We start from the raw sequence: 1,150,695 nt of genomic DNA, 5'->3' as shown, positions 1-1,150,695 counted from the left end.
AATCGGTTGTTCATCCAGAAATAAGTCAGAATGTGTTTCATTGTTGTGCCTTCTGAAAATAAAGGGCATAAGTTTTTTGACTGTGATACAGCGCCAAATGTTAACAGACCAAGAACATTTTATTGCCACGGGGATGTGGGGGAGGGGGGTGGGTTGCGTGGTACAGACTGGCTATTTTAGCACTGGCAGATGTCAGCTTTAAAAATATTAATTTTTGACCTGGAACCTTTTTCATACAGTGCACATTTTTTTCAGATATTTAGTAGTTCCAAATTAAAACAAACATCTTTTAGAAAAGTTAAAAACACATTCTAGTTTATATATATTTGAGATAGTATCAACAGCTGGGGGTGATCTGAATTGTTATATCATTCTAAAATATCAGGTATGCCAAGGTTGCTTGTAAATCTTTTTATTGATTACCAGTTACGAATTGTGATGTCATCATTGGATTGTGTAACACATTTGTGGAAGTTGGAAGTTCATGATCTTTACAAACTTGCAAGTCACACAGTGACGTTGGGTCATTCCACAATAAAAGGTAGCAAGAACTCTCTCTCTCTCTCTCTCTCTCTCTATTTCACACACACACACACACACACACACACACACACACACACACACACACACACACACACACACGCACACACACACACACACATACTCTACAGAAAGTGTAGAAGCAAGTGGGAACATACAAAAGGAAATACAAAATTTTGTGCTAAATGGATCATTCCTTACAGTCATAAAGTTGGCTCTAGATGTGTTTGTCAACAAGTTCTTCACCAAGTCACATCACCTTTATAATCATTGTCATGGCATATACAGGAGAAAGAAACCATGTCTGATCAAAGTACACTGCAGATTCAGCTAATTTCTCACAAAGTCAATAACGATGAGTAAACAGGTGCAAGCATCACATTGCTGAAACCTCTGGCAGTCATTTGCAGCAACTGGAGATAAGGGAGTTGTGTAATCAGGTTTCCAATCTCACATACAACTGCAACAACAGTGAAACATTACAAGACGTTCTTGGATGAGTAACTGTGCATAATTCATAACAAAGTTGCAAAAATTTACAGGCACCACCAAAAGGGAATATGATAACAAATGAGTGCTGTAGGGCAATAGCAAGTGGGACAATAGCTGACAACATTCCTTGTAACTCGAGCTGCCATTCATGGAACCAAGAAGATGAAATCTGTGTATACATGTTACAAATTTCATCCTCAATAACACTAAGGTTTAAGCATGACAAGGCATATTTGGATTTCTTAGATAATCTTGGCACAAGCCAGAAATTTGAAACGGAATTTATGGTGGTTTTCCCTTAGCAGAGCTATCATCTTCCACTGTAATTAGAATAAAAGAGTCTTGACAGAATCTGGTGTGAATTTTCATGTTGACCAACTGCCCACAAATCCTTCACAACTGAACGTTATATCCCTTATGGGTATTCCATTTTCAGGATTTGCCATTCTGGTGTCTGTGACAACTCCTGTCTTATCTTATACTGCAAATAGCCTTAAACATAACAGAAAAGTATCAATTAATTAGGACCATTAGAATCAAGGAGTTAGTTATGCAACTTGTAGGTAACTGACACACAGTAAGTTTTCAAAGTATGAGTTCAAAAACTGAATACTCACTTGTTTTCATCGCCTATGATATTACTAACAAGATGCAACATCAAGGAAACACTAGTACACTTCTGTCGCTGTGAGGCTGGGCACTATCTCTTCTGGTGTTCATTAAGATGGTAACCTTTATCATATTTTCTTGCTTCAGTATCACTGACCTAATACTGAAAACATAATAAAATTAACTTTTTTATAAAAATTTCCTGTAAGATACTTTGATGAAATGTGAATGTATTGCTTTAATTTACTCACCAGGTGTTTTGTTACAGAAATCTCTTCTATTTGGGGACTTGTGCATAATCTATGGCCTACTCTCAATAATAATAATAAAAAAAAATCTTAAGAAACTGATTTGAATGTTTCCTGTCAAAAGGTGGAAGAAGACAACCATGTTACCTGAAAAGAAAAAAGGTTTTTGATGAGCGGAAAAAAAAAAAAAAATTCTTATGAGAGATGGTACACAACTGGCGAAACAAGTTTAGTAAAAAATATAAAATAAAGGCTGACAGGGCCACTTTGGAGACAAGAGCAATCCAATGTTTGACAATATGTGGAAATCAAAACAGTCTACTATCACAGATATTTGTTTTATTTAATGACCAGTTTTGATCATTATGATCATCATCAGACTGGTCTATTTCTTTGAAGTTAATGAAATAGGCAAATAAAACTTGTATTCACAGATGACATCACCACATAGCAAAAAACCATGATGAAATTTTAATGAACTTTCATGGCCCTGAACAATTTAATAACTTTTGTAGGCGACTTGCCTACAGCAAATAATTGCATAGCCGTCTGGTAAAATGTGTTAAAAACTATGAGACTTTATAGCCTTACGGCAAAGATAAAAAACAACACATGACCAGAAAAAAACTATCACATACTTTTGATATCACTTTGCACCAGACATGAAAAATATCACTGCCACACAGCCCCCCCCCCCCTCCTCATAAAGAGTGGAGCCCCAGGGATATCTTGATACTTGAATTTTATTTGACGTCCAGCTCTGGCGTGCGTCGGGTGTTTCGGGGGCAGTGATGTTGTTGTTTGTGGTGGTGATTCACCTGTCTTGGATGATGTACTGAGTGGTGTTTCAGTATGCCCTGCATCCATCATGTGTTGACGCACAGGCATGGTATCAGAGGTCAGAAAGTGTAAAACCCATGCTGGTTTGACATGTTCGGTCGATACCTTTGACCGATTATGTCTACGGTATGCTTATTTCTGCTCAGCACCTGAAATGGGTCCACTGCTCGTGGTCTCGTGGTAGCGTTCTCACTTCCCAAGCATGGGGTCCCAGGTTCAGTTCCCGGTGGGGTCAGGGATTTTTCGTGCCTCATGATGACTGGGTGTTGTTGTGTCATCTTCATCATCCTCATTCATCCTCATTCATCCCCATTATGGTCGAAGGAAGGCAATGCAAACCACCTTCACTATGACCTTGCCTAGTACAGTGGTGCAGGTCTCCCGCATCGTTCCCATATGCTCCGTCACAGCGTATGGAACTTCATCATTCATCACCTGAAATGTGCCCGCATATGGTGGTTGTAAAAGCGATTTGACTGAGTCTGTTCACAACATTAAGTGAGAGAAATCGTATAAGTCTTTGTGTACAAACACCTTACGGTTGCCATAGCGAGTAGGTGGCGAGCAACGTATATTTGTGCAGTGACATTTTAGCTGCTGCACTGAGTGTGTGAGACCCTCTGATCTAGGTAGTGAGGTTGGTACTAAATAATATGCAGTGGCTCACTGTAAACCATCTTGGCAACTGATGCACCAATATTTGGTTTGTGAGCTGTCCGCAGGCCTAACAACACTAATGGTAATGCTTCCATGCATCTCTCTTGATGACACATCAATGCTCCTTTGAGTGTTCTGTGTCATCGTTCGACCATACCATAACTGGCAGGGTGATAGGTAGTCGTGTGGTGGCGTTGGAAACTGCACATTTTGGATAGCTCGAGGAACAACGTAGCTTCGAATTGATGTCCTTGGTCCTTGGTCAGTTGTGGCATGAAGGGGGCATCCAAAATGGGCAACCTATGTAAACAGGAATGTCTTCGCAGTAGTTCCGGCTGAAATATTGACTATTGGAGTTGCTTCTGCAACAAATATCTGTAACCCTCTGACTGGAGACAACGGCCTTGCCACAGTGGATGCACCGGTTCCCGTGAGATCACCGAAGTTAAGTGCTGTCGGGTGTGGCCGGCACTTGGATGGGTGACCATCCAGCCACCGTGCACTGTTGCCATTTTTCGGGTGCACTCAGCCTTGTGATGCCAATTTAGGAGCTACTCGACTGAATAGTAGTGGTTCTGGTCAAAGAAAACCATGGTAACCACCGGGAGAGCAGCGTGCTGACCACACGCCCCTCCAATCCGCGTCCTCAACAGAGGATGACACGGTGGTCGGATGGTCCCGATGGACCACTTGTGGCCTGAAGACGGAGTGCCTGCCTTCTGACTGTGGGAGAGGTCCAACCAAGTCCACGTGAATGTGTGCGAATCTAGCAGAGGTACCTTGAAAATCTCCAATATCAGCACGCAAATGTCGTCCTACTTTACTTTGTTGACAAGGAATGCAGGAACATATGCAAAGGTGCGTGTCTCTTTTTCATAGAAGGTCATACATAGCAGTCTGTCAGCAACTTCATTGTAGTGTTGGCACCTGGGTGCGATAGTGTGTGGATACTGCCGAATGCCATCTTGTGCAATATTTCTGAAATGAATGGTCTTGGTCCGCCTTGAGAAAAGTCGCACCACAGCTTCAGCTTGGAGTTAGGCACCAGAATTTGCTCGAACTTCAGACCTGTAGGCGGGTTGTTTAACAGCTGTCATAGCTCTGCATCCTTGGTGTGTTCCACTGTAAATTTATCATAGTCTATAATTTCTGAAATCCCGCAAATACATGAAAAATAGTCAGCCACTAAATTCTCTGTGCCTCTTAAATGGCATTTATCTGTTGTGAACTGACTTATGAACTAAATATAACGCAACTTTCTTGGGGAGCACATATCACTGGTGTTTTTAAAAGCCAATGTTATGGGTTTGTGGTCCGTAACACAGTCACTGGTCTAGCCTCTATTTATGGGCAGAAGAATCGAATTGCATTGTAGATCACGAACAATTCTCTGTCATACACGCTCCACTTCTGCTGTGCAGTCTGTAACTTTTTAGAGTAAAACCATAGTGGTTGCCATTGCCCTTCTACACACTGGTGCAGTGCCGCCCCTGTTGCTGACTGGCTCACGTCTACAACAATAGCTAACTGTGTGTAGTGAACTGGGTGAGTGAGCAACACTGCTTTGCTGAGGTTTGCTTTAAGATCATTAAATGCTTTGTCCATTTCTTGTGTCCACTTAATTATTTGTCGACCTTTGGCATTGCGTCCCTTGAGTGCATCAGTGAATGGTTCTTGCACTGTAGCCGTTGCTGGCAGATGATGTCTATAAAAATTTATTACTCCCATGTATCGTCGTAGCTCTTGGTAGTTTGTTGGTTTCAGAAGGGCCTGTATCGCTGCGATCTTCTCTGGCAGAGGCAATATACCTTCTGATGACACAGTACGACCAAGGAAAGTAACTTGGTTCTTGTGCATGATGCATTTATTTTCGTTTAAAATGACTCCATAGTCAGATAGACGCTTGCGAAGTTGACACAGATGCTGTTCATGTGTTTGACTATATGGAGCGAAAACCAAGATGTCATCAAGATAAGAAAAGCAAAATATTAATCCCTTTACTACTTCGTCGATAAAACGCTGCCAAGTCTGTGCTGCATTCTTAAGGCCAAAGGCATAAATAAAAACTCGTATAATCCAAATGGTGTAATCACTGCTGTCTTCTGAACATCTCTTGGAGCCAGCAGTATCTGGTTGTATGCTTTCTTGCAATCAAGGATGCTAAAAATTTTCGCGCCGGCCAAAGCACATGTGAAGTCCTGTACATTAGGTACTGGGTATCTATCTGGAATGGTTCTTGAGTATAATGCTCGGTAATCCCCACACGGTCTCCATGATCCATCTTTCTTATGTACTAAGTGTAGGTGTGAAGACCACAGACTGTCTGACTGCCAAATTATTCCGGACTGTAACATTTCCTCAAATATCGTCTTTGTTTCTGTCAATCTCTGGTGCAATTCTACGTGCTCGTTGTGAAACTAGTTGTCCTGGCATGGTACGAATATAGTGAACCATACTATGTTTAACTTCTGTTATCTGTCTGTCAGAACATCTCTGATTCTTCTCTTTGTCATGTAGCTCTTCGGCTACAGAGTTGCCAATCGTCTGTCGCTTCTCACAAGTTGTATGCCCTTTAGTGCTTGATATTGCACTGTTGTCTGTCAGTTTTAACAAACGTTTTCCTTGTAAGCCAACTGCCAACTCGAAATGTGCCAGAAAATCTGTGCCCATAATAGGTTCTGAAATACGAGCTATCACAAAAGACCAGGTGAATTGTTTGGAAAAACTCACATCAATGTTGCACACTTTACATCCGTACGTGTTAATCACTGAGTTATTCAAAAAACGTGGCTGTATGTCTTTTTCTTTGTGTGGCGCATGGCTGACAGGAAGTGAATTATTGTCTGACCTGGTATCCACCAGAAACATTGTACCTGTAAGTACGTCTGATACATACAATCTTTTCAAAGCAGGAGGCATATGTATTGATGATTGATGTAGCTGACATGAAAACACTGCACTGTTTCTGTACATACTGTGGTTGTCTGAGTAGGTGCGCAGTGATATACATCCTGTAGCATCTCTCCCAAAATGTTTATTGTACCAACACACCTTACCCTCATCGTCTTGTTGACTTCGTGTTTCACACCCAGCCTGGTCTCTCTTGCGCTTAAAGATAACTTGTGGTTGCTGTAGCGTGTGTAGCTGCATTCGCAAATCCTCTATTGCAGTTTTTAAATCTCTAATTTCATTTGAACTTTTTGTTGTTTGTCGCATTGTGACTGCGGCACAGTTTACTGTTATATCATCAGTTTGGTCTTGCTGGTAATCGTAGTTATCATACGTGGCATCTGTCGACGTCACTGCGACTGTTGCAGTAGGCTCGTGCATCTCATAGATTCTGTTTGCAGCGAGCAGCAGTTTGTCAACTGATCTTTTGTTGTATATAGCTAGTGTAGTACTTACTTGCGTTGGTAGCTGTTGTTGCCATACGTGGAGTAACAGTCTATCAGAGACCGTCGAACTATCTACCAGGCTGCGTAAATGACGCCAGTATTTTTATGGGGTCCTATCTCCCCGTTTTTCTTGATACAGTACTTGTTTGATTCTAATGTCAACTGACTTCACACACCGCGAAATTAATTCTTCTTTCAGTCTACAGTATGCTCCTTCTGTAAGCACGTTCACTATAATGTCAGATATCAAAGCCGAGGTCTGATGGTCCAAATTACTTATCACCAAGGTGAACTTCTTGTGATCACTGACTATTTTTTGTTGTAGAAATATATTTTCCATTACTGCGAAACATGTGTGTGGCTGAGAAGGCATGAATGGGGACGCTCGTAATTGCAACCATTAAGTTGGTGAAGCATTGAAACCAGCGGGTAGTTCCATTGCTGTTACTTGCTGTGGTTGTGCTGCAGTAATCCCAGTTTTCGATGATGTTTCCTTACTGCTATGTGCCATGGTTGTTGAACCAACTTCATTCCTTTGGTCTGGTATATGCTTGAAGTTCATATCTTTCGAAATATGCAACTGTAAAGTTTCTATCTCATTCTGAAGCCTATGAATTTCTTCCATTATCGAACCGTCTTGTTTCCCATCTTCGTTCCTTAATCAGAGGTCACCAATTATGTAGGTGACTTGCCTACAACAAATAATTGCAGAGCCATCTGGTATAATGTGTCATCGAAAAAATATTTATTTGCAAAAACTCACAATGAGAAGAAACTGAAAAAACAACAGAGAAGTAACAAAAACTAAGAGACTCTATAGTCTTACGGCAAAGATAAAAAAACAACACATGACCAGAAAAAAACTCTCACCCATTTTTGATATCACTTTTCACCAGATATGAAAAATATTACTGCCACACTTTTTTATATTATGTGATGATGGCAAACATGGCTATTAACTGTGCCTCTTTTATTAACTTTGAGGATATACATAGTTTTTATATCTAGATACTGCCAAAAATTGTAAAACATTTTTAGCTGCCGAATAACATAGTACAAGCTAACTTTACTCCCGACAATACTTAACAAAAGTCAAAATGCAATACCCCTAATTGTCACTACAGTTAGGACCTTAAAGGTAAACAAATTTTGAGATTACATTCTATTACTGGACATGGAACTGCATAAAGAAAGAGCAACTGTGTTATTTGGTAGTATTTTAAACTATCCTCTTTCACTCTTAACCAGATTTAGAAAAAAAGCTCCAAGCTAAATGTGTTAAGCTAGTTTGAAGTGAAGCCCACATCAAAGTACATCTTCAGTTACTTTGTTTTTCCACATGCTTTTTCCAGATGCTAGCTGTTCTTTTTCAAGTGAACTGTAATGCCTGTCATCAACTGTGACAGAGGTTTGCAGGATGCAGTGCACGATGAGCTCTTAAAGGTTTTATAATTATTCAAAGACTGAGTGCACTATGATGTGATTGTCCCAAATTAACGTTTGCTACTTTCTTGCTAAGATTTACAAGTCAATTAAGATGTCTGTAACTCAGATAAGTGGTATCTTAGTTGATACATTTATGAGACCTAACAAAACCAAGACACACACCAGACACTTATTTAATGCCACACTCATCCACAAAGTGAATATTAAAACGATTACTGATTTACATCCTGCCTCTTGTACACAAAATTCAAGACCAAAGTTCCATTTCTAGGTAAGCACAGGTTTAATGAATTGTGAAAATGTGGAAAGATGTACTCATATTAAAACAGCAAAATCCCCTGAGAGGTAGTCAGATACCTTACTGGTAAAAGTACTAGTTCTAGATAGGCACAATTTTAATCTTCCATCAATGTTTAAAAACAGTGCACACACTACTTAACTGAAACAATCTTTGAAGACCATTTGTTTCCTGTTTATCCAATGTAAGTGTATTTCTAAACTCAAGGAACTGTTTCAGAACTAATTAGAAAGAGACTGTTATCAAAGTTTTAGAAATGATGTGCACACATTTATTGCTTTGTACTTACATTTTCATACAGTGAAGTATTGTTCACAATAGGCTGATGTAACACATTCTTCACAAGTGCAGCACCTCAGTGGCTTTTGTTCTGTTTAGTTTTCTTGTTGTTACACTGATGTAGCAAAGCAAAATATGCACATTAACATTCTTGCAGTAAATGTATTGAAGCAAATGGGGACAAGTATACATCCTTACTTGGGGATAGGAAACACAAATCTTTCCTACACCAGTCGTCAAAGACATCTCAATCTCTTCCACTAAGGTGTCTCTAATTTCTGTTCCCATTCACACTTTCATGTCTTTTGCCACTTTTCAATATTTGAATTAAAATCTGAAATTTATTTGAAGTGAAATTATTATTTAAAAACTTCACTGGTTCAGTATTACCACTGTATGAGCATTCCACAGAAAAATATCTTATCCACTGCTTATTCATGGGTGCAACAAAATTGAAATACACAGCCACCCTTATTTCTTGTTTAGATACATCTGTCACTTCTGACCATTCAAAGAGAATTCTGTATGATTAAAGGTATCTTCCTTCTCTCTATTGTTTTGAAGTTTATGGCACTGCAACAGATACAACAACTTCAGGGTTTGCTGTCTGTAATATTTGCACACACTTTCTCAGCAATCCAAAAACTTCTTGTAATGCTTTACTGTCGGTGCAATTGTATGTGAGATAGGAAACCTCATTGCACAGCTCCCTTGCCTCAAGCTGCTGCAAGTGGCTGTTTAAGGTTTCAGGAATGTGATGTTTGACATCTATTTCCTCATCGCTACTGACTGCGTGTGAACTTATCTGATCCTGCAGTGTACTCTGATCACACAGTGGTTTCCTTAATACTTGTAGGGTGACATCTATTTCCTCATCACTACTGACTTCATATGAGCTTATCTGATCATGCCGCATATTTTGATCAAACACTGTTAACTTTAACACATGTAAGGCATGATGAACATGAATATAAATTGTTTTAAGAGAAGGGTAAAACATAGTGTTCTTTTGATCTGGTGCATATGTGTCAGTGAAGTGGTTGTTGACAAACCTATCTAGAGCCAACTTTATGACTTTAACTGAGGTCTTTCCATTTTGCACTAAATTTTGTATTTCCTTCACAAGCAGAGGATGTATGCATGCACTTGCTTCTACACTTTCTGTAGAATGTGTGTGCTCACTTGCTGTGGAAGCAACTAGATAAAAACGAAGTTAGCTGTGTGGCTTTTGATGCAATCCCAAGTCTTTTCTGAGCCTGCCAAGAACCTGGAAGATAATAAAAATGTGGTAATTGTTTAACGAATAGCATTAAGCAAAAGGATTCTTTGAGCACAAAGTCAACTCATAATGCAAAACTGTCTCCAATAAAAACTCAGACATGGTACTCACTTTTCCTTTGCTTGGCCAAGATGCATTCACTGATTTGACAGCATAACCAGGAATACTTTTATACATTTAATATAAATCACAGCTGGGCAATCACTTTTTCTGGTTTCCGTAACACGCTGTCTCTTTTTCCTTGGGATAACATGGTCTACCTAAAAAGTTAAAAAAGGATTACAGAATTTATTTTCTAATTTTCTGATAACTGAGACATCTGATGGAGTGTAAATGTATCTTTTAACTCAAAAATCAAAGATGATGTGACTTATCAAACAAAAGCTCTGGCAGGTCAATAGACAGACAAACAAACACAAACATACACACAAAATTCAAGCTTTCGCAACCAACGGTTGCTTCTTCAGGAAAGAGGGAAGGAGAGGGAAAGACGAAAGGATGTGGGTTTTAAGGGAGAGGGTAAGGAGTCATTCCAATCCCGGGAGCAGAAAGACTTACCTTAGGGGGAAAGAAGGACAGATATACACTTGCACACACACATATCCATCCACACATACACAGACACAAGCAGACATTTGTAAAGGCTTGAATTATGTGTGTATGTTTGTGTGTCTATCGACCTGCCAGCGCTTTTGTTTGGTAAGTCACATCTCCCACTTCCAGCTCCACTCCCCCCCCCCTCCCCCCCCCCCACAAACCTCTAAATTCTAGTCAACACAATCTGGAAACAACACCCCAATTCAGTAGTTAACCTTTCCTCCAAACATCTCTCACAATGCGAAACCTCTGTCCTATCCAGAGGCCTCACCTTCAGCCCTACTCCCAGATTCAACCAAACAGCCCTTGTCAAAGATTTACTGTCCTACACTCGTAGTCTCTGCTGGAAATATCACTTTGCCACGAAGAAAAATAATCCTAATCCTACTACCAATGATCCAACTCCACAAGACACTATCAAAATTGAACCCTGCCTGGAACAGTTCCGTCCTCCATCACAGCGGGACCCACCTCCTCTTCCTCAAAATCACCCTCTCCAAACCTTCCAGGAATTTCTCACTTCCACACTTGCCTCTCTATCTTTTTTGAAAAACCTTAATAATACTCCCAACATCACCACAGCTGAAGCCCAGGCTATCTGTGATCTGAAGGCTGACCAATCCATCATCATTCTTCCGGCTGACAAGGCTTCCACAACCATGGTACTTGATCATCGGGAGTATGTGGCTGAGGGACTGCGTCAGCTTTCAGACAACACTACATAGAAAGTTTGCCAAGGTAATCCCATTCCTGATGTCCAGGTGGAGCTTCAAGGAATCTTCAGAACCTTAGGTCCCCTACAAAACCTTTCACCTGACTCCATCAACTTCATGACCCCACCGACACCCCGCACCCCTACCTTCTACCTACTTCCTAAAATTCACAAACCCAAACATCCTGGCCGCCCCGTTGTAGCTGGTTACCAAGCCCCCACAGAATGTATCTCTGCCTACATAGATCAAACCCTTCAACCCATTACATGCAGTCTCCCATCCTTCATCAAAGATACCAACCACTTTCTTGAACGCCTGCAATCCTTACCCAATCTGTTACCCCCCAAAACCAGCCTTGTAACCATTGATGCCACTTCCCTACACACAAATATCCCACACGTCCAGGGCCTCGCTGAGGTGGAGCACTTCCTTTTACACTGATCATCTACCACCCTACCTAAAACCTCTTTCCTCATTACCTTAGACAGCTTCATCCTAACTCACAACTTCTTCGCTTTTGAAGGTCAGACATACCAACAATTAAAGGGAACAGCCAATGGTACCAGCATGGCCCCTTGTACACCAACCTATTTATGGGTCGCTTAGAGGAAGCCTTCTTTGTTACCCAGGCCTGCCAACCCAAAGTTTGGTACTGATTTATTGATGACATCTTCATGATCTTGACTCACAGTGAAGAAGAACTCGAGAATTTCCTCTCCAACCTCAACTCCTTTGGTTCCATCAGATTCACCTGGTCCTACTCCAAATCCCATGCCACTTTCCTTGACGTTGACCTCCATCTGTCCAATGGCCAGCGTCACAAGTCTGTCCACATCAAAGCCACCAACAAGCAACAGTACCTCCATTATGATAGCTACCACCCATTTCACATCAAACTGTCCCTTCCCTACAGCCTAGGTCTTCATGGCAAACGAATCTGCTCCAGTCTGGAAGCCCTGAACCATTACATCAACAACCTGAAAACAGCTTTGCATCCCACAACTACCCTCCCGACCTGGTACAGAAGCAAATTACCAGAGCCACTTCCTCATCCCCTCAAACCCAGAACCTCCCACAGAAGAACCCCAAAAGTGTCCCACTTTTGACAGGATAGTTTCTGGGACTGGATCAGACTCTGAATGTGGTTCTCCAACAGGAATACAACTTCCTCAAATCCTGCCCTAAACTGAGATCCATCCTTCATGAAATCCTCCCCACTCCACCAGGAGTGTCTTTCTGCCGTCCACCTAACCTTCGTAACCACTTGGTTCATCCCTATGAAATCTCCAAACCACCTTCCCTACCCTCTGGCTCCTACCCTTGTAACCACCCCTGGTGTAAAACCTGTCCCATGCACCCTCCTTCACCATCTACTCAAGTCCTGTAACGCAGAAGGTGTACACGATCAAAAGCAGAGCCACGTGTGAAAGTGCCTACTTGATTTACCAACTGACTTGCCTACACTGTGAAGCTTTCTATGTGGGAATGGCCAGCAACAAACTATCCATTCACATGAATGGACACAGGCAGACAGAGTTTGTTGGTAATGGGGATTGCCCTGTGGCTAAACATGCCTTGGTGCACGGCCAGCATATCTTGGCACAGTATTACAGTGTCCAGGTTATCTGGATACTTCCCACTAACACCAAACTGTGAGAACTCCGGAGATGGGAACTTGCTCTTCAGTATACCCTCTCTTCTCGTTACCCACCAGGCCTCAACCTCCACTAATTTCAAGTTGCCGCTGCTCATACCTCACCTGTTATTCAACATCTTTGCCTCTGTACTTCCATCTCGACTGACATCTCTAGCCAAAATCTTTGCCTTTACAAATGTCTGCTTGTGTCTGTGTATGTGCGGATGGATATGTGTGTATGTGTGCGAGTGTATACCTGTCCTTTTTCCCCCCTAAGGTAAGTCTTTCTGCTCCCGGGATTGGAATGATTCCTTACCTTCTCCCTTAAAACCCATATCCTTTCATCTTTCCCTCTCCTTCCCTCTTTCCTGATGAAGCAACTGTTGGTTCTGAAAGCTTGAATTTTGTGTGTTTGTTTGTGTGTCTACCAACATGCCAGCGCTTTCGTTTGGTATGTCACATCATCTTTGTTTTTAGATATATTTTTCCCACGTGGAATGTTTCCTTCTATGAAAGAAACATTCCACATGAGAAAAATATATTCAAAACAAAGATTCCATGACTTACCAAGCAGGAAAGCGCTGGTAGATAAACACAATAAAAAAACACACAAACACACACACAAAATTTCAAGCTTTCGCAACCAACAGTTGGTTCGTCAGGAAAGAGGGAAGGAGAGAGAAAGACGAAAGGATGTGGGTTTTAAGGGAGAGAGTAAGGAGTCATTCCAATCACTGGAGCGGAAAGACTTACCTTAGGGGGAAAAAAGGACAGGTATACACTCGCATGCACACACATATCCATCCACACATACACAGACACAAGCAGACATATTTAAAGGCCTTTGTCTTTCCCTCTCCTTCCCTCTTCCCTGACTAGGCAAGTGATGGTTGTGAAAGCTTGATATTTTGTGTGTGTGTTTGTGTGTTTTTATATTGTTTCTATCTACCAGCACTTTCCCGTTTGGTAACTCATGGAATCTTTGTTTTTAATATAAGATGATGGAATAGGAGGCAAACTTTTGCAAGAAATTAAAGGCCTTTACATAGATTGTCAGGCGGCAGTTAGAGTTGAGAGTAAATTGAGTTCATGGCTCAGAGCAGTTTCAGGGGTAAGACAAGGCTGCAAACTGTCTCCACTATTGTTCATATTATTTATTTATTTGTCCATCTAAGCATTTACATGCAATTGATGTCATCATGAGTAATGGAGAATTTACATATTAATAAATATAACTATCATGAGGTATCACACAAAGCTGAAGTATAAATTTTAAAGGAACATACATTTGTTTTAAACATTCCCCATAGGCACGACTTAACAGAAAACTCATGTGTAAACAGAGAAATCATCGCAACAAATCGAAAATTCAGGAAGATTTGTAGCAGTTTTGTGCACACAACTTTCATTGAAGCGACGACTTCAGTAAGAGAGCATTTTACTAGACATGGACTACACAGAAACAACCGAGGCAAGAAAGTGCTGGCCAAAGAAATTCTCCAGGTGATAAAAACTGCAGGAGTGCACCCATGTGAAAACAGCACTACCTGCAACAGGTTCTCTGCCAATGACAACAGAAATGAAAAGTACACCTACAAACATATGAGGAAGAAACTTCTGCAGATACACTCTGTGATGAAAAAATTACATCTGTGCCAACATGTGAAGTATCACAGTCACCAGTGGCATCATCAGTAACAGCAAGGGAAAAGGAAGTAACTGTAGCAGTACCAGCAGAAGTTTCACCAGCAACAGTAACCACATCACCAGTAGCAGAAGTTTCACCAGCAACAGTAACCACATCACCAGTAACAGTAGTGGAAAAGGCAGTACCAGCAGAAGTTTCACCAGCAGCAGTAACCACATCACCAAGTACAGCGGTGGAAAAGGAAGCAACAGTAGCAGTACAGTGCAGCTTAAGGAGGAGCCAAAGGAAAAATACATTTGTGCCACTTAGTGATAATTTTTTATGGTTTCAAGCCAAAAAGAAGACAAAAATGTGAAAAAACTGCCTGCAAACTCACAGATAAGTAACAGTAGTATCATATTCTTAAACATTCAGGGTCTTGAAAGTAAAGTTGAAATACTGGAGGAGGCAATGCCACATAATAAGTACTCCTTCCTATGTTTATCTGAACATTGGCTTAAACCAGGACAAACTGAATACTATGTACCAGAAGGCTATAAACAAGGAAACAGTTTTTGCAGATCTCAGTACCGCAAAGGAGGTACTGTTATCTTCGTTTCAAAGGCAATAGAGTTTAGACCACTAGATCTTAGTTGGGCATGTGAAGAGAAACACCTTGAAATTGCTGGAATCATATGTGATGTAATGAAACTTATCTTAGTATGTATATACCATACCCCTGACTCAGATGAAAAAACTTTCTTAGATAAGTTAGACAGTATACTCTGCCACATAACAAAGTGGAAACAATATGTAACTATAATTAGGGGAGACTTTAATTCAGGCTTTGATTTAACATGTAACAAACCAAGTGTAAATAAGTTACTAAACATGCTAAGGCAGCACAACTTCCATCATGTAAATTCTGAACCGACAAGACTAAAAGCGTGCCTGGACAATGCTTTTGTCAACTGTACTCGTGATATTTACTCCACCAATGTAAAGGAATTTGCTTTCTCTGACCACTCTATCCTAACAGTAGAATTAAGACATATTATGAAAAGGAATGGGAACAAGGCCACACAAAAAATATCAAAATGCAATACCTTTATACTAACAAAAAACAATCTCGGAAAACTAACACACCAACTAAACATATCTAACTGGGACAAATTATTTCAAACATGTGGTTCTAATGTGCAGTTAGTGTATGAAACATTCCACAATTACTTAATAGGGGTTTTAAAAGCTCATCTTGTACCAAAGAAATATCACAAAACAAGAAAGGGTAAAATGTGGTACACGAAAGAGTTGGAGAATCTAAAAAATAAGCTAATGCTGTTAAAGCGCCTAGGCAAAGTAATTAATTCTAAAGAAATTAAGGATCTTGAAATCAACGCAAAAAAATTGTATAAGAAAGAGCTACAATTGGCTAAACAAAGATACAACATTAATCTCATAAAAAGTAGTACAAACCAGTGCAAAACTGCCTGGACAATAATTAAGACTGTTAAAGGTCAAATAAGAAACTTTGATGAGACAGTCCCAATACCAGTAGATACATTCAACAAATATTTTGTAGGCTGTGCAGATGAAATAAAAAACTTGATCAGTAAACCCAATGTGACGCATATAGATTATCTTAAGACTGCAAACCGAAATCATAATCAGGCCGGACCTTCATTGAAACACCTTAAAGAGGTATGTCAAGACGAAGTTATCAAAATTGTCAAAGAAATGAAAAATTCACATAGTACAGATATTTATGATATGTCAAACAATTTACTGAAAGAAGTAATACCTTACATTGCAGCACCATTAACATATTCTATAAACTTGTGTCTTAGAGAAGGGGTCTTTCCTGATTCTCTCAAACTATCCAAGGTGACTCCAATCTTTAAGAAGGGAAGCAAAGCTGAGCCTGCTAACTACAGGCCAATTTCACTAATTCCAACACTAGCCAAAGTCTTTGAAGGCATAATGTATCAGCAGATCTATGAGTACCTAGAACTAAATGATATGCTGAGTACATCACAGTTTGGTTACAGGAAAGAAAGGTCAACCATACATGCCATAGAACTCTTAGTGAGTGACATTTTAGCAGCATTTGAGGACCAGGCTCACATACAGGTAACCTTATGTGACCTGAGCAAGGCCTTTGACTGTGTTGACCACTCTGTTTTACTCTCTAAACTCGAATATTATGGAATATGTGGCAAAAGTTTAAAACTCGTCAAATCATACCTTAATAATAGGAAGCAAGTGGTAAGCTCAGGAAGTAATGTGTCAAACACATTTGAGGTTCAACACGGAGTGCCACAGGGATCTAAATTAGGACCACTTCTATTCCTCATACATATAAATGACCTACCGGCAAATATTAATGTAAAGACATATATGTATGCAGATGATACAACTCTGCTGTCTGTAAACCATGATTTTGATAAACTTGTAAGCAGTATGAATTTGGCAAAAGAAAATGCAACATCATAGTTTAATGCAAATGGGCTACTATTAAATGAGACAAAGACCCAGAACATGTGGTTCAGTCTATCAAAGACTACAAAAATAGAAAAACAAAGTGCAAAATTTTTAGGTATAATCCTGGACAACAAACTAACATGGGACTCTCATGCAGAACACATAGCAGTTAGGCTGTCAAGAGTTATATACCTGTTGAAGAGGCTGATGTTCTGTGTGACATCGGAATATGTAAGGACAGCGTACTTTGCTTTTTTTCAGTCTGTTTTAAGGTATGGGCTAACGCTCTGGGGAAATAGCAAAAAAATAAATGAAATTTTGGTGATCCAGAAGAGAGCAATCAGAGTAATAGCAAAGGTAGATAATAGGACACATTGTAAACCATTGTTCATTAAATATAGAATTTTAACAGTTATTAATCTATATATTCTTGATAGTGTTAACTTCATACTTGCGGAACTACCTAATTTAAGTGTAATGAATCAAAGACATGACTACAATACAAGAAACTGTACTTCTCTGATCTTGCCACAGAATAGATTAGCAAAAACAAACAATAGCCATAAGTACATGTCAATTAAAATATATAACAAATTGTACAAATATGCCACAAGCATGCCAATCAAATTATTTAAGGAAAAGCTACACAGCTTCTTGTTAATGAACCCATTCTATTCAATAGAAGAATTTTTAGAAATACCCAATATCAACTTAAGTTAAATGTGTTAAATATATTTAATAAAAATATTAGGTTAAGTGAACTGATGAAGTCTATTGCATGTAATAATGCTGAATGACCATTAAAGAATCTGAATCTGAATCATAATAAAGGAATACATTTGACACATAAGGACATCCCACATAATTAAAGTGCGCATTTTAAAGAATGTGCATAATAAAAGAATACATTTCATACATAAAGATTTCTCCACGTGTTTAACAGTTAAATGTGGAACTAGAAAAAAAAAAAAACTTAGTAAGAGGTGCAAACACAGTTGCAAATTGTTTCGTAAGCTAGGTCTAGTTTTGAAGAGTTTTCAAGTTCTTTAACACTGTAAAAGGCTTTGTATTTCAGCCATTTTTTCGTCTTACTTTTAAATATATTAAGAGAGACACAATGTGCCTGCACAGGTTATGTGTTGAAAAGCCTTATTCCCATGTATTAATAACTGTCTTGTGTTTTCTTGAGTCGAGTTGTTGGTATGTCTATCTTAAATGTTTGACAAGTGTTACGATTATGACTGGGCTGCCTAAGGTAGTAACTGTTGAAGTTTTCTTTTATGTACAAAAGACAGCTGTATATAAAAAGAGAAGGAACTGTCATTATCTGTAATTCTTTGAAGTATGACCTACATGATATGTTATTTTTGGTAATCCCAGAGATGCCCCTGATGGCTTTCTTCTGCCAAATAAAAATTTTTCTGGACCATGGAGAATTACCCCATAGAAGAATACCATAGCTAATATGGCAATGAAAGAATGCATAATAGGAATTAATCCGCAGGCTTTCAGAAACACAGGTGCGTAATTTTTTTAGTAGATAGGTAACTCGCGAAAGCTTTCGAGATATGTTGTCTATGTGACTCTGCCAAGTTAATTTTGTATCTAAGTATATGCCAAGAAGTTTGGTAGAAGTGTACTCAATATCAACATTGAATAAACTGAAAGATATATTTACAGTCTTTTCATAGTTAATAGCTAACTCATTGGCTTCGAACCACATTTGGATAATCTGAGAAAATCTTTACTTTGCTCCCTCAGTTTATTTATGTCCTTCCCTGAAGTGATGAAAGTTGTATCATCTGTGTAAAGCACAGATTTGCATGGCATATTGCTGGGCAGGTCATTTATAAATATTGTAAACAGTAATGGCCCAAGTGCTGATGCTTGGGGAACACCTCTAGTGACATTCAGTAACTGCGACTTTTGACTGTTGTAGCTTACAGTTTGCTTTCTGTTACTGAGATATGATTTAATGAGGGAGACTTCCAGATCCCTAATGCCATAACACCAAAGTTTTTCCAGCAGTATTGTGTGATTAACAGAATCAAATGCTTTGCTTAAGCCCACTATTGTGGCTTCAGCAGATAATTTGTATTCAAAAGAAGATTGCACAATATAAAAAACATTTTCAACAGCATTAATTGTTGATAACTGGGCCCTAAAACCATATTGAGACTTAGTCAGTATATTGTTTTTTGACAAATGTATGGGTAATTTGCTTTTGTATACAATATTTGACTATTTTTGAAAAAATAGGTATCAGAGAAATTGTATGATAATTATTAGTGCAGGATTTATCACCCTTTTTGTGTAATAGAATTAGTACTGTCTTCTTTAGACAGTCTGGAAAAATACCACTGTCAAATAACCAGTTTATGAGTGTGCAGAAAGGGAATGATATCAAGTCGATTATTTTTTTAATCACGAAATTTGAGAGGCCATATGGATCATACGTTGAAAACAATAGACTGGCTGGGTGAGATTAAGATATGTGAACACAAAATAACCAGTCTCGCACATGCGGATGACTTAGTTGTGATGGCAGATTCGATTGAAAGTTTGCAAAGTAATATTTCAGAGCTAGATCAGAAATGTAAGGACTATGGTATGAAGATTAGCATATCCAAAACGAAAGTAATGTCAGTGTTAAAGAGATATAAATGGATTGAGTGCCAAATAGGAGGAACAACGTTAGAACAGGATAGCAACATAGTGAAAGAACTGGAAGCAAGGTGTAGCAAAGCTAATGCAGTGAGCACCAGCTACGATCTACTCTCTTCTGCAAGAAGGAAGTCAATACCAAGACTAAGTTATCTGTGCACCATTCAATCTTTCGACCAGCTTTGTTGTATGGGAGCAAAAGCTGGGTGGATTCAGGTTACCTTATCAATAAGGTTGAGGTTATGGATATGAAAGTAGCTAGAATGATTGCAGGTATTAGTAGATGGGAACAATGGCAGGAGGGTGTCCACAATGAGGAAATGAAAGAAAAACTGGGAATGAACTCTATAGATGTAACAGTCAGAGCGAACAGGCTTAGATGGTGGGGTCATGTTACACACATGGGAGAAGCAAGGTTACCCAAGAGACTCATTGGTTCAGCAGTAGAGGGTAGGAGGAGTCGGGGTAGACCAAGGAGAAGGTACCTGGATTCGGTTAAGAATGATTTTGAAATAATAGGCTTAACATCAGAAGAGGTACCAATGTTAGCACTGAATAGGGGATCATGGTGGAATGTTATAAGATGGACTATGCTCCAGACTGAATGCTGAAAGGCATAATCAGTCTTAAATGATGATGATGATGATGATATATTTTGGAAAGATATTTGATGCATAGCAACATGTATGCTGCACATTTTCATATTACGAAAGTATAAATACGAATTCCACCAAACATGTCATTTTAGTTTCTGATACACTGAAACTGTGAGGGTGATGCTCTTTTGTCAGCCAATGATAGCTCATGACACATTATCCTACTACCAAATTCCAGCAGATATTCAGGGTACAGGACACATGATGTGCACAGTCAGTAGCCACATCACTGTTAAGTAGCGCAAACACATAAATAGGAAAAGGTCATGATTTAAGTTAATATACTTCTAATACAGAGACAAGAAAAGCTAACTTTTCACATATTTGTCTTTCTTGCATGTGTTATCCCTTAAGATATACCAAACACAAATGCGGTGGTAAAATTTTAAATGATGATATAAATGTCTGGTCTTAAGTTCCTCAAAGTGTTATATTTTGAAGGAGAGTAAGCACTATAATTTACAAAATTCATTGCACATTCTCACATCTAACATAATTCATCTTGTGTAAAAGGTGATTTACTTTGAAAGTAACACTTCTCAGACCACCATTCAGAATATTTTCCTGTGACATTTTCTAGGTTCATTTGAGCAGATGCCACAGAGCACCAGAACACTGGCATTACAGCACATGCACAGATATGATGAACTAGGAAACCAGTGCTTGGAGTTTGCTGTGCTCGTATACCTTTTAATGCATTTCTATTTGAAATTTCATATGTAGTGGGGCATAACGTATCATGTATCATGTGCCCATGTGCAGCTGTGTGTCATGCTGTTCGATGGGGACATAGGAAGTTATTGTACTTAGAGCAATTGTTTTATCACATCCTATCCACATAAGGAATGCAAAATTAGAAAGCAGTCATTGGCACAATATTTGTTTCAGAACTATTCTACAACTCCAAGTACCCTAATATTTTACTGTGTGGTGACTAATATAAGATTTTATTTTTAACTTTTACTCTGCGATACTGTTATGTAGCATTTCCAATCAAGTTTATATCCACACAGCACTACAAAAAAGCTAATACAAAGGAATATAAATTTCTTGGGGGTCAGGATGGGGGGGGGGGGTGAAGTCTGTACATATACACCAGACCTAAAACCAGCTTTCATGACTTTTTGAAACTGTTTATTCAGGTTAACAAGCTTACCTGTGACGCCAATAAACTGTATAATTGGCAGTTTATAATCTACTCCAAGAGTAAATATAAAACCTTGCGGGGAGTTACAATGATAAAACATGATGCACTGCCAGTCTATAATTTATTGAAGAAATCATTATATTTAAGACACGAACAATGCAAATTAAGAAATAATGGCAAGCCTAGAGGAGATACCAGACAAATGTTGAAACATGTCTTGTGATTGTAAAACATTGTGTTTCATGAAAGGCTAAAGCTTTTCAGTGTTGATTTCAGGAAGCCAGTGTTCTTGGGGCACTGTTAGTGTATTATCTCATGTTTGGTTCTTTATTGTGGCATAATGCAATACGTACCAGTAGATGAAAATGTGCACTTGAAACTGTTTTCATTTGATGGGAGAGCTGTAAATGATGAGACAACAGCAAAATCATGAAACACAAATGCAGGTCATGAGGAGAGTACTCCCTACTACAACTTTGACTGCTCTGAGCATGTGCGAATCTGGCAGCTCAGGCGTGCCAGAGATGTTTTTCTGGATAGCATCTGGCTGCTTGCAGCTACTGCTTATACATCTAGTGGCCATACTTCAAGAAGCAGAAGGCGCTACTCACATGCAACTTCAGATCTGCGCATGTGCATTAGCTCGTTGGCAACTTCTCAAGTGAACCCAAAATTGTAAACAGTTGTGATGTCATGCTCGTTGCTCATTGAAAGCAGTTTGTCAGTGCAGAGTAGTGTGTTGTCTATGGCCTAAAGTCTTTGACACATTTTGCTGTTGGCAGATGCTTGTGTGTGCACTTTTCCACAATGCTACCAAAACCATCACACACTCTGTTCCCATGCCATGTAAGAGTACAGTGCCATAATTCCTTCAAAATTTCAACATGGTGGTATACGTTAGAAATGTTTTTTCAATTCTTATATTGTGATGATAAGCCACCACTGAAGTAATAACTATTTTTTTCAAATTTGGAAAAATACCAAAGTTTCATAAACTCTATAAGATTTATTTTTTTTGTTTTTGGAACATGTTGATGGATAACATATCAAACTGTCTGAAATAAAAACTAAGCTTCTGTGTGTAAGGGTATGTTTTTCTTATTTCAGTTTTTGTTTTGTAAAAAGCAACACATGAATTCACAGTGGACATGGATTTTTTTGTCATCCACTACTTGTGAGTTATGCTTTCTATCATTTCCTCTTCAAGAGCAGAAATTTATAGTCCATTTAAAATTACTTACTAGTTGACACCTGTCACTCAACACTGTGGTGTTTCCATAACAGCTATTTCTTGGTTAAAGGTGACATGCAAACGCAGCAGATCACTTCACAAGTGCTGAAATGCTGTTCATGTAATGTGGAGCAATGTTGGAACCTGCCACCAGGTAGGACGTGAGAGCAAGATACTCTGTCCATATCTGATGTTAAATGATCACTGACTGAACTGCACCAGACAATGCATTTTGTAGCCTGAATTTACACTTGTGTCCCTCTTGATGTGCAAATGTATCCAAGAAACTGGTGGTTGGCAACCTGCGGTACAACTATTAATCACACCCACTTTGCTCATGGCGATTAAAGCTGACCAGTATGAGCAAACTCAAGGAAGAAAAAAAAATCAGTTTCAGCACTAAACACAAAACGTAACATCTCACTTTTGCTATGGGAGCTGACATGATAATGTTATAGATGACAAGGATAGATTCCAAATGAAAAAAAGAATGACAGGGATAAAAATAAGAGCAAATAAAAAAGTCAATGGTTATAATGAGAATTATGTGATATAGTTCAGCGTTATATTTATTTCTCTATAGAACAATATATTAAAAACAAAGATTCCAAGACTTACCAAGTGGGAAAGTGCTGGTATACAGGCACAATAAAATAACACACAAACGCACACACAAAATTACGAGCTTTCGCAACCGGCAGTTGCTTCGTCAGGAAAGAGGGAAGGAGAAGAAAAGATGAAAGGATGTGGGTTTCAAGGGAGAGGGTAAGGAGCCATTCCAATCCCGGGAGTGGAAAGACTTACCTTAGGGGGTAAACTTGACTTAAATTACAAGATACTTCAATTGTGCTGTAGCGATTTTCAGGTCAGGCGGCCCTCTAATAACAAATACAATTAACCGGCTGTACGCCCAAGTTTGTTGCTGATAGCTGTGACAGTGTTGTCCTTAGGAACAGTGGCCAAACGCAGTGATCGTTAGTTATTATTCAGTGGAGGTAAGGCGAAAATGCAACAAGATATCCATATTTGACCAGCTCACGAATTCGTTGTTAATGCGGCAAAATCACAAATTTAAATTAAATCAGCAACGCAAGTTCTGTACCAGAACGAGTAATTAGAGTGTTGCTAAGAATGTGGGTCACCCTAGTGCAGATTTCAACGCTTACGTTAGTCTGCAAAGTGTGTGTCGATCAACAGAAGATAGAAGCCAGGATAGGCATAGCCACGAATCTTAGTTCTCCCTCCACAGTTCTCCACTTTCACAAAAAACTCTACATGGTTGGACCATCTTATGCTGTTGGCAATGTGGCAGACAATAATACCACTTTTTGCATGAAAAAGCAGGGAACTGTCCCAGAAACTTCCGACTCCTGGCGTACAAAATGCATATTAACAAACTAGATGTAAGTACCAGCCTGGGACAATATCTCTCAACTGTGTTCGCTTCTTACCGCCAAGAACGATAGCAGGGGCGACTCATGTGTTCGGATACGCCCGATTTTGGAGCAAAAGCAAGCGAGAGCGTTTTGCCCTTGATGTCGATGCAAAAATGTGATACTCATTTGTTCTCTGGGGATGGCAGTGGCGGCACGCCGCCTTCCGCCCACAGCCGGGACAGGCGCTAAAGCATCTCCTAATGTGATTCGCTGACTGTCTTCTGCTGACAAATAGGAGCCTGAGACCACACCAGGAACACTCCTTCCCACAGAGAAAAACTCAGAGCTTTCCTCCCTAGCAGATACAATGATGAGCCAAAACATTATGAACACCTGCTTCATAACTTCTTTGTCCGTCTTTGGAACGAGCCGCGCGGGATTAGCCGAGCGGTCTCAGGCGCTGCAGTCATGGACTGTGCGGCTGGTCCCAACGGAAGTTCGAGTCCTCCCTCGGGCATGGGTGTGTGTGTTTGTCCTTAGGATAATTTAGGTTAAGTAGTGTGTAAGCTTAGTGACTGGTGACCTTTGCAGTTAAGTCCCATAAGAATTCACACACATTTGAACATCTTTTTCGTCTTTCGAACGAAACGAATAATTGATTCTGTGGCTCAGGGATTCGACAATTTGTTGGTAAGTTTATGGAGGTGCGTGACGTTATATGTCTATTCATAGGTCATGTAATTCGCGTAAATAAAGAGCCGCTTATTTTCGTGTGCGGTGGTAGCGTCCGATAGCGACCCAGATGGATTCCACAGGATTTACATCAGACGAATTTGGTCGCCGAGACATCAACGTGAGTACACTGCAATGCTCCTCAAACCACTGCAGAACGGTTCCGGCTCCCAGAGATGGACAATTATACTGCTGAAACTATAATGAAATGTAGACCTTTAGCTGTTTACAGGCGTTGATAAATATCAACGGGGACAGTTGAGAAATGTGTGCCCCGACCGGGACTCGAAGCCGGGAGCTCCTGCTTACTTGGCACAAGCTCTATCCGACTGAGCCACCGAGGACACAGACGATAGTGCGACTGCAGGGACTTACCTGTGGCACGCTCCCCGTGCCACCCACACTTTCCAACTTACTGTCCACACACCACATCTGTAGTGTCCCTGCCCACCATACTCATTACTCGCGGCAGTCACTCTACCGATTCCCGTGAGAGTCTGAGGAATGAGAATGCATCCACACTGAAGAAGATCACTGGCCGGTAAGCCTTATCTACATGAATATGGTATCTGTTCTTTTGGACATGTCGTGGAATCTGTATATTGCCTACCAGGAGCAATGAGTGTAGTGGGCAGGGGTACTACGAATGCAGTGTGTGGATAGTAAGATGGAAATGTGGGTCTTACGGGGAGCGTGCCAGAGAAAAGTCCCTCTGAGTTCTCAGTGCCTCAGTTGCTGGCACGGTAGCTCAGCGTGTTCGGTCAGAGGGTTAGTTGTCCTCTGTAATAAAAAAACTGAGTTAATCGATCAACAACGAACTTAAAACGGATGTCCGCCCCGAGCAGATGCAACGAACAAAAGTGAAAAAACGAGATTAAAAAATAGTTGGATAAAGAGTGTGCCAGGTAAGGAGGAGGTCCCGTGTTCGAGCCCCAGTCGGGGAACATATTTTTCAACTGTCCCCGTTGATATTTATCAACGCCTGTAAGCAGCTAAAAGTCTGTATTTGAATATAATTTCATTCTCCTAGACCTGCAAGATCACCAATGACATCTGTACAGATACCAGCTTCATATAATTATACTGCTGGAAGACGACATCGCCGTCGGGGAAGTCATCAAGCATGAAGGAATGCAGGTGGATCGCAGGTGTCAGTGTATCTTGGATTACTACCACAGGTCCCATGCAAGCGCAGTAGAATGTCTCCCATAGCATAATACTGCTCACACCAATCTGTATCAGTGGCGCGCAGCACATTTCGAGCCGCCGTTCACCTCGATGACGGCGTTTGTGGAGACGACCAGCGACCTAGTGTAGCAAGAATGTAATTCACCCCAAGAGCTGACACGTTTCCATTGACCGACGGCCGAATCCGGATGGTGGCGTATCCACTGCAATCGCAACTGAGGATGTCGTTGGGAAAACACGTGAACACGAAGGGGTGGTCTGCACCGGAGCTCCATGTTCAACAATGAACGATGAACGGAGTGCCCCAAAACACTCTTGCGTGCAGCACCATTGTGCTCTTTCGGCACGGATGCTACAGAAGACCATCTGTCCTACTCCACACAGCACTCGTGCCTCCGAAGCCTACTTTCCGTGGAGAGTCGTGGACGTCCTACCATTTAGCGCCTAGTGATAGTTTCACTATCCTTCCACCTCTTTCCGTAGAGGCTCACGATAATTGCACGCGAACATTCGACCAGCTGCACTGTTTTCGAGATACTCCTTCACAGGCTCTGCATTTTAATAATCTGGCCTATGTCAAAGTCGCTTATTCAATGGATTTCTCCATTTGCAGACCATATCTTCGCTAGTGTGATTCCCCGTCCGTCTCTGCTCCGCTTGCGTACTTCTGTTAGCGCGTTCGAGTCACGTTCCCGCAACGCCACCAGGTGGCAAAAACGTTGCTGTGGGCAGTCGTCAAACTGTTTTGTCTTGTCAGTGTATGTCCAGTACTCACAATACAATAACTAAAAAACAAATCCAGAAAATGAGACAATAAAGCTTAACGATGTTGTTGTTGTTGTTGTTGTGGCCTTCAGTCCAGAGACTGGTTTGATGCAGCTCTCCATGCTACTCTATCCCGTGCAAGCTTCTTCATCTCCCAGTACCTACTCCAGACTACATCCTTCTGAATCTGCTTAGTGTATTCATCTCTTCGTCTCCCTCTACGGTTTTTACCCTGCACGCTGCCCTCCAATACTAAATTGGTGATCCCTTGATGCCTCAGAACATGTCCGATCAACTGATCCCTTCTTCTAGTAAAGTTGTGCCACAAACTCCTCCCCAATTCTATTCAATACCTCCTCATTAGTTATGTGATCTACCCATCTAATCTTCAGCATTCTTCTGTAGCACCACATTTCGAAAGCTTCTATTCCCTTCTTGTCTTAACTATTTATCGTCTAGGTTTCACTTCCATACATGGCTACACTCCATACAAATATTTTCAGAAACGACTTCCTCACGCTTAAATCCATACTCGAAGTTAACAAATTTCTCTTCTTCAGTAACGCTTTCCTTGCCATTGCCAGTCTACATTTTATATCCTCTCTACTTTGACCATTATTTCGCTCCCCAAATAGCAAAACTCCTTTACTACTTTAAGTGTCTCATTTCCTAAACTAATTCCCTCAGCATCACCCGACTTAATTCGACTACATTCCATTATCCTCGTTCTACTTTTGTATATGTTCATCTTATATCCTCCTTTCAAGACACTGTCCATTCCGTTCAACTGCTCTTCCAAGTCCTTTGCTGTCTCTGACAAAGGTCGTGCGGTAGCATTCTCGCTTCCCGCGCTCGGGTTCCCGGGTTCGATTCCCGGCGGGTTCAGGGATATTCTCTGCCTCGTGATGACTGGGTGTTGTGTGATTTCCTTAGGTTAGTTACGTTAAAGTTCCAAGGTACTGATGACCATAAATGTTAAGTCCCATAGTGCTCAGAGCTATTTTTTGTCTCTGACAGAATTACAATGTCATCAGCTAACCGCAAAGTTTATATTTCTTCTCCATAGATTTTAATACCTACTCGGAATTTTTCTTATGTTTCCTTCACTGCATGCTCAATATACAGATTGAATAACATCGGGGAGAGGCTACAGCCCTGTCTCACTCCCTTACCAACCACTGCTTCCTTTTCATGCGCCTCAGCTCTTGTAACTGCCATCTGGTTTCTGTACAAATTGTAAATAGCCTTTCGCTCCCTGTATTTTACCCCTGCCACCTTCAGAATTTGAAAGAGTGTATTCCAGTCAACTTTTTCAAAAACTTTCTCCGAGTCTAGAAATGTTATAAACGTAGGTTTGCCTTTCCTTAATCCATCCGCCTAGATAAGTCGTAAGGTCAGTATTGCCTCACGAGTTCCAATATTTCTACGGAATCCAGACCTATCTTCCCCGAGGTCGGCTTCTACCAGTTTTTCCATTCGTCTGTAAAGAATTCACGTTAGCATTTTGCAGCCGTGACTCATTAAACTGACAGTTCGGTAATTTTCACATCTGCCATCACCTGCTGTCTTTGGGACTGGAATTATTATATTCTTCTTGAAGAGTGCGGGTATTTCGCTTGTCTCATACATCTTGCTCACCAGATGGTAGAGTTTTGTCAGGAATGGCTCTCCCAAGGCCGTCAGTAGTTCTAATGGAATGTTGTCTACTCCCAGGCCTTGTTTCGACTCAGGTCTTCCAGTGCTCTGTCATACTCGTAACGCACTATCTCCCATTTCATCTTCATCTAGATCCTCTTCCATTTCCATAACGTCGTACTCAAGAACAACGCCATTGTATAGACCCTCTATATACTCCTTCCACCTTTCTGCTTTCCCTTCTTTGCTTAGAACTGGGTTTCCATCAAAGCTCTTAATATTCATACAAGTAGTTCTCTTTTCTCCAAAGATCTCTTTAATCTTCCTGTAGGCAGTATCTATCGTACCCCTAGTGAGATAAGCCTCTACATCCTTACATTTGTTCTCTAGTCATCCCTGTTTAGCCATTTTGCACTTCCTGGGGATCTCATTTTTTAGACGTTTGTATTTCTCTTTGTCTGCTTCATGTACTGCATTTTTATATTTTCTCCTTTCATTAATAAATTTAATATTTCTTCTGTTACCCAAGGAATTCTAATAGCACTCTTTCACTACTTCATCCCTCAAAGCTACCCATTCTTTTTCTACTGTATTTCTTTCCCCCATTCTTATCAACTGTTCCCTTACGCTCTCCTTGAAACTCTGTACAATCTCTGGTTTAGTCAGTTTATCCAGGTCCCAACTCCTTAAATCCCCACCTTTTTGCAGTTTCTTCAGTTTTAATCTACAGTTCATAACCAGAGTACACATCTGCCCCTGGAAATGTCTTACAATTTATAACCTGATTCCTAAATCTCTGCCCGCCGCGGTGGTCTGGAGGTTCCGGGCGCTCAGTCCGGAACCACAAGACTGCTATGGTCGCAGGTTCGAATCCTGCCTCGGGCATGGATGTGTGTGATGTCCTTAGGTTAGTTAGGATTAAGTAGTTCTAAGTTCTAGGGGACTGATGATCATAGCAGTTAAGTACAATAGTGCTCAGAGCCATCTGAAACATTTTTTTCCTACTCCGAATTTTTCTTTCGTTTGCTTTACTGCTTTCTCAATATACAGATTGAATAACAGCGGGGATAGGTTACAACCCTGTCTCATTCCCTTTCCAACCACTGCTTCCCTTTCGTGCCCCTCGACTCTTATAACTGCAATCTGATTTCTGTACAAATTGTAATTAAACCTTTCGCTTCTTGTATTTTACCCCTGCCGCCTTCAGATTTTGAAAGAGAAAATTCCAGCCAACATTGTCAAAAGCCTTCTGTAAGTCTACAAATGTTAGGAACGTAGGTTTGCCTTTCCTTGATCTATTTTCTAAGATAAGTCGTAAGGTCAGTATTGCCTCACGTGTTCCAATATTTCTACAGAATCAAAACTGATCTTCTCCAAGGTCGGCTTCTATCAGTTTTTCCATTCGTCTGTAAAGAATTCTCGTTAGTATTTTGCAGCTGTGACTTATTAAACTGATTTTCCCCGAGGTCGGCTTCTACCAGCTTAACGATATGTGGTAGTAATGTTACAATCTAATTGGTATTCTGTAATAGACTTTTGAAATATTATCTTTTGTTGACCATGATATCGCGTAATATAGCACGAACGAGAACTATAGGGTAGTCATTCGGCCTGTTCCGCAATACAGGCTGCAATTATTGAACTATATAAAAAAACGTAAATGAGTTACAAACTACGACGTGCCCACACTTTATTCAACATCTAAACGTCATTACAGATATTCAGATTTAGGTTTTGACTTTTCGATGTGCCTGCCATTGTTGGCGATGATTTGGCGCAGACGCATGGAGATATTTTGCATGACCCGCTGAAGTGTCGGAAAAACGACGCTGTCAGTGACCTCCTAAGCTGCTGGATTTAGCTCAGCAATAGCCCGTGTGGAGTTTGCTGGTCTCCCATCGGGCGCCTCCCTAGGTGGCGGATAGGGGAATGCTCACCAGGTATGGTGGGTACCGGGGAAATAAAATACCTGGGGTGGACCAAAACTAGCAACTGCTGCCTTGTAGTATGACATTGGCTTCTCAAAGGCTAAAGGAAGAAAACCTTGAGTAAAAATTACCTGGTCCTCCTGGTTGGGGGTTGTGCAGTGGGCCAGCTCCACACTCACATAAAAACATAAAAATGCTAAAATACCTAATAATATGCCTCGGAAAAATTGGAACTTTGGGCAACGAACTGGCGATGAGAAACGGAAAATTATGTTAGGATGCTGCAATGTGCAAGGTATTTCACACTAAAATAAATTTACTACCTGCAGAACTTGACATGTTCAACATGGATGTGGTCGTACTCTCTGAAACAAAGAAGAAAGGCCAAGGAGAAGAAGAACTGGATAATTATGTACATATCTCGAGTGGGGTATCAAAAGCAGTAAGAGCCAAAGCAGGAGTCTCCTTTTTTTTTTTTTTTTTTTGTCATCAGTCTACTGACTGGTTTGATGCGGCCCGCCACCAATTCCTTTCCTGTGCTAACCTCTTCATCTCAGAGTAGCACTTGCAACCTACGTCCTGAATTATTTGCTTGACGTATTCCAATCTCTGTCTTCCTCTACAGTTTTTGCCCTCTACAGCTCCCTCTAGTACCATGGAAGTCATTCCCTCATGTCTTAGCAGATGTCCTATCATCCTGTCCCTTCTCCTTATCAGTGTTTTCCACATATTCCTTTCCTCTCCGATTCTGCGTAGAACCTCCTCATTCCTTACCTTATCAGTCCACCTAATTTTCAACATTCGTCTATAGCACCACATCTCAAATGCTTCGATTCCCTTCTGTTCCGGTTTTCCCACAGTCCATGTTTCACTACCATACAAAGCTGTGCTCCAGACGTACATCCTCAGAAATTTCTTCCTCAAATTAAGGCCGGTATTTGATATTAGGAGACTTCTCTTGGCCAGAAATGCCTTTTTTGCCATAGCGAGTCTGCTTTTGATGTCTTCCTTGCTCCGTCCGTCATTGGTTATTTTACTGCCTAGGTAGCAGAATTCCTTAACTTCATTGACTTCGTGACCATCAATCCTGATGTTAAGTTTCTCGCTGTTCTCATTTCTACTACTTCTCATTACCTTCGTCTTTCTCCGATTTACTCTCAAACCATATTTTTCCTTTTTCCTCATGTAGTAACATTCTGAAATGCCTTCTTCCGTACTGTCCACTTTCATGATTTTCTGAGATTACTTTTACGCTATTCTTTTCTTTGTCTATTAACGACCAAACTAATATATTTTTCTCCTCATTACTTTTTAAATGGTCGAGAAAACTTCTGTACTTGCCCAGTAGGCAACATAAAATCAAGGTGATTCAGTGCACTATTCCACGCCTTTCACCTGCCAGATAACTTTATTTTCGTTAAGGCGTATGTTATTTGAACAGCTAAGATAACTGTATAGATAAAAAGCAAATTACTATGAGTGAGTAGTTTGGAGTAATCTTTACCCATTCGCAGGCACGTTTCAGAATCTATGTGCTCCAGAGTTATGGTCATCTGTTGTCTGTATGGCTAAGGTGTAGGTAATAAATATTTGTTGGTAAATGACATTGATTACTCATTTCATGTTCGTTCATTCAGCTGCCAAATTTCCCTTCAGCCTCTTAGTTAGTAACAAACTACAATGCCCTTTTTGCATTTGACTAACTTTCTTCTCTGCAGTTTAATCTTATTTTTACCCAGGTCGCTCATGAGAAACGGTTTTGTTCACAGCATTACTTTTAAAATAAATCAAGAGAGCGTCCAAATCTAAATTAAAAATGAATGAAAAAAACAGGTGGTTCAATGTAGCACTCTTTATCTTTGGCTCTGATTAGAACCGTTAGAATACCCTGCTTTAGTAATGGAACATGTTATCTGAATAATAAAACTGTTCCTTTGTGATTGAAGAGCAAAGGATAATTGCTCAGCAGTTCAGGGTCACCTCTATCCACGTTCTCGCAGGCACATTTAATAATTCAAGTTATCAAAATGTAGGATTACCACTTGCAAGTGAAATTTGAGTGTGGGTAAGGATTGTCTGTTGTGTACATAAGTGACGTTGTTGTTGTTGTTGTTGTTGTTGTTGATGTCTTCACTTCTCAGACTGGTTTGATGCAGCTTTCCATACTACTCTATCCTGTGCAAGCTTCTTCGTCTCCCAGTACCTAATACAACCTACATCCTTCTGAATCTGCTTAGTGTATTTATCTCTTGGTCTCCCTCTACGATTTTTACCCTCAACGCTGCCTTCCAATGCTAAATTTGTGACCCCTAGATGCCTCAAAACATGTCCTACCAACCGATCCCTTCTTCTAGTCAAGTTGTGCCACAAACTTCTCTTCTCCCCAATCCTATTCAATACCTCCTCATTAGTTACGTGATCTATCCACCTTATCTTCAGCATTCTTCTGTAGCACCACATTTCGAAAGCTTCTATTCTCTTCTTGTCCAAACTAGTTATCGTTCATGTTTCACTTCCATACATGGCTACACTCCAAACAAATACTTTCAGAAACGACTTCCTGATACGTAAATCTATATTCGATGTTATCAAATTTCTCTTCTTCAGAAACGCTTTCCTTGCCATTGCCAGTCTACATTTTATATCCTCTCTACTTCGACCATCATCAGTTATTTTACTTCCTAAATAGTAAAACTCCTTTACTACTTTAAGTGTCTCATTTCCTAATCTAATTCCCTCAGCATCACCCGATTTAATTTGACTACATTCCATTATCCTCGTTTTGCTTTTGTTGATGTTCATCTTATATCCTCCTTTCAAGACGCTGTCCATTCCGTTCAACTGCTCTTCCAAGTCCTTTGCTGTCTCTGACAAAGGTCGTGCGGTAGCATTCTCGCTTCCCGCGCTCGGGTTCCCGGGTTCGATTCCCGGCGGGTTCAGGGATATTCTCTGCCTCGTGATGACTGGGTGTTGTGTGATTTCCTTAGGTTAGTTACGTTAAAGTTCCAAGGTACTGATGACCATAAATGTTAAGTCCCATAGTGCTCAGAGCTATTTTTTGTCTCTGACAGAATTACAATGTCATCAGCTAACCGCAAAGTTTATATTTCTTCTCCATAGATTTTAATACCTACTCGGAATTTTTCTTATGTTTCCTTCACTGCATGCTCAATATACAGATTGAATAACATCGGGGAGAGGCTACAGCCCTGTCTCACTCCCTTACCAACCACTGCTTCCTTTTCATGCGCCTCAGCTCTTGTAACTGCCATCTGGTTTCTGTACAAATTGTAAATAGCCTTTCGCTCCCTGTATTTTACCCCTGCCACCTTCAGAATTTGAAAGAGTATATTCCAGTCAACTTTTTCAAAAACTTTCTCCGAGTCTAGAAATGTTATAAACGTAGGTTTGCCTTTCCTTAATCCATCCGCCTAGATAAGTCGTAAGGTCAGTATTGCCTCACGAGTTCCAATATTTCTACGGAATCCAGACCTATCTTCCCCGAGGTCGGCTTCTACCAGTTTTTCCATTCGTCTGTAAAGAATTCACGTTAGCATTTTGCAGCCGTGACTCATTAAACTGACAGTTCGGTAATTTTCACATCTGCCATCACCTGCTGTCTTTGGGACTGGAATTATTATATTCTTCTTGAAGAGTGCGGGTATTTCGCTTGTCTCATACATCTTGCTCACCAGATGGTAGAGTTTTGTCAGGAATGGCTCTCCCAAGGCCGTCAGTAGTTCTAATGGAATGTTGTCTACTCCCAGGCCTTGTTTCGACTCAGGTCTTCCAGTGCTCTGTCATACTCGTAACGCACTATCTCCCATTTCATCTTCATCTAGATCCTCTTCCATTTCCATAACGTCGTACTCAAGAACAACGCCATTGTATAGACCCTCTATATACTCCTTCCACCTTTCTGCTTTCCCTTCTTTGCTTAGAACTGGGTTTCCATCAAAGCTCTTAATATTCATACAAGTAGTTCTCTTTTCTCCAAAGATCTCTTTAATCTTCCTGTAGGCAGTATCTATCGTACCCCTAGTGAGATAAGCCTCTACATCCTTACATTTGTTCTCTAGTCATCCCTGTTTAGCCATTTTGCACTTCCTGGGGATCTCATTTTTTAGACGTTTGTATTTCTCTTTGTCTGCTTCATGTACTGCATTTTTATATTTTCTCCTTTCATTAATAAATTTAATATTTCTTCTGTTACCCAAGGAATTCTAATAGCACTCTTTCACTACTTCATCCCTCAAAGCTACCCATTCTTTTTCTACTGTATTTCTTTCCCCCATTCTTATCAACTGTTCCCTTACGCTCTCCTTGAAACTCTGTACAATCTCTGGTTTAGTCAGTTTATCCAGGTCCCAACTCCTTAAATCCCCACCTTTTTGCAGTTTCTTCAGTTTTAATCTACAGTTCATAACCAGAGTACACATCTGCCCCTGGAAATGTCTTACAATTTATAACCTGATTCCTAAATCTCTGCCCGCCGCGGTGGTCTGGAGGTTCCGGGCGCTCAGTCCGGAACCACAAGACTGCTATGGTCGCAGGTTCGAATCCTGCCTCGGGCATGGATGTGTGTGATGTCCTTAGGTTAGTTAGGATTAAGTAGTTCTAAGTTCTAGGGGACTGATGATCATAGCAGTTAAGTACAATAGTGCTCAGAGCCATCTGAAACATTTTTTTCCTACTCCGAATTTTTCTTTCGTTTGCTTTACTGCTTTCTCAATATACAGATTGAATAACAGCGGGGATAGGTTACAACCCTGTCTCATTCCCTTTCCAACCACTGCTTCCCTTTCGTGCCCCTCGACTCTTATAACTGCAATCTGATTTCTGTACAAATTGTAATTAAACCTTTCGCTTCTTGTATTTTACCCCTGCCGCCTTCAGATTTTGAAAGAGAAAATTCCAGCCAACATTGTCAAAAGCCTTCTGTAAGTCTACAAATGTTAGGAACGTAGGTTTGCCTTTCCTTGATCTATTTTCTAAGATAAGTCGTAAGGTCAGTATTGCCTCACGTGTTCCAATATTTCTACAGAATCAAAACTGATCTTCTCCAAGGTCGGCTTCTATCAGTTTTTCCATTCGTCTGTAAAGAATTCTCGTTAGTATTTTGCAGCTGTGACTTATTAAACTGATTTTCCCCGAGGTCGGCTTCTACCAGCTTAACGATATGTGGTAGTAATGTTACAATCTAATTGGTATTCTGTAATAGACTTTTGAAATATTATCTTTTGTTGACCATGATATCGCGTAATATAGCACGAACGAGAACTATAGGGTAGTCATTCGGCCTGTTCCGCAATACAGGCTGCAATTATTGAACTATATAAAAAAACGTAAATGAGTTACAAACTACGACGTGCCCACACTTTATTCAACATCTAAACGTCATTACAGATATTCAGATTTAGGTTTTGACTTTTCGATGTGCCTGCCATTGTTGGCGATGATTTGGCGCAGACGCATGGAGATATTTTGCATGACCCGCTGAAGTGTCGGAAAAACGACGCTGTCAGTGACCTCCTAAGCTGCTGGATTTAGCTCAGCAATAGCCCGTGTGGAGTTTGCTGGTCTCCCATCGGGCGCCTCCCTAGGTGGCGGATAGGGGAATGCTCACCAGGTATGGTGGGTACCGGGGAAATAAAATACCTGGGGTGGACCAAAACTAGCAACTGCTGCCTTGTAGTATGACATTGGCTTCTCAAAGGCTAAAGGAAGAAAACCTTGAGTAAAAATTACCTGGTCCTCCTGGTTGGGGGTTGTGCAGTGGGCCAGCTCCACACTCACATAAAAACATAAAAATGCTAAAATACCTAATAATATGCCTCGGAAAAATTGGAACTTTGGGCAACGAACTGGCGATGAGAAACGGAAAATTATGTTAGGATGCTGCAATGTGCAAGGTATTTCACACTAAAATAAATTTACTACCTGCAGAACTTGACATGTTCAACATGGATGTGGTCGTACTCTCTGAAACAAAGAAGAAAGGCCAAGGAGAAGAAGAACTGGATAATTATGTACATATCTCGAGTGGGGTATCAAAAGCAGTAAGAGCCAAAGCAGGAGTCTCCTTTTTTTTTTTTTTTTTTTGTCATCAGTCTACTGACTGGTTTGATGCGGCCCGCCACCAATTCCTTTCCTGTGCTAACCTCTTCATCTCAGAGTAGCACTTGCAACCTACGTCCTGAATTATTTGCTTGACGTATTCCAATCTCTGTCTTCCTCTACAGTTTTTGCCCTCTACAGCTCCCTCTAGTACCATGGAAGTCATTCCCTCATGTCTTAGCAGATGTCCTATCATCCTGTCCCTTCTCCTTATCAGTGTTTTCCACATATTCCTTTCCTCTCCGATTCTGCGTAGAACCTCCTCATTCCTTACCTTATCAGTCCACCTAATTTTCAACATTCGTCTATAGCACCACATCTCAAATGCTTCGATTCCCTTCTGTTCCGGTTTTCCCACAGTCCATGTTTCACTACCATACAAAGCTGTGCTCCAGACGTACATCCTCAGAAATTTCTTCCTCAAATTAAGGCCGGTATTTGATATTAGGAGACTTCTCTTGGCCAGAAATGCCTTTTTTGCCATAGCGAGTCTGCTTTTGATGTCTTCCTTGCTCCGTCCGTCATTGGTTATTTTACTGCCTAGGTAGCAGAATTCCTTAACTTCATTGACTTCGTGACCATCAATCCTGATGTTAAGTTTCTCGCTGTTCTCATTTCTACTACTTCTCATTACCTTCGTCTTTCTCCGATTTACTCTCAAACCATATTTTTCCTTTTTCCTCATGTAGTAACATTCTGAAATGCCTTCTTCCGTACTGTCCACTTTCATGATTTTCTGAGATTACTTTTACGCTATTCTTTTCTTTGTCTATTAACGACCAAACTAATATATTTTTCTCCTCATTACTTTTTAAATGGTCGAGAAAACTTCTGTACTTGCCCAGTAGGCAACATAAAATCAAGGTGATTCAGTGCACTATTCCACGCCTTTCACCTGCCAGATAACTTTATTTTCGTTAAGGCGTATGTTATTTGAACAGCTAAGATAACTGTATAGATAAAAAGCAAATTACTATGAGTGAGTAGTTTGGAGTAATCTTTACCCATTCGCAGGCACGTTTCAGAATCTATGTGCTCCAGAGTTATGGTCATCTGTTGTCTGTATGGCTAAGGTGTAGGTAATAAATATTTGTTGGTAAATGACATTGATTACTCATTTCATGTTCGTTCATTCAGCTGCCAAATTTCCCTTCAGCCTCTTAGTTAGTAACAAACTACAATGCCCTTTTTGCATTTGACTAACTTTCTTCTCTGCAGTTTAATCTTATTTTTACCCAGGTCGCTCATGAGAAACGGTTTTGTTCACAGCATTACTTTTAAAATAAATCAAGAGAGCGTCCAAATCTAAATTAAAAATGAATGAAAAAAACAGGTGGTTCAATGTAGCACTCTTTATCTTTGGCTCTGATTAGAACCGTTAGAATACCCTGCTTTAGTAATGGAACATGTTATCTGAATAATAAAACTGTTCCTTTGTGATTGAAGAGCAAAGGATAATTGCTCAGCAGTTCAGGGTCACCTCTATCCACGTTCTCGCAGGCACATTTAATAATTCAAGTTATCAAAATGTAGGATTACCACTTGCAAGTGAAATTTGAGTGTGGGTAAGGATTGTCTGTTGTGTACATAAGTGACGTTGTTGTTGTTGTTGTTGTTGTTGTTGATGTCTTCACTTCTCAGACTGGTTTGATGCAGCTTTCCATACTACTCTATCCTGTGCAAGCTTCTTCGTCTCCCAGTACCTAATACAACCTACATCCTTCTGAATCTGCTTAGTGTATTTATCTCTTGGTCTCCCTCTACGATTTTTACCCTCAACGCTGCCTTCCAATGCTAAATTTGTGACCCCTAGATGCCTCAAAACATGTCCTACCAACCGATCCCTTCTTCTAGTCAAGTTGTGCCACAAACTTCTCTTCTCCCCAATCCTATTCAATACCTCCTCATTAGTTACGTGATCTATCCACCTTATCTTCAGCATTCTTCTGTAGCACCACATTTCGAAAGCTTCTATTCTCTTCTTGTCCAAACTAGTTATCGTTCATGTTTCACTTCCATACATGGCTACACTCCAAACAAATACTTTCAGAAACGACTTCCTGATACGTAAATCTATATTCGATGTTATCAAATTTCTCTTCTTCAGAAACGCTTTCCTTGCCATTGCCAGTCTACATTTTATATCCTCTCTACTTCGACCATCATCAGTTATTTTACTTCCTAAATAGTAAAACTCCTTTACTACTTTAAGTGTCTCATTTCCTAATCTAATTCCCTCAGCATCACCCGATTTAATTTGACTACATTCCATTATCCTCGTTTTGCTTTTGTTGATGTTCATCTTATATCCTCCTTTCAAGACGCTGTCCATTCCGTTCAACTGCTCTTCCAAGTCCTTTGCCGTCTCTGACAGAATTACAATGTCATCTGCGAACCTCACGTTTTTTACTTCTTCTCCATGAATTTTAATACCTACTCCAAATTTTTCTTTTGTTTCCTTTACTGCTTGCTCAATATACAGAATGAATAACATCGGGGAGAGGCTACAACCCTGTCTCACTCCTTTCCAAATCACTGCTTCCCTTTCATGCCCCTCGACTCTTATAACTGCCATCTGGTTCCTGTACAAATTGTAAATAGCCTTTCGCTCCCTTTATTTTACCCCTGCCAACTTCAGAATTTAAAAGAGAGTATTCCAGTCAACATTGTCAAAAGCTTTCTCTAAGTCTACAAATGCTAGAAACGTAGATTTGCCTTTTCTTAATCTTTCTTCTAAGATAAGTCGTAAGGTCAGTATTGCCTCGCGTGTTCCAACATTTCTACGGAATCCAAACTGATCCTCCCCGAGGTCCGCATCTACCAGTTTTTCCATTCGTCTGTAAAGAATTCGCGTTAGTAATTTGCAGCTGTTACTTATTAAACTGATAGTTCGGTAATTTTCACATCTCTCAGCACCTGCTTTCTTTGGGATTGGAATTATTATATTCTTCTTGAAGTCTGTGGGTATTTCCCCTGTCTCATACATCTTGCTCACCAGATGGTAGAGTTTTGTCATGACTGGCTCTCGCAAGGCCGTCAGTAGTTCTAATGGAATGTTGTCTACTCCGGGGGCCTTGTTTCGACTTAGGTCTTTCAGTGCTTTAACAAATTCTTCACGCAGTGTCATATCTCCCATTTCATCTTCATATACATCCTCTTCCATTTCCATAATATTGTCCTCGAGTGCATCACCCTTGTATGGACCCTCTATATACTCCTTCCACCTTTCTGCTTTCCCTTCTTTGCTGAGAACTGGGTTTCCATCTGAGCTCTTGATGCTCATACAAGTGGCTCTCGTATCTCCAAAGGTCTCTTTAATTTTCCTGTAGGCAGTTTCTATCTTACCCCTAGTGAGATAAGCTTCTACATCCTTACATTTGTCCTCTAGCCATCCCCGCTTAGTCATTTTGTACTTCCTGTCGATCTCATTTTTTAGACATTTGTATTCCTTTTTGCCTGCTTCATTTACTGTTTTTTTATATTTTCTCCTTTCATCAATTAAATTCAATATTTTTTCTGTTACCCAAGGATTTCTAGCAGCCCTCGTCTTTTTACCTACTTTATCCTCTGCTGCCTTCACTACTTCATCCCTCAGAGCCACCCATTCTTCTTCTACTGTGTTTCTTTCCCCCATTCCTGTCAACTGTTCCCTTATGCTCTCCTTGAAACTCTGTACAACCTCTGGTTCTTTCAGCTTATCCAGATCCCATGTCCTTAAATTCCCACCTCTTTGCAGTTTCTTCAGTTTTAACCTACAGGTCATAACCAATAGATTTTGGTCAGAGTCCACATCTGCCCCTGGAAACGTCCTACAATTTAAAACCTGTTTCCTAAATCTCTGTCTTACCATTATATAATCTATCTGATACCTTTTAGTATCTCCCCGATTCTTCCATGTATACAACCTTCTTTTATGATTCTTGAACCAAGTGTTAGCTATGATTAAGTTATGCTCTGTGCAAAGTTCTACCAGACGGCTTCCTCTTTCATTTCTTAGCCCCAATCCATATTCACCTACTATGTTTCCTTCTCTCCCTTTTCCTACTGACGAATTCCAGTCGCCCATGACTATTAAATTTTCGTCTCCCTTCACTACCTGAATAACTTCTTTTATCTCATCATACATTTAATCAATTTCTTCATCAGCTGCAGAGCTAGTTGGCATATAAACTTGAACTACTGTAGTAGGCATGGGCTTTGTGTCTATCTTGGCCACAATAATGCGTTCACTATGCTGTTTGTAGTACCTTACCCAAACTCCTATTTTTTTATTCATTATTAAACCTACCCCTCCATTACCCCTATTTGATTTTGTATTTATAACCCTGTATTCACCTGACCAAAAGTCTTGTTCCTCCTGCCACCGAACTTCACTAATTCCCACTATATCTAACTTCAACCTATCCATTTTCCTTTTTAAATTTTCTGATCTACCTGCTCGATTAAGGGATCAGACATTCCACTCTCCGATCCGTAGAATGCCAGTATTATTTCTCCTGATAACGACGTCCTCTAGAGTAGTCCCTGCCCGGAGATCCGAGTGGGGTACTATTTTACCTCCGGAATATTTTACCCAAGAGGACGCCATCATCATTTAATCATACAGTAAAGCTGCATGTCCTCGGGAAAAATTACGGCTGTAGTTTCCCCTTGCTTTCAGCCGTTCGCAGTACCAGCACAGCAAGGCCGTTTTGGTTAATGTTACAAGGCCAGATCAGTCAATCATCCAGACTGTTGCCCCTGCAACTACTGAAAAGGCTGCTGCCCCTCTTCAGGAACCACATGTTTGTCTGGCCTCCCAACAGATACCCCTCCGTTGTGGTTGCACCTACGGTACGGCCATCTGTATCGCTGAGGCACGCAAGCCTCCCCACCAACGGCAAGGTACATGGTTCTTGGGGGGGACATAAGTGATAACAGTAATATTTTAATCCATGTGAACACACAGAGCATGCAAGATTCAAAATGTAGTGTAGAGAGTAAGTCGTATTACTCGATTAGAGATCGCAATGCAGATTAAAAAGTTTTACTGATTGATAGAACCTTCGCGGAGCCAGTACTTGAGTTGTCCATGATTCTCTGTGATTGGTCAATTAGAAAAAAAAACGATAAGATAAGAACACAGATCATGAGATATGAAGAGGAAGAGGATACACCAATGAGCAACCAAAAATGTTCAGTTGTACGCATTTACAGGCTCATGCTCGGAATAAAGTAACAATAATCGGTCCACGACAGACAGTCTGTATTGGTATTGCGATGGTATTTTTTGGGTAGTTGAAATGTGTTTGTCGTTATAGGCGAACCCTAATACCAAGACAAAGTATCGTTTAATTAATTATTCTGTACTACCCAGGAGCAACTTTCGCTCACGAGCACTGAATTATAGTGTAATCCAAACTCCTTCCACAAATTTTCAGACTTTGTTCAGGGATACCTTTGAGTGTTTTGGTATGAGTGACCAACGATACCCAGTAGCTCTTTACAGAGTGATAATGTAATTGTGATTTGTTCGTTTTCGTCAAACTACCTTGAGACAGTGAAGACGTGTGTAACATAGAATAACCAAAGCGTACGAGACAAAAATGCAACAACCCTCAGACGAAACACGTACACTTTTATCACAGTGTTTTCCGTCAGTGTACAATACCACACTTGAAACATTCTGGCAGATTAAATCTGTGTGCCGGACCGAGACTCGTATTTGGGAACTTTGCCTTTCGCGGCAAGTCCTCTACCATCTGAGCTACCCAAGCACGACTCACGCCCCGTCCCTGTGTGCCCGCGGCACACAGTTTTAACCTGCCAGGAAGTTTCATATCAGCGCACACTCCGTTGCAGAGTGAAAATTTCATTCTGGAAACATCCCCTAGGCTGTGGCTAAGCCATGCCTCCGCAATATCCTTTCTTTCAGGAGTGCTAGTTCTGCAAGTTTCGCAGGAGAGCTTCTGTAAAGTTTGTAGGAGACGGGGTACTGGCAGAAGTAAAGCTGTGAGGACGGGGCGTGAGTCTTGCTTGGGTAGCTCAGTTGGTAGAGCACTTGCCGCGATAGGCAAAGGTCCCGAGTTCGAGTCTCGGTCCGGCACACAGTTTTAATCTGCCAGGAAGTTTCATATCAGCGCACACTCCGCTGCAGAGTGAAAATCTCATTCTAGTACCACACTTAACAAATGCAGAACCGCTCCCTTACAGGCATTGTTCAAATTTTCGAGCGCGATGACCGCGGAAGACTGTACAGCGACGCACCATTTATTGTGTTACACGCTCGAAGACAATTCCAGGTTTTGAACGGACAGTACCTCGGTGGCTGCGATTCTCGTAGCAAACAGGTCCGTGCGAGAACCTCCCGGAGTCTTATAATCTAGGATCGCGCCTGCAGAAGAGGAAGTCTATTGGAGACACGTCTGCTGAGCGAACTATCCACTGAACAGAACCAATCAACTGTTGTCCAGCCCAAATACAATAGCTCCAACGAGCAGCCGGAGATCGTGCTCCCATTACGCCAAAATGCTCATATGGGGTCCCTGAACAACCTGTGAAAGTTTGTCGGTGGTGTTGTGATTCACTTCTGGAGCTAAGAAAAGCTATAACAAACTTTAGAAGCACAATTATTCATTATTAAATATATTTCAATCATGAAAATCTGTACGTTCATTTGACTGTAGACAGGGTAAATCTAAGCAGAGTTTGGTACGGTTTACTTAGCAGCAATGTCGTCATTGAAATTCTGGACTATCTTGGATGTTTCTCAGAGTGGTTTGATAGTGCCAGTGACTGCTACCCAGCACTAGATGCAGTGATCGATGTGAAAAGCGCAACAGCGTGAAAGGATTACTAGAATGAAAGAAAATCCCAGAGGCTGTACAAAAGAGAATCTACCGGCAGTTGCGTAGCAATGGCAGTTTTATATAAGCTGCTGTCAACGGTAACTACTAGACAAAGATGTGTATCTACTTGTTGAAGTTAGTTTTTCATGCGTACCAGTCGACATAAATTCAATAATTTGCGTAGAAGTGTTGAGTTTCTCCTTTGGTGGTAATTCTGGTACCGCGCGCCGCGGAATTTGAATCCCTGACAGACGTCATGGACGTCGAAGACCCCTAGAGGTCTCTGCACCATCGCGCCTCAAGCTGTGGCAGCGCACAATAAAAAAAATTAAAAAAATTAAATTAAAAAAATAAAATTAAAAAAATCTCTGCTGGACACATCGCCTTGCGTTAGACTGCTTGCTTACTTTCTTGTTCTGCGTACGAGTGGACGTAGTTGTTAGGTTTCCTTGGACTCCGTTGTTTCGATCTTGTTGTTCGTTCTGTCCTTCGTTGGTCGTGTCCGTCCTCTCCCGTTGTGTTGTTCGCGGGCCACTACGTGGATCCCGCCGCGCTTTCCGCCACTTCAACCCCGCGACGCAGTTACAACAGTAATACCAAATCATTGGGCCTGGAGTCCAAGAGGGGATCCAAGGAGAAGAGACCATCAGGTCTTGGCAAATCATAGACCACAGCCACGCTCCATTAGTCAGTGACACTGTCAGACCACGCAGCAGACGCCAGGTAGGTTGTCTCCTGTTCCACATCTAGAGATGTGACTACCATATCAACGAGTCTCAGTTGGAGTGGGTCCAATCGTAAAAGTACCCAGCTGTAGCAATTTGTAGGAATACGAAATTAAACTATCACACAGGCTCAGTCATAGCCCGCATGGTCATCCACAGAAATTTGTCCAAGAGTTGGCAAGCTTGTAAAATTGCCAATTTTGATATAACTGACTCAGTGAGTTTCAAAACTTGCCGTGTCTCAAGAACTAAATTTAATAAGATTCTTGTAGTATTCTCGTCGCTACTGTAGGGTCTTGTACCGTAAGAATCAAAGGAGAGGATGTTCCTAGGGGTGGCTGGTATTCTCTTTCTACAACAAAAATGCACACGTGGATTAACACGGGTCTTTATTTACGAGAACAGGAAGCTACTTATCTTCAAAATGGTCCATGTGTTGTGGTATAAGCTTTCAGACAATATCGGTAATCTTGCTATTGTCTGACGCTATGTACTGTCATAGCTTAAGCCAGTTCTGCAAAAAAATGACAGATGTCAAGCCGCGATGAGTGGCCGCGTGGTTAGAGGCGCCATGTCACTGACTGCGCAACCCCACCAGCCGGAAATTGGAGTCCTCCCTGGCGCATGGGTGTGTGTGTTGTTCTTAGCATATGTTAGTTTAAGTAGTGTGTAAGTCTAGGGACCGATGACCTCTGCAGTTTGGTCCCTTAAGAACTCACACACATTTGAACATTTGAACAGATGCCAAACTAGAACGAGCCAGTGGGCTAGTGACTGAGCCCTCCAGTCAGCGGGGTGGCCTAAATACTTGTGGTCGAGAAGGCGTTGCCGGACTGTTGCTTGCGGGTCTATCTCTGTCCTTTCTCGTCATAGGCGCACTTGATCGACTGCCTGCTATCGACCTTCGCGGTACGCCTTTGCCGGCCGATGTGCTGGAGACAGCTTACGCCAGCACAGTGTTCACCACAGTTATTGCATCTCAGTCGATGAAATCTGTTTAGTATTTTTCGTGCAGTTGCGAGACTCCGTAGAAATTTGTCCAAGATGAGGCAAGATCGCAATAGTTGCATTTTGATACAAAATGAGTTTCAGAACATGTCATGCATCAAGAAATCAGTTTGACAGGAAGTACACAGAGCTCATAGTGCCTCAAATGGATTGATAGTAATCCAGTCAATTTTTTAAAAAGTATGATTCATTTATTTTAAGTGATTAACGGGACCTGGAAAAAATGAAAGAACCAGAGGTTGTAGAGAGCTTCAGGGAGAGCATTAGGAAACGATTGACAAGAATGGGGTAAAGAAATACAGTAGAAGAAGAATGGGTAGCTTTGAGAGACGAAATAGTGAAGGTAGCAGAGGATCAAGTAGGTAAAAGAGGGCTAATAGAAATCCTTGGGTAACAGAAGAGATATTGAATTTAATTGATGAAAGGAGAACATATAAAAATGATGTAAATGAATCAGGCAAAAAGGAATACAAACGTCTCAAAAATGAGATCGACAGGAAGAGCAAAATGGCTAAGCAGGGATCCCTAGAGGACAAATGTAAGTATGTAGAGGCTTATCTCACTAGGGGTAAGATAGATACCACCTACAGGAAAATAAAAGAGACCTTTGGACATAAGAGAACCACTTGTATGAATATCAGGAGCTCATATGGAAACCAGTTCTAAGCAAAGAAAGCAGAAAGCTGGAAGGAGTATAAAAAGGGTCAATAAAAGGGCGATGTTCTTAAGGACAATACTATAGAAATGAAATAGAATGTAGATGAAGATGAAACGGAGGATATAATACTGCGTGAAGAGTTTGACAGAGCACTGAAAGACCTAAGTCGAAACAAGGCAACGGGAGTAGACAACATTCCATTAGAACTACTAACAGCCTTGGGAGAGCCAGTCATGACAAAACTCTACCAGCTGGTGAGCAGATGTATGAGACAGGCGAAATACTCTAAGACTTCAAGAAGAATATAATAATTCCAGTCCCACGGAAAGCAGGTGTTGACAAATATGAAAATTATCGAACTATCAGTTTAATAAGCCACTGCTGTAAAATACTAACACGAATTCTTTACAGACGAATGGAAAAACTGATAGAATCCGACCTCTGTGAATACCAGTAGAAATACTGGAAAAGGTGAGGCAATACTGACCTTACTACTTATCAAAGAAAATAGATCAAGGAAAGGCAAACCTACGTTCCTAGCATTTGTAGACTTAGAGAAAGCTTTTGACAATGTTGACTGGAATACTCTCTTTCAAATTCTGAAGGTGGCAGGCGTAAAATACAGGGAGCGAAAGGCTATTTACAATTTGTACAGAAACCAGATGGCAGTTATAAGAGTCTAGGGACATGAAAGGGAAGCAGAGGTTGGGAACGAAGTGAGACAGGGTTGCTGCTTCTCTCTGATGTTATTCAGTCTGTATATTGAGCAAGCAGTAAAGGATACAATAGAAAAATTTGGAGTAGGAATTAAAATTCACAGAGTAGAAATAAAAACTGAGGTTCGCCTTTGACATTGTTATTTTGTCAGAGACAGCAAAGGACCTGGAAGAGCAGCTGAACGGAATGGACATGCTCTTGAAAGGAGGATATAAGTTGAACATCCACAAAAGCAAAACGAGGATAATGGAATGTAGTCTAATTAAGTCGGGTGATGCTGAGGGAATTAGATTAGGAAATGAGAAGCTTAAAGTAGTAAATGAGTGTTGCTATTTGGGGAGCAAAATAACTAATTATGGTCGAAGTTGAGAGTATATAAAATGTAGACTCGCAATGGCAAGGAAAACAATTTTTTAACATCGAGTATAGATTTAAGTGTCAGGAAGTCGTTTCTGAAAGTATTTGTATGGAGTGTAGCCATGTATGGAAGTGGAACTTGGACGATAAATAGTTTAGACAAGAAGAGGATAGAAGCTTTCGAAATGTGGTGCTACAGAAGAATGCTGAAGATTAGATGGGCAGATCACATAACTAATGAGGAGGTATTGAATAGAATTGGAGAGAACAGAAATTTGTGGCACAACTTGACTAGAAGAAGAGATCGGTTGGTAGGACATGTTCTGAGGCATCAAGGGATCACAAATTTAGCATTGGAGGGCAGCGTGGACGGTGAAAGTCACAGAGGGAGGCCAAGAGATTCAGAAGGATGTAGGTTGCAGTAGGTACTGGGAGATGAAGAACCTTGCACAGGATAGAGTAGCATGGAAAGCTCCACCAAACCAGTCTCTGGACTCAAGACCACAACAACAACAACAAGTTATTAACATGAGTACGTACTTACGAAACTATGGTAACGTTGCACAGTGGACACCTCTCAGAATGTCGTCATCGTCGATGACTCCAGAGTTGTCAGTACAAGTGCATCGGCAGTCAACCAAGGGCTGCCTTCCAGCGGTCTAGTGACGGCACGGCCACGCCCCCTGTGCGGCAGCCTGGCCACCAGGGCGCTGGCCTCGACTACATACAGAGAGAGCCGCCGTCTGCAGCGGCAGTGACAGTTGCTCTCCGGGGCCCGGACAGTGTAGTCGCCGACGACGCCGGTGGAACCACACAGCAGTACAGTGACGTACGTCACTGTTCAGTGTTTAACTCGCTTCAGACTCGTCAACTCACAATTAGAAAAATTACTTGCTGGCAACTTTAATTTAGCCAGGAGCAACAGAACTATTGTACAGAGACTTCTAAGTGTGCATGTTAACTCCATCATTTTTACATATCTCTGTCTTTGAATGCTCATGCCCATATCACTATCCTTGGCGTTTCAGTGTATACTGCTTGCAAGCATTCTTGGAAATTGCCGCTTTGTGATGGAGTTAACATGCACACTTATAAGTCTCTGTACAATAGTTCTGTTGCTCCTGGCAAAGTTACCAGAAAGTAATTTTTCTAATTGTGAGTTGACGAGTCTGAAGCGAGTTAAACACTGAACAGTGACGTACGTCACTGTACTGCTGTGTGGTTCCACTGGCGTTTACATATCTCTGTGTTTGTAGGCAGCCGACCGAAGTGGCCGAGCGGTTGTAGGCTACAGTCCGGAACCGCGTTGCTACTACGGTCGCAGGTGCGAATCCTGCCTCGTGCACCGATGTGTGTGATGTTTCAAATGGCTCTGAGCACTATGCGACTTACCTTCTGAGGTCATCAGTCGCCTAGAACTTAGAACTAATTAAACCTAACTAACCTAAGGACATCACACACATCCATGACCGAGCCAGGATTCGGACTTGCGACCGTAGCGGTCCGTCGGTTCCAGACTGCAGCGCCTAGAACCGCACGGCCACTCCGGCCGGTGGTATGTGATGCCCTTAGGTTAGTTAGGTTTAAGTAGTTCTGAGTTCTAGGGGACTGATGACCTCAGATGTTAAGTCCCATAGTGCTCAGAGCCATTTGAACCATTTGTAAACAGGCACAATACGACGTTGCGGTCTGCAACGCCTGTCTGGCGCAGTTGTTGTATTGGTTACTGCTGATACAATGGTGGGTTTTCAAGATTTAAGTGAGTCTGAACATGCTGCTATGGTCGGTGCACGAGCAATGGGACACGGCATCTCAATGACAGCTATGAAGTAGGGATTATCCCATATGACCATTCCATAAGTGCATCCTGAGTATCAGGAATCCGGTAAAGCATCAAATTTCCGGCATCGTTGCGGCCGGAAAAAGATCCTGCAAGAACGGGACCAACTACGACTGAATGAATCGTTCGACGTGACAGAAGTGCAACCCTTCAGCAAATTGCTGCAGATTTGAATTCTGAGCCATCAACAAGTGTCAGCGTTCGAACCATTCGACGAAACTTCATCGACATGGGCTTTCGGAGCCGAAGACCCACTCGTGTACCCTTGATGACTACACGACACAATGCTTTACGCATTGCGTGGGCACCTCACACCGACAGTGGACTGTTGATGACTGGAAATATGCTGCCTGCTCAGACGACTCTCGTTTCAAACTGTATCGAGCGGATGGATGTGTACGGGTATGGAGACAACCACGTGAATCCATGGACCCTGCATGTCATCAGAGGTCTGTTCAAGCTCTTTAATGGTGTTGGGCGTGTGCGGCCGCAGTGATATGAGACAACTGATACGTCTAGATACGAGTCTGACTGGTATCCAAAATTGGAACCAATATTTTTCCAGTATAAACTGGTTCTGCCTTAACACATTAGCATACCTGACAATTTATACTGCCATACGACAATTACACACCACACGGGACCTCTGTGAGTAGCTGCAAGCTAATTACGACCATCTAGCACATGGCAGGAATTTAATGGCATTTGTATTCCACTGCCGGCCGAGCGGTTCTAGGCGCTACAGTCTGTAACCTCACGACCGCTGTGGTCGCACGTTCGAATCCTACCTTGGGCACGGGTGTGTGTGACGTCCTTAGATTAGTTAGGTTTGAGTATTTCTAACTTCTAGGGGACTGATGACCTCAAATGTTAAGTCCCATAGTACTCAGAGCCATTTGAACCATTTTGTATTCCACTGTTAGAATATGAATATACTGCCAGTAGTGCATTGATCTTCACTGTCTGTAGAATTAAGAGACCTACCATGAAATTATAAACCACCTTTCACTAATGGCTCAATAATACTTGATTAATTACACACACATCGTATCCATGTATCATATAATAAATATATCACCTACTTTCACCACACAAATAAACCATTCTGTATTCATAAGTACAACGGTAAAAGCCTTAAATGTACCAACAACCTTGAATGCAGAAATTTAATATTATGTTCCTGTTAAAGTAAACGCCTTACTGTCGTGGTTCTAGTGACACACCATCTAGAATAAAATCACACACATTATGTTGTCAGTGTTGCTCGATACTCACCGGACAGAATGAAATCATACTTCATTACGCTGTCAATATAGTTACTCACTTACCTTATACCATTAAAAGATCAATTTTCTGAATTGACTAAGCAAAGTAAAGGCATTACTTTTATCCAAGAATCACAATCTATATGACTTGTAATTTAAAGGAAATGCAGGAAATGTCTTATAGGACATAATAGAAGATGATAATCATTCTTAATTATAGTTTAGTTCATTTACAACCAGTCTTGAGCTTCCAGGTTTATGTTCAGGTTTGGGTCACCTTTAACTTTTAAAGTTCCCAGAAGGGAAAAAAGTTATATTTTATTTATTTAAAGAGACAGAAAAATCGTACTCAAATGGAATTATTACCAAAGTCAAGTAATGGTAGATTTCGACTGCAGCTGGGGTGCGTTGGTATTCTTTTTAGGTGTCATGACAGCCAATCTCACAATGTTTTCGGAATGTGACTAGATATCGACCTGTACAATGTTATTGAAATTATTTCACATGTGAATGTCAAGAACTACGGAAATAAATAGTGGTCTTCTGTTGTTATATTTTAAAATACATTTCGGGAAGGGACTGCTTTCATTGTTGTACAGTGATTCCGTAATATCATTAGTTCACTTCGACATTCAATGTTGAAGAGGTTAAGGCAAAGTGTGTATTTTTGTTAGAGTGAAATTAAATTTGAGATTACCACAATTTCTCATTCCAGTGAATAGAACAAGTTGTTTGAGGCAGATGATGAAAATGGCAAAGGTGATGAAAGTAAAGAAAAGAGTGGAAATGAGACTGCGTATGCTGGAAATATTCTATTCATGTACGGGTTTACTTATAAATATATATCTACATTTACAACTACATCCACACTCCACAAAACACCGTGAAGTTCATGGCAGAGTGTTATTAGTGTTTCTTTCCGCTCCATTCACGTATAGAGCGCGGGAAAATCTATTGTTTTGAATTCATCTGCGCATGCAGTAATTATTCTAACCTCTTCCTCACAATCCGCATGTGAGCGGTCCGCTGCTACCATCGCAGGCCGCAGTCTCGCCCATACGGGAGTCTTCCGATGCTCAAGTGACGGAATGTTTGCACGATTGTCCTTCGCCAACGATTTCCTGAACGCGAGGTTTAAAACTTCGGATTTCATTTTGCTGTCTACAGCTGTCACACCAGACTGGTCGACATGGGACTCAGTGGAGGCATTAGACACCTTAGAGATTTTACATAGGACCATAATTTTCTGGGGTTCTTTGCCACATCTTTTGCTAGGAAATGGCAGTGGCGGTTGTTGTATGCTTCGCGGATAGATCTTTTCAAATACGCACGAAACTCTCTTTGCTTGTCGTCATTTGTGCGTCCTTTCCTGAACCGAGGGTGCAACAGCCTCGCTTCCTCAGACTCTTGCGAATATCGTTATTAAACCATGGTGAGTCTTTCCCATCATTTATCCACTTACTAGGAACTTAATTTTCCAGACCACATTTACAGTCTACTTGAACTTTGCCCGTAATTCCTCCACATCCCTCTCACTGAAACTAAACGAAGACCGTTTACTCCCTAAGAGAGAGGTTAACAACTTCTTATCTGTTCTCTCTAGCAGAAACGCTCTCCTAGCCTTCTGGAATAGTTTATTAACTTTCGTTACCATAGCTGCTATAATGGCGTCATGATCGCTAATCCCCGTTTCTATACAGACATTGTCGATAAGATCCAACCTATTTGTAGCTACTGGTTCTACGATATTTGCATTGTCTGTGGGCTGCTGAGCTAGCTGCTCAAGACAGTTTTCAGAAAAAGTATTCAATAGTATTTCGCACGACTGTCTATCTGCATCCCCTGCAATGGATCCATAGGCACGCCAGTCTATACTTGGTAGCTTAAAGTCGCCTCCATATGGTATTGCATGATCTGAGTATTTAATCTGTACTGACCGTACACTTTCTTTGAATGACTCCAGAACTGTCACAGCGGAACCGGGTGGCCGGTGAAAACATCAAACAATTAACTTGGTGTCATCTGCACCTGTTATACGCGACCAAATCGTTTCACTGTCACACTCAACTTCGACCTCAGTAGAGACAATATTTTTGTCGTCTGCAATGGACATTCCTCCTCCACCTGTGGCCTCTAATCTGTCTTTCCGATATACGTCCCAAGACTCGCTAAATATTTCAGAGCTTTCAACTTAGGGTCTCAACCAGTTCTCGGTTTGTTACGAATACTTCGACAGTTTACTGATAAATTATCTTTGAGAGAGACCAAATGCATTAATTAATCTGTTCACTAGACCCAAAAATTACAAAACATTTTGTGGTAGATTCTTTTGTGTGTTTGTCTATTTTTTGTTTGTCTGTTGTCGATGTATTGTGCTCGCAGTAAAAGGTCCTAACAACGTGATAAAATTGTCTCTGATAGTGCTGTTGAAAGAATTAACTGTTTGTTGCGCGTATGAAGAGTCTTGGGAGAGACGGCTGGATATTTTGAGCAACTATTCATACATGAGATTGCAGGTTCGAGCGCTGTTGTCCACGTCACTTCCCGTACACGTCGCATTCAATGTGAAACAATTCTGCTATTTCAATACTTCCAAAAATAATAATAAATGTCGTGATGCACACCTTTGTTCTCATGAAATAATAACGGTTTATTGTGTCTCTTGTACAATTATCCACATAACATCAAAAGAAGCGAACAGAAAACTCTAGTTACCCTTAGTTACGAGTAAACCACAGAGAAAGTAATATTCCGAGTCAACGACATAATTATCATAGAGTCTCTCAGATAACGTCTTTGCCACTTAGCCTTCTCACAGTCGATTCAGTACATTACATATTTATTACACTACAATTTATTGCAATACACTTTATGATATACACGAGAGAAGGTAGAAAAATGTCAATAAAGTCATTAATTATCTAAAAGCACTAAATTGGTACTGTATAAATGAAAACATACCAGATTAGGTGCATGCCTTGACAGTGTAACTAGTACAGTCAATAGTGATCAACTAGAGTATGCTCTGATCAAGTTGAGTTATCTGATCATGATGTGATGTAGCTCAGAACAGGCAGTATGAAAGCTGAAAGTAGTAAACAGTTAGTAACATTCAGAATATTAAACGAGAGGAACAATGAGCAATTGGAACAGGAACTGAAGGTAGCAGATTGACTGAATATACTGCATAGTATAGAAGTGTTGATGAATGTTCCTCTATGTTTTTATATATAGTTTAAAACAAAGATAACTACTGCCCACAATACCAAACAATTATAGACCCAAATCAACAGTTCTCGTTATATCAGAACTCATAGAAAAGAGTACACACATGCAAATTTTCCACTATTTTGAAAGGAAGAAATTGCTGAGTAATAGCCAGTTTGGCTTTCGATCTCAGCTATCAACAACAAAAGCAGTAGAGTGACTCCTCAGTAACACAGGTGAAGGACTCGAGAACTAGAAACTCATTCGTGCAACACTGTTAGATTTAATCAAAGCCTTAGACTCTTTCGCACATGATGTAATAATGGGAAAAAAACTAGAGCATTATGGTGTTGTAGGTATGCCATTGCAACTATTTTAGTCACACTTACGCAACAGGGTACAATTAGCAAGGGCAAACAACTAAATGTCAACGCCCATGAAATAAAGAGGTATCCCAGAAGGCTCAGTGTTCGGACCTTTCCTGTTGATTGCGTGCACTGATGATCCAGAACATTATGAGCACTGCCCGCCGCAAGGTTGAACGCCTCCTGGCGGTGTTGTGGGAACGTGATACGTTAAGGAAAGAATTTAAGTGGAATAGAGCGATGAATTTTAATGAAGATACGGACAGCAAATGTGGAAATCCACTGATATAAGCGGTTTTGACAAAGAGCACATTGTTCTGGCGCTGCATCTGGAAAAGCGAATCTCTGAAACTGTGAAACTGGTCGGCTGTTTGCCTACAGTTGTCGTCAGCACCTACGGAAATAGGTTGAATGATGGTGAAATGACAAGTAGGCCGTATGGTATTGGACGACCACTTCTCGTCACAAAACGTAGAGGTCGGGGCATCCCCCACAGCGTCATCCAGGACAGGCAGCGATCTGTGGCAGGTCTGACGGCAGAGTACAGCGCTGGCGTAGGCACAAGTGTTTCAGAACGTACCGTTCAAAAGCCGTTGTTGAACATGGAGCTGAACACCACACGACCCCTAAGTGTTCCTATGTTAACCCAACAGCATCGTCGGTTACGATAACTGGGGCACAGCGTCACTGAGTTTTCACCGTGGATCAATAGAAACGTGTCGCCCGTCAAATGAATCACATTTTTTGTTATACCAGGTCGTCGTCATCCAGTGAATCGCAGCTCGAAACGTTCACCGCGCCGCAGATGGAGAGCGATGAGAGCAGAATTATGCTGTGGAGAACTTTGAGTTGGCTTATGGGACCTTCGGTAGTACTCGAAGACCCGTGTCAGCAGTGAACTACGCGAATATTATTGCGGACACCATCATCCCTTCATGATTGAAGCATCTTCGAGCAGAATAATTCTCCGAGATGCAATGCCAGAATCGTGCTGCAGTGGTTTCGGAAGCATGATAGTGAACTCACAGTGATGTCGAAGTCAGAAAATACCCGTTAGAATACATATCGGGCGCCAGCTACATGCCCACAAACCACCGTCCCGTAATTTTCGGCAATTTAGTGACGTGTAATTAGACACCTGGTGCCACGTGCTTCTGTACACCTATCAAGGACTTGTAGGATCCATGCCAAGCAGAATCGCTGCTTTACTGTGTTTGAAAAGTGGCCCAACACACTATTTAACAGGTGGTTATAATGTTTTGGTTAATCAGTGCTTACCAATGACTTCCCAAATTACATGCCATTTGACAATATACTCTATGCTGATGGCATTACATTAATTACAGAGAGAGTAAATCTACAAGATGTCTTAAAATACAGCGGAGTCGTAACCGAAATGAGCAGTCATTGGTGCAGGGCCAATCTTTTATCTATAAATAAAACAAAAACTGAAAAAATTTACTTCCCCCTAGAGCCATTCAAACAAGATACAAAAAATTTCAAATTACTGAGACAGCATCAAAACCTCACGTGGGATGAAGACACAAATTATCTATGTAGCAAACGTGCTGGTACTCTCTTCCTACTGCGGACCCTGACACACATTATTAATAAAAATTTTATAATTTCTCCATTCTTCCTTTCAATTACAACTGCTGTATGTAGCACTACTTTGGGGTCATTAATTAGTTCAGGTACCCTATTCAAATGACAGAAGAAAGCAGTTAGATGTATGTTAGGTTTAGCACCAAGACAAAGCTGCAAAAATCACTTTATGTACTCAACACAATGACACTGCCTAGTATGTATATCTACAACTGTACAATATATGCAAAAGAAAAAAATAAGGAATGATAAGATGCAATGTCCATATTCATAATACTAACCTGGATCTTCCATTCTCGAGACCGGCATTAACACATAAGAGCTATGAATTTCTGTAATGAACTCTTAAAGACAGTGATTGATCCATCCAGTGTGAAAATCTCATTCTGGAAACATCCCCCAGGCTGTGGCTAAGCTATGTCTCCGCTGTATCCTTTCTTTCAGAAGTGCTAGTTCTGCAGGTTCGCAGGAGAGCTTCTGTAAAGTTTGGAAGGTAGGAGAGCTTCTGTAAAGTTTGGAAGGTAGGAGACGAGATACTGGCAGAAATAAAGCTGTGAGTAGGGGCCGTGAGTCGTGCTTCGGTAGCTCAGATGGTAGAGCACTTGTCCGCGAAAGGCAAAGGTCCGGAATTCGAGTCTCGGTCGGGCACACTGTTTTAATCTGCCAGGAAGTTTCATATCAGCGCACACTCCGCTGCAGAGTGAAAATCTCTTTCTGGAAACATCCCCCAGGCTGTGGCTAAGCCATGTCTCCGCTATATCCTTTCATTCAGGAGTGCTAGTTCTGCAGGTTCGCAGGAGAGCTTCTGTAAAGTTTGGAAGGTAGGAGACGAGATACTGGCAGAAGTAAAGCTGTGAGTACAGGGCGTGAGTCGTGCTTCGGTAGCTCAGATGGTAGAGCACTTGCCCGCGAAAAGCAAAGGTCCCGAGTTCGAGTCTCGGTCGGGCGCACAGTTTTAATCTGCCAGGAAGTTTCATATCAGCGCACACTCCGCTGCAGAGTGGAAATCTCATTCTGTATCCATGAATAGTTTTAAGCATACCATCTATCCATTAATAGTTTTAAGCATACCATAAATGTGTGGTTCAAATGTATACGGTATTACTCAATTTATGAATTTCTGAAGCGACACACAGAAGGTATCCAATAAGCAGCCAAAAACTACGTTATGAAAAATGTCTATACAGGGTGGTCCATTGATAGTGACCGGGCCAAATATCTCACGCAATAAGCGTCAGACTAAAAAACTACAAAGAACGAAACTCGTCTAGCTTGAAGGGGCAAATCAGATGGCGCTATGGTTGGCCCGCTAGATGGCGCTGCCATTGGTCAAACGGATATCAACTGGGTTTTTTAAAAATAGGAACCCCCATTTTTATTAGATATTCGTGTAGTACGTAAAGAAGCATGAATGTTTTAGTTGGACCACTTTTTTCGCTTTGTGATAGATGTCGCTGTAATAGTCGCAAACGTATAAGTACGTGGTATCACGTAACATTCCGCCAGTCGGACGGTATTTGCTTCGTGATGCACTCCCCTTGTTAAAATGGGCCGTTTACCAATTGCGGAAAATGTCGATATCGTCTTGATGTATGGCTATTGTGATCAAAATGCCCAACGGGTGTGTGCTATGTATGCTGATCGGTATCCTAGACGACGTCATCCAAGTGTCCGGACCGTTCGCCGGATAGTTAAGTTGTTTAAGGATACAGTAAGTGTTCAGCCACATGTGAAACGTCACCCACGACCTGCAACAAATGATGATGCCCAAGTAGGTGTTTTAGCTGCTGTCGCGGCTAATCCGCACATCAGTGGCAGACAAATTGCGCGAGAATCGGGAGTTCTCAAATACGTCGGTGTTGAGAATGGTACATCAACATCAATTGCACCCGTACCATATTTCTATGCACCAGGAATTGCAAGGCGACGACTTTGAACGTCGTGTACAGGTCTGCCACTGGGCACAAGAGAAATTACGGGATGATGACAAATTCTTTGCACGCGTTCTATTTAGCGACGAAGCGTCATTCACCAACAGCGGTAACGTAAACCGGCATAATATGCACTACTGGACAACGGAAAATCCACGATGGCTGCGACAAGTCGAACATCAGCGACCTTGGCGGGTTACTGTATGGTGGGGCATTATCGGAGGATGGATGATTGGCCCCCATTTTATCGATGGCAATTTAAATGATGCAGTGTAAGCTGATTTCCTACATAATGTTCTACCGATGTTACTACAAGATGTTTCACTGCATGACAGAATGGCGATGTTCTTCCAACATGATGGATGCACGGCACATAGCTCGCGTGCGGTTGAAGCGGTATTGAATAGCATATTTCATGACAGGTGGATTGGCCGTCGAAGCACCATTCCACGGCCCGCACGTTCACCAGATTTCTTTCTGTAGGGAAAGTTGAAGGATATTTGCTATCATGATCCACCGACAACGCGTGACAACATGCGTCAGCGCACTGTGAATGCATGTGCAAACATTACGGAAGGCGAACTACTTGCTGTTGAGAGGAGTGTCGTTCATGTATTGCCAAATGCGTTGAGGTTGACACACGTCATTTTGAGCATTTATTGCATTAATGTGGTATTTACAGGTAATCACGCTGTAACAGCACACGTTCTCAGAAATGATAAGTTCAAGAAGGTACATGTATCACATCGGAACAACCGAAATAAAATGTTCCATCATACCTACGTTCTGTATTTTAATTTAAAAAGCCTACCTGTTACCAGCTGTTCGTCTAAAATTGTGAGCCATATGTTTGTGACTATTGCAACGCCATCTGTCACAAAGCGAAAAAAGTGATCCAACTAAAACATTCATATTTCTTTACGTACTACACGAATTTGTAATAACAAAAATAGGGGTTCCTGTTTTAAAAAACGCAGTTGATATCCGTTTGACCTATGGCAGCGGCATCTAGCGGGCCAACCATAGCGCCATTTGGTTTCCCCCTTCAAGCTAGACAAATTTCGTTCTTTGTAGTTTTTCCGTTTGACGCTTATTTCGTGAGATATTTGGCCCGGTCACGATCAATGGACCACCCTGTATATTGGGCGCCATTTGCCTGCCCAAAAACCACCGTCCCGTAATTTTCGGGAATTTAGTGACCTGGCGCCACTTACATCTGTAAACCTATCAGGGACTTGCAGAATCCATGCCAAGCAGAATCGCTGCTTTACTGTGTTTGATTCCCTGTGCCTACGGTCCAAATGTGGTCGCCGACCTTCGGATGGCGAGGAATGTCGGTGGCCGCAATCTGACCGTCAGTGAAGGGATTCGAAGTCCGACTGACGGACACAAATAACACCGACATGGAGCAGACAGACCGTTCCATCAGAAGCACCTGGCGATGGCGCAAAGGTTATTCGCCGAAGTTTCGTGGGACTTCAACGGTCGCATCCGGCTGGACACTCGAGAGCCCTGGAGACAACACATACGCCGGGAAAGCCCCCGATCGCATAACTAGTCATACTGCTGCAAAAAAAAGAAAAGAATCATTGTTTGAAAGGAAAAAGGGAAACAGATGTCGGTATTATAATGAATCTCTCAAAACAAACTAACCATTTAAAAGGGCACTTCTCTTCAGAAACGAAATAAAATAAGTCCTAGTTGCACTGAACCATTATCATTTCAATAAAGGTCAATGAAGATGATATTTCTTTATGTAGTAAGGTACAGAATCATTCTTGCTGCTCTGATACTCCTGCAGCATCTTTTGATGTGGAAGATGTAAGAATGTTAAGTCAAAGCTTCAGATTTGGTGAAGGGGTAGTAATCAGAGGTTTTCGACAGTCGCTAGAAGAAAAAAAAGGTCCTGCTGCTCTATTGCCTCTAATAAATACAATTAACTGCGTAGAAATACCCACCAGTCAGTGAATGTGACAGAGGGTTTTCACAAGGAAACCTTGTTTTAAGCCCATTAAGAGCGTAACAGTGCGTCACTGCTGCCAACTTGGTGTTCAACAAACTACAACTCCTCAAATGAACTCTTTATGTGAAGGCCTCCTTCCTGAAAGGGACACACATAGCTACAGACAGTAAAAGTGAGGAGCAGAAGCAGGAGGAATACGCTAGTAATATTCTGATGCTGTTTGGGAACTTGCTTCAAACAAGCAGGTGCATTGCAAGGTCCCTCTTTTACGCATAATTCTAGATATTGTAAATAAAACCGAATTATTTGCTTACTTTGAGGTACACATTAAAAATATGATATAATTTCTTACAGCCATAATCCGTAAACATTAGCAACTGGCAAAATGTCACGGAGTACCACTTGTAAAGATAACACCATAGGCTGATATACAATTTTTGATTTCTCTGTACTAGATTTTATTTTACTTCTTTCCTGCTTTATTTTCATTACACATGGGAAAGATTATTTCAGAATTAGTTTCGTAAATTTAATTGTTGGCATAATTACGTTCCTGTTTACCTATTGTAGTTGTTATGAATCCGACTGCCATTTTCAATTACTCTGATGTTGTATACTTCTTTATCTGGTAACATGTCGTTTGAATTCATTTTCTACGGACAGAGTAACATGAAATTGTGATTTTGTACATGTAAAAAACTGTTAATTGGTGAAATCAGAATGTTTCAAAGTGTTGTATGAAGCGAGGTATTTGAGCGACGTAAAATTATATCGAGAGGTTGAAGGAGAAGTCACCAACAAGGAGGCGGGAGCGAGAAGGAGAGTAAAGGTGACTTCGTTTGTACTGCTACACATTGTGTTCGTGTGTGTGTGTGTGGGGGGGGGGGGGGGGGGGGGGGGAGTTGGGGAGAGAAAAATATAAGCGTTTGGACAGCGCTACATTTATGATCTCGGTGTGTACCGTGACAAAAGAATTACGGACTTTACATGTCGTGTTGTTCATTTGCCGGAAATGTGTTTTGACTCATTCACCATAAAACTTTGATATACAGACCGATAAGCTATGTGCAATCAGTAAAGAAGCTGTTTTCGATTGTAGACAGCACAAACTACTTAGTGCATATCATGTACTGTAGAATGAAACAGAAAATGTGGTTACACATTTTCGTGTCGTACATTGATAAGTAGAAGTTTAAGTTCGAGTGATATGCCGATTGTCGTGTAATTGAAGTGATTGCGTACACAGTTATACACGGTGCTTACACTTCCATTTAAACAACGGGCTCATGATTTACGATACAACTGATTTGTTTTGCTTTCTTAGTGTCGATGGATATACTGTGAAAAGTGCCGCGCGACGATCGTAAACCATACTCCGAGAACTATGACTAATATGCGCAACAAACATAATGGCATCAGGTTACGTCACCCGCTAACGCAAAGGATCCTGTCTTACGTTCGTCGCTGCATGCAGATACGCAGTTGGAGTTAATTTGCAAACATCGAGCGTTCCTGTTAGATTTGTAACACAGGCGCCCCCGATCAAGGAGCACAGCAAGACAGTACCGATTACTGGATTACACGCTCAATGATCATGGACTAACGGGACGGACGTTGACAATTCGCCAACAGCATTAGCTAAGTGGAAACTGGTTTGTAGGAACATTGCCTAAGAGACACAGTGAACTATATTGTTCTCAGATAAAACTACAGTACCGTCCTGAATACAGCACTAAAAAATTCAGATGTATTGTATGGGTAAAAGTAATAGATCGCTTACCCGGCTCTTGAAAGTGATGTGTACTTTTCTCTACATGGTTGTTTTTGAGTAGCAGAAGTTTACGTTGGGAAGCTTTTACTTTGTTGACCATGATGTTCGTGAGATTATTTTCTATTCAGAGTTTGACTTAAATCATTTAGGAGACCATAATGTCTCCTAAAAATGCCAAATCAGTTAGCCAATCAGGGTCATACAAAAGTGGCTCCAGATGTCCTTTGCCGACCGGTGTGTCCGTGCGGTTCTAGGCGCTTCAGTCTGGAACCGCGTGACCGCTACAGTCGCAGGCTCAAATCCTGCCTCGGGCATGGATGTGTGTGATGTCCTTAGGTTAGTTAAATTTAAGTAGTTCTACGCTCTACGGGACTGGTGACCACAGATGTTAAGTCCCATAGTGCTTGGAGCCATTTTTGAACCAGATGTCATTTGTCCTTCAAGAACTAAATCACAGCGTGGTGTAATAGAAAAACTACAGAAATCGGTTTTCCTTCGCTCATCCAGCATACCTCAGCATGCTAAGGGATATCTGGGGACTCCCCAAACGACATCGAAAATTCTTTGATCTGAAGATGAATGAGTCTGTGAGAACGAATATAGTTCACGATATGCACCATTATGTTCGTCATGTCTTGAAGACCAATAACTTTCACACAAAGAGCCTCTTGGTATTCAAAGTAATGAACGAAACGTAAATTCGGCGTATTAAGCTTTTTCCTCAGTAGGCCAAACCTTTTTACTTTACCACGTTTTGCTGGCACCTCATCCGTGGTTACATGAAGCAGCTTTTCCCCCAAGTAAGTCCGATTCATCCAGCTGCCATTTAGACTGCTTCTAAAATGTCCACCCCTATAGCATTGTCCTTTATAGAAATCATATCCAGGAGCTCTTCCACTGCATGTAGATCATCGTCCACGCCACGCCACTCAAAAATATGACTCAGCCATGTCATTAAAATCCTTGGAATCATCAAGTGTTATAGAGTACGCTAAGAGGTTTTCAATTTTGGCTCCCAATTGTTCATATACATTCCTGCCAATGTCGCTGATTCACCGATATATTGTAATATTGCAGAGTGGTATTCTGCTGCATGCGGCAGTAGTAGGCTAGCAGGGGTGGTGATGCACTTCGTTAGTGCGGGTTGCCTACATCCAGGGGCAAGCATGTACTCAGGGGCAAACCTACTCTCTTTTGATTGAAAGATCCTTAACGGTTCTTCAAAGCAGATTATGACCCCCAGAGGATAATCTGTCCTTCTGAGAAACTCGCCACCCGTCCCCCTTCCCTCCTTCTCCCCCACTGCTCTGGGAACTCCCCTCACCAATACAAGCACATTAATGACATCAAATTATTTGACTAATTAATTAAACTGATTGATTAATTAACCCCTTAGTCTTTGGGAAACCCCATAGACCTCTCGATCCCCTCCCCCAACCAGAAATTGCCAGATAAAAGACTCAGCTAATTGGCTATTTGGTGGGGAATCGATTGCATAATATGGAATATTGTTTAAGCAATTTCTGGTGGACAAAACAATGTGTGGAATATTGTTTAGTTAAATAATTTATTGTATATAACTTGTGTATAGAATATAGTTTATTTATATAAAGAATTTGGGGGAAATCGATTGCAGTGTATGGAATATTGTTTAACTAATTTCTGGTAGACGAGGTAATATGTGGAATATTGTCTATTTAAACAATTTATGGGATACAAGGCAGTGTTTGGAATATAGTTTATTTGTGTAAGTAAGAATTTATCAGGAAATCGACTGCACTGGATGGAATATTTTTTATTTGAACATATTGAGGGTGACAAGGCAGTACAGAATATTTAAACTTTTTATCTCAATTATGCAAGGAATACTGTCAACATAATTCATTGCACATAATTCCACTGTAAAAAACTTTCACGTTGACCACAGGGCATTGAGTGTGGGGCAGACTGCTTCACTATTCTCACATGTGCAGGCCACAGCATGCCTGCTTGGACGCTGCAAATTCGCGCTAATTCCCAAACAAAAGAGTCAGGTCATGGCAACCCTTCGATACTGATACCTGAGAAATTCCTTTCGAAACACTAGCTCTCCCTCCCTCAAGTGACCACGTCCTGTTACCTGCCACTGCTGGGTTACTTGTTACTTCCTACTGGTGGTTACTAGGATTGGAATATTTGGTAGGATTCGATCCCGCAACTGCCAGGTTTCCAAAACCTACTGTATTTGTTTTCCTTCGCCTCCTCTCGGTGGACACGGACACAGTTAGGTCATTTGGCAGGAATTTCACTATGATGGAGGTACCTGAAACTTTCAAATTTCAGCTCAGTTACAAGATATGTCCTTAAACAATCTGTAGATGGGTTGGACCAGTCAGTGTGCTCGCAATAGCACTATTGGAAACAATAAATAGATCAATGATGAATTGAATGTTGCGACTGGATTTTTAAAGCACTATGTAACCCTGAATTAGGTTTTCCCCTCTATATTTGGAAGAAGGAGTAAGGATTAGTGCATCATAGGATAGGAACAACAGTAGGTACCAGTGCAATGTACTGAGAAGCACTAAACAGGACACACTTGAATGTGATCCAGTCCACAGCAGTGGGCAGTCTTGGCTAGATGCCAGAGATTGCTAGAACACTCAAACATCCCACGCACTCAATGTCCACACTCAGCATGCAAGTTGCCTCATACGCCGCCAGTGCCAATGCTCAGAGGTCGCTGAAAATTATCCCAGTGGCCACAGTCGCAGTCGCGGATGTGTGTGTATGCCAGAGTTACCAATATGTCCAGCGCCAACACTTCTCAGTGATCAGTACTGAATCAATTTTCCAAGGAGAATACATATGACACACACAATCGCGGGGACAGCCCAACTCATACTGAATATTAGTTCGCTATTCAGGTATCCATAGAGCACCGCCACTGAGACCTGCCCCAGAAGCTGTGGGTAAGAACCAACTAGCTGGCCAGCTGCAACTTTTCTCTGTACCCACCACTCGTGAGTGCCTTAAGTCAGAAATGCCCACTCGTTCCAGCAGCAGGTTACCTCTGCCATGCGCCCTGCACATCAAATAGTATCATCCTATGAAACGAGCCACATATTTATCACTGTAATTGCAAATAAATATTACGATTGCAGCCCCAATCTGATGAAATTAAACAATGAGCGGAGCATCGAAAATGCCTCCGCCTAATGGCCAGCCGGCCGGAGTGACCAAGAGGTTCTAGGCGCTTCAGTCTGGAACCGCGTGACCACTACCGTCGCAGGTTCGAATCCTGCCTCAGGCATGGATGTGTGCGATGTCCTTAGGTTAGTTAGGTTTAAGTAGTTCTAAGTTCTAGGGGACTGATGACCTCAGAAGTTAAGTCCCATACTGCTCAGAGCCATTTAAAACATTTGAACCTAATGTCCATAGCTCTGAAAATGTCAGTATCAATGTCCCTCTTATGACTGGACATAATTTTCCACGTAAAATGCTTCATCCCTCCGCACAGCTATCGGTGCTTTGAAATCATAATCTCCCACGTCAACCCCATACCTCCCATGGTCATTTTCATTGCACATGTCAGAACAGTGAACACAGTAATTTTACACCCCAACACACAATTTATACACCTGCCGATCACAGCGAATCTGTCACACATCTGCTACTAAGCATAATACTCGGCACATGTTCAGTTTCTTTGCACATGTCATAACAATGACCGCAGTAACTTTACACCCCAACACACAATTTATACACCTGCCCATCACAGCTAATCTGTCACACATCCCCTACTGAGCATAATACTTGGCCAATAAGTGATTGCTGGTGGGGCCAAGCAATACTGAGCGAAAATCAGCGCTGAATGGACATGCCTCAATTGTTTCTCTTGTGAGCGGTATCAGTGTCACTTACGAAGAGAGCCATAATCCTCTTATAAGCGACCAGATGCAAAAACACGATCGCAATGACAAAGTTACTGTACCCTGCAAAAAAAAAAAAAAAAAAAAAAAGGTCTTGCTTCTACAGGCACCCACAAGTATCGATGACAATATCCATATTAAAAACAATACATGCTTTATAAGCCAAGCTATGGTATTGTTTCTAAATGAAGTGGTCTTCCACACACATACCATGACATTGAATATAGATTGTGATGGTGGTGTGTGTATTAACAGACCGAGTGCAGGTGCATGTCGCCAGTAGTATAAGCTCATAATAAAATCGCACTCATCACCGGATTTAGAAAGTGATTCGGCTGAGAAAGGTGGTATTAAGCTGATATTTGCCTCTCCTCCATGTCACTGCTAGATATGTTTCATGTAACAAACAGTAATTGTAGCACATTCTATATCAATACTATGTAGACAGTGTAACAGAGGTTCTGCGATATATCCATGGGGTTATAGGCGAGGGAGGATGATGGTTGACTGAGAATTATCACATACAGTAGATGGTTTGCTATGTGAGGAACCACTTAAAAAGCAACTGTAGATTGAAGTCATAAGAAATGCACATAATCTTATGACCAGTACACTGGCTATTCAGAGCTATAGTGTTACACTTTCTGGCAGAAATGCTGTCTGCATTTTGGAATTAAGTCAATCCATTCAACCACATATTGTGTTGGATCCTATGGAGACGTTTTTAAATGATTACAGCCATTGGTGAATCATACTTGTGGTATTCTAGTCATCTTTTTCGAATCCATATACTAAGGACTCCATGCAGTAAAACCCCAGCATTGTTTTTTAGACAGTCCTTCTGCATCTTGTAACTGTTCCTAAGTCTCTGACCCACCCTCCCTAGACCTTTGTCCACGTGATTAGTCCAGTTTAAGTCGGAACTGAGTGGAAGTCGGAGACCTTCTGCAGCCTGTGGAAAAACAAGGTGAGCTGAGTAATGCTACAAAAAAGGTTCAAATGGCTCTGAGCACTATGGGACTTAACATCTGAGACCATCAGTTCCCTAGAACTTAGAACTACTTAAACCTAACTAACCTAAGGACATCACACGCATCCATACCTGAGGCAGGATTCGAACCTGTGACCATAGCAGTCGCGCAGTTCCAGACTGAAGCACCTAGAACCGCTCTGCCACAACGGCCGGCTAACGCAACAGACCGTGTTTTTGGAAACGACCATCATAAAAAATATAGTAAGGGTCGCTTCATACCTACATGAGACCCAAAAAGTGGTGCAGATGATGAATGTATTTGAAACTTGAAGTCTGGAAGCAATTCCGTGTACTGCTTCGGTCCCTCAGGGAACCTGTCTACATACTAGAGCAGTGTTGCATTTGAGAGAAACTCAAAGTTTGTAAACAGTTCTACATGTTCATTTGACTTCCACTCCATCGTGTTGGAATCTGCAACGTGTATCTGCCATACATACAGAGTCAGTTTCTGTTGCTGCTCAGATTTTTTTCCGTAAGTATATGCTATTATTGCTTACCAGATGTGCTTCATTATTTTCTGTTATACCTTCCGACTCTGATCTATACACAGAACCTGTCAGGCCATCTAGAAACTATAGCCTTTGGATATTTGTTTTTATTGCCCCAGCAATAATTTATTCGTTACTTGTCAGTGTGTCGACTGCAGATAGCATATTGGGCCATAAGAGTTTCCCTTGTCTACCTAAAGAGTACATCTCCCAATCAGCGTTATTTTTAGTGTACCAGTTAGAAATTTATGCATCTGAACTGAACAATGCACCGCTGACAGCTCTACACACACTCACATAAAGACTCTGCACACATAGTACCAATTGCAAAGTCTCGATTTCAACCACTTGTTTATTATTTTCGACAGTTCTCAGCTCTAATATCTCTCTTTGACAGAGGGTTCTGCAGCAGGTGTAAGAACATCTATGCTAAGAAGCATAATTTTCTCTATATAATTTATATTACTAATATTTGTAACAAGACTGTCTAAATGCTTCAGTAATAACAACCATCCAAGACATCCCTCTGTGACTGTCACACCACCTTTTATACTCCAAATATCCATGATGATGGCATATGATCACCCATGTGAAGCCATTTTGTGAGCTAGATATCTATTAGATGGAGGGAGATAGTCCTTCGGCCATATCATTCTTATGTATAAGATAAAACAGCAAGTTAGTCGGACAGTATATTATAACACTGTACTTGAATGCATCCAGTCACTTCCAACCATGTATGCTACAGTTGCACTGCATTTGCTCTATTTTCTGTATGTCAGTGTCATGGATAGCTCCCATGACCAAGTCCTTCCAATGGTGGACCGACATTCAGATATAGAACACATCTCCAGATGTAAGGCATGATGGACCCATCTTTAAACTCAGTCCCAAACGTAATGCATTGTGGCTCCATCTCTAGACTTATTTCCAGATAAAACACAAGGTGGATCCACCATCGAACCCTATGCCAGACATAGCGTGTTGTGTATCAGCATCCTAACATTGCTTTGTATATAACGCATGTCAGACTCATACCTGAACACTAACTTGGGTGTGCTCTGGGCCATGGGAGCCATCTGAGACACAGACATAAAGAAAATAGAGGGGCATGGGGGTCTCTTGGAAGGATAGATTACCCCCAGGGGGTCATACTCCACTTAGCAGAACAACAGGTTAAGGACCCGACAATCAAAAGAGAACAATAGGTTTGCCCCCAGGTGTATGCTGGCCCCTGAATGCAGGCAACCCACACTAACAAAATACACCAACACCACACTCACCCTACTACTTGCAGGAGCTAATGTGGGATTCATTGTCAGCACTACGTCCAACAAAATATTCCTTATTAATGGTCATTCTACAAATGGCTTACCAGTTCTTGCTGTAACTAGCTCAGCTCCTTTCCAGCACCTGTCATCTTCTTTGCCATCAATTACAGAAAAATGATTGTGTTTGAAATAAAACAAGCAAAAACGAATAAGGATACAAATTTGAGAGGAATGTGAGGAAATCATTCGTTTTGTGGGATCTTCAACCAAAATAAACTGGTACAAACCTCATTTGTGGATACAGAATTCTCTTCTGCAAGATTTTCCGATTTCCTTAATTCTTCCACTCTGGCGTCCCTTACAGTTTCATTATACTTTTCTGAATGCAGTTTTCCATAGTGTCTTTGAATAGACGATTTTCTTACTGTACCACACATCAGACATTGGGCTCTATCGTCACAAAGCACAGAAAAATGAGAAAGTTCACACTCCAACTTAAATAGATTTTTTCAAATCTTTGCTTTTCTTGGAGCTGGTTTTTTCCTTAACCCAGTAATGTATGTATTGTGCTTATCCATTTCAGTGTTGAATAAACCATCTATCAATGCATGCAGCAACGCACAGTGGCGACCTCGCTATTCAAGCCGCGTTTAGGCGAATTAAGCCGAGTTTGCATCGATTCACCGTGCAAATAGTCTCTCTCCTCATTTTACACGTGCATAACTTCCTGTGTTTGACGGGCGCTGTGTTAAATATGAAATGAGTGTATGGCATCATTGGCCGAGAGACCCCATTCTGGGAAGTTCGGCCGCCTAGCCCAAGTCTTATTTAAATCGACGCCACATTGGGTGACTTGCGGGCCTGTAATGAAGATGAAATGACGATGAGGACAACAACACAACACCCAGACCACGAGCGGAGAAGATCTCCAACCCGCCCAGGAATCGTACCCGGGCCCGCTTCCATGGGCGGCAAGCACATTACAACCCAGCTAAGCAGGCGGACTGTATTAAATAATAAAGACGTACGTAATACTGAATAGATGATAATGGCGTAAGTTGTACTAGATAATAAATACAATTGTTCAGAAAAAAAGAATGTAGCATTCAGAGTGATTGTTTCTGGAGAGTAAAAATGTGGATTTGCTTCCTGCTACACTGTACTATGCTTTTTTTTTTCATCTTGATGTGTCACACATTCTTGCACTTTATGTTCATGTAACGGAAGTATATTCTGCAATATTCGATGTCATTTACATATAAAGCACACTCTCTCATGAATAGATTTCTTATATTTTGTGACCTCTCTCTGATTAGAAAACGAAGTATGAAATTATTGTAGATGAAACGACAGGCAGTGACATTCATGTTTGTGGCACATTTGGCTGTTTTTCCTAATACGTCACGAATTCCAAAGGTATTATTACACAGGAACCTAATAGTAGAGCTTAAATTGCTGTCACTGAAACGAGCAGCAATGACATTTATGTTCCTTGCTTGTCATAAGTATTTGACTGTTTATTTCCGAATATGCCGCAATTTCTGAGGGAGCAGTTAGGCAGATATTTCTTGCCTGTCACGAATATTTGGATACACGTCTTTTTATTTCCGAATATTTCGCATTTTCGTAGGCTGTCGTAGGCCAGGAAGCAAATAGGACACCTTAATTTCTGTTCCAAATTCACTTACTCAGAAATGCGTCAGCTGAAAGTAGAAAGATTGCAAATGAGTTAGTTCATAAAAATTAATTTTCCTAGTGAGTGTCTTTAGCTTGGAAAATATCAAGCAATATATCACTGGGTAAAATATAGTTCCAACCCTCGAAGGTTCCAGCCAAAGAAGTACGCTACCTCTTTTTCAGTCTATAGCGTCTGCCACAATGACGCCTGCAGTCGACAAGGAGAGTGATTTCATGGTGTGATCGTTCAATATTATAATTCAGTGTAGAGTGTCCATTTTTTCATTGAAAAAGGGGACGTTTAAAATAAATTAGAGAAAAACCTGGGACAACGAAGAAAAAAAACGGGACAGAAATATTGTATTGACTAAATTTAATTCACATACAAGTTTACCTTTACAACGTGCACTCAGATGATCCCAAATCACTTTTTACAATTATTCTGCCACACTATCGCCGTACTTTTCACTTTTCTGTACTTCATAAAGAAGCGCATTTTCGTTTGAAATTGTATCATAAAAGTCAGTACACGATACACCATTAAAGTGTGTTTTGACAATGAGCAAGGCCCTCACTGTTTCAACTTTTATTCTGTTTTTTTCAGCTGACCGCAAAGAGTTCACCAACACACGTTCCGCAGCATTTGACCCAGGAATTGCCAGACAAAACTCCACCAAATGAATCATGTTTTTCATGTTAATGTTTTTACTTTTGAAATGAGCAAATATTTTACACCACGTTGCACCAACACTTTCTTTGTCTCCTTCTTCACTTTTTATGAAGTTCTGTGCACCATGAAAATTCATCGAACAGTTCGTCTTCACCAACAGGAAAATTTGGTACAATACTTTTAACAAAATACAACAGGTCTGAATATCCTTCCACTGTAGCTGCTCCTTTTCAGTATTAACCCAGTCAAATGCTTTAAAAGATGTGAGAAATGGTAAGCACCATTCTTCAATTTACTCGGTGCAAGAGTCATAGAAGATGTCAGCATAAATATGAAATTGTTCTACAGTAATTACACCCTCTTCTTTCAGCTTTTTAGAGTCTCATGTACAAAGTATGTGAGTAATCTTTCAGATTTTCTATATTGTAATTTGCCCAATAATTTGTTTATTTCTTGATAAACTTCCACTATTGTGATTTCTTGTTTCTCAATACATTTAATTGTTGTGGAGAAAGGTTTTAGCTGGCTAACAAGAAAATGTAGAAGAACAATAGACACAGAGCTATCAAAGAATTGTTTAAGGATAAAAGGACACTTATCGAGGGAAATGAAATATGATTTGAAAGCAGGAAATATCTCTACAATTCTTTCCAATGCTGGTAGCAGAGATAGCCACCTTGTCTTGCTGTGCCCAAGTACAGTTTTGTTTTCAGTTCAGTAAACTTACATAATGACTTCAGAGTTTCAACCCTTACTGTATATATGTGGAAATGCTAGTTGATTTTGTTTACAATTAATTGGCAGTCGATGGGTACGATATCTGAGCCGGTTTGTAAGGAATTGTGCACCACATGTACTGGACAGCCAACACCTACTATATTATTCAGTGTTCTGTTGCAGTTTATAGAACAACTTTTTTTTCCTTTCCTCTGCTCACCACCAAAATTGGTGTTAGTGTTGTCTGCAGAAAATGCAATCACCTTTCCCTCAAGATCATATTTCTTTGAAACCTTCAGCACATAATTCTGAAGTTTCTCCAGCTAAATTAACCAATTTGAGCACTTTCACCGTGATGCCATTTTCAGTGTGAAAATACCTGATAAGGAGAGAAACCAACTTCAAATCCAGATGATTTGATGTATCAATCATTACAGAAATGAATCGTGCACTTTTCAGTTCAATTAAAACCTACTGAGTTGCATACGGTGCAATAACATTTGAAATGATTGCGTTACATTTTGAGTGTCCACATGTGAATTTAGGATTCAAAAGTTTTTTAACAAGTGCTGTAGTACAGTCCATTGACTTCAAGCTATGGTTATGTATTGCACTGAGGTATGCAAACGTAGCTTCTTGTGCTGCCAACTGCCTATCCATTTCTGTTACTGATTTTAAGTTTACATAGTAGTCACTCACGCATTTATTTGCTCTTTTCGTTTGATCACTCATGCGATGTTTCTTCGTCTCTATGTGATTCACAATGTCAGACTTTCCACAATGACCAATAGCAAATTTTGATGTGCACAACATACATTCTACCGTTTCTCCACTACCAGTGAGAAAAGGAAACTCGCTTTTTATATTGCTGTTAAAAATACACTTTCGTTGTGGCATAATGAAACAGTGGTTGCACAGTGCAAAACATTAACAGTGTGGTGACGAAAGCCAGAGAGCAAGTATCAGTGGTGTAGAGTACCTCTGGAACGAAAGGACGGATTCAGTGTATCGATTTAGAAGAGAAGAATCTTCGTTGTTATTCGTAACCTATAGTAAGTTTAAAATTACTTCCGATTTTTGACAGTTCGGTACAAGTTTGGGGTACGCTGAAAGTCATCACACGCTTCCTAGCGTAAATAATTGCGCAGTTAATAGCAAGTCAAACAACCAGTAGCGTAAAATACTCTAGCCAAGCGGAATCATAAAAAAAACGGGACATTTGAGCGTCCCCAAAACAACTTTCGGGACAGCGGGACATTTTGGTAAGAAACGGGACTGTTCCGGGAAAAACGGGACGAATTGACGCCCTAACTCAGTGTCAAGTGTTGTAACAGATGCAGTGCAGCTGTCAAACAGTTCCGCATCCAACCACCAGGAGCGCTGTGTCTATCTCTCCATGCAGTCTGTTGCTTCTCTCTGTTTAAAATATTCCTTCCTTTGATATGAACACTCCATGTAATTGCTTTTTCAAGCTATACTTTTAACCTGGTTACTGTCTAAAGTTGTTCACGTTTACTGACTGAATTATTTACTGTAGAGAGAAAAAAAAGGTTCAAATGGCTCTGAGCACTATGGGACTCAACTGCTGTGGTCATCAGTCCCCTAGAACTTAAAACTACTTGAACCTAACTAACCTAAAGACATCACACACATCCATGCCCGAGGCAGGATTCGAACCTGCGACCGTAGCAGTAGCACAGTTCCGGACTGCGCGCCTAGAACCCGCGAAACCACCGCGGCCGCCACTGTAGAGAGAAACCAGAGTTGTATCTTCAAATTATTTCAAGACGACGATAACTCCGAGACTAATAAATTTGTTCTCTCCAGTGAGTCGTCCGATTACTAAATATAAGAACACACTAATGCAAAAAGCTGAAAGGCCGCCGTCTCCACCCGTCCACCTTCTCCAGTTTGCTGACGACACCGCCTTCCTTGCCCTTGCCCCCACCCTGCAGCGCTCCCAACACCTTCTCCAATCCCATCTTGACCGGTTCACCACTTGGTGCAACCAGTGGTTGCTCAAGGTCACTCCCTCCAAAACCCAGGCGATCATTGTAGGCAAAACCACCCCTTCCTTCCGCCTCCTTGATGTCTATCACACCATGTATCGCCGTCCTATCGCCCTCACTCCCACCCTTAAGTACCTTGGCGTCACCCTCGACCCTCGCCTCTCCTGGACTCCCCATCTCCGGACAATCCAAGCCAAGGCACGCTCCCGACTCTGTCTCCTCAAGCTCCTTTCCGGCCGTACGTGCGGTCTGGACCGCTACACCAACCTCCACACCTATAAATCCCTCATCCACCCTATCCTTTGTTACGCCCATCTGGCCTGGATCTTCACCCCCCCCCCCTACCTTTCATAAATCCCTCCAAATCCTTGAACGCCATGCTCTCCGCCTCGCCTATCGCATCCGTCTCCCCTCCCCCATGCAGATCCTGTATGATCTCATCCCCTTCCCCCACCTCCTCCTTTTCCTTGAAAGGATACGGATCCTGTACACCTCCCGCAAACTCGATCCTCCTCTCTCGCTTGTCTCACCCATCCTCTCCCACCCCCGCCCGCTGCCGCGCCTGTATTCCCACGTCCCACCCAGTCTCCATCTCTCCACCCTCTTTAACCTCTCCCAAAGTGGCTTCCGCCAGCTCCCCCTCCCTGATGATGTCCTCCTCCCCTCCATCTACCCCTCCTATCAACTTTGATCCTCCCCCCCCACTTCCTGTGTCCTTTCCTTTAGGCACCCTCCCTCCCTTCTATTTCCTTTTCCCCCATCCCTCTTCCTCCACCCCTCTTCCCCCGGCCTTCCCCTCCCCCTTCTTCCTTCCCCCTATCTCCGCTGCCCATGGCATCTCTGCTCTCTCCTCTCTCTCTCCCACCCCTTCCTCCTCCCTTGGCAGGTCCCCGGACTCGCACAAGCTCAGTGAACATTCGCGCGCCGGAGATCATTGCCATCAGTGTCTCGTGTGTGTGCCTTCATTTGTGTTTAGTGTTCTTTCTCCGTCACGCCACCACTGTTCACGTGTGCCGTCGCAGTCATCCGTGTTATGTGCGCCGTGTCAACTAGTGTTAGTAATTTTTCTCGTCCAGCGTGAACGGCTCCATGTTTTTTTGTTTTTTATTGTCTACATTTTTGCCCGCCATTTTGATTGTATTCTCTGTGACACCTATATGTAAAATATATTGTAAAACTCAAGGCTGAAGAGCGGCTTACTATGCTGCTGACAGCCCGCCTTTGTATAAGGTGATCAAAATCACAATAAAGAAAAAAAAAAGCTGAACGTTGTGCTGTGACCGGCAAGTGTGACCCCGGCGTGACCTGAGGAGACAAGAACAGATCTGTAGAAAGCCTTTCCTAACGAAACGACAAGATATCTGCAGAGCTGAACGCTTTTCGTCTAGCAGTTCACCTACTTCCATTTGGGCCCCATAACTGAGTGTCTGATTTGAACAGGTGGAAACAAGTTTCTGTTATATCAGAATTAAAGCTAGCGTGACAAACTTGCTCTCGCGGTAAGCCAGTTGGATTATCGTTTTGCAGCGGAATTACAAGACCACATCTTGACAGGCAGAATCCTATGACAAACTGAAACCGGAATTTATACGTCGAATTGCAGCCTCGCAATAAGATAGGATACGAAAAGTAGTTGCCAAGGAAGATATAGGAGATCGAAAACCCTGCAATATTTAGACGTCTTCGTAGCAAAGTGGACCTTAGTGCTATCCAGGCAATCTGTTGTGTACACTGTGGAATAGCAGATTACCACTGCAGATGAAAGGGATAGTAACATCACAGAAAGACAAGGCGTTAAAGGCAGAGGTGGAGCTCGCTGATCGTGTACAGGAGTCCATCGTCCCACCCAGGTCAGTGCGGCCACAGCACGGTGCAACATTACATAGCAACAGGTGTCTGTAGCGTGCGCAGGTACCATGTGCTAGCAGTAAAAGAGGGGCTATTGTGCACATGTGTCAGCACACTGTTGCCTCAACTTGGCACAGGAGACGATGGGGTGCACGATCGTCGATGTTCCATGAGCTGGTCAGCCAGCAATACAAAGTCACCTCGCAGTGAGCAATCGTTATGTTGGTACCATCGACGATTTGGTGATCAAACAAAGAAATGTACTGTACCATGTAGCTACCAGGGCAATCGGTCCTAGGCTCAGCCAGTCTCCCATCATCATCCAAGCGCCTGTCCATCTAGAATTTCTCATCGATACTGGCTCTGATTTAAGTATTCTTTCACGATTTTCAAGTCACCACTGCATGCCACCAACAGTTTTCTGTTTAACGGCCGCCAACAATTCAGTCGTAGCCACGTACAAGAACAGAGAACACGGAACTGAACCCACGATTACACCATCCGTTCAGCTGGAATTTTACCGTCACCGACGTCACAGAGACCATAATCGACGTGTATCTTTTCGACTACTATAGTCTTCTCCAGGAAGTGGCCGACGCTCGACCGATTCATGGCGTCACCGGGCTAGCTGCCTTTGGGTTCCACTACAGAAATTACGGAAATGGCTATTAGTGGTAAAGGGTGTCCTCCACCACGCGTCATATGCTCGCTTGCGGGGTATCTATGCAGACGTAGATGTAGACGTGGTAATTCCTGTCACAGCATGAAGTTGATAAAGGCACATGTAGGCGAGTACACCGCTCTGCTGACAAACATTCAGAAACTGACTAGACCACCAGATGTTCTGAAACAGATTCTGCATGACACTGTGATTCATATTAAGACAACTGATGGACCAGCTGTCCCATGCAGACCTCAGTATAGCCGAGACAGAGTTCGACACTAGATTGTGTAAAGGCATCATTAGACCATGGAGCGGCTCAAGGGGCCTCTGCCTTGCATTTTGTGCTCAAAAAGAATAGAGCTTGTGCGGATTACCACTCCCTCAATATGAGAGCATGGGCTGATTTGTACCTTGCGCCATTACTTAGAGACTACAATCACGCTCTGCACGGTGCAACGATTTTAAGCATCCTGGATTGTGCGAAGACATAAATGCAAATACTAATGACGAAGGATGATATTCTGAAGACGGCAACCATAATGCCCTTCGGATTTTTTGAAAGTATGTTTACGGCGTTCGGGATGAGGAATGCGGCGCAGACTTGCCAGAGGTTTGTGGATTCCATCCTCCAGGGTCTTCAGTTCTGCTTCGCATATCTGGATGACGTACTCCTGTTCAGCTGACAGGGAACAGCATTGCCAACAATAGCGAGAGGCATTTACACATCTAGAACATTATGGTAGCGGTCTGAATTCAGCTAAATACATTTCTGGACAGTCTGAAGTTACCTTCTTGCGACACAAAATCTCCTCAGATGGTTCCTTACCCCTGAAAGTAGAGGTTATCATATGCATACAAAGGCTCACCACGGACACGAAATTGCAAATATTCTTAGGTGTGCTCAGCTTTTATCGCCAACCTCTGCCACACAGGTTGCTGATGTGACTGAGACATCTATCGCTGTAGCGCTACAATAATGGTGGAAGGAACACGGCGTCCACTAGCGTTTTTCTCACATGAAGTGTCGTAGTCACAGAGGTAGTGGAGCACTAACAACCGTGAGCTATTGGCACTACAGTATTCATGACATTTACAGGCCACATGTATCTGATTTAAGCATTTAAGCAGAACAACGCTAACTGCTTTCCACGCCAGTTCAATCAGTTCACTACAGACATTCAGCATGTCTCTTGTGTGGCTAACATGGTAGCAACCTGTCTTCCGTGCATCAGCAGTGTGGAAAGCCCGGTCGATTTTGCGGCACTAGTACAAGCACTGCAGGAGGACGACGAACTCTGCGTCTCCATCCACGATCCTACTCCGTCACTAAAGCTTCATCTTGCCGACGTTCCCGGAACAGATTCAAAACTGTACAATGACATCTCCAGAGGAAGACTCAACCACTTTCTCCCACCAACATTTCGCAAGCAAGCGTTCGACAGCATTCACAACATGTGTCACCCAGGGATACACACTACATTTCCTCTCTTGTCAGAACGTTATGTATGGCCCAGACAGAGAGATACTGCCGGCAATGGACAAGAGCCTACCAACTATGTCAAAGGAGCAAGGTATCCCATCACCTTCACGCTCCGATCGGGAATTGTCGGACGTGACGGCGCGTTTCGCCCATGTACACTCGATGTCGTGGGACAGCTGCTGTCTGCAAATGGTAACCGCTTTTTGTTCGCCGTGATCGGCCAGTTCACCCGCTGGCCAGGGGCAATGCCGCTGGGTAACATTATTTCTGGACCTAACGACAACATACAAGCCAGTCATCGAACTAGTTTACAGAGAGACATTACGTCTTCCAGGCCAGTTTATTGACCCAAACACGACCCTCAAGCCACGCCAGACCAACCACAGTTCTTACACCAGCTAAGTGAAAACATTACTCAAATAAACCCGTCGATAACTTGTCATCATGGCACGTTCCGGTGTTACGTGCGCCATAATTTAGAGACGTGCTTACATGTCATGCTACACTTCGAGGGACTGAAATCACGTTTACAGTCACCTTACATTGGCCCATTCCGCGTACGACGACGAGGTGCATCTACATCTACAGGGATACTCTGCAAGTAACATTTAAGTGCCCGGCAGAAGGTTCATCGAAGCACTTTCACAGTTCTCTATTATTTGAGTCTCGTGTAGCGTGCGGAAAGAACGAACACCTGTATCTTTCTGTACGAGCTCTGATTTCCCTTATTTTATCGTCGTGATCGTTTCTCCCTATGTAGTTCGGTGTCAATAAAATATTTTCGCATTCGAAGGATAAAGTTGATGATTGGAATTTCGTGAGAAGATTCCGTCGCAACGAAAAACATCTTTCTTTTAATGATGTCCAGCCCAAATCCTGTATCATTTCAGCAACGCTCTCCCATATTTCGCGATAATACAAAACGTGCTGTCCTTCTTTGAACTCCGCCAATCCTATCAGATAAGCATCCAACACCGCGCAGCAGTTTTCTAAAAGAGGACAGACAAGCGCAGTGTAGGCAGGCTCCTTGGTAGATCTGTCGCATTTACTAAGTGTCCTGCCAATAAAACGCAGTCTTTGGTTAGCCTTCCCCGCAACATTTTCTCTGTGTTCCTTCCAATTTAAGTTTTTCGTAACTGTAATTCCCAGGTATTTAGTTGAATCTGCGGACTTTAGACTTGACTGATTTATCGTGTAACCGAAGTTTAAAGAATTCCTTTTACCACTCATGTGGATGACCTCACACTTTTCCTTATTTAGGGTCAAATGGTTCAAATGGCTCTGAGCACTATGGGACTTAACACCTAAGGCCATCAGTCCCCTAGAACTTAGAACTACTTAAACCTAACTAACCTAAGGACATCACACGCATCCATGCCCGAGGCAGGATTCGAACCTGCGACCGTAGCAGTCGCGCGGGTCCGGACTGAAGCGCCTAGAACCGCAAGGCCACCGCGGCCGGCATTTAGGGTCAAATGCCAATTTTCGCACCATTCATATATCTTTTCTAAATCGTTTTGCAATTTGTTTTGCTCTTCTAATGAGTTTATTAGTCGATAAACAATCTAGTCATCTGCAAACAATCTAATATTGTCTCCCAAATCGTTTATATAGATAAGGGACAGCAAAGGGCCTATAACACTACCTTAGGGAACGCCAGAAATCATTTATGTTTTACTCGATGACTTTCCGTCAATTACTACGAACTGTGACCTCTCTGAGAGGAAGTCACAAATCCAGTCACATAACTGAGGCGATATTCTATAAGCACGCAATTTCACTGTTAACCACTTGTGAAGTACAGTATCTAAAGCCTTCCGGAAATCTAGAAATATGGAGTCGATCTGAAATCCATTGCCAATAGCACTCAACACTTCATGCGAATAAAGAGCTAGTTGTGTTTCACATGAACGATGCTTTCTAAATCCACGTTGACTGTGTGTCAATAGACCGTTTTCTTCGAGGTAATTCATTATGTTAGAGCACAATATATGTTCCAGAATCCTGCTGCATATCGACGTTAATGATATGGGCCTGTAATTAAGTGGATTACTCTTACTACCTTTCTTGAATATTGGTGTGACCTGTGCAAATTTCCAGTCTTTGGGTACGGATCTTTCGTCAAGTGAACGGTAGTAGACTATGGACATTTTAGAGAACGGCTCGGAGTCGATTGTCTCCGTTAATAGAGTCAAGCCCGTGAACTTGTTAAAGGAAGCATCTCTATCCAGAACCAATCAAGAACAATGACGGCCTCCAGAACCTGCAACCCACCGTTCGACACAAGTGCAGCAATGTGGATAGCAATGTGCGGCTGTTTGCTGCTGATGCTGTGTTGTACGGGAAGGTGCGTCGTTGAGTGACTGTAGGAGGATACAAAATTACTTGCACAGGATTTGTGATTGGTGTTAAGAATGGCAGCTAACTCTAAATATAGATAAATATAAATTAATGCAGATGAATAGGAAAAAGAATCCCGTAATGTTTGAATACTCCATTAGTAGTGTAGTGCTTGACACAGTCGCGTCGATTAAATATGTGGGCGTAACATTGCAGAGCGATATAAAGTGGGACAAGTATGTAATGTCAGTTGTAGGGAAGGCGGATGGTCGTCTTCAGCTCATTGGTAGAATTTTAGGAAGATGTGGTTCATCTGTAAAGGAGACCACTTATAAAACACTATGTTGTTGTTGTGGTCTTCACTCCTGAGACTGGTTTGATGCAGCTCTCCATGCTACTCTATCCAGTGCAAGCTTCTTCAACTCCCACTACCTACTGCAACCTACATCCTTCTGAATCTGCTTAGTGTAGTCATCTCTTGGTATCCCTCTACGACTTTTGCCCTCCACGCTGCCCTCCAATATTAAATTGGTGATCCCTTGATGCCTCATAACATGTCCTACCAACCGATCCCTTCTTCTGGTCACGTTGTGCCACAAATTTCTCTTCTCTCCAATCCTATTCAATACTTCCTCATTAGTTATGTGATCTACCCATCTAATCTTCAGCATTCTTCTGTAGCACCACATTTCAAAAGCTTCTATTCTCTTCATGTCCAAACTATTTATCGTCCATGTTTCACTTCCATACATGGCTACACTCATACAAATACCTTCGTAAATGACTCCTGACACTTAAATCTATACTCGATGTTAACAAATTTCTCTTCTTCAGAAACGCTTTCCTTACCATTGCCAGTCTACATATTATATCCTCTCTACTTCGACCAGAATCAGTTATTTTGCTCCCCAAATAGCAAAACTCCTTTACTACTTTAAGTGTCTCATTTCCTAATCTAATTCCCTCAGCATCACCCGACTTAATTCAACTACATTCCATTATCCTCGTTTTGCTTTTGTTGATGTTCATCTTATATCCTCAATTCAAGACACTATCCATTCCATTCGACTGCTCTTCCAAGTCCTTTGCTGTCTCTGACAGAATTACGATGTTATCGGCGAACCTCAAAGTTTTTATTTCTTCTCCATGGATTTTAATACCTACTCCGAATTTTTCTTTTGTTGCCTTCACTGCCTGCTCAATATACAGATTGAATAACATCGAGGAGAGACTACAACCCTGTCTCACTCCCTTCCCAACCAATGCTTCCCTTTTTATGTCCCTCGACTCTTATAACTGCCATCTGCTTTCTGTACAAATTGTAAATAGCCTTTCGCTCCCTGTATTTTACCCCTGCCACCTTCAGAATTTGAAAGAGAGTATTCTAATCAACATTGTCAAAAGCTTTCTCTAAGTCTAGAAATGCTAGAAATGTAGGTTTGCCTTTCCTTAATCTTTCTTCTAAGATAAGTCGTAAGGTCAGTATTGCCTCACCTGTTCCGACATTTATACGGAATCCAGACTGGTCTTCCCAGAGGTCGGCTTCTATCAGTTTTTCCATTCGTCTGTAAAGAATTCGTGTTAGTATTTTACAGCTGCGGCTTATTAAACTGATAGTTCGGTAATTTTCACATATGTCCACCTGCTTTCTTTGGGATTGGAATAATTATATTCTTCTTGAAGTCTGAGGGTATTTCGCCTGTCTCATACATCTTGCTCACCAGATGGTAGAGTTTTGTCTTGACTGGCTCTCCCAAGGCTGTCAGTAGTTCTAATGGAATGTTGTCTACTCCGGGGGCCTTGTTTCGACTCAGGTCTTTCAGTGCCCTGTCAAACTCTTCACGCAGTATCATATCTCTCATTTCATCTTCATCTAGATCCTCTTCCATTTCCATAATATTGTCGTCAAGTACATCGCCCTTGTATAGACCCTCTACATACTCCTTCCAGCTTTCTGCTTTCTTTGCTTAGAACTGGGTTTCCATCAAAGTCTTGATATTCATGCAAGTGGTTCTCCTTTCTCCAAAGGTCTCTTTAATTTTCCTATACGCAGTATCTATCTTACCCCTAGTGAGATAAGCCTCTACACCCTTACATTTGTTCTCTAGCCATCCCTGCTTAGCCATTTTGCACTTCCTGTCGATATCATTTTTGAGATGTATGTATTCCTTTTTGCCTGTTTCATTTAGCGCATTTTTATATTTTCTTCTTTCATCAATTAAATTCCTATTCTTGAGTACAGCTCGAGTGTTTGGGATCCCTACCAGGTCGGATTGAGGGAGGACATAGAAGCAATTCAGAGGCGGACTGCTAGATTTGTTACTGGTCGGTTGGATCATCACGCGAGTGTTATGGAAATGCTTCAGGAACTCGGGTGGGAGTCTCTAGAGGAAACAAGGCGTTCTTTTCATGAATCGCTACTGACAAAATTTAGAGAACCAGCATTTGAGGCTGACTGCAGTACAATTTTACTGCCGCCAACTTATATTTCGCGGAAAGACCACAAAGATAAGATAAGAGAGATTAAGGCTCGTACAGAGGCATATAGGCAGTCATTTTTCCCTCGTTCTGTTTGGGAGTGGAACAGGGAGAGAAGATGCTAGTTTTGGTACGATATACCCTCCACCATGCACCGTATGGTGGATTGCGGAGTATGTATGTAGATGTAGATGTACCTCTGGTCGGACGCCTCACAACCACCATCACGAATAGCTCGTTCAGGACACAGGGTATATTTTTCCACACGCTTCCTCAACACCGATGCTCCACTTCAGCGGAGGGCTGACAGTTTCTGCCACAATGTTGACTCCAGTCGTCACGGTTAGCGGTTTCACTGCTCGATCATATCATGTTTGGCTGTTGTGTATGAGAATAAGGCCTTGGGACTCTACTATGCCTGGTACAGGAATAACACGTGCACCACAATATCTTCAACACCGCAACGGAGATTTATTTCGTCGTAGTATGCTAAACACAGAGCTCATGAAGGTGAATGCTAAGTATCAGGCTTGTGAGACTAGGAACACGACAACACGTCAACTGCGCTTAGTCAGCTAGTTATTTTGCTAGTGTTACTTGGTGCATTCTAGATAGAAACCCTTACAATACTAAAGGTAAAAACAGACATAGAATAACAGGCATATAAAAAGTAACAACACAAGGAATAGAAGATCTGCACGTCGCGAGAACAAACACAAAGCCTTGGCGGAATGCGTGGAAGTACTTGGCGCACGTGCGAAGATCGTGACTTTCAGGCCGGTTTAAAGCAGTGCACTGACACAACATACGCCGTTTGATGGCTCTGGTCACTACAGCAGCCCCCTCTACAAAGCGCGCTGGGAAGTGCACACGACAGCCAGATCTCTTGTACACAAGCTGCTGGCTGTAATATCCATGCCTATATTTTATTCAAAATAGTATTTACGACAGCATTGTATGTGGAATGTAACTGAACTTTGATCCTATTCTCGTAATGCTAATAAAAAGGACTTATACCATGTAAAAAGATAATGAAAATCTCGATCTTTTGTTACGTATGATTTTGTAGAAAAATCCTTCCTCTTGTTCGAACTGCTGTACTGATAACAGACGTCTGTAAAAAACTGTATTATGTTGGTAACTAATATTTTAAAATCCAGTTAACGTGTTATTGAAATGAATACTCTTTGTTTGGAGCTTCATTTCATTGCAATTCTCGACCTGTATAGACATTAAATTTTCTCCTCAGCCACAGAAGCGCGCAACCGTTAGAGCTATTGATCTACAGCGCAGTTCATTACCACCCGGTTATTAAATATCAGTCATTCAGTGTTCCGGCTGCGAGTGTAACATTTACAAATATAATTCTCCTGGTAGATATTTTCTGCACACATTTCACCCATTTAGCTATTGTGATTTGTGTGTGTTAGTTGCAAGATATTTTGTGCGATTTATTGTTATTGTCAGTGATATATTTTTGTGCAATATTAGTGTCATGGTTAGACCCAAGAAGCAAGTAAAGTCGAATGAGCATGCTGTTGCAGAAATGGCATCAGACCCTCAAATAGATCAACCTTCGCACGCTTCAGTGCAAGTCCTTGATAATGTAAATACAGGTGGTAACGATTTATTACCTGATATTCGGAGTGAAAATGAAACTGAGGAGTTGTCAACATAGACGGACATTCCTGCAGTTACACCTTTAGAAGTGAATAATAATATTTCTACCGGGCAAGGGGCAGCAATTAGAAATTCTCAAGATATGCCACTACCGGATGGTAAATTACTAACATTATTATTTGAAAAGTTCAGTACCATGGAACAGGAAAAGCGTAGGCGAGAAAAGGCTATAAAAGAACAAGAGCGTCATAGGAAATTCATTGAACAAATAAACAGTATCTTTATCGAACGTGATAAGTAAATTGTCCAGAGAATTAATAGAGTGTTAATCGATCGCGATACAGCGCTTACGGCTCATTTCAACAAAGAAATCAATGCAATTAAGACTACCATTAAACCGTTGGCAAACATACCAACTCAAGTGAATAATCTTCAAACCAAAGTGGGTAAGTTAGAAACGCATTTCAAAGCTTTGACTACCACTGTGGAGTCCATACAGAATGATATCCACACGGAAGTACAAAAAGAAGTCCGAATGGAAGTAGCCAAGCCACTGAACATTGAAAATCACAATCTTGAAACAATCTCAGAACACAGCAACGTGGATGCTAGTACTCTTAGGTAAAAGGACAATGAAAATTTGTCGATAACCACAATTGCAGACATAATAGAGCAAGTCTCGGTAATCAATCTGTATTACCACAGCAACTTATTTCACCAAGAAACCCGAATTAGGAAGCAGAGTGCACCTGCAATAGAGTCAGTGCGCCGCCTGCTGGTGACAACTCCATGAACTTAATACATTAATGCATGGAGAGGGCTTCATTAAACACCGCCAATTCCAAGTATTCAACGAGGAGAGTGAAAAGAATATTCGTCCCGCAGTCTTTATTAGAAACTTTAGAAGCGTCCTTCCAAAGTCTTGGACAGAGGAACAGAAAATCCAGTTTGTGGTTTCACACATTTCCGCATCGGTCTGGGCGTTGAACGCAGCAGAAACATGCAAAACATTCAACGAGTTTGAGAAGGCGTTTCTCGACCAGTTCTGGTCAGCGTCGACTCAAGAACGACTAAGGAAGGTTGTATATAACGCAGAGACATAACCCGAAGACGGGCTCTTTGAGAAAATACTTTGAAAAACATATTAATATGTCAAGGTACTGGGATGAGCCAGTAAAAACACGAGACCTGATACGAGTATTGAAGGCTAGATTGCTTATAAATATTAGGGCGAAACTGTTTAACGTCACAGATACTGATCTTTAGGAATTTTTATCTGTGATAGGCTCGTTAGACTTAGTCCAAGAAGGCGCCAGAAAGAATTCTGACGCAGTAAATAGTGCCAACAGTTCTAAGGAAAAAGTTCCTGGAACGGAAGCAATGGAAACAGAGGTGAAAACAAAAACAAAACCCATGGCAATGGGAAGTATAATTAATAGAAAAATCATTACAACCAAAAATCTGATCACCCCAGTAATAATAATAATTATCGGAAACCAATGACTACCAGCATTTGAATGGTAATCAAAGGCAACATAGAATGAAAATGCCAAAATAACAATAATTCTAATTGCAAAAGACGAAATGAAAGCAAATCGACCAGTCCGTACAAGGATAAAACCAAAAAAACATGCGTGGTGACAATGAATACTGGCGACAACCAGGGCCAAGTCATTGGCAGCCGCAACAAAACTATATGAATCCGGGTCAGCCAGTAAGTTACGGACAAGCTATACCCATGCCGAATAACCACGACTGTAGAATCACAAATAGTGAAAATAGCGGAGGTATCCTCGGACCCGAAACAGAATATACCGAAGTCAACAAACTAATCTCGGTCCCTGTAGGCCTTCGCCATGACACCGAGACCAAAGATGAAGGCAATATGTATATGCAAGAGAACATCAGTATGATTCGGTATCAGTTTGAAGATGAAATCTATCAAAAATCTACCGTCGCTGGTAGTGAAGAAAAAGAAAGTTTTCAGGCAAGTGTCTATGGAACCATCAATGGTGTAGCAACCATTATCCTCCTCGACACAGGTGCGAGTGTATCGGTGATGAACGCACAATTTTGCAGGAAGATAACGCAAATAAGAAGACTGCCGATTTTGCCTACTACGAATTGCAAAGTTATAGAAGCGCTGGGAAAGAAGGCAGGAATTATAAAGTACCAGACACAAGTTGAGGTTTACTTTGGAAATGATAGCGTTATATGCACATTCCTATTAATGGGGAACTTATCAATACTGGCGTTACTGGTCCTTGAGTTTTTACGTGACAGAGGCTATAATAGACCTCGTCCGGGGTAGATGTGTACTTAAGTACCGGCAGCGAGTAATAATGTTGAAGCTGAATCGGGAGTTGGGTGCGAGCCTTCCGCTGACATTTGTTGGCAAACAAAAATTGTTGATGATGTTAGAGTACGATCACCCACAAAAGCGTCATACTAACCGAAACAATGATGCACCCAATACCGTCAGTGACATCGGCGCAACAATAGAGGAGAAGGTGAAAGAGGCATCTTGCATTGACGATCCAGACTGGTCAATTAATAAAATTGCTATCCGGATACCATGAAGTATTTATATATCGACCAGGTATCATAAAAGGCTATGTTATGGTATGAAAGTCTGTCCCCACAAGACCTATTGTAGAGCTTCATACTCGGTCCCCTGGACAAAGAAAATGGCAATTATTGTACGAATGACCATTTGAAATAATCTTAATTCCACATGATAGATGTTATGTACTCGAAGATGTCAGTACAGACAACCTAAAGCTACTGTATTGTCATAGAGACATTAAGAAATATTTACAGTAGGTAACCACTTTTGTGTCTCTATAAAGAGAACAACATGTCCAGTGCAAATGAACAGTTGCACAAATGTATAATTTCATGAATTTATATATAATAAGCTTACATGTCAGTAGTCACTCTGTAGTATTCATGAAGTGTAAATCCCTTTAGGGGAGAATAATGTTTTTATGATAAAAATTTTAATTATTCTGAAAAATCCACTTACTCGATAGAAGTTACGGTAAATGTCATCTCAGTAAACATAATTTTCTTATCTTTTCTATGTAGGTTGTAGAAATTGCCAATATATATATTCATGTACGACTGTACATGAGTAAATGAGTCATGAATGTTGCCATGAACTTAACCTATGTAAACGCACACACTCAACAGATGTTAGTTCGCGTGTTTGTTTGTATCCGCATTAGCTCTTTATGGAACATTTTCTTTTTGTGTACAGTTCTGAGTGCGTCTTGCTTAAGCTATTGTCTTTGCCTTTGGTCTCGTGAGTTTTTCTCTTGTTAGGTGAACCAAACATGGATACCTGTCCCATAATCTGGTAATAATTTTAACAAGTATATAAATGAATGAAATGTACTGGTATCTACAAAGTTCAATGACGATCTTATGGTTAGAACAATGTAGAGGATTCCAAGAATCATCTTGTCGTATTTTTTTGACAGTATATGATCTTTTGTAATTACAATATAGAACAATGAGAACATGAAAAAAAAATCATTACTTTGTAAAGTGTCAATTGTATAGAGGATTTGTCTGTAGTGTCGTTTATGAAACACTAGCTGCAATCAGGACAGTGAAGCGTGTCTCACAAGAACTATGAAAGTCTAGTGGACGCGTGAAAAACTGTTTTCTTTTAAAGAAAGAGGTGAACAGTGTCTATAGCTGTGATCAGCGAACATATGAAGGCTCAAAGAGTGTTAATGTTAGCAACAACGACACGGACGTTGAAAACTGTTAACAGTATAAAAATTGATATAAAATTCCAGACCTCAAATAAAGCTGTTACGAGTCATCTACGCGTGTCAGATGTTATGAAACACATTGCACAGCCAACCGCGCGTCAACAATATAATGCAACGCTCGCTACGCCGCCGCGCACATTGTGGAGGGTTGAACCCTCTGCTGTTATCGAAGTTCTAGCACCTGTAAGGCGCTTCTCCTTCTGGCATGATGTTGGGTCGTGATTAGTTGTTGTTGCTTTTGACTGTTGTGCTATATATATATATAAGAAGACAGGACAGAGAAAGGAACAGTAGAAGATGGCGGAAAAGGAACGGCCCATTGACTAGCCAGGAATATTATTATACTAAATTATAGAATAAAGGATAGAAGGAGGAATAGTTAGAGTGAGTGAAATCGAAAGGCCATTATCCTGGCCGCCTCTTCCTCGTAGCGGCGTCTTGATGGTGGCAGGCAGTTTTGAAGTGATGGTTTGGGGGGGGGGGGGGAAGAGAAAGTAGTCAGAGAGTGACAGCTTGAGAAGTGGAAAGAGGAAGGGCCTGTCGTAATTAGGCCATCATTGGGGGGCAGAGTGGGTGGAAGGGGGGGGGTGGCGTGCTTGTGAGGGTGAATGACATGACATGGTGGTGGATGATCGATGATGTGAATTCATGGGGGGCGGAAAAGAAGGTCTGGCCATCGAGTGGTGGCTAGACGATGAACACGGGTACCCAGGGAGAGGATTAAGGGATTAGGAGAGTGACGTGTTTGTTGGTAGAAGGAATTGGCTGCAGATAGGATGCAGGTGCGAAGGAGAGGCACGTCGGCCAGGTTGTGGAGTTCTTGGGTTGGGAAGTCGAAAGGGAGGTGGAGGGCACGCCGGAGAGCCCGATTCTGGACGGTTTGAAGTCGGCAGAGGTGGGTGGGGGCAGCATTGCCCCACACCACCGCCGCATATTCAAGGATGGGACGAACAAGGGAGGTGTACAATCTAACAGCAAGGTGTGTGGAGAGTGAAGAGGTTGGATTGATGAGAGGGTAGAGCAGGCAGAGCCGCCCCATTGCCTTACGACGCACGTCATCGATGTGGGGGCGCCAGGTAAGGCGCTGGTCCAGGGTAACACCCAAGTACTTCTCAGTACGAGTCCAGGGGACTGGGGTACCAAGGACCGTCACCGGAGGGAGCCGAATGGGAATATGGCGTCGGCAGATGATGAGGGCTTGGGTCTTGGAGGGATTAAATGCCAGACGCCAGGTCCTAGCCCAATCGGTTAAGGATTCTGTAGCCCCCTGGAGCCGCTGTTGTAGACCTGCCGCACTCCGAGAACGAGAGAAGAGTGCAGTATCATCTGCGTAGAGAGCTAAATGTACCCTCGGCGCAGAGGGCAGATCGGCTGTGAAGAGGGAGTAGAGTAGCGGTCCAAGTACGCTGCCTTGTGGTACTCCTGCCCTAATGCGTCGTCGTGTAGATTTCCCATCAGGGATCCTAACGTGGAAGGTGCGACCTTCCAGGTATGTGGCTATTAGCCTTACGTGAGACACTGGAAAGCCAAGGGAAAATAGTTTGTAGAGCAGCCCTTCGTGCCAGACCGAGTCAAACGCTCTGGACACGTCGAGGAGTATGGCCCCGAAGTACTCCCTACGTTCTATGGCGTCCAATGCCTCTTCTACAAGGCGCAGGAGTTGGTGAGTGGTTGCGTGTCCCTGCCTGAAGCCAAACTGCTCATCAGGGAGGACTCGTACTCGAGCAATATGGTTGAGCAGTCGTTTAAGGTACAGCCTCTCGAACACCTTGGAAATGGCGGGCAAGAGGCTGATGGGGCGGTAGCTGGCAGGGGAACGAAGATCCTTCCCAGCCTTGGGGATGGCGACCACCTCAGCATGTTTCCAGGCAGTGGGATATTGCCTGGATGTGAGGATGTTGTTGAAGGTGGCCGACAGGATGGGAATAGAAGCTGGGGGTAGCTGCTAGAGGGGGGCATTCTTCAGCTTATCGGGGCCGCCAGCTTTGTTGGATTTAAGGTACCGCAATTGCAGTTCAACCTCTTCTTCATTGATGGGGGTGATTTCATCCTCAGGGTCCTGAACGGCAAGGAATTGTGGGAGGCGTGCCGTTACCAGGCGGATGTGGTCGGGGTCAATGGGGTCATTGACCGGGGTGAAGTTGCGTGCGAAGACATCAGCCAAGGCATTTGCCTTGGCGTCTGGTTCGGACACAAAATCATTGCCGACCTGGAGGGGGGGAATCCTTTGCTCTCGTCTCAGAAGGCTTTTTGTGAGCCGCCAAGCGGACGGGTCACTCAGGTCAATGGCAGAGATTTTGTTCTCCCATGCCTGATTGCGGTGGTCTTGCACCGCAGCCTTGATTTGGCGCTGTAATCTATTGATGAGGCGCTTGGTTGCCGGATTCTGAGTGAGCTGCCATTCTCGGATGGTCCGGTTTTTCTCTGTGATGAGAGTAAGGATGTTGGGGGGGAGCGGACGCAGATGGTCTGGGGGCCTGAGTGGACGGTGAGGGGTCGCTGCTGCTGCAGCATCTAGGGCTATGGTGGTGAGGTGAATGAGGGTGCGATCTGCGTCAGTTTGATCGGCAGCAGGGATTGTGGGTAGGGCTGCTTCGACCCGTCGCTGGTAGGACTGCCAGTCAATACTGCGGATGATCAGGCCTTCACTCGGCGCGGTCGGTACTCCAACGAGATCGATGGAGTAGATGACCTGCCGGTGGTGAGAGGCTAGAGCGATGCGGGTGGCTGCAGTGATGGGGTGGGGTAGACCTTTCACCATTGCGATTAAGACATCTGGGAGACGTCCTCCAGTGGGGTATATGGTGGGGTCATGTGGGCCGATGGTGCAGGCGTGGTGCCGCTCAGCGAGCCGGAGAAGTCGACGACCAGATGTGTTTGTTAATCTACTATTCGAGGCAGCATGTTTGGCATTGAAGTCACCGCCAACGAAGACGTCGTTGCCGAGCGACAGCAATGCCTCGTAGTCTGGTGTTTCAAGAAGGCCTCGAGGTGGTCTATAAAGAGCCACGAACGTGATGGGACCCCTCACCGTGTGGACAACAACGCCAGTGGCTTCCACGGTGTTAAGTTGGGGGAGGGGAATGGGGTGGTGATGGAGGGAGTTACGTACGTACACCGCCGTGCCGCCATAGGCGGTGGGCCTGTCTGTCCTGTAGCAGGAGTAGTTTGCTACACGGACAAAAACACCAGGTTTGAGGTGCGTCTCAGCAACAAGGCAGATATCAAACCCCTCATCTAGGAGGAATTGTCAAAACTCGCCCTGTTGTTTGGGGAGGCCGTTGGCGTTCCAGATCATGGCTGTCAGTCCGTGATGTCTAACAGCCATGACTGGTTGGAACGGGAGTGGTGGTGGTGGTGGGGGACATGGATTGGGAGAGGGCAGTGGGAAGTTGGTGCGGGATGTTTTGAAGGAGGGAGTGGAAAGTGGTGGAGATTGCCAAGGTCAGCGCCTCAACAACATTGTTGATGAGGTCGCTGAAGTGGGTGGGAAGAGAGGGTGGGGTTGGGATAGGGTGCTGCTGAGATTGTACCGGGGTGGGGAGGGGGGCAGCAGTGCTTGATACCTGCTGGTTGGATGGGGGAGGAACAGCGGAGAGTGACACCCGCTGTGGGGAGGGGGGAGCAGTGCTTAACGCCTGCTGGGTGGGGAGGTGTGGGAAGGCTGCTGGGGGGGGGGTGGGATGGGGATGGAGAGGAGGGGGGGGTGGGTAGGAGCCCAGAGGGGCGGGATGGGAGCGAGACGCACGTTGGGAGTAAGCCCACGGCGCCGATCCCACCAAGGCACCAGAATAACTGGTGCCCCCGCGGGCCTTGCAGCCCTGGCTTGATTTTCCCTGAATTGTTTAATTTTTGGGCAGCCCATGTAGCTGCCCGTGTGATTCCCGCCACAGCTGGCACAGGTGGGGGGGGGGGGGGGGCGTCTCGGGGTTTGGAGCACTCCGAGGAGGCGTGTCCACCGGCACACTTCACGCAACGCACCTCACGGGTGCAGTCAACTGCAAAGTTCGCCAGTCTCTGGCACTGCTAGCACACCAGGGTCATCCTCCTGGAGCGCGGTTTCTCGATCGTCACGCTGGCGTGATCGAGGAGCGAGAGGGTTAGGAGGTGGCGGTTCTCCGGCGTGTCAGGGGCGGAGACGAAGAAGAGTTGAGTGGGGCGACGGGTTCGAGGGGAGATGGTGCGTGATATGACTGTGGGGGTGATATTTAATGATGAGAGTGCTTTCCTCAGGTCATCGTCAGAGTACTCCAGGGGAAGCCCTCTGACGACGACCAGGAGGCGGCGGGTTCTTGTGGGGTGGGTGGAGAAACCTATTTTCAGTTTGCTCAATATAATGAGCGTCTTGGCCAGGTCGGAGGGAGACTGGACAGACAGTCGATAATTGTCGTTTCCTGACCACTTTATGCGGAAGGGGTAGTCCGTGTGCGTAGTCAGGATGTCTGCGAGCTCTTTGTAGGGCCCTTTGTGCTGGATATAGATGGGTGGTGGAGCAGGGGGGGTGGTTGACTGTGGGGGGAGGAGGATTTGGGGGGGTGTCTGCGGTACCATCAATAGCAGCAAATGTGTTACTGACAGGCACATCCGCCAGCGACGTGGTGAACTGACGGCGGGGGTGCCGGTTTGCGCGGCACCTGGAACCCTTCCGCGTCAGTAACGGCGTTCTTTTTCTTGGTCAGCCCGCGTTCGGCAGGCTGCGTAGCCTCGGAGTCGGACGAGGCTAACTGCCGCTTCCGACGCTCAGCGACCGGGCGCCGATGGTCGTCGTCGAACTCCATCACGCTCCCGTCATCGCTGACGTCGGCTGCGGCAGTCATATTGGGGAAGAGGAGGGCCTGCAGCCGAGCACTGTCGACCTGCCGGCCTCCCTCCTCCGCGGCATCACGGAGGGCGATGAGTTTCTCTTGGAGACCCTCCTGTATGTCTGCGTCAGACATCAATGACGACGCGACATCATCTTCAGGTGCCGGAAGCTGTTGTGGGACGCATACAGCGTCCTCTATGTCCGGCATGTCGAGTGGTGATCTGGTGGGTGGGGGGAGGGGGGAGCGGGATCTAGTACGCGGCGCACGCGGGCTCGTCCCACGTGAAGGGGGCCCTGGTACGCAGATTTCCCTAATATTGGCGCTAGGTGCAGTTTCATTGATGGCTGCATCAATGAAGCTGCAACCGGGAGTGGCAGGGGAGGGGCAGACTATCGTGGATGTGATGGATGTGGTGGTGACAGTAGCGGTGCCGATGGTAGTGATCGGCAACGCGACGTCACCGGCTGCGGCAGCCTTGGTCCTTTTTGAAGTCCCTGCGGTGTCCGTGGTCGTGCGCGTGGTCGTCGTAAGTGGGGGGCCGGAAGCAAGCTCCGCCGGACGGCGATCCGCCACACCCGTCGCATCGGTACGCACACTCTTCGGCCGCGGCATCCCAGCTCGGAATGCTCGCTACGCAGTGCTTCGCGCAAATATTTGCTTACCGCAGAAAATAAACAAAGCACACGATGGACACCAGGCTGAAAAACGGTGCGTTGTCGCGCATGTGCATAGCTAATTAAAACTGACAATGAATCACTACATTCAAATGAACAGTGTCAAGATGCAGAACATCGTCCGAAAGCAAACTGTATGAATCCGTGTGAAACTAACCCTTCTTCCACACGAAGAATTTAATAATTACCTTGTTACTGACACCCCTTTTCGACATATCATGTACCCACCTCGTACGAGAGGAACTTGCAACGAGAGAAGCAGGACCCGCTACAGCAATACTTGCAGGCAGCAACAGATCCGGACCAGCATGCGGACGACAGCAGCCGACGCTCCATCTTCGCGGTCGGGGGCCTTTCCAGCAGCGGTCTCCACCTGCCTTCAATCCAGCGGTTCGACCTGGGGGTGGCTACACGACGTCCTCGGGGTATTCCCATAGGAATTTTTGTTATTTTCAATTACGAGAATTTTTAGTTTTCATCTTAAACTTCGTTGAAAGAATCTTTTGACATCTTATACAACTAAACACAAACATAAATACTCGGGTTCAAAATATTTTCTGTTATATAGCGATAATAGCTGCGCTCTTTTGTAGCTGAACAAAAAAAACTTAACATTTATATAGGACGAGACTTACAATGAAATAAGACTCCAAACAAAGAAGATTCATTTCAAGAACACATAAAGTCTATTTTCAAATATTGATTACCGACACAAAACGGTTTTTACAAGCCTCTGTGTTACAAGACACCAATCACATCCTCTCACTACAGCAGTTACAACTAGAAGAAGGCTTTTTATACAAAATCATAGATAACAAAAGATTGAGATTTTCATTATTTTTTACATGGGTATTGTCTGAGATATAATTTTTTGGTTCAAATGGTTCTGAGCACTATGGGACTTAACATCTGAGGTCATCAGTCCCCTAGAACTTAGAACTACTTAAACGTAACTAACCTAAGGACATCACACACATCCATGCCCGAGGCAGGATTCGAACCTGCGACCGTAGCGGTCGCGCAGTTCCAGACTGAAGCTCCTATAATATAATTTTTTATAAAATATTAAATTATGTCGTTGAGAATAATTATTTATTATTTTATTAACGATGAAGATATAACATTGAGTTACACAATCAGTGTTGACGTGAGTGTGTAAACGACTTCAGTAAGTGTAAAATCTTGGAAAGTGCGGTGGAGACTTCCCGGATTAACGTGCCCCCCCTCCCCCCCTCCCGTCCCCCCTCCCATCAGCGTTAACTGGATCCGAAAACAGGGAACAAAACCGTCCAAGGCGCTTCAAGAGAATACAGTTACCTACTTTTATGTGTCAGGCTTCACATGAGTATAACAGAAAATATTTTGAACCCGAGTATTTATGTTTGTGTTTAGTTGTATAAGATGTCAAAAGATTCTTTCAACGAAGTTTAAGATGAAAACTAAAAATTCTCGTAATTGAAAATAACAAAAATTCCTATGGGGATACCCCGAGGACGTCGTGTAGCCACCCCCAGGTCGAACCGCTGGATGGAAGGCAGGTGGAGACCGCTGCTGGAAAGGCCCCCGACCGCGAAGATGGAGCGTCGGCTGCTGTCGTCCGCATGCTGGTCCGGATCTGTTGCTGCCTGCAAGTATTGCTGTAGCGGGTCCTGCTTCTCTCGTTGCAAGTTCCTCTCGTACGAGGTGGGTACATGATATGTCGAAAAGGGGTGTCAGTAACAAGGTAATTATTAAATTCTTCGTGTGGAAGAAGGGTTAGTTTCACACGGATTCATACAGTTTGCTTTCGGACGATGTTCTGCATCTTGACACTGTTCATTTGAATGTAGTGATTCATTGTCAGCTTTAATTAGCTATGCACATGCGCGACAACGCACCGTTTTTCAGCCTGGTGTCCATCGTGTGCTTTGTTTATTTTCTGCGGTAAGCAAATATTTGCGCGAAGCACTGCGTAGCGAGCATTCCGAGCTGGGATGCCGCGGCCGAAGAGTGTGCGTACCGATGCGACGGGTGTGGCGGATCGCCGTCCGGCGGAGCTTGCTTCCGGCCCCCCACTTACGACGACCACGCGCACGACCACGGACACCGCAGGGACTTCAAAAAGGACCAAGGCTGCCGCAGCCGGTGACGTCGCGTTGCCGATCACTACCATCGGCACCGCTACTGTCACCACCACATCCATCACATCCACGATAGTCTGCCCCTCCCCTGCCACTCCCGGTTGCAGCTTCATTGATGCAGCCATCAATGAAACTGCACCTAGCGCCAATATTAGGGAAATCTGCGTACCAGGGCCCCCTTCACGTGGGACGAGCCCGCGTGCGCCGCGTACTAGATCCCGCTCCCCCCTCCCCCCACCCACCAGATCACCACTCGACATGCCGGACATAGAGGACGCTGTATGCGTCCCACAACAGCTTCCGGCACCTGAAGATGATGTCGCGTCGGCATTGATGTCTGACGCAGACATACAGGAGGGTCTCCAAGAGAAACTCATCGCCCTCCGTGATGCCGCGGAGGAGGGAGGCCGGCAGGTCGACAGTGCTCGGCTGCAGGCCCTCCTCTTCCCCAATATGACTGCCGCGGCCGACGACAGCGATGACGGGAGCGTGATGGAGTTCGACGACGACCATCGGCGCCCGGTCGCTGAGCGTCGGAAGCGGCAGTTAGCCTCGTCCGACTCCGAGGCTACGCAGCCTGCCGAACGCGGGCTGACCAAGAAAAAGAACGCCGTTACTGACGCGGAAGGGTTCCAGGTGCCGCGCAAACCGGCACCCCGCCGTCAGTTCACCACGTCGCTGACGGATGTGCCTGTCAGTAACACATTTGCTGCTATTGATGGCACCGCAGGCACCCCCCCAAATCCTCCTCCCCCCCACCCTCAGCCACCCCCCCTGCTCCACCACCCATCTATATCCAGCACAAAGGGCCCTACAAAGAGCTCGCAGACATCCTGACTACGCACACGGACTACCCCTTCCGCATAAAGTGGTCAGGAAACGACAATTATCGACTGTCTGTCCAGTCTCCCTCCGACCTGGCCAAGACGCTCATTATAGTGAGCAAACTGAAAATAGGTTTCTCCACCCCCCCACAAGAACCCGCCGCCTCCGGGCCGTCGTCAGAGGGCTTCCCATGGAGTACTCTGACGATGACCTGAGGAAGGCACTCTCATCATTAAATATCACCCCCACAGTCATATCACGCATCATCTCCCCTCGAACCCGTCGCCCCACTCAACTCTTCTTCGTCTCCGCCCCTGACACGCCGGAGAACCGCCACCTCCTAACCCTCTCGCTCCTCGATCACGCCAGCGTGACGATCGAGAAACCGCGCTCCAGGAGGATGACCCTGGTGTGCTAGCAGTGCCAGGGACTGGCGAACTTTGCAGTTGACTGCACCCGTGAGGTGCGTTGCGTGAAGTGTGCCGGTGGACACGCCTCCTCGGAGTGCTCTAAACCCCGAGACGCCCCCCCCCCCCCCACCTGTGCCAGCTGTGGCGGGAATCACACGGGCAGCTACATGGGCTGCCCAAAAATTAAACAATTCAGGGAAAATCAAGCCAGGGCTGCAAGGCCCGCGGGGGCACCAGTTATTCTGGTTCCCTGGTGTGATCGGCGCCTCAGGCTTACTCCCAATGTGCGTCTCGCTCCCATCCCGCCCCTCTGGGCTCCTACCCACCCCCCTCCTCTCCATCCCCATCCCACCCCCCCCCCCCCCGCAGGCTTCCCACACCTCCCCACCCAGCAGGCGTTAAGCACTGCTCCCCCCTCCCCACAGCGGGTGTCACTCTCCGCTGTTCCTCCCCAATCCAACCAGCAGGTGTCAAGCACTGCTGCCCCCCCTCCCCACCCCGGTACAATCTCAGCAGCACCCTATCCCAACCCCACCCTCTCTTCCCACCCACTTCAGCGACCTCATCAACAATGTTGTTGAGGCGCTGACCTTGGCAATCTCCACCACTTTCCACTCCCTCCTTCAAACCATCCCGCACCAACTTCCCACTGCCCTCTCCCAATCCATGTCCCCCACCACCACCACCACTCCCGTTCCAACCAGTCATGGCTGTTAGACATCACGGACTGACAGCCATGATCTGGAACGCCAACGGCCTCCCCAAACAACAGGGCGAGTTTTGACAATTCCTCCTAGATGAGGGGTTTGATATCTGCCTTGTTGCTGAGACGCACCTCAAACCTGGTGTTTTTGTCCGTGTAGCAAACTACTCCTGCTACAGGACAGACAGGCCCACCGCCTATGGCGGCACGGCGGTGTACGTACGTAACTCCCTCCATCACCACCCCATTCCCCTCCCCCAACTTAACACCGTGGAAGCCACTGGCGTTGTTGTCCACACGGTGAGGGGTCCCATCACGTTCGTGGCTCTTTATAGACCACCTCGAGGCCTTCTTGAAACACCAGACTACGAGGCATTGCTGTCGCTCGGCAACGACGTCTTCGTTGGCGGTGACTTCAATGCCAAACATGCTGCCTCGAATAGTAGATTAACAAACACATCTGGTCGTCGACTTCTCCGGCTCGCTGAGCGGCACCACGCCTGCACCATCGGCCCACATGACCCCACCATATACCCCACTGGAGGACGTCTCCCAGATGTCTTAATCGCAATGGTGAAAGGTCTACCCCACCCCATCACTGCAGCCACCCGCATCGCTCTAGCCTCTCACCACCGGCAGGTCATCTACTCCATCGATCTCGTTGGAGTACCGACCGCGCCGAGTGAAGGCCTGATCATCCGCAGTATTGACTGGCAGTCCTACCAGCGACGGGTCGAAGCAGCCCTACCCACAATCCCTGCTGCCGATCAAACTGACGCAGATCGCACCCTCATTCACCTCACCACCATAGCCCTAGATGCTGCAGCAGCAGCGACCCCTCACCGTCCACTCAGGCCCCCAGACCATCTGCGTCCGCTCCCCCCCAACATCCTTACTCTCATCACAGAGAAAAACCGGACCATCCGAGAATGGCAGCTCACTCAGAATCCGGCAACCAAGCGCCTCATCAATAGATTACAGCGCCAAATCAAGGCTGCGGTGCAAGACCACCGCAATCAGGCATGGGAGAACAAAATCTCTGCCATTGACCTGAGTGACCCGTCCGCTTGGCGGCTCACAAAAAGCCTTCTGAGACGAGAGCAAAGGATTCCCCCCCTCCAGGTCGGCAATGATTTTGTGTCCGAACCAGACGCCAAGGCAAATGCCTTGGCTGATGTCTTCGCACGCAACTTCACCCCGGTCAATGACCCCATTGACCCCGACCACATCCGCCTGGTAACGGCACGCCTCCCACAATTCCTTGCCGTTCAGGACCCTGAGGATGAAATCACCCCCATCAATGAAGAAGAGGTTGAACTGCAATTGCGGTACCTTAAATCCAACAAAGCTGGCGGCCCCGATAAGCTGAAGAATGCCCTCCTCTAGCAGCTACCCCCAGCTTCTATTCCCATCCTGTCGGCCACCTTCAACAACATCCTCACAACCAGGCAATATCCCACTGCCTGGAAACATGCTGAGGTGGTCGCCATCCTCAAGGCTGGGAAGGATCTTCGTTCCCCTGCCAGCTACCACCCCATGAGCCTCTTGCCCGCCATTTCCAAGGTGTTCGAGAGGCTGTACCTTAAACGACTGCTCATCCATATTGCTCGAGAACGAGTCCTCCCTGATGAGCAGTTTGGCTTCAGGCAGGGACACGCAACCACTCACCAACTCCTGCGCCTTGTAGAAGAGGCACTGGACGCCATAGAACGTAGGGAGTACTTCGGGGCCATACTCCTCGACGTGTCCAGAGCGTTTGACTCGGTCTGGCACGAAGGGCTGCTCTACAAACTATTTTCCCTTGGCTTTCCAGTGTCTCACGTAAGGTCGCACCTTCCACGTTAGGATCCCTGATGGGAAATCTACACGACGACGCATTAGGGCAGGAGTACCACAAGGCAGCGTACTTGGACCGCTACTCTACTCCCTCTTCACAGCCGATCTGCCCTCTGCGCCGAGGGTACATTTAGCTCTCTACGCAGATGATATTGCACTCTTCTCTCGTTCTCGGAGTGCGTTAGGTCTACAACAGTGGCTCCAGGGGGCTACAGAATCCTTAACTGATTGGGCTAGGACCTGGCGTCTGGCATTTAATCCCTCCAAGACCCAAGCCCTTATCATCTGCCGACGCCATATTCCCATTCGGCTCCCTCAGGTGACGGTCCTTGGTACCCCAGTCCCCTGGACTCGTACTGAGAAGTACTTGGGTGTTACCCTGGACCAGCGCCTTACCTGGCGCCCCCACATCGATGACGTGCGTCGTAAGGCAATGGGGCGGCTCTGCCTGCTCTACCCTCTCATCAATCCAACCTCTTCACTCCCCACACACCTTGCTGTTAGATTGTACACCTCTCTTGTTCGTCCCATCCTTGAATATGCGGCGGTGGTGTGGGGCAATGCTGCCCCCACCCACCTCTGCCGACTTCAAACCGTCCAGAATCGGGCTCTCCGGCGTGCCCTCCACCTCCCTTTCGACTTCCCAACCCAAGAACTCCACAACCTGGCCGACGTGCCTCTCCTTCGCACCTGCATCCTATCTGCAGCCAATTCCTTCTACCAACAAACACGTCACTCTCCTAATCCCTTAATCCTCTCCCTGGGTACCCGTGTTCATCGTCTAGCCACCACTCGATGGCCAGACCTTCTTTTCCGCCCCCCATGAATTCACATCATCGATCATCCACCACCATGTCATGTCATTCACCCTCACAAGCACGCCACCCCCCCCCCCCTTCCACCCACTCTGCCCCCCAATGATGAGCTAATTACGACAGGCCCTTCCTCTTTCCACTTCTCAAGCTGTCACTCTCTGACTACTTTTTCTTCCCCCCCCCCCCCCCAAACCATCACTTCAAAACTGCCTGCCACCATCAAGACGCCGCTACGAGGAAGAGGCGGCCAGGATAATGGCCTTTCGATTTCACTCACTCTAACTATTCCTCCTTCTATCCTTTATTCTATAATTTAGTATAATAATATTCCTGGCTAGTCAATGGGCCGTTCCTTTTCCGCCATCTTCTACTGTTCCTTTCTCTGTCCTGTCTTCTTATATATATATATATATATATATATATATATAGCACAACAGTCAAAAGCAACAACAACTAATCACGACATCCCATCTCCCAACATCATGCCAGAAGGAGAAGCGCCTTACAGGTGCTAGAACTTCGATAACAGCAGAGGGTTCAACCCTCCACAATGTGCGCGGCGGCGTAGCGAGCGTTGCATTATATTGTTGACGCGCGGTTGGCTGTGCAATGTGTTTCATAACATCTGACACGCGTAGATGACTCGTAACAGCTTTATTTGAGGTCTGGAATTTTATATCAATTTTTATACTGTTAACAGTTTTCAACGTCCGTGTCGTTGTTGCTAACATTAACACTCTTTGAGCCTTCATATGTTCGCTGATCACAGCTATAGACACTGTTCACCTCTTTCTTTAAAAGAAAACAGTTTTTCACGCGTCCACTAGACTTTCATAGTTCTTGTGAGACACGCTTCACTGTCCTGATTGCAGCTAGTGTTTCATAAACGACACTACAGACAAATCCTCTATACAATTGACACTTTACAAAGTAATGATTTTTTTTCATGTTCTCATTGTTCTATATTGTAATTACAAAAGATCATATACTGTCAAAAAAATACGACAAGATGATTCTTGGAATCCTCTACATTGTTCTAACCATAGGATCGTCATTGAACTTTGTAGATACCAGTACATTTCATTCATTCATATACTTGTTAAAATTATTACCAGATTATGGGACAGGTATCCATGTTTGGTTCACCTAACAAGAGAAAAACTCACGAGACCAAAGGCAAAGACAATAGCTTAAGCAAGACGCACCCAGAACTGTACACAAAAAGAAAATGTTCCATAAAGAGCTAATGCGGATACAAACAAACACGCGAACTAACATCTGTTGAGTGTGTGCGTTTACATAGGTTAAGTTCATGGCAACATTCATGACTCATTTACTCATGTACAGTCGTACATGAACATATATATTGGCAATTTCTACAACCTACATAGAAAAGATAAGAAAATTGTGTTTACTGAGATGACATTTACCGTAACTTCTATCGAGTAAGTGGATTTTTCAGAATAATTAAAATTTTTATCATAAAAACATTATTCTCCCCTAAAGGGATTTACACTTCATGAATACTACAGAGTGACTACTGACATGTAAGCTTATTATATATAAATTCATGAAATTATACATTTGTGCAACTGTTCATTTGCACTGGACATGTTGTTCTCTTTATAGAGACACAAAAGTGGTTACCTACTGTAAATATTTCTTAATGTCTCTATGACAATACAGTAGCTTTAGGTTGTCTGTACTGACATCTTCGAGTACATAACATCTATCATGTGGAATTAAGATTATTTCAAATGGTCATTCGTACAATAATTGCCATTTTCTTTGTCCAGGGGACCGAGTATGAAGCTCTACAATAGGTCTTGTGGGGACAGACTTTCATACCATAACATAGCCTTTTATGATACCTGGTCGATATATAAATACTTCATGGTATCCGGATAGCAATTTTATTAATTGACCAGTCTGGATCGTCAATGCAAGATGCCTCTTTCACCTTCTCCTCTATTGTTGCGCCGATGTCACTGACGGTATTGGGTGCATCATTGTTTCGGTTAGTATGACGCTTTTGTGGGTGATCGTACTCTAACATCATCAACAATTTTTGTTTGCCAACAAATGTCAGCGGAAGGCTCGCACCCAACTCCCGATTCAGCTTCAACATTATTACTCGCTGCCGGTACTTAAGTACACATCTACCCCGGACGAGGTCTATTATAGCCTCTGTCACGTAAAAACTCAAGGACCAGTAACGCCAGTATTGATAAGTTCCCCATTAATAGGAATGTACATATAACGCTATCATTTCCAAAGTAAACCTCAACTTGTGTCTGGTACTTTATAATTCCTGCCTTCTTTCCCAGCGCTTCTATAACTTTGCAATTCGTAGTAGGCAAAATCGGCAGTCTTCTTATTTGCGTTATCTTCCTGCAAAATTGTGCGTTCATCACCGATACACTCGCACCTGTGTCGAGGAGGATAATGGTTGCTACACCATTGATGGTTCCATAGACACTTGCCTGAAAACTTTCTTTTTCTTCACTACCAGCGACGGTAGATTTTTGATAGATTTCATCTTCAAACTGATACCGAATCATACTGATGTTCTCTTGCATATACATATTGCCTTCATCTTTGGTCTCGGTGTCATGGCGAAGGCCTACAGGGACCGAGATTAGTTTGTTGACTTCGGTATATTCTGTTTCGGGTCCGAGGATACCTCCACTATTTTCACTTTTTGTGATTCTACAGTCGTGGTTATTCGGCATGGGTATAGCTTGTCCGTAACTTACTGGCTGACCCGGATTCATATAGTTTTGTTGCGGCTGCCAATGACTTGGCCCTGGTTGTCGCCAGTATTCATTGTCACCACGCATGTTTTTTTGGTTTTATCCTTGTACGGACTGGTCGATTTGCTTTCATTTCGTCTTTTGCAATTAGAATTATTGTTATTTTGGCATTTTCATTCTATGTTGCCTTTGATTACCATTCAAATGCTGGTAGTCATTGGTTTCCGGTAATTATTATTATTACTGGGGTGATCAGATTTTTGGTTGTAATGATTTTTCTATTAATTATACTTCCCATTGCCATGGGTTTTGTTTTTGTTTTCACCTCTGTTTCCATTGCTTCCGTTCCAGGAACTTTTTCCTTAGAACTGTTGGCACTACTTACTGCGTCAGAATTCTTTCTGGCGCCTTCTTGGACTAAGTCTAACGAGCCTATCACAGATAAAAATTCCTAAAGATCAGTATCTGTGACGTTAAACAGTTTCGCCCTAATATTTATAGGCAATCTAGCCATCAATACTCGTATCAGGTCTCGTGTGTTTACTGGCTCATCCCAGTACCTTGACATATTAATATGTTTTTCAAAGTATTTTCTCAAAGAGCCCGTCTTCGGGTTATGTCTCTGCGTTATATACAATCTTCCTTAGTCGTTCTTGAGTCGACGCTGACCAGAACTGGTCGAGAAACGCCTTCTCAAACTCGTTGAATGTTTTGCATGTTTCTGCTGCGTTCAACGCCCAGACCGATGCGGAAATGTGTGAAACCACAAACTGGATTTTCTGTTCCTCTGTCCAAGACTTTGGAAGGACGCTTCTAAAGTTTCTAATAAAGACTGCGGGACGAATATTCTTTTCACTCTCCTCGTTGAATACTTGGAATTGGCGGTGTTTAATGAAGCCCTCTCCATGCATTAATGTATTAAGTTCATGGAGTTGTTGTCACCAGCAGGCGGCGCACTGACTCTATTGCAGGTGCACTCTGCTTCCTAATTCGGGTTTCTTGGTGAAATAAGTTGCTGTGGTAATACAGATTGATTACCGAGACTTGCTCTATTATGTCTGCAATTGTGGTTATCGGCAAATTTTCATTGTCCTTTTACCTAACAGTACTAGCATCCACGTTGCTGTGTTCTGAGATTGTTTCAAGATTGTGATTTTCAATGTTCAGTGGCTTGGCTACTTCCATTCGGACTTCTTTTTGTACTTCCGTGTGGATATCATTCTGTATTGACTCCACAGTGGTAGTCAAAGCTTTGAAATGCGTTTCTAACTTACCAACTTTGGTTTGAAGATTATTTACTTGAGTTGGTATGTTTGCCAACGGTTTAATGGTAGTCTTAATTGCATTGATTTCTTTGTTGAAATGAGCCGTAAGTGCTGTATCGCGATCGATTAACACTCTATTAATTCTCTGGACAATTTACTTATCACGTTCGATAAAGATACTGTTTATTTGTTCAATGAATTTCCTATGACGCTCTTGTTCTTTTATAGCCTTTTCTCGCCTACGCTTTTCCTGTTCCATGATACTGAACTTTTCAAATAATAATGTTAGTAATTTACCATCCGGTAGTGGCATATCTTGAGAATTGCTAATTGCTGCCCCTTGCCCGGTAGAAATATTATTATTCACTTCTAAAGGTGTAACTGCAGGAATGTCCGTCTATGTTGACAACTCCTCAGTTTCATTTTCACTCCGAATATCAGGTAATAAATCGTTACCACCTGTATTTACATTATCAAGGACTTGCACTGAAGCGTGCGAAGGTTGATCTATTTGAGGGTCTGATGCCATTTCTGCAACAGCATGCTCATTCGACTTTACTTGCTTCTTCGGTCTAACCATGACATTAATATTGCACAAAAATATATCACTGACAATAACAATAAATCGCACAAAATATCTTGCAACTAACACACACAAATCACAATAGCTAAATGGGTGAAATGTGTGCAGAAAATATCTACCAGGAGAATTATATTTGTAAATGTTACACTCGCAGCCGGAACACTGAATGACTGATATTTAATGACCGGGTGGTAATGAACTGCGCTGTAGATCAATAGCTCTAACGGTTGCGCGCTTCTGTGGCTGAGGAGAAAAGTTAATGTCTATACAGGTCGAGAATTGCAGTGAAATGAAGCTCCAAACAAAGAATATTCATTTCAATAACACGTTAACTGGATTTTAAAATATTAGTTACCAACATAATACAGCTTTTTACAAACGTCTGTTATCAGTACAGCAGTTCGAACAAGAGGAAGGATTTTTCTACAAAATCATACGTAACAAAAGATCGAGATTTTCATTATCTTTTTACATGGTATAAGTCCTTTTTATTAGCATTACGAGAATAGGATCAAAGTTCAGTTACATTCCACATACAATGCTGTCGTAAATATTATTTTGAATAAAATATAGGCATGGAAAGTATTAGTTACCAACATAATACAGTTTTTTACAGACGTCTGTTATCAGTACAGCAGTTCGAACAAGAGGAAGGATTTTTCTACAAAATCATACGTAACAAAAGATCGAGATTTTCATTATCTTTTTACATGGTATAAGTCCTTTTTATTAGCATTACGAGAATAGGATCAAAGTTCAGTTACATTCCACATACAATGCTGTCGTAAATATTATTTTGAATAAAATATAGGCATGGATATTACAGCCAGCAGCTTGTGTACACGAGATCTGGCTGTCGTGTGCACTTCCCACCGCGCTTTGTAGAGGGGGCTGCTGTAGTGACCAGAGCCATCAAACGGCGTATGTTGCGTCAGTGCACTGCTTTAAACCGGCCTGAAAGTCACGATCTTCGCACGTGCGCCAAGTACTTCCACGCATTCCGCCAGGGCTCTGTGTTTGTTCTCGCGACGTGCAGATCTTCTATTCCTTGTGTTGTTACTTTTTATATGCCTGTTATTCTATGTCTGTTTTTACCTTTAGTATTGTAAGGGTTTCTATCTAGAATGCACCAAGTAACACTAGCAAAATAACTAGCTGACTAAGCGCAGTTGACGTGTTGTCGTGTTCCTAGTCTCACAAGCCTGATACTTAGCATTCACCTTCATGAGCTCTGTGTTTAGCATACTACGACGAAATAAATCTCCGTTGCGGTGTTGAAGATATTGTGGTGCACGTGTTATTCCTGTACCAGGCATAGTAGAGTCCCAAGGCCTTATTCTCATACACAACAGCCAAACATGATATGATCGAGCAGTGAAACCGCTACCCGTGACGACTGGAGTCAACATTGTGGCAGAAACTGTCAGCCCTCCGCTGAAGTGGAGCATAGGTGTTGAGGAAGCGTGTGGAAAAATATACCCTGTGTCCTGAACGAGCTATTCGTGATGGTGGTTGTGAGGCGTCCGACCAGAGGTACATCTACATCTACATACATACTCCGCAATCCACCATACGGTGCGTGGTGGAGGGTATATCGTACCAAAACTAGCATCTTCTCTCCCTGTTCCACTCCCAAACAGAACGAGGGTAAAATGACTGCCTATATGCCTCTGTACGAGCCTTAATCTCTCTTATCTTATCTTTGTGGTCTTTCCGCGAAATATAAGTTGGCGGCAGTAAAATTGTACTGCAGTCAGCCTCAAATGCTGGTTCTCTAAATTTTGTCAGTAGCGATTCATGAAAAGAACGCCTTGTTTCCTCTAGAGACTCCCACCCGAGTTCCTGAAGCATTTCCATAACACTCGCGTGATGATCCAACCGACCAGTAACAAATCTAGCAGTCCGCCTCTGAATTGCTTCTATGTCCTCCCTCAATCCGACCTGGTAGGGATCCCAAACACTCGAGCTGTACTCAAGAATAGGAATTTAATTGATGAAAGGAGAAAATATAAAAATGCACTAAATGAAGCAGGCAAAAAGGAATACATACGTCTCAAAAATGATATCGACAGGAAGTGCAAAATGGCTAAGCAGGGATGGCTAGAGAACAAATGTAAGGGTGTAGAGGCTTATCTCACTAGGGGTAAGATAGATACTGCGTATAGGAAAATTAAAGAGACCTTTGGAGAAAGGAGAACCACTTGCATGAATATCAAGACTTTGATGGAAACCCAGTTCTAAGCAAAGAAAGCAGAAAGCTGGAAGGAGTATGTAGAGGGTCTATACAAGGGCGATGTACTTGACGACAATATTATGGAAATGGAAGAGGATGCAGATGAAGATGAAATGAGAGATATGATACTGCGTGAAGAGTTTGACAGAGCACTGAAAGACCTGAGTCGAAACAAGGCCCCCGGAGTAGACAACATTCCATTAGAACTACTGATAGCCTTGGGAGAGCCAGTCATGACAAAACTCTACCATCTGGTGAGCAAGATGTATGAGACAGGCGAAATACCCTCAGACTTCAAGAAGAATATAATTATTCCAATCCCAAAGAAAGCAGGTGGACATATGTGAAAATTACCGAACTATCAGTTTAATAAGCCGCAGCTGTAAAATACTAACACGAATTCTTTACACACGAATGGAAAAACTGATAGAAGCCGACCTCTGGGAAGACCAGTCTGGATTCCGTATAAATGTCGGAACAGGTGAGGCAATACTGACCTTACGACTTATCTTAGAAGAAAGATTAAGGAAAGGCAAACCTACATTTCTAGCATTTCTAGACTTAGAGAAAGCTTTTGACAATGTTGATTAGAATACTCTCTTTCAAATTCTGAAAGTGGCAGGGGTAAAATACAGGGAGCGAAAGGCTATTTACAATTTGTACAGAAAGCAGATGGCAGTTATAAGAGTCGAGGGACATAAAAAGGGAAGCATTGGTTGGGAAGGGAGTGAGACAGGGTTGTAGTCTCTCCTCGATGTTATTCAATCTGTATATTGAGCAGGCAGTGAAGGCAACAAAAGAAAAATTCGGAGTAGGTATTAAAATCCATGGAGAAGAAATAAAAACTTTGAGGTTCGCCGATAACATCGTAATTCTGTCAGAGACAGCAAAGGACTTGGAAGAGCAGTCGAATGGAATGGATAGTGTCTTGAATTGAGGATATAAGATGAACATCAACAAAAGCAAAACGAGGATAATGGAATGTAGTTGAATTAAGTCGGGTGATGCTGAGGGAATTAGATTAGGAAATGAGACACTTAAAGTAGTAAAGGAGTTTTGCTATTTGGGGAGCAAAATAACTGATGCTGGTCGAAGTAGAGAGGATATAATATGTCGACTGGCAATGGTAAGGAAAGCGTTTCTGAAGAAGAGAAATTTGTTAACATCGAGTATAGATTTAAGTGTCAGGAGTCATTTCTGAAAGTATTTGTATGGAGTGTAGCCATGTATGGAAGTGAAACATGGACGATAAATAGTTTGGACAAGAAGAGAATAGACGCTTTTGAAATGTGGTGCTACAGAAGAATGCTGAAGATTAGATGGGTAGATCACATAACTAATGAGGAAGTATTGAATAGGATTGAAGAGAAATTTGTGGCACAACTTGACCAGAAGAAGGGATCGGTTGGTAGGACATGTTATGAGGCATCAAGGGATCACCAATTTAATATTGGAGGGCAGCGTGGAGGGCAAAAGTCGTAGAGGGATACCAAGAGATGACTACACTAAGCAGATTCAGAAGGATGTAGGTTGCAGTAGGTAGTGGGAGTTGAAGAAGCTTGCACTGGATAGAGTAGCATGGAGAGCTGCATCAAACCAGTCTCAGGAGTGAAGACCACAACAACAACATAGTGTTTTATAAGTGGTCTCCTTTACAGATGAACCACATCTTCCCAAAATTCTACCAATGAGCTGAAGACGACTATCCGCCTTCCCTACAACTGACATTACATACTTGTCCCACTTTATATCGCTCTGCAATGTTACGCCCACATATTTAATCGACGCGACTGTGTCAAGCGGTACACTACTAATGGAGTATTCAAACATTACGGGATTCTTTTTCCTATTCATCTGCATTAATTTATATTTATCTATATTTAGAGTTAGCTGCCATTCTTAACACCAGTCACAAATCCTGTGCAAGTAATTTTGTATCCTCCTACAGTCACTCAACGACGCACCTTCCCGTACAACACAGCATCAGCAGCAAACAGCCGCTCATTGCTATCCACATTGCTGCACTTGTGTCGAACGGTGGGTTGCAGGTTCTGGAGGCCGTCATTGTTCTTGATTGGTTCTGGATAGAGATGCTTCCTTTAACAAGTTCGCGGGCTTGACTCTATTAACGGAGACAATCGACTCCGAGCCGTTCTCTAAAATGTCCATAGTCTACTACCGTTCACTTGACAAAAGATCCGTACCGAAAGACTGGAAATTTGCACAGGTCACACCAATATTCAAGAAAGGTAGTAAGAGTAATCCACTTAATTACAGGCCCATATCATTAACGTCGATATGCAGCAGGATTCTGGAACATATATTGTGCTCTAACATAATGAATTACCTCGAAGAAAACAGTCTATTGACACACAGTCACCGTGGATTTAGAAAGCATCGTTCATGTGAAACACAACTAGCTCTTTATTCGCATGAAGTGTTGAGTGCTATTGGCAATGGATTTCAGATCGAGTCCATATTTCTAGATTTCCGGAAGGCTTTAGATACTGTACTTCACAAGTGGTTAACAGTGAAATTGCGTGCTTATAGAATATCGCCTCAGTTATGTGACTGGATTTGTGACTTCCTCTAAGAGAGGTCACAGTTCGTAGTAATTGACGGAAAGTCATCGAGTAAAACATACATGATTTCTGGCGTTCCCTAAGGTAGTGTTATAGGCCCTTTGCTGTCCCTTATCTATATAAACGATTTGGGAGACAATATTAGATTGTTTGCAGATGACTAGATTGTTTATCGACTAATAAACTCATTAGAAGATCAAAACGCAAAACGATTTAGAAAAGATATATGAAAGGTGCGAAAATTGGCATTTGACCCTAAATGCCGGCCGCGGTGGCCTTGCGGCTCTAGGCGCTTCAGTCCGGAACCGCGCGACTGCTACGGTCGCAGGTTCGAATCCTGCCTCGGGCATGGATGCGTGTGATGTCCTTAGGTTAGTTAGGTTTAAGTAGTTCTAAGTTCTAGGGGACTGATGGCCTTAGGTGTTAAGTCCCATAGTGCTCAGAGCCATTTGAACCATTTGACCCTAAATAAGGAAAAGTGTGAGGTCATCCACATGAGTGGTAAAAGGAATTCGTTAAACTTCGGTTACACGATAAATCAGTCAAGTCTAAAGTCCGCAGATTCAACTAAATACCTGGGAATTACAGTTACGAAAAACTTAAATTGGAAAGAACACAGAGAAAATGTTGCGGGGAAGGCTAACCAAAGACTGCGTTTTATTGGCAGGACACTTAGTAAAAGCGACAGATCTACCAAGGAGCCTGCCTACACTGCGCTTGTCTGTCCTCTTTTAGAAAACTGCTGCGCGGTGTTGGATGCTTATCTGATAGGATTGGCGGAGTTCAAAGAAGGACAGCACGTTTTGTATTATCGCGAAATATGGGAGAGCGTTGCTGAAATGATACAGGATTTGGGCTGGACATCATTAAAAGAAAGATCTTTTTCGTTGCGACGGAATCTTCTCACGAAATTCCAATCATCAACTTTTTCCTTCGAATGCGAAAATATTTTATTGACACCGAACTACATAGGGAGAAACGATCACGACGATAAAATAAGGGAAATCAGAGCTCGTACAGAAAGATACAGGTGTTCGTTCTTTCCGCACGCTACACGAGACTCAAATAATAGAGAACTGTGAAAGTGCTTCGATGAACCTTCTGCCGGGCACTTAAATGTTACTTGCAGAGTATCCCTGTAGATGTAGATGCACCTCGTCGTCGTACGCGGAATGGGCCAATGTAAGGTGACTGTAAACGTGATTTCAGTCCCTCGAAGTGTAGCATGACATGTAAGCACGTCTCTAAATTATGGCGCACGTAACACCGGAACGTGCCATGATGACAAGTTATCGACGGGTTTATTTGAGTAATGTTTTTTTTAGCTGGTGTAAGAACTGTGGTTGGTCTGGCGTGGCTTGAGGGTCGTGTTTGGGTCAATAAACTGGCCTGGAAGACGTAATGTCTCTCTGTAAACTACACTCCTGGAAATTGAAATACGAACACCGTGAATTCATTGTCCCAGGAAGGGGAAACTTTATTGACAGATTCCTGGGGTCAGATACATCACATGATCACACTGACAGAACCACAGGCACATAGACACAGGCAACAGAGCATGCACAATGTCGGCACTAGTAGAGTGTATATCCACCTTTCGCAGCAATGCAGGCTGCTATTCTCCCATGGAGACGATCTTAGAGATGCTGGATGTAGTCCTGTGGAACGGCTTGCCATGCCATTTCCACCTGGCGCCTCAGTTGGACCAGCGTTCGTGCTGGACGTGCAGACCGCGTGAGACGACGCTTCATCCAGTCCCAAACACGCTCAATGGGGGACAGATCCGGAGATCTTGCTGGCCAGGGTAGTTGACTTACACCTTCTAGAGCACGTTGGGTGGCACGGGATACATGCGGACGTGAATTGTCCTGTTGGAACAGCAAGTTCCCTTGCCGGTCTAGGAATGGTAGAACGATGGGTTCGATTACGGTTTGGATGTACCGTGCACTATTCAGTGTCCCCTCGACGATCACCAGAGGTGTACGGCCAGTGTAGGAGATGGCTCCCCACACCATGATGCCGGGTGTTGGCCCTGTGTGCCTCGGTCGTATGCAGTCCTGATTGTGGCGCTCACCTGCACGGCGCCAAACACGCATACGACCATCATTGGCACCAAGGCGGAAGCGACTCTCATCGCTGAAAACGACACCTCTCCATTCGTCCCTCCATTCACGCCTGTCGCGACACCACTGGAGGCGGGCTGCACGATGTTGGGGCGTGAGCGGAAGACGGCCTAACGGTGTGCGGGACCGTAGCCCAGCTTCATAGAGACGGTTGCGAATGGTCCTCGCCGATACCCCAGGAGCAACAGTGTCCCTAATTTGCTAGGAAGTGGCGGTGCGGTCCCCTACGGCACTGCGTAGGATCCTACGGTCTTGGCGTGCATCCGTGCGTCGCTGCGGTCCGGTCCCAGGGCGACGGGCACGTGCACCTTCCGCCGACCACTGGCGACAACATCGATGTACTGTGGAGACCTCACGCCCCACGTGTTGAGCAATTCGGCGGTGCGTCCACCCGGCCTCCCGCATGCCCACTATACGCCCTCGCTCAGAGTCCGTCAACTGCACATACGGTTCACGTCCACGATGTCGCGGCATGCTACCAGTGTTAAAGACTGCGATGAAGCTCCGTATGCCACGGCAAACTGGCTGACACTGACGGCGGCGGTGCACAAATGATGCGCAGCTAGCGCCATTCGACGGCCAACACCGCGGTTCCTGGTGTGTCCGCTGTGCCGTGCGTGTGATCATTACTTGTACAGCCCTCTCGCAGTGTCCGGAGCAAGTATGATGGGTCTGACACACCGGTGTCAATGTGTTCTTTTTTCCATTTCCAGGAGTGTAGTTCGATGACTGGCTTGTATGTTGTCGTTAGGTCCAGAAATAATGTTACCCAGCGGCATTGCCCCTGGCCAGCGGGTGAACTGGCCGATCACGGCGAACAAAAAGCGGTTACCATTTGCAGACAGCAGCTGTCCCACGACATCGAGTGTACATGGGCGAAACGCGCCGTCACGTCCGACAATTCCCGATCGGAGCGTGAAGGTGATGGGATACCTTGCTCCTTTGACATAGTTGGTAGGCTCTTGTCCATTGCCGGCAGTATCTCTCTGTCTGGGCCATACATAACGTTCTGACAAGAGAGGAAATGTAGTGTGTATCCCTGTGTGACACATGTTGTGAATGCTGTCGAACGCTTGCTTGCGAAATGTTGGTGGGAGAAAAGGGTTGAGTCTTCCTCTGGAGATGTCATTGTACAGTTTTGAATCTGTTCCGGGAACGTCGGCAAGATGAAGCTTTAGTGACGGAGTGGGATCGTGGATGGAGATGCACAGTTCGTCGTCCTCCTGCAGTGCTTTTGCTAGTGCCGCAAAATCGACCGGGCTTTCCACACTGCTGATGCACGGAAGACAGGTTGCTACCATGTTAGCCACACCAGAGACATGCTGAATGTCTGTAGTGAACTGATTGAACTGGCGTGGAAAGCAGTTAGCGTTGTTCTGCTTAAATGCTTAAATCAGATACATGTGGCCTGTAAATGTCATGAATACTGTAGTGCCAATAGCTCACGGTTGTTAGTGCTCCACTACCTCTGTGACTACGACACTTCATGTGAGAAAAACGCTAGTGGACGCCATGTTCCTTCCACCATTATTGTAGCGCTACAGCGATAGATGTCTCAGTCACATCAGCAACCTGTGTGGCAGAGGTTGGCGATAAAAGCTGAGCACACCTAAGAATATTTTCAATTTCGTGTCCGTGGTGAGCCTTTGTATGCATATGATAACCTCTACTTTCATGGGTAAGGAACCATCTGAGGAGATTTTGTGTCGCAAGAAGGTAACTTCAGACTGTCCAGAAATGTATTTAGCTGAATTCAGACCGCTACCATAATGTTCTAGATGTGTAAATGCCTCTCGCTATTGTTGGCAATGCTGTTCCCTGTCAGCTGAACAGGAGTACGTCATCCAGATATGCGAAGCAGAACTGAAGACCCTGGAGGATGGAATCCACAAACCTCTGGCAAGTCTGCGCCGCATTCCTCATCCCGAACGCCATAAACATACTTTCAAAAAATCCGAAGGGCATTATGGTTGCCGTCTTCAGAATATCATCCTTCGTCATTAGTATTTGCATTTATGTCTTCGCACAATCCAGGATGCTTAAAATCGTTGCATCGTGCAGAGCGTGATTGTAGTCTCTAAGTAATGGCGCAAGGTACAAATCAGCCCATGCTCTCATATTGCGGGAGTGGTAATCCGCACAAGCTCTATTCTTTTTGAGCACAAAATGCAAGGCAGAGGCCCATGAGCCGCTCCATGGTCTAATGATGCCTTTACACAATCTAGTGTCGAACTCTGTCTCGGCTATAGTGAGGCAATCAGAAGCCAGGCGGTTAGGTCTGCATGGGACAGCTGGTCCATCAGTTGTCTTAATATGAATCACAGTGTCATGCAGAATCTGTTTCAGAACATCTGGTGGTCTAGTCAGTTTCTGAATGTTTGTCAGCAGAGCGGTGTACTCGCCTACATGTGCCTTTATCAACTTCATGCTGTGACAGGAATTACCAAGCCTACATCTACGTCTGCATAGATACCCCGCAAGCGAGCATATGACGCGTGGTGGAGGACACCCTTTACCACTAATAGCCATTTCCGTAATTTCTGTAGTGGAACCCAAAGGCAGCTAGCCCGGTGACGCCATGAATCGGTCGAGCGTCGGCCACTTCCTGGAGAAGACTATAGTAGTCGAAAAGATACACGTCGATTATGGTCTCTGTGACGTCGGTGACGGTAAAATTCCAGCTGAACGGATGGTGTAATCGTGGGTTCAGTTCCGTGTTCTCTGTTCTTGTACGTGGCTACGACTGAATTGTTGGCGGCCGTTAAACAGAAAACTGTTGGTGGCATGCAGTGGTGACTTGAAAATCGTGAAAGAATACTTAAATCAGAGCCAGTATCGATGAGAAATTCCAGATGGACAGGCGCTTGGATGATGATGGGAGACTGGCTGAGCCTAGGACCGATTGCCCTGGTAGCTACATGGTACAGTACATTTCTTTGTTTGATCACCAAATCGTCGATGGTACCAACATAACGATTGCTCACTGCGAGGTGACTTTGTATTGCTGGCTGACCTGCTCATGGAACATCGACGATCGTGCACCCCATCGTCTCCTGTGCCAAGTTGAGGCAACAGTGTGCTGACACATGTGCACAATAGCCCCTCTTTTACTGCTAGCACATGGTACCTGCGCACGCTACAGACACCTGTTGCTATGTAATGTTGCACCGTGCTGTGGCCGCACTGACCTGGGTGGGACGATGGACTCCTGTACACGATCAGCGAGCTCCACCTCTGCCTTTAACGCCTTGTCTTTCTGTGATGTTACTATCCCTTTCATCTGCAGTGGTAATCTGCTATTCCACAGTGTACACAACAGATTGCCTGGATAGCACTAAGGTCCACTTTGCTACGAAGACGTCTAAATATTGCAGGGTTTTCGATCTCCTATATCTTCCTTGGCAACTACTTTTCGTATCCTATCTTATTGCGAGGCTGCAATTCGACGTATAAATTCCGGTTTCAGTTTGTCATAGGATTCTGCCTGTCAAGATGTGGTCTTGTAATTCCGCTGCAAAACGATAATCCAACTGGCTTACCGCGAGAGCAAGTTTGTCACGCTAGCTTTAATTCTGATATAACAGAAACTTGTTTCCACCTGTTCAAATCAGACACTCAGTTATGGGGCCCAAATGGAAGTAGGTGAACTGCTAGACGAAAAGCGTTCAGCTCTGCAGACATCTTGTCGTTTCGTTAGGAAAGGCTTTCTACAGATCTGTTCTTGTCTCCTCAGGTCACGCCGGGGTCACACTTGCCGGTCACAGCACAACGTTCAGCTTTTTTTTTTTCTTTATTGTGATTTTGATCACCTTATACAAAGGCGGGCTGTCAGCAGCATAGTAAGCCGCTCTTCAGCCTTGAGTTTTACAATATATTTTACATATAGGTGTCACAGAGAATACAATCAAAATGGCGGGCAAAAATGTAGACAATAAAAAACAAAAAAAACATGGAGCCGTTCACGCTGGACGAGAAAAATTACTAACACTAGTTGACACGGCGCACATAACACGGATGACTGCGACGGCACACGTGAACAGTGGTGGCGTGACGGCGAAAGAACACTAAACACAAACGAAGGCACACACACGAGACACTGATGGCGATGATCTCCGGCGCGCGAATGTTCACTGAGCGTGTGCGAGTCCGGGGACCTGCCAAGGCAGGGGGAGGAGGAAGGGGTGTGGGAGAGGGAGAGGGGAGAGCAGAGATGCCATGGGCAGCGGAGATAGGGGGAGGAAGAAGGGGGAGGGGAAGGCCGGGGGAAGAGGGGTGGAGGAAGAGGGATGGGGGAAAAGGAAATAGAACGGAGGGAGGGTGCCTAAAGGAAAGGACACAGGAAGTGGGGGAGAGGATCAAAGTTGATAGGAGGGGTAGATGGAGGGGAGGAGGACATCATCAGGGAGGGGGAGCTGGCGGAAGCCACTTGGGAGAGGGTAAAGAGGGTGGAGAGATGGAGACTGGGTGGGACGTGGGAATACAGGCGCGGCAGCGGGCGGGGGTGGGAGAGGATGGGTGAGACAAGCGAGTGAGGAGGATCGAGTTTGCGGGAGGTGTACAGGATCCGTATCCTTTCAAGGAAAAGAAGGAGGTGGGGGAAGGGGATGAGATCGTACAGGATCTGCATGGGGGAGGGGAGACGGATGCGATAGGCGAGGCGGAGAGCATGGCGTTCAAGGATTTGGAGGGATTTATGAAAGGTAGGGGGGGGGGGGTGGAGATCCAGGCCAGATGGGCGTAACAAAGGATAGGGTGGTGTAGCGGTCCAGACCGCACGTACGGCCGGAAAGGAGCTTGAGGAGACAGAGTCGGGAGCGTGCCTTGGCTTGGATTGTCCGGAGATGGGGAGTCCAGGAGAGGCGAGGGTCGAGGGTGACGCCAAGGTACTTAAGGGTGGGAGTGAGGGCGATAGGACGGCGATACATGGTGTGATAGACATCAAGGAGGCGGAAGGAAGGGGTGGTTTTGCCTACAATGATCGCCTGGGTTTTGGAGGGAGTGACCTTGAGCAACCACTGGTTGCACCAAGTGGTGAACCGGTCAAGATGGGATTGGAGAATGTGTTGGGAGCGCTGCAGGGTGGGGGCAAGGGCAAGGAAGGCGGTGTCATCGGCAAACTGGAGAAGGTGGACGGGTGGAGACGGCGGCCTTTCAGCTTTTTGCATTAGTGTGTTCTTATATTTAGTAATCGGACGACTCACTGGAGAGAACAAATTTATTAGTCTCGGAGTTATCGTCGTCTTGAAATAATTTGAAGATACAACTCTGGTTTCTCTCTACAGTGGCGGCCGCGGTGGTTTCGCGGGTTCTAGGCGCGCAGTCCGGAACTGTGCTACTGCTACGGTCGTAGGTTCGAATCCTGCCTCGGGCACGGATGTGTGTGATGTCTTTAGGTTAGTTAGGTTCAAGTAGTTTTAAGTTCTAGGGGACTGATGACCACAGCAGTTGAGTCCCATAGTGCTCAGAGCCATTTGAACCTTTTTTTTCTCTCTACAGTAAATAATTCAGTCAGTAAACGTGAACAACTTTAGACAGTAACCAGGTTAAAAGTATAGCTCGAAAAAGCAATTACATGGAGTGTTCATATCAAAGGAAGGAATATTTTAAACAGAGAGAAGCAACAGACTGCATGGAGAGATAGACACAGCGCTCCTGGTGGTTGGATGCGGAACTGTTTGACAGCTGCTCTGCATCTGTTACAACACTTGACACTGAGTTAGGGCGTCAATTCGTCCCGTTTTTCCCGGAACAGTCCCGTTTCTTACCAAAATGTCCCGCTGTCCCGAAAGTTGTTTTGGGGACGCTCAAATGTCCCGTTTTTTTTTATGATTCCGCTTGGCTAGAGTATTTTACGCTACTGGTTGTTTGACTTGCTATTAACTGCGCAATTATTTACGCTAGGAAGCGTGTGATGACTTTCAGCGTACCCCAAACTTGTACCGAACTGTCAGAAATCGGAAGTAATTTTAAACTTACTATAGGTTACGAATAACAACGAAGATTCTTCTCTTCTAAATCGATACACTGAATCCGTCCTTTCGTTCCAGAGGTACTCTACACCACTGATACTTGCTCTCTGGCTTTCGTCACCACACTGTTAATGTTTTGCACTGTGCAACCACTGTTTCATTATGCCACAACGAAAGTGTATTTTTAACAGCAATATAAAAAGCGAGTTTCCTTTTCTCACTGGTAGTGCTGGGGCAATAAAAACAAATATCCAAAGGCTATAGTTTCTAGATGGCCTGACAGGTTCTGTGTATAGATCAGAGTCGGAAGGTATAACAGAAAATAATGAAGCACATCTGGTAAGCAATAATAGCATATACTTACGGAAAAAAATCTGAGCAGCAACAGAAACTGACTCTGTATGTATGGCAGATACACGTTGCAGATTCCAACACGATGGAGTGGAAGTCAAATGAACATGTAGAACTGTTTACAAACTTTGAGTTTCTCTCAAATGCAACACTGCTCTAGTATGTAGACAGGTTCCCTGAGGGACCGAACCAGTACACGGAATTGCTTCCAGACTTCAAGTTTCAAATACATTCATCATCTGCACCACTTTTTGGGTCTCATGTAGGTATGAAGCGACCCTTACTATATTTTTTATGATGGTCGTTTCCAAAAACACGGTCTGTTGCGTTAGCCGGCCGTTGTGGCAGAGCGGTTCTAGGTGCTTCAGTCTGGAACTGCGCGACTGCTATGGTCACAGGTTCGAATCCTGCCTCAGGTATGGATGCGTGTGACGTCCTTAGGTTAGTTAGGTTTAAGTAGTTCTAAGTTCTAGGGAACTGATGGTCTCAGATGTTAAGTCCCATAGTGCTCAGAGCCATTTGAACCTTTTTTGTAGCATTACTCAGCTCACCTTGTTTTTCCACAGGCTGCAGAAGGTCTCCGACTTCCACTCAGTTCCGACTTAAACTGGACTAATCACGTGGACAAAGGTCTAGGGAGGGTGGGTCAGAGACTTAGGAACAGTTACAAGATGCAGAAGGACTGTCTAAAAAACAATGCTGGGGTTTTACTGCATGGAGTCCTTAGTAGATGGATTCGAAAAAGATGACTAGAATACCACAAGTATGATTCACCAATGGCTGTAATGATTAAAAAACGTCTCCATAGGATCCAACACAATATGTGGTTGAATGGATTGACTTGATTCCAAAATGCAAAGAGCATTTCTGCCAGAAAGTGTAACACTATAGCTCTGAATAGCCAGTGTACTGGTCATAAGATTATGTGCATTTCTTATGACTTCAATCTACAGTTGCTTTTTAAGTGGTTCCTCACGTAGCAAACCATCTACTGTATGTGATAATTCTCAGTCAACCATCATCCTCCCTCGCCTATAACCCCATGGATATATCGCAGAACCTCTGTTACACTGTCTACATAGTATTGATATGGAATGTGGTACAATTACTGCTTGTTACATGGGAAATATCTAGCAGTGACATGGAGGAGAGGCAAATATCAGCTTAATACCACCTTTCTCAGCCGAATCACTTTCTAAATCCGGTGATGAGTGCGATTTTATTATGAGCTTATACTACTGGCGACATGCACCTGCACTCGGTCTGTTAATACACACACCACCATCACAATCTATATTCAATGTCATGGTATGTGTGTGGAAGACCACTTCATTTAGAAACAATACCATAGCTTGGCTTATAAAGCATGTATTGTTTTTAATATGGATATTGTCAGCGATACTTGTGGGTGCCTGTAGAAGCAAGACCGTTTTTTTTTTTTTTTTTTTGCAGGTTCAGTAACTTTGTCATTGCGATCGTGTTTTTGCATCTGGTTGCTTATAAGAGGATTATGGCTCTCTTCGTAAGTGACACTGATACCGCTCACAAGAGAAACAATTGAGGCATGTCCATTCAGCGCTGATTTTCGCTCAGTATTGCTTGGCCCCACCAGCAATCACTTATTGGCCAAGTACTATGCTCAGTAGGGGATGTGTGACAGATTAGCTGTGATGGGCAGGTGTATAAATTGTGTGTTGGGGTGTAAAGTTACTGCGGTCATTGTTATGACATGTGCAAAGAAACTGAACATGTGCCGAGTATTATGCTTAGTAGCAGATGTGTGACAGATTCGCTGTGATCGGCAGGTGTATAAATTGTGTGTTGGGGTGTAAAATTACTGTGTTCACTGTTCTGACATGTGCAATGAAAATGACCATGGGAGGTATGGGGTTGACGTGGGAGATTATGATTTCAAAGCACCGATAGCTGTGCGGAGGGATGAAGCATTTTACGTGGAAAATTATGTCCAGTCATAAGAGGGACATTGATACTGACATTTTCAGAGCCATGGACATTAGGTTCAAATGTTTTAAATGGCTCTGAGCAGTATGGGACTTAACTTCTGAGGTCATCAGTCCCCTAGAACTTAGAACTACTTAAACCTAACTAACCTAAGGACATCGCACACATCCATGCCTGAGGCAGGATTCGAACCTGCGACCGTAGTGGTCACGCGGTTCCCGACTTTAGTACCTAGAACCTCTTGGTCACTCCGGCCGGCTGGCCATTAGGCGGAGGCATTTTCGATGCTCCGCTCATTGTTTAATTTCATCAGATTGGGCCTGCAATCGTAATATTTATTTGCAATTACAGTGATAAATATGTGGCTGGTTTCATAGGATGATACTATTTGATGTGCAGGGCGCATGGCAGAGGTAACCTGCTGCTGGAACGAGTGGGCATTTCTGACTTAAGGCACTCACGAGTGGTGGGTACAGAGAAAAGTTCCAGCTGGCCAGGTAGTTGGTTCTTACCCACAGCTTCTGGGGCAGGTCTCAGTGGCGGTGCTCTATGGATACCTGAATAGCGAACTAATATTCAGTATGAGTTGGGCTGTCCCCGCGATTGTGTGTGTCATATGTATTCTCCTTGGAAAATTGATTCAGTACTGATCACTGAGAAGTGTTGGCGCTGGACATATTGGTAACTCTGGCATACACACACATCCGCGACTGCGACTGTGGCCACTGGGATAATTTTCAGCGACCTCTGAGCATTGGCACTGGCGTATGAGGCAACTTGCATACTGAGTGTGGACATTGAGTGCGTGGGATGTTTGAGTGTTCTAGCAATCTCTGGCATCTAGCCAAGACTGCCCACTGCTGTGGACTGGATCACATTCAAGTGTGTCCTGTTTAGTGCTTCTCAGTACATTGCACTGGTACCTACTGTTGTTCCTATCCTATGATGCACTAATCCTCACTCCTTCTTCCAAATATAGAGGGGAAAACCTAATTCAGGGTTACATACTGCTTTAAAAATCCAGTCGCAACATTCAATTCATCATTGATCTATTTATTGTTTCCAATAGTGCTATTGCGAGCACACTGACTGGTCCAACCCATCTACAGATTGTTTAAGGACATATCTTGTAACTGAGCTGAAATTTGAAAGTTTCAGGTACCTCCATCATAGTGAAATTCCTGCCAAATGACCTAACTGTGTCCGTGTCCACCGAGAGGAGGCGAAGGAAAACAAATACAGTAGGTTTTGGAAACCTGGCAGTTGCGGGATCGAATCCTACCAAATATTCCAATCCTAGTAACCACCAGTAGGAAGTAACAAGTAACCCAGCAGTCGCAGGTAACAGGACGTGGTCACTTGAGGGAGGGAGAGCTAGTGTTTCGACAGGAATTTCTCAGGTATCAGTATCGAAGGGTTGCCATGACCTGACTCTTTTGTTTGGGAATTAGCGCGAATTTGCAGCGTCCAAGCAGGCGTGCTGTGGCCTGCACATGTGAGAATAGTGAAACAGTCTGCCCCTCACTCAATGCCCTGTGGTCAACGTGAAAGATTTTTAACAGTGGAATTATGTGCAATGAATTATGTTGACAGTATTCCTTGCATAATTGAGATAAAAAGTTTAAATATTCTGTACTGCCTTGTCTCCCTCAATATGTTCAAATAAAAAATATTCCATCCAGTGCAGTCGATTTCCTGACAAATTCTTACTTAAACAAATAAACTATATTCCAAACACTGCCTTGTATCCCATAAATTGTTTAAATAGACAATATTCCACATATTACCTCGTCTACCAGAAATTGGTTAAACAATATTCCATACACTGCAATCGATTTCCCCCAAATTCTTTATATAAATAAACTATATTCTATACACAAGTTGTATACAATAAATTATTTAACTAAACAATATTCCACACATTGTTTTGTCCACCAGAAATTGCTTAAACAATATTCCATATTATGCAATCGATTCCCTACCAAATAGCCAATCAGCTGAGTCTTTTATCTGGCAATTTCTGGTTGGGGGAGGGGATCGAGAGGTCTATGGGGTTTCCCAAAGACTAAGGGGTTAATTAATCAATCAGTTTAATTAATTAGTCAAATAATTTGATGTCATTAATGTGCTTGTATTGGTGAGGGGAGTTCACAGAGCAGTGGGGGAGAAGGAGGGGAGGGGGACGGGTGGCGAGTTTGTCAGAAGGACAGATTATCCTCTGGGGGTCATAATCTGCTTTGAAGAACCGTTAAGGATCTTTCAATCAAAAGAGAGTAGGTTTGCCCCTGAGTACATGCTTGCCCCTGGATGTAGGCAACCCGCACTAACGAAGTGCATCACCACCCCTGCTAGCCTACTACTGCCGCATGCAGCAGAATACCACTCTGCAATATTACAATATATCGGTGAATCAGCGACATTGGCAGGAATTTATATGAACAATTGGGAGCCAAAATTGAAAACCTCTTAGCGTACTCTATAACACTTGATGATTCCAAGGATTTTAATGACATGGCTGAGTCATATTTTTGAGTGGCGTGGCGTGGAAGATGATCTACATGCAGTGGAAGAGCTCCTGAATATGATTTCTATGAAGGACAATGCTATAGGGGTGGACATTTTAGAAGCAGTCTAAATGGCAGCTGGAGGAATAGGACTTACTTGGGGGGAAAGCTGCTTCATGTAACCACGGATGAGGTGCCAGCACAACATGGTAAAGCAAAAAGGTTTGACCTACTGAGGAAAAAGCTTAATACGCCGAATTTACGTTTCTTTCATTACTTTGAATACCAAGAGGCTCTTTGTGTGAAAGTTATTGGTCTTCAAGACATGACGAACATAATGGTGCATATCGTGAACTATATTCGTTCTCACAGACTCATTCATCTTCAGATCAAAGAATTTTCGATGTCGTTTGGGGAGTCCCCAGATATCCCTTAGCATGCTGAGGTATGCTGGATGAGCGTAGGAAAACCGATTTCTGTAGTTTTTCTATTACACCACGCTGTGATTTAGTTCTTGAAGGACAAATGACGTCTGGTTCAAAAATGGCTCCAAGCACTATGGGACTTAACATCTGTGGTCACCAGTCCCGTAGAGCGTAGAACTACTTAAATTTAACTAACCTAAGGACATCACACACATCCATGCCCGAGGCAGGATTTGAGCCTGCGACTGTAGCGGTCACGCGGTTCCAGACTGAAGCGTCTAGAACCGCACGGACACACCGGTCGGCAAAGGACATCTGGAGCCACTTTTGTATGACCCTGATTGGCTAACTGATTTGGCATTTTTAGGAGACATTATGGTCTCCTAAATGATTTAAGTCAAACTCTGAATAGAAAATAATCTCACGAACAATATGGTCAACAAAGTAAAAGCTTCCCAACGTAAACTTCTGCTACTCAAAAACAACCATGTAGAGAAAAGTACACATCACTTTCAAGAGCCGGGTAAGCGATCTATTACTTTTACCCATACAATACATCTGAATTTTTTAGTGCTGTATTCAGGACGGTACTGTAGTTTTATCTGAGAACAATATAGTTCACTGTGTCTCTTAGGCAATGTTCCTACAAACCAGTTTCCACTTAGCTAATGCTGTTGGCGAATTGTCAACGTCCGTCCCGTTAGTCCATGATCATTGAGCGTGTAATCCAGTAATCGGTACTGTCTTGCTGTGCTCCTTGATCGGGGGCGCCTGTGTTACAAATCTAACAGGAACGCTCGATGTTTGCAAATTAACTCCAACTGCGTATCTGCATGCAGCGACGAACGTAAGACAGGATCCTTTGCGTTAGCGGGTGACGTAACCTGATGCCATTATGTTTGTTGCGCATATTAGTCATAGTTCTCGGAGTATGGTTTACGATCGTCGCGCGGCACTTTTCACAGTATATCCATCGACACTAAGAAAGCAAAACAAATCAGTTGTATCGTAAATCATGAGCCCGTTGTTTAAATGGAAGTGTAAGCACCGTGTATAACTGTGTACGCAATCACTTCAATTACACGACAATCGGCATATCACTCGAACTTAAACTTCTACTTATCAATGTACGACACGAAAATGTGTAACCACATTTTCTGTTTCATTCTACAGTACATGATATGCACTAAGTAGTTTGTGCTGTCTACAATCGAAAACAGCTTCTTTACGGATTGCACATAGCTTATCGGTCTGTATATCAAAGTTTTATGGTGAATGAGTCAAAACACATTTCCGGCAAATGAACAACACGACATGTAAAGTCCGTAATTCTTTTGTCACGGTACACACCGAGATCATAAATGTAGCGCTGTCCAAACGCTTATATTTTTCTCTCCCCAACTCCCCCCCCCCCCCCCCCCCCCCCCCCCCCCCACACACACACACACGAACACTATGTGTAGCAGTAGAAACGAAGTCACCTTTACTCTCCTTCTCGCTCCCGCCTCCTTGTTGGTGACTTCTCCTTCAACCTCTCGATATAATTTTACGTCGCTCAAATACCTCGCTTCATACAACACTTTGAAATATTCTGATTTCACCAATTAACAGTTTTTTACATGTACAAAATCAGAATTTCGTGTTACTCTGTCCGTAGAAAATGAATTCAAACGACATGTTACCAGATAAAGAAGTATACAACATGAGAGTAATTGAAAATGGCAGTCGGATTCATAACAACTACAATAGGTAAACAGGAACGTAATTATGCCAACAATTAAATTTACGAAACTAATTCTGAAATAATCTTTCCCATGTGTAATGAAAATAAAGCAGGAAAGAAGTAAAATAAAATCTAGTACAGAGAAATCAAAAATTGTATATCAGCTTATGGTGTTATCTTTACAAGTGGTACTCCGTGACATTTTGCCAGTTGCTAATGTTTACGGATTATGGCTGTAAGAAATTATATCATATTTTTAATGTGTACCTCAAAGTAAGCAAATAATTCGGTTTTATTTATAATATCTAGAATTATGCGTAAAAGAGGGACCTTGCAATGCACCTGCTTGTTTGAAGCAAGTTCCCAAACAGCATCAGAATATTACTAGCGTATTCCTCCTGCTTCTGCTCCTCACTTTTACTGTCTGTAGCTATGTGTGTCCCTTTCAGGAAGGAGGCCTTTACATAAAGTGTTCATTTGATGAGTTGTAGTTTGTTGAACACCAAGTTGGCAGCAGTGACGCACTGTTACGCTCTTAATGGGCTTAAAACAAGGTTTCCTTGTGAAAACCCTCTGTCACATTCACTGACTGGTGGGTATTTGTACGCAGTTAATTGTATTTATCAGAGGCAATAGAGCAGCAGGACCTTTTTTTCTTCTAGCGACTGTCGAAAACCTCTGATTACTACCCATTCAGTAAATCCGAAGCTTTGACATAACATTCTTACGTCTTCCACATCAAAAGATGCTGCACGAGTATCAGAGAAGCAAGAATAATCCTGTACCTTACTACATAAAGAAATATCATCTTCATTGACCTTTATTGAAATGATAATGGTTCAGTGCAACTAGGACTTATTTTATTTCGTTTCTGAAGAGAAGTGCCCTTTTAAATGGTTAGTTTGTTTTGAGAGATTCATTATAATACCGACATCTGTTTCCCTTTTTCCTTTCAAACAATGATTCTTTTTTTTTTTTTTGCAGCAGTATGACTAGTTATGCGATCGGGGGCTTTCCCGGCGTATGTGTTGTCTCCAGGGCTCTCGAGTGTCCAGCCGGATGCGACCGTTGAAGTCCCACGAAACTTCGGCGAGTAACCTTTGCGCCATCGCCAGGTGCTTCTGATGGATCGGTCTGTCTGCTCCATGTCGGTGTTATTTGTGTCCGTCAGTCGGACTTCGAATCCCTTCACTGACGGTCAGATTGCGGCCACCGACATTCCTCGCCATCCGAAGGCTGGCGACCACATTTGGACCGTAGGCACAGGGAATCAAACACAGTAAAGCAGCGATTCTGCTTGGCATGGATTCTGCAAGTCCCTGATAGGTTTACAGATGTAAGTGGCGCCAGGTCACTAAATTCCCGAAAATTACGGGACGGTGGTTTTTGGGCAGGCAACTGGCGCCCAATATACAGGGTGGTCCATTGATCGTGACCGGGCCAAATATCTCACGAAATAAGCGTCAAACGGAAAAACTACAAAGAACGAAATTTGTCTAGCTTGAAGGGGGAAACCAGATGGCGCTGTGGTTGGCCAGCTAGATGGCACTGCCATAGGTCAAATGGATATCAACTGCGTTTTTTAAAATAGGAACCCCTATTTTTGTTATTACAAATTCGTGTAGTACGTAAAGAAATATGAATGTTTTAGTTGGATCACTTTTTTCGCTTTGTGATAGATGGCGTTGCAATAGTCACAAACATATGGCTCACAATTTTAGACGAACAGCTGGTAGCAGGTAGGCTTTTTAAATTAAAATACAGAACGTAGGTATGATGGAACATTTTATTTCGGTTGTTCCGATGTGATACATGTACCTTCTTGAACTTATCATTTCTGAGAACGTGTGCTGTTACAGCGTGATTACCTGTAAATACCACATTAATGCAATAAATGCTCAAAATGACGTGTGTCAACCTCAACGCATTTGGCAATACATGAATGACACTCCTCTCAACAGCAAGTAGTTCGCCTTCCGTAATGTTTGCACATGCATTCACAGTGCGCTGACGCATGTTGTCATGCGTTGTCGGTGGATCATGATAGCAAATATCCTTCAACTTTCCCAACAGAAAGAAATCCGGTGAACGTGCGGGCCGTGGAATGGTGCTTCGACGGCCAATCCACCTGTCATGAAATATGCTATTCAATACCGCTTCAACCGCACGCGAGCTATGTGCCGTGCATCCATCATGTTGGAAGAACATCGCCATTCTGTCATGCAGTGAAACATCTTGTAGTAACATCGGTAGAACATTATGTAGGAAATCAGCTTACACTGCATCATTTAAATTGCCATCGATAAAATGGGGGCCAATCATCCATCCTCCGATAATGCCGCACCATACAGTAACCCGCCAAGGTCGCTGATGTTCGACTTGTCGCAGCCATCGTGGATTTTCCGTTGTCCAGTAGTGCATATTATGCCGGTTTACGTTACCGCTGTTGGTGAATGACGCTTCGTCGCTAAATAGAACGCGTGCAAAGAATTTGTCATCATCCCGTAATTTCTCTTGTGCCCAGTGGCAGACCTGTACACGACGTTCAAAGTCGTCGCCTTGCAATTCCTGGTGCATAGAAATATGGTACGGGTGCAATTGATGTTGATGTACCATTCTCAACACCGACGTATTTGAGATTCCCGATTCTCGCGCAATTTGTCTGCTACTGATGTGCGGATTAGCCGCGACAGCAGCTAAAACACCTACTTGGGCATCATCATTTGTTGCAGGTCGTGGGTGACGTTTCACATGTGGCTGAACACTTACTGTATCCCTAAGCAACGTAACTATCCGGCGAACGGTCCGGACACTTGGATGACGTCGTCTAGGATACCGAGCAGCATACATAGCACACACCCGTTGGGCATTTTGATCACAATAGCCATACATCAAGACGATATCGACCTTTTCCGCAATTGGTAACCGGCCCATTTTAACACGCGTAATGCATCACGAAGCAAATACCGTCCGACTGGCGGAATGCTACGTGAGACCACGTACTTATACGTTTGCGACTATTACAGCGACATCTATTACAAAGCGAAAAAAGCGGTCCAACTAAAACATTCATGCTTCTTTACGTACTACACGAATATCTAATAAAAATGGGGGTTCCTATTTAAAAAAAAACCCAGTTGATATCCGTTTGACCAATGGCAGCGCCATCTAGCGGGCCAACCATAGCGCCATCTGATTTGCCCCTTCAAGCTAGACGAGTTTCGTTCTTTGTAGTTTTTTAGTCTGACGCTTATTGCGTGAGATATTTGGCCCGGTCACTATCAATGGACCACCCTGTATAGACATTTTTCATAACGTAGTTTTTGGCTGCTTATTGGATACCTTCTGTGTGTCGCTTCAGAAATTCATAAATTGAGTAATACCGTATACATTTGAACCACACATTTATGGTATGCTTAAAACTATTCATGGATAGATGGTATGCTTAAAACTATTCATCAATACAGAATGAGATTTTCACTCTGCAGCGGAGTGTGCGCTGATATGAAACTTTCTGGCAGATCAAAACTGTGCGCCCGACCGAGACTCGAACTCGGGACCTTTGCTTTTCGCGGGCAAGTGCTCTACCATCTGAGCTACCGAAGCACGACTCACGCCCTGTACTCACAGCTTTACTTCTGCCAGTATCTCGTCTCCTACCTTCCAAACTTTACAGAAGCTCTCCTGCGAACCTGCAGAACTAGCACTCCTGAATGAAAGGATACACCGGAGACATAGCTTAGCCACAGCCTGGGGGATGTTTCCAGAATGAGATTTTCACACTGGATGGATCAATCACTGTCTTTAAGAGTTTATTACAGAAATTCATAGCTCTTATGTGTTAATGCCAGTCTCGAGAATGGAAGATCCAGGTTAGTATTATGAATATGGACATTGCATCTTATCATTCCTTATTTTTTTCTTTTGCATATATTGTACAGTTGTAGATATACATACTAGGCAGTGTCATTGTGTTGAGTACATAAAGTGATTTTTGCAGCTTTGTCTTGGTGCTAAACCTAACATACATCTAACTGCTTTCTTCTGTCATTTGAATAGGGTACCTGAACTAATTAATGACCCCAAAGTAGTGCTACATACAGCAGTTGTAATTGAAAGGAAGAATGGAGAAATTATAAAATTTTTATTAATAATGTGTGTCAGGGTCCGCAGTAGGAAGAGAGTACCAGCAAGTTTGCTACATAGATAATTTGTGTCTTCATCCCACGTGAGGTTTTGATGCTGTCTCAGTAATTTGAAATTTTTTGTATCTTGTTTGAATGGCTCTAGGGGGAAGTAAATTTTTTCAGTTTTTGTTTTATTTATAGATAAAAGATCGGCCCTGCACCAATGACTGCTCATTTCGGTTACGACTCCGCTGTATTTTAAGACATCTTGTAGATTTACTCTCTCTGTAATTAATGTAATGCCATCAGCATAGAGTATATTGTCAAATGGCATGTAATTTGGGAAGTCATTGGTAAGCACTGATTAACCAAAACATTATGACCACCTGTTAAATAGTGTGTTGGGCCACTTTTCAAACACAGTAAAGCAGCGATTCTGATTGGCATGGATCCTACAAGTCCTTGATAGGTGTACAGAAGCACGTGGCACCAGGTGTCTAATTACACGTCACTAAATTGCCGAAAATTACGGGACGGTGGTTTGTGGGCGTGTAGCTGGCGCCCGATATGTATTCTAACTGGCATTTTCTGACTTCGACATCACTGTGAGTTCACTATCATGCTTCCGAAACCACTGCAGCACGATTCTGGCATTGCATCTCGGAGAATTATTCTGCTCGAAGATGCTTCAATCATGAAGGGATGATGGTGTCCGCAATAATATTCACGTAGTTCACTGCTGACACGGGTCTTCGAGTACTACCGAAGGTCCCATAAGCCAACTCAAAGTGCTCCACAGCATAATTCTGCTCTCATCGCTCTCCATCTGCGGCGCGGTGAAAGTTTCGAGCAGCGATTCACTGGATGACGACGACCTGGTATAACAAAAAATGTGATTCATTTGACGGGCGACACGTTTCTATTGATCCACGGTGAAAACTTAGTGACGCTGTGCCCCTGTTATCGTAACCGACGATGCTGTTGGGTTAACATAGGAACACTTAGGGGTCGTGTGGTGTTCAGCTCCATGTTCAACAACGGCTTTTGAACGGTACGTTCTGAAACACTTGTGCCTGCGCCAGCGCTGTACTCTGCCGTCAGACCTGCCACAGATCGCTGCCTGTCCTGGATGACGCTGTGGGGGATGCCCCGACCTCTACGTTTGTGACGAGAAGTGGTCGTCCAATACCATACGGCCTACTTGTCATTTCACCATCATTCAACCTATTTCCGTAGGTGCTGACGACAACTGTAGGCAAACAGCCGACCAGTTTCACAGTTTCAGAGATTCGCTTTTCCAGATGCAGCGCCAGAACAATGTGCTCTTTGTCAAAACCGCTTATATCAGTGGATTTCCACATTTGCTGTCCGTATCTTCATTAAAATTCATCGCTCTATTCCACTTAAATTCTTTCCTTAACGTATCACGTTCCCACAACACCGCCAGGAGGCGTTCAACCTTGCGGCGGGCATGCTCATAATGTTCTGGATCATCAGTGCACGCAATCAACAGGAAAGGTCCGAACACTGAGCCTTCTGGGATACCTCTTTATTTCATGGGCGTTGACATTTAGTTGTTTGCCCTTGCTAATTGTACCCTGTTGCGTAAGTGTGACTAAAATAGTTGCAATGGCATACCTACAACACCATAATGCTCTAGTTTTTTTCCCATTATTACATCATGTGCGAAAGAGTCTAAGGCTTTGATTAAATCTAACAGTGTAGCACGAATGAGTTTCTAGTTCTCGAGTCCTTCACCTGTGTTACTGAGGAGTCACTCTACGGCTTTTGTTGTTGATAGCTGAGATCGAAAGCCAAACTGGCTATTGCTCAGCAATTTCTTCCTTTCAAAATAGTGGAAAATTTGCATGTGTGTACTGTTTTCTATGAGTTCTGATATAACGAGAACTGTTGATTTGGGTCTATAATTGTTTGGTATTGTGGGCAGTACTTATCTATTGCATTTTTAACTATATATAAAAACATAGAGGAACATTCATCAACACTTCTATACTATGCAGTATATTCAGTCAATCTGCTACCTTCAGTTCCTGTTCCAATTGGTCAATGTTCCTCTCGTTTAATATTCTGAATGTTACTGTTTACTACTTTCAGCTTTCATATTGCCTGTTCTGAGCTACATCACATCATGATCAGATAATTCAACTTGATCAGAGCATACTCTAGTTGATCCCTATTGACTGTACTAGTTCTCCGTCAAGGCATGCACCTAATCTGGTATGTTTTCATTTATGCAGTAACAATTTAGTGCTTTTAGATAATTAATCACTTTATTGACATTTTTCTACCTTCTCTCGTGTATATCATAAAGTGTATTGCAATAAATTGTAGTGTAATAAATATGTAATGTACTGAATCGACTGTGAGAAGGCTAAGTGGCAAAGACGTTATCTGAGAGACTCTATGATAATTATGTCGTTGACTCGGAATATTACTTTCTCTGTGGTTTACTCGTAACTAAGGGTAACTAGAGTTTTCTGTTCGCTTCTTTTGATGTTATGTGGATAATTGTACAAGAGACACAATAAACCGTTATGATTTCACGAGAACAAAGGTGAGCATCACGACCTTTATTAGTATTTTAGGAAGTATTGAAACAGCAGAATTGTTTCACATTGAATGCGACGTGGACGGGAAGAGACGCGGACAACAGCGCTCGAACCTGCAATCTCATGTATGAATAGTTACTCAAAATATCCAGCCGTCTCTACCAAGACTCTTCATACGCGCAACAAACAGTAATTCTTTCAACAGCACTATCAGAGACAATTTTATCACATTGTTAGGACCTTTTGCTGCGAGCACAATACATCGACAACAGACAAACAAAAAATAGACAAACACACAAAAGAATCTATCACAAAATGTTTTGTGATTGTTGGGTCTAGTGAACAGATTAATTAATGCATTTGGTCTCTCTCAAAGATAATTTATCAGTAAACTCTCGAAGTATTCGTAACAAACCGAGAACTGGTTGAGACCCTAAGTTGAAAGCTCTGAAATATTTAGCGAGTCTTGGGACGTATATCGGAAAGACAGATTAGAGGCCACAGGTGGAGGAGGAGTGTCCATTGCAGACGACAAAAATATTGTCTCTACTGAGGTCGAAGTTGAGTGTGACAGTGAAATGATTTGGTCGCGTATAACAGGTGAAGATGAAACCAAGTTAACTGTTTGATGTTTTCGCCGGCCACCCGGTTCCGCTGTGACAGTTCTGGAGTCATTCAAAGGAAGTGTACGGTCAGTACAGATTAAATACTCAGATCATGCAATACCATATGGAGGCGACTTTAAGCTACCAAGTATAGACTGGCGTGCCTATGGATCCATTGCAGGGGATGCAGATAGACAGTCGTGCGAAATACTATTGAATACTTTTTCTGAAAACTGTCTTGAGCAGCTAGCTCAGCCGCCCACAGACAATGCAAATATCTTAGAACCTGTAGCTACAAATAGGTTGGATCTTATCGACAATGTCTGTATAGAAACGGGGATTAGCGATCATGACGCCATTATAGCAGCTATGGTAACGAAAGTTAATAAACTATTCCAGAAGGCTAGGAGAGCGTTTGTGCTAGAGAGAACAGATAAGAAGTTGTTAACCTCTCTCTTAGGGAGTGAACTGTCTTCGTTTAGTTTCAGTGAGAGGGATGTGGAGGAATTACGGGCAAAGTTCAAGTAGACTGTAAATGTGGTCTGGAAAATTAAGTGCCTAGTAAGTGGATAAATGATGGAAAAGACCCACCATGGTTTAATAACGATATTCGGAAGAGTCTGAGGAAGCGAGGCTGTTGCACCCTCGGTTCAGGAAAGAACGCACAAATGACGACAAGCAAAGAGAGTTTTGAAAAGATCTATCCGCGAAGCATACAACAACCGCCACTGCCATTTCCTAGCAAAAGATGTGGCAAAAAACCCCAGAAAATTATGGTCCTATGTAAAATCTCTAAGGTGTCTAATGCCTCCATTGAGTCCCATGTCGACCAGTCTGGTGTGACAGCTGTAGACAGCAAAACGAAATCCGAAGTTTTAAACCTCGCGTTCAGGAAATCGTTGGCGAAGGAGAATCGTGCAAACATTCCGTCACTTGAGCATCGGAAGACTCCCGTATGGGCGAGACTGCGGCCTGCGATGGTAGCAGCGGACCGCTCACATGCGGATTGTGAGGAAGAGGTTAGAATAATTACTGCATGCTCAGAGGACTTCAAACAATAGATTTTCCCGCGCTCTATACGTGAATGGAGCGGAAAGAAACACTAATAACACTCTGCCATGAGCTTCACGGTGTTTTGTGGAGTGTGGATGTAGTTGTAAATGTAGATATATATTTATAAGTAAACCCGTACATGAATATAATATTTCCAGCATACGCAGTCTCATTTCCACTCTTTTCTTTACTTTCATCACCTTTGCCATTTTCATCATCTGCCTCAAACAACTTGTTCTATTCACTGGAATGAGAAATTGTGGTAATCTCAAATTTAATTTCACTCTAACAGAAATACACACTTTGCCTTAACCTCTTCAACATTGAATATCGAAGTGAACGAATGACATTACGAAATCACTGTACAACAATGAAAGTAGTCCCTTCCCGAAATGTATTTTAAAATATAACAACAGAAGACCACTATTTATTTCCGTAGTTCTTGACATTCACATGTGAAATAATTTCAATAACATTGTACAGGTCGATATCTAGTCACATTCCGAAAACATTGTGAGACTGGCTGTCATGACACCTAAAAAGAATACCAACGCACCCCAGCTGCAGTCGAAATCTATCATTACTTGACTTTGGTAATAATTCCATTTGAAGATGATTTTTCTGTCTCTTTAAATAAATGAAATATAACTTTTTTCCCTTCTGGGAACTTTAAAAGTTAAAGGTGACGCAAACCTGAACATAAACCTGGAAGCTCAAGACTGGTTGTAAATGAACTAAACTATAATTAAGAATGATTATCATCTTCTATTATGTCCTATAAGACATTTCCTGCATTTCCTTTAAATTACAAGTCATATAGATTGTGATTCTTGGATAAAAGTAATGCCTTTACTTTGCTTAGTCAATTCAGAAAATTGATCTTTTAATGGTATAAGGTAAGTGAGTAACTATATTGACAGCGTAATGAAGTATGATTTCATTCTGTCCGGTGAGTATCGAGCAACACTGACAACATAATGTGTGTGATTTTATTCTAGATGGTGTGTCACTAGAACCACGACAGTAAGGCGTTTACTTTAACAGGAACATAATATTAAATTTCTGCATTCAAGGTTATTGGTACATTTAAGGCTTTTACCGTTCTACTTGTGAATACAGAATGGTTTATTTGTGTGGTGAAAGTACGTGATATATTTATTATATGATACATGGATACGATGTGTGTGTAATTAATCAAGTATTATTGAGCCATTAGTGAAAGGTGGTTTATAATTTCATGGTAGGTCCCTTAATTATACAGACAGTGAAGATCAATGCACTACTGACAGTATATTCATATTCTAGCAGTGGAATACAAAATGGTTCAAATGGTTCTGAGTACTATGGGACTTAACATTTGAGGTCATCAGTCCCCTAGAAGTTAGAAATACTCAAACCTAACTAATCTAAGGACATCACACACACCCATGCCCAAGGTAGGATTCGAACCTGCGACCACAGCAGTCGTGAGGTTACAGACTGTAGCGCCTAGAACCGCTCGGCCGGCAGTGGAATACAAATGCCATTAAATTTCTGCCATGTGCTAGATGGTCGTAATTAGCTTGCAGCTACTCACAGAGGTCCAGTGTGGTGTGTAATTGTCGTATGGCAGTATAAATTGTCAGGTATGCTAATGTGTTAAGGCAGAACCAGTTTATACTGGAAAAATATTGGTTCCAATTTTGGATACCAGTCAGACTCGTATCTAGACGTATCAGTTGTCTCATATCACTGCGACCGCACACGCCCAACACCATTAAAGAGCTTGAACAGACCTCTGATGACATGCAGGGTCCATGGATTCACGTGGTTGTCTCCATACCCGTACACATCCATCCGCTCGATACAGTTTGAAACGAGAGTCGTCTGAGCAGGCAGCATATTTCCAGTCATCAACAGTCCACTGTCGGTGTGAGGTGCCCACGTAATGCGTAATGCATTGTGTCGTGCAGTCATCAAGGGTACACGAGTGGGTCTTCGGCTCCGAAAGCCCATGTCGATGAAGTTTCGTCGAATGGTTCGAACGCTGACACTTGTTGATGGCTCAGAATTCAAATCTGCAGAAATTTGCTAAAGGGTTGCACTTCTGTCACGTCGAACGATTCATTCAGTCGTAGTTGGTCCCGTTCTTGCAGGATCTTTTTCCGGCCGCAACGATGCCGGAAATTTGATGCTTTACCGGATTCCTGATACTCAAGATGCACTTATGGAATGGTCATATGGGATAATCCCTACTCCATAGCTGTCATTGAGATGCCGTGTCCCATTGCTCGTGCACCGACCATAGCAGCATGTTCAGACTCACTTAAATCTTGATAACCCACCATTGTATCAGCAGTAACCAATACAACAACTGCGCCAGACAGGCGTTGCAGACCGCAGCGTCGTATTCTGCCTGTTTACAAATGGTTCAAATGGCTCTGAGCACTATGGGACTTAACATCTTAGGTCATCAGTCCCCTAGAACTCAGAACTACTTAAACCTAACTAACCTAAGGACATCACACACCACCGGCCGGAGTGGCAGTGCGGTTCTAGGCGCTGCAGTCTGGAACCGAAGGACCGCTACGGTCGCAAGTCTGAATCTTGGCTCGGTCATGGATGTGTGTGATGTCCTTAGGTTAGTTAGATTTAATTAGTTCTAAGTTCTAGGCGACTGATGACCTCAGAAGGTAAGTCGCATAGTGCTTAGAGCCATTTGAAACATCACACACATCGGTGCACGAGGCAGGATTCGAACCTGCGACCGTAGTAGCAACGCGGTTCCGGACTGTAGCGCCTACAACCGCTCGGCCACTTCGGTCGGCTGCCTACAAACACAGAGATATGTAAACGCCAGTGGAACCACACAGCAGTACAGTGACGTACGTCACTGTTCAGTGTTTAACTCGCTTCAGACTCGTCAACTCACAATTAGAAAAATTACTTTCTGGCAACTTTAACTTAGCCAGGAGCAACAGAACTATTGTACAGAGACTTATAAGTGTGCATGTTACCTCCATCACAAGGCGGCAATTTCCAAGAATGCTTGCAAGCAGTATACACTGAAACGCCAAGGATAGTGATATGGGCATGAGCATTCAAAGACAGAGATATGTAAAAATGATGGAGTTAACATGCACACTTAGAAGTCTCTGTACAATAGTTCTGTTGCTCCTGGCTAAATTAAAGTTGCCAGCAAGTAATTTTTCTAATTGTGAGTTGACGAGTCTGAAGCGAGTTAAACACTGAACAGTGACGTACGTCACTGTACTGCTGTGTGGTTCCACCGGCGTCGTCGGCGACTACACTGTCCGGGCCCCGGAGAGCAACTGTCACTGCCGCTGCAGACGGCGGCTCTCTCTGTATGTGGTCGAGGCCAGCGCCCTGGTGGCCAGGCTGGAGCACAGGGGGCGTGGCCGTGCCGTCGCTAGACCACTGGAAGGCAGCCCTTGGTTGACTGCCGATGCACTTGTACTGACAACTCTGGAGTCATCGACGATGACGACATTCTGAGAGGTGTCCACTGTGCAACGTTACCATAGTTTCGTAAATACGTACTCATGTTAATAACTTGTTGTTGTTGTGGTCTTGAATCCAGAGACTGGACCATGCGGGCTATGACTGAGCCTCTGTGATAGTTTAATTTCGTATTCCTACAAATTGCTACAGCTGGGTACTTTTACGATTGGACCCACTCCAACTGAGACTCGTTGATATGGTAGTCACATCTCTAGATGTGGTCTGACTGTGTCACTGACTAATGGAGCGTGGCTGTGGTCTATGATTTGCCAAGACCTGATGGTCTCTTCTCCTTGGATCCCCTCTTGGACTCCAGGCCCAATGATTTGGTATTACTGTTGTAACTGCGTCGCGGGGTTGAAGTGGCGGAAAGCGCGGCGGGATCCACGTAGTGGCCCGCGAACAACACAACGGGAGAGGACGGACACGACCAACGAAGGACAGAACGAACAACAACAAGATCGAAACAACGGAGTCACAAGGAAACCTAACAACTACGTCCACTCGTACGCAGAACAAGAAAGTAAGCAAGCAGTCTAACGCAAGGCCATGTGTCCAGCAGAGATTTTTTTTATTTTATTTTTTTTAATTTAATTTTTTTAATTTTTTTTTATTGTGCGCTGCCACAGCTTGAGGCGCGATGGTGCAGAGACCTCTAGGGGTCTTCGACGTCCATGACGTCTGGCAGGGATTCAAATTCCGCGGCGCGCGCTACCAGAATTACCACCAAAGGTGAAACTCAACACTGCTACGCAAATTATTGAATTTATGTCGACTGGTACGCATGAAAAACTAACTTCAACAAGTAGATACACTGCTTTGTCTAGTAGTTACCGTTGACAGCAGCTTATATAAAACTGCCATTGCTACGCAACTGCCGGTAGATTCTGTTTTGTATAGCCTCTGGGATTTCCTTTCATTCGAGTAATCCTTTCACGCTGTTGCGCTTTTCACATCGATCACTGCATCTAGTGCTGGGTAGCAGTCACTGGCACTATCAAACCACTCTGAGAAACATCCAAGATAGTCCAGAATTTCAATGACGACATTGCTGCTAAGTAAACCGTACCAAACTCTGCTTAGATTTACCCTGTCTACAGTCAAATGAACGTACAGATTTTCATGATTGAAATATATTTAATAATGAATAATTGTGCTTCTAAAGTTTGTTATAGCTTTTCTTAGCTGCAGAAGTGAATCACAACACCACCGACAAACTTTCACAGGTTGTTCAGGGACCCCATATGAGCATTTTGGCGTAATGGGAGCACGATCTCCGGCTGCTCGTTGGAGCTATTGCATTTGGGCTGGACAACAGTTGATTGGTTCTGTTCAGTGGATAGTTCGCTCAGCAGACGTGTCTCCAATAGACTTCCTCTTCTGCAGGCGCGATCCTAGATTATAAGACTCCGGGAGGTTCTCGCACGGACCTGTTTGCTACGAGAATCGCAGCCACCGAGGTACTGTCCGTTCAAAACCTGGAATTGTCTTCGAGCGTGTAACACAATAAATGGTGCGTCGCTGTACAGTCTTCCGCGGTCATCGCGCTCGAAAATTTGAACAATGCCTGTAAGGGAGCGGTTCTGCATTTGTTAAGTGTGGTACTAGAATGAGATTTTCACTCTGCAGCGGAGTGTGCGCTGATATGAAACTTCCTGGCAGATTAAAACTGTGTGCCGGACCGAGACTCGAACTCGGGACCTTTGCCTATCGCGGCAAGTGCTCTACCAACTGAGCTACCCAAGCAAGACTCACGCCCCGTCCTCACAGCTTTACTTCTGCCAGTACCTCGTCTCCTACAAACTTTACAGAAGGTCTCCTGCGAAACTTGCAGAACTAGCACTCCTGAAAGAAAGGATATTGCGGAGGCATGGCTTAGCCACAGCCTAGGGGATGTTTCCAGAATGAAATTTTCACTCTGCAACGGAGTGTGTGCTGATATGAAACTTCCTGGCAGGTTGAAACTGTGTGCCGCGGGCACACAGGGACGGGGCGTGAGTCGTGCTTGGGTAGCTCAGATGGTAGAGGACTTGCCGCGAAAGGCAAAGTTCCTGAATACGAGTCTCGGTCCGGCACACAGATTTAATCTGCCAGGATGTTTCAAGTGTGGTATTGTACACTGACGGAAAACACTGTGATAAAAGTGTACGTGTTTCGTCTGAGGGTTGTTGCATTTTTGTCTCGTACGCTTTGGTTATTCTATGTTACACACGTCTTCACTGTCTCAAGGTAGTTTTACGAAAACGAACAAATAATAATTACATTATCACTCTATAAAGAGCCACTGGGTATTGTTGGTCACTCATACCAAAACACTCAAAGGTATCCCTGAACAAATCTGAAATTTTGTGGAAGGAGTTTGGATTACACTATAATTCAGTGCTCGTGAGCGAAAGTTGCTCCTGGGTACTACAGAATAATTAATTAAACGATACTTTGTCTTGGTATTAGGGTTCGCCTATAACGACAAACACATTTTAACTAGCCGAAAAATACCATCGCAGTACCAATATAGACTGTCTGTCGTGGAACGATTATTGTTACTTTCTTCCGAGCATGAGCCTGTAAATGCGTACAACTGCACATTGTTTGTTGCTCATTGGTATATCCTCTTCCTCTTCATATCTCACGATCTGTGTTCTTATCTAATCGTTTTTTTTTCTAATTGACCAATCACAGAGATTCATGGACAACTCAAGTATTGGCTCCGCGAAGGTTCTATCAATCAGTAAAACTTTTTAATCTGCATGGAGATCTCTAATCGAGTAATAGGACTTACTCTCTACACTACCTTTTGCATCTTGCATGCTCTGTGTGTTCACATGGATTAAAATATTACCGTTATCACTTGTGCACACAACAAATAGTCGTTATTCTCAATTAATCATCACTTTCAAGTGGTAATCCTACATTTTGATAACTTGAATTATTAAATGTGCCTGCGAGAACGTGGATAGAGGTGACCCTGAACTGCTCAGCAATTATCCTTTGCTCTTCAATCACAAAGGAACAGTTTTATTATTCAGATAACATGTTCCCTTACTAAAGCAGGGTATTATAACGGTTCTAATCCGAGCCGAAGATAAAGAGTGCTGCATTGAACCACCTGTTTTTTTCATTCATTTTTAATTTAGATGTGGATGCTCTCTTGATTTATTTAGAAGTAATACTGTGAACAAAACCGTTTCTCTTGAGCGACCTGGGTAAAAATAAGATTAAACTGAAGAGAAGAAAGTTAGTCAAATGCAAAAAGGGCATTGTATATTGTAACTAAGTGAGACGCTGAAGGGAAATTTGGCAGCTGAATGAACGAACATGAAATGAGTGATCAATGTCATTTACCAACAAATATTTATTACCTACACCTTAGCCATACAGACAACAGATAACCATAACTCTGGAGCACATAGATTCTGAAACGTGCCTGCGAATGGGTAAAGATTGCTCCAAACTACTCAGTCATAGTAATTTGCTTTTTATCTATACAGTTATCTTAGCTGTTCAAATAACATACGCCTTAACGAAAATAAAGTTATCTAGCAGGTGAAAGGCGTGGAATAGTGCACTGAATCACCTTGATTTTATTTTGCCTACTGGGCAGGTACAGAAGTTTGCTCGACCATTTAAAAATTAATGAGGAGAAAAATATATTAGTTTGGTCGTTAATAGACAAAGAAAAGAATAGCGTAAAAGTAATCTCAGAAAATCAGAAAAGTGGACAGTACGGAAGAAGGCATTTCAGAATGTTACTACATGAGGAAAAAGGAAAAGTATGGAATCCGTAAGTGCTGAATGTGCCGAAGTTAATTGAGATATCAAAGAGGAGTTAGGCAGGCAATAGCACACCTCTGAGGAAACACTCAAAATAAGTGCATTAATGTATTCGCAGTTACGAACATGGACAACCATCGGCTATGTGATGGAATAACGACATTGAAGATTTGTGCCGGGTCGGGACTCGAACCCGTATTCCTCGCGTATCGCGAACGGTATCCTTACCATCTGGCTATCCTACCATGGCCCAAGGTCACAACCAAACTTCCATATGTCATCAACCATTTGTCTACAAACTGTACTCGCACATCCATTGTGTATATTCCCGTACGGGAGAGGCATTTGTACTTGAAACTCGCCTGCCCGATGCCGGCACTGCAATATCACATTTTTTATATATGATGTCTTCACGGGTTGTGGGCCGAACAGCGTAGTCGTCTCGTAGCAACGTTTCGATGGAATGCGTCTCCATCATCTTCAGCGCAAATAGGCAGAATACTAAGAGAATATGAAGTGAAAGCAATCTTTCGCCCTCTTGCAAAAATTTCGTCGCTGTTGGGATCTGTCAACGACGACCTAGAGCTGCGCAACGGAGGTGTTTACAGGATTCCGTGTGAATGCGGCAAATCTTATATAGGGCAAACGACGCGTATTGTGCAGGATCGCATTGTGGAACATCAGTGGCACACTGGCCTTCTTCAACCTCGTAAGTCTGCCATCGCCGAACACTTTATTTCCACTGGTCATGCCATGAAATACAGTGAGACAAAAATTGTGGCCCACCCGTCCAACTTTTGGACTGCTATTATTAATGAATCCGTGGAAATGCGGTTGTCTGACAATGAGTCTCTTATTAATCGTGACGGCGGTTACCAATTGAATTCGGCGTGGAATCCAATCGTCGAAAAACTTCGTGTTCTCCCTAACCGGTGTAGTTGTGAGATGGAACCGCGGGAAGACAATCGAATTGATATCGATGCGACGAGTTTTCAAGACGGAGGGCGCACGGCGCAGCAGTATCGAATGCGCTGAAGTAATGGACGCGCAACGCCAAGTGAATCCACCACGCATGTGCCGGTGTGTCTTAAAATACCAGAGCTCAGGGAGTTATAGCCAGTATCACCTGAAGATGGCCAGAAGACTCTGCGCCGAAATATCGTGCCAGGAAGTTACAAACATCCGGCAGTTCGCCCGAAATTTTGTGGAACAGCAAAACAAAACAAAAAAAAGATGTTTTATGGCCGAAGTCCTAGTTGCTAACGTCCCCTTTCTCCACCTTCCCCCGAGGCGGGGACATGTGATCAAGCGCATTCCACGTCTTCCCGAAACTACACGAAGTGTTCTAGTCTCCTTCAGGTGTCTTCGCAACGCTGGAATAATTGTCCTTTTATGATCTGCATGGCGCTTGGTGGGGGCGGGTCGGACTCCTGTTGTTTCTCCTTTGATGAGGGAGGGATCCGAACTAATATGCCTTTAGGTCAGTGAAGCCAAGCCTAAAACATCTGCATACGTACTTTACAAGCCACTGTGTGGTGCTTGACGGAGGGTACCTTGTACCATTACCACTCATTCTTTTCCCGGTCCACTCGCAAATGAAGCGAACGAAAAGCCCTGATTTCTCTTATATTTGTAAGAGTTTTATATTATACAGAAAATTGTAATTTTGGTAATATTTGGATGTCACGCGGAAAAGCAAAGGTTCAATACTATTTGAGTAATAGCGGGCAACATCTCTGCCAAAGCGATTGCGCTGCGAGGCCCTGTTAGTTAGAACCTTTGCTTGTGAGTGAAGTTCAGCCTTGGAGAAAGTAGGAGTCGAGTCGTATTTTGTGATGGAGTAAGAGGTGTTTGGGCCGTGCTGTGTGCCAGCAATAATGTTGTTATATCATTTTTCATTTATGGAAAGATAATTAGTAAATTAATTTACAAGACTTCAAAAGTACTGTATTAGAGCATTTGCCGAGACAACCACGCGTAGTAAATAATCTGGTCAGGGAATCAGGATTAGAGATTTTTATGATAACGTAACAACATGTGATTTACTAATTCTTCTTCACAGATGGGCAGAATATATGTTTGTGAGAAAGTAAAGAGAATTTGTTCAGATATTTCTACTATTATTGTGAAGTGAATTTTTAATATTTCAAATGCTACAATTTTGTCTTAGTGATATAAAGTATTGTTAATACAGTTATTTTATTGTTTTTCATCAATCAGCATTCGTCTATTTATTTCAAGTTTCGCATATATAATTTTGCTTTCGCGAGTTTCTCAGTAACGGAATTTTAATTGACAACCGTCACTGCAGTAATGATATTTATTTGCACAAAAGTTTTGTGCATGTCCCTGTACTTTAAAGCTCACATTGCACATTGCGTTCCTAGAAGCTAGAATTTTTATTTTTTAACTAGCTTAGCAGGAGCTGCTTCTGTACTTTGGAGATAGCAGCAGCTCAGCATTTATTCATTACGCAGACAGGTCGGCCATTTATAATTTACGTGTGATACAATTAACATTTCAACAATGACATAATTTTCAGACAGGGTATTTTTGTTAGTTATTTATATTGTCTTGCAGTCAGATTGCTTGTATTATTGCTAACAGGACAGTTTTCTTAAACTTAACAGAACAGACTGTACTCTCGCCACGAGCGTTGCAGTACACAGCTTAATTTCAAGCTTCTGATTAACTTTTGCATTGCTAATAACTTTTCAAGAATTACGAGGTTGCTTACAAACTTAAATAGGAGCTCAACTGTTTATCTAATCATGAGCTTAACTTCACATTACACCACAGACAAAATACCAGTAAATATAACTATGCATTGCCATAAAAAAATAGCCGCTTTCATCTTATCTTCGCGATCCTTACGCGAAATGTATGGCTCTGAGCACTATGGGACTTAACATTGGAGGTCATCAGTCCCTTAGAACTTAGAACTACTTAAACCTAACTAACCTAAACATATCACACACATCCATGCCCGAGGCAGGATTCGAACCTGCGACCGTAGTGGTCGCGCGGTTGCAGACTGAAGAGCCTAGAACCGGCTCGGCCAAATGTATGGTGGAGGCAATCGAAACGTTCTGCAGTCAGCTTTAAATGCTGGTTTTGGAAATTTTATGCATTCCCTCGAGGGAAGAAATCTAGTAATCTGGCTCTGAATTGCTTCGATCTCTTCCTTTAATGCGACGTCGTGGGTATTCCAATGTTCTGTGTATGCTCTCTCCTTTATAGATGACATACATTTTCCTAGAATTCCCTTGGTAAACAGAATCCGACAGTTGGTCTCTCCTATTACCGATCTTTCGAGCTCTTTCCGTTTCATACAGCTTTGCAGTGTCACACACAGATATTGAATGAACGTCAGAGTGTCGGGCAGCACGCTGCTGGTGCTGTGTTCGAACTACAGAGGATTGTTTCTGTTACTCATCTGCATTGACTTTCATTTTTCTTCATTTAAAGGTAGCTGCCATTCGTATCCGCACACAGTCATTCAATGATGACACTTTCCCGTACGTCAGGGCATCATCTGCAAACAACCACAGATTACTGCCCACTCTGTCCGTCAGATCATTGATGTTAACAGAGGATAACAGTGGTTCTATCACACTGAACGGAGCATTCTTGACGATACCTTTGTTCCTGTTAAACATTCACCGTCGAGGACAACTTACTGGCTTCTATTACTTAAGAACCAATCACTTTCTTGAGAACAAAGCCTTTAAGCTCGAATCTTTGTTAACGGTCTGCAGTGGGGCTAAAAGACTGCCGTGTTAATAATTCGCACAACTGGGAAAGTACACTCATGTGCTCACGTGAGGCCTGATACAACTACGTCACTGGAAATGTTGGCATTACTGCGAGAGTTTCCTGCTTTGATAAGCTAGCCGCTCTCAAGGCGCCAGTGTGGTCTTCGAGGCGGACTGCTCGTCCACAGCTGCTTCTGGTTTGGCCTCTCGGTTTATGCCACATCAACACCGGCAGCTGTCCTAAGTGGCTGGTATTACGTACACCACATCGCCCTCGGTTGCCAAATAATGGAACCTCTTTAGTTTGGTGATTTCAGTGTATCGTTCCTATTTATTAAGGCTACTGTTTAATGTCTTTTGCTACCGATTAGGCTCTCACTTGACCAAAGTACGCTTATACACTATGTGATCAAAATATGCGGACACCGTGCTGAAAATGACCTACAAGTTTGTCACGCCCTCCATCGGTAATGCTGGAATCCAATATGGTGCTGGCCCACCCTTAGCCTTGATGACAGCTTCCACTTTCGCAGGCATACGTTCAATCAGATGCTGGAACATTTCTTAGCGAATGGCAGCCCATTCTTCAGGGAGTGCTGCACTGAAGAGAGGTATCGATGTCGGTCGGTAAGGTTTGGCACGAAGTCTGCGTTCCAAAACACCGCAAAGGTGTACTGTAGGATTCAGGTCAGGACTCTGTGCAGGCCAGTCTATTACTAGGATGTTATTGTCGTGTAACCACTCCACCATAGGTCATGCATCATGAACAGGTGTTCGAATACGTTGAAAGACGCAATCGCCATCCCTGAGTTGCTCTTCAACAGTGGGAAGCAATACGGTCCTTAAAACATCAATGTATGTCTGTGATGTGATAGTGCCACGCAAAACAATTAGATGTGCAAGGCTCCTACATGAAAAACACGACCACACCATAACACCATCGCCTTCGAATTTTACTGTTGGCATTCGCCCGCATCTCGTGGTCGTGCGGTAGAGTTCTCGCTTCCCACGCCCGGGTTCCCGGGTTCGATTCCCGGCGGGGTCAGGGATTTTCTCTGCCTCGTGATGGCTGGGTGTTGTGTGTTGTCCTTAGGTTAGTTAGGTTTAAGTAGTTCTAAGTTCTAGGGGACTGATGACCATAGATGTTAAGTCCCATAGTGCTCAGAGGCATTTTGAACCGGGCATTCGCCATACCCACACCCTTCCATGGGACCGCCACATTGTGTACCGTGATTTGTCACTCCACACAATGTTTTCCCACTGTTTACTCTCCTTACACTAAGCGAGGCGTCCTTTGGCATTTAACGGCGTGATGTGTGGCTTATGAACAGCGGCTTGACCATGAAATCCAAGTTTTGTCACCTACCGCCTAACGGCCATAGTACTTGCAGTGGATTTTGATGCAGTTTGTAATTCCTGTGTGATGGTTTGGATAGACATCTGCCTGTTACACATTACGACCCACTTCAACTGTCGGCGGTCTCTGTCAGTCAACAGACGAAGTTGGCCTGTGCGCTTTTGTGCTGTACGTGTCCCTTCACGTTTCCACTTCACTATCATATCGAAAAGAGTGCACCTAGGGATATTTAGGAGTGTGGAAATCTCGTGTACAGACGTGTGACACAAGTGACACCCAATCACCAGATCGTGTTCAAAGTCCGTGAGTTCCGCGGAGTGCCCCATTCTGCTCTCTCACGATATTTAATGGCTCAATGATAATGGATACCTGGCAGTAGGTGGCAGCACAATGCACCTGATACGAGAAATGTATGTTTTTGGGGCTGTCCGCATACTTTTGATCAAGTAGTGTACACGACCGCGCTGTACGAGTAGGGGAAATATCTTCGACTCAGTATTCAATGGAATCTGTGGTGCGCTTGGTCGCCAGCCAGTTGTGCAGCGCAGGAGTGCTCTTGTTAGAGGCATACTAGCGAGCAGTTGAGTTTCAGAGGAGGAGATCTGATATTTGGGAACCTGGGAGAAATTATCTGCAGTACTTTATTATGGAGGGGAAAATTTGTATATAACGCTACCTTATTGATTCTGATGATGGAGAAGATTTTTGGAGGAATATTTCAAAGTAACCCATGCAAGTGTAGGAATGAAATGTTTGTTTGCCAGAACTATTAATTGAAGGAAATCTCTGTCCTTTACATACCTAACCATTTGTGTTGATTTGATCTCTTTGTTAAAAAGAAATGAAAATAAATAAATGTCGTGGGGCACCACGGCCTGGTGTAAGAGTTTCATTTGGACGCCAGTTCGACGTCTGTGAGACCAGCGGCAGCCGGTTTTTCTCCGCACGGTCACCAATCCAAGTACCAGCTGGGCCTGACGTTGCTTAACTTTGGCGATGCGGCGTGGACCTGTGTTAACAACGTGGCAAGGCCGTTAGCATTTCATTGTTTTCATATGTCGCAAATTACGCGATTGATTGAAATGTCTGTAATTTTTATAATGGGAGAATTTCGTAACTGTTAGAGTCTTCTCGGGTTGTACAGTCTTTATAAGAATAATCAGAATTTAAAGAAAAACCTCCTCCATCAGTCTTATTAAAGTTTAAAATATTTTGTCGTATGCGCACAGCACGCGCAGGCACAGATTGTTTCTGACAAGCAGAGAAAAATTTAGAGTAGACTATTTTTCTTTACTTGTGCATTTGCTGATTTCAGTTTGCTTTCGAGAACGTCAGTACACCAGACACAACACAGTACGCTGAGCATCCGGAGAGTTACTTGAGAGCAGGTCTCACTTTGCTTTCTTGTGAGCAGACAGTATGTGGTCAGAATTTCCAGGTGGTGTGCTAAGTAAGCTGATTAATTTAGAGTGAACAGTGTATGTTGTCTTAAACAGTTATTTTCTACTGTGCTGATCAGTACTTTTTTTGTGAATATTTCGAGCCGGACATTGTACTTCATGCTACGTAACTTTCAAAATGTTAGAAGTTGGACGCTAATATTTCTTTGGGAAGTTGCCTGCTGATTCTGCTGTGCTGTGCATACACAAACTCTGAGATATTATTATCGCGAGTGAGAGCGAGAGAACAGTTGTTGAGAGTAGTGGGACGCTGGAGAGAAGCCGCAGGTTCCAGCGCGCCGCGACCGTGTTAACAGCGCCGGAGGATCTTTGGTAATGTGCCTTTTTGCTGCACGTAGTTGTTGCTTGCTTACGCACTGGAGGGTTTTTGTCAGGTATGTGTATGCGTACATTGAGAGTAATATTCGTATCTTTGTTGTGCCCAGATGCGTGATTATTGATTATAGACGCTGTGGAATAATTAAAGCTGTTGCTAATCAAACTGTCGAAGTAAAGTTTGTCAGTGTTTTAATTGTCAGTTTTCAGAATACAGTAAATTTAAAGTTTTTATTGGTTTCTTTCATTTTTTTTCACACCGATTAAGGTTTGTTGACCAAACCTCTCCTGATCATTCAATTATATATATATATATATATATATATATATATATATATATATATATATATATATATATATATACCTGATCATTCAATTATATATAGTAGCTGTGAGCATACATTCCACTCTGCGTGGATCGCAGTATTTCTTTTGAATTATTTTAGCATGTTGCTGGATGCAGAATATTCGCTCAATTGCAGCTGCAAAAAGTGGGAAGTATTCTGTTGTGTGCAGGAGCATTATTGTATTAATGGTTAGTACATGTTAGAAAATACTTTTATAATCGCAGTCAGGCGCAAGAGAAATTGATTCTTCGTGATTTACAGGCAGAGTAATGAAGATTCGTTTTTTTTTGGTTCAAAATCAGAAAACGTGTATTGTCAGAGGCTGAACTTTACACATTTCAGTACGCTTTAGCCAGAACAATAACAATTACAAATGGAGAAATATAAACAGTGTACTTCAATACTGAGTTTCAGTTAAGTAGTTTTCACTGAGTGCACAGTTAGTTTCTTTTAGGATTTAATTAAATTTATTTTCATTATTTCAAACCCAGCATTGCATTAAGATTATTGTTTTGTTTCACGACACTGTTCACATTCAGAACACAGTATTGGTCAGCAGCTGAATGCAATACCTAAAGCACACGTTACACGAAGAGAAAGATTTTGAAATAAGAATATTCAGTGTACCACATATAGACAAATTACGTAGAAACCTTACAATGGTGAAACCTTGAGTAGGTGACAAAGTGTCGGACGTCCACACCTCGTCACCAAACGTGGAGATCGGGGGGTCGTCTGCTCCATGTAAGCAGGAAGGGCGGCGACGTGTGGCAGATATGACGAAGTGGTACAGTGCTGGTGAGCTCACCAGTGTTTAGGAGCACACTGTTCAGTGCACATTGTTGAACAGGTGGCTTCTCAGCAGGTGTTCCCATGCTGACCCAATAAAACGATCAGCTGTGATTGCAGCAGACACGGAGTCAATGAGACTGGATTGTTGGTGAATGAATGAAGTTTCTTGTTACGCCAGGTCGATGGTGGGATCTCGATACGCCATCACCCAGGGAAACAACTACACAGAACATGTTTCTATCCATGGACACGGGATCAGTGGAGGCAGTGCTATGCCATGGGGACATTCACTTGTGACTGCATGGGACCTATGTCAGTAGTCATACGCATTGCGAGAATTGGGGACCACGTAAACATTATTGTGGACCACGTGCCGCACTTTATGCTTAAGGTCCTCTCCAATGGTGATGCGATGCTTGTCTGTGTCACACGGCTACAATCATGGTACTATGGGTTTCAGAGCGCGGTAGTGAACTCATGCTGATGTCTTGGCCTCAAATTCGCCTTATCTGAAACCGATGGAACAGATCTGGGACTATTAAGAATCAGCTCCGTGACGACGAAAGACTGGCCCGTAATTTGTGGGAATTACTTGAGTTCCACGCAGACATCAGGAGCCGCATGCAACTGGAAATCTTTCAAGGACTTGTTGTATCCGTCCCGCACAGAATCGTTGCAGTATTGCGATCCAAAGATTGACCAACACGCTGTTAACTCTCATAATCTTCGGGCTCAGTTTTGTGTATCTCTCCTGCCGATCCATTTTGGCTTGTCACGAACGAAAGAAGAAAACCTGTCTCGTTCAGTGATAGCTTACAAAGTTGGCGCAAACTGAGAAGAGCGCTCACAATTGTAAGAGATTTACACTGAAGAGCCAAAGAAACTGGTACACCTTCCTAATGTCGTGTAGAGCCCCCGCGAACTCACAGAAATGCCGCAACACGACGTGGCACGGACTCGACTAATGTCCGAAGGTCCGAAGTAGGGCTGGAAAGAACTGACACCATGAAACCCATAAAAGTATGATGTGGTGAGATCTCTTCTGAACAGCACGTTGCAAGGCATTCCGAATATGCTCAGTAATGTTCATGTCTGGGGAGTTTGGTGGCCAGCTGAAGTGTTTTATCGCAGAAGAGTGTTTATGGAGCTACTCCGTAGCACTTCTGGGCGTGTGTGGAGTCGTATTGTCCTGCTGGAATTGTCCAAGTCCGTCGGCATGCACAATGGACATGAATGGATGCAGGTGATCAGACAGGATGCTTACGTACGTGTCGTATCTAGTCGTATCGGGGGTCCTATATCACACTAACTGCGCACGCCCCACACAATTATAGAGCCTCCAGAAGCTTGAACAGTCCCATGCTGCCATGCAGGATCCATGGATTCACAAGGGTTTTCATCATACCCGTACACCTCCATCCGCTCGATACAATTTGATACGAGACTCATCCGATCAGGCAACATGTTTCCAGTCGTCAACAGTCTAATGTCGGTGCTGAAGGTCTCGGGCGAGGCGTAAAACTTTATGTCGCCAAGGGTACACGAGTAGGCCTTCGTCTCCGAAAGCCTATATCGATTATGTTTAGTTGAATGGTTCGCACGCTGACACTTGTTGATGGCCCAGCATTGAAATCTGCAGCAATTTGCGGAAGGGTTGCTCTTCCGTCACATTGAACCATTCTCCTCGGTCGTCGTTGGTCCCGTTCTTGGAGTATTTTTTTTTCCGGCCGCAGCGATGTCGGAGATTTGATGTTTTACCGGATTCCTGATATTCACGATACACTCGTGAAATGGTCGCACGGGAAAATCTCCATTTCATCGCTACCTCGGAGATGGTGTGTCCCATCGCTCGTGCGCCGACTATAACCTCAAGTTCTAACTCACTTAAATCTTGATAGCCTGCCATTGTACGAGGGTAAGTCAATTATTATCCGCGAAGTAGTTATAAAATTTTACTGCAATCAAATAGGAAACTTACAACAACATCATTTATCGACATAATCTCCATGCGTTCCAACGCACTTGTCATCGTTGTAAAAGCTACCTGATGTTTTAATAAAAGAAGGTTTTCGGTTGAGCTGCGAGCCAGGAATGCACCGCTTCTTTCACTGAGCTTACACTGAGCAAATCGATGGATCCTTAATGCCTGTTTTAGTGGACCAAACAAGTGGTAGAATGGGCAAGATCGGGACTATATGGAGGGTGATCCAGTACTTCAAATTTGGGTTTCTGGAGCGTTTCAGCAGTGTGGGCAGCAGTATGCGGACGGGCAGGGTCGTGCAACAACACAACACCTTTTGACAGCAGTCCTTTGCGCTTGCTTCGAATTGCAGGCTTTAGCCTGGCACTAAGCATCTCACTGTAACGTACACTGTTTATTGTTGTGCTCCTTTCGCCATAATTTCCAGTACTGAATCTTGTGCGTCCCAAAAACCGTAAGCATCAGTTTTCCTGCGGTAGATTGCGTCTTGAACTTTTTTTTGCACGGCGAATTTGGATGTTTCCATTCCATACTCTGTCGTTTACTCTCCGGCTCGTAATGATGGGTCCATGCTTCGTCACCAGTAATGATCCTGTCTAAGATGTTGTCCCCTTCGTTATCATAACGATCCAATTGTTTCTTGCAGATGTCCAAGCGCGTTTGGTTATGCCACTGTGTGAGTTGTTTTTGGACCCATCTTGCACAAACGTTATAAATGATTTCGTGGGCAGAACCGTTAGCAATTTGCAGACTATGTGACACTTCGTCAATAGTTAATCGCGAGAGAATCATTTCACTTGAACGCTCAATGGTTTCTTCATTTTTGGCGGTAAACAGTCGTCCAGTTCCTTCGTCGTGCGTAAGATTTGAGCGACCATTTCGGAATTTTTAAATCTATTCATAGACACTCCGTTGTGCAAAAACACTGTTCCCGTACTATACCGAAAGTCTTCGATGAGTTTCGGTCCCTGATACGTCTTCCGACCACAAAAAACCTATCACTGAACGTTGCTCTTCTTTGGTGCAAATAGACAGCGGAACAGCCATGATTAACAGCACGACAGCGATAACGAAACTACCCTAGCAGCTTCAATATTGCAAATATATAACAGCAAATAAACAAAGCATGCGTCATCAACGTGAAACGACAGTACTACCAAAATAAAAATATAACTAAATTGCGGACAATAATTGACTAACCTCGTAGCAGCAGTAACCGATCTAACAACTACGAGAGACACTTGTTTCCTTATACAGGCGCTGCCTACCGCAGCGCCGTATTCTGCCTGTTTACATATCTCTTCATATGGATATGCATGCATATACCAGTTTCTTTCGCGATCAGTGTGTTATATTAAAAGATACGTGATAAAATATTTGGACTGTGTACATTATTTTGAGATTACTCTTTCCTAGCACTGTTGAGGCATGTTAGTAGCAACAACGTCGACAGCTAAAAATGAAAAACAGTGGCAGCAGGAGAGACACGGTTGTGAATTCTAAAAAGTATTAATCAGTTCCACCCGCCTATCTCGGTAACTGGAAGAACGCTATTTTATTTTCAAAACGTAAACGTAAATATGTTTGAATTGTATCTGTTGGATGCCAGTCAGTAGTGCCACACTCTCCACTTACCAGGGCGGGCTGCATCTCCACAGCCATCTCACGTTTGTAAGATGCAGCGAGAGCCGCAGACCGCGATATTTCACCATCTCATCCAAAAGACACTCGGGGATAGCCCTGACTATCCGCTCTCGTAGGTCCACAGTGTAATTACTCTAATCGTAATTAAATTGAGGTCCCTGGGAAGCAGGATTGGTTGGCCACTACTAACAACAGAAATGCAATAAAGCTTCAAAAGTAATTGAGAGGCGCATTGCTCTCTCATAAACAGCAGTTACACTAGCAAGAGGTTCATAGTTAAAGTTGTGTTTGGCACATGTTGTTTAAGATGAGGGCGGTATCTGGCGAACGTCTTCCCTTCGCACCTTTCTGGGGCCTTTCGTCAGTCGCGTTAAATATATTTCTTCTCACGAATCAAGTACTCACCAGGAGACTACTTACGTTAGCCATTTCTAGAACTCCAGAAATCTACCTCAAGCACTTTGTAATTCAAAACAGGTACAATGCAGAAAAGTTATATGTAACTGAGTCGCTACTCGCCATAGTTGTCGAGCATTCCTTGCATGAAACGTTATTCTTGGTGAACCTCTCGGTATGATGTTTTGTTTCACCTGACTTGTTGCATTGTCCTCAGGTAACTTGGGGAAGACTGTCCTCGTGCTGCTGCAAAGAAAATTATTATCACAGCCTGTGGTGATGTGGAGGTGAGTTTACCTCAGGCTGCTGCGGAGAAGTTTATTCTCGTAACGTGTTGTCGGTATGCAGTGATGTTGGTGACCCAGTGGGATTAGCCGATTGTGGGATTCTGTCCGGCAGAAGCAGAATTCCAGTGTCTTCGTGCGGCATACGAGATGAATATACAGCCTCGCGAGGCGCAGAGCAGGTTTCAGAGATCGGTTCTGCACCCTCCACAACGCCATAACGCGTGGGTCCGCGGCCTTCCCTTCCCCCGCATCCTGGCCGCGTACTCCAACGCTGACTGCTCTCACCAGTGGCAGGCGGAGCGTAGCCCCGTGGGGGCAGCGGCGACTGTGAACCAAGCAGCGGGTAACAGGGGGCGGAGGCCGCGGTGGAGGGTGCATTCGTACATTACAGGGTGACAACTACTGAACTATGTGAAATGAAATCGTCATTACTTCTGAACGGTTTGTGTTAGGGCGTTGAAACCACACGGTTGGTCGCGAGGCATGCCGGGAATTAGTACGGGCGTGAGCACGCTTCTCGTTGTCGATCTTTGGCACGTGAAAATGTCGCGGCACAGCGCATTTGTGGGAGTGAGAAACCGGATTTCACGATCGAGAAGTCCCTTCGCCCTCAACGAGTGACTGTGTGGTGTGCAATGTCCGGTCACGGAGTAGTCGGTGCGAGATTCCTTGATGGCACAGTGACTGCCGGATGGCACGTGAAGATTTTGGGAGATTATTTCATCCCCACTATCCAAAGAGACCCTGATTTCGACAAGATGTGGTTCATGCAAGACGGAGCTCGACCACATCGAAGCAGGAAAGTGTTTGATGTGTTGGAGGAGCACTTTGGAGACTGCATTCTGGCTCTGGGGTACCAAGAGCCCACTGGCATGGGCATCGATTGGCCACCCTATTCTCCAGGTCTTAACACATGGGACATCTTATTCTGGGGCTACATTAAAGACAAGGTGTACAGCAATAACCCCAAAACAATTTTTTTATTATTTTATTTATTATTATTTTGAACTTTTCCTCATTACAGAGGCTTATCTCCAACATAATATATTACTTGGAAATTTCAATACAAACAATAACCGCTCTTAAACTGTATTCTCAAAATATTTCTCCAGGTGTTTCGATCTTGTGTGTCTTCTTCCTCTGCGCCCATTCTCCTCATTGTGTGCTGTACATTTTGGATCCAGGTTGTCATGGGGCGTCCTCTTCTTCTTCTCCCCTCCGGTTCCCACTCCCGTATCAATTTTGGTATTCTGGTTTTCTCCATTCCTCGTACATGCCCGTACCACTGTAACTTCTTCCTATCCATTACGTCATATATTCTTTCTTTTATTTCCATTCTCCTTATTACTTCGGTGTTCCTTATCTTTACTATCCTGGAGATTCTTGCCGATCTTCTCCAAAAGTCCATCTCTAGAGCTTGTAATTTTTTAGTGTGCTTCATGTTAATTGTCCAGGTATCCGTTCCATACAGAACCACACTCTCTAATATGGATTTGTATATTAATTTTTTAGTTCTGCTCATTACATTCCTGCTCCATAAGACTGAGTTAAGCATCCCAATGACCCTCCGTCCGCTACTAATTCTTTTATTGATTTCTGACTCTGTTTTTCCCTCGATTTCTAAAATGGATCCCAAATAACAGAAAGTGTTTATCTTTTTGATTTTCTTTCCTTCAATATATAGCTCATCTGAATCATTAGTCAAGTATTCTGTTTTTTGGTAATTAATCTTCAAACCCCAAGTTTTGTATGCTACTGTTAGTTGATTGCACATATAGTTAGCATCCTCCACATCTTGTGCTACGACTACTTGATTATCAGCAAATAGTAAATGATGTAGGTAAACTCCATCTCTTATTTCTAATCCCATACTATTACATTTACGAGACCATGTTCTAAGCCTAATATCTATATAGATTTTAAATAATGATGGTGACATGGGACAGCCCTGTAAAAGGCCTTTGCTTGTTCTAAATTTCTGTGAAAGTTTACTACCAACTTTCACTTGGCAAATGTTATCTTTATACATCTGTTGTATTATTTTAATCAAGGAAGGGTTTATGTTTGCCACATGTAGTGCTCTCCAAAGTAATTTTCTTGGAACAGTATCATACGCTTTTTCTAGATCTATGAAAATTAATCCTATATTTTTTGATTTTTCCCTATGTTTCTCCAAAATCTGTCGTAATGTGAAAAGATGGTCTACACATGATCTCCCAGACGTGAATCAACATTGTTCTTCTTGGGTTCTAAATTTTTTTTTCCAGTTTGTTTTTAATTACTTTCGCAAAAATTCTCATTAATGTGTTTGTAACACAAATTCCTCGATAGTTTGAACAAATTTTGCGATCCCCTTTTTTAAATATTGCATTAATGTAACCTAGCTTCATCTCGTTGGGTATTGACTCTCCATGTATCATTTTCTTGAAGAGCTGTGTTATCAGTTTCACAATTTTGTCACCACCATATTTCAGACACTACAGACTGATATTGCCTGGTCCCGGTGATTTACCATTCTTTCCCGTTCTCAACGCCTAAAGTACTTCACTTTCTAAAATCTGGATCTCATCATCTTCATGTCCTTTATCTTCACCTGTTCCATCTTCTAGATATTCTTCTCTGTTCTCATTTAATAATTTTTGAAAATACTCTTCCCCTTTCTTTTGTGTTATCAGTTGCACATTAATTTTGCTTTTTGTATCCTGTCGAAGCCCTTTCAATACTGACCATGCTTCTTTTGCTCTCCCAAATCCTAATTTGCTATTCATCTTGGTACATGTTATTTCCCATGCTTAATGTTTTGCCATCGTTATTTTGGTCATCACTTCATTCTTCTTTTCTTTGTATATAGATCTTGTTTCTTCTGATTTATCATTCAACCACTGAAGGAACGCATTTCGTTTTTCTCTGACGAGGACCTCCAGTTCCTCTGACCACCACTCTGCTGCACGGTCGTGGTTGCTATCTTTTTTACCCAACACCTCTGTTGCTATGATTTTCACATTAGCTTTTATATAGTCATATATTCCCTCTGTACTTCCTTCAAATGATTCAACCAGTTTCCTTTCCATCCTGGCCGCAAAGAGTGTTCTGATACTTTCGTCTTGTAGGCTGTCAATATTAAAAGGCAAATTTTCATCTTTCTCAGTCTGGTTCGTTTTATTTATGTTACTTGTACCACTCCTTGCATTCTTCCATGGCCAGAAAGTCTTCATTTTAAGTAGATAGTGGTCTGATCCACACTGGGCTCCTCTATAAGATCTGACGTCTACTGCTTTGAAACTACTTGTTTGCCTAATGATAATATAATCTATTATAGAACGAAGTTCTTTGGTGCTCTTCTGCCAAGTATATTTACGAATGTCCTTATGTTTGAAAAATGTGTTGGTAATTTTTAGATCAAATTGTTCACAAATTGCAATCAATCGTTCCCCATTGTCACATTCGTCCTCTCCATGTTTTCCTACTATTCTAGAAGATTCTCTGATTCCTACCCTTCCATTCAGATCTCCCATGATAATCAGTTCCTGTCTTCTTGGGATTTTTTCAATAGCCTCCCTGAGGGTGTCCCAAAATGTATCCTTCTCCTTATCTTTTGTGTCATTCTTGGGTGCATATAAGCCAATAATCACAATTTCTCTAGCAAATAATGTCATTTCAACAGTTATAATACGTTGAATGATGAATATCCACTTTGTGATTCTTTCTTTCCATGATTTCTTTATCATAATCGAGAACCTGTGGTCTAGGGGTAGCGTTTTTGATTCATAATCAAAACGTCTTCGGTCCCGTGTTCGATCCCAGCTACTGCCTAAATTTTGATAAATAATCAGCATTGGCGGCCGAAGACTTCCGGCATAGGAAGTCAGCCTCATTCTGCCAACGGCCTTGTCAAAGAGGGCGGAGGAGCGGATAGAGGTTCAGGGCACTCTCTTGTCCAAGGGGTGGGAAAATGCCCCTAAAGGCGGAAGAATCAGCAATGATCAACGACATGAGGATTCAGAAGGCAAAGGAAACCACTGCATTAAAGACACGTAACGTGTATCCACAGGACATGTGGCCTGTAGTTGAAGAAGTGTCATGATGATCTCTCCATTGTCAAAAGATTCCGGAATAGTCCCCCATTCGGATCTCCGGGAGGGGACTGCTAAGGGGGAGGTTACCATGAGAAAAGGATTGAATAATCAACGAAAGGATAACGTTCTACGAGTCGGGGCGTGGAATGTCACAAGCTTGAACGTGGTAGGGAAAGTAGAAAATCTGAAAAGAGAAATGCAAAGGCTCAATCTAGATATAGTAGGGGTCAGTGAAGTGAAGTTGAAGGAAGATAAGCATTTCTGGTCAGATGAGTATCGGGTAATATCAACAGCAGCAGAAAATGGTACAACAAGTATAGGATTCGTTATGAATAGCAAGGTAGGGCAGAGGGTGTGTCACTGTGAACAGTTGTTCTAATCAGAATCGACAGCAGACCAACATCGACAACGATAGTTCAGGTATACATGCCGACTTCGCAAGCTGAAGATGAACAGATAGAGAAAGTGTATGAGGATATTGAAAGGGTAATGCAGTATATAAAGGGGGACTGAAATGCAGTTGTAGCGGAAGGAGTAGAAGAAGACGTTACAGGAGAATATGGGCTTGGGACAAGGAATGAAAGAGGAGAAAGACTAATTGAGTTCAGTAACAAGTTTCAGCTAGTAACAGCGAATACCCTGTTCAAGAATCACAAAAGAAGGAGGTATACTTGGAAAAGGCCCGGAGATTCGGGAAGATTTCAATTAGATTACATCATGGCCAGACAGAGATTCCGAAATCAGATACTGGATTGTAAGGCGTACCCAGGAGCAGATATAGACTCAGATCATAATATAGTAGTGATGAAGAGTAGACTGAAGTTCAAGACATTAGTCAGGAAGAATCAATACGCAAAGAAGTGGGATACGGAAGTTCTAAGGAATGACGAGATACGTTTGAAGTTTTCTAACGCTATAGATACAGCAATAAGGAATAGCGCAGTAACAGCACAGTTGAAGAGGAATGGACATCTCTAAAAAGGGCCATCACAGAAGTTGGAAAGGAAAACATAGGTACAAAGAGGGTAGCTGCGAAGAAGCCATGGATAACAGAAGAAATACTTCAGTTGATTGATGAAAGGAGGAAGCACAAACATGTTCCGGGAAAATCAGGAATACAGAAATACAAGTCGCTGAGGAATGAAATAAATAGGAAGTGCAGGGAAGCTAAGACGAAATGGCTGCAGGAAAAATGTGAAGACATCGAAAAAGATATGATCGTCGGAAGGACAGACTCAGCATACAGAAAAAACAAAACAACCTTTGGTGACATTAAAAGCAACGGTGGTAACATTAAGAGTGCAACGGGAATTCCACTGTTAAATGCACAGGAGAGAGCAGATAGGTGGAAAGAATACATTGAAAGCCTCTATGAGGGTGAAGATTTGTCTGATGTGATAGAAGAAGAAACGGGAGTCGATTTAGAAGAGATAGGGAATCTAGTATTAGAATCGGAATTTAAAAGAACTTTGGAGGACTTACGGTCAAATAAGGCAGAAGGGATATATAACATTACATCAGAATTTCTGAAATCATTAGGGGAAGTGGCAACAAAACGACTATTTACGTTGGTGTGTAGAATATATGAGTCTGGTGACATACCATCTGACTTTCGGAAAAGCATCATCCGCACAATTCCGAAGACGACAAGAGCTGACAAGTGCGAGAATTATCGCACAATCAGCTTAACAGCTCATGCATCGAAGCTGCTCACAATAATAATATACAGAAGAATGGAAAAGAAAATTGAGAATGCGCTAGGTGACGATCAGTTTGGCTTTAGGAAAAGTAAAGGCACGAGAGAGGCAATTCTGACGTTACTGCTAATAATGGAAGCAAGGCTAAAGAAAAATCAAGACTCGTTCATAGGATTTGTCGACCTGGAAAAAGCGTTCGACAATATAAAATGGTGCAAGCTCTTCGAGATACTGAAAAAAGTAGGGGTAAGCTATATGGAGAGACGGGTCATATACAATATGTACAACAACCAAGAGGGAATAATAAGAGTGGACGATCAAGAACGAAGTGCTCGTATTAAGAAGGGTGTAAGACAAGGCTGTAGCCTTTCGGCCCTACTCTTCAATCTGTACATCGAGGAAGCAATGATGGAAATAAAAGAAAGGTTCAGGAGTGGAATTAAAATACAAGGTGAAAGGATATCAATGATACGATTCGCTGATGACATTGCTATCCTGAATGAAAGTGAAGAAGAATTAAATGATCTGCTGAACGGAATGAACAGTCTAATGAGTACACAGTATGGTCTGAGAGTAAATCGGAGAAAGACGAAGGTAATGAGAAGTAGTAGAAATGAGAACAGCAAGAAACTTAACATCAGGATTGATGGTCACGAAGTCAATGAAGTTAAGGAATTCTGCTACCTAGGCAGTAAAATAACCAATGACGGACGGAGCAAGGAAGACATCAAAAGCAGACTCGCTATGGCAAAAAAGGCATTTCTGGCCAAGAGAAGTCTACTAATATCAAATACCGGCCTTAATTTGAGGAAGAAATTTCTGAGGATGTAGGTCTGGAGCACAGCTTTGTATGGTAGTGAAACATGGACTGTGGGAAAACCGGAACAGAAGGGAATCGAAGCATTTGAGATGTGGTGCTATAGACGAATGTTGAAAATTAGGTGGACTGATAAGGTAAGGAATGAGGAGGTTCTACGCAGAATCGGAGAGGAAAGGAATATGTGGAAAACACTGATAAGGAGAAGGGACAGGATGATAGGACATCTGCTAAGACATGAGGGAATAACTTCCATGGTACTAGAGGGAGCTGTAGAGGGCAAAAACTGTAGAGGAAGACAGAGATTGGAATACATTCAGCAAATAATTGAGGACGTAGGTTGAAAGTGCTACTCTGAGATAAAGAGGTTAGCGCAGGAAAGGAATTCGTGGCGGGCCGCATCAAACCAGTCAGTAGACTTTTGATACTCCACTCCAGATATGTACATAATTATCCAGTTCTTCTTCTCCTTGGCCTTTCTTCTTTGTTTCAGAGAGTACGACCACATCCATGTTGAACATGTCAAGTTCTGCAGGTAGTAAATTTATTTTAGTGTGAAATACCTTGCACATTGCAGAATCCAAACATAATTTTCCGTTTCTCGTCGTCCAAAGTTCCAATTTTTCCGAGGCATATTATTAGGTATTTTAGCATTTTTATGTTTTTATGTGAGTGAGGAGCTGGCTCACTGCACAACCCCCAACCCGGAGGACCAGGTAATTTTTACTCAAGGTTTTCTTCCTTTAGCCTTTGATAAGCCAATATCATACTACAAGGCAGCAGTTGCTAGTTTTGGTCCACCCCGGGTATTTTAATTCCCCGGTACCCACCATATCTGGTCAGCATTCCCCTATCCGCCACCTGGGGAGGCGCCCGATGGGAGACCAGCAAACTCCACACGGGCTATTGCTGAGCTAAATCCAGCAGCTTAGGAGGTCATTGACAGCGTCGTTTTTCCGACACTTCAGCGGGTCATGCAAAATATCTCCATGCGTCTGCGCCAAATCATCGCCAACAATGGCAGGCACATCGAAAAGTCAAAACCTAAATCTGAATATCTGTAATGACGTTTAGATGTTGAATAAAGTGTGCGCACGTCGTAGTTTGTAACTCATTTACGTTTTTTTTATATTGTTCAATAATTGCAGCCTGTATTGCGGAACAGGCCGAATGACTTCCCTATAGTTCTCGTTCTGGTAGAAGCCGACCTCGGGGAAAATCAGTTTAATAAGTCACAGCTGCAAAATACTAACGAGAATTCTTTACAGGCGAATGGAAAAACTGATAGAAGCCGACCTTGGGGAAGATCAGTTTTGATTCCGTAGAAATATTGGAAGACTCGAGGCAATACTGACCTTACGATTTATCTTAGAAGAAAGATTAAGGAAAGGCAAACCTATGTTTCTAACATTTGTAGACTTTGAGAAATCTTTTGAAAATGTTGATTGGAATACTCTCTTTCAAATTCTGAAGGCGGCAGGGGTAAAATACAGGGAGTGAAAGGTTTAATTACAATTTGTACAGAAACCAGATTGCAGTTATAAGAGTGGAGGGACACGAAAGGGAAGCAGTGGTTGGAAAGGGAATGAGACAGGGTTGTATCCTATCCCCGCTGTTATTCAATCTGTATATTGAGAAAGCAGTAAAGCAAACGAAAGAAAAATTCGGAGTACGAACTAAAATCCATGGAGGAAAACTAAAAACTTTGAGGTTCGCCGATGACATTGTAATTCTTTCTGAGACAGCAAAGGACCTGGAACAGCAGCTGAACGGAATGGACAGTGTCTTGAATTGAGGATATAAGATGAACATCAAGAAAAGCAAAACGAGGGTAATGGAATGTAGGCGATTTAAGTCGGGTGATGCTGAGGGAATTAGATTAGGAAATGAGACACTTAAAGTAGTAAAGGAGTTTTGCTATTTGGGGAGCGAAATAACTGACGATGGTCAAAGTGAACGCATTATTGTGGCCAAGATAGACACGAAGCCCACGCCTACTACATCAGTACAAGTTTATATGCCAACTAGCTCTGAAGATGACGGAGAAATTGATTAAATGTATGATGAGATAAAAGAAATTATTCAGATAGTGAAGGGAGACGGCAATTTGATAGTTATGGGTGACTGGAATTCGGTAGTAGGAAAAGGGAGAGAAGGAAACGTAGTAGGTGAATATGGATTGGGGGTAAGAAATGAAAGAGGAAGCCGCTTCGTAGAATTTTACACACAGCAAAACTTAATCATAGCTAACACTTGGTTCAAGAATCATGAAAGAAGGTTTTACACATGGAACAAGTCTGGAGATACTAGAAGGTATCAGACAGATTATATAAATGTAAGACAGAGATTTAGGTTCAAATGGCTCTGAGCACTATGGGACTCAACATTGTGGTCATCAGTCCCCTAGAACTTAGAACTACTTAAACGTAACTAACCTAAGGACATCACACACATCCATCCCCGAGGCAGGATTCGAACCTGCAACCATAGCAGTCTCGTGGTTCCGGACTGAGCCCCCGGAACCGTCAGACCACCGCGGCGCGCAGAGATTTAGGAATCAGGTTATAAATTGTAAGACATTTCCAGGGGCAGATGTGTACTCTGGTTATGAACTGTAGATTAAAACTGAAGAAACTGCAAAAAGGTGGAAATTTAAGGAGTTGGGACCTGGATAAACTGACTAAACCAGAGATTGTACAGAGTTTCAAGGAGAGCGTAAGGGAACAGTTGATAAGAATGGGGGAAAGAAATACAGTAGAATAAGAATGGGTAGCTTTGAGGAATGAAGTAGTGAAAGAGGCAGAGGATCAAGTAGGTAAAAAGACGAGGGCTATTAGAAGTCATTGGGTAACAGCAGAAATATTAAATTTATTGATGAAAGGAGAAAATATAAAAATGCAGTACATGAAGCAGACAAAAAGAAATACAAACGTCTCAAAAATGATATCCACAGGAAGTGCAAAATGGCTAAACAGGGATGACTAGAGAACAAATGTAAGGATGTAGAGGCTTATCTCACTGGGGTACGATAGATACTGCCTACAGGAAAATTAAAGAGACCTTCGGAGAAAAGAATGTATGAATATCAAGAGCTCAGATAGAAACCCAGTTATAAGCAAAGAAGGGAAAGCAGAAAGGTGGGAGGAGTATATAGCGGGTCTATACAATGGCGATGTTCTTGAGTACGATATTATGGAAATGGAAGAGGATCTAGATGAAGATGAAATGGGAGATAGTTCGTTACGAGTATGACAGAGCACTGGAAGACCTGAGTCGAAACAAGGACCGGGAGTAGACAACATTCCATTAGAAATACTGACGGCCTTGGGAAAACTCTACCATCTGGTGAGCAAGATGTATGAGACAGGCGAAATACCCGCACTCTTCAAGAAGAATATAATAATTCCAGTCCCAAAGACAGCAGGTGATGACAGATGTGAAAATTACCGAACTCTCAGTTTAATGAGTCAAGGCTGCAAAATGCTAACGTGAATTCTTTACAGACGAATGGAAAAACTGGTAGAAGCCGACCTCGGGGAAGATCATTCTGGATTCCGTAGAAATATTGGAACACGTGAGGCAATACTGACCCTACGACTTATCTAGGCTGATGGCTTAAGGAAAGGAAAACCTACGTTTCTAACATTTCTAGACTTGGAGAAAGTTTTTGAAAATGTTGACAGGAATACTCTCTTTCAAATTCTGAATGTGGCAGGGGTAAAAGACAGGGAGCGAAAGGCTATTTACAATTTGTACAGAAACCAGATGTCAGTTACAAGAGCTGAGGCGCATGAAAAGGAAGCAGTGGTTGGTAAGGGAGTGAGACAGGGCTGTAGCCTCTCCCCGATGTTATTCAATCTGTATATTGAGCAAGCAGTGAAGGAAACAAAAGAAAAATTCCGAGTAGGTATTAAAATGTATGGAGAAGAAATATAAACTTGGCGGTTAGCTGATGACATTGTAATTCTGTCAGAGACAAAAAATGGCTCTGAGCACTATGGGATTTAACATCTATGGTTATCAGTACCTTAGGACTTAAACCTAACTAACCAAAGGCAATCACAAAACACCCAGTCATCACGAGGCAGAGAATATCCCTGAACCCGCCGGGAATTGAAGCCGGGAACCCGAGCGCGGGAAGCGAGAATGCTACCGCACGACCTCTGTCAGAGACAGCAAAGGACTTGGAAGAGCAGTTGAACGGAATGGACAGTGTCTTGAAAGGAGGATATAAGATGAACATCAACAAAAGTAGAACGACGATAATGGAATGTAGTCGAATTAAGTCGGGTGATGCTGAGGGAATTAGATTAGGAAATGAGACACTTAAAGTAGTAAAGGAGTTTTGCTATTTGGGGAGCGAAATAATGGTCAAAGTAGAGAGGATATATAATGTAGACTGGCAATGGCAAGGAAAGCGTTACTGAAGAAGAGAAATTTGTTAACTTCGAGTATGGATTTAAGTGTGAGGAAGTCGTTTCTGAAAATATTTGTATGGAGTGTAGCCATGTATGGAAGTGAAACGTAGACAATAAATAGTTAAGACAAGAAGGGAATAGAAGCTTTCGAAATGTGGTGCTACAGAAGAATGCTGAAGATTAGATGGGTAGATCACATAACTAATGAGGAGGTATTGAATAGAACTGGGGAGGAGTTTGTGGCACAACTTTACTAGAAGAAGGGATCAGTTGATCGGACATGTTCTGAGGCATCAAGGGATCACCAATTTAGTATTGGAGGGCAGCGTGCAGGGTAAAAACCGTAGAGGGAGACCAAGAGATGAATACACTAAGCAGATTCAGAAGGATGTAGGTTGCATTAGGTACTGGGAGATGAAGAAGCTTGCACGGGATAGAAGAGCATGCAGAGCTGCATCAAACCAGTCTCTGGACTGAAGACCACAACAACATCAACAACAACATCGTTAAGCTTTATTGTCTCATTTTCTGGCTTTGTTTTTTAGTTATTGTATTGTGAGTACTGGACGTACACTGACACGACGAAACATTTTGACGACTGCCCACAGCAACGTTTTTGCCACCTGGTCGCGTTGCGGGAACGTGACGCGAACGCGCTAACAGAAGTACGCAAGCGGAGCAGAGACGGACGGGGAATCACACTAGCGAAGGTATGGTCTGTAAATGGAGAAATCGATTGAATAAGCGACTTTGACATAGGCCAGATTATTATTATGCAGAGCCTGTGAACGAGTCTCTCGAAAACGGTGCAGCTGGTCGAATGTTCGCGTGCAATTATCGTGAGCATCTACGGAAAGAGGTGGAAGGATAGTGAAACTATCGCTAGGCGCTAAATGGTAGGACGTCCACGACTCTCCACGGAAAGTAGGCTTCGGAAGCACGAGTGCTGGGTGGAGTAGGACAGATGGTCTTCTGTAGAATCCGTGCCGAAAGAGCACAATGCTGCTGCACGCAAAAGTGTTTTGGGGCACTCCCTTCATCGTACATTGTTGAACATGGAGCTCCGGTGCAGACCACCCCTTCGTGTTCACGTGTTTACCCAACGACATCCTCAGTTGCCATTGCAGTGGATACGCCACCATCCGGATTCGGCCGTCGGTCAATGGAAACGTGTCAGCTCTTGGGATGAATTACATTCTTGCTACACTAGGTCGCTGGTCGTCTCCACAAACGCCGTCATCGAGGTGAACGGCGGCTCGAAATGTGCTGCTCGCCACTGATACAGATTGGTGTGAGTAGTATTATGCTATGGGAGACATTCTACTGCGCTTGCATGGGACCTGTGGTAGTAATCCAAGATACATTGACACCTGGGATCCACCTGCATCCCTTCATGCTTGATGACTTCCCCGACGGCGATGTCGTCTTCCAGCAGTATAATTATATGAAGCTGGTATCTGTACAGATGTCATTGGTGATCTTGCAGGTCTAGGAGAATGAAATTATATTCAAATACAGACTTTTAGCTGCTTACAGTCGTTGATAAATATCAACGGGGACAGTTGAAAAATATGTTCCCCGACTGGGGCTCGAACACGGGACCTCCTCCTTACCTGGCACACTCTTTATCCAACTATTTTTCAATCTCGTTTTTTCACTTTTGTTCGTTGCATCTGCTCGGGGCGGACATCCGTTTTAAGTTCGTTGTTGATCGATTAACTCAGTTTTTTTATTACAGAGGACAACTAACCCTCTGACCGAACACGCTGAGCTACCGTGCCAGCAACTGAGGCACTGAGAACTCAGAGGAACTTTTCACTGGCACGCTCCCCGTAAGACCCACATTTCCATCTTACTATCCACACACTGCATTCGTAGTACCCCTGCCCACTACACTCATTGCTCCTGGTAGGCAATATACAGATTCCACGACATGTCCAAAAGAACAGATACCATATTCATATAGATAAGGCTTACCGGCCAGTGATCTTCTTCAGTGTGGATGCAGTCGCATTCCTCAGACTCTCACGGGAATCGGTAGAGTGACTGCCGCGAGTAATGAGTATAGTGGGCAGGGACACTACAGATGTAGTGTGTGGTCAGAAAGTTGGAAAGTGTGGGTGGCACGGGGAGCGTGCCAGATAAGTCCCTGCAGTCGCACTATCGTCTGTGTCCTCGGTGGCTCAGTCGGATAGAGCTTGTGCCAAGTAAGCAGGAGCTCCCGGCTTCGAGTCCCTGTCGGGGCACACATTTCTCAACTGTCCCCGTTGATATTCATCAACGCCTGTAAACAGCTAAAGGTCTACATTTCATTATAGTTTCAGCAGTATAATTGTCCGTCTCTGGGAGCCGGAACCGTTCTGCAGTGGTTTGAGGAGCATTGCAGTGTACTCACGTTGATGTCTCGGCGACCAAATTCGTCTGATGTAAATCCTGTGGAATCCATCTGGGTCGCTATCGGAAATCGCACACGAAAATAAGCGGCTCTTTATTTACGCGAATTACATGACCTATGAATAGACATATAACGTCACGCACCTCCATAAACTTACCAACAAATTGTCGAATCCCTGAGCCACAGAATCAATTATTCGTTTCGTTCGAAAGACGAAAAAGATGTTCAAATGTGTGTGAATTCTTATGGGACTTAACTGCAAAGGTCACCAGTCCCTAAGCTTACACACTACTTAACCTAAATTATCCTAAGGACAAACACACACACCCATGCCCGAGGGAGGACTCGAACCTCCGTTGGGACCAGCCGCACAGTCCATGACTGCAGCGCCTGAGACCGCTCGGCTAATCCCGCGCGGCTCGTTCCAAAGACGGACAAAGAAGTTATGAAGCAGGTGTTCATAATGTTTTGGCTCATCATTGTATCTGCTAGGGAGGAAAGCTCTGAGTTTTTCTCTGTGGGAAGGAGTGTTCCTGGGGTGGTCTCAGGCTCCTGTTTGTCAGCAGAAGACAGTCAGCGAATCACATTAGGAGATGCTTTAGCGCCTGTCCCGGCTGTGGGCGGAAGGCGGCGTGCCGCCACTGCCATCCCCAGAGAACAAATGAGTATAACATTTTTGCCGTTAATGCATCGACATCAAAGGGCGAAACGCTCTCGCTTGCTTTTGCTCCAAAATCGGGCGTATCCGAACACATGAGTCGCCCCTGCTATCGTTCTTGGCGGTAAGAAGCGAACACAGTTGAGAGATATTGTCCCAGGCTGGTACTTACATCTTGTTTGTTAATATGCATTTTGTACGCCAAGAGTCGGAAGTTTCTGGGACAGTTCCTTGCTTTTTCGTGCAAAAAGTGGTATTATCGTCTGCCACATTGCCAACAGCATAAGATGGTCCAACCATGTAGAGTTTTTTGTGAAAGTGGAGAACTGTGGAGGGAGAACTAAGATTCGTGGCTATGCCTCTCCTGGCTTCTATCTTCTGTTGATCGACACACACTTTGCAGACTAACGTAAGCGTTGAAATCTGCACTAGGGTGACCCACATTCTTAGCAACACTCTAATTACTCGTTCTGGTACAGAACTTGCGTTGCTGATTTAATTTAAATTTGTGATTTTGCCGCATTAACAACGAATTCGTGAGCTGGTCAAATATGGATATCTTGTTGCATTTTCTCCTTACCTCCACTGAATAATAACTAACGATCACTGCGTTTGGCCACTGTTCCTAAGGACAACACTGTCACAGCTATCAGCAACAAACTTGGGCGTACAGCCGGTTAATTGTATTTGTTATTAAAGGGTCGCCTGACCTGAAAATCGCTACAGCACAATTGAAGTATCTTGTAATTTAAGTAAAGTTTGGTCATAACAGATTTTTAATTGCTCGATTTATACAAAATGACGTTAATACTACGGGCAGGAACCATATCATAATGAATTCTAAGTCATTTTAATAAAGTTGCAATAAAGAATCTTTACAAAACTCTTGCACGTCTTATTTCTGAGTATTACTCGAATATCTGAGATCTTTTTGACAGAATAAGACAGAAGGAATTTTGGGATCAAGTGTAATGGTTCTTATGAAATCAGAAAATATTTCTGATCATTAGCATAGAAAAAAGATCAATTAACCAATAATTGAACCATCGCAAATCCAGGCATTATCATGAAGGGACTGACGTCTTTTCATTACGTCACTGTCCGCCCCTGGTAGCTGAGTGGTCGGCGCAAAAGAATGTTAGTCCTAAGGGCCCGGGTTCGATTCCCGGCTGGGTCCGAGATTTTCTTCGCTAAGAGACAGGCTTTTGTGTTGTCCTACTCATCATCATTTCATCCCCATCGACGCACAAGTCGCCGAAGTGGCTTCAAATCGAAAGACTTGCACCGAGCGAACGGTCTCCCCGACGGGAGGCCCTAGTCACACGACATTTACATTACATCACTAATATTAGTAACCAGTACCAGAAGTGCCGACAATCAGTTACTTTTATATCTCATGATAACAGTTCATCTTTTGGATTTGCAGCTCTTGTATTTTTCCGCATTTCCAGTTAAAATAATTGAATATAAGTTCCGCCTTTTATGAAAAACATTGTGTGTTCTTGTTACCCAAACACGTTTCAGCATCTGTGTGCCATCATCAGTCGGTTTTGTTTATTGAAAAACTGTAAAAAGTAAATATATTTCAGGTTGTAAACCATCTAACACAATGAATCCTAAAACCTGTTTTTGTTCGCTATTTCTTATCTTAAATTTACATTATTCACTTTTGCAGCCCTATTTGTGTGGAGATCTGCGCTGATAGATTGGTATATGCAAAACAAATGATGTAAATGTTAATTTTATCAGCGAGCCAGCACGTACACTCGAATTTTAAAAAAAGCTGATTTTGGTGTAGCAAACTGTTTTGCATAAGTATTTGTGATTACTCACGTTTTGTTGTGACAGATCCTTCTCCTACCACCTTCTGAAACCAACCCACACACATATTAAACGTAATTTGTGTAAACAATGGCTTTTCACTTTGCAAAACATGTAACTATGTTCTTGTATGACGTAACTTTGTCATTGTTCACTTTTTCCTCTCTTACTCTCTCTCTCTCTCTCTCTCTCTCTCTCTCTCTGTGTGTGTGTGTGTGTGTGTGTGTGTGTGTGTGTGTGTGTGTGTGTTAGCTCCTTTAGTGGTTTGTGTTCCCATTACTGTAAAGTTCCTGTAATGTGTTACACTACTGGCCATTAAAATTGCTACACCACGAAGATGACGTGCTACAGACGCGAAATTTAACCGACAGGAAGAATATGCTGTAATATGCAAATTATTAGCATTCACACAAGGTTGGCGCCGGTGGCGACACCTACAACGTGCGGACATGAGGAACGTTTCCAAACGATTTCTCATACACAAACAGCCGTTGACCGGCGTTGCCTGGTGAAACGTTGTTGTGATGCCTCGTGTAAGCAGGAGAAACGCTTACGATCACGTTTCCGGCTTTGTTAAAGGTCGGATTGTAGCCTATCGCGATTGCGGTTTATCGTATCGCGACATTGCTGCTCGTGTTGGTCGAGATCCAATGACTGTTAGCAGAATATGGAATCGGTGTGTTCAGGAGGGTAATACGGAACGCCGCGCTGGATCCCAACGGCCTCGTATCACTAGCAGTCGAGGCGACAGGCATCTTATCTGCATGGCTGTAATGGATAGTGGAGCCACGCCTTGATCCTTGAGTCAACAGATAGGGACGAACAGTTCGACGGCGTTTGCAGCAGCATGGACTAACAGCTCGGAGATCATGGCTGCGGTTACCCTTGACGATGCATCACAGACAGGAGCACCTGCGATGGTGTACTTAACGACGAACCTGAGTGCACGAATGGCAAAACGTCATTTTTTCGGATGAATTCAGGTTCTGTTTATAACATCATGATGGTGGCGTCCGTGTTTGAAGACATCGCGGTGAAAGCACTTTGGAAGCGTGTATACATCATCGCCATACTGGCGTATCAGACGGCGTGTTGGTATGGGGTGCAATTGGTTACACGTCTCTGTCATCCTTTGTTCGCACTGACGGAATTTTGAACAGAGGCCGTTACATTTCAGATGTGTTACGATCCGTGGCTGTACCCTTCAAAAATGGTTCAAATGGCTCTGAGCTCTATGGGACTCAACATCTGAGGTCATCAGTCCCCTAGAACTTAGAACTATTTAAACCTAACTAACCTAAGAACAGAACATGCCCGAGGCAGGGTTCGAACCTTAGTGGTCGCGCGTTTCCAGACTGAAGTGCCTGAAACCGCTCGGCCACTTCGGCCGGGGCTCTACCCTTCATTCGATCCCTGTGAAACCCTACATTTCAGCAGGATAATGCACGACCGCATGTTGCAGGTCCTGTACGGGCCTGTCCGGGTACAGAAAATGTTTAACTGCTACACTGGCTAGCACATTCTCCAGATCTCCACCAACTGAAAACGTCTGATCAATGGTGGCCGAGCGACTGGCTTGTGACAATACGCGAGTCACTACTTTTGATGAACTGTGGTATCGTGATGAAGCTGCATGGGGAGCTGTACCTGTAACGCTACCCAAGCTCTGTTTGACTCAGTGCCCAGGCGTATCAAGGTCGTTATTACGGCCAGAGGTGGCTGTTCTGGGTATTGATTTCTCAGGATCTATGCACCCAAATTGCGTGAAAATGTAATCACATGTCAGTTCCAGTATAATATATTTCTCCAATGAATACCCGTTTATCATCTGCATTTCTTCTTGGTGTAGCAATTTAATGGCCAGTAGTGTAATTAGTGTGCCCTTACAGACATTTAAAACTTATTTGCCTTCTGCTATTACCTTCTGTAGGTGGGACTTTTCTTCTATTGTTAGTTTGTGCTATTGGCTGAGACTGGATATCAGTATTTTTAAATCAGTTGGTATAATGCTTTAGTGGTGGTTATTGGGTATTAGGTGGTCAGCAAATGTACTATTGGTGCTGTTACTTCTCAGGTCTCTGAGGTGTTCTAAGTACACTCCTGGAAATGGAAAAAAGAACACATTGACACCGGTGTGTCAGACCCAACATACTTGCTCCGGACACTGCGAGAGGGCTGTACAAGCAATGATCACACGCACGGCACAGCGGACACACCAGGAACCGCGGTGTTGGCCGTCGAATGGCGCTAGCTGCACAGCATTTGTGCACCGCCGCCGTCAGTGTCAGCCAGTTTGCCGTGGCATACGGAGCTCCATCGCAGTCTTCAACACTGGTAGCATGCCGCGACAGCGTGGACGTGAACCGTATGTGCAGTTGACGGACTTTGAGCGAGGGCGTATAGTGGGCATGCGGGAGGCCGGGTGGACGTACCGCCGAATTGCTCAACACGTGGGGCGTGAGGTCTCCACAGTACATCGATGTTGTCGCCAGTGGTCGGCGGAAGGTGCACGTGCCCGTCGACCTGGGACCGGACCGCAGCGACGCACGGATGCACGCCAAGACCGTAGGATCCTACGCAGTGCCGTAGGGGACCGCACCGCCACTTCCCAGTAAATTAGGGACACTGTTGCTCCTGGGGTATCGGCGAGGACAATTCGCAACCGTCTCCATGAAGCTGGGCCACGGTCCCGCACACTGTTAGGCCGTCTTCCGCTCACGCCCCAACATCGTGCAGCCCGCCTCCAGTGGTGTCGCGACAGGCGTGAATGGAGGGACGAATGTAGACGTGTCGTCTTCAGCGATGAGAGTCGCTTCTGCCTTGGTGCCAATGATTGTCGTATGCGTGTTTTGCGCCGTGCAGGTGAGCGCCACAATCAGGACTGCATACGACCGAGGCACACAGGGCCAACACCCGGCATTATGGTGTGGGGAGCGATCTCCTACACTGGCCGTACACCTCTGGTGATCGTCGAGGGGACACTGAATAGTGCACGGTACATCCAAACCGTCATCGAACCCATCGTTCTACCATTCCTAGACGGGCAAGGGAACTTGCTGTTCCAACAGGACAATGCACGTCCGCATGTATGCCGTGCCACCCAACGTGCTCTAGAAGGTGTAAGTCAACTACCCTGGCCAGCAAGATCTCCGGATCTGTCCCCCATTGAGCATGTTTGGGACTGGATGAAGCGTCGTCTCACGCGGTCTGCACGTCCAGCACGAACGCTGGTCCAACTGAGGTGCCAGGTGGAAATGGCATGGCAAGCCGTTCCACAGGACTACATCCAGCATCTCTACGATCGTCTCCATGGGAGAATAGCAGCCTGCATTGCTGCGAAAGGTGGATATACACTGTACTAGTGCCGACATTGTGCATGCTCTGTTGCCTGTGTCTATGTGCCTGTGGTTCTATCAGTGTGATCATGTGATGTATCTGACCCCAGGAATGTGTCAATAAAGTTTCCCCTTCCTGGGACAATGAATTCACGGTGTTTTTATTTCAATTTCCAGGAGTGTATCTTACTTTAAAATTCCTGCATCTTTGTTTTATGTATACTGACTGGCGAGTGTTACATGTAAGTTCATGTATTCCTGATGTGTTTAATTTATCTTAGGTGTCTGCTTAGTTGTGAGTCTATTCTATATTGTGTCCTCTGCCTGTGTCCAATTTGAATCCCTATTTCGTCAATATGTTGCCTATTCTGTGGACAATTTTGTTCTTGCAGGTGAGCATGTGCCAATTTTGCTTTGTTTGTGTGTGTTGTTGTTGCACTGTTATGTCTTGCGTGTGGTCACTGTTTGTGTGTTGTGTTGTTGTGTGTTGAGTAGGATTGTGTGTCTGTGTGTTTTTATGTGTGTGTGTGTGTGTGTGTGTGTGTGTGTGTGTGTGTGTGTGTGTGTGTGTGTGTGTGTGGTGCGTTCGCTCCTTTTCCATTTACAAATTTGTTGGTATAATCTATCATATGAGTCTTGTAACCATTTTCCATTACTATTTATTTTATTGTGTTTAGCTCCTGTATGTAATTCTGTTTGCTTATAGGTGGCTAAGTCCAATGAATCTGGAGCTTGCATGCCACTGGATGGTTTCTTTAGAATGTAAAAGGTGCTGTAAATGGTTGTCAGTTTTCTGAATATCGTGAAGTATTGGGTGTTGTTTGTTTTTCGTATGGTGGGATTCAGAAAAATTAATGTATTGTCGGTTTCTAATGTGAAGTGAATTTTTGGGTGTTGTTTCTTTCGTTGTGTGTGTGTGTCGGCATACTGTGTTATCAACATAATGGTGTAGTGTAGCTCTTTGAACTTTTTGGTTTTGTTATGTTTCTGTAGATCTTGTTCTCTATGTTGTTCATGGATATGTTGACCAGGAGGCTGCTAATTGGTGAGCCCATTTTCAGTCCTTCTACATCTACATGACTACTCTGCAATTCACATTTAAGTGCTTGGCAGAGGGTTCATCGAACCACAATCATACTATCTCTCTACTATTCCACTCCCGAACAGCGAGCGGGAAAAACGAACACCTAAACCTTTCTGTTCGAGCTCTGATTTCTCTTATTTTATTTTGATGATCATTCCTACCTATGTAGGTTGGGCTCAACAAAATATTTTCGCATTCGGAAGAGAAAGTTGGTGACTGAAATTTCGTAAAAAGGTCTCGCCGCGACGAAAAACGTCTATGCTGTAATGACTTCCATCCCAAGTCGTGTATCATATCTGCCACACTCTCTCCCCTATAACGCGATAATACAAAACGAGCTGCCCTTTTTGCACCCTTTCGATGTCCTCCGTCAATCCCACCTGGTAAGGATCCCACACCGCGCAGCAATATTCTAATAGAGGACGAACGATTGTAGTGTAAGCTGTCTCTTTAGTGGTCTTGTTGCATCTTCTAAGTGTCCTGCCAATGAAACGCAACCTTTGGCTCGCCTTCCCGACAATATTATCTATGTGGTCCTTCCAACTGAAGTTGTTCGTAATTTTAACACCCAGGTACTAAGTTGAATTGACAGCCTTGAGAATTGTACTATTTATCGAGTAATCGAATTCCAACGGATTTCTTTTGGAACTCATGTGGATCATCTCACACTTTTCGTTATTTAGCGTCAACTGTCACCTGACACACCATACAGCAATCTTTTCTAAATGTTGTGAATAAAATTCTTGGTTGAACATCAAGTAATTTGTGCTGTTATAGTCTTGGATTATGTTGCTATTTCATTACTGTGTGAGTCTGCCATGTTTCCTTGTTGTTTTAGTCTTTGTATGATGAGGCGATAGTTTCAATTATTGGAATGCAAATGTACCTTTATGTGACATCAAATGATATGAGGTTGCTTTGTCTGGTATGTCTAGGTTCTTGATTGTCTCTACTAGTTCCATTGAGTTATCTGTGGTCCTGTTGTTTTCAAAAGTGTATATTTTCTTTGGTAATGTGTATGCATATTGGACTAGGTGATATGATGGAGCCTTTATGAAGTTAATGACCGGTCTTAAAGGGGTTCGTTCATTGTGCACGTTTGGTAAGGATTGTTTGTGCCATTCCTTTTATTTGGACTTTCGAGAATATATTTTTGGTGTTTTTCATTGTCTGTTGAATGTTTCTCTGGTACCTTGCTGTTGGGTCATTTGTCAGTTTCTGATGTTGTCGTCCTTCATAAACCCTAGTATTTTATCTATGTACTCCTTTTCGTATATAATCACAGAAATGTTCCTTTTGCCAGCCCTTGTTAGTACAGCATTGTTTTGTTTAAATTTTTGTTTTAGCTTGTTGGCTGTGGTTCCTTCTGGTGTTTTGCCATTAGAGATTATGGTGGGTTTGTGTGTTCTGATTATCTGTGTTACTTCTGCAGCAATTAATTTTCTTGTTAAGTATGCATTATAATTTGGTGTACTCATTGTTTCTTGTTCTTTTATAATGTATTAACATTATGTTATGAGATCTGTTGGTTTGTACGATATGTGTGTGTTAATGTTGTGTTTTGGTCCTTTCTTCAGTAGGCTTTTTTCTTGTTTGGTGGGACTGATGTCGGTTAGGCCGATGATTCCCTCACTGAATTGATGTTTTTGATTGTGGTGACTGTTTGTAGCAGGTGTGCTTGTGTTGTTTTTTTGTTTTGTATGTCCAGTTTTTCTTGCATTATTTTCCGTATGTGTACCTTTTCTCTCTCGGTCATTTCCTCAAACAGAGATGATATTGCGAATTTATTGGCCAATTCTGAATGTATTTTGTAAAGTTCGCTGTTGAGAAATTGTTTTTTAGTGTGTAATTCTCTAATTTCATAATTTAGCCACATAATCTCCACCTTCATTTTCACTTCATTTGCTGCAGTTTACATACTGTTCACAGATTTTTTTATATAGTCTGGAATTACATTACGAGTTAGGCAATTTTCATTAAACTGTAAATTTAAGTAAGGTGTTTATATACTGGTACCGTTATGACGATGACATAATATGCCTGATTGATGAAACACACAAACACATATAGCGGCTACACAATGAAATAAAAAAAAAATTACACAAAAAATTCGTCTAATTCATTTCACATTAGAAACAGAAACATACCGGACAATAAATTTTCTTGATCATTCCATACGAAAAGCAAACAACACACACGACTTCTCAACACCCAGAAAGAGACGAACCACGAGCACCACCATTCACAATCTGTCGAACCACATGATGTCACACAAGCAAGCAAGCTTCAGATTAATGCTCCACAGATTGAACTTAAGACCTATAAGCAAACAGAACCACACACAGGAGCTAAACACAATAAAATAAATAGTAGAGGGAAATGTTTACAAGACCCATATGATAGATTACACCAACAAATTTAATGACCACATGCAAGACACGAGAGTGCAACAATACACACACAAAACAAAATGGCACATGCTAACCTGCAACAAAAGAAATAGTCCACAGAATAGGCACCATACTGAAGAAATAGGGCTTCAAATTGGATACAGGACAGAGAACACAATACGGAACGAACTAACAACACAGGAGACACCTAAGATAAATTCTACAGATGTGCAATACATGAAATCGCATGCAACACTTGCCATCAGTATACATAGGATAAAGATGCAGGAATTTTAATACATGATACTTAGAATACCTCAGAGACTTAAAATGTAACAGCACCCATAACACATTTGCTGACCACCTAATAGCCCATAAGCACCACCGTCCTATAATAGCAAGAGACTTGGAAATACTGAAATTCAGCCTGAGTCTATAGCACAAACTAACAAAAGATGAAAAGTTTCACAAACAGAAGGCAATAGCAGAAGGAAAATCAGCTAAAGGAGCTCACACACGCACACACACACACACACACACACACACACACACACACATACACACGAGAGAGAGAGAGAGAGAGAGAGAGAGAGAGAGAGAGAGAGAGAATAAGAGAGAGAAAAGTAAACAATGACGATGTTAGAACACACAACAACATAGTCTACACAGCGTTTTGCAAAGTGAAAAGGCGTTTGTTAAACCGAAATTATACAAAGTACATTTACTATATGTGTGTGTTGCTTTCAGAACTTGATAGGAGAAGGATCTGTCACAACAAAACTTGAGAAATGGCAAATACATATGCAAAACATTTTGTCACATCAAAATCAGGTTTTTAAAAATTTAAGGTACGTGATAACTCGCTGATGAAATTCATATATAAATCGTTTGTTTTTCAGATGACAAGATGTCAGTCCAGGATACCATACAGATGGTGCTGCAAAACTGAATAAAGTCGAGGTAAAAAACGAACAAAAACTGCATTTGAGGATCATTTTGTTAGACCGTTTAAAACCTAAAATATGTTCACTTTTTACAGTTTTTAAATAAAGAAACCCTGCTGATGATGACACGGAGGTGTTAAAAATGTTTGGATAACAAGAATACACAATGTTTTGCATAAAAGGCGGAACTTATATCCAATAATCGTATGACAAGGATACATACTACTGTTGACCAGGCAAGTGTTTTTGATAATAAGCTTTGTTTTACAAGTATATCAAACAGTTTATAATAATTTGTTGGCAGGTGAGCAATTTTTTAGATATAGTGACTTCTACATAACATCATAACTGTTTGTATTTGTATTACAGTTGTTATTGACAGAGATATCCTAACTAAGGGCAAGTATTTTTTTGCGTGCATTTACTAACAACAGCTTTGTATAAGGAAATATGGTGCATCTGCTACAGTTCAAGTTTCAGCAAGCTACAGATTTGTTAGTGAACAAATTTTAGTTTGAATATGCCTGGCTTGAAATCTGATAGATGACTCATTTTCAGCAAACCTTTTGTTTGTGCTGTTATTGAAAGTCATTTTGAAAATTAATGCTTCACATTGAGGAATCCGTTCTACTTACAAAACTTCATTCTTTTGCTTAACTTCATGCTAGACAGGAATGAAGTAAGAGAGCAAGGGTACTGATATAAAATGGAGGCCTCTGTGCCTTACAATGTTTGCAGCAATGTAAATTTTCTTTAATTCTTTTCCCACATTACATTCGAGTGTATGTTAATAACAGGGAGTAATTGTTAATAGGAATGGGCTTTACTACGAAAATTTTAATACAAGTAAACTTCATTATGCCAAAAAATCCTTTATTAAATTTCTTTCTTGATAAATTATTTACAAATAATTGATTACAGTAACAATATTATGAACTAGGTATAAAATAAATACTTTTATACATTGCATAGTATTCTTAATTACGCACCATATTGACTTCTTAATGTACAATTGATAGCAACAATAACTTTTCATATGTAGCATTTAAATTTTTAATTAATAATTTTTAAAAGTATTCAAGTTGAAAAATGATGAAGTCTTCATAGTTCATCGACACAGACAAAATATTATAACTTTACATAATTTTTATGTCATTTTTAATGTATGTTGTATTCTCAGCAAAATTATATACCGTTTAAAAGGGAGGAAGTTCTACCAGAAATATACAGTTAATATGACAATCGCTAGAATCACATAGTCTTTATCACTCGTTTGTTTGCAATCTATGTTATTCAACTGAATTTTAGTGACATTTCGAAATTATCATTTGTCATAGAATAAAAGAATTAGGTATAATTTTTTGCCCATGTTATTAAAATATAATTTATTGATATATTCACTTATAATTATTCACTTCAGAGGCCAGCTCCAGTACATCGTGTCACAATGTTTGGTACATACGTTTAAAGAAAATGCAAACATGCCATTTGTATAGGTTACATACTGGACTCATACTGCCATACAGTTTGACGCCAGTGATAAATCATTCGGCTGGCTCACGAGTAAACATGGCTCGACACGCGGACACAACATTCACTTGATACTTATTCACGAAAGTCCTCGAGCGATATCGTCTCTGCACGGGCGGGCGCTCGGCAGCCCGGCCACTCAGAAGGCGAAGCGGGGCGCGTGCTGCGCCATCATTGGCCAGCGGTAGAAGGGCGAGTCGGGCCGGATGCTGCCCAGCTTGTTGCCGGCGAGGCCGTTCTCGAGGCGCTCCCTCTGGTGGCGCAGCAGCACCTCGGCGTGTGGGTACTTGTCGAAGAAGAGCTCGCCCAGCGAGAGCAAGTACTTCACCACCTGCACGGCGTCCTGCCCGGTCCGCAGGAAGGGGTCAGGAGTCGCGTCTGCAACAGTGCGCAGAACACCCAAGGATGACATTTGACACCGTCAGGTTAGGGCAAGAAATCTGTCTGCAGTACACCGTTCTATTCATAAATGTCTTGATCATACATTGTACATGTATTACGCTTAACAAGTTTCACCTGTAGAGAGTCATCATCAGAACAAAAGATCTATGATTACTAATAAATATAAACATTAAAATTGCTACACCAAGAAGAAATGAAGATGATAAACGGATATTCATTGGCCAAATATATTATACTGGAACTGACATGTGATTACATTTTCACGTAATTTGGGGGCATAGATCCTGAGAAATCAGTACCCAGAACAACCACATCTGGCCGTAATAACGGCCTTGATACGCCTGGGCATTGAGTCAAACACAGCTAGGATGGCGTTTACAGGTACAGCTGCCCATGCAGCTTCAACACGATACCACAGTTCATCAAGAGTAGTTACTGGCGTATTGTGACGAGCCAGTTGCTCGGCCACCATTGAGCAGACGTTTTCAATAGGTGAGAGATCTGGAGAATGTGCTGGACAGGGCAGCAGTCGTACATTATCTGTATCCAGAAAGGCCCGTACAGGACTCGCAACATGCGGTCGTGCATTATCCTGCTGAAATGTATGATTTCGCAGGGATCCAATGAAAGGTAGAGCCACGGGTCGTAACACATGTGAAATTTAACGTTCACTGTTCAAAGTGCCGTCAGTTCGGACAAGAGGTGACCGAGACATGTAACCAATGGCACCCCGTACCATCACGTCAGGTGATAACACCAGTATGATGATGACTGATACACGCTTCCAATGTGCGTTCACTGCGGTGTCGCCAAACACGAATGCGACCATCATGATGCTGTAAACACAAACTGGATTCATCGGAAAATTGACGTTTTGCCATTCGTGCACCCAGGTTCATCGTTGAGTAAACCATCGCAGGCCCTCCTGTCTGTGATGCAGCGTCAAGGGTAACCGCAGCCATGGTCTACGAGCTGATAGTCCATGCTGCTGCAAACGTCGTCGAACTGCTCTTGCAGATCAGACGGTTGTTGTCTTGCAAACGTCCCCGTCTATTGACTCAGGGATCGAGACGTGGCTGCACGATCAGTTACAGCCATGCGGATACGATGCCTGTCATCTAGACTGCTAGTGATACGAGGCCGTTGGGATCCAGCACGGCGTTCCGTATTACCCTCCTGAACACACCGATTCCATGTACTGCTAACAGTCATTGGATCTCGTCCAACGCGAGCAGCAATGTCGCGATACGATAAACCTCAATCGCGTTAGACTACAATCGGACCTTTATCAAAGTCGGAAACGTGATTGTACGCGTTTTTCCTCCTTACACGAGGCATCATAACAACGTTTCACCAGGCAACGCCGGTCAACTGCTGTTTGTGTATGAGAAATCTGTTGGAAACTTTCCTCATGTCAGCACGCTGTAGGTGTCGCCACTGGCGCCAACCTCGTGTCAATGCTCTGAAAAGCTAATCATTTGTATATCAGAGCATCTTTTTCCTGTCGGTTAAATTTCGCGTCTGTAGCACGTCCTCTTCGTTTTAATGTCCAATTGTGTATTTCTCTTTAACCTTCACTTTTTAATGATTTTGCACCTGTTTGCACTTGATACCAATTCGCATATTACTCGTGTCTTGGTTTTGCGGTATCGGCCGTTATCCAGTCGGCCGCAGTTCCAAATACGCGCTCCGCCAGTGACGCCGCCGCGTTTCTTACAGCCGCCACCATCGCACTATGGCGCTGGCTGCCACGAACGATACGCCGCTGCCAATGAGATGCAAGCATCCCTTATCTGGAGCTGCAGCTGCTGGGGGTACTTAAAATTCGAACATTCATGCACTGAGCTCTATTTTGAGTGTTTCCCAGCTGAATAACATTTAGAGTGGCCAGGGATCGACATCTTACGATTAGACAGAGTGACAGATTTATAAATCTTGTATATCTGTATATGATTTCTACATTCATATCTGCTGTTAGCAACTGACGCTGCAACTACTGCAAAAACAAGATATGCATTATTTGTGCTTTTTGACGTTACATTTTGAATAAATTAACATCTAAATTCACGCTTCTGTATCCACTAAAGACCCAAACAGCATGGAAGTGGTTTTTAGTTCTGATGATGACTCTCGAGAACCGAAACTGGTTAGCTGTAATACACTCCTGGAAATGGAAAAAAGAACACATTGACACCGGTGTGTTAGACCCACCATACTTGCCCCGGACACTGCGAGAGGGCTGTACAAGCAATGATCACACGCACGGCACAGCGGACACACCAGAAACCGCGGTGTTGGCCGTCGAATGGCGCTAGCTGCGCAGCATTTGTGCACCGCCGCCGTCAGTGTCAGCCAGTTTGCCGTGGCATACGGAGCTCCATCGCAGTCTTTAACACTGGTAGCATGCCGCGACAGCCTGGACAGGAACCGTATGTGCAGTTGACGGACATTGAGCGAGGGCTTATAGTGGGCATGCCGGAGGCCGGGTGGACGTACCGCCGAATTGCTCAACACGTGGGGCGTGAGGTCTCCACAGTACACCGATGTTGTCGCCAGTGGTCGGCGGAAGGTGCACGTGCCCGTCGACCTGGGACCGGACCGCAGCGACGCACGGATGCACGCCAAGACCGTAGGATCCTACGCAGTGCCGTAGGGGACCGCACCGTGACTTCCCAGCAAATTACGGACACTGTTGCTCCTGGGGTATCGGCGAGGACCATTCGCAACCGTCTCCATGAAGCTGGGCTACGGTCCCGCACACCGTTAGGCCGTCTTCCGCTCACGCCCCAACATCGTGCAGCCCGCCTCCAGTGGTGTCGCGACAGGCGTGAATGGAGGGACGAATGTAGACGTGTCGTCTTCAGCGATGAGAGTCGCTTCTGCCTTGGTGCCAATGATGGTCGTATGCGTGTTTGGCGCCGTGCAGGTGGGCGCCACAATCAGGACTGCATACGACCGAGGCACACAGGGCCAACACCCGGAATCATGGTGTGGGGAGCGATCTCCTACACTGGCCGTACACCTCTGGTGATCGTCGAGGGGACACTGAATAGTGCACGGTACATCCAAACCGTCATCGAACCCATCGTTCTACCATTCCTAGACCGGCAAGGGAACTTGCTGTTCCAACAGGACAATGCACGTCCGCATGTATCCCGTGCCACCTAACGTGCTCTAGAAGGTGTAAGTCAACTACCCTGGCCAGCAAGATCTCCGGATCTGTCCCCCATTGAGCATGTTTGGGACTGGATGAAGCGTCGTCTCACGCGGTCTGCACGTACAGCACGAACGCTGGTCCAACTGAGGCGCTAGGTGGAAATGGCATGGCAAGCCGTTCCACAGGACTACATCCAGCATCTCTACGATCGTCTCCATGGGAGAATAGCAGCCTGCATTGCTGCGAAAGGTGGATATACACTGAACTAGTGCCGACATTGTGCATGCTCTGTTGCCTGTGTCTATGTGCCTGTGGTTCTGTCAGTGTGATCATGTGATGTATCTGACCTCAGGAATGTGTCAATAAAGTTTCCCCTTCCTGGGACAATGAATTCACGGTGTTCTTATTTCAATTTCCAGGAGTGTATAAATCTGTGAAACGGGATCAAGACATTTATGAATAAACGAGAGTAAAACTGATAACTGCATTATAGATGGTTAAGTCTTGATAAAATGCCATTGTAGCAGCAGTAGCCGATCTAACAACATCCGCAGACATTTGTCTTATATAGGCGTTGCCGACTGCAGCGCGTGTTCTACCTGTTTACATACGTCTACATTTGAATAGGTATGCCTATACCAGTTTCTTTCGCTGTTCAGTGTATCTGTTAAGAAGGTCTCACTTATTGCTGCGTTTGTGTCGAAAAAGAAATGTGTAGAAAAGAGGTCTTCGTGATACTAAGTGACGGAAGAAGAGAATTTCAAGTGAACGCAGTTGTTACCGGTGAGCTGTTTCTCACTGTCATAAACGGCAATGGCGAACTCTCGAGCAGAGCCGTATTTATGGGCTGAATCACGAACATTGCGACAAGTTTATTCAAAAAGCTTATCGTATGGATTGCAAACAGCACAAAGCGCGCATTTAATTTAGTAACGTATTAAGACAAAAAGTAAAGTTTTATGGAAGGGCAACATGACCTGAAAATTAGTTAATTCAATTGTTGAGGGGCTTGAGACGAGACCAGTTTACCGTCGATAGGTCGTGATGATTGTTCACGCGCCTGGCTGATAAAGGGATTGAAAGGGACATTTTACGGCAACTCGTCGGTTACAGAGAGTCACAGGTGCTCTCGTCGGGTTTAGAGGGCCAGATGCCATTAATGAGTGACTTACGAAGGAAATATGAGAGTACTTATCTCGCACACCACCGATTCCATCATGAAATGAGAGAAAAGGTTTAGCCTCCTCTACACGTCCAAATATTAAATCGTGTCTTTTTTTCTACTCTTCAGACTGATTTAATGCGGCGCATAACTAATTCCACTCCTCCGATAACCTCTTCATCTCAGAATAGCACGTGCACCCTATGTTCTCAGCCATTTGTTGAATTTAATCCAATTTCTGTCTTTCTCTACAGTCTTTATCCTCTAGTACCATGGAGCTTATTCCTTGGTGTCTTAGCAACTGTCTTGTCATCCTGTCCTTTCTTCTTGTTGGCCCTATGTTCCTTGCTTCGCCCTCTGTGCAGAGAACTTGCTCATTCCTTATCTTGTCAGTTCACCTTACTTTCAACATTCTTCAGTAGCACCACACCTCAAATGCTTCGATTCTCCTGTGTTCTGATTTTCCCACTGTCCGTGATTCACTACCATTCTACAATATTTCAAACGCATATTGTCAGAAATTTCTTCGTCAAACTGAGGTCTATGTTTGGTATTAGTATATTTCTCTTTTCCAGGACTGCCCTTTTTGTTTGTGCTACTTTCTTTTTATGCCCTCCTTGTTTTGTCCGTTATGAGTTATTTTACTTCCAAGATAGCAGAATTGCTTAACTTCGCCTGCTTTGTGATCAGCAATTTTGATGTTAAGCTTCTCGCTGTTCTCACTTCTGCCACTTCTTATTACCTCGATATTTTCCGGTTTGTTACCAGTACATATTCTGTATTCATTAGACTGTTCATCCCATTCAACAGATCCTGTAATTCTTCGTCACTTTCACTCAGGACAGCCAATAACATTAGCGAAGCTTACCATTGCTATCCTTTCACCCTGACTTTTAATCCCATTGTTCAACCTGTCCTTTATTCCTTCCACTGCTTCTTCGATGTATAGTTGAACAGTAGGTGTGAATGACTCCTTCCCTGTCTTACACACTTTTTAATCCGATCACTTATTTCTTGGTCTTCCAATCCTATTGTCCCCTATTAGTTCTTGTACATATCGTATATCACCTGTCTTTCAATGTAGCTTACTCCTATTTTTCTCAAAATTTTGAACATCATATACCCTTTTCCATTCTTGAACGCTTTTTTTGGGTCGACAAATCCTTTAAACAAACTGATCGTCATCTAACAATCCTCAACGTTCGTTTCCAATCTTCTGTATATTATCCTTGTCAGCTGCATGGATCCATGAGATGCTGAGCTGATGGTGTGACAGTTTTCGCAACTATCTGCCCCTGCGATCTTCGGAATTGTGTCGATGAGATTTTCCCGAAAGTCTGATGGTACAGTCTAATGTTCCACACACTAACTTGAGTAGTCGTTTGGTTGCTACTTACTCCGAAGATTTTAGAATTTTTAGCGGAATTTCGTCTATCACCTTTGCCTCATTTGATTTCAAGTCTTCTAGAACTCTTTTATATCTCATCTGTCTTCCTTACCGACTCCGGTTCCTTCTTCTATCAAGTCATCAAACAGATCCTCATCCTCCCCAACCTCCTCTTCCCCATTGAGACCTTCAGTGTATTCGTCCCTCAAATCTTTCGGGCTGTTGATGCAAAGTCGACTTCTGTATTTTTGTAACTGGCACCTTTTTCCTGTCCAGATTGTTGTGCCACTGCTTCGGCTCTTCTTTTAAATAAACCGACACACTTGATTTTTTTAGCTCTGTCCACCAAGGATTTAGTGACGGCTTTTTTTTTGTCTTGGGTGAGGTTGGATTCTCTGCAGAGGTACTGATCAATGTGCTTAGTTTTTCTGTACACCTTGTGGTTCAAAGTCTCTTACACCCGTTTGATTACTGAGGTTTCTTGAAGTTGACAAGTTGAATAATCGTGCGAGAACGACGCTAACATTCGGCAGAGATGCCGATTTTTCAACATGTCAGTAGATCGCTGGAAAGCCTGAAGAATTACATCCGAAGACTTTCCTGAAATTCCTTCTGTACTTATTTTTTCTATACTTTTCTGCTCTGAGATTGTAAGCATGAAAATTACAATGTGAAAGGGACTGTTGGGAAGTGACTGGATGTCATTAGTTAAAACTTCCTGGCCGAGGGCATGGTAGATTTGTAAAACTTCTTGTTCCTGAGTCGTTGACTGACCTCGGAAAATGTTGCCGCAGTTGGCAACGAAACTTGAAGAAGATGAAGTTTTACAGATCGACCACCGCCTCTCAGCCCGGAAGTTTTAACCAATGAAGACGCCGGCCCTCAAGGCCTGCACATTATGAGTGACTGGATATTTTCCAGTCGGTTTCAGATTATATTTGGTTGATGTTTGTTTAGCGGTTCACCGGGACACCGGTAACTGGGCAGAGTGATGGCGGTGTGCTGAAGCTACCTGGCTCTGAGAACAGCTGCTGCCCGGTGGCGGGGTCCAGGCTGAGGTGGACGATCTCGAGGTCGTGGTCTGGGGGCAGGAATACGCCCATGGGCCACATCGCCTCAGGGTCTCGCAGGCTATTGGAAATCTCGCGACCGTCGTCGACGAAACCTGTGAGTAACATAACGAAAAAACAGTTGGCACAAAATTAGACAGCTTACACGTGTAACTAAAGAGACTCTGAGTTCCAAAAAGTGAACCACGCAGATGACAGCGTAATTTCTCAGAGATACACGTCGTCGGTGGTTACGTAAACGAATGGAGTTAAAATTCTCTGTGACAGGCAGAACGGCCACCAGAGTGAATTAGTCGTGTTCCTGCTAAGTGTTGGTTGCTTCATTTGGGGGAGGAGGCCAAACAGCGAGGTCATTGGTCCCGTCGCTTTAGGGAAGGATGGGGAAGCAAGTGGGCCGTGCCCTTTCGAAGACATCTGCCTGAAGCGGTTTAGGGAAATCACGTTGTTGCCAGGTCTGATGAGATACATAAGGAGCGCGAACGAAGTCAAATGTTGAATTATCTTTTTGAAGGAGACGGAGATATCGCTTACTCATGTCACACAGCGTTATCAGCACCTGGCAGACTTTTCAAGGGCCGTCACTGTGGCTTCCCATGTGGCCGGCTGGTCGAATCGTGCAGTATGCAGTCGGATTTACTCACAAGCCAACCTCCCCATCGCACCCCCCTCAGATTTAGTTATACGTAGGCACAGTGGATAGACCTTGAAAAACTGAACACAGATCAATCGAGAAAACAGGAAGAAGTTGTGTGGAACTATGAAAAAAATAAGCAAAATATACTAACTGCGCAAGAAATGCAACATCAAGGATAGTCGGATCTGACGAGCGCCGTGGTCCCGTGGTTAGCGTGAGCAGCTGCGGAACGAGAGGTCCTTAGTTCAAGTCTTGCATCGAGCGATAAGTTTACTTTCTTTAGTTTCGCAAAGTTATGATCTGTCCATTCGTTCATTGACGTATCTGTTCACTGTAACAAGTTTAGTGTCTGTGTTTTGCGACCGCTCCGCAAAACCGTGCGATTAGTAGACGAAAGGACGTGCCTCTCCAATGGGAACCGAAAACATTTGATCGCAAGGTAATAAGTCAACCGATTCCTCCATAGGAAAACACATCTGATAAATTCTATACGACACTGGTGACGGCATGTGCGTCACATGACAGGAATATGTTGTCGCCTCACCTAACTTCTACACTTGGCGAATGGGTAAAAAGATTCTTCTACCTTGCCCGATTTAGGTTTTCTTGTGGATCTCTTGCACATAGACTACTCAGTATGTATATTTTCCTCATTTTTTTAATAGTTACACACAACTTCTTCCTGTTTTCTCGATTGATCTGTGTTCAGTTTTTCAAGGCCTATCCACTGTGCCAACGTATAACTAAATCTGAGGGGGGTGCGATGAGGAGGTTCCCTTGACAGTGCAAGGTTGTCAACACGGTTAGAGAACAGGACACCAAGACAATGATGGATCATATGGGCTGCTACACACATATGCATCACACTTTATTTTCACATGTGTGCAAATCAATAGCTTCGGAATATCAAAGCAGTGTTGTATACTCTTCCGATGTAGGTTCTGAGCAGTGATTTCTTTGCCACTTAAATAGAGTGTTCTGATCTCGGAATATAGAGATTTCGCATGCCTGCACATGTCTCTGATCCACAATGTTCTAGGTAAGCAAGGGGATTCGATCAGCTTAAATCTTACGCCATTTACTGTAAAGGTATGTTAATCACGAAACAGATCAGATTAAGATCGCACTATTTCAATTCATGACTCCCACATAACCACATCAATTCCTTCCTTACCATAAGCTGAGAATTTTGCAATCTCTGTTCTTTTTTCCTGCAAATTCTCTACTGGCCATTAAAACTGCTACACGACGAAGGTGACGTGCTACAGACGCGAAATTTAACCGACAGGAAGAAGATGCTATGATACGCAAATGATTAGCTTTTCAGAGCATTCACACAAGGTTGGCGACATCTACAACGTGCTGACATGAGGAAAGTTTCCAACCGATTTCTCATACACAAACAGCAGTTGACCGGCGTTGCCTGGTGAAACGTTGTTGTGATGCCTCGTGTAAGGAGGGGAAATGCGTACCATCACGTTTCCGACTTTTATAAAGGTCCGATTGTAGTCTAACGCGATTGAGGTTTATCGTATCGCGACATTGCTGCTCGCGTTGGACGAGATCCAATGACTGTTAGCAGTACATGGAATCGGTGTGTTCAGGAGGGTAATACGGAACGCCGTGCTGGATCCCAACGGCCTCATATCACTAGCAGTCGAGATGACAGGCATCGTATCCGCATGGTTGTAACGGATCGTGCAGCCACGTCTCGATTCCTGAGTCAATAGATGGGGACGTTTGCAAGACAAAGACCATCTGCACGAACAGTTCGCCTACGTTTGCAGCAGCATGGACTGTCAGCTCGGAGACCATGGCTGCGCTTACCCTTGACACTGCATCACAGAGAGGAGCGCCTGCGACGGTGAACTCGACGACGAACCTGGGTCCACGAATGGCAAAACGTAATTTTTTTCGGATGAATCCAGGTTGTGTTTACAGCAGCATGATTGTCGCATCCGTGTTTGACGACATGGCGGTGAACGCACATGGAAGCGTGTATTCGTCATCGCCATATTGGCGTATCACACGGCGTGATTGTATGGGGTGCCACTGGTTACAGGTCTCTGTCACCTCTTGTTCGCATTGACGGCACTTTGAACAATGGACGTTAAATTTCAAATGTGTTAGGACCCTTCAATCGATCCCTACAAAACCCTACATTTCAGGAAGATAATGCACGACCGCATGTTGCAGGTCCTGTACGGGCCTTTCTGGATACAGAAAGTGTTTGACTCTTGCCCTAGCGAGCAGATTCTCCAGCTCTCTCACCAATTCAGAACGTCTGATCAATGGCGGCCGAGAAACTGGCTCGTCACAATACGCCAGTCACTTCTCTTGATGAACTGTGGTATCGTGTTGAAGCTGTATGGGCAGCTGTACCTGACACGCCATCCAAGCTCTGTTTGACTCAATGCCCAGGCGTATCAAGGCCGTTATTACGGCCAGAGGTGGTTGTTCTCGGTACTGATTTCTTAGGATCTATGCCCCCAAATTACGTGAAAATGTAATCACATGTCAGTTCCAGTATAATATATTTGGCCAATGAATATCCGTTTATCATCTGCATTTCTTCTTGGTGTAGCAATTTTAATGGCCAGTAATGTAGTAACAGAAAATTATGATTAACTAATAAAATCTAAATTGAGAATACGAATTTTTTGCTTGTATTCTGCAGGAAATTGTCAACCACTTGGAGAGCACTATTCCAGAAATGCATGACCTGTCAGCAGCTGCGGATACGTATGGGGGGGCTCTGCCCCCACCAGTCAGCCCGCGCGCTATTCATTCGTTTCTTTCGGTAGTCGACTCGCCTGAACCTAGTTATCAAGTAGCTGTACTTTCGTATGTAGCACGGGCGTTCGAGTCATCGTATTTTATACCTGTTTGTCTGGCACACAGATAGCTAACACATACCCACGAGAAAAGTCGCCGCCACTCAAGTGATCTCGATACGTTATGGAGGAGGATCGACTTGATGGCTTAGGATCGTTGAGCACTCACCCTGACACTGGTTGTCCTACTGACGATGTAATTAACCAATTTATCAGAAAGAACAGGCGCATAGAATCATCATTTAAGGACGAGAACCACAATTTCAACTTTTTGTCTTGTATATGTGTATAATCAGTTTAAATAAAACTTCCTTAAACTTTGCATGTGAGTTGATTATTTTTTATTACGGCGAAAGCAAAGGTAGCTCAAGATATATTTAGCACCCCTTCCTTGAGATTTTGTGTATCCGCCACTGTCTCTCATGTTGTGCTCGTGTGTCTGCTGTCAGGACGTGTAGTATCCGAAATGCAGATTATGTTTATGAAAACTCGATACTGAATGTACTATCGAGAATCGTCTTATTTGCTGTATAAGTCGTTATGATACTCACAGCAACAAAAATGTTCGTAGACAACTCTAATTCCACAAACAGAGGAGTACATATTGAATTATACGATACCACACCAAGTGCACCAACCGAACCTGATTTTGTTACGTTTGTAAACATTATGATTAACGACTTTATTTATTGATTTGCTGATAAAATATGTTATTCCTAAGTACAAACAATACTATTATTAGTTAATTATTTGAAAGTTATTTCTGTTTCCTATCTAAACATTAGCTCATTACCAATTTATATATAATTTCGTACAAAAACAAGCGCACTACATGAAAATATCCACTGCTGTTTTATGATATAAATGTTAGCTAAGAATTTAATGTTAATTAAGATCTGACAACTTCAAATTACTAAAAGTATTTAAATTGTAAATTTAAAATTAAAGTACACACTTTTTATTCTCCTGAGTAATTAATATGTTTTTTCACTTTACTATATAGGCCGTGGCCCGTCTTGTTTCATTTTTAATAACTTACAGTAATTCTAACTTTACTTAAATTGTAATAGCAACAATAAGTGAACTGGTTTTTATCGTTAGAAACATATAAATAAATGACCTTATTCAAGATGATTCTGCATTATTTTGGATACTTGGTTTAAAGAAGTACATGTGCGTAGAAGATAGTCAGATGCACTGTCGAAGTTACTGATTTTGATACATCTCATTGCATTTCTTCGCTCGGCATTGGAATGGTTGAGTAAATCACAAATTAAGCAAACAAGACGCAGTTTTCTCACTAGCCTATTAACGTATGGATCAGACTCGCATTTTGAAACTGCAGAGCAGTTCTGTCACAGTACCTTGCAGTAGTTCAGAAGTACACAGAAGAGCCCCTAACATCGTGTAGGGCCCCCGTCAGTACGCAGAAGCGCCGCAACACGATGTGCCATGCACTCCACTAATGTCTGAAGTAGCGCTGGCGGGAACTGACAGTATCAATCCTGAGGGCTGCCTATAAATCCGTAAGAGAACGAGCAGGTGGAGATCTCTTCTTAACAGCACGTTACAAGGCATCCCAGATATGCTCAATAGTGTTGATGCCTGGAAAGTTTGGTGGCCAGCGGAAGTGTTTAAACTCAGAAGAGTGTTCCTGGAGCCACTCTGCAGCAATTCTGGACGTGTGGGGTGTCGCATTGTCCTGCTGGAATGGCCCAAGTCCGTCGGAATACAAATGGACGTGAAAGAATGCAGACGATCACACAGGATGCTTACGTACGTGTCACGTCTCAGAGTCGTATCTAGAAGTATCAGTATCCCCCACCATTACAGAGCCTCCACCTGCTATTACAGTTCCCTGCTGACACGTCCGTCCTCTCGATATAATTTGAAACAAAACTCGTTCGATCAGGCGGAATGTTTTCAGTCATGAACAGTCCAACGTTGGTGCTGGCGGGCCCAGGCAATGCATAAAGCTTTGAGTCGTACCGTCTTCAAGGGCACAAGACTGGGCCATCGACTCCGAAAGCCCATGTCGATGATGTTTCTTTGAACGGTTCGCTAGCTGACTTGCTGATGGCCCATCATTGAAAACTGCAGCAGTTTGCGAAAGGGTTGCACTTCTGTCACGTTGATCGATTCTCTTCAGTCGTCCTAGGTCCCGTTCTTGCAGGACCTTTTCCCGCCACAGCGATATTGGTAATTTGATGTTTTACGGGACTCCTGATATTCACGATCCACTCCTGAAATTGTCATACGGAAAAATCCCCACTTCATCGCTACCTAGGAGATGCTGTGTCACATCGTTCTAGCTCCGACTGAAACACCACGTTCAGATTCAGTTAAATATTGATAACCTGCCACTGTAGCAGCAGTAACCGATCTAACAATTGCACCATACACTTGTTGTCCTACATATGCGTTGCCAACCGTAGCGCCATATTCTGCCTGTTTACACGTGTTTGTATTTGAATACGCATGCCTACACGAGTTTCTTTGGCGCTTAAGTGTATATTGCTGTAACCTGCATTCACCACTTCTGTTTATCAAGGTGATACTGTATGTTAATGGTTTCTCATTGTGCACAATGTCAGAAATATTTTGTACCTTCGATTCTTCGAAATATGTACTCGTATCCTGTAATACGACGACTTTTCTATAAGACGAGAAGCATGTTTTTTTGGCGATGACGTCTCACAGACAAGATTGAAAAAAATGGCTGTGAGCACTGTGGGACTTAACATCTATGGTCAGCAGTCCCCTAGAACTTAGAACTACTTAAACCTATATAACCTAAGGACAGCAAACAACACCCAGTCATCACGAGGCAGAGAAAATACCTGACACCGCCGGGAATCGAACCCGGGAACCCGGGCGTGGGAAGCGAGAACGCTACCGCACGACAACGAGCTGCGGGCGACAAGTCAAGTGATCTCGATACGTTATGGAGGAGGATCGACTTGATGGCTTAGGTCCGTTGAGCACTCACCCTGACACTGGTTGTTCTACTGACGATGTAACTAACCAATTTATCAGAAAGAACAGGCGCATAGAATCATCATTTAAGGAAGAGAACCACAATTTTAACTTTTTTTCATCATAAGGGGGCATTGTATTTTAACATTTCAGCAGTCACTTGAAAGTGAGTGCGAAGTCGATCCAGGAGTGGTGCATGCAGAAGGAGAGACAGCTAGTCGGGAGATTCGTAGCAGTAGAAGCCAGAAGGATAAAAACGCATTGGACATCTTTTGTATCGTCAATAATAAAGCGAGATGAAGGAAATAGGGAAGTCAGCAGGTGGGCGTTCGCGGGTTTCTGCATGCGACAGGACACGTACAGTCCACAGCAGTAGAATTTGTTATGATGGTCAGCTCGCAAGTAAGGCGCGGAAGGGCCGGAGTCCAGGAGTTGGTGAGGACGGAAACGCGGGATTCCCGCCTGTGCCGTCGACGCTCGTCTCCTGAGTGTGGAGCGGACTCGAGGGACGGTGAACTGGGGCGACTAGAGAGTGCTTCGGGTACTCACCGAAGGTGCGCGGCAGGCGCTGCCTGGGCCGGCTGAGGAAGTAGCCCGGGTGCTGCGTGGGCTCCGGCGCCAGCGCGGCGACCAGCGCCAGCGTCATGCCGCGGCCGGCAGCGGCCTGGGGCGACGGCGACTGTGGCCTCCGCTGCGGCGCTCCGCCGGCCGGCTGGCCCAGCCGTGAGCGGCCTGCAACACATGGCGCGGGTGACGGTGCACTGCACGCTGCCACAACTTAACACTTCATCCTACCTAACCATTCCCCACGTGTGAATGACGCTGCAGTTAAAGCGCCCAATCCTGCTCCAGTACGTCCGAGTACCTAGCTCGATGGGAAACCGGAGGAGTGGGGGAGTACAAGTCGTTGCTTGAAGCAAGTACGTGAGTCGACGACTCATCAGGAAATTACAGCATTCTGTCTATCTTTCCACTGTTTCACTCTTCTTCTCTACTCAGTCTTCCATACCTCTCTCTCTCTCTCTCTCCCTCCCTCCTTCCCTACGTTTTCCTGCCTTTCTCCTCCATTGTATCCTGCAGTTCTCCCCGTCTCTTTTCTTTCGCTCTCTCTCTCTCTCCCTCCCTCTCTCTCTCTCTCTCTCTCTCTCTCTCTCTCTCTCTCTCTCTCACACACACACACACACACACACACACACACACACACACACACACTTTTCTTCTACTTCCGCATTTTCTCTAATTTCTCCATTCCTCTAAACCTCCGTTTTCACCTCTCTCTCCTCTGTCTTCCTTACTCTCATCTACCTTTCTCTTCTACTCCACCATTTCCTACACTGATCTCGACTCTCTAAACCTCCGTTTTCCCTCTCTTACTTCCCTCTCACTTTCCTCCAGGGTTCATGGTTATCTCTTTCTACTTGCCTGCTGTCTTCATTTCTTCTGTGCCTCCACTGTTTTCCCCTCTTTCTTCTCCCTCACTTTCTCTCATCTTGCTCTGTTTCTTTTCCTCTATTTTCTCTACTTGCCCCACCCCTCTAAATCTTCGTTTTTTCCCCTCTCTACTCTCTTTCACGCACCTCTCTTTCTACTCACTTCATTTTCTCTAATCCTCCCATCCCACCAAACCTCAATTTTCTCCCCTCCTTCTCACTTTCTCTCATACAACTCTCCTACTTCTTCTTTTTCTCTAATTCTCCCATCCTTTTACATCCGCTTTTTCGCACTTTCTTCTCTTTCACTTCCAGTGATGCTTCTATTTCCCTATTTCTCTAATCTTCCAGTCCCTCTACATCTTTCTTTTCTCCCCCTCCCTTCTCTCTGTTTTTACTTCAGTAATGTCTCACCAGGTCCACTTTGTTCAGTGAACATTACCTTCAACTAGCTAACAGTACCACAGCCACCAAAATTGCTATATCACATAAATAGAAAAAAACTAAAAACTGCGAGAGAACTAAACATAATTCCATGTCTGCACACTGCCCATGAGGAAGACTCGAGAAAGACCAGACCACCATCACCACGGTGAACAAGGAACCTTTTCCCGGATACCAGAAACTGATCGACGCATTGTAACAATCCGAGTGCATGGCTCGCAGAATGTTAGACAGTCCTGAGTATGTTTGAAAGCACAGCTAGCAGGGCCTCAGCATGGTGCCCAGATGGCAAGCAGCACGGTTTTCCTAGGCGCTGAGCATAGGGAGGACACTACCGTTCACGGGGTGGAAGTCAAATCCCAGGTGGCGGGAGAAGCAGGGCGGCTCTCGCCGGCTAGCGAGGAAAACTGAGGATTCAGTGCGAAGAAATGTGGAGACAAAATCGCAATATTTCTTCAAAAATTGCACAATGTGCCTTACAGACCTCCTAGGAGAAAACTAGATACACTTCCGAAATAACAACTATGAGACAAGCTCACAGCTTTAACCATGCATCCAAACACCATACTTTAAATGTTACTGTCTTTAAATTATAATAATTTATGACAATGAATAACAAACGAATCAAACAATACGTATGCGCTTGTGGTAGGAGGACGTGCTCAAAAGTAATGCCTCCGAATTTACCTGAAAACTCTTAAGGCTTTTCAAATAAAACGAACGTTATTAACACACTATATCTTTATGCTTAATGTCTACATATTAGCAGCCCTCTGCCGCTAGAGCTCACCGAATGGCGGTGTGTAACATAACTATGCCACTGCGTGGGAAACAGCTCAGAAAACTGAATCATACATGGTGCACCCACCCCTTCATGGCAATGCCAGAGAACATACGAGCTCTGTAATGCCTGTAACAATGCAGTGGCTTGGCTTCACCGTCATCGATAATCATCTATACAGTCTCGACTTGTTCTTAACCAATTTAAATCTGTTAAAAAATTGTTCAAATGGCTCTGAGCACTATGGAACTTAGAACTACTTAAACCTAACTAACCTAAGGGCATCACACACATCCATGCCCAAGGCAGGATTCGAACCTGCGACCGTAACATCATACCCTACGCATCATACGGCGACTTGCTGAGTATGTACTCGTATGCAGATGTAGACATAATGTATACAGTTTTAATGTGGGATCTGATAGAAACCGTGAAATCTTTTTTCTGAGTCATAGCGCGTTATATATACGTGAAATTATTGTTTTCATTTGAATGGTGGACGTTTTGTAAATGAATGTATTGAATTCAGTAGTGGTCACGTGACTAAGGGCAGAGCGGCGCTCGCAGTGTTTCTCGTTGGCGAGCTTTCACGGTGACAGGTTCATTGGTGTACCTATCTGGGCGGACAGAGCGCGGAGTGGTTCAAGATGCCGTTCGTTGGACATTTGTAAATTTCTGGTGGTCGCCAGTTGGACACTTTGAAAATTCTCGGTACTCCGAACAGTTTCGTGGGAGTGGGTCTTGGATTGGCACCTGGAAGATATTCGTATGGCTCTCAGTTACTGTTTCGTGTGTCCACGCGGACTTCATTGGCTGTTAAGGCCCGTAAGAACTTTAATATTTCGCTGCATTTATGGTTCGTCTAACGTGTTGGATATCTGTCGTAGGGACTGTTAGCGAGATAATGTTTTGACGAACTTCAAGATATTGACACTGTTTATTTTCGTCAGCTACTATGCGGCTATATGAACTTAAATGCTGTGATTGCACTACCTAACTAGATTTTGCACTGCTTGTTCAACTGTTGCTTACCTGATTTATCAATTTTATGGAATAATCATTTGGCTTGACTTTAAATAATTTGGTTTATTATTGTTTGTGAACATTTGTCATCGAGTTGACGTTCGTGGAGTCACAACACCTCCTCAGTTCACCACCAGCGCCTACCATCATGATATAAAGGGTCTGAAGATGGTCTGTTTCTGACGGACACCGGTAACCATTGTAAATAAATATTTTGTTGCGGTCAGTAACGTTTTTAATCCATTTCTGAAGTAACCTGGATTACCCCACGTTAATATAATATGAATTTTATTTTCATTTATTTATTAACTTTTCTTTTCATTTCGTTAACTCATTGTCCTGCGATTAAATGGTTTGATGAACACTTGTTTTTAAAATTTTCTTTTAAAACCGACGATAAACTAATGTTCCCTTCAGACTTCAGGCGAGCCACGCCAAAGTTTTAGTCCGTGCGTTGCCACACCACTCTGTCAGATATCAACGAGCATAATTCGTCCTGACATATGACAGAACCGTCGCAGCCGGGAAACGACTAGCGCCAAACCCACCCAAAGCAGAGGAGTCCATGTCTTTCACAATGGTACCATTTTAAAACATTTAAGAGTCATGGATCTTCTTTGAGGAATCTCTGCCAATCGTCTAGGCAATCTGAAATTTATTTCTAATTTTTATCTTTAATGTTTTCTTGTAATCTTCAAGTATTGTTCATGTTTACCTACTTGCCAGGCAGTACCGTCGCATCAGCAAGTTTTGTATGTTCTTGCTGGATTTGGTCTACAGACAACATATCCATTATGCGCCTGTTGTGAGTAGCCAATAGGAACCTAGGAGAGAAATCACGTGTCTCTAGAATGAAATTGTCACTCTACAGCGGAGAGTGCGCTGATATGAAACTTCCTGGCAGATTAAAACTGTCTGCCGGACCGAGACTCGAAATGGGGACCTTTGCCTTTCGCGGGCAAGTACTCTACCGACTGAGCTACCCAAGTACGACTCACGCCTTGTCCTCACAGCTTTAATTCCGCCAGTACCTCGTCTCCTACCTTCCAAACTTCACAGAAGCTCTCCTGCGAACCCTGCAAAACTAGCAGTCCTGGAAGAAAGGATAATCCGGCACACAGTTTTAATCTGCCAGGAAGTTTCGAATCACGTGTTAACTCCTGGTCGCCGCAGAAGAGTGTTTGATCAAGCCAAGAGCTCGCCCCCCCCCCCCGTCCCCCCCCCCTCTCTCTCTCTCTCTCTCTCTCTGGTCCCTGCTTCCTCTTCTATACCTCTTTTTGGATTTTATTTTGACATAGAAATGAACTTCATCTCTTCGCCCGCCTCACACACCAGCCAGGGCGTCCACATCTACATTCTGTACGTTGAATAGATCTTATTTCCAGTTTAGAGGATCTCTAACCACATAGTGTCTTATACATGAGTGAAAGGAAACAGTGATTAACGTGTGTATGTGATTCGTTCCACTAAAGTGACTGTTATCTTCATGTGTGGAACTAATACAAAAAAACTGATTTTTAGAGTAACATTCATTATAAAGATTGTTTCAGCAACTTAGGCCTGTTAACAGAAGATAAGCAACAATACAGACCCATGTAGTCATTGTTGTTAATTAGTGTTGAAAATGAACTGCAGCAAGTCCTCTTACTCCTAAGTTAGTTTGATGTCCCTCAGGCATAAACTCACGGTCAAAAATGAACCTAAAGCAGATAAAGTAATTGCTGTAAGACGTGCAAGGGAGTTAACAACACCCACTCGCACAAACCAAAGAGTTACTACAATCTGCAAGCAATAACAGGGCTAGTAAAAAAACAAATTTCACAGAATAAACGAGCAGAAAATGTAGTTCGTAAGCTGACTGTGCAATAAACATGAAAAAATGTGTAATAAATCTATTTAAAATAAGAAAAGACGACCAATAGTCGAATGAGCTATGATAAATTTGAATAAGTTAACATCTGTTTTAATTCCTTCGTTAAATAAAACTCGCAGATTGTTTAGTTCGAAGCCAAAATCACTCTCATAACGAAATTAGCTGCTTTTAAACTGTTCGATATTCAGATGCGTAAATTATTATGGCAGAAAATGCAGAATGAGCAGAAAAACGAGTATCAAACATGAAAATCTCAGTTTACAGTTCAAACAGGTAGCAGATGAGTGTGCAAAAATTAGAAACAGAAAACAAATTGTACAAAAATAGAAGACTTTTATTTCAGTAACATTATAGACTGAATCTCACAAATGTTTTTAATTTCATGACAAGTTTAATTATTTTCAAACAGCGAAAGACAGTGTTATGGGGACCAACAAAAGCTATATGGACGTCAAGTTAAAAATATGAATTTCTAGAAGAAATGTGCGTAGTGGATTAGCATGAATGGAAGTTAAGCAGTATAGTGATACAGTACGTTGTTTTGTGTATGTTGAACTACAGCCCACGGACAGTCGAACGCACAGTACACTCGAAGGTTGACTGTAAAATGAATGATTTGTGAACTTGCTTGAAGCATGCACCGCGTTACGGAGGCAGGCGGTTGGGCCCAGTTCAGTGGTCCACTGCATGATTTTTGAAGAAATGCTGTTATTTCGCAGGAAAAATTGCTCTACGTTTAATGTATAAGAAAGCATGCTTACGAGGTTGAGCGTAGGATGTTGTCCACTATTGCTGCCGACAATTTTAGTGATTTATCTTTTACTTTAGCTCCAGTATGACAAATCTCCAGTCATTCTCCAGACGGTATAAGTGTAAGCGTAGTATGGATTGTGAATTTATATGACTTGTGTTGCACTATTTTAGTCTAAGATACGCTGATGATCCATTCGTTATGACCACTGTCTGCTACTGAAAGCGGGTATGTGACGCTGTAAAGAAAATGTGAGTGGGCGGAGAAGAAGCGAATGGGGTGTCACTCTAGCCACGTCAGGGTTCGCGAAATGGGGAACTGCACTGACAATGACAACGGGCACATCTTTATGGCCAGCACTTGCAAATGAGCGTTACGAAAATGGGGAAGTCAGTCGGACATTGGCGTGCAGCTGCCGTGAGCTTCTGTGGGAAGCATTCGAAGGACGGAGAACCACGAGGAGGCGACAGTGTGCTGGTCGTTCACAACTCGTCACGTAGCAAGGAGGTCAGAGGCTCACATTGTCTGTAAAGCTGGGTACGCGGCGACCTGTGGCAGATCTACGGAGGGAGTACAGTGCTGGTGGAGGTACAAGGGTTTCGTAACACGCCGCTCAGTGCACACTGTTGAACAATGCAGCAGACGAGCCGAACGTGTTCCCATGCTGTCTCAATGATATAGTCAGATACGATTGGAGTGGGCACAGGATCATCGAATTCGGCCTATTGGTCAATGGAAACGCGACATGCGGTCGGATGGGTCACGTATCTTGTTACACCAGGTCGGTGGTCGTATTCTGATACTCCACCGTCAAGGCGAACCGCTGCTCGAAGCATGCACCCCGTTACGGAGGCAGGCGGTTGGGGCCAGTATTAAGCCACGGGTAGCATTCACCTTGGCTTACATGGGTCATGTCGTAATAATCGAAGGAAACCTGGAAATGTTATTGTGGACCACCTACATTTCTTCACGTCTTCTACGGTGAAGGATAACTGAGTTCGCGAAGCTAGAATCGTGCTGCAGTGGTGTGAGGAGGAGGATGACGATGGCACACCGACGTCGACAAAGTAGCCACCAGATTCGTCTGATCTGAACCAGGCGGGACACACTTGTAGGCTGTTGGGCTACAGCAGCACGACCACACACCACCAGCGCGTGATTTACGGGAAATGTGTGATCCGTGCCCAGACATCTGATGCCACGTATTTTCGATAGCGACCACGGTTTAGCCTAGCCCATCCCATGTAAAATTGCTGCAGCACTGCCTTCACAAATCTGGACCAACACACCGTTAAGCAGGTGTTGACAATCAAGAGCGAATGGAAAGGAGACAATGATTCATCAGCGCAAGTCCCTCATTAACGTAACATTTTTCAGTGTGTTTAAGACTATGAGGGGCAGTCACATGAAAACCGAGCATCCGCCACAACGGGACCATGGAATGTTTCCACTCAAAAGTAAACACCACAAGAGTTAAGATATTCATCCCACTGGGAGACAAGACATCAGTTCCTGTTTCGTAGAATGCAGTCGGCCGCTGACGGATCCGAAAGGATGCCACCCTCTTGCACTTCGTCGTCCGACTGAAACCGATGTCCAGGCATCTCTTTCTTCAGGTCACCAAAGGTCTGAAAACCTCACGTTGAAAGATCCCGGCTGTGCGGAGGATCTCGCAGTCTTTCCCAACCAAATCGCTGAATCGTAACCTTCGTCCGATTGGCAATGTGAGGACGGGCGTTATTGTGGAACAAGATGCTTCCTTCCGACAGCATTCCTGGGCTCTTAGACTTTATGACGCATCGTAGTTTCTACAAAGTTCCTTCAGAGCGCTGCACATTGATTGTGGTTCCACGTATGAGGAACTCGACGAGCAGAGGGTCCTGCAGCCGACGAAGGAGGTCATCGTAACCTTACCGGAACTTATGTGAACAGCTCTGGATTTCTTTGGTAGGGGAGATGTGGGATGTTTCCATCACATCGGGGTAACTCCTCGAGGAGTCTGCCCTGGACGTCGCCCAGTGTTGTGCGTCCTTCCCGCAATATCCTGTGCCACTCGCGCACACGCGTCAGGGACATGCGCTGATCGTCGTATACAGAAGAAAAGTGACCGTGAATTCCGCCCACTCCAGCATCGGCAGCCACCAGAAAACGAACTACACCTCTCTGTTCTTCTCTCCTTCCCCCATGTCAACGGAATGACGTCATGAGACCAACATTAAACTACGTACAGACTTCATAGGGTTGGGTGGTCATCCCACGATACATATGTCGGACGTCGTAGGCTGAGCAGACAGGACAGTTGGCGAAGTGCCCTCACATGAGACTTTAATGCTTGCAGAGTACAAGTGCGGCTGAACACACAGTGCACTGAACGCTCCTACAGATGGGTTTCTGTAGTCGACGACCTGTGCATGTACCAGTGCCAACACCACGACTTCGGCATCTGCGACTGAACTGGGCACGTGACCATCGGCACTGGACGCTGGTGCAGTGGCAGAGCGTTGCATGATCTGACGAATCACGATACCCTCTCCACCATGGCAATGTGAGTGCACGAATCCTTCGTCTTCCAGGGTAACAGCTCCTTGACACCTGTACTGCGGAACGGAGACAAGCTGGCGGCTTGGGTCCAGTGGAGCTCATGCAAGGCACCGTGACAGCCAAGGAGTATCTCACACTGGTTGGAGACCACGTACACCCATTACAGATGATCAAGTTTCCCGACGGCAGTAGGAGATGACTCCACAGTTATCCGCAACCTTCACTGTTTGTCATTGGACAAGCTGCGACGTGCTATCAAGACCCACAGTCCACAGCTTCAGAGGCAGCTCACCAGACTACTCCATGACAATGCCAAACCCCGTACAGCCATTATGACGCAGGAGAAAGTCAGGACAATGGGTTGGAAAATTGTTCCTCATCCTCCCTACACTCCGGACTTGGCTCTGTCTGGTTTTTACCTCTTCGGTCGTCTGAAGGCCCACCTACGAGGTAAAACATTTGATTGTGAGAAAGACCTTATTCCTTGTGTCCATCGGTGGTGTAAAAGTCAATCCCCAGAATTTTACCAAAGTGCATTTACGTGATGGAAAGAACGTTGGGCCACATGCGTCACAGCTGATTGGGGCTACAATGAGTAGGCTCACTGTATAGCTAAACGTTCCAAGTACCTTCACAAAAAATTCATTCTCCTCCTGCAAAAAATTAAAAAGAGATGTCTGTGAAACACTTTTGGAACGCCCTTTGTATAATGTTAGGCAGAGAATTATGCCTCCGACCACGGTCTTAAAACCATAAAATAAATATCAACAGTTATTAAATTTCTGTTATAAGGTTCTCAAGAGGCGAAAATAAAATGTTCCAAAACACAACATTGTCCGCTACACAGTTTACGATGTGGAACGCAACCGCCTTACTGATTACAATATACGGAAGCTTCACTACTATTACAGTAGCCAATCTAGGTTTCTAGTTCTCTTGTAATTCTCGGCCGCCTTCAACCATACATTATTGGTAAGGATACAGTTTGCGAATACTGCCACAGATTACTCTTGTGTATTATTCATCGCTCTACATGCATCACCATTAGGCATTCTTCTCAAGATTCATTTGAATTTGCAATGGTACTCCTAAGTAAAGAGTTTTGCGTCGTGTTTCGTCTTCGATAAGTACAGCGATTGTAAGAGTTCAGTTTAACCACGACAGTCCCAAACCTTGGTGAAAGCACTTGTTGGGGCGCAATCTGTTGTGAGACTGCGCCTTGTACATATGTAACCCAGCGCACTCCTTAGACGCGCCGGCAGCAAACTGAGCTACGATAAGGCGCACAGCAAAGCATTTCTCCAGTAGCGAGAGAGTCAGTAAACAGCAAAACCAGCAACAATGGTGAATTGAAGTACAGTAAATGCACGACCTGTGAGTCATCCGCCCTCGAGCTAGATTAAATTGTCCTATATCACACGTATTGGGTATGGCAACATATTTTATGAAAGTGGTGCCGCAGAGTTCGTAAATGTTTGAACAAACACCGTGATTCAACGCCAGGGGCTCCTGTTAAAAATTTCTTTATTATGCAATGAGTTTCTAACCACAGGCCACCACTGGGTATCCTAAAATATTCAGAACCACATATAAGGTGGTATAAAATCAAAGGCGTCAAATAATATAAAATCCATGTTTCGTCACTCTTGTCGAATAGTAATATAAATTGCATCGTCAATATTTTAAAAGTGTACAAGACACTACTCTCCTTCATTTTACGTTAACTCTCCGTACTGCCTACTGTACAGCGGATTATACTGTTTACACGTCGAACCATAGATGATAAAGAAGTCTGATGTAATGATGAGGATGTTTGGTTTGTGGGGCGAGCAACTGCACGGTCATCATCACCCATACTAAGCCATAATTTTTACACACCCCATTTTCTTTTCACACTCCAATCTAGTCACTCTCACAAATGATGATGACGATGATGAAATGTTGAGGAGAACAAAACACCCAGTCCCCGTGTAGAGAAAATCCCCAACCCGGCCGGGAATCGAATCTGGGACCCCGTGATCCAGAGGCAGAAATGCTAGCCCCTAGACCTCGTGCTGCTGACTGATGTAGTATGACAGATAATCACGAGTATTTTTAATTTTGAAATCTTTAGTCTGTGGTGAGGTCTCTTTCTTTATGCCCAAGAAACGAAATGGTTCTAAGCACTATGGGATTTAAAACAAACGAAAGCGATAGTCATGTACTACCTGAAGAACATACTACTTGCACATGGCGTTTCTTGTAAATAATAATTTTTTACAATCTTCCTCGAGTTGGATTATTTAAAGCTTTTTGTTCATTAACTTGGTTTAGACCAGTGACGAAATCTACGTGTTCATTCCTTCGCGTGTGATCTGCCAAAAGAGTAAGAATAGGCTAGTTCTACTAGAAACAAAGTATTCAATTGGTTAATGCTAATTCGTGCTAGTTCATCAATTTCTATCTTTACCGCTTTTATAAACAAGAAATGAAACATTTAGAAAAAATTTTAAAGCATTTTAACCATTAAAAAATTGGTATAGCTAAATAATTAAACATAACGTAACAAATGATACGGTACTTGAAACGCAAATTATCGATTTTTTTAACGTGGTGCCGGCGAGTTAGTTTGTATAACCGCCGACGACAGTAGTTTCTGAAAATGGGGACAAACCGGGCAGAGAAATCATTTTGTGTGCTAGAATTTGCCCACTGCCAATCCGCAGTGAGTGTGCGAACAACAGCATAGTGAAGTGGTTCGAGAAATTCGAGGACAATGGTTGTTTGTGCGACGCGAAACGCTCGGGCGGTTCCGGAATTTCAGAATAGACATTGACACGTGTGAGGGGCGTGATATTGTGAAGTCGCGCGTAGTCTACCTATCGAGTTAGCGCAGAACTCATCATCAGCCGACAGTGTGGAAAATCATTACTAACCGTTTAATAGTGCAGCCGTACAAACTGCAGCTGCTGCAAACAATAAGCCATGATGACTAGTTGCGCCGTCTGCTGTTCTGCATTGGTATGCAGAAACATCTTGAAAATGACGAGTTCGCAAGGACATTCATCTTCAGTGACGAACTCCCTTTTCACCTTTCGTGAAATGTTAATTGACACACACACATGTGGTGTCAGTGAATCAAAATGCAACTGTTGAACACTTCAGGGATACTGAGAAAGTTGACGTGTTCTGTACTGTGTCGTACAAGAAAATCTACGGATCCATCTTCTTCGCTGAGAGAATTATCAATGGTATCACCTATCTCAACGTGCTGCAGTTGCGTTTCGTATCATTACTTGAAAATGACAGCTGAGATTACATCTTCCAACATTTCGCCCCTAGCATTTCCACAATGAGACGTTGCCACATCACTGGACAGATGTATTGCGCTTTATTATCTGGCGCCACTCGAATGCACACTGCGGCAGCCGGACTTGACACCTTCAGATTTTTTCTCCTGAGGTTACATCGACAACAGTATTTACATTCCAGGTCTACCGCAGAAGCTCGAAGACTTGCAACTGCGCATCTCATCAGCTCATCCTGACGTGCTCGACCTCGTATGGGCAGAATTGGACTACCGTTTAGATGCGTGTGCCGTGTGACGAAGCGTCGACGTACAGAACGTTTATAAAAGTAAAAGAGGTGTTGTAAGAGGCCGCAAGACAAAATGTCCGAATATAGCGTCAGAACTAACGAACTATCAAACATAAATTTTGTTAACGGCCAAAGCAAACTTCATAATGGATGTTCTTGATACATTTAGCATGCTAAACTGCTGAGAAATGGAGGAGACGTGTTGTCACAACATCGACATTTACTTGCAAGGGAAAATGTACAGTTTGTTTAAAAAATAGTGTAACATATTCTTACAGAAGGTACTAAAGGTCCAAAGTAGAAAATTCATGTAGTTACGTAACCAGAAACTGAAAAACGAAGTTCCCATTTCAAATTTAGAAAAGGAAGAAGCTACAAACATCTGAAATATCTAGATGCTAAACTGTACCACAATTATAGAATAATAACCCATGAGGTGTGTAAAAACAAATATTAATCACAACATAAACGTAATGAACATGACATTCATAACGTAAAATCGGTTAAGAAATAAAGTTCTTAAAAATAGGTACAAATTACCACCAATCATTCGTTTACACCCTAGACCCATTAATAGACCATTACCATCAGCTAACGACTATATATGAAAGATAATACCATATGTCATTGTCATATCAGATTGCTTGTTTTAAAAGCCAGATCTAACAATCATATTAACATCACGAAAATGTATGCACCCACAATGTAGCCAAACGAGTGACCAAATTTGGCTTCATGGATTGCTAGTGGCAAACGTATGTAACAGTAACGATGTTCAGACAATTTTTCTTTTAAAAACGTAATGTAGCTCTAAGACATTGAATAACTCGTCATTCAATAATCCGTCATTGGGACATTACGACACTAGTAAAAAATAACACCTAATAACGAGTGATAACTGTCAAACAAGTAATGTATTTGTAGTTGTATTGACCTAAAAACCATTATAAGTAACGGAGACCTCAGCCTACAGTTTAATTACCAAACACATATCACATAATGTCCAAAAATTTTCGTTTGGTAATGAAAAATGTCAAAACAACGTCCATGAAGAATACAGAAGTGCCAAAGAAACACACTGTCTATGGCAAATATGTTGTCATATGAGTTGTATGAGTATATGTAAGTCATGAAAATAATGACTGTAATAATTTGACGGTATAGTATCTGTTGGAGAGAAATCTGACATTATTCATGAAGTCACAAAGAAAGAACGTCATGAATAATAGGGGCATGGTTCACACAAAAAACAACCTACTGATTGGAATTTTAAGCCTGAATAGTGGAGAAGACAATTTTTGTCAAATACATAACAAAATTAATGTAAAACGACATTAGAAAAGTTAGATAAATTTTGTAAAAGTCTGATATAATAGGAAGCACTGCAAACTTGCACTTTTAACGACACATTAACTTTCAGGATTATGTCCTATAACATAAATCTTAATACTTTTGAATACAAGTCAGCAAACTTACAATACAACTCAACTTTTTCTGATACATATAACAGCAAAAGCAAGAAGTTGTTACTGCTATTGTTGTACAGCAGAGGCCTTTATGATAAGACAATCACATGCGATGTGATCCTTCATATAAAATCGCTATGTTGCTAAATTCAAGAGATGGGACCTGGATAGAGTGAAAGAACCAAAGGTTATAGAGTGTTTCAGGGAGAGCATAAGGGAACAATTGAAAGGAATGGGGGAAAGAAAAACAGTAGAAGAAGAATGGGTAGCTTTGAGCGATGAAGTAGTGAAGGCAGCAGACGATCAAGTAGGTAAAAAGACGAGGGCTAATAGAAATCCTTGGGTAACAGAAGAAATATTGAATTTAATTGATGGAAGGAGAAAATATAAAAATACAGTAAACGAAGCAGGCAAAAAGGAATACAAACGTCTCAAAAATGAGATCGACAGGAAGTGCAAAATGGCTAAGCAGGGATGGCTAGAGGATAAATGTAAGGATGTAGAGGCTTATCTCACTAGGGCTAAGATAGATACTGCCTACAGGAAAATTAAAGAGACCTTTGGAGAAAGGAGAACCACTTGCATGAATATCAAGAGCTTGGATGGAAACCCAGTTCTAAGCAAAGAAGGAAGGCAGAAAGGTGGAAGGAGTATATAGAGGGTTTATTCATGGGCGATATACTTGAGGACAATATTATGGAAATGGAAGAGGATGTAGATAAGGCGAAATGGGAAATAAGATACTGCGTGAAGAAACTGACCGGGCACTGAAAGACCTGAGTCGAAACAAGGCCCCGGGAGTAGACAACATTCCATTAGAACTACTGACGGCCTTGGGAGAGCCAGTCATGACAAAACTCTACTATCTGGTGAGTAAGATGTATGAGAATGGCGAAATACCCTCAGACTTCAGGAAGAATATAATAATTCCAATCCCAAAGAAAGCAGGTGTTGACAGATGTGGAAATTACCGAACTATCAGTTTAATAAGTCACAGCTGCAAAATACTAACGCGAATTCTTTACAAACGAATGGAAAAACTGGTAGAAGCAGACCTCGGGGAAGATCAGTTTGGATTCCGTAGAAATGTTGGAACATGTGAGGCAATATTAACCTTACGACTTATCTTAGAAGAAAGATTAAGAAAAGGCAAACCTACGTTTCTAGCATTTGTAGACTTAGAGAAAGCTTTTGACAATGTTAACTGGAATACTCTCTTTCAAATTCTGAAGGTGGCAGGAAGTAAAATACAGGGAGCGTAAAGCTATTTACAATTTGTACAGAAACCAGATGGCAGTTATAAGAGTCGAGGGGCATGAAAGGGAAGCAGTGGTTGGGAAGGGAGTGAGACAAGGTTGTAGCCTCTCCCCGATGTTATTCAATCTGTATATTGAACAAGCAGTAAAGGAAACAAAAGAAAAATTCGGTGTAGATATTAAAATCCATGGAGATGAACTAAAAACTTTGAGGTTCGCCGATGACACTGTAATTCTGTCAGAGACGGCAGAGGACTTGGAAGAGCAATTGAACGGAATGGACAGTTTCTTCAAAGGAGGATATAAGATGAACATCAACAAAAGCAAAACGAGGATAATGGAATGCAGTCAAATTAAATTAGGTGATGCTGAGGGAATTAGATTAGGAAATGAGACACTTAAAGTAGTAAAGGAGTTTTGCTATTTAGGGAGTAAAATAACTAATGATGGTCGAAGTAGAGAGGATATAAAATGTAGACTGGCAATGGCAAGGAAATCGTTTCTGAAGAAGAGAAATTTGTTAACATCGAGTATAGATTTAAGTGTCAGTAAGTCATTTCTGAAAGTATTTGTATGGAGTGTAGCCTTGTATGGAAGTGAAACATGGACGATAACTAGTTTGGACAAGAAGAGAATAGAAGCTTTCGAAATGTGGTGCTACAGAAGAGTGCTGAAGATTAGATGGGTAGATCACATAACTAATGAGAAGGTATTGAATAGAACTGGGGAGAAGAGGAGTTTGTGGCACAACTTGACAAAAATAAGGGACCGGTTGGTAGGACATGTTTTGAGGCATCAAGGGATCACAAATTTAGCATTGGAGGGCAGTGTGGAGGGTAAAAATAGTAGAGGGAGACCAAGAGATGAATACACTAAGCAGACTCAGAAGGATGTAGGTTGCAGTAGGTACTGGGAGATGAAGAAGCTTGCACGAGATAGAGTAGCATGGAGAGCTGCATCAAACCAGTCTCAGGACTGAAGACCACAACAACAACAATAACAACGTGTTACAGTAATGGTTGATTAGTGTAAATGAATTGTAGCTGACAGTTTCTACCGATTTTCGAGAACTCTGTTCCTAACCCATTTTATGTTATGAACACCATGTACATTATGTTTATATTGTGATTAATCTTTGTTTTTACAAATCTCATTGATTATTATGCAATAAATATGTTATGGTTTAGCAATTTCTATGTTTGTAATGGAAATTTCGTTTTTCACTTTCTGTTTACACGAATAACTACCACAGACGTTCTCCGAAGATAATCTAGTCTCCTGCAATAAGCAGTTAACTCATGATCAATATACTTTGTATCATACAATGAAAATGTTTAGTGAATGTCTTTGATCAACTCTTCAGTGTTTGTACCATGACGGTACTTACTTCTCTAGCCTTCTCATTAGCGTATATGCTGCCCTGTTAACTTATGTCACAACTGAGTGTACGGTAAATGTCCTGTGTAGAACTTGCTGTACCGGAATTTATTACATACATTATAGCACATGAGATGGATCCACTGTCAAGTAATGAGTTCGTTTTGTTCCTATTTATAGTTTCTTAACATATTTCTATGCACTGTATCTAACTGTGTTTTTACCTTTGTGTAGATATCTGTTGATGATGGTCTAAGGCCGGAACTGGTTGTTCCTTAAGCTTTTCTATAAAATAAATGATGGTCAAATAAGAATTTCATGCATTACTTGACGGCTGTTAAAAGTCGTCTAACAAAGATGTTTAGAGGAAAAGTTCCGATAAAATATATATGGGAACCAATACCTGCTGAGGTATGGTCCACTGAAGACCCGCACGGGCTGAAATTGTCGGTGACACACTCATAGGGCCACATTATTTACCAGACATGTTAACAGCTGCTGGGTACAACTGACTTCTGGGTGGAGAACAGCGGCACTGTGATAGCATGTTACGAGTGCAGTAACATAACCACTGTGGTTTGTTCACAACGGGACACCACTGCATTTCCTACGGAATGTGCGGTAGGCGATGATTTAGTTGAGGATGTTTGGTAGCATGGCCTCTTCTTGCACCGGACCTGAACCAGTTGGATTTATGGTTACATGGACATTTAAAGTCATCGGTGCAAGCCCAATTCTCCGACAATTTGCAGACATTACAGGATGGTGTGACTAATACATGTTACGCAATCCGAATGAAGCCGGTTATATCTGAAAGGGCTATTTAAAGAAAATTGTGATTCACTGGGAAAGGAGGCTGAAGGATGTGTGATGATGAGTGGTAACCCCACGCAGTGCTTGTAGTGTCTACATCTGCGTAACAAAAATGTTGGAAAGAGAGGGCGGATTAGCCCTTGTCTGGACAGGTATTGGATTCTGGACATATCATTATGGGAACTTTTCTTCTAGTTTTGACCAAAAGTACCTCATGTGCATACCTTTTCTTTCTTTTTAACAACTATGTTTTTACCCTTCAGTAGAGATGACTTATTGGCTGGTAAGGAACTTATTAAAACTGTTTTAACAATTTATGTGTTCATTCACGCACAGTGTAGGCTATTCGTTTATACAAGTATTGTAAAACTTAAACTATATTTCGGTTTCAGATATTTGGCCTCTTTTGTGGAAGAAAAATCGTGAAAAAAATATCTAGGTCATCATGCAACATTTTGCAATGTGTCACGACAACAAAAATAAAGGCTAAGAAGAAAGAAAAGAACGAAACACAATCCTATATCTATAGTGACCGCATCTAGAAGAGGTTGACTTTCGATGTTAGCAGACGACGATACAGTTTTCACCCTCCCCCCCCCCCCCCCCACACACACACACACCCTTCCCTCTGCCAACGCCAAATTTCTCTGCCTGACGAGATACTACGACGTTACGTCCAGTCCTTCTTGTTCCATCCTGATCCGTTTCGTCAACAGACTCAGTGAATAGCGCCACATAACATGCATTGTGAAACGTTTTGTCAAGTGGAAGACGGGTAAAAGGATAGAGAACACACACAGAGGCTGCTCACTGAGGTGTCACGCTATACCGTTGGCCGCCGTATTTTGTATGGTCACCAGCAAACTTCTGCGTCTTTAAACAATCAATTTCCTGTGTATAAAACAACTTCAAATGTATGTTCACTTTACAAAAGAGTTAATGTGTTAAATATTTGTCTTTTAAGCACGTGTGAGAACAAACGTCTAAGAAAGATTTGAATTTATGCTTAAAGTTTGTTGGAAGTTTCCAGAATGAGATTTTCACTCTGCAGCGGAATGTGCGCTGATATGAAACTTTCTGGCAGATTAAACCTGTGTGCCGGACCGCGACTCGAACTCTGGACCTTTGCCTTTCGCGGGCAAGTGCTCTACCACCTGAGCTGTGAGGAAGGGTTGTGAGGAGTGCTTGGGTCGCTCAGTCGGTAGAGCACCTGCCTGCGACAGTCAAAGGTACCGAGTTCGAGTCTCAGTCCGGCGCACAGTTTTAATCTGCCAGAGGGTTTGTTGGAAGTTGTTGAGTGCTCTCATTATGAAAATCTGTATGAATATAAACTGAGTAATTTACGCTCCGTTTTAAGATAATGCTTGTGTTTCGCGTGTCATTATTTATGACGTTATCCCTCCTGATCTACATGTCATGAAATTACGTATTTTGTACGTTCATTCAGTGGTATATGTGGATACTGTCTGTGTCAGTTGTGTTTCCAACAGAGTTAGTAGTAAAGAAGTAATGAATTTAAACGTCATGTATGATGCTGAAGTTTTACAGCATGATCATCAGAAATGTAGTAAGAGATAAACTTATCTCCTTTTATCACTTTGTGGGGTTTCGTAAAGGTTGGCATTTGTAACTCGCTAACTGATCTCGTTCTCACATACTGGATGAATGGATTTCAGGTATTTGCAAGTCGTCAGTTACTCTGCCTCAAGATAAACACGCAGTGCCCAACTGTAATAGTTGTCTTTCTGTGTTAAACTTTTAGCATGAGATTATACCTATTAATGAACAGATTATGACAACATTTTAAATTTTTAAATTCGGTCAATAACTACGCGAAATATTTTGAACCGAATTTTGGTAACCCCTACGCTGCAATTGGTACTTGGTTCAGGGCTCCGTGATAGCTTTTTGTTGATATAGATTCTGCAGTAGTTCTGAGAGCCTCAGAATTTCTGTACAATATTGTAAGTTACACAGTTGCTAATTTTTTTGCAAAATCGTGCCTCCCGTGTGCTCAGGATATAAATTCACGAACATACCTGGGAAAAAGTTTGGTGTACATATTTTTACATATGTTCTCCACTTGTTCTGTATTTAGTGTAAATCGATGGATTTCCTTACTTGATTAGTGAACCTTGTTTCATCCAAGTTCTCTTTGCCATGTGCCCTAAGCCGTATGATATTCCCATTGGTGAAGATAGAGAATCTTGACAAAGGTATGCAGTATACTTTGTGACATATCTGAAACGTCAGACGTTTAATATTGTAAGTTCATTTTGTGACTGAAAATATAATTTCTGGAGGTGTGGTGGAAGGAATAGTGAATTACATCTTTCTGTAAGAGTATTGGAAAGTAAGTGATTCAGTTCTTCATAGTTGCAATAGGCATTGCTTCAATAATTGTTTTTGCTGTTTTGTGTTACGTTATGAATGAAGTACATTTTAGAATTAGAAAATATTGATTACAGACAGAAAGGCCTGTAATTTTCTGTGAGAAGATAGTTAAAAATTTTAAATTATAACTTAAAACCGTAATGTGAGTCCTTTGTATGCTAAGTAACAAGTGTAAAGAATAAATTACTGTACCAAACAATCGTGGTAGTTTCGCAGATAAGAATGTGATCTAGGAGAAAGACAATTTATCTAGATAGTGGCTGGAATATTAATTTTATAAACTCACAATCAGCCCAACCTCGTTGCATATTCGACTGTGTGGGTGGGTTAAGTTGTATTGTACCCGATCTCTGATTTAGAGTTCCCGTATTTTACACGTGCAACACACAAATTATTTCGCTTATTTTAAATAAAAAGGGAAATTTATCTACACGCTACATGCACTTTATATAAAAGCACACTTTTTCTGTAATATTGCTCTCTGAACTCTCTGATCCCCGAAACTGTTACACAAATCGCCAACTGATTTTCAAAACTTTCTGTCTTGGATATGTCTTATGGAGGGGAGAGTTGCCTAAACTGTACCGCTTTTGAGATTTTACTTATTATGGCGTAAACAGTAAGTTACAGATTTGTTTACACAGTGCTGTCATCAACTTCAGGTTGTTGTACTTGGTATCTGACCTAAAGAATGAAAATTCTGAGAAAAATAAACACGGTACATTAAATTTTCTAAAAGTTTGCAAGTGGCAGAAATAAGGAATCTGGTTCCATAATTTGTAGCAGTTGACGCATAAATTCTATTGCCCTTATAAACTATGTCCCTGGGCTTAGAGATCTGTACTAGACTAACTTTAACGAAATATTCCACATTTTAGTTCTTACATAACTTCTTCCTTGCCTTCCCCATCCCTGCATGAATCCACATTTGGCATTTCATGCACCTCATCATATATTCCTTCGACCTTTGTTACACAACTACTTTACGTATGACTCTTTGTGGTGTCTTCCACGCAGAGCTCCCAGAATACTTCTTTCTCACAGTTGGGGCTGTAGTTCTTGCTTTGGTTAGATTTTTTTTCTTAGTTCACAGGCTCTTTGGCTACGTCTTTAACTTTTGATGTATGTATTCAGATTGAAGCACTGAAAGAAAATTTGTACCAAGGCCGTGGTTCGAACCCGTCTCCTACTCACTAGGCAGGTGCTCAACCACTACGTCATCCTGGGACAGTGGCTCTGCACAACTGCAGGGAACACGCTAGCATGCCTCTGTTCTCAATCCAAACACTGTTCACGCCTCAGCACACTTTGTGTGTCTCCCACACTCGAACAGCATTGCAGAGGCTCTTCAACTGTTTTGAAATAGCACCTCAGCATCCAATACAGTTGGACAGTCTCTGTAAGGCTGTTCAAGTGTCGAGGACATACCAAGTCTGCTGAGGTGTGAACAGGTATTTGGATTGAGAACAGAGGCATGCTAGTGTTGCAGTTGTACAAAGTCACTGTCCCAGGATGACGTAGTGATTGTGCATCGGCCTAGTGAGCAGGAGATTTGGGTTCGATTCCTGGCCTCTGTACAAATTTTTAGTCATCACTTCTGATTGCATATATACACCATAGATGTTTGAAACTTGAGAAGGCCTCTGGAACCATACAGTTTCACTTGGATTTTTGCATGGAGCATTCGTCATTTCCCTCGGATTCGGCGATATTTCTAGGATGGATACCTTCGGCCAACTTTTTGCCTGTCATAACTTCTTCAGCAATGAAATTATGGAGCAATCCGTTTCTTTTTGCAATATCGACGTTTTCTTAGGTCCAACACATTTAAATCGAACTTCATCTTTACAAATCTAAAAATGTGCTCGTCCAGTTCGTTTTAAACTGCGTTGGAAAACACTTTACAAAGGCCAAAAATTTTTATATCCCAGCGTTAATTTTTGTTCTTATTTTCGGTATACCTCTTAATAGTTGACTTAGACACATTTTATGCCAACGGCCGTACCGCAGTGGTTAACACCTGTTCCCATAAGATTACCGAAGTTAATCGCTGTCAGGCTGGGATGGGTGACCATCCGGTCTGCCGGGCGCTATTGGCAAGCGGTGTGCACTCAGCCCTTGTGAGGCAAACTGAGGAGCTACTTGAGTGAGAAGTAGCGGCTCCTGTCTCGTAAACTGACATAAGGCAGGGAGAGCGGTGTGCTGACCACAAGCCCGTGCTTATCCGCATGCAGTGACGCCTGTGGGCTGAGGATGACACGGAGCCCGGTCGGTACCTTAGGGCCTTCAAGGCTTGTTCGGGAGGAGTTTAGTTTAGGCATATTTTGTATACATGCAATTCGTTTACTCCATTATCCCTATTTAAATATACAGCTAAGTGCAATCCATGTGTGCTCTACTTCACACAGTGCTTTGCTGTTGCGGTTCTGAAACACTAAAAAATTGGTAAGTTAGGATATACAACACATTAGAAACTTCACTACATCTTATCTAAACATTACGTTGCATGTTTTAAAGATCATTATACTTGCAACTTTCTTAAACTGTACCGGTGCAATGTAAGGAACTAACAACAGTACATTAAAGGCAACGTCGCCATATTCCCCTTGTGAATTTCCTAGAAACTAAACGCAACCAATATAAATTTATGACTGTCTGAAGGTTATTTCATCTATATCATCCAAAAATAAAACATTAAGTGGCTACTAACATTGTAACAGTAATTCTCTTCACTATGTACGCAAGAAGTAACATAGAAACTACAGAAAAATTAACGATCTCTTTAGAGGACCTGTTCCTCAACACACAGAACTCATAAACGACAGTATGGCTCTAAGAAGCACGCCGTTAAAGCTGAACGCACTAAATTTTAGAAGGTACAAGAGACGCAAATATTACTGAAATGATGCAAACATGGACCCGGGGCAATATAGGCAACTCTCCCCTGTTCTAAAGTGTGTACCAACCCACAAACTAACGTTTATAAACCTTGTTTCCTCATTCTGAATGACACGCGGTCAGTCACCTGGGACTGTAATATTTTCTGAGTATGTGTCAACTAACAGCTGGAAGATGATGTGTATGAAATACTGGTGCACTGTAATACGCGGTTATTTACTTTCTCGCTGTAATTGCTGAATATTAACGGTTCGATGTTATTTTGCAGTTACTTGATACGTTATTTACCACCACCGTATACCATGTTCATTTGTTTTGACAACATTAAGCCGCGCGGGATTAGCTGAGCGGTCTGAGGCGCTGCAGTCGTGGACTGTGTGGCTAGTCCAGGCGGAGGTTCGAGTCCTCCCTCGGGAATAGGTGTTGTGTTTGTCCTTAGCATAATTTAGGTTACGTAGTGTGTAAGCTTAGGGACTGATGACCTTCGCAGTTAATTCCCAAAGATTTCACACACATTTGAACATTTGACAACATTTAACGTGGCGGAGCGTTGTTTACTTTACTTCATTGTCATGTGTGTCATGCCTTGCTATGGTTTCCTAATCCTTTGGAATCGATCTTGCGGCTGTGAGGTAAGAGCGTGCATAGTGCGTGCAGAATAGCGTGGCTGGCAGACGCACAATCGGCAGGGCACGTGTGGAGAGAGCACCAGTAGGGACGGTTATGGACAGTCACTGTACCGAAAGTGCTGATCGCTGGAGGGGAAGTGGCGTTCACATTTTTTGTAAATATTATGTGGAGCCCCTCCACGCCCACACTCGCATAGTGACTGTTCAAAAAGATAGGTCACCTCTACGTCGGTTAGTATATAAAGAGAATTCCGCTGAAAATGTAACAAAAGCAGCGATTTATTTTTGACTGCTTCGTAACTTTTACAGAAGAATCGCCGGCCGGGGTGGAGCAGCGGTTCTAGGCGCTACAGTCTGAAACCCGCGACCGCTACGGTCGCAGGTTCGAATCCTGCCTCGGGAATGGGTGTGTGTGGTATCCTTAGGTTAGTTAGGTTTAAGTAGTTCTAAGTTCTAGGCGGACGATGACCTCAGATGTTAAGTCGCACAGAGCTCAGAGCCATTTGAACCATTTTTGAACAGAAGAGTCATGAGTGGCAAATTCTGAGCAAAACCTATTTCAGTTGTTTCCATGTTAAAATTAGGGTATTTTGCCGGTATACAGCGGAGTTCACACACTCTCGCCTCACTAAGATGTTGCGGAAACGAAACTGCGAGGAAATTCTGAAATATCGGTTTATTAAGAGAGGAACTGAGGGAAAGTAAGGTCAGTAGCTTACTAAAAAAGCACATTCTCGGTACAAAATAAACGTGTAATGTCTTCACTTATGTTGTTCCAAAACACATAGTATTTCTTTCGTCCAAAAAGTCTGTAGTTAGTGGAAGAACACTGTAGATAATGAAGTTTTCCATAAAAACTATATGGTGAAATACTCGCCTCGTTGTGTGCTGTCATTTGCCAAAGTCTCATTTCGATATGTGAAATCGTTTACGAAATATGAGGACTGTTGTGGATATTTCACTCTGGATTTGCCGCTGGTGCGACGAGACCCCAAGTGAGTGTCCTGCATCGGATCAATTTTGTCGAGATTGCTGACATATAGACACTTCCAGCCAAGTCTAAAGAAAAATTGAATGTGTTGGCTAAATATCATACCCAGTAACATATTATGCAATATGCACCAAATGCAAAATCATAGCGACCTCTATTTTTCATCGCAAACTTTTTCAATTTCGCGCAGTTTCTTACTTACAAGCAAATATCGCAGTAACTGCGACCATTAACGAAACGATAGGCATATCATCATGAAGCTGCTGTATGAAGCTATAGGTAAAGAAGAAATGAAACTTTGTTATCCGGTAGTTTCTGTAAAATCGTTTGACAAAGACTGCAGGACGTACGCCTAGATTCTGTCATTGTCGACTGGACAAACGGGGGGCAAACATTGTCGGCGTCCCTTTCCGAATAAACGAGTGAACTCACTCAGCGCTTTGGCCGAAAGTTGGTCGCTGTGCAGCGGCCACCTTACCTTGCGCGGATTATTATTATTTTTTTTCCTACTCACCGAATCGGCTGACGGGCGAATCGACGCCGTGCGAGTAGGAGTGCGGGGGCGACACGAAGCTGACGCGCATCGAGGACTGCGGCCCGGCCACGGGGGAGGCCGTCGCTGTCAGCGTCGTCAGGGCCAGCAGCAGCAGCGGCAGCGGCGTTCTCGGTGTCTGCAACAACAACAACAGCAACGTGTCAACAACTCGGCTGCCAGCTACACGAGGCGGCGTGCTGCACACTCTTCAGCAGTTGAATCAGATACAGGGAACCAGGCAAGCTAAGGAATGTGTCAGGGAACAGCGTGGAGTGGGAGTGCGACACAAATGAAACAGAGGTGAGCAGCACAGGCCGATAGTAGGTGAACCAAGACAAGTCTCTGGTGGCCACATTCAGGCATTGCGGCGCTTATCGCAGTGTTCGTGGTTACTTCCCTTCATATTTGTTGTCAACGGAATGGAAATAGCAATTTATTGAAGTGTGCCTTACGTAAATTTCAAAAATTTTACTCAAAAGCTCTCTGATGTAAATATTGGGTTTTACTCCTTATAAAGTAACACATAATATGATCGCTATCTTGCTAACTCTGGCAGTGAGCAGTCAGTTTTCGTCTTTGTTCTTATGTTCAGGAAATTATTATCCCTTAAAGTAACTGAACTGAAATTCAAGGATGTTCGTCGGGTCTCGGGTAGGACTGTTATGTAGAAATGAAAAGATACATATTCTGTTACTCGAGTACTGCTTACTTTCGATTGTGTGGTCTACCTAGAATCGGTAAGCGTTGTTGGTAAAGCACAGTCTCATGTGTTACAGATAAAACTTACTAGCTATCAAAGTAGAGCATTCTGCCACTGGCTAGTAGCAACTTCCGACATTTGTGATAATGATTTGTTTCACTTCTTTTTTACGTCCGCGTCGCATCGAGCGAATATTTCTCGAACATTATTAGAGACTATGTCGAACGTTGTTGAGGAGTGCGTTAATTTCAAGGACGAAAATCCCAAATGTTCAATCCGAGACACGCTTTAGCATGGACTCCACGAGACACTGAAAGCGTTGGGGAGCCGCCCGAGTTCAGGATTAAACAACGGCCCCCTGCTTTCCAGTTTTGCTAACGCGAGTAGGACTGAGCAACGGTGGAACTGTTGCAACCAGCCACACCTGCAGAGCATTCGTGTCGTGTAGTGTTGTTCGAGAAGGAGCCTCACAGGAAGTTTTGCCAACAAAGGTTTGCGTCACAGAGCTTTTCGGTATTGTACTCGTTCTGAGCCAGCTGAGTCACCAAAACCGCCATTTCCGTAACTCACTATAGATGAAATTTGGAAAGCTTGCTCTGCCAACGCAACCGCCGAATTTATTTGTCAATCCTTATCCACTAAAACTCAGGCACTGTTTCTGACTTCGTTCTTAGCGAGACATTACAGCTTGTCCGATGTTTCCATTTTAGAGAGGAGCAAATCGCCATGATATAATTCTAATTTACGAGGATCATAACTTCGACTACGTCACAGCCGATTTCTTTTCGGGTGTTTGTTCAGTGCGAACTAGTTCTCCTTTACAAGCGATCTTTATGTCAACAGACGTCTAAATTTTAACCTTTATTTTTCTTTACCCAAAATTCATCTTATTAAGGAAAGTTAAAGTGTGGATTATATTGTAAGAACAACACCATATTTTCTCAACCAGATGTGACTAGTGATGTATAATTGTGCCCAGGTAGTACGGTTCACTTGATAACAGACGTCCAACAGACAGAGTAAGATAGTTCTCCTTTTAAAATTACGAAGATGACAATGTTGTCTCGTAATGAGACACTAGCTGATCCAATGAAGTTCTGTTGTGCGAGCAGTGGTACAAACAAGATCTCACCATTAACCGTTGCAGACAATGGGTAATCTCCAGGCTCCATGCCGTGGGAGCTAGTTTTGTAATGAAAGATGAGAGCTTGTCTTCAGATGAACTGATAAAAGCGTCACATCTATGATGTACTTGCATTCGTACTCACAGTTTGGCAATTTCTAAAATATATACAAACTAAGAGCCAAATGTCCTGAAAAACTAACATCACTGCGAACCCAGCACACAGAGAAATAAGACTTCAATTGGTTATTGGGGAGCTATACAGTGGGATGAAGAAGAACATTGCGATCTTCGCTTATACAGTAAAATAACATACATAAGGGTATTCAACTTTTAATGTTTGAAAAGAACATGGGGAACTAGGAACAAAGTAACTAAAATTTAGTGCTTATAAACGAATGAAAACATACGGAATTAAATTACAGCGGTAGACGTGCCATGGAGCTAATACCAACAGACGTCGCTAGACTGCGGGATGATCTGAAATACTAGCCGACCTCAAAATATACCATTCTGTGATATAAATGATTCTAGGCGTCCTCTTTCGTAGCTGCGTGGTCCGGGCGCCAGATTACGAATCATAGATGTCTGAGATCGATTCTCGGCCAGGGCGGATGTTTTCTCCGCTCGCGGTTTTGGTTTTATGGTGTCCTTAACAATATACTCTTCGAGCCCTTCGAGACGTGATCAAACCCAGCGCTATAGGAGCAAGAGGCATAGGAACAGCTACAGTTATCAAAGAAGAAATTTAAACTTAAATAATAATCAGAATCAAACCAGCTCAATCAGTGTTTACAAGGGACCCTTCATACTGTAAATCACGGATTTCGATGCGCTTCAAAGGTGTTGTAGAGGCACTTACCCTCATTATACCTTGCTATCCGGTTTTTTTAGCGACGGGCCTTGGTTTTTGAGAAAATCGATTTTGAAGTTCATTACGTGCTTTGTATATTCGTTGCATAAGCAATAGCCTGAATAAGTCGGCGTAGCGCAGCAGTAAAGTTCAGCGCTACTGTGCTGAACGTAGTGTGTTCGAATCCTGCTTTTTCCAAAATCTACCGAATTTTTCAATTTTATTTCAAAGAATATCAACAAACAGTGTAAGGTGTGCGAAATTATAAAGCCGTATTCAGTTATTAATTTTTTCAAATATTCATTCCGTTTGTGGTTCGCAGTTGGAGTTCCAAATGTTCGTACAACGGTCGCTTCTTGTATTACCTGAAATCGACCTCCGGCCATTATCGCCCCCTCTCCCGTGAATACCGTTAGCCGTAACGGGAACCCCAGTTCCTAGGCTAATGAGGATGCGAGTTGTATTTCTTTACGTTCGCTTCTAACTGCAGCGTCAGTAGCTCGCAAAGCGTCTCTAGTGCCGTGTGTTAGAAAAATTCTGTGGAATGGAAGAAACAACTGTAGTGCAGCCAGAAGTAGATCCACAAGTAAAGGAGCTGAACGAAGAATCAAAAGGCGAAATCACAAATTGCATTAAATTCGCCGAAAATCTACTCCGCTATTTGAATCTCGTAACGAATACACCACCTAGCGTGATCTCTGCCTATTCCGTTGCAATTGGCGATGAGATATGTATAGCAATACTTGATCTCTTCGTCGAAAGACAGATCATTATTGATGATGAATTGATAGAGTTCAACGAAGAAGATGAATTGGGAGAATATGATGCGAACTACAAATGGAATTAATATTTGAAAAAATTAATAACTTGAATACATCTTTATAATATCGCACACCTTACACAGTTTGTTGATATTCTTTGAAGTAAAATTGAAAAATTTTGGCGATTGGGGAAAAAAAAAGAAGTGCACGAGCAGCATTCGAACAAAATACCTCAAGCGCAGTAGCGCTGAACTTTTACCGCTGCGCTACAGAAACTTGCTCAAACTACTTCTTATGTAACGAATATGCAGATCACGTATTGAACTTCAAAATCGATTTTCTCAAAAACCAAGGCCCGTCTCTAAAAAACAGAATAGCCAGGTGTAATTAAGGTAAGTGCCTCTACAGCATATTTGAAGCGCATCAAAATCCGTGGTTTACAAAATGGTTGAAATGGCTCTGAGCACTATCGGACTCAATTTCTGAGGTCATTAGTCCCTTAGAACTTAGAAGTAGTTAAACCTAACTAACCTAAGGGTATCACACACATCCATGCCCGAGGCAGGATTCGAACCTGCGACCGTAGCGGTCTCGCGGTTCCAGACTGTAGCGCCTAGAACCGCACGGCCACTTCGGCCGGCCGTGGTTTACAGTATGGAGGGTCCCCTTGTTAGCGTAGTCTACACCCCCATAAAAGTCCACGATCTCTGTGTGGGATTAACTATGCGTTAAAACTCTGTGGAGTTTAGAAAGGGGAGATGTGGCAGAATGACACAGTGAAGCGGACGGTAAGCTGTGTTGGGCTGGTCGTCTTCTTTCTTTCACGACAGCCAGGGCTGTCTGCGAACCAATTCAGGTCCGGCACACATTTTCACGAGTCAGAAAGTTTCATTCGAGCAGTCCTACCTAGAAACAGAGGCTCATTTTGCAAACTATAACTTTTGCGTGTCTAGTTGTCTTCATATTTCGAAGGCATCGAACGAAAACGACAGACCAGGGAGTTTTTGGCGTCCGCGCTTTCTCGTGCGAGGATGCCGTAAATCTCGAGACTCGATTTTTTGTTCGAGAAGAAAGTCACCCTATTATTCACATAAATAAGGAACTGTATAGACTGAAGTTTCCTGCATTAACACTATTCTTTGTGTAGCTGTGGCAACAAGCTGTTTTCACATCCGCTGTGGTGCGTATTTATTATTTGTCATTGTTTTCCGCCCCACTGTAGCGTTCTTCTCAGTCAGGTTTTAGAAAAGAGGGGCAGTCTTCGAACACCCCTCATCCCCCCTCCACCTACAGTAGCCTGATTTGGGCCAAACACATTTCATATTCTTCCTAAAACTGAAACCTATCTTCCAGAGGGTGTATTTTAAGCGGAATGTGACGGGTATTCTGAACGTCTTTCCATTGAAATATTTTGGCAATATGTTCTAGAGGATCTACAATCGGTGCTGCCTGTGTCTGGCAAACGAAGGGTGGAGAAAAATTCGCGCACTCGGTTCTCGCAGCGCGATTCATCACATACTGACAATACAAAAATTTCTCTCACAGAATTTCGTCCTGAGCATATTTCGGGCAGTAAATGGACGTTAAAGATTGGCAGTCTGGCAACACTGTAATCACATGTACGGGAACTACCTCTGTGAGCAGATACAGCAGTGCTGTGCATTACGTTTCGGTTAGAATGCAAGAGGTCAAGGGTTCGATTCTGGGTCGAGGTTTATTTGTTTTTATTTCCTAGAAGTAGTCTGCGTGGTACGAAATCTTAATCTTCATACGGCGATTTCAGTGGGTCTCCTACAAAATTTTTTTCAGTTACGTAATACGAACACAGAAATGGAAGTACGTACAATCGTTTTCATGCGTCACCTTTTAAAGAAGCCTTTTGCACGTCGTGGGTGCGAATTGTTCCGCGTCACTGCATCTACTAGATTCCAGACCTGTTTTCTGTCTTCCCTCCCAGAATGAGCCCTTCGAAATTATTAGCAGAGCACGTCGCTGGCACTACTGGCGGCTTGAGACTCTAACGAAACGTAAGGGACCTCAACATGGCAAGAATAGCAGTTCGTATTAATCGAAGGGACCATTGAGGGAGGGTACACAAAAAAACAAGTTTGGAATCTAGTAGATTCAGTGGTGTAACACAACTGCAAAACTTTTGTAGAAGACCCACTGTAATCGATATATAACGATTAAGACGCCAGATATCATACCACATAGACTACTTTTCGCAACTAAAAACGAATAAACCTCGACACAGAACTGAACCCTCGACCTCCTGTAGCCCAAAATTCTATCCCCGACAGAGGTAGTTACAGTGTTGCCAGATTGCCACTCTCTAAGTTCCATTTACTGGCATTATATGTGCAGGACGAAATTTTGTGAGAGTAATTTTTGTATTGCCAGTATGTGAAGAATTTCACTCCGAAATCCGAGTGCGAGAATATCTCATCATCCTTTACAATAAACGATAATAATTGTTTCGCATAAATTAGAATTTTATTTCGATGTAGTCCCGAAACAAAGCTAGGAAATGCTAGCATGTTGCCGCAGTTCCTCGTACAGGGTCTCCGTTTCAGCTAACGGTAAAGTTATTATCGATCTAGTCGCTAATAATTTACCGAATAGTCGCCGCTGAGGGAGAAGGAGTGAGTGGCAAAACCTGCCGCTTGACCAGATGTGACATTGAGAAAACTGGCTTCATCTACGAATAAAAAAGTCCAGTCATGGCAGCGCGCCTAAGTAATTGTAAGGGTGTAGTTATGCTTAGTTGAGGTGACTCTAGCACTGTCTGGGAGCTGATAGTAACTACCACAGTACAATAACGGTTCAGATTATTATACAAGCAAATGCAATTGCTGGCAGGGGACAATTATCCAAAAGACGGACGTTGAACTGGAATGGCGAAGGAGAGTATGCTGTTTCCGGTTAGTTATCTTTGATATGTGTACACTGTCTGACCGCACTATTATAGTTATCTTACACTGAGGTGACAAAAGTCATGGAATATCTCCTACTGTCGTGTCGGACCTGCTTTTGCTCAGCGCAGTGCAGCAAGTAGACCTGGCATGGACGTTGGAAGTCCCTTCAGGAATTATGAGTCATGCTGCCTCTATAACAACTGATGGCGGTGCTGGATTTTGTGCACCAACTGACCTGTTGATTACGTCCCATAGATATCGGATGGGATTTATGCGGGACGATCTGGGTGGCCAAACCATTCGCTCAGAATGTTCTTCAAACCAAAAAGCGAGCAATTGTGGTACACTGTCATCCATAAAAATTCCAGTGTTTGGGAAAATGTCTGCGAAAGGTCTCCAAGAAGTCGAACAGCCAGAGAACCTAGTCCATCCAATGTAAACACAGACCACACCGATTTTCCAGTCGCCCAGGGTCCAACCGATACGGTCACGAGTCCAGGAGAGGCGCTGAAGGTGATGTCAAAGTGATGTCGTGCTGTTAGCAAAGGCACTCGCATCGGTCTGCTGCCATAGCCAATTAACGTCAAATTTCGCCGCACTCTCCTAATGGATACATTCATCGTACAATGTTCAAATGTGTGTGAAATCTTACGGGACTTAACTGCGAAGGTCATCAGTCCCTACGCTTACACACTACTTATCCAAAATTATCCTAAGGACAAACACACACACCCTTGCCCGAGGGAGGACTCGAACCTCTGCCAGGACCAGACGCACAGTCTATGACAGCAGCGCCCTAGAGCGCTCGTCTAATCCCGCACGGCCATTCATCGTACGTCCCACATTGATTTCTGCGATTATTTCTTGCGATGTTGCTTGTCTGTTAGCGCTGACAATCCTACGCGAACGCCGTTGCTCTCGGTCGTTAAATGACGACCATTGGCAAGTGCATTGTTCGTAGTGAGAGGTTATCTCTGAAATTTTATATTCTCAGCAAACTCTTAACACTGTGGAAATATTGAGTTCCCTAAGGAATATCCCATCCGTATAGCTCCAACTACCATACCGCGATCAAAGTCTTAATGCCCGTCGTGCGGCCACAATCACATCGGAAACCTTTTCACGTGAATCACTTGAATACAAATGACAGCTCCGGCCATGCACTGTCCTTTTATTCTTGTGTACGCGATACTACCGCCATCTGTACATGTGTGCATACCTATATATCATCACATCTGTGTATAAGTTGTAAGTAGGTCTTACACATTACAAAACTCCGCCATCTCACTCCCCACGTCCACCACTGCTGGCGGCTCACCTCCAACTGCGCAACGCTACGCGCTGTTAGCATCCAGCTGCCGCTGCTCAACACTACAATGGCAGACAACAATGCAAACTAAACACAGACTGCGCACAGCACAGCCAGTGATTTTTCATACCGAGCGCTAAGCGGTGTTACCAATAATAAAACCTAAACACATTACTTACATAGATATGAAACGTCCCCTTTGAACAATTTATACATGGCTGTGCTTAAACTGACACACAATATTTTTAGCGCAACGCAATCTGACTTTCAATAATCCCTACAAAAGAATGGCCCTGACTAACATTAACCTATACCTTTCACAAATCACTTACCGCACAAAAAATCTTCGTTACTCGAACTACTGCAATACAGCGAGCACCACTACTGCCAGCTAAATAAAAGATTGAAACTACGGAAGGCACTAACTACTGATAGGTATAGTTAGCAAATGAAAGATTTTAATAGAGAACAAACAGTGTATTTACCTTAATAGTCAAAATATATATGATAGTTCATGACATCCAGTCTTACACATTACAAAACTCCGCCATCTCACTCCCCACGTCCACCACTGCTGGCGGCTCACCTCCAACTGCGCAACGCTACGCGCTGTTAGCATCCAGCTGCCGCTGCTCAACACTACAATGGCAGACAACAATGCAAACTAAACACAGACTGCGCACAGCACAGCCAGTGATTTTTCATACCGAGCGCTAAGCGGTGTTACCAATAAGAAAACCTAAACAGCCTACTTACAAAGTGCGAGGCCGGCGCTGTTTGTATCTAACAGCGAGTAGACGAGCGAGAAGTGAATCAAGTTCAAATGGTTCAAATGGATCTGAGCACTATGGGACTTAACATCTGAGGTCATCAGTCCCCTAGACTTAGAATTAATTAAACCTAACTAACCTAAGGACATCACACACATCCGTGCCCGAGGCAGGATTCGAGCCTGCGACTGTAGCAGTCGCCCGGTTCCGGACTGAAGCGCCTAGGACCGCTCGGCCACAGCGGCCGGCGTGAATCAAGTGCTAGTACGTCTTCGCGGCATCTGGACCCATGCTGTCTGCAGTCTGGAGGGAACTGCCTCATTATTTCGCTTTGACTGGAGGAAATACGACAGCTGGCCGATGTGACTGAGCGGTTCTAGGTGCTTCAGTCCGGCGGCTTCTGGCCGCCACCAGCCACTCATTCCTCTAATGACACAAGGCCCGTCTCCTTAACAGCAATGCCATAGCGTATACTGGAGTGATTTGCGCTATTAGACCTATCTGGCAATTTGGCTGCATTACCATGTTACCAGTTCTCCAACACTGTAACACAAACTTTCCCAGTCCTTGCAGCTGGTGGAGGGCGTCCTAATTGTACTGAACTCGCCTCTCCGCTGTGTGCAGCTGCTGGATGACCTACAAAGAACTCGTGGAATCGAATTCGATGGGGAACTCTTTTCTCATGATCACATTTCATCCGCTGCAGTGTCCTAAAAATGGTTTGAAGTTCAGCACTGACGTTTCTAACTGTTTTATTCTTCATTTAATCCTTCTCTCAACTGGTTTAATGCTGCCTCATCTCCATCCTGTGCTTATCCTATCATATACTTTTGTATTACACCGAAATCAGTACCTTCCATATAGAGTGATTTTTCTCACTTTGAGAAGACAGAAGGAGCGATTTGTTTTACTAGTTAAAAAACATTCTAAAACCAAAGTCGCATAAATATTTCTTTATTTAAAAGAACCAGTTCCGACAGACTTCCGTGTCTTCGTCAGGGCTTAAAAAACCGTTTTGTTATCAACCCTGTTCTTTTCACGTTGAACCTCACGCCAAGTTGTCATGCGGATAAAAAAAAGTACATTATAATAAGTTTGCCGAATCTAAAATATCTAAGAACATAAAGCTCTATGTTTTTAAGTATTTCAGTTATGACAAACCTTCTATAATGTGCTCTTCTTATCTACATGACAACTTGGCGTGAGGTCCAACTAAAAATGAACACATACGATAGCAAAAAGAGTTTTTTAGACCTGAAGATGGCAGCAAAATCTGCCGAAACCTGTTGTTTTAAATATAGAAATATTTATACGACTTTGGCATTAGAAAGCTTTTTAGCAGCTTTACATAAACTAATATTTCCGCCTTTCCATGAATTTCCGCCTCTGCTGCCTGTTCCAGTGCGAGTTTATTGTTCTTGTAAGCCAAAGCAGATACCCCACCATGCTGTCCCTTCTTCAAGTCAAGAGTTTCCACAACTGCATTTCGACAGCTATTCCTTCTAGCTGCGCGGAGTGGCCGTACGGTTTGAGGCCCCATGTGGCGGATTGCGTGGCTCCTCCCGCCGGAGGTTCGAGTCCTCCCTCGAGCATGGGTGTATGTGTTGTTCTTAGTATAAGTTAGTTTAAGTAGTGTGTAAGTCTAGGGACCGATGACCTCAGCAGTTTGGTTCCTTAGGAATTCACACACATTTGAACATTTGTTCCTTCTAGGACATCTTTATTTTGAAATTTATCTGTCCGATTACTTTTTAACAACATTCATTAACACAACATTTCAAATAGTCTAAAATCCTTCTCTTCGGGTACAGGAGTTCTGAGCTACTTTTCGCTTACTCCATCTCAGCCGTATCAGAAATTATCCTGTAGGAGATGGCTGAGAGCAGTGAAGAACACAAATACGTATGTTCCAAACGCATTTTGATAGTGAATTATGAATTGTGATAGAATAAAATCCTCAAATTAGTTATGAAGCAAGCGTGGAGAATCATCGACAGAAATGGAAGTAGCTTCTGGCGTGCTCCATGGAGGTGTGTTGGAACCGTTGTTGTTCATGTTATATTTAATGATGACCTGGAAAAGAAAGGAAAAGGTACGGAGAAGCTAAATCTGATATTGATAAGATTTGAAAGTGGTGTAAAGATAGGCAACTTGCTTCAAATATAGGGAAATGAAAAATTATTTAGTTTACAAAAATAGAACGGTAATGAAAACGGAGTATCCCATGTCTATAATATCAACAAGTCGCAATTGAAATCCACCAACTCATGCAAATACCCGAGTGCAGCAGTCTGTAGGGATATGAAACGGGATCATCACACAGGCAGAGGGCCGATTAAACTTCATTGGCAGTCAGTCTCCAAATGAGACTGCTTGTAGATCGCTTCTGCGTGTCATCCTGAAACACCGCTCAACTGTGCACCAAATACGTGTAACAGGGGATGTTGAACTTATACAGTGAAAAACAGCACAAAAGGTCACAGGTTTTTTTGAGTCACTGAAGAAGATACTGAAAGGACTGAATCCTGAAGATACACTCCTGGAAATTGAAATAAGAACACCGTGAATTCATTGTCCCAGGAAGGGGAAACTTTATTGACACATTCCTGGGGTCAGATACATCACATGATCACACTGACAGAACCACAGGCACATAGACACAGGCAACAGAGCATGCACAATGTCGGCACTAGTACAGTGTATATCCACCTTTCTCAGCAATGCAGGCTGCTATTCTCCCATGGAGACGATCGTAGAGATGCTGGATGTAGTCCTGTGGAAACGGCTTGCCATGCCAATTGCACCTGGCGCCTCAGTTGGACCAACGTTCGTGCTGGACGTGCAGACCGCGTGAGACGACGCTTCATCCAGTCCCAAACATGCTCAATGGGGGACAGATCCGGAGATCTTGCTGGCCAGGGTAGTGACTTACACCTTCTAGAGCACGTTGGGTGGCACGGGATACATGCGGACGTGCATTGTCCTGTTGGAACAGCAAGTTCCCTTGATGGTCTAGGAATGGTAGAACGATGGGTTCGATGACGGTTTGGATGTACCGTGCACTATTCAGTGTCCCCTCGACGATCACCAGAGGTGTACGGCCAGTGTAGGAGATCGCTCCCCACACCATGATGCCGGGTGTTGGCCCTGTGTGCCTCGGTCGTATGCAGTCCTGATTGTGGCGCTCACCTGCACGGCGCCAAACACGCATACGACCATCATTGGCACCAAGGCGGAAGCGATTCTCATCGCTGAAGACGACACGTCTCCATTCGTCCCTCCATTCACGCCTATCGCGACACCACTGGAGGCGGGCCGCACGATGTTGGGGCGTGAGCGGAAGACGGCCTAACGGTGTGCGGAACCGTAGCCCAGCTTCATGGAGACGGTTGCAAATGGTCCTCGCCGATACCCCAGGAGCAACAGTGTCCCTAATTTGCTGGGAAGTGGCGGTGCGGTCCCCTACGGCACTGCGTAGGATCCTACAGTCTTGGCGTGCATCCGTGCGTCGCTGCGGTCCGGTCCCAGGTCGACGGGCACGTGCACCTTCCGCCGGCCACTGGCGACAACATCGATGTACTGTGGAGACCTTACGCCCCACGTGTTGAGCAATTCGGCGGTACGTCCACCCGGCCTCCCGCATGCCCACTATACGCCCTCGCTCAAAGTTCGTCAACTGCACATACGGTTCACGTCCACGCTGTCGCGGCATGCTACCAGTGTTAAAGACTGCGATGGAGCTCCGTATGCCACGGCAAACTGGCTGACACTGACGGCGGCGGTGCACAAATGCTGCGCAGCTAGCGCCATTCGACGGCCAACACCGCGGTTCCTGGTGTGTCCGCTGTGCCGTGCGTGTGATCATTGCTTGTACAGCCCTCTCGCAGTGTCCGGAGCAAGTATGGTGGGTCTGACACACCGGTGTCAATGTGTTCTTTTATCCATTTCCAGGAGTGTAGATGGAAATTACAAAATTTCAAGAGTGAAATATCGCTGTCGGCGCCAATCTCTCCATCTAAGATTGTAAAATCTGTTTATACCAGAGACGCTTGATTTTCATAAGTTTTAAAAAGATTAGCACCGGCTTTAAATCGAACAATGATTTATTTACATTAAAGATCATAATTTTTTTTAAAATTGCAAACATAAATATGAAACTAAAGGCTAGATTATGAGAAAAGCTGCTCTATAGTACGCAAAACTAAATATATTAAAGCTTGGGTAAGCTTCCAGCGGTTCCTCTGGACAGTCACCCTAAGATAATATTTTATCCAGAAGTGTCGCTGTAACGTCTTCGCATTGCCCTAAAGGATTACTCCACAATGATGGCAGAGGTGTTGCCATCTAAAGGGTCATTCCATCTTCTTAATATGCCTTAGCACATTCGAAATAGGTGATCTTTCTGCATTTGTTTGCTGTGTGCTGTTGCCTTGCGATGACTCCAAAAGTCATATACCGCCCTTCTTCCATAAATATCGTCGTGTATTTATCCAAATAAATAGAAAACGATTCATTCACTCTCATATTATCGCGTTAAGAAAAAAATTACCTTGCAATTGTCCAGAGTTTCTTTCTGAAATGCTTTTTCATGATCGACATATTTCCCGAAAACTTCAAATTTTGGAAAAAGATTTTGTACCTTACTTAGTTGTTATCAAGTTTATAGAAATACTGCCATAATTCACTTTTGGCAGCCGTAGATGGTCTGGAACATATTGACAAAAGCTTTCAGTGGAAAGATATCCAAAACAGTCGTCACATTCCGCTTAAAATGCACCTTCTTGAGGAGAGGTTTGCGTTTTTGGAAGAACATGAGGTCTGCTTGGACCAAATCGGACTAGTAAGTCAAGTGGGGAGAGGGGAGAGCAGGGGTGTTTGAGGACTGCTGATTCAGCAATTCTTGCACTTAAACGGTTGTAAATAACAATACAAAAACAAACAACGACATAGAATCGCGAAAACAAAGGGATTCCAAGTGAACGAACCACTCACGAAACTCCGCCAAGGTTGGCGAAGTGTCGCAAAACATTTTCGTGCACTCACCCTGTCGCACGGACGACAGACACCTCTCGTTCAGTTGGCCTGCTGGCGCCCCCTAGTACCGGGCTGGTAGCCAAGTCCCGCTCCAGTTCCACGATTCGCAGACATTCAGAGCACTTTCACACGAGTAGCACTGCACGTAGGCAGCTGGGGTGCGCGTATTCGGTACCGGGGGGTAATGAGGCGGCTACAGCAAAGGCATCCGACTGAGCCTTATACTGTCTACGCCAAACGCGTCCATAACCACGCCGACCCTGTCCTGATGCGGGACAATAGCACTTTTTCCATGGCCATAGAAACACGAGCCATAGACGCCGCATGTGGTCACACTGATGTGGTTGGGCAATGCGTAGGCCGAGCGACAGTTGCGCCCGTCGATCCGCACCGTCCCCGGAATTCATATCTGAAATACCTGAGAATCGACTGGTCTGAAACCGGAGCAGTTGGCGGCCTTGGCTGCAGCGGTTTACGTCCGCTGTATTCCCGCTCTGAACAGCCCGCGGCGCTCGCGTGCAGCTATCGAGTGTCAGAACTAGGGCTGCTGATAAAATATCATCGATATACTCTCCAGTAAATATAGATACATTCCAGCAATATTTTCTCAGCCGATATATCGATATCAAAATAGCAGTATCGACCGCAAATACTTTTATTGTACACACATCAAAAAAAGTTTTGCATCACCTCGGTTCCATGAGTTCCGGAACCTGTACAGAGAATTGGAATAGAGATCAACATAAAGGTCATATTCGCCCTTTTTGTTGCTCATGAAAACCACACATTGCACATTGCATGTTGTACCACCATACACCGAGACCTTCAGCGATGGTGGCCCAGACTGCTGTACACATCGGTACCTCTAATACCCAGTAGCACGTCCTCTTGCATTGACGCATGTCTCTAGTCGTCGTGTCGTACTATCCACAAGTTTATCAAGGCAATTTAGTCCAGATTGTTCCACTCGTGAACGGCGATTCGGCGTAGATCCCTCAGAGTGGCTGGCGGGTCAGGTAGTTGTTGTTTTCGCGATTCGATGTCGTTGTTTGGTTTTGTGTTTTTATTTACAACCGTTTAAGTGCACGAATTACTGAATCAGCAGTCTTAAAAAACCCCTGCTCTCCTCTACCCCTTCCCCACTCCCATATTAGTCCGATTTGGTCTAAGCAGACTTCGTGTTCTTCCTAAAGCGCAAATCTACGCAAATCTATGGCGGGTCTATATGGTTGCAGTATCGGTCGGACGATGGTATTCACGTATCGTACAGCCGTTACGGCGCCTTTCATTACCACTAGCGGCGTACGTCGACCCTCCATAATGCCATCCCAAAACAGCAGGGAACTTCCACCTTGCTGCACTGACTCGACGGTATGTCTAAGGCGTTCAGCCTGACCGGGTTGCCTCCAAATACGCCTCCAAGGATTGTCTGGTTGAAGGCAGATGTGACACTCAGCGGTGAAGAGAACGTGATGCCAATCCTGAGCGGTCCACTCGGCATGTTGTTGGGCCCATCTATACCGCACTGCATGGTATCGTGGTTCAAAAAATGAACCTCGCCATGGACGTCGGGAGTGAAGTTGCGCATCATGCAGCCTATTGCGCCAGTTTGAGTCGTAACACGACGTCCTGTGGCTGCACGACATTCAACATGGTGGCGTTGCTGTCAAGGTTCCTCCGAGCCACAATCGCCTGCCGCTGGTGGCCGAGCGGTTCTGGCGCTACAGTCTGGAACCGCGCGACCGCTACGGTCGCAGGTTCGAATCCTGCCTTGGGCATGCGTGTGTGTGTTGTCCTTAGGTTAGTTAGATTTAAGTAGTTCTAAGTTCTAGGGGACTTATGACTTCAGCAGTTGAGTCCCATAGTGCTCAGAGCCATTTGAACCATTTTGAACCGAGCCATAATCCATAGGTAGCGGTCATCCACTGCAGTAATAGCCCTTGGGCGGCCTGAGGGGGGCATTTCATTGACAGTTCCTGTCTCTCTGTATCTCCTCCATGGCCGAACAACATAGCTTTGGTTCACACTGACACGCCTGGACACTTTCCTTGTAGAGAGCCCTTACTGGCACCAAGTAACAAGGTGAAAGCGATCCAACCGCGGTACTGACCGTCTAAACATTCTTGAACTACAGACTACACGAGCTGTGTACCTCCTTCCTGGTGGAATGAGTGGATCTGATCGGCTGTCGGGCCTCCTCCGTCTAATAGGCGCTGATCCTGCGTGGTTGTTTACATCTTTGCGCGAGTTTAGTGACATCTCTGTACAATCAAAGCGACTGTCTCTGTGGTACAATATCCACAGTCAACGTCTGTCTTCATGAGTTCTGGGAACCAGGGTGATACAAAACTTTTTTTGATGTGTGTATATTTCTCACAATTTTCGGTAAATATTTGAAGTTGTTCTTTTGAAATTTCAGTAGAACATAATTTTACTTTCACTGTGTGAAGAAGTCTTACTAGTTTTTGAGCTTTCATTATCTTTGACTGTGTGAAGTAAGTACATGTGGCACAAAAGAAGAAGTCCGATTGCACCCTTGAGGAAGGGTGAGGCTGGCGGTGCGTATGGAACAACGAGATTGCCGCCGGGAAGAAACAGCACGATGCAATTTTTTCACGTCGGCAGTCTTAAAAAATAGTTGTTGAAAATGAACAAAAATCTAAATGAGAAGATTGGTCAAAGTGGTGGACGGAGACGCTTGAGGGAAAATTCTGACGAACAGAAATTACAACGTTACGTTCAGCACTCAGTGTTGACACTACAGCTGCTAGATCACTGGCGTTGGCAGAAATGAAAAAACAAGGAAGTCGACATGAGGTGTTCCGAACAAATCCGATATGTGACGAAACCGAACGAGGGACCCGTTGGACACCTTTTACTGTGCCACTTACATGCAGTTACCATTGTTAGCAAAGTGGTTACCACCAAGCGTGAATGTGCGTGGTTTTCCCTTAATTCTTGCTCTAAGGTGGATAGGCAGGCTACTGACACGTTGATATACAGAATATCTGATACTAAATCAGTACTTAAATATACAACTCAAAAACTGGCCGAGCTTCTTAATTTTTCCGGTTATAAATCGATGCTTCCTTTCGATATATTAAGAGCCTGTAATGATATCTTTTTTAAATATTGATATACCGGATGCCGATATTTTTAAAAATAACGGCAATCCTGGTCAGAACGAGACGTCCGCGTCTGGGAAACCCTGCTCGCGACATGTGGCCGCCGCCATCGTTGGTCTCAATGTCATGATGTCGACCACTCGAAATGTTTCGCCCACTCCAGATGTGACCTTCACCACTGTGACAGTGGATACACAACCCCTATAAAAGTGACCAGCGAGTAATTGCATAAAACAACTGTTGGAGTGGCCATCATCGGAAGGACACTAAACTTTACCCTTTCCTTCAATTACTTCCTACAAAAGTTTTATTAGATGCTGTTTTGTTCATCTTCGTTCCACGGCATTGTCCAAAAAGGTGGAGGAGACCAGCCAGAGCTACAGGAAGTGGACAAAAATACGGATACACCAAACACATACCTAATACGGTGTCGGAAAACAGTTTGCATTCAAAAGAGCTTCCAGTCGTGTCGCAATAGATAAATACAGGTCCTGTACCTTTTCCAAGCAGATCTTATACGATTCTCTTTGCAAAATAGTCCAGGTAAGGGCTATGGAAGTGAACAGTGGTAACGCACCATTTTCTCCAGAGTAGATCACAAGTGTTCAAAGATCTGGTGACTGGCCAGCGGAGATGTGACAATTCATTCTCGTGCTCAGAAAATCGGTCGTGGACGATGCTAGCTGTGTGAACAGGGGGTCTGTCAACTATGAACACAGCATCGCCACTGGAGTACAAACGTTGTACCACTGGATGAACCAGGTCAGCCAAAATGGCCACGTCATCCTTGGCAGTAACGCGATCTTGCACAATAACGTTGGGCCCCGTGAAATACTACGAATGGCTGTCCACATCACCACCGAACCCTCACCCTGTGTCATCCTCAGAACGTAAACGCAGCTAGAAGTTGGAAGCAGTGTGTAAGCAGACTCTTCCGATCAGATGAGTTCCTTCCGTTGTTCCATGGCTTCCGAGCCACGTTTTCCTGTTACGGGCATTCCCATCACTGATTAGTGGTTTAGGAATTGCAGCTCGACCTGCTCCCTTCATGTTCTTTTGGTGCTGACAGCGTTCTGGAGTGCCTTTTGCAGCTGTCGACCTCTAATTTTTCGCCATAGCTCTTTTCCATGAGCGTCCTTCACCATCACTTGACACACACTTTCGTCCGCGGTGTGACTTAACGGATGATGTTTTTCCGCTCTCCGTGTACGCGATATAAATCTTTGATATGGTGCCTCTTGAAACATCAAATATTACGGCTATCTTGCTAATGAAAGCACACGCCACATTAGCGCAAACAATTCACTCGCGATCGAATTCACTTAGCTGGGACAGATGCACTCGCAACTACACAGGACACTGTTCTGACCTCAAATTAACAACGTGTTGAGGACACTGCACACGTCCCTTTCGTGTCAAATTCAAGCCTGCAGGGCTTGGCTAGCGTGTCAATTAACGTTCGAGAATGCATTTCTCGCTCAGTTTCCATACTTTTGTCTAACGCCTTTGTATATAAACCCTTAACGAGAGAGTAACGGCTAAAAGTGTAGCGGTAAAGCCATTTTTTCAGTCTTTAAAATATACCATTCTCATTGGCTTCCTTTAAATTGTAGTGTCGTTCCCTCCTAAAAATTAAATACAACTAGTTCATTTGCGCTGAACTGTTAAGCTGAGGCAACAATTTGGAAACCACATTTACAATGTCTAAACGACTACTGTTTGCACTGTACAGCAAGTGGTGTCGGGGCGAACGGTTTGATATGGGACAAGTGCTGCGCAAGTGTTTCAGTATCCACTCGACCTCGTAGGCCACTGGCTTAGTCTTGCACTTAAAAATTGTACGAGGGTCACTCCAGAAGAAATGCACACTATTTTTGTAAAAATACATTTTTCATTCTGTATGTGTGAAAGTTTTACAGTGTGTAGATACATCCTTCCCGCTTGTTTTCAAACTTAGTTCAATCTGTTCCCGTGAGTGGCGCCGTCACAGCATGTCTTCAAGATGGCTGCTACGCTTGACGTTCGTCAGAAGCAACGTGCTGTCATAGAATTCCTGTGTTGTGAAAACTAGACAGTGGGAAACATCCACAAAAGGTTGAAAAAGGTGTATGGAGATGCTGCTGTCGATCCCAGCACACTTAGTCGGTGGGCAATCAGGTTACGTGATGAAACCGGGCACAGCAATATTGAGGATTGTGTTCGCAGTGGCAGGCCTCGTGCTGCACACACTCCAGACAATGTGCAGAGAGTTAACCAATTGGTGGCTGCTAACAGACGCACAGTGAACGAATTGTCGCGTTACGTTGGGACGGGAAGGAAGTGTTTGCAGAATACTGAAAGTGTAGGCGTTAAAAAAGGTTTGTACCAGGTGGGTTCCCAGGATGTTGACAGTGATTCGCAAAGGAACCAGAAAAACGGTATTCAGCGAACTTTTCGAACAGTACGGGAATGGTGGAGACGAATTTCTTGGAAGAATTATGACAGATGATGAAACATGGCTCCATCATTTTTCACCAGAGACGAAGAGGCAATCAACAGAGTGGCATCACGCAAATCCACCCAAGAAAAAAAAATTCAAAACCTTATATTAGGCTAGAAAAGTTATGGCTACAGTGTTTTTCGATTCCAAAGGACACTTGCTTGTGGACATCATGCCAAGTGGAACCACCATAAATTCTGATGCATATGTGACGACACTGAAGAAACTTCAAGCTCGACTGAGTCGTGTTCGACCACATCGGCAAAAGCAGGATGTTTTGCTGTTGCACGGCCACATGTCAGTCATAAAACCGTGGAAGCGATCACAAAACTCAGATGGACAACACTGAAACATCCGCCTTACAGTCATGACCTGGCTCCATGTGACTATCATCTCTTTGGGAAACTGAAAGACTGTCATCGTGGAACAAGGTTTGAAGATGATGACTCCCTTGTGCACGCTGCCAAACAGTGGCTCCAACAGGTTGGCCCGGAATTTTACCGTGAGGGTATACATCCCAAGATGGTGTAAGTCAGATGAGAGGGATGAAAATTATGTGGAGAAAAGAAAATATTGTTCCTTAAAGATGTATCTACACACTGTAAAACTTCCACACATATACAATAAAAGATGGATTAAAAAATAGTGTACATTTCTTTTGGAGTGACCCTTGTAGAAATAACTGTTGTGTTAATGTTACCCACAATTCCGTGAATTTCAACACCGTAAGATTGAATGTTTCGTTGTTTTGTTTATCCGGCTGTCTTAACATGAGACAACCGTGATTGTGAGGGTTACTTTTAGATCGAATTCTAAAAGTGTTCAGTTTTTGCTTAACGCGTTCAACAGTCTTTTCCTTTCATTGCCATTAGAGGAAAGGTTAAATTAACTACTGTTAACGAAGCCAGTGGCGTGAGAGGGCGCGGGGCTGTCACAAATCCCGCGCTAATCGCCTGCGTTGTAGGTTGTGTGGGTCTTGTAGACCGCTTTGAGGCTTCTTCCCGGCTTGACAGACCTTTGGACTTGCCCTACACTGCTATGCTACTGTGTAGAGGTTGTCGTTTACAGCTCTGAATAGTGATTTTTTTTATAAGTTTGGAATGTGTTGCTCAACAAAAATATTGTATGGAAAGTACCAAGCCAGGAGTTATCTATATTCTGTAATTTCTAGTAAATAGATGAAAGTTAATTTGTTAGTTCCAATACTGTTTCAAAAATACGACCGCCTGTTTTTAAATGTTAATTGTAGACAAAGCTATATTTCACTAAGTTGAGATTATAATAATCTGTGGAGTTAATTCACCTCACAACGTATTGTGTACTACATGTAACATATAACGGTAATGTAAAAATTACAGACGAAATAATTTAAATTGACTGTTTCTTGTTTGTCATAGAGTGTGACAGTTCTGTGCCCAGTTTACAAAATCAGATGTTGCATTAGAGTGTGATAGTTTTGTGCCTAGTCTGCGAAATTAAAAATTGGGTTATTAACTAAAATATTGTTACTGGAGTTAATGTAATGTTTCCAGTATGCAGACCTTTAACGGAAGAAGTAAAGGTAGAAACTCATCGTATAGTCTGTTTTGTTAGCCTATTACTTCCAAGAAAGAGCGCAGCCCAAAAGCTTAACAACAATTTTGATGTTTTTCTGTGTGTGCGAACTACTTAATGTCTCGAGTATATGATAAGTAGCTTTCTTTACTCGTTTCATTGTTGTACATACTGTTGCATAATAGAGAGGGTTTCATTCCTAAATGCGTTTGTTTGTTACCAAGGTGCGAAATAGAGAATCCATTAGCTGGAAGAGTTATATAATTATCTTTTTATTTACGTCACTGTTATTGGTGGTTCTAGAAAGAAAAAAATAAAGAAACTGCAATGTCCAGTACATATACGGCAAGAAGGTGCTCCAATAAAGGACCCAAGTCCACAAGAATACGATTACTTTAATCTCTGAGAGTTCACGATAATAATTCTGTAGTGAGTGTGTCCTGTGATATTGATATTTCTAGCTTGGAGAGAATGTTTATCTGCCATGATACTATGGGCAAGCACAGTTTTCACCTGACAAATGGCAGCTTAGCACTGTAACACCTTCTCTTCCTGCAGGCGGATACATAACTCTGATGAAAGACACCTGCAACCCCTGGCGCAAAATAATCTGAGCGGTATATAAATTAACTTGATGAAGGGCAGCGACTAGGCCTGGACAACTCTACGGTATTTTAGAGTTTGACAGGGAGCCAGAGATCATAGGATGCCTTCGTGTTGCGTCTCTCTGTTGCTCTCAGATTCTGGAAAGCACAGAGTCACTCAGATATTGCAAAATTGCATAAATAAAGGATTTATGCGTAACCAGCGCCAGTATATTTCATTAACAGTAAATGTAAGCATGTGAAACATTCCAACTGATAAAATTCTGGCACGTTCTTTCGCAGACAATAGTAACATTGCTCACACATGCACCGTGCATTTCCATACTAGTTGTGAATAAAACATTAGAAAATGTGAGAAGTAATTTTCGCTAGCAGAATTGTATCCGTTCCCATGAGAGTGAGAACTTCCCACGTTGAGGGTGAGTTCACAATTATCTAGGTAATTCAGGCTTAATCAGGATGGTCTTCCCACACCCATGAATAGAAAACACTTCCTGTCTAAGTTGTTGTCCATCGCATGGTTGCATCCAAGGCATGTCTGCGAGACGGTGGTTGCCCGCATGTTTCATATTATCACGCTCAAATGATAACAGATAAATGTTCTCAGCGAATCACTAACTGACTTCCAACAGGGCACGCTCCTTCCCGCACGTTTTTCAGATGCTGTTAGATTAAAGCAGTTCCATTCGCGATCTCCTAGTTCCTCTTAAGTTACTGTTGTGCAAAGTTTTTTTGTAAATGGTGTACTAAAAGTTTTAAATATTTATGGAATGCTATACTGACACCGGAAACTGCTATGTCAAATAATTTATTTGCAACTGGTTTCTGTTACTCACGATCAACATGTTACTCGGAGGCATAAAAACAGAAAGACATGTCAAAATACTAGAACATAGTATGTGTAGTACTTTAGTTTTACTTTCTTCAATTTTTAAATGCAGTTTTGTCAGAGGTGATTTTGCTAATTGCGCTTGGAAGGACACCCTTGTTTCTTTTTTGGAGAATACAATATACATTTGCCTATTTACAATTATTTTCCATGATCATTGTTGGGTTTTGATTACACCGTTTACACGAAAAATAAAATCACCGCACGTATTCTTAACGAAAGGATGGGCTTTTGACCAGAATTTCGGGTACCATTTTATTTAATGAGAAACTTGGGGTACAATAATTTAAAGGATATGTAAAGCACTTTGGCTAATGGCTATGTGTGACATATTTTTCAATAAGGCACGAAATACATGAAATGCACGAAATATGTTCACTAAAGTGTTGAATATTGTTGTGGACTGCCTATGATAAAGAGAAAAATGAATAAAGAAAAAATAGAAAACAGTAATGCACAAGCGCATCGTACGTGCTTTCACATCTCTTCGGGTCTGATGGTTGCCTTGTGTGACTGAAAAGGTTGCAAATAAAATATCTGACGTTGCGGCTCCGACTGTCAATGCGACGTCCAGCTGTCACTACTACGCCTCTTCTGCCAAATAAATGACACTTTTCAGGTATTGAACTTTTATTCCCCGTGAACAGTCGACACTGAAGAAACTAAAAAAAAAAAAATGGCGCATCTTATTCATTAATTAAATTATCCGTCCGTGCTTGAAAAGAGGGATATTGAATGACCCACAGAAATAATATTAATTCCTGTTACTATTCAGACTTACTGATAGAACACTGTATGTTTTCTTTATGCAACAGCATGTAAATAAATTTAAGGATGAATAACAAATTCATGTGAATACTAATTCTGGAGTAGGAATAACGCAGAAAACAGCTGATAACTCGCTCTAGTATTCGAGAATAAACGTCTCATTATATAGCTATTATGATAAATTTAATATTAACATTAATTTCAGCTTCGCCAATAAACTATTACATTTATATTGTTACAGTGATTGAATGATAGTACTGTAACTCTTGTTCATGTAAATATTATATTGTGAGCAAAACGCCAACATCATCTGTGGCTACGACAGTCAACTATCTTACGAGGATAGTGTAGGATGCGGATCGCGTGAGAACAGCATATGTCAAAAAAACAGAAAGTATACATTCCCTTGGCGTTTGTGACCAAGTTCCACCAACCGCTGGCGGAAATTTCTATTAATAGTGTGAATGGCTTGAACTAACACGAAATTACGCTTCTTAAACTAGAAGTGTGTGAAATACGTGCAAGCACATCATCTGCGAACTCTCTAACGGAAGTCCAAGCTACGGATGAGATTGTGGTGAGTCTGGCCTTCTTCCAAATGGAAGTTTACTCACAGCCATTAGAGAAAGCTGCTTCACCCGTTAACGTTCCTACTTTTGACACTAGCTCCAGTTGAAGCAATTTTTTTCTGGTCTTCGTGGTCTGATGTTCGCGCAGGTTCTGTTTTACTGTCGTAAAGTTACTTGCAATTATACAGCGACGTGCCTAGTTTGTCAGTAAGAAAATAGAACAGAGTTTTGCCTAAGTGTGTGCTGTCGTTTTCTGTGCTGAACTACGTTTATATTAATTATCTATGCCCAAAATACTGTCAGAATCTACTTAAATTTTTAAATCAATACACGGATGGTGTATTGGGTTATGTTCAGTTTTTCCTCATTCATTATCCTTTCAAAAAGAATGGTCGAATTGTGAAATCCACCGTTCATGTAGCTACCGTTGCTTATAGCGAAAATGTGATCTTTTCTGAGTGTTTCAGAATCACCTAGATAATTTTTCTTTTTTTCTGCAAATATTAAGCACGTTACTGAGGAGGTGATTCAGGTATGTGCACATTATACATATCTGTTGAGATGCGCGAATATCCTGGATTGTTACCGCCGAATATTAAACTGAAACTTCCTCTTACACTTTGAATGTAACTGGCTGACTATTAGAAATATACTCATGTTAAATTTTGCTGAAATTTTACCATTTTTAATAATTTTCGAAGATCTCTTGATAAGATTGTCGGAATATACACGCTGTCAATATCAAAACGGAATTGTTATGTGCATTTAATAAAACGCTGCTAGCTTCTGTTTTGTGCTACGACCTAAGTTGCTATGTTACCCGTTTCTTCCCTGTTTTTACACATTTATTTATTAGTGATAGCAGTGGGAAGTAATGTCAGTTGACATGGATGAAGATCGAAATATACCAGCGGAAGAAAAGCTACTTTTTAAAGTAAGTAGGCCTACCACAAAGGTCTAACTGTAGTTGTTGTATCAAGACGACGAGCCTTATGTTGAAAAAATATGCAGACACGGGGTATTGTTGTCGAACGTGCGGCTGATTTGACCCAATAGCTTATATTTACGAGATAAATGTATGACAAGTACCGTAATGTGGGAGTGCGCACTCAATCAATCCATTGAATGTATACTCTTTTCGAGCAATGCTCTCCTGCAAATAAGTTCTGTGTATGGCAGGCTGATTCAAACAGATTTTAAAACCACTTCGCTTATTTTAAAATAGATGCTACTAGTACCTACGATATGAAGGACTAGTACATACAAAAAATGTTCTAGCTTCTCTTTTTTTCGTGCAACATTAATTTCGTTATGAATTGGAAGCTTGTACATAAAATGCGCTAGGTAAATGCGGTAAAATCTAAAACGTTTTTGCGGACTTGTCTACTATAAAGGGAAAAATGAACTAAGAAAAATCGATAGGAACTAATGACAAGAAACAATCACTAATTCAAATTAGATGCTCTTTTTGAAATATTTTCATAACGGCTAATTAGGATCCCATTTCGTAAAGCCACCACAGGATAGTTTAGTAACACAGAGACTCTAAATACCGAGCAAGTGGAGTAGGGGAGACCGGGAGGAGGTACAGACACATTAAGAATATTTTTTTTTGGTTTCTTGTCATTCTTATGGAAAAATTCATGGCATCCTGTGTGACCAAGGAATGATAGATTTACAGGTGTACCAGAAAATTCGAAATGTGGTAACATACTTTTGGACTAATGTAAACATTTTCTCAAGTCTGAAACCTGTCGATATCGCCTCAAGTACCCGGCTAATATCGATGCTTTTAGAGTATGAAATACAGAGAGAAGGGATTTCCTTCTGTAAAAAAGTAGCACATTTTATCATATAACATGTATCAAAATATATAAAAAGAATTTTTTTCTTTGTAAATGGTGTTCAAGATGAGGGAAAAAACAACTTTAGCTTTATTGAAACTTATTTATACTTGTTGGATGGTTTTGTTAAGCTTATTTTAGAATTTTTCTTTTTAAAACCAGAAATTGTGTTCTCCAGCCTTTCTGAGTACCTTTATTGAAATTTTGCTTAAGGCCTAGTTTTTGGGCAATCTCTTAGGCAATTTGCCGCTGTTCAACTACGAAAATGCCATAGAATAACTGTGCCAATATAGTCTCACCGCTTTGTGATTCTTCTTCTTGTTCATAAGTTTGGTCTCTTCCCCCAAGCAACCCAACCCTTATTCATAAGTAAAAACATATTTCCTCCGCTTGGAAGATTTCCGGTCTAAATTTTATTTTAATCGATCATGAAGTGTGATTTTTCAGTGTATTCAGCTTCTATGATACGCTGTTCAGTGATTTTCCTGATCTCACTAAACTAAATGCCTTTTTCAGGGTTATTTCAGTCCCTTTACCTCTCTCCGATTTTTTTTCTAATCCTTGGCATCTGAATTAGATATGACCTTTGCGAAGTGAGAACAACTTTTCTTCTGTAGTTTGGAGCATGGGGAGATATCGGCATCCTGTCGACGTTACACCACTGGGACATTGTGGAGAAGACCGGACACGAATGGCTTTGCTGATGCTTGAGAAGTTATATAACGAATGCTAAAAGATGCACTATGAAACATACAATCTTCCTACATTATTACGGTCGCCTCATGTTAAGCACATACCACACATAACATCAAAATTCAATAAAAATTATTTTTTTAGCGTCATACTAAGACTCGTTTACCAAAAGTCGTCGCTTCTGCACCCTGCTGACATCAGTCACCATGCTGCAGTACTGTCTCCCCAGTGACTGCAGAAAAACTCAGCTTAAAAAACGAGGGTGTTGGTACTTTCTGGTATGTCAGTTTTTCCTGGTATCCTGTACATATTATAAAAGTAAACAGCGCTGGATGTTCGATGTTTTCCAACAAGGAAAAGAATTAGCTGTGTAGAAATGACATTTTTACAAACAAGCGAATGATTTTGCGTTTATCACCTCAAAGCTTAAAGCGAAGTTAATTTTGGATATGGATGCTTATGAAATGCTTCCACAAAATCTGTGATAGTTTTAATGGGATTTGTCTGTACGAGCGATGAAATGAGATTCAAAATCTGTGGAGCACTACAGGCAAACTTTGCCTTGCACCTAAGTCTCGTCACTCTTAGCAGTGCTATGATGAGGCACATTTTGAAGGGATCGAACAGATTGCGTCACAGCTCTAGAAACCGCGTGCTCTGCTCATGCTTTCGATCGCCCCGCGATCTACCGACTTCAGGTGCCATCATCTCTGCGACGTGCCTTGGCGTTACTTATGTACAATAGACTGTAATATGAAAGTAATTGTGAAGCACAGACTGAAAAATCTGCCTTGATGCTGGTCATATGTAGAACGAGAAACTAATAAATAAGTAAAACGTCTCAACTACAATTCAGTCCAGTTTTACAGTTTTCGCTCGTTGCGCCATCTAGTCGAGTCAGTCGGTACTACTCCCACGTCGAGTCTTGCGCCGTAATTTATTCTCGCTGTCACAATTTGTCAGGTTCATATTATTTTATTATGCATTTAATTGCTAATTAGTATTCCTCATTTCATCTGAATTTTACCATCTTGTTTTCAACCTGAGTAAAAGTTAATAAGTTTCTTACTCGTTACTGTAATATGTTCATTTGTAAGCCGCTTGGTAAATGAATGTAGAGTCCATACACGAAATAAGATGTATAGGGTTCAGACATTTTAGCATTTGACTGCTAGATTACTCAAAAATCACTGTCAATATTTATATATCCATACATACAGTATCGTTAAGAGGTCGCGTTGGCAATTTGTTCAAAGAAAACAGTGGTATGTTTTAATTCCATTTCCCCACGTCCCCAGCTCGTGGTCGTACGGTAGCGTTTTTGCCTCCCGCACCCAGGTTCCCGGGTTCGATTCCCGGCGGGGTCACGGATTTTCTCTACCTCGTGATGACTTGGTGTTGTGTGATGTCCTTAGGTTAGTTTGGTTTAAGTAGTTCTAAGTTCTGTGGGGCTGATGATCATAGATGTTAAGTGCCATAGTGCTCAGAGCCATTTGTTTCCCCACTGTTTCACGAATTTGTAAAATTTTAATTTGGTTTGAAGCTTCCTGCGTGTCGCATGCACTCGGGCAACGCCAATCAAATATCACGACTGCCGGAACAGCTCTCAATTCCGTATAGAGCTCTGCGGTTTATCGAGAAACCACGAGCCCTTTCGAACGCGAACATCATTTGGCCACCCGTACTTTCTAACAATATATATATATATATATATATATATATATATATATATATATATATATATATATATATATATATATATATTGGCTACAAAAATTCTGTTCTGCGCATTTTGAATGCTCACTCCTTAGACATTCCTCCTCAGTGGTTCTGTCTCCTCTCTTTGCAAAAACATCCTAGTGATGAACTTTCTTTTCGCAGCAAAGATTTGAAGCAGCTGTCGCAATTCGTTTACTTGCGGAAAAGAGGAAGGTTATGCAATTACTTTTTCGTCCCTAGAATCTGTTGCACTAATCTATTATGAACGATGTTAGTTATTTATGTCTTTGACAATACACCATAGTAGATTTTTCACTCGGTGAAATGTTTTATATCGTAGGTCTTCTGGCACGCACCGTTAGTATTTTGTTTGGAAAAGGGATGTAGTCGTGGTAGCTCTCATAAATCGGTCTCGTTGATCTGCGTACATAAGTTTTAGTCACAGCACATTACTTTAATTCTTCACTTAACGTGTGTTACTATGCGAGCAAGCTCAGTGATGCAAACACAGTCTTCTAACTAGAGCATCTGATAGGCGTGGGTCTGCAAAGCGAGCCTAGTTCTCTGGGTGTGGCCTAGAGGTGTGGAAGCGAGCCAGCTCTGTCCGCCAGAGCGCCGCCTAACTGATTGCCTCCAACTGCTCGCGTTGTGCTAGGGCAGGCCGTGCTTCTTACCCAACAGGCCTGTTCTGTAAGCACCGGCTTACCTCGCAACTAGATGCGTAGTCAGTTCTTCGGAGCAGCGTAAAGGCTGAGAAGTAAAAACTGACCATTCGAAAAATACCGTACATCTCATTCACCACAACTAAACATTTGAGGTCGTTCCGGTTATCTTCATGTGTAGATGATGTACTGTTCGTTGTGAGTGGTGACTCCACAAGAAATATAGAAGACAGATGTAATGCAGCCGCCGGCCGGTGTGACCGTGCGTTTCTAGGCACTACAGTCTGGAACCGCGTGACCGCTACGGTCGCAGGTTCGAAACCTGCCTCGGGCATGGCTGTGTGTGATGTCCTTAGGTTAGTTAGGTTTAAGTAGTTCTAAGTTCTGGGGGACTGATGACCACAGATGTTAAGTCCCATAGTACTCAGAGCCATTTGTAATGCGGCCCTACACGAACTTGAGGGCTGGTCTCGAAGCGTTAAATTGTTACTATCACCTCACAAAACAACGTACCTCCCGCTGGAAGGGAACCTGATAAGAAACCCTAAAATAAAATTGAATGATGTAACGGTTAGGACAAGCGCAGTAACGAGATATATAGGTTTATTTCTGGACGAACTTCATAACTTTGCACGTCATTTAGAGGAAGCAGGTAGGAAAGGTACCAACGTAATGAATAAAATTATAGTCATTGCAAATAGGCAATTTAGATGTCCCTAGAAGATAATAAGAGTATACCACCAATCTATATTAGCATCAGTCGTAAGGTTCGGTGCGAACGTCTGGTCTCATAGATTGCAGCTACTATCCCAAGAATCTGTATAGCGTTGGTGCAAGTGATCGTGGAAGCGCGGACTTTAAGAAGTATCAGTGATGGGTGGGATTACCCGCTACAGTGGAAACAGTGCTGACGCGCTGTCCAGTGCCCAGGGAATCCAGCAGACTATGGCTGTTGACTGGGCTACCATGAGGGCAGATTCAGTAGCGGAAACGACCATCTACAACTTAAATTCTGGGATTAGTAGTTGGGTAATTGGCTAAAGGCTTTAACGTAGTTATGTTCTTGTAATTTTTTTAATCACTCTCCGTCTTCAGGCCACGAGTGGCCTACCGATACCATCCGACCGCCGTGTCGTCCTCAGAGGAGAACGCGGATAGGAGGGGCGTGGGGTCAGCACACTGCTCTCCCGGTCGTTGTGATGGTATTCTACTATTCGGTCGAGTAGCTCTTCAATTGGCATCACAAGGCTCAGTGCACCCCGAAAAATGGCAACAGCGCATGGTAGCCTGGATGGTCACCCATCCAAGTGCCGACCACTCCCGACAGCGCTTAACTTTGGTGATCTGAGCGGAACCGGTGTATCCACTGCGGCAAGGCCGTTGCCCTTTTTTAATCTCTCCTCTTTAAAATTATGTATCAGAAATAAATAATTAATACATAACTTATAGCTATCCAAGGAAATGTGATTTATATGACCTATTTTAGCTTTTTAGGTAACAGGCTGTAATTATGAAGATAAATAAATAAATGCCACTGTATAGGTTCTACTGGAGGGCCACATTAACTGAATTTGTTGGCAATGTACGGAATGTTCCAAAAAGAATCACCACGCGGGGTAGCCGCGCGGTCTTAGGCGTCTTGTCACGGCCCGTTCGGCTCCCCCCGTCGGAGGTTCGAGTCCTCCCTCGGGCATGAGAGTGTGTGCTGTCCTTAGCTTAAGTTACTTTAAGTTAGATTAAGTAGTGTGTCAGCTTAGGGACCGATGTCCTCAGCAGCTTGGTCCCATAAGACCTTATCACTAGTTTCCAAAGAGAATCCAAATAACATGCTACTCTGATTTATTACTTTCGATGAGAAGTGGGGCCATCATTAGACGTCAGGAACGATATAGCTATAAAAGGAGTGGGTGCAAGAACACGTTTCCAGCAGAGGACTAGAAAAGAATCTTTTCCATCTGTCAGAATGATGATTGGCTGTGTTATCTGGAAATCGCAAGGAGTTGTATATACTCGGACAGAATCAGAAAGAAGAACTCATGCCTCAAGACAAATAAAAGAAATAATAAAGTGACGTATTATGTGAATGCACGGGAAGTTTGAAAGAGACCATAACACGCACACATAGTCATATTCTACTGACCCGCGTTCGTAATTGGTGTCCTAAGTGAAATACTGGTAATGCTGAGTGCACACTTTAGTTTTATATGCTGTGAGCTGGGTGTTGTCAGACTTGCGAGAGTTCGTTGATATTATACTCCCTAAATCAGTAGCAACACATACGTGAGTTAATTATCAAATTATCGGGCGCTTACGTTTCAAATGCTGTATTTCTATAACTTGCAATTTCTTGGAAGTTCAGTTTGAACGATGTGCTAAGCACTGGTGTAACCAAATTATTATCGTTTTAGAACATTTTATTGTTAATACTAGCTCTACCCGGCCACACGTTGCTGTGGCTCAGTATAGTTAAATGGAGAAGAAAGAAAAGAGAAAGCACACGTTTCTAACATGTATGGGAACTGGATATACATCCTAGTTTATTTCTCCTACCCATATCGATCTCCTCCCCTCTTTCACCCCTCCTCCCTCCTCCCCTCTCTCTGTCCCCCTCCCTACTCTGTCTCCACCTCCTCCTGTCCCTCTCCCTGTCAATCTCCTCCTTCCCGCCCTCTATGTCCCACACCTTTCTACATCTCATCCCCCTCCCTGACCTTCAGCGTTGTTTATTGTTACTGGAAATTCAGATTCTGTAGCAGTAATAGTAATAATTTACGAGGAGGAAAAAAACATCACATTGTTCTGTATATAACATAAGTATAGAAATACATATAGTGAATAAATATATATGATGGAAACACTTTATATAATGGTGGAAATTGGAAATGTATGGTAAGGACTATGGGACCAAACAGCTAAGGTGCTCGGTCCCTAGGCTTACACACTATATAATCTAACTTAACTAACGACAACAAACACGCCCATGTCCGGGGGAGGACGAACCTCCGACGCAGGTATATGCACACGCGCGTATTCGCATTGGACTATGTGTCAAATTTCAAAGCAATCGGTGAAGAAATTTCGTGAGATTTAATTCTGAACGAATAATAGCTACGTTTTTATTTACATGTTCTCTCGTTAGCTTCCTACAGTAGCCCAATGTCTGGGGACTGTAACACACTCTGACACCGCCTCCCGCCCTCCCCCCTCCCCGACACCCAACCCTGGATCCTCTCCCTTTGGCCTCCACCACCATAGGCACTGCGAAAAGCCAGTTACAATTTGCCTGTTTTATAGAGCCTCTAGGCTATAAGATGTGGAATGAATATAGTGTTGTTGTTGTTGTAGTCTTCAGTCCTGAGACTAGTTTGATGCAGCTCTCCATGGTACTCTATCCTGATCAAGCTTCTTCATCTCACAGTACGTACTGCAGCCTACATCCTTCTGAATCTGCTTAGTGTATTCATCTCTTGGTCTCCCGCTGCGAATTTTACCCTCCACGCTGCCCTCCAGTACTAAATTGGTGATCCCTTGATGCCTCAGAACATGGCGTACCAACCGATCCCTTCTTCTAGTCAAGTTGTGCCACAAACTCCACTTCTCCCCAATCCTATTCAGTACCTCCTCATTAGTTATGTGATCTACCCATCTAATCTTCAGCACTCTTCTGTAGCACCACATTTCGAAAGCTTCTATTCTCTTCTTTCCCCAACTATGTTTCGTGCATGTTTCACTTCCATACATGGCTACACTCCTTACAAATAGTTTCAGAAACGACTTCCTGACACTTTATACTCGATTTTAACAAATTTCTCTTCTTCAGAAACGCTTTCCTTGCCATTGCCAGTCTACATTTTATATCCTCTCTACATCCACCATCATCAGTTATTTTGCTCCCCAAACAGCAAAACTCCTTTACCACTTTTAGTGTATCATTTCCTAATCTAATTCTCTCAGCATCACCCGATTCAATTCGACTACATTCCATTATCCTCGTTCTGCTTTTGTTGATGTCCATATTATATCCTCCTTTCAAGACACTTTCCATTCCGTTCAGCTGCTCTTCCAAGTCCTTTGCTGTCTCTGACAATGTCATCGGCGAACCTTAAGTTTTTATTTCTTCTCCATGGATTTTAATACCTACACCGAAGTTTTCTTTTGTTTCCTATACTGCTTGCTTCATATACAAATTGAACAACATCGGGGAGAGGCTACAACCCTGTCTCACTACCCTCCCAACCACGGCTTCCCTTTCATGTCCCGCGAATCTTATAACTGCCATCTGGTTTCTGTACAAATTGTAAGTAGCCTTTCGCTCCCGGTATTTTACCCCTGCCACCTTCAGAATTTGAAAGAGAGCATTCCAGGCAAAATCGTCAAAAGCTTTCTATAAGTCTACAAATGCTAGAAACGTAGGTTTGCCTATTCTTGATCTAGCTTCTAAAATACGTCGTAGGGTCAGTATTGCCTCACGTGTTCCAACGTTTCTACGGAATCCAAACTGATCTTCTCCGAGGTCGACTTCCACCAGTTTTTCCATTCCTCTGTAAAGAATTTGCGTTAGTATCTTGCAGTCGTCACTTATTAAACTGCTTGTTCGGTAATTTTCACATCTGTCAACGCTTGCTTTCTTTGGGATTGGAATTATTATATTCCTCTTGAAGTCTGAGGGTACTTCGCCTGTCTCATACATCTTGCTCACCAGATGGTAGAGTTTTGTCAGGACTGGCTCCCCCAAGGATTTCAGTAGTTCTAATGGAATGTTGTCTACTCCGGGGGCCTTGTTTCGACTTAGGTCTTTCCGTGGTCTGTCAAACTCTTCACGCAGTATCATATCTCCCATTTCATCTTCATCTACCTCCTCTTCCTTTTGCATAATATTGTCCTCAAGAACGTCGCTCCTGTATAGACCCTCTATATATTCCTTCCACCTTTGTGCTTTCCCTTCTTTGCTTAGAACTGGGTTTCCATCAAAGCTCTTGATATTCATGCAAGTGGTTTTCCTTTATCCAAAGGTCTCTTTAATTTTCCTGTAGGTAGTATCTATCTTACCTCTAGTGAGATAAGCCTCTACATCCTTACATTTGTTCTTTAGCCATCCCTGCTTAGCCATTTTGCACTTCCTGTCAATATCATTTTTGAGACGTTTGTATTCCTTTTTGCCTGCTTCACTTACTACATTTTTGTATTTTCGCCTTTCATCAATTAAATTCAGTATCTCTTCTGTTACCCAAGGATTTCTACTAGCGTTGGTCTTTTTACCTACTTGATCCTCTGCTGCCTTCACTATTTCATTCCTCAAAGCTACTCATTCTTCTTATACTGTATTTCTTTCCCCAATTCTTATCAATTGTTCCATTATGCTCTTCCTGAAACTCTGTACAATCTCTGGTTTATTCAGTTTATTCAGGTCCCATCTCCTAAAATTCCCACTGTTTTGCAGTTTCTTCAGCTTTAATCTACAGTTAATAACCAATAGATTGTGGTCAGGGTCCACATATGTCCCTGGAAATGTCTTACAATTTAAAACCTGTTTCTTAAATCTCTGTCTTACCATTATATAATCTACCTGAATCTTGAATATAGTGTATCATGTTATTAGTAGATATGACAAATAGACTTGGAAATCTTGGCCAGATTGAATTAAAGGAAACGGGGGAAGTAACTAGAGGCGTGCTGATATCAATGGGTTGTAACCGCGTGGTTCTGGCAGCACAAGGGTGTTAGGTAGGTACTCGGATATATTACACGGAAATTTTCTCATCAAATATAAAGTTCTTTTCGCGAAACGCTTTTGTCGTCAGAGCAACAAGTTAAGACAATACCTCCTCGTATGGAGAAAAACGCGAAGTCTTTTTTCGACATTCTCTAGACAAGAAGAGGCAGTTATTAATAACGAAGCGAAGTACCCTTCGCCCTACATTATATGGGTCTTACATGTCGTACACGTATTACCTTTCCTGAGCCCTATCTCCCCCGACGATTGATCTGTGGCTCTCACTGACGTTATTTTCTGGCCTTTAAATATTACCACCCTGTCTACTTTCCAGGTATAATGACTGTTATACTGCAATTTAAGTGATCTGCAGACTTTCCTGCATAAAACATCGACTGCCTGAGAAGTTCGACAACTGACCGACTCCTGCAGAACGGAATGCCATTGGCTTAGAGCCTAAATTTGCACCAGACTTCAGTTAAACTTCGACAGCACATCACATATAGTACTGAAAGCATCTTAATTTACTGGTACGTTCACTTCGACAGCACATCACATATAGTACTGAAAGCATCTTAATTTACTGGTACGTTCGATTTAAACGTCTTTGTCTCCTCCCCTCATCCCTCCTCATGTATTGCCCATTTAGATCTTCAACTCACTCACATATGGAATAAATACACATTAATATAACTGAAACGAAATAATAAATATATGAAAAGATACAGATGAAGAGAACACTTTCCGATCAAGTACCAATAAAAAAGTAGCTGTTAATTACCAACACTACACACAAAGAGAAATGGTTAGGCGGAAGTATGCAGACAAACACCAATATTATGTCATATTTCATATCATTAAATAGGTTGGCCTACTCCTGGAAACCAACACGAGATTAGGAGAAAAAAATCAGTGCCAAACGAAGTAATTCCTAAAACAGACGCAAACAGAAGAGACTTCCAGATGGTAGCGAACGTCGGATATAAATCGCCGTAAGCAAAAGTCACACGTAACGTAGTTACACAGACGGATTTTAAATACCTATAAAATTGTGAAGGAACTGCGGACATTGTGGCTATACAAATAAAGGACCTGTTGGAAGACCTGCGTACACATAGTTTATAACGACATAATAAGCTTTTTAGTGGATTACTTTAAATCTTGAACCTTCGCAACTGATACGTGGTGATTCGTTCAGGTCATATTGCATCATGTTGATATCGGAGTGGTTATACGATTGTAGGCACCGCAACGTGTCAAGCTACATCGGTACAGCCAATTACGTGTAAATAAGAGATTATGTTTTATTTAGTAATGAAATATTTAATTTATCAACATTGAGGATTAACTATAATGTTTTAGGAAGATAGATCACAGGAAAATTTTAGTGATTGAAACAACCTCATGCCACAAAATGCGAATGTGTGCATGCAAATTGTGGAAATTTAAAAGTTTTTGGGGAAAAACAGTTAATTATAGGCCTTTGAATGTCACCTATGTTGTAATAAAATTTTCTCGGTCTTCGAGATGCGTCAGGTGGCTAAAATCCCACGAGCTTTGGACCGAGCTCTCCTCAGTCATTGTCAAGTGGTAACGACCACGGCGACACAGCAGTCTGTCTTAGCACTTGACAATATCTGAGGAGAGCTCGGTCGACAGCTCGTGGGATTTTAACCATCTGACGCGGCTGGAAGCCCGAGAAAATTTTATTAATTCATGTCGCCCCGAAAGCGTGCATTCATACATCACCTATGTTATATTCGTCTTATAATCCAAGCTGATTCAAACAGTGAATCCGTCCTTAAAGAATTAACAATCTGCAAATGACACCATTTTAAATAGCTCTATATCTGTGCGTATTTTATTCTGGCGTTCAGCAAAGAATAGTGTTATTTAAAACGCCTTTGGAGCCGTAAATGATGATGTATATGGAAGCACATGTGAGTAGTGCCGATTTAGAAACAAAGGGGGTTGGTGCTGAACTCTTTTCAGAACCTGATGCCTTTTTGTTATCATCGTCTGCTAGAATGATGCCTCTAGAATTAATTTCACTTTGCTGCGGAGTGTGCACTGATCTGATGCCGGGATTCTAACCTGAGCACTCAGCCGTTTGCGTGCTGGTGCTCCACAGCGGTGAGCCTTAAAGGAAAGGCTCACGACGAACGACTGAAGCAGTTTCTCAGCAATGACATTTCTGCTGGGAATGGCAGTCCCGCAACGTATAAAGGAGAACTTACGCGAAGTCTGGAAGGCAGAGTAACTGCTCAAATAGTTGAAACGCCTCTGAGCACTATGGGACTTAACATCTGAGGTCGTCAGTCCCATAGAACTTAGAACTACTTAAACCTAACTAACCTAAGGACATCACACACATCCATGCCCGAGGCAGGATTCGAACCTGCGACAGTAGCGGTCGCGCGGTTCCCGACTGAAGCGCCTAGAACCGCTCGGCCACAGCTGCCGGCAGTACCTGCTCACCAAAGGCAGAGTCCCGGACTGGAGTCCTGATCCGGCACACCGTTTAATCTGCCAGGAGGTTTCGCAATGACTCTTTTTGTTTGAAAAAAATCGTAAACATCTTTCTTTTTTAAATTAATGCTTTGTGAGGAAAAGAACTAGTAGTTTTCTGTGATCAGCGTTGTTACAATCAAAGGCTACACAATCGAACAAAACAGTTTTTTTACAGGAATTGTAAAGATAGACTCTCCTGTCTTGTGGCATTTACCACGTTTATGTAAACGAGGTGCAAGAAAAAAGAGAAAAACTCTCAGATCATAGCAAGAATTCCTCCCCGCGCCAGCGGCCTGTTAATGGAGATACATATTTGTTATGCATGTACCTGAACTGGCTCTCTCCCTCTCTTCAAAGAAAGGAGCTATTATATAACGTGCCGTCCACTGAGGGTTCCCCTGATACAGCATTCCATTCAGGGGTGGAGCCATTATATATAGTAACCTCGCACATCGCCCCCCACCCTGCACTGAGCAGCGGTCTACCAAGAGTAGACGTAGATGTAGATCTGAAAACAGATACGCTTTTGCGGTACCGAGTAGCAGTCGCCTTAACACTCCAATCTTCCGCGGGCGGCAATGTGGTTGAACTGGAGACATCGGTTGCGTTGACGTTATCGTTACGCTGCACATCAACGTCTGGTTCCTTTTGACATGAGTATACTACATGTAAAGTCGTCCATATAAACGAAGAATTAAATTCATCATTTGTGTAGCCATAGGATCCATAGCTGTTGTCCAATTAATTGAGGTATTTTAAATTCGTGTTTGCAGCTACTAAAAATTCGTGTCTATTTGGCATATGTGTTCAGTCATATTAATTTAAAATCATTAGTTGTCAGGAATTAAAATATTTACAGTTTGGTGTGCTTATAGACATGAAAACAGCTCCTTTCAAAAAAATAATGAAGTATGAGTTTCACTTACAGTATGTTCGTTTGATTTTCTCTTAGAGTTGGTACTGTCGCCTGCATACAAATATTACAGGAATTCCTGTGTGTAGCATTCATGATTTTAGCCTAACTCGACTTTGGCTTGATTTACTTCACAGTTCTTGACGTAAAATACGACAAAATGTTGTTACCTTTTTTTTTCGTTTCATGGTTAAACGTATGTCTGCGTATTTGTGTGTGTGTGTGTGTGTGTGTGTGTGTGTGTGTGTGTAGTGCTGTCAGCTTATCTGCTAGTCCCGCTTTTCTCTTTAACTAAAAAAAATTCTTGTGAGCCACGCTTTGCCATGTATGTACTTTGACGATTTATATCTATTCTTATGAATTTATTTTGGTATATCAGGGGTATGAAGAAGTAGTGTGAGTTAATGATCCGAATGGAAGTCAGTGGCCAGGTAGCGAGATTAAAGACCAATACAAGACAGTGAACAGTGGACGCAAAACTATGGAAGTAGGGTGGTAATGAGATGAAGAAGGCGTTGGTGAGGTAGACATGAAATGGAGGGAGACGGGGAGGGAGAGGGAGAGAGGCAAAAAGAGAGATAGAGATAGATAGATAGATAGATAGATAGAGAGAGAGAGAGAGAGAGAGAGAGAGAGAGAGAGATATCATTGGTCACTTCAAAATCGTGTAACACGTCATCTGAAAAAATAAATCTCTTCTTCCGTTTACTATGTTTTTCTCAACCTCTGAGAGAGGTTTTTCTTTTTCATCCATATCCGTAGGCAATTGAATTGAAACTTCCTGGCAGATTAAAACTGTGTGCCCGACCGAGACTCGAACTCGGGACCTTTGCCTCTCGCGGGCAAGGGCTCTACCATCTGAGTTACCGAAGCACGACACACGTCCGGTACTCACAGCATCACTTCTGCCAGTATCTCGTCTCCTACCTTCCAAACTGCGAACCTTGCAGAACTAGCACTCCTAAAGAAAGGATACTGCGGAGACATGGCTTAGCCACAGCCTGGGGGATGTTTCCAGAATGAGATTTTCACTCCGTTGCAGAGTGAAAATCTCATTCTGCAATTGATTTGACTCGAAATAGGCCCGGGCACTGTCAAACCTCACAACGGACGGAAGCTCATCATAAATAAATATTGTGAACTGTGTTTTATTCGTCTCATAACGTATATAAATTCAGAACATGTGACCTGTCAAGGTTACAATTCGCTTATTTGAAATTTTGTCACACTTACATTTACTTCGTGAAAAATTTACTTATAATGGATGTAAATGTTAGTTGTCAAACTTACAATACTTGGAATATTTACATCCATTATAACTATCATAAATTTTAATTCCATTTCAGGGACCCAGCTCAAAGCATGACTTCGTCCTTCATGAAATCTTCCACAGAGTAGTAGCATCTTTCAGTTAGAAAATTACATTACTTCGTTTTTAAAGTATTTACCTTCATATGCATTACGTCACACACTTCTGTTGTGTTGCGAATTTACATGGCAATATACTGAGGAGTGTGAGCAAACAATATTGAGTGATTTGAGACGAGCGTAAAGTTGTCTTTATGTTTTGTGTTGTACGAGTGTTCAAAATTTTGAGTGATTTGAGATGAGCGTAAAGTTGTCTTTATGTTTTGTGTTGTACGAGTGTTCAAAATGTTTTTTCCTAACAGATCGGCTCTGTTCCATAGGAAAAAAAATCACCTCAAAGATATATGAAGAGGGGACAGTTAATATTTTTAGGTCTGTGAATAATGGTCGACATGATGCCCTCGGCTGTGCGGTGCACGTGTTACGAATGATTCTTTTTTGCAACTTTAAAATCCGTGTAACGTTTCACGAGGTTCCCCAAAAAATTATGCAATATCTAATAATAGATTAAAGGTAGCTGTAGTACGCTATTTTTGTGGTGTCCATACAAACGACGCTAGTTAAAATTCCTACTGCAAATGCAAACCTTTATTTGAAAGGTAAACTATATGTGCATTCCACTTGAAATTTCTATCTAAGTTTATTTCTAGGAATCTGACTGAGTGAAGTTCTTCCATTTTTCGATTAATGTGAGTAATACAGATTTCTTTAGTTTTTTACTGTTTGATTTTAAGACTCATCACGTGTTTTTTTTTAAATGTTTAGCCTTAAGCCATTTAGATTGAACTATGTTTCCAAGTCACTTAACGTACTTATAATACTATGTGGTATATTGTCATAATTTTCATTTTCAATTAGGGCAGAATTATCATCTGCAAACAAGGTTAAATGTGTGTTTATATTGTGAGACAAGTCATTTACAGAGAACAGCAATATAATTGCTCCAAGGCTGGAGCCTTGAGGAACACCTTGTGACGCAATTTTCCACTCCGAGAAATAATCTGCACCATTTGATGTGATTATTACCCTTTGTTCCCTCTCCATGAGATGTGATTCAAACCAATTCAAAGCAATATCTACCATTCCATATCTACTGAGTTTGAAAAGCAGTGTGGCATGGTTTACAGAGTTGAAAGCTTTTTTAAGGTCACATAATATTCCTGCGACTTTAGCTATCCTCCCTAATGATGAAATAGTTTTTTTTTTCAACAAACGCATTTGTCGCATCTATTGTGTTTTTGCCTTGTTGGAAGTCAAATTGGTTATTTGAAATGATGTACTGTGTGATGAAGCTGTGTATCTGTATAGCATCAATTTTTTCCAAATATTTTTGATATGAGTGGGAGCATAGAAACGGGGCGATAATTTCCCATATTATCGTTTGAATCTTTTTTAAATAATGTTTTTACTTCTGCGTATTTCAAGAGATCAGGGAAGTCACCTTTCTCAAATGATTTGTTCGTTACGAGAGAGAGAGGATGAGCTATTATGTTGTAAGCTTTTTTAATTACTTTGGTGGGTCTCCCATCCCAACCTGCAGGGTCTTTGTCTTTTAAGGAGAGTATGATGTTTTAAACAGATTTTGTTCAGAATGCGTTGAATTTTTTAAGACATTTACGAAAAGTAAGGCAACAAAGAAAGGAATGAGGCAAAGATTGTGGAATAATAAGCGAATGTCGAAAGCACCTCGAGCTATGCCCTCATGTTGAATGTTTGTTTGCAGACATTGACCAAATGGCCTGTTGACCTACCGGCGCTTACAAAACTCTCGAATGTCGAAGCAATTACACAGGGTCGTTATTAGACAATGGTGTTGATACCTTCACAGCTGATGATCCTTGGCGAATCGCGCAACGTCTGAAAGCCGTCTGCCGAGCCACGGTTCGCGAACCGCGGCATGCCACTGGCCCAGTAATTAGGGGTGATATCATCCGCTGAACAGAGCCCGCAGTCCTTTCGCCTTCCCGTGGGAAACCACAACTGCAGTCGCTCCCCCATTAATAAAACGTCTCTTCAGTAATAAGTCACCTGTTTACAGCGAGTGTCCTAAATAATAACCGAAGTTTTGTAATGTCAGAAAGCAGCTACAAACAGCCCATATTGTGTAGGTGCGTGACTTAATCGTACAATAATACTTAAAAGCTATTTAAGAGGGGTAGGACGTCAAACGGACCGACTTGGAGTAGGAGAGGCACCACAGGACATTTTAATTTCCACTGTCTATACTTTTACAAATAAATTCACAAAACTTTGTCAGCATGACCAGGAAGGCTTCAGAATTCACACTCATAGCAGTGGAAATTCGAAAACATAACGAAGTAATTTTTTTTACATGTGAAATTTCGTCATTTTTTCACTTACTAATGGCAGCAATTGTTGCTATAGGTACACTTTTATTCATAAGTAAGAGAGATGATTCAATGAATTTTGCATGGCATGCAAACCATACTTAAAAGTGTATGAAACTCTAGAATTTTCCAATTCTATTAAAAACTGCGGGAAAAATTGAGGTCATTAACTACAAAATTAGTGTTTTCTCTAAGCATGAAGTTTAAAAAACAACAGATCATTCGTTTTTTCATAAATTAAACAAATTCTAGAGTTTCATACACCTGTAAGTATGGTATGTATGCTGTGCCAAAATCATCAAAGAGTCTCTCTAACTTATGAAGAAAAGTCTATCTATGGCAACAAATGCCGCCATTAGTAAGTGAAAAAAATGATGAAATTTCACACGTGAGAAAAAAAATTATTTTGTTGTGTTTTCGAACTTCTACTGCAATGAGTGTGAATACTGAATCCTTTCTGGGGTGCTGACAAAGTTTTATGAATTTATTTGTAAAAGTATAGACACTGGAAATGAAAATGTCCTGAGATGCCTCTCCTGCTCCAAGTCGTCCCGTTTGACGTCCTACCCCCCTGAAGAGTTCTTCATTGTCAAGTTAAATTGAGAATCGAGAAAAAGAGAGCGGCTTGCGTAGAAGTTATACCGCGTGTCTGTACAGGTGCCACATTAAGAATCCCAACTTGAAGAACAACTAACTTAATAAAAGGAGCTTTTTCTTCGCGCTATTTCTTTGCAAATTACTTCCGTAAATTATTGCAAGATGATGAAAGCATATAAAACGCTAAAAATCTGTCAGTCATGGGTGCCATGTGAATGACGAGACACAAATACACAGGCACATAGACACGTACACACTGGTGATCCAGAACATTGTGACCATCTGCTAAATATAGCTCTAGTTCACATTTGCAACGCTAAACGGCAGCGATTCTGCGTGACATTGATTCGACAAATCCTTGGTAGGTTTCCGGAGGTATGTGCCACCAGATGTGTACTCACACGCCTATGCAACTCCCACAAATTACGAGCCGTCAGTTCCCTATCCTGCTCCCCAAACCACTGTAGTACAATTCTGGTCTTGTGACACGCACAGTTATCCTGTTGGAAGATGCTATCGCCAACGGGGAAGACACCGAACACGAAGGGATGCAGGTGGTGTGCAGTAATGTTCACTTAGGGCACAACTGTAACGGTGCCCTCGACTCTTACGACAGGTTCCATAGAAGCCCAGATGAATGTCCCCCGCGGTACAATACTGTCTCCACTGGCCAGCAGCCGTGGCGCGGTTCACTTCTCGAGCATACGTTCACCTGCATGACAGCGTATCCGGACATGGTCATCGACCAGGTGTGACAAGAAACGTCATTTACGCTACCAGGAGAATGTTCCCACTGGTCCACGGTCCAATGTCGACGGTCTCGCGTCACTTTATTCAAAACTGCCGATACCGTTGCGTCAACGTGGGAACACCTGGGATTCGAGTACTGCGGAGCCTCATGTTCAGCAACGTGCGCTGCACTGGATACTCCGATACTCCCATTTATCAGAATCCGCTTGTACGCTTTGTCTGCCCCGTCGTGAGCCTGCAACTTCGCCATGGGCCATTCAGTCCCGCAGCGGGGAGTCGTCGTAACGTCTGAGCTCTCCGAATCACGATGTTAAGATGGCCGACGCCTGTGCCACTGTTAGCGTGGAGTTGGCTACGAATTTGCACTAATTTACCACTGTCACACGAGATAACACAAGCACGGCAGTGTTCTGGGGATATGGCACTGTTCCATAAATCGACTGAAAGCAGCGGTAAACTGCACTTTCGCTGCACTGTCTTTAAGTCCATAAAAGGATTTACCCTCAGTTTTCGTTTTCACTTCCAAATTTCGAGGATTATCTGACGACTACGCTGAGATGAGTATTCTAGAAAGTCTTTATTCTCATAACTAACACAGCCAACTTGTAAGGAAGGGTTCTTGTCACTACAGAATTGCAAATAATATTGCTTTTGTGGAATAGTTCACGAATTCCGTGGAATGAATGACATGTTCAGTGCAAGATAACAAGCACCATTCACTTACTTACCAGGTATACAATTTGAAATAACAACCAGTAAGGCTACCGTGAATTTGTCCCACTAACTGAAGTGAGGAACAGAAGCGTAGCTAATATGACATAAAGATAACGATGATAATATTTCCTTAGTTTGGTTTCTTAACTCAAATTCATTGGATACAATGACCACACAACTAATACACCGTGATTCCTGTGCGTCGCTCGATGCTGCACAACTTGAGCTTGGAGCGTCCACTGTTCCTGTTTTGCGTCTTTTTTCATAGTTGAGTACATCTGTTCCTGTTCTCACGCTTGATCTGCGTTCACATTTTGACGTGCTACCCGCAGGATCATTTTACCACTAAATCTGAGGCGGATGTGATGTGGAGTTTCCCTTGTTAGAGTGTAAAACGAAGATCCATGGAACCTGAAAAATGTCGAAACCGAGGTCTTTAATGTAACAAGCAACGTTCTTCTTTTTTTTTTTTTAAGAAAAGTAACGAAAGTCGTGCTATATCTCTCTGCGCAATCGGAGCTCGCGGAGAAAATACACGCTCCGTTTGGGAACAGCCAAGAAACGTAGTTACTTGGCGTGAGCCGGTATTACTTGCGCCCGTGTACAAAAGGGAGAAGAAAATAAGTTGAGTAATACGGGCGCGCTTAATTGCCGCAGCCGGCCTCCGGCCCCTGACTGGATTAGTTAAGAGTCTGTATTGTTTTCACTAATGAGCTCCATCGGGCAGAAGTTCTTGTGCCAGGGTCCGCGGCTTTCTCTCCGATGTAAGGCGTTCTCTCGCGCTGAGCTTTGCGGTTTCGACAGAGTGGTCCGATGGGCAACAAGTTAATATCGTTCAGGCTAGTGTGTGAAAATACCTCATCAAGAAAAAATTATTACTACAAATAACTGCAAACAGTCGTCTAAGGAAATACTTTGTTTGCTTTTTGTTTTATTTCGAGCGCCCGCCCCTATAGCTGAGTCGTTGCCGGCACGGTAGCTCAGCCTGTTCGGTCAGAGGGTTAGCTGCCCTCTCTAATAAAAATAAAAAACTGAGTGAATGGATCCATAATGAACTTCAACTGTCGTCAGGGGACATCCTCCACGAACAATTGCAACGAACTATAACGAACAAAATAAGATTAAAATAAATAAATAAATAAAATTGGTCAGCGTGGCGGTCTGTCACGCCAAGAGGCTGAGTCGGAGATTTTTCTCCGCTGAGGGACTAGGTGTTGTGTTGTCCTCAATATCATTTCATCATCATCATCATCATCATCATCATCATCATTGGAAGGCAACGGGAAACCACCACTGGAATCACTTCCCTAGACGCTCCTGCGATGGACCTCTTTGACGAGGAATCTCCCACGACGAGACCTTCGGTAATGCAGAACACAAAGTTCTATTTATTTTTTTACTCCGAGCTGCAGTGGTGTATAAAACTTACGGATGAAAGTAAATTTCGCATGAATGCTCCAATTTTTGGGTGCAAGGAGCATATTGTTGTTGTTGTTGTTGTTGTGGTCTTCAGTCTTGAGACTGGTCTGATGCAGCTCTCCATGCTACTCTATCCTGTGCAAGCTTCTTCATCTCCCAGTACCTACTGCAACCTACATTCTTCTGAATCTGCTTAGTGTAGTCATCGCTTGGTCTCCGCTCGTGTGTGGTTGGTTCTTTTTTGGGGAAGGAGACCAGACAGCGAGGTCGTCGGTCTCATCGGATTAGGGCAGGACGGGGAAGGAAGTCGGCCGTGCCCTTTGAAAGGAACCATCCCAGCATTTGCCTGGAGCGATTTAGGGAAATCACGGAAAATATAAATCAGGATGGCCTGACGCGGGATTGAACCGTCGTCCTCTCGAATGCGAGTCCAGTGTCGAACCATTGCGCCACCTCGCTCGGTGCTCTCTTGGTCTCTCTCTACGATTTTTACACTCCATGCTGACCTCCAATACTAAATTGATGATCCTTCGATGCCTCAGAACATGTCCTACTAACCGATGCCTTCTTCTAGTCAAGTTGTGCCACAAACTTCTCTTCCCCCCAATCCTATTCAATACCTCCTCATTAGTTGATATGGTGTCAAACATTCAAATTCAGCTACTTCTGTTTGATAGTCTTGGAAACAGACAAATTAACCTCCCGACAGATTTGTGTAGTGGAATAATTTTCTGCGGTAACTCATCGCTTAGAAAGTAGTGTTCGCACAAACACGAGCATCAGTGGTTGAATTTTCAAGGATTTGCGCATTTTAAGTACACCATCACACTATGTATACATATATTCGCTAGCGAAATTGGTCATGAATAATACATCACAGTTTGAGAAGCATAGAGATGTTGATAACTGCAACATTACAGAAAAAATGACCTTTATTGGGCATTATTGAACCTGTTAGTCGTTCAGAAAGAAGTCCAATAGCCAGCAAAATAACTTTTGATAATTTGCCTTGTAGCATAAAACGTCTCACAAGTAGCAAACCCAAGTTTTAAAAACAACGTAAAATCATTTTAGAAAATGGTTGTTGTTGTGGTCTTCAGTCCTGAGACTGGTTTGATGCAGCTCTCCATGGTACTCTATCCTGTGCAAGCTTCTTCATCTCCCAGTATCTACTGCAGCCTACATTCTTCTGAATCCGCTTACTCTATTCATCTCTTGGTCTCCCTCTACGATTTTTACCCTCCACGCTGCCCTCCAATACTAAATTGGTGATCCCTCTATGTCTCAGAACATGTCCTACCAACCGATCCCTTCTTCTGGTCAAGTTGTGCCACAAACTTCTCTTCTCCCCAATCCTCTTCACCACCTCCTCATCAGTTATGTGGTCTACCCATCTAATCTTCAGCATTCTTCTGTAGCACCACATTTCGGTAGCTTCTATTCTCTCCTTGTCTAAACTATTTATCGTCCATGTTTCACTTCCATACATTGCTACACTCCATACAAATACTTTCAGAAACACCTTCCTCACACTTAAATCTACACTCGATGTTAACAAATTTTTCTTCTTCAGAAACGCTTTCCTTCCATTGCCAGTCTACTTTTTATATCCTCTCTACTTCGACCATCATCAGTTATTTTGCTCCTCAAATAGCTAAACTCCTTAAGTGTCTCATTTCCTAACCTAATTCCCTCAGCATCACCCGACTTAATTCGACTACATTCCAGTATCCTAGTTTTGCTTTTGTTGATGTTCATCTTATATCCTCGGTTCAAGACACAGTCAATTCCATTCAACTGCCCTTCCAAGTCCTTTGCTGTCTCTGACAGAATTACACTGTCATCTGCGACCCTCAAAGCTTATATGTCTTCTCCCTGGATTTTAATGCATACTCCAAACTTTTCTTTTGTTTCCTTTATTGCTTGCTCAATATACACATTGAATAACATCGGGGAGAGGCTACAACCCTGTCTCACTCCCTTCCCAACCACTGCTTCCCTTTCATGTCCCTCGACACTTATAACTGCCATCTGCTTTCTGTACAAATTGTAAATAGCCTTTCGCTCCCTGTATTTTACCTTTAGAATTTGAAAGAGATTATTCCAGTCAATATTGTCAAAAGCTTTCTCTAAGTCTGCAAATGCTAGAAACGTAGGTTTGCCTTTCCTTAATCTTTCTTCTAAGATAAGTCTTAGGGCCAATATTGCCTCACGTGTTCCAACATTTCAACGGAATCCAAACTGATCTTCCTCGAGGTAGGCTTCTACCAGTTTTTCCATTCGTCTGTAAAGAATTCGTGTTAGTTATTTTGCAGCTGTGGCTTATTAAACTGATAGTTCGGTAATTTTCACATCTGTCAACACCTGCTTTCTTTGGGAATGGAATAGTTATATTCTTCTTGAAGTCTGAGGGTATTTCGCCTTTCTCATACATCTTGCTCACCAGATGGTAGAGTTTTGTCAGGACTGGCTCTCCCAAGACTGCCAGTAGTTCTAATGGAATGTTGTCTACTCCGGGGGCCTTGTTTCGACTCAGGTATTTCTGTGCTCTGTCAAACTCTTCACGCAGTATCATATCTCCCAGTTCATCTTCATCTACATCCTCTTCCATTTCCATAATATTGTCGTCAACTACATTGCCCTTGTATAGACACTCTATATACTCCTTCCCCCTTTCTGCTTTCCCTTCTTTGCTTAGAACTGGGTTTCCATCAAAGCTCTTGATATTCATGCATGTGGTTCTCCTTTCTCCAAAGGTCTCTTTAATTTTCTTGTAGGCAGTATCTATCTTACCCCTAGTGAGATTTGCCTCTACACCCTTACATTTGTCCTCTAGCCATCCTTGCTTAGCCATTTTGCACTTCCTGTCGATATCATTTTTGAGACGTTTGTATTCCTTTTTGTCTGCTTCATTTACTGCATTTTTATATTTTCTCCTTTCGTCAATTAAATTCAATATTTCTTCTGTTATCCAAGGGTTTCTACTAGCCCTCGTATTTTTACCTATTTGATCCTTTGCTGCCTTCACTATTTCATCCCTCAAAGTTACCCATTCTTCTTCTACCGTATTTCTTTCCCCCATTCCTGTCAGTTGTTCCCTTCTGCTCTCCCTGAAACTCTGTGCAATCTTTGGTTCTTTCGGTTTATCCAGGTCCCATGTCCTTAAATTCCCACCTTTTTGCAGTTTCTTCAGTTTTAACCTACAGGTCATAACCAATAGATACTGGTCAGAGTCCACATCTGCCCCTGGAAATGTCCTACAATTTAAAACCTGATTCCTAAATCTCTGTCTTACCATTATATAATCTATCTGATACCTTTTAGTATCTCCAGGATTCTTCCATGTATACAACCTTCTTTTATGATTCTTCAACCAAGTGTTAGCTATGATTAAGTTATGCTCTGTGCAAAGTTCTACCAGACGGCTTCCTCTTTCATTTCTTAGCCCCAATCCATAATCACCTACTATGTTTCCTTCTCTCCCTTTTCCTACTGACGAATTCCAGTCGCCCATGACTATTAAATTTTCGTCTCCCTCCACTACCTGATTAATTTCTTTTATATCATCATACATTTCATCAATTTCTTCGTCATTTGCAGAGCTAGTTGGCATATAAACTTGAACTACTGTAGTAGGCATGGGCTTTGTGTCTATCTTGGCCACAATAATGCGTTCACTATGCTTACCCGCACTCCTATTTTTTTATTCATTATTAAACCTACTCCTGCATTACCCCTATTTGATTTTGTATTTATAACCCTGTATTCACCTGACCAAAAGTCTTGTTCCTCCTGCCACCGAACTTCACTAATTCCCACTATATCTAACTTTAACCTATCCATTTCCCTTTCTAAATTTTCTAACCTACCTGCCCGATTAAGGGATCTGACATTCCACGGTCCGATCCGTATAACGCCAGTTTTTTTTTCTCCTGGTAACAACGTCCTCCTGAGTAGTCCCCGGCCGGAGATTCGAATGGGGGACTATTTTACCTCCGGAATATTTTACCCAAGAGGACGCCATCATCATTTAATCATGCAGTAAAGCTGCATGCCCTGGGGAAATGGTAATCTGTAAAAAAGACACTAGTTTTTAAGTGTGGTTGCTCGAATATGTGAGTAGGGCAAAGAGTAATTAGTTCACTAGTATTAATACTAGTCATATATATATATATCCTGTAAACTGACCCCGTCCATATAAGTTCCGTAAAAGATTCGTTCAAATGATCTGTGGAACATGTAAATATTTTTAATAATGCCGGGTGACCGTAGAGAGCTTGCCTTATGATCACCCACCTACAAGTGAGTGACTTGAATCCATTCCTATGGACGGCTATAGACATAAAAGGATGTGTGTGAATGAAGGTCAACGCTTATTCCTACGTAAACTACCCAGGACCCCATGCACATTAACGCCATCGTACGATATACAGATCATCGCGACGAGGCAGAGAAAATCTCCTTGTCCAGCAGACACAATAATTACACAGGAGCGACCGCGGTTCATGATGGTCCCATGAACATTACAAACGGCGGGACATTGTTCTTAAGAGGCTGTGTGATCACCCCGGACGGCACTAAATGCCTTGCAACGTAGTCCCGCCTGGCCACAGCGCTGATAACGAGTTCATGCAGTAGGGCCTTCCATTCCTCCACCAGGGGGATCGACAGCTGCTGTATGGTCGCTGGTGTGTGTGTGTGTGTGTGTGTGTGTGTGTGTGTGTGTGTGTGTGTGTGTGTGTGTACGTGCTGCAGTACGTCTCCCCTCATGTGATCGAAGAAATTTAAGTGGGGGGGGGGGGGGGGGGGATGGTGGAGCAGTCCTTCCAACAGATATCCTGTTCTAAAACTCCCCTACCTGCGCTGTTCGAAGCGGGCCGAATGTCCACCTGAAAAGACGCACATGCGGAAACAGCACAGTGTACAACAAAGTAGGTCGGTGAGGGTATTGCGTTCGACAATATGGAGATCAGTACTTCGATGCAACATTAGGTCTCCACTCACTGTGACAAGATCACCAAAACGATCTTGTACGGAGGTGTTGGACTCAGGAGTGCGTTACGTGTTCTGACGTATCGCCACATGAGTGTATGTCCAACACTGTTGATTACCATTTTGAAACGAGTGCCAAGACTACCGTCGATCTTATTCACATCCTTGTCGAGTCCAAACTTGGATGACACCTTTAAAGTCTGTAGCTCGACGGGCCGTCCTTGATTAGGCACTGTGTTGTTAAAAGCAAACTTTGCTTTATGACTACCATACTTCTAGTGGTCCATCTCCGTCACTAATGTACCCTGGCATTTTGAAACGTCCCCACAGGACTGTTTCCTATTATTGCTAATGTCCATTTAGTGCATATTGGTCAAAGGCGTGTACAGTGGGCTTCGGCTACTAAAACGAAACTTTTCCAGATAAATTTGCAAAATTCTTACTTCTTGCCTCCATGTCATGATAGATGTCAGACGTAACTAACTGTTCTCGCGCTAGATTATAAAACGACATTATGGACAGCTCTGGCCCACATATTAATAAACAAGGTGATGTATCAAAAGCTTTTCTACTTTATAATGAGAAACGTAACTAACTGTTCTCGCGCTAGATTATAAAACGACATTATGGACAGCTCTGGCCCACATATTAATAAACAAGGTGATGTATCAAAAGCTTTTCTACTTTATAATGAGAAATACGAATATCTTCGCTAAAAAAATTTATACGTTTTTTAGTCTCACCTGTTAGCACCATTCAAGAGTATAGCCCGTCTAGGTATTTCCTTCTGTGTAGGATTCTACATCAGGAGACGTAAGGTAAAGTTTTGATTATTTCCAAACGTAGTCCGATTGTCTCCGTGCAGAATAAGAAGTCACAGCCCCTAGCAACGAAGACTATGGGAGTTTCGTACGAAGACAAGTAGTTCGAATCATGGAAGTGGAAGGCGTTTTGGCCACTAGTTTCTGTAGCGAGGAGAGGTCAATTGATGCCATGCATACCTGACCACCAGACTGATCGCCAATGTTGTGGGTTACGTGGAAAACTTCTCGCGATGATATGTGTTGTGGTTGGCAGGGGAGCCAACACCGTGTTACTAGAGGAGGCCGAAATGCACGCGTTTTACCTCACGCAGGCTGGCGTGAGGTCTGGAACAGGACAAGGAAATAAGAATTTAGAAAAACGAACGTAGCTGGTGGGATACTTAACTTTAATCCATTAATGATGAACATCGGTCTTGACGGTACATGATTCACAATATCAATAGCAACTGAATATGGCGCCTTGCTAGGTCGTAGCAAATGACGTAGCTGAAGGCTATGCTAAACTATCGTCTCGGCAAATAAGAGCGTATTTAGTCAGTGAACCATCGCTAGCAAAGTCGGCTGTACAACTGGGGCGAGTGCTAGGAAGTCTCTCTAGACCTGCCGTGTGGCGGCGCTCGGTCTGCAATCACTGATAGTGGCGACACGCGGGTCCGACGTATACTACCGGACCGCGGCCGATTTAAAGGCTACCACCTAGCAAGTGTGGTGTTTGATGGTGACACCACAATATGTCCATGGGTCCGTAGAGCAATAATGAAGGAACAGGCGGTGAACCGGCGTTGGGTTCATCCACTCGCTTCCTTTTGACACCATAGCATTCTATATGAATGGATTCAACAGAGTCACCCACAGTGAAACTTAGAGATGCGTGAACAAGAGGCACAGCGACAACGTGTGTTCCCTAAGGCTTTTCGACCACATTGTAGCTATTTAATTAGTTACATGTTCCATAAATCACGTGAACGATTCTTTCATTGAAATGATGTGGAACGAGCCAGTTTATACTATATTTATACGTGATTATTGTTTCCATTAATGAACACATTTTTTGGTCATACTAATGTATTTCTTGTCCGCAGCATGTTCTCGCGGTAACGTTCTCGCTTCCCGAGCACGGGGTCCCGGGTTCGTTTCCAGGCGGGGTGAGGGATTTTCACCTGCCCCGTGATGAGTGGGTGTTGTTGTGCCGTCTTCATCATCATCATTCATCCCCATTACGGTCGGAGAAAGGCAATGGCAAACCACCTCCACTAGGGCCTTGCCTAGTAAGGCGGTGCGGGTCTCCCGCATCGTTCCCCTGCGCTCTGGTACGAAGCATGGAACTTCATTTCGCTTCAATGTATTCGTGCTAGTACGCTTAAAAACTAAGATTTGCTTTAAAATACATTAGATTTTAAATAAAAATTCGTCCGTGGAATAGCAGTTGTCCGGGGAAATTCTTTAAGTTAGATTTAAAACTTACTTTTCTAGGTGCCTGATATTTTTCTTATTGGGAAAATTATCAGAACTTTTGTTGGTGCATATAGAACTCAATTCTGAGCCCCTGACAATGTAAATAATTGGTAATACAGGTCATTTTTTCCTTTGGTATTGTAAGTATGGACATCACAATTAGTCTGAAACTGTTATGGATTATTTATGTCGAATTTCATTAGCGAATATTTGTACTATGTTGCTGTAGTTAAAGTTCCTTGAAAATGTACCTACATTACAATGGGGTGAACGGCGCGTATTATTCCTACTACTCGCTTCTGCACAATCTCTACCTTCTTTTTAAGTGATAAGTTACCCCAGAAAATTACACCATAAGACAAATATGTCATTAGACTAATTTGTTTTTTTCCTAGATTAACAAACAGAAGTATCTTAATATGTCTGAGTGCTCATTAATACGCTTCTTCCAGCGCAGGTTTTCATCAGTCTGTGCAGCCAAAATTTTGGAGCGTTCCACGCCGTTTACTGACTGCCCTTCATGTGCTACATCAATTGTTTGTCTGATTATGTTGTACAGAACTGAATATTGTGTTTTCTCAAAATTTAGGGAGAGTTCATTTTCAGAGAACAACTTAAAAATTATTTGAGAAACTTTGTTAGAAGTCATTTGTTTTGGTTTCTCTCTAAAGTGATTTATTGTACCACTAGTATCGTCTGGAAAAGTACCAATTCTGCCTGATCGGTGTTAAGTGGAAGGTCGTTCACATACGCTGTTCTGCAAAACGTAAGGGCGAGCCAGATAAAGTAAAATAGCATATTAACTACTAGATATAATTGAATGAAAGTGGCGGAGAATGTTCCCAGAGGGCTCCCTGTCGTGCACAGGGAGGTGGAAGACGTCACGTGGCGTGAGACCAGCGTGACTACAGCGGCAAAGGGGACTGGCCCCGGAACGCCAGCCAACTGGGGGAACGAGGAGAGACGGCGTGTGTGTGTCAGTCAGGGAGCAGTTACTCTGCACGTTGGTGGTGTTCTCCATCACAAAGTGGCGTTGAGACGACTTATGAACGAGTTCGCAGGGAGAAGCATCGTCGGTAAGCTGGAAGGAGTGTGACGAGTTTGGTGTTGCTCACAGCACTGTTTCACGTGCATGAGGAGCGTTCCGAAGCACTGGCACTGCTGATCTCCAGGGTCAGCTACAGCAGCAGATGACCGCTGTACTGTGCTGCAGGCGAGAAGGGGCCCACGTCAATCAGCTGCTGCCATTGCGAGCACATTTAGCAGGACTACATGCTCCACTGCGTCACTGCGACTGCAACTCTATGTCCGGTGACCAGTACGTTGTTTCCATTGAGTCCCACACATCAGCGGCACCGTTTGTGATGATGGCGGGAAGCCAGGGACTGGGCCAAGAAGGGGAGAGGTCGCGAGGTGACAGCAGATTCAGTGTGAGTGGCGATGCTGGCCGGACCCTCACATGGTGAGAGGTAGGAACACTCAGTACACCCTGAAACACTGTCGGACATGATGGTTTTGATAGACGAGATGTTATGGTTGAAAAGTCTGGTGTGGCAGCTGAAAATTTTGTGTCGTCTCGGTGTCCTTGTAGAGCTGTACTATGGTAAGCCAGGAGAGGATATTGTTCGGTGGCTGGTATCCTCTTTCTATAGCACAAGTTCACTCATGTATGAACAAGGTTCCTTATTACTTTAAACAGGAAGCTGCTTAACTTAATATAATCCAGGTGTTGTGGTACAAGCTCGTCCGTAGTAGCTCCCATTAGCCTCACTGCTGGTGAAGTACAAGTCCGCTATGTACGCTACTCCGGCCGCCAGGTACTGACTGACTCTGAGCCAGAAGCTGAGCTAACTGCGACTCCCACTGGGCTTCGATTGACCACTCGACTCGTTGACTCGCTGGGTCCGCGGCGGCGATATAAATACTGGCGGTCTAGAGGGCATTGGCGGCACGTTGCTTGCGAGTTTGTCTTTGGCCTCTATCCTGATAGGCACGTTGCTTACGCCTACTGTCGATCTCCTCGCAACCTCTTTGCCGATCGGTGTCACGCCAGCACAGATGATAGCAAAACGAAAGCTGAAGTTTTAAATTTCACGTTCAAGAAGCCGTTCACACAGGAGAATTCTACAAATATACCGTCATTTGACTATCAGACAGACTCCTGTTTTGGCGACATAGAAATAAGAATTCCCGATGTAGAGAAATAACTGAAAGATTTGAAAGCAAATTAATCACCAGTTCCAGATGGAATCCAAATCCCATTTTGCCGAGAGTACTCCACGGCATTGGCCCATTACCTAGTTTGCATTTATTGTGAATCTGTCGCACAGCACAAAAGTTCAAGCAATTGGAGGAGGTGACTTCAATATATAACAAGATTCAAAAAACGAACCACCAAAATTATAGACCAATATCCCTAACTACTGTTTGCTGCAGAATCCTTGAACACGTTCTCAGTTCGAATATAACAATTTTTCTTGAGACTGAGACGCCAATGTCCATGGCTTTAGAAAGCATCACTCGTGCGAAACTCAGCATGCCCTTTTCTCATATGATATACTGTGGACTATGGATGAAGGGCAACAGGCTTTTCTGGAATTCGATGAAGCATTTGGCACAGTGTGGCATTGCAGACTCTTAACGAAAGTACGAGCATATAGATCAACTTCACAGATATGTGAGTGGCTGGAAGACTTCTTAAACAATAGAACTCAGTATGTTGTTCTCCACGGCGATTGTTCACGACAGACAAAGGGTATCGTCAGGAGTGCCCCAGGGAAGTGTGGTAGGATCGCTGTTGTATTCTATATACATAAATGATTTGGCGGACAGGTTGGGCGGCAGTCAACAGTTGTTAGTCGATGATGCAGTGATGTACGGTAAGGTGTCGAGGTTGAATGACTTTAGGAAGATACAAGACGAATTTCCAGTTAGTGTGATGAATGCCAGGTAGCCCTAAATATGGAAAAAGTAAGTTAATGCGGATGAGTAGGAAGATAAAATCTTTAATGTTCGGATGTAGTATTACTAGTATTGTGCTTGACACAGTAAAGTCGGTTAAATATCTGGGCGTAATGCTGAAAAGCGATATGAGGTGGAACGAGTATGTGAGAACTGTGCTAGGGAAGGCAAATGGTCGGCTCCGGTTTATTGGGAGAATTGTTCGAAAGAGTGGTTTACCTGTAAAGCAGACCGGATATAGGATGCTGGTGCGATCTATTCTTGAGTACTGCTCCAGTATTTGGTATCCGTACCAGATAGGACTGAAAGACAACATCGAAGCAATTCAGAAGCGGGCTGCTAGATTTATTACCTGTAGGGTCGCGAAACACGTGTAAGTGTCACGGAGATGCTTCAGAAAATCAAATGGTAATCCCTGGAGGGAGACTGACCTTCTTTTTTAGAAACATGATTGAGAAAATTTAGAGAACCGACATTTGAACGTGACTGCGATAGGATTCTAGTGCCGCCAATATATATTGATCGTATGGACGACGAAGATAAGGTACGAGATATTAGGGCGCGTACGGAAGCAACGTTTTTTTCCGCGGTTGTATTTGCAAGTGGAAGAGAAAAGGATGCGACAAGCAGTGGTACGGGTTAACCTCCGCCACGCAGACTACGGTGGCTTGCTGAGTTTCTGTGTAGATGCAGATATAGATGGTGTGGGGAAGCATGACGTTGCACCGGCGTACTTATCTTCAAATCTTTGAACTCGCAGCACTCACCGGTCAACGTTATTGCGACGCTGCACTCCTCCCTCGTGTGTGTCTTTTTCCGGGACACATTCGGCCCTGATTTTATTTTTGCGGAATAGCAACGCGCGACCGCATCGAACAGCGCAGGTGGAGGAGTTCTGGGAACGAGAGGGTGCTCGGCGAAAGGGGTGGCCTGCCCGTTCCCCGACTTCAATCCCATCGAGCAGGTATACGATTCATCGGGCAGATGAATGCAGCCGATCCACATGCACCAACAGCGTTCTAGAAGTTAGCGACCGCGCTGGTGGAGGGATGGAACGCCCTGCCGCAAGAAACCCTTACCAACGTTGTGGACAGAATGGGAACACGTTGCAGAGAATGGCTGCCATCCGTGCAGATCACACACTGTTAGTAACCCCGTTTCGCCTTCTGCAATGTCCAGGCGACCGTTAAAAATACTGAAAACTACAGTGTAAGTATTGTTTTTCAATAGGAATGTCATTTCTGTTCGTCTTATTGCGCAATTCTTTCGGTTACCTTCTGTATTAAAATGTAGCAGTTCCATTTATAGGGTACGTTCCGAAAGTAATGCAATTGAATTTCCCGCGCCGCTCCTAGTAGTCGGAGTGGGAGCGGGCCACATGGAGTAGGTGGGGGGGGGGGGGGGGGGGGGGGACGCTAAGCTTTGCCGCGAAACCGGTTTCAGTACTCTCCGAGCTGTGGAAGCGGCAGGACGTCTGTTATTGTAAACCTCTGCGCGCCGACCGTGTCACGGAAAAAATGGAATCGACCAACCGAGCGGAAATTTCAAGTGAACTTTTGCAACGTGTTGATATATTGAACCTGATTATTTGGACAACATCATCACTGGTGATGAAACCTGGGTTTTTGAATACGACCCAGAAACAAAACGCCAAAGCTCTGAGTGGCACACTGATCAGTCCCCCAAGCCCAAAAAGGCAAGAATGAGCAAATCAAAAGTGAAAACAATGCTCATTGTCTTTTTCGACAGCAAAGGAGTGATCCATAAGGAGTTTGTTCCTCAAGGACAGACAGTTAACGCTGCCTACTACGTGGATGTGCTGGAAAGACTCCGCAAAAGGGTCGTCAGGACGAGAAAGGACATCTCCGCTACCTGGCAACTCCATCACGACAACGCGCCTTGCCACAACGCGCTACGAGTCCGCGAGTTCCTGGCCAAACACCAGGTGCCAACGCTGCCCCACCCCCCTATAGTCCTGACCTCGCCCCAGCTGACTTCTTTTTGTATCCTAGGATTAAGTCAGCCCTGAAAGGAACCCGTTTTTCGTCCATAGACGAGATCCAATCCGCCGTGACGAAGACCTTGCGAGAGGTCGCAGAAGACGCCTTCCAGGGCGCGTACCGGTCATGGCAGAGTCGCTGGAAAAAATGTGTAGAGCCCCAAGGACAGTACTTTGAAGAATTTTAAGTGTTTGTGCAAATCTGTTCAATAAATTACTTAAAAAAAATTGCATTACTTTCGGAACGCACCCTGTATGTATAATCCAAGTTGTATCGAGGTATCTTACTTGGCAGTGACACATCGAGCGAAAGCCACCTTCGTCCTTAAGTTTTGCATAACGGTATACGTCAGGGATAAGAGTGGACTTAAAATTGAACATTGTGGAACTCCCTTCGTGATTTCTCCCCAGTTACTAAAATTATCTCTACTTCTACACTACTGGCCATTAAAATAGCTACGCCACGAAGATGACGTGCTACAGACACGAAGTTTAATCGACAGGAAGAAGATACTGTGATACGCAAATGATTAGCTTTCAGAGCATTCACACAAGGTTGGCGCAGGTGGCGAAACCTACAACGTGCTGACATGAGGAAAGTTTGCAACCGATTTCTCATACACAAACAGCAGTTGACCGGCGTTGTCTGGTGAAACGTTGTTGTGATGCCTCGTGTAAGGAGGAGAAATCACGTTTCCGACGTTGATAAAGGCCGGATTGTAGCCTACGCGATTGCGGTTTATCATATCGCGACATTGCTGCTCGCGTTGGTCGAGATCCAATGACTGTTAGCAGAATATGGAATCGGTGGTTTCAGGAGGGTAATACGGAACGCCGTGCTGTATCCCAACGGCCTCGTATCACTAGCAGTAAAGATGACAGGCATCTTATCCGCATGGCTGTAACGGATCGTGGAGCCACGTCTCGATCCCTGAGTCAATAGATGGGGACGTTTGTAAGACAACTATCTGCACGAACAGTTCGACGACGTTTGTAGCAGCATGGACTATCAGCTCGGAGACCGTGGCTGTGGTTACCATTGATGCTGCATCAAAGACAAGGGCGCCTGCGATGGTGTACTCAACGACGAACCTGGGTGCACGAATGGCAAAACGTCATTTTTTCGTATGAATCCACCTTCTGTTTAAGGCATCATGATGCACGCATCCGTGTTTGGCAACATCGCGGTGAACGCACATTGGAAGCGTGTATTCGTCACCACCATACTGGCGTATCATCCGGCGTGATGGTATGGGGTGCCATTCGTTACAGGTCTCGGTTCCTTCTTGTTCGCATTGACGGCACTCTGAACAGTGGACGTTACATTTCAGATGTTACGACCCGTGGCTCTACCCTTCATTCCATCCCTACATTTCAGCAGGATAATGCACGACCCCATGTTGCAGGTCCTGTACGGGCCTTTCTGGATACAGAAAATGTTCGACTGCTGCCTTGGCCAGCACATTCTCCAGATCGCTCACCAACTGGAAACGTCTTGTCAATGGTGGCCGAGCAATTGGCTCGTCACAATACGCCAGTCACTACTCTTGATGAATTGTAGTATCGTGTCGAAGCTGCATGGGCAGCTGTACCTGTACACGCCATCCAAGCTCTGTTTGACTCAGTGCCCAGGCGTATCAAGACCGTTATTACGGCCAGAGGTGGTTGTTCTGAGTACTGATTTCTCAGGATCTATGCACCCAAATTGCGTGAAAATGTAATCACATGTCAGTTCTAAAATAATATATTTGTCCAATGAATACCCGTTTATCATCTGCATTTCTTCTTGGTGTTGCAATTTTAAAGGCCAGTAGTGTAATATTGTTTGAATTATTCAGCCTAACTTTTTTGCATTCTATTTCTTAAGTACGGTTCGAATTAGTTGTATGTAAGGCCATGAATTACATAAACCTTAAATCTGTCCAAGAGATCAGCATTTGGTCGCAGCCAAACGCCTCGGAAAGATCACGGAAAATATCAGTCGGCGATATTTTACTATATAAGAGTGGTAATATTCAGTGAGTGACACGTGACATAGTGTCGGAGATGCAAAGTATAGGGGATAATCTGCCACGAGGTGCGGATAGTGTGTTCTTCTACGGATAGGAATACAGATTATGACATATTGTGTGTTGCGTAGCAACGTATCACCACAATGGGGAACAGTACAAGGCTAAGTACGTATTATTAGTTCGGTTTCCGTGACCTCATTTTACTAAACTTACTCTAGGGGACTGTCCTGACTTGCCGCCGAACCGAAAGAACAGAACAGGACGTGGACGTGTTGCAACTGCCCCGCGCCTATTGAAAATCATGTCGGCAGCTGATGTCGCGACCCCGCAGCGGGTTTGCCAGCGAGAGTGCGGAGGCTGCTGCAGTGACGTCACGGCGCTCCGGTTATTACCAGTGGGGAACGCGGTGTCACACCGCTCCTGGTGAGTCCCGGGGAGGCCACCGCTGCCTTGCGAAACAGGCCGCGTGTGCAACCGTCCTGTTGGGGCGTACAGTGTTCCGACTTCTGAAAGCTGCGTGTATCGTGACTATCGTGACCAATGGAACATTCCACCATACCGGGACCCATACTCGGATCTCCTGCTTATCACTAGCAGAGAGCTTAATATCTTAGGCCATCCGAGTACACCTCCGTGATTGATCCAAACATTCCCCGTGTCACTTATCGATTTTTCTGGGAAAACAACATGAGGTTCTTCCTTCGGGAATAGCACCAACCACACGAACGGGTATGGCGGAGGAACATTGCTATAAATGACGTAAGGATTTATATCCATGGAACTCATCATCAACTTCGTCCGCAGCTCGTGGTCTAGTGGCTAGCGTTGCTACCTCTGGATCGCAGAGTCCCGGGTTCGATTCCCTACCGGGCTGGAGGATTTTCTGTGCCCGCGAACTAGGCGTTTGTGTTGTCCTCATAATTCCATCAACATTCATGAAAAGTGGCGAGATTGCACTGTCTTCAGATTGAGAAACTGTACGGGCGCTGATGACCGCGCAGTTGAGCGCCCCACAAACCAGTCATCGTCATCATCAACTACTTCATCATCATTATCGGCCATTTATCGTACACTGCTGCTCTCCTCAGCTTCTCCATACACACCGTAGCTGGTAAGCACCTCTGTGGTTTCATAATGCGACTGCGCTAGAACTACAAAGCATACAGAAAATACTTACCAGTGGACAGAGCAGCTCTCCAAGACGTAACACTGCAGGTGCGCGCTCAGTGGGATCCTCCTCGCTAATGTGGCAGGCGCTGCAGTCATGGGCTGTGCGGCTGGTCCCGGCGGAGGTTCGAGTCCTCCCTCGGGTATGGGTGTGTGTGTGTGTGTGTTTGTCCTTAGGATAATTTAGGTTAAGTAGTGTATAAGCTTAGGGACTGATGATCTTAGCAGTTAAGTCCCATAAGATTTCACACACATTTGAACATTTTTTAATGTGGCTGGTGTCAGTACGTGGTTGCGCGACAGCTGCCCGTTCTGGAAAGCTGTTCAAAAAATGGTTCAAATGGCTCTGAGCACTACGGGACTCAACGTCTTAGGTCATAAGTCCCCTAGAACTTAGAACTACTGGAAGTGAATGTCTCTCTTTTGTTCCTTTTCTCCTCCGATTACAAATCCAGTCTTGGAAACACTGCAACATTTAGTGAATGATTTGATTAGCAGGCATGCAGATTAAGGGTTTCACAATCGTTTTCGTAGCCTGCTGAGAGAATTTGAGGCTTCTCTTTGAAGACTGGCGTAGGATGAAGTTAGACTCGTTCTTGGGCGCTAAAGTAACCGAGTAACTGACACTTGCTTGATAACTAAAAGTACTAATACGGTTTCTCTGGAAGTTAGTGCAAAATATTAGCAGTTATTGGATATGAAACCCCAGAATGTTGAATGCAAGCACGCAAACGTCCATGCATTGTGTTGTACAGATGCCCAAAGTCAGTTTGTGGGATGGGGTTCCATGCCTTTTGCTCCTGGTAGTTTAATACAGATGGCTCTGAGCACTATGGGACTTAACTTCTGAGGTCATCAGTCCCCTAGAACTTGGGAATACTTAAACCTAACTAACCTAAGGACATCGCACACATCCATGCCCGAGACAGGATTCGAACCTGCGACCGTAGCGGTCACGCGGTTCCAGACTGTAGCGCCTAGAAGCGCTCGCCACCCAGGCCGGCTCGGTTAATACAGGATCGGTTAATGCTGTTTGTGGATGTCCCACATGTCCTCGATTGGAGACAGATCTGGTGATCGAGCAGGCCAAGGCAACATGTTAGTGAGTATTCAATACATTCGATGCTGAAACTAAATTTGTTTTGTGTTGAGCTCAACCGAGTGAAAGATAAAGTTTAGCCATTGGATGAGCGTTTAATAGTCCCATTACGACGACTCGTTACTAATAATTATTCGTACCTTTAGACGGTTTATTGTTCTGCTCTTGAACGGAACAAATAAGCCGCAGTTAACGAGTCGGAGTGAACCAGTTATCAATTCGTTGCTCCCGTTTCGCATTAGTCAGCACTGTATCTCTCCAGTGGTCGCCATAAAGAAATAACAAGTTGTTAGCGAGGTGGACACATCTGGAACACGGGTCGCGTACGGGGCAGCGCTTGTCTGCAGGATGTAGGGGAATGCACGCCTCGATACGCATCGTGAGGGATACACGTGAAGTAGAGCGGCGGCGTAATTAGCGGCCAGGGCTAGCGTTAAGTAACGCTGAACGCATTACTGACGTTAGTGTGGTCTTACGTTGCTCGTAACGGTAATTCATGTAACTCCTCTTTACTGACCGACAGCGCTGAATCCACTTAGCTTCCTTTAATAGGCTATATACCTCTTCAACCGCCGAGAATGGCCTAGCATTACCCAGTAATTGTTCTAAGTGGAACACAGTAACGGAAATAATGTGAAGGGGATGTATTGTGTCGTACACCGATTATCCAGTGGAGGCTGAGGAGATGGAGACGGTCTTTCTTTGCAAAGGAGGACTTTGATTTTGTTTATTCCTAAGTACTCTGGAAGGCTGAAGGATCCCTTAAAAGATTTCGAAGAAAGGAGATTCTCGCAAAAGTGATCTGTGACGGATAATTTTGTTGGAGGGAATAAGGTTCTGAAATGGGGGTTCTAGATGAAATACGTCGTCTTAAAATAATTAACTTTGTAGTTGTGAACCCAGCATCTGCGCACATTCCAAATTAAACTTTTGTTAAAGTGGTAATGTTTGTGGTAATGTTTGTGGTAATAAACAAAGTAACACACTTATCGTAGTACACAGCCAAGCGCTTTTCAGAGTTCAGTCTATGAACAGAATACGTCAGTAATCATGTGGTCTGGTTCTTGTTATTTTCTGTCCATTATTATGTGCAAGTTTACAGAGGTGTAAAATTTATTTGACTCAATGTCGTTTTATTCTTAAAATGAACACATTTCACGATTTAGAACCATTTATTCTCCGAATAAGAATACACCAGTACTTTGCGTGAATGCCTTTATTCTTAATGAGCAATTCAACACGGCATTGTTTCTACGAGTCTTGAGCATGAATTTTTGACATCTTCATCATGGTACCACATATGGATCAGTTTTTCGATGAGTTTCAACCTCGTTATAATCTTGGTCTTCCTCTACGTCTGCTTGAAAATTGCCCACAAATTCACTATAGGGTTTATGTATGGACTATTTACAAGGCATGGCAAAGATTTTACATTGTTTTCAGCTAAGAACTGTGCAGTTGACTTAGCTTTATGGCAAGGTGCACCATTGTGGAAGAACATACAGTCACCGTCGGGAAACAATTCCTTGAACTTAGGTAAAAGCCTCTTTTCCAGAACTTTCCTATAGCGAGTTTGATTCATAGTGTATATGAAGTCTTTACGGATTGTCAACCGAGTAGCATCGTCGTCTCGTAGCAACGTTTCGATGGAGTACGCCTCCATCATCTTCAGGCCTGAAGATTATGGAGGCGCGTTCCATCGAAACGTTGCTACGAGACGACGATGCTACTCGGCTGACAACCCGTGAAGACTTCATATATGAAATTCGCCGAGAAAGCCTGCACTCGCATGATTTATAGTGCCTTCCACAATCCAGAGGCACCCTTTGTTGACATGACACTCCACACCATAACAGACATGGGATGTTTTACGGTTTGCGCTATACAAAACTCAAGAAGCTCTTCTTCAACCGTTCTTTGGACATAATGGCTACTTTCTTCACATATGGAGAACATAGACTCGTCAGAGAAGGAGACCTAAAATTCCATGATTTCATATGCTGTAGCTTCATATAAGGAAAAAAAATTGTCCATGTCTTTTTTCAACATTTTGTTGAAAACAAAAGAAATTTTCACATACATATTCTCAATTGGTTTAAATGTAGTTTATTTACTTTCGTGAAGTCCTCTCCAGACTTATTTCTAGCTTCATGAGTCCATTTAAAGCTCTTTGCACTGATTGCAGCGGAAAGTTTTGCTTTTTTGTGTGGACGACGAGCTGGAAGCCCTACACTAATAAGCTTTCTGCGGCGTGTGCAGATACAAACATCGACCCCAAAGTTCTGCAGAGCCTTGTTCAAATCTTTACTGGACAAGTTTGCATTGAGCTCTAAGGGTCTAGGGGTCAGTTTGCCCTTGCATCCATAATTTCCTCGACGTGCACGAATGAAATTAAGGTCATTTTTCGCTGCCTGGCAAATGTAGCTTACAGATTTTTTTGTGAAATTTGTAACCTGTTTTCTGTTTCTCGCTGTGAATACTGTTTTTCTTCGAGTAACTGTTTTGTAGTACCAACTTTTCTTGGTGACAGATCACTTTTCCGAACCATAACCAACAAATGTTTGACAAACAAATCAATTATTGATCATAATGAATATATTTATATTCCATGGCTACAGTGCAAGTAGAGATACTCCCAAATTAATTTTTGATGCTACATTAAATATAAAACGCACCTTAAGTACGTTCCAGCTGTATTAAACTGTCTACAAAACAGCTGCAACCATGCTCTGTCTCAACAATAGCAATTGACTTGCCCATAGCGAAGGTAAATGTTGCCATGCAGATGTAAGTAAGTGAAAACGCCAATATTACATGGCTGAATAATTCCAGAGTGATAGGGACTAGAAAATATCGAAGTTTTCGTTTTGAGTCTAATAATTTTCAAACATCTGTACAAAATCTAAAATGGAGACTAGGTACTGGCAGAAATGAAGCTGCGAGGACGGAGTCTGAGTCGTGCTTGTAGTTCACTTGGTGGTCGACACGGTAGCTCAGCGTAATAAAAAAATGGAGTTAATGGATCAACAACGAACTGAAATGGGTGTCTTTCGACGTGTGCCCAGAGCAGATACAACGAACGAAAACGAACAAGATGAGATTTTAAAACAAGCTGGTGGAAGACTTGCCCGAGAAAGGCAAGGGTCCCGAGTTCGAGTCTCGGTCCGGCAGACAGTTTTAATCTGCCAGGAAGTTTCATGTAAAATCAGAGATAAACGTACAGTTTGGAAATGTGTCCTAGTTAAGGTCGCTTATTTCTGGCGATGAAGCCACTAGATAAGAACAACTAACAAACATTCTATTATTATTTTCCATTTCGCAACTATTACCGCAGCCGAGGTCACTAACGCATGAATCCTGTTGGTGGAATTTTTCACCGTCAGTATTTGGCCGGAAAGAGGAGCGCACACGGTGCTCTATGGTTCTAGGTCACCAGCCTTTGCGCCAACGCCCTGGATTAAATTCGACGCCTCTCTGCAGTGTCCCGAAACATGATGACATTGAGCACCCTTGATGGCGGCGGTGATCCGTCCATAGGATGTCGGCGTTGAGTCCGGCGCCACCCTCGGTGCTACTCTAGAGGAGTAGGCTGAGTGCCGGCACTGGTTTCACGCTCTCCGTTCTCTCACCATCATCATCATCGTCATCATCCTCATTGTCATTATAATCATACACCACAGACATCAGACTGTGTTGCCCAGGAGCTAATTCTTAACTTACAGTAAAGCAGTCGCGTATATGACACTGGACAGACAACGTACAGAAACGGTATCATACAAAAACTATGAGCCGTGTCGTGTACTCCTAGAGTTTCTTCGTGGTAAGAAAGTGACCATAAGTTAGAATAACATTGATTGTGATGCTGACTAGCAATTTCGTGAAACTGTCAAATCTAGGTAAGTTTTAAATAAAATGAAGGGCGAATAAATGTCGGGCAATGGAACCTGTGATTCACTTGCCGCTATTGAGAGAGATAAATTTCCTCGCGTTGCTGCGCCAATTACTCTTTCTCGGAGCAAGTGTCTTACAAGATAAATGTACACAGATTAGAGAGAGGAAATAATCTCGTCATCGTTTCTTCTCAGGGAGACGTTGAGTGCTTAAAGCGAAGACTGTTGTAGAGTACCTGTAGGTGAGCCCGAATAGCCGATTAAAGTACTAAAAAAATTCTAGAAATCAAACGTTTATAATACACCATTTGCCTTGGCACTGAATGGAGTGCACTGCTGATAATGGCACGAAGATTTTCTTCATAGTATTTATCATGAGTTTCTTTAAATAATATCTAATTTTTCCTGTACTGAGCGACTGTCGGGTGGTAGTTGCAGAAACGATTATGATGTGCTACATTATGGTAATATTAAAAGAGAAATCTGATTACCGTACTATGCAGAAACATTCTAAAAGCTAAGTATCCATTCTGACTGTGATTATATGACCACAGAAAAAGAGGAATGTGTTCGCTGGTTGAGACAATAACACTTCTTTTTACATCACGTGGATGTTTCTTTTGGCCCGCATCTCGTGGCCGTGCGGTAGCGTTCTCACTTCCCACGCCCGGGTTCCCGGGTTCGATTCCCGGCGGGGTCAAGGATTTTCTCTGCCTCGTGATGGCTGGGTGTTGTGTGATGTCCTTAGGTTAGTTATGTTTAAGTAGTTCTAAGTTCTAGGGGACTGATGACCATCGATGTTAAGTCCCATAGTGCTCAGAGCCATTTGAACAATTTTTGTTGTTTCTTTTGAGAAGATCTACTGGCCATTTCCTGCCTTAAGTGCGCGGGCAGTTCGCGTTGTTATTATGACACTACCGAGGACGTTCACAACGACTTCCCTGGGTCTTGTGACTATTATAGAAGGCACCCCGAAGGCTGAAAATTAGTGTTCTTATGCAGGCGTTCGAATGTCTGCAAGACGGATGTCCTCGCACCGGATATACAGGGGTGTACAAAGTATGGCAACACCGCGGGAAATGCGTGCCTGACCATCAGTGGAGATGCAAGTACACGTCAGTCGCGGTCACAGTACTATTCTGTGTAGTTATGAGTGTATTATGTCGGAGCTAAGCAAATTCGAACGTGGGCGAATTGTTGGCGCTCGTATGACGGGTGCTTACGTAATGAAGGTAGCCGACCTATCTGCTGTTTTAAGAGGCCCCGTATCAAAGCGTTACACCGCATACAGGGAAAGTGGGAAAATATCATCTACTAAGTCACAACGCAGACGAAAGTGAGTATTGTGTGATCGTGACATGCGGCCATTGAAGAGAACTGTGACAAAAAACAAGACGATGACAGCTTGTAAAGTCATTGCAGAAGTGAATGTCGCAATGACGAACCCTGTAAGCGCCAAAACTAGAGAATCGAGCGCCATAAAAGGGAAATTGCATGTCGAGCTGGAATCCCAAAATCACTGATCAAAGGTGCCAATGTCGGTAACAGGAAAAAGTGCTGCCGAATCCATAAAACCTGGACTATGGAGCAATGGAAGAATGTCATTTGGTCGGATGAGTCTTGTTTCAAACTGTTTCCAAATTCTGCCGGAGTTTACGACCCAAGAATGAACCACAGCGGGGACTCGACTATGACTCGGTCAGCCATATCGTGGTATTCCACGGGCCCCTAAACCATTGTGACTCTCACGGTCCATCCCGTGGTACAATGTTTGTTCCCCAGTGGTGATGCTGTGTTCCAAGACGACAGGGCCGCTGTTCCCACAGCTCGCATCGTTTTGTGAGCACGAGGATGACTTGTCGCACCTCTCCTGACTACAACAGTCACCAGGTCTCAGTGTTACTGAGCCTTTGTGGTCTACTTTGGAGATAAGGGTTCGCGATCGCTGTTCACCTCCAACATCGTTACCTTGTTCAAATGTGTGTGAAATCTTATGGGACTTAACTGCTAAGGTCATCAGTCCGTAAGCTTACACACTACTTAACCTAAATCATCCTAAGGACAAACATACACACACACCCATGCCCGAGGGAGGACTCGAACCTCCGCCGTGACCAGCCGGACAGTCCATGACATCGTTACCTTAATTTGCCACTATTTTGCAGGAAAAATGATATAAGATATAATTAAAAACTATACAGGGCGTATATTTATCCATTCCGTGATGACTGGAAGCTGTTTTGACCGCAAACGAGTTTCGTTAACCGTATTAGACTTGGAAATGTATTGTGTTTTTGATGTTACCATACCCTTGTCCAATCCCTGCAGCACTTTCATCCTATATTCGTTTAGTAGCTTTCCCATTTCCCATCTTATCACTGGTGTGGTGGTTACATGTATCAATGGGCCACTGTTTTATACCCAAATAAAAGTATCCTTCAAATTTGAGTTTGCCTCAGCGAAATAATATTTGGGAAGAACCGATAAAGGACGGATATGAGGACTTACCGACTCGTCGACGGCGATGGCATTACAGTGGAAGATCTGCTAGGCTGTATTGGGAACCATCCCAGCATTCGTCGTACTCGGTTTAGGAAAACAACGAGAATCGTAATACGGACGGCTGGGAAGAGATGTGCGCCTCGCTGCTCGAGAGTGTGATTCGATTACCCCAACCAGTGCGCTACCGTGCCCAGTCCGTCATTCTGGAGGGAACCATGAGTTACATATTTGTAGGATGTTAAAAACACAAATGTGCTACGACTATGGCAGTCAATGCAGGTTCATTAAAGCTAAATCACAAGAACGTATATTAATGCACCAAGAACTAAGAATCAATGCAGCTGCAGCTGCATAGTTTTTGTAAGAGTTTGGAAGGTAAGAATAGATGGCTCCATCTACACAAAACAAGTAAAACTGAAGTGAAGAGGAAGGCAGTAACTGGAACAACGAGGGCTGGTAATTATAGTCCAGGCAATGCCGGAACGTACTGGTCGTACTTACAATTCAGTTTAGAAGCTGATAGAAATTTTAGTTTTGGCCTTCTCAAAACTACTTTTTTCTCTTTCAGTCATTGTTGCTTGGAAACTATGATCAGATCTTCAATACTCACTCCTACTACGTTACTGAAGAAACATATGGTTGTTTGACTTAGTAATTTCTTGATTTAGTTATAAAAGTATCGCGAAATTATTTCAAATAAGTACAATCAAAATATTTAAGCAACTGGAATATTTATATCAGCTGTCGAAAAAAATGCGGATTTTTATTGAATATAATATTGTACCAGTTTCTATTTTCAATCATTATCGTCAGTTAAGAGTAGTTTTCTAGTCAGAATATTTGTGTGGATATACACATAACATTCCATCCCACGAGATATAACGTCAAACACACTAACTGGACAACAGGACTTAATACAGAGTTATGGTTCAGACGTCTAATTGTGATTTTGTTCCAACAGTTTACAAGTTACAGAGATTGTATTACTATGTTATTGACACATTGGATTTTCTGAACACTGTTTAAAGTCCAGGTATTGAATTCGTGTCTATGACGTTGTGAAGAGTGCGTTGCGTGTCACGCACATCTCTACAGAGATACTGTGATTGCAAAGCTTCTTTGCCTGATGGTGATTAGGAAGAGTCGAAACTAATAGCAGTAAGAAATAATTTCACAGTGGCCCAGCGGCCGATGGAAGAAAAACATAATTTTCGGTTTAAACAATTGCAAATAAATACTTACGTCAGTGGGTATGATTGTACACTACATTGAAAGAATTCCTGTATCCCATTTCTCTCTTTCTTCTTCTTCTTTCTTTTGCGTTTGTCAACGTACTAAGTCTAGTCGTCTTTCAGTATCTGCGTAAATGTCTCACAAATTATCATTATTAGCCCACTGCTCTGGAACATCTTAGGGCATTTTCTTCATACCGTGTAATCCACATTTCACCGATGATGAAGGTATGTGAACTGGACGTTTCCAGTTATTATATAACCGTTTGCCCCCCCCCCCCCCTCTCCCTTCACTCTTTGTATTATAAAATCGGCAAATCATTCTAATGGAAAAACGAGGCACTAGGTTCGTTGTGCCAGTCCTGACTACGCGTTCCGTAATTGTCGGGTTTCGAGAAGAAGACAGGCAGCTGCTCGCTCGGGCTGTCGGGAGCGTTAAGTGAAAACAAAGTAGCAGAGCGAGATTGTACGGTAGAGCGCGGGCCACGAGGTTAATGGCTGGCAGCGCTATATAATCTGGACGGCTGGCCAATCGATCATTGCAGTCGACCGGTCCCCTAATCGCTTCTCTGGCCAGATGGCGGTTTGGGAAGCGTCCAGACGCGACAGTAAGGCGACTGACTGCCGAACAGGCATTCTGCACGATTTCTCACTCTCTCGTTTTTCATTGTTGCTTTTAAAGAAAATTTGGCGTCTTCACGTCTACTCTACTCGCCCTAAACATAAATGATGCTTCGAAATTACTGTAATTTGCACGTATTCTTCACCGGCGCCTCACGGCTAAAGCCACGAATGAGCATTCACCCAGGGAGAAAGTTATATGCAGCCACCTGACAGCGTGTTAGCATACCTTTCGCAATGCAAAGTAGGAGCACTTTGCCGAAGCATCGGTTGTAGAGGTATGTAATTATGCCGTAAACTGTCAACCCACAGCTCACGCAATTATTACATAGTGGGGTGAGGGGTGTTTAATGATTGTTCTAGAAGGTGTGAATCTTTGTGGAAGTTATATTTTCAATGGTGTTTCAACAGAAGGGCGAATTTTTAGTGGCAAACCTAATATTTTCAAATCGAAGTTGGAATGCTTTCTTGTGAGACGCTCTTTAAATGTGTAGAATTGTTACTCTGACTAGTTTAGAGCCTTGAACTGCATCATGTTATTTACTGTAAGCGCCTAAGCCAAAAATTAGCCATTTCTAGAAGGCAGAAAATTAGCACAGTAAGCACAATTCGATGAGGAAGAGAGTTCATGAGTTGCTTCAGGCACGCTACACGGTCCAGTCACATTGACGTGACCACCTGTCAAAGGCCTGAATAACCACCTTTTGCAGCGTGGACCGCTGTGAGAAGTGCAGGAACAGAGTGTGAGATTCTGGAACGTACCGAGCTATGCTGGCTTCAGTGCAGTAGCCAGCTGCGCTAGGCTTCTCGGTTGAGGAACTGTGACGCTTGCCGCCGGATCGAGGTGGTCACACAGATTCTCGACTGGGTTTCAATCCTGGTAGTTTGGTGGCCGTGGGAATACGGTAAACACAGCCTGGTGCTCTTCGAACCGAGCACGTACACTGCGAGCTGTGCGGCATGTTGCATTGTCCTGCTGGTAGATACCATCATGCTGAGGGAAAACAAACCGCACGTGTGGGTATAGTCCCTGAGGATAGATGGATGCTCGTATTAATCCATTGTACCTTCCAGAATGACGAGGTCACTTAGCGAATGCCACGAAACCACTTCATAACACTCCCTCCTGCGGTCTGGATGCTTCCGACGATTGTTGGAGTGGGTCAGCCTTCTGCCCAGTGGAGCTTAGAAGGTGGTTCATATGAAAAGACCACCTGTCGCCACTCTGCACGTCCAGTTGCTGTACTGGAGTGGACATTCCAGCCTTCGTCGCTGGCGAACAGGAGTCAGTACGGACGCACGAACCGGGCGCCTGCTGCGGAAGCCCAAATGCAGCAGTGTTCGACGAAAGGTCGTTGAGGAGACGCTGTCGATGGCCCCTCGGTTCATCCGGGTGCTCAGCTACCTAACAGTAGCACGTTCTATTCGCCTGTAAACATCTCCGCAGCTGTCGTTCGCCCCTGTCATCTATGGCCTACGGTGCACCATGGTTGCCTCGGCGCTGGTTCTGGATAGCGCCATGTCATGCACGGTATAGTTTAACAACGGTGGCTCGCTAACAATTTACAAACTTACCCGTTTCGTAAACGGATCCACCGTTGGCCTGAAAGCCAATGAGCATGCCGTTTTGGATGTCAGATAAATGGTGCCACTTCCGTATTTTGACGACGACTGCACTGTTTTCCGCGTCCCCCTGCCCCCCCCCCCCTTCCCCGCCACGCTTTACACTCTGCATTCCTAGTGCTGTCATCTGCCTCCTGTTAGTGGATATTCCACGTTGACGTCTAACCTAAGTTTGAGGCTGCATTAATGTGAATGGACCGCATATAAGTAGGATTAAGACTGGGTGATTTAGGCCACCCCCACGAGAGGTCACTGAGAATGTCGAAATAGACACTCTGGTCCACGTCCACAGTAACCTGAATCAGTGGTACGAAAACCTCCCGAAAAACGTGACAGAACCACCTCATGCCCGAACTACACAGTGGGTTTTAAACGACTCACCAGATCATTGGTGCGGTCGGTACTTCCATTTAATTTGAAAGGGGGCAGAATCGCGACCTAAGGGAACACACGCGACGCTTCTAGTCATCCACTTCCAGCTAGTGTGTTCTTTGGCCTACTGAAGACGTCACAGTTTTATGTGGAGTAGTGGCCTTGGCTTTTTGCGATGCACCCAATTCCAAATGTCCATTGTAGGCAGATACGAGGCGTATTCGGACAGTAAGGTGCGATTAGTTGCGAAATGGAAACCACTGTGATAAAACAATGGAACTTCGCACAAATGTGTTGGACAGTGTCTTTAGTGTGCCTGTAGATCGCTTCACGTCGCTCTTTTCATTTCAGAGGGCAAAGTGATCACGTAGAAATGCCTAAAACAACAGTGTTTCCCGCGAAATGTGTGGATCTAGTGAGAGATTACGCCAGAAGCTATGCAGCCACATAATATAAATGTCATGCGTTTCTTTCTTCAAGACAATTTCCAGCCGCATTCTGCAAGGGCAATGAAGACGCTCCTGCAACATTATTGATCACCCACAAAAAAAAGGAATGATCGTATGGCTTCAGTGGCCGGGAGTTCTCATGCGGGAAGTTCGGCTGCCAAGTGCAAGTCTTGTTGAGTGCGACGCCGCCAAATTGGACGACTTGCACGTCGACAATGGGGATGAAATGATGATGAGGACAACACAACACCCAGTCCCTGAGGGGAGAAAACGTCCCACCCCACTCTGGAATCGAACCCGCGCTCCCTTGCGTGCCATTCCAACTCACTGACCGCTCAGCTACTGGGGTGGACTTGATCACCCACAATGTAGCCCTTAATTGGCTCTCACCGTTGTTCATCTCTGCTTATGTCTAGCTCTTTCACGGGTCTCAGTAAGTCCAAGGGAATATCATCTACTCCAGGGACGTTGTTCAGACTTTCTCAGGGTACCTGATATGCCCACAGAACACTATCTTCCGTCTTATCTTTGCCGACTCGTGCTTCTGTTTCTACACTGGAGCCAAAAAAACTAGTACACCTGCCTGGTATCATACTGGGGCTTCAGCGAGCACGCAGAAGTGCCGCAACACGACGTGGCATGGACTCGACTAATATCTGAAGTACTGCTGGAGGGAAATGACACCATGAATCTTGCGGGGCTGGCTATAAATACGAAAGAGGATGAGGAGGTAGAGATCTCTTCTGAACAGCCCGTTGCAGGACACCCGAGATATGCTCAGTAATGTTCATCTCTGAGGAGTTTGGTGGCCAGCGATAGTGTTTAAACTGAGAAGAGTGTTCCTAGACCCACTCTGTCGCAATTCTGGACGTGTGGGGTGTTGATTTGTGCTGCTTGAATTGCCCAAGCCCGTCGGAATCGACAATGGACATGAATGGATGCAGGTGATCAGATAGGATGCTTACGTACGTATCACCTGTCAAAGTCGTATCTAGACGTATGAGAGGTCCCATATAACTCCAACTGCACACGCCCCACACCATTACAGAGCCTCCACCAGCCTGAACAGTCCCCTGCTGACATGCAGGGTCCATGGTTTCATGGGGTTGTCTCCATAACCGTACAAATCCATGCGCTCGATACAATTTGAAACGTGACTCGCCCGACCAGCCAACATGTTTCCAACTATCAACAGAGCAATGTCGGTGTTGACGGGTCCAGACGAGTTGTGAGGCTTTGTACCGTGCAGTCATGAAGGGTAAACGAAAGGACCTCCGGGTTCGAAAGCCCGTATCGATGATGTTTCGTTGCCCCAGGGGTTCAAAATAAGGCATCAGTAGCTCTTTTATTATCACATTACCAGTTTCGGGTTCTTATGCCCATCTGCAGGTGTCGTAACTTGATGCTGTGCCCCCTTGAGCGCCGCGGTGGACGTGTACTAGGCGCGTTGTGCTTCCTACGAGTGCAGAACATTTCGTTGAATGGTTCGCAAGCTGACACTTGTCGATGGCCGAGCACTGAAATCTGCAGCAATTCGCGGAACCGTTGCACTTATGTCACGTTGAAATATTCTCTTTAGTCGTCGTTGATCCCGTTCTTGCAAGATTTTTTTCCGGCGTCAGCGACGTCGGAGATTTCATGTTTTACCGGATTCCTGATTTTCGCGGTAGTCTCCGAAATAGTCGTACGGTAAAATCCCTACTTCATGGCTACCTCGGAGATGCTGTGTCCCATCGCTCGTGCGCCGACTAATAACACCCCGTTCAAACTCAATTAAATCTTGATAACCTGCCATTGTAGCAACAGTAACCAATCCGAAAACTGCGCGAGATACTTGTTGTCTTACGTAGGCGTAGCCAACTGCAGCGCCGTATTCTGCCCGTTTACATATCTATGTATTTTAATAAGCATGCCTGTACCAGTTTCCTGACGCTTCAATTATAAGTCTTCAAATTGTCGACGGAACAGTCCAATAAGAGTGTTTTGTGTGGCCGGGTATCGAGACGAACGTTAGGAGGCTGTGGGATCGTTAGAGCCGGTAGCGCGTGCAGGCAGTGGGGGCGAGGGCCGGCGCGCCTCCCACGCCCAGCGGCGGTCGCTCCGCGTGCGACGTAATCAGCGCCGGCCGACGGAACGCGGACGTCGACGCGCCGCCACTGGCAGCCGTCCGAAGCGGAGGGCAGGCCCTGCCCACGTGTGGCGCAACAAGCGGAGAGCAGGCGCGCCTCTCACCGAGGGCGGCCAGGAAGGCACTCTGTGTGTGAGCTACTTACGCCACAGCTTATAACGCGTCCCCTCTCGAGCCTATGGGGAGAGCAGTCCGGCTCTGCGCTCACTAATGAACGAACAGCCAGTGATCGGTACCAGTTTACGGCGAGTTCGGCGAGTTACTCAATCAGAGACCCAACCGTGATAAACTTATTCCACGTAGCCTGCAAGATATAGAAGGCAGGCAGAACACAGAGTTGTAGAACAATGTAATAATTACAATTCCGAAGAAGACAGGTGCTCAAAGGTGTGAATGTTACCGAACTATCAGTTTAATAAGTCATGGATGCAAAATACTGACGTGAATTATTTTCAGAAGACTGGATAAAATGGTAGATGGAAAACTTCGGAGAGATGTTTCGGCTCCAGATAAATCTATGGACAACTGAGGCAATATTGACATCACAATGTATCTAGAAAGACAGCCTAATTCGCAGCTTTCGTAGAATTAGAGAAACGTTTAGGCAGTATTGACTACAATACACTGTTTGAAATTCTGAAGACAGCACGGATAAAATACGGATAACAAAGATTTCCTTATAACTTGTACCGAAACCACGTTGCAGCTAGAGGCGTCCAAGGGCATGAAAAGGGAAGCAGTGGTGGATATGGGAATGAGACAGGGTTCTACTTATCCTCAATGTTATTAAACGTGTACATCGAGCAATAAGTCTAACTGAAAGCAAGGAGAAATTAGCAGAGGTAATGAAAGTTCAAGGAGAAGAAACAAAAGCTTTGATGCTAGCTCAGGACATTTCAATAAACCCAAAACCGGCAACGGTTTCATTTAAATAAACTTTCTTAAATCACACTTGTGGCTCGATCCTGTTTAAGATTATAAACCTGATGATGGTATTAAAGCAACGTAATCAAAATGTTTGCTTTCGACGAGACAACATTAAGCTTACCATGTCGTATGATAAGTATGTTACACGCTTTCAAAAAAAAAAAAAAAAAAAAAAAAAAAAATAATGAAATGAAAACAATTCTAAATATAAAATTCAGCAAAAGATGACTGTTACAGGAAGTGAAGCCAGATTGTCTTGATAATAAAATCAACTGACAAACAAAAACAACTAAGGCAGCAAAATCAAAGTGGGCAACTATTGTTTTAAAACTGAAATCAAGTTACAGTAAGAAGAAAGAAAAGCTAACTACATCATTTTAATAGCTGTGTTTACAGTTCACACATGTACTTCACTAGATAAACTGTGCTCTTCGTGAAGAACAACAGAACATCTCTAGACATAACAAATTCGAGCAGCAGCACGTATCCTATAACAGAGTGCTAAACAACGCTGTTATCTTTTTCAGTTCTAAGGAACTTTTCCTTTCAAACAAGGGCTTCAATGATAATAATGCTACAAAGTTCAGTAGCAAAAACATCAGATCCATAATAACAGCTACAAAACTCACATGTAACACTGCCAAATTAGATTCTAGTGTCAGACAACCCTTTGGCACATAAACACAACAAACCATTTTTAAGTACACCCTTTCAGCAAATAATACAATTAGCAATGAAAACAACATTTCATACATATTAGAAATAAATTAATTGCTAACAAAGCTCTCATTCCAAAGGCTCCTAAAGGAAATTCTTTGGTCATTATGTGAGAAATAGAATACACTGACAAAACTCTAGAATTTCTTCAGGCTATTAACCTTACACAAGTAGAACCAGACACAACAGTAAAACTGCAAGCTAAATTCAGTAAACTACTTAGCTGCTGCAAATGCACGTAAATAAATATGAAACTCAGGACTGCGTAACCACGAATCCAATTGTACCGAAAACGTTTCATAACCTAACGTGCACAAAGAAACCTGTCCCATATGACTGGTAGCAAACTCAATAAACAGCCCAATCTACAAAATAATTAGAAAACTGAAGGGTCTTCATGAAACTCAGTACAATTTTTAAAGCAGTTACATAATTGAGAACACACTCCGTAAAATTTTGTTACCAGTTATGTAATTAAAATCACAGTTGACCTCATAGAACACATTTAAGATCTTTACATACCAGAAATACCTAGTTTTCTCTCACTAGATATTGTTAACATTTACTCCAATATCCCTGTAGAAGAAATATCAACTTCATAACAGATAAGGTCCTAAAATATAAAACGTTCAGCCTACCTGAAATATATGAGTGAACAGACATTCTCGCACCTGTACTGTCTCAAAAATAATTCGCTTTTCATAGCATCTATAAAGAAAATCAATAACTTGGAATAGGAAGCAGTCTTGCTGGAACATTAATATTATCCAAAGTTAACCATCTGGAACAAAAGTTCTCCGCATCTATTAATCAAATAAATAGTAAAATAATTTACTGCAAAAGATATGCAGATTACACTCTCATACTGATTGATGGAAACAGCAGTGAAGTTGATGTATTTGCTGAAGATCTCAGTGAATTACATAACATCGTATTCACAGTAGAATACGAAATAGACAACAGCATTAACTTCCTAGTACCCAACATAAATAACAAAAACCATTTAGCCATAATTGGAAAGGTGACAACCTCTGAAGTTACCATCACCCCCCTCCTCCGTACATCCTTAGTACTATGCCAATCAAAAGCACATCTCTGCATTTCGGCGGGGAGTATGCCCTAGCGCTTTCCACGAGACGATTCTTCAGGGGTCAGCTCACGACCACTATTTGTGATCCCGCACATTCCTTTGCACTAAAAGGATGTCTTCTCGTCTTGTTCCGCCCCAGACGCCCTTCCTCCAGGTCCACTATTCCGAAATCTTTTTCAGCTGACTAGAGTGGGACCTCCTGCCTGCACTGTCCACGCCACAGGAGACTCTGATGTCTCCAGCGTTGTGAACCGCCATCCACTCGCTCTGCTCTCTCTCAGGGCAGTAAATGTCTCTTCACAGACGCTCTTCAGCTGACAGCGGGTTCTGAGGTATGTGTGGCTACATCGACCTTTCTCTCAGGACTCAGCTCTAATTAACTCCCAGACGTGCAATACTACAGACTCTGTTGGTACATGGTGTTAGCAAGTAGCAGGCAATGAAATGAAATTGTGCATCATAAACAATCGTGTTATAATATAAATGGAAAAGAATCTACAGAATTATAAATGTCTGGTGGTAAAATGTTGTCACCTTACGAACCTAGGACACCAATTGTGTTCTGTTAAAAAATAAACTATCTACAACTACTGTGTAATTTCAAGCCGCTATGACAGTTTTCGAAGTAAAGTTAAAACATGTGCGGAATACAGATTTCAGAATCACAACACATGATGACAGAGAACCCAATTAATTATTTTGTTGCAGTTGATGAAATACAGTGATAAGTCAATAACTTATACACACTTGTTTCATAGCACGGCGGTCCGTATTTGGAACGTAATGCAGAAGCGCTATTGTATGGCGTGGATTGGGGGAGTCGTTGGTAGGATTCCAGAGATACGTAGCTCCAGATCTCTGAGCACAAGCTACGCAATTCCTGTAAACTGGTGGCTGATGGTTTGTAACCTGGCACTCAGTACCGTCCCAGGTCTGTTCCGTCGGGTCCAGATTACGCGAATTTGATGGGCAAGATATCAACGTGAGATAACTACAATCTTCCTCAAACCACATGTAGCACGTTCGTGGCACGAACAGTTAACTTGTTACAAGGTGTCATCGCCTTCACGGAAGAAATCAGCATGTGAGGATACAGGTGGTTACAATAATGTTTATGTAGCCCGTAGCTGTCATGGCGCCTTCGCTTGCCACTAATGTTTCCTTGAAAGTCCACATAAGAGTCCCCCTTGGAGTAACGCTGCCCCCCCCCCCCCTCGTGGCTTGCGATCGTGTTGAAGTGTGTGTTTCTAGCAGAATGACGAGAAACCCAGACACGAGAATAAACGTGATCCTTTCGGCCAGGCCATACCTTTCAAGTGACGCAGAGTCCAATATGGACCATCCCGTGCTCGTTGCAGTAGTAACTGACGATGCATTTGGGTCAACAGGGCCACACATAGGGGTCGTCTGTTGCGGAGCTCCATTTTCAACAATGTACGCCGCTCCGAAACACTCGTGCCTGCGCTAAGAATGTACGCTGTCGTCAGATCTTCCACATATCGCCGCCAGTCCTGCTGTACATAGCGGACAAGCCTCCGACGGTCACGTCCTGTGACGAGGCGTAGACGTCCAACACGATGTAGCCTAATCGTGTTTGGACCGTCCTTCAACCACGTTCCATAGATGCTCACGGGAGTAACATGTAAACGGACAACCAGCTTCGCCGTTCCCGAGATGGTGGTCTGCTGTGATAGGGACGCACCACTCTGCCCTTCGTCAACGTCGCTTATGTCAGAGGATTTTCCCAAAGTGTATGTTCGCTAGAATGATTTCTCATATGTCTCCGCTCTGCTTCTGCTTATATACTTTGCATACATCACTGGTACGAAACGCCACCAGCTGTCATTCATTTTCGCAGTATGACTGGTCAGAATGTTTTGACCTATCGCCGGTGTACGCAGTGACGGAGGAAGAAGAAAACTAGTTTAAGGGAGACCTCCAGAATTCGGTGGTAATCATTCGAGTAAACCATTGAAACGTATATCAAGATGGGCGACTGGAGATTTGAATTTGTCTCGTAAGGAACATGAGTGTAGTTTTTTAATTTTTGAGTCACTATATTCGGTATGTAGTTGATTGGTTGATGGTCGAAACTGGTGACTTGTCCCACCCACCCCCAGTGTGCGCCTGCAGGCTGTAACGAGTTTTGCTTAAGCGTCGTCCAGCTGTGTTCCGTATTGCCATTCGTCTTGTTAAACTGTACAGCACAATGCAGCGCCGCTGCCAACGATGTGTGGAGACCGTGTTTACGACCGGCTTATAATGGAGTCCACGAAGTGGCCGATATATCACTGAGTGGTCTGCAGCAGTGCCTCGTACGTAAACGAAGTGTGTGTGTGTGTGTGGGGGGGGGGGGGGGGTTGGTCGTTTCAGGGGTTTATGCTAGGAAGGTAGTAATGCAAAGGTCTTTCGATCCACTGACTGAAGTACTCGTGAAAATATTACGGATTACCGCAGTTTTTGTCTTTTCTCTTGGGCCACGCTTCCTTTCCTTTGATGTGTGCCGCCGCCGTGAGGCTGTACTTTGCAGTTTGCGCGGTGTTCTGTTCCGCTTAGCTGGGTCCGGAGCTCGCAGCGGCTGCTTTCGACGGGACGGGACAGAAATTACCCGCCTCGCTCTGAAGCAGCGCGTAATGTCGAGATCCGCGAGGCTGCCCCACAAGGCGATCGTAAATTTTCCTCTCTCTGCTCAGAGCCGGAATTGCGGCAGGCGAGTCAAAAGACCTCGCGAAAGCAGTCTCTCACTGTGGTAATCACCAAGTTAAGGCCGCTAACTTGCACGTGTTCAGGACTGGTAACCAATGTTTCAAAGAGGTAACGCCAACAACTTTTGTATTGAGAAAGGTTAAGGGAGGTATTCGCATACTGAACAAATTGTCCGTGCGACTCAACTTCTTTCACATAATTTTTGTATTACAGGCGCAATCAGGATGTAACATAGCGCGCGAGAGGTACAGCAGTTGGAAACACTAGTTTCTGACTCATATCGCCAGTACACACGCATTAGAAAAAGCAGGCAACAAACAGAATAACCGTGGACTTCTTGAGACATTGTAACCTGCACGTATAACTGAGTGTTTATTCCTATGGAGAACTTCTGTATCATATCACGGACTGTCAGTTAGGCAATACTGTCATACCTAGGTGCTGCCTAATCTTCACCTGGCAGAGACCATTGTACACTGAAGAGCCAAAGAAACTGGTACTCCTGCCTAATATCGCTGCCCACGCTAGCTCGCAAAAGTGCCGCCGCACGACGTGGCATGGACTCAACAAATGTCTGAAGTGGTGTTGGACGGAACTGACACCATGAATTTTGCAGGACTGTCCATAAATCCGTAAGAGCAGGAGGGGTCGGAGATCTCTTCTGAACAGCACGTTGTAAGGCATCCCAGATATATTCAGTAATGTTCACGTTTGGGGAGTTTGGTGGCCAGCGGAAGTGTTTAAACTTGGAACAATGTTCTTGGAGTCACTCATTAGCAGTTCTGTACGTGTTGAGTGTCGCATTGTCCTGCTGGAATTTCCCAAGTCCGTCGGAATGCACATTGGACATGAATGGATTCACGTGATCACATACGATGATTAAGGTCGTGTCACCTATCAGAGTCGTATATATACGTATCAGGGTCCCGTATCACTCCAACTGCACACGTCCCACATCATTACAGAGCCTCCACCACCTTGAACAGTCCCCTGCTCACGTGGATTCATGAGGTTGTCTCCATACCCGTACACCTCTAACGCTAGATCCAATTTGAAACGAATAGTCCGACCACGCAACATGTTTGCAGTCATCAACAGTCCAATGTCGGTGTTGACGAGCCCAGGCGAGGCGTAAAGCTTTGTGTCGTGTAGTCATCAAGGGTTCACGAGTGGGCTTTTGACTCCGAAAATCCCTGTCGATGGTGCTTCGTTGAATGGTTCGCACGCTGACACTTGTTGATGGTCCGGCAATGGAATCTGCAACAATTTGCGGAAGTGTTGCACTTCTGTCATATTGAACGATTCTCTTCAGTTGTCGTTGGTCCCGTTCTTGTAGGATTTTTTTCCGTTGCAGTTATGTCGGAGATTTGATGTTTAATCGATTCCTGATTTTCACGGTACACTTATAAAATGGTGGTACGGGAAGATCCCCACTTCGTCGCTACCTCGGAGATGCTGTGTCCCATCACTCGTGCGCCGACAACACCACTTACAAACTCACTTATATCTTGATAACCTGCCATTGTAGCAGCAGTAAGCGATGTAACAACTGCGCCAGAGACTTGTTGCCTTATATAGGCGTTGGCGACCGCAGCGTCGTATTCTGCCTGTTTACATATTTCTGTATTTCAGTACGCTCAGGTTATGCCAGTTTCTTTGGCGCTTCAGTGTTTAATGTGTGTGTAATGTCACAATAACACTTCAAAAGAAAATAGAATAGTTGTAGTGTTCTTCCCATTCTTCCTCTCAATGGTCTAAACTAATTGTACGCTTGCCCGTTACTGTGATGTGCTGTTACCACCTGTTGTGAGGTAGTGTGACTGAAGTAAGTGGCACAGAGTAGAACAATGGACTCGCATTTGGGAAGACGGCACTTGAGATTTCCGTCGCATCATCCAGCCTTAGGTTTTTCTAAGGTTTTCCCAAATCTCTTACGGCAAATATTCAATGTTTCCTCTCAAATGGATACGACCCATTCTTTCGCCACCCTTCCTCTAAACCGTATTTAGTTACGTCTCTGTCGAACGAATGGTACACTCTACTCTCAGTTTTTTTAAAATTTAACACATCATGGACAAAATAAACCTGGCCTAGAGAATATTTGTAGGACTGACGCACAATTGACCTTGTTAACGAAGAGAAGAACTGCCCATCACAGAAAATCCCAGGACTCGGTTACTGATTGGTGTACCTCTGCTGGACTGTACGGGTTTCGAACGGAAACTTTTTGGTTGCCGCTTATACGAAACGTATATTATCAGAAGTTAAGTTGGAAAGTGCTTATGGGGTTCTTCCAATTTTATAAACAGCCTCAGCTGTTTATTTTCAGGTTCCGTTACATATATTTGTAGGTAACTTAACGTACTTCAGTCTTGAGGTTGCGTGGGGTAGCCTGTGAGTATAAAACAGTACACAGAACGGCCTCGTGAACAAGGTACAGTACTCGTAATTAAAGTATGCAGGTTGATGTGCCTGTTCTCTCATACGCATTCACATCTTCTGTGGTTTCTGTAGGACACCTGACGTGCAAGCCGAGACCCATTTCCTTTCTCGTCTTTGTCTAGCTGAACTAATGTTAATCTCTAAAGGCATAGAAATCGACAGGATGACAAAACCAAATTTATCTGACTGCCTACATTTATTGTTCGGTGTGTATCTGCCTAGCGTGATATTTGGGCGATTGTGTAATTGTTACGTATTGATTGCTATGAAATTTTATGGAATCGAAAGGAAGCTTAACGTGAAGCCAGAGGACAGCGCTTAGCGTTTTTCTCTGGAACAATGTCAAGCAGACTATCGACGTTTATGATTCGAAAGACGGATCCCAATCTACGATGTGACACTACGTGAATCCATGAAAGAGTGGGGAGAGGTTTTAGGTTTGATCCGATACACGTGAGTTCCCTCTTCTTTGTGACAAAATACTGGCGTTAACAATTTCTTTTAGCACTAAGATTCAAGTTTGTGTATGATGTGGAAATCAGAGTGTTGTGTAGAATTAATGCGTTATCAATTTTAGCACTTATCTTTTATCGGCAAACCACAGCTTCTGACATGCCTGTGAACAATATCGGAGAGTTAAGAAGTAACGGACAGATGTGCGGCTATTAGATACAGGACAGTACAAGATCGCAAACCGCCAATGCGTCTCTGAAAGTGTTACGACATGACGGAATTGTGCTGTCATTACAACTCGTCGTATTACTCTTTCCTCTTCATGTAGCTGGTGAGGTTTTTCAGAAGGCTAACGACACTTGTTCACGTACTCCAATAACTCTACCATGTTTCATCAGAAACAAACAGCATTATCACGATGAAGATATTCACCACTCAGGGAAAGCATCAGCCTAATGCGGTGATAACGTCGATGCAGCAGTATCTGGATTGGTCAGTCGATACACTGCCATCTGTTATTAAAATTCGAGTTTGCGTTTGTGCATTTCTGTGTAAGCATTTGCTACTAGCACTACAGTCTAAAGCACTATAATGGTGCAACTAATTTCGAGGAGTTCTTTCCAAGGTCACTCCTAACTCGTCAAGTTAATGCCAATACAATAGCTGCCGCACGGCCCAGGCAACGGGCTTTGTGTGTAATGGGCGATCAGGACCTGCCTACTGGGTAGAACTGCCCTCAGGCTACGGCGAAGACACCGCTTGCACAGTAGGTGGAACAATGCGCAGTCGGCAGCTCGACCCCATCGTGCTCGTACCTGAAGGATACCGTCCCGAGCGTGAGGAGGCATGGCTCTACGGCAGCCGCAGTTGTGCAGGGCGCAATACTGGAAGCCGCTAGGAGAAATGTTTGCGAGCGGCACCGCTGAAAGTGTGCGGCTGCCGACATTGACCCACAGAGGCGGAATCCGATATCCGCCGCTGCGGGCGGCCGTGGCCTCCGTCACTGGCAGCGAGGCCTCCACCCACGCCCGCACCCGCACCCACGTCCATAGGGTGCTCACGTCACCTGGCCAGTGCACTACCAGGCAGCAGTTCCGCGAGTGAGGCTCTGGGAAAGTCCCTGGCGAGTCTGCCGGACTGCCGAGCCCGTCTGTCTGCCTAATGAGTGGGCCGGCGAGTCGAGGTCCAGTGTGGGGCGAGGTCGCGGCAGAGACAGATCGTGTTCGCCGCTCTGACGCGGCCCCGCCGTGCGATAGCGATCGACCTCCGTCATCGCTAGAGGGCCGAGCTGTCGGGCGCCCAGCCAGATGAAAGGAGCACACGGCAGGGCTCTGTTACGGAATCCTCTACTGCTCCTCGCTAGAGCTGATCATTACAGGGAGACAATAAACTCCTCATAAGTTCCAGAATGAGATTTTCACTCTGCAGCGGAGTGTGTGCTGATATGACGAGCTGATCATTACAGGGAGACAATAAACTCCTCATAAGTTCCAGAATGAGATTTTCAGCAGCGGAGTGTGCCCTGATATTAAACTTCCTGGCAGATTAAAACTGTGAGCCGGACCGAGACTCGAACTCGGGACCTTTGTCTTTCACGGGCAAGTGCTTCTGTAAAGTTTGGAAGGTAGCAGACGAGGTATTGGCACAAGTAAAGCTGTGAGGACGGGGCGTGAGTCGTGCTTGTGTAGCTCAGTCGGTAGAGCAGTTGCCCGCGAAAGGCAAAGGTCCCGAGTTCGAGTCCCGGTCCGGCACACAGTTTTAACCTGCCAGGAAGTTTCTTCACAAGTTGGTTGGTTTAAATGGGGATGGGGGTGAAAGGGGCCAAATTGCTTGGTCATCGGTCCCATATTCCTATTAAAACAATTCCACAAGGGAAAGAATAAATCAGAGGAGACGTGCAGCACAATGCCGGGAGAAAGGGAAACACCACAAGAACGACAGGTGGGCAACAAACACTACAATCGACAAAATAGGACAAGAAAACCACACAGAGCTGCAAGAAACAGGTAGAAGGGATTAAAACAAGAGACAAAATGACCGGGGCTGACTGATCACGAGAGTAAAAAAGATTTGCCAGCCACTTTGCGACAAATTAAAACTTCCAGCGTAAAAGCAATAGCTTACAGAACACAGTCGGATGAGTGACATGCACTAATACTTAGATAGAATGATAAAACCCACCCTCACGCATAAAACGTAAAACTAAATCTGCCGTTGAGCCGTTGTCGGCTAATATTAACGGTAACGACTTCAGTAACCGAAGATTTTGTCGCAGGGCAGCCAAAGCAGGACAGCGCAACAGAATATGGGCCACTGTCAACCGGGTGCCGCACCGACACTGAGGGAGCTCTTCCCGGGGCAGGAGACAGCCGTGGGCCACCCAAGTGTGGCCAATGCGGAGGCGGCAGAGAGCCACAGAGACCCGGCGAGAGTCCAGAAATGGTTCAAATGGCTCTGAGCACTATGGGACTGAGATCATCAGTCCCCTAGAACTTAGAACTACTTAAACCTAACTAACCTAAGGACATCACACACATCAATGCCCGAGGCAGGATTCGAACCTGCGACCGTAGCAGCAGCACGGTTCCGGACTGAAGGACCTAGAACCGGTCTGCCACAGCGGCCGGCGGCGAGAGTCCCTCATGGAGGACTTCCACACATTCATAGTCTCGTTAATGGCACGCAGTTCGTTGTGCCATTCCGTCTCCCTAAGCCGAAAAACCTTGCGGCATAATAATACTGAACGCAGGTCAGTTTCGGAGATGCCGATCTCCAGAAGCAGTTTCTGCGTAGCCTATTTGGCCAGCCCATCAGCAGGCTCGTTGCCTGGAATTCCGACGCGTCCTTGGAGGTCCAGACAAACAGCACCAAACGACTGGACCGTTCCAGGGCATAGACGGATTGCTGGATGGTCACTACCAAAGGATGGCGAGGGCAGTACTGGTCGATAGCTTGTAGGCTGCTCAGCGAGCCACCACAGATAAGTCTGCGTGGAGTGAAGCTTTTTTAATATTCATATGGCCTTGTTGTGTGAACACGACATGGAAGGGGTTCCCAGTAAAATCAGGATTCCGTAAAATATACCCCTTACGTTTTATGATTATTTCGGTATGAAAGATGAACAAAGAGAATAACAATGAATCATCGGAGAAACTGGAGACCGATATGCAAGAACTTAGAAAAAGTGGTGTTTTGCGAACCCTCGACAGTTTTTTTCGAGACTTGGAACCTCTTTTTAAGTTAAGGGTAATGAATATCTCGATGAGTACTGTTTGACAGCTTTCCGAACTAGATTCTTATTAGTACTGCGACGTATCTGTAGCCCATCTCTTTAGCTTAGCATGTAACTCATAGTGTAGCTATTGCAAGCCGTTTTGCTTCTCAGTGAAAGTAAGGATGTGGCGAACACCTCTCTCTGTTCTCCACAGCATGCCTCTTGTTGCCGTGCAGTGGCACTGCTATTAATAACACGCGTTCTTACGTAGCCCAGTTTGTCGCTGGTGCAAGACCGCTCAGGTGAACGGTCCTGCGCCGGAAAGTATTGCGACCCTCTTAACCGCAGCATTAGCCGTTCCGTAATTTGCATGCAACTCCAGTGTTTCTTTACAGGCCCGAGGTTGTTTCATTCCGGCCAGATTCCGCGGGAGAGAAACTGGTATTGTCAGGCCACCGCAATTGCTGGGCGTGTAGCAGTAGATGTGTCACAACGCTACCAAACCTTAGTCCCAAGTCACGCACGAATCACTGCAATTTTGACGAGTCCAATCCAAGAGGGACTGTGCTAGATAGTGAATGAATGTGTCAACTTTATCTGCTTTGTACCGTCCACGTATGTACAAAATTTATACGGTTGTACTTCGGTGTTAACATGTATGCGATTATATTCTAATTGTTTCCTGTATTAGTTGTAGCACTGAAGATGGTCGCCCAGTGACCGAAATCTACAGCTACTACAATAAACACGACATACGACTGATTGCTGTACCTTCTTTCGCCAACTGAAAAACTATACAGGAGATACGAAGTACAGGCAGGAGAGAACGCCAGCATGTATCCGCCAGCACACAGAGAGAGTTTCTACTGCTTGTCTTTGTGCCTGCCAAACTCTATCTTCCCCGGCATGGTCGCAGGATCTCTCCCCATCTGAGAACGTTTGAATCATTATGGACAGGGCCCTTCAACCAGCTCGGGGTTTTGACGATCTAGTGCGCCAGTTGGACAGAATTTGTCTCAATGTCCCTCAGGAGGACATCCAAGAACTGCTTGCATAAGGGCCAGACGTGAACCAACGCAATATTGACTACCTCAATTTGTGAACCTCTTTCTTTAGAATAAATCATCCAGTTTTTCTGAAACTGTAATTATTGGTTTGTTTGTACAAGCATCACATCATATCTTACGATTTCACTCCCATTCGGATAGTTCCTTCGTGGTTCGTTATGTCTTTTTTCCTAGTTAAACATAAAAATGTCCTTCAAAAAATGTTGCTTGACTATGAACCCAGTAAAATATTTTATTTCGTTATTAGAGACTATTATCAGTTTCCAAGTACGTTGCAAATGAGCAATTCGATCCCTGTACAAATACTAGAATAATGTACAAAAAAGTTACCAGATAAAAAAGGGAACAAAATTGATTGGAACGTAATACACACTAAACTGACTGTAATGGAGATCACAAGAATAATTTCAGTGACAAGACCCGTCTTGGAGATGGTACCAATAGACGTCGTCGCTACGTCACAGGACGAGTGAAAAGTCGAGCTCTGATTAAATCGTGATTGTGATCTTTTATACGTCAATTAGTTAATGTTTTCTACGTTATGACTTTCACCTTAAATGATACTTCAGCTGGTGTTTCTCAGTTATTTTCATTATTAAAATCAGTAGTACGATAATAGTCCAAAGACGCACGAGTAGATAGTACCAACGAAAGTCGCAAAATCGCAGTGCGACGAAAGTTCAAACGGAGTCCGAAATTTCTGAGTCTGTGACATAAAATGCTCGACCACTTTGAGCCTTGCTCAAAGAATGCACTATCTACGACCATTTTGTCGGGCCCGCCCTTGTCCTTCGATTCGCTAGCCAGCGGCTCTATCCTAACACCACAGAGGCAGGCAGCTTTGTGGCTTAGACCACGAACGTTTCTTCCACCTTGAAACGCGTCTGCTGTTCACCTTGACTAGTTTTATTAATGCGTCAACATGAACGTACCATTTCTATGGTAGCATATTTGCACCACGCACATGTGACAATCTCGCGCGAGACAGGTACATTGTCCAGCACTAAACAATCAGGAGGGCAGTTGCGAGTTTTCCATCGATAGGTAGTGCGGAATGAACTGCCGATTATACACAATGAAGCGCCAAAGAAAGTGGTATAGGCATGCGTTTTCAAATTGCGAGATATGTAAACAGGCAGAATACGGCATCGCGGTCAGGAACGCCTATATAAGACAAATGTCTGGCGCAGTTGTTAGATCTATTACTGCTGCTACAATTGCAGGTTATCAAGATTTAAGTGATCTCGGCGCACGATCGATGGGACACAGCATCTCCGAGGTAGTGACAAAGTGGAGATTTTCCCTTACGATCATTTCACGAATGTACCGTGAATATCAGGAATCTGGTAACACATCGAATCTCCGACATCGTTGCGGCCGTAAAAAGATCCTGCGAGAACGGGACCAACGACAACTGAAGAGAATCGTTCAACGCTACAGAACTGCAACGGTTCCGCAAATTGCTGCTGATTTCAACTTATTCAAATGGCTCTGAGCACTATGGGACTTAACATCGGAGGTCATCAGTCCCCTAGAACTTATAACTACTTAAACCTAACTAACAGAAGGACAGCACACACATCCATGCCCGAGGCAGGATTCGAACTTTCGACCGTAGCGATCGCGTGGTTCCAGACTGAAGCACCTAGAACCGCTCGACCACACCGGCCGGCTGCAGATTTCAATACTGGGCCACCTACAAGTGCCAGAGTCCGAAACATTCAACGAAATATCATCGATATACACTTTCGGAGTCGAAGGTCCATCCCTGTACCCTTGATGAGTGTACAGTACAAAGCTTTTCGCCTCGTATCGACCCTTCATCACCGAAATTGGACTATTGATAACTGGAAACATGTTTCCTGATCGGACGAGTCTCGTTTCAAAAATGTATCGAGCGGATGGACGTGTACGAGTATGAAGACAACCCCATGAATCCATGGACCCCGCATGTCAGCAGGGGAATATTCATGCTGGTGGAGGCTCTGTAATGATGTGGAGCGTGTGCATTTGGAGTGGTATGGGACCCCTGATACGTCTAGATACGACTTTGATAGTTGGCACGTACGTAAGGATCCTGTCTGATCACCTGCATCCATTCGTGTCGATTGTGTATTCAGCCGGATTTGAGAAATTCCAGCAGGACAATGCAACACCCCACAAGTCCAGAATTGCTATAGAAGGGCTCCAGGAACTCTCTTCCGAGTTTAGACACTTCCACTGGCCACCGAACTCTCCTTACATGAACATTATTGAGCATACCTGAGATGCCTTGCAATGTGCTGTTCAGAAGAGATGTCCATCCCCTAGTACTCTTACGGATTTACGGACAGCCCAGCAGGATTCATGGCGTAAATTCCCTCCAGATCTACTTCAGACATTAGTCGAGTCCGTGCCACATCATGTTGCGTCACTTCAGCGTGGTCGCGGGGGCCCTACATGATATTAGGCAGGTGTGCCAGTTTCCTTGGTTATTAGGTGATGTAGTTATGTTGGAACGCGTGGGTGCCGACTGCCGTCTCATACCGTGCTACCTTAAATTTTCTGGGCGATGTCGCTACATACGAATGGCCTAAGCAACTATTTACAACCATAATTGCTACCTTCTTGCAGTACATGTCTGTTTTTGAAGTCATGGTTAGATGGGGTAAATTCTTTGCACTTGGTGCATGGTCCGATTGAAATGGGACTTAGTTTTCTTTCTGATAAATTTTAATTGCATTTCCACATCGACAATAATACTCTCGTGTACTAAATTTATCCGTGAGCATATTTGGTATTCAGTCCACGTTTTAGGGAGTAACATAAGAGCACACTTTTTGGATAACATTGCTTTTCTTAATAGAGTAAAATGTTCAATATCATGGTCCTTTGTGTAAAGTCTCCTGACGTTTGCAGGCTTCCTTATCGTATTTGAAGCTGTTTTAGTCAGATGACATTTGTAATGGGAACTTCAAATGGTCCAAATGACTCTGAGCACTATGGGACCTAACATCTGAGGTCATCAGTCCCCTAGAACTTAGAACTACTTAAACCTAACTAACCTAAGGACATCACACACATCCATTCCGGAGGCAGGATTCGAACCTGCGACCGCAGCGGCCCCGCGTTTCCAGACTGAAGCGCCTGGAACCGCTCTGCCACACCGACCGGCCCCACGTTAATAAACTGATCTTTACATTGCATTTTTACTGCACATTGTGCTGACAGTCACAACAGTATCCGTATCATTAATTTATCGAATATTCCTCTGTTTCCTACTGGAACCACGAGGATTTGCATGTTCCGCACCTGCAACCCCTCATCCTGTTTAGTGGCACCAGCAAACAAACAGTGCACAAACCTCATAGTAGCACATACTACCGCCATACATTACGTGTGCCGGAGTAAGCTGTCGACAGCACACCGGTCACCAAAGATGAAGCATCAAGATTGGTTAGTAGGCGCTGGATCAACCACGATTATCACGAGAGACGCCAGAGCCACATCCACAAGCAGCATGCCGCCATCGCCCTCGACAGCAGGTATTTAGGCCGCCGATGGTGACCGGAGGGCCTCACTCACTCAGTCATCAAGTTTGACGTCTGTCAGTTTAGTCGCAGAAAGGGTTTAGTTCATCACAAGCTACGACAATAGATAGTGACCCGATTAGTTAGTATGGTGGGGCTGCTACAGAATGAGCTTGTACCACAAACATGGACTCTATTCAGGTTAACTAAATGTTCCCGTTCATGTAAATAAAGAACAGCATTAATCCACGTGTGCATTTGTGTTGTACAAAGAGGATACCGGCCACCCATAACAACATCCTATCCCTTCCTTCCTTGTGATGCAAGCCTCTACATTACGTAATCTTTCAGCACTTTCAGTAAGTACTTGTGTCGAGACTGGTGAAAATGATGTTCCGCCTGCAGCTCTACTTTCGTATCAGTTCTCGCAGCACAATTCAGTTAAACGTTCTTCACTATTCAGAGATTAGCGAATGTGATGCGAAAGTCAGACTGAGTGTTATTTCAGTTTCCACAAACTGCATAAACGTATGCATTGACTTGGTGCTTGTCTACGAGACGACCCAACTTTGCACTAAAAACACTTGAACTTTGCAAATATACCATGATAATATTAGCTAATGGTTTCCTTCAGACTCAAACGAATATGTTTTACATTGAGCGTTCTAAAGTTCATCGATGTGTCCAAGTAACGTGCAGGAGACGGCGCCTTTCCTCATAACCGATTTCGCCGTAATTTGTGACGTATACAGCGCTTGGGCAGAAATGACAATGGCAGAGGTGTGAACTCCAGATGGCCAAGCGCTTAGGGGGGAGGGGGGGGGGGGGGGGGAAGACTTATGCCGCAGGTCGGGAGAGGCATGAGCCATTTGTGTTGGATTATTTTCCAGGCTGCAAATGGCGCAGCGGAAAGAGACCAACTCTGTAATTCGAGGGACATGGGATCGAATCCCTATGCTGAAACTTGTTTTTATTTCCAGTTTCTTACGTTACCTGCAGAGCACATAAACCGAAATAATGCTCAGTATATTGTCTTTGTTAATATTTTCATAAAAGAAAAAACAAAGGAAAATTCCATGAGGCCTACGCGAGAAATTCGTTTATAAAATTACGAGGCCGTGCTAAAAGGTAAAGCTTCTAAATTTGTTATCTGAAAACTATTAAAGATTTTTATATGAAGCAAGCATTGTTAACGTTTTACATCTTTGTTCTTCATATCTACATATTTGCAGTCCTCTCCCGATGCAGAGCTCCCGATTGTAGCATGTAACGTGGTGGTGCGTAACGTGACTACTTCTGTACGTGAGAAAAAGCCTGCTGTAATTTAGTTTCGAATTCGAAGAGTTCGTCCATCCATGGAGTGTCCCCTGCTTCAGGAGGACAATGCCAGACCACACACGCGCGCTGCGACACCCTGGGTTCATCGTCATCGATCACGCTCCACTAGTCCCAGCCTGGTCCCATCTAGTTTACATTTGTCTCCAAAATTTAAAGAACACCATCACTTCAGTTTGATAGTGATGATGAAGTGCTACCAGAGGTGAGGATGTTGTTAAATCAACAAAATCTAATAATCTACAGTGACAGTATCAACAAACTGGTCTCTCGTTGGGAGAAATGTGTTTATCGCCAGAGTGAGTACGTTGAGAAATATATATATATATATATATAGGCATCCGTATATACAATGTTAATAACGTTTGTTGCATTTAAAAAGCTTTAAGAGTTGTCACATAAAAAACCCAGAAGCATTACTTCTCAGCACGTGCTCCTAAGTACTTTATTATTTTCCAGTTGAGAATTTACACGTGGCGAGTAACGTTCATTGTAAAAATAGGGAAAGTGCTAATTTCCTCGACGCCTTGCATACTTTGTAAACGCTGTATTTTTACAATAACATGGTTGTGATAGAATTTCTATACACAGACTTCGCTTACATTTATAAAAGGATCCCTCTCATCGCACAGTTTGGCAGAAAACCAGGAGTAACTTGTTCTTTCGCCAAATGTTGACGAGGATAGCCGGTGACGCTCGATGGAATGCATTTTTTTGCAGTCTCCTCAAGATGCGATTTATTTTCCTCTCTCCATGAAGTGTTTTGAAGGGTTCTGATCAAATTCTGTAGTTGACGATAAAACTGGACATCTCAGGGCTACACTAGTGGAGTGCATTTAGGGTTGGGAAGGGAGAGGACAGGGGAAGTTAACACTACTGAATGGCAGTGCTTTTACATCTTGAAAAATTTCCTGAAAAATTTCCTCGTGTAGTTGTAGAGCTGTGTCAGTTGACACAAGACATTTGTTGCTCTGCACACGGGGTTCCGTCAAATCAAATACGTTTTATATTAATACATATATTTAATTTTTTATAATTATATATATATATATATATATATATATAATTATAATTGCATTATATATTAATACATATATTGAGCATTATCTTGGTTTATTTACAGTGCACTTAATGTAAAAATAAAAATTAAGCTCTTCATAGGCTAGTTCAAATGGCTCTGAGCACTGTGGGACTGAACTTCTGAGGTCATAAGTCCCCTAGAACTTAGAACTACGTAAAGCTAACTAACCTAACAACATCACAAACATCTATGCCCGAGGCAGGATTCGAACCTGCGGCCTTAGCGGTCACGCTGTTCCAGACTTTAGCGCCTAGAACCGTTCGGCCTCTTCATAGGGATTCGATCCTACGACCCTTGGGTTACCGTCCTGTATTCTTTCTTCTGCACCATCAACCACTGCCTGCAATCAGTGCTAACAAGAAGGGCAGGTGCCTCGCCCGTTCCGGCCCGAAAATACTATATTCCCTAAAGCTTGAGCATCTGAGGTCTGCATTTCTGCCACTTTAATTTCTGCTCAGGACTTGCATTATCATATATTTGGGCCGCGCGGGATTAGCCGAGCGGTCTCAGGCGCTGCAATCATGGACTGTGCGGTTGGTCCCGGCGGAGGTTCAAGTCCTCCCTCGGGCGTGGGTGTGTGTGTGTTTGTCCTTAGGATAATTTAGGTTAAGTAGTGTGTAAGCTTAGGGACTGATGACCTTAGCAGTTAAGTCCCATAAGATATCACACACACACACACACACACACACATATATATATATATATATATATATATATATATATATATATATATATATATATGATGAAGCACGGTCCCCTTGTTAGATTCAGATGGTTTATATCAACGGATTACCTAAAAAAAAGGCTATGGATCAGTAAAAAGGTACTCCAGAGTTTTGGTCTGTATATTTAAGGTATAATTAGAGTGTAACTGTTAACTTTCAACCTCCAGACTCGATGTGAGTCCCACCAAATTGACAGCCTCTCCATTGGCGTGTAGTAGCGGCGTCATGCACGGAGACGTGTGAGGAACTCGGTAACGCACGCGAAAAAAGGTTCTGGCGTCAGTGAGGGGGAAGTGCAGCGGCTGAGCGACGCCGCCTTTCACCCGCCGCAGTCACTGACCTGCCGCAACCCATCCTGGATGCGCTGCGCCGACACCTGTGGCGTGGGCGGCCCCGCCCTGCGCATCCTGCCCGTTTACGAGCGCCGAGCGCGGCACGGCAGGTGGGCCTGGCGTGCTGCCACAGGCGGGGGCTGACCGACGTGTCCAGCGACGACTGCTGTACAGTTTGCCCAGCTGAGTTCAGAAAGCAGAGTTGCGCCGTGTCAGGTGCTACCGGACAGTCCCCGTGGAAAAGGTCCTACAACAGCTTACGGTCTACCTTAGATCGCTGCCCCCTGTGTTACCCGCACGCATGTCTCTAGCGTGCATGGGAGAGCGCGTTCATTGAGCGACGCGTTAGTATAAGGTTTAAGAGTATTTGTGATTCTTTACATGTCCGTAGCCTATCTGCGATTTGTTGAGTTTCCATGAAGCCTCACTCTAGAGCACATGACACTTCTGGCACCAACTGAACAAGTTCAAATATTAAAGTGCATGTGACTGAACTGGTCGCCTTCCTTTCAGTGACTGTATCGTTGACCTGCCAGCACGACCATGAAATGTGTAACAGCATGACTTCCGTGAAGTCCGAGAACAGCTTAGAAATAAGTGATCACACTGAGGTGATAGACGTCGTGTGATATCGTCTAATACTATGTAGGACCTCCATTTTCTCGTCGTAGTGGAGCAAATCGATATGGTATGGACCCAATATGTGGTGACCTGGGGGGCAAATCATTCGTTCGAACTGTCCAGAATGGTCCTCAAACCAGTCGTTAACAGTTGTAACCTGGTGACATGGGGCAGTGTCATCCATTCAGATTCCTTCATTGTTTGGGAACATTGTAAGTAAGCTGTTTAGGTTTTATTATTGGTAACGCCGCCGCCACGTAGCGCTCTGTATAAAAATCACTGGCTGTGCCATGCGCAGTCTGTGTTTAGTTTGCATTGTTGCCTGCCATTGTAGTGTTGGGCAGCTGCAGCTAGATGCTAACAGCGCGTAGCGTTGCGCAGTTGGAGGTGAGCCGCCAGCAGTGGTGGACGTGGGGGGAGAGATGGCGGAGTTTTGTAATTTGTAAGACTGGATGTCATGAACTATCATATATATTATGACTATTAAGGTAAATACATTGTTTGTACTCTATTAAAATCTTTCATTTGCTAACTGTGCCTATCAGTAGTTAGTGCCTTCAGTAGTTTGAATCTTTTAGTTAGCTGGCAGTAGTGGCGCTCGCTGTATTGCAGTAGTTCGAGTAACCAAGATTTTTGTGAGGTAAGTGATATGTGAAACGTATAGGTTAATGTTAGTCAGGGCCATCCTTTTGTAGGGAATTTTGAAAGTCAGATTGCGTTGCGCTAAAAATATTGTGTGTCAGTTTAAGCACATTCGTGTATAATTGTTCAAAGAGGACGTTTCACATAGACCAGCCGTGTACAATTTTTCTAAGGGGACGTTTCAACATGACGTCCATGAAATACCTGCCAATGATGTGCAAGTACCCGAACATCTAGAGGACCCAGTCCATTCGATGTAAACAGAGCCCCTACCTTTATGGACCCACCACCATCAGCTTGCACAGTGCCTTGTTGACAACTTAGGTCCATGTTTTCGCGGGGTCTGTGCCACACTCGAACCCTACCATAGTCCAACCGGTATGGTCACGAGCCCGGAGAGGCGCTGCAAATGATTTCGTGCTATCAGCAAAGGCACTCGCGTCGGTCGTGTGGTGCCATAGCCCATTAACGCCATACCTCACGACACTAACTGGGTAAGTTCGTTGTACGTCCCACACTGATTTCTGCGATTACCTCATGTGATGTTGCTTCTCTGTTAGGCGTTAGCACTGAGACTTCTATGCAAACGCCGCTGCCCTGAGTCGTTATGTGAAGGTCATCGGCAACCAGGTTGTCCGTGGTGAGGGGTAATGCCTGAAATGTGGTATTCTCGGCACGCATTTGACACTGTGGATCTCGGAATATTGAATTTCCTGAAGATTCCGAAATGGAATGCTTCTACTTCCACATACAATTTTTCGTTCAAAGTCTGTTAATTCCTGCCGTGTGGCCACAATCAAATCAGAAACCTTGTTACGTGATTCACCTGACTACAAATGGCAGCTCCGGCAATGCAGTGACTTCTACACCTTCTGTGCGTGATACTACCGCCATCTGTGTACGTGTATTCGCTATCCCATGAATTTTGTCACATCAGTGTAATCCGTCTGTTTGTATGTGACAGAATGACGAAAGAACAGAGTGCGAGATGGCGTAGCCTTGAAAGCTTTTCAAAAGTCTGTGTGCCCGGCCACATTTAGACTCTCCGTGTTCCCGATTAAGGCGAATGCTAGGGAGGACACTTTCGATCTCTTTTTCGTTGTTTGTCATAGCAAAACTTGCGATTCGTCTCTGTCAACCTCACCATCTTGATGGCATCGAGAAGTTAAACCATAAATTTGTTTTCCCTAATAACTAAAATACGAAATTAGCACGAGGAAATGGAAGTTCTTAAAATTAAGATTGGGAGTATTACGTAAACACATAATGAACGTGTTTGAGAGAGTCAAGAAAAGGTTGAGTTGGATAGTGTTTTTGGGTGGATTCTAAGGTGTATGACTCCCCCCCCCCTTCTCCACCCACTCCTTTCCTCCTTCGCCGCTGCACCACGGTTCAGGAACCTTTCCTTTCCTTGCGTAGTACCAGCTCCTTTCGTCCGCTAGCTGCGAGTGTATGACTGTTTACTGTACGCGACTATTCCATGCATTTGTTGCTGAATGAATGCTTTGGTACCTCAGAACTGAGGCAATTCCACGGAAAAACAAATCACGGTGTCAAATTTTGTGATGCTCGAGGCCAACCGACACAATGAAACAAGGTAACACCGTGCCCAGGGAACAATGGTCAGACGATTCCCATGGAGCGACGAGGTGTGTGGACCACTGTGAAATCCTGTTTGAGATCACATAGTCTTTGAACCATGGCGTTGGCCATCCCGTCAGCGATGAGGACACTAGTGACAGAGCGTGAGCTAAGGGGAAAAATAAAACTCAATGTTTGTAGCACAAGCCCGTGAGCGGGGCATTTGCCCGACTGCAGCTAGAGGGCACACTACCCATCGCACTGTCGCAGAGGTTTTTTCCCACAGCACGAGCCTTGGCACTCTTTTCCCTTTGCTCTTCAAATCTCTACCCTCCCTCGCGTTTCGTCCACTATCTATCATCTGATGGACCGTGTTAATGCGTAGTCTTACCCAGACGCACGGATAACAACACAGCCCAGCATCCTGTGATCCACTTACTAGATAACTAACATGTTGACTGAGGTGACAGTAGAACTATTGGTTTGGTCACCACGTTGGAGGGGCCCCCATCACAAAAACTCTCTTCGGCACGACACTAGCAGGGGTGGCGGACCTATCGCCCAGACCGGCTTTTGCCCCCGGGAGAGATCCGCTACTCATTTGACGACAGCCTGAGGGGGACCTCGGGGTATCCCGGAGGGATTGGAACGAGGAAAAAATCTTCCCCCACCCGGGAGTGTACCGAGACATTCCGGCCTGCAGTCAAGTACTGTATTTGCTAGACCGCAACTGTCAATAGTCGAGACATAGGGAAAAAAACTGCATTTGTCCTTTCAGAAGGAACCACTCCGACGTTTCGCTTATGTCATTTAGAGAAAGTACGGAAAACGGAAGAGTGGCTGCCTAGACGGGCATTTGAACCCTCACCATCATAAGGATAGCGCCACCTCGATCAATACATCAATAGGTAACTTGCTTCAAAGTTGACGGATTAAGTTTCGTAATATTCGTCAGTGACGATCACTAGTCAGGGAAAGTAGTTACCTGTTTCAAAAAATAGGAACGTATGATTACAAAATTATAAATTTTACATCACTCTGTTAATATACGTCTGTGAACTACAGTGCAATTCCTGGGTCTTTATTGTCAGCGTTGCATCAGAAGATGTTTCTTTTGGCTACGCTTAGTATATGAAGCCATGAATCATAAAGAAGGGCGTCGAACATCAACCTCACTAGGTTTGAGACTCATTGAGACTTTTTTGTGTATTACAGTTTGTATATATACTGATGCGACAAAAATCCGGTAGCGATATGCAGATATATAGATGGCAGTAGCATCGTGTACACGCGGTATAAAAAGGAAGTGCATTGGTGGAGCTGTCATGCGTAATCAGGTGATTCACGTGGAAAAGTTTCCGATTTGATTATAGCCTCAAAACGGGAATTAACAGACTTTGAACACAAAATGAAAGTCGGAGCCAGATGCTTGTGACATTTCGTTGCAGAAATCCTTAGGCAATTCAATATTACGAGATCTGCTGTATAGAGAATATAAAATTTCAGTCTTTACATTCAGCCACATAAACGGGGTGGCCGGCGGGCTTCACCAAATGAACGAGGGCAGCACGTTTGCGCAATATTAGCTGACAAACAACACTGCGTAAAATACACGCAGAAATCAATGTGCGACCTACCACAAACGTATCCGTTAGGACAGTGCTGCGAAATATGAAGTTACTGGGTTATGACAGCAGACGACCAAGTCCAGTGCCTTTGCTAACAGCACGACTTCGCCTGCAGCTCCTCTCCTGGGCCCGTGACCATGCGACTAGAAAACTGTGGCCTCGTCAGATGAGCGATTACGTAGACCCCACGGAACCGTGGATCCAATCTGTCAACATGGGACTGTGCAAGCTGCTGGTGCCGCATAATGATATGGGCTGTATTCACATGGGATGGAGCGGGTCCTCTGGTCCAACTGCAACGATCGTTGACTGGAAATGGTTATGTTCTGCTACTTGGAGACCATTTGCAGCCATTCACAGACTTCATGTTCCCAGACAACGATATCATGTCACTGGGACACTAGTGCTCGCGATTGGTTTAAAGAACATTCTGGGCAGTTCCGCTTAACATTTAGGGGCATAACCGAGATTTGTGCACAAAATGCTGCGCCGGCAACACTTTCGCTATAGAGGCTGCATGGCTCAATATTTCTGCAGGGGACTACTAACGACTTGTTGAGTCCACGTCACGTCAAGTTGCCGGACAAAAGAAGGCCCTACACGATTTATGAGGTCACCTCAGTGTAGATATACAATATGTGCGAGAACCAAGAATGAACAAGAAGATGGAATACATCAATCTCTACATCGAAGAGGCGATAACGCAATTAGAAAAAAAAGTGATTGCTTTTAAAAATAAGGATCAAGGAATATCAATGACAAGATTCGCTGATGACATTGTTATCCTCAGTGCAAGTGAAGAAGATTACAGGTCATGCTGAATGGAAAGAATGCTCCAATGAGTACAGACTATGGACTGAGAGTAAATCGAAAAAAGACGAAAGTAATCAGATGTAGCAGAAACGACATGAGGCATAATGTTAACATCAAAACCGAGGACCACAGTCTGGAACCGTGCGACCGTTACGGTCACAGGTTCGAATCCTGCCTCGGGCATGGATGTGTGTGGTGTCCTTAGGTTAGTTAGGTTTAAGTAGTTCTAAGGTCTAGGGGACTGATGCCCTAAGCAGTTAAGTCCCATAGTGCTCAGAGCCATTTGAACCATTTGAGGACCATAAAGTAGTTAAGGAAATCCTGTTACCTTGGAAGCAAAATAACGTATTACGGACAAAATAAAAGTGACATGAAAAGTAGATTAGCACCGACAAAGAGCGTGTGTGTGCTGGTATCAAACATCTTCCTCAATTTTTGTGCGTTAGGAGCACAGCATTACATGACAGTTTACCATAGACACTGGGAAAACCGAAAAAGACGGGAATCGAAGAGTCTGAGATGTGGTACTATAGAGGGACGTTGAAAGTTAGGGAGACTGATAGGGCAAGGAGTAAGATGTGATGGAGTAACTTCGATGGTACTAGAGGGGCCTGTAGAGTAAAAAATAGTGCAGTGCAGTGCAACGCAGAGAATGGAATATACGCAACAAATAATTGAGGATGCATGAAGTAAGTGCAACTGTGAGATGAAGGTGTTGGCAGAAGAGACAAATTCGTAGCGCGCTGCATCGGACCTAGCAGAAGACTGTCGACTAGATGGCTCTGGTTCAAATGGCTCTGAGCACTATGGGACTTAACTTCTGAGGTCATCAGTCTCATAGAACTTAGAGCTACTTAAACCTAACTAACCTAAAGACATCACACAACACCCAGTCATCACGAGGCAGAGAAAATCCCTGACCCCGCTGGGAATCTGTCGACTAGAAAAACAGTTTTGAGGCGTACATTTTCAGATCGCGACAAGCGATTATCCAGCACATCGGCGACAAGCGATTATCCAGCACATCGGCGCGACAACTGTAGAGCGTGGAGCTGTCATGGCGGACATCCGTTTCTGAGTCCTGTGGCAGTGCAATGTCGGTCAGGAAATTTCTATATCAATGCACAGTGTCTCTACTTGGCGCTTGAAGCTCCGAGTGTTTTCCTTACCTGGAATGGGGTCTTGGCGACCGAGCCCAAAGTGTCGTGCAAATAAAGGCTCGGCTGCTTTCGGCGACCTCCCACTTTTGATGAATTCGCAAAAGAAAGTGCGATGCTCGCCAGACAAAACCGCGGATGACTCTCAAAAGTGTAGTTCGATGTCTTAAGCCATCACCACTCTACTCCTAGACACCTTGGCGCACATCTCCAGTATCGGGGAGTTCACGACGCTCTCCCTGTGTTGCAGAAAGTCTCACTTGACAATTGTCGGCCGCGCAATAGTCTGCAGCTACAACGGGAACAATCTGAGTGTATAATCCTGCAGTTAGAGGACCACTGGTGTATTCTTGCAGAACTTGGGCAACCAGCCTCGTAGGACAAGAGGTGAGCCCACGTGAAGCTGTTGCGTGTGATAAATGTCAGAGCAGCGGACATTCGTCCAGCGGAGCTGCCCTCGAGTGACTTGGACAAGGTCGTACTTGAAATGTAATTAGGACACGTCAGCTTCTCATTTCATAAAGAATTTCCGCTGACGCAACCTGCGCCTGACACGAGCTGACAATGGACCGTAATTGATTGACGACGATCTGCACCTGCAACTGTCCTCAACCATTTTTTATTGCTCGATTTTTGAATCTTAATTAATGTTTGTTGGAATGCAGCACATGGTAATGGGTTGTTTGTAGATAAAAAAAAGTAAGGCAGTCTGACGCTGTTCTCTGAGTGACTGCAAGCACGATGTTCAGCTACTCAGCAACATCCTCGCCTACATACATGTGTCGTGGACGGACAAAGCAAAATCAACGTGGATACAATCGGTGCTTGTAGAGTACGTTTTCTTATTAATGAAAAAGATGTTCCGTCTAGCAAGAAGTCTTCGTAGACGCCCGTGGCAAGCATTAAGCGATAAACCAAATTTTGTTCCCGAAAATAGCGGCAACTTTAACTATCACGTAGCCAAGGGCTGAATACATCAAGTTATAGTGCAAAATTGTGCTTCACGTTATCTCGCGTTGCACCGCATTGTTGACTGGTACCCGAGATACGGTACGCCCATGAGGAGTATCTTCATTAGTGATTGATTGGCGCTACGAATCTCTGACTATTACAGACATACGTTTTGGTGGAAGGCGAATGTTTAACAGAAATGAAAGCAACAACGCGTGTGCCTCACGAAAGCGTAATAGTACGACAGCAAAAGTGTTTTCATTAAACACAAATGATTTATCAGGTTGCAGGGTCACCACTTGCTTCTGGTATGCATGATGCAAATCTTGCTTTTGATGACATCTTTTGATCCAGAAAAAAAAACGACAACGATATCAACAACAACTACTACCTCATTTCGTTTTCTAGGAGCATTTAATCTAATCGCATATATTTTATAATAGGCAACCTGTAAAGACGTATTTTGTTTCTTTGGTGAAATGTGTTGAAAATTTCTTCGAACTGATAAAGCACTGAATCAACCTGAATTCTGATATAGACATATGCGTCTCATGAAAGGAAAAACCAAAATCAAAATGTATAGAGTCGATGCTAGTAGAAAAGGTATTTTTGATGAAAAAATGTTCCATCTACCAGGAAGTCATCATGCGGCAAAAAAAAGTGTTGGACACGTTATAAGTCTGTAGTTTTACTATCTCCTCTGGTGTCCTCTTTAAATACTGGAAAGACACCACTCGGAGATGCGATCAGTGTCCAAGTTTCGGATACATAAGTTGAATTTGCAGAATATGCTAGTCTCTTCAAGTTTAATAACATTTTTAGTTGCAGATAATCGAGTTTCTTCAAGTGCCCCCTCACATTAGTTCTATGCGCCTGAAGGACTCAGGCTTAACATCGCCTTTACTGTCATACCGCTGATTAAAGTAGACATATTGCTTATACGAGCATGTATCTAGAGACTTTATTGCGACCATCCATTCTCAGCCGTTTTACTGCACGTGGTTTTCGTCACCGACATGTTTGCCCTAATTCCTCCACTCCTCCATATTTTCTGGAAGGTTGGAAACCAGAGAGTCGTTTTAGTGGACTCGAGAGGGTGGCGTAGTTGCTCTACAAACACCAAAGGCAGACGTTACTAGAGAGGCGTTATTCACCTTTGAAAGATTTACTGTTAAAATTCGGAGGGCGTACTTTCCAGGAAGACTCGCCCAGGATATTACTTCAAACGTATCGCGACACCCCCCCCCCCCCTCACTACCATTTGTCCGCAACGGCAGTACGATGAGAAAATTAGAGAAATTAAATTTCATATGAAGCCTTAACGACAGCCGTTAGCTACAGTCGTACGAAAAATATCGCCCGGCACTTACAGCAAGGCGGCTTTAGGAGTACAAACATAAACGTATGCCGACAACAGCGTCTTAGTACGCAGATTTCACCAGCCGACACTACTGACCAATTCTCTGCCTTTTCATTCCAAATTATTCGGAAGTTCGTATTTTTTGAACAGTGGGAAACCGCAGCCAAATATTCACATTTTTATAACGCAAAAAACACTCCTGTGGCTGAAGAACTTTTTTTATTACAACCACGATCACTTTCTTGCCAATCTTGGTGTGTCCTCTTGTGAACGAAACAAGGGCTAGAAAGGAAGTATTTTACATTTTTTTCATTTTTACACTGTCTTAGTAAATACTGTTGTATGGGTAGAATAATCCTATACGTTAGGTACTTACAAAAATTTTGCTTACAACATTATTGCGTGCTGTCCTGAAGTCTCTCTCCTTCCTCCACGTCATTGCTAAATTAAAACCCTCTACAATAAATAAAAAGTTGGGGCTGACTCTTTTTATTCTTTTTATTGTTTTAGAGACATCCCCTTTTAATTAATTTGACAAACGCTTGTAGACGGTTTTAATTCAGCAACGACGTGGAGGAAGGGGAGAGGCTTCAGGACAGCACAAAATAACGTTGTAAGCAAAATGTATGTAAGTACCTACTTCGCAGGATTATTCAGTTCCATAGAACAATATTGTAAAGAGAAAAAAAAAATGTAAAATACTTCCTTTCTGATCCCTGTTTCGATGACAAGAGGATGCGCCAAAACTAGCGACAAGCCTGTCATGGTTTTAATAAAAAATTTATACAGTCACAGCGGTTTTTTTGTACCTTCCCATAAAAATATTGGAAAGTATTGCTAGGAACTGACATACTTCCTTATGTTACAGCTACATGATCATTAGAAACTACCTTCATTCATTTCACCAACCGTATCTGAATGATGTCTCTGGTTAGCTCAGTAGAATGTTTTCCTCTGATGGGGAGATCACTTTGGCCTTTAACCACGAAATTACAATCTGTCATCTACAGCAGCAGTGGTTAATCACTAGTGGCAATGATCAGCACACATTCAACTACAAGCGTTCACGCAGTAAAGGTACTTTCTACGTACGCTCTACCAGACACGCACTGTATGCATGTTAATACTTTCTAACAAAACACTACATATAGGTATGATAAACATCACTGGTTTGGTGCCTATGCTCATCCCAGATCCTGACGTTGCACAAATTTGTTCATTGCTTGAGTTCTATGTGCAGGGTGGTTATGATTAAATTTTGCCCACTTGAGAAGGCCCACGTTAAAAAACGAGTGATCGCAGGAGAGTGAAACATTGTAGAGACATTAGAAAGGACATGCGGAAGAGAAATAACGAACAAACCATTGAAAGAAATCGATTTTTAGTTTCCACGTTAGAGAGCAACATTTGTTAATTGCTTACCACCTTTAGGCTCCACGTTACAAACCTCAGTGAGACAACCATCTGCATCCACAACAGCCTGGAAAGCCACTGCGGATACCATTTCACAGTCGTTCGCAGCACTTTTCGAACGGTGGACCTTGGAACGTTCAGCTGCCGCGACACAGCTCGTTCACTGTTTGAACGTCGCACAATGCGTCCGGCATTCTCAGCCACGGCAGCAGTAACGTTTCAGCAGTTTGTGGCGCAATTGGCCGTCGGCCTGTCCCAGAAGCGATTCCCAAATCGCCTTAACTTCCCAAACATGTTCTTTAAACAAGATTTGCGGGCCAGTAGAGATGCAAAGGCGGTGCCTGAGCGTTCTTCAAACCAGGAACGTACGCCTGCAGCCCTGTCCACAAGGCTGTCGGCATCTTGAAAGACGAGGCTGACCCCAGTAAACATACAATGAAGATGAACAAGTAAAGGGACCACACAAAGAAAAAAAAAACGGAAAAGTTTAAACGAACTTCATGGTTTAAGTTCACGGTAATCGGAATGAGTGAGCTGAAGTTATGGAAGTGAAACATTAGTTGAACAGGCAGCGCTCATAAACCAAAAATCGGCCAACTTTATTCACAGTGTGGTGACAGGCAAGTTCGAACACTACTGCTTCTTTCAGCAGTACTCCACGTCTAATCACCTTACTGTGACATTACCATACGACATACTGGCACATACACAATCTGATGAAAAGCGTTCGGACACCGCTGTGTAATGCAGAATTGACCACTAGATGTCAGGAGAGACGGTCGCACCGGTATAGACATACATTACTAGACTGGCAAAGACAGCTATTACTGCAACCTGAAGTTTGGCGAGGTAAGATGGCGACATGTCGTCTTACCACGATTATTGAAACGAAATGGCTTTGTAAGCTTTACGAGGTGGTTTAAAGAATTTTTGCAGGTGAGCAAATATTTGCGTACTATAAGTAGTTGAGTTTAACACATGCAATGCAGAACCGTGTTATGAGAAGAGCATCAAGTTACATACACGCATGAAAAAAGGTTTGCATCACCTCGGTTTCGAGAGTTCCGGAAACTGTACAGAAAATTTGAAAGGACATCAACATAAACATCATTTCCACCCTTTTTATTGCTCATGACAACCACAAATTGCATGTTGTATCACCATACAGCGAGACCTTCAGAGGTGGTGGTCCAGATTGTTGTACACGCCAGTACCTCTAATACCCAGTAGTACGTCCTCTTACATTGATGCATGGCTTTATTCGTCGTGGAATACTATCCACAAGTTCTTCAAGGCACCACTATGGACCAGATTGTCCTGTTCGTCAACGGCGATTCGGCATAGATCCCTCAGAGTGATTCGCGGGTCAGGTCATCCGTAAATAGCCGTTTCAGTCTATCCCCGACTTGCTCGATGGGGATCAAGTCTGGAGAAGATGCTGGTCACTCTAGTCGAGCGATGTTGTTGTCCTGAAGGAAGTCATTCACAAGATGTGCACGAGGGGGGCGCGAATTGTCGTCCATGAAGACGAGTGCCTCGCCAATACGCAGTCTATATAGTTGCACTACCGGTCGGAGGAATGCATTCACGTATAGTACAGCCGTTACGGCGCCTTCCATAACCACCAGCGGCGAACGACGGCCCCACATAATGCTACCTCAAAACAGCATGGAACATCCACCTTGCTGCACTCGCTAGACAGTGTGTCTAAGGCATTCAGCCTGACCGGGTTACCTACAAACACGTCTATCTCCTCCATGTCCGAACAACATCTCTTTGGTTCACTCCAAGACACCTGGACACTTCCGTTGCTGAGAGATCTTCCTGGCACAGAGTAACAATGTGGACTCGATCGAACCGCGGTATGGACCGTCTAGGCATGGTTGAACTAGAGACAACACGAGCCGTGTACCTCTTTCCTGGTGGAATGACTGGAAGCGATCAGCTGTCAGACCCCCCCCCCCCCCCCCCCCTTGCCCTTGTGTAATAAGCGCTACTCATGCATGGTTGATTACATCTTTGGGCGGGTTTAGTGACATCTCTGAACAATCAAAGGGACTGTGTCTGTGATCCAATATCCACAGATAACGTCTATTTTGAGTAGTTCTGAGAACGAGGGTAATGGAAAACTTTATTTGGTGTGTGTGTGTATATACGCGTAAAGCAGATCTTAGTTTTCGTTAGACCACTGAGATGAATATAGACTTATAGGAACACATTCATAACGAACATACTGCTCGAAGAAAAGCAGAAGATGATCAAAACTAGTTAAAAGTACATTAAGCTACGTTTGTTAATACTAGTTTATCAAACCCCCTAAAATGTACACAGACTGTTCAAATACTGCCGATATTTCCGATAAGACAAACTGTAATGTGATTCTTTAGGCTTACATAAAGTACAAAAGTAAAAAGACGTAAGATGTCTCTACTTATGCTTGCCATGAGACATGTTCCTTTCTTTGCATCTTCCTTCTGCTGTACGAAAAATTATAGCTAAACACCACGCATGTATTGACCATTATGTCCAAACGCTAAAGATAACCTAGTTGTATCACTTTATTCCCATTTCTTATGAGTGTTTTACCAGTAAATGAACAGCTACTACACGTCCTTTGCGCTCGCTGCCACATTGCTATCCTAAACGTCTGGGTTCAGTGACACCAGTGATACTCTATACGGTATTGCCAGTCTAGTAACGCACGTCTGCGGTTGTAAAACACGGGGGCGAGCACTGCGAGCAGAGAAGCAGTTAACATCAGAATGAGTCAGTAAAGAGAGCTCAGGGAGTACGAACGTGGGCTAGTCAGTGGATGTGACATGACTAACAAATCCATCAGGCACATTTCATCCCCTCTGAAGCTGCCCTAGTGGAGTGTCGGTGATATGTTTGTGAAATGTAGACGAGAAAGAAGAGTTGCAGGCAAACCAAGGCCACGGAGGCGTCGTGCACCGACGGATAGACGCCGTCGAGCGTTGGGGAGGATGGTTTGTAAAAAATAGCGTGAAATTAGCGGAAGGGATTACTCGAGTGTTTCGAAGTGCTACAAGCATTTCAGCCAGCGAAATGACTGTGTGCACGGGGTTAGAAAGAATGCGTTGCAACGAACGAGCAGTTGTTCATAACCCACACATCACTGCAGTTGGTTAGACACTGGACTCGCATTCGGGAGGACGACGGTTCAATCCCGCGTCCGGCCATCCTGATTTAGGTTTTCCGTGATTTCCCTAAATCACTTCAGGCAAATGCCGGGATGGTTCCTCTGAAAGGGCACGGCCGACTTCCTTCCCGATCCTTCCCTAATCCGATGAGACCGATGACCTCGCTGTCTGGTCTTCTTCCCCAAAAAAACAACAACAACACTGCAGTTGATGCTCAAGCGACGCGTGAGTCGGTGTAAACAGCGACAGTGACGTGACGAATCACGCTATACGTCGTGGCAGTTCGATTGAAAGATTCGGGTTTGGCGAATGCCTGAACAACGTGAAATACAGAGGAGGTAGTGTTATGCTGTGAGGGTACTTTTTCGTGGTTAGGGGGTGGTCTCCCTATTGCACTGAAGAAAACGCTAAATGCGGAACGATATGACGTTACAGCATTGTGTTCTGCGGAGAGTAGAGGAACATTCCGGAGACGATGGCTGTATCAGCATGTCATTGAAGCCTGTCATAGAGCAAAATTTGTGAGGCAATGGTTTGTGGTCATTTCTGAAATGGACTGGTCTGTCCAGATTACCTACCCGAACCCAGTGGAAAAGTTTTGGGAAGAGTTAGCATGTCAACTTCGCACCAGATCCCGGTGTGCAACATCATTACCTTCTTTGTTTTCGGCCATTGACAAAGAATGGGCCGCTATTCCTCCACAGAGAGAGGTGGCGCAGTGGTTAGCACACTGGACTCGCATTCGGAAGGACGACGGTTCAATCCCGTCTCCGGCCATCCTGATTTAGGTTTTCCGTGATTTCCTTAAATCGGCTCAGGCAAATTCCGGGATGATTCCTTTGAAAAGGCACGGCCGACTTCCTTCCCAATCCTTCCCTAACCCGAGCTTGCGCTCCGTCTCTAATGACCTCGTTGTCGACGGGACGTTAAACACTACCCACCACCATCACCACCACCACCACCACCACCACTATTCCTCCACAGACATTCAGACATCCAGACATCTCACTGAAAAGTTCCCTACAGGAGTTCAGGCCGTCATAAAGGCGAATGGCGGACGCACCCCTTATTAATGTCCACTAATACGTGTCCGGGTACTTCTGATGAAACAACGTGTACAACCACTTCATCGCCGTGACTTGCGTCATAGGTTGTACGAGCGCCATTCCAGACACAGCCGAGCCAAAGCGAGCCGCGGTCTGTTTGAAGGGACTGACTTATACGTTGTCCGGCGAACTTACTTCGGGGACTGTACAAATTGGAAGCCCAGTTTGGGTCGTAAACGTGACTCTTACATCGTGAACCCATTCCTCTACCGGTTGGTTTTCGTGCGGAATGAAATTGACAATTTCTCGTAAAGGATCGCAGTTGTGAAATGTCGATAGCTGATTCAGCCAGCCTTGCGAAACAATCAAATGTTCTGACATTCTTGCCGTTAGCGTCCGCAGTGTGCATTAGCAGAACCTGTTGGAGGAGGTGCAAGCGTGTTATCCTTCGCGCCGAATCGAAGTGCGTCGCTGTTAGCTATTGAAGCGCTGCCAGGGATAGCCTTTCTGGGAAGTCACGAACTCATTACTACAGCACGTGATTCCTGGAGACGAGAACTAGCCGTCCACAAGTCGTGAAGCTCTGTTTCCTGCTCTGCCTGGTGAAAGGGATGGCCCAACTGAGTTATTAGTGTTCGGCGCTGGGCACGAGAACGAACGAAATTACGCCAATACCCTGGCTGTGAGTTAACTGGATACGCAATCACTCGCCTTTGTGTTTTACTGCCTTCCTATGGGGGATACGATGCAGACATTGCTTTTGGTCAGTTTTCGTGTACGCTCCATGTATTGCATATTTGAGATCGAAATGTAACAGGGAAGTCTTTTCCTCATTTTGGATTGGATAGGAAACATTCTATTTAAGAATGTTATTCTTCAGCTTCCATCGTTTTGCACAAGTGGGCGTGGCCCGTTATTAATAAAATGATGTTACTCTCAGATAATTATCAGAGCTGGGGCGACTACAAGGGGTCTCTACTAGGAATGATAGCGATGGATCACTTACATTTGTCTCCTAATGGTGGTGAATCTTGATCGTCAAAGAAGGCTGTGGTGTTTCCTTATCCCTAGGAATCGAACAAAGCGTTTTATCACTCCCCCTGCCTGCTGTCGTCTGGATACGCTGCTTCCCACTTGCGTCTTCTGCTCACTGCGGTAATAATTACGTCTCCCCCTCCGGTCTGTGTCCACACGTGTCCGTTTCTTTTCCAATTTTGCTAGTGTTTCTCGACACTCCTCTTTCCGTTGTTCGGTGAGGTACCATCTGTTTATGACTTGTTTCCGAGAAAAATTATTTGTTGCAAGGATGCAAGTGGAAACTACACCACTGGCCATTAAAATTGCTACACCACGAAGATGACGTGCTGCAGACGAGAAATTTAACCGACAGGGAGAAAATGCTGTGATATGCAAATGATTACCTTTTCGGGGCATTCATACAAGGTTGGCGCCGGTGGCGACACCTCCAACGTGCTCGCATGAGAAAAGTTTCCAACCGATTTCTCATACACAAACAGCAGTTGACCGGCGTTGCCTGGTGAAACGTTGGGTGAAATGCCTACCATCACGTTTCCGACTTTGATAAAAGTCGGATTGTAGCCTATCGCGATTGCGGTTTATCGTATTGCGACATTGCTGCTTGCGTTGGTCGATATCCAATGACTGTTAGCAGAATATAGAATCGGTGGGTTCAGGAGGGTAATAAGGAACGCCGTGCGGGATCCCAACGGCCTCGTATAACTAGCAGACGAGATGACAGGCATCTTATCCGCATGGCTGTAACGGATCGTGCAGCCACGTCTCGATCCCTGAGTCAACAGATGGGGGCGTCTGCAAGACAAGAACCATCTGCCCGAACAGTTCGACGACGTTTGCAGCAGCATGGACTATCAGCTCGGAGACCGTGGCTGCGGTTACACTTGACGCTGCGTCACAGACAGGAGCGTCTGTGATGGTGTACTCAACGACGAAGCTGGGTGTACGAATGGCAAAACGTCATTTTTTCGGATGACTCCAGGTTCTGTTTACAGCATCATGATGGTCGCATCCGTGTTTGGCGACATCGCGGTGAATGCACATTGAAAGCGTGTGTTCGTCATCGCCATATTGGCGCATAACCCGGCGTGATGGTATGGGGTGCCATTGGTTACGCATCTCGATCACCTCTTGTTCGCATTCACGGCTCTTTGAACAGTGGACGTTACATTTCAGATGTGTTACGACCCGTGGCTCTACCCTTCATTCGATCCCTGGGAAACCCTACATTTCAGCAGGATAATGCTCGACCGTATGTTGCAGGTCCTGTACGGGCCTTCCTGGATACAGAAAATGTTCGACTGCTGCCCTGACCAGCACGTTCTCCAGATCTCTCACCAGTTGAAAACGTGTGGTCAGTGGTGGCCGAGCAACTGGCTCGTCTCAATACGAGTTACTACTCTTGATGAACTGTGGCATCGTGCTGAAGCTGCATTGGCAGCTGTACCTGTACACGCCATCCAAGCTCTGTTTGACTCAATGCCCAGGCATATCGAGGCCGTTATTACGCTGAGAGGTGGTTGTTCTGGGTACTGATTTCTCAGGATCTATGCAACCAAATTGCGTGAAAATGTAGTCACATGTCATTTCTAGTACAATATTTTTGTCCAATGAATACCCGTTTATCATCTGCATTTCATCTTGGTGTAGCAATTTTAATTGCCAGTAGTGTATTAACACTGGTTGTAATCTTTCGTTTTCGGTCTCCTCGGAACAATAAATTTTAAAACAGTGCTTAGTTTACTGTAATCATTCCAGGCCATTACTACTGTTGTGTTCGTTTATTGTCCTATAGTTACAATCGCTGCGTTCATCTTGCCTACAAACATTAAACCGTAAAGTGGCTTTACGACGCCATTGTTATTTTGAAGGGGAGTGGGTATTACAAGACATGCGGGAGAGAGGTGGGTGTCTACAGTGGAAGACTATACATGGAAATGACTGCTGGAGGCTGTGCAGGTGGTGACGTAAAATGGCTGAAGATGAACGGCAACTGGGGCGTAGAACTTCGTAATAATAGTTGGCGCACGATGTTACTCTAGAATGTACTGCCTAACTGCCAGTGAAATTTCTGTGTTACTGACTACGTCTTTAACGTTATCAGCTACGTCACACTCATTATTGGATAGAAGTCAAATGTAGTATTTCGGATGCCTTAAGATTTGCAGATATCGTAACGCCCAGCTGGTCCTGCCTTTCATTCGGACGTCGTGTCGGTCATAGTGCACAGGATGATTTTGCTAAATGAGGACAAACTGGAAGAAAGGATCCTTGACAGGCTAAAGGAGCAAAAGAAGGTCTCATGGACATGTGGCCGGAAATGCGTTTCGAGGGAGGTACACATAACTGAAGGTGGAGAGAAAACAGCTTTGACAGTGTAGGTTTCACTGATTGAAAGTACACATGGGAACATGGGAGTCAGGTGGAAATTTTCTGTCTGTTCTAGTAGTGTTCGCTGCACAGTCAGGGCGGCAGTAACGCTATCCGGGAGGGCGTGCCATCGCAAAACGGCACTAGGGGGCCTTGGGGATGGCAGTTATCGCTGAAACAATCGGCTTTCGGTTTTATCGTTTTTTTCTCCGCACCAGGTTAACCTGAGTGTTAAAACTGCACAAAATAACCGATTTTCGGTATTTTAATCTTATTTTTTTCTGTAATAAACGTACGAATCGAACAGAGAATGAAAAATTTTGACTAAGTAGTATCGAACTGTTAAATTAAATAGGCAAATAAAGGAAAACTTAGTCCGTTCATGGTTCACTGCTGTTCTGGAAAAGTGTTAAGTGGTTCAGTGCTACAAAAAGCACCAGCATTCTCCTACTAAACTCTAAACTCTGCTCTAAAATGGTGTTGTAATTGGATGTCATAGCACTATTTGGGCACAACGCACAGTCGACGCTGAATAGTGAAAACCGAGATTGAAGCACTCTGTTTTTCGTGTTAATTTGTCCGTTTTCAAGGCCTACAAGCGGATAAAGGCATATTATATAGACACAGACAACAGATCAGCTACTTTCTATTTTTTTGATACTATGAATGTTGTTGAGTTTTTAATTTACTACTGTTACCATGATTTCCTCTCTAAGTTTCTTTAATCTTCTAAGGGAATGAAGCATTGTACATGATTGCTACATCACGTTTCGAGACTGGAGTTGGTACCACTGTGCAGTTCAGCGGATGTCCGGCGACGACACCGAGAAACCACCGTGTAGATCAGGTGAGGGCAAACATTGTGCACTGCACGTGCCACGGCGCAAGGCAACGGCGACACTGTTGTCAAGCAATGCTGCCAGGTGTTTGTTTCCCTTTTTCTGTCGGCGTCGTTATCGAAATAGCACTTTTCCCTTTTCATAGTTTCTATAATATCGCAATATTTCAAACCAACGCAAGTTTTAAAAATAATACTTACGGCTTTTTAAAAAATAGGTTTATTTAAAAATGAAAAATTTTTGGACTACTGCTATGGTTAATTGATATTTCGGTTTTTTACTCGGTTGTTAGTAAATAATAAAAAACAATTGTCACAACCGAGACCAAACAACTACCGGTCTCGGGAATGAGATTTTCACTCTACAGCGGAGTGTGAGCTGATGTGAAACTTCCTGGCAGATTAAAACTGTGTGCCGGGCCGGGACTCGAACTCGGGACCTTTGCCTTTCGCGGGAAAGTGCTCTACCAACTTTTTTTTCTTTTTTTTGTATTCTATTTTTTGTTTTTGTTTTTTTACCTTTCGCGCTCTACCATTTTTTTTAAATAAGAAAATTTATAAAAAAAAACCTCTTGAACATGAAAATAAGAGACGACGTTCTTCATAAAATAACACAATACCCTTTGAAAATGGAAAACATAAGAGGTAGCTATATTTCCGCAAAGGCCTTCTATTTTTATTCTCTATTTTTTTTTAACATAAAGGAGTATACAGTCTCACCATCAGCAGCAAACTTTTTTTTTAGTTAGTCTTTTTTTGTTTTTGTTTTGGGGGAGCACAGGAGAAAGAAAAACAAATAGGCTGCAGATAGAGAGCTATGTGTGAAAGGGATAAACATGTATAAGGAGAAAAAACTTAGAAGAGGAGGAGAAAAGAGAAGTGAAATAAAATAGGAATACTTTCCGCGCCATGCTCCACTTTGGCGCGCCATCAGAACAAAATGCATTCTATCATTGACCATTGAAGGGGAACGTGGGATCGTCCAGTCTTGGTTGGCAATGTTCGTTGAGATTCCAGCTTTGAGGCGGGTTGGTGAAAATACTCTGTAAATAGTTCGCGAAAGTGGCCCGATAGTGTCGATGTCGGCGAAGGGTGTGGTGATGTACTTTGGAGGCGTGTCCAAACGTCCGCTGGATCGACGATGTCGTCCCAGAAGAGGTAGTTGACAGCCATGCCACTGATCCATGTGACGGCGTGCCACTTAGCCGGTGGAAAGTAGGTCGTGTCAGGATATATCATTATAGTAGGAGAAACATGATGTGGTGGTACTCGGAGGTAGAAAGCCACAATCTTCTGTACGAGGGTCCAGACAGCTGCTGCTGGCCCACACTCAAAACGATGTAAATCTGTATCTTCGACATTGCATTTGAGGCACAGGGGTGAGTCCACCAGTGCTATACGATGCAGTTTCTGTCTTGTAGTATACTTGCCGTTGACGAGAAGGTACCACATAGAGGTGGTGTCAGTGGTGTGATATGGTTGGTGGATCGTTTTCCAAACTGTAGGCCATGAAACCTGAGGTTGACGTGTTTCGGCGGGGCTGCGTGGTGGAGACTTTCGGAGAAGGCGGTAGATGTCGCGGGTGGTCGTCTTCCTGGTCCTGGGGAGCTCGGTGCATATGTAGCTGTACTCCAAAAAGAAACGGCCGATATGTAACATCGGAGGTGGGATGTGCGCCAAAGACGTCGGTGGGCGTCTCGAAACAGGTGCGAGCTCGGTGGTCAACATTCCAGTAAAACTAGCATTTTGGCTTTTCCATAACCGGAGCATAGTATTGGTGTAAAGTGCCGTAGTCCTGGTTCTCACATTAACCAGGTCGAGGCCACCATCCCGCTTCGGTAAGGTGAGAGCTTCATACTGGACTTTGAATATGTGTCCAGAACAAATGAAATAGCCGAAAGCCGCCTGTATCTGGCCGCCATTGTCGCAGTGATGGGCAGAATCTGCGCTATATAGGGTATCCGGGTTGCCAGATGGTTATTGACGAAGGTGACTCTCTGGCACATATTCAGCGGGCGTAGAATGTGATTTTGTATGTTGGCCCGGATGCGTTGCAGCAGCGCCCGATAATTGATCGCCGAGGTGCGGCGAATGTCTCGCGTGTACACCAACCCGAGACAGCGAAGAGTGTCCACCTGTTGAAATGGGACGACGCTGTCTGCGGGAAGGCCGCGGCCGATCTTCATGGCGCATGATTTTGCCACGTTCATAGCGCTCCCTGCCCCTTCACTGTAACGGGTAATCCACTGCACCGCAGCTTGTACGTCGGCCGCTGAACGTACGACGAGGGCCAAGTCGTCCGCGTAAGCTCGGCAGCGGAACATATGATCCCGGAGTGGAATACCTGTCAAACGTCGCCGTAATCCGCAAATGAGTGGTTCCATCGCAATGGCATAAAGCACCGTCGACAAGGGGCAACCCTGCCGTACTGAGCGTTCAATCCGTATAGGTTCTGTAAGTCTGCCGTTGACGAGAAGTCTGGACGTTGCTCCACGAAGGAGCCGCATAACCACTTGCGTGAACGTCGGGGGAATTGCCATTCGGTTCATCACTGCGTTCAGGAATGCATGATTGACGCGGTCAAACGCTTGTTTGAAGTCGATGGAGATTAAAGCGCCTGGCAGCCTCGAGTGTGTTGCCACAGCGATCACATCTAGATATTCACTGAGGGCTGTCTGTATATTACGATCGCCGCCTAAAGATGTTTGTTCGTGGGAAACAATGTCTCGTAAGACATGTTTGAGTCGCACTGCTAGAAGGCGTGTGAAAATCTTGAAGTCGGAATTGAGTAACGTGATCGGCCGATAACTGTCGAGTCGTGTTCCTCCTGCGGGTTTCGGGTCTGGTACAAGTAAGCCTTCCATGAACATTGGTGGCGGGTTCGCCGGACCGGACAAAAGTTCCCAGTACATGTCCCTCCATCGTGACATCATCAAATCTTGGAAGGTTCTGTAAAATTCGAGAGGTAAACCATCCGGGCCGGGAGATCGATTCAGAGACCCTTTAGCCACAGCGCCTTGGACGTCGTCGTTGGTCACTTCAGAAGTCAGGAGGGTAGCCGCTGCTGCGTTTAGAGCACCAAGTGTCTCCTGGGTAACCTCAGCAATGGCTTCTGCACCGGCAGGTACCTCTTGATATAAAAGTCTATAGTGCGTTGTGAATGCATCCGCAATGGTAGCTTGCGAAGTCAGCCGGCGTCCATCAGGTAAGTCTAAAGTTGTCATTAAAGCCTGTCGGCGTCGACGAACATTTTGAATAATATGATGCATAGAAGGTTCTTCACCGTTAATCCTATCTTGGCTGCGTGCTCGTACAATAGCTCCCTCTAGACGACATCTGGTCAAGGTTAAAATCTTCGCCTTAATGCGTTGAGCATCTTTTAGACGATCCGGGGATGGAGGTTGATCCATGAGTTCACGTAGAGCGCTATAGTAGAAATCAGTTGTATGGTGATTCCACCTGGCTTTGGCTCTGCCATAGTGTGTCAATGTGCGTCGGATGGCCGGTTTGGCGCACAGCAACCACCACTGCAGTGTGGTCTCGTAACGCGTAATTCGTTGAACACATGTGTGCCACGTGTCGGTGACCTGTTGTCGACATTCAGGGTCCCGAAGTAGTGCTACATTGAGTTTCCAAGGTCCTGCACTGCGCCATACAGATTGTCGACGTAGGTTCATGGTACAGATGTAGATGTCATGATCCGAGAAGGCAGACGGCCAACGTTCCGCGTCGAGGAGAACTGATTTTAGAGCGTTAGAGATGTATATTCTGTCAAGTCGGCTGGCGGAGTGGCTCGTAATGTGTATATACCCCGGGCGGTCGCCGTGTACCACTCGCCAAGTGTCGAGGAGACGAAGGCGGCGGACGAGGAAGCGAAGTTCCGGGCATGTGGTGAAATGGGGGTATTGGTCTGTGCGCTCGAGAACGCAGTTGAAATCTCCACCTACGATGAGATGATCGTATCGGCCGAGGAATAAAGGTGTGATATCTTCTGCGGTGAACTGGGAGCGATCCCTCCGTTTATCAGTGCCCGATGGGGCGTACAGATTAATGATTTTGAGTCCGTCAACTGTGATGGCCACCCCTCGCGCTGTTGGGAGGTATGCGACATCGGAAACTGCAATCCCTTCTCGGAGGAGGATGGCTGCGCCTGTGTGTTCCATAGCTGCAGGGGCGGCGTACGTCTCATATCCATAACACCCAGCCCAAGTTGCTGTCCTCAGTTCTTGTAACAGGGCGATGTCGATGTCCGCTGCTCTTAGCGTGTCACGGAGCACTTGAAGTTTAGCGTGGGAGCCGATATTATTAGTATTGATAGTAGCTATTCGGTACGCCTGATGGGAGATTCGTGCTGCCGATAGGGTCGTAGCTGGTGAAGATTGTTGTGGTGGATGCTGGAAGTCCACAGAAGTCGCAGTAGTCGCCGTAGAAACTTCCCCCATTTTAGTGTTGGTCTAACGGAGGAACAGATCTCATTTCCGCATCAGATGGAGGTGGGAAATCCGTGTCATCCGCCCATGAAAAATGTCCGACAGGTTTGACATCGGCGAGAGGTGGCAGCGCCGGGCGAGTCGGCTCAGTTGCGTCGGTGACAACAGGCGTGCTATGTTCCATGGCTTCAGGGCGCGGGGCTTGCGCACGCTCTCTGTTGGACGGTTCACCGTCTTTTGGATGACGCGTATCCGTGGCAGAGGAGAAAGTGTTATCGTGTTCTCCGTCAGAGTGATGTGCCATCTCTTCGTCCTGCGGAGGGGGCTCAATGGTTGATTCTGATGTCTTGCGGCGTTTCTTTCGTCGTTTGGGCGACTTCTGCTTTCGGCAATGAGTTTCGGTGTCTGAGGAAGGAAGAGATTCACGTCGTTCGGGTACAAAAGCCGCAGGTGCTATGATGCGGTCGTCATTCCCCAGAACACTCTCACTGGCATCCTTGTGATCTTCTAGCGTACGTGTGTCCGGCTGTTGGACATGTTCACGGGCGGCATCGTCGGTGTCAAGGTGCTGGGACGCCTCCGAGTGTATCGGACCAGAGAGATGCTCATGAACGGCGTCATGTGTGGGCTGGACGTGCAGTGTCGCCGCATAGGTGACTGGAAGGGTGGTCGTGGTTCTGTCGGTGTTCGTATCGTCGGGCCTTAGTTGTGTGATGCGGCGTTGCAGGCATTCATTACGGACGTGGCCTTCTTTGCCACAACCGGAACATGTTCGAGGTTGTCCGTCGTAAATGACCACCGCGCGGCAGCCGCCGATAGAAATGTACGATGGAACGTGCCGTTTGAGATCGATTCGGACTTGTCTCACACCATTCAGCACCGGATACGTCGTAAACTGTGCCCATGTCTCGGCTAAGTGGCTCTGGACTTTTCCGAACGGGCTTAGCGCCGCGATGACTTCATCTTCTTTTACCTCGAAAGGCAGTTCGAATACACGGATCGTCCGAAGGCCAAGTCCTGCATGGTCGACATCCACAGACCCGACGTTTCCGTCGGAGTGCCGAAATTTTAGTCCATGTCGCGTCCTTTGAATAATCTCATTGCAGGCAGCGTCAGAAGTCATCTTAACATAAACGACGCTGCTGATGATCGATAGGTGTATGCCGATGAGTTCGTCACGGGGGATCTTCACGTCTTCGTGTAGGAAGCGTTCGACGGCCAGTGCTTTGGGTGGTGCCCATTCATTTGAGAAGGTGAACTTAAGAGTGTTCTTCCTGTAAGAGTTGGCCATTAGAGCGTGGTCGACTGAGAATCGCTGTGACGACGATGTAAACAAAACACTCCGCGGGCGCAGCGGCGTGGACGGCCGAGCGCGGTGCGCGCTGCTGCCCTGCCGAACGCAGACTGTATCAACTGAGCTACCGAAGCACGACTCACGCCCCGTCCTCACAGTTTTACTTCCGCTAGTACCTCGTCTCCAACCTTTCAAACTTTACCGAAGTTCTTTGCAAGGTTCGCAGGAGAGCTTCTGTAAAGTTTGGAAGGCAGGAGACGAGGTACTAGTAGAAGTAAAACTGTGAGGACGGGGCGTGAGTCGTGCTTGGGTAGCTCAGTTGGTAGAGCACTTGCCCGCGAAAGACAAAGGTCCCGAGTTCGAGTCTCGGTCCCGTACACAGTTTTAATCTGCCAGGAAGTTTCACCGCTCTCGGTTTTAAGGGGTCGGTTTTTCCCATCCCTAGGGAGCATCCGACTCCATCTGGTCTGGACGTGTTGTGACACGTAGGCAGCGCTGAGAGACGATGGCCCGGTAAACCGACCGGGAACAGGCCGACACGGTCTCTACGTACGGGCAAGGTATGCCCGCCGACAGCAGCCGCACCGTAAACTGTTCACTACAGTGTTTCGTTGTTTACGTTAGACGCACGTATCACGGGTAAGCGCGAAAGACAGCTGCGCCCCGTACTTAGGCCACACATGTCTCTCGAACACTGCAGACTGTGAATCCGGTATCAGCGACCGGTGGGCGACCGGCCCTCACGGGATGAGCCAGACGGACCACATGGGACATTCTCCATGACAGCTGCCGCTTAACAACGCGTACTGCACTCAGTTTTTTCGCCGGTTCGTCGCATAGGTTACCGCGACGCTGGGATTGCCATTGTCCATCCTATTCACAGATGAGCCTATCTTCGCCAGGCGCTACCTTCCCAACAACCACCCTGTAGGGCTTTGTATCGAGGAAAGTATGGCTACCCTCTTCCCCTGCGTCTGCCGCCGTCCGCAGTTCAGGATTGGCTGAAACTGCGTCACGTGGCATTAGCAGCCGTTGTGCGCCCAACCGTCACGTAAGCATGGGATTTGTTGTGGATTTTCCAAGTTTTAAGTAGAATAATGCCTCAGTGCTGTTACGTGGCGAAAGAGGGGAGGAAAATTGTCAATGCCTGCGCACTGCAGCATACGTCCTTATACATTTTCTTGTTTTTGGGATGATCTTGGTCGCTATGGGAAAGATTGGAGGAACACGACTTGACCATTCAGTTAATGTTATTCATTTCTGGCCTCAGTTTTTGGCCTTTATCTCCTTTTAAAATTTCTGTTACTTAGTTTCCAGTCCATTCGAACAGCAAAAAAGTCAGAAGAGCTAATAGAATGATTTAATGGTAATTTAATTACAAAATAGAAATCTTAGAGATAAGCCTGGCACTGTTGGCACATAAAACGAAAAATAGTGAGTGGTATCATACAAAGTAAAAAAATTTGACCTGATTGACTGTGCAGTATGGTTTAAATTTATATTTAGGATGCTCATACTAATAAATTGTCCTCCGTCGCACACAATATAATCCACAAAACGAAAAAAATGTATTCGCACTATGCAAGTAGCGAATCTAAAACCTTTCATTCAAATAACCAGTGACGTTACCATCAGACTATAATTACTATCGCAACGTGACAGCCTACTTATGATCGTAGGCCTAGTTTTGTTCGAACACATTATAAAACTGTTGTGTTCTGTTGTTCTTTCGAAATCTTTCTCCTAATTTCATAGAAAATCTTGCAGACAAAATTTTATGGGGTAGATCTGACAAAAATATAAAGCATGCGTAATCGTATACGCACGTTTATCAATTCTATTTACTAACGGACCGCGCATATATATTTGAACCCAATGGCTCATTTCGTGTAAACAAAGAGACAATGGGCCAATTTTCGTAGTACCGACTAGCAGCAGCAAGAAGTAAGTAGAGCTTTCAATTAGCGATGGAATTTGACTTGCACTTGCGAACTAATACTGGTTGTCTTTCGTGCTTCTGACTATTGGATAGGGCAAATTTAACTCTAATTACGGAAACAGGTGTTCAAATTCGATACCACAACAAGAGCTGCGAAATCTGCTTTCGCTATTGATAAAGGATAACAGGGAAAAAACTGTGTTTCATGTTCGTCACAACAAATGCTTTTCGACTCACTTAGCTTAAATTTGTTGAGATTTTTTGTTGTTAAATATCCGACATGTTCCGTTTGAAGCCGCTGATAAGTTTTATCAGTGGCTTAGACGATTGAGTGCACTTCTTTAATATACAGGGCTACATATGCAGCAGAAGTCCATGTATCACCAGCGGCGCAGTGGGCCCAAAATGGCGGCCACTGTGAAGTTGGTTGTACTTCCCCTATACAGAGCCCTAACCCCTCAACCCCTCTGGGCTACGAAGGATCTCCTACCTACGGTGGCAGCAAGCTGCCAGTAACCAGTTCGACCTCAGTGTGTCGGTAGGAATTATTGGCGACCGCCTCGCGGGACCAGCCACCCTTCCACAACTCCTCAAAGGCGAGCAGAAGCTGCCTCCACTTGCGGCAGCTCCGCTGCTGAAAGACGTGCCCCTCGTGGCTGCCGAGTGACGGCCCTCCAGCTCTGTGCGTCTTGACTGTATCTCCTCCGCCCCATTGAAAGCACGATCTGATACGTCGTGTGGTTCGCCTGGTCGCCGGACCTCAACCAGTTAGGCTTCTGTTTGCGGAGGCGCCTGAAGGAAGTTGTGTGCGTGGAGTCCACCTAGTACGTGCAGGGTGGCGCATCTGAATGTCTCACTGCTGCGTCGTTTCTGCGCTTAGGGGCTCGTGGAAGCCACTTCGAACATCTTGTGTAACGGTAGCCTCATTAGTTCACGTCGTGCACGGCACTGTACTGTACAGCCGCGAGGAATCAATGATTACGCTGTAGCAATCACATTGTGCACTGCCAGCCACTTGTGCGTAAGATCTTTCTTGCCGCTTATGATCTGGGGACCATTCTCTGTACTCTCCTCCCTTTCGCCGAAACCATCCTCTATAATGACATTTTTAAGAGAAATCTGAAACTCGCACGAACGCAGGAAATCATTTCCCGAAAATATCTGAGAAATACCTCAGCACACGCCTGTAACAGTGAGAAATCACAACACAATAAGTACCATATTACCCGGGTAGACGCTGTTCTGACACTGCGCAGGTAACGGAGAAACACAAATGATCCAACACACGCACCTTTTTATCGCGGGCTGCCTCTTCTCTAATGTTCCGTCCACTTCTGCGTGAGCTGAAATTCCATGGTACTTCTGCTCTGACGGTGCGGACTGTTGTCAGCTTCGGCTGAAAAATTTTACAGCTTGTCTATTTGTCTTTAGTTGTCTGCTTATATGCCGGACCCATAATCCTGATAAACTATTACTGAGATCTGTCAGTGGCTAGAAAATTGCAATCAACAATACGTTCCTCCTTGGCGATCTGCAACAGTACAGCCGGCCGCTGTGGTCGAGCGGTTCTAGGCGCTTCAGTCCGGAACCACGCCCCTTCTACGGTCGAGGTTCGAATCCTGCCTCGGGCATGGATGCGTGTGATGTCCTTAGGTTAGTTAGGTTTAATTAGTTCTAAATCTAGGGGAGTGATGACCTCAGATGTTAAGTCTCATAGTGCTTAGAGCCATTTGAACCATTTTGCAACTTTCATTACTTGTCAACATGGGAAATAATTCTGAGGGCAACCGTCCCAGGAGAAAAAACCTAAATCATTTATTTTTGCTGTGAGTCTTAAGTGAGTTGGAAATAATCGACCTTAAGCTGCTACGAAAAGGGCTAGGCAAAGGCATTGGCATGAAGAAGGCTAAGAGAGAAACACTAGAAAAATATTTCAAGGATGTCCGACGGTGAGATTGGGGAACGAACTGTTCTTCGGCCGGAAAACAGTAGTCCATGCGTAATAGTGTATTATAAAAGAAAATATTCGTTATAAATACAATAGATATAGGTTGACTCTTAAATAGAATATAACAGCAACCAGTCACTTTTTAGAGCGATATTTATTTATTTAAATAGTGCTGTAATCGGTTTCCAACATTACAGGTTCACCTTCAGACGCCTGGTCCACGTCAAGATACATTTTGCGTTAGCTTTTACTTTTTGTGAGCTAGCCGTCTGTAGATGAACCTGTTATGTTCCAAATCGGCTACGGTGCTATTTAACTAAATAAATAGCACGGTAAAAAGTTGCTGGTTGCTGTTATATTCTATGTGAGAGCCAATCTATATTTTGTTCGCAGTCACGGGCTCAGAATATCGGATTTCGACAAAGTAGCAAATACAACAGAACATAAAATTTGTTTCTTATTTCTTCAGTGTGCCGAGCTATGTGCGGTTAATCCGCAAACTGAATAAGTCACCCCCTGATATTAAGGCGCTTGCGAAAGTTCATAGTAACAGCAGCAGACATTTATTTTCTATTATATGTATAGATACAGATATCTCAGTGTCATCGTCCTCTTTGTCGAATGAAACAACATCACTACAGCAACGGGACTGCTTTATTTGTGTGATAAATTCTTCCTCCAATCATAAGAATTAGCACGTACAAAATGTTTACGGAATTGCAGAACATATTCACATTGGTCGTGACGAAAGTCGATTCTGAAACGCTGTAGGTATGCGTTATCTTCCTCGCATAACGAATGTTAGAAAAACGGCATGCGAAATTTACTTTCTATTAGCCCCTTGGTATCCGCGGAACATTACCGTGAAATTGAAGATCCATCTGCTTCATTATGATACATATCGTGGCTGCAGAAGCTGGTAATTATGGCTATACGCCCGCTACATCGCTCCGTCGGATGATGGTGTGGAATTTTCCGTTCAGAGTTCATGCCGGGCTGTAATGGATTCTTCACTTACAAAAAACATGGTACGTTCTGGAACAGAAATGACATAGTTTAAAACAGTTCGCGTTTTAGCCTTTGTAACTGGTCCATTTGTCAGTAGTCGTACCTTCTTATTTCTGAATCGCCATCGTCTTGTTTTCTGCCGACGGGTAACGTGAAAGATACCTACACAGATCAGTATAACGCAGTCACGCTACGCATCTGGACTTTGTGAAATGCAGTAGCAGTCGTTGTGTGTAGTCAGTTATTGTAACTGAACGGTCCCCACAAAAAATCCGACACCTGCAGCTGTAACCTCCAAGAGACTGATACTGCTGGTGTCTGGGGGCACGTAATGTTAAGAAGTTTGTAATATATCAAATTTTCAACCGACCACTGAATGCAATAATTAAGCTTTCGTGTGGTTTCAGCTTTCTTTATACCGACATGTCGACAGGTATCCGGTTCCAAATACTCATTTCAGGAGAGCAAGAAGCTGCAACAGCAGAAATTGCTTTTTCTATTTGATAAAGTGAGTCGCTCTGAGGTAGTGGTATCAGCTGGAAGTCGAAATAGTGAAGGTTAACAAGGCAGATCGTGTATGAGATTAAGAGCACTAGCGTCGTAGAAATAAGTGCAAGAGGGAAGAACAAAAGGGCACTTTCGCCCCTGATAGCTGTTTGCTTCACACATTTACTTCCGATGCACATAGAACTTCTTCGATTCTGGATACTATGTTACACTGCGGTTACATCCAATGGGTGTCGTATATCGGCTCCAAATATCAGCACTGAAAATTGCTTTCATCTCCTGTTTTATTAAATGAAACATCAGCTGTCGATTTAAAACCACCAGTTAGTGTACGACTGCAAACGAAATATCTTCTGGTTTTCAACATTTTTTATTTCGGTCACCTACTCTTTTTAATACACACATTGTGGAGGTAGGTTCAACAGCGAAGTTTTTATTGTGCGTGTTTACACTGAGTGTGGTATGCCTTGTCTTCTTCCGGTCGGAGAACCGACATACGAAAACAGTTATAGATCGATATAATTTTAACAGTGAATCGCTACCACTTTGTCATTCGCCATTTTTACGTAGAAAAAGCATTTCTATCAGTGGCTGTAGCCATAAATGACAATGCACAGAGATAAAACCTGAGATTACGATTAAAAAGGGATTTTGAGGTAGTCATAACAAAAAGTAAGGCTGTTACGTAAATAAACTGCAGTCTCGGCTGTGTTACTGGCGGTGCTATCCTTGTACGCAAAGTATTGCAATTAAAGGGCTAACAGTGGCCGATTGTGGTTTGCAAACCCTACAGCATCAACTGAAATACAACATACATCTCTGAAAACGTACGTTTGCGAACATTAGACGCGCCGTGCGTGCTTTCGGTAGGTTGCACTTATATTTCATCACGGCTCGTAGACTAACAGGCTAACTCGCTTACACACTGCTACACATCTCCCTGGCCACTATTTGCTGATACAGTTCCCTTCTCCATTCAATGCGATCTGCGCGTCATAAACATACGAATTAAAAAAACTGTGCTGCCCCTTTTACCAATTCGAAGAGTATTTTATTTTCAGTTAATTACCGCTCGTATTTGCTATAGTCTTACGGAAGGCGTTAGAGGTGCACTTTGCTTCGCACATGTAACAAAAACAAGAACATAAAGGCACTCCTTACTATTTATTTTGAATAGTAGGTTGCAGTACCCGGAAACTTGCAATTTGCGAGGGAAAAAGTGATTGATGGCTACGACTGCCGTCTTCGAGGCTTCATTGCCAACTTAGGGTACAAGGAATTCCTTATGGTGCCATTTTCTTCTCTCATTTATCTTTTATTGTCCTATCTAGTCGTGTAGCTCTTTTTCCTCCTCGCGTCCGTAACCTGTTCCGCAGGTCAACAGGTTCCGCTTCACCGGTGTAACGTCGTTTTCTCAATAGATCAAATGATATCTCTGTAAGCTACGCAAAAAGGAATACGGCATTGCAGTAGCAGGATTGGTAGATGTAGCCGCGGCTACCGCGGAAATGTGTGTGGCCGTTATTCTCTTCCTGTAAATTCAGGAAGAAAGAAGGAGCTCTTAATTACACAAGTCCAAAAAGGAGAAAGAAACTCTTAACAAACTATGATTCGTTCAGAGCCTGTCAATAAATGTACTTTCAAGGTCTCTTTCTTACATATAAACTGCTTGCCAAAAAAGGTGAAGGACCCTGAAGAGGAGCTGAAAACGAAAAGAAACATTATGAGTTGAGAGGGCATGTGGCATTATTTCAGTGATTACAAATTAGAGTCAAATGTACAGTGAACGTGGCGGTATGAGCGCACTCAGTATGCCGTTGCAACATCTGCGGCCAGGATACGTGGAGTGATCCAGTTGGGAAGGGTTTTACGATGCTGTCGCATCCTCTCGTAAGACTAGCTGACCGAAAACTGTTGTAACTGGTCGTCCTTGATAGACAGTTCACAGACTCACGTACCGTTTGCGAACGAGCGTTGTCCTGTTGAAAGATGGTACCATGCTACTCCAATAGTTGAAATGGCTCTGAGCACTATGGGACGTAACATCTGAGGTCATCAGTCCCCTAGGACTTAGAACTACTTAAACCTAACTAATCTAAGGACATCACACACAACCATGCCCGAGGCAGTAGCGGTCGCACGGTTCCAGACTGAAGCGCCTAGAACCGCACGGCCACTTGGGCCGGCGCCCGATGCTACTGTCGCATGAGAGGTAACACATACGGATGCAGATATACGTGCTGTGCCCTCGTGCCGTCAGAGTTCCTTCAGTCACTATCAGCCGTCAGCTGCAGTCGCGGCTACCCACACCGTGAGGTCAGTAGTAACCCAGCTGTGCCTCTGCAGATCGTTGGAAAAATGGGGCCCTCCCCAGGTCGCCGCAGTGCTATCTGACGATCATGATCCATCGCTGAACACAAGATGATGCCATTCGACAGCATTCCGTGCATCCCAGTCACGGGACCACTCGAAACGCAGCCGTTTGTGGAGTGTTCACGGCACGCTGCAATTCAACACTTCAGACTGGTGTCAGTAGGATGTGCTCACAGACTGAAACTTCGTTGATCCCGAAATTCTCTTTCCTTCTGTGGAAGCACGGCTCCATTTATCGCTGAACGTCAACATACAGAGCAGTTTATACTGCAGTTCCCAAAACGCTCACCAGTTTTTTCGGAGGCCTCTGCTCTGTGTGGAAACAAGAGTGTGGTGTTCAGCTAGTACAACATGAATTTCTGAACCGTTCTTCTCCGCCGAACAGTAACTGAAGACGGAAAAAGAATAAAACACGGCTTCAGTTTGGAGTTTGTGCGGTGCCCTTTGAAGTGATGCTACTGGTCCACAAGCCTGAAATACTAAATAAAGCAACGTTTTTTTCCCGCTTTTCTACCGTTGACACACCTATCTCATCTAGTCCGGTGACAACCGAAGCTCCACCTTCCAGGATTGGAGCACCGGGCTGCAGTCTGAGTGGCTCTCGGTGCCTGCCTGCGCGGCAGAGGCTGCCGCGCGTCACCCGGTCACAGCAGGTGCCACACACCCCGTACTCAGTTGTCTGCAAAACATATACACCTACTTCCACACAGACACAGATGAAGCAAAACACTGTGGCTACTGTCCTCTGCGAGAGTGCCTGGTGGTGTTGCTGTCACGTGGCGAGGTAAGGGAAGTTAGTGTAAGCGGAACAGGGGGGAATGGGGATATTTTTCAGGGAGAATACGGGCTGCAGATTGGGAAATCCGCTGACAGAAATAACTTTAACTAAGGGCAAGATTTTGCGTAATATTTCCTGAGAACGAGCACCTCGGAAACGGCGAAGCTGGTCGGCTGTCCGCGTGCTACTGCCCTGAACGCCTACAGGAAGAGGTTGTACGACGGTGCAAGCGTGAGCAGGCAACGGAATGTTCGATGTCAATGGCTCATCAAGTGACGTGGAGTTCGGATGATTGCCTTCTCTGTAAACCAGGATGCTCGGCTATATGTGGCAGACCTGACGACAGAGTACAATGGTGGTGCAGGCACACTGTTTCGAAACACACTGCTCAGCAATCATTGTTGAACGTGTGGCTCTGCACCACACGAGGCCTCCGTGGTCCCATGTTGATCCAACTGTCATCAATTAGGACTGCAGCGGGGACAGCATGATCGAGATTGGACGTGGTACAGTGGAATCGTATTGCCTGATCGGATAAACAATGTTTCTTGTCAGACGAGGTCGATAGTCGTGTCAGGACACCCAGTCATCCAAGTCAACGGTTGCCCCAAACTTGTGTCCCTTCACAGAGAAGACTGGTGAGGGTAGCAGTACTGTGCTTTGCGCCCACAATCAACAGCTCTTGTGCTACTAATCGACAGCACCATCACAGCTGTAGGCTTCGTCAACATTATTGCAGACCACATAAAACTTTTCATGATTCATGTCATTTCTGATCGGACGGAAACCTCAACAATAGGAACTATATGAAGTCAACCTCGCCTGCAAACTGATGACTATACAGTGTGTAAGTGATAACTCTTTACAACGTGTTACAGTGGTCGTAGGAGAAGACGAGACGAACAAACTGATACAACAAACTTGCTCTCTATCGCTTGTCGAAACAATCGCAAACTGGCTTAGAAAAACCACCTAAGCTATAGTGCATGCGTGTCTCGTGAGTTCATTCTTCTTTCTCGTTAAAATACTCCTTTAATACTAGAAACCCTCGTTTTCGCACCTACAAAATGTGAAAGTGATGTTTGTGTAGATTTCATCTCAAAATATAGAACATTTTCACAGCAGAAAAATAACGAATCGTTTTGTTTGTCTGTCTTACTTACTAAGAATCCACTGTTTTGTAAGGGTTAAGTACACATTGAACTGTAAACGTAACTTTTTTCTCTCATTATTTCACTGGAAAATTGAAATTTATAACGCTATCGAAATAGCTGACTAAGCTGATTGCGTAAGACAGCAGGAGTATACAGGAAATCTCGCGCAGCGCACTTGTGGTACCGTTTCTGTAGAGAAATCTGAGACTGTTCCCCTGTTGATAGACAGCAAGTGTTGAGAGGTGGCACACCACTCTGTCTCTTTAACAACGCTGTCAATCACATTAATATTCAATTTCAGGTCGTTATCTCGGTGTTCCACAATATTACATTTGGTATGTGTGTCTTATGACTTTTTTTGCACGAGGAAATTGTGAGCAGAATGTTCATATAACTGGATGTGTAGCCTGTAGAGAACTTGTACCAGAGGGGCCATAGTGGAGGCGATGGACAACAGGGAGAGGGGTGGATTGCGAGCCATAAATGCTCAGTCGAGTGACCTGGCCGTGCGAGTAATTCTGGGAACCAGCGATCTGTGGATTGCACTTGCAGAGGGACTCCGGCTGTTTTACGCCCCTCTTTCCACTGAGAGTCGGAGCAGGAGGGCGACATTTTGCAAAACATTTTACGTGGACCAGCCAACAGTTCATCACAAACGTGGCCAGTTGGCGGAATGTGGGTGGAGAAAGCCATTTAAGAAAGACTGCTGTAATCTTAGATTTTGTGCAAATGGTGGGAAGGCCATAAAATTCCGAGCATTCTCATGTTAGAAGCTGGGAAAGACTGATGCACGTGTTTAGTGGAGGCAAGACTGCAACTCCCCAGTCGCCAGGTTCCTTTAGCGAGCAGCAAAAACGTATATACTTCACGGGCATGGCTGTCTGGGAAGCTTAACAGCCTTCTTCCAGAATCTGGATGTGGTCGGCTTGCAAAAATTAGATCTGTCAGTAAATGAGGCTTCTCTCAGAATATTCAAAGAAAAGGCTTGCTCCTCCCAGTGTGGGAACCCCAGTGCTGTGTCTGAATTGGCTACCAGGGCAACAGAACAGTGAAGAGGGGAGATTCAGTGAGTAGAGGATAGTTCGGATGGTTTGTGCAATGTGGAGAAGGTTTCGGTTTTACTAATTACCGGCATGGGTAGCCGAGCGGTTCTAGGCGCTACAGTCTGGAACCGCGCGACAACTACGGACGCAGGTTCGAATCCTGCCTCGGGCATGGATGTGTGTGATGTCCTTAGGATAGTTAGGTTTAAGTAGTTCTAAGTTCTAGAAGACTGATGACCACAGACGTTAAGTCCCATAGTGCACAGAGCCTTTTTTTCCTAATTCGGCCCTCGTACCGAGGCTTACTGGAAAGTGATTGTGATTCTTTGCCTCCGTCGTCTGCTGGTCCTCCCCTGGTGGAGAACTTCATGTCTTTCCCTAGTGGGTGATATTTGTGGTCTGTAACTCGTAGTGGACTAAGAGCCAGTGGCAGTTTCCAACTGTACCGACAGTGGAACTGCATAAAATCTCGGACATATCGTGTGTCACGAAGTTGAACTTACTGGTGCTAAGTTGGTTGTCTGACGTCTGATAATTCCAGCACGGACCTCTGTGGCTGTCAGTCAAATTGGCTTTGCCATACCAGCGAACAGGTGCACCTCACACTGAAATCTGCCGGGATTTCAGGGCTCTGATACGGAAATTTGCCGCGTTCTAATAATCAGACCGCCAGTCCGCGCAGTTTGCAAATCTTCGTGGACGCGCCAGAACGTTACAGCTGCCGCAGCGCGCCGTTCCTCGCTCACAGCGCGTCGTTTTCTGCTGCCGCCTGAATCAAGGCGAAAGAGTGAAGTATTGCTGCACCGACGTAGGGTTGTTAAATGACATTCGTAGCTCCCTGTTCTCCGGTAAACCATAGTTTGTGGTGTACCTGTTCGTAGTTGATTCCATTTGAATAGAATTGGGCCTCACAGTGGATTCATGTAAACGAAGTCAGTTTGCGTTGTAAAAGGGATTAATTCAGGGAAGAACTTGTACAGCTTCCACCCCAATGAATGCTTTGCCAGTCCGCCACATCCCTTTTCTGATTTGTATTTGTCGTTTCTCCTGTAGCATTTATCAGCTGGTCATTATTTTTGTGAACATGTATACGCCAGTGTTCTCATTCATACTCCCCCAGCCATCACTGCTTTTATTTTATTGTGGCGATACATGGATACACCAGCAATTCAAGGTTCATTCTTATTAAAATAGTTAATCTCAATTATTAATTTTGAGTTCTGAAAGTGACTGCAGACATAGGCAACAAAAGTGCCATGAGTAAATTCACCAATTTTGTATATAAATACTAAGGGTGCAGCTCACGATTTGAAGATTATTGAGAAGGTAATGCTTTTCTTTATCTAAACATAATGAAATTTAGCATCATTCGGACATATGTTTATAATTAAGCAAGCAATGGCTTGCAGTGCCCTGTTCGTTTCGACTTTCCCTACACCACTGGTCTACTGCGTACAGAACTGCCGTTTAGACCCTCTATACCTAGTACTGTGCGGGTGAGGACAACTTCATATTGTTCCTGTTATTAAAGTTTCTACGAGATCTGTACAGTCTAATTTCATTTTGGGAGGTAGTTCGTGGGAATATGGTATCCTAAACGATTATATAATTGGATAACATAACTGCACTGCGTACGAATGGAAAAGGACATCGGCAGTGCTCTTTTCATAGAAACCGTTGTGATGTTTCCGTTAATCGATATAGGGAAACCGGGGAGGGGGGGGGGTGGTAGGAGGTAGGAGGGAGGAGGGGGGAGAGGGGAGAGGAAGGCGAACAAGGAGCTGAACCTCGGACCTTCGAAATACGTGTGCTGTGTCACACCCACTGCTTTGCGTCGCACGATGTTGGCACGGGAAATGTAAATTGGTGACCGGATTAATATTAACAGATTCTGACATGAGAACAGGTTTTTGGAATACTGTAGCTATGCTTTCCTGAGTTATTACGTGTTCTTGTTCCGATGTTTACCATTATAAATGTCGTATTATTGATATTACATTTTGAGTCAAACGTGCACATAATGATTCAGGAATTTCTTCCTTGTATACGGTTGGGGTAACATTTAGCTACCCAGAACCTTTCATCTACATAGATTCTTGCTCTTACGCACGGCCGTCAAATTGTGAACTTTCAAGGTAGTAGTTACACTAAATTAAGCAAACCACCTTACGGACATGTTAAAAGTATGTGACTGCAAACAGTTACGTCTCTGCACAGCACGAAATGGACAAAGATTCTGAAATATACACTGATCTCACATCAAATCTAATTCGTGGGAGGGGGAGGGGGGGGGGGGGGGGAGAAAGAAAGAAAGAGGTAAATAAGCACAACGAGGTTTTTCATGGCCGGTGTTTACCTCTGTTAAACGTTTAGGACTCAGATGCACTGATGACGTACTTCCAATCCTACCCACCAGTTGCACTACGATAGGAAGGACTGAACTGGGGATATCAATGTCTGTTGCTGTCTCTCGGCTTCCTGGCTCCGACCTTTTCTCCGAAAATGTGTGGCGAGTGAGACTGCAAATACGAGCAGTTCGTGGAGCATGCGTCGTCGTGTTGGGGCATTTATTTAGTTCATTACTTATTTCGGCGTTTGGTGCACATCTCATGCACCCAGATGTTACATCCGATAATTTTTTAGCATGAGTGTGCTTTTAGGTGGTTTTTCATGCCCTCGTTTAGGCGACTGAGGCTAAAAAAAAATGCGATGCACAAGAGTTGGAATCGATAACGTAGCCAACAAAGATTACATGATTCACAGACTGGTGGTGTACGTAATTTCCGTTAATTAGGTTAAGCAGCAGCAAGGGAATCTGACCACAAAGTTACAATAATACAAATCTGGCAAATAATGAGAACAGCGGATCCAATACGACGGATAGGTGCTAGGAGAGAGAGAGAGAGAGAGAGAGAGAGAGAGAGAGAGAGAGAGAGAGAGAGTGAAATAGAGAAGGAGAGAGTTGTATGTGTTAATGAAAAAAGTTTGTGTGAGGTACAAAAGCTTTGCGCGAGAAGACACTCGAATACACATGCAGTGTACAATACATTGAAAAATCAATGATGATTCTGTACGTTATTTGTACAGTGACTATGTGATCGTGGTACCACTCGAGCAAATATTACCGTTCTATATGAAATCAGTACAAAAGATGCTGCTACGCACACAGCCATGGCTCAGCGAATAGTAAAAGGAACTTCGTTAATTCCGTCATATTCCAACACGGTATGGTTGTCTTTATGATTTGACTCGACTCGTAATCTCTATTATATTATTGTCATTAATCCAATGGTGGACAGCTATCAACTTTTGAACAGTTTGTGCTTTTAACGACCAGGTTTCACTTCCAAATGTTAGTACAGACGGTATAAACTACTTATAGACTTTCCTTTCAATGCACGCTGGGTATTTACTTTTGAATACCGACGTCCGTCTTTAACTTCCATTTTTGTGCTAGCGGCATAAACTACTTACAGACTTTCCTTTTAAAGCACTCTTGGAATTCGCTTCGGAATGCAGCGTTCAGTTTTCCAAAGGTACTTTTAAGCCTCCTTAATTTTCATTCCATTTGACGTTTTCAGTTATGCTGAGTCTAGAATTTCAGTAACCGTTAATCTTTAGTGTTCTCCTGTAAGTATTCGGATTGTACGTCATTTTGGTCTTACACTAATTAATTTTAAGGGTTGCCTCCTTACTTGGTCTTTCTAGTTCATCCATATTTTGACACACTTCTCCTGGATTCGTAGCAACGAAAACCATGTAATACTCAAATCAAAAGATCCATTCATGCGTAATTCTTCTTCATCTCACTTTAATGATTTGAAGACCTTTTCCAAGGCTACATAAAACAGGAAAGGTGACTCCAATTCACCAAATTCACTTCTTTCTCAATTCTGATCTTTTCACTCCCTTGTTGTAATCGAACAGTAACCTTGCTGCACGAAGTGTGTTCAGAAAATAAGGAGGATTTTTATTTTATGAAAGTAATTTTATTTGTTCGTCGACATTAATGGCTTCTCCTTCAACATAGTCCCCATTAGATATCAGATACTTACCCAAGCGCTTATTACAATCCAACAAACACACATGGTACCATACCTTTGGGACAAATTTCAAGTCTCTCTCAGCGATGCGTTTTTCATCTCATCTATGCCAGTGAAACGACTGCCCCTGAAGTTTTACTTTAATTTTGGGGACAGGGAATGGTCGTATGGGGCCTTTTATGGAGAATGTGGAGGCTGGGGCGTCATACTGGTATTGTTTTTGGCCTAAATTTTACGAACAAGCAGTGCAGTGTGAGGAGGAACGTTATCGTTGTGCGAAAGACATTAACTGTTTCGTCACAAATCCAGATTTTTTTCTCTGGTTGTTTCTCAGAAATGGCGCTGAACTTGCAAGTGGCAATACCCGTTTGACCTTGCTACCTTCGGTACTGGCGATCCAGAATGCTTACATTGGGACGACTGAGCCTTAGTTTCGGCGTCGTATTCGTAAACACATGTTTCATCTTCTGTTGTAACACGCTGCATTACTTCATCTTCATTGATACTCCATCTAGCGGCTCCTGAGCGACTTACATCTACCGCTGCTTTTGTACGAAATTAAAGGGTTGAGGAACAAACTAGGCTGTCACTTGCTTTGTACCCAAAAAATCCGATAGAATTTCATGGCATGAGCATATTGATATTCCAACATCATCAACAACTTCTCTGACTGTGATATGACGATCGTTCATAATTATTTCTTTCACTTTTTCCACAATTTAATCTCTTGATGATGTGATGGGACGCCAAGGACGCTCGTCATCTTTAACGTTTTGGCAGCCTTGTTCATAACTGTTAAACCAATCTCAAACCCGTGTTTTATACACAGCTGACTCATCAAATGTAATATTTAACAACTTTTCTGCAGTTTACTCTATCCTCAGAGCTAAATTTTATAGCATTATCTCATTATTTAAATTGATTCGACAGTTTTTTTTGTGAAACGATGTGTTTTATGTTAATTAGAACTATTATTTTTGTACGACTTTGGTTTCGGGTTGTAATCCCGTTTCTATTGCGAAATAAATAATGCTCACTTCTTCAGCTATACAATTTTGGCCTGCTTAACATCAATTATTCAACACATTAACTTATTTGTGAAGTGATCAGACGTCTGAAGCTGTTTTATGTATGGGAACATGGGAGTTCAATTGTTCAAGTAGTTAGGGGTTGTGGTAAGGGGAAGGGGAGTCGAAAGGACTCGGCCAACATAGCGCAGCAGAATACATGATCTGTCGTTGCACTAACGGCAATTTTTTTTTCCTCAGACGGTAATGTGTTGAAATTAGAGTGACAGGGCCTCGGTTTAGCGGCCGTCAGTGTACTGGAAGCTAAGGACAAATTCGCAGCTTTACCTTCTTCCCGCGCAGTAACTTTCAAGGCGGCAGTTTCAGCCTCCGGGGAAAAGTCCCGCTCACTGTTCTGTTTAAACAGCGCTAAACAGACTGGTCAGTGGCGTTTCTCAACGATCAGTCTTTCAAGGCCTGCTGCACGGGTTGACACACATCCTTTACACATCCTGCGGAGCACATTATCGATATAGTGGGCACAGGTGTGGCTCCGGACGATTTCTCCACTGCAGAAAGTGTTTCGCAACCATCCATAATGCAGGTTCAGCAATTACGTCTGCTAGTAAATAGGTTAGCGGGGAAGCCGTATGTATCCTGATCACTTATCTCGTAACTGGATTATTTTTCCATACGTTTGGATTCACAGACACAGACGAAGTTTGCAACTTTCGTCCGCTTTCCTAACAATTCTTCGCCTTTTCTTAGGTTTCGTACCATATAGCATAGTCATCATCAGAACAAGCAACAAGAAATTTGCATCCATACCTTCAAAACGTAAAGCCGCTAGAGAGATGACTACTCTATTTGTTGGCATATTTGTAAAAACCACGGTATGCATGGAGGTCTGTGTGTTCCACATCTCCTCCCACATAACTGAGTCAGACTTGGTGCACATATCACTTATTGTCTGGAGAGGACACCTCCCACTGTGATGGGAATGGGGATGAAAAGTATTAGCATGGAATCCATAGTTTTTTGGGTGCTTAGACTAATCGGTGACAGTCCCGATGACACATTTCATCCCCAAGGATGTGCGGGAGGGGGGAGAGGTAGGGGTGGAAGGGAACTCAGAAACAGTGACGCCGGAAACAGTTTCTGTCAGACTCTGCACAATTGCTGTGTAGAAAAAAAAATACTGTGACACCGCTAGGACCCCTATGCCTGGGGTAGTCATGAAAACGACAAAAAAGGACCAAGAACGCCCCCAGCAATTTCAACTAAATTTGTTGTATACATGATTCACTATTTCCTTAAAAATACTATGGGAGTAAGATACTCCTACTACCCGTAGATGTATATGTGTGGCTGAGAAGTGATGACAGGTGAAATGACAGGTGAAAATGTCCAAAAACGATCTCTTGGCACGTCTTTTCTCTGTTTAGTTGACTTGGAATACGCTAAAAGTATAGAGCGCAGTCTCCCTTTTACCTGTGTTGTTCAGTGCGTCAGACAGACCGCGAGGATGACCACTGCAGCGAAAAAGTAGCTTTTTCAGCGTGTTTCGGGGCCAGAGGTCATGTCACGCGGCTGACTACCACACTTAACGTCCTCTCTCTAGTCACATGGTGGAAAACAGCGGGGAATCGAGACAGTAGCCAGCGACAATCCGTTTTTTCGAAACGACAGTCAATTTCTGTAATGAATATGCGTCAAGCGAAACGGAGTTCTGTGGGTTCCTGCGAAAATATGAAACAGGCGATAAGCAACACGACAAGCGCACGCGAGTGAAGTCGCGAGAAGAAGTTACGCTGCCACTTCAAAGTACGCGTTTTTCATTGTATGTCAAAAATAAATATAATGTGCATCTCACAAAGGTGCACGCTTTCGTGCTTATCGTATCAGCAGCTTGCGCGTCTTCGTTTTCTGGAAATTTGTTCTAGCAGCTCTCCAGCAGTTGTCCCATCCTTGTCAAATCGCAGCTTGTGCTCCCTCTGCAATGACTGCGTCATCGACGTAGCAACAAACCGATATCTTCATTTATACTCAGAAAAGCATACACGCAGCGTGGCAGGAGGAACTTCTGTTATAGCATATCAAAGGCTGCCCTATCGTTCCGTTCATGAACGGAACGCGGTAAGAATAATTACTTACTCCTTTCGAGTTGTTATTTGTGTAATATTACGTTAGAGGCATAATGATACATCTGTTGTGTAGCTTTCCAGTAATTACAGAAATTGTGTTGCAGAATTCGATACTTGTGTTCATTCTGTTACAGTGTTGCCCCTCTTTGGATAATGACTAAAGCACGTGATTAGGAACATCGTCTTTGAAATCGCGAGAGTTTTTCCACAGTACAACCCGTAGACTTCCGAAAATGTTTCCCGTGGTAGTGTAGTAAACACAGAAAAATGTAAATAAAGACAGCTTAAAATGAGTAAAAATCAATCTTTTTCCATTAAACACAGACTGTCACTAACTAAAATTTATCATTACTTTAAAAAAATTGCTGTGAGCACTATGGGACTCAACATCTACGCTCATCAGTCCCCTAGAACTTAGAACTACTTAAACCTAACTAACCTTAGGACATCACACAACACCCAGTCATCACGAGGCAGAATCGAACCCGGGAACCCGGGCGCGGGAAGCGAGAACGCTACCGCACGACCACGAGCTGTGGACTTTATCATTACTGATTTCTTATTTAAGTAAATGTTATTATCTGATGTTGTGGTGCTTTTTTTTCTTCCTTTTGTTCCTGGCAACGCACTGAGTGGTGTTATTTATCACGTGCTCAATATTATTATCCTAGTCTACGGACCACATACTACGACATGGTGCCTCAATTAAGAGCGTGGTAAATGTTTGACTGGCAAAGCACGTAATTACTGAAAAGCGCTGTACGGAATATCAATATGCCTTCACCAAAAATATCGAAAACTAAACACTGCTAGCTGAATTAATTACTTGCCGAAGGCTACAGAAAATGAGTAGTTTTTCACACCTGAGGGGATGGTAATCCACTGTCCATCTCAGGAATAACAGGTGCGCAGATAGCAACAGAATTTCCATGCCTCCTCTTTTTCATGAGCTGTTCTAAAGGTGCACTGTAAGTAAAAACACTGAAAGTAACACAAATTATTTGAAACGGAGGGAAGAGATTTTAATATTTTATCACGGATGACCTGTACACACCAAAGACAAATTGTAAAAACATTCGTTCAAAGTTTTGTTTCTGTTGTGGAATTATTCGCTCCTCACAAAAAAAGATAAATAAAGTTCACTTGAACAGATGAAGCAAAAGCCATTTATTTTCGGTAAGTGTAGTTCAAATTTAGAGTGGATCAGCGAAGGAAGAAAGACGCAGTGGTTCGAAAAGAACCCTCTGCAGACACCGTAGAATTCAGAATTAGTCTAGAATTCAGTATCCTTCGCATGGGGCCTACATCTGTGGTCTGCAGACACTGGGCTTTATCTTGAATGAATACATTTTCCTACATGCAGTTGTTGGTTATTTTAATCCTTTATTTTGCTGCTTTGTACATCTGCACTATTTTCTATGCCGTCAGTCACAATTTAACGTAGCCGATTGGTTTTATTACTTGAATATGAGTAGACGTGGCTTCTTCTTCTCCGGGACAACGTGTAATACAGTTGCCTATACTTCCTTCTTAAGAAGACTTTTTACAAACATTGAAACTATGTTGAAGGGGTTTTAATAAACCTTCCAGTTTGCAACTGATTGGCTGCCTACTACACTTACGGCCATTAAAATTGCTACAAAAGAAGAAATGCAGATGATAAACGGGTATTCATTGGACAAATATATTACACTAGAACTGACATTTGATTACATTTTCATGCAATTTGGGTGTATAGATCCTGAGAAATCAGTACCCAGAACAACCACATCTGGCCGTAATAACGGCCTTGATACGCCTGGGCATTGAGTCAAACAGAGCTTGGATGGCGTGTGCAGGTACAGCTGCCGATGGAGCTTCAACACGATACTACAGTTCATAAAGAGTAGTGACTGGTGTATTGTGATGCGGCAGTTGCTCTGCACCATTGACCAGACGTTTTCAGTTGGTGAGAGATCTGGAGATTGTGCTGGCCAGGACAGCAGTCGAACATTTTCTGTATCCAGAAAGGCCCGTACAGGACTTGCAACATGTGGTCGTGCATTATCCTGCTGAAATGTAGGGTTTCGCAGGGATCGAATGAAGGGTAGAGCCACGGGTCGTAACACATCTGAAATGTGACGTCCACTGTTCAAAGTGCCGTCAATGCGAACAAGAAGTTACCGAGACGTGTAACCAACGGCTCCCGATACCATCACGCCGGGTGATACGCCAGTATGGCGACGACGAATACACGCTTCTAATGTGCGTTCACCTTGATGTAGCCAAACACCGATGCGACCATCATGATGCTGTAAACAGAACCTGGATTCACCCGAAAAAATGACGTTTTGCCATTCGTACACACAGGTTCGTCGTTGAGTACACCATCGCAGGCACTCCTGTCTGTGATGCAGCGTCAAGGGTAGCCGCAGCCATGGTCTCCGAGCTGATAGTCCACACTGCTGCAAACGTCGTCGAACTGTTCATGCAGATGGCTGTTGTCTTGGAAACGTCCCCATCTGTTGACTCAGGGATCGAGACGTGGCTGCACGATCCGTTACAGCCATGGGGATAAGATGCCTGTCATCTCGTCTGCTAGTGATACGAGGCCGTTGCGATCCAGCACGGCGTTATGTATTAACCATCTGAAACCACCGATTCCATATTCTGCTAATAGTCATTTGATCTCGACCAACGCGAGCAGCAATGTCGCGATACGATAAACCGCAATCACGATAGGCTACAATCCGACGGAAACGTGATGGTACGCATTTCGCCTGCTTACACGAGGCATCACAACAATGTTTCACCAGGCAACGCCGGTCAACTGCTGTTTGTGTATGAGAAATTGGTTGGAAACTTTCCTCGTGTGAGCACGTTGTAGGTGACGCCAACGGCGCCAACATTGTGTGAATGCTCTGAAAAGCTAATCATTTGCATATCACAGCATCTTCTTCCTGTCGGTTAAATTTCGTGGTGCAGCAGTTTTGATGGCCACCAGTAGTGTATTTCCACAAGAAGAAATATGTGGGTTGTTAGGAACCGTTCGACCGTTGTACCCCATTCTTTGCAGCTCCGTACGAAGAGTGATTGTGCTACCTGGACTGCTGGTAGCACTTTGTAGCTCAGGAATGATTCCTTCCACTGATTTTATGCAATTTTTACAACCACCCTCCACAATGCTCGTCTACCCCGTCCGTGGGTATACGAGCTCTGTCTAGCCTTGTCTGGCTGTAGTTGTTCCTTCGCGTTTCCGTCTCACAAGAATCGTATGTTCCCGATGGATTCGTTATTCAGATGACGTCAAATGACTAGCCCACTTTCGAAATAAGTGATCTCTCTGGACTGACTGAGTCTGCTGTTACCGCTTCTCGGCTGGCAACACAACACACCCTGCCTACTTTTATGGTGCTGGCTCCACCATTCGCAACGTGTAACGGTCAATTCCGTATTACTTAGGTGCGTCCGGATATTTTTAGTTTAGGTAGTGTAGATAAGTCTCACTTCAAATTTCTTTCGTGTTATAATAGTATATTTATCTCTTGTTTCCCCAGCCGGCCGCGGCGGTCTCGCGGTTCTAGGCGCGCAGTCCGGAACGGTGCGACTGCTACGGTCGCAGGTTCGAATCCTGCCTCGGGCATGGATGTGTGTGATGTCCTTAGGTTAGTTAGGTTTAATTAGTTTTAAGTTCTAGGGGACTAATGACCACAGCAGTTGAGTCCCATAGTGCTCAGAGTCATTTGAACCATTTTTTTCTTGTTTCCCCGTGCTCCGTTGTTCCATTTAGAGGTGTTAGACTGTGCGTTTATGGCTAAAGTAATTTTTTATTCTGGTGAGCTTCCCTCTTAGCTCACTATTATCCTGCCGGCATGGGTTTTTTCCAGTTCCCAACTCACTCCAGTTGCCAGACACTCTTTTACTACTGTTAGTGACTGGAGAGATTCTGATGTGGTGATGAGCGTTCTGTACTGATCTCTATCGTGAATGTCGTTGTGGACAATTTAGACTTGCTAGAAGTCCTTGCTCAGTAGTCTTGTCTCCATCTAGAGACACTGCTGAACATGACTTACGAGAGTCTCCGTTTGCCCACGCTGACAATGGCCGTGACCGTACAAGATCAGTCTCCTCTTGCTCACATTGTAGGATTCCTTTTTGCGTCTGGTTATGTGCACATTACACCCTTTGATGGAGCGCATTGTTTGCCGCAGAATATTTCCGAGCATTAATTGTAGTTACCTGAATTGTAATTTGGTGACCATGACAAGCATTCTGAAGAGTACAGCACTACAATGCTGCATTGCAACAAGTAATACATCGTAAATATACAACTCATGAAATGTAGTAGCTAAACAAATTGATAATTTGCACTGTCCAGCTGCAGCATTCAAACTGAAGCTGATGGTTTTAGTGACGTACTAACTTGAGATTATATACGTATTACGCCAGCTGAAGATGGGTGAAAGCCCGAAACTCTGATATCAATTAAATTTGTAAGTATCCTTACAGGGATGGTAGGCTCCCGAATTTGGTGCTCCTATTGATAATGGTAAAATCTTCATTAATTTTCAGCGTTACCAATTCTGTGAACTACATATGCACTGAATTGTTGCAAAATCTAATAGCTCTGGTGGAGTACTACTTTTGAGAAAAAGAATAAAAAGAACCCGCCTGTCTAAGGCCAATCTTTGATCAGATGTATTACGATAATAAGACTTCTGCAAATAAAAAGTGAATATATTTGAGAGATAAAGAGTCCAAATTCTAGAATGACTCGTGTTATTGCAATTACAGTTACCGATAATCCATCACCAGCTTTTATGTTATATCTAAAGCTTCATCGCAAGAGCACTTTGCTATGTAAATTTGAGGGTATGCGTTGCAGCTGTGCAACACATAGTTGTAAGGGGGAAAGTAAGGCAGATAGTAATTGGATTAAATTACTGCACACTCTGGCGGTGTGGCGGTGTGCATCGATAGAGATCGCAAAACAAGTTCAGCCTTCCGCCATAACGAAACGTGCGCTCTCGAAGTTCGCCGGACACACGGCATAGACTTAGCGCGAAGCGCACTTACTTCCAAGTGGGGAATGGCCTGACAGTTTGTGATAACACTGAGCATTTACTTGATCTGAAGACACCTTTAACATCGGCAGCCAACGCCTTTACAATAGAATCACTTACTTCCATTTTTTCCAAGTTTATAAAATATTTCTACGATAGACCAGTGTGGTAACTACGTAATATACAGGGTGTTACAAAAAGGTACGGCCAAACTTTCAGGAAACATTCCTCACACACAAAGAAAGAAAATATGTTATGTGGACATGTGTCCGGAAACGCTTACTTTCCATGTTAGAGCTCATATTATTACTTCTCTTCAAATCACATTAATCATGGAATGGAAACACACAGCAACAGAACGTACCAGCGTGACTTCAAGCACTTTGTTACAGGAAATGTTCAAAATGTCCTCCGTTAGCGAAGATACATGCATCCACCCTCCGTCGCATGGAATCCCTGCTGCGCTGATACAGCCCTGGAGAATCGCGTATTGTATAACAGCCGTCACATTACGAGCACGAAGAGTCTCTACATGTGGTACCGGGGTTGCGTACACAAGAGCCCCCATAAATGAAAGTCAAGAGGGTTGAGGTCAGGAGAGCGTGGAGGCCATGGAATTGGTCCGCCTCTACCAATCCATCGGTCACCGAATCTGTTGTTGAGAAGCGTAGGAACACTTCGACTGAAATGTGCAGGAGCTCCATCGTGCATGAACCACATGTTGTGTCGTACTTGTAAAGGCACATGTTCTAGCAGCACAGGTAGAGCATCCCGTGAATCGAGGAAGTACAGTACATACTGACGAAACTGAAATGAGCTCTAACATGGAAATTAAGCGTTTCCGGACACATGTCCATATAACATCTTTTCTTTATTTGTGTGTGAGGAATGTTTCCTGAAAGTTTGGCCGTACCTTTTTGTAACACCCTGTATATTCATGTTCAGTGCCGATGAACTGTGAAATATGCGAAAGCACTCAAATTAGCACAGCGAATTCGCAGACCTTTCAGTGATGGTTTTACATTAACATTCAGCACAAAAATGCGCATTGCATCACTTCAATATGTGTTAGCCCAGTGTTGTTACCGTACAATTTATTAGAATCGAAGAGTGTGGACACATTTGGTCCTATCACTCTGTTAGTAGCTGGTCTCACACATCGGAAACTAGGCAGTTCTGGGCAAAACCGCTCCCCTTCAGCTGGGCCATTTTATTTTGTTATTGTACCTTGTGACGGCAATCTTACAGCATCAGTCAAGCATAGCGTCAGAATTGCAAAGTGTATCATGAGTCGAAGTTTGTAGAATTTCTAGTAACATTAAAAGCTAGTTTTTCATATGATTCAAGAGACCTTTAATCCTATCGCTTTCATATGGAGTGTCACTTCAGTTGTGCGGCTGGATTAGCTATTTACCTCTCAGAAACGTCACAGTACTTGATAATCCATGGAACATTATCGAGCGAAACACAAGTGATACTCGGCACTCCCCAAGGAAGCGTTGAGACAATCTGAGCAACTCTCTTAGACCATTTGCAGATTATGCTGTCATTTATCGTATAGTAAAATCGTCAGAAGATCGAAACGAACTGCTAAACTATTTAGACAAAATATCTGTGCGGTGCGGAAAGTGACAACTGTCTGTGATAAGGAGAAATGTGAGGTCATCCACATGACCACGGAAAGAAATCTGTAAAATTTCCGTTACTCGATAAATCACTCAAATTTAAAGGCTGAAAATGCAACTAGATATCTTGGAATTACAGTTACGAACAATTTCAATTGGACGATCACAGAGGTGATGATGTGGGGAACGCAAAACAAAAAATGCGTTTTATAGGCAGAACATAAGAAGATGCATCAGGTCTACTAAAGAGACTGCCCACATTCTTGTCCGCCATCTGTTACAATATTTCTCTGAAGTATGGGATCCTTACCAGATAGGAGCGACGGAGGACATCGAAAAAGTCCAAACAAGGGCAGGTCGTTTTGTGTTATTGCGAAATAGGGGAGAGAGTATCACGGATGTGATACGCGAGGTGGGGTAGCAATCACTGAAGCAAAGACTTTTACTTTGCAGTGAGATCTTTTCACGAAATGTAAATCACCAACTTTCTCTTATGACTGAGAAAGTATTTTACTGTCACCAACGTACATAGCGAGAAATGGCCTTCGTAATAAAATAACAGAAAACAGAGCTCGTACAGGAAAATTTAAGTGTTCATTTCTCCCACATCCTGTTTGAAAGAGAGATGGTACAGAAATAGTCTAAAAGGGGTTCGAAGAACCCTCTGCCAGACACTTAAGAGACAATTGTAGAATAATCACGTAGATGTACATGCATTAAGACAAAATCACAGATAGCTGGTCCCGTATGCATTCACGCTAACCTTATTTATAATACATTAATTGAACCTCGTTGACATGTGGGCGGGTTTAAAGGCTGAAAACAAACAAAAATGAAAATCATTGCGGAAAGATTGCGTTCTGATAACAAATTAGGTACCTGCACTTTAATTTTTTCAAATTAGTTTTAATTTATCTGCTTTATCGTTTATAGAGCTCCGTGACTGTGGATTATATTATTTTAAGAAACACAGGAACCAGTCACATTTAATTGATGTCAGAGTTTCGAGCTTTCACCCATCTCCAACTGGCGTACTACATACGAGGGTTCGAACTTAAATAGTGGCAACTATTTATTGACAACCGATACAAAAGAGTCACATGTTTGTACCTGTTACTGTCCTTCAAAGTAGTTACCAGCGTTGTGTACAACCCGTTGCCAATGATGTGGAAGGCGTAGTGTACTGTTAGCAGAGGCTGTTCTGTTGATGGTGCGAATGGAGCGGTCTAAAGTTATGGTGATTCTCGTGTACTACTGTGATGGTGTTATCGTAACGCATTACTTTCCTCCACGGCAGACCGTCAATGCACAGTTTTTGGAACATCACCTGCGACCAGCTTTGCGAAAAAAGCGGCGACACTTTCTGCACAACGCACCCATCATTTTGCATGACAAAGCGCGGGCGCATACAGTGTGGCTGCTCTGTCCAGTCGGTGGGAGTGGGAAGTACTGTACCATCCACCATACTCCCTGGACTTAAGTCCTTGTGACTTTGATTTGATTCCGCAGATGAAGGAACCACTTCGTGGCATTCGCTTCAGAACTGTTCCAGAGATTCGACAGGCAGTAGACCGCTCCATTCGCACCATCAACAGAACAGGTTCTGCTAACGGTATACTACGCCTTCCACATCGCTGGCAACGGGTTCTACATAACCCTGGTGACTACTTTGAAGGACAGTAATAGGTGCAAACATGTAACTTGTATCGGTTGTCAATAAGTAGTTGCCACCATTTAAGTTCCAACCCTCGTATATAATCTCAAGTTAGTACGTCACTAAAACCATCAGCTTCAGTTTGAATGCTGCAACTGCCCAGTGCAAATTATTAATTTGCTTAACTACTACACTTCGTGAGTTGTATATTTACGGTGTATTACTTGTTACATGTACTTACTTTTTATTACAGTTGTTGTTGCTCCAATTTTTCTCATTTGTAATCGTTGCACAAGACACTTCTTCTTTGCTTATTGCACCAACATAGCGCAGTATCCGCCTCGTTGCCGACTAACAACTTTGTTTACTGTGGAAAATTGTGTCTATGGTCAGAGTGACATTTGGGTTATTGATACAGAAAATAGTGAAGAACACAGTCCGTAGTGTACATTAAGTATTTCTAATTTAAAACTCTGTATGATTAAAAAATAGAAATTTCTTAATGTGAATCGATGTTGTCGAATGAGGGTGTGAAACGTTGTCGTCCCGATTGTCGGTCCATCGTGCTGACCACTGCTGCATCCCGCTCGGTTTCTCTGTTTATGGCAGATGAAAACAACACCTGGATAGATAACAACATCAATGAGTACAAAACCGGTTCTATTGTATGATTGTGAATATTTTGTTTACAGATTTGTTTTCAATATACTGGTTATACAATAACTTTGACTTACTGTAATTCGTTTTTCAAGCATTCTTTCAAACTTGCCAAGTTCCTCCACTCATTGTTGAAGTTCATCTGCAATAGGCATAAACAGTGCGTTGTCGTCAGCTAAACACGTTAGTGGAGCCCACACGAAAGCGTTACAAAGCGTACAAAGCGATATTTGGACTGAAGGTAACGGTGCCCTAGAGATCGCCTATTATCTCATTGCAAAGCACGGGTGGGAAAGATTTCGGCTCGTGCACCATGGCGGTGCCTGAGTGCCAAACCGCTCAGCCTCGCTTCACACATACAGCGGAGATGCTCAGCTGCAGATACACACAGCAAAAAGACTGTCACAAATAAAGCTTTTGGCCATTAAGGCCTTTGTTAACAATACACACACACACACACACACACACACACACACACACGACTGCAGTCTCAGGGAAGTGAAACCACACTCCATTGTTTGATTTATATTTAATTTCACATTTCTCAACAACATATATCACAAACAAAACAAGTTATCAGTAGCAATGTATTATTTTTGGCCAGCTGAAGACATAATATAATATTTATCTGTTACAGACTGTCGACATGTGGACAGATCTACATGACTACTCCGCAATTCACATTTAAGTGCTTGGCAGAGGGTTCATCGAACCACAATCATACTATCTCTCTACTATTTCACTCCCGAACAGCGAGCGGGAAAAACGAACACCTAAACCTTTCTATTCGAGCTCTGATTTCTCTTATTTTATTTTGATGATCATTCCTACCTATGTAGGTTGGGCTCAACAAAATATTTTCGCATTCGGAAGAGAAAGTTGGTGACTGAAATTTCGTAAAAAGGTCTCGCCGCGACGAAAAACGTCTATGCTGTAATGACTTCCATCCCAAGTCGTGTATCATATCTGCCACACTCTCTCCCCTATAACGTGATAATACAAAACGAGCTGCCCTTTTTTGCACCGTTTCGATGTCCTCCGTCAATCCCACCTGGTAAGGATCCCACACCGCGCAGCAATATTCTAACAGAGGACGAACGAGTGTAGTGTAAGCTGTCTCTTTAGTGGACTTGTTGCATCTTCTAAGTGTCAGATGCAGGCAATTTCACAGAGTTTCGCAGTCGAGATGTCATTTAATAGTGACTCATTTAACTTCGTAATCGAAAAAAGATCTTTCACACAAATATGTCGATCGAAATATTATAGCACTCTTCCAACCTTACTATGGAGAGTTGGAAATCTTCTTGAGTAACGCAATATAGACATCCTGAACAGTTTTCACAAAAAACATGAATTGTAATTAAAACTGGATTTACCTTGTAGGTCAGTCAGTTGCATCTGCACTTGCACAGGGGCTCTGTCAACTGAAACGGCAAACTGTCTCGAAAACAGCTCAAAAACTGATGTAAGACTGTGTCCTCAAAACAATCATAGAACTATCGTCATAATTCTTGAAACACCACAATGAATTCTACAAACTTCGAATTTTCTTTAACACCAGTGAGAGTATGGAACTGGATTATCTTTGTCAGAGTGTGTCCCTTCCGCAACACGATGTTTTTTTTCTATGCACCCACATCAAGTAAGAAAGAAATTGTCTTTGGAATGTCTTACTGTGGACAGCGCGCACTTAAGTCCACTTAAAATGCGAAGTCTGCAATCCATCCCGGATGTTGTAATTTTCGCTCCTGCACCCCTTTTTAGTTCATAAATTCAACAATAGCGAGATTTAAATGGAAAAATAGTTCCAGGCTAACACCTTACTTAATCAACGGAATCTGCAGTAATACACGAAGTCTCCACACTCTTCGTTCATTTCTCTTGGAAACTGTTGCAACTGAAAATGGAATAATGGATACAACAGAAGTTTTACTATTTGTACCAGCAATTTCTTCAAGTGCCCTATGGCTGCATATTTAACACAAAGTGCTTCTTGATGTACGGAACAATGAGTCTCCTGTGTCTATCACTGCAGTTTTTTGGTCTTTCATAGTCATCTAAAAGATTAATTGTTTTCGGCACGGTACTATAGTGTCATTTCGCAGCAAATAAGCAGTACTCATCGCTTATACGAACTGGGAGTTCTCTTCTGTCATTTTAAAGGATTGTGACAGTAGATCGCTAGGCTGCCTCCTGTTGTGCAAACAGCCACTAAACCTGTGAAAGTACATCATACCACGAACAAATAGCGAAGGGTAGACAGCGACGACACCACGATTCCGCCCAACTCAAAAGTTTCGTGCGGATCGCAAAATGCCACACCTCAGTGCTAAACGAAATGCCGCGTTTCTCCGGGTTCTTCCGAGAAGGGCCGCCACTGTCGAGTGACAGGCTGCCCGCAGGCGCTGCTTGCGTGTCGCTTGTCGCACAGTGGCGGGTCCTGTTGTAGAGGTACGTTCTGCACCGTCGACATTGCAACAGTTCTGGCCGTAAGCCACCTCCGCCCTGCCGCCTCTCTTCCGCCATCCGCCCCTGTCCTTGCGACGTGACCCGCTGGCCTTGAACCGATGACGAATCCCGCACACACTGCCGTCGCAGCTTCCGTTAACGGAGACTCTGAGCTAGTGACCGGCAGCGAAAGGTGTGAGGCACGTAACGAAGGCTGCTTTTTGTCTTCTAAATTACTGCCGTCGAGAACGTAGCACTTAGGCGCTATTGGAATTGAGGAACTTTTAAGAGCGAGGCCACGCTCTCTGCCGGTGCAAGGTATCGGTCATTATCGAAAGGGAGAGAGAGGAGGGCAGATTGCTGCTTCCTTTACCGAGAAAGGCTCGCAATAACTGCCTCAGTCACTCGTCAGCGAGCCAGTGAGAAAATTCCCACAATTGTGCTGTCGACAAGCTTTCTACACGTTTTCTTGAACATTACGTCAGGTCGCATACCTTGAAATATGAATTCTTGTTACCCAGTTACGAAATTCAGTTCCGTACAACTCAGTGTAATACGAGTGCATACCAAACAAAATCAGTTGTGTACGTCTCGTGGAAAATTACACCCACTTCCACGGTAACTCTGACTGGCAGTACTGGCGCTCTTTACATGTTCACTAGATCTTTAGTGACATAAAGCTTAAATTTGCAAATTTGTAGTAAAGTCTTATGGGACCAAACTGAAGAGGTCATGGGCCCTTAAGCTTAGGCACTACATAATCTAACTTAAACTAACTTACGCTATGGACAACACACACATCCATGCCCGAGGGATGCCACGAACCTCCGACGGGGGGAGCCGCGTGGGCCGTGTCAAGGCGCCTTAGATCGCGCGGCTGCCCACCGCGTCGTAAAGCTTAAGGCGTAGCTTTAATTGTATGCGCATCGACCCCCCAAGAAACACAAAAAGAACAGAGCATAGAACATGATAGAAATCACAAGGATTTAATCTAGGTGCCGCGTACGGTTGTGCTCTTCTTTCGAAGTTTGTTGCCACTGCATTTCTGACAGTTCCGGGAAGCAACACTACGCTAACTTAAGTTCTTCCTGTAGTTTTTCTTGCGAGTCTCACCAGTTACTTTCACACGTGGCAGGGTTTATTTCATTACTAGTGTTATGTACTGCTTCGTACACCGTGATAAAGAGAGGTGGGCTACAAAGTGTTGCAGCAGCTGTCGTCTTAGGGAAGCTGGGCAGGAGCAGAAATGATTAGCGGACACCTAAGCGCAGGAAGCAGAAGTTTTACTTAAGTTGCAGATCTCTCCAAGCATAGCGAAGAAACTAAAGAAAAGTCTAGCTATTACAAGAAGTAAAATAAAGCTCTGTGCAGTGTGAACTGTGGAAGGCTGACTAAGACTCATTAATAGAAGTTTTTACACTTCTTAACTGGAGCGTGCAGATGGTGCGTAGCAATGTAGTTCAGTGCTCACTTGCACACTTCTGTCTTTAAACCTTATATAGTTCTACATTCAATGAACGATGACTAACATCAGTTGTATAAAGTTTAGTTTGGCTCTGCTTCGAGTTTACTATTGATGAATCTCGAGACACTCTTTGAGGCACAGTGCCGCTGATTGTGGTGAGGAGCTTCCTAACTAGCTGTGAGTGGAGCCCTGTGTCTACTTACATTCAAATTTGGCGGATGGACGTCCACTTGGGAAATATTTGTGTGACGCAATGCGAATGTGTAACACAGTCTATGTCCTATACAAGACCCCATATCTTCTGGAGGAGGACATAGTAGCTGCGAAACAGAATGAAACGATCGCATTTTCGAAACCCCGTAATTGTCTCCCATTGCGACGCGTAAGTTTGAAATTTGGCTCAAAGGTGCCTCCCAGTTTCCTCTGTAGTGGTGCAAAAGCGTGGCACACTGAGACGTCATCCTCGGGTTCAGCGACGCTTGAAACAGCAAGGTGTCGACACGTGCGAAAAAAAGACCACAGCTCAGAAGTTCGTGTGACGTGGAAAGTGGGTTAATAATGTCCCATTGACACCAAATACCCCGACAATTCTGTTCAATGGCACCGTGAGCGTGTCACACGATGAGGTGGTCACCACATCGCCCGTTGCCCATTTTTCACGCCATCTTTTGACACCACTGCGATGGACAACACAGTCACGACTCCCAGAGTTGAAATCACGCGGTTTTCTTACGAGTGAGTGGCCGAGGAAGACGTTCCACATGTACCACCACTAAGAATCGACACGGAAAGGTCTCACGAGGTGGCACAAAGGTCGACAATCAAACCACTCCTTTCCCCGTGGCGTTGATGCCACATATTTCGTGGTCGAAAACTTCAGTTCTCTGTGGGTTGAGTAACAGAAAGACGTCCTTGACAATGCTCGACACCGCTGACGCCCTCGGGCGTTTCAGTCCGTCTCTAAGGACACTGTAGGGCTGTCCGAAGCGTCGTGGAGCCTGAAGGTAGCGACTATGGGTGTCACGCTTTCGCAACTTTGAGGCAAATTTCAAATTTATGGGTTGCAGTGGGAAGCAGTTTCGGGGTGTCTTTAATTCTGTTGGCCAGTGTATTTCAGTTGTTGCCTCGCGGGGTAGCCGTGCGATCTTGGCCGTCTTGTCACGGCCCGCAAGGCTCCGTCCGTCGGAGGTTCGAGTCCTCCCTTGGGCGTGGGTGAGTGTGTTGCCCATAGCGTAAGTTACTTCGATAAAGGAGTGCGTAGGCTTAGGGACCGATGACCTCAGCTGTTTGGTCTCATAAGACCTTACCACAAATTTCCAAATTTTTCAAATGTTGCCGGCCGGATTGGCCGTGCCGTTCTAGGCGCTACAGTCTGGAACCGAGCGACCGCTACGGTAGTAGGTTCGAATCCTGCCTCGGGCATGGATGTGTGTGATGTCCTTAGTTAGGTTCAAAAATGGCTCTGAGCGCTATGGGACTTAACTTCAGAGATCATCAGAACTTAGAACTACTTAAACCTAATTAACCCAAGGACATCACACACATACATGCCCGAGGCAGGATTAGAACCTGCGACCGTAGCGGTCACGCGGTTCCAGACTGTAGCGCCTAGAACCACTCGGCCACCAAGGCCGGCGGTTAGTTAGGTTTAAGTAGGGGACTGAGGACCTCAGAAGTTAAGTCCCATAGTACTCAAGGCCGTTTTGAACCGTCGCTCACGATCTGTTACTCACCTTCTTCAGATTAAAAATTTTGACTATGTTTTTCAGCTTATTCGCTGTTAATTTAAGATATTTTGGCAATTTTTTCTCCAAATTGTTGGCTTGCGGGTGGTGTCTATACAGCCATCTCACCAATGCAACGTCATTTATGACGCTGTAGACGTAAGGAAAACGCCAAATCCAATCCCCGGTGGCAGTGGAACCAGGACCCCTTCGTTTGGTTATCCGCCACGTTGACCGAGCAGGTACCGGGGTGAACTTCTGATAAAACTGCTTAAGAGGGAACAAGGGTAGAGGTAGATCACAATTCGCGACCGACGAGAATGGGACGGACTCGGAACTGGTAAACTGTGAAAACACTTTGCGTGCCGGTAAAAGGCGCTCGGAAGGTGGTGGGAGGGGCAGCTCCGGCAGAGCGCTGCGCGTCCTCGGCGCCGCCGGCCACTTTCGCCGGGTCCCGCACCGCAGCGCTGCGTGACGTAATGAGTGACTCCGCCGCCGGTCCCACTCCCGGCGTGCACCGCGGGCGGCGCCTGCACTACGCTACACGACCGCGCCTCTCAGCTGGCCAGGCCCTGCTGCCGAGGGCGCCCGGACCTGGCGAGGCCCTGCACGACACACGGGGGGCACTCTTCCTGACTCTGATGCCCGTTTTGCACGAGCGACTTCCTGGTCGAAATAGACTACGCAGAGTGCGTGCGCCTTTCGTGCCTGCGTGTAAATCAGCAGTCAACCAAGTCGCGATTGTGTCTGTGGCGCCAGTGACCGCGCCGAGTATGGAGTTCTATATTTGGCAGCGTCTGCTAACACTGAAAGTTAACCTATTCTGATCGAACTGTGGTATCGATAGCTACGATGCCACGGCGTAAGTTGGCACTACAACGAGACACTGACGACAGCGCCCTCTACCCGGCGCGGTGATCTACGAGCTCCGCTGCAGAGGCAGCCCATTTGATGAGATCCAGTCAGCCAGGACACTTCGCTTCAGCATCGTACCTACGTACAAAGTTATGTAATCGTTTATCACCTTGTTTTTTCACCAGTAAACCACGTTCTTGCAGTACCGACTTGTATTACCTTTTTCCCGTTCCTCGCCGCCTCCCAGGCGGGATACAAAACGAGCCCCGAGTGGACTCAGTCAGAAAGAGGTTATGTGCTTTAGTGTCTTTTTAATCTTTACTCTGTTGTTTACTTTGTTTTCATCAGACACTGAAAACGTTGCATGTGGTATGTCTCCTACTAGTGTTTTCCAATTCCAGCAAAAGAGACGAAGTGTAAAAAAGCAAAAAGGTATTTACGTCAAAAGAAATCTACACTACGCGTAAACAAGAACATAAATACTCAAATGTCTGTTGATGAAAATTCCTTCAACAGTGAAAAAGTCAGAATTATTTGACGAGAAAAATTATTTTCAACGATATTTGGCATTTAACAAGAAAAAAAAGACACAAAGGATAAAGCAAAATGACTCTGTTCACTACGTTCTAAATACTATTGGATTTGTTTTTGCAAATATATCTTTGCTAGAGGAAATGAATGTATACATTCTGAGCCGGCCGCGGTGGTCTCGCGGTTCTAGGCGCTCAGTCCGGAACCGCACGACTGCTACGGTCGCAGGTTCGAATCCTGCCTCGGGCATGGATGTGTGTGATGTCCTTAGGTTAGATAGGTTTAATTAGTTCTAAGTTCTAGGCGACTGATGACCACAGATGTTAAGTCGCATAGTGCTGAGAGCCATAGGAACCATTTTATACATTCTGAAATGTTTGGACGACGCTTTTCGCATTCTTTCAGTTCTCACGAATGTAGACAATTCATCAAACGTCATTTAACAATAAATCCCATTATGAATTCTGTTTCGGTCATTAATAAAGTCTATTATCGTTGCTTGTTCCTACATTCTGTTACAGCATTTTGATTTTTTCGTACAAAAGGCAGTCCCTCATAACCTCAGTTTCACCGTTCAGATGCCAAGCAGCTCAGCAGGCACCTCTCACAACAAGTGCAATTTCGCGCTGACGTATAAATGGAAATGGCCGCTCGAAACAGACGAGAGGTAGTTCAGCAACAAAACCCTAGGAGAGTTGCAGCAGACACATTTGCCTCGAGCAGTCAATTGAGAGACGAAAGTCGATCGTGTAAAAGGTTCGTCTGGGACATCAGAGCGTGGTGTGCTCGCATACTCACGTAGGTCAGACGAAAAAATTGAGCCCAACTGGGTGACTCACTAACTACCACTCCTCGTTGTTTCAGAAAACTCACGACACTTAGCTGCATCGGGACAATTTATTTACTAACGAACATCATGTGACAGCTGCATGAACGTTAAAAATAAAAAAAAACACAACAGAGCCTCAACGTACAAAAAGTCATACAGATACTAAATACAAAATGTAATTTACGAAAAATTGACTAATACAAGTCACATGTCGATCACGTTGAACGGCGGCCGCGGTGGCCGAGCGGGTCTAGGCGCTTCAGTCCGGTACCCCGCTGCTGCTACGGTCGCAGGTTCGAATCCTGCGTCGGACGTGGATGTCTGTGATGTCCTTAGGTTTAAGTAGTTCTAAGTCTAGGGGACTGATGACGTCAGATGTTAAGTCTCATAGTGCTTAGAGCCATTTGATTAGAATCATGTTGAACGATAAAATAATAGCTGTCAAGCTTATGAACACTAACACAGAGGAACAATAATTTTCCCACATCAGCAACTTTCGTTATCCACACATAACAGAAAACTGGACTTATAATGTGGTCATAGCATCAGTAGCCTAACTACTTGTAGCCTCAAAGTTAATACCTTAGAGATGTGCAGTCACTAGGAACGATAACAAACAAAGATAATTTTAAGTTAAATACAACCATAATCACAACATTTACAGTAAGACCACAATTAATATCTGTACAAAAGAGGATAATGGTGTTAACACTTAATCAGAAGCATCAACTATCAAAAACATTTACATTTTAATTTCTTTTCTAGTTCAATAAAGTTTCTATGCATTCGACAATGTGCTGTGTGTTTAATATTCATTAAATGACAATAATGTAACCATTGATAAAATCCTTTTGCAATATAATTAAAACAAAACTACCAATAGTATATACTATGTATAATTCCTGAATACAGTAAGAAGTCCAGTACATCACATGCCCCAAAAGACAAGGACTCGGGAAAAAAAATGTTTAAGGCTGAGATTTCCAGCATATTACTGAGAAGCTACTTGATCACGGATATAAGAAACACTAACCACGGTTAAGAAATACAAAGTCAGCAGTGTCAAAATTTAATAGTGTAATAAACGCTAGCGTAACGATGTAGAAAATCTGTCAATAAAAGCACATTTCATGTCCATACGTGTGGCTAAAATAATGTAGCGTACGATATCTAACTTTTAGTCAAAGAGGTATTGTATGGAATACATTTTCCCAGGAGGGATCAGTAAACAATGTCGAAGTGTGTCAGATCAATATGGAACATCAGATAAACTGCAAATGAGCTTATAATAGTTGTACAAAAACAAGGCAGAATCAGAATAATTTGCTTTAGTCAAGTGAACATTATCTGGAAGGGGACGAAACGTGTGACCAAAAAATGGATAAATTAAGTTGTGGATTTTGGGAAGGGGGTATAAATTTTAAAAAATGATGTAAGTTATGTTTTGCATTTTATTTTCTTTATGACGTTTTATACATTGCGGTTTTGTTGGCGTTTTTGTTTTTTGGTGGATGATTCAGCTGCCATATGACTATCATTGAACGAAACCGGGGGGAAATAAATAAATTATTCTGACACAACCAAGGGCATTAGTTTCCTGTGGCGTGTATCCGCTGCTGACGATCGCCTGAAGAAAACATTTTTTCTCACTGTACCATAGAGAAAGATTCTGTCCTGCTAGATTCCCGAAAGGCTCTCCGTAGAAGAAAGAATAGTGTTTGTTACCTGGAAACCTTTGGTAATAAAACAATAGAGGAGTTTCGTGAGATGTAACGACAAAGATAAGGAAAAGAAAGAGTCACCAACAAACTCCAACATCAGGCTTGCCGTGGACAAATTCAGACGGAGGGGAGGTGTGCTTAAAGGCGAGGCCGCAGCGCGACCATCAGCTCCTGACCACTCAGTCTGCAGTGCAGAGGACCCCACTCGAGACAACCTCACGTGCTGCTCGGGCCCTGGCAGCTGGGGTATCGCGTGTAGGCGAACTGGCGAGTTAGAAGCAGCCTTGGAAGCAGCTCCAGAAAATCGTTCCTCCAGTCAGCACTTCAGACTGGTGTATCAGAAGCGTTTGCTAACGGAGATGTTCAAATGGCTCTGAGCACTATGGGACTTAACTTCTGAGGTCATCAGTCCCCTAGAACTTAGAACTGCTTAAACCTAACCTAAGGACACCACACTCATCCATGCCCGAGGCAGGATTCGAACCTGCGACCGTAGCGGTCGCGGGTTTCCAGACTGTAGCGCCTAGAGCCGCACGGCCACTCGAGCCGGCTAACGGAGCTGTGTCAGACCTCAGCAAGTATGGGTACTCCTTCGACTGACAAATTGAGATCCGGTATTTACACTCCTGGAAATGGAAAAAAGAACACATTGACACCGGTGTGTCAGACCCACCATACTTGCTCCGGACACTGCGAGAGGGCTGTACAAGCAATGATCACACGCACGGCACAGCCGACACACCAGGAACCGCGGTGTTGGCCGACGAATGGCGCTAGCTGCGCAGCATTTGTGCACCGCCGCCGTCAGTGTCAGCCAGTTTGCCGTGGCATACGGAGCTCCATCGCAGTCTTTAACACTGGTAGCATGCCGCGACATCGTGGACGTGAACCGTATGTGCAGTTGTCGGACTTTGAGCGAGGGCGTATAGTGGGCATGCGGGAGGCCGGGTGGACGTACCGCCGAATTGATCAACATGTGGGGCGTGAGGTCTCCACAGTACATCGATGTTGTCGCCAGTGGTCGGCGGAAGGTGCACATGCCCATCGACCTGGGACCGGACCGCAGCGACGAACGGATGCACGCCAAGACCGTAGGATCCTACGCAATGCCGTAGGGGACAGGGCGCCACTTCCCTGCAATTAGGGACACTGTTGCTCCTGGGGTATCGGCGACGACCATTCGCAACCGTCTCCATGAAGCTGGGCTACGGTCCCGCACACCGTTAGGCCGTCTTCCGCTCACGCCCCAACATCGTGCAGCCCGCCTCCAGTGGTGTCGCGACAGGCGTGAATGGAGGGACGAATGGAGACGTGTCGTCTTCAGCGATGAGAGTCGCTTCTGCCTTGGTGCCAATGATGGTCGTATGCGTGTTTGGCGCCGTGCAGGTGAGCGCCACAATCAGGACTGCATACGACCGAGGCACACAGGGCCAACACCCGGCATCATGGTGTGGGGAGCGATCTCCTACACTGGCCGTACACCTCTGGTGATCGTCGAGGGGACACTGAATAGTGCACGATACATCGAAACCGTCATCGAACCCATCGTTCTACCATTCCTAGACCGGCAAGGGAACTTGCTGTTCCAACAGGACAATGCACGTCCGCATGTATCCCGTGCCACCCAACGTGCTCTAGAAGGTGTAAGTCAACTACCCTGGCCAGCAAGATCTCCGGATCTGTCCCCCATTGAGCATGTTTGGAACTGGATGAAGCGTCGTCTCACGCGGTCTGCACGTCCAGCACGAACGCTGGTCCAACTGAGGTGCCAGGTGGAAATGGCATGGCAAGCCGTTCCACAGGACTACATCCAGCATCTCTACGATCGTCTCCATGGGAGAATAGCAGCCTGCATTGCTGCGAAAGATGGATATACACTGTATTAGTGCCGACATTGTGCATGCTCTGTTGCCTGTGTATATGTGCCTGTTGTTCTGTCAGTGTGATCATGTGATGTATCTGGTCCCAGGAATGTGTCAATAAAGTTTCCCCTTCCTGGGACAATGAATTCACGGTGTTCTTATTTCCAGGAGTGTAGATAACAGCACTGCGAACGGCTGTTGCAGTCTGAGAATGATGGAGAGATATAGCCCGAAACGCTCTTTTCTCTCTTAAGCATGGCTGCATTTATGAACGTAAGTGAAATGGTAGAAGAATCGAAGCAGGAGTACTGAAAACCCTCGTGAGTTACAGCAAAAGCCTATAGAGGCTGTATATACAGGAGTGAGGTGTGCAATCAGAGTTATTAGACCGATGTTTTGGCACCAAGTCACAGCTACTGGTCTGTATGCTCACAATGTACTGCAGCTTTCTTTCAGAGAACTAACAACTAACGAAAAGATTTACTGTCATTACGTGTGGGAAAATGTAAGGACACATACCGCCAATGGTTGTATGACAATAGTGCTAGTTATTTTTTATGTTTAGAATTATTTTTGTGATTTTCTTTTAAAAACGGTTGCAGTTTGTATGGCAACTTAAAAACACTAAGACGTTCCAGAGAAACTATTGCAGTATCAGAACAGTCATTCCCTTCCTAAAATAATAGGACGACTTTGACCTCTGAAAGAATCCCTTCTAAACGATAATTATGTGCTTAAGGACAATACAAACGCACACTCCGCCAAGGTGCGTCAACATAATGTGTACGTACTCTGAACTGTCGCCGAAAATTTATTTTCCTACGTTACCATTATAATCAGCCAATTACAATCCACAGCTGGTTGCAGGTAACTTCCAGAATTCTCCATACATTACGATGTTCAGCTTTTCGCATCCGTGTTTGTTTTGATGGTTTCTTTGTGTCGTCAATCTGTCTTCCACTAGGTAGTCTTATTAGGTTTATCACTAACGATACAACAATCTCCCTAGTCCATTTCCCATTATTTCGTCCCCATTTCTATGAGGGGCGTTCAATAAGCCATGCAACATATTTTTTATCGGCAAATGCTGGTATAAAATATGAGGAATTTGTTGTGGGACATTGTGGTATATTCCCACTTCAGCCCATACAGTTACATGAAATTCCGAGAGTTGGCACTGTTGTACGTAGACTTCAAATTGCATCCATTGAACTTCTTTTGGCGGAAAACCAGAGCATCGCAGATATTCATAGGCAGTTGTAGAATATTTGAACAAAAGCATAGAATATTTGAACAAAAGCACGGCAAGTCGCTGGACGAGACGTCTGTCGTCATCAGAAAAAGGTCGCACAAACCTATTTGGTGTCCCGCGTGCCGGCCGGCGACACACCACTGTGAGTTCTGCAATGTTGGAACGTGAGGACACTCTCATGTGAGATGATCGAGGGCTCACAAGGAACCACCTCAATGTACAACTGGACATCTCTGTTCATAATGCTGACTCACTCCTCGACCAGCTGGGGAACGCAAAGACGTATTGCCGTCTGGGTTTCTCGCCTTATATCTTCCATCTCTCTGGTCCAATGACGGGCGTACTCTGTAGGAAGCAGAACGTGATGGTGGGGAGGTTATTCAGCAATATTTTCGCACTCCGAAGTTGACCAGAAGAGTTCTATCAGGTCCTCCCAGTAAGGTGGCATAAGACCGCCGCACTGAGCAAAGACTATGTTGAAAAATAGGGCCTTGTAGCCAGAAGAGTGGCGAATAATGTGGTGTATTGAACTTCTGAATAAAACCAACCTGTTTTGAGAGAAAAAGTGTTGCATTACTTATTGAACGCTCCTCGCATTGCATTTCGTAACAACTTCTGTCATTTCTTTAATGCATTAGTTTATTTTTCTACCTTAATCGCCTCAGTCCATTGCGTTTAGGGTAAGACTAAATTTTTAAAATAATTGAAAAGCCACGCCGCTTCAATATCGTTTACTAGATGACCGGTTTCAGCACAGATCCGATGATGACACACCATGTGTTCACTGCTAAGTTCTTAACTTTTTAGTGCCCGCAAGTTAGTACTGGTTGTAAATTTCCCATTTAAACCATATATAATTTTTGCCTCTTAGTACAGCGTTCAGTTTCGCAAGTGAATTCCAAGCCATTTTGCTCATGCAGTTGTTTGCAGTTGTCCTAAGTGTACAAATTCATCATGTGTGGTCCATTATCCTACGCTCAATTCTCCACCTGCATTTTCCATTTGTACTGTTATTCCATACGTGCGTATGATTTTCCGCTTTCCATGTGCGGAATTGCTTTCTGTACTTCTTCTAATTATACTTACGAAATTAACTCAATCTCAGAGTCTGTTACCTGCCTGTTCGTTTCTTTAACTGCACTTTACAAATTTCGGAAGAAATATTTGGACACCTTTAGTATTGTGTCTCATTGCCCGTGCTGACCGATATGGTACGATGTCTACCCATCATAAGTGACTCCTCCATTTCCCTCTTATCTCAGTTGTTTTCAACTACCTCCCTTGGAATCTTCTGGCTTTGCTTTCTGAGATCTTCTTATAAGCGTTTCTCAATTGTTTTGTCTAGTTCAGTTAATACTGTCTAACTTTCATTTGCCATTAACTGTTAATTTTTATCTGTACGTCGTATACTGTCTTGTGGATTGAATTTTTTTTGGCTTCAGAAATTTTGTTTTATTGTTGCTCTTCGCTGCTACAACGGCTGTGTCCAGTACGTGTGGTCGGGAAACATTTCATAACTTCTAATTGTTTCTCTCTAAAGATGTTTAGAGCAATACGTCTTATCTTAGTTATTACCGAGCCAACGGACTACTTATTTGTCTGCTGTATGAAATAATTCTATGAAGTTGTGTAATGTTCCTTGGCCGCAAGAGCTACCCTTTTTCCTTCGCACGAATTTCAGCGCCGCAGCCTTTTTCGGGCTGCCTGCGGCTCGGACTTACGAGGCAGTCCATTCCAGGAAGGCCTGCTGGGTCGTGCCGCCCACAGCCCAGCGGGTGACAGATGCGGCAAGGGCCGAGGGAGGCGCTCCAGCCGCTAAGAGCAGGTCGCCTCTCTAGATCACTGTGCTCTGTCCCAACAGCAACCGTGGACTCCAGCCCTCCGAGGAATAATGCCTACATCTCATTGGACCTCCTTCTTTTTGTTTCAGAGCAGCTGGTGGAATCGACATTACCGACCACATATGTGCAACCACTGCAGATTCACCAACTCATTATGCAGAGCTAAAGTATACGCTGAAGAGGCAAAGAAACTCTTACGCCTGCCTAATATCGTGTAGGGCCCCGCGAACATGCAGAAGTGCTGCAGTACGACGTGGAATGGGCTGGACTGATGTCTAAAGTAGTGCTGGAGGGGACAGGAGACCACGAATCCTGCAGGGCTGTTCATAAATCCGTAAGAGTACAAGGGGGCGTAGATCTCTTGTGAACAGCACGCTGCAAGGCATCCCAGATTTGCTCAATAATGTTCATGTCTGGGGAGTTTCGTGGCCACTGGAAGTGTTTAAACTCAAAGTAGTGTGCCTTGAGCCACTCTGTAGCAATTCTGGACGTGTGGGGTGACCATTGTCCTGTGGGAATTGCCCAAGTCCGTCGGAACGCATAATGGTCATGAATGTATGGAGGTGATCAGACAGGATGCTTACGTACGTGTCACCTGTCAGAGTCGTATCTAGACATATCAGGAGTCCCACATTACTCCAGCTGCACACGCCCCACACCATTAAAGAGCTTCCACCTGATGCAGGGTTCATTGTTTATGAGGTTTTCTGCATACCTGTACACGTCCATCCGCTCGATACAATTTGAAGCAAGAGTCATCCGACCAGGCAACAGGTTTCCAGTCACTAACAGTCGAATGTTGGTGTTGACGGGGCCATGGCGAGGCGTAAAGCTTTGTGTCCTGCAGTCATCAAGGTTACACGAGTGGGCCTTCGGCTCAGAAAACCCATATCGATGATGTTTCGTTGAATAGTTCTCACTCTGACACTTGTTGATGACCCAGCACTGAAATCTGCACCAGTTTGCGGAAGGTTTGCACTTCGGTCACCCGTCGCTGTCGACCGTAGAGGTACTGCTGCATCCACTTGCAGCGCGCAACAGTACGGCAGGCCGCCGACGAAAGTACGCACCGCAGCGCTGCTGGTTTCTGGTTGCTGGCGAGCTGACAACAGCTCGTGCTAGCGATGTTCGACGCCCAGCTTCAGAACTGTGGCTGCAGCTGAGCCGAGTATCACTCGCCTTGCTTCAGATGGCCTGCTTGCAGCGTAGACACCCTCGTAGGAATGCAAGAGCACAAAAACTATTAACTGTCTGAGATAAAACTTTAAATTTGTCTCGCACTTCACAGAAACATCGAAATTTCGCAACTTTTTATAGTGTATAACTTCCCTCCTACAACTATTATATCAAAATAATACACTGAAACGCCAAAGAAACTAGTATAAGCATACAGAGATATGTAAATAGGCAGGATACGGGACTACGGCTGGCAACGGATATACAGGGTCTTACAAAAAGGTACGACCAAACTTTCAGGAAACATTCCTCACACACAAAGAAAGAAAATATGTTAAGTGGACATGTGTCCGGAAACGCTTACTTTCCGTGTTAGAGCTCATTTTATTACTTCTCTTCGAATCACATTAATCATGGAATGGAAACACACAGTGCCGATCGCGGTGGTCTAGCGGTTCTAGGCGCTCAGTCCGGAACCGCGCGACTGCTACGGTCGTAGGTTCGAATCCTGCCTCGGACATGGATGTGTTTGATGTCCTTAGGTTAGTTAGGTTTAAGTAGTTCTAAGTTCTAGGGGACTTACGACCACAGCAGTTGAGTCCCATAGTGCTCAGAGCCATTTGAACCATTTTTGAAACACACAGCAACAGAACGTACCAGCGTGACTTCGAACACTTTGTTACAGGAAATGTTCAAAATGTCCTCCGTTAGCGAGGATACATGCATCCACCCTCCGTCGCATAGAATCCCTGCTGCGCTGATGCAGCTCTGGAGAATGGCGTATTGTATCACAGCCGTCCACAATACGAGCACAAAGGGTGTCTACATTTGGTAACGGGGTTGCGTAGACAAGAGCTTTCAAATGCCCCCATAAATGAAAGTCAAGAGGGTTGAGGTCAGCAGGGCGTGAAGGCCATGGAATTGGTCCGCCTCTACTAATCCATCGTTCACCGAATCTGTTGTTGAGAAACGTACGAACACTTCGACTGAAATGCGCAGGAGCTCCATCGTGCATGAATCACATGTTGTGTCGTACTTGTAAAGGCACATGTTCTAGCAGCACAGGTAGAGTATCCCGTATGAAATCGTGATAACGTGCTCCATTGAGTGTAGGTGGAAGAACAAACTAAAATGAGCTCTAACATGGAAATTAAGCATTTCCGGACACATGTCCACATAACATATTTTCTTTATTTGTGTGTGAGGAATGTTTCCTGAAAGTTTGGCCGTACCTTTTTGTAACACCCTGTATATCCGTTGCCAGCCGTAGCACCGGATTCTGCCTATTTACATATCTCTGTATGCTTATACTAGTTTCTTTGGCGTTTCAGTGTATTATTTTGATATAATAGTTGTAGGAGGGAAGTTATACACTATAAAAAGTTGCGAAATTTCGATGTTTCTGTGAAGTGCGAGACAAATTTAAAGTTTTATCTCAGACAGTTAATAGTTTTTGTGCTCTTGCATTCCTACGAGCATGTCTACGCTGGAAACAGGCCATCTGAAGCAAGGTGAGTGATACTCGGCTCAGCTGCAGCCACAGTTCTGCAGCTGGGCGTCGAACATCGCTAGCACGAGCTGCTGTCGGCTCGCCAGCAACCAGAAACCAGAAACCAGCAGCGCTGCGGTGCGTACTTTCGTCGTCGGTCTGCCATACTGTTGCGCGCTGCAGGTGGATACAGCAGTACCTCTACGGTCGACAGCGAGCGGTGTTAGTGTATCGAGTCACTGGTTAATCAGTACAGTAAAATCAGATATTTATTCCCGACTCCGCGCCTGCTGCGGTAATGGAGAAACCATCCCAAAGGCAGCGCCGCGACGCCCGATCTCTCCAGTGCAGTGACCAGGGCCTCCCGTCGGGTACTCCGTTCGCCGGGTGTAAGTCTTCCGTTTTGACGCCACTTCGGATGAAATGACGATGGTTAGGACAGCACAACACCCAGTCCCTGAGCGGAGAAAATCTCCGACCCAGCCGGGAATCGAACCTGGGCCCTTAGAATTGACATTCTTTCGCGCTGACCACTCAACTATTGGGTGCGGTGAGCGTCGTCTATTCGCGCTCAGTAGTTTCACGAGAAACTCGCCCATCTTCAGTTTCCCTCTACAGCACAGCAGAGCCTGTCCACAGGCTCCACTGCCTGTCTGTGTGCAGCGTTTACCTCTGGGCTCGACTTTTATTCTGTGGGAACACTCCGATGCTAGTTTTCTTCTGAATGATGCAGATCTGCAGTTCGTACACGCTGTTTGGTACAGGGGAGCGGCCGTAAGTACGGGGCGGCGGCAGTTGTGGACCATTCGGTTTCTCCAAGGTTTGCTGTTAGACAGCGACGGCATTCACTGCTTGGAATAAAACGTAGATATCACTCCACCATTTACTGCGGCTAGACTGAGGTAGCTTTTGCCTTTTATTTAACAAATAAATTGTATTTGTTTTTGTCTGTCGAAACTGGTGAATGGTGGTATTTTCAGTATACTGTTAAAAGTTAGAAGTAATGTTATCATACTACTATCAGTATACAGGGTGAAGCGAAATTCATGCACGCGGGCTTCGCAGCGCGACACATGCCAACGATAAAAAAAAGTCTCTCACAAAATTTCGTCTGGCGAGTACATCCGGCTGAAAAAAGGACGTTAAAGAGTGGGTAGCTGGCAACTCTGGAACAACATGTATGGTAAGTACATTTGTCAGCACACGTCAGTCATGCTGTACAGTTGGTGCAGTCGATAGAGTTTTGGCTTAGCATGGGTTCGATCATGGGTTGGGGCCCATTTTGTTATTTGCTAATTTCATTCTGACATTTGACACTGTGACATACACCGTTTCTTAGGTCACATGTATCCTAAATTTTGTAACGCAGAACATAAGCTTCTTTCAAAGCTGACCAAAGTCCCATTTCTACATTTGTAGTATGGGAAGTGCAAATGTGTGCTAAAGTATGGGCTCCAATAGCTGTTGGTGCTAGATAGCCTACCACCTGGACTACATTTACCAAATAAAAAACATGTTGTGTTATTGTACTGTGCTATCATCTTTAGCATCTCGAAACTGATATTGTTTTGGTAGTTATTCTGTCCTATGACAGGTCATTTGTTTCAACTGTCTGTTTCTTAGTTGTCTAACCACGTATTTATGTTCAGTGCTACAAAATGTTGTAAATTTAGGATACATATTACCTAATAAATGGTGTGTATTACGGTATGAAGTGGCAGAATGAAATTAGCAAGTAAAAAGCGCGGCCCAATGCAGGATCAGACTATCGATCTCCTGGATGCTAATCCAAAACTCTATCCACTGCACCAACTGTACAGCATAGCTAGTCTGTGCTGGCAAAGGTAGTTACCATATATGTGGTTACAGTGTTGCCAGATTGCCATTTTTAACGCCCGTTCCTGCCGAATGAAATTTTGAGTGACTTTTTTTCATCGTTGGCATGTGTGGAGTCGCGTTGCGAATCCCGAGTGCGCGAATTTCGCTTCACCCTTTGTCAGTAGTGTAATGTATCAGTGGACCACAATATTTTAGCACCTGGGGTTGAGGCCATTTCGGTTAGTGTATCGTGATCAGCACGTAATCGTATTGATAGTACACTCTAAGACCAAAAACGGCGTACCGTGAAGGGATTATCCAAATAGGACAGAAACTGGTAGGTGTAATGTACACGCACAGACAAACAAATAATTAGAGAAGGTCATCGCGGCAGTTCTATGCGGGACTCGCCACCGACATGAAGACGTGTACTGAGAGGCCGCGGGCACCGTGGTGGGGAGCCGAGCGCAGTGTCGTCCGCCACACGGACCGACAACCAGCAGAGGCGGTCCGGAGCGCCACTGCACACCATAGCGGGACCACTCTGGGTGTCGTCCGCCGCACAGCGGGACGTCGGCGATATCCTACATCCCGTTTTGTTGTCATTCACGGCGAGTCATTCCTAGGCTTACACTTCAGCAAAGATAATGCCAGACGGCATACGACAAACGCTTCTACTGCTTGCATCTGTGCCTGCCAAACCCTACCTTGGCCAACAAGGTCGCCCGAGCCCTCATCAACTGGGGCAGGGACAGCGCCCTCCCACCAGCTCGGGACTTTGACGATCTGACCCGGCAGTTCGACAGAATATGGCACGATATCCCTCAGGAGGACATCCAAAAACTCTTGTCAGTCAATGCCAAGCCGAATAACTGCGTGCATAAGGGCCAGAGGTGGAGCAACGCGCTGTTGACTAGCTCAATTTGTTAGCTCTATCTCTTGAACAAATAATGCATTTTTTCTAAAATTGTAATCATTTGTTCGCCTGTACATGTACATCTAACGATTTACGTCCCTTTCGTATAATTGCTTCGTGGTGCGTTTTCCTTCCTTTTCTTTTTTTTTTCTTAGAGTGTATGAGCACAAGTGATCTGAAAAAACTGACGGTGCCATCCATTTTCCTTTGTCACCACCGTACTTGTTTACTTAAACGTCACCACGTGTTTCTGGTAAAGGCCACGTGCAATAATTTCGTGGTTGAGTAGCCTACTATATTCTAATAATGAAATTCTTCTCGCTCGACCCGTTTTATGTTGCCGTCATGTTTTTATGCGCAATGTCAATTCGTTATTTCGTTTCCATGACACGATGCTAAGGTTCTGGAAGAAGCGTGCAGTGAGGGTCGACGGGAGTGGTTCGAGTATACATTGGACTAAGCGGTTCCAATTGTTTGGAAGGCGAAATGACCCAAAGGGCTGCTGTCGATCACTTTAGTGTTCGTGCAACTGGGCTGCAAAGGACACTAAAATCTACTGTAGTAAATCAGCGGCCATTTACGACATTTCAGATGCGGTTTTTCAAACCAACAGTGCTTGTGGGGCATTTTTCGAGTGAAAGGTTCGCTAAATGAACTTTGGGATGACATTGAGGATTCACTGTACTGAAATGAAAACAGTTGTTTTTATTTTGAGGATTCATTGTACTACAATAAAACAGTGTTTTTCACTTTTAACTTTGGTAGTTAGACAAGTAATTTTAGCTGATTTCCATTGTGTAAAAGAACCAAGATATTTTCCATAGTACAATTTACGTAAATGCTGTAAACTTTTACTTTTTTAATATATAAAAATATATAACAAATATATAAGAAACTATCAGCCTCGATTGCGGTAATGAAACCAACCTTTACCTAGGTTTCAGGCCAAGTAATTGAGCCTTCTTCAGAATGGTTCAAATGGCTCTGAGCACTATGGGACTTAACATCTGTGGTCATCAGTCCCCTAGAACTTAGAACTACTTAAACCTAAGGACATCTCACACATCCATGCCCGAGGCAAGATTCGAACCTGCGACCGTAGCAGTCGCGCGGTTCCGGAGTGAGCGCCTAGAACCGCTAGACCACCGCGGCCGGCCCTTCTTCAGCAGATATACCTGATTCTATAATATGTCTACGAGGGCATGGTCTATAAATAAAACTAAAACAGCCTGATTAGGCGTAGTCACGTTTTAAAAATTCGGTACGTAGGTACTAAGTCAGCACTAAGACTTGAACTTAAGCTCCGGCGAGCGTCTAGTCTCCATGGACGCCGTGCGGTGGGCCTCGGGAGCTCAAGTGTAATTATTGTATTGTACTTTCAATATAAAACAGATAACATCTGTTTGAAAACCGCAGAAACACATTCTTATTTACAAAACTTATATTTTGTTGTATGGCCAATACCACCCGACACTTTTCTCAACATCTGTAATAGTAAGTCTCAGAAAATTTTTCCTTGCTGTGTGTCGTTTTGGTTAAAAATCTTCTTTTGTTCGCCATTTACACAAAAACCAAAATCAAATTAACGCTTTATGCCGTTATACTTCATTCCAAAAGAACCGCAAAAGTTCTATACGAATTTCGGATCAACTGGTCCGTACAAGCCGCCGCTCCGCTACCTGGGTGAGAGCCTTGTAAGGTCTTGGCGTAACGTCTGCCTTTCAAGCCTAGCGCGCCTGCTACTTCCACTTCTTGCACACCGTATTGCTTTTGAGTCATGTTTGTACGGAGTAAATTCTCGTATCGCCTGTTTGTTCAAAGTGTAATGAAAATGTACAATTATGTGCGATCATTTTGGAAGCATGTGCCCAAGAACGCTTTCAGTATATTAGTTTTTGGTCTTGCTAAATAAATGCACCATTGATGATTATTGTGCGGTATTTTACGTCATCTGTAATCGCTAACATCTATCTTGTAAATAATCCTCTAAATAATCTTTAGCAACATTAGAATATCGCTCTACCACAATTTGCACTCCTCTTTTCATTGATTAAACAAATGTTCTTGGTTTACTTTATCACGGACTCTACTGCTGTCTCTTTTACCATTACAGCTATCACGTAAATCGACGTAGTGTGGTTTTGTCGATGAATGCAGTTCGGAGCAGCGACGTTATCGCAGCGGTATCGCTACACGTCGGCAAGACGAGGGTCATTACTTGACTATGGTTTAATGCAACAGCATTCCCTCAGAAACTTTTCAGTGATATTCCCGCTGCTCTTGTGAAATGAGTGAGCTTCATCCGCGCCGAGCTGACTGGTGTTGCTCTGACGTCAGTTGTTACATTTTTCCTTGTATCGATTTGTAGAGGATTCGTTTCTTGCTACTTGACGGTAAAAACACATAAGTATCTTTACGGAGCATGAAACTGATTGCAGTCGAACACAGGCAGAGACATTATTTGATAGTTACGTCGCTGTTGCTTCACCGATGTCGATCGTCGCTGAAATTCAGGCGGAGGGGAGAAAGGGTTGTCTATTCACGATATCCTAAATACTAATTTCAGAGCTATGCGGTCGGTAGAAAATTATAAACTTAGTATTTTCAGATAAGGAGCCAATGACCGGGAAATGACATTTCAACCGCTACGAAATTCTGAATACTAAATGTTTGTGCGGCACTTGTTTGGGAAACGATAGTGTTTCATGGGAAACGACTGCTGAAGATTTGATATTCGTGGCACTACGGTGAAAACAATACGCAATCTTACGTTACGCGTCTGAGGTGTGTTTCTGCACTGGTCGTCGAATGCGCAGCATTACTCGTCTTACAGAAATGCGTCTAAAGTATGGCGTAACGGAATGTGGCGTCGAGAAAGCTAAACGAATGTACACAAGAAAATTTCGCAACAGACGTCATCTTAACTGGAAGAAATTTATCACCGTGGATAAGAGTTTAAAAGAAACTTGGACTCCTGAGCTACAGAGAACTGGAGCAGGTTCTGGATAAAGAGTTGTTCGCACAACAGAATATGAAGAGATGGCGTTGGATGGTTTGGCACAAGATTCATCATTAACTTTGGTACGAAACGTAAACAGATTACGAAAACGTGCCTAACACACAATGCTCGAGACCTCTGACTGCCAGAATTTTTTTTCGGTGGGCTCTTATCTCAAAATACTCAGTTCTGGATCGCCGACCTTCTGCGTAGTTTTGGAAGAAAATTTATGAGTTCTAGGCGCGCAGTCCGGAACCGTGCGACTGCTACGGTCGCAGGTTCGAATCCTGCCTCGGGCATGGATGTGTGTGATGTCCTTAGGTTAGTTAGGTTTAAGTAGTTCTAAGTTCTAGGGGACTGATAACCACAGCAGTTGAGTCCCATAGTGCTCAGAGCCATTTGAACCAAAATTTATGACATGCTGCAGCGATAGTGTTTGAAACGAAAATATTGAAATTAATCGTAGTAAGGAGTATAATAACATGTGAGGAGTGTGTTGAAGACTAACTGAGTTGACGCATGTGTGGGTCGACGAACCGCTGGGAAAAACATGCCGTGTGTTGCCCGCGCGCCAGCCAGTGGACTGAATGCTAATCCGTCGAATATCCGGCGCACCGGCCAGCACCCAGCGCTGTGGTCTCGATCGAGGTGGGCAGGTGCGCCGCCCCACTTGTTGATTCCTGTAATTACTGCGAGTGTCCCAGTATTAGCGCCCGTGGCTGATTTATCTGATCACATTTCCGCCGCGAACCGCGGGAGATAAGAAAAGGCTCCCGAGTGATGTCATTATGGCGGTACCTGAATTATGGAGCATTATGCTACACCTCGGGCCGGAATGAAAGGAGAAGCCGTCGGCATTCTACTGGCCTACTGTGCCGTGGCACACTGTTTCAGCAAGCAACTACCACCGTGCCCATAACGCAACTGTTTAAAACGTTCAAGGTTTCCCGAGCGAATGTAGTCCAGTTGCAATATCAGCGTACCGGAAACATTTTCTGTCAGCAACTAATGTCAGCCGTTGCTACATCTCGTATCCAATTCTGTCTAGGAGTATGTGTACAAGTTGGACAGGGCGAAACAACGCAAAGTGCTGCGTTTGCCGAGGATGGATTTTGTATCAAATTTCGAATTATTGTGAATTATCGTAGTTATCTTTGGAGGCTATCCTGCGAGCAGGGTGCTACTGAGGTGGCACTCAGCAGCGGAAGCATTCGGGTCGAACCTTGTTGATAAAGGAAATGTTCGCCATTATTAAATAGTACCTACAACAAAATAACTAAGAAAAGGCTACGAAGCATCTCTGATTGAAACAGCAAACAGGCATCCGTAAAGGATGATTCTGCGTTTTCATTCTCAAAGAAATTATGCAAAAAGACGAGAATTCAGTTTGGAGACACATCTGGCATTTATCGACTATGAAGATGCATTTGGCCGCATTGAAAGGAGGGAAAAAAATCTGGTCGGTAATGCAGAAGAGAGCTATGACCAGGCACCTGATAAAGGTATGCTAAGGTTTGTATAAAAATACCAAAATAGCAATAGATGCTGGGAATGAGCTGGCAGAAATAAAGATTAAAGATGGCTGTAGTACATCATCAACACTGCTCCACATGCACACTGACGACCTGGTCAGAGAATGGATGGACAGGACACCTCAACGCATAAAAATTGCGACAGATAAATTTCTAAATACAATACTCTTCGGCAACTATAAGGTAATCATACAGGACAGTAAAGACAAACCATAAGTAGGAATAGATAGCTTAAGCAACATAAGCCTGACTTATAACCTGCAAATATCAACAACAAAAATGAAAACAATGGTCATTTTTAGGAAATATTCTATAACAATAATGGGATAGATGTCCCAATGCTAGCATGTAGATGTGACATAGCATTTGAAGAAGATAAATACATATTAAGGAAAGAGACATTCTTAAACATATGTGCAACACAATATGAAGAACTTTAAAGGGTAACACGAGAAGAGAAACCAAATGAAATTTTATAAGGTACTCTAAAAAGCAGGAAGGTTGATATTAAGTTCAAAAGACATAAGACACCCTGAAATATCAGAAATGAAATTCCTTAGATCTGTGAAGAAAGGAAAACAAAATGAGAAATGAAGAAAAAAGGAAATAAGGAATAAGTAAGCCATTAACTGAAAAAGTAATCCAACGAATGCAGAACTGGAATGAGCATGTAAAGCGCATGTCACTTCAGTGAATCCCTCGACACACTGTGGAATACAAACTCATTGGATGAAAGAGTGTGGAAGGCCAAGGAAGAGATAGGGAGATAGGGAGGCCGGAGCAGGCCGCAAGACCTGTTCACTGACTGGCAGGAGAAGAAACAGATGAAATTCTATGAAGAGGGGGTGGGGCGTTGGGGAGTAAATACGTACTTCACCTGCGTCCTGGCTGAAATTCTAAGCCTCTCATCAGTGTCTCATTGACTAAAGAAACATGTCGCTTTTAAAGCCAGCCCGCATCTCGTGGTCGTGCGGTAGCGTTCTCGCTTCCCACACCCGGGTTCCCGTCTTCGATTCCCGCCGGGGTCAGGGATTTTCCTCTGCATCGTGATGGCTGGGTGTTGTGTGATGTCCTTAGGTTAGTTAGGTTTAAGTCGTTCTAAGTTCTAGGGGACTGATGACCATAGCTGTTAGTCCCATAGTGCTCAGAGCCATTTGAACCATTTTTTTTAAAGCCATTCACACATAAGATGAGAACATTGAGCCCGTTTGTGTGCTTTGAAAAATTTGAAATGAATAGAATAAGTAATATAACGTATTTCGAGCAGTGTCTTCCACAGTCCTCCAAAATGGTACAATTGTTACATAGCACTAGCAAACACTCAGCACCCCAAGTACTTCAGATAAAGATCTGACACGGTGTAACAAAGGAGAGACCCTTGCATCAGTATTTCATTACGTCCCGATAGCACTTATGACAATGGACCACAGCACTTCGGTTCGAGCTAACGAGAAGATAATACCCGTCCCGGCATTTGCCTTACAGCCAGCCTGAATATTCCGGAAGCCTAGTAAGAAGTAGTGTCGGAAGTTCCACGCGGCTTTTCGCGGATGATGCTGTAGTATACAGAGAAGTTGCAGCATTAGAAAATCGCAGCGAAATGCAGGAAGATCTGCAGCGGATAGGCACTTGGTACAAGGAATGGCAACTGACCCCTAACATAGACAAATGTAATGTATTCCGAATACACAGAAAGAACGATCCTTTATTGTATGATTATATGATAGCGGAACAAACACTGGTAGCAGTTACTTCTGTAAAATATGTGGGAGTGTGCGTCCTGAACGATATGAAGTGGAATGATCATATAAAATTAATTGTTGGTAAGGCAGGTACCAGGTTGAGATTCATTGGGAGAGTTCTTAGAAAATGTAGTCCATCAACAAAGGAGGTGGCTTACAAAACACTTGTTCGACCTATACTTGGGTATAGCGCATCAGTGTGGGATCCGTACCAGATCGGGTTGACGGAGGAGATAGAGAAGGTCCAAAGAGGAGCGGCGCGTTGCGTCACTGGGTTGTTTGTTAAGCGTGATAGCGTTACGGAGATGTTTAGCAAACTCAAGTGGCAGACTCTGCAAGAGAGGCGCTGTGCATCGCGGTGCAGCTTGCTGTCCAGGTTTCGAGAGGGTGTGTTTCTGGATGAGGTATGGAATATATTGATTCCCCCTACTTATACCTCCCGAGGAGATCACGAATGTAAAATTAGAGAGATTCGAGTGTGCACGGAAGCCTTCCGGCATTCGTTGTTCCCGCGGACCATACGCGACTGGAACAGGAAAGGGAGGTAATGACAGTGGTACGTAAAGTGTCCTCCGCCACACACCTTTGGATGGCTTGCGGAGTATAAATGTAGATGTACAAGTACCACGGGATTGGAACTATTTTATATTTCTGGGAAAATGTAGTCCACTATTCTAAATAAATATTGTTTGTTTGTTTGTGTGTGTGTGTGTGTGTGTGTGTGTGTGTGTGTGGTGCATGAATGATTGTGTACTGCGTGTAATGATGATCGAGAACGCAATGTGTTAATACGTTGTGAGATATCGTTGGTTTGGGGCTGGTATGTTTTTGTCTACCTTCGTGCGGTGTCTTATCGTGACATTACATCTGACAGATTACAGATCATTAAACGTAGTATTATTTGCTTCAAAATGACACTTTCCACAAGAAATCAGGTGATATCGGGAGATTTGGCTAACCCTACAACCTTGGTGATGGTGTAGTGGATGAGTCAGTCAGTGTGCACTGTTATCTATTTGTCGACAATGGAAACCTGTCCATGAGGTGAATTCCTATCCGGTGAATTGGAGTAGCAACATGAAGAATGGGCATCAGATATCCTGAAGCCAACCGATACCTATCCGCTCGTTGTTGGCATCCCCTAACAATGACTTACTTAAGTCTGACGCATTAGCAGAGACAGAGCCAATGAAAAAAGATGCGTTAGTAACTTTCTTACTTGTTCAATTGTAGTGAGATTTTCAGAACAATATCGCAGCAGGCTGTGAGTGAGGTAGACTGAATCCCAGTCAGTAACAATTCAGGAGGGGAGGAGGGCGCGGGAGGGCGGGAACTTCGGCGCTTGCCTGATAACGAAGGAAAACCGTTATCGGAAATGGAACTATTTGAATTTAGTTTTGGCTGGGACAATGGGCGCCACTGTCAAACACAAAAAATTAAAATGTGTGTGTACGTGAGAGTTGAGCGTGATGTTATAGAATCCTTTTCTTTTCAGCAAAATATTGCAATATGCTGAAAGTAGGGTTCCGAATTGGAAATATTTTCGAAGGGATTTCAAGTCCAGTGATTCATCTAATTACTAAGGGACATCCGTGGAACACGTTCGTCAGAGCCGGTGGGTGGGAACTATTTTAATTCATTTCTGGGTCACTGTTATCCAGTGTCACAGACAAAACTTAAAATTCGGCCTGTATGCCGTGTGCTATTACATGAGAGCTTTTTTTTCCCTACACTTCTCATTCTCTCAGTAGAGTGAGCTATTTCAGAGCAATGGGATTTTCAATTGAACAGCGCAGTAGCAGAGGGAATTCGTTGGGAATAATTGGGAGGCAATGTGCAGCTCCGGCATCCGTCCGGTAAGGAGACAAACCTCCCAACATCGTTGCTCGCAACTATTTTTTTCTCTCGCAACTATTTTCTTCACATCTTCTCCTTCACTTCATGTATTAGGCATACTGCCTATTACGGTATACAGTCTCCTGTACGGACTTCCTGAGATTCTCGTTCCCGTGCATTTACAATTGAGAGTCTTCACTGCGAGTCTTTGTCCACCCATACGGTCTAAATGTTCCTTCCATTGGCACCTATTTTCTTTTAGTTTTTCCTTTAGGTTATATATTCTTACAACCTTTCCTTATATCCTCCTTTATTTCACAATCTTCTCTTGTACATCCTTCCACATTTCTCTTGATGCTGTGTTCTACTTACTCAATGCCTGCCGCGCTTTTTAGCCGCGAGTTCTCAGGCGCCTTGCCACGGATTGCGCGGCTCCCCCCGTCGGAGGTTCGAGTCCTCCCTCGGACACGGTTGTGTGTGTGTTGTACTTAGCGTAAGTTAGTTTAAGTTACACTCCTGGAAATTGAAATAAGAACACCGTGAATTCATTGTCCCAGGAAGGGGAAACTTTATTGACACATTCCTGGGGTCAGATACATCACATGATCACACTGACAGAATCACAGGCACATAGACACAGGCAACAGAGCATGCATAATGTCGGCACTAGTACAGTGTATATCCACCTTTCGCAGCAATGCAGGCTGCTATTCTCCCATGGAGACGATCGTAGAGATGCTGGATGTAGTCCTGTGGAACGGCTTGCCATGCCATTTCCACCTGGCGCCTCAGTTGGACCAGCGTTCGTGCTGGACGTGCAGACCGCGTGAGACGACGCTTCATCCAGTCCCAAACATGCTCAATGGGGAACAGATCCGGAGATCTTGCTGGCCAGGGTAGTTGACTTACACCTTCTAGAGCGCGTTGGGTGGCACGGGATACATGCGGACGTGCATTGTCCTGTTGGAACAGCAAATTCCCTTGCCGGTCTAGGAATGGTAGAACGATGGGTTCGATGACGGTTTGGATGTACCATGCACTATTCAGTGTCCCCTCGACGATCACCAGAGGTGTACGGCCAGTGTAGGAGATCGCTCCCCACACCATGATGCCGGGTGTTGGCCCTGTGTGCCTCGGTCGTATGCAGTCCTGATTGTGGCGCTCACCTGCACGGCGCCAAACACGCATACGACCATCATTGGCACCAAGGCAGAAGCGACTCTCATCGCTGAAGACGACACGTCTCCATTCGTCCCTCCATTCACGCCTGTCGCGACACCACTGGAGGCGGGCTGCACGATGTTGGGGCGTGAGCGGAAGACGGCCTAACGGTGTGCGGGACCGTAGCCCAGCTTCATGGAGACGGTTGCGAATGGTCCTCGCCGATACCCCAGGAGCAACACTGTCCCTAATTTGCTGGGAAGTGGCGGTGCGATCCCCTACGGCACTGCGTAGGATCCTACGGTCTTGGCGTGCATCCGTGCGTCGCTGCGGTCCGGTCCCTGGTCGACGGGCACGTGCACCTTCCGCCGACCACTGGCGACAACATCGATGTACTGTGGAGACCTCACGCCACACGTGTTGAGCAATTCGGCGGTACGTCCACCCGGCCTCCCTCATGCCCACTATACGCCCTCGCTCAAAGTCCGTCAACTGCACATACGGTTCACGTCCACGCTGTCGCGGCATGCTACCAGTGTTAAAGACTGCGATGGAGCTCCATATGCCACGGCAAACTGGCTGACACTGACGGCGGCGGTGCACAAATGCTGCGCAACTAACGCCATTCGATGGCCAACACCGCGGTTCCTGGTGTGTCCGCTGTGCCGTGCGTGTGATCATTGCTTGAACAGCCCTCTCGCAGTGTCCGGAGCAAGTATGGTGGGTCTGACACACTGGTGTCAATGTGTTCTTTTTTCCGTTTCCAGGAGTGTAGATTCAGTAGTGTGTAAGTGTAACGACCGATGACCTCAGTAGTTTGGTTCCATAGGAACTCACTATCACACAAAAACTTAATGCCTTGTAGGCACCGATCTTCACTTCCATAAGTAAGGGTTTGTACCGCTACGGTTTTGTAAAATTTCAACTGGGTTTACTTCCTGGCTTCATTCTGCAAATTTTGTACAACCGCTTCACGTATGAAAGTACAATTACTTAGCTTTTAATCCGAGCCATGGTTGTATTCATATGTGATGTTACATCCATCATATTTAAAATTTTTGAGTGGATGCAATACCTTTTGCTCCTAGTAAGTATATGCCCCAAATGCCATCACTTTTGTTACATCCACAGACAGTTTTAGGTCTGAGGCTGTCTGCTGCAGCTGACAGACTCTCATCTGAAGGCCCTCTCCATTCTCTGCAGTCTATGTTAGGCGATCTGCATATAGGGTTGCGTTTAGTGTTCAAGGAGATCACCAGATAATCGGATTTTTGTAATCTTTTATATTTACGGTAAGTACGTGAAATTGAGATCTCAAACATCAGTCACCCGAAGCAGTTAGATGCAACTCTCAAAAATCCTCGAGAAAATCGACTTTGAAGTTTTCCGTGGACCTATAATTCACCAAAATGAAGGTAGTTTTCTCGAAGGAGCACCTGAGCGGAATTGAATGCGCGTTACGAAGCTGATCGTAACAATTTTTTGTGAAACATTGTCACAGGCAATGAAACGTGGGTTCATCTTTCGAAGCGGAAACAAAACGGCAATCCGTGGACTGGACCAAATCACCTCTCCTCTAAACAAAAAGTGCAGAGCCGCCCCCTTAGCTGATGAGGTCACGGCGACGGTCCTCTGGGACTCTGAAGGGTGTAATGGTACTTGAGTTACGTAACCATTGCGCCACCACAAATCAACCTCTCGATACCAGTAATATTCTATTGTGTTCCTGTAGAATAGTTAACATATTTCTGAGACAACATTCAGAGTTGATTTCATTAATGTCGAGGTACTTTGATACATCGATATGTTTATATTGCAATGATATTATTCCTATGTGTATTCTTTCTCCTGTCACTATGATCTTTGACGTACTTGTAAATCTGAAGGTTTGGGCGCCTAAGCCATTATTAGTTAGTTAGAGAGTCGGACCTTGAGAAAGTCAAGTCTTGGACTTCATGTTGGAAAGACGCATATTGTAGCCAGCTTATAAAATGTGAACTTTAACAGTGAAGAAAATGTTTTCAAGTATGTTTTGTATTGTGAAGTGATGTTTTGTGTGTTACGTGATATTGCAACAAAAGCAATAAAAAGGAAGTGTAACTTAAATTCGGAGCGCTGATTACTTTTTTTACATCACCATTGTCCTGCGAAAGTGTAATCTTCAAGAATGGTTTGTGAAACACATCTATAAAACTTTTGAATATTGCAGAATAAAACCTAGGCCTCTTTTCATCCGAGCTTGGAATCATCGCCACCTAGATTTTTGACGATTGAGCCATGATTTTACAACGAGACCAGCGTGGGAAACATGAAAAGATAAGTGCCTAGTTTATTCATTATTACATGAAATAACTTTATTAACTGTGCTCTAATGACACCTGCCACATAATAACTTTGTTGTTGCCCGAAAATGCAGTATTTAGCAGCGTGAGCAACACCACAATCATTATTAAATTTCCACCTTTGTTGTAGTAGGGTTGTTAGAAGGGGTTACTTTGTTTGGCGTCCTCACTCATGACGATATGATCAGCTCTGAAGTGTACTGTGGCCAGTGTGTTCGTCGTCAGGAAACTGCAAACGAACTTCTCCGTCTCCATGACAACGCAAGGCCTCACACAACTCTGCCCCCCCAAGAGCAGCTCGCAAAACTCGATTGGACAGCTCTTCGCCAGCCGGGGTGGCCGAGCGGTTGTAGGCGCTACAGTCTGGAAGCACGCGGCCGCTATGGTCGCAGGTTCGAATCCTGCCTGGGTCATGGATGTCTGTGACGTCCTTAGGTTAGTTAGGTTTAAGTAGTTCTAAGTTCTAGGGGACTGATGACCTCAGAATTTGAGGCCCATAGCGCTCAGAGCCATTTGAACCATTTTTGAACAGCTCTTCCTCACTCATCGTACAGCTCGACTCTCGCACCTTCCGACTTCCTTCTCTTTGTCTCAATGAAGGATACGGTGTACGGGAAGCAAGTACTTGGACGATGGGCAGATTAGTGATGGAGCAAGACTCCGACTCCGGCGTCCACCAGTAGAGTGGTGCCTTGCGGGCGTACAGGCCCTCCCATAAGCCGACGTATGTCTCTTACACTGAACGGGGATTTGTTGAAAAATACCGTTTTGTAGCCAATAGAGTGGGAAATAATACAGAGTATTGGAATAATTATAAAAAATCGAGTTGCTTTCAGAAAAAAAGTGTTGCATTACTTATTTAAAGCCTCATGTAATTTGGATTATATCGATATACCACTGATTCCCGATTACCGTTCTGCGACATTAACGTGTGAACTATGCGGTATAACGTGAAATTCACCTTACCTTCAACGAATTAAGGCCCTCGGACAACTTTAAAGCCAATTCTCTCGGGAATTTTTGACAGTTCAATCTGCTGCTTTGTGTGACTGATATTTGATTTCTGAACTTCACGTACCATAAATACAAAAATTTCAAAAACCGATTACCAGGTCCTCTCTTTGTTAATGTCGTGTTGTAAAATTATTCCTTTGTTAGTCATCATTTCCCTTTTACGATCGGCCGGCGCTGTAACCGAGTGGTTCTAGGCGCTTCAGTCTGGAACCCCGCGACCGCTATGGTCGCAGGTTCGAATCCTGCCTCGGGCATGGATGTCTGTGACGTTCTTAGGTTAGTTAGGTTTAAGTAGTTCTAAGTTCTAGGGGACTGATGACCTCAGATGTTAAGTCCCATAGTGCTCAGAGCCATTTGAACCTTTTACGATCACTTCATCTATGTGCGGATTGAAGAATACCGGGACGTACAGTACCGTTATCTTGGCTCCTTGTTTGTGTTCATTGTCTTAAGTGATTATGTTCCCCAAATCTATAGTAGTTGGACACACTGCGGGACTGGTTTTTTTCGTTCCTAGCAGGGGTGCGGGGTGTCCGAGATACGGCCAATTAGAGAGTCGCGGTTCTGTTAAGTCAGTTACCGGACAAGCTGATGGTGAAGAAAACGGGAGATACAAACTGGGAACAAATTGGGGGGGGGGGGGGGGGGGGACTTACAAACGCCGCCATACGCCGTAGAGCCAAGCGAAATCTCCTGAAAGCCTTGGTCGGAACCGGGGGTTGGGAGCATATTAATTTATTTCTGGGATATCGCTGTTAGTTGAGGACATTCTCCTAGCCAAAGATGACGTTGAGGTGGCAGAATTCATGAGATAGCGATATGGACATGTGCGGTAGTTCTAGGTACACAAGATATAAAAGGCGAGTGTATCGGTGGAGCTGTCATTTATACTCATGTGATTCATGTGAAAACATTTCCGGCGCGATTATGGCCGAACGAGGGGAATTAACGGACTATGAAAGCGGAATGGTAGTTGGAGCCGGGTTACTTCGTTTCGTAAATCGTTAGAGAATTCAATATTCCGAGATCTACAGTCCCAAGTGTATGCCGAGAGTATCATACCAAATTCCAGGCATCACGGACAACGCAGTGGTCGACGGCCGACAGCAGCGGCGTTTTTGCGTAAAGCTGTCAGAATTAACAGACAAGCAACACTGCTTGAAATAAACTCAGAAATCAATGTGGAACGTGTGGCGAACGTATCCGTCAGGACAGAGTGGCGAAATTTGGCATTAATGGGTATGGCAGCAGACGACCGACTCGAGTGCCTTTGCTAACAGCACAACATCGCCTGTAGCGGCTCTCGTAGACTCTTGACCATATCGGATGGACCCTATACGACAAGAAAACTGTGGCTTTGTCAGATGAGTAGCGATTACAGTTGGTAAGAGCTGATGGTGGGGTTCGAGTGTGGCGCTCACCCCAGGAAGCCACGGACCAAAGCTGTCAGCAACCCAGTGTGCAAGCCGGCGGTGGCTCCATAGTGGTGTGGGTTGTGTTTACACGGAACAGACTGGGTCTTCTGAGGCAACTGAACTGATCATTGACTGGATATGGTTCCGCCGGCCGCGGCGACCGAGCGGTTTCGAGGCGTTGCTACGGTCGCACGTTCGAATCCTGCCTCGGGCATTGATGTGTGTGATGTTCTTCGCTTAATTAGGTTTAAGTAGTTCTAAGTTCTAGGGGACTGATGACCTTAGAAGTTATGTCCCATAGTGCTCAGAGCCATTTGGACCATTTTTTTGCAAATGGTTACGTTGAGGTATTTGGAGACCTGTTTCAGCCCTTCATGGACTTTATTTTCCCAGAAACGATGTCATGTCATCGGGACCACAACTGTTCGGAACAGGTTTCCACCCAGATCGCCCGACATGAATCCCGTCGGATATTTATGGGACGTTACCGAGAGGTAATCACAATCCCGCAACAGAAGCATTTTCGCAGTTACAGATAGTTATAGAGGCATTATGGCCCATTCTTTCAAGCACGGGAATTCCAGCAAAGCCACGTCGAGCTGCTGCCCAACCGCCGGGAGGGGGGAACCTCTGTCTCTGCGTTACTCTACCGTGGATGAAGGGTATCAGACGGATGCCATATTCCTCGACTTCCGGAAAGCGTTTGACTCGGTGTCCCACTGCAGCCTCCCAACTAAGGTACGAACATATGGGATTGGTTCCCAAGTATGTGAGTGCCTCGAATACTTCTTTAGTGATAGAACCCAGTACGTTGTCCTCGATGGTGAGTGTTCATCGGAGGTGAGGGTATCATCTGGATTGCCACTGGGAAGTGTGGTAGGTCCGATGTTGTTTTCTATCTACATAAATGATCTTTTGGATAGGGTGGATAGCAATGTGCGGATATTTGATGATAATGCTGTGGTGTGCGGGAAGGTGTCACCGTTGAGTGACTGTAGGAGGAACAAGATGACTTGGACAGGATTTGTGATTCGTGTAAAGAATGGCAGCTAACTCTAAATATAGATAAATGTAAATTAATGCAGATGAATAGGAAAAAGAGTCCTATAATGTTTAAATACTCCATTAGTAGTGTAGCGCCTGACAGTCACGTCGATTAAATATCATGGTGTAGCATTGCAGAGGGATATGAAGTGGGACAAGCATGTAATGGCAGTTGTGGAGAAGGCGGATAGTCGTCTTCGGTTCATTGGTAGAATTTTGGGAAGATGTAAAGGAGACCGCATATAGAACGCTGGTGCGACCTATTCTTGAGTACTGCTCGAGCGCTTGTGATCCCTATCAGGTCGGATTGAGGGAGGACATAGAAGCAATTCAGAGGCGGGCTGCTAGATTTGTTACTGTTAGGTTTGATCATCACGCGAGTGTTACGGAAATGCTTCAGGAACTCGGGTGGGAGTCTCTGGAGGAAAGGAGGCGTTCTTTTCGTGAATCGCTACTGAGGAAATTTAGAGAACCAGCATTTGAGGCTGACTGCAGTACAATTTTACTGCCGCCAACTTACATTTCGCGGAAAGACCACAAAGATAAGGTAAGAGAGATTAGAGGCATATAGGCAGTCATTTTTCCCTCGTTCTCTTTGGGAGCGGAACAGGGAGAGAAGATGCTAGTTGTGGTATGAGGTACCCTCCGCCACGCACCGTATGGTGGATTGCGGAGTATGTACGTAGATGTAGATGTAGACGCCGTTACTAACAGGCGGGTGGCGGAGTTCCGGCCGCGAGAGTCCGCGGCCTGACCCCGGTGCGCGGCCCCTGTCAATCCCCGCAGACGGCCGACGCAACCGCGCCGGGTGGGCCGAGGCCCAGCTGGGCGTGGTCCGCCCACACCGGGCGCCCAGCGTCGAGGGCGCTGAGGAGCTCCGCCTTGCGCAACGCTCCGCGTGGCCCGTCCCTGACTCGACGCGGCGCCGTTTTATTGTGCGCAGTACGCTTCTGACAAGGCCTTTCGTGTTCTCATTATTGAGCTGTCGCAGCAAAAAAAGATATGTAGGTTAGCCGCACCACTGCACCAAAGTACGACGTATTCGTGCCACGTGCGCTAGTTTTGCGCTAAATTCACTCCCACCTGCTGTCGGTGAGCTTTGATCCACTAAAGAGGCGCAACACAGCATACAGGAGCTATCCTGGCACAGAATTCCAGCTTACTTGTTTAATGGTCGAACACAGTTCACTCTTTCCCATTTGCTATATCAAGTCTCACTTATGAAAATGGAAAATCAGCTTCGTTATTTATTCATATTTAGTTTAACTCTCAGTTCTTATCCGTGTTGTAAAATAAACTCACTGACGAAGGAGAAACTTCGCGGAAACATGTAGCGGTGACGAAGAACAAAATTGTTTCCTCAACGCACTATCCTTTTTCCAAAATATGTGTTTATTCATTTTTTTATTTAACGATTTCCTCTATAATATACACTAAAGAGCCAGAGAAACCAGTACACCTTCCGAATATCTGTAGGGCCCCCGTGAGCAAGCAGAAGTGCCGCAACGTGACGTGGCAAGGTTTGAACTAATGTCTGAAGTAGTGCTGGAGGGAACTGACACAATGAATCCTGCAGGGCCGTCCACAAACTCATAAGAGTACCAGGGGATGGAGATCTCTTGTGAACTCCACGTTGCAAGGCATCCCAGATATGCTCAATAATGTTAATCTCTGGGAAGTTTGGTGGCCAGCGGAAGTGTTCAAACTCAGAAGAGTGTTCCTGGAACCACTCTTAGCAATTGTGTATGTGTTTGTCGTCCTGGAATTGCCCAAGTCTTTCGGAACGCACAATGGACATGAAAGGATGCAGGTGTCCAGACAGGATGCTTACGTGTCACCTGTCAGAGTCGTATCTACACGTATGAGGGGTCCCATATCCCTACAACTACACACACCTCACACCATTACTGAGCCTCCACCAGCTTCCCTTGCTAGCATTCAGGGTCCATGGATTCATGAGGTTGTCTCCACACCCGTACACGTCCATCCCCTGGATACGATCTGAAACGAGATTCGTCCGACAAGTCAACACGTTTCCAGTCATCAACAGTCAGATGTAGGTGTTGACCAGTCCAGGCGAGGCGTAAAGCTTTGTGTCGTGCAGTCATCAAGGGTACACGAGGGGGCCTTCGGCTCCTACAGCCGGTATCGATGGTGTTTCGTCGAGTGATTCGCAAGCTGACACTTATTGATGGCCAGTATTGAAATTTGCGGAAGGGTTGCACTTCTGTTACCTTGAACGGTTATCTTCAGTCGCCCTTGGTCCCGTTATTGCAGGATCTCTTTCCGGCCGCAGCGATGTCGGAGATCTGATGTTTTACCGGACTCCTGATATTCACGGTACACTTGTGAAATGGTCATACGGGAAAATCCGCACATCACCGCTACCTCGGAGATGCTGTGTCCCATCGCTCGTGCTTCGACTGTAATACCACTTTCAATCTTGATAAGCTGCTACTGTAGCAGCAGTAACAGATCTAACAATGTGCCAGGCACTTGCCATCTTATTCTGGGTGGTCTATTGACCGGGTCAAATATATCACGAAATAAGCGTCAAACGAAAAGACTACAAAGCTTGAAGGGGGAAACCAGATGGCGCTGTGGTTGGCCCGCTAGATGGCACTTCCATAGGTCAAACGGATATCAACTGCGTTTTTTTTTTTTAAATAGGAACCCCCATTTTTATTACATATTCGTGTAGTACGTAAAGAAATGTTAATGTTTTAGTTAGACCATTTTTTCGCTTTGTGACAGATGCCACTGTAACAGTCACAAAAACGTTGCTCACAATTTTAGACTAACAGTTGGTAACAGGTAGGTTTTATAAATTCAAATATGGAACGTAGGCACGTTTGAACATTTTATTTCGGTTGTTCCAATGTGATACATGTACCTTTGTGAACTTATCCTTTCTGAGAACCCACCCTGCTACAGCATCATTACCTGTAAATACCACATTAATGTAATAAATACTCAAAATAATATCCGTCAACCTCATTGCATTTGGCAATACGCGTAACGACATTCCTCTCAACAGCGAGTACTTCGCCTTCCGTAATGTTCGCACATGTATTGACAATGCGCTGACGCATGTTGTCAGGCGTTGTCGGTGGATCACGACAGCAAATATCCTTCAACATTCCCCACAGAAAGAAATCCGGAGACGTCAGATCCGGTGAACGTGCGGGCCGTGGTATGGTGCTTCGACGATCAATCCACCTTTCATGAAATATGCTATTCAATACCGCTTCAACCGCACGCGAGCTATGTGCCGGACATCCATCATGTTGGAAGTACAACGCCATTCTGTCATACAGTGAAACATCTTGTAGTAATATCAGTAGAACTTTACGTAGGAAATCAGCATACATTGCACCATTTAGATTGCTATCGATAACATGGGGGCCGATTATCCTTCCTCCCATAATGCCGCACCGTACATTAACCCGCCAAGGTCGCTGATGTTCCACCTGCCGCAGCCATCGTGGATTTTCTGTAGCCCAATAGTCCATATTATGCCGGTATACGTTACCGCTGTTGCTGAATTACGTTTCGTCGCTAAATACACTCCTGGAAATTGAAATAAGAACACCGTGAATTCATTGTCCCAGGAAGGGGAAACTTTATTGACACATTCCTGGGGTCAGATACATCACATGATCACACTGACAGAACCACAGGCACATAGACACAGGCAACAGAGCATGCACAATGTCGGCACTATTACAGTGTATATCCACCTTTCGCAGCAATGCAGGCTGCTATTATCCCATGGAGACGATCGTAGAGATGCCGGATGTAGTCCTGTGGAACGGCTTGCCATGCCATTTCCACCTGGCGCCTCAGTTGGACCAGCGTTCGTGCTGGACGTGCAGACCGCGTGAGACGACGCTTCATCCAGTTCCAAACATGCTCAATGGGGGACAGATCCGGAGATCTTGCTGGCCAGGGTAGTTGACTTACACCTTCTAAAGCACGTTGGGTGGCACGGGATACATGCGGACGTGCATTGTCCTGTTGGAACAGCAAGTTCCCTTGTCGGTCTAGGAATGGTTAAACGATGGGTTCGATGACGGTTTGGATGTACCGTGCACTATTCAGTGTCCCCTCGACGATCACCAGAGGTGTACGGCCAGTGTAGGAGATCGCTCCCCGCACCATGATGGCGGGTGTTGGCCCTGTGTGCCTCGGTCGTATGCAGTCCTGATTGTGGCGCTCACCTGCACGGCGCCAAACACGCATACGACCATCATTGGCACCAAGGCAGAAGCGACTCTCATCGCTGAAGACGACACGTCTCCATTCGTCCCTCCATTCACGCCTGTCGCGACACCACTGGAGGCGGGCTGCACGATGTTGGGGCGTGAGCGGAAGACGGCCTAACGGTGTGCGGGACCGTAGTCCAGCTTCATGGAGACGGTTGCGAATGGTCCTCGCCGATACCCCAGGGGCAACAGTGTCCCTAATTTGCTGGGAAGTGGCGGTGCGGTCCCCTACGGCACTGCGTAGTATCCTACGGTCTTGGCGTGCATCCGTGCGTCGCTGCGGTCCGGTCCCAGGGCGACGGGCACGTGCACCTTCTGCCGACCACTGGCGACAACATCGATGTACTGTGGAGACCTCACGCCCCACTTGTTGAGCAATTCGGCGGTACGTCCACCCGGCCTCCCTCATGCCCACTATACGCCCTCGCTCAAAGTCCGTCAACTGCACATACGGTTCACGTCCACGCTGTCGCGGCATGCTACCAGTGTTAAAGACTGCGATGGAGCTCCGTATGCCACGGCAAACTGGCTGACACTGACGGCGGCGGTGCACAAATGCTGCGCAGCTAGCGCTATTCGACGGCCAACACCGCGGTGGGTCTGACACACCGGTGTCAATGTGTTCTTTTTTTCCATTTCCAGGAGTGTAGAACGCGTGCAAAAAATCTGTGATCGTCCCGTAATTTATCTTGTGCCCAGTGGCAGAACTGTACACGACGTTCAAAGTCCTCGCCATGCAGTTCCTGGTGCATAGAAGTATGGTACTGGTGCAATCGATGTTGACGTTGACGTTTTTGATATTCCCAATTCTGGCGCAATTTGTCTGCTACTGATGTGCGAATTAGCCGCGACAGCAGCTAAAATACCTACTTGGGCACCGTCATTTGTTGCCGGTCGTGGTCGACGTTTCACATGGGGCTGAACACTTCCTGTTTCCTTAAATAACGTAACTTGGATGATGTCGTCCAGGATACCGAGCAGCATACATAGCACACGCCCGTTGGGCATTTTGATCACAATAGCCATACATCAACACGATATCGATCTTTTCCGCACTGGCGGAATGTCACGTGATACCACGTACTTATACGTTTGTGACTCTTACAGCGGCATCTACCACAAAGCGAAAAAAGTGGTCCAACTAAAACATTCATATTTCTTTACGTACTATACGAATATGTAATGAAAATGGGGGTTACTATTTTCAAAAAACGCACTTGATATCCGTTTGACCAACGGCAGCACCATCTAGCGGGCCAACCATAGCGCCATCTGGTTTCCCCCTTCAGGATAGACAAGTTTCGTTCTTTGTAGTTTTTTCGTTTGACTCTTATTTCGTGAGATATTTGACCCGGTCACGATCAATGAACCACCCTGTATAGGCTTTGCCGACTGCAGTGCCGTATTCTGTCTGTTTAGTTATCTCTGTATTTGAATATGCATGCCTATACGAGTTCAGTATATATAGGATGTGTTTAGCGTACCACTTTCGTGTTGGTCCGTAAGAGGAGACAGGAGAGGCTTGTCTCAGGTGACAGGACGTTAATCGTGACAACATATTCGTGAACGCATAGGACGCTACTCAAGAGCGTCCCATACCTGCGGGCGCGGACATCGGGTGACGAGGAGCCGGCCAGCCGGTCAGCCAGCCAGACGTGGACGCTCAGAGGCCGGCGACGGCGACCCGCGAGGCCCTCGTCCGTCACGCCACGCCCACCTGCTCCGTTGTGACATTTCCACCGGGGCCTCGGGCCGCGCCCAACCACCTGCCCGGCCTAGGAAAGCCGAGCTACCACCGGCGGTACTAAGTGTTGTTAATTTTGGTGCCATGCCTACAATATCGGTATTATTATTATTCTCGAACCAGAAACGTACAAATTTACAGAAGCCATACACATCAACAAATATGTACATATATATACACAAATTGTATTTATATTACATGTGCCCAGTACTTTGCAACCTCCAAGGCGCTTGGAGTGGCTTGCAGGAGATCAATCTTCGTGCAGGATGTAGGGCACAAAAGGCACTGGAGCATGTGGTTTGTTCTTGTCCACAATCACAGGATGTATCTTCTGTTATGAAGCCCGATCTCTTCAGGTTGTCTCTGGATCGTCCAACTCCTGGTGGTAATCTGTTTTAAAGATTTCCACACCAGCCAGCTCTCGTTGTGTCCACGTGGTAGTTCTTCAGCTTCTGGCGTCTGCAGGTGAGGCGTCGACTTCTTCCGTAACTCCAGCCTTGCCTTCTCTGGTGAAATGGTGAGCTTCTCGGATGTTCTCAGGAAGCTCTTTCGCGATCTCAGCCGTTGCTGTGGTGGATGGGCACTGTCCTGTTCCGCTTTCAATCTCTCCTTGTTGGCAGCCACTGTTCTGCGTATCCATGGTGGCGCTATTCCAGCCAGGCAGTAGAGCTTATCAGTTGGAGTAGGTCTTACGCAACCTGTGATCAACCTGCAGGTTTCGTTGAGAGCAATGTCTACTTGTCTGGCATGAGATGACCTGTACCAGACTGGAGAAGCATATTCAGCAGTAGGAAAGCACAGTGCCATTGCAGAACAGCGAATAGTTTGTGAATGTGATCCCCACTGTATCCCCGCTAGTTGGCGACTTAGGCTGTTTCGAGCGGAGATTTTCATTTTGGTGTTCTTGCAGTGAGTTTTTAATGTCAGAGTTGTATCGAGAGTGACTCCCAAATATTTAGGTGCGTGATGATGCTGGAGTTGGATGCCTGACCATGCAATATGTAGCTCACGATTAGCTTCCCTGTTTCTTAAATGAAAGGATTTGGTCCGCGTTGGTTCATATTGCAGTAGCTTGACAGTGTTCTAAGTGCTGCTGCCAGGTTTCTTTCCACTCTTTCAAAGCATGAGCTCTGCGTAGCAAGGGCTACGTCATCTGCATATAAAAATCTCCTTGTGGCTGGGGTCAATGGGTACATGAAAGGAGCCTCCACGAAGATTGCAATGATTTCCGACCAAGATAAGACTTGCAGTCGGGCGTATCCTGGGCGTCAGGTTTCTCTGGCGGCTGATCCTTTCACACCAGAAACATCATCTTGGTCCTTTTCAGGACCACAGTTGACCATCATATCGAATATCGGTATTGATACCAACCATTCGAGAATTTCAAAATACCGGAAGAAATATCGGGACTATCGAACGCGAAAACGAAATTTGACATTGTATTTTAAGTACACTCTTTTGTTCTCAAACGTGTTCATCCTATTCGGTAAACGTGTTACAGTTAAGCTGGTGGAATTTGATGAGTCGTCATTAAATGTAAGAACACGCGAGTCAATAGTGAACCTGCGACTTATCTTGTAAGATAGCTTAAAATAAAACAAACGTCCATTTACAGCATTTGTAGACTTAGAAAAGCTAATGCCAGTATTGAATGGTATCCTCTCCTTGAAATTCTGCAGATAGCAGGGGATAAAATACGGAGTCTTTTAGCGAGCAGAGTCAGTATTCAGATATATGACAGGATCGGCCATTCGAAACAAACAAGTCTAGTAAACATCGGCTCTAAAATGCACACCATAAGATCTAAGAGCACTTGTTCATCTTCGCTACTGTGAAACACATCTCTTCTACTGCAAAAAGTGCGCACACACCTTAAGATACGCATTTGGAGCCCTTGTTTGCTGGGCAGATTTGCTTCGAATATTCGTTCCTGTCATATTCCTCAATATTAACTATTCCTCCAGCGGCAGCTCGTGTACGGCTTTTGTCAAAACCGGGTTCCAGTTATATGAGTCGAAGGACATGAAAGGTGACCAGAAGATGAGTTGGGAGGGAGACATGTCATCCCATCTACACAATGAGGAAGAAGTAAAGGGAAGCAAATAAAAATTTGGAGAAGGAATTAAAGTTCAGTGAGAAGATATAAAACGTTGACCTTGGCCAGTGGCAATGTGGTTCTGTCAGACACAGCAGAGGACTTAGAAGAGCAGAGCTTATAAGATGAGCATCAACAAAAGTAAGCCGCGCGGGATTAGCCGAGCCGTCTGAGGCGCTGCAGTCATGGACTCAGCGGCTGGTCCCGGCGGAGTCCTCCCTCGGGCATGGGTGTGTGTGTTTGTCCTTAGGATAATTTAGGTTAAGTAGTGTGTAAGCTTAAGGACTGATGATCTTAGCAGTTAAGTCCCATAAGATTTCACACACATTTGAACATTTTTGAACAAAAGTAAAGCAAGGGTAATGTAACCTAGTCGAATTAAATCCCTCGATAGTGAGGGAGGTAGATTAGTAAATGAAACATGAAAAGTGTTAGATGAAGTCTGCCATATTGGTACCAAAGTAGCTGATATGGCAGAAGACGAGAGTCTATAAAACGCAGATTGGCTCTAGCAAGGAAAATACTTCTGTAGAAGAGGAATTTGTTAAGCTCTAATATAAATTTAAGCCTTAGGAAGTCTTTTCTGAAAGTATTTGGTTTGCAGTTTAGCCCTTTAGGGAACTGACATGTAGCCTCATACGTCCAGATACGACTCTGACAGGTGACACTTACGTAAGAACACCTGCATCCTTTCATGTCCAGTGTGGATTCTAAGGGATTTGGGCAATTCCAGCAGGACAATGCGACACTCCACACGCCCAGAATTGCTACAGAGTGGCTCCAGGAAACTCTTCAGAATTTTAACGCTTCCGCTGGTCACCAAAATCTCCAGACATAATCATTACTGAGCATATCTGAGATGCCTTGCAGCGTACTGTTCACAAGAGATTTCCACCCCCTCATACTTTTACCAATTCATGGACAGCCCTGTAGGGTTCATGGTGTCAGTTCCCTCCAGCACTACTTCAGACATAGTCGCGTCCATGTCACGTCGTGTTGCGGCAGTTCTGCGTGCTCGCGGGGTCCCTACAATAATATTGGGCAGGGGCACCAAATTCTCTGGCTTTTCAGTGTAGTTCAGCGCGGGAATGTGTTGGTTCCAATTCCGGTGTGACCTCACAGATACGTGTTTCCTTCCCCCGAGGGAGGACTCGAACCTCCGACGAGGAGAGCCGCGCGAACCATGGCAAGGCGCCTGAGAGCGAGAGGCTACCCCGCGCGGCTCCAGAGCTCTTTCTGGCTGTATTAGCAAACTTTCCGCTTGTCTTCTGGACAGAAATGAACTACGTTATTAATCAAGACTTCTCCATCCGAGCTTACTCTTTAATAACGTATTTGTGCGATCACTGTCCATTTCAGCAGACGAATACACCGCAGTAGTAACGCACTATGGCAATAACGTGAGTGTACAATGCCGAGCCAGATGCGTCATTCGTGTAGTGTCGAGTATCGTCGGACGCCTTCGGAGCAGGCAGTGTTTGAACAAAGCTTAGTTCCACGTTCTGTCGACGGCAATTGGTTGGACAGGTAATGCTTCTATCAACGACAGCGTACCAAATATAACATTCCTGGCTAACCCATAAACTTCCCGATTTGTGACCGTCTAAGATAGTACAGGCGAGTCTGCAAGGCGATACTAGTAGTGTGCGCTTGTAGTTGCCTGAACTGGTAACAGGAGGTGACCCTCCTCTCATTACACCTATTTTGGTTCCCTCTTTTTACCTTGTCGTCTTCGGCGTCATCTTCACTAAGGCTTAGCTTCTTCATAGCCCTTGGATATCGTTCAACCAGTTGGTTCGTGGCCCCTCCCTCTTTGTAGCCACAGAAAGGCACTTCTTCGCGACATGCTTTGCACGCCCCCGGGTTATATGACCGTACCATCTCAGCCTGGATTCTTACGGTTTTCCTTTATGGGGACAGCTTTAAAACTACCTCTTATAGATTCGTTGCGAACTTCGTCTTTCAATGTTATTTCTTCCTCCCATCGTAAAGCCGCGTTTCTGCAGTATAGAGCACATATTCGGGGTTCTTTTTTTTATGCCATACGGCAATAGTGCTCGTCTTACAGCTGTTTCATGAATTTTGCCTTTGCTTTTTATGGTCGTTTTTGCATCGCACAGAGCCCTTGAAAATATATGCCACTTGTTCCAGCCAGTTGTTATTCTACAAGTTATATCTGCTTCAGATGATCCGTCCTCTGGTGTTAGTGATTAGAGATTCTTCAAATTTTTACATCGTTAAATTTAAATTTCTTAATGTTATTTTAGTGTTTTTGGAGTTTGTATATCATTCGGATTGGCTCATTCTGGATTTAATATTTTTCTTTTTTTTTATTTGTGGGGCAAAGTAGGTGCGAGGCACTCGTTTACGACGTCTGCCTGCTGATTTTGTGATTATTATTTTATTTTTTGTGTCATGTATTTCATTCGTCCGAGTTCCGACGCTGCTGACGCAAAAGAAAGGGAAATGGTGGTGAGAATGCAACCAATGTTTGCAGAAAGTACAGCAACTGGATGGCTACCCCAGATATTCTCTTGTGGAACAACCTTTCTTTTGGCTGTTATGGGCTGCGTCATCGAGAACGAAGTTATTACAGACGTCGAGATTGCTGAGACCGGAGCTGGGTTTGGGAACAGGCCAGCCGCTGCTTTGCGTAAGGTCTGCAGCAACCGAGCGGGATTGCAATTGTCGATGTAGGGATCTACCTGCAACTCTACTTTATACAGCTCCAACCTTTTACCCGAGTGCTAGAATTCTGGAGTTGGATTTAGCTTCACAGTGTCTGGTTGCAGGAAAACCGTAATTAAAAGTTCACACTAACAGCATGATCATGATTTTGATAGAAATACCTCTTTGCGCTTTCAGAAATAGTCTTTGATGTGCGGAACTGGGTCTTAAACAAAACCAAGAAGAAGAGCATAAATACTTACAGGTATGTCTATACTGCAACCGGTCACGATGTTTAATGAATGTTCACTAATTGTATATTTCTTGCCAAATGATTTATTTCTTGCCAGAAAGACGTGCTAAGATGCCTCTTTTGGGTGACTTTATGCACGTCCGCTGGCTGGCAGATAGTCGAGCATTACTTTCCGTTTTTATGGTTTTATGCACCATTTTAAGTCACCTTTCTCTCTGAGCATTGTTTTTATCGTATGTGTAACACATCATAACGCACTAAAGCAAAAATCTCTATGTATTCCTTGGAGAACATTAGTACATTAGAGTTACACAAAAAACCACAATATCAGCACAAGATACCCACCGCATAAACACTATGTTACTATGAATAAATCTTGACACTCGAAGGTGTTATAGATTGAAATAAATCACTTCGTTCCCTCTCGTGTGACGTACTACACAGCAGTGCAATAATATGTAGCGTGTAGCATAGTCAGCTATTGTAATTACTTATGTGCTAATATATATAAAGCCGTTTGAGACACGTTTGCTAAGTAAGTATGCAACAGCGTAGTTATGGTCGAGTCTGCTTATGTCGGATGGGCTGATATCATTTGACGTCTATCGTGCCTTTGTGACCCAGTTCGAGCCCCATTCGCGTGTCTGTTAGTGTCAGAGCAACTCGGGTGAGTACACGTTTGCGGAATACATGGACACGATTCTACTGTGTGGCGAAGCTCACGGCAACGGAAGAGCTGCAGGTCGTCTTTATCGAGATCGTTGTCCACAACGTCCGACTCCATCGCATACCTTCTTCCCCACAGTTAAGCAACAGGGGCGCCTTCACAGTCAGCAGGAGTGACTCTGCTGCTGGAAGGTGACGCCACAGACCCGAAATGGAAGAAGCAGCGGGCCCGACTGTGTCAAATTTCCTTTTTGTTTGTTTGGTTATTAATGAATGGAACTGCAGAACAAGTGATGTAGTGGATCACGCTTAATAAATTACTTGCAAAAGTGGTCGCGTTGCCCGCAAGTTTTTAAATGCCTGTAGGACGGAAACAGTTTTCGGACACGGGTTCCAGTTCAAGACATCAGCTACTCAGTTCGCTCTACGTGTGGTAGAAGTTTGTAAGGGCAATTTTAGAGCGCGCTGTACTTCGGGTGAACGCATGACTCCGCCAGGAAATCTGATCTGGAACGTGATCGTATCGGCGCCGTGCTCTCGCCACAGGACGTGCTGGAAGAGCGCGACGCTGGAGGCTGTGCTGGAGGCAGGGCGGGCAGGGGACACGACAGGCAGAGCGCCGCCTGATTTACGGGGCCGCCGCGCGGCTCTGACTGGCTAGCTGTGCACTGCACTCCACTCCGTACAGCTTGGCTGGCGTACGCCGCCACCGCGAGACTGCAGACGTGATTTACGGCGCGACGCCGCCGCGCCTGGGGGGCTCCCACTGCCTGCCCCCCACATTAGGGCTCATGGTGAACGTGTCGACAACAGAAGGCGATATTTCACCACCGGTGTATCGATACATCGACATCGAAGCGGCGAAATTAAGTTTTTTTTAGCAATTTTCGTGAAATATTTCAAATTGTTCTTTTGAAATTTTAGTAGAACATAATTTTACTCTCACTGTGTCAATAAGTCTTACTACTTTATGAGCTTCCATCACGTCTAATGTTTCTATTTATGCGAAGCAAGAATATGTGGCACAAAAGATGAAGTACGATTGTATTGCGTGGCGGCGGTGTGAATGGAATAACGAGATGTCAGATGTGAAGAAACAGCACACCAGTTTCGTTGAAAAACAATTTTTAACCATACTAGTGTGCTATTTATCAACATCGACATTATTCAAAAACAGTTCTTGAAACTTGTTGAATTCTTCGTAGTTGTCAAATATAGAGTGTCTAGGAAACCTGCTTTCTCGGATCGCTACACAAACACTTTAAGCAAATCGTATTAATTAATTTTATGACGAAAGGTACATGACAACTCTTAACTTTGAGAACAACACAGATGTGTCGCAAGCAAACGGCGACAGACAAAATAAGCAAGTTTGTCCAATGTAGGCAATGCCACACTGTACCGAGTGAAATGGGAAGTCTCGGAGCTATCGTAGGACTGGGCCACGGCCAGTCGCACGCAGAGCTTACGTTCTCTTCGCACGGAGGTCTCTGCTGGCGCGTTGTCGTCCTGGAGGGGGTCTCTCAGCGTGCAACTGCCTGACGTCTTCTTCACCGCCCTCTCGTTCCAGATTGGCGTGCCGCTGCTAGGCTTTACGCCGTAACCAAACCGATGAACAAAAATTTAAATGACAAGCCCCGGTCTCTGCAGTGGGCGGACACGTGTGAGGGGAAATGCTGGCGCAATAGGCGCTAGGCGCTACCAGCATAAACAGCAGCGTTTAGCTTCACCACGCAAGTTTGACACTACGACTGCTAGTTCGCTGGCGTTTACAGGAATGAAAAAAAAAAAAACAGGGAAATCGACATGAAGTGTTGAGGATAAATCCGATGAGGGACGAAACCAAACTACAGGCCCACCAGACACCTTTTATTGTGTAGTTTATATCCGGTTACCATCATTAGCAAAGTCGTTATCGCCAAGCGTGAACGATCATCGTTTTCTTTTCAATTCTTGTTCTAACAGTTGGCTGCTAGTTTGTTGACGTACAGAATATCTTATGAGATGCCGTGTGGTTAGAGCCTCGTGCAACTCTTTTGAGGTGACGCCACTTCAGCGACTTGCGGGTCGATGAGCATGAAATGATGATGATGAAGACGACACAAACATACAGTCCCTGAGCGGTGAAAATCTCCAACCCAGCCCGGAATATCGAACCCGGTACTCGCGACATGACAAACTGGAGCGCTGTCCACTCAGCTACAGTGGCGGACAGAATATCTAATAATAAATCAATACTGAGATATACAGTTCTAAAACTGACAGCATGTTTACAATGTGCAGCCGATATTTGTTTTGGCCCGGAGATCGATATTTCTGCCGTCGATATGTCGCTACATTAATTATTTTTTCGATATGCAGTTGGCCGATAAAGATTTCTTAAATATCGATGTGTCGTATTCCCGATATTTTTAAAAATATCAGCAGTCCTACTCCACACGGCTCGCCAATAGAAGGTGCTGGGACCCATCAGCTGCCTTCATGAGGGGAAGATATTCCACGTCGCGTTACGACACTTGCTTACGGAAAATACGTCTGGTGTTAAAAGGATTCCTCAGTCTGTTGGAAAATATTAATTTAACATCCAAGTTTTCAACATGGATTTTACTGCTGGAGGACATTCGACGGTTCAAACCTAAATATTCTACATCTACATCTACATCTACATCTACATCTACATCCATACTCCGCAAGCCACCTGACGGTGTGTGGCGGAGGGTACCCTGAGTACCTCTATCGGTTCTCCCTTCTATTCCAGTCTCGTATTGTACGTGGAAAGAAGGATTGTCGGTATGCTTCTGTGTGGGCTCTAATCTCTCTGATTTTATCCTCATGGTCTCTTCGCGTGATATTCGTAGGAGGGAGCAATATACTGCTTGACTCTTCGGTGAAGGTATGTTCTCGGAACTTTAACAAAAGCTCGTACCGAGCTACTGAGCGTCTCTCCTTCAGAGTCTTCCACTGGAGTTCATCTATCATCTCCGTAACGCTTTCGCGATTACTAAATGATCCTGTAACGAAGCGCACTGCTCTCCGTTGGATCTTCTCTATCTCTTCTATCAACCCTATCTGGTGCGGATCCCACACTGCTGAGAAGTATTCAAGCAGTGGGCGAACAAGCGTACTGTAACCTACTTCCTTTGTTGTCGGATTGCATTTCCTTAGGATTCTTCCAATGAATCTCAGTCTGGCATCTGCTTTACCGACGATCAACTTTATATGATCATTCCATTTTAAATCACTCCTAATGCGTACTTCCAGATAATTTATGGAATTAACTGCTTCCAGTTGCTGACCTGCTATTTTGTAGCTAAATGATAAGGTACCTATCTTTCTATGTATTCGCATCACGTTACACTTGTCTACATTGAGATTCAATTGCCATTCCGTGCACCATGCGTCAATTCGCTGCAGATCCTCCTGCATTTCAGTACAATTTTCCATTGTTGCATCCTTTCGATACACCACAGCATCATGTGCAAAAAGCCTCAGTGAACTTCCGATGTCATCCACCAGGTCATTTATGTATATTGTGAATAGCAACGGTCCTATGACACTCCCCTGCGGCACACCTGAAATCACTCTTACTTCGGAAGACCACTGCAAAAACTACATTACTCTCATACTACGATGAATCTCTCGTAATGAGAAGTATTTTAACCAGAACAGCAGTGGGATTAACATTACAGTGTCCATGAAATAACAGTTCATTGCATACGAGTACACAGCCAAAACTGTACAAGGATGTACACTGACTGTCTCGGTAGGAAATGAAGAGAGTGTAGATCATTCCGAGGCACGGTCCAAACATGCTCTCTGCTCTGAACAGGTTCCGACTAACAGTTCCTTGAAACAACTAGCAGTAGCTCCAGTGATATAGTAAATTACCAGGTCAGTAATTCTATCTGTTATTGTCAGTTTTCCATCATAACTCGAATTTGAAAAAGACACTGCAAGATACGTTAAGTTTTGCAGCTCTTACAGAAAGATTACTGTATATCATATCGTAAGTAAACCATATAGCTCCTATTAACAAAGTAGCAGCTGCAAATCTTTCTTTACAGTCAGACTGGAGGTTTCGATTAATTGTATTAATTATCAGATAGACTGCAAAAATAACATTTTCTCTCTCGTCAGATTGACTTCATCCGCCGACAGCCAAAGATATCATTACATTATCTCTAATTGTAGTAAAATGATAATAACAGCGATTACTAGTATCCAAAAATACATTAACTATACTTAAGTGTCAACACTGGCACTCTGGTAAAAGTGAATTTATGAACATTTATGCAAACGAGATGAAATTTGGAAGGCATATTAATGTTTTGTGACAAGAAATAAAAAGTCTGAAGTGCGACCGACACTGTGGTTCTGTCAGAGAGGACATAGGACTATGAAGTTCAGTTGAACGGAATGGATAATGTCCTTAAAAGAAGGATAATGGAATATACCAAAGTTAAACCACGGGATTTTGAGCGAATTAGAATGGGAAATGGAATGAGCAGGATGTTATAGTTGTGCATATGAATCGAACTGAGGAGAAACGAGATCTATAGCACAGTTTGACAAAAGAAATGATCGGTTCATATGGCACAGTCTGACGCATGATCTAATTGTCCGTTTGATGCGGGAGGAATATGTGAGAGGTAAAAATTATAGAGGGGACGAAGCGATAAATGCAAGGAGAAACTTCGAATGGATGTAGGTTGCGGTAGTTATTCGGAGATGAAGACGCTAGCACAGAACAGATTATAGTGGAGAGCTCCATAAAGTGAGTCTTCGGATTGAAGTCCACAATAACAACAACATGATGGGGTTTACTGTCGTAATTTAGAGAACGTACGTTCCGGGAAGAGTCGGACAAAATACTGCTTCCTCCCGTACACGTCTCACGTAATGAACGATAAAAAATCGAGAGATGGGGGCGGTTTACTGACAGCCGTTCTTACCACACACGACTCACGAATGGAAAAGGGGAAGGGAAAGTGGAAGAAGTATTGTGGTGTCAGAAGTACCCTCCACCACACATTGCAAGGTCACTTTCGGGGTATAGATGTGGAGGTAGACTATACGTGGTATACATGAAGACGCCGCGTGGCAGAAAACCGTGCACACGTCTGCCGGTAGCGCGTGGTTTCCCTAAATGTGATGGCGGCTCCACTCTGGTTGTCTTTGTCTGTCAGCCTGCCTGCCGGTAAATGGAAGCGACGGCGTCCCTCCTCGCTCGATGAATTACCGCTTCGTGTGCCGCTGGCTCCGGAGCAGAGAAAGCCGCGACAAAGACAACCACTCAGGCGGGACCTTGACTTTCGGCTGACGGAAAAACTGACCCGCTTCGACAGTTCACCTGCCTGTGCTTTCGTATTCTCGGCACTTGTCCACTCTGGCAGTTTTACTGCTGTTTGTCATTCCAAACGGAGTGGACATGTTTCATTTTGGACACGATTCTCAGGAGACTCTGCCGCGCAGGGTACCCGCGCGGTCTTAGACGCCTTGTCACGGCCCGTGCTGTTTCTCCACATCGGATACCTTGTTATTCCATTCACACCGCCACTCTCCAATGCAAGCCGACTTCTTTTTCGCACCATCTATAGTTGCCTCACACAAAGAGAAAGACTGGACGTGATAAAAGCACAAAAAGGTTGTAAGACTCCTTCACACAGTGAAAATAAAATCATGTTCTACTACAGTTTCAAAAGAACAAACATTTAACGAAAATCGATGAAAATGTTACATAAAATAAAAATATCGGCACCCCATATTGCCATTTCGCTATCGATATATCGGTGAAAAAAATACCGCCTGTATAATCACTTTTTGGAGGAAATATCGATATATAGATATTTTAGCAACACCCGTAGTGCAATTATCAGAGCTCATTGATGGTTCAAATGGCTCTGAGCGCTATGGGACTCAACTGCTGTGGCTATCAGTCCCCTAGAACTTAGAACTACTTAAACCTAACTAACCTAAGGAGATCACACACATCCATGCCCGAGGCAGGATTCGAACCTGCGACCGTAGCAGTCGCACGGCTCCGGACTGCGAGCCTAGAACCGCGAGACGACCGCGGCCGGCAAGGTGTAGCTTTCCTTGCGGAAAGTGTTTCTCTGTGAGTGATAGGTTTCGTGTCTTTCCTTCTCACAGCATTTACCCATAGAGCTTATCGAGCTGGACTGAAAGAATATGTAAAGCAAACTGACAGAAATCAAACAGTTACAGTAAAAGTAGACAGCACAATCAAAATTCATGAATGTACACCAAAATATCGCTTTAACAAATCCAGTTAGGAGTGAAGTGTCATTCCTTTTCACTTTAGACTATAATTAGAAGAATTAGCACTGCCGAATATGACGCAAGCTGCCATTTGTAATCAAGAGCCTTCCACCAGACGCTATTGTTTGAGGTAACTGACATGGCGGCGGCAGGCTTCAAGTTTGTGATGTCATGACAACTTTCCCTAGCACACCTGCAGGCACTCGACGCACATCAGCTTCATAAAAAAAATGTGACTTTCGCAACATGCACTTGCGTGGAATGAATGCATTACGAAACACGTCGGAGCGCATGCCGCCAACTTGTATCAGTTGTCGGAAGAGATCGACCAATCCCCTCATCGTGGTTGCCGTCAATCGTACGAGACAAATAATGAGATGAAAAGAGCTTGACGACTTCCCTACCTCAATCTGAACTTGTGGTCCGTCTCTAGTGGCTACTTAATCGAATGGACTCGAAGCCACGATGATCCATCCTTCTTTCGACCGGCCCATCACCGAGAATCCTCTCTGGGAATCGGCTGCAGGGCGCGCGGGCGGAGAGCGCGCAGTGAAAGCCTGGAGCTGAGGCGTCCTCGAGCGCAGTCACGGCCGACGAGCGTCGGACAGGCAGCAGCAGACAGCGGACAGCGGACAGCAGACAGCGGCAGCTGCTGCTGTCGTGACGGCGCACGGCCGCCAGACGGTACGGCACGGCACGTCTCGCCGCTGATGGACGGCTGGTGAAGGGCCGGCCAGCGCGCTGTGTGGTGTAGTCCGCCGCTCATTACGCAACCCCAGCCGACTACTCTGGCACACGTCCCTCGCGCCCGCCTGGGTACTCTGTTGGATCACAAACCACGCCGACGCTGCTACCCACACAGTACGTGGCAGTTTACAATCGGAATCCACAAATGCTACGCGGTCGTGCTTCCGCCAGCGATAAATTTCGTCAAGTTCGACCATAGGCGGTTGTTTCTTTTTTTTCTCAAAAAAAAAAAAAAAAGAAAAAAAGGAAAAGAATCCTACACTACCTCATCAGAAGTATCAGGACACTTGTCATTAATATGGAGTACCCCTCCAGCTCTATGAAGGCTTGAAGTTTGCTCGGGGCACTTTCAGTTATGTGTGTGAGTGTCTATGCAGGAATGGCAGACCATTATTTCTCAAATATAGCAAAGTCGACGCTCTAAACAGGGGTCTCCAAACTTTTAAACATTTTAGTCCACGGGCCACATTGACTCCTCCACGAAGTCATAAGGGCCAAGATCTACCTAGTGGGATTAAAGCACCCTACCACTCCGTGATCACCGTAATGTAAGGCTAAAGGAAAGATGAAATCGCAAAAATCTAATATTGTGAGAATAGCTAGCACTGAAACGAACTAAGATTTTTATTTAATTACATAATTATGACATTCTTCACGAAAGCGTCCTGCAAAGTTAACGAAATCTCAAAATCATTGTTAGCAACAGTATTACTATAAGACGTGACAGAGGTAAAGTATGTCAATGCATTGTTATTTCAAGCGCACCAATAAGTTTAGTTATGTAGTCTTGTAGCGAGTAGCAGAGCCAATGTCGCAGTGTATTGGTCGCGATAGGCCTCGAAACACAATTGTTGGCAGTATAGGTACCACCTCAAATATTTGGCGGGCCGGATACAGGAGATTACGGCCAGCTAACGAGGGCCGGTTTGCCGGCTCTCGCGGGCCGGTTTCAGCCCGCGGGCCGTAGTTTGGAGACCCCTGCTCTAAATCATCGCGGAGGTGTTCCATTGCATTCAGGTCGGGACTGTGTGGAGGCCTTCCATTTCAGGATTTTTTCCTGTCTTTGAGTCGTCAGTCTTGTGACCGATTTGATGCGGCCTGCCACGAATTCCTCTGCAGTGCCAACCTTCTCATCTCAGAGTAGAACTGATTGCTGTATGTATCCCCATCTCTGTCTTCTTCTGTGTTACTATCCACAAAGCGTCGTCTCACAGCTGTTGCTTCATGACAGAGTGCGTTGTCAAGCTGACACCAACGGTCACGGTCTACTAAACTGTTCCTCTGTTTTATGTAAGTCTGCAGGCTTTCGTGGCCGTTGTCACTACAGTTAAAAGCTTCTGGGTTGTTACACGGCGTCATATTTCCTTCTAAAATAATCGATGTTTCGACTCCCCTGCTGGGATTTTCTTCAGGATCTTTGGTGTCCACTATAGCTAGAATTCTGTCAGGGGCCAGTGTCGCATTATCATATAAAGGGGAGTTCTCTCGCGGTTGCGCTGCAGAAGTGGGAATATCGGTTAAAATTCTTTTCGCTGCCTCGGTAGGCCATCGTCATAGGCCAATATTTCCGCGCTGATACAGAGGAACGGGCGTTATTGGCTAAACTCTTGTGGGTACTATTGGTGGCCCATCCTCACTGAATGGAAAGGCACTAATCCACACTTACGCTGGAATAGGGTTATGGGTTGGTTTGTAAACTCGGCAGTAGTGGAGCATCATGACAACTGTGGCTCTGACATCGGTTTTCATAACGCACATGTGCTGGCTAAGAAAACTAACATTAATAGAAGAAAGGTCCCACAAGCTGTTGAAATTTCCACGAATGCATGAAATTACAATAGAGAGGACTGCTCTTGGTTTCCGGCATCGTGGCTTCCCGCCATCGAGGAAGTAAATATGCGGCCGCGGTGTGCGAGCAATACAAACAATGCGCTGCAAGCTACCTCGGCGGACAGCAATATTTTGGGTAAACACTCCCCATCTCTTGTTCTGTCCGTTTCGCATGTAGCTAACGATGATTGCCAACCAATAGGAGTAGGATGAATTTCAACCAACAACCCTTCTCCATCGTGTGTGCAATAGTGTCCTCCTATCCAGTGACGAGTGGTCACCAATAATATGCTTAAGGGTTTAACCAATAACGCCCCCTCTTCTGCAACTACGCGGGAATATTAGCCTATGACGATGGCCCACAAATAGTAGGAACAAGAACTTTAACCGATACTACCACTTTTCCAGCAAAAATGCGGGAAAACTCCACTTTATAAGAGAAAGCTTCTCTGTCTCTGACAGCGTTCTAATAGCAGTGGACACCGAAACATCCTGAAGAGGGTCCAAGCAGAGGGGTCGAAACGTCGATTATTTTAGAAGAAAATGTGACGCGGCGTAACAACCGAGAATATTTTAACTTTAGTGTTCATCTGTTGTTCGCATTACACAATTCAGTATGTGTTCATACTCTTGCGCATTTAACATTTTCTTTAGCTTAATAAGCGCACCATAATTTCCCACCAAAAAGAATCACCAAACCGTGACACCATCTTCTACGTACTTCACTGCTGGCATTACACATAACGGCAAGTAACGTCCTCTGCGCTTTCGCCAAACCGAAGTCCTTGCATCAGATGATCCATCACTCCGCATGCAGTGTCCACCGGCGCCACCCTTCAAAACACATTAACTGTTGCTTAGCACTGACTACAGAAATGCGTGACCTTTGAGGACCAGCGCGAGCATCGTACCCCTTCTTTTTAAGCCACTGCCCACAGCTATAGTGTTGGGTAGACGGCTTTTAGCACTTTGGAATTCACGACTGATTCCATCCGCTGATTTTGTGCGATCATGAAAACCACCCTCCGCAAACTACAAGACCTCTGCCTGGTCGTGGTTTATTTCTGTTCGCTCCTCCGCTCTTTACTGTTCACAGTCAGACCACCAGCATTCAGTTTGTCAGCTCCAGAATGGTTGAACTGTCTCTGATCGACGTCTAGCGACTGGTCCACATTCCAAGTCGCTGAGCTCTCGTGACCGAGCCGTTTTGCCGTCGCCGCTTCACTGGACTCCCCGTCCCCTTTTACGTGTATATACTGGCAGGTGAGCCTGTCGTGACATCTAGTGGTCGATTCCGCATTACATAGTGGTGTCGGGATATTTCTGATCTGATATCTTGAAGCGGCTCCTCTCCTGGGATCGAACGTTCTGGGCTGGACTCTGATGCTTTACGCACTAGACGACCAACAGTACTGAATCAATAGGACAGCAGTTCAGTGACCGTGACCGTGCACGTACACGGATCTGCACTGGTGAGAAGTTTCTCCAGTTTTTGTAGGCAAGTGTGCGACTCTGAGTGCATGTGGTCCTTAAGGACAGGTTTCGTGTCAAATAGAGGGAGTTTACCTGCCTGGAAGTGTTGGTTAATGAAAGGGGCGGTCTTGACGACATCTAATAGGAGGCAATAAATTACATTTCTTGCCAAGGAATTTAAAAGCGTGGTGTTTGGAAATTTGTGATAACTTCCTATGGGACCAAACTGCTAAGGTCATCAGTCCCTACGCTTACACACTACTTAATCTAATTTAAACTGACATAGGCTAGGGACAACACACACACACCCATGCCCGAGTGAGGACTCGAACCTCCTACGGGGGTAGCCACGCGAAACGTGGAAAGACGCCCAAGACCACACGGCGAAGTGTGGTGTTTTTGTGTGCATTCTGACCCACTGATCCAGTGGCCGGATCAGCAAAATCGTTCTGAATGGAGGCCACTCCTGCGTGCTTGTTTTTGGACACTGACACGTTTAAGCTTCTCTCGCGGGTAGAATCGAGGCCGACAGCCTTGTTTAAGTGTTCTTAATTGCTGTAATGCTCGGTATCCGTGCTTTCCAGTTAATACGTACGTCACGTACTTTGTCTCCACACGCTGCCGTTAATCTGACGGCACGGATTTCCAAGTAGGAGACGAGCGCGAGACGGAGGAATGTTGGACGCTTATCCACTGTCGTTAAGGCAGTGCTAGCGGCCACTTGCAGATCAGCAACCGGTCCCAGCGCCCTGTCAGCCGCACTCAAGAGAATACGCAACGGGAGGCTGTGTCGCAACGACTCGTGACGGACTCGTTAAGACCGGGCGGACGTCGGCCGGCTGTGGCGTCAGCCCTCCCTGACAAAATAGTGACAGCGGGGGCGTCGCCGCTGGAGCCGCCAAATTATAACAATCGTGTTCGTTCCCCAACACCTGATACACTGATGCAACCCTGTAGACCACATCGGGATATTGTGGAGTGTGGAAGGAATGGTTAACATAGTATTCTACTAGAGGAAAATGCACATGTCGGAACAGCAGTCGGTTCTTTGGTCAGTTCCAGGAGGAGGAGGAGAGCGTGTGGAACTACTTAACTTTATACAATCCACTTCCACAGGAACCTCATGAGTGTTCATGTGGTGTTCATGTACCTTCGGTACACACGCCATCAGATTATTTGACTTGTCACTCTAGCGAAGTAGGCGAGTGTCAGCAATATGTCTCGTGGTCTTATTGTGGCGTGTTTATCTTCTGCCGATAGGTCAGACGATGGAAATGCCACTTGCACGCTTAGAGTATCAGATTGACGGTGACCAACTTTAAACAGAACTTGATTAATTTTCACACACATTTATTAAAATAATAACAAGCATAAACATTACGTAACTTGATTCTGTTTGTTATTTACAATTGAAAATCTGAAGTTCCTTTGGTCTTGGTACGTTAATCTTATTCTCACATATCTCTGATACTTGAGAAAAGTGTCTATACATTTATCTTCATGGCTATGTACAGGAATATGGAAATCTTATTAGGTACAGACTAAAACTTGACTACAGACTGGTGCAAACAAATGCAGACAATATAGAGACTGGTGCAGACAAATGCAGACTGACTAATCGGAGGTCTGTACACTCATTATAACACCTCGCGCGTTCATGTATCACGGCGAGAGTGTGATCCGCGAGGAGAAAAGGTTCTACGTTAGCAGCAATCTCATTGGCTGCGTTACATATTAATACGCCGATCGGCGGAAGCAGAATTTGGTCCGTCTCTAAGACAGCGCCATCTCATAGTGCGGAGACGGACGAGCGCTGTGCCTGCGCTGTTGTGCTTAGCGGGGCGCGCTCTAGTGGGAAAGTTGTGTACGCGCTGACTATGTACACAACAGTTCATTGGTGTCTCTGAACATTAACATACGAGGGGGTAAACCAGCCCCGACCTCTCCCCCCCCCCCCCCCCAAAAAAAAACGGAATAATACTGCCGTCGGTGGAGCTTAGTACGCATTTCTGCCGCTAGGTGTGTATAGCGCAACTCACTGCCGGTCGAGTGTCATCCATGTCGTCGAACTGGCTTGTTCTACTAATCTGCAGTGATTGTTTTTGCTAGCGCTGTTTTATTCTTGTTCCGTTTTTTTGCGGCAAACTTAGCGAACAATCTGCAGCTGTGAAATTCTGTTTACTGTTCTTTAAAATGCTGCTGACACTTTTTAAATGTAGGAAACAGCTTACCAAGATGACGCTAAGAAAATAACTCAACTGTACGAGTAGTTTGCTAGATTTAAAAATGGCGACATGTCGACTGAAGACAAATCTCTATCTGGACGTCCATCAACTGCCCAAATCGACGATAATACCGAAAAAATTCGCGAACATCTGCTCACAGACCATCGACAGACAATTGGTCACCTGTCGGACATTAATTGGTATCTTGCAGCTCGGTTCAGCGAATTTTAACGGAAGATTTGGGCTGCTGCCAAGTTGGTTCGTCAGGATCCGACTGACAAGGATCGTCGAGTTGTAACGTGTCGTGCTTTGAAACAGCAGCTTGATGCTGATCCAGATTTTCTGTCATTGGTAATTACTGGTCATGAGTCATGGAGCTAGGGTTACGATCCAGGAACAAAGTAACAGTCAAGCCAATGGAAGACGTCATCGTCATTCCGCCCCAAAAAAAATGTCGTCAAATCAAATCTAACATCAAAACGATGTTGATTTGCTTTTCTGATGGCAAGGGTTAGTTAATTCAGAGTTTGTTCCCCAAGATGAGACTGCTAATCAAGCATTTTATTCGCAAGTTTTAAGCAGATTGCACAACAGGCTTCGTCAAAAAGGACCTGATTTGTGGCAAACAGGAAACTGGTTCTTCCACCACAACGCACCTGCACACACAGCGATCTCTGTTAGCCAGTTTTGCTAAAAATGACATGGTTGCGCTGCCCCATACACCTTACACGCCTGACCTTGATCCGTACGACTTTTTCTTATTTACACGCATAAAGAAAACCGTGATACGACACTGATTTGACAACACTGAAGACGTCAAGAAAAAAATGAGACATTAGCTGTCAGCCTTTTTTAAAGATGACTACAAAAAATGTTTAGAACGGTGGAAGCAATGGTGGGAGAAATGTACTAGTTGTAATGAGCGTATTTTGAAGGGGATAAGGTTGTTTTGTAAACAATTTGAAAATATACACCTTTTAAAAATAATTCGGTTTTTTGGGTACCCCTTCGTATCACTTGATACCGGCAAAATACAAGCCTGTCAGAGTACATTTAAAAATAACTTTTAGTTGACTTCTGCCTCGGAAACTGATCGCACAGCTGGCCTACTAGAAGGTGATGCTGTTCCGGCGTAACGTCAGGCGCCGGTACGCTGGCCAGGAACGTTAAGAGCAGAGAGGGCTGTGAGACGACGTCAGCCAAAGCACGCGGACGGACCCCTCTCTAGGACAAGGAAACAGGAGCGGCCTCTGCACGAAGACCCGCCTAGCCACGGCCCGAGCAGAAGACGAGCCGTCCTACCAATGCTACAGCAGTAACTTATAAACTGTATTGTTTTCCTTGCACTGGAATTGTATATGCTGAAGCACAGTGAGTATTTGTATGTCGCCATTTGCTTGCGACACACCTTTGTGAAAACGCGAAGTTAAGTGTTGTCAAGTAGAGGAGCCGTTGCGGCTGCGGAGCGAAACGCTTTTGGGCGTGGCTTCGCCGGTGTGACTCATTCCTCGATGCGGCTGCTTGCAGCGACCGTATTCCCTTGTGGTAGCGTTCCGAGGTACCAGCCTCTGGACGACGCCACACACACAGTTTAAGTCCGCCTCCGGTACCTGAGGTGTCACACAGAATGTCAGTCCTAAGGGTCCGGGATCGATTCCCGGCTGTTCGGAGATTTTCTCCTCTTAGGGACTGGGTGTTATGTTGTCCTAATCATTATCATTTCATCCCCATGGACGCGCAAGTCGCCGTAGTGGCGTCAGATCGATAGACTTGCACTCGCCGAACGGTCTACCCGACGGGAGGCCCTACTCACACGACATTTATTTATACATTTTAAAATTAATTGAATTCTTGGTCGACGCTTGTGAGAATGTGATGGTAAGAACATTCGAAACACTTTCTTAATCCTAGAACACAAACGTTCTTCAATTATCAAATGTTGTAAACGTTCGTAATTTTTACGACATAACAGAAAGTAAGCAAATTTTGGTAAAACATTTTATTTTTTATTAATTAATCGCTAATTAACAGTACAGGTCACATTCTATAATCATAGAAACAATAGTTTTTGACAATAACGAGAACATATATTTCGAACAATTAGTGCATAATTACGCTCGATGCTCTTTGCAGCCGGCCGGAGTGGCTGAGCGGTTCTAGGCGCTTCAGTCTGGAACTGCGCGACCGCTACGGTCGCAGGTTCAAATCCTGCCTCGGGCATGGATGTCTGTGATGTCCTATTTGAACAATTTTTGATTCCAAGGACAGACTGTGTAGTGAGGCGCAGGTTATTTGATATTCTTGGTATGTGTAGCCTGCTTTGCATCCATGGTGAGATAGCTCTTCACTCAGTCGTGTCAGGAAATGTTTCCTTTTTGGCACATTCTCCTTTTCACGGGTGGTGTTGCGAGCGTGTATTACCTACATATTAATGCACATAATGTTTAAAATTCCGTAAAAGACACACAAAGGCCAGCGTTTAGTCTTGTGGTTGCAAGAAATGTTGCGAGACATCCGGTCTAATGAATCAACGCTACCTGTTGTGTCGTTGTAACAATAAATCATCTTAGGTTTCTTAAATACTTCATCTATTTCAGCTTGGTTGTGCGTTGTCGATAACAGAAGGACTATTTTATTTGCCTTAGGTTTATATGAGGCAAGATTCATTTCCTTGTCGAAGATGAACGCGGTTGTTCCTATCTCTCTCTTCTTGGTTATAAGTAGTTCTGGAGGTATTTCTCGCTTATTAGATCTCAAAGTACCAATGAGAGTGAGTTTGTCCTTTAGCAGATGGTCGACTAACTTCATAGATGTAAACCAGTTATCAACTGTAACATTTCGGTTAGATCGTCTCATTGTTTTTGAGAGCTCCTTCACGTAGTGTTCTCCAAGTGGCAGACAGTTGATATCTGTGCTTTTGCCGAGATGTGAGGAAGAATCAACCATATGATTTGTTCCTACATCACACGTCATCACAATTTTAATACCATATTTAACGGGCTTGTTGGCTATGAACATACGAAACGGACATGTACCACGAGAAGCAAGGAGTTGTCCGTCCACTGTATTGAATGAGCCTAGTCTGTAATAGCTACGCCAATTGATAACAAATTCATCGCAAAATTCCCTGATAGCTGCAAATGGATCGGACCGCTTTCGTTCCTTACGAGTCAGCTTACAAACCTCAGAAAAGAAATTAAAAACTCAAATGGCTTGGAACTCATGGCTGCTTTATATCTAGGGCTCCATAAGTTTCTGGCAAATAATTCACGAGTTGATAAATGATTATTATTTCAAAGCTACTGTCAAGATCAGGGTACGAATGATAGCTTTTAATTCTTCAGGGGAAGTTGTACTTTGACTGCTCCTTGGATTGTGATATTTTTATCTTTTCTTCATTACCTCCTCGTGCGTGTGATTTACTATTTATTGTAACATGTCACCTGTGGAAAATAAACAAAATATTTCTAACGGCGTTGTGGCATTTCTAGCGCCATTGATAGGGGACTGAATATGGTGAATAATACTTCGATACTTCTTTGAGGTGTACGCGCTGTGTTTTCTTATTTTTTTAATTTTTTTTTGAGCTACTGATGACCAGCGAGGTCCATGCTTACCCTGCAGTGAGATCTTTCGAGGCCGAATGATGTAGTCATAGCCATAGAAGGACGAAGGAACACTTGTACCTGAATTCAGCGTTATCGAGTTCATCTTCACTTGTCTTGTCATAAATGTTGCTGTCTTTCTCCTCTTGCTCTGGCTCATCAAGTAATTTCCTTATTTTATCTCCCAGATTTGGGTGATTGCCTTTATTAAACCTGGCATCTGAAATTAATTACAAGGTAGTGATAGACTGAGCTTCTAAATGCCAGTATTATTATCTCAGTAAGCCAAGCTTGGATCATGCATAAAAGTAATCACAAACCCACATTGTGAGCATTAATGACCTTACATGATGTAACGAAGTTACAAACGATCTTAAAAATGACGACTTACAGTAAAGCTGTCACTGTTTTCTAAGCAGTGCGTGGAGTTTCTTCTTGGCAGTCATAAGCACATCAGTCAGTCGAAAAGGTAGGAACGTACTGTCGAGATGTAAGCGCTGGTGACCTTCCCGCGCATTTAAAGCAACAATGAAGAATTGGCAGTCGTAACCGTTTCGAACGTTTGTGTTCTAGGGTTAAGCTTCTCCTAATATTTCGTTTTTTCTCGCTAAGTGATTTGTGGCTTCTTAGGTAATTAACGGATCAGAACCAACTGCCGCAGGCTACAGTCAGGTACCTTGGGACAGACAGATGTTTTAAGCGATATGTAAACTACGACATTTAAAATTGTTACACTTCATGATTGACTTCACTGTAACTATGTGTACAGGGTCATTCGGCTGCCCATACCGAATGGTTTTATTCAACTCGTAACGCCTTCAAATACCAGTCGCAAGATTTTCATATTCTCTCACTCGATATGCGCAAACCACACTGAAACGCCAAAGAAATTGATATAGGCTTGGGTATTCAAATACAGAGATATGTAAACATGAAGAATACGGCGCTGCGGCGTCTGTCGCTGTTGTTAGAGCGGTTACTGCTGCTACAATGAAAGATTATCAAGTGAGCTGGAACGTGGTGTTATAGTCGGCGCACGAGCGATGGGACACAGCATCTCTGATGTAGCGACAACCATTTCGCGAGTGAACGTTAAATATCAGGAATCCGCCAAAATATTAGACGTCCGACATCGCTGCGGCCGGAAAAAGATCCTTCAAGAACGGGACCAACGACGACTGAAGAGAAACGCTCAACGTGCCAGAAGTGCAAACCTTCCGCAAAATTACAAGTGTCAGCGTGCGAACCATTCCACGAAACATCAGCGATATGGGCTTTCAGAGCTGAAAGCCACTCGTGTACCCTTGATGACTGCACGACACAAAGTTTTATGTCTCGTCTGGGCCCGTCAACACTGTCATTGGACTGTTGATGACTGGGAACACGTTCCTTGGTCGCACAAGTCTCATGTCAAATTGTATTGAGCGGATGGACGTGTACGGGTATGGACACAACCTCATGAATCCATGGGCCCTGCATGTCAGCAGGAGACAGTTCAAGCTGATGGAGGCTCTGTGATGGCGTGGAGCGTGTGCAGTTGGAGTGATACGGGACTACTGATACGTCCTGATAGGTGACAAGTAAGCATCCTGTCTGATCACCTGCATCCCTTCATGTCCATTGTGCATTCCGAGGTACTTGGGCAGTTCCAGCAGTACAATGCGACACCCCACACGTCGATTATTGCTACGGAGTGGCTTTAGGAACGTCCTGAGTTTAAACACTGCCGCTGGATACCAAACTCCCCAGACACGAACATTATTCAGCATATCTGGGATGCCTTGAAACGTACTGTTCGGAAGAAATCTCCACCCCCTCGTAGTCTTGCGGATTTAAGGGCAGCCCTGCAGAACTGTGCTGACAATTCCCTCCAGCACTACTTCAGACATTAGTCGAGTCCATGCCATGTCGTATTGCGGCAGTTTTGCGTGCTCACGGGGGCCCTACACGATAATGTAGCAAATTTAGTGTATTTAAATATTGCACCGATGTATGTTTTCCCTAGAGGGTTATTTTCATCATTATTAAAAAAACTGAAAAAATAACCTCCGAACGCGTTTTTCTTGAATAACTCGAAAACTATGGCCTCAAGCAAAAATACATCCCAGTATAAAATTTAATTACATTAAATTACCTACAAAAAGATCATGTTCATTTTTTTCTTTAGGACTAATGTCTGTATGTAGCGAGACAGAGAACATTAAAAAATGCCGCGCGGTTTGGGGCGTCATGTCGCGGACTGCGTGGCCCCTCCCGCCGGAGGTTCGAGTCCTCCCTCGGGCATGAGTGTGTGTGTGGTGTTCTTAGCATCGGTTAGTGTAAAAAGTGTTAAGTCTAGGGACATATGACATAAGCAGTTAAGTCCCTTAGAAATTCACACACATTTGAAGGGGTTTGTGGGTTGCATAAAACCCATCGGTAGGGGCAACTGAATCAGCCTGTAAATATTATCTACAGAGAAAAATATATATTTAAACTAATTTTTTATGTTTTCTATGTATGCTGATCAGCATGAACCACTTAGTAGAGGTAGAGGAAGTGCTGCACTATTTCATACGTTCGCACAGTATTAGAGCCTTTTGCGAAAAATATATTAACACTTTACAGTAACAGTAGCTTAGTTAAGATTTTACTCAACAGTACAAAGATACTATCTAGCCATTTGCGCAGTGAGGATACTCTGTACAATCTCTGTGTCCAGTTGTAAGGATCAATCAAAAAATTTCCATTTGCGGGCTTTGCTGCGGCTTATACGCAACGCATTGGGGCTCCGGTTTGGGTATGTAGGCACCTACATGTAGGCAAGGGCCTAATGTGGTCTTCGAACGGAAGTTTTTGATCTCTCATACTTATGAGTAACCCTATGTGTAAATATATGACATTAAATGGTATTCTAGTTTTAAATAAGCAAACAGAATTTCTATTTTTCCTCTATCAATTAGTGTTTAATTTAAGCACGAATTAGAGAATTAATTAGTTAAAAATCTGGTTTAAATAAAATAATTTCCTCCTGTATGAAAGTTTTTGTTGCTGTTGTGGTCCTCAGTTGGACGACTGGTTTGATGCAGCCCTCCACACTATTTTATCCTGTGCAAGTGTCTTCACTGGAACCTGCTTACCGCACTCGAGCTTTGGTGTGCCTCTGCAATTTTCACCACCAAAACGTCGCTCCAATACTCATGATTTATTGGTGTCTCACAATGTGTTCTGTCAACTAATCCCTTCTCTTAGTCAGGATGTAGAATAATTTTCTTTTTCCCCCAATTCGATTCACTTCCTTCTCGTTAGCTGAACATCAGTCTTCTGTAGCAACACATTCCAAAAGCTTCGATTGTCTTCTTGTCTGAAATGTCCACATTTCACTTCAGTTTTGTAGAAAAATACATTCAGAAAAGGCCTCCTAACACTTAAATTTATTTTCAAATTAACAAGTTGATCTTCTTCTGAAATTCTTTTCTTGCTGTTGCCATTCTGCATTTTATATCTTCGCACAGGTCTGTCAGATAATGTCAGACTACATAATGAAATTTTCACTCTGCAGTGGAGTGTGCGTTTTTTTAAAACTTCCTGCCAGATTGAAACTGTGTGCCGGACCGACACTCGAACTAGGAAAGTTAGGAAGGTAGGAGACGAGGTACTGACAGAAGTGAAATTGTGAGGACCGGTCGTGGACCGTGCTTGGATAGCTCAGATGGTTGAGCACTATCTCGTGAAAGGCCAAGGTCCAGAGTTCGAGTCTCGGTCCAGCACACAGTTTTAAGCTGCCAGAAGTTTCAAGTCAACCGACGTCCGCCACGGTAACTGCGTGGTCATTGCGGCGGATTACTAAGTGGTCGAGTTCGATCCTGGGTTGGGGTCGGAAATTTCTCTGCTCAGGGATTGAGTGTTATGTTGTTCCTATTTTCGTGTCGTCACAATTTGGTTGAATGGGCACAATCCCAAAAGCTAATTTAAAAAAAGTCAGAATACAACATTAAGTGGTACGAAATGGCACATTTTCGTTACATATTTATGATCTTCAGAGCCAGCCGGGGTGGAGCAAAAATGCATGTGGCAACATACGTGCAACATTTCGTTGTGATGTTCATATGAGCACACAAGGCACATATATCGGAAAAATACAGCAGTCTTTAGCAGTGTTTTAGCTATGTGTAATTCTTTCGAGATAAACCAGTTTAGAAATTTTCGGACCAACTACTTTTGACACGAATTAGATTTACATAACAGTTTCTTATTCCTGATTAATATCATAATATTTTTAACATTTTTCAACTTCAAATATCGCTTATGCGTTGTTTACATCTATGAATTTTTTCACAAGTAGTTTTTCTCGCAGACTCATTATACAATGCGCATTCACCGTAGAAGTCCTACCAAATATGTAGACACTACGCCGTTTGTAACTTTCGATTGATTCTCAGTGATAATGTTTATTGTGTACTTGTTCAACATCGTAATTTTTCTTCTTACAGTTTCTAAAGAAAGACAAAAGCAAGATGTCATCCCGTTTCTAAGATATTTAAATCTTATATTAACCATCAATTTGCTCCTCATCGCCATAGTGTGTTAACAGTATGAAGTGAGTCGCCCGCTATCCGAGAGCATGAACTGTTCAAGTCACGTGTGGTACTGCCATCCTCGGAGTTGGGGGTCCTGAGTTCGGAGGAGGAGTAGCTTAGCACCAGACGATGCGAAGCAACGTTGTGAGCGTCGTCTGTCTTCATACTGGAGTTATTAGCGCTGTAGTAATGTCATAGAGAAAACGCACGTTTCGTTACAGGTTTGTTTAGCGAGCACAAGACTGTTATGAAGATGCAGATCAAACTATAGCAGCGGACACTGCAAGACACACGTTGTGCATGACGTAAACATTCACTGTTACTGGTCCTTCAGCTTAGGGTTGAAGTCTTGTAAATTATTGCTTCCTCCCATGTACACTATGTGGTCAAAAATATCCGAATACTGCAGTGTAGTGCGGACTTGACCACTAGGCACTACGTGAGGCGGACGCGTCGCTGTAGAAGAAGGCGGAGAGTGTTGTGTTGTCAGTAGAGAAGCGCTGACAGCAGAATGTGCCAATCAGCAGAGATCATTGATTTTGAACGTGGACTAGTCATTAGATGTCACCCGAGGAACAAGTTCACCAGCGGCACTTCAAACATTCTGTACTATCAAAGTCAAGTTTTGGTGGTGTGACTGTCAAGCGGAAAGGCGAAGAAGCAACTACACCTACAGCAAGACCATTATCTACTGGCGGACAAGCACCGTCGAGCATTGTGGGGGAAGGTTGTAAGAGTCGCATGAAATCAGCAGAGGGAATCACTCGTGAGGTCCAACTAGTGCAGCCACTGAGCGTAGGCAACGAGCTACGGTGGTTGAGCAGTTCCTCCGTTGTCAGTGCTGAGCGACGCTTGTGGTGGTGTAAAAGGCGACGCCACCGGACTGTGCATGGCTGGAGAATAATCACTTAGAGCGATCAGTCACGCTGCAGCCTATGGCAATCCGTTGGAGGAGTTTGGTTGTGGCGAATACCTGGAGAAAGTCAGCGGTCGCCATGTGTAGCGCAAACAGAAACGTGCAGAAAGGTGGTGTTACGGTTTTGATGTTTTTTCCGAGATTAGATGCCGCTCAATGTCGAAGTTTACGGACACATTTTACAGCATTGTGCACTGTGTACATGGAGGGACTGTCTGGAAATGGTGACTGTGTGTATGAACAAAGCAGCATCTGTGTGGCAACGCTTTGCGGACAATAACATTTCTGATATACATTACAGGAATTCCAAATTGCGAATGAGGGCGCCCACCAGCTGTATAATGGAATGACGAAAATGAAAATTTGTTGCGGACTGGGACTCGAATTTGGATTTCCGCCTATGGCCAGCGGTCGCCTTACCATTACGGCTATCCGTGCACGACTCACAGCCAGACCCAAGCCTCCATATGTCGTCAAACGTGCGTCTGCGTAATAGGAATAAAACAGCCAAACCAATATCGCATAACATTTCTGATGTCGACTGGCCTACCTATAGTGCCGATGTGAACCTGGTTGAACACCTTCGTGATGAGTTAGAACTGCGACATCACTACAGCATTCTACATCGCTGCCTTCTCTGATTCCCCACTCTTGATGAAGAATGGGCTGCCAGGCATTCACACACTCCTTGTAGAGCTAAAGCCGCCATAAAGCTGATCTGTGGTCACATCGCATATTAATGTCTAACAGGTGCCTAGCTAGCCTACTTTATACCAACAGTGGAGATTTTTCCATCAGTTTTGCAGGCCGTTACTTGTTTCATTGCGTAGTTAGAATTTTCGCTTAGATGGCATTTTTCCTTTAAAGGGAGGCACTTCTTGAGAATTTGAACTATGGCTCGCGCACAGATACAGGGTGACAAATATTGAACTATATGAAATAAAATCATCATAACTTCTGAACGACTTGTGTTAGGACGCTGAAATTGCACAGTTAGCCACGGGGCGTGATGGGAATTGTATGGTTTGATTTAGCAACGAAGCGCACTTTCATTTGTATGGGTTCGTCAACAAAAAAACTGGCGCATTTGTGGGACTGAAAATCAGCATTTTGCGTTGGAGAAGTCCCTTCACTGTCAACGGGTGGCTGTGTGGTGTGCAATGTCCACTCCCGAAATAATCGGTGTGATATTCCTTGATGGCGCAGTGACTACCGAACGGTAAGTGAAGCTTTTGGAAGATCATTTCACCCCCGTTATCGAAAGTGACCTTGATTTCGACAAGATGTGGTTTACGCAAGACGGCGATTGATCACATCCAAGCAGGAGGAACACTTTGGGGACCGCATTCTGGCTCTAGGGTACCCAGAGGCTACTGCCATGAACCTCGAACTGCCGTCATATTATCCGGATCTGAACACATGCGACTCCTTTTGGTGGAGCTATATTAAAGGTGCAGATTTCATCGGGTCATGCAAAATCAACCTATTCGCCTGCGCCACATCGTCGCCAATGACGGCAGGCTTATCGGTTGTCTGTAAGAAATAGTCACTTGTCCAGAGAGGGATCTCTGGACAAGTGACTAAGTACAGACGTTTTGAATATGATCGTCCGCTAGCGCTGACTCTCATTTGCTGGATGATATTTTGCAGGCATCACGTATCTTCTGCGGTTAATATAGTCACGCTGCAGGCTAGACGGATCCACTGCTGACACGTTATGTCACAGTACTTTGCGTGCTCGCCTAACGCCTCAGAGGACCTGGGGGAACAGTCGGTTTTGTCGAGTAAAATGGTTCACGATCTTGTTGCTCACAAGTCACGACAACTGGTACATCCAAATTACGATGACAGCTCGCAATTACGGCTACATCCTTAGCACGGACGTCTCTATGTCGCCGCTAAGGTAAGCATATAAGATACGCCACCTTCTTCTCTTTAACTAATTTTTTTTGAGGTTACAATCTGTGCCTAAAATTTCCAATAAAGATTTTGCCTATGAGGTTTGGAGTAAACCTCCGATTTCAGTCCATAGATTCCGAACTATATGCCGATTGTGATATTTTCATCGTGAGAATACCACAAACCCTCTCTTTCTTAGACTATACTTATCAGTTTCTCGCCCTCCATGTTTCGTGTGCGAAAACGTCGGTCGATTTGAATGAAGAAAGCAAACCGATTTTGAATTTCGCCGACTGTCGTGCAAAGTCTGTACGTTCGGAAGAAAGGATCGGCTATAGTGTGACCGCACAGGTAGTGGCGTACTGGTTTGAAAAGATCGGTCGTCTCCGGCCGATGTCGGTAGTCGACGGAGTCCACCGATAGCGGAGCCACTGTGCCCGCAGCCTGACGTATCCAGCCCTCGACATTAGTTTCGCGCTGGCTGCGTCTCTGGTCTCTGGGTCCTCAGCAAAGCGCGCCGCTAGCATAACTGTGGACGGGTGCGCGTCGGCTCATTGAGACGCCGTTCGAGCGCGGTATGAAGAGAGCTGCGCCGCGCGCCGTGCATTATGCATCTGGAGGCGCAGCTGAGACTCTCTCCCCACACACGCCGGCGGAATCCGGCGTCAGGGCGGCGCACCGGCCGGTGACTCAGTGATGAGACCCAGGCGGAGGCTACGGCTGGAGCTGGAGGCGGCGGCGGCGGGGGCGGGGGAGGTGGAGGAGCGGGCTGGAGGCAGTGAACTTGGCGCTGCAACCGGATCCTCCCGGCGCTTCGCCGCGAACTTGGCCGCCGCTCAGGCAGTCAAGGGCGCGCGGCCGCATCTGCTGCGCACACCTGCCCAGCTGCCCGGCTGTCCGTGGACCCAGGAGGCGGCGCGCAAGCAGCCGGCGACGTTCCTCTAAAGGTCCTTTTTGCGAGGCTGACCTTCTGGTCAGATCGAGTGGGTCAGTGATCTCAAATGACCAATTAACTATGATGAGCGAGGTGTTCTTGTACGCTGCTGACTGTACATGCTCAGAAACACCGGACTGCGTCGCCTTCTGCTAGCATCGGAAGTTGACCTCGCCTTGCCGAGCTCGCTCCAGTTATACGTAGCCCAGTACATTAACGTGAGCACCCTCTATGTTCGACGTCAATGTGCAATAATCACTCACAGACGGCACGTGGCAGGGCTACTGCTGCAGGGTATACAAAACATTTCGCGGGCACACGGAAAACGATGCAAGCGTTTCCAGAATGAGATTTTCACTCTGCAGCGGAGTGTGCACTGATATGAAACTTGGCGGCCGCGGTGGCCGTGCCATTCTAGGCGCTTCAGTCCGGAACCGCGAGACTGCTACGGTCGTAGTTTCGAATCCTGCCTCGGGCATGGATGTGTGTGACGTCTTAGGTTAGTTAGGTTTAAGTAGTTCTAAGTTCTACGGGACTGATGACCTCAGATGTTAAGTCCCAGGGTGTTCAGAGTCATTTTGATATGAAACTTCCTAGCAGATTAAAACTGCGTACTGGACCGAGGCTCGAACTCGGGAATTTCGCCTTTCGTGGGCAAGTGCTCTACCAACTGTTCTACCCAAGCAGGACTCACTTCCCGTCCTCACAGCTTTACTTCCATCAGTAAACGTCTCTTACTGTTTGGAAAGTAGGAGACGGGTACTGGCGGAAGTAAAGCTGTGAGGACGGGGCGTGAGTCGTCCTTGGGTAGCTCAGTTGGTGGAGCACTTTCTCGCGGAAATCAAAGGTCCCGAATTCGAGTCTGGGCCCGTCACACAGTTCTAATCTGCCAGGAAGTTTCAGTCGTAATGCGTTTGCGTAATGCGTAAATGGAGCGATTTATTTGACGTTCAGAAGGTCACGATGATTGGCTTTCGGGCCAAATGTGGAACCATTCCCGAAAAGGCTAAGTTTCTAAACTGTTGCGCGGGCCGCCATGTTTTAAGTATGCCGTGCGTGACAAAACGGCACTATCCAGAACCGGTGCCTCCACGCATGCGCACTTCGTGCCTAAGACTGGCATAAATAGGGGGCTCTGGTCCTGCCTTAGCAGTGTGTTCCTTGCACTATGACATCTGACGTCTCGCCCGAGAACCATATATGTGAATACAGGTTCTGTTCACAGAATCATGATGGTCGCATCCGTGTTTGCGACATCGCGGTGAACGCACATTGGAAGAGTACATTCGTCATCGCCATACTGTCCGCCCCCGGTAGCTGAGTGGTCAGCGCGACAGACTGTCAATCCTAAGGGCCCGGGTTCGATTCCCGGCTGGGTCGGAGGTTTTCTCTGCTCAGGGACTGGGTGTTGTGTTGTCCTAATCATCATCATTTTCATCCCCATCGACGCGCAAGTCGCCGAAGTGGCGTCAAATCGGAAGACTTGCACCAGGCGAGCGGTCTACCCGACGGGAGGCTCTCGTCACACGACATTTATCGCCATACTGGCATATCACCCGGCGTGATGGTATGGGGTGCCATTGATTACACGTTCGGTCACCTCTTGTTCGCATTGACGGCACTTTGAACAGTGGACGTTACATTTCAGATGTGTTTCAACCTGTGGTTCTACCCTTTATTCGATCCCTGCAAAACACTACATTTCAAAAGGATAATGCACGACCGCATGTTGCAGGTCCTGTACGGGCCTTTCTGGATACAGAAAATGTTCTACTGTTGCCCTGGCCAGCACATTCTCCAAATCTCTCACCAATTGAAAACGTATGCTCAATGTTGGCCTAGCAACTGGCTCTTCACAATACTCCAGTCATTACTCTTGATGAATTGTGGTATCGTGTTGATGCTGCATGGCCAGCTGTACCTGTACACGCCATCGAAGCTATGATTGCCTCAATGCCCAGGCGTATCAAGGCCGTTATTACGGCCAGAGGTGGTTGGTCTGGGTACCGATTTCTCAGGATCTATGCACCCAAATTGCGTGAAAATGTAATCACATGTCAGTTCTAGCATAACATATTTGTCCAATGAATACCCGTTTTTCATCTGCATTTCTTCTTGGCGTAGCAATTTTAATGACCAGTAGTGTATTTTGTAATTGCTTATTTCTACACTTTGTTATTATATTTCATTTTTCGCGAAAAAGATGGTCTCTCACAGTGTTACTTTCGCTATTCAAGTGGCAAACTGCACAGCAGACAGCTCGCAAAACACACACAGTTTTGGCGCCGACGTGTAAAAGAAAATGATGGTTCATGGTAGGCGAGCCTTGGTACGGGAACACAACGCCAGGGGCGGTTCAGTAGACTCACTGACCACGAGCTGTCGGTAGAGATGAGAATTGGGAGTTAACTCTGTGAGGCAGTGCGTGTTAGCTCGATGGCGCAGAGCACGAGAGTGAAAGCTCTAGCATCGGCTGCGGCAGGTAGCTCGAAACGGCCGCATTATGTTGTTATACGAGGTCTGTTGAGAAACTAAAGGGAATTGTTTATGTTTATGTTAGTCACGTTAGCACCGTTTACTCGCTGTTATGTTGGTAAACATATGGTGTCAACGTTAGACACCACGCTAGAGGTCGCGATAATCTATAGTGGTCCAGCACTTGCAACCTCTCTGGACTCGTTGGCGCTTGCACCTCCGCCGTATGGCACGCACAGAGACTTGCACCTGCCGAGTCAGCTACAGGTCGTGAGCGAAGTCAGATTAGAATAGCCCCCAGCTCGCTAGGTTCGCAGCCTCTAGTTCGCGCATGTATTGCGCACGTAATTTCAGAGTTGTGTTACCTTACTTTTTGCATAATCCAGTTAATGTTTGTTAATGAACCATTTGTATTCAAGAAAGATAGTTGGTATTAGTTATGTTCTTGGACTGCAGTAGCAGGACAAAGTTAAGTAAAAGTTATTTACTAAAGTATTCCAGTACCAATTATTATAGAATGTTCCAGATTCCTACAACCAACCCACTCGTGCTACCCTCTATCATCCCACTGAAAATCACAGGGGTACCGATCGGAAAGCATCCTGCATTTGTGTGAGGCCATTACATGCTGCCATCGACCTTCACATCAAAACATGACTGAAAAGTGTCAGCGCAGTGTTTGCCATATGGACCATTTACTCAGTTGTCAGCTTTCGAAAACATTACGTCTACATCGGTACTATCAGTGATTATTTATCGATATATTTATTCCACATAATTTTATGGGTTTACGTGCTACATATCCTCCACTGAATCGATTTCAATCAAACTTGCTATACATAACACTTACCAGCTGCAAAGAAGTTCTGCGGAGGGAAGAACCACTTATCTCCAATAGCTACGTGGTTTAAGGTGAAAGGAGGGTGACACACAAGCATAACACATGGACTACTGGAGGAGTTTCAGCCAAATATTTGATGTATATGACTCATTATTGTATTATTGGTGTAATTATTTGCGTAAGATAATGTGGAAAGTGATCCACCTCTGACATCCCTAAGAGTTGGGGTGGGGATGACTTGCCATAACGTGTAAAAATATTCGACAACAACTAATATTAATCTCGAATCCACTGTTTATGGGGTCTCTATGCTCATTGCTACCGGCTCCCATGACCAGTCATCCATAGGGGCTACCTTTGTAACGCCTCAAACAATTTATACTAGAACTGGCACACGTATGACTTACTATGGGGGAAAAAAATGCTGCTACTCTAAGATAGCCCCACCATGCCAAAGGCTGAGCGTGGTGGTGAAAAGAGGTGACATAATAGCATAATTAAGGGATACCTGGAACAATTTCAACCCAATATGGAGTGTACATGACTCAGAGTTTGTATAAAAATACCACGGGAGCAAGCTGCCCCTGCTACTCCTACAGGCAGGGCGGAAACAGAAGGACTGACGTGAAAAAATGTTCGAAAACGACCTACTGGTAATTGTTTCCTGAGTTTAGTTGACCTGAAGTACTTTAGAAGTATGAAACGCAATTTGTCACATATTTATGTTGACCAATGTGGCAACCAAGTCGCGAGACGATCACTGTAGTAAGCCAATTTTTTTCAGTATGTTTCTTGCAGCATGTCATTCTCAATGGAGAGAAGTCTTCCGAAGTAAGAGTGATTTCAGCTGTGTCGCAGGGGAGTGTCGTAGGACCGTTTCTATTCACAATATACATAAATGAACTGGTGGATGACATCGGAAGCTCACTGAGGCTTTTTGCGGATGATACTGTGCTACATCCAGAGGTTGTAACAATGGAAAAATGTACTGAAATGCAGAAGGATCTGCAGCGAATTGACGCATGGTGCAGGGAATGGCAATTGAATCTCAATGTAGACAAGTGTAATGTGCTGCGAATACATAGGAAGAAAGATTCCTTATCATTTAGCTACAATATAGCAGGTCAGCAACTGGAAGCAGTTAATTCCATAAATTATCTGGGAGTACGCATTAGGAGTGATTTAAAATGGAATGATCATATAAAGTTGATCGTCGGTAAAGCAGATGCCAGACTGAGATTCATTGGAAGAATACTAAGAAAATGGAATCCCAAAACAAAGGAAGTAGGTTACAGTACGCTTGTTCGCCCACTGCTTGAATACTGCTCAGCAGTGTGGGATCCGCACCAGATAGGGTTGATAGAAGAGATACAGAAGATCCAACGGAGAGCAGCGCGCTTCGTTACAGGATCATTTAGTAATCGCGAAAGCGTTACGGGGTTGATATATAAACTCCAGTGGAAGACTCTGCAGAAGAGACGCTCAGTAGTTCGGTACGGGCTTTTGTTGAAGTTTCGAGAACATACCCTCACCGAAAAGTCAAGCAGTATATTGCTTCCTCCTACGTATATATCGTGAAGAGACCATGAGGATAAAATCAGAGAGATTAGAGCCCACACAGAAGCATACCCACAATCCTTCTTTCAACGAACAATACGAGACTGGAATAGAAGGGAGAACCGATAGAGGTACTCAGGGTACCCTCCGCCACACACCGTCAGGTGGCTTGCGGAGTATGGATGTAGATGTAGTGTAGCTACACATGGCTGAACTTCACGGATACTTTTAACGTCCTCTCTCGAGCCGTATGGGGTAAAGCGGAGAGCCGGCCGGAGTGGCCGAGCGGTTGTAGGCGCTACAGTCTGAAGCCGCGCGACCACTACGGTCGCAGGTTCGAATCCTGCCTCGGGCATGGCTGTGTGTGACGTCCTTAGGTTAGTTAGGTTTAAGTAGTTCTAAGTTCTAGGGGACTGATGACCTGAGAATTTAAGTCCCATAATGCTCAGAGCCATTTGAACCATTTTAAAGCGGAGAGTCAGATGATAAAAGTGTAAAATGTTTTTTATATGTGTGAAATATATGTGTGCGCGTGTGAAATACATATGAGATACGGCTATGCGAGTGAACCTAGTTTTGTACAACAGTGCATCCAAGATTACATATTAAATTTGCTATCAGAACAGAATAAAATGCAGCAAAGTTTTAGAAATGTTACATATTGATTTTAATGAGTCTGCTAGGAGTAAAACAAAGGGTTATAAGTGGTACAAACGTTCCGAAGAAAGCCATCAAGACGCTGAAGACGGTGAGCGCTATATAAGGATCAGCAGTGAGGACCGAGCTCACGGTGGCTCTTGCGCCGATTGCCATTGATCTCTGTACACCGACAAACCCGTTTGCAGTTGTTTCGAGCGAATTGAATGGAGTAGAAGTACCTCCAGCGGTGAGTTACGGTTCGATATGCACCCCAATGACCAGCGAGGACCTGTCTGGAGGCGTTTCGGACAGTAGTGGGATACCAACATACGGTAGGATAGCCAAGAGTGATGACCTGAGGTGCCATTTCAGTTCTTAGCTCCACCGCTTTGGTTGTCATCCGCGGAACACTTACAGCATAGCGATATGTCGACGATATTCTATGCTTCGTTTTGTTTCGCTTGATGGCAAGCCATACTGGGCTTGCTTTCAAAGACACCACAATGAGTCCGCCGATTAGGCCAGACGAGTCAGTCGCCACTTAGTTTGCTGACATACACTGAAGCGCCAAAGAAACTGGTATAACCATGTGGTTTCAAATACAGAAATATGTAAACAGGCAGAAAACAGCGCTGCCGTCTGCAGCGCCTATATAAGACAAGACGTGTCTGCCGCAGTTGTCAGTTCGGTTGAAAGGTCTCTGTTGGCTTCCTTTCATGTTAATTTCTTAAATCTGTTGTCATTTACGGCATAATTTCCTCTTCTAAATTTACTGTGGTGTTTCTGACTATCTGGGAGGAGACTGAGCAGCGAAATGTGTTACTTTTACACATAAACAAGAACGATTTGTCACACTACTACACTTTAAAACACAGTTTATATGTAATTCATGTAGCACAGTCTCATACGGAACCTATATCCGCTTTCTTTTATATACTGTATATGATAAGATACTGTCATCCCCCTTCCCCTCTGTGTGAGAGGATGAATGAGCAAATATATTTCTAGTTGCATACTAGATGGTAGCAGACAAGCTTGTCTGCTAGAGAACAGTAAGACCAACGTCGGAACAGGTAGCTACGCTTTCTAAAAGCAAAGAGGTTTCTATCCTTAGTATTGCCCTGTCCGTCCGTTGTCATGTTGGTATAGGAAGCTGCCTCTCTGGTCACTTCCGTTTGTATTTGGAAACACGCTCTGTAGGAGCGCAGGTCAGTCTGTCCGCGGCGAGCGTCTGAAGTGGTAAGATATCCGGCTAAGCGCATGTCTGCTAAGTCCGTAGGACAATGGATTTCTTAAGATCAGCCTAACTGAAAATTTAATCACCTTTATTTCAGGTTTGGCTCTAATATATCTAATGTTATCTTAAATTGCAACGCAGTGTATTTCGAGTGTGAACTTCAGAATATCTTCCAGTAGTTGCTTTGTCACTACTTTGTGAGTAAAGTGAAACCACGTGTTGATTAGTAACTCTAAGATCATCAATCTTAAATGCGAATGTGCGTGAGATTATAACGTCTCGCCTTAACAATATTTTTCAATATAGCAACTTTTCTTTATGTTCAACCCACGTGGGGTGAACTTTGTAAGACCAGTACCACGTGTTTATACAATTGTTTGACCCATCAGGTTAATAGTAAGGCGATAGTAACCAGTTCGAGGTTTTTGTTTTCGTAAATTGCTTTCCGATCTAATTTATTTTAATTATCAAAATTATTGTGGAGTTACACTCTTAGTGTAAACCAACTTGACCACGTGAAGCATGTGGTGTAATCATCAAAGTAGCCCTCAGCTATTCTTTTCTGGAAGATTTCACAGAGAGTTAGTATGAATTTAGTATACCAGTGTGTGGTAATTACATGACGGACAGTATTGCTCTACGAACGTAACTTCTTTGGGTGAAAATTGAATCGGTTGGTTGTGGTTAATTTCCTCTTGCATATGTTTCAACGTTCTTCATGTGTTATTTTATGAATGCAGTGTTGTATGCAGTTTCCCAATCTTGGCTCCATATTAGATGTGTTCCGTAAGATTACAAACTCACATTTTCACAATCCTAAATGGCACCAGTTTAGTTATGAATCAAGTTTAATATGCTGAAATTTCAATGATCAATTTAAAATAAATTTCCAAATATAAACTAATTTATTTCTTTTTATTTAAATTCTCTTATATATATATATATATATATATATATATATATATATATATATATATATATATATATATATATATATATAATCACCGGTTGCCGTATGACTATTAAAAGATTATAATAAGATTATAATTAATGTTAGTCTGGTTGGAATTTGGTAAGCTAGACTGGATACCTGGTGAAATAGTTGCACAGTAATGCAAGGTTAACTTCCTCAGATAGCTCACAGCTTTTAACGCGCTTTTATTGTCTATCAGCACCGCTTTCATAACAAATTAAAGCAACAACATTACACGGTTACTGCAGCTACAATGGCAGATTTTCCAGATTTCAGTGAGTTTGAACGTGGTGTTATAGTAGGCGCACGAGCGATGGTACACACAGCTTCGAGGTAGCGATAAAGTGGAGATTTTCCCGTACGATCATTTCGCGAGTGTAGAGTGAATACCAGGAATCCGATAAAACATGAAATCTCCGACATCGCTGCAGCCGGAAAAAGATCCTACAAGAGCGAGACCAACGACGACTGAAGAGAATCGTTCAAAGTGACAGTACTACAACCCTTCCGCAAACTGCTGCAGTTTTCCTTGCTGGGCCAGCGAATGTCAGCTTGCGAGCCATCAAACGAAACACCATCGATACGGGCTTTCGGAGCCGAAGACCCACTCCTGTACCCTCGATGACTGCACGACAAAAAACTTTACCTCGCCTGGGCCCGCCAAGACTGACATTGGACTGTTGATGACTAGAAACATGTTGCATAGTCGGGTCGGATGAGACTCAAATTGTATCGAGCTGATGGGCATGTACAGGTTTGGAGACAACCTCACGAATCCATGGACCCTGGATGTCAGCAGAGGACCGTTCAAGCTGGTGGTGGCTGTGTAATGGTGTGGGGCGTGTGCAGTTGGAGTGATATGATACCTCTGACAGGTGATACGTACGTAAGCATCCTGTCTGATCACCTGCATCCATTCATATCTTTTGTGCATTCCAACGGACTTGGGCAATTCCAGCCGGACAATGTGACACCCCACACGACCGGAATTGCTGTGGAGTGGCTGCAGGAGTACTAATATGAATTTAAAAAATTCCGTTGGCAACCAGACTTCTCAGACATGAACATTATTGAGAATATCTGGGATGCTTTGTAATGTGTTGTTCAGAAGAGATGTGCAACCCCTCTTACTCTTACGAATTATGGACAGCTCTGCAGGATTCATGGCGTCAGTTCCCTCCAGCACTACTTGAGACATTAGTGCAGTCCATGCGACGCCATATTGCGGCACTTCTGCGTGCTTGCGGGGGCCCTACATGATATTAGGCAGGTGTACCAGTTTCTTTGCTGGCTCTTCAGTGTATAACAACCAAGTTACAGCAAGATTGATAAGTGTTATTCACGCTAATTTCCTTAATAGATTAATTTTATGAGAATTTGATGCGCTTCGAACCGAAGTGAGGTAGCAAAAAAAATATATACATGTCTGAACTGTAATCTGTGGACGCAATGCAACAATACAGTAAACTGTTTTAACGCTGCAAGCGATAAAGTATCATGGAGTTAAACAAATTAAGCAAAATACACAATTATCCATAATAATACATATTATGTAGTCATCTAAGCTCAGGCACATCTATTACCTGTTTCCTGTCTTAGAGATTTTGCCTCATTCGGTGTTTATAATAGCATTGTTAAAACTGTGTACAAAGGCCGTTAATAAAGGCCTTGTGAATACGGTGCACGTATTGTAAGCTCTGTGGGCACCAGGAGAGCTATTGTCGAGAGGCTATTGAGAAAGTTGGTCACTTAACTTTTATGTTAACTGGTACACGTCTTTCCTTTGCGTAAACCACCGTTGTAAAAAGGTTTCAATATGTGTCATTAATAACAAGAGATCCAATAGACTTGGAGTGTAATTTGCAGACAGGAAATGTCCACAAATTACAGGGGAGATGTTTATACTCGTATAATTTTCAGGTTCTATTTGTGAACTCTGAATGTTGGTCATAAAAGTAATTTTCATCTTAACGCACGGGGCGGTGACCCCGGCGACACAACACAAATGCAAGTCGCCGGTGGTGCTCACTCTCATACCGGCGTTCGCAGCAGCGTCTCAGACCCAGTGGTGGGACCTCTGAGTGTTCGCCTGTAGGCAGTGCTGGAGGTGGATCCTGAACAGCGCCAGTGGGGAAGACTTTCAGCTGCACGCGATGCGTTGCACTGTGCTTCATTCACAGGTGATAGCTACTTGCTGACAGCAAAAACTTTAAGTTTTCGTGTATGTCGAACTCCGAAGGTAGCTGAAAAATTACATTTTACAGTGTGTCGCAATGTGCTGCAGTGAACTAAGGACTGTGTAAATTATTTCCTAGCAAAGTATTGCCGCTAGTGAGAAACTTAATAAATATGATTAGACAGTTTCATTACTGTTATTCGGCGACTATAACAGGATATAATGAACTTTAATTTCCCATTTTGTTAAAGTTAAGGTACTTTCGGAGATACAAATTGACTTGCTATAGGAGCAAGCTCTGTTCCGATCTGAACTCTACTTACAGATTGTTATTTCTTCTACTGTAAGACCAAGTGCTTTTAATAAATAAAATTTTAAACATGGCTGACAGTGGCAGCTGTAAATAAATTTTCAATATATAAAATATACAGCCAACCGGTTGCTTAAGCTGAACCTAGAAACTCTGTGCTAGTGAAAGCTAGTCCAAGGGTATCTTCTTCAAAGCCATCTATAAATTTTTAAACTTATTATAAAATTAACGTCTGAAATACTTGACAGTATTGAAAAGGAGAACATGGAATAAAACTGGTACACACATAAATTACCTGACGTTAAAATTGTAAACATAGATGATGAGATAAGGAGCCCAAGTCAAACAGTAGGAAATATGGAATAAAATCCTCAATGGAGTCAGTAAAAATTGTTACCCGGCGACTGGGTCAGTGATTTTCTCTGCCTCGTGATGACTGGGTGCTGTGTGCTGTCCTTAGGTTAGTTAGGTTTAAGTAGTTCTAAGTTCTAGGGGACTGATGACCATAGACGTTAAGTCCCATAGTGCTCAGAGCCATTTGAAACATTTGTTACCCGGGTACAGCTTGTTAAAAGAGCAAACATTAGATAAACGTTTGGAAACTAGCCACGATGCCAGGTAAACGTGTCGTACAGCGTAGCATTCACTTAGCTCTCGTGTGTATGAAATACGCAACTGTTAAAGAAGTACGTCAGTATCATATATATTTAGAAGTTTTAAACAAAGTAAATTGTGTGTAGTATAAAAAAGAGGATGTATAAAGGGTTCAAGAAGAATAAAATAATTTGTATAAAAGTTACCTCTACAATATTTAGCAAAAATGAATAAAATGGTTAGTTACAAATACTTTCTGAGAATAAAGGACGTACTGAAGCAGCTTACTTAACAAAATACTGCAACAAGCAAAAAGGGGGGAAATATGCTTTACATAAATTCTCTTCTTTTATATCTTCCGTAACACAACGGGGAACTATCAGATTTTGTCTTCGGATTCAACACATGCTCCGTCCCATAAGACAGCTTTCTTTCATTCAGCTGTTCATCACCTTATAGTCACTCCACTATCACCAGCTAAACTAAATAAAGAAATTAATTTAATTAAAAAAGTGGTCTTTAACAACAGTTATAGACCCTCATTACTCGGAAAAAATTTCGAAGCCAAAACAAAAAAAAAGCATCACTGCTTTAGGTAACATTCTGAACAAGGATATTGATGAAGGATAATGTATTTCAGTACGTCACTTAGGTAATGTATCGTATAGGATTCAGCGTCTGTTAGTTAAAAACTATGGCTGCAAGGTTGTTTTTGCTTCACAAATGACAGCACACAAAAAATCCATAATTTAAAAACCTGAAATGAACCTTTATCGAGCTCAGGTGTTTACAAAATTGCTTGTGACATGTGTATGGTGTTCCATATGGGAGAAGCTGGTATCGTTTTTAACATAAGCTATAAGGAATACTTGCTAGGGAAGAAACGTACTAATGTTCATGATTCTACTTTCGGCCGGCCGTTGTAACCGAGTGGTTTTAGGAGCTTCAGTCTGGAACCGCGCGACCGTTACAGTCGCAGGTTCGAATCCTGCCTCGGGCATGGATGTGTGTGATGCCCTTAGGTTAGTTAGAATCAAATGGTTCAAATAGCTCTGATCATTATGGGACTTAACATCTGAGGTCATCAGTCCCCTACAACTTAGAACTACTTAAAGTTCTAAGTTGTAGGGGACTGATGACCTCAGATGTTAAGTCCCATAATGATCAGAGCTATTTGAACCATTTGATTCTACTTACGCTGAGCTTTAATTTATATCGGGACACAATCCAAAATCAGTAAAAGAAATGGCGCTACATAGGGAGGAGTAAGGGTGGAAACTTGATGTCTTGGAAGAACTTGAGATTTTTACACATAGGATCAGTAACGATAGCCTCATCTTAAACGAACTACAACAGTTGAGGACCAAAACTTATTTAACGCCTTAAAGCCGTTGATCGTATCTATATGATGCTTTGGTTCATGTTTACGATCACTTCTATTTTGAAACCGCTGTTGCTGCCTTTCCTTTATCAACTCTGTCTTTCCTTATCGATTTCACGCCAGACGGCACTGTATACCATATTGTGTTGGGAAGAATTTATGTAAAGCGTATTTCCTTTCCCCCATTTTTGCTTGTTGTAACATCTTGATAAAAATTCTCGATATAAATTAGGCTACAGTACCTTCTTTATTCCTAGCAGGTATTTGTAATCAACCATTTCACTCATTTTTGCTACATATTGTCGAGGTTACTTTTATACAAATTATTTTATTCCTTTTGTACCTTTTATACATCCTCTTTTTTATACTACATACGATTTACTTTGCTTAAAACTTCTAAATATGTATGATACTGACGTATTTCTGTAACAACTGCGTATTTCATACATACGAGCGCCCAGTGAGGGGCGAGGTCTGCAACACGTTTACCTGACATCGTATATAGTTGCCAAACGTGCAGTCTAATGCCTGCTCTTTTAACAAGCTGTACTGGTGTGACAGTTTTTACTTTTTATATGGATCACTTGATTCCATATTTTCTACTGTTTGATTTGAGCTCCTTAGCTCATCACATATGTTTACAATTTTAACGTCGGGTAATTTATGTAAATATCAGTTTTATTACACGTTCTCATTTTCACTGTTGGCAAGTGTTAAGTATTTTAGACGTTTATCTTATAATATGTTCTAAACATTGCAGGTGATTCCCTTCTGAGGAAGATACCCTTAGTGGCATTGACGCCTGGTCAAGCTTTCCACATTAAAGTCATGCAACCGGTCGGCCACATACAGGTATGTAGTTTATACACTGTTAATAAAAATTATTTTCTTCAATTATCAATTACACATGGTTCGCTTCCATTAACTCAACTATGGCATTTTATTTATTTTATTTGTAAATGCTGCCAAATTACGAATTTTTCGTTAATCGCTAGGATATTCAATAGAAAATTCAACGATTCTACTGTCAGGTTGGTCTCACGGTGGCGATGTGTAACCTCCTCTTACATATGTTTACTACGACCTTGCACATTTACCCGACCCTCTGCTAATTTGATCACAACTTCCAAAACTAACTGTTTTATTTGAAAGCCGATGGGCCTTAAATCCCAATTTTCCATCCTTACTTCTTTTATACAGCAGAAGTCGTAGTTTGATGAATACATACGAATCTGCTGTGTGGTCTAATAGAAAGCCAAATTCCGAGCTTCATTGTGCACAGGAATCCGATCACAGCAGGTAGGTGAAGTTGTGCGCCACGCTGATCATTCAAATTGGCTTACCTGGAACAAAAGAAAAACAGATGTTAGGCGTAGGCTATGTGTTAGAACAGCAATGATCGTGTCTGAAAAATTTGTTTTCTCCGGTGTTTAGTATCACCGACCTACAGTAGATTGTGTATTAGAGTTAGACATCTCTAACGGGATTTAAAATAGTTTTTATTTCACACAACTGTAGCTCTACACTGCAAGTAGCTACTATAAAGACAGGTAAAATAACTTTCCACGCGGGAAGAATTTGGGACACAATGAAGAGATGGAAGCGTAAGATAATGGAGAAAAGAAAACTTTTGATGTATTTTTGTATTACAATGCATCTAAATTATTCCACTCTGCGCAGTAAAATGCTTATACTCCAAAATTACGATTTGTAGGTCTGTGTTTAGATTCGTAACCAAGAGTAAGAATAAGCGCCTTGATTTTCTTTTCAGTTCGTAGCAGTCTTTCGTACTTTTCTTCCTACCTAAAGACGACCAGTTCACGTCTGCTCCTACTCCAGCGGTTCTGCTAGTTGGCAGATCTACATCTACATCTACATCTACACTTATACTCCGCAAGCCACCCAACGCTGTGTGGCGGAGGGCACTTTACGTGCCACTGCCATTCCCTCCCTTTCCTGTTCCAGTCCCGTATGGTTCGCGGGAAGAACGACTGCCGGAAAGCCTCCGTGCGCGCTCGAATCTCTCTAATTTTACATTCGTGATCTCCTCGGGAGGTATAAGTAGGGGGAAGCAATATATTCGATACCTCATCCAGAAACGCACCCTCTCGAAACCTGGCGAGCAAGCTACACCGCGATGCAGAGCGCCTCTCTTGCAGAGACCGCCACTTGAGTTTGCTAAACATCTCCTTATCGCTATCACACTTACCAAATAACCTTGTGATGAAACGCGCCGTTCTTCTTTGGATCTTCTCTATCTCCTCTGTCAACCCGACCTGGTACGGATCCCACACTGATGAGCAATACTCAAGTATATGTCGAACGAGTGTTTTGTAAGCCACCTCCTTTGTTGATGGACTACATTTTCTAAGGACTCTCCCAATGAATCTCAACCTGGTACCTGCCTTACCAACAATTAATTTTATATGATCATTTCACTTCAAATCGTTCCGCACGCATACTCCCAGATACTTTACAGAAGTAACTGCTACCAGTGTTTGTTCCGCTATCATTTAATCATACAATAAAGGATCCTTCTTTCTATGTATTCGAAATACATTACATTTGTCTATGTTAAGGGTCAGTTCCCACTCCCTGCACCAAGTGCCTATCCGCTGCAGATCTTCCTGCATTTCGCTACAATTTTCTAATGCTGCAACTTCTCTGTATACTACAGCATCATCCGCGAAAAGCCGCATGGAACTTCCGACACTATCTACTAGGTCATTTACATATATTGTGAAAAGAAATGGTCCCATAACACTCCCATGTGGTCTTCTGCCGATGGGTCGCTTGTGTTTGTGTCAATAATTAATTACCGAACCTTGAAGATGGGTGTTGCCACGGAAGACATCTGAACGAGCAACTATGAAGAACACAATTTGATAAGGAACTGTTTTTTTTGAGTAATTAGTTTTCTGAATGGTTTGACGCGGCCCACCACGAATTCCACTCCTGTGCGAACCTCTTCATCTCAGAGCAGCACTTGCAACCTGCCTGCTCACTTATTTGCTGGATGTATTCCAGTCCCTGTCTTTCTCCATTGTTCTCACCCTTTACAGCTCACTCAGTGCCATGGAAGTCATTTCATGAGGTCTTAAGAGATGTACTATGATCCTGTCCCTTCTTCTTGTCAGTGTTTTACTTACAGCCTTTTCCTCGCCGACTCCACGGAGAACATCCTCATTTCTTACCTTATCAGTCCACTTAATGTTCAACTTTCGTCTGAAGCATCTCATCTCAAATGGTTCGATTCTCTTCTGTTACAGTTTTCTCACAGTCTATGTTTCACAATGCTGTGCTTCAAATGTACATTCTCAGAATTTTCCTCCTGAAATTAAGGCCTATACTTAATACTAATAGACTTCTCTTGGCCAGGAATGCCATTTTTGGCAGTGCTAGTCTGCTGTTGATGTCCTCTTTGCTCCGTCCATCACGGGTTATTTTCCTGACAGCTAGTAGAATTCCTTAACTTCCTCTACTTCGTGATCCCCAATTCTGATTTTAAGTTTGTCGCTGTTCTCATTTCTGCTACTTCTCATCACTTTCGTGTTTCTTCTGTTTACCCCCAGGTTATAATCTGTACTCATGAGAGATACCGTAACTGGTTTTCACTTTCACTGAGGATAGCAGTGTCATCATCGGATCTTATCACTTATACCCTTTCACCTTGAGCTTTAATCCAACTCTTGTACCTTTCTTCTACTTGCTTCGTTGTTTCCTCGCTGTACAGATTGAACAGTAGGGGCATAAGACCACATATCTGTCTTACATCCTTTTTAATCCGAGCACTTCGTTCTTAGTCTTACAGTCTTATTCTTCCTTCTGGGTTCTTGTACGTATTGTATATTACCAGGCCTTCCTTATGCCTTACCCGTATTTTTCTCAGAAATCCGAACTCATATATGTCTTGAGAAAGCTTGAGAGTGATGCATGTCAATGGCCTGTATGATCTCTATGACCTCGAATTCACTTACGGTGTTAAGCTAATATATAGTGTGGTCAAAATAAAACTCGCCCATAAAATATTTCATTTACCTCAAGATATGTAACCCACTTTACGTTACCCGCAGCGGGGGTACTGGATGATGTAAGTAGGGCTGCTTGTCTTAAGGTACATAAAATATTTTCTGGGCCAGTTTTAGTTTACTCACTCTCTAGCACCCAATACAATTCCTCTACAAACTTTATAAATCGCCACCCGCGCATTCTCTCCTATTAATTATTAAGTACCCAACAGTTCCAACAAACTTGACCCCTGTAATCCTGCTACTCGCCTGCCAATAGACAGCCTATATCTACGCACTCTCCATATTTTCGTTTAGGGAAACTTTACGCTCCAGCCCGTCACGACCGTGAAGCCTACCCATCCCTGCAGAGTAGCCAGAATCGTCCCTCCCGTCTCCTCTTCAGTCGCATTCCTCCTTTTTCCTTTCCGCCACATCGATTTCAAATCCTGTTAGTTTCCCCAAACTGCTTTCCACTACCAAGTCAGCCATTTCGCATGACATCCATGCTGTTTTCCAACTGAAAACGATGCAGGAGCATCTTTATTATCTCTGCAGAATGCGGCTGAGATTTGTCTTGAAGAAGAAAACGTGGCGAAATTTCTCATCAGGCCCTGGTACTTGGCGGGAGACACTATTGTTCTAGGTATCTTTATGTGCTCCCTGTGTGTTCAGAACCAAAAAGAACGACGTAACGCGATCGACGGGCATACTAGAGACACTGCCCAACACACCTGTGCAAAATTTCGTCGGATCTTCACTCTGGTTTCCATTTCGCAAACGATCGTTTCTTACTTTCTGAATAACCCTCGTATATACACCAAGACAGTTATGCTCTTTTCAGTGGTAGGCATGTCGCAAGCAATCATGAAGTTATTTACACCCTTTACTGGCGAACTTTGTAATTCGCTACTCGGTCGCGTAAAAATTTTTTCCTCCAGTAAACGAGTAAATTGTGAGCGACATGTATTCTGCGAGCTTCTCCTCTCCTCTCAACTAATTTAGTTTTCTGAACAACTGGTACAAAAAGTGTGCGGAAATAAATGTCATTTTCGTACGAAGGAATATCAAGTCACCAACATACCCTACATCAGATATTTCGAAAGTTTTCTGGTAGCAGGAAACCTACACTCCTGGAAATTGAAATAAGAACACCGTGAATTCATTGTCCCAGGAAGGGGAAACTTTATTGACACATCCCTGGGGTCAGATACATCACATGATCACACTGACAGAACCACAGGCACATAGACACAGGCAACAGAGCATGCACAATGTCGGCACTAGTACAGTGTATATCCACCTTTCGCAGCAATGCAGGCTGCTATTCTCCCATGGAGACGATCGTAGAGATGCTGGATGTAGTCCTGTGGAACGGCTTGCCATGCCATTTCCACCTGGCGCCTCAGTTGGACCAGCGTTCGTACTGGACGTGCAGACCGCGTGAGACGACGCTTCATCCAGTCCCAAACATGCTCAATGGGGGACAGATCCGGAGATCTTGCTGGCCAGGGTAGTTGACTTACACCTTCTAGAGCACGTTGGGTGGCACGGGATACATACGGACGTGCATTGTCCTGTTGGAACAGCAAGTTCCCTTGCCGGTCTAGGAATGGTAGAACGATGGGTTCGATGACGGTTTGGATGTACCGTCTACTATTCAGTGTCCCCTCGACGATCACCAGAGGTGTACGGCCAGTGTAGGAGATCGCTCCCCACACCATGATGCCGGGTGTTGGCCCTGTGTGCCTCGGTCGTACGCAGTCCTGATTGTGGCGCTCACCTGCACGGCGCCAAACACGCATACGACCATCATTGGCACCAAGGCAGAAGCGACTCTCATCGCTGAAGACCACACGTCTCCACTCGTCCCTCCATTCACGCCTGTCGCGACACCACTGGAGCGGGCTGCACGATGTTGGGGCGTGAGCGGAAGACGGCCTAACGGTGTGCGGAACCGTAGCCCAGCTTCATGGAGACGGTTGCGAATGGTCCTCGCCGATACCCCAGGAGCAACAGTGTCCCTAATTTGCTGGGAAGTGGCGGTGCGGTCCCCTACGGCACTGCGTAGGATCCTACGGTCTTGGCGTGCATCCGTGCGTCGCTGCGGTCCGGTCCCAGGTCGACGGGCACGTGCACCTTCCGCCGACCACTGGCGACAACATCGATGTACTGTGGAGACCTCACGCCCCACGTGTTGAGCAATTCGGCGGTACGTCCAGCCGGCCTCCCGCATGCCCACTATACGCCCTCGCTCAAAGTCCATCAACTGCACATACGGTTCACGTCCTCGCTGTCGCGGCATGCTACCAGTGTTAAAGACTGCGATGGAGCTCCGTATGCCACGGCAAACTGGCTGACACTGACGGCGGCGGTGCACAAATGCTGCGCAGCTAGCGCCATTCGACGGCCAACACCGCGGTTCCTGGTGTGTCCACTGTGCCGTGCGTGTGATCATTGCTTGTACAGCCCTCTCGCAGTGTCCGGAGCAAGTATGGTGAGTCTGACACACCGGTGTCAATGTGTTCTTTTTTCCATTTCCAGGAGTGTATATTACTGAACGGTCAAAACGGTGACCCATAACCAGTTGCAGGCTGGCTATCTAAATGTCTCAAGGGGCAACAAAATTTGATTTTCAGTATTGCACACGATTTTGACCGAATTAAAAAATTTGAAATGCTGTTGTAAATTAGTCATTAAGAACTAACAACCTTGTGGTAAATATTTAACACAATAAGACAAGTAGTAAAGTCAGGAACTGCATGTGATGCGGCAGCATTAGTCGCAGTGTCCAAATAACCCAGACTGTAATCCTTCAGCATTTGAGAAAGAGAGCAACTGACGACTTCCACCAAACTTTAAACGTAATTTGGGACATGTTCGAAACTTTTTCTCGCTGACACCACCCACAAAATGATGAAAGTAAAGAAGTTTATCGCTTACTACATTTTCACTGTCCATACAGTGAAAGTACCATACCAGGAATGACGTTTCAGTTTATTACATCTTTAGTATTGAGTGTATTCGCAACATACATTGAAGAGCCAAAGAAACTGGTACACCTGCCCAATAGGGCCCCGCGAGCACACGTAAGTGCCGCAATACGACGTGGCATCGACTCGAGTGATGTACGAAGTAGTGCTGGAAAGGACTGACACCGTGAATCGTGCAGGGCTTTCCATAATTCCTGATATTCACAGTACACTCCCTAAATGGTCGTACAGGAAAATCTCCATTTCATCGCTACCTCGGAGATGCTGTGCGCTATCGCTCGTGCGCCGATTTTCACCGTGTTCAATCTCACTTAGATCTTGATAACGTGCCATTTTAACAGCAGTAACCGATCTAACAGATGCGCCATACGTTTGTTGTCTTGCAAAGGCGTTGCTGACCGCAGCGACCTATTTTGCCTGTTTACATATATCTATATTTGAATACTCATGCCTGTTCCCGTTTCTTTGTCACTTCAGTGTGTTTTGCAGACTTTATCCACATGTGTAACTAAACGCGCCTGCAAATTATGTTATTATACGACAGACAGCTCCGGAGATATGAAGACGTAAACTTTGAGATACATGAAGAACTATCTTGTCTTAAAAGGAAGTTCAAATTATCCAGGTCTTAACAATGAGCGTACTTAGCTACTTTCAACAAACTTTAAACATAATTTCAGACCTTTTACTTCTTCACCCATAAACGTTTTACATGCATAGTGCCAGATATGTAATACATTAACTCATTTGCAATGTAATAGGTTACTGGGATTTTTATAAGCCTTTAGAGGCACGTCATTGAAGATATACGATCTCGCTAGTTTTGATGCCTTAATGGTGCATGTTTTTATTTTAACTGTTGGGAACTTAAGCCCATTCAATGGTTCACTTTTCGAATAGTGTGCATTTTTTTCAGATATAACATTATCGCTGCCAATTTCCATATGGAAGTTCGACTTTGTCCACGAAGCTTTCCTGTGTTGACCGTCTCTTCATCGCCCTTAACTGGAGATGTCTCAGTTTCATTCGAAAACCGACGTTATTCAGTTGGGAGCATCCGTTCTGTAATAGCAAAAATAATAAATACCCCATTAAAATCTCCCAGGAGTCAATGCAGATCTACTTCAAACAGAGGCAGATTTCGTATTTTCTGTTTGGTGTTTAACTTCATGGTCAAGGAAATACTCATCCGCCAGTTAGGGAAGTACACGACCTCCTTTCCGTGAAAGTTGCAGGCACTGTTAAAGCACAACTCGCGTTGTGCGCACATTTGGGAACTTTTTTTTTTTGCTGACATGGAACTGTCGGATCGGAGGTGAGCGTATAAAAGCGCGCAGCAACTGTGCCGAATCAGAAATGCTCATTTCCGATCAGAGAGGTCACTACGTAACGATAAAACTTTTCCGAAAGAACGTTCACACTCTAAGCTGTGAGTGCAGCTTTTTGTGTGCTGAATACGTCAGACAAGTGGACTATTTAATGATTTGTGGACGAGAACAGCGAATTCAAAGCAACAAGAAACCAGAATAAGACAGTCGTGAACACAGTGAAGCTGACCTCAAAAGAAAAAAAGGAGATGTCGTCTTTTAAGAGTTTAGCGGGTTTCTCGCGTAGCGCTTCGAGGTAAACATAAAGTACAGCACGCTCGCTACAATCAAAGTTTGCTGCAGAAAGCTGAAGTATTATACGTTGAGCTGCAACAGATTTACAGCGCCGGCCGGAGTGGCCGTGCGGTTCTAGGCGCTACAGTCCTGAGCCGAGCGACCGCTCCGGCCGCAGGTTCGACTCCTGCCTCGGGCATGGATGTGTGTGAAGTCCTTAGGTTCAAATGGCTCTGAGCACTATGGGACTAACAGCTATGGTCATCAGTCCCCTAGAACTTAGAACTACTTAAACCTAACTAACCTAAGGACATCACACAACATTCAGTCATCACGAGGCAGAGAAAATCCCTGACCTCGCCGGGAATCGAACCCGGGAACCCAGTCGCGGGAAGCGTGAACGCTACGGCACGGAAGTCCTTAGGATTAGTTAGGTTTAATTAGCTCTAAGTTCTAGGCGACTGATGACCTCAGAAGTTAAGTCGCATAGTGCTCAGAGCCAAGATTAACAGCCCGCGTGGCGGAGATATATGACCGGCTCGCTGCAGCACCTCTCAGCTGGTCGGACGCGCCGTTACCAGCGGCCAGCTGTGGGCTCGGAGCGGCGGCGTGTGTACCGCTACCAGCCGCTGACGTGCACAGCCCGCGGAATGCCGCCGGCTTTGTCCATCGAGCACCGGGCGCAGTCGTCGACCTTCAGGCCATTCCAGCCGACAGCCGCAAGCATTTCATTAGTTCGCAGCTGCAAAAGGTTGCAGCCGATTTTACGGAGAGTGCCAGACACTGTATGCTCCTTCCTGACATGTTGTTGTTGTGGTCTTCAGTCCAAACACTGGTTTTGATGCAGCTCACCATGGTACTCTATCCTTTGCAAACCTCTTCATCTCCGAGTAACTACAGGAACCTATACCCTTCTGAATCTACTTAGTGAGTTCATCTCTATGTTCCCCTCTACGATTTTTACCCTGCGTCCTTCACTCCATTACTAAACTGGTGATCCCTTGAGGCCTCAGAACGTGTCCTACCAACCTATCCCTTCTTCTAGTCAAGTTGTGCCACAAATTCCTCTTCTCCTCACTTCTATTCAATATCGCGTCATTAATTAGATCACCCACCCATCTAATCTTCAGCATTCTTCTATAGCACCACATTTCAAAATCTCGTATTCTCTTCTTGTCTAAACTGTTTATCGTCCATGTTTTAATTCGACTACATTCCATTATCCTCATTTTATTTTTGTTGATGTTCGTCTTATATCCTCCTTCCAAGACACTGTCCGTTACTTTCAACTGCTCTTCCAAGTCTTTGCTGTTTTGCTGTCTCTGACAGAATTACAATGTCATCTGCAAACCTCAAGGTTTTTATTTCCTCTCCATTGATTTTAATTCCTACTACATATTTTTCTTTGATTTCCTTTACTACTTGTTCAATGTGCAGATTGAATAACATCTGGTATAGGCTACAACCGTATCTCATTCCCTTCCCAACCACTACTTCCCTTCCATGTCCCTCGACTCTTACCGAGCGAGGTGGCGCAGTGGTTAGCATACTGGACTCGCATTCGGGAGGACGACGGATAAATCCCGTCTCCGGCCATCCTGATTTAGGTTTTCCGTGATTTCCCTAAATCGTTTGAGGCAAATGCCCACATGGTTCCTTTGAAAGGGCACGGCCGATTTCCTTCCCAATCCTTCCCTAACCCGAGCTTGCGCTCCGTCTCTAATGACCTCGTTGTCGACGGGACGTTAAAACACTGACCACCACCACCACCTCGACTCTTATAACTGCCATCTGGTTTCTGTACAAATTGTAAATAGCCTTTCGCTCTCTGTTTTTTACCTCTGCCATCATTATAATTTGAAAGAGAGTATTTCAGTCAAAATTGTCAAAAGTTTTGTCTAAGTCTACAAATGCTCCAAATGTAGGTTTACCTTTCCTTAACCTAGCTATTCATACTGTTGGTGTTTCAGCATAACAAACGACACTATAGTCCGTGAGACGAATGGCTGGTATTGACAGTTCACTCGACCAGATGGCATTGTTCCCGGACGTGCCGATACGACTCAAGCTCTCTAGCGAAAAAAAGAGGAAAAAAAAGAAAAAAAGAAAAAAGAAACCGGTACCACAAAGATCTTATCGTAAGCATAAATATGTTTCCATTTACTAATTTCAACAAATAAACTCGAAATATTGAGACGAGTTACTAGGTACCTGATGTTCTGATATGTCTTATTTTTTGCACTTCACCACAGAAATGCAAAGTATTTTCTCAATATTGTGGATTATTCGCAATTTTCCTTTTCCTTCTTAAATATTTGTATTACTGAATTATTCTACAACGAGCGACAGAACAGTTTATCAATAACTTAACAGTTATAATCTGAAGAAGGTACTCAACAATATGATGATTCGGTTATGGCAGGCTCACCTCTTAATGTGCAGAGAGTGCTGCAATTACGGTAATGGACAATCTTCGCTCACGTCACTGTCAGATTTGATTTCGGATCGTTTTCTTCTGCATAGCTCGAGCTATCAATTACTTTAATCCCAGTTTCATCTAACCACAAGGTACATTGGAATGTCACAACTATGATCCTTCGCAGTAATCTGCATTGGAATGCAACATCTGTTCTTTCCATCAGTGTTTAAAGTCCACTGATGCCTGAATAGTTGAAAAGCTTTCAGCACTGTAGACAATGAAAAGTCTGATGTCTTTAAGTAGATCGTCTTTCTGGAGCCACACGAGGGATTTGGGTATCGTCTGCTGTTACGTGATGTTATATGCAAAACGAAGAACGGTGACTTTCCGAAAATCGTCTAAACTCTCCCTTGGTTCCTGCTCGGCCATTGTTTCCCTAGTATTGGCAGCCTTGTTGCTCCACACCTATCACAGTCTATACTGTACTGTTCTTTCGCTGTCGTTACAACAGTATTTTTCCGTATACGTTCAAAGCTGTTGCAGTGATATTCGCAACCACATCAACAGGAAATAAGAGCAAACCTTTTTCTTTTTCCTTCTGAAAATACTGCCTATCTGAGTATGCGGATTCGGTACTTGCCTATGAAGCACGCTTCTCTTCCTCTCGTTTTTCTCAGGTGTTTACGGCTTGCCCCACACGTAACCCTGGGCACGATTTAAAAATGAGAAAGGAGTGTGCAAACACTAAAAATTCTAGAAACAGTCTAAAATACGAAGTAATCTTGTAGCTAAAGGAAGCGAAACGATAGCAACAGTTACTAGCAGGAAAGTCTCTGTTGCATTTACCACGTGCGCTTTCGTTCTGCAATGCAGCAACTTGGATCGTGCTACCTGCTGTGGTGCAGTATGTCATTGGCTGGCTTTGTAAGGTCGCTAGGCAACCAAACGACGCTACTAAGGTGTCAGTATCGAGGACTTGTCTCCCTTACTACCGCGGTCAACTAAAAACGCTGGTCTGGGCGCAGCGAGTTACCTTCTTTGTGATGCAAATAAAGTATATTTGTTGCCCGTGAGTTGACCATTTCGATTGCGTACATCTTTAGGACTGTATTATGTTTTGCAGTGCCTGATGTGTTACTGAGTGAGGATTACAAAGCAGCAGTTCTTCTAAGCGATAACTATTTCTTATAAACTCCTGGAAATTGAAATAAGAACACCGTGAATTCATTGTCCCAGGAAGGGGAAACTTTATTGACACATTCCTGGGGTCAGATACATCACATGATCACACTGACAGAACCACAGGCACATAGACACAGGCAACAGAGCATGCACAATGTCGGCACTAGTACAGTGTATATCCACCTTTCGCAGCAATGCAGGCTGCTATTCTCCCATGGAGACGATCGTAGAGATGCTGGATGTAGTCCTGTGGAACGGCTTGCCATGCCATTTCCACCTGGCGCCTCAGTTGGACCAGCGTTCGTACTGGACGTGCAGACCGCGTGAGACGACGCTTCATCCAGTCCCAAACATGCTCAATGGGGGACAGATCCGGAGATCTTGCTGGCCAGGGTAGTTGACTTACACCTTCTAGAGCACGTTGGGTGGCACGGGATACATGCGGACGTGCATTGTCCTGTTGGAACAGCAAGTTCCCTTGCCGGTCTAGGAATGGTAGAACGATGGGTTCGATGACGGTTTGGATGTACCGTGCACTATTCAGTGTCCCCTCGACGATCACCAGAGGTGTATGGCCAGTGTAGGAGATCGCTCCCCACACCATGATGCCGGGTGTTGGCCCTGTGTGCCTCGGTCGTACGCAGTCCTGATTGTGGCGCTCACCTGCACGGCGCCAAACACGCATACGACCATCATTGGCACCAAGGCAGAAGCGATTCTCATCGCTGAAGACCACACGTCTCCATTCGTCCCTCCATTCACGCCTGTCGCGACACCACTGGAGCGGGCTGCACGATGTTGGGGCGTGAGCGGAAGACGGCCTAACGGTGTGCGGGACCATAGCCCAGCTTCATGGAGACGGTTGCGAATGGTCCTCGCCGATACCCCAGGAGCAACAGTGTCCCTAATTTGCTGGGAAGTGGCGGTGCGGTCCCCTACGGCACTGCGTAGGATCCTACGGTCTTGGCGTGCATCCGTGCGTTGCTGCGGTCCGGTCCCAGGTCGACGGGCACGTGCACCTTCCGCCGACCACTGGCGACAACATCGATGTACTGTGGAGACCTCACGCCCCACGTGTTGTGCAATTCGGCGGTACGTCCAGCCGGCCTCCCGCATGCCCACTATAAGCCCTCGCTCAAAGTCCATCAACTGCACATACTGTTCACGTCCACGCTGTCGCGGCATGCTACCAGTGTTAAAGACTGCGATGGAGCTCCGTATGCCACGGCAAACTGGCTGACACTGACGGCGGCGGTGCACAAATGCTGCGCAGCTAGCGCCATTCGACGGCCAACACCGCGGTTCCTGGTGTGTCCACTGTGCCGTGCGTGTGATCATTGCTTGTACAGTCCTCTCGCAGTGTCCGGAGCAAGTATGGTGGGTCTGACACACCGGTGTCAATGTGTTCTTTTTTTCCATTTCCAGGAGTGTATATGTATCAATACAAGTAGTTACTACGTTTGATTGACAATCAGTGGGAATTTTCAAGGGTCTCGGTCGCACTTTGTTTCAAGGTTATAAGTTATTATGTAAACTAAATACATACCAACAATTTCGAAAACTTGTTTATATATAATACGGCAATTTTTTCAGGCAGTGAAACTGCATTGGTGCTGTAGTGTGGTTGACTTTGAAAGCGATTATGGCCCACAAAATAAATCTTATTACTACATTTTTAAGGAGTTATCCAAATCTGGAATCGTATACAGCGCCATAATGTTCTTTCCTAAGTACGAAATTTGGCAAAAATCATTCTGTAATGAAGGGTTAAACAATCATTAATGAAAAAGTGTGTTTATGATAAAGTTTAGTGACAAGGCTGAATATGACATAATTACAGCATTTGATATAAAAAATTTTGTGTTGACACAGAAAATAATTTGTGTGTGTTATTTTCGAAACGGTTGGGACAAGCTGCACATTGACATATATCTATCTCGCACATAAACATGTATGTGTCTCATAAAGTGTTCGGACAGCTGTTAGTTGACATTAAGATGGACTGTGTCGGCTCTTCGACTTTATGACAGCTTGATTCTGCTGGGCAGACTTTCAGAGAGGAGCCTGAATTCCTTTGGAGAAGTGGCAGTACATCCTCCCTCAACAACTGCTACCAGAGAAGGGGTCTGGAGCGATCCGACGTTCTAACTCGTGTTGAACGCGTTCCGTGAGGTGCACATCGAAACTCTCGGCACACCAAACCATTTCAGGAATTTTGTTGCCCACAAACAGTTGCCTTACAGATACTGTTTTAGCATAGGGTACATGTAATGCTAATACAGGCAGTCATCGTCCCCCAAGTGTATCCAGAACTTAATTCTGTCAGACGTGCTCCCATATCCACCTGCATTTAGCGTTTTCTTTAGCGCAATAAGCGTACCACGTATTGCCACAGGGTTCAGCGTGATTCACCGTTCCCCATCATTCGTATCTAGCTATCCCTCTGAATAGTAGCGTCTCTCTTTATAGGGGCTCAATCGTGGCTCAGCACTGACGGCAAAAATGTGTAGGTTGTGAGGAACTGCCCAACCACTGTACACCTTTCTTTTAACACCCGATGCACAGTCATTGTGCTAGTTGGACTACTGGAAGCACTTTCAAACTGACGTGTGATTTCTTCCGCTGATGTCATCAGATTTTTTTTCAACCACCATCCAAAATGATCGACGTTCCCCATCCGTCACTACATGATGTCTGTGTGGTGTTGGTTTAGCTGTAGCTGTTACTTCGCGTTTCCGTTTTACAATCACATCACCAACAATCGAGTTGGGCAACTTTCGAAGGGTTGAAATGTCTCCGATGGTATTGTAACAATCCAATGAATGGTCCACTTTAGAAGTCACTGAGGTCTCCTGACCGACCCATTGTGCTGTTACGGCTTCTGTACTGACAACAGAATAATCCCTGACTGCTTTTATATTCGCGGGACCGCCTTCAGGACATCTAGTGGTCAATGTCGCATTACATAATGGCGCCTGTACACTTTTCATTAGACAGTACATTTCGTCCCTCTTCTCATCAGTCTACGTCCGATGGCTTGGCTGTTGCACGTACCTGTGAAGTGATCGACAGAGTCATCACCCTTGCGTCATACTGACGCTGAATTTTTTGGAGAAAAATGGTGGTCACTGCCCAAAAAGAGCACCTTTAGATGATGACTACCTTCCTGAAATTTTCTGGTATGTTACCAACAACAGAAACACAATGACGATCATTTTGTTTCCTAAGAACTTAGTAGCTACCTCCTTGAATGACGAGAACTTTATCCGAATGTTATGTCCAATAAACATGAGTTCTTTTAATTTCCCTTGTGACGGAGTAGGGAACTTTTTCTTTCTGCGTTCTTGCGCGGAAAGACGAGCCAAAGAGCTTGCCATAACAGGCACAGAGCATACCAGCCAGTCCTACAACTTGTCATCGAATTTCAACGTCGTTTTATTATTATTCCTTTAGTTACAATATGAAATACATGTCATTAATATTACTAAAAATGCGTTATATAAAAATATTGAGTTTTGATTGTATCGGTGGATGATGCAGATTTTTTGCTATCCTATTAGAATTCAGCATTCTAAAATATACAAAAATAACGCAGTTTCATTAAGAAAGACTTCTCATCGTAGACGTGTGTCTCAGTTGTGTCAAAAGGTGATTCCCTAGGACATTAGGGAGTGAAATGATACAAAAAGCGTTTTGTCTGAAAGCCAACACACTTTGGAGGACGAAAAAACCTATCGAAACGAATGTCTTGCGCTTATAAATGTATTCGTTCCATTTTCTCAACACAGAAATTTTAGACGTGCGGTTTCAGTTAGAGTGTAAATGTTGTGGTTGGCAGGAGAGCCAACACCTTATTGCTAAAGGAGGCCGAAATGCACGCATTTTAGCACACGCAGGCTGTCGTGAGGTCTGTAACATGACAAGAGAATTAGAATTGAGAAAAACGGACGTAACTGGTGGAATACTTAACTTTAATCCATTAATGGAGAACGTCGCTCTTTATGGTACATGATACACAATATCAATAGTACGGATACTGGCGCCTTGCTAGGTCGTAGCAAATAACGTAGCTGAAGGCTATGCTAACTATCGTCTTGGCAAATGAGAGCGTAGAAGTCAGTGAAACATCGCTAGCAAAGTCGGCTGCACAGCTGGGGCGAGTGCTAGGAAGTCTCTCTAGACCTGCCGTGTGGCGGCGCTCGGTCTGCAATCACTGATAGTGGCGACACGCGGGTCCGACGTATACTAACGGACCGCGGCCGATTTAAAGGCTACCACCTAGCAAGTGTGGTGTCTGGCGGTGACACTACTGTAAATGTCAACCCTGATCTATTCATCTCATTTATAACGGTTTTAAAATCCGCAATGAGAGAATCTTTAATTCAAACTTGGTCGTTTGCTGTCAACCAGTCATACACTTGTTCGGCTATACTATTATATGTCTATAGAATCGAAGTGTTTTAGATGTTGTGCTATACAGGGATGTTGAAGATTAAGTGGACTAATAAGATAAGGAATGAAGAGGTGCTGTGCAGAATCGACGAAGAAAGGAACATATGGAAAACACTGACGAGGAGGAGGTCAGGATGACTGGACATGTGGAAAGACGTCAGGGAATAAATTAGCATGGCACTACAAGGACTTGTAGTGGCTAAAACGTGTAGGGGAAGAGAAAGATAGAAATAAGAACGTTGGGTACAGGTGATACTCTTGAGATGAAGCGACTGGCGCAACAGACGGCGCCAGGAATTCGTGGTGGGCCTCAACGAAACAGTCAGAAGACTAATCACTAATAAAAAAATAATTGTGAATCCGTTTTTACTTGACTTAAGATAAGCTCCTCGCGTCAGAATGACTCTCTAATAGTTGTGTAACTATATGGAAGGATATTTATCATTTATGTAGGTTATAAATCGATTGTTTGCTTTTTAAAAGACACAGTTGATTGCCTTATCCTTATCCATATCCTTAACGTATCACAGTATTTTCTCGGTCTCTAATGACTGATCATCGACGGGACGTGAGACCATTCCATCTACAAATGGTTTATGGCTCTGAGCACTATGGGACTTAACATCTGAGGTCATCAGTCCCCTAGAACTTAGAATTACTTAAACCTAACTAACCTAAGGACATCACACACATCCATGCCCGAGGCAGGATTCGAACCTGTGATCATAGCGGTCGCGCGGTTCCAAACTGTAGCGCCTAGAACCACTCGGCCACACCAGCCGGCATTTCATCTACAACATCGTCGGCATTCTTTACGTTAAGCGTGCAGCTAAAGTCGTTCTTGGTGTCCTTAATTGCTTGACGCACTGTGTCCTGGGTTGTGAGACAAGGAGGTAGGTCAGACCATTATGTAATCAGTACGATGGTTTAACGACGGTCTGTCTGGTGCCCCAGCGAGCCTGAGTGTGGTATTTACGTATCTTTCCTTTCTTCTTTAGGGAAATACTTGGCTCGTTCCATATCCCCACCACAGAAAATACTGTACATAAGCGCCACAACACATAAATAGTTAAAATTTCCATGGTTTACAGACAGAAATACACCTACATACATACTTCGCAAGCCATCGTACGGTGCGTGGAGAGGGTACTCTTTACCACCACTAGTTTTTCTCTTCCACTCGAAAATAAAGCAAAGGAAAAACGACTGTCAATATGCGTCCGTGACAGCAGTAATTTCTCTTATCTTGATTTCACGACCTTTACGCGAAATGTTCGTTTGTGCCAGTAGAATCGTTCTTCGTCCAACTTCAAATGCCGGTTCTCTAAATTTTCTGAATAGTGTTTCGTGAAAAGGACGCAGTCTCCAGGCAGTCCCAAAGAATCTCTGAAATACTCGTGTGTTGATTGAACCTAAAGGTAAAAAAACCTAGCAGTCAGCTTCTGAAGTGCCTCGATTTCTTCTTTTAATCCGACTCAGTGGAGATTCCAAACACTCGCACAGTACTCAAGAATGGGTCGCGCTAGCGTCCGAGATGCGGTCTCCTTTAGAAATGAATCGCATTTTCCTAAATTTCTCCTAATAAATAAATAAAGTCAGTCGTTTCCTACCCCACTGTTCCCCTTTCGTGCTCTTTCTACTTCACATCGCCCGCCAACGCAACACCTAGATATTTAAACTACACTCATGCACATAAATTAAGGATAATGGTGATACATGGTGAAATAACGCTATGATGGGCGGTTTTCGGGTTTAAATCACATCGGGGTATGACCATGGAGTACATCTGACCTGCGGTCGTCTCACGGAGGCGTTGGAAGCAGTCCACATACGCAGAGGTGTGTTCGTGCAGGTCAGAGTACGGTGTGGAGAGTAAGTGTGCAGACGTTTTCAGACGTGCTAATGGTGACTGTGTGCTGAAAATGGCTAAAAGAACATATATTGATGACGTTATGAGGGGTAGAATACTAGGGCGACTGGAGGCTGGTCAAACAAAGAAGGTCGTAGCAATGGGCCCTCCGTGTGGAACAAAGTGTGGTCTCAAGATTATGGCAATGATTCCAGCAGACAGAAAACGTGTCCAGGCTCTATAGTGCGGGACGTCCACAGTGCACAACACAACAAGAAGACCAATATCTCGCCATCAGTGCCCGCAGACGGCCACGGAGTACTGCAGGTAGCCTTGGTCGGGATCTTACCGCAGCCACTGAAACAGTTGTCTCCAGAGACACAGTCTACAGACGACTGAACAGACATGGTTTACTCGCCCGGAGACCTGCAACGTGCATTGCACAGACCCCTGGTCACAGGAGAGCCTGTAGAGCCTGGTGTCAAGAACACAGTACATGGTCATTGGAATAGCGGTCCAAGGTTATGCTCACGGACAGGTCCAGGTATAGTCTGAACAATGATTATCGCCGGGTTTTCATCTAGCGTGAAGCCTTAATGTCCCTAAAAGGGACCTGTATGGAAATCGTGGTGTGATGATGAGAGGTGGGATTATGATTGGTGCACGTACGTCCCTGTATGTCTTTGACAGAGGAACTGTAACAGGTTGGGTGTATTGGGACGTCATTTTGCACTGTTATGTCCACCTTTTCAGGGGTGCAGGGGTCCCACCTTCCTCCTGATGGATAATAAGGCACGGCCTCACCGAGCTGCCATCGTGGAGGAGAACCTCGAAGCAGAAGATATCAGGCGAATGGAGTGGCCTGCCTGCTCTCCAGACCTAAACCCCACCGAGCACTTCTGGTATACTCTCGGTCCACGTATCGCTGCACGTCTTCAAAGCCCTAGGACACGTCAGGTGCTCCGACAGGCACAGGTGCAAGAATGGGAGGCTATACCCCAAAAGCTGTTCGACGCCTGATGCAGAGTATACCAACCCGTTGTGCGGCCTGTACACGTGCGCATGGTGATCATATCCCACACTGATGTCGGGGTACATGGGCAGGAAACAGTGGCGTGTTCTAGCACATGTCTTTCGGGACGGTTTTCTCAACTTGTCACAAATACCGTGGACTTGCAGATCGTGTGTGTTCCGTATGTGTCTATGCTATTAGCGCCAGTTTTGTGCAGTGCCACGTTGCGTGGCACCATGTTCTGCAAGTATCATTAATTTATAACCATGAGTGTACGTGACTGTCTCACGCGGAACACTGGTGATGCTGCATTAGAGCATTAAGGGTTTGTTTTCCAACTCATCTGCATTACGTTTTTTAACATTCAGAGCAAGCAGCCATGCATTACACCAATTAGAAATTTTGTCCAAGTCATCTCGTATGGTCTTATAGTCACACAACTTCGATACGTTCCTGTACGCCACAGCATCTTCAGCAAACGGGCACAGGTTGCAGCTCACACTGTCCGTGAAGTCGTATATGTGCTAAACGGATAAGAGGAGCGGTCCTGTCACACTTTCCTGGAGCACCCCTGACAATTCCCTTCTCCCTGATGGACACAGATGGTGTGCACGATTTCCGTTCTCTACTTAAATGACAACTGTAACGAGAGCAAGAGAATTCGCTCCCAAAGTTAAAATAAATTAAATTTCCCAAATCATTCCGTGGTGCGGGGATCCGCTGTTTCTCATGAATACTAAGAAAGACAGCGTCTATAAGTGCATATACTGTGCACGGGAGTGCGTTCACTGGACTCAACAAGATAGGCAGTTCTTTCTCACTTTCACAGAGGTTAGCAACATCAGCAGTGAATCTCATGGCCTGCCGGAGTGGCCGTGCGTTTCTAGGCGCTACAGTCTGGAGCCGAGCGACCGCTACGGTCGTAGGTTCGACTCCTGCCTCGGGCGTGGATGTGTGTGATGTCCTTAGATTAGTTAAGTTTAATTAGTTCTAAGTTCTAGGCGACTGATGACCTCAGAAGTTAAGTCGCATATTGCTCAGAGCCATTTTTTTAAATCTCATCGCTGATGTCCTTTCGCCTTCAATTTTACTCTCACTACCGAATTTTCTTTTAGTTCCATCATTGCGTCTTGGATATGCCGTATAAAAAGGAGGAGAGAAAGGCTACATCCCTGCCTTAAGCATCTCTCCGTAGGAGCCTTGCAAACTTGATGGGTTAAACATGTGCACGCTATCGACCGCTGTGCATCGCCAACTCTTATGCTTTTTTTTGCCGGACAAAGTCCGCAGGTCAGGAGTACTTTCACAACGGGTATTATTCCAACCGGTTACTTCCGGCGTCAATGCCATACAGTGGAGAGGCCTCTGCCGGTGTTGTAACTCTGCTTTATCAGTGCGTAAACAAGAGACAGCTCCGTGAGGCGCCATCACGCACCGGCGGCCTCTTACTTCACCTTGGCGGGCAGCCTAGCCTTCCCAGGGTCACAAACGCAGCGGCCATAAATCTGCCGCCCTTCCGTGAGCCGAGCCGGCCGTCACCGCCTGCCGGGTCCGTTTCGCAACGCAGGGCGCCGGACACGCGCCGTATGCTCTCTGCACTCCACTGGCTGGCCGGACGAGGGACGGGCAAAATTATTCAAGAAATCGATATATATTTTATCGTTATTTATGAAATACACTGAAGTGCCTAAAAAACTGGTATAGGCATTTGTATTCAAATACAGACATACGTAAACAGACAGCATACGGCGCTGCGGCCGTTAACACCTATATAAGACAACAAGTGTCTGGCGCACTCGTTAGATCGGTTACTGCTGCTACAATGGGAGGTTATCAAGGTTCAACTGAGTTTTGAACGTTTTGTTACAGTCGGCGCATGAGCGATGGGACGCAGCGTCTCCGAGCTAGCGATGAAATGGGGATCTTCCCGTACAAGCATTTCACAAGTGTATCGTGAATATCAGGAATCTGGTAAAACATCAAATCTCCGACATAGCTGCAGCCGGAAAAAGATCCTGCAAAAAAGGGGCAAAGACGACTGCAAAGAATCGTTCGACGTGACAGAAGCGCAATCCTTCCTCAAATTGCAACAGATTTCAGTGCTGGGCTATCAACAAGTGTTAGCGGTCGAACGATTCCACGAAGCATCATCGATATGGGTTTTCGAAGCCGAAGACCCATTCGTGCACCCTTGATGACTGCACGACACAAAGCTTTATACCTCGCCTGCGCCTGTCAACACCGACGTTGGACTGTTGATGACTGGAAAAATGTTGCCTGATCTTACGAGTGTCATTTCAAGTTGTATCGAGCGGATGGATGTGTACGGGTTTGGTGACAACCTCAGGAATCCATGGACTCTGGATGTCAGCAGGGGACCGTTCAAGCCGGTGGCGGCTCTGTAATGGTGTGGAGTTGGAGGCATATGGGACTCCTGATACGTCTAAATACTACTCTGACACGTGGCACGTACGGAAGCATCCTGTCTGATCACCTGCATCTATTCATGTCCACTATCCATTCCGACGGACTTGGGAAATTCCAGCAGGACAATGTGACACCCCACACGTCCAGAATTGCTACATAATGGCTCCAGGAAAACTCTTCTGAGTTCAAACACTTCCGCTGCCCTCCAGACTCTCCAGACATGAACATTATTGAGCATATCTGGGATGCCTTGCAACGTGCTGTTCAGAAGGGATCTCCACACCCTCGTATTCTTACGGATTTATGACCAGCCCTGCAGGATTCATGGTGTGAGTTCCCTCCAGCGCTACTTCAGACATTAGTCGAGTCCATGCCACGTCGTGTGCGGTATTTCTGCATGCTCGCGTTGCCCTACACGGTATTAGGTTGGTGTACCAGTTTCTTTGGCTCTTCAGTGTACATCGACGTTACCGAGACAAAAATATCCAGATTTCGTTATAACGGTCGATGTGATGAATATTTACGTGAATTTAAAAGAAAGTTGACTGGAGTCAGAGAAATGACTAAGAAACATTTAAGAACTGACAAATACTTTCTAATGCCCAACGTTAACCAGTAAAAGGCAAACAATGTACTATAAAACCACTTACTTACAAAAAACCAACTGATGAAACTGATAATCACCATCGTATCTTTGTCTAATAGGTTCCCCTGTCAATCTACTTCTGTTATCTGCTACAGCCTTCTTTACTGAGAAAGCCACTCTTTCCGACGAAACGGAAGAGGCTTGGCGTATTAAGTATATTTGAGCAATTTCCGACAAAGCCGGTGAGAAATGGTGACAACTAATCGCAGTTTAATTTTAAATGACGTTGATCGACTTCTTGTTTTAGCTCGTTTGGTAGAGAATAAGAGCATTTTCTTGCCTGACTAACCTTTCGGACAAGTTTATCATGCTGTGACCAAACTGAACGCTTATTAGAGTCTCCTTGTGGCTAGAGCAGGGAGTGATAATTTCAACCATTCTCATACTGTGCTGTCACCAAATGTCTGCATTTTGCGCGATGTACCTATCACTTGCAGTGACAGAAATAAGTCGTGGAAGTAACAGAGTCTCATGAATATGCAGTATACATGCATTCGTGTTCGAATCTGGTGGTCATTTGTAGTACCTAATATGGAATTAAATTAAGCCCATTGTAAATCGTTAACTGTCAGATTGCAAACATTGGTAGTCGTTGGAATGGGCATGAAATCTGCTGTTGAGAACTACACTGATCAGGTAGATATTACGACCACCTAACTAACAGCGAGGATGCCAACCTTTGGCGCGGCTAACGGCGGTGGCGCATCGTGGCATGGAAGCAATGAGGCCCTGGTACGTCGGTGGCAACACATTTGCGCACACACGTCACCTAATTCCCGTAAATCCCGGATAGTGAGGCGGTGAGCTGAGACGCCACGTTCAATCACGTCCCAGATGCGTTCTATCCGCCACAGATCTGGAGAGTTTGGGAGGCCAGCACATCAGTTGGAACTCGCCACTGTTCCCCTCCAACCACTCTGTCACACTCCTGCCTTATGACATGGTGCATTATCTTGTTGAAAAATGCATCTGCGTCGGGAAATATGATCGTCCTGAAGGGATGTACTTGATCTACAACAAGTGTACGATACTCGTTTGCCGCCACGGCACCTTGCATCAGCCCCACTGGACCGAAAGATGCCCACATGAATGTTTCGCGAAGCATAATGGAGCCGCCGCCGGCTTGTCTCCCTCTCACACTGCAGGTGTCAAGGAGCTGTTTCCCTGTAATATGACGGATTCGCACCCTGCCATCGGCATGATAAGAAGTCATCTGTACTCATAAGACCATGTCACCCTCCACTACCTTCGCCGACGTCCAGTGCCGTTGGTCACGTGCCCATTTCAATCGCAGTTGCCGATGTCGTGGTGTTGACATTGGTCCATACATTGGTCCTCGGCTGCGGAGGCACACCGTTACAAGAGTTCCGTTCACTGTGTGTTCAGGCTCATGAGTAATCTGCCCAGCATGCAAGTCTGATGTTAGTTCCACCACAGTTCGCTGCCTGCCCTGTTTTACGAGTCCTCCCAGCCTACGGCGTCCGACATGTGTAACGAGTGCTGGCCTTCCAACCCTACGGCGCGTGGATGTGGTTTCTTTATACGAAGCGTGCGTACTTTATTCGCTAGACAAACATTCAAACAAGTCGCATTTATGAGTTTTATTACAAAAAGAAAATTACAGTACTTAACTTTGGCAATTACACAGACGTGTCAATAGGAAAGGGTGACATACAAAATAATTAATCTTCTTCAGTATAAACATTCCGAAATCTGTGCTACATAGAGAGCACAAGTGAACTGACGAGAGTTGACCCTGCTTTCCCACTGGCTAATCTTGAATGTTCTATTAAACTGGGCCCTCAACTGTAGTCGCGGCGCTTATTTCCTCTTCACATAGGGGTCAAATGGTTCAAATGGCTCTGAGCACTATGCGACTTAACTTCTCAGGTCATCAGTCGCCTAGAACGTAGAACTAATTAAACCTAACTAACCTAAGGACGTCACATACATCCATGCCCGAGGCGGGATTCGAACCTGCGACCGTAGCAGTCGCGCGGTTCCGGACTGCGCGCCTAGAACCCCTAGACCACAGCGGCCGGCCACATAGGGGTCACTGTTGTTTCGTTGTCATCTTGGAGAGAGGACCGTGCGATTGGCTGACGTCTTCTCAAAGCCTTCCCTTCTGTATCGTTCTTGACTGGCGTGCCGGCGCTTTACGCCGTTACAATTTTACTTTGGTTGCGCCATTTATTGAAGACACTCTACTCGAAGACCCGACATGTCGTGCAGTTCCCGACATGCTCACAATCTGTTCTCCGTCAAACTCAGATGGATCGCCCGTCTTCCCCATTATACACATACGGACAGCACGCTGACTTATACTACAGGCACCGTGCGTGTGTTTCACTAATAGTGATTACTCCCCAGGTGACGATGCTGTCGCCTAGACCAGGGGTCCCCAACAAAATTTTCTCGAGTACCCCCTCATCGAGCATGATTGGCACCTTGTCATATCACAATATCAAGTACCTAAAAAGCCAAACAAGAGTCTTTTTATACGTTTTCTATTTTTGGTACTTAGAAAAAACATTGACATATTCATTATCGAAAGAATATTGAGCGGCCAAAACAAAAACTCTGTTATCATACGAAATATATTTAATATATTTTTATTCTAATAGCATCTAGCGGACCCCTCTGGCATAGGTCGCGGACCCTGGGGGTGCGCGGACCACCTGTTGGGAACCTCTGGCCCAGACGATCTCATATCTATAGTAGGTCGGTGGTCATAATGTTCTGGCTGATCAGTGTATACTGCTTATTAATCAAAAAAAGACAGGCAGTGTTGAATATTGATTAATCAACATATCATAGTGTAAATGCCTGCGTATACAGGGTGCTACAAAAAGGTACGGCCAAACTTTCAGGAAACATTCCTCACACACAAAGAAAGAATATATGTTATGCGGACATGTGTCCGGAAACGCTTACTTTCCATGTTAGAGCTCATTTTATTACTTCTCTTCAAATCACATTAATCATGGAATGGAAACACACAGCAACAGAACGTACCAGCGTGACTTCAAACACTTTGTTACAGGAAATGTTCAAAATGTCCTCCGTTAGCGAGGATACATGCATCCACCCTTCGTCGCATGGAATCCCTGATGCGCTGATGCAGCCCTGGAGAATGGCGTATTGTATCACAGCCGTCCACAATACGAACACGATGAGTCACTACATTTGGTTCTGGGGTTGCGTAGACAAGAGCTTTCAAATGCCTCATAAATAAAAGTCAAGTGTGTTGAGGTCAGGAGAGCGCGGAGGCCATGGAATTGGTCCGCCCCTACCAATCCATCGGTCACCGAAAATGTTCTTGAGAAGCGTACGAACACTTCGACTGAAATGTGCAAGAACTCCATCGTGCATGAACCACAGGTTGTGTCGTACTTGTAAAGGCACGTGTTCTAGCAGCACAGGTAGGGTATCCCGTATGAAATCATGATAACGTGCTCCATTGAGCGTAGGTGGAAGAACATGGGGCCCAATCGAGACATCAACAACAATGCCTGCCCAAACGTTCACAGAAAATCGGTGTTGATGACGTGACTGCACAATTACGTTCGGATTCTTGTCAGCCCGCGCATGTTGATTGTCAAAATTTACAATTTGATCACGTTGGAATGTAGCCTCATCCGTAAAGAGAACATTGGCACTGAAATGAGGATTGACACATTGTTGGATGAACCATTCGCAGTGTACCCGTGGAGGCCAAACAGCTGCTGATAGTGCCTGCACACGCTGTACATGGTACGGAAACAACTTGTTCTCCCGTAGCACTCTCCATACAGTGACGTGATTAACGTTACATTGTACAGCAGCAACTTCCCTGACGCTGACACTAGGGTTATCGTCAACTGCACGAAGAATTGCCTCGTCCATTGCAGGTGTCCTCGTCGTTCTAGGTCTTCCCCAGTCGCGAGTCATAGGCTGGAATGTTCCGTGCTCCCTAAGACGCCGATCAATTGATTCGAACGTCTTCCTGTCGGGATACCTTCGTTCTGGAAATCTGTCTCGATACAAACGTACCGCGCCACTGCTATTGCCCCGTGCTAATCCATACATCAAATGGGCATCTGCCAACTCCGCATTTGTAAGCATTGCACTGACTGCAAAACAACGTTCGTGATGAACACTAACCTGTTGATGCTACATACTGATGTGCTTGATGCTAGTACTGTAGAGCAATGAGTCGCATGTCAACACAAGCACCGAAGTGAACACTACCTTCCTTCAATTGGGCCAACTGGCGGTGAATCGAGGAAGTACAGCACATACTGTCGAAACTGAAATGAGCCTAACATGGAAATTAAGCGTTTCCGAACACATGTCCACATAACATATTTTCTTTCTTTGTGTGTGAGGAATGTTTCCTGAACGTTCGGCCGTATCTTTTTGTAACACCCTGCATATCGATACTATTTTGAAGACATTCCGATACTTAAGTAAACCAATATCTATCGCGCACCCCCAGGCCGGACTGCAGCCAGCACGGCGCTGCGCCCTTCGCCGGCAGTCGCCCATCCCGTCCCGACAAATCAGAGCCGCGCCGGCACTGTATCTCCCCGCCAAGGCTGGCGGCGGCTGCCCGTCGCATCGCAATCGTGACGTGACGCGGCGTAGCGTTGCGCCACCGGCAGGCCTTCCTTCTCCACCGATCCCGTATCTCCCGGCACTCACTCTGTAGTGGAGGAGATAAGTCCTCCTCCTCTGCAATTACGTATGCCAGCAGCGAGCGAATCCACGCCCACAGCGTATTCCTCCTGCAAAGAGTAGCGAGCCGGTGTAAAGAATCTTGGTAACACCGCTGCGGAAGAGTTCAGATGGATCACTCTTCCCCACTATGCTACATGTAGCGTCCTCTAGTCGCCTGCTGGTGGGCAATATTACACTGGTGTCCAAAATTAAAGCAACAAACGCAAATTTTGCAAGGTTGCGTATACTTTGTCAGAAAATGTTTCAAATGGCTCTGAGCTCTATGGGACTTAACTTCTGAGGTCATCAGTCCCCTAGAACTTACAACTACTTAAACCTAACTAACCTAAGGGCATCACATACATCCATGCCCGAGGCAGGATGCGAACCTGCGACCGTAGTGGTCGGGCGGTTCCAGACTCTAGCGCCTAGAACCGCTCGGCCACTTTGGACGGCATACTTTGCCACAATACGGTATCAAGAGGTGGTAGTAAAGTGGAAACAACGTAAAGAATACAGAACGTCAACAAGTGCAACATGAATAACAGAGACGGAAATGTTCTTCGTTTTTTCCAACTGAACGAATTGGCACACACATTGAGACAACTGGTTAATGCTCTCAGGATGGAGTGTGACCATCTATGTCAGATATACAGGCTTGACAACGACCGGGCATGCTGTGAATGATGCCATCAATCGCATGTTGAGGCAATAAAGTCAATTCTTCCAGCAGAGTTTCTCGCAGGTCTTAGAGAGAGATTGGTGGATGCTGATGTGATTCTGCCCGTATCCTTAGTGTATCTCAGATTTGCTCTATGGAATTCAAATCGAGTGACCGATTCCGTTTCGAAGAAAACGTCAACCACCCCTGCCCTCTGTGGTCGAGTATTATCGCCCATCAGTACGAAGTATCGGTCCACAGCACCTAGCAACAACCTCAAATGAGGTCCCAGTATCTCGTCACGATACCTGACAGCAGTTAAAACATGCCGATTCACCCGTACATTTTCATGAAGAGAGGTTCGAGTGCTCAACATAATCCCTGGACACACCCTAGGGATCCTCTTCGATATCGATCTCTTCCCACCGTCTATGACTGTGTACACAACGATCGCGGATCTGGATTACACAGCAAACACTATCCCGTTTGATAGGTGCCCTGACGTCATCGTTGACGGAATGTCATCTGTGCAGAACATGATCGTAAGGACATCTGTTGACAGTCTGTGTGATTATATCGTGAATTAAAGACAAGACAGACAAACTGCGGTTTATTGCTTCAGTTCTGAATACCTGTGTAAACCTGTTCCGGAAAATTTATAAGGCCGATGCGGAATTGACACTCTTTTTAATGAATAGGACAACTGACTATTAGAGAATACGGTGGAAACCGTGATGTCGATGTACCGATCGGTTGCTGTCGCATGTCTCTGCATCCTCATCTCCCACCTGCTCTGTCCCGAATACTTCACCCTCTCTTTATGTTTCAGTGACGGATTAGAGGAGTAGATACGGGGGTTCGGTACAAAAACAAAGAAAAACCGTGCGAAATACCTTCTTGAACATAAATGCAGATGATATCCAAGCCTGCAACTTGCGCTGCTGTATTTGACGACAAACCACACATGTGCAGTCTTTTCAATAATTTGCAAGTGTCAGTCGTGACCAGGCATTCTGTGTAGTTATGAGAGCATTATGTCGCAGATAAGTGAATTTGAACATGGTGTTCCTACGGTGGGTGCCTTCATAACAGACAGCCGGAGTATTCTGTGTTTCAAGGTACATTTACATTGATCAGCTAACATATTACGACCACCGATCCACTATCAATACAAACAAGCCTTCGCGATAGCAGCGTCACCTGGCGAGAAATGACTGCTAGTCCGTGTGTGTAAAATGGGGAAGCCACGCGATCTATCCGAGTTTGACAGAGGACAGATTTTTGTGGCCCGGAAGCTCGGCACGAGCATTTCGGAAACTGCACCACTTGTCGAGTGTTCGAAGAATGCTGTGGTGAGTGTTTTCAATACGTGGCGAAACCAAGATGAATGGTTGGGGGCCCACCCCTCAATACAGATGTCCGATGTCGTAGGTTGGGCAGACTGATAGAAACAGGACAGGCGATGAACTGTGGCGGAACTAGAATCACTGGGCACAGTAAAAGTGTGTCTGAACACACAGTGAACGGAACACTCCTAATTATGAGCCTCTGCAGCCGACGACCCATGTAAGTGCCAAAAGTTGTTACGACATCGGCAACTACGCCATATGGGCACATGACCATCAGCACTGGACGTTGGCGCAGTGGTAGAGCGTGGAATGGTGTGATGAATCCCGATACCTTCTTCGTCATGCTGATGGGAAGGCGCGAATCCGTCTTCTTCTTGACCCCTGTACAGTGAGCGGGACGTGAACAAGCTTGCTGCGGCTCCATTGTGCTCTGGGAAACATTCACGCGGGCACCCATGGGTCTAGTGCAAGGCACCACCATGGTCAAGGAGTATGGTACACTGGCTGCAGTCCACGTACATCGCTTCATGACGATCATGTTTCTTGACAGCAGTGTCGTTTTTAAGTAAGCTGCGCCACATGATGTGAAAGTTGCTATGTTTGGACGGGTTACTCCTGTAACCGAAATATCAGATCTGAAGATGATTCTAGAGGAACCGAAACCGATCATATGAATAAACATTTTGCAATCAACACGTACTATAAGTAACAAAATGAAATAATATCTTAAAGTACACAGCTGTTTGTGAATTCTATTGACATTGACTGTTCCAGCGTAAAGTCAAGCGCCGGCACTACGGTCGGGAGCATTAGAGCACAGAGGGCTGTGAAGAAGACATCTGTCAATTGCAAGCTGACTAACCCCTCTTCAGGACGACAACGCGACAACAGCGGCCTCTATGGTAAGAGGACATAAGCGCCGCGCCGACTGGTCGCGGCCCACTTCTACAGCAGCATCAAGATCTGGCACTTCAAGATCAGCGACTTAGGAATTGCATATATTGAAGAACATGGTTTATTTTGTGTGTCCCCCTTTGTTTGCGACACATCTGTCTAAGTTAAAAAATGACGAAATTCCTCCATCTTTATTAAGGTGTTGGTTTTATTGGCAACTAGTTTCGATGTTGTTACATCATCTTCAGGCCCATAACCGTATGTGTCTAACACTAGTAGTCAGTGGTGAGAAAGGCGTGTTCCATGCGGATCAGTTATTACCTGCCTTCAGCATGGAACACGCCTTTCTCACCACTGACTACTCGTGTTAGACGCATACGGTTGTATCAACAAGTATGGGTCTGAAGATGATGATGATGTAACAACATCTAGCTGACGTCCCAAGTCGTCCATGTCAATTATGGATATACGAACATCTGTATAAATACAAAGTTAAGTATTGTAATTATTTCCTTTTGTAATAAAATTCATTAATACGATTTTCTTGAATTTTGTGTAGCGACCCGAAAAGGCAGGTTTCCTAGACCCCACAAGTCTGAACTCAAGGCAGTATTCAACCCTAGCAATTTCCAATTCATGTTCTCCGCTGGTGAATTTATGATTGTTTGCCAGGTTTTTTTCCTTTCCTGACTGCTATTTCTTTTGTCTTATCCCTATTTGTGATCATGTCTTTTTCCAGGGACAATTCTTTCACTTTGTTAATGGTTTCTTGTAGCGGCTCTCTACTTTCTGGTAGTGGGATCATATAATCGGCATACAGTCTCACTTCTTTTGATTGTATCATTTGGATGTCGTTGTGGGTGAATACTTTGGATATAGCTTGATTTATGGGATGTCCCGGCGGTACTCCATTCGTTTGCTGGATGCCCAGGGGCTATATCCACCCGTCATGTATTGTGATTGTTTCCTCGGAGGAAGTTTGCTATCGACTTGAGAAAATAACTGACACGTATAAAAGAACTTGAAACCTCTGATTACTTCACAATATTTGACGTTAAGCATGTAAAATCTTTAGGGTAGAAGATGCAAAGCCCCAATTACGTTGGTTTTACTAGTTTCGAGTTGTTCACTCATACACTGAGGCTTAGAAAAGGTTTGAAATTATTTTAAAGGTTCCTTGGAAGTAGCTAAGTGTTCTCCGTACTGAGCACCGAATGAGGATAGACTGGGTAATTTGCGCTCCACTTTAGCAGAAACTAGTTTCTCAAGCATCTCGATGTTTACCACGTCGTATATCCTGAACCATTTGTCGTACAACGATTTTGCAAATAAATTGTGTTGTGTAAGTGGGTACTGCCTGCAAAATGTGTTGTGTAGAGCTACCAGTAGACATACAGTAAATTAAAAAGTCACGTTTTACCGCGTGGACAGCGAAAATGTACTAAGCGATAAGCTTTTGTCCTTTGATTAAACTGTGGGGGGGGGGGGGGGGGGGGGGGGGAGAGGGTTGTCAGCGAGAAAAAGTCTCTTAAAGTTTTCAGTTATGAATCAAGTTTGATGGACGCTGCTAACTGTAGTCATTCTTAAACTCTGAATGAATACAGTCTAGGTTTTTGTCTTTAATAATTGTATTACTGTGTTAAAGCTTTAAAGTAAGGTTATAGCTGTTCATTAGTACTTTATCATAGCGTTTTAAATTTTTAAATTGGATCATTATGTACACTACTAGCCATCAAAATTGCTACACCACGAAGATGAGGTGCTACGGACGCGAAATTTAGCCGACAGGAAGAAGATGCTGTGATATGCAAATGATTAACTTTTCAGAGCATTCACAGAAGGTTGGCGCCGGTGGCGACACCTACAACGTGCTGACATGAGGAAAGTTTCCAACCGATTTCTCATACAGAAACAGCAGTTCACCGGGGTTGCTTGGTGGAACGTAGTTGTGATGTCTCCTGTAAGGAGGAGAAATGCGTACCATCACGTTTCCGACTTTGATAAAGGTCGGATTGTAGCCTATCGCGATTGCGGTTTATCGTAACGCAACATTGCTGCTCGCGTCGGTCGAGATCCAATGACTGTTGGCAGAATATGGAGTCGGTGGGTTCAGGAGGGTTATACGGAACGCCGTGCTGGATCTCAACGGCCTCGTATGACTAGCAGTCGAGGTGACAGGTATCTTATCGGTATGGCTGTAACGGATCGTGCAGCCTCGTCTCGATCCCTGAGTCAACAGATGGTGACGTTTTCAAGACAACAACCATGTGCACGATGAGTTCGACGACGTTTGCAGCAGCATGGACTATCAACTCGGAGACTGTAGCTGCGGATAACCTTGACGCTGCATGACAGACAGGAGCACCTGCGATGATGTACTCAACGACCAACCTGGGTGCACGAATGACAAAGCGTCATTTTTTCGGATGCATCCAGGTTCTGTTTACAGCATCATGATGGTCGCATCCGTGTTTGGCGACATCGCAGTGAACGCACATTGGAAGCGTGTATTCGTCATCGCCATATTGGCGTATCACTCGGCGTGATGGTATGGGGTGCCATTGGTTACACGTCTCGGTCACCTCTTGTTCACAATGACGGCACTTTGAACAGTGGACGTTACATTTCAGATGTGTTACGATCCGTGACTTTACCCTTCATTCGATCCTTGCGAAACCCTACATCTCAGCATGATAATACACGAGCGTATATTGCAGGTCCTGTACGGGCCTTTCTGGATACTGAAAGGTTGCCTAGCAACTGGCACGTTACAATACGCCAAACACTACTCTTGATGAACTGTGGTATCGTGTTGAAGCTGCATGGGCAGCTGTACCTGTACACGCCATCCAAGCTCTGTTTGACTCAATGGCCAGACGTATCAAGGCCGTTATTACGACCAGAGGTGGTTGTTCTGGTTACTGATTGCTCAGGATCTATGCACCCAAATTTCGTGAAAATGTAATCACACATCACTTGTAGTATAATATATTTGTCCACTGAATACCCGTTTATCATCTGGATTTCTTCTTGGTGTAGCAATTTTAATGACCGGTAGTCTATGAAGAATACTGAAAAAAGATTTTTTGTGCTTGGAAGCGGCTAGGTATACAACACGCAGTCGTGAGACCGTTTTAGGCGTTCAGTAATACAGACAGATACCAGTATACATCTGGGGATTAACGCTCTATAGACATCTCCGAAAATGTAGTCGAACCTTGCACTCTTCCTTGTTTGCAACACTGGAGACCACGATTACCGCGGACGTACTCGCCGCTCGGGACGGCGAGTCTAGTGCCTTGCGCGGCAGAGCCTCTGGGTTCAAAGTTACGAGAGGGCGCAGCGCGACCCACAGCTGCGGAGGTCGGGGCTCGGTCGCGCTCCACTTGCGGAGGCGCCGGCCGGTATGTGGCGCCCCGGCTCACTTTCACTCTCTGTGACTCCGTGCGGCTGGGGCGCCTCCCCTCCCACCGGCGCCCACGTGTCGGCCGCTGCAGGGGTGGCACAGGCCGCCGCACGCTGCTGACGTGTGAGGGCCGTGGGGGTGACGCAAGCACAGTGCTACCTGCCACTGTCGCGCCATTACACCCTCGCCGGCTACCACCTAAATTAACCCGCTCTTCTTCTTCTTCTTCCTCACTTAAGATGTAGCCAATATACTTGTTCATACATTTTTAAGACCATCTTTCGCTCTCTCTTCCTACGTCTCTCTTCCCCTTTTTACAATGATTAGAATTACATATTCTTCCAAAATGAATGCTCCGCCACTCTCATATTTTTGATGGGATTACATAAACACGTAATGTAGTCCTTCAAGATCACCGATATGCACAATGATCATTTTAAAATTGTACCTACGTTATAAACTCTAAAATACGGTACTATATACACTATGCCATCAACAGCATCCGGACACCCCCAAAACATACGTTATTTATATTAGGTGCGTTGTGCTGCCACCTTCTGTCAGGTACTCCATGTCAGCGACTTCAGTAGTCATGAGACATCGTGGGAGAGCGGAATGGGGCGCTTCGTAGAACTCACGTACTTCGAACGTGATCAGGTGATTGGGTATCGCTCTTGTCATACGTCTGTACGCGTTATTTCCACACTCCTAAACATCCCTACGTCCACTGTTTCCGGTGCGATAGTGGAAACGTTAAGGGACACTTATAGCACAAAAGCGTACAAGCCGACCTCGAACTCGTCTGTTGACTCACAGAGGCCGCTGACAGTTGAAGAGGGTCGTAATGTGTAATAGACATTCATCCAGACCATCACACTGGAATTCCAAACTGCATCAGGATCCACTGCATGTACTATGACAAGCGGGAGGTGAGAAAACTTGGATTTCATGGTCGAGCGGCTGCTAATAAGCCACAGATTACGCCGGTAAATGTCAAACCTTGCCTCGCTCGCAGTAAGGAGCGTAAAAATTGGACGATTGAACAGTGCAAAAACGTTGTGTGGAGTGATGAATCACGGTACACAATGTGGCGAAACGATGGCAGGGTGTGGGTACAGCGAATGTCCGCTGAACGTCATCGGCCTGCGTATATAGTACCAAGAGTAAAATTAGGAGGCGGTGGCATTATGGTATGGTCGTGTTTTTCATGGAGGGCGTGGTATCGATAGATACGATGCCACAACGTAGGTGCACGCTGCTAGGTTGGCACTACGACACGACACCGACGACAGCGCCCTCTAGCCGGCGCTGTGCAGCTCCACGAGCGCCGCTCCAGGTGATTCCGAGTAGACGAGAAAGCAACATTGCTTCTATTTCATAGTGGGCGGGCCACTACAGATTTTGCCGGTGTAACTTTTGTTAGCGTTGATACCTGTCCGGCTTCGCACCTACGTGCTCATCTCAGGCAAAGTTACGTAAGGCTAATGTAATCCTAATTTTTCCTATAGTAAAGGTGATTTAAGTGTAAACGCAGTACCGAAGCAATTCACCTTTTCCTGCTCCTACTCACTTCCTACATTCGGCCTACCCATCAGTTTCCAGGAGCAGTCCCACGCGCCGCCTCACCAGGCGGGATAGAAAGGAGGGGGCTTGCACCCATTGTTGTTGTGTGTTGCACTATCACAGTACAGGCCTACATTGATGTTTTAAGACCTTCTCGCTTCCCGCTGTAGAAGAGCAATTCGGCGATGGCGATTGCATCTTTCAACACGATCGAGCACCTGTTCATAATGCACGGCCTGTGGCGGAGTGATTACATGACAATAACATTCCTATAATGGACTGGCCTGCACAGAGTCCTGACCTAAGTCCTATAGAACACCTCTGGGATGTTTTGGGACTCGTGCCAGGTCTCAGCGCCCCCCATCAATACCTCACCTCGGTGCAGAATGGGCTGTCCTTGACCAAGAAACCTTCCAGCTCCTGATTGAACGTATGCCTACGAGAGTGGAATCTGTCATCAAGGCGAATGGTGGACCAACAATATACTGAATTGCAGCAATGCCGATGCACGGCGTCACGAACAATAAGTCATTTTGAGCCAGGTGTCCGGATACTTTTGATCACATAGTTTAGTACTATATAAACTACAGGAGATAGGCAAAATAATCTGAACAGTGGTGTTAATAGGACGGCTGTGTCTGACGGTCAACAACGCAGGTAAGCCACGTGTTGCGCTGTACTGTGCGTGTTCATTACGGACTAGACATCAGCGCGAAGTTGTTTACGAGTACTGCACACTTCGTATTTGTATTCAGAGGCCGAGGTCGTTGTGCAATGAAAGACCTAACAGAGTTCCCAGCAGAGCAGATTGCAGGGGCTCCATTAGCTGGAGCATCAGTAACCAAGACAATCAAGTTATTGAAGGTTTCAAGAGCAACTGTTTCGACAGTCATGACAGCCTACACAAAACATGGAAAGATGTCATCGTGTAAACGAAATAGTGGGCGCCAATCAAAACTAAATGACAGAGATTGTCGTATGCTAACACGAATTGTGTCAAAGCAACGCAAAAATATGCGGTCAAAGTGACTGCAGAGCTCAATAGCCATCTTCTAGACCCCGTATCTATCGACACTGTCCGCCTAGAACTCCATAAACCGATTATTCATGGATGAGCTGCTATGCCGAAACCATTAGTGATGACAACCCACGCAAAGAAGTGTAAGACATGGTGTCAGGAGCATACATCCTGGACGGCTGATCTACATCTACATTTATACTCCGCAAGCCACCCAATGGTGTGTGGCAGAGGGCACTTTATGTGCCACTGTCATTACCTCCCTTTTCTGTTCCAGTCGCATATGGTTCGCGGGAAGAACGACTGCCGGAAAGCCTCCGTGCGCACTCGAATCTCTCTAATTTTACATTCGTGATCTCCTCGGGAGGTATAAGTAGGGGGAAGCAATATATTCGATACCTCATCCAGAAACGCACCCTCTCGAAACCTGGCGAGCAAGCTACACCGCGATGCAGAGCGCCTCTCTTGCAGAGTCTGCCACTTGAGTTTGCTAAACATCTCCGTAACGCTATTACGGTTACCAAATAACCCTGTGACGAAACGCGCCGCTCTTCTTTGGATCTTATCTATCTCCTCCGTCAACCCGATCTGGTACGGATCCCACACTGATGAGCAATACTCAAGTATAGGTCGAACGAGTGTTTTGTAAGCCACCTCCTTTGTTGATGGACTACATTTTCTAAGGAATCTCCCAATGAATCTCAACCTGGTACCCCCATTACCAACAATTAATTTTATATGATCATTCCACTTCAAACCGTTCCGCACGCATAGTCCCAGATATTTTACAGAAGTAACTGCTACCAGTGTTTGTTCCGCTATCATATAGTCATACAATAAAGGATCCTTCTTTCTATGTATTCGCAATACATTGCTTTTGTCTATGTTAAGGGTCAGTTGCCACTCCCTGCACCAAGTGCCTATCCACTGCAGATCTTCCTGCATTTCGCTACAATTTTGTAAGGTTGCAACTTCTCTGTATACTACAGCATCATCCGCGAAAAGCCGCATGGAGCTTCCGACACTATATACTAGGTCATTTATATATATTGGTCCATAACACTCCCCTGTGGCACGCCAGAGCTTACTTTAACATCTGTAGACGTCTCTCCATTGATAACAACATGCTGTTTTCTTTTTGCTAAAAACTCTTCAATCCAGCCACACAGATCGTCTGATATTCCGTAGGCTCTTACTTTGTTTATCAGGCGACAGTGCGGAACTGTATAAAACGCCTTCCGGAAGTAAAAAAAAAAAAGGTTCAAATAGCTCTGAACACTATGGGACTCAACTGCTGTGGTCATCAGTCCCCTAGAACTTAGAACTACTTAAACCTAACTAACCTAAGGACATCACACACATCCATGCCCGAGGCAGGATTCGAACCTGCGACCGTAGCAGTCGCACGGTTCCGGACTGCGCGCCTAGAACCGCGAGACCACCGCGGCCGGCCGGAAGTAAAGGAAAATAGCATTTACCTGGGAGCCCGTAGCTAATATTTTCTGGGTCTCATAAACAAATAAAGCGAGTTGTGTCTCACACGATCGCTGTTTCCGGAATCCATGTTCATTACTACGGAGTAGATTCTGGGTTTCCAAAAACGACATGATACTCGAGCAAAAAACATTTTCTAAAATTCTACAACAGATCGACGTCAGAGATATAGGTCTATAGTTTTGCGCATCTGCTCGACGACCCTTCTTGAAGACTAGGACTACCTCTGCTCTTTTCAAACATTTGCAACCTTCCGTTCCTCTAGAGACTTGCGGTACACGGCTGTTAGAAGGGGGTCAAGTTCTTTCGCGTACTCCGTGTAGAATCGAATTGGTATACCGTCAGGTCCAGTGGACTTTCCTCTGTTGAATGATTCCAGTTGCTTTTCTATTCCTTGGACACTTATTTCTATGTCAGCCATTTTTTCGTTTGTGCAAGGGTTTAGAGAAGGAACTGCAGTGCGGTCTTCCTCTGTGAAACAGCTTTGGAAAAAGGTGTTTAGTATTTCAGCTGTACACGTGTCATCCTCTGTTTCAATGCCATCATCATCCCGGCGTGTCTGGATATGCTGTTTCGAGCCACTTACTGATTTAACGTAAGACCAGAACTTTCTAGGATTTTCTGTCAAGTTGGTACATAGAAGTTTACTTTCGACTTCACTGAACGCTTCACGCATAGCCCTCCTTACGCTAACTTTGACTTCGTTTAGCTTCTGTTTGTCTGAGAGGTTTTGGCTGCGTTTAAACTTGAAGCTCTCTTTGCTTTCGCAGTAGTTTCCTAACTTTGTTGTTGAACCACGGTGGGTTTTCCCGTCCCTCACAGTTTTACTCGGCACGTATCTGTCTAAAACGCATTTTACGATTGCCTTGAACTTTTTCCATAAACACTCAAATTGTCAGTGTCGGAACAGGAATTTTCGTTTTGATCTGTTAGGTAGTCTGAAATCTGCCTTCTATTACTCTTGCTAAACAGATACACCTTCCTCCCTTTTTATATATTCCTATTAACTTCCATATTCAGGGATGCTGCAACGGCCTTATGATCACTGATTCCCTGTTCTGCACTTACAGAATCGAAAAGTTCGGGTCTGTTTGTTATCAGTAGGTCCAAGATGTTATCTCCACGAGTCGGTTTTCTGTTTAATTGCTCGAGTTAATTTTCGGATAGTGCACTCAGTATAATGTCACTCGATGCTCTGTCCCTACCACCCGTCCTAAACATCTGCGTGTCCCAGTCTATATGTGGTAAATTGAAATCTGCACCTAGGACTATAACATGCTGAGAAAATTTATGTGAAATGTATTCCAAATTTTCTCTCAGTTGTTCTGCCACTAATGCTGCTGAGTCGGGAGGTCGGTAAAAGGAGCCAGTTACTAACATAGCTCGGTTGTTGAGTGTAACCACCACCCATAATAATTCACAGGAACTATCCATTTCTATTTCACTACAGGATAAACTACTACTAACAGCAACAAACACGCCACCACCGGTTGCCTGCAATCTATCCTTTCTACACACCGTCTGTGCCTTTGTAAAAATTTCGGCAGAATTTATCTCAGGCTTCAGCCAGCTTTCTGTACCTATAACGATTTCAGTTTCGGTGCTTTCTATCAGCGCTGGAAGTTCCGGTACTTTACCAATACAGCTTCGACAGTTTACAATTACAATACCGATTGCTGCTTGGTCCCCGCATGTCCTGACTTTAGCCTGCTGTTGCCCTTTCTGTACTTGCCCGAGACCATCTAACCTAAAAAACCGCTAAGCACGATTCGAACCTGCGACCGTAGCGGTCACGCGGTTCCAGACTGTAGCGCCTAGAACCGCTCGACCACACCGGCCGGCTGAGCGTAGTCGACAGACGTCAAAGGGCGTCCTCAACGAGGGCCATCTTTAACTTCCGCTCGACCATGTTTAAACAGATGAATGGTGGGCTCCATGTGGTTCCCAAGGTGTGCAGTGACCGTAAACCATAAAATTACCAAATAAGCAGTAAGCAGTCGCAAAATCATGTTTTATTTATTCACTTTTACAAATCGATTTCAACTGATTAACAGCCATCATCGGTGTTTTTAATGAATGTGTGCCCTGTGTAGTAAGACTGTCTTAAGCAGCGGTCAAACATGAAGTGTGAACCATTCGTAACACCGAGTACGGCTTAAGCACTCATCGCCTTAGGCCTCCTGCATCATTTGCTGCGTCTCTGTAGAAGTTTACTTGATTTTCATGCAAAATTTAATGCAGAAGCTTTGCTCCTCTAACTCTGCCATCTCGATATTCTCAAACTGTTCGACACTACGTTCTACTCAATACAGCGTTGAACAATAACTAACAGATATATAAATCTTTCAGCAGCTACACGTTAAACAGAGGCGTGTGCGGGGAAGCCAAACGCATTTCGTCCCAACACATCATTGGCGGCAAATTACCAATGTTATGAAATTTTTTGAACGGTACTTGTCGGTGAGACGCTACACCCCTGTCTTATTTTATTGTACGCTTCATTTTGTACTAAGGACTCATTGACGTTTTTCTATTAATGGTGAAAATATTATCCGCTTTGTTCCTCTCCCAGAAATAGATCTGCTATTTCTCTCAAGCGGTTATTTAATATTCTTCAGTAGATTTTATCTGTTTAGTTTTATACTGATAATTTTCATGTTACGTCAACTTGCAACTGAATATACCCAATTGTATGGGTGAGTAGAGGGGGAGGGAGGGTGAGGAGGGGGGGGGGGGGGCGGATTGGGCCTGTGTGTGTGTGTGTGTGTGTGTGTGTGTGCCGTTGCCGCCGTCGTTGGAGGGTGAACCTCTGACAATACCAGCCACTCGTAATGGCGAATCGTCAGGTAAAGCGAGAAAAGCGATCAATGAAAGGTCAGCCAAAAAATCTGACACAGATCGCTCTAGGTAGTACGTCAGCAAGTGGTTTCCTTGGTTAGGGACGTGAAGTCTTTCTCTACGAGTACTGGCAATAGTTTTCGTGGCTTAGAACCGTCTTCGCCTGACTTGTCTTTCAGTTCTGAATTTCCGTCTATCGCCATGAAGTCTAATGGAAGCTACAGCACTGACGCATATTTTTGCAGTATAGTAACGTAGACTCAACAAATATCTTGTTTCTCAAGGGCTGTACGTACTGAGTGAGCCAAAAGGTAACTGAAATATGTGGGTCCCGGACAAAGAGGTGATTTTGTCCCGCCCTGTCGTTTCCTTCACGATTCATAAGTTTTTCGTTGTGATATATCTACTTCTAGGCCAGCTTGCTCCTCTGTGTAACCCAAAGCTGACGTTGTTTTTGTGTGATCGGTGCACCCAGTTGGCGGCCCGCGGTAGCTGAGTCGCCGGCACGGTAGCTCAGCGTGTTCGGTAAGAGAGCGGGTTGGCCTCTGTAATAAAAAAACTGAGTCAAACGATCAGCAGAACGAACTTGACCGGATGTCATGTGACGTCCGCAACGAACAAACACAACGATCAACAACGAAAAAATAAAAAATAAAATAAAAAAAGAGTGGTCAGCCCGACATACTGTCAATCCTAAGGGCCCGGCTTCGGTTCCCGACTGGGTCGGAGAATTTTTCCGCTGAGAGACAGGGTGTTGTGTTGTCCTAATCATAATCATTTCATCCCCATCGAAGCGCAAATCGCCGCAGTGGTGTCCAATCGAAAGACTTGCACCAGGCTAACGGTCTACCCGACGGGAGGCCCTCGTCTCACGCCATTATTATTACCCAGTTCGCATTTGAGGAAACATAAGAGAGGTTCGCAGTTGAGTGGAGGTGTAATGAGACTCCTTCTTCCTCACCGATTACCAGCGAATGGCACACAGTGCGGCGTATATTTCCGTGTATGCTCCAACGATCACTGTAAAGTGTATGGTAGACAGTACTGTGAAGGAATATTGCTCGTTCTCTTTGCCTTTACAAGAGCGGAAAGAAATCGAACGATCCGTCTCCGTAGCTGAGCGTGGAGGACCCGGCTTCAATTCTCGGTATTACCAGGGATTTTTCCATTTTGGTAGTACTGGAGCTGGGTCCATTATTCAGCTCGTGAGGCGAATTGAGCAGCTAATTCAATGAAAAGTAGAGCCTCCAAAGTCTGGAAACCCGAGAACGGCGAGGAGAACGGTGTGATGCCTCCATGCTCCTAAACACCTCATTAAAATGAGGCCAAATTCTACAGGAGAACACGGTGCCCGGTCGGCGCCACCTGTTCCTGATGGCCAGATCGTGATGTTAGTTTCCCTCTTCATATTCTTCTTCAGTCAGTCCAGGAATAAACCTTACGGCCTGGTGCAGCCTCACTGTCTTTCCTCCGGCCCGGGCTCACTGCTCCCAGTGGGCTTATCTTCCATCGCCTGTCAAGGCATTCTCTGCTGTGACGTACCCTACACTTGCTCTTTCCAATCCTCCTTTCGTCAGATTACTTTTCCAGTTCTTTCTTTATTTCTTCGTTTCTTTTTTGCCGTCTCCTGCGCAGCCTCCCACAGATCCAAGGATGTTTTAAGTTCACTCGGATCTTCTGATCCTGATGTCCAACTTTCTGCTCCATAGGGTACTGTTCCGTAGTGCCCTCACTTTATAAAATTTCGTTTGGATTTCTCGTCTCGTTTTAATCTTCAATATCCTGCTTACCGTGTCACATACATCCCGATAGGTTTTAATTTTCTTGTTTATGTCTTCCTCTTCTTCGAAAGTTACTCCGTAGATAATGGAAATGGGATTCCTGTTGTATTATTATGTAATTGCTTACATATTTTCATAGTTCTAATGGGGTACTTGTCTGAAAAGGTCATTGTTTTTGTCCATTATTTTGTTACCTTCAAATTATAATTTGGCCTCACATGGCTTAATCTATGTATCGCTATTTATAATTTGTCTTCCCTGTTCTATATGATTACGTAGTCGTCGTAAAAAGTATCGTGTTTAGAAATTTATCTGTCACAATTTTTATAACTCGAGGTACTCCGTTCATCTCTTACGTTACTAAATATTTTTCTATAAAATGAAGTAATTTTTTTCATTGTAACTAAGGGTAATGCAACGAGAACACGGTAAACACATGAACTGGTTTTGTCGGTATTAGTTTTATATTTTTTGCGGAAGGAAGCACGTGCTTCACTTAACGTCAAGCAGAACGGTGCTTTCGTGCCATGTCTTATGCTTCTTAGCCACAACACCTGTGGCACGATACAGGGCCAGACAAACAAAGCTTTTAAATACAAATATTGTACATGCGCTTGCAACATAATATACAATAACCAGTAACATCATCAAAAGAATAGGCAGGTCCCACAGGTGTCAGGAACCTGTATCTTAGACCGCTTTCCTCCTAAATGACAATTCACAAGTTTAGCTTTCAGCACTGATCACGCAGTGCAGCAACTTTTCCTAATCACAGTGAGCACTTCCTGTAATGATGTACGTATTATTCGCGAGGCCCCTCTGTTTCTAATATTACCGCTAAGGACTTTAGCGGCCTTCTAGCGCATCAGCTCACATAAGTCACAGCACTGTCTCGACCTGTGAAGAGAGACGGAAGTTTGTAGTATGCCCATGAATGTGTGGATACGTAAAACAAGAGAGACCATCTACATTTAAACAAATCAGTCTCTTGTATTATCGTAAATTAATACTCGGTACAACTTATTACTTTCATACTGCTCCTTCTCTTTGGGGTGACGCGCGCGCACACACACACACACACACACACACACACACACACACACACACACACGAGAGAGAGAGATAGATAGATAGATAGATAGAGAGAGAGAGAGAGAGAGAGAGAGAGAGAGAGACAGACAGATAGAAAATGTACTGGGTGAGCGAGCCGAAAAAGTATTCGTGCGACTGAACGTTAACCACCAAGGAGAGTTTGGGGCTTAATATTTATTAAAAGTATTTAAAATTTTCTACATTTACATCGATACTCTGAAAATCACACTTAAGTGCCCGCCAAAGGGTTCATCGAAGCACCTTCAAAATAATCTCTAACAGTTCTCTTAAAAAACGAACACCTGTATCTTTACGTGCGAGATCTGATTTACCTTATTTTATTATGGTGATCGTTTTCCTTATGTAGGTCAGCGTCAACAAAATATTTGGGCATTCGGACGAGAAAGTTGGTGATTAAAATTTCGTGAGAAGATTCTGCATTTGTTTTAATGATGTCCACCTCAGATACTGTATCATGTCAGTGACGCTCTCTCCCCTATTTCGTATAATACAAAACGTGCTTTTCTTCTTCGAGCTTTCTCGATGTAGTCCGTTAATCCTATCTGGGAAGGTTCCCAGACCGCGCAGCAGTATTCCGAAAGAGGACGCGCAAGTATAGTGTAGGCAGTCTCTTTGGCAGATCTGTTGTATTTTATAAGCGTTCCGCCAATGAAACGCAGTCTTTGGTCCGTCTTCCCCCCCAACATTTTATACGTGTTCTTTCCAATTTAAATTGTCCGTAATTGTAATTCCTAGGTATTTAGTTGAATTTACTGCCTTTAGATTAGACTCATTTGTCGTGTAACCGAAGTTTAACGGATTCCCTTTAGCATTCATGTGGATGACCTCACGTTTCGTTATTTAGGGGCAGTTGCCAATTTTCGCACAATTCAGATATCTTTTCTAAGTCGTTTTGGAATTTGTTTTCACCTTCTGATGACTTTACTAGACGATGAACGACAGCATCACCTGCAGACAACGTAAGACGGCTGCTCAGATTGTCTCCTATATCGTTTACATAGATGAAAACAGCAGAGGGCTTATAACTCTACCTTGGAGAAAGCCAAAAATCACTTCTGTCTTTCTTTAGTTCAAAATAGGGCTACATTTTCAGTGCTAACATTTGTGGCTCATGTAACTGTTTACACACATTAAAGAGCTTTCGCACCAAGAATTTTCATTTCTTAAATACTCACTTGCACTTGATAAAGTTTCTCACTGGTAGGAGTACCGTGTATCTAAAGGTCTATTACCTCATCCTCCAGAGTCTTCGTGGCATTATTAGAACAGTATTGTGTAACTGGCCGTGCTCTTAAACTGAGTGAACCTATTTCACAGAAGCAAAGACCGGAATCTGCATTAGCGTAGATAACTTTGTACCTCTCTTGCGAAAGTAGTTTCACTCGACTAGAGTGCCTCTGAAAGAGATCCTTAATTATAGTCCACTTACGGCTGCAACTAGAGAAGTACGCAGAAGAAGAAGAGAAAAAAGATAACCGTCAATTGAGGGCAGTCATCTGGACAATAGGCTGTCCGGCCGAGGATAATGGTCTCTGTGACTGGCCGCACCCTTCCTAAACAGTGCACTGCGATCAATTAAGGAGAGCCATAGCGAGACGTGGACGATATTTCAAAAGTATTCTAACCTACTCGCAGCAGACAGCAGATTTTCTTGACAGACATTCCTCTTAGATCAATTGTGAAATATCTGGCCGCTAATTTCAGCACTACCAATGGACCTGTCACAGGTAACGGATATTCACCGGGGCATGAGCAAAAGTAACACTAAAGTTCATACTTTTTTACACTGCCCCAGTTGTCTGATCATGAGCTTGCTTTCTAGTATGAAATGTAGTTGATGAATTTTGAAAATACGTCGACGTAACTGACAGGCTGTGTTCGGAAGTTTTTGCATCATAATATACATTTAGCTCTTCGACAAGGGTAGAAAGAGTTTGTTTCTACGGAGTTCTCTTGGGCTGAACCTATTCAGAACCTTGACCAATCACACTAACGAACCCGAAAGCTGTCGATTCGATTGCAGTGTCTGGCTGTGTCAACTGATTTTTTGTGTCACGCTGTTCTCACCATCAATCCCACCCACATGGATGCTGCTGGTTATTTATTTATTTTCACGTGTACTTCAAATGATTCGAATGGCTCTGAGCACTATGGGACTTAACTTCTAAGGTCATCAGTCCCCAAGAACTACTTAAACCTAACTGACCTAAAGACACCACACACATCCACGCCCGAGGCAGGATTCGAACCTGCGACTGAAGTGGTCACGCAGTTCCCGACTGTGGCGCCTACACGTGTAGTTCCGTAGGACCAAATCAAAGAGCAAACCTCCAAGGTCATGAAACGTGTCAGTACATGAAATTACAACACAAAAGTAATAACTGATAAAAAATAAAATGTTTATGAAGTCAAAAAAAGTCAAGCCATAAGTGTAAGTAAAGTTGACTCATCCTCGCAATACTTCATTCCAGATAATAAGTAGCGTGCGTTCCACGTTTGAGTAAACTTGATCCAAGCGTTCCAAAGATGTGCTGATTTTTACATCTGTCAGGGGTAAAGCACCGACGGCGGTATGACGTTGTTAGTCGTCCGTCTTACGCATCGACGGTTCTCTGAAACGTTCGGATCTGAGCGCGCCTTTTGCGGCAGGAGGCACTGGTCTGCGGTACCGTTCGCTAAGCGGTCAGCCAAATCGAAAACGAACTGCACGTCTGCAGTGTGTAGATCTGACGTCATGTCAGCTAAGGTGATGTACTCGAGAGAGAGAGAGAGACAACTGGGACGTAAGTGGTGGAATTGCTGCCAATACTTTTTTCATGAATGCAGCTGAAAAGTCAGTTTTTGTTGTACAGATTATGATTTTTGTACAGTGTTGGTCGTTCCTGTTCTTCAACGACTGCATAAAGTCTAAATCTCAACCGAAACAGGCAACGACAGGAACGCAGAAACTTTCTGTTTTATTTCTGCTTTGCTCCCAATGTACGAGGCGCTACTTAAAATTTCTGTGAATTTGAATATTGCGCCCAAACGATTAGCAGTACTGACGTCCAACGCTAGGCGCTTCTACGAGGGTGAGTCAAATGAAAACCTTAAATATGTAATAACAAATCGAAATTTCGCGCTGTTATCCTGTAAGTTGGTAAGCGTGCTACAAACAGCGTGCAGGTGGCAGCATAGTGCAGATCCACATATACCGTCGATCAGTATAAAGATGCCCGTCCCACTTGCGACTTGCACCAGGGAAGAACAGCGTTCTGTTATTTAGTTTTTGCGTAGTGTTGAAATTCATCGGCGAATGAAAGTTCAGTACGGTGATGCATGTTTGTCAAGTCTACGAATGGAGTAGGAAATTCACAAATGCTGTGACTTTAATGGAAGATGCTCCTCGTCCAGGTCAGGCACAACGAGTTGTGACTCCACAAAACATTGCAGCAGTTGAAGCCATAGTGAACGAAACCGTCGAGTGACACTGAATGAAATTGCAGCATGTTTACAGATTAGTCATGGGTCAGCACACCACATTGTGCATGGTGTGCTCCAGTTTCACAAAGTGTCTGCAAGATGGGTGCTACGGCAGCTGACTCCTTAAACGAGAGAACGACGTGTTGATGCTTGTGAAGAAGTGCTTCGGTGCTTTGAACGAGAAAGTGATGTCTTCCTTGCAAGAATCGTTACTGGGGACGAAACCTGGGTTCACTTCCACCAACTGGAACCGAAGAGAGCGAGCAAGGAATGGCGCCATTCCTCATCACCAAAATCAAAGAAGTTTCGTACAGAACCATCAGCAGGGAAGGTTATGCTGACTCTCTTTTGGGACTAAAACGCGTAATTTTGGAGTATTACATGCCTAGAGGGACCACTGTCACCAGTGCGTCATACACAGATCTCCTAAAAAATCATCTGCGGTCTGCAATCAAATCAGAGCGACGTGGATTGCTGTCAGTAGGTGTCCTTTTGCAACATGACTATGCAAAGCCCCACACTGCTCGTACAACAGTCGCAAAAATCACAGACCTGCATTTTGAGTGTCTTCCTCCTCCACCGTACTCACCAAACCTTGTCCCAAGTGATTTCTATATATTTGGACCACTCAAAGACGCAATGGGAGGAAAGAAATTCCGTTCTGATGTAGAGGTACACCATGCCGTGCGTGAGTGGTTGCGCGGACTACCAACAGAATTTTTTTCTAAAGGACTTTATACGCTAGAGGCCTTGCATTGGGGGAGATTGTGTTGAAAAGTGATACAGCTTTGTACCACTTCTGCACAATATATAATGTTTAAAAAATTTATGGTTTTCTTTTGACTCACCCTCGTAGTTATCCAACTGACAGTCTAACAAATGGAGTCATTGTGTATGCATCGATGTGAACTTTGTGCTGATATTTTTTTACACCTTGTTATGCTGAGTCTGCGAATTTCGAAATGGCTGACTTGAAGTAACAAATTATCTGCATAAAATTTCGTCCTGGGTAGATAGTGACTGGAACGGAATTGTCTTCAGTGGTGAGTCCCCCTTCGAACTGAGCTCCGATGAGCAACAAATACACGTCTGGAGACGCTCCAGAGAGCCCTGGGATACTAACCTGTTTGTCACACTCCATACGGTCCGACAACGAGGAGTGATGGTCTGGGGTGCCATTTGATTTGGTTGTCATTCGCGCCACCCTTACAGCACAGCGGTACGTCGACGATACCTTACGCCGCGTTTTGTTGTCCTTCACGGCAAGCGAGAGTTTCCACTGCTTGTCTGCGTGCTTGCCAAACCCTACCTTGGTCAGCGAGATCACCGGATCTGTCCCCAGCTGAGAGAGTTTGGCGCGTTATGGACAGGGCCCTCGAACCAGCTCGCAATTTTGACGACCTAACTCCCCAATTCGATAGAATTTGGGCCACTATCCCGCAGGACGACATCCAACAACTCTGTTCATGTTAATCCGAGTAACTGCTTGCATAAGGGGCAGAGTTGGACTAGTGCATTACTCACTTGCTCAATTTGTGAAGCTCATTCTCCTGAATAAACGATCCAATTTGTCTGAAATAGTAATAATTTGTTTTACTGTACATGCACATCACCTCTACCGGTTTCCTTAGAATTCGGATAATTCCATCGTGGCGTTTTTTTTTTTACTTTTTTTTGGTTAGGGAGTACTTTGTAGTCGAACTACAGGTAATACGATCAAGATTTCGACGTTCAAACGAGAACTCTGTGTTTTTAAAATGCATTCATCTGTTGATTTATAGTCTTCACTTAGGATACAGAATTTGCGCGTTTCAACTTTGTCTTCAAACTTACAACTTTTTCACTATAGCTAGACACGATTATTCCACAAATGAAAAGTTATGCTTTCTCTTCAAAAAAGAGGTTTACGTAAGTGGAACAATACTCATTGCGTAATTACTCTCACAAACTTTTTCACAGAGAATCATTTGAATTAACTTGCAATTACAAAATGAAATTACATTTGTACAACATGGAAGTATGCGCCAACTTCCCTCACCAATCCAACATACAACTTCAGCTAGTCACTAAGAATAAAGACTGTATATACACCAAACAAAGAATTATTCATAAAAATGACTTACTTATTGATTTTTTCAAGTTGTTTTGAAAGTTAATAATTCACAATTTTAATGTCGATAACTTCAAATGTAAATAACATTAAATAAACAAATTTGGAATTAGGTCCGATATACGAGACATAGTCAAGTTACTTGAAAAATAATGAAGCAAATATTATTCATGTTATGAAACGTACGTGAAATGCGAAATAATAGTTTTGAATTTGTTTGTGTTATGATGTGTATCGGGTAATCATTTTCTTAACTACGTCGCAAAGATCTAACAGTGACGACAGTAACGAATGCTCGCCCAGTCATCAGTGGTGTGCAGTGAACTGATAAATAAATGTTCGAGATGTTCCAGATTTCGTGCCCAGGTGGTAACTGCCGAATGGTGTACGGTTATGACCCTGGAACACAACAGCGCAGTTGGCAGTGGGAGACACCGTTCTCTCCGCAGCTAAAAAGAGAGCACCATGCTCGCAGCAGTATCAAGTTAGTGCAAATGGTCTTTTTTGGTTGGCTGGCTGGTTGGTTTCCGGGAGGGGACCAAACTGCGAGGTCATCGGTCCCATCGGATTAGAGAAGGACGAGGAAGGAAGTCGGCCGTGCCCTTTCAGAGGAATCATCCCTGCATTCGCCTGAAGCGATTTATAGGGAAATAACGGAAAACCTAGATCAGGATGGCCGGACGCGGGTTTGAACCGTCGATCGCAGATTTTTTTTTAATATTCATTCGTGGACCTGTCCAGAATGAATTTCTTCGATGTGGTCAACTGAGGGAAGACAAAGGACGCAAATGACCTGAGAGTTGGGAGAACAAAGCCTAATTGCAGCATCGTGACAATGCACTGGCACACTCCTTGCTCTTTGTGAGTGGCCTCCTGACAAAAAAAACAATTTGGCAGCTGTCCACCACGCCAGATCTAGCCCTACCCCCCCCCCCCCCCCCCCCCGCCCCTTTCGGTTTCTGCCTCTCCCAGAAAACACCTCTGCTCTCAGACACGCGATGCGGCGCCAAGTTCAGCCTGTGAGTGAGTGGAGTGGAGTGGAGCCCTTGAGAGCGGTGCTCCAGTTGCGTCGGATGATTTAGCGCGCTGGCCGTCGGTCCAGATGCGGGGGCAGATACGTCCAGGGCTGTCCCTCCCCCCCCCCCCCTCCACCCCCTCCTCTCACCACAGACGGCGCGGGGCATTCGTTCTTCAGAGACCGTGCGCTTTGTGAAAGGCACAAAGAGTAGTCCCACCACTTACTGGGTAACTCCTCAGCCACTGCCTGAGGCTTTAATCTTACAAACATAATTAAGTTACCACCTAGTTGTCCTGTGTTTCAGCAGTGAAACAAGACAGTGGTCCAATTTAAACAATTACTTAAACACTTCAAGCCCAAACGAAGTTGTGCTACCATTCCAGTTAACGTAACATCGAAATATCTCAGTCTGCATCAGAGCTGCCAGATGAACGGCCAAGTGAAGCACTTATAACACGTTTTCGTTAGGTAGCTTTCTTATCTCTCTGCTCGGAACAAATTTTAATTGTTTTTAAACTAACTTCCCTATGGGCTGGTGATTTACAATAATGGCCGGCCGCTGTGGCCGACCGATCCTTGGCGTTTCAGTCCGGAACCGCGCTGCCGCTACGGTCGCAGGTTCGAATCCTGCCCCGGGCATGGATGTGTGTGATTTCCTTACGTTAGTTAGGTTTAAGTAGTTCTAAGTTCTAGGGGACTGATGACCTCAGATGTTAAGTCCCATAGTGCTCAGAGCCATCTCAACCATTTGAACTGATAGTGTTGTAAACATAATTGAGAACTGGATGACAACGCAATGTTGTCTCGCTTTCTTTTTCTGGTGTGTGGTGGAGGGTACTTTGTGAACCACTGCCATTTCCCCCCTTTTTCTGTTCCAATCTTGAAAGTTTCGCGGCAACAACGATCGCTGGGAAGTCTCCGTGCGAACTAAATTTTTACCTTCACGGTCTTTTCGCGACATATACGTAGGAGGAAGCAGTATATTGGTTGAGGCAGATAAATAGAAGCCGAAATAAACCCAAAATTTACCGAACATACCTGTTATAAGCCCCTCAAAATGTTCGAAATCGATTGAAATGTCACACACTCATGATTAAAAACCAGAAAATGATTATTTAAATAAAATAATGAAAGGAAAAAGAGTATCTCCTGCTACATTTTAGCTGGTCACGTAGTAAAACTTCAGCGTCAGAGGTGACTCTTTAATTAATTACATTTTTACTACTAACTCTATTCGCAGCACATTTTGCAGAGAGTCGACACACGTATCACTAATGTACCTGGAAAATTATGTCTTTGTACGACATGTAGCTTACGAGATATGACATCGTAATCATCGAGATTTGTAAAATGGACGCATTATACATGAAAGTTGGATTCCTGAAAGAATTTAGTGCGAGAGATTGCGGGGGGGGGGGGGGGGGGGTAAAGTGGGCTTATGCACAGACAGTAACTTTATTGGCAAGCAGACGTAAATAATGGCATCGAAAAAAAGTGTATTTAAGTCTCTGTTTGTTCTCGGTAAGCTTCCCTGCAGTGTATGGCTGCAAATACAATGCGGTGCTGGAATCTCTCTCCGTATTCTAATACAAATACTGCATGGAATACGTGTAGGTTGTGTCTTCTTGGATATGGCTTAATTTACCCTGATTCCCAGTTTTTGGCCTTTTCGGGACGTTTATTCATCGGGGCAGCTTATTTTTATATTGCTTTACGCAAGCAGATTTTTGCAGTTTTACAAGTGACTATTCGCGTAATATATAATACCTTTCTTGCATAGTCTCGAAAAAGGGTGGGAGGATGTGTAGCCAAAGTTTCTGTAAGTTGTTTCCTTCATTGAAATGATTATCCCGTTGACAAGAACGGCAGTATAACATATGTCTCCTACAGTTCAGGAACCCCCCTGTCTGACCGAAGTTATTCCTTTACCTGATCTCTTTTTAACTGTTTGCTTCCAATCGCTGCGTGAGCCGAAAAATGTTATCGCTCTCTTGAGCTACTTTCCAGAAGTAAGATAATTACATTCAGATGGCGTTTTATGCAAGCAGGATAGCATCTAAATCCTGCACTCGAACGCTTATTTTAGGCCTCATCTGGATAACGCGTACGGTTCTGGTATCTGTCGGCAGAAAAAATTGACACTCCGTTTAACATCTGTCCGTTACATAAAAGTGAAACCGTTGTGTGGTACAGGTACATCGGTGTTATTAACGAGTGAATAATGAATGCGAAGAAGTAAACTTTCAGTATCAAAAGTTACACGTTACCTTGACACGCGCGGCGCAACATAGGTGTGCGAACTTGTTCAGTGTTCAAACGTGAGGGCAAAGCAGCGCTTATTTTGTCTGTAACTGCCAATAGAGTCGATCAAAGATGGCACATGAGGATTCTCATACCGTCTCCAGAAGACAGAAAATTTTGTTCTGTGGTGTGTGTAATCGCGCAGTTACTTCACCTCGATGACATATTGTATAAAAAGTAGTTTTGAACGTGCCTTAATCGAAAACCGATTTATTGCTTACGAGATAATTGCGTAGTGAGGAGTATCAAGTCACGATTTTTCCTTGAAGTGTTTATTTATCTTTCGGGTACCTTGCAAACCTTGGTAGATTCAGCATCAGGCAGTGACATTTTCAGTGGCTTATATTTATTGCTATTTTCACCTCCGGCGATCTTTGTCTGAGTTAAAAAAAGAAGCCAAACTACTGTGTGGTTCACACTTCGCGATTAACTGCAGGTCTTCTAGTAGTAAGCTGGCTAAAGCTATTTACAAGTCTGACAAAGACAACGGTTACGAACAACAGTATTATAGTCCCTAGGGAAGCATTCGGTCTAACCTTCCGGTCGGAGGCCACATTACTTTTTGCAGAGTTTGTTATAGCGCCTGTGCAGGCATGTACATTTAGGTGGAACCTGCTATGAAACCTTAACATGAAAATTTCAGTTCCGAAGAGTTATCAGTATTACTATTTACGTCTGCGAAAAACAAGGATGTGCGTAAGGTTTTAAATACGGGGAGGAGGGGGGGGGGAGGGATAAGGAATCGATTCACAGGTAGAAAATTTTTAAAATTTGTATTCACTGACAAGTAGTTTTGTCAAACTGCGTCACTGATGATACGCAGTGTTTGTAAGCAAAGTTTGAAATAGGTGCGCCAACAAACTGACTGTTCAAGACTACTAGAAATCATCAAGTTGCAGCGAATTCGTAACAAGAGTTTTCTATCATTATTAAACATTTACATTTCAATGACTGGATTGTTGTATGGATGAAAACAGAGTCGGATGAGATTCTAGGTACTCTACTCCAGCACACCACTTACTCCCATGTTACTGAATTGAAACATGATCGTAGACAGAAAGAAGAAAATATTGTAAGCTACAATACCCTCCAGTTCACAAAGAAGTTGCATGAAAAATCCGCCCTATCGCAGTTCAGGACTGTCGAGTGAAAATGCTGAAGATGTGTGTTTCAGCAAAGATCTTAAATGAAGAGTACAAAGTACTCTGCACGAAAACCTGGATTTGGAAAAGCTGTGCGCGTGACAGATGATCGTTGATCAGAAAAGTACCCGGAGTGATTCACAATGATTGGTAACGGAGAGAGGAAAGATAAAGGCTGGAGAGAGTACAGGAAAAACAGTTTTGTAAGCCTTTAAAGTAATGGTTCCCAATTTCTCTACATTCCCATAGTGTACCAAGGCAAATACCAAATCCTTAGCTGGGTCCTATTTATACTTGCTAAAGCATGGGCTGAATGAAAAATGACAGACACTGGCTCTCGGAAAGGCACTTTACTTTGTAAATGGGAATTTTCTTGTTTCTTCATCTACCACACTGTAATTTGTTGATATGGTGGAAGCGGTCGGGGGAAAGGGTTGGCGGGAGGGGGTGGAATGCCTAGCCGCTTCAACCGTGGAGCCAAGACAGCGAAAGTGGACACGCTTCAGCCTACAGGCGCTGTGGAGTGGCCGGTTGCGATAGATACGCACCCAAGATGTATTTCCGGCCGTCTACCATAGAAGCTGGTCGAGCACAGCTGACAGACTGGAAACAACTGAGGAACGCTGAGCTTCCAGTTATTGGGGAAACTAAATTTAACTCGAGATAACAGTGGAAGACTTTCAGAGAGCAACTTTCTTGGTTAAGCGTGCGTGTGATTTTGTGTGGGAGCAACACAAAGAGTTTTAATCAAATGATTCGACTGGCGTGAAAAAATACCAGAGATAGGCAATCAGATGAACGGACAGGCCAACAGAAAGCTTTGGGGAATGCCAGTGGAGAGGTGCTTCTAGTGAGGAGTCACTGCACTGCAAGGTGGGAAGTCGTTGGACGGGTGGGCGACTACGACGGAGCACTTTTACGAAAGTAACTGGATCACTTTTCATTTATCTACGTAGAGTACGCGTTTCGGCAGACTGCCATTAACGCGTCCGTCACAAGGAAAAAAGGAGTGAAAACTGGATACATTTTTTTTCAGATATTACCAATAGATAATGGAAAAATGAGAGAGAAAAAATACGTACTGAAACATAAGAGAAGAATCAGTGCTGCTCGGGAATAGCCGAGCGGTCCAAGGCGCGGCAGTCATGGACTGTGAGGCTGGTCCTGGCGGAGGTTCGAGTCCTCTCTCTGGCATGGGTGTGTGTGTTTGTCCTTAAGATAATTTAGGTTAAGTAGTGTGTAAGCTTATGGACTGATGACCTTAGAAGTTAAGTCCCATAAGATTTCCCACACATCTGAACATTTGTTTGAAGAATCAGTACAGTGCATCACTTCAAACAGTACAGAATAGTACCATGTGTCAGTACATTCTGTGAATTACAAGCTCGCAACCCAGGAGATAAACTATAGTTGACCGTATAACTTCACTTCTATGCTAACCTTCCTGAGAGACATTTCCGTATTATATATAGTGTAAGGCATGTCATCTACTGCATGGAGGCTATCCAGTATTTTGGTTGTGAGCGCAATGACGTTCAGCGAGTCTTAAGCAATCCTCTCATGGGACTAGTTAGCTAACGCTGACGCAGAGCTATGCGAGTTCTGTGGGGTCGCTTCCTGCAAGTTCACGTTGGGGAGCCATTTCGTCACGTGGAACACAAAGTACATGATGTGATATATCGGCAACGTGCCACGTATAGTAGAAGAAATAAGAAGCAAAAACCGTCACGAGCAGAATTTGCGAGAGGGTGTATTGTATTGTTCGTTGTCTGCTGAAGCCCTTATGTGTAGGTTATATGTTATAATTTATATCCTATGTTTATATACTGTTCCTAAGCACCAGGACGTTGAGGATCTAATGAAAAGGAGCCGTTATTGGTACCATCTGTTGTGATTGGAGATTAAGGAGTTTCGGTATTTAGTTTATTTCGTGTTGCAACTCGCATGCTGTTAAATTACGCCGTGTTAAGCCATTGAAGATTCATCAAAAACGCGTCGTTCTCGGTAGGATTTGTTATGATTAAATATTACTAATAATATATCGGCGATTGAAGCCTTCAAAAGATGGTGACATAAAATACAAGACAGTTCTTCGCAGAAGTTCAATGTAGCATAGTTCGTACAGGTGCCGAACCATGAAACAATATGCATCATGGTTATGTCTTGTTGTGTCTATATTTTCACCGTACACTTTCGCGTTTTCTAGAAGGTTGTCGGACTTCCTTAGTAAATTAACGTAAACAATCTCTGTAATATTCGAGTTTATATAAATACAGGGCGTCTCAAACCTTTTGGGTAAAATTGAAACAGGTGATAGTGGGCTCACAACCGATTATATTGAGGTAAGGAACCAACAGTTGGAAATGAATATTTATCGCGTTGTGGACACACAAAGGGTATGCCACATAACAACGTAGCTCATATTAATAATTGAAGGGCTAGGGGCAAAAACATGGTAACCCACATTTCATTAAAATTTGGGATATGGTAACCCCGAGACTGTTCATGTGATAAGTTACCAGAATGTCACGTAAGTCCAACAAAACTCCAACAGATGTTAGAGTAATACGAGGTTTGTTTTTTTAAGTAAGTACCGTTTTGAAATTAAAAAAAAAGTGCTAAGATATTTCAATAATTTTATTTTACACGAAAGCCTGTACCTTAATCTACTTTTCTACATAATTTCCGTCAATATTGAGGCACTTGTTATAACGTTGTACTAGTGTTTGAATACCCTCCTCATAGAAGTCTGCCGCCTGACTTGTTAAACACAGCGTTACCACTGTTTTGACTTCGTCATCGTCCTGAAGACACTGACCGCCCAGGTGTTTCTTCAAGTGCAGAAACAGATGGTAGTCACTGGGCACAAGATCGGGGCTGTACGGAGGATGATCTAGGGTTTCCCATCGAAAAGATGTGACGAGGTCTTTGGTCTGATTCGCCCCATGCGCAGGGGCATTGTCTTGCAGCAAAACGATGCCCTTGCTCAACTTCCATGGACTGTTGCTTTGATTCTGATGTGACGTAGGCCACCCATGTTTCATCACCCGTAACAATTTGGCTTAAGAAATCATCACCATCGTTGTGGTACCGCTCAAGGAAAGTCAATGCACTGTCTAAACGTTTCTTTTTGTGCACATCCGTCAACATTTTCGGTACGCAATTTGCACACAATTTTCGGTAATTCAAGTGCTCGGTCACAATGCCATACAAAACACTACGAGAAACATTATGAAAGTCATCCCACAAGGAGGAAAACGTAAAGCGTCTGTTTTCTCTCACCTTATTGTCCACTTCCTGCACCCAACTTTCATTAACGATCGAAGGACGCCCACTATGCTGTTCATCATGCACATTTGTGCGGCAATCTTTAAATTATCTCACCCACTTTCTTACCATTCCACCACTCATAATGTTTCTCCGTAAACTGCACAGACCTCACTATGAATAGCGATCGCTGTTAGGCCTTTAGCACTAAGAAATCTTATAACAGCCCGTACTTCACAGTCGGCGGGACTCGCGGTTATTGGAGGCATCTTAAACACTCAGTACACAATGCAAACAAGGAAGAATCAGACTGTAATGGCGTCAGTGCGTAGATTAAGGCACATGTAAAAATAAAATTATTGAGATATCTTAGCACGTCTTTTTCAATTTGAAAACGGTACTTAGTTAAAAAAAAAAACACGCCTCGTACACATTTTGCCAAGCCAAAAATGCATCATCTAAAATTCATACGTTTGTACCCCACAGATGCAATGGCAGGTTATAGTGAGATTTGTTCCTCTAAAAGGCAAAGGAAAACGAGAATGCAATCGAATTTAGATTTAATGATAGTAATGTATTGTTGTAGAATCTACCAGTGAATATGATCCGTCCAGTGATGAATAAGGCGATGAAGATCATAGTATCAGTAAGTGCTTGGTTCAGCATACTTTTAGTTTATGTTGGTTAACATATGGCCTCGGAAAACTAAGCAGATGATTTGTGTGCGTTTTGAGAATTGAGCCATCTTTTATGCATTATAAACTGTTGAAATTCTCTAATTGTCTGTGCGTGTTTATTTGGCTTTCCATGTTTTGCACTTTTGACTGCAAGTCTGGGTTAGGTTACTTGTATATGTGGGATGAACGCCGTGGCCGTGGATTGGAGATCATAAGCCGTTTAAAGAAGAACATGGAGAAATTTAACGTGAGAGGAAAGAAACTTGTTTTCATAAGTGATAACTGTGGGGGCCAAAACAAAAATTGGTGTGTAGTAGGTTTTGCCACACATCTCATTTTTTTCTGGTCACCTTGAACATGTGCAGAAACATTTCCTTATTTCAGGCTATACGCTAATTCCTTCAGACCAAGATTTTGGCTATCTAGAAAGCTACGTAAGAAGGCACGTGCAGGTTGTGTAATTTCAGCAACAATGGGTAAAAATTATAGAAAAGTCTTCTCACAGAAAGAAGCTCATAATAACGGGAATGATCCAGAAAGATTTCGTAAGTCTGGAGAACCTTAGAACCTTCAGAATAAAGACTGACGAAGAAGAACCTATCCATTTCAAAGATGCAGTTAACTTTTCATGTTCAATGGATGACCAATGAAATTAAACATTAAGTACCAACATAATGGCCTGAGGGGTCAAGTTGGATCAACAGCAAAGGTACAATGGATCAAGAAGAGTAGATCCACTGAAAATCAAAGGCGTCTTATCCTTGGAATATTACATCCCACATATCTTCTTTGAAAAATATTACACTAAACTGAAGATAGGTCATAGACCAGGAGGAGAGTTAGATGAAGAGAACTGTTATGCAATGATAACTGAAGATACATAGATACAATAAGTACGTATGTACTCCACCAACAATGTTCACTATATTTTTTGGTTCAAATGGCCCTAAGCACTATAGGACTTAACATCTGAGGTCATCAGTCCCCTAGAAGTTAGAACTACTTAAACCTAACTGACCTAAGGACATCACATATATCCATGCCCGAGGGAGGTTTCGAACCTGCGACGGTAGCAGTGGCGCGGTTCCGCACTGAAGCGCCTAGAACCGCTCGGTCACCAGGGCTGGCACTCTATATTTTTTCTACCTCTCAATGTAAAAGGGTGTGAAAAAATTGTCAGAATGTGTTATTGAACGTAAATCCATGATATATTATATAGACTAAATACGTTTCTTATTATTATTAATAAAGGTTCATCTTTTGGTATCAATAAGTTCTTAGTAGAAACAAACACATACACTCTTAATTATTCAATATATCTTTTGTAGCAGTATTAAGCTATGATTATAGGTATTGTTTGTGGTATGTTATTTAATACTTATTGCTTTAGAGTTACGTGTTTTTATAAACAATCAGTCGCCTGTTATTAGGATTATTTTCATATGTGACTCTATTTGTTTTCAGCTGATGTTTACTGAACAATGAGCAAATGTAATAAGTTTCCTTTAATTTACGTGTATGGTCACAAACTTTTTGTTAACAGATTACCGGTATCGGTCTTTAACGACCATCATTAGATCTGTTTCATAAAAAAACAAGATGTGTAGATAACAATGACAAAAACTCCCTGAAGAAGAAGAGAGTGTACAAGGCCGAAATACGTGGTTGTACATCTTGAAGTGATGGTGTTGAACACCTGTGAGTTACTATATTAAAATATCTAAGCTAGCTTTGTGCTGGAGAAAAAACCTTTAAGTTGAGAAAATCTCTATTAATAATAACCAACAAATGTTGTATTCAGTTATCTATAGAAAATAATGGGGCAGCGGTGGAAGGAGTTCTGACACACTAGACCACATAAAAAGCTTCAACTTCTGTAGTCCTGTCTTCCTCAGTTGCGTGTAATATTACGGTATATTGGATAATTTTTACTTATGGACCGTCTGACAGCAACTGAATAAAACACAATTTTAGTGCCATACGCGTTTCGCCTCTATTTTCTGCAAGGCATCATCAGTGGCCTGGAATATGTACGTATGTTAGCTATTTAATTTACATTTTTGTCACAGTGCCTACAGGCTATAAATAGTTATGGTGGTTGGTATTACCTATTAAGTAGTAATGTTTTGAACTGTACTTACAGGTTTCGTGGATAATTTCTTACATATTACGCTCCTGTTGCATTTTTGATGTTGTTGTTCTTCTTCTTATGAATGCCAATTGGCGGTTTTTTCCCGCATTACACAGCACTATGAACTGAACGCTTGTTTCAATGCAATGTTTTGGTTTCTGTTGCCGACTGTCAAAAGTTTTTGCCAAAGATCGAATGTTATTGTCAAACTTTCGAGTGTAATTACTGAAGTATCTGTGATCTGCTCGTGTATGCATTTGTGTGTGCGTTTGTGTGTGTGTGTGTGTGTGTGTGTGTGTGTGTTTGTTTGTTTTATGGTGTGCTATTTTTCTTTTTTTTTGCTCTGCTTGTGTGTGTGTGTGTGTGTGTGTGTGTGTGTGTGTGTGTGTGTATACCGCAATAATACATGAAAAGCGTTCGCGGAGTACGTAATTTATTTACTATGTAGTAATTTTGTAATGAGAAGAATTTCAATGCCTATGATAAGCACCCCGGTAGCCAAAGTTGCCAAAGCATATCCGTGCGTCGCAACTGCAGCTCCTCTAATATCCAAAATCAGCACTCAGAATTGTTTCTTACGAGCGGATAGAGGTTCATCGTTCTCCGGAAATCAGCGGCCTCTGAAAATCCTCTAAAATTCAGGTAATAATCTAATGGCACTTGAACAAAAACAGTAGCATCAGTTATGTCATAACGCAGCCAGATGATTTGTTCTTTCACCTTGGACTTGCCGACACTTGAACCGTTTATACATGTCAGGTGCAGGAATTGTGTGATTCGTATACTGCACGCCTGCCTTTCGTGTTTACTACCTTGAAATGTGCATTTCTAATGTAGGAACAAAAGTAAATCGTTTCTTGTTTCTCCTGCTTCTCAGGATACTAAGTATTTTATGATTTCTAAGAGGAGTCGGATGTACTAACAAAAAATAGAGGTGCTTAATTGATTAAAACGGCAAAAACGGCATAAACATAAGGAGACCTTACCGCCGCGATTGTGGACTGACAGCCCCGTTTTCCAACCCTTCTCTCCTGCTCCCCCTCGGTGGACGTGGCCGCCCAGGTGCTGCCGTGGTGGGCGAGGTTCGAATACCCACCCAGACCAGCTTCTCGGTGATTACATTAAAAAACTCAGTGCAGTGCCCTCTCGAAGCAAGGCGACTCAGTCTCTTGTACATCTGCATCTACATGACTACTGTGCAATGCACGATTACGTGCTTGGCACAGGATCCAGAGAGCAGAACCACTTTCAGACAATTTTCACAGACACTCTCGAACAGCACGTAAAAAGAACGAACACCTTATTCTCTCCGTAGGAGTCCCGATTTCCCTTATTTTACCACGATAGTCATATCGCCACATGTAAATCCGAGGCGACAAGTTATTTTCACATTTAGAGAGAAAACTTCGCGAAAAATCTTGCTACAACGAAAAATGCCTTTGTTTCAGTGATCGCCTCTCCAACTCGCGTATCACATCCGTGGCATTGTCTCCCCTGTTTCGGGACCACAAGAGTTGCCCTTCTTTGAACTTTTTCGATGTCCTCCGTCAAGGACCCTACACAGAGTAGGATCTTCTACGTGTTCTGCCATTAAACCACAGTCTGTGTTTCGGCTTCTCTACAACATTTTCTGTATAACGGTTTCAATATATGTCCTTCGTAACTGTAGTCAGTAGTAATTTAGTACAATCGACAACGTTCAGTTTCATGTGATTTATTGTGAGGCCGAAATTTAATGCACTTTCTTTGCGTTCAAGTGGCTGACTTCACACTTCTTGTTATTTAGAATCAATTGCCACTTTTTGCACCATTAGCTATCTTGTCTAAATCGTTTTGCAATTGGCTTTGATCTTCTGATGACTTCACTAGACGGGGGCCTACGACACTTGCTTCAAGAATGTCGCTTCTGTATTACTCGACGACTTCCATCACATCGATTATTATGAACTGTGACCTTCCTGACAGGAAGTCACGAATCCAGTGGCACATCTGAGTCGACACTGCATAGGAACACAATTTTGTTAGAAGCCGCTTGTGAGGGACGGCGTCAAAAGCCTTCTGGAAATCTAGAAATGTGGGATCAGCTTGAGATATTATCTTACAGCTCAAAGTACAGCCGACAGAGAGCTTCATACACTTGCCAACTACATACAGTCGTCTCACTGGGCAGGCTGTGGCGTAAGCGCCCCAATAACTGGCTGATGATATATTTTTATGTCTGTGTAATAGGTTTATATTTCGAAAATTATACTTTTGATTATGGCTGTAGAACTGAAAACAATTTCCTGTTCGAATAAATTAAAATAAGTTTTAGACTGCGGAATAATTTTGAACAATGAGTAGTCGAGTACGCGGAATAGTGTCTGTTTGGAAGCGTCTTGTGACTTTTAGAGCAATAAACTAAGGCAGTTAAATAACTTTGTCCAATATTTTTCATTACAGTATATCGTCGCACTTGTGTTTGCACCTGTAACCAGTATCAATCGTATTCGGAACACAAAAGTCATGCTAAGTTTTATTTCACATAACTAATCTGAAACACAAATATCAGCATACCCACTGAAGTCCCAGAAAAACTTGTGCGTTTTATGTGCTGCGTGCGGTCTCCGCAAGTCGCTAATGGAGATAAGTTATAAGATCAGGAGTTATAAAGCAGTGTCGGCCAGCATATTAGGATGTGCGTCCTCTATATGTGGCAGCTCAAAATGACGAAGTCATTGTGTTAAAACAAAACAGTTTTATAAAAATGAAACGAAGCTATTGTCAGTCTATTTGTGTATTTGTTTTAAAATATCTGAAGATGTTCTGCGTATGGATGAGACCGGTTATCATTCTAAAGACAAATGTGATAATGAGGTATATTAAAAACAATTAGAATAATAATTCAGCTGTCTATATTTATCGGCATTTGTCATCTTGTCATGCTTCCACGTCATCATTCACTTCACATTACTTGAAATCAGCCAAACGGAGGTAAGACAATACATGCCAGGGGCAGGGACAGTTTGACCATACCTGGTGCGACCTCGTTGTAAGTAGCCCTCGAGTGAAGTGACCGATGCGTTAAAACAGTAGTGGTATTAATAACAGGACAGGAGGGTGTGGGGATTAGACAGAGAGTGCCGTAGCCAGTCTATTTCATGTAGCCCTAGTCTTCCTATACGTGCTGAAACTACAATATTTGGAACTAATGGATATCGTAGAAGAGTGAATGATCCGGAAGGCTGTTGCGCTTTCGTGCTCTTCGAAGACTGAATGCGTGAGATGAACGGAATCTGTCGAAGTTCAACAACTCTGGTTGTGCAAGAGGAGCACGAGTCTTAACCTGTACGTAATGAACGTGAACTACATGGGTGTAGGCCTGTATCTCTGGTGGCACGAACCCGTCTTCGCAATCCCTTACACAGGAGATGTTTATCTGCCGGTGCTTGCGCGACTAATAGACTAAGGCTGGAAGGAGTACGTCGGCAATTAGGTGCTGGCAGATGCTTAACACAACCACGGAAACACCTCGTGGAATTAATTATTGTGCCGAAGGAACACATGATGTCTGACGTAAACATTTTTCTCTTCGCGAATTATTTACGCGCATGTGGTGTATCACTTACCATTCACTAAAACACTTAGCTGCACCAGAGAAGACGGAAGAGAAAATATGCACGGAATTCTGTCTTCGTTAAGACACTATAGATCTTAGGTTCAAATGGTTCAAATGGCTCTGAGAACTATGGGACATAACTTCTGAGGTCATCAGTCCACTCGAACTTAGAACTAATTAAACCTAACTAACCTAAGGACACCACACACATCCATGCCCGAGGCAGGATTCGAACCTGCGACGGTAGCGGTCGCGCAATTCCAGACTGTAGCGCCTAGAACCGCTCGGCCACCCTGGCCGGCCAGATGTTAGGTAATGCTCGAGTGGGTGATTGCATCGTCAATGGATTTAAGACATTTTCCAATCTTTGTCAAACTACCAGTAAACAGAAGTGACACTCAAACTACCACTGAACAGAAGTAATACGGTGACCCGCGACTGGACAGTGAAGAATGAGTAACCAGCTACGTGTAGCTTGCGGTGGATGATAATGTTCAGACGAATGTCAGAGTCTTTAATAAATATTTTCAGAGGCATCAAGTAAAAAGATTCAAGTGGACGCGAAATTTTGAAACGATAGTTATAGTTCCATTGATTATCTAACGGGAACGTTAAAGTGTTTACTATGAACAAAATGATGGGTTTACACTAATTCTCCATCGCGACTAAACACACCCAGAGACGATGTCACCCTGTAGTGTCACTAGCACCCGAATTTCCAATTTCTGCTGCACATTTTCCCTGTCACTGTAGCTGTTGCTACTTGCACTGCGGTTACTTGACAAGACCAGTCGCCGGCAGGTGTTGCAGCTTGTATAACTTGTAATTCTGCCGCCGTTTTTGGGCGTATTCAGTATCAGAATTTAATTGATTTCTCTTATTTTCTCCATGTCAACGAAGAATGGGGAACACTTTGATGCAATCCATATTTGTACATTCGATGTCTTCTATAGAACTTGACCCAAAAATCATTTCTTGATAAAATCGAAGTTTGTGGCTGAACTGGGTTTTTACAACGTCAGATATCAGGTTTGATTCTGTAGCTCAGCATTAGCACTAGAATTCCAAAATTTTAGGGGTCGATCGCCAGTCAGCGGTAACATTTTATCTTATTCCCCGACATTACCGTGTACATGTCGAAAATCACAACTGGCTCCGCAACTGACATAGCATCTGAGTTTGTATGGCTTCGTACCAGCTGCCAACCCCATTCCCAAACACAGATGGAGATGCACAGCGCAGACACGAACTCCACAACACAAGGAAGACGGGCGAGCGTGATAGCAGTGCATGTGGAGTGGGAAGGAACCGTTAACAGAAGAATGCCTTACCTGCCCACACAAAATGACTAAAAGTCTTTCCCGTCTTGCCTTACCGCAAACTTTTCAATTATTTACGTAGCGTGTGTTGTGTGTTTCTTTATTATATTAATCAATAATTTCGTTATCACTATATCATATAGATACATAAAATGGATTTATGTATTTTTGTGTGTAAGTTTCTCATCTCCTCCTAAACCAATCTTATGACTGACCCGTGGTAGAAATTATTGTTTTGAAGAGCGCGCCGCAGCGCGTAGTGTGAAGCAGTCGCCCTCCGTCTCTGGCGGTGGCGCCGCTGTGGCAGTCGCAGCTTTGGTGTCCCCCTCTGGTGGGAAAGGGGAAAGCTTGCCTGTTCACGTTCATTTAAGGGGCGCTATGAGCTCGATAGGGGGAGTCTGGTCAGTTGGTCAGCCGGATCAGTGTGGGGCAGTCAGTGTCTGTCTGTCTGTCGTCCGGAGTGCTAGTATGTTTCAGGCCGCTAGTCTGCTAGAGTTTGTTCAGGCAACGGTCATTGGCGGTTGGATCGATCGGTTGGTCCGTCGCGCACTGGTACAAAAGATGACTTGTCCGTCTTGAGCGTCGACGCATGTGAGGTCGTCACGTCAGTCCAGTGGCCCACGCCGTATAGCGAGGGGTATTGGCTTCGCTGCTGACACGAAAACAACAGGAGTCAACTCACGACATCGCTCTTGCTGGTGCGAGCTGCGACGCCGTGAGACGGGAGATCGGCGCGCCTCCCCGCGTCCGTTGAAGCGGCTGGCAGCGGACGGTTCGGGAGAGCGTTTTGGGCGTGCTCCGCCCGGTCTTCGCCAGACATCGCAGTTTATTAAAAGTTAAGTGACTCGTGATGTGTTGTTTCATTTACTTGTTAAGTTCTACTTGTGTTCTTGGTCACTCTCTCGTCCGCATTTGTTAGGCAGTTAGTGTCTGTCTGTATGTCTGTCGGTCTGCCGTACGTTAGTAGCTGCCTCTGTCTGGTTTGTAGGATTCGGTGTTAACGAATTTATTGCTTGAAGTGTGACGGCCTAATTTCTGAAATATGTTTTTATCTTGCCTATCATCTTGAGAGGCGTCGTATGTGTAATGTAGAGCATGTTTGTATATTTTATGTAAGACTGTATTTCATGGGTTTTTATTTCAATACTCATTTTAGTATATAAAGTTGCCACCCTTCCACCGTTAGAGTTTTCTTTAAAAAACTAGTTTCACTTTCGGTGGCAAATAATTTTTTTTTTTAGTGTGAGTGTTTTGTAGCATTTCCATCCCTCCTACGGGGTGCATAGTTTATGTTTTGGTGTGATTTGTTAAAATTTTTAGTTTAAAGTAATCTGGTGTGCTGCAGATTTGCGCCAGAGTAGTCTTTCAGAGGTTGTTGTGAGCGGTCGTGACTACGTCCGTGTTAAAAGGGAGCGGCAAGCTTCTCAGCCCGAACGCTCATACTGTCAAAAAAGAAAAGTTATTTCTGCGTTTGAATGAATTGTAACTTGATATTTAGAGGGTGCTTTCTAATTATAATTTTTAAATCTGTTTTCTTTTTTTTAAAAAAAAAAGAACATAGGGTTTTTAGGAATAAAATTTACATTTGTTGAAAGAAATTTGTTTTCATCAGTTACCCACTGGCAACTGCTTCCACGCTCACATAGTGTGAGTAAATGTATTAATGTTCTTGATGAATCGCTAGTAAATAAAGTAAATTCTTTAAGGAAAGATTTTGAAAGTAAATCCACGGTTCATTAATTTCAACCAAATTTGGTACATACATAAATTATTCTGGGTTGGGGATTATAGTGAAAAGCATTGGTAACCACTGACATCTGGGTTGCCTGCACAAATGGCATGTTATGTGGGCAGTGTTCAAATGGTCTCTGAGCACTATGGGACTTAACATCTGAGGTCATCATCCCCTATAACTTAGAACTACTTAAACCTAACTAACCTAAGGACATCACACACATCCATGCCCGAGGCAGGATTCGAACCTACGACCGTAGCAGTCGCGCGGTTCCGGACTGAAGCCCCTAGAACCGCTCGGCCACCGTGGCCGGCTATGTGGGCAGTGTTGGAATAGTTTCCACGGGGTATGTGTGTAGAGGGGCATAGCTGAGCAGAGAAAGGAGGAGGAATACATGGACAGACAGTGGAAAACGGTGATGAATAGAGAGAGATAAGGGGGCCAGGAGATCTAGAGATGGAGAGAGGAGGAGGAGGAGATAGATCGAGAGAGAGGAGATGGACAAAGAGAGAAGGGAGGTGGATATGGATATAGAGCGGGGAAGGAGGAGAGAGGAGATGGATAGAGTTTGTGGAGGAGATGGATAGAGAGAATGGGTGAAGGAGATAGTTAGAAGGAGGGAAGGAAGAGATGGTTAGAGAGAGGGGGAGGAGAAGGTGGGCAGAGAGAGGAGTGAGTAGGGGATTATTGCAACACATGAGTCGTATGCGTACGCGGGCGGAGAGGCACGGGTAAAAGGCTGTTGTTAATAAATACGCTGGAAAATAACCACTCCCCGGTCTGTCTGAGCTGTGGGTCTTCACTGATTTTAAAAAAGTGCGCTGTGGAAGGGCCGGTTCAACCTCGTGAACTATCTGTAAGTGCTCCTCATTACAGAAACAGAGTGGAGACTACCTGATTGATCTTCAGTTTACCGACAAACGGGTATACACTGATATAGCAGAGCGCGGTCTGCCACAAACAGGTGCATATAGCGATGTCACCTCAGGTAGCTTATAGCTGGCGACAGGGAATCTGACGTCGAGAAAGTAATTTACCGTTAAGTGCTGTTCGCCAAGCTCGGTAGTGTACTGAAGATGGAGAACAGTGTAAAAGTAATATGTAGTGAAAGGGGCCACGCACTCCCACTTCGAAAAACTTTACATTTCATACATTATAAAGAGTGGCCCACAGGAAGTAGTATGTTTTCAGAATCAGCGTACCGTTACACCAATATAGCTTATATGTATTTGCTTTACATGCGTTGCCATTATTGAAAAGCCAGGCACAAGTTTACTTCCTAAAAAATACATCGCACAAATAGGTTCAAAAATGGCTCTGAGCACTATGGGACTTAACTTCTGAGGTCATCATCCCCTATAACTTATAACTACTTAAACCTAACTAACCTAAGGACATCACACACATCCATGCCCAAGGCAGGATTCGAACTTGTGACCGTAGCGGTCTCGCGGTTCCAGACTGAAGCGCCTAGAACCGCTCGGCTACCCAGGCCGGCAGAAATAGGTTCGGCAATGGCGATGCGTTGCTAAAGATATTCACATAAGCTCCTCATTACGTCCTCTGTCTTTTACAGAGAAATGTCGTTTGTGTCTTCCCAGATTGCGTTCTCAGCTCATCAGTATTTGTCACCATGAAAAAATCTTGAGGTGATAGCACAGAAGAAAATCAGTGGCTGAAAGGTGAGGTGATGTCGTCGGCCGTGTTATCACCGGATCGCGCGAGTAATCTACACTCCTGGAAATGGAAAAAAGAACACATTGACACCGGTGTGTCAGACACACCATACTTGCTCCGGACACTGCGAGAGGGCTGTACAAGCAATGATCACACGCAGGGCACAGCGGACACACCAAGAACCGCGGTGTTGGCCGTCGAATGGCGCTAGCTGCGCAGCATTTGTGCACCGCCGCCGTCAGTGTCAGCCAGTTTGCCGTGGCATACGGGGCTCCATCGCAGTCTTTAACACTGGTAGCATGCCGCGACAGCGTGGACGTGAACCGTATGTGCAGTTGACGGACTTTGAGCGAGGGCGTATAGTGGGCATGCGGGAGGCCGGGTGGACGTACCGCCCAATTGCTCAACACGTGGGGCGTGAGGTCTCCACAGTACATTGACGTTGTCGCCAGTGGTCGGCGGAAGGTGCACGTGCCCGTCGACCTGGGACCGGACCGCAGCGACGCACGGATGCACGCCAAGACCGGAGGATCCTACGCAGTGCCGTAGGGGACCGCACCGCCACTTCCCAGCAAATTAGGGACACTGTTGGTCCTGGGGTATCGGCGAGGACCATTCGCAACCGTCTCCATGAAGCTGGGCTACGGTCCCGCACACCGTTAGGCCGTCTTCCGCTCACGCCCCAACATCGTGCAGCCCGCCTCCAGTGGTGTCGCGACTGGCGTGAATGGAGGGACGAATGGAGACGTGTCGTCTTCAGCGATGAGAGTCGCTTCTGCCTTGGTGCCTATGATGGTCGTATGCGTGTTTGGCGCCGTGCAGGTGAGCGCCACAATCAGGACTGCATACGACCGAGGCACACAGGGCCAACACCCGGCATCATGGTGTGGGGAGCGATCTCCTACACTGGCCGTACACCTCTGGTGATCGTCGAGGGGACACTGAATAGTGCACGGTACCGTCATCGAACCCATCGTTCTACCATTCCTAGACCGGCAAGGAAACTTGCTGTTCCAACAGTACAATGCCCGTCCGCATGTATCCCGTGCCACCCAACGTGCTCTAGAAGGTGTAAGTCAACTACCCTTGCCAGCAAGATCTCCGGATCTGTCCCCCATTGAGCATGTTTGGGACTGGATGAAGCGTCGTCTCACGCGGTCTGCACGTCCAGCACGAACGCTGGTCCAACTGAGGCGCCAGGTGGAAATGGCATGGCAAGCCGTTCCACAGGACTACACCCAGCATCTCTACGATCGTCTCCATGGGAGAATAGCAGCCTGCATTACTGCGAAAGGTGGATATACACTGTACTAGTGCCGACATTGTGCATGCTCTGTTGCCTGTGTCTATGTGCCTGTGGTTATGTCAGTGTGATCATGTGATGTATCTGACCCCAGGAATGTGTCAATAAAGTTTCGCCTTCCTGGGACAATGAATTCACGGTGTTCTTATTTCAATTTCCAGGAGTGTATGTAGAAGCTGCCCCTCAGTGTAGTCACTGAATTATGGTCACTGTGGGCTGTAGTCCCGTCTTGCTGAAAACATATCATATTTGGGCGGCAATGTCTCTGCAGCTGTGGAAACATGGTCGTACACTGCTTGGAAGTGATACTTGCTGGCCTGTTGTTTTTTTTTCTTAAAAGAAAAAGGGTCCCAACGATTTCAATGGGCACACCAGACGACGGCCTTTGTGTTACCCTAAGCCTTGTAGTCAAAGAGCTGCGGATTTGTGGCCCAGTGATATCACAAGTTTTGTTTATTAACAAAGTCATTAGGATGCCTCATCAGACGTCACAATATTTGTAAGACATATGTCAACCTAGTCATTTCTGTCAGTAAGGTTGTTCGGAAAATTCAGTGTACTCGCTCTATCTCACAGTTGTAACTGTAGCGCTCATTGTAACTTCTGCGGATGTAATTTTCAATCCTGTTTCATAATCCTCTGCAAGAGCTTTTGGAAATGAACTTCTCATATATGCTTCCACGGATTTGCTGCCTTAATTCTATAAATTTTAATAGTGTGCATCTTAAGCCTATGTATAATTGTGTCTTATATCTGTTGAGGTAATGGTCACTGTTGTCTGGCCTGTAATTACTACTCATTTGAGGGTTTAGCTGGTCGGCCATTCAACCGTAGTTAATCTGATGTCGCTAGAGCGGAAAAGCTCAAGACGAGACTGTAGTTCAGTGTAAATTTTGAATTGTAACCAATAAGAGGAAGCAATCGATGGTGACTGGATTTTGAACGTCCTTGCAGTCGAAATAAAATTAGTTGTATATTTGCCCTGGTTTAGATAAGGCATTTAACATTCACTTCGTTGAAACTTGGCATTTCGCTAACTTTGCCATTTCTGTTTTATTCCTTATGTTCGTAACAAAACGTCCTCACGTTGTAAGTTGGCTTCTGCGTAATTTGAGTAGTGTCGCGTTGCAGCTAAATTGCCTCGCATGCGTATTTCTTTTAAAATAGTGTAACTTCTATTTAGTCAGCAGCCTTCGGCTGATAAGTCTTCGTGTTTTCTTTTAATATACTTACGTTTTTATTTAATTGTTTTGTTATTATCGATGCACTTTGACCAAAAATTTTGTAAGTGCATTATTCTCTAATGCATTAATTGCCTTCTGGGCAATCTTACCAATAGTGGTTGTATTGCACTCCCTTCTGGTTCCTGGTAGTCTTCTGAGATTTCTGTTATCCTGTGTTTGAATTTCTTTCAGTAATTTTAAAAAGGTTATCTAGTGATATTTTCATAAGAAAATTATAACAGTGTGTTAGAATACCTTCTGCCTTTCCTGCTGTCATTATGGAATTTTCTCCAGTAATTTTTGTTACGGCTTACATTCAGCGCCGGCACGCCAGTGGGGAACGATGGGGAAGAGAAGGCGGTCAGAAGAAGTCAGCCAGTCGCTCGCAGACCGACGTCCTTTCCAGGACTTCAGTCTCAGCTTCAAAATTAGCGACTTGGATAGCAGCTTCAGTGTTAGGCACTTCGACAGCAGCGTCAACATTATCGACTTCGTTAGTTAGCTCTACGTAGCACAGAACATTCTGAAGATGATTGATTATTTTGTATGTCGCCCTTTGCTTTCGACACATCTAGCAAAGTCAAATAGTGTAATTTTTATGTTGTAATAAAACTCATTAATACGAGTTGTTTGTTTGTCTAGCGAACCGAGTACGGGCAGGATTCCTAGACACAACAATTTTAAAGACGTTATCCACTCCATATATCTGTTCCCCCGTCGCATCCATTACAGTTGCAGAGCTCAGGTAGTAGCGGTAGAGGGAAATTTCGGTGAAACTGAGGACTGCTTGTGTTGGGCATGTAAAAGTTGCAGAGTTCGTGTGAGCCGGCAAACATACGTACAGAATGCCCGTTGCGTGAATATGACAGCGGCTGCACAAACAAAGACGGAACAGTGTCTTGCGACACGGTGTGGAGTGGCTCGCGTGGGTGGTGGAGGTGACGGCGCACCTAGCTGCGTCACACCCGTCGAACCGGTAGCCGCAGGCCGCGGGCCGTGGGTTCAACGCCTCCTGCAGCCGCCGGGACTACACACGCCCGCCGCGCCCTCCGTTGTACACGAGTAGGCCTGCCTCGCGACGCTAGGCTGTGAGGAGCAGAGCGGAGGGAACTTTCCACTCGCTACGCGTCTCTGTTATCATGTAGCGGCCGTCACTCGGATGAAAGTGAAGGTCTTCCCTCAGTAACCGTTTCACTATTAGTTTGCTGGTTATGTAACATTACTTAGAAAAAGTATTTAGAAGGAATGTAGTATAGGACAAGCTACCTTACCCTTAAAAACGCAGAAAACTGCAATCAGTTTTCTTGTGGGTTTCATTTAACCCCATGTACCAGATTTGGAGCACCAAGAACTTACGGTTTTATTTCCGTAGTGTAATGCTAGGTTCAAAAATGGTTCAAATGGCTCTGAGCACTATGGGACTCAACTACTGTGGTCATCAGTCCCCTAGAACTTAGAACTACTTAAACCTAACTAATCTAAGGACATCACACACATCCATGCCCAAGACAGGATTCGAACCTGCCACCGTAGCGGTAATGTGGTTCCAGACTGAAGCGCCTAGAACCGCTCGGCCATTCCGGCCTGCTGTAATGCTAGGAAGGAGGAAGCAAGACGAACATCAACACAAGCAAAACAAGGATAACGAAAAGTAATCTAATTAAATCAAGTGATGCTGAGGGAATTGGATTAGGAAACGAGACACTTTAAATAGTAGATGAGTTTTGTTACTTGAACAGCAAAATAACGAATGATGGCCAAAGTAGAGAGGATATAAAATGTAGACTGCCAAGAGGAAGAAAAGCGTTTCTGAAGAACAGAAATTTGTTGATGTTGAATATAGATTTAAGTGTTAGGAAGTTTTTTTTCTAAAAGTATTTTTTTTTTGTGTAGCCATGTATGCAAGTGAAACATGGACGATAACATAAGTTAAAAAGAGAATGGAAGCTTTTAAATGGGAGAGTGTTGAAGATTAGGTCTACAGATCACTTAGCTAATCTGAAGGTACTGAAAAGACCTGAGGAGAAAAGAAATTTGTGACACAACGGGACTGGAAGAAGGATTTGGTTGATACGACACCTTTTGAGACCTCAAGGGATCGCCAATTTAGTACTGGAGGGAAAGTGTGGGAGTGTGAATATTGTAGATTGAGACCAAGAGATGAATACGGTAAGCAGATTTAGAAAGATGTACTTTACAGTAGTTATTCGGAGACGCAGAGGCTCGCACAGGATACATTAGCATGGATAGCTGCAATAAACCACTCAGTGGATTGAAGATCACAGCAACAACAGTGCTAGGTACTGTCTCTGTGAGATGATACATAAAAACCTTAATGTACGGCCATAAACAACAATTATACGCCGAATAATGTCGAGAAACGAGAATTATATTACTTATTGTGAAATTATACGAGAGGATTTGAAAAAGTATCTTACACGTCAGCAGGGGAGCACAAGTAACTTTCACTGAAAGCTGCAATATGATCCAAAATGACGCAGATACACTGATGAGGCTAAACGTTATGACGACCAGCTTAATAGCGTGTTTGACAGTCTTTGAAACGAAATACATCACTCATTCTGCGTATCAAGGATCCGGCAGTTCGTTGGTATGTATGTGGACGTATGTGTCATTAGATGTCTGCGCACAGGTCATGTAATTCGCGTGAGCAGCGGGAGGCTGATTTGCTTACGCGGTGTTGGCGGTGGATAGCAATCCGGATGGATTCAATAGGATTTACATCACGCGGATATGGCCACCGAGACATCAAGGTGAGTTCAGTACAGTGTTCCTAAAAACCACCATTACATGGTTCTGGCTCCGAGACATGAAAAATTTTACTGATGAAAGATGACCTCATCCTCGGGAAAGACATCAAGCATGAAGGGACGCATTGGTTCGCAGCTGTCAGCGTGTCTTCGATTACTACCACAGGTCCCATGCAAGCGCAGGACAATGTCTCCTTTCGCATAATACCGCTCCCTGTAACTGCAGTACTCGAGACGCCGTTCATCTCGACCTAGTGTACCAAAAATGTGATTCACCCGAAGATTCGACACGTTCCCATTGGTCGACAGTCAAATTCCGACGGTCCCGTACCCATTACAATCGTAACTCATGATGTCATTGACATCCAAAGGCATGTTTCAGCGAACAAACGCTGAAACATATCTTTCGATGTCGTTTTTGAATGGTTCTCGTGACAGTTGACAGTTGATGGTTGGAGTGCTCACACATTATCGGTGAATCCAGTACTGCTGGCAACTGATAGGTTATGCAAGGGGATCGTATTAACCTATACCGCATCAAAACAGCCTGAAGATGACGCAATGAATCATCTAAACTGGTAGCGACAAAATGAAATAAAATCATAAGGGCAGCTGTACGTGTTATTATTTTTTGTCACGATAGTACACGGACGTCATCTCAGAGACGTCCTGTTAAAATGATGGACATACAAAAACTTAGAAAATGTGACAGATCTACTGGATCGCCTACGCTACGCTTGTCCGTCCTCTTTTAGAATTTTGCTCCGCGGTATAGGATCCTTACTACGTAGGATTGACGAAGTACTTCGAAAAATTTCAGAGAAGGGCAGCACGTTTTGTATTATCTTGAGACAGGGAGAGACGGTCACTCAAATGATACAGAATTTGGGATGGACATAATTAAAACAACGCCGTTTTTCGCTACAGAGGGATCTTCTCACGAAATTCCAATCTCCGAATGCGGAAATATTTTGCTGACGACGACTTATATAGGGAGAAACAATCACCATGATAAAATAACGGAAATCAGAAATCGCACGGAAAGATGTAGGTGTTCGTTCTTCCCATGCGCTATATGCGATTGAAGCAACAGATGATTGTGAAGGTGGTTCGATGAAGCTCTGCCGGGCACTTAAATGTGATTTGCAGAGTATCCATGTAGATGCAGATGTAGATCTTCCGATTCTGATGGATCTTCTTCTGGAATAAAGTCCTTCGCTCTAGACATCTATCGGGTTACTGAGTTCACATTCATCCATTATCCGAAAATCTTGAGATTAGCTTGCGGGCCATTTATGAAAATCTGTGGTGGCTACATAATAGAGAATAAATAAATAAGAAATAAATCGACTGAAATACGTAACGCAGTATACGAAGCGCGATCCTGTCAAGAGACCAAGTTCTTATATATACACTCCTGGAAATTGAAATAAGAACACCGTGAATTCATTGTCCCAGGAAGGGGAAACTTTATTGACACATTCCTGGGGTCAGATACATCACATGATCACACTGACATAACCACAGGCACATAGACACAGGCAACAGAGCGTGCACAATGTCGGCACTAGTACAGTGTATATCCACCTTTCGCAGCAATGCAGGCTGCTATTCTCCCATGGAGACGATCGTAGAGATGCTGGATGTAGTCCTGTGGAACGGCTTGCCATGCCATTTCCACCTGGCGCCTCAGTTGGACCAGCGTTCGTGCTGGACGTGCAGACCGCGTGAGACGACGCACCATCCAGTCTCAAACATGCTCAATGGGGGACAGATCCGGAGATCTTGCTAGCCAGGGTAGTTGACTTACAGCTTCTAGAGCATGTTGGGTGGCACGGGATACATGCGGATGTGCATTGTCCTGTTGGAACAGCAAGTTCCCTGGCCGGTGTAGGAATGGTAGAACGATGGGTTCGATGACGGTTTGGATGTACCTTGCACTATTCAGTGTCCCTTCGACGATCACCAGAGGTGTACGGCCAGTGTAGGAGATCGCTCCCCACACCATGATGCCGGGTGTTGGCCCTGTGTGCCTCGGTCGTATGCAGTCCTAATTGTGGCGCTCACCTGCACGGCGCCAAACTCGCATACGACCATCATTGGCACCAAGGCAGAAGCGACTCTCATCGCTGAAGACGACACGTCTCCATTCGTCCCTCCATTCACGCCTGTCGCGACACCACTGGAGGCGGGCTGCACGATGTTGGGGCGTGAGCGGAAGACGGCCTAACGGTGTGCGGGACCGTAGCCCAGCTTCATGGAGACGGTTGCGAATGGTCCTCGCCGATACCCCAGGAGCAACAGTGTCCCTAATTTGCTGGGAAGTGGCGGTGCGGTCCCCTACGGCACTGTGTAGGATCCTCCGGTCTTGGCGTGCATCCGTGCGTCGCTGCGGTCCGGTCCCAGGTCGACGGGCACGTGCACCTTCCGCCGACCACTGGCGACAACATCGATGTACTGTGGAGAGATCACGCCCCACGTGTTGAGTAATTCGGCGGTACGTCCACCCGGCCTCCTGCCGCCCACTATACGCCCTCGCTCAAAGTCCGTCAACTGTACATACGGTTCACGTCCACGCTGTCGCGGCATGCTACCAGTGTTAAGGACTGCGATGGAGCTCCGTATGCCACGGCAAACTGGCTGACACTAACGGCGGCGGTGCACAAATGCTGCGCAGCAAGCGCCATTTGACGGCCAACACCGCGGTTCCTGGTGTGTCTGCTGTGCCGTGCGTGTGATCATTACTTGTACAGCCCTCTCGCAGTGTCCGGAGCAAGTATGGTGGGTCTGACACACCGGTGTCAATGTGTTCTTTTTTCCATTTCCAGGAGTGTAGATCTAATATGTAACATACAGGGTGAGTTAAAGAGAAATGTTTATAAACTGACCTGGCACATCGGGCATACAACAAGGATCACTAATAACATAGGAACCGGTTGTCGCAAACGCCACGAGAGGGCACTATGGCCACGGGGCGGCACTGTTATACAAACACGGGCGGAGCTCACGGAGACCGTCGCCATTCACGCCTTGGAAGCGTTGGCAGTAACATGGCTAGCTGAACCTACGGCGAAACGGCTGAGATGCACTTGATTTATGGCGCGGCAAACTGTAATGGACGTGAAACCGTGTGATTTATCGTGTGAAACTTCTCGATAGAAAGGTGCCGTGCCACACATTATTAGCCACACTGCATCACTGATTGTCCATGGGCGCAAGCCGGGTGCTGGTGCCGACGAACAAGACGGGCAATTGCGGCAAAAGGAGGCTTTCTCGAAAGGGTGCACGCACGCCAGCAGCCAAATACACGTGGTGTATCCCGAGACACTGAAGTCTGTCAGACTTCCATCAGGCGCATCGTACTCGCCGAAGGACTGAATCCATTTCATTTCCAACGCGTCCACGCATTGCAAACGGGGTACTACAACAGGTGCAAGGGATTTGCGCTGTGGTTTCTGCAGGAAACCGCTGCAGACCGAAGCTTCACAGCCAATGAGGCCACTTTCTCATCGAGGATGTGATGAACGTTCACAGCCATCACACGTGTGTGGATATGAACCCACATGCTGTACGTACGCATGCCTCACAACGCACATTTACCCTCAGTATGGGGGTTGACATCGTCGTACACTGTATAAAGGCGCCGTGCATTCTCCCGGATCGACTTGATGGTCGCACGGGTCTCGTAATCCTGAGAGAGGTTCCGCCGGACATGGTGAATAATGTTCCCATGCCTATTTGTCACCGCATTCGATTTCAGCAGGACGGAGCCCACGCGTTTCAGCAGAGAGGTGAGGGCACATGTGTACGCAATCTTTCGGGGTCGCTGGATTGGTAGTGGCGGGCCAGACGCATGGCCATGGCCATCATGACCACCCGACCTGTCACCAATCGATTTTTTCTTGTGGGGATATCTGAAGCGCCTTGCGTATGAAACACCTGTTACACAGCCGGGGGACCTAATGGGCAGGACTGTTGCGGATGGAGGGTGTCTTCGAGCCGACCGTGTTGGCCGAGCGGTTCTAGGCGCTGCAGCCTGTAACCGCGCGAGCGCTACGGTCGCAGGCTCGAATCCTGCCTCGGGCATGGATGTGTTATGACGTCCTTAGGTTCGTTAGGTTTAAGTAGTTCTAAGTTCTGGGGGACTGATGATCTCAGAAGTTAGCCATTTGAACCATTTTTGGTGTCTTCGAGATACACCATGTGTCTTTGAGAGGGTACGCCGTTCAATGCAGCGTCGATGTCAGGCGTCTCTCGAAGCACCTGGGCAACAACTTAGAGCACCACTTGTAGCGGGCGTCGATTTGTAACATGTGACTAAATAACTGCAACGCCATCTAGAGTTCCCAGGTGGCCTTTGCGACCCCTGGTTCCCACGTGATACTGATCTTCGTTGTATGCCCGATGTGCCACGTCCATTCGTATAATTCTTTTACCAAGATTATATTGGTTCTTACAGTTGCAGCAATATAACTAAAAATAATTTTTTTTTTGCGGTCCCCACTTGGTACATTAAAGGTTAATGTTCTTTATTATTGTTAGGTTAATTTCACTTTGGAGATTTATAATTCACCATTTTTAAATTGCTTGGCCTAAGAGTGGTCTACGTGGACATCTGTTTATTGAATGGTAGAACAAAGCCCAGCTGAATGGAGACGTGGAGCACCTCCCGGAAGTCGGCCAGCCATCTTTCTGACTAGGTCACGATCCGAGATGATAGGAGAGCACGTGACTTTTAGACCGCGTTGCACCGGCGGGCCGCCGCCCCCTGCTGGCTGCTGATGGCGCCTTGTGGCCGACACGACGCCTCACGGCGCTTCCTGGTCGGCGGGGGGCGGGCGTCGACGTGCGGGTCGTCGGGGCCGCAGATCGCGTCGCGCCTCGCCTCGCCTCGCCACGGTGCTTTCACTTCGGCCCCTGCCGATCAGCTGCTTCTCCGGAAATGATCGAACTGGCGCACAGATGTGGAGAAAGGCAGACTTGTGTCACAGTAATTCACCGTTCCCAGCAGGTACCACGGGGACGTTCAGGCTGCGGGGCCCACTGACTGGGGAAGGGGAAGGGAACAGCCGGCGAGCGGTCAGCGGGGCCGGAAAGCCGTCTCACGCTTCTCGGTTACCGCTTTACTAATGTCTCTTCCTGCGAGACGACCCCTTACGCAGTATCACTATATTTTTGTACGTTTGCACACTCTAATTCGGTCGCTATTCCCTCACGTTGGTGCATATGAAGCTGTAGTCGGCAATGAACTCTGCAGTCAATCTTACGGGATTGAGGAACTGAGAACACTGTAAGAGTGTTACATCAACACTGAGGTGACGAAAGTCATGGGACACCTCCTAATATCGTTTCGGAGCTCCTTTTGCCTGGTGCAGTGCAGCAATTCCTGTTATGACCTTAGAAAATTTTTATTTTTATTCTTGCTTTTGTGGCCATAAGAAGAGTCCCGGCTCCATAGACAAACAGCCAGCCGACATTAAGAAATAGTCCACCAGGACGTAGGGACAAGATAAGCGGCGGAGGCTGCCAATTATGGCTTGTTGATCAAATAACTGAGTGTTTTACATTCTGCCAGAGAAAGCAGCATGAATCAAACTTGCGCAATGGAAGACGCAAACACCAGGGAGATAATACAGCAAGAGAAAGTGTCAGTTACATGCGGAAAAGACACGTGTGGGACCATATTAAGTTGTGTGCAGATAGAAACGAAAGTGTCGTGTGGAACTGAAGGCATTCTTGCGCAAGCCGACCAATTAGAAACGAGAGTGTCGTGTGGAATCATGGGTATTCTTGTGCAATCCGATTACTTAGAAATGAAAGAGTCGTGTGAAACAAATTAACTCGTGTGCACCCAAGTACATGAGAAACGAAATAAAAGGCCAGGCAGCGGAGTAGCTAGAGACAGAAAGAGATTCAGATGCAGATTCAGAGCCAGTGCCGGCAGTTTGGAGATTCCACAGCGAGACGCCAGTGGGGCCGAGTAGGCCCATAGCAGCCGATACATCTGATAAAGACTTCAACTACGAGAAGACGGTGACAGACTCTGGTGGACACTCAGGAACTGCGGGTCAAGTAGGATTTTTAGAGTTTCAATAGAATAATGTTGAACAGAGCCTTTCAGTCTTTGTCTCAATTACTTAGAGAGATTTCAGTGCTAAACAAGAACAAGTGATTGCTTCGTACTTGTTTCTTATATGCACCGGCAATTAGCTTTGAAGTAGCGTCCGAATAAATAGACTGAATCTTACTAAGGGGTTTATGGTCCAACATCTCACATAAGTATATGTGAGAATAAACTTGATAGAAACTAACCAATCTTTTCTGCCTATTGCAGTTCTGTAACCTATTTTCATCAAACTTATTTGCTTCAAACCAAGGAGAATCTCCCCCTCTCATCTCCAATATAAAGGTTGACAGCAATTTATAACTAACCCATTGTCGTTAACGTCCCGATTGCGCTACGCAGTTCGCACTTACTTCATTCTAGTATAGCGAGGCTGTTGCCGGGACGCGACACTCCACGTGGCACGGACTCAACAAGTAGTTGGAAGTCCCCTGCTGAAATATTGACCCATGCTGCCTCTTTGGCCATCCATAACTGAGAGAATGTTGCCGGTACAGGATTTTGTGAACGAGCTGACCTTTCGATTATATCCCATAAATGTTTTGTGGGATTCTTGTCGGGCGATCTAGGTCGCCAAATTATTCCCTTCAGCTGTCCAGAATATTCTTCAAACCAATCGCGAATAACTGTGGCCACTGACATCGCGCATCATTGTTTGGGAGTATGAATTCCGTGACTGGATGCACTTAGTCTCCAAGTAGCCGAATATAACCATTTTCAGTCAATGATCGGTTCATGTGCATCAAGGGACCCAGTCCATACCATTATGGAACCACCAACAACTTGTACAGTAATTTTATCTTGGAACTCTTCCATTTGGTCCGTGTTTGCATAGAAAAATAGTAATATCAGCAATAGACTTCGCCTTGATGCAAAGCACCTTGTTATTCGTTTATTTCTTTATTCTCCCAAACTAGTTTCGGCGACAAATATCACCATCATCAGTGTTTTTTTTTTTAAATCTAAAACATGGTTATACAAACACAATAGCACATTATTATATTTTTACAATTCGTTTTTTGAAATATAGTTTTCTAGGGATACTTTCATACTACTTTATTTATTGTATGTTACATCATGTTTTAAGCAATTATCGTCGCTGTTTGCGACATATTTTCTGTGTGCTTTTTTTTCTGTTGCTGTTTCTTACTTAGCGAACATTATGTCATCTGCAATCATGTGAGCGGCTGTTAGTAAAGAATACACTAAAAGGTGAACTTAGTACGTCAGCAATATATACTTGGGTTTGTGGTGGTGACGTGGAAACCAGTTATTTGGTGTGTATTGAGATGTTACTGAGCTACTCGTGTACTGGCGTTCGTTGGATGGTATGTAGCTGCTTTTATACACAGAAAAACAAATTTTCGCACTTTGTTTCTGATCCAGAATATTACTACATCTTGCTGTTCTCGTGTGTGGCGAGAAAGGCTATGAAAAACTGTAACGCGAATTACGACGACTTCTGCTCATTATTTATGTTTCTGTGTGTTATGGGGGAAGTGGTTCTCTTGCGCTTGTGTGCTTTCTGTTCTGTGCTCTTGGTCAGTTCTCTCAGGGCGGTAAAGAGTGTGTTGTTGCAAAGTGTTGTGTTTTCGTTTATTACATTTTTCCCTTCGACTATAGCCTTTTGTATGTAGTAATTTTCTTCTATTGTTAGTTGTCGGTGTAGACTGTTGCTATTTCTCAGAATGTGTAGATCGTTTTCGATATTAGTGGGGTTATGGGTTTTGTTCATTAGATGTTTTGCAAAAGCTGAATGTGTGCTGTCACTCTTCAGAGCTGCCACGTGCTCTGTGTACCTCGTTTGGAAGTTTCTACTTGTTTGCCCTTCGTTTTCGTACAGTGCCTTAATGACAACTTCAGTCCGTGGCTTCGTGGGGCCTGGGCTACACTAGAACACCACAATCAGCTCTTACCAACTGAAAATCGTAATTCATCTGACCAGGCCATGGTTTTACAATCGTCTACGGTCCAACCGGCATGGTCACGAGCCGGCCAAAGAGGCGCTGCAAGCAATGTCGTGGTGTAAGCAAAGGCACTCGCATCGGCTGTCTACTGCCATAGCCCGTTAACTCCAGATGTCGCCGCACTATCTTGACAGATACGTTCGTCGTACGTCCCACATTGATTTCTGCGGTTACTTCACGCAGCGCTGCTTATTTGTTAGCGCTGGCAGCTCTACGGAAACGCCGCTGCTCTCGGTAGTTAAGTGAAGGCCCCCGGCCACTGTGTTGTCCGTAGTGACAGGTACAGCCTGAAATTTGGGAATCTCGGCACTCTCTTGCCACTGTGGACTTCGGACTACTGAATGTTCTAAATTTCCGAAGTGGAACGTCCCATGCGACTAGCTTCAATTAATATTCGGCATTCAAAATCTGTTAATTCCCGTCGTGCGGACGTAATCACATTGGAAATATTTTCACGTGAATATCCCGTGTACAAATGAAAGCTCCGCCAACGTACTGCCCTTTTATACCTTGTATACGCCATACTACCACCATCTATATATGTGAATATCGATATCCCATGGCTTTTGTCGCCGGCGCTACAATCAGGAACCGCGAGACCGCTACGGTCGCAGGTTCGAATCCTGCCTCGGGCATGGATGTGTTTGATGTCCTTAGGTTAGTTAGGTTTAAGTAATTCCAAGTTATAGGGGACTGATGACCACAGCAGTCAAGTCCCATAGTGCTCAGAGCCATTTGAACCATTTTTGGCTTTTGTCACATTGCCGTTTATTTCCATCACAGCTCTCCAATTCACACTTTTTGGTACTCATGTCGAGAATCTCACTCTTTTTATTGTTTGAAGTGAACTGCCACTTTCGGTGCCATACAAATATCTTGTTTAAGCCATTTTACAATCGGTTTCCATCTTCTGATGACTTTAGGAATGATACTGTCGTTTGCCGTCTAGAAAACAGTCTAAGAGGGCTGCTCAGATTGTCTCCCAAATCGTTTATTTCGGTTAGAATCACTAGAGGGCTTTGCGGAACTCCTGATATCAGTTCTGTATCATACCATGCGTTTCCGTCAGTTATTAAGAACTTCGACATTTCCGACGGGAAATAACGAGTTCACTCGGCAACTGCACCGTATACACGCAGTTCGACTAGAAGTCTCTTCTGAAATACGGTTAAAAAGCCTTCTGGTAATCTAGAAATGTTGAATCAATCCTGTCGATAACACCCGTTACTTCCCGCGAACACAGACCCAGTCGCGTTTCACAAGAATGATATCTTCTGAATCCGTTCTGACTACGTGTCAGTATATACAGGGTGTTACAAAAAGTTACGGCCAAACTTTCAGCAAACATTCCTCACACACAAATAAAGAAAAGATGTTATGTGGATATGTGTCCGGAAACGCTTAATTTCCATGTTAGAGCTCATTTTAGTTTCGTCAGTATGTACTCTACTTCCTCGATTCACCGCCAGTTGGCCCAATTGAAGGAAGGTAGTGCTGACTTCGGTGCTTGTGTTGACATACGACTCATTGCTCTACAGTATAAGCATCAAGCAGATCAGTACGTTTTCATCAACAGGTTAGTGTTCATCGCAAACGTGGTTTTGCAGTCAGTGCAATGTTTACAAATGCGGAGTTGGCAGATGCCCATTTGATGTATGGATTAGCACGGGGAAATAGCCGTGGCGTGGTACGTTTGTATCGAGACAGATTTCCAGAACGAAGGTATCCCGACAAGAAGACGTTCGAAGCAATTGATCGGCGTCTTAGGGAGTACGGAAAATTCCAGCCTATGACTCGCGTCTGAGGAAAACCTAGAACGACGAGGACACCTGCAATGGACGAGGCAATTCTTCGTGCAGTTGACGATAACCCTAATGTCAGCGTCAGAGAAGTTGCTGCTGTACAAGGTAACGTTGACCACGTCACTAAATGGAGAGTGCTACGCGAGAACCAGTTGTTGCCGTACCATGTACAGCGTGTGCAGGCACTATTAACAGCTGATTGGCCTCCACGGGTACACTTCTGCGAATGGTTCATCCAATGTGTCAATCCTCATTTCAGTTCAAATGTTCTTTGTAAATTTTCACAATCAACATGTGTGGGTTCACGAGAATCCGCACGCAATTGTGCAATCACGTCATCAATACAGATTTTCTGTGAACGTTTGGGCAGGCATCGTAGGTGATGTATTGATTAGGCCCCATGTTCTTCCACCTACGCTCAATGGAGCACGTTATGATGATTTCACACGGGATACTCTACCTGTGCTGCTAGAACATGTGCCTTTACAAGTACGACACAACATGTGGCTCATGCACGGTGGAGCTCCTGCACATTTCAGTCGAAGTGTTCGTACGCTTCTCAACAACATTTTTGGTGACCGATGGATTGGTAGGGGCGGACCAATTCCATGGCCTCCACGCTCTCCTGACCTCAACCCTCTGGACGTTCATTTATGGAGGCATTTGAAAGCTCTTGTCTACGCAACCCCGGTACCAAATGTAGAGACTCTTCATGCTCCTATTGTGGACGGCTGTGATACAATACGTCATTCTCCAGGGCTGCATCAGCGCATCAGGGATTTCATGCGACGGAGGGTGGATGCATGTATCCTCGCTAACGGAGGACATTTTGAACATTTCCTGTAACAAAGTGTTTGAAGTCACGCTGGTACGTTCTGTTGCTGTGTGTTTCCATTCCCTGATTAATGTGATTTGAAGAGAAATAATAATATGAGCTCTAACATGGAAAGTAAGCGTTTCCGGACACATGTCCACGTAACATATTTTCTTTCTCTGTGTGTGAATCATGTTTCCTGAAAGTTTGGCCGTACCTTTTAGTAACACCCTGTATAGGCTACTATTTAACTGTCAATGTTGATCGCAAAAGCGACAATAACACTGATGAGTGGTTTCCTAGGCTAAAACTATCTTCACTCATTAAAAGAAACAACACAATAAACCCGAATGAAAGACAAAGTTAGGCAAATTAGTGTGGATTGAACGAGACAGAAAAGGGAGAAACAACTGGTATAAATTCGTTGTCTCGTCAGTAAGATTTAGATGCAGATATCCTATGTTCTGTGGACTCCTGCGCTTGGCTCTACGATACACATCAAAACAGGGATGGAAATTATATTCTGTGTATTTGGAAACTGATTGGTTGTTCTGAAACCGCTATTAATTCAAAGTTGTGCAGCAACTGGACGATGTCGCCTATAATTCTGTAAACAGAACAACAACAGACTCTAATAAATGACATTATAATCGAACTGTGGGTTAACAACTTTTCATCGAACCATCAAAACTTTCGTATCAATGCCGAACAATATTTTAAATCATTTTGAGTGTTAACTGCAATGTTCCGACAACATTAATTCTGTTTGCCAATTTTCTTTAGGGTCGTCTGACTATAAACGTAAGGTGATATTATAATTTCGGCAGCTTCAGATATTCACATCGAGTGCTATAAAATGTAATATGTTGACTTAATTATTTCTGCCAATAGTGAAATTATCAATTTCTGTTTCAAGAGGAATCCCGTTATTAATAAGTTGTAACATAGAAGCTATACGTGCGATAATTCGGTCTACATTAAAAGCCGGCCGGAGTGGCCGTGCGGTTCTAGGCGCTACAGTCTGGAACCGGGTGACCGCTACGGTCGCAGGTTCGAATCCTGCCTCGGGCATGGATGTGTGTGATGTCATTAGGTTAGTTAGGTTTAAGTAGTTCTAAGTTCTTAGGGACTGATGACCTCAGATGTTATGTCCCATAGTGCTCAGAGTCATTTGAACCATTTTTTTCTACATTAAAAGGATAATTTAAAAAGGAGAGCTTTGTACTCAGACAGGTTGTGTTGAACGATTGTTACCGTTAAAAGAATGGACTTTTTGCATTAATGTCGTATTCGTAAAGGAAGCATTTGTTGTGATACATTTGTGATGACGCTCCAACGCTATTTTATCGTAGTCTATATTAATCTGTCAGAATTGAGATATATTTCCTTATAACGGATAAAAAAAGTAGGAAACAAACGTGTGCGGAAAGGCAACTCACCAGCCGCAGCATTGTCTAAAAAATATCATCGAAGCACTACCGTTCGTTACAACGCAATATATCGTCTCTATTTAACTTGGGAAAAAGTTGCTACATGATGCTGAAAGAAATCCTGTCGCCTGAGAAACGAAACTTATCTGTTTCCCTTGTCGCAGACAGTGGAGCAGTTTGACTTAAGAACAGAACGAAAGGGAATAAACCTGTACTGCTATATCCGATGGGCCTCCAAATCTCCCCTGGTGAAACTTAACCTCACTGTACTCACTTAGAAAGTAGATTGGTGTGACCGCACTGGGGTACGTGTAATTAAGATGAAGAAAGTTGCGCTTCCTGCACTCAATAGCCACGGGAGCTCGATTTTTGCACGTTGCAAAATATGATGTTTTAGAAAGGTACTGAAAGGCAGTATAAAGCAGTAAGGTTCTCAGAAAATGCTAAGGTAGGAAAGGCTGTTCGAATGTAAAGTTTCGTCATCTCGAAACCGTGGCTCAGCTGCGAAGTGCGAGATTATGGTGCTTCGAACTGTCGCTTGTCACGTTTTGCACCTCTCGCAATGTCTATTAATGTGAAAAATGCAAATTTGGACCGTGAAATTGTGGCTCCCCCTACATGTGATTGGTCATGTCAGTTCAAGGTCCATCGAAAGCGCTGCCTGGCAACACACTGTGGTGTTCAAATTCGTGGCAGCCAGCCAGTATGGCCGAGCGGTTCTAGGCGCTTCAGTCTGGAACCGCGCGACCGCTACGGTCGCAGGTTCGAATCCTGCCACGGGCATGGATGTTTGTGATGTCCTTAGGTTAGTTAGGTTTAAGTAGTTGTAAGTTCTAAGGGACTGATGACCACAGATGTTAAGTCCCATAGTGCTCAGAGCCATTTGATTAGTGACAGCTTTACGTCTAAGAGTCCAAATGCGAGACGCGTTTGGCTATCGATGTGGGAGGAGGTCTCATTTCAGGACCGTTCTGGATTTCGGAAAGCTTGAGTTTCCTGAACACCAATCAATGGTCTCTTCTCTTTCTTTTGTGTATCAAGTGTACCCACTAGTTCTTCTTGTCTTCCCAAAATAGATTTCAGTAATAAGGCGCAGATTATTGCATATAATGTGCACCTCCATATTTTCGTGACGCAATGACTGTTCCATAAAATTACGGGCGTGCAGCCGCATAAATTCGGCTTCTCCTTCTAATACTTCTGCTGAATACCGTCCAGCCATCTTCAGAGTGAACGGAGGTGACGGTCTTCAGCCGAATTATTAGAAGAACAAGTGGAATTTATGCAGATGCACGCCCGAAAGTTTATGGAACTACTGCACATAATGTATATCCGCTTTCATGAAGATCTGACGAAGATTTTCATACCTGTTTTTACATGTGACATTCTGTATTCGATATCTGAATTTTAATTGGAATGCATAGATAGACGGTGTGACATAAATACACTTCAAGGCTACGTAATAGCATTTTTCTTCATGTAAGTGTCCACAGGCTTTATGGATGTATTAAACGAAATCAGTTTTCCTGAAAAGCTGTATGTTGTCGAGTAAAGAATTTTATACTTCACGATTGACTAATTGCAACAAAAATTTTGGATCAAAATTCAAAAGAAAATGCAACTGCTGGAAGTACTCCAAGATTCGTTTAGTGGCCGAATGTTTTTTATGATGTGGCAGATTTTGCAGTCTGACCTAAACTAATAGCCTTGTGATCTTGATTACTAGAAGTGAACACGATAACAACTCATAAATCAGTGCCCACAATAACTATAATTCTACTACTACTACTACTACTGCTACTACTACTACTACTACTACTACTACTAATAATAATAATAATAATAATAATAATAATAATAATAATAATAATAATTCACAATTAGGTTTAAAGAAACTTATGACAAAAAAGGTGCATCAACCAGAACACATGGTCGATGTCAATATAACTTCATACACGCACCGGTGGATATGAAAATGCTTAGAGCTGAAACTATCTGAGACGTGTAGAACGACCACCGGACTATGTTATTGTCGAGATGTGGTATTTAAGTGCCACGAAAAGAGTCAGATGTTGCATGATCACTGTGAAGGACGGAGATGCCGCATAGTGAACTGAGATAGCTGTATCAGCAGCTGACAGATTTTGTGTGTTTCCATTTGTCCCACTTGTCGACTCGTGTAACATCCTGAGTTTAAGGGTGTTTGGTTGTGACAGCCAAATCTCAGACTGGGTGGGAACGTGAGGGCATACATCCTCGTCGTGAAGGCAACAGTGGGACACGCCTGGCCACCACAAGGGAGGAGCCCATAGCGTGCACCAAGCACATCGAACCTCTGCACATCCGCACCTGCCCTCCGAGAACGATATTTACCTGCTAAGAGAAGTCTGCTACTGCCAAATTGTGCCTGAATATGACCAAGAATTTTCTGAAAATGCACGTTTGGAGTGGAGCATTGTGGTAGTGAATCATTGATCGATGAACAGAAGAGAATCGAAGCGCTTGAGGCTTGGTGTTACGACTTATGAGATAATAAATGAGGATGTTTTCCGCACAATCAGCGAGGAAAGGATTATCTGCAAAGCAGAGACTATACATTAAGGTGGAACATACACTATAAGACAAATAACAGTCGAATCCCACCACAGTCCGCAACCTCTCCAGACACGTCCAAGTCATCGGAGCTCGTTTCGAAGCGGGACTCGTCACTGAGGGCATTTCTACTCCAGTCAATGTGATTCCTGGTCGAAGCGGTGTTTGGAGACGCCCCGGATAGCTGTGAGAAGCCAACCTGACTTTCGCCCTCAATACGGCCCGACAACCAAAAGGGATGGTCTGGTGTGCCCTCTCTTAGGAGTAGGACGCCTTTGCTTGTCATCCGTGGGATCGTTACAGGACAGCGGCAGGTAAACGACATTCTACGCCCATTTTTGTACCTTCCATTGGAAGCCATCATAGGCTTACATTCCAGTAAGTAACGTTCGCCCACACAGGGCGAGAGTTTCTGCTGCTTCTCTTCGTGCTTGCCAATTCCTACCTGGGATAGAAAGATCACCGGATCTCTCCTCGACTGAGAACGTTTGGAGCGTTGTCGGCAGGCTCTCCAACCAGCTCCGGATGCCGACGATCCAACGCGTCAATGCGTCAATGCGATAGAATTTGGCACGGTGTCCCTTAGGACACACACCCCGTCCTCACAGCTTTAGTTCTGCTTGAGTCGTGCTTGGCCGTCAAAGGCAAAGGTCCCGAGTTCGAGTCTCGGTCCGGCACACAGTTTCAATCTGCCAGGAAGTTTCATATCAGCGCACACTCCACTGCAGAGTGAAATTCTCATTCCGGATCCAACAACTGTGTTAATCAATGCCAAATCGAATAAATGCTTGCATAAGAGCGAGAGGTGGAGCAACGCGTTACTGACTTGCTCAATTTGTAAAGTCTTTTGTCTTACATAAATCATCCCGTTTTCTGAAATTGTAATCATTTGTTTGTCTGCACGTGTACATCTCAAATACCGATTTGCATCCTATTCGGATAATTCCTCAGCGGTGGATAGGTTTTTTAATTTTTTGTTTATTTATATCCGTGAACCATGGACCTTGCCGTTGGTGGCAATACAGATAGCCGTACCGTAGGCGCAACCACAACGGAGGGGTATCTGTTAAGAGGCCAGACAAACGTGTGGTTCCTCAAGAGGGGCAGCAGCCTTTTCAGTAGTTGCAGGGGCAACAGTCTGGATGATTGCCTGATCTGGATTTGTAACAATAACCAATACGGCCTTGCTGTGCTGGTACTGCGAACGGCTGAAAGCAAGGGGAAACTACAGCCGCCATTTTTCCCGAGCGCATGCAGGTTTACTGTATGGTTAAATGATGACGGCGTCCTCTTGGGTAAAATATTCCGGAGGTAAAATAGTCCTTCATTCGGATCTCCGGGCAGGGTCTACTCAAGAGGATGTCGTTATCAGGAGAAAGAAAACTGGCGTTCTACGGATCGGAGAGTGGAATGTACGGTCCCTTAATCAGGCAGGTAGGTTAGAAAATTTAAAAAGGGAAATGGATAGGTTGAAGTTAGATATAGTGGGAATTAGTGAAGTTCGGTGGCAGGAGGAACAAGACTTCTGGTCAGGTGAACACAGGGTTATAAATACAAAATCAAATAGCGGGAAATGCAGGAGTGGGTTTAATAATGAATAAAAAATAGGAGTGTGGATAAGCTACTACAAACAGCATAGTGAACGCATTATTGTGGCCAAGATAGACACGAAGCCCACGCCTACTACATCAGTACAAGTTTATATGCCAACTAGCTCAGAAGATGACGGAGATATTGATGAAATGTATGGTGAGAGAAAAGAAATTATACAGATAGTGAAGGGAGACGGCAATTTGATAGTCATGGGTGACTGGAATTCCGTAGTAGGAAAAGGGAGAGAAGGAAACATAGTAGGTGAATATGGATTGGGGGTAAGAAATGAAAGAGGAAGCCGCTTCGTAGAATTTTCCACACAGCAAAACTTAATCATAGCTAACACTTGGTTCAAGAATCATGAAAGAAGGTTGTATAATGGAACAAACCTGGAGATACTAAAAGGTATCAGATAGATTATATAATGGTAAGACAGAGATTTAGGTTCAAATGGCTCTGAGCACTATGGGACTTAACATCTGTGGTCATCATTCCCCTAGAACTTAGAACTACTTAAACATAACTAACCTAAGGACATCACACACATCCATACCCGAGGCAGGATTCGAACCTGCGACCGTAGCAGTCTCGTGGTTCCGGACTGAGCGTCCGGAACCGCCAGACCACCGCGGCGGGCAGAGATTTACGAATCAGGTTATAAATTGTAAGACATTTCCAGGGGCAGATGTGTACTCTGGTTATAAACTGTAGATTAAAACTGAAGAAACTGGAAAAAGATGGGAATTTAAGGAGTTGGGACCTGGATAAACTGACTAAACCAGAGGTTGTACAGAGTTTCAAGGAGAGCGTAAGGGAACAATTGATAAGAATGGGGAAAAGAAATACAGTAGAAAAAGAATGGGTAGCTTTGAGGGATGAAGTAGTGAAAGCAGCAGAGGATCAAGTAGGTAAAAAGACGAGGGCTGCTAGAAGTCCTTGGGTAACAGAAGAGATAATGAATTTAATTGATGAAAGGAGAAAATACAAAAATGCAGTAAATGAAGCAGGCAAAAAGGAATACAAACGCCTCAAAAATGAGATCGACAGGAAGTGCAAAATAGCTAAGCAGGCATGGTTAGAGGACAAATGTAAGGATTTAGAGGCTTATCTCACTAGGGGGTAAGATAGATACAGCCTACAGGAAAATTAAAGAGACCTTTGGAGAAAAGAACGTATGAATATCAAGAGCTCAGATAGAAACCCAGTTATAAGCAAAGAAGGGAAAGTAGAAAGATGGAAGGAGTATATAGAGGGTCTATACAATGGCGATGTTCTTGAGTACAATATTATGGAAACAGAAGAGAATCTAGATGAAGATGAAATGGGAGTGCGTTAAGAGTATGACAGAGCACTGGAAGACCTGAGTCGAAACAAGGCCCGGGAGTAGACAACATTCCATTAGAACTGCTGACTGCCTTGGGAGAGCCAGTCCTGACAAAGCTCTACCATCTGGTGAGCAAGATGTATGAGACAGGCGAAATACCCTCACACTTCAAGAAGAATATAATAATTCCAGCCCCAAAGACAGCAGGTGTTGACAGATGTGAAAATTATCTAACTGTCAGTTTAATAAGTCACGGCTGCAAAATGCTAACGTGAGTTCTTTACAGACGAATGGAAAAACTGGTAGAAGCCGTCCTCGGGAAAGATCAGTCTGGATTCCGTAGAAATATTGGAACACGTGAGGCAATACTGACCCTACGACTTATCTAAGCGAATGGATTAAGGAAAGGCAAACCTACGTTTCTAACATGTCTAGACTTCGAGAAAGCTTTTGACAATGTTGACTGGAATACTCTCTTTCAAATTCTGAGGGTGGTAGGGGTAAAATACAGGGAGGGAAAGGCTACTTACAATTTGTACAGAAACCAGACGGCAGTTACAAGAGTTGAGGCGCATGAAAGGGAATCCCGCTGGGAATCGAACCCGGGAACTCGGGCGCGGGAAGCAAGAACGCTACCGCACGACCTCCGTCAGAGACAGCAAAAGGCCTTGGAAGAGCAGTTGAAAGGAATGGACAGTGTCTTGAAAGGAGGATATAAGATGAACAAAAGTAAAACGAGGATAATGGAATGTAGTCGAATTAAGTCTGGTGATGCTGAGGAAATTAGATTAGGAAATGAGACGCTTATAGTAGTAAAGGAGCTTTGTTATTTGGGGAGCAAAATAACTGATGATGGTAGAAGTAGAGAGGATATAAAATGTAGATTGGCAATGGCAAGGAAAGCGTTTCGGAAGAAGAGAAATTTGTTAACATAGAGTATACATTTAAGTGCCAGAAGTCGTCTCTAAAAGTATTTGTATGGAGTGTAGCCATATATGGAAGTGAAACATGGACGATAAATAGTTTGGACAAGAAGAGAATAGAAGCTTTCGAAATGTGGTGCCACAGAAGTATGCTGAAGATTAGATGGGTAGATCAAATAAGTAATGAGGAGGTATTGAACAGAATTAGGAAGAAGAGGAGTGTGTGGAACACCTTGACTAGAAGAAGGGATCGGTTGGTAGACCATGTTCTGAGGCATTATGGGATCACCAATTTGGTATGGTAGGGCAGCGTGGAGGGTAAAAATCGTAGAGGGAGACCAATAGATGAATATACTAAGCAGATTCAGAAGGATGTAGGTTGCAGTAGGTTGTAGAAGATGCAGAAGCTTGCACAGGATAGAGTCGCATGGAGAGCTGCATCAAACCAGTCTGAGGACTGAAGGCCACAACAACAACATTTATTTTTGAGTATGTGTTAACAAACTCACCACAGAACAACTTCCAAAGTAAAAGAGGGTGCTGTGAAGAGCGATAACTGTAGAGCAAAACGAAGTTGGAATGTATCTAACAAATAATTGTTGAAGTTGGATGTAAGTGATCTGAGGTTGAAAGGTTGAAACTGTAAAGGAAACAGTAATGGGGTATAACAAAACAGTCAAAATATTGTTGAAAAAGGTGGAATGTTGATGTTCTGTGGCACGCACTTCGTTAGCCGTCTAGGGACACTGATCTGTGGAATATACACAGACACTTCCTTTAACATTGTGGAAACTAGTGGGAACTGGTTGGCAGAGGATAGTCCGCTGTGTGCCATGTTTGAGATTCATCTCGTTGCAGAAGTGTGTGCTGTTTAGGAAGAAAACTAGCTAAGTGTCTCTGTTGCTAATGTAAGTGCTCTAATCATTTCTTCGCGGTTCTTACACCAGTGACGTATTGGGCGGTTTTAGAATATCCCTATACTCGTCAATATTGATTCTGAACCAATGTAAAGTCCAGGTTGGAGTATCAAAAATTATGAAAAGGAGAATGGACGGATTGCTATTCACCGCAAAGGTGACACGTTAAGTTTCAGACAGACACAGCGAAAAGACTTACGTACTTAAATTGTGGCCTACACTTTCTTCAGAAAACAGAAGGAAACGGACACACATTCAAAGAAGAAAGCTCACCTCAGACACACATGACCGCTATTTTCGACCGGTTTAGCTTGACTTGTTAACCCTGATTCTTGCAGTTTTAAATAGGATTTAACGCTATAGTGGACGTCTATATTTAAGCGTCTTAAAACCCATGTTTTTCATCATCTCCATGAACCAATCCCTGGGTGAATCAAACCTTCGGTAGTCCGTGCTGCCGTCCACTGTACACAATCAATATCACAATTTAGTCATTTTTGGTATGGAACCCACTCACCTGATCACTATTATAGAATGGGTCGCACAAACGTTCTGTACGCAGTTTCCTTTGCAGGCTGACTGCACTTTGCCAGTACCACCAATGAACAGAAGACAGCCACCTGCTGTATCTATTGTCTAACCTGTGTGATCGTACCATTTCATGTCACCACAATCTCTTACACACCGGTATTTTTACGTATTGACTGATTCATTTGCGTTATTGTATCACTAAGACTGTAATCATGCGATTATACTTTCCTGCGTTTTGTGAAAATCGGAATTTTTCATTTTGTAAAACATGTAAGGCCGCAGGTATCGATCGTATACTTGAAGGATCGAATATACCGTTCAGTTTCTTTACTACGGAGCGGCGGCACCACAGACGAGGATACCCCATAGTTCTAAAAGAGACAGACAGGCGTCTGGAGATAGCCTGGCGCGAAGGAGGGAGTCAGTCGCGCCGAAGTATCCTTGCACGGCATGTGCAGCTCCCGAGAGCTCGCTTATAAAGGCAAAGTATTTCGTGGATAGATTACAGAAAGTCACGTAGGAGTCATCATGCAAGTGGGACGCGTATCTATGTGACTAAACTCAGAATTGTGAATCTGAGAATTAATTGTATACGTGAGAAATTGTTAAACAACTGCGTTCGCGCAGTAAAGGATAGGAACTGGTAAACTCATACAAGCTTTTGACGGATGAGTGAGTATAATTGTAGTGTCACTGCGCTCAGAATCGACTAGAGACGAGATACTTGCATTTAAAGAGGAGTAAATTTATTGTGTCGTATAAAATGTTTAGATATTACAACTTCTTCATTGTTATTTGAATATTTTGGAAGGTAATGAATTGTAGATAAGTGTGGGAGAAGAGATAGGGCATGCGTCGTAGACTCACGGTCACCACTTTAGTTATCGGCGCATATACCTTGGGAATAAGTTCGCTCTCTAAAACATGGCTACTTATGAATGCCCGATGCCTATTTTTGCAACCAACCAGACAATAGCAAGTAAAAATCTTTTGGAAATAGTACATCGTTATAGATAACTGCATAATCTGGGAAAAGTCTGAGGTTGTTCTTAATCTTGTCTGCAAAGTCATTAATACACAGCATCAGCAACATGGAACCCTACATATTTGCCTGGGGGATCCTTGAAGTTGCTCCTATACATCTGTCGATGATTCCACCCACAGTAACGAGCTGCGTCCTCCCTACGAATAAATCCTCATCCAGTCCAAAATTTCGTTCGATATCCAACACGATCGTATTATTCATAATAAGTGTTTATGAGGTAATGAGTAAAATACGTTTTGAAAGGTGACACATAATGGAAGCACCTTATTGCTTTGACGTATTGCTTTCAGGGTATCAAGTGAGAATTTACACTGAAGCGCCAAAGAAACTGGTGCACGCAAACGTATTTAAATACAGCGATATATAAACAGGCAGAATACGGCGCTGCGGTCGACAACGCCTATATAAGACAACAAGTGTCTAGCCCAGTTGTCAGATCGGTTACTGCTGCTACAGTGGCAGGTTATCAAGATTTAAGTGAGTCTGAACGTGGTGCTGGCGCACGAACGATGGGCCACAGCATTTCCGAGGTAGCGATGAAGTAGCGATTATCTCGTATTACCATTTCACGAGTGAAATGTATCAGGAATTCAGTAAAACATCAAACCTGTGACATCGCTGCGGCCGGAAAAAGATCCTGTAAAAACGAAACCAACGATGACTGAAGAAAATCGTTCAACGTAACAGAAGTGCAACCCTTCCGCAAATTTCTGCACATTTCAATGCTGGGTCATCAACAAGTGTGAGCGTGCGAACCATTCAACGAAATGTCAGCGCTACGAGCTGTCGGAGCGGAGGACTCACTGGTGTACCCGTGATGCCTGCACGACACAAAGTTTTACGCCAACACCGAAACTGGGTTGTTGCTGACTGGAAACGTATTGCCTAGTCGAACGAGTCTCGTTTCAAATTGTATCGATCGAATGGACGTATACAGGTATGGAGACAACCTCATGAATCCATGGACCCTGCATGTCAGCAGCGGATGTTCAGGCTGGTGGAGGGTCTTTAATAGTGTGGGGCGTGTGAATTTGGAGTGATATGGAACTCCTGATACATCTACACTCCTAGAAATGGAAAAAAGAACACATTGACACCGGTGTGTCAGACCCACCATACTTGCTCCGGACACTGCGAGAGGGCTGTACAAGCAATGATCACACGCACGGCACAGCGGACACACCAGGAACAGCGGTGTTGGCCGTCGAATGGCGCTAGCTGCGCAGCATTTGTGCACCGCCGCCGTCAGTGTCAGCCAGTATGCCGTGGCATACAGAGCTCCATCGCAGTGTTTAACACTGGTAGCATGCCGCGACAGCGTGGACGTGAACCGTATGTGCAGTTGACGGACTTTGAGCGAGGGCGTATAGCGGGCATGCGGGAGGCCGGGTGGACGTACCGCCGAATTGCTCAACACGTGGGGCGTGAGGTCTCCACAATACATCGATGTTGTCGCCAGTGGTCGGCGGAAGGTGCACGTGCCCGTCGACCTGGGACCGGACCGTAGCGACGCACGGATGCACGCCAAGACCGTAGGATCCTACGCAGTGCCGTAGGCGACCGCACCGCTACTTCCCAGCAAATTAGGGACACTGTTGCTCCTGGGGTATCGGCGAGGACCATTCGCAACCGTCTCCATGATGCTGGGTTACGGTCCCGCACACCGTTAGGCCGTCTTCCACTCACGCCCCAACATCGTGCAGCCAGCCTCCAGTGGTGTCGCGACAGGCGTGAATGGAGGGACGAATGGAGACGTGTCGTCTTCAGCGATGAGAGTCGCTTCTGCCTTGGTGCCAATGATGGTCGTATGCGTGTTTGGCGCCGTGCAGGTGAGCGCCATAATCAGGACTGCATACGACCGAGGCACACAGGGCCAACACCCGGCATCATGGTGTGGGAAGCGATCTCCTACACTGTCCGTACACCTCTGGTGATCGTCGAGGGGACACTGAATAGTGCACGGTACATCCAAACCGTCATCGAACCCATTGTTCTACCATTCCTAGACCGGCAAGGGAACTTGCTATCCAACAGGGCAATGCACGTCCGCATGTATCCCGTGCCACCCAATGTGCTCTAGAAGGTGTAAGTCAACTACCCTGGCCAGCAAGATCTCCGGATCTGTCCCCCATTGAGCACGTTTGTGACTGGATGAAGCGTCGTCTCACGCGGTCTGCACGTCCAGCACGAACGCTGGTCCAACTGAGGCGCCAGGTGGAAATGGCATGGCAAGCCGTTCCACAGGACTACATCGAGCATCTCTACGATCGTCTCCATGGGAGAATAGCAGCCTGCATTGCTGCGAAAGGTGGATATACACTGTACTAGTGCCGACATTGTGCATGCTCTGTTGCCTGTGTCTATGTGCCTGTCAGTGTGATCATGTGATGTGTCTGACCCCAGGAATGTGTCAATAAAGTTTCCCCTTCCTGGGAAAATGAATTCACGGTGTTCTTATTTCAATTTCCAGGAGTGTAGATACAACGCTGACAGGCTACACCTATGTAAGCATATTGTCTGATCACCTGCATCCATTCATGTGCATTGTGCATTCCGACAGACTTGGGAAATTCCAACAGGACAATGCGACACGCCACACGTCTAGCATTTCTACGGAGTGGCTCCAGGAGCACTCTTCTGAGTTTAAAAACTTTCGGTGGCCACGAAATTCCCCAGACATGAACATTATTGAGCATATGATGTTCATAAGAGTTCTCCACCCCCTCGTACTCTTATGGATTATGGACGACTTTGCAGGTTTCATGGCGTCAGTTCCCTCCAGCACTATTTCAGACATTAGTCGAGTCCATGCCACGTTGTGTTGCGGCAGTTCTGCGTGCTCGCTGAGGCCCTACGCTACATGAGGTAGGTGTACCAGTTTCTTTGGCTCTTCAGTAGTGTAGATTTGAATGTACTACTCTGGTTGGTGATCACAAATTTAGCATTGGAGGGCAGCGTGGAGGGTAAAAATCGTAGAGGGAGAACAAGAGATGAATACACTAAGCAGATTCAGAAGGATGTAAGTTGCAGTAGGAGATGAAGGAGATTGCACAGGATAGATTAGCATGGAGAGCTGCATCAAACCAGTCTCAGGACTGAAGACCACAACAACAACAACAACAACTCTGGTTGGAATAGAGGACGTTGTGGCGTTCGAGACATCTTGTTACGTTTGAGCTCAGGATTTGCTGCAGGATTGTACAACATTCCGATGTCAAAGGTACTGGACAGTAGTTTCGTGGATAACTTGTACTACACTTCTTGTGAACTATTGTGATCTCTTTCACGAAGTTTTCTTCACGGATATAATGCACCATCGGAATGCACCCGGGACAAGAGTACTTCATTCTTAACCTTACGGTCATCTTCAGAGTGAGCAGGTGACTGATTTAGAACCACCTGACACAACGGTACTTCGCAGAGTAAATGCGGACTCGTCAGAAACAGTACGATGTGAGCTGTTTCTCGTCGCCACTGACACCGGTATCTACGTCGCTCATCTTTGCAGTGGTGTTAGTATTACACTCACGGATCGTCCTTTGTGACGGGGTACGGATGGAGTGCTACACTGTGGCGCTCAGACTAAACGACTGGAGAGCGTTGCCTAACCGTGACGTGACGGGTTCAAGGCGGCGCGCTTCGCCTGCGCCGGGCGTGCGCGCTGCTCGCTGCCAGCAGAGCCGGCTGTCCGGTGGCGCGCGGCCCCTCTCACTGCCACGCGCTACCGCAGCGGCTCACAATGCCTCCCAGGAGCACTACCTCTCACTGGCAGCTAGTGTGGCTCTCTGGGCGTTACGGCTGTGCCAGCTGCTGACCACTGTGCACGTGTTCGCTTTCATTAAGCGTACCGTACGTCTGGTTACTGCTAGAGTTGTCAAAGTACCGTAGACTACCGTAATACGCGTAGACTACGGTAGCTCCCGTGTAGCCTCGGTCTGTTACCGTCGCAACCGCGTAACCTGTACGTTAGTTGTGTTGCATACCTGCCAGGCGTTACCTCATTTAAATCGACTTTGTATGCGTGAGATCAGTGCCTTACTAGATTCTCCTAGAAACTGGAAGCGGTCAATCGTCTAGAAAGTGACTTAGGATATATAATGCGCCACATAGCGTACGGAACACTTTGGTTCCGTGTATCTATCCGCCTGTCTGTTACTTACAAATAAACAGTGTTTACAACAAAGTTCAAAAATGTTCAAATTTGCGTGAAATCTAATGGGACTTAACTGCTAAGGTCATCAGTGCCTAAGCTTACACACCACTTAACCTACATTATCCTAAAGACAAACACCCACCCATGCCCGAGGGAAGACCACAACACAACAAAGTTGAAATTGTAACTAGAATGAGATTTTCACTCTACAGCGGAGTGAGCGCTGATATGAAACTTCCTGGCAGATTAAAACTGTGTGCCGGACCGAGACTCGAACTCGGGACCTTTGCCTTTCGCTGGCAAGCGCTCTACCGACTGAGCTACCCAAGCACGACTTACGCCCCCTCCTCACAGCTTTAATTCCGCCAGTACCTCGTCTCCTACCTTCCAAACTTTACAGAAGCTCTCCTGCAAACCATGCAGAACTAGCACTCTTGAAAGAAACAAACTCCAGGCTGTGGCTAAGACATGTCTCCGCAGTATCCTTTCTTTCAGGAGTGCTAGTTCTGCATGGTTCGCAGGAGAGTAAGTTTGTAAGGTATGAGACGAGGTACTGGCGGAATTAAAGCTGTGAGGAGGGGGCGTGAGTCATGCTTGGGTAGCGCTTGCCCGCGAAAGGCAAAGGTCCTGAGTTCGAGTCTCGGTCCGGCACACAGTTTTAATTTACCAGGAAGTTTGAAATTGTTTATTTTTAATCATGGTTTTATTCTCAAATTGTGGATTTGTAATGTGAAACACAGGGGAAAAAGAAAACAGATTTATTACATAGCGTTAGAAAACGCAATTTGCTCAAAAAAGGTAATGTTGAAAAAACGCAAATCAAAAACATATCTAACGTTGCACCAATAATTCATCGAGATTATACAAAACGTGTTTCAATTATTCATAAACAACTTTCGCACTTATCAATACTAACAGGAAACTCTCGCCTTTGGTAGGGATGAAGAACGTAGTACTGAGTACAAAATAAGAAGAATTACATACATTTTTTTAAATTTTTGTCCACGTAAACTGTACTTGCATCAGAAGTAATTTCTTTGCTTACATAAAAGGCAGAAATTAACTCAAAAATGGTTCAAATAGCTCTAAGCGCTACGGGACTTAACATCTGGGGTCATCAGTCCCCTAGACTTAGAACTACTCACACCTAACTAACCTAATAACTCACACACATCCATGCCCGAGGCAGAATTCGAACCTACGACCGTAGCAGTCACGCGGTTCCGGACTGAAGCGCCTAGAACCGCTCGGCCACCGCGGCCGGCTCATTATTTTCATTTACTGTCTGGCAACATGGTTTTTGCATGTTTTGTTATCAGTGATAATTGAGGTTAAGTTTTGATACTGTGCTTTCTTTCCAGGTCAGTGTTTCTAGAGTATCGGCATGGAGAGATACAGTACAGAACAGCGGTTGCTGACAGTAAAAAACTTATTACAAGACTAGTGAAAGCTTCTAGGAAATTGTTCGGGAACTCTGCACTATTGTCGGAAATAGCAATACAACATATGTATCCACTCTTCGTAGGTTAATCAAGAAATATGAAAAAAAACCTGGTTCAAATGGCTCTGAGCACTATGGGACTTAACATCTGAGGTCATCAGTCGCCTAGAACTTAGAACTACGTAAGCCTAACTAACCTAAGGACATCACACACATCCATGCCCGAGGAAGGATTCGAACCTGCGACCGTAGCGGTCGCGCAGTTCCAGACTGAAGCGCCTAGAACCGCTCGGCCACACCGGCTGGCAACTGGTCAACAGAACAGTAGATATCGAAAGTTAGTTGAAGGTGAAGAGGGGGTGGGGAGGGGGAGGGGGAAGGGAAGGGAAGGATCTGTTGGTGTCAGCTTCATGGGGACTTTATGCAGAGTCAGCGGTGACGACTGAAAACGTGTGCCAGACAGGGCCTGCTGCTTACTAGGCAGGTGCGTGATCCGGACAGTGTTTATCACAACTGCTCAGGCTATCCGCTCACGCATCCCGACCGACCCACACGTCGACCCAGCACCACACGTCCACAGTACCCGCCTGTGTCCTCCGCGCTCGCTACCTCGAGATTCCCGCAGGAGGTCCAATGTAATGGCGCATCCACATTGAAGACGGTGGATTCATTGCCCATCGAGGCGAATCACTTATACGAATGACTGGAAACACCACACATTCATATAAAAAAATATCAAAGGTCCCGGACGCCCTCGAAATGGCCGCAGTGGGGCAAATGTTGTTGCTGTGCCTGCTTCTGTTACTGTGACTCTGCGGAAAACTTGCCGCCGTCGTGCTCAAGAAATGTGAATGTGTCCAGAAAAAGTGCAGAGAATCTTAATTAAAAATTTGCACGAACGTGCGTACAGAGCAGCACAGGAACTTAAGCCAGCGGGTCATGGAAAACGACGGCAATTCGCGCGATGGATCCTGAAAAAGGTACCAGCAAGCCATGGTTGCACAAAGAATATCGTTCTCGTCCTTGTGAACAAGCATAATTTCCGGATATGAGGACCAGAGAAACCAAGAATAATTCACGAAAAAGACGCGCATGCTCAGAGCTGTACGGTTTGGTGTGGGATTTGGAGCCAGGGCTTAGACTCATTCTTACTCTTTTGAAGATGAACACGAAATGGCTGTCATGGTGACTGGAGTTCGTTATCGGGAGATACTGCTTTCCTTTGCCTCTGTTTGGATCAAATGATCGAGAATGTACGGCTCCAGAAAGATGGCGTAATGTGCCACACTTCAGGAGAAGTGATAAGTTTCCGGACAGACTACTCTCATTACGTTTAGGACAAACCCGCCAATGACTTTTTCTTATGAAGGTACACTCAATCACGAGTTTATAAGAACAAACTCCGTAATAAGTTGGAACTGAGAAAAGAAATTCGATGTGACCTCCACGAAGGCGATGGGGAAACGTGGGAGCAGGTGATGCCTAATTTGATGGACCGAACAATGGCATGTCTAATAACGGTAGGAGAAGGTTAAATATGCTCGATATTATTTCTAACGTTTACACCTCAACTTCTCCTGAAGAGAATGTTGTGTTTTGTTTACTTATTTCATATAAGTAAATTCGATTTATAGTAGCTTTAAATCTGCCGTTCTTTTTGAGACACCCTTCAGAACTACGAATGACTGAACCGAGGACATTATTCTGATGGATGAACAATTGTCAATTCAACAGAGCAAGACGTTACTTCTGTTATTGCTTCTGCCAACTTGGATACTTGTAACGCCGTTAAACAATTTGTGCAAATTTTACCTCTGCAAGTGAATGTCTTTGAGATCGTAGTTTAAATAGCGTACATTGTATCAGCCTGCTACATGTCTACACACAACAGATACATTGACGTGTCGGAGTTCTGGATAACGTGATCAGAGTCAGTAGAGTGAGATTTGCTACTGGAATACTGAAGTGCGAAAACACCGAAAATGATGTACTGTACCTTGTCCATGCGTCGTCCGGCTCAAGTTTCTGTACTGTTCCACTGCACTTTGTTTTAATCACTTCATTCAAACTCTACACCAGTGCTACTCGAAGAACTGCGGAATTCCCAGATAATACTTTGTACTTAGGCCCGAGCCTTTCCTCTCATTTACATTTTTAAACGTTTCTTCCGTATCACTAACTCACTCGTCTCAAAAGTGATAATGTCGCCGTCGTTATAACCACATAATTATGTTTTAGACGTTAAGAAAGTTTGAATTTGTTTTGGAGGAAATAAGCAGCAATAAGTGAGAATATAAAAAGAGGAGATACAGGTAAGGAATGCAAAAGATTTTCTGGAACATGTTCGGTAAGACATAACTGCGTCAATAAATCCTGCGAGTGCTGTTACCGGCTCTTTTCAGACTACTTGACAGGGGCGTGGGAGTAGCTGTGTTTGAAACAGGGCAAGTGGCGAGTAGCATCTTGACCATTGTGCGTTGCTCCTCTGTCACGTAGCTCATTACACGCTATGAGTTACGACGTCAGTGGAATAACATAGCTCCGCTATTCGAGCCGATGTTTCGCTCACAAGGGAACCGCCGATACTCATAATGAATTCGGAGGTCTAGATGGTCAAATGTTTACTTACACACATACACACACAAACTGCATTACCATCAAAGGAACGAAAAGTAAAGGCTAAGGAAAATTCGGAACTGCAAATACATCAATAAATTCCAAGAAAGAACTGTACTTAATCGTCTATGAGGACTGGAAATACCTTTCCAAGAGGGAATCGTAATTAAAGAGCGAGTAACTTCGGATTGCGTTATTTTCATTTTGATGATCCAGCAGCCCTCAGCAACTAATACAACCTTACGATGTCCGTTTTTAAAAGCAGGTACCGGTACAGAATTTGATCAAAGAGCTTTAAAATTGCTCTTATCGAAAGAGAAATCACATGTCGAGAAGACCGCATCAAATCACATTCCATTGTACATCACCGGCTACCCTATCCTAGGCAGTACTAGGCCGACTGATGCTTTATCTATAGCTTGCTGCCAAACTGTGCAACAAGAGAGGACGTCGTATGTGTATAAACCAAGTTTATTTTTCAATTGAAACTTTACAACAACTGTGCAGCTGTGATAATACGCCGTTTATAACACGTGCAAGACGCCGAGAAAATTACTGCTTTCCCGGTTGTCATTATTAATATCATAAAAGCGCATGTAAATCATCAACTGTAAAATAACGAAGTAATTTTACGTACTTAATTCTGGTGTACTCTTTGCAATCCCTTGCTGAAAGTAATATGTAATCCAGGTTTTCCTCTGCCTTTCCTTTTGACGGGTTCCATGAGAATATTAATCAAACAATATATTGAGCATTATTCTGGGTGACTTGCAGTGTAAGCTGCGTAGAAACCGAAAGTAAAAGAAGAAAAAGTTTTCGCATGCAGACTGCACCCAGATACAACAACCGCTGCGTGCAAACTACGCTAACACAAATGGTTCATGATCCGCTCGACACCCGCCAGAAGGGCTATTTTTGTTCTGAACACTTATCAATGTATAGCTCCAACTTCCGTCGTTTTCATTTCCGGCTAAGCTCCGCGTATATCATAAATCTGGGCGAAACCGTAGACGGGGAGCAGGCGCGGCCTCCTCGTCAGAACGGCATAGCGGAGGCGGTGAGTCACGCTGCGAGCCCACGCACCGCACACCCAGCTGCCCCCTCGTTAGCAAACTGATCCACGCATAGTTTGCGTCCGCGAGCGACCGAAAGAAGACGAGACAGTAAGTCTAAGCAGAAACCCGCAGTTGCTCTGCAGCAACGATGACAGTTACGTAATTCAAGAAGCAGCTGTCGCGCGAAATAGAGACATTGGAAATGCGCTGTCCTCGAATAAAGTAGGTCGACGAGCTGCTATTGGCAAAATTAGACGAATTCACTGTTAGTCTAAGAAGTAAAAGTCATAGCTAAGTGTTTCACATCCGTCCCCAATACACCATATAGTCAGGATGGCCGAGCGGTCTAAGGCGCTGCGTTCAGGTCGCAGTCCACTTCTGTGGGCGTGGGTTCGAATCCCACTTCTGACAAAAGTTTTTAACTGCGTAGTCACGTTACATTGTGCTTACTAAAGACTAAAATGATTCGACTCGCAGCACTGTGATGTCATTCAAACAACTAAACGCTTCAGACTCTGGCAATGTTTATTTTGCTCTCTCACAGACATTGAAGATAAAATCAGCTGTTGTGGTGTTATGCTCTATTTACTCTACTCCCACAATTACATTCACCAATGATCTTAGTAGTCAACATAACAAATAAAATTCGATATAACAAAAAATATTACCAATGATATAATCATGAGCTGAATGTAATCTTTTTTACGTCGTCAAAAAATTAATTGGTTTGTCTTGCCTCATTTCTTTATTATTATCGATTTTATGTATCAACTATTTATCATGCAGTACAGTATTTTCGTTAGTAATTTCCGTTTTTGAGAATTACTTAGGAGCTGTCTATAATGTAGTGGTGCCATTTTTTGTTTCTTACGTTAATGTCTCCATTTTCTGATTAGTTTTACAACATTTTCCACATGGTACAGCATCTCTCTTTCTAAAAGTAATGATAGAGAAAGTTAGATAGTAAAGATTAAAGTTTTCCAAATGTAAGTGCCAGCAAGGAAGTCACTCTTTATCGATGAAAATTTCAGACAAAAGAGAATACAAGCTTTCGACATATGTTTCTACACAAGAATGCTGAAGCTTAGATGAACGGATAGCATAAATAACAGAGAGCTAGTGTCTCGAGTTGTAAAGAAGAGATATCTGTAGCATAATTATAAAAGGCATCAGTTGGTAGGACACAATCTGAGCCATCAAGGTGTCTTCAGTTTGGTAAACGAGGGAAGTGTAGAGGGTAAAAACTGTCGAGGCAGACCAAGACGAGAATACAGTGTGCAGGTTTGAAATGGCTGTAGGCTGCAGTAGTTTGCAGAGATGAATAAGCCTGCACAGAACAGACTTGGGGGGAGAACTGCATCAAATCAGTCTTCGGACTGAAGACCACAACTACCGAAGCTTGTCTGAAGTTTGTCTAGTTGACTACAGAAGTTTGTCTGTCTTGTATCACATATCCGCACTGGCTGCCATCGGCTGGATTAAAACACCTCTCTATCTTACTTCCGTTACCGGAAAATTTCGGCTGTGAAGTAATTTTGAAATGGTTGCGTTAAGTACAGCCGATCAAAATCAAAACACTTGTCTTAGAGACAAAGAACTCTTCAGATCTTATCTGGCCTAAACATAGGTTGGCCGCATTACCGCACTTAGCAATTAAATGCCCTACGCAAAGAGTACCTGAATAGTAGTGATATGACATACCACTTAGAAGAGTTAGATGTGAAGGAGCACAAGTGAATTTAATCTTCATTTTGCTATACTTTGAGCTGATAATGCTGACCAATCAGTAGCTGCGCAGCCATTATCTGATGTAGTTTAATACGACTTAAACAACGATGTAGGAAACCTAATCGTGAATACTGTCTTGGAGAACTCACGTTTACACAAGCCCTTTTGCAAATGAAAGGCATTTCCTAAGCACACACTGAGCGAAGTGATTACTATAATGTTGAGGTAAGGTTATCCCACAATAGTAAATTATTTTCAACTATTACATGGGCTACAGACTTTTCGTCGAGTGGACCCAACCGCCCGTAGCCAAAGATTTTAATGATATACTTCCGCGGTTCCGATTCCTAACTACAACGCAAGTCGATCTGGTAGCAGCATGACGAGCAGAAGAGTTAGTTAAAAAGCTGTGTGACGAGCAGGAATCTGCTGTAAACAGCACTCAGTTTCTACAAATGCTGTTCAGAAGGCCGTGAACACCTTGAACGACTGGAGATAGGACGCCTATATTCATAGGACATGTACCTTTGTATGTTCTGCAGAAATGATTAGCATTTGAAGCACGTCGGTTAGCGGGTTCAAGGTCAACATCAATATCGCGGTGCAACGCCATCTACCGGTACAATGTGTCTGCAGTTCTCGTTGTCGTTATAAAGCGAATGGATCAGCGTGACTTCAACAGGCGTGCAGGAGGCGTCGCAGTCGTATACGCGAACCGTGTCATCAAATCAGTGAGTTTGAAAGGGTGCGCATTATTGGCATGAGAGAATGTGAAGCATCCATCTGGGTAACAGCTGCTCGTGTGGGACGAAGTGTTTCGGCAGTGGAACAGGAATGCCATTTAACACGACCTGACGAGTCAGGTCACACCACCCAGACCACTCCCCGTGAAGATCAACTCCTCATCCAAATGGCACTGCAGAACAGAGCTGCGTGCTCCGTGGCTCTGACGCAGCAGTGCAACAGAGTAACACATCGTACACTTTCAGCGCTGGAAGTCAGTAGCAGTTTTGTAAGACATGAGTTACTTGCCTTCTCTGCCTACCTTTGACGAATTTATAGAAACGTGCTAGACGTCAATGGTGTATGGAACGACGTCACTGGGGCCAGGAATGACGTCAGGTAGTGTTTTCGGAAGAATCCAGGTCCTGTTTGTTTGAAAATGATGGGCACACTTTGGTTCCTCTCAGACAAGGGGAGCGCCATCACAGTGAGGGGATTTGCACAAGATATACAGCGCCAAGTCAAGGCCTTGCGGTGTGATGATCTATTGGGTATCTACGTCTACATGGATACTCTGCAAATCACATTTAAGTGCCTGGCAGAGGGTTCATCGAACCACCTTCACAATTCTCTGTTATCCCGTACAGCGCGCGAAAGAACGAACACCTATGTCTTTCCGTACGTACCTTCAATATATTATTATTTTATGTTAATTATTTCCTGTATGGACATCGATTATCTATGAGACCTAAGACGTTTGTTTTCCCTGCACTCGATTTCCGATGCCTGTTTCATGTTATGATGTTCTATAATTGTGAACTCTTAGTTTACAATAGAGACATAGGTATAACTTCTTACATTCTTCAGCCTTTTGCACTAAGATATTAAGTTATAGATTCGATACTATATGTGCCGCTTACCAGAAGTGTACAGAAGATATTTATGTTTTGTCGATGAAATTTGTCTTGCCACCTATACTGAAAGCCTCTGTACCCGTGGTCGTACGTTTCACCGATTTGTATATCTAACTATCCATGTCTCTCACATAACTGTTACTATGAGGCAGATATACACTCTGAAATCACATTTCCTTGTATTTTTATCTCTTACTGACCGCTAAAATTTTCCGACGTATTTATGTACGTGTAACATTCACAATGGTTCAAATGGCTCTGAGCACTATGGGACTTAACATTTGAGGTCATCATCCCCTAGAACTTAGAACTGCTTAAACCTAACTGACCTAAGGACATAACACATATCCATGCTCGACGCAGGATTCGAACCTGCGACAGTAGCCGTCGCGGGGTTCCGGACTGAAGCGCCTCGAACCGCTCGGGCACCAGGCCGGCTGGCCGAATACACTGAAGCAAACAACAGCACACTGTTAGATATCTAATTCTTTATAACAAGGGAAGCAGGAAACTTGATTATCGGGGATGATTAGAGATGGACAAACTAACTCAGTGAGACAAAGATGAGACGGAAGTTCAACTGTGGTTTTCTTGAGGAAATCACTCAGTTATTCATTTGCAGCGTTTTAGGGAGGCCATTCACAATTGGATTTGAACAATTTTCCAACCGGACACGTGTGGGTAATTGTAATCACTGTGCCACCTCTCTCAAGTTATTTGTTATGCCCCATTATACTTCAGTGTGAAATAAAGGCGAGTCAATGATGTAACTTTATTTGGTTAACACGTCACATTTGCTTCTTTTTGTTGCGCAAGGAAAGAAGCCGTCATCTCTATAAAGAGGCGAAAATCTCATTCCAGCTGACTCACTAAACGGGACGTTTTAAGAACATGAGTAATAAGGACGTAATTTTGTGGTTTCTCGCCAACTGCAGACGTCAAATTAGGTCTTTACCTTCAGTAAGATGGCTAATGGTACAATTTGCGCGCTTCTGCTGCCGACATCGACGAGATATTCTCTTCTAGGTATTCTGATGGAGAATTTTATTCTACTTTCCTACTCTAGGCACTGCAATGAAGACCCCTGCTTACGGTAATTTATTTTAACTGCAGTATAATATTCTTTCAGGTAGAGGAGAGTGTCGTATTCGTAAGATAGTCTACTTAGTCAAGTTTCCTAATCGGCGTTTCCATCTAGCGACCAATCTTAGAATCGCATCACGAATCGCGCAGTGTACATCGTCGTAAGCAGTTTCTTGTATGTTCCACTGTGTCTGTCGTAATGAGACATGAGGTAGTGTTACGTGTAATGACACTAGATATTACGAGTCCTACATATTACTTGCAGTATAATTTATTAAAACTATTTTTAGAATATGATTAATTCGTCAGTTACAGTTTTACGTTGAGTAAAACCCTGTATACACGATGAACATTAATAAAACCGGAAAATTGCAGGTAAGGCTTCCTGATTGGAAAGGGAGGAAAAAAGGTCCTATGAACATATGTCTGGAAATGCATCGTTTCCACGGTAGATGTCTCTGACGAATGAAAGTTCCTCTGACTACGTGTTGTGTGTTCCTTGTCTGTTGCAGGCTGTGTGACTGACGCAGCTTATTGTAAGCAGCAGAATGGCCCGCTATTCAACTCAGGAAGAAACCGAGATGGTGTTTCTGTTCAGCCAAGCAGATGGAAACGGTAGAACTCGGTCCTCCAGATCCGGTGTACGCACAGTTCGCCTGGTCCCTGAACGTTTGTCTGTCTATCCATGATCACACAAACGCCCAGAAAGGACTTCAAATGTTGTGTGAAGTGGCTGTCATCTGTGAGGGTACTTAATTTGGTATAGCCGTGCAACCTCTCGACCGTTTCTATCTGCTTGGCCATACAGAACCACCACCCCGGCCTGTTCCCGACATTAATACCGGACCGTTCTGCTGCTGACATTGCGCTCCGTCAATCTCACAGCCTGCAGCACACGAGGAACACACAACACGTGGTCAGAAGAACCTTCATTCGTCAGAGCCATCGATGGCAGCGATGCATTTCTGCACACATGTACATCGGAAAGTTTTTCCTCCATTTCCAGTAAGGAATCCGTTCCTGCAGATCGTCGGTTTTATTAATATCCACCCTGTATTTTTTAAAAATGAGTTTCCTTAATGTCTTAACAGTTCGCCGTATCTTAAAATGGAAATTTGTGTTAGTTGCCATTAGCATCAGTTTAATCTGTTCCTAACTTGTAACTGGTCTTTCATATTAACTCTTCTTAATTTGACTTCACTTACTGATCCTATCAGTGTGTAGTATAGCAATAATGTATTACATGGATTATAAATACAGTACTGACGACATTTTCTCGTTTATAAGATTTTTAAAATTGAATATAGTGTTTGTTTATAGGTAATGACCATGTGCGTAGCAAGAGCTCAAATGGCAAACCAGTACTAAACAAAGAAGGGACAGCTGAAAGGTCGGAGGAATATAGAGAAGAGTTGTACAAGGGCAATGAACTTGAAGGCACATTTATGAAAAGGGAAGAGCAAGTAAATAAATATAAGATTCCAGAAGAATTTGACAGTGCATTGAAGACCCCTGGAGTAGACGACAGAAAACATTCCTTCGAATTACTGAGATTCTTCAGGCCAAAAGTATTCCACTTTGCTTGCAAGCTACATCGTGAGACAGGCGAAATACCCTCTGCCCTCTGAAGTGTGAATATTACTAAATTATAACTTTAACCATTTCGTGGTTGGTTGAATACACTAAGTCCCACTAATGAAATACGCAGTTTTCAGTCATGGGACGTCTATATCTCACATGTGTCTTGCGCTAGCAGGTACCGAGGTGCTGTCAGAAATTGGAGAAAAATGCTATGGATTATGGGGTGAATATGTAGAAGACTGAAGCATCAAATGGGATGGTACTGTGTGTTTATACTGTGTCTGTTTTACGAAAATCAGTTCAGATCACCATCTTCTCAATTCCAAGAATTGGGAAAAAAGGAAATTTACATAATCTGTAGGTCAGCTTTTTTTATTCATACGGTATTTAACGTTTTTACCTAGTGTGATTAATAGTTCTTGTTTTGTGAGTATGTCTTGTAAATCTTGGATGTAATTAGTGTCAAAAGTACTTTTTTTCGTAAACTGTTCCAACAAATAATGCAACTTGTATAAAGCAAATTTTTCAAAAACAATTTGTAGACGGCAAACTGTTTTGGATAACGAAGCAATGGGATTAATAAACATAGCAAAAAAATAAATGAAGCGGTATCACTATGATCGATAGAACGTTACAAAGTGAAACCACTTTTTACGTTTCAGTCATTGATATTTTGATCAGTTTAATCCTATCTTCTACATAGCTCATATTGTGCTAAGCTTTCAACCTACATATCCATGTCCTACGTCACCAATAATTTGTTTTGCATATTTTTAACTTCGTCTGCTCCTACAGTCGCTCAAGTGTTACTTTCCTTTTCAACTCAGCGATACATCTCACACAAATAGCCAGTTGCTTCTCCTGGTAATGCTTTTCCATACCGACGTATATGATCGCGAATTCTCTGTAGTAGTTCTTCATTTTGCACTTCATAATCACCAGATGTATTTTCTTACGTTTTGCATTTACTGAGCATTGCGCAGTACTGACTGTTACATCTGAACATATCTGTATATTTCATGAAGCCACCATGAGAACAGATTCATCTCACCGTTATCACGCTGCTTATACTGGAAAATCGGTCCTGAAGACGGTTGTAGCGTACTGTTGAAACCGGCAGCTGTATGAGTAAAACCTGTGATTGCCATCTGGTTCAGTACCCTATTGCATTACCGACAGGAAAGAATACTGTGGGCGTAGTAGTCAGTAAAGTGTTTATCCAGAGTTTTTTTTTACGATTTGTTAGGCGCAAAAGAAAAGTGAGCATAAACGGCTGTAGGTAACTGCCGTAAATGCAATCTTAGGTTGGATACTATACTACACAAACGGACGTTAGACCAGGGCGTGCTGATAGGATCCGGGTCTGCGTGGCTGGGGTTTCGGAATACAGGTAATGAGTACATTTTCCTACACGACCAACTTGTTAATGAACCTACTAGTCGATTAAATACGTGACTGCACCAGCTGAAACTAGACCTGATTACTCCTCTTGCATTTCATCTACTCTGTACGATCTAGTTTAAGAAAAGATTTCTTGCAGGTGGTTACCTCAAGGGCGAAAAGTTAGCTCGCCTCAGACCAGGCGATCTATTAAGATCCAGTTTTCAGAGAGTGCTGTTGATGTGTAACAGGGTCGTAGTTTTACGACCCTGTAACTCATCTTTCTGATACATCAGCTTCTGAAAGTCGGTGAGACTTTAGCCCTTTTACTGAGATGATGGCTTCGTTCTGATAAGCTGAATCGTATTACTCAAGTACAGTATACAAATTCCTTCTTATTTATTTAAAACTATAGTATAATTTAATATCAGACTTTACTCGATTGAGGTTGCAAAGTACAGTGGTGTGCAAAACTTAAGGACGAAGGTAACTTTCGATTGTGTGACTATCGAGTGTTATAGCTCGACGAAACTTTGACCGAATATAGATAGACCTGTTACCAGATAATACAGCACTGTATATAAAGTAAAAGAAAAAGTACGCAATGCGACGAACAGAAGAAACACTTTTAATCAAAAACAATAATTACAAGTCACTGCGATTTACACTTAAGAACCAAAGAAACTGCTACACCCGACTAATATCGTGTAGGGCCCCCGGGAACTCGCAGAAGTGCCGCAACACGACGCAGGATAGACTCGATTAATGTCTGAAGAGGTGCCGGGGTAAATTAACACCATGAATCCTGCAGGGCTGTCCACAAATCCGTAAGAGAACGAGGGGACTGAGATCTCTTCCAAACGGAACGTTGCAAGGCACGCTAGATATGCTCAGCAATTTTCATGTCTGGAGAGATTGGTGTTTAAACTCAGAAGAGTGTTCCTAGAGCCACTCTGTAGAAATAATGAACGTGTGGGTTGTCGCCTTGTCCCGCTGGAATTTCCCACGTCCGTCTAAATGCACAGTGGACATGAATGGATGCTGGTGATTAGACAGGATGCTTACGTACGTGTCACTCGTCAGAGTCGAGTCTAGAGGCATCAGGGGTCTCATATCACTCCAACTGCACACGCCCCACACCATTACAGAGCCTTCACCACTTGAACAGTTCCCTGTCTACATGTAGGTCCATGAATTCATGAGGTTGTCTCCATACCAGTATACGTCCATCGGCTGGAAACAATTTGAAATGAGACTCGCGCGACCAAGCAACGTGTTCCCAGTCGTCAACAGTCCAATGTGGGTGTTGACGGGCCCAGGCGAGGCGTAAAGCTTTGTGTCGTGCAGTCATCAAGTGTACACGAGTGGGTCTTCGGCCCCAAGAGCCCATATCGATGATGTTTCGTTGAATGGTTCGCACGCTGACACTTGTTGATGGCACACCACTTGAACAGTTCCCTGTCTACATGTAGGTCCATGAATTCATGAGGTTGTCTCCATACCAGTATACGTCCATCGGCTGGAAACAATTTGAAATGAGACTCGCGCGACCAAGCAACGTGTTCCCAGTCGTCAACAGTCCAATGTGGGTGTTGACGGGCCCAGGCGAGCTTTGTGTCGTGCAGTCATCAAGTGTACACGAGTGGGTCTTCGGCCCCGAGAGCCCATATCGATGATGTTTCGTTGAATGGTTCGCACGCTGACACTTGTTGATGGCACAGCATTGAAATCTGCAACAATTTGCGGAAGGTTTGCACTTATATCACGTTGAAGGATTGTCTTCAGTCGTCGTTGGCTCCGTACTCGCAGGATATTTTCCCGGCCGCAGCGATCGCGGAGATTTGATGTTTCACCTGACTGCTGATATTGACGATATACTCTTGAAATGGTGACACGAGAAAATCCCCACTTCGTCGTTACCTCGGAGATGCTGTATCGCATCGCTCGTGCGCGTCTGTAAAACCACGTTCAAACTCACTTAAATCTTGATAACCTGGCATTGTAGCAGCAGTAAACGATCTAAGAACTACACCAGACACTTGCTTCCTTATAGAGGCGTTTGCCGACCGGAGCGCCGTGTTCTACCTGTTTACGTATCTCTGTTATTGAATACGCATGCCTATACCAGTTTCTTTGGCGCTTCCATGTATAAGGTGATGAGGACTGAAGGTTCTTGGTTTCAACGCGGATGCACACAGCGCCCAATGTGTTACTGCGAGTAAGAGCTTCAGGGGTAGCTGACGCAACGTCAGTAGCGTATAACAGGCAGGGTATTTGGGTCGGCCGGGAAGAGTGTTCAGATGCCCGAAGCGGTCGGTGTGGCTTCCGGCAGCTGTCTCAACGTAACCAAATCGGTCGCCATGCCCATAGGAGACGGGATGACCCCAGCTTGTGTCGAATCCCTACAGCTTCGTGGCACTATCAACTGTCTCGGAATAGAGTTTCACGACGACATACGGCTCACTGCTGCGCTTAACTACCGCCGCTTATTACAACAAATTCGGGTCGAGATCTTCAAACTTCGTCTGCGGATCCTCGACATTCTCCAAAGGACACACTTTGTCAATATTTACCTTGCATCGCGCGTTCCACACATAGCGCGTATTCTTCCAATACCGTTACTGATGGATCGACATCTATTAGTGGCATTCGGAGCCTACGTCAGTACCGGCATGCTCTTCAAAGTCAGTTATGAGTCACTGATCCTTCCCCCAGAAAGGGGAGGTCTTGGTCTAGTCCATGTCCACGACAGAGCTGTGGCCCTGTATGTCAGCTGACACATCAAGCTGTGGCGCCACTATCTGGAAAGTTTGACAGGTTTGCTGCTGGAGTCCTTAGCTCCACCCTCCCTCATACCCCCACTAACGACGCATGACATACCCCCACCCTTCTACTACTTCGGAATCTTTTACATTGGACGCAGCTATGTCCGTATCGCAGTACCACCGACAAAACAGGCGTGGGCGCGGGATGTATATCGTGTCCTACAACAGAGGCGCCCACCAAAAATCGTGGAGACCAAAATCCCTCAGTTTAATTGGAAGGTGGTGTGGCGGACGATACAAGCGGTTACATTGGACACAGACGTCCAATCCACGTGGTACATCACAGTCAATGGTAAACAGATCACCCGATGACGCCTCCACAATGTAAACATGGCGGAATCGCCTCTATGTGTAGACTGCGGGTTGCCAGACACGGACGAACTCGGTCTCACATGTGGCGCCGCAGAAGACGTATGGCGCTTGGTGTGACAAATTTTGTCGTATTTTCTACGAGTGACTCCGGAACACATTACACCTCGGTTTCTACTATTTCCGTGTCGACGGTATTTCCCGCGCACTAAGTCACGTGGATCCGTGCGCGTGCGGTACACTACTTATTTCACAATGGACCTCAAGATGTATTCGACTTTTGGAACTACCTATAAGAACGTCATTGCAAGATCGTTCGGAACCCAAAATACAGACAGTATTTTTCTAAGTACTTACGGAGTGCCCTACGCGACCCTCCACGCAGCTGGATCATCAACAGGTAGGAGAAGACACCCATTGAGTGAGCTGACAAGACTAAGTTCGAGTCTCGGTGGAATAACATACGACATACGTGAAGACGTAACTGGATGATGAAACTTAAGCTGAGTAGCGACGCACCCTTCTGCTTCATGTACGCCGCACTTTTTTTTCGTTTTTTCCATATACATTACCTCGGTGTAAGAACGTGCCGAGATATTGTTTTGTTTACTCAGAGCACGATGCGGTGCTAGGTACATTTATTTTTTCTGTCGTATAAAGTAATCAAATTAAGAATAAATTAAAAACAGTAAATAAATAAATAAACAAAAATTTAAAAATTCCCACAAAACATTTCCCCTTACCATCCCTGTTCCTTGACGGGCGAGGGGTATACTGTGGCCAGTCCTCGGGTTACGACCCCTGATCACTCTGACCTCCCCGCCCTCCTCAATTTATTTTTTAAAAAAGCGGTATAAACGACCCGTAGCGTTAAGCGTGAAATCCGGGTTCGAGTCCCGGTCTGCCACGAATTTTCACCTTGTACTACTGATTCACTTCAAAGCCCAAATGCGGGTAATGTCATTAAAACCTCTCAGCAAAGTTATGTACGAGTTGTATGCGGTAGATATGCACTAAACCTCACAATAAGAAAATGAATATGTACAACTTCCCTTCGGTATACTGTAGTTGTCCAGTGCTGTAGTGGCGACTGGTTTGTTGCACTCTGGCCGGGCTACCCGCTGTTACAGTTCGCGACAGGCGACGGCCACTCCTGCCCTCAGCACGGTGTCTCCAGTTGACTCTGGCGGTGCCGTTTGCGACCGAATCGGCACACTCAAGATACCCGTCTGATGAATTTGGCACTCGAAATTTTCAGTGTGTGCGCGACGTCGGATGTGGAGAGTCCAACACGTCGGGCTCTTGCGACTCGACTGCTGTCAATTGCGTTGCTGTCGCACGCTGTGTCCAACTGTCAAAGCGACGTCCGGTACAAGTTCTCACGTCACGTGACACGCAGTACTAGTCCATTCTCCGTGGCGACGGAAGCCCTTAAGAGTATCAAGTGCTCACAACACTGACTAACCGCTGTCGGCAGTTCACGACTGTGTAGCGGTGGCCCATTTCACAGGCTTTCGTCGAGCGTGTTAGTTTAGCGATGAAGTGCGAGCCTGGAGGCCGTACGGTCGCGAGATCGATTGCCGGCCGGACAAGGTAATTTTTCAGTATGCGTTTACGCTAGCCCTCACTTGGCAGTGACGTGAAGGTGTACCTCGAACGACACTTGGCTCCGATTTCACGCTAAACTGAACGTCCCCTTTCCCTAGTCGAATTACTTGGTTCTCACATCTTGCTGCCTGCCTGCGTTGCTACCCCTCGATCACGGAATCCCGGGTTCGTTTTCCGGCCTGGTTGGGGATTTTCTCTGTCCGGGAACTTGGTGTTTGTGTTATCATTTCATCCTCATCATCATCCTTCGTGACAGTGGCTCGATTGGAGTGTGTAAAATATTGGACTGAGAAAAAATTGTGATGACCGAGTAGTTGAGCCCCACATACACCAAACATCATCATCATCGTCCCTATTGTTCAGTCTCTATATGGTTAAAATCAGGATGAAATTATATGAAAGATAAAATTCGGTGATGACGCTGTAAACCGAAGAAAGATAAAGGTGTTGCGAGGGAGTACAAATGAGATTAGTCGTAAAACTAACATCAAGAGTGAGGACCAAGAAGTCATTTCACAGGAGAGCTTCTGTGAAGTTTGGAAGGTAGGAGACGAGGCACTGACGGGTCTTGAGTCGTGTTCGGGTAGCTCATTTGGTTGAGCGCTTAGCCGCGAAAGTCAAAAGTCCCAAGTTCGCGTTTCAGTCCGGCACACAGTTTTAATCCGCCAGTAAGTTTCCGACCAAGAAGTTGTTTTTGTGAAGGAATTCTGCTACCATGGAAGCAAAACACCACAGGTCGGGAAAAGCAAGGATGATATCAAAAGCAGATTAGGACAAGCACAAGAGGGCATTTCTGGCGCAGAGAAGTCTGTTAGTATCAAACATCGGCGTTAATCTGGGGATGAAATTTCTGAGAATGTACGTCTGGAGAACAGCCTTGTATGGTAGTGAACTATGGAACCAGTAGAGAAGAGAACCCAATTATTTGTGAAGTGGTGTTGTAGGAGGATTTTAAAGACTGGATGGACTAATAAGATTTGCGAAGAAAGGAACACAATGAGATCACTGACAAGACAAAGGATCAGAATGACACGACGTGTGTAAATACATGGCGGAGTAACTTCTACGGTACTGAAGGGAACTGGAGGGGGTGTAAACTGTAGAGGAAGACAGACATTGAAAAACATCCAACAAGTATTTGGGGCTAAAGGGTACAAATAAATCATGAAAGGGAGTGGTTGGTACAAGAGAGGCCGCAGTGTATCAGTCAGAAGAACGATAACCCAAAAAAGACAGACGGTGATGCTAGGATCCTGGTCACCAATATGCGCATCTAAATCTATTTGCAGTCTGCTCGAGTGAGGACAAGTGACACTGCCGCATGTGGTTCATCCCTCCAGTGTTTACGGTGCTTTTTCACTGGTGCTGTTCTAGATTTAGGCTGTTTCTGACACCAGGATTACATTTCTTTCTCGCCGCACTCGACAATAGAGAGACGACGCACCTCTCAATACCTCCTCATTATAGGCTGTTACCCTGTACGTTACATTTAAGATATTTAAGATACAGCAGTCACACAAGCAATCACAAAACCTAGCGGTGTACGCCTTTGTTTTGCAGTTACTGCAGCGTTGCTCTTCGAATGGTGCTAAGAAAATATCGCGTACTGGGGACAAGAACAGGTGCCCCCTTCAGTTCGGAGAATTATTGCCCGTGAGAGCATAAGATATCGTGAGCTCAACACATTCTTTGGAGTACCGTTTAAATGTCAGCGGAACAAAACTGGATCCGCTATTACGCTGCATTTCAGCAGAAACCGATCATAAATCCAATTACAGCGGCTGCGCGCGTTAACCGCAAGTAACTGGCCTTGCGAAAAGCACATTAACAAAGAAGCAGATAATTACCGGTACTTCGGGGTCGGATGTTACGTTGTCATACTGTTTTTTTTGTGTTAGAGTGCTTCTTGTGGAGCTGCGTTAGTCCGTCTTTGTCTCTTTGTAGACTCTACGAACAATTACAAGACCGTCAGTTGCACGTAACAGTTCTCCTTTCAAAATTCCTTTATGTGTAACGAATGTGAGTCCACGATGAAATGCTCTGGTAAACACGAAACCTAGGAAACCGTGCGAGCGGCCGCAGAGACATTTCGTGTCTTTCGAATTAATTTAGAAGTTGTTTACGTGTTCGAGTTTGCAAGTAATGGCTGCTGCTCATGAATTTTTCTGACGACTCCCCTGAGTAAAAAATTCTCGGCATTGATCATGTTGAGCCCCACAGCTGGTGGAGACTAACGCCGGGTAATAGTGATTGCTTAATCATACTAAGCCTCACAGCAGGAGGGCTCTAACATCGGATAGTTGTGATTAAAGTGCATCAACTCTGAGAGGCCCGGTATGAGCTGTAACTATCGTAGGGCAGCGAAACTTGGTAGATAGCCTAATGCGTTAATGCTGAACCGATTTACGCTGGAACAAAATTAGTTCCAATTTTGGCCACCAGGTGCAAATAAGGCACTGTGAATGCAGGAGAGACGTATAGAAATGTTTGTGTATGTAATCGATGAGGAACGGACCTTGGACAGAAACGGACAAAGTGAGAAAATAACGTCGGTTTTGTTATAAGCAGCCGCTTGCACTATTTGTTCAATACGAGCTCCGCAGGTTTCAACGAGATTTGCACTCGGGGACCAAAATTTGAACTAAGTTTTTCTAGCTAAAACTGGTTCCGCGTCAGCGCATTAGCATATCTACTCACTTAGTAGTCAGTAGTAGCGCTTTCATTATAACCACCCGGTACAAATGATTAATGAAAACCACCACCCATGTATCAATAAACATTTACTGTGTCGCTACTGGCTCCTTTGCTTAGAAGATCATTATGTCGCCGGCTTATACTTAAACCGCGTGGTGTAACGTTGCACGTAAAATCTGGAAACGACGATAACAAATATTCTGCCAACTGTCCAGAAGCATCGCCAGTAGATATGGCTTGCTGTGGGCAGTAGACAAGTCCAATAATGATGTAGGCGTGTTGTAATGTCACTGGTTTGGTTGCGGAGTATCATTGCGGAAGGGTGCACTGCAGAGTCGAGCACGGGACTCGGATCTGCTATGGTGTGTTGTGCGTAGCTCTGCATGGGAAACGCATTATTATGGAAGTTGCGGTTGGGTTATTTTGGGGGAAGAGGCCAAACAGCTAGGTCATCGGTCTCATTGGCTTAGGGAAGGACGGGGAAGGAAGTCGGCAGTGCCCTTTCAAAGGAACCATCACGATATTTGCCTAGAGCAATTTAGGGAAACCACGGAAAACCTAAATCAGGATGACCGGACGCGGGATTGAACTGTCGTCCTCCAGAATGCTAGTCCAGTGTGCTGACCACTGCGCCATCTCGCCCGGTGTTATGGAAGTTCAAGTGTGGCTGCAAGTACTATTATTGTGGACTAATGATCTATGGAAGGGGATTCAATGAAAGGTGGGTAAGGAAGTAAATAAGTATGAGCAGTGCCGCCGATAACGTATTTGAGGATCCGCCCGTTTGCGTGTCGTACCGTACATCAGTCATCCGAATCGTGTCGGCCTCCCAAAATGAAAGTAATGTGAACCACTAAAACAGTTTACCGCAAAGGAGATCAATCCAGTGCCGGTGCCTTGTAGCGGGCGTGAGAAGATGCGTTCTGTCATCGCGTTTCCGCATCATCGACAATCAGCATCGTTGCGACGGTTTCGCGCGTGAACTGTAAATCAACTTTTACGAACAGTGTTATTTTATTAGAAGTGTCAAGAAGGACTGGTACCGGATATCTATGTGTGTGTGTGGCGAGCTTAAGAACTTTCGTCGACCATTCGGCTTCGGCATCATTAAAAATCACCCGTGTCGTGTCAATTACGCGTACGCCCGTCCAAGTGATAATTGTGGAGAGATAGTCATCATCATCACCTGTACTTGTTTTGTAAATAAACCTGCATTTTCCTGCTGCTGGTTACTTTATTTATCCCATAAGCGTTTCGCCTTCTCCAGTTGTAAGGCATCATCAGTGGGATCTATAACGATACAGTTTTGTTAGTTATAGATTATCAAACAATTCACTTCGCGATTTTTTGTAAAAAAAAATGTGCTTACGGTTTTCTGATCTGCATTTCCTCACATCTGATCAGGAAGGTCGCACTACCACTTTTATCACTGCCATATAATCAAGTCTTTGTGTTCTCGCCTTCCACACACTGTTCACCATATTTCTCACACTTTTTTGTGGTGCGCTATTGTTCTTCTGTCACTCGACGCAACTATTTAGTCGTAGACTGCTTTTCACATCCTAAATATTGCTACTACATTACGTGTTTCATCTTCTTTGGTACGTTTACCTATTTGTTGCCAATCTAACGAAGCATATGTTCGACACTAACTTCTATTTATGATGTTTATACCGTGAGTGTGTGTATGAGTGAGAGAGAGAGATAGGGGGATAGAGACGAATTTTCTTTTTGTTTGGGGGGGGGGGGGGGGGCAACAAATGGGTAAACATACCAAAGAAGATGAAACACGTAATGGAGGAGCAGTATTTAGGCTGTGAAAGGCAGTCTACGACAAAATAGTTGTATCGAGTGACAAAACAACAAACGTGGTGAACAGTGTGTGGAACACGATAACGCAAAGATGTGATTATATGGCAGTGATAAAAGTGGTAGTGCGACCTCCAGATCAGATGTGAGGAAACGCAAATCAGCAAATTATAAGTAATTACTTTTTTACAAAAAACCGCGAACTCATTGATAATCTATAACTAACAAAATTGTATCGTTACAGACCTCATTGATGATGTCTTAGAACAGGAGAAGGCGAAACGCGTATGGGATAAATAAAGTAACTAGCAGCAGTAAAAGGCAGTTTTATTTACAAAACAAGTATTTATATGCTTGCTGCGGAGGATGGCCACACAAACAAACTTATCATTACTTGTGTATCTATCACCGAAGGTTCGGCGAGAGTAGGACTGAAATACGTGTGACGGCGTGAAATACGATAGTGACAGACATTAACATCGTCACGAATACTGTACAATAATAAGGGAATCATAATTACGACCTTTCGACAAATTCACAAGAATGTTAATTGGCATCAAGACTTACTACTTAGCGTGCAAACAGTGGATCCTGCGATTTTCTTGTCGTCTCAGACGACAATTGTTCATACCAGACGTCGTAGAGTTTCGTGTTTAGTGTTGAGCGGCTCCCCTAAACCAGCTCGCCTATTTATATGCGTAATTTCAGGCAAATCAGCAGCAATGCGGAGCAGCAATAATACGACAGCCGCGGGAGTATCAAGTACGTGGAGTGTACAGGGCGCATGGGCAAATCGAGAAGAATTTAAAGGACCCCCACCAGTTGTACGCCCAGCGTGTTACGACGACAATCTCTTTAATTTATCTAAAATATCAAAACACGTAGAATTTCTTCGGTAGAGATTTTTAAAAGGACTTGCCAACGTGTTCGATTTAACGAGGACCATCACGAGGCGACTGTACTAATATCTACATCTACATCTACATGCATTCTCTTCAAATCACATTTAAGTGCCGGGCAGAGACTTTATCGAACAACCTTCACAATTCTCTATTACTCCAGTCCCGTATAGCCCGCGGAAAGAATGAACACTTACTTATATCTTGCCGTACGAGTTCTGATTGCCTTTATTTTATCGTGGTTATCGTTCCGCCCTAAGTAGGTCAGTGTCAACAAAATATTTTCGCATTCGGGGGAGACATTTGTTGATTGGATTTTCGTGAGAAAATCATGTATCATTTCTGTGACACTCTCTCCCATATTTCGCGATAACACTAAAGTGCTGCCTTTTTTTGAACTTTTTCGATGTACTCCGCCACTCCTATATGGTAACAATCCCACACCGCGCAACAGTATTCTAAAAGGGGACGAACAAGCGCAGTGTAGGCAGTCTCATTAGTGCATTAGTAGTCTGTTACATTTTCTAAGTGTCCTGCCAACATAACGCAGTCTTTGGTTAGCATTCCCGACAACATCTTCTATGTGTTCTTTCCAATTTATGTTCTTCGTAACTGTAATACCTAGGTATTTAGTTGAATTTACGGCTTTTAGATTTGACTGATATATCGTGTAACCGAAGTTTAGCGAGTTCCTTTTCGCACTCATATGGATGACCTCACACTTTTCGTTATTTAGGGTCAACTTCCACTTTTCGCACCACTCAGATATCTTTTGTAAATCGTTTTGTAGTTTGTTTTGATCTTCTGATGACTTTATTAATCGATAAACGACAGCGCCATGTGCAAACAACCGAAGACGGCTGCTCAGGTTGTCTCCCAAATCGTTTATATAGATAAGGAACAGCAAAGGGCCTATAACACTACGCCAGAAATCACTTCTGTTTTACTCGATGACTTTCCGTCAGTTACTACGAACTGTGATCTCTCTGACAGGAAATGACAGATCGAGTCACATAACTGAGACGATATTCGATAAGCACGCAATTTCACTACGAGCTGCTTGTGTGGTACAGTGTCAAAAGCCTTCCGGAAATTCAGAAATACAGAATCGATCTGAAATCCCTTGTCAATAGCACTCAGCTCTTCATGTGAATAAAGAGCTAGTTGTGTGTCACAGGAAAAATGTTTTCTAAACTCATGTTGACTTCTAGGTAATTCATAGTGTTCGAACGCAATATATGTTCTAAAATCCTGTTGCATATCGACGTTAACGATATGGGCCTGCAATTTACTGGATTGCTCCTGCTACCTTTCTTGAACATTGGTGTGACCTGTATAACTTTCCAGTCCTTTGGTACGGATCTTTCATCGAGCGAACGGTTGTATATGATTGTTAAGTATGGAGATAATGCATCAGCATACCCCGAAAGGAACCTAATTGGTATACAGTGTGGACCAGAAGAATTGCTTTTATTAAGTTCACTGTCACATTAGATCAAAAATTAGTTTGTATAAAGGTATTTTGAAGTGCGGAAAAGAGGAACTCGACTTCAAGCCTGTCACCCTTAAAGGGTGCCAGTGTGGTGTCGCGAGTGGTTGGGTAGGAGAGGGGTGGGGGGGGGGGGGGTGGGAGGGCACTCGGGGCGGCAGCTTGCGTGGGCGTGCGTCCGAAGGCCGACCTCGGACCGCGGTGGCCACGCAAGGCGCTCGCGCCGCCGAGGTCGCCAGGGGTCGCAGAGTTGGGAAACCCGCGGGCCGCCGGTAGTGAGAGGGGCAGGGGTGGGGGCAGGTGTGGGGGCGTGGCGGCACCACCCACCCACGCAGTCAGCCTCTGCAGCCCCTTACACTAACCTGCTGCACCAGAAATGGGATTGAGAATCAAGCTTTTACTCTACAGTGGAGTGTGCACTGATTCGACACATCCTGTGTCCCGGACCGAGACTTCAACCCCGACCCTTGCCTAACGCGGGCAGTGCTACTATGCGCTGAGCCACGTGAAGTCTGGAAAGTGAGAGACATACTAAGAGACGTGAAACTATCGGTGCTGCTCGTGATTAGTTTCTGGATAGCTCAGTCGGTAACAACACTGCCCGCGAAAGTCGACGTTCTATGTTCGGATCCTAGTCAGGTACGAAGTTTTTTTAATACGGCAGGAAGTTTCGTGAAGAGGACATTATTACGGCTAATGTGCCCTCTGCTTATATGCAGATGACGCAAGGCTTATTGTGCAATTGTGGAACGCAATTTGAATTTTTTGCTTGTAATAATAGTAACAACTGGATGACGATGTTGTTGTTGTTTTGGTCTTCAGTCCAGAGACTGGTTTGATGCAGCTCTTCATGCTACTCTATCCTGTGCAAGTTTCTTCATCTCCCAATACTTACCGCAACCTACATCCTTCTGAATCTGTTTAGTGTATTAATCTCTTGGTCTTCCTCTACGATTTTTACCCTCCGCGCTGCCCTCCAATATTAAATTGGTGATCCCTTGATGCCTCAGAATATGACCGACCAACCGATCCCTTCTCCTAGTCAAGTTGTGCACAAATTTCTCTCCTCCCCAATTCTAATCAATACCTCCTTATTAGTTATGTGATCTACCCATCTGATGTTCAGCATTCTTCTGTAGCACCACATTTCGGAAGCTTCTATTCTCTTTTTCATTTCCATAAATGGCTACACTCCATACAAATATTTTCAGAAACCACTTCCTGACACTTAAATCTATACTCGATGTTAACAAATTTCTCTTCTTCAGACATGCTTCCCTTGCCATTGCCAGTCTACATTTTAGATCCTCTCTACTTCGACAATCATCAGTTAGTTTGCTCCCTAAACAGCAAAACTAATTTACTACTTTAAGCGTCTCATTTCCTAATCTAATACCCTCAGCATCACCCGATTTAATTCGACTACATTCCATTATCCTCGTTTTGCTTTTGTTGATGTTAATCTCATATCCTCCTATCAAGACACTGTCCATTTCATTCAACTGCTCTTCCAGGTCCTTTGCTGTCTATGACAGAATTACAATGTCGTCGGCAAACCTCAAAGTTTTTATTTCTCCTCCATGGATAATGGATTTTAATTCCCACTGCAAATTTTTCTTCTGCTTACTTTACTGCTTGCTCAGTATACAGATTCAAAAACACTGGGGATAGGCTAAAACCCTGTCTCACTGCCTTCCCAACCACTGCTTCCCTTTCTTGCCCCTCGACTCATAATTGGTATCTGGTTTCTGTAAAAATTGTAAATAGCCTTTCACTCCCTTCATTTTACCCCTGCCACCTTCGGAATTTGAAAGAGAGTCAACATTGTCAAAAGCTTTCTCTAAGTCTATAAATACTAGCTTCAAAGATAAGTCGTAGGGTCAGTATTGCCTCACGTGTTCCAATATTTCTACGGAATCGAAACTGATCTTCCCCGAGGTCGGCTTCTACCAGTTTCTCCATTCGTCTTTAAAGAATTCGCGTTAGTATTTTGCAGCCGTGGTTTATTGAACTGATAGTTCTGTCAGCACCTGCTTTGTTTGGGATTGAAATAATTATATTATTCTTGATGTCTGAGGGTATTTCGCCTGTCTCATACATCACCAGATGGTGAGCCTTTGTCAGGGCTGGCTCTCCAAAGGCTATCAGTAAGTGTAATGGAATGTTCTCTACTCCTGGGGCCTTGTTTCGACTTAGGTCTTCCAGTGCTCTGTCATACTCGTAACGCACTATCTCCCATTTCATCTTCATTTAGATCCTCTTCCATTTCCATAATATGGTACTCAAGAACATCGCCATTGTACAGACGATGATGACGATGTTTGATTTGCGGGGCGCTCAACTGAGCGATTATCAGCGTCCATACAAATTCCCAACTTTTGCTCAACCCAATCTCGCCACTTTCTTGAATGATGATGCAATGATGAGGACAACACAAACACCCAGTCATCTCCAGGCAGATGGAAATTCCTGAACCCGCAGTGACAACTGGATGTGGCTCAGTTTATCATGTGGAAGTCTTTCAATTTGACGCCAGTCTATCGACTGGGACGTTTGTAATCTACCCCAGTCATCCAAATGGGGAAATGGTTGGTGTTGTGTTCGGCCATATGGGTTGTCTAGGAAACCTGCTTTTTCGGATCGCTAGACAACAGTTCAAGCAAATCGTATTAATGGATTTTTATTATAGTAATATCAACGACAATACTTAACTTTGAGAATTTACAATGATGTGTCGCAAGCAATGGGTGAAGAACAAATGTAGCAAATCTCCTCTGTATACACAACTTATAATACAAGTGAGACAATACAGTTGCTAGAGTCGCTGCTGTAGGGCTCGCAGAACGGCTCGTCTTCAGCTGGGGAGCACGGCCACGCGGCGCGGCCCTTGTCTCCTCTTCGCGTCCGAGAGCGCCGCCGCCGGGTTGTCGTCCTAGAAAGGGGTCGGTCAGCGTACTATTGGCTGACGTCTTCTTCACAGCCCTCTCAGCTCTAACGTTTCTGGCCCGCGCTTCACTTTACGGCAAAACAAGGGGAATCCACAGTTTAACTTCTAATCCCCACTTTATTGATAGGTGATATCTACACTAAAGATAGACTGAAAACTTACGTTGTAGGGCGGCATTCGGTTCCTCCATATCTTGTGTTGTGTACATAGTTCCGCGTAGTCACCGCATACACAACTTTCCCACTAGAGCGCGCCTCGCTAAGCACAACAGCGCAGGCACAGCGCTTGTCCGTGTCCGCACTTCGAGATGGCGCTGCCTTAGAGACGGACCAAATTCTGCTTCCGCCGATCCGCGTATTAATATGTAACGCAGCCAATGAGATTGCTGCTAACGTAGAACCTTTTCTCTTCGCGGATCACACTCGCGCAGTGATACGTGAACGTGCGAGGTATTATAACGAGTGTACAGACCTCTGATTAGTCAGTCTGCATTTGTCTGCATTAGTCTGTACCAGTCTGCATTTGTCTGCATTAGTCTGTATTTGTCTGCACTATCCTGCACCAGTCTGCATTAGTCTGCATTTGTCAGTACCAGTCTATAGTCAAGTTTCACGCTGCGCCTAATAAGATTATCATATTCCTGTACATAGCCATGAAGATAAATGTATGCACACTTTGTCAAGTATCAGAGATATGTGAGAATAAGATTAACGTACCTAGCCCAAAGGAACTTCAGATTGTCAGTTGTAAACAGCATCCAGAATCAAGTTACGTAATGTCTATGCTTTTTATTACTTTAATAAATGAGTGTGAAAATTAATCAGGTCCTGTTTAATGTTGGTCACCATCAGTCTGCTACTCTAAGCGTGCAAGTGGCATTTCTGTCGTCTGAAATAACGGCAGAAGATAAACACGCCACGATAAGACCGCGAGACATATTGCTTACACTCGCCTACTTCGCTAGAGCGACAAGTCAAATAATCTGACGGGGTGTGTACCGAAGGTCTTACATTACGCACACCACATCTTGGTTCCATTTTTCATCTTTATTGCCAGACCACGAGGTCCACCATGTGTTGATAGTCTAACAGTGCCCTTAAAACTACATTTATTTGAATTTATTATTGTACCCCAATGTACACTACTGGCCATTAAAATTGCTACAACTTGAAGATGACGTGCTACAGACGCGAAATTTACCGACAGGAAGAAGATGCTGTGATATGAAAATGATAAGCTTTTCAGAGCATTCACACAAATTTGGCGGCGGTGGCGACATCTACAACTTGCTGACATGAGGAAAGTTTCCAACCCATTTCTGATACACAAACAGCAGTTGACCAGCGTTGCCTGATAAAACGTTGTTGTGATACCTCGTGTAAGGAGGAGAAATGAGTACCATCACGTTTCCGACTTTGATAAAGGTCGGATTGTAGCGTTTCATTTCAGGTATGTTACGACCTGTGGCTCTACCCTTCATTCGATCCCTGCGAAATCCTACATTTCAGCAGGATAATGCACGACCGCATGTTGCAGGTCCTGTACGGGTCTTTCTGGATACAGAAAATGTTCGACTGCTGCCCTGGCCAGCACATTCTCCAGATTTCTCGCCAATTGAAAATTTCTAGCCAAGAAACTAGCTCGTCACAATACGCCAGTCACTACTCTTGATGAACTGTGGTATTGTGTTGAAGCTGCATGGGCAGCTGTACCTGTACACGCCATCGAAGCTCTGTTTGACTCAATGCCAGGCATATCAAGGCCATTATTACGGCCAGAGGTGTTTGTTCTGGGTACTGATTTCTCAGGATCTATGCACCCAAACAGCGTGAAGATGTAATCACCTGTCAGTTCTAGTATAATGTATTTGTCCAATGAATACCCGTTTATCATCTGCAATTCTTCTTGGCGTAGCAATTTTAATGGCCAGTAGTGTATTTCAACAGAATTACATTATCCTTGTGAGAGTTTTTCATAGTACCATCTGCTTTTTTTCTGTGTACATGACTGATTGACAATTCATACAGTACAACAGGTTTTTAAGTACAGATATTAAAACTATTGAAATATGAAACTGAATAAGAACCCCTATAGTCCGCTGTAGCTGTATTTAAGTCGATTAGAGATCCACGTAACCGGTTTCACAACTTTTACGTTCCATCTTCTTGTGCATGTAAGTGCTGTGTTATGTGGAATAGGAAGCTGTTATAGAATGCCGCAGAGTAACAGTTGGCGTGACTAGGAAAGGTTCTCAGTCCTCCTCAAGGTACAGACAATGCTCCCTCAAAAGTGCTGTCCAGGAAAGTGTTGGGTCCGAAATCCGATGCGCTTACGTGTGTTTGATATCAGACACATGTAAGCGTTTCATCATCGTCAGTGGATTAATGTGTGAATAAGTTTTGAAACTAAAACTGCCTTTTCTTGCTGCTAATTACTTTATCTATCCCATACGCGTTTCGCCTTCTCCTGCTCTAAGGCATCAACAGTGGAGTCTATAACACATACAGTTTTGTTAGTTATAGATTATTGAACAGTTCACTTCGCGATTTTTCGTAAAAAAAGTAATTACTTACGATTTGCTGATCTGAGTTTCCTCACATCGCACTACCACTTTTATCACTGCCATATAATCACATCTTTGTGTTCTCGCCTTCCACACACTGTTCACCATGATCCTCACTCTTTTTTGTGGTGAACTATTGCTCTTTTGTTACTCGATACAACTATTTCGTCGTACACTGCTTTTCACAGCATAAATTTTGCTACTCCATTACCTGTTTCATCTTCTTTGGTATGTTTACCTATTTGTTGCCAAACTAACGAAGTATATGTTCGATAGTAACTTCTGTTTTTGATGTTTATGTGTATTAGTGAGAGAGAGTGGGGGATAGAGACTTTTTTTTTGGGGGGGGGGGGGTGACGGGTGTACTAGCTGTTAGCGATTGCACAGTATTATTATATCAATACTTCTTGCGAACGTTATTCTATTATTATATTTATTAACGTAAATAATGAATTGCTTGGCATATGTACTTGGTCATTCAACAGAATTTTCCCTTCTGCTTTGGTTTTATGTATGTGGTAATTTTCTTGAATGGTCAGGAAGTGTTTTTTATTGTTGATTAATGTGTTTTCTTAGTATCACACACTGATGTTTAGTAGCTGTCTGTCATTTGCAGTGTTGTGAACTACATTACACAATCGAGTAAACAATTACTATTCGCGATTACTATGCACTGTGGCAGTGCACGTCCAACTACACTCAGTTATCTACTACGAGGAGGGTGTGTATGTAGTACGTGTGGCACGCGTTTTGAATGTGAACAACTACAAGTACACCAAAAAACGTTAACTTTTTTACATTTCCAGTATCTCTATATTTACAAACAAAATTTTATAAGTTATGACATTTAATTTTGTTGCTAGTGAAATCATATAATAGCTAATAGCTCCTGGAAATATGCGTTGATAAAGTTCATTTTTCGAAACTCAGTTTTGAACTGCTCTTGATAAGAAAATTCGATGTCCCCAATCTGAAGCAATAATATATACGGTAAACAGGTTCTGCGTAAGCCTACAAGAAATGAAGTAGAATGGGTGTCAGGTATGTGCGTGAGCCTTGAGACAGCTTAGGATCACAGCAGACTAACACGAGTTAATAAACACGCGTATCTTAATGCGATCGGTATTTGCTTTTGTCCCGCCTTTAAATGCGAGTCAGACAACATCCATCACCACTTGGTGTAGCAGGAACCAGTCTGAGGGATTCGTGGGTGGACGAAGGACGCAGAAGATAAGAAGGCAGCGCAGTCTGTTTCCGACGATTGTGCAATGTTTACCGATATACCAGTTGACGAACTGTTTCGAACTTGGTCGTGTTTCACCTTTTTAACTGTTGCCTCTTACACCTAGCTGTGAGATGGAATTTTTAAAGTACAGTCAAAAGTTCCAAGCTCGATTAAAAACATAATATGTGTGTGAAACTTCCTGGCAGATTAAAACTGCGTGCCGGACCGAGACTCGAACACGGGACTTTGCCTTTTGAGGGCAAGTGCTCTACCAACTTTTTTTTTTTTTAAATCTCATTTTGTTCGTTTTTGTTTGTTGAATCTGATGGGGCGGACGTCGTAAGACACCCTTCTATGTTCGTTGTTGATCTATTAACTCAGTTTTTTTTATTACAGAGGGCAGGTAACCCCCTGACCAAACACGCTGAGCTACCGTGCCGGCACCAACTGAGCTGCCCTATCACGACTCACGTCTCGTCCTCACAGCTTTACTTCTGCCAGTATCTCGTCTCCTACCTTCCAAACTTTACATAAGCTCTCCTGCGAAACTTGCAGAACTAGTACTCCTGAACGATAGGATATTGAGGAGACATGGCTTAGGAACGTAAGAAGGTAGGAGGTGAGGTGCTGGCAGAAGTAAAAGTGTGAGGATGGGGCGTGAGTCGTGCTTGGGTAGGTCAGTTGGTAGAGCATTTGCCCGCGAAAGGCAAACCTCCCGAGTTCGCGTCTCGGTCCGGCACACAGTTTTAATCTACCAGGAAGTTTCATATTAGTGTACACTCCGCTGCAGAGTGAAAATCTCATTCTGGATAATATGTGTGTCTTTATTATAAGCTGCATTTTCTTTAAACTAGGCTAATACAGAATTCACACACTTACTCAGACGCTTGAACCGTTATGTAACACACGTATGGAAGCCTGTGCTGGAAAGCGCTTAAAGCTTTCAAGTGTTTTTTTTTCACCACTCCCACTGATCTCCGGAATCTTTCTCACTTACATCCACCACCTTCTCCCTCTCGTTTATACCCAGTGTAATTTCGAGATGTGCTGACGTACGAGAGGTGGCAGCTTTGAATTCAGACGAGTAGGGTGGATGTTGGCATATATAACCACTATTCACGACGAAGTGCTTTTTAACCAGTAATGACCACTGTGCATGCTTGATGTCGGGAACGAAATCACAATTATTTCATGCCCATTGTGTTGAGACCTCTCGCCGACAGAGTCACGGATCCAGTTCTCGATACAGAGAGGCGGGAGCGAGGTTTCACAGTTTGTTACTGTCTCCCTCTCACCTCTCCACCCCCTCTGCCAAAACTCCACAGAGCCTTCACTTTCAACGTGCTGCACATTTATAAGTTCTTAATAATAATAACAGTAAAAACTAACGAACCCGGAAATGTTTCTCAATTGATAAGTATATACGCGAACTGGGTATACGTCCTGATCTCCTCCTCTCCCCTCTCTCTACTTATCTCCTGCTCCTCCTCACTCTCCATCCTTCATCTTCTCCCCCCTCTATTTATCCCCCTCCTCCTCCTCCTCCTCCTCCTCCTCCTGCTATCTTTTCCCACCCTACTCCACCCACCTTCGCCTGTCTATCTCCCTCTTCCTCCTCTGTATATCATTTTCCCTCCATCTCTATCCATTTCCTCTTCGCCCCTGTCGATGACTTTGAGTCGTGTCTGTTGTTATATCCAACGAAACCTTGACTGGCAACTGAATTCGCTTAAAATTGATTGGGAGATCGGTTGGGACCTTTCCTACACCTGGTGCTGTCAGTGCAGTCTGGTACATTCGACGGCGATGTTTCGCATGATTTTAAACGGTTTTGATTATAAAGTTACAGGTAGCTCATTTTCTGTAGTAGTATTCTAATCGTTAAGCTGACAAACCCTAAATAAATTTTCCCTGTTTTTTGCACAGCCGATGGCAAGGAAGAAAAAAACAGCACCGGGCACCACGAAAAACATGCGTTTTCCATATTAGGTGCAGTGTGCTGCGACATACTGCCAGGTACTCCATATCAGTGACCCCAGTAGTCATTATACATCGTGAGAAAGCAGAACGGGGCGCTCCGCGGAACTCAGAGACTTCGAACGTGGTTAGCTGATAGGGTGACCCTTGCGTCATACGTCTGTACGCGAGGTTTCCACACTTCCAAACATCCCTAGGTCCACTGTTTACGACGTGATAGTGAAGTGGAAACGTGAAAGGACACGTACAGCACAAAAGTGTACAGGCCGACCTCGACTCTTGACTGACAGAGACCGCCGACAGTTGAAGAGGGTCGTAATGTGTAATAGGCAGACATCTATCCAGACCATCACACAGGAATTCCAAACTGCATCAGCATCCACTGCAAGTACTATGACAGTTAGGCGGGAGGTGAGAAAACTTGGATTTCATGGTCGAGCGGCCGACCATAAGCCACACACCACCCCAGTAAATGCCAAACGACGTCTCGCTTGGTGTAAGGACCGTAAACATTGGACGATTGAACAGTGCGTGTGTAGCGCTAACAGTAAAACTTTGAGGTGGTGGTGTTATGGTGTGGTCGTGTTTTTCATGGAGGGGGCTTGCACCCCTTGTTGTTTTGCGTGGCACTATCACATAACAGGCCTACATTGACATTTTAAGCACCTTCTTGTTTCCCACTGTTGAAGAGCAATTCGGGTGATGGCTATGGGATCTTTCAACACGATCAAGCATCTGTTCATAATGTACGGCCTGTGGGGGAGTGGTTACACGACGATAACGTCTCTGTAATGGACTGTCCTGGACAGAGTCCTGACCTGAATAATACAGAACACCTTTGGGACGCTTTGGAAAGCCGACTTCGTGCCAAGCCTCACCGACCGACATCGATACCTCTTCTCAGTGCAGCACTCCGTGAAAAATGGGCTGGCATTCCCCAGAAACCTTCCAGCACCTGATTGACCGTATGCCTGCGAGAATGGAAGCTGTCGTCAAGGCTAAAAGTGAGCCAGCACCATGTTGAATTGCAGCATTACCGATGGAGGGCGCCAAGAACTTTTAAGTCATTTTCAGCCCAGCGTCCGGATACTTTGGTTTACATTGTGTTTCTGTTAACTAAACAGAAACTGTCTTTAGCCTTTTTTCACAACTTATTATTAATGTTATTGCACATCCTAGATTTCGGGTTATAAGCCCATTTTCAAGGAGATTACTGATTCCCAATCATTATAATGCATAGATAAACACGGTCACGAGACAATCATCTCAACTTCTTAAGGTATCGATCCATTAATGTACAATTACGTCAATGGCCATTATTCGCCTGTTTTAGATGAAATCACAACCCCAGGATGGAAGTGAACTTTGGGCCAAAGTCCATCGTAGTTAAAAACTACATAACTTAAGTCCGGTCATTGTAGTGTAATTGGCGAATGTGTAATAATGTACGTAATTTGTTAAAAAATGATCATTGACGTAATTGCACATTAAACTATGGATCGATACCTTAAGAAGTTGAGATGATTATCTTTGCCTTGGCATCGTGTTTATCTGTACATTACCATCTTTGGGAATCAGTTACGTACCCGAAACCTAGGTTGTGCAATAACATTAATAATAAATTGTTAAATAAGGCTAAAATAAGTGTTTAGTTAATTTCCGATGTTTCACCAAGAACCCACAGTTTATTGAATTAAAGAGATTATTTCTTCTAAGTTAGAAAAACTCCACAAAAAAATAAACGATCATAACCTGGAGTGGTTTTGAACCCCGCCCCTTAGGATGTGGGTCCAGAGCCCGGAACGCTGGGCCGCCTTGTTCTGTGAAAAGTGAAAGGCCGGCCTATACTTTATCGTTGCGACAGCGGGTCTTATCGCTAACACGAAGCGAAGTGTCCGTTGTTTACGATCGTACTTAATTCGCCATTCGAGTTTATGAGATTACCGACTTTATCGTCACCAGCGCTTTCTACACTGTACAATTACGTGTGCGTTGCTTGATCGATGTTCTGTTTAGCGTCGTACATTTTGAATAAGCGTATAATCATAGAATGGATGAAGAAGTCTATAGACATCTCGGGAAAAAGAATTGCTGCGGTTTTACGTTATAAATATGCAAGCGAAATTCGACGAATTTTTATCGGTAAGCGGGAAACAGGGTTGGGCCAGGAGTGATTTTATGGCCCAAGGCTAAACTTTCAGCATTTAATCTAGTCCACGGACGTAGCCCGGTGAGCCGACCACGTACTATTGCCTGCCTAACCGATTCATATTCTCCATATTCCAGTGAACTCATTATTCTTCTCTTATTGCGTTTGGTCCATGCACCTTGACTGTACTTGGCTCTCTTTTTATTCATAACAGACTCATTTAGTAAACTAATAGCAGTACCAAACCAATGCGACGTTCTAAATTCATGTCTGTAACAAATAATACGTGAATTTTGTTATTAACATTTGTTTTTCCCTACTCATCTGTAACATTCTTATAAATTATCTTTTGGTTTCCCCCTTTTACAGCACTAAAGATCCATACTCAATGCTGATGATCAAGAAGTAACTGAATAAGTGCGGAATTGAAGTGCATAGGTTACCCCAGCTAAAGTACTATTCTCAGCTACTACACTCCTGGAAATTGAAATAAGAACACCGTGAATTCATTGTCCCAGGAAGGGGAAACTTTATTGACACATTCCTGGGGTCAGATACATCACATGATCACACTGACAGAATCACAGGCACATAGACACAGGCAACAGAGCATGCACAATGTCGGCACTAGTACAGTGTATATCCACCTTTCGCAGCAATGCAGGCTGCTATTCTCCCATGGAGACGCTCGTAGAGATGCTGGATGTAGTCATGTGGAACGGCTTGCCATGCCATTTCCACCTGGCGCCTCAGTTGGACCAGCGTTCCTGCTGGACGTGCTGATCGCGTGAGACGACGCTTCATCCAGTCCCAAACATGCTCAATGGGGGACAGATCCGGAGATCTTGCTGGCCAGGGTAGTTGACTTACACCTTCGAGAGCACGTTGGGTGGCACGGGATACATGCGGACGTGCATTGTCCTGTTGGAACAGCAAGTTCCCTTGCCGGTCTAGGAATGGTAGAACGATGGGTCCGATGACGGTTTGGATGTACCGTGCACTATTCAGTGTCCCCTCGACGATCACCAGAGGTGTACGGCCAGTGTAGGAGATCGCTCCCCACACCATGATGCCGGGTGTTGGCCCTGTGTGCCTCGGTCGTATGCAGTCCTGATTGTGGCGCTCACCTGCACGGCGCCAAACAAGCATACGACCATCATTGGCACCAAGGCAGAAGCGACTCTCATCGCTGAAGACGACACGTCTCCATTCGTCCCTCCATTCACGCCTGTCGCGATACCACTGGAGGCGGGCTGCACGATGTTGGGGCGTGAGCGGAAGACGGCCTAATGGTGTGCGGGACCGTAGCCCAGCTTCATGGAGACGGTTTCGAATGGTCCTCGCCGATACCCCAGGAGCAACAGTGTCCCTAATTTGCTGGGAAGTGGCGGTGCGGTCCCCTACGGCAATGCGTAGGATCCTACGCTCTTGGCGTGCATCCGTGCGTCGCTGCGGTCCGGTCCCAGGTCGACGGGCACGTGCACCTTCCGCCGACCACTGGCGACAACATCGATGTACTGTGGAGACCTCACGCCCCACGTGTTGAGCAATTCGGCGGTACGTCCACCCGGCCTCCCGCATGCCCACTATACGTCCTCGCTCAAAGTCCGTCAACTGCACATACGGTTCACATCCACGCTGTCGCGGCATTCTACCAGTGTTAAAGACTGCGATGGAGCTCCGTATGCCACGGCAAACTGGCGGACACTGACGGCGGCGGTGCACAAATGCTGCGCAGCTAGCGCCATTCGACGGCCAACACCGCGGTTCCTGGTGTGTCCGCTGTGCCGTGCTTGTGATCATTGCTTGTACTGCCCTCTCGCAGTGTCCGGAGCAAGTATGGTGGGTCTGACACACCGGTGTCAATGTGTTCTTTTTTCCATTTCCAGGAGTGTAGATATATTGAAAGTCTTAGGATCATCACAGTCACTGAAAAATACCATAATACCTGGTACAGAAAGCAAACAAAACCCTCAGGGGTTTTTGCAAGTGAGTAGCACGCCATTAAGTAATATTGCACTTATGGAAAACTAGCAACATGAGTTTCAAGATAACACGGAAAACTGGGCTGTCAAATTTAATATAGAAAGTGCTACACATCTTGCGCAAGGCTGACAAAATTATTAGGGACATATACACAACGAGATTACGAAACTACTAACACGTCATCACCAACGAATTGTATGTACGTATTATTTTAAAAAAAACGTCAGTTCCTAGCTACGTAGATATTTTGGAGCTGAAGTGGACATAAGATATTTTATGCAATACACAAAATACACAGTATACATAAGAATAATTACACAAAAGAATCTAGAAGAGAGAAAAACATTATTTAAAACAAAATAACAGACGCCCGACTGAACCATGCGAGTGTCTCGACAATCAGTAGTCTACATAAAGACATATTTCTGTCTAAAAACACGAATGACGACACATATGAAACGCATTTACGAGATAACATAAAATAGTAACCCATAATCTCGATTAATTTGTACAAGTTACTTAAACCGGATTAAAAACTTGTTTTTTAAAAAAGTTTTAAATCAAAATTCTCAAATATACCCTTTAAGTACCAGTTGGTATACACTGAATATTTAAAAGGCAGACAACGATAGGAAAATAGTATGAATGAATATGAAACACAAATATTGCGTGATTTCGTTTTCCTGAGCTCAGAGCCTGCCTATTCAACGTAAGATGGCTCCTGTACCTTGCAAGAGCGAATATGCGGAGACTAGCGCCACCGTAAACTTGTCTCCAGTCTGAGTATATGTAGTGCAGTACTAGGGAGTTTTTCCCAGTGGTGCAGCATTAAGAAGCACGTCATAAAAAGCATGCAGTGATATGTCTTTTTCAGACCCACATACCTGTAAAATTGAGCTGATACAATGCTGTACCCACGACATATCAGACAGTGTTTGCTCTTTTTTTTTTATTTCTAACTAGAAAATTTTTAACTATTATAGTCAACATATGCGGTGCAGCTGCACTCATACGAGTTACTGAATGCTGTTGAAAAAGAAGAAACATCACCTCACTGCAATTAAAAAAAAAAAAAGAAATACTACGGTGCCTGACAAAAAGTATGAAGCACCTGGAAGGTGAGGAAGACATGAAATTTCATAGGTTGTGACAGAATATTGCAATCCCAGAATTCTCTAAAAATGAACTAAAAATATACCTATTAAAAAACAAGCAGATAAAAATTCACTTGACACCTTCCTGAGACACAATTGCCACCCCTAGAGTTGTATGGGTTGAATCCAGAGAAATAATATCGAAAGCTAATGAGAGACTTATACCAAATAAATTAACAAACGCCAGGTTAGCCTTAGTCACTGACGCGCTGCTTCCTGGATTGGGGTAGGCGCGCCAGCCCCAGGATCGAATCTGCCCGGCGGATTAACGACGAGGGCTGGTGTGCCAGCCAGCCTGGATGTGGCTTTTAGGCCGTTTCCAACATCCCCCTAGGTGAATACTGGGCCGGTCCCCGCATTCCGCCTCAGTTACACACCTCACAGACATCTGACCACTATTCCATGGATTACAGTAGACGCAGACAGTTGGGGTGAAGTAATTCCTTCCCAGGGGGGGGGGGGGTTAGTGGTGGTATGGGGTGGTGACAGGAAGGGAATCTGGCCACCCCTTAACATTAACATGCCACATCCGATTAACCAGCAGACCCCACAAGTCGGGATAAATGCTTGGAAAGAGAGAGAGCTGATCCCCCTTCGTATGGAAAACGGGTCAGAACACTGTTGCAGGAACAACGAGAACAGTATGCCAAATTTAAACGAATGCCAAATCTTCCAAGACTCGCGATCTTTTACAGAAGCTCGAATTTTAGCGCGGGTTTCAACGCGAGAGGCTTATATTAGTTTCCACAGCGAAACTTCGTCTAAAAACCTGGCAGAAAATAGAAAATAATTCTGGTCGTATGTAAAGTATGCTACTGGCAAGACGCAGCCGATGCCTTCTCCGTGCGACAGCAGTGCAAATACTATCGACGACAGTACTACCAAAGCAGAGTTACTAAACACAGCCTTCCTCAAGTCCTTCACACAGAAGACGAGGTAATATTCCAGAATTCGAATTAAGAACACCTGCCACCATGAGTAACTTAGAAGCAGATATCCTCGGACAAGTGAAGCACCTGATGTCACTTAATAGAAGCAGGTGTTCCAGTGCAGACTATACCAATTAGGGTCCTTTCAGAGTGTGATAAATGTAAATGTTGTGTGACTAGGGCCTTCCGTCGGGTAGACCTTTCGCCTGGTGCAAGTCTTTCGATTTGACGCCACATCGGCGACTTGCGCGTCGATGGGGATAAAATGATGATGATTAGGACAACACAACACCCAGTCCCTGAACGGAGGAAATCTCCGGGAATCGAACCCGGGCCCTTAGGATTGACATTCTGTCTCGCTACGGGGGCGGACTCAGTGTGTGCTCGTCTTTCGATTTGCTTGCTGTCTTTCATTCAGTTCATGCACAACATATTTTCCCACTTGTTGCACCTTACACACAGCTTTCCACCAAAGAGAAGCGGCTTTCTGTGCCACATTCAATTGTTCCGTGAGTTCCTGTTGAGTTTGAGTATCATCGTCATCCAGTAAGGACTGCAATTCGTTGTCTTCGAACTTTTTCGGTGGTTTGCCGCGCTCGTCGTTTCTCACGTCAAAGTAACCACTTCTGAATATTTTGAACCACTCGCAACACTGTGTTTTCCCAAGAGCATGTTCGCCGAAAGCGTCGACAAGCATTCGATGCAGTTCTGCAGCAGTTTTCTTGAAATGATAACAGAAAACCAATGCTGTCCGCAAATCGTAGTTCGTAGGCACCAAACTTGTCATGTTTACGGACTTTGAACACCGACGCCTGGTACTTGGGTTCTGTGTGTTGGCATTCGTCGTCAGCCGTTACAGGAAGCAGATGGAGCTGCAGACGTTGTCTAGCGGGTCCTTGACTGACGGGTAGCACCATCTATAGGGAATTTCCGGTTTCATACTTTTACACCTGTTAAATCTTCTTTTTTTGTGTTGACTTGCTCATTTATCATTTCTGCTCCTCTCCAGCTTTCTTACGACGTAATTTGCCATGTGCTGAACCTTTTGTAAGCTATTTCTCATTTACATGCAGAACGTCATATATTTAACACCCTTAATTCATTTGCAAAGTTATCAGATGTTTGAAACTGGTTTACACATGGGAGTTGGATTCTTTAAAGTAACTAGCATTCATTGGCAACTTTCAAACAGTTTTTGAAAATTATCACTCATAACTACATTAGCCCTGGCGCAGTTATAAATCAGCCAGTCCAAAATTAATACAGTACAACGAGTAACCGTTCAAGTCTCATTTTTTCCCCAGACAAACGGTAGCTGAGAATGCCGTGTCTCTTACACCGTTACTCTATCTCTGCACTACATTGAAATTTGTGTCTCGGGTCCTGCAGTGCCCAAAACAGGGAACTGGGTTGCGGCTCAGATGATTTTAGCAGTGAGAATGAAACAAATGTTCTCAAAAACTAGAAATAATATTTTTTTCCCACCTTATTGTCCCTCTTTCATCACTCATCAGCGGTTTATAGTCATTCTCCTAACTTTATACACTGCCCAACAAAAAGATTAAATATCCAGATAGGGAGGAGGAAACAAAATGAAACTTTACACGTTGAGGCGATACGTAACGTTACGTCAGTCACTGTGATATCAAGGCAAATTTACGTAGAATTTAGAAGTACGAGTCCAGTTATTAGTATGAAGTTCCACCCCTCTGATCTGGATGCATGCACTGATTAAGTTGGGAAAAGTGTCAAAAAGCAATTGTACTTTCCCTTCCAGTAACTGATGTTACCGTTGTGTCTGAAGTCGCACACGACGTCAAGGTCGCTTATAACAGACGGCTTCCACAGCATCCTCGTTCTCTAGTCAGGATTTGTCGCGAATCTCAGGTGACGCAGAGATCGACGCGGTTTTATCTTCTTCGCTTTGGCACCGGCGGGCCGTCGCGGTCGCTGTGTGGGTGGGTGAGTGCCTGGCTGCCTTGTGACCCCGACCTTGCGGCAGCCTCTCGCTGGGACATAACGGAGCCCCAGCAGGCGCCTTCTGGTGCAACTGCGACCCTCCCTCTGGCCGCCTACCCACCGCTGCTCCCTCTCCGACCCAACTGGGTCGCTCCCAGTACCCGACGCGCGTAATGGAGCCCGCAGCGGTCGAGCGCGTGAATTGCGGTCCGCAGATTGGCACGTGTGCGCCTGAAACACGGCCAGCAGCCTGGCTACAGGTATATATCTTCCCGACCTTCCTTTCTCCTGCGCCGCTTTGCCAGCCATTTATGAAACTGGAGCGCAGTATTACGTTTAATATAGCGCCCGCGCTGGAGCCCCCAGAGTCGCTATTGTCCCGTACCTTAAGAGGAAAATGCCAAGACACCAATTCCCATGTCCCATATAAGATTTGTAATAATCGTCTTATGTAAATTAACATTATTGTGAAACATCTAGTGTGTGTGTAAGAAACTTGCCAAAACGGACAGTTGCCTCTCTTAAACCTTTTCCACTCACTGTAAAACGGTTTGAACGACAGTCTTCCGGGAAAGGGAATAAATCAGTGGTAGTCAACCTGGGAGTAACTGCTCAATAGAGAGAAAAGACAAAAAATTGATTATGGTGTGGTTCCGACTCTGAATTATTTCAAAAATTAATTTCTATCTATAACTGACCACTTAAGTCTGTGTCCAGAAAAAACTAAAGTAACAGTTTTTGCAAGACACGTACCCATTACAACAAAATAGGGTGAACAGTACAGCGGCAGAACGATCAACCGTTTTACTTATCTGACACGTAATATGAAATATGATTATGATAAAGATATGGGGAAGAAAGTAGCGAAATTTTTGAAACATATGTGGAACAATGAACAAATAGTTCAGAAACTAAGTACAAAAAATACGAAGTAACGAAGTCGTGGGTTATTTACAATCGACAAGAAAGTAAAACCCATGAAGTTGAAATGAGACTTCTTACGGCTGTGAAAGGCGGCACCAGTTTAGACAGTTTAACAAACATCGGCATCAGGAGGGACTTAAACATATTTGACGTAAGAAACAAAATTTAAAGCAACGGAAGAAAGTGGAGCGAACATCTCGTCTGAATGAACCGTTGCAGACTGCTTTTCACTGTCAGAAATTATGATCCCGTATGCTGAAGAACACAGTGAAGGCCAAAGAAGAGATGCACACTGCAGCACGGAAATGCCAAACACTTTAAGTGTAAAAGGCGAAGATTATTATTATTTTGTTCCCCTCTAACATACGAGTATTTAGATCAATCACTTTTCACTTTCAGTACAAACACTGTTATGTCTTCCTCTTCAGCCTCCTACGTGATCTGTTTGTTTTCCTGCGTCCTTCAATTCTTCCCAACATGCGTCTCTCTGTTGCTTTGAAATGATTCACGTTCGCCATCCAGCTTTCCAGCCTGCTATTGGTTTAATAATAACAAACGACAAATTTTAAAATGGTAATAATGCCATATCTAGTTAGCACCACCTACTGTCTATGTCGCCAATGAAGATATTAAATAGAGTAGGTGATTAACTATACCCTTATCACGTTTATTTGTTTAATTGAGTTGGTGGTTCTCCATGTAAATATTCTAAAGAAATAATGTTTTGTTAAGGAAGAATGCTGAGGTGCGACTTTCCGTTGTCTCTCTGGTTACGAGAGGTAGTGAGGGGGCAGAAGGGAGAATAAAGTGGCAGCTGATGATCTGCTGTCGGTGATACGTGTAGGAGACTGGTTGCACATACAATGGGATTCTCGAAAGAGGGCTGAGGGCAGACGTTAGTAATTGAAACTACATGTCTACTGTCACCACTCACCGTTTATTTATATCCATTGCGCTTTCCAGAGATTTAAACGCCCAATATCACGTGTGGGTATGAAATGTGATGTTGTATGTAACGTAACATGACAAGAAACGGAACTTGTGAGCATTGGAGACAGCATCACAAATTGCCACCAGGGTCGTGACAAAACATATACATGCCACATTAATACACATAAGACCGTCTGATGATGGAATTTAAATACAACCAGAGTCGTGACAAAACATATACATGCCACATTAATACGCATAAGTCCGTCTGATGATGGAATTTAAACCTCAAAACTCACCGTGGAAATAAATTTCATTCGAAATCAATAATGGTTTCGGTAAAGCCTAAGTTGTTTCATTCAATATCTATAACAGACACGGTAAAGCGTGACTTGTTTCATTTGGTATCAGTAACAGTCACGGTGAAACCTAGCAAGAACTGTTCGTACTTAGAGATAAGCATTTATTACGTTACGTCCTACGTGTTCGGAATTTCTGACGATGAGATTTGTAGGGTCAAGACAAGTAACTGTTCTTGTTTTGCAGACTAACTAACCGTCGAAAGTATCAATTTACTATTGGGTTTGCTAAAGTATACTCACACAGAATTTATACAATAGGGCTCTACTAGGATGCCATCTTCCGATTGAAGCCTGTTACTGTGTCATCAAACTGGTGACAACCCCTGAGACAGTGGTGCATGCTTCTCCTATGGAAATGCCAACTTTTGCCTCAATGAATCCATGTAAACTTAGAAAGGGGTCAAGTGGAACGTGTACCTGGTCAATATCGGAGGAAGAGAAAAAGCAAGGAAGTAAAATTAGAGCACGACGTCCCGTCAACGGCGAGGAAAGTAGGGATGGATAGAAAAAAAGTTCGGGTGTAGCTTTTTGAAAAGGAGGAAAAGCGAAAGATTCTGACTGCGCTGGTTTCCCTCCTGAGCTGTTGGCGACTTTCATCTGACGTCTTTGTACAAGAGTTGCCACGGGCTTCTGTGATTCAAAATCCAGTCTCTCCGGCTGCTCTAGTGGCCTTATCTTTTGTTGGTAGAAGCAAGGCACGCCTCCAGACAGTAGTTCTGAGTGCTGAGTCTCGCCAACCAACCGCGTTGCTTGGCGCTGAAGTCTGAGTGCTCTAGGGTGGCGCGGACGGCCGAACAAAGGTGCTTCCTCGTCTCCCGCCCTTGCCGTCAACAACTCCCTTTCACTTGCCACCGTTAATGTACTGACTTGTAAAGTCTAGGCGCTTTGTCCTGTGATACCGACATGGGCACACTGAAGCTATAACGTCCTGGAATACGGTGAATGGTTGTTGGCTCGCTCTGCAATTGTGTAATTAACTGTGACGTGGTTTCTCAGGTTTACTTATGTGAGTTACACTGAAGCCCTAAAGAAACAGGTATAGGCTTGCGTATTCAAATACGGAGAATACGGCGCTGTGGTCAGCAACGCATATACGAGACAGAAAGTGTCTGGAGCAGTTGTTAGGTCGGTTACTCCTGCTACAATAGCAGGTTATCAAGATTTAACTGAGTTTGAACGTGGTGCTGTAGTCAGCGCACGAGCGATGGGGTACAGAATCTCCGAGGTAGCGATGAAGTGCGGCTTTTCCCATACGACTATTGCACCAGTATATCGTCAATATCAGAAATCCCGTAAAATATCAAATCTCCGACATCGTTGCGGCCGGAAAAAGATCCTGCAAGACGGGTCCAACGACGGCTGAAGAGCATAGTTCAACGTGACATAAGTGCATGCCTTCCGCATACTGCTGCAGATTTCAATGTTGGGCCATCACCAAGTATCAGCTTGCGAACCGTTCAACGAAATATCGATATGGGTTTTCGGGGTTGAAGGCCCACTCGTATACCATTGATGACTGCACGAAACAAAGCTTCACGGCTCGCCTGGGCCCGTGAACAACGACATTGGACTGTTGATGACTGGAAAAGTTGCATGGTCGGACGAGTTTCGTTTCAAATTTTACCGAACTGATAGACGTGTTCATGTATGGACACAATCTCATGAAGCCATGGACCCTGCACCGAGCGAGGTGGCGCAGTGGTCAGACACTGGACTCGCATTCGGGAGGACGACGGTTGAATCCCGCGTCCGCCCATCCTGATTTAGGGAAATCACGGGAAACCTAAATAAGGATGGTCTGATGCGGATGTGAACTGTCGTCTTCCCTTTCGTTATTCGATTACGTGTCATTGTAGTATCATTGCCACAGATACTACTACAACGCCGCGCCAACACAAGGTTGGCAGCCCGTCGTCTGCCGAGCACAGCGCACTCTAGCGGGTTGTGCAGCTCGATGGAACTGGAGTGTGCCTCGTTCACTTCTTAGCTAGATTTCAACCTAGGGATATGCACTTTCATCATCGGGCACAGCCAGCTCTAAAATTTTTTGCATTGATTCTCTGAGGAGGGCCCGTCAGGCTTAGTCCCTGAGAATATGTTGTATTAGTTCATGGCATTCCATGTTATGAGATTGTCAGTTCATAGCCGAAGTCCTACAAACTACTGAAGATAAGTAATTTCATTGTACTACGTATTTCTTGAATAATAATCCTTAACAGTGTGCCGTACCGCATATTATTGCAACCTGGACTCCTTCAGCTCCTATCAACTCGGTCTCCTATTTATTTGCATTTAGTAACGAGCTGAAAACACCCACGCGCTTTGTGCGTTAAACACTGAGACACAATAGTCATGCTTAGAACATGTTGGTATAGATATCCGATTCCTCTTCGATCAAATAAGCAAGCAAGTCGTTTAGCTTATTATCTTTCTATTTATTAAATAATTTTACAGCCTTTTTGTAAATATGATCCTGTGGCCGAGCAGTTCTAGGCGCTTCAGTCTGGAACCGCGCGACCGCTACGGTCGCAGGTTCGAATCCTGCCTCGGGCATGGATGCGTGTGATGTCCTTAGGTTCGTTAGGTTTAAGTAGTTCTAAATTCTAGGGGACTGATGACCTCAGATGTTAAGCCCCATAGTGCTCAGATCCATTTGAAGCATTTGACATGATCCTGTTTTTGTGTCTTTTGTAAATGTATTGTTTTGTAAAGACTCGTGGACATTTATCCACATTCTGAACAATAGAATAATTTACTTTCAATCAACATCTAAACTGCGTTTTTTTCGTCATTATATTTCAATCCTTTGATCTTTATATTTTTCCACTCATATTTCTACTTAAACTTTGGTCGTGAAAAACACATGCGAGCGCAATATATTTAATCATAAGAGCACATGAACTGCGTTCAGCGTAACCAGCATTTCCCAGTTATAAATGAACTTTAGAGCTACGTGAGATCGGCCTGAGTTGCACTGGATCTTCAAGACACGCTTTCTGGAGCGGCTGCAAGACTCCGCCTTTAAATCAGTCATTTTTCAGTTGCATAGGTATTACACAATACAGTGTTCAGGCTCTCATGCAGTGCACATGTAATCCATACAAGGAGCAATAGAGCAACACTGACGGATTGCATTAGGTCAATTGGAGATTTTGGTTTCAATTTGCCTTAACTTCATTTTCGTTAATTTTTTTTCTTTTATCATCCAGTTGCGCAATGAGAAAATTGGTTCACAAGAGCATATTAATTCTTAATAGTCAGATAGCGCTGTTGTTCACTTATCACTCGAATTTCATACAAAGACCAGTCATAATACCGAGCGAGGTGGCGCAGTGGTTAGCACACTGGACTCGCAATCGGGAGGACGACAGTTCAATCCCGTCTCCAGCCAACCTGATTTAGGTTTTCCGTGATTTCCCTAAATCTTTTCAGGCAAATGCCGGGATGGTTCCTTTGAAAGGGCACGGCCGATTTCCTTCCCAATCCTTCCCTAACACGAGCTTGCGCTCCGTCTCTAATGACCTCGTTGTCGACGGGACGTTAAACACTAACCACCACCACCACCACCACCACCACCAGTCATAACACACTATTCACTCAGAGGTTACATTTTAAATGTTACTGATCGCTTTGAATGTGCTCTGACGAAGAGTAGCCAATTTTATTAATGGTAGGACTGCCAATAGCTTTAAGTGAGCTATTGAGAGAAAGGATTCATTTAACTGTAGATAAGTATAAGTAGATAAACATACGAAGGTTTATTACCTTTGTAACTTCCCTGTTGTTGCCAATCGTTTCTTGGTAACGGATGGAGTTTGCCATTCTGTTGGGATCTGACCCGGTAAGAGAACAGCATTTGAGGACAGGCGCCGAACACGGAGCAGAACTGAACTGTTAGTCACAGCAATTAGCCACCGTATGGAGACATAAAATTTGCGAACAAGCCGTGGAAAAGTATCGGCTCATGAATATGGACACGGTAGTTATTTACACCAGTGTCAGCGATATTTCACTGAGGTTTGCGCGTCACGAGGTCGGAATTTAGCGCGCTGCACCGTAACGTCAGCGGAGGAGAAGTGTTGCCTGAATCACCGGAGGCGTCAATTGGCGGAGGATTCCGTGCAATTACCGAAGCGGCTGCGGTAACATCGGACGTTTACGGACGCTAATCTTTTGATTTCCGGAACTAGAGGTATAATAACTGTATATTGACCATCTGTTGGTGTGGTGAATCGCGAAAGTTAATGAAAGGGTGCTGCAGACGAGCGGAAAAAACAGCGGAACTCGGGAAAGCAGGCGCAGGCGTGAATAATTCACAAGTCTGCTAGTTTGAATGATAAAATTTCTCCCAGCATGAAAGTTCTGTGAACTAAACTTTGTTAGTAAGTGTGACCTGCTGCACCAGAAATTGCGATTTCTGACACAATAATCAAAAGTCTAGTTTTAAAAGACCTTGACAAAAATCGACGGCATTTCGCAACTCTAGTACTCGTTTCTGACTCGTATAGATGGATATCTAAACACCCGTGTCCAACAACGCAGTAATTTTTGATTTGTTATTGTCTGCCTTTTGCCACAGTCGTTTATTAACTGTATTAAAGGAAGCTATTCTAACTGCAAAGCGTAGCAAACTCATAGACGGGATTGAACAACTGACCTTCACTTTCTTCAAGAACAGCTCGTTGTTAAACTGTCAGTTGGAATAAACGAACTGATGTGTATCTGTGTCAGTTTTATGAAGAGTGGAAATATGCATTTCGATGACAATATACACTAGCGGAAGGAAGGAAGAAAGGAAGAAAGTAAAGAACATTAGGATTTAATTTTGAGATCTATGAAGGGCGGTCAACTGAAACCGAGGTGGCTCGAGAAAAATAAACTGTTTATTATGTCAATTTACAAACGATAGAGCACAGTAATCAGTCGTCCTTTTTTGCGGTTTTTATTCGGCAAATCTCGATTTCGGCTAGTGCATAGCCATTATCGATGCACTATTTCATAGTATCAGTGTATGTTATTCCGCAAACAACAGGGGACTGACATACATTCATACTATGAAATAGTGCACTGATAATGGCTAGGCACTAGCCGAAATCTAGATTTGCCGAATAAAACCTGCAAAAAAGGATTGATGTGCTCTATCATTTGTAAATCATATCACAGTCTCGGAGTGCACCCACGTTCCTGATGGAAGGTAACCTGATGAAGCAGGTAAACGCTTTCACGATGAAATGTTTGCTGTTTCCTGCAGAACCGTGCTTGGACCCAAGCGTACATCCCTTCACCCGAAGCAAATCAAACAACAAGAGTGTCTTTCTTCAGGGCTCCAAAAATATGGAAATCACATGGGGAGAGATCGGGATTGCATGAAGGATGCACTCGAAACAACCTTGAACACATGCTGGCGCTCAGTTTGCTCGTAGGTTGTTTCGAGCAAGTTTCGCTGGGAAGCCCTTACATAACATCCGTATATTCGCGACCCCTTCCCAGCACCTGCCACCCCCATGTGATTTCCATATTTATGAACCCCTGAAGAAACATTCCTGGCCGTCCCATGAAGGCATAACCGGATTGTGCACTGAGATATAGGTCGCATTGGTTAGCTCACTGCGCTCACATTCGGGAGGACGATGGTTCAAACCCGTCTTCGGCCATCCTGACTTAGGTTTTCCTTGATTTTCCTAAATCGCTTCAGGCAAATGCTGGGATGCTTCCTTAGAATGGGCACGGCTGACTTCATTCCGCATTCTTCCCTAATCCGATTGGACCGATGACCTCGCTGTTTGGTCCACTTCCCCAAATCAATCAACCGAATTCTGTTAAAGTGAGATAAATGTAAAAACAGTTACGGTGATTACTTTCGAAATAATAAATAGCTGACTTACTTCTTTCCCTCTGTCTCATTTTCGTTTGACTATTCCTTATATCCGTGTTTGGTTTTTGGCATAAAATTCAAGACCTCATTCAATATTCTCTCATTCTCAGCTGCAGCTTTTCTTTGTAAAGGGCTTACACGATCATCATATGGTGGCTGAGGTGATTTGAAACGGTTGAATACGAAACAAAATTTTAATAATGTTGGTGCATTAATATTGAGCAAAAAATGAAAGCATATTTCTCCATATTGATATGGTGACCTTCAGAATTTTCACTATACTCTTACTCAGAAAATTATATTCATGAGGTAATCTGAAAGTGTGAAACAAACGACCACCTGTTATCCCCGTCGGTATTCTATCAACTACCGAAACCCTGAATAATATAATAAATTAATTTCAATCTTCATCAAAACTGCGTTACTTTTCATGTGCTTTTAGAGACCTGTCCTCAGCTATCATGGTGTGTGAGTACGACTTTCAAGCTACTATTAAGAGATCGGCCGTTATCTATGACGATGTGTCAGTTCTGGTTACGCAGAAGCACAAACCCATGGGTACAGACCGCCAGGGAGGAGCGCGGCTTGTTAGCTGTTTTCCCTCACCGCTCCTCGGAGGTGCAAGTCCTCGTTTCTTTGCAATCGCGGCCGACGACCACGTAATGGTACACGCGCTACACAGCACTTCAGTTCTGCCACCGCAACAATATTCTGGTGCGAAAGTGATAACACCGGAAACAGGTAGCCGCAAAAAAAATACAAAAGCGAAATGGAACTGGTAACCTCGCTGTTACATGATCAGTCACGAAAGTTCCAGAGATGCTATGCCTGAAGTTAGTGCGTTTAATTGATGAAACCTCTGAATTAAATACAGAGCGCAAGAGAAGTAGCTTAATCCTTTAAATTAAGTATAGAGTGCAAGAGATGTAGCTTCTTTTTTTCTCTCAATCACAGTTTATATATATTTTAAAGAAAAGTAGGAAAGAAGTTTACAAGCTGACGTGGTACATCGGGCATACAAGGATAATCACATAGGAACCGTGGGTCGGAAACTCCACGAGAGGTCGCTACAGTCACGGGACGAAAGCTTCACAGCGAGTGTCCCCTTCAACGATGAGGCTGCGTTCTCAGGCGAGGGTGTAATCAACGTTCACAACCAACATACGGTGGCGGATGTGAACCCACATGCTACACGTACACAGGCCTCACAGCGCAAATCTATCCTCAACATGTGGCTGGTGTCTTCGGAGATTGTTTAATTGGGCAACACATTGTCCCGGACCGACTTGATGGTCGCACGTGTCTCATATTCCTGAGAGAGTTTCTTCCGGACGTACCGATCATGTTCCCACGCTCCTATTCGTCGAGACACTCGATTTCAGAGCGGCGAATGGTAATGATGATGATGCTGATTGGTTTGTGGAGTGCTCAACTCCGCGGTTATCAGCGCCCGTACAAATTCCCAAACTTTGCTCAGGCCAGTGTTGCCACTTTCATGAATGATGATGAAATGATGAGGACAACACAAACACCCAGTCATCTGGAGGCAGGTGAAAACTCCTGGTCCCGCCAGGAATTGAACCCGGTACTCCGGGCTCGGGTCAGCGCGGCGGAGCCCTCGCGCATTTCAGCAGGTGAGGGCGCATCTGGAAGCAACCTTTCCGGGCCGCTGGATTGGTCATGGTTGGCCAGTGGCATGGCCGCCATGATCACCCGATCTATCACCAATCGATTTTTTCCTGTTATGGCATCTGCACGGCCTTGTGTACAAAACACCTGTTACATCGCCGGAGGACCTAGTGGGCAGGACTGTTGCGGCAGCTGGAATTCTTCCAGATACACCAGGTGTGTTTGAGAGAGTGCGCCGTTCAATGCAGCTTCGTTCTCAGGCGTGCCTCGAAGCATCTGGACAAAATTTTGAGCATCCCCTAAAGTGAGCATCCGAGCATCCATTTGGAGCATGTGACTAAATTACTGCAATGCCATTTAATAGTCTTATATGGCCTTTCTATCCCCCCCCCCCCCTTTCCTGTGTAATTTTTGATCCTTGTATGCTTGATGTATAATGTCACTTCATATACGTTGGTTTGAATCATTATATATACTACAATGTGCACATTGTTTTTGCATGATTGTTACCGTGGGTGAAGCTGTATGCTTGATGTATAATGTCACTTCATATACGTTGGTTTGAATCATTATATATACTACAATGCGCACATTGTTTTTGCATGATTGTTACCGTGGGTGAAGCTGTTCATCTACTGCTGACCTCCTAATTTTATTCCCAAAGGATCATTGTTCTATTTCCAACTTCTTATCAATCAAGATATGTAGATTTTAAATAGTGACGGAGATATAATCCTTTCTTATATTGCCAGTTTGTGTCTGCCTTCGATCATACGAAGTATACGGACACGAAGATTTGCAGATACTAGCAATCTGCTCCCACAGCCGGTTTCCGGAACGTATTACTTGGTCCATGTCCCTTCCGACACCTTGCCCCTCCCCCCCCCCCTCTCTCCCACCCCTCATGAGCTACGTAAGCGTCACAATGGTGGAAACACAAACCCCTGTGTTTACTTTGCCTCCGAAGCAAGGGCAGCATATGGTGGTCCTTATCATGAAGAAGGCATATTGTTTAAATAAAAGTCCATGTTTTCTGGTATTCGTCCATGCATGTCGTCATACTAAAAAAAAGGCTTTTAAACAAAATTCTTAAGCACCACAAATTTATGTATCGGTAACTGTAAGACTACCGGAAAAAAATAATACGCCTGGAAAGACGACATCGATTTTGATCCGATTATTGCCCATCCCACCTGGGGAATATAAAATGTACTGAGAATTGTTTCAGCGTCGACCACCAACAGATAACACACTGGAATAGCTACCAGAGCGTCTTCTGTGTCTACCAATTAATAAAGAATTCTCCCGGCCAGAAAGCTCAGTGTGATACAGACGTTTGAAGCAAGCAGGCAACCATGCCACAGAGAATCACTCGTGCTTCTTACAGCCGACTGAGCGTGTTTGAAAGGGGTCAAATTGTGGTCACACTAGTGCTGGGATTGTCCTTTTGGAGAACTGCCACGCAAGTTGGACGTGCTGCGTCAGTTCTGCAACGACACTGGTATCAGTGGTCACGTGAACGTTCTCACACCCGTAGACGAGGTTCTGAACGTCCACGCAGAACAGACGCCCGCAAGGATCGCTTTGTCGGAAGGGCAGCAGTGGCAGATCGTGCAGGTGTAAGAGCACTGACAAAGAGCGCTTGTTAGCCCAGACGTGTCAACATGAACTGTTGCGGCCTGGCTATTAGCAGTGGTACTACTGGCACGAACGAGTTTAGTCACAATGGAAGATCGAGAATGGAATGTAAAAATTTTATGGAAATAATAGTTGTCGCTTACCATATAGTGGAGATGCTGAGTACCAGAAAGGCACAACAAGTAGAGTGTTGGATAGCTGGCTTTCGGCCAACGAGGCCTTTGTCAAAAATAGACAAAACACACACACACACACACACACACACACACACACACACACACACACACACACATGACCAGAGTCTCTAGCAGCTGGAACCAGACACTTCTCATTTTGCACTCACGCCACAGCATCGACGGGTACGGCTCGACTGGTGTTGTCAGATGATCACATGGGAGATGAAGTGAACACACTTTGGTCTTCAGCGATGAAAGCAGAGTCTGCCCTCATGCGACTGATGTTGTTAGACCCGTTCTCTTGCCGTTCTTGTAACAGGAAGGTGATGTTTTGTTGTAACAGGACGCGTTCCCCCACAAAAAATGGTTCAAATGGCTCTGAGCACTATGGGACTTAAATTATGAGGTCATCAGTCCCCTAGAACTTACAACTACTTAAACCTAGCTAACCTAAGGACATCACACACACCCAAGCACGAGTCAGGGTTCGAACCTGCGACCGGAGCAGTCGCTCGGCTCCAGACTGAAGCGCCTAGAACCGCACGGCCACGTTCGCCCACACACTGTTCGTGAAAGTGAACGTGCACTGCAAACATGCAGCAACTTCCCTGACCAGCACGACCTTCAGACTTGCCTCCAACCGAGCGCGTGTGGGATGTGATGCGACGAAAAGTGACTCTTGCGACTCGTCAGCCAAAAACACCAACAGAACGTCGAGAACGGGCCAAGCAGACGTGGCATAACGTATCCCAGGACAATGTTGGCCGTTTGTACGGTGGATTGCGTGCTAGAGTCAGTGCCTCTACTGCCGTCCTTGGATGCTACACCTCGTACTAATATAGATGTTTCAACATGGGTCGGTACGTGGTACCTCAGAACCACGTGAGAAGGCATGGTTACCCACGCTGAAACGTAGGTAAAAACCTGGTACTTTGTGCAATCGAGGCGGATTTTTCGTAATTATTTTGATACTTATGATTGCGGACGCGCTGCAGTGCTGAAAGTTGTTACCTCAGAACCGCTTGTGCTATTGATCTGTAAATGTAATACTTTCACGTTCTCCATATGCACTATTGAAACAGTAAATCTTGAGTGAACTAGGTACCTCTCAAACGGTGAACTAATTTTATTTTCCGGCAATGTACTTAACACCTCGGAAAGTGAATTATAAACGATTCTGTTGGCATTGTTTTAATTTTAACTTTTAAAATAGAGTTTTAGCTTGTCGATTTTATACATGGCAGTACTCCACTTTGCACCTACGGAAAACTGCTTCCACTCCGAACATTTTTACAGTAGTTGGTAGTCTGTAAAACGGATGCGAGCCTCACGAAATTATCACAAATGATTAAGCAATCCGGGCATCCAGTTGTAGCAAGAGTTAGCTACATGCTGATCGAATCATAAATCAGTGTATATTTAACACCTTTATCTCTACTTGTTTCTATTTGGATATTTCTCTACAGTAGCATTTACCTTTGTGCCGTACGAAATAATAATCAGAGAACACTAAAACTGTTTCTCCATTTTCATTTAATTACCTAATACTTGTATTGCACGACAGATACAACTACTTTGCAGGAGTTCATGACATTTATGACAATTTTGCGCTGGAATTTGCCGATATTACAACACTAAGCATCACTCAAATGATATTTCTGTTACCAAAAATTCCACCTGCTCCTAATATTTTTCTATTGCAATTTCCTCTTTAGTTACCATGATTTATTCCTCTAGCCCGCCCCGTGAAATGAACAGTAATATTCCATAAGCCACAAGAGACACCGTATTTCAGTGAGTAAATTAAAACGACTATGTTGTTCTTTTTTCTCAGCTAATCGTGTATCTTTTATTTTCTTCCGTTATTGTGTCGTTTTAGTCATATTTAAGCCTTGGCTCGCAGCCAGGCGCAGGTTTCGAGTCCGTTATTACACTGGCGCCTTTGAGTCTGGCGGAGCAACCGTAGCTTCTCCTCAGTGTTTCTGCTTCTCTGTTAACAGATGGCGTGACATCCGATACCATTGGAAAGCTGAGAAACCTGTCTATTCAGTAGTGCATAACACGCTATATTTCTTTCGATAATCTGTGAGTTATAAGCAATCGTTTTCAGATTCTGTCTGGTTTATCTCCCCAGTCCCATCAAGAGAACATGCTCCAGAAATTGTGCAGTGTTCAAAGTTGTTGTTGTTGTGGTCTTCAGTCCGGAGACTGGTTTGACGCAGCTCTCCATGCTACTCTATCCTGTGCAAGCTTCTTCATCTCCAACTGCAACCTACATCCTTCTGAATCTACTTAGTGTTTTCATCTCTTGGTCTACCCCTACGGTTTTTACCCTCCACGCTGTCGTCCAGTAGTAAATTGGTTATCCCTTGATGCCTCAAAAAATGTCCTATCAACCGATCCCTTCTTCTAGTCAAGTTGTGCCACAAATTTCTCTTCTCCCCAATTTCACTCAGTACCTCCTCATTAGTTACTTGATCTACCCATCTAATCTTCAGCATTTTTCTGTAGCACTATATTTCGAAAGCTTTTAGCCTTTTATTGTCTAAACTATTTGTAATCCATGTTTCACTTCCATACAGGCTTACACTCCATACAAATACTTCCAGAAAAGACTTCCTCAGTCTTAAATCTACATTCGATGTTAACAAATTTATATTCTCAAGAAACGCTTTCCTTGCCATTGCCAGTCTACATTTTATATCCTCTCTACTTCGACCATCATCAGTTATTTTCCTCCCCAAATAGCAAAACTCATCTACTACTTTAAGTGTCTCACTGACTACATTCGACTACATTCCATTATCCTCGTTTTGCTTTTGTTGATGCTCATCTTATATCCTCCTTTCAAGACATTGTCCATCCCGTTGAACTGCTCTTCCAGGTCCTTTTCTGTCTCTGGCAGAATTACAAACTGAGGAAGAAGCAAAATGGTAAAGGGTGTGAGTGTGAGAAATGCCTAATGGCGTTGCATATGCTTGTAATTTTCCTGGTATACCACTCCAACAAAAGCTTCTAAAATAATATTATCTTCTTCTACCATCACTTCAATAAATAGTAAGGAGATATATGTAAAAAAATTCCTACAAAAAATTATATAATTTTGATAAGAGTGTGTAGGACAAAATATGCTTATTTTTGTCAATAATAGTTATAACTATAGAGTCGACTATGGGGAAATATTAGTAAGTCATTGCGGTATTAAAATATCAATAAGTCCGTAACTTTTCTTGGACAACTTGTTGAAATCACGCTTCTAAATGAATACTGCTTTAATTGTCGATGGCGTGAGGGTGTCATTATATTGAAATGCTGACAGTAAGGTTTTGCTACCAGATAATGATCATTTGGAGTGCCTCGATGTACTGGTGGCCTCGGGAAAGAGGCGGACGCGATGGCTTGAAACCGGGGATTTCTCGACACCACCAACCCGACAATAACTCCTTGCCGAAACTTCCTGACGAAGGTGGTATACGCAGACCTCCGGGAAACCGTGCTGTCCGCGTATCTCCGTGTCCACATTGTCCGTCGTTCCAGCCTTCCAGCGCCTATGACGACTCCGAAACGAGAGCAAAGTCTGAAATAACGTGGATCAAGTATATTGGGTAACTTATTTTCAAAAATACGTCGAACAATTTGTACCTTTCAAAAGATCAATCGCTTTTCTGGAATACAAATTGGATTCTCGTCTTTCTTGAATGATCTGTCGAAGTGCAGACTATTGCCCCTACCTTCTGTTTACTGCAGAATCCTTGAACATGTTCGCAGTGCGAATATAAAAAAGTTTGTTTAGCCTGTGAATTATATATGCACGAATCAGCACGACTTTAGAAAGCATCGCTCATGCGAAACTCAGCTTGCTCTTTTCTCACGTGACATACTGAGAACTATGAATGAAGGGCAACAGGCATATTCCATATTCATAGATTTCCGGAAAGCATTTGACACGGCGCCCCACTGCAGACTGTCAACAAAGGTAGCGGAATATGGAATAGGTTTATAAATATGTGAGTGGCTCGAAGACATCTTAAACAGAACGCAGTATGTTGTCCTCGACGATGAGTGTTCATGAGAGACACGAGTATCGCAGCAGTGCCCCAGGGAAGTGTGATAGAAACGCTGCTGTTCTATATATACGTAAATGGTGTGGCTCCCTGGGCAGTAATTTACAGTTGTTTGCTGATGAAGCCGTGGTGTGCGGTAAGGTGTCGAAACTGGGTGACTGTAGGTAGATACAAGATGACTTAGACAAAATGTCCAGTTGATGTGATGAATGTGGAAAAATGTAAGTTAATGGGAATGAGTAGGAAGATCAAACCTGTAATTTTCGGATACTGTATTGCTAGTGTTCTGCTTGACACAGTCAAGTTGTGGCGTCGCAACTAGTGCGAGCGCACAGTTTTCTATCAAATATTTACTGTGAAATGTAGACAGACTGTAAAGTAGCCATCAGATTAGCATATGTGCTGTAGCGGGCAGATTACCGGTGTCCGTTCGTCTGACGTCACGACCATATGGCATGTCTGTACCGTGAGAATGTAAGACCTGTGCGCTAACTAGCCGCGTGTATAACGTGGAACTTTCATCTTTAATAACTTCTAACTGAGGAACCTGAGGAAATTAAAAGTTAATATACTAGTTTCTGTTATGAATAAAAATAAGTCATCCAAATTTGAGCTTTGAAACCTGCATATTTTGGAAATTAGAAAAATCTTACAGAAAACGCAAATTTCTGCAATTTTCGAGTCTAAATAAATACCATTATGTATAGATCACCTTCAGTGACCATCCAACTATGAAACAAAATCACCTTCCGTGCTTTTGTATTTATTTTGAGAATTTTACTTTTAGAAATTCACCTATAACTTTGTTAAAACCATAAATGTTTTGAATTTTTGTGAACAGTTATTTTATATGAGTAGGTGAGAGTGAATGAGTGTGCCTGAGTGAATGAAAGAGGGACATTCGCCATTCTTTGCAAGTGTATAAAATCTAGGTTGGAACTCGCAAGTGTTCAGACGATGTAACCGTGGGAACAGAGTCGCCAGTGGTTCCCCATCTTAGTGAATGTCGGATGTCCAAGAGTGTATGGTATTGTACAAGCAGCCAGAACGTTCGCGAGTATTTAAATAATTTCTGGAAATAAAGTAAAGTCTAGTTTTCCTTTCGGTTTGTTAAATTATACAGTAAATTTTGTGTAACAAGAAATCATGACGTAAATGATTCAGAAGTCATGACTGGTGCGTGCTAGATTTTGGCGCGAGGCGCACCCAAAGAGTTAATTCTGATTGGCTGTGTGATGTGTGAGCCAATGAGATGCGAGGACGGTTAGCAGACTAGGAGAGGGAGTCGCGAGTGGATGAGGAGTCGCGAAGGAACTGTGATCGAGAAGAGACATGCTTGATGTGTCCTCGCGAATAATGTGTAAAATGAAGTCATAAAACGGCTTCATCGGTTCGGTACTGTGCGATTTGAGACTGGAAGAGTCCAGTAACGCGTAGTGTGAGTTTGAGCGAGTTGTGACTTTTCGTTCCGCGAAAGACGCGAGTAACTTTAATAATTAAAAGCGTGGCGGTACTTTGTAAACTTTTACTAAGTGCTTATGGCGAGCATTAACGTTAAAAAACGAACTATTATTGAACATCGACTGCAAACGTGTATGTTAGAAAATCGTCTGTGTTGCAGTTAAGTAAATTCCGTAACTTTGAAAGCTAATTCTGGCGGGGTTTGAGTGTGGATAGAATTGTGAACTGAACTTTCTTCAAACGTAGATTAGCGGGCTGATGATCAGGCTTAAAGACAATAAAGAGCTTAAATAGAATTACCAACTTCGCGTTCTCGTTTGAGTAAACAATTACTACCATTCCAATAACTCAATTTATTTAGGAAGATTGCTCATAGATTGTATTTCAGCAAACATGTATCGCGGCCTCCGGTGAGCGGCTATTAAATTGCAGTTTCTTCAACACTGCTTTTCTGCAATTTTTCCAGTAGCTGCTATCAGGAGAGGCGAGTGCAGCAACTACCTAAGAAACGAGGTAGGTGGATTTTCTTTCAGGGAAAGGAAACTGCGCGATAAGAGCCTGACCCGTCGCAAGTGGTGCATCGGCCGGGAAATAAAAATAGTAAATTCCAGTGAATTTCAAAAAAAGCAGTAGTGACAATTACCGGACAATACAGAAGTGCTCGCTATGTGTAGGAACTGTGTAGCGTACAAATTGATATCGCCACGTGAATAGGAAGGACAGTGAAAGTGTCCGTGAACTGTAATGTGTTGTACGGAACGGAAGAATTTTTCGGTGACTACGCGCCGATTGGAATAGCAGTCTACGACGGCGTCTGGCAGACGACGAGCTACGGAGACTACGCAGAGGCGACGACAGCAGTGGCAGTTGGCAGCGCTGATTCGAGCGGGGGCCCGGAAACTGGTACAGCATTGCAGTGTATGGTGAACGGACCCGCAGTTTCATCTAGCAGCAACGCAGCACGCCGAAGCACAAAGTTAAGTACAGTGCTTTTGAAAACTTTGTGTGTTTGTGGAGTCAAACTGAGAAAAATGGCTGAGTTTCAACCAAGTGACAAAAAGGCGGAACTAAGTTGTGATAGTGGGATGGAGACAGGGGAAAATGACCCCATGAATTTTAGTTTAGACGTGTCTCAACCCAATTTCAGTAGTAGTTTGACTGATTCATCCTATGTTAATTATAGTTTGGAGTCAGATCCAAATATGTCAGTGCCCAGTGAGTTACAGTTACCCATGCCGGTAGTTAATGTTAATAGGGACATTGTATCAGCAAATGAGGGGGCGAAGGATAATGTCGCCAGTATGCTGATGAATCTATTAACTAAGATGAACGTGTTGGATTCCAATATGTCAAGTAAGATGGATTCCAGTATGTCAAAAATGGATTCCAGTATATCAAAATTGGAAACTAATATGTCACAAATGGAAACTAATATGTCAAGTAAAATGGTTTCAAAAATGTCTAAATTAGGATCTGATTTAAGTAATGAGGTGACTAAAATGGGCGCTGATTTAGATTCCAAAATATCCGATCTCAGAGACTGTTGGAAGCAAGATTTAGCAGTGCTCAGTAGTAAAGTAAATGTTGAAATACAGCAGGTTAAACTAGAATGTACAGAAAATATTGTTCAAGTGCAAAGTGAATTGACGACACGAATCGAACAGGTTACTGAGGATCAACAGCAATTTAAATCCCATGTTGATGCAGAATTAGATAAAGTATGTGAGCACATAAAAGTGGTAGAGAATTCCAATGAAATTAATCATGCCGCCTTAGAATGTAAAGTAAATGATACCAAAATTCGGTGTGAGAAACTTGGAGAGCAAGTTGTAAATAAGGTCAATAATTTAGAGACTCACATAAGCCATTTCAGTGAAAGTGTGAATGAGCAACTTTGTGGGCATGAATGCAGACTAACCAAAGTAGAACAGTGTGTTTCTAACCATAGTGGTAGTATAATTTTCAGTGGAATAATTGAATCTACCGAGGTTGCGTATGTTACCCACAGACAGTTTTTAAAATTTGACCCAAGTAAGAACATGCACCCCAGAGAATTTTGGAACGATTTTGAAGACGTTTTGCCGAAAGTATGGAGCGATAAACAAAAGATAGGCTTTATCACTTCAAATTTGATGGGAGAGGCCAGAGTATGGGGGAATTTAGCCTCTGAAAAATACGCGAAATTGTCAGAATTTAAATTAGCGTTCTTTGAGGAATACTGGGGAAAGAGAAAGCAGATGGATGTTCTTAATCGGTTCTGGTCGGGAGAGAAGTATGACCCCAAGAGAGAGGGCATCAAACGATTTGTTCAAAGGTGGGTAACAACTCTGTCCTACCTTAGTAATAAGTTAGAAACAGAACAGATCATATTAGGGGTAGAAAATAAGCTACCGTGGAACTGGAAAACTAAGATCATATCTGCGCCCCGAGATAACATTGACAAGTTCGTACAGTATTTAGAAAGGGTTGAATCCGTCCAAAAAGAAGAAGAAAACATGAGGAGGGAGCATCGCCCGCCTTCTAGGCAGAATGACAATCGCGCGGATGTAAACATTAATAGGATGGGTGTTCAGAGAGGCGGCGGATACCGTGGCAGTTCACGTGGTAGAGGAAGAACATATGTTAACAGGTTCAATGAACGCGAGCAGTATGACAGCGGCCGACAGATGTCAGGAGGTGAGGCGGTCAGCTGGAGGCATAGTGATGACGCACCGCGCTCGGAAAACCATTAATTGTCTACGAGTGTGCTGGCGATCGTAGGCAACAGCGTTTAAAGTTAAATCCGCTGGCAAAACCATTCATAAGAAAGCAGCCTGAACGACCACCTAACATAAATGTTGTTGCTACAAAATTTAGGGAGGATAACGTAAAACAGACAGAGATAGTAGCTTTAAGTCAAGTGGAGGTTAATGAACCAATTAACTGTAAGAATAATCATAAGAAGCCACTTATTGAAGAACTAAGTACTAGTTATAAGGGTAATAATCAGAAAGACATTATGCACAGTAAAACTAATGAAGAGCTGTCGGATAGGGGTGAGAACAGTAATAATGGCAGGGTTGTGACTGTGCTTGATAAGATAATTGATGTTGTAGATAGTTACGAAGAAGAGGATAGATTAGAGGAGGAGGTAGAGGTTAATGACGACGCCTTGGATAGGGTCGTAGAAAAGGAGGTTAATGAGAAAGAGGGGGAAACATTGGAAAAATGTTTTGACTTAGCAATAGTGGATAGGCTAATAGGAGCTGCCACTAGAATTGAGGGTGATAATAAGCATGAAATAAACCCTGTAAGTGTGAATGTGATTGCCACCCAAAAGACAGGCTTCGAAAGGAGAGAAATTGTGCAAGATTTATTGGAGGAAGCAGAACCCAAAATAAATAAAGAGTACTTAGGGCAACCGATAGTAGAGCTAAGAGTATTAAATGAACCAGTTAAATGTTTGATAGATACTGGATCGGAAGTCTGTGCAGTATCCCAGAACTTGGTAAATGAACTCCCTAACAGTAAACAGATTGTTAAGATGCCAGTAAGTGGCTTGAACATTGTAGTAGCAACCGGTAAGACTAAGAAGACAGTAAAACAGGAAGTGTTTCTACCCATAGCATTTAAGGAAGTAGAAATAAGACAGAACTTCTTAGTTATAAATGGACTGAGTGTAGACATATTGGTGGGGGCTGACTTTTTGAATAAATATGAAGGATGGGTGAATTTTTCTACCAATGATGTTATGGTAAAAATTAAGGGTAAACTAATTACTATACCTTTCATCGGTAAGCAGCTATGTGAGGATCCTGAGCAGAATGATTTTCCTATATGTATTTGTAAAACAGAGAAATTCTTGGAGGGCTATAATGAGTACGGTGGCAAAAAAGTAGAGGATCCGTCTGAGCTTGTGAGTGTCAGAAATAGGATCGAGGAGAAATTACTAGAATTAATTGATATTGATGAAGCAAGGAAAAACGATTTAAGACAAATACTAGTCAAACATGCCGAGGTTTTCTCAGATCAACCAGGGCTAGTAAAGGATTATGAGTGTTTTTTGACAGTGCAGAAAGACGCTCATTTCTTCAAAAAACCATTTACAATCCCAGAAGTACATAAGGAGGCAGTACGTGACTTAATTCAAAATATGTTAGAGTGGGGAATTATTGAAAGGGCTGTTAGTGTGTACAATAACCCGCTAGTCATAGTTCCTAAGAAGGATGGCTCAATTAGACTAGTGTTGGATGCTCGAGCATTAAACAAAATAGTACTACCTGAGAGTGACCGTCCGGAGAATATTGAAGAACTGCTACAAAAGTTTAAAGGTGCTAAGTTCTTTACATCCATGGATGTGACCTGTGGATATTGGAACCTACCGTTAGCAAAGGAATCAAGAAAGTACACGGCATTCTTATTCGAAGGTAGATGTTATCAGTATAAGGTGGTGCCGTTTGGTTTAAATATAAGTGTATGTGCCTTTGTAAGAGCTATGTCGCAGGTATTAGGGGACCATCTACTAAGAAGAATTACAGTGTATGTAGACGACGTTTTGATATCGACACCAACGTGGGAGGAACACTGTATGTTATTGGATGAAGTATTGAGGGCCATAAAATTGGGGGGTATGAAATTGAAGCTAGACAAAACTGAATTTGTGAAGAAAGAAATTAAATTCTTGGGGCACATAGTGAGTGGCGATGGTATCATGCCGGATCCAGAAAAGATTAGAGCAATAAGGGATTATGCTGCACCTACAACACGTAAAGCATTAAAGGGGATGTTTGGTTTGTTTGGGTTTTATAGAAAATTTGTGTCTGGACAATTATTCAATGCACCGTGCCTGCGAGAACTCTTAAAGAAAAATGTAGTTTATAAATGGACTTCTGAGTGTCAGAAGGCGTTTGAAGAATTGAAAGAAGCTCTTATTAATAGTAAGATTTTGAACCATCCCGATTTTTCGAAACCATTTTGTCTGGGATCTGATGCTTGTGGTTACGGGTTAGGAGTTGAACTATTTCAGTTGGAAAAAGAAGGAGAAGAGGAAGTCCACAAGACCATAGCCTTTGCGAGCAGGTCATTGCAACAATCCGAGAAAAATTATAGTATATCTGAACTTGAAGCATTAGCTGTTATTTTCGGCCTGCAAAAATTTGAAAAGTACCTTTTAGGACATGAAATTTGGATCTACACAGACCATAGTGCCCTTACATATTTAGACTCATGTCAGCTAAAACATGCTAGATTAAGAAGGTGGTCCCTGTATTTACAGCAATTTAATTATAAGATGATATACATTAAGGGTTCCGAGAACATCGTGGCGGACGCCTTATCAAGAAGTGTGAAAGATACAGGACAAGAAGGGAAATCTTTAAGAAATACCGATAATAATGAAGTAATGTTGGCCATCATGCAGCTCCAGGACGATGGCTTAATTAAGCGCATTTGTAAGAACCTACGGAGGGAACAGAACCAGGATGACAACATTAAATTAGTAAAGAGTAGATTAGGTCATCCAGACTACCCAAAATTACTGGTCTACTATAAAGTGCATAAAGATGTCTTATTTAGGCGCAGGAAAGACAGTGAGGAGAATTGGAAAATATGTTTTCCGGAGCAACATGTAGATGCACTTATAGACTACGTACATTGTAAGTATGGGCATTATGGCGCTCGTAAATGTATAGCTAAGTTAAGTGAAGTGGTAATTTTTGATAATATGTGGAGAAGGGTGCAACAGCGATTAGAATCCTGTGATCGTTGCCAGAAAGTTAGGGCCAACAATAGAACTATCCAAGGACAGATGTATTCAGTAGAACCACAAAATCGGCTGGATTTAGTAGCTGTAGATTTATTTGGTCCACTACCAGTGTCTAGAGGGGGATGTGAATATGTGTTTGTGATGGTGGATGGGTTTACTAAGTACGTAACATTTTACCCAATTAAGAAAGCCAACTCTAAAGTATTAGTGAATAAGTTGGAGAAGGACTATTTTGGGAAGATAGGAGTGCCAAAGGCAATATTGTCAGACAATGGGCCCCAGTTTATCTCTAAGAAATTTAGTGAATGTCTACAACAGAGAGGTATCGATCACATAAAAATCTCCGCGTACTTTCCTCAAGGGAACATGTGTGAGCGAATTATGAAGGAGTTAAACAGATTGTGTAGAACATATTGTCATAAAAAACACTCCGCTTGGGCCAATTATATTGAATACTTCGAAGAAGTAATAAACCATCTGAAGCATGAAGCCACAGGATATGCACCAGTAGAGCTAATGTGTGACATTAGGCCGAATAATATTTTATTCGACCTGGTCGAGTTTCCAAATCTCACAGACATAGCCATCGAAGAGAAGGAGAGACTGGCACGTATTAATATAAGAAAGAAGGCCCTGGAAAGAAAGAGAAGGCATGACGCAAGAGCTGATCCCACTAGTTTTCAGGTAGGGGATCTAGTGCTAGTGAAAACTAGGGAAAGATCTAAGAAACTTACGTCAGAAACAAAGAAGTTTACCGATGAGTACGTGGGCCCATTTAGAATCGTAGAGAAGCCTCACCCAAATGCTTATAGACTGGAGTTTGTGAAATCACATAAGGTGTTAGGGCTTAGGAACATTGTGGATTTGAAAAGATATGTTCAAAAGAGAGACGTGGCCAGGAGTGAGTAGATACCTCAGAGAGCTTTGCACTCTTTGCAGAGCTAAGTGCGTGACGAGCACTAGGTCTCGAGTCGTTTGACAATATTTCTTCCACTTTCTTTTCCGTATTGTCAACCTACCTCTTCTTTCATTCAGAACTAAAATTCTATCGTCTTTCCTTCTTCTCTATCGTAGTTTTTAAGTGATAAAGTGTTTAAGTAATGAGTAGGAAAGAACCTCAGTGCAGTATAGGTTAAGCGTAAGGAATGAGTGTAAGAGAAAATCAAAAAGGATTAAGATACCTCAGATAAGTAATAAGTCTCAGTAAAGTAAATGTTTGGCCTAAGGTGTGAGTAATGCCCTTAGAAAGGTAAAATAACTAAGAAATGTAAGAGCCTCAGAAAATATGGTGACGAACATTGAAGCTGTTTGTTAAGTAACAGAACGATATGTTAAGACGTAGCATTAAGCTAATGTTTAGGAAAGGAAATGGAGCAGTACAGCAAAACTGTCTGTTCAATGAAGTCAGAGCCTCAGGAGGTGATTTAGTGGTAAAATGAGTAAAGGTACAGTGCAACAAGGTTGACTGTCAAAGGGGTAAAGGAAGTTAAGTTAAAGGGACAGTGCAGCAGGACTGACTGTCAAATGAAGAGAAATATGTGAGAAAAGGAGAAAGAATGAGCATAGTGTTTGGCTAGCTCGATATTAGGAAAAAGTGAGGCTACGAAGGTGAGTAAATAAAAAGCTTAATGTTGGTAACCAGAGGTGGCGTTTGTTGGTAAACAGAGGAGATGTTTGTAAACAAAAGGAAGTGAGGCTACGAATGTAAACAGAGCTGAGGCGACGTTGGTAACTCAGGAGGTGGATGTATGTTAGAAAGTATGGGTAACGAGGTTTTGCAGATTAGTAGGAAACGCTTTAACAAATACTAACCTGAGTGTGTGAAGTATGAGTATGGGAGTTGTAAATTAAACCCGAATGTGACTAGAGAAAACCTGATGTTGACAAGAAATTGAAGTAACTCCAGATATGTGAGATGAGGAAAGTACCCATGACATCGATTCCATTTTTGACCAGAGACACACAAAGCTCCCCAAGTTTGTCGTAGAGATTAGTATAAGGATTGTAGTGTTGATAAATGAATAAGTAAATGTGTATTTTTCAGTGTTTAATTTATGATACAGGACTACAGGAGATTTCCTGGAGACAGAATTGTAATATTGATAATTTTGTGTATATTTTATATTGTTGTGTATTGTACAGGAACTGGAGAGTCACCAGTGCTGGCGGAGATTTATTATGTATTTGTGAACTATTTGTAGGAATTGTTTTTCTTAGTATTTCTTATGTAACCATAACTTGTTTGATTATGAGATGAAGAAGTAATTAAAGAGTAAATGTGCCACTTCGGTACTGCATTAGGAAAGTCAATTCACTTTTCACTTAAAAAAAAAAAAAAAAAAATTTGAAAATTGTACATACTGTAAAGTAAATTTTATCAAAAATATGAGACTTTAGAGTCAAGCAGATAGCGCCATTTATCGCTGCTGTAGGTTAAGACGTAGCAGTTAGAAAGGGAACTGAGGCCAGCTGATGTTTCAGGTGCGCCGAAGTAAACAGAGGTGGTAGCACGAGACTTGAAATGGACCTCCCAAGCAGGACCCGGTCGAACTACGAGTGCTATCAAAATCTTAAGTGTAAGTGGTAAAAAAGTGACGCTCACCATAGCGATAGTAGTGTTAGTGTGCGTGTGACGTACATCAAGATAGTATTTAGGTTTGTTTTCTCTTTCAGGAATTTGTAAATAGAATTTTGTAATCTGAAAAATTTTTTTTGAATGATGATAAAAGTGCATGTTTAGATATAAGATGTTTTGTAGGTCGTCAGCCCTAGGTATAAGTGGATGATTGATGTACAGGAACTATAAATGTTAAATAGCTGTTTGAGTAAATCTTTAATAGAAATTTTTTTAGAAAACTAAAAGTTTGTCATGAATGAAAAAATTTAGTTTCCTCAGGAGGTGTGTGGCGTCGCAACTAGTGCGAGCGCACAGTTTTCTATCAAATATTTACTGTGAAATGTAGACAGACTGTAAAGTAGCCATCAGATTAGCATATGTGCTGTAGCGGGCAGATTACCGGTGTCCCTTCGTCTGACGTCACGACCATATGGCATGTCTGTACCGTGAGAATGTAAGACCTGTGCGCTAACTAGCCGCGTGTATAACGTGGAACTTTCATCTTTAATAACTTCTAACTGAGGAACCTGAGGAAATTAAAAGTTAATATACTAGTTTCTGTTATGAATAAAAATAAGTCATCCAAATTTGAGCTTTGAAACCTGCATATTTTGGAAATTAGAAAAATCTTACAGAAAACGCAAATTTCTGCAATTTTCGAGTCTAAATAAATACCATTATGTATAGATCACCTTCAGTGACCATCCAACTATGAAACAAAATCACCTTCCGTGCTTTTGTATTTATTTTGAGAATTTTACTTTTAGAAATTCACCTATAACTTTGTTAAAACCATAAATGTTTTGAATTTTTGTGAACAGTTATTTTATATGAGTAGGTGAGAGTGAATGAGTGTGCCTGAGTGAATGAAAGAGGGACATTCGCCATTCTTTGCAAGTGTATAAAATCTAGGTTGGAACTCGCAAGTGTTCAGACGATGTAACCGTGGGAACAGAGTCGCCAGTGGTTCCCCATCTTAGTGAATGTCGGATGTCCAAGAGTGTATGGTATTGTACAAGCAGCCAGAACGTTCGCGAGTATTTAAATAATTTCTGGAAATAAAGTAAAGTCTAGTTTTCCTTTCGGTTTGTTAAATTATACAGTAAATTTTGTGTAACAAGAAATCATGACGTAAATGATTCAGAAGTCATGACTGGTGCGTGCTAGATTTTGGCGCGAGGCGCACCCAAAGAGTTAATTCTGATTGGCTGTGTGATGTGTGAGCCAATGAGATGCGAGGACGGTTAGCAGACTAGGAGAGGGAGTCGCGAGTGGATGAGGAGTCGCGAAGGAACTGTGATCGAGAAGAGACATGCTTGATGTGTCCTCGCGAATAATGTGTAAAATGAAGTCATAAAACGGCTTCATCGGTTCGGTACTGTGCGATTTGAGACTGGAAGAGTCCAGTAACGCGTAGTGTGAGTTTGAGCGAGTTGTGACTTTTCGTTCCGCGAAAGACGCGAGTAACTTTAATAATTAAAAGCGTGGCGGTACTTTGTAAACTTTTACTAAGTGCTTATGGCGAGCATTAACGTTAAAAAACGAACTATTATTGAACATCGACTGCAAACGTGTATGTTAGAAAATCGTCTGTGTTGCAGTTAAGTAAATTCCGTAACTTTGAAAGCTAATTCTGGCGGGGTTTGAGTGTGGATAGAATTGTGAACTGAACTTTCTTCAAACGTAGATTAGCGGGCTGATGATCAGGCTTAAAGACAATAAAGAGCTTAAATAGAATTACCAACTTCGCGTTCTCGTTTGAGTAAACAATTACTACCATTCCAATAACTCAATTTATTTAGGAAGATTGCTCATAGATTGTATTTCAGCAAACATGTATCGCGGCCTCCGGTGAGCGGCTATTAAATTGCAGTTTCTTCAACACTGCTTTTCTGCAATTTTTCCAGTAGCTGCTATCAGGAGAGGCGAGTGCAGCAACTACCTAAGAAACGAGGTAGGTGGATTTTCTTTCAGGGAAAGGAAACTGCGCGATAAGAGCCTGACCCGTCGCAAAGTCTTTTAAATATCTGGGCGTAAGGTTGCAAAGCAACATGATGTGGAACAAGTATGTCAGAACTGTGGTAGAGAAGGCGAATGTTCGACTTCGGATTATTGGGACGATTTTAGGGCATAACGGTTCACCTGTACGGAAGACCGCATATAGGACTTGTTCTTGAGTACTGCTCGATTGTTTGGGATCCGTACCAGGTCGGATTGAAGCGAGACATGGAAGCAATTCAGAGGCGGACTGCTAGATTTGTTACCGGTAGGCTCGAACAACACGTAAGTGTTACGGAGATGCTTCGGGAACTCAGATGGGAACCCCTGGAGGGAAGGTGACGTTCTTTTCGAGAAACACAATAGAGAACCGGCATTAGAAGCCGACTGCCACACGCTTCTACTGTCACCAACATACGTGGCGCGTAAGGACCGCGAAGATGAGATACGAGAAATTAGGGCTCTTACGGAGATATACAGACACTTGTTTATCCCTGGTTCTATTTCAGAGTGGAACGCGAAAGGAAATGGTAGTGGTACATGGTACCCTCCGCGACACACAGCACGGTGGCCTGCGGAGTATCTATGTAGATGTAGATTTTCAGAACCATCGTCACTGTATAATCACCCATTTCGGGAGTTCGTTTGTTCCTCAGTAAAAATACCTAAGGGGTTTATATGTGCCACGGCCGTGCACGTGTCGAAGCAGGGATATCGATTACGTGTCGACAGGACACTGACTGTCGCAAGAGCGGCGCACAGTGCAGCTGACCTAGAGGCTACTGGGAGAGACGTGGCCGTGCATTCGGCGGTGGTGCAGCGCGACCTTGCCCCGCATGTATCGGGTCCGCCGGCCTCCAGCTTCGGTTACCTCAGCCATCCGGGAAAAGGCCCGCCCTGGACACCGATAGCTCCAGCTCAAGGAGAGGCGCGGGCCGCCTCGGGGCTGGGAACCTATGGGACGTGCTGGAATGTGAATTTCCCACACGAAAAAAGGCGAAGGTCGTGCCCTAGTCCGCTGGTGTACACTCGTTTTCAGGTTCCCAATAGCTTAACTTTGTCAACGGTCGCTATCTTTGCTGTTGTCATCGCCAGGGGCTGCGCGAGACTCATTCAACAATCTGAAGCAGTCATAAATAGAAGAAACAGCTCGTGTGAAGGGAAAAATCTCAATCATATCTACATACACGTCTACATTCTGCAAATTACAGTGAGGTGCATGGCACAAGTTCCTTCCCATTGTATCATTTACTAGGACTACTTCTCTTACATTCATTTACGGAGCGTAGAAATAATGTTTAATTGCCCCTGTTAGCGTTGTAATAAATATAGTGTTGCCCTCACAATCGCTATGGGAGCGATATTTAGGGGGTTTTAGTATATTCCTAGAGTCATCATGTAAAGCCGGTTTTTGAAACTTTGTTAGTAGACTTTCTCAGGATAGATTGCTTTTATTTGCAGGAGTATGCTAGTTCACTTCTTTCAATATCTCACTGGCAATCTCCCAGTAGTCGAATAAACCTGTACCCATTCTGGTGTTCTTCTTTGGTTACGTACTACATCCGCTGTTAGTCCTATTTAGTGCAGGCCTGACGCATTTGAGGAATATTCTAGAATGAGTCGCACGACTAATTTGTAAGCCATTTCCTTTAGACACTGATTTCCATTTATTCTACCGTCAGACCAAAGTCTACCACCCGCTTTACCGGCGACTGAACTTATACGATCATTGCATTTCATATCTCTATAAAGTGTAACTCCCAGGTATTTGTATGAGTAGACCGATTTCACCTACGAAATACTACGGTTTTGTGAAGAACAGTGTTCCATACATTCGAACATTTAGAGCAAGTTGCCAAGCTTGGCACCATGTTGAAATCTTATCAATATGTGATTGAGAATTTGTATAGCTTTCACGTATTTTGCTAGTTCGTGCGGCTATTCGGCTAAATAAATCATACTGGCAGCGGAATTTCTGCTTGGGTGCAATGTATGTCCCTGACAGTGCATAAATACCAAATATAAACTGTAGATTACCCAAGAGTTAAATACACATTTAACACCACTAGACAAGAGCAGAGTGGAATTACAGTTAACTCTCACTAATTATAATTCCTTCTGAGACGGGACAAGACTAGAAAGTGCAGTTGAACGAAATGAATCACGGCTTCAAAAGAGGTTATAAGGTGAACATCAACAAAATTTAAACAAGGGTAAAGGAATGTAGTATTAAATCAGGACATGCGGAGGTAATTATATTAGGAAATTAGACATTAAAAGTAGTAGAGGAGTTTTACTATTTGGCCAGCAAAATAGTTAATTAAGTCCGAAATAGAGATGATATAAAATGCAGACTGGCTCTGTTAAGAAAAGCATTTCTGGAAAAGAGAAATTTGCTAACATAAAATAAAAACTAAGTGTTAGGAAGTCTGTTCTAAAAATATTTGTAGGGATTGTACCGTTATGTCGAAGTAAAATGTGGGCGACAAACAGCTCAGACAAGAAGAGAGCAGAATCTTTTGAAATGTGGTGCTACAAAAAAATTTCGAGGGATGGGCCGGTGTATTGCCAGTTTGCATCAAGTGGCCACGAAAGCCTCAACAGTTTTATATTACATGGATAGACCAAATAAATGGTGAACAGGTACTGAGTAGAATTGGAGAAAAAATATATTTATGGCACAACCTCACGAAATAAAAGGATCAGTTAATAGGATATGGCCTGAGGCATCAAACAATCGTCAATTTGATAATGGAGGGAAGTGTAGGAGATAAAAAAACGTAGAGGAAGACCAAAGGTTGAATACAGTAAGCAAGATGAAATGGATGTACGTTTCACCAGTAATTCAAAATACTGGTAGAAACGTTTCCGAAGCTGTTTCGTACTCGGGGGTTGAATTCTTTAAAGAATAGGGGGTCAATTTCATAAATTAAACATCAAAAGAGCTTGAAAAAATCGCCTTTGACGATTAAAGGCGCTCTTACAAAAACAATGGTAGTTTCTTAACAAATTCTCTCGTAGGTGAGCACGTAGAATGAAAATTTGGTGATTGTTAAGTCTGTGGTTCTAATCACATTAGGAGCAATTTTTTGTCTTTTATTTGACTTCCCTTATCTATCAATATAACGATATGTTGTTTAACAAATACCGAATCTTATTTTTGAATAGAAACTACACATATGTGCTTTTAATTATTGTTTACATAACGATAAATTAAAATTTGACATCGACATGTGAAATGTCTATTTCGTAAAGGAAAAAAATTACTAACAATAATACAAAATAAATACTAAGTTTTTCTTCTACTTGTAGTTTCACATTTTTTTTACAAAATTCCAACTGACTAGCATTTTCATGTGAATACCAACTACAATCAAGTAGATGTTAATTTTTATTAAAACTATTTTTCAAAATATTTAACTAACGTTTCCATTTATTAATAAATATTAACTGACAAACCCGGTATTGTCTGGGTAATTATTTTCCCATTTTTCTATTAGAAACAGAAACTGAAAGTAAACTGTTTTCGTAGTGTAGAGATAAATTTGTGTAGTTTCATTCAGCGGCATATGTTGATACTGTCAGCGAACTTAACTGCGAATAGAGTTAGTCAGATGACGATCAGTCTGGCTTTAGGAAAGGTAAAGGTACCAGAGATGATAAAGAAAAATCAACACACGTTCACAGGATTTGTCGACCTGAAAAAAGCGTTCTAAAATGTAAAATTGCTTAAGTTGTTCGAAATTCTGAGAGAACAGGGGAGAGAAGGGTAATATACAATATGTACGAGTAGAAGAGCCAAGAGCGAATAGTAAGAATGGACGACCACGAACAAAGTGCTCAGATTAAAAGGGTATAAGACAGGGATGTATTTTTCGCCGCTACTGTTCAATCTGTTCATCAAAGAAGCAATGATGGAAATAAAACAAAGGTTGAGGAGTGCAATTACAATTCAAGGTGAAAGGATTTCAATGATGCGATTCGCTGACGACATTGCTATCCTGAGAGAAAAAGAACAAGAATTACGTGATATGCTGAATGGAATGAACAGTCTAATGAGTACAGAGTATAGACTGGGAGTAAATCGAAGAAAGAGGAAAGTAGTGCGAAGTAGCAGAAATGAGAACAGTGAGAAACTCACTGTTGATGGTCACGAAGTAGATGAAGTTAAGGAATTCTGCTACCTAGGTAGCAAAATAACCAATGACAGACGGAGCAAGGAGGGCATCAAAAGTAGACTAGTACTGGCGAAAAGGGCATTCCTGGCCGAGAGAAGTCTACTACTGTAGTATCAGATATAGGCCTTAATGTGGGGAAGAAATTTCTGAGCATGTGCGTATAGAGCACAGCACAGTATGGAAGTAAAACGTGGACTGTGGGAAAACGGGAACAGAAAAGAATCGAAGTATTTGAGATGTGGTGCTACAGAAGAATGTTGAAAATTAGGTGGGCTGGTAAGGTTAGGAATGAAGAGGTTCTGCACAAAATGGTAGAGGGAAGGAATATGTGGAAAACAATGACAAGGAGAAGGGACTGGATGATAGGACATCTGTTAAGACAGCAGGAAGCTGTAGAGGGCAAAAACTGTGGAGGAAGACAGATTGTAATACACCCAGAAAATAGTTGAGAACGTAGGTTGCAGTATATACTCTGAGATGAAGAGTTTAGCACAGGAGAGGAATTCGTGGCGGGCTGCATCAAACCAGTCTGATGACTCAAAAAAAAAAAAAAAAATTAAAAAGTTACTAACAAACCAGCGATAAATGTAAACGTCAAGTATGATGCGGCAGATTTTCACCATCTGATTGTTTACAACGTCATATCTCCTTGCTGTAACAGGTTCAAATGGTTCAAATGGTTCTGAGCACTATGGGACTTAACTTCTGAGGTCATCAGTCCCCTAGAACTTAGAACTACTTAAACCTAACTAACCGAAGGACATCACACACATCCATGCCCGAGGCAGGATTCGAACCTGCGACCGTAGCGGTCGCGCGGTTCCCGACTGAAGCGCCTAGAACCGCTCGGCTACCCTAGCCGGCGACTACGACAGGCAGATTGTTGCCCGATAGTAAGGGATATGAGTACCAGGTTTGGATGAAATCGTCCAGTGACCTAGGAGGAGATGTGGAACATACGCAGATACATTCCAACATACGTACACTGAGGTTACAAAAGTTGCAGGATACCTCGTAACATAAAGATGGACTTCCTTTCGTCCGGCATAGTGCAGGTGTTGGACATGGCACGGACTCAAGATGTCGTCAAAAGTCCCCTGTAGAAATACTGAGCCAAGCTGCTTATACAGCCGTCTATAACTGCGAAAGTGTTGCCGGTGCAGGATTTTATCCAAGAACTGACCTCTCGGTTATCTCCCGTCAATATTCGAAGGGACTGTTTTGGACGATCTGGGTAGCCAAATCATTCGCTCGAATTGTCCTGAATATTCTCCAAACCAATTGCGAACACGTTTCATTATCATCCATAAATGCCATCGTTGTTTCGGGACAATAAGTCCACGAATGGCTGCTGCAAGAAGTCCAACATAACCATTTCCAGTTAGTGATCGGTTCATTTGGACCAGAGGACCCACACCACTATGGAACCACCACCAGCTTGCACAGTACCTTCTTGACAACTTGGGTCCATGGCTTTTGGGGTCTGCGCCACACTCACACCCCACCACCTGCTCTTACGAAATGAAATAGGGACTCGTCTGACCAGGTCACGGGTTTCCAGTCGTCTAGGGTCCGACAGATATGGTCACGAATCCAGGAGAGGCCCTGCAGGCGATGTCGTGCTGTTAACAAGGTCACTCGCGTAGGACGTCAGCTCCCATAGCCCACTGACGCCAAATTTGGCCTCACGTTCGTCACACGTCTCAGATTGATTTCTGCTGTTATTTCACGCAGTCTTGTTTGTCTGTTATCACTCACAACTCTATGCAAACGCCGCTACTCTCGGTCGTTAAGTGAACGCCATCAGCGACTGCAGTGGCGGTTGTGGGAGGTAATGCCTGAAATTTGGTATATTGGTACACTGTTCCTCGACAGAATAGAACGAATGACTTTCCAGTTTGAAAGTGCGTGGATTACTGCTAAGAATTTTTAAATTTTTGTGGTAGCTTGTTGAGAATTGATGCAGCAGTATAATGCACACATTTCTGCTCAAGAGTTAAGGAAGTGCAATCCAAATTCCGATTGGATTTCTGACTAGTATTAACTGAGCTGCTAATTCTTGGAAATAAGCTGATACTGTTAACCAGAAACGACAGTAAAGAATATATATATTGAGAGGTCAATGTCAGACTAGCGAACAGCGGTCGACATGAGGTTCGCGAACTGCCCGTTCCTGAGCCAAAAGTATCTTTTTATAATGGGAAGATTTACTCCAAAATATAATACCATACCGCATAAGCGAATGAAAATGATGAAAGTAGACTAATTTTCAGTCGAACGATCACTTACTTCAGATACCGTTTGAACAGTGAAAATGGCAGCATTAAGACTTGGAACAAGTTCCTGAATGTGTGCTTTCCGCGACAGTTTACTATCCGAAAACCTAGAAATTTGAACTATTCAGTTTCACTAATCATATGCCCATTCTGTGAAATTGAAACGTCGGGTTTTGTAGAAGCGTGTGTGTGAGAAACTGAAAAACTGAGTCTCACTGCGAATTAGCGTTAGATTTTTTTCTTAAGCCATGAGCTTGTGTGATGAATTGCACTATTTAAAAAGAAGCCAGTGTTGCACACAACATCCTTTATTACCAAGTTAGCGTCATCAGCAAAGAGAAATATTCTAGAATTACCTGTAATACTAGAGGGCATATTTTTTATATAAATAAGAAACAGGACTGGCCCCAATACTGATCCCTGGGACGCCCCCTACCCCCATGTGACTGTGCTCCACTCAGCAACACAAACTCACAAAATGTTTAAACAGTGTGTCGCACGGATTGAATCACCCAAGGTTCTCTGTCTGTCTTTAGGATTGTGCAAGAGGAGTTGAGGGCGAGTGGAGAACCGGAGAAGAGAGGGCGCTCCGGTCTGTTTGGCACGTGTGGCGTCCTCAGGCGGCGCTGCGGTCGTGGTCGTGGTCGACCTCCGTACGCTCGACCGGCCACGATCTCGGCTGCTGGCGCGGCGGGCCGGCCTCTGAGGCGAGGTCTCGAGGCAGGAGGGCCGGCAGGCGGCGGGAGTCGAAGTGGAGGCCGCCAAAGCAGCGGCGGCGTGGCGCGCGCTAACGTACAGAGGCGGCTCGTGCAGTCCTCCTGCTTACACGTACAGAGGCGGCTGCTCCTTCGACAACTTGTTCTCTCAACCTTTTCACTATTTGTCGGAGCGAAAGATTATTTTAATTAATTTCGTAGTGAGAAGTAACGAAATTAAGAAAAAACACTCTAATGAGAAAACAGACGCAGCACCGCAAAGGAATTATCCGACTGGGACAGAAATCGCTAGATGTACCGTGCATTTACAGGCAAACAAATGATTGTGATGCGAGACAGGTTGGATAATTTATTCGAGACAAACAGCTTCACAAATTGAGCAAGTCAGTACCGCATTGATGCACCTCTGGCTCTTATGCAAGTAGTTATTCGGCCTGACTTTGATTGAGAGAGTTGTTGCATGCCTTTCCGAGGGATATTATGCCAAATTTTGTCCAATCGGCGCATTAGATCGTAAAAATCTCGAGATCGTTGGAAGGCTATGTCCATAATGGCCCAAACGTCCTCCGTTGGGGACAGATCCAGAGACCTGGCTCGCCAAGGTAGGGTATGGCATGCACGAACTGAGGCAGTTGAAACTACATTAAAGAGCCAAAGAAACTGGTACACCTGCCTAATGTCGTGTAGAGCCCCCGCGAGCACGCAGAAGTGCCGCCACACGACGTAGCATTGACTCCAGTAATGTCTGAAGAAGTGCTGGAGGGAACTGAGACCATGACTCCTGCAGGGTTGTCCATAAATCTGTAACACTACGAGGGAGCGGAGGTGTCTCCTGAACAACAAGTTGAAAGGCATCCAAGATATGCTCAATAATGTTCATGTCTGGGGAGTTTGGTGGCAAGCGAAAGTGTTTAAACTCAGAAGAGTGTTCCAGCTGCACACGGCCCTACACCATTACATAGCCTCCAGCAGTTTGAGCAGTCCCCTGCTGATATGCAGGTTCCATGGATTCATGAGATTGTCTCCATTCCCATACACGTCTAAGCGCTCGATGGAATTTAAAATGGTGGTCGATCGACCAGGGAGCATGTTTCCAGTCATCAACAGTCCAGTGTGGTGGACGGCCCAGGCGAGGCGTAAAACTTTGTGTCATGCAGTCATCAAGGGTACATGAGTGGGCCTTCGGCTCCTAAAGCTCATATCGATGATGTTTCGTTGAAAGGTTCGCACGCTGACGCTTATTGATGGCCCAGCACTCAAATCTATTGCAATTTGCGGTAATTTGCGCTTCTGTCTCGTTGAACGATTCTCTCTAGTCGTTGACGGTCCCGCTCTTGCAGCATCTTTCCCCGGTCGCAGCCATTTCGATGTGATGTTTTACTGGATTCCTGATGTTCGCGGTACACTCGTGAAATGATCGTACGGAAAATCCGCACTGAATGACTACCTTGGAGATGCTGTGATCTATCGCTCTTGTGCCGACTGTAACACCAAGTTCAAACTCACTTTTAAATCTTGATGACCTCTCATTGCAGCAGCAGTAACCGATGTAACTACTGCGCCATATAGGCATTGCCGCCCGCAGCTCCGTATTCTGCCTGTATTAGAATACACACGCTTATACCAGTTTCTTTGGCACTTCAGTGTATAACCGTGTGCGGACGGGCATTATCTTGCTGAAATGGATCCTCAAGATAGCTCGCCATGAAGGTCAACAAAACGGGGCGTAGACTATCGTCGATCTGGCGCTGTGCTGTAAGGGCGCCACCGATGATAACCAAGTGGGTCTCGCTATGAAATAAAATGGCACGCCAGAGCATCACTCCTGGCAGTCAAGCCGTATGGCCACGTCGACTGGCACGTCGATATCCCACTGTTCTCCGGGGCATCCCAAGACGCGTCTTCGCTGCTCATCGGAGGCTGGAATCTCATTGACTGCAGTAAAACTGCATTCAGCGACTCACCGATGACTATCGAAGAAGTGTCTGAAGACGCCCCAGACAGCGGTGACTGTCTCCCGCCTAAGGCCCAGCAACCAGGAGTGATGGTCTGGGGTGGCATTTCATTTCAAATCAGGATCCATTTTGCTGTCACCCACGGCACCCTTACAGCACAGCAGTACGTCGACGGTATTCTACGCTCCACATTGTTGCCCTTCATGGGAAGCCACGTTAGGCTTAAGCACCCGACTAGAGTGTCTACTGCCTGTCTTCGTGCTTGCGAAAGCCTACCTTGGCCAGCAAGGTCTCTGCATTTCTCCCCAGCTGGGAACGTTTGGAGCATTATAGGCAGGTGGCTCCAGCTATCTTGAGATCAGTGCAAAGTCGAATAACTACTTGCATAACAGCCAGAGGTCGTCCAGTCCGATATTGAATTGCTCAATTTTTGAAGATGTTGCTCTTGAATAGCTGGTCCAGTTTTTCTGAAATTGTAGTCATTTGAAACTTCCTGGCAGATTAAAACTGTGTGCCGGACTGAGACTCGAATCCGAGATCTTTGCCTTTCGCGGACAAGTGCTCTACCAACTGAGCTAGCCAAGCACGACTCACGCCCCGTTCTCACAGCTTTACTTCCGCCAGTACCTCGTCTCCTACCTTCCAAACTTGCAGTCGTAAAGCTGCCGGGCCTCACCGACCGACATCGATGCCTCTCCTCTGTGCAGCACTCCGTGAAGTATGGGCTGCCACTCCCCAAGAAACATTTCAGCCCCTGACTGAACGTATGCCTGCGAGAGTGGAAGTCATATTGAATAGCAGCATTACCGACAGAGGGCCCCACGAACATTCGAGTAATTTTTAGCCAGGTGTTCGAATACTTATGATGATCTCCCCTGATGAGGCCAGCTTCAAACTGAGCCGCGATGATGTCTGGAGACGCCACGGACAGCGGTGGGATACCAAATTGACTGTCAGCCGCCAATCACCCGACAACCTGGGGTGAATTGCCATTACTTTGCATATCAGGACCCCTTTGGTTGACATCCGCGGCACCCCTGCAGCAGAGGGTTACGTCGACTAATTGTTGCCCATCATGGCAGGCCGTCCTGGGCTTACATTTCAGCAACACAACGCCCATCTACACACTGTGTGAGTTTTCACTGCTTGTCTTCGTGCCAAACCGTACCTTGGCCAGCAATGTCGCCAGATCTCCCAACTGAGAACGTTGGAGAGTTACGGACAGCGCACTCCAACCAGCTTGGGATTTTGGCGACCTAACGCATCAGTTAGACAGAATTTGGCTCGATTTTCCTCAGGAGGAATCCAACAACTCTATCAATCAATGCCAAGGCGAATAATTACTTACGTAAGGGTCAGAGGTGGAGCAAAGCATTGTCGCCTTCCTCAATTTGTCAAACTTTCTTTTATTCATTTTTTCTGAAATTGTAATCATGTTCGTCTGCACAAACACATGACATGTACCGATTTCCGTTCCATTTGGATAATTCCCTTGTTATGCGTCCTTTTTTCTAAAAAAAAAGTCTTGTAGTGTATTTTTAAGACAACAAGTACAGCTGAAGAAAAATATATTTATTTTTGTTTATCGTAAGCGGCAGAATGTTACGTATCCTCCAGCAATATTATGGAAAGAATAAGAAAACTTGTGATTTAGGTTACGTGTCTGGTAGTGACATTCGTAGACCTCTCGTTTCGAAGGTCCGCGAGGCGGTGTGGGTGGGCCAGATATTCACCGGTTAGTCCTGCAGCCCTCTTCCGCATCGACAGGTACATAGATACAGCCTGTTATATTGCTTGCCTCGCTGGGTGCGCGCTATCCGATAGAGATAGTTTTCACCCAATGAAACACTCGATAAAAACTCGAGCCGAGGAGAAGAAAATAAGCAACGTACTCACGAAAGCGCCTCGAATGCCTTTGCAGAGGCGTGTATAATTGACGCTATTTTCGGGCGAGGTCATTGAAGAGGTGAAAGGCCTGTCTTCAGACGTTGGAGGAATCAAGGCTGCCGCACTAGCTGCGCGGCGAGAAAAAGTCGTCAGGAAGGGCAGAGGAAGAAAGGAACGAAACGTACAGCAAACTGGGGCATAAAGCGTAAAAACTGGGAGACAGTAGAAGGGAAAGGCGACAACATGAGGAATGACTCGAGAAGATCGGTTACTGGAATGCTGCAAGTTTGGGAGGTCCGTAAGAGGCGTACGGGTAGCGATGTTAATCCTGGAATGCAGACGCAGACGTGAAAGCTGATTCGTTTTAAGTCATCGGTGCTCCACGTTTTCTTATTTTGTGCTAATCTTTTGATGCTTACCTAAGTAACGCAGTTACTGTAGTCCGCTTTGCATACTCTAGCCCCGGTATGCCCTTGTTATTATTCTTCCCCTCTACTGCTTCCTCCGGCGACAGAATGCTGTATCAGACGAACCAAAAAGCGATCCCCTCTTATGCTAAAGACCTTACACGAACTTCTTTACTTTCTCATTCTTCGTGGAGTTCCTCATTTCGTACTTTATATCTACATTTAATATTTAAGCACGACTTAACAAAGGCTTACATTTTTCTATTCACCGTATTTCCGTTGGTCCACGTCTCACTTTCAACCACTGCTGTTCTACAGGCGTACATTTTCAAGTACTTCTTCCTCATTTACACGTAAATATATGGTACCAGTAGAGCGTTAACCCGAAGCCATTCTATAAGAAGAAGGCCATTTCCATATTCCACTTCAGCGCAAAGTCGGATATTTGCACTATTCCTTACGGTTTTTTTCTTTTCAGTAATCTAAAAGAACTGAAGACCAGAAATGTGAAACGTTCTAAGTGCCAGATCTCACACTTTTCAGGAGAATGAAGAAACAGTGTATCTTTTTTTGTACATAACTTACTTGTCTCCAAAAAATTCAGAAAGCATTCTGATACCACAGAATTATGCTACTCTCTTCATCGTTGAAAAAAAAAATATAACACAAACTAGGAAATAAATATGCTATTACGAATGTTCTCCATACCAGTGAACTTAATGGTTCTAAGAGCCAAATTGTGATGTGAGTCTCTATCTGGCCCTGGGTACGCCTTACAATCCACTATTTGATTTCGGAATCTCTACAGCCGTATTCCTGTGCCCCGTGACAATTAGATTTTCATCTCCCTTTACATACTGATTACCGGTTCAATATCCTTACATACTTCTTCATATCTTCATCTTCTACTAGCGACGACTGCATGTATACCTGAACTATCTTTGTCGGTGTTGGCTTGCTGTCGATTCTGATGAGAAGACCTCTATCACTAAATTGTTCACAGTAACACCCTCTCTGCCATTCCTTCCTAATCATAACAAATCCTACTCCTGTTATACCATTTTCTGCTGGTGTTTATGTTACCTTATACTCATCTGACCAGAAATCCTTGTCATCCTCCCATTTCACTTCACTGACGCCCACTACTTCTAGATTGAGTCTTTGCCTTTCCCTTTTCAAATTTTATAGCTTTCCTACAAACTTCTGACATTCCACACCCGGACTCGAAGTTCGTTGTGCTTTTATTGGCTATTCATTTATTTTTCTCATGGTCATTTCCGCCTTGGCAGTTTACTCCCGAAGATCCGAATGGGGAACTTTTGCCGGTGGAGAGATCATCATGATACTTTTTTAACTGCAGACTACATGTCCTGTGGATACACATTATGTGTCTCAAATTCAGTGATTTCCATTACCATCTTTATTCTCATGCCGTTGATCATTGCTGATTCGTCCACTTTTTGGGAGCAGTTTCCATGCCAAGGGCAAGAGAGTGCCATGAACCTCTATCCACTCCTTCGTCCTCTTTGCCAATACTGTTGGCAGAATGAGGGAGACATCTTATGCTGTACGTCTTCGGTCGCCATTGGTGACGATTATTAATCAAAATTTAATAAGTGGCAAGGCTTGAATCCGCGACACAGGACGTCTATCTATAATTTCAAAGCATCCGTCATAGCACGCAAAAGTTGTTCCCACTCCCGGAAAACTTATTTGTTATCTCTTTATACCACCCCATGCTAAATGGAGGGAACTTTGTCGCATTTATTTATTTATTTATTTACACGTCTCGATCTTAGGAACAAATTGAGGAGCAAATCTTCAAGGTTATGTAACGTGTCAGTACATGAAATTACAACATAAAAGTAATAACAGATAAAATATATTGCTTATGAGTCCAAAGAAAGTCAAGCCATAAGTTTAAGTAAACACAATCAACAGTATAACATAGGAATAAGCTTAATTTTTCAAGGAACACATCGACAAAATAGAAGGAGTGGCCCACGAGGATTTGAAAGCGCAGGGTTATTACGAAGATTTTTGAGTTCTTGTGGTAAGTTTTTGAAAATGGATCCAGCTGTATACTGCACACCTTTCTGCACAAGAGTTAAGGAACTGCGATCGAAATGCAGATTGGATTTCTGTCTAGTATTAACTTACTGAAACCTGCTAACTCTTGGGAGAAAGCTGGTATTGTTAACAAGAAACGACAATATATATACTGAGAGGCCAATGTCAGAATATCCGTACTACTGAACAGGGGTCGACAAGAGGTTCGCAACTTACTCATCTTATTGCCTGAACTGCCCGCTTCTGAGCCAAAAATATCATTTTAAAATGGGAAGAGGTACCCCAAAATATAGTACCATACGACATAAGCGAGTATAAATAAGCAAAGTAGACTGATTTTCGTATCGAACTATCACTTGCGTCATATACCGTTCAAGAAGCAAAAATGGCAGAAGATTCTGAACATGGGCTTTCAATAACAGTTTACTATCTATCTGAATATCTAGAAATTTGAACTGTTCAGTTTCACTAATTATACGCCAATTAAAACGTCGCGTTTAGTCTTACTGTAATTTAGCATTAGTTTATTTCCTATCAAGCCATGGATTTATGTCGTCAACTGCACTATTTAAAAAAGAGCCAGTGTTGCACACAACATACTTTACTACCAAGCTAGAGTCATCAGCAAACAGAAATATTTTAGCATTACCTGTAATACTAGAGGGCATGTAATGTATACAAATAAGGAACAGGAGTGGCCCCAACACTGATCCCTGGGGCATCCCGCACTTGACAGTACCCCACTCAGACCCCACATCACAGCCATTCTGAACACTATGAATAATGACCTTTAGCTGTCTGTTGCTATGGCAAGAGGTGAAGCAATTGTGAGTTACTTTTCATATTCCATAATGGCGCAACTTCTGGAGCAATATTTTGCGATCAACTTAATCAAACGCTTTCGTTAAATAAAAAAATATGCCTAGGGTTCTAAAGCTTTTGTTTAATCCATCCAGTACCTCATAGAGAAAAGAGGATAGAGCATTTTCAGTTGTTAAACGACTTCTAAAGCTGAAGTGTACGTTTTATTGCAAATTGTGTGATATAAAATTATGAGCTGTACTTACATACAGAGCCTTTTCAATAACTTTAACAAATACTGGTGGCATAGAAATAGGTCTAAAACTGTGTACGTTATCCCTTTCTCCTTTTGTATAAAGCGGCTTTACTACTTTAATCCCTTAGGAAACTGACCATTCTTAAAGGAAAAATTACAGATAAGGCTAGGTACAGGGCTAGCATGTGCAGCACAGTACTTTGACATTCTTCTAGGCGCTCCATCGTATGGATGACACTCCTTAGTCTTCAGTGATTTAAATATTGGTATTGCACGTGAAACTCCATTGGGAAGGACTGGCTCGCACAGAGGCCGTGAGCGGTCTAGTGATGAAAGTCTGTGACACTCTCTCCGTGATCTGACACTTGGAACATGTCTAGAGACATGCTGCAGAGTACCGCGAACAGAGCAGCACTCAAGACGCCTTTGGTGAAAACATTTTACTTAGAAGGTTTGACATTTCCACTCTTCGATTCTGTTTCTCCACCAGCTGTGTCCTGTATTTAGTGTTTCACGGCCGATAAGAATTAGTGTATGTCAATAACAGCCAGCTGGGTTCAACATCTTAACATTACATGCACAAAAAAAAGAGGTGGGGGTGGGGGCGGAAATCGGTAGAAGTGATGTACTTGTACAGACAAACATCTACATCTACATCCATACTCCGCAAGCCACCTGACGGTGTGTGGCGGAGGGTACCCTGAGTACCTCTATCGGTTCTCCCTTCTATTCCAGTCTCGTATTGTTCGTGAAAAGAAGGATTGTCGGTATGCTTCTGTGTGGGCTCTAATCTCTCTGATTTTATCCTCACAGTCACTTCGCGAGATATACGTAGGAGGGAGCAATATCCTGCTTGACTCTTCGGTGAAGGTATGTTCTCGAAACTTCAACAAAAGCTCGTACCGAGCTACTGAGCGTCTCTCCTGCAGAGTCTTCCACTGGAGTTTATCTATCATCTCCGTAATGCTTTCGCGATTACTAAATGATACTGTAAGGAAGCGCGCTGCTCTCCGTTGTATCTTCTCTATCTCTTCTATCAACCCTACCTGGTAGGGATCCCACACTGTTGAGCAGTATTCAAGCAGTGGGCGAACAAGAGTACTGTAACCTACTTCCTTTGTTTTCGGATTGAATTTCCTTAGGATTCTTCCAATGAATCTCAATCTGGCATCTGCTTTACCGACGATCAACTTTATATGACCATTCCATTTTAAATCACTCCCAATGCGCACTCTCAGATAGTTTATGGAATTAACTGATTCCAGTTGCTGACCTGCTATTTTGTAGCTAAATAATAAGGGATCTATCTTTCTATGTATTCGCAGCACATGACACTTGTCTACATTGAGATTCAATTGCTATTCCCTGCACAATGCGTCACTTCGCTGCAGATCATCCTGCATTTCAGTACAATTTTCCATTGTTACAACCTCTCGATACACCACAGCATCATCTCCCCTGCTGCATACCTGAAATCACTCTTACTTCGGAATACTTCTCTCCATTGAGAATGACATGCTGCATTCTGTTATCTAGGAACTCCTCAATCCTATCACACAATTGGTCTGATAGTCCGTATGCTCTTACTTTGTTCATTAAACGACTGTGGGGAACTGTGCCAAACGCCTTGCGGAAGTCAAGAAACACGACATCTACCTGTGAACCCGTGTCTATGGCCCTCTGAGTCTCGTGGACGAATAGCGCGAGCTGGGTTTCACACGACCGTCTTTTTCGAAACCCATGCTGATTCCTACAGAGTAGATTTCTAGTCTCCAGAAAAGTCATTATCCTCGAACATAATGATTACAAATACAGAAAAACTGAATGGTTTATTTAAAAGGAAGTGCGACAGCCAGGTTGGTATCCCCCCACTGTGCGGGGCACTTCCACACGATTTCGCTGGTTATTGGGGCTCACTCCGAAGCGGGACTCATCACTGAAGACAATTACACTTCAGTCAATAAGATTCCAGGTCGAAAACGTGTGCCTTAGACAACAGTTGGATACCAACCTGCCTGTCACTCGCTGTACGTGGTCTGAGGTGCCATTTGTTCTCATAGCAGGACCACTTCGGTTATCATCCACGGGACAATCACAGCACAGCACACCGACAATGTTGTACGCTCCGTTTTGTTGCCCACCATGGCCATCGTGGGCTTACATTTCAGCAAGACAATGCCCTCCCGCACACGACGAGAGTTTCTACTGGTTGTATTCGTGCCTGCCAAATGCTACGTTGGCCAGCAAGGTCACAGGATCTCTCCTCAACGAAGAACGTTTCGACCATTACGGGGGTTTGACATTCTAACGCACCAGTTGGACAGAATGCGGCACGATAGCCCTCAGGAGGACACCAAAAAGCTCTGTCCGTCAATGCCAAGTCGAATAACTGCTTGCGTAAGAGCCAGAGGCTGACCAGCGCGTTATTGACATGCTCAGTTTGTGAAGATCTTTATCTTGAAGAAATCATACATTTTTTTCTGAAATTGTAATTATTTGTTCATCTGTAAATGCACGAAACATCTACCGATTTCGCTCCCTCTCGTCTAATTCCTTCGTTGGTATTTTGTCTTACAGTGTATTTCTTGGCATCTATCATGTCGTTTTACTGTCATTACGTATCGACTATTATGTGCACTGTATTTAAGGGGAGTTAGAACGGATTTTTTTCTTCACATTTTCGGATTATCTCATAATAAAATTTGCAATTTTCTGAATAAAATGATATACACATCACTTATAAACTCACATGAGAAGTACTTTATTTTATTTATTAAATATAATCTATACCGGTTGAAAATGTTAAAATTTTTACGTTCATTACTTCAAGATCTAATAAAATCGATGATTTTTTTATGTAGAAGACTGTGGACTGCTGTGTTATAAAGGTCAACAGTGTTGGTCATGTCCAGAAGAGGATAGGCACCAGGCAGAGGAAGATGAAACAGTTTGAGAGACAAGAAACTTTCTGAGGCGGGCTGAGAGACAAAATTATTGATGAACTGTAGTTATGGGATGGCCGCTAGAGATAATACTGAGGATTTGTTGAAAATGAAGCACGCATTATGGGCTACCTCCTTCCACAGACTGTCAACTAATGAAAAACCAGTAGACTACCTTTGCCCTCCTGGACCTGATTCACGGTGTAATTACCGCAATGCCCAGTACTTAAACAGTTCATACAGCCATAAACATTCCATCCCAGCAGCAGTCGTGGATATCATAAAACCTATTTAGAGACCTGGCAAATCCTGAGTTACTAAAGAAATGTCTGCATGGTCAGTCTCAAAATCCCAATAATCTAGTGTGGACTCGCTTACCAAAACATGTTCTCGTTGGAATGAAGACACTAAAGTGGGGGGGGGTCAGTGATGCTGTTACTGATTTTAATGATGGCAACATTGGTAGGGTGTAAGTGCTGCAGCATATGGGAATTAATCCTGGGGCAAACTGCATCAGAGAACTTGAACGGATGGACAAGGATGGCATTGATAAAGCAGAGTATGCAGCACAGTTGGCCACTAAGGAGTCCAGAAAGAAGACAAAACTTGGAAAAAGATCAAGCGGATGATATAACTATGGTGCAGGATGCTTCTGAGTGACTAAAAATAAAAAAAAATTAAGCATATATTTAGTGAGTTACAGTCTTTTGAAACTTTAGAAGCCGTTCATGAAAATTTACAGCCTGTTCGAGTAGAGTATTCAAATTTTCAGGTAGTGATAACATACATATCCTGTATCTACTGAACTAAAAGACGAACATAATGTTATGTACAATTAAAATTATTTACGATAACTTACAAAAAAAAATACACAAAATTTTAACCATGTAATTAAAAAATTGTATTTCCAAAATCAGTGGCTGAAATGCAATTATTGTAGTTCAGTAGACTCAGAATATACAATTTAATGTCCTGTAAAAGTTTCATGTCAATGGCTGCAGTGGTTCCTGAAATACAGGGAAGCCATGTCAGTAAATTTTACATTGTCGGGATAGGGCGTTCCAACTCCCCTTAAGATCATTAGATCACCCACACAAAAAAGTGTCTCCTGCATGCCATGTACAATAACAGCTGTAAAGGTAACAGAATAAGGTACAGTTAATAACTCGAATGGCGTTAGCGGCTGTTGACGCTATGATGAATTGAGAATGTGAAGTAAGAAGTAACTGGAGCGTTTCAACAACGTCTTCGCAAGTCCATATTCGTGGAGTAGTTCTTTTCTACACATTGTGGCGTCGCAACTAGTGCGAGCGCACAGTTTTCTATCAAATATTTACTGTGAAATGTAGACAGACTGTAAAGTAGCCATCAGATTAGCATATGTGCTGTAGCGGGCAGATTACCGGTGTCCGTTCGTCTGACGTCACGACCATATGGCATGTCTGTACCGTGAGAATGTAAGACCTGTGCGCTAACTAGCCGCGTGTATAACGTGGAACTTTCATCTTTAATAACTTCTAACTGAGGAACCTGAGGAAATTAAAAGTTAATATACTAGTTTCTGTTATGAATAAAAATAAGTCATCCAAATTTGAGCTTCGAAATCTGCATATTTTGGAAATTAGAAAAATCTTACAGAAAACGCAAATTTCTACAATTTTCGAGTCTAAAATAAATACCATTATGTATAGATCACCTTCAGTGACCATCCAACTATGAAACAAAATCACCTTCCGTGCTTTTGTATTTATTTTGAGAATTTTACTTTTAGAAATTCACCTATAACTTTGTTAAAACCATAAATGTTTTGAATTTTTGTGAACAGTTATTTTATATGAGTAGGTGAGAGTGAATGAGTGTGCCTGAGTGAATGAAAGAGGGACATTCGCCATTCTTTGCAAGTGTATAAAATCTAGGTTGGAACTCGCAAGTGTTCAGACGATGTAACCGTGGGAACAGAGTCGCCAGTGGTTCCCCATCTTAGTGAATGTCGGATGTCCAAGAGTGTATGGTATTGTACAAGCAGCCAGAACGTTCGCGAGTATTTAAATAATTTCTGGAAGTAAAGTAAAGTCTAGTTTTCCTTTCGGTTTGTTAAATTATACAGTAAATTTTGTGTAACAAGAAATCATGACGTAAATGATTCAGAAGTCATGACTGGTGCGTGCTAGATTTTGGCGCGAGGCGCACCCAAAGAGTTAATTCTGATTGGCTGTGTGATGTGTGAGCCAATGAGATGCGAGGACGGTTAGCAGACTAGGAGAGTGAGTCGCGAGTGGATGAGGAGTCGCGAAGGAACTGTGATCGAGAAGAGACATGCTTGATGTGTCCTCGCGAATAATGTGTAAAATGAAGTCATAAAACGGCTTCATCGGTTCGGTACTGTGCGATTTGAGACTGGAAGAGTCCAGTAACGCGTAGTGTGAGTTTGAGCGAGTTGTGACTTTTCGTTCCGCGAAAGACGCGAGTAACTTTAATAATTAAAAGCGTGGCGGTACTTTGTAAACTTTTACTAAGTGCTTATGGCGAGCATTAACGTTAAAAAACGAACTATTATTGAACATCGACTGCAAACGTGTATGTTAGAAAATCGTCTGTGTTGCAGTTAAGTAAATTCCGTAACTTTGAAAGCTAATTCTGGCGGGGTTTGAGTGTGGATAGAATTGTGAACTGAACTTTCTTCAAACGTAGATTAGCGGGCTGATGATCAGGCTTAAAGACAATAAAGAGCTTAAATAGAATTACCAACTTCGCGTTCTCGTTTGAGTAAACAATTACTACCATTCCAATAACTCAATTTATTTAGGAAGATTGCTCATAGATTGTATTTCAGCAAACATGTATCGCGGCCTCCGGTGAGCGGCTATTAAATTGCAGTTTCTTCAACACTGCTTTTCTGCAATTTTTCCAGTAGCTGCTATCAGGAGAGGCGAGTGCAGCAACTACCTAAGAAACGAGGTAGGTGGATTTTCTTTCAGGGAAAGGAAACTGCGCGATAAGAGCCTGACCCGTCGCAAGTGGTGCATCGGCCGGGAAATAAAAATAGTAAATTCCAGTGAATTTCAAAAAAGAGCAGTAGTGACAATTACCGGACAATACAGAAGTGCTCGCTATGTGTAGGAACTGTGTAGCGTACAAATTGATATCGCCACGTGAATAGGATGGACAGTGAAAGTGTCCGTGAACTGTAATGTGTTGTACGGAACGGAAGAATTTTTCGGTGACTACGCACCGATTGGAATAGCAGTCTACGACGGCGTCTGGCAGACGACGAGCTACGGAGACTACGCAGAGGCGACGACAGCAGTGGCAGTTAGCAGCGCTGATTCGAGCGGGGGCCCGGAAACTGGTACAGCATTGCAGTGTATGGTGAACGGACCCGCAGTTTCATCTAGCAGCAACGCAGCACGCCGAAGCACAAAGTTAAGTACAGTGCTTTTGAAAACTTTGTGTGTTTGTGGAGTCAAACTGAGAAAAATGGCTGAGTTTCAACCAAGTGACAAAAAGGCGGAACTAAGTTGTGATAGTGGGATGGAGACAGGGGAAAATGACCCCATGAATTTTAGTTTAGACGTGTCTCAACCCAATTTCAGTAGTAGTTTGACTGATTCATCCTATGTTAATTATAGTTTGGAGTCAGATCCAAATATGTCAGTGCCTAGTGAGTTACAGTTACCCATGCCGGTAGTTAATGTTAATAGGGACATTGTATCAGCAAATGAGGGGGCGAAGGATAATGTCGCCAGTATGCTGATGAATCTATTAACTAAGATGAACGTGTTGGATTCCAATATGTCAAGTAAGATGGATTCCAGTATGTCAAAAATGGATTCCAGTATATCAAAATTGGAAACTAATATGTCACAAATGGAAACTAATATGTCAAGTAAAATGGATTCAAAAATGTCTAAATTAGGATCTGATTTAAGTAATGAGATGACTAAAATGGGCGCTGATTTAGATTCCAAAATATCCGATCTCAGAGACTGTTGGAAGCAAGATTTAGCAGTGCTCAGTAGTAAAGTAAATGTTGAAATACAGCAGGTTAAACTAGAATGTACAGAAAATATTGTTCAAGTGCAAAGTGAATTGACGACACGAATCGAACAGGTTACTGAGGATCAACAGCAATTTAAATCCTATGTTGATGCAGAATTAGATAAAGTATGTGAGCACATAAAAGTGGTAGAGAATTCCAATGAAATTAATCATGCCGCCTTAGAATGTAAAGTAAATGATACCAAAATTCGGTGTGAGAAACTTGGAGAGCAAGTTGTAAATAAGGTCAATAATTTAGAGACTCACATAAGCCATTTCAGTGAAAGTGTGAATGAGCAACTTTGTGGGCATGAATGCAGACTAACCAAAGTAGAACAGTGTGTTTCTAACCATAGTGGTAGTATAATTTCCAGTGGAATAATTGAATCTACCGAGGTTGCGTATGTTACCCACAGACAGTTTTTAAAATTTGACCCAAGTAAGAACATGCACCCCAGAGAATTTTGGAACGATTTTGAAGACGTTTTGCCGAAAGTATGGAGCGATAAACAAAAGATAGGCTTTATCACTTCAAATTTGATGGGAGAGGCCAGAGTTTGGGGGAATTTAGCCTCTGAAAAATACGCGAAATTGTCAGAATTTAAATTAGCGTTCTTTGAGGAATACTGGGGAAAGAGAAAGCAGATGGATGTTCTTAATCGGTTCTGGTCGGGAGAGAAGTATGACCCCAAGAGAGAGGGCATCAAACGATTTGTTCAAAGGTGGGTAACAACTCTGTCCTACCTTAGTAATAAGTTAGAAACAGAACAGATCATATTAGGGGTAGAAAATAAGCTACCGTGGAACTGGAAAACTAAGATCATATCTGCGCCCCGAGATAACATTGACAAGTTCGTACAGTATTTAGAAAGGGTTGAATCCGTCCAAAAAGAAGAAGAAAACATGAGGAGGGAGCATCGCCCGCCTGCTAGGCAGAATGACAATCGCGCGGATGTAAACATTAATAGGATGGGTGTTCAGAGAGGCGGCGGATACCGTGGCAGTTCACGTGGTAGAGGAAGAACATATGTTAACAGGTTCAATGAACGCGAGCAGTATGACAGCGGCCGACAGATGTCAGGAGGTGAGGCGGTCAGCTGGAGGCATAGTGATGACGCACCGCGCTCGGAAAACCATTAATTGTCTACGAGTGTGCTGGCGATCGTAGGCAACAGCGTTTAAAGTTAAATCCGCTGGCAAAACCATTCATAAGAAAGCAGCCTGAACGACCACCTAACATAAATGTTGTTGCTACAAAATTTAGGGAGGATAACGTAAAACAGACAGAGATAGTAGCTTTAAGTCAAGTGGAGGTTAATGAACCAATTAACTGTAAGAATAATCATAAGAAGCCACTTATTGAAGAACTAAGTACTAGTTATAAGGGTAATAATCAGAAAGACATTATGCACAGTAAAACTAATGAAGAGCTGTCGGATAGGGGTGAGAACAGTAATAATGGCAGGGTTGTGACTGTGCTTGATAAGATAATTGATGTTGTAGATAGTTACGAAGAAGAGGATAGATTAGAGGAGGAGGTAGAGGTTAATGACGACGCCTTGGATAGGGTCGTAGAAAAGGAGGTTAATGAGAAAGAGGGGGAAACATTGGAAAAATGTTTTGACTTAGCAATAGTGGATAGGCTAATAGGAGCTGCCACTAGAATTGAGGGTGATAATAAGCATGAAATAAACCCTGTAAGTGTGAATGTGATTGCCACCCAAAAGACAGGCTTCGAAAGGAGAGAAATTGTGCAAGATTTATTGGAGGAAGCAGAACCCAAAATAAATAAAGAGTACTTAGGGCAACCGATAGTAGAGCTAAGAGTATTAAATGAACCAGTTAAATGTTTGATAGATACTGGATCGGAAGTCTGTGCAGTATCCCAGAACTTGGTAAATGAACTCCCTAACAGTAAACAGATTGTTAAGATGCCAGTAAGTGGCTTGAACATTGTAGTAGCAACCGGTAAGACTAAGAAGACAGTAAAACAGGAAGTGTTTCTACCCATAGCATTTAAGGAAGTAGAAATAAGACAGAACTTCTTAGTTATAAATGGACTGAGTGTAGACATATTGGTGGGGGCTGACTTTTTGAATAAATATGAAGGATGGGTGAATTTTTCTACCAATGATGTTATGGTAAAAATTAAGGGTAAACTAATTACTATACCTTTCATCGGTAAGCAGCTATGTGAGGATCCTGAGCAGAATGATTTTCCTATATGTATTTGTAAAACAGAGAAATTCTTGGAGGGCTATAATGAGTACGGTGGCAAAAAAGTAGAGGATCCGTCTGAGCTTGTGAGTGTCAGAAATAGGATCGAGGAGAAATTACTAGAATTAATTGATATTGATGAAGCAAGGAAAAACGATTTAAGACAAATACTAGTCAAACATGCCGAGGTTTTCTCAGATCAACCAGGGCTAGTAAAGGATTATGAGCGTTTTTTGACAGTGCAGAAAGACGCTCATTTCTTCAAAAAACCATTTGCAATCCCAGAAGTACATAAGGAGGCAGTACGTGACTTAATTCAAAATATGTTAGAGTGGGGAATTATTGAAAGGGCTGTTAGTGTGTACAATAACCCGCTAGTCATAGTTCCTAAGAAGGATGGCTCAATTAGACTAGTGTTGGATGCTCGAGCATTAAACAAAATAGTACTACCTGAGAGTGACCGTCCGGAGAATATTGAAGAACTGCTACAAAAGTTTAAAGGTGCTAAGTTCTTTACATCCATGGATGTGACCTGTGGATATTGGAACCTACCGTTAGCAAAGGAATCAAGAAAGTACACGGCATTCTTATTCGAAGGTAGATGTTATCAGTATAAGGTGGTGCCGTTTGGTTTAAATATAAGTGTATGTGCCTTTGTAAGAGCTATGTCGCAGGTATTAGGGGACCATCTACTAAGAAGAATTACAGTGTATGTAGACGACGTTTTGATATCGACACCAACGTGGGAGGAACACTGTATGTTATTGGATGAAGTATTGAGGGCCATAAAATTGGGGGGTATGAAATTGAAGCTAGACAAAACTGAATTTGTGAAGAAAGAAATTAAATTCTTGGGGCACATAGTGAGTGGCGATGGTATCATGCCGGATCCAGAAAAGATTAGAGCAATAAGGGATTATGCTGCACCTACAACACGTAAAGCATTAAAGGGGATGTTTGGTTTGTTTGGGTTTTATAGAAAATTTGTGTCTGGACAATTATTCAATGCACCGTGCCTGCGAGAACTCTTAAAGAAAAATGTAGTTTATAAATGGACTTCTGAGTGTCAGAAGGCGTTTGAAGAATTGAAAGAAGCTCTTATTAATAGTAAGATTTTGAACCATCCCGATTTTTCGAAACCATTTTGTCTGGGATCTGATGCTTGTGGTTACGGGTTAGGAGTTGAACTATTTCAGTTGGAAAAAGAAGGAGAAGAGGAAGTCCACAAGACCATAGCCTTTGCGAGCAGGTCATTGCAACAATCCGAGAAAAATTATAGTATATCTGAACTTGAAGCATTAGCTGTTATTTTCGGCCTGCAAAAATTTGAAAAGTACCTTTTAGGACATGAAATTTGGATCTACACAGACCATAGTGCCCTTACATATTTAGACTCATGTCAGCTAAAACATGCTAGATTAAGAAGGTGGTCCCTGTATTTACAGCAATTTAATTATAAGATGATATACATTAAGGGTTCCGAGAACATCGTGGCGGACGCCTTATCAAGAAGTGTGAAAGATACAGGACAAGAAGGGAAATCTTTAAGAAATACCGATAATAATGAAGTAATGTTGGCCATCATGCAGCTCCAGGACGATGGCTTAATTAAGCGCATTTGTAAGAACCTACGGAGGGAACAGAACCAGGATGACAACATTAAATTAGTAAAGAGTAGATTAGGTCATCCAGACTACCCAAAATTACTGATCTACTATAAAGTGCATAAAGATGTCTTATTTAGGCGCAGGAAAGACAGTGAGGAGAATTGGAAAATATGTTTTCCGGAGCAACATGTAGATGCACTTATAGACTACGTACATTGTAAGTATGGGCATTATGGCGCTCGTAAATGTATAGCTAAGTTAAGTGAAGTGGTAATTTTTGATAATATGTGGAGAAGGGTGCAACAGCGATTAGAATCCTGTGATCGTTGCCAGAAAGTTAGGGCCAACAATAGAACTATCCAAGGACAGATGTATTCAGTAGAACCACAAAATCGGCTGGATTTAGTAGCTGTAGATTTATTTGGTCCACTACCAGTGTCTAGAGGGGGATGTGAATATGTGTTTGTGATGGTGGATGGGTTTACTAAGTACGTAAAATTTTACCCAATTAAGAAAGCCAACTCTAAAGTATTAGTGAATAAGTTGGAGAAGGACTATTTTGGGAAGATAGGAGTGCCAAAGGCAATATTGTCAGACAATGGGCCCCAGTTTATCTCTAAGAAATTTAGTGAATGTTTACAACAGAGAGGTATCGATCACATAAAAATCTCCGCGTACTTTCCTCAAGGGAACATGTGTGAGCGAATTATGAAGGAGTTAAACAGATTGTGTAGAACATATTGTCATAAAAAACACTCCGCTTGGGCCAATTATATTGAATACTTCGAAGAAGTAATAAACCATCTGAAGCATGAAGCCACAGGATATGCACCAGTAGAGCTAATGTGTGACATTAGGCCGAATAATATTTTATTCGACCTGGTCGAGTTTCCAAATCTCACAGACATAGCCATCGAAGAGAAGGAGAGACTGGCACGTATTAATATAAGAAAGAAGGCCCTGGAAAGAAAGAGAAGGCATGACGCAAGAGCTGATCCCACTAGTTTTCAGGTAGGGGATCTAGTGCTAGTGAAAACTAGGGAAAGATCTAAGAAACTTACGTCAGAAACAAAGAAGTTTACCGATGAGTACGTGGGCCCATTTAGAATCGTAGAGAAGCCTCACCCAAATGCTTATAGACTGGAGTTTGTGAAATCACATAAGGTGTTAGGGCTTAGGAACATTGTGGATTTGAAAAGATATGTTCAAAAGAGAGACGTGGCCAGGAGTGAGTAGATACCTCAGAGAGCTTTGCACTCTTTGCAGAGCTAAGTGCGTGACGAGCACTAGGTCTCGAGTCGTTTGACAATATTTCTTCCACTTTCTTTTCCGTATTGTCAACCTACCTCTTCTTTCATTCAGAACTAAAATTCTATCGTCTTTCCTTCTTCTCTATCGTAGTTTTTAAGTGATAAAGTGTTTAAGTAATGAGTAGGAAAGAACCTCAGTGCAGTATAGGTTAAGCGTAAGGAATGAGTGTAAGAGAAAATCAAAAAGGATTAAGATACCTCAGATAAGTAATAAGTCTCAGTAAAGTAAATGTTTGGCCTAAGGTGTGAGTAATGCCCTTAGAAAAGTAAAATAACTAAGAAATGTAAGAGCCTCAGAAAATATGGTGACGAACATTGAAGCTGTTTGTTAAGTAACAGAACGATATGTTAAGACGTAGCATTAAGCTAATGTTTAGGAAAGGAAATGGAGCAGTACAGCAAAACTGTCTGTTCAATGAAGTCAGAGCCTCAGGAGGTGATTTAGTGGTAAAATGAGTAAAGGTACAGTGCAACAAGGTTGACTGTCAAAGGGGTAAAGGAAGTTAAGTTAAAGGGACAGTGCAGCAGGACTGACTGTCAAATGAAGAGAAATATGTGAGAAAAGGAGAAAGAATGAGCATAGTGTTTGGCTAGCTCGATATTAGGAAAAAGTGAGGCTACGAAGGTGAGTAAATAAAAAGCTTAATGTTGGTAACCAGAGGTGGCGTTTGTTGGTAAACAGAGGAGATGTTTGTAAACAAAAGGAAGTGAGGCTACGAATGTAAACAGAGCTGAGGCGACGTTGGTAACTCAGGAGGTGGATGTATGTTAGAAAGTATGGGTAACGAGGTTTTGCAGATTAGTAGGAAACGCTTTAACAAATACTAACCTGAGTGTGTGAAGTATGAGTATGGGAGTTGTAAATTAAACCCGAATGTGACTAGAGAAAACCTGATGTTGACAAGAAATTGAAGTAACTCCAGATATGTGAGATGAGGAAAGTACCCATGACATCGATTCCATTTTTGACCAGAGACACACAAAGCTCCCCAAGTTTGTCGTAGAGATTAGTATAAGGATTGTAGTGTTGATAAATGAATAAGTAAATGTGTATTTTTCAGTGTTTAATTTATGATACAGGACTACAGGAGATTTCCTGGAGACAGAATTGTAATATTGATAATTTTGTGTATATTTTATATTGTTGTGTATTGTACAGGAACTGGAGAGTCACCAGTGCTGGCGGAGATTTATTATGTATTTGTGAACTATTTGTAGGAATTGTTTTTCTTAGTATTTCTTATGTAACCATAACTTGTTTGATTATGAGATGAAGAAGTAATTAAAGAGTAAATGTGCCACTTCGGTACTGCATTAGGAAAGTCAATTCACTTTTCACTTAAAAAAAAAAAAAAAAAAAAAATTTGAAAATTGTACATACTGTAAAGTAAATTTTATCAAAAATATGAGACTTTAGAGTCAAGCAGATAGCGCCATTTATCGCTGCTGTAGGTTAAGACGTAGCAGTTAGAAAGGGAACTGAGGCCAGCTGATGTTTCAGGTGCGCCGAAGTAAACAGAGGTGGTAGCACGAGACTTGAAATGGACCTCCCAAGCAGGACCCGGTCGAACTACGAGTGCTATCAAAATCTTAAGTGTAAGTGGTAAAAAAGTGACGCTCACCATAGCGATAGTAGTGTTAGTGTGCGTGTGACGTACATCAAGATAGTATTTAGGTTTGTTTTCTCTTTCAGGAATTTGTAAATAGAATTTTGTAATCTGAAAAATTTTTTTTGAATGATGATAAAAGTGCATGTTTAGATATAAGATGTTTTGTAGGTCGTCAGCCCTAGGTATAAGTGGATGATTGATGTACAGGAACTATAAATGTTAAATAGCTGTTTGAGTAAATCTTTAATAGAAATTTTTTTAGAAAACTAAAAGTTTGTCATGAATGAAAAAATTTAGTTTCCTCAGCAGGTGTGTGGCGTCGCAACTAGTGCGAGCGCACAGTTTTCTATCAAATATTTACTGTGAAATGTAGACAGACTGTAAAGTAGCCATCAGATTAGCATATGTGCTGTAGCGGGCAGATTACCGGTGTCCGTTCGTCTGACGTCACGACCATATGGCATGTCTGTACCGTGAGAATGTAAGACCTGTGCGCTAACTAGCCGCGTGTATAACGTGGAACTTTCATCTTTAATAACTTCTAACTGAGGAACCTGAGGAAATTAAAAGTTAATATACTAGTTTCTGTTATGAATAAAAATAAGTCATCCAAATTTGAGCTTTGAAATCTGCATATTTTGGAAATTAGAAAAATCTTACAGAAAACGCAAATTTCTACAATTTTCGAGTCTAAATAAATACCATTATGTATAGATCACCTTCAGTGACCATCCAACTATGAAACAAAATCACCTTCCGTGCTTTTGTATTTATTTTGAGAATTTTACTTTTAGAAATTCACCTATAACTTTGTTAAAACCATAAATGTTTTGAATTTTTGTGAACAGTTATTTTATATGAGTAGGTGAGAGTGAATGAGTGTGCCTGAGTGAATGAAAGAGGGACATTCGCCATTCTTTGCAAGTGTATAAAATCTAGGTTGGAACTCGCAAGTGTTCAGACGATGTAACCGTGGGAACAGAGTCGCCAGTGGTTCCCCATCTTAGTGAATGTCGGATGTCCAAGAGTGTATGGTATTGTACAAGCAGCCAGAACGTTCGCGAGTATTTAAATAATTTCTGGAAGTAAAGTAAAGTCTAGTTTTCCTTTCGGTTTGTTAAATTATACAGTAAATTTTGTGTAACAAGAAATCATGACGTAAATGATTCAGAAGTCATGACTGGTGCGTGCTAGATTTTGGCGCGAGGCGCACCCAAAGAGTTAATTCTGATTGGCTGTGTGATGTGTGAGCCAATGAGATGCGAGGACGGTTAGCAGACTAGGAGAGTGAGTCGCGAGTGGATGAGGAGTCGCGAAGGAACTGTGATCGAGAAGAGACATGCTTGATGTGTCCTCGCGAATAATGTGTAAAATGAAGTCATAAAACGGCTTCATCGGTTCGGTACTGTGCGATTTGAGACTGGAAGAGTCCAGTAACGCGTAGTGTGAGTTTGAGCGAGTTGTGACTTTTCGTTCCGCGAAAGACGCGAGTAACTTTAATAATTAAAAGCGTGGCGGTACTTTGTAAACTTTTACTAAGTGCTTATGGCGAGCATTAACGTTAAAAAACGAACTATTATTGAACATCGACTGCAAACGTGTATGTTAGAAAATCGTCTGTGTTGCAGTTAAGTAAATTCCGTAACTTTGAAAGCTAATTCTGGCGGGGTTTGAGTGTGGATAGAATTGTGAACTGAACTTTCTTCAAACGTAGATTAGCGGGCTGATGATCAGGCTTAAAGACAATAAAGAGCTTAAATAGAATTACCAACTTCGCGTTCTCGTTTGAGTAAACAATTACTACCATTCCAATAACTCAATTTATTTAGGAAGATTGCTCATAGATTGTATTTCAGCAAACATGTATCGCGGCCTCCGGTGAGCGGCTATTAAATTGCAGTTTCTTCAACACTGCTTTTCTGCAATTTTTCCAGTAGCTGCTATCAGGAGAGGCGAGTGCAGCAACTACCTAAGAAACGAGGTAGGTGGATTTTCTTTCAGGGAAAGGAAACTGCGCGATAAGAGCCTGACCCGTCGCAACATGTCGGGTTTCAGTGAAATGATACGAGTCATATTAAGTAACTAAAAATAATCTTCTCCGTCTACCCCAAGAAAACAAAAGTAATAGATGTATGCTGCAGATGTCACATTCACCCAGTCAGTAATTTGTTTGTTTCTTGACCGAGAATTAATCTGCCCTCTACCGTGCCTAAATGATATGGTAGACAGCGTGTATTATTTTGGAAGCGTATTCATATTTAATTACATAATGCGTGTTCTGCAAGTATTCTTAGGGGTTGTTTGATTATACTTGAATGTCTACAGCTCAAAACTCAGTTGGACGATTGCCGCGCCGTCTAATGTTTATTTACGAAGTATTCGTCTTCATTCAGTAGTCATCTCGCTGTGGGACAAAGCAAACAACAACTGTTCCGAAAGTCGTCGCCCGCCAGTTATGATGTGTGCGCGGTAGTTTGTTTTGTGTTTGGGGATGGATTTACAGCTCCTCATGCTCGGCAGGAATTCGTGCGTAGCGTATGACCTACAGTAACGAGTCGAAGAAATTCGGAGGTGTGGGGACTTCGTAATACTGAAGACCGGACTGGCAGACCCAGTGTTGAGATTGATGAAACAGTGCAACAAGTGCGCTAAAAATTGCGAGCTTGTCAACGACTCACTTTTGGTGCCTAGGTGATGACTTTTCCCATTTCGGACGTGCCGTATTTACTCAATTGCCAAGGTAAAATTGGGATGTCAAAAAGAGTACACCAGGCGAATGCCGAAAACGCTTACAGACAAGCCACCTTCTACCCGTGAACAAATTAGTTTTTGAGGTTACAATCTATGACTAAACTTTCCAATAAAGATTTTGCCTATTTGAGGTTTGGAATAAACCTCCGATTTCAATCCATAGATTCCGAACTCCTCGATAGCGCAATGAGGATTCTGAGTGCCCCAAAGGCGCCAGTTTTGCTTACTGACGAACCCATCCAAATGAAAGTGGGCTTCGTCGCTAAACCAAACCATGCATGGCATGCGCATACTAATTCCCTTCGTGCTCCTCTGTCAACCTGCACTTGAACGTACGGGATGTAATGTGATATTAAGCGAATGTAATGTGAGGGACGTTTTGGTCACGACCGGATATTGCATCTACCATAAACTTTATGTGTTTACGCTGCGCCTGAGTGTCTGAGGCGGAGACAGTAACCCTATATCATATGTTACCTTCAATGAGCAGTACTTGTTCACCGTAGAATATGTCTCTTCTTCCCCGACGTAGCTGTTAATCTGGTGTGCCAGCCATAATGCTGCTCTGTACTTTCCTTGCAAAAGGCTCTTCTGTTTCACTGCGGACAGGGACGTAAACAGCTATGTGGATCTTTACGTGAGACAAATGCCGTGTGCAGCTCGTCCTGGAGTCACCTAATTCATACTTTCAAGTGTTACGTAGCTAGCTGTGTTACAAGGAACCTGCCATATTGCACAGCCCAGTTTCTTGAATGGCAGTAAACACCGTTGTTTATTGTTTGGGTCGTTAACTGTTCCGTTAGTGTAATACCGCTGTCCGTTCCGGAGTATGCTAATATATTAGCTCCATACTTAACAATCATATACAACAGTTCGCTCGACGAAAGATCCGTACCCAAAGACTGGAACGTTGCACAAGTCACACCAATATTCAACAAAGGTAATAGGAGTAATCCACTGAATTACAGGCCCATATAGTTAACGTTGATATGCAGCAGGATTTTGGAAAATATAGTGTGTTCGAAGATTATGAATTACCTCGAAGAAAACGGTCTATTGACACACAGTCAACATGGGTTTAAAAAACATCATTCCTGTGAAACACAGCTAGCTTTTTATTTACATGAAGTGCTGAGTGCTATTGACAAGGGATTTCAGATCGATTCCGTATTTCTGGATTTCCGGAGAGGTTTGACAGTGTAACACACAAGCGGCTCGTAGTGAAATTACGTGCTTATGGAATATCGTCTCAATTATGTGACTCGATCTGTGATTTCCTGTCAGAGAGGTCACAGTTCGTAGTAATTGAGGGAAAGTCATCGAGTAAAACAGAAGTGATTTCTGGCGTTCGCCAAGGTAGTGTTATAGGCCCTTTGCTGTTACTTATCTATATAAACGATTTGGGAGACAATCTGAGCAGCCGTCTTCAGTTGTTTGCAGATGACGCCGTCGTTTATCTACTAATAAAGTCATCAGGAGACCAAAACAAACTGAAAAACGATTTAGAAAAGACATATGAATAATGCGAAAAGTGGCAGTTGACCTTAAATAATGAAAAGTGTGAGATCATCCACACGAGTGCTAAAAGGAATTCGTTAAACTTCGGTTACACGATAAATCAGTCTAATATAAAAGCCGTAAATTCAACTAACTACCTAGGTATTACAATTACGAACAACTTAAATTGGAAGGAACACATAGAAAATGTCGTGGGGAACGCTAACCAAAGACTGCGTTTTATTGACAGGATACTTAGAAAATGTAACAGACCTACTAAGGAGACTGCCTACACTACGCTTGTCCGTCCTCTTTCAGAATACTACTGCGCGTTGTGGGATTCTTACCAGATAGGACCTACGGTGAACATCGAAAAAGTTCAAAGAAATGGATCACATTTTGTATTATCGCGAAATATGGGAGAGAGTGTCACAGAAATGATTCAGGATTTGGGATGGATTTCATTAAAAGAAGGGCGTTTTTCATTGCGACGGAATCTTCTCACGAAATTCCAATCACTAACTTTCTCCTCCGAATGCGAAAATATTTTGTTGACACCGACTTACATAGAAAGGAACGAACACCACGATAAAATAAGGGAAATCAGAGCTCGTACGGAAAGATATAGGTGCTATACGAGACTGGAATAATAGAGTATCCATGTAGATGTAGATATTCGCTCGCTTGGCATCTATCTTGTTCATCTCAGCTTAACTGCGCTTCCTATACCATCGATCGCCTGCATTTTGTATTTGTAACGAAGCCTGCCCTGCGATTCTTTCCCTGAAACACCTCTTCAGTTTCTGTTTCCAGTAACGGCTTCATCCAGAGCTGGTTTATGGACCATGTGACATAAGCGGTTCTTTGGATGCCAAGCTGAGTTGGGTCTCAGAGGCTCCCAGGTACATAATTTGTATGCTTAGTGTATCACAACTCGGACTTAAGCATACGGTACTGAAGCAGAAAAGTTCCAGGAAACGTGGGATCACAAACGAGCGGTTTGAGAGGTATCTGCTTATGTGTGGTTATTATACTAGTGTCCAGAATTAAAGCAATAAACAGAATCATACAAACTGTCAACTACATGTCGGTACGATCGTGTTCTGCACGGGAGACCACTCCGGTCAACGGACAACCTTGCCAACGATGACGTCAGGGCGTCTATGAAACGAGGTAGCGTTTGCCGGGTATTTCCACATCCACATTCGCTGCGTACAGGGTTACAGATGACACAGGGAAGGTGCCTACCCGATTCTCTGTAGTGGAAAGTCACAGACAGAAAGGAAACACGACAGTCGCAAGTTGATTTGGCCCTATGGCTTAATGTGAATCATTCTGTAGTTTCTCGGGTGTGGCGACAGTTTATACGGACCGAAACCGTACCCCGAACACCAGGGCAGGGCCGATCACTTGTGACTTCACAAGAGAGGACCGTTATTGGATGTAAGGACACGATATTACCGCCTTAATACTGGCGTGTGAGCTCGCTGCATCTACTGGATGTGTTGTATCGAGGCAAACGGTGTGCAGAACGCTTCGGCAGAGTGGCTTTTACTATCGGAGACATGCTGTATGTCTACCCCTGACACGTCTTCAGAGAGGGGAACGTGTAGGGTGGAGTCATCAACAAGCCACGTGCACGGTCGAACAGTGGACAAATGTGTTTTTGCTGATGAGTCCCTATTTAGTCTGGAGAGTGACAGCCGATGGATTCGCATCTGGACGGAACGTGGAACACGATTTCGGGATCCAAACGCTGTGGGAAGAGACCGAGATCGAGAAGGATCCCTAAGCATGTGGATAGGGATTATGTCTACCACTCGAACCTCTCTTCATGAAATTTTACGTGTGAATCGGCAGGGTTTCACTGTTGTCAGGTACCGTGACGAGATCTTGGGACCTCGTGACTTGCGAGCAGCTCCGCTGGAAAAATGGGCGTTACTTACTTCATCATGTGATTGATGACATCATTCACTGCATTTCCCGTCATTGTCAGGAATATTGCTGCCAGAGATGATCACACACCATACTGGGAACATTAACCAGTTATCGGAATATGTGCGCATATCCGTCAAATTGGAAAAAGGAAGAACATTTTTGTCTACCGTTATGCGTGTTGGAGTTGTTTGCGTTCTGTATTCGTTGTATTGTTTCTACTTTACTATCAACTGTTTATACTCTTTTGTGGTAAAATAAACGCAACCATGCAAAATGTCCTTTTGTTGTTTTAATTTTGGATATTATCCGCGATTGATTTCAGTATCAAATACTTTCGCACTTAGCATAAATGTATTTGAAATAACTTTTTGTTTAAATCTTCATCCATTTGAGTCAGAATTGCATCAGTCGATGAAGATCTGATCCTAGCGCCCATTCTTTTTGCCGGTAGTTTTCGACAAAGCTCATTGTCTTACATTACAAAAGGCAATTTTCGAATCTCAAGACATACCTTTCCACAGCACTTTCTCAAGAATGACTGTGTGGGCAGTAATCTTTAGCTATTGAACCCGAAACTTTGAGGTCGTTAGATTCCGACTGTAACCTCAATGATTTTACGAAGCTAAAGGGTAGGAAAATGGCGGTATAATGCTTTTAGCCAAGGGAAAACAGTAGTAGAGATACTGGATAACTGCAGGAATTATACATGACTATCAATAAAGTATTTCTTTTTGGTATCTCTCTGTCTTACACACAAACACGCACGCATGCACGCACGCACGCACACACACACACACACACACACACACACACACACACACACACACACACACACTTACGATTTTGTTTTCTGCTGCATACAAGTTTATCTGTTTTCAGCTACTGTCATGACACAGTTTACAAAAATTTTGCTGTTTACTGATGAGTTTTCTTCACAGGCAGCACAACTAACTTACGAAGTGGAAGAGTGTCTAATGTTTAACTTGTCATTATAAAATTGGATGAGATTTGTGTACTGCTGTCCCACTTTCCTCAATCATAAATGAAATAACATTTAAATTATAAAATTAAGAAGTTGATTATTAAACAAAAACGCAGACACTTTATGTTTTCATTCTTACTCCTCAGTTTAATAGAGAGCATGTTTTAATTGAAGCTAGAACATTACATTAAGTCCAGTTGTTTCTGTTCTCACTAAATACTTATAATTATCTTAGGAATTACCTTAGATGGAAATGAATTGTTTCTTTTTTTTTAATATTCGGCACTCTAATGACATTAAGAAATTTATATCTGTTAGAGACTGAGATTGAGATTTATTTTTGAAGATCTTTCTAGGAGCCCAAGGAAAGACAACTGATGTCTTAGAAGAGTGGAGATAAGTGGGTTGTGTGGAAAAATATCATCGCAACTACCCTTACCACGTCTTAGTATGTTCCCTGCCATCCTATTGATTCGTTTCTTATCTCACTTATTACACAAATTTTACTATTTGACTGGATGCGTGAAATTTCCGTTCTATGGTCGATAAATGAAGATTAGTGTTCTCCCATCACACCATATCATTTCGTTTCAGCTTTCTGTACTGTCCATATTTTTTATAGAGAACTGTGCCGCAAACATAGATTCTCACGAATACTTCGTCTGTTCGCAATGCTTGTATTTCTGGAACTTATTAGTTGTTTCTTTAACGGAATGTACTTTCGCCTAGTGTGAACTTTCCTACTCTGTCTTTCTTCCGTCTGCCTTCTCAGGGTGACCAGAATAGAACCGGCCGGGAAAATATTTCATTCGGAGGTGGATGAAAGATTTTCCGGGGCAGTATTATTTTGCCCACCTTGTGTATATGTTGTACCTGCGAAATTGCAAAATTCGTCCAACCCTTCAAGATTATGAACTCTCAGTTTACCATTTTCCTACCGAGTGTGCCTATCTGCAGCGCACGCCATTACGTTCGCTTTCTTCGTGTCTATGTGTACATGGTAGTCATCAGCCAGCACTCTATGTATCACCAGAAAATACTTCCTTGTGTTTCAGTTCCCATTGCTTTATTTATTTTTTTATTTTTTTGTCGAGTCCAGTGTCAGCTGTCTCTGTAATGAAACAGAGTAACGCCCTGTTACAGTTCCGTCCTTTTGCGAGTAACCTGTGAAGACTGCGCTTTGGGAGGCCAAACACCGATAGCCATGATCTGTCCCTCCTACTAAACGGTCTTTACATTCAATGGAGAACTGTAATTGAGGAGGGTTATGATGAATCCAAGTTACGTCTGCGCCTACGAATCTGCGGAGTCGTGTTTCAGATTGAGTCAAGCCACTCGATGAAATGCTATTCCTTCCATATTTTCGGCGAGAAGTGAGTAATTGCAGTATCTGCCCAAGCCTGAGTTTCGAGAAGTACTTAGTGCCCTCGATCTGTTTGGTTTAGCTGCAATCTTATTCATCTCTCTGACGTACCATTTTTCGATCCTTCACTGATTCTCGGTTCCTGCTAGCTACGAAACTTTACTTCGAGGACTCGTTGCATCGTATCACGCATTTCTCCAGAGAATTGCTAATTAGTTGCGGTATCTCTAGCATTTAACAAGGCAAAAACAACTCGCATGAGGGATATGCATAGTCTTCAAATTCGTAGTGCTGTGAAAACTATTTGGTCGTTTCGATTCCGAGGTTGGACAGGTCTCGTGTGAAGTTACGTCGTCTTCGGAGCGAGAGGCATATAGCCGTAAAACAAAAGAAATGCGTCTCTCACACAGTGGCGGTGGCACCGATTTCGAACAAGTGACATCGGATTTAAATGAAGTGACATCGATACGTGACTTACGCGCGCTTTCCCCATCTAACGCCTGACTTGCAAACGAACGAACGAACATCAGCAAACTTAGAATTCTCTCTCTAATGTAAACGGTAGACGAGCGCGAGCGATCTACATTAGTCAGTGTTGGGTCGTATTCCGCTCGGTTGCCGGTCTTTTGCGGAACCGCCAAAGGAAGTTCCCGTCCTGTTCCGCTTCGGCGCGAACAGGGTACAAATTGTCTGTGTGCCGTCTTGTCTACTTCTATTGTCGACATGTCTTGTGCGAACAGTATAGTTGTCTGAAGAGAAAGGAATTGAAGAGACCCATAGCAAAAATGCCTAAGGGAAACAAGTATAGTTGGCGGAGAATTACTGAAGCACTCAAAGGTCAACCTGAGGACTTCAGAGAGACGATAAATTCATTAGATGGTTGCATCAGGGAGCGATAGAGGAATAGACGGAAGCTTTGTTTTTTTTTTTTAATTAAAAAGGAATAGCGCAGTAAATGCCTTGAAAGTGTACTTGTCCGAATATGTGTCTATTATGCCGATTAAAATTAAAAATATGCGCAAGATCTTCACAGTAGACTTAATTAGATGGCTGACGTGTCACTGCCGTATTAGAGATCTTTGAAAATAAATAAATATGGTTAACCCTGGTTAACGCTAACTGCCCTTTAGCAAACTATGTACTAAAGTTACCCAGAAAGTAATGCAGATCATTTTTTTTCTCAGCCGAAAACAATGCTACGAATGCGAAACGTTGCGTATGTATTGTTTGAAGTCTCGCGAGTGAGCACGCCATGTTTCCGTCACTTCCTACACATAGTGTAGCTGCAGTTCAAAATGGCGGCTGTAGGTGATGTACGTTACAAGCAACGTGCCATCATTGAATTTCTCACTGCAGAGAAAGAAACTGTGGGGAATACTCACAAACGCTTGTGCAAAGTCTATGAAGCGTCTGCTGCCGACAGAAGTACAGTTAGTCGTTGGACACGGATGCTGAGGTCATCAAAAGGCGGTTCGGTGATTTGCACCGGTCGGAGAGACCATCCACGGCTGTTGCACCTGAGACGTTGCAGCGAGCTGGTCATTGGCGAGGACAGACGCACAACGACTCTGCAGCAATTGGGAGACATTTTGAGGACGATGAGGGGGTGATTCACTTTGTGAAGCACTGGCTTCGCCATCAGGTTCAAACGGCTCTGAGCACTATGGGACTTAACTTCTGAGGTAGTCAGTCCCCTAGAACGTAGAACTACTTAAACCTAACTAACCTAAGGACATCACACACATCCATGCCCGAGGCAGGATTCGAAACTGCGGCCGATGCGGTCGCGCGGTTCCAGACTGTAGCGCCTAGAACCGCTGGCCACTGCGGACGGCTCGCCATTAGGACAAGGACTGGTGTCGACAGACGCTGGAGGAAGACTACAGAAAGGGGTGGAGATTACGTGGAAAAACAGTGTGTAGACGAGACACCTTTCTTTCGTGTGTGTGTCATTATATTGAATAAAGAAGTGTTGAAGGAAAAAAACACGGTGCATTTCTTTCTGGGCAACCCTCGTAACAAATTTTATCATGTAACCTATATCGTAGGTGATATATATACCGTATTTCATATCTCATTAAGCGTCTTTTATTGACTCTCCCTTGTACGTAGTTTCATAAAATTTGTGAAATGCTTCAGATATGTTAATAACTTACGGGTTTGCTGCTGGGTGACGTAGTCGACCACCGCCGATATTTCGACAGGAGCACACCCTGCCATTCTCAAGGCACAACTGCAAGGAGGATGCCTGCGTGTTTTTTCAGATATGTAGACGATACGTTTGTTGTTTGGCCTCTTAGTAGTGAGAATTTAAACCTGTTTTTGGAACACCTGAATTCAATCTACCTGAATATTCAGTTCACTACGGAGATGGAAAAGAATTGATGCCTTCCCTTCCTTGATGTGTTGGTCACAAGGAAGGCTGATGGTACTTTCGGACATTCTGTTTACAGGAAGCCTACTCACACTGACTTGTATCTGCGAGCTGATAGCTGTCACCATCCAGCTCAGCGTGAAGGAGTACTTCGCACCTTGGTTCACAGGGCCCACGTTTTCTCAGACCCTGAAAGTTTGGCAGCTGAGATAGCACATATCGAAGTCACCTTTCGTCAGAATGGTTATAGTGAGAGGGAGATCAAACGCGCTTTGCGCTATCAGCCTTATGTGCAAGGGGTGAGTGACGATAGCAACGAAGTGGCACCTAAGTCTACGACCTTTTTGCCTCGCGCAGGAAGCATTTCCAACAAGATTGGCCGTATTTTGCGGAAATATGACGTTAAATGTGTTTTTAGACCACCTTCTAACATTAAGGCCCTGTTGGCGGCAGTAAAATATGATCCTGGTTTGCGTAAGGCTGGTGTCTATCGTATTCCTTGCAGTTGTGGCATGTCATATATTGGTCAGACAATCAGGACTGTAGAAGACCCGTGTATTGAACGTAAGGGTCTCAAACGATTACAACAGCGGAGCAAATCCACTATTGCACAACATTGCCTTTACACAAGCCATCTTATGGAATACAACAACACGGAGATTCTGGCTTGCACGCTCAGATTTTGAGATAGTGTTATTAAGGAAGTTGTTGAAATCAAACTATCAAGCAACCTTATTAACAGAGATGGTGGATTTTGTTTAGATGGTGCTTGCAATCCGGCTCTGTCTCTCATCAAAAAACAGCGGGACAGAATTAGTGCTGCCTCACCTGTTGATTAATAGTCACTATCGATATTTCTGACGGTCGTTATCTTCGTTTGCGTTGACACTTTTCCTGTGTGTGGACTCTTCCTAGTTTCTCCTCTGTGATCGGAGGTATTAAATTCCCTTGCACATTGCCTTGCAGTTGTGCCTTGAGAATGGCAGGGTGTGCTCCTGACGAATTATCGGCGGTGGTCCACGACGTCACCCGGCAGCAAACCCGTAAGTTATTTGAACATTCAATTCGCCGGGAAAAGTTAAGGTCTCAAATTGCTTCAGATATGTCATTGCAGATGTCAGAAACCCATATGTAGCACGTACTGAAATGTGAAACAATGACACACCAACCCTTCTCTATGTTATTTTGGTCCTCGCTAGTTAGTGTTCCGCCTTTAAATTTACTCCGCAGTTGTAATGAGAAACCAGCGAAAAGCGTCAACCGACATAGTTTTGGACCGCTCCTAAGCAATAGTAGAGCTGCAGTTACATGCTAAGTGCACAGCCTCCACGCATTTCACGGTAAGTACAAACTGAGACACCTAAACTCATCCATCACTACCCCATTATACTTACTCCGTCAATAACAGTTAACAGTCCACCCTCTGTGCAAAATAATCCTGTCTGAGTATCAAAAGTTTCGTATAGTGGCTCTAACTGTATGGTGTTATATGCTGTGAGCCGACTGTTAAACGACAAAGAGCAATAACGCAGCATTCATAGGCTGTGCTCGTTATCTCGCATTCTCTGCGAACTCCCTGCGAATGATCATTCGCCGATGTTGACTTCCATTCGCTCAGATGTACCCAGGTTTAAGATCGGTAAGAGGCAAAAGCCGATAGCAAATAGTCTCGTTCAAATGCTACTTTCAAAGCTATATCACCAGTACCATCCGCTAGACGCGACTGCTCAGTGTCCGACACATGAAGTTTTAAATTTTACATTTATATTCAGTCTGAGTGAACAATAGGTATGATTCTAGATAGCCGAAAATAAGGTGTATGCTCTGGGGGGTCTTCAGCGGCGACCGGAACAGCTGTTGGCAGTAAGCGCCGTGGTAACGCGCACGTGAGTAGTTGGCCGCAGCTTTCTGCAGCGAACTCCACGGTCTAGGATGTAAGCGAGCAGAACAGGCCGTGCGTGAAGAACCTGTTTCTAGGCGTGGCTAGTCGCAGATTGCGTGAGTACGGTAAACACTGCAACAGGCGAGGTCGCCTAGCCGGACCGAAGCCAAGGCCGACTGCACCACACATACTATGTAGAGCAAACTGCGCTCCGGCTGCCGATAGCGTACCTCAGACAAGTGCTTACTCGCTCAACTTTATAAACCGGTTTGGTTTTTAAAATTTTCATTTTGACATCTGAGCATGACCCATACAACCATCAAATGGTTCAAATGGCTCTAAGCTAAACTTAGAACTACTTCAACCTAACTAACCTAAGGACATCACATATATCCATGCCCGAGGCAGGATTCGAACCTGCGACCTTAGCAGCAGCTCGGTTCTGGACTGAAGTATATCCATCAGCACGCAGCCATCATCATATAACCATCGTTACACATACACTGAAACAGAAACTGGTATAGGCACGCGTATTCATATACAGAGATACGCCAACAGGCAGCATACGGAGCTGCAGTCGGCAACGCCTATTTAAAACTAATGTGTGGCGCAGTTGTGAGATCGGTTACTGCTGCTACAGTGGCACGTTATCAAGATTTATGTGAGTTTGAAAGTGGTGTTATAGTCGACGCACGAGCGATGGGAAACAACATCTCCGAGGTAACGTTGAAGCTGGGATTTTCCCATACGACTATTTCACTAGTGTGCCATGAATATGAGGAATCTGATAAAACATCAGGTCTCCGACATTGCTGTGGCTGGAAAAAGATTCTGCAAGAAATGGACCAACAATAACCGAGGAGGGAGAAATGATCGCCTGCATAGGGAGTAATGATCATAACGATAAATTAAGAGAAATAACGGCTCGCACAAAAAAATTAAGTTCTCGTTTCTCCCGCGCGCCGTTCGAGTGTGGAACGATAGAGAGGCAGACTGAAGTTGGTTCATTGAACCCTCTGCCAGGCACTTTATTGTGAATAGCAGAGAAATCACATAGATGAATATGTAGATGAGAATCGTTCAATGTGACAGAAGTGGAACCCTACCGGAAATTGCTGCAGTTTTCAATCCTGGACCATCGACAAGTGTTAGCGTTCCAGTCATTCAACGAAACATCATCGACATGGCCTTTCGGAGCCGAAGGCCCACTGGTGTACACGTGATGACTGCACGACACAAAGTTTTACGCCTCGCCTGAGCCCGTCAACATCGACATGGGCTATTCATGACTGGAAACACCTTGCCTGGTCCGACGCATGTCATTTCATATCGTATCGAGCGGATGGACAGGTACGTGTATGGAGACAACCTCATGAATCCATGGACGCTGAATGTCAGCAGGGGAATGTGGAAGCTGGTGGGACGAGTGCAGTTGGAGCCATATGGGACCCCTGATACGTCTAGATACGACTGACAGCTGACACGTAATTAAATAACCTTTCTGATCACCTTCATCCGTTCATGTCCATTGTGTATTCCGACTGACTTGGGCAATTCCCGCAGGACTATGCGACACTCTACACGCCCACAATTGCTACAGAGTGGCTCCAGCAACACTCTTCTGAGTTAACTTCCGCAGCTCAGCAGACTCCACAGACATTAACATTATTGAGTGTATCTGGCATGCCTTGCAACGTGCTGTTCAGAAGAGATCTCCACCCCTCGTACTCTTTCGGACAGTCCTGCAGGATTAAAAAAAATGGCTCTGAGCACTATGGGACTTAACATCTTAGGTCATCAGTCCCCTAGAACTTAGAACTACTTAAACCTAACTAACCTAAGGACATCACACACATCCATGCCCGACGCAGGATTCGAACCTGCGACCGTAGCAGTCGCGCGGTTCCGAACTGCAGCACATAGAACCGCAAGACCACCGCGGCCGGCCCTGCAGGATTCGTGGTGTCTGTTTCCTACAGTACTCCTTCATGACCCTAGACGACCAAGTCTTGTTGCAGCACTTGGGTGTGTTCGCGGGGGAGCTACACGATATTAGGGAGGTGTACCACTTTCTTTGGCTCTGAAATGTATAAAGTTTGCCTCAATGAAGGTCAACACGCACGTAAGTTATAATGCACTGTATATCAACATAAAATGGCAGTAGAAGCATTATAAAAATTGACCTGCTCTTCAAACAAGAAAGCGTATAAAAGGCGATATATTCTCAAGCCTTTCAAGAAGACCAGTACGGTGAGACATGTCGGCAAACAGAAAGTGACGGTAGCCAGATGTAGTAACTGGCTTGCAGTATTGTGTATGTTTGGGCAGCCAAAAAAAGTAAATAAATGTAGTTGATGTCCTCTTCTTCACCACAGTGTCACAATTGGGTGCAACCACACCAGTACGATGTGGAAGCTTGTTGAAACAGTCGTGGTTAAACGCGAGGCAGCTTGTGGCATTCGTGAGTCTTGTGGAGCAGTAATCAGCATCGGGTTCACTTTAGTATCATACTTGTCTTTGTATTTGGACGTATCTTGCTATTCTGTGCTCCAATTCTCTCTGATTTCATAACGCTTAAAATGTCTCTAGCTGGTAATTTCACACCCCTCTCTCCGTCATAGATGGCTTCTTTCGCAAGCTTGTCTTTTGTTTCATTGCCAGTAAAGCCACAGTGTGACTTTACCAGCACATGGTAACCTCATGACTCACAGTTGCGATCTACAGTGTCACATTCGTGGTGTAATGTGATACTAGTTAGTCGGATCGTCCGCTGTGCAGGTATCTTAACAGTTCTGGCGCTGGTCTGGAACTGGAGAGGATAACGGGATAACGAGAGGAAGTACCTAGAGCAGAGGTTAGTATGAAAGTCCAAATGTAAACGAAAGTCTGAAAGGGCAGCGTTATCGATGGTCTTTACCAGCGATCGACAAAGCAGGAAAACAGGACGCTTTCGGGGCTGCGACTATTTCCAGACAATTCCACATTGTAGCGTTTCGTACCAAAGCGGCTATTGTCGAGTGCTGTCGACAGTGCGTCCGGACGTTTGCGCGGTTTTGCGCCAGTGTACAACGAAAGTCATCGATGGGGCGTTATCGGGGGCAAACGTGATATCCCCAGCGCTCGTCGCCTAGCAATTAATGGACAGAAATGGTTTCAGTGCATTACTATTAAGTGCCCAGAACCGCGTACTCTTTTGTTCTAAATTGTGGGCAAATTGGTTCCTTCGTGATGACAAGACTTGTAAAAGTTAGCATTCCGACCATGGTAATAACTTATCTAAGCGGTTAATCCCAAAGAGTACGATTGTTTGACCTCAATCAGAGTGAACAGGGCTAGTTATTTGTTAGATTTCGCCAGTTAGAATAAACAGAGGTAAAACACTGCAGCACTCTCTATCTCATAATTCTATGAACCGTCTTAATTCGTTAGTCGACAGATCCGGATGGAGTCCCAGCTCGGTTCTACAGAGAGTACTCTTCGCTTTTGCCCTGTTACTTACATTTGTCGAGAACCTCTCACCCAGCGCAAAATCTCTAGCGACTGAAAAAAAAGCGCAGGCGACCCCTGTATAGAAAAAGTGTAAAAGAACGGACCAGAAAACTACACACCAATATTCCTAACGTCGGTTCGCTGCCGAATTGTTGAGCGTATTCTAAGATCGGGTGTAAATTAAGGCAGAAAAGCACGGATTTAGAAAGCATTGCTCGTACGAAACTCAGCCTGCCCTTTTCTCACAGGATATCATGCGAACCGTGGATGAAGATCGACAGGCTGGTTCCATATTCACAGATCTTCGGAAAGCGTATGACACAGTGGCACACTGTTAAGGAACGTTCGAGCATACACAATAGGTTCTGAGATATGTTTCTGGCTCTAAGTGTTCTTAAGTGATAGGACCCAGTACATTTTGGTAGATGGCGAGTGTTCATCACAGACCGCCAGGATTGCCCCAGGCAAGTATGATAGGAGCTCTCTTCTTGGCAGTACATATCAACTGTTTGACTGACAGGGTGGGCAGCAGTCTGTGGCTGTTTACTTATGGTGCTGTGGTGTACGGGGAGGTGTCAAAGTTGAGCGACTGTAGAAGGGTGCAAGTTGACCAAGACGAAATTTCTAGTCGATATGATGAATAGCACCTAGCTTAAAATGTAGGAATATTTAAGTCAACGCGAATGAGTAGGAAAAACAAAGTCATAATTTTCGAATACGGAATTAATTGCGAGCTGCTTCACACAGCCACGTCCTATAAATACAGGGTGTGCATAAACGCCGGGAACACTTTCAATTATTGAACAGATGTCATAGATATTTCAGTTTCAAGAGAAACTCTTTTAAAGCTTTTTTTTACAAACATTCGATATGCAAACTATGAATGATCCGGCAGACGTCAATACGGTAATCGAATTCTTACCATATGCGTCCCAGCATGGCGTCGTCGTATTGTGGCAGTCGCTTCCCGTAATCTCTCCCGGAGCTCTGCTACATCATATGGTAGAGGCGGTACATACACCAGAACTTTAATGTGCCTCCACAGAGGAAAGTCACACGGCGTGAGATCTGGTTATGGGGAGGTCATTTCATGAAACAGCTGCCTCTTCCGTAGCACGGTCGATCCATCGATGTGGCAGCTCCGTGTTCAGGCACCCACGAATTTCACCATGTACAAGGTGTGGAGCGCCATCCTACTGAAAGATGAGCGGAGAGTCCGATTGCATTTTAGACATCAGCCATTGCTGCAAAGTGTCCACGTCGGAATATCCAGTGTTAGTGCTCTCGGCGAAGAAGAATGGCCCGTACAGTTATCAAACGTGACAAGGCTCAAAAGCATTTACCTTTTTGGAACCACGCTCAAATTCAATGCATTCGTGTCGATGCTTTGTACCCCAGATTCGACAATTATGCCTGTTCACTTTCCCATAAGTGTAAAAAGTGGCCTCTAGGCTAAAAATTAAGCGATCAACAATGCCATCCCCATCCTCATTCAGTTGTTGCAACTGCGAACAAAACTCAAACCGCTTGTCTCTGTCGTCGTCATTGACGTTTTGCAGTAGCTGCAGTCTGAATGGTCTCATAGACAGCTTCTGTCGCAGGACTTTCCACACTGTCATTGGAGCCATTTCGAGTTCACGGGATGCACGACGCACCCATTTCTTTGGACTCCTCAGGAATGTCTTTCGTACGCGCTGCACATTCACTTCACTTCCACTGGGACGTCTGCTTCGCTTTGCTGGGCACAAGCAACCCGTCGTAACGAATTTGTTGTTCCAGTGGTAAATGACCTTCCTTGTTGGTGGCTTCTTACCGTACCTGGTCCTAAACATCCGTTGAACAACTGTAGCACACTTGTTTTTGCCGAACTCCAACACACAGATAGCTTGCTCCCCACCTGAACTCGCCATGTTTCCGACTATCGCTGACTATCAGTAAATTACCAAACTACGCTGCGGCGGTATACATGAAAAAAACTTTCAGAGTTTCTCTTCAAAATGACATATGTATGATATCTTGTGCAATAAATAGTTGAAAGTGTTCGCGGACTTTATGTACACACTCTATATGGGCGTAACGTTGCAAAGAGATACGAAATGAAACGAGCGTGGACGATTGGGTGAGGGACGATGAATGATCAACTTTGTTTTTTTTTTTTTTTGGGAGAATTCTAGGAAAGTGTAGCTCATCTACAGCACTAAACAGAGGGCTTTTAGAACGCTAGTAGGTCCCTGTCTTTAGTACTGCTAGAGTCTTTGGGATTCTCACAAGGTCGGATAGATGGAAAACACCGTAGCAGTTAGGAGGCATGTTGCTGGATTTGTTACCGGTAGGTCGAAAAACACGACAGAATTTCGAAAGCGCTCCGTGAACGCGATTGTAAATCCCTGGAGGAAAGGCGACGTTCTTTTCGTGAAACATTCTTCATGAAATTTTGGAAACTCTCATTTGCGTCTGCCAACGTACACTTCGCGTAAGGTCTGCGAGGACAAGATCAGAGAAATCAGGGCTCGTATGTAGGCTCTATTTGCGAGTGGATCACCAAAGTGAATGACTAGTAGCGGTACAATGTTCCACATGCCATGCACCGTATGGTGGCCCGTGCAGTGTAGATGTAGATGTAGATGCAGATGTAGATGTAGCTATATTGCAGGTTCGATGATAAGCACACGGTAACAGCAATTTCCCAGTAGTTATTCTCGTACGACGTCGGATATTGCTAGTTGCCAGTTCAGTCCGAGAATAATAAATAGTTTGCGTAACAGTTATGGACTGAATTTAGCTGCATTAATTTTACTTGGCGATAGCACTGTACCAGGTCAGAACAACTAAATACCATCTGGTCGTGATTCCTACCATTACTAAACTACACTTGAGTATTAAAGAGGTAGACTGTGTAAATACCGATCATATTTTTCACTTATTTTGTTAGGACGAGCGTAGTGAATGACTAAGGAGTGTCTACAGCAGTAGCCACGCAAAAGTGATGGCAGTTCACAACATATAGCTCAACAGCAAGATACGCGATTTCAGTACTCAGGGCAGTATTAGGTTACAAAGACGGTAGAGAGCCTTACGTATTTTGGGATAAGGAATTAATAGTGAGAAATTCATATTTCAGACACTATGAGGTCTGGAATAATCGATGTGTGTGTGTGTGTGTGTGTGTGGAACGTGTGTTCAAATGTGTGTGAAATCTTATGGGACTTAACTGCTGAGGTCATCAGTCCCTAAGCTTACACACTACTTAACGTAAATTATCCTAAGGACGAACACCCACAACCATGCCTGCAGGAGGACTCGAACCTCCGCCGGGACCAGCAGCACAGTCCATGACTGCAGCGCCTGAGACCGCTCGGCTAATCCTGCGCGCCGGCACGTGGGTGGCACGTTTGTGCGTGAACTGGTTATGTTTCGTAACAAACAACTGCCTAGCGATGCGATGTTTGTGGCGCACCTTAAAAAGCAATACTCATTAACTTTATTGATTATTATCAGTATTTGTGTAAGAGGAAACAGAGGAAACAATACAGTTTATTTCAGTCAGACTTACATAATTTGTTATCGTCAATACGCGTTATGAGCAACTATCCATAATTAATAGCCCATAAAATATTCTTGGCCGATGTTGTCGATAGGATATGCTAGCAGTCAACATTTTTGTGAGACTCTTATAGAATAGTTTGTAAGTGTACGGCTCTCGTCAGAACACAGAAGGTACCATCGTGGTGGCCGACACGGGACTGGATGCGATGCCAATACGTCTGATGTCTTCCAGCTGACAGAACGGCTCCTGCTGTTCAGTTGTGAACTCTCGAAAATCGTCCAAATGGCGAAACCGATAGAGGTACTCAGGGTACCCTCCGCCACACACCGTCGGGTGGCTTGCGGAGTACGGATGTAGATGTAGATGTAGATGTAGATGTAGACAAGCGGTGGAATAATTTTCGTGCATCAGGTGCTGCTGCCCAGTAAAAATATCACTGACACTGTGACGCCCTGCCTGCAAAGAAAAATACTCGACAAAATAAAGTACGCTCCGTGGTAGTTGCTAAGCAATAACTTTGCCAATAGCACGGAACACCCGACCAATGGCAGTAAAAGGAAATGTGTTAACTGCAGCGAAGCCTGCGCACGAACACAATGCGTGCACTCCACAGATCGCGGTATATAATGAAGGCTTTTGCGGAACCGATTATTGACACATCGCGTGTGGTACGGGCGATATGTCTGCAAGACATCATTTGGGTGTTTGCGATCGTGGACGAGCAACCGGACGGATCGAAGCCGCTCAGAGTGTCACAACTGTGGCCACAATAACGTGTGTGTCCAAATAAGTCACCTCGCGATTTAAAAAGGCCACTGAAGCTGAAAATGCTTTGAAAAACCGTGTCGAAACGGACAACCACACGGCAGGAGGATCGATACGTAGCCGTTGTGGCGAAAAGGAACAGCCATCTCACTCGTAGGCAGATCGCTGTAGACCTTTAACCACTACCGGTACACGAGTCTCTGTTAGAATTATTTTTCAGTGATTAAATTACGCTGGTTAGTACGCTCGGAAATCTGTTATAAGCATCCCATGCCAGCTGCTGAATTGTCGAGGAAAGGTTCGTTGGCGCATGGAGCCTGCGCGTGGGGTCAACAATCCCACTTCTCTGTAGCAATTGATTCTGGGCGTAAGTTAGTGCGAAGAAAGGGGGGGGGGGCACGTTATACGCCACAGAATGTTCAGGAACGTCATCGGTACGCTCTAGTCCCTATGATGTGGACAGGTATTATGCATAGTTACCGAACACCGGTTCATACCTTTGCTCCAGGTACCATTACGGCACAGCGGCACTTCAGGTATTTTGTCCTGTCTCGTGTACGTCTGTTTAGGAGTGCCCGCCCACTCAGGAGCTCTGTGGCGTGGGCTGCACTGGAAAGTGAAGAAAATTAACGCATGGAACTGCCTGCGTACTACCCGCACCTAAACCCTATAGGGAGTTCCTGCGATGTTCTTGGCAGACGCGTTTCTCAATGAATACTCCCTCCCCGAACTGTGCAATATTTGAAAATCACCTTGATAAAGGAGTGGGGCGGTATCGCACAACCAGTCCTTAGTTTGGTAGGAAGATTGTACAACAGGTGCCGGTACTTACTGACAACGGAAATTCCCCATCGCATCTCTCTCAGATTTAGTGGTAAGAGGGCCCAGTGGACATCAAAACTGAACACAGATCAAGCATGAAAACAGGGAGAAGGTGTACTGGAATTTCAAATAAAAGGAAAATAGAAACGGTGAACGGGTCAAGGACAACAAGTGCAATATTGAGCGACATGCATAGCAACGGCGACGTGGAGAAGTGTTTTAGTTTTGTGCTACCAAGTGGGAGAGTCGTGTTTAAACCTTATAGTACAATTTTTTTTTTGCTGTTCGCTGTATTCACAGTTGTGTCTGTGTCATGGTGTAATGTCCGTTTGTAACAGCGAGGTATAAGGAAGGGACCTACCTGTCATGACAGTTGATTCCGTGCAACTACTCTATTAGCAGCCGGAAGGAAGTGGCTTTCGAATGGGAGCCGTAAACATTTGATGACAAGGCGACAAGTCAACCAATTCCTTCACCGGAAAAAACGTCTGGTGTGTCACACATGGTATTACTGATATTACTGACAGTAGGTGTGTCATATAACTGGAATTTCGTATTAGCGCACCTTATTTGTACGTCTGGTAAGTGAGATATATGCGTCCTTGCCCTATTTAGGTGTTCGTATGAACGTGAATGTGATCACTCCCAAGTAAATGAATAATAGTTTGTTACATAAGCTACAGTTTCACAACAACACAGTTTTTAACGTTTTTGAAGTTGCGTTCTGTTTTGGGATCTTTCACTTCTGAATTCTTTGTTGAGACATAGTTTGTTGTGGTTGGCATGGGAGCCAACATCGTGTTACTAGAGGACGCCGAAATGCACGCGTTTTAGCTCACGAAGGCTGGCGTGAGGTCTGGAACAGGACAAGGAAATTAGAATTTAGAAAAATGGGCGTATCTGGTTGCGTACTTAACTTTAATCCATTAATGATGATCGTCGCTCTTGATGGTACATGATTCACAATATCAATAGTAACTGAACATGGCGCCTTGCTAGGTCGTAGCAAATAACGTAGCTGAAGGCTATGCTAAACTATCGTCTCGGCAAATGAGAGCGTATTTAGTCAGTGAACCATCGCTAACAAAGTCGGCTGTACAACTGGGGCGAGTGCTAGGAAGTCTCTCTAGACCTGCCGTGTGGCGGCGCTCGGTCTGCAATCACTGATAGTGGCGACACGCGGATCCGACGTATACTAACGGACCGCGGCCGATTTAAAGGCTACCACCTAGCAAGTGTGGTGTCTGGCGGTGACACCACGTAGTTCACACCCGTTCATTTGTTGTTTTCATTTCTATGAGACGTATATGTGGTATCTCGCCTATGTCGCTATTCATCACGTTTACTTGCGACGGTAAGTGTACTCTTATCACATCATTAATATTCTATAACCAATCTATAGTATGACAACTGCTAGACAATAGAGAGAGAACAAACTTTTCAATGATACAATGTAGGCTTCCACGGCCGGTGTTATCATCAGTTAAAACTTCCGGTCTGAGAGGCCGTGGTCGATGTATAAAATTTCCACCTAACGTTTCGTCTCCATCTGCGGGAGACATCTTCTGAGGTCGTCCGGCTACTGCCACTGTGGCTCCAGGTAGAGCGCATAACCATTCTATTCGTAGTGACTAAATCAACTAAGAAATTAAATAACAGGCAACGGCAAAATATCGTTACACTCTTGTATACTATCACATATTATGTTTTTATGGAAATAAATTGTGATGATGGCTTCATTGAAACCCCCCCCCCTCCCCCATCGTCTTTTTCTTAGAGATTATTTCAATTCGCCCAGCCTGGTTCAAATAAGGCGCAACCTGGAGGCCTAATATTTCGATATGTTTGTCAAAATATCTGAGATTTTGTTGTGGCTACTCCTCATGTTCACATAGATTGATATGTAGTATAGTTATACTATTTTCTTACTTTGATTTCACCTATTAGGTGGATTTTTTTAATTACTGATTATTAATTCAGTTGGCAACCCTGCATATTTTATTAAAAACGGAACCTCAATACAGTCTGCAGAGTACCCCCTCTGCAAGTTCCTCAGTTTCCACTTGCGAATCAGTTTTGAGATCAAATTCCATTGGGTTTCTCCACAGTCGTCAGGTTTCCTTCACGTTGTAGTTCACAGCGCTGTTGAGTGGTTGAGAAATGATTGAAAAACAATTGAAATTATGTGAAAAATACAGAAAAGTATGAACGTTAACATGGAAAAATTCATTTCAGCCATATTTATAGAATTTTTCCTTTAAAACAAATGTCCTTGTTTTAGACGCGAAGAACTGGATCACAGCGATAACGACTACGTCAGTGACCATGGCCACTAATGAAATACTGGCTCATGCGGCAGGACGCCGGAAAGCTGTCTTCCCACGTACCACGCAGCAGTGGAATTAGATGGGACTATACTGGGGCACTATGTACTCTCCGCAGAGCACCGTACAGCTGTACATCTACATCTACATCCATACTCCGCAAGCCGCCTGACGGTGTGTGGCGGAGGGTACCCTGAGTACCTCTATCGGTTCTCCCTTCTATTCCAGTCTCGTATTGTACGTGGAAAGAAGGATTGTCGGTATGCTTCTGTGTGGGCTCTAATATCTCTGATTTTATCCTCACGGTCTCTTCGCGAGATATGCGTAGGAGGGAGCAATATACTGCTTGACTCTTCGGTGAAGGTATGTTCTCGAAACTTTAACAAAAGCCCGTACCGAGCTACTAAGCGTCTCTCCTGCAGAGTCTTCCACTGGAGTTTATCTATCATCTCCGTAACGCTTTCGCGATTACTAAATGATCCTGTAACGAAGCGCGCTGCTCTCCGTTGGATCATCTCTATCTCTTCTACACGATGGCGTACTTCGATATTTTAAGCATCGCCAAGACTTAGACCTTTCCGTAGGAGCTTTCATCTCACAAATGGGCAAATACTGCAATAGCGCCAGTTGCGTGGAAGATCGAAGCACTGAGTACTGGAAATATGAAACCGACGAAACGGGATAACTTCGTGGGTGGGCTGACATCATTAGGGGAACGGGACCTCGCGGTATTACACTTAATTGAAGATCGTGAATCCTGCGGATGTTTCATTAGTATTAATATTACTGGTAACAAGCTGTACGCGGTGCAGAAATGGATATCATCTCCTTTCACGTCTGACGAGTATCGCTCCAGACCAGAACTGAATCGTGCTCAAGACGTTGAGCGGATAACGCAATTAAATGAATAGTCTTCGGCAATGGGGTGGAGTGCGTTAGTGGAAGCGAATGAATCAATGCGCAATATAATGTCGCCGTTCACTGTGGCCGAGCGGTTCTAAGTGTTTCATTCCGGAAGCGCGCTGCTGCTACTGTCGCAGGTTTGAATCCTGCCTCGGACATGGATGTGTGCTATGTCCTTAGGTTAGTTAGATTTAAGTAGTTCTAAGTCTGGGGGAGTGATGATCTCAGATATTAAGTACCATAGTGCTTAGAGCCATATGAACCATTTTTTTGAGTATACTGCCATTTGATGATAAGTAATTTACTAACACAGAATGTATGTGGTTTTTAAACAGCTAAATCATCGAATTTCAAAGAGTGTAACTCCTCTGAAATCCGCTCTTACTGAACTATGGCACTAGCAGCAGAAATTAATTAATAGTTCCACTCGAAAAAGCGAAGCTGATACCAACATCTCTGCAAGTAACATATCTATGAAGAGAGAATATGCATCATGTAGTTGAAGGCTTTCACACAATAATTTGTCTTAGCTAAATCACCTTGTATGTTATTAATAAATACTACCAAACGCCCAAGAATTACTTTTGGCAAAATCTTAAAAAAATTTATATTGTATGTATGAAATAACAAACGCCTTCAGTCACATCGATTCGTGTTGTATTAAGCACACGATGTGTTTCGGAACCTGTGGGTCCATCGTCGGGTGTAATTTGTCTAATACATACTTTATTTTTTGTCTTGAATGAGGTGAAATACTTATTCATGCCGTGAAAAGGTTTGGCGTTAGGTTATGAATTTCGTAAGTCAAACGCGGAAAATATGTTTGAAATATTGCAAAAGATGAACAGTGTAAACATACCTCATAATCAAAGAAACGTTTTAGCACCAGCATATATTGTTTTCTCCATCGTTTTCGTACACATCACTTCATTCAGGATACTTAATAAAACACGAAATGTTGTGACTTTGTGACTAAAGGCGTTTGTTAATTCGTACTTCCAGTGTATTGAATACAGTGACGTTTGAAGCTGTGAAATACGGTTAAAATTAAATTTATATTGTATTCCGGTTTCTACTGCAATGGCAAAGAGGTATTTTTGCTGAACTTGTAAATTCCTGCATGCTGTTTTCCTCTTTTGCACATCGTAACGTTAGTGCGACACAAGACAACGCCGCCAAGGCAGCCACCATCCCAGATGTACCAGGCCACGTCGTGCGCCCAGTGAATTTCATCACAATGCGGAAAACGGCGATCGCACTGTCGTTGTAGAGGCGTGGCTTCCGCAGAGAGCGCTTACAGTGGATGTTGGCCCATGGCGAAGCGCAGAGTCCGTCAACGGCGCCTTACGTCACAGCTCGTGGCGATACGCTCCGCTACCGTGCACGTAACGTTAAAAACGTCTTGTTTACACAGTGCTCGCCGGGTGAAATGGCCATTTCTTGAGATGAGACACTAGATGGGCACTTCCTAATGGTCCGCATAAATGTCGCGCATGTACGAGGTGTAGAAGTACGAAATCGGAATTTTTGCTCGAGTAATTAAGCGTCTGTTGCTTGAAACTGATAAACAATATTTTATTCAAAATAATCTCCATAGCAGGCTATGAATGCTACGCCAGAAAAACACTTCTTCTTTTGAAGCGAACCAGTCAGCGAGCCATTTTCGTACATTTCCATACGAACTGAAGCGTCTTTCAGCGAGAGGGTGTCCCAGAGATTCAGATAGATGATAATCGGCCGGAGCCAAGTCTGGAGAATAAGCCGCATGCCGTAGTATTTCCCAACTGAACGCCTCGATCGTTTCCCTGACCCGTTTTGCTGTGTGTACGATGGGGCGTAATCATGGAGCAATATGACTTTGTGTTGCCTTTTTCCATGTTCCGGTCGTTTTTCACGTAATGCTCGATTTCAATCGATCATTGGCTCTTGGTAGCGATCAGTGTTAACGGCTTCACTAGGTTTTAGCAGCTCATAAAACATGAAATTGTACCCGTGGTGTAGGGGTAGCGTCTTTGATTCATAATCAAAACATCTTCGGTCCCGGGTTCGATCCCGGCCACTGCCTAAATTTTGATAAATAATCAGCATTGGCGGCCGAAGACTTCCGGCATAAGAAGTCAGCCTCATTCTGCCAACGGCTTTGACAAAGAGGGCGGACGAGCGGATAGAGGTTCAGGGCACTCTCTTGTCCAAGGGGTGGGAAATTGCCCCTAAAGGCGGAAGAATCAGCAATGATCAACGACGTAAGGATGCAGAAGGCAATGGAAACCACTGAATTAAAGACACGTAACGTGTATCCACAGGACATGTGGCCTGTAATTGAAGAAGTGTCATGATGATCTCTCCATTGGCAAAAGATTCCGGTATAGTCCCCCATTCGGATCTCCGGGAGGGGACTGCCAAGGGGGAGGTTACCATGAGAAAAAGATTGAATAATCAACGAAAGGATAATGTTCTACGAGTCGGGGCATGGAATGTCAGAAGCTTGAACGCGGTAGGGAAACTAGAAAATCTGAAAAGGGAAATGCAAAGGCTCACTCTAGATATAGTAGGGGTCAGTGAAGTGAAGGAAGGCAAGGATTTCTGGTCAGATGTGTATCGGGTAATATCAACAGCAGCAGAAAATGGTATAACAGGTGTATGATTCGTTATGAATAGGAAGGTAGGGCAGAGGGTGTGTTACTGTGAACAGTTCAGTGACCGGGTTGTTCTAATCAGAATCGACAGCAGACCAACACCGACAACGATAGTTCAGGTATACATGCCGACGTCGCAAGCTGAAGATGAACAGATAGAGAAAGTGTATGAGGATATTGAAAGGGTAATGCAGTATGTAAAGGGGGACGAAAATCTAATAGTCATGGGTGACTGGAATGCAGTTGTAGGGGAAGGAGTAGAAGAAAAGGTTACAGGAGAATATGGCCTTGGGACAAGGAATGAAAGAGGAGAAAGACTAATTGAGTTCTGTAACAAGTTTCAGCTAGTAATAGCGAATACCCTGTTCAAGAATCACAAGAAGAGGAGGTATACTTGGAAAAGGCCGGGAGATACGGGAAGATTTCAATTAGATTACATCATGGTCAGACAGAGATTCCGAATTCAGATACTGGATTGTAAGGCGTACCCAGGAGCAGATACAGACTCAGATTACAATATAGTAGTGATGAAGAGTAGGCTGAAGTTCAAGACATTAGTCAGGAAGAATCAATACGCTAAGAAGTGGGATACGGAAGTTCTAAGGAATGACGAGATACGTTTGAAGTTCTCTAACGCTATAGATACAGCAATAAGGAATAGCACAGTAGGCAGTACACTTGAAGAGGAATGGTCATCTCTGAAAAGGGCCATTACAGAAATTGGAAAGGAAAACATAGGTACAAAGAAGGTAGCTGCGAAGAAACCATGGGTACAGAAAAAATACTTCAGTTGATTGATGAAAGGAGGAAGTACAAACATGTTCTGGGAAAATCATGAATGCAAAAATACAAGTCGCTGAGGAATGAAATAAATAGGAAGTGCAGGGAAGCTAAGACGAAATGGCTGCAGGAAAAATGTGAAGACATCGAAAAAGATATGATTGTCGGAAGGACAGACTCAGCATACAGGAAAGTCAAAACACCCTTTGGTGACATTAAAAGGAACGGTGGTAACATTAAACGTGTACTGTTAAATGCAGAGGAGAGAGCAGATAGGTGGAAAGAATACATTGAAAGCCTCTATGAGGGTGAAGATTTGTATGATGTGATAGAAGAAGAAACAGGAGTCGTTTTAGAAGAAATAGGGGATCCAGTATTAGAATCGGAATTTAAAAGAGCTTTGGAGGACTTACGGTCAAATAAGGCAGAAGGGATAGATAACATTCCACCAGAATTTCTAAAATCATTAGGGGAAGTGGCAACAAAACGACTATTCACGTTGGTGTGTAGAATATATGAGTCTGGCGACATACCATCTGACTTTCGGAAAAGCATCATCCACACAATTCCGAAGACGGCAATAGCTGACAAGTTCGAGAATCATCGCACAATCAGCTTGACAGCTCATGCATCGAAGCTGCTTACAAGAATAATATACAGAAGAATGGAAAAGAAAATTGAGAATGCGCTAGGTGACGATCAGTTTGGCTTTAGGAAAAGTAAAGGCATGAGAGAGGCAATTCTGACGTTAAGGCTAATAATGGAAGCAAGGCTAAAGAAAAATCAAGACACGTTCATAGGATTTGTCGACCTGGAAAAAGCGTTCGACAATATAAAATGGTGCAAGCTGTTCAAGATTCTGAAAAAAGTAGGGAGAGACGGGTCATATACAATATGTACAACTGGACGATCAAGAACGAAGTGCTCGTATTAAGAAGGGTGTAAGACAAGGCTGTAGCCTTTCGCCCCTACTCTTCAATCTGTACATCGAGGAAGCAATGATGAAAATAAAAGAAAGGTTCAGGAATGGAATTAAAAGAAAAGGTGAAAGGATATCAATGATACGATTCGCTGATGGTCACGAAGTCAGTGAAGTTAAGGAATTCTGCTCCCAAGGCAGTAAAATAACCAATGACGGACGGAGCAAGGAGGACATCAAAAGCAGACTCGCTATGACAAAAAAGGCATTTCTGGCCAAGAGAAGTCTACTAATATCAAATACCGGCCTTAATTTGAGGAAGAAATTTCTGAGGATGTACGTCTGGAGTACAGCATTGTATGATAGTGAAACATGGACTATGGGAAAACCGGAACAGAAGAGAATCGAAGCATTTGAGATGTGGTGCTATAGACGAATGTTGAAAATTAGGTGGACTGATAAGGTAAGGAATGTGGAGGTTCTACGCAGAATCGGAGAGGAAAAGAATATGTGGAAAACACTGATAAGGAGAAGGGACAGGATGATAGGACATCTGCTAAGACATGAGGGAATGACTTCCATGGTACTAGAGGGAGCTGTAGAGGGCAAAAACTGTAGAGGAGACAGAGGTTGGAATACGTCAAGCAAATAATTGAGGACGTAGGCTGCAAGTGCTACTCTGAGATGAAGAGGTTAGCACAGGAAAGGAATTCGTGGCGGGCCGCATCAAACCAGTCAGTAGACTGATGACCAAATAAAAAAAAAATAGATGACACCCTTCTGATCCCACCAAACATACAGGATTGTCTTCTTTTCAAAAAGGATTTGGTCTTGCAGTGCATGTCGATGGTTTGCCTGGATTCACCCATAATTTACCACGCTTAGGATAAAATATATCCATTTTTCATCACCTGTTCCTATTCGAACGAGACATGACTTTCTTCTGTATCTGGTGAACAGCATTTCACAAGTGGTCTATCGATTTGCTTGCTTTTTTTATTCACTTCATAAGCAACCCATTTTCCCACTTTCTGCATCTTTCCCACAGCTTTCAACCGAAAAGAAACGGCTTCCTACTTAACATTCAATTGTTCCGCGAGTTCCTGTTAAATTTGAGTATCATCTTCGACCAATAAAGCCTGAAATTCGTTGTCTTCAAACTCTTTCGTTGATTTCCCGCACTCGTCGTTTCTCACGCCAAAATTATCACTTTTGTGCTTTTTGAACCACTGTGTTTTCCCAAGAGCATGGTCGCCGAAAGCTTCGACAAACATTCCATGCGATTCAGCAGCAGTTGTCTTCAAATGATAACAGAAAACCAAGGCTGTCCGCAGGCAGAAAACTCGACATGTTTACGGGTTTGAAACAGATACCGACGTATGGAACATGGGTTACCGTGTGTTGACACTCGAAGTCAGCCGTTGCAGGCAGCAGATGGCGCTGCAGACACGGTCTCACGGGCTCTACACTGACTATTGGCACCATGTACATGGAAATTCCGGTTTCATACTTTTACACCTGGTGTTTTTAAATATCCAAAAATACTTTTTTTAAAAACAGATATGAATAATTGTGATGTCGTCATTAGAAAACTGTGTCAGCACGGCGCACAATCACTCTGTTATGGAAAAAAAGACTGGACAAGTCCGAGTAGTACTCCCTCTCTGAGGGTTTTATAGCAAATGAATTATGTGTATATCTCGTTCATCTGTAGGTTTTGATGATTGAGTTTGCGAGTATCAAAATAATGAATATAAATGGCCATATCTTTTGATTCAGAAGCTCCCATTTCGTACTCCGCCAAATGACAGTACGCCTTAGTATTCACTATATAAATTTCTACTTGAAAACTCTTCCTATACCTGAAATAAGGGGTCCTAAGAGACGGACAGACGGACGGACAACAAAGTGATCCCATGAGGGTCGTGTTTCTATCGTTTTGAGGTACGGAACCCTAAAAGACGCATTAAGAAAAACTTAAAACAGTCACAGTGAACGTTAATACGTAAACTGGCAACGATAGTGAGCTGTAATTGTAAGGCTTGTGGTGATAATTAACGGACATGTTGTACTAATTGTTTATTTCGTGTGCTCTCTTACCATAGTGTAAATTGTTTCCAAAATTAGTCTGCGCCCTAGAAATAGATCCAACAACGGAATAAACCTCATTTTTGCTGAGGGACAAAGTACCACTCCTAAAGCGAGAGTCTATGCATAAAAAAACATTAGTTGGCAACACTGGAGCCACGGATCACCAAGGGAACACAAACCGCTTGAGGGCTGACTCAGTCGTCAAAACTTTCGAATTACTTTTCGCAGTCAACTTCAGTTACAGATTTACAGGCGCGGCTAGTAACTTTTACAGTACTAAAAGAATCGCCCTGTTACCATTGTATAAATGCAGTGATAATAATTTTCTAACACTGATCAGATTAAGCCATTGGATGTTCAGGGTGACAGTTAATGGACTATATGGAATAAAATCGTCATAGCTTCTGAATGGTTTGCGTTAGGACGTTCAATTTACACGGTTGCTCGCGGGGCATGATGGAAATTAGTATGCGCTGTATGGTTTGGTTTAGCGACAAAGCCCACTTTCATTTCGATGGATTCGTAAATATTTGGACCTGAGAACCCGCATTTGGCGATCGAGCAGTCTCTTCATCCTCAAGGGTGACTGTATGGTATGCAATGTCCAGTCGCAAAATAATAAGTGCTGTATTCCTTGAGGGCACGATGACTGCCGAACGGTACGTGAAGGTTTTGGAGGGTGATTTCATCCCCATTATCCAAGTGACCCTGATTTCGACAAGATGGGGTTCATTCAAGAAGGAGCTCGATTCCATCGAACCAGGAGAGTATTTGATATCATAATTGGTTCAAATGGCTCTGAGCAATATGGGACGTAACTTCTAATGTCATCAGTCCCCTAGAACTTGGAACTACTTAAACCTCACTGAACTAAGGACATCACACACATCCATGCCCAAGTCAGGATTCGAACCCGCGACCGTAGCGGTCGCGCTGTCCCAGACAGTAGCGCCTAGAACCGATCAGCCAACCCGGCCGGTATTTGATGTCCTGGAGGATCATTTTGGAGACCGCATTCCGGCTCAGAGGCACCCAGAGGCCACTGGCATGGGCCTCGACTGGCGTCATATTCTTCGGATCTGAACACAGCTGACTCCTTTTTGTGGGGCTGTACTGAAGACAAGGTGTACAGCAGCAGGCCTGAAACCATTGCTGAGATAAAGCCAGCCTCTTGGGAGGTCATTGACAGCGTCGTTCTTCCGACACTTCAGCGAGTCGTGCAGAATTTCGCTATTCGTCTGCGCCACATCATCGACAATGATGACATGTCATAACCTAAATACGAGTACCTGTAGTCACGTTTACATGTCAAATAATGTATGCGCACGCCGCAATTTGTACCTAATTTACGTTTTTTTCATATAGTTCAATAATTGTCACCCTGTACTTGTTACACTTTCATATAATTTCTGAAGGCACATAAATTTCAGTGGAGAAACAAACTTTACTTTTACGCACCATTTCCAGAGTATTCATGGCAGTTCAACTAATCGTATTATTGTTTGTGCAAGGAAATTTAAGATTTTTGCGTGTGTGGAGAGACTCAGTTTTGGTTGTATTCTTAATAAATTTTACTACGAGCGTACTGTTCTGTTTCAACGTCGTTTCAGCAAAAACCGCTGTTGTTGCACATGCTGATAGCCATGTAACAATCTAGTTGTTAAAACGTGTGGATCTCAGTTCACTTTCTTGTCCGCTTTAGCACTTTTTTGTTTTCAGCGGTTATACTTTCATTTTTTCTGATTTCGTGGTAGTGATAGTAACGAGTCCTCTACGTGAAGCAGCATCTGCAACCTCCGTTTCCAGCCTAACTGTCGTGTATTTCGTTAAATAGTTACTAAAGTTATTATCATCCAGGTGTATCAGACTCACTACTAAAATCTGGAGCTATATCGGAAGAAAGAATATTAGTAGCTCCAAGAAGTCTATTAACATGGCTTGCCCGTCATGTGTTTGCGTGGCTAGGCGCAGTAATAAAATTGTCTTTTGAAAAAGGTACCACATAATATGACGTGTGTCTCCTCGTTCCAATTGCTTATAAATTTTCTGTGTGATTAGGTAAACAGCACTTTGAAAGAAAGAGAGAGAGAAAGAGACAGAGGGAGAGAGAGAGAAATGTTTCAAGGTTAGAGGAAAGCTTAAGTGGGTATGTTTAAGTCTGAAATACCATTCTGAAATGCTGTATGAGGCTACAGACTGGGGACTTCCTTCCTCTTCACCGGGAACAAATTGGTACGTATTTTATATTTTGCGAACATCATTTTCTGAGCTCTGCATGCAAACGAATGGAACATTCCTTGGGCTAAGCTAAAAAATAAACCATTTATGATCACATAACAGTAATTAATGTCTGATGCACAACAGTCACTCATGGACGAAGCAGCTACGACACAAAATTGATGGCGTTTCCGTCTCGAGCAGCCGTGGGCAGCCGAATTTACCCCTGGCGTTAGGCTGCTCTGCTTGACGGCACAGTTAATGTGGCTGCGTCCTGAATCTCTCTCAGGCGCAATTGCCACTGTTCCTTATCTACATCTACGGTGTGCGCTGCAGGGTATTTCGGGCACCATTGTTATCTACTAATTTTATAGTTTCATTCTCCGTATAAGCTAGAACTCCTCTGTGCTTTTAGAAACGTCTACACCGTTTGCTCACACAATCCTGTAATTATCATCGTCATTATTCTTATTTTCCCGCTGTGGTCATTTAACGACACGTGAGTAGAAAAAGTGAATCTTTGCTTGAGCCTTCTCCGCCACACAAAAATCCACTTTTCTAGCGTCTGTCGAGAGCGGTTAATGATGAAATAAGGGAATAGTGTACAGGGATAGAAAGAAGTCCAATGTGCGCCCGATGTATCTGCCGGAGAGCATGATCCGATATGTGGAGGAGGCCTGCCTGTGGCTTCGGCGTGTCTGCATGGTGCGCCATTCGCTTGTGTTCTGAGACCACCCTGTCCGTGCGGGCGGCCGACGGTTTTGTAAACCCTTGTCACTAGTTTTGTAAAGGCCTCGTTGCAGCTGTGGAGGCTGAGTTTGTGAGTTAGTGAAACGGCTTCTGGTGCAGTACACCGCTTAGAAGATTTTTCTCCCTGATACTATTACACAACTATGCCCCAAGGTCAGGTCAACGGGTAGGAGAACGAAGGTTCCACAACACTCCAACAAATTAGCAACAAAGTCACTCAAATGAGTTGAAAGGTTTACTTATCTTTGTGACTTGTTGAATTATTAAATCTGCAACACTGCTTGCAATACAACACCAAAAAGGCCCTCAACAGCTAAGTGCAAATATTCGTAGGTAAACTTCACAGTACATAGCAAATACAGTTCAGAACTGTCTGTTCTCGGAACGAGGTTCCCTGTCTAAGTCAGCCCTGGGCGCTGATCTAAGACCAAGTGGGTGAGAGCTGCCCCTCTATGTTCCTAATAGGCATCTGTGTTTGTCGTCCGGTTATTCGCGGATTGTACCCGGCCGACAACTGGCAAAGGTGAAGTCGATATCTTCATCCTCAGTGCCGCCCGTAGCGCTGATGGAACTCTCACAAGTGGCGAGTCTCTAAAGCAGTGGCACCAGCTCCCATCTTTGTGCCTGTGGTGCTTTTACCCTGGCTGCGTCTAGTCCAGACGACACAGTGGTGGAGACTGGTCGTCTTGCTCGCAAGATGGAAGCACAGCTTACAGTTTATAAAAATCGTTTCCGAAAGTGATCGGATTTCTTTGATGTGGACCCGAGCGGACGAACTAAACCAGAGGTTCTGTCGATTCTGTGCCGAGGATTCCTGAACCCGTGTTATGGAGTGGAGATACTCCTTGATTGGTCAGAGGTACACTACACACACAAAGCAGCTACTCCGGCAGCAGAGTACTTGTGGAGGGCCCATTTACTTACTTATAGACTAGGAGGTAGTATGGGGTCCTCTGATGAACGCTCGCAAGTAGATAAGCAAGAGCGAAATCACATCGCGAACAAAGTAAGGACATTTCGAATGTCAAGACTTCAATAGTAAACTGACAAACTATTCTTAACGAAGTACCTGAAATCACCACCCTCCAGAAAAATTTTCACGCTCACATTATACTCGGAACAGAGAACTGAATGAAACGCGAAGTAGATAGCTCCAGAATATTTAGTGACACTTGAAACATATGTCGAGAAGACAGGTGCGGCGTGATGGGAGGAGAAGTGTTCATTGAAACATAGAGAAATATCGAAGTCGAAATTGAGATTGACCTCGCAGTTACTTGAAGGCGAGTAAACGGCCTAGCTGAACTCTAGACAATCATCGGATGTTTCTACAACCTCACACCGACGTAACAGTTGTAGAATCATTCAAAGCAAGTCTATGATCAGTAGTGTAGATGTACCTAGATCAGTGTTTCCCAACAGGTGATCCGCAGACCCCCAGGGGTCCGCGAGTTATGCCAGAGGGGTCCGCAAGATGCTATTAGAATAAAAAATAAATTAAATATATTTCGTATGAGGTCAGATTTTTTTGTTTTGGCCCCTTCCTGCATGAGCAGAGATTTAGCGAACGCTAACTTCTGCGTCTAGCGTCTTCCTAGAACCAAATGACTCTAGCACACTCTAGCGCAAAACTAGAATTAGATAGACGCAAATAGTTCTGCTGTATGCCGTTAGTCTGCGCTCGCTTCCTCTTTGCAGCTGACAACTGACAGTCACTTTACACAGAAACTCGCATTTCAGATGACAATGGACCATCGTTAATTTATTGCCAGCGCTTTCACAGACCGCGTTGTTTACATATTCAATGCTCTGCATTAAAACAGTAGTGTTTGTAAGATTTTGAGAAATAATCAAAAATTGAACAATAACAATGATGGCTAAATTGATAAAGTTTTAAGCTCAATATTTATTCAATAATAAATATGAAGAAGTTTTCTTCTAAGTATCAAAAATAGAAAACGTATATAAAGACTCTTAAGGCTTTTTAAGGTACTTGATACTGTGATATGACAAGGTACCAATCATGCTCGATGAGGGGGTCCTCGACAAAATTTTGTTGGGGACCCCTGACCTAGATCGTCCAGTATGAGTTGGGGGAGCCTTTAATCTACCGGGTGTTAAACTAGGACGTCGCATATTCATTGCAGGTGGTTTGGGCAGTTCGAACACTTCTTCTGAAAATTCTCTTCAGCACCTGCTTCGACGCCGGCCGTTGTGGCCGAGCGGTTCTAGGCGCTTCATTCCGGAACCGCGCGACCGCTACGGTCGCAGGTTCGAATCCTGCCTATGGCATGGACGTGTGTGATGTTCTTAGGTTAGTTAGGTTTAAATAGTTCTAAGTTCTAGGGGACTGATGACCTCAGATGTTAAGTCCCATAGTGCTCAGAGCCATTTGAACGATTTCAACCTGCTTCCACAACGCACACGCAATGTCAATATTTTAGACCGTGTAGCTACAAAGATGCCTATCGTTATTGACAGTATCAGCACAAAGACAGGGATTAGTGATTATAACGTGATCATAGTTAAAAAATCTATCATAGCGAGAGGAGTTTCTATGCTGGAAAGAGCAGATAAGCAGTTGTTCAAATCCTGCTGAGAAACGAATGGGAATAATTTAGTTCCGGTATGATGATGTAGACAAATTATAGGCAAAGTTCCAACTGATCGTAAGTGTTGGAGAAGGAGCGAAGTATGGGTAGGTTTAATACGTTCTCTCGGACCTGCGTACCCGTCCCTTCTCCTCTTGAATATTGTGCACACAATAGAAACAACTCTGCAGAACACCGGGAAGTACACCATTAACCACACACGTCGAGAAAACCTCAGGGGCTAAAGAAGTGGCGTCACATGTCTACAGCTCCATGTTGTTGTTGTGGTCTTCAGTCCTGAGACTGGTTTGATGCAGCTCTCCATGCTACTCTATCCTGTGCAAGCTTCTTCATCTCCCAGTACCTACTGCAGCCTACATCCTTTTGAATCTGCTTAGTGTATTCATCTCTTGGTCTCCCTCTACGATTTTTATCCTTCACTCTGCCTTCCAGTACTAAATTGGTGATACCTTGATGCCTCAGAACATGTCCTACCAACCGATCCCTTCTTCTAGTCAAGTTGTGCCACAAACTTCTCTCCAATTCTATTCAATACCTCCTCATTAGTTATGTGATCTACCCATCTAATCTTCAGCATTCTTCTGTAGCACCACATTTCGAAAGCTTCTATTCTCTTCTTGTCTAAACTATTTATCGTCCATGTTTCACTTCCATACTTGGCTACATTCCATACAAACACTTTCAGAAACGACTTCCTGACATTTAAATCTATACTCGATGTTAACAAATTTTTCTTCTTCAGAAACGCTTTCCTTGTCATTGCCAGTCTACATTTTATATCCTCTCTACTTCGACCATCATCAGTGTTTTTGCTCCCCAAATAACAAAACTCCTTTACTGCTTTACGTGTCTCATTTCCTAATCTAATTCCCTCAGCATCACCTCAGTTAACTCGACTACATTCCATTATCATCGTTTTGCTTTTGTTAATGTTCATCTTATACCCTCCTTTCAAGACACTGTCCATTCCGTTCAACTGCTCTTCCAAATCGTTTGCTGTGTCAGAATTACCATGTCATCGCCGAACCTCGAAGTTCTTATTTCTTCTCGATGGATTGTAATAGCTATTCCGAATTTTTTTTGTTTCCTTTACTGTTTGCTCGATATACAGATAGAATAGCATTAGGGAGAGGCTATAACCCTGTCGCACTCCCTTCCGAACTACTGCTTCCCTTTCATGTCCCTCAACTCTTATAACTGCCATCTGCTTTCTGTACAAATTGTAAATAGCCTCTCGCTCCCTCTGCCACCTTCAGAATTTGAAACAGAGTATTCCAGTCAACATTGTCAAAAGCTTTCTCTAAGTCTACACATGATAGAAACGTAGGTTTGCCTTTCATTAATCTTTCTTCTAAGATAAGTCGTAGAGTCAGTATTGCCTCACGTGTTCCAACATTTCTACGTAATCCAAACTGATCTTCCCCGAGGTCGGCTTCTATCAGTTTTTCCATTCGTCTGTAAAAAATTCGCGTTAGTATTTTGCAGCTGTGACTTATTAAAGTGATAGTTTGGTAATGTTCACATCTGTCAACACCTGCTTTCTTTGGGATTGGAATTATTATATTCTTCTTGAAGTCTGAAGGTATTTCGCCTGTCTCATACATCTTGCTCACCAGATGGTAGACTTTTGTCAGGACTGGCTCTCCCAAGGCTGTCAGTAGTTCTAATGGAATGTTATCTACTCCCGGGGCCTTGTTTCAACTCAGGTCTTTCAGTGCTCTGTCAAACTCTTCACGCAGTATCATATCTCCCATTTCATCTTCATCTACCTCCTCTTCCATATCCATAATATTGTCCTCAAGAACATCGCCCCTGTATAGACCCTCTATATACTCCTTTAACCTTTCTGTTTTCCCTTATTTGCTTAGAACTGGGTTTCCATCTGAGCTCTTGACATTCATGCAAGTGGTTCTCTTTTCTCCAAAGGTCTCTTTAATTTTCCTGTAGGCAGTATCTATCTTACCCCTCGTGAGATAAGCCGCTACATCCTTACATTTGTCCTCTAGACATCCCTGCTTAGTCATTTTGCACTTACTGTCGATCTAATTTTTGAGACGTTTGTATTACTTTTTGCCTGCTTCACTTACTGCATTTTTGTATTTTCTCCTTTCATCAATAATATTCAGTATCTGTTACTCAAGGATTTCTACTAGCCGTAGCTCCATATAGCGATCATTTGTGAACATGGAAGGCTTGCACCAGGATCGGCTGAGTGTGTAGGCGGAGTGTGTGTGTGTGTGTGTGTGTGTGTGTGTGTGTGTGTGTGAGCTGTGTCACGGGCCATTGTACCGCTCACACGATCCGATCGCGGCCGCTCGTTGCATAAACAGCTGTGCGCGGGTCAGCGGCCGTTGGACCGGCCACCCGATCCGCCGCTGGCGGCCCCGGCCAGTGCCACGGCGGCCGGTGTAACACGAACCCGGGACCGCAGCGCGGGCGCCCGCTCGCCGTTACGACACCGAGCCACAGGGGCAGCGCCTTCCGCGTCGCCACCACCACCTCCCGCCTCCCCATCCCTCGCCACGCGGGTTTTCATTCGTCACGGACCGCAGCCGGCCCCGCCTGAGGTGTGTCATTGCCCCACAGATGTTACCGAGTGAGCATTCGACAAGGTAATAACCGCGATGTGAAATTCTTAGCGCTGCAGCGGAGATTGTCCTATTGCACACATTCCCTGAAAACTAGCTGAAGCCGAGTTCGGGGAAGATCAGTTTGGATTCCGTAGAAATGTAGGAACGTGCGATGCGATACTGACCCTACGACTTAATCTTAGAAGCTAAGTTAAGGAAAGGCAAACCTACATTTACAGCACTTGAAAACTCAGAGAAAGCTTTTGACAATCTTGACTGGAATATACCTTTTCAGTTTCTGAAGGTGGCAGGGGTAAAATACAGGGAGCGAAAGGATATTTGCAATTGGTACAGGAACGAGAAAGCAGTTACAAGAGTCGAGGGGAAGGAAAGAGAAGCAGTGGTTGAAAAGGGAGTGATACGGGGTTGTAGACTATCCCCGACGTTACTTAACGTGTACATTGAACAAGCAGTAAAGGAAACCAAAGAAAAATTTGGAGTAAGAATTAAAATCCAGGGACAAAAAATAAAAGATTTGACGTTTGCCAACGACATTGTAATTCTGCCAGGGACAGAAAAGGACTTGAAAGAGCGGCTGAACGGAATGGGCAGTGTCTTAAAAGGAGGATATAAGATGAACAGCAATAAAAGCAAAACCGTAGCACCTAGAACCGCACGGACACACGGGCCGGCGTCAAACCAGTCTTTGGACTAAAAACCACCACAACAACAACAACAACAACACATGCCTGAGAGACGTATTCCAATTTTTATGTCTAAGAATTAACGACCCGAAGCAGAGTATTTTTTTTATCATGAAGAGACAACCAGTCTTGGTTGCAGTGTTAAAATTTTTATTGTTTCCCAATGACGTGTTTCCGCTCTACTTGCGTATCTTCGGATTGCCTGATATTTGATAGTGACGGATACACGTGATACAGTGCATAAACAGTCCAATGCGAACCAAACGGAATCAGGCCTACAATAAATCTTCACATCGTATACTGTAGGTTCATTGCTTAATTTGGCTCCACATATCACGTATCAGCTAATCCGAAGATGCTTAAATAAAGTTGAAACGCGTCATCAGAAAATAATAAAAAATTTTAACTCTGCAGCCAGGACCACTTGTTTCTTCACATCATACATACTGATTACTGTACCAACACCGGAAAATTTTCCCATTCTGTTTTCGCAGGCTGTTACAGCAACAGGTTTGAAAGTGATTCAGAAAAAAAATAGTCTCAGTTGCGAAATTATTTAACATCAATGACTCGTTTCACCCTTTTCGGGCATAGTCGGAATGCCTACAAAAACAACAAAACCAATCCATTAGATACAAATAGAGGAAAAGAACATGGCCCTATCTTGCACGGTTACTCTGACAACGTTAACTAAAAGTAATAAGAACTTAGGTAAAAATAGCTGGATACGTGACCCGTTAGTCATAACACCACATGTAATGTGAAACAGACACCACGCTAACCGGGTAAATTGTCCATCCGTCATGAAACGTCTAAACCATGCAGTGGACCTAGTGAACGGAGAGAAACAGCCAGAATAACGCCGAGAATATACACATATGTGTCGGAAAATTTTTCCACGTTTGTCATATGTTACCTTGAGCACACCGGTAGTACACGATAGGGCCACGGTTACAAAACTGTGCTACGAGCCGCACACGGCAAAGTTCTTTGCAGCAATGCATTTAAACGATGCGTACAGTCTGCAGTCGTTGATAAGCTGTGTACAGAAAATATTTCAGTAGCAGAGCATAGAGTGTAAAGTCTTGTACCGTAGGAAGCAAGGGAGAGCACGTTGTTAAGGGTAGCCGGTATCCTCTTTCGCTGTAAGCACTATGGGGCTTAACATCTGAGGTCATCAGTCCCCTAGACTTAGAACTGCTTAAACCAAACTAACCTAAGGATATTACATTCATCCATGACCGAGGCAGGATTCGAACCTGCGACCATAGCAGCCGAGTGGTTCCAGACTGAAGCGCCTAGAACCGCTCGGCCACAGCGTATCCTCTTTCTGTAACACAAATACACACGTGGATTAATGCGGTTCTTTCTTCACAGGAACAGGTAGCTGCTACATAACTTTAATAGTGTCCACGTGTTGTGGTACAAGCTCATCCGTAGTAGTCCTCTTGCAGGAAACATCGGTAATTTTGCTATAATCTGATGCTATGTACTGTCGTAGCCTGAGACGTGAACAGAGCCCGCACGGCAATGAATGACAGACGCCAAACTGGAGTTCGTGAGGCCTAAATACATGCTGTCGAGGGGACGTTGGCGGCGTGTTGCTTGTCGGTGATTATATCTTGTACTGCCACGGCGGAGCCGGCTGGTGTGGTCAAGGTAACATACGATAACCGTAGAAACTTTTTCCGCCACATATTTGTATTTTCTCGGTGTTATTCTGGCTGTTTCTCTCCTTTCACTAGGTCCACTTAATGGTTTACATGTTTCGTGAGGGATGGGCTATATATCCGGTTGCCTTGGTGTCTGTTTTACATTACAAGTGGTTTTATGACTGACGGGTCAAGTATCCAGATACTTTTACGTAAGTTTTTATTACTTTTGGTTCACGTTGTCTGCGTAGCCGTGCAAGATAGGACCATACCCTTTTCCTCCATTTGTATTTAACTGATTGGTTTTCTTGTTTTTGTACGCAATCCGGCGATGCCCCAAACGGCTGAAACGCGTCATTGGCGTTAAATAATTTCTCAACCGAGACTGTTTTTGTTCTGAAGGAACTGAAAAGGAAATTATTTTTTTGCCAGATATATGAATTCCCACCTGGGAAACCATGACTTATCAAAATTGATCGTTCCGTAATATGCCAATCAGCACCTGCCATCTTTGGAACTGGAATCATTACATCGTTCTTCAAATCTTGGCGTATTCTATATGTCTCGCATATCACGCATGCCCGGTGAAATATTTCTGTTCTGATTTTTTTATACCAAAAAACCTAATAATTCGGTGGAAATGCCGACTGCTCCAGCTGCCTTGTTTCAACTTTAAGTGTTACAGTGCACTGTCAAATTTTTCTCTCACTGTTTATCTCCCATCACACATTCATCAGCTTCCTCTTATTTTTCTGTAATACTGTCTTCAAGATCATTTCTCATGAACAGTCCTTCTACATATTCATTCCAGCCTTCAGCCCTGCCTTCCTGCGTAGTGCTGTTTTGCCACGTGACCCAGAATATTTATACAGGAACTTCTCTCCAAAGCTCTCTCCAGTTTTCCTACTTGTAGTATCTATTTTGTTCACAGTCATTCATTATTCTAAGTTTTGCATTTCTCGTATAGTCATTTGTACTTCACCAGTTTGTCCTTTTTGCCAATTTAATTTTTTTGTATGATTCGTTTAATGCATTTCTTATATTTTGCCCTTTCATCGATTAAATTCGATATCTCGTGCGTTGTCCAAGGATTTCCTCAAGGGATTATCTTTTTGTTTATTTGATTCTTAAACCAAGAGTTAACAGTGACAAAATCGTGCTGTATGCAATATTCTACACATTCTTTGATCCCTTTCCCTCAGATAATGTTCTTCTACCAGTTTCTCTTGTCTTCCATCTCCTACTTTGAATTCCAGTTCCCTCCACGATTAAATATTCATTTCAATTAAATGTGTGAAGAATTTCTTTTATCTCATCAAAGAGTCTTTCAATCTCCTCAACTACGAATATTGTAGGTGTAAAAACTAGTGTTGCTGTGGTGGATTCTGGCTTCGTTCCTATGCTGACGACGGCCACTAAGTGCTTCGCACTAGTTATTATTAAATCTCAGCATTATACACTGCGTTCTACTTCGGACTGTGTCTTTCCCATACTCCATATTATTCTACTTCAAGCAGCAAAAGGCTAGTCATACGAAGGCTATCCGGATGGTGACCTCCGTTTCCAAGTGGCATGGGAAGCAGTGAAGGGAGCAGAAAGTCACCACACTGACTCTGGTAGAAGGTCAGCGTGCTTATTAGCTACGATAGTGTCGAAGTCTCGTCACTTCTCTTTCGGAAGCAGTAGCCGCTCGAAATCAAATATGTAATTAAAACTCCCACCAAATGTGAAATCCATCGGGACATTTGTGCTGTGTACGGACCGACTGTGATGAGTGAAGGTACTGTAAGCCATTGGCGTTCACTCTTAAAGTGTAAAAGGACGAATGTCCATGATGACAGCAGTGGACGTCCAGATATAGTCAACAAGGAACGGGCTAAGAAATGCGTCTAAACAGACGGTTCACGACATCTTAACTCCCTGTTAACTTTCCACACTAGAACAGCACAAGTTCTGTGCTCTTTCTGTTCCGAAGCCTATCAGAGAAGTTTATGAAGAGGAAATTTACTGACTCGTCACGAGATATGACAAACGCTGAATTGCTGTTACATGAGGGAGTAATTCAAAGACACCGTCCACAAATTTTTACCTTTAAATTTCCTTGAACTATTCCAGTACTTGTACCCTATGGGAGGCTATTTTTCCGAATAGCTCTCGTAGCGTAACATGCTGTTGATGGCAAGGTCACCGGAGACCGCATGCGTGCACAATTAGATAAGATAGACGAGCTGGGGAAAAAAATCATGTTGGTAATCATCCCAGCATTCATATAATCGCGTTCGGATAACGAAGATAAATTTTATTGCTATTGTTGAACCGCTGTCAGTATCTAACGTGAAATCATTGCCCTAACTGCCGCTCTTTTACTTCAGGTGAAATGCTGTGTAGACAAAACGAATAGCATTAGGTTAGACCACTGTTTCCCAAATTGTGCTCTGCGGAACTCCGGTGTTCTGTGGCAAGTGAATAAGGTCTCCACGAAGAACTGTCGATGACATCACGTTTTCTTCGATTTTTGATTATAGTAATTACCTGTTTTAATTTTGTTATGGCTGCTGAGTTACTAGTCAAGGAGTAAAACAAGTTTTCTCATTTTTTTAAATTTTTTATCATCATTCAAAATCTACAAGGTGTTCCATTAAAGTGGCAAGGTGCTCAAATAGTTCCGCTAGAGGGAAAGCTTCGGAAGTCCTGGTTTATTTAAAGAGTCACCCTTGAAGGCTACATGCTTTTCCATTCACTTCTTTTTTTCTTTTTGCCTCGCTAAAACGTCGAGTAGGTAACAGAGACCGTTGTTATGGAGTACTTGTTTAGTTCTCTTAAGGATGGGTGAAGGTTTCGTCCTTTGCAGTATACGAGTGTTTGTTTGAATGATTTATGGAAACAGTTAAAATCGGATGGGAATTTTACGATTCCAGCATTTAACTTCCGCCTCACACCATTGTGTTCCGCCGTTACTCTTGCAACGACTGGATTTTACGGCGAGGAAGAGTACCGCCTCACTGCTGCAGAACTGAGATATATGAAACGATTCGCATCTTCCGACTGCTGACAGTGGGCACTCGATCTCGTGTTACATAACGATTTGGTTTTCATGACGAAACATGTTTCGACAGCTATGAGTCATATTCCGGAGGTGAAGTTATTTATGACTCTCGTTGCATTAACTTAATGTTAAGCTGTGCATGGAGGCCTGCTGTTACGCGTTTTCTGGATCATATAGCATGTACATTGTTTGTTGATATTGTTCATCATTTGTGTTTGCTTTTAGATTGGGAGATCTGCATATTAGTTTTAAGAGTTTTTGTTGTTACCTGTTGTCGTAGTTCTAATTTGCAAAGCCTTACCCACTCCACTCGCCGAGAAAGAGTACGTAACTGTCCGAAGCAGTGCTCCAGAGACACTTCAGTGCACCGTTGATCGAATGTGACTGTGAGTTGATGTACGAGGGTTGGCCAGATGGTAATACCTGTTTTTTTTCTTTTTTTCGCAACCGAAAAGAACGCTACGAATACGAAACGTTACGTCTGTATTATTTGAAGTCTCCTGAGTGAGCGCGCCAAGTTTCCGTCACTTCCGACAGCTGCAGGACAGTTTCAAAACGGCGTCTACAGGTGATGTAAGTTACAAGCAATGTGCTGTCATTGAATTTCTAACTGAGAAAGAAACTGTGGGGAATATTCCTAAACGCTTGTGCAAAGACTATGGAGCATCTGCTGTGTTCACTACGGTTAGTCGCTTCGCACTGAGGGTGAGTGAGGCCATTAGAAGGCGGGTCGGCGGTGCTCCACGACTTCCAGCGGTCGGGGAGACCATCCACGGCTGTCACACCTGGCATGTTGCAGCGGACTGACGCTGTCACTCGCAAGGACAGACTCTTTACGACTCGGCAGTTGGCGCTGCATCTGTCAATCAGCAAAGGAAGTGTGGACGCAATTATCCGCACTCTTGGATATTCAAAAAATGGTTCAAATGGCTCTGAGCATCAATGGACTTAAATTCTGAGGGCACCAGTCCCCTAGAACTGAGAACTACTTAAACCTAACTAACCTAAGGACATCACACACATCCATGCCCGAGGCAGGATTCGAACCTGCGACCGTAGTGGTCGCGCGGTTCCAGACTGTAGCGCGTAGAACCGCTCGGGCACCCTGGCTGGCGGATATTCAAAACTGTGTACAAGATGCGTCCAGCGGTGCCTAACGATGGATCACAAATCGAAAATAAAAAACATTTGACCTGACACGTGCAATGTTTTGAAGCTGAGGGGGAGGCCATCTTGTTCCGAATTGTGGTAGGTGATGAAACCTGGGTTCCCCATTTTGAGCCCGAAACCAAAAGACAGTCGATGAAATGGCGTCATTCCCACTCCCCACCGGAGAAAAAATTCAGAGCAGCTGTTTCCGCCAGTAAGGTCGTGATCACGGTGTTCTCGGACTGTGAAGGTGTGATTCTCATTTATGTGACGCCAAGAGGTGGTACCATTAATTCAGAAGCATATATCAACACATTAACAAAACTAAAGACGCGCTTCGTGCGACATCTGCTCTACAGCAACCCAGGAAATGTTTTGGTGCAAAACAATAGCACTCGGTCTCAAACTAGTATGGGGACTGCTTAACACATCGCAAAACAGGGCTGGACAGCCTCGCCCCGTCCACCCTACAGCCCTGACCTGGCCCCTGGACTTCCATTTCTTTGGGCCATTGAAGGATACCATCCGTAGAAGACATTTTGAGGACGTTGAGGAGGTGACTCACACAGTGAAACACTGGTTCCGCCATCAGGACGAGCATTGGTACCGACAGGGCATACACGGCCTTGTTTCGCGCTGGATGAAGGCTATAAAACGGGATGGAGATTACGTAGAAAACTAGGGTATTAAGATAAAACACAACTCTTTCGCGTATGTAATTCACATTACGTTCAATAAAAGACTGTTAAAGAAAAAATACACAGTGCGCTACTTTCTGGGCAACCTTCGCATGTATCAGTGCGAGGGCATTTTGCACATTTCGTGTAAGAAAGACTTTAATGTGATTCTTCCTGTTCCTCCTGATCTGCATGTCAGTGTAAGGGGTCTACTGGACGAGAGCGCATTAAGAATTTGTGGCAGAAGCGGGTATACTCCATATGATACACGTTGAACCAGCTACTGGCGCTTTGTGCTATCTGACAGGCCATGAATTATTTATGTGGAACAGAGGGGGAAAAGAATTCCGGCTGCGAATGCGGAGCCATAGGTACATCTGACTAGGTCCTAGTGAAATGTCCAGCTGATTGCTGAAAGTAGCTTCAGGGCACTTGTGTCTACGACGCAGTTCGAGATGATCAGGAAGGGGTGGAATACTAACCTGACCGTCGTCCGCCATACGTCCCGACAACCATAGCGGGACCCGTTTGGTTCTCATCAGTGGCACCCTTACGACATAAAGGTATGTCGAATATGTTGTACGCCCCGTTTTGTTGCCCTTCATGGGAAGTCATCCTCGGCTTACATTTCGGGAAGATAAAACCCACCCGCACGCTGCAAGAATCTGTACCGCTTGCCTTCGGAATTGCCGCTCACAACCTTGACTAGTAAGTTCACCGGATATCTACCCAAATGAGAAAGTTTGGTGCATTATAGGCAGGACCGTCAAACCATCTTCGGATTTTGACGATCTAACACGCCAGTTGCACAGTATTTTGCAGTATATCCCTCAGGAGGCCATCAAACAACTACGTGATTCAGCGCCAACCCGAATAACATCTTGCACAAGGGCCAGAAGTGGACTAACGTGTTGTTGACTTGCTCAATTTGTGGAGCTCTTTCTCTTAAATCATCCAGACTTTCTGAAATTGCAATCATTTGTTTGTCTGATCATGTACATCCCACCTACCAATTTCGTGTAAATGAATGTTGAAGTTCATCTGTTCATGCATTTGTTAATGTAATATGAAGAGTTGTGAGACGTGAATTCGAACACTAGAATGACGTTATTCCGAACATGTATGAAAATAACATCATATGTTCTTCTTCATGTGATCCATGTGTCCAGAAAATTTGCGACGCTATTTCGTTAGACCCAGTATGAACAGGGAGACGGGTAACGTGGCTGCACTGACCTGCTGGGTTTTCTGCTGGAACATGCGTATTCCTTCATCTTTTTTTGGAGCAGTGCCTCAGACAGTGGAATGATGAACCGCGATTGTACATGTTGACTGAGGGCTTCTGTGGTTTCTCTAAACTACTTGAACGTACGGCCGTAAAGTTTCTTAAAGGAGTTAATGGCTGATTCTCTGTCCCACCCTTGCCTAGATTTACCTTTCTTACCAACTATAGCGACCTTCACGTAGACGGCTCGTTGAGCCGTAATGGTTTTTTCTTGCCTACTCCTCTTTTCTTTAGTGGGGACGCATTTGAGTGGGGAAGTAGTTCAAACCATCACGTGGCCATGTAGGCGTAGGTTGTCCTTGATTTCGCTAAGGCAGATGAGTCCAGAAACGCGAGTATTGGTTGACGAAGGAAGTATCCCACTTCCCTCATCTGCACCTGCCGTATCAGACGAATCCGACCTCGGCATGTCTCATTCTTTACTGTCACATTTCTGAGATCTGTAAACTAGTTCACATGGTCGGTTACCAGCGGACCTAGAGTTCAACGTGGAGACCAAATATTGACAAAATGTTGCACTTCTCTCCAACACAGTTTGAAAGTGTACAGCAATGAGATTATTTGTGTCCTTTACTTCAAGGTGCTCAGGTATTGGGTAGCTTGCTGTACCATGGGACATAGTCTCTTGTTCTGCCGGCAGACAGGTGAACTGTTGCTTTGGTAGCGAGAAATACAACGGTCAGAGGGGCCACGATGTCGGGGGTTCGATTCCAAGGAGACGCGACCGCCACTCGAATATTGGTGCGCACCACACGGACCCCGGTGGCAGAGGGACCAATCACAAAAGTGGTATCTTGTTTCCAAAGCAAGTCTGGAAGGAAACCAAGCGGAAAAGCTGCGCAAACTGTAGAAATTTTTGTAGGTTAGAGTGGCACGACTCGGAAAATTTCGTTTTGGGGAGAGGGAAGTTTAGCAAGCAATGTGCCTCCAGTGCTTGAGCTCCAGTCTTCAAGGAGCTGAGTCGTTTTGCTTTCTCCTAGCGTGCTTGAAACGTGAGAAGTAGGATACATAGAACACGACCAGCTCGAAGTACTAGAAGTCGAGCACATTCATCTCGTCACGACCCAGTTCAGTTTCATTATGACCTCCAAGGCATACATTTCAGAAATAGGCATAGAATGGCTTGCTCTGAAGAAGTAATTATCAGACACGCGACCAGTTGTAACGGTAATTTATAATCCCTTCAGGCAACAAATCAGAAAACTGATAAATAGTGCAGAGTACTTATTGAAAAACGGAAATTATCACTTATTTAATTTGGTCATTAGTGAATTGCAATAAATACGGAAACAATGAAACCTAAGTTAGAGTTATAGTATGTCATTAAGTTGATTTTAAATTGAAACCTTTTTGTATTTTCTTTCTTCAGGACTCCAAAAATATGGAAATGGCTTGGGGGCAGATTGGGACTGTATGGAGGATGTGTAAGGGTTTCCAGGCGAAGCTTTTGCACCCTACTCAATACAGTCTTGACAAAGTGTGGGGCCGTCTACAAGCTGCCAATGTTGTTTCGCGGGGAAGCCTTTACACATTATTCCCCATACGGTTTCCATATTTTTGGAGCCTTGAAGAAAGACATTCGTGGCCTTTGGTTTTCTCTGGTCAGAGAGGTGCACGCCTGGGAACGCTCATGGTTCTGTAGGCAACCGCAAATGTTATTTTATGAAAGCATTGACTGACTTGGCAGTATGCTTTTGAAGTAATACACAGTTTACTTACTTTTTTTCCACCTGTCTCGTTTTCATTTGACTACTCCTTAAAGCACAAGCCACATATGTGCCTCCTACAAGAGGTCCACTGAATTGTCCTCCGAGCAACGTCTATCGTGAATCATGAAATACCGCGGAAGTACACCACACAGCAATAAATAAAGCTGACGAGTTAAAAGTTCTTTCCCGCGTTGAACAATCTTTCAAACAGGATGTAGTACTGACACTTCTCAGCGACAAAGCCAAGGTACATACTTAGTGATTTCTGAAAGTGTTACTATATTTATGAGGCAACAGCGGAAGCAGTGCTGGTCTTGACCTCGCGAGATGATGTGACGTACAGATATTATTCACAAGAGCCTCAGTAATCAAAGACTGCGGATGATAATGTAAACATACTGTGCTAGAAATGATCTGACGTATCTGAGCGTTGCGTTAACTAATATGTGTGGAGAATTAATGTATGACAGATCGCAATATAACAATTAAAATAGATATCTTGATCTTCTGTGAGAGTCCACGAGTTTTGGGACTGACACGGTGTCTTGCATCGAGAGGAGATTGTCGAAAGGGGTATCCCTCATGAGGCGTCTGATATGCATCTGACCTTCTGCAGAGATGGCGGAAGGGAAGATTCTCGGCCACGACTCGACGTTGCGGAATTTCCAGATCGCAGCATATCAAACAGCGGCGCGTTACGAAAGCAGGCGGCTGCTTTTTATTTCTGCACGTGCTCCGCTCCTCTTGCCTGCCTTCTCCTGAAGACCGGAGCGGCGCTGGTTGTATTGTCTAAAGTGATGTCCACTGACGTCACCTGGGTACCAATCGCTGTCCAAAGTGATCACTTTGTGTTAACGCAGTAAGAGACATTTATGGTGACTTCAAAGTGCGGTTGATTACCTTACATGTAGTATACTCAGAATAACTTACTGAAGAGCTCAAGAAACTGCTACACCTGCCTAATATCGTGTAGGGCCCCGCGAGCACGCGGAAGTGCCGCAATACGACGTGGCGTGGACTCGACTGATGTACGAAGTAATGCTGGAGCAAACTGCAGGGCTGTCCATAAATCCGTAAGAGAACAAGAACGAGGGGTGCAGATCTCTTCTGAACAGCACGTTGCGGGGCATCCCAGATAAACTCAATAAACTCCATGGCTGCCGATTTTGGTGGCCAGTGGAAGCGTTTAAACTCGTGTGGGATGTCAGAAAGTCCCGTTGGAATTGCCCAAGTTCGTCGGAATGCACAATGGACATGAATGGATGCAGGTGATCGGACGGGATGTTTACGTACGTCTCGCCTGTCACAGCCGTGTATAGAAGTATCTGGGGTCCCATATCACTCCAACTGCACACGCCCCACACCATTAAAGAGCCTCCACCAGTTTGAACAGTCCCATGCTGACATACAGGGACCTTCGATTCATGGGGCTGCCTCCATACCCGTACACATCCATCCACTCGATACAATTTGAAATGAGACTTATCCGACCAGGCAACATGTTTCCAGTCATCAACAGTACAATTTCAGACAGTCATCAAGGATAGACGAGTGGGCGTTTGGCTTCGAAAGCCCATATCGATAATGTTTCGTTGAATGGTTTGTACGCTGACAGTTGTTGATGGCCCAACATTGAAACATGCAGAAATTTGCGAAAGAGCTGCACTTCTGTCACGTTGAACGATTCTCTTCAGTCGTCGTTGGTCCCGTTCTTACTGGATCTTTTTTCGGCCGCAGTGATGTCGGGGATTTGATGTTTCACCGGATTCCATATATTCACGGTACACTCCTGAATTGATCCTGCGGGAGAATCCACACATCGTCACTACCTTGTAAATGCTGTGTCCCATCGCTCGTGTGCCGACTATAACACCTCGTTCAAACTCACTTAAACCTACTATTGTAGCAGCACTAATCGATCTAACAACTCTGTCAGACACTGGTTGTTTTAGGTGGGCGTTGCCGACCGCAGCGCCTGTACACCAGTTTCTCTGGTGCTTCAGTGCAGTAGAAGCTAGAAATCTGAACTGTGTATAGAATATAAATAAGAAATAATGAGAAACGTTAGAGCCAATTCTTTTTCTCTGTGTGTTTACTTTGTTGAACTGTTAAATATGTCATAACATGTATCAGAAGTTGTCATCTTAAGCAACACCAGTTCCCGTCTCGTCCATCTTCCATCCTGCCGCAGTAGCGCTCCAAGACTCCATTATTCCTCCACTCCGCTACTGAATATCCTACTCGATGATGATAGTACACGTTACCACTCCATGTCCATTTCCTGCAGTAGATTACTTTCTCAGTTCTCCACCTCACCCTCAAGAAATTCCTAATGTCTCTCCGGCTCCAATTTAAAAATTCCACATACTATTGCGGCCGGTCGTTCATTAAGACAAAAACATTCAAAACATAGGCAATAATAACAGGACGAACCACTCAACCTCTGGTTCCACAATTCTTTTCTAACCATTTATGACCCTCCTATTCAATTAAGTAACATACTATACACTTCAAACTAGCCCTCAACCTCAAACTAAATGGAATTGCCTCCTGTTAAGCCACCAACATAAAGTCGACTACAGTCTGAAACTACTAACCAGCCACACAGGGGGAAATGTCTCCCTCCCCGATGTTCCAGTCATCCAAAACCTTAATCTTCTCTAGCCAACGAGTCTGGACATCCCCTTCGCCAAACTTTCGTCTCTCTCTCCAAATCCTTGAACTCCACGCAGACGCCTACCCCAACGAACCTTTTACCATTTCACCGCCTTTCTCTCCGTCTTCTCACAGTCTGAACACGTACATAAATCGTAGACATCCCGCAAACTCGACTCCAACCAGTCCATTACTTCTCCTCTCATTACCAGTCCCAGTGTGCTGCTGCGGCTGTACCAATACATTTCATCAGCACTGTACGACACACTCTCAATAAGTTCTCCCTACACAGTTGTAACATGCTCCACCTACCACACGATGGATTCCGCTCTTGCTTCAAGATCTATTCCACATCATATCCTCCCACTGATCAGTGTTCCCGTCCCACCCAGCGAGCGTCGTGGTGCAGTTGTCGGCACCCTGGACTCGCATTGACGACGCCATCCAGATTTAGGTTTTCTGTGATTTTCTTAAATCGCTCCTAGCAAATACCAGGTTGGTTTCTCTGAAAGGACACGACCGATTTTCTTCCCCATCCTTGCAACAGTCCGAGATGGTGCTCTAATGACCTCAAAGACGACGGGGTGTTAAACCTTCCTTAGTTCCCACCCTCCTTTACTCCTTCTCGTAATCAGAGGGTGGCCTCCATCCTAGTTATCCTAAATCCCTTATCTCCCTACCACCTATCGTCCTACATCACACCCATTGCGCAACACCAACCTCCTGCCCACGGATAGCCCACACCTTACACCACCGGAATAATTCAACCACCCCTTTTCCAAATTCCTCTCGCTCACGCTCGTACCGTTTTAGTCCAGCAAAGTGTATAACAGTTTTGCAGTACTTCTTTTCAAAACATCACTGCTTAGTCATTTTTAAAATAATTTTTAAAAATGATGTAAATATGTAATATTTCAAACTATTTTAAAATTTTGCCTACAAGTATAACTCTTGTGGCTGAATAGCAGCGTGTTGTAACGCTAGCTCGTTAGGGAGAGACAGACTGGAAGATCAAAAAACGAAAAGTATCACGTCAGAAATTTAGTTGTTCTTGATGTGCCCCTGAATCAAGGGAAGCAAGAGGAATAAGGGAATTTCTTTGCTGTTGTAATTGTGAAATAGGACTGGGACAATGGAGACGTTAAACTCGTGCAGAAATAGGTAGACTGCACACATTTCATTTTGTGAAATATAGGAAAGACGTAATATAGAAAAATGAAGATCACAATATTTCAGATAAAGGTGAAATGTTTTCTCTACTATGGACGAAAACGTTGGAGGTCAGTAAGAGCTTCACGCACCAGCTCTACTGATTCACTGAATCCCGTCCTCGATAAATTGTTGACGAATCTGTGTTGTCCTTAGACTTGATTGTGTTATGTAGATGTTAAATGGAAGAGTCCCGTGGTCCATCCGCATTAAAAGTAGCTGGTTCGATCCGAAACTGAATATGGCTGCGCGAATTACGGACCCTACCAACAGATATTAGTACAGAACACCCAAAGAACGGTTGCGCGACCCGTCGGGTGTTCGTTCAGCAACGGTGAGGGAATCGCGCAGATAACTCTTCACAGTAGGATGGCAGACGGTGCAAGAGGGGGGTTGTGCGTCACAGAAATTTTCCTGTTAACATTCCGAAAGGGTACGTTGTGACAAGAGTCAATCAGATTGCTCCCTAGCACATACTTGTCACGAAATGACCACGTCGATACTGCCGGAAGCGTTCGAGATCTTTACTGGCAACGGAAACTTCCCATCGCAGCCCTCAGGTTTAGTGGAAAGGGGGTTCACTGGACAGCCCGTCAAATCTGAACACAGATCAAGCATAAGAACAGGGAGAAGCTCCTGGAGCTCTTACGGATTTATGGACAGCCCTGTAGTATTCATGGTGTCAATTCCCTGCAGTACTTCTTCAAACAGTAGTCGAGTCCATACGACGTCGTGTTGTTGCAGCCGAGGGGTTCTAGGCGCTTCAGTCCAGAACCACGCGGCTGCTAGGGCGCAGATTCGAATTCTGCCTCGGGCATGGATGTGTATGATGTCCTTAGGTTAGTTAGGTTTAAGTAGTTCTAAGTCTAGGGGACTGATGGCCTCAGATGTTAAGTTCCATAGTGCTTATAACCATTTGAACCATATTATTTTATTTATTTATTTATTCATTTATTTTTGCAGCACATCTGCGTGTTCGCGCGGGCCCTACACGATATTAGGTAGTGTACCAGTTTGTTTGTCTCTTGAATGTATTACGGTACATGTCTAAACTACTACGTGTTAACTCACATTATTGTTTACCATTTTGATTTTAATGGTAACAGACCAAAACTTATTAAACAAAATGCTCTTCAACTTGGTGTATTCGAAAATAAATGTGTAATGAAAGTGCACCCCGTATTTAATCTAGCCCAACCCACTCGATCATTTCTCCCTAGTTCGTTTTAGATACCGTGTGTTTTTCCACCCCTAAGCCGAGGGCGTAGGGACGTAGGTAGGGCTCACGACGCGCCATTCGCAAGTGAAAGAGAAGAGGGGAGGTGGTGAATGGTAGAGAGACCAGAAGTACTTTCCGCAACACAATATAAGGTCGCTTGAGGGGTACAGATGTGTAGATGTACGGGAGATGCAAATAAACGTTTGCTAATGCGTCAATTGGAAGTGTTCTCGAGGGGATTTTTTTTCTGTCTTCGCAAATACAAAAATGAATGATTTTTTTTTCATTGGACGCGTTTCCCTTTACTGAGGTAAAACATCATCAGTGGTCTGCAATTAAGTTATTTACATTCTGACTTGTTTTAAGATCGAAAAACAGTGCGTTAAGAATACGTACTTACGGTGATTTTCGCTTGATTTCTCGCAAAACCGGTGTATTCTTAACGAACTGATTTTCGATCTTTAAGCAAATCAGAATGTAAACAACTTGATTACAGACCACTGATGATGGTTTACCTCAATAAAGTGAAACGCGCCTGGTAAAAAAAAAAAAAAAAAATCACGCGTTTTTGTAGTTGCAATGACAGAACAAGAATACCCTCAAGAATTGTAAAGCAACAGTGGACAATATGGCCACACAAATCAAGAATTGAATTCGAAGTGTTCTCGTTTTAAAACACAAGTTACAGTTTCAAAAAATCGTTCAAATGTGTGTGAAATCTTATGGGACTTAACTGGTAAGTCATCAGTCCCCAAGCTCACACACTACTTAACCTAAATTATCCTAAGGACAAACACACACACCCATGCCCGAGGGAGGACTCGAACCTCCACCGGGACCAGCCGCACAGTTCATGACTGCATGGCTTATCCCGCTCGGCGTTACAGTTTAATTTACGCATTACGTGCAGGAGAAAATTTACATGTCAACCGTCCTTGTTGGTCTATCGTAAGAAACAGTCGTACCAGTGCGACGCTTTAGTCTACGTGGCACATCGCCATGAGGTGGATACGAGGGGATGAATGGAGCGTACCGTAGTCTGGAGAATGTGCGTGTAGCGTTACCACGAGGGAAGGGACAGGGCCCAGGCAGAATGGGAAAGTACTGGCCTGCTCACGCAACCACACCGCAGTTCCTGGGTTACATAGGAGGAACCGCGGTCTCCTGAACCAGTCTCGCATTCTGGCTGCCACTCACTCGGAACTTGAGTCAACCACGCTACACCAGTGTTAACAGGTCTTTCGAAAGCAAACACTGGTTGGGTATGGTCCAGGACGACACTAATGATCCGTAAGTTCCGCGCCATTCCGTAACATCACACTACAGTACCAAAGTTAACGCATCGGCCTTTCTTCAAACAGTTAGGCAGTAGGGTGGATGGTATTCTACTTTTCCCCCTCTCTGTTGTTGTTTGTAGAAGTCCGCGTTCTGAATAGTATGATGCCGTCCTCCAAAACCTCGCTATCAAATGCAAACCGTTCCAGATCTGTGCAGGCGCATCTTCTCGATTAACCTATCTCACATCAGTATCTTCGTCATTTCCATTTGTTTTATGCATCTATTAATATTTTGTGGCACTGACGCTGGGTGGTAAACTGGAGAGGGTTGGGTAGATTTGGGAGGAAGAGACCAAACTGCGAGCTCATCGGTCTCATCGGATTAAGGAAGGATGGGGAAGGAAATCGGCCGCGCACTTTCATCCCGGCAGCCTGAAGCGATTTACAGAAATCACGGAAGACCTAAATCAGGATGGTCTGACGCGGGATTGAACCGTCGTCCTCCCGAATGCGCGTCCAGTGTGCTAGCCACCGCGGCACCTCGCTTGGTAAACCGGAGAGAAATGTGATGTATAGGGTTGCGCAAGGCTAAAGAACGAAAGTATCTTCCGCGTGATGTATCACTGACAAGTAATGTAGCTCGATGAAACGTAGACCATACACACACACACACACACACACACACACACACACACGCGCACGCACACAATGCTGGACGTATCCTTATACGGCGAGAGGTTGTCGAACGTGTTCTCTTTAGTGGTTCGGGTGTTACGGTGTGACAAGCCATAACGTTGCACAGGCATACTGACCTCCAAATCGTTCGAGCACGGCACACCCACCGGTCAACATTATTCTGACACTTAAACCCCATCTAACACTTGTGGAATGCCTAAGGGGGACGTACTGCATTAGTTCCACACTCAGCAGTTAGAAACCGTTCTGGTGGATGAATGAAACTCCCTACCGCAAGAACTTCTTACCAACGCTGTGGCCAGAAAGGGAGTACGTTGCAGAGCAGGCATTGACATACCCGGTGATGACAACATGCTAAGAGCCATACACCGCCTACTGTAATGTACAAGGAACCGTCATGCACCTCGGCTATTTCATTGTAATTACTTTTTTGAATAAAAGTATCATTTATGTTTCTCTCATTGCGTATTTCTTTCATTTACCTTCTGTACTTTACTGTACTGTACTATATTGTACTCTGTTGTACTGGACTGTACTGTAGCAGTTCTTTCTGTGTATGGTCAAAGTTTGATTGAGCTGTGTTACGTGACAGCGACACATCGTGCGGAACTTACTTTCGTCCTTATGTTTCGCACACCTCTGTATTTATGCGATATTATGCACTGAAGAACCAAAGAAACTGGTACACCTGCCCAATATCGTGTAGGCCCCCTGCGAGCACGTAGAAGCGCTGCAACACGACGTGGCATGAACTCGAATAACATCTGAAATAGTGCTGGAGAGAACTGACAGTGTGAATTCTGCAGGACTGTCCGTTAAACCGTGAGAGTACGAAGCAGTGGCGATCATTTCTGTACAGCACGTTGCGAGGCATGCCAGATATGCTCAATAATGTTGATGGCTGCGGAGTTTGGCGGCCAGCATAAAACTCAGAAGAGCGTTCCTGGAGTAGCAATTCTGGACGTGTGGGGTGTCAGATTGTCCTGCTGCAATTCCCCAAGTTCGTCGGAATGCACAATGGACATGAATGGATGCAGGTGATCGGACAGGATGCTTACGTACGTGTTTCCTGTCAGAGTCGTATCTGGACGTATCAAGAGTCCCATATCACTTCATCTACGCACGCCCCGCTCCATTACCGAACCTCCACTAGCTTTAACAGTCCCCTGCTGACATGCATGGTCGATGGATTTATGAGGTTGTCTCCATACCCGCACACATCCATTCGCTCGATAAAATTTGAAACGACACTCGTCGGAGCAGGCAATATATTTCCAGTCGTCAACAGTCCAATTTCGGTGTTGACGGGCACAGTCAAGGCGTATAGCTTTGTGTCGTGCCGTCATCAAGGGTACACGAGTGGGCTTTCGGCTCCGGAAGCCAATATCGATGATGTTTCGTTGAGTGGTCGCACGATCACAGTTTCTGTTTGCCCAGCATTGAAATCTGCAGCAATTTGCAAAAGGGTTGCACTTCCGACACGCTGAATGATTCTCTTCAGTTGTCGCTGACCTCTTTCTTGGAGGATCTTTTCCCGGCCGCATCGATGTCGGAGATTTCATTTGTATCGGATTCCTGAAATTCACGGTACACTCGTGAAATGATCCTACAGGAGAATCCCTCACTTTAAAGCTACCTCAGAGATACTGTGTCCCATCACTGGAGCGCCCAGTATTACAGCAATTTCAAACTCAAATCTTGATAACCTGCCATTGCAGCTGTAGTAACGTATGTAACAACTGCGCCAGACACTTGTTGTCTTCTATAGGCATTGTCGACCGCAGCGCCTTATTCTGCCTCTTTATACATCTCTGTATTTGATTACGCGTGCCTATACCAGTTTGTTTGGAGCTTCAATGTATATCACACCGTTCCGCTTAATAAAGATTATGCTACATGATTTTAGTTGTTGACCACGTTGCATGCCATACCATTTTCGATAATTTATACGTAGAAGGCCGCGATTATTTATAGAATAGGTAACAGTGCTTAGTTTCCAACATAATCTTACTTTGTAATACAATGTTAGTGTGACCTTTTCTCCAATTTAATTACAGATCCGCACAAACGTATATGTTTTGACGTTACTCGTGTCCAATTTCCTCACAATATAAAGAAAAAAGTATGGAAAAATGCCGAATCGAGGTACCGTTATAGTCAGTTAATCGCTTGTTTGGCCTCTTGCAATACTTTGTTTAGGTGCCTAATGTGAACTTGCATCACGGTCCGTGTTCCACGTTACGCTGCAGGTTCTCCTATAAATGGCTGGGTACGACAGTTCAGAGCCTGGAGGCAGATAACTGCCGGCAGGGTCACGGTAGTAACGCACTGCGCTTTTCAGACCAACATTCAGGTCGAGAACGAGTTTGCTGCATTACTCCACAACCGATTTATGCTGTGGTTGAACACCCGCGGCGACAAATGATGAAACTTTATTGCAGTATTCACGGCTCGCTAAACGACGTTCGCTATTGTGTTTTCTGCAGTTCTGATACGTAACGGCCGCTGTGTATGCCAGCGGTTCGAACACTTGTACCGCGAATCGTTCAAAGTGAGGCCGCACCTTCACACTTGTCTCTCTTCCACAAAAGACATTCACAAAAAATAAAATTTGTCATTTAATGGATGGAACTCTTACCCAAAGTGAGCGGGAGATATTCTTGAGGATTTCTTCTGCCGGTAAATCGAGAGTTACTGGCTGTATTAAAGTAGCTAACCCGTGTATATATTCGAGGCACTCTTGTTGTTCAAACCTAAAGTTTGCTAGTTTAAAAATTGGTTCAAATGGCTCTGAGCATTATGGGACTAAACTGCTGTGGTCATCAGTCCCCTAGAACGTAGAACTACTTAAACCTAACTAACCTAAGGACATCACACACATCCATGCCCGAGGCAGGGTTCGAACCTGCGACCGTAGCAGTCGCACGGTTCCGGACTGCGCGCCTAGAACCGCAAGACCACCGCGGCCGGCAAAGTTTGCTAGTCATACTGGGCGAAGCAGTTAACACAGGCCACCCGAAATATATTCAAAACCTCTGCATACATCGCGGTGTTGTTTTTGCTAAGTTATAGCGAAGAATGTGGGGAATTTTCTGGCATACGCGAGTGATGTTTAACGTTTATAGCTACCTAAACCGATTTTGGATTTTAAGAAACTACATAATTTTTAGTATTATAGGTACGAACGAAACGACGGGTAGACGCCAACAAAACAAGCAAATAATGCTAATAAACATAGGCGCCGAAACGAATTGTTTCCGCGATACGGCGTTTTACGACTGAGTACCTGAAGACGTAATAACAGTGGTCCTCGATGACCCAAACTGCAGATTAGCTCATGAAGCAAAATTGTTACAACAAGCGTTCTACGTGGTCAGGGTTCACCTGAAGGCACACTCCAGCACGGCACCTCAACGATGCCATGAATCCCAGGAGTGTTTCGAACACCTTTAAACATTCCACAATTCATTATTCCTTCAGCTAACGCAGTGATGAATAGTGTTGTCATACCGGCAAGGGAACAGCAGTGACATAAAATAAACAGTGAGCTACGTGGGAAAATTTACGATCCGTGCAAGAAAGTAACACACTATAAGACAGCAGCACAGTCCCACAGTCAGGCAGTTATCTACGAGGTAATGAGTAATCAGATAAGCCAGTAGCTGGTATCTGGCGCAACTGCGCTGTTTAACACTTCAAGTGCGTCATTACTGTGGTGTAACAGCTGCCCGCGGCAACAGATCGATATAATGAAAGTTCATTTTATTATTGTTTGATTAAACATTGCTTTAGCTCATTTAATGTAAGTTCATTCACATTTTATAAGTCTGCAGGCTTTCGTGGCCGTTGTCTTGTTCTAGCACTAGTGGACACCAAAAGATCCTGAGGAAGATCTCAGCAGAGGGGTCGAAACGTCGAACATTTTAGATGAAACATGACGCACCCTAACAACCCAGAAGATTTTAACTTCAGTTATTTCACATTCTCCGCCAGGGTTTCAACTACCTCTCGTCTTGCACACTATCCTCCCCATCCGTCCCATAGTGGTATTCTGCCGTCCACCGAGCCTACACAATATACTCGTCCATCCTTACACAACCCCTTCTCCCAACCCCTTACCTCGTGGCTCATACCCCTGTAATAGACCCAGATGCTAGACCTCTCCCATACATCCTCTCACCACCACCTACTCCAGTCCAGTCACAAACGTCACCTATTTTACCAAAGGCAGGGCTACCTGTGAAACCAGTCATGTGATCTACAAGCTGAGCTGCATTCTATGTGGGCATAACAAGCAACAAGCTGTCTGTCCACATGAATGGCCATCGACAAACTGTGGCCAGGAAACAAGTGGACTACCCTGTTGCTGAACATGCTGCCAAACATGGCATCCTTCATTTCAATGACTGCTTCACAGCCTGTGCCATATGGAACTATCCCACCAACACCAGCTTTTCTGAATTGCATAGGTGGGAACTTCCCCTGCAATACATCCTATGTTCCCGTAAGCCTCCTGGCCTCAACCTTTCACTAACATCCATCCCCTTCCCAGTTCCCATTCTTGCACTACACAGCCCTCCATTCCACCGTCACACTCAGTCTTTTTACTTCTCTCCTTTTCCGCTTCTCCCCACCCCATCCCTACCTCTCCCCTGACCGCTGTGTAACCTGCAGCATTTCATTGTTCGCTACCCCTATCATACTATCCCTCCTCCTTCCTATCCCACCTTCCTCGTTACCCCCACCCAGTTGTCACTCCCATCATGCACTGGTGCTGTGGCTCACAGTGTAGTTTCAGTTTCCTGAGACTCCAGTCATGTGTGTGAGTTACGTTTGTGTGAGTGTGTGGTGTGTGTGTGTGTGTGTGTGTGTGTGTGTGTGTGTTTGTGTGTGTGTGTGTGTGTGTGTGTGTGTGTTTGTGTGTGTCTGTCGTCTGTTGTTGACGAAGGCCTTACTGGCCGAAAGCTCTATTTATGACAGTCTTTTTGTTGCACCTATCTGCAACTCAGCATCTCCGCTATATGGTGAGTAGCAACTTCCCTTTTCATAATATTGTTACATTCCATCCTGGATTTTCCACTGTTTTGTTTTATGGTCATTTAATTAAACTTAGATTAATCTGTTATTTTGTTAATAAATGTTTACCTTGGTAACATTAAGACAGCTAATCTTTACAAACGTTCAAAGTACGCAGTATGCCCTCTCTTGTTATGAGAAACAGTGCACCTGCTCCTGGGTTAAAAACTTCTGAAAACATTACTAGAAAAAATCAGCAATCTCATAGATAATTATAACAATAATCAGTCTTGACCACAAGGAGTTATGGAACATTAATAACCACACTCCCAAATATGACCTTTTTAGATTTGATCAAAAATCGTCTTCAGTGTCATTGTATTATCAGATGGTGAAGAAAGAAGATAGCTTGACCATCGGTACCTTTTGAAGAACACCACTGCTAAAATTTGCCAGTGCTGTCCTCTGACACATACCAATGCTCAAGCCGTTGCCTCTGTCATAGTCTGAAGTAGATTTCTGACAAAATCGAAACCGATTTCTATTTGGAGAAATCATTATTAATTTTTTTAATAATAAATCCTTGTGATCAAGACTGATTAGCGTTTAAAATAAATTTTAAAAAATCAGAAAATCTTCCTTCTTTACAAGTATATGACTTTACCATCTTGTTCATTTTCTTTAAAAAATTTAAAACAACAATACTGTCATTAAATAAACTTCCCTTGTTTTAAATTTAAATATTGGTAAGTTTTTATTGCTAAATAGTATTTGTGGGAAAGTCGTTGCTCCATTTGTTGTATTTTGTTTTGTTCTGCAGAATTCTATGCCGTTCAGTATTGTAAAATACAGCTATACTCTAGGAGCGAAGTGGATTTCGGTGCGATAGCGCAAGAGGCGCACCTACCCATGAGCCAGTGCAGGCGCTGGTGGTGTTCTGGAAGAACGACTCACGACCCACCCCTCCAGCTCCACTTCCGCCACTACCCTTCTCCTGGTTTCCAAACTTCACACGAGCTCTCCAGTACATCTTGTAGGGCCAGCACAACTTGGGGAACAAAATGCGCAAAAATGGCTCGGCTACAACCTAGGACACTGTTTACTGAATTAACCTAAGAGGGTGTACTGTTCACAAACTTACACCGTCATCAGTTGTCTTGCCATTTTCTCGCTGTCCTTAGGAATCCTTCCGGGGTCAAACCGTTTCTGGTTCACAGATGCTGATTTACGTACAGAACGTTTCGTTACTCTGTAATACGAGGGTCGTTCAGTATGTAACGTACCTCATGCTTTCCCTGGGGAATACTTATTGTTAAAAGTCAGACAACATGTTTTGTCCATGTATTATTTTTCTATGTACTCTGCGTCACGTTCTGTGGCCGTATGCCAGCGTTTTGAAAGAGCATGTATACTCTGATGCTGAAAACTGTTCTACCTGTAGACGTAGCGATGTTCTCACTGCATGACTGACACTCTCGCCACCTTCAAAGTGTGTTCCCTGTAGTGAATCTTTAAGCGGCTCAAAGAGATGGAAGCCCGAGGGTTGAATGGTTGAGACAATGACGTCCAACCCCATTTGGCGATGTGTTCTCGGGTTCTCAGACTTCTATGTGGGCGTGCATTATCGTGTTGGAGCAAAATTTCTGATGGATTCTTGTCCTATCGAATACATCTGAAACGGTTCTTGAATTTGTTCAGTCTTCACATATGCCTCTGAACTGATGGTTGACCCTCTTGGCATCAAATCCACCAGAATGACGCCATCACGATCCCAGAAGACCATAGCCATGACTTTTCCGGCAGAGGGGGTTGTCTTGAATGTTTTCTTTTGTGCTGAATGAGGATAATGCAACTCCATGGACTGCCTTTTTGTTTTCGGCGGAAAGTGGTATATCCAGCTTTCGCCCACCCGTAACAATCTGTGACAGAATGGCCACTCCGTCGGTCTCAAAAGGCTTCAGCAATCCTCTGTGAGCATTCGTGGAACCCATCCTGAGCACCTCTTTGAATATCCGAGAGTCTCGATCATTCCAGACCAACATCCAATGCTGACCGACAACTGTACAACCAATTGTCAAGTGGTGATGCGCCGGTCGGCACGAATAATGACATCCGCACAATTCAAAATGTCTGGAGCAGTGGCTGTGACAGAACGTCCAGAGCGTGGCTGACGATGGAGCTCTGTTTCTGCATTTCCTGAGGCAATAACTTTCTTTACCCGTCACCCAACTGTACTCCTATCAACTGTAGTATCTCCATACACTGCATACAAACGTTTATGGATGTTCACCACAGTTTTTTTTCTGCACACAAGAATTCAATAAGAGCACGCTGCTTGTAATATGAGTCGTATGTAGACGCCATTTTGAGGCTGTACTACGGCTCTGCCATCTGCCATCTGCCATCTGCCAGAACGGTTCGAAATTTCACCGAAGCACAGATCAGACATTAAATGTCAAGCACCAACAGGGACGTTTGTCTATATATATTAAAGACTTTTTAAAAAAAAAAAAATATGGGGCATTACTTATGGAACAACCCTCGTAATACCGTCCCAACAGACGTAATTTAGATTGTTTTATGAGGCAACTAGTTCCAACCATGTCATCTCCAGGCTTGTCGAATGAGTGACACCAAGTACCACTCGTGCATGTATAAGACAAGTTACTAATAATCGTATCTGGTTCTGTAGATATCCGAACTTCATGACCACCAGATTATTACTGGTGCCTTGTCTTATGAATACATAAGCCTACTTGATGTCATTCATGTGACAAACCTGAAGATGACGCGATTGCAATGTCGACACTGCCCCGATCTAGGGACCTTTGCCTTTGACGGGCAAGTGCTCTACCAACTGAGCTATCCGAGCACGACTCACGCCCTGTCCTCACAGCTTTACTTCTGCCAGTACCAGATCGGGTTGACGGAGGAGATAGAGAAGATCCAAAGAGGAGAGGCGCGTTTCGTCACAGGGTTATTTGGTAACGGTGATAGCGTTACGGAGATTTTTAGCAAACTCAAGTGGCATACTCTGCAAGAGAGGCGCTCTGCATCGCGGTGTAGCTTGCTCCCCAGGTTTCGAGAGGGCGCGTTTCTGGATGAGGTATCGAATATATTGCTTCACCCTACTTATACCTCCCGAGGAGATCACGAATGCAAAATTAGAGAGAATCGAGCGCGCACGGAGGCTTTCAGACAGTCGTTCTTCCCGCGAACCATACGCGACTGGAACAGAAATGGGAGGTAATGATAGTGGCACGTAAAGCGCTCTCCGCCACATACCGTTGGGTGGCTTACGGAGTAAAAATGTAAATGTAGATGTAGACGTACCTCGTCTCCTACCTTCCAAACTTTACAGAAACTCTGCTGCGAACCGTGCAGAACTAGCACTCCTGAAAGAAAGGATATTGCGGAGACATGGCTTAGCCACAGCTTGGGAAATGTTTCCAGAATGAGATTTTCACTCTGCAGCGGAGTGTGCGCTGATATGAAACTTCCTGGCAGATTAAAACTGTGTGCTGGACCGAGACTCGAACTCGGGGCCAGGCACAGGTCGCGAGTTCGAGTCTCTATCCGGACCACAGTTTTAATCTGCCAGGAAGTTCCAAAATTACTGCTGTTGGTACAGTATTATTACATTTAATCGACAGCCGCTGCCCCAAGCTCCTGAATCCATGACGGGGTTACATTTACTTCGTTATTTGCTCATTTCTTTCCCTTCCACGCGCTGGGGCGCCAACTACTTTGTATCGTAGTGGTGTCCGTCGGCGTGCCCAAGGCTGTATCCAATCGGCAGGTATGATGTTTTTCAGGCTCCACCGCAGGTGAACAAGAGGATACAGCCCGGAGGTTTCTCTTTTGGGCGTGACTCAGTGGCAGCGACCTCCAACCGAGCTAGAGTATGCTAACGGCCGCGCCGCGCCTCGAAACAGTGACACAGCGGGCGCACGCTGCCGGGTCGCTGATCCCTGCAGCATACGGCGGTACTGCACACAGTGGCCCCGCAAATTATTTTACGTCGTGGTGCAAGATATACTGAGGTGACAAAAGTCGTAGGGCACCTCCAGATATCGTGTCGGACCTCCGTTTGCACGGCATGGTTCGGCCGGACTCAACAAGTCGTGCAGCCGGACTCAAGAAGTCGCTGTAAGTCCCCTGCAGAAATATTGACCCACGCTGCCTCTGTAACCGTCCATAACTGCAAAAGTGTTGCCGGGGCAGGTATTTGTGCACTAACTGACCGCTCGATTATCTCCCACAAATTTTCGGTGGGATTAATGTAGGAAGATCTGGTTTGCCAAATCATTCACACGAACTGTTCAGAATGTTCTTCTGACCATCGGTCTTTATTTGGGGACGTGAAATCTGTAGCGTTGGCAGAAGAGCCAACACCGTGTTACTAGAGGAGGCCGAGGTTCACGCGTTTTAGCTCACGCAGGCTGTCGTGAGAAGGGAAGGACTCTACTGACGTGAGGTCTGGAACATGACAAGCAATGAGAATTCAGAAAGCGGACGTAATTAGATTCATACTTAACTTTAATCCATTAATGATGAACGTCGCTCTTGAAGCTACATGATTCACACTATCAATATCAATAGTAACTGAATATGGCGCCTTGATAGGTCGTAGCAAATGACGTAGCTGAAGGCTATGCTAAACTGTCGTCTCTGCAAATGAGAGCGTCTGTAGTCAGTGAAGCATCGCTAGCAAAGTCGGCTGTACAAATGGGGCGAGTGCCAGGGAGTCTCGCTAGACTAGACCTGCCGTGTTGCGGCGCTCGGTCTGCAACCGCTGATAGTGGCGACACGCGGGTCCGACATACACTCCTGGAAATGGAAAAAAGAACACATTGACACCGGTGTGTCATACCCACCATACTTGCTCCGGACACTGCGAGAGGGCTGTACAAGCAATGATCACACGCACGACACAGCGGACACACCAGGAACCGCGGTGTTGGCGCTAGCTGCGCAGCATTTGTGCACCGCCGCCGTCAGTGTCAGCCAGTTTGCCGTGGCATACGGAGCTCCATCGCAGTCTTTAACACTGGTAGCATGCCGCGACAGCATGGACGTGAACAGTATGTGCAGTTGACGGACTTTGAGCGAGGGCGTATAGTGGGCATGCGGGAGGCCGGGTGGACGTACCGCCGAATTGCTCAACGCGTGAGGACTCCACAGTACATCGATGTTGTCGCCAGTGGTCGGCGGAAGGTGCACGTGCCCGTCGACCTGGGACCGGACCGCAGCGACGCACGGATGCACGCCAAGACCGTAGGATCCTACGCACTACCGTAGGGGACCGCACCGCCACTTCCCAGCAAATTAGGGACACTGTTGCTCCTGGGGTATCGGCGAGGACCATTCGCAACCGTCTCCATGAAGCTGGGCTACGGTCCCTCACACCGTTAGGCCGTCTTCCGCTCACGCCCCAACATCGTGCAGCCCGCCTCCAGTGGTGTCGCGACAGGCGTGAATGGAGGGACGAATGGACACGTGTCGTCTTCAGCGATGAGAGTCGCTTCTGCCTTGGTGCCAATGATGGTCGTATGCGTGTTTGGCGCCGTGCAGGTAAGTGCCACAATCAGGACTGCATACGACCGAGGCACACAGGGCCAACACCCGGCATCATGGTGTGGGGAGCGATCTCTTACACTGGCCGTACACCTCTGGTGATCGTCGAGGGGACACTGAATAGTGCACGGTATATCCAAACCGTCATCGAACCCATCGTTCTACCATTCCTAGACCGGCAAGAGAACTTGCTGTTCCAACAGGACAATGCACGTCCGCATGTATCCCGTGCCACCCAACGTGCTCTAGAAGGTGTAAGTCAACTACCCTGGCCAGCAAGATCTCCGGAACTGTCTCCCCTTGAGCATGTTTGGGACTGGATGAAGCGTCGTCTCACGCGGTCTGCACGTCCAGCACGAACGCTTGTCCAACTGAGGTGCCAGGTGGAAATGGCATGGCAAGCCGTTCCACAGGACTACATCCAGCATCTCTACGATCGTCTCCAAGGGAGAATAGCAGCCTGCATTGCTGCGAAAGGTGGATATACACTGTACTAGTGCCGACATTGTGCATGCTCTGTTGCCTGTGTCTATGTGCCTGTGGTTCTGTCAGTGTGATCATGTGATGTATCTGACCCCAGGAATGTGTCAATAAAGTTTCCCCTTCCTGGGACAATGAATTCACAGTGTTCTTATTTCAATTTCCAGGAGTGTATACTACCGGACCGGGGCCGATTTAAAGGCTACCACCTAGCAAGTGTGGTGTCTGGCGGTGACACCACAAAATCCATGAATGGCTCCAAATGGTCTCAGTAGCTTCAGATGGACAATAGGACACAGTCCATTCCGTATAAACACAGCCCACCCCATTATGGAGCCACCAGTAGCTTGCACTATGCTTTGCTGACAATTTGGCTCCATGGCTTTGTCCCTTGCAGCAGATCTTACCAGCTACAGTCGGGACCAGGCTACTGTTCCCCAATCGTCTAGGGTCCAATCGATGTGGTCACGAGTCCAGGAGAAGCGCTACAGGCGATGTCGTGCTGCTGGCGAAGGCACGCGCGCGGACGTCTGCTGCCGTAGCCGATTAACGCCAGATTTCGGATACGTCGTACGTACCACACTGATTTCTGCTGTTATTTCATGCATGGTTGCTCGTATAGTAGCACTAACCACTCTACGCAAACGCCGCTGCTCTCGGTCGTTAAGTGAAGGCCGTCGGCCACGGTGTTATCCGTGGTGAGTGGTGATGCTTGAAACGTGGGTACTGTCGACACGCTCTTGTCACTGTGTATCTCGGAGTACTGAATTCCCTAACGATTTCCAAAGTGGAATGTCCCATGAGTTTAGCTTCAACTACCGTTTCGCGTTCAGTGTCTATTAATTATCGTCGTACGGGCACAACCACGTCGGAAACCTTTTCACGTGAATCACCCGAGTACAAATAATAGCTCCGTCAATGCGCTGCTCTTGGATACCTTGCGTTATCATTACTACCACCGTCTGTATAAGTGCATATCGCTTTCTCGTGAGTTTTGGCACCTGAGTGGATGGCGTCCTCCCGTTTGTTTATGTCCTAGTGAAACGGCAACCAGACGAGAAACTGTGACGCAGTATATACAGAAAAGCTACACACGCTGATCTGTATCTAAACCTATCCAGTAGTCACGACAACTCCCAACGTTAAGGCATTCTACTCACACTTGTTCACAGGGCGCGATTCATCTGCCACCTAGCCTTGCAACTGAGCTGAAGCACTTGGAGTCGATATTCCCAAAGGAATGCGTATAGCATCATGCAGATAGGGCTTGCGTTTAGATAGGTTGTACCTAGGCAATAGCTGGAAAAGAGGAGTACGAGGCACTAGCGTGCATCCACTTTGGAGGCAGTGCTTCCAGAAGGTCAACAGAATCTTGAAGCAAAAGAGTGTCAAATGTGTACATCCCCATCCCCCAACACCTAGTTTCAGTAAAGTATGGATGTACATCCAGGGAAACAGGGGGTCTAACAAACCCCTTGCCAATGCGACAAGGCACACATTGCGAAAACTGTATGCATGGTAGAAGAGAGATCACGTGAACATAGATACCATAGTGAATGACACTAGATCAAATCGGCTTGGTTGGCAGTAATATACAAATCTTGTCACACTATAGATTTTTTTTCTTAAGAAAAGAGAAAAAAAAGAGATCTTTCGCATTCTGATATTGCGTGATTAAAGAGACCAGTGAGATTACGACTCAAGACGGTTATCGAAGGCACCGGCCTACAACTAAGTCGGGCGTGGATCCTTGTACAGAGCCGAGAAAATGTTAAGTGTTCCCATACAGTGAGGTCTGCACCCAACAGCGACAGCGCAGAGACTGGCGGCCGCAGTTCGAGTCCCACCGCCGCCACACCCCACTCCCCAACACGGTGGCTGCACCGACAGTGGCAGGGACAGACCCATGGTGGGGGTAGTTGGCAGCCACACACGACCTGAGCACAACATCACTCATTAGGAACGCCTGAAGATAATAGAAAGCCTCTTTGCCGAATCACCGTGGAGAACTTAACGTGAGCGGACACCTGACAGTTCTACATGTAAAAATTATTATGTTACATGCTTCAGGAACGCGGAGAAACCTAAAGATGACAGACATACGTTGGAGATGAGAGAAATGTGTGTTTTTTTCATGTTAAATACTAGAGTGTTGAAATTACAGAGAATGTCAGAGGATGATAGGAAAAGAAGAATCACTATGGAGAAGATAGCTGTCCGGTAAATGAAAAGACCATCACTATTATATTTTGGTGTCAAGTGAATCGTCGTGAAGACATAGTTATGATGCCTAAAGAAAACTTTGATATACAAGAAAATGAAGAGGCCTGTTATAGACTAGGGTAATCACAACAGAGATGAACAAGGCTAGTTTTCTCGTGCACCGCACCTTCTAAGATCAGGATTCCGTGGAAGGTGAGCTACTAATATTTCACTTCGTCTTGTAACGGCAGAAAGAGGAATGTAGACAGACAGCTCAATAAAATGATGCGAAAGATGTCCTAGGCAGCTGCATGCGTTAGCTAACGACATCTTCCAATTCTTAGTTTCTTCCGCGAATGCTTTCATCTTTGCGATCATTCATGGTTCTTGGTAATCCGTTTTACATGCTCCAGTCTTCGAGTATCTCTACAGTTTTCTCGTGCACTGCGCCTTCTAAGGTCAGGTTCCGTGGAAGGTGAGCTACTAATGTTTGACTTCGTCTTGTAACGACTTAAAATAAATCTTTTTTCGCCGCTTAGCTACAAACTCTCTTCATTTGTCCACTTAGTTCCGAACAATTTTGTATCAATACTACGTTTTAAATATTCCCTGTACTTTTTACGCGATTTTTGCACTGAATAAACTCCACTTCCAAAAACTGTTATACTCCTGGTAAAGAGTTTCAGAATCTCCTTCGTCAGTTGTGTTAACAGTCTATTTAAGAAACCTTCCTTCCTCTACGCTAATCTGCTTCTGACTTCTTTCTAGTTTCGGCCATCTCCCATATTCTTCATTGCTTGAGAGCAAATGTATTTCATTTTTTATCACGTGTTTCGTCAAGCTTGATGCTAACTTACACCTATGGTTCTAAGCTGGGCGACAATTTCTGCTAACTAGTTTTCTTCATTTTCTTGTCTTGCTAGTACATTCTTCATTCAAATTCTGTGGTTGGTTGCCTGCTCTTTTTAAAGGTTCTTTACATTCAGATTGCAAGATTCTGTCGTTATCCAATGAAACTTCATAGTGATAGACGCTGCAGTACATTACCTAGTAAATCTTTTGTAATAAAAAGAGTCCTAGCCGAATTGTTGAATTTCGTCTTGTGGATAAAGCAGTCCTTCACGGCGGACGTACATTCCGATTAGCATGGTGTGTCGCTTAAATTACACGCTTACATAATTATTAAACTGTTGCACAAGATAATTTCAACTAATGTTGTCTCGCGGTCTTCAAATGCGTGTAACGTTAAGTTGATAACTTTCACGCTAGGTCCATTTGTATACAACTGAATAAAACTAATTTTATCATGCCATCGTGAACTCAGTAATATGTGAAATCGGGCGACAGACTAAACATGCTCACTCTTTCACACTTGAAGAAATCGAATCAGCGGTCAAGAATATCACGCCACGGAAAGCATGAGAATTTGACGACATCAGCCCCGAATTCCTAATAAACTGTGGAAAACACGCAAAGCTCGGTCGGATCAGATTCTTCACCGACATCAACCGAATTTGTAATCTACCCGGAGAGTTCAAACGAACAAAGATAATAGCCATCCTGAAACCAGGGAAAACTGCAAACTTACCCGAGAGCTAGATGCCTATTGCATTACTATCAGTAACATACAGTTTACTTGAAAGGTTCATTTACAACAAGATTTCTCAGAAAATATTTCATGTAGTACCAGTCGAGCAGGCATTTTTCAGACAAAAACGAAGCTGTGCAGACAAAGTTCTCTCGATTACAACTTATGTTGAAGGGGGATTTCAAAGAAAGGTGAAAAATTCTGTCGAATTCATTGATTTATCAGCCGCTTACGTCACTGTCTGGCGAGAAGACATGATCTGCAGATCGTGTGATCCGATGCAAACCAACAGCTCGTCTGCTAAACTATATGCTGAATGACAGAACGTTTCAGGTTACCGTAGGGTCCAACGTAAGCTCACCACGAAAACTAAAGCCTGTACACCACCGAAATGCTGGAGACGAGAACTAAAAAGCGTGGCTACGCTGATGACTGTGAGTACTTGCAACAGATGTTACTCATTTGAAGAATCAGAGGAGTTGCTTTTAGTCAAACTGGAGAAGTTGGGCAGGTGCCTCCGAAAATGGCGCCCCCAACCAAACGCCAGCAAAACAGAGGTTATATGCTTTCATTTGAACTATAAATTTGCCAAAAGGGAGTTTAGAATACGGTTTGAATACACATGGCTTACTCACAATAAAACACTAAAATATCTGGGTGATAGAACTCTCGCGTTTAGAGGGCATATAACACAAACCGCAGAGATATTAAAATCGAGGGACAGTATTAGACAAAAACTCTGTGGAACAAGACGGGGAGAATCGGCCTCTGTCCTACGCTCATCTGCTGTGACCCTTGTCTTCTAAACTGCTAAGTACTGTGCGCCAGATAGGCTTAACAGTCTTCACTTCATAAAATTGACGCTCATCTCGATAACACAATGAAAATGACCGTAGGAATCATCAAATCTACTTCCATGGAATGGCTCCCAGTAATGAGCCATATACCACCGTCAAAATTGAGTCGTAAAAACGCACTCACGAGAGAGTACAAAAAGATCTTGATCAACAATAACCTACAATTACACGAAGACACTGAATACGCCATCCATGGCCCCTTATCAAAATGGCAATTGCAGCCACAGAGGAAAAATTCAGCTTGACTAAAGCCTGACTTCAACAATGGACCACAAAGCAAAAACTCCATGTAATACCCAAAAGCCTTCGGGTTTTACCACGTAAAACCTGGTCAACTCTGAACAGCATGGTAGATGTGTCTATTTCCTGCGTAAGTGGGGCAAGAAACCGACGCCTTCAGCGAATGTGGTGAAATCCAAACTATAAAGCACATTGTAGAAAGATGCTCTCGGACAGTTTATGAAGGGACACATGAAGATTTTCTGATGGCGACTTCAGAAGCAATAACCTATATAAATCTGTTAGAGGTTTGTTTATAATAATTATTATTTCGATGTAACTAATTGTATTGTCATTTGTGCTTTACTGCCATAAATAAATCAATAAATAAATATCATGCCATACGCTTTTGTCTTTATTTTTTGAACGCAAAGGCTGGTACGAGATGCTGTTCTACATGCATGCTGGCTTTACTGATTTTAAGGCTGTTCTTCTGGTTTCGAGTTTTCGCTAGCACAGCATCTTAAACAGCAAGACAAGTCTCCTTTGTGAAAATTGTCGACAGTGGAATATTTCAGTACATAAAACACTTTAACAGATTGATTTCGTTTCCCACTGTTATAACGAACTAAACTGAGTTTTAGTTCGATTTTGAGAGCGATGCTTTAGGAGAACTCCTTCGATAGTGTTATATTTCGTCAAGATTACTGGACAGTAGATTAAAGCATGAACACGTCCTTCGCAATGATGAAGAATTTGCGAAAATATGATAAATAAAGTGAATGAGATTTAAATATCGGTATACACTGGAGCAAAATATTGTTTCTGGCTTGCAGAAGTTAACAACAAAATAATCAGTGTAGAAAGTCTACGAAGCTTGTTACAATCTGGTTGAGAAGCCAAAATAAGTAAAACATGCTGGACCCACAGTTACGTCTTTTATTTGATCTCAGAGCAGAGATTCGCAGATATTTAATACCAATTACAATTAGCAGCTCACTTAAAAATCCCCTTGTACAGTACGTTCAAACCTCTCACTACATCATGGGGTAATGTAACTGAGTAAAATGTCGTCTTACATACTTCTGATAAGCATGTTAGACACCTATTTACAAGATGTTAGATCGAATGACTGCAAAGTGATCTCATGGAATATAATAGTCCATTGATGTGCATTTACCTTGTGCCTCACAGATTCTGTACGAAAACTGTCGGTAGCAAAGAAGACGTATCAAATTCTGTTTTCGTTCTCCGCGACTTTCTTCACAGAAGGCACACAAAAGCGGGATTTCCCGCAAATGGCAAGTACGTGGCTACTGAAAATTTCGTTTGTGAACAAATAAATGAAAAAAAAATTCTCTATCGATCATCCTGCAACGAATGAGCACGGATCTTGTGAAACGCAGTACGGTAAACTTCGAGCTTTATAATTCGTCCCCTTCCAGAGAACAGCTTGGAGCACATTTAATTGTTTCGCATCAGTCTTGATGAGCGAGACTAGCCAAATTGTCGTTTGACGAAGTTCGGCGAACTGTGAGCACAGCTCGTTTCGCAAGTTCGTCCTCGAATTGTGTGGTTGTGTGCGGTGGTGACGCATTTGCATGCCACCATATAAACTGCCTGTAATGGCTCAAACCACACCTGACGCTTTCACCGTGGATCCGGTAAGCGGCCTTTTAGTGAAGCGCGGTATCCTTTCTTCATTCGACGATGCGAGTTGTCATTCAGGACGAATCTACGACATGGAGGCGTGGTCCACGCAGCTGGGAAGGCGGGTTGGTGTTTCTTGCGCTTTACGACTCTCATAATCACGGCCTCACCAGGTTTCTTTTTAAAAACTAGAAGTCGTCCATTTGTTGGCCAGAGGACTTCGAGAGGAAGACACGTACAGGAGTTGAACAATAGATATGGAAACACGGCGGGAGAGGCGCGCTTGAACACAAATGCGGCTGCTACGCTAACCACGCCTGCTGGCTGCGCTTTTCTTTTAATATTTTAAAAAATATATTTGGTGGGACTTCAAATATCACAGAGGTAGAGTTATTTACAAATTTGGAATTTTGTCAACAGAGGTGTTACATTGAACTTGATATCACGACAGTTAGGCCTGCGTAAAACTCCCGCTGCATGAGTAAGTTTTAGTGCACAATCTGGATGGGCACCTCCAGGGAGTAGAGTGCACTCCTTCTGGAATATTGCTGCTAAACCATCCAGCAGTTCAATGGATCCAAATGATATTTCACCTCTTTCTAACCTGTTTAACTCCTTATAAAAATGCTGTGTATTGTCTGGAGGTTTCCGAGCATGCTGCAGGATCTTTTGCATATCAGACTGTAATCCTACCTGCCTTACCCAAACCACACAATTTTGTGAGTAACTTCTTTTTTCCAGAGGACGAAACGGAAACTGCGGTGACGGATCTACCCAACCATTCACTGCGCGAAAATCTTCCAAAGAACCTAAGTTATTTAAATTTCCCACCCATGGCACAACATTCGTTCCAGATTCCAACAATGTTAACATTAAATTTGATTTCTTCTTGCTGTCAGCCCAAGAGTAAACAAAGCCAAATCAGTCCTTGGCTAAAAGACACAGGGAAGCCATGTTTTCCACTTTAAGTGAACCATGAAGTAGTACACAAAATGAGGCGACTTTTCCTTCATCTACACCTGAATCACCATCAGAGTCTCCTGACTTCATGACAGAGGAAATACCATCTGCCTTCTCCAATTTCCCTGAACCATGAGGTAGCACCAGATGACGTGAAATAGCCATAGTGCTTTCAACATTAGCAACGTCAATAAATCCGCATATCTTTTGGCTAAAAAATAAGAGAACGACAGGTGAGAAAGTCACTGCAGAGCTGAATGTCATACATGCGAACCAGGACGGAGGGAGCTACATAAGCAGGGAATTGGAGGACGAGCTGGTGTCCGTAAACCGCACGTCGGTGATAGGAAAACGTGGTGCCGACGGCATAAGACCTTAGTCAGTCGACGAGGGTGGTTTGAAAAGTTCCCGGAATCACCATGAGAGGTCAGCGCTTGCGCAACGAGTCGTTCACGTGATATTCATTCAACAGTTGCCTGTAAACACGTGCCACGTCAGTGCTCTTAGAGGAGGGCTGTGGCGGTGACGTGGCTCTGTTGTTGTTCCCGCGTAGTGACTTGCGGAGGTATAAAAAATCGAGATTCGAGCACTAATTTAAGTTCTTCGTAAAGAAAGGTATGAAAGCAATGGACATTCATGCCGATTTCCAGAGTACACTAGGGGACTCTGCTCCTTCATATTCAACTGTTGCCAAGTGGACAAATGAATTTAAATTTGGTCGGGAGAGCTTAGACGATGATCTGCGCAGTGGTCGGCCAAGATGTGTCACTAACCCAGAAAACATGGCAAAAGTGCACAAAATCGTCATGAAGGATCGCGTATTGAAAGTGCGTGAAATTTCTCACACTTGCTAGATGTCATCTGAAAGGGTACATCACATTTTAACTGAAGAATTAGAAATGAAAAAAAAAAAAAAAAACTGTTTGCGAGATGGGTGCCGCGACTCTTGACTCTGGATCAAAAACGCATGCCGTCGCCATGGCAAAATTACACGATCTAAGGTATCAATTGTTGCCAGACGTGCCTTATTCACCTGATAAGGCTACGTCAGACTTCCATCTCTTCCCAAAACTCGAAAGCTTTTCTTCATGGACGAAGATTCTCTTCAAACGAAGAATTTGAGCGCCGGAGTTGACAACTATTTTGCAGTCCTGGAGGAAACTCATTTTGGAGATGGGATCAAGGCACTGGAACATCGTTGGACCAAGTGCATCAACCTACAAGGAGACTGCATAGAAAAATAAAAAATGCGTCAGTGATGTAAGTACTTTTTTCTGTTCTGTTACGAGAACTTTTCAAACCACCCTCATAGTTGCACATTGTTCTCAACTATGTAACTCCCTCTCACGTAAAAGATTAAATGGTATAATTTTACTGAGATGTAATGGTTCATGAGCCATTATTTCACCCTGAGCCCAGTTATTGTATGGAGATTTGTGTTGAAAATTTCCTTTCAAAGTCAAAAAGCAACCTCGATGAACTGCTTTTATCATAATTATAATTCATTTAACTACTGCTTTGAGGTAGTTATTATTATTGTTCCTGATTCAAGGAATTAGTTCTTTAGTATTCATTATCTTTGAAATGAATAAATCACCAAACAGATCTCACTAGATAACGTATATGTTCAGGGGATTGTGCATGGTAGACTAGAGATCTGCTACTGCACGCTGACTGTAAGCTGTACTCGATGTCTCCACCAGTCGTCGAACTGCGTGCTGAATCTGTAGGAATCTTAGTCTACGTTAACTGTAGTCCAATTCTCCTTTCTATATAAGCCTGTCCGTCGAAGTGGATTTGTTTAAAAGTATTTAAATTAATGACCACATACAGTTTATAGGTTCGAGCTTCCACAGTCCAAAGAAATGTCTCGTAGGCATCCACAAATATTTGAAAATGGGAAACCATAAGATGGAGAATTATTTACGGAATACACACCTTGTTGATAGTGCCAAGAAATTCGTTTATTGGCTTATCATTGTGCCTCAAAATCAGAAAATGCCTTTCAATTAAGGATGGCCGTCTCCCAACAATGCCTTCTCTCTTAAGACGTAATACATTCGTCCATACTCAATAATATCAAAAGCTATCTTTTCACAGTAGTTAAAATCGAACCAAAGCTCTCTTAGTTCAAGGAATAGAGAGAGCGTCACCGATAATGCTGCTTTCTCGCAGTCCATTGCGCGCGAGTGCGTTTTAAATAATATCTTGTTCGTCCAACCCTTTCACCGATTATCTATTTGAAAATGAATTTCTCTGTGATAGGACTTTCCTAGTGGCTCAACGGGGAATGTGTTCTGGCATTCTTCAAGGGTCGGTGCTACCTCCCACCCTCTTTAATATCTATGTCAATGATATGCCGTTCATCTCTGAGTGCAACATTGCACAATACGCTGACGACACAGAACTATACATCACTGGCCGCATTACTGACGCCGTCGTCGCCCGCGTCCAGCGACAGGTGGACGCCACCATCACCTGGTGCCGGGCAAACAAGATAGCTCTCAATGCCGCCAAAACTACGGCAGTTTACTTCACGAAACGGCACCCAGTCCTCCGCCGCAATACCTCGATTGCAGGTGTGCAGGTGCCCTGGTCCCCGACAACCACCCACCTCGGGGTCCAGATGGACCACAAGTTGCTCTTCCACTGTCATGCGGAGTATGTCACCAACAAGGGGCAAAAGCCAACCAGGGCTTGGTACCCGCTCTTTCGCAGTAGGGAACTTAACCTGCATACCGAGCTCCGCATTTACCGAACAGTTGTCCTGCCTGCCCTCACGTATGGATCTGCTGCATGGGCCACGATTAGTGTCACCAGGATGGGGACACTGCAGCGCCTGCAGAACAAGGTGCTCAGGTGGAGCCTGCACGCCCCGCCACTCACGAGAACTGTCACTCTCCACTAGGAAGCGGCTATCGTCCCCCTAAAGACGACCGTACGTAACAACGCGTGGCGGTCTATGAGAAAGTGGATGCCTTGCGGGACACTGTCCATGGGTTACGCCACGTTGGGACCACACTTCCACGCCCCTGGCATCGATATCCGGTTCCCCTAACCATCCTACAGGAATCGGATTCCGACCATGGCTAACGTTAGGTCCGGCACGCCCACCACGGACGCATCCTTTGGCGGGACTAGCCCCCATTCTACGTCCAATACTTTTCAATCATACCTGCCCACGTTAGGCTAAATTTTTCTGTCTGACTCATGTAGTACTGTCACCGTCAGAGGGTGGTACGGGACTACATGTCCCACCGCCACACCTCCAAAGTGAATTGCAGAGACGCAGTCACTGCCCTGTTGATAAATTTACTGCCTCACCAACACAGTTAGACCGCAATAGACCGGTGATGCTGTATTGTAATGTACCACAAAAAAGAACACAAACTGTTCACTTTAGTGTAGCATTAACTGTTACGATAACTGGTCGAATCTACATCCGATAATGAGACATGGTTCGGATTCAGTGATGATTTGGGCGGTAGTACTTGGCTGTAATGCGAACCATACTGTCCACGGTAGTGTATGTTATCCAATAATAAATGCTGTGTCCCAAGAATAAAGAGAGACGGTTCGTATTGTCCAGGATTGGTTCTGCGAGCGCCAGGTTGAATTGTCGCATCTTTTCTGGCCACCAAAGTCACTAGATCTTAATATTATTGAGCCTTTACGGTCCACTTCTAGTGAAGGATCCATGATCGTTATCCACCTCCATCATCGTTATCTCATCTTGCTATTGTTTTGAAGGAATAATTGTAAAATACGGCCTTGGAATCCATACAGGACTTGTATTTATCCATTCCGAGACGACTGGAAGCTCTTTTGAATGCCCACGGTTCTCCTGTATCATATTGGGTATCGTAATGAGTTGTATTCTTGGTGTCTCCATATTTAATCCGCCCTTGTAAATACACTGTTGAAAATGATAGCAGATTTACGCCGACAAAATGTTCCCTCTTAAATGAAGTATCATTCAAATGTTTGAAGGTTGTCCGCTGTATACGGCTCTAATCACAAGGTGACACATGTGTAGCACAGCATTATGTCCAAGGTTGCGGAATCGCATGGAATGCTTTTGAGGAAACAGAGTGTTTCGAGTGATTCAAAAAATTCAAAAGTGGTGATTTTGAGGTGAGAAACGACGAGCACGGGAAACCAGCAAAAAATTTCGAAGACGACGAATTGCAGGCCTTATTGGATGAAGATGATACTCAAACTCAACAAGAACTCCCCGAAGAATTGAATGTGATCCGGAAAGGCGTTTCTCTTCGGTTAAAAGCTATGTGAAAGGGTTTCCGCATAAACTGAATGAAAGGCAGCAAGCAACTTGGTGAAGTGCTGTTCACCAAATACAAAAGAAAGTCATTTCTCCATCGAATAGAGACAGGTGATGAGAAATGAATCGTAAGCGTCATAAATCATTCCAGAATCCAGGCAAAGCATCTACATCCACGGCAAGACCAACATGCTTTGGAAAGAAGACAATGCTCTGTATTTGGCGGGATCAGAAGAGTGTCATCTACTGTGAGCTGCTAAAATCTGGTGAAGCCGTTAACACTGACCGCTTCCAACAGCAAATGATCGATTTAAATTGAGCATTACGTGAAAAACGGCCGGAATATGGAAAAAAAGGCATCACAAAGTCATATTGCCCTATGATAATGCCCCATCACACACAACAAAATGGGTCATGGAAACAATCGAGGCGTTCAGTTGGGAAATACAAGGGCATGCGACTTATTCTCCAGACTTGAGTCCGTCCGATTATCATCTGTTTGCATCACTGGGGCACGCTCTCGCTGAAGAACCCTTCAGTTCGTATGAAAATGTACGGAAATGGCCCGCTGACTGATTGGCTTCAAACGAAGAACTGTCTTCTTGGTGCGGCATTATAGCCTGCCCGAGAGGTGACAGAAACGTATAAATAGCAATGGAGATTATTTTGAATAATTATTTTGAATAAAATATCGTTTATCATTTTCAAACAACAGACATGTAATTATTGGAACCAAATTCCGGTTATACTTCTACGCCTGGTAGCGGTGCGCTTGTAACCGTGCAGAGAACATCAAGTAGTAAACTGAGTGTCGTGTCTGTGGCAAGATTACTCGACGCAGAGAAAAAAAAACAAGCAACACACCTTGTGTGTACATATTAAGGCACCACGTACGAAACTATCTGCACTGATACCTGTTAAACCCTCTATGGTGAACAGAAACTGTTCAGAGGTTCTCAGGTGAAAGGCGAATGTTTTGTCGCTGTCGATCTCTGCCCTCTGTTCACGTGATTACGCTGTGGGACGCAGCTGGACGCACCCGAGGGAGGCGACACGAACTGTGTGGGTGAGACGGTGGCAGCGAAGGGACAGACGAGAGGTGACTTCAATGCTTGCGAAGAAAGAATGGTGCGATTAACATATTGACTGTTCGAAGACAGACGCGAGTATTGCAAGTAAAATAATGAAAGAATTATGTTTGACAAACTGTTTGACGTGATGCACACTCAGTACTAATTTTACGAGGGTCATTCAATAAGTAATGCCCTTTTTTTTCTCAGAAGATATTTATTGTGAAGAGCCAGAATTTGGTGACAATGTACATCAACATGTCTCGTTCATGCCCTATTTTTCTACGTAGTCTCGATCACATTGTATGGCCGTACGCCATCGATGTGGATGAGCATGTATTCTCTGCTGGTAGAAGCTCTTGTCCTACAGGCGTAGCCATATTTTTACTGCAAGACTGACACTCTCGTCAACTTCAAAGTGTGTTCCCCACAGAGAATCTTTAAGCGTCCCAAACAGATGGAAGTCCGACGCTGCCAGGCCTGGACAGTACGATGCATAAGGCAATAATATCCAACCGAATTTAGCGATGTGTTCCCGGGTTCTCAAAAATGTGTGTGAGCGTGCATTATCGTGTTGGAGAAAGTTTTCTGCCGAGTTCTTGTCGGATCGAACACGTCGGAAACGGTCTTGAGTCTTCACGTATACCTCTGAATTGATGGTTGAACCTCTTGCCATCAAATCCACCAGAATGACACCATCACAATTCCAGAGGACTGTCACCTTGGCTTTTCCGGCAGAGGGGTTGTCTTGAATTTCTTCTGTTGTGGTGAATGAGGATGGCGCCGCTCCATAGACTGCCTCTCTGTCTCCAGCGCAAAGTGGTGCATCCACCCGTCTCCCATAACGATCCGTGACAAAGGTCTCTACGTCGGTCTCAAAACGCTCCAAAAATTCAAATTAAATGGCCTTTCTTTGCATCTTGTGGTCTGTTGTATTCGTGGAACCAGTTGTGAGCACCTCTTCGAATATCCGAGAGTCTCGATCATTTCGGACGTACTTCTAATGATGAGCGATAACTATAGAGACAATTGGCGAGTTGTGATGCGCCGGTCGACACAAATAATAGCGTCCGCACGATTCAAAATGTCTAGAGCAGTGGCTGTGAAGGGCCGTCCAGAGCGTGGCTGATGATGGAGTTCTGTTTCTGCATTTCCTGAGGCTGTAACTTTCTTTACTCATCACTCAACTCTACTTCTATCTCCTGCAGCATCGCCGTACACTGCACACAAACGTTTATGGATGTTCAACATGGTTTCTTTTTCTGCACATAAGAAGTCAATAACAGGACGCTGCTTGTGACGTGAGTCGTATGTAGACGCCATTTTCACGCTGTACTACGGCTCTACCATCTGGCAGAACGGATCGAAACTTCACCGCCGCACAGAACAAGCATCAAATATGAAGCACCAAGAAGGACGTTTGTATATATTAATGGCTTTTTTTTATGTTGGCCATTACTTATTGAACGACCGTCGTCTATATTAACACTTGGTGCCAATAAACAATGTGAAAGATAATAACTTACAACTTCAAAGGAACAAGTGTGAATTTCTTGTTTCATTTGATTATTTTCCCACAAAACCTCGCGATGCAAGCAGCGACAATTCAACCAGGGTCCATTGACACATTGAAAGTAAACAGAGCACATTACTGGCATCGTCCGGAAACCGCCCTTAGAGGTATTTTTTGCACATCGGAACAAATATTAAAAAAGGATGGAATTAGAATGTCTCCTATCCGTGCCAGTTAATAGTACATGAGTTTCATGCGGTCTGCATCTACTTCTACATGGACACTCTGCAAATCACACTTAAGCGCATTGTGGAGGGTTCATCAACAAACTTTACAATAATTCCCTATCATTCCAATCCCGAACTGCGCGCAGAAAAAACGAACACCTGTATCTTCCCGTGTGAGCTCTGATTTATTTTATGATGATGATCGCTTCTCCCTTTATAAGTCGGCGTCAACAAAACATTTTTTGCACTCGTAGGAGAAAGCTGGTGATTGAAATTTTGTGAGAATGTTCTGCCGCAACGAAATGATGTCCACTCCACATCCTGTATCATGTCAATGACACCCTCTCCACTATTTTGAAATAATACAGAACGTTCTGTTCTTATTTGAACCTTATTCATGTACTCCGTTAATCCTATCTGGTGAGGATCTCAGGCAGCGCAGCAGTACTCCAAACGAGGACGGGCAAGCGTAATGTAGGCAGTCTCTTTAGTAGATCTGTTGCATTTTCTAAGTGTTCTACCAATAAAACGCACTTTGGTTTGCCTTCCCCACAACACTTTCTACGTGTTCTTTCCAATTTAAGTTGTTCGTAATTGTAGTTCCTCGATATTTAGTTGAATTTACGGGCTTTAGATTTGACTGATTTATCGTGTAACCGAAATTTAACGGAGTCCGGTATATTGATAATTTTTACTTTTTGGACCGTCTGACTACAACTAAATGAAACACAATTTTCGTGCCATACGCTTTTCACCCTTATTCTCTTATTATTAGTCATTAACTGTCTTCTGAAGCTGGGATGTTTTTCAGTCCTCTAATACAATGCGGGAGGCTACTACAGAAGCGGTTCCTGCTGCTGACGAGGACTTCGAGAAATGGCTGAACTATGGATTGGTACACAAAGGATTTTGTTCTCATGGCAACGGGTGTTTCTACCATGTTGTTCAGACAAGGCCGTTAAGGTAGAAGAGGGATGTGAGGGGAAGCGTTCATTGACAAGACAGTAGAGTAGACGGCCAGGATAGCTGTGCATAAAATGGTGAAATGTGACCTAAGTGTCGAACACTAGAGATCTAACGAATACAGGAATTCATAACTAGTCTCAGCCGCCGCGACCTCCCCTGAGAAGTGCGTTGCAGCATCGCGTCTCAGTAATCAATAATCGAAAATTCAACTATCTACACAAGTTTCTTTTCCATTTCAAGCTTTTTATATTTTCATAGGGCATAGATCAGTTACTGGATTGTAAGGCGTATCCACGAGCAGATATAGGCTCAGATCAAAATGTAGTATTGAAGAAGAGTTGGCTGAAGTTTAAGAGATCAGTCAGGAAGAATTGATACGCAAAAAAGTGGGATACGGAGGTACTAAGGAATGACGAGATACTCTTAATGTTCTCTAAGGCTATAGATACAGCAATAATAAATAGCTCACTGGGCAGTACAGTTAAAGAGGAATGGACATCTCTAAAAAGGGCCATCACAGATGTTGGGAAGGAAAACATAGGTACAAAGAAGGTAAGTACGTCGAAATACTTCAGTTGATCGATGAAAGGAGGGAGCACAAAAATGTTCAGGGAAATTCAGGAAATCAGAAATACAAGACGCTGAGGAATGAAAGTGCAGGGAAGCTAAGACGAAGTGGCTGCATGGAAAATGTGAAGAAATCGAAAAATAAATGATGGTCGAAAGGGCTGACTCAGTTCAGAGGAAAGTCAAAATAACCTTCCGTGAAATTAAAAGAAAGGCCAGTAACATTAAGAGTGCAGCTGCAATTCCACTGCTAAATTTATAGGAGAAAGCGGATTGGAACACATTAAAGGGCTCTTTGAGGGTGAAGATTTATCTGATGTGATAGAGAAGAAACAGGACTCGATTTAGAAGAGACAGGGGATCCAGTGTTAGAATCAGGATTTAAGGGAGCTTTGGAGGACTTAGGATCAAGTAAGGCAGAAGGGATGGATGACGTTCCATCATAGTTTCTAAGATCATTGGGGGAAATGGTAACAAACCGACAATTAACGTTGGTGTGTAGAATGTATGGGTCTGGAGGCATACCACCACACTTCCGGAAAAATGTCATCCACACAATTCTGAAGACAGCAAGAGCTGAAAAATTCGAGAATTATCGTACAATCATCTTAACAGCTCATAGATGCAAGCTGCTGAAAAGAATAATATACAGTGATTTAGGAAAGGTAACGGCACCAGAGAGCCAATTCTGACGTTGCGGTTGATAATGGAAGCAAGACTAAAGAAGAATCAGGACACGTTCATAGGATTTATCGACGTCGAAAAAGCTTTCGAAAATTTAAAATGGTGCACGATATTCGAAATTCTGAGATAAATAGTGGTAAGTTATAGGAGAGAAAAAGGTGATATACAATATGTACAAGAGCCAAGGGGGAATAATAGCCGGCCGCGGTGGTCTCGCGGTTCTAGGCGCGCAGTCCGGAGCCGTGCGACTGCTACGGTCGCAGGTTCGAATCCTGCCTCGGGCATGGATGTGTGTGATGTCCTTAGGTTAGTTAGGTTTAAGTAGTTCTAAGTTCTAGGGGACTAATGACCACAGCAGTTGAGTCCCATAGTGCTCAGAGCCATTTTTGGGGAATAATAAGAGTGGACGACCAAGAGAGAAGTACTTGGATTCAAAGGGTGTAAGATATGGATGTAGTCTCTCACCGCTACTGTTCAATCTGTACGGCGAAGAAGCAATGGTGGAAATAAAAGAAAGATTCAGAACTAAGATTCAAGGTGAAAGGATATCAATTATACGATTCCCTGATGACATCGCTATCCTGAGTGAAAGTATAAGAATTACAAGGCCTGCTGAATGTTATCAACAGTCTAATGAGTAAAGAATATGGATTGAGAGTAAATCGAAGAAAGACGAAAGTAATGAGAAGTAGCAAAAATGAGAACAGCGAGAAGCTTACCATCAGGATTGATAGTCACGAAGTAGATGAAGTAAAGGAATTCTTTTACCTAGGCAGCAAAAAAACCAGTGATAGGTGGAACGAGGAGGACATCAAAAGCAGACTAGCAATGGCAAAAATGGCATTCCTGTCCAAGAAGAGTGTACTAGTATCAAACCTAGGCCTTAATTCGAGGAAGAAATTTCTGAGAATGTATGTTTGGAGAACAGCACTGTATGTTAGTGAAATATGGACTGTGGGAAAACCGGAACAGAAAAAATCGTAGCATCTGAGATGTGGTGACTGATGAGGTAAGGATTAAAGAGGTTCTCCGCAGAATAGGCGAGGAAAGGAATACGTAGAAAACACTGACAAGGAGAAGGGACAGGGTGACAGGACATCTCTTAAGGCATCATAGACTGGCTTCCATGGTACCAGAGGGAGCAGTAGTGTGCAAAAATTGTAGAAGGAGACAGAGATTGGAATGCATCCAGCAAATAATTGAGGATGAGTTCGCAAGTGGTACTCTGAGGTCAGGAGGTTGGCACAGGAGAGGAAACCGTGGCGGGTAGCAGGAGACTGGTGTCCCCCCTTACCCCCAAAAAAGGGGGCATGAAGAGATGTTGATGCCTTCTGCACTTGCGGTTATATGTTAGGTCCAATTTAGATTTTCATCTATTATTAGTTCCTCGAGTGCGACACGTTTCCAAACTCAGCGGATACGAAATACAAAAAAACGACAGTTTCAGAGTTTTGCCCCATCTTGGAAGAATTTCTGCTTCAGGACCCTGTGCAGTCTGTATAACTTTGACCCTGAGTCCACTGCTTGTGAAAATGAAGGTGCTGGGATCGAGTGTAGCCATGACAGCGAGATCTAATCTACCAGAATGTGCACACTCCGCTGGAGTTAATCGAATCTGGGTCCCCTGCGCGGCAGTCAGAATCGCCGACGAGTTAGCTTGTAATATTAGTATCTGGTTTTGGCATCCACCATCTAAGTTTTTCCCAGATTTTCCGAAATCACTTCAGTATAATGGCATGACGGTACCGTCATCGGGATGACGCTCCTCCCCAACTGGCGTCAACGCAGACGAGACGCTTGGCCCCGGCGCTACTCCCTGCCTGCCACTTCCGCCTCCCTGCCAGTGACAGGTGAACGGCTCTGACGGCGCCTGACAGTTGCATGTATTAATTGCCTAACAATATAACGCACCATCCACTGTCAACTCGAAAGTGCCTCCGGCGTAAGCGTCAGAAACTTTCGGAAGAACGGCACGCTTACATTTGTCGCGGTGCGTCAGCGAAAGCCGCCTTAACAGCGGCGCTCGTCCGTTCGGCGAAACTCAGCAGCGAGTCGCACAGGTGAGGCGGCTTTTTGACGAATGCTCACATCAGCTCCGGCCGCAGAAAGTTTCCACGCCTCGTCAGCCGTCCGCCGGTCAGGCGACAGCATGTCAAGAGGCGCGGGAGCGCGCGCCTGCATAACACGGCGCGGCGGTGAAAGCGCGGTGCGTGCCGCGGTGTAATGTGTGGTGGGCGTGGCGCATGGAGGAAATCGTCTGCCATACGCGCATACCAGTGCCTGGGTTCCTCAGTAATATCGGAAACGTAGTAGTAAATAGCTTTTAGGGACTTAGAGAAAGCTTTTGGCAATGTTGATGGAATACAGGGGACGGTCGTGCAAAATGACTGTGGCACGCAAAGCGGCCATTGAGGTTCTGGGGCCTACCAGGTGCTAGCACGGCGCGGGAAATCCTGTAACTTATTATCCCTGGAGGATCGAGTCGCGCAAAGGGGTCTAACCTGTTTGCTGTGCCGCTCCTCAGAGTTATAATAAACTACTGGCCATCAAAATTGCTACACCACGAAGATGAGGTGCTACAGTCGCGAAATTTAACCGACAGGAAGAAGATGTGATATGCAAATGATTTTCAGACCATTCACACAAGGTTGGCGCCGGTGGCGACACCTACAACGTGCTAACATGAAGAAAGTTTCCAACCGATTTATCATTCACAAACAGCAGTTGACCGGCGTTGCCTGGTGAAGCGTTGTTGTGATGCCTCGTGTCAGAAGGACAAGTGCGTACCATCATGTTTCCGACTTCCATAAAGGGCGGATTGTAGCCTATCGCGATTACGGTTCATCGTATCGCGACATTGTTGCTCGCGGTGGTCGAGATCCAATGACTATTGACAGAATATGGAATCGGTAGGTTCAGGAAGGTAATACGGAATGCCGTGCTGGATCCCAACGGCCTCGCATCACTAGCAGTCGATATGACAGGCATCTTATCCGCATGGCTGTAACGGATCGTGCAGCTACGTCTCTATCCCTGAGTCAGCAGGCTCTGAGCACTATGGGACTTAACATCTAACATCATCAGTCCCCTAGAACCTAGAACTACTTAAACCTAACTAACCTAAGAACATCACACAAATCTATGGCCGAGGCAGGATTCGAACCTGCGACTGTATCGGTCACGCGGTTCCAGACTGAAGCGCCTAGAACCGCTCGGCCACCAGGGGCTAGTCCTGAGTCAGCAGATGGGGAAGTTTGCAAGACAAGAACCATCTGAACTAACAGTCCGACGAGTTTTGCAGCAGCATGGACTATCAGCTCAGAGACCGTGGCTGCGGTTACCCTTGACGCTCCATCACAGACTGGATCGCCTGCGATGGTGTACTCAATGACGAACCTGGGTGCACTAATGTCAAAACGTCATTTTTTCGGATGAATCCAGGTTCTGTTTACAGCATCATGATAGTCGCATCCGTGTTTGGCGACATCGCGGTGAACGCACATTAGAAGCGTGTATTCGTCATCGCCATACTGGCGTATGACCCGGCGTGATGGTATGGGATGCCATTGGTTACACGTCTCGGTCACCTCTTGTTCGCATTGATGGCACTTTGAACAGTTTAAGTTACATTTCAGATGTGTTACGACCCGTGGCTCTACCCTTCATTAGATCCCTGAGTAACCCCACATTTCACCAGGATAATTCACGACCGCATGTTGCAGGTCCAGTACGGGCCTTTCTGGATACAGAAAATGTTCGACTGTTGCCCTGGCCAGCACGTTCTACATCTGCATCTACATCCATACTCCGCAAGCCACCTGACGGTGTGTGGCTGTCTCACCAATTGAAAACGTCTGGTCAATGGTGGCCGAGGAACTGGCTCGCCACAATACGCCAGTCACTACTCTTGATGAACTGTGGTATCGTGTTGAAGCTGCATGGGCAGCTGTATCTGTACACGCCATCCAAGCTCTGTTGGACTCGATGCCCAGGCGTATGAAGGCCGTTATTACGGCCAGAGGTGGTTGTTCTGGGTACTGATTACTCAGGATCTAAGCATCCAAACTGCGTGAAAATGTAATCACATGTCAGTTCTAGTATAATACACCCAATGAATACTCTTTCATCATCTGCATTTCTTCGTGGTGTAGCAATTTTAATGGCCAGTAGTGTTGCTTTTAGGAACTTAGAGAAAGCTTTTGACAATGTTGATGGAGTACAGGGGACAGCCGTGCAAAATGACTGTGGCGCTCAAAGCGGCCATTGGTGTTCTGGGGCCTACCAGTTGCTGTCACGGCGCGAGTAATGCTGCAACTTATTCGGGCAAAGGGGTCTAACCTGTTTGCTGTGCCGCTCCTCTGAGTTATAATAATTTCTATTGATTTCAGTTGTCAGTTTGAAACTTGAACATTAATACTTCTTTGCAGAGTTGACTAATGCTTCTGCTATGGTGTACAACGACAAACTCTGACTCTGAGATGTTATTACTGCGAGCAGTAGCGAACGAAAAGTAGTCGAGGGGAGTCGGAAGTGGTCGGACGCAGGCTCCAGTGGAGAACAGCCGCGCGGCATGAGAGGTCGCAGCCCGCCGTGATCTTGCTGGCAGCGCCGGTGGGCACGTTGGTATTACATGAGGAATTTTGGTAATGTGCCTTTTTTCTGCACGTGGTGTTGCTTGCTTGCGCACTGCAGGGATTTTGTCAGATTTGTGTATGCATACACTCAGAGTAATGTTAGTATCTTTCTTGCGGCCAGAGACGTGTTTATTAAGTATAGACATTGTGGAATAAAAGAATTGAAAAGCCACGATCGCTTCAATCGCTGATTAGATGACCGGTTTCAACACTCTGAAGGTGCCATCATCAGATCACAAACGTGGATTAACAGTTATAAAACCATATGGGCATCGTGGCATATGAGGCAGACCATCTGATAAAATCAGTGTCACAACCAATAAAAAATAATAAAAAGCTGGTCTCATGGTCGTTCTTTTCATAAAATATAAAACTGAAGTCACCAGATGAAACTACCACTGTTCTCCTAACACTGGTGTGATGATGCCGACCGGTTGTGCTTCGAATGTATGTTTTTTGAAATTTCTTCCTCACATTAAGGCCTATGTCTGACTCCAGTACACTTCTCATGGCCAGGAATGGCCTTTTTGCTAGTGCTGGTCTGCTTTTGATGGCTTCCTTGATTTTGCTCCCTATATAGTTGAATTCCTTAACTTTATCTGCTTCGTGATTACCAACCGCGATACGTTTCTCACTGTCCTCTTTTCTGCCGCTATTCATTACTTTTGTCTTTCTTCGTTTTACTGTCAATCCATATTCTGTACTCATTAGCCTGTTCATTGGATTCAGTACGTCATGTAATTCTTCTTCACTTTGTCAGGATAGCAAAGTCATCAGCGAATCTTATCATTGATAACCTTTCACCTTGAATTTTAATTCCACCGCTGAACCTTTCCTTATTTCCATAATTGCTTCTTAGATGTACAGATTGAACAGTAGGGCCGAAAGACTACATTCCTGTCTTACACCCTTTATGATCCGAGCACTTCGTTCTTGTCCGCCCACTCTTATTTTTACCTCTTGGCTCTTGTACATATTGTATATTACCCGTCTCTGCCTACAACTTATCCCTATTTTTCTCAGAATTTCGAACATCTTACACCATTCTACAGTCTCGAACGCTTTTTACCAGATCGACAAATTCTATGACCGGTTCTTGATTTTTCTTTAGTCTTGTTTCTATTATCAATCGCAACGTCAGAATTCCGTCTCTGGTGCCTTTACCTTTTCTAAAGCCAAACTGATTGTTGTCTAACGCACCCTCAGCTTTCTTTTCAATTGTTCTGTAAGTATGGTATGCCGCCAGACTCATACGTTCGAAATATGGCAACGTGGATAGTCATTTTGTTGCCACTTCCCCAATGATTTTAGAAATTCTCAAGGAATATTATCCATTTCTCCTGCCTTACTTGATCTGAAGTCCTCCAAAGCTCTCTTAAATTCTGATTCTAATACTGGATCCCTTTTCTCTTCTAGGTCGATTCCTGTTTCTTCTTTTATCTATACCATAAAAGCACTTTCACTGAAGATACCTCATTCTGTCAGCAGTTACTTCCGTGTTAATACTGCAGCAGAATATTTTATCATTTCATTGTCACCTCTAGTAATCGAACACGGAAGAGAGTCGTAGGCTAAGCAAGAGAAGCAAATAGTTGCTGTATAGTGTGGCGCTCAAGTCGCGATAAGTGTTATTAGTTTCGAATAGTCGTGTGTGTGTTGGAGAAAGGAGGAAGTGACGGACTGAGATGGGGGAGGGTGCGTCATGCCCGCCTTCCCACACCACACTGGAGATGCGCCGGCGGCGAGGGACAGGTTTCCATGGTGAGCGGTGCGCCACGAGCCCGCCACGTCGCCAAGGAGCGTTCACCTGTCGCGCTGCCGCAGCCAGCATATCAGACACCGGCTGACGTCATTGCACTGTCGCTACAATTGCAGTGTCTGAGGTCCAGGTACCCTGAGTTACAGAACTAGAGACAGCTGCGGACGTCAGTCACTTCAGGCTGGCAACTGCGGGCCCCAGCTGAGCGTGGCAAGCCTTCTAAACGTCCACAGCAGCGTTTCGAAGCCGTGTCGACTCAGTGGGCTCTCGAGAGCGGCGAAAGCTCGCAGAAATCAGTCGTAGCAGTGTGCAGCGCACACGCAGGCGACTGCGCGAATAGTAACAGCACTCTGATGCGGACATCTCATTTATGGAACATGTTTTCTGGCAAGGTGCTTACACATACTTTGTAAGACACACACATGTGACGCGGTAATGAAACTACAGAATCGGTGCCGACAGGCATGGGGAGTGACTCTAGTGACGATGCAGACGGGAAGAGGGGAAGTCTACTGACACTGGTGACTTCGACAAAGGACAGATTACCAGATGGAGATTTTCACTCTGCAGCCGAGTGTACGCTGATATGAAATCTGCTGGCAGATTAAAACTGTGTGTTGGAGGGACACTCGTAGTCGGGACCTTTGCCTTACGCCGGCAAGTTGGGTTGTTTTGGGGGAAGAGACCAAACAGCGAGGTCATCGGTCTCATCCAATTATGGAAGGACGGGGAAGGAAATCGGTCGTGCCCTTTCAAAGGAACCATCCCGGCATTTGCCTGGAGCGATTTAGGGAAATCACGGAAAAACTATATGAGGACGGCTGGACACTGGATTGAACCGTCGTCCTCCCGAATACGAGTCTATGGTGCTAACCACTGCGCCACCTCGCTCGGTCCGCCAGCAAGTGCTTTACTATCTGAGCTACCCAAGCACGACACACGACCCGTCCTCACAATTCTAATTCTGCCAGTACCTCGTCTCCTACACTCCCAACTTCATAGAAGCTCTCCTGCATACCTTAGAGAACTAGCACTTCTGGACGAAGGGCTATTTCAGAGACATGGCTTAGCCACAGCCTGGGGGAAGTTTTCAGAATGAAATTTTTGACTCTGTAGCTGAGTGCACGAGAGATCCTGTCAAGGTTGCGAGGCAGAAGATGAGCTACCGGTGTTAGTGGACGGGGAAATCAGATTAAAAGTGTGCATCTGGCCGAGCGGTTCTAGGCGCTTCAGTCTGGAACCGCGGACGCTAAGGTCGTAGGTTCGAATCCTGTCTCGGGAATGGATGTGTGTGATGTGTTTAGGTTAGTTAGGTTTAAGTAGTTCTAAGTACTGGGGGATTCATGACCTCAAATGTTATGTCCCATAGTGCTCAGGGCCATTTGAACCGTTTTTGTGTGCCTCTGCAGCAGACGGGCCCTATGTTGACGTTTGGAGTGAGCATTGGACCATCGTCATTGGAATGTTGATCAATGTAAAGATGTCTCCTGATCGAGTGAACCAAGTTTCTTTTTGCACCTCGTTCAGGTCATGGAAAGTCTCCGCGAAACATGAACCGCGCCACGAACGCAGTCCGCCGGGGACATCATTACCGTCTGCCACAGAATGGGCAGTGTTTCTAAACGTTGAGGCGGCGTCGTGGTGCTCTGACCACGAGATATGCTTCGCCTCAGCTGATTGGTAGGTATCACTCCTTTCACAGCAACCGTTACTCGCGTATGGTTTTCTCCCAGTTCCAAGAAGGGTTCAGTGTTAACCACGTACCATTGCAAAACTTCGTTAGCTCAACTTAATCAAGTATTTGTATGGCGTTAGACGAAATTACTTGGAATATTGAAGTGTAAATAACGGTGGTAACAGGTCTTGCAAAGGAGGCCGAAGTAAAGAGAGAAGTACCTTTGCTAGATAGTCTAAAACCGACTGAAAACGATTTTGAAACAGATAGAGTTACGTGTCGTACCACATATCAAGATACTTTATCTGCGAAACTCTGTATTTGAGTACAATCGATTTTCGAATGTTATTATATGGAGCGAAGCTGAAGGTCTGCTTGAACCAACGTACATTAACGGATACATTACGTACAGAGTCATACTCCCGAAAGTAGAAGTTGCTGATTTTTTGGATGTTCTTTCTTTCCTCGCATTCAAAGTGCAATTGACAAATTTCATTGAAGTAATTAGGAGGGTCAGATGGAAAGTAATGACCTCTATTCTTTTATTTTTCTTCTAAAAGAAAAGTAAATGACACATACATGGAATAGCAAAAACAATATTCGCGATTGGTTTCTCGCTTTCCAATATAATCGCCATCTTTCTCCACAGATTTTTTTTTCTAACTTGAAACAAGAGCATGTGTACGTATCCGGTAAAATCGTGGTCCTGCTTCCTCAGTTACTGATCTCAGATTTTTGTTTTTCGAGGTCTGTCCAACTTCAAAGGCTGTATTTCCATAGGGCAAGGCTTTCCTATCAATTTTTGCAATTTCGCGAGTGCTGAAGTGACTGGTGTGTAGTCTGATGAATTGTCGAGCAAAAAAAAAAAAGAAAATTCGCTGCAACGTTTCGAGAACGAACTCGCTGAAGACGTGCTTTTAACTTCTAGAGGGTTGGAGAACTCGTTGCGCACCATATCTCCAAAACAATAACCAGAATGGGATTCTATGAATGTTGTGTGACGTCACCGGCCGGTCCGCCCTCCATCAGCCGACTACGATCGCCTGTCAGGTTCTGCACAGTTGCGAACGCACCGTCTAACGCAGCATTTCCACGCACCTTCTTCAGCCATTCATGACTGCCTTTGGGCGTTTCATTTTCTACGATAACAGATCGCCATCTTATACGTACTTCGATGCTGGGCGTTTTGTAAACTTATAGACTGCCGCCATCTGTTGATGCAGGGCGCTTTTACAGCAGTGGCGTGCAGAAGGAGGTTTGCACAATTCATGATTACTACATTACAAAAACGTAGTATGCATTACTTTCTGACTCGCCCTAGAAAACACGGTGCAATGAAACAACACAGTAGTTGAAATGAGTTTAGAGGCTCAGATATTTGTAGCAAAATTAACATTGTCGGTTGGAATAAGTGTCCACGGTGCGTATGTAATAGTATGGGAACCAGCAAACCGACAAGCGTTGTCAAGTGGCATCGCATTTGATGTTAGTAGTACAGTATATAACAAGTCATCAACGATTTGGGTGGTAGAGGGTGGAACTCGGTTTAAAGGCAGTCGGTTCTGTCCGGTGTTAGTGTGTGCGTACGTGCCTGTACAGTTGATAGGAAGCAGGCACCATTAGTGGCAGTGCGTGTTGCACTGTCAAGCGGAAAACAATTATCTCGTGATGAAAATGCAAAAAATCTGTGCGTACAAAGAGATGGGACTCTCTGTTCGTCAAATTGCCAAGAAGATGAATTGTTCAGCTATAGTGACAGATAACTTCGTTAGCTTGGGCGCACCCTATGGATAGAATGTAAAATGTGGGCAAAGTAGAAAATTATCAAAACGGTTACTTTTGCGCAGAGAAAAGGCCACAAACCGTTACCCTTTTCCACATGTTGTTGATTTACGGTGGCCATAAATTGCCAGACGTGTACGACAAATTTTGTCAAATGACAAACATGTCGAATTAAAGAAATGACAGCAGAATCCTGCTCCAATACCCAAATATAAACAGGCTAGACTGGAGTTTGCTGAAAAACGTATGTCATGGACTTGAGAATGGGATGAAGTGACCTTCAGTAATGCGAAGTGCTTTAGATGGTCCGAATGGATTTCAATATAATTGACCTGAGAACTGAGCTGACAGGTAAGAATGAGCAGAAATTTTGGTCCTGGAAGTTTTATGACTTGGGCAACCTTCTGCGCCAAAGATGAATCACGAATTGCTTGACTGAGCACTAGAATGAACTGTAATATGCAGAGTGAGGCGTTATAGTGACATAACTGATTAAAATGCTTGAGACCCTAGAGGACGAAAGTCTCAACATGATAATGCACATTTGTGTGTTTCCGTCATATCCAAAAAGCGGTTTTAAGATAAAGATATCGATCTCTTGCCCTGGCCTGTACTTAGCCGTGACTTGAACCCCGTTGGAAACCTTTTCTGGAACACGTGCAAGGTGTGTTTATCGCAATGGAAGGCAATTTGAGGCAGTCTGAGCTGAAAAGAGCGATGCGAGAAGAATGGGCGACACTTTTAGTGTAGCAACTGCAAATTCTTACCAAATCAATGCTGAAGAGAATTTTTGAGGTAATTAGGAAGAACGGAGGCTGGTCAAAGTATGAGGTTTATTCAAATGAAAAATTGTCAGTGCGCCTACCTTTGCCTTACAGGCACGGTGGCGCCACGTACCTGCGGCTATGATGGCGCCATCTATGGGCACCGTTTGATGTTGCATAGCCCAGTGTGGTTTCACGCAGAAGAGATGGTGGTCTCACAAGTTATCGTCCACTACCGAACATGCAGCCGATTAAGCAGGAACAACGAGGAGTGATTCGATTTTTGGCAGAGAAGGGAGCTGGAGGCCGTGAAATGTATCGACGGATGAAGGCTGTGTACGGTGAGTACAGTCTGGGTCGTTCAAGTGTTGTGGAATGGCGCAAACGATTCCTTGAGGGGTGCGAGTGACTGGAAGACGATGTTCGTACTGGGCAGGCTCATCGAGTCATCACAGCGGAAATGGTTGCTGAGGTGAATGTTTTAGTCTTGGACAACGGCAGAATCACCGTGGACGAGATCCATTGGTTACTGGATACTTGAACTGTCGAATAATGTGTGAGCAGTGGGTTCCCCACCAACTGACCGCCGAACACCGCAATACTCGAGTGGCGCTGTCTTTGAATCATCTTCAGCGTCACCATGAGCAGGAATACTGCTTTCTGTCCCGTATTGTCATAGGTGACGTTAGAGATGTCACTATACTGAACCGAAAAGCGAGCGTCAGAGCAAGCAGTGGAAACACGCGACCTCACCATCTCCAAAGAAATCAAAGGCCGTGCACACCAGTTCTGGTAAGGTCACTGTGTCCTTTTAGTTTGTTTGTTTGTTTTTTTTTTTTTTTTTTACCAAAAGGCCCACTGATTGTCGAGATCCTGGAACAGGGAACCACCATCAATGCCCAGCGTTATCAAGCCATTTTACAGAGCCATCAAGTCGAAACGGAGAGGCATGTTGTCGTATGGCGTTAAACTCCTGCATGATAACGCTCACCCACACACGGCCAATGCGGTGAAGGGACCATTCGAGCAGTTTCGGTGTGAAAACCTGCGACATCCACCGTAGAGTCCCGACGTTTCACTGTGTGACTTTCGTGTGTTTGGACCTATAAAACAAGGTATTCGCGGATTCGCGGAATTCGATTCGCAACGGACGACGAAGTGTGTGACTGGGTCCATGCCTGGATCCGACACCAGGCTACTAGCTTCTTCAAGGATGGAATCCAGCGGCTGGTGTCACGATGGGATAAATGTGTCAACAGCTATGGCGACTATTTTTGAGTATGTGTACCGTGCATTACTACGTTTTTGAGTTACCGTTACCGTTACTTCACACTACTAACCGGGTTTCATTTGAATGCCCCTCATCCTAACAATGCAATAACACAACAGGACAGTGGGTGCCTTAATACCAGTTTCCACCTAGGAAATGCGCGCACCTTGTTTTGTTACTCGTGTTAGGAAAGAAGTTACCGGTATGTAATTCCGCCACCACTCTTTATGTGTTATCTGTATCTATTACTTTCGTAATAAATTCGAGACGTGTACATTTCACAAATTGTACTATTATTTTGCCGGCCAGTGTGGCGGAGCGGTTCTAGGCGCTTCACTCTGGAACCGCGAGACCGCTACGGTCGCAGGTTCGAATCCTGCCTCGGGCATGGATGTGTGTGATGTCCTTAGGTTGGTTAGGCTTAAGTAGTTCTATATTCTAGGGGACTGATGACCTCAGATGATAAGTCCCATAGAGCTCAGAGCCATGTGAACCATTTGAACTATTATTTTCGTAGGAGCGCTGCCTTTACACTGGTCTGCACTACTGTGTGGACCTCCTACCTCAGTATCGATGTGTCCCTACTACAGCAGGGAATCCCTAAATGGCTCAGCGGCCACGCTGCCACGCATTGGTCTGATCGGCCCGGATTGCGCCGTCCCCGGAGCTGTCAGGCGCTCGTCCGCAGCTATGCGGCGTTGCCCAAGCGCACGGCCGCGTTACCACCTCGTGCAGCCGTCTACGGGCCGTTTTCTGTGTCGCACTCTCAATTTGCCGACCCGTGGAAGCGGCTCCGGTAATGCCAGCGGTAGGCGCGACCCGCTAAGCGGGCGCGACACCGGAGTGACGGCGGAGCCGCCGCCGTCCGGAATGCTGGACAGCGGTCGCCTCGGCGGTGGTGCGCCCTCGCCTTCTCCAACCAGAGACCCGGCTCCTCCGACCAACACTAAGACGGCAGACGTACAGCTTAGCCCGAGATCCTAAGCGTGCAGCAAGCGAAGGAATTATGGGAAAATCCTAGAACGCCCCCATCTATGCTACTACAAATATAAAGAAAAGTCGTTGCTTAACCTTAATACCAAAAGTCTCGAAAAGCTCTCCAACTATTTACTTCAGATATTTACACGACGCTCTTACAAACAGTTGGACAGACTTAAGGTATGTCCGCCTCGATAGCTGTGTAGTCAGCGCAACGGAATGCCGTGCAGACGGCGCCGGGTTCGATTCCAGGCTGGGTCGGAGATTTTCTCCGCTCAGGGACTGGGTGTTTGTGTTGTCTTCATCATTATCTCATCCAACGGGATGGTGACAGGAAGGGCATCCGGCCACCCCTTAAATTAACCGTGCCAAATCCGACCGTAACCATGCAACCCTGCAAAATACAGGGTGTTACAAAACGGTACGACCAAACTTTCAGGAAACATTCCTCACACACAAAGAAAGAAAATATGTTATGTGGACATATGTCCGGAAACGCTTACTTTCCATGTTACAGCTCATTTTATTACTTACCTTCAGATCACATTAATCATGGAATGGTAACACACAGCTACAGAACGTACCAGCTTGACTTCAAACACTTTGTTACAGGAAATGTACAAAATGTCCTCCGATAGCGGGGATACATGCATCCACCCTCTTCGCATGGAATCCCTGATGCGCTGATGCAGCCCTGGAGAATGGCGTATTGTATCACAGCCGTCCACAATACGAGCACGAAGAGTCTATACATTTCGTACCGGGGTTGCGTGGACAAGAGCTTTCAAATGCCTCCATAAATAAAAGTAAAGAGGGTTGAGGTCAGGAGAGAGTGGAGGCCATGCAATTGATCCGCCCCCACCAATCCATCGGTCACCGATTCTGTTGTTGAGAAGCGTACGAACACTTCGACTGTAATGTGCAGGAGCTCCATCGTGCATGAACCACATGTTGTGTCGTATTTGTAAAGGCACATTTTCTAGCAGCACAGGTAGAGTATCCCGTATGAAATCATGATAACGTGCTCCGTTGAGAGTAGGTGGAAGAACATGGGGCCCAATCAAGACATCACCAACAATGCCTGCCCAAACGTTCCCAGAAAATCTGTGTTGATAAAGTGATTGCACAATTGCGTGCGGATTCCCGTCAGCCCACACATTTTGATAGTGAAAATTTACAATTTGATCACGTTGGAATGAAGCCTCATCCGTAAAGAGAACATTTGCACTGGAATGAGAATTGACACATTGTTAGATCAACCATTCGCAGAAGTGTAACCTTGGAGGCCAATCAGCTGCTGATAGTGCCTGCACACGCTGTACATGGTACGGAAACAACTGGTGACGTGGTCAACGTTACCTTGTACAGCAGTAACTTCTCTGACGCTGACATTAGGGTTATCGTCAACTGCACGAAGAATTGCCTTGTCCATTGCAGGTGTCCACGTCGTTCTAGGTCTTCCCCAGTGGCGAGTCATAGGTTGGAATTTTCCGTGCTCCCTAAGACGCCGATCAATTGCTTCCACCTTCTTTCTGGAAATGTGTCTCGATACAAACGTACCACGCCACGGCTATTGCCCCGTGCTAATCCATACATCAAATGGGCATCTGTCAACTCCGCATTTGTAAACATTGCACTGAATGCAAAACCACGTTCGTGATGAACACTAACCTGTTGATGCTACTTACTGATGTGCTTGATGCTAGTACTGTAGATCAATGAGTCGCATGTCAACACAAGCACCGAAGTCAACATTACCTTCCTTCAATTGGGCCAACTGGCGGTGAATCGAGGAAGTACAGTACATACTGACGAAACTAAAATGACCCCTAACATGGAAATTAAACGTTTCCGGACACATGCCCACATAACATCTTTTCTTTATTTGTGTGTGAGGAATGTTTCCTAAAAGTTTGGCCGTACATTTTTGTAACACCCTGTATATACTGCGTTATTGTTGTCTTTAGTCCAAAGATTGGTTTGATACAGCTGTACATGCAGCTCTATCCAGTGCAAGCCTCTTCATCTCCACATAACTGCTGCAACCTACATCCTTTTGAATCTGCTTATTGTACTCATCTCTTGCTCTCCCCCTACAATTTTTGCCCCCATCCCAACCGTCACACTTCCCTCCAATACTAAATTGGTGATCCGTTGATGTCTCACAATGTGTTCTATCAACCGACAGCTTCTTCTAGTCATGTTGTGCCATAAATTTCTTTTCTTCCCAGTTCTGTTCAGTACTTCCCCTCTAGCTATGTGACCTACCCACCTAATCTTCTGAATTCTTCAGTTGCACCCTATTTCCAAAGCTTCTATTCTCTTCTTATCTAAACTTGTTTATCGTGCATGTTTCACTTCCATACATGAGTGCATTCCATACAAACAGTTTCCAGAAAGACTTCCTAACACTTGAATCTATATTCGATATTAACAAATTTCTTTTCTTCAGAAATGATTTTCTTGCCATTGCCAGCATATACTTTATATTGTCTCTACGAGGGCTGTTCGGAAAGTAAGATGCGCTTGTCGCAAAATGGAAACCATAGTGAAGCTTTGTGCAGATATGCTGCGCAGTGTCTCTAATATGCTCATCGATCCTGTTTAGTCGCTCTTTTCAGTTCTGAGCGGGCAGCGAGCACGTAAAGATGCATAAAAAATAGTGTCTCCCTCCAAGTACGGAGGCCTGGAGAGAAATTTCGCCTGATGTCATGCAGCCCACATAACATAGCTGTTGTGTGTTTCCTTCTTTATGACAATCTTTGGCCGCACTCTGCAGGGGCAATAAAGACGCTCCTGCAGCGTTTTCGATATGAAGTGTTTGATCACCCGCAATACAGACAGTAACTGACTACCCCTGCGTTTCACCTCTGGTCGCGTGAACTTCTGCCTATGAAGACAACATTTTGGCACAGACAACGAGCTGTACAATAAAGTAGAGAATTGGCGGAAAGCAGGGACGGCTGCCTTCTTTGACGAGTGTACTGGAAAGTTGGTACAGTGCTACGACAAATGTCTAAGTCTGAGCGGCGACTATGTAGACAAATATCTGGAAGTTTTAGATAAATGTTGAAAATAAAAAAATTTTTGATTTTCACAGTGGTTTCCATTTCGCAACCGATGGGGTCTTACTTTCCGAATAGGCCTCGTACTTCGGCCATCATCAGTTATTTTGTTACCAAACAGAAAACTCATTTACTACTTTAAGTGTTTCATTTACTGGTCTGATTCCCTCGGCATCATCTGATTTAATACAGGGAGGAGCGAATAACAGCGGCGTGTTGAACAGAGGCCAGCTGGAATTGCTGCAGTCTCATCCAATAAGTTCTGTTGCAGTTGTTGCAGACAATGAGGACTGTTACCTCAGTAGATAACCACTCACAAAACTGGAGGCGCTGAGGAACATAGTTTTAATGCATGACAACAGATTTTCACTAGGGATGCACGTGCAGGTCCAGGTGGAGTGTCCACCCGCATGATCGACGTGCTATCCCGGTCTCTTACCACTCCTAAGACTCTCAATGATTTTCTCGTGAACTGCAGCCACATTTCCTGGTGTGTGGCCACGCTTAAGAATGTTTTCTCACTTGTTCGAACAGACCCTATCTGACACCATTTTCGGACTAAGCGCTACACGGCACCATTCTCTGGCACTTTTACACCATTGCACTTCTCAGTAAACAGCTGACCATACCGTTTCCACGACTTGGTTGTCACGCAACTTTCCACAACGAAAGCCCGCTGCTCCACTGTGAGTACCATCGTCACCACTCCCATCATGCACCGGTGCTGTTGCTCGCAGTGTGGTTTAAGCTGCCTGAGACTGAAGTCGTGTGTGTGAGTTGCGTTTGCGTGAGTGTATGTGTGTGTGTGTGTGTGTGTGTGTGTGTGTGTGTGTGTGTCTGTCGTCTATTGTTCACGAAGGCCTTAATGGCCAACAACTTTAATTGTGAGAGTCTCTTTGTTGTGCCTATCTGCAACTCAATCTCTTCTATGGGGTGAATAGCAACTTTAATTTTCATAATATTGTTACATTCCATCCTGGAGTTTCGATTGCTTGATTTGTTAAGAATAGGTACGTTTTGTACATAGTTGTACATAGTTTGTCGCCCAGTTGTTTGAAGTATTTAAGAACACAGAAGGTAAAAGTATGAATGTTTATTATTGCGTAGTCAGTGATACATCCATCTTTTACACGCATGTAAAATTTCAGACTTTTTCGTACAGGGAAATCTGGAGACAACAATCGCACTCCTAAGACAATGAACACAACATATAAAACACTCTAAACTACCAAATATAAAAACTATTTGTTGTGAATATGTTCACTTTTAAAATTCTGAAAATTGGCAGACATCTGTAGTTTGATTTGCCAGAGGTGGTTGACCTTTACTGGGTAGTTTGGGGGAGGAGACCAGACAGCGAGGTCATCGATCTCATCGGATTAGGGAAGGACGGGGAAGGAAGTGTGCCCTTTCAAAGTAACCATCCCGGCATTTGCCTGGAGCGATTTAGGGAAATCACGGAAAACCTAAATCAGGATGGCTGGACGCGGGATTGAACCGTCGTCCTCCCGAATGCGAGGCCAGTGTGCTAGGCACTGCAGGCCTTTATTGAAAGCAGCATGTTGCACCATTGAGGCAGCAACGCATTCTTTGGTAAATGATCCCTCTGCCGCACAAACTTGTACAGAGCAGACACTCCCAGGACAACAAAACGCAACGAAAGAGATTATTGCAAATACACTGACGAAAAACAATCGGAACACCAAAAATATTGATGTAAAGTAATGAAATTTAGGAAATACCTTTGTATAGGTAACATATTAAAGTTATCAACATTGCAAACTCACAGTTTAGTGAAAGCGCGAGATAAGCCATTGCACATATGAAATGCTGGTACATTAATAGATGGTTTAACCGCCAAAATGTTGCGTGCAAGCATAAAAATGTGCATGAATTGCATTGTTCAGGTGTCAGATGTCAGTTTGTAGGATGGAATTCCATGCCTGTAGCACTTGGTCGTTCAAAACAGGGGCGATTTGTGCTAGACTGAAGACAGATCTGATGATTAGGCAGGCCAAGGAAACACGTCGACACTTTGTAGAGTATGCTGGGTTAGACCGTTACCCTGTTGAAATACACCACCTGGAATGCTGTTTATGAACGGCAGCACAAGTGGTCGAATCACCAGACTGATACAGTTTTGCAGTCAGCGTGCGTAAGGTAACCGGGAGACTGCTCCTGCTGTCATACAAAATAGCACCCCAGACCGTAACTCCAGATGCAGGTGCAGTGTGTCTAAGCCACAGACAGGATATTCAGAGGCGTTCAAAAAAAAAATAAATAAATAAATAAAATGTTCCAATGTGTGTGAAATCTTATGAGACTTAATTGCTAAGGTCATCAATCCCTAAGCTTACACACTACGTAATGTAAATTATCGTAAGGACAAACACACACGCCCATGCCCGAGGGAGGACTCGAACCTCCGCCGGGACCAGCCGCGCAGTCCAACACTACAGTTGTAGGCGCTCACCTGGCCTCCAAAACAACGCATGGCCATCACTAGCAACGAGGCAGAACCAGCTTTCATCAGAAAACACAACAGACCTCCACTCCGCCCTCCAATGAGCTCTCGCTTGCCACCACTGAACTCACGAACGACGGTGGTTTGTCTTCAGTGGATGCACTCTACAGGGCGTATCGCACGGACCTGTCCCTGAAGTAACAGATTTGTAACAGTTCGTTGTGTCACTGTGGTGCCAACTGCTGTTCAGGTTGCTGCTGCAGATGCAGTATGGTCTCAAGAGCCAAGCATCGAACACGATGGTCTTCCTTATCGGTGGCGCCATGTCGCCGCCCGAAGCACCGTCTTCTTGCGGCCTTACGTTCTGGTGACCACCGCTGCCAACAGTCAGGTACAGTGACTACATTTCTGCCAATGCGCTCTTTAGTAACGAAGAAGGAGCTGGTTTAGTCCTATTACAAGATCTCTTCAAACTCAGCGAAGTGTCGATAATGGCGTATTTGTCACCTTAAGCAGGATAGAACGCGAAACAGGCCTTCTTGGAGCAGGCGAGGCACCACGGGACATTTTAATTTTGTCTGTCTATACTTTTACAAATACATTCATAAAACTTTGTCAGCACCGCCAGGAAGGATTCAGGGTTCACACTCACAGCAGTGGAAGATCAAACACATAACAATATACACTCCTGGAAATTGAAATAAGAACACCGTGAATTCATTGTCCCAGGAAGGGGAAACTTTATTGACACATTCCTGGGGTCAGATACATCACATGATCACACTGACAGAACCACAGGCACATAGACACAGGCAACAGACCATGCACAATGTCGGCACTACTACAGTGTATATCCACCTTTCGCAGCAATGCAGGCTGCTATTCTCCCATGGAGACGATCGTAGAGATGCTGGATGTAGTACTGTGGAACGGCTTGCCATGCCATTTGCACCTGGCGCCTCAGTTGGACCAGCGTTCGTGCTGGACGTGCAGACCGCGTGAGACGACGCTTCATCCAGTCCCAAACATGCTCAATGGGGGACAGATCCGGAGATCTTGCTGGCCAGGGTAGTTGACTTACACCTTCTAGAGAACGTTGGGTGCACGGGATGCATGCGGCCGTGCATTGTCCTGTTGGAACAGCAAGTTCCCTTGCCGGTCTAGGAATGGTAGAAAGATGGGTTCGATGACGGTTTGGATGTACCGTGCACTATTCAGCGTCCACTCGACGATCACCAGAGGTGTACGGCCAGTGTAGGAGATCGCTCCCCACGCCATGATGCCGGGTGTTGGCCCTGTGTGCCTCGGTCGTATGCAGTCCTGATTGTGGCGCTCACCTGCACGGCGCCAAACACGCATACGACCATCATTGGCACCAAGGCAGAAGCGACTTTCATCGCTGAAGACGACACGTCTCCATTCGTCCCTCCATTCACGCCTGTCGCGACACCACTGGAGGCGGGCTGCACGATGTTGGGGCGTGGGCAGAAGACGGCCTAACGGTGTGCGGGACCGTAGCCCAGCTTCATGGAGACGGTTGCGAATGGTCCTCGCCGATACCCCAGGAGCAACAGTGTCCCTAATTTGCTGGGAAGTGGCGGTGCGGTCCCCTACGGCACTGCGTAGGATCCTACGGTCTTGGCGTGCATCCGTGCGTCGCTGCGGTCCGGTCCCACGTCGACGGGCACGTGCACCTTCCGCCGACCACTGGCGACAACATCGATGTACTGTGGAGACCTCACGCCCCACGTGTTGAGCAATTCGGCGGTACGTCCACCCGGCCTCCCGCATGCCCACTATACGCCCTCGCTCAAAGTCCGTCAACTGCACATACGGTTCACGTCCACGCTGTCGCGGCATGCTACCAGTGTTAAAGACTGCGATGGAGCTCCGTATGCCACGGCAAACTGGCTGACACTGATGGCGGCGGTGCACAAATGCTGCGCAGCTAGCGCCATTGGACGGCCAACACCGTGGTTCCTGGTGTGTCCGCTGTGCCGTGCGTGTGATCATTGCTTGTACAGCCCTCTCGCAGTGTCCGGAGCAAGTATGGTGGGTCTGACACACCGGTGTCAATGTGTTCTTTTTTCCATTTCCAGGAGTGTAATTTTTTTATTTGTGAAGAAATTTCATCATTTTTTCACTTACTACTGCCTGCATTTGTTGCTATAGGTAGACTTTTCTTTATAAGTAAGAGAGATATTGAGTCAATTTTGCACAACATACAAACAATACTTACGGGTGTATGAAACTCTAGAGTTTTCCAAATCTATTAAAAACTGTGGTAAAAATTGAGATAATTAACATTTTTCCATAAATTAAATAAATTCTAGAGTTTCATGCAGATGTAAGTATTGTTTGTATGCTGTGGAAAATTCATCGAAGAATTTTCTTACTTATGAAGGAAAGTGTACCTATAGCAACAAATGCAGCCAATACTAAGTGAAAAAATGATGAAATTTCACATGTAAAAAAATTCTTTTGTTATGTTTTTGAACTTGCACTGCTATGAGTATGAATCATGAATCCTTCCTGGTCATGCTGACAAAGTTTTATGAACTTATTTGTAAAAGTACAGACAGTGGAATGTCCTGTGGTGCCTCTCCTGCTCCAAGTCGGCCCGTTTGACCTCCTACCCCACTTAAAGGCATTCTTGGCTAACATCAACTCAGCACTTCATTCTCAAAGGTAACCACGGCTCGACCGCCACAGCGTGTACTTAAAGCAAACCTGATTTGCATCCTCATAGTGGCGGTACTAGCGCCATTCTTATACTACTGGTGCTTCATCTGAAAGACATCATCTTTCAGATGCAGAAACATAGGGCACTGTAACAGAACAAAACATCGGCCCTAAATGGAAAGGAGGGCCAGATGTGGATTTTCAGCTATTGGTTTGAAATTCAATAATTTGTGGTTTGCAAAGTAGGGAATAGATCGCAGTTTGTGTTTCATTAAAGCTCAGTAACTCAGTCACTGGATTTATTAGAGCATGGAACTCTCATGTGTAAAACAGCTTCCAATGCCTGATTGTTTAAGGTGTTAAATATTTTTCGATAATCGTGTGGAAACAATATGACTCAAGACGCAAACCGATAATGAGAATTATTTACATTTTCGTGAAAAGCTGCTTTTTTTTCCTAAACTATGTATCGAAAAGTGATATAATACCGCAGATATCTTCGGTGTTATAGGTAGGTACTGTCTGCGAAGTTTGTAGCACATAGAGGTCGTAGTAAAAATACGGACGTCGTGCCTGATGCTTAAGTTTTACGGCATAAACAACGAACTGCTAGTAACTGATGTAATGTTTTCTTGTCGTTATTTTGTGGGGCTGTAAGCGAGAAAAAAATTGAAATTACGTTAAAAGTTTGAGGTTGCTAAATGCTCTTATTATCAAACACTGGTTGTGTATGATCTAGGTAATTTGCCCTCGGTTCTAATAAAATCTAGCGTTACCCGCAGCTCAGTGTTTATGACGTCATATTCCGTAACTGTGTGTAGTACAGTGATACAATTTTTTAGGTAAATTCTTTGGTATATGCGGATTCTGTCTGCAAAGCATGTTGCGAGGTTTAGTAGCAAGGAAGTAACAAATTAAGTAGTATTACCTGATGCTGAATTTTATTGCATGATTAGAGAAAATACAGTAAGTGATGAACTTTAATTCTTTCATTGTTTTGTGGACGGTGTCAGCGAGAAAAAGTTTGTAATATGTTTCAAATTGTGCTTAGACGTTTAACGGAAGACATTAAGAGCTTTCATTCTCAGATACTGGGTAAATTAGTGTGGGTAACTTGTGCGCCGAGAGTTAACGGCTGCTTCAAGACTTGTACACAGTGTCGATTTTAATACTTGACTTACCGTGTTAAACATCTAACGTACGCTTGTACCCCTTAATGAGTATACAGAATTTAAAATTTACAAACTGGTCAATAGTTATAAGTTATTCTTGCCCCTAAAAGCGGCCGGGACTCGTTGACTAGCTAAGTCAAGCCTTCAGCATTACACATGTATGTGGGAGAAATGAAATATAATAATGAGAGTGTGATACCGTAGTGCTGTACACAGTACGACGTAAACAATGGACAGGGCCAGCACCAGAGACTTATTGTTACATTCATTGGCTGCTGGCTCGTCTAGTTCAAAACCTACTGTATCTAATGTTGATCAGCCAACGGAAGAATTAGAAATACATCACTCCCTCTATTGCTCGTCTTGCACATTATGTGTGTATAGTTCTGAGTTTTTTGAAATAAATAAAGACAGAAGTCTAAAAATATTCTATACTGATATATTTAGACGAAAATTTCCCTTTAGAGTACAAAATTAAGGCTGGTGAAGTCATAGATTACGAAAAAATTCGAGAGTGATTGAAGATCTGAGTTTATGAACAGGAATTTGAGCAGTTAAGTGATGCCGAGTCTCTGAAATGCGCTGATCTGTTGTTCGAGGACGCGGGGCATCATTTGTTGGATTGTATAATGAAATAATAAGCAACCAGTTGCATAAAAAAAGTTTAATTTGTTGACCGGAACGACATGACCATGGCATTGTGCTGTATGCACTTTATTATTAACACTCGCAAATAATGCGACAGGCATAACCTTGTGGAGAAGGACAGTAAGTGCCCAAAACCACTCAGAAATTAAATTTCTTATATGCAGCTGGTTGCTTATTTTTTTTACGTAATACTACAGTTGCTAAAGATGGACAAAATATTAAATTTGTTTTACTTTACCGATATTTTGGCTCTCCGAAAAATGAGAACCGTCGCTTGAAGAACAAAATGTATTATGAACAGAAATAATTTTAAAAATCGACATTCCCCGCAGGTAAAATGAAAGCAAGTGATACGAGGTTTAAATGTAATTCTGTAAACAAGCTGTTAGTATCCGACGAGTAACGCGTAAGTGATGCAGCGGTTTCTCGATTGTGGTATCTTTTTCTTTTGTAAATAGGCTTTGCTGTAAATAGTAAAAATAAAATAAATTTTGTCCCATTGATGATAAACAGTTGCGTATTCTGACTCGTATGATAGACTAAAATACTGCACGAACACTACTCGAATCCGGATCTTTGCCTTTAGTACATGTTGCTCTTCCAACTCAGCTGTATGAAGAGATCTCGAGCTTTCAATCAGCTAGTGCTGTTTTCCTCGAAACAATTCTCGGAACATAGCTTCGGTTAGTCAGATATGTGAACATGGGCTAACACTCCACCAAACAGTTGAACTTATAGAGCTTTATGTATTTACTTATCTTATTTTTTGCATAAAACTCTCGAGAAAATAATGAAGTTGAGCTCTCTATGTTCTATTACTCAAATATCTAAATAAACGTCGAAGTCATGTTGCAAGTAGAGATACTTTCGCGCACCTTATTGAAATATGTTGTCTGTTGTTATATTTTAGCTTCAAAGCATGTACGATCGTAATCCTTTGCACATTTTATCGGCAATTATTAAGCGGTAGTAAATATTCTTTCTATACAACGTTGTAGCTACTACTGTTCGGTTCGTACTGTACATGTTCTTTAAGTGCTGGGATGAGTTAAGTATCGGTAATACCGTAACGGGTTTGCATTAAACAGGATTAAGGAGCCTATCTCAAATAATGGTGCTTAAGTTTAACGTAGTGTGCACCAAACTATAGCATTCGCAGTTATGCAGTCACAAGACAAAATTTCTTCAGCTTCTTACAGCATTACTCTTATGGTTCTTTACGTTCGGCAAGTTTGTTGAAAAAAAATCATTACGTCTTCTCAGTCTTCAGCATAAAGAAAGGTAGCAAGCAAACTCTTCTCGCACCTTGCACACGACAGGAAAAGTAAAGAAGGTTTCCTGAGGACCAGCTCTCAGTAGTTCTGACTGGCAAAGATACTGTTGGAAGGCACCCAAGTCTCTAATATCTCCCGCGTGGCATGAGAACCTAGTAAAAGTGAAGAAAAGGCCGCTGTTGCCGAGCGGTTCTAGGCGCTTCTGCTACGGTCGCAGGTTCGAATTCTGCCTCGGGCATGGATGTGTGTGATGTCCATAGGTTAGTTAGGTTTAAGTAGTTCTAAGTCTAGAGGACTGATGACGTCAGATGTTAATTCCCATAGTGCTGAGAGCTATTTGAACCATTTTTTGAAAGTGAAGAAATGAAGATGTATTTCCCATTATTCACTACAAACTTACATATACAGTGTGGTCAAAAAATATCTGAAACGCTTGTAAGGGGGTTGCAGGGAACCTGTACTGAGACACAAATGTTAAGAAAAAGATTCGATGCTTTGCGCCATTTCTGAGCCATTCAACAAGGAAATTAGCCAATCAGGACTTCATACGCTCAAGTTATAGCGGCCAGCCAGGGGCGGCTTTGCCCAACGATTGCTTTCTTTGGTCAGCTGAAACTTGAAATTGCGCGCGCGACGACCTTATTGGCTGACTTCAATGCTGAATAATTCGAAAACAGCGCAACGTACGGGATCTTTTTACGTAACATTTATGTCTCAGTACAACCTGCAGTACAACGTCCCTAAAAGCACTTCAGACATTTTCTGGTCACCCTATAGATGAAATCTGTTGAATCCTGCCTTGACGATATATATGAGGGCTCTAGGAAGCCTGCTTTCTCGGATCGATAGATAACATTGAAACAAATTGTATTAATGAGTTTATTATTAACTTTCACAATAACACCGAGTGTCGCAAGCAAAGGGCGACGTGCAAATAAGAAATCTATTCAGTATATACCAATCCTAATACAAGTGAAGTGATACAGTCGACTCTGTAGAACTGGGCCGCGGCCAGTCGCCCGGGGCTCTTACGTTCTGTTCAAACGACATTTACAGTCACGTAACAAAAATAGCACCGGTAGGCATTTTCTGTGACCTATCCAAAGCATATGATTGTGTGTGTCTTATTATACTTCTTTTGATGTTTTATGGGGTTGATGGTATAGCCAACCAATGGATTATGTCATATCTAACAAAACGAATGCAGGAAGTTGTACCTGGTACAATACTGGCCATTAAAATTGCAACACCGAGATGAAATGCAGATGATAAACGGGTATTCATTGGACAAATATATTGTACTAGAACTGACATGTGATTACAATTTCACGCAATTTGGGTGCATATATCCTGAGAAATCAGCACCCAGGACACGGACCTTTGGCGGTAATAACTGCCTTGATACGCCTGGGCATTGAGTCAAACAGAGCTTGGATGGCATGTACTGGTACAGCTTCAACACGATATCACAGTTCAACAAGAGTAGTGACTGGCGTATTGTGACGAGCCAGTTGCTCGGCCACCATTGACCAGACGTTTTCAGTTGGTGAGGGATCTGGAGAATGTGCTGGCCAGGGCAGTAGTCGAACATTTTCTGTATACAGAAAGGCCCGTACAGGACCTGCAACATGCGGTCGTGCATTGTCCTGCTGAAATGTAGGGCTTCGGAGGGATCGAATGAAGGGTAGAGCCACGGGTCGTAACATATCTGAAATGTAATGTCCACTGTTCAAAGTGCCGTCAATGCGAACAAGAGGTGACCGAGACGTGTAACCAATGGCACCCCATACCATCACGCCGGGTGATACGCCAGTATGGCGATGACGAATAAACGCTTCCAATGTACGTTCACCGCGATGTCGCCAAACACGCATGCGAAGATCATGATGCTGTAAACAGAACCTGGATTCATCCGAAAAAAATGACGTTTGACCATTCGTGCACCCAGGTTCGTCATTGAGTACACCATCTCAGGCGATCCTGTCTGTGATGGAGCGCCAAGGGTAACAGCAGCCATGGTCTCCCATAGTCCATGCTGCTGCAAACTGTCGTGCAGATGGTTGTTGTCTTGCAAACGTCCCCATCTGTTGCCTCATTGATCGAGACGTGGCGGCACGTTCCGTTACAGCCATGCTAGTGACACGAGGCTGTTGGGATCCAGCACGGCGTTCCGTATTACCCTCCTGAAGCCACCGATTCAATATTCTGCTAACAGTCTTTGTATCTCGACCAATGCGAGCAGCAATGTCGCGATACGATAAACCACAATCGCGATAGGCTACAACCCGACCTTTATCAAAGTCGGAAACGTGATGGCACGCATTTGTCCTCCTTACACGAGGCATCACAACAACGTTTCACCAGACAACACCGGTCAACTGTTATTTGTGTAGGAGAAGTCGGTTGGAAACTTTGCTCATGTCAGCACGTTGTAGGTATCGCCACCGGCGTCAACCTTGTGTGAATGCTCTGAACAGCTAATCATTTGCATATCACAGCATCTTCTTCCTTTCGGTTAAATTTCGCTTCTGTAGCACGTCATCTACCTGGTGTAGCAATTTTAATGGCCAGTAGTGTAGCAATTCAACCTACAGAATCTAGGAGCGTAATTCTGACTGGAGATAAATCAATCGTAGTTCCACTACTGTTTCTGATATATGTAAATGATTTACAGTCTATGTACAACAAGCAGAATTGGTTCTTTATGCAGATGACACCAGTATTGCAATCACTCCCAGTATGCATATAGAAATAGAAAAAATTGGTGAACAAAGTTCTCAAAAGTACCATTGACTGGTTTTCTGCGAATGGTCTCACCCTGAATTTCACGAAGACACAACATATTCATGTATGGGCACTGCGTCAGTAGTAAGTGCAACACATAATATTCGTGGTGGAAACTTCAAAATTCGTATGTGTCCATATTGATGAGAATTTAAATGGGAAGAAATTCATTTTGGAACTCCTAAAACAACTTAGTTCAACAACAGTTGCACTTATAATCATAGCAAATTTTGGGGAGTGAAAAATCAGTAAGTTGACATATTTTGCTTATTTTCATTCAGTAATGTCATATGGAATAATGTTCTGGGGTAACTCATCTTTAAGAAAGGATGTCTTTATTGCCCAAAGCGTGCTGTATGAATGATATGTGGTCCACACCCCGATCATTTTGTAGACATCTGTATAAGTAGTTGGGCATTCTGACTACTGCTTCACAGTATATTTATTCCCTCATGAAGTTTGTTGAAAAATGGTTCAAATGCCTCTGAGCACTATGGGACTTAAGATCTGAGGTCATCAGTTCCCCAGAATTTAGAACTACTTTAACCTAACCACCTAAGAACATCACATACATCCATGCTCGAGGCAGGATTTGAACCTGTGACCGTAGCGGCCACCCGGTTCCGGACTTAAGCGCCTAGAACCGCTCGGCTACAGCGGCCGGATGTTGAAAAATAATCCACTACAGTTCAAAAGGAACAATACTAGAAGAAAGATGGAAAAATTAGAAAATAAACTGAAAAAGTTTCTCCTTGACAAGTCCTTCTAATACGCAGAAGAATTTCTATGTTTGTAGTGTGTTGAAGGTGGTGGATAGGAATTGCTAACTCAATCTGTATATCTTGTTTTCATTTACCCGAAAAAAAATAATTATATGGTGATGTTTAGAGTACAGTAAGTAACTACAGTAAGTAACAGTAAGTAAGTAACTAATTAGCTAACTTCGCATAGAGGCTGCAGCTGTCGCGTTGTCGTGCTGGAGAGGAGTCGGCCAGCGTGCAATGGGCTTACATCGTCTCCCAGCCCTCTCTGCTTTCTCGTTACCGAGTGGTTTGCAGGAGATTGACTTTACGAAGTAACAAAATCCATACCATAGAACTTCAGCAAAAATCTAAACAAGCGTTGGTACTTTCCATAAATTATAATAAAACGCAAAAATGGAAGTATAGTTATTATTGATTTATTATGAATCTCTGGCCACTAGCCACTCAAAACGGAACCCACGATAAAATGAAACTACTAGAACCGCTGACTGTCCATTAAAGCAACTACTAGCATCCTCCCAAACAAAATATTCACTCACCACCTATTCATCAATTTTAGTGTTTATGAGCCTCCATTTTTCTCCAGCTCTATGACACACTCCAAACGATCACCTCTTTTTTCGTATAATGCTACTCTCGCTCACTTGCATCCCTCAAATTTCGCACACCTTCTCAAACACCGAGAGTGTCTTGGGCACTCCTATGTCTGCGGTAAAGATGAACACCTGAACTCCACCGCATTATCCATCATTGATAGCCCTGCCCTTCTGCCTTCGGTAACAATATTTCATCCACAAAACATTCTACATACTATCCCAAAGTAATTTTTGTTGTATACCCTGACAGTCACAACGTCTCCTTCCCAAACTTCAGACCACCTTTTTGCTATTACTACCGTCCTTGTAACCCCTACACCCCATCCATCAGCTCTTTCTCGCTGATATAACACGAATATTATCTCCAATTTGAAATTTGCATTCGAATCACTACCTTCAAAATGGGTCACGGAACCCTCTTCATAGTCATCCACATAGGATAAAGAATTCACATCTTCAATATTGCTTCATGCAACTCGTCGACATTATTTTTCTCTTAATCAAACCTGATTTATTATTCTTTTAATTGTTATTATCCAAAGACTGCAGACTGACAACCTGATTGGGGCTCAGTCCAGGGAAACTAAAACGTAAAGATTATTGAGGACGGTAACGTAGGTTGTCTCACGTTCGAGGATACACGTTTGACTTCGCTGCCTTAGCAGTAAGACTGAAGGGGTTTGGTGCAACAATTCACAGCATTTAGCTGCAGAATGCGCAAACTTTAGTTCACACTTTGTAATCAGGTTGGAAGTACAAATACGATGATAATACTGCGTGGCTTATAAGCTTCATCCAGCCATTTCAATGGTTTTTGTAGCGTGTCTCTGTTAATATTGAACCTAGTAACGTCTCTGCTGAACTGAAGGGATCAAGTTACACACCTTTCCATTAAAAATAAATGACATTTCAGCGGTTTATTAGAAGGATCTCCCCAGCAATAACAACAACACCAAGTTTTAAACTACGTAAATAATCAAATGTACTGCCGTACTAAAAAGTAGGGACCACAATCAAAAAATTAAAATTAAAACTTCAGAACATAAGTAAAAGAGCAACTGGTGCTCATCTTGAGATTCGCACATTATACTGATCTTCAGGGCGAAAGAGAACGAAGAGGAATCGGAAAGTTATTCAACACTGTGCAGCCTGTTTACCATGAAACTGGAGTTGGAAATAAACAAAACTTAAAATATCGCGAACATACAGTAGAAGTAGTGAAGTAATTTTGTAGTGAAGTTACGGAGGTAGTTGGCAAGAGCAAACGAGCTCGAACTAAATACAACACTTTTTCTTTAGTTTGGTAGGGTTTTACAGATTAAGAGTATACCCGTAGAGAAAATCCGAACTGTAGATTTATTAGGTAGAATCGTCAAGTAAAACTTCGATGAAAAACTTTTAACAGATGGGAGGGCAGATTGCTGAGTTGCGGGGAAACGTTAGTTACTGTACCACTGCAGGGAGCAGCCGATGTAAACTGTAAACGACGAGAGGGTGAGAGAGAATACCGAAGTCACATGGTGCAGCAGGTTTTGCAGTCCAGAAACGGACACAAGCAGAGGGCCGCATTTCACTACTCAAAATAGTGACAAGACTGCTCGCATCAGCCCAACGAACTCAGCTGACTCCATTGTTGCGAAGTAGTTGTACCCGAGTCACAGAAGTAATAGTACTGCTTCTCACTCTTTTACACGAATGCCTAGATATTCACTGACATTTTCAAAGCTTACCCTACGATGTTATCGTTTCAATGAGAAATTAAGGTTTTTCCATCGTTGACACTCTAAAAGTTTCAATGGCAAGTTCGTCCACAACTATTTGTCCCATAGAGGGAGAAGACGAGATACAAATACAGGAAGACGCGGTGGCTCATGTACTGTACGCCGGTTGTATCTTTGGTGAGGACAACCAGATTCCGATAGGCTACATAAACTGAAACGAGGCTACATAGTAAAGGACACAAATATCAATAATCGGAACTTCCAAAACTGTACTTGTTATATCTACTAATTCTCCAAGTTGCATCGGTGAGGTGCCATTCAGACAGAAACAGCAATTAATCCGTTCTTTTTGATAATGAATGTTTAAGGAATTATTGGAGTACTGTGTCGTATCTGCCAATACGTAAGATATTGCCATTAAGAGAAAGGTAGGCAAGAACAACTGTATGTTGCATGTGCACATTATTTCTGATTTTAAATTACGTGTGCATCCGACTTCCCTGGGATCACTCACGGAATTATTTATATTCGTTGTTATAGATTTTATTTCACCCTCCACGTTTATTATGCAAATCTCCATTTCTATATTGTTTAGGGGAGGAGCTCATTGACTCATCGTAGTCTGCTATCTGATTTTTACATTCTCCATTTATTGGTGTGAATATGAAGTACATCGCAATAAAACAATTATTACAATACTGTTTCAGTTAACTGCATGGGTCTTACCGGTATACACCAACGGAACGTTAGAGAATGTCGACATAAAGATAAACATGATGCTCGAAACGAAAATGATGAAATAAAAATTATTTCAAGGAAATATTTCTTTTGAAATTTGATAGTAGATAGGTTACTTACAAATTAGCCATTTACTTGATATTACATTATTTCCGTTTTCGAATTTCTTGTTCTAAATTGCTGGTGTAGCAACCCGTAATATTCTAAATTCGTCTGGCTTCACGTAATATTCTGGGCAAAAAGTCATACCTGAATTGATATTGTTCGAGATTCATATCTAAGCGTAGAGAGTAGTTTCATATCACAGGGGTGATAAGACAGATATAACAGTCGTCATAAGACAGGTTAATGAACAAAGTATACTTTTCTTGTTTTGTTATGCGACGAGATCGGAATTAAGCGATGATGCACTTCCCAGGTACACAGTTTTTGTTGGGTAGATAAAAGATCTTCAAACACAAATTGTAACACAAATAATTCATATATTCTCGTAAAGTCTATGCAACAGGAAAAAAAGTCCGACTCGCCTGTAATGGCACTTCGCTTTTTTGGCTTTTAACATGCTGGAAGAGTATGTTTAACAATAAGGAACGAGATAGTTGATTGTCGTTTGTACGTTTTCTACAGCGTCACCTTCATCACACGCGACCCTTCTTTCGAGCAGATCTTGAGAGGTTGCAACTGTAGTTTTGAGAGTACAGAGTAATTTCCGACTAATCTGCGCGATGGCACAGCGGCCGGTACTCACCGGCGTCATATCTGCGCGGTCTGGTAGCGGTGGGGGCGGCAGGGGAGGCTGCGTCTGGGTCGCACGGCGGTCGGCGTCGCACTGTGGCGCCCAGAGGCACGCCGCCTCCGCCTGCGCCGTGCGGGCACACGCCCTGGCGGCGGCTTCCCAAACTAGGCAGCGCCTGTTGGATAGACAACCTGGGCAGCAACCTGCTGAAAGGCGCGCTTACACCTGAGCGTCTAGTTTGATCCATTTCATAATCAGCAGCGGCTAGTGAGTAAACAATTTGGTTGTCAAAAGATTTTTAAATTTGAGAGTACGAAATTAATAGCATGTGCTGTATAACAGGTATGCTTATCAACAAATTTATACAACTACAGCCTCTGACAATAACAATAATAATAATAATAATAATAATAATAATAATAGTAATAATAATATGAATTACTTCTCTGTTGAAAGGATTGTTTTTTATGAAATTTTGCTAAGTTCAGGCCAAGAACGAAATAATGTGTAAGCTTTCGCTACACTCTGTTTCACGTTTTAGTGTAAGTAGGAGGTTTCGTTCTTTTTTCGGACCTAACATCTGTATTATGTAACAACAACGACGCTGTACTATTGTACATATAAATAATATATTTTCTTCTGATTTTTCGATAAACTTGTGTAATTGGTGTTTTGATTTCATTTCTTTTTTGTTTCATGCCATTGTGTTAAGGAAACAGTAAACAAGCTTCAATGTGAATATTAATGTTTACGTCAAATGTCAACTAATATTGTGATAGAATTGAAATGTAACACATTTTGGAACTGTTGTAAGATGTTTAAAACTGTAACTATGCGTCTGGTCCATACGTAAGAAATGTGTTAGGAAATGTAGAAGGCAAAACCTCGGGTGAATACCCTGTCTGTAAGGGAGCGGTAAATGGTGGATGGCAGGCGAGTGCGGGAAAATGCACGCGGGCACTGCACGGCACAACGGGCTCAGTAGTAGTTGGAGTTTGGCACTGGTTTGAGCAACACCTTCTGGAGCGAGGTGGCTCTCCTGGAAGACGTAGCTTCACTGAGCCTCGGGTATGCTGTTCCAACGCCTACACAGCATGGCAAAAGTCCATAGGCACTAAATGGAAAAGTACTGCGACGCTAAGAAGAATTAAAGTGCGATAGGTCAAGAGCCATAGCTGTTGTTGTATGTGTGCTCTGTGCTTCGTCACCTCGCTGCCCGCCAACCGCCGCATCGATACTAACAGGTTGAAACTTTTAGTACTGTATTCGTATGGATCAGAGAGTGAACTGTGCAATAATAACCTAAATTTTACCAGAACTTTCCCATAATTTACTTATCCTCACAACTAACCTAGACAGAGTCCTTTCCAAATGTTGTGCAGTCCGAGTGTCCCAAAAATGAAAATTAAAATTTGTGTTAATAATAATTATTTGCAGATCTAGCTATGTTAGAATGGTGTTCAAAGACATGTTTTGTTAATGAACCAGTAAATGAATAAAGAAGATCAAACGAAGTTGAAAGATAACTTTAATATTGATATAGTAATGAAGTTTATTATTCAGAGACAGATATAAAGGTATTTAAATGAGCAGTAAATAATATGAAAAGAGTAGTAACTTATATACTGGAAATCTTGAACGAATAATAAATTCACTAGTCATTTTTTTTAATACAGTGATCATAACAGTTTCAGAGCCCCCCCCCCCCCCCTCCCCCCCCGCCTTTATATTCATTTGAATTCTGAAGTGTTCTAAATTGGTTTTACCAGGAAAAGTTAAAGTCAATAAAGTCAAAATTTATCAGTGTTTTATCTTTATCAAAATTGACATTTTGTGTCTAGCTCGAAAGTGCTATTTCTAGGGTAACCTATGCCCGATTTTAATCAAATTAATAGACAGTATAAAATTTTGTAGTATACATTATAGTGTAGTGTTATGTATTCATGGTTTTTCCATATCAGTACAGAACGTAAAACTATCAGTTCAATAGATTTTCTGGTTCTAAAATTCTACTATATTATGCAGTGTTACTACTTGTTGTTTTGCATGAATATCTACCAACTTGTACAGGGAAGAAACTCAGTTAATGCCTAATTAGTGTGGCGACCGTATTATTATCTAATTGGTAGCATCTTCTCGGTTGCTTTTGGTCCATCCTGACGTGGAATTGCATTTCTAACGTACTTGACGGATCATTGTTTTACAGAGTGGATGTAAGTCTGATTTGCCACCATTCAGGCCCACGCGGTCGATAACTATACGAAAATCCTTTCTCATAAGGTAAACCCCGCTCTCTTACCGTAGTACAGGCTTTAACGAGTACTGTGTCACACGCGGAGGTTACAATTAGTCCACGAAGTAACTTCCGAGCTGAAAATCAGACATTCTTACATTGCACTCCCACAACAGCTTACAATTATTGTACACTTCTTTCTCAAATGTTCGCTTGTAGTCACGCTTATTTGATTTCGTCTCTTTCTCACTTGTCAGTCAACGGATCTGGCCTGGGCAGCATCAGTTCGTTTGTGGCTAACTCCTTCTGGTAATTTACTTATCTGTTAGCACCTAAAATAGATACAACAGAGTGCATGTTGACGATGTACACGGAAGCCCACACCTGTACGGTAGACAACCAGCTCCAAACACAAACTGCCGTTTGTGGAAACGATTAAATTCAAATAATAAAGTCTACCAACAAGGTCACTTGACTAGAATACAAATGACACGCTGAGAACCATAAGGGTCAAAAGCACACCGTCATCGATCATCCTACATTTAAGTGATTATCGGAGAAACCAGTGAGACAGCTTTTCGTGAATGTTCATATATACACTACTGGCCATTAAAATTGCTACACCACGAATATGACGTGCTACAGACGCGACATTTAACTGACAGGAAGAAGATGCTGTGATATGCAAATGATTAGCTTTTCATAGCATTCACACAAGGTTGGCGCCTGTGGCGACACCTACAACCTGCTGACATGAGGAAAGTTTCCAACCGATTTCTCACACACAAACAGCAGTTGACCGGCGTTGCCTGGTGAAACGTTGTTGTGATGCCTCGTGTGAGGAGAAGAAATGCGTACCATTACGTTTCTAACATTGAGAAAGGTCGGATTGTAGCCCACAGCGATTGCGCTTTATCGTATCGCGACATTGCTGATCGCGTTGGTCGAGATCCAATGAATATGGAATCGGTAGTTTCAGGAGGGTAATACGAAACGCCGTGCTGGATCCCAACGGCCTCGTATCAGTAGCAGTCTATATAACAGGCATCTTATCCGCATGGCTGTAACGGATCGTGCAGCCACGTCTCGATCCCTGAGTCAACAGGTGGGGACGTTAGCAAGACAACAACCATCTGCACGAACAGTTCGACGACGTTTGCAGCAGCATGGACTATCAGCTCGGAGACCATGGCTGCTGATACCCTTGACGCTGCCTCCCAGTCAGGACCGCCTGCGATGGTGTACTCAACGACGAACGTGGGTGCACGAATGACAAAACGTCATGTTTCCGGATGAATCCAGGTTCTGTTTACAGCATCATGATGGTCGCATCCGTGTTAGCGTCATCGCGGTGAACGCACATTGGAAGCGTGTCATCGTCATCGCCATACACGGCTTGATGGTATGAGGTGCCATTGGTTACACGTGACGGTACCTCTTGTTCGCATTGACGGCACTTTGAACAGTGGACATTACATTTCAGATTTGTTACGACCCGTGGCTCTACCCTTCATTCGATTCCTGCGAAACCCTACATTCAGCAGGACAATGCACGCCCGCATATTGCAGGTCCTGTACGGGCCTTTCTGGATACAGAAAATGTTCGACTGCTGCCCTGGCCAGCACATTCTCCAGATCTCTCACCAACTGAAAATGTCTGGTCAATGGTGGCCGAGCAACTGGCTCGTCACAATACGCCAGTCACTACGCTTGCTGAACTGTGGTATAGTGTTGAAGCTCCATGGGCAGTTGTGCTGTACACGCCATCCAAACTGTGTTTGACTCAATGCCGTTGTTACGCCCAGAGGTGGTTGTTCTGGGTACTGATTTCTCAGGATCTATGCACCCAAATTGCGTGAAAATGTAATCACATGTTAGTTATAGTATAATATATTTGTCCAATAAATACCCGTTTATCATCTGCATTTCATCTCGGTGTTGCAATTTTAATGGCCAGTAGTGTACAATGTGGGCCAACAGCACAGATAAACCTGACCCACCACAAGATCAACAGACGCCAGAAGCACGAATAAATGCTAAAGTCTCACAATCGACGATGATGAACTTTATGGTTCTCAGAGTCTCAAACGGGCAACAGTATGTAAAATACTAAACGTCATATGCTAGAACTCATTCAGACACCCCTAAAATAGGGTTTCTATAACTGAAGCATATACTGACATCCTTTCTTGAGTTTAATATATTGTAAGTGAACTGTCATATCTGAGGAGTGTACTACCGTCTAGCGCGAAGTGTGCCATGTGAATGTGGATAAAAGTCTGCTGCATTATTCAACCACCTGGTGGCATTGACGTAAAATTGTAGTTGGGTAGTAGGGGCTAGCTGTGGGTGCCATGAAGAGTGCACGTTGTTCACCCATATCTCAAGCTAGTTGCGGATGCGCGAAAGCTCCTTAACCGTTTCAGACCCTCTGTATATAACTGTGTACATTAATATTTTGTGTAAATTAGGTGCAACAGAAACATTTTTCCTCAATAGAATTCTCATGTACACTTCGGTGAATGTTCAATCTTTTCATTAGGCACAAGTGCTCCCACGTTTTGGGCATCACTGTGAAAATATCAGCAATTGAATGTAGCAGTGCGCAGCAGCTTGTGACCGCCAGAATACACGGAAGTAGTCGATTAGTTATCTTCCACTGTACAACTCAACATAACTATTGTTATTTTACCTGGAAATTATTAAAAATGGCTGTGTCCAATATGGGATTTAACATCTGTGGCCATCAGTCCCCTAGAACTTAGAACTACTTAAACCTAAGTAACTTAAGGACATCACACACATCCATGCCCGAGGCAGGATTCGAACCTGCGACCGTAGCGGTCACGGGGTTCCAGACTGAAGCGCCTAGAACCGCACGGCCACACCGGCCGTCGTAATTATTGAATTAATAGTTTATTTATTACAACAATGAATATTTAAAGCTTATTTATTTTCTCCCATAAAAAGAAGCTAAATGTTCGAAGCGTGTATTGGAAAAGGCACATATATTTGTATAAATTATGCATTTACAATCATTAAGAAATCACCTAAGAGTAGTGGAGCATGGAGAAAAATGTTCCTTCCACCAGAAAAAAATTTATGTCTGAAAGGGTTAAATCGTGCACTACTGAAGATATGCTCGCGGCCCTGATGCGAAGTTTCACGGAGTTTAGTGGAGTAGCAATGCAGCTTACCGCAGTAGATTTGGTGCCGTGTATATCACATTACCGTCTCTATGTTACATTTAACTGCACTCAAAGGAAGATAACTAATAAATGAACGAAGTGTCAAAAGTTTGGATGTTCATGTGCTCTTGTTCTCTTACACAACAGTCGCCACTGTCCATAATGATTAACTGCTGACTCCGAGCTCATATTCCGGTTACACTGCACGACGAACATCGGTGTGTTGTACTTTGCTCGAATCCTGGAATATCTACGGATATTTTAATTGAAAAGGGCGCGATACACGCGGTAATATTTAAGAGAAAGCGAGTTTTTTGAGCATTTTTTCCAGAGAGTGAACTTTGAGGTCTCTCAGAAATTAGACCGTGATTATGGCAAAAATTTTCTGTTCACTGTTTTTACAGGCGAATTTTCGTGGCTTTGCGATAACTCGATTTGTCTTAATAATGGTGAATGTAGACAGGCGTAGTTCACCTAATGGTGATACGTATAAACAAGACGAAAAGACTATGTGTTGCCTTTCACAGCTATTACGCTTTTATACACATAAATCTATATAAAGCGCTAATATCAAACAATGCAAAGTCCAGGATGGAATGCAGCAAGGTAATGAAAAGGATTGTTGCTACTCAACATATAGCGGAGATGCTGAGTCGCAGAAAGGCACAACAGAAAGAGTCGGAAAGTTAGCTTGCTGCCAACAAGGCCTTTGTTAAACATACACATACGGACACACTCACGCAAACGCAACTCACACACACATGACCACAGTCTCTCGCAGCTGGTCCCAGACTCCGAGCCGGCCGCGGTGGTCTCGCGGTTCTAGGCGCGCAGTCCGGAACCGTGCGATTGCTACGGTCGCAGGTTCGAATCCTGCCTCGGGCATGGATGTGTGTGATGTCCTTAGGTTAGTTAGGTTTAATTAGTTCTAAGTTCTAGGGGACTGATGACCATAGCAGTTGAGTCCCATAGTGCTCAGAGCCATTTTTGAACCAGACTCCGAGACTCAGCATTCCCGCTATGTGGTGAGTAGGAACTATCCTTTTCATTATACAGTGCTAATATCACATCTTCAATTTATTTGCTTACGAGTCTTTATGCTCAAGAGTAAAGGAAGATCGGGTTTAACGTCCCGTCGACATCGAGGTCATTAGAGACGGTGCACAAACTCAGATTGTATCAAGGATACGGAAAAAAATCGGCCGTGCCCTTCCAAGGGAATCATCCCGGTATTTGCCTGGAGCGGTTTACGAGAATCACGGAAAATCTAAACCTGGCTGTCAGGCAGCGAGTGTGAACCGTCGGCTTCCTGAATGCGAGTCCAGTGTGCCAACCACTGCGCCACCTCTCTCAGTATGTCCGCCGCGAAGTCGCCTATGCTACGTTGCCAGATCTCTGAACGGTATTTCAGCTTCATTGTTCACCTTTGCAGTGTTTGTATCGAGGCTTCACGTCAGATAGTAAACAGTCATGCTCCCGAACCTTCCTGCCAGATTAAAACTGTGTGCCGGATCAAGACTCGAACTCGGGACCTTTGCGTTCGCGGGGACAGTGCTCTACCATCTGAGCTACACAAGCACGACTCACGCGCCGTCCTGACAGCCTTACTACTCCCAGTACTTCGTCTCCTCCCTTCCAAAGCCTTAGTACTGCAAGTACATCGTGAGGACGGGGCGTGAGTCGTGCTTGGGTAGCTCAGATGGTAGAGCACTTGCCCCGAAATGAAAAGGTCCCGAGTTCGAGTCTCGGTCCGGCACACAGTTTTAGTTTTAATCTGCCAGGAAGTTTCATATCAGCGCACAATCCGCTGCAGAGCTTCAATCTCATTCTGGAGTCTTGCTCCCATTCGTCGTTGTGTATTCATATGAGACAGTCCCCATATCATAATTACCTTGGCGCATTGTTCCTGTGCGAAATCGTGCATCGTCTGCATCGTGCATCTGTCGTGCAAACACCACGGTGATCAGAGCACGTGGTTATTTTGAGGCTAGGCGCGAGCGGTTCCGCATCACGGCCAGGGGAGAGAACTTCTGAATGTCTAGATATTAGTCAAAGTACAGTAAAGCGGACTTCGAGAGAATATAGAGAAACGTCGTGTCTGGTATCACCAAAAAAGTTTGTGACAGGCGACAGAAGTTTGCATGTGACGAGGGAGTCGTAAGAAGGATAATCCACCACTTCTATGTGGAAAAATCAGTTCCCAACAATAGCAGCCCAGTAGGAAAAGACTTTCCTGATACGAATCAAAACAACCCTTTGCCGTAGTAGTCGGAAACTGGTCTTGAGATACAAAAATTTCAGCAAAGAACCTGTGTTCAAAGAAAATAACCGAGTAGCAGAGAAAAGAGACACGTTCTTGAGGAAAATAAGACATTTGCGAAACATTGTATGGACTATTTAATACACTGAAGAAAGTTTCCGTGGTGCAAATCATTACAGAGATTTTAGATGGCAGCAATAAGGAATGCCTTATGCATCGGAGGAGGAAGTATACAAGAATATAATGGCTGAAAAGAAGGAATTGAAACATCGCCCAGTTCTGGATAAAAGGAAAATAGTGCCTCCCACTGTTTCGTAGAAAATGTCGGCTTATGACCTATTGGGCAAAAAGGAGCGGCAAATTATTATCATTCGAAGGTGAATACCAGGGACTAGAAACGTTTTCGAAAAATTACCAAACAGACCTATTGTCTTGGATCGGGCTCCGTGGAGCACGACGAAAACATCTATCAAAAAGTCCATCTATAAATTGGAGAAATGAATTTACTACCTCGTCGATGAAAAGGAATAATATAGAGCTTCCACCTAATATATATATATATATATATATATATATATATATATATATATATATATATATATATATATATGTGTGTGTGTGTGTGTGAATTTTGCTACAGCCGGCCTACTGGAACACGGAGGGCGCTGACGACCTTGCTGTCGTGCGCCCAAAACCCCTCTACTACTACTACTACTGGAACACGGAAGACAACACTTCAGGCTACAAGTGTCCTGCGCTCAGCGGACTAGGAAATTAAACTTCTGTGATTGTATGTGGCGCATCGCGAATTCAACGTCATTGAAATTACTTGAGAATTTATCAAGAGCAAGGTAGAAAATGAGAACGAGAGTTTTAAGATAAATGATTTTTCGTTGAGTTGCACCCTACAGAGTCATGAAGAATTCAGTGAGTGATGTACACAAACAGAGAAACAGTTGTGCTCAAAGAACCGACCGTCTCGACATAGCAAAAGAACCGCTGCTGATCCAAGAATACGACTACAATAACAGCATCGAGATCTCCGGCACCAGCGAAAGCGATTAAGGTAAGTTTCGTTTCATTCACAGTTCTTTCCTGCAAAATTTATTCTAGACAACCGATTCTTCAGTTACTGTTAAAAATCTACATTATGTCTCACTATTCATTTACTGAGAGATGCATGTAAACTGAAGAACCATAGAAACTTAGGGGCCCCGTGAGCACGCAGAAATGCCGCAAAACGATGTGGCATAAACTCGACTAATGTATGGTGCTGGAGGGAACTGACGTCATGAATCCTGCAGGGCTGTCCATAAATCCGTAACAGTACGAGGGGTGGAGATCTCTTGTGAAGAGCACATTGCAAGGTATCCCAGATATACTCAATAATGTTCATATCTGCGGAGCTTGGTGGCCAGCGGAAGTGTTTGAACTCAGAAGAGTGTTCCTGGAGCCACTATGCAGCAATTCTGGACGTGTGGGGTGTCGCATTGTCCTACACCATTACGGAGCCTCCACCAGCTTAAACAGTCCCCTGATGAAATGCGGGGTCCATGGATTCATGACGCTGTCTCCATACGCGTACACGCCCATCCGCTCGATACAATTTGACACGAGGCTCGTCCTACCAGGCAACATTTTTCCATTCATCAACAGTCCAAAGCGTAAAGCTCTGAGTTGTGCAGTCATCAAGGGTAGACGAGTGGGCCTTAGGCCCCGAAAGGCCATATCGCTGATGTGACGTTGAATGGTTCGCAAGCTGACACTTGTTGATGGCCCAGCACTGAAATCTGCAGCAATTTGAGGAAGTGTTGCACTTGTGTAACGTTGAACGGTTCTCTTCAGTCGTCGTTGGTGTTGCACTTGTGTAACGTTGAACGGTTCTCTTCAGTCGTCGTTGGTCCCGTTCTTGTAGGATATTTTTCCGGCCACAGCGAGATCAGAAATTTGATGTATTACCGTATTCCTGATATTCATGGTATACTCGTGAAATGGTCTTAGTGGAAAATCCCCATTTCGTCGCTACCTCGTAGATGCTGCGTCCCATCTCTCGTGCCCCGACTATAACATCGATTTCAAACTCTCATGCCGCACGGGGTTAGCCGAGCGGTCTTAGGCGCTACAGTCATGGACTGTGCGGCTGGTCCCGTAGGAGGTTCGAGTCCTCCCTTGGGCGTGAGTGTGTGTGTTTATCATTCGGATAATTTAGGTTAAGTAGTGTGTAAGCTTAGGGACTGATGACCTTAGAAGTTAAGTTCCATAAGATTTCACACACATTTGAACATTTTTTTCTAACTCTCCTAAATTTCCTGCCATTGTAGCGGCAGTAACCGATCTAACAACAGCGCCAGACACTTTTGGTCTTATATTGGCTTTGCCGACTGCAGCGCGGTATTCTGCCGGTTTATGTACTGCATCTCTGCTTTTGAAAAGGCATGCCTATACCAGTTTATTTGGCGCTTCACTGTATATCGAGCGTTCAGTTGCAATGTCCCATATTATTGACCTCTCTTCGCAAATACAACTTAATGCGGCATTGCTGTATTGGAAAAATGTTCAAATATGTGTGAATTCCTAAGGGATCAAACTGCTGCGGTCATCGGGCCCTAGTCTTACACACTACTTAAACTAACTTATGCTAAGAACAACACTCACAACAATGCCCGAGGGAGGACTCGAACTTCCGGCGGGAGGGGTGCGCAGTCCGTGACATCGCGTCCCGACTGCACGGCCATTCCGCGCGGCGATATATTGGAAAGTTGCCATTCCTCGCTGAGGAATAGGGGCTTACCGCAAATTGCTGCAGACTTAACTGACAGACGTAGGGTATTCGTTAGTAAAGACACGCGATAAAACCAATAAGAATGCAGGCTTTACACACGCGCTTTCTCCCCCGCAATAGCTACTAAGTTAGTCGTAGCGCCTTCCGTTTGACATTATGACGATGAAACGACTAATTAGAAAATAATGAAAATTCGCCTGCAAATAGGACAAGACTGTATCTTAAAGCTGTAAGTAGGAAATTTTATTCCTAATTACGGTCAGATTTCAGTGAGTCCTCAATGCTGACACATGACAAAAAATTCTTGAGAAAGCACGTTTTCTCTTAAATATTAACCCGTATGACGCTCCGTTCCCAACTAAAATGTAGTATGCATACACTAAATAGAAGCAGACATTTCCACGGTTCCGGCAAGCTACAAGACATCGATTTTCGTTATGCGATCATCGGTCGATCATTATGAAATGGATGAGACGATAGTGGCGCAAAGGCTAGCTCTGACGCTTCCAAATGCTGTTGTCAGAGATAATTACCCCACTTTGACATCATCTCAGATAATCATTTTGCCATCGAAGGGCTTTTCATGTCCACTTTTGCTTCCTAATATGTTCTAAGAAACCACATTTTCTTACTTTACATCATCGCAGAACGTTTGCCAGAGTCAGATGAAATCGTCAGAAAACTGCTTTAACCTACGTTGATTGGCCGGCCTGTGTGACCGTGCGGTTCTAGGCGCTTCAGTCTGGAACCGCGTGACCGCTACGGTCGCAGGTTCGAATCCTGCTCGGGCATGAATGTGTGTGATGTCCTTAGGTTAGTTAGCTTTAAGTAGTTCTAAGTTCTAGGGGACCCATAGTGCTCAGAACCACTTGAACCATTTGAACCTACGTTGATGGTCACTTACCATTTCTTTCTCGTGAAAACGAAAGCCTTGTTTGATGCTGAACACTAACAGTCAAAATACTGTGAATATGTGTTTATTTCTGAACAAGCAACACTGTAGAGATATAAGGAGCGGAAATGCTGAAAGGATAACACATGTCCATTCACATTTCCATAAATTTTAGTTTAATCACATCAGTGTTTATCTCTCTCTCTCTCTCTCTCTCTCTCTCTCTCTCTCTCTCTGTGTGTGTGTGTGTGTGTGTGTGTGTGTGTGTGTCTGTCTGTCTGTCAGGGAATTTGAGAGGGATCTTATTTTTTCAAACGCGTTTTTACATTATGGGTGCCACTCGTGGAGAGGGAATATTTTCATTGTGTTTTACAGTTTATACATAAATTTTATGTTTCAGAATTACAGTTAGTTTTACCACAGTTCTGTATTGCCCTGTTCAGTATGTTCCTTTACAACTCATGATGAGCTCCGAACGGTCTTTATGTAACTTTTTTCATATTGAATGTAAATCACTGATTCAGATTGTCAACGGGCGGGCTAGTGGGCCCCGCGTTCTTCTTCCCATCAACAGATGGCAGTACTTTTGCCACTCTGGCTTACCAGTTTGCTTCCCCCTTTCGTTTACGCTACTCCGTGCCCTACGCTCATTAGTGATACACCGCGTCCTGTATTTGCCCACTAAGGCGCTTGGGGACAAGGAGCAGAGTGGAAGTGTCCTGAAGGTCATTGCGTATTTCTTTAGCCAGGCTGTCGTCCGTAATATTGTCTGGTGTCATTTTGCCATTGACTTAGGTTTTGACAGCACCTACCCCGACGGCTCGTTTCTGAAATGTTATATGGAGCTTCTGTTTTGCTTTTTTATGTGCACTCGTGCTTGAAAAAACTATTATTAGCTACGGTCTCTTGTTTCAGTATAATACCTGACGATGGGCATATAAGAGCTCGAAACAGGCGCGTTTTAAATAAAAAGATCGTTACAAATGAAGCGGTATTTTCAACCCCTGATTTAGTGATCAGTTGAGAATGTTCCTTCGACCGGATTGTTTGTAAATTACTGAACTTTTTTTGTACTTTTCCCCTGAAAACTGGTTTGATGTTGTGCGAGGTTTTGAACTGAGGTGGAATTTTCCGCTATATTTTCTGGGGCTGTGTACGGTTAACGTGTGGTCTTGCGGCAACTGTACAACAGTAGAAGCAGCTAGTTCAATTACAAGAAGAATTTCAATGTTCTTCTAATGGCTGTCGTCACCCCAAAGTGTTTATGAATCATAGTAGCTCGTTAGGGAACCATGCAGTTTTCAGCCTAGGAACAAGTCCAGAATCTCTCCTCTTCTTGAATGTGTTTTCGCCGGAAGAACAAAAGAAGGCTTTTTATTTTGTTTGCTTTTTTGCTTGTTGTTTCCAGGTATTAATGGTTTGTGAGGTGCTGTAGAGAGTAATTTCTTTTCACCCTGTCTTCATAATCTGCGGAGTTACCCAACGGTAAACGAGTAAATGAATGATAATACTCATCGAATATCATTCCTCGTTAGATCTTTGCATTGTAGCGCTAACGCAAAGGCAGATTAGAGTGCGTGCGAATAACTATTGCCATCAAATGTACAGTTCGGCGTTATAAGTATTTTAACAACTGAAAAAGATGTATTCTCTTTTCGCTGTGAAGTACTAGATGGATTAAACAAAAGGTTTAAAACGCTAGGCATGTTTTGATTTAACTAAGGCTTTTCATTGTGTTGACCACAAAAAATTGCTCCAGCAGTTAGACGATTATGGAATAGGGAGAGTAGCTCACAATTGGTTCACCTCTTATTTTAACAACAAACAGCAAAAGGTCATTATTCAAAGTGTCGAGAATGGCTGTGATGTTAGGTCTGAGTGGAGCGTAGTCAAATACGGGCTACCCCAGAGATCAGTGTTGGGGCCACTCCTGTACCTTATTTATATAAATGTTCAAATGTGTGTGAATTTCTAAGAGACCAAGCTACTGAGGTCATCAGTCCCTAGACTTACACTTTACTTAAACTAAGTTATGCTAAGAACAACACACACACCCAGAGGGGCTATCTGTACAAATGATATGCCCTCTAGTATTACAGTAATTGTAAAATTCTATTCGCTGATGACACTAGCTTGGTAGCTAAGGATGTTGTGTCCAACGTTGGCTCTGTTTCAAATAATGTAGTTCATGACATAAGTTCATGGTTTGTAGAAAATGAACTGACGCTAAATCACAATCAGACTCGGTTTTTACAGTTTATAAGACACAATTCAACGAAACCCGACGTTTTAATTTCACAGAATGGGCATAAGATTAGTGAAACTGAACAGTTCAAATTTCTAGGTGTTCACATAGATAGTAAAGTGTCATGGGAAGCCCACGTTCAGTATATTGTTCAAAGAGTTAACGCTACCATTTTTACTATTTGAACGGTATCTGAAGTAAGTGATCGTTCTACTCGAAAATTAGTCTACTTTGCTTATTCTCATTTGCTTAAGTCATACGGTATTCTGTTTCAGGGTAACTCTTCCCATTCTGTAAGGATATTTTTGGCTCAGAAACGGGTGGTTCGGGCAATAAGTGGTGTAACTTCGCGAATCTCTTGTCGACCCCTGTTCACCAGTCTGGGTATTCTGACGTAAGCCTCTCAATACATACATCCCTTACTGTTGTTTCTTGTTAGGTTAGTACAGTAGTTGTAGCTTTAGATTTAGATATTACGTTAGGAACCTGCAGCGACAAACAGTCTTGGCCTGCCCTGTGTCAGGGGCACGCTCATCGGGATTAGCCTAAAGTAGCAGGTTTATATCGACGCTGACACTCCTGTAACGCAGCAGGCAGTTAGGGATTAACAAGTAGGTAAGAAAACTAACAATTAGCAAGTAGTATAGATTAATAGCTGTAGTCTGCCTATTGACGAGTATTGTATCCTGTCTGTAGCTCACAATTATAAATATAGTACCATTGTAATAACAATAAAAATAGCTGCTGAATATATAATATTGTATTATGATTATGAACCACTAATCATTAAGGTGGTGGGTTCCTTTCGTATAAATATTATTATTACAGATTTGTCAATAAAGATATTTTTTTAACAATATCAGCTTATTCCCAAGAATTGCAGCTTTCACTCACTTAATACTAGGCAGAAATCCAAGCAGAATTTGGATCGTACTTCCATAACTCTTGTGCAGAAAGGTGTGTAGTATGCTGCTGCATCCATTTTCAATAAGCTACCAGAAGAATTCAAAAATGTTAACAGTAATCCACCCGCTTTCAAATCGAAACTGAAGAGTTTTCTCGTGGGTCACTCCTTCTATTCTGTCCAGGAGTTACTTGAACAATTAAGCTGATTCCTACGTTATATTGCTGATTGCATTTACTTAAACTTATAGCTTGACTTCTTTTGGATTCAAAAACATTTTATTTTATCTGTTATTATTTTTGTGTTGTAGTTTCATGTACTGACACGTTCCATGACCTTGGAGATTTGCTCCTCAATTTGGTCCTATGAAACTAGACGTGTGAATAAACATAAAAATAACAAAAATGTTTGAACGGTAAGGCAGAAAAACAGAGCACGAAACGGACAGAGCCGCGTCAGGACCACAGCTGGTGCCAGCATAGACGCTTGGTACCGGTGTGCCCACCCCCTCGCCTCTTCGTTCAATAGCCACTGGTGAGCAAAGAAAGTTACACAGCTGTAGACGCACCAAGCCACTGAGTACTGGCGAGTCATGAGAAAACGGGTTTTTCAAATAACTTTATTAAATTCTATGCTCCTTCCCGATTAGCCTGATATACGAGGTTTGCACGGAAAATACGTATAAAAGTTGAATAATGTCTATATGTTACAAGTTGCAGTCACCGGCAGGTGGGACTACTGCTGTAATCAATCCCATCAACGCTCAGTTCGAGTGAGAGCACTCTGCGTGCAGGTGGGAGTGTGCGGCAGCTTGTTGACAGTTACCCATTTTACCTGCCGTCGGCATGGAGCTCTCTCTGATTGAGGAACAGCGCGTCAACATCAAGTTTCTTGCAAAGTTAGGCAAGAATGGCCGTGAAATTTTTGAGTGTTTGAAACAGGTTTACGGAGACAATTCTCTGAAGGAACCAACCGTGAACAAGTGGTTAAAAAGGTTCCGGGATGGCAGAGTAGTAGTGAACGATGACCGTCGCCCACGACGCCCGTCGACATCGAGTTCCGATGCAAATGTTGAACGAATTCGGGCTTGTGTTGTTAAAGACCGTAGATTGACAATCAGAATGATTGCTGACGAGCTGTCAATCCCCAAAACAATCGTTCACGAAATCCTGACACAAAAACTTGAAATGAAGAAATTGTGTGCGAAAATCGTACCGAAGCTATTGACGCCATAACCGAAAGCAAAGAGGGTTGAGTGCTGTGAGGATTGGTTGGAAGCAGAGGAACGAGGGCACTTTCTCAACCGAGTCGTCACTGGAGACGAGTCCTGGTTTTACGAATTCGATGTGGAGCTCAGATCTCAAAGCAAGGAATGGAAACTAACAGGAGAACTGAGAACAAAAAAGTCGCGAAAATCAAGGTCCAATGTGAAGATAATGTTTATTGTTTTCTTTGATTCTAGGGGCATTGTTCACAAGGAATTTGTCCCCCCTGGCCAGAGAGTGAACGCAAATTTTTACGTTGAAGTCCTGACGCGTCTCAGAGCTCTTGTGGCCCGAGTTCGACCGGAGTTGGCAAAAGGGGGGCAGGTGGATCCTTCATCACGACAATGCGCCCGCTCACACGTCGCTCGCTGTGCGCGAGTTTTTGGCCCGGAGCTCAGTCACCGTGACAGACCACCCGCCTTACTCACCCGATTTAGCCCCGTGTGGATTCTCCATGTCCCCGAAATGCAAAATGGTGCTTCGCGGGCGGCACTTGGGAGATGTGGAAGTCATCAAGACGGAAACGAGACGGCAATTGAACAACATCACAACTGAAGACTTTCACCAATGTTATCAACAGTGGAAACGGCGTTGGCAGAAGTGTATCGCGTCTCAGGGCGAGTACCTTGAAGGAGACCATATTGTAATACCTGAATAATTGTAAAATAAAGTTATTATTCAACTTTTATACGTATTTTCCGGACTAACCTCGTGCAGGGTGTTCACAAACTTCCATTATAAACTTGAGGACTTGCAGAGAGAAATAAGTACATAATATTTTTAGCGTGAACCTATGTCCAGAATCGTACCATGTCCGTGTTAGAGCGGTTCGCAAACATATTTGCTAGGTACGTATGCAACAGTCTTGTCATGGTGGAGGGTGCTTCCGTCGGATCGGGTGACGAGATTTAGCGTCTGTCCTGCCTCTCTGACCTTGTTCGAGGTTCCTTCACGTCTCTGCAAGTGTTAGAGCAGCGTGGTTGAAAACACGTTTGCAGAATACACCGACATGATCCCTCTGAATGACTAAGCGTAATGGAGGAGCTGCTCGTCGCGTTTATCAAGATCGTTCTCCACAGCGTCCGACTCCATCGCATGCTCTTTTCGCCACGATTACGCAACGACTTCGAGAAAGGGTAGCTTCACCGTCAGCAAGCGTGACTTGTGCTCCAAGCAGACGCCGCACACCCGAACTGCAAGATGCCGTACTGCATCACGTTGAAGAGAACCCGCCAACGAGTACACATGCAATTTATTTGGCTATTACTGAGTGAAACCGTAAAACAAATGTTGTACTGGGTCATGCCTAATCAATTACTTGTGAAAAGGGTAGTGTTAGCAGCATGTTTTCCAATGTCTGTAGCACAGAAACGGTACATTTCTGGACACGGGTTCCAATTCAAAATATTATCTAGTCACTCCCCTCTATAAATCCAAGACAGCTATATAGTGAGTTTTAGAGTTAGTGTCACGTACGCTACGCGACCCGTTTATTTCAATCGTAGAAGACCATTAGTGTTTCGTAAAACTACCGAAAAATTTTTGCTTCTAAATATTCTGCTCGGGACATATTTTCTCTGCTGGTAACGCTACTGCTATCCACCGTCTGCAAATCGTCACCTTTGCTTCCGTTTTTTGTTTTTTCCTTAATTGTCTTACGTTGATAGGTGTCTTGTGTAATTCTGGTATCTGACTCTATTGTGAGCGAGCAGCGATGTTGTAAAGCGATATCACAGAAGTTAGGTTATTATCTTTGGTGTGCGCGAAGGCGCAGTGTTCAGATAATATTCCGCTGTGTTGGAATGTGGAAGCAATTGTAAAGTCTCAATTTATCAATGTGTTCAACGAACATCATTATATCAAGATTGTAACCGAAACTGATTTGTGAAAGAGTAAGTTTAATGGAACTAAGTGTATACCAGACGTGTAATGTCAGAGGTAAATATTATAATGATGTTACTTTTTTGTCACTATTGCTGCGACATCGGACTATCTTATTGTACTGAGGGTTGGATTTGAAAGATATTGAAGTATATTATCTGGATGTTAAGACGTTCATTAAATTTAAAATCAGCCCTGAGCACTTTCTCAGAGTATACAAAAATCTTAGTGTTGCTTGTGCACGTATTTCCTTTTTCACTTACCTTTCTCCTACAATTTTTAATTGATCATGGTTTTCTTTCCAGAGTATACATCGATTTGCAACTGACAGAGAACTCACTTCACCTCACGAATGTCTCTGTGTAGATGGAGTAATTTGCAGCTTTAGTATAGCGGCGCGCAAGACAGAGCAGTACTGCAACGAATTATCCAGATTTGCGCAGAATACAGGCAAGGACTAAATATTTTGATGTTTTTTATAGTTATTTAATCAGGGCCAACTTAGGTCATTAATCGACAGCTTTTGTTATGAGTTTTCCAAAGCGAATTATCGGAGGTTTTATGTCAAAGTTCATTATTCAGGCAGTTTATTCTGTTCAAAATTCTTGCAGTCAGGTTGATAACTTTTACAGTATGAAATACTTCCCTTTTCATTACGAGAATTAATTATCATTGCAGTGCAGCTTTGCCTTCATGACTGTTCATTTGTTATTACAGATCAGATCTTTGAACCAGAAACAGTACTTCAGTCATATTTTTATTATTCAAAGAGAACTTTCATTATGCTTATTATTTAAAGCGAACTTTCAACAGTCTACTCAACTGCCTAAATGCTACAATTTGAACAAAGACAACTTCTCAGCTAGGATGACATTTGTAAAAACTTTATTTACGGTTACCATCATCTGATCTCAGAACAGGTTAATACACGTGGTCAATCTGCGCTATAAATGTACCCCATATCTTAATTAGCTGGATATCTGACGTAAGATACATTGGCATACTAAAGTTGAAGCCAGTATATACGATAGGTTCAAAGTTAAAACCAGTATCTACAAAATGTTTCGCCACGCGCACCTGTCCCATATCAAAGATCACTGAATACATCATTGACGTAAGAGCACCGCTGAACCGTCGGTTGGCCTTTCTTGAACCTGCCTTCTATGGTAAGTTGTTAGGTCAGTTTTGCCTTGCGTGTTTCTTCACTTCTCAGGAACCCCAACTGAACTTCCGAACTTCTAATGCCACCAGTTTCTCCATTCTTCTAAAAATAATTCGTATCAGTTTTGTGTTCTATTGTGTACCCTACTCCTGTGTCAAAAGACTCACTAACCTTTGCTTCTGTCAACTAACAGAGATCGCATCTCCTTAAAACTATCAGGAAGATTCCCCATTGATTCCTTTTCCTCTGTCGCTCTTCTCCTATAATTTATGTATGATACAATAAAATGAGCCCTTTGTCACGGGCTTCATAGTGACAAGAAAAGTATAGATGTAGATGTTGATGCAGATGCTGGAGAGGTTCACCCACTCGGTTTCTACATACCTAATGAGTGAAACAAACATAGCTACCATAATTCACGCTCAGACAGCTTTGTTCTCGCAGTTTCTTAAACTAACAAATGAAAGCTTTGCATGAAACATCGACGAGTGCTATATGCTCAAAGAACAGACCTCCTTGGATGTCTTCATAGTATCCACAGGGGTAATGGGTGTAGACCTCTAGAAGACGCATGAATTGCACGGTCTCGGAAGATGAGGACGCCATTGAATTTCTTGTTTGATATACCTTCACCTAACGACAAAAATCTCCTCTTCATGCGTAACAAACGATTCGATAACTTGGTCAGGGCTACATTGATTGTGACTCGAATCTGATTTCTTGCCACACTTTAGCCTCCGATGGAACGGGCTCCTCAAAGGTGATGAGGCGAACTTCACGATTGGATCCGCCCCTGCTAGAAATGTATCCGAATTACCGTCCGTTCTCTCGATTTCCATTGCAAGAATCCACGCAAATCGTTTAGCTATAATGTAACGATCAAGTCCGTAACAGAACCACTCTTTAATTTTCTGAGCACCTAAGACGAAATTAGAGGTCTGTTATTCGCCGTAGCTGTTGTAATCGCAGTACTGTGTGCTATGAACTTATATGGTTAACTGGTACAGTTGACTGAGAGCATGACTTCTTTGCTATTCACTACTGAAACCAGAGTGGACGAGCAAGTATAGCAGTCGACGTTGTTCATCGGGAGCTGGATGACGAACTCGTCGTAGAAAATCGTCGGATAACACAGACACAGCTCTCAGGTCAGTATGGCGCATCACGAGAGCGTGCAGAGCCCATCATTGCCGTACAGAGGTGCCGTACAGAAAACTGTGAACACGGCGGGTGCGTCGTATGCTCGCTTTTGACGTGAAACAGAAGAGACTGGACACCTGGCAACAATTTCTCTTTCCTTTTCAGCCTGAGGGTGATGGGTTCCGTTGTGACTACACGAAACTACTTTCGTCCAGTCTTAACAGTGGGTCCTTCGATTGCTCTGAGAGAATCAGATTAGATCTCATTAAATATTAGTTCATTTATTACGTAAATGAATAACAGATTTACTTATCTTTGACAGACTACTTTGACACAATAGTACTGGATAATTTACAACTGTGATATGAAGGGCTTATTTCAATAGTGGCACAAGTCCACTTTTGTTCATTCTGAGATACAGAGTCCTAAAGTGAAATGGGCGCTGAAAAATCTGCAGTTGCGATACTAGAAATATTCAAGCACGTGGCTTCTTGCTAGAGATGAACCTTTCTTTCTGTTTGTTTGGGCCGTTTATGTCAGAAGCGTTATAGACAGAAAAGTGGAGGTTAAGGACTTGTACCACTGTTTAAATGAGCCCTTCATATATGAACTTCTATTCTTTGGGGCCCACAGTGCAAAATATGTATTTTAATGACATGATTGTTACGAATATCAGACAGATACACTGCTCTTTAAACGATTTTTATTTTATAAATCATTCAAGATGAGCCCATTTCGACATTTTGCCATAATCAGGTGCGATGGTCTTAGTATAATGGTCTGTAACTATGATCAGAAAAGTTACAATAAATCGTTATGTGTTTTTACCTTACATGTAATATTATTGAGGCCATGTCCTGTCTCTTTTAGAATTATTAGTTTCTCTTTAGATGTATACTGGAGATGTATATCTGATTTTAGAATGACAGTGGATCACCGATATTAATGTTTACATAGTTACAATTATAAATAATTGATTTGTCGAAATTCTGTTGTTTTTTATTATTTTCATAACTTTGGTTCTAGTTATATTTTTATCTGGAATTTGTTTTAGTTTAATTTGAGATTAATATTTTATATTCTTATTTTTTCGCAATAATTTTTTTCGTCGTTTATGATTTCTGTTGAGATAATGTTTTTATTTGATTCCCTTCATGTTGTTATCGCTGTTACTGTGGATACGTGTTATTTAGCGTATGTCGATTATTACTTTACCCGTTTTCTTGATTTATAAAAAAAAAGCACTCCGTCTTCAGGCCACGTGTGGCCTACCGGGACCATCCGACCGCCGTGTCATCGTCAGAGGAGGATGCGGATAGGAGGGGCGCGGCGTGAGCACACCGCTCTCCTGGTCGTTATGATGGTATTCCTGACCGAAACCGCTACTATTCGGTCGAGTAGCTCTTCAGTTGGCATCACGAGGCTGAGTGCACCCCGATAAATGGCAACAGCGCATAGCGGCTGGATGGTCACCCATCCAAATGCCGGCCACGGCCGACAGCGCTTAACTTTGCTGATCTCACGGGAACCGGTGTATCCACTGCGGCAAGGCCTTTGCCTTGATTTATAAAGGGAATACAGTTTTCTGTGCACTTTTTGTGCTTTGGGTCGGTTTGTTTGTTCAGTAAATTTATAGAGTTCCTTTATGCACGTGAATATATCTCTGCTCCCTCAAGGATGTTCATCAGTGCTCCCTTCTACGTCATATGGAGGATTTCTAGCGCTTCGTTTGCAGGTTTTACGTCGTGTTTTTTTGTTTCTAGGTACTGAAGAAATGTGAATGGGTTGTTTTCACTTTTTCTGGTGCGCTCTTTGTATCTAATTTTGAAGTTTCTACCGGTTTGTCCCACGTTGAATTTGTGGCATGTTTTATATGAAATTTTGTAAATGCCGAGGTGGTTGTGTATGGGAATTTTCGAGTTGCCTTTGTGGATTATGTATTTGGAGCTGTGTGTGTTTTGATATGCAAAGGCGATGTCAGTTTTATTGAAATTTTCTTTTAGACGTTTCCTATATAGGTTGTGTTGACGTATGTTGTTTTCTTCTTTTTTGTTGTGTGTATGCCTAGTGTTATTTCTTTATGTATATTGTGCCCTTCTGGTTGTGTTTTATTGTAGTATAATTGTGGCGTCATAACCGTTTTGTTGGGCTATATATTCAAAGATTTTTCTTTTCTTCTGAATTGCTTCGGCTTCTAGCGGCAAATTTATTAATCTGTTAAGCATTTGTGGAAGAATGGGAGTTTTTGGGCTGTCGGATGACATGAGTGTGCATCAATAATACAATCTATTGTGTTAGGCTTTCTGTAAACTTTGAAGCAACGTTTATTGTTAGTGTTCTTAATAGTTTGGTCGAGAAAGTTAATCGTTTTGTTATATTACGGAGTGGTCATTTCATGCACTAGTTAAGAACTCGTGTCTCGACTTGTAACAGTACATCACAAACTGTAACTACTCATGGGTCCTACACTATGACGTCGATTGCTGCAGCTGAGGTCTGCAACTGGGGCAGGGCTCTTCAGTGCTGGGGTCTAAATTGATCTCCGGTGTGAGGGCTCTGCTCCACTGAGAGGGGAGGCGGGGTCTCCAGGAGCGCCTCACATATGTCACTGCAGACTGCAGTGTGTTCTCCCTAACGTCGCTGATATCGATTCACTTGCAGACTTGTCTAAGAACGCAACATCTGATTGCCTAGATTGTGTGTGACGACGCGGAAAATGACTTCGCGCCACTGGGTGCGGAATTTCTTTCAAAGTTCATGGCCACCCAAGGCGCTTGTATCGCAAAACTACTGAAGATCTGTGTCGAAGCAGTTGCTGTGGCAACATACTGAAATTCGAGAGGCAAATTTTGAAGACTGAAATTACAATGAAATCCAGACCTTTAGCTGCTTACAGGGGTTGGTAAGTATCAACGGGGACAGTTGAAAATCTGTTCCCCGACCAAGACTCGAACCAGGCACCTCCTGTTTAGATGGCACACGCTCTATCTGACTGAGGCATCGAGGACACAGAGGCTAGTGCGACTGCAGGGACTTACCCCTGGCACGCTCCCCGTGAGACCCACATTTCCAACTTACTGTCCACACACCACATTTGTAGAGGCCCTGCCCACTATACTCATTACCCGCGGCAGACAATCTACCGATTTTGTAAGAGATCGGGCAATGTGAGTGCATTCGCACTGGCCAAGATCATTGGCCGGTAAGCCTTATCTATATGAAGATGGCATCTGTTCTTTCGGACATGTCGTAACCTAAATCCTAATATCTGTAGTAACGTTTACGTGTTGAACAAAGTGAGTGCACGCTCTTGTTTGTAACTAATTTACGTTTTTCCATGTATGAATAATTACAAAATATCACAGTACAACATAGCAATTTTTGCGCTGTCCAAGGTGTGACAGGTTTGGAAGGATTAAACAAGGCTGTCAAAGGCCAATGATCTATCAGCGAATAGAACTGTAGTTGGTCTGCACTTTTTAAAGTTTTCGAGGTAAACCAACAGGAGTGTTAGCTGGTCCAATTTTATGGGAGAGCACCATCCGACCCCATAAGTAAGTGCATCCACAGATAACACGACAGACTTAACTGGATCAAAGTGAATCAAACATCTACGACTTAACAATGTCTCTTGCAATTACTGAAAAGTATTCTGGCATTGTTTCGACCACCACACGAAAGGAACATTTTTCCGGCGTAGACGGTTAAGCGAAACAACAGTTTGTACAGCATTAGGAATAAACTAGATATAACAGGCGAGCTTCACCGTGACTGATTGGAGCTTCTTAGTTCGTACGAGAAGGGATGCTGTCGTTTAGTAAAGTCATCAGAAGATCACAGCAAATTGCAAAACGATTTAGAAAAGAAATATGAATGGTGCGAAAATTGGCAATTTACACTAAATAATGAAACGTATGAGGTCATCCACATGAGTGCTAAAAGGAATCCATTAAACTTTGGTTACACGATAAATCTATCGAATATAAACATCGTAAATTCAATCACATACCTAGGAATTACATTAACGAACAACTTAAATTGGAAAGAATACATAGTAGGCGTTGTTTGACAGGCTAATCAAAGAGAGCGTTTTATTGGCAGGACACTCAGGAAATGGAACAGTTCTGCTAAGGAGACTGCCTACACTACGCTTGTCCGTCCTCTTTTAGAATACTGCTGTGCGGTGTGGCATCCTTACCAGATAGGATTGACGGAGTACATCGAAAAAGTTCGAAGAAGAACAGCACGTTTTTTATTATCGCGAAATAGTTTTCGAAGCCAAAGGCCCACTCGCGTTCCCTTGATGACTGCACGACACGAAGATTTACCCGTTGCCTCCTCCTGTCAACATTGACATTGTACTGTTGATGACTGGAAAAATGTTGCTTGGTAGGACGAGTCTCGTTTCAAATTGTATTGAGCCTATGGTCGTGTACGGGTATGGAGACAACCTCATGAATACATCACCCCGCATGTCAGCAGGGGACTGTCCCAGTTGGTGGAGGATCTATAATTGTGCGGGGCGTGTGCAGTTGGAGTGGTATGGGACCCTTGATACGTCGAGAAACGAGTGTGGCAGGTGACACGTGCGTAAGCATTGTGTCTGATCTGATCACCTGCATCCATTCATGTCCATTACGCACTCCGACGGACTTGAACAATTCTGGCAGTACAACGCGACACCCCACACGTCCAGAATTGCTACTGAGTGGCTCACGGAACACTTCACGAAACTCCCCTACATGAAAATTATTGGGCATATCTGGGATGCCTTCCAATGAGCTGTTCAGAAGTGATCTCCAGCACTCCGTACTTTTACGGATTTATGGACAGCTCTGCAGTATTGACGGTGTCAGTTCCCTCCTGAAATACTTCAGGCATTAATCGCGTCCTTGCCACGTCGTGTTGCGGCATGTCTGCGTGTTTGAGGGAACCCTACATGATATTAAACAGGTTTATCCCGTTTCTTTTGCTCTTCAGTGTATGATTTTTATGTTATACTTTATGGCATATTCCACACCCACGAAAATCACCTCATTTTTGGGTCTATGGAACAAAATCTGAATCTTTATTCACACACACACACACACACACACACACACACACACACACACACACACACACACACGCGCGCGCGCGCGCGCGCGCACACACACAGTGTTAGCCGTACAACTGGGTAACATCATCTGATTACTCCGCTAATTTCTGTTGTTGCTACCTCGTGTGTCTATATTGTTTTCATTTTTATGCTGCGTGTATGTTCTAGAGTTTCTAATCCAAGATGAATAAACACACCGAACGATGTATGAGCTTAGCTCGAGCTAGCTCCGCACGTTGACGTCTTTACTGACCAGATTTATCTGTTGTAAGTCTTCCAACTGTGATTGATATTAAACTTCCTGGCAGATTAAAACTGTGTGCCGGATCGAGACTCGAACTGCCAGGAAGTTTCATATCAGCGCACACTACGCTTCAGAGAGAAAATTTCATTCTGTGATTGATATTGTCCATTATAATTCTGCTAAAACCTTTTTTTAGAAGTGATGTCCTTACTAAGAAAATAACTTGCAAGTTAAAGATTTATTTAATCGTTTAATAATCTAGGTTATTATTTTCATTATGGCATCTATTAAACGTTTTATACTGGTTTTTGCCGTTTATTTTGTCATTATTAAAATGTTGCTGTGAGAAATAAATTTTGTGAAGGGTCCTTCAGTTTTCTGCTTCAGCACGCTCACACTACGACCTTCATTCTTACTATAGTTTCACATACATTCATTACCATAGGTGATATTTTTGTCAGTACAGATATTTAGTTATAAGGTGGATGGAGTAAGTTCAGTATTAAGGTATCGTAGCAGGAAACTTTCTTTGCTGATCTGTGCTCTTCAAATAAAAGAAATGCCTTTTGTTCACTGGTAACAAATGTTTTACTGTGTACACTGTTCAGAGTTTGACACGAAGATCAGCCTAACTTTCTTTCGTTCTTTTCTAGGTGATGGAGACTAGTGGGCACATTCTTAATCCACAGTTAAATTGTTTACATTTTATCTCAGAATCATCAGTTGACCTGTAAGAAATCCATAACTGATTCGCACCCTGGAGAGCTGTGAGATTTCGGGTAACTGAAAGGGAGACGCTAATGTAAAAAGAAAGAGGGGACTGTGGAGGAGAATACGCAGCTTATCCGTGTAACCGCGCACTCGGCGAAGCATGCCAGAATATCCGAGTAGCCCCACAGCCAGTCAGAACGATGGCCATCGGGCAGAAGGTTACATCTCATAGTGTGGTCTCTGACACACTCATATCTTACCATCGACAGGGGGCAACGCGTATATTGGTCGGTCAGTCTTTGTGATCTTTTTTTCCTTGCTCGGAGAACACACTGGCGGTATTCTTGAACACTAGGCACTCTACGTGGTGTGGGTGACGCGCCAGGTGCAGAGACGCCCCTGTGGATAGGAGCAGGGGGAGGAGGAAGCCTTATGCGCGACTTAGCCAAGACGTGTTCTGCTGTGTCTCCGTCAGACGTTATCTCCAGAAGGCGCCACACATCGGTCGCTATTAACGTGGCGCCTCGCGTATAATATGGTTTGTCGCCTGGTAGTTGGCACTCGTACCAAAAACTACAGTGCAGTTATTATTAAACTTTCGCTACTTGAGAGTGTCTCATGAACATCGAGTCATCATAAGACAATCAAGCTTTGTGGAAACATTTTTAAGGACGAAACTTCCTGGCAGATTAAAACTGTGTGCCCGACCGAGACTCGAACTCGGGACCTTTGCCTTTCGCGGGCAAGTGCTCTACCATCTTTTCTTTTTTTTTTGTTTTCTTTATTTTTCTTTGTTTTTTTTTGTATGTATGTTTTTATTTATTCATTTTTTTTGTATTATGGCAGTCGTTGCACCAGAATTCTAGGAGTCGCTTGCGCCGTCTGATTGGCGGAACATCCAAACGTGTCTTCTCGAAATTTTAGTGGGGATTCCGTGTGTAGTACGTTCAGAACATCATATCGGCAAAAAAGCATCAGCATCTCATGGCTTAGACGTTCCAGCTGGAAGGCGGGTCATGAAAGGCGCTCCGTAGAAAATTGGAAAAGAACTGCTTGTATCTGGGGTTGCGAACAAGTGCACAATGTCGATCGTTAAGGTACGTCCAATAACCTAGTTCTGATTTCTCATCGGGCCCAAAAAGGTAGCGGACTGTATGACCGCGTATCCAATTCACGGCATTAGTTTTTGTTGTGGGGTAATGAATCACATCCGGGAATAGAAGCGTCAGGAAAATTATCTGAGCAGGCGGCTGTCGGGTGAGGAAAGCCAGGATACGCTGCGCGAGCCTCCAGACGTCAGCAGACGGACCACATGAGAACCGATGAGCGTCCGTGTCCTCTACACCACAGTGAACACATTGTGGTGTGTCAGCAAGGCGGATGCGGTGCAAACGAGACTGGTTGACCTGTTTGCCATTGACGGTGATATACCAGGTGGACTGAACGCTGGTGTCGAGGTAACCAGCATGCACTGCTTTCCACACACGGCGCCATATGATCTGGGGAAACTTGTGTTCAATGGGGTTGGGGGTTTGACACATTTGTAAGGTGTCGTATACAGTCTTTGTCTGGAGTATACGGAGAAGGGGTAAGGAGTGCAGAATGTAACTGATTTCAAAGAAGAAGTACCGAAAGTGATAAAAGGGGGGTGGAATGTCGGATAACATGACCGGGGCTGACATGGAGATTGGTGCGTATTCACGCAAAAGCAGTCCGGTCAGGCTCGTCGGGCAGCGACGCCAGACTTTCAGTTGGGAGCTAACAAAAAGTGCGGTAACTCTGTCTGGCACATGGAATAAGCCCACTCCACCACGCTCCCGCGGGAGGGCAAGGGAGGAATATTGAACTTTAAATAACATCCCGGCACAGACAAAGGATCCCATCGCCATCAACATACGACGTGCGAGGGTAATCGGAACCGGGAACACTTGTGCCACATGGGGGATGCGTGAGGCGTGATAAACATTCACGTATTGCGCGCGCTGTATAATGTCGAGGGATCGAAGCCGGTGGTCCACAAGGCCAGCCCTGATCGTTTGTAGGAGACGTCGACCGTTGGTTGCCGCTGAGCGACGGAGGTCATTCATAAAATCAATGCCCAAACAGCGGACGCTGGTGGCCACACTTAGAGGAGCGACAGATCTTTCAGGTAGACCCTCACCAATGAGCAGAACCTTCGATTTGGAAATGTTAAGAGAACTGCCCGATGCCTCCCCATAAGTCGTCACCCAAGTCAGAGCAGCGCGAACATCGTCTTCATTGCGGAGGTAGAGGACTAGATCGTCAGCATAGGCTGTACAACAGAAGCGGTGCCCATGCAATGTCAGGCCCACCAGGCGTTGGCGAAGCCCCTGTAGGAGGGGCTCTAATGCCAAAGCATACAGTATCGTGGAAAGGGGGCATCCCTGTCGGACAGAGCGCTCGATCGCTAGAGGCGCGGTGAGGCGACCATTACAGAGTATTCTTGAAGTTGCGCCGCTCAACAGCCGCATTACCACGGTGATTGTACGAACCGGAAAACCCATGTGTTGGAGGACCGATTTCAGAAAAGTATGGTCGACACGGTCGAAAGCTTGACGGAAGTCAAGCGATGCCAATGCGCCAGGTAAATGTCGCGAGCGCGCGAGCGCAATCATGTCCCTATAACGGCAAAGGGCCGTATGGACGTTGTTGTCACCGCCCAACGAAGTCTGATCAAGGGAGGTGACGGATCTTGCTGCCTTCTTGAGGCGTGAGGCCAACAAACGGGTGAAAATTTTCATGTCACTGTTGAGTAGAGTGATGGGCCGGTAATCACAGATCCGTGATCGCCCATGTGGCTTAGGGACCAGAATGATGACCCCATCAAGGAAGGTGGCTGGGATCATCGTTGTGGGTGACATCAATTCACGACAGATGGACGTCCAAGCAGGTAACAAAAGGTAGCTAAAATACTTGTAAAAGTCGAGGGGGAGGCCGTCAGGTCCAGGGGACTTGTTGGCAGCCCCCACCTTGATTGCATCTAGGACTTCATCAGAGGTCACTTGTTCCTGAAGTTCTTGAGCCACATCCTCTGGCATGGTGTTGACAGTCATTGCTGCCACCTCCTCAATTAAGGTCGGGGGATGCGGGACGGCAGCGAACAGTTGACGGAAATGAGAATAGAAAGCGTGACCAATGTCGCATTGCGTAGTGTGTCGTCGTCCTTCCGCATCTGTGAGATCGTGGATGAGGGTTCGACGACGACGTCGGCGTTCCCTGAGAAGGTGGTACATCGATGGCGTTTCATGAGGCATATGGTCACGGGTGCAGGATCTGACAAGAGTCCCTTCTAAGCGCCGTCGCGTGAGGGAAGTGATCTGCGCTTTAGCACGATGCACCATCATCTGACGATCAGGAGAGAAGGCCATCGAAGTGCAGTCACGAAGGACTGCATAATAAAAGTCCCTGGTGCTCGCTTGCCAGGCTTTGAAGTCTTTGCCATATCCTATCAGCGCCCTGCGCAGAGCTGGTTTCGCGCATGATACCCACCACGATAAGGTGGATGCGTAGGCGGGGCGACGACGATGACAGAGGGCCCACGCATCCTCAACGATTCGTCGGCAGTCAGGGACAGTCAGGTGGGAAACGTTGAATTTCCACAAGCCGCGGCTGTGCCACACTTGTTGGCGGGCGAGGACGACATCGCAGATGTAGGCGTCATGGTCAGAGAAAGCCAGAGGCCATACTTCGGCATGTCGAGTGTCGGCAGCAAGGGAACGTGTGAGGTATATACGATCGAGACGACTAGATGAATGCGCCGTATAATATGTGAAACCTGCACGGGTGCCATGCACCTTTGTCCATGTGTCAACAAGCTGGAGTCTGTCGATGATGACGGAGAGGGCCGCACAAGGGGAATGATGCGGTAATTGATCCTCAGGCCTTTGCGTGGAGTTGAAATCGCCACCGAGGACCATATCATCTAGGGGACCCTCAAACAGCGGCGTTACCTCGTCAGCAAAGAAAGTGTGTCGATCACGACGTCGACTGGAGCCGGACGGCGCATATACATTGAGGATACGGACGCCGAACAGCGTGAGAGCCATACCCCTAGCATTAGCAAGGTACACTACATCTTCAGCAGGGAGTCCAGAACGGAGGAGGATGGCAACTCCACTACCATTGTCAGAAGCATGGGAGATGTGTGCCACGTAGCCAGTGGGGGCATGGAAATCGGCGACAAACACTTCTTGGAGGAGGGCAATGTCGACATCAGCAGCATAAATGGTCTCACGGAACATTGCCAGTTTATGGGGGGCCCGAATGGTGGCCAGATTCATCGTCGCTATGCGGTAATGTTGGGGGCGTGCTCCCACCATTGGCACAGATGTTCCGGCAGAGATGTCTGGCTGGCGTGTAACATCTGACGTAGTCACCGTTGTCGTAATCACTGGCTGGAAGGTGGGTCAGGCACCTCCATGGGGCACTGCCTGATGGGAGGACCACCATCTCGAACTGCTCCTTCGTCGATATCATCAGCCCAGGAGACTGGAACAGACGGTGAGCGACTGTCACACTCCTCGAGGGCGAGTTGTAGCGACGCTGCTGTAGTGGGGTCCAGGGAGGCACCCTCCTTGGAATCCGTCATATTCGTGTGAGATCGTTCTTCAGATGGGACATCAGGAGCAGCCTCTCCTGTCGTCAGAACGCTCGAAGGGAGATCACTGTCGTGTATCAGCTCCACTGCCTGTGATGCCACATGAAGAAGTGTGTCGTCAGATGGCGTTTGACTCCTCTTCTTCCGTTTTCTGGGCGACCGTTGCTTTCGGAGGTGCTGTTCTGAATCATAATGTGGATGTTCGATGTCCGAGGTCGCGCCAGTCTGAAGAAAGGCAGAGGTAGGCACCGCATTCGCGTCGATGTCCATCGAGCTCTGGAGAGTTGGTGGTGTCGTAGCCGTCAGAGGAGATGGTGCCGGTGAGGCCATGGCAGCACCGTCATTTCCAGTGGGGAGTGCCGGGTGGAGAAGAGGTGCTTCCTGAAGTGACGCATCGGGGCTGCGTACGGCTGTGGCGTAGCTATCTGGTAAAGAAGCGGCCGTCACTTTGGGAGCTGAGTCACTGGTCGGGACCTGGAGCAAACGTCGGCGGAGACATTCTGACCGAACATGGCCCTCCTGTCCGCAACCGGCACAAGTCCGCGGCTGGCCATCATACATAACGATGGCTCGCACGCCACCTATTAGCAGATAGGATGGTACATGTTTGGAGAGTTCGATTTTGATTTGGCGGACACCATTCAACACGTTGTATGTCGTGAATGTCTGCCATTTCTCCGCGATGTGCCCCACAACATTGCCATAGGGTCGGAAAGCTTCGACGACCACATCTTGCGGCACTTCGAAAGGGAGCTCAAAAACCCGGATTGTTCGAAGTCCGAAACCAGCGTGATCGACCGTCACCTCTCCAATATGCCCGTCAGAATGTTTGAACTTGAGTCCGCGTGCGTGTTGTCGAACTACGTTAGCACACGCTTCCTCCGTCGTCATCTTAATATAGACGATGCTGCTAGTGATAGAGAAATGAATACCTATCACTTCCTGAGGGTCCAGACGTAGCTCTTCGCGAATGAATTGCTCAATTTCAAAAGCGCGTGGTCTAGCATGTTCGGCTTGGAATGTTACTTTAACTGTCGCTCGGCGGTAACAGTGCGCCATGAGGTGCAATAGAAATGGACGCTACACAACACGAAATACCGCGACGCGGAAGTAAACAAACTACGGTGCGCTGTCCGGCGCGCGGAGCCGGTCCGCACGCGACCACGGCCGAAAGCCGACTCCGTCCATCTCAGCTACCGAAGCACGACTCACGCCCTGTCCTCACAGCTTTACTTCTGCCAGTATCTCGTCTCCTACCTTCCAAACTTTACAGAAGCTTTCCTGCGAAACTTGCAGAACTAACACTCCTGAAAGAAAGGATACTGCGGAGACATGGCTTAGCCACAGCCTGGGGGATGTTTCCAGAATGAGAATTTTCACTCTGCAGCGGAGTGTGCGCTGATATGAAGCTTCTTGGCAGATTAAAACTGTGTTCCCGACCGAGACTCGAACTCGGGACCTTTGCCTTTCGCGGGCAAGTGCTCTACTTTCAGACCCACACCGCCGTACCAGTACCGGCGCCTAGAGGCATGTCACGACACGCACACCATTAACAACACAAATACTGCATCATTTTTATAAAATTGGATACATATATGGTAAATAGTTTACCCTCTACACCCAATATGGGTGTAATTACCCTCTGAGGGTAAAATGAAACTTTATGAGATGTTAAAACTTGAGAGGTTCCATCGATTCTTTTGCAAGTCGCCTCTCACTTTCATCAATTTCATTAATATTTTATATCATTTCACGGTGGGCGCAGGCCAGATAAGGTTATTCTGATGAGAGTATTTGTACTGAGAGCTCAAATTACTTTTCAATTGATTGCTATGGCTGTTGAGAACTTTATGTGGTCTTGCTTTTATTTTTCTCTATTACTTCCCTGGGTGGTCTGTTGCGAGGCGAGCGCAGGAGGATGCGAAACTCTGTGTTTTCGTTGGGAGGGGGGTCTGCACTTCCGCAAATACGGAGAGGGTTGTACATCAGTGGGCGTGAGCACCTGGCAGGGCGACTGACGGCGTTCTATGTTCGCCTATTGTATGGAGGGCGAACCGACCTGCGATCCGTCTGGCAGTTGCCTCAGTTTATTTGTTTACCATTCTGGTGCGTCTGGTATGAAGACTGCTGGCGCCGACTGACTGCATTGTCTTCATGGTTCTGAGAATTCTTGTGGACCATGCCCTAGTGTGTGCGACTGTCTGGCGCCGGATGGACGGTGGTCTTGGCTTACTGTTTTTATAGCCGGTCAAACGACAAGTTCAGTACCCCTAGCTGAATAGTAGAGTCTTGATTGGTCAATTTAAACTGAGGCCAGTTAAAGTCATAAAGCACTGCACGAAACTGGGGGGAACGATTGCTATTGGCGCACTTGCTTTTCTCTAAGTCCACCTTGTTTGTTTCTCGATGTGTTCCCATTTGAGCTCTCACTACTAATCGCGGTACTGCGTTGTAGTTGGGGGAGTAATATTTGGTACATAAGGACCTCCAGTCATTATCGTCAATCTGTTGCATCACAGAGAGTACGAGTCCCTTGTTGTTGAGCCAACTCTTATTCTCATAATTGACAATCAAGTGCGTTTGTGTGCTGATTTATAATAAATCCCATTATAATTTTTAATCCGCATATCATTTCGTAGATAGATGCAGAATCCCATTTGCTGTCGTTTATTATGATAAAATTCCTTTTCTTTACTTACAATTTGTATTAAATTATTGTGAGTGTTACCAACTAGCAGGGTCCACCATCAATTCCTTTCATTACCGTTGTGCACAAAATTAATTAGGTGGTAGCTAACGAGGGGGTCGAGTGCATGTTCAGTTCTCATGCCAAATTAGCCAGAGTTAAAGAGGTACAAACGCTTCCCCACCCCAGCACCTCGCAAACTAAACGACTCGATTCTCTTTCAGTCATGAAACTGAATTACTTTCTAAAAATCATTACTATTATCACAATCTCTTAAGACTCTAATCTTGATTATATACAGGGCGAAGCGAAATTCAAGTACTCAGGCTTCACAGAACAGTTGGTAAAGAGGACAGAGTTTTGGGTTAGCATGAAGGAGGTCGAGAGTTCGATCATGGGTTGAGGTATACGCTTTTATTTGGTAAATGTAGTCCAGGTGGTACAGTATCTGGCATCTTAATCGTCAATCGTCAACAGCGTTTGCAGCAGGTACTCTAGAAAACATTTGCACTTACATAGTACAATGGTAGAAATGGGAGATTGGTCAGCTTTTAAAGAAGCCCTTTCGCACCATCTACTAGATGCGAAACCTGTTTTCTTTGTATCCTTCCCCAATGGTCCCATATATTAGTACTAACTATTATTCTTGCCTCCATGAGGTCCATTACATTTCGTGAGGCCTGTACGTTACCAGTACGACTAACAATGTGCCTTGCTAATATGTCCAAACTCAGTTACTATTTGTATGTGTTATCACCATGGTTCCCTTAATTAAGCCATTCAACAGTGAGTCTGGTAACTGCATCGCGTTCAGTAAGTATGTCAACGCATTATTATTATTATAATTATCATCGATGGGATTGTGGAAACATCACGTCTATTACCGTTAGGGTAACAGTGTAATTCGAAACTGAACATTTCACAATTAGCAGTGTCGGGATGAATCATGGAGAACAATTTCTGTCAGAGTGGTAATGCACGCTAGGTGCAACAGAGTGCAGGGTTGACGATGTGTTTGGACTGCTTGCGCTGTCCACCAGACAGGGAGTAGCTGCGACCGACGTACGCCGCTGGTGGTGATGGTTGGCGCTGTAACGGCTGTACGATACGTGAATCCCATCCTCCGACCAATAGTGCAACCACATCGGCAGCATATTGGCGAGGCAGTCGTCTTCATGGACGACAAATTCCGCCCCCATCGTGCTCGTGTTGTGAATGACTTCCTTCAGGATAACGACATCGCTCACCTAGGGTGGCCAATATGTTCTTCAGATATGAACCCTATCGAACATGCCTGGGATAGATTGAAAAAGGGCTGTTTATGGATGATGTGACCCACCATCCACTCTGAGGGATCTACGCCGAATCGCCGTTGAGGAGTGGGGCAATCTGGACCAATAGTGCCTTGATGAACTTGTGGATAGTATGCCACGACGATTACAGGCATGGAGCAGTGCAGGAGGGCGGTGAGTACAGCAATCTGGACCACCACCTATGAAGGTCTCGCTGTATGGTGGTACAACGTGCAATGTTTGGTTTTTGTCAGTTATGAAAAGGGCGCAAATGATGTTTATGTTGATCACTATTCGAATTTTCTGTATAGGTTCCCGAACTTTCGTAATCGAGGTGATATGAAACTTGTTTGGTATGCTTATTTAAAACTGTCTCCTCTCTCTTACATTTGTTCTAATACAAAAACCCGATTGAAAACGGTCTACTTAAGGCGCTTGGTATTGTTTCAGACACTAGGATATCAAGAAATTGTGGGATAAAAACAAAGTAACAAATAAAGGATGATGATGTGATTGCAGTGACCACATGGCCCCTACAGGTAGGGAAAAGTTGCCACTATCTAATCCTTTATAAAAATCCTTTATAAAAATACGGATTCATCCGAAAAATGACGTTTTGCCATTCGTGCACGCAGGTGCGTCGTTGAGTACACCACTGCAAGCGCTCCTGTGTGTGATGCACTGTCAAGGGTAACCGCAGCCATGGTCTCCGAGCTGATAGTCCATGCTGCTGCAGACGTCGTCGAACTGTTCGTGCAGGTGGTTGTCTTGAAAACGTCCCCATCTGTTGTCTGAGGGATCGAGACGTGTCTGCACGATTCGTTACAGCCGTGCGGATAAGATGCCTGTCATCTCGACTGCTAGTGATACGAGGCCGTTGGGATCCAGCACGGCGTTTCGTATTACCCTCCTGAACCCACCGATTCCATATTCTGCTAACAGTCATTAGATCTCGATCAACGCGAGCAGCAATTTCGTGATATGATAAACCGCAATCGCGATAGGCTACAATCCGACCTTTATCAAAGTCGGCAACTTGATGGTACTCATTTCTCCTCCTTACCCGAGGCATCACAACAACGTTTCACCAGGCAACACCGCTCACCTGCTGTTTATGTATGAGAAATCGGTTGGAAACTTTCCTCATGTCAGCACGTTGTAGGTGTCACCACCGTCGCCAACCTTGTGTGAATTCTCTGAAAAGCTAATCATTTGCATATCACAGCATCTTCTTGCTGTCGGTTAACTTTCGCGTCTGTAGCACGTCATCTTCGTGGTGTAGCAACTTTAATTACCAGTTGTGTAAATGCACCGAAATCGATTTAAAACAAACACGGTACAGGTGGACAGACAGAGGGGGGGGGGAGGGGGAGGTGGGCAGGGAGGAGGTGGGGAGGAGGAGGACAGAGAGACCCAGCGTAAAAATACAAATAGTATTTACAAAAGAAACCAATTATACATTGACATAAACGTGAAACAATTACAATATGTAAAGACACAGAAATGTTATATCTTCAGGTAATAAAATAAGGAAAAAATTTTATAGTACAATTCATGGAAATAGGAGGAAATGCATTTCCGGCGTTACACTTTAATTCACCTCCTTGCGTCGTTACTCCCTTAACCACTGGTTTAACTCGTTTAAAACGCGCTAGATTCTACTGAACTCATCGGTTCAATTAACATCATTCTCCCATGTAATTCCGTTTTGTGTAAATGCTGAAGATATTTTCGGTGCCTCTGGTTGCCATTGTATCATAGTCATAGCATTTATTACAACCTCTACACCTACATGTATCATGTCTGTTGCTGCTGTTAATAATGGCAAACCACTAATCCACAAATATCTGGTAGTGATAGTAACAGATATGCCATTCCTACTGCTTCAGTCACGTTCTTAGGAACCACTGCTAAAAAAAATGCTTTCTACTAACAGTTTTAATGACAATTACTTATTATTTATTGCGTAATTTCATCAATATCTTTTGTTAATTTAGCACTTCAGTACTTTATGTCTCGTCTTAATGGAATAGTTTTAAATTTTAATTTCCTTCTTAATTGCCTGTTTTCAAATTTTTAAACAGACTCTAATTCTCTGTGAGTAGTACTCATTTACCAGCTGTAAGAGTCTAATTTGACATTTAGTTCTCTAAACATTTCTCTGACCGCAGTGGGACAACGTGCAGCTTTCTCCTCTCCCAAGTTACTGTTCTCCATGTTGACTACGGAGTTACTGCTGAATGAATGTCTCTAAACTCATCTCAATACACTCCGCTATGGCGCTGTGACGCAGCCGCTGTGTAGATCGGCGGTGGTCAGGAAAGTGAACGATGCCGTTGGAAGCGTGCGAGAAGTACAGCAGGTGGTCGAAAATATGGAAATAGCGAAAACATTGCCATGTCTAACATGGAGTAAGAAACCCGTAGGCATTTAAAGCAGCTTCCAGTCGTCTCATTATGCAAAAATATAGGTCATGTGTGTTTATAAAGGAACTCTGAATCCGATTTTCGTGTATAATAGGGCCAAGTTTAGGTAACGATGATGGAGACGGATAACGGTCAAGCACCCTTCTCTCTAAAGTAAACCACAAAGGTTCACTACTATTGAGATCTCGTGACTGTGATTATCAGGGGACATAGAACAATTTATACTCGAGCTCACAAACCAGCCCTGGACAAAGACAGCTGTGCAGACGGGAGCCCTGTCTGCTTGATCACAGCATCGTCATTGGGGAACAAATACCAGGTGTAGAAATATGAAACCGGAATTTAGATGCAATAATTACACGTCTGTTGTTTGAAACTGATAAACAACGTTTTAATCAAAATAATCTCCATTGCTATTCATACAGCCGGCCGCTGTGGACGAGCGGTTCTAGGCGCTTCAGTCAGGAACCGCACTGCTGCTACGGCCGCAGGTTCGAATCCTGCCTCGGGTATGGATGTGTGTGATACCTTTAGGTCAGTTAGGTTTAAGTAGTTCTAAGTCTAGGGGACGACCTCAGATGTTAATTCCCATAGAGCTTAGAGCCATTTGAATAATTTTTGAGCTATTCATATATTTCACCCATCTACATCTACATCTACATTTATACTCCGCAAGCCAGCCAACGGTGTGTGGCGGAGGGCACTTTACGTTCCACTGTCATTACCTCCCTGCCCTGTTCCAGTCGCGAGAAGAACGACTGCCGGAAAGCCGCCATGAGCTCTCTAGTGTCTCTAATTTTACATTCGTGATCTCCTCGGGTTGTATAAGTAGGGGGAAGCAATATATTCAATACCTCATCCAAAAATGCACCCTCTCGAAACCCGGACAGCAAGCTACATCGCGATGCAGAGCGCCTCTCTTTCACAGTTTGCCACTTGAGTCTGCTAAACATCTCCTAACGCTATCACACTTACCAAATAACCCTGTGACGAAACGCGCCGCTCTTCTTTGGATCCTCTCTATGTCCTCTGTCAACCCGACCTAGTACGGATCCCACACTGATGAGCAATACTCAAGTATAGGTCGAACGAATATTTTGTAAGCCACCTCCTTTGTTGATGGACTACATTTTCTAAGGACTCTCACAATGAATCTCAACCTGGTACCCACCTTACCAACAATTAATTTTATATGATCATTCCACTTCAAATTGCTCCGCTCGCATACTCCAAGATATTTTACAGAAGTAACTGCTACCAGTGTTTGTTCCACTATCATATAATCATACTATAAAGAATCCTTCTTTCTATGTTTTCGCATTACATTACATTTGTCTATGTTAAGGGTTTGCCACTCCCTACACCAAGTGCCTATCCGCTGCACATCTTCCTACATTTCGCTACAATTTTCTAATGCTGCAACTTCTCTGTATACTGTAGCATCATCCGCGAAAAGCCGCATGGAACATCCGACACTATCTACTAGGTCATTTATATATATTGTGAAAAGCAATGGTCCCATAACACTCCCCTGTGGCACGACATAGGTTACTTTAACGTCTGTAGACGTCTCTCCATTGAGAACAACATGCTGTGTTCTGTTTGCTAAAAACTTTTCAATCCAGCCACACAACTAGTCTGATATTCTGTAGACTCTTACTTTGTTTATCAGGTGACAGTGCGGAACTGTATCGAACGCCTTCCGGAAGTCAAGGAAAATGGCATCTACTTAGGAACTTGTATCTAATATTTTCTGGATCTCATGAACAAATAAAGCAAGTTGGGTCTCACACGATCGCTGTTTCCGGAATCCATGTTGATTCCTACAGAGCAGATTCTGGGCTACTAGAAATGATATGATACACGTGCAAAAAACATGTTATAAAATTCTAAAACAGATTGATGTCAGAGATACAGGTCTATAGTTTTGCGCATCTGCTCGACGACCCTTCTTGGAAACTGGAACTACATGTGCTCTTTTCCAATCATTCGGAACCTTTCGTTCCTCTAGAGACTTACGGCACACGGCTGTTAGAAGGGGGGCAAGTTATTTCGCGTACTCTGTGTAGAATCGAATTGGTATCCCGTCCGGTCCTGTGGACTTTCCTCTGTTGAGTGATTTCAGTTGCTTTTCTATTCCTTGGACACTTGTTTCGATTTCAGCCATTTTTTCGTTTGTGCGAGGATTTAGAGAAGGAACTACAGTGAGGTCTTCCTCCGTGAAACAGCTTTGGAAAAAGGTGTTAAGAATTTCAGCTTTACTCGTGTCATCCTCTGTTTCAATGCCATCATTATCCCGGAGTGTATGGATATGCTGTTTCGAGCCACTTACTGATTTAACGTAAGACCAGAACTTCCTAGGATTTTCTGTCAAGTCGGTACATATAATTTTACTTTCGAATTCACTGAACGCTTCACGCATAGCCCACCCTACGCTAACTTTGACATCGCTTAGCTTCTGTTTGTCTGAGAAGTTTTGGCTGCGTTTAAACTTGCAGTGAAGCTCTTTTTGCTTCCGCAGTAGTTTCCTAACTTTGTTGTTGAACCACGGTGGGTTTTTCCCGTCCCTGACAGTTTTACTCGGTACGTACTTTTCTAAAACGCATTTTCTGATTGCCTTGAACTTTTTCCATAAACACTCAACATTGTCAGTGTTGGAATAGAAATGTACGTTTTGATCTGTTAGGTAGTCTGAAATCTGCCTCCCATTACTCTTGCTAAACAGATAAACCTTCCTCCGGCAGGCTACGAATGCCACGACAAAAATACAGTTCTTCTTTTGACGCGAAACAGTCAGCGAGCCATTTTCGTACATTTTCATACGAACTGGAACGTAGTTCAGTTGGAGTGTGTCCCTGTGATGCAAATAGATGATAATCTGACGGAGCCAAATCTGTAGAATAAGCCGTATGCACTAGTATTTCCCAACTGAGCGCATTGATCCTTTACCTGACACGTTTTGCTGTGTATGATGGGGCGTTATCATGGAGCAAGATCACTTTGTGTCGTCATTTCCTCATTCCGGTTGTTTTTCTCGTAATACTCTATTTAAGTCGATCATTTGCTGTTGGTACTGATCCGTGTTAACGGTTTCACCAGGTTTTAGCAGCTCATTATAGATGACACGCTTCTGATCCCACCAAACACCGAGCATTGTCTCCTTTCCAAAGCGATTTGGACTTGCAGTGGATGTCGATGGTTTGCCTGGATTCAGCCATGATTTACGTCGCTTAGGATTATCAAAATATGTCAATTTTTCATCGCCTGTCATTATTCGATGGAGAAACGACTTCCTTTTTTTTATCTGGCGAGCAGCATTTCACCAATGGTATTTCGATTTAGTTGCTCTTTCATCCGTTCATGCGAAGCCCTTTTGCCCACATTCTGCACCTTTCCCATAGTTTTGAACCGAAGAGAAACGGCTTTTTGCGACACATTCAAATGCTTTGCGAGTTCCTGTTGAGTTTGAGTAACATCTTCATTCAGTAAGCCCTACAATCCGTTGACTTCGAACTTTTTCGGTCGTTACCCGCTCTCGTCGTTTTTCACGTCCAAACCACGACTTTTGAATTTTTTGAACCACTCGAAACACTATCTTTTCCCAAGAGCATGTTCGCTGAAGGCTTCGACAAACATTGGATGCAGAACTGCAGCGCCGGCCGGCGCTTCAGTCTGGAACTGCGTGACCGCTACGGTCGCAAGTTCGAATCCTGCCTCGGGCATGGATATGTGTGATATCCTTAGGTTAGTTAGGTTTAAGTAGTTCTAAGTTCTAGGGGACTGATGACCACAGATGTTAAGTCCCATAGTGCTCAGAGCCATTTGAACCATTTTTTTTGATACTGCCGCAGTTTTCTTCAAATAATAACAGAAAAGCAATACTGTTCGCTAATTATAGGTGGTAGTCAGAAAACTCGACATGTTTACGCGTTTGAAAGAGATGTATGGAACTTGGGTTACTGTGAGTTGACATTCGTCATCAGCCGTTACAGGAAGCAGATGGCACGGCAGACGCGGTCTCGCGGGCCATACACTGACGGCTAGCACCACATTTAGGGGAATTCCCGTTTCATACTTCTACACCTGGTATTGTACAGGGGGATAGACGTGATGAGCCAAAATGGTCACACAATCCTTAGAAGTAATCCGACCTTACGGAATATCCTTGATGCCAAAATGGTCACACAATCCTTAGCAGTAATCCGACCTTGCGGAGTTCCCATGATGTCTATAGAATACCACGGTATGGTTTTTCCATGTCATCATCGAAACCCGGCCATGTTTCAATCTTGCACAGTGAACTCGGCCACAATTTGGAAACGGTAAGAAACAAGACTCATTCGACCAAAATGCCATTCTTTCATTGCAATATCGTCCATATTTCATGGATTCGTCACAACATTTTCCTGTTACGGGCATTTACATCACTGATGAGTGGTTCTGGAATTCTCAACTCGCCCTGCAATTCCCAGCTTATGGAGCTCCTTTCCTGTTACTTTTGTGCTGACAGGTTTCGCGAATGCGACATTCAGTTGTGCAGTGACTTTAGCAAGTGTGATTCTCTCAGTTTTCGTCAGAATTATCTTCACTGCCGTCTCTCACGATGAATCAACACACACTTTAGTCCGCGTTCTGACTCAGCGGTTGATGTTCTTCCGCTTTCCATGTACGCGGTATGAATCTTGGGCAAAGAGCCTCTTGAAACACTGAACACTTCTGCTACGTTGCGTACTGCAGCACCCTCCATCCCAGCAGCAGCAGTTTTACCGCGTTCAGATTCACTCGGTTTCGACACAGTGCCCTCTCAACTACACAGAACACCGTTGCAAGTGCTACTGCTACGTACGTCGTACTCAGTACGTTGCTAAGGTGCCGCTCCTTGTTAAATACATCAGTGCAACCAGCGTGCTTGGCTAGCGTCTGCATTTATATTGAAGCATGCACTTCTCGCATGTCTGCATATTTTTGTCCAACGCCGGCCGGAGTGGCCGTGCGGTTCTAGGCGCTACAGTCTGGAACCCCGTGACCGCTACGGTCGCAAGTTCGAATCCTGTCTCGGGCATGGATGTGTGTGATGTCCTTATGTTAGTTAGGTTTAAGTAGTTCTAAGTTCTATGGGACTGATAACCATAGCAGTTAAGTCCCATAGTGCTCAGAGCCATTTTTTTTTGTCCAACACGTACAGCTGCAAGAAACATGCAGTAAGACGAACAGAAATAATTACGTTGAAGTCATTGAACTTCATGATGGCCATCTAAACGTTACAAAAGGTTGGTAATGGTTCTTAGCACGGCTTTTGGTCACAACGGACGGAATACATGCTGTAGAATGTGTTTCCATACTTTCCACAAGGTTCGTAACGACTTCATGTGGCAGGAGCTCCTCCGAGTGTCGTTCAATAAGTAATGCCCCACCTTTTTTTAATCTATTAATATACATAGACAAACGTCCTTCTTGGTGCTTCACGTTAGTTGTTTCGTCTGCCGGTGAAGTTTCGAACCGTTCTGTAAAAGGGCAAAGCCGTAGTTCAGCGTCAAAATGGCATCTACGTACGACTCATGTTCCAAGCAGCGTGTTGTTATTGAATTCTTGTGTGCAGAAAAAGAAACCGTGGTGAACATCCATGAACGTTTGTGTGTATGGCAGCCGGCCGCTGTGGTCGAGCGGTTGTAGGGGCTTGAGTCTGGAACCCCGCTGCTGCTACGGACGCAGGTTCGAATCCTGCCTCGGGCATGGGTGTGTGTGATGTCCTTAGGTTAGTCAGGTTTAAGTAGTTCTAAGTTATAGGGGAGTGATGACCTCAGATGTTAAGTCACATAGTGCTCAGAGCCATTTGAAGCATTTGTGTGTGTGTGTGTGTGTGTGTGTGTGTGTGTGTGTGTGTGTGTGTGTGTGTGTATGGCGGTGCTGCAGTTGAGGGGAGGGTAAAGAAACTTGCAGCTTCAGGAAATGCAGAAACAGAGATCCATGAGCAGCCACGCTCGGGACGGCCTGTCACAGCCACTGCTCCGCACATGTTGAATCATGCGGATGTCATTATTCGTGTCGACCGACGCATCACAACTCGACAATGGGTTTTACAGATGTCGATCAGCATTGGAGGTGCGTCTGTAATTATCGATACTCTCGGATATTCAAAGAGGTGCTCGGGATTGGTTACACGAATACTCACAGCGGACCACAAGGTCGAAAGAAAGACCTTTTCATCTGGACTGCTGGAGCGTTTTGAGACCGATGGAGAGGCCTTTGTCACGGATCGCTGGAGCTGGAGACAAAGAGGCAGTCCATGGAGCGGCACCATCCTCATCCACCACAAAAGAAGAAATTCAAGACAATCCCATCTGCCGGAAAATTAATGGTGACAGACCTCAGGGACTGTGATGAAACCATTCTAGTGGACGTGATGCCAAGAGGGTCAACCATCAATTCAGAGGTATACGTGAAGAGTGAATAAACTCAAGAACTGTCTCCGACGTGTTCGATCGGACAAGAATCCATCAGAAATCTGGCTCCAACACGATAATGCCCGCCCACACACAAGTCTGAGAACCCGGGAACACATTGCCAAATCTGGTTAGACATCATGGCCTCATCCACACTACAGTTCAGTCCTGGTACCCTCGGACTTCGATCTCTCTGGGTCGCTTAAATATTCTCTACGGGGAACACGCTTTGGCGAAAGTTTCAGTCATGCAGTGAAAACATGGCTTCGCCTACAGGACAAGAGCTTTTACCTGCAGGGAATACATGCTCTTCCACAAAGTTGACTACGGGCATAGAACGTGATCTATCTAGAAAAATAGGACATGGAGAAGACATATTGATGTGTATTGTGACCAAATTCTGACTATTAACAAAATGTTCTGATAAAAAATGTGGGACATTATTTATTGGACGACCCTCTCATTTCTCCATCAGTGCGGTTGACAGGTTCTCGATGGTCTTTAGTGGATGTAGACGTGCTGCAAAATGTCTCCAAAACGCATTCGACCCGTGCTCGATGATATTTAAGTCGGAGGAACGGTCAAGCCAGTCCACTCGCCGATTGTCCTCTCCTTCCAAGAGCTCCTCCAAATGCGCTGTTCGATGTGGTCCGCATGTGATCCATACATATGAAATCAGCGCCAAATGCCATCTTCGACATTGTTCCTGACTGCATTATGTGTTCCCGCACTGTCGAACGCTATCGTTTCGGTGGTCCAGGTGTGATGGTGTGGTAGGCACAATACTGTACCTTTGAGCGAGATACGCTCACCTCAGAACATTATTATCGCACTGAACTCCTTCACTCGCTGGACATCCTCTCGTCCCACGAGGTTCTATGCGCTGCTATGTGCGGTCCCACATTGTCATTCATAAAACAGCCCGAATGCACCTCTGAAGAGACGCACATGGGGAAGCAGTAAACTAACACAATAACCTTCTACATCTACATCGACACTCTGCAATCTGTCACTCTGGACCACCAAAACGACCATGCTCGACAATGCTGGACTTATCATGTGGCAAGACGCGCGAACACGTAATGCGCTCAGAATCAAATGGTTCAAATGGCTCTGACCACTATAGGACTTAACATCTGAGGTCATCAGTCCCCTAGAACTTAGAACTACTTAAACCTGACTAACCTAAGGACATCACACACATCCATGCCCGAGGGAGGATTCGAACCTGCGACCGTAGCAGTCACGCGGTTCCGGACTGAAGTGCCTAGAACCGGACGGCCGCACCGGACGGTCGCTCGGGATCGCTGATGGCATTCGGCTCTGATTTTATTTGTATGGATGACACACGTGACTACATGAAACAACACAGTTGGAGGAGCTTTTGGAACGAGAGGATGTTCAGCGAATCGACCTAAATATCATCGAGCACGTGTGGGATGCGTTTTGGAGACGTTCTGCAGCCCGCCCACATCAACTAAAGACCGCCCAACAGTTATCAGCTGCCCTGATGAAGCAATCGAACACCCTACTACAGGACCTCCTTACCAGCATGATAGAATGTTGCAGAGTAGACTATACTTTGCGCCCATGCACTGCCGTCATCACACACCTCGTGACGCGCCTTTTATAATGTACTGCGGACCGTTATGTATCGTGAGGACTCCAGTGTAATTATTACCTTGGAATAAAAGTGTCCGTTCTATTCGTCACTTCGCGTATTTCCCTATGTTACACTATAGGAGTTCGTTTTATGTATGGTCCAGGTTCCATCGAGGTACCTTTACCCGCCAGCGACACGTCATGCGGAAGTTACATTCGTCGTTCAGTCTTGGTCACCAGTGTATTTCACGAATGTGTGTGTCAGCTACATGGAGAATTCGTGCCCTTCTTTCTGCAAAGTGTCCCTCAAAGAGATAGACTGTTCGTGAGCGAGGTCTGTGAATCGCCCGCGAGGCTCGAGAGAGCATGGGAAACATAGATGTTTGGAGTTCTTTACCTGAGATGCAGAAGACTATTCCATGAAATGTTGGCCGCTGAAGATCATCGACATCTACAGCGTACTCCGCAAGTCACCTAATGGATACCAGTATCTGATCCCGCCAACCCAGTTCTATTCACGAATAGTGCGTGGGAACTATGATTGTCGGTAAGCCTCTGAATTTTCTCTAATTTCTCGAATTTTCTCCCCGTGGTCAACACGAAAGATGTATGTGGGGGAAGTAATATATTGTCCCACTCCGCCTGAAAACTGCTGTCCCGAAATTTCAATACCAAATCTCTCCGTGATGCACACCGCCTTTCTTGTAACGCCTGCCAGTGGAGTTTGTTTAGGATCACCGTAATGCTCTCTCGCCATCTACACGACCCCGTGACGAAACGCGCCGCTCTTCGTTGGATCTTCTCTGTCTCCTCTATCAGTCCTATCTAATAGGTGTCGGGTCTTGCCCACTCGTCGCTAATAGTGTGCCTACGGGGTGCAGCGTTCTCGGAATGCTATACAACAATTTGAAACAAATAACATTAGTAGTTTTATTTCAAGAAATCAAATTGTCAATACTTAACTCTCTCTACAGCAAAAGTTTCTAGCGAGAGACGATGTGAAAACAGTAAAGGGCTTAGTATTTTTTTTTTTTGGGTCATCAGTCTACTGACTGGTTTGATGCGGCCCGCCACGAATTCCTTTCCTGTGCTAACCTCTTCATCTCAGAGTAGCACTTGCAACCTACGTCCTCAATTATTTGCTTGACGTATTCCAATCTCTGTCTTCCTCTACAGTTTTTGTCCTCTGAAGCTCCCTCTAGTACCATGGAAGTCATTCCCTCATGTTTTAGCAGATGTCCTATCATCCTGTCCCTTCTCCTTATCAGTGTTTTCCACCTCCTCATTCCTTACCTTATCAGTCCACCTAATTTTCAACATTCGTCTATAGCACCACATCTCAAATGCTTCGATTCTCTTCTGTTCCGGTTTTCCCACAGTCCATGTTTCACTACCATAGAATGCTGTACTCCAGACGTACATCCTCAGAAATTTCTTCCTCAAATTAAGGCCGGTATTTGATATTAGTAGACTTCTCTTGACCAGGAATGCCTTTTTTGCCATGGCGAATCTGCTTTTGATGCCCTCCTTGCTCCGTCCGTCATTGGTTATTTTACTGCCTAGGTAGCAGAATTCCTTAACTTCATTGACTTCGTGACCATCAATCCTGATGTTAAGTTTCTCGCTGTTCTCATTTCTACTACTTCTCATTACCTTCGTCTTTCTCCGATTTACTCTCAAACCATACTGTGTACTCATTAGACTGTTCATTCCGTTCAGCAGATCATTTAATTCTTCTTCACTTTCACTCAGGATAGCAATGTCATCAGCGAATCGTATCATTTATCCTTTCACCTTGTATTTTAATTCCACTCCTGAACCTTTCTTTTATTTCCATCATTGCTTCCTCGATGTACAGATTGAAGAGTAGGGGCGAAAGGCTACAGCCTTGTCTTACACCCTTCTTAATACGAGCACTTCGTTCTTGATCGTCCACTCTTATTATTCCCTCTTGGTTGTTGTACATATTGTATATGACCCGTCTCTCCCTATAGCTTACCCCTACTTTTTTCAGTATCTCGAACAGCTTGCACCATTTTATATTGTCGAACGCTTTTTCCAGGTCGACAAATCCTATGAACGTGTCTTGATTTTTCTTTAGCCTTGCTTCCATTATTAGCCGTAACGTCAGAATTGCCTCTCTCGTGCCTTTACTTTTCCTAAAGCCAAACTGATCGTCACCTAGCGCATTCTCAATTTTCTTTTCCATTCTTCTGTATATTATTCTTGTAAGAAGCTTCGATGCATGAGCTGTCAAGCTGATTGTGCGATGATTCTCGCACTTGTCAGCTCTTGCCGTCTTCGGAATTGTGTGGATGATGCTTTTCCGAAAGTCAGATGGTATGTCGCCAGACTCATATATTCTACACACCAACGTAAATAGTCGTTTTGTTGCCACTTCTCCTAATGATTTTAGAATTTCTGATGGAATGTTATCTATCCCTTCTGCCTTATTTGACCGTAAGTCCTCCAAAGCTCTTTTAAATTCCGGTTCTAATACTGGATCCCCTATCTCTTCTAAATCGACTCCTGTTTCTTCTTCCATCACATAAGACAAATCTTCACCCTCATAGAGGCTTTCAATGTATTCTTTCCACCTATCTGCTCTCTCCTCTGCATTTAACAGTGGAATCGCAGTTGCACTCTTAATGTTACCACGGTTGCTTTTAATGTCACCAAAGGTTGTTTTGACTTTCCTGTATGCTGAGTCTGTCCTTCCGACAATCATATCTTTTTCGATGTCTTCACATTTTTCCTGCAGCCATTTCGTCTTAGCATCCCTGCACTTCCTATTTATTTCATTCCTCAGCGACTTGTGTTTCTGTATTCCTGATTTTCCCGGAACATGTTTGTACTTCCTCCTTTCATTCATCAACTGATGTATTCCTTCTGTTAACCATGGTTTCTTCGCAGCTACCTTCTTTGTACCTATGTTTTCCTTCCCAACTTCTGTGATGGCCCTTTTTAGTTCCTCTTCAACTGTGTTGCCTACTGCGCTATTCCTTATTGCTGTATCTATAGCGTTAGAGAACTTCAAACGCATCTCATCATTCCTTAGAACTTCCGTATCCCACTTCTTAGCGTACTGATTCTTCTTGACTAATGTCTTGAACTTCAGCCTACTCTTCATCACTACTATATTGTGATCTGAGACTATATCTGCTCCTGGGCACGCCTTACAATCCAGTATCTGATTTCGGAATCTCTGTCTGACCATGATGTAATCTAATTGAAATCTTCCCTTATCTTCCGGCCTTTTCCAAGTATATCTCCTCCTCTTGTGATTCTTGAACAGGGTATTCGCTATTACTAGCTGAAACTTGTTACAGAACTCAATTAGTCTTTCTCCTCTTTCATTCCTTGTCCCAAGCCCATATTCTCCTGTACCCTTTTCTTCTACTCCTTCCCCTACAACTGCATTCCAGTCGCCCATGACTATTAGATTTTCGTCCCTCTTTACATACTGTATTATCCTTTCAATATCCTCATACACTTTCTCTATCTGTTCATCTTCAGCTTGCGACCTCGGCATGTATACCTGAACTATCGTTGTCGGTGTTGGTCTGCTGTCGATTCTGATTAGAACAACCCGGTCACTGAACTGTTCACAGTAACACACCCTCTGCCCTACCTTCCTATTCATAACGAATCCCACACCTGTTATACCATTTTCTGCTGCTGTTGATATTACCCGATACTCATCTGACGAGAAATCCTTGTCTTCCTTTCACTTCACTTCACTGACCCCTACTATATCTAGATTGAGCCTTTGCATTTCCCTTTTCAGATTTTCTAGTTTCCCTACCACGTTCAAGTTTCTGACATTCCACGCCCCGACTCGTAGAACATTATCCTTTCGCTGATTATTCAATCTTTTTCTCATGGTAACCTCCCCCTTGGTAGTCCCCCCCCCCCTCTCCCCCGGAGATCCGAATGGGGGACTATTCCGGAATCTTTTGCCAATGGAGAGATCATCATGACACATCTTCATGACACTTCTTCACTACGGGCCACATGTCCTGTGGATACACGTTACGTGTCTTTAATGCAGTAGTTTCCATTGTCTTCTGCATCCTCATGTCGTTGATCATTGCTGATTCTTCCGTCTTTAGGAGCAATTTCCCACCCCTAGGACAAGAGAGTGCCCTGAAACTCTATCCGCTCCTCCGCCCTCTTTGACAAGGCCGTTGGCAGAATGAGGCTGACTTCTTATGCCGGAAGCCTTTGGCCGCCAATGCTGATTATTTATCAAAATTTAGACAGTGGCGGAGATCGAACCCGAGACCGAAGACGTTTTGATTATGAATCAAAGACGCTACCCTTTTTTTAATCTCATTTTGTTCGTTTTTGTTCGTTGCATCTGCTTGGAGCGGATGTCGCAAGACACCCGTTTCTGTTCGTCGTTGATCCATTAACTCAGTTTTTTATTGCAGAGGGCCATCTAACCCTCTAACCGTACACGCTGAGTTACCGTGCCGGCGGCCCTAGACCACGGGTTAAGGGGGCTTGGTATACACAGAGTCAAAGGGAACACTTGATACTGACAGCGTAGCACTAATCATGCTGCAGACTCGGACCTATCATGTGCGGCCGAGACTGGTAGGAGCTGCGGTTATATGCACTTGTTGCAAAGGAGCGCACCCGGCGCGGCGCGGTCCAATTCCGCGTTCCATTGGCCGCCGTTTCTTCACTGCCTTCTCTGGTCTTTCGTTTCGCATCTTCGTTCCGGTGTTTGTGGTTACACCAGAACAATAGGGACCCCAGACAGATGAACAATACTCAAGAATCGGGCAAACAAGCACCTTATACATCATTTCGTTCGTGGTTGAGCTACATTTCCTTAAAATTCCTCCTATGGACCTGAGTCTGGTGTCTGCTTTTTCCACTGTATGTTTCATGTGGCCCTTCCCCTTAATGTCGCTCTCGATAGTTACTCCTGGATATTTTACGACAGACGCTGTCTCCAGCTGCTCGTCATCAATAGTGTAGCAGTACAGTAGTGGATTTCTTTTCCTGTGTATGCGCAATATGTAATATTTATTTACGTTCAGGGTCAACTGCCAGAGCCTGCACCATTCACCAGTTCTCTTGCAGGTCGTTCTGCAAATTATTATTACGAGTATCTCCTGGCGTTGCTACTTCGCTATAGACGGCTGCATCATCTGCGAATAGCCTTGAAGAGCCGAAGCTTTCTACTAGATCGTTTATGTATTTAGTAAACGGCAATCGTCCTATCACACTTCCCTGCGTACTCCGCATATTACCTTCAGATCTGTCGATTTTGTTCTGTTAAGAGCGTTGTGTTGAGTTCTGCGAGAAAGTCTTGAATCGAAGACTATAAGAGGAGCAAGTTCTTACGCGTAAAGATATATACAGAAATCTATAATCTTTATAGACTCTTGCAGGTATCTCATCTGATCATGACACCTTTTCTCTACTAAGCGATTGTAGCTGCTTTTCAATTCCGCAAGTCGAGTTTATTTGTTCGGGTAATTGTCTTCTTGGCAATAGCTATTAACAGTACCAGCCTAAGAATGAACGATGCCAGAGCAATAAACCGGTGCGTTCGGGCTAGCAGCTCACAAAAACGCACGGCGAGCCACAAGTGTTCTTCCGCAGTTTTGCACGCGGCGGAGGACCGTACAGCAACAGAGAGCAAGCACAGAAAACCTGAGTGCTTATAGCCGGAGGAGGGTTCGAATGCAACTCCTCTCGGATGTGGGTCCACTTGTTTAGCCACTGGGCTCTGTCGCTCGATGGTTCACATGAAGTCACAAGTATCTCTACAGCCGTCACTCACTCCAGTGCGTAATAGTAGCAGCACGTACTCATTTAGTTGTTTCGTTAAGCAAGCCGCCACAATACCCGTTCTCGTACGAGTTGTGGACGTTCCTCACGTTTTTCAAGTTTCAACAAAACCTAATGACGCATCTCGTCATTTACGTGTCACTTGTTTCTTGATGGCAAAGCCTTTGTCAAAGTCAAGTAAATTAGCAACTGTCAGCATTTGACGTTCATTGAGGCGACGAGAAAATGTCCCTCTTTCTCCGGCAGTTGTTACATACTTTTTGCACAGTTTCTCATTGACTCTTACTGATTATTATGACTATGAACTTGTTATGATGGTCTGACTGTTTCTGCATAATGTTATGGCATGCACCATATTACGCCTCACAGATAAACCCAGTCTGAGCACATTCGAGTACTTCGAACGTTTTTTTTCCTACTACTTGAGGTACATATTGAGAGTACTGACTGGTTTCCAGCCTTTGAAATGCTGTAGATATCAGGTGTAAAATACAGCAAATGAAAGATGATCTACAATTTAAACTAGAACCACATTGTAGTTATAAAAGTTGAAAAGCGTGAATGGGAAACACCAGCTGAGTTGGGATGAGACACGGTTTCTGCCTCTCACCAGTAGTACTGAAACTAAGTTGTGAAGGAAACCATCGAGAATTTCCGGAATTAAAGTTGATGGATGAGAAATAAAAGCTTTGTCGCTGGTCATCGACACTAAAACACTGTAACACACCGCTAAGTGCTGATAGTCTTGAAAAGAGATACGAGATAAATATCAAGAAACTTAAAACAAGGGTAGAATTAGATTAGGATGTGAGACCACAAAATATTCGACGAGCTTTGCTACTTGGTCAGCAAAATAGCTTCGGTAGCCGAAATAGAGAGGATGTAAAATGCAAGGACGCAGTAGGAAGAAAAGCGTCCTGAAAAAAAGAAAGTTGTTAAATTCGAATTACAGTTGAGTGTTAGAAAGTTTTTTCTGAAGATATGTGTCCGAAATGTGGCCTTGTACGAAAGTGAAACGGAAGAGAAAAACAAGAAGCTTTTGAAATGTGATGCTACAAAATGATGTTGAAAATTAGATGGGTACGACGAATACCTAATGACAACGTTCTGAATCGAAATGGGGAAAATTTCGCATAAAATGGCTGGAAGGAGGTTGGCACCACGGAATGATCGATTTGGTAGTGAAGGAATGTCTGGAGGTGTGGAGGGTACATATTGCACGGGGAGACCAACAGCTGAATGCAGTAAGCAATATCTCATCCACTTTTGTCGTATTTCCCGACTTGTCTCGGCGACTTCTACGTCGCTTCGTTGGTTTTCAAGCGTTAATAAGAATCATCCTGTACGCACTGAAGTGACAAAAGTCATGGGGTAGCGATGTACACATATATAGACGACGTTAGTATAGCGTACACAAGGTATAAAAGTGCAGTGAATTGGCGGAGCTGTAATTTCTGTTCAGGTGATTCATCTGAAAAAATTCCCGCAGTGACAGTGGTCACAGGACGGGAATTAAAATACTCAAAACGGGGAATGGTAGTCGGAGCTAGATGCATGTGGCATTCCATTTCGGAAATAGTTAGTGAATTCAATATTCCACAACCCACTGTGTCAAAAGTGCACAAAATCCAGCAACTGCCACATTTTCGCAATTATGGACGGCTATAGAGGCAGCATCGTTCAATATCTCTGAAGGGGACTTCCAACGTCTTGTTGAGTACATTCCACCTTGAGCTGCTGCACTACGCCGGGCAGAAAGTGGTCTGACACGGTAACAGGACGTAACCAATGACTTTTTCGACTTAGTGTACTTTACTGCGGCATGTGCTATTCTTTTAGTTGAATATTTTGAAGTCAATATTTTACCTTCATTCTAGCACTAATGTACTTCTTAAATTTTAGTAGAGTACCGTGCTGCTCTTGCAACACAGTGAAACTGGTTCCCAGCTGTGTGACTTTGAAACCACAGCTACCTGCCTGCCTGACTGTGCCTAAAGTGGTGAATGCATCTCCTACTATAGGTGCAGTTCGAACTTATCCTCAGTCACAGGGAGGTAGCACAACTACTGATAGAAGCGTCGACTACAGATTCTACAAAGACTTAAAAATATACGAAGAATGAAGCTCGCTCTATTGAGAAGGGTGAACAGCCACTGAGATACGTATGTGGCGGAAGTGCCGCGACACGACATGCTTGCTACTGGTCCGAGAGACAACGCTCGGTTAACAAAGGAATCCCACACACATATTAATCAAAAGACGCAAAATGAAGCAATAAAACAACTGAGATCGAGCGAAAGGGACACACTAACTACGGCATACGACAGTAGAACGTGTCAATTTACCTTAGAAGCAGCTGCATCACGAGTGGGTCTTGGAGTCCATCTGTTCCAAGAGGTAGGACATGATGGAGGAGAGGCAAACAAACAATCGCATTTGGCAGTAAGGCCAAACGGAATTACTCGGTGACTGAGCTGGAGGCATTGGCAGTTGTTTAGGGGTTCACCACATTTAAATATTTGTAAAGGTGAGGAAGGTTCGCTGTCTGGCTGTAGGCTGGCTTTTCTGTCGAAGATGGGGGAATGTGGGCAGCTACAGAGGATGGTTCTGGTGTAGATACAACAGCTCTTGATTGCTTCTTTACTGTTTCGTACAGTTCAGACATTCTTCCTATTGCACTCCATTCTCTGGCGCAGTTCACAGTTCCCTCGTAATATTCTGCCGAGATAGCTGCAGGTTTGTATAAACTGAAGTGCCAGAGAAACTGATACACCTGCCTAATATCGTGCTGGGGCTTCTGGGAGCACGCAGAAGTGCGGCAACACTATACGGCATGGGCTAGACTAATGTCTGAAATAGTACAGGAGCGAACTGTCACCGTGAATCCTGCAGGACTGGCCATAAATCCGTAAGATTACGAGGGGTGGAGATCTCTTCTGAACAGCACGTCGCAAGACATCCGAGATATTCTCAGTTATGTTCATGCCTGGGGAGTTTGGCGGTCAGCGATAGTGTTTAAACTCAGAAGAGTGTTCCTGGAGCCACTCTGTCGCAATTCTGGACGTGTGGGGTGTCGCATTGTCCTGCTGGAACTGCCAAAGTCCGTCGAAATGCACAATGGACGTGAATGGATGCACGTGATCAGACAGGATGCTCACGTACATCTCACTCGTCAGAGTCGTATCTAGACGGATCAGGGGTCCGATGTCAATCCAACTGCACACTCCTCAAACCATTATAGAGCCTCCTCCTGCTTGAACAGCCCACTGCTGACACGCAGTGTTCATGGATTCATGAGGTTGTCTCCATACCCGTACATTTACATTCGTTCGATAAGGTTTGAAACGACACTCGTCCGACCAGGCAACGTGTTTCCAGTCATCAACAGTCCAAAGTCGGTGTTGACGGGCCCAGGCGAGGTGTAAATGTTTGTGTCGTGCAGTCATCAAGGGTACACGTGTAGGCCTTCGGTTCCGTAAGCTCAAATCACTGATGTTTTGTCTAATGGTTCTCAAGCTGACACTCGTTGATGGTTCAGGATTGAAGTCTGCAGCAATTTTGGGAAAGGATTATCTTCGGTCGTCGCTGGTCCAATTCTTGCAGGATCTTTCTCCGACTACAGCTATGTCGGAGAGTTGATGTTTTACCGGTTTCGTGATATTCACGGTACACTCGTGAAATGGTGGTACTAGAAAATGTCCACTTGGTCGCTACCTCGGAGATGCTGTGCCCCATCGCTCGTGCGCCTTCTATAGTACCATGTTAAAACTTACTTAAATCTTGATAAGCTGGCATTGTAACAACAGTAACCGACCTAACGATTGCGCCGGACACTTGTTGTCTTATATAGTCGTTGCCGAACGCAGCGCAGTATTCTACTTGTTTATAGATCTCTGTACTTGAATATGCATGACTATACCAGTTTCTTTGGTCCTTCAATGTATATGGCAGGCGGTGTGCGCGCGCTCGGGAGACAAGCGTGCTGCACCGGCGTCTCCAGTACGGCGTCTCCAGGCTGCGGTCACGTCCGGCCATCAGGTCTTCCCTAATGAGAAAGGGCGCGTCGTTCCTGTGTTACGGCGGTGGTGTTCTCCGGAGCCGAAGACTGGACCGACGGTGAGGAGCAGAGGCGGGCGGATATCGCAGTGTTGGCTGCTGGGCCTGGGCACACAGGTCGAGGTCCCTCCTTCGCGGTGCAGTGGCGGCAGAGTTCACAGCGAGGATTCCCAGCAGACACCTGGTAGGCGCCAGGCGTGGCCCTGCTGTGCCATACCTGGCGTAATCTGCAGGGCCAGCTTTTAAATGTCGGTTTCCGGCGCCGGATTTGCGGATGAGCTGCGTTTCTGCGCCACTGCGAGCCGTTTGTAACGGAGCACTTTCTGTGGTCTGGCGTATCCGTCGACGACTTGGAGGTCAGCCAAGCCGGAATGACATCTCAAAGCCTGGCCCCAGCGCACTGCCAACCCGGACGGTGTCACAGAAGTCTTGGTGCTGCTGAGTGTTGCAGCTCTGTGCTCCGACTTCTACGTAAAGTTTCTCCTGTAGTTTTGCCCCGTTATATATTTTTCATGGAGAGAATGACCGAAGTACACTTTGATGAAGAAGCACGATGAGCACGAAATTGACACAAGGAAGACTTGCCTGCTGGACAGTTTGCCTTCAAGAACTCAGGTTCCATTTCGTACATGTGCCCAGGAAACAAGACGTCATAGATGGCGTGTTACCACGACCGTCCACTGGGTTGTAACGTGAGAACAACAGCTAACACAAAGAGAGAAATTTGGTGTACACTACTGGCCATTAAAATTGCTACACCAAGAAGATGACGTGCTACAGACACGAAATTTAACCGACAGAAATAAGATGCTGTGATATGCAAATGATTAGTTTTTCAGAGCATTCACACAAGGTTGGCGCCGGTGGCGACACCTACAACGTGCTGACACCAGGAAAGTTTCCAATCGATTTCTCAGACACAAACAGCAGTTTACCGGCGTTGCCTGATGAAACATTGTCGTGATGCCTCGTGTAAGGAGGAGAAATTCGTACCATCACGTTTCTGACTTTGATAAAGGTCGGATTGTAGCCTACCGCGATTGCGGTTTATCGTATCGCGACATTGCTGATCACGTTCGACGAGATCCAATGACTGTTAGCATAATATGGAATCGGTGGGTTCAGGAGGGTAATACGGAACGCCGCGCTGGATTCCAAGGGCCTCGTATCACTGGTAGTCGATATGGCAGGCATCTTATCCGCATGGCTGTAACGGATCGTGCAGCCACGTCTCGATCCCTGAGTCAACAGACGAGGACGCTTGCAAGACAACAACCATCTGCACGAACAGTTCGACGACGTTAGCAGCAGCATGGACTATCAGCTCAGAGACTGTGGCTCCAGTTACCCTTGACGCTGCGTCACAGACAGGAGCGCCTGTGATGGTGTACTCAACGACCAACCTGGGTTCACGAATGACAAAACGTCATTTTCTTGGATGAATCCAGGCTCTGTTTACTCCATCATGATGGTGGCATCCGTGTTTGGCGACATCGCGGTGAACGCGAGTTGGAAGCGTGTATTCGTCATCGCCATACTTGCGTATCACCCGCCTTGATGGTATGGGTTGCCGTTGGTTACACGTTTCGGTCACCTCTTGTACGCATTGACGGCACTTTGAACAATGGACGTTACATTTAAGATGTGTTACGACCCGTGGCCCTACCCTTCATTCGATTCCTGCGAAACTCTACATTTCAGCAGGATAATGCACGGACGCATGTTGCAGGTCCTGTACGGGCCTTTCTGGATACAGAAAATGTTCGACTGCTGCCCTGGCGAGCACATTCTCCAGATCTCTCACCAATTGTAAACGTCTGGTCAATGGTGGCCGAGCAACTAGCTCGTCACAATACGCCAGTCACTAGTCTTGATGAACTGTGGTATAGTGTTGAAGTTGCATGGGCAGCTGTACCTGTACACGCCATCCAAGCTCTGTTTGACTCAATGCCCAGGCGTATCAAGGCCGTTATTACGGCCAGAGGTGTTTGTTATGGGTACTGATTTCTCAGGATCTATGCACCCAAATTGCGTGAAAATGTAAACACATGTCAGTTTTAGTATAATATATTTGTCCAATGAATACCCGTTTATCATCTGCATTTTTTCTTCTGGTAGCAATTTTAATGGCCAGTAGTGTATATCAAAGGGATAATCTTCGGGAGATTTGTGGGGAAAAAGGGCATCAAGAAAAGTGGTAAGATAGTGATGCAGTCAGTGTCAGACACTACTGCCTACTTAGGGGCGACGCTTTGTACAGGCGAACCAATATGGATGAAAGCAATTGGTTATTGTGCGTGTGCCACATGAAGTTATTAACAAGCTAATCCAATTCTACTTTAAGTAGAGGCAGGTCCACATTTAGGACTCCTGGGGCACATAGGCGAAAAACAAATCTCTGCTACCTGGCCCCCTGTGGAATACAGGTGTTTATTAATGTTTCCTAAAGCGTGGGCAAGCTTTTTGTCTGTATAATATTTAACTGTGACTTGCAAACCTAAAAAAGAAAAGATAGAAAAACTAATAACGTATTAATACGAACACTGTAATTGTACTTTCATAAAATTAAATAGAAGCAATACAAGCAATTTACATTAAATTTAGGAAAGTTCCAGTGGGGAAAACACTGATTATTTCAATAACAAGGGGTTCTTTACTCGCATTTTTATCTGCAAACATGTTTATGATTTCTTCATTGTCCGGTTTCACTGTCAGGTCTGATTCAGTAGCAAGGACAGCCCGATAACTAGGATTATCCTGTGTTTTTGCAATGTCCTTACATAATTATGTATGACTTCTCACGCAAAAAATGACCTTACTGTTAGAGCAATTGGAAGCAGTAGCATTCGACTATATTTGATGAGCTGTGTTCAAATCTGGGTCCACGTAGTCTAAGTTATTTATTTTTCTATCCCATTCTTTGTGATGTAGCCCAAGTTCTACCAGTTTTTTCGAATAAACGGGGCCAGCAGTGTGCGTGAAACGTTCTTCAGCGATTATGGACATTACGTTTTTACTTTAGTTTTGTGGTGCAATTGTTCGCCGATGAGAGGCGACAATGGAGTTGGAGTTCAGAGCAGAGACACTCTAGTCAAACTTCAATTGTGGGCCCCGTTCTGGTTCTCAAAAATGGTTCAAATGACTCTGAGCACTATGGGACTTATCTTCTGAGGTCATCAGTCCCCTAGAACTTAGAACTACTTAAACCTAACTAACCTAAGGACATCACAAACATCCATGCCCGAGGCAGGATTCGAACCTGCGACCGTAGCAGTCGCGCGGTTCCAGATTGTAGCGCCTAGAGCCGCTCGGCCTCGCCGGCCGGCTTCTGGTTCTCCATTGTGGGTCTTCCAACAAGGAAAAAGGACCCAATAGCTCAGACGCTTACAGGAGCTGTGAATGTCTTGTTAGTACCTGAAACGCAGCAGTGTGTCCCCAGCCTCCAAGAGTAGGCTAGATTGGAAGGCTTCTCTTGCACATTGGACACCACAGTGGTATGTTGGGAACAGTGACCACAATGATGAGGCTGATGCTGAACTATATGCCAGATTCTCATAATCAGGTCAGGACAGGATCAGGGCTTTGTAAAGTTGCAGAAGGTTATTGTAGTCTGCACCCCATCTGGTTTCGCTGAGGCACTTATGTGCATCAAGATGTACCGAATACTTTTGCTTGAGCTGGAGAAAATGGGCAAGTGATGCAAGCCGGTCACTAAAGATCAGTTCCAAAAAGCGGTAAGTCTCTACCGCAGTGAGTAAAGACTCATTGAGGTAAAGTTCTGATTGTTGATGAACAGTAAAATATCTACAGAAGTGTATGACACATCTCTTGGTGGCCGAAAACTGAAAGCTATGTGTGAGGGCCCATGACTGTGCATTTCGAGTGGCACCCTGGAGTTGGTGTTCAGGAACAACCACACTACAGGAGTCAAAGTGGTCAGCATACAAGGAGTGTGACACTGAAGACCCCAAAGCCACTGCTAGACCTTTGATGGCCAATAGGAAGAGAGAGAGGCATCCGCGGCTTCGTTCACATATCAGTACCGTGAAATGAAATATGCGTAGGACTTTTATTTGTTGATCAGGAAGTTTGGGCACTTTGTGCAAGTCTTTCTATTGTGTATTGGACACCACTTCGACGACTTACGTGTCGATGATGGTAAAATTACGATGACAACACAGACACATAGGCAAGAGCGGGAAAAATTAGACCGGACCGGAATTCAAACCCAGGACCCCAGAGATGTAGGTCGAAAACACAAACCACAAGGCCAACAACGGTTCAGTAACGTCGGTACGCTTCATAGAAGTTATATGAGACCTGTCACGATCGACGACTAAAATGCAATGGGTTTATGACTGATATAAGTATGGAAGTGCGGTTTCAACTTGTAGAGGAATGTGCAAAGCATTGTATTTATTACGTCGAATTGTATAGACCATATCAAACAATGAAAGCTTCTTCACAAACATGTACAGTTTTTTCGAAGGGTAATTATTGTTCAGATTCCACCTTATATTCCTTAAATCAATAAATATGTTGTGATATATGCATTCTAAGGTAGCCCATGTTCTTCCTTATCGTTCAAAGTATCTCCATACCAAATTGCATAAAAATCGGATGAGCGCAGGATACAGTGGTCGATGCACAGTGACCAATTTTCGTCCAAACCGCTGGGCAAGTTCATTTGTTTTATCAGGAGTGTTTGCCACCTTTGAACCGATGGGCGATGACAGAATCGAAGAGTTCGCCTTGCAGTGTTTCTAAAACAATTTTACAGAAACCATTCAGTAAAAAAGTTCATTTTTGCCTTACTTTTAGCTTAATATGTCAGGTTCATGATGATCTTTCAATTATTTCGCTAATGGTCATAGTTATTGCGATATTTACGTAGAAGTAAGACAGGGCGCGAAATTCGGGAAGTTTGCAATGAAAAATAGACGTCGCTATGGCTTTGCGTTTGGAACATATTACATACTATGCTGCTGCATGTCAAATTTAGCTAACGTATTGAATTTTCCTTCAGACTCGAGAAAATCGGTCTCACACCGCGCCAGCGATAAAGCGAGAGTGAAATATCTTCAACATTCCTTGTATTTCATAAACGGTTTCAGACATCGAAATGAGATTTTGGCAGAAGAGAACACATAAAGAGGAGAGTTAAAATGTTAAAATGTGTGTGAAATCTTATGGGACTTAACTGCTAAGGTCATTAGTCCCTAAGCTTACACACTACTTAAGCTAAAGTATCCTAAGGACAAACAGACACACCCATGCCCGAGGAAGGACTCGAACCGCCGCCGGGACCAGCCGAACCGTTCATGACTGCAGCGTCCCAGACCGCTCAGCTAATCCCGCACGGCTAAAGAGGAGAGTATTTTTCCAAATAATTATTATGCGAAACTTCATTATATACCATGTTATTCGACAAACTACAGACTTTTTCGATTAAAGAATGTATTTTAAAGCATCATTATAGTTGGTGAAACGAGAAATGCTACAGCTCTTGAAACGACATAAATGAAGACAGTACACTTCGTTTTTGGATCGAGGATGTGCAATTTCATAAGCTACTGACCTTACTTTTCCTCAGTTCCCCACTTAACAAACTGAATAAACCACAGTTTCATAGTTATATCGCAGTTTTATCTGCCCAATATGGTGGTGAGGTGAAACTGCTTTAAGTCCGCTGTGTTTGGGCAAAAGAAGCAAACTTCAACATGGCAACCAGAGAAATGTGTGCGTTTTACTCAAAATTCACCATTCATGACCCTGTAAGTTACATTTGGTTTAGAAGCCAGGCGAAAATAAATCGCTGTATTTTCCGCAAAATTCTCTTTAGATACTAATCAAAGCTGAGATGACAGTAGATCTTTTTGAATGGCCATCATGCAAGTATGGGCGTGGAGTGGTTCTACGTAATATTTACAAAAAGTGTGAGTGTAGGCTTCAGTTTAGAATGGCACTTTCCTTCCAGCACTCGGCATTTCCCCTGCAGCGCCTGCTCGTAACCCCCACCACTGCCATACTCCTCCCCACGTGTGCACTGCTGTCTGTGCATCTACCGGGCACGGTATTATGCTTGGACTAAAACAGAGTTACTGTCGCATTTTTAATCTTAAAATGGATTATTCTGTGTCCACCAGATTTTACATTGACCAAACTGGGAGGAGTTTCAACACGCAATACTGAGAGCACGAGGATGCTGTCAGGCTCAACAACCTAAATAAATCAACTTTCGCTGCTGACTTGGTCCAACATGGAAACATAGTGATAAGCATCGAAGAAAATTTGGAAATATTACATTTAGCGGAAAAAATGGTAGAAACGGATTTATTAGAAGAGTTAGAAATACACAACCACATTCCTGCATTATAAATAAAAATGACTATATCCTGAATGACCAACTAGAATTAAGAAACCAAATGTACCTCCAAAATTTGGTACAACTCGTTTAAAATGAAATGATAGAAAGAATATTCTTGACTGGCCATTACCAGCAACCTTAAAACCTAAATAATTAAATGTATGCTCCATACATATGCCACAGGTACACGCATATCGTGTTCTTTGGCACATCGAATTAAAAGCCGATGAAAATAAATATATCTATCGTCTTGTATTCAGTTTAGCTCGTGGATCAACATAGATCTCTTGCAATATGAAAAGGAGAGCTTTTCATGAAGAAAGTACAATATATAAAGCTTATATTCAGTGCAAAGATTTTTTAAACTCACAAAAACTATTTTATCGGTTATGCATGCGGCAGTATATGTACCTAATATGTTCCAAAATGCTGTGCATAGACGTGGAACTTCCGGTGCTCATATCTCGGGTCTTATTGGAGAGAAAAAAGTAAGGTCAAGTGTTTTAGATAGCCCTTAAGCTAGGAACCATTTGTGTGCCCAACAGAAGGACCCCTTCGTGGTACTATCTTACAGTGTAGGGTATCAATACTACACATCTCCTGCTGCTTTTGGAAGTGATACAAATCTGTTGGTTCTTTTTGCATTTCTACGGTGAGCGTCACAGGACTAATGGAGACACCACTTGTTCACAGGCGGTTCCTCGGAAAACCTCACACAAATTATTTTCTACTGTATTTGCGCCGTCACCAGCTAATCAAAACCCAGCCGTGGGTTCAAAGCTGGCTTTTCACAGAAAATCGCTGAATTTTTTACGACATATTCTCTAACAACGCTTAAAATTTTTATAGTATCTTCATGCGTTTCCAAGATACAGATGTTCAAAGATACTTATACGCGTAAAATCCTGTTTAAGATGAAATCTGCATAATAAACAGCTGCAGGAAACTGCTTAAATTTTAACTGTTTATTCTCCAGGCATCTATCTAGAAGACGTCTTCACGATTTCAAAGATCTTTATCTGTGATAGACAAACATCTCAAAAACTTCTTTATTGGTCACCAACACAAAGCCGCAAAATCCAAGACGCCTACGCAAATGAGTAGAACTTTTACAATGTCTTCCTAAGTTCCCGATCTGGAACAAACTTTACAACTTTTTTCATATGTTTATCCGTTTCCGAGATACAGAGGTTCAACGTTACCCTACTTGTAGGCGTAAAATACGCACTTAGAATCCGGCGAGTGGCGAAAACGTAGTCTGTAAAGTGGCGTACCACGGAGAAATATGCTATAAAGTGTCTCCGTTATCGTCTAGGTACCCCATGTTATAGTAGTCAAACACATGCAAAATTTTTTGCAGGTAAAAATCGGGTCAGAGTATAAAATTAGTTGTGCGTTATTTCAATTTCACATAAGAAATCTATCTAAATTTTTCTGAACAATACATTTCCTTTAGTATGAATTACAGAGAAGGAAACTAGCGTAAAAATGCGTCTATCAAAGCACAAAAATTGCAAATGTGTTCATACTTATTTAAAAGACTCTTACTGAAAAGTGGTGTACCAGTTGATCCATTCTACCTTCCTCAGTATCTTTCAAAAATTTTCCAGAAATTTAGACATGCAAACGTATTCTCAATTTTTCATGCTGAGAGAGAAAAAGACAGTTGCAGTGACAAAAAGCCAGGAAATTGATATACAGGGTGATTATAATTAAAGTTAACCTTTCAAACCGCTATAGAAATAACACCACTGGCCAGAATGACGTCAAATTGCAACGGAATATTATCGGAGAAAGGGGAAAACGTATGGCAAAAGAAAAATAAATAGTTACAAAATGTAGCTATAGATGGCGCTGTAAGCATCATAATTTAATAGTGGTAGACTATACATGATAAATTAATGATACTACAATGCCTAAGGTGTGCGTTTGACGTTAAACAAACTGTACTACTCAGTGTACATGGGTGTACAGATGTGATACTGTTATTGACTCAAACCCATCCACCACGGCAAGGTCATATCACATTGGATGGAAAAAATCGGTTTTCAATTGTCCTGAGGTGCAAAACTACATAAAAAGCATCAATCAAAATCAAATCGGATTATTAATTTCCATGTGACTGGGTCAAAACATGTTCAATATGATGCCCACAGTTTACTGCAACAAATCGAGGAACAGCATGTTCCACAACTGATAGAAGTGTTTTCGTGGTCACGTTCAGAATGTGTTGGCCATTGAGTGCCTTAAATGCAGCTAAGTTTGCAATGGTAACACTGAACGCAACATGTTTCAGATAGCCCACAGCCAGAAGTCACACGAATTAAGATCAGGTGATCGGGACGACAAGGGTGTAGGCAAATGGCGGCTGACAATTCTAGCATTTCTGAAGTGGAGGTTCAGCAGCTGCTTAACTGGATTTGCAATGTGCGGAGGTGCGCAGTCTTGCATAAAAACGATCCCATCCACACATCCACGCCGTTGGAGAGCTCGAATGACGTGGTTGAGCAAAACACACTCATACCGCTTACCACTGATTGTACAGGTATCAGGGCCGGAAGCACCCGTCTGCGAAAAAATAAAGCTCTATGATAAATAATGCCGTAAACCCGCAACACACGGTGATCTTTTCAGGATGAAGTGGTACAGGTTAATATGCGTGTGGATTTTCGTTGCCAAGTTCGACAATTCTGTGTACTGAGTAATCCTATCATATGGAAGTGGGCTTCGTCTGTCCACAAAGTCTTCCACAGCCGATCATTGTCCACTTCCATGCGAGCAAGAAATTCTAAATCAGAGCACTCTCTTACTGGCAGATCAACAGGATGCAACTTGTGCACATGGGTAATTTTGAATGGATAGCAAAGAAGGATGTTTCTTACGAGTTTACGCACCGTGCTCACGAGTATGTCCAATGTTCGGGCAGTTCTCTGTGCACCACACGTTTGCACACCACCACTCGTCTCCTCCTGCATTGCTGTGCCCACTGCTTCCAATAACGTCGAATCAATCCGTTTCCTCCCTCTACCACCTTGCACACCAAAAGAATCCGTCTTTTCGAGTTTCCGAATCATTTTCTGCAGACCAACGGCAGTCATCGAATCAACGCCTTTTTTTCAAACCCTTCAGTGTCCGGAACTTCGGCAGAGTGACGAGTGCACAGTCGTGATTCATGTAATTCAGCTTGTAAGTAGGCTGTTTAGGTTTTTATGTTGGAAACGCCACGTAGCGCTCTATATGAAAATCACTGACTGTGCTGTGTGCAACCTATGGCTGGTTGGTCTCATTGTTGGAAAATTCGCCTGTGTAGTGTTGGATTGTTGGATGTGAACAGCACATAGCATTGGGCAGTTGCAGGTGAGCTGCCAGCAGTGATGAATGTGGAGAGAGAGATGTTAGAATTCAGAGAGGTTGCTATAAGCGGACGATCTGGACGTGTGTCCGCCAGAAAAAGGAAATTCGTGAATATGGAGGTCATGAATATATATATATATATATATATATATATATATATATAATGACTTTTGAACATTATTAAGGTAAGTACATTATTTATTCTCTATCAAAATCTTCCATTTGCTAAATATGACTATCAGTAGCTAGTGCCTTCAGTAGTTAGAATCTTTTATTTAGCTGGCAGAATCGGCGCTCGCTGTATTGCAGTAGTTCGAGTAACGAAGATTTTTGTGAGGTAAGTAATTCATGAAAGGTTCAGGTTATTGTTAGCCAGGGCCATTCTTTTGTGGGGATTATTGAAAGTCAGACTGCGTTGCGCTAAAAATATTGTGTGTCAGTTTAGTGATGATCAGAATAAGTAAAGAGTGAAATGTCTGAGTACGTTCAGTTTTGCTCAGCTATTTGAAAATCAAATAACGTAAGAGGTTTTCCAGCACTGTCATTTTTTATTTTTTCTAAGGGGACGTTTCAAGTTTTTACAAGCAGAACGCCATTCTGGATTGAGACAGTCATGGCGAACGTCGCAGACGCGAAAGGAGGAAAAGCCATGTACCTGGAGTGTTTATACCAACTTCAATGGGTCGTGCGCATGGCAGGAGTTTTCATTTACATTTTTTGATTCATACAGCGCCATCTATTATTTCTTCTGCCATACGTTTTCCGCCTTCTCCGATAATATTCCTTTTCAATTTGACGTCATTATGACCAGTAGTGTTATTTCTACAGCGTTTGGAAAGTTCAGCTTTAATTATAATACCCTGTATATTGGAAGGTAGTAGACAGTTACAGAGCGGTAGAAAGAGCTAAGAAGCCAATGGTAGTGAGACGGAAAGACAGGGAAATAGTGGCAGTGGAACATAGTTAACAATGAGAGGACAGTGCCAGGAAAAGGATTAAGGAGTAGTGCTAGGTTGGGGGGGGGGGGGGGGGGTAGGGGGGATGCAATAAACAGAAAGAGGAGAGAGTATTTGACAATTACAATGAGGAAGAGAGACAGGGACAGTGGGAAGTGACAGCAGCTGTGGGAAGGAAGGAATGATAGAGTGGCAGTAAGGGAGAGCAAGAGTTAGACAGCGACAGTGAGAGGACGGGACTGTGGCTGTACACAGGAGACAATGACAGAGAGACACAAAGAGGCAGTGACAGTAAGTAGGGTTGGATGCGTGAGGATGTCTTAGAGTGGATGGATATGAGCGATCTTGTGAGAATCTGAGGTGAGTTGCATGATTAAAAAAGTGCGAATATGTTCGAGTGCCAAAATGTGTGGAAAATTTTTTAAAGGTGCTGAGCAAGATGGAATCAGGCAGGTGGTACCCTACTTTCCAGTCACAGTGTTTCAAATAGACAGGATCATATTCGCAGTTTTTGTGCTCCGATAGGAACATTTTTCCGCTGGTAATTTATGTCTAAAATGTAAGATCTTTTACAACCTATGTTATCATAAGAACTTCGTTATATTTTAGGACACAAGTGCAATACTTGCCAAGTATCGTCTGGGATTAGGACAGAAACTAGTTGAGCTGTGCCGCCATATATTATTTCGCTTGGGTCATGTCTGCGCAACTGGCTAAGTTTGCTATCGATTTACTATTTGTTCAGTAAGCATCTTTGGCGAGGTCGGCCTAGAAGGAAGTGCTGGCGGTGTGGTGTGTGTCTGGGCGGGATGACAGTTGGTGTGATACAGTGGAGTTACCCGTTAGAGGCGAGTTGTTTGTGTAATCAGGTTCCCATGTGAGAGCTGAGTAGGGCTATTTGAGCCAAATTGGTCTGCGAAAGCCACATCCGTCGCGACACAGGACATTGGTTGTTGGACGAGTGATGTATGGGGCGTATCGGTCGGTTGGTGGGGTCTGCCTTCGCCGCGTCCGCCACCTACTGCGGGCCTCCGGCTGTGGAAAGGGGCACCTTGGTGGCCGTCTGGTCGTTGGTTAGTGACACCGCAATGAATCGGCTTGTGTGGACTGCCACTTCACGTTGCTCGCAGCCTGGTTCATCTGCTTCACCCTGGTCCGATCTGCGGGACACGCCATCCGACTGTCTGTTTAAAAATTACCATCTGAAGTCACCTCTTGCATCCATGTAGCGTTGACACCTTACTCAAGATGAGTATTAAGTGTGGCTTCGTTTGACTACAATAGTCTGAAAAGAGTAATCTTGTAGTCGTATTTCTCTAAACTGTGGCCTTAAGATTTAAATTGAAACTTTCACCTGAACTTTTACGTAGCTGGCTCTTTTCCTGTTATTGCCACGCGGGGTAGCAGCGCTCTCTAGGGCGCTTTGCTACGGTCCCCCCGTCGGAGGTTCGAGTACTCGCTGTGTATGTTGTCCTTAGCGTAAGTTAGTTTCAGTTAGATTAATTAGTCTGTAAGCCTGGCGACAGATGACCTCAGCAGTTTGGTCCCATAGGAATTTACCACAAATTTCAATTTTCTTGTTAATGTTATGAAAAGCATGTTACATCTCTCCAAACTGTGGCCTTAAGATTTAAATTGCAAATTTCACCTGAACATTTGCGGAGCTGGCCCTTTCGCTATTATTATTATTAAAAGCGTGTTATATTTCTTTTAAAATGTGTTCTTAAGATTAAAATTGAAGTATTCATTTCTTTGCTTTTAACTTAAAATTTTAATTTATTATTAAATTCTTATATGCATGATATAATTATCAATTCATTTGTGGGCGTTGGCATTTTCCTTAACTCCCGGTTGCCCGGTTGATTAGTAATGATACAGCAAAATCATTTCTGAGAACTTGGGGCCGGTTACAGTATTTCCTACAGACTAATGTTTACAGTGTCGGAAGAAGGGCAGCAAGAGAGAAGTACCCCTACCAGTATAGCTCAGCGACATGACGTGAAATGGATATAAGGGAGACACAAAATCTGAGGAAGAGCTCGAAAGCAGGGTACGCAAAGCAGTACCGATTGGTGCTCTTGCGGTACTGACAGCTGTCAGAATAAATGAGAACAGCGCGCAATTACAAGTAGATACGGTTTCTTTCAAAGCTGTACACAGTTGTGCAACTCTTTAAATTATCGCAACACCAAATCAAATTTAAAGATATGCCAATGAGTCACAGTCATTAATCATTTAAAATAAAGGGAGACTACAGTAAATTCTCAGTATTACCGTTTGGTAGGACAAGCAACACTACTCATGACGGAGTCTCCAATGGCTGCCAGCATCATTGGATTCGAGGCCGGCCGAAATGACTGAGCGGTTCTAGGCACTTCAGTCTGGAACCCCGCGACCGCTACGGTCGTAGGTTCGACTCCTGCCTCGGGCATGGATGTTTGTGATGTCCTTAGGTTAATTAGGTTTAAGTAGTTCTAAGTTCTAGGGGACTGATGACCTAAGATGTTAAGTCCCATAGTGCTCAGAGCCATTTGAACCATGGGATTCGACTTCTTTGAGAAACTTGAGTTTACAGTCCAGGATTCAGTAAATCAAATTCGCACAACGGATGAGAAAGTGGAATGTGTAAAGCACCGTACCAGGTACAGTTTTTTTTTGTGGTGCCCCAGGAATAATCAAAAGTCACCAGATACATATCACCTGGAAGCCTAACACAATAACACTTGACTCGCATTCGCGAGGACGACGGTTCAATCCCGCGTCCGGCCATCCTGATTTAGGTTTTCCGTGATTTCCCTCAATCGTTCCTGGCAAATGCCGGAATGGTTCCTTTGAAAGGACACGGCCGGCTTCCTTTCCCGTCCTTCCCTAATCCGATGAGACCGATGACCTCGGTGTCTGGTCTCCTTCCCCAAAACCACCCAACCTAACACAATATCAAAGTTTTGCCAGACTGTATCCATCCCTAACGCATTGTGTGAGAAGATCAAACGAGAACTGGATATGTTAGAAGCCTGTTATGACCACTAAATGGGACACGCCTTTAGCCATAATGGAAAAGCCGAATGTGATGCTACGGCTGTGCAGTGACTTCAGTCAGCCATGAATGCACAGTCTGTAAATGGCTAAAGATGTAATGGCAAAACTAGGCTGATGATGGTACTACTAACCCGTTGATTTGGCAGCCAACTGCCACTGCATGACGGGAGCGAGCAAGCGAGTGTCATTAGCACACCATTTGACACCTGCAAATATAAAAGAATGTCTTTTGGTATAAATTCTGCTACAGCGTTGTATCAAAGACACCTACAGCAGCATGTTACGTAGATAATAAAGTAGTCTCAGGTAGCACAATGGAAAAAAAACCTTTGTCAACTTAGAGAAGTTGTTTAAAACGCTACTAAAAGCGGGACTCTGTGATAACAAGGACAAATATTCCTTCATTCACAAAGAAATAGAATATCTCAGACACATATTGTTAGGAGATCGTATGCGTCTAACCTCCAAAGACTTGCAAGCCAACGCAAAGCCTCCAGAAGCCACTAATGTAAAACAGTTGCAATCAGTCTTAGGTCAAACTGGTTATTATAGAAGGTCCATTCCGGCTGAGATCATACACGTGTTGCTCAGAAAAGGCTAAACGTGGAACTGGAAGAAGGATTGTCAAATGCCTTCTGATACACTGCAATGTACTCCTCTGGATTCCGAAGGCTTGTATGACCCTGAGACAAGATTAATAGCTGCAGTAGATGCTTCATGGAAAGTAGATGGCGGTACCAGCTTTTTATGTGTGCACCAGCTCTGGGCGCTATGTGATAAATCTCTATAAAGCTTCTTCCTTTTCACGTGGGTCAAGAGCCGAGCACTGGAGGGAGGGAAGAAAGAGTCACAGAATCGCAGCCGTCAATCAGCGACGGAGCCCTGCCAGAACCCAAACCTGTGGGGCAGAGCCCACCAGTAATGGCGCTGAGGTCAGCGTGGCGGTGGATTTCGTCTGCACACAGCAGGACCTAGAGAAGAAGCCTCTCTCTCTCTCTCTCTCTCTCTCTCTCTCTCTCTCTCTCTCTCTCTGTCTCTCTCCCTCTTTCTCTCTCTCTATTTCTCTCGAGGAGGGATTATGTGGCCGTGAGTCGCGACCCCTGTAAGCTAGACTTCCATCAAACAACGCGAGCTACGCAGTACGGCAGACTCACCAGGCGAAAAGGGTCTGCAAACAAACTGTAGCGGAACTATCTTTCGTTTCGTGCATCACGTGGAACAAGTATTGCCGAGCTTAGTATGACTGCGCACCAGGATATAAGATGTGAACTGCCGCTTAACAGCTGCGTACTCCAGAATGCGTTTGAGATTGCGCTGCTGGGAGAGTTCCAGCGAGATCTCATCTGAGTTGCAGTTCCAGTTGGTGCCACCGCTACCGCTCTATTTCATCGCAGCTCACGTGTCTGAAGGAGCACTCTTCGACAAAGTACGACACCGGCACAGGGCTGCATGCACCGCATGGAAAAGTGTAGCGTTCAGCACTTGGAGGTAGCTTCAGAATAGGACTGTCACAGGCTGGAAATATTTTACGACGATATCTTGAAGTGAATATTGGTGGGACACTAACAGAATGATACTTTTGGAGATAGAATTACGGTCGTTTCAGTAGTTGTGCTACTACGTTTGCATGTCTGATGCTCGCTTGGGAGTGCCTCCCCTGTTTTCACTGACTACTGGCACATCGGTTTTTAGCTGCAAACATGCACGTTGGTTGGCTGATTTCGAGGTCATCGATCCCATAGGATTATGGAAGGATGGGGAGGGAAATCTGCCGTGGCCTGTCAAAGAAACTATCCCGCCATTTGCCTGAAGCGTTTTTGGGGAAATCACAGAAGACCTAAATCAGGAAGGCCGGACGCGGATTTGAACCGTGTCCTCCAAAATACGAGTCCAATGTTCTAACAGCTGCATTTTGGGTAAATCACAGAAGACCTAAATTAGGAAGGTCGGACGCTGATTTGAACCGTGGTCCTCCCAAATACGAGTCCAATGTTCTAACCGCTGCGCCCCCTCTCTCGAATATTCACGTTGGTCACACCATGTAGGTATAACAACAGTATCACAAACCAAAAAGATGTCCCACAAACGTCGGTCCCGCTGTATCTAATGTTAGGCACGGCATGACTCGGGTATTGTTCCATGTGGTTGCTGAAGTGCAGCACGGTTCTTTTCATACTGACGACCTCTGCTGTTGACTGCTCGAATTGCTAGCAGTCTCACTGCGATTAGCGTGTAGGCTGCCCCGCTCAACTTGCGTTGCTAGAGGGAATCGGCAGGGGGGTTGCGATCACGCAACTCGCAAACACAACGCTGGATATATTCGGAGTGGCCTAATCCAGCCGGCTCATTTTGTATTGACAGCCTGGCAAATGGTTGATTCGGTACAGATATCCTTGTTGATGCACCATCATTCTGTGTGATCAGAGTTTGATTCTACTGAATTCAATCCTTCATTAACATTTCATTCTGGTGTCTGGCTAAACTGGTAGTTTTCGACATTAATTCTTCATATTTTATTTTATATAAAAAAACGCCTGTTTATTAAATTAAATATTTTATTAAAGTCGTGACCATTTGATAACAGTTTTAAGACGAATGGTTCAAATGGCTCTGAGCACTATGGGACTTAACATCTGAGGTCATCAGTCCCCTAGAACTTAGAACTACTTAAACCTAACTAACCTAAGGACATCGCATACATCCACGCCCGAGGCAGGATTCGAACCTGCCACCGTAGCAGCAGCGCTGTTCCAGACTGAAGCGCCTAGAACCGTTCGGCAACAACTGCTGAGCGAAAGTAGAAAACATTGTGCTATTACTGAATGCTAAAATGCTTCGCATAAAACTGCTACGTCGTTTACCACCAGTTTCCAAAAGATGCGGGAGCTGCACAGCAAATGGTTGCCTTGCTATAAAGGAACCGAAATGTGAATAATTCAAGGATTTGCTGAGATGATTTCCAATCCAAATATTATGAAAGGGAATCAGAGAATGAGTTATGGGGTTCCCTTTTAAAGGATAATAAAAGGGAGACTTTTTACCATTACAAAAAGTTCCAAACTGACGTGGAGATGAATTCGAGGTTGTTGCAAGCACCAGCAAGGACAACGTACAAGAAACTGTCAAATATTCATCCTGTTTAGAAATATGTTTCTGCGTATTATCGCTTTTGTAATTATTCACGAACTGCTTATTTATAGCGATGCAATTTCACTTTTAGACCAACGATAATGCTGTTCTAAAATGTTGTGTATTAATAAGTAACATGGACAAGAGATCGCCAGGCAGTAGTAGCCGACCGAGACAGACGCAGCAACAGGGAAGTAACCGCATTTGTCATTTACAAGTGCCTAAACAGGAACGAATTTTATTATATCAGCTGTGTGCTTTAATAGTCCAGTTTCTTGTGTTTCTTCGTGTAAATTTTATATCTAATAGCCACAGTTGTCATGTTTTCGTTTGCGTCGGAAAGTAAAGCGATTTGTGACATATTAAAAGTTCCTAATCAGGGGCAAATTATTTGGTTTCATCTGAGTGCTTCGGTAGGTAGGTTTTTGAATACCTGCGTATTACTAGACACAGTTCGTGCGTTTTCGTCAGGGTCTACAGTAGAGTTGCGCAGAACGTGCCGATAGTGCGTTAATCTACATCGTTTAGTTTTCCACGGTATTTAGTATGGACAGGGACTGCGATTGTTGTGTGGACAGGGACTGCGATTGTTGTGTGGACAGGGACTGCGGGCTGAGTTGATGACACTTTGCTCTCAGCTTCAGGCTATGATGGCTTCGGTACCAGTCCCATCCCCAGCCTGTGTGCTGAGGCAGGGGAACCGCCGCTCGCCATCCGGCGGAAACTCCTCATGGTGCGACGGGTGTGTCATTTCCTTGCCTGTCCTACCTCCTCTGCGTACCCTACCGTTGCCCGACCGCCTATGGAACGTCTCTTTTCCAGTCGTCCCAGGGCAACGAGACCATTTGGGATTCGTACCAAACATTTGCTTGAGTCCCTTGGTGTGGAGCATGTGGCCCCCCAACGACAAGGTTTTACTTGCCTGCCTCCCTGGTTGCTCCAGAGGCCCAGCATCCTTCTAGACTTGTCGGAGAACCGGAGGAGCTGTACTCCTGAATTTGTTTTTACCTCCTTATTTTACGATATTTTAAACCAGCATCCCGACTATGTACCAGTATTTACGGATGGCTCTAAACAGGGGGACTCTGTTGGATGTGCTGTTGTTTTCCCTGATCGAGTCGTCAAGTTACGGCTTCCTGCGGCGTTTACCATCTTTGATGCCGAATTGTTTGCGATCTTGCGGGCATTGGAGCAGATGAGATGTGTTCCCAGTCTTAAGTTCCTCATCTGTTCTGACTCCCTGAGTGCCCTTCAGACCATGCAACACTTGTACCCAGCGGATACGGTCGTCCAGAACATCCATGATGCCCTACTCCACCTGCAACGGCCGGGCAAGGAGGTTTCTTTCTGCTGGGTGCCGGGGCACGTGGCTGTTAGGGGAAACGAACTGGCGGATGTGGCTGCCAAAGATGCATGTTCCCTCCCTCACGTTGTTGAATGTCCCCCTCCATGCTGTTACTTCCATTCTGCGTTTTCGTGTTATGGGTCAATGGAAAGAGGAGTAGCTGGCAGTCGGTGAAAATAAGCCGCGACTGGTCAAGGCCACCACGCGGCCATGGCGTACGTCCTACCAGTCATGCAGGCGGGATGAGGTTCTCCTCACTCGCCTCAGCATCGGGCACAGTCTCTTAAGGCATAATTTTTTACTCCGGCGGGAGGACCCCCCAATATGCAGTGCTTGTGGCGTCCAGATTACTGTCTGCCACATTTTACTGCACTGTCCTTTATTCTCTGACCAGAGGGCGGTGGTTTCCTTGCCACCGGATTTGCCCTCTATTTTGCAAGAAGACGCTACGACTGTGGTTAAGGTCTTACGATTTTGTGTCCTGTCCAATTTGTAGCCTCGGATTTTAGGTAGAGGATTTTAATGTGCTGCTGGGTGACTGGCTTACCCAGGTTTTAGGTAAGAGGTCCGCCAGTCACAATTACCTACTTGTTTCACTTCGATTTCTGTTCTCTTTTCCTTGTGTTTCCTTTCCTTTTTCAGTGCGTTTCTTCTCCGATTGTTTTGCCTCTGTATGTGAGGATTTGAAACTGCGTCAGATCTGTCTTTTAGCCGTTCTCCTTGTTCGTTGTCCGTATTAGTCCCTTCACCGCATGTGTTCCTGTTCCTATGCGTTTGGGCGCTGATGACCATGCTGTTTAGAGTCCGAAAACCTCAAACACACACACACACACACACACACACACACACACACACACACACACACACACACACACACACACACACACACGCTTCGGTTACACAGCTTGAGGCTGGAGTGGATGGGCACCACTGTTGTGGGCCAGCCGTGGGGATCCAACAGACGTCCAGCACGTCACAGTCCTCCGATCGGTCCTCACGGGTGGCCAACCCAGTTACTGCTGGCACTGAGGCCGACCCCTCACCTGTGGTTGAGTGGGAGGTCGGCGAAAGACTTCCCAGGCAGCCGCACGTGGGGCCTCCCTGGTTTATCTGACAAACAGGTTCCAGGTGCTGTCTGTGACTGACACTGTCGCTGAGCTAGATGCTGTCGCCTGTCCTATTTTAGAAGAAAGCACTCAGCTTGTAAGATCCGGGCAGTCGCAAAGAGTGGAATTATTGGTAGCTGGGAGCTCTAACGTTAGGCGCGTTATGGGGCCCCTTAGGGACTTGGCTGACAAGGAAGGTAAGAAAACCAATATGGACTCCGTGTGCACACCAGGGGGAGTCATTCTAGATGTGGAAAGGGTCCTCCCGGATGCCATGAAGAGCACATGGTGCAGCCAACTGCAGGTGGTGGCCCACGTCGGTACCAATGATGCGTGTCAGTTTGGATCAGAAGAGATTCTCTCTGGTTTCGAGCGGCTAACAGAAGTGGTAAAGGCTGCCTGTCTTGCTTGCAAGGTGAGAGCAGAGCGGACCATTTGCAGCATAGTCGACAGGACCGTTTTCGGACTTCTGATACAGAGTCTAGGGGAGGGTCTGAATCAGAGCCTCTGACGGTTCTGCGACCGTGTAGGCTGCAAATTCCTCCAAAGAGTGGTTGGGTTTCGGGTTCCGCTGAATAGGTGTCCACTATACGCAGGAGGTGGCTAAACGGGTAGCAGGGGCTGTGTGGCGTGGACTGGGCGGTTTTTTAGGTTAGAGGGCTTTGGGAAAACACAAGAAGAGCGTCAGTCACAAAGGGTACAGGCCGAACACAGGAAAAACGTAGATACAGGAACCATTGGTATAACAGTTGTAAATTGTCGTAGCTGTGTTCGAAAGTACCGGAGCTCCAAGCGCTAATAGAAAGCACTGATGCTCGAATCGGTAGGCCGGATATAAGCTCAGCCAAAATTTTTGCGAACAACCTAACGTTGTTCCGAAAGCAGAGGCTAAACACGGTTGACGGTGGCGTGTTTGTTCCTGTCAGAAGTAGTTTAACTTGTCACGAAATTGAAGTAGATACTTCCTGTGAGTTAGTATGCGCAGAGTTCATTGTTGGCAACCTGAATAAAATAATAATTGGACCTTTTACCGACATCCCAATTCAGATGATACAGTTCGTGAAAGGTTCGAAGACAACTTGAGTCTGATTTCAAACACGTACCCGACTAATACGATAATAGCTGGTGGTGATTTTAATTTACCCTCGATATGTTGGCGAAAATACATGTTTAATTCCGGAGGTACGCAGAAAATATCATCCGAAATTGTGCTAAACACATTCTCTGAAAATTATTTCGAGCAGTTAGTTCATGAGCCCACGCGAATAGTAGACGGTTGTGAAAACACACTTGACTTCTTAGCAACAAATAATCCTGAGTTAATAAAGAGAATCAAAACCGATTCAGGGATTAATGAACATAGGTTTCTTGTAGCGAGATTGAATACTGTAATGTCTAAATCATCGGAAAATAAGCGAAAAATATACCTTTTCAAAAAAGCAGAAAAAATTCACTTGATGCCTTCTTGAGAGACAATCTCCATTCATCCCAAATTAATAATATAAGTGTAGATCAGATGTAGGTTAAATTCAAAGCAATATTATCGGTAGCAATTTAGAAATTTATACCAAACAAATTAACAAACGTCGGAGCTGATCCTCCTTGGTACACAAAACGGATTAGAACACTGTTGCAGAAACAAAGAAACAAACGTGCCAAATTTAAACAGATGCAAATGTCACCAAGATTGGCGATCTTTAAATCTTTAATAGAAGCTCGAAATTTAGCGCGGACTTCAATGCGAGATGCCTATAACAGTTTCCACAACGAAACTTTGTCTCGAAACCTGGCAGAAAATCCAAAGAGATTCTGGTCGTGTGTGAGGTATGTTAGCGGCAAGAAACGATCAATGCCTTCTCTGCCCGATAGCAATGGAGATACTATCGGAGACACCGCTGCCGAAGCAGAGTTACTAAACACAGCCTTTCGAAATGCCTTCGCAAAAGAAGACGAAGTAAATAGTTCAGAATTCGAATCGAGAATAGCTGCCAACATGAGTAACGTAGAAGTAAATATTCTCGGAGTAGTGAAGCAACTTAAATAACTTAATAGAAGCAAGTCTTCTGGTCCAAACTGTATACTAATTATGTTCCTTTCAGAGAATGCAGATGCATTAGCTCCATACTTAACAATGTATACAACCGTTCGCTCGACGAAAGATCCGTACTCAAAAGACTGGAAAGTTGCATAGGTCATACCAATATTCAAGAAAGGTAGTAGGAGTAATCCACTAAGTTACAGGCCCATATCGTTAACGTCGATTACCTCTGAAGAAAACTGTCTATTGACACACAGTCAACATGGGTTTAGAAAACATCGTTCTTGTGAAACACAACTATCTCTTTATTTACGTGAAGTGCTGAGTGCTACTGACAAGGGATTTCAGATCGATTCCGTATATCTGGATTTCCGGAAGGCTTTTGACACTGTACCACGCAAGCGGCTCGTAGTGAAATCACGTGCTTATGGAATATCGTCTCAGTTATGTGACTGGATTTGTGATATCCTGTCAGAGAGGTCACAGTTCGTAGTAATTGACGGGAAGTCATCGAGTAAAACAGAAGTGATTTATGGCGTTCCCCAAGGTAGTGTTATAGGCCCTTTGCTGTTCCTTATCTATATAAACGATTTTGGAGACAATCTGAGCAGCCGTCTTCGGTTGTTTGCAGATGACACTGTCATTTATCGACTAAGAAAGTCATCAGAAGATCAAAACAAGCTGCAAAACGATGTAGAAAAGATATCTGAATGGTGCTAAAAGTGGCAGTTGACACTAAATAACAAAAAGTGTGAGGTCATCCACATGAGTGCTAAAAGGAATTCGTTAAACTTCGGTTACACGATAAATCAGTCTAATCTAAAAGCTGTAAATTCAGCTAAATAACTAGGTATTACAATTACGAACAACTTAAATTGGAAGGAACACGCAGAAAATGTTGTGGGGTAGGCTAACCAAAGATTGCGTTTTATTGGCAGGACACTTAGAAAATGTAACAGACCTTCTAAGGAGACTGCCTAGACTGCGCTTGTCCGTCCTCTTTTAGAATACTGCTGCGCGGTGTGGGATCCTTACCAGATAGGACTGACAGAGTATATAGAAAAAGTTCAGAGGAAGGCAGCAGGTTTTGTATTATCGTGAAATATGGGAGAGAGTGTCACAGAAATGATACAGGATTTGGGCTGGACATCGTTAAAAGAGAGGTGTTTTTCGTTGCGACGGAATATTCTCACGAAATCCAGTCACCAAATTTTTCCTCCGAATGCAAAAATATTTTGTTGATACCGACTTACATAGGGAGGAACGATCACCAAGACAAAATAACGGAAATCAGAGCTCGTGCGGAAAGATACAGGTGTTCATTCTTTCTGAGCACTATACGAGACTGGAATAATAGGAATTGTAACAGTGGTTCGATGAACCCTCTGCCAGGAACTTAAATGTGATTTGCAGAGCATCCATGTACATGTAGATAGATAGATGTGAAAGGACATCTTGAGAAACAGTATGAGCTGAATTTAAAAGGTTTCTATAGCTATATCGGCGTTCTAGTGTACAGCACGTAACAGCAATTAATTTCGTTTCTCACATCATACATTTCTTCAATATCATCATCATCATCATCATCATCAACTCCAGAGCTAGTTGAGATATAAACTTGTACTACAGTAGTAAATGTGGTCTTCGTGTCTATTTTAGCTACGGAAAAGCGTTAACTATGTTGTTCACAGTAACTTACCTGCATTCCTATTTTCTGATTCACTATTAAACCCAGTTCTGTAAAATATACTTATCTAATCTGAAAACTAAAATCAAAACTGTATAATACAATCACAATGAAACATAAGATAATTCGTTCTTCACCACCTTAACGCAGATGGTCTCTAAACTACAAGGTACTGTTGCAAAACATCAAGAAAACCTACTCAAAAGTTAATTCTTGTTATGTTGCAATTAAAAAAACTACAATTATTCTTTCTCTTTTTAGAAACTTAGCACTTATTCCACGGCTTTTTCCATGTTACATAAATGTAGCTTACCACTTACTGAAAGTCATGAAATCAAAAATATTGGAAACAAGTATGTCTGAAGATTCAGGTCGGTGATTTTAGTCCGGTTTCCTCAATACGCACCCAAACTGGTGAACAAACCAAAATATCTGCCCGGACCAAGGACTGAATGTTTTCAGGCTTCCTGAGTCATTAAACGCTCAAACGTTTTGCGCAGAATAGTTAGTTTTTGTTAGCTTGTAAGATTGTGTGAACGAAGGAATCTGCGTGTAATCTCGTGAAGTAACCACCCACACTTTAAGCCGAATCCTGGTTGACAAGTGCTGTTATAGGATAATTTTCAGAATTCAGGAGATCAGTGAAGCGTAAATTAAAAAAAAAGTTTCAGTTTCTCCTTTTCTGCACAGAAACTTTCAAATCGTAAAAACTCCTATGTCACGAGTAGTATATATAATTTCAATCATTAATTAACAATGTTAATGAAAAATTCAAAGACTATATGTATGAAACGTAAAAAAGGAAACCTCTGTAGCAAAAGCTACGTTAATTTTTTGAAAGAAATAAGTGAGTCTGGAAAGAAATCTAAACTCTCTTCTTATGATTTTCTTCTGTTTTGACATTCGATGTACTAAGAGGTAAGTTGCCGAAATCCCTAGGTTTTATATTTTTTTACGGAATAATAAGAGTATTTCTTGAGTTTCTCCCGGCGTATTTGATAATCAAAATATCCACGGATGTACTGCCGGTCTATAGTGTCCAACGGGCACAATATTTCGGCGATCAAACATGTCGCCATCATCAGGTGAACTGACGGACTGAGCTCCTGTGAACGAGCCGTACCTTTCCTTGACGTCTTGGTCAGGAGAAGGGCTGGCGGCACCCTAGGTCATGGGGTGTATCGAAAGACAACACACACTGATCTGTATTTGCACGCAGACAGCTGCCACCACCCTTCACAGAGTAATGGGGTCCTTAAAACTCTAGTAGATAGGGCGCGCACTATCTCTGACACAGAGAGTCTACCCCAGGAATTGGAACATCTGAGAACTGTGTTTCGAAAAAATGGGTACTCAGAGTGGCAGATCCAACGTGCTCTCCGCCCAACCACTGCAGCACAACCTGTTGAGATGGATGAAGTCACGAGGGAGGAGGTAGGCACTGCATTTATTCCATACACAGGCGCACTCTCGGGGAAAATCGCCCGCATTCTGAAGAAACACCGGGTCGGAACTGTGTTTTGTCCTCCGAATAAAACTCGCGCACTGGTGGGGAGCGCCAAAGATGACCTCGGTTTGAGGAAGGCCGGCGTGTACCAGATTCTGTGTCAATGTGGCAAGTCGTATATTGGTCAGCCGATGCTTACCGTCGAGGATCGATGCCGTGAACACCAGAGGCACACTCGACTGATGTATCCGAGCAAGTCGGCGGTCGCTGAACATTGTTTGTCAGAAAATCACGCTATGGAGTATGACCGCACGAGGATTCTGGTACAGACGTCGAGATACTGGGACAGCGTTGTTAGAGAGGCCATCGAAATTCGCACCAATGACGACCTCATAAACCGTGACTGTGGCTATAATCTTAGCAAGGCTTGGGAACCAGCGATTGGGTTAATCAAGAGTAAAACGAGCAAACGCATAGTTGTGACGACCACGGCAGACAGAGCCATCACACCGACATCATCTCAGACGCCGTCGCAATCTGATCCACCGCGCTACCGTGGCGCGGGGCGCGGACGGCGGAGGGAGCGCGCCGCGGGCGGAGGGTATTTAAATCGGCCGCCGCCGCGACCGAACCCAGTTCCCCCTGAGCAGCCATAGCGTACGTATCTCCGTGCCGGCACGTTCACAGGAGCTCAGTCCGTCAGTTCACCTGATGATGGTGACATGTTTGATCGCCGAAATATTGTGCCCGTTGGACACTATAGACCGGCAGTACACCCGTGGATATTTTGAATAAGAGTATTATTCATAAATATCTATGTCTGCAGTTACTGTAGTGAATCTTTTAGTATTACCATACTGGATTTCTTTAACGATTTTCTATTTTTCAGGTAGATGTATCACGAAATTCTGCTCACGTTATTTGAAGGCAAAACGAACGATTGCTTATCGCGTTGTGCCGTTTGTGTGTTATTCTCCACAGGTGGGACATGAAGATCTATTGTTACGAAGCCCTGTCAAATATTTACTTTTTACATGGAATACACAGTAGTGTTTTACGGTCAACAAGCCTTCAAACAGCGATTGTCGATGATGTTCAGTAACAACCTGGGTCTAATACATCGAAAGAATGTAACGGCGATGGCCTAACGGGTAAAAAAATAGTAATGGTTCAGTATGCTAAAAGGTTTAATTATACCTATGTGGATGCACGTAAGGTTACTAACCGCAACATGGTACCGCATTTGTATTGTGTCTATCCCATGGGAAACTTATAATCATGCGCAGAATATTTTTTATTAATTTGAATATTTCTCTCAATTTTACCTCCAACGAAGGAAAGGAACGTTGCAGCGGACGCTAGTCTGCCATTTTCCTTATTTAAGTCGAACACATAGTTGATTAAATTTCCTTCATAGGTTAACTGAAACTGTTTTCCAGAGTGCAGCGAATTACTACAGCTAACACATCATACGTAACTTAATACGCTACACAGAGCCAGAAACAAAGACTCTTCATGTGAAAATATATATTCGGTATAGACAATCGTGACTGTAAAGTCTGCGCTGAGAGTTCTCTACCAACTTGTAGATTGCAACATCTGTCTGATATCGACATGTGATCCGTGTTGATTGCTGGTATGGAAGGCGCTACGGTCGATACACGCGATGTCTATGCTCACGATGGTACCCCATTAACTTTCGTAGCATTGAGTACCGCAGTTCGGGCTTGTGGCGTGAGGCTTTCGTTTGCCTTAGGACGGTAAGCAGAAGTATCAGAATTTACGACAAAACGAGCGCATGGACGGGAGTTCCATCTCGGCCGCCTGCTGCCAATCTTTTTATTTGTCACCGGTTCGGCGACTTGCGTCTAGATAACGAAATCGAGACGAGGGCGACAGCTGCGAAGGCGGTTGCCCGTGTTCCGCGAGCGGAGTGTCCTGGGTCTGTATGTCTTTGCTGTCCGACTGCGCAGTTCTCGGTAAGTACCGAACTTTCTTTGCTGATACGCCGCACAGCGCAGCTGTTGCAAGCCCCTACCACGCCGTACCGGAGGAGCGAGGCTACTGTCCCCCAATTGAAGCAGCTGATCGCCGCCATTTGCAGGGATGAATCCTAGTACTGGGGTTGTGATTTGAAGTATATGAGACGCAACAAGAACAAATTGAACCACAAATTAAACACATGTTTGTTTAAAAAAGTACTGAGAATTCGAGTCTATTTCACAAGTATACTTAAATGAATGAAGTTTCCTAATTTCCGAAGTACGTCTGCATTGAGACGCGAAATTTAAGAATGTAAGGCTCTTTTCCTGAGAAGGTGGATCGAGTTTACATCGAGTTATTTGCATTAGATAATTACCTGAAACGTTTAAAGTAGCAGTCAGTAAGATTATTATTTAATTCACGTAGTTTTCCTGTCAGGTACTGTTTGCTTTTTGCCGACTACATTGTACATTTTGCACGCTTACTTTTGTTTAGCACAGTATTGTCTACACTCGAATTTTGGTATGATTAATTGTAATAACCCATATCACTTTAAATACTGTAGGAATTTCATTCGCACATTAGTTTTTAACACTGATAGCACCTCTGAAAGTGGTTGACTTTGCAACATTTGATCAAATATATGACCATTTACGAAGTATAATCACCACCTGGCAACACATGTTAAGTATCTAAACGCAATTATTCGACCTACCTCTGATCCATACTTAATGTATATTTGATTGCCTTGGTAATCTGGAAATCAAAATTACACACACTGACAATATTTCCACACTATTTAACCTAGGCCTATATTCCACGATTTCCAGGACACTATACCTTTTTCAAATGAGCTGTAAATCCAAATACTGTCGGTACAGCATCGTCCTTAAGTTGACGTCTATTTGCATAATTTTCCGTGTAACAATTCTCTTCAAAATGAAGAGAGCACAGCAAATGATCTGCTGTCGGTTGGAACTTCTCTCTCCGAGTAGCAACTATCCATTTCCGATTTAGAAAATCATTTGTAAGGGAAAACCTAAACAAAAACAAACGGTCATCATGTATTATTTGTCCATGAAAATACTATATACAAGTAATGGAAAGTAACAAACAATCAGGCTGGCCGACCTGTGAAATATAACATTGTTTCCGTCTTCGTCTTTGATTCCATTATACTGTTACAATTATAAGCAGCACACGAACGAACCCTATTTACGCACTGTTTCCCTGCAAATGGCGGCTTCTATCACGTTCAGTGCGGGGACGCGACACTAGCGCCAATGCGCGGTCTAGTTATTATTTAGTAAGTCTATGAGCTGTTGGAGTATATTGCCTGTTTATCGGCAGGCAGCGGAAGAGCTAATGTGTGATGTCAGTGCATGCTGTGTTCAGCTAACTTCGGTCCCCTTTAATTCCTTACAGAATTTTCACTTAAAGTTGTGAAAAGTTAATTGCTTCAGCATACTGTTAGTAGTTAAATGAAAATTGTTTGAATAAATGTTAATTCTGAATATTTGGCGGTTTGTGCAACAACTGCTTAGGGAGATTTAGCTTCGTAGTTGCGCTCTGTAGTCAAATGTCACGGAATTTTCGTTGCATAGAATGCTCACTGGAAAGATTAACCACAATTGGTGCTGGAAGACTGGCGTAAAGCGTGTCCAGTAAAGTAACTAACGGTGCCCAACACTTTCAGCCGGTCACTTATTCTACGAATAGCTGTTACGTGGCGACAAGAACGTGTCAGTTTATGGCGGTCCCTTCCCCACCCCCGTGCGTTGTGATACATTGACAGATTCCACTATAATTAAGATACGTAGGGGAAGTGCCGTTCCAATCTGAAACCTACGCTCGCATTTTCTGCAGATATTAAGTGGGGTCCCTCAAAGTCCACACTTGGAAGGTGACCATTCAATAAGATCGGTCATCTCTACTTCGGATAGTACTTCAAATTTTCACTAAATATGCTATTTTAGCCTGACTTCTTAAACATGTAAATTTCAGAAAAACCCCTTGAGTGGCGAATTTTCCATAAAATCGTAACATAACTGGTTTAGATGTTGCAAACATGACTGCGAGAGAATACTGAAACAGTGGTTTATTAAGCTCATGAAGTTAGGAACTGAGGAAAAGCAAGGTCAGTAGCTATTCAAAAGCACACCCTCGTTACAAAACGTGTAAGTGTTCACTTACGTTGTACCAAAATCCGTAGCATTTATCGTTTCACCAGCTGTCGACTGCCCTTAAAAATGTTCTTTTGTCGAAAAAGTCTGTAGTTAGTGGAATAACACGGAAGATAATGTAGCATAATAATCGTAAGGCAAGTTAAATCCAATAGTGCTTAGAGCCATTTGAATCATTTCATAAGGCAAAATTCTCCGGTATCTCAAACTGTTTATGAAATATGGGGAATGTTGTGCATATTTCACTCTGGCTTTATCGCTGGTGCGGCGCAATACCAGAACGGTCTGCTGCATCGGATAAATTTTCTCGAGATTGGTGGCAGAACTCCACCCAAGTCTAAAAAAGAAAAATTGAATGCGTTAGCATAAATTTCATATGCAGTAACATTATTACATATTCACTAAACGCAAAATCATAGCAACCTACATTTTTCATTGCAAACTTCTCTAATTTCGCGCAGTGTCTTGATCCATGTAAATGGCAATAACTATGACCATTAACGGAACGATGTGCGCATCACCAAAGAGACAACGTTGGCCCAGCCCTCCGAACACGCAAAGTGCTTCGGACGAAAATTGGTAGCCGCCCGTGGGCCACTGTATCCAAATATATTTACAAATGTATTACACCGGACATATTCAGGTATTTCTGCTTACATGTCTTTCACTTTTGTTCACATTTGTACCCAATTCAACTTTCTGCATTTAGTTTTCATCTCAGCTTTAGCTATATTTCACAGAATACGCTGTTCGGATATGAATTCCATGAGGTTCTCATGATCTGAGACAGAAGTGGTCAGCCGACATTTTTGGTGAATGTTTCAATAATTACGTAGGAATAATTATCTACCGTGTTTGTGCCCGTGCGCGCGAAACAAATACTGCATCCGTATTCCCAGTAGTTCGTTGCTGATAGGCTTTCTCCACTCTTCGAGCCAAGAAAATCGCCGCGACAAATTTGGAGATGGGCAAAACTTCTCAGATCGGATCAGAACTGGTCAATCACTGGGATGAACTAGTTACTTTTGATGACTCATCAATCTCAGAAAATAAGTAAAAGGGAGGCACACTGCCTTTTTAATTCAGGTCACTAACCCTGTATCTGCTTTGATCCTAGTTCTAAGAACTTAGAAAGAGGAGTAATACTTGTTACGTCCCTATTGAGATATGTTTTAAAAATCGTCTGCTGTAAAAGTTACAAATATTGCTACAATACTCAATATTTATCAAGTGATTCTTATATTTTGATATCTTAATTGGAAAAAAATACAGTACAAAAATTATAACTGAAATTAGTCTCCGCTGTCATTTAGTCAGGATTACCATATGTACATCCCTCTTCAGTCGGTCTCTCTTCTCAGTGTATGTTTATCCTGCTTTTGAAAATATTTGTTAACTGGCACTGATGTTGCTGCGATGCACAACACTTTTAGAACAAACTGATTCACCTTTGGTTACTACAATTTTTTCTCACCATTTTAAGGGATCGCTGTTGCTAGGCAAATACCCTCGGCTAAATATTTGTCAAAGTCGAAAGTTGTCGCACATCGCTCGTGGTGACTTCCTTGAAGCCGACAAATAGTTCTACCAAACTCCTTCCAGGTTGCTCAGGCATTACAGTGGTAAATGGTTCAGAAATGAGCTATGTTCTTGTTTAACAAACAACGCTTACATTTCTGCGATATAGCAATCGTGAAAAATTTTGTGCTGGAAAATCCTTGTTTTAATCGGAGGTCAAGTAACGTTGCCTGACCAATTCGTTTCCAGAGAACCCCAACAGTCTCCGATAACCCTTTAAGGAAATTATAAACCAGTGACTCTCTTTCTTGAGGACATTCTTTATTTTTGTCTTTAAGAGATTTAAATTGTCTTTCCATTAACTTTGGGCAAGATCTCATTTTTGAGTGTGACCCTCTTTGCCTCACCGAAAACTTTCAAAACCAGTGAAGCATGTTGCATTAGCTCCCAGTATGTATATTCTAAGATATTTCATTTTTGGTCGAAAATAGCGATGCAAAAAATACGGGATATCTATCCAAAGTAAATATTTGCAACATTTAAGAAATAGTTAAATCTGTTTGAGACCTAATTGGTCGTTCATTTCAGGCTCCCTCTTTGAAAAAAAAAAGGCAAAAAACAAAAAACATTCTTTTGACTTCAACAATTTTCTGTATGGACTCTGGAGTTGTTAGTCAACGAATGTGCAAAGCATGTGATTTGTGGAAGTTAGAGAAGCATGGAAGTTAATTTCATGTGACTCATTATCTGTTATTGTGGAGCTGATTTTAAAATCTATATTACATTTGGCAATAAGACATACCCATTTTTCTGTAGTGTCTTCCAAACTTCGAGCACTGTAAAAATTTAGACATTAGTTTACTCTTTTCATCTATAAAGTAGGTAGTGAGAACATAGAAACTTATTTTCACTCGTCCACGCATCAGAGGCAAGGTAGACTCCCTCTGCGGTTGCTAAATCATTTTTTACGCCAACGAAATACTCGGGACACAAACTGACAATGTTTTTCGACTTGGTAAATTAAGATTTGGGCAAAGCATATATAATTTAAGAAAACTTGTCTTTATCTATAGAGAAAGAATGGTATTCAGCTGCGGGGAATTCTTCCCGGTTATATGGCCGTGGTCCATGGAACTCTTCTATCCCTGACGTTTTGTCCAAGGCTATGTTCAGAGGTGCTTCTGGGTGTACTAAGTCTGGAAGACTCAGCACACCCAGGAGCACCTCCGAAAATGTCCGACGTAGCCTTGGACGAAACTTCAGGGATAGAACAGTTCCATGGACCACGGCCATACAACCCGGAAGAATTCTCGGCAGCTGGAACGTACGGTCGTGAAAGCCTTCATTGTATCAAAGGATGGTATTCCCTACAATCCATTTTTAAAGGTTGTGCATTTAATGCTACCGTTGTATTTAATGTGAGCAGGTTAAAACATTTACGTACTGGTTGATGTAAATGAAAAACTGTTGGGGGTGAGGGCATCACAAAAGGAAACAGATCTGGACTTTGTGCAGAACCTGTCGGGACTGATAAGCTGGATACAACTTGAGGCCTAGTTTGTCATTCTGAAGGATATATGCACCCCAGGTAGAATTGGGCGGCAGTGAGGACAGTTCACGAAAAATTCTCATTTTTTGCATCGACTGATGGCGATCTTGGGATCGGCTTCATGACCCACATCGTTCCAGAGATACTGTAGGATCCTTAGATTTCAATGTCCTTTCAGGTCTGATGATGGCCTCCAGCAAGCCATGGAAATTGTATGCCGACAGTAACGGTATTTTCGTCTTTCTCCCAATTCGGTAAAATAGTACCGTACATTGCTAGTAATTCTTTCAGTCGAAGGCAATGAGGTTGACATATTGTTGTGCAGCACTGAAAAGTAAGATGGAAAAATTATATACTGTTAACGTACATATTTCAAATGGTAGAAGCTAAAGGTAAAACAAATATACTTGCAGCACATTCCATAACCAGAAGTTGGAGGAGTAGGACGTAATGATGTGCAAAACCTAGACCCACGATCGAGAAATTTGTATAGTGTACGTGAAGGTCTGAAACAGTGCTTAAGGAACTTGCGAAGACAAGTCTGATGATACGCGAGAATTCACTGCTGAAAATAAAAAATTTGAACAATTTGAACAAACACTTTTGGAACAGCGATAATTTTTTTTTTTTAATTTCTGTTTTGATCGCACCACGTATGCTAGAACAAGAAGAACTTGTAGCATACGTGGTACGATCAAGACTGTATTTTAAAAAGACAATTTTTTAATACAAATTTTGAATGATATATCTGAATTTCGTTTACATAGCGTGCGAACAAGATTGCAGGATAATGTTGCAGATAGAGGCTGGAAAATGCAGAGCAAGTAAACTGTAAAGCTGTGACTTCGGAGCAACGAACTTGTCTACTAATGGAGCCACAGGCTTCAACTAATTTTGACTACGCTCGCCATATATTTCAGAACATACATCCATGTCTGTCTTCTAACGAAAGTGGACACCTCTAGCCAAGCATGCCCTGGTTCCGTAAGGTCTAGCACGCGTTCTACGCCCGCATCTCGTGGTCGTGCGGTAGCGTTCTCGCTTCCCACGCCCGGGTTCCCGGGGTTCGATTCCCGGCGGGGTCAGGGATTTTCTCTGCCTCGTGATGGCTGGGTGTTGTGTGATGTCCTTAGGTTAGTTACGTTTAAGTAGTTCTGAGTTCTAGGGGACTGATGACCATAGATGTTATGTCCCATAGTGCTCAGAGCCATTTGAACGCGTTCTACGCAATAACTTGAAGGAAATTTCCGCAGCTATGAAAGCGTAACTTCAGAGCGGCCTGCTGTACTTAAAAGGGGCAAACCTAAGACCTTCCTGACAATTCACGTTAAGCGTTTTTCAGTTGCCTCCATCAACTCGCGCTTTACCATCTCTGACTGCTAGGCAAGTACGCAGGTTTCGTTGAACTGCACTTCCTTGCAGCGGTCTTTGTGGTCTTCCGCCTCCGTAGAGGTGTTGTCCTGCAGAAGGCAAAAGCAGTACTCGTGTTCGTGTATCTGCGTTTACTACTGGCCTGCCAGTTTCGCCGATACGGACACCTCCACACGAGCAGCGACACTTAGCGTGCAGTGTGCAGAATGTGGTTTGGTCCCTGGTGGAGAAAAGCACACCCTCCGTCTTGAGGTTCCTGTGGAAGGCGGACTGGACTCCAACGGGCCAAAAACGTTTGCCGCTGTAACGGACTGGCACTCTACACGTGTGGTAACAGTGCGGCCGGCTGCAGTTCATCCGTGACCTGCTTATCTTTCATTTTTAAAGCTGACGCCACAATGATGCGGATAGAATTGGGTTGTAACCATCGTCCAAAACTGTCGTTCGCACCCTTTGACTCAGATTTCAAGTGGAGAGCGTTACTTACATGCTGTGCACGGGTAGAGAAGGGACGAGTTATGGACAGCAAGCACGTCTAGAAGGCCACCGCTGCAGAAACGCTGGCTTCATCGGCGAAAGATACGTCAGAATATGCACCGGTACCACAACTACAAAGCTTCCCTGTTAAGTGATGAGCGCGCGAGAGGCTAAAAGATCATTTATTAAATACTGTGCCTTCGCCAAACTACGAACTTCACGCTGCTAAACAATTACCGTTTGTTACAGAGTACGAAAGTGCTGCCACACAGTTAACGCTTGTTTCTGATTCAGAAGTTCTGAATTACTCGAACAAATATGGGGGCTTGTAGTCGGTCGGCATTTAATCCATCTCACCATATTGCTACTGGGCACTTGCTAGTCACCTTCAGGTGAGCCATCGGATACTGACGACGGGCTGCTCTGTTCAGCAATATGTAGCGCGCTGCTAGTATTCAGTGCATGTGTCGAAATGATCACAAACGGACCATACTTCCTGGAGGAACCGCGGAATTTTGCTGTCCTCGGAGTTACCGGTGGCCGAAGCCGCTGGCGCACTGTGCCGTCTTACACTACTGGCCATTAAAATTGCTACACAAAGAAAATGACGTACTAAAGACGATAAATTTAACCGACAGGGAGAAGATGCTGTGATATGGAAATGATTAACTTTTCAGAGCATTCACATAAAATTGGCGCCGGTGGCGACACCTACAACGTGCTGACATGAGGAAAGTTTCCAACCGATTTCTCATACACAAACAGCAGTTGACTGGCGTTGCCTGGTGAATCGTTGTTATGATGCCTCGTGTTAGGACTAGAAATGCGTACCATCACGTTTCCGACTTTGATAAAGGTCGGATTTTAGCCTATCGCGACTACGGTTGATCGTATCGCGACATTGCTGCTTGCGTTGGTCGAGATCCAAAGACTGTTAGCAGAATATGGAATCGGTGGGTTCAGGAGGGTAATACAGAACGCCGTGCTGGATCCCAACGGCCTTGTATCACTAGCAGTCGAGATGACAGGCATCTTATCTGCATAGCTGTAACGGGTCGTGCAGCCACGTCTGGATCCCTGAGTCAACAGATGGGGACGTTTACAAGACAACAACCATCTGCACGAACAGTTCAACGACGTTTGCAGCAGCATGGACTTTCAGCTCAGAGACCATGGCTGCGGTTACCCTTGACGGTGCATCACAGACAGGAGCGCTTGTGATGGTGTAGTCAACGATGACCCTGGATGCACGAATGGCAAAACGTAATTTTTTTCGGATGAATCCAGGTTCTGTTTACAACATAATCATGGTCGCATCCGTGTTGGGCGACATCGTGGTGAATGCACATTGGAAGCGTGTATTCGTCATCGCCATACTAGCGTATTACACTGCGTGATGTTATCGGGTCCCATTAGTTACACGTCTCGGTCACGTCTTGTTCGCATTGACGGCACTTTGAACAGCGGACGTTATATTTCAGATGTGTTACGACCCGTGGCTCTATCCTTCATTCGATCCCTGAGAAACCCCACATTTCAGCAGGATAATGCACGACTGCATGTTGCAGGCCCTGTACGGGCCTTTTGTGGATATAGAAAATGTTCGACTTCCGCCCTGGTGAACACATTCTCCAGATCTCTCACCAATTGAAAACGTCTGGCCAATGTGGACGAGCAACTGGTTAGTCACAATACGCCAGTCACTACTCTTGATGAACTGTGGTATAATGTTGAAGCTGCATGGGCACCTTACCTGTACAAGCAATCCGAGCTCTGTTTTTCATACTTTATTGAATGTCCAGTGGAACTAGTGTTCGGCAATAGTGGACTTGCTTGCTTGAGAGAGAATAAAAAGTCGTCGCTCACTGATCTCCGAAGGTCTAGCCTTAGATGGACGGAGGACCACTTTCACCTGAAATTTAGAGGAGTCTTGCTATTTTAAACTAGATATTGTCCGCGAAAGGAAGAAAAAGATACAGCCGGTGTGTTCTTTCCTCACTTCATGGTTCTTGGTGTCTGTCGGTGCCCTGATAAGCTGCTGGGTGGAATATCCATTTCTCCTGAACACTCTTCAGGTGGGTTCTCTCTTTTGGCACACTATGTACATCTGAGACAGTGCGAGCTCTGTGTGTGTTTTAAGCACGCTCATACTTTGCTAGGGTGATAACTTGACGCATGTAAATGTCAGTATGAGTGGGCTTACGATGAACTGAATGCTCCAGGTAGCCATCATTCTTTCCTCTAACAGACATCTACGAAAGGCGGACAACCATTTTCGTTTAGCTCCATAATGAACCAAGTGCTATGAATGTTCAGGTGGTGGTGAAACTGCATAAATTCTTCTCCATGAGACTACACTATGAAAGTATCGCCTACATATCTCCAAAATACTATTGCTTTAAGGGCAACTGATTCAAGCTCTTCCAAATCCTCCATAGAAAGGATGCCCGCCAAGGGAGACAGAGCTACCCATGGCGACGCCGTCAGTATGTTAAAAATATTTTGGGTCGAACATTGGCTACGTAGAAGACAGAATTCTGGAACAGAACGGTCATGACCACCTGAAACGTTTTAACACTTAGTGCCAAAGAATATGCGAGAGGGACCTTAATAAAATAACTGCATCAGAACTAACCAAACTGTGAGAACTGCTTGGAGCGCGCGGAGCTGAGTTACGGATGTGACGCGGGCATTTTCCCACCAAGGGTCTCATCAGATAATATCTTTGGCTAAATCGTATTTAGGGGCTCACATGTTGCTAACTATTAGACGTAATGCAACACTTTGCAAATGAATTGTGGGAAGGCGTATAGTCTTCGCGGTACACAACCATGCGGCCTTAAGCTTTTGATGATCACTTGAGGTAAGGAGCAATTCAGTAGCGCAGAAGTTGACAGTTGCACACGTCCTGTAGCGTCATAATCACTTCTATAGGTAGTTAGTCAGCACGCCATACACACTAACAGGTGACAAAACGGTTGCATTACATTTATTATTCTTTAGTACCTCATCAGCATTGTCGTGTATTCGGCAGTGCAGGCCTTTCTGCAGAGATTAAGTTGCTGTGTTGAGGAGCAGCTTTCAAAACAGCACAGCACGTTTTTCTTATTCCTTCTGCAGCATCTGACGGAAGGCGTCGTACAGCTTCTTCAGCACCACTCAGAAAACTTACTAAAGGCGTGGCTCTAGGTGTAGTAGCAAAACTGAGTCCTCTATTTAATACAGGTGGCGTAGCAAAGACCAATTCTTTCCCCGTGCAACTGACAACGGAACGTCGCGCAATTCCCTCTTGTGGCGACTGTCAAGTTTAACATGGGCCGAAATCGTATGCTCTCGATTACTGATTCGTGTTTGCAAGCGTGAAGCTATCACCACCCGTCGCAGACTGCGAGCTTGCCTAAAACACTCATAAAGAACTCCCTCTTTTCCAGATCTAGATAGCTGCCAAAATAGCTCGCCCACCTACACACTCTGTGCAGGAGAAACGTTGCAGATTAAGACCACCGTCTGTTGAAACCAATAAGCAGGAAGAGGACAGAGACGTCGGCTAAATGTTCAGCTTCTATTCCTTTCGTGGGCAACATTGCATTCAAGTAGCAGGAATCCTCAGAAAATTTCAGGTGGAAATTATTTTTCGTCCACTATCAATGATCTGATCTTTTCCAATCAGTGGAGGACGAATTACTGCGAAACGGTGGAATTTACAAAATAAGTTTCCACAGTAGTATGGCTTACACAAGACACACCACACGCACTGTGAAAGAAAACTGCACTGAAATAAACGTTGCACTCGCTTTTTGCAACCAAGCAAGTCGGAAACTTATTTTTGGGACTCGTGTTATTAAAGAATGTGTTGAAATACGCCTGAAGGAGAGTCACATGAACCGTCATAGAAGCTACCAGTTGGACAGTGCGTGGAATCCCATCATCCCCACGATTTCTTCTAATCGAAGACGACAGATTCCTTTAACCTCAGCGGCGACCACTAACACAGAACAGTTGAGCTCCGCGGTCCACCAGCGAACTTGTAATATTATGAAGCTCTAAATTCTATAGAAAAGAGATACTCAAATTTCGAATGCGTTGTTGATTCGGAACAATTAGGTTTCTTATCCCTGCCGCATGGTAGCACACGAAGGGAGTGTACGCTATCCACTATGGCTGGAAGTGTGCTAGCATTTAGTCGCTCACAATGAACACGTTTGATGGAAACTGTGGTTCATTTGAAGGTGAGACAAAAAGGGAAAGTGTGTTAGGCGGTAATTCGGATGTCTAGTGTTTTACTTGGCAGATTAACACCAACTGTTACAGTTCGTTACATAAGACGTGTGAAATGTTTGTGAAGGTCACAAATACGCACCTACAAGTTAGATTCAGTCTACTTCGTATGTAACCAAAATTTGATATAATTTAAGTGAGTTCATACTTAAACTCAGAATTTTAGTGAACGTGTGAGGACGATAGCAGTAACTTCAAAACGAATTAACACGTAGAGTGCATCGAATTATAATAAATACCTGATTTAAAATCTGTACACTGTTTGAAAAAACGAGCTTTTGAGGTTTTCTCCGGTTAGCAGAAAAAACACGAAATTTTACATGTCGCACAGAGCTGACAATTTAATTACTCTACTGCTAAAATAATCTTCTGCTGCCAATGATCAGGGTGGAAGTTGCAAAAGGATGCTAGTACGTCAAATTCCTACACATTTATGGTGCCATCAAAGAAAACATGCATCTGGATCGTAATGCTACATAATATTTATTAAGGGCGTCTTCTACCTCATAATTTTCTGACCAGTTCCGTGAATGATCAGTGGCTTTGGTGGCCAATGTTTATGAATTCCTCAAACTGCGGGCCACGAAATGTGTACAACGGCTAACTGCTGTGGCGAGGCCTGCGTGGTGTGCATTTCACATGGTGTGTTAAACGCCTTTACTCATGTTGTTGTTGTTGTTGTTGTTGTGGTCTTCAGTCCTGAGACTGGTTTGATGCAGCTCTCCATACTACTCTATCGGTCCCGAGTAACTTATTACTGCATCTGAGGCTATTTATATCAACAATACCGACGCGACGCGACTCTTGGCACAGGTGGTGCGCTAATCAGCGTCTGGAGAGAACTGGGGCCTTCCTTTCTCGCGCAGGGTTCTTACATATAAAGCCGCAGTGCGGACAGCTGAGGGAACGCCTGATCAAATCTGCTCTCCCGACTAGCCGCTGGGGTAGTAATGCACCACTTTAAGTTATCGAATAAATCATTGCTTCCTTTGCTGATGGCTGATGAAGCTTTCAATTTAATTGTGCAATCAGCACACAAGTAAGTAATCATAATAAAAGTCTGACGAGGCTAAGTCAAATATTTTGGACGAGAGAATTAATTTAATTACACTACACGCAGTAGACGAGCTCTGAACTTGCTCTTTGGAGATACGCTATAGCTATAGTTTTATAGTTATTCTGTTGAAACGTCTCACATTTTTATGGTTATAGCGGATCTCGCTTCTACTTAAATTTAAACATCCTAGCTTTATTTATTCGCCTACTTAATCTATCTTGCTTCCATAATTTATAAGACAAAAAAAAAAACAGAAAATAATGCATTTGAACTAAAATTTTTATTTGTGAGATCCAGAATACTGTTTCTACTAAATTATTATGCAAAAGGAATCTAAATATAAATTTTTAAGTTTCTAGCTCTTTCCTGTTGTGCCATTGATTTTTACAGAAAAACATCCAAATTTCGAAAATGGTTAAAGTTATTGAACTGATACCCAACACACATTGATTTTGTATTACTCCTGACATGCGAGAAACGTTTTAGGTTATTTACTTCATTTTAAAGTTTTGCGCAATATTCATGACGTCAGAGCTAGTTACAGCGGACTAGGCTGACACACAATGGAAAGACTGATGTGAATTTTATAAAGCATGGATATGTGCATAGCGAGCACGGGACCCAGACCTAATGTGGCCCTCCTTCCTTTCTGGGCTCCATACCTTCCCTTTCCGCATCCTTCCTCATCCTCCATCTTCGCCCCTCCACCCCCTCTCACCTCCATCTCTGTCCTTCCCTTTCTCCCCCTCTGCGAGTATGTTTTGTGCCTACGTCCGGAGTCGGACGCTAGAAACTCTAACAAATTCTTTGCTTTCTCCGCTTGCAAGTCTTCGTTCTTCCTTTGTCCTTCACTTTTCCTTACCTCTTTTCTTTGCCCTTTTGCGGCGTTTGAGACCTCTCTTCTTTTCTTTCCCTTTCCCTTTTTTCCTCCCTGTGCGTGGCTGCAGGCTGACCCACACATTTCCATGCATAGCCGCTGACGGGGTAAAACGTAATTCCCCGCCCCTGGTAGGCAGGTAGGACACGTACGTACCCCCTGGTAACGGCCAGGCCCAGGGAGGGGTGATTACCCGAGCTGATATCTTCCGAAAGTACCGATTGGTCCCTCTGTCCGTTTGTCGGGGGGTGTGACATGAGGTGTGACCGTTCACCTAAGGCGGGAGTGCCCTCAGAGAGGGCCCCCACAAGGAAGGAGCGCGCCATTGGAGACGCCGGTAATCATGGGGGATACTTTCGCAATGTTTCCTCTTCTTCTGCTATGTCAGCTCACAAGCGTAAGTTCAATGAGTCTCAGCCACAGACAGTCCTTCCATCGCTGCCACAGTTCCTTGTTGTTTTTCGGTCTGACGAAGGTCACGACTTCTCCACGGTCAACCCTTCCATTATTCAGAAAGGTGTCGACGCAATTGCAGGTCCTGTAGAGTCTTGTTCCAGATTACGAAACGGCACCTTGTTGTTAGAAACAGTCAGTGCCCTCCAGGCACGAAAATTGCTGCGTTCTTCACTGCTACACACCTTCCCTGTCCAGGTGGAACCGCACCGTACTTTAAATTCATCATGTGGGGTCGTTTACACATGCTCCCTCGACGGATTGTCGACGTGGAAATTCAACACTACCTATCTGACCAGGGCGTAACGGCTGTTCATAGTCATGAAAAGGGTTGACACGAACATCATTCCAACCCATACTGTCTTCTTGACATTTGACAAAGTTCAACTCCCATCGAAAATCAAAGCAGGCTATGAGATAATTTCCGTTCGCCCTTACATCCCAAACCCTACACGTTGCTATCGGTGTCAGCGGTTCAATCACACCAGCGAGTCCTGTTCCAATCCAGCCAAATGCGTTACGTGTGGTATGGATGCCCATGAGGGTGCTTGTCCACCTCCATCCACTCGTTGCACCAAATGGATGGGTGACCACGCTGCTTCCTCTCGAGATTGCCCCATTTTTAAAGACGGAAAGCTCATTCTGGAAATCAGAGTGAAGGAAAAGGTGTCGACCTTTGCTGCTCGAAAATTATTCGCGAGTCGACAGCCCACCGTGCCTCCGACAGGAAAATACAGCACTGTCCTTGCCTCTCCTCGGCCAACAAAGGAGGTGGCCACGCAGACTTGTGACCTCACCTTTAGTGCCACGGTCGTCAGATCGGCCAGTGCAAAGATCGCCCGTTCAACCTCCCCACTCTCATCTGCCTAGTCTATGGCTCACCCTTCATCGGGTTCTGCTAAATCTCGAGCCCAAAAGCCATACACCAAAACTTCGAAAAAAGAGCATACTCGTGAAGATTTTTTACATACCCAACTTCACAACCATCGGTTCCTCCTTCATCTAAATGTCATGTTTCCAAGAAGGCTAGTAATAAACCTAGTTCTTCTCCTTCTCCGCGTGTCTCATCTACAGCTGGTGGCAGAAGCTGCTCCTGAACAACCTATGGATCCTTATCTTCTGCCTTCGGCTCTATGCCACTCCATGCTGTCGGTCGCAAGCTCTGAGCAGTCGCTGAGTTGACAGAAACCTTAGTCACATTCCTCCATTTTCTGTTCACCTTTATAATCGAATTTGGACCGACTGTACTTTTCCCAGACGATGGCGGGAAGCTATCGTCGTTCCTGTTCCGAAACCTGGGAAGGACAAACATCTCCCCTCTAGCTATCGCCTCATTTCTCTCACAAGTAGTGTATGTAAGGTTTTGGAGCGTATGGTGAATTGCCGTTTAGCTTGGTGACTGGAGTCCCGCAGCCTTTTAACACCTGCTCAATGCGGTTTCTGAAAGCATCGTTCTGCAGTTGACCATCTTGTTGCTCTCTCCGCTTATATCACGATAATTTTCTCCGGGAACGTCAAACGGTAGTAATAATCTGGAGAGAGCATACGATACCTGTTGGAGGACAGGCATCCTCCGCACACTGCTCTCTTGGGGCTTTCGAGGTCGGCTGCCCCTTTTTCTTTGTGAATTTATGGCAGAGCGCACATTTAAAGTGCGGGTGAACACCACTCTCTCCCGTACTTTCTCCCAAGAAAACGGGATGCCCCAGGGCTCCGTGCTAAGTGTTGTACTGTTTGCCATTGCCATAAATACTATTATGGATTGTCTCCTTCCTGATTTCTCGGGCTCCCTTGTTGTGGACGATTTTGCGATCTACTACCGCTCTCAACGGACCAGCCTTCTTTAACGTCGTCTTCAAGGATGTCTCGATCGCCTCCATTCTTGGAGCATCGAAACCGGCTTCCGTTTTTCTCCCAGTACGACCGTTTGTGTTAATTTTTGGCGACGTAAGGAGTTTCTTCCACCCTCCTTACATCTAGGACCTGTCAACCTTCCGTTTTCGGACGTCGCTAAATTTTTGAGTCTTATATTTTACAGAAAACTGTGCTGGTCCTCCCACGTTTCCTGTCTTCGCCTTGCTGTCAGCGAACCCTCAACACCCTCCGTGTCCTGAATAGCACCTGGGGAGCGGGCAGAGTGGTCCTTCTCCGCCTCTATCGCTCCTTAGTGCGCTCGAAATTGGACTATGGAAGCATAGTTTACTCCTCTGCTCGGTCGTCTATTCTTCTGCGTCTCGACTCTGTCCACCACCGTGGATTACGTTTAGTGTCTGGAGCTTTTTACACCAGCCCTGTGGAAAGCCTTAATGCTGAGACTGCTGAACCTCAGCTGTCGGATCGGCGAGCTGTCCTGAGTCGTTATGCTAGCCTTCTGTCTTCCATGCCTGATAATCAGGCCCATAACATTTTTTTCGACGCCTCCTTGGATGTAGGGTATGCAGGCCGCCCTTCCTGTCTACTGCCACCGGGAGTCCGATTCCGTCAACTGCTACATTCTCTTTCCTTCCACTTTCCTAAAACTTTCTTGACAACTTGGGGTACAGCACCGCCTTGGCTCCATCCCCGAACTGCCTGCTCCGTGACCTTAGTCAGTTTCCCAAGGATAGTACGCCTTCTCTTGTCTATCGTCGGGCATTTGCTGCTCTATGTGCACAAATGAAGGAAGCCACATTTATTTACACTGATGGCTCGAAAACATCGTTAGGTGTAGGGAGTGCCTATATTGTTGGCGACACCCCAAATCTGTTTCAGCTTCCCGACCAGTGTTCGGTTTATACTGTGGAGCTTTACGCTGTTCTCCTGGCTGTCCAATACATCCGCCGCCATCAGCGGATGCAGTATGTTATCTGTTCTGATTCTCTCAGCTCTCCCCTCAGTCTCCATGCTCTCTACCCTGTCCACCCTCTGGTCCACCGGATTCAGTACTGCCTGCGCTTGCTCCATTTGGGAGGCGTCTCGGTGGCGTTCCCCTGGCTCCGAGGCCACGTTGGTATCTGTGGCAATGAGGCGGCCGATATAGCGGCCAAGGCTGCAGTCTCTTCTTCGGCCAGCTATTCGATCGATTCCCTTCACCGATATACGGAGCGTTTTATGTCGTGTTGCTCTTTTATGGCACGCACATTGGTCGACACTTCGCCATTATAAATTGCGGGACGTGAAAGCTCTTCCCTGTGCTTGGACCTCTTCCTCCCGAACGCGTCGTCGGGAGGAGGTAATTTTAACTAGACTCCAGATAGGGCACTGTCTTTTTAGCCATCGACCTCTTTTAAGCGGCGATCCTCCTCCACTCTGTCCCCACTGCTCTTAGCTGTGGACGGTAAGACACCTTTTAATTGCGTGCCCCTATTTTACTCCGTTACGCGCCCGTCTACAGCTGTCGCCTGATATATCGTCCATTTTAGCAGATGACATGGGCTCGGCCGATCGCGTTCTCGGGTTTATTCGTGCCAGTCAGATGACGTCTGTCATTTGCAGCTCTTTTTGGGGACAACCAACCCCTTTCTGTAGTGGATTTTTAAGCTTTCCCTCTGCTTTTAGTTTCTCGAATTTTTTGAGTTTCGTTCCCATTGCTGCTGCTTTCCATTTTCGTTTTTTACCGTTTCCTAAGTCACAGACCAGGCGCTAATGACCATAGCAGTTTTGCGCCCCAAAACCAAAACAAAAAAAAATCTGCCTCTTAAATACTGGGGCCACCATACATTTCAGTGTGGCTCATGGTAGTTACTCGGCCACTGATTTATCAATATGCAGCCCAAGACTTCCCACGTCTCTCCACTGTTCAGCACATGACCTGTGTGGTAATGACAACTTCCCCATCTTCCTGTCACTGACCTGGCGTCGAGCCCACAGCCGCCTGCCTAGATACGTATTTAAACAAGGTGGACTGGGGAACTTACACCTCTTCTGTCACCGTTAAATCTTCCCCACATGGTAACATAGATGTGATGGTTGAGTAGGTGACAACAATCCTTTGTGGCAGAAAACACGATCCCTCACTCTTTTGGGTTCCCCCGGCGAAAGACAGTCCCTTGGTGGTCGCTGGAAGTCGCTGAAGCAATTAAGGAGCGTCGGCGAGCTCTTCAATGGCATACGCGGCACCCTTGCTGGAGCACCTCATAGCCTTTTAACAGCTCCACGCTCGTGTTCGTCAACTTACCAAACAATTTAAGCAGTAGTGTTGGGAGAGATCTGTATCGCCCATTGGGTGTCATACGTCATCTTCCCAAGTCTGGGCAAAGATCAAACGCGTTTTCGGGTACCAGACCCCAATGGGTGTTCCCAGTTTTAACATAAATGGTATGTAATCTACCAACGCGAATGCTGAGCACTTTGATAAGCACTATGCTCGAGCATCTGCGTTGGAGAATCGCCCCCAGCCTTTTGCAATCTCAAACGGTGGCTAGAAGGGGAAGTCTCTCATTTACTAAACGCCACAGTGAATCTTATAACGCCCCATTTACAGAGTGCGGTCTCCTGAGTGCCCTTGCGTATTTCTCCAACACGGATTCTGGGCCTGATTGAATCCACAGCCAGATGATGAAACACTTCTCATCTGACTACAAGCGAAAGCGACATCTCCTCGTGATCTTAAACTGGATGTGATACGATGGCATCTTTCCATTGCAATGGCGGGAGAACACTAAAATTCCGGTGCTCAAATGTGGTATAAATCCCGCTTGATGTTGATAGCTATCGGCCCTTCAGCCTCGCAAACTTTCTTTTTAAGCTGCTGGAACGTTGGTGTGTTCGTTGGTGCGTTGGGTCCTGGAGTCTCGTGGCTTACTGGCTCCAGGTCAGGGTGGTTTCCGCCAGGGTCGCTCTAACACTGATAATATTGTCCCTGGAGTGTGTCATTTGTACATTATTTTCCAGACGCCAACACCTAGTTGCCATCTTGTTTGATTTACGAAAAGTGTGACACCACCTGGTGACAATATATCAATGCTATGTTATACTAGTGGAGTCTGTGGCCCATCCCCGATTTTCCACAATTTTCTGTCGCTTCGTACTTTCATGTCCAATTTGGTGATAGTCCCCCCTCCCCCCTAACCCCCCATCCCCCGCCACATCCAGGAGAATGGGGACCTGCAGGGCTCTGAATTGTATCTCTATTTTTATTGGCCATTAATGGTATAGGAGCTGCTGTAGGACCGTCTCCGCTTCTCTGTATGCAGTCGACTTCAGCATTTCATACTGCCCCATCAGTACTGGTGTTGCTGAGCAGCGCCTGCAGGGAGCCATCCACAAGGCGCAGTCATGGGCTCCAGTTTTCGGCCGCACAGTCGTGTGACACGCACATCTGTCGGCGTCGTACTGTTCATCCGGAACCTTACTTTAATGACGATCCACTCACTGTAGTGGAGACATATCGATTCTTAGGACTGGATTTCGACGCCAGGTTGACTTGGCTTCCTCACATCCGTCAGCTTAAGTGGAAGTGCTGGCAGAACCTCAGTGCCATCTGCTGCCTGAGCAACACCAACTGGAGTGCAGATCGCTTTACGCTACAGCAGCTCTACAGAGCCCTTGTTCAATCCTGCGTTGACTACAGGATCTGGTTTATGGTTCGGCAGCACCCTCAGTGTTGTGGTTACTCGATCCAGTCCTCCACTGCGGCATTTGCCTGGCGACAGGAGCTTTTAGGAAGAGTCTGGTGACCAGCGTCATGGTGGAGGCTGGAGGCCCTCCACTGCAGGTTAGGCATACACAATTGCTCTCTAGTTTAGTTACACACTTACGTAGTTCTCCTGCACAGCCGAAATACTATCTCCTTTTCACACCCACGGTGGTTTATCTCCCGCATCGGCTGCCCAGTTCAGGACTTAAAATTGCAGTTCACATCCGATCCCTTCTCTGTGAACTGGAGGCCTTGCCTTTACTGCCTATACGTGTTCATTCACGAACACTTCTGTGATGTACACCTAGGCTGCGGATTTGCCTGGACATTTCAAATAGTCCTAAGGCTCGATTAACCCTGTGACTATGCTGTTACTTCCTCTTGATTCTCGACATGTACTGGGGCCATGAAGTGGTTTACACTGATGGCTCATGGTCACGTTGGCTTTGCCTATGTTCATGGACGACATACACAACAGCACTCCTTGCCAGAAGGCTGCAGTGTTTTCACTGCAGAGATGGCGGCCATATCTCGTGCTCTTGAGCACATCTGCTTATGTCCAGGCAAGTCTTTTCTCCTGTGTACTGACTGCCTGAGTAGCCTACAAGCTATTGACCAGTGCTACCCTTGTCATACTTTGGTAGCGACCATCTGTGTCTGTCCATGTCCTGAAATGGTCCATTCATTCAGTGGTGTTTGTCTGTACCCCAAGTCACACTGGAATCCCAGGCAATGGACTTGCTGACAGGCTGGCATCTCTGAACCTTACCTGTGTTCTGACTAAAGCCACAAGATTTTGCAGCTTGGGGAGATGGAATGGCATATCCTCAGTACGCACAAAAACTGCGTGTCATTAGGGAAACTATAAATGTGTAGAAGACCACCTTTCGTGCCTCTCTCAGGGACTCTGTGGTTCTGTTGGCTGTGCATTGGCCATATGTTGCTGACAGAGGGTTACGTCCACTGTCGCGAGGACCTATCTTGGTGTAGCTGTGGCTCACGAATGACGGTTGTCCATCCGTTGTTGGACTGCCCACTTTCAGCTGCTCTGTGGTGGACTTTCAACCTTCCCAGCACCCTGCCTTCATAGTTGGGTGACAATGCCTCAACAGTGGCTTTAGTTTTACATTTTATTCGTGAGGGTGAGTGTTACCATTTGCACTAAGTTTTAGCACATGTCCTTTGTCCCAGCTGTTTACTCAGATTTTGGTAAACAGTTTTTCTTGTTAGAAAAGATAACCTACATCAAAGTCCTCAGTTTTCGTTCTGGTTGTTATTTCAAGCTGGGGTAGATCTAACTAAGCCTTTTATGGTTTCCATGTTCAGATCTTTTTTGAATACATGTGTTTGCATCCAAGTGTGAACTTCATTAAATGTCTTTTTTGTAAAAAAAAATTTCCTGGTTTGGTTTTGGAAACTTTGAGCCAAATGGCCCTAGAAATTTCTAACTCTTTTGATGAGGTGTTCTTTAGATACTTTGGAGAAGTCATAAAAATTGTCATTCAGTTTAGTGGTTAGAGAAGTTTTGCTATTGGCATTACACAACTCTCACAAGATCCAAAGGAACTTCATTTTTCTACTTTCTTTTCTCAATTAGAACAGTCTGTCACAGGTTAAGTATGAGTGTCTATAGGTGATGTACTTGTGATCTTAGTCAAAGGAATCATTACAGACAAAGTATATCCACAGGAACAATACAATTTTGATTTTTTGTCTTGGCTGTAGCTGTTGTCAGATCACACTATTAACTTTTCCTGAGTAATTTTATTTATATGCCAAAGAAACAGAAAACCTTTAGTACCTGCCATATGCAATCCCAAATTGTAACAAGGAAGTTGATGTTAATTATACATTTGGCAGTATGACAATGTTGGCAAAGAAAACCTGCTGTAAATCTATGGATACTGTGCATGTATCAGTTGTTGGAGTGGTAGAATATACATGATCATGCTTAATCTCTTCTCTAGCTTTTTCAGTGAATGTATGATGAAATTCTAGTAATGTATGATGTACAACTATTTTGGTTGAGTCATTCAACATTCTACTTTTAAGAAGATAACATGTTAGTTATCTTCCCTTGGGTGGTGAAATCTGTTTGGGAAAGTGTTCTTTCAATACTTTTTTGTACTACAAATGCCTAATTTTTGTGTTTGGATAAAGCCTAACAAAAGCCGCATACGTTCTGCTGTAATTTAAATCTTGGCTTAAAAATAGAAGGGAGCTTTTAGCCCTTGAGAAATTGCTTTCACCCTTAGGGCAACTTTTGTTGTGTTCAGCAATGTGTTTTACACCATCTGCTGTGTATTTCTTTTATTTCCCCTATGTTCAATGTAGATACCATCAATATTTTTGCTTTTACTGAGGTTTCCACTCTTCACCTGATAATTCTGTGTACTTCCAGGAAGGTTTTTTACAAACTTGAAAATGTCACTTAGTCATCATGAACTGTATAAAAAACACTAGCTTGTCTGTGACTCCCCTTAGGTTCTTCATAAGAACCATGATGCCTTCCTCTAACATTGCATACACTAAAGTTTCCCATCAAATAAGAGTTTAAATTAACATTATCACCTAGTTTGTAGAACTGATTGAATATGTTTGTTTCAATGCAATGTGTCTACATTGATAGCAGCACTGGCATAAAACCTAAAACAAACATGAGAATTACAGGCATTAAATAATTTGTGACTGCCATATATAACCTATTTGCTACTCTACACAGTTAGGTCTACTATAGCACAGGACCCAAGTCAAATATAACCTAACATGGTTTGCATAATCTAAACATAGGTTAGCTTACAATGCCACAGAAAATTAAAATCAAGTGAATCTCTTAAGAAAGCCCTAGTCTTAAGGCACTGAAGTTATCATATACACTTACCTCATTAGGTGGGGTTGTTTTTGAGGTGCAGTAACTTTCTTATTGTTCTCCTATGGTTTTTCCATGGCTCTTAGCTTCTTACTTATTTGGGAAACACTACCTTCACTCCTTTCCTGACTTTGTTTCATCCATCACATAAGCCACAACAGTAAACACAACAAACAGGAATAATCACTGGAACTTTAACACAGTCTAACCTCAAATTAAAAACAAGAGCATGGGTACCTAGCCTGTATTTTGTTTCAGAACAGGTGGCTCTTAGAACCTGGCACATTCTGGTGGCAATGTTTTAAACTGCTTCCACACTTATTACTAGATAGCCCAATTTTTACTGACAGTTAGGCACATAGCCCATATTTTAACAATAAAATGAAATATTTTATTTTTGGCAAGTACACTGGTTTTTATAATTAGTACAAAATTCTCCTTGCAAGCTGTCACTGCATTTAACATTAGTATGAATAGGTCATTCTATAATTACAATGAGAGAATGAAACAGTTTACCTCCATGTTTTTTTCTCAGTGTGAAACAATTTCTGTGCATTTCTCAGTTATGTGTTGAATCTGTAAATCTGTAAATCAGTAGACAGTAGCAGTACTCTTTCCTGTTTCTGTCAAATGCAGATAACAAATGATTAGCTACATGAAGTAACTGCTTTCAGGAAATTGGTAAGTTTGTCTTGATGATACTCTTTTCATCACTAATGTATCATTTCAATGTTATTGACACACCAACCATAAAGTTCTCGCCACAGGGTGAGGCTATAAACAGTCTGGATGAAGAGTGGACAAGGCTGATGGTATGTGCAGACAATTCTACATACCACTATACCACCACTGTTGAAATTCAGATATACAGGTTGTCAGAAACAGGTGTTCAGTGTTCTAAGAAATGAAGTGTTCCACAACATGGCCTTACCTATTTCTCCAGAGGCAATAGTGCTAGTCAACAGTGGATTATTCTGGCTGAGCTGTGCTATCACTTTTGGGTGTCTCAGTATCCTGTCATGCATGCAGTGGTGGGATTCCACAATGTGAGGTGAACTCACCGCTGGATGTGCTGTCTGTGGCAGTTGGGTCATCCTGTGGCACCTCGATGCTGCTCAAAGCCAGCAGGTGCTGGTATGTGAGTGGGGCACACAAGACATTTAGATTACTTGTGAACAATATATCTAAGAATGAGCTAAACAAGTTCAGGGAAGACATTGCAAATGCATGTATAAGAATGTCGACAGGAAAAAGGGGAAGAGTGAGAGGCAATATACTAGTAATGATGTGCTATGAAAAGACAGCAATAGTGCCATTGATCAGGAAGACACACATGGTGTGACCTGTTACGTGATGTGTGGCATCTGTAAATGAAACCATATTCATTAATTTAGTTAAATATAAATGCATTTATCACTACAAATAAGAAGTGACGACTGTGTTTTTGCGAAGTAGCTTAACAGCTAGACAAACATACAACACTTCAGCCTCAGTTGCAAATAGAAACCAATCTTTACCTAGGTTTTAGCCAAAATAAGTTGGTCTTCAGAAGCTATTGACGCTAAACTATTGCATGCCAAAATTTGGCCATGTTAAGTATAAAACTACAGCACCTTAGCACCCAGTCATAAATCTGTATTACTTAGCTGAAGATAAGCCGCAGGCCACACTGTGCAGACGAGGTTGGTAGGCTGAGATAGCTGTGCTGGAACTAATTGCAGTGAGCAGCTATGTACCGAGCACCACTGATGGTCCTGCACATGCACACGTGGAAATATATATGTATAACAGTAGTTACCTTTCCACTAGAAATTGGATTAATAAAACCATTAAAACAATTAATGATGTAATATGTAACTGAACTTACTTTTGAGGAGAACAAGAACCCTATAAACAGATTTGGAGCCCATAAGGAAGACTAGCAATTGCTCGGCAAAATTATTCCTCAGTTTTGAGTACATTACTACTCAGCTAAGGAAAGTGGAGTCAGACATAGGTGACTGCAAAGGAAATGTTACATCAGGGCCAGTGAAACAATGGTTGAAAACCTTTGGAAAAACTTCTTATTTCTCAATTGTAGTTGGTCATTAAGTAGGTTTTCTTTATCAAGCAACAGGTGTTCAAAAGAGTTGCGACTCCTCAAGGATGTCAAGCCTAGTGCCTTTAACCTCAGAATTTAATAACTGTGTTGTTTGGTGGATTGGGAGCATGGGCCAATTAAATGAGGTACTTGGCAAAACTCGAGCCATGTGTGCCATCACCACTACTCATGGGTATATGTTTATTATATCTATCTGAGAGGGCTCTCCCTGTCTGGCCAATGTAATAACTAGCGCAATCACTACACAGGATATTGTACACCCCAGAACGGGATAATGTCATCAGTAGTCAGTAATGTACCTACCTTTATGGCTTTATAACAATGAGGATGTTAAAACTTCAGGTTTACTCTAGAATCCAGTGTCAAACCAGCACATAACATCTACAGCTTCTCAAAATGTGCTGCACTGCACTGCCTATTGCACCATCCAATTTTTATCCATTTGGATTAACTAGTCACATTGTGATAACATTAAAGATATTATTCAATGTGTGTGGCAACATAAATTAATGTGGAATGAGCCCTTGCCTTCAGTTTCTCTTCATGGCACACACTATATAGCGAAATTTGTGTGACCGACAGCATTTGCGATGATCATAGTGATTGCAGAAGGGACACGTGTCAGCATTCAAAAGTCAGTAAGAGACCTGGAGGATTATCTAAAGAATGATCATCTGATTTTGTTTCATTTACCAGAGACCTATATGAATATTACTGGAAATAAATCAAAACAGAAAATATAGCTTCACATTTATTTCTCCATTGCACAGCACAATCTGTGATACATGAGCTAAAGAAAATGGTTAATTTTATTGAATTACTAAGCTATATGAGTTAAACTTATGACAATCAGACAAGACTATCTACCTATGAAATGCATGTGATATCGACATAAAACTGGGGAAGTACTTAGAGAAGATTTTAGGAAGTTCGTCTGGCCACAATTGTAGCAAGAAGAGTGATTCTTATATCATTTTAGAAAGGTACTTGGATGTGTAATCGCAATAAATAAATATTTTTGACAACCAAAGGTGGTAATTTTCACCTTCAATGAATGCCAACTGTGATGTAACATATTACTTGGGTAAAGTTAGACATTTCACAATGACTATAGTACTGATGAAGGATGGTGGCTGCCATAGCCATTTTTTTTAGTTCAAATAAAGAATTTAAACTTCCCTGAGCTTTGAGTTTTCTCTTTGGCATGAAATCTCTTGTGTAGGTGAATGCAGCATTTCTGCAAGGTGGGAAAATAATAGCTGATTTCATGCTTCACTGTACCTGCTGATTTGAGTGGTTTATTCCATGCCATCTCATTCTGGTTCAGTGATATGCCTTGCCCTTAGATCTCTGAGCACTGTGACAACTGCCATTGACTCAGGAGAACAAAGATGAAGTTGAGCTGTAGTTAAGATGCTGTATACAAACTGCTAATCTGTGTATTGCCTTCAGTTATCAAGGAGAGTTTCTCTTCTAAATGAAGAGTAAGTATTTGAGTATTCTTGGAGAAATGTTCTGGGTTGTTCAGTACAAAATTTTAACGTCAGACAACATTTCAGTTACCACTGCAAAAGAAGTTGCAAAGGTTGTGGGGAAACAGAATGGAGTGGAAGATGTAATGAGAATGAAGTGGAGATGAACAGGATATGTGGAAAGGATTTTGATTAAAATAGTTGGGAGTGGCACAGCAGCACACAAAAGGAGGAATTATTGTGATGGCTGAAAGCCCTGGGCTGATAAAATTTGTGAGCACCAAGGAAGGAAGGTGGGGCTAATGACACACTACAAACTCAAATGCTTGGCAGAGAGAGGATGAGTTTCACCAGTAGCAAGTCTCAGAAGTGCTCTTGAACAGGGCCTGATTGAAAGAAATAAATTTTGAGTTAATATGACAAACACTTAATCTGTGAAGGTAAAAAACTCAAATGAGAAACTAAATTGTTTCAACATGAAATGAAAAAGAACAGAAGCAAAGAACCAATTATTTTAGAATCCCTACTGATCAGTAAATGACTGAGCATCTAATGCACTCAGTTATGTATGAGAATAAACATTACTAACCAGGATCCTGAAAGCCAGAACTTCACTCCAGTTGCAGAATGGGTACCTGAAGACCTACAGGAGTGCACACACTTTTAATGACAAAATTTCACATAATTGCTGAACAAATTTTGAAATTTAAAATTCTGTAGTAATCTGCCTATTAAAACATCTAATCTTATGTGACAGGGTTAATGCATTGTGGCAAGTTCAACAGTTACAAACTGTGTGTATGCCTGTACATGCAGACTCACTCACTCACTCACTCACTGTAGCTGTATACCCACAATGTATTAATCCAGAATTTTGCAAAAAGAGCGCTTAATGACTAGCAAAAGAAAAACTTCACCCACAACTTACAGCCATCATGGCTTTTTCTCAGGAATACCCCACACAAAATAATAGGAAAAATGTTTCACTTACATTTTTGCTGTTCATGCAGTGAAATGGCCACACCAAACACATACAATGTAATTCTGCTTTCCTTGCTTGCAGATGGGTACATGTGACCAGGAGAATCAGTGGCAGAATGTGTGGGATATTTTTCAGCAGCATTTTTTGTAGAAGTGAGGCAGGAAGAAAAATTAATGGTATGGCAATGGCAACAGGATGGAGTAGGAGACACACAGGAATGAGGTGGAAGTGGATAGTGTACCATCTGGCTGGTGCCTTAAAATCCAGCCTTATGCCACACAACATTTGCTGTCCTGTCTAGAGGCTTGAAACCCAAACTCAGTACAGCTCATCTTGAATGTTACAGCCACTTTATAGTTCCCATCCATGTGCCATGTGACACTGGACAACTTTCCAATATTCCTACACTGGTCAGACTTTATAGGTCACTGCACAGTGGCTCCCCACCCAATCCAAATTCGACTCGACATCAACTATCTGCTCTGAAGTGCTGTGACTGTATTCCTAGGAGTGCAGTGCACAATATTGGAATTGACAGGGCAACCTATACTGATAGTGCCTACTAAAGTGTTTCTCATTTGTTACAGACAGTATGGGACTGGAAGGTAAAACAGTAGTTTTTTTATTAGTGCCAATATGTTAGTGGATCAGGACAGTGTCTACCTTGCCTTCACTAGAAATCTGTTTCATTTGCTGCATGTTATCATGTACCTTCTGTATTGCAGTGACATTCTAACGCTTGTGGCTACCTGAGCACATTTCTCTTGTGCGTGCATCTTCCACAACAGGTGCTACTGTGGACCAAGAGTGTGGCTGGCAGATGTGGAAAAGTTTCCTGTTGGATTCCCTGTAGAGGGGTGAGGCAGGAGGACAGATTGGTCTGCAGACAGACGGCAGTGAAAGACTTAATGGGAAAAAAAATTATGAGCAAAGGGAGTGGCACCTGAGACAAATAGAGAGAGCAAGAAGTGAGACTGTATGTACATTATCTATGGATACTAATTAGCCATTCTCTCCTCATATGTCAACAGATTTATTCAATGTGCTTCAGTTGTTACCAGTATACCATTCACTCCTGTCATCTTCATTTAAGAAGTGATCAGCTCCCATGAATCAAAGTAGATTGTAGAAATCTTTTTGCTGCTGATCAGATTTTCCATAATCCCCTCCCACCCCCACCCCCACCCCTTCTCCCCATGATCCAAAGAACAGTTCTATAATGCATTGTCAAGACTGAAATGATTGCAAGAAACTACAGACACACAAAAGACAAAATAAAGAAAACAATACAACTGTTTCCAGTACACCGTTCCATAAGAAGGAAGAAGAATGGTACATTGGAAAACAATATCTATACATTTGTGAGGGCTAATCCCCAACTACAGTCAGGATTTTGATGTCCTTTTGTTGATAAATACATGGCTGAATTGGCAAGGTTGGTATCCCATTACTGCAATGCCTGACATGTCCAACCATAGATACTTAGTATTAGCTGTGGTAGCTATTCTAAATGTAGAAACATAGTTTTGAATTTAGACAAATGATCAATACGGTAATTTTTCTGAACACTCTAGTTACAAGACACTGACATCACTTCTCTTCAAGAATAAGTGATTAGTGAACATATATGTCAAACAATATATATGTAGCAAGTAATGTAATGTATCATCTTCACTGACTGACACCCACAAAAAGCAAGATTGGAAGCTCCTGCTACAGAACATACTGTATACACTTCTGTACCAACAAAGTTGAATTACACATTTGACACCAGATGTCAGCCTCTGCATTTTAATATTATACAAACTCAACACATCACAGACGACACAGAAATTGGACATTGCAACTGTTGTGGGCCTCAGAAACACCCATGTTGGCAGGACCCTTATCTCACTGTTCACAGAAAGGTTAAGGGGGCCTCTGAAAATGTTAGTACCAAATACTTTTTATGGTAGTGCTGAATTTATCAGCTATGGCCAGTTATAAACTAGATTCACAGCCCAATATTAAATTTCAGTTACTACCCTAATAGGTTGCACATAAATGTTCAGTTTTGAAATTCAAATCATCCTCAATTTTTTCTACTCAGGTCATCAGTCACTGAAGCCCAAATGTTGGACAAAGCCTCCCCCCAGACTTCTCCTGCTATTTTGGTCTTGAGCTGCAGGCATGTCCACTTTGCACTTGTCTTCAGACTATCATTTCCGTTTGTTATTTTCACGTCTATAGGATGTAATTCTCTAACCCCATCTGCACCCCATTCCTCTGAATATATGTCACACACACACACACACACACACACACACACACACACACACACACACACCTCTACTTCCCTCTACTTCCTTCCCACTATATGACCATTTCCTGTTTCGCTCTCTCCCAGTAATTTTGAGCATGGGTTCCTACTGCTATCTATCCACCCTTTCAATTTTTATAAGTTGGTATCTACTGGTGCCAGATCAAAGCTTACAATATTCAAGAAACTAACTGTAATAAAATACATTGCAATTTCTTGATTCTAATTCAAGTGTGGTTAAATGACAAATGGGTTACACAAATCACGTAAATAAGAATGATCAATACATCATTTGATCAAAGTGCCTGAACAGCATGATGTAATGCAGATTTTACCACTTGACTTCCCAAGAGGTGGACCAAACATCACAGTGGGTGGTACTTAATTATTCAGGAGACATGGAAAGACAAGTGCACGTTACACATGCTGACATCTCTTGGCTGACCCATTCTGCCAATACTGCTTCCCTGCTAATAAGTAACACGGCAAGGCATTTAAAACCTCCTAAATGTGCCCGAGACAGCTGTCAGTGATGTGATATAAAGGGAAATGTGAAGGAACAACCAAGGCTAAATGAAAGCCAGGCAGTCCTAATGTGTTGATGGACAGGGTCCATTGAGCATTGTAGAGGGTGATGGTAAAAAATATCATGCAGAAGCTGATACAGTAACTCTTCAGTTATGCAGTAACTCTTCAGTTATGAAGTGCTAGCAGCAGTCCCAATCTGTAAACACAAAGTTATGAAAACAGGGATCAGGGCAGCACAGAGGTGCAAAAACCCTAGGGCCCAAGGTTCAAGGGGACCGGAGTCTTTCAAGGGTTGGGATCCTCCAGGAAGCTAACTTGGTAATTATATTCTAATAAATACAACAACATTTTCCCAGCAGCAGCACAACTAATCTTCTTTCCACTACATTTCTTCAGTTTTATGAGTCATACATCCCAGTTGCATACAATTTTATTCCATGTTATATCTACACAGCAGTGTGCCTTCTTTATAATTCAATTTGGTAGATAACAATTCAACTCACCAAGCGGCAGCAGAATGCATGCTCATGCACTGTTCTAATTAGGTTAATTATTACTTCCTTTGTGTGTGTGTTCTGTTACCAGTTAGTGAGTAGGTTTCTTTCTTTCCAATTCATTTTGTCAAAGTGTGTTTTTATTGTTATATCATTAATTTCTTCTTCAGATATTGTGCAGTAAAACCACATTGTGATAGGAACATTCCCCAATAATTACGTGCATTGGCAGCTGTGAAGCAGCATTACAATTTGGTAGGTTTGCCAACAACATTCAGAAGATTACTTCACAAGGTGATACATATGAAAAAGAGTATGTAGAATAGATTTTTGATTCAACAATAAACATCAAATGGAAAATTTACATTCGTAAAAAATTTTAATGGGAGAATTGAGAAAGTGAAGAAATGAAATGGCATGATGCTGATGCTTGGGAGAGGAGATGTGATGTTTTCTGTTTATCTATATCACAGCCAACTTGCATTGGAGCTATCATGTTACTTAATGTGATATTACTTTTTGATCAAAAAGGCTTAAAATTTAGAGGTTCAGCTCATAAAATTACAGATTCACATAATTGAAATCTCCTGTGAATATTGGATCTCTTGTGTCCACAATAATCCAATACATAAGCAAGATCAGACAACAACAAGTGTCTCAAAAGTGTTTACATGTGCATTACACATCATGTGATGCTCTCAATGAACTTATTTGTAGTTATCATGTCAATGGTGCCATATTGGAACAGCGAGAAATTAAGATGCATTACTCAATTATTGTTGCTGAAACTCTTGGTGCAAATGATACCTGAACAAACAACATTCACCCTGCATTATACTTATTAGGAGACTAACAAATGACTGGTTTTTGGAATTTGTAGATTGCAATCGGAAAACAAGAACTGCTATTCCACACACAATTTTATCAACATTTGATCAACACTTTTGAAACACTAAATTCCTATTAGTGAATGCTGCAGACATAGTTATGATGAAAAGAGTAATATTAGAGGACCATATGAAGTAATTCTGACACTTTCTTCAGTGAAAATGTCTTGAGAAATTTTCTCCATGTCCTTTTCTTAACCTTATGTGACTGAAAGTTGCCATGAAGCAGACACTATATTCAACATCTGATACTCATTGGAATGCTCATGTTGACACTGCAATACCAATTGCAGCTCACCTGGATACGTTGTCATTGCTATTTAATCTCCCACTAAGTTAAACTTGTCTGCTGTAATGCATTCTGTTGTGTACGGCGTTGAGGATTATGCGAGATCATTCGGGTGTTCAATTGGGCCATCTATTTAGCTAAAGTTGTTGGCATCAACTGGCTAGAGAAGAAAATTACTTAAAGCTCAAAATATTACCATTAATGTTGAGGTACATCATTCAGATCTTAAGTGGCTTGAAATATCCTTAGATCAGGGGGAAAGGTGTCACAGTTTCAATGAAGTTATCACCAGTGCAATTCCTATCAATACTGAATTTCATTAGGTGTGTAATAAGAAAAGGAAATCATTTCTTGGTGAAACCTGAAACAGATTTACTCAAGATAAATACATTCTGTCATTGACACACATACTTGAACCCAATATGAAACAGTGAAAATTTTAGATGAAACATTGCCTGAAAGAGATGCTCGTGTAGTGCCATTGTTGGTATTACAGACAAGTAGATTATAATATATTACCCATTGCACAAATAATGGTTGCTTCCATGAGAGTGCACTGATCTCTGTTAACTGAAATATGTGGGCACATCATGGAATAAACAGACAGTACACTTCGTATCACGCAAGCCTTTGTCATTTTACAAATCAGTGTAATATAAAAGATTTTATGGTTTATATTAGTTTAATTCACTTTCACTCTGATATAAAGTTAAATGGAGCATACACACATTTTACAACATGTTCCAGAGTAGCATTTGATGCTGAGCTTGTAAGTTGAAGAGTTGCATTGCTTCCTCACTTGCATCTAGCTCACGGTAGAGCTATCATACCGTTCCCCAGCTTTGGCTCCTGAAAACTGTTTTAATCACTACTTTTCAAACCAATTTATTGTTATTCATTCTTTCTCCTACTCCATGAAGGCATCATTCTGCTCATTCCAGAATATGTTACCTCCACATACTCCAGTTTGTGTTTATTCCAAATAATTTCGATTGTGCCAACACATTACACAAGATACCTAATTAGCAGTGATGTTAGCAAGGGCTCATCATGCAGTTGTGCTTCCTTTCTTTAAATGAAATTATTATAATTAAATACAATGAAAATTGCAAATATATTTATAAATGTTGTTTAAATTTGTAGATAGTAGAACCTACTCTAATACTTACAGAAACTTTGTCGGTACCAGAAATACAAAATTAGAAAATGTGCTTGGGAAAAAAAAAAAAAAAAAAAAAAAAAAAGGAGAGAAAGTCATCTTCTCGAGGCAGCAAACGTAACTTTGTGTCATGTTCTGTAATTAGGAATCCTGTAATCCTGTCTTTCCTTACTTTCATGAAAATTATGTATTTCAATACTTGAAACAAAGCAAACAATTTCACAGAAGATACTATCAGTAATTCTTTGTTTCTATGGGAAGAAATGCAGTTGAAGCAAAAGCATCTAAAATTAGGGCAATGAGCACTTAATTTTGCACAGAAAATGAAGCATTAGCAGACAGTGTATTATTGATAAGTAATGTTTAAATTCCTGTCATCTATCCAGTGGGAAGATTATAAACTTCAATATTCACATGTTCGGCAATATGGGATAACATAGTATGTAATGTGCAGTCAAGTTAGTACTGGTAATAGTGGCTTGCATGTACATACTTGTATACTACCTCATTCATGAATCAACATACTGCACCACTACCAACTACTGTTAATTTGCTCTGACTCTGCCACAGTATCTCATGCAACAAATAGTACTATGGAATAAGCCAGCAAAAAATGCTCCTGGTGGAGCACATAAAAGATGAAATTCTGGCAGAAGAAAGGGGGAACCAGCTGCCTCACTCTACATTCTACCTCCATCACCACGAATTCTGGCCTTCAGAATAGTGTGTGTTAAAACAGCAGAAATATGTTAAAAATTTTTAGCTGGTCTGTTTGTACTGAAGTCTTCATTCTCAACATATATCCCCCCCCCCCTTTTCCACTAACTTCATTGCCTTATGTTGACTAACAGTGTATTTGAGAAGGAAGAGAGTGGCACTGGGATACACTGTCTCCTTTTGTCTTTCTGGCTCAACACCTTAACAGTTCAAAAATTCTGGGCATCCAAGTAATTTTTCCCTTATACCCAAGTGTGTGATTTTCAGTCCAAAATTTGCTCTCTCCCACACCTTCATGTTAAACCCCACAGCATCAGACAAAACTGCAGTTACACATCAGTCTGCTAATTACATGCATATTATGCAGCACAAGTATGACTTCTTTGAAACTCTCCATCTTAGTTAGAATGTTATCAAAAGAAGTTTCGATGTTCCTTGAGGATATCGTCTTAACAACATGTAGCAAAATTTTCAGTAATTTTCAATCAAAAGAAACTGCAAAAGTGGTCATCTGTACATTTTATTCTTGTGTGGCTTTCATGTAAACCTTCTTTAAAATAACAATGAAATTAGGTTAGTATAAGAACAAAAATAATAATTTTTTGACAATCTAACTTGTTCTCCTATTATTGCACTTCAGAAATCGATAAATGCAGGAGGATAAGCATATATTTGATAGTGTCTCTGAAAGCTTCCTCTGCTGCAGAGAGTACACAGTAATGTCTGTCTGAATTAGCTCAACAATGTAATCTTTCATGAAGCATTATTGTGATGCAATGGTTTATGGACAGTGATATTCCTGAAGTGTGCTTGCCTGCCATGTTCCAGCCTGAAAGCAATGAATCATCTTAGGGATGAATTATAAAGGCAAATTCACTCCAAACCCAATTTCCACTATCTCAAACTTCTCTGGTATTGGCCATTGAGGAAGAATGGAATGATCTCTTGACAGATTCAGACATATCACCTAATGTGTCTCCAGGAGAGGTTGAGCCATTATAAATGAGCAGGGTGGAGATGCCCCATCTTAATGTCCACTAATAGTGCCCAGATACATTTGATTCACTAGTGTGTAGAGTAGGGACACAAACCTCCAACTTTGGGTTCTTACTGTTACAGACCTGGCGAGTTTGCAACTGGAGACCTGGTACTTGGGCCAGCCTCTGGTTCAGCATCACGCTGATGACTGTTATCCCCTAGTAACTACAGCTGTTCAGACATATGAAAACTTCGCTTAATAACTCCATCTAATCCTTTATTGATGTGCTCATCCTATTAAACCTGCCGTGTGTGACATATATTCATATTTTAACATCCACAGAGCTGTACTGAACCGACAGGTTTGTTTCTTAATAATGCCTTTTGAAAACAGCTATGTTCATCACATCTTTGTCAAAAGAAACAAAGCATTCAATATTGTCCTCTGGGACACAAATGTAATGGGCTGAGCTTATACAGACCACTCCAGAGGAGAGATGCACATACTTATGCTGTAGAAGTGTGGTGTAGCAGAGACATCAGTTTTGGATTTTAAATTAATTGTAACAGAGCTTCAGAAGAACTAGAGAACATTAGGTACAGAAGATAAAACATAATTTGACGAAATACTTGCACAACAAGGCATTTGACTGCAGTGTTTGGAGACAAACCACATCGAAGGGAAGCTGTGGTTGACAGAAGAAAAGTGAGGCAGGTGTTTTAGTCCTGCTCAACCAAATAAGTGCACACAGAATGTGAGATCAGGTAACAACAGCCTAAACTGATAGCCAGCCCATATCACCTGTCGTAGCCAAGCATAGGTAGGACTGAACCGTAGGTAATGTGTAGGTATTGTCTGTCCAAAAGAACTGACACTGCATCTTTATAAATTTAGGTTCCTAGTGGCATATTGGCCTTTCAGTCCAGATGGAATATGTCACTTACCCCACTAGAAATCACATATGATCATCTACTGCTTTGCATTATTGTTTTTCCAGTTCGGAACTACTCATTTAGAGCAACACATCTGTAAGAAAACCCACATTGACACAGCTCTTTCAGGGATACTGAAAGTTAAGGGGAACTCCCATATATTTAAATTAGGAAAGCTGGTATGGGAGTGGAGGTGGTGAGAGGAGTGGAGATGGGCCTGGAGACTCCAGATCATAGGTTGTGAAGTTACCAGCAGGACAGTCATCTTTTTCTCAACTGATTGTCCTCATTGAGTAGTCAACTGCATGCTTGGCAGGTGTGGGATTGAGAGCAACTGTGACACCCAGACTGACCAGACTATTTCATAAACCAGTCAGGTGGCAAAATACTATTTTGGGAGAGAGAGGAAGGATTACAGGAGCAATATTCATATAAAGGCACGACAATGAGGTTCCAAATCACTGGCCATGAATGTGGTTGACTTGTTCCAGTCCTGGACAATGTAGGAAATTGCCCTCCTTAAAAACCTCAGCTTCATTGAGTGACAGTTGTATACTTAACTATATTTATATTAAGATAACAATTCGAATGTGCCATGACTACAGAATAAAGGGTGTGTGGTCTAAACATCACTACTTATCATAGTGTGCCAATTGGTTATGTTTGCTTACATTTATTGCGAGTTATTTTTAAGTGTCAATTTGGCACTTACAAATGTGTCTCCTTTATCTCTGATCACATTTTCCTCACAATCTACCACTGTAATCACATTAAATGCAACTGCAGTTTTTGTAATGAATGTTTCCTGGTTACAATGAGACTGACAATTATACACTATGAATTATGCACCACATAATTAACATCCAGTGTTAAGTTATAGTATAAAATTTGAAACTGCTTCACTGAAATAATTTAGCATGCCAGCAATGAAGGTGAGTCAAAGTAAAAGATGATAAAGTACCACATAAGAAAATATTAAAATGGTAACAGTAATGTGTAATTGACCTACTGAAGAAAGTGAAAATTGCATCTGTCAATAGCTCCTCCATTGGTAACTTCTGTGACCCCTGGTGTTATCTCTGTAATAAGTTGGTAAATTAAAATAGTGATGGAGATAGGGAATCAGGTGCAGTGCCAAGCAGGTAGGTGCAAAATGTTATTGAAGTCACCTGCCATGTACAGCCACTGTTGCAGAGCAGGACGAAGGTGCCCAGGAGATGCAAGTCAACACAATTTGAATGCAGACCTTAGCTGATATGTGTTTGAAGGTTGGCGTAAGAATACTGCCAGTGACAGAAATACAGTATAGTTTGCAGGAATGAATACCACTCAACTATGGCCTGGTGCAAAGGTCCAAGGGATCATGGAAGGGGAAAGGAATAGTAGACCATAATAAAATTACAGATTGTCAGAATTATACATGGATCAGTGACCTCCTGACAATGACAGTGTCTCCATTGGTTTCAGGTTACTGATAGGCAACAGATCCCCAATAGTTAAGAGATGGTTTTTCGTAGTCCCATGTGGCAGACATCACAGATCATACACCATGCAGTGTAGAAGAGTTGTGGCAGCTTAGAACTGTGAATTCATATGTGGGTCACTTTTTGTATTGGCAGTGCGACACTAAGACAAAGCAGTAAAGGTCGCATAACTCCAAATCCTGATGAAAGCACTGTTAACTTCTTTCAACTAATGTAATAACTGCGTAAGTACAAAACTGGAGGACACTGGCATCAAACTTACATTACTATTCACAAGATTTGTCTATTAACGGGGGGGGGGGGGGGGGGGGGGGGCGGCAAGTTCTGAGGCGGGAGGGGGAACAAGTTCTCTTTGGTCCTCCACTGCACTACCTCAAGCGAAACAAGTACTTCGTTCACTCTGTAGAGGCGGTTGTCAGTGACTTCGCAATTTGTAAAACAATTTGTGTGTGTAAGACGCTCTTTGGGGCGCATGGGCACGAGCACACACTTTCCATTGTGTTCATGTAAGGAGTTACTCACAGCCAGTCAATTACATTAATGTCCCTTGTTGGACAGCTGCTGTTGAATTATGGAGTCATACACACAATTGAATGTACTTCCTATAGCATGAATTCTCCTCCACAATATAGTATTCAACTAAAGGCATCATCACTTTCATCAAAATGTGGGCATACTGCCTTTTATTGATGAAGCATTCCTGCTCCTCTCTCATAAATCCAAACCCTCCAGTAAACTGACAGTCGGACAGTACTACTTGTCACCACTTATTGTTAGTGGTATCTCTACCTCATTTCAAGTAAGCTACCTTTGGGCCATTGTAAAGCACCTTATCTGTGAAAAGAAATTTTCCCATGCTGCATTGTGATGGAGCTCTCCAGCTAACAGCCATTGTAACATTTTCGTCACTGAGTTCCTATTTTACAGTGGATCTCTGTGCATGCAGTACACCTTTCCTCAGCCTTCAGTGAACTGTGTCATCAGAACTGGGAAGCTGGTCACTCACTGCAACTGCTTCATATTTAGTAAAGATAGTTGTTGGCTCTTACACACAAGCTCCGTGTAGTCCTGCTTTGTGCTCAGTCTCTTTCTGCTTGAGCCAGGAATTCTGTTGATAGTGTCTCTTTTAACATAATTCTTCAAATATCTCTTTACAATCGTCATTGGTGTCCCATATCTCTGTGCCATCTCTAATGCAAAATTTCTTCTTCAACCAGTGTTAACTGTCTTTAACTGGATGCTACCAGTGAGCCATTGCTACTGACTGCTCGCGATGTTATTTCTGCTTGTCTCTCTCATGCTGGTGCCTGGGGAGGAAGTAAATTTGTTGGCATCAAAAGGAGTGACAGCAGTGACAGAAATATCATTCTAAGGCTGGCCCTAAACCTATGTTTCTCCAGCCTGTGGTGGCCGCTTAGGATGGAGGGATGCTTTTCCGTGGGTCATAGGTTCAAATCACGCCTATAGCACGGCTGATGTTAGCTTGAGTTTATTGCCATCTGGGCATACCTGTCTTTGCCCCAAAATAAAAATTTGTGACCTTGTTCCTAAGAAACTTAGTTGAATTTCAACAAATACGTAATTGTACTTCACAATTCCTGAATGCCAGTGGCTATAGCAGATGTCAGAGTATGATGCTTCAAAAGATACATAAAGGGAAAAAGTTTGTATGGTGACCTACTGTTGCAGATGGAACTAAGTAGGAAAGACAGAGGTTGTTAGTTTGAATTTGGTACAGGGATGAACCATTTCGATATGCATGTGTCCTATGTTGAATTCTGAAGCAAAAGGAATAATGGAAATAGCTATAGCAGATACTTAGGTAATGTGTGTCAGGCTGTTGTTGGTTTGTCCTGAATAGCATCCATTTATTGAATCCAGAGATCAAATTTATGGATAGACTTCTGATGTTCCAAAGATTTCTCCATCACACAGGTTATGTTCCCACGGCTCAGGTATATTCCATTCCCATAGTTCTCCTTCAGGTGAATTTGTATAGCTTTAACAATACATGTTACCGTTACTTAATAGTTGTTATGTGAATGCAGAATACCTAGAAATTAACAGATATGCCACATACATGACATGAGTTGATGGAATGTCAAATCATCTGTATGCTGCAGACGTTGCTGAATGTTGCACAATTTACCCTGGAGGAGAGGCCATTTAGTCAAAGAATTTGCTTAAACACTTCCACCATTAACAGCATAAACAGAGAGAAACCAACATTAGACCAATATGCCATTTCTGACATACAAGATACAAACACCTTAAAAAATACCTGAGTTAAGTCATCCATTCACAATCCACACCATAAGAATATCACAGTTAAACAGGCATCAATGGTTTGAGTGGGACCCAGGGCATGGGTAATGACAACCAAAGGTGTACTCATTTATTTATCTATGTTTGTTCTGTTCTTTACTAGTAATTGGAGTTTCACTGGTGTTCAAAGGCTTCCCATGACATCTTCCACTTCTGTGTGTACCCCCAACTATCGTTGCTATGATGGTCTATCACAAGACTGCAGTTCAGCTCACCGTCATCTTCCTCATTTTCCCCTCCTCATTGTTTCCTGTATGGAGCATGTAGTCTGTTGTTAATGGCTTGTAAATAACTGCAGGTGTATCCACACAATATGCAGTGTGCTAGTTGTCCCGTTCTAGACAAACCATGTGTGATGAAAACATGAATAATATCGTAAATGCCATTTTACTTATTTTCATTTATTTATGAAGAACTTCAACATTTGCCACAGAAATGTTGGTGAGGCTGCGCTTTACAATGTCTACACTGCAGTGGATCATACACAAGCACAGTAATGGAAAGTGAAGTTACTTTGGTGTGAGTGAAAGATGAGATCTGTTGGAATATGATCAAGTATTTTGTTGCAATACTTTGATTACCTATATTAGCAACTGGATGGTACTGTGAATACTTGGTTTTACTGTTATTTACCATGATGTTTGTTTTGTGTTCAGTAAACTATATCCAACTCGTGTACTGAGTTCAGTGCGTTTACTTATACAACTGTAGAATGGGCTTTAAGATGTGAAAATCTGAGTTAAAATGCATCTGGAAGCTTCCAAATGTTTAGTTCTCTTTTCTAGTGGTTCATAATAAATGTAATAGATGGCAGTTAACATTCTCTGACAAGTAGGTGAAACAATAAAGTTGCTAATTTGATAATGTTGCCCATCCGTTAGAGCTTTAATGGCTGCATGTAAGTGCACAGGTACATTATTATTTGTCCACACTTTGATATAGTATTCCATCGTGAATGTATTGGGATATTTTAACCACCACTTTAAATATTGAAGAATGGTAAGTACACTACTGGCCATTAAAATGACTACACCACGAAGGTGATGTGCTACAGACAGTAAATTTAACTGACAGGAAGATGATGCAGTAATATGCAAATGATAAGCTTTTCAGAGCATTCACACAAGGTTGGAACCAGTGGCAACACCCACAACATGCTGAAGTGAGGAAAGTTTCCAACCAATTTCTCATACACCAACAGCAGTTGACCGGCATTGCCTGGTTAAATGTTGTTGTGATGCCTAGTGTGAGGAGGAGAAATGCATACCATCATGTTCCTGACTTTGATAAAGGTCAGATTGTAGCCTATCATATTGCAGTTTATTGTATTGCGATATTGCTGTTGACGTTTGGCTAGATCCAATGACTGTTAGCAGAATATGGAATCGGTGGGTTCAGGAGGTTAATATGGAATGCCGTGCTGGATCCCAATGGCCTCGTATTGCTAGCAGTTGCAATGACTGGCATCTTATCCACATGGCTGTAATGCATCATGGAGCCATATCTCGATCCCTGAGTCCGCTGATGGGAACATTTCCAAGACAACAACCATCTGCACGAACAGTTTGACAACATTTGCACCAGCGTGGGCTATCAGTTAGGGTATCATGGCTATGGTTACCCTTGATGCTGCATCAGACAGGAGCGCCTGCTATGGTCTGCTCAATGATGAACCTGGGTGCATGAATGTCAAAGCATCATTTTTTCGGATGAATCCAGGTTCTGTTTACAGCATCATGATGGTCGCATCAATGTTTGGTGACATCATGTTCAATGCTCATTGGAGGTATGTATTCATTGTCACCACACTGGCTTATCACCCGGACTAATGGTATGGGGTGCCATTGGTTACACATCTCTGTCACCTTTTTTTGCATTTATGGCACTTCGAACAGTGGACATTACATTTCAGATGTGTTACGACCTGTGGCTCTACCCTTCATTCAACCCTGCAAAACCCTACATTTCTGCAGGATAATGCATGACCACATGTTGCAGGTCCTGTACAGGCCTTTCTGGATACAGAAAACGTTCGACTGCTGCCCTCACCAGCACGTTCTCCAGATGTCTCACGAATCGAAAATGTCGGGTCAATAGTGGCCGAGCATCTGGCTCGTCACAATACGCCAGTCACTACTCTTCATGAACTGTGTATTGTGTTGAAGCTGCATGGGCAGCTGTACCTATACCTGTACATACCTTACAAGCTCTGTTTGACTCAATGCATAGGTGTATCAAGGCCGTTATTAAGGACAGAGGTGGTTGTTCTGGGTACTGATGTCTCAGGATCTATACACCCAAATTGTGTGAAAATGTAATCACATGTCAGTTCTAGTAAAATATATTTGTCCAATGAATACCTGTGTAAAATCTGCATTTCTTCTTGGTGTAGAAATTTTAATCACCAGTAGTGTATTATGTATGGTTGTACTAATTCGTAACATTTCTTATGATGAACTGGTAATAGTTTCATGTTCCATTTTGTATTTTGAAATGGTGCTTTTGTGATAGAGCAAATAACCCATCACAAGGTCTAACTTTCATGACTTCAGGTACTGGCTCTTTTAGAAAATAATGTGAAAGCCTGAAGCCCATATGCAAAAAATGGAGAAATTTCATTTCTCTCACACTAGATTCAGTAATCTGCATAAACATTGTCCTAAATATCTCTCTCTTTTTAGTGAATCTGCACAAACAATTTAAAAGCTGGAAACTTGTAGGACTGAACTTGGCCCCTTCAGGTTACCATGCAATGCTTCTATCATTACACCATGAGGAATGGATATGAGAATAGTCCATGTGCTCATAGAAGATAATTATGTAGTCTTATCATTTGCTCCAAAACATGCAGTGATATATATTCAAGTTGAAACAGATGAATGAGTGACTGCAGAATAAAAAAAAAAAAAAAAAAATGTGTTCCTAAAATAGGTCTTCCATTCTTAGGTGACTAAATGGTAGACAGTGAGGAATTACAAACACATGCTTAACCCTTCATAGCCTCTGTGCAGCATATTTATTGGCATTCAGGTGTGGTTACTGATATGAACCTTCTGACTGTCTGGTCCATAATTTCTGCAGTTAAGTAAGCAGTCAGTACCACATGGGGCACAAGTGAATACTGAGCTGGTGTCAGATCAGTCACATTTACAGAACTGATGACCCTCTTCTTTTCTCTGACTTCACTCCATGGTCCAGTTTGTATGGCACTAATGCCAAGTCTCCATATTTTACCTGCCTTTTGTCTACTTAGGTACAATATTTTGTTTGGTGATCAGTGTGCACTACCCCTACCTCTGCACCTCAATGCCTCAATCCATCACAATCCTTCAAAAACGAATTTAATGATATTATGAAAAGGATAGCTGCTACTCAACATAAAGCAGAGATGCTGAGTCACAGACACACAACAGAAACTGTCAAAGTGAGCTTTCAGTCAACAAGGCCTTAGCTGAAAATATGTTACATACACTCTCACACTCATGCAAATGTGACATGCACAAATGTGACCAGTATCTGGCAGCTGAAGCCACACTGTGAGCAGCTGCTCATGATGGTACAGAGAACCAAGTGGGGGTAAGGAGGAGGCTGTAATAGGGAGATGGACACGACACAATAGGGTTAAAGGCAATGATAAAGAGGGCAATGCTCAGGACAGTACACTGAGGCACACTGTCTTCCTGGTGAATGTATTCCAACAAGGCAGAACCCCCACATACCTTGGAAACCGTGCATTTTAAAAATTACTGAAGGAAATGGGTATGTGGCCTCGTAAGACCCACATGTAGACAGTATGGAGGATACCAGTCCTTAAACAGGTGTCATAGGCTTTATCCAAATTTAAAAACGCTGCCAGTGTCAGGGATTTCCACAGAAAACCTTTGGTGACACAGGTTGATGAAGTGACGTGATGGTCATCTACAGAACGGGCTGCACAAAATCCACATCGTGCAGTGATCACTAAATTACCAAACTCGAAACATATAATTCATTCCCAGCTGGTGTAATGACTCATCACATTGCTAACACTGTTGGTGAGAGAAATTGGGCAGTAACTAGAAGGAAGGTGTTCCTGCTTGTTGGGCTTACATATGGGTGTGACAGTGGCTTCATGCTAGTGTCTGGGAAACATGCCCTCTGCCCAGATGTGATTGTACATACAAAGGAACAAGTGCTTACCCACAGCAGAAAGGTTATGAAACATTTGAACATGAACATTGTCTGGCAATGGTGTTGAGGATTGGTATGAAGTGAGGGCAAGACCTCCCTCCCTCATAGTAAAGGCAGCTTGTAGCACACATGAATCAGCCAGAAGGTATGTCAAAGCAGACTGGAAAAAATGGGAGCCCATTTTGTCTTCTGGAGGCAGAGAATCAGCAAAGGCCACGATTCCAAGAGCAGCTGTAAGTCCTCTTCATTGGATCAAAGGCCACAAAAATTGCATTGGAAGAGTGTCATGATTAGGAAAAGGAAGGAGGGAAACAGTGTCACCCCAGTGCCTATCCAGTGCCCGCCTTTGAAGGCTCACTGCCACAGGGTGCAGAGGCTGAAGAATCCTACTCTATAATATCTACAGAGGTGTTGGCATTCTCCTTCTGTCCCTTCTGTGTCAAGAGCAGAAAAAAGATTGGTGTTGCATATCTGCAACAAGGTGATTAGCCAGCCAAGGGTATCATGTGGCCATGCCATTGAAGAGGATCTGTCGGTGAATAAACAGATCGTCTTCCTTTATTCGATTTCTTGGAGCCTTTCTGGTTGACAGAGGAAGACTCAGATATTTGTTAGCTGGAGGGGCATACAAAGTCTTGGCAGGAATATTCATTCCATTCTTTGTGGCCTGCCAGTTGTGAAGTGTGGGACTTTGTCCCATGAGGCAAAAGATTGAGGCTTGTTGCACAGCTGGAGGAGGAGGAGGAGGAGGAGGAGGAGGAGGAGACAGGGATGCTACCATGACACTAAGCAATTTTACAACTGCAGTGCTCAATTTGACCTCACATGAGTGCCTGAACATTATCTTCATGGAGTGAGACGCAGCAAGAACAGTACTGTAAGGACTTTATGGTGGAACACAGGGTTTCCAACTAGCCAACAATTTGTGAGGGACCTCGTAAGGTGATTGAAGTTCAGCTGTCATTCAGATTCTGTATACTAACCACTGACAAATGACACAGCATTAAGTTAAGTAGAGTTCCTTGTTTAAATTGAGAGCCAATATGTGATTGGTCTTGGAATTATCTGCTAAATGATCCAAAACCTTCCTCAAACTAGAGATAGCATTTCAGTTGTCAGTGCTAAAGGAATTGTAAAGTTTCTGTTGTCAGGAAACAGACTAGTATGGGAGATGTAATGAGAATGAAATAAGATGAATAGAATGTGTAGAAGCAGTTTATTTGATTCAGTACATTGTTAGTGTGCAGGGCAGCACTCAAGAGGAGGAAGTATAGTAATGGCTCCAGGCCCTGAGCTGACAAATTTTGTGAGCACCCAGGAAGGAGTGTGGAGTTAATTACATGTTACAGAATAAAACTTTTGCCACTTCTAAAACTCACCCTCACTGCAACAGCACTAGTTGTGCTCCCCAACTTTTTGCCTTGTCAGCCATAGATGGTGTACCTACCAAATCAACAGAATCTGATTGACAAAAAAAAAAAAAAAAAAAAAAAAGAAATTTTGATTTAATATAACAAACAATCAATGTGCCACTGGACAACTTTCCAGTATTCCTCCACTACACAGCCTTCATAGGTCACTGCACAGTGGCTCACCAGCCAATCCAAGTTCCAGACTAGGCAGCAATTATCTGCTATGCAGTGCCATGACATAACCTTCCTATTACTTGTTTTATCTTGTCACTTCATTCCTTCGTTCTAGTGTCTTTCTGCCTGCACCATTCCACCACACAATTCATCCTTAATGATGTCCTGGCCTGATTCCTGTATTTTTCTCCCAGGTCTGTACCTCCTGGACGGCACTGCCATCTCCTCCATGGAGATGACAGTTGTCCTAGATTCCAATGTTGTTGTTGCAGTTGGATGAAAAGCTGTGACTGTAATAGCAACCAAAGAAAGACATCACCAGTGCAGCTTGCAGTGCTCAACTTACACCTTCAAGAATGATTCTCATATTACTGACAATCTCACAGCATAACAGGACTACTTTTATGTGGCTTTCACTAGGAAGCTGTTTCACTTGCCCAGCATTACCATGTACCTTCTGTGTTGCGATGAGGTTCTAACATTCATGGCTACCTGAGCTCATTTCTCTCCTTGTGCATGGACCATCCACAATAAGGGGAATGTATGACCATAAGTGTGGATGGTAGATGGGGCAAGGGAGTTACCTGCTGTACTCCCTGTATGGAGGTGAGGCAGAAGACACATTAGTCTCCACATGTGTGAACACATTTATCCTATGTGCTTCAGTTGTTTCCACTATACTATTTACTCCCAACATCTTCATTTCAGGGCTAATCAGCCCTCATGTATCACAAACTGTATGGTAGAAACACTATTTCTGCTGACTGGATTCTTCATAACCTTCGTGCCCATTATTCAAAAGACAGCTCCATAAAAGACTGTAAACACTGAAATTATTCCAAGAAACTGCTCAGACATGCAAGTGAAAGTGTGGAAAACAATAAAATCATCTCCAGTACACCATCTCATGCAGAGGAAATATACTGCTTCAGAAGAAAGTATCTGTCCATTTGTGAAGGCTGATCTTAAGCTAGTCATGATTTTAATGTGGTTTTCATTAATAAATGCATGGATTAATCAGCAAGGTCTGTTTGTATACCCTATTACTGCAATGACAGATGGGCCATCCAGCCATAAATAGCTAGTATTAGCTGTGATAGCTCTTACAAATGTAGAAACGTTGTTTCGAATTTAAAGAAATGGTAAATGTGTTAATTTTTCTGAATGCACTAGTTAACACACAGACATCAGTTCTCTTCAAGAATAAGTTACCAGTGAACATGTATGTCAAAAAGTATATACCTAGCAAATAATGTAGTAAAGATAAATAACATATTCACTGGATTTGCCACCTACAAAAACGCAAAAGATTGGAAGCTCCTTCTAGAAAACATACTGTACTCAGTCCTGTAGCAACAAAGCAAAACAAACATTTCTAGTACCAACTGTCAGCCTCTGGGTTCAAATAGTATGTGGCAACAATAACAGATTAGTGCCACACAGAAATGGGACATTCCAGTAGTTGAAGGTACTGTCAAACAAACATCTTGGCAGGGTCCTTACATCTCGTCGCAGGAGGGTTAAGGGATCTTTTGAAAATGATAGTGTCAAATAACTCATATGGCAGTGTGGAATTCATCAGATATGGGCAGTTATGAACTATATTCACACCCCAATGTTTCATTTCATTTACTACCCTAATAGTAATGTTTCAGAGTCCCCCAATTATGGAAATCTCCCATTTCTGTGTGATACTGTGATCTATTGTTGAGTTTCCACAAAATTTTTAAACTTAGGCTGGCATTTGGTGCTACAAATGTGTGTTAATGACTTGTTGGTACAAGAGTGAGTGACAGTATGTTTTGTGGAAGCAGATTCTGATCTTTTGCTCCTATCTTTTACATAAATGATTAGTTTCAAAACCCAAAACCCAAAATGTTCCCATTTTCAGTCTGTTTCCTGACCATTTGTGTGCTTCCTTTTCTCTCCCAGTAATTCCCAGCATGCTTATCTCCACTGCTATGTAGACAAACTTTGTATTTTTTAAGTCAGTATCTACCTGTCAAATCAGAGCTCTTTATGCAGAAAGTGTATTGTAATGTGTGTATTCTAATTCATCTGAATATGGTAGAATGACTAAGGGTCACAAATCACATAAATAAAAACTATCAACACACTATTCAAATTATCTCGGCACCCTCTTGTAGTGGGGAACTGACTACTGGACTTCAATGAGAGGTGGATCTGCCACTATAGGAGGTGCCTGGTAGTACTGTTTTGTAAGCAGAGAAGCAGTAATTGCTGAATGCATCAGTCAGTGAGCTCAGTACACTGAGCATGGACCTGTCTTTGGATTCCACCTGAGTAATTAACACACACAGGCGTTTCAGCACTTCTAAACTTGCCCAAGTCAGCCATCAATCATGAGACAGTGAAGTAAAAGCATGAACAACTAATCAATGCTAAATGAAGTCCACGAAGCCGTAATATGCTGATGGACAGATGCTTCTAGCATTGTGATAGGAAATAGCTTATATCAATTAGCAATTAGCTGCTGTGATCACAATTCATTTTGAAATAAAGTGTAGTCTTAAAAAGTTAGCCAATTATTTGTCACTAATGTCAACAAATATTTTATTAGCCTCAGAACCAGTGATTAAACTTTGAAAAAACACACTACATGCAGTTCAGAACTTGTAGTGGGTGTCATATGAGTATATGCCTAACATATGATTACAAGCAGATAGAAGTAGTGGACAGTGTTAAATTCTTGGGATTACAGTTTGATAATGAATTGAATTGGGAGAAACACATCACAGAACTGCTGAAGTGTTAGACTGAAGGCCTCAGAAGTTATGTTCCATAGTGCTCAGAGCAATTTGCTGAAGTGTCCAACCAAATCTCTATTTGCAATGTGAATTATGTCAGACATAGGGGATGTTGTTGTTGTGGTCTTCAATCCTGAGACTGGTATGATGCAGCTCTCCATGCTACTCTATCCTGTGCAAGCTTCATCTCCCAGTACCTACTGCAACCTACATCCTTCTGAATCTGCTTAATGTATTCATCTCTTGGTCTCCCACTACGGTTTTTACCCTCCACGCTGCTCTCCAAAACTAAACTGGTGATATCTTGATGTCTCAACGCATGTCCTACCAACCGATCCCTTCTTCTAGTCAAGTTGTGCCACAAACTTCTCTTCTCCCCAATTCTATTCAATGTCTCCTCATTAGTTATGTGATCTACCCATCTAATCTTCAGCATTCTTCTGTAGCACCACATTTCAACAGCTTCTATTCTCTTCTTGTCTAAACTATTTATCGTCCATGTTTCACTTCCATACATGGCTACACTCCGTACAAATACTTTCAGAAATGACTTCCTGACACTTAAATCTATACCAGATGTTAACAAATTTCTATTCTTCAGAAATGCTGTCCTTGCCGTTGCCAGTCTACATTTTATATCCTCTCTACTTCGACCATCAGTTATTTTGCTCCCCAAATAGCAAAACTCCTTTACTACTTTAAGTGTCTCATTTTCTAATCTAATTCCGTCAGCATCACCCGACTTAATTCGACTACATTCCATTATCCTCGTCAGGCTTCTGTTGATGTTCATCTTATATCCTCCTTTCAAGACACTGTTCATTCCATTCAACTGCTCTTCCATATCCTTTGCTGTCTCTGACAGAATTACAATGTCATTGGCGAACCTCAAAGTTTTTTTTGTTCTCCATGTATTTTAATACCTACTCCCAACTTTTCTTTTGTTTTCTTTACTTCTTGCTCAATATACAGATTGAATAACATTGGAGAGAGGCTACAATCTTTTCTCACTCCCTTCCCCATCATTGCTTCCCTTTTGTGCCCCTCAACTGCCATCTGGTTTCTGTACAAATTGTAAATAGCCTTTCGCTCCCTGTATTTTACCCCTGCCACCTTCAGAATTTGAAAGAGATTATTCCAGTCAACATTGTCAAAAGCTTTCTCTAAGTCTATAAATGCTAGAAACATAGGTTTGCTTCTCCTGAATCTTTCTTCTAAGATAAGTCGTAGGGTCAGTATTGCCTCACGTGTTCCAACGTTTTTACGGAATCCAAACTGATCTTCCCTGAGGTCGGTTTCTATCAGTTTTTCCATTCGTCTAAAGAATTCACGTTAGTATTTTGCAGCTGTGACTTATTAAACTGATAGTTCAGTAATTTTCACATCTGTCAACACCTGATTTCTTTGGGATTGGGATTACTGTATTCTTCTTGAAGTCTGAGGGAATTTTGCCTGTCTATATCTTGCTCACCAGATGGTAGTTTTGTTAGGCCTGGCTTTCCCAAGGCTGTCAGTAGTTCTAATGGAATGTTGTCTACTCCTGGGCCTTGTTTCGACTTAGGTCTTTCAGTGCTCTGTCAAACTCTTCACGCAGTATCAGATCTCCCCTTTCATCTTCATCTACATCCTCTTCCAATTCCATAATATTGTCCTCAAGAACATCGCCCCTGTATAGACCCTCTATATATTCCTTCCACCTATCTGCTTTCCGTTGTTAGCTTAGGACAAACAACCATTTTCAGTAACTTGCCATGAGCCATAAAAAGCTTAACAATCAATGAAATTCACTTTCACAGAAGCCTAAACCATTTGGTGGTGGCCAGGTCCTTCTACTCTGTTGATGAATTTCTCAGTAGAGCCAACTGATATTTTGTGCGAGTAATATATGAAGTACAATCTAACTTCTGCAGCATTTCAGTGCATTAATGTGTTCATTCTAAACAAGTATTGTAGTAGTTCTATTATGTTCATTACCTTTTAAATTCAGTGCATTAATATGATCTTAGTAAATGAGTCCATGAGTGCATCATCTTACCATTGTGTTCATTATTTTTTTTGATCATTCCACTTGTGACCTGAGGAAGGTACGTTAGCTTATTTGTAAATATTTGACATCTATTGTTATTTTTCTGACATGTTCTATATCCTGAAGGACCACCTCACCACAGATCAGCTGGAATGTAAGTAGCTCTAATCTAATCAAAGAGCTGCTAGTGGCCCCCTAAGGAAATGTCTGTGCACAGGGAGCTACAAAAACTGGTTTAGATGACTGAGCAGCTCCTGAAAAACCACATATTTCTGTTCAACATAAAGCCAGTCAGTATAGCATAAAAATCTATGACCACTGGAGAGTGCCACAGAGTAAAGCATGATTTGTCACTCGACATCCCTTGTTCCCACTCGTTCAGTCAGATGGAAGGATATGGGTTGGATGAATGCTAGGTGAACATTACCTGCTACCATCTCTAGTGCCAACACTGAAGTGCAGAGGAGCCAATGTTACAATATGCAATTTCTCCTCCTTAACTTTTTCTCCCCTTATTGTACTTCAGGAATGATAAATTCAGATGGGTAAGTATTTGATAGTATTGTTTGGTATACACAACAGGGAACTGTTCAGACAACGATCACTTTAATAAGCTTGAGAATGTTGCCTGTCATGAAGCAGCATTGAGAGGCAGTGGTTTATGAATGACACCCCTTAAGTGAGCTTTCCTGACCCGGATTCCAACCTGGAGGGAATTAACAACTTTGGCATGAGATGTGTCCAACATATCTTCCTTCTCTGGTATCAGCTGTCAAGGAAGAATGGACTGGCATCCCTCCTCAGAGATTTGGACATGTCACTTTGTGTCCCCAGAGGAATTAGTCCTCAAAGGAATACAGGCCATCTTAATGTCAAGTAATATGTGTCCATATACATAGTGCATTGAGCAGGAACTTGAGGTTCCCATAGTAGGCTCTTACTCTTACTCACTAGATGACTTAGCTGCAGGTATGTCCCCAGCCCCAGTACCGGGTCCAGCCTCTGGTGTCTGTAGCCACTGTGGTTCTGCACTGCCTACACTGCTTTAGTGACATGCTCTTAAATTACAGCTGGTAAATATCCATATCCAATTTTACCATACACAATGCTGTACTGAGGCTATAACTAGTCTTGGAAGCCATAATTACAAAAGAAACCCACATTCATGGCGTATGGAAAAAAAAAGAAAAAATACTTTAGACAATGAACTTTCAACTGGGACACAGCTTCCACAGACTGGAGTGGTACATACAAGCAAAAAGGAGTGACACTCACACCAATGTCTTCTTAACAATGATGCCATTTTCCAGAAAGGGTTATTTATGTTATGATGAATGAATCATCACCAATGTGAATGACTGGTGGTCAATGCTAAATAGTAACATACAGATCCCTTCATTGTATATTCAGCAGGTTTCTCAAAGTAGATAAGGAGATGGTTGTATGATCTGGGTCTACAATGACTAAAATAAACAGAAGTCATTGGTAAAAGAGAAGTAAAATATATTAACTGGTGGTACAGGAGTTTTAATAGTAATTAGGAATATAATTAGAGAGCTATAGAGGCATCACATGGGCCACACTACAACCAAGCGCCTTGTTAGAGGTTGCCTCCTATCAGCTGAAGGCTATATTAGTTTCCTACTCAACATTACAAGCAAGAGTGGCTGAGCTCACACTAGAGACATGCTGCAAGCCGGGGAGCGGCGCTAGTCTTGACTCGGAGATCCAGCTATACTAGTGCAGACTGTGATCGATAACTGTAACCCCTAACAAGTGTGGTATCAAATGTTGATATCACATTCCTTCCCCGCAAATCCGTGAACAGCTGTTTAATAGGGTTTACAACTGCCGGGTGGAGAAGGCTTTCATGGTAGTAGATGATGTCATTGATGACACATAAACAACAAATGGAAAACTGCTAAAAGAATCAACAAGAATTAACCATCATGCATCCCAAAAAGAACAAGCAAAATATAAATGTGATTCCACGACAAAGTCGCCTTAGGCCAAGTGAGAATTTTCTTCAGTGGTGCAGATTGGTTTTGTGCACATACAGAACAACAACAAAAAATCTTGGTTATGTCAGCATCAACTCCAAACCAGGTACAGTGTTGGCAAGCTGTTATTCCTGTACGGTACACCAATGACCTTGGTGAAAAAGTCATAGCACAGCTGACTGCAAAGAATGTGGAGCAACGACATGAGACTGATCGTTCTCCGTGTGGAGTAAGATGACACCACATTGGGCAAAAAGCTGTTGTCTGTGCACAAGAACTGATGACCCAATGGATCGCAATGGCCTTTGTCTTAAAATCTGCTTGTGTTGTTTTGTGTTATGTCACTACGTCATAGTACTGGGTCATTAGCTGTTGCTTTGAGTATACAATGAAAGTGAACAGGAAAACTTTCCACATCATTATTTTGCACATCGATGAACATACAAGCCTGCTCAAAAGCGTCCAACAGTGTGTCTCCAGCTATTGCCAGTCGGGGTAATGCATTGAAGGGTGTAATACATGTGCCAGTTAGCAATGCAGATTTAAGCTGCTGAAAGGCACGTTCGCATTGAGGCGACCAGATGAAGTGAACATTCTTTTTATGTAGTCAATGTTATGGTACTACAAGAGATGATGCATTATGCAGATCCTTACGGTAATATTGAGCTTTCCAAGGATGGATTGTAATTCTTTAACTGTCTTGGGTGCCGGCAGCTATGATATTGCTCTTAAATGATCGGGACTTGAATGGTTGCCTTGAGAGGTTATTAAGTGTCCCAGGTAGGATAATTGTTCATAAAAAATTAGTTGTCCCTCTTAAGTCCATTCTCACATGCACTTCAAATAACTGTCTCAAATTAGGCAAATGCTCATGTTGAGTATAACCAAAAAGTACGATGTGATTTAGGTAATTACTCTGAAGGAATCGATGCACAGTGCTTTCTGTAAGTACTGTTGAAATAGTGCTGGGCAGAGGCACATCTGAATGGAAGTCCCTTAAATTTGTAGAAACCTAAATAGGTATTCATGATGAGATTCTTCTGGGATTCTTCATTCACAGGAATTTGAAGATATGCATCTTGCAAATCTAACTTGGAAAAGTATTTGCCTGGACACAATTGGTCAAACTACTATTCTGGATGTGGTGAAGGAAATGTTACAAGAAGTTGAGGACTGACAGTGGTTTTAAAATACACACAGTCGCAATTTTCCTGAGGGTTTCATTAAGATAATCATCAGTGAAGCCTAAAATGATGCTGTCACTGGTTAAATCACTCCTTGATCCTCAAGTTGATGCAATGTGTTAGCAACTTCGTCGCGAAACACGTGAGGCACTGAGAGTGCGTAAAAATTTCTGTTGTGCGTTGTACTGCTATTCAATAGGTTCCTGTAAATTTATCGTCCAGCCTAAACCTGGTGAAAAAATGTCAGCAAACTCTTGACATTGCTCAGAAACACTGTCTGTTGGAACACTGTAATGGCTAGTACGTTATCGTGCAAAGGTAAGGAGAATACATCAAATAAATGAAGACCAAAAATGTTTACAGATGAGGGTGAACACAGTAAATGAAAAGAAACGACTTGAGTTCATCCACAATATGTCGCTGGCAAACTACTGTCGTGACACCAGGATACTTTGACCACTGTAGGTAGCTAACATATTTTTGTTACGCAATGGAGGTGAGTCAAGCAATTTGTAAGTTTTGCGATTCATTAGTGAAACACACTCCAGTGTCCAACAGAAAATGAATTGTATGATTCTGAATGTTCAAGCCACCAGAAAGTTTGTTCTGCCATCAGCAGAAAATGTCAATCTGAGAAGCCATGTTCACTGGTAAATGTGAACGGACAGATCGGGTGTGGCGGGATGTCTTTCGTCGGCGTGCACTAGCCTTACAAGCAAAATTGTCGCAATCGGGCAAAGGAACAGCTACTGGAGGCGAAGTGGCATTTATTTCCATTGCTTGTGGCTCATTGTGATAGGAAGCCTTATATGGCTAACAGTTCGGGTGAAAGCTACTTTGTCTAGAAACGTGATACTGAGCGTCGCGTTTTTGTCATTTGAGGCACGCTGCCTGGACATGTCCCTTCTTGTTGCAAAAATGGCACACGGCCTTGTGTGATTAGACAGTTCTGGCGTGAGTGCTCTGAATTTGCATTGCTGGCATGAGCGCAGAACTGGCGGCTGCTGCCGTCACCCAACACGTGTCTGTTTCCCAGAAGTGAATTGAGCAGGAGTGCACCGAGCCGCTGCAGCGGCATGCATGTGTGATGTGCATGCAGCTGGCTGTCTAACCTGACACAGTGGGAGGAGATTCGAAAGAATTTGCAGCAAAGTCCAAAGTGTCCTGTCTGTGAAATGTCCACCCCCACTTTAGAACACTTGTTGGATAATTTAAGAACTCTCTCTCTAATGCGTGTGTCTGACACATTTTGCCCGAAAGCATCCCTTACCATTATGGCAGAAAATTTTCATGTTCTCGTGGAATATCATAAAGTCTTGAGTGAGGCCTTCCAAAGTGGCTACGTACTCACTGTAATTCTGCTGAGGGGCACGTGTTGTAGCTAAGCAGTACACATTTTTTTGCACAATATTTTCCTTGTAATAAATGATTAATGTCTGAACAAGTTATTCAAAACTGTGCTGATCTGCAGAACTTCCCGGTACGAGTTTGAGGAGGATTCTGTACAATGCCACTCCTACACAAGACAAGAGCATGCAGCTTTGTTGTACCTTCGATGTCGTATGCAGCCAGGTGGTGTGAAAACTGCGTGTGTCACTCCTGCCATCTTTCCGTGCTAGCATCGAATGCCCAACAGTGGGACTGTGGCCCACTGTACGATCGGCTCGTGTGCAGCTGGTATGTGTGGCACAGTGTGTTGCTGTCCCTGGACGAGCTGTCCCAAGGCTTGCAGTAGTGCACTGGACTGCTGATTCTGTAATCGTAACAGGTCTGCCAGTACATTTTGCTCGTCAATCTACCATCACAAACCAGACAATCACAAACAAAGAGTGAAAGACAATTTTTTCCTACTTCCATCACACAATGCGGAGAGGACGGGCTGCTCAGATTATCACCTAGATCATTTATGTAAATCAGGAACAGCAGAGGGCCTATGACACTACCTTGCGGAATGCCAGATATCACTTATGTTCTACTCAATAATTTACCATCAACCACTACAAACTGTGCCTGGATTCGTGATTTGCTCTCAGAGAGGTCACACAACTGAGGCGATACTCCATAAGCATGCAATTTAATTAATAGTGACTTGTGAGGAACGGTATCAAAAGCTTTCTGGAAATCTAGGAGTATGGAATCGATCTGAGATCCCTTGTCGACAGTACTCAACTTCATGGGAATAAAGAGCTAGCTGTGTTGCATAAGAACGATATTTTCTGAATCCGTGTTGGTTATGTATCAATAAGTCATTTTCTTCAAGATGATTATTAATTTTCGAGTACAGTTCATGCTCCAAAATCCTACTGCCAATTGAGGTCAGTGATACGGGTCAGTAATTCAATGGATTACTCCTATTTCCTTTCTTCAATATTGGTGTGACCTGTGCTGTTTTACAGTCTTTAGGAATAGACCTTTGGTCAAGTGAGTGGTTGTATATGATTGCTAAGAAAGACGTTTCTCCATACTCTGAATGGTACCTGATTAGTATACCATCTGCACCAGAAGACTTGCCTCTCTTAAGTGATTTGAGTTGTTTCACGACATCTAAGATATCTACTTTCATGTCTCATGCTAAACAGCTGTTCTGGTTTCGAATTCTGGAATATTTACTGCACCTTCTTTCGTGACGGAATTACTGAGAACTGTATTTAGGAACTCCGCTTTAGTGGCACCATCATCGATAACATTTCCATCGCTATCACGCGATGACGGTATTGATTGTTCACTGGTGTACTTTACATACGACCAGAAGCTCTCTGGGGTTTCTACCCTATTTTGAAACAATGTTTCATTGTGGAAACTGTCCAAAGCATCTCGCATTGACGTCAGCACTAAATTTCGAGCTTCCATCAAACTTAGCCAATCTTAGGGATTTTGTGTTGTTCTGCATTTGGAATGTTTTTTCGTTGCTTTTGCAAAAGTGTTATGATGTGTTTTGTATATCATGGTGGATCACTCCCGTCTATTATTACCGTAACTTACGTGATCTGAATCTGTCTATTGCTGTCGATACTGTATCTTTGAATCTGAGCCATATCTGGTCCACACTCACATAATTAGCTTGGAAGGATTGGAGACTCACTCTTAGGAAGGCATCCAGCGAATTTTTATCTGCTGTTTTAAATAGATATATTCTGCATTTAATTTTAGTGGTTTTGCTTGATATGGATTTGAGCCTTGCTACAATGACCTTGTGTTCACTGATCCCTGTATCAGTCATGACGCTCTCTATTAGATCAGGATTATTTGTGGCGAAGAGGTCAAGTGTGTTTTCGCAACTTCATGTGGGCTCATGAACTAGTTGTTCAAAATAATTCTCAGAGAAAGCATTTAGTACAATTTCGGTAGATGTTTCGTGTCTACCCTCGATTTGTTGGCAAAAATTCATGCTCGAAGCCGGTAGTAGATTGAAGTATCCACCAATTATAACTGTAGGAGTGGGGTACTTATTTGTAATGAGATTAAAGTTTTCTTTGAGCCGTTCAGCTATTATATCATCTGAGTTGCGGGGGGGGGGGGGGGGCGGGGGCGGTAGGGGGGTTGGTAGGAGCAGCCAATTATTATTGTGGTACAGCTGTTGAGTATAATATCTACTCATAGTCATTCGCAGGAACTATGTATTTCAACTTCACTACAACACACACACACACACACACACACACACACACACCACCACCACCACCTACTTTATTTAATCCATCCTTTCTGAACACGGTTTGCACCTCTAAAAATTTCAGCAGAATTTATCTCCGTCTTTAGCTAGCATTCTGTTCCTACAACGATTTAAGCTTCACTGCTTTCCATCAGCACTTTAAGCTCTGGTACTTTTCCAACACAGCTATGGCAATTTGAAACAATAATACCGACTGTTGCTTGGTCGATTCTTCTCAATTCTTTGCTCTGTACCCTTTGAGACTGGAGCCCTTTTTGATCTTTCCCAAGACTGTGTAACCTAAAAGAACCGCACAGTCCACGCCACACAGCGCCTGCTGCCCATGTAGCTGATGCTTTCTGTGTGTAGTGAGCATCCGATTCAGACACTCCACTCAGATCTGTACCAGAGGTCCGCCTAACACTGAAGCTCCCAATGACAAGCAATCCTACCCTCTGCGCTTGTCCGGACCTCTCAGGAAGACTGGCCACTGCCACAACAGGCGAGGCTGCCCTCTCTGGCTCAGAAGTACTTCAAGTAGGGGGCAGCACCTCAAATCTGTTATGGAGGCGTAAGCGTACAGCCTTGAGGCCAGCACAAACTGTTGCCTTCCGCCCAGGGATTCGTGGCCCCGCCAGGGTTCGCCAATTAGCGTTACGGAAGTGTCGACGGGCAGGGACGTCCGAATCGGAGGGCACAGTGGCATCAGAGATCCCAGGCGATGCTACAGGTTGCAGAGGCGCCAATGCGCTCGCCTCGGGTGTTCCAATGCCACCTTGGCCAAGGGCAACAGCCTGGAGTCTGTCAACAACGGCCAATGCAGCTTCCAGCTGTTTATGGACAGTGGCCAATTACCCCCAAATCCGTACACAACAGGTTCAGTCCCTATACTTCCTTAACTACATTTTCCTCTTACCTCACAAGCCGTTCAAAACAGACAGATGACTGACGACTACGTGACTTTACACTATATCCGTACTAAAGCGCGATACTACAACTCTCAAATACTGTAATACGCCAGAAGTTTGTGAATTAAACTATGCAAGTACCCAAAAACACGCAAAGAAATTAAGAATTAAACTATGAAACAAATAAGTGAGCTAAGAGTATAAGACTTGCTGCTGGCTGCTGCTTACTCAACGGTGGTAGGTGGAGATATACACTATGTCGTCAACACTGTTAAGTAACAATGAAATACTTTTACCCTCATTGTCAATTGTTATGATGACGAACGAACGAATTGTGGCCAATGTGAATGACTGGTGGCCAATGCTAAATAGAAACATACAAATCTCTTCTTTGCATATACAGCAGGTTTGTCAGTGAAGTCGATAAGCAGTTGGCTGCATGGTTTGGGTGTACGACGACTAAAACAAATAGCAGTCATTGGTAAAAAGTAATATATTGTACTTAATTGGTGGTACAGGAGTCTTCATAGTTAGGAAGAATATAATTACAAACAGAGAGCTATAGAGCCATCACATATGCCATACTTCAACCAAGCGCCTTGTGAGAGGTTGCTCCCAGTCAGCTGAAGGCTATACTACTATACTACTATCCTACTTGACATCCGGAGCAAGAGTGGCTGAGCGCACGTTAGAGACTTCTTGCAAACCGTGCAGTGGCGCTAGTCTCTACTCGCGGGTCCAGCGATGTTAGTACGGACTGTGGTCTGTAACTGCAACCCCGTAACAAGTGTGGTATGGAATGTTCGTACCACAATTTAGACATTATGAAAAGAGTAACAGAAAAAATGACAAACCTATATGTACATATACTGTTAAACAGTGTTGTTTCCATTTTGTACGTAGTCGCTTACATCATGCACTTCAGCATTGGACAGCTATTTGCAGCTACTTCGAGTGAGAGACTACATGCTCGGCTGTGGAAACAGGAATTATGTGGGTCACTACACTGTCCTGCAAATGCATGGGCTTCCAAAGTTATTTCAACAACTTATTTATGTTGTGCGACACAGAAGAAGAACCTTCAAAATTACTGACTCGTTTTATACTGCCGAAGGTGGTCGTTTAGTGTAGCTCATGAATGTGATCCCTCACACCGTCACATTGACGGTTCAACACAGAAATTGTGTCACTATTCAGTACTAAAGGATCCATGCTGACTTCTCCCAGAGCGAGTAACGCGCCTACGGTCAACGTATGGAACACCTCATGGGAGTCATGAAGCTTTTTTTCCGATGCACCACTGCCAGTTTACTGTATGACTCAAGAGACGCCCGCTAAACCTGCTGGGAAGAGCAGGTAATAGCATTGTGGAAAGGGCCAAGGGTTGAGTTCAGTTTCTGCTTCTAATTGTCATTTATTGTAATTTAATAACCTTTACAACCAAAGCGGCACATAGCCGAATCTTTACCGACTGCAACTCTTTCATGGCTTAAAGTCTCCAACAAGAAATCTTTACAAGATAAAAGTTCAATTAAGATAGCAATAAAATAATTCAAAACTCCAAAAAGCAACATAAGCAAGGAGAAATACCAATGGCTGAGGGCCAAAATTAAACTTCCAAAGTTTTAAAAATATATTACCATAGTCTTTAAAGGCAGGAGGCCGCAGTGTTTAAGTTTCAAAGATAAATTTAAAAATTCTGCAAAATTTTAAGAAAACAAAACGACTAACCACAAGCCTAAAATTTAAAATAGCTGACAACAGATAATTAATCAATGGCACTCAGAAAGCCTCCAGGGAGGTCCCTGCCGTCGTTCACCTAGGTGAGACTGTTGGTGGGCCCAGCTAAACTTGATCCATCGGAGCCCCACTAAGGGACAGCCACGGACCGACCGACACAACAACTTGTTTCCCGTCAATTAGTACATGAGAACTCAAACCGGCAATGTTACAAAAATGATGATGCACATTGGAGTATGTATTAGCTGTCAAAATTACACACCATGTTGGACACCGACAAGAGGTGAGGAAAGGACGCTGCCTGTAATTACGTTAATGGCCATGGCAGGTAACCGGAACACCAACGGCCACTAGGCAGAAAATTCCACTGGTGCACTAAAATCGTAGCCAACCAAAATAGTTAATTGCACCGCATGGTGGCAAAATCTCAGCAGCAGGACCACTCGGTGTTGCTCACCGGAAAACCTCCCCAACAGCAAACCACCGAAGCGAACCACCACAATATGAACAGACATGGCTAGGGGCGTTGAAACCACTACTCAGCTATAACGTCCTGGGTCGGCGAACCAGAAAGCTCGTAGCGATCGCCCGCAAACAACCTTCAAGGAAAGTGTTTGGATGCCGATACACACGTTTGAACCTAATCACTATATTTTAAGAGCATTAACCCAATAAATTATCCCCAAGGAAACTAAACTTCAAAATCAAAAATTCAATTCTGGATTCTTTTTATATGGGACGCAGTTGTTGTACAGTAGAAATAAACTATGATGTATAACTTTTGTTTAAGAATTGGATAAGGAAATACTCAAGTTTCTAAACTACCTAATTAGATGTCACCTTTAATTCCTGATGCACACACCCGTCTGCTTCTGAAGCAAGAAAGGGAATCTGACCAACGTGTGCCGAGACGAGCTTTCCAAGTGTAGGCCTACAATTTTTTCACAAATCCAGTGTCCTGGAAATATGGGACAGCAATCCGTTACTGAATATTATCAGAAAATTGTAGTCTGGGTAGCGATTAAACATATTTAAGCGGCGACTAGTTGCAGACGAAGCCCATTTTCAAATAACCATGTCAAAAAGGAATGTGACAAACACATTATAGCTGTTAATAAAACCATAGAATATCGATAGCTATCCATTTTCTACGGTTTTATTAACAGCTGTAATGTGGTTGTCATGGTCTTTGTTGTACATGGTGGTTTGAAAATGAAATTCGCTCGAAGCTAGTCGCTGCTTAAATAAATGTTTTACAACAACTTAGGCTACCATTTTGTAGTAATAATAATGCTAGAATTTTTTGTTTAATTAATGATATTTGCACTAAGTTTAAAGTTTGACTTCTAACAAGAAGTTATAGAAGAATCCATAAATCTGTACTAAGTTATTATTTTTGCACCTTCTGTATGAACATTTGAAGCGTCCAGTCTGTGTTTGTCAGCACAGACTGGATTTTTCACATGTCCGTACATAAGGCGTTTGTCAGCGAAGTATTTCATCTGGAGAGGCTCTTCAAGCTCAGATAATTCGCCGATTTTTTCCACTGTTATATTTCCCATCCTTCTTTCTCATCTGGGCTTTGGACCGGCTATGCCGAACTTAAAAAAGTTTTTTAATTTTTGTAAATTTTTATTTTTTAAAATTATTTTTAAGAAATTTTTTCAGAAGTAAGGGCTTCATTTCATTTTCCAGCTGTAGCAATTTGGCTAAAAGTTCTTCGTTGTGTGCTATGTTTCAAAACATGGGTCAGCGCATAAAGGTATATTGCATATTTTGCATTCATATTTCTTTTCTCGACGCACATTTTGTTTCGAGCAGACTGCACATCTACGCCATAGTCCGCATTTCTTGGACTGGTCACTTGGAATGACATGTGGGAAGTGCCTCCCAGTAAACTGGAGAGTATTCTCGTCATCGGAACGTCTTCCTTTCCTCTCTCTTCTCCGTTCTGTAGCAAATTTTTCCACAAGTTCTCGTACCAGACATAAATGAAAATCTGTTTGATATTTTTCTCCCTATCCGATCTGTAAAGAGTGTAAGCATTCAAAACACACAGGTCCACAACATGAAAAAAAACTTTTTGTACCATGTAAGAGATTTGCCCACAGAAGCAACAGAGCTTAATAGCATATTTTCCCAAATTATGGACTTCAATTTCTGTTGTGCCTGTGCATACAGTGAAATCCAAGACGTATCCAGTTTTACAGTCGCACAACACGAATGTTTTCATTCCAAATCTACTTCGTTTCGAAGGAATGTATTGTTTAAAAGATAAGCGACCATTAAACAATAATAGGCTTTCATCGACCGACACAGAGTTTTCTGTATGGATTAAATACATTGCAGAACGCCATACTAACTGTATCAATTATTTTCCTAATTTTAAACAAACTGCCATCTCCACGATTGACCGAGTTGTCACTGAAATCCATTATCAAAATAATATAAAACGGTCACAGGAAATAACCTCGCCAAAAATTGGAGTACTCAGAAGTACATCTCTGGACCAATATTCGTTTATTCTCAACTTTTTAACACGAGCCGTGAGAAGCCAAATACCAATGAAGCTATACATTTCCTCAAACCCTTTATCTTTCCAGATGGATAGTCGAGAAAGAACTGATTCCGAAAAGTGAAAAAATCGGTTCGTTTAAAGTGCAATAAATTTCAACAGATCTTCAGATAGAAATAACATGAAAAACGATAGAACGCTTGAGTCAGGCACTAGGTGGCAATTATGTCCTGAAGATAAGTCATCAAATGCATGAAGAGCTGGACTGAAATCACGTTTATGCCAATCAAATTTCTCATTCACTCTAGGAGTGGCCTTTTTCAGAATACGAAGAACTGTCCTGGTGAGCTCTAATGGTGAAGTACGTGGAGGTGTATTACTAAGAGATTCTTCTGATGAGTCTTCATCATCACTACATTCATTGAAGATGCGACACTCGCACTGACGAAGAGGTACTGGAGATACTGGCAAGGAGTGACAGCAACGACGCCGATGTGCACTTGTCTGTGCAACTCAAAAGTGACAGCACTCTAAAAATCGTGATGAAACAGGTGATAGCTAAACTGACACCACACAAGCAGAATGCGGAAGATCACACGAACTAGCTATCACAAATGTCGATCAGCAACTGCGAAATCCGTAGCAGAGTATTTCCCAGATAGCAGGGACAGCAGCACACAGCAATAAGTAGGGTACATCCATCCCAGGCAGTGCACAGGACAAAAGAACTTGCGACGGCCTGGCATCCATCACTGAGTGGCTATTGACGTCCGCAGGCCCACAGGCGGTGGAAGCGGCTGTGGTATAAACCGTCATTAGGGCTCAAGTACCGGCCAGGCCGCACGGCAGATCAAATGCCATCTGCACGGCCCACGGGAAAGCCCACTTCAATGGCAAACAACGTCCGCAGTGCCCATGGCAAGGTGGAGCACCGTGGCATATCGTGTCTGCAGTACCCAAAGGGTTGAATACAAGAGATCCATGCCGACTTTTCACCAAGCGACAAATGCGGCTAGTCAACAGCCAGTTTACTATATTCCTCGCACCCTCGCACTGACGATATAACACGGAAATTGCATCGCTATTAAATACTAAAGGACCCATAGCGACTTCTCCCCAAGCGAGTAATGCATCTGCGGTCAACGTATGGATCTTCTCTTGGGAGTCGAGTATCTTTTTTCCAATTCACCACTTCTAGTTTACTGTATCCCTCCCACCATCACATTGACAAAATAACACAGAAATTTCGCCGTCATTAAACGAAAGAGATCCATACCGTCTGCTCCTCAAGTGAGTAAAGTCAAGGTACCGATCTTCTCCTGGGAGTCAAGTACCTTTTTATCGGTGCTCCAATTCTAGTTTACTGTATCTCTCGCATCTTCACACTGACGATTGATTACAGCAATTGCTTCGCTGTTCAGTACTAAAGGATCTATGACAACGTCTCCCCGAGCGAGATCCCGCCTACGGTCTACGTGTGGAACTTATACTGAGTGTCGTTTAGCTTTTTTCCGATGCACAACTGCCAATTTTATGTAACCCTCACACCTTCAAATAGACGATTTTATACAGAAATTACGCTGCTGTTCAATACTGTAAGATCTATTCCGACTTCTCCCCGAGTGAATAACGCCCCTACGTTCAACGTATGGTATTTTTCTTGGGAGTCATGGAGCTTTTTTCCGATGTACCACTGCCGTCCTCAAAAGCGGTGGGGTTGTAGTCATACTAAGTGCAGATTCTGCAGGTAATAAAGCCAGATGACAAGCAACGGCGACATGGCTCTGCATGGGAAATGCTTAACCGAACTGACTAGAATCCTGCTTTCTTGTTAAGGGTAATATATTCTGGTCAGACTACACTCCATGTGTCTATAAGTGTAAATAAACACAGCGTTAGCATTTGAGGGTCACAGTCTCCACACAGCGTCAGGGAAAAGTGTGAGGTAAGCCCTAAAGGAAAGATTTGTCTGGCCTCATAAGCGACAAGGTAACTGGACCGTTCTCCTTGCTGACGTGGCTGACACAGGAATGACGTACCTGGTCATATTGGAGGTGCTTGCTTTTCTCAGCTTGAGGAGCCATAACCAAAATTTGTTTTCAACGAGTTGATACTCAACCTCACTGTTGGATGATCGGACAGCTCTGAATGTAACATTCCAAAGACGCTGGTTTGGACGGGAGGGATCCTTGAATGGACTCTACATTCGTCTGACATCACACTATTAATAGTTTTTTCTCTCTGGGACTACGCGAAGGACAGAGTGTTCGCCACTGCAGTGAGGGACCCCCAAGACATCCGACGGTACTTCAATACCTCTGTGGCTGGGTTGTTGAAGTCACTGGTACCATCCCGCTGCACATGTTGCAGCAGATCTGGATGGGTACTGAATACAGACTACTTCACGTCACCACAAGGGCTCATGTGGAAGTTTTTGAAAAGTTCAGTTGATATTCAAATTATTTTTTAGAAGGGAATAAATTTATTTCACTTACTTTTGTATTGGAACGCAAACTGAAAACTGGGAATTTCTGTGTAGACAGCCTCTAAATTCTGCATGGGAAATGTTTAACCGAACTGGCTGGAATCCTTTCTTTGTTACCGTTTATCAGATATTCGCTTGTATCGCTACATTGCGGATTAGAAACCACAGTTTTCATACTCTGTAAATGCAAGGAAAAGCTGAATTAGCAACAAATGATAAACTGAAGCAAAACATTAGCTGTACCGCTGAAGTCAGACAGCCACATCAACATCAGTAAGTGATACTATGACATTATTAACATTATAATGAAACGAAGCTATGTTAAATAAGAGAATTTGTGTTTTCTCAATGTAGAACCACATTTCCATAATTACGTATTATGAAACAAACGTGGACAAAGAGAGAGTTTCAATCACAAAATGAATATAACACCACAGTTTGCAGACCCTAAACAGGACAACTGGGTCGATCACCGAAATATTCATAATATTTTTCTGCAGAATAACTCGCCTTAATATCTAAGAACACCCCATTTCCACTTGATAATAAATTAAGAATGTGCGATCATAACCAAACGTTTCTGTTATAGTCAGGCAACATTGTGAGAACGGATTTAAGTGGTCGCAGGTTCACAGTAATCGTTGGGAATACAATATCTTGAATTGACTTATTTCTTGATCATGGGAAGTTAATTATCGTGTCGTTAATTATCGTGTGCCCACTGTGTTAAACCCATCGCGAAAGCAATAGACCTAACGCATGGTGGTACTTTAAACATACAAGAAGATAAAACCTAAGAAAATGCGAAATCAGAAGTGTATCAACGAAAATTTCAGCGGTAACCAGCATAATTGAAGCATTGAGTGGTTCATTCCACACAGGCGGTACAAATACGAGGCGTGTTTTTTATGTAAGTACCGTTTTCAATTTTTTTTTAAAAAGTGCTAAGATTTTTACATGAAAGCCTGTACCTTAATCTAATTTTCTACATAATTTCTGTCAATATTGAGGCACTTGTCATAACGTTGTACCAGTTTTTGAATAGTCTCCTCACAGAAGTGTGCCACCTGATTTGTTCACCACTGCAGCACCAGTGTTTTCACTTCGTCATCGTCTTGAAGACGCTGACCGCCGAGGTTTTTCTTCAAGTGCAGGAACAGAAGGTAGTCACTGGGCACAAATCGGGGCTGTACGGAGGATGATTTCGAGTTTCCCATCGAAAAGATGTGATGAGACCCTTGGTCTGATTCGCCACATGCGGACGGGCATTGTCTTGCAGCAAAACGATGCCGTTGCTCAACTTCCATGGACTGTTGCTTTGATTCTGGTGTGACGTAGGCCACCCATGTTTCATCGCCCGTAACAGTTTGACTTAAGAAATCATCACCGTCGTTGTGGTACCGCTCAAGGAAAGTCAATGCAATCTCTAAACTTTTGGTTTTGTGCACATCCCTCAATATTTTCGGTACCCAACGTGCGCACAATTTTAGGTAACTCAAGTGCTCGGTCACAATGCCATACAAAACACTACGAGAAACATTAGAAAAGTCATCCCGCAAGGAGGAAATCGTAAAGTGTCTGTTTTCTCTCACCTTATTGTCCACTTCCTGCATCAAACTTGCATTAACGACCTGAGGACGCCCACTCCGTTGTTCATGCATATTTGTGCGGCCATCTTTAAATGCTCTCACCCACTTTCTTACCATTCCATCACTCATAATATTTTCTGCGTAAGCTCCACAGATCTCACGATGAATATCGATACCCTTTAGGCCTTTAGCACTAAGAAATCTTATAACAGCCCTTTTTTCATAGTCGACGGGACTCACGATTATCGGAGGCATCTTAAACATTCAGTACACAACGTAAACAAGGAAGAATCAGACTGTAATGGCGTCAGTACGTAGATTAAGGTACAGGCTTTCGTGTGAAAATAAAATAATTGAGATATCTTAGCACGTTTTTTTTAAATTTCAAAACGGTACTTACTTAAAAAAAACACGCCTCGTACTCAGCACGGTAATGGCAACATAATACAAATGTTCCAAAAGACAAACAATAAAACGTTGCTACATGAGCCGTGTCTGGCTCATGTTCAGTCTGGACCTGCCAGTCAGGGAGTTGCAATGCGGCACTAGTGCAGTCGGGTTGGAGCAGCAGTGAGCTCTGCGTCGACATGGTTCGCCCGACCATTGCCGCCTAACATCACTTGAGCCGGGCCACGGTCGTGCTGGATGGTCGGTCTGTCGTCCTACTTGACGACGCGTTTTGGCTCGCCGATCGTTCATGAGTCGGCTGTGCGTGCGTGTGTGTGCGTGTGTGTGCGTGTGAGTGCTTGTGCGTGTGTGTGCGCATCGACTCTATTTGTCTTCGTGCGTGCTTAGTTACTGTTGGGTATCGTTCAGGTCTTCGTTCAAGTGTTTGTCAGATTGTGTGTGTAGTTGGCGTTATTTCCATTGACGACTATTTGAGATGTTGTCGGCATTTAGAGGGTAGTCAGTCGGTTGGTGCAGATCAGGGAGGATATCTCAATGTGGTGCAGTCGGCTGGGTCCGCTGGCGATCCCTGCGCAGTGTCGGAGCGTGTGTGGAGCTGTCCGATCGCTACGAGCTTCGTGGCTTACTGACCCAGGACATCAAAGTATAGTGGTGTGTTAAGTACCCAAGCCACGTCCGTTCATGTTGTCGTTCGTTTCGGTGGTTCGCTGTTGGGGAGCTTTTTCTGTGAGCAACACCAAGTGTTTGTAGTGGTGAAATCGAGCGGCCGTGCTGTGGAATTAACTATATTGGTTCACTACAATTCAAGTGCACCAGCGGAATTTTCTGTCTTGTGGCCGTTAGGGTTCCAGTTACCTGCCAAGGCCACTAACGTAATTTCAGGCAGTGTCCTTTCCTCACCTGTTGTCGCTGTCCAACATGGTGTGTGGTTTCGGCAGCTTTCATTATGGATAATCACATCCTTAAGAGTTGGCCTTTGAGTTTTTATGTACCGATTGGTGGCTAGCAAGTCGTTTGGTCGGTCGGTGCATAACTGTCTCTTGGATGGGTTACCAACAGATCAAGTGTAGTTTGGCCCACCTAAGTGAACGTTAATGTTTCGAGGGCAGCGCCCCCCTTCCTCCCCCCCCCCCTTTCCCGGAGGCGTCTGAGTACCAACATGCCATTAAACACCCATGAAAAGGACAGTATAGACAACGGCAATCTATTACAACCAATGCTTTATGTAAATCAATTGTGGGCCTTCAGCAGCTTAAAACCTTGTTCTTAAATTTATTTGTTGCGTTACCTTTTCATTTAGTGGGCGTTCCCCCACTGAAAACTTAAAGGTTAAGGTATTTCTAAATTTTTGTAAAATCAACTGAAGGCCTTCAGCCGCTTAAATCCTTATTCTCAAAATTTCCCCTTAAGCGAAAACATTGCAGCTTCTACCTTGGATGGATTGGATGTTAACCGGGGACCTAGAAACAACGGAGAGGCTTTGTCCCCGCCGCAGCTGCAGGGTCCATAACCCCATGACGAGTACCGCAGTCCACTTCCCCCCCCCCCCCCCCTCCCCCCGCCGCTCCACACCGAACCCAGAGTTATTGTGCGTTTCGGCCCCCGGTGGACCCCCAGGAAACGTCTCACACCAGACTAGTGTAACCCCCTAAATAAATTATGAATAATCCGCCTCGATTGCGAAAATTCCCGGTGTTTACCCAGGTTTCAACGTGGATAACCACGCCTTCTTCATAACAAAATAAAAAGCAGCTTGCCTAAATGGGCATAGTCAATTTCTAAAATGAACACCCACAACGGCAGGTCCCCATAAAATTTATTAACATTACACGGTAAATTTTATGGGGACCTGCCGTTGTGGGTGTTCATTTTAGAAATTGACTATGCCCATTTAGGCAAGCTGCTTTTTATTTTGTTCTGAAGAAGGCGTGGTTATCCAAGTTGAAACCTGGGTAAACACCGGGAATTTTCGCAATCGAGGCGGATTATTCATAATTTATTTAGATAATTACGATTGCTGACGCGCTGCAATGCTGAAAGTTCGTAACCCCCTAAGTTTGCGTGGTAGAGTAATTAATGGTGGTGTACCCATACATGGAGAACTTGTTTGCGCAGCAATCGCCGACATAGTATAACCGAGGCGCCTTTCTGCCTTAAGATATTATAGTAATGTATTTTAAAATTGTGAAATTTAATTGTGGCCTTCAGCCGTTTGTATCGCTCCTTGTATATGTTTGTTCTATCCAATTTTGCCTTGAGGCTTTCTCCCTAGCTATGATTATATATATATATATATATATATATATATATATATATATATATATATATATATATGTGTGTGTGTGTGTGTGTGTGTGTGTGTGTGTATGTGTGTGTATGTATATAATATTTTAAGTGCATGTCTTCATTCACTTGAAATTTATCTTGTTGCCTTTTTTTAAGATTTCTTGTTTGGAGGCCTTCAGCCGTCAAAGAACTGGATTTTGAAACTCGTAAATATTTGGCTATGTGCCGTTTTAGTTTAAAGGTGTTATTAAATTACAATTTTGAAGTGAAACTGCCTGACACCTTATTTGACCCTTTCCACAATTCTAATCACCTGTTCTACCCAGCGGATTTAGCGGGCGTATCACTACATATGTTAGACTTAATGAAACCTGCAGAACGTAATTAGAAATCCTACTCCAGTGAAAATATCTAATACGCGTTAAAATAAACAAGTATTAACATTCGTACAAAATACTGGTTATTAAATACACATCTGAAGACAACAACGCGAGTCTTCACATCAACACACCTGAACTATAATTCAGGCACACGAATAATACATCTAAGAACATAACAAATGTTAACACAAATGTTGGTAATGTAAACGTTTTCTGGCTACGGAGCTGCATCATATAGTAAAATAATTATCCCTGGGTAAATAAAACGGCCATTTCAACCATTGTTATTGTTGAGGAAAGGTCAATTCTATTCCTCTAGAGACAGTTGCTTCACAAAATGACTTTGACGTCAGTAGATCCAGCGGACTGCTACAATAATTCTGGTGAAACGGTCGGATGTATACATTCTGGACAGTTAATTTCCAACATGGCTTTTTACTACACCCAGACAGAGGCTGCAGAAGCAGACACACTACATAATACCACTAACTCTAATTTATCAGTCATCTCCCCATGAACCAGGGTCCATGCCGCTGGTGGGGAGGCTTGCGTGCCTCAGGGATAAAGATGGACGTAGCGTAGGTGCAACCACAACGGAGGGGTATCTGTTGAGAGTTTGGTTCCTGAAGAGGTGCAGCAGCCTTTTCAGTAGTTGCAGGGGCAACAGTCTGGATGATTGACTGATCTGGCCTTGTAACACTAACCAAAACGGCCTTGCTGTGGTGGTACTGTGAACGGCTGAAAGCAAGGGGAAACTACAGCCGTAATTTTTCCAGAGGGCATGCAGCTTTATTGTATGGTTAAAAGATGATGGCGTCTTCTTGGGTAAAATATTCCGGAGGTAAAATGGTACCCCATTCGGATCTCCGGGCAGGGACTACTCAAGAGGACGTCGTTATCAGGAGAAAGAATACTGGCATTCTACGGATCGGAGAGTGGAATGTCTGATCCCTTAATCGAGCAGGTAGGTTAGAAAATTGAAAAAGGGAAATGGATAGGTTAAAGTTTGATGTAGTGCGAATTAGTGAAATTCGGTGGCAGGAGGAACAAGACTTTTGGTCAGGTGAATACAGGGTTACAAATACAAAATCAAATAGTGGTAATGCGGGAGTAGGTTTAATAATGAATACAAAAAAATAGGAGTACGAGTAAGCTACTACAAACAGCAAGAAATTGATGAAATGTATGATGAGATAAAAGAGATTATTCAGATAATAAAAGGAGATGAAAATTTACTAGTCATGAGTGACTGGAATTCGGTAGTAGGAAAAGGGAGAGAAGGTATCATAGTAGGTGAATATGGATTGGGGGTAAGAAATGAAAGAGGAAGCCGTCTGGTAGAATTTTGCACAGAGCATAACTCAATCATAGCTAACACTTGGTTCGAGAATCACGAAAGAAGGTTGTATACATGGAAGAATCCTGGAGATACTAAAAGGTGTCACATAGATTATATAATGGTAAGGAGATTTAGGAACCAGGTTTTAAATTGTAAGACATTTCCATGGGCAGATGTGGACTCTGACCACAATCTATTCGTTGTGAACTAAAGATTAAAACTGAAGAAACTGCAAAAAGGTGTGAATTTAAGGAGATGGGACCTGGATAAACTGAAAGAATCAGAGGATGTACAGGGTTTCAGGGAGAGCATAAGGGAACAACTGACAGGAATGGGGGAAAGTAATACAGTAGAAGAAGAATGAATAGCTTTGAGGGATGAAATAGTGAAGGCAGCAGAGGATCAAATAGGTAAAACGACGAGGGCTAGTAGAAACACTTGGGTAACAGAAGAAATATTGAATTTAATTGATGAAAGGAGAAAATATAAAAGTGCAGTAAATGAAGCAGGCAAAACGAAATACAAACGTGTCAAAATGAGATCGACAGGAAGTGCAAATTGGGTAAGCAGGGATGGCTACAGGACAAATGTAGGTATTTAGAGGCTTATCTCACTAGGGGTAAAATAGATACTGCCTACAGGAAAATTAGAGACCTTTGGAGAAAACAGAGCCACTTGTATGAATATCAAGAGCTTAGATGAAAACCCAGTTCTCAGCAAAGAAGGGAAATCAGAAAGGTGGAAGGAGTATATAGAGGGTCTATACAAGGGCGATGTACTTCAGGATAATCTTATGGTAATGGAAGAGGATGTAGATGAAGATGAAATTGGAGACACTATACTGTGTGAAGAGTTTGACAGAGCACTGAAAGACCTGAGTCGAAATAAGGCCCCGGAAGTAGACAACATTTCATTAGAACTACTGACGGCCTTGGGAGAGCCAGCCCTGACAAAACTCTACCATCTGGTGAGCAAGATGTATGACAGGCGAAATACCCTCAGACTTCAAGAAGAATATAATAATTCCAATCCCAAAGGTAGCAGGTGTTGACAGATGTGAAAATTACCGAACTATCAGTTTAATAAGCCACAGCTGCAAAATACCAACGCGAATTCTTTACAGACGAATGGAAAAACTGATAGAAACCGACCTCAGGGAAGATCAGTTTGGATTGCGTAGAAACGTTGGAACACGTGAGGCAATACTGACCCTACGACTTATCTTAGAAGAAAGATTCAGGAGAAGCAAACCTATGTTTCTAGCATTTGTAGACTTAGTATTCCAGTCAACATTGTCAAAAGCTTTCTCTCTTCAAATTGTGAACGTGGCAGGGGTAAAATACAGGGAGCGAAAGGCTATTTACAATTTGTACAGAAAGCAGATGGCAGTTATAATAGTCGAGGGACATGAAAGGGAAGCAGTGGTTGGGAAGGGAGTAAGACTGGGTTGTTGCCTATCCCCGATGTTATTCAGTCTGTATATTAAGAAAGCAGTAGATTAAACGAAAGAAAAAGTCGGAGTAGGTATTAAAATCCATGGAGAAGAAATAAAAACTTTGACACAATTACAATGTCATCGGCGAACTTCACAGACAGCAAAGGTCTTGGAAGAGCAGTTGAATGGAATGGACAGGGTCATGAAAGGATGATGTAAGATGTACATCAACAAAAGCAAAACGTAATGGAATGTAGTAAAATTAAGTCGGGTGGTGCTGAGGGAATTAGATTAGGAAAAGAGACACTTAAAGTAGTAAATGAGTTTTGCTATTTGGGGAGCAAAATAATAGACGGGAAATGACAAGGAAAGCGTTTCTGAAGAATAGAAATTTGTTAACATCGAGTATTGGTTTAAGAGTCGGGAAGTCGTTTCTGAAAGTATTTGCATGTAGTGTAGCCATGTATGGAAGTGAAACATGGATGATAAATAGTTTGGACAGGAAGAGAATAGATGCTTTCGAAATGTGGTGCTACAGAAGAATGCTGAAGATTAGATGGGTATATCATATAACTAATGAGGAGGTACTGAACAGAATTGGGGAGAAGAGGAGTTCTTGGCACTACTTGACAAGGAGAAGGGACCGGTTGGTGGGACATGTTCCGAGGCATCAGGGGATCACAAATGTAGCATTGGAGGGCATTGTGGAGGGTAAAAATCGTAGAGGGAAGCCAAGAGATGAATACACTAAGCAGATTCAGAAGGATGTAGGTTGCAGTAAATACTGGGACATGAAAAACCTTGCACAGTATAGAGTGGCATGGAGAGCTGCATCAAACCAGTCTCAGGACTGAAGACCATATCAACAACAATAATTTATCAGTTGTAAGAAGCATAGTTCTGAACAGACAGGTCTAACAAATTGCCTGCTGGCTTCTGTTTCGTGTTCTTTGGCTGACGTTCGTCTTACGATTTTTCTGACGTTTCGCCAGCACAAGTCGCTGGCATTGTCAAGGTCCATACATTGCAAGTGGTGGACTGGATCCGTGCTCGCGGCCGCAGACTTCATGCACCTGCCGCGCCAATGGCCAAAGGCTTCTCCACGGTCATTTCCTGTGCGGTTCTCCTTTTGCTGTCTGCAAAGGTCCTTCGCTGCAGCCCCGGAAGCCAGGATCTGCTTACATTGAGGAGTTCTTTCTTGGTGAAGCTCTTCATGTGTTTGTGTATTTCTATATCTTCTCTGAACAGGCAGGTGAGATACCTCTTCTCTATAGCCAGAACATCCGTGTCCTCCAATTTTACTACGCGATAGGTCTCACATAGCTTGCCAGTCTGGTTTTTACTTCACCTGACCCAACCTGCAGTGTCACTTACGTTCTGTGATCCTGGTGTTGATTGGTCGTCCAGTCTTTCCAACGTTAACTTTCCCGCATGTGCATGATATGCGGTATATTCCCGATATTGCAAGTGGTCCCTTTTATCCTTTGGCTATCTGAGATACACTCTGATCTTCATTGTCGGTTTATGAATAGTCTTTACGCCGTGTTGTCGCAGTATACGGCCAAATCTGTCCGTCACTCTGGGAATGTATTGCAGAAAGGTCGAATCCGTCATTTCTTTTTCTGACATGTCACTTCGCTGAGTGTTAGACTCTATTATGCTTCTAACATAACTTTTGGATTACCATTTGCTCCTCAGAACACTTTTCTAAATGTTGCATTTCTCGCCTGAGGTTCTGTGGCCCACATATTCGTCTTGCTCACGTTACGAGCGTATATGCCTCTTTGCTGGCTCTAGTGTGATTTGATAGTCAGTGCAGGTATCGGTCCGTGTGTGTCGGTTTTCGACACACGGTCTGTCCCAGGTTTTCACCATCAATTGTGACCAGCACATCTAGAAATGCTAGTTTTTTGTCCTTTTATAGTCCTGTGGTAAACTGCACATTCTCCATGCCGAAGTAAAAGTGTTTTAGGATGTCACCGAGCCACCACGGCTTCATACGAAGAAGGTATTATCGACGTTATCAGTATGACACCTTAGGTTAGCAAGGTGTCAAGTACAGCTTCGAAATGTTCCACGAAGAAATTGGCCATCTCTGAACTAAGAGGACTACCCATGGCGACGCCTTCCAGCTCTTCGTAGAAGTTGACATTCCATGTGAAATAGCTCGTGGTGGGACACGCATGAAAGAGCTTTGGAGCACGTCGGTTGCATTTTCTCGCAAGACATCACAGAGTGTCACTGAGTGGCACTTTCGTAAACAAAGAAACAACATCAAAGCTGACCAGGATGTCGTTTGGTGGAAGTTTTAGATTCTTTAGGTTCTCAATTAAATGTCCTGAGTCCTTTACGTATGTGTCATATGTATCAGTCTTCGCCAAGTGCGGCTGGTCAAGTGTTTTGCCAGTTTATGCGTCGGTGATACAGGAAGCTCACAATGGGTCTTAGTGAAACGTTATTTTTATGGACGTTTGACAATCCATACAGCCAAGGTGGACATACAGAGAAACCTGAGTGACAGAAAGCCCTACCCACAATGTTTGGAGGAATTTACTTTAAAATACAATTGAAAGTTCATGAAACGCGAACCGAGATAAGCGTGTTATGTGATCTAAAGTACCCAGACTCCCATGTGTAACGGGAAATTGACTACATCTCACCAGAGGCCGACGCACCAGTATAAAACGGAGTGGGAGGTATTATTTGTCAGTAGACAAGAAGTAGAAGCAGAATGGGTTTGTCAGAATAGCTCAGTGACTGCAAACGTGGACTAATCCCAAATGTCATATACATCAGGGACATTGGAAGCCTTCTAAGGCTGTCAAAGTCGATTGCTGGTGATGTGCGTCTTGGTTTCCGCAACACAGCCACAACTCCATACTAGCTCAGGCACTGACGGACAACGACCATCGAACATGACAAGGGATAGTTGTAAAACAATCGCATGAAACCAGAGGAAGGAATCACTGGAAAGTTCCAAAGTACTACCAGCCAGCACACTGACTGTGGGCGGGACGTGAAAAAGGAAGGGAGGCAATGTTCGAGGAGCTCGTCACACGACTCACATTTCTGTAGTAATTGCTAAGGAATGCATGACGTGGAGTAAAGAGTGACGCCAACCACTGGACAGTGAGCTACTGGAAACGAGTGTTTTGATATTATGAATCACATTTACCCTGCACTGATCCGACGAGAGTGCTTTGACAAATGCGTAGTGCCAACTGTGAAGCAGTGTCGAGGAGGTGGTGTTGTGGTATTTGGGTGTCTTTCGTGGCTAGGGTATGCTCTTTTTATTGAGCTTAAGACAAAACCTGTGTTCTTATTGTTCCGCTTGTAGCTTCAAGGCGATGAATGTCTGTGTCAGTATGACAATGCAGCCTGACAAAGCAGCATCTGAGAGGCAATCGTGTGTGGACAAATACATTCCTGTCCTGAAACCAGTGGAACACGTGTGGGATGACTTAGAACGTCGGCACCTCTATAGATGTCAGCGTCGAACATCGCTACCATCTCAGGTTTTTGCTCTTGAAAATGAATGGTCTTCGGAGGTACTCAGTGACAGTCCACTCGGAAGAGCTGAAGCCACCATTAAGGCGAAAGGAGGACACAGCCCATACCGTGTCCAGATACTTTTGATCAAATATTACACTGTCGACAGTCATAGATTAAGTTTATGAAGAACTGGTTCAATCAAATCGTACTCTTTATTTTTTACTTTGTTGTTCGCAATAAGAGACCGGAGCACTGGCTCATACAAGCAGTAACATTTTCTGTATTCACCTCGTTCTGGTGAGTTAGTTACGTCCACTTGGGATGTCTAAAGAGCGATGAGATATAGAGGAAGATATGATCCAGCCTCTCACTATTATCGTCGAGCAACGGTGTAACTGTCTCAAAGTTTTCTACTATCGATGATTATCAACTGAAATCGAAAATTCTTTCCTACACTGACAGTGATCGTTTTCATTTACAGTTACTGTCATTAGCACATTTCCTGTCATTGAAGTGTATAAAGTATTTAATTACAATAAAGAGAATCAAATTGTTGAAACATAAAGGATAATTTAAACAAAAATAGTATATTGGGAGCACGAAGTGGCTTATGTTAGACATGTTCCTCTATTTTGTATCACATTGCGTTAGCTTATTGAATTATTGTATGCAGAGAACTGACAGCGAATATAGTGTTTTTCTTACATTGTAAATAAATTAATCTGGGCTAACATAAGAGTATCAGATCAGAAACCTGAGCAACGGTGTTTCTTTCTTGCAGTTCTTGCGGCAATGTGAGATAGTGGTGTCAGCAGGAAACTGGTTTTTATTCAAAGCACTATGTCTTGCCATCAGATATGACCAGCAAACGCAAGCACATGTCATCACATCTTCCAACCTGTCTTCAGCCACCAAAATGAATCACTATTATCTATCTTCCCTCAAATTTCTAAAATTTCACGATAGGTTGCATTCTGGTTTGTTTACCAGAATTGATATACATTCCATCTATTAGGTATCGTTAGTGGATCATGAAAGAACATAGTGACAATAGATAAAAATTTTAGACGATTGGTAATTTGTCTTAGATTATAATCCATTTGTTGTTTCCAGAATGAGATTTTCACTCTGCAGCGGAGTGTGCGCTGATATGAAACTTCCTGGCAGATTAAAACTGTGTTCCCGGCCGAGACTCGAACTCGGGACCTTTGCCTTTCGCGAGCAAGTGCTCTACCAATGCTGGCTAAATCTGTGAGTACCGGGCGTGAGTCGTGCTTCGGTAGCTCAGATGGGCAGTCTGCGTTCGGCAGGGCAGCAGTGCGCACCGCGCTCGGTCGTCCACGCCGCTGCGCCCGCGGAGTGTTTTGTTTACATCGTCGTCACAGCGATTCTCAGTCGACCACGCTCTAATGGCCAACTCTTACAGGAAGAACACTCTTAAGTTCACCTTCTCAAATGAATACGCACGACCCAAAGCACTGGCCGTCGAACGCTTCCTACGCGAAGACGTGAAGATCCCCCGTGACGAACTCATCGGCATACACCTATCGATCATTAGCAGCGTCGTTTATGTTAAGATGACTTCTGGCGCTGGCTGCAATGAGATTATTCAAAGGACGCGACATGGACTAAAATTTCGGCACTCCGACGGAAACGTCGGGCCTGTGGATGTCGACCATGCAGGACTTGGCCTTCGGACGATCCGTGTATTCGAACTGCCTTTCGAGGTAAATGAAGATGAAGTCATCGCGGCGCTAAGCCCGTTCGGAAAACTCCAGAGCCACTTAGCCGAGACATGGGCACAGTTTACGACGTATCCGGTGCTTAATGGTGTGAGACAAGTCCGAATCGATCTCAAACGGCACGTTCCATCGTACATTTCTATCGGCGGCTGCCGCGCGGTGGTCATTTACGACGGACAACCTCGAACATGTTCCGGTTGTGGCAAAGAAGGCCACGTCCGTAATGAATGCCTGCAACGCCGCATCACACAACTAAGGCCCGACGATACGAACACCGACAGAACCACGACCACCCTTCCAGTCACCTATGCGGCGACACTGCACGTTCAGCCCACACATGACGCCGTTCATGAGCGTCTCTCTGGTCCGATACACTCGGAGGCGTCCCAGCACCTTGACACCGACGATGCCGCCCGTGAACATGTCCAACAGCCGGACACACCCACGCTAGAAGATCACAAGGATGCCAGTGAGAGTGTTCTGGGGAATGACGACCGCATCATAGCACCCGCGGCTTTTGTACCCGAACGACGTGAATCTCTTCCTTCCTCAGACACCGAAACTCATTGCCGAAAGCAGAAGTCTCCCAAACGACAAAAAAAACGCCGCAAGACATCAGAATCAACCATTGAGCCCCCTCCGCAGGACGAAGAGATGGCACATCACTCTGACGGAGAACACGATAACACTTTCTCCTCTGCCACGGAGACGCGTCATCCAAAAGACGGTGAACCGTCCAACAGGGAGCGTGCGCAAGCCCCGCGCCCTGAAGCCATGGAACATAGCACGCCTGTTGTCACCGACGCAACTGAGCCGACTCGCCCGGCGCTGCCACCTCTCGCCGATGTCAAACCTGTCGGACATTTTTCATGGGCGGATGACACGGATTTCCCACCTCCATCTGATGCGGAAATGAGATCTGTTCCTCCGTTAGACCAACACTAAAATGGGGGAAGTTTCTACGGCGACTACTGCGACTTCTATGGACTTCCAGCATCCACCACAACAATCTTCACCAGCTACGACCCTATCGGCAGCACGAATCTCCCATCAGGCGTACCGAATAGCTACTATCAATACTAATAATATCGGCTCCCACGCTAAACTTCAACTGCTCCGTGACACGCTAAGAGCAGCGGACATCGACATCGCCCTGTTACAAGAACTGAGGACAGCTACTTGGGCTGGGTGTTATGGATATGAGACGTACGCCGCCCCTGCAGCTATGGAACACACAGGCGCAGCCATCCTCCTCCGAGAAGGGATTGCAGTTTCCGATGTCGCATACCTCCCAACAGCGCGAGGGGTGGCCATCACAGTTGACGGACTCAAAATCATTAATCTGTACGCCCCATCGGGCACTGATAAACGGAGGGATCGCTCCCAGTTCTACGCAGAAGATATCACACCTTTATTCCTCGGCCGATACGATCATCTCATCGTAGGTGGAGATTTCAACTGCGTTCTCGAGCGCACAGACCAATACCCCCATTTCACCACATGTCCGGAACTTCGCTTCCTCGTCCGCCGCCTTCGTCTCCTCGACACTTGGCGAGTGGTACACGGCGACCGCCCGGGGTATACACACATTACGAGCCACTCCGCCAGCCGACTTGACAGAATATACATCTCTAACGCTCTAAAATCAGTTCTCCTCGACGCGGAACGTTGGCCGTCTGCCTTCTCGGATCATGACATCTACATTTGTACCATGAACCTACGTCGACAATCTATATGGCGCAGTGCAGGACCTTGGAAACTCAATGTAGCACTACTGCGGGACCCTGAATGTCGACAACAGGTCACCGACACGTGGCGCCCCTGTGTTCAACGAATTACGCGTTACGAGACCACACTGCAGTGGTGGTTGCTGTGCGCCAAACCGGCCATCCGACGTACATTAACACACTATGGCAGAGCCAAAGCCAGGTGGAATCACCATACAACTGATTTCTACTATAGCGCTCTACGTGAACTCATGGATCAACCTCCATCCCCGGATCGTCTAAAAGAAGCTCAACGCATTAAGGAGAAGATTTTAACCTTGACCAGATGTTGTCTAGAGGGAGCTATAGTACGAGCACGCAGCCAAGATAGGATTAACGGTGAAGAACCTTCTATGCATCATATTATTCAAAATGTTCGTCGACGCCGACAGGCTTTAATAACTAGACTTACCTGGTGGACGCCGGCTGACTTCGCAAGCTATCATTGCGGATGCATTCACAACGCACTATAGACTTTTATATCAAGAGGTACCTGCCGGTGCAGAAGCCATTGCTGAGGTTACCCAGGAGACACTTGGTGCTCTAAACGCAGCAGCGGCTACCCTCCTGACTTCTGAAGTGACCAACGACGACTTCCAAGGCGCTGTGGCTAAAGGGTCTCTGAATCGATCTCCCGGCCCGGATGGTTTACCTCTCGAATTTTACAGACCTTCCAAGATTTGATGATGTCACGATGGAGGGACATGTACTGGAAACTTTTGTCCGGCGCGGCGAACCCGCCACCAATGTTCATGGAAGGCTTACTTGTACCAGTTCCGAAACCCGCAGGAGGAACACGACTCGACAGTTATCGGCCGATCACGTTACTCAATTCCGACTTCAAGATTTTCACACGCCTTCTAGCAGTGCGACTCAAACATGTCTTACGAGACATTGTTTCCCACGAACAAACATCTTTAGGCGGCGATCGTAATATACAGACAGCCCTCAGTGAATATCGAGATGTGATCGCTGTGGCAACACACTCGAGGCTGCCAGGCGCTTTAATCTCCATCGACTTCAAACAAGCGTTTGACCGCGTCAATCATGCATTCCTGAACGCAGTGATGAACCGAATGGCAATTCCCCCGACGTTCACGCAAGTGGTTATGCGGCTCCTTCGTGGAGCAACGTCCAGACTTCTCGTCAACGGCAGACTTACAGAACCTATACGGATTGAACGCTCAGTACGGCAGGGTTGCCCCTTGTCGACGGTGCTTTATGCCATTGCGATGGAACCACTCATTTGCGGATTACGGCGACGTTTGACAGGTATTCCACTCCGGGATCATATGTTCCGCTGCCGAGCTTACGCGGACGACTTGGCCCTCGTCGTACGTTCAGCGGCCGACGTACAAGCTGCAATGCAGTGGATTACCCGTTACAGTGAAGGGGCAGGGAGCGCTATGAACGTGGCAAAATCATGCGCCATGAAGATCGGCCGCGGCCTTCCCGCAGACAGCGTCGTCCCATTTCAACTGGTGGACACTCTTCGCTGTCTCGGGTTGGTGTACACGCGAGACATTCGCCGCACCTCGGCGATCAATTATCGGGCGCTGCTGCAACGCATCCGGGCCAACATACAAAATCACATTCTACGCCCGCTGAATATGTGCCAGAGAGTCACTTTCGTCAATAACCATCTGGCAACCCGGATACCCCATATAGCGCAGATTCTGCCCATCACTGCGACAATGGCGGCCAGATTACAGGCGGCTTTCGGCTATTTCATTTGTTCTGGACACATATTCAAAGTCCAGTATGAAGCTATAAACTGAAAGAACCAGAGGTTGTACAGAGTTTCAGAGAGAGCATAAGGGAACAATTGACAGGAATAGGGGAAAGAAATACAGTAGAAGAAGAATGGGTAGCTCTGAGGGATGTAGTAGTGAAGGCAGCAGAGGATAAAGTAGGTACAAAGACGAGGGCTGCTAGAAATCCTTGGGTAACAGAAGAAATATTGAATTTAATTGATGAAAGGAGAAAATATAAAAATGCAGTAAATGAAGCAGGCAAAAAGGAATACAAACGTCTCAAAAATGAGATCGACAGGAAGTGCAAAATGGCTAAACAGGGATGGCTAGAGGACAAATGTAAGGATGTAGAAGCTTATCTCACTAGGGGTAAGATAGATACTGCCTACAGGAAAATTAAAGAGACCTTTGGAGAGAAGAGAACCACGTGTATGAATATCAAGAGCTCAGATGGCAGCCCAGTTCTAAGCAAAGAAGGGAAGGCAGAAAGGTGGAAGGAGTATATAGAAGGTTTATACAAGGGCGATGTACTTGAGGACAATATTATGGAAATAGAAGAGGATGTAGATGAAGACGAAATGGGAGATACGATACTGTGTGAAGAGTTTGACAGAGCACTGAAAGACCTGAGTCGAAACAAGGCCCCCGGAGTAGACAACATTCCATTAGAACTACTGACGGCCTTGGGAGAGCCAGTCATGACAAAACTCTACCAGCTGGTGAGCAAGATGTATGAGACAGGCGAAATACCCTCAGACTTCAAGAAGAATATAATAATTCCAATCCCAAAGAAAGCAGGTGCTGACAGATGTGAAAATTACCGAACTATCAGTTTAATAAGCCACGGCTGCAAAATACTAACGCGAATTCTTTACAGACGAATGGAAAAACTGGTAGATGCAGACCTCGGGGAAGATCAGTTTGGATTCCGTCGAAATGTTGGAACACGTGAGGCAATACTGACCTTACGACTTATCTTAGAAGAAAGATTAAGAAAAGGCAAACCTACGTTTCTAGCATTTGTAGACTTAGAGAAAGCTTTTGACAATGTTGACTGGAATACTCTTTTTCAAATTCTAAAGGTGGCAGGGGTAAAATACAGGGAGCGAAAGGCTATTTATAATTTGTACAGAAACCAGATGGCAGTAATAAGAGTCGAGAGGCATGAAAGGGAAGCAGTGGTTGGGAAAGGAGTGAGACAGGGTTGTAGCCTCTCCCCGATGTTATTCAATCTGTATATTGAGCAAGCAGTAAAGGAAACAAAAGAAAAATTTGGAGTAGGTATTAAAATTCATGGAGACGAAGTAAAAACTTTGAGGTTCGCCGATGACATTGTAATTCTGTCAGAGACGGCAAAGGACTTGGAAGAGCAGTTGAACGAAATGGACAGTGTCTTGAAAGGAGGATATAAGATGAACATTAACAAAAGCAAAACGAGGATAATGGAATGTAGTCAAATTAAATCGGGTGATGCTGAGGGAATTAGATTAGGAAATGAGACACTTAAAGTAGTAAAGGAGTTTTGCTATTTAGGAAGTAAAATAACTGATGATGGTCGAAGTAGAGAGGATATAAAATGTAGACTGGCAATGGCAAGGAAAGCGTTTCTGAAGAAGAGAAATTTGTTAACATCGAATATAGATTTATGTATCAGGAAGTCATTTCTGAAAGTATTTGTTTGGAGTGTAGCCATGTATGGAAGTGAAACATGGACGATAACTAGTTTGGACAAGAAGAGAATAGAAGCTTTCGAAATGTGGTGCTACAGAAGAATACTGAAGATAAGGTGGATAGATCACGTAACTAATGAGGAGGTATTGAATAGGATTGGGGAGAAGAGAAGTTTGTGGCACAACTTGACTAGAAAAAGGGATCGGTTGGTAGGACATGTTTTGAGGCATCAAGGGATCACAAATTTAGCATTGGAGGGCAGCGTGGAGGGTAAAAATCGTAGAGGGAGACCGAGAGATGAGTACACTAAGCAGATTCAGAAGGATGTAGGTTGCAGTAGGTACTGGGAGATGAAGCAGCTTGCACAGGATAGAGTAGCATGGAGAGCTGCATCAAACCAGTCTCAGGACTAAAGACAACAACAACAACAACAGTATGAAGCTCTCACCTTACCGAAGCGGGATGGTGGCCTCGCCCTGGTTAATGTGAGAGCCAGGACTACGGCACTTTACACCAATACTATGCTCCGGTTATGGACAAGCCAAAATGCTAGTTTTACTGGAATGTTGACCACCGAGCTCGCACCTGTTTCGAGACGCCCACCGACGTCTTTGGCGCACATCCCACCTACGATGTCACATATCGGCCGTTTCTTTTTGGAGTACAGCTACATATGCACCGAGCTCCCCAGGACCAGGAAGACGACCACCCGCGACATCTACCGCCTTCTCCGAAAGTCTCCACCACGTAGCCCCGCCGAAACACGTCAACCTCAGGTTTCATGGCCTACAGTTTGGAAAACGATCCACCAACCATATCACACCACTGACACCAACTCTATGTGGTACCTTCTCGTCAACGGCAAGTGTACTACAAGACAGAAACTGCATCGTATTGCACTGGTGGACTCACCCCTGTGCCTCAAATGCAATGTCGAAGATACAGATTTACATCGTTTTGAGTGTCGGCCAGCAGAAGCTGTCTGGACCCTCGTACAGAAGATTGTGGCTTTCTACCTCCGAGTACCACCACATCATGTTTCTCCTACTATAATGATATATCCTGACACGACCTACTTTCCACCGGCTAAGTGGCACGCCGTCACATGGATCAGTGGCATGGCTGTCAACTACCTCTTCCGGGACGACATCGTCGATCCGACGGACTTCTGGACACGCCTCCAAGTACGTCACCACACCCTTCGCCGACATCGACACTATCGGGCCACTTTCGCGAACTATTTACAGAGTATTTTCACCAACCCGCCTCAAAGCTGGAATCTCAACGAACATTGCCAACCAAGACTGGACGATCCCACGTTCCCCTTCAATGGTTAATGATAGAATGCATTTTGTTCTGATGGCGCGCCAAAGTGGAGCATGGCGCGGAAAGTATTCCTATTTTATTTCACTTCTCTTTTCTCCTCCTCTTCTACGTTTTTTCTTCTTATACATGTTTATCCCTTTCACACATAGCTCTCTATCTGCAGCCTATTTGTTTTTTCTTTCTCCTGTGCTCCCCCAAAACAAAAACAAAAAAGACTAAAAAAAAGAGTTTGCTGCTGATGGTGAGACTGTATACTCCTTTATGTTAAAAAAAAAGAATAAAAATAGAAGGACTTTGCGGAAATATAGCTACCTCTTATGTTTTCCATTTTCAAAGGGTGTTGTGTTATTTTATGAAGAACGTCGTTTCTTATTTTCATGTTCAAGAGGTTTTTTTTATAAATTTTCTTATTTAAAAAAAGTGGTAGAGATCGAAAGGTAAAAAAAAATAAAAAAAAAATAAAATAAAAAAAAAAACAAAACAAAAAAGTTGGTAGACCACTTGGCCGCGAAAGGCAAAGGTCCCGAGTTCGAGTCTCGGTCGGGCACACAATTTTAATCTGCCAGGAAGTTCCATTTGTTGTTAATTTCATATATAATAACTGCTGCTACTGATTTCACGAATTGCATTAAGCAATACAATTTGTTTGTAAGTTCTGACATTATGTAAAGGAGACATGCGATCTGTTACTGTTGTGATATTCGCTATTTTTGGCTTCATTAAAACAGCAAATAGTTAATACTTTCAGCTAGAAGGTAAATACTTGATTATAACGCTTCCAACGGCTCTGAGCACTATGGGACTTAACATCTATGGTCATCAGTCCTCTAGAACTTAGAACTACTTAAACCTAACTAACCTAAGGACAACACACAACACCCAGCCATCACGAGACAGAGAAAATCCCTGACCCCGCCGGGAATCGAACCCGGGAACCCGGGCGCGGGAAGCAAGAACGCTACCGCACGACCACGAGATGCAAGAATGATTAACGTATAATAAGGAGTCGCATAGCGACGGTGGAATTTCCTAAATAAAGTAATGCGTCGTCTTTGGGCGGCAACATAAACAGAAAAATACGGATAGATATGCGACCCTTCACTATTTTGTTCGGTGGAGAACAAATGACGCCTTGAGCGCAAAACACTTGAACTGTTTTTCTTAAGTACGATGGACGCAGATTAGTGGCGGTCTGATCTAATTTTTTACTAAATAAATATAACAGTTCTTTTTAGACGGAACACATTTCTAACTTATCGTGACGACGCACCGGTGACTCAAAAGGACAATGGCTGTATAAAAGATCGCTCAATGGACATGAAACGGACATAAAAACCTACCGTCAATGTAGTACTAAGCTTAAGGTACGAAACATGTTTTAATTATAATAAATATTTGTTCTCGAAATATCGGATCATTTAGCAGTGCTCATTCCTATCATCTCCTCAGTATTATTTTCATTTTAATTATGCATTTTCCTAAGATTACAGACACCAAGATCAGCAGTCCAATGTACGTATTACATTGAGAAAAAGAAAACTGTTTTATCGTCTTCTTGCATCAGCTTTAATATTGAATTTCCCTTGTGTGTGATGTTAGTTGTTTTTGCGCCCTTAAGAACTTTCTGGTCCCTTAGTAAATTGTTTCGTCATAAGAATAACTTCACGACCGGGTATGATCGTATCTACGATCATGAAGTAATTAGAAAGACAATAAAGCAATTTCTTAATCAATAGCACGCTAGCTGTAACTGCTTCAAGACACGAGAAACTGCAAGTAAAGACTATTCACATTTCATAAATCAATATTTTATGACAATGGTCAATCCATGATTCTTATGCCAATTGTGACTGAGATTTCGCTTACTGTTTTATCTAATTCCAACTTTTCCATTGAATAACATCACTTTTATTTTGTTACATCACACTTGGCGCCTGAACAGTGACTTGACCAAAAATTAGTTCAAATCCTTGGAAAATTTTCTATGTGCTTCTGTTAATAAATGTTCTGTCGTTTCATGTACACATCATTTCTCTGAGAGAAAGACGGAAAATATCCTGGTCAATAACACAGTTTAATTACCGACAGGAAGGAAAACAAAAGAGACGCGAACTTTCTGAGACAACACAGCGGTAATAAAGACATCAAAAAGTAAGTCAGAATTTTGCATACGCAGTGTAGTGCTTCAGTAGCAACGTTATTTCTCCAAGTCGATCCACATCCCTTCTATCTCCTTTCCGCTATAGAAAATCTGCTTTATTTTATCTTTGAAAGTAAAATTCTTTGTAGTCTGATAACGAAAATGTAATACAGCTATACTAACAATGGAGAAAAATAATTTCTAACATGGCTGATATTTTGTGCAATTTGCAGTGAAGAGCATCTTCATTCATTTGTCTGAAACGTGTAGGTTCCATCTTGTCTTCTCGCCAGATAGAATTTCATTTGTTGCTCACGCGAGAGCGGTGCTCTTAGCGAACTCACCATGTCACTGACAAACGACCAAAGCCTTGCATAGCACGTGATTTACTGACGAAAATGGCAGATAGTAAACAGAAACAGGTGACAACAGAAGACGGATGAAGACGTTAACAGTATTCCATACCATTTACGTTCGCGAACGCTAGGTTCCCGCGTGGAAACTGAACTAACCTTGTCTGTAACAGGGGAAAGTGGCCGTAAAGTCCAAACTCTTCCAGCTGCAGCTTCAAATGATCTCGGTGCGTTAATGGAAATGCTGAAACAAGTTTGACGCAGTAAATGAGACTGTTAACGCCCGATTAGATGCTGTAAGCGAATCAGTAAAAACACAGCTAGGCACAATCAAAACAGATCTGCATAAATAAATTACGGCTGAATTAAATACCCATTTGGGTGAGGTGCAAACTAAGATCAGTGATCAAATTCAGAAAATGCAGAAACAGGTGAAAAGTGAAATAGCTATAGTATCTGGAAAAGTAAACTCACAAATTCAGGCATCTATCAAAGAAATAAACTCAGATAACGTATTTCTAACAGACATTGAATGTGTATTAGAGGATCTGTTGAGGCAGATATACTCAATCATTCTTGAAGAACAGGTTAAGAGCACCGTGAAAGCACACGCGGAGACATTGTCGGAACACTACGGTGAATGGATAAAGGGTCAAGACATTTTTATCGAAAAGGAGGTCAGGGAGGAGCTTAGAGAGACTGCCAATGATGTAACTTACGAAATCTTAGATGCTCCTGGTAAATCGAGAGACACAGTGGTTTCTGAATTGGGACCTATTCGGAGGACACTTACACGGGATCTTCCTGAGCGGAAGCAGCAAGTAGCGGACGAAGTCAGAATGCTGAGAAACTGGGTATAAAATCCGCACACGCATACGCAAACTTAAGGAACAACTCTATAGATGGTGACGAATGTCAGTCAACTTCTTATGGTTCGCCGCCTGATTACATGCAAAACGACAGCTCTGTTGAGCCTCGAGTGGGGAAAATAAATGATCCGCCCACAATTGTGAGTTTAGTGCAGGAGGAAAGTGTGATTAATCATCGCACTTTTCCTGTTTTTCATCCACAGAAATACACCCCATCGTGTTCCTAAAGAATTTTTCCGGCATATTTCCCAGAATCTGGACAGACCGACAGTGTATTCAGTTCGTCACTGGATTTATTTCCAGTGATGCAGCATTATGGGGAACGAAAGTATTAGACACTGTAAGTAGGCTGTTTAGGTTTTTTATTGGTAACGCCACATAGCGCTCTGTATGAAAAATCACTGGCTGTTCTGTGTGCAGTCAGTGGCTGGTTGGCATTGTTGTAATACTTGCCATTGTAGTGTTGGGCGGCTGGATGCTAATAGCGTGTAGCATTGCGCAGTTGGAGGTGAGCCGCCAGCAGTGGTGGACGTGGGGAGAGAGATGGCGGAGTTTTGAAATTTGTAAGAATTGGTGTCATGAACTGATATATATATATATATATATATTTATTATGACTATAAAGGTAAATACATTGTTTGTTCTCTATTAAAATCTTTCATTTGCTAACGGTGCCTATCAGTAGTTAGTGACTTCCGTAGTTTGAATCTTTTATTTAGCTGGCAGTAGTGGCGCTCCCTGTATTGCAGTAGTTCGAGTAACGAAGATTTTTGTGAGGTAAGTGATTTGTGAAACATATAGGTTAATGTTAGTCAGGGCCATTCTTTCGTAGGGATTTTTGAAAGTCAGATTGCGTTGCGCTAAAAACTATTGTGTGTCAGTTTAAGCACAGTCGTGTATAATTTTTCTAAGGGCACGTTTCAACACGTGTAGGAATTATGAAGAGTTTGAGAAAACGTTCTTGGCAAAATTTTGGAGTAATGCCGTACAGCCGAGATTGAGGAAGGAGGTGTAAGGTGCGGAAATTCTTAATGAGAAGCATGGAAGTCTCCGGCGATACTTTCAGAAGTATCTAGCAAAAATTTAATTCTGGGATTCTCCGATTTCATCCAAGGACGTAATTATGATTCTCAAAAGCAAACTCGCTGTGTCAATTAGAGAGAAACTAGTAAATGTGTCCGAAAAAGACACGGATGCATTCCTTTCTGTGCTGGATTTCTTAGATCTAATTAGCGAGGATGTGCGCTCAAAGGTTGGCAGCGACAAATCTTCCCTGGCAGCCAGCAGAATGCCTCGCACAGCAATGCGCCGAAGGAGAGAGCGAGCTACTGCGACCGCTGTTGCCAACCTGCCAGCCGTTATGAAAACGCAAACGGCAATAATTTTAAAAGGAAGCAGAAAACCAATTACAGTAATCAGCAGAGATACCACCCAATTTACAACCACCAGATAAAACATCAGTATGGAAACCCACCCTTTAATTCTGCGCCTGAGCGGTATGGAAATTCTCCACAAACGAGTGATTGGTAATTTTTCAAATGGGCCAGTGTACAAAGTTATAGGTGGAAAAAAGCAAGTGGCATGGGCAAGGCGGAGGCCACCCAGCACAATATCAGAACAACTTTTCCGGGATAGAGGACCGCGGAACAATTTTCAAACGGCACCAAATACGAACTTTCCTTCACAAGGAAATGGTTCTGCCGGCAACCAAAAGTACGGGCGACAGCAGCCGTCTCAAGTATTCTATTGACAAGTGAATGCACCCAGTGGATTTGACCCCTTTACACCGGCATTTGTACCACATAACCAGCACCAATATGAAACGGAACAAACACTCAAGGCCATGAATGACAGACTAAACATCCTGCGGAAGATTACAGGCAGCGCCTTTCAGCCTCCTAGAGGTCGATGCCGGTTCGAGTGGGGGTACTAAGGAATACTCTGAGTATGTTAATGCGATTCGGTGCGACCATGAGACCGACTTAAGAGATGACCTTGCACCTGACAAAGAAGCTCAAGACATTAATGACATTTATGATGAACACTTCCAGGCTTCGATTAAGATTTCTATTGCCTACGTTCCTGTCATAGCCGTTGTTGTTACAGGAGTAAACATCAATGTCATGTCATGTCTCTTCAGACAGGTGTCTTCTCTTTCAAAAGTTTTATCATTGCCGATTCGGGGTTGCTCCATATCGGGAGCGATTGGTCCATTGGAACAGAATGTTGGATTCTATCTGCAGTTGAAGCTGCGTCTGTAAACTGTTTTGATTTTTTGCTACTTTCTAATATGCATCAGGTTTGGAGACGACAGAGGACAGACAAACCGTGGTTCGATCAGACAAATGACCTGACTAAATGGGATGACATAAATGACAATGAGTATGAAGACCTACTTCCTGTCAGACGAGATCGATGCTAAAGCAAAGGAATCGACTGCACTCAGGGAGGAGCAGAAAGATGAGTTGTTCCATTTATTAGTAAGTTACAAGAAAATCTCTTCAAAGAAACCAGGAATAATAAAAGGGTTACAGTATAAAATGGAAGTGCTTCCCCACTCAACTTTCTGCAAAGCAAGCTATTCAGTACCCTACGCCCGACAAGAAGCTGTAAAGCATGAGATTAGGAAAATGCTGTGTTGGGATGTTATCGGGTTATCGAATGCGCCCTACTCAAGTCCCTTGTTGTCCGTGCTTAAACAGGACGGTAGTGTCATTCTAGTACTGGACGCCAGATTAATAAACAAAATAATTATACCGATAAGGACTCGGCCTGAAGCACTTAAGGAGCACTTGTAAAAATTTCATGGCATTAGATTTTTGAGTACACTTGATTTATGAAGTAGCTATTGGCAGGTGAAATTGGCCAAGGAATCCAGGAAATATAAAAGCAGTATATTTGCCGGCCGCTCATATCAGTTAAAGGTCATGCCATTTGGTTTCTCGGGAATATTTATTTCTGCTCTCGATTTTGTGTTAGGACCTAACCTTCTGGATGAGGTAACTGTTTGTGTCGATGACGTTTTGATAGCCACTAAGAACTGGGAAGATCATCTATCTATTATACGAAAGGTGTTTCACAAATTTAAAGAACACGGTGTTACAGCATATCTGAAAAAGTCAAAATTTGGAAAAGGTGAGGTAAAGTTTTTAGGTCATGTGATTACACCCGAAGGGATTAAACCTGACCCGGAAAAGTTGTCTGCGATTAAGAATTTCCCTACACCGGTAACTAAGAGGCAACTAAGAGGATTTATCGGTCTTTCGTCTTTCTTTCAACGATTTCTGTCTGGTCAAGTAATGAACAATCCCGCTTTGCACAATCATCTGAAGAAAAGTACGTATTGGAATTGGACACCAGAATGTCAGAAAGCTTTTTAGGCAATTAAAGATGATCTTTTAAACAGTAACATTCTCCATCACCCACAAATGGACAAAGAATTTTGTATTACCTCAGACGCTTCGTTTGTTGGAATTGGATCTTATTTGTTTCAGATTGAATTAGTAGACGAAACAGAACAAATCTGAGTGACTAGCTTTGCCAGTAGGGTCTTAACAGAATGTGAAAAGTCCTATTCAGTTACTGAGCTGGAGACACTTGCAGTTATTTGGGCCTTCAAGAGGTTTCATTATTACATTTTTGGCACAAAGATAAAAGTATTTACGGACCATCAAGCACTTTCGTATCTTCTGGCCTGTAAATTACAACATCCGCGCCTGACCAGGTGGTGTTTATTTTTGCAAGAATACGACTTTGATATTGTGTATATAAAGGGCAAGGATAACATTATTGCAGACGCATTTTCTCGTTCACCAGGTCTGCCTGAGACAAGTGAGTTGGTAGAACAGATGTCGAATTACAAAGTTCTTCTTATGCTGGATCCCATTCATAGTAAGTATTTCTTGGAACTGTGCAAGCAAATCCAGACACTACAGAGCACAGATCCTAAGTGGGGAAAGGTAATGAGACTACTTCAAGGAAATCCAAACCATAAGTTGTCTAAATTCTTCAAGATTCATAATCAGGTATTATTTCATCGTACCTCTGTGTCATCAGACAACTGGCTTGTTTGTATACCTAGCAGTTTTGTCGAACATCTTCTGTGGTATACCCACATTTCTTGGGGCCACTACGGTCCAGAGAAGCGTAAAAAGAAGATTGCTACTTACTGTTATGTGCCCAACCTACATCGTCGGATACACAAGTTGCTAAAATTCTGTGTTATCTGCCAAAAGGAGAAAGCTCTGAATATTCCTACTTTAATTCCATTGAATCCGATCATCGCAGAAAGACCTAATCAGCTCTTTAGCATTGACCTGGCTGGCCCTTCACCGATGGGTAGGGAAAGTGTCAAATACCTCGTTGCTGTTCTCGACAACTTCACAAAATATGTTCGAATGTATGTTATGAAGACAACTTGTGCTCCGCCTATTATACGCTGTCTTGAAAATGGCCATTTCCCTAGATTCGGCGTCCCCGAATCTATACTTCCAGATAATGCATCCAACTATACTTGCCGCAAATGGCGTGAATATTTGGCGCATGACAATGTCGAGCAGATCTTAATATCACGTTTTAGGCTTCAGTCGAATTTGACTGAGCGGATCTTCAAGGAGTTTAACAGATTTGTTCGGACGTACATTCTAGACAAGCAAACTCGTTGGGTTGATTTTGTGACACCGTTTGAGGAGATAGTCAATAATTTGCCACACACTTCTACAGGTTTTACTCCACACGAGTTGATATCTCGAAGGAAGGAACAGAATGAGTGGGTAGATCCTCTTCCCGAGATACCTAGCCCTGAGGTACATCTAGATGTCAAAATTCGAGTAGCTTTAAGTTCCATTACCACCAGTGCTCAATTAAGGAAGAAGGGCTATGATAAAATAAACAAAGTTGTAAATTACCGTGTAGGTGAAAAGGTATTACTTAAGACTCATTTCAAGCCATCCTTAATATGTAAGAAAAATCGCAAGTGGCAACGTGTGTATCAAAGTCCTTACCTTGTTTTAAGCAAACTGCACATAGGGAGTTATTTATTAACTGACCCGTCTACGGGGAGAGTAAAAGGCTTATTTCACCACCAAGACTTACAGAAATTTTATACTGGTAGTGGTTAAGTACTGTCGTGGAAATGAATTCTTGCGTACTGGAAATTTTTTTGTGTGAACTGTTAATGATAAGTATTGTGTTGAACAGCGCACTGACTACATGGTAACGGTTACTACATGTAAACCTTAAGTATTAAATGTTAAGTATGGAAAAATTGTTTATAGTGATGGACATGAACTGATATTTCTTCAACAAGCTGAAGCAGGAAATTAAGATTGCAGAAAGAATTTCATTTTATCTTTAAGTTAGTATAGAAAAAAAGTGCTTGCGTGGTGATTGCCCGGAGCTATATAAATATGTAAAGGTGAGAATGGAGGAGGGTGCGTAAATAAGCTCTTCTCTCGAGGTACAAGATCATTTATATATCTATTTTTAGTAATTTAAGTACTTGAAGTTACGTTGTAAAAGTCCAAATTACCTGCTTAAAAAAATACATGTTCAAAATGTCCAGACAGTGAACAGGAGTGAAGAAAATATCTTACCTTAAAGTTCAGTTAAAGCGTACTGTTAAATGAGAAAACAAGTGGTAACCCACATGTGTTCACTCAAGGAGACAATAAACTGTAGTAAACTAAGTTAGTTGAAATACAGTACAAAGAGAGGCAAACCATGAAGCATGAATAATGTAGCGTAATTTCTCCACGAGGCCATTAATTGGTATGAAAGTAAACAGTTTCCCAGTGATCTGAGCCCAATCTAAAGAGTATATGAGGAATGTTAGGTGACGAATTGATTTTAGTAGAATCAAGGTACTAAATAACCACACAACAAGGCCCCTGTATCATAAATAAGTCCAAGTAAAGATCTTCAGAAGTTTTGCAGTGTAATCTAGCGACCATTCAATACTGCAATTGAAGGCTAATCTAAAGAACAAGCAATGCAGAGATGTTTAAACTTAGTACTGACTATAACGAGAGTGATATGTAGAAGCAGTAAAGCATATAGTAATAAGAGGTTATCATTATCAACATATACATATATAAATTTTTAATTTTATTTACATGCAGATTTTATTGTAAAAATTGTTGCGTAAACCCAGTGAAATGTGGGTAATTCCATTCATGCGAAAAATAGTAGACACGCGTTACCCTATTTTTTTATTTTATTTTTACAGAGAACGATTGCTGAGTACATGAAGCTAAGAGGGAGACCTATTGTTATCCAGTCTGCCCTCAAATGTAAAAATTTTGGCAAGCACAAAAGAAAAGATTCAGCGTTAAATGCGTACTCATTAAGTAGTAGATACGCTATGTGTCAGTAGAAAATGATCTTGGGTGCACTAAAGAATAAATGCAACGAGTGTTGCGAAATCTGTAGTTTTCATAATGAAGAGATGAGCCCTTAAAAGAAAGTTTGAAAAAATAACTTTAGGTTCACAAGTAAACCATAAGATATAACGAGTCCATTCATAAAGCGGTTGTTCCCTGGACTTAACAAAAGGAGTGACCATTAATTGTAAATATTAGCTCGTAAGTGATCTTTTGTAAATAGTAGTATATAAGTCTTTCTGTACCAATGGAGGAAACCTGCAAATTTGATTGTTTTGTAAATGAACGTTATCGACGAAGAAACTGAGCACGAATGTTGTGTGAAGATGCACACTAAAGTGCGACGTGCATAATAACTGTTCAGTGTGTATTAGTGGTATAGTGGTAGTGTTATCCTGCAGTGTAAAAATAAGTCAAGACTACAATAGGTGCAACGCGAAGTCCAGTGTTGTTCTAAGTGCAGCGACAGCTAAAATATTAGTCGTCATTACCTGTGAGCCTCACGGGAGACATTTGACAGGGAAGTAGGGAGGCAGCTTGTGTCCGGCTCCTCTGATGGAAAACGTGCGCGAGGTCTGTGTATCGATGCACTCGCGTAATACGAAGTTCACAAAAAAAAGAGCGATCGACGACCGGCAGCTCAGTATACATTCGCGCTCAGGTTGTAACAGAGTATTGGAGCTCACGCAACACTGTGCAGCCGCTGTGAGTGAGTGGCTGACGTGTGGGTGACGAGACAATCCAAACTTTAAACTGCTAACCGCCATAACAAAAGTCGTACACACTGGAGGAAAGATATTTGCACACTTGTGTGACTATATTTTCATACGTAAATTAAGCAATTTTCTTGAGTTGAAGTTAAGATGAGTGAGAAGTAGATTGTTAGATTACTCAGACCTTACAGCCATTAATACTGGCACTCCTGAACACTCCCAAAATGAATTATTATCCTGTCTCTTGATGGACAAAGAAAATGAATGTGCACTACAGGAAGACCCTGAACTCCAGACCAGTCCCGATCCTTAACAAATGTATCCAATAGGTACTAATAATTTATCACTTCATGTGTTTCATATTGTAAATAAAAACTCTGGGAGCCACTTGAATTCCTGGCACCACAGTGGTAAGGTCAGATGTACTGCATGATGAACGCCGTAGGCAGCTAACACAGAAAGTGAAAGCATCACGAAGTTTGTTCTACGTTATTAAACTGTAAGTGAACCCACAATGAGTCAACAGAGGCTCGAACATTGTCCACTCTGGTTTAGTAAAAATAAACACTCACTATACTTGTGTATTAGTAGTTAAGCTCAAGAGAATGTAATTTCTGGGTTTCTATCCCCTGAAGTGAGAAATGAACGTTCACTTATTGTTACAAGCAAATATGGACCAAACTTTAATATGGACATCTATGTGAATCTTAGTATTCAGGAATGAAATGACTGATGAACAAAGAGTAAAATAAAATTATTTTGAAAAATGATAAAGAGCTGATTTATCTTTTATAAATGTAATTTCAATTTATGTACTTAGTACGCAGTAAAATTATGTAAATGTCACACCAAAAATCACGAATATCTCATGAGGACATGAGGATCGACGTAATTCTTCGGCATTCCCTCTCTCCTCATGGGAGGCGATGTGATATTCGCTATTTTTGGCTTCATTAAAACAGCAAATAGTTAATACTTTCAGCCAGAAGGTAAATACTTGATTATAACGCTTCCAACGGCTCTGAGCACTATGGGACTTAACATCTATGGTCATCAGTCCTCTAGAACTTAGAACTACTTAAACCTAACTAACCTAAGGACAACACACAACACCCAGCCATCACGAGGCAGAGAAAATCCCTGACCCCGCCGGGAATCGAACCCGGTAACCCGGGCGCGGGAAGCAAGAACGCTACCGCACGACCACGAGATGCAAGAATGATTAACGTATAATAAGGCGTCGCATAGCGACGGTGGAATTTCCTAAATAAAGTAATGCGTCGTCTTTGGGCGGCAACATAAACAGAAAACTACGGATAGACATGCGATCCTTCACTATTTTGTTCGCTGGAGAACAAATGACGCCATCAGCGCAAAACAATTGTACTGTTTTTCTTAAGTACGACGGACGCAGATTTGTGGCGGACTGGTCTAATTTTTACTAAATAAATAGAAATGTGTTCCGTCTAAAAAGAACTTGTAACTTATCGTGACGACGCACGGGTGACTCAAAAGGACAATGGCTACATAAAAGATCGCTCAATGGAAATGAAACGGACATGAAAACCAACCGTCAATGTAGTACTAAACTTAAGGTACGAAATATGTTTTAATTATAATAAATATTTGTTCTGGAAATGTCGGATCATTTAGCAGTGCTCATTCCTATCATCTTCTCAGTATTATTTTCATTTTAATTATGCATTTTCCTAAGATTACAGACACCATGATCAGCAGTCCAATGTGCGTGTTACAGTGAGGAAAAGAAAACTGTTTTATCGTCTTCTTGCATCAGCTTTAATATTGAATTTCCCTTTTGTGTGATGTCAGTTGTTTTTGCACCCTTAAGAACTTTCTGGTCCCTTAGTAAATTGTTTTGTCATAGGAACAACTTCACGACCGTGTATGATCGTATCTACGATCTCTAAGTAATTAGATAGACAATAATGCAATATTTTATGACAATGGTCAATCCATGATTCTTACGCCAATTGTGACTGATAAAACAGTAAGCGAAATCTCAAATTCCAAGTTTTCCATCGAATAACATCATCACTTCTATTTTATTACATTACACTGTTCACTATAAATTAGTTTTGATCGCAATATAAAGATTCAATTAGATAACGGGTTGCAATTCTTTAACACCGATCAAGACAGATAAATTAGTATGGAATGTGACTTTTTTTCCTACACTAAATGAAGAACAATGCACTAGTTACGTCAAACTAATGACGTCACACATCTGTTGGCCAAAATTTGTCACTTATATAAAATAAAAAATACTTTCTTCATCTTGTCATTTTGAATTTGGAGCCCCCTCTATTTTGATGTGTCTTACTGAGAAAATGTGCATCTACGAATCTATTTTCCCCACATTTAAAATATAAATGTAAATTTTTAATTTGTTAAGTTGTATTGGTAACCCTAAGACATAGTTCCTCTCTGTTGAATCACTCTGCACAGTTAACAGATTAGAGCACTTCGTTCGACCTATTGTACAAACTATGGTTGTAATATTTACTGTGTTATCCTTGATATCTTAATGCAAGAAAATATGTATGATACATTTAACTGACGGTTTCTACAAAATGAGGAATTTCCTTGCTTCAGATTGTACAGAATGTATTCCTTTTAGGACTTGCTTATATTTCGCCTGAACCTCACTATTTCCTATTTTGGAACATTTCTTTTAAGTGTCTAATACCATTTTGTTAGTTGTAACAATTAAAGTGGAAACAACTTTTTCTATCCGCTGATTCACAAAAAAAAATATTTCTTGAATTTAATAAATTAGCGTATTTACAAACAATGACTGAAGGCTTAATTGGACATTAATTTACGCATAAATGTTAAAATATTATTTAGCACTGAAAGTTTTGTTTTTGGTCCCGCATTCTAAATGTAATTATGGTTAATAACACCTGTTAATCATAAAAGAAATAAATGTTACAGCTCCGAGAATACAAACGGGGCTGATTACATGCGCTATATTTTTACATAATGCAACACATTTTTGGAGGAAAGTGTGAATTATTGTAGTTATCATTTATAAGCCTTACAGAAAACATTTAGTGTTTTTCCATGACAAACCATTATTTCAAAACCGAAATAATAATGCGCCCATTGTGTTGTGTTAATCACTGCATCAGGGTCGCTTACATGGGATTTAGTTGCTTGGAAACAAGTGGAACACCGTCAGATGAACTTTTATTGGAGTTTTTAGTGCATGTCTATACGAAGTGGTGATCGGTCTGTTCGTACTGTCGACGAACTCACTGTACACAAAAAATGCCAGGCGGCACGTCGAGGGGGCAGGTGTCACGTGAATTCTGCAGTAATTAGCTGGAACTCAGCCAGAAGCCCAGTGGCAGTGTCTAATTAACTGCTTCAGTACACAATTAGTCTCATGGAAAATCGTAGAAGATATCAAACTGTCTCGCCTGAGGTCTTGCAGCAAAGAGTCTCACGCCAGGAGCACCTCCCCTTTGGCATTCTGGGAAATTGGCCGCACACTGTGTGGCGCAGGAAACGGTTGGGTGATGGGTTGTGTTGGTGGAAACCCTTAAAAGGTTTTAAGTACGTTCATTAATCAAACTCAACAAATAAGAGAACGTGCAGAAGACGATCATGCGAAAATAATCCGACGCTCAATTTAAACAATACCAACTTAGTATCTAGCACAATATAACACACGATGAAATCCACTATTCTCTGAATGTTTTCAGTTTTACAATAAGAGGGCACAAAAGAATATACGATAAGCAATAGAGCAACCGAAAACGACGACAAGAACAACCAGAATGATGAAATCTCTACCTTGAACTCCAAATTCGAAAATCCGACACCCAAAAGTAAAATAATTTACACGAAAAGGGAGCATAATCAATAAAGCACACTGATCAGGTTACCCACTGCTGCCCAAAGCCCAGAATAAATGAGAAAGTAACTGACTGATCCGCAGAAGTAAAACTACCAAAAGACAATAAGAAATAACTATAGAAGCTAAAGAGGTGAATTAAAATGTGTGAAAACCGGTACCAGTACCCAGGTCTCATACATCCTACGTACGTATGCTATCGATTAGGATACCGTGACATTGTGGCTAGCAGAGGTGCACGGATTAACCTCGTCGAACAACTTCCCTAATATAAAACAAACTTCAGTTCTCTCCTCAACCCTTCCGTACCTCCCCTTACCGAATCGTCAATATGCAATAAAATACAGATTCTCCGGTTTTAATACTCTAGGCCCTTCAGTATCGTCGCCATACTATACGTTAGTTTGTAGAGGGGTGAGGGGGGGGGGGGGGGGTTGAGTGCCTTTAATATTTTGTGAGATGAAAGGTGAGTTGTAGGTAGTCATAATAAAGTTGCAGCTTGATCCTGTTATAAACCTGCGTGTAACCAACTTTTAAACCAGTTTCTTGAAAGGAAACACCTGACCACATTAAATTTTTTTCCTCTCCTTAAGTGCTAGTGGTTAGGTTGGTGAGGTTGGGGGGGGGGGGGGGGGGGCGGCGGCGGTCGTAATTGGTCTCGGTACGGACGCCATTGCTGCATACAACCTTCACAAGCTGCTGCATTCACTTGTATTCTGGTGCCACTGTTGTGGTTGGCAGGAGAGCCAACCGTGTTAGTAAAGGAAGCCGAAATGCACGCGTTTTAGCTCACGCAGGCTGACGTGAGGTCTGGAACATGACAAGGGAACTAGAATTGAGAAAAACGGACGTAGCTGGTGGAGTACTTAACTTTAATCCATTAATGGAGAACGTCGCTCTTTATGGTACATGTTTCGCAATGTCAATAGTACGGATACTGGCGCCTTGCTAGATCGTAGCAAATAACGTAGCTGAAGGCTATGCTAACTATCGTCTCGGCAAATGAGAGCGTAGAAGTCAGTGAACCATTGCTAGCAAAGTCGGCTGTACAACTGGGGCGAGTGCTAGGAAGTCTCTCTAGACCTGCCGTGTGGCGGAGCTCGGTCTGCAATCACTGATAGTGGCGATACGCGGGTCCGACGTATACTACCGGACCGCGGCCAATTTAAACGCTACCACCTAGCAAGTGTGGTGTCTGGCGGTGACACCACAGCCACCATATTCCTTATATTCACAAAGACAAGCAGCGTCCACTTGGTCAGGCAGGAGCCGAAGCCCCATGTTGACAGCACGCCACCACAAGCCTAACCCCAGACTCGCCAGGCTTCCTCCGCTGCTTTGTGGCTCCAACTTCTGCTGCCCCTCTTTCCGCTAGTGCCCTCTTAGGTAGTCGGCAGCTGTCTTGCCTTCTTCTTGGATCTTTTCGTAGTGCCGCCTCCCCGGTGAGGTACCATCTGGTGGCGACATTAGCCTACCCATCGTCCAGAAGCACCGACCGCTACCGCCGTCTATCGCCGCGAGCCAGTTGCACCAGGACATACAGTTTCCACGTAATCCTCCGTCCTCCTACTTCTACCAGCTCAACCTCCACAGCGCAGGATACACGTGTCCAGTGCTCGTATTGTGACGTCCTCTCTCCCCTTTTGTTGTCGATGTTGAGCCGCTACTGCTACAGCTCGGTCGGTGGAATGGAGACGCGAGGCACAGTGATGTTGTCCCCGTTGGATAACGTGTAGCAGTACCTGAAAACCTCTAAAGAAAATTGTTCCTAGCATAATGTATGAAAGTCCGTTTGCGAGTCCGCACAGTATTCTAAGCGATGAGAACTGCTGATTTTAACTGTCTTTTATGGTTTTATGATGATTTGCTATGCTCGATTAGCTAGTTATCGCAATATTGAATGAATCATTAATCACCGCCGTCGTTTCACACCACGGAAGCGAGGAAAAATTCATTTGCGGTTCAGTGTCAGTAGTCGTTGTTACGTTGCTAGTCAGAATTGTTCACTACGGCACAACGCAAATCCAGAGATAATCTATAATGCTATTTTGCTTCAGTGCGTCGTAATATTATTTCAGCAAAAACACTCCTTTCAATGCTCAATGTTCATCAAGTCACTCTTTCAATTAAAATGTTCACAGTTAATTAATGTTGATCATCAACTATCACACAGTTCAATTAATGATAGAGCCAACACGTGAGATTTTCATTACTGACGAACACCTTTTATTGTTCCTTCTTAGCAGTTAGTTTATAATCATCACGCCACACGCACACAGATGGATCAGATCAATTAAGCCAAACATTACTGTAAATGAATTTGACGTTTCGTCCCTTGACGGCGAAACGAATATTAAAAAAAAGGAAAGAAATTGTACACCAGGCAGTGAAGACGTGCGATAAGCAAGCTACACTCATACGCAGGGCAGTGTGTCTGCATTGGACATCAAATGTTGAAGCAATCACCATTGTACTTGAACTTCATCAGTCAGTTCAGAATTCTTGCCGTCACTATCTACGTGTATACTTTTCCAGCAAGCCATGGCCTCCATTGATTCCTAGCTGGACGCAGTGCGTATAACGCCTTCTGTTTTTCTTTCGTTATATACACTAACTACACTGCGAAAACACATTTTGCTTGACTGTAGTGCTGTGTGGCCCTGCTCGAGGCGCGTCGACGCTGCCTTGCAAATTACGAGCGTAAACGAAATATGCTATCACCGGAAGAAGGCCAAGAGCGTCATCAGTTATCTGCATAACGTTCTACGACATTAGCACTTAAAAAAGCAGGAACACTACTTCTCTACGATTACAACCTTGAGTAGCGTTCAGGAAATGCTAACTCCTAAACCTTCCGGTGCGAACTCGTATTTCGCTTACATTATTACGTTCATCATTTCTCCCTATACAGGTGGGTGTCAGAAAAATATTTTAGCTTTCAGGGTATAAAGTTGGAGATTGAAATTTCATTGAAAAGATCTCTCCGCAACGAGAAACGCGTTTACTTAAAGATTACCACAGTAACTCAGGTATCATACCCACAACATTCTCTTACCTATTTCGGAATAATACAAAACGAGCTGCCCTTCTTTGAATTTTTTCGATGTCCTTCACAAGTGCTATCTAGTCTGGATACAATACCGCACAGCAATATTCTAGCAGAAGACGGGCGGACATAACGAATGTTCTGCGTCTTCTAAGTGTTCGGCTAATCATATGTAGTATACTTTGTTCGTTTCCCGACAATAATGTCTATTGGAACGCCAATTTAATTTGTTTGTAACTATTATCCCTCAATTTTTACTTGAATATAAAGAGGTAGTTGTGTTTTACAAGAAGCATTATTCTGAATCCATGCTGATTATGTATAATGGATCGTTTTCTTGGAGGTAATTTTTAATATTCGCCCAGATTCATAATTCTACTGAAAATCAAAATCAGTGACATACATCTGTTCTACTGAATTGCAAATCTTTTTCCTTTCTTGGCCACTGGGTGACCTTTGCAACTGTCTCTGTCCTTAGGTACGGATCCTTCGTCGAGCGAGCGGTTGTATATGTTTGCTAAATAAGGAGCCATTACATCAGCATACTCTGAAAGACACCTAATTGGTATTCTATCTGGACAGGAGGACTTGCTTTTGTTCAGTGATTTAGGTTGCTTTGCCACATCGATGATATTTACCTCTACTCATGTTGGCAGCAGGTCTTGATTCGAATTTGGAATATTTATTCCATCTTGTTTGGTGAAAGAAATTAGGAAAACTGTATTTAGCAACTCTGGCTTAGTGACCCTGTCATTGGTAATATTAGTATGCTTATTCGGTTTTAATATAAAAAAAATCGTTATGTTTCCTTACCTTTAAATGATCATACTATTCATCACAACTTACGCAACGACTTAACGTATGTCACAACAACAACAACATTAAATTGCACCTCACTTAATACACTATACTATAATGTTAATGTATCATCCACTTCGTCATCACGACAATTATATGCTGAATTACCCAGAAGTACTGCTCCTACATAATTATCACACCACTGCAGAGAGAAGTGGCACAGATATCAGTGTCAACGTTGTTGAGAAACAGCTGAAATCGCCGAAATTGACAACACTGCAGCACCCGATGGAATTCCTACTAGATTCTATACCATATTTCCATGTGAGCTAGCCCCTCTTTTAATTACATTGTTATCACTGATGCCTCGAACAGAAAACGGTGTCCAGTGTTTGGAAGAAAGCATACAGCTACAAGAACCGTATCAGAAGTAAAGCACCAAAACTGTCAAATATCCTTGAGATATATTTTTTGTTGAATCTTGGAACGTAGCTTGAGCTCAAAAGTAATGAGGTATCTCCTCCGGACCAAACAGCACGAATTCCGAAAACGTCGGTCATGTGAAACACACTGACACTTTTCTCAAAACAATGGTTCGAATGGCTCTGGGACTTACCATCTCAGGTCATCAGTCCCCTAGAACGTAGAACTACTTAAACCTAAGAATATCACACACATTCATGCCCGAGGGAGGATTCTAAGCTGTAACCGTAGCGGTCGCGCGGTTCCAAACTGAAGAGCCTAGAACCGCTCGGCCACACCGGCCGGTCACTTTTCTCACATGACATTCATGGATAAAGGCAGGTAGATGCACTTTCACTCGATTTCCGAAAAGCATTTGCCTCAGCGCCTAATATGCGCTAACTATCAAAAGTACGATCGTATAGGGCATGAAGCGAAATTTGTCACTGGACTGAGGATTTTTGGTAGGGAGGACATAGCATGTTATCTTGCACGGACAGTCATCGACAGAAGTAGAAGTAACTTCGAGTGTGCTCCAGAGAATTGCGTTGTGTGTTACTGAATTTGTAAACAATATTTTAATGATGTCAGTATTTTCGCAGATGATGTACTTATCTATAATTAGGTACTACGTGAAAAAAGCTGCATAAATATTTCGTTAGAACTTGATAAGATTTCAAAGTGGTACAAAGATGGGAAATTTGATTTATATGTTCAGAAATGTAAAATTGTTCGCTTCACAAAACTAAAAAGGTTTTATCTTACGGCTACCATTTCAACGCGGCACAATTGGTATTGGTCAATTCATACAAATACCTGGGCGTAGCCGGCGGGGTGGTCGAGCGGTTCTAGGCGCTACAGTCGGTAACCGCGGGACCGTTCCGATCGCAGGTTCGAATCCTGCCTTGGGCAGGATGGTAAGTGTACCAATGGAAGCTTCTCTTCTCTTCTTTCCCGTCTTCTCGTGTTTATTATTTTAAGTTTTTAACAATGACGGGGCATAATACTCAGAAGAATTTTAATGACTGTGAACTGGCAGACGTTTGGAGATCGAGGCAAACCATTCGGAGGAATCCTGTTAGTAAATTTCAAGAACCAGCTTAAAGTGGTGAATCTAGGAATAGGGATCGCGCGGACAAGTTTAGACTAATTAGAGCAACCACTCAGGCATTGATGCAATCATTCTTTCCGTGCTCGATACGTGAATGGAAAGTTAACGAATTTTAATAACAGTTAAAACTGGAAGTACTATACTAGGATTTAAGTACTGACGCCGTATGAAGGTGCACAAAATGTGGATTATTTCGACTTTTGTGGCTCCACTTTCACGAGCATCAATTCACTTGTCTAAGTTTGCACCTACAGACAGTCTCACTACGATCACTCCTGAAACAGTCTAAATTGATAAACATATTAACTCTCCTTTGAACAGACTGATATTTACCTCTTCTTTCTCAACGAAAAGACGGTGCCGTCCATCAACATAATCATGAATGCCGATAATACCATCATAAATGATGGCGCCGTTGTATCCGAAGGTCGCAGGCTGCGGTGCAGCCAGGTATCATTTTGAGGATGAATAGCTTGGAAATGATAATAAAAAAAATGATCAGTTTCCAGGAGATATAAAGTAAAAAAAAAAAACTTTTACACAAATACGCATAGCTTTTTGACAGACACACACCATCACGTCCACCCGGAAACGGACGAGAAGGGACCGGTAGTTGAAGGGTGCAAAATTTGATATTGACTTCAGGAAACATTATGAAATAGATATATGTACATGTTTCCTTTCGTACATACCTCTTTTTGGCTTGGGCATGTTTATATTGCATCTTTGCCCTGTACAGTGTTTCAGTACTTATTAAATGACATACACTTTATGGCTGAACCAGAATAAGATTTATCACAGTACTCTCTGCCACAATTTACAGCGGTTTGCACAGAATGGATGTAGATATAGATGTAGGTCTATTGTTACACAGAAAGTTTTTTCCATGTTTCAAGTCACATATAGAGGCAGCGCACAGGTAGCGCTAGGAGTGGGAGAAGAAGCTACGTAATACTCATGTCAGCTACACAAGGTGAACCAGAACTTCACTGACAACATTTCGGAGGTTATTCAGGGATATTTTTCAGTATGTTGGCCCCTAGTCTCCGGTGGCTCGTTACAATAAAAATGTGATTACCACGTATTTGGCTTTCTTGCCGGAACTGCTTTTCTTTTTGTGAAAATGCTTTTGATCCAATGAAAGATCCCGCAATAGCGAATCATAAAAACGCAATAACCAGGATAGATCAGGTTATTTGTGGGCACCTACGTGCAGATGCTGAGCTACTGGCTTTCCATCGCTGTGAAGACAGCTGAGCATATATCATTTTGGTGCCTTTTATATACTGCGTTCAGTGAAGCGAAAGATGAGGCGAATATCTGTCGATTCTTCATCAGTACATCTATCCATATCGTTATGTATCACTGTTAACGTACACCTGGCATTGCTGGGAAAACCACCCGAGACTAAAACTAGCAGTTCTGAGTGTAAGCTTGGAGGCGGAGAGGAGGTATTGATTACTGTTGCCAACAGCAAATACCGCAACTGAACAGAAGAAGTTTGTTATCTAACAAGACACACAGCGCACATAGTTGACATTTTTACTGTTGTGCAGATATTGTCAATACAGTGTCGTTATGAGAGGTAACAAATCAAACGAAATGTAATTACTCTGTAACGCGTCAGCGGAGACCACGGGTACACTACACCAAAATACTGTCCCTCGAAAATCTCAGAAATTTTGTCGGAGGAGTTCTGGTTCACCCTGTAAACATGCATAATGTCCTTTTCGTTAGAATGGCAAAGCTACTTATGACATTACATGTACCATATCCTGATTCACGAGTATTGGCGATATTTTATTTTAAAGTATCCGTTGTCGATAAGAAGACGTGCGATTTTTAAATTTAAGGCTGAATTACAACCACTAATGTTTTCCACTGTATTTTCCGAGGGTCTGGATGTATAAGTAAAAAAATTTTATTGCGTCTGAGAGAAAGTACCAAAATTATAATCCTTTCGACTGTAAAATTCAGGCGCTTCAATTTTTGTTCGAGAATCTCCAACTCCTCATCAGCACACCACGTAAGGGGCCTGGGCTTTTCTGGGTAAGTTGCGGAGTTGGGCTGGGTGCAGATTTCAGTGGGTGCCAATTACAGAACACCCGGCAGCCAGTTGCGTGCGTGTTGTCAGCGTGAAGCGCCCGCTTCACCCTGAGTGTCCCCGTGCTCGGGAGAGCTGCAGCGCTGTGTTCATACTTTCGAGGAAGGGAGAGTCGACTGCAGTTCACCTGCTTGTCATATTTCGCCAACGTCAATTTCAGCTGTTTCTTTTCATTCCAGGACCCCAGACACCACTTCTTGCCGCATGCACCCCGCTATCGCAAACCCACTCAAATACATAGCCAGTGGCATGTGTGTTGTCATATGCTGTCCATCTCGAAGCGCTCCCCTCTGGCGCCATTACAGCTGAGACATATGCGCGTGTTACATTCTGCTGACAACAGCCTCAGCACTCACTTACAATTCTGAGAACCCAGACACCAAACGCCACCTCTCATACCCCGTGTGCCCACTCGTCGACGTCATCATCAATGATGTGCAAGCTAGGGGTCTCCCACTGATTTCGAAGAAAATGCCCTCCATTCCTATCTCAGTCTTCAGATATTGGTTCGAATACTCTCAATTTGTTGTTAGAACAATCTGATGACGGTCACACACCCTAGTGTAACCTAAGTACAACGTCCATAAGTAATTTAGTGCTGACTGAAAAGTACCTGTAGTATTCATGAGCCACATGCTGTTTAGGCTCTTTCTGCGTAATGAGAAACAAAGTAAGGTACTTTGCTCCGAATTCATTATTTCGTACTCACAAAGTCTGTAAGGAAAAAAGAAGAAAAACAACATTACTAGTCGAATGGTACCAAACTTGGAAGTTAGTAGTATCGGCAGTTTGTTGTGACATCAAATCCGGGGAAAAAAACGTAACTAGGCTGTATATGATCACCCTGCAACTGCGTCTTTTGTATGTCCTTCAAACAATATGGCCTCCATTCTGTCTCATTACTCGGGTATTTGTTATAACAACAAATTAATTTTATATTGTCCTTAGAATATATCCAAATGATATAGCGACATCTCTCACAAATCGGCGTAACGCCACACCAATTCTCATAAGTAATTGCATGCTCATTGTAACTAGCATTTATCAACCATGCACTATTGCTATCCATTTGGGGCCTCTCCTTTGTAGTGAGAAGCAGAATAAGATCCTCTGACGTCATAAAACAATGACGTCATACAGATAAGAAACCTGCTCTTCCCCCACATAGGAACGACGCTTTAATGGTGGGAGAGTATTGGGAAGCACTTTAGAGAACAAATAGGAAGCCTGTGGTTGACAAAACGAAGACGAATTTTTCATCATTACTAGTATACACTATAAATACGGGGTGTTTATAAATGAATATCGGGGTTTTAACGCTATATAATATTTATTATATTAAACTTACATTTATAAATGATATATCAAATGAAAGAGCAACTCAAACAGTTTTACCAAGAACCTTATATATGTTCAACGTGAGCACCATTTGTCGCACGGTACACATCAAGTCTATAGCTGAGTTCTTCCCAAACATTTATAAGAGTGTCTTCAGTGATTGTAGCAACAGCTGCTGCAATCCAGTTTCTTAATTCAGGGAGGTCTGCTGGTAGTGGAGGCATGTACACAAGATCCTTGATGAAGCCCCAAAGGACAAAGTCGCATGGCGTTTGGTCGAGTGAACGTGGAGGCCATGCAAAGCAAGCCCTGTCATTGGGTCCCTTGCCGCCTATCCAGCGCTTGGGTACAGTGAAGTTCAACTAATCGCGTACTTCATTTTGCAGCAAGATTGTGTGCCACCTCACTGGCATAGCGATGTTCTCTGGCTCATCTTCTTCCAACTGAGGGAAGAGCCATTGCTCTAGGGTATCAAGGTAAGAAGTGCCAGTACAGTAGGCTCACCAAAAAATAAAGGTCCATGTTTTTTTGCCGTATCCCGGCGGAAAGTTCAGTCACTTTAGAGGAATCTCGTTGCATTTGTACCACCTCGTGAGGATTTTCTGAGCCCCTGATGCGCACATTGTGAGTGTTAACATGTCCACTAAGGTGAAAGGTCGATTCATCATTGAAGACAACATGATCCAGAAAATCTTCATCGTCATGAAATATTTCGTTTGTGAAGTTGGCACGTAATCGACGGTCTGCCAGCTTTAGAGCCTGTAATAACTGTAAACGTAAGGGCATAGTTGGAAAGTTTTAAGATAACGAGTACAAACAGTCGACATGGGAACTTGTAATTCACGACTAGCCTTCCGGACTGATTTATTTGGGCTACGAGTGAACGACTCTCTCACTCGCTCAACAGTCTCTTCACTAATTCTTGGTCGTCCTGTGCTCTTCTCTTAACAAAGGCAGCCGGTATCATCACATTTATGATACCATCTACAAACGTTATCACTTGGAGGAACACAACCGAACTTCAGCCGGAAACATTGCGCGCTGTGCATGCACGCCGGTGCCAAACACGTGCAATGAAAGAGCATCTCAAACAGTTGTATCATTTACAACTGTAAGTTTAATGTAATAAATATTATAAAGCGTCTAAATGTCGACCTACACGAATACTGTACAGTCTACAGTGACAATATGGAATGTATTACACGCTCAAGACTCCCAACATTCTGCACCTGCGATAGCTTCAGCAACCAGACCCATGTGGAGTATCAACCGCAATTCGTAGTTGTCGCAACGAAATGCAGCAAATCTGTAACGAGCCACTGAACACCACGAGCCGCTATATCGAAACACTCAGAAAGTGTTACTTCACAATTTTGTTCGTGGAGTTCTCGTTCATCCTGTACATGTTCCGAAAGTTGAAATACGTCTGCGCTACAGCTTATAGCTAACAACGGTAATGAAAAGGTAGATAAGTTAATTTATTTTCTCTGTTTTCACTCGTCAAACGATAACGAATTGTTAGTTATCAGATGTAATTAGTTATAAGATGTGTTGTTGTCAACTTCAGGATTTCGAAAGAGGAATGATCAGTTTTCAGGGATATGACAGCAACTATCAATCGAAGAAAAGAAGACCCCTTAAACACAGACTCCAAAATGCATAGCTTGAGAGCTACAAGCACTAGTACATCTTGGATACCATTGCCAGAATTGTCGAACCTGATAGTTGGTAGTAGGCCAGTGGGGTTACAAGCGCAATTTTGATATTCAATTCCTATGTAGATTAGTTAAAACAATCAATCAATCCCTCCCCATCCCACACCCGACCACGCCCACCCCCACCCCACGTGTTTTTCTCAGTCTGCACGTGTGCCCCACACCCTCCTCCCCCTCCAACCATGCCCTCTCCTCCATGCCCCTCCCCACCAACCTACTCTTTTGGCGGAAATTTTGAATTTTGGCGGGAATTTCGAATTTAGCGGAAATTTCGAATTTTGGTGGGAATTTGTTTGTCCCTGGGATATGCTGGCATCCCAAACTGCCCACCCCCACCCGGGAATTGGCGGGAAATTAGGATTGGCGATGCCCTTTCTGGGACTCGAACCCTGGTGTTCCTGGATTGAAAGTCCATTTGCGGCCCCCCTGACACAATTATATAACCGGAGGCGCTTGGAATTGACTGGTAATTAAAACTGGCAGTGACCTTTCCGTGACTCAAACCCTGATTCTAATGGATGAAAAGCCCGAGTGCATCCCCATAACACATGGAATCTGTCCAAATGCGGGAGAGGTTAGTTCATTTATTTTCGTCGTGAAACTGACGCAAAGATCGATCATAATTACGTAATTAATCACAAAGTTCACGCCAAATTACACAACTATATGCATGGCGCTACACAACGATGGCATAAAAGCACAATAAAACTCAAACTGACGAGCCATACAGCTGGTGTTGTTATGCTGTAGAATATGCAGTTGGACGTGGCTATGCCACACGACCACAAAAATACTGCGTTTGCGCAAGGTGTTGGCTGCTGTATTACATTTACAAACAATTTTGGAACACGGAACGATAAGTGATGTAATCGCATGTGTGGAAGTGCATAAAATCGATAAAATGACGGAAAGTAAGTATAAATTGACGGAAAATACGCCGAAATGAGGGGAACTTGACGAAGTACTTGCATGTCTTCTGATTGGTGCAGAACAATTCTTGTACATGGGAACGAGTATACAACAGCAAGAGGATACGGGTAGACGATGACATGGAAGCACCGGGAAGCAGGGAAACAATCTATTATTTTTCGCCGAGCAGCGTTCTATCGCATGTCTGTTGACGTACTAGTGACACGCGCAGTTGACTGCTGTCTTTGATGCTTTCCTGAATAAACAGAGACCCATCTCTCTCTAAACTTAATTGCATATGCGTTAAAGGATAACAGAGTGCATGGAGTGATCGGTTGAGATGGAGTTGTAACGAGGTACGATTTAATGGTAGACTGATGATGCATCAGAGAGAGAGAGAGAGAGAGAGAGAGAGAGAGAGAGAGAGAGAGAGAGAGAGAGGGACATGTTGCTGCAGGTCATTTGACCATTTTTCCCCTTGCTCCGTCGGGATGCATCAGTTCTCGATATAACCTGCGCTCGACTCGTATACAACTGCGTGTTCTGTGTGTAACATAGAGCACTCTCTACTTGTGATCATTAACAGCAAACCTCTCGGTCATCAGAGGCCTTCCGTCCTTTTTCGACACATTCATCTAGACTGACGAATATTTATGCGACGTACTCAATTCCCCTGCCGCATCTTGGGCATAAAATGAAGTCTTCAGTTTAACAGCTATCATGATTCCAAGTTAGCGACAGGTGTTTGTGAGGTATTACAATCCCTGTGTATACATCTGCGTGACAGGTATCATGTTTACGGAGCTAGTGGAGGAATGATATGTAATTTCACTTGTCAAACACCGCTGCTATGCGTTTGTACTTTTCTTTGTGAGAGGCATTTCCCGTTACTAACGATCATTTTATACAGGACTGATGCGAGCTTAGTATAATTTCTGAACCGTGATCGGATGTGAATAGTCAAGGCTGTACACCTCTGGAAAGCTACATTGTACGTATATCACAAGGAATATATATTTTAAGGAAGTAGTCTTCCATTTTACAATTTATCACCGCACTTTGTCGTAGAGAAACCTGCCAGGAGAATGTATGTCATGCGCTGTAAATATTTCTTACACTGGGATAGTAGCAGTGTTGCATTCTATATGACTAAAAGGTCAAATACAGCAACAATTTAACATCACAGCGTGTTTTAAGTGCAGAAGATTGTAGCCTTAGGAGCCCATGTGTATATGTTCTCTCTTACCAGTATCTTCTTGATAATGACCCCAGACACTAGAACAATACTTCAGAATTACTAGCGCAGTTGATTTACGTAAAACGCAGCAAACTCCATCCATCTGGAGCTCCATCATGTATAAAAACCACCCGTTTCTTGTTCTTAACCATCTGTTACATAGTAACAACAGTTTCATATCTACTGTACACCGATAAGAAGTCCTAACCTCCTCCACAATCACTCATGTGGAGAAATCTTGCTCTCTTGACCGAGCGAGGTGGCTCAGTGGTTAGCACACGGGACTCGCATTCGGGAGGACGACGGTTCAATCCCGTCTCCGGCCATCCTGATTTAGGTTTTCTGTGATTTCCCTGAATCGCTTCAGGCAAATGCCGGGATGGTTCCTTTGAAAGGGCACGGCCGATTTCCTTCCCAGTCCTTCCCTAACCCGAGCTTGCGCCCCGTCTCTAATGGCCTCGTTGTCGACGGGACGTTAAACACTAACCACTACCACCATCTTGCTCTCTTGGACGGGTGTAGGAGAGCAGTTACACCCTCTGTTCTCACTGTTCCTACACGAAACTTTGAATGTGGCGGTCTACTTCTAGTCATCTGCTGGGAGTGTTGGTCAAAGAGACCGAAAGATCTCCTCGCATTGTCTAAGTTAATCCTAAGAATGCGAGAATGCCCTGTGACTCCCATCCATATAGAGAAAGATCGTAAGTTACACACTATGATCGAAGTGGTGGAGATAAGTAGGTCGCTGTCTGGTATACTTTGGTGTATATATTCAAGAATTAACAATGAATGAACGTACTGCAGTCATCTACTTACTTTCGCGATGTTACTCGCTAAGGAGTGGAGGCGCTATTTAGCGACGATACAGAAACTGACGCAGCAGCGTGCTTACCAATCGTCGGTGTTGAAATTACGATAATATTGCTAAAATTGATCGCACTATCAGTTATGATGCTTATTATTACAGTATATCTATGGTGTCTTCTGCATCCCAACAGTCCACTGGTTCACTGTTGATCACCACATAATGTGATTAGCACCATGCGATGTCTAGTTTCCTGGGGGAGTCAATGGACCAAACGTGTTAATGTCAGTTTAGAATCTGACACAGACGTCGAAGTCGTGGCGGAAAAAAAATGTATGACAGTGTTCAAAGTGTGTTACAGCAGAAAAAGCAGTGTATCAGACAACGAAACAGAAACCCTCTACTGTGACTGATAACGTGGGGGAAGTTTCTTGTACAGTACAGGCAGTGAAACTTTACACTGGTCTGTGCAAGCGACGTCGCTGACTGGCCACCTGCTCCAATGGATAAATACCTCTATATATAACAGGATCGCAACTTATGCTCGATGCAAGCATGTAAACGGGGTTCGTTTTAGATATAATGGGATAGGGAGAGATGCTGTAAAATTCTATTGGGTGAAATTAACAGAGCTTTTATAGTTCGTAATTTCTCTCTGCTGGGTGGTAAGAATAACGACGATACAATGTTTGGGTGATCGGCGTCCCTCAGGAGCCATTCATGCCTATCTATGTTGAGCGTTCCTGGGTTTCCCGATAAGAAAAACCACCAAAACGGTTCGCACTGTCTTTTATACCTTTTATACTACTTCGTGTTGCAGGAGCAGGCTTCATTTGGCGCTGACCTTACACATCGTAAATGGGTGGCAGAGTTACAACAACATGTTCCCGCTTCCACTGAATGGTTAAAACACGCTTCTATAGCATTAACTCAGCTCACTCTGTTTCTACACAGGTTGCAGAACGTGGCAGATATTACTCTCTCTGACTTATGGGTAAAGTTACTAAAACTGATCTCACTATAAACTGCGGCGTGTATTACAGTACATCGCTCCATATAAGTGGCATCTTTCCTATCCTGACGGTCCACTGGGTACGCTGTTGATTATCACATAATAACTAACTGACACCACTCTGTTGTGATGGAGGGAACCTTGACAGAACACTGGACATCTGCTACTTGTTGCTGTGGAACATGGGATTAAATGTAGAGGTCATCACGGCAATACAGTTGTCAGGACGAGTCTGTGGCAATGAGGAACTCTTCCAATTTCCATGTGTTGCGACGCCCTCCACATGTTTTTTTTTTTTTAATTTTTAATTTTTTCACCGGTAAGATAATAGTACTTCCTTTTATTTGTGCTACCTCATGTGTGTTGCGAACAGCATCTTCTGGCGATGGCCAACACCGGAACAGTAATTATGTATATGACTGCAAAATGAAGGAACAGTGCTTTTCGAAATGGAGCACCGAGACGTCCGCTACCCCGACGATGGAGAAATAAGATTAAATGTACAGCTCATCACCTTCGAATAGCTGTTGGGAGCACTTTACGATACCGCAAACTCATCCAGTTTCCATATGTTGCGATGTCATCCTCATTTTTGCAACTGAGAAACATCGCCTCTGTGTTTTATTTATGCCAGACTGTGTTGTGGTAGCTGTGTAGTCTATTCCATGCAATGTTCTGTTTTCTGTGAGAGCCAGAGGTGTGTATGGCGGTGTATACTAATTGGGCATGTTACAACCAGAAAAAAACAGTGTATTAAACTGCTTATGAAGAAACAATACAGTAACCCTCTCACGTGACTGGTAGTCTGTTGGACAAGGTCATCCTACAGTACAGGTGATGAAACTTTACACTGGCCTGTGGAATTGACTTCAAGCACCAACACATGCGAAAATGAACCAACATCTGTATATTTAATAGGATCGCCACATATGTTAGGGTGATAGACATGAATGCATGCAGAGAGACACAGATCTCCTACGGACTGCGGTACCTGTATGTAGTTTAGAGAGATGTTACAGTGCAGTATCAGAATCTTCGTCCTTCCTCCATGCCAAATTTGATGTGTAGTCTTCCTACTTCTCCCAACAAGGAACACCACCGCCACTGCTTGTACTACCTCTTCTACTACCACTTGTTGGAGGGGAAAGCTTCGTTTGGCGCTGTCCTTACACAATGTACACGGTTGGCAGAGCTACGACACCAGGTTCCCATTTCCACCAAGTGTTCAAAACGCGCTCCTGTAGCATGAACTCAGCTAGTCCCGTTTTTCCCACAGGATGCAGAATGACCTGTATGGAAGTCTGAGAGCGCTTCATCGAAGACAAACTTAAACTGGAACAATCACATGGACTAAGCTGCAGGGAGGGTGGGACGGAGACGTAGGAGCAGTTACAAGAAGTGCTGGAGTTCTTGCTGTATGGTATCCATAGCAGATAGGTTCGAAAAAAAATAATTGACTCGTTTCCAGATATGAGAGTGGCACGAATATGCTTCACCAGTACTTGTAATAATTAAAAGACTACAGGATCCAACACAAATACGTGGTTGAATGGATAGACTTGACTCCAAATTGCTGACAGCATTTCTGACTGCATTTCTGCCTGAAAGCGTAACGCTACTAGCGGCCTATGTGTGCATGTAGACCCAAGACCGCTTTTTATGCAGGGTGAAGGTAACATAGGCGTTATGATCGTGTTTTTAATAGCGTGATCCTTACGCAAAATTTATCTTGTGGGGTATGGAGTCCCTCTGTAGTCAGCTTCAGATGTCTGTTCTCCATTCTGTTCCTGGAAATGAACGCTGTGTTCCTTCCACGGATCCCAGTTGTCCTACTTGGCGAGCGTAATCCGACTGCTGAAAAATTAATCGGGACAGTACAAGGGCTTTGTAGAGCTGCAGCAGCGTATTAAGATCTGCACCCCAAGTTGTGTTGCTGAGGCAGCGGAGGGCATTCAGATGCTGCCAGCACTAACGCTTGAGCTGACGAATATGTGGAAGCCAAGTAAGCCGGGCATCGAACACCAATCCCAGAAAATGTTAAGTGTCAACAACCCTGAGCATGGCATCCTGAAGAGAGAGCTCAGGGTGGGGATGGGCAGTTCGACGCCCACAAAAGTACATAACACAAGTGTTTGCAGGAGAAAATCAAAACCCATGGGCTAGGGTCCATGCCTGCGCTTTGCGTATGGCTCCCTGCAACCTACGTTCTGCAACACCAATGGTGGAGGAGCTGAAAAAGATGCAGAAATCGTCAGCATACAACGTGGGTGAGACAGAAGACCCTATTGCTGCTGCAAGGCCATTAATGGCCACAAGGAAAAGAGGCACGCTCAGTACAGAGCCCTGTGGAACGCCGTGGTCCTGGATATGAAGTGAACTATGGATGTGCCAATTAAAACGCGGAATGTCCGAACAGAGAAAAAATTCTGAATAAAAATGGGGAGAGAGCCCCGGAAACCCCACCCGTGCAACGTGGCGAGAATATGGTGCCGCCACGTTGTGTCATATGCTCTGGAGAGATCGAAAAAGACGGAGACGAGGTGTTGGCGTCTGGAAAAAGCAGTGCGGATTGCAGACTCAAGGAAGACCAAAGTATCGGCGGTGGAACGGCCCTGACGGAAGCCGCTCTGGCACATAGCCAGAAGACCCCGAGACTCGAGCAGCCAACACAGCTGATGACTCGCCATACATTCCAGTAGCTTGCACAGAGTATTTGTCAAGCTGATGGGCCGATAGCTATCCACATTAAGTGAGTCCTTACCAGGCTTCAGCACCGGAACGATGGTACTCTCTCGCCACTGCGGCGGAAAGACACCATCGCCCCACAGGCGGTTGAAGATGGCAAGAACACACCGCTGACAGTCCGGGGACAGGTGTTTGAGCATCTGATTGTGGATGCCATCTGGCCCAGAGGCTGTATCTGGGCACTGTGCCAGGGCGCTTGGGAGTTCCCATAAACTAAATGGGGTGTTATACGCCTCAGGGTGGCGAGAAGCAAAAGAAAGCCGTTTGCATTCCTCCCGGTGTTTTAGCGCGCGAAACGCGGGCGGGTAATTCCCCGACGCAGAGGCCCGAACATAGTGCTGAGCGAAATGCTCGGCGAATGCATGGGCATCGGTGGATAGCGCCCCGTTGTTGGTAAGCCCTGGGACACCAGTAGAGTGCTGCAATCCAAAGATGCGCCGAATGTTCATCCACACCTGAGAGAGTGAAGTACGGGAACCAATGGTGAAACGTACTTCTCCCAGCACTCCTGTTTCCGCCTTTTGACGAGCAGCCGTGCCTGAGCACGGAGAAGTTTGAAGAAAATGAGGTTCTCCAAAGAAGTGTGCCTCTTATGTCGCTGAAGAGCCCGCCCACGTTCTTTAATGGCTTAAGAGACCTCCGGAGACCAGCAAGGCACTGACCTTCGCCCGGGGGCACCCTAACGAACGAGGAATGGTACGTACCGCAGCGGAAACAATCGCTGCAGTCAGCGTCTGAACCGCCACATCGATGGTACCGTGGGGGAGAGAGTCAACAGTGGCAGCAGAGGAGAAAGTTTCCCAGTTTGCCTTGCTAAATGCCCATCTAGGCAAGCGTTCATGGGAGCGACGCTGGGGTAGTGAAAGGAAGATGGGAAAATGGTCACTACCACACAAGTCATCATGGATTCTCCAGTGGACCGATGGTACAAGCCCTGGGCTGCACAACGACAGATGTATGGCCGAGAACGTGCCATGCGCCACACTGAAATGTGTGGCGGCGCCAGTGTTTAACAGGCAGAGGTCGTTGGGAGAGGAGATTCTCGACATCTCTGCCTCGGCCAGTAACCTTCGTTCCACCCCACAGGGGATTGTGGGCGTTAAAATCCCCCAGGAGAAGAAAAGGCGTGGGAAGTTGGGTGACAAGTGAAGCCAATTCGGTCAGGGAGACTGTACCACCTGGAGGGAGATAGACACTGCAGATGGTTATGTCCTGGGTAGTCCTTACGCGGACAGCCACAGCTTCCAATGATGTTTGAAGGGGCACAGGAGCACTATATACAGAGGTAAGGACATACACGCAGGCTCCACCTGACACACAATGGTTACAGTTGCAGTAATAACCCTTGTATCCACGAAGGACAGGGGTCCGCATTGCGGGGAACCAGGTTTCCTGGAGGGCAATGCAGAAAGCAGGTGTCGTGCTTAGAAGCTGACGTAACTCAGGTAGATGGCTGAAATAACCGCCACAATTCCACTGGAGGATTGTACAAACCGTGTCCTGTAGGGGCATGGAGGCACGGAAAAAGCAAATCACTTCGCAGGGTCACATGTTGCCATCGAGTTTGTGACGGACGTCGCTATGTCCATCGTATCCGAGGAGATCCAGGTCATCAGGGGACGCAAAGAGCTCTACCTCGTCCTCAGAGGCTGAGCTGACAGGAAGCGGTGGTGCGGGAACGACTGGATCTTTATCCTTCTTAGAGAGCTTCCTCCTCTCTCTCTTGTTTTTCAGAGGAGGGTTTGCATGCTGGGGAGGGCTTTCCTGACGCATTATCAGGAACAGACGAAGAGCGTGAAGCCCTTCCACCAGCAGCTGGTTGCTTCTTCGGCCACTGGCTAGGGTCTTGTGAGACACTGGGGAAGTACTTGGAAGGGACTCCCCCAAGGGATCCCTTCCGAACAAGTGAGGCTGGATGAGGCTGTCGCCTCTCTGGCTGAGCAGCCGGAGAGGGCTGTTGCCTCTCTGGCCGAGCAGCCAGAGAGGGCTGTTGCCTCTCTGGCTGAGAGGTGGGGACTGACGTCCCTGGTTGTCCGGGGCGCACTGCTCCCAAACTGGGTGTTTTGGGAGCAGAGGAAGAGAGAGTGGCACCCACCTGTGGTGGGGCAGGTGTAACGTGACTGTTCGGTGGGCCAACTGTGAAAGGAGTCTTTGCAGGAACTGGTGGCGGCAGTGTTACAGCAGCGTAACTCCTCAACATAGGTGTGGGGTTGAGCTGTTCTAATTTCTTCCTCACCTCTTGGTAAGTTAAATGGTCCAGGCTATTAATTTCTTGTATCTTCCGCTCTCGTTGGTAGACTGCACAGTCTGGCGAGCAGGGAGAATGATGTTCCCCACAGTTGATGCGGAGGCAGAGCACACGGAGCATTGGGATGCGAATTTGTCCACAATCTTGACACGTGGGGCTGGCAGTGCATCTGGAGGACATGTGTCCGAATTTCCATCACTGGAAGCATCGCATAGGGGGCAGGACATAGGGCTTGACATTGCACCAGAAGATCATGACCTTGACCTTCTCGGGCAAGCAGTCGCCCTCAAAGGCCAGGATGAAAGCACCGGTAGCGATCCTATTATCCTTGGGTCCCCTAAAGACATGATGAACGAAGTGTACACCTCGTCGTGCCAGGTTCTCCCGTAGCTCGTCATCAGACTGTAGGAGAAGATCTTTATGAAAGATAATCCCCTGGACCAAATTTAGTGACTTATGGGGAGTGACGTTAACGAGGATGTCACTAAGCTTCTCACAGGCGAGTAATGCCCTTGACCGTGCAGCTGAAGCTGCTTGTATCAAAATGGCCCCGCTCCACATTTTGGAAAGAGGCACCACTTTCCCAAACTTATCTTCAAGATGGGCTTAGTCCCCAAAACTGAATCCCCATCAGTTCTTCTGCATACAAGGTATCGTGGCGAATATGACTCGTGTCTGTCTACAGCCCTATGTTCCTCCCATGGTGTGGCTAGGGAAGGGAACGATTTGGGGTTATATGCCACAGCATTAATGTCTACTTTACCGCACTTAGAGACGTTGGTTGTCGTGCGACCACCAGATTGAGTGAGGCTTTACCCACTTCATTGCGGGGCATCCGCTCCGATGCCACGCACTCCGACCAGGGGCTTTCCCCACGGGCGCCACCCAGCCACAGCAAAGGCCACCTGGCAGGATGGCCATTGCCAGGAGTCCTGATGCCCCAGAGACACGAGCATCAACTCCTTGGCTTACGTGGGTAGTTGTCAGCTCAGGCATCGGCAGTACGATCCCTGTGTTGTCAGGGGGCTACAACCTAGAGGGTACAGGACGACCCCACCACAACGGGCTGGCTACCGTGCTGGATTTCAGGTACCATGGGAAGTCCATAGGTATCGTGGGTGCAGATAGTGACGCACTAATGATGTGACTTACACAATCCATCAGGGGTGTATGCCCAAAATAAGGGGTGGAAGGTGTAGTTACGACGCCAAGACCATAAAGAGTGGCAAGGTCTTAGGGCGTAGAGGACTGATGGTGCACCACATAAGGTGTCCTTCTCCAAAAGGCTCGTACTTCTGTTGAATTTGGAAAAATGGAGGTCAAACCCCAATGGGGAACATCACATTAAAGACCGAAACAGTTGAGACTCCTCTTACGACAGGCAGGAATACCACGGGCCTATTCTTACCCCTGGACCCACAGGGAGTGACTTAACCTGTTTTCGGGGAAGGAGGACATTTATTATCGTTGCAAATGCTTTCCTTTTTTTAATACATGCTGGATTATAGATGTGTTGACGTCAAATCACAGAACGAGAGGCGTATTGGAGGCGTTGGGGGCCTGCCTGGTCTGCATCAGGTGGCCATTGCAGGTGCGCTCCATGACCACTAGGGGCGGCTGTGTCACTACACTTCAGATGAACAAGTTGCATGGTCCCGGCGCAGGTTAGAGTCCTCCCTCGGGCATGGATGTGGATGTGTGTGTGTGTGTGTGTGTGTGTGTGTGTGTGTGTGTTTTTGTCCTTAGGATAATCTAGGTTAAGTAGTGTGTGAGCTTATGGACTAATGACCTTAGCAGCTAAGACCCATAAGATTCCATACGCACGCGCACTCGTGCACTCGCGCGCTCGCATCCGCGTCTGTAGCACACGCACTTCAGGCGAGAGTTCTTTTATCTCCTGTTGTTTAGTTGACTATACACACCACTGTGTTGGCTTAGGAGCATCGCCTTTAAGTGGCGACCTGATGGTGGAAAGCCGAATGTGTAGAGCGGCCTATCCATGTCGCGAGGTGGTAGGCAGAGCAGCTCGCTGTTTCAAGAAGCCTGTATCCCTACCGTTGATGGATGGAGGGTGGAAGAGGGCCTTTATTTTCGGCAGTTTGTGAAAGCCTGTCGAGGAGAACGCATGTTCAACTACCGCCCGATTTGCAGTCTTTTAGGACGACGATATTCCCCCGAACATGTGCCACATTATAACCCATTGATTAGGAATGCTGGTTTTTTCACAACAATTTCGAAGTGTAATTTAAACTGTGACTGACATTGTTAGCTGGGTTGTAGGTGGTTTTTGAACAGGGGTCTGTAGCGAACTCTGACGTCAAACAACGATAGATACTGTGTGTTTACAGGCAATGCACTTTTTAAACACCTCTCTGGCCAACGCAAGCACCTCATTAGTTGAACATTATTCTTTTTGGCAGGAACAAACATAGTACCTTACACCCATGCCTTTTTGCTGCCAGCTTGTAGGTATAGGGTACAGTCTGAGTTGGTCTGTCGCTAGTTTCGAGTGGTATTGCGAAATTTTTTCCGAGCATGATAGCACCAGTTGCATGGCATCGTCTGTATTTTTTTTAGTTTTTTGTGCCTTTATGCCGTTCTTGTGTGGCGCCATGCATATACTTGTGTAATTAGGCCGGATCTTTGACGTGAAGACCGATCGTGATTACTTCATTAATAACAGTTCCCCGAGCAAAATAAGTAAATTACACTAACCTCTCCCACATCTGGACAGATTCCACGTGTTAGAAAGATGCACTTGGCCTTTCCATCCTGTAGAACCAAGGTTTGAGTACTGGAAAGGGCACCGCCATTTTTAGTTTCCCATCAATTCCAAGCTCCTCTGGTGGTATAATTGTGTTAGGGGATGCGATTGGGCTTTGAGTCCATGAGTACCAGGACTCGAGTCACAGAAAGGCCACCGTCAATTTTAATTTCCAGCCAATTCGCGGCTGGAGTGTTGAGTGGGATGTCGGCACAGCCTTGGGACAGACAAATTCCCGACAAAATCAAAATTTCGATAAAAATTCGAAATACCCGACAAAATTGAAAAATTTCCGCCAACAGTGTAGGTTATGGGAGAAAGGAGAAGGGGAGGGGGGAGTGGGGAGGGGAGGAGGCGGCTGGGGCACACGTGCAAGCCGAGATAAATGCGTGACAGCGTCTCGGGTGGGGGTGGGGGTGGGCGTGGCCGGGAAGGGAGGTGGTGCAGGTGGGAGGGGCCGTATTGAGCAATTTAATTAAATTACGTATGAATTTGTATCAAAATTGTGCTTGTAACACCACTAGCCTACTACTTTTGATTCAGGTCGAACGTGGAAACATGGACGTACTGAGCTGGAAATCTTTGGTCAAGGTACCCTCATTGGTAACGTTATTGTGCCACTTCACTGTATGTACAGATTCCCCATGGCCGTATTTTCATTCATGCATTTTTAGGGATGACAATGCGGTACCGCAATTAACTGCGCAAGTGGATTAGCTCCTAGATCGACATAAACCAGAGCCTCCAGGGTTAAAATTTTGACTGAGGTAAAATCGGCAGTGAAAAGCAACGTTATGTTATTGGACAAAGTATTCACTTCAGAGTTTTTTGTATTGGTTTGTCAAGTTCACAATTCAAACATTATGTATTCCTTCGAGTAACTCTTCATGAACAGAAGTAAAATTTCACTTGCAAGCGTTATAAATCTCTTCTCTACATCTCTGTGCCCTCATATTCCCATTAAGGAAATACTTCAGCCTCCTACCTTCCAAACTTTACAGAAGGATCGCAGGAGAGCTTCTGTAAAGTTTGGAAGGTAGGAGACGTGATACTGGCAAAAGTAAAGCTGCGAGGACGGGGCGTGAGTCGTGCTTGGGGAACTCAGTTGGTAGAGCAATAGCCCGCGACAGGCAAAGGTCCCGAGTTCGAGTCTCGGTCCGGCACACAGTTTTAATCTGCCAGGAAGTTTCATATCAGCGCACACTCCGCTGCAGAGTAAAAATCTCATTCTGGAATTTAATATATGTTTGTAAAAACATGCACTTACTGAAGAAAATAAAAGCTAATGATTCACTGAAGTTGTCCAATGACGCCATAAAAGTAAAATAAATAAATATGTACATGAGCTTGTTCTACCAACCATCAAGATCATTTAGCTGTAAAACTCTGCATTTTTGTACAATCAAATCTAAAATAACACAAGCCAAACTTGCTTACCCTGTGTAACAGACAGCTATGAAGAACAGATTCACAAAGTAATAACATAGGTACTACTTGGCCAATACGTAACCATTTGCTTAACACATTTGATACTAGCAGATGGAGTACTAAAAGAGTCATGTTTTCCTAAATAGAAGGGCCTGCGTTCTCTTACATTCTTCATACTCATGTATTCATCATCGAAGTGCGAACGCGGGGATTCCGTGAGCTGGGATACTTACTTCGTAACATCCTTTGACGTGGTGTGGCGTCTCCTGATGTATTTTTTTTTTTTTGCCGTGAATACACTTGAAAAACATTGCTTAATATTTTTCTGTGCTATGTGAAAAAATTGACATTTTTGTTGATGTGATGTTCCTCGAATGAAAATCACAAAGGCAATAATCACCATTTATTACCTGTGTAGACAGTGATTACAGAAGACAATATATACTGCGTTAATTTTCATTTGTCTGATAATGCGGAAGACATTGTACCTTTTCGAGTAGTACCGGTGGCCCAGAAAAGCGGACTCTTCCTGCGTTCCTTATTAAGAGGTCTGCAGTAAGTGACATAACGGTTAATTTGTCTAAATCGTTTTCAGAATACAAAATGTAATTTGTTACTATTAAAACCATCTTTTATTTATGGACGAATTGTGTCCTTCCCTGTATTTATTATAAGTTTAATTAGTTACGAGCTTACCTTGTTGTCGTCGTCCCCCATTGTAGTCGGTACAACTGTCTTAGGTAATTACGGCTCTTCTACTCCAGAGAACTTATTTAGTTTATGGATTTCTAAGAGCAATAAAATACCTTAGTCATCTTTTGGTTTTCTGATGCAAACCTTGCCGTACTGAGCCACCAGTGATGAGTACGTTATTTTTTCACATAGGTGCTATTACAGAGAAACTAAACTAAAAACTGAACCCCGCCCGAACAGACCACGAAGGCCCGACGCTACCGACCGGCCGCCGTGTCGTCCTCATCCTATAGGCGTCACTGGATGCGGATGTGGAGAGGCATGTGGTCAGCACACCGCTCTCCCAGTATGTCAGTTGCCGAGACCGGAGCCACTACTTCTCAATCAAGTAGCTCCTCAGTTTGCCTCACAAGGGCTGAGTGCACTCCGCTTGCCTACAGCGCTCGGCAGGCCAGATGGCCATCCAGCCAGGTGTTAGCCCACCCGACAGCGCTTAGCTGTGGTGATCTGACGGGAACCGGCGTTACCACTGCAGCAAGGCAGTTGGCATTACACAGAAAGCTGCAACTAAATACACCTCACACACTTAAAATTAACAAAAGTGTCCTACTAATAAATATACACACATTCGAACCCTAAGGTTTCAACCATTGAGACTAAAAGAGATCATATTCGTATACAGAGTTTGCCTTGGTGTTCAATAACGTATCTGCACGATAACGTAACTTCAATAAAAGGAAATAACGGTAATAAATTTTTTAGCACACAGAAGTGTTAGAATGTTAACAGAGATTTATTACACCTGAGTTTAAAAGACTGTAAGAATATCTATGAAAAACATAATTAACCATTATCTGTTTAAAAGACAATTTCACACAACACGTTACAATTACACTACACAGATCGTTCATCATTCATTCACTTTTGTGCACACGCACAAAATTTATATCCACGATTACGCTCCAACAGAGGGCCAATATACGAGGTACCAGGGAGGAAACTATGTAAAAAATAGAGCCCTCAGTCGAGTTTAAACAAAAAGTGTATTTTGTAGTAAATATGATAACGCTTTATCTCATTCGTGTTCTTCCACGACAATAGCGGATTTACTTAAAATATGAACATAACTGAACGAGCATCGGAACCTAAATAAATTTCTAGATGACTGCACTTTACTAATTAACATAGAGAGAAAGCATGTGTCCCAAACGATAAATTAAAATTGCCGACACTACGTCAGGGAGAACTTCCTAATCGCACGGTTTTTAATTGAATTATTTTTTGTGGTGAATTTAAGATGACGTATTCGTTACCAACGACGTGCAGGTATCTCGAATATCGCCGTGAGAGTAGTAATGTAATGGATAAGATGCTATCGCACTCTGCGTTTCTGTCTAACGATCGTGGGGAATGAAGAATGACGGCTGGTCTTGTGGAGAAGTCCACAATAGTTCGCAATTGAACAAAACATCTGCTGTTGTATAGGAAATTCTTCAGAAGTTACAGGCATTCTACGAAGATGCGGCAGTGCATGTATTGCGACCTTAAGGTAGGTGCGCTTTGTGACATCGAGTGTCATCTGTCAGAGTAAGTGCAATAATCAAATAATAACTGTGTGTCCTGAGTTTCTCTCGGCGTATACAGTTGTCAGACAACTGACGGTGATGCAGCCGGGCCGGCCCGAGTGGCCGAGCGGTTCTAGGCGCTACAGTCTGGAATCGCGCGAGTGCTACGGTCGCAGGTTTGAATCCTCCCTCGGACATGGATGTGTGTGTGATGTCCTTAGAACTACGTAAAGCTAACTAACCTAAGTTCTAGGCGACTGATGAACTCAGCAGTTAAGTCTCATAGTGCTCAGAGCCATTTGAACCATTTGATGCAGCCGGGTGCGTCGTCGACACTAGGACATACTTCGATAGGAGAGCACCCTGACACGTTAAAGGTGTAGCTGCAGGAAGTAAGATCTGAGCAAGTGAATTCAAAATCTAGATTTTCAGAGGAAAACTACGGATAGGTAACATTCACGCTCAGCGGAAACAATAGCGCCATCACAGACCTAAGACGAGCCACATCAGAAGTTAGTTCTACCCCACCCATTCATTATTAATTTTACTAACGATTAACTCAGTTCCTCTGCTTTTTGACGAAGAAGAGAGTGATTTTTGTTTGAATCCTACCATCTTTCTTTGTAAGGTTATTGGATAATTTATTTTCATCTGCTTCCTTAAAAACACTATCTCAACTGTTGTAAGAGCCTCTCAGTATCTCCTTGTTATATTACATAGGATGTCTTGGCATCGATCATCCTTTAGAATATAAACGGACAGGAAAAAATCGCAACGCCAAAATGTAATTAATGTAGACAAATGAGATTTAGGGAATACATTTGTCCAGGTATACTTCGGTGATTGGCATTGTAGGATCACTGATTAATGTAAAAGCGAGGTAAGCCATTGCAATTGTTGATAGTTGAAGACATAAGGTCACTGTTACAGCGTTCTACAAAAGCCGGTACATACATGGCGACTGACAAAATCGCACATACGATTGGAGTTCACCCCTCAGCTTCAGTAAGGCCTGAAGATGGTGTAATGAGTCCCCAAAACTGGTTGCAATATAAAAAGTAACATCAAAACGGTGGCTGCAGCTTTTTAATGTTATTGCAATTCAGGTGTGAACCACTCGAGGATCTGTCCTATTGTCTTGATCTCCCACCATAAGAGTTTCAAAGCCTTCGGTCCCTTAAAAAAACCTTGAGGGCTCGACGATTCCTATCGGAAGAAGATGTGCAGCAAGAAGTTACGGACTTCTTTGTGCAGCAGGAAAAAGTGTTTTACAAAACGGGTATTTTCAACCTGGTGCATCGTTGGGATATTTGCCTCCTTGCCCACAGCGATTTTGCCTGATTTGAATACAGATTCTGTGCTTTATGTTGTCCTTCCAGATAATTTTTGGTCGCCTCTTATAATATGTAAATGGCATACATGGCAGACAGAGCACTGGTAAACTTATAATAAGTGAAATAACGTGAAACAGAGGGGTGATTAATTTTGCTTCTGAATTTCAAATAACGCAGCCACACGATAGTATTTCCAATGAACAATCACATATATGGTACTAACACATAAATGAAGAGTACGTGAAAGGTATCAGAGGCCAAACCTTATCATCGTAAGAAATGAGAAACCAATTCAGTTCCTCCATTCTGCCAAAACGGACACTTAGTGTTGCTGAAATACTTTGTACATCCGCCACTGTATTTTGTAGTAGATTTAAACCAAGAATTACATCATCAACACGTTGATCGAACTCTGCCAAACTGATACTCAAGTATTTCCATACCCGTGGGGTAAGTTGATTGAAAACAAACCAGAAGAGGACTGTAATTTCAGTCTTTTAAGTACAGTAAAGGAAGACATTCATGCAAATGAGAAATGGTGTCAGTAAATGTTGAATGTCTGTAGGGGTACTGGAAGCTTTGACGTAGAGGTTGAAACACAGTAACCCGAGAGGATGAGCACATGCAACTTACCAGTATTTTTTAGACTTTGAGGAATAAACTATTATTGGAAAGAAATTCATGGGTGTTTCAAACCGACAGATAACACATGCAGTTACAATGAAGCTCTAAAGAAGCTGGAATAAGCATGCGTATTCAAATACAGAGACACACAGAATCTGGTGCTGCGGTCGGCAACGGCCAAATAAGACGGTAAGTGTCCGGCGCAGTTTAGATCGGTTACTGCTGCAACAAAGGCAGGTTACCAAGAATTAATTGAGTTTGAACCTGATGTTATAGTCGGCGCACGAACGATGGGACACAGCATCTACAAGGTGCCGATGAAGTTGGGATTTTCCTGTACGACCATTTCACGAGTATATCGTTAATATCAGGAATCCAGTAAAACATCATATCTCCGACATCACTGCGGCCGGAAAAATATCCTGCAAGAACAAGAACGACGTTTACTGGAGAGAATCGTCCAACGTGACAGAAGTGCAAACCTTCCGCGATCTGTTGCATATTTCAGTGCGAAACATTCAACGGAATTTCACTGATATGGGCTTTCGGAGCCGAACGCACACTCGTGTACCCTTGATGACTGGACGACACAAAAACTTTACCCCCCCCCCCGCAGGGGGTCCTAACTCTTTGGTGGATACATACGTAGCGAGCATGGGACCCCGAGCTAATGTGGCCCTCCTTCCTTTCAGGGCTGCATACCTTCCTTTTCCGCATCCTTCCCATCCACCATCTTCGCCCCCACCCCCACCACCGAATCTTTCCTTCCCTTACTGCCAGACGGGGAGAATGTTTTGTGCCTACGTCTGGAGATGGACGCTCGAAAATGTAAAACAGTCTCTCTTCTTCGCTTTCTCTGCTGGCAAGTCTTTGTCCTTCCCTTTTCCTTACCTCTTCTCTTCCCTCGTTTCTCTGCTGTGGCGTTTGAGACCTCTCTTCTTTCCTTTCCCTTTCCTTGTTTTGCCCTTTCTCTTTTTTTCTCCCTGTGTGTGTTTGAAGGCCAACCCATGCATTCACATGCGTAGCCGGTGACGGGGTAACGCGTAATTCCCCACCCCGAGTAGACAGGTAGGACACGTATGTACCCCCTGATAACGGCCAGGCCTAGGGAGGGGTGATTACCCGAGCTGATACCTTACGAAAGTGCCGATTGATCCCTCTGTCCGTTTCTCGGGAGGTGTGACCTGAGGTGTGAACAATCACCTAAGGCTCCCGGGAGTGCCCTCAGAGAGGGCCCCCACAAGGGAGGAGCGCGCCATCGGAGACGCCGGTAATTATGGGGGATACTTCCGCAATGGTTTCCTCATCATAGAACTTACGCTTGTGAGCAGACATAGTAGATAAGTCTCAGCCAAAGATAGCTCTTCCATCGTTGCCACAGTTCCTTGTTGTTTCTCGGTCTGATGAAGGTCGTGACTTCTCCACTGCCAACCCTTAGATTATTCAGAAAGGTGTCGACGCTATTGCAGGTCCTGTAAAGTCTTGTTCCAGATTACGAAATGGCACCTTGTTGTTAAAAACAGTCAGTGCCCTCCAGGCACAAAAATTGTTGCGTACTTCACTGCTACACACCTTCCCTGTCTGGGTGGAACCGCTCCGTACTTTAAATTCATCACGTGGGGTGGTTTACACATGCTCCCTCGCCAGATTGTCCGACGAGGAAATTCAACACTACCTATCTGATCAGGGCATCATGGCTGTTTGAGTCATGAAAAGGGATTACACGAACATGGTTCCAACCCGCACTGTCTTGTTGACATTTGACAAAGTTCAACTCCCATCAAACATAAAAGCGGGCTATGAGAGAATTTCTGTTCCCCCTTACATCGCAAACCCTACGCATTGCTATTGGGGTCAGTGGTTCAATCATACCAGCCAGTCCTGTTCCAATCTGGCCAAATGCATTACATGTGACAAGGATGCCCATTAGGGTGCTTGTCCACCTCCATCCCCTCGTTGCACCAAATGTATGGGTGACCACACTGCCTCCTCTAGAGACTGATTTCCTGAATGAGCTGTTCGTCTTTAAAAATGGGGCAGAGTCAAGGATAAGGTGTCGACCTTTGATGCTCGAAAGTTATTCGCCAGTCGAAAGCCCACTTTGCCTCACACAGGTAAATACAGCACTGTCCTTGCCACTCTTGGCCAACAAAGGAGGCAGCCACGCACCTTTAGTGCCACGGTCGTCAGATTGACCAGTGCAAAGATCGTCCGTTCAACCTCCGCACTCTCAGCAGCTCACTCTATGGCTCACGCTTCATCGGGTTCTCCTAAATCTCGAGCCCCAAAATCAAACACTCGGACTTCCAAAAAAGAGCCTACTTGTGAAGATTTTTTTACGTACCCCAACTTCCCAACCATCGGTTCCTCCTTCATCTCAACGTTCTGTTTCCAAAAAGGCTAATAAGAAACCCAGTTCCTTTCCTTCTCCGCCACGGCGTGTCTCATCTACGGCACCGCCTGGCGGTAACCGCCCTCGGCCGTCTTCTGTGTCTCTGAGGCACCCTTCTGGCGGCCAATCAACCGGCCGACCGCTGGTGGCAGGAGCTGCTCCTGAACAACCTATGGATCAGGATCTTGTGCCTGCATTTGAATGCCGCTCCAAGCTGTCGGTCACAAGCTCTGAGCAGTCATTAAGTTGAGGGCAACCTTGGTCACATTCTTCCATTTTCTGCCCACCCTATGTCCATTTTCTGTCCACCCTATGTCCATTACCCATTGGAATATCTGCGGCATTCGAGCCAATCGGCACGAATTTTCGATCCTCTTATGATCCTACTCTCCAGTCATCTTCTGTCTTCAGGAAACAAAGCAGCATCCCCACAACCACTGGGTTTTCCCCCATTTTCAGTCAGTTCGATTTGATCTCCCCTGTTGAAGGCACTCCAGCGCACGGAGGACTTATGATTCTTCTCCATGATACTCTCCATTATCACCCAATACCCTTAAGCACTTCCTTCGAAGCTGTCACTGTCCATCTTTCCCTTTCTGGATACAGCTTCTCTCTTTGTACTGTCTACATTCCATCGTCCACATCAATGGCATGAGCTGACCTTCTTCATCTTCTTGGTCAGCTTCCAACCCCCTATTTGCTGGTTGGGGACTTCAATGCCCACCACCCGCTTTGGGGATCTCCGCATCCTTGTCCACACGGCTCACTATTGATAGATGTCTTCTACCAAGCGGATCTTGTTTGCTTCAACACTGGGGACCCTATGTTTTTGTCTGCCTCCACGACTAATTAGTTTCATTTGAACCTTTTGTCGGTACTGTTCCGCTAGCTCGGCGCTTTGACTTGTTCGCTCTTGCTGATACACAGTCGAGTGACCACTTTCCATCTGTCCTTCGATTGCAACCACAACTGCCGTATATGCGCCCGAGACGCTGGAAGTTTTTCCAAGCCGATTGGACACTTTTTTCGTCTCCAGCTTCATTCGATGACAGTCACTTTCCTAGCGTCGACGATGAGGTCACTTATATTGCCGAAGTTATTCTTACAGCTGTGGAACGTTGAATACCTCGCACCTCCGAATTGCCCCGGCGCGTCATCCGCGATAGTAAGAAGGCAAGCTGGGACTTCTTTACTAGCTCTTTTAATACCGTCACTCCCTCCTCGGAAGTTTGGAGTCGGATTCGACGGTTATCAGTCGCGCCTAGTTTCTCCCCGGTCTTTGAGTTCACTGTCTCGCATGGTAAATTAGTAGACCCCGTCACAATTTCTAACTCATTGGGTCAACACTTTGCTGAGATTTCGAGCTCTTCAAATTACCCGCCAGCTTTTCTCCAGAAGAAACGTGCAGTGGAAGTGCAACCTCATGCCGTACCCTCTCAAAATCTCGAAAGCTACAATACTGTTTTCTCCATGTGGGAACTCCAGGATGCACTCTCTTCTTCTCGCTCTTCCGCCCCAGGACCGGATGGTATCCACATCCGATGTTGCTGCACTTGTCGTACCATAGTCTGCGTTACCTCCTTCGCCTTTATAATCGAATTTGGACCGACAGTACTTTCCCCAGACAATGGAGGGAAGCTATCGTCGTTCCTGTTCCGAAACCTGGAAAGGACAAACATGTCCCCTCTAGCTATCACCTCATTTCTTTCACGAGTAGTGTATGTAAGGCTTTGGATCGTATGGTGAATTGCTGTTCAGCTTGGTGGCTGGAGTCACGAAGTCTTTTAACACATGCCCAATGCGGTTTCCGAAAGCATCGTTCTGCAGTTGACCCTCTTCTTGCTCTCTCCACTTATATCATGAACAATTTTCTCCGGGAACGCCAAACGGTAGCAATATTTTTTGATCTGGAGAGAGCATACGATACTTGTTGGAGGACAGGCATCCTCCGCACACTGCTCTCTTGGGGCTTTCGAGTTCGGCTGCCCCCTTTTTCTTCGTGAATTTATGGCAGAGCGCACATGTAAAGTGCGGGTGAACACTACTCTCTCCCGTACAGGGTTCCCCAGGGCTCAGTGCTAAGTGTTGTACTGTTTGCTATTGCCATCAATCCAATTATGGATTGTCTCCTTTCTGATGTCTCTGGCTCCCTCTTTGTGGACGATTTTGCGAACTACTACTTCTCTCAACGGACCAGCCTTCTTGAACGACGTCTTCAAGGATGTCTCGATCGCCTCCACTCTTGGAGCATCGAAACCGGCTTCCGCGTTTCTCCCAGTAAGACCGTTTGTTGTAATTTTGGGCGTCGTATGGAGTTTCTTCCGCCTTCATTACATCTAGGCCCTGTCAACCTTTCGTTCGGGGGCGTCCCTAAATTCTGGGGTCTTATGTTTGACAGAAAACTGTGTTGGTCCTCCCACGTTTCCTGTCTTTCGGCTCGCTGTCTACGATTCCTCAACACCTTACGTGACCTGAATGGCACCTGGGGAGCGGGCAGAGTGGTCCTTCTCCGCCTCTATCGCGCCTTAGTGCTCTCGAAATTGGACTATTGCAGCATAGTTTACTCCTCTGCTCGATCGTCTATCCTTCGGCGTCTCGACTCTCTCCACCACCATGGATTACGTTTCGTGTCTGGAGCGTCTCACACCAGTCCTGTGGAAAGCCTTCATGCTGAGACTGCTGAACCGCCGCTGTCCAATCGGCGAGCTGTCCTTTTGAGTCGTTATGCTAGCCATCTATGTTTCATGCCTGCTAAACCTGCCCATGACATGTTTTTCGACGCTTCCTTGGATGTAGGGTATGCAGGTCGCCCATCCTCCCTACTACCACCGGGAGTCCACTTCCGCCAACTGCTCCGTTCTCTTTCCTTCCAGTTTCCTAAAACCATCTTGACAACTTGGGGTACAGCATCGCCTTGGCTCCATCCCCGGACCTGCCTGCTCCGTGACCTTTGTCAGTTTCCCAAGGATGGTACCCCTTCTGTTGTTTATCGTCGGGCATTTGCTGCTCTATGCACACAAATGAAGGATGCCACATTTATTTACACTGATTGCTCAGAAACATCATTTGGTGTTGGGAGTACCTATATTGTTGGCGGCTTCCCGACCAGTGTTCGGTTTATACTGCGGAGCTTTACGCTGTTCTCCAGGCTGTCCAATACACCCGTCGCCATCAGCGGATACAGTATGTTATCTGCTCACTCTCTCTCAGCTCTCTCCTCAGTCTCCACCCTCTGGTCCACCGGATTCAAGACTGCCTCCACTTGCTCCATTTGAGGGGCGCCTCTGTGGCTTTCCTCTGGATTCCAGGACATGTTGGCATCTGTGAAAATGAAGTGGCCGATATAGCGGCCAAGGCTGCAGTCTCTCTTCTTCGGCCAGCTATTCGCATGATTCCCTTCGCCGATCTACGGAGTGTTTTTGTCGTCGTGTTCCTCTTTTATGGCACGTACATTGATTGGTCAACACTTCCCTATAATAAATTGTGGGACGTGAAAGCTGTTCCCTGTGCCTGAACCTCTTCCTCCCGAAGTCGTCGTCGGGAGGAGGTAATTTTAACGAGACTCCGGATAGGGTACTGTCTTTTTACCCATCGACATCTTTTAAGCGGCGATCCTCCCCCACTCTCACCGTCCACAGTAGAAAGCAGTGGGGACAGACACTATTTGAGTGCCCCTATTTTACTCCGTTACGCGCCCGTCTACAGCTGTCGCCTGATATATCTTCCATTTTAGCAGATGACACGCGATCAGCCGATCGCGTTCTCGAGTTCATTAGTGCTAGTGAGATGACGTCGGTAATTTGATGCTCTTTTTGGGGACAAACAACCCCCGTTCTATAGTGGTTTTTTATGCATTCCTTCTGTTTTTGGTTTCCCCTCTTTTTTGAGTTTTGCTCCCATTCGTTTCCAGTTTCGTTTTTTAGCTTTTCCAAGTCACAGAGCGGACGCTAATGACCGCAGCAGTTTTGCACCCTAAAACCATAAAAAACGAAACAAAAAATTTACGCCTCGTCTGCGCCCGTCAGCACCGACATTAGACTGTTGATGCCTAGACACATGTGGCCTGGTCGGACGAGTCTTGTTTCAAATTGAGTCGAGTGGATGGATTTGTACGGATTTGGAGACAACCGTATGAATCTATGAACCCTGCATCTCAGAAAGCTCTGTAATGGTGTGGGGCTTGTGCAGTTGTCGCGGTATGGGACCCCTGATAGGTCTAGATGCTACTCTGACACGTGCGTAAGCATCCAGTCTAATCAGTCGCATCCATTCATGTACACTGTGCATTCCCACGGACTTGGGCAATTCCAGTAGGACAATGTTCCTGGAGCCACACTGTAGAGCAATTTTATACATGTGGGGTGCCGCACTCTGGTGGCCAGCGGAAGTGTTTAAACTCGGCAAACTCCCAAGACATAAACATTATTGAGCAAATGTGGGATGCCTTGTAGTGTCCTGTTCAGAAGAGATCTCCTTCCCCTCGCACCCTTACGGATTCACGGTGTCAACTGCCTTCAGCACTACTTCAGACATTAGTCGTGTCCATGCAGGTCGTGTTGTGACACCTACATGCCCGTGGGGGCCCTACACGATATTAGTCAGCTGTACCAGTTTCTATGCCTCTTCAGTGTAGCTACCTCTAGTGCAGTGACTCCATAAAGAGACGTGACGAGGGCCAGCTCTAGGGCCTGCTCCTGACGGGGGTCAAAGTTTGCTACTGCCCTTGTCTGTTCACCCCTACCACATCCCAAATATAAATTGTTGTCACTTTCGTTTTTAGCGTCCACGAACGTAGACAATTTTCATAACGATAACATTAAAATGTGTAACATGTTTTGAAGTAATAATAAGATTTTAATCACTATAAGACACATATAATACTGTAAATTAATCATAATTTTTGTATCTGGATAGGGCATGACAAAGCCGTCAAACTGTGACTGTAGGCAGAAATGTAACCATACTAGCAAACATCGGCACAACTTCAAATCCAGGGACCAAAGTGCCATGTGAAGACACACAACCTGAGTATTAGTCAATATACAGGGCGGCAGAGCGCCCAGACACTGCGTAGGGACAAAGAAATAAACAGAACAGTTGTTCGATCGCTTGTGCTGACTAAGTACAAGGAAACAGAAATGCGCGAGGCAAAGGACCGTCTGATGAAATATTCATAAGAAATGATGGCTCCCTGATATCGCTGCTGACATATAAACGTCTGACTTAGCGTGCACGAAGCATTTTATGGGCAGAACCACTATCTGTCACAACTTGCTGCACGACTCTGCCGCGATAACCACGCCCTATCATCTGTATCCATATTGATGTCTGTTGGAGGGGATGCTAAACCCCTTCCTTATCCCGGCCCCCTCTCCCGTGAAAACGCCAGGGAGGGCCAAATATGACCAGGTTTGTGTCGCGACCTATGTCACAAATCCAGGAGAGGGCTCGAGATTGCCTGACAGTCGATCGACAGCCGAAGTAGGCAAAACCGACGCTTATGACCCATCTGGAGTGGCGTAACATAGCGAAGACTGGCGAAACGGCTGATCTGCTTGCCTTCTCGGGTGTGAAGACTCCTACACAAGCCAGCGGAGAAAGAAAGACGTTATTTCCAAACTTGTAGGCTCCAGAGCGAGTGTTGCAGGAGCGATCTCCGCCAGCGCCGTAAATCATAGGCGAAAGTAGGATGTCAGAGGTATTAGTGGAGATGTCAGTATGTGAGCACACTACCACAATTGGGAGTCCATACTATGAATATGCCGCAATCAGCCCCGTCGCCTATATCGCACGCAGTTGGCGGCATTGCGCAACTGAATGGGATAATTGGTCAGTGGCTCCCGACATCCATTACAAACATATACTGACCTTTGTGACCCCACATCACTCAGAAGAGGCCCCTGCTGCCATCTGAAGACCAGGCCCAAACAGCAGCCATGTGATGAAAGCATGATGTTGTTGTTGTCTTCAGTCCCGAGACTGGTTTGATGCAGCTCTCCATGCCACTCTATCCTGTGCAAGCTTCTTCATCTCCCAGTACCTACTGCAACCTACATCCTTCTGAATCTGCTTAGTGTATTCATCTCTTGGCCTCCTGTCCAAACTATTTATCGTCCACGTTTCACTTCCATACATGGCTACACTCCATACAAATACTTTCAGAAATGACTTCCTGACACTTCAATCTATGCTCGATGTTAACAAATTTCTCTTCTTCAGAAACGCTTTCCTTGCCATTGCCAGTCTACATTTTATATCCTCTCTACTTCGACCATCATCAGTTATTTTTCTCCCCAAATAGTAAACCTCCTTTACTAGTTTAAGTGTCTCATTTCCTAATATAATTCCCGCATCATAACTCGACTTAATTCGACTACATTCCACTATCCTCGTTTTGCTTTTGTTGATGTTTATATTATATCCTCCTTTCAAGACACTGTCCATTCCGTTCAACTGCTCTACGTGATCCTTTACTGTCTCTGACAGAATTACAATGTCATCGGGGAACCTCAAAGTTTTTATTTATTCTCTATGGGTTTTAATACCTACTCCGAACTTACTTTTGTTTCCTTTATTGCTTGCTCAATATACGGATTGAATAACATCGGGGATAGGCTACAACCCTGTCTCACTTCCTTCCCAAGCACAGCTTCCTTCTCATGTCCCTCGACTCTTATAAATGCCATTCGCTTTCTGTACAAATTGTAAAAAGTCTGTCGCTCCCTGTATTTTACCACTGCCACCTTCAAAATTTGAAATCATGACTTGCCGGTATTGTATAGTTCACGTGAATCAGACTGCAATAAAATCCAAAAGACCACGCAGCTGTGCCCATGAAAAGGTTCTGCCGGACTGCCCGTGTAACTGCAATCACGCAGGACGTGACAAGCAAACCACCTGCACCGATGCATTGCCAGAAGGTAGCTAGGGACATCTTCATTTTGCTTTTGATGACTGGCATGAAGTCCTGCGCCACAGCCAGCCGTTGTGGCCGAGCGGTTCTAGGCGCTACAGTCTGGAACCGCGCGACCGCTACGGTCCCAGGTTCCAACCCTTCCTCGGGCATGGATGTGTGTGATGTCCTTAGTTTAGTTAGATTTAAGTAGTTCTAAGTTCTAGGGGACTGATGACCTCAGCAGTTAAGTCCCATAGTGCTCAGTCATTTAAACCTGCAACTCAGCGTTAGAAGTCGGCTGGAACGGGCGGTAGAATTACCTTAGGTACTGCTGCAAATGCACAAACCTTCAGTCCTGAGTCACAAATTGGCGACCATTACCTGATACGGCGCTCCATGATGAGCCCTCAAGAGCAAGTAATAGCTGTCGACATCTTGGAAACATTCGGGAAACGGGGCAACGTATCCATTATCAGCCACCACATGCTTCCCAAAAAGGAGTCCACAAAGTCGATGTGCACCCTGTACTAAGGGTGTTTCAACCAAGAGAAAACTGATGCGGCATTGCGGCCTGGTTTTGTATGCAGGCCACACAAACTGGCACAAAACATTTAGTACCGTGGTGGATCGCCAGTCAGTAAATGTGACGCCGTGACAAAGTCTTTGTATGGGAGACACCTCAATGCAACACATGCAGCGGCTGCAGTATGCAAGGACGCAGTGCGGTAGGGACGACAAGTCGACGTCTTTGTTCCTCTGTGGTTAGCACGAGGAACCCTTGGAGCAAGCCAAGGCCATCACGTGGGGGGAAAACATGACGATACGCGAACTCAATTCCCAAAGGAGCAAGCGTAAGTGATGGGCTGCTCCGTGCTATCTGGGTTATGACGTGACAGTACCGCACCTGTGACATACTAGGGCGCTTCCACAGCCACGGTTAACGGTTTATCCCGTGTAAAAGACGCCACACAGGGAGAAGAGCACCAACATTACAAGAGGGACTGAAAAGCCCATTGGCAGTTAATCGATATTATTATTTTCACGACCGTTATCGAAACAGGTTAACAAGATGCCAAATGTGTGCGATCTGCGATTTGAACTTAACATAATAAAAGATCTTGCCGAGAAAGAACCGTTGCTCCTTCGGTTCTTCAGCAAAGGCTGGTTTCCGATGTCTTTGGCGTACTCGAACATTGTCTACTGTTACTCTAGCTGCCATTCTGGCTAAAATACTTCTCATTACATTACTTTTGTACATATGTAGTTTCACGATGTATCTCACTAATGTACAGTGTTTACCGGAACCCAAAGATTATAATGTACCTCTTGTTAAGTTGAAACTACTGGTGCTATCATGTACCATAGTTTTTATCTTTGATATTGTGTTGTCTTTGGATCCTTGAATATTTTGCCTGCTTTCATCTGTTAGTCAAACTGTTAGTAGCTGTCGTCGTGAACTTTGCTTCTTCACGAAAATTATTGTGCACAGCTATTATTATATAAAATAATTTATTACTATGGTGGGCGCAAAAGACCAAATTACTCTTATTATTGTATTGAAAGTTGCGAGCTCTATCTTCTTACCTCGTGTTTTCTACTGAAAATCTCGTGCTTGTACTCTTGTTAAGTTTACTATTATTACAGAGATCTTCAAAACTTTATTTTTTTATTGTTCCTGTGCGCAACAAATAACTTATTTGGTCTTTCTGCTGTCACTGCTTGATCTGCTGCATTCCATTATTTAACAAAAACATAAAAAAACCTATTATGCATGTTCTGTGTGGCGGCTGCTGCTGCGGCTTACTAGAACTACATATAATTCAAGAGAGAGGGTTTGGTCAAATCTAAACTCGATAAATGATAATCCAAACCAAAAACTATATTATGAAACCGATTCTTTCTCATTCAATTAACAAAATGCTAGAAGCTCTTTGAACAATCGCTTCGTTTGTAAACCTGCCTCCAGTGGCATTAAAGCAATATTACACAATCAAACTCTTGAGACAGACTGAAATACTTCTCAATTGAATACATAGTGAAACAATTCCCTGACAGTTACAAAAGAAATCAATGACAAGGGGAAACCATTGTTAGATGAAGTATTGATTTTAAGAATTCAACTCCTATCATTATCAAAATTACCGTCTGCTGCTACGCACATACACAAACCCTTTTCTTTAAATTAATAAGCGCGCTGCAAATTATAAAAAATATCAACTTAATACCAAATCCTGTGTCGCTGCTGGCGGACACGGCAGCACGGCAGCTCGGCGACGACCCCTCGCCCAACACACGTACGCACCACAGCAGGCGGGCTCCTACACTGGCCTCCATACTGCCACTAGTTAATCCGTGCGCTGCGAGGCGCGACAATAATATCTTAGTTTCCAGAGCTTGTGGTTGCGCGCTGTAGCCAATCTTTACATCCTAAGAGAGTATTGCGAACTCTCAGTATAACTTTCCAGCGATTAATGCCAGTAAGTGATATACTGTTTAACTTCATATTTATCTGTAAACTGTGTGATCTCTATTAATTTGATTTATTTGTTTTACACTTATGCTTGATAAAAGTTATTTTCCACAGTTTACATCGTTAGTAGGTACGATAAAATGGACAGCTGAAGGTTCACTATGAATTGTAACAATTATTTGGCGGGTGCATGTCCCCACCTACATACATACATAAATTTGTTGCCTAACCGCACAAAAAAGGTGAATCATAATTAATGAGCTGTACTCATGCAATAAGTTTCGTCAAAAATGCATAGTTCCCAAACTGCTGTCGTCATTTATTAATGTCAGCATTAAGTTGCGGAGAAAAATTACATCGAAAGTAAAGGAGCACAGTGAGGGGAAGTTGGCTTAAAGAAGACCGTAAGTGGAAACAATTTAGTAAAGGATATCTTAACCAACAATCCTACTTAACATACAGTGAGTTAACAGGAGTTGGAAATCATAGTTTCTTCATTGGCGTTATAGGTACTATTGATACATTTGTCAAGATTCAAAGTGAAACAATAGTCCGCAGACGTTCTAAGAAAAGTGATAATCTTTGAAACACGAACAACCAATAGTGGAAGCCTACCCTACTTCATATTTACAGTTTTTGACAAAACGGTTAATTCAACCCATATCGATTTTAGAGATAAGGAAACCTCGCTTCCTGTGTAAAGGGATACAATTTAACACCAGTATACAGATAGATGATAAATACTGGCAAAATGTAAAATGCCTATTGATCTTCTTGATGACTCGGCTAAAGGCAAAAATGAGAAAACTGAAATTTACTAAATTGATAAAAGAATACGAAAATAACATCGGATTCCAACATGTTAAGTATGCTGATGGTAAATATATACAGGCAATTAAACATAAACTTTTGGATAATAATGTCATAATCCTAAGAACAGATAAACATAATTCCATGGTTATTAAGACATCGCAAGGACATATTAATAATGATATGGAGTTTTTCGCAAATATTAGAGAGATCAGAAAAGATGACTCCCAAATTTCAAAATCAAGGGAAATAATATATAAAGGAGACTAATTTCTTGTTGAAAGGCAATGGTAAAAGATAACCCGCAGTAATGAATCCTGCTATTCCTAAGTTGAGGGCACAGCCAAAGATACATTTCTATACTCCCACAGTGCACTGAATTAATGGCGCAGCTTATTTACTTACCCAAAAACTAAACCATATCCTCAGAGTTTTTCATGAAATATTTATTTGAAAAATATAACTGGCACTGAGGACCTGATTGGTACACTGAGAGTTTTGCAAGTCCCCTATAATGCTAAAATGTTTTCAATAGATATACTAACTTAGATGCAAATGTACCTATAGATGAAACGTTAGTGTTGATTAGGAGAAACTTACTGAAACGTAAAAAGTTACAGTTGCCAGAAAAAAGTGATAGACGGCTTATAAATAGTACTATCACAAAATTTCTCTGCCTTTGACAACAAATATTTCATTCAACCTAATGGTTCAGCTATGGACAGCACACTTGCTGGCACTATACCAGTATCTTTTCAGATAATTTAGAAGATGATATCTGGAAAGTCTTCACAATATGATAAAATTTCAGAATGGAGAGGACTTGTGGATGACACATTTATCGTAACAGATGGGGATAATAATGATATTTAAGAAATTTTCAACTTTGCTAACAATGCACATAGTAATGTATCTCTCACAAATGCAAAATAAAAAGGCCATGAAATTGATCAGTGAAACCTCCAGGTCTAAAAAAGCAGTCATAAAGATCACTTTAACATTTTCTGAAAAGCTATTACAACTGATTTGATCATACATAATTCTTCTTGCCATCCCAAGGCTTACAAACTAGTTTTTTTTTCTTAATTTCATAATTTCACTAAGGACTTATGACAAAAAGTTGTGTTCTCTGATGGATCCACATTCACAAATTATCGTGCAGTGTACCATCATAACATGCATTACTGGGCTGCAGGAACTCCTAGCAGCGTATCTCATGTTTATGCCAATAGATGTGGTTTATATACACTCCTGCAAATGGAAAAAAGAACACATTGACACCGGTCTGTCAGACCCACCATACTTGCTCCGGACACTGCGAGAGGGCTGTACAAGCAATGATCACACGCACGGCACAGCCGGACACACCAGGAACCGCGGTGTTGGCCGTCGAATGGCGCTAGCTACGCAGCATTTGTGCACCGCCGCCGTCAGTGTTAGCCAGTTTGCCGTGGCATACGGAGCTCATCGCAGTCTTTAACACTGGTAGCAGGCCGCGACAGCGTGGACATGAACCGTATGTGCAGTTGACGGACTTTGAGCGAGGGCGTATAGTGGGCATGCGGGAGGCCGGGTGGACGTACCGCCGAATTGCTCAACACGTGGGGCGTGAGGTCTCCACAGTACATCGATGTCGTCGCCAGAGGTCGGCGGAAGGCGCACGTGCCCGTCGACCTGGGACCGGACCGCAGCGACGCACCGATGCACGCCAAGACCGTAGGATCCTACGCACTGCCGTAGGGGACCGCACCGCTACTTCCCAGCAAATTAGGGACACTGTTGCTCCTGGGGTATCGGCGAGGACCATTCGCAACAGTCTCCATGAAGCTGGGCTACGGTCCCGCACACCGTTAGGCCGACTTCCGCTCACGCCCCAACATCGTGCAGCCCGCCTCCAGTGGTGTCGCGACAGGCGTGAATGGAGGGACGAATGGAGACGTATCGTCTTCAGCGATGAGAGTTGCTTCTGCCTTGGTGCCAATGATAGTCGTATGCGTATTTGGCGCCGTGCAGGTGAGCGCCACAATCAGGACTGCATATGACTGAGGCACACAGAGCCAACACCCGGCATCATGGTGTGGGGAGCGATCTCCTACACTGGCCGTACACCTCTGGTGATCGTCGAAGGGACATTGAATAGTGCACGGTACATCCAAACCGTCATCGAACCCATCGTTCTACCATTCCTAGACCGGCAAGGGAACTTGCTGTTCCAACAGGACAATGCAGGTCCGCATGTATCCCGTGCCACCCAACGTGCTCTAGAAGGTGTAAGTCAACTACTCTGGCCAGCAAGATCTCCGGATCTGTCCCCCATTGAGCATGTTTGGGACTGGATGAAGCGTCGTCTCACGCGGTCTGCACGTCCAGCACGAACGCTGGTCCAACTGAGGCGCCAGGTGGAAGTGGCATGGCAAGCCGTTCCACAGGACTACATCCAGCATCTCTACGATCGTCTCCATGGAAGAATAGCAGCCTGCATTGCTGCGAAAGGTGGATATACACTGTACTAGTGCCGACATTGTGCATGCTCTGTTGCCTGTGTCTATGTGCCTGTGGTTCTGTCAGTGTGATCATGTGATGTATCTGACCCCAGGAAAGTGTCAATAAAGTTTCCCCTTCCTGGGACAATGAATTCACGGTGTTCTTATTTCAATTTCCAGGTGTGTATGTAGTATGGAAACCTTCGAGATAAAACCATCGGTACACACTACTTTGTTGATAATAAATATCACTGAGAGACTAACGTTTTCAGAGAGACAGCACCTAAATCTTTGAAAGTAATTTGGATATTGGAGGGCGTATGAGAATTTTGAAATTTGTGGTAAGTTACTATGGGACCAAACTGCTGAGATCATGGGTCACTAGGCCTACACACTACTTAATCTAACTTCAATTAACTTACGCTAAGAACAACACACAAACTCATGCCCGAGAAATGACTAGAACCTCCGGTGGGAAGGGTGGAGGGGGGGGGGGGGGGGGGGAGGGGCTCGGGTGGCCTGAACCGTGGCATGGCGCCTAAGTACGTTGGTCGTATGAGTATGCAGAGTGATGGTGACACAGTCATTTCTGCATGTCATATTTTGCGAGCTCTGAGCAGCTGGTGTAATGGAAGATGTTTAGGACACCCAGTTCCACAGACCTGCATGGCCGCCCAGTTCATTTATTTTTGTGGGGATATCGCGTTTATGTCACAAAATGCACGTCATTGGAAGACTACAAATAGCCAGTACAGACGAAAAACTATTCATCATTTTTGTACCGAATTTCATAGGAATGATATTCAGACTACGTGCTGCAGGATTTGCGTTGTCAGAAGTGTTAATATTGCTTACCGCTAGGCGCCCGTGCTGGTACAACGACGTGTGGTTGAAATGCAAACGTGACTATTCATTACCGTTGCCAACAGTGAATATGAGCCTGGAAAATGCGAGCAGGGCCTCCATGAGCTTTCACACAAAACATCTACTTCGCAAAGCATTCAGCTGCCAACGGTAGCGACGAAAACTGTTTTATCAAAACAGCAGCAATAGTGCTGCTGCTCCTCGCCAGTATCGACGCTTTAAAGGAATACGAAGGGGTCTTCTCTCCGCACTGGGGTTGGAGGACATGATTCGGAAATTAGAATTAACTGGCGATATGGTAAATGCTCCAGGGAGAGGTCGATGGACAGTTGTACCATAAACTGTTGAAGTAGTTTCTGTTGCCGTGTCTGAGAAAGCTGGACGCAAAGTGTGACCTTGAAGCAGTGCTCGTGATGTGGCAAGACAGCTGAACACTCCGTGGTTCATCATTCGAAAAGTGCTGCGAACAGTTTGGAAATGGTGTCTCTAGTACAGTTCCACACTGTGATGCATGCAGATGGTCGGCACACTGAGCAATGTTTATTTGTAAGGTGAACACTGTACGTAATTAACAAATACGGGCCGGCCGCGGTGGTCTCGCGGTTCTAGGCACGCAGTCCGGAACCGTGCGACTGCTACGGTCGCAGGTTCGAATCCTGCCACGGGCATGGATGTGTGTGATGTCCTTAGGTTAGTTAGGTTTAAGTAGTTCTAAGTTATAGGGGACTGATGACCAGAGCAGTTTAGTCCCATAGTGCTCAGAGCCATTAACAAATACGGAAATTAAAATGTGTTTGTTTTAATAGTTTATTCTCTTTTTCTCTTCCCCATGTTCTTACAATGTCTCCACAAATTTTCGTAGTTCTAGATCACATGTATTTTACTGAGGCCCTCTCAAGTTGTGGAAATTTAATTACAACTGCCCTGTACAAGGTATAGTAAATTGGCGACCACTCTCCACATTACATCTGCTGTCTGTGAGATCTCTCAAGGAATTTCCTTCGTCCATGAGCTTTCACACAAAACATCTACTTCGCAAAGCATTCTGCTGCCAACGATAGCGACAAAAACGAAGATAATAACTACAGATCAGAATTAAATTTCTGAATGTGACAATTTTTTTCACTATTATATATTCATGAACTTAAGAAGATTGTATAATAACGTTTCCATAATCCTTATGTATAATTTGCACTTTAGTAATCTGATCATTCTTTGTCATCTCTGGTCATAAGTAGGGCACAGAATTTTATGGAATATCAAGATGCAAAACATGTGCATATTTATGTAGTGGAAAATCGTTAAAATAGCTAAGAAAATATGTAATGGAAGAAAATATATTATTCATTATTTAATATAAAACAGTAATTTCGAATGAAACCAAAATCTGAATTACACCATAGTCTATTATATTAACACGAACTTAAACAGGCCAGAATACGAGAAGTACCTTAAGAAAATACGTATTACATTACCTAAGTTTTTATTTTGGAAGCCTATAGTCCGCTGATAAACGAAAATTATTTTCTGTCACATCTTCATTGAAATTGCCATGGTATCGTACATAACCTTTCATTTTGAAGCACAGTCAACAACTAGGTACTTCTCCACTTTCTCTGCAATCATAAAATATTGCCGATCAGAAAGAATGCTTTTCATAGGAGGAAAATGATCTCTTCATACCGCAGGACGTTATGGTGTACATTTTAGGAGACGAAATATTCCTGGAGAGATGTCTGCTGCAGTATCGTCTCCCACACTGAGGCTGCTACAGATAGCAATAAAAATTAAGTGGCGTAGACTTCTTACCAAGCCAAAGCGGAACTCATTCACTGCTCTCTGCCTAATATCACATCTTACGTCAGTCCTCTTGCTTTTGACGTTATCAACAATTTTTAACGATTTCTGCAAAGGTAACCTGATTTATTTTAATTGATTAATGTTTCTAGCAAGGAAGTCGATGTCGCTATGGATGCACGCCAGATCATTTTCGATTTTAGCATTTTGTCCCTGTTGCACTGAAACTGAAGATCCTCAAGCTGTGTTATCTGTGACTGATCCATTTCTGAGAATGTCCATTATAAAAAGACAGCATCATCAGTCCATGGACCACACATCGTCAGGACGGTCTCAGACGGCAACGCTAGGCTCAGCAGTTGTTCGCTACAGAACGATACAATTCTAATTGATTAATGCTGCTGACAAGGATCCCGATGTTGCTATGAATGTATTCCAAACCATTTTCGACGTAAGCATTTTGTGTCTCTCTCTGTTTCATTTCCAAGAGAATCTTTAGTTTCAATCACACACATCACAGCTTGAGTATGTTCATTATAAAAAGACACTACCTTCAGTCCATGTACCGCATCTCGTTAGGACAGGCTCAGACGGCAACCCTAGGTTTGGAAGTAGTTCGCTATAGAACGACACACAAAGCTGGCCTGTGAGAAATAATTTCTTGGTGCGTGAAGTTATTTTATTTTGTTCTGGCTAGCCCAAAGTGATCTTCTTCCTTGACACTTTGCACTACTCGGCGATAGCTGAAGCGCATTAAATGCCCATGCAATACCGGGTTCAGCATCTCAATATAGAGCAACAACGTTTTCTTCTTGAATTGCCGCAAGCCATAGTACATTAAAAATGCCGTCCACAAATCCTACTACTGCTGAATGATTTGACTTTGCAAGAAATCGAGTATGCAGACGTTTAGTTAGCAGTCTCATTGTTGTCATACATCTGTTGTTTCGTTTACAGGTATCAATATGTTCCATATGTGTTGGTTACTTACATAGAGCCACAGGTTTTTCAGAACCTCTGGTAATAAAAATCCAAATAGTTTTTCTTTCATGTTGATTCGCAGGAATCTGTTACCTGGCGACTTTCTAGAAATGAGTGACGTTCAGGCACTTGAAGTTTAAACCATGGAATGTTAGCAGTAACCACAGTGTAGCACCTATCGCGGAAAAAAGTAATTTATGGAGTTTATAGTCTTAGGTAATTATATCGATAACATTTGCACACAAAGAACAAAGCAGTGAAATTGTCTAAGAAGCAAATCGCTATGTACTGGGTGGTCCATAGATCGTGACCGGGCCAAATATCTCACGAAAGAAGCGTCAAACGAAGAAACTACAAAGAACGAAACTTGTCTAGCTTGAATGGGGAAACCAGATGGCGCTATGGTTGGCCCGCTAAAAGGCGCTGCCATAGGTCAAACGGACATCAAATGCGTTTTTTTATAGGAACACGCAATTTTATTACATATTCGTGTAGTACGGAAATAAATATGAATGTTTTAGTTGGACCACTTTTTTCGCTTTGTGATAGATGGCGGTGTAATAGTCACAAACATACGGCTCACAATTTTAGACGAACAGTTGGTAACAGGTAGGTTATTCAACTAAAAATACAGAACGTAGGTACGTTTGAACATGTTATTTTGGTTGCTCAAATGTGATACATGTACGTTTGTGAAATCATTTCTGAGAACGCATGCTCTTACAGCGTGATTACCTGTAAATACCACATTAATGCAGTAAATGCTCAAAATGATGCATTTTATAAAACGTGTAACGACTTTCCTCTCAACAGCGAGTAGTTCGCCTTCCCTAATGTTGGCAAGTGCATTGACAATGCTCTGACACATTTTGTCAGGCGTTGTCGGTGGATCACGATAGCAAATACCCTTCAACTTTCCCCACAGAAAGAGATCCGGGGTCGTCATATCCGGTGAACGGGCGGGCCATGTTCATGTGCTTCGACGACCACACACCTGTCATAAAATATACTATTCAATACCGCTTCAACCACACGCGAGCTATGTTCCGGACATCCATCATCTTGGAAGTACATCACCATTCTGTCATACAGTGAAACATTATCCTTCCTCCCATAAGCCCGCGCCATACATTAACCCGCCAAGGTCGCTGATGTTCCACTTGCCGTAGCCATCGTGGATTTTCCGTTGTCCAATAATGCATATTATGCCGCTGTTGGTGAATGATGCTTCGTCGCTGAATAGAACGAGTGCAAGAAATCTGTCATCGCACCGTAATTTCTCTTGTGCCCAGTGACAGAACTGTACACGACGTTCAAAGTCCTCGCCATGCACAGAAATATGGTACGGGTGCAATCGATGTTGATGTGGCATTCTCAACATCGACTTTTTGAGAGTCCCGATTCTCGCGCATATTGTCTGCTACTGATGTGCGGATTAGCCGCGACAGCAGCTAAAACACGTACTTGGGCATCGTCATTTGTTTCAAGTCGTGGTTGAAGTTTCACATGTTGCTGAGCATTTCCTGTTTCCTTAAATAATGTAACGATCCGGCGAACGGTCCGGACTCTTGGATGATGTCGTCCAGGATACCTAGCAGCATACATAACATACGCCCGTTGGTCACTTTGATCACAACAGCCATACACCAACACGAAATCGACCTTTTCCGCAATTGGTATACGGTCCATTTTAATACGGGTAAAGTATCACGAAGCAAATGCCGTTCGCACTGACGGATTGTTTGTGACTATTACAGCGCTATCTATCACAAAGCGAAAAAAGTGGTCCAACTAAAACATTCATATTTCTTTTCGTATTACACGAAAATGTAATAAAAATGGAGGATCCTATTTTAAAAAACGCAGTTGACATCCGTTTGACCTATGGCAGCGCCATCTAGCGGGCCAACCATAGCGTCATCTGGTTTCCCCCTTCAAGCTAGACGAGTTTAATTCCTTGTAGTTTTTTCGTTTGATGCTTATTTCTTGAGATATTTGGCCCGGTCACGATCAATGGATGCCCCTGTATATGTTTCTGAAATTTAGACTTCGTAGAGCACCTGATCTGCTTATTCTCGATAATAAAGGACGATCACTCCATTAGTAGTGAAAGCGTCATTCGTCGTAACCCAACAACTTCGATACAACAGGAGGCATTGAGAGAGGATGCGTCACTCCCTCACTACCTTTGAATATGGAAAGTACTGTTTAAATGTTGATTTTACGCTGAAGACCCCATTTTTTTTAGACAACGGTAATGTTTCAACTTGAGCAGGCATTGATGGGAGTATGTTTGTCGTTGATGCATGTGCGATCTTTTTGGTGACTCTCCTTCGATTAATATTTTTATGGAGTTCAGAACACGCAAGCAGTTTAGTCATTTCACAGCAAACCTAGCACTGAACTTTTGGGCCTTGAAAGCCATGCAGCTAGTAGGCAAAGAAATCTCTGGAGACAACTACCGGGAACAGAACACAGGTCCCAAGGATTGCTCACACCGGTGTGCAGACAATGCTTTAGGCGGAAGAGACGGAAAAAATTGCCCACCTTGACCTACCTGTTAGGCGCCACTTGTCACTGGCAGGGTCAGGGGGGAGACAGGAAGCTAGGCCGCCCAATAAGCGGGTGTCGCAGCGTCGAAGCCCTCTGTGAAACGGGAACTCGCGAATTTGTGTGCCTGCCTTCCATGTTCTTAGTTTAATCGGACACGCTATCATGTTTGGGCTGTCCTGATAAGGTTCTCCGTGATAAATGTCTTGTTCACTTTAGAGCCAAATGGCAACTCAAAACAACCTGCCTAAACTGGCTATGGAAAATAAAGGAAGCACATCATCTCCTCCACTCTGTAAGGAAATTTGCTAGTCGGGGATTTACTGATTCTGCAGAAAAGATAAGAAAATAGTTAACTTTGATTAGGACTGGCCAAGGGGTAGAGCAGACGACTCAAATGGGACACACGGAGCTCGTGGGATCAAGTAGTGGGCACGAAACCCTTATGGGGGCAATTCAGTGAGAGGTTTGGTGGAATTTACCGAGGTTTCATGGAAAGCGAGAAGAGGAGAAAGTACGTCCTCCCACTGAGACTGCAGTCTCAGTCTGGAGTGGTCTTCTGATTTAGAGTCCAGAGGGGATTCTGTTCTTCACTCTGGAGTGGGCTGGCACTTGACTTCGCACAAGCACTGGTCTCGGCTGGGGATCCAGTGGTGAGGGCGTAGCTGTGTCGACAGTTCAGACCTCAGTCATCTGGGACAAATGGCTGTGCCGAGTGCAATCTTATTTGTGAAGGTCTGCCGCATTGACGTTTGATCTTCTTGTGGCCGCTGCCGTGAGTCAAATTGGTCCCGGTATTACCGGCGAACGGGAGTGTCAAACGCGCCCAAAGCCTTTATTATCCACGATAATGCTTACTACGGGGCTGTAATTGGTGGCGCAAGAGTCACTGGACAGTTGGTTAAAAGAAAAGTAACAGCAAGCCATACTGCAGTAGGAATTTTAAACCCGTTAAGCTGTTATTACCGAATGCTGATAATTACGCCTTGTTAAACTGCTAAAAAATTCATTGACAAATACAATAATCAGACTAGTGAATTGTTGAGAGTGGTCTGTGTAGGTGTTTACAGCAGTAGTTCTCCGATTGCCACGATGTTAATGAAAGGAGAGCAGTGACTTACTGATATGATTTTGGCAGAAGAGTTTCTCCATCGAAGACTCGGTCGGGGGCAGTGACACGGGGAAGGCAGCGCGCGGAGCGTAGCGAGTTGTCAGTCGGCGCTTGGTGCACTGCGAGGACGCACGGTGTTCACATTCCGGCGCCTGGGTCTGGCGGCGAGCGGAACTGGAGTGCGGAAGCAGTTACCGGTCAACATAGGCTCTAAGAGTCGTGTGTATATGGAATCCTGAGTAGAGCTCGGAAGTTTACACTGGCGTGCAAGTTAACGGCGAGTTCCTGGACTAACTTTAAATGGGCAGTCATTTTGTGGTGGAAATTTTGCTTTTCATTGCTCCGTGTAGCCTCTTTGATATTCGTTAGTCATTCATGAAACCACTTGGACGTGGTTAAGGGATACTTGATGTTGCAAGTTCATGTAACTGCGCTGTGCCCTGGTTCTGTTGCATTACAAGTGTGGCCAATATTAGGCGATTCTTTTTTATTATTATTGTTAATATATTAAGTGATCAGTTCATTGAATCACAGCTTTTTCTCTGTATAAAACTTCAGCCGCCAATTTAAATTGGAATTTTCAACTTTCTTTTTGTTGTAAACTACACTACTGGCCATTAAAATTGCTACACCACAAAGATGACGTTCTACAGACGCGAAATTTAACCGACAGGAAGAAGATGCTGTGATATGCTAATCATTAGCTTTTCACAGCATTCACACAAGGTTGGCGCCGGTGGCGACACCTACAACGTGCTGACATGAGGAAAGTTTTCAGCCGATTTCTCATACACAAACAGCAGTTGACCGGCACTGCCTGCTGAAACGTTGTGGTGATGCCTCGTGTAAGGAAGAGAAATGCGTCACAACGTTTCCGACTTTGAAGAAGATCAGATTGTAGCCTATCGCTCCTGCGGTTTGTCGTATCGCGACATTGCTGCTCGTGTTGATCGAGATGAAATGACTGTTAGCAGAATATGGAATCGGTGGGTTCAGGAGGGTAATACGGAATGCCGTGCTGGATCCCAACGGCCTCGTATCACTAGCAGTCGAGATGACAGGCATCTTATCCGCATGGCTGTAACGGATCGTGCAGCCACGTCTCGATCACTGTGTCTACAGATGCGGACGTTTGTAAGACGACAACCATCTGCAGGAACAGTTCGACGACGTTTGCAGCAGCATGGGCTATTAGCTCGGAGACCGTGCCTGTGGTTACCCTTGATGCTGCATCACAGACAGGAGCGCCTGCGGTGGTGTAATGAACGACGAACTCGGATGAATCCAGATTCTGTTTACAGATGGTCGCATCCGTGTTTGGCGACATCGCGGTGAACGCACATTGATAGCGTTTATTCGTCATCGCCATAATGGCGTATCACACGGCGTGATGGTATGGGGTGCCACTGGTTACACGCCTCGGTCACCGCTTGCTCGCATTGACGGCACTTTGAACAGTGGACGTTACATTTCAGATGTGTTACGACCCGTGTCTCCACCCTTCATTCGATCCGTGCGAAACCCTACATTTCAGCAGGATAATGCACGACCGCATGTTGCAGGTCCTGTACGGCCTTTCTGGATACAGAAAATGTTCGACTGCTGCTCTGGCCAGCACATTCTCCAGATCTCTCACGAACTGCAAACGACTGGTCAATGGTGGCCGAGCAACTGGCTCGTCACAATGCGGCCCTCAAGCTCTGTTTGACTCAATGCCCAGGCGTATCAAGGCCATTATTACTGCCAGAGGTGGTTGTTCTCGGTACTGATTTCTCAGGATCTATGCACCCAAATTGCGTGAAAATGTAATTGCATGTCAGTTCTAGTATAATATATTTGTTGAATGAATACCCGGTTATCATCTGCATTTCTTCTTGGTGTAAAATTTTTAATGGCCAGTAGTGTATACTAGTAACAATTTTGCTACGTCAAACCGTCAGACGGTGCTTTGGTATTTATGGTTAAGTGCGGATAGTCTGGTCATTATCACCTTGAACTAGTTGTGCTTTATCGATTTATCACATGAAATTTCACGACATTGGAGACTGTTGCCGGCAGGTGTGGCCAAGCTGTTCTAGGCGCTTCAGTCTGGTACCACGCCACCGCTACGGTCGCAGGTTCGAATCCTGCCTCGGGCATGGATGTGTGTGATGGCCTTAGGTTAGTTAGGTTTAAATAGTTCTAAGTTCTAGGGGACTGATGACTTCAGATGTTAAGTCCCATAGAGCTCAGAGCCATTGGAACCATTTTTGGAGACTGTTTAATGAACTACTGCTTTAATAGTAACTGCAGTTGTCACACTGTAACGTTTAAAGTCTTTTCCTGTGTTTGGCCCTATCCAGTGCTTGGATGTTAGTTTTAGTATTTTGGTGAACTGTGAATTAATATTGGGTTTGTGTGTTCTAGAAGCCGTTATTGGTGTGCGCAGGCATCCTACCTCTCAGCACTTGACAATATTATTTCAATTTTTTCAGGTTATCGTTTATTTCAGGTTTATTTATGAACATTGAGGCGATAAACCATCAATTAATAAGGAATAGTGAATATTACTGCAAGAGTATCTCTTTTAATACATCTTGTATTGTTGTGGCATTTCAGTACCCCACATCGTTTGAGATCACTGAATAAATTACTTTATCTTCTTCATCAGGTTGTCATCTATGTGGTGGGTGCACGCAAAGCCTGTGGTTATATTGGTTTAGATAGAGGAGCAATCAGTCATAGCATTAAGTTGCTTTAATATGACATTTGTAGTCACAATGCAGATCAGATTTCGACCTGTGTCAGGTCATTGTCAGTGCTATAATAAATACAAGAGTATACATTAAAATGTGATTTACAAAAGTTATAAGTCGATAACATCGTTATCTTTTAATGTTAACATTACATACCAGTGCGGAATTGTAGCAGTTGCTCGTGTTCAATTGAATGCTTACAGAGTTCAACCAACACTGTCGTAAAATTATATGTTGGTTTCACAGTACACGTCGGTTTTGAGTATGGTGCCTTCTATGAGCTGCGCCGAAGTTTACAGTTTTGACACCATTTTTTGTAATATTTATGTTGTATAGTAACTAAGTAGTAACATGAAATTATTATGAGTAAAACTATGTCAAATTACAATTCTTACTTTTTCTCAGGTGTGTAATGTGGTAGATGTTTAAAATTACTATAGCACGTAACAGTAACAATTTACGCCTCATTGGCTAAAATAAAATATGCAAATAGCGTACTTTACGCAGCCATATCACTTTTATAATTAGTCGTGTTGGGATCTGTCTTAACTTAATTAGTTGTTTCTTGAAAAAAGATATAACATGAACTTTATTTACAATATGCTCTTTGTTGGCGATAGTAGCGCTTGTAAGCATCATTTCGATATGTCGCACTTCGTGGCCAAGAAATAAGAACAATATGATAAAGTGTGATCTTTTGAACACTTATTTTGAAAAATGACAGTTTTACGTATTAATTGTTGCCCTCATGAGTTTGTGTGTTATTCTAATGCAATAAGTTATGTAAATATGGTGTTATGAAAGTGGCACTCGTTTAGATCTTATCCAAGTGGCTGCTACATGATGGTGTGAGGTTGCAACTGATCTTCATCTCCGGCGGTACTCCGCAAGTATACCGCCCTTCGGTTGTGCCATTCGAGCACAAATCGAAGCGCTAGATTTTCAGGTGCCAGCCAGCCAGCCGTCCCTAGTTTTTTCCTTTCCTTTTTGTCCTGTGCATTTTTGTTCACCCATGTCGTCATGTCAGCACCCACCACCACCCCACCGCCATTACCACCACCCCACCACCATTACCACCACAGCCATAGTTTATACTTCCCCGCCCCCGCCGCCATCACCACCATTACATGGTGTGCCCAGTCACACCCCCCTCTTTCCATCCCTCCTCTTCTCACTCTCCCTTCGCCCTCACTCTTTGTCGCCCCCTCTCCAGCTCCTTACTCCTGCTACTCTCCCTCTGATCCTTTCCCCCCACTCCCCCAGCCTGTCACAGCAGCTCCAGCTAGGGTGGTGGCCCATCGGGTCACTGCCCTTGCCCAACTATCCCCATTGCCTTCGCCATCACCGCCGTCGCCGTCGCCGACATGCTGTGTCCACGCCAGGTCCTGCCCCTTCCCGCCACCTCCCTAAAGCTCCCGCCCCTCATGTCACCACCCACCCTTCTTCCGCCATTAAACGCCCTAGTGGCACCACCACCTCCTCTGCTCCCAAAAAGGCCCCACCCCATCCTCCTCCCGCTCCCCCAGGATGCCATGGATGTCTCCCCACCTGGCCCTGCTCCCTCCTCCTCCTCCTCCTCCTCCTCTTCCCCCCTCTTTATACAAATACCTCCTCTCCCGTCCCGATCCTTCCCTTCTCAAGGCCCAGAATCTCTCCCTCCTCCTCCGCCAACACTTCCATGGTGCCCCCATCTCTCTCCTCGCTCCCAGACGGGATTCTGTACTCATCTCCTCCCTCAGCCCAACCCTCCATACTGACATCCTCTCCCGCCTCCCCATCACCCGTTTTGGCCCCAACGCCTCCCTGTCCCCTGCTCCTTCTCCACTTCTCCATCTCCTACCCGCCAACCCCAACCCCCGCTTTGCCTGCCGACCCTTACTGCCATGATCACTCGGCTCAGTCCGTCGATCATGGAGGAGGCGGTGTTGGCGGAGCTCAAGGCACATCCCATGCTGGACGAGCAGGCAATCTGCCACATTTTCAACTCATCCAGCCCTCACCCGCCTTACGTGGGTTTCATCCAAGGACGCCCTCTCCATTGACTGTCTCCTGAAGCAGGGTGCCCTCCAGCGCTATAAGGTCGACCCCTCCCATTCCCCTCCTCAATCCCTGCACTGCCAGAGGTGTCTGCACTATAACACACACCCAACAGCTGAGTGCCACGAGGCCCCCACCTGCCCGCATTGTAGGCAAGCGCACTTCCTCTGGCAGTGCCCTAACCTTCAATCCCCTCCCTACTGCAATACCTGCAATCTCCCCCATCCCACCTACTCCCAAAAGTGTAAAGCCCAACCCCCTCCGACCACTCCTGAACTAACCGTCCCTATCTGTCCTCTGGACGCCCCCACCCCTCCTGTCAATTCCCTTCGCCCCCCCCCCCCCCACCCACCGCTGAGGAAATCATCAGGTTCCTCACCATTGTCCTACAAAACGTCCATCCTTTCCACCGCCATCACACCCTCCAACAGGTCAACCTCTCCGCCCGTTCCATTTTCCACTTAAAAATGTATGCCACCTACTCCAACAACCAGGTCCATTTCACCTTCTCCCGACTTGACACCCTTGTCTAATATGCTGTCATGGCGCAACAGCACTGTATCCTTTTCAACAACATCCACTCCCTTCCTGCCAACAAGAACCTCTTCCTGCAGACCCTTGCCACCCACCATGTGGATGCCTTCCTCCACAATGAAACTTTCCTCCAACCCCACCACGCCATCCACACGTCGCCGTACCTCCTTCACCGCTCCGATAATCCCCTCCTGATTGTGCGTGACGGAGTTGCCGTTGGTCACCACCGCCAGATCCCAGTTCGGCTCCAACCTCTCCACCGAACACCTGATCCTTAGTCTCTTCTTGTGGTGTCACCGCCAGACGCCACACTTGCTAGGTGGTAGCCTTTAAATCGGCCGCGGTCCGGTAGTATACGTCGGACCCTCGTGTTGCCACTATCAGTGATTGCAGACCGAGCGCCGCCACACGGCAGGTCTAGAGAGACTTCCAAGCACGCGCCGCAGTTGTACAGCCGACTTTGCTAGCGATGGTTCACTGACTAAATACGCTCTCATTTGCCGAGACGATAGTTAGCATAGCCTTCAGCTACGTCATTTGCTACGACCTAGCAAGGCTCCATTATCAGTTACTATTGATATTTTGAACTCTGTACCGTCAAAACCGACGTTCGTCATTAATGGATTAAAGTTAAGTATTCCACCAGCTACGTCCGTTGTTTCTAAATTCTAATTTCCTTGTCCTGTTTCAGACCTCACGCCAGTCTGCGTGAGTTAAACCGCGTTCCTTTCGGCCTCCTCTAGTAAAACGGTGTTGGCTCTCCTGCCAACCACAACACTTCTTCCTCGGATTTACCGTCACCTGCGCCACCATCTATGTCCGCGCTAACAACCCTATTCCCTTCGACTTCCTCTCCCACACTGACCGTACTTTCTCCTCCTACATGATAGCCGCCGACCTCAACATCCATAGTCGTACCGCCGCCCAGTTACGGCGGTGGCATCGTTCCTCTCCTCCCTTCAAGGCGACCTCATCCCCATCCCCAGCACACCTGACCCTAATACAACTCCACTCCCAATGTTATCCTTTCCTCCCCTAACCTCCTTGGCCACATAACGGTGGATGACCTGGAGCCTATTGGTAGCGACCATCTCCAGGTCCTCCTCACCGTTGCAGACGGTCGTTGGCCCCTGCCTTGACCCTCGTAATGACCCTTCCCCAAAGTATGTCCATGACTATTCCCGTGCCAACTGAAATGCCTACTGGGATACCCTCTCCACCCAGGTCGATAGTCAACCCTTCACCTACCACCACCCTGACGATGTAACCCGTGCCACCTCCTTTCTCCAGCAGACCTTGTCTGAGGCCGTGGAGGCCCACGTCCCTACTGTCGCCATCCACCCCCACCATCTTATCTTACCCCCACAGGCCGTCCTCCTCCTCTGTGGATCCTGCCATCTCTACCATGCCTTCCTCCACACGCATGACCCAGACATACTCCGACGCCACTCACAACTCCAGTGACACATTTGAAATTTGCTCGTGACTAAGAAACGCCAGGACTGGCGACAGACATGCACCTGTTTAAATGCTACCCTTCCTATAAACTTGTCCCAGTTCTGGTCAGCCTTTCGTCGCCTCCCGGAACTAAACCCTCCTCCTACTATCCTCTTCTCCATGATGATCACCCCCTCCCTGACACCCTTAGTAAGGCCAATCACTTTGCCTCTTACCTCTCTGATGTCTTTTCCATCCCTGATGATCCCCAGTTTGATTACTCCCTCTTCCCGGATGTCCGCGATCGAACTGATACCTCTGTCCCTCCCCTTGCACCTGGTTTCCAGTACTTGGACAACACTGCACACACGGAACTCAATGCCCCTATCACTACACAGGATCTCATTGCTACAGTCCGTACGAAATGCAACACCGCTCCTGGTCATGATCGTGTCACCTACTGTCACCTTCGTGAAGCTCCTGTCTCTTTCCTCTCCACCCTGGGCAGGCTCTACAATGAAGTCCTGTCCACCAGTTACTACCCTGACCTGTGGAAAATCTCCTGTGTGCTGATGTTCCTTAAACCTGGTAAACCGCTGTCCGCCATCTCCTCCTACCATCCCATCAGCCTTACCTTGGTCTTCAGCAAGGTCCTGGAATCTATCCTCACCCACCGCATCCACTGGCATCTCCGCCAGCACCGCCTCCTTCCCGTTACCCAGTGTGGCTTTCGGCCATCCTTCTCTTCTGACGACATTCTCCTTCACCTCACTCATCTCCTTTCCGAACAGCTTAATTCCTGTCGCTCTAGAATGTTGCTCTCCCTGGACCTCGAATGTGCTTATGACCATGTATGGTATTCTGGTCTCCTCTTCAAGCTCCAAACCTTCGCCCGTCCCATTAACTACATCTGTCTGATCAGCTTCTTTTTCTCCCACCGTCCTTCCTAAATCACCATCCATAACACGGATTCCTACACCTTTTTTCCGTCCACTGGTGTGCCTCAAGGCTCCATCCTCTCTCCTCTTCTGTACCTTTTATATACGGCGGACATGCCACCACCGTCACCCTCCCCCCCATCCACCTTCTCCAGTTTGCCAGTGACACCGCCTTCCTTGCCCTTGCCCCCACCCGCCAGTGCTCAAGGTCAATCCCTCCAAAACCCAGGAGATCATTGTAGGCAAAACCACCCATTCCTTCCGCCTCCTTGATTTCTATCTCACCATCTATGGCCGTCCTATCGCCCTCACTCCCAGCCTTAAGTACCTTGGCATCACCCTCGGTCGTCGACTCTTCTGGACCCCCCATCTGCAGACAATCAAAGCCAAGGCACACTCCCGACTCTGCTTCCTCAAGCTCGTTTCCGGTCGTACATGGGGTCTGGACCCTCCACCATACTCCACACCTATAAATCCCTCATCCGCCCTATCCTTTGTTACACCCATCCGGCCTGTATCTCCGCCCCCCCCCCACCTTTTTTTTGGGGTCATCAGTCTACTGACTGGTTTGATGCAGCTCGCTACGAATTCCTCCCCTGTGCTAACCTCTTCATCTTGGAGTAGCACTTGCAACCTACGTCCTCAATTATTTGCTTGACATATTCCAATCTCTGTCTTCCTCTACAGTTTTTGCCCTCTACAGCTCCCTCTAGTACCATGGAAGTCATTCCCTCATGTCTTAGCACATGTCCTATCATCCTGTCCCTTCTCCTTATCAGTGTTTTCCACATATTCCTTTCCTCCCCGATTCTGCGTATAACCTCCTCATTCCCTACCTTATCAGTCCACCTAATTTTCAACATTCGTCTATAGCACCACATCTCAAATGCTTCGATTCTCTTCTGTTCCGGTTTTCCCACAGGCCATGTTTCACCACCATACAATGCTGTACTCCAGACGTACATCCTCAGAAATTTCTTCCTCAAATTAAGGCCGGTATTTGATATTAGTAGACTTCTCTTGGCCAGAAATGCCTTTTTTGCCATAGCGAGTCTGCTTTTGCTCCATCCGTCATTGGTTATTTTACTGCCTAGGTAGCAGAATTCCTTAACTTCATTGGCTTCGTAACCATCAATCCTGATGTTAAGTTTCTCGCTGTTCTCATTTCTACTACTTCTCATTACCTTCGTCTTTCTCCGAGTTACTCTCAAACCATACTGTGTACTCATTAGACAGTTCATTCCGTTCAGCAGATTCTTCTTCACTTTCACTCAGGATAGCAATGTCATCAGCGAATCGTATCATTGATATCCTTTCAACTTGTATTTTAATTCCACTCATTGAACCTTTCTTTTATTTCCATCATTACTTCCTCGATGTACAGATTGAAGAGTAGGGGCGAAGGGCTACAGCCTTGTCTTACACCATTCTTAATACGAGCACTTCGTTTTTGATCGTCCACTCTTAATATTTCCTCTTGGTTGTTGTACATATTGTATATGACCCGTCTCTCCCTATAGCTTACCCCTACTTTTTTTCAGAATCTCGAACAGCTTGCACCATTTTATATTGTCGAATGCCTTTTCCAGGTCGATAAATCCTATGAACGTGTCTTGATTTTTCTTCAGCCTTGCTTCCATTATTAGCCGTAACGTCAGAACTGCCTCTCTCGTGCCTTTACCTTTCCTAAAGTCAAACTGATCGTCACCTAGAGCATTCTCAGTTTTCTTTTCCATTCTTCTGTATATTATTCTTGTAAGCAGCTTCGATGCATGAGCTGTTAACCTGATTGTGCGATAATTCCCGCACTTGTCAGCTCTTGCCGTCTTCGGAATTGTGTGGATGATGCTTTTCCAAAAGTCAGATGGTAAGTCGCCAGACTCATATATTCTACACACCAACGTGAATAGGCGTTTTGTTGCCACTTCCCCTAATGATTTTAGAAATTCTGATGGAATGTCATCTATCCCTTCTGCCTCATTTGACCGTAAGTCTTCCAAAGCTCTTTCAAATTCCGATTCTAATACTGGATCCCCTATCTCTTCTAAATCGACTCCTGTTTCTTCTTCTATCACATCAGATAAATCGTCACCACCATAGAGGCTTTCAATGTATTCTTTCCACCTATCTGCTCTCTCCTCTGCATTTAACAGTGGAATTCCCGTTGCACTCTTAATGTTACCACCGTTGCTTTTAATGTCACCAAAGGTTGTTTTGACTTTCCTGTATGCTGAGTCTGTCCTTCCGACAATCATATCTTTTTCGATGTCTTCACATTTTTCCTGCAGCCATTTCGTCTTAGCTTCCCTACACTTCCTATTTATTTCATTCCTCAGTGACTTGTATTTCTGTGTTCCTGATTATCCCAGAACATGTTTGTACTTCCTCCTTTATCAATCAACTGAAGTCTTTCTTCTGTTACCCATGGTTTCTTCGCAGCTATCTTCTTTGTACCTGTGTTTTCCTTCCTAGTTTCTGTGATGGCCCTTTTTAGAGATGTCCATTCCTCTTCAACTGTGCTGCCTACTGCGCTATTCCTTATTGCTGTCTCTATAGCGTTAGAGAACTTCAAACGTATCTCGTCATTCCTTAGACCTTGTGTATCCCACTTCTTTGCGTATTGATTCTTCCTGACTAATGTCTTGAACTTCAGCCTACTCTTCATAACTACTATATTGTGATCTGAGTCTATATCTGCTCTTGGGTACGCCTTACAATCCAGTATCTGATTTCGGAATCTCTGTCTGACCATGATGTAATCTAATTGAAATCTTCCCTTATCTCCCGGCCTTTTCCAAGTATACCTCCTCCTCTTGTGATTCTTGAACAGGGTATTCGCTGTTACTAGCTGAAACGTGTTACAGAACTCAATTAGTCTTTCTCCTCTTTCATTCCTTGTCCCATGCCCATATTCTCCTGTAACGTTTTCTTCTACTCCTTCCCCTACAACTGCATTCCAATCGCCGATGACTATTAGATTTTCGTCCCCCTTTACATACTGCATTACCCTTTCAATATCCTCATACACTTTCTCTATCTATTCATCATCAGTTTGCGACGTCGGCATGTATCAGATTGTTGTCGATGTTGGTCTGCTGTCGATTCTGATTAGAACAACCCGGTCACTAAACTGTTCACAGTAACACACCCTGTGCCCTACCTTCCTATTCATAACGAATCCTACACCTGTTATACCATTTTCTGCTGCTGTTGATATTACCCAATACTCATCTGATCAGAAATCCTTGTCTTCCTTCCACTTCACTTCACTGACCCCTACTATATCTAGATTGAGCCTTTGCATTTCCCTTTTCAGATTTTCTAGTTTCCCTACTACGTTCAAGCTTCTGACATTGGACGCCCCGACTCGTAGAACATTATCCTTTCGTCGATTATTCAATCTTTTTCTCATGGTAACCTCCCCCTTGGCAGTCTCCTCCCGGAATTCCGAATGGGGGAATCTTTTGCCAATGGAGAGATCATCATGACACTTCTTCAACTACAGGCCACATGTCCTGCAGATACACGTTATGTGTCTTTAATGCAGTGGTTTCCATTACCTTCTGCATCCTCATGTCGTTGATCATTGCTGATTCTTCCGCCTTTAGGGGCAATTTTCCACCACTAGGACAAGAGAGTGCCCTGAACCTCTATCCGCTCCTCCGCCTTCTTTGACAAGGCCGTTGGCAGAATGAGGCTGACTTCTTATGCCGGAAGTCTTCGGCCGCCAATGCTGACTATTTATCAAAATTTAGGCATTGGCGGGGATCTAACCCAGGACCGAAGATGTTTTGATTATGAATCAAAGAAGGTACCCCTAGACCACGGGTCTTTCCTCTACCTTTTATAAATCCCTTCAAATCCTTGAACGCCATGCTGTCCGCCTCGCCTATCGCATCCAGCTCCGCTCCCCCCATGTGGATCATGTACGATCTCATTCCGTTCCCTGTACACCACCCTCAAACTCGATCCTCCTCACCCGCTTGTCTCGCCCATCCTCTCCCGCCCCCGCCCTTGCCGTGCCTGTATTCCCACGTCCCACTCGGTCTCCATCTCTCCACCCTCTTTACCCTCTCCCAAGGTGGCTCCTGCCAGCTCCCTTTCCCTGATAATGCCCTCCTCCGCTCCATCTACCCCTCCTACCAACTTTGATCCTCCCTCCCTCTTCCAATTTTTGCTCCTTTGGGCAACCTTCCACCCTTCCCTCCTCTTCCCTCCCTCCTCCATTTCTCCCCACTCCCCCCGGGCTTCCCCTCCCCTGTTCCTCTCCTCCTCTCCCCCATCTCCTCGGCCATTGGCATCTTTATTCTCCCCTCTCCCACACCTCACTCTTCTTCCCCTCTTGGCAGGTCCCCGGACTCGCACATGCTAAGTGGACATTTGCGGGCCGAGGTCATCGCCATCAGTGTCTCGTGTGTGCCATCGTGTTTAGTGTTCAGTGTTCACCGTCACACTCCATCATTCACCTGTGACATCGCTATCTTCAGTGTTAGTGCGTCGTGACAACAGTTTGTAGTGTGGATTATCGTCGTGTGTGAACGGCTCCGTGTTTGTCTTTATGTGTCTACTGTTTTATTACCCACCGTTATGCCACATCTGTGTATTCTTTCTGTTGTTTATTTATCTACTCTATGGCTGAAGAGCGGTGTAACATGCTGCTGACAGCCTACCTGTTTGTACGGGTTTGAAAATAACAATAAAGAAAAAAAACAAAAGAGCGACTGATGTTTGAGACCCCCTGGGGTCGAATTTTTCACTGCTTTCAAGTAGGCACTTTTCAAACAATTCCAAGAAATGGGCATTTTTTATTATGACGTGATCATTGATCAGGTTACAATTAGCATTTCTTTGGTGGCAAAAGATCTCCATCTCCTCAAGAAGATCGAGGAGTCCACCCTTCTCGCCTCTATGTAGCAACCTTACATTTGACGTTAACATTGGCAATCTATGTTTAGTGGACAATAGATGTGTAACTAGACTTGATTTTTCTGCTGCGTCTTTTCTTTCTGGAGCAACATGTTCCTTTAACCTAGTTTCCAGTCTCCTACCTGTCTGACCTAAGTTACATGCTCCACAATCAGGACAATCAATTTTATAAACCCCAGATGAATCAAGTACATTTTTTACATCTACAGTATGTTGTAAGATACAGCCTAAATTATTTGTTGTTCCTAAGGCTACATTCACTTTGTATTTCCTGAAAATCGATGCAGTTATCATGTTAATTTTCCCATAATAAGGTAAGGTGACAAATTTTGTACTTTGTTTTGGTATCAAGGTATTTATCTCATTATCATATTTTTTCTCTACATTCCTATATTTCATATGGACAAATGTGTTAAGATAAGTATTCACTTTAGCGATATATCTTATAGTTGCCATTTCATTGCCATGTTCTTCTTTTGACAACTGAATGGCAAATACATGATTAATGGCGATTCTGTTTGATCACCTGCATCCATTCACATCCATTGGGCATTTCGAAGGACTTGGGCAATTCCAGCAGCACAATAGGACACCCCACACATCCACAACTGCTACAGAGTGGCTCCTTGAATGCTCTTCTGAGTTTAAACACTTCTGCTGACCACCAAACGCTTTTTTCTGTTGAGTGGGATGGTTTGATGCGTAGTCTACAATACCATCTGTGCATTTTTTTTGCGAAAGATACAAAATGTGTGCCTACCATTCTTTCTCGGGATTGATAAATCTAGAAAATTTATGGAACCATTTATCACAATTTCACTAGTAAACTTTGATTCATGCCAACTATTGAAAGTGGATAGTATGTTGTCAATTACTTGTTCATTCCCTTTTACTAACAAGTGTGACATCTACGTATCTATAATAATATACCATTTTTTCAGCCCATAATGGGTTTTCTGTAAAGAACTTGTTCTCAAGATGGTTTATAAATATGTCCGCTAGTATACCAGATATTGAGCTCCCCATACTAACACCGTTTTTTTGAGAAAAGACTGTAACATTAAATTTAAAATAGTTAAATTCCAAAATTAGCTTCAATAACCCAATGAACTCCTCAATTTCCCTTTTTGAAACCTATTGACGAAACTAGACAGGTAATATTTTGCAATTTACTTGAGCAAAATAGGCTGTGTTTGTATATAAGTTTACAATGTCTAGAGAGACCAATTTCATTTCATCCATTATTAGTGTAGTTCTAATTTTCTTCACTAACAGACCATAAATGTCATATTAAAGCAACTTAAAGTGGGTTAGATAGAGCAGCAATCACTCGTAGATTTATCTTCTATTACCGTCTTATTATTAACATTTCTTTTTGCTCTTTTAGAGTTGTTGTTACCTTACATATAGAATCTTATTCGCAATGTGATTTTCATTGTTCAGTTGTTTACTCTTGTTTCTTTGGGGGTTATGGAAACTAGAATTGCGAAAAATATCAGTTAATAGTCACTGTACGAACTCAAATTTAAAAACTGGCGTATTTTACGTTTCAGGTTTCACTAACAGATGGACAAGACGGACTCACTCCAGAAGCTACTGTGCGAACACTGTTGGCCATCAAGCCACTGCTGTTCGTATACAAACTGTCTGGCATGACACCATTTTCTGTGGATGCGCGGACAGCAACTCTGAAGAGATCCGTCACAGATACTGTTATCGCCAGCATCGGTAGTGCAGTGCAGGTGGCGTCTGCCTTTGCTGCACTGTATTTCTGTAAGCGAATAATGCCAGAATTTGCTGGCATACAAATTGTTTTGGCTTTAAGCGTCATTCAGTGTTCATTATTGTCTGTTATTTCTATAGTTTCAGATCAGTTTTATAATACAACAAAATACGAAAGATTGCTCAGGCTGCTTTCACTAAGTGACAAAATTTTGTTGTTCCACAAAGCGCCACCTCCTGTGTCAGGTCATAAGTTCGTGTACATACTACTCTTCTTACTGCTTTGCGTCTGTTCTGCGCAGTACGTTTTGGTGTTTAGATTAAAATCTAGCTACCACTTAGTACTGTGCGGCTTGTGTATCACGAACTGTTTCGTGACAATTATGTTGACAAAATCGAAATTTGTCAATCTGCAACTGCTGATAAAGCAAAGACTTTCGGCCTTCAATGTTTGTTTACTTAAGTTGCTGACAAGTGGGTTCCGTAAGTTTTGTAGGAAGAGAATTACAGACAGAAACTTAATATTCCAAGAAATACCTGCCAGTCTTTTTCAGCACTCGCACCACCACCGGCCAGCCTGTGTGCGCTCACTCAGGTTGGTGTACGAGGCCTTATGCGAGATGTCAGAAACAGTCGCGTCTGCTCACGAGTGGTTCCTCGTTACTTCCTTAGTGACTGTGGCCGTGAACACGGTGCAAGCAATTTACTTCATCGCTAGTGGGGCGAACATGTTGGACGTACCGGGCGCCACGATCCGGCGGCGCAAGTGGTTCTCGGTGCTGATACAGGTGACTGCCCTGTCGCTCACGCTGCTGCCGGCCCACTGCGTGGCAGCAGAAGCGGAGCGCACGCAGCGGCTGTGCTCGCAGCTGCTGGTGCAGGAGCGGCGCGTGGGCGCCGCCGACCACCGCGAGCTGCGGCTGCTGGCGCGGCAGGTGTCCTGTCGACGCCCCGTTGCCAGCCTGCTGGGCGCCCTCACGCTGCACCTGTGTCTCGTCGCCGCTTACGTCTCCGTCGTGACCACCTACTCCACGCTGCTGCTCACATTCTTACCTTCAGGTAAGGTCTGTCAAATTTTCTCGGCGTGTCTTATCAGTGGTATGATTCTACATCTACATCTACATCTACATCTACATCTACATCCATACTCCGCAAGCCATATGACGGTGTGTGGCGGAGGCTACCCTGAGTACCTCTATCTGTTCTCCCTTCTATTCCAGTCTCGTATTGCTCATGGAAAGAAGGATTGTCGGTATGCTTCTGTGTGGGCTCTAATCTGTCTGATTTTATCCTCATGGCCTCTTCGCGAGATATACGTAGGAGGGAGCAATATACTGCTTGACTCTTCTGTGAAGCTATGTTCTCGAAACTTTAACAACAGCCCGTGCCGAGTACTGAGCGTCTCTCCTGCAGAGTCTTCCACTGGAGTTTATATATCATCTCCGTAACGATTTCGCGATTACTAAATGATCCTGTAACGAAGCGCGCTGCTCTCCGTTGGATCTTCTCTTTCTCTTCTATCAAACCTATCTGGTACGGATCCCACACTGCTGAGTAGTATTCAAGCAGTGGGCGAACAAGCGTACTGTAACCTGCTTCCTTTGTTTGCGGATTGCATTTCCTTAGGATTCTTCCAATGAATCTCTCTGGCATCTGCTCTCCGTTGAGAATGGATTGAAGAGTTCCTAGATAACAGAACTCAGCATGTCAATCACACAATTGGTCTGATAGTCCATAAGCTCTTACTTTGTTCATTAAACGACTGTGGGGAACTGTATCGAACGCCTTGCGGAAGTCAAGAAACATGGTATCTACCTGTGAACCCGTGTCTATGGCCCTCTGAGTCTCGTGGACGAATAGCGCGAGCTGGGTTTCACACGACCGTCTTTTTCGAAACCCATGCTGATTCCTACATAGTAGATTTCTAGTCTCCAGAAAAGTCATTATACTCGAACATAATACGTGTTCCAAAATTCTACAACTGATCGACGTTAGAGATATAGGCTCCCCAGTGATCAGCCGAGAACTTTTTTCATTTTCTGCGCAGTTTGCAGAAAATGGGATCAACAGCTTCTCTGAACATGTTCAACCATACCATTAGCCACTATTTCATTTACATTCTCATGCGGCAATGCTGTTCTTGGCTTCAGTATGGACACTATTATATTGTATTGTATTTTTAACCGGGGACCTAGAAACGTCGGAGAGGCTCCATCCCCACCAGCCGCAGTGGTCCACAACCCCATGGCGACTATCGCAGTCCACTTCACTCCTCCCCACACCGAACCCAGGGTTATTGTGCGGTTCGGCCCCCGGTGGACCCCCAGGGAACGTCTACAACCAGACCAGTGTAACCCTATGTTTGCGTGGTAGAGTAATGGTGGTGTCCGCATCTGTTGAGAACTTGTTTGCGCAGCAATCGCCGACATAGTGTAACTGAGGCGGAATTAGGGGAATCAGCCCTCATTCATCGAGGCAGACGGGAAAACCGCCTAAAAACCATTCACAGACTGGCCGGTTCACCGCACCTCGACACAAATCCGCCGGGCGGATTCGTGCCAGGGACCAGGCGCTCCTTCCCGCCCGGAAAGCCGTGGGTTAGACTGCTAGGCAAACTGGACGGGCTGATGAACACTAGCTTAATGAGACTTTCTCTGCTTTCTTGTAAAATTGCACCAGCTCCTCAGGTGGGATTGTACCCTCTAAACTGACCAATGTTCTAAACAAAGTTTTAGAACTTACAAGAAAATTTTATATTAGGAATGTGATACATCGAAGTATGAGGGTCATTCCAAAAGAAATGCACACTATTTTTGTTAAAATACCGTTTTCATTTTGCATGTGTGAAGGCTCTGGAGTGTGTAGATACATCCTTCCCACTTGTTTGAAACTTAGTTCAACCTGTTCCCGCGAGTGGCGTCGTCATAGAATATCTTCAAGATGGCTGCTACACTTGACGTTCGTCAGAAGCAACGTGCTGTCATAGAGTTCCTGTGAAGTGAAAACGAGACAGTGCGAAACATCCACAAGAGGTTGGAAAAGGTGTATGGAGATGCTGCTGTCGATCGCAGTACAGTTAGTCGGCGGGCAAGCAGGTTACGTGATGAAAGCGGGCACGGCAATATTGAGGATTGTCTGGAGTGTGTGCAGTACGACGCCTGCCTGCTGCGAGAACAATGTGCAGAGAGTTAACGAATTAGTGACTGCCGACAGATGCATCGCAGTGAACGAATTTTCACGATACGTTGGAATAGAGGAAGTGTTTTTGCAGAATATTGAAAGCTTTGGCGTTAAAAAAGGTTTGTGCCAAGTGGGTTCCTAGGGTGTTGACAGTGGTTCACAAAGAAACAAGAAAAACAGTATCCAGCGACCTTTTGGAACAGTACGAGAATGGTGGAGATGAATTTGTGACAGGTGATGAAACATGGCTCCATCATTTTTCACCAGAGACGAAGAGGCAATCAATGGAGTGGCATCATGTAAATACACCCAAGAAAAAAAAATCAAAAACACACCTTCTGCTGGAAGTTATGGCTACAGTGTTTTTCGATTCCGAAGGTCTCTTGGTTGTGGACATCATGCCAAGTAGAATCACCATGAATTCTGATGCGTATGTGACGGCACTGAAGAAACTTCAAGCTCGACTGAGTCGTGTTCGACCACATCGGCAAAAGCAGGATGTTTTGTTGTTGCGCGACAATGCAAGGCCACATGTCAGTCAAAAAACCATGGAGGCGATCACAAAACTCTCATGGACAACACTTACAGTCCTGACCTAGCTCCATGTGACTACCATCTCTTTGGGAAACAGAAAGACACTGTTCGTGGAACAAGGTTTTAAGATGATGACTCCCTTGTGTACGCTGCCAAACAGTGGCTCAAACAGGTGCTCCAGAATTTGACCGCGTGGGTATAGAGGAGCTGGTTCCAAGATGGCGTAAGGTAGTTGAGAGAGATGCAAATTATGTGGAGAAATGAAAATATTGTTCCTAAAGGATGTATCTACACACTGTCCATCTTGCGAACATGTAGAATAAATGATGGATTTTAAAAAAAAGTTGTGTGCAATTGTTTTGGAGTGACCCTCGTAAAAACACAGTACTGGAAGCGTGTGTACAAGTGATAGTCAGAGGAGACTTATTTTAGTTTCGAAAGGAAAAGTATTGAAAGGAAAAGTATATCGTCTTGTTCAAAATGCCAATGGACAGTCATGTGTGTTGATCCCTAAACCGTTGCAAAAAAAGTTTTGCAGTTACTTCACCAAGGACACTGGGAGATTATTCGTACGGAGCAGGTAGCGCGTCGACACAGTACCTGGCAGGGTATGAACGCCCAAATAGAAGAGATGGCATCGAAGTGTCGCGCATGTGCGGAGAATCAGTCCGCTCTGCTACAAATATTCTGTGCTTGGCCTAACTCGGCATCACCATGGTAACCATTTTGAACAAGAATGACACCATCTTGTACACCGAGGTTATGTTGACAGGCAAAGTGTCAGTGCTCTACAGTGTTCTTCATGCTAGTCGATGAGTGTGACCAAGATGTGAGAATGTATTTGAGCAAAATGTTAAAATCTAGATGAGCCTCCGAGGCCTGTGCAATTTTGTTATAGTTCAACATAAAACACTGAAGCAGTTCAGAATCCTGAGCATCGATATGACAAGAAGATGCAGCAGAAGCGCAAAGTCTGTATCAGGACCAATTGGAAGCCGTGAACGCCCGTACGCATTACCTTCCACAATCTCGTACTAGTATTGAGACAACAACACAGCTCATCTTTGCAATTTTTGGGCAGTTCGTACAGGAAACTGTTTCTTCAGATGAAAGAAGGACTGGAAAGTCTTGTGATCGGTAACTAAGTAGATTTTCCTGCCATACAAATAGTGGTGAAATTAAGTGATACCATATACAATAGCCAATGCCTCTTTCTCAATTTCTGAATAGTTACACTGAACTTTGGACAACACTTTCGATACGAAAGCGATAGGTCTGTCTTAATGACCCATTCTGTGCGAAAGCAGTCTACCCATTCCGTAAATGGAAGCGCTAACTTGCAATACATCTGGTTCGTCACGATCAAAGTAAACCAAGCATCGATCAATGAGCAGTGCATTCTTAACTTTTTGAAAAGCCACTTGGCTCTTATCTGTCCAAACAAAGGGAACATTCTTGGGATGCAATTGAGCTGCGATTTGTGTAGCATTCGATATGAACCGAAGATAATAGTTCATTTTCCCTAAGATTGCCTGCAATTCTGTAATATTGCGAAGAAGTGGCAAGTCTCGTAGGAATAACAAATGCGACTGAAGTGGATGTTCACCTTGACCTTTTATGATATGACCAAGGTACTGCAACCAAGGTTTGAAAAAAAAATCACGCTAGTCCAGTCTACACTTCAGTCCTGCTTCAGATAGCACACGAAACAAAGCACGTAAATTTGCAATATGTTCTTCAGGCGTACGAACCGCTACGACAGTATCGTCCAAAGAGTTTGAACAGTTGGGCACTTGTGCAGTCAGCTTTCCCAAATACCGTTGGAAAATGGCGGGTGCGGAAGCACTGCCAAAAGGTAAATTCAAGTATTTAAAGAAGTCCATATAAACATTTACTACACACACTTTGTGAGATTCTTCATTGAGCAGTTTTTGAAGATATGCGTCAGTTTTTTAAAAGTAGCGTCCAGCGCCTAATTTGTCCAAGAGATCCGCTGGGCTTGGCAATCGATAAACATCAATGACAGTTTGAGGGTTGGCTGTAGACTTAGTCAACACAGAGGTGAATGCGACCTAAGGGCCTGGGGAGCAAAACCAGTGGACTTGCCCAATGACTAGCTAATATGGCGCAATAACTCCGTTATCTTGCAATTCTCGCAGCGACTTTGTCCCGTTAGGCAATGGGAACAGTTCTGGCCCTGAAAAATTTCGGCAGAGCATTGTCTTTCAGAGTAATACGTTCATCAAAATTGTTACCTTGCCTAAACCTTCAGAAAAGAGTTCAAGGAATTCTTTGACCACACAATCTCCTGAATATTGAAGCCAAACAAATCTAAAGAATCAAGACCAAATAGGTCCTCACACTCACGTGATTGTAGCACTGTAAAAGTCACTGTTCGCGTATGCGAGCTATATATGGCAAGGAAAGTGCATGTTACAAGAAAGGGAATGTGTTGTCCATTATAAGCCGTCAGTTGTGTGCTAGTTTTAGACAGGCGTGGGGATCCTAATAGTTCATATGTGTTACGATTTAGCAATGTGACAGAGGTACTTGTGTCCGACTGAAATTACACACGTTTCCCGCGAAGACGTTAATGACCAAAATGTTTGTCTACTGATGTATCAGTGACGAAACCGCACGCTTGCTAGTTGCAGGCTTGGAATATATTGCATTTATGACACGGTTCTTGTGACTAGATTTTTGCGAGTGGGTCCAATTCTGATGTTTGTTTCGTTTCAAACATATGGATTGTAGATGTCCTTCCTTACCACAAGTGTAACACTGAGCGTGTCGGGAGGGGCAGCCTTGGCGTTTGTGCTGTGCATAACAGCGAGGGCAAGACTTTATTCTGTTCACTTGTGTAGCGGCCTGCTTAGCGAACTGCATGCGTGGCATGGTAGATGGTTTACTCGGCGCGGCTATCGGGCGCCGGCAGTGCGGAATGGGGCTATCGCAACTAAGGTACTGAACCTGACAAATAGCTGGTTGGTCAAATGTATGGGCCCGACAAGGCACCAGAATCGTACTGGTCTAGTATTTGTACTATCTACTGAAATTATTGATTGGACTGTTCCAAAATCTCTTCTCTGAGTCTGACAGCAGGCACATTGTGCGCGATCGTATCACGCAACTTTAACATCGCAATATAGAGCAAAGCAAGCACATTTCAATTTACATTTCCTTGTCATAATAAGCAAAGTAGTGACGCACTCATGATAAGTTTATTCTGACCGTTTTTTAAATTAAGGAATTGATACCTAGCTGCTACCACATTCACCTGTTGATCATAATAGTTCGTCAGTGATGTTGCTACTTGGTTGTACGACAGTTCACTCGGAGTGGCGCTAGGAAAAGTTTTTCAATGAGGCGGAACTCTGAAACTTCCCAATCTGTTATAGATGGTAGGAAATGCACAGTACGTGGTACACTGTGGGCGATGCCGCTGGCCTCGAGCTGGGACAACCACTCCAGCCATTCCTCGTCTTCTTCAGAAAACGGCTGGTACAGCAGCTGTAGTAGGCGCTGCTTGTTCCGTCGGTGGTGCCTAGTAGCTGCTGCACTGTGTTGAGTAGTGCAAGAGTATGCTGCACCTGAAACTGAAACATCTGCATTAGCTGTGTTGCATCTATCGTCTGCAGCTGCGGCGCATGAGATGGGGGCGGGACAGATAGGGTGGCCGTGTTGTAAGACACAAATGCAACAAACAGACAAAAATTAGGATAAAAGGAAAGAAATGTTCCACAATAGCCACCTGTAAACACTGATTAGCAAAAATGACTAGCAACTGTTAGAGCAACGGAAAGGCAAGAGAGAATGAATGCGCCAGCACAAAAACACCCAAATTTCTGCGGCCGTCGGCAGGTAGTTCGTTTGAAGACTCGTCTCCAGTTGTTGGGTATTGCCCACTCGTCGCTTATAGGGTAACTAAAGGATGCTGCGTTCTGGGAATGCCATACTATAATTCAAACAAATAACTTTAGTAGTCTTATTTCTATAAAACAGGGAGACACTGTTTGCTTGTCACTTGTGATAACGGTGTAACTCCAAAGTAATAACAGTCTTCGTTACAGCCAAAGTCCAAAAAACTTGATACGGATCAAATGGATGGTTTCAATGGCTCTGAGCACTATGGAACTTAACATCTGAGGTCATCAGTCCCCCTAGAATTTAGAACTACTTAAACCTACATAACCTAAGGACATCACACACATTTATGCTCGAGGCAGGATTCGAACCTATGACCGCAGCAGTCGTGCGGTTCCGGACTGAAGCGCCTAGAACCGCTCGGTCACAGCGGCTGGCTTGATACGCATCTCTACTGTCCGCTACTGAGCACTGATGTCCGCGTAGGGAGTCGACCCGAGAGGCCGAGGCAGTTTTTTTTTTTTTTAATTGTTATTTTGACACCTCATACAAGGTAGGCCAGCAGCGGCAAAACTACGCCACTCTTCGTCCACAGATAATACAGTCAGTACACGTAGAGACACCGAAAAACGAAACAACACGGTAGATAGAAAACAGTAGACACACAAATTTAAAATACATGAAGTCGTTCACAGGTGCAATGTCCAAAGAAAAAGATTCAGCACTCGGACACTAACAGAGACGACAGAAATGACACACATGAACGAAGGAGCACAAATGACGAAACACTGAATCACTGAATCACTAACACGATGGCACACCCAAAACACTGGCGACGATCTCCGGCGTGCAAATGTTCACTTTACGGGTACGAGTCCGGGGAGCTGCCAAAAGGGGAAAAGGTGGGGGAGGAGGGAGAGGGGAGGGGGTAGATGCCAGTGGCAGAGGAGACGGGAGGGGTATGAAAGAATGTATGGAAGGTAGGGGAAGCCCGGGGGAGGAAGAAAGGGAAGGAGGAGAGAAGGTAGAGAGGATGCCCTTGGGAAAAAACACCAGGTGTCGTAGGGGAGGATCAAAGTTGGTAGGAGGGGTAGATGGAGGGGATGAGAGCATCATCAGGTAGGAGGAGTTTGTGGAAGCCACCTTGAGTGAGGGTATGGAGAGTGGAGAGATTGAGAGCAGGTGGGATGTGGAAATACAGGCGCGGCAGCGGATGGGGATGGTAGAGGGTGGTAGAGGATGGGAGAGACAAGTGGGAGGTGTAGTGGGAGGTGTAGGGGATCCGTAACCGTTCGAGGAAAAGGGCCGAGGCTGGCAGCAGCGGTGCTTACATTCACTTCTTGCAGAGGTCGTTCCAGTCACAGCACTGTCTTTGTCAGTGGGATATTGGCTGAGGTTTCCTCCCAGCATTCTCTGGTCTTACATTTTTCCTCTTCATTATTGCACTTGTGGTTATGCCAGAACATTGTAGTCTTCAAAATGTGGAGACCATTAAAGCACAGAGTGACTGACAACAGCACTGAAAATTTTGCAATCATGGTATAAATCAACAATAACAGTCCTGACCGAATTTGCCTGAGTGATTAAATAATATGAATTGTTTTATAAAAGGCTAGATAATAGGACAACCAAGAGAAATAATTTTATGGGTCATATGTCTCTGGCAGCAAAATATTTTTTGCTACGTCCATTAAATTTTTAGCTGTTGTGCTAAGATTTACAAGTAATAGAACGAATGTAATAATTACCCATCAAATTACTTGCTTTCGCCATTCAATGCAGTGGATATGTAAACTAGCATTAAGCCTGCCTCAGTGCTGACTAAAACAGCCGCGAATGCGCGTGTTGTCGCCTCAAAGTACAGATACAAAGTATCTGCGTTCTGTTTAGTGCCTGTTGTCTAGAAGAAAAAGTCAACTAACAAAAGTGGAACTTCTTTCTGCGACCAACCTAACTTGGTCTTGTTATAACAACTTCTGAAGAAAGCAACCTGTGAGGTTACGCCCTGCCGAATTTTTAACTCAAACCTCACCTTATAGGTTAGCACTGTGCTTGAATGTAGGCTTTTTCCCACGAATGTCTGCGTTTTAACCGAAATATCCATGTTGGAAATAACTGGCAACATATGAATGTCAACAAGTGTTGTGCCAAAAAAATCTGCAAAATCCATACACCTGGGGAACATAATTGTTTCATCGTCTTCCCTTGGTCGCCATGGGAATAAAAGTAAAACATAGCTAATTTTACGTTTATTGATGACTTTTTAAACTAGTTGTTAGCAAAATTCACTTCTTGTGTTTGTTTTTACTCGAGTCTTAAACAAAAAAAAATTATCGCCAACCACTGCCAGCGTGATATTATCGTTTATCCTGTGCAAGTCTCTTCATCTCTATGTAAATAGTGCAAAATTCATCCAGTTGAAACTGTTAACTATAGACAAGCCTTGGCTCCCTCTACAATTTTTAGACCTAATACTTCACTACCCAATTATCTTCTCCTTAATGCATCAGGACGTGGCTATCAACGTACCCTTTCTTTTAGTCGAACTGTGCAGGAAAGTTCATTTCTCCAGAAATCTACGCAGTGTCTATTCATTATTCATCCAGTCAACCCATCTAATCTTCAGCATTCTTCTTTAACGTCTCATTTAATTTCTATTTTCTTTTTCTTTTTTGACTCCCGTGTAAAAAGCTACACTATTGTCAAATAAAAATCTTCCTTGGGCTTCAATTTACATTCTTTGTCAACAACTATTTTTTCTTTCCTTTTTTTCTGTAACAGTCTGTTAACTGTTTTCTTAGCGCGTGGCAGCCTGGTTTATAATAGGGAAATTCTTCCAACACAAGTACTGCTACAAACACATTTATTTAATTTCCGTAGAATGTTAAAGTCAGCTTATCTCATCTTCTATCGTTTGGTACTATGAAGGCCAAGGGGAGGTCGTCGGGATATTATCGGGTATGGTTCCAGTTCCAGTAAAAAACTGAAAAGCAGTCATATGCTGTAAGCAGTAGTCCTTATTTGGAGCGTAACCTTTCCTTTTATTTTACAAAATGTCATAAACACTAGGTGTTTTCTTTTATTGCGAGAATCTCTTCTTGCTATTGACAGCTGCATTTTACATAATTTTTACTTCTAGTGTCTACAATGTTTTCGTTGACCAAATTATAGACTTCATCTGCAAAGCTTACTGCCTAATTTTTTAATATAATTCCGTCTTCAATTCCCGATTTAATTTGGAAGTGACTCATGAAATGCTGGCATAGCTTCAAAGGTGACTGTAGTCGTGCTGTTTTTCCCAGAAGGGACGACGAAATGTTCTCAGAATGGATGTATGGGTCGATACAATCCCAAAGTCTTTCTGTTTTTGTTAATATTCGCAAGGTTATGCTGTTCCAGCCACTGGCAGGCACTTAAAGGCTCCGAAGAAAGGTAAATACAATAACGCAGAGTGCATATACAACGAAATCGTCCAAGTTTTCGGGGCAAACAAATACTACATTTTCCTTTCTGTTTCTATCCAAACAGCTATATTTATTGATTTCCACTTCAACTGCAATATATTTCAAGTCCACGTTCCATCTTGAGGCACAAGGCACAGGAGCTGATGAACAGTGCAGATTCCGTCATTATATTCTTAAAGACGGAATCTTCTGGCTTCGAAATCTGTTCAAACTGTAGTGGAACTATGTAGTTCTGTTTGGGTATTTCGGTAGAGAAATAGAAATGAATAAGTAGAAATTTAGTTTTCGACGTGAAAGTGTTATCATCTGATGTTCCCACCTCTTCCATCATAACAGAAACTACAAGATAAACATAGTTAAAGATCATAAGGCTACCCCCGCCGCCTAACAGACCATCCCATGAATAAACAGCTACGCCACGCACTCTGGATATTGATACCGACGAATTCTGCCAATTAATGCAGTCAGTGCCATTTTATTTATCTCTCATGGAAAATGAAAATGCATGCAAGTGGTATTGATGCTGTTCCGATATATGGTGCGAGAATCTCTGGAGTTCGCAAATAATATGAGGAAAACATTAGCAATTTTGAAAATTTGATACAATCCTGGAAGCGTGTTCAGCTTTTGAAATGCATTATAGCGACTGCTCTAGATAAAGCAGGAGGTTCCAAATTGAAGACCAGTTTACTCCAGTTCCTAAGATAGGCGAATAATATAACAGCGTACGAAATGATTTCAGTGATGTATTTCATTTAATATTTTGCTTTTGCAATCGACTGCGCAGTCTGATTTCACTAGTATTACATTGGTTTCCCATGGATGGGCATCTGTAATTGATGCGGTTTATATCTATAAAATCTTGATGTAAGGGAAAATCGACATCTTCTTTAACTTCTATTAATCTTTGACTAGCTTAACGGCTCGTGTAACATCAGCAGTATCGATCTACAGCACGACTGAAAGCACCGTTCATTATGTGATTCTTTTTCCGCCTAACAGGCCCTCTTCCCGTCACGCTACTTCAAAATAAGAATGCAATATAACAATAAAAGACTTATTTGAAGCGATAAAGTTAAGGTAAACGCAAAAAACCGCACGTAATACTTGCAGAGTAGAGATGCAGTTGTAAGTAACCTGCGCTGTTGGTCCCACATCTCATCCTTTCCCGTCCTTTATCCCTTATGTCGCTGATTCTTTGCACTATTGCAAGTCACTTTACGGTGTGCTGCGGGGGATATCTTCGGTACGACTATGATTACCCCCCCCCCCTGCCCTCTCTGTTCAGTTCGTGTATGGTGCGTGGGAAAAACGACTATGGGTAAACTACTCCGATATTCTCGTAGCGGTCTTTTCACAAGTGATTTGTGCCCCCCCCCCCCCCCCCCCCCCTTCCCCCGATGGATGCTGCCAAGGTATGGCTAGCATACCTCAATGTGCAACCTTAAAGGAGGGGTGGCTGTGCAGATATCCGACTAACTTATCATTCCTGAATAAGGATAGCAGCCTTTTCTGTAGGTGCTGGGGACTTTCTAGACGTTTTATTGAAGCCGTCCTGCAACGCTAGCTAACATGGCCCTGCTGCACTCGTAATCCAAACGGCTGAAGTCACGGCAAAACTGCCGCCTTTATTTCTCCCCAGAGAAAGCGGCTCTACAGTATGGTTAAATGACGACAGCGTCCTTTTGGATAAAACGTTAAGGAGATAACATAGTCCCCCATTCGGATCTCCGGGTGGGGACTTCTCTGGAGGATGTCTTCATTAGGAAAAACAAAACTGGCATCCTACAGATCGGTACCTTGAATGTTGTTGTCATTAATCGGATTTACAAAAGGAAAGGGATAGGTTGATATTAATTATAGTGGGAATCAGTGAATTGTTGTGGCAGCGCACAGGACATCTGCTCAAGTGGATGCAAGCAAAATCAAATATGGGTAATGTTGGAGTCGTTCCGGTACTAAATAATAAAATAAGAATGTAGATAAGCTTTTAAGCACAGCATAGTGTACGCATTATCGTAGCCAAGACTGACATAAAGCCAACACCCAATACAGCAGCACGAGTTATTGTGCCAACTAGCATAGCAGATGATGAAGAAATTAAAAAAAAAAAAAGAGAAAAGAGAGGCACCTGTATTAATTATCAAGAGCTAAGATGGTAAGCAGATCCTAAGCAAAGAACGTAAGCTGAGACGTAGAAGGAATATACAGAAGGGCTAGATAAATGAAATGAACTTTAAGACAATGTTACAGAAGCAAACGAGAAAATACATGAGAGTGATATAGTAGATACGATAAGGCATGAGGAATTTTGACGCAGCACTCAAAGACGTACATTAAAAAGAACCCTGGAATATACGGAAGTCCCTCACATTTATTGATATACTTTGGAGAGTCAGCGAAGACAAACTACTCCATCTGGTGTATGAGATCTATGAGACAGAATTACTACAGCCTTGTTGAAATCTGAGGTTATTTCGTCTAAATCCAAGGTACGTAGGCACTGGCTCGTATATATATTATCGAACTATCAGTTGCAAAATACTGACACGGTTTATTTATAGAACACTGGAAAAATGGTAGAAGTTCACTTCCTGGAAGATCGAATTTGGTTCTGGAGAAATTTTGAAGCATGTTAAGCAATACTGACCCTTAGCATATGTCTTACAAGAAAGGTTAAAGAAAGAAAAGTTGCCAATGTTTATAGCTTTTGTAGGTTTAGAGAAAGTTTAGACAATACTGTCCCGAGTACATTCTCTGAAATTCTGAAGATGGTAGGGGTTAAATACAAGGAGTGAAAGTTTATTTAAGACTTGTACAGAAACCAGACTGCAGTTATGCACTGACGGTGTCTCTTGTGACAGTTCCCTGACGTACACCAGAAAATACCTTCACATATGTCGATTTAATCTCGTAAATTGTATAAGACAGAAGAGTTTCGAACTGAAGAAAATAGGGTAAAAGGATAAAATGGTATCATGTGCGAGAAACGAAATGCAATTATGGAGAGATGAAAAATAAAAGTGTTAAATTTAAAATATACTGTTAAAACTATTATTTGCCGCAAAATGTGCAGGAAGGCAGGAGATACATATATTAAGTCTTTATACCGGAGAATAACATCTGAGAAGTCTCAAAGCACACCAAGAGATAGGAGCAGTTGTGAAGAAGCAAGTGACGGGTAATGCAGCCAGTTTGGCAGACTGCATAATTAAATGAGCTGAAAAGCGTCAGCAGGAGTCGATTATATGCCTTCTACGTTTAAAAACCGTGAGACTTGAAGAAACTCGATATGTGATTAGAGGTCAATATCTATTAAATCAAACAACTAAATTTTGCTAGAAAAATAATATTATCACATTACCGAATAAGGAACAAGTGATGAAGGGACTATCGCTCTATCCTCCTTGCGTCTTACCATTGTTCGACGTTGAGCACCAGAATAAAAAACTAAAAGTACTGGATTAATATGGGGTTTAGCATTCAAAAATTTAAAGGTACTAGATAAGCAATCTTGAGCTTCTGCTTATTAATGGAGAAAATAGTACAGAAGAATTTGGAGTCTTCCATGGTCTTTGGAAACACAGTGTAGTCTATTATCAACGTAATTTACAATAATCTAGTGGTACTCTATTATCTCAAATAGTTTTATACAGATAGAAATGAAAATAAATAGCTCGTACAAAAACGTACAAAAACCTACGAAAAGTGATAAAAGTAACATAGTACATCTAGCTAAGAAAGTATTTTAGTACATCTAGGTAGTTTTAGCATTCTGTTATTCAGTTGGTAGTCGAATGTCACTAAGTAACGTGTAAGTAATGTCAAATCATAAACGAAAGTGCAAGAACAGCAGTCGCCGATACTAAGTTCCCCCAGTGACATAGTTCGTAAGTAAAAAGATAACGAAGATTTTACCCAAAAGGTGCTGACTGTTATACAGGGTGGTCCATTGATCGTGATCGGGCCATATATCTCACGAAATAAGAATCAAACGAAAAGAGCTACAAAGAACGAAGCTCGTCTAGCTTGAAGGGGGAAACCAGATGGCGCTATGGTTGGCTGGCTAGATGGCGCTGCCATAGGTCAAACGGATATCAAGTGCGGTTATTTGTAATAGGAACCCCCTTTTTATTACATGTTCGTGTAGTACGTAAAGAAATATGGATGTTTTAGTTGGACCACTTTTTTCGCTTCGTGGTACATGGCGCTGTAATAGTCACAAACATATGGCTCACAATTTTAGATGAACAGTTGGTAACAGGTAGGCTTTTTAAATTATAATACAGAGTGTAGGTACGATGGAACATTTTATTTCGGTTGTTCCAATGTGAGACATGTACCTTTGTGAACTTATCATTTCTGGGAACGCATGCTGTTACAACATGATTACCTGCAAATATCACATTAATGCAATAAATGTTCAAAATGATGTCCATCAACCTCAATGCATTTGGCAATACGTGTAACGACATTCCTCTCAGCAGCGAGTAGTTCGCCTTCCGTGATGTTCGCACATGCATTGACAAATTGCTGACGCATGTTGTCAGGCGTTGCCGGTGGATCACGATAGCGAATATCCTTCAACTTTTCCCACAGAAAGAAATCCGGGGACGTCAGATCCGGTGAACATGCGGGCCATTGTATGGTGCTTCGATGACCAATCCACCTGTCATGAAATATGCTATTCAATACCGCTTCAACCGCAAGCGAGCTATGTTGCGGACATCCATCATCTTGGAAGTACATCGCCATTCTGTCATGTAGTAACATCGATAGAACATTACATAGGAAATCAGCATGAACTGCACCATATAGATTGCCATCGCTAAAATGGGGGCCAATTATCCTTGCTCCCATAATGCCGCACCATACATTAACCCGCCAAGGTCGCTGATGTTCCACTTCTCGCAGCCATCGTGGATTTTCCGTTGCCCAATAGTGCATACAAGGGCTATGCCGAAAGTTTTTAGCAACCTGTAAACCGTAAGGTGGAGGACAATGGGGTTATTTTCATTCGGAATAGCGAGGTTTTTTGACCTTGGGACGTGCGCGCAGCCCCTGGCTAGCGGTGATCCCCCCACAGCGTGGTAAGAAAGCACAGGCAGTGCTGAGTCAGAGACGGTGCAGGATGTAGCTGTCGCGCCTCGACTTACGCGCCATGAATTTTTACGATTACAGAAAGGGTTTAAGTGCCGAAGAATGTTATTCTTCTTTGCTGCGTGCCATGAATTTTTACGATTACAGAAAGGGTTTAAGTGCCGAAGAATGTTATTCTTCTTTGCTGCGTGCTTTTGGTGAAGGCTCCCCATCTAGGGCCACAGTTGGAAATTGGTTTTGCGAGTTTTCGAGGGGTCGGCAGTCAATTGAGGATGAACCTCAAAAATGGTTCAAATGGCTCTGAGCACTATGGGACTCAACATCTTAGGTCATAAGTCCCCTAGAACTTAGAACTACTTAAACCTAACTAACCGAAGGACCTCACACACACCCATGCCTGAGGCAGGATTCGAACCTGCGACCGTAGCAGTCCCGTGGTTCCGGACTGCAGCGCCAGAACCGCACGGCCACCGCGGCTGGCGATGAACCTCGACCCGATCGGCCAGAAACAGCTTTGACTCCTGAAAACATTGATGCTGTGAGGAAAATGATCAAAGAAGATCCACATCTTACATTTTATGACATTGAAGGAACCCTAAATATTGGATCAACAGCAGCACAGACCATCGTTCATAGTCACTTAGGCCTTACTAAGAGATGTGCCCGTTGGGTGCCACATTCCCCGACAGAAAGCCAAAAGGAGGCGAGAGTTGACTGGTGTCGTTTTATGCTCGAAAAATTCAATGGAGGGAACTCCCAAGACACCTACAATATCGTCAAAGGTGATGACACGTGGGTCTACCATTATGACCCTGAAGCGAAGAGACAGTCTTATGTGTGGTGCTTTCCAGGGGAGGAACCATCCACAAAAGTTCGACGAGGCGGAGCTCTGGAAAAAAGATGGTGGCAACTTTTTTCACAAAGATCGGGCATCTCACCTCTGTGTCCTTGGACACACATCGTATAGTCAATGCTGAATGGTACGTGAACGACTGTCTTCCAAAAGTTTTCACCACATGGAAGTCACAGCATCCAAAGTCCAACAATGGGCACCTTCTGCTGCATCACGACAATGCATCTGTGCACAGGGTTGCCAGAGCTATGGATTTTCTGGAGAAGGAAAAAGTGCGAGTGTTACCCCATCCCCCCTATTCACATGACCTGGCCCCCTTTGACTTCTTTCTGTTCCCTAAGACTAAGAAAAAAATTCTAGGGCAGCGGTTTTCATCAGATGAAGAGGCCATTGCGGTGTACGAGAGTGCACTAAGTGACATCCCAAAAGAAGCTTGGACTGACACATTTTCTAAGTGGTTTCAGAGAGTGGAAAAGTGTATACACGCTAATGGAGAGTCTTTTGAAAAGTTGTAAACGTTTTTTTGCAAATAAATTTTTTTCACACATTCTGCTAAAAACTTTCGGCATAGCCCTCGTATTATGCCGGCTTACGTTACCGCTGTTGGTGAATGACGCTTCGTTGCTAAATTGAACGTCGTGTACAGTTCTGCCATTGTGCACAAGAGAAATTACGGGACGATGACAGATTTTTTGCACGCGTTCAAAGTCGTCGCCATGCAATTCCTGGTGCATAGAAATATGGTACAGGTGCAACCGATGTTGATGTAGCATTCTCAACACCGACGTTTTTGAGATTCCCGACTCTCGCGCAATTTGTCTGCTACTGATGTGCGGCTTAGACTCGACAGCAGCTAAAACACCTACTCGGGCATCATCAGTTGTTGCAGGTCGTGGTTGACGTTTCACATGTGGCTGAACACTTCCTGTTTCTTTAAATGTCGTAACTATCCAGCGAACGGTTAGGGCACTTGGATGATGTCCAGGATACCGAGCAGCATACACAGCACACGCCTGTTGGGCATTTTGATCGCAATAGCCACACATCAACACGATGTCGACCTTTTCCACAGTTGGTAAACGGTCCATTTTAACACGGGTAATACCGTCCCTACTGGCGGAATGTCACGTGATGCCACGTACTTACACGTTCGCGACTATTACAGCGTCATCTATCACAAAGCTAAGAAAGTGGTCCAACTAAAACATTCCTATTTACTTACTACAAATTTGTAATAAAAAGTGGGGGTTCCTATTTAAAAAGCGCTGTTGATATTCGTTTGACCTATGGCAGCGCCATCTAGCGGGCCAGCCATAGCGCCATATGGTTTCCCCCTTCAAGCTAGACGAGTTTCGTTCTTTGTAGTTTTTTCGTTTGATGCTTTTTTTTGTTTGATGCTTATTTCGTGAGATGTTTGTCCCAGTCACTATCAATGGACCACTCTGTATATTGCATACCAGGGATTGTTAAAAAAGTAATCTGGCTCAAAGATGCTGAGCTGGTGAAGGCCTTTATGGCAGAGATCATCAGAAACGTCACGAAACGTTCCACCTCGCAAATAGCATCAGCGTTATTCTGGAAATGGTTTCTTCATGCTTGGACTGTGTCTGGTCCTGTGCAGCACGGGGCGTTGGCGATGAGAAAAAACACTCCCTTGGGAAACTTCCGGTGACGCTTCGTCTTGATAGCATCACGTCAGGAGACGTTTTTAGTATGCTCCTGCGACCGTATGCATAGTCTGTTAACACCACACCATGGCAGTCACAAAAAGTACTCAACACCACGTCGCCTGTTGGCAGTTGTCTCATCCCCTATTTTAACTGTTCATTCCACATCTTTCCACTGCTTGCTTTGCTCCTCTGACATGGGGTCATTGTGGTACACTTGAGATCTAGCCCATGGTAACCAACCGGCTAATGAAGTCATTTCGTTTGCTCTGACACAGTTGCGAGATTTTCCCCGTTGTGTGGGAGTCATGGAAGCCAGCTGACTGTGACTTCTGTCGTGATCAAAATATCGTGTAAGATGTTGAGCTCTGATACATGACTTATTTACATTTGTCCCACTATTGACTTGATCATGACACGTCGATCTCCAGGAAACAGAGCCTCTGCTTCTGCTGCTATTCCCAGTGGTTCAAAGACACATGGCCTTCCTCTTCGTCCATCGTCATTCAGGGCTGTTTGACAACACCGCAAGCGTCCGCGCCACCGACCCTCTGTACCATTATGATGGTGGACTGTTGCCGTATCTTCCCATAGAAGCAATATGAACTGTCTCAGTGATGCTCGTATTGAATTGTAGGAAACGAATTACCGCGTAATTCTGCACTTTATCACAGGCCTTCGCCGTCTTGTCTTAGCTCTTCTACGGTACTATCGCCGTGGGTTTCGGCGTGTGCCAGGATTGCAGTCACGTACCTGTAAGCAAACAGAAAATTGGTTACACCCTTTTCTTCCGATATGATGACTAAACCTTTACGGCTACCCCTCGTACCTAACACAGACAAAAGATAGAGTTAAAGCAACGGTGCATGTGGTAAAGAGTATGACTGTAAATTTATCAAAACTGAAGAACAAAGAAGATGTAAAGGTTCATCTGTTTCTAAGATTGCACAAGTCAGCAGAAACTAAGGAAGTCGATAGATGCTGTTTAGCACTGACTGTGAAAGAGTTCTTCGCCAAAATTAACTAACAGTTATCCGGTACTGGCGTAAAACTAAGATATAAAATTCTGAAACTGTACGTCTAAAACATTGCAATGTATGTAACTCGAAGGCAGTTAACGTCAATGTTGGAGAATAAAAATATTTAAACATTTGAATGTGGTGTTACAGAGGAAATTTATTAAATATGAAACACAGCTGCAGTGTAAAGAAAAAATAGTGTGGGAGTAAATGCAAGAGTAACACACGTTAGACAGTGGAAGTAAATGCTAGAAGAGCAGACACGTTAATGGCCATATGTTAAACTATCCAGAGATACTTAATTTTTCTCTGCAATGGTAAATAGATAAAGTTCAAGGTAAAAAAAGACGGATGACGTTCGGGTTATAAAAAGACTTAGAAACTGAAAGGAAACAGAAATTGATAAAGGAGAAGATGGGTAGTAGACACGGAGACTGGGAAAGGCTTAGAAACATGTCTTAATTCTGGAATCTTACATATGAAGTCTCATGGCGAATTAGCTCACAAACAGGCTCCACTACGTTACGTTTTACGTTGCGTGTTCCGGCAAAAAAGTTACCTGTCAGTACTGTTATGGTCTGAAACATATATTCAGATGAAACATCGTGGCGAACTACAACTGTGTGCCAGATGGAATATCGAACCCCGGATCTCTGTCTTTTGCAGGCAAGTGCTCAACCAACTGAGCTACGACCGAACGTCTTGCGAACCGTCCTCACAACTTTAATCCCGTCTCCTTTCTTGCAACGTCCACAGAGGTTCTCCTGCAAAACTTGCGGGTTAAGCAGTCCTAGAAGAAAGGATATTTCGGAGACAAAGCTTAACCACAGCTTAGGTGATAGACAGAAAAGTAAGGGTCCTGAGTTTGAGTACCGGTCTTGCACACATTGTTAATCTGCCAAGATGTTTCATATCAGTGCACACTCCTTTGCGGAGTAAAAAATTCCTTCTGGAAATATTCAGTTTTCAAGGAATATGGTGTGATACGTGTCTGAACCTTACGCATCAAGCAAGTATTGTAAATAAAACATGACAAAATCGTTCAGATTCAACCACTTATCTCATTAAAAGTCTGAATTAAGTTTTCAAAAATGTCACTCTATTAATACAGTTCCCATTTTCTTTTGGTCTCATCACATGTGGCTCTACAAAACGGATTCGTGCTTCCCTTTAACGAAATTAGCAATGTTTAAACGGCAGACACGTTCGCCTTACAAGATGGGTTCCCCGTCCGTATCTGCACATAGAAATCTAAAGGCGTACTTTGCTGGAGGCCTTGAACGTTGCGCGGTGACCGACATGACCTACGTATCGATCACATAATATTGACTTTCTTGGAGACGTTTCCGCGCAGGCAGAACCTACAGCCAAGTCGACAGATGGTGCACCTACAGACTAACTTAATTATATTGGATGCATACCTGCAGAATACCTGTAATACGATTACATGCGATGTGCCCATAACTGGTCTCGTTGGTGTCAGTCAAAACTGGTAATGCAAACTATCTGTAAACTTCCCGTTTAGACACAATTTAAGCTTTGCTTCTAGTTTAGCATAAATATTCCGGGCCACTTTCCCCTCTTGTTTTTTTTTAATTTTATTATCGGTCCTGTAGGATGAGTTCGAACGTAGATTTTAAAATCCATTATCCTTATGTGTATAGCTTTATCTGTGATGAAAAAGCCTCTTTGGAATATCAACAGTGTTATTAAGGAATTAGTGTTTGTGGCACCAAGGCCTGGTGCAAGTCTTTCATCTGGACGTCACTTTGGCGACTTGAGTGCCCTTAACTCCACCGGCACCATATTTTCCCCGGATGGTCATCCAAGCAAGCATTAGCCGGGCCCAACATAGCGTAACTTGAGTGAGCGGTCGGTAACCGATATTGGCTAACAATATTACGAAAAGGATAGATTGCCATCCACAGTCACTATCACGAGTTGCAGACGGTCATGACGAAATAAATTGTATTGAGTCTCGAAGGCCCGTGTGTCACTCAAGATGCCATCTTTACGGTGAGTAGCAATCTATGCTTTTCATAATATTGTCAGCTTTATCTGTGTCACATACGAAGGTTCAATAGGAACAGAAAAACAAACGCTGTGCGTTTATGTTCCATTAACGTATTCCTTTCTCGTTTTCGCAGTTCAAGTATCTGTAAACTTCCATAGGGATTGTCGAAAACAGGAAATCTGCTTACTCGTCTCCCTTTTCAATAAAATATTTCACGCAGACTGATGAAATCTAGTTAATGCTTTGTTTCACAGTCACTACATTAACATAGACTGAATTAGTGTCATGAACTGTTAGTGACGATTTAGGTGAAAATGCGTCAGCTGTTCTCCATTATGGTGTATCCAATCTAATGATAGCTCCTTTCTTCACATCATTTAAATCCAGTAACCACTCTGGTGAGGCATTTAACTATACATTACAGAGGGCAATTTTGCAAGGCAAAGGGATTTTTCCCTCTTGTATGTTTTCTTTCCGGTGAAGTAGAACAACTGGAAGATTGTACCGCATTGAGGTAACAGTATTGGGAAATAGTGATCTGTCAGTTTAGTAAAATTACCAAAAAGCAGTCTCTATCGCAGAGCCATTTATTAAAAAAAAAGACTGAAACCGGTCATATTTTTAATAAATGACTAAGCGATCGAGACAGTTTTGACTAATTTGATTCTACTTTTGATAAACTCACTTCCTCTGCACATACTCTGTAAACTATTTGGTGAGTTCCTTTTTTATTATGTTTCCTGCTGCTTTAACTATTTCTAAACAGACATTGTCTTCCCCTGGAGCCTTTCCTTTCTTCATGTCCCAAATAGCTTCAATATACACTAATGACCATTAATATTGCTACACCACGAAGATGACGTGCTACAGACGTGAAATTTAACCGACAGGAAGAAGATGCTGTGATACGCAAAAGATTAGTTTTTCAGAGCATTCACACAAGATTGGCGCCGGTGGCGACACCTACAACGTTCTGACATGAGGAAAGTTTCCAACCGATTTCTCATACACAAACAGCAGTTGACCGGTGTTTCCTGGTGAAACGTTGTTGTGATGCCTCGTGTAAGGAGGAGAATGCGTACCATCACGTATCCGACTTTGATAAAGGTCGGATTGTAGCCTATCGCGATTGAGGTTTACCGTATCGCGACATTGGTGCTCTCGTTGGTCGAGATCCAATGACTGTTAGCAGAATATGGAATCGGTGGGTTCAGGAGGGTAATACGGAACGCCATGCCGGATCCCAACGGACTCGTATCACTAGTAGTGGAGATGACAGGCATCTTACCCACATGGCTGTAACGGATCGTGCAGCCACGTCTCAATCCCTGAGTCAAAAGATGGGGATATTTGCAAGACAACAACCATCTGCACGAACAGTTCGCCGACGTTTTCAGCAGCATGGACTATCAACTCGAGACCATGGCTGCGGTTACCCTTGACGCTGCATCACAGACAGGAGCGCCTGCGATGATGTACTCAACGACGAACCTGGGTGCACGAATGCTAAGACGTCATTTTGTCGGATGAATCCAGGTTCTGTTTAGAGCAGCATGATGGCCGCATCCGTGTTTGGCGATGACGAATACACGCTTCCAATGTGCGTTAGCCGCGATGTTGCCATACTGGCATATCACCCGGCGTGATGGTATGGGGTGCCATTGGTTACACTTCTCCGTCACCTCTTGTTCGCATTGACGACACTTTGAACAGTGGACGTTACATTTCAGATATTTTACGACCCGTCGCTCTATCCTTCATTCGATCCCTGCGAAACCCTACATGTTACCAGGATAATGCACGATAGCATATTGCAGGTCCTGTACGGGCTTTTCTGGATACGGAAAATGTTCGACTGCTGCCCTGGCCAGCACATTCTCCAGATCTCTCACCAACTAAAAACGTCTGGTCAATGGTGGCCGAGCAACTGGCTCGTCACAATACGCCAGTCACTACTGTTGATGAACTGTGGTATCGTGGTGAAGCTGCATGCGCATCTGTACCTGTACACGCCATCCAAGCTCTGTTAGACTCAATGCCCAGGCGTATCAAGGCAGTTATTACGGCCAGAGGTGGTGGTTCTGGGCACTGATTTCTCAGGTTCTATGCACCCAAATTGCGTGTAAATGAAATCACAGGTCAGTTCTAGTATAATATATTTGTCCGATGAATACCAGTTTAACATCTGCATTTCTTCTTGGTGTAGCAATTCTAATGGCCAGTAGTGTATATCACCCCAGGTGACATGCGCCTTCACTGTACCGAAGTCGACATCGTCATTCCAGGTGTACTAATTTTTTGTGGCACCCCAGGATGGTTACATGACCAGCAGCTGTCGTGAACTCACACCACCGCACCCTCATCATGTGCAGCTGCAGTGGAACTGGAGAACTGACAACTCAGGTTGCAGCAGGCATAGTACTGCTGCCCTGAGTGACACATTGGGTCCGTAAGGTTCTTCTTCCAAGGAAAACTCCCCTTCATCGCACCCCCCTCGGATTTAGTGGTAAAATGGCTCAGTGGACAGGCCGTCAAAAACTATACACTGATCAAACACGAAATACTAGTTGTACTGAACTGAGAAAAAAGGAGCAAAACAAAAAGAGTGAACAGTACAAGCTCAAAATGTGCAGCATCGAGCGATTTGCCAGAACCACTGCGACGTGGTTGTGTGTTCATGGTGTAGAACTGCAGTGTGCGAAATTCGTGCTCAAACTTCCCTTGTGCCCCCTCTCTTTTTCCGAAATTTTATAACTGTCCTTCCGGTCATTAACGTCTCAGAGTTTTATTTTCTGAGCAGCTGGCCGCGGCTGACTTGCCAGCGGACCTGCCATCTCTTTTAGGCAACACTCGGACGAATATGGCTAAGGTTTTAAAGTTCTGTGCCATGTCAAATGTTCTTACAAATATTTTAGGGAGAAGATTTTAATTTGCTCACTGTGTGACAAGCTCGCCCATATTTTATGTAAGTGGCCAGCCAATGACAATTTCCTGTGGCATTCTTGTTGCTATGTTTTCCCTTTCCTTCGGTTTTGCTTTCTTATGTAGCATTTTCCTTCTTTTCCTGCTTTCTTTGAGTGTATGTTTTAGTTTTCTTAGGTCTGTCCACGTTCGTTCCTTTTAATGTGGGTCAGGGCGCTGATGACCTCGATGTTGAGCGCCCATAAGCCCCAACACACCACCACCACACACGTCTCTGTTCTCAAGTAAGCTTGCCAATTCTCATATTGTACGTTGGTTATAGAATACGAGTCTTCTGATAACAATATATTACGTTGCAAGTAAATGTGATGAGTTGTGAGAGCGGGCGAGATGCCTCATAGACCTCTTACAGAAATGAAAAGAAAACAAATAAACGGGTGTGAACTGTGAAACAACGAAGAAATTCCAAACTCAAAACTTCGAAATCGAAGCACAAGAGGCATAGATGTGGTACATGTGTAGAACAAATAGGAGATAAGAACGTTTAGAGTTCGCTTCGTCACACATCGCTGTTGCAAGCCGACGTTACACCGCAATACAGATATGCATTTGAATACAGCGAACAGACACGTCAACGACTGGACGGATAGTTCATAATTTTCTTAATCTTTCTTCTGCAGAAGATAGTTTGAGAAATATTGAAACCTAGGTCAAGGGCTAATAAACCCAGCTCAGCAACCGGTCGCCTGATTTTTCAATCAGATTTAAACAGTTACTGATTCGGAGTCATCGAGTATTTAGAATATTTACTTTTAAAACTGAAATGACTCTTAAAAATAATTCTGTCTAATTTGATTACAGGTGATGAAGAATCATCCAAGACATAGAAATTTAACTGAATATCAGGCTGCCTCAGTGACGTGGACTGCAAGGAGACGATGAAGAAGTTCGTCTTGAAGCTCGCTCAGAATAATCCTTCAGCGACAACTGGCAGAATTTTTATTTATTTATTGAACACTGTGGTTCAGGGTGTCTGCAACTGCAGTAATTGAGTGGAAACAAGTTAGAGCAACAGTTGCAAGTCTGTTTCTTGCATCACGACTTGTTTCAGCCGCCAGGCCATTTTCAAGTGGTTACGAGCTTAGTGTCGGGAAGGAACATCTGAGTCCGTATATGTGAATCCTCCCCACCCTTCCTCCTGCCCTGATGGCTAAAATACTTGTTTTGTTAAAACAACAAAACAGTAAAACTTCTCAGCAGATTAAAACTGTGTGCCAGACCAAGACTCGCACTCGAGACCTTTGCCTTTTGCGGGCTAGTGCCCTACCAACTGTGCTACCCAAGCACGCCTGACAACACCTCCTGACAGCTTTAGTTCTACCAATATCTCGTCTTCTAACTTCCAAACTTCAAAGAAGTTGTCGTGTGAACCTTGCAGACGTAGCACTCCTGGAAGAAACGATATTGCGGAGACTTGGCTTAGCCAAAGCCTGGGAGATGTTTCCAGAATAGTAACTACGCCTCATTTTGTTTCCAGCATATAGTGTAGCTCTTGGAAAAAGCTCTACATAATGACATGGTTATCTAGGCTTATCCCGACATGCGACTGACTTTCTCAGTCGATGGCAAGGCGGTCTAACGCTAAACTGTGTCAGTTCATCTTTTATTCCCACAAATACCCATGCAAATAATGTAGGTGCTCTAGTTCATTAGTAATCAAATGTATATAAAAAGTATGAATCCAAACCTTGTAACTATATATCGTACTTTTTTGGGTGTTGTATGCAGAAAATAGGTATTATCAGAATTATACGAGGTTCCTAAAAACAAATTGCACGCTGTTTGTGTACGATGATTGGTTCGAAAAAAATATTTTCCAGTTATAATAACACCACACACACCTCGTAAGCTTCTGCAGCCACAAAGCTACCCCGCAGGACCTGTTCATACTGAGAGATAAGAATTTAAATTGTGACAAGTATTACAGATTGGTATCACCAGTGGAGACTTTCAGCAGCCGTAACGGTAGTCTGGTAAGTCATATTCAGGTACTGCGACGCTGCCACCTGCGTAGAGAAGAAACTTCTAACTCTTTCTCCTCCTTATTCCTTTTCTGTGTGACGATGAGGATATTGATCGTCAAAGTACTGAGAAACATGTGTGCATAGTTATTTCCTACTGTAGCGCCAAGATGCGTTTTCAAGCGTTAAAAGCTTCAAAAAACCAAATTGGAATACTTAAAAAAATTTAATTATTTTATTTGTAAATTTATACCTATACATCTATATAACATGTATATAATTACGTGTATATAAGTACACTGCCTGAAAAAAAGATTAAGCACCTAGCAGACTTGGTGGGAAGTCAACGTATCTTCGTACACGCACACAACATCAATGGATATGTGAATGATTATACAGGGTGGCGCACTAAATGTGTTAACAGTTGTTTCTTTCGCAATTTATGACGCACATTAGATACCCAGCTGAAATCTCTACAGCGGTACCAGCAGACCTTTGAAAAACAAATGAGTTACGAAATGTGTAATTCACGATACTGCCGCCAGGAGACTAGTAAGCAGCAATGGCTGACATTGGAAGACTGACGACACAGCAACGATCGGAAATTGTTACTTTTTCATTAAAACGAAAAGCCTTGCTCAGACTCAGAGGCGTTTTCGACAACAGTTTAACACACGATGGGTCGCTTGCAAGGAGACCATCCACAGGTTGTACGATAAATTTGTACAGGAAGGAACAGTATTGGAAGCGAAGCGACCCCGGCTTAAGCCTGTTTGTTCGCCGGAGAATATTGAAGCGGTACGAGTTGCTGTACAGAGAAGTCCCGGGAAATCGTGTAGAAAGGCAGCAGTGCAACTGGGACTATCCAAACGCTCCGTTCGACGCATTCTTAAAAGTGACGTCCATATGTACCCATACAAGATGACCTGTGCACAGAAGCACACTGAAGAACACAGGCTGCAGAGAGTACTGTTTGCTCAGTGAGCAGAGGATAGGGAAGAAACTCCCAACAACGTTTGGTTTCAGACAAGGCGCATTTTCAATTAGATGGAGTGGTTAACAAAGGAAATGTACGCTTGTGGGCCACTGGAAACCCACAAGTGCTTCATGAGCGACGACATTATGTTCTGAGGATTACAGTTTGGGCAGCAATTTCCAGTCACTGACATATTGGAACCTTTTTCTTTGAAGAAACTTTGAACAGCGAGCGTTATTTGAGCATGCTTTCCAATATCTCCATTCCACAGCTTCTTCTACTGCCTTGCCATTCAACACGTAGTGGTTCATGCAAGATGGAGCAAGGCCACACACTGCAAACACTGTGTTGGAGTTTTTACACGAGTATTTTGACATGCAGATCATTTCACTCAGGTTTCGAGGTCACTTCACTGACGGACAAAATTGGCCCTCCAGTAGTCCAGACCTCGATCCATGTCACTTTTTTCTTTGGGGGTACCTAAAGGAAAAAAATTTCCCGAAACATCAACGTGATTTAATGGAGCTCAGAAGACTTATTCTTCACATTTGCAGTGAAATTACGGAAGACCTGTGCCGTAGGGTAATCACTAACTTCAGTGTTCGTTTGAAGGAAGTTAGCACATGCTCAATATGTCCACCATTTCGTGTCCTGAGTTAGAACAAATCTTCATGGACGGCTCTTCATTGTAGTATATGTTCCTTTCAGATTGTATTGACAATAAAGTTTATATACAAAAACAAAATGGTAACACATTTCGTGCGCCACCCTGTAGTTGCACTTCTCTGTGACAAGTAGAATATCAACTAGAATTGTATTGTTCTTGTTCAGGTTTGTACAACATCAGTTTTAAAGTGCGACTTAAACTCGTTCTTAAATGTTTCTTGATTCATATCCTCAAAGTTTTGTTGACTAAGTGTCTCATATGTATCACTGTCTTTTAATGTAATAGGTACACTTGACAGCAAAAAAAGTGGGTCACTGCAGAATACAACCAACATAATGTAGCTGTGTTGCAGGTCCTCTAAACACCGAAACCCTGTGGGGTACAGTCGTTTGACTACACACAATGGGTACTGCAAGAGATTACTAGAGACCAAAGGTCTTTATGGCAGTCAGTCTAAGCGTCAACTAATATTGTCATACAAAATATATCAGAAAACATGTTCTTAGAGATGAGACACCTCATAACACTTATAAACTAACCTTAATTATAACAAGTGACAGTCTAAAAGTTCTGAGAAAACGGATTATTTTACATATATCGTACAGAAATCCTTAGTCAAAATTAAATACTTACGACAATATATGGAGTTACAAAGCTGTACTGCAATTGGAAAAAAGTTTTTCGCTCTCTAAAAGGTTATCCATCTACGTGCTGAACGTCGCTCAACGGCGAGTGGCTCTGGAAACTGGATATTGGAGGAACCAGTAAAAAAACCCGATTAACTGCAACAAGCAGTCTACGGAAATCTTAACATTAACAGCGAATCACAAGTAATATCATTGTTCTCGTAACACATCAACAACTACGTGTACATAAATTTGAACTTTGAATGACATGACCAACGTCGTCGTTCTGGATCTGGATTCAAACCCAGAACTTATAGCCATTGCTAACTAAGCTAAGCTTTGTTTGTGCCTTATTGAGACCCAATCACTAGGCATAAAGAGACGTGAAGTATACATGTTTGCACCAGTATCAGTTATCAATTCAGATCCTGAAAATAAACGACGAAAATGTTTGTACTGAACTGGGAATCCTGTCATAAGTTATCTTCCTGGGAACTACACCCAACGACGTTTAATATGGTGTCATTCAGAAGGAACAAGGTATGCTCATGTTTAAAATTGAAATGCCACCTAGTAAAGCTTGTGACAGGGATGCGAACCCAGGACCTAATGAGATTGTCAACGAAGTATGTAAAATGAAAAGTTAAATATCAAATGTTTTCACCAATAGCGAGATGTTGGAACCTTAAATGACGATAGAATTGTTTTTGCCTGACTGGGATTCGAACCCAGCATCTAGCGCCGTCGTTTTCTAGCCAGGAGCAGACGACAAATAGCTATTGTTGGTTCACCAGTAGCGAGATGTGCGCTCGTTTAGCTAGACATCAGGCGACGAAAAGGTCTTTGCTGAATGGAATTCAAACCCCACACACATGGTCATAACGGCACTTTAACTATCAAATTCTTTTCCAATAATAGCTAGGAGTGGCATGTTTGTACTTTCAATGACGTGATGGAAAATACTCTGTTGGCTAGAAGATGAATCCACACCATATCGTTGTTGGTGATCACAACGAACACAACGTCAAACCCAAATTCGTTTTCGCCAGTAGGATGGAGAGGAATGTTTGAACTTGAAAAGATGTAAGGAAACCTTTGATCTTGTAATGTTGTGATAAAAAGCTCATCATGTGCCTGTGAGTTTAAACGAACACGTTACAGCTGACAACCCACGAAGAGACGTTGAAAATGCAACTACTTTTCACTAGTAGTTCGGAGTGCACACGCTAGGGCTTGAAATGGAGTAATGGATATTTTGTGCTGATCAGGATTCGAAATCAGACAGGTGCCTTTCGAGGAAGCCTAGAAGAGTTTGCAGTCTTGGGGGACACAGCGAAATCGAATTCGATCCCAGTCCAGCACCACAATTTTCAACGTCTCAGTTTCAAATAAAGTAAGAGCCTTGTGAACTTACATCGATTCATTAAATGAAATTCGTTTTCTAGTTTACGACGGCTTGCTGGTGACAGTCTATGTCTTCCGGGCTTTCTCCACCTATCACAGCTCAAACGAATGCTGCTCTGCCCCAGTCGACAGCGAAGGGATTTTATCTTTACTGCGGATATTGAACTACAGAGCTTACTGGCGTTCTGAACTTGGCGTTACTAGGGATGCAGGAGAGTGACTTGTGTGTGTTAGAAATCTACGCCTGACGTGAGATGTGAACCTACACGTTTTACACATCAAGACAAGATTAATCCATCAGACCACAAAACCCCCTGCCAAGCATATAATTATAAATTGCAGAGTATTCATTCAGATGTAGATACAGATATCAAGGGACGGGTAACAGGAAGGAGGGCGGAATCTGGGAATGGACAGAAGTGCAGAAGTGCAAAATATAAGCGTGAAATGCTTGCGAAGTATTGCTTACTTAGATGTGCCACAGTTCGTTTTATCTTAGGACCGAGAGATAAGGAAGGACTGTTCTCAGAACGAGAATGGGTTATAGGGGAGGGGAGATCAAAGAATACGGTTTCATAGGTGTATTGAGGAATGATAGAGAGTAAAGACAGCAGCAATTAAAAGAGAAAATGTAGCGTCAAGGGAAACCGCTAGATTTGTTTATAAAGTTTTGGGGAATGGAATAGAAGGGCACTTGCGGCGATAGTATCAGAGAGAGAGAGAGAGAGAGAGAGAGAGAGAGAGAGAGAGAGAGAGAGAGAGAGAGAGAGAATAGAGGAGATATTAACAACGAGAAAACATAATATGAAATCGTTTGCGTATTGCGTGGAGGACGGAGGATGTATTCATGGATGGAGGGGAAGAGAGAGATGTATCTGAAATAACAAAAACTACTGTGACAGAGTTCAACAACGCTGATTAGTTTGTAAGTATCTAGACAGGGTATAAATGAAATCAAAATAGAACAAACTGTATATTCAAAAGAAACCCACTTGAATTAAAAAGGAACTCAAAGGAAAACTCATCCATGCTACGCGATCTTACACTAGCTCCCAATGAGTAAAAATGACGAAAAAGAAGACATAACAAAACATTTTAAGGACTCTAATATTTTATCGAGAATTCTTCATTATTTTGTATTTCTATCATGCGTCTTGGCATGGAATGTATAAGCTGCTGTACTTAACAGCCTGAAGAAGCAAGTTCCTCCCAGGCTTCCAGGACGCAGTACCAAAGAGAGTCCGCAGTAGTTGGTTGGTTTCGTGGCCAGTTCTCTGTTAATGTTCTGGCGGCCTCAGCCCACATGTTTTCCATGGACGTTGACGCCAATCGTGGAGAGCCGCTGCTGAACAAATGCAGACTTGTGAATGGGAGGATGGTCCCCTAGCAATGAACGGTCCCTTCTGCGTCCAGCATTCGCACTGACGGAAGCATCACTGTCTCGAATAGACCTCTCCCAGTGAGCCATTACGGCAGACAGTCTGATGTGTATTTCTGCTTGCCGCTCTTATACTGATCCCAGGAGAGGAGTTAAACATATTTACATCAAACGGAGCGGCAGACGCATGAGGCGCAGCCGTGCTGGCTCGTCCGGGTTGTTGGCCCACCAACGCCACCGCCAGCTCGCCCACTTCCGTCTCGCCTCGGCCAGCCGCGGCTAGTACAGACCCTGGCCGCAAGGCCACGATCACCCCTAGAAGGATCAAAAGTTACACCTAACCTACCCAAGTCTGTAATATGAAGTAAGGCAGCTACAGCTATTATGCTATAACATGTGCAGGCACACCTACAGTTGACGATTCATTCAAATATTTGACGAACAATACGTTCAAAAATACATTCATTTTAAACATAGCTACCACAAAATATTTCACCTACTTAGCAATAGCATGACGCAGGAAACTATTCTTTGTTGTAAGCACTCGACATTAGATGTAGCCTTAAGAAGACGTGTATTGAACCACGACAACTAAGCGGAATGTAAAAGTAAACAGGTATGGCGGCAGCTTCTCCAAGTAATAGTATATACGTAGTATATAATACAAGTTTTGTGCACCTCTAACGTGTACTCGGTGTCTCTGAAACAATACGTGCTGCACGACGGAAATTACTTTCTCAATGATACGCGACTACTAGAGAACATTGCTCTTTACGGCAGTCAATCCATTGTAAATTAACACCATGATATCGCAGATATTAGGCAACACGTTACTAGGGATGAGAAAGACCTTAGGTTTGCAACTAAACATGCTACTCCTAGCTGCTACTAAATGAGAACTGATTATTAACGTGTCTTCATAACCAAGTGGGCGGCGTTCGACTCTGTCAGCATGGGCGTTTTCGTCGCCTTATTTCTAGTTGAACGTGCGCACATCTCGCTAATAGTGCACCAACATTTCTCGTCTGTTCCTGGTTAGACAACGACGGCGGTAGGCGCCGGGTTCGAATCTCGGTCAGGTAATACAACTTCAGTGTCATTTATGATTACAAACTCACTACTGGTGACAAACTGTGATATCTACATTCTGATTTTACGTACTTATTCAACAATCGGATTAGGTGCTGGGTTCGCATCCTTGTCACCAGCATTACATGATGGCATTTCAGTTTTAAACATGTGCATCCTTTGTTCCTTGGCAATGCAGCAATATAAAACGTCTTTCGAGGTTAATTACCAAGAAGATAATTGTAATGTTAGGGTTCCTGGTTTCCTACAAACATTATAGTCATTTACGTTTAAGTAGAGAATTGATAACTGACACTGGTGCAAATGTCAATACTTGACGTGTCTTTGTGCCTAGTGATAGAGTCTTGATAAGGCACAATGCTTTGCTTGTTTAACAATGGCTTTACGTTCTGGGTTTGCATCCGGATCCAGAACGAAGACGTTGGTCATGTCATTTAAAGTACAACTTTATGTACAGGTAATTATTGATGAGCAACGTGAACAATAATATTACTTGTGATTCGCTGTTAATGTTGGGATTTCCGTAGAGTCCTTGCCACCATTAATCACGTTTTCTTTTAATTACTTACTATTACTTAAAGATGATGCGAAACCACTGCCCGTTGAACATTGAACGACGTTCAGCATGTGTTGGGTAAACCTTTTAGACAGCAAAGAATTTGTTTCCAATTTCCATACAACTTTATAAATTCATATACTGTCTCAAATATTTGTGCCTAGGGATTAGTGAACTATTTATGTGACGAAATTAGTTATCCCATAACGTTTCAAATGTCAATTATTGTAAGTAAGTTTCGTTTACAAACGTTAAGGGTTGTCCGATCTCTTCTGTACTATCTTGGTGTTACTTTACATCTGGACGGACTGTCATAAAGACCGGTGTTCTCTAGTAGTGTCTAGCGGTACCAATTGTGTATCTTACAACGACTGTACTATGGAGGGTTGCGACGATGTGCAACGCAGATATGCTATGTTGGTTACATACATTCAGGTGCAGCCTACATGTTGGACTTCAGGCGTGACCCACTTTTTTTTATGTCGAGTGTACATCACAGAGAATTGTCAATGCGTTCCGCTTTTTGGGCGGTTCACATTTTATTGTTTTGTTTAATTTTGTACGATTCAGGATTTCATTTCGGTTTTCCTCCATGGTGACATCCACTATTACTACGTTTTTTGTTGCCTTTACTATGTTTATTTAAATTTTGTCTTTAGCAGGGTTCACAGTATTTGTGAAAATCTCCTGCACCGTTTTGATGTCTTGATCGAGTAGGTGTCTCAGGAAGACCGCCGTGTCCAGTCTCTTTGACATTTTGGCAATTGTTTCCTTTATGGTTTGCGCCCTGGTAGTCGCTTGCGCAACCATTGCAGCCCATGTTTTTTGTTGGCTGTTTACGCAGCCGATCATTCTCCTTCTAATCGCCCCTCGAGCTTCATACTAGCAATGGACCAAGCGACGAGTTCTTTTTTGATCGCCAGGACTGCTGTGTATTTACTAATTTCACCATTATTAACACTAGAATCTAATATCTGATTAATTAATTCTAGTGTACCATTCAACAAGTTTCTTCGTTCTGTCCCAGGCCCTCCTCTAGGGTAGGAACAGTGAGCGTCAAACACCTCGATCGCACACTCATATCACTCGTCTCTTGATCAGCCATGATGCAGAACAGATGAGTGAGAAAATGGGAGCCCATATCTTGCCCCAGACCGGCTCCTCTAGCGCGAGGGGGGGGGGGGGGGGGGGGATAGACTGATGTAGCTCGCCCACCGGCCTCGCCCCTAGGCCAAGGACACTCCCGAACTGAGTACGCCGTCGCCAACATACTGGTCCCCCTCAGTGGCCCCGTCATCAATGATTTCACTCAGCGCTCCTTGGCAAGTACACCCTGCACTATGGAGAAGCGGATGCAGATCTCGTCCTTTGCTGCTACTTGTCCGAGCTTCCACCTCTAGGCCAGGGACCCACTCCTACTCAGGTGGTGGACTGGTCAGCCAGTCAAATGGTTCAAATGGCTCTGAGCACTATGGGACTTAATATCTGAGGTCATCAGTCCCCTTGAACCTAGAACTACTTAAACCTAACTAACTTAAGAACATCACACACATCCATGCCCGAGGCAGGATTCAAACCTGCAACTGTAGCGATTTCGCGGTTCCAGACTGACGCGCCTAGACCCACACGGCCACACTGGCCGGTGGTCAGCCAGTCGTTCAATGGTGTGGACCCAGCTAACCTATCCCAGGCGATGTCGCCAACTCCTGGGTTTGGCAGAACACGCCCCGGTTACCCACGGGTGCGTCGAAGCGTCATCCCGTCCAATCACCATTATGAATGCTGGTTGCTTTTCAGTATACATGGTGAGTCACCTAACGTTACCGCTGGATATATTTCGTAAACTACATCAAATACTGAAGAAACGATTCCACAGACCGAACGTGAGGAGAGGGGCTAGTGTAATTGTTTAATACAGACCAAACAAAAATGCACAGAAGTATGTTTTTTAACACAAACCTACGTTTTTTTAAAAAATGGAACCACGTTAGTTTTGTTAGCACATCTGAACATATAAACAAATAGGTAATCAGTGCCGTTTGTTGCATTGTAAAATGTTAATTACATCCGGAGATATTGTAACCTAAAGTTGACGCCTCAAACCGCCGACGTTCAGTTGCGTGTTGTAACAAATACGGGCCACGGTCGGCGACCAGCATCTGCAGGGACATGTTTACGATGACGACCGTGTTTACGAGTATGGCTGTAGTGCACTGTTGTGGTTTGGTCTAGCTTTCGCAGTGTCCGCATGTAGCGCTTGCTGCTATTGTTATTCTGAATTCGTGTCCGCACGCAGACCAACTGTAGCACACCGTCTTACCAGACGTCTGTGATAGTGTAGTGTTGTGGGAACTATGACCATGGTGTATTCGAACTCTGAAAAGGCGGAGATGATACTCATCTATGGCGAGTGTCGACGAAATGCAGCTGAAGCCTGCAGGGTGTATGCAGAACGGTACCCGGACAGAGAGCATCTAACATGCGGCACATTGCAAAACATCTACCGCCAACTGGTATGCAACAGGCATGGTCGTAGCACGCAAACGGGTCCGTAACGGGCCCGTCACAGGAGAAGCGGGTGCAGTTGGTGTATTAGTTGCTGTTGCCATAAACCCACACATGAGTATACGCGACACTGCGAGAGCCGGTGGACTGAGTCAAAGAAGTGTCATGCGCATACTGCATCGTCACCGCTTTCACCCGTTTCATGTGTCGCTACATCAGCAATTACATGGTGATGACTTTAATCATTGAGTACAATTCTGTCAGTGGGCATTAACAGAGAATGCGTTGCAGTTCCACCTGTTTACCTATGAAGCGGGTTTCACAAACCACGTGGCAGTGAATCTACGGAACATGCATTACTGGTCCGTGGACAATCCTGGAGGGCTCAGACAGATAGAGCGACAGCGACCGTGGACTGTAAATGTATGGTGCGGAATCATTGGCGAGCACCTCATTGGTCCTCACTTCATTGCAGGGGCCACACAGTTGCAGCATACATCGCGTTTCTACAGAATGATCTGCCAACGTTGCTCGAAAATGTCCCACTGGAAACGCGTGGTATCAGCATGATGGTGCACCTGCACATTCCGCAATTAACACGAGGCTGACCCTTGACAGGATGTTCGACGGACGTTTCATAGGACGTGGAGGACGCATAAATTGGCCACCCCGTTCTCCTGATCTTACCCCTCTGGACTTCTTTCTGTGGGGTACGTTAAAGGAGAATGTGTACAGTGATGTGCCTACAACCCCAGAGGATATGAAGCAACGTATTGTGGCAGCCTGCGGCGACATTACAACAGATGTACTGCGGCGTGTACGACATTCATTACGCCAGAGATTGCAATTGTGTTCTGCAAATGATGGCCACCACATTGAACATCTATTGGCCTGACATGTCGGGACACACTCTATTCCACTCCGTAATTAAAAACGGACGCCACGTGTCTACGTGTACCTCAGCCCTCATGGTAATGTACATGTGAGTCAGTGAAAAAGACCAATAAAAATGTGTTAGCATGTGGATGAAATGTGCTGTTCCAGTCTCTTCTGTACCTAAGGTCCATCACCGTTCCCTTTGGATCCCTACGTAATTCGGTGCTCTCCGATACACACGATCGAACAGCGGAGGGGTGGTACTCAAGCGTCAACTTTAGGTTACAATATCTCCGGATGTAATTAACATTTTACAATGCAACAAACGGCACTGATTACGTATTTGATTATATGTTCAGATGTGCTAACAAAACTAACGGGGTTCCATTTAAGAACACGTAGGTTTGTGTTAAAAAAAATACTTCCGTGCATTTTTTAATGGTTTGTATTAACCAATTACACTAACCCCTCTCCTCACGTTCGGTCTGTGGAATCGATTCGTCAGTATTTGATGTGGTTTACGAAATATATCCAGCGGTAATGTTACGTGACTCACCCTGTATATACAGACTATTTCTCCCCAGCGGTTCCCCTGCAGTTCTCTTTAACGAATAGACAGAATAATTTCACTGTGCGCGTGTTTATATACTGGAGATGTTTCCAGTTTATTATGTGAATCCTTATCTCCTGCAGTTGCATGAGCTGTTATGTAAAATAGCTCAACAGCAGGAACTGCCAGCCGTCTGCCACTGAAGAGCCTTTTCAGACTATCGTATACATATTGACAGCTTGCTACAATGTTGATTTCATTTTCTCCAATATCACTGTCAATACCTTTCTCGGCGTGACGTGAATTAAATGAATCACGCCAGCCCCAGCCAGCTCTCCTAGAATCTAAAGCGGCCTATAGGCTTAAATTGTGTCCCTCTGCAACAGAAGCAGGTAACATAGGTTCTATAGTACTTCAGATATATAAATATAACTAAAGCACACCATAACAAGAGACTGCTTTTGTCGATTTGAACATGATCAGGCCTTTCCATCAGACATATACACACTCATCTTGAAAAATATACTATGGATGTGTGATACATGGCTCCACTCATTGCTGCCTAAAACACAAATGTTAGCGATTCTTGAATGGAAGAGATTAATGGAGTGTACCAGTAACACAGTCAATGGTGATGTGCAGTAACTTTTCGATTATTCACTGATCACCACCAAGTGAGTATAAAACACAATTAAACGGCTCTACAATATTGTGTCAATGACAAACAGCAGCATGATGCCACATTAATCAATACAATCCCTAACCCATACGTTACTTTTTGAAGTCCCCTTGTAATTTACTCGTAAATTACCATACATATCATAATTCGTTCTTTCTTACCAGTTTCACTCTTCATACGAGAGCATCTGCAGATATTCCTCATCATGATGAGAATATGTCAATAGGTCCGCCCAACAGCATCGTCAAACACAAAGAGATGGTGGAGCTGAGCATGGCTCAAAACTTCCGACGTGTTTTCGTGAGGACGGTTAACTGTGAAGACGATCTCGTTGGTACAGGGAAATTCTCAATAAAACTATCCATACCTGACCTGTGGCGGTTCGTCGCTACATTAATTCCCTTTCCAACTGTTTTTCCCAGCACGTAATACCATTTAAATCAATTGTCTTCGAATTATATGAAATATGCTACTTGGTTCACTGACAAGAAGAATGTGTTGCTTTGAAAAGATCATGTCCGAGGTAGCACAGCTGCAATCACAGTCTGACACAGGAACGAGAAGAAATATAGATTCTATATAGACCACGAACACTAAACTCTCCGTTCGTACAAATATTTTTCCACTAGGCTTGTCGACTCACACGGCAACTTTAATAGCGGAATCAACATGGTGCTCAGCCAAAAGGCCGAAGGACGAGAAGCTTTGAGGCATTGTACACCTCTGCGTCGTTTGTCTGCATATGCAGAAAATTTTGAAGAACGTAGAAGGCACATGACTACGATTCCACAGTAAAGCTCTCTAGAGCCTTTATCATCAATGGCCAGCAACTTAATCTGCATGGTGCTGTATTGTAAATAATGATGTACAAAATATAGCAGTAATATAAAGTACCTTGTTTGAAGTGTTGTCTTCGTGGTTTATGTGCCTAGTAAACGAACATTAAGATATGCGTACCACATCTAAGTACAATAGAACCGTATTGTGGGATAAATTGTTTCGGGCGTAGGACGTGGGTGAAGGGGGAGATTTGAGCGGTAGAAACGTGATGCAATGTAGGATGAGGGACTGTGGTCAAGCATTTCCATTTTTTTGAGTCATCAGTCCCTTGGCTGGACTGATGCAGCCTGTCACGATTCCTCTCCTATGCCAACATTCTCACCTCAGAGTTTCACTTCCACCTACGTCCTCAGTTATTTGGTAAACGTATTCCAGTCTCTCTCTTCTTCTGCAGTTTTAACCCTCTACAGCTCTCTCTAGGTTCATAGAAATCATTTCTTGATGTCTTAACAGATGTCCTATCATTCTGTCCCTTCTTCTTGTCAGTGTTTTCCATACATTAATTTACTCGCCTATTCTGTGCAGAACCTCCTAATTCCTTACCTTATCACTCCACCTAATTTTCAACATTCTTCCGTAGCACCACATATCAAATTCTTCTATCCCCTTCTGTTCCGGTTCCCCACAGTCAGTGTTTTCACTGCCGTATAAACTGCGTTCCAGTGGTACATCCTCTGAAATTTCTTACGCAAATTGAGACCTATGTTTGAGAGTCTTTTGGCCAGTACCAGTCTGCCGTCTATGTACTCACTGCTCCGCTCATCATCGATTATTTTGCTGCCTAGGTAACAAGATTCCTTAACTTTATCTCCTTTGTAATTCCCAATTACGATATTAACTTTCTCGCTGTTCTCACTTCAGCTACTTTTCATTGACTTCAACTTTCTTTGATTTACTCTTGATCCATATTCTGTACTCATTAGACTGTTCATTCCATCACGTGATCCTGTAATTATACCAAACATTCACTAAGGATAGCAATGTCATGAGCAAATCTTAACACTGATATCCTTTCACCTTGTATTTTACTTGCACTCTTGAAGATTACTTTTATTTCCCCTATTGCTTCTTCAACGTATAGGTTGGACAGTAGGGGTGAAAGACTACAACCCTGTCTTATACCCTTTTAATCATGCACTTCAAAAAATTCAAATGGCTCTGAGCACTATGGGACTTAACATCTTAGGTCATCAGTCCCCTAGAACTTAGAACTACTTAAACCGAACTAACCTAAGGACATCACACACATCCATGCCCGAGGCAGGATTCGAACCTGCGACCGTAGCAGTCCCGCGGTTCCGGACTGCAGCGCTAGAACCGCATGACCACCGCGGCCGGCAATCATGCACTTCGTTCTTGGTTTTCCGCTCTTATTGTCCCCTCTTGGTTCTTGTACATATTATGTACATTGAAGTGCCAAAGAAACTAGTATAAGCATGCGTATTCAAATACAGAGATATGTAAACTGACTAAATACGGTGCTGCAGTCGGCAACGCCTATATGGGGCAACAAGTGTCTGGCACAGTGCTCAGATTTTTACTGCTGGTACAATAGCTGGTTATCAAGATTTAAGTGAGTTTGAACATACCGCTATAGTTGGCGCACAAGCGACGGGACACAGCATCTACGAGATAGTGATGATGTGGAGATTTTCCCGTACGACCATTTCACGACTGTGCCGTGAATATCAGGAATCCGGTGAAACACCAAATCTCCGCCATCGCTGCAGCTGAAATAGGTACTGCAAGAACCGGACCAATGACGACTGAAGAGAATCATTCAATGTGACGGAAATGCAACCCTTCTGCAAATTGCTGCATATTTAAATGTTGGGCCATCAACATACGTCAGGGTGTGAACCGTTCAACGAAACATCATCTACATGGGCTTTCGGGGCGGAAGGCTCACTCGTATACCCTTGACGACTGTGCGATACAAAGCTTTACGCCTCGCCTGGGCCTGCAGCACCGACATTGGACTGTAGTCGGTTGGAAACATGTTGCCTGATCGGACGAGTCTCGTTTCAAATTATATAGTGCGGATGGATGTTTACGGGTATAGAAACAACCTCATGAGTTCATGAGCGCTGCATACCGGTATCAGTAGGGGAGTGTTCAAGCTGGTGGAAGCTCTATAACGGTGTGGGGCACATGCCGCTGGGGGTGATACAGGACTCCTGATAGTCATGATCCTGTCTTACATGTCACTTGTCAGAGTGGTATCTAGTGTGGTCACCTGCATCTATTCATGTCCATTGAGCATTCCGACGGACTTGGACAATTCCACGAGGACAATGCGACACCGCGCACGTCCAGAATTACTACAGAGTGGCTGCAGGAACACTCTTCTGAGTTTAAACACTTCCGCTGGCCACCAAACGCCCCAGACATGGACATTATTGAGCAGATCTGTGATGTTTTGAAACGTGCTGTTCAGAAGGGAACTCCACACCCTCATACTCTTATGGATTTATGGACAGCCCTGCAGTATTCATGGTGTCAGTTGCCTCCAGCACTACTTCAGACATTAGTCGAGTCCACGCCACGTCGTGTTGCGGCACTTATGCGTGCTCGCTGGAGCCCTACACGACATTAAGTTGGTGTACCAGTTTCTTTGACTCTTCAGTGTATTAATCGTCGTACCTTATAACTTACCACTATTTTTTTCACAATTTCGAATACCTTGCCCTATTTCACACTGTCGAATACATTTTTCAGGTGGACAAGTCAGTAGAACTTGTGGTCTCGGGAATTTTCGGGTTGATGTTTTTCTGAAAATCTGATGATATATCGCCAGTCTCATACATTCTACATACTAAAGTGAATGATCGTTTTGTTGCCATTTCCGCAAAAGAAAGAACAGATAACATTCCATCAGAATTTCTAAAATCAGACTTATTTAGTTTTAAGTCTTCCAAAGCTATTCTAAATTCTAATTATAATACTGAATCAACTACCTCTTCTTTATCGACAACTGTTTCTTCTTCAATCATGTCTTAAGTCATCTTCCTCATAGAGACCCTCAGTGTTTCATTACTACTTATCCGCAGCTCGTGGTCTAGTAGTTAGTTTTGCTCTGTGTGGATCACAGGATCCCGTGTCCGACTCCCAGCGACGTCGGGGATTTTCTCCACCTGGGGACTGGGTGTCTGCGTTGTCCTCAACATTTCATCATGACTCAGGAAAATGGAAAGACTGGACAGTGGAGCGATTGGGACTTTTTACAGGAGCTGATAACCATGCCGTTGAGCGCCCCACAAAACAAAATCATCATCATCTTCCCACCTATCTGCTTCTCTTTAACACCTAGCAGTGGAATTAAAATTGCACTCTTAATGGTACCGCCTTTGCTTTTAATTTCACCGAAGTTGGTCTTGACTTTTCTATATACTGATTTAGTTCTTCCTGCATCATATCATTTTCAGTATCTTCACATTTGTATGTAACCATTTTGTCTTAGCTTTTCTGCATTTCCTATTTATTTCATTGCCGAATGGCTTATATTTCTGTATTCCTGAATTTATCTGAGCATGTTTGTACTTCTTTCTTCCGTCAATGTACAGAGGATTTCTTCTATTACCTACGGTTTTTTCGCAGTTACCTTTCTTGCACCTACGTCTTTATCCGCAGCTTCTGTGAGTGTCCTTTTTAGAGACGTCCAATCCTCTTCCAATGAACGGCCTGTTGGACTTTTCATTGTAGTAGTACCTACAGTCTCAGAGAACGTCAAGCGTGCCTATTCATTCCTCAGTACTTCCCTGTGCCAGTTCTCTGCGCAGATTCTTCCTAACTAGTCCCTTGAACGGCAGCCTACTCTTTACCACTACCAAATTGTGATCTAAGTCTATATCTGCCGCTGGGTATGCCTTAAAATTCCATATGTGATTCCGGAATCTCTGCCTGACCACATTGTAATGTAGCTGACGTTTTCTTGTATCTCCTGGCGTTATACCGCTTAGTCTTGTGATTTTTGAACAGAAAATTTGCTGTTACTTGCCGAAAGTTATTGCAGAACTCAATGAGTCTTCTGTCGTTGGTGTTCGTTTGCTTCAATTCTAATAAAAACAACTCTCTCACTGAACCGTTCACAACAGGAGAAAGTAGGGGAAAGATGCGCACCTAAACGGAACTTTTATAAAAATTTTGACTTCGTTAATTAAAGTTTATTTTATATCAAAACTTGTTGTTGTTGTTGTTGTTGTTGTTGTTGTTTTTATGGTCTTCAGTCCTGAGACTGGTTTGATGCAGCTCTCCATGCTACTCTATCCTGTGCAAGCTGCTTCATCTCCCAGTACCTACTGCAGCCTACATCCTTCTGAATCTGCTTAGTGTATTCATCTCTTGGTCTCCCTCTACGATTTGTACCCTCCACGCTGCCCTCCAATACTAAATTGGTGACCCCTCGAAGTATCCGAACATGTCCTACAAACCGAACGCTTCTTCTAGTCAAGTTGTGTCACAAACTCCTCTTCTCCCCAATTCTATTCAATGCCTACTCATTAGTTATGCGATCTACCCTTCTAATCTTCAGCATTCTTCAGTAGTCTAACATTTCGAAAGCTTCTATTCCTTTTTCGTCATAACTATTTATCGTCCACGTTTCACTTCCACACATGGCTACACTCCGTACAAATACTTTCAGAAACGACTTCCTGACACTTAAATCAATACTCGTTGTTAACAAATTTCTCTTCTTCAGAAACGCTTTCCTTGCCATTGCTAGTCTACATTTTATATCCTGTCTACTTCGACCATCATCAGTTATTTTACTCCCCAAATAGTAAAACTTTTTATTGCCTTAAGTGTCTCATTTCCTAATCTATTCCCGCATCATAACTCGAATTAATTCGACTACATTCCACTATCCTCGTTTTGCTTTTGTTGATGTTCATCTTATATCCTCCTTTCAAGACACTTTCCATTCCATTCAACTGCTCTTCCAAGTCCTTTGCTGTCTCTGACAGAATTACAATGTCATCGGCGAACCTCATAATTTTTATTTCTTCTCCATGGATTTTAAGACCTACTCCGAACTTTTCTTTTGTTTCCTTTTTTGCTTGCTCAATATACAGATTGAATAACATCGGGGAAAGGCTACAACCCTGTCTCACTTCCTTCCCAACCACTGCTTCCCTTTCATACCCCTCGACTCTTATAACTGCCATCTGGTTTCTGTACAAATTGTAAATACCCTTTCGCTCCCTGTATTTTACCCCTGCCACCTTCAGAATTTGAAAGAGAGTATTCCAATCAACACAACGTACAACTGTACCACAGTTCCCTGTCTTTACTATGGTCTCCACAAAGTCCACAAATCTCCTCGTTAGCTCCTTGAAGTGTGCCAGGGTCAAACAGTTCCATGTCGACATCAGCGGACTCATCGTCATTACACAGTGGAACTTCGTCAACATCTGAATCGTCTGATTCTTCTTCAATCTTCTCCTTTTTGTTTACCTTCTTTTGTAAGTGTTTCTTGCCAAAAGTCTGATTATCCTTTTTCTTGTTTTGAAGTCTCTTCTTATCCATACTTTCTTTTGCATTAGGCTTATGCCTATTGCCGAGATTAAGCTTTCTAGCAACTTCTATGTTTTTACTGGCAATTCTTTGCTGTTTCACCTCTTCTTTTACCTTTCTCTTTTCTATATCCAACTCAAGCTTTATTTTAATGGGTGCGCTAGTTAGTATTTCAGAGTACTGCTTTTCTCTGGGCTTTCTTGTTTTAACCTCAGTAGGATTAGGCCTATCAGATATCTTCTTTGCGTCAAAATCTGGTAGATAAGTCATAAACTTCTTATGGCTTTCAGTAAAACCTACTGTGTATGTTGAGGAAGTAGGGTCACCAAGAAGCCCCAGAGATGGACTTGTAGCAGTCGATGGGGCCTTACGTGCTGTGCTGTTGAAGGACTGTCACAATCTGTGGCTGGTTCCACTCTTAGCTCGTCTAGTTTTCGAGCTGGGGCAAAATCAAGTTCAGAAAACTTGTCGGGGTTGTATGGGTGAATACCAGCTTCACGGAAGCCAGATAAGGCGTTTGATAATGTAGCAACTTTAAGAAAAGCATTCTTCACAAGTTCAGCAACTTTGTACTTAGTAATTCTCCGGTGCCCTGTTCGTATCATGAAAGATCATATTCTCTAGAAAGTGCTTTCTTCAAAGCGCCAAAAATGGTTAGTTCTAAGGGTTCTAGGCGGTAGGACGTGTGCGGTGGCAGAGAGACCATGTGGATGTGGTTTTCTTTACAAAACTTGTACGAATCAATGGAAATGTGGCTGTTGTGGTTGTCCAGTATGAGGAGCACTGGTTCATCAGCTGCTGGGCGAGTATACTTTTTAAAATGAAGACGCCACTCATTGAATACTTCTGTGTTGGTCCACCCATTGTTGCAATAACAGTAAATGGACCCATCCGATCCATTTTTCCGAAGATTTCCACTCATTCTTTTTCTTGGATAAATCATCGTAGGAGGTATGAAATGACCTCCAGTGCTCATACAAAACACACCAGTGATGGTTCTGAAGTTGCAATGCCTACTCTCTTTGAACTTTTAGTAGCAAACACCTTAGAACACTTTTTTTGTACAATGGTTATGCCAGTTTCATCTTGGTTGTACATTCTTGTGAGATCAATACTCAGTTTTTCTTTTAAAGTTAGCAGATTGTCAAAAAATGGATTAACTTCTTCGTTGCTGAAAGCATTGATTCTATTCACACTAGTATTTTCCGGCTGCTGCAGTCAGATGGTCAGGTGGCGCTTAAGAAAACTGTACATCCAATCTTGGTCGGCTAAGCCACTCTCTTTGTTGAAGTTGTGGTTAATACCATTCTTCTCAATGTAGTTGTATGCAAGCTTCCACAAGCCTTTAGGTGTAAGGCCGTAGAACAAGTTGCAAAGGAGGACGATAAAATCAACCATTTCTTGCTCAACACTTTCTGGAATAATATACTTCCGCCCCTAACTTGGCTGTGTTACCTCGTTAATGGGCTACCGACTTCTCTGGTTTTCCTCCCATCTGTTCTTACTGCATGTATTGCTTGTTTAAGCGTGTCTACAGTATAACTGTACTGCTCTACTTTCGGGACATACTTTCTCAGCATCTGAGAACAAACAAAAAAGAAAAAACAAAAACAAAAAACGAACTGTTGGTGACCTGCTGGTATTTAACTACATGAAGGGGAAACGTGCACATCAGTGCGCATCTTTACCCCACAGTGTCATGGAGATAAATTTTGGCCACAGTTTTCTTAAAACTAATTACAACCAAACAGGGCTCACGTCAAAACATATTCATAACATACAGGCTTTAACTATATCACAAGTAAATTTAGTCAAAGTAATAAATAGAGACTCACCGCCTTAAATCCCGAGGACTGCAAATTAGATCACAACATCATGTTTCACCATTTGCAAACTCACTGAACGCGAGACTGTAATGGTAGCACAGCGACCAGACGAAAGTAGTTCACTAACGTGCCGCTAGGTGTAGCACTGGTTACAAAGTTCAACAAAGCTTTTAAATCGAGAAACAGAGACGCGCGTGTTTACCCGCCTCGCACGTTTCCCCTACTTTCCCCTAACTGCTTTTCTGTCCTACCTCCCTACAGACAATGAATCCTACTACTGTTATACCATCTTCTGCTGCTGTAGATATTGCCCTATACTCGTCCAGTCGGAAATATTTGTCTTCTTTCCACTTCACTTTACTGGCCCTCACTTTAGCATTTCACTTTTCAGATTTTATAGCTTCCTTCTTACGGTTCAAACTTCTGACATTCCATGGCCATAGTCTTAGACTATTACCCTTTCGTTGGTTATTCAATTTTCCTCTCGTGGTTCCTCCGTCTTGGCAGTCCCCTCCAGGAGATGCGAATGAGGGAATAATCTTTTGCCAATGGTGGACCCCCAAGACACTTGCAGTTATGAACTACATATCCTGTGGATGCATATTATGTCTTTAATGCAGACGCTTCCATTACCTTTTGCATCCTCGGGATGTTGTTTGTTGCTGATTCTTCCATCTTTTAGGGATAGTTTCCCATCCCAAGTGCAAGATTGGGCCTTGAACCTCTGTCCACTCCTCTATGCTCTTTCACAAAGCCATTGGCGGATCGACGGTGACTTCTTATGTCAAAAGTCTTCAGCAGCCGTTGCTGACAATTTTTATTCAAGATGTACATAGTGTCAGGTTTAGAAGCTGGGACTAAGGATGTTTTTATTACTATTGAAAGATGCTACCCCTAGACCATGGATCGAATCCTCCCCCATCTTATGGCAGCAAATTTAAGCCGTAGTAGGTGATTTCCCATTCTATCTACCCCACTACGTTACACAAAACAAATACAGTGTATTTCATAAAGTTGACAGCCCTTCACAATGAGTCTTACAAGTCGTTGGTGAGGCAGTGCGGGGATGTTTAACTTGAACAAAACGCATTAACACTACATGAAATGGAGATATGTTAGTAACAACACAAATGCAGGTAATGGATGTGGACGGAACGTATCACAAATCCCTGCCCATTAATTTACACTTCCAGATGAGAAATTGATTCTTAGTCTTCCTGTATGGCAGCTGTGGTATTCTTCTTGGAAAAGCAACTTCAACCACCATGAGAGCTACTCAGTTTCCAGACAGACGACACCTCCTGTTCCCTTACGAGAGTAGAAAAAATAATGTCGTTGAGCTCGCACTGAAAGAGTGGAGTTATTTTATATATACCAAGATAGTATCTGTCCAAAAGAACAGTTACCATTGGTGACCATGCAGCTCGATAGAATGAAATTACAATGAAATAAACACCCATAGCTGCTTACAGGCATTGACATACGTCAACGGGGACAGAGTTATTTTAGATTTATTCATGTACCACTTATTTGCGGTTGTTAAGTGTACTATTATGTGAAATATGTTCCTGTGTGATTAAGTTGCAAGTTTGATACTGACAGTAATCTACGCAATGTTGGTGGGAAAGGGATTGTATTGGTGAATGTGGTTCCTTGCGGCTGTCTGTCGTTGACAGCATATTGTAGGCCTGTGTAATTGCCCCTTAGTCAATATGTGGTGTACAGTGAATGACTAGAAGTTACTGCATTTCTGGCACCATTAATTGTAATCGTGCTAATGGTGGAAAACATAAACGTTTACCATTCAGGAAATGCTGACACTCGCAGAATGGGCTGTATCGGGTTGAGCCACTCACCACACATCGGCAGTATATATTGCAGACGGGTTTGAATTTATCTGACGGAACGGGACTGATAATTTTCAAGACTAGAACAGAAATCTGCTGCAATGCACTTCTTGGCTTATGTTGAAATATCTGAAGAAGTGTAACACCTAGATGAACTGCTTCTGTTGCTGTTTTGGGGGGAGCCTATTACATGGAGAAGCATTTGATATTCCTTACGCTACGAAAGCACTCAAGACAGTGACAGTGCAAACAATTAAATCCACGTCTTTGAAGACATATTGACATCGTGTTATATATGGGAAAGGCTCTACAGAGTAGTAGGCAGCTAACAGCTCCTGCTATTGAGCTTTTTTACGCAACAGCTCACTTAACAACTGCAAATAAGTACTCACATGATACACTGAAAACAACTCCACTATATAACCTCGAGTTCATTGAAATTATTTTGTCTACTCGCATCAGTTAACTGGGCAGAAAATGCTGGTCAGTCCAAATAATAATTACTAAATACTTCAACACAATTCACAGTTACATAGATACATGACAGTGTTTCCAAAATTGTCACAATGTCTCTTTAAACTATGGGTGGTGCGTTATTTGTTGAATTCCTTGACGACAGAATACCGCTCTTTACTAACAAAGCCGTGCCAGACCCGCAGTGTCAACTTTTTATAATTGGGAAACCTCTTCGATAACCGCACAAAATTTCCTCGACTGTCTGATCATCATCGTCTGTGGTCATAATCAATGGCGTTCCTTCCCAATCAGTATCACAAAATTTTACCAAGACTGGACTGGACGCAGAATTGCATTTCGTCCACATATTGCCAGGGTTTTGTGTGTATCAGTGTGCACTTCAAACATTTTGCCTACAAGAATAGTCCCAGAGCTAGTTCAGTTGCCCCCTTTCCAGGACGCAAACCCCAGTCCTTCTGGACGAAATGCCCAACTGCACCTCTCAACACAGAAAAATAGTCCAGATGTGGGAGATGAAGGTAAGGTTACCGTAATTCTCTTAATTTAGAGTGGGAAACTGAAGTACAGTTTGGTTCTAATTACATAATTAATCATTAAAATCGATCCTAATTACACAACTACATTCATAGTGATACAAAGGAGCCCCTAAAATTGCAATACTGCTCACAAGTTGCTGGCTGCGGTGGCCGTGCAGTTCTAGGCGCTGCAGCCCGCAACCATGGGACTGCTACGGTCGCAGGTTCAAATCCTGCCACGGGCAAGGATGTGTCTGATGTCCTTAGAACTACTTAAACCTAACTAACCTAAGTTCTAGGGGACTGATGACCTAAGATGTTAAGTCCAATAGTGCTCAGAGACATTTGAACCACTTTTTGCTCTCAAGTTGATGATGTCATAAGACTGGTATTATCCTCCTGGAAAAAATTTCACAAAAGGACGCTAACCTAGTGGCAGACATATTCGGATACTAACTAGGATGTTCCCTTCACCTACAAGCTGACAGGGAAAAGGCTGGAGTGGAAGGTACTATATTTTTGGCGAGTGCTGGACAGAGAGGAGTTTAAAAAGTGCTTTAAGAATACAGCTGAGGACTGTGTGTATTACAGTTTGATGTTGGAGTTCACTACAGATGCCTCCACGCCAGTTTTGATAAGACCAGCACTCATAAAGACTGGGTCATAATGCAGCACATGTATTGGGAATGTGCAAAAATAATCATAATAACACGACTACCACAAAAACTGGCCACAAAAGATTGCACCAGGAGAGAGAGGCAGCAGCTGCACATCTGTTCCCCTCGATGTGTAGTCATGAACTCACCAACTTAGAGCCAGTCTTACCAACGCCCTACCACCCCTCAGCCCTCTCTCTTATAGGAATACGGGCCTGATTTTGTCGCTGGTGGCAGTGATGTACTGTCTACAGTCTGATGGATGGTTCCTGCAATCTGTTAAACATATCTCTCGAAAAGAGTGGACTCCTGGAACGAGAAAGAAATTCTAGCAGGCTCTCAAGAATGCGTGTTCATACATCTGCAACTTTTGCTTCTGCATGTAGGCTCACAGTCCACTTCACCATGTAGGCACGGCCATCCATAGTCAGAGGTCCAGGTGGTCGGTCAGTGCTATAGATGCTCTCCCTGCTGTGACCAATTACTCGCATTTGCACATGTCGTTCTGTGAGAGAAAACAGTTCAGTATAACAGTTGTATTTAATGCTAACGCACCATTCATAAGGGGGTGTCTATTTAAAAAGCATAATTGTTTTGTTTCCACAAAAGTAGATGCATTTTGTTTTCTGTTAATTTACAATTTGAATATGACGAATGCTCTAAAACTAAACTGATTTTGTTCATAAAACTGTCATGCACAACAGCATTATATTCTTTTCAGATGATTCATGTATCGATATAGAATGACATCTATACAGTCATTCTTTTACATTTGACTGCAGGATACAATTCACATCTCTCACCGAACTCCAGTTACTTTCTGACAACCAATGAAGTGAGAAAAAAGCTATAGCACAGTCGCTTTAGTGATATATCTCACAGAGGTATTAACCGTCCATAAAATAATCAAAATTGCACAATTTTGCTGCAAAAACTATTGAGCACTGCAGAATGTCCATGTTATTTCAAAACTTTCATCAGAATGAGAAGAAGCAAGAATTTAAACTCTGTATACCCACGTGCATGACAATTTATTTACAGACACTGATTTGAACACTAGTGCGACTCTATATTGCACTTGCATTTACGGAACAACAGAAAAGCAAATCGTGAGAGCATGTCTTTTAAGAGAACCTCCTAACATCACCTAGTAAAGAAAACTATTATGATTTGATCCAATACAGCGAAGTAAAAAAAAAATGCCAAATACATGCCCACATCTAACATTTTTGCTCTGTAACTCCCATCTACTGACATGCGTCTGAAGTTTATGCCTCCAGTACTTGAAGAAGTAGTCCACATCAAGCAGACTAACAGTCACAATATAAGTAGATTCTTGTGTTGTAGTTTCATAAGCAACTTGGTCATCACAGAAGATCCTGTTTTGCACAATCAACTCACATGTAGGAAAAACAGTTTTATTCCTAGGTTCCACAATGAGCTGTAATCAAATTGGTGTCAACTTTGTAATTTATTTATTTATTTATTTATTTATTTATTTATCATCATCCCAATGATCACATTTGTGATTCAGGATTTGTTAGGATACATTTTAACAACTATATAATATCTTTACAAAAAAAATTCTGTGCTGAATTCATATGAATCTATCTTATGTTTAATACAATATACAACTATTAAGTGTTTTTATAACATAATTTCTGATGTGTATAATAGAGGGAAACATTCTATCTGGGAAAAATATATCTAAAAACAAAGATGATGTAACTTACTAAACGAAAGTGTTGGTATGTTGATAGAGACACTAACAAACACAAACACACACACACACACACAAAATTCAAGCTTTCGCAACCTACAGTTGCTTCATCAGGAAAGAGGGAAGGAGAGGGAAAGACGAAAGGATGTGGGTTTTAAGGAAGAGGGTAAGGAGTCATTCCACACATATATACAGACACAAGCAGACATACAGACACAAGTAGACATATATGTGCTTCTCCCTTAAAACCCACATCCTTTTGTCTTTCCCTCTCCTTCCCTCTTTCTTGATGAAGCAACCGTAGGTTGCGAAAGCTTGAATTTTGTGTGTGTGTTTGTGTTTGTTAGTGTCTCTATCAACACACCAACGCTTTTGTTTGGTAAGTTACATCATCTTTGTTTTTAGATAATTTCTTATGTGCTTGACAGACATATTCATTGATGTAATTTCATTTGTCACATAAACTTAAATGTATATTCTTATACAGTTGCACAGAGGTATTCACTTATGTTGTAATAACATTTGGCAAGCATGTGGTTCTTTATCTTCTAATACAGTTGAGCATGGAAATTCACTTACTCTGTAATAACATTTGTCAAGCATGTAATTCTTTATAACGGTTTTAAATTTATCCTCATTTTCTGGCTCTTTGATATGTTTTGGTAGTGCATTAAAAAGTTTGATGCCTTCATTACATACCTGTTCCTGACTTCGGGTCCTTGTTATAGCTTGTAAGTGGAGATCTTTACATTGCCGTGTATCATAATTATGGCATTCTGTATTGGTGATCAAAAGAAATTAGGACAAAATGAAAACCAACAGACATTTCAGAATGTATAATGATGGAAATGTCAAAATTTTCAATGCTTTAAAAAGTGGCCTACAATGTTTGAGATGGGCTCTGGGTCACTATCCGAATAGCGAGTTTTTGTAATTTGAAAATCTCATTTAGACGACAATTTGTTTTCCCTTAGAATACCATCCCATAGGACGCAATTGACTGAAAATAACCAAAATAAAATAATTTCAAGAGTTTGTAGTAATGACTGTAACAGATTAGTATAAGTACAAAACATGCTTAATTTAGTTTCAATGCTAAGCTCACTGCATGGTCCTTCCAGTTTATCTTCTCATCAATCAGGAATTTTGCACACTGCACTCTTTCAAGTTTGTTTGCCCTCCATGGTGGGATTTAGGTCGTTATTTTCACTTATTTTTCCATATTGCACATAATTAGTTTTTCTTTTGCATTCAGTTTTAGCTTGTTTGCACTAAACCATTTTTGTATATCTTGTAGGACATTGTCCACAGTACTGTGCAATGACTGCTTCATATCATTAACTATTAAACTAGTATCGTCAGCAAATAACATGATTCTAGCTTTTCTCTCTGACACCTGAATATCATTAATGTAAATGAGGAACAGCAAGGGGCCTAACACACTTCCTTGGGGTACTATTACTGTGACCTCCCTTGGACCTGATCTTAGTTAAATTTTTTGGTTAATATGTCGTGCTGTAATTTCAACCACCTGCATCCTCTTTTCCAGATACAACTCAAACCACTTTTTTACCAGTCCTCTGACACCTAAAGCTTCAAGCTTTTGCAGAAGTATGCTGTGGTCAACAGTGTCAAAGGCTTTTGAGGAATCTAGATTTATCCCAACTACACTTTTTCCCTCTTCCAATTTACTGATTATTTCTTTTATGTATTCCAGTACAGCTGTTTTGGTACTTCTCTCAGTTTGAAATCCATGCTGATTACTGTTTATCAGATTGTGGATATTAAGATAATGTGTGACTCTATATTTCATTAGTATCTCTAAAACGTTAGAGAAAGTTGGGAGAAGTGAGGCAGGTCTGTAGTTTTCTATTTTAAGCTGATCATCCTTTTTCAACATGGGAATGATGTTAGAAATTTTCAGTTTCTGTGGAAACACCCCCTCAGCCATTGACAAGTTTGCTAGGTGCACCAATGGTTTTGCTATTTGATTAGCTGTTTTCTTTACTAGTATTATTGGCACCTCATCCACTCCAGCTGCCATCTTGGATTTCAGATTTTTAATCACTTTTAGAACTTCCTTTCCATTTGTTGCGACTGCCATCATACTGCTGGCTGCCATGGGTGCTGTTATCTTAATCTGCTCCCTAAAATTCCTGATTAATGTCTGGGGTATACTTAAAAAGTAATTGTTTATATAATTAGGCATGGCATATTTATCTACCATTTTATTCTCCTCATATTTTAGAATAATTTCCTTATCTTTGATAGGTATCCTGGCTTCTTTTCTCACAATTTCGCATGCTATTTTAGTTTTATTTCTGGACTGTTTTATTTCCATGTCATTACTTAGTAACTTTGCATTTGCAATTACTATGTGGTATATTTTCCTATACCTTTTTACATATTTTATAAAATCAGCATCTGCACACCCCCTCAACTCTGAATTCAGTTTTTTCATGTTTTCACATGATTTCGTAATGCCAAGAGTCATCCAAGAACTTGACTTTATGTGTCCATTAAACTTTATTCTGGTCAATTTCTTTGGAAAACACATTTCAAAGTTCATCATATAAGTCGACGCAAATGAGCTATATGCCTCATCTGTACTTTGTTTCATAACATCTAACCAATTTTCATGTCCTGAGATACTTATGAACTAATGACACCGGTCCACAGAGAAGTTTCTTTTGTAAATAATATTTACACCTTTATGTCCCTATGACCTTAACGGGAATTCAGTGGTGAGAGCATTGTGGTCAGACAATCCTAAATCTGTTTGTTACATCTATGTCAGTTGTTGACATATTTGAGAAAATGTTACCTATGAAGCTATTAGAGATGTTTGCTATTCTAGTTGAATTGGTTATGTGTGGTGACATGTTGAAACTCTGTAATATATCCAAAAATTGCCCTTGTTTTTGTTTTTTCAACTAGAAGATTATTCTTTGTGGTGATTTCAGTATTAATCAGTTTATTTTTTTTTTTGTAAAAGGTATTTAGCAACAATTCTAATTTATGAAAAAATATTTCTGTGTTTCCACATGGTGACCTATACACTGTTATGACTGTGACATTTTTAATCAGGCCATATAGCTGGACATCACATGCTTTGAAAAATTTTTCAATACTGAAGTTCTCTGCTTCATATCTCTTTTTAAATTGTAACTCTTGTCTAAGGTAAATACCGACTCTACCACCTTTTGCAATTTTCCTACTCTAATGATTTGCCAGTTTAAATGGAGTAATATGAATACTGCTAATTTCATGGTCCTTACACCAGTGTTCCGTAGTACATGAATTGGAGTTTATGAAGTACAAAATAACACAGGACTGCACTAATAAATATTCTTTAGACACAATCATGACGATAATAATAAAAACAGTTGTGAATCCATGAGAATAGATACAGTCGATTTATATTAGTTTTATGAGCAAAATCTGTGTTGTTTGAGAATATTCCACAAGTTCAAATTACAAACTGTCATGCACAATGGCATATATTGATTTTAGACATCTGAAATACAGATACAGATCAGCATCTGTACAGTTATATATTATGTTCGAGAGCACTCTTCACTGTCTTTTTGTAACATCCAGAGTAGGTAAAAAATTGTATGCATCCAGACTTTAACCGTTTATAGAATTCCTTGTAATTTGCCTTCTATAAGCTTTTAGTGTGTCTGTCTCTTCTGATACATCGAGGAACAAATATTGTCTGTATGTTTGCATTGAGCATATTACATTTACACATACTTGTACAAAGCAGCAGGTGACCTGTGATATAATTTTACAAAGCTTTCTGCAGGCGACTTCAGTCACCTGTGTTGGAGGTATATCATATTCCACAGATTATCAATCATAAGAGAGGGTTTCTGTGTTGTTCCTTCATAAGCTGTTTGATGCATCATTTTTCAGCTGTACTACTTCCAAACAGTGTATGACTGCAGCCTTGTACACCCCATTTTTCTTCACTTCAAGGTCTGTGTCTGATGATGAACATACATTAACACATGACTTCTGAAATTCTTAGAAGATACATTAACACATTTCAATCCATTGGCCCCCAAAGAAAGCTGGACATTGCATAGTGTAAACTATGCTGCTCCTGCAACACACAGCATGGCAGAAATAAGAGACAGAGGTGATGTTTCTTATTGCCAAAAACGTGGAGGGCATCACGACATTGTGGAGTGTTCCCAAATAGCTGTCTGAAGGTGATGACCTCTTCAAGTGATATCAGCTCCCACAGTAACGGGGTAGCAGATGTCTCAGTGTTCCATTTTGAAGAGACCAAGGACATTGTTTCCTCATTTTACAGTCATGTACATGATCACTGTTTCAGAGTTGACTGTCCTCAGAAGGTGTTATTTACAACATCCTTAGAGAAGTGGAAATAAAAGGAGGTACTTTCATTTTAACTTATGGCTTGCAGCATAAGGGAACAGGATGAGTTTGGAGCCATTCATCAATGCTGCAAAAAACTTTCAGTAGGTGATGATCTCTACATTTAGTCACACGTTCTGCAACGACAAGTAGCAGATGTCCAGTACTCCACTAATGCTCTTTCTATCTTGAGCAAGAAGTGTCAATCAATCATTATGTGGTAATCAACACTGTACCATTTGATGCATGGCGTGGATAATACATCATTGATATGGGACAAAATACTGTAATGAGCACTGCAGATGAAAGTCTGATCTATTTTAGCAATTTTAGCAGTTAGTCCATATTTTCAGCATCAGCCAGTGATACAAGAGTGTCCTTCCGAATGTTTGTATCATCGCTATGCCACCCCTCCACATCTTTGCAAATACCATATACCCGATTGCAAACACAAATGGAGGACTGTGTAGTATGTCTGTTTGTCAGTACAGGACGCTCTCTGGTATACTTTGGTGTATACAACCACAGTTGGGTTATCTTCATACTTCTAGCACATCAATTGTAGTGCGGAATTCACGATTATGACTGGCCCTGTTTCCCTTTGTGGATGGGAGTCATGGAACATATGTCTCATTTATAGGATAGAGGCTGAGAATGACAAACCTCTCTAATTGTCCTTGACAAATCCTACATGCAACTCGGTCACCGATTTATTCTGCAACTGACCAGGAGGAGGAGGATACTCTACCTGAATATTCCACATCTCGTGAAAGAATAGTGAACTGTATCTGTAACTGGTGTGCAGCAAACATTGATCTGCATCAGTCTTACCCTTGGCATCCATCAAAGTGCACAATATTTCTCTGGATGTGTGTGTGTGTGTGTGTGTGTGTGTGTGTGTGTGTGTGTGTGTGTGTGTGTGTGTGTGTGTGTGTGTGTGTGTGTCATTGAGGTTAGCACATCTTATTGGCGTATAGTAGAAATGAGAGAGTTGCAGTGATATAACAGAGGGATAAGAAGAAAAGTGTGGTGTATACATAAAGTGCTCCAGATGGATAGAGTTTGAAACATTTTATGTAAATCAACTGTGCTATCAATCCTGGAGTACTGTTCCAGCATCTGGAGTCAATACCAAGAAGGAACTGGCACAAGAGAAATGATCATTGAGCATGCACACACACAGTGCCTGTTAGACCATCAGCGAGAGCGTGCTGCTAGTTCCTGCTAGTAATAAGGTGAGTGCACCATTCGTTTGTTGCATATTTTACAAGCTTCAAGCAGGAGTGACTTATTTTCAGTTATCTGTGTAGTTACTAGTTTACTTTTGTAATTTCTTGTGTGTTCGAGTGCTTACTAGGCACAATCTTTTATTTCAATAACAGTGTAGTGTACAATACCACGATTGCTATCGACCATTGTATCGACTCTCGTATTGTGCAGGCTTTTGTTTGTTTGGTTAGAACAGCTCAGTGTCAGTTAGACCATCAGCAAGAGCATGCTGCTAGTTCCTGTGACTAATAAGGCAAGTACACCATTCGCTTGTTTCATATTTTTACAAGCTTCAAACAGGAACGACTGCAATAATGGATAGGAACTGTGATTGTTGTGTACAGATGCGAGCTGAGCTGTGGACCCTTTGCTCAAGCTTCAGGCTGCCTTGGCTTGCATCACACAGCTTGAGGCTGCTGCCAAGAGATGTCACTGTGGGGGATCAGATGCAGGGATGCAAGGGACGTCGAGCACGCCCCACGTGTCCTCCGATCGGTCCATTGCTGTGACCTCCCCGGGTACTGCCTGCACTGAGATTGACCCCTCACCCATGGTCGAGTGGGAGATCATTCCAGAGTCTGGCAGGCAGCAAAAACCTTTCTGAGGGGCCGATCGTTGGGCATCCCCGGTTCATTTGACAAACAGGTTTCGCGCATTATCTGTGGTTGACGATGTTTCTGAGCTGGATACAGTCGTCCACCCTGTTCCAGAGGCAGCTTCTCGGCCTGGTAGTTCTGGGCATTTACAGAGGGTGAGTTTGTTGGTAGTTGGGAGCTCCAATGTTAGGTGTGTAATGGGGCCCCTTAGGGACGTGACTGTCAAGGAAGGGAAGGAAGCCAGTGTGCATTCTGGGGGGAGTCATTCCAGATGTGGAAAGGGTGCTTCCGGATGCTGTGAAGAGTACAGGGTGCAGCCAATGGCAGGTGGTGGCTCATGTATGACCCAAGGATGTGTGTCGCTTTGGATCGGAGCAGATTCTGTCTGGTTTTGGGTGGCTAGCAGAAATGGTGAAGACTACCAGTCTTGCTTTTGAGATTAAGGCACCACTCACCATCTGCAGCATTGTTGATACAACTGTCTGTGGTCCTTTAATTCAGACCCTCCACTTGGCTCTGCACCAGAGGCTCAGGCAGTTCTGTGATGGTGTAGGCTGCAGAGCCCGCATCTCATGGTCGTGTGGTAGCGTTCTTGCTTCCCACGCCCGGGTTCCCGGGTTCGATTCCCGGCGGGGTCAGGGATTTTCTCTGCCTCGTGATGGCTGGGTGTTGTGTGATGTCCTTAGGTTAGTTAGGTTTAAGTAGTTCTAAGTTCTAGGGGACTGATGACCATAGATGTTAAGTCCCATAGTGCTCAGAGCCATTTTAACCATTTTTTTGTAGGCTGCAGATTCCCTGACTTGCACCATCAGGTGGTGGGTTTCCGGGTTCTGCTTAAGAGGTCAGAAGTCCACTACACACAGGAGGTGGCTACATGGGTAGCGGTAAAACACAGTAAGGTAGTTGCAGAAACGATTGGTATTGCAGTTGTAAATTGTCGTAGCTGTGTTGTGAGAGAACCAGAGTTCCAAGTCCTAATAGAAAGCACTGAAGCTCAAACAGAGAGCTGGCTAAACCCGGAAATAAGTTCAGCCGAAATTTTTTAAAATGATTGAACAGTGTTCAGAAAGCATAGATTAAATACAGTTGGTGGTGGAGTATTTATTGCTGTCAGAGGTAGTTTGCCTTGTAGCGAAATTGAAGTAGATAAATCATGTGAAATTGGCAGGTATAGCCTTTACCCATACATCAGAGTAAACTATTAATTGGATCATTTTCCCGCCCCTGTGACTCAGAAGACATAGTTGCTGAACAGTTCAAAGAAAACTTGAGTCTCATTTCAAATAAGTACCCCGCTCATACAATTATAGTGGGTGGTGACTGCAATCTACCCTTGATATGCTGGAAAAATTATACATATAAAGCCGGCAGCAAGCATAAAACATCATCTGAAATTGTACTGAATGCATTTTCAGAAAATTATTTTGAACAATTAGTTCATGAGCTGATTCGAAGCGTAAATGGTTTCGAAAGCATACTAGACCTCATAGCAACGAATAATCCTGGGCAAGTAGTAAGTGTTGCGATGAATACCACAAGGCAGTTGCTTCTAGGCTGAATACCGTAACACCTACAACCATCCAAAAGAAAAGCAAAGTATATCTACTTGAAAAAGCTGATAAAAATGCTCTTAACACCTTTTTAAGAGATAGTCTCCACTCCTTCCGATCTGATCATGTAAGTGTTGAAAAGTTGTGGAATGTTTTCAAAGAGATAGTATCAACAGCAATTAAGAGATATATACCACATAAATTAAAAAGTGATGGTACTGATCCCCCATGGAACACAAAACAGCTCAGATCATTGTTGCAGAAGCAACAAAAAAAGCATGTCAAATTTAAAAGAACGCAAAATCACCAAGATTGGCAAAGTTCTACAGAAGTTCAAAATATAGAGTGTACTTCAATGTGAGATGGTATTAATAATTTCCACAATGAAATTCTGTCTCAAAATCTGGCAGAAAACCCAAAGAGATTCTGGTCATACATACAGCACACCGGTGGCAAGGGGTAATCAATACCTTCAGCGCGCCATAACAACAGTGAAGTCACTGATGACGGTGCCCTAAAGCAGAGTTATTAAACATGGTTTTCTGAAACTCCTTCAACAAATAAGATGAAGTAAATATTCCTGAATTCCAATCAAGAACAACTACCAAGATGAGAAACATAGAAGTAGATATCCTCAGTGTAACAAAGCAGCTTAAATCACTTAATAAAGACAAGGCCTTCAGTCCAGATTGTACACCAGTCAGGTTCCTCTCAGAGTATGCTAATAAAATAGCTCCATATTTAACAATTATAAACAACCACTCACACACAGAATGATCTGTACCTCAAGACTGGAAAATTGCTCAAATCACACCGATACCCAAAAAGAGAAGTAGGAGTAATCCACTGAAATACAGACCTGTATCACTAATGTCAATTTGCAGTAGGGTTTTAGAACATATACTGCATTCGAACATTATGAAGTACCTTGAAGAAAATGATTTATTGACATATAGTCAGCATGGATTCAGAAAATATCGTTCTTGTGAAAGACAACCAGCTCTTTATACTCATGAAGTAATAAGTGGTATCGACAGGTTACAAATTGATTCCATATTTTTAGATTTCCAGAAGGCTTTCAACACCATTTCTCACAAGCATTTTCTAATCAAACTGTGTGCCTATGGAGTATCATCTCAGTTGAGCTACTGGATTTATGATTTCCTGTCAGAAAGGTCACAGTTAATAGTAATAGATGGAAAGTCATCAAGTAAAACAGAAGTAATATCTGGAAGTGTTATAGGCCCTTTATTGTTCCTGATCTATATTATCGATAAGGGAGACAATCTGAATAGCCATCTTAGATTGTGGTCAGATGATCTTGTAAAGTCATCAGACGATCAAAACAACTTGCAAAATGATTTAGATAATATATCTGTATGGTGTGAAAAGTGGCAACTGACCCTGAATAAAGGAAAGTGTAAAGTTATTCACATGAGCACTAAAAGAAGTCAGCTAAATTTCGATTATGTGATAAGTCACACAAATCTGAGGGCTGCAAATTCAACTAAATACTTAGGGATTTCAATTACAAATAACCTAAATTGGAATGATCACATAGATAATATTGTGGGTAGAGCAAACCAAAGACTGCGATTCACTGGCAGAACACTTAGAAACTGCAACAGGTCTACCAAAGAGACTTCTTACACTGTGCTTGTCTGCCCTGTTCTGGAGTATTGCTGTGCACTGTGGGATTCACATCAGGTGGGACTGACGGATGACATCGAAAAAGTACAAAGAAGGCAGCTTGTTTTGTATTATCGCAAAATAGGGGAGATAGTGTCACAGACATGATATGTGAATTGGACTGGCAATCATTAAAACAAAGGTGTTTTTTGTTGCAACAAGATCTTCTCATGAAATTTCGATCATCAGTTTTCTCCTCTGATTGCAAAAACATTCTGTTGGCACCCACCTACATAGGGAGAAATGATCATCATGATAAAATAAGAGAAATCAGGGCTCACATAGAAAAATGTAAGTGCTCCTTTTTCCCACGTGCCATTCGAGAGTGGAACAGTAGAGAGACAGCATTAAGGTGGTTCATTGAACCCTCTGCCAGGATCTTTATTGTGAATAGCAGAGTAATCACATAGATGTAGATCTAGATGTAGATAAAGCACTTAAATCTATAGATTTTCATTTTTTGGATCATATTGCCTCTCTTTGCATCATACAGATATTTTGTCTATATCATGTTGCAATTGGTTTTGATACTATGATGCCTTTCTTACTACCTTGGAGATAATGCTGTCATCTACTAACAGTTTTAAGAGGGCTACTCAGATTGTCTCCTAAACACTTTATACAGATTGAGAACAATAGAGTGCCTGTTACACTTCGTTGGGGAATGCCAGATATCACCTGTGATCTTCCTGACAGGAAATCATGAATCTAGCCACACAACTGTGACGGCACTCCATATGCATGCAATTTGTTTAGAAGCCACTTGTAAGAAACATTATTGAGAGCCTTTAGGAATTCTATAAATATGGAATCAATTTGAGATTTCCTGTTGATATCACTCATTACTTTGAAGAAAACTGTCTAATGGCAGATAGTCAGTGCTGATTCAGGAAATATTCTTCTTGTGAATTTGAATTACTTTGTGATGATGGAGAGCTAGTTGGCAATGTTGGAACACAGTATATGTTCCAAAATCCCACTGAAAACAGAAGTTAGTGATATCGGTCAGTAATTCACTGGCCTACCCTTACTTCCTTTCTTGATTAATGGTGTGACCTATGCAACTTCAATCCAGTGAGTAGCTGTATATGAGTGTGAAATATGGAGCTATTATTATCAGCATACTCAAAGTGATCTAACTGGTATATAATCTGGACTGGAGGACTTGTCTTTAATAAGTGATTTCAGCTTTTTCACAAAACTGAGGTTATCCACTTCTAAGTTACCCATATTGCAAGCAGTTCTTGATTCAAATTCTGAAGTATTTATTTTCCATTGCTGAAGGACTTTCGGAGTCCATGCCGGGTCTCAGAGCACAATGTAAATGAGCTTGCAGACATGCTAGTTCGAATGCAGCCGCAGTGGTCACAGGAGAGCCCTCCAAATGGTCTGCTATCAGTGCCTTGGGGTAGTAGAGTGGTGTAGGATATGGATACCAATTACTTCCAGTCTCAAATCAGATTCAGAGAGGTTGCCTCTAATGAGAGGACAGCCAGCTACCCATGTGAGGAAGTGCTGTTAGTGGAAATACTCTTCCTTCCCATTACCCCATAAAGTCTGAGGCAGGCTGAGGGGCTTTTGTACAGCTCTGCAGTCTTCTAAGCACCAAACTTTAGTAATCCTGAATCCAGTTTAATTTCCTCAAGTTTCTAGATATAAATGATTCATGATGAAGTGTAGGACTGAGTACTTTATTTGATCTGTTTTGGAATAAATGCTAGTTGTAAACTCTGCTTTCTTTGTTCTGATGTAGTTACAATTCCTGACTTCATCCTAGTTTAGCAGGCTCTTTAACATTCAATCTGTTAACATCATTGTTTATTAGGAGATGGTAGAAATCAAATTAGGTGTGTATTTAATTCATATGTTAATGAGATTTCTTTGTATGAGTATGACTGTAGAGCCCATCCATAATTTGTACCTCATCCTGTGATAGATGTTCACTCAGGTGCTAAGGAAGAATGCTGAAGATTAGATGGGTAGATCACATAACTAATGAGGAAGTATTGAATAGGATTGGGGAGAAGAGAAGTTGTGGCACAACTTGACTAGAAGAAGGGATCGGTTGGTAGGGCATATTTTGAGGCATCAAGGGATCACCAGTTTAGTATTGGAGGGCAGCATGGAGGGTAAAAATCGTAGAGGGAGACCAAGAGATGAATACACTAAACAGATTCAGTAGGATGTAGGTTGCAGTAGGTAGTGGGAGATGAAGGAGCTTGCATGAATAGAGTAGCATGGAGAGCTAAACCAGTCTCAGGACTAAAGACCATAACAACAACAACAACAACAACAACAACAACAACTTGTGATATTGGGGGAAACATTGGCTACTTTTGGCTCCGCTTCTCCTCAAGGCATAGTTTGCAATAATATTCCTAAGTAAATGAATGGTTGCATGCTTATTTCTGGAATGTGAATGAGTGAAACAGTTACTACATTCTTCCATCCGCTCTTTTGTTGTGGTTACTATTCAGTTGTTCCTTGAAAATAGGTGGAATGAGAAGAAAATCAAAACTCAAAGATATGTCCAGTTCACATGGAGCAAATTCTTTACTAATTAAGTATTGCAGACCCAATTGTTACTGAATGCCATAAACGATAAAGTTAATCAAACCTAGATTCCAAGTTTAAAAGCCATGCTCATACCAGATGGAAGTGGTAGGCATCAAAATGTTCAAACCAGTGCAAGATAAATGAAAGAGAAGTCACAAAAGTAGGCAATGTTTTACGGATTAAGCCTTCACGAAATATAATTGAGTGCAGAAGTGTCAACATTTGTACTTTATCAACAATAACAGTTTGGTGTCTTAATACTGTTTTACTAATGCCTGTGACCATCAGACTGGAATCCACTCACCAAACCCGATGTAAATGTCAGACAGCCTGTCGAACACAGTCAGCCCTCAGAGGCTGGCCAACATAATAATGTCCTGCCCCACAGGCACTTCATCTGGTAATGGAAGTCATCTGGCATCACAGGCAATATCTGCCTCACCTATCAGTCCATCACTACACTTTAGTGAGCAATTCTTTGTTATGGCTTCTTTTTATGTGCTACAGGCACAATTAGTCCATAGCACAGTCACCACAGCTTAAAAGTGTCTTTACTGAAGCCACATGAGCCTGTGAGTCTCTTGCTTTTCATGAGCAACTGTAAAGAATGCTATCTGCATTCAGTTAGGTGTCAGTGCTGCAGTTTGCCTGGGCACAAGTTTCCATGCACAACAACAATGCCAGCTACACTGTATCCTGGCCTTCCATGATTCAGGGCACTGCAGCACTCCATAACCAAAGCTTCTACAAGTGCTACACGTAAGATTTAATCTTAGTCTCTGGTTGTTTTTTTTTTTTTTTTTACTGTGATGAGCCAGCATTTTTTATATTATCAAATGGAATTTGAAAAGTTTGACTGCTTTGTGCATCAGTTCTGCTCATGTCTCCATCGTTTTTGCAAAGTGCAAGTACCATTGCTACAGTTTTCAGCAACTCTATTATGAGAAAGCAATACTGCATCATACGAGCTCTTGGCACTTTGCAAGCTGTTAATGAGTGTGGACAAGCTGAGCTGGTAGAGATAAAAGCCTCTCTGAGTATCTATATCCCTCCTAAAGATCCTGCTGCAGCTAATTTGGTGCCTACTTTTTTGGGCAAATTCACTGAGGATGTTTTAGTATTTATTAATGATTTGAAATCGGCCCTTAAGTTAGCCACATGCAAGAATGTCTCATCTGACTGGTTTGCTTAATTAAGGTTGAATGGAGACGCAAAGATGTACGTTATGTACTGTGAGGCACAGACATCTGAACAGTTTATAAAGGGGCTTTACCAATCATTTTGAAACAAAACAGCTTGACTTTTTTTTAGAGAAGAGCTTAATAGCTTGTCACAGAAATTTAATCAATCTGTAAAAGCATTTTCAGACATAATTGTGAAGGGCAACGTGCAACCATATGTGTCAAGGTAAAATACAGAAATTTATAGACTTATTCTGCTGAAGGCTGGCACTGTATGTATTTTTTAAGAGCACATCTAGAGGATATGTCAAGACTACATGATATTGGTCACATGGAGCAAGAGACAATGATGTGGTGCCATTGGGATCAACATGGCTCAGTTCACTACTGGAGTAAGAAATTTTCGGGAGTGTATGGAAGTAATGCTACTTGTTGGTGATGGGTATTGCGTGTTTGTGGACCTAGTGTTTCTGGTTGTGGGGCAACATTTCAGCTGAAAATAACTATTGCTGGTATGACATTGTTGCAAGTTTGCAGTTTATTTGGTACCACTTTCATTACATGTGGGACGTGTTGACTTAAGTTCAGTTTGAATGGAATGATACCGAGAGGTAAGGAAATGATAGTTTTGGTGAGTGTGGGCTGTGACCTATCAAGTGAGATGATGTGTACTGTGGAGCTGTTGGAATCCTGTAAAGAGATGAATACATTGTACATAGTATTTTCTGCACGGTGGTGTAGCAAGCATAAGAGAAATAGATAGGGATTATACAGTTCTGAGACATCCTGCAGTATGACAATTTAGATATGTCAAGTGGAGACCTTCATTCCACACCAACTGTCAATGCATCTACATTATAAGAGAAGGTGAGTCACTTTGTGGAAAAAGACTGAATCGTAGATGTGAATCTTACCACTATTCTGACTTTTTTTTTACCGTGTTGGACCATTACCACGAGCAACAAAAATCCAACATAAGATACCATTGGGTAGTAATAGTCCACCTCACAGGAAACCATACAGAATCTCAAAATATCTACAAACTATAATGGAAGAACTTCTCAAACAAATGGTTGCTTATGGCATGATGATCCATGGTCTACAGCTGTTTTAATTGTTACCCACAAATTCATCATATGGAACAACAAATTATTGGTTTTCATGCAACTACATATAACTGAATGTAAGAACTACTACTGATGCATATCCTATAAAAAATGTAATGGAGACTCCTTATAATTTGGGGAGGACGACAGTTCAATGCTGCGTCCGGCCATCCTGATTTAGGTTTTCCATGATTTCCCTAAATCACTCCAGGCAAATGCCAGGATGGTTCCTTTGAAAGGGCATGGCCAACATCCTTCCCCATCCTTCCCTAATTCGATGAGACTGATGACCTCGCTGTCTAGTTTCCTCTCCCAAACAACCCAACCCCCAACCCTTATAATTTTGATCTGTGTACATACTATTTGATGATGAGGCTGAAAAGTCATTATGACCAGTAGCAATTAGTGCCTGAAGACTGGCCAAATACTGCACTCACTCTCCCACAGAAGTGCTACCAATACCGTGGACTTCAAGAATACCTGTGCTATTTTCCGAAGGTGTCAGAACTATATTGTCAAGACAAGCTATCCAGTTCTCTGGTTTTAGTCAGCACTCTATATTCTAAGAATATGGAAGAGCATGTAGAGCTCTTAGAGCAGGTATTCAAAAGAATGTATAGCACATTTAACACTGTTTTCACCCCCTCATCACTAATTTATGTAACCCAGAAACTGCTCCTCTACTGCAGCAGACACTCAACACTCAGTCAGATTTAATGTTTACTGTACATGATATGTTGCCAACACAGAAAACAAAGCTGCTTCCATCATTTCTAAGATGTGTTTTGCTGAGGTTACTGAGCCATTATACCATTCTTTAAGGAATGGAGTGAAAATGCAGTGGTCTAATGACTGACAGGCCGTGTTTGCGACTGAGTGTTCCTTGTCATCCACACCTTGGTTAAGAATCCATCTGACAGCCAAATAACTTGTCACATGATAAAATTACTTTTTAAAGTTGAAAACACCAATAATTGGCTTGTCGATAATGCTCATTTTAAATTCACATACAATTTGAGGCAGTTCAATAAAGTTTTTGAGAATCGGGGAGGCTGGCCATCGTCTAAGTTATTACATACGTACATTGTTACCTGCAGGGAAGAAAATTTAATGTTCTGACAGACATTGAACCACTAAAATGGTTGCTAGGATTAAAAGACTCTTCATCACAAATTAGCAAAAATGTTTGTGTACTGTGACCGATGGATAAGAGCATTGCTGAGAGGCAAGAGGCATGGTCTGCTGACACTTTGTGTTGCAGATTGAGATTGCACCCTAAAGACTTCTTGACTGTGGACTATGCATTGTGGTACCTGCAACTTTCAAAGAAGGTACTAAGGCAACCATATGACAATGTTTCAGCAGGACATGGAGCTCGGCGAGCAATTGATCAATCAGTATCCTAAAAGTTTTGCCAGTGGACCAGGAGCAGGACTTTGAGTAATATATTAGAAACTGAATACTGTGTGCACAACATGCTGATCTCAGACCTCAGGCCTCAACTACTAAGGTGGTTGGAAGCATCCAAACCAATTGAAATCATGGGGATGGCTGTTGCCAAACCATTCAATGGAATACCAGGGTGCTATTAAAATTTCATGTTGCTGATAATAACCACAGATCATATTACCAATTTTATGGCTGATCTAATGGAAAAGTTATCAGATTTGCTATGCATTCACCAGCTTAGGACTAGACCTTCCCTACAAATGTAAGAAGACGACCCATTAATCATACAATTGCCAAACTTAAATTTATATGTGAACACCAACCAAATGACATATGCTGATACTGCACATGGGAGTCACACCTCTAACTGTAAAAAATTCAGCAGTATTGTGCTCTCAGCTATGAGATAGTATACACCACAAAGATGCCTTCAACTTTTGAGGTAGTGAAGCCTCTATTTGGTAAAAATGTGAGCTCAGTGCAACATTTTTGGAAAAGTCTTTACTATGTGTCAAAGAGCAAGAAAGAACACAAAGGTGTTCAAGTGTGAGGAACAGATGCCAGTGGGTCAGTATGGTGACTCAGTACTAAGTTCAACAATGTGTTCTGTTGACAAATTGGCCAATAGTATGCAATAGTATGACTGCAAAAATGTGCATATATGACTCACTATGACAAAGGGGAAAAAACAGACATCAATTTCCTTCTGCCAGATAGTTTATCTCCTTAGTATCTAAGACGAGGATCATAGCTCTGTTGGTTTCACTCTTCAATAGGTGAAGAGTAGTGGATGCACTCCAATAACAGCTGCTTCAAATAGGAGTACTATTTGCCAGACAAATGGCTGTCAAGCTTACTAGTAACCAGTAGAAGTTGAGATCATGGCTCCTTTTAACTTTCGTGTTCTATTTATGACTTCCCACTGACACATATGCATGAAATTTACTCAGTGCCCATCCACCAAAAGATCATGTTTTAATTGGTATCATACCATACCTGCTGAAATTGCATGAACAGTTTCAAATTTATCAAACTCTAGACATATGGGCTGTTACTAACTCTCCAGTTAGTTGGTAAAAAAAGAATAGATTTGATAGGTAGTTCATCATTTTCCATATTTAACAAATGTTTACAGTTTGCACTGTGTCCCAGTTCCTTAAAATTGCTAAAGTTACTCCAGTATTTAAACATGGTGAAAAACATCTATCATATTTATCGTAGTATAAGACAACCCTGATTAGAAGATGGCACTGTTTTTGAGAGGCTTCTTGAGAGAACATTAGTTTGAATACATTCTGAGTAATCAGAGTCATATACAGTAATAGTATCGGCCTACAATGTTAATGTAATATCCATTCCAAACTTGTGCCATTTGTTGATTGTTTACATTTTGATAATGTAAGGAGGAATAAAATAAACAAAGAAAAATGGTTTACATTAATTTGCATACCGTTTTCATTTCCACATTCTTCTATTACCAACCCTGTCATCTGTGGTATCACTATTTTTTAATCATCATCACTGCACAGCTGTGAAAGTTATATCTTCACTGTCATAAATATTTTGCTGTTTCATCTAAATATGTTGCGATTGCTGAGGTTGGGATCTCAGAACACAACTTTTTTTATGCATATACATATAGTATATCGCTCCTACACTGACACAAGAATATTGTAATGTGTCTTGGCTACAAACATATCATATGCCCACTGCTCCCTCACTGGCTGTGTAGATCAACATCTGACACACCCCACTTCATTCCTGTCATACACCATGGTGACTGTTGACTACACGGCAGCATGAGACACTCCTGTATGCCACTGTCAGCCATCTAGCCTTTTACTGTCTCCTGCAGAAATAAATACTTTTGTTGAGTATTTGTCCAATATCACAGCCAGTTCAATTCTGACATTAAACTGCAGTTTAAACATGGTATATACTGTTAAAAGGCCAAAGCAGGCAGGATAGATTACCATGGTTTGTCAACAACACAATGTAATTTGCTGACCACTCACCTGCCCATACCAACTGAGACCTCAACTAAGCTGGTATCACTGTTCCCCCTCCAATCCTCCTGCAGTGCTGCACTTTAGCAACTGTGACACACTGACTTATCTTCTAGGGTGCAAGTCATATGTTACAGTAATAGGTAATACATAAATAAATATCACAATTCAGTCAAATTCTCAAACTTGAGCTTGGCCACCACCTTCTGACATCTACTGGTGCCTTCACCATGACAGGTGTTGCCACTGTAATTAATTCTCAGGTTTCATATGATTTATTTTGTTTCTTATACATTTCTTTCTTAATAAATTTTCCTTCTTGTGTCATCAACATATCAGCATCATGCTCTAAAGCTGGTTAAAAACTATCGACATTTTTACCCAGTATTCTCATATATGAACACTGACCAAATTACGCATGTTCAATGCAATTAGGAAATTGTTACAATCTCTTGTAATCAAAATATTGACCTGGGTTCATCATCAAGTACCATTTTCTGAAGGACAGCACTTCCACTTCAAACACAATATCCATACATTTTCAAGAACCTTTATTGCAAGCCTGTTTAAATACAAAAAGAGTTTGTGAAATGATACAATATGGTCTGCTTCCTCCCATGTATTGCAAAATCATCAATTTTTACACAAAGCTATAGATTTCTGTAGTACCCGTTTCACTTACACTAGCTGCGTTGTGAGTCAAATGTCATGTGACTGTTTGTGCCTTGTTGATACTGTATCGAGTGCTTTGGCATATCAGAAAATCTTAAGCTGGTTTTAAGTAATGCATCATTTGCCCACCTCTGCCTTCTGAATCCTTCAAAATAAATTTGCATGTGACCTCAATAGCCAAAGCTTCACCTGCAAATGTAAGATAACCTCTATATACTCTGCCAAACAATGTAAAAATGTTAACCTCAGGAGAAATAGCTTGATCAGTGAATATAAGGTGACCCCGTATTTTTTGAATGATGAATTGGGAAAAATCTCTTCTCACAGTTGAGTAAATACATTACATCCAAGTTATCATCCAATCTCAATCATACCAATATTGTCTAAAGTATCTGAATCACTTACATATACCCACTTACTTGTTTTATGCAATCTAAGAAAAACATTTGACTGCATTCCCTTTGACATCATGACAGAAAAACTAGAATTTTATGGAGTATGTAATCCAGTATTAGCTCTAATAGATTCAGATGTTCACAACAGAAGGCAGTTTGTCACAGTTAAAAATAAACACTCCCCTGTAAGTAGTGTTCCACATGATTCATGGCCTGGACAATTCTTCTTCATCACTGCTATCAACAACCCTGGTTCCTATGTAAATAGTACTCCCATATGCTATTCTTATGATATGACACTGCTTGCGCCACCTCAGAACATCTCAGACTTGGATAACGGAAAAGAAGGCCACTAAAATCTGTCCTCCACTGGTTCTCATCAAATAAATTGCTCTGTAATCCAGTTAAAACTAAAGAGCTTCTTTTAGGATTGCCGAAAACAACAGAAAATAAAACTGTAAAACTGTTAGAAGTGCAAACTGATTCTAAACATAACTAGGAAGAACATGTGTGTCAGGTATGCAAAAAAGATATCAAGGGTTTCCTAACTGCTTTGGAAACTTACAGACATGATTAGTGATGACTTCATGTACTTTGGACTCTTGTAGTCACATATTACGTATGGCCTTGTCATTTTGGCAGCCACCTCCCACACTACCAACATTCTGAGAATACAGAAGAGAACATTATGCATAATATGTAAAGCAGGTCCCAGGGAGCACTGTCTCATCTCTTTGTATCCAGAGCATACACATCTGCCCAACACAGTGTGGTGTATCACTTCCACATACTTCAGTCATGGTTCAATCCAGGAACGGCCACACAACAAGAGTTCATGGCAAGATACCTGAGCTGGTTGGTTTTATACACAAATCTGGACACTTTGACATCACAGTTTGATTTTACGAGTTGACTGACTCACCTTGATTCCATTGTTGGTTTGGATCAGACAACAACCTTGCTTTAGCAGACTTCCATGCACTCTACATCTCAATATCACATTGGCCCCATTAGCAGTGAGGAAATGATCCTCTTTGCAATACGAAGAAAGGGAGTCTGGCTATCTCTCATTACTCTTGTGGAGACACCATCAATACTAACCTTGTCGAGGATGCATACTCTTGTTTTTTCAAGTTTGTGAATCATCTTATGTATGAAATCTGAATAAATGCCAGGATTAACTCCTATCCCAAATACTGATTTTGTATGTACAAAATGATTCCAATGTCTGGCTTCTGCCACACTCCCCTCATGCCAGATATTTTCTGCATGTGAGATAAACACCCATTGTAAAATCTGAAGAGCTTTACGGTGAGTGTTTGATATTCTTCAGATGTAAGAGAAAGGGGTATCAGATTTCACTCATTAAACACTGAAATGATATTGACCAATGGATAGCCAGCTGATACATGTTAGTCTTCTACTAGGATCTTGATTACACTCTGCTATGAAGTGCTGTGACACAAACGAATATACTGGTGCAGCAAAGTAAAAATCCAGACATCTTCCCTGGTAACTTGAGAAGCAGAGGAAACCAGGGCAAGCCACAGTAATAGAGTGGAGTTTCAGTTTTGAACACTATCAATATTGTATTTATGCCCGAATTACGGTATAGATTGCTGCATACCATATGAGCTGGGCAGTCTGAGGTGTCTATGGAGAAAAATATCTTAGGAGGGAGGTGCTGTCATTCTGTTGACTGTAGACAATTAAGCAAGAATGTGTAAATCAGATGCAACAGCAGTACACTGACGTGACGAAATACAATAGCGAGAGTGACAAATGTAACGTTGGGTCATCACGGAGTGTTCAGTAAATCTGATCAGATAGGCAAAGCACACCACGTGCATAATGAACACATAGCAGCCTCACATAAAAACTCCTTATTTCCAGTGCAGTTACTCAGTCGGCAGCAGAGCAAGCTGGAGCAGCGACCTATGTTGGTCTGCTGTCAACTCGTTGAGCTGTTTATGTGATTCTGTGGAACAGCAGGACCAGTTGTAAAGGCTGATGCTGTTTAGTGCAAGTTGCATAGTAGTCATGTAGATGTAGATCATTGAAATGCTGCACTAAGTGCTTGTCAGAGGGTTCTTTGAACCAGGTTTGCATTGTTTCTCTACCACTCCACTCTCCAGTGGCATGCAGGAAACACAAATGCTTAAGAGAGGTCAGAGCCCACATGGAAAGATTTAAGTTATTACAATCATAATTTCTTTGTACTTACGTGGGTGTAAACCAAATATTTCCACATTCCTACATAAATCTCACTTCAGTGAAGTTGTTTTAATGATTGCCACAACAATTATCATATCAATTACTTTCCCTCCCCATCCCCCTCCCCCCACCCCTCCATGCCATTTCGTGATACTACAAAATGAACTGCCCTTCTTAAAACTTTTTCAGTGTCCTCTGTCACTCTTATCTGGTAAGGATCCCATACACCACAAGAATACACTGGTTTGTCTACTAAATAAAATGCAGTCTTTGACTTGGGATCTGAACAATATTATTGTTTCAATTTAAGTTGTTTCAAACTGTAATACTTACATAGCTAGTAGAACTGACAACCTTTAGATTTATGTGATTTATCGTGTAACCTAGATTTAACGGATTTCTTTTAGTACTCATGTAAATGACCTCACACTTTCTTTTTTTTTTTGGGGGGGGGGGGGGGGGCACATTGCCAGTCTTCACACCATACAGATATTTAGACTAAATAATATTACAATTGGTTTTAACACTGTGATGCCTTTCTTAGACTGTAAAATCAGCATCATCTGTGAACAATTTTAAGACGACTGCTCCTAAACCATTTATATACCTCAGGAACAGTAGAGCACCTATTACACTTTGTTCAGAAACACCGTGTATCACTTGTGATCTTTTATACAGGAAATCACAGGTCCAGCTGCACAAATGTGATGAGACTCTGTGTGCATACAATCTGCTTAGAAGCCACTTGTAAGGAACATTATGCGAAGTCTTTTTGAAATCTACAAATATGGAATCAATTTGAGATGCCTAGTCAATAGCGCTAGTCAGCACAGATTTAGGAAATATCCTTCTTGTGGAACACAACTAGCACTTCAACCTCAGGAAGTAACGCACAACATTTGAACACTGTGAACAACCAAATACTATGTTCTCCCACTCACTCTTTTATTGTGATTACAGTCTGTTTCATAGGTCCTGTTCAGTTCTTTCTTGAAAGAGCAGAATGCAAATTATATGTAACTCAGTCAGTAAGGTATTCGTCACATGTTTAGAATGTTTGGAAGATCGTTGAATAATTATTATAAGACAGAATACAGATGAAAATTTTTTCAATAACTTGTCTGTGACAAGAATTGGGAATAGCCACAGTATATGATGTACGAAGCTGTTGTAGTCACAAAAAAGTTAAGTTTGCTTAGTTATGGGAAGTTCAGTTAGTTGTGGGAATAGCCTAGCCTTTTCCACAATTATTAAATTAGCAATTTTGCTTTGCTCATGACATTAACTTTGAGATCCACTCCCTTAGTGTTCATGTTGTGTAATGTGATATTGATGCAAGTATCAGTTATGTGACAATAATTTATGCCTGTTAAATCTCGAGGCATGACTGACAGAACAGTATTTGGGCATCTCAAGTGCACACGCATCAACAGGCGGTATATAAGTGTTGCATACTTGATTGTTAATGAATACCAAAAACACACAAATTAATGAAAACTAGATTCCAAGGTTAAGCATCATGATCCTTCATACCAATTGGGAGGGCTAGGCTTCAAAGTGTTCCTGCCTGCACAGGATAAAAGAAAGATGAGACACAAAGGTATGTAATGTTCCACGGATGAAGCCAGCATGGAATATACCCAGTAACTGAGGCACACTTTCTACATGTCAGCACAAAACTTGTCAGTTCTACAGAGCTGCCACACAGCCAAAGCTTACGCTGCCACCACTCGTCTCAGTCAGCATGTACCAGGTGGTTGCTTCCTGCCGCTGTCCCAGCCAAAGCCAGCTGCCTGGAGTGTAGAAACATCAACTGTTTTACTTTATCAAGAATAACAGTTTTGTGTCTTAATGCTCTTTCACTAATACCCATGGGGGGTAGACAGGAATCCACTCACCACACCTGGTGTGATGGTTGGACAGCCTTCTGAACCCAGCCAGGCCTCAGAGCCAATCCAATGTAATGTCTGGCCTCATGGACAGTACATCTGGTAAAAGAAGTCATCTGGCATCAGAGGAAACTTCTGCCTAACCTTGCAGCCCAGTGCTATGCTTTCGTGAGTGATTCTTGGTTTTGGCTTTGTTTTCTGTACACAATAAGCCTATAGGATGTTCATCTCAGCTTAAAAATCTCTTAATGCTATCAGCATTCATCTAGGTGTCTATGCAGCAGTCAGTTTGCACACTAGTTGTGTTGTACAATGACAGTGACAGTTACACTGTGCCATGGCCTTATGAAATTCAGAGCACTGCTGCAATTTATAGCTGACACTTCTACGAGTACTACGTGCAAGGTTTAATCTTAGTCAGTCTCTGCTTGTTTGTTTACTTTGGTGAACCTGCATTTTTTATATATATTATTAAATGGAGGCTGCACTGAAGCACTAAGTGCTGAAATTTTTGAAAGTGTAAGTAGCATGGCTACATCTTTCAGCAACTCTGCAATGGTGCAGTAATATTGCATCACAGGAGCCCTTTGGCAATTTGCTAGCCATTAATGAGTGTTGGCAAGCTGAGCCAGTAGAGGGAAAAGCTGCACTGAATGTCACTATCCCTCCTATAAATCCTGTTGCACCTAATTTAGTGCCACTTTTTTTGGATAAATTCACTCACTATGTGTCAGTATTTATTCACGATTTGAAAGATGCCCCTAGCTAAGCCATATGCAATCATGTCTCATCTGGCCAGATTGCCAAGTTATGGTTGAATAGTGATTCAAAGATACACATAATGTACTGTGAGAGATTCATTAAGGAACAGGCAGCTGAACAGATTAATAAGAGGCTTTACCAATTGTATTGCAAATGGTTGAGTGTGACATTTTCTAGAGAACACCTCAATGATTTGTTGCAGAATTGGAATTAATCAGAAGATGCATTTTTAGACATAATTGAGAAGGTCAATGCACAACCCTAAGCGTTATGGTAAAATGCTGAAACAGATAAGATTTATTCTGGTGGAGGCTGGATGCTGGAAGCATTTTTTACAAGCATTTCCAGGCGATATGTTGAGACTACCTGATACAGGTTGTCGGGAGTGGGAGACAATGATGTGGTGTCAATGGCACCAACATGGCTCAGTTTCATGGTTGGAGTATGAAAGTTTCAGGACCGTATGGAAGTAGTTGCCACTCATTGGTGATGGGTACTGTGTGGTCCTTGATCTATATTTTCTGGGTATGGGGCAACAGTCCACCTGTAAACGACCACCACTAGTGTGACATTGTTGCAAGTTTCAAGTATAACGCAGGCGGTACTAAATACACTGCATATGTGTCCACTGAAGTACGGTATGATACCGAGAGATACAGAAATGATCATCTTGGTGAATGTGGGTAGTATTTCTTGGGCATCTTAACTTGCTTCATCCCAACATCAAGTCACTATGGAGATGGGGAAAAACGGTGAACTTCCATTCCAGGATGTGTTGGAATGGAGAAAAGAAGATGGCATATTAGGTCACGCATTGTACCATAAACCAATACACACGGACTTACACTTACAGGCCACCAGCTGTCACCATCATTCGCAACAAAGTGGCGTACTTAGGACATTGGTTCACAGAGCACGAGCCATATTGGGACTCAGATTATTCAATGAGATACTCCATATTTGTACCACTTTCCAACAAAATTAATATTCCAAATGGGAGATTTGCCATGCCTTACACCCAAAGTGGGTTACCCAATGTGAGGAACTGGAAGAAGGTGAAGAACAATGGGGAATGGTCACCTTGCCATACATCGGCGGTGTCTGTTCAAAAATAGGAAGATTATTGAAGAGGCATAAAGTTAAATGTGTCTTTCGTCTGCTGGCAAAACTCAGAGCTCTCTTGGGCTCATCTAAGGACAGCCTTGGCCTAAGAAGACCCGATGTTTACGAGATTCCTTGTAGCTGCGCCATGTCATACGTCGGACTAACTTGTCACACTGTAGAAGAGAGATCTACTGAACACCAACATTACACTCATCTGGAGCAACCAAAGAAGTCTGCAGTGGCTGAGCATTGTCTCAGTACAGGCCATTCTATTTATCAACACACTAAAATTCTCAGGTCGATGAGTTCGTACTGGGACAGTGTTATTAAGGAAGCAGTGGAAATACGTAGCTCAACGAATCTTGTAAACAGAGAGACAGGTTTTCAGCTCAGTACAGCTTGGGATCCAGCAGTGGACATATTGAAGTCACATCGAGCAGAGAGTAGTAGTATTAGTCATACAATGGATCACAATTCGCCAGCAACATAAATATTCTGTTGACAACGGGAGTATAGTCACGCGCCTACGTGGACATGCATCTTTGGTTGTGGCTTCCAACAGAGGTCACTGGGGCAGCCAATGGCAGTGCATAGCAGCAGCAGCAGCCTCCGTGCATGTGCCGAAGTCTTTGGTTCTTCATCTTGCAGGTGGCGTTGCTGTCCTTCCGGGTATCAGTTGATATCGTCGCTATTGGCCATCGAATTTGGGGCTTCCACGCATGCGCACTTCCTGCCTAAGACTGGCATAAATAGGCAGCTTTAGTTATGCCTTATCTTCAGGTGTGATGAACACACTGCTGTCAGCCAGTTGCGGTGATGACATATTGTGGAGTTTTCACTACGACATCCAACGTCTCCCGCGAGAACCGTATATACACTGTGTTCACTGCCTTAGTCTCTATTTACTATCTATAATATTTTATTGTGATTTGTACAAAAAACAAAGCCTATTTCATCCTGAATGTATAGTGGCAATAAACATTCTTGGCAGTCAGTTATTTGAGATACAACTTTTGACATATTGACAGTTTCAGAAAATCTTAGTTCAAGCTAGGGTTGAGTATGGTGAAAATTCAAATCATAAGGAAATCTGCAAGCTTAGCCACCAAAATGTCCTGAAAAGATTTTTTTGGTTAGAGAATTGAACCATGGCAAGCTGGCACCAGTGTTATTTTGTTCATGTATCATTCAGATCAATTGTGGTTGAGCTAAGCTTTCTTTGCTCTTTTGTGTATCTTTACTTCCAGGTTGGTTGGCGGAGCTTTTTAGTTGTTAGCCTTTGACGGGTAACCCTCTAGATCTCTTGACATTCACTGGAAGATGAGTGTCAACAGCTGCCGAATGAGTGTGATGATCGCTATATGTTGTGGTGTGAAATTGGTTGGACGTTTTGGTGACATGGGCAGCTTGGAGATACTAGTTTTGTGACTTTGTACTGCTTCACTTCAAATTTTGTTCCCAGCAGCTTTGGAAACCACTCCTTCATATTGTGTATGTCATATGAAGTACATGGTAGTAATTGTGTTTTGTTGACTGACACTCACAGAGACATTTAAATTTTGTTATTACGGTGAGACTTTCATAGTCGAACTTTAAGATGGTGTGGAAGTGTTCAGTTGGCCTAGTTAAATGGTGGCCATTATCTGAAAGTTTTCTCAGAAGTTTTACTTGTACTCTGTGTTTCTTGTAATCAAATGATTATATGTTGGCATTTTCAAGGTGTGCACTCTATTAATACAGTTGTCAATGTGTAAAATGCTTAAGGTTAAAGTTGTGAATTTGTCACTAGTGTAACATGTTCTTTTGCAGGCTCAACCAAATATCGTGACAAAGATTCTGCCGAGTGTTTCTACATTTCAGAGTTATTGGAATGTCTTTGTGATTCACACAAAAATCTTTGATTATGCCAGCACCTTGGCAGGGATTGAAATGTCATCCGAGGTCTAGGCCTGGCAGTGTTTAAGAACCTGGCCACTACCAAGAGTTGTTTACATACCGCCTTACAAAGTTTAGTATTTATCTTCCTTCCACCAAGGTGGGTTAAGCTGGTAGACATATAAATATATTGTATGTAACCTGCTCTTATATGAATATGTTTCCTTAAATATTAGCGACTGGCAACTGGCTAAACTTTAAATTGCATAACATCTGCTGAGTTCCTTGTGCAGCTCTTTCTAGTAGTATTTTATTAACATGTCTGATCTTTAAAATGAATGTTCATGTGCTCAGTGATTCTGCTGTAGTCTTTTATGTGAGTGGTTGTATCATGTTATGTAATTGGATCTTAGCTTGGCACTAGTAATGAAGTATCATTAAGCTACACTTATTTGGTTACTGTTTTAGTTATAGGTATTTTGTTGGAAATCCTGTATGGGAGTTTGAATTCCTGAAGTTTGCCAGTAATTCTGTTTCCTTAATAAGGGAAAATAAGGGGAGGAGTACTAGTGCCTGGCAGTGTTAAGTTTGTAATTGAGCTTTTAAAACTGCTTCTTTAATGGATTGAAGTAGTAACATCAGAAGGGTAATTTAGTGAAGAATGTTTTAAGTGTGGCCATCTTAATGTACTAACTGGTTTTAAGGAGTTTGATGAAGTGGTTATGTGAAGTAATTGATAATTGCTATGCTTAAGGTTTCTATAAATCCATGTCACATTAAGTTTTATTAACTTACTCTTAAGGAACTGTTTATTTGACTACCAAATACATTGAGTTTCTAAATGTAATTGCAAAGGTTAATCTAGTGGCTCATCCACAATTTCTAATTGTCAAATTCCTTAAAAGCCATAATGTCAATAAAGTGTCTTAATTATAAATTGTGACTACCAACCATGATTCCATCTCAGTTCCTCTTTCATGGTATTTAATGTATGGTGGCTAAGTGTGGTACAAATAGGGAATCCATGTACCAAGTGTTGGGTTGGCAGAAGAGCCAACACCATGTTACTAGAGGAGGCTGAAATGCAAGTGTTTTAGCTCATGCAGGCTGGTGTGAGGAGGGATGAACTATACTGGCGTGAGGTCTGGAACATGACAAGGAATGAGTATTCAGAAAGTGGACATAATTAGTTTCATACTTAACTTTAATCCATTAATGAGGAATGTCACTCTTTACGGTATATGGTTCACAATATTATCTGTTCAGAAAAGTAACTGAATATGGCGCCTAGCTAGGTCGTAGCAAATGACGTAACTGGAGGCTATGCTAAACTGTTGTCTCAGCAAATGGGAGCATATGTAGAGAGTGAACCATCGCTAGCAAAGTCAGCTGTCCAACTGGGGTGAGTGCTAGAGAGTCTAGACTAGACCTGCCGTGTGGCGGCGCTCGGTCTGCAATCACTGATAGTGGAGACACGCGGATCCGTCGTATACTAATGGACCACGGCCAATTTAAAGGCTACCACCTAGTAAGTGTGGTGTCTGGCAGTGACACCACACCAAGAATCCCAATAAAATAGTTTTTAAAGATCAAAAGAAGGCATCACTGCAAAATAGAATATCCAGAGTGGGTTGCCGACTTTGGTTTTCATTAGATATTACAGGACGTTTGATTGCTTTGCACACTAGCCTGCTAGGTGAAAATCAATTTATCTATGAAATGACTGAAAAATATAAATCACTTTATCACTTTCATGAGAAAACTTGCAATGTGGAAAGACAGCTGTCATTAGAAACATGCAGCACATATTTCTGCTCTGTCTTTTCTACAGGATAAGAATTACAAGGAGTACATTCTTCTAATTAGTACAATGAAGGATGAACCTGGGTGATTTAGGGATATACTAAATCTATTCCAAGCTTTTGAACTATTTTTGAGACCATTTGCTACTTCTGTAGATCAATCTTCCCACAATTTGTAAATGCAAGTAGTACATGGATCTACAAAGTAATTGTCCTCTGAAAGGCAGCTTGTTTCCAGAAAGAGACTTAATACAATTTTATCATAACATAATACAATTTTATCATAACATAATACAATTTTTATCATAAATCCAAGAACATCATGTCAAAACCTATTCAAAGAATTGGGCATATTAACCACAGCTTCCCAGTATATTTATTCCTTATTGAAGTTTATATTAAAAACAAAGATTCCAAGACTTACCAAGTGGGAAAGCACCGGTAGATAGGCACAATAAATAAAACACACAAACACACACACAGAATTTCGAGCTTTCGCAACCGGTGGCTGCTTCGTCAGGAAAGAGGGAAGGAAAAGGAAAGATGAAAGGATGTGGGTTTTAAGGGAGAGGGTAAGGAGTCATTCCAATCCCGGGAGCGGAAAGACTTACCTTAGGGAGGAAAAAGGATAGGTATATACTCGCGCGCGCGCACGCGCGCACACACACACACACACACACACACACACACACACACACACACACACACACATATCCATCCATACATACACAGACACAAGCAGACATATCAGACAGATATGCCCAGAAAGGAGTACAGTATTCAGCAACACAAATTTTCAATAAGTTACCAGCAACCATTAAATTGTGCCTTGTCTGAAACTAAACTCTTAAACACAATTAAAAATAATTTTTGATGGCCAACTCCTTCTATTCCATCTGTGAGTTTCTCAACAAGTGCAGTAGACCATTTTAATGAAAATTTATTATACTTTAATTTTTGACAATACTTGGTTGTAATAGCCAAGAAACTGGCAAATTTCTGAATGATGGATTTAATGAAAGCAGGTGTAAGTATTTAACCTGTAGATATTAGAAGTTTAAATTTAATACATGTGCATAATTTTACTGTTTATTGACTGAGGATGAAACTCAAGTTTTTCTAATTACATTTTTGTAATGTTTTTATCTGACATGTTCCACACCCAGGAGGATTCCCTTTTTTATGGATCTATGGAATGAATAATTAACCTAATCTGCACAACAACAGTTTACTCGCCATCATCGTGAGCTTGTCAATGTTTGGTTCAACATAAGTTTGAAAGAGAGATTTTTAAATATTGAGAAAATTAATAAATCATGGTTAAGAGCAATCAGTGATGAAAATGTGTATGAGTTTTGTACCAAACAGTTACATACAGAGATAAACAGACTTCAACATCACTGTAAATTTGCCTTGTGGTACTTAAATACAGTGAATCTCAAGTAATGATTTCTTGCAATTGTAAGTTTACCTTTATTGAAGTAGGGAAGACCATGCAGGGTCATACACTGGGTGAGAGTATACATTTGAATTCCCAAAAATACTAACCACAGTGCGTACATCAAGATATTTTAAATGCTTGTCCTCTGGAGTGAGCACAGCAAAGAATTTTTCCAGAATGAGATTTTCACTGTGCAAAAGAGTGTGTGCTGATATGAAACTTCCATGCAGATTAAAACTGTGTGTCAGACCAAGACTTGAACTCGAGTTTGAGTCTCCGTCTGACACACAGTTTTAATCTGCCAGGAAGTTTCAAAAAAATTTTGTCACTCTCATCAAACTTCATTGGCGATGATTACATAAAATGTGTGTGTTTACTTGTCTGTTGTGTATTTTATATATTTAGTCTACAGTAGTATTCTGAACTTTTCTTGAACAATTTAAGAGCTCTGTCTAAAAATGTTGCATTATGGAAGTCACTTACCATAGAACAATGTTGAGCAATTAGAGATGTAAAGAATTTTTTTTAACAAACCACAGCTATTTTGTCAATTTGCTTATTTATGAAATGCATTTTATAACCACCTTTCTGTTGTAGCAGGAAAGCTTGGTAAATGCCAAAGTTTAAGGAAAGAAGGGATAACAGAGGAAAGAGGTACAAAAATGGAATGAAAGAAGCAATTAGTTGTGTGATGGAAGGAAATTTATTACAAACCAGGGAAGATACAGGATCTCCCAATGAGAACTTTTAAGAGACTTTGTGAAACAGCACGTTTTGCACAAATTGCTTTCTTTACAAGCCTGTTCACCTCTATCACTCACAAACTCCAAATTGTAATGTAGGGTCTGCTTGCAACAACCATATCTAACTACGTACTTTGGAAATCACCTGTCTAAAGAAGATTTGATGTACGATAATGGTAATATGCTGTAGATGAGGGCACACTGTATGTTGCTAATACTCATCATGGTGGAAATTCTTAAATATGCCTTTTTGGATTTAGCACACAAACGTGAACTATGAAGCACGTCACATGTGGCAAATGATTTTGGCCTAGACTTTTATGCATGGTGAGGATATGCACTTATTCTGTAACTGCCTATAACCATTAACAACATCTGTGGGTTGGGTGGCATAATTGCTCACAATCCTCCTCTGACTACTACACGCAAAGGTGATGTCTGATCACAGAACGTGTCATGACAGAGTTTGTAATATGAGCATCCTACATGAGAGAGAGAGAGAAAGAGAGAGAGATAGAGAGAGAGAGAGAGAGAGAGAGAGAGAGAGAGAGAGAGAGAGAGAGAGAGAGAGAGAACTTGAAAGGATGAGGACTAAGTTAAACATGTTTGACTAACCACGTGTATCCCACAGAAAAACAGGAGCACAAGACAACGAGCCCTACCACACACTAGAAATACTTGCAGCCCTAGATGGACAAACAGTATTTCTCTCTTGTGTTTTGAAGTCACATGAGAGGCCACATACATGGAAGAAGGCATACAAACATTAACAATGGAGGTGATCCAGACCTACCCTCAGATTACACAGCTCCCACGTGCATTGCACAGGAGTTGTCGAACCTGTTGGACCAACATTTTGAAAGATATACTATCATGTTGGAAAGATAGATGATGTGATGTGACATTCCTGACAGTGCAAGTGATAGGCAAACAGGGATATCATCTGACAGTGATACCCCACAGATCTTAAGAACTGGAACTGTTTGCCATATGTCACAATGTGCAACTATCACCCCCCCACAATGTCGCATGTGATATACAAGCATTCAGTAACACTTAACACTAACAACAACACAGAGGATTAATAACAGTGTGAAGGTAAGGTGTAAATACATAGGTGTGACTAAACACAACACAAGATAACATCAAAGAAGATGGGGCAAACTGTTGCAGCTCTTGAATCTGGCATAACTATGGAATACAAGGTGGCAAGAATTCACTTGCATATGTACACCAAATTCCACATGGTGTCTCACAGTAATGACCACAAACTCTTTCAATGTCATCATTGTGAAGCCAGTCATGTGACTGGCAATTGTCTATTTTGCCACTCAATGGTGAAGTTTTGTGGTGCCATGGCATGCAACATGTGATGTTGTCACCTACATTTTGAGTACTATATGAATAGTTGCTGCTAAATCAGAGAGGATTTATATCCCGAAGCACTGGCCCTAATTCAGGCCATTCCACACGGCATATTTTAGAATGAAAACATCTGGCTATATGTAGCAAGTTATTTGCTACTCATCTTCGAAGAACAAATGGTGCTATGACTTCTGTTTCTTGTCCGTCCACCTGACATGTCACCCATCGACCATGTGTGGCATATGGTCAGTTGGCAACTTGTAAGTTGCAGCCACATTTGATGCATTGTAGGCGTGCCTAAAAACCACTTGGCAGATTATTCCCCAGCAACATATTCACATGCTCTTCGATTCTATACCACAAGGTCTAGGGGCAACGATGACAGCTTGACGGTGACACTTCTCTCTACTGAACTGCCACAGTCACAGTGCAGGTACAGGTCTGTAGTGTGAAGTTTGTAATCAGTGGTATCAATTTCACTGTGATCACATCTCTCGGTGTTTCACTTTTTCAAAACAGTAGTGTATTAACACAAACTTCCACAGTGGATGTTACTCACCATTTTATACCTGCACTTAATACCTTTTTTTTTTTTTTTTTTTTGAGGAAATATGAAAATTGTAAAGGTAATCCATTGATGGTATGTGCAAAAGCAATACTCTTTGGTGGAGCTCTTGAAAACAGGCGGAAGAATCGGGCCGTGTTCTTACAGTGGTTGTAGCATTTTAAACAGCAGGTTCTGCCAACAGGAATGAATCCAGCCCTCTTAATTGGGGATGGCCACACTATTCATAAAGATCATACAGTTAAAGAATATGCAGGTAACCATCACATTTGTATGCTGAACTCACCGTCACATGACATTCGCAAGTTATAGCCGTCGCACAGGAAATTCTTTAGGCCTTTTTGGGCTGCACTTAAAACTGCAGATTCAACACTGAAGGGATTACATTCAGCACCTGGAGGCACTGTTCATCTTGTGCAGCCATTTACACTCTGTCCCATATGATTCTCCCCTCACACCTAATTAACTGAAACAAATTAGTAGGTGGGTCCATAAACATGGACGTTTCAACAACAGAGGAAGTGGACTAGGAGACAGCAACACGTATGAATGGTACAGATCTAGAAATAAGGGTCAGGAGATTTGCCACTCATCCAGCTGCAGAACAGCCCTTCCAATTCATTTAGACACACAACAAATCCCATGACTGACCACACTGTCTGCAGTGATCCAGTCCCTTTCTTGTTATACAGTTTAATTCCTTTCTTGCTTGTTGCAAGTGTCTACTACAGCAGTCGTGTCAAACAGGAGTGGTGGAGTGAACTGCTATGCTAAGACTATCTCCGTTATAAAAATCATAGCAAATCACTGCAGTTCCAGCAGTCACATCACATAGTAATCATACACAGTGGCAGCCCCTCACAATGCAGGTGCACTCAACTGATGCGCGAACTGTTGCCACCTAGTGCACAATGATGAGTAGTTGCCAGCTTGCTTGTGGGCACTGGAATTCTCAGAGATACCAGCTGAAGCAGGAGGTCATTGATGCAATTGAGTGCCATGTGCAGGTAGATACCTCCTCTGGAGTAGGTGGCATATGATGGATATCTGGTACAGTGGAAAAACCGAACATATTAGCTAGAGGCTCTGAGGCTCCAGCAATCTCTCTACACAGATATAAATGTTGCTTCACGGCCAGTAACTTTCCTGCCATGAGCACACTGTTAGAGGAAAATAAGTATCAAGTGTAATGCAGAAACTGCAGACAAAAATCCACCCACTTTCCAATCCTCAAAATGTGCTTCACTAGTTAACGAATGTAAAATCAGACCTCATCAGGTCTTTGCTTGCCTGTTCTATTAAGGAGCCTGGAAAAAGTACTATTATTTTCAAACCATATCAAAGATATTGTGTTCTGCCATGACTGAGGCTAGATCACCAGAAATATCTTTATTATGTACTGTATTTGGGGACATCACCTCCCCACACACAGTGTCCTCCTCCAGCATCTACTAGCGACTGACTCCCTTTACAGGGTCCTCTCGCTAGGAGTCCCCACACCAGCAAACTCACACTGGTCAGTGACCATAAGGAAGGACAGAAGATTAATGACCTCTTTGTCAATGGAACAGTGAACACTAGACATGGAGTGGTTGAAGAAGACATGCATTTCAGGTCCACAGCTGCTGGCTCCTCTTCAGTTCCTACCCCCACAGGGTCGGTCCTGTGAGAGTCCCAATCCTTCAAAGCTGTTGAAGAGCAAACAAGAAAACTCAGGAAAATGTTATCCCACCAACCCTAGAGGTCAGATTCCATCAACCCATGAGACTTGGAAACTACATTTGTCAATGTTGCCCCATCCCAAACTGGGCAGATGGCATGAAGTATCACTATGTGATATCTTCAGTGCAAGGTACAAAGTTTTTGTTCTGTTAGTAGAGGAAGCTAAAACAATGGCAAGCACCATTGATGACAGTTGTACAGCTGTGGTGTGAATGGAGGGTGCTGTACTGAAGGCGACTGCAGGTACACAGACAAGCACAAATCAGTACAACTTTTCAAGGCAATATATTTTTAATTCAGTGGGTCAGCTTATAAGTAAGGTGAAAATAGGAATTATTTCCTGAAACACATCAGGTTAAATATGAATAAAATGAAATACTGACAGATAGCAGGGAAGTTATTTATAAATGAACCCACTAGTGGGCTTTCAAGAAAACCATTCACAATGGCCAAAATCAGATTTGTAGTTCATTTTAGGAAGTCAAGGAAACTTGGAGGAATGACACTGGTGGTTTTTATGATGAACACTTTATTTTGGTCTGCAAGTCATAGTCTCTGAGGGTGTATCATTAGCAGAATTCCTAATCTTCCACAAACCAGTTAGATTACTCACTGGCTCTCCAGCCATGTGTTACATGCTGGAGTTTGAGGACCAGCTACAAATATCTGACCTCTCACTTCCGAGTGTCTCATGTATGGAGATTCCTGTGGAATACTCCTTGCAGTCTGGTCACCCACAATGCAAGCATGTGTCACACACAACAACACACCCAGAAATTTTGAACAATCTGATTTTTACATTTTCACATTTTTCTTCGAGTATGTGGTTGGATTGTCTGAGAAGTGATTTTCTTTTTGCCATACAGTCCTGCAGAACTTATCAGCATGTTGTAAGGGTACAGATATCGATCCTACACTTGAAGGATCAGAACTGTCCGTACAGTTCCTTGCTACAGCACAGTGGCAGTGCGCACTGGGATGCCCATCATTCTGGAAGGGAGAAACTGTCACCTGGAGATGATTTGGTGTGACGCAGTGACCGAGTCAAGCATGAAAATGCGTGCAATATGGTTTCTGGGAGTTTGAGCTCCACACATTGTACATAAAAGTGAAGTATTTTGTGGAAATATTACTCTGAAAGTCGAATCAAAATTAAAGCACAAGCAAGATGTGTACGTGTTTGAGCAGTATTAGATTTTTATGCTCATATTTGAATTTCGAGCTGAGGTAACTGTTACATAACAAAAATCAGTTTTACATGAAATAGCAATGGGAAATGGAGACAATCTCATGATAAATGAGTGAGTATGTTAGTAAAGTGAGTGCACTAAGAACTAGTAGGGTTGTGTCTTGTGAATTTAAAGAGGAATAAAACTAACATGAAAGTCCTAACATATAACAACCTATTCAACATTAACAGAATATTTTGGAAGACACATAATCATTTTAACAGTGTGTGAGAATAAACAGGGCACGCATCTTAGGCGCATGACCAGAAATTTATATTTTGGTGTATATATCTTGGCAGTAAAGTAGTGAAGGCAGCAGAGTATCAAGTAGGTAAAAAGACGAGGGCAAGTAGAAATCCTTGGGTAACAGACGAAATATTGAATTTAATTGATGAAAGGAGAAAATATAAGAACGCAATAAATGGAGCAGGCAACAATGAATACAAATATCTCAAAAATGAGATCGACAGGAAGTGCAAAATGGCTAAGCAGGGATGGGTAGAGGACAAATGTAAGGATGTAGAGGCTTATCTCACGAGGGGTAAGATAGATACTGCCTACAGGAAAATTAAAGAGAACTTTGGAGGTGAGAGAACCACTTGTATGAACATCAAGAGCTCAGATGGAAACTCAGTTCTAAGCAAAGAAGGGAAAGCAGATGGGTGGAAGGAGTATATAGAGGGTCTATACAAGGGTGATGTACTTGAGGACAATATTATTGAAAAGGAAGAGGATGTAGATGAAGATGAAATGGGAGATACGATACTGCGTGAAGAGTTTGACAGAGCAGTGAAAGACCTGAGTCGAAACAAGGCCCCCGGAGTAGACAACATTCCATTGTAACTACTGACGGCATTCGGAGAGCCAGTCCTGACAAAACTCTACCATCTGGTGAGCAAGATGTATGAAACAGGTGACATACCCTCAGACTTCAAGAAGAATATAATAATTCCAATCCCAAAGAAAGCAGGTGTTGACAGATGCGAAAATTACCGAACAATCAGTTTAATAAGACATAGCTGCAAAATACTAACACAAATTCTTTACAGACAAATGGAAAAACTAGTAGAAGCCGACCTTGAGGGAGATCAGTTTGGATTCCGTAGAAATACTGGAACACGTGAGGCAATACTGACCTTACGACTTATCTTAGAAGAAAGATTAAGGAAAGGCAAACCCACGTTTCTAGCCTTTGTAGACTTAGAGAAAGCTTTTGACAATGTTGACTGGAATACTCTCTTTCAAATTCTGAGGGTGACAGGGGTAAAATACAGGGAGCTATTTACAATTTGTACAGAAACCATATGGCAGTTATAACAGTCGAGAGGCATGAAAGGGAAGAAGTGATTGGGAAGGGAGAGAGACAGGGTTGTAGCCTCTCCCCAATGTTATTCAATCTGTATGTTGAGCAAGCAGTAAAGGAAACAAAGAAAAATTCGGAGTAGGTATTAAAATCCATGGAGAAGAAATAAAAGAAATTATTCAGATAGTGAAGGGAGATGAAAATTTAATAGTCATGGGTGACTGGAATTCGAGTGTAGGAAAAGGGAGAGAAGGAAACGTAGTAGGTGGATATGGATTTGAGCTAAGAAATGAAAGAGGAAGCCGCCTTGTAGAATAGTATGTGTTGCAGGGGGGGGGGGGGGGGGTCTTACAATAATTTTTCAAATATCTCATCCACAGTTAAGGCACATTATACAAGCAAGCTATTGCAAGGATAATATTTAAGCATTTCAAAGGTTTCTAAAAAAAACTGGAGTATTACAACTTGAATTTTTGATCATGATTCTTTGGTCGCTGATGAAAGCTAGAGGTCTTGCCACAGCCATACAGACCAAATAACTGGAAATCAAAGACAGAACTTCCTAAATGAGTACAATTCAGAGATCAGTAGCCTCAGAAACTACAAACTTAATGCAAAACGACAACAATTATGGCAGTAGGTTCATTAGAAATAGCTATGAGTAGAAAAAGTTTGTGGAGGTTATATCTGCAGACCGAGGAAATAATCCTATGGGAGACAGTCCCTCATAACAACAAAATTAACACCACCACCGACAACAATGACAGTGATGATGACACAGGTGATAACCAAGTCAACAGTCAGGGTAGAAGAGATGATGATAATATGATGATCATGATGATGATTTCTTTGTGGGGCGCTCAATTGGGCAGTTATCAGCGCCTGTACAAACCCTTAACTCTACTCAGTCCAATCTCACCACCTTCATGAATGATAATGAAATGATGTGGACTATACAAACACCCAGTCCCCGTGTGGAGAAAATACCCAACCTGGATGGAAATTGAACCAATGTGGTCCCTGGCCCCTTTGCCAGTGGACTGGTTCCCACAAGCTGCAGTGACTTCTCTCATTGGAGGGCCACCGATGTTTCATTGACATGCCTGCAGGTGCCTCCTACAGTGATGCATTGCCTCCTACACTGAGGCCCGTGTCTGCCATCCACCTGCTGGCACCACCTAAGTTACCTCCAGACACTGCAGCTTTCCAGTTCACAGCACAGAGAGAAGTCCAATTTGGACATGACCCCTGCGTATGTAGTGCTAGGGTCCTCCACTCTCATGGGGAAGCCCAGACAGTGTGTGTCTCTGTGTCTCTGCACTCACATCACATTCATTCCTACTCACCAGTTCACACAAACTTGAAACTGTTTGCACCTGGGATGACTGCTTCAAAACCTATGGATGTGTGAACATCTTGCACCACAGAGGTGTTGTCATCTGGTTGCTCTTCCCCCAAAGCAATAAGGGTTTGTATCAACATACACGTTACTGTATGTCTACCCCACTTATGTAGAATGTGTTGGTACTTGTGCTGATTTGAGTAGTGTGCTGTTCAGCTGTTCTACGCCCCACCCAAGGACCCCGACCTCAGTCCAACACCTTTACCACCTGCAGCCAAAAGGAAAGTGGGTAAATGTGTCTTATATAGCCACATACCAGCTCCAGCTAGAAATCTTGTATGGTCTCTAAACTTTATTGTATTTATGCCTTCACACCGTGACTTAATAAATATTGGGTAGGGGGATAATTTCATATCGTTTGTGTTCTGCGTGTTGTTATTCCAGTAGCTATGGACTATTTGTTGCTTATTTTTTATTTGAGGTTCACCATTGCTTGTTGAGTTTATATATTGTCATTTTTCAATTGGAGACAGAGAGTGTAGCTGTGGACACTGGAAAACGGTGTGCCAAGAGCAGGAATCTGAACATTTCTGACATATTCTTCTGTCTGAGTTCAGCTGAAGGATGACAGCAGCAGAGACAGCCAGGAACACTTGTGCCATGTATGGAAATAATGCCACTGGACACAGCACAGCACGAAAATGCTTTTCTCATACTAACAATGATCATTTTGACATTAGTGACACTGTATGTTCAGGAAGACCTTCAGGTTTAATAAAGATCATTTAACCACATTAACCCACAATGATCCACATCAGTGTACTCGAGAACAGGGAATTATGATTAAGTGTGACAAATTCCACCATATGTTACATTTGCAGGCAAAGGGGAATATTCAAAAACTGTTTCTACAGGTATCGTTTGCTCCAAGCCAACAACACAAAAATCAGCAGGTGTACATCTGTGCATCTCTGCTCGACTGGTTTCAAGTGGCTCATGAAGAACACCAACCACTCCTATCCTGTATCATCACTGGTGATGAGAAATGGTGTCTTTATGCTAACACAAGGAAAAGAAAGGAATGGTTGAGTCCAAACAAAGCAACAACTCCCCATACAAAGATCTGCACACATCAACAAAAGATTCACAAGGAAAAGGCATTCATTGTCAACAACTAAGACTTCTTGCAGATGCAGTCCAAGAACAGTGACCAGGAAGACTGTATGAAGTGATGTTACTCCATGATAATGGCCTCCAGCATTCTCCTAAACTGACAAAAACTACTGTACAGGAGATGGTTTTGGAAGTCATTCAAATGGTTCAAATGGCTCTGAGCACTATGGGACTCAACTGCTGTGGTCATTAGTCCCCTAGAACTTAGAACTACTTAAACCTAACTAACCTAAGGACATCACACACATCCATGCCGGAGGCAGGATTTGAACCTGCGACCGTAGGAGTCGCACCGTTCCAGACCGCGCGCCTAGAACCGCGAGACCACCGCGGCCGGCGGAAGTCATTCCAGACCGATCTTATTCACTTAATCTTGTGCATTCAGATTTTAACCTTTTCTGATCTCTGCCTAACAATGTTTGAGGAACTTGCTTCCTTTATTTCTGGAAGAAAAGGCACTGTGAACATGGTTTGGTGAGTTCTTCACCTCAAAACTACATGATTTCTACAGTCACATAATGGTAAAGTTTCCCCAGTTTTGGCAGACTGTTTTAAGTAGTGAAGGAGAAAACATTATTGGTCCCTGAAGTGTCTTGTGTGTATCTCTTGTGTTTATCAAACATGGAAAAATGTTATGAACATATACACCAGCCCAGTATCTGGTTTTCTACTTCTATGTCTTTCATCAAGTTCAGCATACACAGTGTCATTTTCTCTATCCAATGTAACAGATGTAAGCGAATGTCAAGCTCAACACAAGCAACACATTAACAATTCAATTCAGAGAGTGGAAAATGAAGTCATAATCAGGAACATTATTTGATGACAGCTGCTCGCATTTACTATGAAATGGAACATGAGAAAGTCATACAATGAGAACCACAGGATGGTCAATGACACCCAATTGGAAATTGTATCTTTCACTCTGAATTCAGAACTCCTACTTTCACACATTAATTTGTGTGCTGTTTGTTTTCTTTTCTTTTGTTTTTGGTTGCAAAAGCAACTAGAATCATATGTGCCCATATAAGAACTGTAGAACACGAAGACAAAGAGAGGAGGTAAATCCAGCTACACTCTAATCACAATCGATGGAGGAGAATACTGCTAAAAACAGAGCTGTGGAGAAAAGTCTATAAAGTTGGCCATAGAGAAATGGAGATACTGTAATAAATATTAAATGATCTTCACCATAATGCTTGTACGAATAGTGTAGTTCACTAAAATGGCTGATAATTCAGATGGCAAACTCAAACATGAACATGAATGGTTAAACAAAGGACATTATGTCAGGAAATAGCTGACATTTAAAAGTTGCGCCCAATATGCGCAATGTGCTAGGGGAATGCCACTTAAATGGTAGTGGCTGAAAAGGCAGTGCCCAAAACACAACCCAGTGAAAATGACCTCCTCATGCATGGAGGGCTGACAGGATTCCATCCAAGCCATAGGGAGAAGCTTAACAACATGGAGCTTATTCCATTGAAGGGAGGACCAGTGATGCTAAAGTGACACCAACTTCTGACAAATGGCAACACATAGATCAATGGAGGGAATGTAAGCCCAGTGGGCTGAGGTACAAGGCCTGGAACCTTGGCACCAGCATAAAAGCCTCATTTATGTGGATTCATGCTCTTGTTGGTGTGACAGGAAACATCACAGTGGCTCCATCAAGAGTAAGCAAGTGACAGTTTTCCTGTAACTGATGCACTAAGAGATGGGCAGTGGACAGCCCACATAGTCTTTGAAGGGCACTGAGAGTGTCTGACACATCTGAAAAGGATGTGTCATAAAATGTACTCTGTGGCCTGAGATAGGATGAAGAGCTCTGCTGCAAATACTGAGCAGTGTGTTGGAAGGAAATGCTGAAAGACGTTGGCACCAATGATGCAAGTGCACCAAACACCATGGTCAGTCCAAGAGCCATCAGTATACACAAGGGTATAGTCGCAAAGTTACATGTGAAGGTCATGAAACTGAGGATGATAGAGCGAGCCTGAAGTAGTGACCATAGGAAGAGAATGAAGGCCGAGGTGAACATGGACCACCACATAAAGCTGAGGTGGCGAAGGGTTCATACAGACTGGGAAAGTTGCAGGAAACGTGAAGTTAAGCTGTCAGAGCAAGAGCCAGAGCCAGAAGCAAACTCCAGGAGGTAACAGAAGAAGGATGCACCCCATACTGGCTATCAAACGAGTCATCAATGAAGGAGGCATAGGATGGGTGGCCATGCATGGCTGACAATGGCCATTCATACTGGCTGAGGAGAAAGTAATGGCTGGAGGACGACGGTAGTTCAGCAGCTTCTGCATACAGACTCTCAATCCAGCTGGTGTAAACGATGCTGGTGGCCAAATTGATGCCATTATGGTAGATAGCATTGAGAAGGCATAAGGAGGATGGATGTGCAGATTCATATGCAAAACACCCATAGTCTAATTTCAACCAGATAAGGGACTGGTACAAACAGAGAAGGATACATCTACATTTATACTCCGCAAGCCACCCAACGGTGTGTGGTGGAGGACATTTTAAGTGCCACTGCCATTACCTCCCTTTTCTGTTCCAGTCGCATTTGGTTTGCGGGAAGAACGACTGTCTGAAAGACTACGTGCGCACTCAAATCTCTCTAATTTTACATTTGTGATCTCCTCAGGAGGTTTAAGTAGGGGGAAGCAATATATTCGATACCTCATCCAGAAACCTGGTGAGCAAGCTACACCGTGATGCAGAGCGCCTCTCTTGCAGAGTCTGCCACTTGAGTTCACTAAACATCTCCGTAATGCTATCATGGTTACCAAATAATCCTGTGACGAAATGCACCACTCTTCTTTGGATCTTCTCTATCTCCTCCGTCAACCCGATCTGGTACAGATCCCACACTGATTAGCAATACTCAAGTATAGGTCGAACGAATGTTTTGTAAGCCACCTCCTTTGTTGATAGGCTACATTTTCTAAGGACTCTCCCAATGAATCTCAACCTGGTGCCCACCTTACCAACAATTAATTTTATATGATCATTCCACTTCAAATCGTTCCGCATACTCCCAGATTTTTTACAGAAGTAGCTGCTACCAGTGTTTGTTCCGCTATCATATAATCATACAATAAAGGATCCTTCTTTCTATGTATTCACAATACATTACATTTGTCTATGTTAAGGGTCAGTTGCTACTCCCTGCACCAAGTGCCTATCCGCTGCAGATCTTCCTGCATTTCGCTACAATTTTCTATTGCTGCAACTTCTCTGTATACTACAGCATCATCCGCGAAAAGCCACATGGAACTTCCGACATTATCTACTAGTTCACTTATATATATTGTGAAAAGCAACGGTCCCATAACACTCCCCTGTGGCACGCCAGAGGTTACTTTAACGTCTGTAGACGTCTCTCAATTGATAACAACATGCTCTGTTCTGTTTGCTAAAAACTCTTCAATCCAGCCACATAGCTGGTCTGATATTCCGTAGGCTCTTACTTTGTTTATCAGGCGACAGTGCGGAACTGTATCAAACGCCTTCCAGAAACCAAGGAAAATAGCATCTGCCTGGGAGCCTGTATCTAATATTTTCTGGGTCTCATGAACAAATAAAGCGAGTTGGGTCTTGCACGATCGCTGTTTCCAGAATCCATGTTGATTCCTACGGAGTAGATTCTGGGTTTCCAAAAACGACATGATACTCGAGCAAAAAACATGTTCTAAAATTCTACAACAGATTGACATCAGAGATATAGGTCTATAGTTTTGTGCATCTGCTCGACGACCCTTCTTGAAGACTGGGACTACCTGTGCTCTTTTCCAATCATTTGGAACCTTCCGTTCCTCTAGAGACTTGCGGTACACGGCCGTTAGAAGGGCGCAAGTTCTTTCGCGTACTCTGTGTAGAATCAAACTGGTATCCCGTCAGGTCCAGTGGACTTTCCTGTGTTGAGTGATTCCAGTTGCTTTTCTATTCCTTGGACACTTATTATGATGTCAGCCATTTTTTAATTCGTGCGATGATTTAGAGAAGGTACTGCAGTGCGGTCTTCCTCTGTGAAACAGCTTTGGAAAAAGGTGTTTAGTGTTTCAGCTTCACGCGTGTCATCCTCTGTTTCAATGCCATCATCATCCTGGAGTGTCTGGATATGCTGTTTCGAGCCACTTACTGATTTAACTTAAGACCAGAACTTCCTAGGATTTTCTGTCCAGTCGGTACATAGAATTTTACTTTCGAATTCACTGAATGCTTCACGCATAGCCCTCCTTACGCTAACTTTGACATTGTTTAGGATCTGTTTGTCTGAGAGGTTTTGGCTCCATTTAAACTTGGAGTGAACCACGGTGGGTTCTTCCCATCCCTCACAGTTTTAGTCAGCACATACCTGTCTAAAATGCATTTTACAATTGCCTTTAACTTTTTCCATAAACACTCAACATTGTCAGTGTCAGAACAGAAATTTTCGTTTTGATCTGTTAGGTAGTCTGAAATCTGCATTCTATTACTCTTGCTAAACAGATAAACCTTCCTCCCTTTTTTTATATTCCTATTAACTTCCATATTCATGGATGCTGCAACAGCCTTATGATCACTGATTCCCTGTTCTGCACTTACAGAATCGAAAAGTTCGTGTCTGTTTGTTATCAGTAGGTCCAAGATGTTATCTCCACGAGTCGGTTCTCTGTTTAATTGCTTGAGGTAATTTTTGGATAGTGCAGTCAGTATAATGTCACTCGATGCTCTGTCCCTAGTACCCGTCCTAAACATCTGAGTGTCCCAGTCTATATCTGGTAAATTGAAATCTCCACCTAAGACTATAATATGCTGAGAAAATTAATGTGAAATGTATTCCAAATTTTCTCCCAGTTGTTCTGCCACTAATGTTGCTGAGTCGGGAGGTTGGTAAAAGGAGCCAATTATCAACCTAGCTCGGTTGTTGAGTGTAACCTCCACCTATAATATTTCACAGGAACTATCCACTTCTACTTCACTACAGGATAAACTACTACTAACAGCTACAAACACGCCACCACTGGTTGCATGCAATTTATCCTTACTAAACACCGTCAGTGCCTTTGTAAAAATTTTGGCTGAATTTATCTCTGGCTTCAGCCAGCTTTCTGTACCTTTAATGATTTCAGCTTCGGTGCTTTCTATCAGCGCTTGAAGTTCCGGTACTTTACCAATGCAGCTTTGACGGTTTACAATTACAATACCAATTGCTGCTTGGTCCTCGCATGTCCTGACTTTGCCCCGCACCCTTTGAGGCTGTTGCCCTTTCTGTACTTGCCCGAGGCCATCTAACCTAAAAAACCACCCAGTCCATGCCACACAACCCCTGCTACCCGTGTAGCTGCTTGCTGCGTGTAGTGGACTCCTGACGTATCCAGCGGAACCAGGAACCCCACCACCCTATGGCGCAAGTCAAGGAATCTGCAGTCCACACGGTTGCAGAACCATTTCAGCCTCTGATTCAGACCCTCCACTCGGCTCTGTACCAAAGGTCTGCAGTCAGTCCTCTCGATAGTGCTGCTGAGGGTAGTTCGATTTGATCCCTAGGAAGTGAATTAAGGACACCTAGGGCATTGAGGGATCACATACAGTGGGCTCCCTGCTAAGACACATTGGAGGACCAAGATAGTTTCCAATCGAGTACAAGCGTGAGAAATTTTGTAGTTTCAATGAACGGAAGAGCAACAAGCCCAAGTTGTGAAGATGGTGGCAGAAACTATTTGCACCACCAGAAATTCATACAGACAATTTGGTCAGTGGAAAAACGAAAGCAGTTGTCTATGCTCCATAAGTAAAGATGATTAAGACATTGCTGAAGATGCTGCACAATGAGACTGGTCCTTGGATAACTCCAGTAGATGGAAAAATCGTCAACAAAAAGGGAGGCAGAGATACCTGGCAGAAGACAGACTATTGTAGGGTTAATGGTGATAGCAAAGAGGACAACATTCAGGACGTAATACGTGGACACCTTTATCCCATAAATTGTTCTTCCTGATAAGGCAAAATGCACAAGGAATTGAAAACCCGGTCTTTGAAAAATTCTTCAAGGAAACAGTTCAAGCACCCATAAATGCCCATGTGGAGAGGGTCCAGAGGATACCAGTCCTGGAGCACATGTCGAAGGCTTTCTCCAAATTGAAAAACATGGTCACAGCCTGGGATTTCTGCAGAAAACCATTCATAACATGGGTGAACCTGGTGACGATTTGGTCAACTGCAGATCCGGGCCCTTGATATCCAAACTGTGCAGTGGTTAGTAAATTACGAGACTGAAGCCACCATACCACCCAGGCGTGAATCACACGATGCCTCACCTTGCAAACACATCTGGCGAGATAAATGTGGTGATAACTAGAAAGAATGTATTTGTACTTAAGGGGTTTAGATATTAGTATGACAATGGCTTCATGCCAGAGACTAGGAAATGTGCCCTCTGGCCCGTTGCATATATTAAGCAGAAATTGCTTGTCCACAAGAGAGTATAGCTCTCTAATAGCATAGGTGGCATTGTACCTCATGATTTGGAGAAAGGAAGGGTTGCACTTGAGCCACATACATTCGTTTCTGATGGAAGAAGGCAGGGCGAAAGTGGGAAGAGCTCAAAATTTCCACAAAATGGTGACATGAGGTGTTCGACATGCATCGTATGAACAAAGAGTGAGGAACAGAACGTTCTTTGGTGGTAAGACTAATTCTACCTGGCATCACAATTGGGGAAATGTTGGTCATTGAAGGTCGCCAGGGAGGAGTAAAGCCTCCAGTCAGCCTTATTAAGCTGCCATTTGTGGGTGAGTGCAGGTATAGAGTAGGAGTCAGCAATTGGATATCATATGGGAAATGATCACTCTAGTTTGTGTCAGGAAGGACAGACCACTCAAGAAGATGGGCAAACTGGGCAGTGCAGAAGGATAGGTCCATATGAGTAGCATGAATCCCCCACAAGATGGAATGCTGATAGAGGGGTGGGGGAAAGTCAAAACAGACCAGGATGAAATGCCAAAGTTCAAAGCGGTCATGAAGATGCAATTTTGTTTCCTGAACACAGGGTACAAGTGAATGCTGTGATGCTAAAACAAGCCATAAATCCTCTTTGTTGGATCTAAGCCTTTAACATTCAATTGGAGGACAATTGCGATGAGAAAAAAATCAAGGGGGGTTTCACATCAGTGCACTGGCAGCTACGAGGATGGCCAGGTGAAGAACGTACATGACAACACCATTGAAGAGGATCTTAAGTCAGTGAAGGAGAAGACCGTTTGCCTTTGTTGGATTTCTTTAAGCCTTTCCAGTTGCCAGAGGAATTCTCAGATGTTGGTTGGCTAAAGGGATGTAGGAAGTCTTCATGGAAGTATTTCTTCTGTCTTTTCCAGCCTGTCGGTTGTGTATCTGGTGACTTCTCCCATTGTGGCAAGGGTATGATGGCTTGTTGCATATCTGGACGAGGGGATGCTGATGCTACCATGACACTGGGTGATTTTACAATCTCTGAGCTGAATTTGATGTCACATGTCTGCATGGCCATATCCTTCATGGACCAAGATGAAGCAAGAACCATATTGTTAGTGCCTGACAGTAGGATGCAGGGTCTTCAACTAGCCAATAACTTATGAGTGACCAGGTAAAGAACTTTTTCCTTTACCCAGATCTCCTAGACAGCTGCTCATCGAGACATAAGAGACCATTTCGACAGGAGGTTGCACGGTTGCCGCCAAATTAGATACAGTGGCAAGGAGATGGTGGACAATACACCTTGTGAGCACCTCCACCTCAAGTTACACATTCGGCAGGTTGTCGACAAGACCATCGAGTGTGGTTGAAACGATGACACTGGGAGCAGCCCTTCAGGTTCAGCATGTACAGTCAGACTGCGATGACTTCATAGCCTGCTTTGATCGTGGGCAGATGCACCACTCTAACAAATATGAGAATAGTGCTTGTGGGCACTAAGGAGGCATCTACCTTTTTTTGTCAGCTGATAGACTCCAATGCCACCCTGATAAGATGTACATTTGGATTACAGCCTCTGTCAGACTGTCTGGCAGCCTAGTGCAAGTACCCACCATGGGGAGACTTCAGAGTTCTACAGGCCTTTACATGAACAGGGTAGATGTGTAGTAGGGAAGTGGCAAGCAGTTATACTGCTTGAGAATCAGAAGTAATCTCCAAAAGCAAAGTGCCATTTGGTAAATGAGAGCACGATTTTACAGGGCTGGCAACTGAATCAACAGCTTTCTGAATAATAAACGGATTTACCATTGCAAAGGATCATCTGTCTTCACTACATCAAACCATGAGGCACTGTGCTGCAGCTAGGAGTGTCTTTGAATTGGGAGCTTCATTCGGTTTATGTCTGGTAGATGTGGGCTGTGAAGATGAGGATTGGCTCATTTCAAGGAAATCCCCCATGATTTCCAGCATCTCTGATGGCTCGCTCCTTCCAACTGGGTGTTCTCTCACATGAAATTATTCACTCCTTTGGTCCCTGTGTCTGGTGTTTGGGAGATGTGACCTATTGACAATTTCAAAAGGTAGCAGCTCAGACAGTCACCCCTCTCTGGGCCTGGCCTGTACCAGATGATACATGCAAACATTACCAGTTGGCCCAAGGCTGGGAATTATACATTACCCAGTCACCTGCTACGTTTCAGCTGCATGGACTGGCCTTCAGGTTCACACAGGGAGGAAGAAGGAAAAAGAGGAGACTCAAATATTTAAGAGGAGGAAGCATTGGAGAAGATGAGTGAAGGAAGTAAGGAAAATAGGCATGAAAAACAGTGGTGAGACTGCTTGTGTGTCAGCTACGGATGGTGTGCAACATTCCCAAAATCACCCCAGACATGTTCCAGAAGGGAATGGAAAATAATACTAAGAGGATAGACATGCAGCATGAAAGGGAAATGATGCCGGAAAGGCTTGGAGCCCCTGATAGCCAAACATGAACCCACCAAAGAGCAGCGAGTCCCCTGGCAGTTGTGAGCTCAAGGTTGAAGAGTAAGTTGGGCATTATGTTGTGAGCACAGAGTACTGTTAATGGGTGGAAAAGGAGTTTGTGCACAAAGAAAATGCACAGCAAACATCTTCAATGTTGGCTGTGTTGTTGTGATATTTTTAGTGCGATACAGAGACTGCACTAATTTGCCATGAAAGCAAATGGAATGCAATAACTCTGAAATGAGTTACTGAAAAGCATAATCCCCTTATGCCATAATACTGAAGAGGTCAACCTGAACATCTCTGAACGCTTGTTGGTGGAGGACTGTTTCAACATAGACATGGGGTAATGCTAGATCTGTCTTGTGACAGATTTAAGCTGGAGTCAGTCTGTCTGCCTGTTCTGACAATCTTTCTTCATCTGTTTCTCTGTGTGTCTTCTCTTATGTCATCCATTACTCCAATTCTTTTCCTTCTTCTGTCTCTCATTCTTTCATCATTTATCTTTCCAATTATTTTTTGTAGACAATTCAAACACAGTATACGTCCACAACAATACCACTAACTGAAAAGTGAAATCTCTGGACAGATGGACAGGTGGATGGATGGATGGGTGGATGGATGGATGGATGGATGGATGGATGGATGGATGGATGGATCAGTGATTAACTGACTTTCTTGTTTGTCATCAGCAGAGTGGCAGCAGCTCTAACAGATCCTGATGTGGTATAGATTGTCAGTCTTGCTATTTGAAGGTGGAGCTCACTATCAATAGCATTGAGGCAGAATTGACCATGGTCCTTTGAAACATACTATCAATTCAGCTCTGTATCACGGGCTATGACAGTCCTGCACCAAGTCTGCAGACTCCCTGACTTGCGCCTTATGGTGATGTGTTTCCTAGGTTATGCTTAATACGTCAAGGGGCCACTGCACACAGGAGGTGACTACTGTGACAGTGGAGGCTGTGTGGAGGTGACTGACTGCCTTCTTACGTTAAAGGGTCTCAATAAACTACAGAAAGGCTGACTGTCTAAAAGAGCGCAGCACAAAAACAGGATGAAGGAAGTTTTAGATGCAGTTGGTATTGTAATTGTAAATTATTGTAGCTATGTTGGGAAAGATCCAGAGCTCCAATGCTAATAGAAAGCATTGGAGCTCAAATCATTTTAGGTATGCAAACATGGCTAAAACCACAAGTAATTTCAGCCAAAATTCTTATTGAGGACTGAACAATGTTAATTAAGAATAGATTAAATACAGTCAGTTGTAAAATGTTTATTGCTGTCAGTAGTAATTTACCTTGTAGTGAAATTTACATAGACAGTTCCTGTGAGTTACTATGGATACGTTACATTTGACAACTTGAACAAATTAATAATTATGTAGCTTGTTTTACGAACCACCTGTATGAGTTGCTGCCCAGCTCAAAGAAGAGCTCTGTCATTCCAAATGGGTGCCCCAGTCATACAATTACAGATGGTGATGACTTCAATGTATGCTCCATATGTTGGCTAACATATATACCGCAAGGTGATTGTAGGTATGTCATCCAAGACTGTATCAAAAGCTTTCTCAGAGAAATATTTATAAAAATTGTTATTAGTTCAGGTGCTGACTTTAAGTGTAAATTGTTGCGAAAGCATACTTGACTATTTAGCAAAAAACTATCTTGAGCAACTAGGGAGCATTATGACAGATACACAGGGTAGTGGTCACACACTTATTATAGTGATACTAAATGTCATAAGATCCAAACACACAAAAATGAATGTAAAGTATACATATAGAAAATCAGATAAAAACACGTTTGATGCCTTTGAGACAGTCTAAATTCCTTCCGGTCTGACTATGTGGGGGCTAGACCAGATATTGTGGATTCAAATAAATAGAATCAATGGCAGTAGAGAACTATATACCAAAAAAATTAATACGAGATCCTGCATAGTACACAAAACAGGTCAGAACACTGTGACAGAAGCTATGAAGAAATGCATGCCAAATGTAAAAACAATGTAAAATTCCAAAACTGGCAAAATAGGTTTTACGAACGCTGGAAATTTAGTGCAAACCATAGTGTTAGAGGCTTTCAATAGCTTCCACAACGAAACTGTCCTTAAATCCGGCAGAATTGAAAGAGGTTCTGATTATAAGTAAAGTACAACAGTGCCAACATTTCAGAGTATACTGATACAATAACTCCATTATTAGCAAATCATACACAACCGTTTGCTCTTCAAAAGATCCACACCTGAAGACTAAAGCTGCAAAAGTCACACCAATACCTAAGAAAATGTATAGGTCCGTAATTGAGAAAATTACTACCATTCCAGTAACACAGATTTGCATCAGGATTTTTTAACATAAACTGTTTGCGTCAAGAGATTGTATTCATCAGGAATTACCTCCAGGGAAACACAGTCAGCAAGGATTCAGAAAATGTTTTTCTCATGAAACAAGGCAACACAACTAGCACTTTAGTTCCACAAAGTAACAAGTGCTATCGACAGGGGGATCTCAAACTGATGCCATATATTTAGGTTTCCAGAAGGCTTTTGACACTATTCCTCAGATGCTACTTCTAATAAAATTGCATGGTTATGTATCACATGTTACATGTGCACTGGATGCATGATTTTCTGTCAGAAAGGTCATAGACCACAATTATTTATGGAGAGCCATTGAGTAAAATGGACGTAATATCTGGTGATCTCCACCAGAGTGTTATGGGCCCTCTGTTGTTCCTGATCTACACAAACAATTTAGGAAACAATCTGAGCAATCCTTGTACATTGTTAGCAGATGATGCTGTCATTTACTGTCGTGTAAAGTTGTCAAATGATCAATACGAATTGCAAAACCATTTAGACAAAATATTTGTGTGGTGCAAAGAGTGGCGATTATCTCTCAATAAGGAGAATACTCATCCACATGAGTACGAGGGGATACCCACTGAATATTGATTTCACAATACATCAATATAAGGGCTGTCAATTAAGCTTAATACCTAGAAATTACAACTACAGACGAATTAAATTGGAACTATCATATAGGCAATGTTGTGAGGAATCCAAACCAATGACCGCAATTTATTAGCGGAATACCTGGAGAGTGCCACAGGTCTACAAGTGAGACTGCATATGATCAAGCTTGTCCACTGTCTTCTGAAGTATTGCTGTGCTTCATGAGATCTGCATCAGATATTATTGACGGAGGACAGCAATCTGTTCAAAGAAGGGCCACTCGTTTAGTGTTATCGTGAAATAGGGAGAGACAGTGTCATGGATAACATGCAAATTGGTGTGGTGATCATTAAAACAAAGGTCAATTTCAGTGCAGCAAGATCATCTGATGAAACTTCAATCAGCAGCTTTCTCCTAGAGAGTGAAAATATTTTGTTGGCACCCACCTACATAGAGAGAAATGATCATCATCATCATCATCACCAAATAAATCAGAGCTCACAGGATGTGACTGAAGAGTTCATTTTTGCCATGTGCTCTCCATGAGTGGAACGGAAAGGATAACTTGAAGGTGGTTCAATGAACTTTCTGTCACACATTTTATTCAGAACTGAGGATCAGTCATGTGAATGTAGATTGTGTCAAACATCACAGTACTGATACTGTATTTCAAAGTTAATAGCCTGTTTCTCCTATTCTTTTGCACTAACTTACATTTTTTTTGCATGTAGAACCAGCTTCAATTCATCACACTAACTAGAAATTCAGTCCAAGTTAACATGTATCCTCCTAGAGTCCCTAAATGATGATGCTTTTCTGTTTATTACAGTGTAATCAGCAGATGGTACTCTAGGTAAAGTGACCAAAAGGCAAACCAGCTGACCACAATGGATGTAAATGTAGAAGAACATAAAGGTATCTTATTTGCTGACTGTTCAACAGTTCTACCAAAAGTTGAAAACAACGAGAAGCTGCTACAGGCTGTTAATGGCTCCATGAGTCAAATCAGCAGTGAGGCAGACCACATCCACCAGTAAGACTGTGGCTTATATGGGTTGTTCTATTATTGTGTACTAACATTCACTGCAACTGCGTTTTCCATAAGGGTGATAAAGTGGTGAGTAATCCTGTTGCAAAAGTCAGTGGTCTTTGGCTGTGAGAGCCTATGAAATAGCATCCCACTGGTACACTTATTACGTTTCACCCACCACAGAAAATCTTGTTCCTCGAGACTGGATCCTTGGTGACAGAACTGAGCCATTCACATGTGTGACACTAAACAAAATAATTATGTGCTGTGTCCTTGGTGTGGAGAAATTCTATGTATGCTGCCATAAAAATTTTCGACCTCCTTCCCATTGATCTGAAAACCTTATGTAGTTTTCTTCTGTAGTTCAGTTTTGAATAGTTAGTGATTAGAGAGACAGTTATGGAATAGTAACTATGTTGTACAATGTGTTTATAAACTACTTATCGAACATAAGATATACCTAACAAGCTTACTAACTGACAAAAGGTTAATGAATATCTTTCAGGGGTCAACGCAGCTTCACATGTGCACGTGTGAACCTTAACATGTTTGCTGCTTTTGGCGCACCAGCGCACCTGACTGATATCTGGTGCACATGCTCTGGATATGCCTGTGTGGAGAGACTCAGCTGTTGTGAGGCATCACAGTTTAGTCAGGCACAGCCATTCGGTGTGGTTTATTGTGCAGGAACTCTAAGAGTGTATTGTTTTCAATTTTTACAGTTGTGGTTTGTGTCGTTTTCCCTACAGTTTTCCTCTGTTGTGGGACTGAATATGGAAAACAATTGTGACAAGATGGTCCCTTCAGAGCCCAAAAAACGTAAAATACAGGACACAATAAACATACAAAAACTAATGGATGCAGAATTATTACAAATATTAGAAGAAATCAATTTGGAAACGGAACTGGCCAGTGGGGAGGATGGGTGGGGATCAAGGGAGGAGTCTGACAGAGCCAAGTTTGCTTTAGATGAGACTGTAGAAATGGCTGTGAATCCAAGCGGCTTGGAAGGGCAGAAGGAGTCATAAAAAGTGGTAACATAGCTGATGCAAATGTTGCATGGGAAAGTGAGCCAATTGGATTGGTAAACTGCCTGTTTATAAGAAATGACGAACTGCTAATTCAACCAATGGAACACACTCTCTTAGATTAATTCATCTTTTGCTGATGGACAAATTTCTATTGAAAGTTGTAGAAGGAACAAATCGAAAAACAATTCAATTATTCCTTTTTGTGGGAACCAAAGAACAATTACGAATAAATTGTTGTAAAGATGCGACAGTTCATGAATAATTAGTGTTCTTGGGAGTTTTCTGCACATGGAAACTGTAAAGATAAGGAAGTTGCATGACTATTGGAAAGAAGGATCCTTTATTTCACATGAAAGTAATTGCTGACAGAAGAAAATGATTTTGTCAAATTCTAATACTACGTGCACTGCTTTTTCCTGAAAATCCAAAACAGGGCGAACCAAAACCATCCTACAGGTTGTATAATTTTTTTTAGTAAAAGAATGTGCCAAGTGTACTACCCTGGATGGGAACTGTCACTGGATGAATCAATGATCCTTTGGCGTGGAAGATTACTTTTCCACCAATAAATCAAAAATAAAAAGCTGTATATTATGACAACTCCCACTGGAATGGTCCTAAAATTTTCAACATACACTGGCATGCTGGACAATTAAGGAGGAAGAGGCCATTTACAAAAAATTCTTCTTCATTTACTGGATGAAAAGTTGGTCACCATGTGTAGATGGACAATTACTATAATAGCTTCGCATTGGCTAAGTTGCTCCTGGATAAGAAGACACTCTGCATGGGAACTCTGAGGGTGAATAGGAAGGATACAGCAAAGGAAATACAGAAGGCAAGATTACGAAAAGGTGAAGCCATTGCCAGATTTGCAGAAGGAGTTATGATAGGTAAGTGATGTGATAAGGGGGAAGCTTGCTACATTTCTAATGTATTTACAAATGAAATGGTTGAAGTTGAAAACAAAAGAAAGGAGAAGAAACCTAAGCCCTTGACAACTGTAAACTACAATAAATTTATGTCGGGAGTTGATCGGCGTGATCAGATGTTATCATATTATCTCTTGGAATGAAAAACCATATGCTGGTACAAGAAACATTTTATCCACATTATGGAAATGATGCTGACAAATGCACAATAAATATTCTGGCACAAAAATGCCCCTGAAAGAATTCAGACTCAGTATTATAAGAGCACTATTTCCACAAAAGCAGGTAAAACAGCCAGTCAGAAATCCCCAACATGTTGTGGTAAAACGAGAATCAACTGGAAAATCATAAACACTAAGAAAAAATTGCAGATCATGAGCCAGCCAATGACAATGAACTGACACAATTTATGAGTGCCCAGATTGCCCAAATAAAGCAGGGTATTGTTTGAATTATTGTGTTATTTGCCACCTCTAAAGGCAGATGACACTCTCATTGTTTTTTCATTTTTCGACAGTTATGTGTAGGTTCTATTCTTAAACTTTACTGATTACACTCAAACAAATAGAAGAGATGCAATCAAGAACTTGATATTTATTTTGAGATTTGACATACATTGTATTTCACAAGTTTCTTCAAGATCTTATGTTTGTTTTTGAATGCAGTTTCTACTATATTTTTTCTTCAATAAATATGTTGTTTGTCACTAGCATGTTTCATTTTACTTTGAATATAAAATAAAAACACTCTAAACTATCACAATTTCCAGGAAAAATCAACGAGATGCACTGACACTTCCATGGCCAACTGCTACAGAAAGTGGCCTGATATGTCACTGATGCCTTAGTGTGTTGATTCACGAGAGTAAATTTTATCTTTTACTTATAAAATAAATACATTTTATATTACTTTTAGCAATAGAGTTGGAGATTCTATTAAAAAAATAATTGGTTACCAGGCAACGCAAAGCCAATTACAGTGGCAGCAAATGTGTTAAAGAACCCTACACGTGATCCCTGGGTGATACTACAAAATGAACACAACTGGCTAATCTGCTGAATACATGAGAAGTACATACCAGTCAGGAAAGAAATGACTCATCATCACATCAAAAGCCCAATACCAGGGCCAAACATGTACAGAAGTGAGACCAAGTATTAAAACAAATCAACTGAACACTGAAGGCATTAGTCGAACCAAATGCCAAAATCTAGGAAAGATACTGTTTAAGCACATTATCAATATGCTTGTCCAACAACAAAGTCATACAAGTAATGGAGATAAGCTATGTGCAAGAGGAAAGTGGCTGGCAAGCATCAATGTGCAGTAGTGCATAATATGTGAAGTTATGATAAAACTAAATGAAGTTATGGATGGGGGCTACTCAGAAACTGAAATAGTCAGAAATGGGTCAGAAGTCGCAATGAACACTACCTAGCGCAAATCTGTCACTGAAGTGAAAGAGGATTTATAGAGGGAGGAAAAATAGAATCATAAATACATTTTAATGCCTTTCATGCAAGGCAGATGGGAGCTATTACAGAAAATCTAAATCCTTGCATTTTCAATATTTCCTGTTAATCATTTGCATATTGCCATTGCTGTAAACAATCAAAGTAAACCCACTAAAGTCCAGGCACTGTTAAAGTTCAGAATTCAGGAGAGCATGTATGAGCAGAGTGTACTCATTTTTGAATCACTTAGTATCAGTTAAGTTATCAGAATTCACTGAATCTGAATAGCTGTGCAAATGTATTCACTTATGCTTCATTTCTGTCTGTCCTTTTCTGTTACTTCCACTTGTCAGTGTTTCAGGATTTGTCAAGGGAGGAAATTAGGGTGCTGCATTCATAAACATGAGCTCATTCATTTCTAAAAAAAAAAAAGGGGGGGAATTCCAGTTTTAAGTAAGTCTAAGGAAGAAGCTGGGCTCCAGGAAAATAATGAGGGCTTCAGGAAAATAATGATGATTAAGATGCTCTGGTAGTACTCAAAGTATGATTCAAACATTAGTGTACATATCTGAAGCTAAATGGAAGGAACAGGTGGAAATACTCGGGTGTTACGTTGATCTGTTTTAAAAACACCTGGTCTGATCAGATGTTGCACTGCACCAACTGGAAGATGAAGGTATAACGTGAAGAACACAGCCTTTCTGTGGAATGGCAGATGTTACCAGTTTAAAAGAATGGCCTTCATGACAGTACTTAATGTTAAGTGTGTCAATAATTCTTCTCTTTGAACTTCATTGTGAAGGTGATATTCTAATTAGTACTGCTTTTAGGGAGATCATTTAGACATTCAATGCCATGTAATTTAAGCGTTTAGGGGAGTCACATTAAAGATGGGTAAATAAGAATTTGTCACATTGCAAAACAGTTTCCTTGCGCATCTAATTTCTTTGCACAGAATCAAACTTGATCTGATGAAAATGGAACCAGTGAGAAATTTTCCTGCAGAATAATGCCGTAGACAACAGAAACTGCACAAACCAAGAGATTTTCAATCACAGTATTCATCATTGATTTTTTTATCTTCACAAGTCCATCTCCATCTGGAAATTGAATAAAGAATATCATGAAGCATTTGAGTTAATTAGAAGCCAGCTTCATGAGGCACCATTGTTTCATCATACTGATTTACGCAAATATTTCTACATTGGTACTGATTCCATTTATTCCTACTGGTAGCTTAGTGTGTTTAATCCACCATGTAAAATGAATACAAGTATAGCAGTCTCTCCAGATAGCCACATTAAAAGTATTTAGAAACATTGTAGAGAAACACCCCAGCACCTTGCCTTCTTTTCAATAGTTAAGATACTGAATTTCAGTAATAGAGAGGAACAATGAAAGAATGGAAGTGCACAAACATGTTGTAGCTGTACTCGAGTTTCTCCAACCTTGCAAGGCAACCAGTCAATGGGAGTAAACTGCTAAATCAAACTTACTTCAGCTCACTATCTTGGTAATGACCCGATCAGATCCCCCAACATAATTACAACTAAATCTCGGAGAACAACTGCCCTTGATTGTATCTGTGGGTCTCTGGATTGTGGGAGTCCACACTGACATGCTCCAAGTCCTGTAGCCACTAACAGAAGTTGATATTCAAACAACAACAGTTAACAGACACTTTGTATACTTTGTCCCTTGTATTGCAGTCAGCTGCATCACTAGAAGAATGTAACATGTGTTGAAGTAAAGATATAACGTAGGAGAATGAAGAACCCTCCATAACAGGAACCTGCTTCTATCATTAGCCATAAATTAATGTATTGAGTTAATGATTTATGGTCACCCAACAACCATGTACTCAAACACTTACTAAACTAGTGCTGTTCCAGTAACGGACCTTCAAGTTAACTCTTACACTGGGGTACTGGAGATTCAGTTGTATGTCCAGGAACCCAGTACCAGTCACAAGTTGCCTAATTATGCCTTTCAGGAACTACAAAAATATTTTGCATAATTATTGACAGACATTAACACAACAAGACATCTTTCACATAAGACTATATGTCTTAGTGAGTAGATGTTGGCAAGTAGTACAGTTGAAAACAGTTACACTGCCTTGACAAGCACACTATGTGTGAAAATACCCAAACTTTATTTGTTGAGTATTTCAGGATGAGTGCACTTACAGACTTCTGATGAACTTTAGGCATGTAAGGAAGAAAAAGTTTAGCAAATGTTTGCAATTATGCTTTAAGTGAAACAGTTAGCTCATTAACATATTTGCAAACCACTCAGAAGTTTAACTCTTGTGTGCATGAGTGTCTGTTAACAATTAGCAACTTACCTTTACAAGATCTGGATGGTAAAGTACTAAATTTTCACAAATGAACAACATGAACATGTAAATATCACTAGAATTGATGTACATATGATTATCACAATGGTGTTTGTATTGTTAATACAAAGACATTATTTCAGTAACTTGTTAACAACAAAAAAGTTTGTTCTAACAGAATAATGGTGACATATATATATATATATATATATATATATATATATATATATATATATATATATATATATATATATATATATACTTTCTTGGTAACAACAAATGCACTCTGAACATATTTATGAACAAACTATTGTACTATTACCTATTGTGTTTCATCCACATTCTTAATCAATGTAACACTGAATTTATAAGGGAAACATGGAACTCAATAACTGACAAATCCAAACTCGGGTAATATTTCTACAAAAATATCTAAACTGAGAATCATATGGGCATCCCAGAATAATGATGTATTTGCGTTATTGTATATTTATATCCATTAGGTAAGACAAAAGCAAAGCTTCTTCAGTGAGAGCTTTTTTTTCACTACCAGGTAATGAACTACTTGCAAAACAAAGTTTCAAGAATTTACAAAACCTTTACCAAAGCTTGCTTCACTACATTGACATCAAAATAACTGCAAACAACAAGCTTCTAAAGAATCCAGTTGACCAATTGGCAGCATGACAATTCCTATCTGTGTAGTTAATATTTATAACACTTGTATCAATTGGAATGATGTGCATAATAGATATAAAGGAAATTGAGTGTTGAGCCTCAGCAAGTCTACACTCAACACTTGCCATCCATCTGGTCACTAAAAAATCCAGAGTGTTTCACAATTCCTATTACAGAGAGGTTCTAGAGCAAACTTTATCCACCAGGTTTCATTAATGAACCCATGTCAGGAAATGTATTAAGTCTCTTCTACAACCCTTACACACCTGTAATAGGAATTCTGACATGCTCTGGGTACAGCAAGAGAAACATGTGGCAATTTCACAACTGATTGCATACTTTACATTAAATGTATGTAACACCAATGGAAATATCCCAAGAGCATATGGTATTTATTAATACATAAATAACTGACCAAAATAGAGACTTTATCATTTCTCTTATCCATTTAATTCTGAAGTCATGGGATCCTGCCTATCTGTTATTGGTAAAATATTCATAGTTAATTGGCAGCTCCTATACAACAAATAACTTTCTGTTTAGTTTAACTTTAAAGTTATTCCATGCAACATGCACACATTACCAACTCAACCAGGTCTCATTGGGTGAGTCTTAAAACAACAGGAAGGGAATTCCACATCTGAAGTGCTGGGCTAACACTAGCAACTTGCACCATATATATTTTAAGCTAGGTCCTTCAACACCAGGAAACAGTGGTATCCACTACCACTCAACATTGCATCCAGACTAATATGATGTGCTGTGAGTAACTACAATGTCAAAGCATGATGAAGAATCCACAACTTATAGTCGACAACACTTGTGAAGTACCCTTCCTACATTTGTGCTCTGGTTTTTTATAATGCTCATGCACGTTTTTGGGAAGGTGAGGCACATACATGGCTGTAAAAAGTGTGATGCTCAGCAAGTACGGCTACTGATGTGAGACACTTTTGTGCCTTACCCAAGTGATAGGCTGCAGGTAAAGGTACTTCAGACATCTGGCAATGCTGGCTAGACCTCGTGTCACCTCTATCTTAGCAGACTTGTAGAACATTCATCCACGATGACAATAATCCTTCTCCCAGTAGCCGACACCAAAATACAAATGATAGGATCAGGACAGACATCCATGAGGTCTGGGATGAGAGACCCATCTTTTGTGAGGAAGTACAGCAGTGCTTCATATAGTTTCCTCATGGACACAAAAGTAATTTGGAAGGGCCAGATGTTTGGAAAAGACTGAAATGAAAATGAGGACAGGACTTTGTGGTGGAGCATTGTTGAATTTCCAGCATTTTGCACAACTTCACAGAAATTTAATAGTGCTCCTCCACAGCATGGTTGTCACTCTGTTCTGATACAAGCTTTGTCAAAGATTTCTCCAGACCCATTGATGAGATACAAAATTGTATCACAACTACTACCTCATCCTCTTGTACTTGTTCTTGTTCTTGAATGCCTGAGCAGGTCCTCCTCCCATCAGAGAGAACATTAAATAAGGAAAATGAAAGACACCCTCTGGCCTTGCAACCTAATACCATTGGGGTCAAAAGATCAAGAACTGGTCAAGAGAGACCGACAGAAAAGAAAACAGAATAATGTGACACAAGTAAGTGGAAGTAATGTCAGACATTTCTAGAAAGGTGATAGTGCAACACATGTGACTGTTCTGTTTATGGCAAGTGGTAATTGACCATATTTAAAACCAAAGATCATGTGAAATTTAATATGTGAGATTTACATGTTTATGGTTAGCCAACATGCTGACAAAATACCTTGTTGTCTAACATCACATGTACATTCTTTGGTCATGACAGAATTAACAATGGGTGAATACACAAAAGTGCAACATTATATGATTCAAAAATGAAACAGCATTTTATGCACTGTTATATGCTGTTAGATATTCCTTTCTAGTAACTGGTACCTCACTGATAACAAATTTTTTAAACTTTAGGTTTTACAACATAGACACATTTATGAAGTATAACATCTAACAAGCCTCTGTAGTCACTACAGGCTACACCTATGCTAACACTAAAAACTATATGTTAAAAGAAATTTGTTGGCATCTATTACACTTGAAATAAGTATATAAAGATTGTTTGAGCTGATCATAATACACAAAATAGTACATTACACATTACTAAATTGGAACATTCAATTGTCTAAAATCCATTAGTTAAGACTAAAGCAAAGCTTCTTCAACGTGAGCTTTTTTTTTCACTGCCAGGTAATCAACTACTTGCAAAACAAGGTTTCAAGAATTTACAAAAACTTTCTTCACTATATTGACATCAAAATAATTTTACTGAAAATAACAAGCTTCTAAAGAATCCAGTTGACCAATTGGCACCATGACAAGAAACATACTCACACACAAAATTAATATCAAATTACTTTCTGTGTAGTAATATTTATAATACTTGTATCAATTGGAATGATGTGCATAATAGATATAAAGGAAATTGACTATTGAGCCCCAGTAAGTCTACACTCAACACATGTCATCCATGTGAGCATTAAATAAATTCAGAGTGTTTCACAATTCCTATTACAGAGAGGTTCTAGAGCAAACCGTATCCACCAGGTTTCATTAATGAACCCCTGTCTGGAAATGTATAAAGTCTCTTCTACAACCCTTACACACCTGTAATAGGAATTCTGACATGCTCTGGGTACAGGAAGAGAAACCTGTGACAATTTTATGACAGATTGCATAGTTTACATTAAATGTATGTAACACCAATGAAAATATATTTATGACTTCATAAATAAATGACCAAAATAGAAACTTTATCATTTCTTTTATCCATCTAATTCTGAAGTCATGGGATCCTGCCTATCTGTTATAGTGAATACCAATATACAAATGAAAAGATCAGAGCAGACATCCATGAGGTCTGGGATGAGAGACCCACCTTTTGTAAGGAGGTGCAGCAGTACTTCATATATTTTCAACAATGCTCCACCACAAAGTCCTGTCATCATTTTCATTTCAATCTTCTCCAAACATCTGGCATATCCAAATTACTTTTGTGTCCATGAGGAATGTCCAGACTTTTGCACAACTTCAGGGAAATTTAATAATGCTCCTCCACAGCATGGTCATCACTCTGTTCTGATACAAGCATTGTTAAAGGTTTCTTCCGACACATTGATGAGATACAAAATTGTATCACAACTACTTCCTCGTCCTCTTGTACTTGTTCTTATTTCTTGAATACCTGAGCAGGTCCTCCTCCCATCAGAGAGAACATTAAATAAGGAAAATGAAAGACACCCTCTGGCCTTGCAACCTAATACCATTGGGGTCAAAAAGATCAAGAGCTGGTCAAGAGAGACCGACAGGAAAGAAAACAGAATACATCTGACACAAGTAAGTGGAAGTAATGTCAGACATTTCTAGAAAGGTGATAGTGAGACACATGTGACTGTTCTGTTTATGGCAAGTGGTATTTGACCATATTTAAAACCAAAGATCATGTGAAATTTAATATGTGAGATTTACATGTTTATGCTGAGCCAACAAGTTGACACAATACCTTGAAGTTTAACATCATTAACAACATTAAATGATTCAAAAATGTAACAGCAATTTATGTCCTGATATTCCTTCGAAGTAACTGGTACCTTCCTGATATTACATTTTAAAAACTTTAGGTTTTACAACAGAGACACATTAACATCTAGCAAGCCTCTGTAATCACTACAGGCTACACTTCACCTAACATTAGATACTAAGTGTTAAAAGAAGTTTCTTGACATCTATTACACTTGAAACAACTATCCAGATTGTTTGAGCTGATCATATTACACAAAATAGTACATTCCACATTACTAAATTGGAACATTCAATTGTCTAAAATGCTGACCTAATTATATGAGGGGTGTTCAGTAAGTAATGCAACAATTTTTCTGAAAGCAGGTTGGTTTTATTCAGGATTCCATTGAACCAACCATATTATTTCCTATGATCTTTGATACAAATCCCAAGTTTTCATCATAATTTCTGTTCAATATGATTGCCTTACACCTCCTTACTGGGAAAGCTTGTATTGCCTGTGACACCATTCTACTGATTGACATCAGCGGCATCTTGTTACATCAACAAACGCCCCCATCATCCACACCCTGCTTTCTGCAGAGTGCATTCTTCAATGGACAGTTCTTCCTTGTCCACCTAACAGTCTGGATGTCGCACTGTCTGGCTTTCATTTCTTTGTCTCAATGCAGTATGTGTGCTCCTCTCAGGTGTGCAAACTTGTGCGAGGTCTTACGAAGTCATTGAGAAGGAAGAGTTAATTTCCATTTTTGTGGTGATGTACATACTGAAGTCATTTCTTCAACTTCCTGATGGTAGTGCAAAACACTATTCCATGACAGAGGTAATCACCCAGAATAACAACTTCAAAATTCCAGAAGACTGCCACCATGACTTTACTGGTTGAGGATGCAGCTTTGAACTTTGTCTTCAGAGGAGGTGATGTGGCGCCACTCTATGGACTGCTGTTTTGTTTCTCAGTTCAAAGTGTTTCCCCATCTGACAATGTTCAACAAATATTATCACTATAACCCTTGTAATGGACAGACAGTTTGGCACAGATAGTCATTCTTTGGTCTTTACAGTCTACAGTTTGTCAGAACAGACTGGGGCACACCTTCGAGTACCCTAACATGTGGGCCAATGTGTCTGCACTAACAACAGAGATGTCCAGCTGAGCAGCAAGGTGTTCTATCTGCCGTGATTGCAAGATCACAATCAGAGTGTTTGCATGTTAAAACATTGCACAGTCACAACTGTATGTGAATGGCATGCTTCTTTTTTCCACTACCAGGTCTCTGTAGGTATTCTGCACGTGCTTATGAGTATCTACTATGGACTAATTTTGCACTGAAAACTCAACAGTTACCTGCTTGGAACGCACCTCTGTCACAGACACCATTTTTAAGGCACAAATAGTGCTGCCACTTATTGGAACTTTGTGGAATATTCCTACTTCAGCCCCTATGTTACATGCACAATTTTTTGAACTGGCATTGGCCAAGATCAGAAATATGTTACATTACTTATTGAATGCCCCTCCTACATTGTGTTACAAATGCAGGCTGTCATTATGTAGAAAAGCATCATACAGAAATATCAAAGTTGTGTGATACTAGAATTTTAGAAAAACATACTGCTATTGTGGTAACGGTATAAATGTGAGCAGATAACAATTTAACTGTGGCAAAATATGGTAATTGCCAGCACACACAGGTTATGTAAAACAAGGTAAATATAACTTTTCATAATTTCCTGTGTGTGTTTCTAAATTATTTATCCATAGAAAACTTACTTTTTAAATTTTATGCTAAAGTAATGACAATCACATATTTACAATGTCATTAACATTCTCATGTGTAGTTATACCTTCTTAACCAGCAGTGTAAAAAACACCAGACTGACTCTTCCAGCTTACATGATCAAACTCAGGACCTGATTGTGCTTCACAAGTCAACTAAATTCCAAATATTTAAAGATAAGTACAATACAGCTAAAAAAACAATCTTAGAAACAGCTCTTAAAGTTAAGAAAACAGATCCTAGGTACAGAAATAGCTCAGTTGTCAAATATAGGAAAAACTTCATGGAATATAATAAATAGATATCACAAAGCCATCCCTAAGTTAGATGCTCAGATTGACAGAGTCCGACATGAAGGAAACCATATTAAATATCTGGATAAAATCTTGAATATATTTAATGAATATTTTATATGTTCAGCTTTGAATCCAGTTAATAACACTGGTCTGACTCGGATGGTTAAGCCTTACCCTAGGCTGGAAACTGCTTTTGAATTTAAGGAAGTGAATGTGGAGAAAATAAGAAGAAGAATAAATAACTTAAAGAATAAGACCTCATCTGGCTGGTATGGGCCGAATAGTATTATTATTAAAAAATGCATTAAGGAATTAGATGGAATAATTACCTATATGGCAAACAGTAGTATCAGGGAGCACAGATTTCCAAATATATTGAAGAAAAGTACAGTTAAACCTTTGCATTAAAAAGGATTGAAAGAAGAGCTATCAAACATCAGGCCCATACCACTAATACCAAATTTCAGTAAAATATTTGAAATTTTTTTATATGTAACTTACTGATTATTTTACAAACAATAATTTACTAGCAGAAACACAGCATGGCTTCAGAAAGTATCACAGTACCATTACGGCAATTACCGAATTTCTCCACAAGGTGTATGATGCCCTGGATGAGGGAATGCAGACAGTAGGGATATTTCTAGACCTTACTAAAGCTTTTGACTCATTGAACCATGAGCTACTACTAAGCAAACTGGAAACTTACAATATAAATGCCACATCTGTACAACTACTGATCACTTATGTAACCAAATGTAAGCAGTGTACATATGAAATTAATGGTCAGATCAAACATCTCCAATCCAGCTATGAAATAGTAAAACAAGATGTACCTCAGGGCTCCATATTGTGCCCTTTCCTTTTCCTGGTCTAGATTAATGATTTAGTGTCACCTATGTACACCCAACTGGCAAGTTATGAAGATGATACCTCACTTTTGTTCTTTTGCAAACGAACTAATGACCTGACATTGGCTGTAACTGATGGGTTAAGTCAAATAACTACTTACTTCCATGATCAAGGTCTAAAAGTCAATATTAGCAAATCCCAGCTATTACCATTTAACCTTGGTAATTCATATCAAACCTGTATTGATAATATAAGTGACATCAAAAAAGCAGACAGTGATAAATGTACATTTTTGGGGATGTACCTAGACAGAAATCTTAGATGGGTAAAACATATCAATGTTGTATGCAATAAAATCAGCAGTTCACTGCACTTAATTAGCAAACTATGAAAATTAGTCTCTGAACAAACATTAAAAACTGCTTATTGTGGGACTATATTTGCATATATAAATTATGGTATAGAGGTATGTGGATGTGCTGCTGACAGACACATGAGCAGAATGCCAACACTGCAGAAAAGAGCAATCAGTATAATGCATCGACTAGGATACAGAGATTCATGTAGGGAACCCTTTGTACAACATAAATATCTAACAGTATACTCCTTCTATCTGTGCAAATTAATGACATTCTTTGTCGACCATAAAAATAATGAAGCTACACTCCTGGAAATTGAAATAAGAACACCGTCCCAGGAAGGGGAAACTTTATTGACACAGTCCTGGGGTCAGATACATCACATTATCACACTGACAGAACCACAGGCACATAGACACAGGCAACAGAGCATGCACAATGTCGGCACTAGTACAGTGTATATCCACCTTTCGAAGCAATGCAGGCTGCTATTCTCCCATGGAGACGATCGTAGAGATGCTGAATGTAGTCCTGTGGAACGGCTTGCATGCCATTTCCACCTGGCACCTCAGTTGGACCAGCGTTCGTGCTGGACCTGCAGACCGCATGAGACGACGCTTCATCCAGTCCCAAACATGCTCAATGGGGGACAGATCCGGAGATCTTGCTAGCCAGGGTGATTTACTTACACCTTTTAGAGCACGTTGGGTGGCACGGGATGCAAGTGGACGTGCATTGTCCTGTTGGAACAGCAAGTTCCCTTGCCGGTCTAGGAATGGTAGAACGATGGGTTCGATGACGGTTTGGATGTACCGTGCACTATTCAGTGTCCCCTCGACGATCACCAGAGGTGTACGGCCAGTGTAGGAGATCGCTCCCCACACCATGATGCCGGGTGTTGGCCCTGTGTGCCTCGGTCGTATGCAGTCCTGATTGTGGCGCTCACCTGCACGGCACCAAACACGCATACGACCATCATTGGCACCAAGGCAGACGCGACTCTCATCGCTGAAGACGACATGTCTCCATTCGTCCCTCCATTCACGCCTGTCACGACACCACTGGAGGCGGGCTGCACGATGTTGGGGCATGAGCGGAAGATGGCCTAACGGTGTGCGGGACCGTAGCCCAGCTTCATGGGGATGGTTGCGAATGGTCCTTGTCGATACCCCAGGAGCAACAGTGTCCCTAATTTGCTGGGAAGTGGCGGTGCGGTCCCCTGCGGCACTGTGTGGGATCCTACGGTCTTGGCATGCATCTGTGCATCGCTGTGGTTCTGTCCCAGGTCGACGGGCACGTGCACCTTCCGCCGACCACTGGCGACAACATCGATGTACTGTGGAGACCTCACGCCCCACGTGTTGAGCAATTCGGCAGTACGTCCACCCGGCCTCCTGCATGCCCACTATACGCCCTCGCTCAAAGTCCGTCAGCTGCACCTACGGTTCACGTCCACGCTGTCGCGGTATGCTACCAGTGTTAAAGACTGTGATGGAGCTCCGTATGCCATGGCAAACTGGCTGACACTGACGGCGGTGGTGCACAAATGGTGCGCAGCTAGCGCCACTCGACGGCCAACACCGCGGTTCCTGGTGTGTCCGCTGTGCCGTGCGTGTGATCATTGCTTGTACAGCCCTCTCGCAGTGTCCGGAGAAAGTATGATGGGTCTGACACACTGGTGTCATGTGTTTTTTTTCCATTTCCAAGAGTGTATTTGCCCTGATGTGCATACCCACAACACAAGACAAAAAGATTGATTCTTCAGAAACAGAACTAAACTAAAGACAACAGATCATAGTCCTTGGATAAATAGCCAGATATGGTATAACAAACTGCCAAGTGCCACAAGATGCTTCAGAGGTAAAGTTTTCAAAAGGGAATTAAAATCATTCTTAACTATCAAATGTTTGTACTCACTGAATGAATACTGATATTGAAATGTAGCTACTCTTAAATGTAGGCCTAAGTCTTCTATCTATATGATGTATTCTTCTGAGGTGATTGTAATATATACTATTTTTGTAACAACATGCTGTAAATTCAATACTTATACTACGTAACAACTGTATGTTGCATTATGAAGTACTTTACCATATATTTCCAAGTGTGTCACCCATAAGTGGCTTCTTGTAAATGTGAATTGGAAATTCTTACTGTTTGCACAAAAATTGTATAAAAATGTTATGACATTTGCAAAAGTCACCAGTTGGTGACTATATGCAAAAAAGACAATAAATAAATATAAGTTATTGTAGTTACATTTACCAAGTTCGATTATATACAGGTCCACAACCTCCAAATATGATAATCATTTTGCAAAAGAAAACATTGTCCATGAACTGCTTTTTCAAGTTTTAATGCATGTAACAGTGAAACAGACTACTAACATTCAGATTATTAGGACATTGGCACAATACATTTCATCAAACACATGGATCTGTTGCTTATCTGTGAAGTACAGTTAGAAGAGTAACCTATAACTGAAATTTCTAATAATACTTTGTAATTGTTTAGGATGCATGTTATTGCTACATTTGGATAACAGAATTTCAGGCACAACTGACAAGTCACATTATTGTAAAAATATGCTCAAAATATGAGGCATAACAAATATCTACCACATTCATCATATTCATTAGGTTTAAAGATTCAAACTACAATGTATAAAACAACGTCAGAACATAGTTGTGCGTTTCCAAAGCATTCAGAAGTATGTAGTTAAGCATTTAGGAGAGCTTTTTGATTTCCAAAAAACTTCAAAAATAATTTCAAAGTGCTCTCATTATGAAAAATTTGATATATACAGTGTGTATAATGTGCAAATTGAGCTACACTGCTGCAAGATGTATATGCACAGTTTATGACTGTAATACTCGTCCTACAGGGTTAAACTCTTGTTGTAAGATATAAATACTAAATTTTGGCAGGAATTTAAATTCAATCCACATTTGTATGAAATACTGAAAATCAAAAAAAGCACTTATATAGGCTACATGCAACTGGCACTGTGTGTCATGAATCCCATTAGTCATTTAGTAATACAGCTGGAACAGTATTTGGGTAAAGGAACACCTTCTGCCCTCCTGAGCCCTACAGCATCTCTGATTTACACTAAGATCTGCCTGCAGTAGTGAATAGTGTACAGTGACAACGTACCATGTTTACTGATAACATCATCATTGTAAGAGAATATCTGTTGAACATAATCTTCAATGATATTTCAGCAAATTTTTGTAGCAGGTTTGTTAACTCCCTTCCTGCCAACCTAAACACAATAAATTTTATTCAGTGTACATGAAGTCATGAAAAGCCAGGCAAACATTCAGTGACACTGAATAATCAGCACATAATCAGGTGATACCATCAAATTCTTGGGCATTGACATCCACTGAAAATCACTCAGGGAATGTCACATTTGTGAGACTGAGGAGAGAGTCAGCTCAGTAGCTTTTGCTCTCTCATTCTGGATGATGAAAGGGTCAGACAGAATTCAGCAATTCACAGGTGTGCCACTAAACAAAAGAATTACGTACACTGTCTCTGCTGCAGAGAGATGCTATGTATGCTGCTGTAAAAATTTTTGATTTCCTTCTCACTGAGATGAAAATCATATGGAATGGTAAATTTCTTTTAAAAACTAAATGACATTGTACAACATAGAGAGTCAAGAGAAAGTTATATGTTTATAAACTAGTTGTTCAACATAAGATGTACTTTTATTAACCTTTTGACATTTGTAAAACTTGTTAGGTATTTCAGGGGTCAAAGCAGCTTCACAAGTGCATGTGTCATCCTCAAAGGACCCTATATGTGATCCCAGGGTGGTACTACAAAAGAAACAACTGGTTAACCTCCCAACTACATGAGAAGTGCATACCAGTCACAGAATGAATGACTCATCATCACATCAACAAAAGTGGGCCCAAGTATTAAAACATGTCAACTGAACAATGAATCATTAGTTAAACCAAAGGAAAGTGGCTAGGAAGTGGTATTGTCATTACAAAGTACCACCATACCTATTGAAGGGAAAAGTACCTGTACATGTTCAAATGTAATATCTCTTACAGCATCAATGCGCAAGCGCATGCAGCAATGATGGTCAGTAGAGTTTGTGGGTGAGAAGTAGTGTGTACTGGAGAGGATGAAATATACCAGCAATTCAATCACTGCAATGAAGCATCAAATGGAATAAATAAAGAGCTTCTACAGCACGGGATTAACGCAGCATTAACTGAAGTAGAGACTATATAGAAAACACACCTCAAATAATTGTAGGTAATGGAGTTTTCATGACAATTCAAAAAATGCACAAGATTTATGCCTTGGTTGTGTTCAAACAGTTCAAACATTTATTTCAGAGACATTAAACCAAATAGGGAAAAATAGACACATGCAGTAGCCACATGAAATGTTAAGCACATATCGGGGTCATTTGTGTAATAAAAAATCACTCTAAAGGTGAAGAACTTTAAACCACATTCTTAAACAAATTTTTGTGTTGTCAAAAACGGGATTAACAATAAAAAATTCCAACATATTCCAGGATCAGAGTGCAAAAACAATGGCCAGAACTTCCACAAGCCCAAGTCATAATATGGGAAGTTGTGATTCAGTAACTAAATGAAGTTCTGGAAACAGGCTGCTCTGAAACTGAAATTGTTGGAAATGGGTCAGAAGTCACAATGAACACTACCAAGTACAAACTTGTGACTGAAGTAAAAGAATACTGATAGGGAAGGGAAAAATAGATCCACAAAATGCATTAAAATGTATTTATGAAAGTCCAAATATGCTGGATTATGGATCTAACACCTATTTTGGTGAGAAGGATGGGAGCTATTACAGAAATCTACCTCCATGCACTCTCAATATTTCCTGTTAATAATTTGTGTTTTGCCATTGCCGTAAACAATCGAAGTAAACACATTAAGGATAAAGGGTACTTAAAAAATTTCGATTTTCCCACCATTTATATGACTTTATTAAATTCTATAGTCTTTTGTGATTACATTGATATATATACATTATAGGGTTTCAAATGAAAAATACCCATATATAGCAAATTTTAAAGTTATGGTCATGTATGCTGCCATTCCTACTTTGTTTCTATTGCAGAAACCAGTATTATTTCAAAAAGAACCTTGAACTTTCTGTTTCAAGTGATTATATGTATGATACATTGTATATGTTGTAACAATGCAGGTTTCTAGTGTCTCTAAATGATAATTTTTGCTAGTATTTACTTTTGTTTTGCTGAAGCAGTTTGTTCATGGCTTACTGAATGTTTGTTGCCCAAGTACTACATACATTTGTGGAAGTATTTATCTTTTAGTATGCAATAAATGTAAAACTATACCCGGTATCAAGAAATTCAATAAAATGAAATTCCATGGTAACCAGTTTACAAACAAAGCAAGCCACTCTGTTTTAAGTAACCTATATATCATTACTTTGAGGAAGAATCTCCCACCAATTGTCCTGCTGATTCAAATTTGCGTGTTAACAGTGACCCTGTATATAGTAGATTTTTGTTGCTGATGTGGGCATATTATCTTCTTTGATAAAGGAAGTGGCAAAATGTGAACAATGTGATTGTGTAATCTGTTTGGAAATAACTGAACAACAAAGTAGCAGGAAGGATTTTAGCAATAAATATAAAAAATGACTTCGAACTTTTTGTGTGTAATTCATATGACGTGAATTTGGAGTTGGTGTATGCAAGTGTGCAATAGGAAGAGTGGAAAAATGCTATCAAACGTTTTGTGGTTTGATGAACCTTCCTCCTCCTCACACTAGGTTCAACAAGTACACAAAAATACTTTTAGGTGCCTTGACTGTTGTGTCTAAAGCATTTATAAAACATGCAGTAGAAAAACTAAGTATTAGTGGAACCAGGGACACTGCTGTTGCACTTGGTGGGACATGGCAATGTTGAGGACATCATTCCTTGAATGGTGTTGTAAGTGGTACTTCTCTCAAGAATGGAAAAGTTGTTGATGTTGAGTGCATATCTATGTACTGCCATACCAGCCATGGTAACACTGAAGAACATATCAAACATCAGTGTTCTAAGAATTATGATGGAGTGTGATGGAGCTCTAAAAATATATCAGAGGCTGGTGCCCATTTATAATGTTACATACATGAAGTTTTCAATAAAATTAATGGGTTCAATGTTTATGGTGATACCTTGGTAAAGAAACTGGAGTGTTGTAGATATGTACAAAACAGGATTGATGCTAGATTGCAGAAGCTACAAAGAGAAATGAAAGGAAAATTGCTGTTGGATGAATAATCTCTGTCTGGCTGAGGCAGATCAACAGAAACTAAAACAGACCTCCTTCTGAGTTATTATGGACTGGCTATTACATGAACTGCACCTCTGAATGATGTTACTGCTATATGAAAAGCTGTATGGGCCACCTACTTTCATGAGTTGTCCACAGATGACCACTCTGTTCATGGACTTAGCCCTATAGGAGCAGATTCTTGGTAAATTTGACCACTTTCTTTTGCTTTTTGGTAACCACAACATCACATACATTCTCTCCCTGAGCCTGTTATGAATGAAATGAAACCAATTTTTAAAGATCTCAGTGACCCCGTTTTTGCTTAGTTAATGTCTTCATGGGGGAACTCAGAATACAAATGAAAGTATCAACCATTGCGTATGGGAAAGATTACACAAGAATGTTTTTGTAGGACTAAATACATTAAAAGGTGGTGTACTAGAAGCAGTGATATGTTTCAATGATGGAGTGATGGGAAGGCAGGAAGTCCTGAGAAATTTAGGCATAAAATGTCACTCTGAAATGGAAGATCAATTGCTTGTGTCTGACAGACAACAGGTGCATCAAGCTGAAAGATTCACTTCTTGAAGTTACTGAAGAAGCAAGAAGTACTAATAGGAAAGCCAAGAGGAAGCCTGAAGGTGAAGAAATGCTGCAGTATGAAGACTGTGCTTCAGAAATATTCTGAGGCATGGTTTAATTGGACCCATATCTTCATTCGCTATTTCCCACAAGCTGTATTTTTCAGATTTCAGGTAAAAATATTTCCTAAAGTTTACATAGCATTGCTCTATTTTATTCTGTAACTTTCAATAGTGCATACTTAGGTAGAAGACCTAAGCTTTTTTGCAGAATCAACTAAATTATAGAAAACAAAACATTTTATTATGATAAAATTGTAAGAATTAAACATAATGTGATATTGTTTTTATCCTTATAATATACATAATAGGGGGCATTAAATAGGTCTAGCGCCTCAGCCATCATGTTATGCATATCTGGTAAAAATTTGGTCTTCTTCAAATGTGTAGCATTTGATTAAATAGTACCTCAATTTGAGGAAGCATTTTGGAAACAATATTGCATCAGTTTCTTTGTAAATTTTTTTGAATAACCCTAAGTAGATCCAAAAATATTAAAAATCATACTAATTTGTATATAAAGTGTGCTGCATTACCTGATATCAACAAAAAATCTGTGAAACATATTCATTATAAACAGTGCTTGAATGAAATAGGTGTTGATTTTTGCATAATATGGAGCCAGAAAAGTACCCTGTATCCTTGAAGGCCAGGCACTGTTAAAATTCAGAAGAGTATGTATGAGCAGAGTGTATTCATTTTTGGATCACTTAATATCAGGTTGGTTCTCAGAATCCACAGATTCTGAATAGGTTTGTAAATGTATTCTCTTACACTTCATTTCTGTCTAACTAGTAGAAGGAACAGAAAAGGAAAGAGTTTCAGGATTCTTCAAGGAAGACGATTAGGGTGCTCTATTCATAAATATGAGCTCATTTGTTTTTGAAATAAGAGGGAACTGCAACTTTAAGTGTGGAAGGTTCAGGGCTCCAGGAGAATAATGATGATTACGATACTCTGACTAGTACTCAAAGTATGATTCAAATGTTAATGGACATTCCTGAAGCTAAACAGAAGGAACAGGTAGAAATATTAAGGTATTATGTCGATCTATTTTAAAAACACCTGGTCCAATCAGATGATCTGCTTGTAAAACTCAAATTAAGGATCATGAGCCATTGCACAGCATATTGTACCCAATACCCTTGCTCTAGAAAGCAGTAGTTAATAAAGCAATTAAGGATATGTAGGAGAATCAGATAACTTAACACTCAGATAGTGAATGTTCTCATCCAATCCACACTGTAACAAAGAGGGATGGCAGTGTGCATTTACTAACTGATGCTCATGGAGAAATGATGCAGTTTACTGTAAAATGTGACCAACTGGAAGATGAAGGTATATCAGGAAGAACACAGCCTTTTTGTGGAATGGGAGATGTTACCAGTTTAAAAGAATGGCATTCACTCTGTCAGTGTCATCAGTGGCTTTTATGACAGATCTTAATGAAGTTCTAAGAGAAGAATTATTGACACACTTAACATTATGTAGGCAAAATTCTAATTACTACTGTCTTGAGGGAGAACATTTACACATTCTATGCCATGTAATTTTAGCATTTAGTGGAGCAGGAGTCACATTAAAGATGGATAAATAAGAATTTGCCAAATCGCAAAACAGTTTCCCTGAGCATGCCATTTCTTTGTACAGAATCAAAACTGATCTGATGAAAATGGAACCAGTGAGAAATTTTCCTGCACCAAAATGCTGCAGTTTGTCCAATTTCTATCAAAGTTTTCATATTCAATTTTGTTTATCTTCACAAGTCTATCTCCACCTGGAAATGGAACAAGGAATATCAAGAAGCATGTAAGTTAATTAAAAACCAGCTCCATGAGGCACAAATACTTCATAATCCTGATGCACGAAAAATATCTACATTGTTACAGATTCCATTTATTTTTGCCTTGGGGCAGAAAAATATGAGAGTAACAGAGTTATTGAAAATTTTACTGTAGCATTCTCTACTCACATACTCACTCTCTCACTCACTGGGAGTGTAAGTATGTAGTTACTGGAAGAGATGCACTTTCCACAGCAAAATACAGATAATAAAAGACTTTGATTCTTACTAAATTGGTAAATAATGAACAGCATCTTACAGAAAACTTTCTACGTGATAGCAGATGGGAGCAAGTGGTGGTTAAAATTCTTAAGAGGAATAAAAACAAGTAAGGTGATCCTGATGCAAACAGTGTTTTAGTGCCAACACTATTTCCTTGTTGACAAAAAACAATAAATAAATAAATAAATAAAATTGTGCTCAATGATGATAGAAGAGTAGGACCTTTCAAAATGTGGCTGAACATTTTATGTCAATTGCGTTCATTATTCCCCCCCCCCCCCCCTCCCCCAAATCAACAAATTGTGGGAGCCTAATTAACAAATGTAAAACCCAAAAATATTAGCTGTCACCGCTCTCTCTTATTTTGAAACCTGGAAAAATTGGTAGTGGTTATATCCCGCCTCTATGATGTCGACTTGTGTCCCCAATGTGTCCCGGGTCACTGGCAGTATCTCCATTATTTACTGCATTTAACATGATTATGCTTTTATGTTAATTCAACCAGAAATTTGTGGATTAACATTTACAACAAAGGTAGATGAAGAAAACAAGGAAAAAATAAAAATGGTACATAGAGCAGTTACAAAATTTTCAGTTCATGCAGAATATAAAATATATTTATGTTAACATCTTAACAATATGTGCTGTATACATGGAAGAAGCCTGGCGATACTTATAAGTTTCGGATAGATTATATAATGGTAAGACAGAGATTTAGGAACCAGGTTTTAAATCGTAGTCTTCTCTCCGAGAGACTAGTGTGGCTGTTGTCAAAGCATGTAGTCTACACTGGTGGCCCTCGAGCTGGATTCCGATGCACCACAATCAGCGTAATTTAGCCTTCGCACCCTCAGGATGAGGATGCCACACAGAAATTGCATCGCGATTCAAAACGGAAGCTTCCATGGCGGTTTCACTCTGAGAGACTAATGTGAATGTTGCCAAAGCATGTAGTTCACCTGGTGGTCCTCTAGCTGGATTCCGATGTACCACAATCAGCGTAAATTAGCCTTCATAACATCGGGATAAGAATGCAACGCAGAAATTGCGTTGCGATTCAAAACGTAAGTTTCCATGGCGGCACCTTCCCTAGAGAGTAATGTAGCTGTTGTCAAAGTATGTAGCTTCACCTAATGGTCCTGTAGCTAGAATGCGATGCACCGCAATCAGCGTAATTTGGCTTTCGCACCCTCAGGATGAGGACGCAACCCAGAAATTGCACCGCGATTCAAAACGGGAGTTTCCATTGCGGCTTCTCTCCAAGAGAATAGTGTGGTTGTTGTCAAAGCATGTAGCTTCACCTGGTGGTCCTCTAGCTGGATTCCGATACAACACAATCAGCGTAATGTAGCCTTTGCAGCCTCAGGATGAGGAAGCAACACAGAAATTGCGTCGCGATTCAATACGTAAGTTTCCATGGCGGCTTCTCTCCGAGAGACTAGTGTGGCTGTTGTCACAGCATGTAGCTTAACATGGTGGTCCTCTAGCTGGATTCAGATGCACCGAAATCAGCGTAATTTATCCTTTGCACCCTCAGGATGAGGCTGCAACACAGAAATTGCGTAGCGATTCAAAACGGTAGTTTCCATCCCGGCCTCTTTGCAAAAAAGTAGTTTGGCTAATGTCACAGCATGTAGCTTCACCTGGTGGTCATCTACCGGGATTCCGATGCACCACAATCGGCGTAATTTAGCCTTCGCACCCTCAGAACGAGGATGCAAAACAGAAATTGTGTCTCAATTCAAAACGGGAGATTTCATGAGGGCTTCTCTCCGAGAGACTAACGTGGCTGTTGTCACAGCATGTAGCTTAACATGGTGGTCCTCTAGCTGGATTCCGATGCACCAAAATCAGCGTAATTTATCCTTCGCACCCTCAGGATGAGGTTGCAACACAGAAATAGCGTAGCGATTCAGAACGGTAGTTTCCATCCCGGCTTCTTTCCAAAAAAGTAGTGTGACTGTAGTCACAGCATGTAGCTTCACCTGGTGTTCATCTACCGGGATTCCGATGCACCACAATCGGCGTAATTTAGCCTTCACAACATCGGCATAAGAATGCAACGCAGAAATTGCGTTGCGATTCAAAACGTAAGTTTCCATGGCGGCACCTTCCCTAGAGAGTAATGTAGCTGTTGTCAAAGCATGTAGCTTCACCTAATGGTCCTATAGCTGGAATACGATGCACCGAAATCAGCGTAATTTAGCCTTCGCACCTTCAGGATGAGGATGCAACACAGAAATTGCGTCGCGATTCAAAACGGGATTTTCCATGGCGGCTTCTCTCCAAGAGAATAGTGTGGTTGTTGTCAAAGAATGTAGTTTCACCTGGTGATCCTCTAGCTGGATTCCGATGCACCCCAAGCAGCGTAATTTAGCTTTCGCACTCTCAGGATGAGAATGCAACACAGAAATTGAGTCGCGATTCAAGACATAAGTTTCCATGGCGGCTTTTCTCCGAGAGACTAGTGTGGCTGTTGTCACAGCATGTAGCTTAACATGGTGGTCCTCTAGCTGGATTCAGATGCACCGAAATCAGCGTAATTTATCCTTTGCACCCTCAGGATGAGGCTGCAACACAGAAATTGCGTAGCGATTCAAAACGGTAGTTTCCATCCCGGCCTCTTTGCAAAAAAGTAGTTTGGCTAATGTCACAGCATGTAGCTTCACCTGGTGGTCATCTACCGGGATTCCGATGCACCACAATCGGCGTAATTTAGCCTTCGCACCCTCAGGATGAGGATGAAATACAGAAATCACATCGCGATTCAAAACGGGAGTTTCCATGGCTGCTTCTCTCTGAGAGACTAGTGTGGCTGTTTTTAAAGCATGTAGCCACACCTGGTGGTCCTATAGCTGGATTCCGATGCACCAGAATCAGCGTAATTTATCCTTTGCATCCTCAGGATGAGGAAGCATCACAGAAATTGCGTCGCGATTCAATACGTAAGTTTCCATAGCGGCTTCTCTCCGAGAGACTAGTGTGGCTGTTGTCACAGTATTTAGCTTCACCTGGTGGTCCTCTAACTGGATACCGATGCTCCACAATCAGCGTAATTTAGCCTCCGCACCCGCAGGACAAGGATGCAAAACAGAAATGGCGTCACAATTCAAAATGGGAGTCTCCATGCCGGCTTATCTCTGAGAGACTAGTATGGCCTTTTCAAAGGATGTAGCTTCATCTAGTGGTCCTCTATCCGGTTTCGATGCACCATAATCAGCGTAATTTTGCCTTTGCACCCTCAGGATGAGGATGCAGCACAGAAATTGCGTCGCGATTCAACATGTAAGTTTCCATAAGGCTTCTCTCCGAGAGACTAGTGTGGCTGTTGCCATAGCTTGTAGCTTCACCTGACGTCCTCTAGCTACATTCCGATGCACCACAATCAACCTAATTTAACCTTCGCACCCTCAGAACGAGGATGCAAAACAGAAATTACGTTTCCATTAAAAACGGGATATTCCGTAGGGGCCTCTCTGCGAGAGGTTACCGTGGTCGTTTTCTCAGCATGTAGCTTATCATGGTGGTCCTCTAGCTGGATTCCGATACACCACAATCAGCATAATTTAGCCTTCGCACCCTCAGGATGAGGATGCAACACAGAAATATTGTCACGATTCAAAAAGTGAGTTTCCATGTCGGCTTCCTTCCGAGGGACTAGTGTGGCTAATGTCAAAGCATATAGCTTCACCTAATGGTCCTGTAGCTGGATTCCGATGCTCCACAATCAGCGTAATTTGGCATTCGTACCCTCAGGACGAGGATGCAAAACAAGAAATTGCGTCTTAATTCAAAACGGGATATTCCATGGCGGCTTCTCTCCGATAGATTAGTGTATCTGTTGTCACAGCAAGTATCTTAACATGGTGGTCCTCTAGCTAGATTCTGATGCTCCAAAATCAGCGTAATTTAGCCTTCGCACCCTGAGTATGAGGATGCATCACAGAAATTGCGTAGCGATTCAAAACGGTAGCTTCCATGCCGGCTTCTCTCCAAAAAACTAGTGTGGCTGTTGTCACAGCATGTAGCTTCACCTGGTGGTCCTGTACCGGGATTCCGATGCACCACAATCGGCGTAATTTAGCCTTTGCACACTCAGGATGGGGAAGCAACGCAGAAATTACGTCACGATTCAAAACGGGAATTTCCATAGCGGCTTCCTCCGAGAGACTAGTGTGGCTGTTTTCAAAGCATGTAGTTTCACCTGGTGGTCCTCTAGCTGAATTCCGATGCACCACAATCAGCGTAATTTAACCTTCACACCCTCAGGTTGAGGATGCACAAGAAATTTCGTCGCAATTCATAACAGGAGTTTCCATGGCGGCTTCTCTCTGAGAGACTACTGTGAATATTGTCAAAGCAAGTAGCTTCACCTGGTGGTCCCCTAGCTGGATTCTGAAGCACCACAATCAGCGTAATTTAGGCTTCTCACCCTCAGGACAAGAATGCAAAACCGAAATCGGATCTCAATTCAAAACGGGAGATTCCATGGTGGCTTCTCTCATAGAGACTAGTGGGGCTGTTGTCCATGCTTGTAGTTCCACTTGGTGGTCCTCTAGCTCTATTCCGATGCACCACAATCAGCATAGTTTAGCCTTCGCACCCTCAGGATGAGGATGAAACACAGAAATATTGTCACGATTCAAAACAGGAGATTCCATGGTGGCGTGTATCCGAGAGACTAGTGTGGCTGTGGTCAAAGCATGTACCTTCACCTGGTGGTCCTCTAGTTGGTTTCCGATGAACCACAAGCAGCGTAATTTAGCCTTCGCACCCTCAGGATGAGGATGTAACACACAAATTGCGTCACGATTGAAAACGGGAGCTTCCAAGGCAGCTTCTCTCCGAGGAACTAGTATGGCTGTTTTCAAAGCATGTAGCTTCACCTGGTGGTCCTCTAACTGGATTCCGTTGCACCACAATCAGCGTAATTTAGCCTATGCACCTTCAGGATAAGGAAGCAACACAGAAATTGCGTCGCGATTCAAAACGGGAGTTTTCATGGCTGCTTCTCTCTGAGAGAGTAGAGTGGCTGTTTTTAAAGCATGTAGCTTCACCTGGTCGTCCTGTAGCTGGATTCCGATGCACCACAATCAGCGTAATTTAGCCTTTGGACCCTCAGGATGAGGATGCAGCACAGAAATTGCGTCGTGATTCAACATGTAAATTTCCATAAGGCTTCTCTCCGAAAGACTAGTGTGGCTGTTGTCACAGCTTGTAGCTTCACCTGGTGGTCCTCTAGCTGGATTCCGATGCACCACAATCAGTGTAATTTAACCTTCACACCCTGAGGAAGAGGATGCAAAACAGAAATTGCGTCTCAATTCAAAACGGGAGATTCCATGGGGGCTTCTCCTCGAGAGTCTACCGTGGCTGTTGTGACAGCATCTAGCTTCACCTGGTGGTCATCTACCGGGATTCCGATGCACCACAATCGGCGTAATTTAGCCTTCGCACACTCAGGACGAGGACGCAAAACAGAAATTGCGGCCTGATTCAAAACGAGTGTTTCCATGGCTGCTTCTCTCTGAGAGACTAGTGTGGCTGTTTTTAAAGCATGTAGCTTCACCTGGCCGTCCTCTATCTGGATTCCGATGGACCACATTCATCGTAATTTAGCCTTCACACCCTCAGGTTGAGGATGCAACACCGAAATTGCATAGCGATTCAAAACGTGTGAGTCCATGGCGGCTCCTCTCCGAGAGACTAGTGTGGCTAATGTCAATCTATGTAGCTTCACGTGGTTGTCCTCTAACTACATTCCGATGCACCACAATCAACCTAATTTAGCCTTCACACCCTCAGGACGACGATCCAAAACCGAAATTGGGTCTCAATTCAAAACGGGAGACTCCATGGCGGCTTCTCTCATAGGGACAAGTGTGGCTGTTGTCAATTCTTGTAGTTTCACTTAGTGGTTCTCTAGCTGGATTCCGATCCACCACAATCAGCGTTATTTAGCCTTCGCACCCTCAGGATGAAGATGCAACACAGAAATATTGTAATGATTCAAAAAGTGAGTTTCCATGTCGGGTTCTTTCCGAGGGACTAGTGTGGGTAATGTCAAAGCATATAGCTTCACCTAATGGTCCTGTAGCTGGATTCCGATGCTCCACAATCAGCGTAATTTGGCATTCGTACCCTCAGGACGAGGATGCAAAACAAGAAATTGCGTCTTAATTCAAAACGGGAGATTCCATGGCGGCTTCTCTCCGATAGATTAGTGTATCTGTTGTCACAGCAAGTATCTTAACATGGTGGTCCTCTAGCTAGATTCTGATGCACCAAAATCAGCGTAATTTAGCCTTCGCACCCTGAGTATGAGGATGCAACAAAGAAATTGCGTCACGATTCAAAACGGGAGTTTCCATGGCGGCTTCTCTCTGAGAGACTACTGTGAATGTTGTCAAAGCATGTAGCTTCACCTGGTGGTCCCCTAGCTGGTTCTGAAGCACCACATTCAGCGTAATTTAGGCCTCTCATTCTCAGGAAAAGAATGCAAAACCGAAATCGGGTCTCAATTCAAAACGGCAGATTCCATGGTGGCTTCTCTCATAGAGACTAGTGTGGCTGTTGTTCATGCTTGTAGTTTCACTTGGTGGTCCTCTAGCTGGATTCCGATCCACCACAATCAGCGGAATTTAGCATTTGCACCCTTAGGATGAGGATGCAACACAGAAGTATTCTCACGATTCAAAAAGTGAGTTTCCACTGCGGCTTCTCTCCGCGGGACTAGTGAGGCTAATGTAAAAGCATATAGCTCCACGTAATGATCCTGTAGTTGGATTCCGATGCACATCAATCAGCGTAATTTAGCCTTTGCATCCTCAGGACGAGGATGGAAAACTAGAAATTGCGTCTTAATTCAAAACAGGAGATTCGATGGCGGCTTCTCTCCGATAGATTAGTGTGGCTGTGTCACAGCAAGTATCTTAACATGGTGGTCCTTTAGCTGGATTCCGATGCACCCAAATCAGCGTAATTTAGCCTTCGCACCCTGAGGATGAGGATGAAACACAGATATTGCGTAGCGATTCAAAACGGTTGTTTCCATGCCGGCTTCTCTCCAAAAAACTAGTGTGGCTGTTGTCACAGCATGTAGCTTCACCCGGTAGTCCTCTACCGGGATTCCGATGCACTACAATCGGCGTAATTTAGCCTTTGCACCCTCAGGATGATGATGCAACAAAGAAATTGCTTCACGATTCAAAACGGGAATTTCCATGGCGGCTTCTTTCCGAGAGAGTAGTATGGTTGTTGACACAACATGTAGCTTCACCTGGTGATCCTCTTGCTGGATTCCGATGCACCGCAATCAGTGTAATTTAGGCTTCGCACCCTCAGGATGAGGATGCGGTAAAGAAATTGTGTCGCGATTCAACATGTGAGTTTCCATAATGCTTCTCTCTGAGAGACTAGTGTGGCTATTATCACAGCTTGTAGCTCACCTGGTCGTCGTCTAACTACATTCCGATGCACCACAATCAACCTAATTTAGCCTTCGCACCCTCAGGATGAGGATGCAAAACAGAAATTGCGTCTCAACTTAAAACGGGAGATTCCATGGGGGCTTCTCCTCGAGAGACTAATGTGGCTGTTGTCACAGCATGTAGCTTCACCTGGTGGTCATGTACCGGGACTCCGATGCACCACAATCGGCGTAATTTATCTTTCGCACCTTCAGGATGAGGATGAAACACAGAAATTGCATCGCGATTCAAAACGGGAGTTTTCATGGCTGCTTCTCTCTGAGAGAGTAGAGTGGCTGTTTTTAAAGCATGTAGCTTCACCTGGTGGCCCTCTAGCTGGATTCCGATGCACCACAATCAGCGTAATTTAGCCTTTGGGCCCTCAGGATGAGGATGCAGCACAGAAATTGCGTCGTGATTCAACATGTAATTTTCCATAAGGCTTCTCTCCGAAAGACTAGTGTGGCTGTTGTCACAGCTTGTAGCTTCACGTGGTGGTCCTCTAGCTGCATTCCGATGCACCACAATCAGCGTAATTTAACCTTCACACCGTGAGGAAGAGGATGCAAAACAGAAATTGCGTCTCAATTCAAAACGGGAGATTCCATGGGGGCTTCTCCTCGAGAGTCTACCGTGGCTGTTGTCACAGCATCTAGCTTCACCTGGTGGTCATCTACCGGGATTCCGATGCACCACAATCGGTGTAATTTAGCCTTCGCACACTCAGGACGAGGACGCAAAACAGAAATTGCAGCCTGATTCAAAACGAGTGTTTCCATTGCTGCTTCTCTCTGAGAGACTAGTGTGGCTGTTTTTAAAGCATGTAGCTTCACCTGGCCGTCCTCTATCTGGATTCCGATGGACCAAATTCATCGTAATTTAGCATTCACACCCTCAGGTTGAGGATGCAACACCGAAATTGCATAGCGATTCAAAACGGGTGAGTCCATGGCGGCTCCTCTCCGAGAGACTAGTGTCCGTAATGTCAAACTATGTAGCTTCACGTGGTTGTCCTCTAACTACATTCCGATGCACCACAATCAACCTATTTTAGCCTTCACACCCTCAGGACGACGATCCAAAACCGAAATTTGGTCTCAATTCAAAACGGGAGACTCCATGGCGGCTTCTCTCATAGGGACAAGTGTGGCTGTTGTCAATTCTTGTAGTTTCACTTGGTGGTCCTCTAGCTGGATTCCGATCCACCACAATCAGCGTTATTTAGCCTTCGCACCCTCAGGATGAGGATGCACCACAGAAATATTGTCACGATTCAAAAAGTGAGTTCCATGTCGGCTTCTTTCCGAGGGACTAGTGTGGGTAATGTCAAAGCATATAGCTTCACCTAATGGTCCTGTAGCTGGATTCCGATGCTCCACAATCAGCGTAATTTGGCATTCGTACCCTCAGGACGAGGATGCAAAACAAGAAATTGCGTCTTAATTCAAAACGGGAGATTCCATGGCGGCTTCTCTCCGATAGATTAGTGTATCTGTTGTCACAGCAAGTATCTTAACATGGTGGTCCTCTAGCTAGATTCTGATGCACCAAAATCAGCGTAATTTAGCCTTCGCACCCTGAGTATGAGGATGCATCACAGAAATTGCGTAGCGATTAAAACGGTAGTTTCCATGCCGGCTTCTCTCCAAAAAACTAGTGTGACTGTTGTCACAGCATGTAGCTTAACCTGGTGGTCCTCTACCGGGATTCCGATGCACCACAATCGGCGTAATTTAGCCTTTGCACACTCAGGATGGGGAAGCAACGCAGAAATTACGTCACGATTCAAAACGGGAATTTCCATAGCGGCTTCCTCCGAGAGACTAGTGTGGCTGTTTTCAAAGCATGTAGTTTCACCTGGTGGTCCTCTAGCTGAATTCCGATGCACCACAATCAGCGTAATTTAACCTTCACACCCTCAGGATGAGGATGCAGCAAAGAAATTGCGTCACGATTCAAAACGGCAGTTTCCATGGCGGCTTCTCTCTGAGAGACTACTGTGAATGTTGTCAAAGCATGTAGCTTCTCCTGGTGGTCCCCTAGCTGGATTCTGAAGCACCACAATCAGCGTAATTTAGGCTTCTTACCCTCAGGACAAGAATGCAAAACCAAAATCGGGTCTCAATTCAAAACGGGAGATTCCATGGTGGCTTCTCTCATAGAGACTAGTGGGGCTGTTGTCCATGCTTGTAGTTTCACTTGGTGGTCCTCTAGCTGGATTCCGATCCACCACAATCAGCGGAATTTAGCATTTGCACCCTTAGGATGAGGATGCAACACAGAAATATTCTCACGATTCAAAAAGTGAGTTTCCACTGCGGCTTCTCTCCGCGGGACTAGTGAGGCTAATGTAAAAGCATATAGCTCCACGTAATGATCCTGTAGTTGGATTCCGATGCACATCAATCAGCGTAATTTAGCCTTTGCATCCTCAGGACGAGGATGGAAAACTAGAAATTGCGTCTTAATTCAAAACAGGAGATTCGATGGCGGCTTCTCTCCGATAGATTAGTGTGGCTGTGTCACAGCAAGTATCTTAACATGGTGGTCCTCTAGCTGGATTCCGATGCACCCAAATCAGCGTAATTTAGCCTTCGCGTCTTAATTCAAAACAGGAGATTCTATGGCGGCTTCTCTCCGATAGATTAGTGTGGCTGTGTCACAGCAAGTATCTTAACATGGTGGTCCTCTAGCTGGATTCCGATGCACCCAAATCAGCGTAATTTAGCCTTCGCAACCTGAGGATGAGGATGAAACACAGAAATTGCGTAGCGATTCAAAACGGTTGTTTCCATGCCGGCTTCTCTCCAAAAAACTAGTGTGGCTGTTGTCACAGCATGTAGATTCACCTGGTGGTCCTCTACCGGGATTCCAATGCACTACAATCGGCGTAATTTAGCCTTTGCACCCTCAGGATGAGGATGCAACAAAGAAATTGCTTCACGATTCAAAACGGGAATTTCCATGGCGGCTTCTTTCCGAGAGAGTAGTATGGCTGTTGACACAGCATGTAGCTTCACCTGGTGGTCCTCTTGCTGGATTCCGATGCACCGCAATCAGCGTAATTTAGCCTTCGCACCCTCAGGATGAGGAAGTAACACAGAAATTGCGTCACGATTGTAAACGGAGGCTTCCAATGCAGCTTCTCTCCAAGGAACTAGTCTGGCTGTTTTCAAAGCATGTAGCTTCACCTGGTGGTCGTCTAACTGGATTCCGTTGCACCACAATCAGCGTAATTTAGCCTTTGCACCCTCAGGATAAGGAAGCAACACAGAAATTGCGTCGCGATTCAATACGCAAGTTTCCATAGCGGCTTCTCTCCGAGAGACTAGCGTGGCTATTATCACAGCTTGTAGTTCACCTGGTCGTCCTCTAGCTACATTCCGAAGCACCACAATCAACCTAATTTAGACTTTGCACCCTCAGGATGAGGATGCAAAACAGAAATTGCGTATCAATTTAAATCGGGAGATTCCATGGGGGCTTCGACTCGAGAGACTACCGCGGCTGTTGTCACAGCATGTAGCTTCACCTGGTGGTCATGTACCGCGACTCCGATGCACCACAATCGGCGTAATTTATCTTTCGCACCCTCAGGATGAGGATGAAACACAGAAATTGCATCGCGATTCAAAACGGGAGTTTTAATGGCTGCTTCTCTCTGAGAGAGTAGAGTGGCTGTTTTTAAAGCATGTAGCTTCACCTGGTGGTCCTCTAGCTGGATTCCGATGCACCACAATCTTCGTAATTTAGCCTTCGCACACTCAGGACGAGGACGCAAAACAGAAATTGCGGCCTGATTCAAAACGAGTGTCTCCATGGCGGCTTCTCTCATAGAGACTAGTGTGGCTGTTGTCCATACTTGTAGTTTCACTTGGTGGTCCTCTAGCTGGATTCCGATTCACCACAATCAGCGTAATTTAGCCTTCGCACCCTCAGGATGAAGATGCAACACAGAAATATTGTCACGATTCAAAAAGTGAGTTTCCATGTCGGCTTCTTTCCGAGGGACGTGTGTGGCTAATGTCAAAGCATATAGTTTCACCTAATGGTCCTGTAGCTGGATTCCGATGCTCCACAATCAGCGTAATTTGGCATTCGTACCCTCAGGACGAGGATGTAAAACAAGAAATTGCGTCTTAATTCAAAACGGGAGATTCCATGGCGGATTCTCTCCGATAGATTTGTGTATCTGTTGTTACAGCAAGTATCTTAACATGGTGGTCCTCTAGCTAGATTCTGATGCACCAAAATCAGCGTAATTTAGCCTTCGCACCCTGAGTATGAGGATGCATCACACAAATTGCGTAGCGATTCAAAACTGTTGTTTCCATGCCGGCTTCTCTCCAAAAAACTAGTGTGGCTGTTGTCACAGCATGTAGCTTCACCTGGTGGTCCTCTACCGGGATTCCGATGCACCACAATTGGCGTAATTTAGCCTTTGCACACTCAGGATGGGGAAGCAACGCAGAAATTACGTCACGATTCAAAACGGGAATTTCCATAGCGGCTTCCTCCGAGAGACTAGTGTGGCTGTTTTCAAAGCATGTAGTTTCACCTGGTGGTCCTCTAGCTGAATTCCGATTCACCACAATCAGAGTAATTTAGCCTTCGCACCCTCAGGATGAGGATGCAACACAGAAGTATTCTCACGATTCAAAAAGTGAGTTTCCATGGGGGTTTCTCTCTGCGGGACTAGTGTGGCTATTGTCAAAGCATATAGCTCCACGTAATGATCCTGTAGTTGGATTCCGATGCACATCAACCAGCGTAATTTAGCCTTTGCATCCTCAGGACGAGGATGGAAAACTAGAAATTGCGTCTTAATTCAAAACAGGAGATTCGATGGCGGCTTCTCTCTGGTAGATTAGTGTGGCTGTGTCACAGCAGGTATCTTAACATGGTCGTCCTCTAGCAGGATTCCGATGCACCGAAATCTTCGTAATTTAGCCTTCGCACCCTGAGGATGAGGATGAAACACAGAAATTGCGTAGCGATTCAAAACGGTTGTTTCCATGCCGGCTTCTCTCCAAAAAACTAGTGTGACTGTTGTCACAGCATGTAGCTTAACCTGGTGGTCATCTACCGGGATTCCGATGCACTACAATCGGCGTAATTTAGCTTTTGCATCTTCAGGATGAGGATGCAACAAAGAAATTGCGTCACGATTCAAAACGGGAGCTTCCAAGGCAGCTTCTCTCCGAGGAACTAGTCTGGCTGATTTCAAAGCATGTAGCTTCACCTGGTGGTCCTCTAACTGGATTCCGTTGCACCACTGTCAGCATAATTTAGCCTTTGTACCCTCAGGATAAGGAAGCAACACAGAAATAGCGTCGCGATTCAATACGTAAGTTTCCATAGCGGCTTCTCTCCGAGAGACTAGCGTGGCTGTTATCACAGCTTGTAGCTTCACCTGGTCGTCCTCTAGCTACATTCCGATGCACCAATATCACCCACAGGATGAGGATGCAACACCGAAATTGCATCGCGATTCAAAACGGGAGTTTCCATGGCGGCTCATCTCCGAGAGACTAGTGTGGCTAATGTCAAACTATGTAGCTTCACCTGGTTGTCCTCTAACTACATTCTGATGCACCACAATTAACCTAATTTAGCCTTCACACCCTCAGGACGAGGATCCAAAACCGAAATTGGGTCTCAATTCAAAACGGTAGATTCCATGCCTGCTTCTCCCCAAAAAACTAGTGTGGCTTTTATCACAGCATGTAGCTTCACCTGGTGGTCCTCTACCGGGAACTCCGATGCACCACATTCAGCGTTATTTAGCCTTTGCACCCTCAGGATGAGGATGCAGCACAGAAATTGCGTCGCGATTCAACATGTTATTTTCCATAAGGCTTCTCTCCGAAAGAATACTGTGGCTGTTGTCAAAGCATGTAGCTTAACATGGTGGTCCTCTAGCTGGATACCGATGCACCACAATCAGCGTAATTTAGCCTTCACACTCTCAGGATGAGGATGCAACAAAGAAATTGCGTCACGATTGAAAACGGGAGATGCCATGGGGGCTTCTCTCCGATGGACTAGTGTGGCTGTTGTCACAGCATGTAGCTTAACATGGTGGTCATCTAGCTTGATTCCGATTCACCAAAATCAGCGTAATTTATCCTTCGCACACTCAGGATGAGGAAGCAACACAGAAATTGCGTAGCGATTCAAAACGGTAGTTGCCTTCCCGGCTTCGTTAAAAAAAAGTAGTGTGGCTGTTGTCACAGTATGTAGCTTCACGTGGTGGTCATCTACCGGGTTTCCGATGCACCACAATGGGCTTAATTTAGCCTTCGCACCCTCGGGATGCGGATGAAACACAAAATTGCATCGCGATTCAAAACGGGAGTTTCCATGGCTGCTTCTCTCTGAGAGACTAGTGTGGCTGTTTCTAAAGCATGTAGCTTCACCTGGTGGTCCTCTATCTGGATTCCGATGCGCCAAAATCAGCGTAATGCATCCTTCGCACCCTCAGGATGAGGAAGCAACACAGAAATTGCGTCGCGATTCAATACGTAAGTTTCCATAGCGGCTTCTCTCCGAGAGATTAGTGTGGCTGTTGCCACAGCTTGTAGCTTCACCTGACGTCCTCTAGCTACATTCCGATGCTCCACAATCAACCTAATTTAGCCTTCGCACCCTCCGGACAAGGATGCAAAACACAAATTGCGTCTCAATTTCTAAACGGGAGCTTCCATGGGGGCTTCTCTGCGAGAGGGTACCGTGGCTGTTGTCTCAGCATGTAGCTTAAAATGGAGGTTCTCTAGCTCCATTCCGATGCACCACAATCAGCGTAATTTAGCCTTCGCACCCTCAGGACAAGGATGCAAAACCGAAATTGGTTCTCAATTCAAAACGGGATATTCCATGGCGGTTTCTCTCATAGAGACTAGTGTGGCTGTTGTCCATGCTTGTAGCTTCACTTGGTGGTCCTCTAGCTGGATTCCGATCCACCACAATCAGCGGAATTTACCCTTTGCACCCTTAGGAAAAGGATGCAACACAGGAATAATGTCACGATTAAAAAAGTGAGTTTCCATGGGGGTTTCTCTCTGCGGGACTAGTGTGGCTATTGTCAAACCATATAGCTCCACGTAATGATCCTGTAGTTGGATTCCGATGCACCGCAATCAGCGTAATTTAGCCTTCGGATCCTCAGGACGAGGATGGAAAACAAGAAATTGCGTCTTAATTCAAAACAGGAGATTCCATGGCGGCTTCTCTCCGATAGATTAGTGTGGCTGTGTCACGGCAAGTATCTTAACATGATGGTCCTCTAGCTGGATTCCGATGAACCAAAATCAGTGTAATTTAGCGTTCGCACCCTGAGGATGAGGATGCAACACAGAAATTGCGTAGCGATTCAAAACGGTTGTTTCCATGCCGGCTTCTCCCCAAAAACTAGTGTGGCTGTTGTCACAGCATGTAGCTTCACCAGGTGGTCCTCTACCGGGATTCCGATGCACTACAACCGGCGTAATGTAGCCTTTGCACCTTCAGGATGAGGGTGCAACAAAGAAATTGCTTCACGATTCAAAACGGGAATTTCCATGGCGGCTTCATTCCGAGAGAGTGTGTGGCTGTTGACACAGCATGTAGCTTCACCTGGTGATCCTCTTGCTGGATTCCGATGCACCGCAATCAGCGTAATTTAGCCTTCGCACCCTCAGGATGAGGATGCAGTAAAGAAATTGTGTCGCGATTCAACGTGTGAGTTTCCATAAGGCTTCTCCCCGAGAGACTAGTGTGGCTGTTGTCACAGCTTGTAGCTTCACCTGGTGGTCCTCTAGCTCTAGTCCGATGCACCACAATCAGCGTAGTTTAGCCTTCGCAACATCAGGATGAGGATGAAACACAGAAATATTGTCACGATTCAAAACAGGAGATTCCATGGCGACTTCTATCTGAGAGACTAGTATGGCTGTTGTCAAAGCATGTAGTTTCACCTGGTAGTCCTCTAGCTGGTTTCCGATGAACCACAATCAGCGTAATTTAGCCTTCGCACCCTCAGGATGAGGATGTAACACAGAAATTGCGTCACGACACAAAACGGGAGCTTCCAAGGCAGCTTCTCTCCGAGGAACTAGTTTGGATGTTTTCAAAGCATGTAGCTTCACCTAGTGGTCCTCTTTCTGGATTCCGATGCACCACAATCAGCGTAATTTAGCCTTTGCAAAATCTGGATGAGGATGCAGCACAGAAATTGCGTTGAGATTCAACATGTAAGTTTCCATAAGGCTTCTCTCCGAGAGACTAGTGTGGCTGTTGTCACAGCTTGTAGCTTCACCTGGTCGTCGTCAAGCTACATTCCGATGCACCACAATCAACCTAATTTAGCCTTCGCACCCTGAGGAAGAGGATGCAAAACAGAAATTGCGTCTGAATACAAAACGGGAGATTCCATGGGGGCTTCTCCTCGAGAGACTACCGTGGCTGTTGTCACAGCATCTAGCTTCACCTGGTGGTCATCTACCGGGGTTCCGTTGCACCACAATCGGCGTAATTTAGCCTTCGCGCACTCAGGACGAGGACGCAAAACAGAAATTGCGGCCTGATTCAAAACGAGTGTTTCCATGGCTGCTTCTCTCTGAGAGACTAATGTGGCTGTTTTTAAAGCATGTAGCTTCACCTGGCCGTCCTCTATCTGGATTCCGATGGACCACATTCATCGTAATTTAGCCTTCACACCCTCAGGTTGAGGATGCAACACCGAAATTGCATAGCGATTCAAAACGTGTGAGTCCATGGCGGCTCCTCTCCGAGAGACTAGTGTGGCTAATGTCAATCTATGTAGCTTCACGTGGTTGTCCTCTAACTACATTCCGATGCACCACAATCAACCTAATTTAGCCTTCACACCCTCAGGACGACGATCCAAAACCGAAATTGGGTCTCAATTCAAAACGGGAGACTCCATGGCGGCTTCTCTCATAGGGACAAGTGTGGCTGTTGTCAATTCTTGTAGTTTCACTTAGTGGTTCTCTAGCTGGATTCCGATCCACCACAATCAGCGTTATTTAGCCTTCGCACCCTCAGGATGAAGATGCAACACAGAAATATTGTAATGATTCAAAAAGTGAGTTTCCATGTCGGCTTCTTTCCGAGGGACTAGTGTGGGTAATGTCAAAGCATATAGCTTCACCTAATGGTCCTGTAGCTGGATTCCGATGCTCCACAATCAGCGTAATTTGGTATTCGTACCCTCAGGACGAGGATGCAAAACAAGAAATTGCGTCTTAATTCAAAACGGGAGATTCCATGGCGTCTTCTCTCCGATAGATTAGTGTATCCGTTGTCAGAGCATATATCTTAACATGGTGGTCCTCTAGCTGGATTCCGATGCACCAAAATCTGCGTAATTTAGCCTTCGCACCCTGCGATGAGGAGGCAACACAGAAATTGCGTAGCGATTCAAAACGGTTGTTTCCATGCCGGCTTCTCTCCACAAAACTAGTGTGACTGTTGTGACAGCATGTAGCTTCACCTGGTGGTCCTCTGCCGGGATTCCGATGCACTACAATCGGCGTAATTTAGCCTTTGCACCTTCAGGATGAGGATGCAACAAAGAAATTGCTTCACGATTCGAAACGGGAATTTCCATGGCGGCTTCTTACCGAGAGAGTAGTGTGGCTGTTGACACAGCATGTAGCTTCACCTGGTGATCCTCTTGCTGGATTCCGATGCACCGCAATCAGCGTAATTTAGCCTTCGCTCCCTCAGGATAAGGATGCGGTAAAGAAATAGTGTCGCGATTCAACATGTGAGTTTCCATAAGGCTTCTCTCCGAGAGAGTAGTGTGGCTGTTGTCACAGCTTGTAGCTTCACCTGGTGGTCCTCTAGCTCTATTCCGATGCACCACAATCAGCGTAGTTTAGCCTTCGCAACATCAGGATGAGGATGAAACACAGTAATATTGTCACGACTCAAAACAGGAGATTCCATGGCGGCTTCTACCCGAGAGACTAGTATGGCTGTTGTCAAAGCATGTAGCTTCACCTGGTGGTCCTCTAGCTGGTTTCCGATGAACCACAATCAGCGTAATTTAGCCTTCGCACCCTCAGGATGAGGATGTAACACAGAAATTGCGTTGCGATTCAAAACGGGAGCTTCCAAGGCAGCTTCTCTCCGAGGAACTAGTCTGGCTGTTTTAAAGCATGTAGCTTCACCTGGTGGTCCTCTAACTGGATTCCGCTGCACCACAGTCAGAGTAATTTAGCCTTTGCACCCTCAGGATAAGGAAGCAACACAGAAATTGCGTCGCTATTCAATACGTAAGTTTCCATAGCGGCCTCTCTCCGAGAGACTAGCGTGGCTGTTATCACACCTTGTAGCTTCACCTGGTAGTCCTCTAACTACATTCTGATGCACCACAATCAACCTAATTTAGCCTTCACACCCTCAGGACGAGGATCCAAACCCGAAATTGGGTCTCAATTCAAAACGGGAGATTCCATGCCGGCCTCTCTCATAGGGACTAGTGTGGCTGTTGTCAATGCTTGTAGCTTCACTTGGTGGTCCTCTAGCTGGATTCCGATCTACCACAATTAGCGCAATGTAGCCTTCTCACCCTCAGGATGAAGATGTAACACAGAAATATTGTCACGATTAAAAAAGAGAGTTTCCATGGCGGCTTCTCTCCGAGGGACTAGTGTGGCTAATGTCAAAGCATATAGCTTCACCTAATAGTCCTGTAGCTGGATTCCGATGCACCACAATCAGCATAATTTAGCCTTCGCAGCCTCAGGACGAGAATGCAAAGCAAGAAATCGCGTCTTAATTTAAAACGGGAGATTCTATGGCGGCTTCTCCGAGAGACTAGTACGGCTGTTGTCACATTTTGTAGCTTCACCCCGTGGTCTTTTAGCTGGTTTCCGATGCACCACAATCAGCGTAATTTAGCCTTCGCACCCTCAGGATGAGGATGCAACACAAAAATAGCATCGCGAATCAAAACGGGAGTTTCCATTGCGGCTTCTCTCCGAGAGACTAGTGTGGCTAATGTCAAACTATGTAGCTTCACCTGGTTGTCCTCTAACTACATTCCTATGCACCACAATCAACCTAATTTAGCCTTCGCACCCTCAGAACGAGGATCCAAAACCGAAATTGGGTCTCAATTCAAAATTGGAGATTCCATGGCGGCTTCTCCCATAGAGACTAGTGTGGCTGTTGTCAATACATTTAGCTTCACTTTCTGGTCCTCTAGCTGGATTCCGATGCACCAAATTCAGCGTAATTCAGCCTTCGCACCCTGAGGATGAGGATGCAACACAGAAATTGCGTAGCGATTCAAAACGGTAGTTTCAATGCCTGCTTCTCTCCAAAAACCTAGTGTGGCTGTTGTCAGAGCATGTAGCTTCACCTGGTGGTCCTCTACCGGGATTCCGATGCATCACAATCGGCGTAATTTAGCCTTCGCACCCTCAGGATGAGGATGCAACACAGAAATATTGTCACGATTCAAAACGGGAATTTCCATGGCGACTTCTCTCCGAAACACTAGTGTGTCTGTTGTCAAAGCATGTTGCTTAACATGGTGGTCCTTTAGCTGGATTCCGATTCACCACAATCTGCGTAATTTAGCCTTCGCACCCTCAGGATGAGGATGCAACACAGAAATATTGTCACGATTCAAAACGGGAATTTCCATGGCGTCTTCTCTCTGACAGAGTAGTGTAGCTGTTGTCAAATAATGTAGCTTCACCTGGTTGTCCTCTAGCTCGATCTGATGAACCACAATCTGCGTAATTTAGCCTACGCACCCTCAGGATGATGATGCAACATAGAAAATACGTCACGATTCAAAACGGGACATTCCATGGCGGCTTCCATCCGAGAGAGTAGTGTGGCTGTTGTCACAGCATGTAGGTTCACCAGGTGGCCGTCTAGCTGGATTCCGATAGAGCACAAACAGCGTAATTTAGCCTTCGCACCCTCAGGATGAGGATGCAACGCAGAAATTGCGTAGCGATTCAAAACTGGAGTTTCCAGGGCGGCTTCTCTCCGAGAGGCTAGTGTGGCTGTTTTCAAAGCATGTAGCTTCACCTGGTGGTCCTATAGTTGGATTCCTATCTCCACAATTGGCTTAATTATATTTTGCACCCTCAGAATGAGAATGCAACACAGAAATTGCTTCGCGATTCAAAATGTAAGTATCCATGGCGGCTTCTCTCCGAGAGGGTAGTGTGGCTGTTGTCACAGCTTGTAGCTTCACCTGGTGGTCCTCTAGCTGGATTCCGATGCACCACAATCAGCGCAATTTAGTCTTCGCACCCTCAGGATGAAAATGCAACACAGAAATTGAATCGCGATTCAAAACGGGAGATTCCATAGCGACTCCTCTCCTAGAGACTAGTGTCGCTAATGTCAAACTATGTAGCTTCACCTGGTTGTCCTCTAACTACATTCCAATGCACCACAATAAACCTAAATTAGCCCTCTCACCCTGTGGGCGAGGATCCAAAACAGAAATTGGATCTCAATTCAAAACGGGAGATTCCATGTCGGCTTCTCTCCGAGAGATTAGTGTGGCTGTTGTCATAACGTGTAGCTTCCCATGGTGGTCCTCTAGATGGATTCCGATGTACCACAATCAGCGTAATACAGCCTTCGCAAACTCAGGATGAGGATGAAACACAGAAATTGCATCGCGATTCAAAACCGGTGTTTCCATGGCGGCTTCTCTCCGTGAGAGTAGTGTGGCAGTTGTCAACGCATGTAGCTTCACCGGGTGGTCCTCTAGCTGGATTCCGATGAAGCACAATCACCGTAATTTAGCCTTCGCACCCACAGGATGAGGATGAACACAGAAATTGCGTTACGATTTAAAACGGTAGTCTCTTCTTGAGACTAATGTGGCTGTTGTCACAGCATGTAACTTCACCTGGTAGTCCTCTAGCTGGTTTCCGATGCACCACAATCTGCGTAATTTAGATTTCGCAACCTCAGGATGAGGAAACAACACAGAAATTGTGTCACGATTCAAAACGGGAGTCTCCATGGCGGCTTCTCGCCGAGGGGCTAGTGTGCTATTGCCAAAGAATGTAGTGTCACCTTGTGGTCCTCTAGCTGGATTCCGATGCACCCCAATCATTGTAATTTAGCCTTCGCACCATCAGGATGAGGATACAACGCAGAAATTGCGTCGCAATTCAAAACTTGAGTTCCCATGGCGGCTTCTCTCCGAGGGACTAGTGTGGCTGTTGTCACAGCTTGTAGCTTCACGTGGTGGTCCTCTAGCTGGATTCCGATGTACCACAATCGGCGTAATTTACCTTTTACACCGTCAGGATGAGGATGCAACGCAGAAATTGCGTCGCGATTCAAAACGGGAGTTTCCATGGCGTCTTCTCTCCAAGAGACTAGTGTAGCTGTTGTCAAAGAATGTAGCCTTACCTGGTGGTTCTCTAGCTTGATTCTGATGCACCACAATCAACATAATTTAGTCGCTGCACCCTCAGGATGAGGATGCAACACAGAAATTGCATCGCGATTCCAAACCGGTGTTTCCATGGCGGCTTCTCTCCGTAAGAGTAGTGTGGCAGTTGTCAACGCATGTAGCTTCACCGGGTGGTCCTCTAGCTGGATTCCGATGCACCACAATCAGCGTAATTTAGATTTCGCAACCTCAGGATGAGGATGCAACACAGAAATCTAACGAATCTAAACGGGAGTCTCGATTGCGGCTTCTCTCCGAGAGACCAATGTGGCTGTTGTCACAGCATGTATCATCACCTGGTCGTCCTCTAGCTGGATTCCGATGCACCTCAATCAGCGTAATGTAGCCTTCGCACTCTCAGGATGAAGATGCAACAGAGAAATTGTGTCGCGGTCAAAACGGGAATTTCTATGGCGGCTTCTCTCCTAGAGACTAATGTGGCTGTTGTCACAGCATGTAGCTTTACTTGGTGGTCCTCTAGCTGGATTCCGATGCACCACAATCAGCGTAATTTTGCCTTCACACGAGCAGGACGAGGACGCAAAACCAAAATTGCGTCGCGATTCACATCGGGAACTTCTATGGCGGATTCTCTGCGAGAGACTAGTGTGGCTGTTTTCAAAGCATGTAGCTTCATCAGCTTGTCCTCTAGCTGGATTCCTATGCACCACAATCAGCGTAATTTAGCGTTTCGCACCATCTGGTTGACGATGCAACACACAAATTACATCGCGATTCAGTACGTTAGTTTACATGGTGGCTTTTCTCCGAGAGACTAATGTGGCTGTTGTCACTTCTTGTAGCTTCACCTGGTGGTCCTCTAGCTGGATTCCGATGCACCACAATCAGCGTAATTTAGTCTTCGCACCGTCAGGACAATGATGCAAAACAGAAATTGCATCTCAATTCAAAAGTGGAGATTCCATGGCGGCTTCTCTCCGAGACACTAGTGTGCTGCTGTCACAGCATGTAGCTTAACATTGTGGTCCTCTAGCTCGATTCCGATGCACCGCAATCAGTGTAATTTAGCCTTCGCACCTTCAGTATGAGTATGCAACACAGAAATTACGTGGCGATTCAAAATGGTAGTTTCCGTTGCGGCTTCTCTCATAGTGACTAGTGTGGCTGTTGTCACAGCATGTAGCTTAACATGGCGGTTCTCCAGCTGGATTCCGATCCATCACAATCAACGTAATTTAGCCTTCTCTTCCTCAGGATGAGGATGCAACACAGAAATATTGTCACTATTCAAAATGTGAGTTTCCATGGCGGTTTCTCTACGAGAGACTAGTGTTGCTGTTGTCAAAGCATGTAGCTACTCTTGGTGGTCCTTTAGCTGGATTCCGATGCACGCGAATCAGAGTAATTTATCCTTTGCACCGCCAGGATGAGGATGCAAAACACAAATTGCGTTGCGATTGAATACGTAAGTTTCCATGGCTGCTTCTCTCCGAGAGAGTAGTGAGGCTGTTGTCAAAGCATGTAGCTTCACCTGTTGGTCCTCTGGCTGGATTCCGATGCACCACAGTCAGCGTAATTTAGCCTTAGCACCCTCAGGATGAGGATGAACACAGAAATTACATCGCGATTCAATACGTAAGTTTACATGGTGGCTTTTCTCCGAGAGACTAGTGTTGCTGTTGTGAAAGCATGCAGCCTCACCTGGTGTTCCTCTAGCTGGATTCCGATGTACCACAATAAGCGTAATTTAGCTTTTGCAACCTCAGGATGATGATGTCACACGGAAATTGTGTCACGATTCAAAACGGGAGTCTTCATGGCGGCTTCCAACCGAGGGGCTAGTGTTGCTATTGTCAAAGAATGTAGTGTTACCTGGTGGTCCTATAGCTGGATTCCGATGCACCACAATCACCGTAATTTAGCCTCCGCACCCTCAGGATGAGGATGCAACACAGAAATTGCGTAGCGATTCAAAACGATAGTTTCCAAGCCGGCTTCTCTCCAAGAGACTAGTGTGGCTGTTGTCACAGCATGTAGCTTCACCTGTTGGTCCTCTGGCTGGTTTCCGATGCACCACAATCAGCGTAATTAAGATTTCGCAACCTCAGGATGAGGATGCAACACAGAAATTGTGTCACGAATCTAAACGGGAGTCTCCATTGCGGCTTCTCTCCGAGAGACCAATGTGGCTGTTGTCACAGCATGTATCATCACCTGGTCGTCCTCTAGCTGGATTCCGATGCACCAAATTCAGCGTAATTCAGCCTTCGCACCCTGAGGATGAGGATGCAACACAGAAATTGCGTAGCGATTCAAAACGGTAGTTTCAATGCCTGCTTCTCTCCAAAAACCTAGTGTGGCTGTTGTCAGAGCATGTAGCTTCACCTGGTGGTCCTCTACCGGGATTCCGATGCACCTCAATCAGCGTAATTTAGCCTTCGCACCCTCAGGATGAGGATGCAACACAGAAATATTGTCACGATTCAAAACGGGAATTTCCATGGCGACTTCTCTCCGAAACACTAGTGTGTCTGTTGTCAAAGCATGTTGCTTAACATAGTGGTCCTCTGGCCGGATTCCGTTGCACCACAACCAGCGTAATTTAGCCTTCACACACTCAGGATGAGGATGCAACACAGTAATATTGTCACGATTCAAAACGGGAATTTCCATGGCGGCTTCTCTCCGAGAGACTAGTGTGGCTGTTGCCAAAGCAGGTAGCTTCAGCTGGTGGTCCTCTAACTGGATTCCGATGCACAACACTCAGTGTAATTTAGCCCTCGCACTCTCAGGATGAAGATGCAACAGAGAAATTACGTCGCGGTCAAAACTGGAATTTCTATGGCAGCTTCTCTCCTAGAGACTAATGTGGCTGTTGTCACAGCATGTAACTTCACTTGGTGGTCCTCTAGCTGGATTCCGATGCACCACAATCAGCGTAATTTTGCCTTCACACGAGCAGGACGAGGACGCAAAACTGAAATTGCGTCGCGATTCAAAACGGGAACCTCCATGGTGGATTCTCTGCGAGAGAGTAGTGTGGCTGTTTTCAAAGCATTTAGCTTCATCTGCTTGTCTTCTGGCTGGATTCCGATGCACCACAATCAGCGTAATTTAGTCTTCGCAACCTCAGGTTGAGGATGCAACGCAGCAATTGCGTCGCGAATCAAAACGTAAGTTTCCATGGAGCCTCCATTCCGAGAGAGTAATGTCGCTGTTGTCAAAGCAGGTAGCTTCACCTAGTGGTCCTGTAGCTGGATTCCGATGCACCACAATCAGCGTAATTTAGACATCGCTCCGTCAGGACAAGGATGGAAAACAGAAATTGGGTCTCAATTCAAAACGGGAGATACCATGACGGCTCCTCTCCAAGAGACTAGTGTAGCTGTTGTCAAAGAATGTAGCCTTACCTGGTGGTTCTCTAGCTTGATTCTGATGCACCACAATCAACATAATTTAGTCTTTGCACCCTCAAGACGAGGATGCAACACAGAAATTGCGTCACTATCCAAATGGGAGTTTCCATTGCAGATTCTCTCCGAGGAACTATGGTGGCTATTGTCAAACCATGTAGCTTCACCTGGTGGTCCTGTAGCTGGATTCCGATGCACCACAACCAGCGTAATTTAGCCTTCGCACACTCAGGATGAGGATGAAACACAGAAATATTGTCACGATTCAAAACGGGAACTTCCATGGCGGATTCTCTGCAAGAGACTAGTGTGGCTGTTTTCAAAGCATGTAGCTTCATCTGCTTGTCCTCTAGCTGGGTTCCTATGCACCACAATCAGCGTAATTTAACCTTTCGCACCATCTGGTTGACGATGCAACACACAAATTACATCGCGATTCAATACGTAAGTTTACATGGTGGCTTTTCTCCGAGAGACTTATGTGGCTGTTTTCAATTATTGTAGCTTCACCTGGTGGTCCTCTAGCTGGATTCTGATGCACCACAATTAGCGTAATTTAGCCTTCGCACCGTCAGGACAATGATGCAAAACAGAAATTGCATCTCAATTTAAAACGGGAAATTCCATGGCGGCTTCTCTCCGAGACACTAGAGTGTTGCTGTAACAGCATGTAGCTTAATAATTGTGGTCCTCTAGCTCGATTCCGATGCACCACAATCAGCGTAATTTAGCCTTCGCACCTTCAGTATGAGGATGCAACACAGAAATTGCGTGGCGATTCAAAATGGGAGTTTCCGTTGCGGCTTCTCTCATAGAGACTAGTGTGGCTGTTGTCACAGCATGTAGCTTAACATGGCGGTTCTCTAGCTGGATTCCGATCCATCACAATCAACGTAATTTAGCCTTCGCACCCTCAGGATGAGGATGCAACACAGAAATTGCGTAGCGATTGAAAACGAAAGTTTCCAAGCCGCCTTCTCTCCAAGAGACTAGTGTGGCTGTTGTCACAGCATGTAGCTGCACCTTTTGGTCCTCTGGTTGGTTTCCGATGCACCACAATCAGCGTAATTTAGATTTCGCAACCTCAGGATGAGGATGCAACACAGAAATTGTGTCACGAATCTAAACGGGAGTCTCCATTGCGGCTTCTCTCCGAGAGACCAATGTGGCTGTTGTCACAGCATGTATCATCACCTGGTCGTCCTCTAGCTGGATTCCGATGCACCTCAATCAGCGTAATTTAGCCTTCGCACCCTCAGGATGAGGATGCAACACAGCAATTGCGTTGCGATTCAGTACGGGAGTTTCCATGGCGGTTTCTCTTCGAGAGACTAGTGTGGCTGTTGTCATAGCATGTAGCCTAACATAGTGGTCCTCTAGCCGGATTCCGTTGCACCACAAACAGCGTAATTTAGCCTTCACACACTCAGGATGAGGATGAAACACAGTAATATTGTCACGATTCAAAACGGGAATTTCCATGGCGGCTTCTCTCCGAGAGACTAGTGTGGCTGTTGCCAAAGCAGGTAGCTTAAGCTGGTTGTCCTCTAGCTGGAGTCCGATGAACAACACTCAGTGTAATTTAGCCTTCGCACTCTCAGGATGAAGATGCAACAGAGAAATTGCGTCGCGGTCAAAACTGGAATTTCTATGGCGGCTTCTCTCCTAGAGACTAATGTGGCTGTTGTCACAGCATGTAGCTTCACTTGGTGGTCCTCTAGCTGGATTCCGATGCACCACAATCAGCGTAATTTTGCCTTCACACGAGCAGGACGAGGACGCAAAACTGAAATTGCGTCGCGATTCAAAACGGGAACCTCCATGGTGGATTCTCTGCGAGAGAGTAGTGTGGCTGTTTTCAAAGCATTTAGCTTCATCTGCTTGTCTTCTAGCTGGATTCCGATGCACCACAATCAGCGTAATTTAGCCTTCCCTTCCTCAGGATGAGGATGCAAAACTGAAACTGCGTGGCGATTAACAACGGGTTTATATGGCTGCTTCTTTCCGAGACAGTAGTCTAGCTGTTGCCACAGCATGTAGGTTCACCTGGTGGTCCTCTAGCTGGATTCCAATGCACCACAAACAGCGTAATTTAGCCTTCGCACCATCACGATGAGGATGCAACCCAGAAATTGCGTCGTGATTCAAAATGGGAGTTTCCATGGCGATTTCTCTCCGAGAGACTAGTGTTGCTCTTGCCAAAGCATGTAGCTTCACCTGGTGGTCCTCTAGATGGATTCCGATGCACCACAATCAGCGTAATTTTGCCTTCTTGTCCTCAGGATGAGAATGCAAAACAGAAATTGCGGCCCCATTCAAAACGAGAGTTTCAATGGCGGCTTCTCTACGAGAGACTAGTGTGGCTGTTGTCGCAGCTTGTAGCCTTAACTCGTGGTCCTTTAACGGGATTCCGATGCACCACAAACAGCGTCAATTAGCCTTCGCACAATCAGGATGAGGATGCAAAAAAGAAATTGCGGTCCGATTTAAAACGAGAGTTTCCAAGGCGGGTTCTCTACCAGAGACTAGTGTGGCTGTTGTCACAGCTTGTAGCTTTACCTCATGGTCCTTTAGGTGGATTCCGATTCACCACAAACAGCGTAATTTTGCCTTCGCACCATCAGCATGAGGATGCAACACAGAAATTGCCTCGCGATACGAAAATGTAGTTTCCATGTTGTTTTTTCTCCGCAAGACTAGTGTGGCTGTTGTCACAGTTTGTATGTTCATCTCGTGATCCTTTAGCTGCATTCCGATGCACGACAAACAGCGTATATTAGCCTTCGCACAATCAGGATGAAGATGCAACACAGAAATTGCGGCAAGATTCAAAACGAGAGTTTC

General features: G+C 43.6%; 1 protein-coding gene and 1 non-coding gene across 2 annotated transcripts; one reads left to right on the top strand and one right to left on the bottom strand.

Moving 5' to 3' along the window:
• Positions 1-175,912: 175,912 nt before the first annotated feature.
• On the bottom strand, positions 175,913-754,257 carry LOC126355904 (uncharacterized). Its single transcript, XM_050006416.1, has 5 exons — positions 754,178-754,257; positions 214,970-215,126; positions 190,762-190,944; positions 183,711-183,863; positions 175,913-176,968 (listed from the first exon to the last, which is right to left on the bottom strand). Exons 1-5 carry the CDS (start codon positions 754,184-754,186, stop codon positions 176,730-176,732), a joined length of 741 nt encoding a protein of 246 aa, XP_049862373.1. The 5' UTR covers positions 754,187-754,257; the 3' UTR covers positions 175,913-176,729.
• On the top strand, positions 547,024-547,107 carry Trnal-cag (transfer RNA leucine (anticodon CAG)). The gene has a single exon. It is a non-coding gene; the product is annotated as a tRNA-Leu (tRNA).
• Positions 754,258-1,150,695: the final 396,438 nt, after the last annotated feature.

The sequence above is a fragment of the Schistocerca gregaria genome, chromosome 3 (genome assembly GCF_023897955.1).
Source record: "Schistocerca gregaria isolate iqSchGreg1 chromosome 3, iqSchGreg1.2, whole genome shotgun sequence".
Classification (NCBI taxonomy): domain Eukaryota; kingdom Metazoa; phylum Arthropoda; class Insecta; order Orthoptera; family Acrididae; genus Schistocerca; species Schistocerca gregaria.
Note: the sequence above shows the minus strand (reverse complement) of the source record. Positions and strands in the feature narration are given on the sequence as shown.

What these genes read in the sequence shown, in the direction of transcription:
- LOC126355904 (XM_050006416.1), bottom strand. An exon ending in TTCGCCCGTCAGCCGATTCG is followed by an intron (nt 190,945 to 214,969) that starts GTGAGTAGGAAA and finishes CATGTGTTGCAG; the next exon opens with GCCGCTCACGGCTGGGCCAG. An exon ending in GCGCCTGCCGCGCACCTTCG is followed by an intron (nt 183,864 to 190,761) that starts GTGAGTACCCGA and finishes TGTTACTCACAG; the next exon opens with GTTTCGTCGACGACGGTCGC.